At 41.8% G+C, this 952628-nt stretch overlaps 3 protein-coding genes, 5 long non-coding RNA genes, 2 other non-coding genes and 6 pseudogenes across 12 annotated transcripts; 9 read left to right on the top strand and 7 right to left on the bottom strand.

Moving 5' to 3' along the window:
• Positions 1-28724: 28724 nt before the first annotated feature.
• LOC143651636 (uncharacterized) lies at positions 28725-73552 on the top strand. Of its 2 annotated transcripts, none has more exons than XR_013160083.1 (3): positions 28725-28886; positions 72299-72406; positions 72617-73552. It is a non-coding gene; the product is annotated as an uncharacterized LOC143651636 (long non-coding RNA). The 2 variants fall into 2 exon arrangements; XR_013160082.1 differs by having other exon boundaries at positions 28725-29191.
• A 3743-nt stretch (positions 73553-77295) lies between these two features.
• On the top strand, positions 77296-77674 carry LOC143651635 (uncharacterized). The gene is made up of 2 exons (XR_013160081.1): positions 77296-77341; positions 77467-77674. It is a non-coding gene; the product is annotated as an uncharacterized LOC143651635 (long non-coding RNA).
• Positions 77675-118813: 41139 nt separating this feature from the next.
• On the top strand, positions 118814-631000 carry ENTREP2 (endosomal transmembrane epsin interactor 2). The gene is made up of 11 exons (XM_077122379.1): positions 118814-119032; positions 334602-334658; positions 495050-495160; positions 552434-552568; positions 596059-596166; positions 609024-609184; positions 609757-609892; positions 618717-618792; positions 626314-626484; positions 627843-627917; positions 628910-631000. The coding sequence occupies exons 1-11, from the start codon at positions 118814-118816 to the stop codon at positions 629233-629235; spliced, it is 1575 nt and encodes a 524-aa protein (XP_076978494.1). The 3' UTR covers positions 629236-631000.
• On the bottom strand, positions 148863-149442 carry LOC143651633 (progestin and adipoQ receptor family member 3 pseudogene; annotated as a pseudogene).
• LOC143651632 (mitochondrial intermembrane space import and assembly protein 40 pseudogene) lies at positions 200398-200815 on the bottom strand (annotated as a pseudogene).
• Positions 345133-346242, bottom strand: LOC143652704 (elongation factor 1-gamma pseudogene; annotated as a pseudogene).
• On the bottom strand, positions 418970-420123 carry LOC143652703 (protein-L-histidine N-pros-methyltransferase pseudogene; annotated as a pseudogene).
• Positions 434569-450791, bottom strand: LOC143652413 (uncharacterized). Its single transcript, XR_013160646.1, has 2 exons — positions 450710-450791; positions 434569-434873 (listed from the first exon to the last, which is right to left on the bottom strand). It is a non-coding gene; the product is annotated as an uncharacterized LOC143652413 (long non-coding RNA).
• On the bottom strand, positions 452045-471123 carry LOC143652412 (AP-2 complex subunit sigma pseudogene; annotated as a pseudogene). Its single transcript, XR_013160645.1, has 2 exons — positions 470850-471123; positions 452045-454171 (listed from the first exon to the last, which is right to left on the bottom strand). The product of XR_013160645.1 is annotated as an AP-2 complex subunit sigma pseudogene (transcript).
• Positions 471127-472579, top strand: NSMCE3 (NSE3 component of SMC5/6 complex). Its single transcript, XM_077124010.1, has one exon. The coding sequence runs from the start codon at positions 471267-471269 to the stop codon at positions 472122-472124; it is 858 nt and encodes a 285-aa protein (XP_076980125.1). The 5' UTR covers positions 471127-471266; the 3' UTR covers positions 472125-472579.
• LOC143652801 (U2 spliceosomal RNA) lies at positions 479710-479900 on the top strand. The gene has a single exon (XR_013160860.1). It is a non-coding gene; the product is annotated as a U2 spliceosomal RNA (small nuclear RNA).
• On the top strand, positions 530797-532123 carry LOC143651631 (uncharacterized). Its single transcript, XR_013160080.1, has 2 exons — positions 530797-531537; positions 531960-532123. It is a non-coding gene; the product is annotated as an uncharacterized LOC143651631 (long non-coding RNA).
• A 3590-nt stretch (positions 631001-634590) lies between the features above and the next one.
• On the bottom strand, positions 634591-856887 carry APBA2 (amyloid beta precursor protein binding family A member 2). The gene is made up of 13 exons (XM_077122377.1): positions 856742-856887; positions 770022-770075; positions 700941-701937; positions 685752-685832; positions 684761-684797; positions 665108-665253; positions 661072-661158; positions 655918-656103; positions 651396-651575; positions 649098-649310; positions 647456-647575; positions 640237-640377; positions 634591-635273 (listed from the first exon to the last, which is right to left on the bottom strand). Exons 3-13 carry the CDS (start codon positions 701895-701897, stop codon positions 635202-635204), a joined length of 2220 nt encoding a protein of 739 aa, XP_076978492.1. The 5' UTR covers positions 701898-701937; positions 770022-770075; positions 856742-856887; the 3' UTR covers positions 634591-635201.
• On the top strand, positions 701896-778366 carry LOC143651467 (ubiquitin-ribosomal protein eS31 fusion protein pseudogene; annotated as a pseudogene).
• Positions 746735-746841, top strand: LOC143652749 (U6 spliceosomal RNA). The gene has a single exon (XR_013160812.1). It is a non-coding gene; the product is annotated as a U6 spliceosomal RNA (small nuclear RNA).
• On the top strand, positions 805355-819427 carry LOC143651629 (uncharacterized). The gene is made up of 3 exons (XR_013160079.1): positions 805355-805463; positions 818153-818326; positions 819173-819427. It is a non-coding gene; the product is annotated as an uncharacterized LOC143651629 (long non-coding RNA).
• Positions 856888-952628: the final 95741 nt, after the last annotated feature.

Genomic DNA, 952628 nt, shown 5'->3' with positions numbered 1-952628 from the left:
CCTAGATATCACAGACGGACAAATAGGGGTTATTTTCTCTGAACCATTTAAGCATAGGGTACAGATACACGTAGTTCCTAAGAACACATATTTCTTAGAACCTGTAGTACTCTTGACAACCATTTTGGTTTCATTGATTTTCTCTCGGTTTTGTTTTACTATTGCACTGGTTTCTGCTCTTATGTTCGTTTCCTTCTGTTTGCTTTAGGTTTAGTTTGCTCTTTTTCTAGTTTTTGAAGGTGCAAAGTCATTTATTTGAGTTCTTTCTAAACACTTCTTTAGCTGTATCTTATACATTTTAATGTTTCATTTTCATTCAATTAAAAATATTTTCTAATTTTTCTTAGGATTTTTTTAAGCCATGATTGTTCAGAAGTGTATTATTTAATTTTCTAGTATTTTGGACTTTCTCTCTCTCTCTTTTTTTTTTTTTTTTTTTTTTTTTTTTAGCATTAGCAAGCTCCAGGACTTGAACCCAGGTCTTCAGCATGGAAGACAAGAACTCTGCCACCAAATTGCCTGCCCTCATTTTTTTTTATTTGTAATTTAATTCCACTCTGATCAAAGAATGCATACTTTGTGTGATCTTTTTTACATACCACTAAATTTCTTAAGACCTCTTTATAGCCTAGCAGAAGGTCTATCTTGAAGAGTGTTCATGTGTTCTTGAAAAGAATGTGTATTATACTGTTGTTGGGTGACGTGTTCTATAGAGGCCAGATAAGTCAGGTTAGTTGGTAGTGTTTTCTGGGTCTTTTATACCCCTTGTTTATTTTATTTTTAGCTCTCTCCAACTATTGGGTATGGAAATCCCCAACTATTCTCTTGAGGGGAGAATAATTTATTTCTCCCCTCAAGCTTGTCAGTTTTGTTTCATGAAAGTTGCAGCTCTGTAGTTAAGTGCATGTGTGTTTATAATTGTTATATCTTCCTAACAATTATTATAAAGTGTTACTTTGTCTCTAGCAATTTTTTTGTCTCAAAGCCAGCTCTTTTATGGACACTGCTTATGTGGTATATTGTTTCTATCCTTTTATTTTTAATCTCTTCATGCCTTTGAATCTAAAGTGTGTTTCTTGCAGAAAGCATATAGTTGGATACTGTTTTATTATCTAATCCATCAACCCATTTTGATTGAACTGCTTAATCCATTTATATTGGTGTAGTTACTGGCGTAGTTGAATTCACGCCTACATTTCACTGTTTACTAAAAGTCTCAGACTTTGTTTTTCTGTTCTTCCTTTACTCTGCCCACATTTGTGCTAAGTTGATAGTTTCTAGTGTAGTATAATTCCTTTTTTTTTATTAACTTGCTTTCAAGTTATTTTCTTTCTGGTTGCTCTAGGGATTATACAGTGCATCTTCACTTATCACTTATCAGAAGCATTAATTACCTGTATAATGTTGTGCAGCCATCACCACTCTCCATTAAAAACTTTTTCATTCACCTCAAGTAGAAGCACTGTACCCGATAAGCCATAATTCCCCATTCCCCCTCCCACCAGTCCCTGGTAACTTCCCTTCTACTTTCTGTCTTTATGAATTTACTTATTATAAATACTTCACATAAGTGGAATCATACAATAATTGTCCTTTTGTGTCTTGTTTATTTCATTTAGCATAATGTTTTCAGTGTTCATCCTTATGGTCACATGTCTCAGAACTTCAATCCTTTTCATGGATGAGTAATATGCCATTGTATGTGTATACCATATTTTGTTTAGTTATTCATCTATTAATGAACACTTGGAGTTGTTTCCATCTTGTATTTTATCTCCAATTTTGAAGAAAAGTTTTGCTGGATACAGAGTTCTTGGTTGACAAGTATTTTTCTTTCAGAACTTGGAGTATGTCATCCCAGGGCCTTCTTGGTGGCCTTGTTGCTCATGAGAAGTCAACTGTTAAACATGACTTTCCCCTTGTACGTGATGAGGGTCTCTCCCCCAGCTGCTTTTAAGATTTTCTCTTTGTCTTTCAACTGTTTGACTAATATGTGTCTCGGTATAAATCTCTTTGTGTTTATCCTGCTTGAAGTTTGTATGTAGATTAATGCTTTTCTTCAAATTGGGGGAGCTTTCAGCCATTATTTAAATATTTCTTTTGCTCTGTTCTTTCCCTTCTCCCTTTTTAGGGACCCTCATCTCTTTCCTCTCCTTCTGGAATTCCCATAACATGTATGTTTGTATGCTTTATGAACCCTAGATTCATGTATCTTAAGTTTATTTTTCTTTATTCTGTTTTTTTTTTAATTCTTCAGTTAATCTGGGCTGTCTTCATGTTGTTTTTCTTTTCTTCTGCCAACTCAAGTCTGCTGTTAAGCCCTTCTAGTAGTTCTTCATTTCAGTTACTGTACTTTTCAATCCAGAATTTCCTTTTTTTTTTTCACAGTTTCTGTCTCTTTTTTTGGTATATTCTATATTTGATGAGTCATTGTTGTCGTACTTCTGTAATACTTTAGACATGGGTTTCCTTTTAGTTTTCGAGCATATTGTATAACGGCTTTGAAGTCTTTTTGCTGTATCCAACATCTGTACTCCTCACAGGCCCCAGGGGGCTGTCATTGTTGCTGTATTTTTGTTCGTTTGTTTTGTGATGTCACTGAACAAATCCTATAGAATCTGTCCTACCCTTCAGGGTGCAGTCACTTTTGTCTCTGCTCACTTGTTTTGTTTCTTAATTATGGTTGTTACTCTTGTTTTTTTATTATAAGACTGGCTTCCTTGGGGTTGCCCTGGGGTCGGCAGGGCTTAGTTGTTGGTCACATGTTGTCAAAACCTTGATTAGTCAAATGTTGTCTGAACTTGAAGCCACTTTAAGGCTTCCACTCTTTGCCAGTGGATCTTTTCGTGAGCTGAAATGGCAGTTTGCAAGTGTGCTCAGGCTGTTACTTTTTGTCAGATCATTTTGGATCTCCTCTGAAGGCATCATTTATCCAGTTATGTGTAGCTGGTTAGGGCCCTCTCTGATCCCTCCTGAGCATGTGCACAGCCTTCTACAAGTGTCTGGTCTCCCAGACCACTGGGGGTATGTAGGAGTTTACCAAAGCCCACTCTGGTTCTCATTTCCCGTATCTCCATGTTTCTGGCTAGTCTGTTGATCTGATGTTTATCCAACTAAAGTTGGGTTGAGTAAACCCAACATCAAGCTATCTACAAAATTGCCTTCACCCAAGTTTGCTACTGTTTTCTGCTTCAAATCCCGTTAGGTCCCTCTGGCATCAAATGCAGTTTTCACAGTTTGCCTCACCCTAGTAGAACTACAGAGGTGGGTATGGGAAAGATGGTAGAACCCTCAGGCAGAAATCCCACAGGCTCCCATTTTCTTACTCAAAATTCTTTTCCTTGAATGCACACTTCTCTGAATTTCTTCTATGCCTTCGGTCAATTTCCAAAGCCCTGAAATGGTTGTTTTTAGCAATTTTGGCCAGTTTTATTATTACTTTTTGGAGACTTGGCCAAGTTTCTCATTCCTCCATTTAGAAATCCAACCTCAGAAAATTTAACATGTTAAATCTAAGCTATTATCTATATTACAGTTTTCCATTTGACCCAATAATATCCTTTAGAGCATCTTTCTTTCCAGTGCAGATCCAGTGCAGTATCGCACGATGCTTGTTCTTGTCTTGTGTCTGTAGTGTCCGTTAATTTGGGCTATTTCCTCGGGCCAGAGGTGAATTTTATCAACAAATCCAATAACCCTGTAGAGTATTAAAACTTATTTGATATGTCCTTTGTGTATGGCCCTGTTTAGAAACATTTCTGGAGCATCTGCTGTGATGGGCAATAAAAATGACAAGCTTCCATCTGTTCAGGGAGGGGCAGGTTTCAGTGGCCCACACAGTCTGTAGATGGTGACCCTCAGAATGCAGCATATTGAGAGACACTGTGGACCACATCAGGGGCTGACAACCACAGAGAGTGATGAGGCTGAGGTGCCCTTGAGAAGCACCTTCCCCGTTCACTTTCTTTAAAAAGGTAGGTTTTTCTGTGTTTAGCCCGTACGGTACCAGCCAGAGATCCCAATCCAATCTGAGACTCCATTTCAAGACATAAGAAACAGGTGCAGAGAGTAACAAGAGCTGAGTCACATGAATAGAGCAGGATCAGAGACAGACAGGACCAGGACTCTTCAAAATGCCTCTTGGGACCATGGAAGCACAATAGGGCTACTACCACGTGTGCTTCAGAGCAGGACAAGACAAACCACAATTTCCTGGTTCCAGAGCAAACCCCTGGGGGAGCTGGGCAGGCCCCTGGCCTTGTGGGCCTTAGAAGCACGCAGCCTTGCCAAAGGAACTGAGTCCAGTAGAAGTGCAGGGAGGATGTGTGTCTGTTAGAGGTCTCTGTCTCTGTTACCACAGACAGGTATGAAGAACCTGAACTAGCCCCTCCAACCCATGCTGTGGGTAACAGTGAGTCCTGGAGCCTCACCACCCTCAGTTTCCCGAAGTGTACAATAGGAGGTCATGAGGGGAAAATGGGCTGAACTGAACCAAGACCAAGTCACTGAGTCCTCACTGAATGTGGAGACAGTCACCGTACATGAGGTGTGTGGTGGTTTGAAGTTGTATGTACCCCCAGAAAATATCTTAAATCTGAACCACTCCTACAGGTGTGAACCCATTTTAAATAGAAACTTTTGTTAAGGTTGCTTCAGTTGTGACCCACCTCTATCAGGATGGGTCTTAATCCTATTACTGGAGTCCTTTATAAAAAATGAAATTCAGACAGAGAAAACCACAGAAGAAGCTGAAGCAGAATCCGAAACAGGAGGAGGAGACCCGTGGATGCTTCCATGCCCCTTGTCATATGGCAGAGGAGCCAAGGATTGCTAGCAACTGACCTTTGAGAAGAAAGCATTGCCTTGATGATGCCTTTATTTGGACATCTTCCTGGCCTCAAAACTAAGGTAATAAATTCCATTTAAACCAACCCATTTCATGGTGTTTGCTGGAGCAGCCCAGCAAACTAAGAGTGACTGGGAGCCAAAGGGCCTAGAGTTTATGAGCTCCCTTTGGCTCCGACTTCCCCCCTCCTAAGTGCACCGTGGGCTTGAGGATGAGTTTCTGCAGCCTGGTGGGCAGGCATAGGGACATGACTCCCTGACTCCTCACAGGAGAACTCAGGCTCGTGGGGATGACGAGATGTGTCCATAAGACCACCTGTCATGTGAGGGGGGCATGCTCAGCCCAGAGGGTATCATAAAGCTGGTGCCCCATACTGGACACTGTAGGAAGGCAGGATAGGGCGGGGCAGTGGCTAAACTCCTGAGTTCAAACCCCACCTTGATCCTCCTCTCATTACATGCACAATTACTCTTCCCTGCCTCAATTTCTGCCTCCATAGAATGGGGGTGGCGTGAAAATTATGGCATCTACTTTGAGGAGTTGTGAGCCTGTCCTCTAAGAGGTGTTAAGCATCTGCCTTTGTGATGTTAAGGCTGTTTTGGGGGGAGGTGGATCTGCTTTGCAGGTCACTAAACATGCTGCCTGCATTGCCTTTGCTGCAGTCAGGATTACACTCAGTCTTTCTCACCCAGAGGAACCTCCCAGCTAGCTTGTCCCCAGCCCCAACATAAGTGCTGAACAGTGTGAGGACACATGGATGTTTTGGTTTGCTAAATGCTGCCGAAATGAGATATACCAGAAATGGGTTGGCTTTTTAAAAGGGTATTAATTAAGTTAGAAGTTTGCAGTTCTAAAAAAACGTTCAAGTTAAGGCATCCAGGGAAAGATAGCTTGACTCAAGAAAGGCTGATGGGTCCTGAATACCTGTCAGCCAGGAATATGTGAGTGGCATCTGCTGGTCCTCTGGCTTTTGATTTCAAGCAGCTTCCCCAGGGCTGTTTTCTTTCTGCATCTCCAAATGTCTCTGTCTGTGTTGGCTCTAAGCAACTGTTCTCCAAGCATCTGGGCTTCAGCCAAAATGTTTCCTCTTTTAAAGGACTCCAGTACATTAAGACCAACTTTGGGTGGAGTCGCATCTCCATCTAATCAAGAGGTCACTCCCATGATTGGGTGGGTCAGTATCCATGGAAACAATCCGATTAAAGGTTTCTACCTTAAACAATAGGTCTGGCCCCACAAGATTGGGTCAGGATTAAAACATGGCTTTTCTGGGGTACATATTTTCACACCAGTACAGAGGGCATTCCTGAGTTCACAGTCTGTCAAAACCAACAAAGCCTAAACACAGCCCCTTCTTCAGAGGCCCAACCTCAAGCTCCAGCAACCAGCAGACTGAGCCCTCAAAGAATTATTCCACCTCCTTAGAAGAAACAACACCAGACATCAGTGATTTTCTTGAAAGTTTGAGACTTGTGACCTGCAGTGTTGAGAGGAACAAGCCCAAAGCAGGGACCATTGCAAGGTCTTAAGCAGGCAGGACTCTGTAGCAGAGGAAAACTTCGGGAGACAGCTACGTGCTCAGCTGCAAAGATAACCTCTGGTTGTGCCTTGCTCCTTTTTTTCAGGTGTGCTCCTTCCAAATCGTCTTGACTGGAGTTTGGAGCAAGCAATGAAACTACATTTTGTCCAAGATCAGGGGAGAACGCTTAGGTCCCAGGAACATGCTCAGTGTCACTAAATGTGGGGAACTGTCATGGGAGGTTTGGACTCATTGATCTTCATTTCTTAAGTGCAAAGAAATGTAATAAGATAGCAGTTGTTGACCATTTTGTGTGGAAGTAAATACCTTTCTCCCAGGGCTTGGCCTATATGTGGCCCCAGTTAGTCTGTGATGGCAAGTTCAACCTGATTTCCCCAAAGGGGAAGTTCCCCACCCTCCCCACCCTGTTTAAATGCTCCAACAAGCTTCCAAGGACAAGCTGAGCCCAGTGACTGAGCCTATGCCCTTTCCAGAAATGTCAGCAGACTTTAGTCTAACCCCTCCCCTTCACACACACGGGCGAGGTTCACGTAGATAAGGCAAACACCGCAGCTCTGGTTCTGCCAAGAGGGTGGGTTGGAATGTCAGGTAGCATTTCATTGTGACCCCTTGCCAAATTAAAGCATAATCTGGGGAGAGTGGCAGATCCTTGACTGTGACTCGCCCTGCCACAGCATTCCTGACAAGTCGCTAGGAGGGCAGGGACTGCCCGCCAGTGCAATCTGGCTTTCCTACCCAGCCAAAGCTACATCCCAGGCATGTTTCTTAGGGTAGATCAAATTGTCAGAGGGTCTGGCACATTGGGGCACACGGCACCAAGCAACCTCTTAACTCCATTGCAACATTTGGGAAAAGCTCATATGCCATGCCAGCCTCTGCATAAGTGGCAGACTTAAAACTGAGCTGCTACTGAGTCCACAGACCCCAAGGGGATAGAGTTTGGGGGCCATGACTGACTGGGCCTCCTTGCCACATAGAAGGTGACATCACAATTTCCCATGCTCCTCCGTGGCCACAGAGTGACCCCAATGGAGTTCTCTCACTGCCTTCTCCAGCATTTGCACAAAGAACTGAGAGTCCAAATGTTTTTAGCTTTTCAATGTAAGGAATGGCTTTCTAGTTAGTAAAGTCAAAACATTTTGTCTACGCAATTGTCAGATGGTAAATTGGCAGCTATACTTGCCTTTGGCATTATTTGTACAACTGGAATGGTCAGGGATTTCCTTTCCTCCTGCTACCTCAACATTAACTTCCCTGAATTCCTGATTAGGTCACAGGTTTAAGGCCAAGGTAAGTGGTTCTGGGGATGATCAGGGGTATTACTGGTGGCCCCTTTGAGAAAATATCCTGTTTCCAGAAGGCATGAGAAATTTCCCTTCAGAGTCACCTAATTTGGTCAAGAATTCTGTCTGCTCACCTGATACTATGTTGAATGATGACTTTTATTTGCAGGAATGTGCCCCACCTTTCTGCCTTCTCAGCCTCTATTTCATATTCAAGAGCAAGAAAGCAAGGATAAAAGAAGAGGGCCTGTCTAGTTCCAGCTTGGCTGTGACTTCAGCCATGTTCCTCAGGCGTCATCACTGCACCCTGACAGACTAGACTTTCTGCAAACATTGCCAATTTTGTCCACTAACTGCGATTTGAATTTCATGGCAGTTCTACATTTTATGCTAAAATGACTCATTCTCCCCACCACTACCATTGCAGCAAGATGATGAATACCGTGTAGATGATAACCGTACTATTCTTGTGAGCCTTGTAATTCAGAAAAAAAGAATAAAACTTGTCAGCTACTGAACCATTCCAGAGCTGCTCAAGAAGTTGAAATGCATTGAAAAGCAAAAGATGCCACTAATACTGCTGGGATGAGTCTGGAGTAACGTGAGGACAGAAGAGACTTGTGCCCCAAGGATCTGCTTCTCTCCCCTTCTGCACTGCCCTACTCTGCACTCTTTTAACCCTTTTCCCTTTTTCCTCCTCCTCCTTCAACTCCTCCTCTTTTTCCTCTCCTTCTCCTTCCATTCCCTCCTTTTTCTTCTTCATCATCTTCTTTCCTTCCTTCTGCCTTCTCTACTTCTTAGGCTTCCTGATAATTGAGATAATTGTCCATAGACTCAGGACAAATGAATTTGGTTCCCCAACCCCAGTTGAGCACATACAGGGGCTTTGCTTGGTGTGATGAGGAGTCAGGATGAGAGAGACGTGGTCTGAGCTCCTGCAGGGGAGAGGTATGCTACGTACCTAAGTGCCAACCTAATGCAGTGACCTCAGCCATTCCTCTCGCTTCCACCACCACCGCCAACCCAAAAGCCACAACTCCAACCTTACAGCTGAGAAGCCCCAGCAGCTAGCTGTGTATGTCCACCAACTTCATCTATCTCAATAGGTTCAGAATCTGTTCTTGTTGTATTTTTTTCCCTGGGTTAATGGCCCCAGTTATTCAAACTGGAGGCCTCCCCGCCAGGCCTAAATCCACAAATCTGGTCCTCAGTGGTCCCTCCAATCTGAATTCCACACAGGTGCCAGACTCGTCTTTCCCCAGTGCTACCCCTACCTACAGCCCTTCACAGCTACCTCATTCTTCTCATCAATTCCCAACCCCCATGGTCATGGAAGCCCTGGGCTTGTCTGTTCTCAACTCCCTCCCAGCCATACCCCTGCTGTTCTGCCTTAAACTCTTTCTCAACATCCCTTTATGAAAGTGGGGACTTAATCTATTTACACTTCTTTTAGATTTTTAGAAACAAAATTTTATTATGAAAATTTTCAAGCAGACAGAATAAAAGAAACTACTTGAAGATGGCAGAACACCAAACTTCAAAAGTCAAGTTGTAGAAATATTTTCAACACTATAGTAACTGTATGTTTCTTAATATACAAAGAGCTCCTGCAAATCAATTTTTAAATGTTTTTTAATTGTGAAATATAAAATATATACAAAGAAAAGAAAGAAAAAGCAATCATTTTCAGAGTACACTTCAACAAGTAGTTACAGAACAATTTCAGAGTTTGTCATGTGCTACCATCCCATCAGCTCAGGTTTTTCCTTTTAGCTGCTCCAAAACACAGATGGCAAGAAGAAATATCAATATAGTGATTCAGCAGTCATACTCATTCTTCAAATCCTGTCTTCTCTGTTATCTCTCCTCCTTTGATCCATCTCCCAATCTATAGGGATCTTTAGGCAATGCCCATTCTGACTTTTTTTACAATTTATTAATTTAAAAAAATTTAACAAACCAAATAAAACATTAACATATATAATCAGTAATTCACAATATCATCACTTAGTTGCATATTCATCATTTCTTAGAACATTTGCATCAATTCAGAAAAAGAAAAAGACAATAGAAAAAGAAATAAAGCGAAAATAGAAAAAAAAAAGATTATACCTACCATACCCCTTACCCCTCGCCTTCATCAATCACCAGCATTTCAAACTAAATCTATTTTAACATTTGTTCCCCTATTATTTATTTTTATTCCATATGTTCTACTCATTTGTTGACAAGGTAGATAAAAGTATCAGACACAAGGTTTTCACAATCACACAGTCACATTGTGAAAGCTATATCATTAGTCAATCATCCTCAAGAAACATGGCTACTGGAACACAGCTCTACATTTTCAGGCAGTTCCCTCCAGCCTCTCCATTACATCTTGAATAACAAGGTGATATCTACTTAATGCATAAGAATAACCTCAAGGATAACCTCTCGACTCTGCTTGGAATCTCTCAGCCACTGACACTTTGTCTCATTTCACTCTTCCCCGTTTTGGTCAAGAAGGTTTTCTCAATCCCTTGATGCTAAGTCTCAGCTCTTTCTAGGGTTTTTCTCAATCCCTTGATGCTGAGTCTCAGCTCACTCCAGGATTTCTGTCCCATGTTTCCAGGAAGGTCCACACCTCTGGGAGTCATGTCCCACTTAGACGGAGAGGGCAGCGAGATTGCTTGTTGTGTTGGCTGGAGAGAGAGGCCACATCTGAGCAACAAAAGAGGCTCTCTTGGGGGTGACTCTTAGGCCTAAATTTCAAGTAGACTTGACCTATCCTTTGTGGGGTTAAGCTTCATATGAACAAACCCCAAGGCTGGGGGCTCAGCCTACAGCCTTGGCTGTCCACACTGCCCGTGAGAATATCAAGAATTCAACCTGGGGAAGTTGAATTTCTCCCCGTTCTCACCATTCCCTGAAGGGGGCTCTGCAAATACTTTTTCACTCACTGATCCAATCACTCTGGGATTCATTGGGGCATCACTCTGGACAAACCAGCAAAATCTCATGTCCTACCTGAGATTCCAAGTACTTATGGTGTTCAATCAAAGTATCCACATAAGTTATATTAGGAAATGCACTAGGCAAAATATAAATTTTGTACCAAATAAACATTTTTTGCTTTAGTCTCACACATAGAGTGACATTTTTAAATATTAATAACCATCTATTTTTCAGCACCCTGCAATAATGCTATTCCTTTGTTCTTCCTCATGCAAAAACATTTTTAAAATTTTTACATTTAGTCACTATCATTATACACTCCAGGCATTCCTAGATTATACCATCTCAATCTTTAACATCTATCTTTCTTTCTGATTTCATTTATGCCCCCAGCCCTCCTCCCTCTATCATTCTCACATGCAGCTTCATTCAGTGTTTTAACATAATTGTATTACAGTTAGGTAGTATTGTGCTGTCCATTTCTGAGTTTTTGTATCCAGTCCCGTTGCACAGTCTGTATCCCTTCAGCTCCAGTTACCCAATATCTTACCCTATTTCTATCTCCTGATGGTCTCTGTTACCAAGGAAATATTCCAAGTTTATTCACTAATGTAAGTTCATATCAGTGAAACCATACAGTATTTATCCTTTTGTTTTTGGCTAGTCTCACTCAACATGATGTTCTCAAGGTCCATCCATGTTGTTACATACTTCATAGCTTTATTCTGTCTTAGAGCTGCATAATATTCCATCGTATGTATATACCACAGTTTGTTTAGCCACTCCTCTGTTGATGGACATTTTGGCTGTTTCCATCTCTTTACAATTGTAAATAATGCTGCTATAGACATTGGTGTGCAAATGTCCGTTTGTGTCTTTGCCCTTATGTCCTTTGAGTAAATACCTAGTAATTGTATTGCCAGGTCATATGGCAATTCTATATTCAGCTTTTTGAGGAACCACCAAACTGCCTTCCACAGCAGTTGCACCATTTGACATTCCCTCCAACAGTGGATCAGTGTGCCTCTTTCTCCATATCCTCTCCAGCACTTGTCATTTTCTGTTTTATTGATAACGGCCATTCTGGTGGGTGTGAGATGATATCTCATTGTGGTTTTGATTTGCATTTCTCTAATGGCCGGGGACATTGAGCATCTCTTCATGTGCCTTTTGGCCATTTGTATTTCTTCTTCTGAGAAGTGTCTGTTCAATTTTTTTTTCCCATTTTGTAATTGGATTGGCTGTCTTTTTGTTGTTGAGTTGAACAATTTCTTTGTAAATTCTGGATACTAGACCTTTATCTGATATGTCATTTCCAAATATTGTATCCCATTGTGTAGGCTGTCTTTCTACTTTCTTGATGAAGTTCTTTGATGTGCAAAAGTGTTTAATTTTGAGGAGTTCCCATTTATTTATTTATTTCTTCAGTGCTCTTGCTTTGGGTGTAAGGTCTATAAAACCACCTCCAAGTATAAGATTTATAAGATATTTCCCTACATTTTCCTCTAACTGTTTTATGGTCTTAACCTAATGTTTAGATCTTTGATCCATTTTGAGTTAACTTTTGTATAGGGTGTGAGATATGGATCCTCTTTCATTCTTTTGCATATGGATATCCAGTTCTCTAGGCACCATTTATTGAAGAGACTGTTCTGTCCCAGGTGAGTTGGCTTGACTGCCTTATCAAAGAGCAAATGTCCATAGATGAGAGGGTCTATATCTGAACACTCTGTTTGATTCTATTGGTCAATATAGCTATCTTTATGCCAGTACCATGCTGTTTTGACCACTGTAGCTTCGTAATATGCCTTAAAGTCAGGCAGCGTGAGATGTCCAGCTTTTTTTTTTTCCTCAAGATACTTTTAGCAATTCGGGGCACCCTGCCCTTCCAGATAAATTTGCTTATTGTTTTTTCTATTTCTGAAAAGTAAGTTGTTGGGATTTTGATTGGTATTGCATTGAATCTGTAAATCAATTTAGGTAGAATTGACATCTTAACTATATTTAGTCTTCCAATCCATGAACACGGTATGCCCTTCCATCTATTTAGGTCTTCTGTGATTTCTTTGAACAATTTCTTGTAGTTTTCTTTGTACAGGTCTTTTGTCTCTTTAGTTAAATTTATTCCTAAATATTTTATTCTTTTAGTTGCAATTATAAATGGAATTCATTTCTTAACCATTCTGACTTTTTGATGTTGAGAAGAGTTGTCAACGCTAAAGGATAGGGGGATGTAATTGGTTAGTAATCTTGGAGAGGCTGATTCCTCTGGGTTTCAGGATTTATCTGGCCTAGGAATCCTCTGGAAATTATAGGTTCCAGGAAAGCAAACTTAGTGCATAAAACTTTTACAGTTTCAGTTAGAACTCTAGGTGTTCTTAAGAGTTAACAGGGATGATGTTGGGTGAAGTTTAGCAAACCATGGCAATTAGTACTATCTAACTAAAGCTTTCATAAGAATAGCCTCCATAATAGCCACTTCATTCTATTTGATTTCTCTTAGCCATTGATGCCTGATTTTATTATGCTTCTTTTCCCCATTTGGTCAGGAAGGGCTTTGTCAGTTCCATGGTATCAAGGCCTGACTCGTCTACAGGAGTCACGCCCCAAGTTGTCAGGAAGATTTTCATCACTGAATGTCATGTCCCATGTAGTGGGGAGAGTAATGATTTTTCTTGCAGAGTTGGGCTTACAGAGAGAGAGAGAGGCCACATCCAAGCAACAAAAGAGGTTTTCTGGAAGCAACTCTTAGGCTTCATTATAGGTAGTTTTAACTTCTGCACTACACATATAAGTTTCATAAGGGCAAGCCTCAAGATCAAGCCTTTCCCTATTTTGGGGGGAGTCCCTAATGGTTGAGAGGGCACCTGGGGTTTCCTAGATGGGGATGTTTAATAGTTTCATTTTTTTCCTTCAGACCCTCAAGTGACTCTACCAATACTTTTTAATTATCAGCTCACCATAGTCTGAGATGTATCCTGGTATTACATTAAGCTACACAGAATTACAAGGCCACATTCCTGTTCTGGAAAAACCAGGAGTTTGGTTTGTTTCAGTGAGTTATCCAGACAGTTTGATTTAGATTGTGTGTAAAATAAAATTTGGGTTCTACAGAAAGTAAACCTCTCTGTCATTGGTCTCATATAGTAGGTGAAGGTCTAGAGTATATACATTATCATCTGATAGTATTCTGTGTTCTACATTCGGATTTACCTTAGTTCCAGCCAGATTGGCTTTCTTTTTATCTCTAATTGAAGCTTGATCTCTCTTTTGGTTACTTTAACTGTTATTGTATCTAGTGATGCTAACTTTCAGGGCTGCAATGCTCCCTTTCTGGATCTTAGGTGTCCCAGTTCCTAATTCAAAGTTCCAGGGAAATACCAGATAATACACATATAGTTTAATGTCTCAGAATCTAGTAATATACTTACAACTGCAGACTAAGTATGGCACTATAAGGGCTTATAATCTAGGCTCCAAGTTTCTTATAAGCATATCTAGAAAAGACTTAAACATATTTGTTCCTTTATTTTGGGCTTATTTTGCATGCTGTATCATCCCCAAGGTTTATTCAGTTCATTGCTTGCCTCTGAACTTCCTTCCTTTTTGTAGCCACACCATATTCCATCATATAACTGTGTTACAGTTCACCGTTCTGCTTCTCAGTCATTGCACACTTTGGTTCCCTCCATCTATTGGGCATCATGCCAAAAATAAGCGAACCATGTCCTACAGGATCATCACTTGGTTGTACAATCAGCAGCACTCTCAATTTTAGACAATTTTCATTGGTCCATAGTGACAAAGAACAAATTTGTGTCCTTGAATTTAAGGTGTATCTCTTGTAAACAACATATATATTTTAATTGGGGAGTTTAATTTATTAATGTTTTTGCTGTAAATGCAGTTCTTGAATCTACCATCTTATCCTTTAGATTTTATTTGTCAGATCTATATATTCTGTTCCCACTCTCTCTTTCTATCCTTTAAATTACCCTTACTGGTACTCATTGATTCTGTGCCCTCCTCCAGACCTCCCTCTCCTATTTGATGTTTGTTTTCTTTTCTTTTTTTTTTTTTTCAGTTGGCAGGACTCATTTTAGTATTTCTTGTAGGGTGGGTCTCTTGTTAACTAGTTCTCTCAGTCTTTGAAAATTTTAATCTCTCCCTCAATTTTGAAGGACAACTTGACTGGATGAAGAATCCTTGTCTGTAAGCCTTTCTCATTCAGGATCTTAAAAATATATATCATACCACTGCCTTCTTGCATCCATAGTGCCTGTTGAATAGTACAAACTCAGTCTTATGTGGTTTCCCTTGTATGTAGTAAATTGCTTTTCTTGTGCTACTTTCATCACTTTCTGCTTTTCTTCAACATTTGACAGTTTGATTAGTGTGTGTCTTGGAGTAGGCCTGTTTGGATTTATTCTGTTTGGGGTTTGTTGGGATTCTTTGATTTGCATATTATGTCTTTTATAAGAGTTGGGAAGTTTTCCCAGATTATATCTTCAACTAACCTTCCCAGCTCTTTACTCTTCTCTTCTCCTTCTAGAACACCAATGATTCTTATATTTGTATACCTTTGTTGTTCATCATTTCCCTAAGATCCAGTTCCATTTTTTAGCTTCTGTCTTGCTGTGTGTTCTTTTGTGTGCTCTAGATCAGTTTTTCTGTCTTCTAGCTCACAGATTCTTCAAATTTGTTATCATGTGTCTCTAGTGTATTTCTAATTTGGCCTACTGTATCTTTCGTCTCTGTGGGATCTGCCACTCTTCTATTTAATCTTTCAGATTCTTTTTAATGCTCTTTTAGTGTCTTCCTGATATCCTTTATTTCTTTATAAATGTCCTTGAGTAGTTGTTCCATATTCTGTGTCCTGTCCAGTCTTTTGATTTGGTCATTTGGCTGGGCCACTTCTGCTTGGATTTGCACATGTTTCATGATTTTCTTTTGGGTTCAGGGCACTTGATTATCTTAATAAGGTTATTTTGCAAGTTGGTTTCCTTCACTCATATAAAGTTTTGTATTTACTTGGTTTTGCATTGAGGGTTCCCTTTGCAGTTGGTTTGTCAATAATTCTCTGCCAAACCAAGGTCCAGTTCTCTTGTTGGGGGTACTATTCTACTTGAAGGTCTATTAAAACCTAGGCAGGGATGCATGGGTAGTTCAGTGGCAGAATGCCCACCTGCCATACAGGAGACCCAGGCTCAGTTTTAGGTTCATGCACCCCCTCCCCAATATATAATGATAATAAAATAAAATATGAAAACCCACACCTCAACAGTAATAGGCCCTAAAGTCAGAAGGAGACAACCTGAGATATATTGGGAATGAACTCAGACTAGTGCCCACAAAAGAGAGAAAATAAGTTAACAATAAGAAATAAAAAATCAATATAAATACATAAAATATTTATCAATATAAATAAAAATAGTATAGAAAATATTTTCTATATAGAAAATATATAGAAAAATACTTTTTGTAAAATAAAACCTAGGCAGATAGGGAATTTGCCAGACTGCACTTACAGTTCTTCCAAGCAGGTGGTGCTCATGAGGCACCTCCATCCCTCAGGTACACCCCTCCCTGATGCAGTGGCTGGCTGGCTAAGAAGGTGGTGTACACATTGGGGGGTCTGCTCCCAGCAGGTGCTGGCAAGACAGTGAGCCAAGCACCGCGCCCCGTTCACCGTGCCTGATGGGATGGCTGCTTTTGGTGCCCAGCCAGGTGACTACTCCCAGTGCCCAGGAGTACAACTTTTTGTGGTGGACAGGTAGGCACACCTCTGGGCTCCCTGCAGGCACTGCTAGCCATGAAGCCACTCAGGGAGGTTTACCCAGCCAGCAGTTAGGGCAGGCTGGAGCAGAGAGATGGTCAGTTCCCTCAGATCCACACTTCCTCATGTACTACTACCCACCTGCACCAGGGGTCACAGTCAGTCAGACCCACCCTGCTCCACTCTTATGTTCCTCTGCCTCTCCCCCCTAAAAAACATTAAGACCCTCTTTAATCACTCATCTTCTGAAACAGAGTCCTGGTCATTTTTTTCCCCATTCCCTATCTTGTCCCACAGAGCATGGGTGAATTCAGCCCACTGCACTCTGCCGTCTTCCCAGAAGTCCAGATCAATTGTTTTTAACAGCCCAGCTTAGTAGTCAACAATTCAAGTACAGTGTCCAATAAGGATGAAGTTGTTCAAAGACTGAACACCAAAGAAATGTCGACAGAAATGCTGAGTCTTCACTCACCCCAGCCCCCTTGGTCTTATCAGTTGTACAAAGACTAAAGGGAGCAATAATATCTGGTGCTGGGCCCATCTATGGAAAGTATATTCTCATATACCACTGGGGAAGGTTGAAGTGATTCTGCCTTCTTGGAGGCTGATCGAGTAAAAAGCATTGAAAATAAAACTTTCTAATCCTTTGGACTCAGAATTTCTGCTGCTAGAAATTTATCTCACAGCAAAACTTAAACAAGCATAAAAATTCAGATTTGGAAGGGTGTTTGCTACAACAGTCTTTGTAATAGGGAGAAAAGATATAACTAGAAATAATTCAATAGCCAATAATGTGGAATAATGGACAAATAGCTGAAGAACCCAGCATGGCCATGATATGCAGCCACAAATTATGCAGCAAGTATATACGTAGTGATGCTGAACGCCTTTCAAGACCTGACTGCCAAGTGGAACATGCTCAGCCCAACTCCAAGAGAGCTTGGAATCAGACCTGTGCGTGATGTCTTACTACCCCCACACCCACCCAGCTGCTTTTCATCTTTGTGCTTCTATTTCTTCACCTCAGTGATGGTTTTTTAGTTTTCTCACAACTAAAGCAAATACCATACAGTGGGTTGGCTTAAATAACAGGAATTTATTGTCTCATGGTTTTGAGGTTAAGAGAAGTCCAAACCAAGGAAAAAGCATGATGATGCTTTTTTCCTAGAGACAGGCTTTCTGGGGCTGGCTGTTGGCGATTCACAGTCCTCGACTCCTGTCATGTGGCAAGGCACATGGCAGCCTCTCCCAGCCTCTCCCTTCTCTTCTGGGTTCCGCTGACATTCAGCTTTTGTCTGCTCCCTATGTGGCTTTCTTTTTTCTTTCTGACTTTCACTCTACTTGTAAAGGACTCCAGTGATCCATATTAAAGCCAAACTGATTCATATGGGCTGTACCTTAACTGAAGCAGCATCTTGAAGATTTCTTGTTTACAACGGGTTCACACCCACAGGAATGGATTAAGTTTAAGAACATGTTTTTTCCCAGAGTGCATAGCTCCAAGTTACCGCTGATGGGAACAGTGACAGAATTGATTCAACAGGAACACTGTGAAATAGAATGAATTGATCCCTAGAAATCCTTGACTGCTGAACACTTGGTCAGTCTTCAGTAAACGCCATCATTCTATCAGGTCCCATTTTCTAATAGTTATCTCTATGTCTGATGTGTTTGTATAGGCATAGAAAAGTCTGGAGGTGTTTTCTGGTTTGCTAGCTGCCAGAATGCAATATACCAGAAATGGGATGGCTTTTAAAAAGGGGAATTTGATAAGCTGCTAATTTACAGTTCTAAAGCTGTGAAAATGTCCCAATTAAAGCAAGTCTATAGAAATGTCCAAACTAAGGCATTCAGGTAAAGATAGCTTGGTTCAAGAAAACCAATGATGTTCAGGATTTCTCTCTCAACTGGAAAGGCACATGGCAAACATGGCAGCATCTGCTAGCTTTCTCTCCAGGCTTCTCGTTTCATGAAGCTCTCCCAGGGGCATATTCCTTCATCTCCAAAGGTGGTTCGCGTCATTCTTGTGACTCTGTTCTGTTGCTCTCCCATTGTTCTGAAGCTTTCTCCACCAATACTTCCTCTTTTAAAGGAGTCCAGTAAACTAATCAAAACCCATCTGGAATGGGTGGAGTCACATCTCCCTTTAATGGAAGGTTAATACCCACAATTTGATGAGTCACATCTCTGTGGAAATAATCTAATCAAGTTTCCAACCTACATTATTGAATAGGGATTAAAGGAAAAGGTTGATTAGGATTAAAACATGGCTTTTCTGGGGTACATAAATCCTTTCAAACTGGCACAAGGTGTATATACACTAAGCTATAAATGATGGTTATCATAGAGGCTGAGAGAAGAGGCAGAAATTATGGGAACTGTTGACTTCACATTTTTACTAACAAGGGTGGCTGACTTTTAGAATCAGAAGAAATGGTAAAGACGGAAGAGGAAGGGCTAACCTTGACTATCACCCAAAGCCCTCACTTGGCAACTTCTTGGTTATGGTGCTGTATAGTGACCCCATGATAACCACTGGCTTCTCTTGGAACATACATTAAAGTGCTTGGGGCAGCCTGCCTAGCAGCCTTGGCTATGGGAAACCCAGGCAGGTAAACCAGGGACAGATCTGCTCCAGTCTGGATGACTATGAGCATCCTGGCTATGCCCTGGGACATGCAGCTGCCCCCAAGTCAGAGGACCCAGCTTGCATTCAGAGAGAAAAGAAGACAAGAACTCAAGGAACTTCTGTTAGAAAGGAAAACACCTTTTGTGTAAAAATAGAAAAATCAGATATTATCCAGTAGAGATCAGAGAATGATGGCAGCTGAAAACCAGGTCCAAAAGGAGACAAAAATTCTGAAACCCCAAACAAAATGACTAATAGTGCCAATAGGCCTATTAAATTATCATAAAAATCGTTTAGTGATTAAAAAAATGTATTCCTTCAAAACCTTCTAATTAACCATTGCAACTATAGCAATTGATACACGTAATTTTGAGGATAATAGTCAAACTCTTCTTACTAATTAAAGATGATCTATAATTGTAAAATGATAAAGCTTTCACAAAGTGACTGTGTGATGTGAAAACCTTGTGTCTGATGCTCCTTTTATCTATTTTATCAACAGACGAGTAATACATATGGAATACAAATAAATAATGGGGGAACAAATATTAAATATAGTAGATTGAAATGCTAGTGCTCAGTGAAAGGGAGGGGTAAGGGGTATGGTATGTATGAATTTTTTTCTGTTGTCTTTTTCTTTTTCTGAATTGATGCAAATGTTCTAAGAAATGATCATGATGATGAATATGCAACTATGTGATATTGTGAATTATTGATCATATATGTAGAATGAAATGATCATATGTTAATAATGTTTTTGTTTGTAATATATTTTTTAAAAATTAATAAAAAAGATGATCTATATAATATAATATATAGCCAGGCATTTCACTCAAAAAAAAGAAAGAAAAGCGACTTTTCTTTCTCTTTTTTTGACAGTTCACTCAAAAAAAAGAAAGAAAAGTAAAATTAGGCATGTTAATACCTAAGAAACCTGTGCTTGGATCTTATCATGGTTAAATTATTTTCTCCAGCTGACTGATTTAGAAAACCTTTACAAGTCAAAGATTAGAGTTCTGCAACAACAAAAAAAATCTTTCAACTTCTCTAAAGCCCCAGAGCCCTGGTCTATAAGCACCAGCAGTATAATATAGTGAAAAGTGATAGAGCCTCAAGTATAAATCCTGCCATTAAATTTGTGAGCACTCCATCTACGATGTTTTGTAGCTGTCCTGTACTCCAGAAAAGATCATGTTCTTAAAACTAATCCATTCCTGTGTGTGTAAACCTATTAAGTGGAACCTTTTGATTAAGTTATTTCAATCGAGATGTGACTCACTTCATTCAAAGTGGGCCTACTGGAGTCCCTTATAAGAGGATAAAAAACAAAGAGATGACACAGAAAAAGCCCCAGAGAAGCTATGGAAGAAGGACACACAGAAACTAAGACAGATTCTCTTTTAAGAAAGAAACCCACACAGAAACTCACAGAGGAAGCCACGGAATCTGGAAGTCACGAAATCCGGGAGGAAAGGGAGAGACCAGTAGGTGTGCCATGTGCCTGGCCAAGTAACAGAGGAGCCCTGGATCACCAGCAGAGTTTTTGCAGGCAGAAGGTATCGTCCTGATGACGCCTTAACTGTAAATTTGTAAGTTAATAAATTCCCATTGTAATGCTAACCCATTTAGAGTATATTGCATTTTGTCAGCTTTAGCAAACTAAACATCATCTCAGGCCAGAGAACCTGTGCTACCTCCTATTAAAAGTCACCACAATGATTCCCGGGACAGTGAAACAAGGCATCCATAGGACCTCTGCCAATGTTACAATTCAGAAAGGGCCTCCTGGAAAAGAATTACTACAATTAAAAACAGTTTCATCTAGTGTCAAAACCAGTTCTTCTCAAGACACAAAAAGAAAAAATGAGGCATTATCAAGAAGCAGAGCTTCTGAGATTGTAACTAGGCCTCCTTCTTCTCTATTACCAAAATTATAGAACAGTAAAAAAACATTAATCATGAAGACATACTAAAGCAAAAAGCAACCTGCAAAAAAAGCCAAAGAAACCACAAAAGAGAGTAGAACTCACCTGACTGGTGGAAAACTAGCAAAGGAAGATTGCAGAAAAGGCCCCGTAGCTCAGTACTTCCCCAGTTTGAGCTGGAAGAACAAACTGAAAACCAGTTGGGTGTTTCTGAATAATCACAGCAGAAGAAAAAGAGTATCTACTGAAAAATAAATAACACATTTTCTGAGTGACTGAACCTGATTAATGAGGGATGCCCCAAAGAAGAAATATTGGTCACACTCAATGACCTGCTTAAAACTATCTCAGATGCTAATATATATATATTATATATATACAATATATATATATTTGTTAATTACTGGATGTGCCTCACATGTGTTGCGCCAACCTCAAGTCCTGTTGAAAATACTATTGCAATCTATGAGAAAGTTGTTATGGCATGGGGCTCAGCCTTTTGAAGAAATGTAGCATGCAATTGTAGATATTCTAACAATGACAAGTCAAGAAAATTTCACTTTGGAGAAAATATTGAAGAGGCTTGTGCAGCCATTGAACAAATCCAAAAAGTCGACACTGAAGATATAGGTAACAATCTATAGCTGGAAAAACTGGAAATGGAGAAACAAGCATCGTAGAAATGTGATATTTCAAGATTGTGAAAAAAAACAGCAAGAGAAAAATACAAAAGAGCCAGCCAACGATGTTACTCTCCTGGATAAAGGAAGCCAGAGTGAGTTCCTTTAATTAGATATAATGTGTCTACTCTGCTTCTTTAGTCTCCTGGGCTGCTCAAGCATGAGATGGGTGAGGTTAAACAATGTAAATTTATTTGTTTACAGTTTTAAGGCTAAAAAAATATTCCAAAACAAAAGGCATAATCAAGGTGATGCTTTCTTTCCAAAGACGGATGTTCTGGGGCTGGCTGCCAGTGATATTTTGTCCTTCGCTTGTCGCACGGCAAGGCACATGGCAGCGTCTCCTGGGCCTCTCCTTTCTCTCCCAAGTACTGTTGAATTTTAGCTTCTTGCTCCTATGGCTTTTGCTCCATATGTCTGAATTTCACTCCACCTATAAAGGACTCCAGTAATAGGAGAAGACCCATAGTGATTGGGGTGGGTCACACCTTAACTGAAGTAGCCTCATTGAAAGTCTTCTTTACGACAGGTTCATTCTCACAGGAATGAATTAAATTTAAGAACATGTTTTTTTTTTTTTTCTGGGGTTCAAACAGCCCCAAACCAGCACATGTGCTATACTTGCAAGTGTTAAAAAAGATGCACTTTGATAAAACGAATTCTACATTTAAAGAGTTTCAAACACCACTGAGACGTTGAGAGAACACTTCCAAATTGCCAGATATGTGAAAAGACATTATCCTTGTGTGTCTTTATTGGAACAGTTGACAGAGTTGGGAAGTGAGATGGGTGTTTCTGGATGCCATCCTAATGCAGCTCTCTGCCAGATGTACTCAGATACTGAGGAAATGGAAAAGACATAAAGCTTCGACCAGAAATGGGGTTCTTATTCCTGGGGTTTTGTCGTTGTTGCAGCTTTGTATTTATTTTAGGTCTGGAGTTGAGCCAGTACCCAAGTATTCTGATATTCAGGAAAGTGAGCTTCTTTACAAACTTTCACATTACAGTAAGAGTTGCCTTCTATGTGTCAGAAAACTAATCCTACACTCTGGATCTCAAGAGGTGGACTTTGTCTTTACAATAGGTAAATTTTGTCAGCTAGAATATCCTTGAATATCAACAGGTTTCATCATAATGTCAGCTTATTCGCCTTACTTTTAATGAGTTCCAAATTATAGAAAGATTGTAAGTCAGCCGTATAAGAACAGTACTGCTGCATCATGAGAAAATGAGGTATTCTAGGTAATGTTTATTTTTCTATAAGAGAAGGTACCTTGTGGTAGGAAGGAAAAGGTATCAGTGTGGATATAAAAAATATTAAAGCTAAGCTGAGTGTGCAGTTTGAAAATATTATGGACCCCAGAAAAGCCATGTTTTAATTCTGATTCTATCTTGTGGAGGCAGCGGTTTCTTTTAATTGTGATTCAATAATGTAGGTTGGGAACTTGATTAGATTATCTCCACGGAGATGTGACACTCCCAGTTGTGGGTATTAACTTTTGATTAGATGGAGATGTGACTCCACCATCCAGGTGGGGCTTGATTAGATTACTAGAGTCTTTAAAAGGGGAAACATTTTGGAGAAACACCAGAAAGGACAGAGACTACAGAAATGACAGAAGTGTCAGAGCTGATACAGCAGAAATGACAGAGCCAATGGAAACTTCAGAGAAGAACTGGCACAGATGCCAACACTTGGAGAGCAGAGATATGGATGTCTGGAGATGCTTGGAGCCCAGCAGATGTCGCCGTGAGATGTTAAGCCGCCAGAAGCTGGAAAGAGCCAAGTGGTACCAAGAGATGAAAGCCAGCCTTGGAGAAGGAGCCCCCACAGGAACAGAGGCCGAAAAATGGAGCCCAGGAGCATGGGACCGGCAGATGCCAGCCACGTGACCTCCCAGCTGACAGAGGTGTTCCTGACCTTTCAGCCTTTCTTGCATGATGGTAAGCTCTTGTTGTTGCCTTAATTTGGACACTATCACTTCCTCAGAACTTTGTACCTTATTAAATTCCCCTTTATAAAAGCCATCATCATATTAAGGGCACCCTTTTCTTACATATATTGTGACTAAGTATGTAATCAATCTGCATACGCTCAATAATTAGATCACCTCTAATTTCATCATCTGGGGCCATCATGCTCTTTATCCTAAAACCTGCCCATCTTTTGATACCATAAAACTTAAAGACTTACTGCAGTCCTGAGAGACAGATTTTTAGGCCAATAGGCCATCTGATCTCCCATTTTGCACTTAGCAATAAACTCTTTCTCTCTTTGAAACCCCAGTGTATCTGGAATTGGTCATTTGAGTGAATTTGGGCAGAGAACCCACCTCTTCTGATCAGTATCATAGCTTTGCCTATATTTACATGCTGAGAAGAAATGTTGCCCCTTTTCTTTTCCCACCTTCCAGCCTTCAAAATGCTTAATCCCTCTGTGAGTCTCACAGGGATTTAGGAAGGAGAAATCTGATTAAAACTCTCCCCTCTGGCCAGAGGCACCCACAGGAAGTATTTTTGGCTGGGGCGTGGGAGCAGCCAGGTGTGAGAGCTTTCCTGACCTCTTCTAGGACACACACCTTGTCATGGCCCCCAGATCCCAGGGCTGGTGCCCCCCTCAACCCCCCTGTTTTCCATCCAGAGCTGACACTCAGGTTTCTCTGGGGTTCCCAGGCTCCCCGGAGTGGCCTACATCCAGGAATGCCTTCTCCACGGGCTGGGGCGGGTTGAAGGGCATTGAAAGGTTCCCAGGACTGCAGGACAGGCCCCAAGGATACCACTTCCCCTATGACCCTCCAGTCTGACCCAGTTTGGAAATGGAAGCCGGTGGGACCCACGGTGGGAGGGGAAGACACTCCAGTTTGTCCAGATTCCATCAGAGCAAATCACTCCCAACCTAATTTTGCTGAACACAACACAGTGGTCCAAAGGTTCCCGCAGGTCACCCGCTGTTTCCACTCAGCCTTCATTCAGACAAAGACGGGGCTTTTATTGATAGACCTTCACAAAATGGTATCCATGTCCACATGTGTGGAAACTTCCAGTTGACCTCAGGGTTCAAGCAGCAGGAAGAGTCCATTGTCTGGCCATTCTGGGCATTCAGAGTTCCCCTCTCGATTCCATTTTAAGGAAAAAATAGAGACTACAGCAATGATTTGCCATAGTTTTCATCTGGAAATCTTAAACTTTGGGAGTGGCTAAGGCCCTGTTGGAAATCTGATGACCAACTAAATCAGTGATGCCATCTGGGGGCTCCATGGACCCTCAAACAAGATCCATGTGTAAATTCTTCAAGCCTCAGAAGCTCAGGTGGACCAACTATGCCCACGGCCAAGTCGGACGTCACTGGAGATAAAATGTGAGGAAGACGCGGCTTCTTTGTGACACTGAACTGTGTGCTACCTTTGAGGGGAGGCTCAGCTTCAGAGCTCAGTAATGCAGGGAGTGTGGTCCAGACTCAGGGCCTATAAAGAGAAGAAGAAGCAGAGTGAGCGCGTGGACTAGACCTGGAGCAGATTTGTAAGTAAAACGCCTATTTTTCCTAGTAGAAATGGAATTGGAACCCAGGTGAAAAATGAAATGTGGGTTGGAGTGGGGAGGAATTGAAACATCAGAGATTTTGTGTGATTTGTATGATGTCCCCCCAAATAATTAGATTTTCCAATTTCTGGTGGATTTAACTTACTACAGTAAATTTAAAAAAAGCAAGAACGCAAGAAAGAGGGAGAGGTCAGGGAGGCAGGGAGGGAGGTGGAGAGGGAGGGAGGAAGGAAAGAAAGAAGGAAGGAAGGGAGATAAAGAAAGAGAAATGTGATAACTATGAATGAAATAAATGCTGCTCCCTTGAGCATTGACAAATGGGCTTCTCAACGACAGATTCCAGGGCATGAAAATTTCAGGCTGGGGTCCCCTGAGAGTGGGTGGGTGGGTGAGGCAGCTAACAATTTTAAACCAAAATTTTGTATTCTTTTCCTTCAGGAGTGTCCCCCACATGCATAAACTTCAGGCCCCACAAATCTGCTTTAGAATGTGGTCATGTGATTTGGCTTCTTACTATCACAGAAGCTACCACAGAGCCTAGAATAAATAAGACCCAGAGCCCAGCAACTTCCTAAAGCAACTGCAGTGTAAGTCCAGAGCATATTTCACTCTAAGTGCCATCCCATGTTCACAAATCCCCAGTGCCCAGAAGATCTGGGATCTCCCTTCACTCGAGCTCCCCTACACCATAGGGATGCAGGAGCCCCTCTCACAACCAGCCAGCCACAGGACTGGACGCTGGTCCCACTGCTCTGGGCTCCACCCAGTTAGACTGACCTTGTGCCTGCAGCAGTGCCAACCCGCTGCCACGCACAGCAGACTTGGTCTTGGACCCCTCTGGGGGTGCTCAGGCCCCCTTTCTCCATCCCTTAGGTACCCCTCTCCCCCACTTCCTGCCCTCCAACCACACTGCATCCTTTCCCCTTCTCCCCCAGGACCCTCTCTACAGGCAGGCGAATTTGATGGGCTGCATTTAACCTGCATTAAAATCATCTTAAAATCAGGTCTTCAGGATCTGCGTGTCACTCAATTTTTCACAAATAAAAGATGCAATCAACTCCTTTATCTTAACAGCTAAGCTGACTTGGCTTAGGGGTGAGTGACATTTTGAAGTTGCGACGTGGTGTGATGGAAAAATGTGGCGAATGCCGGCTCAGGCGGGAGTGTCACTTGCAGGCGAAGGAAAAGCGAGTGACAGGTCTGGGCATTATTAGCAGCTTGCCTCTCCGGATAGTAATTTCCCTTTCCTGATGGTGGGGACAGAGGTGGCCTGGATCGTTGAAATCAACTCATCGTATAAAAGTAAGACGTGCGTGGGGCAGCGGGAGGGGGCCGGGGACACAGTTCAATACCCTCTCTCCAAACCCCTTCTGGGAGGCGCGCTGTCCCCTGTCCCCATCGCTAAATGGGGCCAGTGAGCTGTATCCAGAACTTTCCTTCCAGAGCCGCAGAAACGACCAGCATAGGTGACCTCTGGATAAGCCCCGGAGTTGATGAGCAGATCTTTAAGGACCAGGAGTTAAATGCAAACACAATTTTTCCTCCTAAAGGAATTTTAATAAAAGCAATACCCTTGAACCTCACCGCCATCTCCTGTTGGTTTGGAGAAAACTTGCTGCAGGCATTATTGGAAAGGCAGTGGACACCCACCTCCAGGTAGAGCTTTGGTGTGTGGGTGTGTATATGTGAGTGTGTGCGAGTGTGTGTATGAGTGTGAGTGTGCACAGGTGTGTATGTGTGAATGTTAATGTGTGAGTGAGTGTGCGTGTGTGTGAGGATGGGTGAGGGTAGGTAACGGTGTTTTGGGGGGGGGGGGAATGTGTGTGTGTGTGTGTATGTAAAGCTGTTTCATTAACCAAAGGGTCTGCAGCCAGAGCCTCCAGACTGGAGGCCGCTGCTTTGGGGCAGTTTGCTCTGTGGGAGTCAGAAGCCCCTCCCTCTTCCCGGAGTCCCAACCTCTGCAGTTGCCCCTGTACTCCAAGCCAGAGCTGGGATCCCACCCTCCTGATGCTGGCTCCTCCATCCAGAAACCTATGGAAGTTCACTGGGTAATTATTTTTCCTTTGCCTTAAAAAAAATTATTTCTCTGATTGCAAAATACTGCATTTTTATTGAATAAAACCAGAAATAAGGAAAATTAAAGTTTGTAAATCTCTTTCCACTCCCCTGGGTAACAGAGTTAATATTTTGGTTTGTTCCCTTTGAGTCATTTTTTTTACTATGCACCTATGTTTATGACTTGGTAACTAACCCATATTTCCACACTTTGTATCTTTAACAATTTCCGGTGATATTAAATATACTTCTAAGCAATCATTCAGCATAGGTTTCCATCATATTGGCAGGCCATGATTCAATTAATCTTATACTTTAAGTAATGAGATTTTTCTCAATTATATGAAGTATGATGATTAATAATCCTCTATACAACCTTGAGATAAATTGCTAAGAAATCAAATTACTGGGTCAAAAATATAACCGTTTAAATCTTTTGATTAATGGAAAGGTAATGGAGAAAATGTTAGTGAAATAACTACTTGGTTTATTATATAAGCTTTACTATTATTCAAAAATTACTACTTAATTCTTTTTTTCTTATACCATGATACAATTATATAGAGAAAGCCCTGGGGACCCCTCAGAGCCAAAAACCCATGCCCTACTTCTACTTTGAATTCCCTCTTGAATTTCCTCTCGATTTCTTTTGAAATTTGAAATCCCCTCAAGGCAGCTAATCCAAATAGCCAGCCAAGCCCCTAGCTCCTTGCACTTGACCCAATACAAAATAAAGCCCACCTGTCCCAAACCTGCCCCTATAAGACGGACAAATTTCTGTCCAATCAGTACGAGTCAAGCTAACTTCCTTTTTACGTCTATAAAAATTGTTTGCCATCCCTAGAAGGTAAACATTGTTTCAATTTTTACAAGTGATCCAGCTTCCTTGTTGCAGCAAATTTTAGTATCTCGAATAAGATGCTGTAATCTGCAAATTTGACTCCAATTTGTCTTTTGACAACTATGCATCCAAGTAAACAATGTCTCTATTAATATTCCTTTGAGGTTTGGTGTTCCCTATTTGTGTTTGTGTATATGTGTCTATAATCAGATGTTTATTTTAAGAAAAATCTTCTTGAATTATAGTTTAAATGTTTTTCTCCTCTATTTTTAATTTCTTCTTAGGGGACTATAACTATACATATGTTGAATCTTCTTTGCCTGTTGTCAATACCTAACACATTTTAAATGTATTTAGTTTGTTTTAATTTGACATCTGTTTTTTTCAAAGCTTAACAGATTTATTGATGGGATAAAGCAGGGAGAAAGCAGATGGGAGCCTGAAAATGGCTCCTGCCTGGGAGCCAGCGGAAAGAAAGAAAAATGGCTCTGGCTCTTTGTTCTGGGAGCTGTGTTTTAAAAGGAAAGTGATGCTGGGAGGGGAGGGTGTGTGCTAGGCAGTGTTCTGTCCCTTGATTGGATGTTGACTTATGATCTGATTGGCTGCTGGAGTTCTGAGGCACTGTTTTGTGGTCAAGTAACTGAAGTAACCAAGTAACCAAAAGGGTGGAAAACAAAAACAAGCAATCTCTAAGGAATGAGGGTGGTAGCAACCAAAGGAAGCAGCCATCACTCCTATGGATGTGGGAATAAGGGGAGAGGTTGGGATTATTGAAATGTAGAAACTTTAAGGACGGCCCCCCCACGAGCTGAAACTCGTCTCTTTGAGGAGAAGGTGCTGTTTGGCTGATTCGGATGTCTCTGAATTTGGGAGAGAGTCCCGTGTGCCTGCGACTCAGACCTCTGAGGAGGGATCATAGCAGGGAGGAACTCTGGGGTCTTTTCTGTGAATGCTGAAAAATCACAGACTGGGTTCACCTGCTGCTGCTGGAAGGGAATGCATCTGCCAGGGTGAAAAGATGTGGCTGGAGTGACACTCTCAGGACGGGGCAAGTTCTGCCTTCCTCTCTGGTCTTCTAGTCTCTCTCTAGCACCCTTTATTGATAAAATCTAACAAGGAGCAGCTGGCAAAGCCAAAATGTGAGTTCTAGCCCCAGTGTCAGAAAGCAGAATAAAAGAGTTGGGGAACAGAGAATATCGAAAGAACTGGCACAGTAGCTGTATTTGTTTTAGTATGTTTCAATTTTTTTCAAATCCCTTTCTCACATAATTTTAAAATTTAGATATAATTCACATGCCATAAAATTCGCTCTTTTAAAGTGTACAAATCAGTGTTTCTAAGTCTATTCAACAAGTTGTGCAACCCTTGCCACTATCTAATTCCAGATCATTTTCTTCATCCCCAAAGTAAGCCCACTGCCCCATCCCTTCCTATTCAACCAGCCCCTTACAACTATCTTACAGATTTTCTTATTCTAGACATTTCATATCAGTGGAACCATACAATAAGTGGTTCTTTGTGACTGGGTTTCTTTTACTTAGCCTGCTATTTTCAAGGTTCATCTCTGTTATACCATGTGTGTTGGTTTGATCCTGACCAAATCTTTTGGGAGCAGCTGTTTCCTTTAGTGCTGATTCAATACTACAGTTTGGAAACTTTTGATTAGATTATCTCTGCCGAGATCTTACGCGTCCAATTGTGGGTGTCATCTTTTGATTGGTTGATGATGTGATCCCACCCGTTCTAGGTGGGTCTTGATTATATTATAGGGGCTTTAAAAGGTGAAACGTTTTGGAGAAACCTCAGAAATGACAGAGCCAACAAAAAATTCACAGCAGAGCTGACACAGATGCTGACACGTGGAGAATAGAGACACGGATTATTGGAGGTGCTTGGAGCCCAGCAGATTTCACCATGAGATGTCAAGTAAGCTAGAACGTGGGGAGAGCCAAGGGAAGTCAAGAGATGAAAGCCAGCCTCAGAGAAGGAACCCCCACAGGAACAGAGGCTGAAAGCAGTGGAGCCCAGGAGCAAGGGACCAGCAGATGCCAACCACATGACTGAGGTGTTCCTGACACATCGGCTTTTCTTGAGTGAAGGTAACCTCTTGTTGGTGCCTTAATTCTGACACTTTCACTTCCTTAGAATTGTGAACTTGTAACTTATTAAATTCCCCATTTAAAAGCTGTTCCAGTTCTGCTATATTGCAATCCAGCAGCTTACTAACTAAAACACTGTGTGTCAATATTTCATGCTTATTTAATGCTGAGGAGTCTTCCACTGTGTGGATGTACTAATACTTTATTTATCCATTCCTCAATCGATGGACATTTGGGTTGCTTCTTTTTGGCTATAAGGAACAATTCTGTTATAAACATTCACATACATGTTTTGGGGTGGACATACATATTCATTTCTCTTCGGTATTTGCCTAGGAGTGGAATTGCAGAGACGTGGGGTAACTCTAGGTTTAACTTTTTGGGGAACCACCAGACTGTTTTCCAAAGTGGCTGCACTTGCCGAAAAGTTCACTCTTTCATTCTTGCTGTACTTTTTATAACTGTTAGGCTCTTGTTCTTATTTACTTAGGTTGCATTTTCCTGGATTAGCAATAGTAGATGATGCAGCTGAGGGAGAGAGGGGTTGGAATGGTTTATGTTTAGTTTTGCAGATCAATTGCTCCCTCTTCTGTTGCTAGACTGAAGGGCAGTTTCATTAATAAATGATACCTTCTTTCTTTTACCATGTATTGCTATGGTACTATCTCGCTTTAGCCAAGTGCTTCTTTTTAATTACTCTCTTCTTTCTCTTTTTCCTAGTTGTGCTGTACAGATGAGCAGTGGGTGGTTTTACTTTCTCTCTGCTCATCTGTATAATATTTAGGAGACTGAATGAAGAGATTCTCATTTAGGCAGCTTCCATGATCCTTCGGTGTAGCCAAATCTGTATTTTTAGATAGTAGTAAATGCCATGCAGGCAGAAACAAAGGCTAAGGTCATAGAACAAGTCAGGATTTTCTACAGATAGGGTGTTAAGGAAGGCCTCTCTGCAGAGCTTATATCACAGGGAAGAGATACAATAAGCAGGGAACTTAATAGGCACAAAAGCTCTGGGATGGGAGCTTCTTTGGCAGGTTCGATAAACCCCTGATATCTGACCCACATGGATTTCTGTTTTGTTTCTGGCCTTGCGCAATTTTTTTTACTACTTACACAGGTTGTGTCTTTATTTGTCCTTCCATCTTTATATTTATATAGCTTTCAATACATGTTATTCTGGGGGATTTTGTACCATGGGAAATACAACTAGAAACCATTCATCTACAGAAAAAAAGGGGGTGGAGTGGGGGGATGCAGGGTGTGGAGTTTGGAGGAAGGGTAGGAGAGAGAGAAGCTGCTGGAGATTCACTCAAGTTGGGCCCAGAGGACCATGGCAAGGGCTTTGGGTTTTGGTCTTTAAGGGATAGGAAGGCACTTTAAACAGGGGGAACACACAATTCAATTTATACTATCAACAGTGTAGCTTTTCTCTATTGAGAACAAATTGGAGAAGGCAAGAATGAGCTGTTAGGAGGCCATTGCACCTGTCCAGTCTGGACTAGGGTGTGGGCAGGGGAAGGATGGGGCTAGATTTGAAAAGTAGAGCCAAAAATATTGTTGATGGGTTGTATGTTGACTGAGTGAGGAAGAAAATGAGAGGAATTGAGTCTGACTCCTAGATTTTCTTTAACTTATTTTGTATTGATATGTGTTATATATTCACATACCATATAATCATCAAACGTGTACCATCAATGTCATCATATAGCTGTGCATTTTCATCAAAATTGACTCTTTTTTTCTTTTTGTGAAAAATAACATATGTACAAAAAAGTAATACATTTTAAAGCACATCGCAACAATAGGTTGTAGAACAGATTTCAAGAGTTTGGTATGGGTTACAATTCCATAATTTTAGTTTTTTACTTATAGCTGCTGTAAGATACTGGAAACTAAAAGAAATATCAACACAATGATTCAGCAATCATACTCATTTGTTAAACCCGACCTTCTCTGTATAACTCCACCATCAACTTCGATCCTTCTCCCACTCTTTAGGGGTATTTCAGCTATGCCCATTCTAACCTTTTCATGTTGGAAGGGGCTGTCAATAATATGGGATAGGGGGATGGAACTAGCTGATGTTCTGGAGAGGTTGGCCCCTCTGCATTTCAGGACCTGTCTGGTCCAGGAACCCATCCGGATGTTGTAGGTTTCTGGAAAGCTATCCTAGGGCATGGGACCTTTGTCAAATCTTATATAACACCGTAGGTTTTCTTTAGGATTGGCTGGAATGGTTTTGATTGGGGTTTGGCAAGTTATGGCAGGTAGCAACGTCTAACTGAAGGTTGCGTAAGAGTGATCTCCAGAGTAGCCTCTGGACTTTATTTGAACTCTCTCAGCCACTGATACCTAATTTGTTACACTTCTTTTCCCCCTTTTGGTCAGGATGGCATTGTTCATCCCACAGTGCCAGGGCCAGGCTCATCCTTGGGAGTCATCTCCCATGCTGCCAGGGAGATATGTATAGATTATCCTTCACCTATCTACTTCTCAGTCAGTACATCCTTCAGCCACCTCCATTCATTGGGCATCATGTATAATGTTTTAAGTCAACAGTCCATCAACACTTTCAATTTTAGATAATTTCATTGTTCCCAAGAGAAAGATAACCGATAAACACACCTTCACCAAATAGAAAATCCAAATCTCCCCTTAACTCTTGTCCCTCCCCCCGTTATTAACCTCTGATGTTGCTGTGTTACCATTGATGTTTTCCTGTTAAACATAGCCCATAGCATGCCATAGCCATTTGCTCCCTATATCCTGAACTTATGCATTCTTTGTGCAAGATTCATCCCTTTGCAGTAGTTCATGCAGAAGCTTATTTATATTTATAGTGTTAATCAATGGGACCCATAGGTCTATACAACCCCTTTCAATCATGTTCAACTTCAATGTGGTAATATTACTTATAGATCCTCTAGTGAACCACCTTTTCTTCTATCTATTCCCTTACATTTAAGTTCAACCTCATTAGCTAACAATTCACTCATCTCTTGCTTCCATGTTGACCCCTCGATTTTTTTTAACTTTTTTTATTAATTAAAAAAATTAACATATAAAACACTAAGATATCATTCCATTCTACATATACAATCAGTAATTCTTAATATCGTCACATAGTTGCTTATTCATCCTTTCTTAGAACATTTGCACCGATTTAGAAAAAGAAATAAAAAGACAACCGAGACTTCCGGAGAAGATGGTGGCTTAGTAAGGCGTGCGGGTCTTAGTTCCTCCTTCAGAACAACTACTAAAGAACTAGAAACAGTACAGAACAGCTCCTGGAGCCACGACAGAGACCAGACACATAGTGTACCCCATTCTGGAACGGGTGGACCAGCTAAGAGACTCCGCTGTGGTGAGGTCCCCGAGAGGCGCGCACTTCCCCGGGCCGCAGCGGCTGGCGGCCGGAGCCCCTCCCTCCCTCCTTCCTGGTCCGACTTGGAGCTTTGGATCGGCGGTTCCCCAAGCCGTGGCGGCCGGCGCCCCTCCCCCACGCGCGGCTTGCCGGGCCAGCTGGGAGCCTCGGAACAGCGGTTCCCCAAGCCGCGGCAGCCGGCGACCAGAGCCCCCTCCACACACGCGGCTTCCCGGGCTGGCTGGGAGCCTCGGAACAGCGGTCCCCCAAGCCGCGGCGGCTGGCGACCCTCCCCCACAGGCGACTTCCTGGAGGGAAAGGAAAGTGTCTCCAACAGTAGTAGACACTGAGCCCAACCTAACACCAATAGTGGCATTAATGAACAACTTCTGACTACTAAAAATAGGCCCTCAGCTCAGACGAAACTGATCAAGGCAGAAGTCGCCTATTGGGCTAACTGAAAAAGAGGAAAGGGGGCGAAACAGAGCCTTCTGCTGCTGTTTCTACGGAGGCTTCGTTGCCTCTGGGCTCCGCGCTGGGATTACACAGGTTGCAACTGCCCTGAACGCAGAAACAGGCTGCTTTCAGGGCTCTCTACCACCTGAACCTTCCCCATGGGAGGGGTGAAATGCAAATCAGGTGGAATCCCTCTCTCAAGGAATTCAGATCCCAGGACTTCACAATTTGAAGCCATTAAAACCAACCTACAACCTTTCCTCTATCTCCACCACACACCCAGCAGCGAGAGTCTTCCAAAGTCAAAGGAGCCACAACATCTTTTGCTGGTGGGACCCGCAGACAGACAAGCACCACATACTGGGCAGGATAAGAAAAACAGAGCCCAGAGACTTCACAGGAAAGTTTTTCAACCTGCTGGGTCCCACACTCGGGGAAATCTGATTAAATGCCCAGACGCCAGCAAAAAATAACAAATCACACCAGGAAAATTGAAGATATGGCCCAGTCAAAGGAACAAACCAATAGCTCAAATGAGATACAGGAACTGAAACAACTAATTCTGAATATACGAACAGAAATGGAAAACCTCTTCAAAAACCAAATCAATAAATTGAGGGAGGACATGAAGAAGGCATGGGATCAACAAAAAGAAGAAATGGAAAGTCTGAAAAAACAAATCACAGAACTTATGGGATTGAAAGACACAGTAGAAGAGATGAAAAAAACAATGGAAACCTACAATGGTAGATTTAAAGAGACAGAGGCTAGAATTAGTGAACTGGAGGATGGAACATCTGAAATCCAAAAAGAAACAGAAACTATAGGAAAAGAATGGAAAAATTTGAGCACGGGCTTAGGGAATTGAATGATAATATGACGCGCACAAATATACGTGCTGTGGGTGTCCCGGATGGAGAAGAGAAGGGAAAAGGAGGAGAAAAACTAATGGAAGATATTATCACTGAAAATTTCCCAACTCTTATGAAAGACCTAAAATTACAGATCCAAGAAGTGCAGTGCACCCCAAAGAGAATAGACCCAAATAGGCGTTCTCCAAGACACTTACTAGTTAGAATGTCAGAGGTCAAAGAGAAAGAGAAGATCTTGAAAGCAGCAAGAGAAAAAATATCCATCACATACAAGGGAAACCCAACAAGACTATGCGTAGATTTCTCGGCAGAAACCATGGAAGCTAGAAGAGAGTGGGATGATATACTTAAATTACTAAAAGAGAAAAACTGCCAACCAAGAATTCTATATCCAGCAAAATTGTCCTTCAAAAATGAGGGAGAAATTAAAACATTTTCAGACAAAAAATCACTGAGAGAATTTGTGACCAAGAGACCAGCTCTGCAAGAAATACTAAAGGGAGCACTAGAGTCAGATACGAAAAGAGAGAAGAGAGATATGGAGAAGAGCGTAGAAAGAAGGAAAATAAGATATGATATATATGATACAAAAGGCAAAATGGTAGAGGAAAGTATTACCCAAACAGTAAGAACACTAAATGTTAATGGACTGAATTCCAGCAATCAAAAGACATAGACTGGCAGAATGGATTAAAAAACAGGATCCTTCTATATGTTGTCTACAGGAAACACATCTTAGACACAAAGATAAACATAGGTTGAAAGTGAAAGGTTGGGAAAAGATATTTCACGCAAATAACAACCAGAAAAGAGCAGGAGTAGCTATACTAATATCCAACAAATTAGACTTCAAATGTAAAACAGTTAAAAGAGACAAAGAAGGATACTATCTACTAATAAAAGGAACAATTCAACAAGAAGACATAACAATCATAAATATTTATGCACCGAATCAGAATGCCCCAAAATACATGAGGAATACACTGCAATAACTGAAAAGGGAAATAGACACATCTACCATAATAGTTGGAGACTTCAATTCACCACTCTCATCAATGGACAGAACATCTAGACAGAGGATCAATAAAGAAACAGAGAATTTGAATATTGCAATAAATGAGCTAGACTTAACAGACATTTATAGGACATTACACCCCACAACAGCAGGATACACCTTTTTCTCAAGTGCTCATGGATCATTCTCAAAGATAGACCATATGCTGGGTCACAAAGCAAGTCTCAACAAATTTAAAAAGATTGAAATCATACACAACACTTTCTCGGATCATAAAGGAATGAAGTTGGAAATCAATAATAGGCAGAGTGCCAGAAAATTCACAAATACGTGGAGGCTCAACAACACACTCTTAAACAACGAGTGGGTCAAGGAAGAAATTACAAGAGAAATTAGTAAATATCTCAAGGCGAATGAAAATGAAAACACAACATATCAAAACCTATGGGGCGCAGCAAAGACAGTGCTAAGAGGGAAATTTATTGCCCTAAATGCCTATATCAGAAAAGAAGAAAGGGCAAAAATTCAGGAATTAACTGTCCACTTGGAAGAACTGGAGAAAGAACAGCAAACTAACCCCAAAGCAAGCAAACGAAAGAAATAACAAAGATTAGAGCAGAAATAAATGAAATTGAGAACATGAAAACAATAGAGAAAATCAATAAGACCAGAAGTTGGTTCTATGAGAAAATCAACAAGATTGATGGGCCCTTAGCAAGATTGACAAAAAGAAGAAGAGAGAGGACGCAAATAAATAAGATCAGAAATGGAAGAGGACACATAACCACTGACCTCACAGAAATAAAGGAAGTAATAACAGGATACTATGAACAACTTTATGCTAATGAATACAACAATGTAGATGAAATGGACAAGTTCCTAGAAAGGCATGAACCAACTTTGACTCAAGAAGAAATAGACGACCTCAACAAACCAATCACAAGTAAAGAAATTGAATCAGTCATTCAAAAGCTTCCTAAAAAGAAAAGTCCAGGACCAGACGGCTTCACATGTGAATTCTACCAAACATTCCAGAAAGAATTAGTACCAACTCTACTCAAACTCTTCAAAAAAATCAAAGTGGAGGGAAAGCTACTTAATTCATTCTATGAAGCCAACATCACCCTCATACCAAAACCAGGCAAAGATATTACAAAAAAAAAGAAAACTACAGACCAATCTCTCTAATGAATATAGATGCAAAAATCCTCAACAAAATTATAGCAAATCGAATCCAGCAACACATTAAAAGAATTATACATCATGACCAAGTAGGATTCATCCCAGGTATGCAAGGATGGTTCAACATAAGAAAATCAATTAATGTAATACACCATATCAACAAATCAAAGCAGAAAAATCACGTGATCATCTCAATTGATGCAGAGAAGGCATTTGACAAGATTCAACATCCTTTCCTGTTGAAAACACTTCAAAGGATAGGAATACAAGGGAACTTCCTTAAAATGATAAAGGGAATATGTGAAAAACCCACAGCTAATATCATCCTCAATGGGGAAAAATTGAAAACTTTCCCCCTAAGATCAGGAACAAGACAAGGATGTCCACTATCACCACTGTTATTCAACATCATGTTGGAAGTTCTAGCCAAAGCAATTAGACAAGAAAAAGAAATACAAGGCATCAAAATTGGAAGGGAAGAAGTAACACTAACAATGTTTGCAGATGATATGATACTATACATCGAAAACCCGGAAAAATCCACAGCAAAACGACTAGAGCTAATAAACGAGTACAGCAAAGTGGCAGGTTACAAGATCAACATTCAAAAATCTGTAGTGTTTCTATACACTAGCAATGAACAAGCTGAGGGGGAACTCAAGAAACGAATTCCATTTACAATTGCAACTAAAAGAATAAAGTACTTAGGAATAAATTTAACTAAAGAGACAAAAGACCTATACAAAGAAAACTACAAAAAACTGTTAAAAGAAATTACAGAAGACCTAAATAGATGGAAGGGCACACTGTGTTCATGGATTGGAAGACTAAATATAGTTAAGATGTCAATCCTACCTAAATTGATTTACAGATTCAATGCAATACTAATCAAAATCCCAACAACTTATTTTTTGGAAATGGAAAAACCAATAAGCAAATTTATCTGGAAGGGCAGGGTGCCCCGAATTGCTAAAAGTATCTTGAGGAACAAAAACGAAGCTGGAGGTCTCACGCTGCCTAACTTTAAGGCATATTATGAAGCCACAGTTGTCAAAACAGCATGGTATTGGCATAAAGATAGATATATCGGCCATTGGAATCAAATAGAGTGCTCAGATATAGACCCTCTCATCTATGGACATTTGATCTTTGATAAGGCAGTCAAGCCAATTCACCTGGGACAGAGCAGTCTCTTCGATAAATGGTGCCTAGAGAACTGGATATCTATATGCAAAAGAATGAAAGAGGACCCGTATCTCACACCCTGTACAAAAATTAACTCAAAATGGAGCAAAGATCTAAACATTAGGTCTAAGACCATAAAATAGTTAGAGGAAAATGTAGGGAGATATCTTATGAAACTTACAATTGGAGGTGGTTTTATGGACCTTACACCTAAAGCAAGAGCACTGAAGAAAGAAATAAATAAATGGGAGCTCCTCAAAATTAAACACTTTTGTGCATCAAAGAACTTCATCAAGAAAGTAGAAAGACAGCCTACCCAATGGGAGACAATATTTGGAAACGACATATCAGATAAAGGTCTAGTATCCAGAATTTATAAAGAGATTGTTCAACTCAACAACAAAAAGACAGCCAATCCAATTACAAAATGGGAAAAAAACTTGAACAGACACTTCTCAGAAGAGGAAATACAAATGGCCAAAAGGCATGTGAAGAGATGCTCAATGTCCCTGGCCATTAGAGAAATGCAAATCAAAACCACAATGAGATATCATCTCACACCCACCTGAATGGCCGTTATCAACAAAACAAAAAATGACAAGTGCTGGAGAGGATGCGGAGAAAGAGGCACACTTATCCACTGTTGGTGGGAATGTCAAATGGTGCAACCACTGTGGAAGGCAGTTTGGCGGTTCCTCAGAAAGCTGAATATAGAATTGCCATACAACCCAGCAATACCATTGCTAGGTATCTACTCAAAGGACTTAAGGGCAAAGACACAAATGGACATTTGCACACCAATGTTTATAGCAGCATTATTTACAATTGCAAAGAGATGGAAACAGCCCAAATGTCCATCAACAGATGAGTGGCTAAACAAACTGTGGTATATACATACGATGGAATATTATGCAGCTTTAAGACAGAATAAACTGATGAAGGCATGTAATAACATGGATGGACCTAGAGAACATTATGCTGAGTGAGACTAGCCAAAAACTAAAGGACAAATTCTGTATGGTCCCACTGATGTGAACTGACATTAAAGAATAAACTTGGAATATGTCATTGGTAACAGAGACCATCAGGAGTTAGAAACAGGGTAAGATAATGGGTAATTGGAGCTGAAGGGATACAGACTGTGCAACAGGACTAGATACAAAAACTCAAAAATGGACAACACAATACTACCTAATTGTAATGTAATTATGTTAAAACACTGAATGAAGCTGCATCTGAGCTATAGGTTTTTTGTTTGTTTGTTTGTTTTTATATATATATATTTTGTATTTTTTATTTTTATTTTTTTCTCTATATTATTATTTTCTTTCTTTTTCTGTTGTCTTGCTATTTCTTTTTCTAAATCGATGCAAATGTACTAAGAAATGATGATCATATATCTATGTGATGATATTAAGAATTACTGATTGCATATGTAGAATGGAATGATTTCTAAGTGTTGTGTTAGTTAATTTTTTTAATTAATAAAAAAAGACAACTGAAAAAAAATGATAACAGAGAAAAAAAAGATTATACGTACCATACCCCTTACCCCTCGCTTCAATTACTAGCATTTCAAATTAAATTTATTTAACATTTGTTCCCCCTATTATTTATTTTTATTCCACATGTTCTACTCTTCTGTTGATATAGTAGCTAAAAGGCGCATCAGACACAAGGTTTTCACATTCACAGAGTCTCATTGTGAAAGCTATATCATTGTTCAATCATCATCAAGAAACATGGTTACTGGAACACAGCTCTACATTTTCAGGCAGTTCCCTCCAGCCTCTCCACTACATCTTGAACAACAGGGTGATATCTACTTAATGCATAAGAATAACCTCCAGGATAACCTCTAAACTCTGTTTGGAATCTCTCAGCCATTGACACTTAGTCTCATTTCACTCTTCCCCCTTTGGTCGAGAAGGTTTTCTCAATCCCTTGATATTAATTCTCAGCTCATTCTAGGGTTTTTCTCAGTTCCTTGATGCTGAGTCTCAGCTCATTCCAGGATCTCTGTCCCACGTTGCCAGGAAGGTCCACACCCCTGGGGGTCATGTCCCACGCAGAGATGGGGAGGGGGAGGGTGGTGAGACTGCTCGTCATGTTGGCTGGAGAGAGAGGCCACATCTGAGCAACAAAAAAGGCTCTCTTGGGGGTGACTCTTAGGCCTAAATTTTAAGTAGACTTGACCTATGTTTTGTGGGGTTAAGTTTCATACGAACAAACCCCAAGACTGGGGGCTCAGCCTATAGCTTTGGTTGTCCACACTGCTTGTGAGAATATCAAGAATTCAACTTGGGGAAGTTGAATTTCTCCCCACTCTCACCATTCCCCAAAGGGGGCTTGCAAATACTTTTCCAGTCAGTGATCAAATCACTCTGGGATTCGTCGGGGCATCACTCTGGACAAACCAACAAAATCTCATGTCCTACCCGAGATTCCAAGTACTTATGACATTCAATCAAACTATCTACATGAGTAATATTAGGAAATGCTCTAGTCAAAATCTAAATTTTGTAACAAATAAACATTTTTTGCTTTAGTCTCACACATAAGGTGACATTTTAAAGTATTAATTATCATCTATTTTCAGCACCCTGCAATAATGACATTCCTTTGTTCTTCTTCATGCAAAACATTTTTAAAATTTGTACATTGTACATTTCACTATTATACACTCTAGGCATTCCTAGATTATACCATCTCAATGTTTACCATCTATCTTTCTTTCTGATTTCATTTATGTCCCCAGCCCTCCTCCCTCTATCATTCTCACATGCAGCTTCATTCAGTGTTTTAACACAATTACATTACAGTTAGGTAGTTTTGTGCTGTCCATTTCTGAGTTTTTATATTCAGTCCTGTTGCACAGTCTCTATCCCTTCAGCTCCAGTTACCCAATATCTTACCCTATTTCTATCTCCTGATGGTCTCTGTTACCAAGGAAATATTCCAAGTTTATTCACTAATGTCAGTTCATATCTGACATTACAGTATTTGTCCTTTTGTTTCTGGCTAATCACACTCAGCATAATGTCCTTAAGGTCCATTCATGTTGTTACGTACTTCATAACTTTATTCTGTCTTACAGCTGCATAATATTCCACCTTATGTAAATGTCACAGTTTGTTTAGCCAGCTGTCTGTTGATGGACATTTTGGCTGTTTCCATCTCTTGGTAATTGTTAATAATGCTGCTATAAACATCGGTGTGTAAATGTCCATTTGTGTCCTTGACCTCGTGTCCTTTGAGTAGAGACAGCATATAGATGGGTCCTGTTTTTTCATCCATTCTGCCAGACTATGTCTTTTGATTGGAGAGTTTAATCCATTAACATTCAGTGTTATTACTGCATGGGTAGTACTTTCTTCTACTATTTTGCCTTCTGGATTTTATATGTCATATCTAATTTTCCTTCTTTTTACCTTTACTCATAGTCTTCCTTTCTACACTCTTCTCCACACCTCTCTCTTCTGTCTTCATATCTGTCTCTAGCGTTCCCTTTAGTATTTCTTGCAAAACTGGTCTCTTGGTCACAAATTCTCTCAGTGTTTTTTGTCTGAAAATGTTTTAATTTCTCCCTCATTTTTGAAGGACAGTTTTTCTGGATATAGAATTCTTGGTTGGCAGTTTTTCTCTTTTAATAATTTAAATATATTATCCCACTATCTTCTTGCCTCCATGGTTTCTGCTGAGAGATCTGCGCATAGTCTTATTGGGCTTCCCTTGTATGTGATGGATTGCTTGTCTCTTGCTGCTTTCAAGATCCTCTCTTTCTCTTTGACCTCTGACATTCTGAGTATTAAATGTCTTGGAGTAGTATGTCTATTTGGATCTATTCTCTTTGGGGTACACTGCACTTCTTGGATCTGTAATTTTAAGTCTTTCATAAGAGTTGGGAAATTTTCAGTGATAATTTCCTCCATTAGGTTTTTCTCCTCCTTTTCCTTTCTCTTCTCCTTCTGGGACACCCACAACACATATATTTGTGCTCTTCATATTGTCTTTCAATTCCCTGGGTCCCTGCTCATATTTTTCCATTTTTTCCCCTATATTTTCTGTTTCTTGTCGGATTTCAGATGTTCCATCCTCCAGTTTTGAAATCCTATGTTCTGTCTCTCAAAATCTACCATTGTAGGTTTCTATTGTTTTTTTCCTCTCTTCTACTGTGTCTTTCATTCCCATAAGTTCTGTGATTTGGTTTTTCAGACTTTCAGTTTCTTCTTTTTGTTCTTTCCTTGCCTTTTTTATATCCTCCCTCAATTCATTGATTTGGTTTTTGATGAGGTTTTCCATGTCTGTTCGTACATCCTGAATTAATTGTTTCAGCTCCTGTATGTCATTTGAATTGTTGGTTTGTTCCTTTGACTGGGCCCTATCTTCAATTTTCCTAGTGTGATTTGTTATTTTTTGCTGGCATCTAGGCATTTAATTACCTTAATTAGTTTATTCTGAAGATTGCTTTCACTTCTTTTATCTAGGGTTTTCTTGCTGGATGAATTTGTTGTCTATCTGTTCTTTGACATTCTGTTCAGCTTTATTTGGACCTTTAGCTTAAGTTTTGTTTAACAGAGGAGAATTTTTCAGTTCTTGTTTTCTTGTTTCTTGTCCTGCTTGTGTCCCCCCACCCCCCCCACTTAGGAGGGTCTGCTTAGATATTATATACCCCAGCCAGATTTTCCCAGACCAAACTGGCCTCCTATCAGGAGGAAAAAGTCACCTGCATCAGTTTTCCCTGAGGGTGAGACCCAGCAGGTTGAAAGTCTTTCCTGTGAAGTCTCTGGATTCTGTTTTTCTTATCCTGCCCTGTGTGTGGTGCTTGTCTGACTGCAGGTCCCACCAGCATAAGATGACATGATACCTTTAACTTTGACAGACTCTCCCTGCTGGGGGCGTGGTGGAGACAGAGGAGAGGTTGTAGGCTGGTTTTTTTTTTTTTTTTTTTTGTTTTTTTTTTTGTTTTTTTTTTTTTTTTTTTTTTTCTTTTTTTTTTTTTTTTTATTAATTAAAAAAAGAATTAACAAAACAATTAGAAATCATTCCAATCTACATGTACAATCAGTAATTCTTAATAACATCACATAGTTGCATATTCATCATTTCTTAGTACATTTGCATCGATTTAGAAAAAGAAATAAAAAGACAACAGAATAAGAATTAAAACAATAATAGAAAGAAAAAAAACAAAAAAAACAAAAACAAAAAACCTATACCTCACATGCAGCTTCATTCAGTGTTTTAACATAATTGCATTACAATTGGGTAGTATTGTGCTGTCCATTTCTGAGTTTTTATATCCAGTCCCATTGTACAGTCTGTATCCCTTCATCTCCAATTATCCCTTCTCTTTTTTTTTTTTTTTTAATTAACGGAAAAAAAGAAACTAACCCAACATTTAGAGATCATACCATTCTACACATGCAATCATTAATTCTTAACATCATCACATAGATGCATGATCATCATTTCTTAGTACATTTGCATTGGTTTAGAAGAACTAGCAACATAACCGAAAAAGATATAGAATGTTAATATAGAGAAAAAAATAAAAGTAATAGTAGTAAAATCAAAACAAAACAACACAAAACAAAACAAAAACCTATAGCTCAGATGCAGCTTCATTCAGTGTTTTAACATGATTACTTTACAATTAGGTATTATTGTGCTGTCCATTTTTGAGTTTTTGTATCTAGTCCTGTTGCACAGTCTGTATCCCTTCAGCTTCAATTACCCATTGTCTTACCCTGTTTCTGACTCCTGCTGAACTCTGTTACCAATGACATATTTCAAGTTTATTCTCGAATGTCCGTTCACATCAGTGGGACCATACAGTATTTGTCCTTTAGTTTTTGGCTGGATTCACTCACCATAATATTCTCTAGGTCCATCCATGTTATTACATGGTTCATAAGTTTATCTTGTCTTAAAGCTGCATAATATTCCATCGTATGTATATACCACAGTTTGTTTAGCCACTCTTCTGTTGATGGAGATTTTGGCTGTTTCCATCTCTTTGCAATTGTAAATAATGCTGCTATAAACATTGGTGTGCAAATGTCCGTTTGTGTCTTTGCCCTTAAGTCCTTTGAGTAGATACCTAGCAATGGTATTGCTGGGTCGTATGGCAGTTCTATATTCAGCTTTTTGAGGAACCGCCAAACTGCCTTCCACAGTGGTTGCACCCTTTGACATTCCCACCAACAGTGGATAAGTGTGCCTCTTTCTCCGCATCCTCTCCAGCACTTGTCATTTTCTGTTTTGTTGATAATGGCCATTCTGGTGGGTGTGAGATGATATCTCATTGTGGTTTTGATTTGCATTTCTCTAATGGCCAGGGACATTGAGCATCTCTTCATGTGCCTCTTGGCCATCCGTATTTCCTCTTCTGAGAGGTGTCTGTTCAAGTCTTTTTCCCATTTTGTAATTGGGTTGGCTGTCTTTTTGTTGTTGAGATGAACAATCTCTTTATAAATTCTGGATACTAGACCTTTATCTGATATATCATTTCCAAATATTGTCTCCCATTGTGAAGGCTGTCTTTCTACTTTCTTGATGAAGTTCTTTGATGCACAAAAGTGTTTAATTTTGAGGAGTTCCCATTTATTTATTTCCTTCTTCAGTGCTCTTGCTTTAGGTTTAAGGTCCATAAAACCGCCTCCAGTTGTAAGATCCATAAGATATCTCCCAACATTTTCCTCTAACTGTTTTATGGTCTTAGACCTAATGTTTAGATCTTTGATCCATTTTGAGTTAACTTTTGTATAGGGTGTGAGAGATGGGTCTTCTTTCATTCTTTTGCATATGGATATCCAGTTCTCTAGGCACCATTTATTGAAGAGACTGCTCTGTCCCAGGTGAGTTGGCTTGACTGCCTTATCAAAGATCAAATGTCCATAGATGAGAGGGTCTATATCTGAGCACTCTATTCGATTCCATTGGTCGATATATCTATCTTTATGCCAATACCATGCTGTTTTGACAACTGTGGCTTCATAATATGCCTTAAAGTCAGGCAGCGCGAGACCTCCAGCTTCGTTTTTTTTCCTCAAGATGTTTTTAGCAATTCGGGGCACCCTGCCCTTCCAGATAAATTTGCTTATTGGTTTTTCTATTTCTGAAAAATAAGTTGTTGGGATTTTGATTGGTATTGCATTGAATCTGTAAATCAATTTAGGTAGGATTGACATCTTAACTATATTTAGTCTTCCAATCCATGAACACGGTATGCCCTTCCATCTATTTAGGTCTTCTGTGATTTCTTTTAGCAGTTTTTTGTAGTTTTCTTTATATAGGTTTTTTGTCTCTTTAGTTAAATTTATTCCTAGGTATTTTATTCTTTTAGTTGCAATTGTAAATGGGATTCGTTTCTTGATTTCCCCCTCAGCTTGTTCATTACTAGTGTATAGAAATGCTACAGATTTTTGAATGTTGATCTTGTAACCTGCTACTTTGCTGTACTCATTTATTAGCTCTAGTAGTTTTGTTGTGGATTTTTCCGGGTTTTCGACGTATAGTATCATATCGTCTGCAAACAGTGATAGTTTTACTTCTTCCTTTCCAATTTTGATGCCTTGTATTTCTTTTTCTTGTCTAATTGCTCTGGCTAGAACCTCCAACACAATGTTGAATAATAGTGGTGATAGTGGACATCCTTGTCTTGTTCCTGATCTTAGGGGGAAAGTTTTCAATTTTTCCCTATTGAGGATGATATTAGCTGTGGGTTTTTCATATATTCCCTCTATCATTTTAAGGAAGTTCCCTTGTATTCCTATCTTTTGAAGTGTTTTCAACAGGAAAGGATGTTGAATCTTGTCGAATGCCTTCTCTGCATCAATTGAGATGATCATGTGATTTTTCTGCTTTGATTTGTTGATATGGTGTATTACATTAATTGATTTTCTTATGTTGAACCATCCTTGCATACCTGGGATGAATCCTACTTGGTCATGATGTATAATTCTTTTAATGTGCTGTTGGATACGATTTGCTAGAATTTTATTGAGGATTTTTGCATCTGTATTCATTAGAGAGATTGGTCTGTAGTTTTCTTTTTTTGTAATATCTTTGCCTGGTTTTGGTATGAGGGTGATGTTTCCTTCATAGAATGAATTAGGTAGTTTTCCCTCCACTTCGATTTTTTTGAAGAGTTTGAAGAGAATTGGTACTAATTCTTTCTGGAACGTTTGGTAGAATTCACATGTGAAGCCATCTGGTCCTGGACTTTTCTTTTTAGGAAGCTTTTGAATGACTAATTCAATTTCTTTACTTGTGATTGGTTTGTTGAGGTCATCTATGTCTTTTTGAGTCAAAGTTGGTTGTTCATGTCTTTCCAGGAACCCGTCCATTTCCTCTAAATTGTTGTATTTATTAGCGTAAAGTTGTTCATAGTATCCTGTTATTACCTCCTTTATTTCTGTGAGGTCAGTAGTTATGTCTCCTCTTCCATTTCTGATCTTATTTATTTGCATCCTCTCTCTTCTTCTTTTTGTCAATCTTGCTAAGGGCCCATCAATCTTATTGATTTTCTCATAGAACCAACTTCTGGCCTTATTGATTTTCTCTATTGTTTTCATGTTTTCAATTTCATTTATTTGTGCTCTAATCTTTGTTATTTCTTTCCTTTTGCTTGCTTTGGGGTTAGCTTGCTGTTCTTTCTCCAGTTCTTCCAAATGGATAGTTAATTCCTGAATTTTTGCCTTTTCTTCTTTTCTGATATAGGCATTTAGAGCAATAAATTTCCCTCTTAGCACTGCCTTTGCTGCGTCCCATAAGTTTTGATATGTTGTGTTTTCATTTTCATTCGCCTCGAGGTATTTGCTAATTTCTCTTGCAATTTCTTCTTTGACCCAGTCGTTGTTTAGGAGTGTGTTGTTGAGCCTCCACGTATTTGTGAATTTTCTGGCACTCTGCCTATTATTGATTTCCAACATCATTCCTTTATGGTCCGAGAAAGTGTTGTGTAAGATTTCAATCTTTTTAAATTTGTTAAGACTTGCTTTGTGACCCAGCATATGGTCTATCTTTGAGAATGATCCATGAGCACTTGAGAAAAAGGTGTATCCTGCTGTTGTGGGATGTAATGTCCTATAAATGTCTATTAAGTCTAGTTCATTTATAGTTATATTCAGATTCTCTATTTCTTTGTTGATCCTCTGTCTAGATGTTCTGTCCCTTGATGAGAGTGGTGAGTTGAAGTCTCCAACTATTATGGTATATGAGTCTATTTCCCTTTTCAATGTTTGCAGTATATTCCTCATGTATTTTGGGGCATTCTGATTCGGTGCGTAAATATTTATGATTGTTATGTCTTCTTGTTTAATTGTTCCTTTTATTAGTATATAGTGTCCTTCTTTGTCTCTTTTAACTGTTTTACATTTGAAGTCTAATTTGTTGGATATTAGTATAGCCACTCCTGCTCTTTTCTGGTTGTTATTTGCATGAAATATCTTTTCCCAACCTTTCACTTTCAACCTATGTTTATCTTTGGGTCTAAGATGTGTTTCCTGTAGACAGCATATGGAAGGATCCTGTTTTTTAATCCATTCTGCCAATCTATGTCTTTTGATTGGGGAATTCAGTCCATTGACATTTAGTGTTATTACTGTTTGGATAATATTTTCCTCTAACATTTTGCCTTTTGTATTATATATATCATATCTGATTTTCCTTCTTTCTACACTCTTTTCCATATCTCTCTCTTCTGTCTTTTTGTATGTGACTCTAGTGCTCCCTTTAGTATTTCTTGCAGAGCTGGTCTCTTGGTCACAAATTCTTTCAGTGACTTTTTGTCTGAGAATGTTTTAATTTCTCCCTCATTTTTGAAGGATAATTTTGCTGGATATAGGAGTCTTGGTTGGCAGTTTTTCTCTTTTAGTATTTTAAATATATCATCCCACTGTCTTCTAGCTTCCATGGTTTCTGCTGAGAAATCTACACAAAATCTTATTGGGTTTCCCTTGTATGTAATGGATTGTTTTTCTCTTGCTGCTTTCAAGATCTTCTCTTTCTCTTTGACCTCTGACATTCTAACTAGTAAGTGTCTTGGAGAACGCCTATTTGGGTCTAATCTCTTTGGGGTGCGCTGCACTTCTTGGATCTGTAATTTTAGGTCTTTCATAAGAGTTGGGAAATTTTCAGTGATAATTTCTTCCATTAGTTTTTCTCCTCCTTTTCCCTTCTCTTCTCCTTCTGGGACACCCACAACACGTATATTTGTGCGGTTCATATTGTCCTTGAGTTCCCTGATACCCTGTTCAAATTTTTCCATTCTTTTCCCTATAGTTTCTGTTTCTTTTTGGAATTCAGATGTTCCATCCTCCAAATCACTAATTCTATCTTCTGTCTCTTTAAATCTATCATTGTAGCTATCCATTATTTTTTCTATGTTTGCTACTTTATCCTTCACTTCCATAAGTTCTGCGATTTGTTTTTTCAGTTTTTCTATTTCTTCTTTATGTTCAGCCCATGTCCTCTTCATGTCCTCCCTCAATTTATCGATTTCATTTTTGAAGAGGTTTTCCATTTCTGTTCGTATATTCAGCATTAGTTGTCTCAGCTCTTGTGTCTCATTTGAGCTATTGGTTTGTTCCTTTGACTGAGCCATATTCTCAATCTTTTGAGCGTGGACAGTTATCTTCTGCTGCTGGCGTCTGGGCATTTATTCAGATTTCTCTTGGTGTTGGACCCAGCAAGGTTGTAATATTTTTCTGTGAAATCTCTGGGTTCTGTTTTTCTTATCTTGCCCAGTAGGTGGCGCTCGTGGCACACGTTTGTCTGCGGGTCCCACCAGTAAAAGGTGCTGTGGGACCTTAAACTTTGGAAAACTCTCGCCGTCCTGGGGGTTCGCTAGCCGAAACGGCTTGAGCCGGCCCGGGGTCCGAACGCAGGGAGGGTTGCTGGTCGCCTCAGCCAGGGAAAGAGCCCGTCCGAATTTCCTAGTCGGCCCTGGGCAACAAGCGTGGCGGGAGGGCGCCAGCGGCAGCGGCCCGCCCGAGAGAGTGCACGTTCCCCGGGAGTCACGGGGTCACCGTTCTCCGCGGCCTGGGGGTTTCCGATCCAATTCTCTCAGTTGGTCCGGGGGCTGCGCGTGGTGTGGGCGCCAGTCGCCTTGGTTTCAGGGGACCACCTCTCCAATTCTCCCAGCCGGCCCGGGAAGGGGGAAGGGAGTAACTCCGGCCGCTTGCCACCCCGCCCGGTAAGGCCCGCGCGCCTCGGCGATCTCACCCGAGCTGCTTCTCTCAGCCAGCCAGCCGTTCCAGGATGGGGTACGCTGTCTTTTTTATCTCTGTTGTGGCTTTGGGCGCTTTCTGTATCGTTTCTACTCCCCTAGTAGGTGTCCTGGAGAAGAAACTAAGATCCGCGCGTCTTACTAAGCCGCCATCTTCCAGGAAGTCCCCTAGGCTGGTTTTAATGGCTTCAAATTACCAAACCCTGGGGTCTGAATTCCTTGATGGAGGGATTCCACCTGAGTTGGGCTTCACCCCTCCCCTGGGGAAAGCATAGGCTCCAGACAAGCCCCCAAAAGAGCTGACTTCTGCCTATGCCTGGGGCAGTTGCAGCCTGAAAAGGCCTGCCGCGGTATCCAGAGGCAGTCAAGCCTTTGTAGATACACAGCCACAAAAACCTCTTTTTCCTTCTTTTTTACCCCCTTTTTCTGTCAGTCCTGCCCCCTTGGCACTGGGGCAAAAATGAGCAACCTCTGCTTTGATCAGGTTCACCTAAGCTGGGGGCCTATTTTTAGTAGTCAGAATTTGTTAATTATTTCCACAATTGGTGTTTGATTGTGCCCAGTCCCTGCTGCTGGTAAAGTCCTTTCCTTTCCCCTCTGAGAAGCGGCCTGTCGGGGAGGGGCGATGGTCACTGCAGCTTTGGGAACTCACGGTTCTGGGGGGTGCTCACAGCCAGTCCAGCTGGTCCAGACTGGGGTACGCTGTGTGTCTGGTCACAGACATGGCCCCAGGAGCTGTTCTGTACTGTTTCTGGTTGTTTAGTAGTTGTTCTGGAGGACGAACTAAAATGCGCACATTATTAAGCCACCATCTTGACCCGGAAGTGGCCCCTAGATTTTTTATTTAAGCAACTGGATGAACGAGTGACACCATTGCTGAGATGCAAGATGACTGGGAGCAGGAAACTCTAAAATCGAATTCTGGACATGTTAAATCTGAAATGCTGATTAAACATTCAAGTGTATCAACACCTCCTCCTCTCTCCTCTTAAACATGTTCCTTCAATGCTTATAATTTGCATAATGCAGATGGATCACCTCTTGAATATCCAAACATTCAAAGCAGGTCTTCTAAAAACACATAATTACAGTATAGGGAAAAAAATCATCATGGTAGAGTCCAAAGAGATGAGACCCTCAGCATTCTCTGTTACAGCCCATGAAAAGAATGATAGCTTGGCAACTAGTTCTCTGGTTCCAGAAGGAAAAGATAACTCAGCCAGCTCATAAGTCCTAGCATTCAACTCAGCTCATCCGTGCAACTCAAATACGATTTTAATGATAGGTTTTATAGCACAACCCAGATTTTCCTTCCATGAGGGAGTCAGAGGGGCATAAGCATGCCCTGGAGGGTCTCCATGATCATCAGCAAGAAAGCAAGTAGTAGCAATTGATTTTCTGTGATGCCCATTGCAATGATCTGAGCCTCCCCTTTGGAGAGAGACGTCTTATCTAGAAGGGGCACTGTGCTAACTGGGAAAGGTACCAGGATAGTTGAGCAATATTTCCATGTTAGCTAGGTCACAAGAACTTGGTAGCTGTTCCACAAGTGGTGTTTTGGGCATTAGAGCTGCTGCATACATTTTTATGATTGAACTGGGCTCTGCTTATAGAGAACACCTTCTGCAGACAGAGTGGAATCCACACAAGACAGAGGATAGGCATACATTGAGGGGAAGATGCAGGAGAGAGAGAGGACATGGCAGTAAGGAAGTGTCCCTATGGAAGAAGGTGGTGAGACACAGTGTCCTGCAGGCAGGGCCGCTTGTGGCCTCCCTGGCAGCAAGAGGGAAGGAAGGTGGGGTGGAGACTGACACTGGGCTGTTGGAGCAAGCTCCCAACTGATGGCTACAATTTTCTTATAAGGTAAGAAGAGAGAATCAAGGGTTTCAGAAGACCAAAGAAAACTTGAAATAGTGCAGAAAGTGGTGGTGAGAGCTGACTGGGGGACTCCAAGGGAGGACAGGCAGTGTTGCTTTCCAGCTGAAGCTATATCTGACTTTGCAATTTTTCTTCTGCAGTGCCCAGCACAAAAATGGAAGAGGCCAAATACTGGTCCATTCAGGATAGGTTTTGCCAAGGATGAAGGGCCAAGGGAGTTGAAAATGTTGGCTAGGAGTTTAGAGGATTGGTTGGAGGCTGTTAGTGAGTCAACCCAGTTAAAGGGCATGTCTCACAGGTGTCACTGTCCAATGTAATTCTGGGTCATTGAGTGGGATTGTGTTGGGGGGTGGTGGTGCTGCTACCGCTCTCATGGACCCAGGCTGTGATGGCCCTATCATCTTCAACCTGAGGTTTCCAAGTTCTTTATGCTGTCAACTTCCAGCCTGAGGATGGGGAAAGAACATCAAACATTGCACCTGAGTGGTTTTAATGGGTCAGACAGGACATGGCTTTACCCCGATCTAACCTAGCTGCAAGAGATGCTCTTTGGTCATGTGCCCAAAGAAAGAGGAAGTGGCTTTAGTGAGCTGCCAGTCTCTGTTGCAGTGGAGGTGAGGCTGGTAATCCAAGCTGTACAGAGGCAAGACAAAGAAACAAGAAAGCCCTGTGGGAGTTAGGAGAAAAATAATCTCTTCCCACTAAGGAAAATAGTACTGGTTTAGAAAGCCAATCTCAAGTGTTGCCAGGACGCACTGGGAAGCAGCAGTTGTGGATTCTCCAACTTGGTGCAATGAAGTTAAAAAAAGATAAAGAAAGGCATCATATGGGTCTGGCAGATGAAAAGAAGAAGTATGTTAGAGGAGATGGTGGTTGTCTGCACAGCTTGTGACAAGGTGCACTTCTCACATCTAGGATGCGGGCCAGATACACACACCTCAGCAGAGCTATCCTCAGTCACAGCCAGGTCACAGAATCATGTCACAAATTAATTGCACACAGCATTCGGTAAACAGGGCATGCAAATTTTATAGCACAAAAGGGCCCCCATTGAGGAATTCTTCAGACTCTGGTCTACTTTACATGTCAAGGGAATTTGTTGGGGAAATGTGAGGCTACTCCCTCCCTCCAGTGCTATCACTGAAGATGATTCTTAGAAACATGTCTCCATCTCACTGGGCTTTTCCCTTATCCTTGTGAAGCACGTTGAGCATGTCTTTGATGGACGGGGAGACAGAAGTCCAGAGCAGTTACGACTCAGAGCTGGTGTCCAGTGGGGGTTCGAGCGCATGGGTGGGAAATGGCAGAGGTGGGCCTTCTTTGCTGGGTAGGGCATGCTGGGCACCTCAGGGGGGTGTCTGGGAGGCACAGGCCTCCCCTTCATGGGACCAGGCAGCAGGGCCTACTCCATGAGAAGTGAGCCCATCAAGAATGTCACAGGCCATAGAAAGGCCAAGAGAGGATGGTCCAAGAATACCACTATGCCAAGGACATATTATATCCCAGGGTAAAAAAAATATTTTTATTTTGTGGGAAAATCTTCACAAATCTGAATTTTAGAGAGCATCCACCATAAAAGCATAGTGAGCTCCAAACTATGACTTGTGTCTCTTTTGTACTGGCCCTCTGTTTCTTCTATTGGATGCTCCATTATTCCTCTAGGAACCTAAGGCAGAATAGCTTTGTAAGGACTCAACCACAGACCCACATGCTCTTTAAGTCAGTCGTGTTCTCATCCTTAGGTAGAAGGTAGACAGGGAAAAAAATTGGCTTTGGAAAAGTGAACAAGTTTGTCACTGTACATATTTGTATTCTGATGGGAAGACAGTTATTTAATGGGGCAATAATTTTGACACTGGGGCTATAAGTGAGTAATTGTTAATAGGGAAATGGAGGCTTCCCAAGCCATTTATGTTTTTATGATTTCTGAGTATTATGTGTTGCATATGCGTAAATTTGTGTATATACATGTGGCTGATTAAATGTTCTACCAAATTGTGATGTTCAATTTAATATAGTATGGCTCCTTGTTGTACCAACTCTGATTTTAAAGTATAATCTCAGATACAAATTAGGTCTGCTAAGCTAAAGCATGGAGCTGGTGTCTGAATTTTATTAAAGTTTCATCTTCTCAAAGGATACAATTCTCTATAATCTTCAAAATGGACCTTTAATTTCCTTTCTTAAGGATATTCTGGGCCTTGTTTGCTAAATTTCCATAAATAAGGAATTCTTTACAAATCAGCAAAGTATGTCAATTGCAATCACATTCCTAATTCATCTAAATATCATCAATGCTTTAGAATAATTATATTTATTGGATTCTATAGGCAAAATATAAAAATAAAATACTACATTAAAAATTTTTACCAAAAATGTATTTACATTGTTACTTGGAAAGACGAAATCCAAAGAGATACTCATTGAATTTGCCCATCACTTTAAAATTTAATTTGATTCCATTTTGAATAGGTAATATGTTCAGATGGTTCAAGGCCCAAAACGTGTATCTAAAAGGCATATTATGGAAGGCTCCCTGCAGCATTATTTGTAATAGCTCAAGCCAGAAAACAATCCAAATGTTCACCAACAACAGGTGGATAAATGTGGTGTGGTATAATCATACAATGGAATGTTATACGGCAATGAAAAGGAACTGCTTACTCAAGTAATATTAGGGATGAATCCCAGAATCATAATGTTGAGGGAAAGAGGCCAGACATAAAATAATATATATAATTCCATTTATGTAAAGTGCCGAAAAAGACAAAACTAATCTATAGTGATGATAATCTATATGGTGGTGTTAATTATAATTACCTTTGAGAAGGTAACCACTGGGGTTCTACTTAGGTTCTATTTCTTGGTCTGGGGAGGGCTTATTTGGGTGTGTTGTTAAAGTAAAGTCAAGGGGCACACTAGTGATTGGAAAACGGAGCACTGCATTTATTTACCTCACTGAGTAGCATCTCAAAAGGAAAAAAAATCAGGGTTTTTATAGTCCACGAAGGGGTTGGTTCCTTGTGATTTTGCCATTTAAGAATTGGTGTTTAAACCACTATTTGGGCAGAATGAATCAATATGTGTGTACTGGGCTGTGTGAAGCAACCTCATTGTTCTTTGGTTGGGAAAGAGGTTTTAGTTAGGTCGAGTGAGGGTCTGGTAAACCGGGGGTCTTCATTTACCAGAAGACCTATAACAACCACCCCAGACTGTTTGACTTAAATAACAGGAATTCATTGTGTCACAGTTTGGGAGGGTAGAGTTCCAAAATCAAGGTATCAGAGGCCATGCTTTCTCTGATAACTATAGCATTCTTTGATGGCTTGTGAGCTAGCCTCCATCATATGGTGATCTGTCTCCTGTCTCACTCCTCCTACCTTGTCCAAGTTTCTTGTGCTTATAAGGACTATGGTCGTAGTGGATTAAGACCCTCTCTGATTTATTTTGGCCTCATCTCAATAGGATCCTTGAAAATCCCATTTCCAAATGAGTTCACACCCCAGGACCTGAGATTAGGACTTGAACTCGTCTTATGTGGTACATGATCCAATCCACAATGCTGACACACTTCAACTCTTAGTCTTTTATGAGTTTTAGCCCATTAATTCCTCAAAATTTATAGTCATTTACTATTTTGACTGGTAACAAAGCATTAGTTTTGATAAAACCCAGGCAAGTGTTACTACAGTTGTAAAGTTGTTCCTTTACAGTCCCTTCTCTTGGTCCCACTTAGAGATGAACAGTGGACCTGAAAAGATAAGAAAATCATCAAGCTTTCAGGTCAATACTACTGCTCTTGGCTTTGAGTGTTCCATCAAGTAGACATTTTCTTTTTTAAAAAAATTTTTAATAAAGTATGGTTGTGTACAGTAAAACTCACCCTTCTATGAGTTCTCCGAGACTTGACAACCTCATAGAGTTGTCTGATCACTGCTAATACCACCTTCAAAGTCCAGCTACTGAATGGTTTGCTCACCACTACAAGCTCTCTCATGCCCCTGTGAAGACATCCCCGCCTTCCAGTACCTGACCATTGGCAACATGATTTGTTTCATTTCTCTATAGTTTGCCTATTCCAGTTTATATGTCTTTTGAGTCTTTTCATGTTGCATGAGGACTTTCTTTTTTAATAGCATGAGCAGGCTTTGGAAATAGAACCCAAGTCTCCAGTATGGCAGATGACAATTCTGTCACTGAGCCACCATTGCACTGCCCAAGGTATTTTTTTTTTTAATTACAGAAGTTGTGGGTTTACAGAAAAGACATGAATAATCAACAGGGTGCCTATTTTTAACACCTTGCATTAGTCTGGTACATTTGTTACAATTGATGAAAGAAGATTCTTATAATTATACTGTTAAGTAGAGTCTATGGTTTACCTTAAGGGTCACTGTTTAAATTGGACAGTTCCATTTTTTAAAAAACATTTTGATTGAGTAACATATATACAACCTAACAGTTCCCCCTTTTAGCCACATGCAAATATATAATTCAGTGCTGTTAATTACATTCACAGTATTGTGCTACCATCACTACCAACCATTATTAAAACTTTTCCACCATGCCAAATATTACCTCTGTACAATTTAAGAATTTTCTCTCTATTCCCTCTCCCCACCACATCCTCTCATACCTTATATTCTAGATTATGACTCTATAAATTTGCTTATTCTGATTACTTCCTATCAGTGATAAACAATATTTGGACTTTTGTGTCTGGATTATATCACTCAACACGATGTCTTCAGGGTTCATCCATGTTGTTGCATGAATCAGAACTTCATTCCTTTTTAATGCTGAATAACGTTCCATTGTATGTATATACCACATTTTATTTATCCATTCATCCATGGATGGACACCTGGGTTGCTTCCATCTTTTGGCAATTGTGAATAATGCCACTATGAACATACATATGCAAATATCTGTTTGAGCCCCTGCTTTCAATTCTTTGGGGTATAACTAGAAATGGATTGCTGAATCATATGCTAATTCTGTTCTTAACTTTCTGAGGAACTGACAAGCTGTCTTCCACAGTAGCTGCACCATTTTACATTCCCACCGATAAAGAATGGGTGTTCCTATTTCTCCACATCCTCCAACAATTGTTATTTTCCATTTTCCGTAAATACAGGCTACTTCAGATACTGTGGGGTTGGCTCCGGACTACCAGAATAAAGTGGATATTACAATAAAGTGAGTCACACAAATTTCTTTTGGCTTCCCAGTACATATAAAGTTATGTTTACACTATATTGTAGTCTCCTAAGTGTACAATAGTATTATGTCTAACAAAATGTTTATACCTTAATTTAAAAAAGGCTTTTTAGCTAAAAATGCTAACCATTATCTGAGCCTTCAGCAAGTTGTCATCTTTTGGCTGATGGAGGGTTTTGCTCATGTTGTCGCTGCTGACTAAGCAGGGTGATAGTGGCTGAAAGGTGGGGTGGCTGTGGCAATTTCTTAAAATAAGACAACAACAGTGAAGTTTGCTATGTCAGTTGACTCTTCCTTTCACAAAAGATTTCCCTGGGGCATGTGATGCTGGTTTTTTTTTTTTTTAGCTTTTTATCTACAGTAGAAATTCTTTAAAAATTGGAGTCAATCCTCTCATACCTGCCCCTGCTTTATCAACTTCATTTATGTTATAATCTTAGTCCTTTGATGCAATTCAACAATAGCCACAGCATCTTTACCAGGAGTAGATTCCATTTCAAGGAACCACTTTCTTTGCTCACCCCTAAGAAGCAGCTCCTCCTTCATCATGGTTTTATCATGAGATTATAGCAATTCAGTCAGATCTTCAAACTCTGCTTCTAATTCTATTTTTCTTTCTAGTTCCACCATATCTGCAGTTACTTCCTCCACTGTAGTCTGGAACTCCTCAAAGTCATCTATGAAGGTTGGAATAAATTTCTTCCAAACTCCTGTTAATGTTGATATTTTGAACTTCTCTCATAAATCACAAATGTTCTTAAAGGCATCTAGAATGGTAAATCCTTTCCAGAGAGTTTTCAACTTACTTTGTCCAGAGCCATCAGAGGAATCATTATCTATGGCACTATACCCTTAACAAATGTACTTCTTAAATAATAAGAGTTAAAAGTCAAAATGACTCCTTGACCTATGAGCTGCAGAATGTATATGTGCTAGCAGGCATGGAAACAATACTCATCTTGTTGTACATCTCCACTTGAGTGCTTGGGCTTAAAATATTCAGTAAATGATGTAAACAATGTACTCTCATCCAGGCTTTGTTGTTCAGTTTATAGAGTAAAGGCAGAATAGATTTAGCATAATTCTTAAGGGTCCTAGGATTTTCATAACCCTAAATGAGCATTGGGTTCAACTTAAACCTACCCTCTGCATTAGCCCCTAACAAGAGAGTCAGCCTGGCCTTTGAAGATTAGAAGCCTGGCATTGAGTTCTCCTCTCCAGCTTTGAAAGTCCTAGATGGCATCTTTCTCCAATAGAATGTTCTTTCATGTAGGCTGAAAATCTGTTGTTTAGTGTAGCCGCCTTCATCGACGATCTTAGCTAGATCTTAGCTAGATCTTCTGGATAACTTGCTGGTGCTTCTACATTAGCATTTGCTGCTTCCCTTTGCACTTTTATGTTATGGAGATGGCCTCTGTGTTAGTTTACAAGCTGCGAGAATGTGATATATCAGAACTGGAATGGCTTTTTAAAAGGGGAATTTAATGAGTTACAAGTTTACAGTTCTAAGGAAGTGAAAGTGTCTGAATTAAGGCACCAACAAGAGGTTACCTTCACTAAAGAAAGGTTGATACTGTCTAGAATGGCTATGTCAGCTGGGAAGGCACATGGCTGGCATCTGCTGGTCCCTTGCTCCTGGGCTACATTGCTTTCAGCCTCTGTTCCTGTGGGGGTTCCTCATTTTGCTTATCCAGGTATGGCTTTCATCTCTTGGCTTCCATTGGCTCTTTCCAGATTCTGTCTTGCTTAATATCTCATAAGGAGGCACACAGAAATGTCTGTTGGGCTCCAAGCATCTCCCAACATCTGTGTCTCTGCTTTCTCTGTCAGCTCTGAAGTTTCTGTTGGCTCTCCCTCTGTCAGCTCTGTCATTTCTGACTCTCTCCAAAATGTTTTCACTTTTAAAGGATTCCAGTAAACTAATCAAGACCCACCTGGAATGGGTGGAGTCACATCTCCATCTAATCAAAAGATCACACCCACAATTGGGTGTGTCACATCTTCATGGAAGCAATCTAATCAAAAGTTTCCATATACAATACTGAATCAGAATGAAAGGAAATGCCTGTTCCCACAAGATTGGATCAGGGTTAAAACATGGCTTTTCTGGGGTACATAATACTTTCAAACCAGCACAGCTTCTTTCCTTAAACCTCATGCGCCAACCTCTGTTACCTTCAAACTTTTCTTCTGTAGCTTCCTCACATCTCAGCCTTCATAGAATTGAAGAGAGTTTGGACCTTGCTTTGGAGTAGGCTTTACCTCAAGGGAATATTTTGGCTGGTCTGAACTTCTATCCAGACTGCCAAAACTTTCTGCATATCAGCGATAAGGCTGTTTTGATGTCTTATCATTCATGTGCTCACTGGAGTAGCACTTTTAATTTCTTCAAGAACTTTTCTTTTGCATTCACAACTTGGCTAACCGATACAAGAGACCTGGCTTTTGGCTTGGCTCAGCTTCCAACATGCCTTCCTCACTAAGCTTAATCATTTCTAGCTTTTGATTTTAAGTGAGAGACCTGACTCTTCCTTTCACTTGTACACTTAGAGCCGTTGTAGCATTATTAATTGGCTTAACTTGTTGTGACTCAAGGAATAGGTGCTCCCAAACAATTATAATAATAGTGTCAAAGATCACAGGTCACCATAAAAGATACAATAATAGTGAAAAAGTGTGAAATATTGTGAGATTTACCAAAATGTGACAGAGACATGAAGTGAGCACATGCTGTTGGAAAAATGGTGCCGATAAGCTTGCTTAACTCAGGGTTGCCACAAACCCTCAATTTGCAAAAAGCACAGTGTCTGTGAAACACAAAGTGAGGTGAAATAAAATGAACTGTATCTGTATTGAAATAATCCTATTTATTTTATAATGTTGCTAGTGCTTTTTGTTTTTTGTCTGTAAATTTTGTTGTCCTTTTCAAATAACCAACTTTTGGTTCCATTGATTTTTCTTTATTGTCTTTCTATTCTCTAGTTCATTATTTTTTTTCCTAATCATTATTATTGCCTTCTTTCTATTTGCTTTGAGTTAAGTTTGATCTTCTTTTTACAGTGTCTTAAGTGGAAATTTAGGTTGTTATCTTCTTTTTTTAAAAAATGTTGGTACTGACAGTTAAAAATTTCCTTCTAAGCATTGCTTTTACTGCAACCCATAAGTCTATACCTTACTCTTGCATAAATGTTTAACCAATATTTGAAGCCTCCCATGAATCCTTACTTTTTATGCTAGTGATTTTTAAAATTTGTTCCAATCTATTTTAACCTAGTATGTTGGTTTAAAACTGTTATGTACCCCAGAAAAGCCATGTTCTTCTAATCCAGTCTTGTGGGGGCAGAAGTATTATTGGGTGGCACCTTTTGCTTAGGCTTGTTTACATGGAGATGTGACCCACCCAATTCAAGGTGGGTCTTAATCCTTTTACTGGAGCCCTGAATGAGGAGAATAAAAGGCAGAAAACATAGAGAGAGCTCAGAGCCAACACAGAGAGCAGAGAGATGAAAGCAAGTGACACGGACGTTTGGGGATACTAAGTTAAGAGATGAAATCCTAGTTTGCCCTGGAGAAGCTAAGTGAGGACACAGATGCTTAGAGGAAAAGCAGTGGAATCAGATGCTGAAGGCCATGGAACTAGGAACAAGGACCAGCAGATTCCAGCCACGTACCTTCCCAGCTGACAGAGGTCCTGCAGATGCTGACAGCCTTTCTTCAAAGTCAAGGTATCGTTCTCTAGATGCCTTACTTTGGACATTTTCACAGTCTTAGAACTGTAAATTTGTAACTCTTATAAAACCCCTTTATAAAAGCCAATCCTTTCCTGCTATATTGCATTCTGGCAACATTAGCAAACAAACACCAGGAGAGTCTAACATGTAGTCCGATGTGTAGAGGAGCTTTCTATCCATTCCTTTAGCACACTTTAGGCTTTCTGTAGTATGAGTCTTGTGAGCAAGTCCTTCTGATTCCATCTTGCCTTACATAGCCATGTTTCTCCTTCCAAAGTTATGACAAGAAACCTTATCAGTTGATGAAGATCAGGGAGGCCTATGGTATAGGTACCATAGACACCTCAATTCTTCAGTAATTTCAGATTACTCTGCAGATCGAGTTTGGACCAGACGTCCAGTAGCTCATTAACTCTTTGGTATCAGATCCAATAATAAATATTTCTTCCAACAGATAGCTAGATTACAAATTGAGGTTGAAAGCTCAATCAACAAACTTTAGCAACAAACAACATCTCATGCTGGTTGTGACATGCATCAGATACTGCTGACCAGGATGCCAATCATATCTCAGCAAGAGAGAAAGGGATGCTTTTTTGCTGTTAAGTGGCTCGCCAGCAGGAGACGATCCCCAGAGCATGGGTTCCAAGGTCCACTTGAGCCACACTCCTCAGGTTTGGCTGTCCACTGATCCAGACAAGGAAAATCTCCAAGACAATCTCACTGGAGCCTCCAGGTTGTGAAGGAAAATTCAATGAGCATGACAGGGATTGAAACAAAAATACTGGATTTAGTTATGTTCCAGGCAAGAGTATAACACACCACCGTGGAAAGTCACTGAGTGGCTCTTTGAAGGAAAGTGTTAAGAGTTTTTACATGTTAAAAAGTCAGTTCGCTGTAGCTCTACTAATCAATAATTGAAGCCTATACAGTGATGTAGTCATTTGAAGCTGTTGTGTACCCCAGAAAATCTTGTTCTTTTAATCCATTCCTGTGGGGGCAGCACTTTTGTGGGTAGGATCTTTTGATTAGGGTATTTCAATTGAGTTGTGACCCACCCCATTCAAGGTGATTCTTAAACCTCACTCTGGAGTCCTTCATAAGAAATGAAATTAAGAGACACTCACAGAGAAAGCCCTGGAGAAACTAAGAAAGGACACACAGAAGCTCCAAAACGAAGCCACTAAAGCCAGAAGCTGAAAGCAAAAAACCCAGCACAGAAAGACCAGCAGACGCCAGCCATGTTCCTTCCCATGTGACAGCGATGTCCCAGATACCGGCAGCCTTTCTTCAGAGAACGTATTGTCTTGAAACCTTAATTCGGATGTTCTCATGACTCTAGAACTGTAAATTTGTAAGTTAATAAATCCCCATTTTAAAAGTCAACCTTTTTCTGTCTTCCAGCAGATTTAGCAAACCGAAACCTATGGATTCGGTAGAATGAGTTCATAAGTACATATAAGGCTTAAAACACACATATCCTATTTTACAAACTGGCTAGGAGAGAGTCTTCAGTTAGACACCATGGAATCTGGCATATCAGAATTCTTAGATATTTATGAACTTTGGGAGATATGAATCAGTTGTGTTTGAAACACAGCATTCAGTTTTGGCATCTGCAAGGCCAATGTTGCTACAGAAGCAGTTCTTATCTTCTAGTGTTTACTTGGTGATGAGGCCATGAACCGTGCACTTGTGATTTATACATTTTTCTGCATGTGTGTCTTATTTCAGTGAAACAGTTTTTAAGGTTGAGAGAGAGAGAACAAATCCTGCACACGTACATTCAAGGCCTGCCTTTGCTCACAGCTCGCCTGCTAACATTTCATTGACCAAAGTAACTTTAACGGGTGGGGAAGCACACACCACCCACAGTCAAAGGGGCAGGGGAGCCAAAATCTACTGAAAAAATCATCCAAACTACCGCAGATGGTGAGATTGCTTTCTATATTATTGTGGGAGTTTTAATCTTGGTGAGCAAGGCATGGGCAGGGATTGCGGTCAACTCCCATGAAGGGCCTGCTTTAATACGAGTTAGGATTTTTGTTTTTTTTCTCTTCTTCAGGTAAGGAGTAGCTCTTCTTTCTCCATGTCTGAATCTCCAACTGCTATGCAGCAGAGTCCTGCACATAATAGAACATAAGATATTTGGTGTCCAGTGGATTTATGTTTTGGAGGCATTTTTCTTCCAGCACAGCCTTGCCTTGTCAGAATACAAAAGGAAGTTGGCCAAGAGATCCTTTGCCTTAGTTTACCAGGGCTGCTATGAGAGCACCACACAATAAGTTGGCTTAAGGAAAAAATATTTATTGTATCAAGATTTTGGAGGCTAGAAGTCTATAATCAAGGTGTTGATGAGACCATGCTTTCTCCCCGAAGTCTGTAGTGTACTGGCAATCTTCTGTTACATGGCAATCTCCCTCTCTCCTCTGATCTACTCTTACGGTTTCTGCTGATTTATGCCTTATTCCCATAGCTGTCTCTGCTGTATCCAAATCTTCTCTCAATAAGTCTCCAGTTACGTGGATTAAAGCCCATCCTTATTCAATTTGGCCACATCTACATAGTACTTTTGAAGATCCCATTCATACCCTGACTAGCCTGAACATATTTAAAGATACTATTTACAAAGGGGTCACATCCACAGGAATGCAGATTAAAACGAAGAGCATGTCTTTCATTGGGGTACATGATCAAATTAGTGTTGACAACATCTTGTTGTTGATAACACCAGTCAATATTTTGGGAAAATCTTTTCCTTAAGTCAGCAGTGGCAGCTCCACCCTGACTTTAGAGGAGAGAGCTTCAATTAAAGCCCACAAATCAAATGTGATCTGATAGAGGCTTTTCTTTTTTGATTCCTCACTACATCGGTCAAAGGGCTTGGCCAAGACTCAAAGGGTCAGTCTCAGATGACCAGACTCAGTAAGGGTGCATGACAGCATAGCCCTGAACTTGCACTTCACACGCCTTTCCACCCTATAGGGTCTGTTGCTGTGGATCACGGCTGGGTAGTGCTTTTGGCTTCTCTGTAGGCAAGACGGTGAGTTCCTCTTGTGTCTCTTCCATGTACAGGGTGCCCTCCCTGCCCGACATCTCAGAACTCCAGAGTGTGTGTGGATGAGGCCAGATCTCCCATTGGAGGGCCCAAACAGGTGGGGTGGCTGAGAGACCTGCTGTGAGTTGCAGGGCTGTGCCTCAACAGCTCTAGAAGAGTCTGTGTGCATCTGTCCCAGGAAGGGGTCCCCGGACTACTCTAGGAGAACAGGGGACAGAGGCCTGGCCCAGTGCCCTGCCAAAGCCAACACCACATGGTGACAGAATGTGGTAGGTTGAAGCATGTACCACGATCCATGTTCCTGTGGGTGTGAACCCACTGTAAACAGGACAATTAAAAATAGTATTTTTAGTTCAGTTGTGGCCAACTCAAGTAGAGTGGGTTTTAATCCATATTATTAGAGAACCTTATACAGAGAACCTGAAAGTCACAGAAGTGAAAAAGAAGAAGACATTGCCATGTGATGGGAGACAGAGATAAGCCAAGGACCCCCAAGGATGGCCAGCAGCCAGCACCAGAGCTCTACAGACTTAGGGAAGAAAGCATTGCCTTGCCGATGCCTTAAGTTTAGACTTCTTTTAGCCTCAAAACGGTGAGCCAATAAATTCCTGTTATTTAAGCCAAAACCAACTTGTGGTTTTTGTGGTAGCAGCTCTGGCAAATGAAGACACTATAACCTTCTAGGCAGGGAGGGGCTCTAAAATTTATTGGATAAACTGAGTTCTCCATACTGGGCCTGCCAGGTGCCCCCTACCCCACAGTGGGCACTTCCATCTGTTGCATTGGAAGGGGCAAAGGCCATCTAAAGACCTCCTCCTTGGGGTACCCCACCTACAGTATGAGGGCACCCTGGGAGTGGCCCACCTGGGATACCCAAGAGTGGAAAAGACCTGTGAGGACCAGCAAAGACCCAGGGAGACCAGAGACACAGTCTAGCTGGATTCTTGGAATTACTACAAGCAAGTTGTAAGTGCATTATCATTTATAGTTGAGGTGTTTGTGGATAAATGATGCATGGGCTTAAGATACGGGGCTGTGTGTGCCTCTTTCATTCCTCTCTATCATCCCACTGGGTGGAAGACTTGACTCTCAGGTCTGCTTCTCTGCGAGGATGGAACACTGAGAGGTTGATTTGTGGCAGCTAAAAGCAATCACTTGGAGGCCTCTGTGTAGTGCCATTTGTCACAGTTAAGGAAGAGCAAGGTAGGCCTTGCATCAAGGTGATGGTGCCCACAGAGAAACTTGCCTTTGTGAGAGGCTGAATGTCTCATTGCAATATTACAATTTTTTTTTTAAAAAGACCTGACAAACCTTTCCCCTTTAAAGACTACAATATTTAAAATGCAAATCTGCAAGTATTTCTCTTGCTGGGAAATTGCAATATACTTTTAGTTAAAATAAAATTTTCTCTCTTAACCTAATTATCACATTTTAATAAGCATGTTATGGGATAGTTTTGTGTTTGAAAATAAAAGAAGCATTCATTTACTCTGATATTCTAAATATATATGTGTGTGTGTGTGTGTGTGTATGTAAAGCAAAAGGGGACAAACATCTGGCATCAAAAAGCAGCCAGCCTTCTGGTTCTAGACAAGGTTATATGGGCTCACTACTTTCTACTCCTTTCTGCTTAGTACAACAAAAAGCCCTGGAAATAATTCGCAGCAAGCATAAGGGGATTTGGAAAGGTGGAAAGAGGAAAACAGACTGGCTAGGGACCTCACAACCAGAAGAACAGCATGGCAGTGAGTTCCCTGAGTTTTCTTTCTTTCTTTCTTCTTCTTCCTCTTCTTTTTTTTTTTTAATCTCTGATGTGTACTGGACTGGGTGCTGGAGAAACTGGCAACCCACATTCAGGCTCAGACCAAAAAAACCTCTAAGAAAAATCTGCTTCCTCTAGCCAAAAGACAGGGAAAGGGGCAGCCCAATAGGACAGAAATCCTTTTGAATAATATCTATCTTACCCCAGTGAAACACCACAGACATATCATCTTACCCCAGCGAAACACCCCTGTAGTTCAGTGGAGAGTCTAGACTCCCACCTCCTTCCCAGAGGAGCAGGCAGCTTGGAGAGATGCTTTGCTTTTCTGTTGGTGACACCAGCAGATGGTGGACTAGGAGTGTCCCCACCCAGTGGCAGCAGGTGGTCCATGACAGCCAGCATTCAACTTCCCTGCTAGCACAGTGTCACCGAGATGGCATGGGGAACCTGAACTTCTATCCCCACCCCAACCAGAGAGTGGGAAGATGATTTTGGAGAGAAGGGAGCTGTAGAAAGACATTCTTTAACCATGCGTAGAAATTCCATGGCACGCAACTGACTAATCCACACATGGAACTGACACGAATCAACACGTCGAAAGGATTACACAGAACCAGTGTGGAATACCACCAGATTTTCAGAGTAGCCTCTGAGTAGCACACGGACAAATCAGACCAGAGTGACTAAAAAAAAATGGCCCATCTATACAATGCCCCCCAAAATTCATTGTAATGAAATAGGTGATTGAACATAAAAGGATGAGGAAAACAGGAGTGGCTATGTTTATATCATACAGAATAGACATCAGAGCAAAGAAAATTACCAGGGACAAGAGGGTATTACATAATGATAAAAGGGTCAATCCATCAAGAATGTCCCCATTCTTGGGTAAGATGATAGAGCATCAAACAATAGAGCATCGAAGTAAAAGAAGTAAAAACCAGTAGAGCTGAGAAAAGAATAGACAAATACACAATATGGGTGGGGACATCAATGTCCCTTTCTCAGAAACTGATAGAACTACTCAACAGAAAATCAGCAAAGATACAGAAGAACTGAACGACCAACCAACTAACCAGGATCTAATGGACTTTTTTTAGAACATGCCACCCAACAGCAGCATAATACACATTCTTTTTAAAAACCATGCAACATTTAATTATAAGATATATTTATTATCCTGGATAAGAAAACAAATTTCAACAAATTTAAAGGTACTATAATTATATAGAGTATGTTCTCTGACCAAAACGGAATTGAACTAGATATCAATAACAGAAACCTACCAGGAAAATCTTCAAGCATTTGGAAATTAACACACTTCTAAATAACCCATGTGTTTCGGTTTGCTAAAGCTGCTGGAAGGCAGTATACCAAAAATGGATTGGCTTTTTCAAAAGGGATTTATTAGGTTACCAATTTACAGTTCTAAGGCCATGAAAATGTCTGAATTAAGGTATCAACAAGACGATACCTGGACTCTGAAGAAAGTCTGCCAGCTTCTGGAACACTTCTGCCAGTTGGGAAGCCACATGGCTGGCATCTGCTGTTCCTTGCTCCCAGTTTATTGCTTTCAGCTTCTGATTCCAGTGGCTTTCTCTGTGTGTCCTGTGGGCCTTCTTTTAGCATCTCCATGGTGTTTCTCATTCTAAGCATCTGTGGATCCTCTCTTAGCTTCTCTGGGGCAAGCTCTGGATTTCATCTCCTAGCTGAACATCTCCCAGAGCTTTTTTTTTTTTACTGTCTCTAAAGCCTCTGCTCCTAAAGGACTCTATAAGTGGATTAAGACCCACTTTGAATGGGCAGGATCTCTTCTCATGGAAATATCCCAATCGAAAGGTCCCACCCAACAACAGGTCTACCCCCACAAGATTGGATTAAGAGAACATGGTTTTATCTGGGGTACATAACAGATTCAAACCAGCACACCATGGTTCAAAGAGGAGGTCTCAAAGGAAATTTAAACTGCACAGAACTGAATGAAAATGATAATACAATGTATCAAAATGTGAGATGTGGGTGCATGGATGGTTCAGTGGTAGAATGCTTGCCTTAGACCCAGGTTGGATTCCCAGACCATGCACCACCACCCCCCCCCCCCAAAAAAATGTGCGAGATGCAACTAAAGCAATCCTCAAAGGAAAATTTATAGTGCTAAATGCTTACATGAGAAAACAAAAAGTTCCCAAGCAATAAATTTAAGCTCCTATCTCAAGAAAATAGAAAAAAAAGAACAAAATAAATACAAGCAAGCAGAAAGAAGGAAAAAAAGCACAAACCAAAGAAACCAAAAATACAAAAACAATAGAGAAAATCAATGAAGCAAAAAGCTGGTTCTTCGAAAATATCAATAAAATTGATAAACTTCTAGAAAAGACTGGCAGACATAAAAGGAGAGAAGACACTAATTGCAAATATTAGAAATGAAGAAGAGGATTATGACTACAGGTCCTGTACTCGTTAAATGAATATTAGGGACTACTACAGGCAACTCTTTTTTTTTTTTTTTCTGGACCACTGCTTTAAGTACTCTTGGTTGTTAGCCTTTTTTTAAATTATTATTATTAATTAAAAAAAATTAACACAACATTTAGAAATCATTCCATTCTACATATGCAATCAGTAATTCTTAATATCATCACATAGATGTATGATCATCATTTCTTAGTACATTTGCATTGATTTAGAAAAAGAAATAGCAAGTTTTTGCTTGTTTGTTTGTTCTGTTTTTTAATATATATTTTTTGTATTTTTTATTTTTATTTTTTTCTCTATATTATCATTTTATTTCTTTTTCTGTTGTCTTGCTATTTCTTTTTCTAAACAGGCAACTCTTTACAAATGTATTTAACATCTTAGATGAAATGGGTCAATCATTGAGAACTACAAATTATCAAAGTGAAACCCATATGAAATAGATAATTTAAGTAGACCTAATACTATTAATGAGATTGAACTCATAATTTGAAAGCTTCTAAGAGCAATCTCCAGGTCCAGATGGTTTTACTGGAGATTTTACCAAACATTTAAATAAAAAATTGCATTGATTCTACACAATATCTTCCAGAAAATCAAAACAGAGGGAAAAATTTCGATCTCATTTTACGAGGCCAGTATTACTCTAATGCTCAACTCAGACAAAGGCAGTACAAAAAAGGAAAAAACTGCAGACCAATATATTTCATAAACTTAGATGCAAAAGTCCTCAACAAAATATTAGCAAATCAAACCAAGAAATGTATAAAAAGAATAATACACCATGACCAATGTATGCAGTTGTGCAAGGCAGATCAATACTTGAAAATCAGTCAGTGTAATCTACCATATAAACAGAAGAAAAATCACTTGATTATATAAATTGATGCATAAAAAACATTTGAAAAATTTCAACATCTTTATATATTAAAAACTCAGCAAACTAGGAATAGAAGGAGAACTACCTAAACTTGATCAAGAGCATTTACAAAAAACATACACCTAACATCATACTTAATGGTGAAAGACTGAATTTTTTCTTAAGATCTGGAACAAGGCAAGGATTCCCACTGTTAGCACTCTTACTTAATATAGTACTGGAAGTCTTAGCCACTCTAATAAGGCAAGGGAAAGAAATTAAAAGCATATAAATCAAAAAGGAAGAAATAAAAGAGTTCTTATTTTCAGACAGTGTGAAAGTCTATGCAGAAAATCCCAGGGAATCTAGAAAAAAACCTCCTAGAATAAGTGAGAGCAAAAAGATTTCAGGATATAAAATCAACAATCAAAAGTTACTTGTATTTTTATATACTAGCAACAAACATATGGACACCAAAATTAACAACACAGTACCATTTATGATCATGGAAGAAACAGAACAATTTAATCATAAATCTAACAAAATATGTCCTGGATCTATGTAGTGAAACTACCAAATGCTGATGAAAGAAATTAAAGTAAATCTAAATCTAAACAAATGGAGACATACTGTGTTCATGCAAAGGAAGACTCAACATAGTAAAGATGTCAGTTCCCTCCAAATTGCTCTATAGGTTTAATGCAATTTCTATCAAAATCCCAGAAAGGATTTTTTTTTTTAACATTTTAAAGTTTATATGAAACATTTTAAAGTTCGTATGAAAAGGCACAGTGTTAGAAAAGCTTAAATATTCTTGAAAAAGAAGAGTAAAATGGGAGAAGAATTCTACATCATATTAAGGCATACCATTGAGCTACAATCACTAAAATTGTGTGGTCTTGTCCGAGGGATAAACACATGAATCAATGGAGCACAACAGAGAATTCACAGAAATATGCCCAACTGATTCATTTTTCTAAATGTATTTTTACTGAGATAATTTTTATTAAGATACAGTCCATCCAAAGTGCACAACCAATGGTTCACATTATCATCACTTAATTGTGTATTCACCAACTGATACTTTTAAAAAAAATATCTTTGAGATATCTTCATGCACTATATTCTCCATCCAAAGTATATAATGGCTCACAATATCATCACATATTTGTGTATTCAACTGATTCTTGACAAATGTGCTAAAGCAATTCAGTGGAGGATAACCTTTTTAATAAATGTTGCCAGAATAATTGAACAGACATAGGCAAAAAATTTTAAAAAAGAACCTCAACCTAAGCCACATGCCTTATACAAAAATTAACTAAAAATGAATCGTAGATTTAAATGTAAAACACAAATCTATAAAGCTTTAAGAAAATCAAGGACAAAATCTTTGGGATCCAGGGCTAGGTAAAGAGTTCTTAGACTTGATGCCCAAACCATAGTTCATAAATTTAACAATCAATAAATTGGACCTTTTCAAAATAAAACCTTCTGCTTTGTAAAGGTATCAAGAGGCTAAAAAGACAAGCCGCAATGGGGGTGAAATATTTGCAGAACACGTATCTGACAAAGGATTTGTATCTAGAATATATAAAGAACTCTCAGAGCTCAATAGTAAAAACAACAACAATAAGAAAAACAACAAAACAAAACAAAATCCTTTTTGAAATGGGCAAAAGATGTGAACAAAGTTTTAACCAAAGAGGAGATACAGAAGGCAAATAAGGACATGAAAAAATGTTTGACATCATTAGCCATTAGGGAAATGCAAATTTATATCACAATGAGACATCACTACACACTTATTAGAATGGTTAAAATAAAGATGGCGATAATGTCAAATGTTGGCAAGGATGTGGAGAAATTGGATCACCCATACATTGCTAGTGGAAATGTATTTTACAGCCACTCTGAAAAATAGTTTGGTAGTTCCTTTTGAAACTAAATGTGATAACCATACAGCCCTGCATTGAAATTAAAACTTATTTTCACACAAACACCTGTTCTCAACAGCTTTATTCATAATAGCCCAAAGTGGAAGCAATCCAAATGTCCTTCGTAGGGTGAACGGTTAAAAAAAATACCTCTCGTATGGCCATACAATGGAATACTACTCAGCAATGGAAGGGAACACGCAACTGATGCACATAACAGCTTGGATGGATCTTCAGAACACTATGCTTAGTGGAAAAAATCCAATCTGAAAGGGTTATTTAGTCTATGAGTTCCTATATTTAACATCCTCAAAATGATAACATCTAGAGATGGAGTACAGGTTAGTGGTAGCCAGTGGTCAGGGATAGAGGGTGGATGAGACTATAAAAAAGGTAGAAGAGTTCCTCTGTGGTAATGAAACAGTTCTGCTAACTGATGATGGTTGTTATGCAAATCTATGCATGGGATTAAATTGCATAGAACCATTCACACCCATGCATATGCACATAAAAGAATGCCAATTAAGAAATGGTGGCAAGTGAATAAGGTCTGTCGTCTAGTTTACAATAACAATATCAATTTCTTGGCTTTGATTTTGTACCATAGTCATATAATACACGTCACCAAAGCTAGGAAAAGGATTCAAGAAACTCTGTTCCATATTTGCAACTTCTTCTGAACCTATAATTATTTCAAAATAAAAAGATTAATTAACGAAGATTTTCTTAAATTCTATAGTTAGATCTCACACAGTTCTTCAAAATAGCTTCACCAAACTATGGAAAAATCACGTGCTATACTTGAGACAGGGTAGCATTTATTTAAATCTAACTGACACCTTGTGGAAACACAACCCTGATCAGGTGGACACATGTTTCCTTAAACAGTCTAAGACCAAGAGAACACGCAGTGACTGCACCTATACATTTGATTCAGGGTTGAATGCTTTCTAGATCCTACATTGTCTCTCTCTGAGTGTGTGAGTGTGTGTGTGCATGTGTGCATCTGTGCTTATGCTTTATTGGGAGACGGAAGGGCAAAGATTCACCATTATAGCTTTCCTTTCATAGCAAAGCTAGAAATGGCTGAATTTACACTGGGTATAAGAAATGAGAGAATGGATATCATACGAATCTTTGAATAACTGAACTGTGGAATGTGGACAAGAAAAACTGAGATTTCATCAAAAGGTGGATAAAACAAATAGAAAGTACTGACAGGCAAAAGGAGCTCATATCCTGAATATTTCATGGTTTGCTATAAGAGTAACGATTATGGTTATAGCCAGAGGGAAGAAATAAATGAGGGTGTGGAAGCCTCAGGCACAGGTGTGGCCTTGAACAAAACCTTATGTCTCTAGGTCTCAGTTTCCATGTCTGGAAAATGGAGCTAATTACAGTCTCAACCATTTCCTCTTGGTGAGGATGAGGCTGATTTGATCATAATTAGCTATTGTACCATCGGAAGATTTGACTGCTGTTAGCCTGGGCACCATGGTCTCAGAACGTCCTTGGACATACTTGGGGCACAGAAAGTGCCAGGCCTTTCTTTGCTCAGATGTGGACTTTTACAAAGCCTTCTCAGGTGACGATGAACCTGGGGGCTACTAAAGAACATCAGGTGCACCTGCGTTTATTGTGTTGGGTGAGGTTGTAAGGCCTTTAACTCCTTGCCTTCTCTCCTAACTCTTTGCCCAAAGACAGCGCTGCACAACAGAGACCAAAGAAGTGACACATTTGACCTGCACCGACAGAAGCCCATGTGTAGTCCAGAAGCCACTGACGAGGCCACCCAGGGGTGAAAGTGTTTGCAGAAAGTCCTCCAGCTACTGCAGGGACAGGGTCCAAGTCAAAGTTCAGGGAGGTCGCATCCTTGGGACAAAACTCTCAGCCTCACCCACTTTTCCTCTCCTACAGAAGGACTCACTCCTCTCCATGGCCTCTGGAACCGACTTGTCAGGAATGAACAAGGTTCAGTTCACGCTGGTTACATGCTTAGAACAAATTAAAACCTTCGTTTAGGGTGTAAGTCAAATTCCATTCTAACTTTTTCATGTTGGGAAGGGCTGTGGGATTGTGTTTTGAAAGTCTGCATTTTAGATAAGAATTGTTTTAATGTTTATTAGGCGGTAAAATATACCTTGTTTTACCTGGCACATGCCCCTAATTTTTGTAAAAAGAATACAGCAACAAAGGACTTCTCATTGATTTCTGTATTTCTCTATTATATCAAAGGTTGGCAATCGACGGAGAACTGCTTCAAGTCTCATCTAAGGAGACGAGATTCACAAAAGAGAGAAAAGCAGATGTAGGGCTTCTTCAAAGACAGGTTCCTGGATCTCCTGTGAAAAAGCAATATTTAAAAAATCCTACCACTATAATAGAATTATTCAGAATTCCTTTGTGGGTTTTTTTTTAACTTTTTATTTTTGGCTGGACCTGTAGCAGATCTACAAGTAGCGAGTATACCTGTGTGGGAAGTTATGTTTTATGCATCCCAGTTGTTGATGATAAAAGTTGATCGATAGGCTAGCGGAAATGACTGGATTATTTTTCTGTTCTCTCCATAGAAAATGATATTATAAAGCCATTGCCATCTGAAGATGTGATTAAAGTTTATGCAGGCAAAAATGTAGGGGGAAAACAACCCAGCACTCTAGCAGTTATGCAGACAGCAATTTTTATAAATCCTATTTGGGTGGATTTTGTGATGTTTGTGGCATTTATCTGCTTTTTAAAACTTGAGGGTTTTTCATGTGTGTGTGATTTCTTTTCTCACTTCAAATCAATATTTTTGGTAAAGAAAAAAAAGTCATGCCACTGTTGACATGGTTGCAGACAGATTGACTAGCTGTTATTTCTAAAATCTAAGAGAATGAAAGGCTGTCTCTGAAAAGTAGAAAACAGAAATAGAGGTGGGAATGGAAAAAGTCCAACCCCAGTCAAGAAACAACCAATTGGCTAAGGAAACTAGAAAATCAAGATGCCAGTGTTTCTAAGACTCAGTTTACCAGACAGCCCTGGACATCTTCAGTCTGTCTATTCACCAGCAAGTCAGAAAAATCCCTCAGAAGAGTCTGGCTCTAAACCTCTATGCTAACTTTGATTATATTAATTGAATTGAATAAGGACACACATAGCGAGCAGTAAAACAAAACTGAAGATAATGAAAAAGTGTCTTATGCCAGGCACCGTCCCAGGGACTGCAAAGGAGAAATAGATGTATCCAGGTGCTCCAGGAACTTAGAGAGTTTAGTGAATTAGAACACTGCTTCTGTTTGATTTCTTAATTTCCATGGCCAGGCTGGTAACAAGGCTTCAAAACCCCCCAGACAGAGAGCTGGGCTTGAGCTGATGTAACTTATTAGAGAGGGTCATGCAATTGTCCAGTGTGGCAATGACCCTGAATTTTAACATCTTAGAAGTCCACTTCTGAGGTTTGGGTCATTGTACCAGTTACTACGTGAGTCCCTCGGTCTGACACACACCCTCTTTATTTTGCCCCTTGCCAGAGAGCTGGCTTCCCATTGGCTTCTGCCAACAGGAGGCCCTGGCAGGAGAGCAGAAAATAGGAGGGAGAGAGATGCTTCCTGTTTCTGGCTCACACTAGTGGCAGTCATTGGTTAGAAGGTGTTAGAATGAAGGGGCTGGGGAGATTACGATCCTCTATCAGGATTTGCAACTGTGGTCAAGGAGCACCTCATCAATGGGTCAACAGCACCTCCAAGAGACTGCAGCAAGTACTACCCATGGTCCCTCAGTTTAGGGCCATGTGCGGCTTCCTCTCTCTGGATAGCAACCTTTTCTTCTTTGCTCCACCAATCCCCTCCATATTTTAGCTCTTCCAGCTTTTTCAACACTTTTATAATGAATTCCCTGTATTGAATTCCTTCTGTTTGAAATACTAGAGTGGTTTTTTGTTTTCCTGAGTGGACACTGACTGATAATAGTCACACAACCTCAGTCTACATATTTTTAGAAAGGGCAAATCCGTTTACTAATAGAGCAGAGAGAGGCCTACTAGAAAGGAAGAGTGATGGCCAGTGCCAGACCCACTGGGCTCCAGAACCACAAGGCTGAGCCATGCTCATCTGCTGGGTCAATTAGGAAAACCCACTAGGACTTCAGTTTAAATCACTTATAGATTAGTTGGGGGAATGATTGATGCTTTCACAATATTTAGTCTTCCCATTTGTTCTAGCTGTTGAAATGCAATGTACTGGAAACAGAATGGCTTTTAAAAGGAGGAATTGATTAAGTTGCAAGTTTACAGTTCTAAGGCCATGAAAATGTCCCAACTAAAGCAAGGCTATAGAAATGTCCAATCTAAGGCACCAACAAGAGGTTACCTTCACTCAAGAAAGGCTGCTGAAGTTTAGGGTTTCTCTCTCAACTGGAAAGGCACATGGCTAACATGGTGGCATCTGCTAGCATTCTCTCCTGGCTTCTTGGTTCATCAAACTCCCCCAGGAGCATTTTCCTTCTTCATCTCCAAAGGTCTCTGGCTGCATGGGCTCTATAGCTCTTTCTAAAACGGTTCCCTCTTAAAGGACTCCAGTAAACAACCCCACCTTGAATGGTGGAGACACACCTCCATAGAAACCATCTAATCAAAATTACCACCCACAATTGGGTGGGTCAAAGCTCCCTGGGAACAATCAAAAAGCTCCCACCCAACAATATCGAATGAGGATTAAAGGACATGGCTTTTCTGGGGTCCACAGATTCAAACTGGCACACCATCCAAGAACAAGGTACCGTTACTCTTCATGTTTTTAATTCATATATTGTTTCTCATTAAAGTTTTATCATTGTCTTCAGAGTTCTTGCAAATTTCTTATTAATTTTATTTCTAGGAGGTTTTATTTTTCTATAGAAAATAGAATTTCCCACAATTATATTCACTAAATCTTTATCAGTATGTATATTGATTTTATGTATTTATTTTATAACCAGCTACCTTACTAAATTATCTTAACAGTTAAAACTAATATCTCTTTAGACTCTATTTAGATATGCCTACCAATGTCTACATTTAAATGGATTTGTCTTATTTATTTTTCTTATCCTAACTATTTCAGTGATTGAGACTCCTAGAAAATACTATCAAATCAGAGTAGTAATATGGGCCCTTCCCTCTTGATTGTCCTACAAGTATTATACTCTTTTGGTGTTAAGCAGTACTTTCTGCTGAATTTTATATAAAGATATCTATCTATCTATCTATATCTATATCTATATATCTATCTCTCTCTCTATATATATATAAATGCTTCTTAAACTGGTAGGGTTCATGGATCCCCTTAAGACTCTAATGAAAGCTTCAATGTCTCTCTCCAGAAAAATTCATGCAAAATGTGTTTGCAATAGGATAATATTTCGATATGTTTATGGGTGTGTTTTTCTATCCCAATTATTCCCTTTTTTACCCCATGGCTGTTTTGAATTTAGGGTCTTAAAAGCTAAAGGCCTGAAGGAGTTGGAGTATAAACTTCATATGAGTCACAGCAATCAAACAGAACTACTGGAGAATTCTCTGAGAGATGCCACATAATGGCCCAGAATCCCACTGTCTACCCCACTGATCTAAAACCCTAGTGACTAGTGGGGTTTGATAGTTTAGGCATTTTTTCCCAAAGCCTTCTCTTTTAAACTAAAATGCCCTGTGTGGGTGAATTTGCTGGCATGGGTCATTCAGTCATTCAGAGCTTTGAGTTGACAGATGGAATCATTTTATCAATGTATCAGCTGAAGATGTGACTTAAGGTGTTAGAAGGCAAAACATTGATTTGTAAAGCGGAAATGGGTTCTGTACTGGTTTAAATCTGTGGTGTACTCCAGAAACGCCATGTCCTTTAATCCTCATTCAATATTGATAGGTGGGAGCTTTTTGATTATCCATGGAGATGTGACCTACCCAATTATGGGTGGCAACTTTTGATTAAATGGTTTCCATGGAAATATATCTCCACCCATTCAAGGTAGGATTGTTTACTGGAGCTCTTTAAGAGGGAACCATTTTTGAAAAAAGTTTGAGAGTCCACGCAACCAGAGACCTTTGAAGATGAAGAAGGAAAATGCTCCTGGGGACCTTCATGAAGCAAGTAGCCTAGAGAGAAAGCTAGCAGATGTCGTGATGTTCGCCATGTGCCTTTCCAGTTGAGAGAGAAACTCTGAACCTCATCAGCCTTCTTGAATCAAGGTATCTTTCCCTGGATGCCTTTGATTGGACATTTCTATAGCTTTGCTTTAATTTGGACATTTTCAAAGCGTTAGAACTGTAAACTTGCAACTTCATAAATTCCCCTTTTAAAAGCCGTCTGGTTTCTGGTATTATCACATTCCAGCAGCTAGCAAACTAGAACAGGCTCCAAAATATTTCGTAAGTTTTCTTTCTCTTTTGTTATACTTAATGTTCTCCAAAACTCACAAGGCAAAAAAATAGTCAAGAAACACAACCGGATTAACATTTTTGCAAAGCAAGCAAATTCAAAAGCTTCCAAGAATGTCTTTAAAAAAAAAAAGCGAGAGAGCAGGGGTGCTGAGAAAAGAATGTAGGGCCTGAATTACGTCCTCCAGATAGCCCCAGCCCTGGCAGTCTGCCAGCTTCTTATCTGGAACCAGAGGCCCTGTTTCCCACAGGGCAGGCTAAGTCCTGTCACATCCTAATAAAAAGAAGTCAGACCCAGGGGTCATTCTTTCTGTTAGTTTGTTAAAAGGCACAGCTTTAAAGGGAGGTTTTTCGTTTGTTTGTTTGTTTTCAAAGAACGAAGTGAATATCTACTTTTACAAAAGATTTACTCCAAACTAAGAGGTAAACTAAAAAATGACTTTTGTATGCTCTGAAGTTCTCAAAACTATGGAATATTCCTTTTGTTCAAGGCGCGTTGCCTAGCAACGCAGTGTGCGTGCCCCTCCCTCAGACGACGCTCTGCCTGGGGGACCCCAGCAGGTCTGCAGGTGCCTTCTCCCTCCTGGCTTCAGGCCGGACGTGGGGTGTGGGCATGTGGGGACGCGGGGCCACCCATTCCTCAGGCTCAGGGCCCTTTCAAAGGGGGCCTTGAACTCTGTTTCCGCGTATCAAGCCTACAGGATGCATAAGGAAATTGCCTTCACTCTGGGTATATGGGGACAAGAAATGCAAGCTCAGCGCTAAACCCACGCGCCTGCTTCGGCTGAGCAACTCCCAAGAGCAGCTTCAAGGAAACTGCTTGGAACCTCATTAGAACTGAGAAACCCATGGAATATTCCTACAGCAGAGCTTCGTGTAATAAAAAGGAGTAGGATGAAGTATTAAGAGTGTGCACTGTGTGAAAAATAGACTTCAAAAAATGTCAGAAGCCCAGGGCTAGCTCAGAAATGGTTGGTAAGAGGCAATATCTTGGGGAATTATAGTTTCATGGGAACAGTTTGTATTTGGGGGTGAAGAAAAAGTTTTGGTAATGTATGGTGGTGAAGATAGGAGAACATTGAATGTGATGAATTAATTCACATTGTGAATGTGATGAATGAATTGTACACTTAAAAATGGTCAGTGGAAAATTATATATATATGTAACCACAGTAAAGTGTTTTTTAAAGTAGAAAAATGGCGGTAGTTTTAACTTCCTCCCGGCAACAATCACCCCCCACCTCATTGAAAGCATCATTAATAAAATAATTTTTGAAAAATTAAAAGACAAGGTCAACTGGCTCTCAAGAAGAAAAATCACAGGTATATGGAAAATATGGCATGCAGTTAAAAATTCTGCAGAATAGCCACATAGAGAAAATAGGAACGTGATCTTCATTTGAACACAGTTTGGGAATTTAACTGCCCAAATAGAATTAGAGAATCCCCACAGCTTGAAAGAGTGGAGGTACAGTGATGGTGAACAGAACATAGAGGTAGAAATGACATTCCTGGCTTCACGGAAACAAAATAAGCTAAGAAAATCCTCACTAGTTGATCAAATAAAAAGTTAAAAAAAAAAAAGGCTTCTTGATGATGAGATTCGTGTATTAGAGAAGGACATGGTGTGAGAGATTCATCTTTTCATTCATTTGACAAACATTTGAGAGGAGCAGAGAATGTTAAGGCATTGGGACAGGGGCACTTGAAGGGAACATGAAAAGAAAAATAAGAAATAGAGGCGCTAGTAAGCTGGGATGGTAGCAAACTCAGGAACAGCAGATGATACAGTTGGGAAGGAAAGAGGGGTGTGGTAGTTTGAAGTTGTATGTATCCCAAAAAAGGTCATATTCTTTTAATCCATTCCTGTGGCTGTGAACCTGTTGTGGGTGGGACTCTTTTATTAGGTTATTTCAATTGAGATGTGACCCACCTCATTCAAGGTGGGTCTTACTCTTGCTGTTGAAGCTAAGAGATGAAATTAAGAAAAACTCGTGGAAGAAGCCCCAGAGAAGCTGAGAGTCAAGGTCACATCCACAGAAGTTGAGAGAGGAAACCAGTAAAGCCAGAAGCTGGAAGCAACAAAACCTCGGAGAGAAGGGCGAGTCTAGCAGGCATCACCATGTGCCTTGCTTTCTGACAGAGGAGCCTAAGATCACCAGTAACCAGTTTTCAGGGAAAGTATCAACCTGTGGATGCCTTAATTTGGATATTTCATGACCTTAGGACTGAAAACGTGTAAGCTAATAAATCCTCATTGTTAAAATCCTGTACATTTCTGGTATATTGCACTCCAGTAGCTTTAGCAAACCAAAACAAGAAGTAAAATCAGGACGGGGGAAATGAGTTTGGGAAGCTGACAGAGGGCACACATAGAGGGTCTTGGCTCCAGGCCTAGGAGAGTGGGAATATCTATTATATACTAGGGAATATGGGAACATTTATGTCAAGGAGCAGGAAAATTACATTTAAAAAATGTTTTGTTTTTCTTTTAATTTAAAAAGATCTTTTCTCATTTATAAGTTTTGTAATTCCTTCATCTATCTCATCAAAGGGTGTTTCCCTTGTGGTTTCTTCATCTCCCCAAACTCTCTGTACAGGGACAGGTCATTTCCATGCAGACTCTTTGGAATTTTGTAATGAAAAACCAAGAAAAGAGAGAGTTGTAGGGTAAGAACAGCCTCAGGGTCCAGGGCTGGGACTAGGGAAATTAGGAAGAGGAAGAAAAAGAGGAGGTCGTGGAAGTGACAAAAGTGAGGAACTTTTAAAAGTAGGGTGTTTAAGAATTATTTCTATGGGCACTGATCCTCAGCAAGGTGTGGGTGAAACATGAAGATCTTGAGCAATTTTGAAAAATACAGGTGGATGCTGGTCTGCCTTTCTTTTGAACATAACATTAGTCTGAGATCGGCCCACGTGAATCATGTCTTCAAAGGGGTAACAGATGAATCTGGGAGCAGAGCTTATGATGGATGACCAGGAAGAAGAAAGGGTCGAGATGATTGAGGGATCATTTGACTGGGACATGGGGCTGATCCGCTGCAGAAGAGCAAGAGAGAAGAATCCAAGATTTTGTGTTGAATAGTCAAATCTGGGAGGAGAAACACGATTCTCCTTGGATGCCTTCTATCAATTTTTAGAGGTTATCTGAGCATTATGTTGAAAAGATTGTGAGACCAGTCTGGGGAAAAGAGTGAGATCTCCATGTGGAGATCAATGCCACATGGGCCGAGGATGGAGGTCAATGCCACATGGGCTGAGGACCTTGCTGTGCATTTTGTGTTGATCATGGACTTAGGGCATCATTACAGTAACAGGGACATCATTACAGTAACTGGAAGCTCATTTTGTGGGAAAGAGACTGCGATTGGATGAGGCTGAAGCAATGTACAATATTTTTACTATTTTCTATTTCCAATCTCGGCCAATGTGTGTCAAAATTACCGATTTGTATCCCAGCAGCGAGAGAGAACTAAGCATCCCAGTATTCCCCCAATTCAGGCCCACCGCTTACAGAAAACCTTGGGCATCTTCCAAAGAGAAAGTCATAGATCGACTTCAGAAACAGCATATGATGAAATAGACAGCCAAAGTCTAAGCATTTATCCTACATCACTTTTTTTTTTTAACTAGAGGAGATACACTGTATATAGGCATACAGAAAAAGAACACATAACATAGTTGACATAGAACCACTCTATTGTTAAACATAACAGAGTTTACATAGAACCACTCTATTGTTAACATCCTTCATTGGTGTGGTACATTTATTACAATTCATGAAAGAACATTTATAATTGTATACCCATCATTTCCAATAGGGTTCATGGTTTATGTTGTACAGTCTTATGCTTTTTTCACATTTTTACTCTTCTAAAATGTATACAACATAAGAAAAAATAAATAAAAAGTATACAACCTAAAATCTCCCCTTTTAACCACATTCAAATGTGCAGGTCAATGCTCTTGATTACATTCACAATGTTGTGCTACCATCACCACCATCCATTACCAAAACATTATGATCACCTAAGTAGAAACTCTGTACAATTTAAGCATTGACTCCCCATTCCATCCCCCAGTAACTTATATTCTACATTCTAACCTATGAGTTTGCTTTTTCTAATTATTTCATATCAGTGAGCTCATACAATTCTTGTCCTTCTGTGTCTGAATTATTTCACCCAACACGATGTCTTCAAGGTTCATCCATGTTGTTGCAGGTATCAGAACTTCATTCGTTTTTATTGCTGCATAATATTCCATTGCATGTATATACCACATTTTATTTATCCATTCATCAGTTGATGGACTCTTGGGTTGCTTCCATTGTTTGGCAATTATGAATAATGCCACTATGAACATAGGTGTGCAAATATCTGTTCGAGTCCCTGCTTTCAAAACTTTTGGGTATATAACTAGAGGTAAAATTGCTGGGATATATGGTAAATCTATACCTGACTTTCTGAGGAACTGCCAAACTGTCTTTCACAATTGCTGCACCAATTTACATTCCACTGACATTCAGTGAGTGTTCTCATTTGTACACATCCTCTCCAACACTTGTAGTTTTCTGTTATTTTTTAAAATAGTAGTCATTCTTGTGGGTATGAAATTTTGGTTTGCATTTTCCTGATGGCTAATGATGTTGAGCATCTTTTTCATATACTCTTTGGTCATTTGTCTATCTTCTTTGGAAATATGTCTCTTCAAATCTTTTACCCCCGCTTTGTAAATGGATGGTTTGTCTACTTATTGTTGCATTGTAGGATTTCTTTATAAGTTCTAGATATTAAACCTTTATCAAATATGTGGTTTCCAAATACTTTATTCTATTATGTCAGTTGTCATTTTGCTTTCATGGTAAAGACCCTTGCTGCTCAAAAGTTTTTAATTTTGATGAGGTTCCATTTATCTATTTTTTTGTTCTTTTTACTTATATTTTGGATGTAAAGTCTGAAAAACCATTGCCTAACACAAGATCCAGAAGATGCATCTGTACACTTTCTTTGAGGGGTTTTATAGTTCTGTTTCTTATTTTAGTCTATGATCCATTTTGAATTGATTTTTGTATATGATTTGAGATAAGGAGCCACCTTCATTCTTTTGCATATGGACATCCAATTTTCCCAGAACCATCTGTTGAGGAGACTATTTTTTTTTCCCTTGGGTGGATTTGGCAGCCTTGTCAAAAAGCAATCAACCAAAGATGTAAAGGTTGATTTCTGAACTCTCAGTTCAATTCCTTTGGTCTATAAATCTGGCCTTATGCCAGTACCATGTTGTTTTGATTACTGTGGCTTTGTGATAAGTTTTAAGATCAGTAGGTACGAGTCCTCCAGCATCAATGTTCTTTTTCCATATGGCTTTGACTATTCAGAAACTCTTACACTTCCATATAAAGTTGATGGTTGGCTTTTCCATTTCTGCAGAGGAGGCTGTTGAAATTTTGATTGGAATTGTATTGAATCTGTAAATCACTTTGGGTAGAATTGAAATTTAAATAATATTTAGCCTTATAGTTCAGGAACACAGAATGTATTTCCATATATTTAGGTCTTCTTTGATAATTTTAACAATGTCTTGTAGATTTCTGTGTACAAGTCCTTTACATCCTTGGTTAGATTTTCTCCTAGATACTGCATTCTTTTAGTTGCTATTGTAAATTGAATTTTTTCTTAGTTCCTTCTTCAGGTTGTTCACTACTAGTTTATAGAAACACTACTGACTTTTTCATGTTCATCTTATATTTTGCCTCTTTGCCAAATTCATTTATTAGTTCCAGTAGCTTTGTTGTGGATTTTTCAAGATTTTCTGGATATAGGATCATGTCATCTGCAAATAGAGAAAGTTTAACTTCTTCCTTCCCAATATGGATGCCTTTGCTTCTTTCTCTTGCCTATTTGCCCTAGCTAGAACTTCCAGTACAAAGTTAAATAACAGCAGTGACAGTGGACATCCTTGTCTTTTTCCTGATCTTAGAGCAAAAGCTGTCAGTCTTGCTCTATTGAGTAGGTTGTTGGCTTTGGGTTTTTCATAAATACCCTTTATTATATTGAGAAAATTTCCTTCTATTCCTAGATATCTAAGTATTTTTATCAAGAAGAGGTGGTGGATTTTATCAAATGCCCTCTCTGCCTCAATTTAGATGATCATGTTTATTTTCTTTCATTCTGTTAATGTTGTATATTACATTAATTGATTTTCATATGTTGGACTTTGCATACCTAGGATAAATCCCATTTGATCATGCTGTATAATTTTTTTAATGGGCTGTTGGGTTCAGTTTTCTAGTTGTTTTTTTTTTTTTGAGGGTTAGGGCAACTAGATTCACAGTGGTTATTGGTCTGTAATTTTCTTTTCTTGGGATATCTTTATTTAGCTTTGGTATCAATGTGATACTGCCCTCATTGAATCACTTAGGGAGTGTTCCCTTCTTTTCAATTTTTTGGAAGAGTTTGAGCAGAACTGGTGTTAATTCTTCTTGGATTGTTTGGTAAGATTCCCTGTGAAGCAATCTGATCCTGGGCTTTTCTTTGTTGAGAAGTTTTTGATTACTGATTCAGTCTCTTTACTTGTTTGTTGAAATCTTCTATTTCTTCTTGAGTCAGTGTGGGTAATTTGTGTGTTCCTAGGAATTTGTCCATTTCATCTAGGTTGTCTAATGTGTTGGCATACAATTGTTCATAGTATCTTCTTATAGTCTGTTTTAGTTTCCTAAGCTGCTTAAAGCAAATAACATTGAATAGGTACAGTTAAACAATGGAAATTTATTCACTCTAGGTTTTGAGGCCAAGAATGTGTCCAAATCAAGGTGATGCTTTCTTCCCAAAGAATAGCTGCTGATAATCTGTCACATAGCAAAGCACATGATTGCATCTGTTGGTCTCTCCTTTCTCTTCTGGGTTTTGTTGATTTCAGTTTATTGCTTCTGTGGCTTTCTCTCTCTCTCTCTCAATCTCTCTCTGAATTTTATTCTCTTAAAATGGACCCCAGTAATAGGATTAAGACCCATCATGATTGAGGTAGGACACACCTTAACTGAAGTGACCTCATCAAATGTCCTACTCACAGTGGGTTCACAGACACAGGGATGATTAGATTTAAGAACATGTTCTAAGAACAACTTCAATTTTTGTATCTGTGGGGTCAGTAGTAATGTTCCATTTTTATTTTTCATTATTGTAGCCCCCCTCCTTTTTTTTTTTTCAGTTTAGATGAAGTTTTGTCAATTTACTGATTTTTTTCAAAGGATCAACTTTTGGTTTTGTGGATTCTATTGTTGTTGTTTTTTTTTTTTTTCCTATTTCATTGAACTCCACTCTAATCTTTGTTATTTCTTCTGTTCACTTGGGGATTAGTTTGCTCTTCTTTTTCTAGATCTTCCAGTTCTGAGGTTATATCTCTGATGTGAGATCTTTATTCTTTTAATATAAGATTTAGAGCTAAAAATTTCCCTCTCACCACTGCCATTATTGAATTCCATATGCTTTGGTATGTTGTGTTTTCATTTTTCACTCACCTCAAGGTATTTCCTAACTTCCCTGGTGATTTTTTCTTTAACCTATTGGTTGTTTAAGAGTGAGCCATTTAATTTCCACATATTTTCTCTTTCTCCCTCTTTTATTGATTTCTGGATTCATTCCACTGTGGTTAAAGTAGATACATTGTATGATTTCAATATTTTTTTCAATTACTGACATGTTTTCTGACCTGAGGAATGGTCTATTTTAGAGAAAGATTCATGTGCACTCAAGAAAAATATGTATTCTGCTGCTGTTGGGTGAAGTATTCTATATATGTCTGTTGGGTCTAGTTCAGAGTATCTTGCAAGTCTTCTATTTCCATATTGATCTTCTGTTTTGATGTTTTATCCATTATTGAATGCTATGTATTAAAGTCTCTTACTATGATTGTAGTATCGACTATTTCTCCCTTCAGATTAGGCAATGTTGCTTCATTTATTTTGAGGTTCTGCTGTTAAGTGCATATATATTTATAATTATATCATGTTGAATTAACCCTTTTATCAGTATGTACTTACCTCCTTTCTCCCTTGTAACAGAATTTTAAATTTAAGATCTATTTCATCTGTTACTAGTACAACTACCCCAGATCTATTTTGGTTACTATTTGCATGCTGCATATTTTCCCCATCCTTTCACTTGCAACCTACTTGTGTCTTTGAATTTAAGGTGAGTCTCTTATTAACAGCATATAGTTGGGTTATGCTTTTCTATCCATTCTGCCAATATCTGCCTTTTGACTGGAGAGTTTAAACCATTTACATTTAAAGTCACTACCAAGAATGCAGGCTTTTGTTCTGCCGTTTTGTTAAGTTTAAGTAGTCTTTGCAAGTCATATCTTTTTTGACCATCAATTATTCTGTTAATATCCAATATCATATTCCTTTGATTTTTTTGAACTGTATCATATTGAGTCCCTTCTTGTTTTTTTTTGGACATATTTTTCAATTATTTTTTTGTGTGTGTGTTATTACCATGGCATACAATTTAACAATCTAAGTATATAACAATCATTTTTAATTTGATGCCAATTTAATTTCAATAGCATATACATATATTTTTCCTATACCCCTCTATCCCCCCCCTTTTTTTTTTTTGGGTACTTGTTGACAAATTATATCTTTGTGCATTATATGTTATGAACCATAAATTTATCATTACTTCTTATGCATTTTCGTTTAGTATCTATAGGAAGTAAGTGGTGTTAAATATCAACAAATATAGTGCAATAGTATTGGTATTTATAATTACCCATATGGTTACATTTACCAGAGGTCTTAGTTCTTTATGCTGCTTTGATCCACTGTCTAGTGCACTTTCCTTTCAGTCTGAAGAAATTCCTTTAGCACTGCTTGTAGGGCAGGTCTAATCGTGATGAACTTCCTCAGCTTTTGTTTAATGTCTTAATCTCTCTCTCATTTTTTGAAAGAAAGTCTTGTCAAATATCAGAGTCTCGGTTTGCACTTGTTTTTGCTCAACATTTTAAATATTTCAACCGATTGCCTTCTTACTGCCGTTGTTTCTCATGAAAAGTTGTTACTTAGTCTAATTGGGTGTCCCTGTTATATAACATAGTGCCTTGCTCTTGTAGCTTTCAAAACTCTTTTCTCGTCTTTTGCATTCAACAGTTTGACCACCACATGTCTGGGTGTATTTTATTTCAGGTTATCTTGTTTGGTGTTTGATGGGCTTCTTGGATGTATATTCACATCTTTTACCATGGTTGGGATGTTTCATATCCTTATTTCCTTGAATATTGCTTCTGTCCTTTCTCCTTTCTTCTCCTTCTGGAATTCTCATAATGCATATATGGATTTGCTTGGTGGTGTCCCACAGGTCTTTTAGGCTATATTTGCTCTTTCTAATTCTTTTTTCTTTCTGGTCTTCAGCCTGACTCATTTCAATTGTCTTGTCTTTGAGTTCAATGATTCTTCCTTGTATATCTTCAATATGCTGTTAAACTCCCCCCCCCCCCCCGGAATTTTTAACTTCATTTACTGTTGTCTTTAAGACTAGTGCTTTTGCTTGGTTCTTTTTAAAAATTTCTCTTTGCTTAGATTCTCATATTGTTCACTGTTTTCCTGATATCTTTTAGTTCTTTCTCTATATTTTCCTTCCTCTCCTTCAGCATATTGAAGATGTTTTTTTAAATGTCTGGTCTACTTCACTGATTATTTATGTATTTTTTTAATCTTCTTCCTTTGGATGGACCAGCATTTCTTGTTTCTTTGTTTTGTATCTTTTATTGCACCTGCACTTTTTAATATTTTAAAATGTTAGTCCTGGGATTTAGTCTCCGAGCTGACTGTTTCTTGAGTTTGTTTCCAGCTAGGGATATGATAAAGATTTTTTTGAGTGCCAGGAGCTAACAAAACCAAACAAACCAATGTAAAAAACACCATTCACAGTCTTTGCCAACTGGCTGTGCATTGACTGGTTTTCTCCTTCAGATTCAGCCCAGCTATCAAGAAAGTGACTTCAAAGGTGACTGCAAGTACTGGGTCCTCCCTGTCTTTTCTGAGCTTGTGTCTTGTCCTGGTGTCGTGCTTGCTGGTGGCCTTAGGATTTCTCCTGTTTACAGGAACACTCTCAAGGAAACAGACCTTCCTCTATGGGTTTTCCACCTCAGAACTTAAAGTGTCTAAACTTTTGCTCCAGGCTACCCCACTCAATTATTCCTTATGATACTTTCCCTGTTTCAAACTGCTTTTGCCTGGAGGGCAAATTCTGGGAGGGAGGGAAGGTTGGAGAGGAGTTTCCCCAGTCAGCCTTTCCCAGACAGAACAAGGCCAGAGACCCACAGAGGGAGCACTGGCCCCAAACTTTCCTAGGGAGGGATAAGAGAGAGGCAAGGGAGGGTGCCAGGAGCTTCCGTAGCTCTTTGAGGCTGTTTTCCCTTGATTCGGCATTCACCCAGTAAATGCAGCCTTTTAACTGTTTTCCATTGTTTTGAGGAAGTGTAAAGTCTTGAAGTCTTTTTGCCTGGTGCAGGTTGGAATAATGGGCATCTTCAAATCCAGGTCCCCAACAGCCTGAAGCAGTGATCAGATGAGACTGTACATACCCAGATCTTGGAGAACTAGGTTTATATATCACCCGGCACCAGCAAGCTGTGTACCAGGGGCCTCACTGCTACCAGCTGCGAAACTGGGTGATGGGCATGTTGCCACCAGGTGGAGAGTACGACCCACCTGTATTTACTGCAGTTCACCAGCTTTTTCCTCCCACTTTTCCCTAGATGCTGAATAATATTTTATATAGATTCCAGAGTTTCAAAATAATTGCTTCAGACATTTCCTGCTGAGTTGTTCGGGTGGAGGGACTGATTCCTGGAGCTTCCACTCCACCATTTTCACACTGTTCACTAAGGCTTTTGAGCTGAGGTCACACTGTTCTGACACTTAGGGTGACTCCATTAATGATCAAGTAAGACTAGTATAAGAGTTAGCCATTTCTGTTCAATGTGTGACTCTTCCAAGTATTCTGGGGCTGGCAGAGGATTTTTCAGGTCTGTACCATGCTTTGATGGTCTCCTCTGTTCAATCTCATCTCCTTACCTTTTTCTTTCACGGGTTGATTCCCTATAGACATTTGACATTACAAACTCTGCCTCTGCATTTGCTTCTCAGAGGACCCATCTATGAAACCTATGTTTTAAACATCCCAACTCTGTCCCCCTTTCTGCATCTCAATGCCCCATTGCAAATTTACCACCATCTTCACTTGGATTGCTGCCATTGCTTGTACTCAGGGCCCAGAATCTGCTCTTGCCCCCATCTGAACAACTGTCTTCATGGGTGACCAGAATGATCTTTGAAAAATGTATATTGAATTGCAAATAAGCACATGAAAAGGTACCCAACATCATCCTTGCCAGGGGATTGCAAATTAAAATAATAGTGAGTCATCACCACACAATTATCAGAACGGCCAAAGTCAAAAAAACTGATAACACCCACTACTGATGAGGAGGTAAAGCAAAAGAAATTCTCAATCACTGCTGGTAGAGATGAAAAAATAGTACAGCCAATTTGGGAGGCAATTTGCCAGTTTCTTGCAAAACTGAACAGTCTTACCATATGATCCAGCAATCACACTCCTAGGTTTGAAAACTTACGTCCATTCAAAAATCTGCACATGAATGTTTATAGCAGCTTTATTCATAATCACCCCAAATGAAAAGAAACCAAGATGTTCTTTAATACATGAATGGTTAAACAAACTGTGGTATATCCACACAATGGAATATTATCCAGCAATTTTAAAAATGAGCTATAAAGCCACAAAATTACATGATGAATCTTAAATGCATATTTCTAAGTCATGAGAAACGCCACACTGAAAAGAGCTGCATACTGTATGATTACAATTATGTGACTTTCTGGAAATGACAAAACTATAGAGGCAGTAAACAACCAATGGTTGCAAGGAGTTTCAAGGGTTTGGGAAAGCACTGAATAGGTGAAAAGCGTAGGAGATTTTTTAGAGTGGTGATACAATTCTGTATGAGACTGTAATGGTGATTATAAGACTTTTACACAGTTATCAAAACCTATAGAGCTTTACAGCATGAAGAGTGTGTAGATTTGAGAACTCATTTAGGGGAGTTGGGGATCCTGGGATGAAATGTAGAATATGACAAAATGAACAATTCCAGAAAGGGATGTGGGGGAATAAAGTACCAACCTAAGAAACTTTGGAAGTAAGTGAAGTTCTTAAGACTAAAGGACTTTGACAGCATAAAACAAGGAAATTCTGAAAACTGTCACAACCACAAGTAACCTAAGACATGACAACTAAATGTGATGTGGTACCCTCTGTGGATTCCTGGAACAGAAAAAGGACGGTAGGGAAAAATTGAGAAAATCTGAATAAGGTATGGACTTTAGTTAATAAGAATGCGTCAATGTTGGTTCATTAACTGTGAAAAATCTACCATAATGATGTAAGATGTTAATAATAGGAGAAATTGGATGTGAGATACATGAGAAATCTGTGGACTATCTGAAAAATAATTTTGTAAACCTAAAATTGTTCTAAAATTATAAGTTTATTTTTTTCAAAAAAAAGGCAAATCAGATACATCACGCCTGTGCTTAGAGCCCTTCTGTTACTTCAGTCATCCCAAAAAATTCATATTGAATGATCTCTATATCTCAGCCACTATGTTAGTTGCTGAATATTTAATCACGAGCAAAGAGAACGTGACTCATGATTTAATTAAGTTTAGATTCATCACACCTGTGGAGAACTGGTTTCAGGAGCTGGGAGAGCCCCACCAGGTCTGGGACTGAGGGTGGTTGCTCCAAGGACGCTGCTGCACCCTAGAAAAATGTAAAAGGCCAGTGTGGCTGGAGGGCAGAGAGTGAAGGGTGGGCATGGTGGGGAGCCAGCCTGCAGGGGTTGGCAGGGGCCCATCTGGAGCCTCATTCAGGATTTCAGGCTTGTCCCAAGGGCAACAGGAACTGTCATCGATTCCCAGCTCTCCTTCTCAACTATGTGAGGGTGCAGATGTTGTGTGTGTTTTGCCCAAATCTGTGTCTTCACCACCTGTGCACCATGCCAGGAATGACAGCATTATTTACTTTATTTTTTTAAACTTTTAAAGTTTGAAATTATTATAGATTCACAGCAAGCTGCAAAAAGAAAAATGTACCAGAAGGTCCCATGCACCTTTTGGCCTTTTTCCCCCAACAGTAACATCTTGCACAACCAGAGTACGATAGTGAAACTAAGAAATTAACACCGACACCATCTTTAGAACTTGTTCAGATTTTAGCAGTTTTATGTACACTCATGTGTGTGTGTGTATTGAATGATTCTAAGCAACTTTATTACATGTGTAGATTTGTGTCACCTCCACCACAATTAAGAACCACGAGGCTCCCTCGAGCTACCCCTAAAAAGCCACACCTACTCACCCCCCTCCCTAACTCCTAGCAACCATTATTTTGTGCGCCATATCCATAGATTTTATTTTTTTATTTGCTTTTTATGAAGAGGATTGACATGCTCTGCTGTGGCATGTGGAGTAGACCACAGGGGACAAGGTCAGATAGGAGGCCATCAGTCCAGGGGAGAAATGAGGTGTGAAGGGTGGTCATAGTTTAGTGAGCAAGCTGGAAGCTGTGGGCAGGGAATAGATTACTTTGATCCATTATGTTGGAGGTAGAGCAGGTTCTAGGGAAGACAAAATCCAGGGTGTGCCTATGGGAAGGCACACCCTGAGACGGAGATGAGACTTTGGAGGAGTGAAGGGGTTGAGGCTGCGGGATGGACTGTCATGAGGATGTTGATGTGACTCAGGATGATGGCAAGTCTTGAAGAGAGAAGCCAGTAATGAATGGGAGTGGCCCAACCACACTGAGCAGAGAATGGTGGATTTGGAGCAGAGAGATCCCAACCTATTTATCAACTCAGAGAGTGAGCAGATGGGCGAGTGTGTTATAGCTAATTAGGAGGAGGCTCACAGGTTGTAATAATCAGTAAATAGACACAGGAGACAAAAGTGAAATTCTAGAGCAGCTTTGGGAAGTGGCAAATTCGAATGGAACCTGGGGAGCTACCTCTTGCCTTCCACCCTTCCTGAAGCTAGAACCCTTCAGGACTTTCATTCGGTTGATTTACCTGGATTTGTCACATGTGAAAGCTGGGTTTGAAAGATCAGACCTGGTTTGAGCTGCCCCTATGCATACCTGCATGCAAGCAGCATCAAGGGGTGCTGAGAACAGAGAGGCATCGCCTCCCCTCCTGCATTTCAAAGCAGTGGCTGCTACTGGTGCTTCCATCTCCTTCTTATGGGGAAGACCTGTGCATTCCCATACTGCCCTTCTGGGCACGGGGAGGGCGATTAAGGTCGCCTGCCATGCCAGAGACCTGGGTTCGATTCCTGGTGCCTGCCCATGCAACACAAAACAAAACAAACAAAACAAAAACTGGTTAGACATTGATTTCAGGACAATTACTAATTTTAGAAGAACTTGCCCCCCTGCCAAAGCATCTTTTAGCAAAGACAGATTTTTCTCAAGCCTTTTGTTCTGTTAGTGTTTTGGAAAGATTTAGGGAAAAAAAAGGAGTGCTTTGAGGTAAGAAAGGAGAAATTCTATTTCATAATGACTAAAGGGAGATCGGCAAAAGAAAAACTGCTGAGAACATGTGAAGAGTTAATTAATATATAAAATTAATGTAGGAAATATTAATAGCTAATAATTTACACAGCAGTATGTTAATCTTCTGGGGAGAATAGCATTATGGGTTCCCTGGGGCATTATTTTCGTATTAAGAATTCATGTTAGACGCACAGTCATTTTTATCAGTTGTGTTTATAAATATTTGGAATCCTTAAAAATCTTTGGTGTTGTGTCTTTAAACATCCCATCATATCAATCATGAAAAATTTCCCTTCCCTGCCTTCCCCATCCTTCCCTCCATCCTCCCCCCTCCCCACACATATACCACATTTCGATTTTATTTTTCCTAGAAGTTGTGAGGCAGTGGCTTGTCCCACGTCTTGTACCTGCTCTGGTCTTCTTCAAGGAGTTCAGGAAGGACTGTCTGACCCTTCTCCAAGAATTATAATTAAATTGGGTATTGTTTCCCACACAGACGCTCTCTCCTTTGGGCAGGTAGTAGGGACACTAAGGGTTTTAGGTCACTAGCATATTACTCAGTTCTGTGCAGTAAATGACTCTGAAACACTGATACACTAGAGTAACCTAGTTTTACTAAATTACAACCGTAATTTACTAAATTTTACTGAAGAAGTAATTTACTAAATGGTACTCTGGTGGCCTGGGCAAGCTCTTACAGTTTCCAGTCCTATCTAACTTGCTTTTAGGACACAGTGCACGTGGAAAAACTATCTGGCTTCACAATTCTACTGATGTGCTTTGTCAAAAGCTCACCATTCTACAGTCTAGCCAGCAGAATTAGGACAGAGCACTGAATTTGGAGGACTCCTTAGAAGGGGTCAGAGAGAGCAGTCTCTGCAACGCAAGGCTGGGAGAGGAGGGTGGGTGTGGGGAAGGGGCAGGGAGGGAGGCCAGGGGGAGGGCTAAGAAACAGCCTGGGAAGTGAAATTGGAAGGGGTGTGGAGGAGGTCCACAGAGGGAGGTGGTGGTCAGGAAAGACACGAGGCAGGGCATGGAGTGGGGAAAAGACCGGAAGTGAGTTAGTGGTCAAGGCTAGGAGAGAAGAAGGCCTGGAGAAGAGGAGATGGCTGTACAGGAGGTAGGGAGAGGGGGCCAGTGTTGGGAAGTTGTGATGAGGGGAGAGAGGCTGGCGGGGTGGGGGTGGGGGGAGGGTTGGTGGGGGACACGTGGGAGGCTGGGGGGGTTGATGCCAGAGTGGTGGTGAGGGGCCTGGGACACTGCAGAGGAGGAGGACAGCGTTGCCACAGCTCAGGGACCCAATGGCTTGTGCTACCCAGTGCCCTGTCTGCCGTCCCTGTTGGCAGCCACCTCAGCATGCAGCGCCACATCCAGGCACCACAAATTCTTTACCAGCATCTCTTTGATGTCTTTCTTCCCACTAGGGTTTCATGGAGGATGCCTCCAGCTGGGAAGGAAGAAGAGCTGTGACTGTCTTTTTGGAGGATGAGCCAGAAAGGCTGTGAGCTGTGTGTTCAGAAGCACGGCACCCAGCATGTTCTCAGACTGTACCATGCCTCTCTGCATTTCCAAGCTGACCCCCCTGGCCCCCAAGAAGTTCCTTTAGGAACACTGAAAAGTTGGAGAAGACCTCACTTTTAGTGACTTACATAATGTTCTGTTGAGAAGATACACTAGAGTTTCTTCAACCTTTCCCTCATGACGGGACAATTGAGTTGCTACCAGATTTTTAAAAAAATATTACCATAATGCCATACTGAGCCTCCCTAGAACTAGATGGTAAGTGAGAAATTTCAGGGCTCCAACCCTCTCACAGAAGCTTCAAACAACCAGCAAGAACTAGTGGAAACATCTTTCTCAAAGCTTCAGAACACAGAAAAAGGACTGCAGAAACAAGGCATGCACACTTAAAAAAAAAAAAAGTCTACTTAAAAGTAGTGTGATCTGGTGATGCCCTGGCTGACCACTCCACCATCCTTCTCCTGCTAATGGCTGAGACAGCCTGCACACCTTGTGCAAATCCCTGCTGCTGGTAGAAAAGAGAGCAGAACTACCCTTATGCACATTGTAGGATCATGAATATCAGGCCCAATCTGTCTGGTGGTGGCCTGAGGACATCATCCCAGAACTTTCCCTGTGTATAGAAGGCAGTTCACCAAGCTCTCCTATAGAATGCTGTGGGCAAGCAGTCAAGTGGCTGCACAGGGCAAGGGATTGCTGGCTGTAGGATATATAGTATAGCCCTGGGATCATGAGGACAAACATGCATGCCCAAGGCAAGAAGCATGTACAGGTAGGATCAGGGCAGTCCCTATGCTTTGGCCTTAAGCTATTGTGCTGGTTTGAAAGGATGTATGTGCCCTTGAAAAGCCATGTTTTAATCCTAATCCCATTTTGTAAAGGCAGCTGTTTCTTCTAATCCCTATTCAGTACTGTATATTTGAGACTGTAATTAGATCATCTCCCTGGAGATGTGACTCAATCAAGAGTAGTTATTAAGGAGGGAGGGGCCGAGATGGCGGCTTAGTAATGTGCGCGTTTTAGTTTGTCCTCCAGAACAACTACTAAATAACCAGGAACAGTACAGAACAGCACCCGGAGCCACGATAGTGACCGGACACACAGCGTACCCCAGACTGGACCAGCAGAACCGGCTGCGAGTCTCCGGAATAGTGAATTTCCCAAGCTGTGGCAGCCGGCGCCTGGTGCCCCTCCCCAACAGGTGGCTTCCCAGAGGGAAAGGAAAGAGACTCTAACAGTAGCAGGGACTGAGCCCAACCAAACACCAATTGTGGCATTAATAAACAAATTCTGACTACTAAAAACAGGCCCCCAGCTCAGGAGAAACTGGTCAAGGCGGAGGTCACCTATTGGGCTAACTGAAAAAGAGGAAAGGGGATGAAACAGAGGCTTTTGTGGCTGTTTCTATGGAGGCTTGGCTGCCTCTGGATTCAGCGGCAGGATTACACAGGCTGCAACTGCCCCAGACATACGCAGAAACAGACTGCTTTCAGGGCTGTCTCTTGCCTAAGCCTTCCCCAGGGGAGGGGTGAAACGCAACTCAGGTGGAATCCCTCTCTCAAGGAATTCAGACCCCAGGGCTTGGCAATTGGAAGCCATTAAAACCAGCCTACAACCTTTCCTCTGTCTCCACCACGCCCCCAGCAGGGAGAGCCTTCCAAAGTTAAAGGAGCCACAACATCTTTTGCTGGTGGGACCCGCAGACAGACAAGCGCCAAATAATGGGCAGGATAAGAAAAACAGAGCTCAGAGACTTCATAGGAAAATCTTTCAACCTGCAGGGTCTCACCCACAGGGAAAACTGACACAGGTGACTCCTTCCCCCCGAAAGGAGGCCAGTTTAGTCCGGGAAAAGCCGGCTGGAGTCTGTAATACCTATGTAGACCCTCCTAAGGGTGGGGAGGGAAAAGGCACCTTACAAGCAGGACAAGAAACAAGAAAACAAGAACTGAAAAATTACCCTCTGTTAAACAAAACTTAAGCTAGAGGCCCAGAAAAAGCTGAACTGAAGGTCAAATAACAGATAGACAAGAAACTCATCTAGCAAGAAAACCCTAGGTAAGATAAGTGAAAGCAATCTCCAGAATAAACTAATTAAAGTAATTAAATGTCCAGACATCAGCAAAAAATAACAAATCACACCAGAAAAATTGAAAATATGGCCCAGTCAAAGGAACAAACCAATAGTTCAAATGAGATACAGGAACTGAAACAAATAATTCTGAATATATGAACAGAAATGGAAAACCTCATCAATAACCAAATCAATGAATTGAGGGAGGACATGAAGAAGGCAAGGAATGAACAAAAGAAGAAATGGAAAGTCTGAAAAAACAAATCACAGAACTTATGGGAATGAAAGATACAGTAGAAGAGATGAAAAAAACAATGGAAACCTACAATGGTAGATTTCAAGAGACAGAGGTTAGAATCAGGGAACTGGAGGATGGATCATCTGAATTCCAAAAAGAAACAGAAACTATAGGGAAAAGAATGGAAAAAATATGAGCAGGGGCTCAGGGAATTGAATGATAATATGAAGCACGCAAATATATGTGTTGTGGGTGTCCCGGAAGGAGAAGAGAAGGGAAAAGGAGGAGAAAAACTAATGGAAGAAATTATCACTGAAAATTTCCCAACTCTTATGAAAGACCTAAAATTACAGATCCAAGAAGTGCAGCGCACCCCAAAGAGAATAGATCCAAATAGACGTTCTCCAAGACACTTACTAGTCAGAATGTCAGAGGTCAAAGAGAAAGAGAGGATCTTGAAAGCAGCAAGAGAAAATCAATCCATCACATACAAGGGAAACCAAATAAGACTATGTGTAGATTTCTCAGCAGAAACCATGGAGGCGAGAAGATAGTGGGATGATATATTTAAATTACTAAAAGAGAAAAACTGCCAACCAAGAATTCTATATCCAGCAAAATTGTCCTTCAAAAATGAGGGAGAAATTAAAACATTTTCAGACAAAAAGTCACTGAGAGAACTTGTGACCAAGAGACCAGCTCTGCAAGAAATACTAAAGGGAGCACTAGAGACAGATAGGAAAAGACAGAAGAGAGGGGTGTGGAGAAGAGTGTAGAAAGAAGGAAAATTAGATATGATATATAAAATACAAAAGGCAAAATGGTAGAGGAAAGTACTACCCAAACAGTAATAACACTAAATGTTAATGGACTGAACACCCCAATCAAAAGACATAGACTGGCAGAATGGATTAAAAAACAGGATCCTTCTATATGCTGTCTACAGGAAACACATCTTAGACACAAAGATAAACATAGGTTGAAAGTGAAAGGTTGGGAAAAGATATTTCATGCAAATAACAACCAGAAAAGAGCAGGAGTAGCTATACTAATATCCAACACATTAGACTTCGAATGTAAAACAGTTAAAAGAGACAAAGAAGGATGCTATCTACTAATAAAAGGAACAATTCAACAAGAAGACATAACAATCATAAATAATGCACCAAACCAGAATGCCCCAAAATACGTGAGGCATACACTGCAAATACTGAAAAGGGAAATAGACACATCTACCGTAACAGTTGGAGACTTCAATCCCCCACTCTCATCAATGGACAGAACATCTAGACATAGGATCAATAAAGAAACAGAGAATTTGAATATTACAATAAATGAGCTAGACTTAACAGACATTTATAGGACATTACATCCCACAACAGCAGGATACACCTTTTTCTCAAGTGCTCATGGATCATTCTCAAAGATAGACCATATGCTGGGTCACAAAGCAAGTCTCAACAAATTAAAAAAAATTGAAATCATACAAACACTTTCTCAGATCATAAAGGAATGAAGTTGGAAATCAATAGTAGGCAGAGTGCCAGAAAATTCACAAATATGTGGAGGCTCAACAACACACTCTTAAATAACCAGTGGGTCAAGGAAGAAATTACAAGAGAAATCAGTAAATATCTCAAGGCGAATGAAAATGAAAACACAACATATCAAAACTTGTGGGACACAGCAAAGGCAGTGCTAAGAGGGAAATTTATTGCCCTAAATGCTTATATCAAAAAAGAAGAAAGGGCAAAAATTCGGGAATTAACTGTCCACTTGGAAGAACTGGAGAAAGAACAGCAAACTAACCCCAAAGCAAGCAAAAGGAAAGAAATAACAAAGATTAGAGAGAAATAAATGAAATTGAGAACATGAAAACAATAGAGAAAATCAATAAGACCAGAAGTTGGTTCTATGAGAAAATCAACAAGATTGATGGGCCCTTAGCAAGACTGACAAAAAGAAGAAGAGAGAGGATGCAAATAAATAAGATCAGAAATGGAAGAGGAGACATAATCACTGACCTCACAGAAATAAAGGAGGTAATAACAGGATACTATGAACAACTTTATGCTAATAAATACAACAATGTAGATGAAATGGACAAGTTCCTAGAAAGGCATGAACATTAAAAAGCGTCCCCAAAAGAAAAGTCCAGGACCAGACAGCTTCACATGTGAATTCTACCAAACATTCCAGAAAGAATTAGTACCAACCCTGCTCAAACTCTTCAAAAAAATTGAAGTGAAGGGAAAGCTACCTAATTCATTCTATGAAGCCAACATCACCCTCATACCAAAACCAGGCAAACATACTACAAAAAAAGAAAACTACAGACCAATCTCTCTAATGAATATAAATGCAAAAATCCTCAACAAAATTCTAGCAAATCGAATTCAGCAACACATTAAAAGAATTATACATCATGACCAAGTAGGATTCATCCCAGGTATGCAAGGATGGTTCAACATAAGAAAATCAATTAATGTAATACACCATATCAACAAATCAAAGCAGAAAAATCACATGATCATCTCAATTGATGCAGAGAAGGCATTTGACAAGATTCAACATCCTTTCCTGTTGAAAACACTTTAAAGGATAGGAATACAAGGGAACTTCCTTTAAATGATAAAGGGAATATATGAAAAACCCACAGCTAATATCCTCAATGGGGAAAAATTGAAAACTTTCCCCCTAAGATCAGGAACAAGACAAGGATGTCCACTATCACAACTGTTATTCAACATTGTGTTGGAAGTTCTAGCCAGAGCAATTAGGCAAGAAAAAGAAATACAAGGCATCAAAATTGGAAAGGAAGAAGTAAAACTATCACTGTTTGCAGATGATATGATACTATACATCGAAAACCCTGAAAAATCCACAGCAAAACTACTAGAGCTAATAAAAGAGTACAGCAAAGTGGCAGGTTACAAGATCAACATTCAAAAATCTGTAGTGTTTCTATACACTCGCAATGAACAAGCTAAGGGGGAAATCAAGAAACGAATTCCATTTACAATTGCAACGAAAAGAATAAAATACTTAGGAATAAATTTAACTAAAGAGACAAAAGACCTATACAAAGAAAACTACAAGAAACTGTTAAAAGAAATCACAGAAGACCTAAATAGATGGAAGGGCATACCATGTTCATGGATTGGAAGATTAAATACAGTTAAGATGTCAATTCTACCTAAGTTGATTTACAGATTCAATGCAATACCAATCAAATTCCCAGCAACTTACTTTTCAGAAATAGAAAAACCAATAAGCAAATTTATCTGGAAGGGCAGGGTGCTCTGAATTGCTAAAAGTATCTTGAGGAAAAAAAACGAAGCTGGAGGTCTCATGCTGCCTGACTTTAAGGCATATTATGAAGCCACAGTGGTCAAAACAGCATGGTACTGGCATAAAGATAGATATATCGGCCAATGGAATCAAATAGAGTGCTCAGATATAGACCCTCTCATCTATGGACATTTGATCTTTGATAAGGCAGTCACGCCAACTCATTTGGGACACAACAGTCTCTTCAATAAATGGTGCCTAGAGAACTGGATATCTATATGCAAAAGAATGAAAGAGGACCCGTATCTCACACCCTATACAAAAGTTAACTCAAAATGGATCAAAGATCTAAACATTAGGTCTAAGACCATAAAACAGTTAGAGGAAAATGTAGGGAGATATCTTATGAATCTTATAATTGGAGGCAGTTTTATGGACCTTACACCTAAAGCAAGAGCACTGAACAAAGAAAGATATAAATGGGAGCTCCTCAAAATTAAACACTTTTGTGCATCAAAGAACTTCATCAAGAAAGTAAAAAGACAGCCTACACAATGGGAGACAATATTTGGAAACAACATATCAGATAAAGGTCTAGTATCCAGAATTTATAAAGAGATTGTTCAACTCAACAACAAAAAGACAGCCAATCCAATTACAAAATGGGAAAAAAACTTGAACAGACACTTCTCAGAAGAGGAAATACAAATGGCCAAAAGGCATGTGAAGAGATGCTCAATGTCCCTGGCCATTAGAGAAATGCAAATCAAAACCACAATGAGATATCATCTCACACCCACCAGAATGGCCATTATCAACAAAACAGAAAATGACAAGTGCTGGAGAGGATGTGGAGAAAGAGGCACACTTAATCACTGTTGGTGGGAATGTCAAATGTTGCAACCACTGTGGAAGGCAGTTTGGCGGTTCCTCAAAAAGCTGAATATAGAATTGCCATATGACCCAGCAATACCATTGCTAGGTATCTACTTAGAGGACTTAAGGGCAAAGACACAAATGGAAATTTGCACACCAATGTTTATAGCAGCATTATTTACAATTGCAAGGAGATGGAAACAGCCAAAATGTCCATCAACAGACAAGTGGCTAAACAAACTGTGGTATATACATACGATGCAATATTATGCAGCTCTAAGACAGAATAAACTTATGAAGTATGTAACAACATGGATGGACCTAGAGAACATTATGCTGAGTGAGATTAGCCAAAAACTAAAGGACAAATACTGTATGGTCTCACTGATATGAACCGACATTACTGAATAAACTTGGACTATGTCGTTGGTAACAGAGACCATCAGGAGATAGAAATAGGGTTAGATAGTGGGTAATTGGAGCTGAAGGGATACAGACTGTGCAACAGGACTGGATACAAAAACTCAGAAATGAACAGTACAATACTACCTAACTGTAATGTAATTACGTTAAAACACTGAATGAAGTTGCATGTGAGAATGATAGAGGGGGGAGGGCTGGGGACATAAATGAAATCAGAAAGAAAGATAGATGTTAAAGATTGAGATGGTATAATCTAGGAATGCCTAGAGTGTATAATAATAGTGAAATGTACAATGTACAAATTTTAAAAATGTTTTGGCATGAGGAAGAACAAAGGAATGTCATTACCGCAGGGTGGTGAAAATAGATGATAATACTTTAAAATGTCACCTTATGTGTGAGACTAAAGCAAAAAATGTTTATTTGTTACAAAATTTAGATTTTGACTAGAGCATTTCCTAATATTACTCATGTAGATAGTTTGACTGAATGTCATAAGTACTTGGAATCTCAGGTAGCACATGAGATTTTGTTGGTTTGTCTAGAGTGATGCCCTGACGAATCCCAGAGTGATTTGATCAGTGACTGGAAAAGTATTTGCAAGCCCCCTTTGGAGAATGGTGAGAGTGGGGAGAAATTCAACTTCCCCAAGTTGAATTCTTGATATTCTCACAAGCAGTATGGACAACCAAAGCTATAGGCTGAGCCCCCAATCTTGGGGTTTGTTCACATGAAACTTAACCCCACAAACGATAGGTCAAGTCTACTTAAAATTTAGGCCTTAGAGTCACCCCCAAGAGAGCCTCTTTTGTTGCTCAGATGTGGCCTCTCTCTCCAGCCAATATGACGAGCAGTCTCACCACCCTCCCCCTCCCCGTCTCTGCGTGGGACATGACCCCCAGGGTTGTGGACCTTCCTGGCAATGTGGAACAGAGATCCTGGAATGAGCTGAGACTCAGCATCAAAGGACTGAGAAAAACCCTAGAATGAGCTGAGAATTAACATCAAGGGATTGAGAGAAACTTCTCGACCAAAACGGGGAAGAGTAAAATGAGACAAAGTGTCAATGGCTGAGAGATTCCAAACAGAATCGAGAGGTTATCCTGGACGTTGTTCTTACGCATTAAGTAGATATCACCTTGTTGTTCAAGATGTAGTGGAGAGGCTGGAGGGAATTGCCTGAAAATGTAGTGCTGTGTTCCAGTAGCCATGTTTCTTGATGATGATTGAACAATGATATAGCTTTCACAATGAGACTCTGTGAATGTGAAAACCTTATGTCTGATGCTCCTTTTAGCTACTATATCAACAGAAGAGTAGACCATATGGAATAAAAATAAATAATAAGGGGAACAAATGTTAAAACAAATTCAGTTTGAAATAGTGGTGAATGAAAGCGAGGGGTAAGGGAAATGGTACGTATAGTTTTTTTCTTCTCTATTATCATTTTATTTCTTTTTCTGTTGTCTTTTTATTTCTTTTTCTAAATCGATGCAAATGTACTAAGAAATGATGAATATGCAACTATGTGATGATAATAAGAATTACTGATTGTATATGTAGAATGGAATGATATTTAAATGTTTTGTTTGTTAATTTTTTTTAATTAATAAAAAAAAGTTAAAAAAAAGAGTAGTTGTTAAGCTGAATTAGGTGGAGACATGTATACACCCATTTAGGTGGGTCTTGATTAGTTTACTGGAATCTTATAAAAGAGGAAACATTTTGGAGAATGCGAGAGATTCTGAGAGAGGAGAATGACATAGCCATGAGAAGCAGAGAGCCCACCAGCCAGCGACTTTTGCAAATGAGGAAGGAAAATGCCTCCCGGGTTGCTTCATGAAAGGAAGCCAGGAGAGAAAGCTAGCAGGTGACACCACGTTCACCACATGCCTTTCCAGATGACAAAGAAACCCTAACCCTGTTCGCCATGTGCCTTCTCACTCGAGAGAGAGACCTAGAACTTCACCTTCTTGAACGAAGATATCTTTCCATGGATGCCTTAGATTAGGCATTTTTATAAGCTTGCTTTAATTGGGACATTATCTCAGCCTTAAAACTGTAAACTAGTAACTTATTAAATTCCTCGTTTAAAAGCCATTCCGTTTCTGGTATAAAGCATTCCGGTAGCTAGCGAACTAGAACAGCTATTCTCTAAACTCATTGTACGGTTAGGCTCTGAAAGAGAGCAGTCACTCAGGTCAATGCGAAGACTTAGAAGGTTGTTTTCTTTCTCTCTTTCTCTTCCTCCTTCTCCTTCTCCTCCTCTTCTTTGTCTTCATCATCTTCTTCTTCAGTTAGATCCTTGCATTCAAGGAAAAGACTGTCATTACACTAGGTAGATGTGAGTTTAACAAACAGATGCCTCAGAGTCGCAACAATACATGGAAATACAAAATGTACAGGATTCTACAAAAGATTTCAAAACAAAGAAGCAGGAAGCAGTGGCCCAAGACCTCATCAAAAGGTCCTACTTACAATGGGTATGCCCACAGGAATGGATTGACTTTAAGAACATGTACCTGGGGTACGTACAGCTCTAAACCATAATACTAGTAGTGTACTGTAGTCCAAGTTCACAAGTTGTTTTTACATTCTTCACCTCATCTAAGCCCCACACCAATCCCATGAGTTGCCCTGCTTCCTGGATAAGGAAATTGTTTTTCCCGCTATCTGTATCGCAGTTGCGTGTCTTGCCTAATCTGTTACAGTTTCAGTTTGGGAGGAATAAAATGTTGATACCCAAATCCTTGTAAGCCCATTCTTGTGGGGGCAGTCTATGCTAGCATCTAAAAGACTGGATGTGGCTAAGAGAGACAGCTGAGGGAAATGTTCCTAGCCACGGCTTTCTTTTATTGTACAAAGGGTTTGCTTGTCAAGCACCTTCTGGAAGATGATATGCAGCCACTTCTCCATGATGAAAGAGGACACAGGGAAGCACATTCCAGGAGCACAGCATGTGCATCTTGGGTCAGTGATGTGAGACACCAAACTGAGATGCTTAAAAACTTGTTCTCAAATATAGGCACAAAGGCCATGGTACAGGTAGATTATGTCAAATGTTGACATGCCAAGAATATGATGTTTTCATCCAAAATTGTTAAGTTACATGCTTTTGGGTAGAGATTTGAAAAACCTTTTATGGTAAGATAAAACAGATACAGAAATCCATACAAATGTAGAGGTAAATGAATTCCCCTACAGTATGGTAGGAGGCTGTATAGATTGAATTATGTACTCTAATTTAGACCTATTCTTAATCTGCATTCCTGTGGGTATGAACCCATTGTAAATGGGACCACTTGAAGATGTTATTTCTAGTTAAGATGTGGCCCAACTGAATGGGTGTGGGTTTTAATCCGTATTACTATATTACTTCTAAAGAGAAGAAACCAAAAGTCAGAAGTTAAGGAACACTGCACAGCAAGAAGCTGGAAACCAGTGGAAACTGAAAGAGCTGATGCAAGGGCATTAAGCCAAGGAGCCCCAAGGATTGCCAGCAGCTAGCAGCAGCACTCTGCAGACTTCACGAGAAGGTAAGCCTTGCTGATATCTTGATTTTGGACTTCTGGTCTCAAATTCCGGTTGTTTCAGCCAACTCACTGTGTGGTATTTGTCATGGTGGCCTGCCAAACTAAGACACTGGCCTTGTAACTACCATTCAGGTTGAGAAATCAAACTTTGTCACATACCCTAGAAGCCCCTATGTTTGTGTGTCCTATTCCAGTAACAACCCTCTTCCTGCTCCAAAATAACCGATCTCCGGACTTGTACTATTATTACTATGCTAACCTATCCTATATTTATACTATTTCTTGCTTTCCTTTATAGTTTTTTTTCTTTTTTTTTTTCTAGCATAGGCAGGCACCAGGAATTGAACCTGGGTCTCTGGCATGGTAGGTGAGATTCTGCCACTGAGCTGCAGTCACACCACCCTCTTTATAGTTTTATTACTCAAATATCTGTTGCAATGCACTGTAGTTTATTCTTGCCCATTAAAAAAAAATTAGTACATCTTTCAAGTCTCCTTCAATCTACAGGTTTCCTTTCCATTCCCCTTTTTTCCCTACAATTTATCTGCTGAGGATCAGGCTGTTGGACAGTCTGGATTTTGTTGAGTACATCTTCTTGGTGCAGTTCAGCATGTTCCTTTATCCTCTGCATTCCCTTCAAGTTGGCAGCTGAAATCAGGAGACTGGATTAAAGTCGGACTCAAGCTTTCACAAGCTCTAAGTGATGTGTTCTTTCTTCAAGAAGTACATAATGTATGGTTTTCATTCTTCTTCTTCTTCTTTTTTTTTTGATATTTCCCAGCTGTTGATACTCAGTGCCTTTATCTGTTAAGTCAGGGGAAGGAGAAGAGTTGCAAAAATGGTGATACTTTAATTCATTTTTTTTAAGTTATTGATTGGGATATTATAAAAATTCACATCCTGTCATCTGCTATCTGGTTACCCAGTGGCACAGTTCATATATAGATAGGACGAATGTCTGGTTTTTTCTTATTTGTCATGTTTTTGCAGTTTTTTTAAGATAAAATTTATATACAAAACCTCACCATTTTAAAAGTGTAAAATTCAGTGGCTTTTAATATATTCCTACTGTTGTACATCATCACAGTGTCTAACTCCAGAATATTTCCATTACTCCCAAAAGAAACTCCATAGCAGATAGCAGTCAATCCCAATATCCCCTTCCTCCATCCCCTAGCCTCTACTAATTTACTTTCTTATTCTATGAATTTGTCTACTATGGAAATGTCATATAAATAGAATCATACAATACGTGCTTTTGTGATTGGTTTATTTCACTCAGCATAATGTTTTCAAAGTTCATCTGTGTTGTAACATGCATGTGTCAATACTTCATTCTTTTTTGTCTGAATACAATTCCATTGTGGGAATAGGCCATATTTTGCTTATCCATTCATCAGTTAATGGATATTTTGATTGTTTCTACATTTTGGCTGTTACATAGAATGCTACAATGAATATTTGTGTACAAGTTTTTGTGTGAGCCTATGTTTTCCATTCCCTTGATGTGCACTTAAGAGTGGGATTACTGTGTCATGTGGTAACTCTATGTATAACTTTTTGAGGAGCTACTGAACTGTTTTCCATTGGGGTTGCAGCATTTTACATTCCCATTGGCAATGTGAGGGTTCTACTTTCTCCACATCCTCATCAATACTTATTTTCCTTTATTTTATTTTTTTTTTTATTTTTATTTTTTATTTTTTTTAAGGAAAGACAGAGAGAAGGAAGGAAGGAAGGAAGAAAGGGAAACATTTTTTAAACATTTTCTTGTTTTATTGTATTCTGTTTCTCCGTTTTTGTTACATGGGCTGGGGCCGGGAATCGAACCGAGGTCCTCCGGCATAGCAGGCAAGCACTTTGCCCGCTGAGCCACCGCGGCCCGCCCCTCTTTATTTTATTTTATTCTTTTAAAATTGTAGCCATCCTAGAGCACATGAGGTGGTATCTCATTGTGGTTTTGACTTGCATTTCCCTAATGACTAATGATGGTTGAGTATTTTTTCATTTGTTTATTGGTCATTTGGATATCTTCTTTGGAGAAATACCTATTCATATACTTCGCCCATTTTGAAAATGGAGTTATTTGTTACTTAAACTGGGCTATTGTTGAATTCTTTATATATTCTGGATACTGGACCCTTATCAGATATATAATTTGGAAATATTTTCCCACTTTTCTCGTTCTTGAGAGTCTTTTGAAGCACACAATTCTTAATTTTGATGAAGTCCCACTTACATATTTTTAGTTTTGATGTCTAACCTAAGAAACCATTGCCTAATCCAAATTCACAAAGACATACCTCTATGTTTTCTTAGGTTTTATTGTTTTAGCTCTTTGGCTTTTGATCTATTTTGAATTTATTTTTGTATATGAAATGAGGTAGGCACCCTCCTTTTTTCTTAGTCCCAAAGTAAATATATTTAATGCTCATCACCTGTATTTATATCAGTATTTCTGTAGTCATCATTGTTGTTTGAAGCTCATTCTCTAATAATAATATTCCCCAGGAAGCGCTCATGGGAATTATATTCCTTGAGTTTTTCATGTTAATGATAGTTTATCTGTGGCCTTTATACTTGAAAGTCACTGTTATTGGATATAAAATCCTTGGGTGGTATTTTTCTTTTCTTCATAATCTTAAAAATTCTTATATGCTTTTTTTTTCTGGTGCAAGGCAGTACTGTCAAATATTTTCTTTCCATATAAGCAATTTGCTCTTTTTGTCTAGATACCCAGAAGATATATTATTTTTCTTAATATCCCAGCAATTTTATTAGAATATATCTTGGCAGTGATCATTCTGATTTGACATTCTCAGGTGTGGAATATGCTCCTTCAACATGTAATTTCAAGTCTTTAAAAATTTTTTTGGAAATATTTTTGTGAATAATAGCAATTAGTATTTGTTTTGTTCCCCTGCTGAGGTTTTCTTTTTTAGGAATTCCTTTTATCCAGATGTTGATTCTTCTTTAACTCTCATCAATATATGCTGCTTTCTTTCAAATCCTTTTTATCTCTTTCATTTCTTCGTGCTAAAGATTTTTCTTCTTTTTCGCTTTTTATTATTCATTAAGTCATTATCTAATGTTTTACTGACTTTTGTACATCAACTTTAGTCTTTGCTACTGAAATGCTTTCTTCCTTTTATCTCTGTTTTTACTTTTAAGGGCATGATTCATTTTTATTTAAGTTTTGTATAAGGTTAGGTTGAGGTTCAGTTTTTTTTGACTATGGATATCCAATTGTTGCAGCATCATTTGTTAAAAAAGCTATCCCTCCTCTACTGAATTTCTCTTACACCTTTGCAAAAACTAGTTGGGCATGTTTCTGTGGTCTATATCTGTTTTTTGACTGTTCCATTGAACTATGTCTTTCCTCCTTTCATCTCAACTATTGTATTTCTTTAGTAAGTCTTAGTTCTTCTTTTTCAAGATATTTTAACTATTCTTGGGTCTGTACCTTTCTGTTTGGTTTGTTAAAGCTGCTAGAATTCAATATACTAGAGATGGAATGGCTTTCAAAAAGGAATTTATTTAAGTTGCAAGTTTATAGTTCTAAGGCTGTAAAAATGTCTAAACTAAAGCATTCAGAGAAAGATACTTTGACTTAAGAAATTCCAATGGGTCCAGAACACCTCTGTCAGCTGGGAAGGCACATGACTGATGTCTGCTAGTGTCTTTGGCTTTTGGTTTCAGATTCCCCGGGGGCATTTACCTTCTGCATCTCCAAATGTCGGGATTTCTGTTAGCCCTGAATTCTCCCCGTAATATTTCCCCCTTCAAAGGACCCCAGTAAACTAATCAAGACACACCTTAAATGGGTGGAGTCACAGCTCCATATCTAATCAAAAGGTCCTACTCACAATCAAATGGATTCTATCTCCGTGGAAACGGTCTAATGAAAGTTTCCCACCCTACGACATTGAGTCAGGATTAAGGGACATGGCTTTTCTGGGGTACACAGCACTTTCTAACCAGCACACTTTCCATATAAACTGAAAATAAGCTATACCACAAAAGTCCTTGCTGGCCTTTTGATGAGAATTGCATTAAACCTATGGAGCAATTTGGGGAGAATTAAATGCTTTCTTATGTTGAATCTTCTAATCCATGAACATGGTATATTCTATCTTCTTTGATTTATTTCATCAACATTTTGTAGTTTTCAGCATACAGATCCTCTATATGTTTTATAAAGTGTATACTTATGTATTTAATTTTCTTTGAAGTGATTGTAAATGGTATTATGCTTTAGTTTTCGTTTCCATGTGTTTGTTGTTAGTCAATGAAAATATGATTGAATTTTTGGTGTTGATCTTGTATCCTTTGACCTTGTTGCACTTGTTAGTTCTGGAATGTTTTGGGGGGAGTAGATTCCTTGGTGTTTTTATATAAACAACCATGCCATCTGCAAGTAGGGAATTTTTTATCCCTATTGATCTTTGTATATTTATGGCCATGCCTTGTACTTAGTATCACTCAATGGATATTTATAAAATCAGCCAGCAAAGTAAGGAAAAATAATTAAATATATAAATCCTTTCTTGATTTTAAGAAAGCCTTATCAATACCAAATGAAAAATTATTTACTACAGTTTTTATTCTAATATTCTGGGCACTGTGGCAAATTAAAAGAATACCAATTGTGAAGTTTCTTCTCAAAGTAGTTATATTACAAGTGAGTAAAGAGCTAGTCTGTGCTTCTGCATGCTGGCCTGAAGAGGGCTTCCAGATTCCAAGCTGCACCTGCTAGGCATTTATACACTGCTCTGCCAAGAGTCAACTCTCACTCTTCCTCCTAGGTTGACCTAGGTTCACTTTTTCAATCTTAACCTCTACTTTATCTTCTGGTTACAAACTCTGAGGGTTCAATTTACCTTTTGGTCTTCCCTGGCCTAACTTGCTCTGCTGCCATGGTCCAGGAGAAGGTGGATCTAACAGGGGTGGTTTCCTATGGGAGTAGGGTCACAATAATGGATAAAATAATTAACACTTAGCATTTGGTGTATGTCTTATTTTGCCAGGTTGCTATGACAACATATAATGGGTTGAGTTGAAAATAAGCATTTATTATCTCACAGCTTTGAGGATAGAAGAAGTCCAAAATCAAGATATCAATAAGGCTTGCTTTCTCCTAGAGTCTGTAGCATTCTGGTACTGACTGCCAGCCATCCTTGGGGTCTGGTGGCTTGTATCTCTGCCTCCTGTCACATGGTGATGACTTCTTTCCTCTGCTCTTTTGGTTTCCACTGACTTTGGCTTTTGCCTCCTCCGTATGGCTTTTTCCAACTTCTGGCATTCAATTTCTTCTCTGTATAAAGCCTCAAGTAATGCAGATTAAGACCTGCCCTGACCCTACTGGATTAAGACCCAGTTAGCCACACTTGGGACTGAAAATAGCATCGTCATAAAGTCCTATTTACAATGGGTTCACACCCACAAGAGCACAGATTAAGATTAAGAACATGTGTTTGTTGGGGTATACAAGTCAACCTACCACGTTGCATGCCAGGCACTGTTCTAAGTATTCTAGATATATTCAATCATTTAATCCTCACAAGGAATTGGTACTATTATGACCTTCAGTAGGATGTAGTGGGGCCAGGATTTGAACCAATGCAGCCTGACTGTGGCATTACATGCCTTTTAGATCTGAGAAAAGACCTAAAGGATGGATAAAGTTTGTGTAGGTGATGGAGAAGGTCATTCTCAGGGAATAGACCACTAATGCCCAGAAACGAAAGCAGCAAAGGCCAGCAAAGGAGAATTGGGCTAGATAAACAACAGGTTGGACAAAGTGGAGAGATAAGCAAGGTTTGCAGGATGGTTCAGGCTACCACTGCACACAGAACTTACATGAAAAATGCCAACATATCCCTAAAGAATTGTATCTCGGCAATTTGCTGCAGTGGCTGCAGAAATGTGGGGCCAATCATGGATTTAACACTAAATATCAGTGTTTATTTTTCCAGAGACTTCTCATTTTTCTGTGAGCAAAATATTTTACTCTTACAAAAAAAAAAGTCAAGTGGTTCTGGTTGAAGATGACTCTCATACTTCAAAACCAAATGATAAATTTTACTCCAGTTTCTTCCTGTCCTATTGATGGATGACAATTATCACATCTCATGGGGCTTACCTTGTAATTTAGATACTTTTGCCCTAAATGCAAAACATTTCTTTCATGTATAATTTTGTCTGGGCCAGTGTGTGTGAATATGAATAATGGCTTATTTTAATGAAATCATTAGAACATGTAGGTTTCTAATAACTTGATTTAATAGTGCTATTGAGTTAATTTAACTGGAACTTACTTCTCAGGCTGATTGCCCTCCCTGGGTAATCCAGTATCATTTATTGCTCAGGGGCTAGTCAGCAGCTCAGCAATGTTAAAAATTTCAATTTTAACAGTGTTGAGGATGTAAGATTAAATTGAGCAAATAGGAATTGAATATCACTATCTGCTAAGGACTGTGCCAAGTGCATTAGGGGATTGCAAGGATAAATGAGGTTGTCTTTTTGTGTTAAAGAACTCATCACTAATGGAATATTGCTACCCACATTCATAAAGTGCTTTACAGTTTGCAAAATGCTTTTACCTATTCATGATCTAATTTAAATCTCATCACAAAACCTATGAAGTATATAAGTGTTTTAAGGCCTGCCAAAATTAGATATTTCCCATCCCTGCATTAAATTGTCTTTTAATTATTTTGGTGGCATTGAGATAGAAATTTTATTACCCAAGGGATGGAGATAAGTAAAAGTTTTTATACATGCACCATTGTTTATCCAGGTCCAAAGATTCTCTATACTGCTTCCAGTCCTCCAATTCACTCTGAACAAATGTGTGTGCTTCCGAGTTGGTGGTAACAACCATGTGCTGAATAGATATGGCCAGAGAATGGAAGTATTTTGTTTGCAGGCTATAGCTGAGCTCTGAAGAGACCACATGAAGGTCATTCTAGCAAATAGCAAGTTATTAAAAACTGTCCTACAAAGGAAACTCAAGGTCCAGATGACTTTACTGGTGGATACTAGCAAACGTTTAAAGAAAAAAAAAAGCCACCCATTTTACATAAACCCAACCTGGAAATAGAAGAAGAAAACAATCCCTACTTACTTTATGAGGTCAGCAAAAGCCGAATACCAGGACTTGATAAGGACAATTGGAAAGGAAAATTACATGCCCATCACACTCATAAATATAGATGAGTGTGAGAAAATCCTAAAATCCTAAACAAAATATTAGCAAATCCAATCTGACAATATATAAAATTATAGTATGTCGTGCATGATCAAGCACCAGTTTATTACAGGAGTCTTGGGTTCAGTTAACTGTAGAAAAGTTGTCATGGTCAGGTTCATGTGTCAACTTGGCCAGGTGGTGGTACCCAGTAGTCTGGTCAGGCAAGCGCTGGTCTGTCTGTTGCTATGAGGACATTTCATGGACTTAAATCATGATTATGCTGGCTGCATCTACAGCTGATTGCATTTGTAATCAGCTAAGGGGAGTGTCTTCTGCAATGAGCGATACTTAATCTAATCACAAGAAGGCTTTTAAGGAAGATTCAGAAGAGACAGTCACTCTTCCTTCAGCCAGCCAGCCTCTCCTGAGAGTTTGTTGAGGACCTTCATCAGAGTTGCCGGCTTGTGGCCTGTCCTACAGGCCTTGGACCCTTACATTCCCATGGTTGCCCAGCCAGCCTCTCCTGAGAGTTCATTGAGGACCTGCATTGGAGCTGCCAGGTTGTGGTCTGCCCTACAGACCTTGGACTGCACATTTCCATGGTTACATGAGATACTTTTATAATTTTATATCTATGGATATCTGCTGCTGATTCTGTTTCTCTAGAGAACCCTAGTTAATACAAGGTCAATTGTGTAATTTGAAAAATCAACATTTAAGGGAAAAAATGAACATTTCAATAACTGTAGAAGAAGGCCTTGATAAAATCTTCCATGCATGAATGAGAACCTCACCGGAAAATGAGACAGGAATTTACCTTATAGAAGATGTCTGTATTAGTTTTCTATTGCTGCAATACAAATTACCACAAATTTAGTGGCTTAACACAATGCAAATTTATCATCTCACAGTTTTGTGTGTCAGGAGTTGAGGTGCACATTAGTTGGGTCCCCTTCTCAAAATCTCACAAAGCTGCACTCAAGTCAGAGTTGGGCTCTCATCTGAGGCTCATTCAGGATGTTAGAGAATTTACTTCCTTGTGGTTGTAGGACTGAGGTCCCTGTTTTCTTGCTGGCTTTCAGCAGGGGACCCTCTCTCGGCACCTGGAGGCCACCCTCAGGTCCTGGCCACATGACCCTCTCAGAGGCCCTCTTACAACATGGCAGCTTCCTTCTTCAACTCCAGCAGGAGAATATCTACTCAGTCTGCTACTACAGAAAAATAAAGCTGTCATTATTCACAGATGGTGAGACTGTGAATGTAGAAAATCCAAAAGCAATTAGCAGAATTGTTAAGTGAGTTTAAGAAGGGTGGCTGGCTCTCAGGTCAATATTCCAGAATCAACTCTATTTCTCTATGCCAGCTTAATTTTATTACCATCAATTTTATTACTAGAAAAAATTTTAATACAATTGATTTTGAAAGATAAAAAAATTTTCATTTGTGACAGCCAGTCTCCAAGATGGCTCTCCATGATTCCCAACTTCTGCCATTCACATCCTTCGTCTCTCTCACATTGTCCTAGAGTTGGTCTATGGGACCAATAGATTGTGGTAGAAATGGTGGTATGCCATTTCTAGGATTTCATTATAAAAGACACTACAGATTTCATCTTGGTGATGCTCTTTTCTGCTCTCTCTCTCTCAAAACACTTACTTTGGGGGAAGGCATCTGCTGTTATGGCCAATCCTATGAAGTGGTCCATGTGGTGAGGTACAGAGGCTTTCAACAAATAGCCATGTGAGTCAGCTTGAAAGTGGACCCTGCAGCCTCAGTCAAGCCCACAGAAGACTGCAGCCCTGGTTAACAGCTTGACTGCAACTTCAGGAGAGCTCCTGAGTCAGAACCATCTAGCTTAGCTGCTCCCAGATTCCTGTCCCTCAGAAACTGTAAGGTAATATGTATTTTCTGACTTATCCAACTAAATTCTGAGATAACTTGTTATGCAGTAATAGATGACAGATATACTATTTAAAATAGCATAAAAAATGTCAAGGGCCTAGTTAAAACTTAAATGAAAAGTTATTGCAAATCTTTTGTACTACACTGAAAACTAGAAAACTTATTGCAAACATTTAAAGAAGAATTGAGAGATATACCATGCTCTTGAAGAGATATACCATGTTCATGGATTGGGAAGACTTGATTTCACAAAGACTCCCCAGATCTATAAACCCAATGGCATACTGATTCTAAATGTATATGGGAATGCAAAGGGCCAAGAATAGCCAGGACAGTCTTGAAGAAGTAAAACAAGGCTGGAGGAATGACAAAATGTAGATCTCAGAAGAATATGCACACATAAATGGTTATACGATTTATGACAAAGATGCAAAGCAGTGGGGCAAAGAATCATCTTTTCAATGAATGAGTATCAACATTAGAAAAAAGAGAGAAGAAGCTTGATCTTTGATGCACATCATTCACAAAATCAGGTTTATGTAGATTGAGGACGAATCTAAGTACGAATAAAAAGAATAGAATTATTAGAAGATAAAATTGGAACATATCTTCATGAATTCAAGTTAAGGAAAGATTTTTAAAGAGGACCCAATAAAGCACCAGCTGTAAAGGAAGAGATTGACAGTTTTGACTTCATTAAAATTAAGAACTTCTGTCCATCAAAAGACAACATTAAGAGAATGAAAAGACAAGCCACAGAATGGGAGAAGATATTTACAATAAAGATAACCAATATAAAAAACTCCTAGAAATTAATATTAAAAAATTGAAAAATAAGGAAGAGACTGTTTCATAGATACAGTAAATGGAAATGGCAAATTAACATCTGAAAAGATGCTCAACCTCATTAATAACCAGAGAAATATATATTAAATCATAATTAAATAAAAATTTCTACATATACATCAGATTGACCAATTTTTTAAAAATAAAATAAAAATAAAACCTGATGACACTAAATTTTGGTGAGGATGTGAAATACCTGGAATTCTCATCTGCTTTTAGTGAGAGTGTAAATCGGTACAGATTCTTTGAACAACGGTTTGGCAGTATCATGCAGAGCAAAAAATATGCACGACCTGTGACCCAGAATTTCCATTTCCTGAGTACAGAAATGTGTATGATGTATACGAAGAGACACACATGTGAATGCTCACAGAAGCATTACACAGAGTCGTTAAAAACTGGCATAGCAACCCAAGTGTCCATCACAGTAGAATAGCTAAATGAAGTGGAGTATAATCATGAAGTAGAATAACCCAAACAATGAAACTGATTACCTGCAACAATATGGCTAAATTTCATAAACATAATGCTGAGCAAAAAACTGGTTGAAAGAGAAAAGCGACTGTATCATTATCATCATCATCAACATTATTACTATTATTATTAAAGTTCGAAAACAGACGAAGTCTTTAAGGATATGTCCATAGGTGATAAAGCTATGAAGCAAAACAAAGAAGCAGTTGTTCATTGTGAATAATGCCTCTATGAACACCGGTGTGCAAATATCTGTTCAAGTCCCGGCTTGCAGTTCTTCTGGGTATATACCTAGTAGTGAGAATGTCAGATCACATTTAAATTTTATACTTAGCTTCCTGAGGAATTGCCAAACTGTCTTCCATAGTTTGGACCATTTTACATTCCCATCAGCAATGAATGAGTGTTCCTGTTTCTCCATATCCTCTCCAGCACCTAAAATTTTCTATTTTTTCAATAGTTGCCATTCCAGAGGGTATAAAATGGTATCTCATTGTGGTTTTGATTGGCATTTCCCTAATAGCTAGTGATATTGAACATCTTTTCCTATTCTCTTTGGCCATTTGTGTATATAATAGTGTTTTACATTTGTATGTCATAAATTTTAATTTTACTTTTTATATGTCATAACTTTTTATTGTGTATTTTATTTTTCAATAAAACAAGAGATTTTTAAAGGGAAAAGCCATTTAAACTTTTTTCTATCTGTAGGAGTACCTTGAGGAATAGGATAATATCTTTCTACAGAGAGGATTTCAGCTCCTAGGAGCCTGAGCAATATAAGATGGCCTGAATCTAAGTTAAGGATTCCCTCTCTAGCCAAAGGGAAGTAGAGTTTGCTCCTTGCTCCTAGGGTACAGCTATCTGGGGTTCCTTCACAAGTCCCTGGACTCGTACTCAACTTTCTAACTCTGAGCACCTGCCAAAGCCAGGAAAGCGAGTGTCCCAGGACAGATCCTGTCAAAGAGCTGCAGTCACTCTTTGTATTCCTTCTCCAATTGGGTCTTGGTCTGGTATCCCTCATTACCTCCTTAGCTCTTTGATACTTTTAAGAAGATATCTTCAAAATATTTCAGCTGACTTCTTAGGTGTCTTCAGTTGGAAAGTGACTTGGTCCACTGTTCCTGGAAGCAATCAGTTTTCCACTGACAATTATGCTTTCAGAGGTAGAGAGAGCTAGATTCAAGCACAAGTTTCTTCTGCCTTACTGAGAACACAAAGGGACAAGTTCATTTCTCATCCATCTATGGAGAGGTACGTTTCGAAAAGAGTATGAATCTGACACAAAGGCACTGAATGTGTAGTATTTGCAAGTGTTGGCCATCTTTCTTCCCTTGGAAGCTTCATCTGGCTTAGGGACAATGATCTCAGAGTCTATTAGCTCCACTTGTTTCAGGGAGAAGCTAGAGTTGCTATAAGTTGGTCCTAGGAGTCTCCAAGAATCACCCATAACACTAGGACATGTATTATTTATAGTCCTTTGATAAGGGAAAAACACTGAGGCTCAAAGGGAGTCAATGAGTTGCCAGGATCTATACATTCATCTTTCCTTCCTTCCTTTCTTCCTCCCTCCCTCCCTCCCCCGCTTCCTTCCTTCCTCCCTTTCTTCCAGTCTTCCCTCCTCCCTTCCTCTCTCCTTCTCTTGCTCCTTTCCTCCCTTCTTCCTTTACTCTCTTTCATGGACAAACATCCATGAAATTGACTTCCTTTACTTATTTATATCTCCACATTCCAACAGTTTAGCAGGGTAACTTTGGCTACTGCCTTTAATTCAACCTGATTTTTAATTTCTCTAATATACAGAATTGATTTTAAAAATAACAAAGGAAGCTTAATTTTTAGATCACTCTCTCTTTCTGTCTCCAAACCAAATTTCACTGAGAAGGTAGATCCCTTTCCTAACCCACCTACTCCAAAATCCCCTGCTGTGCTGTTTGGAGCTCTCTTTTTGTGCCATTCATTAACAAAAAAGTAATTTGTATATATTTTGGAAACACATTTAACTCATGAAGGGGAATTTATTGGAGGTTTCCAACATTCGATGGCTCAACCCCTGGTGTTCCAACTGGCACCTCCCCATGTGTAATCCATATTTAATTCATCACCTACCATCCTCTTAAACATCTAACAATTTTTATTACCAACATCCTCACCTTAATCCAAAATACTGTCATCTCTTATCTAATCACAGCATTCATATGGGCCCCACTCAGTTCATTTTCTATATTGTGGCCAAAAAGCCCTTTTCAAATCTTTATCTGCTTTTTGGCCCCGTATACCTATTCTGAATAACATATGAAAAGACAACCAATTGAGTGGGAGAAATATTTGGAAACCATACAGCTGATAAGCATTTAATGTCCAGAATATATAAAAAATCCTACAACTCAAAAATAAAAAGAAAAGTAACCCAAGTAAAAAATGGGCAAAGGACTTGAATGGACATTTTTCCAAAGAAGATATACAAGTGGCCAAAAAACACATGAAAAAAAGGCTCAACATCATTGACCATTAGGGAAATGCAAATCAAAACCACAATGAGATAGCATTTCACATCCATTAGGATTGCTATGAAAAAACAAAAACAAAACAGAAACAAAAAATAACAGGTGTTGGCAAAGATGTGGAATAGCTAGAACCTTCCTGCATTGCTTTTGGTAATATAAAATGATGTAGGCACTGTAGAAAACCATTTCGTGGTTCCTCCAAAAGTTAAACATAGAATTACCAGAAGACCCATAATTCCACTTCTAGGTATATATCCCAAAGAATTAAAAGCAGGAACTAGTACAGACACTCGTATGCCAATATTCATAGCAGGACCATTCTCCATAGCTGAAGGGTGGAAACAACCCAAGTGTCCATCAACAATGAATGGATAAACAAAATGTGGTATGTCCATGTGGTAGAATAGTATTCAGCCATAGAAAAGAATTAAGTTCTGGTACATATTACAACATGATTGAACCCTGAAAACAGAATGGTAAGTGAAATAAGCCAGACACAAGAGATCACCTATATGATTGCATGTATATGAAATATCTAGACTAAGCAAATTCATAGAGACAGAAAATAGATTAGAGGTCGGGGGACAGGAATGGGAGTTAACTCTTAATGGGTACAGAGTTTCTATTTGGAGTGATGAAAAAGTTTGGTAAGGGATGGTGGTGATGGAGGCACAACGGTGAATAAAATGTCAATTGTACTCTTAAGAATGGTTAAAAGGGATCTGTGTTTATATGTAACCATAATAAAATAAACACACACACACACACAACAACCAAAACTCCCCAAACAAAACAGAACAGTCTCTGGTGCTAGAGCACCTTTTACTAACTTTTGTTGGAAGAATGAATGAATGGAGAGAGGTGACTACAACCAGAAGGTAACTTCCCTGCAGTCCAGGATCGGACTTTGGTGTTGTTCCAAGCCTCTAAACGCACTACCCTGCAAACTGTCTTCGGGAAATTTGAATTTGTATTCCTCTGCCCTAAAGGATGTCAGCAGGCCCAGCACCGTTCTGGATAAGAACTGCAGATAAGGCAGCCTGGGCCACAAGCCAACAGTTTGAGGTCAGTCACTTTGTGGAATCCCCCACCCCCTCCCACATTGCCTTGGCTCTCCAGTTAAATTGGAAAATAAATCCCATCTTTGCTTAGGTGTTGGCTGATAAAGATTTGAGCTATTGCCCCTCCAAGGGGAATTTGCATTTTAATAGAGGCTTTTCAAGCCCCAACAGAATCAATATCTCTGAGGGTGAAATATCCAGCACCAGCAAGTGAGATATTGGGGGGTGGGGTAGGGGTGGGGGAGACTCTCCAGTGTTTCTGGTCCATTAGGGGCCTCCTTTCATCTCTGCTATAAGGCGCTGGCAGATGGTCTTAGAAAATGACCATTCATTTCCCTTTATAACATTGAACCTTGCCTTTTTATGTCTGATCTCTTCAGCCTTCCCAACACACTTGGGTCCTTTAATACATTAAACACAGACCTTATCAACACATACAGTCTTAAAACTGTTACATTAACAGGGCCATACAGCGATTTAGGACAAAGAAAACTTTCGACTTTTCTCCGGACCCCATGGAAGTCACATAATTGTTTAAAACCTTAGATTGGCAGGAAGGGGTAGAGATGATTGAATACGTTAAAAATGCCTTTGTTTATTTAAACTCGATCTGTGCAGTTTTTTCAGGGTAAACTCTTGACTTTCATCGAAATCCCTGCAAAAGGAATATGGGAAAGAGGTATCTGTTTTGTGAACTGGAAACGTTAGAACTGCCGAGTTCTCAGCGGATGGCTGGTGAAATTCTGCAACTGCAGGAAAACAGCATCTTGGATTTTGGAATTCTGCATTGCACAGGGGCTCCTGACCGCCACACCCGGGGCAGATTGCTCCGAATGCAGCTCCTCTCCGCTTCCCGCGCTGACGGGCGGTCTTAGACCCCGTCCTCTCGGCCGCCGCGGCGCGCGTCCGCCCGTCTCCCAGGCCCCTTCCGCATCGCTGGCCGCCGAGGCTACCACCCTTGGCCCTGAAGGCGGTTGCCGTCCCCGCTTCACTCCCCGGGTCCCGCGCCGCAGCCGGGGCGGGAGACGCGAGCGCCTAGCCGGGTCGCCGGTACCGCACCTGCGCCGAGCCGGCTCTGGCTCGTCCCCGCTGGGGCTCCGGTCCCGCTCCCGCCCCGCGCGCGGCTGCAGTGGCTGGGCTCGCGCTCGGCTGCGGGGCTCGCCCCCGCGCTCGGGCCGGGGAGCGCGCGCACGCGCGGGCGGGCAGGAGAGGGCACAGCGCGGAGCTGCGCGGCGGGCGGCCCCTGCGGAGCAGCGGCGCGGCGGCAATGGGCACGGGCGCCGGCAGGGGTTGCGGGCGCCCGGTTGCCCGGCCGGCTCCAGGCGCGCGGCAGTCGCAGCCCCGCCAGCGCCCGCGGCGCGCGAGGAGGACGTCTCCGCACCCAGTGCAACTTGCCTCGGACCCTCAGTGAGGCGAGGGGTCGGCCAGGCGCGGCGTGGGAGCGGGAGGCGCGCGGGTGCCCGGCGCTATGCCCCCAGCCGGTGGCCCCCGCGCTCCGCGCCCCGCCGCGCTGCCCCGCAACCTGTCCCGCCTGCGCGAGTGCCCGGGCCGCTCCCGCATCGTGCTGGCGCTCGGGGCCACGCAGATGGCGCTCGGATGCCTCATCGTGGCTGTCAGCTTCGCCGCGCTGGCGCTCACCACCTCAGCCCGGGTCCGCCACTCCTGCCCCTTCTGGGCCGGCTTCTCGGTGAGTGCCTTCGGCGGGCCGCCGCAGGTCGGGGGTGCGGGGCGGGGACGGTGCCCGGCGGAGGCGCGGGCGCGGCGGGGCTGCAGCGCCAGGTGAGGTGCGAAACTCTGGGCAAAAGCAACTCTGGGAACCCAGACGCACCACTTTCTTGGCATTGCTCTTTCCTTCCTAGTGCAGTGATCCCCAGAGTTACTTTTCTTAAAGGCTGCAGAAGCCAGGCGGCGGGAGGGACCGCTGGGCGAGGATGGGCAGGGCCATGGGGACTTTAAAGGACGGAGAAGCCAGGCGGCGGGAGAGACTGCCGGGCGAGGGTGGGCAGCTGGCGTGGAGACCCGGGCATCCGGCTGAGCAGACGCGTCGGAAGCGGGGAGGTGGCATCCGAGGCGCGGGTGCCTTGGGTGCGGGAGCGTTTCTGCGAGCTTAGAGCCTTGGCGGCGGCGTCCATATGAGGGTCGGGGGCGTCGGGTCGCACGCGGATACGTCGGGCGGCTGGGGTGGCCGCTTGCGGACTTGGTGCCGGGGACTTAGTGTACCCCACCTGAGCAGGGAAGGTCGAACCGGTGGGCGGCGGGATCCGCAGGCACCCGCAGCCACGTCCGGGGGGCGTGTTTTCTGAGATCTGATAGCGAGGATGACCCCTAAATTAGCGAAAACTACTTAGAGGTCGGTGTTAAAGAAAGTGACCATCCCTAAGAGTTAATTGTTGCCATTTTATAGCATTTTGTTGAAATTTGAACCCCTCCCTCCATATTAATGAAGAATAGACACATGGAAATGGGAAAATACGTGCAGTGCAGGTATTTATAAAGAAAGGCACTTATTATGGGCACTGGGGGCATCTGTAACTACGTTTGGTTTATGGTACAGAAGTGTATCTTATAGGCTTCACCTGTAAACTCAGTATGTTTTAATTTCATCTCCTGAAATCCAAACCCAAACCTTTATATTGAATGTTTTTGATCTTTGAAATGTAAAAATTCTGTCCACTTTTGCTTTTCTTTCTTTTTGGGGGGTAGGTGGGTATGTGGGTAACAGCCTTTGTGCTCTAAGTCCATTGCATGGCTTTTGAGATGAGATCTGAGCAAACCTGATTCTAGAGCACCCTAATCAACCCAGATGTGGCCATTCTTCCCGATGGGGTGTGAATTGTCAGAGCTTTGTCAAGACCACAGGTGATCCTGGGAGAGGCTGATTAGCCTGTGACCACATCTCAGCGTTCAAATAAACAGAGGAGGTTCCAGGGAGGAGCAGGGAGCTGTGATTCAAAGGCTCCCCTCTATATAGCCTTCACACATCTGTTGCTCAGTTTTTAGCATTATTTAATATGCATTGTTTTCATGTCGTCTGTCTGGTGAGGTTTATATTTGCTCGAGCCAGCTTACAGGTGGCAGGCGGTTTAAATGAGCCCTTTCCTGAATACTCCCTTCCCCCAGTCAGCCTTAGCTGTGGCATTGATGCTCCCAAGAAGTAGGAAGAGAGCTGCATGCTGATAATAAACCTAAAAAGAAAAACATGCCTTGTGCACAGTGGGAAAGCTTTTTATGTGAAAAATGCACATTCACTACGTTGTCGACCATAGAGGTAAGCAAATATGTGAAACAGTAATTCAGTTTAGATTTCCAGTGTTTTTCCTTTCAAAAATGGTTAGTTTTAACTTTCCATTATTCAGAGTCATTCCAGAAATGTTTTATTGAGCATTTGCTACATGCAGACGTTTTTCTAGGCTTGGGGGAAAAAACAAGAATGGAACAAACCTTGCTTACTGTTTAGCGGTTATATGGTAAATTCTGCCCTAGGGCTATCCTTGCCCCCCCCCCCCCCATTAAAGCTGTTTTCTCATGAACTCGCTTGTTTTCGTCAAACTGAATCCAACACAAACACCTTTAAAATTCTTTCCATACCATGTATATGTTTTCTTGTATATTGCTGCTGCCCTTTGCGGGACTGGTGGGTGGTTCTGGTTATGTTGGAACAGGTTGGCACTTTGTGTGGTTGTGGATGGAAGACCCTGGCTCCTTGCAGTGTACCTGTCCCCCTAGTCTGTAAATTGGCAAAATGCTATTTTTCCTTTGAGAATGGTGCTTGGAACCAGAAGGAAAGATAGAGGATAAAGACTGAGACGGTATAACTTAGAAATGCCTGGAGTGGACAGTGATGGTGATTAAATGTACAAATATAAAAACATTTTTGCATGAGGGAGAACAAATGGATGCCAGCATTGCAAGGTGTTGAAAATGGATGGTACATAGGAAAAAGTAGGATCAGCCCAAGCTATAGTAAATTGTAACATTGTAATACGCTTCCACTAAATGTAACAAAGGCTTTAGGCCAAAACTAAACATCAGCAAGAGGGGAAAATGAGAGAGGGTTATGGATTCTTTGCCGAAGGAAAGGAAATGTCTTCATAAAAATTATGGTGGCAAAGACATGACTATTTACGTAGGTTGAATTGTATGATTATGAATGAAATTATTTAAGAATGAACAGAGAGAAACAAGTACTAGAGAAAATCTGGAGAAAGAGAAAGACCTACTCAGTGTTGAGAGGAAAGTGGAGAGGTGTAGCCCCTCTGGAGGGCAGCGTGGTGGTTCCACAGGCGTCTGGGGATGATGTTGCCATATGATCCTGAGACCCCGTTGCTCAGTATTTACCTGGAGGAATGGAGTGTGCGGACAGGAGTGGACATTTGCACACCGGTGCTTATCGTGGCAGTGTATGCTATTCACAATGGGTGGGGGTGACCTAAGGGTACAATGACTGAGGAATGGAGGGGGAACTGTGGTGTTTATATACAACGGACTATTGAGTGGCTGTAAGAAGGAATGAAGTTGTGAGGCATGCAACTAGGTGAATGAAACTTAAGGGCTGTATGTTGAATGAAATGTCAGAAATGAAAAGACAAATATTATCATGTGTCATTCATATGGATTAACTATAATATACAAACTCAAAGAATTGAAGTCACGAGCATGGGTTATCAGGTTGGGGCCCATTGTAAAGGGTCCTAGATTGTAAGCTCTTACAGCAGTCACGTCTGTTCTGGAGTTCTGACTGATGTTTCTATATTCTAGGATGCTGAGCTTTTTTGTGTATAACCAGGTAGTTCCCTGGAACTCTGAATATTTATGTGACACCTGAGACTCAGTTAGAGCTCTGAAGCAATGAAAGTCAGCAGTATCCCATACAATTACAATTTAAAAAGTTGAGAAAGGAAGCAGACTTTGAGTAGAGATAAGAAGGAAGCAGATCTTGATAGGACTAAGGTAAATCAGAATACAGGGCAAAGGATGATATTGACTATTTTAAAACTTCAACTTCTGTGTGACGCCAAAGGAAAAGGTGTTTATTTACTGCAAAATTTATATTTTTGATAACACATTATCTAGCTGAAACTGTTGAACTGTGTTCTGGTAGCCTTGATTCTTGAGGAAGACTATAAATATAGCTGTATCTATGTAACTTTTACAGTGTGACCATGTGATTGTGAAAACCTGTGTCTGATGCTCCTTTTATCCAGGGTTTGGACAGATGAGTAAAAAAAATAAGGTTAAAAAATAGGTAATGGGTAGTGAGAGGGAGAGGTAAGTGATATGGGATGTATGAGCTTATTTTTTTTCTTTTTAATTTCTTTCTCTGGAGCGATGCTAATGTTCTCAAAAGGAGCATATTGAAGAATATATGACGATGTGATGATATTGTGAGCCATTGATTGTATGCTATGGTTGAACTCAATGTGTGTGGATATTACTCAATAAAAATATTAAAAAAAAAAAAAAAGAATGGCTACTGGGTGTGTTTGGCTTTATATCTGGGGTTTAGGGCCGCACTCTGGTTCCATCGCATCTTCTAAAGCAAGATGTGTGTGCTTTTTACCTGCCTCTGATTTTGTCAGCCTTCTTTGTGGTTTGTATGTGGTGAAGAATCATTATTTAAAAAGCTGCTTTGATTTAAGAGAAACTAATACCTAAGAAGACCAGCTCACATTTATTGAGCGTTTTTGCATGCCAGAGTTGTACATGGTATAATGGCCTGTTGCACTGGTGGCTCCCCTGGACCCTTCATTCCCTCTCTCTTTGTCATAGCTTTCCCTGAGCTGCCATGACTAATACCGCAACCTGGTTTTGGCTCATGGTTTCAGAGACTAGAGGGCTTGTTTCCTCCCAATATTAGTAGCACGCTGGCTGGCTGACGGTCCTCGGGTTCTTTGGCTTTCCTGTCACATGGCGATGTCTTCTCCTTTCTCTTCCAGATTGCTTCTGATTGTTGGCTTTGAGCTCCTCCCTCCAGCTTTCTCCCCCTGTGTCTGAATGTCTTCTGCTTGTAAAAGACTCTGATAATCTAGTTTAAAGTCCAACCTCATTCAGTTGGGCTGTACCCTAACTAAAGTAACATCTTTAAGAGGTCCTGTTGACAATGGGTTTGCATACCCAGGGATGGGGATTAAGATTAAGAATGTGTCTAAATCATACTCTCCATCAATTTGGACCAAGCCTCTGAATTGCCGTTAGTCAGTAAAATACAGCAGAACTGATGTCTCAGGGTCAGGTCTAAGCCTTAAAAAGTCTTGGCAGCTTCTGCAGAGTAAACTGAGGTTAAGAGGGGCCAAGAACTTGCCCCTCAGTCAAGGGGCACTCAGCCAAGAAGTGAGCAGCATCGGGTCTGGACTCAGTGACTCTAATCCTAACCAGTAGACTTACCTGCTGCTGGGAGGAGGCAGAAGGGGAGGAAATAAAGCTAGCGATAAAGGGCCGGCCTTGGCAAGGAGGCCTGTCTCTTGTAGGAAAAGCACAAAACTGCTTGCAAAGGTGAAGCTCCAGGAGAGATCTGAGGAGGAGGAGAGGGTAGTTTTGGCTGTTTAAGGTTGGGGGCATTTTGGTAAAGTTGGAGACCGGTCAAGTCTGGGTCAGAGGGAGCAGCTCTGGTGATGAAGGCTGAGCTGCCCAGTGCCACTCATTTTAAGACCTCTTTCAAATGCTTTTTTCCTACCCTGGGGATCTAGGAACCAGGCCATCCAGCCATTTTGAGATCATTTCTCTTGTGGAAGAATACCTTGCCCGTTTTGAGAGATGCTGATCTTTATCAACAGTTCAGAAAACTAAAGAGCTAGGTGGGGATTTTGAACAGTTATCCTTTAAGAGAGCTGTGTCGTGATGGTCTTTGAAGTGTGACTAATATCCAGGACATCAGAGACAAACAAGCACATTGTGAATAATCCATGTTACCAGTTATATATATTGATATAGACATGGTTATTTGGAACTGACGCGTGTGTGTGTGCCTGTGTGTTTTCCTTTTTTTTATTAAAGTTTTTTTCATATAGTATAACATATATGCAAAGCAAAGAAAGAAAAAGCAATAGTTTTCAAAGCACTCTTCGACAAGTAGTTGCAGGACAGATCCTAGAGTTTGTCACTGGCTACCATTCCATCATCTCAGATTTTTCCTTCTAGCTGCTCTAAAACATTAGAGGCTAGAAGGAATATGTATATATATATATCTTTATATATATGTACCTATTTTTATCATCATAATCTACTTTTTCCCCCTTTTTTGTGAAAAATAACATGTATACAAAAAAGCAATACATTTCAAAGCATATCACAACATTAGTTGTAGAACAGATTTCAGAATTTGGTTATGGGTTACAATTCTACAATTTCAGGTTTTTACTTATAGCTGCTCTAAGATGCTGGAGACTAAAAGAGATATCAATATAATATTCAGCAATCATATTCATTTGTTAAACCCTACTTTCTCTGTATAACTCCACCATCACCTTTGATCTTTGTGTTTTCCTTTAAAAGAAACTGCATTGGATTTTTTAAAAATTTCAAAGCAACGTATACTTGTTGCAATAACTGAAAACAAATTGAAGTGTACAAAAAATTAAATGACAACCACTGTCTCCTTCTATCCCAATTGTATGCCCATAGGTAACCGGTGTTACCTGTGTTGCTTTCCTCTACGATCACAAACATCTAATGGTTTTTTTATATATCAGAAATATTGGAATACATTTCATATATATATATATATATATATTTTTTAACATGGGCAGGTACCGGGAATCGAACCTGGGTTCTCTGGCATGGCAGGCAAGCATTCTTGCCTGCTGAGCCACCGTGGCCCGCCCCCTATATATTTTTAAATTCCAAACGTGGGATTATGCCACACGTACAACTCTGGCTTCTTCTTTAATGTCAAATGAATATTCCCAGGCATAACCCATTATTTTTAATCGATGTGTAATAAATAGTCCACAGTATGGATTACTATCATTGATTCAGTTATTCTCCTCCTGAGAATATTGTGGCTTTGTCAGTTGGATGTCTCTACAAACTGTGCTGCATATCCATCCCTATATGCCAGGGCTTGTTTTCTGAAGATGTACATCTCAAAGTGGAATTGTTAATGCATTGATATTCAAATTTTGAACTTTGTTTGGTATTGCCAGATTAACTTCCACAAAAGACTGCAGTCATTCCCACCCCCAGAAGCATTATATAAGAACATTTTCCCACTTCCCTGTCAACCTGGCATGCTTGCAGTCTTTAACATTTTTGTTAATCTGATTTAAGGAAAAGGATATCTCATTTTTTAATTTGATCTGAATTTCCATGAGTCCTGGAGAGTTAGGGCATCTTTTCGTATGTATACTGCTCATCTGCAGTTTTTCTTCTATAAATTTTGTGTTTATGTCATTTTCCCATTTTTCTGAGTTGGCTGTTATTTTCTTAGCAATTTTACGGACACCTTGTTTTCTAGGAATATTGGACTCTTGTCGTTCTTAATATTTAACTGCAAATATTTTCTCGCAGTTTTCCAGTTCTCCTTCGGCTTTGTTTTTTGGTGTCTTTTTCTATGAAGAAAATATTTTTAACTTTGACATAGTCAAATCTGCTACTTCTTTCTTTCACAGCTTCTGGGTTCTTTTCTCTTGGTTCAGAGGGCCAGCATTACCACAGTCTCACAAATGTTCGTCTGAATTTCCTTCTAGTGTTGTCATTTATTTTTTACATTGAAGTTCTAACTCATCCAGAATGTATTTTGCAGATGGCTTAGAGAAAGAGTCTAATTTTATTTGCTTTCAGACAAATAATTAATCATGTCAGTCCCATTTCTTCAATAAACCATCTTTTTTCCAACTGAAGTGCAGCGTCTCCTTCATCATATGTAGAGTCTTCTGTACATGTGTTTCTATTTTTGGAATCTATTCAGATTCGCCCTCTTGTCTATTTTAGAATCAATACCATATATATTTTTTTAATTAAAATTTTTTTTTCATATTGTTTTGATTATAGTAACTTCATGGTGCGCTTTACTGTCGGGTAAGGCACGTTCCTGTGGTTTTTATTTTCAAAAGTGCCTTGACTGTTCTTCCCCATGAACTTTAAAATAACTGTGTCTGGTTTCTGGTAAGAGTCTCTTAGGATCTGGACTGGAATTCCATTACCACTAAGTGTCAGTTTTGGAAGGGTGGATGGTTTTATCATATTCAATCTGTCAGTTCAGGAACGTCTCCATTCATTTGTTCCTTGTTTTGTGCCTTTCAAAAATTGTTTCACAGGGATGTGTTCATGGTGTCAGAGTAGTTTTCCCATCTCCTCTAAACCCCACAGGAGAAATGAACCAATCAACAAGGTGGCCATAGCAAAAGCTCTCAGAAGACAGTGTCCATGGAAGTGATGGGGATTCCCCCGGAGAGCCAGGACACAGGCAGGTGTGGTCCAGCCACCATCACAACAACAGCAGCTCTGTGTGGGGAGTGGTGGGAAGTGAAAGGGGACTCTTGACAGGCTGTGAAAACCAAGGATCACCAAGACTTACCTGGAGAACCAGGTTCTTTGGGTGAAAACTTTGGCGGCCTGAGCCAAGAGCAACTGGCAAAACTGGAAAGGTCTTTTCAGGCTTCTAGTTATAAGAGAGAACAAACTGCACAGAGATAAGAGTGAATCAAGGTGATGGGTCAGCCTAAGTCCTAGAGAATCTTAGAAATGCATAAGCCAGTCCTCCCTTCTGGGATAACAGAGCCTCACTCGTATGGTAAATTACCGGAAACAGGAAACGAATTGAGCACATTCCTGTGGTGGTGATGGGGTGGGGAACCCCCCAAAGAAAGAGCTCTCACTCAGTGCTCTCACAGCACAAGATGACTTCAAAAGCTGAGAGCACAGCCTTGGAAAACAAGAACTTGAGAACTCTAACTGGAGCAAAAGACTGCAGGCAAAATGTCTTTCTGAACTTTACAAAGGTCTGGACAAACAAATGAGTGCATACTCATTTTGGGGGTCTTTCACAGATCAGTAGGGCCTGGCTGTGTAAACTATCTTAACCCAAACCTCCCCTGCCCCCATACCTTAGGTATTTTCCCCTAATGGAGCAGGAAAATCTGCTTCATTTTGACGTGGGGAACCAAAAAGGAATACAATCCAACCTTGTGCAAAATTCATTCAGAGAAAAATGATGAAATGAACTTAATAATCATTCTATAGGAAATGAGAACACACTAGAAAAGTGATAAATTTATATTTCATTATAAGCTAAAGGAAAAGTTTTGAGAGAACATAAATCAGAGATAGAAAATCTCCCAAAGGATGTGGCTGGATTGCAGGAAATTATAAGATGGAAACAGAGAGAGATGCCAGGAGAAGAAATGATATTCAGCAATGAAGACTAAATTAGAAGGAACACAAGAGCAAATGGATACCATGGTGTGCTGGTTTGACACTGTTATGTACCTCAGCAAAGCCATGTTCTTTGAATCCAATCTTGTGGGTACAGACTTACAGTGAGTGGAATCTTTTTAGGTTGTTTCCATGGAGATGAGACTCACCCAATCATGGGTGGGACATTGATTAGATTATTTCCATGGAAATGTGGTCCTGCCCAATTCAGGTGAGTCTTAATTAGTTTACTGGCATCCTTAAAAGAGCTCATGAGAGAGAAAGAGCTTGGATCTGATACAGAAAGCAGAGAAATGAAACCAAGACACAGACATTTGGAAATGCTAAGCTAAGAGATGAAATCCAGAGTTTGCCCCAGAGAAGCTAAGTGAGGGACCACAGATGCTTCGAGTGAAAACCACTGGAATTGGAAGCTGAAAGCAATGAACTGGAAGCAGGGTTGATGCTTCTACATGCCTTCCCAGCTGGCAGAGGTGTTCCAGATACTGGCTGCATTTCCTCCAAGAAGGTATCCTCTTGTTGGTGTCTTAATTTGGACATTTTTATGGCCTTAGAATTGTAATTTGTAACTTAATAAATCCTCCTTATAAAAGCCAGTCCATTTCTGGTATATTGCATCTGGCAGCTTCAGAAAACCAGAATACATAGAAAACATAGAACAACGGAGGATGAAGAGGAAGAATCTGAAAAAAAATAAAGGGATGAAATGAGTTAGAAAGTAGTAAATACAGAAGACAGGCAAAGGACATCCAATATATGTATAATTAGAGTGTTCAGGGAAAGGAAAAGAAAGCAATGGCCTAAAATAAATATTTAGAACTATAATGCAGGCAAACTGTCCTGAAATAAAAGACTTGAAAGGATACTTTGTGTAACTGAAGTCAGTGCAAAATGGTCAACACTGAGATATATCCTTGTTAAGTAATGAACTTTAAAGATAAGGAAAAAATCATTTGGGCTTCCAGATAACATGTATTAAACATTTATAAATATTGTGCTATGGAATTATCACAGCCAAATTTCATGTTAGAAAATAGGTATATAAAGAATAAATAGTATTTTTAAAAGTATTAAAATATAATTTTAAAAGTTTAAAAAAATCTGTTTTGAAATAATTTCCAGTTTAAAGAGAAGCCAGAACAGAACTAAGAACTCTTGTATTCCTTCACTTAAATCCCCTGATTGTAAACGTCCTTCTGCGTTTGCTCCATGGTTTGTGCTCATGCACTTTCTCTTTCTCTATGAACAAAAAAATCCACTATCAGCATGCTGGTTTGAAAATGTTGTGTACCCCAGAAAAGCCCTGTTTTAATTCTGATCCAATCTTGTGAGGGCAGCTGTTTCTTTTAATCCTATTTCGATATTGTAGGGTGGAAACTTTTGATTAGATTATCTCCATGGAGATGTGGCACACCCAGTCGTGGGTGTTACCTTTTGATTAGATGGAGATGAACTCTACCCATTCCAGATGGGTTTTGATTAGTTTACTGGAGTCATTTTAAAAGAAGAAACATTTTGGAGAGAGAGGGACAGGCAGAGCTGATGTATACGTTTGGAGATCAAAATAGAAATACAGAAATAGCCTAGGTGTTAAGCAAGGACTAACAGAAATAGCCTGAAGCTGAACAGAAGAAATCTCCAGCCCCAGCAGAGGCTAAGCTAAGAGATGAAACCCAGAGTTTTGTCCTGGAGCAGCTAAGTGAATGCCCACAGATGCTTAGAGAGAAAGCCACTGGCATCAAAAGTTGAAAGCAATGGAACCAGAAACAAGGACTAGCAGATGCCTTCCACGTGTCTTCCAGATCACCCTTCCTTGAGCCAAGGTATCTTTCTCTGGATGCCTTAGTTAGGTCATATTTAATGGCCTTAGAACTGTAAACCTGTAACTTATTAAATTCCCTTTTTAAAAGCCATTCAATTTCTTATATATTGCATCTGGCCGCTTAGCCAACTAATACAATCATTCTTTTTCTTATCATTTAGGGAGCAAGCTGCAGTTATGAAGTCCCATCACCCCTAAAAGTTCCGTGTGCATTTCCCCCAATCAAGGGCTTAACGAGCAAAAGTGACATAAACCCCTCCACATCAGAAAATCAACATTGGAAGAACATCACCATCCAATCTATTGCCCCAATTCCAATTTTACTAACAGTCCAAATAGTGTTGTTTTTTTTTTAAGGATCCTATCCAGGAAAACGTGTGCATATTATGTTACCTGACTCTCCTTCAATCTGGAACATTCTTCAGTCTTCCTTTGGCTCTCAGCCTGGGTTCATCTGATGTTTTCCCCTGGTCAAGCTCAGGCTATGCATTCCTGGCAGAACTATCCAGAAAAGCTGCTGGGTTCTTCTCAAGTACATCACATCTGGAGGCATTGACGCCACCCCTCCCACCACTGGTGATGCTTATCTTGTTTGCCTGATCACGTTGGTATCTGCCGGGTTTAGTCACTTTGAATTCACCATTTACTCTTTGATAGGATTTTGTGGAGAGGTATTCACAGATTATGCCAATATCCTGTTTATCATCAAGCGGCTATCCACCAACCTTTGCATCCATCCGAGTCAGCCTACCTCTTTGGTGGTTACCAAATGATGATTTGCTCTTTCTGTCATTCCTTCTACATTTATTAGTTGTTATTGTTCTGTAAGAAGAGCTGTCCCTTCTCTCCCATTTATTTATTCATTAATTTTTTTTTTTCATGGGCAGGCACTGGGAACCCAACCTGGTCTCTGGCATGGCAGGTGAGAATTCTGCCATTGAGCCACCATCACACCTATTCATTAGTTTTTAGGTGTGTATCAGTAGTTACCTATTTTATTCAGTGGGCTGAAAATTCTAAGCTAAGAGGTGAAACCCAGAGTTTGCTCCAGAGAAGCTAAGAACCTACGGATGTTTGGAGAGAGAGCACCTGGAATCAGAAGCTGTACATAGAGAGCCTCTAGAATCAGAAGCTGTGCACACATGGTAGTGATGGTAGCACAACATTATGAGCATAATTACCAACACTGAAATATATGTCTGCATGTAATTAAAAAGGGAAGTGTTATGTTGTATGTATGGCAAAAGAATAAGAAATTTAAACTCCTGGTATAATTATAAAAATATGCTTTCATTAATTGTGGCAAATGTACTACATCAACGCAAAGTATTAATAACAGGGTGGCATTTCAGTTTGCAAAAACTGCTGGAATGCAATATACCAGAAGTGGATTGGCTTCTATAAAGTGGATTTATCAAGTTACAAGTTTACAGTTCTAAGGCCATAAAAATGTCCAAACTAAGACATCCAGAGAAACATTGACATTTTGGACTCCTCTGTCAGCTAGGAAAGCATGTGGCTGGCGTCTGCTTGCCCTTGATCCCAGTTCCACTGCCTTCAGCTTCTGATTCTAGGGGCTCTCTATGTACAGAGTTCCTATTTGGAATGATAGGAATGTTTTGGTAATGTCATTATCTATTTTGTGCTTAATTTGTCCTCCTGCCCTATTATACTGTATACATTTCCTGATTTTTCTGACACAAGATGTTCCAGGCTTATCTTATACTTTTTTCTTGCCCCGGTCCTGGAATCTGTCATTTTTCCAAGGAGCCTTGATGCTTTTTTGATTGAGGGTATTTAGGAACCAAGGTCAGAATATTTGTGTAGTTACAACTTGAGGGATTGGCTATTATAAAGTGGATTTATCAAGTCGTAAGTATTTTGCTTCCTTGCTAAATTCACTTATTAGTTCTAGGAGTTGTGTGTATGAATGTGTGCTGGTTTGAAAGGATATATTACCCTAGGAAAGCCATGTTTTAACCCTAACCCCATTTTGTGAAGGCAGCCGTTTCTTCTAATCTCTATTCAGTACTCTATGTTTGAAGCTGTAATTAGATCATCTCCCTGGAGATGTGACTCAATCAAGAGTGGTTGTGAAACTGGATTAGGCGAAGACATGTCTCCACCCATTTGGGTGGGTCTTGATTACTTTACTGGAATCCTATAAAAGAGAGATTCAGAGATAGCAGAGAAAGACAACAGAGAACACTATGGAACCATGATGCATGTGCATATGTTATGGATTCATTGGGAATTTCCAAATAGTTATATGTCATGTATGAATATGGACAGCTTGTTTCTTACTTTCTGATTTGTATGCTTTCTATTTCTTTTCCTTTAGAGTGTTATTGTAGTGATTACATTGATGTATTTTATAATATTGAACCAGGTAAACACTGGTCATTTTTTTTTTAATATGCTGGTGGATTCAATTTACCAATGTTTTGTTGACAGTTTTGTCTCTGTACTGATGGAGGATATTGATCTTTAGTTTTCTTTGCTTGCACTAATTTTGTCTGGTTTTGGTGTCAGTGTAATGCTGGCCTCATTAAGTTAGGAATTGTTGCTTCCTTTTCTATTTTCTGAAAGAGTATGTAGAATTGTTGTTGTTTCTTCTTTAAGTATTTGGTAGAATTTGCTACTGAAAGCACCTGGGCCTGGAACTTTTTTCCAGAAGGTTTTAAAATACAAATTTTTTTCTTTAATAGTTATAAAACTATTTAGGGTGTTTAATTTACCTTATGCACATTTAGTAGTTTGTAGTTTTTTAGGAATTAGCCTTTTTCATTTAAGTTGATGAATTATGTGTATAGTTATATTTTTAATGTTTGTGGGGGCTGTAGTGATAGCTCCTCTTTCATTCCTAGTATTGATAATTTATCTTTTCATTTTTTTCTTTCTCAATCTTGTTAGAGGTTTATTGATTTTTTTCAAAGAGCCAGCTTTTTGTTTCACTGATTTTGCTCTTTTGTTTCTCTCTTAATTTCATTGATTTCTGCTCTTATTTTTTTTTTCTACCTAATGCTTTCTCTGTTTATTTTGTTCTTGCTTATTTAATTTCTTCAGGTGGAAGCTTAATCACTTACTTGAGATTTTTTTTGTCTTTTCTAATGTAAGCATTTGGTGCTATAAAATTCCCACTAAGCCCTGCTTTGGCTACCTCTCATAGATTTTGATAAGTTGTGTTTTTATTTTCTTCTAGTTTAAAATATTTTCTAATTTCCTTTGAGGCTTCCTCTTTGACCCATGGATTATTTAGAAGAGTATTGTTTAATTCTAAGTGTTTGGATATTTTCTTGTTATTCTACTGCTATTGATTTCTGGTTCATTACCATTTCGGTAAGAGAATATACTTTGTTTCAATTTTTTCAAATTTCAAAGTGTCTTTTAATGTTAGTTTTGTTTTGTGGTCCAGAATATATGTTGTATCTTGGTGAATGTTTCAGGTGCACTTGTATATATTTTATTTTTTTTAGGTGGGACGTTCTGTAAACGTCAATTGGATTTAGTTGGTTGATTGTTTAGTTCAGTTCTTGCATATCCGTGATGATTTCATCTCCACTAGTTCTGTTATTGCTCTAATATATTTTTGGATTTCTCTATTTCTCCTCTCAGTTTTGTCAGTTTTTGCTTCAACTGTTTTGATGTTTTGTTGTTCGGCACATGCACGTTTAGGACTGCCTGTCTTTGTGAATCGACTCTTTTATCATAACATAATGCCTCTTTTTATCCATGTTAATTTTGTAAGTCTAATTTATTTAATATTCATTAATACAGCCTTTCAAGCTTTCCTTTGATTATTGTTTCATGGTATATCTTTTCCCATTTTAAAATTTTAAGTTGCATAGAATTATATTCACAGTATGATCTTTGTTTGATAAGCTGGGTCTTTTTTTTTTTTTTTTTAAATCTATTCTACCAGTCTCTTTTAATAAGTGTGGTAGATTATTTAAATTAGCATAATTATTAATTTAGGTCATTTTGTTCATTTTCTTTTTGTTCCTTTTCCTTTTTTTCCCCTCTCTTTTCCCTTTCCTGTTGTCTTTTGAGTTATTTGAAACTTTTTTCTGATTCCATTTAAATTCATCTATTACATTTTTGGCGATACCTATTTGTGGATTTTTAAATGGTTTGCTCTGTAGATTACAATATGCATATTTAAGTGTTCACAGCCTGTTTAGAATCATTGTTTTACCACTTCAAGTAGAATTTAGACATCATATCTCCTTTTAGGTCTCTCTGTCCTCTTTTATGTTGTTGCTTTCATATATTATATCTAATATAAGTTTTCTTACATATTCCGTCCATGTACCTTGAAAGCACTTTCAGACAATGTTATGCTTTAAAGAGCTCATAGGAGAAGAATAGTCTAGGATATTTAACATTTCTTTTGTTCTTCCTCCATTTTTTGCTATTCCAAGTTTCTTTCTGGTATCATTTGCCTTCTGTCTAGAAAATTTCCTTTAGAGATTAAAATTTTTTTTATTAAAAAAATTTTTTTTGGAGCAACTCAGTTTGGTGGCAATGAAGTCTTTTAGTTTTTCTTTATCTGAGGAAGCTTTTATTTAACCTTTTTTCCTGAAAGGCATTTTTACTGGATATAGAATTCTCAATTGCTAGTTCTTTCCTTTCTGCCCTGTAAAGATGTTGATCTACTTCCTTCTGTTTTCCACATTTTCTGATGAGAACTCTGCAGTTATTCAAATTGACGTTCCCATACAGGTTGATTGACCCTCCTGCCCTTTCCATTCTGCTTTGAAACTCATCCAGTGGATCTTTTATTTTGGTTATTGTATTTCTCAGTTTAAAATTTTCTATTTGGTTCTTCTTTGCAACTTCCATTTGTTTTCCTAGATGTACTGTCTTCTCATTGATTTCCAGAGGGCTTGCCTTTACTTATTAGGGCATTTTTATTAAAGCTGCCTTAAAGTCTTTGTCAGATAATTCCACAGTATGTGTCATTTATTGTGTTTTCCCATGTTAGTTGTCATTTTCCTAGTCCTTATATGTTGAGTGTGATGGTTAATTTTACTTGTCAACTTGGCTAGCCTGTAGTACCCAGTTATTTAATGAAACACTAGATATTGTTGCAAAGATGTTTTGTAGATGTACTTAACATCTACAGTCAGTTTACTTTAACTGACGTGGCTGAGTCTCATCCTATCAGCTGAAGTCCTTCAAAGCAAAACCTCATGTTTTCTAGAGAAGGAAAAATTCTCTTTCAAGACAGTGGCATAAATTCCTGCTGAGTCTCTCACCTCCCGGCCTGCCTGACATATTTTTGGACTCAAAACTGCAGTATCAACTCCTGCTTGAGTTTCCAGCCAGCTGGCCTGCTCTGCAGATTTCAGATTTGCCAGCCCCCACAGTTGTGTGAGCCAATTTGTTAAAATATTTCATATATATATCTCCTATTAGTTCTGTGGTTCTGTTTTTCTCGAGAACCCTGGCAGATTGACTGCGTAATTTTGGATTGTCTCCTGGACATTTTGAATATTATGTTACAAGTCTTTGGATATTGTTTAAATCCTATGGAGAATGTTGCTATTTTTGTTTTAGCAGGCTGGCCAGCCTGGGGGGTTTAGATAACAACTGCTCACCAGACTTCTTTGGGCTTTAGTTCTAAGGTCAGTTTAATTTCCAAAGGCTCTGTGGTGTTGTTCAGATGTGTCCTGCAGGAGTTGCAGCTGGTGGCTAGTCTGAGTGCCACTCAGTGGTTTTGGGTAGTGTCTGTCCCCAGTTCTGTTCTTAAAACTTGTTATGCTGCTTCAGATTATAGCTCCATGTGGACAACTCAGGATGAGCCCAGGAGGTCATAAATAACTTGAAGAGATCTTTTTCCCTGGCTCCTTTCTCTCGGCGATGTTTCCTGTATTGTCTGCTTCCCGAATTCCAGTCCTTTGGCAGAAATGCTGAGGTCTGCTTTGCTGTGTACTGTCTGTACCTGCATATGCCGTGCAGTGGGAGGACACGGAGGAAATCAGCAGCAGAGCTTTGCCCTGACCTCTTCGAGCCAAGCTCTTCTGACCAGAGAGGAAGGTCCCTTTCCCTCTGAGTTTTGGGGCTCCTCTGCTCTGTGCTGCTCTCACTTCGCCTCTGCTCTGGTGCTGCTTGGGGAGTGGGGGATGAGAGAAGGGAGAAAAGAGAAAGAAAGAAAATGGAATAAACAATGGGGGCTTTCTTAATTATCTCTGGGCATTAGGAGGTACAGTTCCCATCCTTTCTGCCAGAAGTAGGGAGCTTCTTCTGGAGCCGACTGTCTTCGCTGACACTCATGTTTAGGTTCTGAGTTGAGGGAAAAAATGCTGAATTGCCACTTATGTGGTGGAACTTTGAATTCTATTGTTCCTCTCCAGTCTGCCTGCTATTTTACTTTTCAGAGTTTTTGAATATCTACTCTTTGTCTTCTGTCAGGTTTTAGAGCTCATTCAATAAGAGGGGCAGGATGGTATATGGGCACTTCATTAAAAAAAAATGTTTTATTCAGAAATCTTCACCCAGATATAGAACAACCATAGTATACAATCAGTGGCTCACAATATCACTAAATAGTTGTGTATTCATCACCATGATCATTTTTAGAACATTTGCATCGCTCCAGAAAAAGAAATAAAAAAAGGAAAAACTCAAACATCCCATACTCCTTACCCCTCCCTCTCATTGAGCAGTATTTCATTCTACCCAATTTTTTATCCTTTATCTTCCTCAATTATTTATTTTTTATCTTTTTTTTCTCTCCTCTGTCCAGACCCTGGATAAAAGAGCATCAGACACAAAGTTTTCACAATCACATGTTCATATTGTAAAAGCTATATAGTTATACAACAGTCTCCAAGAATCAAGGCTATGGAACACAGTTCAACAGTTTCAGGTACTTCCCTCCAACCAGGCCAATACCCAATAAACTAAAAAGGGATATCTATATAATGCATAAGAATAACCTCCAGGATAACCTCTCGACTCTGTTTGAAATCTTTCAGTCCCTGAAATTTTATTTTGTCTCATTTCTCTCTTCCCCCTTTTTGGTCAAGAAGGCTTCTCAATCCCTTCATGCTGACTTTTGGCTCATTCGCCAGAGTCAGGTCCCATGTAGGGGCAGGGCAGTGTGTTCATCTGCTGACTTGGCTTAGAGGGGTCACATCTGAGCAACAAAAGAGGGTCTCTGGGGGTGACTGTTATGCATAATTATAAGTAGGCTTAGCTTTCCCTTTGCAGGAATAAATTTCATAGGGGCAAGCCCCAAAATCGAGGGCTCAGCCTATTGAATTTGTTGTCCCCACTGCTTGTGAGAATATCAGGAATTTGGGGAAGTTGAATATTTTCTTCTTTTTCCCCAGTTCCCTACAATATCACTAAAGGGGACTTTGCAAATACTTTTTTATTCACTGCCCAAATGACTCTGGGGTGTTTCAGGGCATCCCACTAACCTGTACAAACCAAGAAGATCTCATGGCCTAGTCAAGATCCCGTGTAATTATGGTGTTCAACTAAACTGACCTTACAAGTTAAATTAGATAGTGTGCTACCCAAAATATAAATTTTGCACCAAATAAACATCTCTCCCTTTGGTCTTGCACAGAAGTTGAAGTTGAAGTTTGAAAATATGGGTCGTATCATCCTTTACCCTGTATGCTGATTTCCCTTGGTTCTATCCAGATCAGCCTCATTCATATCTCTATTTGAAGTCTGATCACTTTTTCAGCTTTCTAAACAGTTACCGTATGGGTTAATGTTGACTATGACTTTCCTAGCTTCAGCGTTCCAACTCTGAGTCTCAGGTCTCACTTAAATATCCTAAGTTTCAGGGAATGACCAGGTTATATACAAATAACTCAGTATCTCAGAATTTAGAAATAACAGTTACAACTCTGGAATAGATATGACTACAGTAAGAGCTTATAATCTAGGACCCTTTACAGAAGGCCCCAACCTGATAACCCATGTTCTCAACTTCAATTATTAATATTAATATTATAGTTAATCATATGAGTGAGGCATGATAATATTTGCCTTTTTGTTTCTGACATTTCATTCAACACACTGTCCTTAAGTTTTATTCACCTACTTGCATGCCTCACAACTTCATTCCTACTTGTGGCCTCTCAGTAGTCTGTTGTATGTAGACACCACAGTTCCCCCTTCCATTCCTCAGTTGTTTTACACTTAGGCCACCTCCATCCGTTGCAAGTCTGATGGCATAAACACCAGTCTCACTTCATTTTACCTGGACTCAGAATGTAAATGTTTTTAGTGGACTTACTGTAAGAACATGTGAGCTGAACATTTTATATGCAGGCAGTTAATTGACTTTGAAGAATAAAGGCCATAGATATATAGCTGTGGACTTGGAAGACAAATGACCCAATGAGCATTTCTTAGAGCATGAACTCTAGAGAACCATGAGATGATTGGAGAAGCTTTCCATAAGGTGTGTGGGTGAAAGTGACTATATTTATATGTAAAACTGAGACTGAAGATCACATTACAGGGACAAGATCATTGATAGGTGTTATATATTCTGGTTCTATAGAAATTGTACAACTAACAGAGAAATGGGAAGAGAGGGGAAAGTAAGCAGAAAGTATAATAAGCTCCTGAGTTGCCACATGCATGACAGCTGGGAGTTAAAAGCTGTTTTCTGAAGTTGACATGTCAAATAGCAGGTTAATTTATTTAGGATTGCCAAGATTGAGGCTGTGTCAATGCAGTGGCTGAAATTCTTGGTCTGGGCAGAGCAAGGGAGCAAGGAAGAAGTGGCCTAGTGAGTTTCAGTATTGCTGAGAGTAGGTAGGTTATAGTATCTGAAAGAAGAATTTGCTAAGGAAGTTATACAAGGTGCCAATATAAAAGTAGTAATAGAACCAAAAACCTTCCAACATACTTAAAGATATACAAAAAGAGAACAAGCAACAAGAGTGCAGCCCATATACTAAAAGATTTTGTTTAGGTGTATCTGTATTTTAAATATCAGATTAAGCAGTTTGGATATTGGCTACTCTGAGGATGAACCTTGATGTTTCTGTTTGCTAATGCTGCTGGAATGCAGTATATCAGAAATGGATTGGCTTTTACAAAGGGAATTCATTAGGCTACTAATTTACAGTGCCAAGACCGTGAAAATGTCCAAATTAAGGCATCAACAAGAGGAGACCTTCACTCAAGAAAAGCCGAATGTGTCTGGGGTTTCTCTATCACCTGGGAAAGCCCATGCTGACATCTGCTGGCCCTTGTCTCCCATCTTCTCCATGGCAAACTCTGGATTTCATCACTGCACTTAGCCTCTCCCGGGCTGTTTTTTGTCTCCAAGCATCTGTGTTTTCTCCACTTGGTGTCATCTCCCTGCTCTCTGTATTGACTCTGAGCTCTCTCCGTGTTTTCTATCTTTTATTCTCTTCATAGTGGATTCCAGTAAAAGAATTAAGACCTGCCTTGAATGAGATGGTTCACATCTCCATCGAAACAACCTAATCAGAAGGTCCCACCCACAATAGGATCACCCCCTCAAGATCAGGTTAGAAGAACATTTGAAGATATCACGTTGAGGAAATAAGTCAGATACAAAAAAAGGACATATTTTATATATTCCATTTGTATGAAATAGCTAGAATATGCAAATGCATAGCGGCAGAGAGTAGAGGACAGGTTATGAGGGGCAGGAGAGTGGAAGAGAAAACAGGAAGTTAATGCATAAAAGGTGTAGGGTTTCCATTTGGGGTGATGGGAGAGTCCTGGTAATGGGTGGTTGTGAGGACAGCCCAACTTGTGATTGTGATTAATCCCTCTGAATGGTATGTTTGGGAGGATTGAGATGGGAAAGTTTATGTGGTCATATATGCTTCTACAATTAAAAAAAAAAAAAGTAACTAAAGGGACAGTGGAAAATAAGTGCAATACTTGAACCTGAACTAAATCTGATAATGGAGGAGAAAAGGCCCGAAAGGATGTTACTGTAACATATGAAAAAATTGGAATATGGATCAAAACCTTTATATTAATGTTAAAGTCCTTGAACTTGAGAACTGTACTTAACTTGGTTAGGTAAGTGAATATTCATGTTCTTAGGAAATGTAAATGGAAGTATTATGTGTTCATGGGCCTTGATATATACAGCCTACTCTCAGATGTTTAGAAAATAGATAGATGGGTGGTTAGAATGATCTAACAAAGGTAACATAATGTTAAAATTGGTGGCTCTCGGTGTGCTGGGCATGTTGGAGTTCTCTGTATGGGTTTTGTATTGTTTTTGCAACTGTCCTGTAAGTTTGAAAGTCTGAGATTATTGAAAAATAAATGGTTTAAGGGAAAAAAGATTAAACTATCTTGCAGCGCTGAGATCAGTATATAGATTGTATTAATATATGTAAATGGACTTAACCTCATTTAAGAAGTTTTTCAAATTGGCTAACAAAGCAAAATCCAACTCTGTGATAGCTAGAAGGGATAAACCAATAACGAAAAGATTTAGAAAGGTAGAAAATAGAAGTACTGGAAAAGATATACTGGGGAGATTCGAATAAATGGAAAGCAGGCCTCTTGATATCACGTAAGGTAGAATTCACATATTCCTAATTATTTCTGATAGAAGATAATGTTCTATCTTCATATTTTGCTTTTCCAATCAGGAAACATTTTTGTAGGAATGCTAAATATTTTAACAGGCAAAAAAGTTTGTGGTTATGCTATAGCTGGTGTACCTTTCTTGTACAAAATGTACGAGTACATTTAGTTGTTTAGCTTTGCATTGTCAATCAGATTTTCTCTCCTCCAGTACTTATTACTCTTATACAGAGAAACATGGATTTTTTTGTTTATATATCTTATATTTAAAAGAACTTTCTTTATTAGTTTTTTTTTTTTTTTTTTTTTTTAAAGGAAAGACAGAGAGAAGGAAGGAAGGATAGAAGGAAGGAAGGAAGGAAGAAAGGGAAACATTTTTAAACATTTTCTTGTTTTATTGTATTCTGTTTCTCCGTTTTTGTTACATGGGCTGGGGCCGGGAATCGAACCGAGGTCCTCCGGCATAGCAGGCAAGCACTTTGCCCGCTGAGCCACCGCGGCCCGCCCTATTAGTTTTTTTTAAGCTCAGGAATTTCTTGAGTTTTCGCTATTTGCATTCATATAATCTATAAGAATATTGTTTCTTCATCTTCAATATTTATACTGCTTATTTATTTTTTATTGTATTAGTTGATACCTTCAAAATAAGGCTGAAAAATAGTGCAAAAGGAAGAATTCATGTCTTATTTTTTGTTTTAGTGGGAATGGCTTTAGTATTTCATTGCTTTAATATGACTCCATAGGGTACACTTGCTTGAAGCTTTAATGAAGGGAAGAGGTACAGTTTATATTTCTTAGTAAATAGGTTTTGTTGATAAACTTTAAATTTTTTTCTAATTTCAAACTTGAAGGAAAATTACAAAAGTACAAAGAATCCTACATACCTTAACCCAGATTGACCAGTTATGAACATTTTGCCTTATTTACTTCCCCATTCCTAGCCCCACAGCCTCCATCTATCCATTTCTCTATGTATTTTTTTTTCCTGAACCATTTTGCGAGTATGTTGTAAAACTCATGCCTCTTTGCCCCTAAATGCTTCAGTTTATGGCTCCTAAGAAAAGGATGTTCTCTCTGTAAACATGGTACAATAATAACAATCATGAAATTACCATTGATAGAATACAGTTATTTAATCTACAATCTATCTTAAAATTTTTATCAATTGTGCTCAAAATGCTCTTTATAGATATTCCCCCCACTGGCTCCCTGTCCAGTTTTCAAATTGGGGGTTTAAAAAGTCATGTTTCTTTTTAAACAAAATAGAAGAAGTAGTTTTCTTCTATTTAGGATTCCTATAAGGAAAGTCTGTTAAGTTTTTCAGATGGTTTCAGTTATATATTTATACACTCTCCTGGCTTTTCTCCACTAATTATTGACATACTAAAGTGCGTTGATAGAGTTTTTAATGTTGAATTACTTTGTGCTTCTGAAATAATCCTTATCACTTTTCTTTTAATATATTACTGGAATCCATGTGCTATTAAATTTAGAAATTTGCTTCTATAGTCATGTGTGCATAAGTGTACACTGTTATTACTAGATTTTGCTAGATTGCGCTGGCTTTGTAAAATAAATTGGTGTGCCTTCCATATTTTTCTGGGTCTAATATAAGAAAGATCTGTTCTTTGTAAGTTACCTCATCTGTAAAGTCTAGTGTCTATTTTTAATGATAGTTGCTTAACGACCATTTGATTTTCTTACAGGTTCTTGTCCTATCCAAATTTTCCTCTTTAGCACATTTTGGCTCTTGGTTTTATTTATATTTTGTACTTCTTAAACATTGTTTTATTATAATCATTTTTATTTATCATTAATTTCTACTCTTCTTACTTACTAAATGCCTCCTATAGAGCATTTGTTTATTTTCTTCTTTTTAAATAGATTCATCAGTTATATACTTAACTATGTTCATTCATTGTTTTTTTGTTTTGTTGTTTTTACATGGGCAGGCATAGGGAATTGAACCAGAGTCTCCAGCACGGCAGGCGAGAACTCTGCCTGCTGAGCTACTGTGACCTGCTCTGTTCATTCTTTTTAAAATAATAAAAATAATTACGGTTATAAAATTTTGTTCTGGTATAGATATTGGTAGTACATAAGTTTCAGTTTAAAAGTCTCTATTTTACATAAAATTTTAGATATTTATTTAATTTTAAATTTTCCTTTGATCCTGGAATTCTGTAGAGAGTGTTTCTTAATTAGCCTGTAGTATTTTTTGAGAAGTAGCAATTGGGGATCATTGTTTCATTCCTGATTTCCTGTTTTAGTTTATGCAGATTATGAAATTTCTGCTTTTTGTAATTCAGCAGTTTAGAAATTCAGCACAGGTTTAGTTATTTCAAATTTTAATCTTTTACAGTTTATTTTTCTGTTTCTCATATGTCAGATTGTTGTAGAAGTGTGTTATAAATTGGCCTCTATTTTAATTTTGAATTCTTGTACTTCTGTCTTTGGTTGTATGTATTTTACTTTTATGGTCTTTTGTGTGTAAATGCTTATGAATATATCTTATTTGTTGGTGATATTTTTGTCATGATATAGTATACATCTTTGTTTTGTTTAAAGCATTCCATATTGGATTAATATCATATTTTTGCCTTTTTCCCTACTTTATACATTAGATATTTTTTCTTCTATTGTAATTTTTGTAATCAGTATCTTTTCAGATTGACCTACCTGTTTAACAGTTTCTTTGCTCATTGTTACCTCTTAACATCCCTTTCCTTCTTTCTGGTTTAAAATTTATGTTTAGTCAAGGACGTCTTTTAGTAGTTCTTTAAGGAGGTTAGTCTTATGCAAGCTTTCCTGGGTATTATGAAAACTTGCCATGGTATATCAAACGACAACCAGCAGTATTTCTGAAGACCCTAAAGAAAACCTAGGACTCTATCTAAGACTCTGTAAAAGTTGTACTTACTAAGTTTACTTTTCAGAAACTTAAAATGTCCAGATTAATACTTTGCTAGGTAAGCCCTGAAACCCAGAGTTACCAGTCTGTCCTAGAACATCAACCAGTTGCATCCCCCTGCCCCATAATGTCAACACCCCTTTTCAACATGAAGAAGTTAGAATGGTCATTGCCTAAATATCCCTGAAGATTGAGAGACTGATCAAATGAGAGGGAGGAGTTGTAACACAGAAATTAAGATTTAACAAAGGGCTATGACTACTGAATCATTATATAGATATTTCTTTTCAGTTTGTAGTGTATTAGAACAGCCAGAAGAAAATACCTGAAATTGTGGAACTGTAACCCACACTATACTTTGAAATTTATAACTTTTTTGTATGTATGTTATATTTCACAATAAAGAATGTTTTTTTTTTTTTAAAGAGGTGGTGGAACGTTTTCTACCCTGTCCTCCCCATTGAATGTAGGGCTGAATTAGCTCTGTCAGTAGGTGGCCAAGGCTATCCCCCTGGGAGATGTCACCTTTGGCGATTGGGCTGGAAATAGGCTAATACCCTCTCCTCCCATATTGTGTGTTAATATGAAGAGAGCTTGTTGGGGATTGAATCATGTCTCCTATGTGAGGCACGTTCAGGTTCTGTGGATGTGAACCCACTAAAGAGGATCTTTAAGGATGTGATTGGTTAAGGTGTGCCCAGACTGAGTGAGGGTGGACCTTCATCCAACATGGCTCGAGTCCTTATAAACAACGGAAATCGGACACAGAGAAAAAGCCACTGAGGAAGCAAGAAGCTGTAAGTCAGAGCCTGGAAGAGAAAGAAGAAGACACCACCATGTGACAGAAAAGCCGGGGAACGAAGGATAACCAGCAGCCAGTCCTGGAATGTCCCAGTCTCTGAGAATTTTGGACTTTTAGTCTCTGATTTTAGACTTCTAGTCTCAAGACCATGAACCAATAAGTTCCCATTGTTTAAGTCAATCCATTGTATGGTATTTGTTTTAGCAACTGGGAAACTAACACACAGCTCTACTGTGGGGCATGAGTTCTCAATTTGGAAATTGAATATCCAAAGAGGCATTATTTCTTTGAAGAGTCCAACATTCTTTTGGCTTCTGCCTGGGAACAAACACCAGAGTTGTAAGTGCTGGGGTGAGGGCCTGGGGGCCCATCTATAGACCACGAGCCTTTAGTCACGTGGCTTTGGGTCCCTTTTCCAGTCGACTCTGAGGCTCAGCAGTGTGCATCATCTTACTCCCTCTAAAGCCTGCTCTCCCACATACTCTGAGACTCTCCCTCTGCTTCCTTTGCCTGGATGGTTCTTAACATTTTTTCCTAACTTTCCACGTCCTTAGCTCTCTCCTCTTCTACCCAAATTAACTGCCTCAGCAGGAGAACCCCAAGGGGATGACTTTGGCAGGCTAAAATGTGTATTAGCAGAGCCTGCTCCAGCCAGCTCTCCCTTGAGCCCTGCCCCAATTTTCCAAGTTGCATTCTACATCCCTCTTTCTACTGTCTCATATAAACTCTTTGGACCCCCCTATACTTATTGCAAGAGTAATATTTTTGAAAATTTAAATTGACCCATTTTTTTCACTTCTTATGAATCATATTACCCTGCAGCTCTTCTCCCTATTAAATCAGGGCCATTCATTGCTTTGGGGGAAGAGCAGGTACTATCTAGAACAAAGAACTCATTACTCAGCCTTGATTCCCAGTGTTCACTCTGTTGAGTCTCTAGAGAGACCACACTCAATGAAAGCCAGGGTTTATGGCAAGAGAAAAACTCCAGAAGCTCTCCTTTATATACCGAGAACAAAACTTGATGGCCTGTAAGTTGTTTTCCTCTAAGTTCCTTATTGGTAGGATGGAAAATATGATGTGAGGGATGTTTCCATCCAATAGGAAGTGGACAGTAAGGTGCTCTTGGGCTGGGAGGAAGACCCCTGAGGATTCAGAGAGAGGAATTTGGATGTGAAAAAGTTTCTTGGGCCCCTGAGAAGGGACATTGCACCCTAGCACTCCATCCTACTTCTCTTGGTAGAAACCCAAATAGTGAGTGAGAACCCCACAAATTGGGCTCTTGGCCTCATTTCCTTCCCATTGTCCAGCAAGGCACAGAATTCCTCTCCACAGTCCTGTGGAAGGGAAACTTCTAGACCAAGGGCTGATGAACTTTTTCTATGATGGGTCAAAGAGTAAATATTCAACTCTGCCATGGTAGTACAGAAGCAGTCATAGGCAATTCATAAAGGGATGGGTGTGGCTTTGTCTCAGTACTACTTTATTCGCAGAAGCAGATGTGGCCCAAGGGCCATAGTTTGCTGACCTTTCTTCTAGGAGATTGGGCCTGAGATTTCCCCTGGCTTGTGTGTGGAATAAGGACATATGGACGTTTCCATGTGGCTGTGGGGTATGCTGATTGTAGCTGAGAGTGAAGAGTCAGGGTGACTGTCATGAGGCCCCCTCAGTGATGGGCACAGGGACTCCTGTAGTTGAAGGTGCAGGACAGATCTTCCATAGCCTGAGTGTGTGGAGACAAAGCCTGGTTTGGAGGACCCTCAGCACCCCCGGAAACTGAGGTGGGACAGAGGCAGAGAGGGGAAATGGCTACCCTACCTGGGAGTGGTAACTGTGTGTTGCCTGTGTGGACATGGCAGCTGTCAGACACAGCTCTGTACAATGCCAAGGGTAGGGGCTGGCATTGAAAGTGGGGCAAAGTGAGTTACCCTCTGTGGAAAGTTCAGTGGGAGCCCCTGGTAGGACAGTGCATGGCCCAGGCTCCTCTCTCCCTGCACAGGTGGGCACGTCCTTCGCTCACACATGCCTTTGCATTTGGCACCCTTCCCCCGGCCGCGGCCATCCTCACGTCTTCACCTTGACAGGTCCCAGTTGCCCCAAATTCAGAGTGTCCCAAATGGAGCTTCCCATCTTCCCCTCCAAATGCGTTTCCTCTCTTCTTCTCGAGGAATGGCACCACCACCCACCCAGCGCCTCAGACCCGACGCTCGAGTGTCATTCATTTTTCTCCCTTTAAATGTTTAATTTTGAAATAACTTCACACCTATAGGACAGTTGCAAAAGTAATACAGAACTTACACAGAGAACTTCACCAGAACCTCCTTCTCCCAGATCTGAGGGTCATTCCTAACCTGGTATCTTGTCGGTCACAGAGTCCTGGTGATTTTTCCTCTAAAATACCATGGTATCCCTGACCCAGACTGTGCTCTGCTTCTCCTGTCCCCCAGGCGGCCCTGCACACTGGCCGAAGTTTTTTTTTGCTATTTGAAATGGTTTTATGTAGAAGGACAATTGTTTCTTAAATATATAACCTTATAAATCACTATAGGCTGTGTAAAACCACCATGGATAATTTTTAATTGATCTTTTAAAGTCTGTAGGCAAAGAAGCTTTACACATTTTACACATTGGTAAAACTCAAACCAGTCTTTTTCAGTGTTGTAGTTGAATAGTGTGCTTTTTTTTGGGTGCATAGTCCGGGAATCGAACCCGGGTCTTCCATATGAAAGGTGGGTATTCTAACCACTAAACTACCCTTGCATCCAATAGTGTGCTTTTAAGATGCTTTAATAACAAATCTATAAAAACAAAAATAACTTAAATATATATCCTTACGAGGCTCAGATTTGTAGGCAATTTTTAAATAGCCATTTTTTTTAAATTCTAACGATGTTGTAACTTTTGCCCGTGGTGGCATGCAAACAGTAGTAGGCGGTCAAAAAATGCTGACTTACAGAAGTGTTTATTTATAGTTGATAGCAATTCACATTCATTTATTCCCTTTATAATAAATACATCACATAAAGATAAGTATGAGAGAAGATAGTGTTCTTAGAATATGTAATACTTATTCTAAGTTTGAAATGTTTAAAAAAAAAAGTTTGAAATGTTTACATGGTGTAATTTTCCTTATAGCCACACCTTGTATGCCTTTGAAACACAAACATTCTTAAAAAAAATTACAGTATGCTCCTTTTGTCTTTTAATTTAGATGGCGAGTATATAAATTCATATACTATAACCAAAAAGGTGACTATTTTTAGAAATTAAAAGAAAATTAAACTTAAGTTCCTTTTTTTAATTTTGCAAAGATTTTATAATAATAATGATTCCTGACCTAAAAATATTGGACTTTTCCCTCATTTTAAAATTAATTATAACTACTCAGTGGATTTCATTTGACCAAAATGGCAAAATACCTGTTTAAAAGCTATGCTATCCTATAGGCCAATAAGGCATATATTAGAGAAAATGCATCCTATTATCACTGCATCAAAATCTTCTGTCACTGAGATCAAATTTGTGGCCTTATGAAGTAAGTATGGTGAGTACAGCACCTCCCTCTCAGTGAGCCTATTTGTCGAACAGTCTCCTTGCTAAGATGTTAGCATGGGGAATTTAAACACTGCAATGAAAAAAAAAATACAAAATTTTATAGGTATACAAACTGAGGCACATTAAAGTAACTTTCCTAATATCAGACCTACAAAAGGCATTTCAGGAATAGGCTTCACCACCAATCAACCCTTTTCTGATATTCAGTAATTCTGGTGTCCTGAAATTATACCACAGTCATTAAAACAGCTCTTACCAGCTCATTAAGAAACTCAGAGAATAGTTTGTGTTCCATTAAACAAAATAAATTTTTATGAGCATATGCTTTAAAGGACTTGATTTATGCCTATTCAAAGAACAAGAGAATTATTGTTATATGATAGGGTCTGTGAGATCTACTTTGTAAGTATACACAATAAAGATCAAATTTAATGTTTCAGGTTCCAAATATTACAGTATGTCAATACTCTGAGTTACCAATGCAATGTTAACACATGCATAAAGGGAGATGGACTAGATCACAAGGAAATAACTACTTGATCAAACAGGGCATCTACGTGATTTTGTTCTAAGGCTTGAGGTTCATTTCAGGGTCAAGACTGAGCCATCTGGACTCTATGGCCTTGAAAGTGGCACCCATATACCTGGGAACCCCCATCATTATGAAATTTAGGATTGCAAATTAAGTAAGGTGAGAGTTCTTCTGCTACAGGAATTATGGAATCAAAAAGTTGTCTACAGTTCACATGTAAGAAATCAATGTCTCGATATGGAATTAAAAAGCCTAGTTGGCTAATTACTTGGTTATTAGACCTCAAACTTTGTCACCACATCATGTAATAAGTCTCTAATATAATTCTTATCTGATGAAAATGATAATAAATGTTCTTTTCCTCTTCTCCGCATGTCTCTAAACTTAGAAGAATTTTTAAAGTTTTTGTTCTGGAAATGAGAAAGTCCAATGTTCCTAGGGAGAGGAGAACCTACAGCTAAAGAAAATAATATTTTAAGTGCCTGTTTCTCATAAACCATGTATTTAAAGGCTCCTTGCCTTTATCAGGCACTTGGAACTTCATCTATTGAAAATTTCTTCTGTTAAAGTAATCTCACAGGATGACTCCATCTTCCAATGGAGATGAGCCCTTACTAAGGAAATTAAGCTGGTATTAAGTAAAACGAATCCTATTACTACACTAGTTTAACATTCATTGTTATTCAGGTGTTTCTTATGAATGACAACTAATTGTCATTTTCTGAACAAGCAGCAAATAAGTAGTTTTGTTTTTTTAGGTGCATGCTCTGGGAAAAATAAGTAGTTTCATGAGCCTGTAAAGCAGTTATTACAGATCTGAAAGTGTATTTATTCCATTTTAATAAAGTGTTACTCATGATATAAGAGGAAAAAGAAAAGCTAATGGAAACCTTGGAAATAGTGGGGTATATAACTTCCTATCAATTATTGCTTATTAGCTGAATATACCTGGTGGCTGTCTCTGAATTCACAAATGTGAAACATGTTCAGAACAAGGCTTGCTATGTCTGTACTATGTGACAACTGTTGACTGATGCCACTAATATAACATCACTACTGCAAGGATATGCCTTGTTTGGTGGCTTGATTCGAGGGAGTTTAGTTGTCCTGGAGAATACCTTTTTGAAACTTCAGAAATATGGAGTAGGAAAGCAAGGAGAGCAGTCCACATGCATCACAATTACATGGGGTGCACATTTGTGTACGATGAAGTACTGATTCCTCCATTGAGCCAAAACCAGTGAAGAGGAGGGATCACTCTATATCCCAAAACTGAACAAAGGATGATGGAAAGGAGCCTCTGTCACTGCTGTGTGAAGTAACTGGGCTGCTTCTAAGCAAAGGACATTGCCAGGATCATAGGAAGCACAGTGATCAAGTACGCTTGCTGCCAATAATTATTTTGGTAAAATGCATAGTGTACCCCCAAGACATAGCAGCCCAGTATTCCTATAGAGAATCCAGCATAATCTAATGCCGTCCATCTTCAACATGTTTTTTTCTGACCAATGGCAGGAGAAAAGATGATAGCCTGTGGAGCAAAGCATACAGACCTGGCAGCAGAAAAGGCAAACAGAACAAATTACAAAATCTTCTGTCGAAGCACTTGCTGAAGGTAATACGGATGCCATGTCATGTATTTCCAAAAAATGACTCCAGATGAGATGGTAAACATCTGATAAAATAAACTTTTGATACATGGCCTGGGTGTCAAAAGATGCACCTACCTGGATGTAGGTGCGTCTGAGATGGACCATGTTTTCCGGCTCCAAGTTGATAACAGGTGGGGCATCCATGAGCATGCGAAGTACTCTGCAGACCAGGCTAACAACCACAACAGCATACTCTTTTTTTTTTGGCCAGACACAATTTAAAAACCTGGAAGGCGAGTAGGCCTGGTAGCCGTCAGTGATGCATGGATTGTCCTTGAGGGACACCGGGATCTGCTCATAGGTATAGAGGTGGGTGTCCCTGTGCACCAGTGTGAGCCAGTACCAGCAGCTGCCCAGCTTGAAGTAACGCGTGCTCTTCAGCAGTTTCTGATGTATGTTCCTAGCTGCTGCCCTGTCATAGCGAGTGCCCTCTTCAGGGAGTGGTGGACCAGGTAACTTGCACCATCCCAGCTTCTCCAAACACTAGGACAGCTGAGTATATGTGGAACATGTCAGGTCAGCATGGTAGGCTGCAAGATAGTCCCCCAAAGACGTCTGCTTCTTAATCCCTGGAGCCTATTAATATAGTACCTTATATGGCAGGAGGGGCTCTGCAGATGTGATATTGTTAAGGACCTACAAATGGGGAGGTGATTTGGGGCTATCCAGGTGGGCTGCATCTCACCACGGGGTCTTTATAAGAGTGAGTGCTATGAGATGTGAGAGGCAGGCATGATGCAAGGAAGGGGCTCTGAGCCCAGGAATGTGGGCAGCTCCAGAATTTGGAAAAGGCAAGAACAGGTTTTCCATTCAGAGCCTCTAGGAAGGAACAAGATCTGCCGACACCTTGGCTTTAGGCTAGGGAGACTACTTTCAGGTCTGTGACCTCTAGGACTGTAAGATAATAAACATGTGTTGTTTTAAGCCACAACTGGTGGTTTTAAGCCACAACTAGGGAATTCAGGGGAAACATGGGGAGAAACTGACCAGAGAAGGAGGGTTGCTTGTGTGCCGGTGGTCCCAGGATGATACACCAAAGGTAGAGCTGGGCTTTCTCTGGATGGGACATAGGCACGTCTGAGATGGACCATGTTCTCTGGCTGCAAGTTGATAACAGGTGGGAGCATCCACGAGCACATGAAGTACACTGCAGACCAGGCTAACAACCACAACAGCATGCTTTTTTTTTTGGCCAGACACAATGTAAAAACTTTCCTATATTAACTCATTTAAATCTCCCAGCAATCCCATGAGGCATCAGTCATCACATTACCCCCAATTCACAGATTGGGAATTGTCCAAGATGCCTCACCTGGGAGAAAGTGTTTGAGGAGAGGTTGGGGAGGGAAGTGTGTCCTGGAGGAGATGAGATTGCAAGGGGCTAGGTTTGAATTGTCATGAAGAAGGAGTGGAGTGAGCCTGGCTCCAGATGTCTTGTGTTCCTGGACCTGGGTTATCTCCTGCTGGTGGGGTCATAGTTGGCGTAGATGAAGTGTGTTTGGAAATCCATGCCGCTTCCCCTCTTCTCCCTGGTGAACCTGGATGGGGTGGGGTGGGGGAACAGACTTTAGCATGGGAAATGGCAAAGCCATTCTCTGTGGGGTGGCTTTAGGGGCTTTTCCATGGTAATCACAGGAATGACAGCTTGTGGCTTGAAGTGCCCTCCCTTCTCCAACTTTTTCTGGTTCAAAGGAGCCCCCAGTCCCCCAGACCCATTTCTGGGGATGGGTGAGTTTACAAGGGGTCAATCATCATCTGGTACAGGTGCATGCTTTGGAAAAGTTTGTAGAATGACTTAATAATTATTTTGGCCAGTTATTTAATTGTTTGGCTAATTGAGCCTCGATTTTCATCATTTCTGAAAAGAGGGATCTGAACCTGAGAGTTGTTTCCAAACTGGACTGCACTATGGAACTAATAAAAATACAGCCACTTGTCACTTTATCCATCAAAGTTATCCTGGTATATAATGTTCTAAAATAAGCTTGAGAGATCAGCACAGACTCTAAAAATACTGGCCTTGGTTATGACTTCTGAGAGCTCTCAGCAGCGGAGGAAATAGTATTTGGTGAGTTCAGATTGAGCTTGATGGAGGAGAGGTAATAGGACAGAGCTACGCCAGGTAATTTTACATTGCAGACCCTTCCACAAGTTGTTACTTGATCTTTTTTGGCCTTGAATGAATTCTTCCTGGTGCCATAAGGCAAATGTTGAGTGGATGTGCCTAGGAAACAGTCCTACTAGTTTCTCTCTGTGTCTGCAGATGAAGACCATGGGTCAGATCATGTGGAGGACTTCTTTTTCTTCCGGCAGGCATTTCTTCAGTGCGCTCTTCGAATTGTAGATGCTGGCAGGTGGGCGCCCCTGGGGAGGGTGGGCAGAGGGGCTGGTGGTAGGAATTCTTTTGTCTCATCCCCTGCTCAGCATCCTTGATCACTCAGCAGGCCCCTGGGCATGAGGGATGGAGAGCAGCTTGCATCTGAGCTCTGGGTTCTCAGAGTGAATAGAGGAAAATCCTACTCCTGTTCCCCGAGACTCAAAGTTTGGGTAACTACGATGGTATTGATTTAGACTGTTAGCCTGAAAGAGCTATGGAAAGCCCAATAGGAATTCACTGGGAAGGAGGGAAGACCCAGTTTCAAACAAGGCACTCACATGGAGGTGTGTGTGTGTAGGGGGGTAGGGGGCAGTGCAAAGCCGGTCGAGGTCACAAGCTAGTGTAGATTTCTGGCACAATACAAGCAATGTCTTAGAAAGACTAATCTTTGGTACTTATGTTTAGCTAGCTGTTTATGCACTGGCTGCGCTTGGGTTATTTGCAAGGACAAACTTGTCAATGCAAAGGAAGGTGTTATTTAATTATTTGGCTGATTGCGCCTCATTTTCATCAGTTGTGGTAAGAGGGGATTAAACATACTTTGTGTGGTATGCACTCCCAGGCCTTCAGGGTCAGAGCGTCCAGCCTTGGGCTGTGGAATGGAGGGTCTGGGGTCTGGCATGGCTGCTCCCGGTCCCTGTCCTATGATGGCATGGCCTCTGAGTCACACTGGGAGTGGGTGGCAGGAGTCTGAGCTGGGATAGAACATCCGCAGGTCGGGAGGGAAACTGTGAAGTCCAGGTCCGGGGTTAAGCTGCAGACCGAGCAGGGAGTATTATGGAGGACAAAGCCTTGGAAGGAGGAAGAAGGGAACATGATGGTGATTCGAGAAGGTTAGGAGAGCCCAAAGTGTGCAGGTGGGCGCCCCCAGAAGGTCATGCAAGAACAGCTCAGAGTTGGTTATTATTACTCTTGGCAAAACTGGCTGTTGACATTTTTCAGTGATGAAAATGCTGACTGAATCAATGAATTAGGAAAATTTTTTATTCTCTTAGTTCTTTGGGACATCGTCGAGTAACTTCAACTTTTACTATGGGGAGAAGCGAACATACACAGGCATGTCTGGTGGGCTCTGATGGTCAGTATGGGCAGAGGTGGTGAACACCGATTTGCCCCATTTGTAACCAGGGATGTGTTTGACTTCGTTAGGGGTGGGGACAGTTAGTACTGAGTTTTGGAAAGAGGAAACAGGTGGAGAGGAAATATGCTGACCTCAGGATGGAGAGAGGACAGGCTTGGTGACAGCTTTTCTTCTCCAGTTCTGAGTTGACAGGGCACGTGACAGCCTGGCTGGGGACCATTTGAGTTACAGGTAACAGGTAACAGCGTTATCCTAAAGAGGGTGAAGTTCTGCCTTTACAGAGAGCTTATGGTGTTTGCGGTAAAGGAACTTCCAAGTTTTCCACATAATTATAATTATATAATTACAATAGTAGGCTGAAATATCTTAACACAGTTTAGAACTTTGTTGTTAGAGAGCTTTTTCCTCTTTACATTTTTTGTATTTAAGGAGCATACCATGGAGTTAGTTTTTCCCCAACAAGGGAAACAAAAATTGCCTGGTAGCCTCAAGTCCGTCTTTGGGGAGAAGCTGCCATACATTGCCTGCATGGCCCAGAGAACCCCTGAGGGCATTTAAAAGACCAAGATAAAAATTGTACAGTGTCTTGTTAGAAAATTGAGGTGTTACACAGAGAGGTACAAAATGAAAAGCCAGGTCTTCCTCCACTCCCCAGAGGTATGGACCCCCAGGAAAGCAGGGTTTCTTTCAGACAATGGCTCTACTCCAACCACCCTCACCCCCAGACCTGCTCTCTCTATGGGGTCAAAAGGGGACATGCCCTGCTCCTAATCCTTCTTGTTTTTTCTGAACCACATGTCTTGGAGCTCTTCCTTTATTGGTACATGTAGCTCATCTAACAGTTTGTGAGTCTCCATGGTGTTCTATTGAATGATTATAACATAATTTATCTGATAAGCTCCTGTTGATCCCACACTCTGGTGTTTTTCATTTTTTGTGATAACATGCTTGTGAACTCTATGCTGCTTTTTGTAGGAATCTTCATAGGGTATTTTCCTAGCCAAGAGATTTCTAGGTCAAGAGGTGTGTGCATTTTAGATGGAGAACTATTACCAATATGCCCCCAGAACAGGCTGCACAGTTTACAGATCCAGCATTGGGAACACAGATTGCCCCAGACCCTTCACTGATCTTGGCTCAGTAGTCACCTCCTGTTTCAGTTTGCTAAAGCTGCCAGAATGCAATATACCAGAAATGGATTGGCTTTTACAAAGGGGATTTATTAGGTTATTCAAATTTACAGTTCTAAGGCATGAAGATGTCTGGATTAAGGCACTGATAAGATGATACCTGGACTCTGAAGCAAGGCTGCCTGCATCTAGGACACTTCTGTCAGCTGGGAAGGCACGTGGCTGGCATCTACTGGTCCTTGCTCCCAGTTCATTGCTTTCAGCTTCTAATTCCAGGATCCTCTCTTAGCTTCTCCAGGACAAACTCTGGATTTCATCTCTTAGCTTAGCATCTCCTGGAGTGTTTTCTGTCTCCAACCTTCTGCACTTGAAGGACTCCAATAAGTGGATTAAGACCCATTTTGAATGGGCGGGGTTACATTTCCATGGAAACAACCTAATCAAAAGGTCCCACCCACAGTAGGTCTGCCCCCACAAGACTGGATTAGAAGAACATGGCTTTTCTGGGGGTACATAACAGTTTCAAACCAGCATTTCTCCTCATGGAGGCCCACCCTGACTGCCCTATTTTAAGTAGCTTCTTTTCACTTCTTTTTCCTCATTTTATTTTCCTTCAGAACACTTACCACTGCTGGGAATTAGATTTGGTTGTTGTGTTTCTCACTAACATTTAAGCCGCCTAAAGATGAGAATGTTATATACCACTATGTCCCTACAACCTAGCCTTCAATGGACCTGGCATGCAGTAGACACTCAATATGTGTTTGCGAAATGAATGAATGGATGGGGTTTGATTCATTATGCTTTAAAATGTGGTAGGGCTGATTGCCTCCTGGTTCTCGGTTCTTTTTTTAGAACAGAATTTACCTAGAATTTAGTGGACTGTTGCGCGTAACAAATTATGCCCATGTTAGCAGCTTAAAACAGCCATTTTAGTTTGCTCCTGGTTTTGTGGGTCAAGAATTTGGAAGGGGTCTGCTAGGTGACTCTTGCTTGGGGTTTTTTCCTGTGGTTGCGTCAGTTGTTGGCAGGAGCTGTGTTCATCTAAAGGCTCGGCTGGGCTGAATGTCGCCGATGCCTCACTTGGGTGGCTCCAAGTTGCCACCTGCTGGCAGATGGGAACCCAACTGGGGCAGTCACCTAGAGCATCTCCTTGGGTCCCCTCCAGCACAGTGACCTCAGGACAGGGGGACTTCTTTTATGATGGCTGCTTCCCCAGAGCAGGTGTCCCAAGGGCAGGAGGCAGAAGCTGATGGCTTTTTCCAGCTTTGTCTCAGAAGACACCCGGTGTCACTTCCTCTCTTATCTGTTGTTTGAGGCAGTCACACCCACATTGAGTATGGGTGGAATGTACCAAAGGCAGGGAACCTGGACCCACCTCCAGATAGGAGTGGTAGGATCACACTGCAGAGAAGCCTGAGGGGTGGGAGATACGGTGGCCATGTTCAGGAAACACCACTTGCCTGCCATGCCTGGTCATTCTCATGTGTTTATTTTTTCAGATTTCCTCAAGCTCCAGTTATAAGTTACTGTTTTGGTTTGCTAAAACTGTCAGAATGCAGCATCCCAGAGATGGATAGGCTTTTATAAGGGGATTTATTTAGTTACAAATTGATAGTTCTTCAGAGGAAAGGCAGCTGGTTTTCCATCACATGGGAAGGCACACAGTGGACATCTGCTGGGCTTCCCTCCCGGCTTCTGGGTTCAAAAGGCTTTCCTGGGGGTGATTCCTTTCAGCGTCTCTAAACATCTGGATCTGAGCTCCGAGTGCTGAGATAAGGTATGCTGAGCTGCTTGTGCTGTGCTATGTTGAGCGCTCTTCTGACCTCTCTCTTTTAAGCCTCCAGTGAATTAAATTAAACATCACTCATTATGGAAGGCACTTCCCTTAGCCAATTGCAGATGGAATCAGCCAGAGATGAATTTCACATGCTGATGATTTAAGTCCACATCAGGGCATCACATCTGGCCAAGTTGACACCTGAAGCTAACTCTTTGTCACCGAGTCCTCTTGGTATTTTAATTGGATTGCAAGTAATTTATAAATTAATTTAGGGAGAATTAGTAACTCTACAGTATTTAACCTTCCTATGCAAGGACATGTTATGACTTTTTACTTAATTTCTTCTTTATGCCCCATTGGAGAGTTTTCTTAGTATTCACCTAAGCAGACAGGGTCTGCCCAAGTCTGCTTAGGTGAATATTTTACCATGCATTCTTTTCACATGTAATTTTTTAAAATGTGTCTCCCTATAATGCATATAAATGCATATATATATTTATGTATCTATACATACACATAGATGGTTGATATGTGATATGTATATCATAGGGAATTTTGTTCACAACTCTTTTTTTGGGGTGGGGGTGGGGGAGTGGGGAGGTGGGGTGCATGGGCCAGCAACTGAACCTGGGTCTCCCACATGGCAGGCAGTCATTCTACCACTGAACCACCTGTGCACCTTTCAGTGCTGATTTTGAGTGGCAGCTTTTCAGTCTGTTTTCTAACTGGTTTTTAGGAAAAGTGAAACCTTTAAATTTTGTAATTTATAACTTGCTAATTACTCTAATTGTTTCTGATTATTTAAAATTTTGATTCTCTTGGACTTTCTAGGTATGTAACCTGTCATTTGCTAATAATAATTTTGTCACATCTGTGCTTATTGTTATCATATATATGTTGGGTTCTAATTGTGTTACCCTGATGACCTTTTCTGTTGCTTTTTTCTCTGTTCTTTGCTATTTGTGAGTGTATATATGTGATGTTTCTTTTTTGGTGCTTTGGATGGTTTAGAGTCTGCTTTTAGTTTTTCTCGTGGTTACTCACATAACTCTATATTTAATATATATAACCTTCTAGTTCTTGTTTTAGCATTTCTTAAATTGTATCTGCTTGCTATGAAAAATGAAAAATTATCATATTTTCCTTCTGTCTCCTGAGTTTTGTTTCTTATATTCTTATTTTTAGTTTTTTTCTTTTTATGTTAGTGGTTCCATTTCAACTTTGAATACCAAGCTTTAAAACACTGTTTCTAGGTTTATCCATTTTAGGATACATGTAGTGAGTCCCCTCCAAGAAAGATAAGGAAATGAATGCACTTATTCACATTTCCATTTTTCAACCCATGCAGTCCAGTTAAAAAAGAATATTATTTTTACATTGTCATGTTTCAACATTTATTGTCTCTGATCACAGGAAAGAGTTTTCTGCTTCCCTCCCAGTAGGGAGTCAGAGCATTTTTTCCATCTCTGGAATGACATGGAGGTGTTGGGGAAAGGTCCGCTAGTTCTCTGGAGACTGCCTTCAGCTGTTTCTCTTCTGCTACTCTCTAAGTTAGGGGCTGTTAGTGAGATTGTTCACGATTTTATTTACTGGTTTTTCTCTTGATTCTTGCTTCCATTGAGGGAGAGAGATGAGTACCTGCTGTGCAGTGCAGAGGCTTGGAACCAGCTTTATTTTGTTAGATTTTGGCAAAAGATATTGGCCATCTTCTTAATCTTTTCCTTTTTAAATAGTAAGGATCCATTTTAACAATTCGGTAAAAAATCACTAAAAGTGCAATAGTTCCATCTTTGCCTTTTTTATAAATAGAAAAGAGCCATTTATATTTTTCGAAGAATTCAAGAATTGGGTAGCTGGATGTGAGCTGTGTCCTACGATGCCTTGTGAAGCAGAGGTTTGCTTTACTTTGACTCTAGCTCCCAGGCACTTCTGCTGAGCACGTGGGTAAATAAAGCCTAGACGTGGAATATCAGTCAAGGTTCTTGGTTACAAAACAGAGACTGTTTTTGCCCATTTCACAGAATTCCCTTTACCCAAGACCGAAGCCAAAACCCTGGTGCCGGGCTGTCACAAGTGAAGGCAGTTTGGTAACCACCCCTTGACACAGCTGCCCCACCTCACCAGGGATCGAATGCTAGACGTCCTGCTTTGGAAAGCTGGGTGCATGCCCCACTCGTGCCTTCTGTCTCATGCTGGTCAACTGGTTGGCAAAGCCAAGCCACGTACTTGAGTGCTGACTGACAGGTAGGCTGCCAGGAACAAGTTCTTGCTTCCTCCTTGGGGATGAAGTACTCATCACACCGGAGATCCTTTAGCTGAAGGAAGGATCTTCAGACGATGCTGGGTGGCCACACATTTGGCAAAAGTACTGGCCACAGTAGTGTTCTCTGCTGTGTGTGTATGTGGGTGTGCGCGCGTGGCATGCTGGAGGCCTGCTGTAGTTGGAAAGATGAAGTGTGAAGTCATGAGGCATGATAGCAAGATGGAGAATGTGCTGGGTTGGGACTGAGGAAACCTGATCACTCCCATCATGTCTCCTGTTTGTCAGGTAAGGGACTATGGGCAGGTCCCCTACTCTCTTTGACTTCAGCATCCTCGTCTGTAAAAGAAGAGACCGGGTAGTGCGTGTGTCAGGGCCCTTTCAGCATCAGTAAGGTGCTTAGTGAATTAGTGAATGCCTGCTGCATGAATGAATGAACCTCTCATCAAGTGGGCCTTTGAGAAAGATAAGCAAATATAAAGAGGCGTCGTGATTAGGTGGGTTAACTTTTGATTATGAATTTTGTTTTAAAGTAGAATGTGCTTGTATTTTAGAGATTTAAAGATCCTTAAAATTCTTTGAATTTTATTTTTTTACGAAAATTAACTTCTGGCAAGAACAAGGAAGCAAAAGTTATCACCAAAGCTTCAGTCCAAATGAGCGATTAATTATTTTCTTAGCATTAGAATGAAAGAATTGTTGTTTGCTTTGAATTTCAGGACATCAAGATAAGATAACATCTGATAAAATAATGGAAAAGGTCCTTTCCTAAGTGAGTTAAATTATTTATAATACGTGCTTTTGCAGTGGATGGAATAAATGAGCATTTATTGAAAGAGTACCCAGAGGAATTTTCCTGCCTCTTTATTATCTTTGGTAGCACTAGCTCGTTGACTACCAACTCTATTTTAACTGGGCTCTTGCTTTCTCTTGATCTTTTTTTTTCATGACTATTAGGAGGAAGTGAGAGATGATTTGAATAATTATTTCCAATTTGTTTTATCTTCTGTCTAGAAGGGTTGAAAATGTTATTGATCTGTCTCTAAAAGACCATGTGCTTTTTTGATGGAAGATACTATCTTAGCTTGCCAGGACTGCTGTGACAAATACTGCACTAGTTGGCTTAACAACAAGAATTTATTGTGTTATGATTTTGGAGCCTAGAAGTCCAACATCAGAGTATGGCAGGGCTTGCTTTCTCCTGGATTTTGTAGCATTCCGGCAATCCTTTGCCACATGGTGCGTTCTCTCTTCTTTGCATCTTCCCCTCTGGTTTTCATGACTTCTGGCTTCTACTTTCAGGTCCAGTTTCCTTTGCTTATGAGGACCTCAGCCAGTGTGGATTAAGGCCTGCCGTCATTCAGGTTGGCCACACCTTAACTAATAATAGCATTTTCACAGACCCTATTGACAAATGGGCTCACATCCAGAGGATCAGAGGTTAGGACCTGCATGTGCCTTCTTGGGGGGCATGATTTGATCACCAACAGTTACAGTGTATTTGTAGCAGAGCAAGGGCCCAGGTACATCTGATAGCAAACTCAGATGTGTCTGACCGTATCTTGAGTGTTTCTGTGAACTTGGCTGACAGGCCTTGTCTGTGGGGCTGTGAACCAACCACCAGGATCATGGCCTCTGCCTTAGGTGTTACAGGTTCCTCATTGTGTTGTTTTGAAGATGTTTATGTATCCTAGAAAAGCCGTGTTTTAATCCTAATCAACCTTGTGGGAGCAATGGTTTCTTCTAATCCCTATTCAGTACTGTATGTTTGGAAACTTTAATTAGCTTATCTCCGTGGAGATAGGACTCAATCAAGTGTGGGTAATAAACTTGATTAAGTGAAAAAAAAAAGAATAAACTTGATTAAGTGGAGACATATCTCTACCCATTCCGGGTGAGTCTTAATTAGTTTACTGGAATCCTATAAAAGAAGAAGTATTTTGGAGAAAGCTTCAGAACACTGCAGAACCACGAAGAAGAGAGCTCCTTTTGAGAACAGTGAGAAAAACGCAGCAGAGCTGAGCAGAGCCACGAGGCTGAGAAAACCACAGAGTTCACCAGCCAGCAACCTTTGGAGATTCTAAGAGCAGAGAGAAGGGCGACAGAACACCACAGAAACATGAAACAGAGAGTCCACCAGCCAGCGACCTTTGGAGGTGAAGAAGAAGTTTATGAGCTTCATGAAACAAGAGGCCTGGAGAGAAAGCTAGAAGTTGCTGCCATGTTTGCCACGTGCCTTTTCAGCTGAGAGAGAAACGCTGAACATCATCGGACTTCTTGAACTAAGGTATCTTTCCATGGATGCCTTACATTGGACGTTTCTGTAGACTTGCTTTAATTGGAACATTTTCTCAGTCTTAGAACTGTAAACTAGCAACTTACTAAAGTCCCCTTTTTAAAAGCCATTCCATTTCTGGTATCTTGCCTTCTGGCAGCTAGCAAACTAGAACACTCATAGAATGTTTTTTTCTTTTGTTTACATTGATTTCTCTTTTTGATTCTTAGGATGGACTCCATCTCAACTCCGAGGGTGAGTCTTGGCTAGCTTGTATCACTTGTGTCAGTCACATGGCCCTTGTTTCAAGAATGTGCACATGAGTGGATTCTAGATCCTGAATGGGATCTTATGAAAGAAATGCTCTTGCTTCTTCCAGCATGAGGATTTGAGGCTGGGAACTGCCATAATGAGGAGAGAGCCCAGGAGTTTCTCTGCGAAGCTCAAGGATGAAGGTGATGCCTCAGAGGCAGAACAAAAGATGGAGAACAGTTGAGTCTCAGTGACATTGAGCCCCTGGTCTGGTTCACGATGGTTCTGAAGACTGCACTGACCTCTGGGAGCCAATGGGTTTCATTTATTGTATACATGTATGAGTGGTAAAATATTTTACGCGTGCAGGAAAGTATACAGGGTACAATAACAAATCCCCATTTATGTACCTCCTATAATGAAATCTATAACTCTTTTCTTACTTGCTTCAAGAGGCAGTTTGTGTTTGTTTTCAAAGAACTGAAGTATAACAGAGTTGGATGTCCCCTTCTTGTGTTTCTTGTTTTCTGTATCCCGTCTTCTATAGTAATTTTGCTAGAAAATGTCTTTGCGCTAGATTGTTTTTTTCAGGTTTATGATGTTTTCTTTCAATATGTAGTTTTTGTTTTTTATTTTTTTAACTTCAGGATTATAGTGTTAGTGGGTCTGTTTCTTTCTTCGCATGACTTCTAAAATCTTTGGACCTCTTTATAATTTTCTCTTGAAAGTTTTGTTTTTTTTAATGTTTTCATTGCTTTCTTATCAATTTTTTCTCTTTTCTACCTTCTAGTATTTTAAAGTTTTTACCTGTTATGTTTAGTCCCTATTATATTTAGTTTTTATTTTGAAATGATTTTTTCTTTTACTCTAAATCTTTGAATCTGTCACCTCTTTCATCAACTTCCTTTTCTCCATGCCTTTCATTTCTGTATTTTTCTAATTCTGATTTATGTTGGCCTTTCATATTTTCTCTTACATGCTTCATTTCTTTTAGCTCATTTTATAAAAGTAGATTACAGCTTCCATCTGTTTTGTGGATGTATCTTTTTATGTGCATCTATTGCCTGAAGAGATGTTTTTTTTTCTCATAACTTTGTATCAGAGTCAACCACAGTCCTTTCCTTTCGCTCATTTTTTAAAAGCAGTTTTATTGAGATATATTCAAATATCATACAATCCATCCAAAGTTTACAGTCAGGGGCTTTCAGTATATTCACAGAGTTGTGCATTTATCACCACAATCAATTTTAGCTAGCAGCGGATTAACAAGCAAAAATTATTAGTGTTTATATACAGTACTAATGAGGAATCTGGGGAAGGAACCAAGAAGAAAATCCATTGACAATAGCAACATAGAATCAGATATCTAGGAATAAATTTAACCAAGGATGTAAAGAATTTGCACACAGAAAACCACAAAACATTGCTAAAAGAATTCAAAGAAGACCTAAATAAATGGAAAGCCATTGTGTGTTCATGCCCTGGAAAACTAAATGTCGTTAAGATGTCAATTATACCCAAACCGAGCTACAGATTCAACGTAATCCCAATCAAAATTTCAACAGCTTATTTTGCAGAAATGGAAAAATCAATTATCAAATTTATTTGGGAGAATAAGGGACCCTGAATAGCCAAAAACATCTTGAAAATGAAGAATGAAGTAGGAGAACTCATGCTTCCTGTCTTTAAAGCATATTATAAAGCCACAGTGGTCAAAACAGGATGGTACTGGCATAAAGATAGACATATTAATCGATGGAATCAACCAAGATTTCAGAAATAGACCCTCACATCTATGGTAAATTGACTTTTGACAAGTCTCCCAAGTCTATCCAACTGAGACAGAACAGTCTCTTCAATAAATGGTGCTGGGAGAACTGGATATCCATATGCAAAAGATGAAAGAGGTCCCATGTCACACACTTCATCAAAGATCAAAGACCTACATATAAAAGCCAGGACCCGCTGCTTTGCTGAACTCATTTATTAGTTCTAGTAGCTTTGTTTTTGTTTTTCAGGACTTTCTAGATATAGGTTCATGTCATCTGCAAATACTGAAAGTTTTGCTCCTTCTTTTTCAATTAGGATCTTTTAATTTTTTTTTTCTTGCCTAACTGCTCCAGCTAGAACTTCTGGCACAATGTTGAATAACTGTGGTGACAGAGAGTATCCTTGTCTCATTCAGGATGTTAGAGCTTCCAGTCTTTCCCCAATGAGTCTGATGTTTGCTGTGGTTTTCCATAGATGCCCTTGTTATGTTGAGAAAGTTTCCTTCTGGTCCTCTCTTTTGATGTGTTATTATGAAAGGATGCTGAATTTTGTCAAATGCCTTTTTTTGTGTCAAGTCGATCATGTGTTTTTTTCTTTCATTTTGTTAATGTGGTGTATTACCTTAATTGGTTTTTTGCATTTAACCACCCTTTCATACCTGGGATAAAACCCACTTGATCATGGTGTATAGTTCTTTTAATGTGCTGTTGGATTTGATTTGGAAGAATTTTGTTGAGGAATTTTGCATCTGTATTCATTAGAGAAATTTTTTGTCTTGCTTTCATATTAGGGTGATGTTGGCCTCATAGAATAAGTTAGTGTTTCCTTCTCTTCAATTTTTTTTTTGGAAGAATCTGAGCAGGACTGGTATTAATTTTACTTAGGATATTTGATGAAATTCCCCTGTGAAGCCATCTGGTCCTGGGCTTTTATTTGTTGGGAGATTTTTTATTACTAATGGAATCTCTACCATTTATTGGTTTGTTGAGATCTTCCATTTCTTCTTGAGTCAATGTAGGTAGTTTGTGTGTCTAGGACTTGTGCATTTCGTGTAAGTTGTCTAATTTGCTGATATACAGTTTTTCATAGTATCCTCTTTTGATCCTTTTGCATCTCCTCTCTCTATTTCCTTGTCAGTCTAGCAAAGGGTTTGTCAATTTTATCAATCCTCTCAAAGAACCAACTTCTGATTTGCTAATTCTTTTGTTTTCTTATTCTCAATTTCATTTATTTCTGCCCTGAGCTTCATTATTTCTTTCCTTCTGCTTGCTTTGGGATTAGTTCTTTCTCTAGTTCCTCCAGATGTGCAGTTAGATCGTTGCTTTTAGCTCTTTCTTCTACTCTAATAGAAGAGTTTGTATCGAGTTAATAAATAAGTGACAGAAAAGGTGGCCTTCAGCTACTTTCCTTCATTGTGAAAAAAAAATACTTAGCTTTTGTCATACTAAATAAGTGTAGCATTGAACCTGTGAGACACTATCCATTTGAAAGATCACCCTCTGTTAAATGGTATTTTTTTGGGGGGGAAAGAAATAATATAATAAATGTAGCTTTCATAAAGTGCAAAACCAGTGGTAGCTCCATTTGTTTTTATTTCACACTGTTTTCTCCTTCAGTAGCACAGAGTTTTGAGTGTGACGCTCTCTTCTCATTCATAATATAATATGGTTACTGGTGTCTCTTTTGGCCATTAATAACTGTACCTGGCTCCTCTGAATGAGGGTAATTTTCATATTTCATGCTCATGTTCTTGACTTCTTGTGCTCTTTTAGTATTGACAACTTCATTTCAAGGCATATTGAAAATTACCGGATGCCTGCACTTCCTCTTTGGTTAATTTCATAATTTTACTTTTTCTATAATGGTATTATGTAAGTGTGGAAATTAATCAGCTGTTCTGGAAAGTCATCTGGGCACTTTGGACAGAGAAATGTTCAATGATGGTCCTTACAAAGCACCACTCAGCCTCATTAGACAGTCCTGGCTTTGAATATTTTATGATCTGCCCAAAAGATGTGGCAGTTGCTGCTTATTTAAAGTTCTAGAGCTTAGCCATGGGAAAGGCAGTTTCTTCCTGCACAGTGTTTAGTTTTAGTTGCATATCGTGCTGTAATCTTTATAAAGACACTTTATGGGACAGTTAGGTATTCACATTTAAGTTCAGTTTCAGCCATGCACAGTGTTACCTTCACGTGCGAGTCACTGCGAAGTGATGTGTTTTATACCTGGTTGTGTTTGTGCATGCACACACAGTCACAGCTAATTTTTGGTTCACCTCTCTGCTTGGCAGTTAGCAGATTGCTTTTGACATTAATTGCACAAGGCACCTTGGTATCAGAAATGTCGTACATGAAGAAACATTGGTCTTAGACTTGAGGAAATTCAGTACTGAGTTCACTGCTGCCCCAAAGCAGACATGGTATCTTCTCACAATGAAAGTTCTTTTTTTCTGATTGGCCTGGGAGTTCTGAGTCATCATGGGAAGGTTTCCTTAACTGGACCCAGCTCTGGAGTGGGTTTCTCTTGCTTACTGGTGACCAGTCCTGCCTGGCTCTGGTTATTCAAATAACTTTGAACTCTTTTGCTCTAAGTGCCAATTAATACCAAGTGTGGAATTGTCCCTACTCCAAAATCTACTTATCTGGCTTGAAGAATGTTATTTATAGTAAAACCTGTGCTTTCTTCCCTCTGCAGTTATTGCTGCATTTTATAAAGTTAATACATTCATTAACGGGCAGTGTATCATTTTCCTAAGTTTAAGTGCACAGAATGAAATTATTCAGGACAAAATATTATTAGTAAAATAGTTATATTTATTAGAATCTGTTGTGTAGTCACTTCTAATTAAAGGTTATCCCCACTTGCAATCTGAATAACCATAAAAGATAAAGAAGAAAGAAAGAGAATAGAAAATTTGAGGTTATTTAGGTTATAGAACCATACTAGCCTTGTTGATTGTCTTTGGTTTGAGGATTAAAAACAGATTGCAGACTTGAAAAGAATTTTTATTTTGAATTTTTGCTGTGTTTTCTAAGCCTGAGGTATGTAGTTAGTTTCTTTTCCTTTTTTTAAAATCATGGTAGCTTATACATAATACAAAATTTCCATTACATTCATAATATTGTGATACCATCACTACCATCCGTTACCAAGACTTCATGACCCCAAACTGTAATAGATTTTTGAAGTTAAATTCCGTATTCTCCAAAAAGGTCAGATATGGAATCTTTCTCCCCCCCCCCCACTAGGGAAAAATGAAAACTACCTCCTTGTCAAATTCCTGAGACTAAATTATGTCACATAATTAGAATTGAGGTAGCAATCTGTGTCTGCTGTGGTTTGAGCCTGGCTGGTGCGCCCGCAGGAGCAAAGGTCTCCTTCTTTTTACGAGCACAGTAGGAGTGTCCCAGGCACATCCGGCTTTAATGGACACAATTACAGTTTGTCTGGCTTGCACCAAACTCCTGTTGTAAATTACATATGACTAAAGTGTAGAGAGTTGTCTTCACAAGCTAGAAGTTAGAAATGTTCCTTGGATGGAATGAGAGATACAGCAAACTCCACCAACTCAAACTGAAAATAAGAAAAACTGCCTAATACAGGAAAATAGATAAAAGATGGACTTTTTTTTTTAGAGGACCTATTTTGATTTTGTTTTAGTTTATTGAAGTTGATGAAATGCAACATACCAGAAATGGGTTGGCTTTTGCAATGGGGATTTTATTAGCCTGCATTTATAATTTTGAGGCCATGAAAACTATTCAGATCAAAGCATCGACAGGACCATACCTTCTCTGCAAGACCGGCTGCCTGTGACCCTCAGCTCCTCTGTCACTTGGCCAGGCACATGGCATCATCTGCTGGTCTCTCCCTTCTTGCCCAGATTGAACTGCTTCCAGCTTCTGGCCTCAAGGCTTCCTCTGTAAAAGCGTGTGTGTGTCCTTGTCTCTTACCTTCTTTAGGGTCCCACCTACAACAGGTCTCTACCCACAGGAATGGATTAAAAGAAAATGACCTTTTCTGGGGTATGTACAGTTTCAAACCAGCACAGATTCCATGCACACAAATAGTGATTCTCATGGTTTCATCCCCAGTGGCTTAAAATCTGCCCCTTGCATCTTGCTGTTCTTGGATAAAGTGCCTGGGCTTTACTTGGCTTACGAGACCCTGGGCCCCTGCTCAGACCTGTCTCATGCAGTGCCGTGTGCTCGTGGAGTTCCAGCCATGTGACCTCACACAGGCCCCCAAACCCTGTCTTTTCCCTTCTCTGACAGGGTATTTGTGAGTCTTCTTTGCTCTGTCTGGAAAACTTTTCATTCTCCTTTTCTAAGACTTTGAATACTAAGAGTATGTACTGCTCTCCAGCTGGACTCCAAGTTCTCATAACTCCTTCTTACTTTTCACCTGTTGGTCACTTGCCTTGATACCCTCCCCCCACCTCCAGTCTAACACCTCTGCTCTCCCAGTCCCCAGTCTCATTCCTTGCTTTATCTCCTGTTACTGCCTTCCACTGTCTTAAATGAAATTTTATTTATTGTCCACCTTCCCTTCTGGAACTATGCTGTCTGAGGTCAGGGGCCCAGGGAGCTGCACCACCCTAGGCCCTCAAACCATCCTTGGTGCAGGGCAGGGGCTTAGTGTGCATTTCTGGGGTGAGAGAATGGACAGATGCAATGAGCCTTGTTCCCTGCAAGTAGACCACTCTGGCTTGGCTGTCTCCATCTCCCGAGATGGGTCTGCTTAGTGTCTTTCTCAGCACGCAATGCCTTTTCTTAATCAAACCCCTGACTCAGGTGGCAAGGGCTGTTTTCTGGTCACACAGACCCTGTGATTTCCTGGTGGTGATCAAGCCAGGAGTTTCACTGATGCCAAAGAACTGTCTGCTTCCATTGTTTTGAGATGCCAGCTGGATCCTTTTAATGGGCTGGTAATAGTTAGCATTTAGGGTTTAGTTATTTTTAAAATGAGTTTCCTCATATCTATGGCAGTGTGTATTCCTAGTTCATTAGTCTTTAAAACATAATCTCGGGTAACTATTCAAGGCTATGGCACAAACATATTATCTGTTTTGTATTGATTTTAGGGGTGGCTTTTATATACTTAAATGTTTAAAGAATAGCTCCTGAAAATTCAAATGGTACCATCTGGTGGACCCTGCCTGAACCCGGGTTGACCCTAGTGATTTCCCGGATTATGGGAGAGAGTACATGCACAATTTGTAGTGTTATATTGCTTTCTAAACAACATCTTAAATACTGAAGAGCAAGATCATGGGAGAGTTGTCAGTTTTTTTTATGTGCCACACATTTTTTCTTCAAAAGGGATATCATGCTGACTCATTTGAAAAGTGTGAATTCTGTGAGGAGGGGTCCATCGATATCTGAAGACAGAACCCTTGTGCAGTGCCTTCGGGCCTGGATTGGGAAAGGCTCAATGGTGGCCAGGATGGATCGAAGAGGAGAGGCCCTTTCCTAAATTCTCTGGGCTGCATGGGCCCCTGGGGGACTCTCATACCACATGTAAGATGGTTCATGGGTTTGCTAAATGCTGCTGGAATGTAATATATCAGAAAAGGAATGATTTTTATTAAGTTATGGGTTTACAGTTCTAAGGCAATAAAAATATCCAAACTAAGGCATTCAGAGAAAATACCTTGACTCAAATAAGGCTGGTGCCTGTCACATGGAAGGCACGTGGCTGGCATCTGCTGGTCCTTATTCCTGAACTCTTGCTTCAAGCTTCTGATGCCAGTGGTTTCCTTTCTAAGTGTCTGTGGGCCTTCACTTAGCTCATCTGGGACAGAACTGTGGCTCTGGCTTGCTTAGCATCTCATGGGGAGGCACATGGCAATGTCTGTCGGTCTCTCTGCATCTATAGATGTTTGTGTCTAGGCAGTTGATCTCTCTGTTGGCACTATAAGCATCTTCAAATGTCTGTGTCTCAGTCTGCTCTGAAGCAATTGTATTTTCTCCAAAATGTCTCCCCTTTTAAAGGGCTCCAGTAAACGAATTAAGGCCCACTTTGTATGGGCAGAGTCAATCTCCATCTAATCAAAATGCCACACCCACAATTGCACACGTCATATTGCCATGGAAGTAATCTAATCAGAAGTTCACACTCGCAATTGAGTGGGTCCATTTCCATGGAAACAATCTAATCAAAGATTTCCATCTTACAATATTGAATCAGGACTAAAGGACGTGGCTTTTCTGGGATATGCAATTTTTTCAAGCCGGCACAGATAGGATTTCTCACCAGGTGGGCAGGTGGAGGTTTAGATGTAGTTCTTTTAGAACACTCAGAGAGGTATTTCTTGTGCCTAAGTATGCCACAGCAGCTGTGTCCTGGTCCCTTCTCTAGCCATTGCCTTTCTCTCCCCTGTGGTTGCACATGCAAAATCTACAATGCAAAACCTCTTTCTGGGCACCCATGTCTGTCATTTTTTGAAAAGTTGCAATTCTTCAGTATAAACCCAAATGCATAACTTTTGTGATACAAGAAAATTATAGATGGGCTGGTGGAACATTTTGGGAGAGTTGTGTGGTGTGGTTTTGGGAATAGACAGATGTGGTCCACATTGCAAGAGGACGAATATGCCTGCCTGGTGCCTCGGACTGGGGAGCTATGGGCAAGTCACTGGGTCTCGGTTTCTGCACCTATAGGAAGCCTGTTCTGTCGGAAACCCAAAGTCAGGAAGAACGAAATTAACTAGTTAGCACATCCTAATGCACCTGGATCTCCCTCACTCCTGCAAGGTGAAAGGAACTCGCGAGGCTCTCCCAGCTTGAATCTTAAATGTTTAACCTTGTTTCAGTTGCATAGTTGAGGCTCTTGGCTGGGATCTTTTCTCAAGCTATTTAATGCCCATTACATATTTTCTATGAAATGCCAATGAAATTTTTATAGTTTATAGGTATTTCATATGGAGAATTCTTTTTAATTCTTGGGAAGATTTTGGACATTGTAGCTATTTATATCGAGTAGTGGTCAATCTGAGGCATTCTTTCCTTTTGTTACCCAAGATAAATCCACACTTGTTTATAGGGAAACTTTTAAAATAGAAAGTCACAGTGAGGCATTGGTTTGGCTAATTTGGGCAATGTTTCATCAAAGTGGGTTTTTTATTTTCAAAGTGATTTTTTTCTTTTCAGTTTCAGAGATAGTGCTATTTGGCATACCACTGACTGCCAGTCAGTCTTCAGTGCCACCTGACTGGGGCGCTTGTTAGAACAGCTGGTGCTGGAATTACTATAACGAGTGTGTGGGATGTACCACTTCTGTGGTATGTCTGCCAGGAGGAAGGTATGACCATGTTTTCTGCCTAGAATTCTGAATAAATGTCTAAATCATCAAGTGAATACTTCTTTAGTTGGCATCAGTTATGAATACCACAAGTCAGAAAACTCTGTCTCTTTCCTTGCATAACTCTATCTTATCCATGCAGTGTCTATTTAAAGTATTTAAAAGTTTTAGTAAACATGCATCACTGCTTGAGCTTTTTGTTTACCAGTGATGTTTTTTAAAGAAAATATTTTCTTTAGGTCATTGTTTAGTAGAAAAGAAATTCAAAACTACTCTCTGTAAATATAGGATAGTAATTACGAGCTGGATGTTTCAAACAACCTTTTATTTTTTTCTTTAACAACCTTTTATTTTCTTCTTCTCTTTCCCCTTTTGTCAACAAATCAAACATTTACCCTTTAACTTAACTTAATATGCCTCTTTTTCCTTTACATTCCAGTGCCAAGAATAGATCTTTTAAAATAGATTTTATTTCTTAGAGCGGTTTTTGGTCTACAGAAAAATAATACAAACAATACAGAAAGTCCCCATAGAGCCCCTCTTGCCTACTTCCCAAAGTTTCTCCTGTCATTTACATGTTGCATTAGCATGGGACATTTGTTATCATTGATGAACCAATATTGATAAATTGCTATTAACTGAAGTATTATTAGTTATTATAAAACAATGAGTAAGTTATTATTAACCAAAGACTACATTAGTATTAGCTATTAACTAAAGTCCATAGCTTACATTAGGGTTCACTCTTTGTGTGGTACAAACAGCCTTTTGATCCCCTAGTCCCACCCCTGTGATGGGCTCTCTCCAGGCCTCCCTGCCTTTTTATTAAAAAAACAAAATAAAACAAAACTTTTTCTTTTGAAATAATTTCAAACTTACAGGACAGTTTGCAAAAATAACACAAACCCCAAAAGAGAACTGCAACATCCCTGCCCCGGCTCCAAATACCTAGATCCACCAGATTTTAAGATTTTGCCACTTCTGACCTATCATTTTCATTCTCTTTCACTCGCTCTCACCCTCTGTCTTTCTCTCTCTAACTCTCTGAACATTTGAGAGCAGGTGAACACATTCTTGAACATGTAATGCTTCTGTGTACATTTCCTACAAATAAGGATATTCACTTTTGTAATCAAGTTCATTTATCAAGTTCTAGATTAATGCTGATATAAAGCTTACGTTCTATATTTCGTTTTTTTTTTCTTATGTTCCTTCCCTGTTTCTTTTTCCAAGTTCTAGACCTCGAGCCAGGCATCTGCTTATCCTTCAGGGCTCTTCTCAAGGTGAACGATGACCGTAACCCCACCTTCCCAATGACCCAAAGCTTCCAGGGTGAAATTCCAAATTATTTAAAGATTTGATAGTTGGATGCAAAGTTTGAAATGTCTGCGAGGAGTTTCTGGTAAGAGAGAAGGGGGTTGCAGGCGTTCAACATACACTTTCTGAATGAAACATTGGTAGATAAAATTGCCAGCTCCTCTATCCTGCTTTTCTGCCTTCCTAAGGAGAGACCCTGTCACGCATACAGAATTTGCAAAGGCAGGAGTGACACAGAGCACGCTCCTAAGAAGGAATCAGTGAGAGAGAGAGGCAGGTCAGACTCGGCCAGCCTGGGACTCGCGGCTTCCGTTTCCCCATGCACGGCTGCAGACACTTAAGAGGAAGAATAAATGTATGCGTCTCTCTGCCACTGATCTCAGACCTGTCTGGTGTGTCACTGGGGGGACAGGCCTGCATTTGAACTCTGAAGTGCTGACAGGTTTCAGGACAGGGCTCAAAGGAAAGGCTGAAGGGGGGATTTGGCTGGAGCCCCCTGTGGGTCTTGTTTCCACACCCCATCAGGTTTCAAAGCCCTTTGGTACAACAATGTGGTGTTCTATCTGGAAATGAAAGCTGTAGAAAGGACCATCAATCTCATTGTCAAGAAGCCTTATAAAGCCCTAAATGTCATACAAAGATAAATGACAGGAATTTTTAGTAAAATAATTTGTACATTAGTGCTTCAGCCGTGAGCCACGAGGAGATGCTGTGAGTGGTCAGATGCTGGTCCCGCTACCTGAATCACCACAAACACAACAGCTGCACATGTAACGGGGGACAGGGGCCTGTGTCGGAGACCCTAATGCCAGGAGTGACCTTGTCGTCAGTGCCATGACTTTCCATAACCTGTAGCCTGGTGATGGCATTCCTTGTTGCATTCTTAGTGTTTTGGGGAGGCAGAATGTCTGGCATGTAGAAGGGACCAAAAACATATGATTTCCCAAAAGTGAACTATAGTTTAAATGAGCATTAATGGATTTGGCCTGGAGTCTAACCTCTGCTTTTTAAAACATAGTTTCTTTGGAAAAAATAAGTTTCCAGTTCCCAGTAGCCAACTTACAAGCAAAATTATAGTTGTCATTAATGATAGGTTTTGTTGTCTTTCCTTTAATTTGAAAGATGTTAAAAAGAAAGAAGACTATCACCTATAGTCCTAAAACTACATTTAAATTTCATAAGGAAGTGAACGTTCCTCACTGTTCGCCTCCTGGCCCTATAAACTGTGGGAGGGAGAGCTTTCTGTGCCTGTGCTGTGACAGCTACACACACATGCAACACACTCTCATACATGCGTGCACTGTGTGCACACACACCTACCCACCCACCCACATGTGCACACATGTGCACACACACTCATCTGTATGCACACAGTCACACACATGTGCATGCATTTGTGTGCACGCACACACACTCTCCTACCTGTGTGTGAACCTCTGCTGCTGCAGTGCTGTTCCTATGTGTTCTCTTCCCTTTCACTAGACATCCAAGAGACTTTTGTTCTCCCAGCTGGAGAACCTTTGGCACTCCTGCTCCTACTATGTGGAGATAAGGTTCTTTGTAATGAGACCTTTGGACTTTGACATCAGAAATGAGTGTGCTGGGTGGGCCATGGTGGCTCAGCAGGCAAGAATGCTTGTCTGCCATGCCAGAGGACCCGGGTTCGATTCCCGGTGCCTGCCCATGTAAAAAAAAAAAATAAATAAAGAAGAAGTGAGTGTGCCGAGGGATTTTGGCCCATTTGGGGGGCTCTTTTTCTACATCTTTATTTTTGTGTTCCTTTTCCATGTGAAACTGGTTCATTATCTTTCAAGCGGGCACAAGGCCATTGTAGCAGATGGTCGTGACTGTGGGCATGCCAGACAGGAACGTGGGGCTCTCATTTGGGCGGTAGAGGCTGGATTTCTACTGGGAGTGCTGGGCTCAGGGGATGGGCTTCACTTCCTTCACGTGGAAGGACATGTCTGCTCTGCCAGCTCACCTCTTTTTTTGGATCAGCCCTTAATACTGAGACTATAGCTTTTCATTCCAAAGAATTTAGAGGTGCTTTACCATACCTGGATATTTCTGGAATGACATCTCAAAGGCTGGCAAATGGTACCATTGACCACCCAGCTGAAGGAGCCTCTCTGTCTGATTGCTCACCCTTTTTCCTTACAGCGCCATAATGGCCTATACGTTTTCTATTTTGAGTCCATCTCCCTTGGATGTCTGCTACCTGAAGGCATGGTTCACAGGGTCTGTCATCTTCACCTAGGACAGCCCTTAGGATGTGGGAGGAGCTCAGCTGGTATCTATTGAATAAGTAACCAAATGGTTTCTGCAGGGCTGGTAAGGGCCGCATGGTCTCAGTTGTGATGTGCACTGGTTAGCTGTCGGGTTGAAACCACCAATCTTGGGCCTGGTTTATGTAACAGGCTCAGCAGTGAATCCCAGACACCTTGGAGAATGGAGGCCACTGTGAATTGAGGGGCTCCCCTAAGAACTCATAGCACAGAAGGCTTGGCTTGAGTCCATGGACCCAGTAATGAGCTCCAGAGGTGGACCCTGGAAATTATGTGCAGTTTGCTGTGTGTGCGTCTTTCTTTCTGGGGAGAGAACTCCAGCTTTCATCAGACTCTCCATGACCCACAAAAAACTGGTTGCAAGATGTTGAAGCTGTAAGTGCCTTGCGGGCAGCAACTTTCTGATTCTGTGCCCTTGTTGGGAAGTGATTCAGGTATTCCTGGGAGTTATCTAGGAAGACAGTAGTAATAATTCTGGGTTTCATTTCACACCAGACTAAACTTCATAAAGGCGATGAGAAGGAGTTCATGCAAGATCTGCTAAAGAACTGGGGCTAAAACAAGGATGATAACTAGTTGATTGTCTGGCTGCTTATTCCAGGAACGCTTTAGATGCATTTCCTTGTCTAATGACTCATAAGCTGAAGAAAGCTGGACCATCTTATTCAGATCTCACAGATTGAGGAGAGAAAACCGGCTTGAATACAGAAAACTGGATTGGTGAAACAAAGTGAGCAGACACGTGGTGATGGCATTGAAAGCAGGACAGCGTGTGACAAGGAGAGAGTTGAGAGAGGTGAGGGATCGGGCCTGGAACCTGAGATGCTCCAATATGTAGACGCCCAGGAGAGCAGGGTGAGCTGGCACAGGAAACCCAGAAAGTTGTGTCCAGGCTGGGAGAAAACCATGAGAAGACAAGATGACGACGTCTGAAGGAGTCAGCCTCATGGAGATTGTGGGTGTCCATTTCAGAACAGTTTCTGTGGAAGGGAAGTGAGCTGGCGAGGTGGGAGTGAGGAGTGAGGAAATGGAGAGATGTGGTTCTCCAAAGGTGCTTGGCTAGGAATGGTGCTGGAAGGGGATGGGTGCTGAACTTGCTGTAGCATTTTTATGTGTCGATGGGCTGGTCCAAGAGACAAATGCTTGGTTAACTGGCTGCATTCAGGTGCTGCACAGAATGGGATTAAGGGCTCCTTATAGGACTGGGGCTTTGGGTCTTGAAGGCGAAAATTTGTCATAAGGAGTAGGGTGCAGAGTTGGAGGAAATGATTTTTTGAGACAGGGGTTACCCAAGAAGAGTGCTTGGTTTTGGGAAGAGGACACTTCCACTTCATGGGAAGTAGTGCTGACCCTGTGTCGTTCTGTTTTCTTTTTCTTTTACCAGTTGGTTAAAATGTTCTCAAGTGTATTTCAGTTCAATCTACAGGAATGCTTTTTTTCCTTCTAGTTTAATATTAGATGATGTTTATAGAATTTTAGCTTCATTTTTGCACCCAAGCTTGAACCATTAATTCTTGCCCTTTTAGTGTATAGAATGTACCTTTCCCCCTGCTTCACATTTTAAATCTACTCATTGGAAACATTTGGATTTAATAAATACCGAATTGGTTAGTTCATTCATGAAAGAAGACAATTTAAACTTGTTCATTCTTGAGTTGCAAAAATGTCTTTCAGTTAATTCCTAAAGAATGTGTTTGCTAGGAGAGGAGAAACTTATTCCTGATCATTTACTTTCTGTTTGTGGTTGGGTGTTTACTTTTGTTTTCTTGCCAGGCAGTTCTGTGAATATTCATACACATACAGATTCCCATAATCACCTCTGAAGTCAGAGCAGAGAACAGTTCCATCATCTCAAAAACTCTCTGTTCTCTTGCCACCTCTTTATAGTCTCACTCTGTATCCTGACCCCTTACAAACCACTGATCTGTTCTTTATCCCTTTGGTTTTATCTTTTTGATAATGTCACATAAATGGAATCATCCAGAATGTAACTTATGGAGACTGGCCTCCTTCACTCAGCATAATGCCTTGTCACTGCATGCATGCTGTTGCATGTGTCAGTAGTTTATTCCTCAATTGCCTATAATTAAATACATTTCATCATACGGGTACATCATAATTTGTTATCTGTTTACCCTTTGAAGAACACATTGGTTTTGACTTTTTGTGCTGGCCTTCTTTTAGTTAGCATAATGTTTTCAAGATTCATCCAAGTTGTATGCTGTAGTAGTACTTTTTTTCCCTTTTATGGCCAAATACTATTCCAGTATATGGATATACATGGTATGAATGTGGATACTTTGTGTTCATTCACTCATCAGTTGATGGATATTTACATTGTTTCCACTTTTTGGCTATTGTGTATAATGCTGCTATGAACTTTGTAATTTTGGCACAAACATTGGTTTGCAGTTATCATGCATATATAATTGGGGGTTGTGTTTCTTGGTCATTAATTTCTTTCAATGCTGTTTTATTGAGATATATTCACACACCATACAAACCATCCGAAGTAAATAGTTACTGGCTCACAGTATCATCACATAGTTGTGTATACAATCCCTTGCTCAGTTTTAGAACATTGTCATACTCCAGAAAAGAAGTAAAAAGAGAAAAGAAAACCTAAGAAAACCCCTACCCCCCCATTATTGACCCATAGTATTGGTGTAGCACATTTGTTACTGTTGATGAAAGACTCCTAAAAGACTACTGTTAACTGTAGTCCATAGTTTGCAATAGGTACATTTTCCCCATATAATCTTCTATTATTAGCTCCTTGTAATAGTGTCATACATCTTATTTAGTTCATGAAAGAACTTTTTTATATGTGTACAGTTGATCACTGACCTTGTCCACCACAAGATTCAGTATGTTTTACATTCCCATGTTTTAACCTCCAACTTTCCTTCTGGTGTCATACATGGCTCTAAAGTTCCCCTTTCAACTACATTCACACACAATTTGTTGCCCTTAATTGTCCTCACAATAACATGCTTTACCCTCACCTCTGTTCATTCCCAAACACGTTCAATCCTAGTCAAACATCCTTTACATATTAAGCAACTGCTGCTAAAAGGTAAACTTTTATAAGCAAAAATAGTATTTATAACATATGTAATAAAGAGTTAAATTCTTTAAAAGAGTTCATGCAAATCAATAAGAAAAGATAAAAAAACTCAATTGAAAAAGTTATAAGAAGTAGGCATTTTGCTACCAAAGAAAGACATATGTCCAATAAACATGCAAAAAGGAGGCTCATAATCAAAGAATTCTACATCAAAATAGAAAACAGTATCCCTCTTCACTTATTAAGACAGAAACGTTCAAGTTTATTGACATCCAGTATTGTCAAGGAGTGGGGAAATAAACATGCACAGCTGAAGAAGTGTTGATGAGTGCAAACTTTCTGGAAGGCAATTTAGTAATATTTACCAAAATTTCCTGTCCCTTAGCCCAGGGGATATTTGGATAAACAGGTTGGAAGGAAAGGTAAGCAGAGAATGAGCTCCTTGGATGTAATAGAGTTCAGAGAGAGGGAGTGCATTGGAGGGGGCTGTGCCCCAAGGTTCAGGAACCATAGAGGCTTCTGGAGGCTTCTGGAAGGACAGAGAAGGTGACCTGGAGGCAGAGTTGGCCAAGATGGCTGGAAGTCCTGGCAGGTGTCTCCTCATCCAGCCAGATCTTGTGCAAAATGCTCATGTCAGGACAGTGGCAGAGGGTATGGAAAGGTGAGCTCAGAGCTAGAGGGGGAATGATGAGTCAGAGTCCATCTGAGCAGAGAGAGTTGTTGAGGAAGCATTCTCTGGAAAAGACTGAGCGGGGTCATATGGTTTTGCTATGTTTAGCCTTTGAGGAATTGTTGAACTTGTTTTCCAAAGCAACTGCACCATTTTACATTTCCACCAGTAAAGTATAAGGGTTACAATTTCCCCATCATTTGCTAGTCTCCTTTTTTTTATTTATTATAGGCATGCTAGGGGGTGTGAAGTGATATCTCATTGTTTTTATTTCATTTTCCCTGATGATTAATGATGTTTAGTTTCTTGTGTGCTTGTTAGACATTTGCATACCATCTTTGGAGGAAGTTTCTATACAAATCCTTTGCCTATTTTTAAAGGGTACAGTACATTTACCAGTTATATGATTTGCATATATTTTTTTCCCTTTGTATGGATTGTCTTTTCGCTTTCTTGATGGTGTCCTTTGAAGTGCAAAAATTTTAAATTTTGCTGATATCCAAGTGATTCCTTTTCTTGGTTGTTTGTACTTTTTGTGTTATATCTAATAAAATATTGCCAATTCAAAATCAGAAAGATTTATACCTATGTTTTCTTTGAAGAGTTTATAGTTTTGGTTCTGACCTTGAGGTCTTTGAGTTAATTTTTGTATATGGTATGAGATAAGGGTCCAGATTCAGTTTTTGTGTGTGGCTTCTTATGTGGAATGATGCAGCTATTGTTGTCTCAGGACCATCTTTAAGAGAATGTTCTTTCCCATTAAATTGCTAAGATCTTGATAAGAAATACATTGAATTTGTAGATCAATTTGGGCAGTATTGCTGTCTAAACAAAATTAAGTCTTCCAGTCATGGACATGGTATGTCTTTCCTTTTATTTAGGTCTTTAATTTCTTTCAATGATATTTTATAGTTTCAGTATATAGTCATATATCTATTTCGTTAAGTTTCTTCCTAATATTTTATTTTTATGCTATGGTAAATGGAATTTTCTTTTGTTTTTAATTTTTAAAAAAATTTTTGGGTGCATGGTCCTGGAATTGGATGCAGGTCTCCCACATGGAAAGTGAGCATTCTACCACTGAACCACCTGTGCACCTGAAATTGTTTTCTTAATTCATTTTTAGATCGTTAATCACAGTTGTACAAAAATACATTTGATCTTTCTATCTTGCAACCTTGCCAACTTTGTTTATGAGCTCCAATAGTAATTTTGTAGACTGGTTAGGATAGTCCATATGCAAGATCATGTCATCTGCAGATGGAGATAGTTTTGCTCCTTCCTTTACAATCTATAAGATTTTTATTTCATTTCCTTACCTAATTACCCTCGTTGATTCTGATTTTTTGCCAGTTTTCTCATTGCTTTATTAAGGAGAGAATTTTCAGAAATTCTTCTTTAGCATGCCATTTTCTTTGATGTCATTCCTTTTATTGAGTTTCGTGGATTCTTTATGTATTTCTGATACAAGTCTTATGTCAAGCATATGTTTTGCAAACATTTCTCACTGTAGCTTATCTTTTCAGTCTCTTAATAGTAGCTTTCGAAGACCAGGAATTATTATTTTGAATTCCAGTTCTCCAAGTGTTTTCTTGCATGGATGGTGTTTTTGGTGAATTGTCTAAGAGATCATGGCTTAATCCAGGTTCACAAACATTTTCTCCTGTTCTTCTGCATATTACTAGTTTTAAGTTTTTCATACATACATCATAGGTCTGTGATCCATTTGAAGTTAATTTTTATACGATTATGGATCACTGCTTTTTTTACATGAATATTCATTTGTTCCAGCACCATTTGTTGAAAAGAATATTCTTTCTCTACAGAACTGTTTTAGCACCTCTGTCAAAAATATTGATTTGTATATGTGTAGTGTATTTCTGGAATAGAGATTCTGCTCTATCGATCTGTCTTGATTTTAATGCCACACTTTGATTACTGTGTTAAAAAAAATCAAAATATATGCACACGTACAACCCGTGTTGTGTATATGTATATGTGTGTGCGTAGATATGTGTGTGTGTAGATACATTTTTTTTTTCCCGATCAGAAACACAAGATTTCTAGGTGAAAGAATAAACATTTTATTACTCAGTGCATCTTGCATCAGTTTTCCCCTGGGGCAAGCTAATGATGCCAGATGTTCACCTGAGCTCACAGTGGAGTTGCTACACAGCAGGGGCCCTGAGATTGGAGGCTCTGAATGTATGCAGTGTGGCTGGTGCATTTACCTCTCCTCTGGAGTTGGAGGAGAGAGCCTTACCTTGGAAGGTAGACACATCCTCTCCGCAGAAAGGAAGGGAAGTTCCCTAGGTTTATTATTCTGGAATGTAAGCAGGTTGCCCCAGGGAGAGAAGTCTCTAAATCCCTCATGAGCAGTATACTATCTCCAGGTTTCAAGGCATTGAAACCATTCTTTAACTGTGTTTTCCATTGCCGTTGGCTCAGAAGGTCTAGGTGTTGAAGAAATTCATAGAGAATTTTCTTCCAGTGTGCTGTAACTCTTCTATCAAGTCTGGAGATCACCTAGTGTTGGTCTTGCAGCTTTGTTGCTCCTTTTCCAAGTTGTTCTGGCTATTCTATGTCCTTTGCATTTCCACATGAGTTGTAGAATTACAGCTTGTCAAGTTTACAGTGAAAGCGTGGTAGAATTTTGATTGAAACTACATTAAATCTATAGATCCAGGAGTCTCCGCTGTGCACTGTGGCCATTTTGGGCCAAATACTTCTTTATTGTGTGGCTGTCATGTGCATTATAGGAAGTTTATTTATCGGCTTCCCTGGCTTCTCCCCATTAGATGCAGGTAGCAGTCTCTCTACCCCCCAAGTTGTGACAACTAATTATGTTTCGAGACATTGTCAGATTTCCATGGGGGACAGAATCATCCCTGGTGGAAATCACAAGGTCATTGTAGAGAGAATTGATGTAATAGCATTGAATCTTCTGCCCAGGCATGTGGTACTCCCTTTCATTTAGCAGGGTCTTTATTTGCTCTTAGCAATGCTTTGTAGTTTTCATTGCACTGGTCTTACACATATTTTGTTATATTTATTTCTATGTCTTTCATATTTTTGATGCTATTATAAATGGTATTATTTGAAATTTCAGTTTCTGATTGTATGTTGCTTGTATTCAGAAATACTATTGCACCTTTTATATTAATCTTGAATTCTGCAACCCTGCTTAACTCACCCATTGGTTCTCATAGATTTTCACAAGAGACTTTCCAGTATTGCTTTTTTATTTTTGAATGCTGTCTTTTAGATTCAAGTTTTAGGGGAGTTACCCTTTTCTTCTAATTGTTTTTCAAATGGAACTTGGGAAAAATAGAATTGATGGGTACAGTTTAAAATGGACAGGTTATCAGATTTGAAGAATCCCACTGTTTTGGGGTGACAGTTATAGTATTTGTTGATAGTTCTCTAAATTAGTCTGGAAGGATGAAGATGGAAAGTGAATTCATAGATCATATATCTCACACAGCTGAATGGAAAAAATTTTTTTCCATGTGTTTTATTTATTTGTTAATTATTTATTTTTTTAAACTTTTTTTTGTTTTGAAAAAATATGTATACAAAAAAGCAATACATTTCCAAGTACTTTTTTTTTTTTTTTTTTTTTTTAAAGGAAAGACAGAGAGAAGGAAGGAAGGATAGAAGGAAGGAAGGAAGGAAGAAAGGGAAACATTTTTAAACATTTTCTTGTTTTATTGTATTCTGTTTCTCCGTTTTTGTTACATGGGCTGGGGCCGGGAATCGAACCGAGGTCCTCCGGCATAGCAGGCAAGCACTTTGCCCGCTGAGCCACCGCGGCCCACCCTCTAAGTACTTTTTAACAAGTAGTTATACAACAGATTTTAAAGTTTGGTATGGGTTACATTTCCATGATTTTTCATTTTTTCTTTTACCTGTTCCAAGACACTGGAGATCCACAGAAATAACAATATATTGATTCAACAGTTATATTCATTTGTTGAATCATTTCTTCTGTATTATACTCTTCCTTCTCTCTTTTTTTTTGTGAAAAATAACATATATACAAAAAAGCAATAAATTTCACAGTACATTGCAAATCTGTTGTAGAACAGATTTTCAGGTCTGGTATGGGTTACAATTCCACAATTTTAGGTTTTTATTTCTAGCTGCTCTAAGGTCCTGGAGACTAAAAGATACATCAGTATACTGACTCAGCAATCATACTCATTTGTTAAACCCAAACTTCTCAAGCACGTTTTTTTTTTTTAACTTTTTATTATTGTATAGTATAACATATATACAAAGCAAAGAAGTGAAAAAACAATAATTTTCAAAGCACTCTTCAACAAGTAGTTACAGGATAGAGCTCAGAGTTTGTCATGGGCTATCATACGATCCTCTCATATTTTTCTTTCTAGCTGATCCAGAGTATAGGAGGCTAGAGGGCTTAAATATTTTTTTATCATCATAATCAACTTTTTTTCCTTCTTTCTTGGTGAAAAATAACATATATACAGAAAAGCTATACATTTCAAAGCACAACACCACAGATAGTTGTAGAACATATTTCAGACTTTGACATGGGTTACAATTTCACAATTCTAGGTTTTTACTTCTAGCTGCTCTAAAATACTGAAGACTAAAAGAGATATCAATTTAATGACTCAGCATTCATATTCATTTGTTAAATCCTATCTTCTCTATATAACTCCACCATCACCTTTGATCTTTCCATTCCTCTCTTTAGGGTGTTTGGGCTATGATAATTCTAAATTTCTCATATTAAAAAGGTCTGTCACTAATATGGGATAGGGAAATGAAACTATCTGATGTTCTGGAGAGGCTGGGCTAGGTTTCAGGACTTATCTGGACCAGGGACCCATCTGGAGGTTGTAGGTTTCTGGAAAGTTACTCTAGTGCCTAGAACCCTTGTGGAATCTTATATATCGCCCTTGGTGTTCTTTAGGATTGGCTGGAATGGTCCTGGTTGGGGGTTGGCAGGTTATGATAGGTAGCAAGGTCTACCTGAAGCTTGCGTAAGACCAATTGCCACAGTAGCCTCTCGACTCTATTTGAACTCTCTTTGCCACTGATACTTCATTAATTACACTTTTCCCCCCCTTTTGGTCAGGATGGAATTGTTGATCCCACAGTGCCAGGTCTGGATTCATCCCTGGGAGTCCTCTCCCACGTCACCAGGGAGACTTTCACTCCTGGATGTGATGTCCCACGTAGTGGGGAGGGCAATGATTTTTGAATGGAATTTTGATGGTCAGTTTACGCTTTATCTAAATAACTTATTGTTCACTTTGGTTGGCTTTAGCTGATAGTTTTTAAGTTTACATTTGTGTGGCATTGTTTTGTTTTGTTTTTAACATTTTTTATTGTGAAATATAACATATATTCAAAAAAGCAATAAATTTCAAAGTACATTTTAACAAGAAGTTATAGAACAGATTTCAGAGTTTGGTATAGGTTATAGTTCCACAGTTTCAGGTTTTTAGAAATATCAATATAATGATTCAGCAGTCATACTCATTTGTTAAATCCTAGCTTCTCTGTCATAACTTCTCCTTCTCTTTTGATCCTTCTCCCAATCTGTATGGATATTTGGGCTATGCCCATTCTAACTTTTTCATGCTGAAAAGGGGTGTTGACAGTATGGGATGGGGGAATGGAACTGGTTGATGTTCTTGGAGAAACCGGCACCTCTGGGTTTCTTATCTGGCCTAGGAACCATCTGAAGGTTTTAGATTTCTGGAAGATAAACTTAGTGTATTCAATTTATGTAGAATCTTAGATAAAGCCCCGGGTATTCTTTAGGGTTAACAGGAATGATTTTGTTTGGGATTTGACAGACTGGCAATTAGCAATATCTAACAGGAATGATGTTGTTTGGGGTTTAGCAGACTGGCAATTAGCAATATCTACCCCAAGTTTGCAGAAGAGTGGCCTCCAGAATAGCCTCTCGACTCCATTTGAACTCTCTAAGCCACTGATACCTTATTTTGTTACACTTCTTTCCCCGCTTTTGTTCCGGAAGTCAGTGTCGATCCCACAGTGCCAGGGCCAGACTCATCCCTGGGAGTCGTGTCCCATATTGCCAGGGAGACTCATACCCCTGGATATCATGTCCCACATAGGGGGAAGGTGATGATTTTACTTGCAGAGTTGGGCTTAGAAAGAGAGAGAGGGAGAGAGAAATTTCCTGGAATGAAGTCTTAGGCATAATTATAGGTAGGCTTAGCTTCCGCTACAAAAATAAATTTCTTCTGTGTGCCATTGTTTTATAAAGTTATATAGTTTTATTTATGCCATATGGTTATATTTATCAAGAATCTGCAAATTGTAATCAGAAGATGAACTTCTCATTAATTTAGCTTGAAAGAGACCTCTTTTTACTGTGAGGTGGGGAAGGAGAGAAAATGTAGGGAGAGAGTGAGTGTGTGAAGGAAGACAGACACAGACAGATGGAATATATGGAGTATATTATTCTAGAATTTTAAGAAGTGTGGTGCTCAGGAAATAAGCAGATTTGTTTTTCTGACTTGGTAAAAAATTGGTCGTTTTTGTAAGTATGGCTCAGGGAATGTTTCAGGTAACATCTCAAATACTTACTGGTGGAGAGGTATTTTCTTCCATAGAACAAGTGTCTACTTTTGTACTCAAGTAATGCATGTATTTCGTTGGAAAATGGTTATAGTTCATCTTGAAACTCCTTGTCCCTTTATCTTGAAACACCTGAAAAGTGTTGTCTTTGTATTCTGTGACCTCTCCTCTTTTCTCTCACTGTGTTAGCCTTTGCCAGGTGGTATTCATTTTGCTTTTGCATTCTGGGAGAATTTCTGAAGCTTTTCCCTGGAGGACTAGTTGGATTTCCAGAGTGTGAGTTCTGTGGGTTCCTTCCACATGGATTTCTCCTGACATTCTATTTTGAGTCATCCTGTTTCCTCATCTAGCTCCGTATGCGTTGCCTTCCCATTCCATACTTGTGAGCACAGCCCGCTGTCTTGTCAGGCTTCCCCCTTGGTGCACAGAGACATTGTCTTCCCGCAGGCCACCCAGGGCACCTGTCGGGATCTCAGATCACCTTTGGAGGTAGGTTCTGCCCCCTGAATATTCCAGGTGCTCCCCACATCTACGGCAACACCTGCATTTTCCCTTTTACTTATTGCTGTCCAATGTGATTATGTGATCATTTTATTTAGAATAGCTTTGTTGTGAACAATGACAAATACCCAGTATAAACCATGTGGGCGATACAGGATAAAGGAAACCCACGCACACCAAATGCCACCTCCCAGAAATAGCCCATAGGCATGTGACCAGCAGTTCAGGGATGGCTCTGCTCAGGATGTAAAATGGAGGTTATGTGTTTAATGAGTTATATATTACACATACTGCTTTAAGGATGAATATTTATTTTTAAATTTATTTTTAGTTCAATTTAATAAGACGAAGAATACGAGTAAGCATCAAAGTCAAGTAGAAAAGGTTATGGAAATGTTTAAGTGGTTGGAATCAGTTTTTAATAGCCAGAAATTCAAGTTTAGACCACATCTCTTGACTACCTTTTGGAAGTGCAGAGAAAATTGGGAGATGCATACTTAATTCCACAGAACCATATAGAAACTTGAGACCCAAACACCCTGGGTTCAAATCCCAGCCCTCTCACTTGACCTTGGGCAAATTGCTGAACATTGCTGTAACATAACAGTATCTTTCTCATGGAATTGTTGCAAGTTAAGTGAATTATTATTCTAATTCATAATGTAAAGCACTGAGGACAGGGCCTGGCTCATTATAATATTATCCCCCACCCTTCAGTCTGCTTTTTTTCTAATTAGATTCTTACCTTTGTAGGAGAAGTTTTGTAGCATCCATGTTTTCCTCTGTTCCCCTATGTCCTGCAATCTCTAGCCTTTGTCCTGTATTTAAAATAAATATATATAATGTGCAACAGTGGTCCCTGCACCACAACTTCTTGCTCCTAACTTGCTACCAAGATAATTCCTAACTTCCTTAATTTGTTTGACTCATGTTTGGTCAGATTTTTGTCATCCAACCATTTTTGTTTTTTTAAAGAGGGCGCAAACTTGCTTTGTTCCTTAAATTCTTAAACATTTGCAGTGTGTCTCTTGGTTTTCCACTTGAAGCATAATTGCCTAGTATTAAATTTCTTCCCCCAGAATACCATAACTGAACATATCCCCCAAGAGGCACTCTCCCCTGTGCTGCCCACCCCGGGCTTACTTTTCCTGAATAGATGCCCTTGTGTGGGTCTCTTTTGTTATTATGAAAAATTTAAAGGACATGGGAAAGTATAATATGTATAATGCACAGTTGTGCCATAACATCCAGATAGAACAAATGAATGATCACATTTTGTCATAATTAGCTCATTTCTTCATTTGTAATGAATTAAATTAATATGTACATTTGAAGCCCTCTTTGTGGTTGTCTCTCCTAACCCCTCACCAATCCCATCCTTTTTTTATCTCCTTTCCAAGGAGGTTGCTATTTTAGTTTTATTGGCTGCTCAAGCAGATGTCAGGCAATGGGCTGGCTTAAAAAATGGGAATTTATTGTTTCGTGGTTTTGAGGCTAGGAAAAAGTCCAAATGATGGTGTCTTTCTGAAGAGTGGGGACCTCTGGGGCTGGCTGCCAGTGCCCTCAGTCTCCACGGTCATGTGGCAGTGCACGTGGCCTCTCCCTTTTCTTCCTTTCTGTTGACCTTTAGCTTCCGGCTGCTTCCTCTGGCTTTCTCTCTTTTATTCTGCTTATAAAGGACTCCAGTAATAGTATTAAGAAATCCTGACTGAGTTGGACCATGCCTTAGCTGAAGTAACCTCATCAAAATGTCCTACTTACAATGGATTCGTACCCAGAGGAATGGTTAAGTTTAAGAACATATTTTTTCTGGGGTACGTCATTGCCAGCCACCATAATTGCCATCGAATTGCCATTGGTATGTATTCTTCTTGCCAAAACTGTGTTCTTTGTACTATACACATGAATGTATCTATAATCAGCATGTAGTATTGTTACAGCCACACAAATGGTGCTCTTATCTGCAGTGTTTCTACTTTATTTTTGTAGTCTGCATTATGTTTTCTCTATTTAGCCATGTCAATATTTGTAGATCTAATCATTTACTTTAATTGCTGGGTATATAATATTCCGCTGCGTGACTGTAAGCCTTAGAGTTTTCCATTCTTTTGATATTACAGGCAGTGGTTCAGCTTGTGTTCTTATAGCTGACTGCATGTGCTCCTATGTGGCAGTTTCTCTAGGGTGCTGCTTCTCAAATCTGGTTGAACATTGGAATCCCCTGGAGTGTTTTAAAAATACTGATGTCCACGTCCCACTTCCTAGTAGGTCTTAATTTCACTGATCTGGGGTTCAGCTGGGCATCAGCATTTAAAAATAACTCTTCATGGGCGCATGGATGGTTCAGTGGTAGAATGCTCACCTTCTATGCTGGAGACCTTGGTTTGATTCCTGTACCGTGAATGCCCCACCCCCACCCCCAGCCCCCCAGAAACTCTTTAGGAAATTCAAATATGCGGCACTGTCTCAGAACCTTTGCTTTAGGCTGTGTTATGCAACATAGGAGCACTTCCACATGTGGCCATTTAAATTTGAATTAGTAAAGATCAAATTAAAAATTCAGCTCCTTAGCTGAATTTCAAATGTTGAATCAAGACACGTGACACAGGCATAGGTACAGAATATCCCCATCACAGCAGAAGGTTCTCCTGGGCTATGCTGCTCTAGGGTGTATACCTTGGGGACACATGTTGGGTGGGAGAACGAGCCACTGCAGCCATGCTAACTATTGCCACACTATTCTGTGATGTGGCATCATTAGTTTTCTGTTGCTATAACAAATTGCCACAGGTTTCATGGCTTAAAATAATACACATGTATTTCTTATAGTTCTGGCTATAAGGTTAGTGGTCTGACATGGATCTCACTGGATAAAAATCAAGGCCAGAGGTGCAGCTCCCCAGCAAGACAGGGCAGGTGAAGACAGGTCTCTGCACTTAAGGCCTGGACCAGGGATGGTGGTGTTTCCTGCAAATGTCATCAGAACATTGGACCTCAGAGGAGGCTGGCACCACAGGGGAGGAAATGAGCACTCACCGAGAGCCTACTGGCAGCTAAGGTCCAACCAGAGCTGTGGTGGGCACCAGCTTCAGACCACACAGTGGGCCAGCTGTCCTCATGGTTCTGCTCTTTGATAAACCCCTAATCTGGCCAGAGGTCACACCTGGTTCAAAGAGGAGGGCAGAGAATTCTAAATAGAGATGGTATCGTGGAGCCAGTTTTATCTAACTTCCTTCCCCAAACTCTACCCAGAACACAAGAGACAAAATGCACGGCTGGTAAGACAGCCCCAAAGCATGCAAGGAAGCATCCTTTCCAGGTGATGAAGAGGATGCTACAGGCAGACATGGTCTTCTGTGCCTCGTGTAAGAGTCACATCCTTGAAGGGTTCCCCCAAGCCCTAAGGAGGCTCTAGCATGCGGGGAGGAACAGGGAGAGGAATGAGGATGTCAGCTCAGTCCAATACCGCCAAGGCTGGGAGTGGAAGGAGAAAGGAGGCCTGGCCACTGGCCCAGCAGACTGCGTGCCTTTCTGTAAGCTCTAGGAAGGAATCTGTTTTCTTCTTTGGGTTGTTGACAGGATTCTGTTTCTTGTGATTGTAGCACTGAAGTCCCCACTGCCTTGCTGGCTGTCAGTTGTAGGTCAATCCCACCACTTTCTATGGCTCATGGTTCCTTTGGTGGTTTGAAACTATACTAACCCCAGAAAAACATCCTCTACTACCCAGTCTGTTCTTGTGGGTGTAAGCCATCATAAGTAGGACTTCTTGATGAGGCTACTTCAGCTAAGGTGTGACCCACCTCAATCAGAATGGGTTTTAGTCCTATTCCTAGTGTCTTTTATAAATGGAATGGAATTCAGATAGAGACACACAGAGAGAAAGCTATTATAACAAGAAGCTGAAATGACTGGAACCTGTCAGAAAAGGGAGAGACCAGCAGACACCACCATATGTCTTGCTATGAAATGGAGGAGCCAAGGATCACTGGCAGCTGGTCTTAGGGCAGAGATATGACCTTGATGATGCCTTGATTTGTACATTTTTCTGGCCTCAAAAGTATAAGCTAAAAAATTCCCACTATTTATGCCAAACCATTTCATGATGTTTGCTTGAGTAAACTAAATAACTAAAACAATCCCTTTTATTCTGTCTTCAGAGCTGGCAATATTCAGTCAAGCCCCTGTGCGCTTTGAGTCTCTCCTGATTTCAGCTGGGAAGGTTCTCTGCTTTTAAGGGTTCATGTGATCCAATCAGGTCCTACTACCTGGATCATTCAGAATCATCTCCCCATCTCAAAATCTGTACCCTTAATCACATCTACAAAGCTCCTTTTGCCCAGTCACAGGAAATTAGGGTTTACATTGTGAAGCCTGTTTCCCTAGTGGCTATGCCAATTTACATATCTCCATCGGTGTATGAGACTTAATTTTTATCCTCATAGTCACAGTCTACTTATAATTAGTAGTTGTTATAATTTTTGCCAATTTGGATATGCAGAGATATCACCTGATTATTAGTGAGAGCAATTAGTTCTTGATTCTTCAAGATGATTAAGTTTACCAGACGTGTTTGGTTGTCAGTGTTTTATATCATATTTCTCTGGGATTTCTGTTTCATTTGACTCTTAGATCTCCAGAAGTAGGGTGAGCTTTAGGTGGCCTTAATGATCAGGGATTCAATTCTTTTTCTCTGTAGTTCTCTTGGCTCTCTCCCTCTCCATAGCTTGGCTCTGGCCTCCTGCTGGCGAAGTGGCTGCAGCAGTTCCAGTCCTCATGTCCACACACTGCCTTGTCTGAGCCAGTGTTTTTGATTTTCTACTAGTTGGACCAACTTAGATCATGGCCTACTTGATGCGTTTCTATGGCTAGGACTGCCCTGTGCTCATCTTTGCCCAGGGCCCAGAGTGTGCCCATCCCTGCTGGGCAGAAGGGACTGTGCTGATTGGCTTACACCCCTGAGAGCATTCTGTGGAGCTGAGTGGGCTCAGTTCTCAGGACAGGCTGTCACACTGTGGAAAGGGGGAAATGGATGTTGGTGAGGTACCCTCCATGTCTGCAGAGAAGTATTTGCCAAATTCTTCTCTTTCTGAGAGTAATTTTTGTTTTCTGTAACGAATCTTCTTTACCTCTCTCTTAGCTGTATCCTCCGGAAAACTTGTGCTTCTGTTCCCTGCTGGTTGTTTTCTGATAATTACCCATCTTTGAATGGGGCTGACTCTGTGCTCAGTAGATGGGCTAACCTGGGGAGGCCAGGAGGGAGAGTGGTGGGAGGGCAAGTTTCCACTGGGTATGCTGACTGCATCTGCCTCCCCATGGTGTGGCCTAAGGCAAAGCCTGAGATGCTTGCCTCTCAGCCCAACCATCCTGGGCCCTGGTCCTCCTCCCTCCCCCCAACCCTGCACCCATTTGGCCGGACTCTTCACCCAGTGGCCAGGCCTTGGCTGTATTGGACTGAGTTGACATCCTCGTTCCTCTCCCTGCTCTTCCCTCCATGCTAGAGCCTCCTTAGGGCTTGGGGGAACACTTCAAGGATGTGACTCTTACACTAGGCACAGGAGACCATGTCTGCCTGTAGCATCCTCTTCATCACCTGGAAGGGATGCTTCCTTGCATGCTTTGGGGCTGTCTTACCAGCCGTGCATTTTGTCTCTTTTGTTCTGGATAGAGTTTGGGGAAGGAAGTTAGATAAAACTGGCTCTACGATACCATCTCTATTTAGAATTCTCTGCCCTCCTCTTTGAACCAGGTGTGACCTCTGGCCAGATTAGGGGTTTATCAAAGAGCAGAACCATGAGGACAGCTAGCCCACTGTGTGGTCTGAAGCTGGTGCCCACCACAGCTCTGGTTGGACCTTAGCTGTCAGTAGGCTCTCGGTGAGTGCTCATTTCCTCCCCTGTGGTGCCAGCCTCTTCTGAGGTCCAATGCTCTGATGACATTTGCAGGAAACACCACCATCCCTGGCCCAGACCTTAAGTGCAGGGACCTGTCTCCACCTGCCCTGCCTTGCTGGGGAGCTGCGCCTCTGGAAAGGTTTCTCACTCCAGGGTGGGCTGTGATGGTGAAGTTCACGTGCCTACTTGGCTTGATTAGAGTGTCCAGCAAGCACTGGCCTGATTGTGACTGTGAGGCTATTTCCTGAATTTAAATTACTAGTCTGTTAATTGTCTCTGGCTGATAACATCTGCAATCCACGAGGGAGGTTGCCCTCAGTGAGTCTCCTCACTCAGTCAGTTGGACGGTTTAAAGAGAGAACTGAAGACTTGAGCAGTCAGAAAGAAGAATTTCTCTCTCCTTCAGCCAGGCATCTCTTCAGAGGGGATTTATTACTCCTCATCATTGCAGTTCCCCACCTGTGGCTTCTTCTGGTCAATCCAGTGTTACCTTCATTGGGTTTCCAGCTTGCAGCCTGCCCTACAGAATTTGGATTTGCCAATCCCCATGGGTGCATGAGCCGATCCCTATTTACATATATTTACATATACACACATATACTTAGATGCATATCCTGTTCGTTCTGCTCTTTGGAGAACCCCAGTACATGGGGTTTCCTCCCTTTTCATCCCCTTCTCTCCTTTGTTTTATCCAACTGTTTGCGAAGGGGTGATGTTTTACCCTGGAGTAGAGAAGAGGTGGTAGCGGTGGCGATAGGGGTGCCAGTAGAGAAGAAGCAAGCCCCACTGAGCTACTTTGGGGGTCCGCCCACAGAGGAGGCCCCAGGATGGAGGGAGAGGAGTGAAGCGGCTTCCTGGCCTGTGATGGTTTGGATCTGTGTACCCCAGAAAAACAGGATCTTCAACTCAATTCATTCCTGTGGGTGTGGACTCACTGTAAGGGGGGAACTTCAATGAGGTTACTTCAGTTAAGGTATGGCTTACCTCAATCAGGATGGGTCTTAATCCTATTACTGGAGTCCTTTTAAGTGGAATGAATTCAGACATGAGAGAGAGGAAGCCACAGAGGCAAGAAGCTGAAAGCAACAAAATCCAAAAAGCAAGGGGAGACCAGCAGAGGTCGCCACGTGACAGAGGAGCCAAGGATTGCCAGCAGCTGGTCTGTGGAAAGAAAGCATCCCCTTGATGGTGTCTTAATTTGGGCATTTTCCTGGCTTCAGAACCATGAGTGAATAAATTCCCATTGTTTAACCTGACCCATTTCAAGGATTTTGCTTTGAATAGCCAGTAAGCTAACACATGACCTCTCTCCATGGCAGCCTCTTCCACCCAGGTCTTCCTTGAGTCATGTAATGGGTTCGATGCTCTTAGTTTTCATCTTTTTCTCTGTCTTCCTCGTTGATATTTAGGGGAGGGAAACTAAGGTGAGACTGTATCTGGGATGCTTTGCAAAACCTGAATCTTCCTAACTTTTTAAACTTTATGGTGGACAGCCATGCCAGGTGAGGTTTAATTCACACCACCAGTATTCTCTCTCCAGCCAGGTCCCTCCCCTGAGCTCCAGACATCTATCGCTGACCACCTCCCTGGCCTCTGCCAGGGTAAACATTGTGAACTCAGCATTCTAAGACCAAACTCCTATGCTCTTCTCCCACATGCTCCCCCCCATATTCTCCTCCATGCAGTTCCTGGCAACCCCCCCACTTCCAGATGCTCACACCTAGGAGCTCAGTGTCTCCTTCTCTGACTGTCCACTTCTGATCCAGCAGCAAAGCTGTTCTGGCTTTACTCCTCACCTGCATCCACAGTGCAGCTCACCACTCTCCCTGCAGCCATCTTGATTGGGTTTTCTGAGTAGCCTCCTAGCACTACCCCTGTTCCCACTTTCCACCCTTGTCCCCCAGCATGGTGCTCTCAGCACAGAACCCCGATTGGATCACCCCCATCCGCGCACCCACCCAGTACCTCCCAGGGGCTCTCCATGCTGCTGTGTGTTCAAGCCCAGTGCCCCATGGTGGTCTTCAGGGCTCTACATGCCCCCCCCACCTCTGTGACCCATTGTCCTGCTCTTTCAGCTCTACCCACACTGCCCCTCACTCTGTTCCTTGGAGCTCCCCAGGCACACTCCAAGCCTTTGCCAGGTGGTTCCTTCTGGCTGCAGCGCTTTCCTCCTCTAGCCCCGTAACACTCCAGGCTTTTTAACAGGCTGCATAGCTGAGACATTGTTGTGATTGCTTTTTATCTGCTGTGGCTCCCCTCACTCACATGCACACTCTCTGGAGGCAGGGATTTCTGTCATTTTGTTTCCTCTTGTGTCCCCAGCCCAGTGCCTGGTGAGTCGTGGGTACTCAGTAAATGTAGCGGGAAGAACCAGAGGGTCAGCGCTGAAATAAAACCCTGCAGGGTTTAATCTGATACACATTTAACGAGAAACATGGTTAGTGCTGTGATAGAGGTTTATTAATCAAGGCCGATCGCGTTTCTCCAGTTAGTGTAGCCACATAGTTCAGTTGTTTGTTGTTGTTATTCTCAGTTTGCTAGTATGAAATTTATAAATGGCTTGATGCCAATAGCTGAAGAGGTGACTCTAAAGACGAGGGTAGCGCCTAGGTTTGCAGCCACTTCCCACCCCTCAGTGCACACACTTCCCTGCCAACCCTCTGTTCAGTGCTGGGGCGTCCCTGGGGGCCTGGCTCCAGGGCTCTGTGGCAGGCAGAGCTGCTTTGTCCAGGCAGTAGACACCGCAGCTTCCCTCCTAGGGGGAGAAGCCAGACACTTCTGATTAACCCCTTCTTCAAGCAGAGTGCCTTGAGGGTAAACGTTCATATTAAGGTCAAATTTTTTAAAAAGTATCTCCATGTAGGTCTATCTATCTGTCTGTATATCTATCTAATCTATCTATCTTTTTGAAAGTAGAGCTCTTAGGATAGAGGACTTAGGGAGTTTGAAATGTTTGACAGATTTTTTATTCTCAGGTCTCAGCCAGGTACATACCCATCTCCTTCCTGCGGCAGCTGGCTCATCCATGTGGAGCGGGTGTGACTACAGGGGGATGCCTCCCAGAACCGAGCAAGGGGCATTAGTGAGACCTAAAATAGATATCACTTGCTCATCAGTGGTATCGAGGGGTAACTATTCACATGCAGATGTTTCGTTTTCATGGCTTTTTCATCTGCAGCCTGAGAAGCTTGTCTGACCCTCTCGGATCGCTAATCTTTTCCTTTTAACTGATTTTTTTTTTAAAGTAAAAAATGCTTCCTTTATTACATAAAGCCATATGACTACTCCTAAGTTCATCTTGTTAATTGATTTTATGTTGCTGGTTGGTGGAGCCAGGATGGGGGTCCTGAGCCCGCGGGATCCCAGGAAGACCCCTGTGTGCTCACTGGCATGGACCATCTGTGATGCCCTGTGACGTCTCACCTGCATAGGCTGGTGCTGCAGGGCTCCCGTCCTCTAAAATTGCAGGCTGTCCTTTCGGTATTCTCTCATCTCCTCAACTGCCCTTCTGGGGACCACCGACACACAGTTCCCTTTTGCAGGATGACCTGATAACATAGCCGGGCTTCCTTATTGGCTGTGTTATAGTGACCCCATTCAGTTGCTACTGTGCATCGTCTCGTTTGGTGGCTATAATAATTTACTGTTGGATGTGACATCACCAACTATTTTTAGCTTTCATCGTTAACGTTGAAGTGTCACTATAAATTTACCTGACAGTGATTCTGGCGGCTTGGCTGACTTATGATCCTTTCCTCTTTATTAAAAAGGTTTGTAAATGGGGATCTGTCACCTCCCTCCAGAGGACCAGCCTGGGGGTGGTGAGGCAGAGTTCCGGTCCCACCCACCTTGTCTGGTGTCTTGCCACGCAGTCAGGATCTGTTGAAGCATCCGGTAGGTTGGCTTATGATTATTCAAGGCTTCAGGAAGTCCTTTCTTAATTGTTAATTCCAGAAATTCCTATTAAGAGGCTAAAAACATTTCTTGCCAAGATTCCGGAGAAGGCCTTAAAAAAAAGGCTGGTTTTCATGTTTACCAAATAATTCTCTCGAGAGATCACTCCTTCAGAGGAAATTAGGAGCACGGAGTCCCAGTTCAGACTGTGGGCGACACTGTCGTGCTCCTCAACCTTGTAGAAGGATCTGGTGACTGGCCATCCTTTTCCAGCCACCTGCATAGGTCCATAATTTCCTTTTTTATTCTCCACTCCTTACTCTTTTAGTGCATGCTGGCATTTGAAGAATAGCCGTTTTAGCAGATAGGTGATTTTGAGTTGACAGAAGACACCCGTGGGAGTTGTTCTGAAAATGTAGGTGCATTTTGCTTAGTTACTGAAGAAATGGTGACAAGAAATAGGTTAAAATTGAGAATTTTTGTGGACAGAGAGCCACAGGGGCTGTGGAGGAAAGAAAAGGTGTGAAAGCCCGTGGAGGGGGTGCATGAAGGAAAGCGGGCAGTGGAGAGTGTGGCAGGGAGACATGGGTCCATGAGCTGGAGACTCAGGGGGCATCTCAGAGTGAGCACGTTCATAACGGAGCCCCCAGCCTCCTCCCCAGCTCGGCTCCACCTGAGGGCGTCCTGCCCTGTCAGTGTCAGTGCCATTCTTTCCCAGGCTAGACACTTGCACATCATCCATATTCACGCCGCACATCAACTCCTTAGCACATCCCCCTGGAACTACCTTAGGTAGACATCAGAAGGCTGCCATTTACCTGTCGCTTTCCTCTACTGTCACCACAGGTGCAAGCCACCACCGTCTCTTCTGCATGGCTGCAGTAGCCTCCTCGCTGCTCGCGTGCTCCTGCTCAGCAGCCCCAGATGTAGAGCAGATGGCATCGTTCCTCTGTTTCTCACCTCTCTTTGCGTGATGGAGGCCTGTGCCGTCTGCTTTCAGCCCCTGCCTCTGACCTCTGGTCTCGCTCTGCTTCGTCATTCTGTTCTGACCTTGAAGCACACAGGCCTCTCCAGGCGCTTCCTTTATACCACTCACACTCCTGACCCCAGTGCTTTTGCACTGGCCTTTCAGGCTCCCTCTTTCCCCAGATGTTCTCAGGTGCCCTCCTTCCCTCCCTCCCTCTCACTCTTGAGCTTTCCCTCTCTCACCATCTTCAGCACTTTCCTCAAAAGCCACCTTCTCAATGAGAACAATCCTGACTGCTCTATTTAAACCTAGGTCTTCCTCCATCTTTTACAATTCCCCTTTTGAAGCTTTATTGTATTCCCCATTGCACTCATCTCTCTCTTATGGGTTTCATTTACTTACTTAGGAGGTCTCCCCACGAGGGTGAGAGTGCTGATTGTTTTGTTCACTAATGTCTAGAGCATGGGGCACAGATTAATTAGGCACTTCATACATATTTACTAGATATCTGAAGGTGCCCTGAATCTCAGCACAGCCCCACCGCAGCGTCAAAGACGTGAGACTCAGATGCTCCTAGTGAGGTGTGCTAAATCCTTAAGCTGAAGATTTGCATTCAGGTAGGAAGGGCTCTCTGTGGAAGTAAGGAGGACAGACAGGAGGGTTCTAGAAGGTGCTGTCATTTATTCATTTGTTTTTAAACTGGAGCAAATCACCACAGATGGTGGACGAATGAGTGTTGTAAAAGTCTTGCTAAAATGAGAAGATTTGCCCATTGACCCCATGTGCCTTATGGTTGTGCCATACAGTTGCCCTGATTGCATCGCATGGGGTATATATATCAGTATCATGTGTATGTCTCCCTTCTCTATGGACAAGGTTAGGAGGGGCCACACCTCCAGAAATAAAGGGGTTCTGAAGACCTGGCTTTTGCAGAGGGAGAAACCCCATATTCTTTTGCTTCTTATTTGATGGAAATGCAGATCAATGATTTCAAACTGGTTTATGTGGATCCTTAAGGTTTTTTTTTTTCTTTTTAACTTCTTTTCAAGTTGAGCACTTCAACTTTTAGCAGTCTTATAGTTTGATGTTCACCCTGACCCTTTGCCAAAACAAAGGTGTTTTTGTTTTTTTTTTGCTTGTTTTGTTTTGGCAAAGGGTCCTGTGGCCTGTGGCTTTAGGATGAGTCTAGCTGACTTTATCAGTATGGCCCCTTCACTGCTGAGGAACCCAAAGCCAATGGCCCTCTTTACTCCTGAGATTCTTTATTTTGCAATTTTAAAAGGTCAGGGAGAGCATATATGAAAAAAGGCAATGAATGGAAAGTAGCTTTTCTTTAAAGCTCAATCCTTAAGGCAAAGGCATCACACAAAAGGAAGTGTTTAAAGAGGGATTTAAAAAGAAAATCTCACAGCAGATGAAAAGAGGTTGACTTCTTAAAGAACTTGAGGAATCCCCAAGAAAGAATCCTTGAGTGAATATTCCCTGTAGCATTTATAAAACATTGGCAGCTCACAATTTATGTATGAAGCTTCAGCAGTACAGTGCTTGGTTTAAAGCACTGAGAGTGAACTGATGGCTTGGGTGTATGTTAGAGCGGGAGAGCAGGGGAATTTCTTGCCTGGGTCTGGCTATCTGAGTTTGCTTGTGTCCTTTCCTAAGTGAAGAATGTTTCCATCTCTCTCTTTCTCGATTAAAGTAGTCAGTATAGTCTTGTTAGGTATTCCATATTTATTGATTCCAAGAGAGATCATGGCTTTAGGGAGCCTGAAACATATGTAGTTCGGAGTGGGGGATGCTGTTTTTATGAAAAGTACTATAAAACTATAAATACAAACAAGCTAGAGCCTTTCCCACGGGTGTAGATGTTTCCTGGACATTTGGGAAGCCCCAAAGTTTAAGCTGTATAAGTTTCATGCTAACTCTAACTGGTTCATTTGTTTTTTTTTTCTTTTTTTCTCTTTAAAGTAATTTTACTTTTTATTTTTCTAATCTTAGCAGTAGTATGGTTCACTGTAGAAAATTTAGAAACTGTAGATGAGAAAAATAAAAACCCTGTCCATAATATGATAGCTCTGAAATAATCACTGTTAATATTTTAGTAGGTGTATTGACTTTCTAGGGCTCTTGGAACAAAGTATCACAAACTAGGTGGCTTAAAACAACAGAACATTATTGTCACATGGTTCTAGAGACCAGAAATCCAAAATCAAGGTCTTGCAGGTCTGAGTTCCCTCTGAAACCTGTAGGGGAGACTCTTTCCTTGCCTCTTCCAGCTCTGGTGTTGGCTGTAGTCGTTAGCATTCCTGGGCTGGTAGATGTACCCCTCTAGTCTCTGGCTTTTCCTTCTTTTTGGTCACATATGTTTTTGGTGTCACATCCAAGAAACTGTTGCTCAATGCAAGGTCTTGCAGGTTTACACCTATGTTTTCTTCCAAGAGTTTTATAGTTTTAGCTCTTATATTTAAGCTTTTGATCCATTTTGAGTTCATTTTTGGGTTAGGGGGGTCTGTGATTGTTTGAAGCTACATGAACCCCAGAAAAACATGTTCTTAAATCTAATCCATTACAATGGGTTTGCAAGTAGGACTTTTTGATAAGGCTCCATCAGTTAAGGTGTGTCCTACCATAATCAGGATGGGTCTTAATGCTATTACCGGAGTCCTCTGTAGGGGAATGAAATTCAGACTGAGAGAGAAAGGCACAGGAATCAAAAAGCTTAAGCAGAACCTGGAAGATAAGGAAGAGACAAGGAGATGCTGCCATGTGTCTTACTATGGCATGTAGTGAGACACTCTCCCTGCATGTTGGGACACACTTTGAGCACTCAGTCAGGCAGTTTACAACTCTGCCTTGACCTTCATTCTTGGTTTCACAGAGCCTCAAGTCAGCCCAAGATGAGAACGTAGGGCCTTCTTAGTCTTTCCCGAGCATGATCACAGTTCTGTGCATGCAGTGGATATCTAGATTTCCAAGAATAGCTTTGCCAGTGTGAGAATATTACGTATCACAGAAAAGCCATGTTTTAATCCTGATCCAGTTTTGTGGGAGCAGCTATTTCTTTTAACCCTGATTCAACACTGTAGGTTGGAATCTTTTGATTAGACCATCTCCATGGAGATGTGATGCGACCAGTTGAGGGTGTGACCTTTTGATTAGATGGAGATGTGACTCAACCCATTTCAGGTAGGTCTTGATTAGTTTACTGGAATCCTTTAAAAGAGGAAACACACTGGAGAGAGCCAGAAATGACAGAGCCAATAGAAACTTCAGAGCAGAGCTGATACTGATGCTGGTGCTTGGAGAACAGAGACACAGATGTTTGGAGATGCTTGGAACCCAGCAGACGTTGCCATGAGTTGTTAAGCAATCTAAAACTTGGAGAGAGCCAAGGGAAGCCGAGAGATGAAAGCCATCCTTGGAGAAGCAAAATGAGGAACCCCCATTGGAACAGAGGCTGAAAGCAATGGAGCCCAGAACAAGAGACCAGCAGATGCCAGCCACTTGACTACCCCTCTGATAGAGGTGTTCCAGACCCAGTGACCCTCCTTAATTAAGGTATCTTTCCCTGGATGCCTTCACTGGGACATTTTTATAGGCTTAGGACTATAAGCTGCAATTTATTAAATTCCACCTTTAAAAAACCTTTCCAGTTCTGATATTACATTCCAGCAGCTTCCAAACTAGAACAATAGCCTCTCTTCCTGAATTTTTTGGTTAGTCTATTGTTTGTCCAAATTGTTATGTGTCATCTTGGGCAGCAGGTAATAGAATATTTATCTGGAAATTTTTTTGAAAAATCCCCCCTCCACCCCCAAGTTTGCAGCTTTAGTGCTGGGTGAGTTCTTAGGTGAAATAGGAATAAGTCTTTTGAGCTAGGTTTCAAGGAAACCATCAGACAAGTCAAAACAACTAGACACTTTTCTTTGTGACTCACGTCTGTTGTGCTCCCTGTGGTCCTAGGAATGTGGGCTGGGATTTTCAAGGCTACTGGGGAGCAGGATGTGGAGCTAGAATACGAAAAATGCCACAAACCTTGCTGTTCTTACTGAGAATTGGCTGTTTTTCTTGAATAACTGCTTCTTGTGTGACTGCAAGCCTATGGTTAATTTTTCAGAGTACTTAAAAAGCTGTACCTGATGGTTTTTGTCAGTTTTTCATTGCTTTTATGGAGCAGTAAAGTTTTTCCATCCCTTCAGAATTTTCACTGATGTTACTTCTTAAAATTTTTATTTTTATTACTAATAATCTAGGAAAGTTTCTTTTAGCATATTTAAGATTGTCATAAAGTTTGAAATCATCCATCAAGTTTCTTTCCTGGATGAATAATAAAATTTCAGGATGTTTCAAATATTCTCATTGATGCACTAATTTTAAATACTCCCTTGTCCTTCTGGTTTTAGGAACTTTTACTGGCTATCAGAAACTCAACTGGCAACTGCCAAGACCACAGTAACTCAGTCAATTCAATTCTGACTTTCCCCAGAGGCACCAGCCGCAAGGTCAGGGCCCAGGTCACCATCATTTTTGGCCAACTGGTTACAAATTTGGAGGTCTCTACCACACCCTTGGATTTGATAATTCACTAGAAGAAATCACAGAACTTACTGAAAATGCTGTATTTAGGATTATGTTTTTTTTTTTTTTTTCAGGTAGAAGTCTTTTTTCCCTTTTAATCAAGTGCTTAATTCATACCATTTTCTCTCTTGGCTGTTACTCTGGTTAACAGTAGGTCCCACCTCTTAAGAACGTTGTATCTGAACTGGCTGAGACAGAACCAGTGTCAACCCAGGTCCCAAACCAGGGCTTTCAGAATAACAAGAAACAGTGATAACCAGCCTTTCCCTTCACTTAGAAAGAGATTGTGAGTCAGAGTAAAAAATCTCTACTTCCAAATGTATAAAATCTAGAGTTCAATGCAAAAATGGAAACCAAAATGTATCAGGAATGAAGTATATAATAACCTCACAGTACCTCCTCATCTACAAAAGGTCAAAATGGCTTGTGAAAAATAAATATCTGATAATCTGATCTTTTCAATTAGAATTGGCCCCACTCTGGCAATTTTAAAGGAAGGTGTTTGTTTCCTAAACAAATGCACTAAAAGGGATACAGTGGGTCAGAATAAATCAACTCACACACAAGAAATACTCCTGTGTAATGATTTTTGGTTGCTGACGGTATTCGGCACAAAGTGGTAAGATTCGGGGCAATCTGAGAAAAGAGAATCCCAAAGTGGCAGCGGCATTTGCTGATAAGTTTACGTGGGACGCACATGCATAAAACCCCCAAGAGCTCAATCATCAAAATAAGTTATTTTGTACATTACAGTGCATGGAACAACAAAAGGAAAGACACTTTGTTGGCAAGCAACCGAAAGGCATCTTGCAAAAGGTCCATCTTGATCTGAAAAAGAAGGACCGGAGCCCAGGGCCTGTGGCCTTCATTAGCTTAACCCCCCCTCTTCTTTGGTTGCGGTGGCCCCAGTGGGAGCTGTTTCTTCTAAACCACCTGGCTTCTTCTCTTCCTCTTCCTCCTCATCCTCCTGGGGGTAGATCCGGATATTTCTGCATGTATTCCTGCATGGTCCGGAACTGGCCTACACAGTCTGACCCCTTGACATCCTCTGTGCTGTAGTGGAAGCAGGAAAAGTCTGACTTGAACTGTTCCCCACAGGGGCCACTGGCCATTCCCCCAAGGTATGGACAGTTCCAGTTAATGTCTCCGTTTGGCAGTATCAATCCATGCTCCTCGTATGGATCGTTAGGGTCATCAGCCACCAGCTCTGCACTGCTGGGAGTTTTATGGTCTTCTTTGGTCACAAATATGATTCAATCCTTCCCTTCCTGACTGCAGTAGGACATCGCTTCTACCCGGCGCTCAGACCTTGCAGCAACAGCAGTGGCGGTGGCGGCTACTCCACGCCGTGACCTCTCCTCAAGCTGAGCGCGCAGATCAGGATTATGGTTTTATTATAGTAAAAGGATACGAAGAAGGAGCCAAAAGAAAGAGACACATATATCGAAATCTGAGAAGGTCTCAAATGCAAGCTTCCATGTCCTCTCCAGGTGCAGGTAGAATGTATCACCCTCCCGGTGCAGACATGTGCCTTCTCAATCATGGAAGCTCCCTGAAGCTTCAAGTGCCTGAGAGCTTATATGGAGTCTCCTTATGCAGGCATGGTCAATGGAATCATTATGCATGTAGTTGAACTCAATTTGCAGCCCCCCATTCATTCCCAGAGATTGGGGAGGTGGGCTGATGTGGGCTGATGTGACATGGCTCAGAGTTCCAATACCCTGATCACATGGTTCTTTCTCATGTGGGCAACCCAGCTTGCTGTCACTCCAAGACTGTTGGTGCGGTTCTGGGCCCACCCCTGGAGCTATCAGGTGTGGTCCTGGTCCACCATGAAGAACAGAAGGCACAGCTATCCCAGGACAACCCAGATATTGGAAGGTTGCTTCCCCAGGTCCTAGGAACAAAGACCAGCCAAGCTTTTCATTATGTTGTAGCATTAAAGGACATGTTTTATTGTGTTTGATCACTGGCCTTGTACCTGCATTTTGCTACACTGGGTGAGTCGGCATGGAGGGAGAGCAGGACTACTCCAGTCCTCAGAGGGCAGCTAGCTACCATCTGACTTTTCCAAAGTGGCTGCGTCACTTTGAGCCCCATCACTCATTTGATCCTGAACCAGCTTAACTTTTCTCTAGAATCCAAAAAGCTCATGAACAACTCAAACCCTGAAGTAAGCTGGACTGGGGGGAAGTTGGAATAGGAAGGCATAGTGATCTTAAATGATTCTGTGAAGTCAGTTAGTACTTAATTTTGCAAAGTCTACACAATTATATGGCCACGTGACCCCCATGAGAAGCCAGGTCCCTGGAAGGGATCTACATAAATGAGGGGAGCACGAAACTTACACTTCTTTAGCTTCCCAGCAAATCTGCCTCAGGGTTTTTTTCATCATTTTAATTTTTTTATGAACTTCAGCTTATTTCCACATGTTATTTGCCATTGGGATTTCTTCTTCATTAAATTACTTGTTCATATCCCTTGTCCATTTTTCTATTGGTTAATTTGCTTTTTTCTTATTAATTTGTGGAGTCTATATGTTGTGAATACTTTTTATCCACATATCTTCTGGAGTCTAGAGTGTCACTCGACTTATAAATTGATAGAAGTGACGCTCTAGACTCTAGGAAAGATGAAACTCCTGTAAAGGAGTTTTAAATTTTTGCATAGTTAAATATGCAAAATTTTGTTGTGTTTAAACATGTAAAATTCTTAATGCTTTCTGTCTTATTTACGAAATCTTTCCATACCCTGATATAATAAAGAAACTCTCTTCGTTTCTTCTAAAAGAAGAATATTAAATTATATTTTACATGTTTAATATAAATTACTAACATAAATATATATATTTATAATAAATATAAATACAAAATAAATATATTATAAATTATCATATATATTTTATATAATGTAATTATAAATTATTTATTTAATATATTCCACTTTTGTCAAATATTAAGCTGCTACACATATATGATCTTTTGGTCTTTTTATGAATTATAAAACCTGTATCCCAGTGTTATAATTACTATAGCTTTATAATAAGTTTAAATTTTTCCCAGGGCAATTTTTCTTTTATCTTTTTAAAGTTTTTTTTCTTTCTTTTATTTATTCTTTTTCACATGGGTAGGCACCAGGAATTGAACCTGGGTCTCTGGCATGGCAGGCGAGAACTCTGCCACTGAGCCACCATGCCCTGCCCAGGTTTTCTTCTTTTTAATGTAGTTTTATTGAGATGCAGTCACATACCAGTTCATCTAAAGTATACAGTCGGTGGCTCTTTGTATCATCACACGGTTGTGTGGTCATCACCACAACCAATTTGCAAACATTTTTATTACTTCAGGAAGCAAAAAAAACGAAAGAAGAAAAAAGAACACCAAAAACATCCCATGCCCCTTATCCCCCTATCATTGGTCTCTAGCTCTAGCATTGGTGTGGTACATTTGTCACTGTTGATCACAGAATGTTAAGATTGTACTGTTAACAACAGCCCTCAGTTTGCAGTGGGTGCATTTTCCCCACAGATCACCTTATTATTAACGCCTTGTAATAGTTCGTACATTTGCTCTAGTCCAGGGAGGAAATATTTAGTATTTGTAGTGTTAATCAGAGTCATCAACCACAAGATGTACTGAGTTATACATTCTCATGTTTTAACCCCTGGTTTTCCTTCTGATGACATATGTGACTCTAAACTTCCCTTTTCTACCACATTAACACACCATCAGCACTGTTCATTATACTCACACTAATGTGCTATCATTACCTCTGCCCATTTCCACTCATTTAAATTCACCCTAGTTGAAAATTCTGCACAACTTTAAGAACCACTTCCCATTCTCTAGCCTCATTCTATCTCCTGGTAATTTATTTTCTAGATTCTATGTCCATGAGTTAACATAGTGTAATTAGTTCCTATTGATGAGATCATACAATAATTGTCCTCTTCACTCAATATCCTCACAGTTCATCAGTATTGTCATGTGCTTCAGGACTTCATTCCTTCTCACTGCTGAATAATATTCCATTGAGGGAATATACCACAGTTTGCTCATCCATTCATCTATGGATAGGCACTTGGGATGTTTCCATCTTTAGGCAATTGTGAATAATGCCACTAGGAACGGTGTGGAAAGGAATTTGTTTATCAATTAATGGAATCGTCTGAATATTTCTTTTAGCTTGACGACTGATGTGTTTGCATGTATGTTAAGCTTTTTTTTTTGAAGCAAACGATAAGCCATTAAAAAGTGTATGTGCACACATGTGCATGGTGCACATGTTTACTTTTAGCTGGTGGTGTCCGTGTTCGGTGCACAGCACGTGTACAGTGTACGCTTACATTCCTAACTGTGTGATCTGATACTTAGGGGCAAAAGTTGAATTTTCATGCAGCCATGCTCCTAGTCGCTGGTCCCCGGCCTCCTGTGGCCTTGGCAGTGTGGACAGACTTACTCTCATTAGGGACTGGGCTGCCCCAGGAAGAGTTTGGCTGCCCATGTGCAGATCTTGACAGGGACCCTCAGATCCACTTGGAATCCGTGCAGAGGCACACAGATGAGGGGGGGATGGGGTGTTTTTAACTAATATTTAACTAAATATTCTAATTACCAGGCATGATGCTCGACTGTGTCCAACTCTCAAAGGAGCATGCTTGTGGCCAGCCTGCATTATAACAAATTAAAGCATCTTTACGATCTTACATTTTGTTCCCCCGTGTTCCTTCTGAGTTTTGATGTTCTGGGAAAACCCTAATCCTCCCTGCCATGCTATACATGGCGCCTCAGGTATGCAGTGTTCTGTCCTACCAGAGTTTCAGGATTGTGAAGAAGGGACGGGGTGGCAGGGACATTATAGCATGACCTCCTTTATATGAGGAATCGCAGGGTTCATAACAGTTGGTGTTCAGAATATAGCTGAATTTACATTTTCCAATAATTTCCTAAAATCACTTATTTTGTAGTTATTTTAAAAGCATCATGGTCAGCCGTAAGTGGGGACAGAATGTGGGACCCGTTCATTAATCAATTCAGGGGAAAACTGTCGCTATCCTAGGCAAAAGAAAATATTTTCCAGGACTAAATTACATGATTTATGAAATAAGATTAAGGAACTGCTTCTCAATTTATGGTCTGGTCCTTGCCTTCAACCTCCAGGGTGTATTTAACCTGGCTGTGTGAAGCAGATACTGTAGCGCTTTTCATCTTTATGCCTAATAAATGGTTACTCTAGAATTTTTCATTAGATTACAGGAGGTGTTATAGGATTGCACGGTTTAATCACAGTAAGCTCAGATGTGCAGAGAACAAGTGCTTCCCGTTGTTTTTAGGCATAGCTATTCTATCTTCTGCGTGAAACTTGTATCAGCTGGAGATTGGGGGGTAATTGTTTTAATTCAGCTTGATTTAATTCGAACAGATCTCGTAGGGCCACACCACTCAAAGTGTGTCCTGCAGGCTAGCAGTCGCAGCATCCGTTTGAGCCCGTCAGCAATGCAGCGTCCCAGGCCCCACTCAGGACTTGGTGAATCAGAATCAGGATCTGCATTTTCACCACGTCCCCAGGGGACTCCTTGGCAGGCTTCCCTTTGAAAAGCACAGCTGTGGGTACTGCTGAGCTGCTCAGACTTCTCTTTTTCCACCTCTCTATCGGGCTTCTCTCTGGAATGGGATCAGGTTGTGGGGGGAACAGTCGGAACAGTGGGTGAGGAGCGGGGTCCTGGGGCACGTTGCCCTGCTGCCCGCTCTGGAGTCTCTGGTTGGTGCAGCCTGTGCTTCTGCTCTCACCGGCACTTAGGGTCTGGAAGTTCTCGCTGGTGACCCAGCTTTTAAAAAATTTTTAAATTAATTTTTATTTTTAGAGAAGTTGTAGGTTTACAGAAAAATCGTGCAGAAAATAGAGTTCCCATGCAGCCCTGTCCCCTCACCACAGTTTTCCTGATTATTAACACTGTGCATTAATGTGGTCTCTTTTTTACAGTTGATGAAACATTATTCTAATTATACTAATAGTTGTAGGCCATGGCTTACATTAGGGTTCACTGCGTTGTATTTTTAAAAAAGAATAAAAAGTTCTTTTTTTAGAATTTTTATTCTAGTAACATAATACATCATAAAATTTTCCCTTTTAACCACATTCAAATGTATATTTCAGTGGTATATCCATTGACTATACCACCCATTACCAAAACTTTTCCATCACCCCAAATGGAAACTCTCTACCAATAACGCGTTCACTCCCCATTCCCTACACTCGTCCAGCCCCTGGTAACACTGTATTCTACTTTCTGACTATGAATTTGCTTATTTTTACTATTTCATTTCAGTGAGATCATACAGTATTTGTCCTTGATGTCTTCAAGGTTTATCCATGCTGTCGCATGCATCAGAACTTCACTCCTTCTCACTGTTGAATAATATTCCATCGTTTGTATATACCATATTTTGTTTATCCATTCATCGGTTGATGATACTTGGGTTGCTTCCATCTTTTGTCAACTGTGAATAATGCCACTATGAACATTGGAATGCAAATATCTGAGTCCCTGTTTTCAGTTCTTTTGGGTATATACCTAGAAGTGGGATTTCTGGGTCTTATGGTAACTCTCTACTTTTTGAGGAATCTCAAAACTGTCTTCCACCGCAGCTGTACCATTTTACTTTCCGGCCAAAGATGAATAAGTGTTCCTATTTCTCCACATCCTCTCCAACATTTGTTGCTTTGTTTCATTAATAGTTGCCATTATAATGAGTGTGAAATGCTATGTCATTCCTATCTGCAGGAACTTAAATGTTCTGTCTATTCCCTATGAAATAGACATCTCCCCTTGTCTTGTGTCTTAAAGCTGGTAATCCTTTGTCCCAGGCAGTTTTGACTTAATTGATTCTTACCCTATTTAATTGTCTGTAAACTGCTTCTCCCTGCGGGGCAAGTTCTGGGAGGGCGAGGAGAAGAATTTGCTGGCTCAGTCTTTAGGCTGCCACCTTATGGTTTGGCAGAGACATGCAGGTGCCCCACTGTGCTCATAGTGGTTGCTTTGCTCCTTCCAGAGCAGGGGCGGGGACCCCCCAGTGGAGGCTCCAGGCCACACTGGGAACGGGTGGTGGAGGGGCCACTGAGGGCGCCAGGAGCTTTTCCTACTGGTTTTTTTTCTTTGTATGCTGTATGGTGGGGGTCACATTTCATTCTTTTTCCATGTGAGCATTTCCTTATTGCAGCACCATTTGTTGAATTTTTTGCTTTGGTTTGTTTTGGGGACGTGCATGGGCCGGGAATAGAACCAGGGTCTCTTGCGTGGCGGGTGAGAATTCTACCGCTGAATTACCCTCTCACCCCCTTTTCCCTAGTATTTTTTAAAAAGTAATCAATTTTATTTGTTTTTAATTGTGGTAAGCCACACATAATAAAAATCATTTAACCGTTTTAAGTGGACAATTCTTAGACATCAAATACACTGACTATATACTGAGTAACTTTGACCACTGTTTATCCACTCTGTTTTCTTCATCTCAAACTAAAAACTCATTCTCATTTAGCGGTAGCTCCCGTCTCCCTCCCCTTACTACTGGTAACTATTATTCTGCTTTCTGGCTCTCTAAATTTGCTTATTCTAAGCATTGCATATAAGAGAAACCATAAATGCTTTTTCTTTCGTGTCTGGATTATTTCAGTCCCGCTGATGTCTTCAAGGCTCATCTGTGTTATAGTATGTACCAGCACTTTATTTCCTTCACAGCTGAGTGACATTCCATCGTGTATATATCTATGCCACATTTTGTTTATCCACTCATCTGTTGATAAGTCCGTGGGTTCCTTCTATCTTTTAGCAATTGTGAATAAGGCTGCTCTGAACATTAGTGTACAAATATCTGTCCAAGTACTTGCTTTCAGTTCTTTGGAAATTGAAATTGTAATTCTGTGAATGGAATTACCAGGTCATAGGGTAATTCTGCGTTTAGCTTTCTGAGAAACTGCCAAACGGTTTTCTGCGGTGGTTACACCATTCTACGTTCCCGCCATGCTGTACAAGCATTCCGATTTCTGTGCAGTTGAGGGATGGATTGGGGTGGGGGAAATGGTTGCTGTAAAATTCACTATTATTTACTACAGTTTACCAGGCTTTTCCTCCAGCTCTTCCCTGGATTCTGCCCAATGTTCCAGTAGACTCCAGAGTTCCAAAATAATTGCTTCCAGTGGTTCCAGCCAGCTCAGTAGTTGTTTTGGTGGAACGACTGAATCCTGGTGATCGCTCTGCTATCTTTCCACCATCCTTCCCCTCTCTTACGATTTTTAAAGTTGTTTTCTTGATTTGCTTTTTGCCCTTTTACTGCAACCTTTTAGCCGTTTTCGGATAGTTTTTACTGGTTGTTCAAAGATTGGGCGGGGGACTGTACCCTGGAGTGTCCTACTCCGCCGTCTTGGTTGATTGGAAGTATAGAAGAGCTGACCACAAGCTTTTGTCACATCCCCCGTCCGGCCCTTTGCAGGGACTTCCGTCTTGTCTCCTTTTGAAGTTGTTGGCTGCCACCCCTTCTCGGTGGCTCTGGGAGTTTCTGGGGCCCAGCTCCAGCCCTCAGGAAGTCAGGGCGGACCGGGAAATGGAGCATCCAGTGCTTCCTCCTGCCTGACCATGGGAGTCTGGTTTGCTCCGACCCATCCCACGATGATGTAGGTCTGTCCTGGGCTGTCTGGTTCCTGGACATTTCTCTCTTCTGCTAGAGGTGGGAGACCACCGGACCATGTTGTCCCCCATCCCTCCTCACTCTTGCCCATCCTCTTCTACCATTTGCCTCCTCTCCCTTACATGCTACTTTCACCCCTGACTCTTAAACTCCACAGTCTTCCTACCCAGGCCGCCCATGCCTGAGCGGGAGGCACACCGCATGCTGCGTGATTTCACTGCCCCGTGTGTCAAAGGAAACTCAGCCCCTTGAAGCTAGATGCCTGGGCTGTTTCCTGCTGTCAGTTTGTTTTCAGACTTTTTTTCTTTTTATTGTAAGCCAACATATTTGTATATACTGTTTGAGATTCTTCTCTGGTTATTCCCCTGGGTTGAAACCCTAAAAATGAAACTGTAGCTTTAAAAAGAATATATGTATTCTTTATATATTCTTTATCTAATGCATCTTAGATGTATTCAAATGTGTTACTAAATGTATATTACTAATTAGAACAATTAAGAAGAACAAAACCACAATAGGAAACTTTTAAATCATTGGAAGGAAAAAAAAAGTGGAGATAATTAGAATGAGATTTATTATCTGGGACCATTTTAATTACAAGTCACATCAATGCAACCTAAATTTTGCTGGTGTACAAGCATATTATTTAGTTCATGGAACTGAAATATCTGGAAGTAGAGCATGTATGTCTTGATGCAGAGGCGTAGATGATGTCCAGAGAACCTAGTGCCTTTTGCTTTCTCCATGCTCTGCTCTCCTCCACCTCATTACTCCGTCCTTTGGCGGGCTCTCCCCTCGTGGCCTTCAGACAGCTGCCACAGTTCCAGACCTCACATCCACTCTCTCAGCTTCCAACCCTGTGGGAAGAGTGAGCTTCTCTTTTATAGAGTTTCCAGCAAAAACCTTTCCTTCTTCCATGGACTCAACCTTGTTGGTCAGAAGACTACAACAGCTTATTCTTGGTGTCAGGAGTGGGAAAGCCCAAGAGCTGACAGCTGCAGAAGTGACTGCAAAGGCTTGGGAAGGAGGAAAGAGACCCCTCCCCCAGAGCTGTGCCATCCATTTGCTGTCATGACTGAGATAGGTGAGATGGCCCATTTGGGCTGGCTCGTTAGGAGCCACATCTCCTGCGCACAGCACCTGGGCATTGGTAGGTGTGGAGTAAAGTGGGACCATTGCTAGCCACTCCTAGTATTTCTCTGGTACTAAAACACCTTAAAATATTTATTGGTCTTCTTTGTGGATTCATTTTCTTAGCTCTAAGGGCTGATAACCAAAGCCAGAATCTTTCTTTGTTTGTTTCCTAGCAACATATTCTCCCCCTACCCTTTATTTATTTATTTATTTTGAACTTTGGATTGCAGTATACATACAGAGAGCTGGATGAATTGGTGAGGGCACAGCTCAATGTGTTTTTCCCTTTATAAAGTGAGCCTTCCTGCATAACCACCTCCCAGATCAAGAAGCAGAGCATCGCCAGTACCCCAAGAGCTTTCATGTCCCCTTCTAGTTACTAATTCCCCTGTACTGGGTTGGAGTGTGGTCCCCCAAAAGGCATGTACAGCCAGAGCCTCAAAATGCAACCATATTTGGAATAAGGGTTTTTGTAATAAGTCTTGAGATGAGATCATCTTGAATTAGAGCAGACCCTAAATCCAATGGTGAGTATCTTTATAAGACACAGAAAAGGAAAAGGCGTGGAGGCACTGGGGAGAAGGACATGTGAAGCCCCATGGAATGGCAAAGGCAGAGAATGGGGTAATACAGCCACCAGCCAGTAATGCCTGAAGCCACTGGAAGCTGGAAGAGGCAAAGGATTCCCCAAAGAGGCTTCAGAGACAGTGTGGCCAGCCCAACATCTTGATTTCATAATTCTGGCCTCTAGAAGGGTGAGAGAATAAATTTCTGTTGTTTTAAGCAACCTTGGTTGTGGCAATTTGTTACAGCAGCCCTAGGAAACTAATACACTCCCCAAGGTTAAGGCTTACTCAGATTTTTCTTTTTAACTTTTTTTGCAGTGACCAATAGAGAGCACAAAATATTCCACTTTAACCAGACTCAAGAGTCTTCAGTAATATTAATTATATTCACAGTGTTGTGTGGCTGTCACCGACTTCCGTCACTCCTGCTTTTCATCACCTCAAGAAGAAACTACTCACTAAGCTATGAATTCCATCTTCCTATCCCGGCCCCACGGCCCCTGGTTACCAGTAAACCAACATCTGCCTGTATAAAGTTTGTCTCTTCTAGGTATTTCATATAAGGGAAATTTATGCAATGTTCATCTTCTTGCTGACTTGTTTCATTCAACCTGATGTCTTCAGGGTTCTTCCATGTTGCAGTATGCATCAGAACTTCAGTCCTTTTTATGGCTGAATGATATTCCATCATTTGTATATACCACATTTTGCTTATCCATTCATTCATGGATGGATATTTAGGTTGCTTCCATCTTTTGGCTATTATGAATGATACTGTGTACACGATCTGTTCTTCTCCATGCTTTGAATTCCTTGGGGTGTATGCCAAGTCGTGGATTGCTAGGTCATTTGATAAATTCTACTTTCAATTTTCTAAGGAACCAGTGAACAGATTTCCACAGTGACTGCATCATTCTGCAGTGCCACCAACAACGTGTGAGAGTTCTAGTTCATTGCATCATGGCAAGGCTTATTATTTTTCTTTTAAAAATTATAACCATTCTAATGGGTGTGAAGTGCTACCTCACTTTGCTTTTGATGTGTATTTCCCTGATGAACATTGATGTTCTAATGTGCATATTGGTGTTTGTATGTCTTCTTTAAAGAAATGTCTTTTCAAGTTGCTTGTCCATTTTTAATTGTTTTTTTTTGCCTTTTATTGTTGAGTTGTAGCAGTTCTTAATGTATTCATATATTAAGCTCTTATCAGATATGTTTCACAATTATTTTTTTCCCATTGCAAAAGCTGTCTTTTTGCTTTCTTGATAGTATCTTTTCACACACAAAAGTTTTACTTTTGACAAAGTCTATTTTATCTATTTTTGCTTTTGTTGAGTGTGTTTTTTGTGTCATAACTAAGAAATCATCATTAACAAATTCAAGGATATGAAGGTTACCCCTGTGTTTTCTTCTAGGAGTTTTATGATTTTAGCTCTTATATTTATGTCCTTACCCCATTTAGAGATAATTTTTTCTATATGGCATAAGATAGCAGTCTAACTTCTTTCTTTAGCATACGGGTATCCAGTTTCCTGAACACCATTTGTACAAGAGACTATTCTTTATCCAGTTAATGTGCTTGGCACCGTTGTCAAAAATCAGTTGGATCTCGATGTATGGGTTTATTTCTAGGCCCTCAGTTCTATTCCATGGTATATTTGTCTGTCTTTGTGCCAGTAACACACTGTCTTGATTCGGTGGCTTTGTAGTAAGGTTTCAAACTGGGAAGTGTTGGACTTCCAACTTTGTTCTTCCTTTGCAGTGTTGATTTGGCTCTTTGGGCCTTTTGTGATTTCGTCTGAGTTTGAGGAGTGGCTTTTCCAGGCTGCTGAATTTTGATAGGCGTCGTGTTGTATCTGTAACTTTGGATAACATTGACATCTCAGCAATATTGTCTTCTTTATCCATGAATGTAGGAGGTACTGCCATTTATTTAGGTTTTCTTTTATTTCTTTTGTCAATGTTTTGTAGTTTTCCAGTTCTTTTTGGGTTACTGTTTGCATGGCATTTTCCTGTCCTTTTACTTTCAATTGTTGGAATCTTTGGGTTTAAGGTGAGCCTTCTGTAAACTATGTATAGTTGGATCATACTTAAAAAAAAATGTATTCGCCAATCTGTGCTTTTTGATTGGAGCGTTTAGTCTATTTCCAGTCAGTATAATTACTTGTAGAGGCAATACTTGTTTCATCCATTCTGTCCTTTATTCTTGTATGTCTTACATGTTTTTTATCCATCTTTTCCTTTATTGCAGTCTTCTTTTGTGCAGAGTTGATACTTTATGGTATAATTGATTGATCTTTTTCTCATGTTTCTGAATATGCTTCATGTATGTTATTTGTGTTTCGTATTAAACAATGCAAGTCCATAAACTTCTATTTTGAAATGATACCAACTTCACTTCAGTAGCATACACAGTCTCTGCTTCTGTAAGCCTCCATTTATCCTCTTTATGTTGTTTTTGTCACACATTTACCTCTTTATATTTTACATGTTCATTGTATAAAAATATGGTTATTTCTTATTCAGTTGTGTTCTAAATCCTATAGGAAATAAAGAGTAGGATTCAATGCTACTTGGATTTGCATTTACCTGTGTAGTTACCTTTACTGATAATGTTTATTCATAGTGCTCCAAGCTGGTCTTCTGTCCTCTTTCAACTGTTACACCTCTCTATGGTATTTCCTTTAGGGCTGGCCTCTGTGAGGAGAGGAATTCTAACTATCCTCCGCCTAACTCTCACTCAGCCTAGCATGGAGAGCTCAGCTTGGCACCTGGATGGGACCTAGGCACTGCTCCATGGTCTGTTGGAGTGCCACCACTGGAATACAGGGTCTCTCTGTTCTCTGGTCACTCTGCTGGAGATTGGAAGTCCACAGAGAGAAACCTGCTGTTCAAATTTGGGTTACAGGTCTGCTCACTGGCTGTCTTGGGGATAGAATAATCTCTTCTGGCCCCCAGGAGTGGGGGCCGCGGGGCACCCAGGCTGCAGCTCCCTGGGGAGAGGAGACCCCCCCCCCAAGGAAGAGCAATGCCATTTGCTACAAATGGAAAAAATCTAGGAAAATAAAAATATCTGGCGTGCAGGATGACAGAGGAAGATCACATTAGATGCAGAACAGCATAAGTCTCCTATTAAGATAAATTTTGTCAGAGAATAAAATTTTGCCATATGCTTTTGAAAAGCAACATGGGTCAAAGAAATAAATTGAGAAAGGCTAAAAATAATGGTCAAAGGTACACCCAAGAGCTACAGAGGAGAGGAAGCATGGGCAGCCATAAGAAACCATGATATAAAGCATCAAAAAGAATAGTAAGATTAGTTTTTTTGTAACCAAAGGTAATTTCTACAATTAAGATACAGTTTCTTGATTTTATAAAAAAATACAACCTCAGAGTACATAAGATGATAACTATTAAAAGTCTGGTGAGAAATTGACAAAACTACAGTTGTAGTCTGAAAATAGTTTAATCCTTCCATTGATAGATAAGTTAAAATAAAGATGGGAAATAATTTAATAATATAAATGGAAAATTTAATAGCTATAAACCGATAGTCTACTCTACCAACAGAAAGTACCCATTTATTTCAAGTACTGAACTTTTTACACAATTGATTATATTCTAGGAAAACATCAGCAAATTCTAAAATGTAAGAATTATTCAAACTGCATTCTATGATCACCATTATCTGAAGTTTAGCATTTAATAAAAGGATAGACAAGACAACCAATTGCAGTCTTAAAAATGGCAAACAAAAAATAAAAATAGGAATAAAAACAGTCACTAGGTGACTAACCCTTAGATCAGGGGAGAAATAAAAAGAGAAATTTCAGAGTCTCTAAGAAGTAACAGCAGTAATACTCTAAGTAAAATGTATATATTTATCAGAGGGAAATATTTGATATCAGCACTCTTATTATTAAACAAGAAAAAACATTTTTTTAAAAATGAACTAAACAGCTCACTTGAGTAACTTAGGAAAAAGAAAACCAATAATACAAACACCTCAAAGAATAGGAATAGAAGGGCACTTCCTCACTATGATAGAGGGAATATATGAAAACCCCAAAGCTAGGATAATACTCAAAGGGGAAAGAATGAAAGCTTTCCCTCTAAGATCAAGAACAAGATAAGAATACCCACTGTCCATTGTTATTCAGAATTGTGTTGGACATTCTAGCCAAGCAATTAAACAAGAAAAAGAAATAAAGCACATCCAGATTGAACAGGAAGAAGTAGAATTCTCACTGTTTACAAATGACATGATGCTATATGTTGAAAATCCCAAAAAATGTACAACAAAGCTACTAGAGCTAATAAATGAGTATGGCAAAGTGGCAGGGTACAAGATCAGCACCCCAAAATCAGTAGTGTTATTATAAACTAGTGATGAGCAATCTGAGGAAGAAATGAAGAAAAAAATTCCATTTACAATAGCAACCAAAAGAATAAAATATTAAGAAATAAATTTAAGAACACAAAAGACCTATAAACAGAAAACTACAAGAAATTATGGATAACCTAAATAAATGGAAGACTATATCATATTCATGGAATGGAAGACTAAATATACTTAAGATATCAGTTCTACCTAAATTGATTTATAGATTCAATGCAATACCAATTAAAATCCCAACAACTTACTTTACCGAAATAGAAAAACCAATAACCAAATTTATTTGGAAGAGCAGTATGCCATGAATAGCTAAAAATATCTTGGGAAAGAAAAATGAGGTGGGAAGTCTCATACTACCTGATTTTAAAACATATTTTGAAGCTAAAGTGGTCAAAACAGTATGGCACTGGCATAAAGATAGATATAGTGACCCATGGAATTGAATTGAGTGTTCATAAATAGACTCTCTCATCTGTGGACAATTCATCTTTGATAAGGCTGTCAAGGCATCCCAACTGTGACAGAGCAGTCTCTTCAATAAATGGTAATCGGAGAACTGGATATTCATATGCAAAAGAATGAAAGAGGATCCATATTTCGCACCCTATACAAAAATTAACTCAAAATGGATCAATGATCTTAACTTTACAGCTAAGACCATAAAACTTTTAGAAGAAAATGTAGGAAAATTTCTTATAAATCTTATGATAGGAGGTGGTTTCCTAAACCTTACACCCATAGCATGAGCAATGTAAAAAAGAAATAGATAAATGGAATCTCCTCCAAATTAACACATTTTTGCATCAAAGAACTTTGGAAAGTAAAATGGCAGCCTGCACAATGGGAGACAATATTTGGAAAACATGTCAGATAATGGTTTAATATCCATAATATATAAAGAGATTTTACAACTCAACAACAAAAGACAAACAACTCAATTTAAAAATGGACCAAAGATATGAATAGACACATTTCAAAAGAAGAAATACAAATGGTTAAAAGACATACGAAAAGATGGTTAACTTCACTATTAGTGAATTGCAAATCAAAATAACAATGAGATATCTCATACCCACTAGAATAGCTATTGTTAAAAAAAAAACAAAAACAGAAACTGACAAGTGCTGGAGAGGATGTGGAGAAAGAGGTACACTTATTCACTGTTGGTGGGAATGTAAAATGGTACAACCACTCTGAAAGGCAGTTTGGCGGTTCCTCAGGAAGCTAAGTATAGAATTGCCATATGATCCAGCAATCCCATTACTAGGTGTATATTCAGAAGAACTGAAGGGAAGGACACAAATGGGTATTTACACACCGATATTTATAGCAGCATTATTTATGATTGCCAAGAGATGGAAACAGCCTAAATGTCCACCAACTGATGAGTAACTAAACAAACTGTGGTATTTACATGCTATGAAATATTGCAGAGCTGAAAGACAAAAGAAAGTCATGAATCATGTAACAATGTGCATAGACCTTGGAGACATTATACTGAGTGAAATTAGAAACAGAAGGAGAAATACTGTATGGTCTCACTGATATGAACTAGCATTAATAAGTGACCTTTAAGATTTAAAGTTTAGAACACAGGTTATCAGGAGATAGAGTATAGAGATCGGGCATTTGGTGCTGAAGAAGTACAGAATTTTTCAGGACTGTATTGTAAAAATTCAGAAATGGTTAGCGCAATACTATCTGATGGTAGTACAATAATATAAGTACACTGAGTGAAGCTGAATGTGAGTATGATAGAGGGAGAAGGGCTCAGGTTGCGTATGAAACCAGAAAGATAAAGACTGAGATGGTATAATTTAGGAATGCCTAGAGTGGACAATAATGGTGATTAAATGTAAAGATATAAGAATGTTTTTGCATGATGGAGAACAAATGAATGTCAGCCTTGCAAGGTGTTGGAAATGGATGGCATAACTGAAAGAAATACAATCAGTGCAAGTTAGAGTCTATAGTAAACAGTAACAATGCAGTATGCTTCCACTGAACATCACAAAAAGCATTATGCCAAAACTAAATGTCAACAGGTGGAGGATATGAAGGAGGGGGAGGGGATTCTTTGAGAAAATGAAAAGGAAAAGGAAATGTCTTCATATAGATCGTGGTGGCGAAGCCATGGCTATGATTATACCAGGAATCATTGATTTTTTACTTAGGTTGGTGTGTCTGATGTGTGAATAAAATTGTTTAAAAATGAACAGAGAGAAACAAGTGCTAGAGAAAATGCAGAGAAAGAGATGAACCTATTCACTGTCGGGAGGGAAGCTGAGAGGTGCAGGCCTTTGGAGGGCAGTGTCGTGGTTCCACAGGAGGCTGGGGGTGGGGTGACTATATGATCCTTCAACCCTGTTGCTAGGTATATACCTGGAGGAACTGAGAGTGGGGACATGCATAGAAATTGGCACACTGGTGTTTATGGTGGCAGTGTTCCTGATTAGTAATGGCTGGAGGTGGCCTAAGGGTACAATGACTAAGGAACAGAAAGGGAAACTGTAGTGCGTACATACAATGGACTGCTAAGCAGCTGCAAGAAGAAATGAAGATGTCAGGTATGCAACTAGGTGAATGAACCTAGAGGACAATATGTTGAGTAAAATGTCAGAAACAAAAAGAGCAATATTATTGTGCCTCACTCATTTGAACTAACAATAATATATAAACTCGGAGAACTGAAGTCAAGAACATGGATTATCAGGTTGGGGCCTATTGTAAAGGTCCTAAATCGTAAGCTCTTACAACAGTCACATATATTTAAGAGTTGCAACTGTTATTTCTAAGTTCTGAAATACTGAGGTGTTTGTGTATAACCCGGTCATTCCCTGAAAGTTCAGGTATTTATGTGATACCTGAGACTTAGAGTCAGAGCTCTGAAGCTATGAAAATCAGCAGTACACCATACCACAATTGTTAAAAAAGTTGAAAAAATGATCAGGATTTTGCCTTGGGATATGAATGAAGCTGATCTGGATAGGATTAAGGTAAATCAGAATGTAGGGTAAAGGGTGAGATGGTCCGTATTTTAAAACTTCAACTTTTGTGTGAGGCCAAAGAGAGGAATGTTTATTTCATACAAAATATACGATTTTGGTAGCGTGTTATCTAATTCAACTTGTATAGTCAGTTTATTCTAACACCATAACTACATGGAATCTTGAGTAGCATGTGAGATCTTGTTGGTTTGCAGAGGTGAGTGTGATGCCCCGATATATCTCAGAGTAATGTGGGCAGAGAATAAAAAAGTATTTGCAAAATCCCCTTGGGAGGCTGGGGAGAAAGGAGGAAATATTCAACTTCCTCATCTGGGAATTCCTGATATTCTTGCAAGCATATGAATAGGTTGGGGACAATTCAATAGGTTGAGCCCCCTGTCTTGGCGTTCGCCCCTGTGAAACTTATTCCTGCAAAGGAGAAGCTAAGCCTACTATAATTATGCCTAAGAGTCACCTGCAGAGAACTTCTTTTATTGCTCAGATGTGGCCTCTCCCTAAGTCAACTCTGCAGGTAAACTCACTGCCCTGCCCCCTCAGGGGACACGACTTCCAGGGGTATAAATCTCCCTGGCAACATAGGACAGTACTCCTTGGATGAGCCAGAACCTGGCATCAAGGAATTGAGAAAGCCTTCTTGATCCAAAGGAGAAAGAGTGAAATGAGACAAAATAAAGTTTCAGTGGCTAAGAAATTTCAAGCACAGTTGAAGGGTTATCCTGGAGGTTATTCTTATACATTATACAGATATCCCTTTTTAGTTTATGGTGTATTGGAGTGGCTGGAGTGAAGTACCTAAAACTGTTGAGCTGTGTACCAGCAGCCTTGATTCCTGAGGACAACTGTATAACTATGCAGCTTTTACAATCTGACGGTAATATACAGATTTTACAATCTGATTGTGAAAACATTGCATCTGATGCTCCTTTTATCAGGATATGGACAGATGAGTAAAAAAATAAGGATAATGAATAAAAAAATGATAGGGTGGTGGATAAGGGATAAAAAAAGTTGGGGTAGATTGAAGTACCAGTTGTTGCTTTCTGCCTGCTCCCTCCTCTCCCCAGGCTGCTCCAGCCTCTGTGGTTCTCTCTGAGCTCCCGGCTCCTGCCAGGCCAGCACTGCCAGCTGCTGCCACCCCTGCTGCCTCCCTCCAGCCACCGCATGTCATCCACCTGGTCCTCATCAGCCATGATATGTTCTCAGACATTTACAAGGTCTGGAAGATCATGGATGGGCTCTGCCTGGAGGTGACGGGAAAGAGGGTCAGTGGGCCGGAGGGTGGCATTGATGATGCGCTGGTTGGTGGAGATGCCTCTGCCGAAGACCGCGAGGGGGGAGGTACCAAAAGCACAGTGATCGCTGGCGTGGATATTGTCCTGAACCATCACTTACAGGAAACCAGCGTCACCAAAGAAGCCTAGAAGAAGTACCTCAAAGATTACATTAAATCAATCAAAGGCAAACTTGCAGAATAGAGAGCAGACAGAATAAAACCTTTCCTGACAGAGGTTGAAGAACATATCGAGCACATCCTTGCTAATTTCAAAAATTACCAGTTCTGTGTTGGTGGAAACACGAATCCAGATGATATGGTATCCGTAGTCCATCCTGGACTATGGTGAGGATGGTGTGACCCCATATGTGAGTTTCTTTAAGGATGCTTTAGAAATGGAGAACTGTTAACAGACTTGGCAATTCCTTGAATCTGTCCCCTGTCGTCATACCTGGCCGCTGCCTTGCTTCCACGCAATACTGGGACTTACACAGATGGACTGATGCCATCTCGAACTCATTCATTTTGGCCTTGATTTATTTGGAGCAGAGGCATTCTTTTTAAGCAAAACATGTCATGTAGGTTGTCTAAAAATAAAAATGCATTTAAACTCATTTGAGAGAATACCTCTTAGTTTAATGTATTTAAACTAAATCCATCCTGTAGTGTTGCTGGAGAAGTTAGAACCTGTTAGTAGGTAATGACTGTACAGCATAAGACAGTCTTCAGGTAACGTCTAAACTTAACCTACTTCTGGAACTGGAATATAAAAACAAGAACCAAAAGACTTAATTCTGAGTTGAAGGGAAGAGACCATGTTCATAGCAGTGTTAACATTTGAAGTGGATCTTTATACATTTTCATCATCTACAAATGGGTATAGTTAACTCTGGAAGAGTTTTATGAAAAGAATGAAGAGACTATACTACAGTTGGAAGCTAAGTACTGTCTGAGCTTATTTGTCCTAAGTCAAGTAGAACCAAGTTCTAGAGAAATCTAGAGGTCTCCTGGAATGAATGGCACGCTCTCTGGCTCTGGGACAGTAACTATAGAGCAGGGGTCAGTCAAACTGGCCTGTCCTACTACTTGGTTTTTTTTTTTTTTTTTTTTTTTTTTTTTGGCATGCGCAGGCTCCGGGAATTGAACTTGTGTCTCTAGCTTGGCAGGCAAGAATTCTTGCCACTGAACCACTGTTGGACAACCCCTACTACTTGTCTTTGTACAACTCATGAACTGAGGCAGTTTTCTATATTGAAACGGTTGGAAAAAAACCACAAAATACTTTGTGATTTGAAAATAATGTGATATTTAAATTTAGTATGCAGTTTTCTTGGAGCACAGACGTGCTCTTTTGTTTATGGATTGTCTATGTTTGCCTTCACACCACACGAGAAGCACAGTTGAATGGTTGAGACAGGTTTTAGGGAATGCAAAGCCTAAGACAAATTACCAGGTGCCCCTTGGTAGAATAGGTCTGCCAAGCTCTGCTGTGGAAGATGAAATTGTAGAGGGAATGTGGAGTAGCTGGTGGGCTGAAAAGAAAGTTACTTTGTTAACACACTGTATCTGAAAAGGCTGTAAATATCAGAATGAACATGAAAATGTTCTGAAGGTAAAAATGTATCTCTAACAGACCTGGAGTGATTAATGTCTGCTGCTAAGGTTTCCACTACAGATGCGAGAAATAAAGGTCTTTGTACTGTCTGTCTGATTGTGGCAGCCAAGATTGGACAGAGGAATACAGGAAATTCTAAAAGCATGGGGAAAGGGAAATCTTTGCATTTCAGAAATAAAGTCTGAAAGCAAACTAAAAAAAAAAAAATACTAGTGCTCAATGAAAGGAAAGGATAAAGGATATGGGATTTGTGAGTTTTTTTATTTTTTCTTTTTCTGGAGGATGCAAATGTTCTAAGAATGATCATGGTGATGAATACACAACTATGTGATGATATTGTGAAGCATTCATTGTGTACTTTGTGTGGATTGGATGTGTGTAAAGCTATCTCAATAAAAATATTTAAAAAAAAGATTAATAAAACCCCAATAACACACATCCAAAGAAAACAGGAGGATGAGGTAAGGATAAAATTGGAAATGAAAAAACTAGGAAACAAAAAATAGAATAAACCAAAGAGCTCATTCTTTGAGAAAACCATTAAGATAAAGAATCATGTGATAAGGATAATCCTTCCTCCCCCCAAAACAAGGAAAAAAACAAATACTTTTATGTGGAATAAAATAGGGATGTAATGTAGAGATAGCATAACTTAAGAATTTTTGTGCAATTCTAATACATTAGAAAACCTTATTGAAATAGGCATTCTTCTATGAAAAATGCTGTCATGTTTTCTTAAGAAGAAGCAAAATGCTTAATGGACATAAATACCCAAGGGAGAAGTAGAAAAATAGCTTCTAAGGAAATGTTTTAAAAAGGAAGAAGAATGAGGGGTGATGATTCAGCCAACATTTAAGATGCAGTTCAGGTACTTCAATAAAATTATAAACAAAAAGGAAACTCAGGGCAGGCAACAGTGGCTCAGTAGCAAGAGGTCTCAGCTGCCATGCCAGAGACCCGGGTTCGATTCCCGGAGCCTGCCCATGCAAAAAAAAAAAAAAAAGGAATCTCAGAAAAAAATAAAGGAATCTCAGAAAAAAAGTTTGCCCATGATATGAAATGTATTAGTGTCTTTAATAAGTCAATAAAACAAATCAATAAATAAATCAGTATAAAATCAGTCAAAAGATAATGAACAAGCAGTATGAATTATTTACTTTTCTCCAGAGAGAAAGAACCAACAGGAAAAATATATGACAATATTAGGAGAATTATTATAGGAGTTGACCCACATGATCATGGGGATGTCAAATCTGAATTCTGTAGTGCAGGGTACATGTTGATAACTCGGTGAAGGTGAGGTTGAATTCCCCAGGAGAAACTACATGTTGGAAACTCTGATAAAGGTCACCTTGAATTCCTCAGGAGAAGCTGGCTGGCTGAAGTAGAGATAGAAATTCTTCTTTCTGATAGCTGAAGACATCAGTTCTGAATTTAAGGCCCCTAATCAGAGTAGATGTCATCAGCCATAGAGGTACTCAGCTGACTATTAAATAAATCCAGGACATAACCTCACAGTAACAATCAGGCCAGTGCTTGGCTGACCAAACAACTGGACACCATCACCTAGCCAAGTTGACCCATGAAATTAACCATCATACAGTTTAATAAATGATATCTAAAGATGGCCAGTAAACATAAGGAGCATGGTTTGATCCCCGATAAAATCTCACTAGTAATTAGTTCAGTGAATTTCACAACAAGATGACACTTTTTTCCAGTGGCCTCGGCTTTGTACCTAGACTCAGGCTTTTATCGTAACCCTGGCCATCTTTAGTAGGCGACTTGGGGCATGCTCCTTTAATTGCACAAACCTCAGCTTTTTCATCTAGAAAACCAGCACAGTAATTGATGGCTCTTCGGATAATCCTGAGGATCAAATGAGATCATTTTTGCAGAACTCTGGCATTGTGACGGGGCCAAGAGAAATTCTCAGTTGTGGTGCTATTATTATTATTGTTATTATTATTGATAGAGTTTGTGCATCAAATCAATGAAGATGAAAAAGAGTAGTAAAACCCACTGTTGGTGAAGATGTGGGGAAACAGGTGCTCTCATAAATTCCCCTGGCCTGTATGTGTTGTATGACAGCAGGGACCAGCATGATTACTGCTGCACCCCCAACACCTGGTACAGGGCCTGGCTTGCTGCAGTCAGCATTTATTCTCGATGAGATGCAATGAATGCTGGCAGGTCTTTGAGTGTCATCGGGCAGTATGATTCCAAAGCCTTAAAAATTATGCCTGCTTGACTCAGCAGTCCCATTTCCTGAAATTTACCCCAAGGAAGTGATGCTAATCATAAATGCAAAGCTCTACATAAAAAGCGGTATAAAGGATTCTGTAAATGTCCTCCTCCAGGGGGGTAGTTGGTCAGTGTTCCCAGGGAAGGTGCTGCGACCATTTAGGGTGTGAGTCCGCATGAGCCATGCATTGGAGAGTGTTTTCCTGGCCCTACCCAGTGCCCCAGTGTCAGTAGTGCTCCCCGGTCCTGATGAGGCCAGGTGACTCCCAAAGGAAACTCCAGACCTGAATCAGGGATGCTGTCTTCATACTGTGAAATCACATGTCTTCATTAAATATAATTTTGTAAAGCATATTTGCTGACATGAAACATGTTTATGATGTACTAAGCAAAAAGAATATATTAACAAAAAAGTTTATAGAAGACAATGTATAGCTCTCTTTTCTGACAATACCTATCTATGTAGATGTATGGAAAGAATATCTGTAAGCATGTATGTCAAGAAATGAACCTGATAGTCTGTGGCTAATGAGGCAATGGGTAATTTTTCTTAATGATGTTTCCTGTCTTTTTCAGCAGCAAGCATGTAAGGCTGCAAAATGAAGTAAAGGCAGCCTGCATCCGGCATACAGAGGGGGATTTGGCCTCAAGGCTTGCACAGCAGCATGTGGTGAAAGATGCTCTGTGGTCTGACCCTTCTCCCTTTCTCCTCTCATTCTGGGGTCCCGCTGGTAAGAAGCAGGGACCTGCCCCCAAAGGGAGTTGAAACACTGTAGCATCTCTTTGGTCTCAAGGGTATAGAAGAGACAGCAGGGCCGCGGAGTGTAGGGCCGGAACTCAGCATGCTTCTGAGCCTGTTCCCGATGGGTCAGGGGTCCACCAGTGAGTGGCGGCTCCTCTCACTCCGTCCCCCTGTGGGGAAGAGGTGGGTAGGGCAGAGGTCAGGGTGGATGTGTGGAAAGGCCCCTCTGAGGAGGGGCAGGTGCAGCCCATGCAAGGAGCAAGCTGCCCCGTGTTTCTGGACAGTCTAGATGCCAGCAGGGGGGTAGGGACGGTGGAAGGTCAGAGGCAGAGTTGGGGGTGGTGGTGGTAGGAACACATACCCAGGGCTGGCCATGCCCAGTGGCCATGGGACCTTGGCGGCTGGCCTGTAGGGAAAGACATGCTGTTATTTTTCACAGCCTCCAAACTGACCTCCTGGGGTGGGGGCAGCAGGAGCTCAGTGCATGTTTGGCAAATGAATGTTTCTAGTGTAAATGTTTTAGCATCTTAATTTTAGCCCAGAAAGCCTTCTGAAAGTAAGGAAAGGCCAGCTAACTGCTACCTGTGAGTTCTAATAGAGGTGAACAGAGTTTATTTTTTTCTTTTCTTGGGGAGTGGGGGTTGGGAGGCCAACTTTAAAACTGCAAGCATATATAAAATATATAATTTTTTTGCAAAATCTATATGAAGTATATAACCTGTTTCATTTAAATGTGTATACGACCATTTCATTTTAAAACATCCTAATTTAAAAAATAACTGTAGATTTTTTTATATATATATATATATATATATATATACATGGGCAGGCACCGGGAATCGAACCCGGGTCCTCTGGCATTCCAGGCAAGCGTTCTTGCCTGCTGAGCCACCGTGGCCCGCCCATAACTATAGATTTTAATAATGAGAATTTTAGAATGAAAATTTCATTTTGAATCATAGAGTTTACTGTCTAAAATGTTCATGCCTGCATTGTTTCACTAGATTTCAGGCTCTTTACTCTCTTGACATTTCCTCAGTTTGCATTTGTGGATCTGTCACCTTTTCCCAAGTACAGTTACTCTGCGAATATTCCTTAAATGGCCCATTTTTGCATTGGTGGGTATTGATGTGAGCAGGATTTGGGTGCCAGCAATTTGGGCAGGGCCGTCTCTGAGATGGGAGATGTGTCCTCGCAATGTCTGTCTGTCCTTTCATTGGACCCTCTTTTCCCTGGCAGAGGATGACATGCCCCTGTTAATAAGCGGGCTGGAAACTGGAATTGGCATTTCCAGGAGGGCCGACTGGTCTCAGGACTCTCCTTGCTGCTTGCCATCTCTCCTGGGGGTGGCATAAAGCCTGCAAGGACGGCTCCTTTGCGTCATGCTTTTCCTGCTTGAACGTCTAGCAAGACACCTCGCCTTTCTCCTCCTGGCCCCCCGCCCGCTGTCTCCTCTTGCAGTCCACCCCCCACCCACTCCCCAGTCTCACTTTGCTGCGAGTTGGCCTCAGACCACTGCGGAGTTAAATGCATCCCTCAAGCTTTCAGGAAGGGGGAAGCTGAAATGGCCATTTACCCTCTCTCTGGGTACTGCCCCATGTCTGGGACAGTGTGAGGTTGTCGAAGGAGCCCCTCCCTTAATGGAACTGTCTGTCCGTCTGCTCGCACAGCCCGGTGCCAGGGGCAGCTGTGTTTGGGGAGGATTTCCTGCTGGGTCCCCTGGCCGGCAGCATGGAGACAGCCCCCCTGGACTGAGCGTGCACTGGGTGGCGGGCCAGTCTTGCACGTAGCACCTTTTTGAATCCCCGGAAGGGTCCAGGCGGCGGTAGCGGCCATCACCAGCCTTGTCCAGAGGGCGCAGGGGGTGCTGCACGGCTCCACGTCCCCGCCAGGGCCACGCGGCCCCCCAGGCCTCGCTGTCCAATGCGCTCGGTGTTTCTGCGTGAATTGTGTTCGTGAGGAGAGCCAGGCTCTGTCCGGGGCACGTAGTTTCTGCAGATGATAGTATTCATACCGCCTCATAGAACCCGTTTGCCCCTGCGGGTGTTCCTTCCAAGAGGGAACTCACTATGAGATGAGCCAGGCTGAGCACCTGCAGAAGCAGCCTGGCTGAGAAATTACCTTTAACTGCACGGCCGAGGAGGTTTAGGGACTCCCTCGTCCATGCATGGCGAGTCCTACGTATTGTCAAGGAAAGATGACTGGAAAGAGTGGATGTAACCGTGAAGGTGAAATGTAATCAGTTGTGTTTCATTTTGAGAAAAACGTTCGTTATTTCCTAAGGACTAGTCCTGGTGAACGGACATCTCGGTGCTATCCCCTCCCTGCACAGGGGGACTTGACCCAACAGAACTGGCCTGCCTGAGAGACGGAGGCACCAGGCTCTTACAGGCTGCCCAGCTGGCCCTGAGGATCCCGTGCCTGGTCACTGAGCAGCCTCCTTCCCAGGACCTCAGGCCACGATGCTCACAGCCGCCTGTGGACCATGGAGGGATTGGGGCACCATCAGGACCCACCCCCTGGCCACCTCCACTGCTGCCGTGTTGGGCTCCTGTTTGCATCCAGCCCACCTGAGCTTTAGGAATTCAGGCATTTGGGGTGGGAGAGGGAGCCCCCAACCCCTCACAGGCCCTGGTCTTGTTCCTCGAGGACACTGGTGACCCGAGGCTCTGACATGGGGGGAAACACACACTCTGCTCCCCAACTGAGGTGGTCTGTCCTGTAGCGTTCCCTGAGTCATCTGATGCCTTCCCTCTTCAGCACCAACTCCAGGCTTGGCGATTTAGATGTTGTTGGGGATTGAATCATGTCCCCCCACAAAAGGCATGTTCGGGTCCCAACCCCTTGTCCTGTGTAAATAGGACCTATTTGTAAACAGGATGCTTGAAGATGATATTAGTTAAGGTGTCCAAACGGAATGAGGGTGGGCCTTAATCCAGTATGATTGAGATCCTTATGAGTAAAAGAAATTGGGCACAGAAGAGAAAGCCATGGGAGGGCCAGAAGCTGGAAGTCAAAGGAACCCAGAAGGAAAAGGACTTTGCCAAGTGACGGGAAAGTCAAGGAACCCAAGGATTGCCAGCCTGCCAGAATGCTGCTGACCCCGGGAGGACACAAGCCTTCCAGCCTCTGTGAGCCAGTGAATTTCTGTTTTACAACCAACCCACTGCGTGATGTTTGTCATAGCAGCCTTGGCAAACTAAGACAGACATTTTCCCTGTAAGTTTCAATGAGGTAGTGGCATGGGTCCTGATCTTTATACTTTGTACAAGAACCTTTGCTCTAACTTCTAATAAAGTCTGTACCATGTCCCTGGTGAGGGCACATGGGGAAGTAGGTGAGCTTGAATTTACTTTAGTGTTTTTATTAAGGCCTGAATATTACCCAGGTGCTGAGGGATATTTAAAATAAAATAAAAGAGCAATAGAGGTTTTTCTGACGATTTTATTATTTCCTACTTTTGTTTTTTTTTTAAACTTATGTTTTCTTGTTTAGTTCAGAGGTTATAAAACCAAGGCCCACAGGCGATCGTCCACCCACAAATGGGTTTTATTTAGCCCAGGAAGTGTTTTTAAAAAGTTTAATTATTTGCTACCACTTATGGGGAGAGTTCACAGTAAAATATGGATTTTGAATTCTTTTGCCAAAGTGGAAGACCCAGCCACACTGGGTCAGAATTCCCACAGAGCAGCAGGGCTGGCATTCAAGGAGTGGGAATCTCCCCCCACCCCAGCACAGCCCCATATAGGCAGCCTCATCGTTTAGTCACTGCCTTGTCCGCGTGGCTGAGGCATGGGAAGCATGGACTTATAGCTCTGACTGAGACCGAGAACCTTTCTCATGCTGTCTGCCATCCTTTCTCCTACCCTTGAGAATCTGCATCGCATGGCCTTGACTGCATTTGACTTCCTCTAGCCGGTGGAGGGAAGCAAGGAGGGGAGCGTGCTGAGCAGGACAGAATTGCAGCAGCTTCCTTGAAAGCTGCTAAATTCATGCTGCCCGATTGGATTCCCTGGACTTTCCTGTTTTTATTGATGCATTATGAGTTTCCAGGAAAATAGACAGTTGTAGGGGAGAGCACCTGCCAGCTACCCAGAGGCAGGTTACTCTCACTTAGTCATAGGTGCAACCAGAGCAGGGAAGGGGAAGAGGGGAAGGTCCTAGCAGTGGTGTGGCCACGAGAAAGCAGGCTTCTCTCGCAGGGTCCAGATAGGGTGCCTCTGCTCTTCCTCATTGCCCAGGTGGGCTGCCCCTCTCTTCCTCATTGCCCACGTGGGCTCCTCTTCTCCTGATGCTGCCCAGGTAGGTGGGCCACCCCTTCTTCTCCTCATTGCCCAGGTGGGAATAGGAGAAAAACTGGTCCATCTTTCCAGTGCTGAGCACTCAGGAGTCTGGGGGTGAATGTTGGTGAGCCCGGCCCCCTCCCCTTTCTCCCTCCCCTTTCCCCTTTCCCCTCCCCTGCACCCACACCTGTCTCCCTTCTCCCATCTTCTCTGGCTGTCAGGGACTAATGAGAAGTCTTCCCTGGTGACCAAGTGATGACAAAGAAGCCGTCTTGTCATCTTTCAACAGATATTTAGAATGCATTTTTATTTCCCCTTTTAGAAATCACATGTAAGTTCTTGTAAGCTTAAACTGAAATCTTTAAAAAAAATAGAGAAAAGGGGATTCTTAACTCTATATGTATAGTCAGTCGTCTCCTTCTGAAGCCAGATGGACTGCTTTACCTTTTGTGGGAAGGCTGGCTCCCAGGGCGCAGCCTTTCCTGGTTTAGTACTCACCTTCCCACAGCCTGTCGGGGGCACAGCTCAGAACTGGGATCAGAGCTTCACTCTCAGATGCACCTTGGAGCTTTTCCCATCCACGTACGCCCTTCGTGAGTGCGTTAGGCTGGCACTTATACAACTTTGTTTTCTTGTTGACAATGGAACCTTTTCTTCAAAGAAATCTGAAGGGAGGAAACTGTGGGGCTGAGGCCTCTGGCTGGGCACAGCTTTCCCCCCGAGGACCCTGAGCTTGCCCCTGGGTCCCATTGGGCTCCATGGGGCACCCTTTGAAGGTCACTGCATGAGGCTGAGCTTGGACTGATGAATTCAGGGATCCACCGGGAAATGGAGAATAATTCTACAACCCCACCTTTGTTTACTTCCAGCAGGCAGGGCCACTTGGGAGCCAAAGAACAATAGCAAGCATTTATTTATTTTAATTTTATTATTGTAACATATCTGCAACATTAAATTTCTTATTTTTACCCCTTTCAGGTGTTTCAGTGGTGTTAATTATGCTCGCAGTGTTAAATAGCGAGCAGTTTAAGAGGTTTTTGAGATCATGTGTAAGCATGGTAGCTAATGTCAAACAGGGCACGGTGCTTGTCAAATGGCTGTGAACAATAGTAGTTTCTCATTGTGATCTGGTACCAAGAAATGGACATTAGGACAGATATTGTGTGAGCGCACTCGTATAGAGTAATTAGCATATGCATATTCATAGAGTTGGAAATTACCAGGGGTGGGAGTGAGCCTGGGGGTAGGAAGCTGATGAATGGTTTCTGTTGGGGGGAATGGAAAAGCTTTGGTAATGGATGGTCGTGATGGTGGCACAATGTGGTGAATGTAATTCACGCCATGGAATTGTACACTTAAAAGTGGTTAAAATGGAAATCAGTTGTATATATCTTACCACAATAATTAAAAAAATTGTTTCATCAATTGTAACAAAGGTACCACACTAATGCAAAATGTTAATAAAAGGGAAAAGTGTGTGCATGTGTGGGTGGGGGTATGGTATATGGGAGTATATGCCCTAATGAAAATAACCCTATTTAGTAAGCAATTAAGCCAGCAATTAAGCCAATGAATTAATCTAGGGAGAGAGGCACATGGAAGGACTTGAGCATGTTGGGCTCATCTGGGACATCCGCCCCAATGACTACTGAGGGTGGCCCCACCTGGCACCCTTGCCTGCCAGCTGTCGTCAGGCGACTGTGGCTTCCCAGAGTTTCCAGAATTGAGACGGATTTTGGGCTTCCCTGGGAAAGACAAAGTGGTAGATTGCCAGCATCAGCCATGGTGGGAGGTGGGAGGGGGTGGCACTGGCCTGTAGAGAACCTGAACTGGCTGTGCTGGAGGGAGGGGTGTGTGTGACAGAGAGCAGAGTCAGGGTGAAGTCTGCACAGGAGCTGGTGGGCTGGGCTAACTGAGATGTCACAGGTGAAGGCGGTTCTCACCTGTTGGTGAGCATCCTATAGACCTGCAGCTCTTACCTGTGAGTTCGGCAGACTGGCATTTCTTCAGGGCCCTCCAGACTCTATACCATACACCCGAGAAGAGTCACCATGATGGTGGATTGGAAAGTGCTGTCCACTGATCTGGAGTCCCCTTTGCTGTATTCTGCCGGAGTGTTCATATCCACGTTGTGTTTTCTCTGGTGTATGTTAAAGGTTTTAACTTAATGCAGCTTCCATTCTTTGTTCTGGTCTTACATTCTTTCTGGTGATATAAAGAACTCTCTATGTTTTTAAAGGTGTGTTGAACATGAGCAGTTTTGGATCACTGATGCTTGCTTGTGGAAAATCAGTGGTTTTGACTCTTCTAATTATCCACAGAAACTGATTTTGTAAAAGGAGAGTAATATACTTCCATGGTGGTAGAGAAAATTTAATTCTAGAGAGGAAAATTGGTTTGGTTTCCTTGGCTGCTCAAGCAAATTCTGTGCAATGGATTGGGGGATTAAACAATGGGAATTTATTGGCTCAAGGTTTTGAGGTTAGGAGACTTCCAAATCAAGGCACCAGCAAGACAAGGCTTTCTTCCTGAAGATGGGTGCTCTGGGGCTGGCTGCTGATGATCCTTGGTCCTTGGCTTCTCTGTCACATGGCAATGAACGTGGAGCCCTCTCCTTTCCCTTCTGGGTTCTGATGACTTTCGGCTTCTGGCTGCTCCCTCTGTGGGTTTCTTTGTCTGAACTTCATTTGCTGTTCAGGGTTAAGACCCATCCTGATTGGGCTGGGCCACATCTTAACTGAAGTCACACATCACAAGGCCCCACTTACAGTGGGTTCACACCCACGGGAACAAATTAAGTCTAAGAACTTATTGTTTTTGGGTACCTACAGCTTCAGACTCCGTAGATGTGAAGACTGCAGTTGGTCCATGAGGATTCATGACTGCACGTGGGGGTCAGTAATAGCTCGCTGGGTTTCTTCCAGGAGGGCGGGGAGGGTGGCTGCCACAGGGGTTCCCTCTTCCCTTCCCTGTGCACCTGTCACACACTGAGCCTGGAGGAGGAACTGCCTCCCAGCCTTTGCCCTGTGGGATTGCGCATATAATATTTATATGGGGTCATGAAACATGTTTCCTTAAACTAGAAGTACTTTCACAGTCACTAGAAAACTAGGATATGATAAGAAAATATAGATTCAACAGTTTCAAAAGTTTTGATCATCATATGATTGTTAAAAAATAATGTGTTTATTGGAATGCCAATGATTAGGACTATATTTTTAAATAATATTTAGAAGTTTAATAAAGTATTCAAATAATTGAGAAAAAACATCTGTGTAAGACTGATGCTATACTAATGAGTTTCATCAACCAATTAGTTTAATCAGCCACACAGATATTAACTAGGATTGCTTATCTGACTTCCTTTTCATTAGTCACTCACTTTTGAACAGAATTGGGGATCCGATTCTACAGATTATCTCCGACTCCAAGGGCCAGCTTTAATGATGAATATTTATCAAACTGTATTTTCTCTATTATGTTCAGTATATATTGAGGAATATTCATGGCTGCAAAATTTGGTAAACATTCACCAATTGGTCTGTATTGGAGGGGGTGGGGGTGGTACCCAGTGTTTAATCATGGTCTGGGTTCCCTGGGAAAAGGGGGCAGTGCAGCGATGATCTTTATTTTCAAACAGCTTGTGTGCTCAGCACATGCGGCACCAGGAGGAGGGGGGAGGCGCCATGGGTTCTGACACAGGGTCTGCAGGCTGTGGCACAGTGGGCACCTGGGGGAGTGACACAAGGCTTCAGTGAGGCGGAGGATGGGTAGGATTTGTTTAGTGGAGAGTGGGAAGGGCAGTGGGGTGTGGGGTACTCCGAGTTACCAGGAGCAGGTGGAGTCTGACTGAAGGTGAGTGGTCTCCTTGCAGGATGGGCTGGTCTAGCAGCGGGGCACAGCTGGCACAGCCCTTCTACGCCTGGCTCTAGATGATCTGATACCCAGGTTAAGGATATCATAAGGGTAGTGTGTGGTCCCAAAAGGAATGGCATGGTTAAAGCATAACCGTGTGGTCATTTTGTTGTGTGATCTCTGTACAACATGTCCCTTGATGTCACTTCAGGAAGGGTCTCTAAATAGTACAGACAAATCACAAAATCATGGAAGACTTCCAAAGCGTCCCCATTAAGCTGCATCACACGCTGGGCTCTCTGGATATGCTCAGGTGGCTGTTTCATTAGCATTTTGGCTGAACTGCTCCTGCCTGTGGGATGATACTTTGTTCTGGACATTTGGTCTCCAAGGGCAACAGTGATGCCCTGCCATTATCAGCCCCTCTTTAGTGATGGATGAACAGACCACAAGCCTGGGCCATTTGGGCAGCTGGTTGGTTTTGTACTTTGGATGGGACCCTGCCTGGATGCAACTCCCCAAAATGACTTCTCCATTGTTCATGCTCAAAACCCAAGAGTCACCTTGACATATCCCTTAACTTCACCCCCAAGCTCCCCTTCTATACGGGGCACTCTCCTGCAGGATGCCCCAAATCTGCTCAGCCCTCTCTTTCTCTGCAGCTCTGCAGCCATGTTTGTTCTGGGTACCACAGCGTCACTTTCACTGGGTCACTTGCTGACCTTTCTCTCCCATCTGCTCACATCTCCACTTGGCCACCAGAGCACGTGTATGCTACTAAACTGTAAGGCAGACCTCAGCATTTACCTGTGCGAACTCTTTCAGTGCCTTCCCCCTGTTTCTCCCCTGCTTTACCTGGTCTTTGAGGCCTGGTGGGAGCTGGCCTTGTTGACTCGGCTCTGCCTTGCTCTGTTCTGGTTTTCTGTCCTTCAAACCAGGCACTTCCCATCTCAGGGGACCATTGTCCTCTCTGCCCTGGAGCCCATGTACCCCATCCACTCCCCCACTCCCAGGCACTGGCAACCCTGCGTCTTCTCAGAACACCACTTCCAGTACACCCAGCCCAAAGTAGCTCCCTGTCACGGTGGTTGTCCCTCTGTGAGTCACCCCATCTGCTTCCTCATGAGCTGTTCATTACTTTCTTCTCCCAGTTCTCTAAGGATGGGGACCTCATCTGTCTTGTTTGAATCTGCGGCACGGAGAACAGCACCTGGCATTAATATTTATTAATGGGCTCCCAATAAATATTTGTTCAGTAAATGAATGAACCTGGAAGTTCATCAGTACTGGCAGAGCCAGGCCTGGCCTAATCTAGCTTCAATTATCCCAGATCCCCAAGCCACAAACACAAGAAGTTGCTACTTACATGAGAACTTACTGAATCTGAAAATGGCTAGGTATACCTCTGGCATCTCTAAAAGAAAAAGCTTGTTAGGTGTTAATACTAATTAGCTGTCATTATTGGGCAATTAATTTTTATTTTAACCTAATAAAATTTTCCTTTATAGATTTCAGGTGACTTTCTTTAAATATGACTGTCAATCTGGTTTTAGCTTCTGTGCCAATTTGAAACTGTTGTGTACCCCAGAAAAGCCATGTTCCTTAATCCTCACTTAGTGTTATTGGGTGGAATCTTTTTGATTAGATTGTTTCCATGGACCTGTGACCCACCCAGTTGTAGGTGGGACCTTTTGATTATGTGGTTTCCATGGAGATGTGTCTCCACCCATTCAAGGTGGGGTCACTGACTAGAGTCTTTTAAAAGGGAACTATTTTGGAAAATGCTTCAGAGCCAACAGGAGACCCAGAGGTTTGGAGATGCAGAAAGAAAACGCCCCTGGGGAAGTCCTTTGAAAGAAAAAGCCAAAGGAGCAGCAGCGGCCAGTCACGTACCTTCACTCTTGATAGAGGTGTTCTGGACCCATCGGTCTCTTGAATCAAGGTGTCTTTCCCTGGATGCCTTAGTTTGGACATTTTTATGGCCTCAGAACTATATGCTGGCAACTTAATAAATTCTCTTTTAAAAAGCCATTCCATTTCTGGTATATTGCATTTCTGGGAGCATTAATAAACTAATACAATTCCCTAGCTGAAACAAATACCTTACAATGGGTTGGTTTGCACCGGGAATTTATTGGCTTACGGTTTCTGAGGCTAGAAGAATTGCTTCTTCCCTGGGGTCTGTATCTTCTGGCTGGCTGGTGGTATTTGGGGTTCCTGGCTTTTTTGTCACATGGCAATGCACACATGGCAGTGTCTTTTCCTTTCTCTTCTTTGTTCCGTTGACTTCCAGCACTGGCTTCTCTCTTTCCAAACTTTCACTCTGTTTATGAAGGACTCCAGGAGTACAGATTAAAGCCAAATGGATTCGGTGGGGCCACACCTTAACTGACACCTTGGAGAGTTCTTAGTTACAATGGATCCACACCTACCAAAATGCAGACCAAGTCCAAGACCATGTCCAAGCTGGGGTGTGCAATTCAATGCACCAGCAGCCTGAAGCACTCCTCATTTATATTGCTATGTTTTGTCTGATTGTTGATTATATTTATAGTGTGTAATAAAATTCAGGAATCAAAGTATGACAGATGAAGAATGCATTTAAAGTACACCACATGTTCCCATCCGTGGTAAAAGCGTAATAGAGGCAAGTTGTTATTTCACTGCTGTTACTATAATGTTGTAGGATTTTTAAGAGGTGTTTATAGTTCATCAAATCAACATGCAAAATGCAGGATCCCCCTGGTGATATTTCTGATTTGTGAACACATGGTCTCCTTGAGCCAGTGGTAGGAAGCTCCTTGTATCACAGCCTCAATTGTCAGGCAGGTCTAGTTGGAGATAAATCTATTTTTGTACAGTGGTTCTGCTTCCCTGGTTATTCATGTAGAGCTAGAGATTTTCCTTAGTTTCCCCCTTCCAACGCTGTAGTGCTGCAAGTCCCAAGAATGACTTCTATACCCTCTTTTCCAAGGCCCCTCTCCCTGTTTTCCCTGTGTGGTCTCTGGACACCTTTTCCCTCTGGATGTGGCAGTACGTTGCATGGGGACAGAGGAGGGGTCTGGGCATTGGGCAGCTGACTCCGCTGGGATCTAGGCAGTCCATCCATTTGTGCCTGCAGCCGTGCATGGAATGCCTTCTTCCCTTCTAACCGTGCTCTGCTCTTCTTGACACTTTAGAGTTGCAATTTGTACCCAAAGGCAGGACATTCATAATGCTAAAAAATTTATCTGTTTTGCTTTAAAAGTTAGCGTTCAAGCCTGGTGCTGTGATATAATGTTGGTTCAGGGTCTGGCCTTGGAGGGAGCAGTTTCGGTGCCTCAACACCCCTGGTTTTAAGTGGGTTGCCCTTGCCTATGTCCAGCCCAGTCGAATTCTGTCTGTGGTCAGCGCCTGGCTGCCTCCTGGGCCTCTCTGGCCCTTTGCTCTGCTTCCCCCGTGACAGTGCCATGCCCCTGCCTTGCTCACAAGGAGCACAAGAAACTGTTAAACATCTTGCTGAAATAAAGGCCTTCACCTGTTTAGCATTCCCCTAATATGCCAATCTTACTAAAAGGAAAAAGGAGAGACGCTGGAACTGGCACTGCCTTCTGTGAGGACTCAGGAGCCTTCTGCAAAGATAATCGCCTGCAGGATTCTGCCCGTGATTGACATCAGGATTATTGGTGTGCAGTTTCCACAACAGGCTCTTCTTCTCATCTCTCCTGCTCTCCATTATGTTTTAAAATTAATATTGAAAAAAAAATCGATCTTGTGTACAACAGAATTAAAATCAAATCACGTCGATAGGCTGGTTGTGCTAAGGGGTCCCCGCTGCCACTGTGCACATGGGTCCCAGTCCCGCCCCCGGGGACACCCACTGTTAAATCTCTTTTATCCCTTACTGTCTTTATTGCTTTTGGCGCCAAAAGAAAAATGGCACTCTCATCTTGTCCTCAGTTTCATATTTCACTGGTTAGCAGGAAAAAAATCTAAAACTTGCTGCAACATTGAGGCAGGAATTTTAGTCACTTCTGCTATCTATCTGTTCATTTATTTTTAGAGATTTGTCAGGGGTGGCTAATAATACCATTCACCTATTGTAAATGCACAGTTTGATGGTTTTTAGTAAATGATGCAGTGGTGCAACCAGAAATACAGCCCAGGTTTCGGACATGCCTGTCCCTTAACCACCCCCCGCCAGCCCAGTACCTGGTGACGAGGTGAGCCTCCATGCCCCCTCCTCTCTGCCCCGGGCCCCTGGACCTTCCTGGCCATAGTCTCCAGAGGCTCAGTCTTCAGTATCCTTCTGGGGAGGTGAGGGGCATGGTCATATGGCCTGAGGGATGGATGTGGGGGACTTGGGCACACTGACCCATCCCCCGGTTCTTCCCTGCATCCCAGCTGGCTTCCAGAATCCTGGGGATTCCAACCCCAGAGACCCCTCTGACCCCTGCACCCTGCATCTGCTGGTGTTGGCACTATACTTGCATGCGTATCTGCAACCCTCTTATCCACGTCTCCCCAAATGCCCTACCCCCTCTCATCCCCCGTCCTTGGGCATCTGTCCCTTCTAAGCAACAACTTTGTGTTCGTCATAGTTGGGTTTCATCAGGGAGAAGAGAGGTGGTGGGCAAGGTCATGTCATCACGTTTAACTGGAGTTTCCTACTTTTCATTGTTTTTAGAAACTATCAACAGGATCAGACATGATATACTTGTCAGGATTCTGTTTATGTTTCATTCAAAGAACGCTTTGAATTGGTTGGGATGTCTCATTTCCAATAAGCTGCAGCCCCCACTCATCCAAAGCCTGCCTGAATTGACTTGTGATCTGAGAGGTCACACCTTTCGGAGAAGGCTTTGCTTTGTCAAATCTTAATGGTGGTTTTAGTGATATACCAGACAGGTGGACCTCATTTTCTCTCCTGAGCTGGAGAATTGTGCACAACTTGAATAGTTAACAACTTTCTTTTGAAAAAAATATTGGGATGCTTTTGGATCATCAAACATTGCTTTGAGAACCAACTGCCATGTTCTGGTTTATCGATATTGAGATAAACGTTGATTTAGAACACCATCACAATGATCATATTTTGCTGACTAGACTTATGTGACAGTAGAGTTAAATAAACCTGACATTTTAAAATTAAGGGAAAGAATACTCAGCGAGGTTCTCAGTGCCAATATATCTATCCTGAAAATCATGCAGAACAAGGCAATAAGTTTACAGTATACAATAGTGTCAAACCTTCCTCGCATCAGTGAAAATAGTTAAAAATAGATTTCTTACACTCTGCCTAAGCTGGTGCCATAGTTATCATCCTGAGAAAATCCAATTTGTAGAAGATAAATGATCTAAAGGGAGGTACATAAAAAAGTTGCAACTTGACAAGTTTTCCATTAAATTGAAACTAGGAAGAAACCACAAAATAACTGAAAAGCTGGATAGCTTTCTTCTCTGCAATTTAGAATTCAGAGACTTTTGACTTCTAAGTTTTATTCACCAACAACTGTTTTATTAGTTGGAAAAGAGGTGATGGTGACTCGAGTATTATTTTCTGTTTTGATCTTGAGCCAGAGTTATAGTTTTTCAGAAAACATTCAGCGTCATTAGCTTGTAAGAGCTCTACTAACTTTTTGTAATTACTGAATTTCACAAATAGGCTAACAATTTGACCCTAGTTCAACATGACAATTTAAGAATTGTATCTGATACATGGATCATTTCTTTTTTTTTTTTTAAATAAAAGTTTAGTCTGAAATAGCTGTCTAAAGGTGTTTATACTTAGATTAGAAAGTAGATGACTTCCTAACTTTTATGAGCTATAATAATACTGCCTTGAGATTGCAGGGAGTATTTGTAGTAACAAAGGGAATGGACCTGTGAAGTCAAGTAGTACTTGCAGTAGTACTTGAATCGTGTTGTGAATTGTGCTCATGGAAGAGTCCCTCCAGAAGGTAGGACACCCTCCCCCCAGCCTTGACTGCGGAGAGCCCTGCGGGGAGCCCCTGAACTTGTGGGCAGAGGGTCCTGCTGCTTGGGGGAACCACTGGAGAAAGCCAATGCTCGGTGCCAACCCTGGCTTCACTTCTACCTGCCTTTACTTCCTTGCTCAAGTCACTTAGCCTTTCTGAATGTCAGTTCAAGTCTCTGAGGGGTCAGGGATAATGACCCCTTAGTGTCGTGATCATCCTCATATAACATACAACTTCTCATATAACTTCTAGAATTTTGATTAAAATATTGTATCTTTGAAGATACAACAAAAGAAGATGGCTTACAGAAATGGTGAAAAATACCTTATAAGGCTGATGGAACTGGACCAGCCTGCTTCACCTGCTACAACTAGAGAGCCTGCACTGTGGGAGGAGACAGGACTTATGTCTCCTCCCAGGAATGTCACGCCACTCACTAGTTCATGGAGTGGCCACCCCTCCATGGCCTGTGGGCCAGGGTTCCTTGACCCCTTGTACCTTATCTTCCTACATCTGTTTTGAGACTGCATTGGAAGGAAAGGGCTGGGGTTGACACTGGGACAAGGCTGGAAGGCATATATGGTGGTATGAAGCTGTTATGTACCCCAGAAAAGGCCATGTTCTTTTAATCTAGTCCTGTGGGTGCAAACGTGTTGGGGGTGGGAACTTTTGATTAAGTTATTTCAATTGAGATGTGACCCATGCCATTTAAGGTGGGTCTTACTGTTTTATGAGAAGATAAAAGCTCAGAGAGTTTTTAGAAGCCCCAGAGAGGCTGAGAGATGAGGACATACCCACAGAAGCTGAGAGAGGAAGCCACTGAAGCCAGAAGCGAAAGCAGTGAAACTCAGGAGAGGAGGGCCAACAGACACCGGTCATGAGCCTTCCCATGTGATGGAATTGTCCCCAATGCCAGCAGCCTGTCTTCAGAAGAGGTATCTTCCTATTGATGTGTTAATTTGGATATTTTTATCCCCTTAGAACTGTAGTAAATTTGTAAGCTATTTTATAATTTCCCATTGTAAAACCCAACCCATTTCGGGTATTTTGCACTTTACCAGCTTTAGCAAGCCAGAACAGCAGGCTAGAGATGCATGGAATTTCGGGTAGGGGCCAGCCAAGCCCGTAGCTGTGTGTTCTGGAGATCGTAGCTCTCAGGTACCCTGTGCATGTCAGATGTCAGAGAAGGAAGCACAGGACGTAGGACAGTTCTGTGTTAGCTCTGCGTGTCAGCTGAGGGGCATGAAGACCTCCCCACAGTGGGAACTGGGTCTGTGGCCTCTAGCTCTGTACCTGGGAAAGTGTTAGCGTAAGCGCAGATGCCTTTGGAATTCTACACCCTCCATCGGTGAGCATACTCTGGGTCAGAGTCTCCTTCATTTGACGAGGAACAGACTGAGAACAAGTATCCTGGTATCTGTGAAGCTAATACTATGACATAAAAAAAGGGAATGCTTTCCTGAGGAATCTGCAATGTGTTTATCTGGAAAAAATGATGATACAGAAGTACATTTTATTAAACAATTTGTCTTTCTCAGAATTAATTTTCAAGTGCATTCCCAGCTCTGGTTATTTAACATTATGGTACAGTGAGAGGTTGGGTAGACTGAGAATCCACAGGAGCGGTGGCCATGACATTGGCTTGTCTTTCCTGGGGTCACCTCCAGGGCTGGGGCAGGGATCAGAAGCCATCAGACTGGGAGGAGGAGCTGGGCAGGGGGCATGGGTGGGCTCGGATGGTGGACCTCCTCTGCTGTGCCTGAGGCCCCAACTGCGGCCCCAGCTGGGGTCTGGGCTTTGAGGCTAAAGTGGCTGGTCCTCTACTTTGTGCTTTGGGGAGGTCACGCCTCCTCCTGCAGATTTTGAGCCAGAGGTTCCCGTGAGACTGCAATACCATTATATGGAGTTTAGTGTTTGTATGACCTCTGTGGGTGGGAAACACATCGGACTGCAAATCTAGGACCCAAAAGCACTGCTGGAGTAAGTGTGATCATCAGGAGTGAAACTTTGATCATCTGATCCATGTTAGAGAATACCTAGCAGCCTCTTGCAACAAGAGGGACCTAGAGTCCCTGGGGACATGAAAAGGGGACCTAAGCAGAGCAACCTCTGTGTCCAAGAGGCCACAGGAATATATGGGAAAGTGGACAGAGGTGGGTTTGGGGGACAGACGGAGGCACCTGGGGTCAAAATTGGCCTGCAGCCCTGTTGATACTAGCAAGATAAAGCACTGGCTAAGGCCCTGGGGTCACCCTGACTCTTTCTCACCCCGGTGCAGCATTCACCAGCGGGCTTCAAGGTCAAGGCTGAGCACGTGCTAACCGTGGCAGCTGCTCCCCACTCTGGGAGGTTTTGCCAACTGCTGAAGTCCTGGGAAGAGTTTGTGTCCTGGCTAACCTCAGGGACACAAACAATTCCTACAGATGAGGGTTCTGCCCATCTCATATTTGAATTTTTGAGATTTCAGCATCAAAGCTTAGTATAAAAGAAAAAATAAAGCATCTGCAAACATCCGTGTCTCTGTTCTCCACATATTGGCATCTTGTCAGCCCTGCTTTGAAGTTCCTGTCGGCTCTGTCATTTCTGCCTCTCTCCAATATGTTTCCTCTTTTAAAGGACCCCAATAAACTAATCAAGACCCACCTGGAATGGGTGGGGTCACATCTCCATCTAATCAAAAGGTCACACCCACAACTGTGTGTGTCACATCTCCGTGGAGATGATCTAATAAAAAGATTCCAGCCTACTGTATTGAATCAGGATTAAAAGAAAGGGCTGCTCCCTCAAGATTGAATCAGGATGAAAATGTGGCTTTTCTGGGGTGCATAATCCTTTCAAACCGGCACACTTGCCTCTGGGAGTTCCCCTTGCCACTTCCTGGGAGTGTGTGGAGAGGGCAGTTCCTTCTGCTCCTACGGTCCAGGAATGTTGTATTCCTTACAAAATGCTCCAAGAGTTTGGGGGTTTATCCTCTTACTCTTATTAGTCTCTTTGTTAGTTGGTTAATTAAACTTAGTTAAGTTTGGTTGGTTTGGGTACTGGGAGGTAAGGTGTTGCTATTGCAAATACCTAAAAATGTGGGAGAGGCTTTTTTGGCATTGGGTAATGGGCAGAGGAGTTTGGAGGCACTGGAGGGGAAAAGCCTAAGTTGCCTTGAAGAGACTGGAAGAATATGTGTTAAAAGTGTTTCTGTGAGGTTTTGTAAGGAAATGATTGTGTGTTATTGGAAACTGGAGGAAAGACAATTCTTGTTATGAAGTAGTAGAGAACTTTGGTTAGCTAAAACTCAGTAAAAGATAGTCTCTTACTCTTGTTACCTAAGATAAAAATCCTTTGTTCATTTTCTTTCGAAGATTGGCTCTAACATAAAGATCCTTCATCAAATTGACACTTAGTTCTTTATCAACCTCACTTCATTCTATCCCTGTTCACAGTTTCTACTCTAAATAAATCTGCTTGCTGTAAGGAATTGTTTTTCCCACTTCATGCCGTGGCGCACACCTTCTCTTTGCCAAATCTTATTCCTCAAAATCAGAAAATTTTCTTCCAGGAGGTCATCTGTGATTGCCTTCAGGGACTTCTAAGCTCCCTTTAGCTATTTTATATGCTGTTTATGTCATTTGACTTTATATTTATGTTGATTTGTAAATAAGTTCTACAGATTTTCTGTGCAGAACTGCTCCCCACTTAGATGTGCGCACCTGGAGAGAGGCACCGTGTTCTCCCTCTTCTATATCTTTCCTTATCCTTTCGCAATGCCTACCGCTACTTTCAGAATGAGCTTATGAGTTTCACCTTGACTGACTTAAAGACAGCTTTATTTTGATTCCGGAGGAAAGTGGCCTTGGAACCACCTCTTTGGTAGCTGTGACCAGCTCAGTCTCTTCCGTCTGTGTACCCTTGATTCATGCTGCCTTTCTCCCTCACCTCTTGGGCTCTTCCCTGGCAAATCACCTCTTTTCTATGTAGTCATAACTGTGTACTTTTGGCATTCCCTGGCCAAAAAGCATGCAGTATTACCCTGGCCAAAATGAAAACAGAACAACTCTATGGTATATGGTTTAAGATTTGCTCAGATAGCAGTAGAAATGATATCCTAAAACACTCTGTATTCCAATGTATGAAAACAAGGTGTTACACTTTTATGGAGAAGGGAGAATTGGGTATTTGACAAAGCATTAAGTTAGATCCTCACCTAATCTTATGTATCAAATAAGTTTCTAGTGGATTAGTTAAATGTAAAAAGTGAAGACATGAATATATTATTAAGAAATGTGTATGACCATTTATGATCCTGAGATAATAATGAAGTAGTAGAATACTTGCAGATGTATCGGCTATCAATTGCTGTGTAACACATTACCCCAAAATGCAGTGGCTAATCCAACCACCATTATTTAGAGCACTATCTCAGTTGGAAAATTAGGCTAGGATTCACTGGGTGGTTCTTATTTGCTGGGTTCACTTGTGTGTCTGTGTGTCTAGTAGATCGATGGCTGAAAGCCAGGGCGTGACAGGAACAACTGGGCCACAGAGCATCTTTCTTCAGATAGGCTAGCCTGGGCTTCTTTACCTGCTGGCAGAAGGATTCTATTCTAGTTTGCTAGCTGTCAGAATGCAATATACCAGAAATGGAATGGCTTTTAAAAAGGGGAATTTATTAAGTTGCTAGTTTACAGTTCTAAGGCCGAGAAAATGTCCCAATTAAAACAAGTCTATAGAAATGTCCAATCAAAGGCATCCAGGGAAAGATACCTTGGTTCAAGAAGGCCGATGAAAGTCAGGGTTTCTTTCTCAAGTGAGAGGGCACATGGTGAACACAGTCACAGTTTCTCAGCTGAAAGGGCGTATGGTGAATATGGCATCATCTGCTAGCCTTCTCTCCTGGCTTCTGGTTTCATGAAATTCCCTGGGAGGCGTTTTCCTTCTTCATCTCCAAAGGTTGCTGGCTCATGGACTCTCTGCTTCATGGTGCTGCAGCATTCTCTGCTCTCTCCAAATACCTTATTCTCCAAAATGTTTCCTCTTTTATAGGACTCCAATAAACCAATCAAGACCCACCTAAATGGGTGGAGACATATCATCATCTAATCCAGTTTAACAACCACTCTTGACTAAATTACATCATCCAGGGAGATGATCTGATCACAGTTTCAAACATACAGTATTGAATAGGGGTTATTCTACCTTTATGAAATGGGATTTTGGTTAAAACATGGCTTTTCTAGGGGGCATACATCCTTTTAAACCAGCACAGGTTCCAAGAGTATCAAGAGGGTAAGCCTCACTGGGCAGGTGCCTTTCAAGTCTCTGCTTACCTCACACTGCACTACTCTTTTGCTTAAATCAAGTCATGTTGTCAATCCCTGCTTCAGATTGTGGGGAAGGACTCCTCCTTTTCATGGGCAGAGGGGCGAATTATTGAGCTACTTTTGCAATATACCGTAGGCACTATCTTAAATGTTTTATATATATTATATATTGATTGTCTCCTACTGCTTAATAAATTACCCCTTGCTCCATTACAAATTACCTCTAAACATAGCAGCTTAAAACAGCCAACACTGATCATCTCTCAACACCTTGTTTCCATATATTAGCATCTAGATTCTGAGTCAGGATATCATAAGGTTGCCATCAGGGGTTGGCCAGGGCTGCGTCATCTCAAGACACCACTGGGGAGAATCTCCTTCCAACTGGGGCTTGGGTCCTACTGGCTAGAGCAGCCAGTGAAGGGGAGGGCTCATTGGGAGCCATCTCAGAGGCTGTCTGCCACATATTAACTGTGCGTATTAAATGCGTTCTCATTATCCTCCATACTACAATCAAAGAAATTGAAGCAAAGAGGAGGCCACTCAAAGAGCAAGTAGGGGAACTGGGGATGGATTCCAGGTTGAAGGACTAGATACTCTACTTGCAATGGAAGCTGTAATCAAGGGAGAGCTTGATATAGTTGACCACAAATCCATTAGCATCCAGCATGTGTCAAAAGCCATCAATAGAATTGGCAAATCAGTACCTAGCACTGTCTGTCTCCCAGTCCCTCCCTATCATACTAAAAGCAGTTATAAATCAATAGGAAACATTAGCATCAAATGGAAAAAGCATGCAGTGGACTCTAGTGGGCAAGTTCCTAGAGAAATATGAATGGCAAATAAATAGATAAGTACTGAACCTCATTAGTAGTCAGAGACATGCGAATTAACAGAGCACTTTTTTGTTGTCCAGCAAGCTGGTAAAAAGACTTTTAAATATTATTCTCAGTTTGAGGTATAGAAGGATAGTCTCATACCCCACTGGAGGAGGAAATATGAATTGTTGTAACCACCTGGAAAACAAATGTTTGTACCTTTTGACTCAAGAAACCTACTTTTGAAGGTATATACTAAAGTTAGAGATACAAAAAAAGTTATGTATAAAGATATTCACTGTAGCTTTATTTCTCTTAGTTGAAATTTGGAAACAACCCAAATGTACAGCAATAGTGGGATGGTTATTATCAGACTGTTTCCAGATTAGATGGACATTAAAATCAGGTTTGGAAGACTGTTCAATGGCTTGGGGAAATCCTCAAGTCATGTTAAATGAACAAAATAAGATTCCTGCTGTACAATAGCATTCCAATTTTCAATTTTCTAAAGTGTGTTTATACAGAAAAAAAGCTTGAATGGAAACACATCAAAATATTGATGGTGGTCTCCAGGTGGTGATGAATATTTCCTATATTCTGTTCTGTTATCTAAACTTCTTTACTCGAGCAAGTGTTACTGTCAGAATAGGAGACAATGGAAGGGTGCAAAGATCCTGGGGCCTGTGGGGTACCTAGGCCAGCAATGGTGCCCTCCTTCTTTATTTTTTAGTAGGGAAGTTGTGAGTTTACAAAGCAGTCATGCAGACAATACAGGATTCCTGTATACCACCCTGCCAGCAACACCTTACATGGGTGTGGAACATTTGCTGCCGTTGATGATAGCTCTTTATAATAATTGTACTATTTTTTTAACAGTAGTTACCCTGGTTACAACTAATGAAAGATTATTAAAAGGGTTCTATCTTATTATCAGTTATTACATTAGGTGTAATTTTCCCGCATATCATCTTATTATTACCACCTTTGTATTAATATTGTACATTTGTTATAATTCATGCAAGAATTTTTTAGTACTTGTACAATTAACTATAGTCCATCCTCTGCCTGTAGGATTCGCTGTGCTAGAATTAGATTTTTATTCTAATCATATATAACCTAAAGTTTTCTCTTTTAACCACATTTACTCCATAGTTCAGAGCTGTTGATTACACTCACAGTACTATGCTGTGTCCAAATGTTTACCATCAGCCTATATAGAAATTCTGTACAAGTTAAGCATCAGCTCCCCCTTTTTTGTTCCAATTTGTCTCCTTGTAACCTATATTCTAGATTCTAACTCTGAATTTTCTTATTATAATTATATAATTATAACAGTGGGATCATTCAGTATATATAATGTCTAGATTATTTTACTCAACTGTGTTCTCAAGATTCATCCATGTTGTTGAATGCATCAAGACTTCATTGCTTTTTATAGCTGATAAAAATACATGATTTTTATCATGTATTTTATGATAAAATACATGATATCAAATACATGATATGATATCCCATCATATGTATGTACCCCATTTTTATATCCATTCATCGGTTGATGGACACTTGAGTTGTTTCCATCTTTTGGCAATTGTCAGTAATACTACTATGAACATCGATGTGAAAATATCTGTTCAAGTTCCTATTTGCATTCCTTCTAGGTGTATACCTAGTAGTGGGATTGCAAGATCATCTGGTAATTCCCTACTTAGTTTCCTGCCTTCACTGTCTTCACATTGACTGCACATTTTACATTTCCACCAGCAATAAATGAGTGTTCCTGTTTCTCCACATCCTTTCCAACACTTGTAGCTTTCTGTTTTTTCAACAGTGGCCCTCCTAGTAGGTGTGAAATGATATCTCATTGTGGTTTCGATTTGCATTTCCCTAATAGCTAGTGATATTGAATATCTTTTCATGTGCTTTGTAGCCATTTTGTATTTCTTCTTTGGCAAAATGTCTATTCAAGTTTTTTGCTCATTTTAAAATTGGTTTGTTCATCTTTTTATTGTTGAGTTTCAGGATTTCTGTATATATTCTGAATGTTAATCCCTACTAGATATGTGGTTTCCCAAAGATTTTCTCCCATTAAGTAGACTTCTTTTTCATTTTCATAACAAAGTCCTTTGAAGATGAAAAACTTTTAATTTTGTAGAGGTCCGTTTATCAATTTTTTTGTTTTTAATCCTTGTGCTTTGGGTGTAAAGTCTTAAGAAACCACTGCCTGCTCAAAGATCTTGAAGATCCTTCCCTGTTTTGTTATAGGAGCTTTATCATCCTAGTTCTTATCTTTAGGTCTAGGATCCATTCTGAGTTAATTTGTTTATAAGGTGTGAGATAGGGGTCCTCTTTCATTCTTTTGCATATGGATAGTCAGTTTCCCTGGCACCATTTGTTGAAGAGACTGTTCTGTCCCAGTTGAGTGGACTTGGTAGCCTTGTCAAAACTCAATTGGCCATAGATGTGAGGGTCTATTTCTAAACTATCAATTCAAGCCTGTTGGTCAATATATCTGTCCTTGTGCCAGTACCATGCTGTTTTGACCACTGTAGCCTTGTAATATACTTTAAAGTCCAAGAGTGAGTCCTCCAACTTTGTTCTAGTTTGCTGGCTGCCAAAATGCAATATACCAGAAATGGAATGGCTTTTAAAGAAGGGAATTTAATAAGTTGCTAGTTTACAGTTCTAAGGCCAAGAAAATGTCCCAATTACAAGTCTATAGAACTGTCTGGTCAGAGGTATCCAGAGAAAGATACCTTGGCTCAAAAAGGCCGATGAAGTTCAGGATTTCTCTCTAAAGTGAGATGGCACGTGATGAACACAGTCACAGTTTCTCTCTTGGCTGGAAGGGCATATGGCGAGCACAGCTTCATCTGCTAGCTTTCTCTCCTGGCTTCCTGTTTCATGAAGTTCCCTGGGAGGCATTTTCCTTCTTCGTTTCCAAAAGTCACTGACTGTGGACTCTCTGCTTCATGGTGCTGCAGCATTCTCTGCTCTCTCCGAATCGCCTTCATTCTCCAAAATATTTCCTCTTTTATAGGATTCCAGAAACTTATCCAGACCCACCCAAATGGGTGGAGACATGTCGTCACCTAATCCAGTTTAACAGCCACTCTTGATTAAATCACATCTCCAGGGAGATAATCTGATTGCAGATTCAAACATACAGTATTGAATAGGGATTATTCTGCCTTTACAAAATGGAATTTTGATTAAAACATGGCTTTTCTAGGGGCATACTTCCTTTCAAATCAGCACAAACTTCATTCTGTTTTTTTCAAGTTATCTTTGGTTGTTTAGGGCCCCTTACTTTTCCAAATAGTTTTGGTAATTGGCTTTTCCCTTTCCTCAAAGTAGGCTGTTGAAATTTTGATTGGGGTTGCGTTGAATTTGTAAATCAATTTGAGTACAATTGACATCTTAAAAGATATTTAGTCTGCTAATGCATGAACATGGAATGTCCTGCCATATATTTAGGTCTTCTTTGATTTCTTTTAGCAATGTGTTGTAGTACTCTGTGTACAAGTCCTTTACATCCTTGGTTAAATCGGTTCCTAGATATTTGATTGTTTTAAGTTGCTATTAGGAACTTTTTTTCTTTATTTCCTCTTCACATTGGTCATTGCTAGAATATAGACACATTATGAATGTTTGTGTGTTGATCTTGTATCCTACATTTTGCTGAACCTGTTTATATTAGCTCTAGTAGTTTTGTTGTAGATTTTTCAGGACTTTCTAAATATAGGATCCTGTCATCTGCAATAGTGACAATTTTACTTCTTCCTTTCTGAACTGGATGTCTTTTTATTTTCTTGCCTGAGTGCTCTAGCTAGAGCGTCTAGCACAGTATTGAGTAACTGTGGTGACAGTGGGCATCCTTGTCTCGTTCCAGATCTAGGGGGACAGCTGTCAGTCTTTCCCCTTTGAGTATTATGTTAGTGGAGGGTTTTTCATATACGCCTTTTATGAAGTTGAGAAAGTTTCCTTCTGTTTCTCTCTTTCCAAGTGTTTTTATCAAGAAAACGTGCTGAATTTTGTCAAAAGCCTTTTCTGCATCAGTTGAGACGATTCTGTGGTTTTTTCCATTTGAAATTTGTTAATGTGGTGTATTACAGTGATTTTCTGTTTTACTGGTTTCCAGCTTCATTCCATTATGGTCAGAGAAAGTGCTTTCTGTAATTTCAGTCTTTTAAAATTTATTGAGACTTGCTTTATGACCCAACATATGGTCTATCCTGGAGAATGATCCTTGGGCGCTTGAGGAGAATGTATATCATGCTGTTTTGGGGATGCAATGTTCTATATATGTCTGTTCGATCTAGTTCATGTATCATGTTATTAAAGTTCTCTGTTTCTTTATTGATCCTCTGTCTAGATGTTCTAACTATTGATGAGACTGGTGTATTGAATTCTCCAAATATTATTATAGAGACTTCTGTCTCTCCCTTCAGTTTTGTTTTGTTTTGTTTGTTTTTTGCATGGGCAGGCACCGGGAATCGAACCCGGGTCTCTGGCATGACAGGCGAGAACTCTGCCTGCTGAGCCACCATGGCCCACCCACTCCCTTCAGGTTTACCTGTATTTGTCTCATGTATTTTGGGACCCCATGGTTAGGTACATAAGTATTTATGATTATTATTTCTTCTTGGTAAATTGCCCCTTTTATTGATAAACAGCTGTGTCCTTCTTCGTCTCATAGCAGTTTTGCATAAAGTCATTTTGTCTGATATTACTAAAGCTACCTCAGCTCTTTTTTGGTTTCTGTTTGCTAGGAATATCTCTACTTTTCACTTTCATCCTATTTGTGTCTTTATTTCTAAGGGGAAATCTTTGCAACATGTAGTTGGATCAGGCTTTTTTATCCTGTCTGCCAATCTGTCTTTTGATTGGGGAGTTTAATCCATTAACAGTCAATGTTATTGCTGTAAAGGCAGTAATTACTTCAGCCATTTAATCTTTTGGTTTTTAATATGTCATATCTTTCTGTTTGTTTGTTTCTCTTTTTACCCATTTAGTTATCCTTACTGAAAATCTCTTATCTTCTCACTACTCCAAGCCACTCTTTCCTGTCTTATCCTTTCAGCCTGCAGAGTGTCCTTCAATAATTCTTGTAGGGTACATCTTTTATTGATGAACTCTCTCAGTTTCTGTTTAACTGTTAATATTTTAAACTCTCTCTTTTTTGTTGCTTTTTTTTCTCCTTTATTTTTGAAGAATAGTTTTTCTAGACAAAGAATTTTTGACTGGCAGTTTTTCTTTTTCAGAACAAATATGTCACACCACCTCTTTCTCACCTCTGTGGTTTCTGTTGAGAAGTTGGCACTTAGTCTTATATCAGAGCCCTTGTATGCGATGAATCACTTTCTTTTTGTCATTTTCAGGATTCTCTTGTTTTGTCAGTTGATATTCTTATTAGTATTTGTGTTGGAATAGGTTTATTAGGGTTTATTTTGTTTGGAGTACATAATGCTTTTTGGACATGCATATTTATGGTTTTCATAAGAATTAGGAAACTTTTGGCCATTATTTTCTCAGATATTCCTTCTGCCCCTTTTCCCTTCTCTTCTTCTAGGTCACCCATGACACATATGTTTGTGTGGCTACATGCTGTCATTTGAATCTCTGAGACTCTGCTCAATTTTTTCCATTCTTTTCTTTCTGTAAAATTTGATTGTCCTATCTTCTAGTTCACTGATTCTTTCTTCTGCCTGTTCAAATCTCCTGTTGTATGCCTCCAGTATATTTTAATCTCTTATATTGCTCCTTTCATTCCCATAAATTCTATTATGTTTCTGTTCATTATTTCAATTTATTCTTCATGCTCACCCAGTTTCTTCTTAATATCTTTTATTTCTTTAGCCATGTTTTTTTTTCATCTCCTTGAATTGATTTGGGAGATTTGTTTGAACATCTTTGATTAGTTGTACCAAATTCTTGGTACCTTCTGAAGTTTTAATTTGCTCCCTTGACTGGGCCATATCTTACTGTTTCTTAGTATGGTTTGAAACTTTTTACTGATGTCTAGGCATCTGATTATTTTGATGCATTAACATTGAAGGTTAGTTTCTCTCTCTTGCCTTGGGTTTTATTGTTGATTAGCTTTATGTTGAGGATCTTCTTTGATGCTTGGTCTTAACGTATTCTAGACCTTTATACTTAACCTATAAGATTTTTTCAGCTCTTCTTATTCCACTTCTTGCCCTGAATATGTGGAACAGTTTTTAACGTTGTACTTTATGTGCAGTTGTTTCACTTCCAAGGGAGGCCTTCCTTTCCAAATTCCTTTTCCAGGAATCTTTGTCTGTTCTGTTCTTTTTTTGCACCCCTTTTGTCTCTACTTGTTTTCCTGCAGGACAAATTCTGGGAGCAGGGTTCCCCCTGAGAGAACTTTCTCAATGCCCTATTTCCCAGTGGAAATACTGGCCAGGAACCTATGCAGAGGGTCCAGACCAAATCCAAAGTGTCCTGGGGAAGGGATTAGGAAGGGTGTTGTTTTGGTTTGCTGAAGCTGCAGAAATGCAACATACCAGAATTGGATTGGCTTTTATAATGGGGATCTATTAACTTACAATTTACAGTCCTTATGCCATGAAAATGTCCCCATTCAAGGCATCAACAGGATGATACCTGGACTCTGAAGACAGGCTGTTGGCACCCAGGACACCTCTATGGCATGGTATGGCACATGGCTGATAACTCCTGGCTCTTCTGTCCTGGATGTTGCTAGTTCCAGCTTCCTGCCTTCTTTTCTGTGGATCCTCTTGTAACTTCTTCAGGGGATTTTCTCTGACTTTTCTGGATGCCTTTCTGAGTTCTCTGGGTTTTTTGTGTGTATGCTTTATGCTGTTATAAAGGACTCCAGAAAAAGAAATTGACTTTTTTTGAATGATGTGTGTCACATCTCAATTGAAATAACCTAATCAAAAGGTCCCACCCACAATAGGTCTGTACCCACAGGGATGGATTAAAAGAACATAGTCTTCTCTGGGGTACCTAACAGCTCCAAACTACCACAGCTGGCCAAAGTCTTTTTGTTGGCTTCCCAAAGCTGTGCTTTCCTGGCCTGCCCAGCATATATAGCCCTTCAGGTGACTGTTCCCTGGTGTCCTGCAGAAGCACTGTGTCTTTAAATCTCTACCACCTCTGCCCCTGCCCAGGGCAGAGTTGGAACAATGGCTGCCTCCGCCTTTATCCCCATCTGGTTCTAGCAGTAGGTCAGGGTCAGAACCCAGGGATCTGCATTCACGAATCGAAAGCTATGATCAGTTCTCATTCATGCCCTTGCCTGTTCTTGGAGAAGAGGGTTTTATATCCCTTTATGTCAACAGTGAGCTAGCCAGGTTTTGGACCCTGTGGCAGCCTGCTGTGGAAATGGGGGATGGGCACCATGGGCACCACACAGAGAGAGCCACTCACTGTTCTTGACCGCTATTTCTCAGCTTCTTCCTCCTGCTCTACCCTGGAAGCTGTACAGTGTTCTTTTGGCCTTTGGAGCATTTTTTTTCTCCCCTGTACCAGCAGGTTTTAGTGAAGACAGGTGATCCACGGATCCCTTGATAGAATGTTGACATGTTGTTGTTTAAGCATCTGGAAATTTCTGACCATGTCCTTTGTTATAATAAAGGTTGTCTGTGGTCAGTTACTGCAATGTGGTTTTCAAAGTGATAGGAAGGTGGGGAAAGTCAGTTTTCTTTCAGCTTGGCTCATTAGTTTACTCTTCATCATCTAGTTTTATCTCCTTTCAGCACCTCACAGCTTTTCCATTCACCTCTGCTCTCCTTTCCTGTACTTGCTGTCGCCCAACCAGCCCAAGGAGGTCTCTGAATTTGGTTTCTTCTTGTACCTTTCTTAACTGCCCCACTTCCACTGCTATATGACGCTGTTTCCTTTCCCATGCCTCCCACCCTCCACAGGTGCTTTTGCAGTTTTCTTTGAGTGTTACTGTGAGTTGCAAGCTAAATATATTCCATCAAGCATAAGAAACATACTCTGTATTATAAGGTGTGAGAGCAACCGAGAATCAAATATTTAATGAAATAAAACATTTGGCTATGGGAAGCACGCCTTTCGGAATATCATTGAAGGTTTGGGAAGGATGAACTAATGTCCGTCCCTGAGAAGCAGCAAGTTTTCCTTCTTGCCTCTCTGCCTTTCTCTCTTCCTTCTTCCCTCCCCTCCCTTCCCCTCTTTTCCTTCCATCCCCTCCCTTCATTTTCTTTTTTCCTACATGCCAGTTTAGGAATCCAGGGCGGATAGGACTGGTACCATATTGTCTGAGGCCAAGTGGATGGTAGAAGCATCTCTGATATACCAGAAACAACTAAGAAAAGTGAAACAGATAAAATGTAAAGGTGAGCTGCATTCTGGGGCCACCTGTACCTTTAAGAGCCATGTGGGAGGTGGACCCCAGCCTGGTATTTCAGCGGCTTCTGGAGGAATTGCCTGTGTGGCGTGGGGGTGTGGAAGATAGGGGGTTTGTCACCACAGAACTTTGAAGGCTTTTCAGGAATGATCAACGTGGGTAGGATCAAGTCTGCACCCAAGTCATTTATGCCTCCATATAAACGGACTGTCTCTTAAATATTTGTCATTTGCTTTGGGGAATTAATCAAGAGCTGCCTTTTGTAGCAACATCTGTAGAGTGTGGCTAGAAAATATGCAAGCTAAAGGAGCAAAAGGTGACAATACAAAAAACAGGCATTTGATAGTCTAGAGCTTATGTTTAAAACAAAAAAAAAAATTTTTTTTCTTTTAAACCTTAAATGAAGACTCAGATTTGTCATGATCTTTTTGTAGCACTGTCTCCAAGCATTGCTTTCCGGGGAGCAAGCTCCATGGAGGAGCGGAGACTTGTCAGGGATCTGGGGTGCCGTGGGGCTGTGAAAATGGTGGGAGAGGTGAGCCCTGCCCAGGAAGTCCTCCTAGGGAGTGGGGGACTGTCACTCGCAGTCTTTGACCTCTCAGGCTGTAAGGATCCTCCCCAGTGGGCAGGTGAGGGCCCCCGAGTGGTCCCTCCACCCTCTGCACCCTGTCATGCCCCGACTTATCTTGTTGTCTGCTTCCCTGCTTGCTTAGGAAGAGAAAAAGCAACTTTTCCCGCCATCCTGACCCCTGCAACCGCCGGTGGGAGCTCCCGTGGCTCTGGTCTGGTGGAGTCCTCCCTTCCCAGCGCTCTGTGAGCTGTGCCTGCAGGATGCGCCAACCCTACCGCTGCCCCCAGGACCCATAGCGGTAGGGATGTGGGCAGGGGGGAAAAACTGGAGGGAAGGAAGCCCCAAGGGCGAGCGCTGGGAGACAGGCAGGAGCCACCACCTCTGCACTGCGGGAGAAGAGTAGCACCTCAGCCCTCGCTCCGGGGGACCCGCGTGCTCTACCCAGGCCCCCCATTCGGGATTGGGGACAGCATCTCTGGTCCCCTGGGAGGAGCGGAAATTTGGGCGAGTGCTGGCAGTTTATCTTATTTATTTGGCACTGTTAACACTCCTTGGTACATATGGATGCCAAGGGGATGGTAAAAATAACGATGAAAAGCATTGCGTGCTGAGCAGGGACGTTGTTCCAGCAGCAGGGGTGAAGGTCAGCTCTTGGCTGCGTGCGGCTCCGGGTGTAACGTGCTTCTGTTTGCCTCTTTAACGTTGAAGTTTCTGTCATCTTCGATCTTACTGTATGTGATCGTCTCAACTTTTGTATGTCTCTGTTGCCTCCCAATTTGGTCATTTATTCTGCTGTGGTTTCTGACTCACACAGTGAGGCGCGGTCATGCGCACTGGGTGTATTAGGAACTCGGAAGCAGTGGGGGTGTACGTTTAGGCGCCCGTGGGTCTGGTTCCATCAGCGGTGAGGTTTACCTGGTTCCCGAGGAACCTTCCGGCTGGCCGGGCGTCCCTGCACCGCTGCCGTCCCTGGCTGCAAACACGTCGCTCCTGTAGGTTGTCCTGCCTCTGAATTTCCCCACCCCCCAGTCTCCGTTTTCCTTGTTCGGTGGTCTCACTTGACTTCAGACGTCCCTAATGCCCACCTCCCTATTCTCAGCTGTGTTGTTTCCCACGCATCTTCACTCTCACCCCTCTGCTCCGCCAAGGTCATGCTCCCAGACAGAGAGAAAAGCGAAGTTTGACAATTGTGCTTTTAATTCCCAGTTATCGCTCTCATCCTGGCCATTCTGTAGTGATTGCCATATTCACTTTTATCTCCTTTGAACCATTTCATACATAAAACATGTTTTTCCCTTTTAAAAACAGACCTTGTTTTTTAAAGCAGCTTGAGGTTTGTATAAGGATTGTTTAGAAATACAGTAAACTCCCATATCCTCCCCCAACCCTTCACACTGTTCCCCCCATCTTGGAGTTCTTTGGTACGTTTTTAAAAATTGATGAGTCAAAAGCAGTATATTAGTATTCACTAAAGTCTGTGGCTTAAAATAGGGTTTACACTTTGTATGTACATTTCCATAGTATTGGACAAATGCATAATAACATCATATACCCATCATTATAGTATGGATTTCATATGCCCTAAAAGTGTAATTTCAGTGCCCTAAAAATGCCCTGGACTTTACCTCCCCATGTCTCCCTCCCTCCTCCTGAACCCCAGCAAGAACTGACATTTTTACCGCACCTATAGATCTGCCTTTTCCAGTATGTCATGTAGTCTATATTCTTTTCAGACTAACTTCTTTCACTTGATGCATTTTATCCCTGCTTTTCATGGCTTGCTAGCTCATTTATTTTCATTGCTGACTAATGTTCCATTGTGTGAATGTACCACAGTTTGTTTATCCTATTCCTATCGAAGGATATCTTGGTTTCCTTCAACTTGTGGCAATAAAAGCTGTTGCAAACATTCACATGTAGGGTTTTCTCCAAACGTCAGTTTTCTACTAATTTGTGTTAATACCTAGGAGAATGCAGGATGGGGTGGTAAGCTGATCTTTAACTTTGTAAGAAACTGCCAGACTGTCTTACAAAGTGGCTGCACCATTTTGTCTTCCCACTAGCAATGAATGAGAGAGTCCCTGTTGTTTAACAGCCCTACCAGCATTTGATGTCATCTGTGTTTTGGATTATTTTCCATTCTAATAAGAATGTAGTCAGAAAAAAAAATGTGTGTTTTTAACTTAAAAGAGTTTTCCTCACATTCCTAGTAGTTCTTTTTGAACTAGTAATTTTTATAACTGAAGTCTGAACTGTGGATGCCTTGGCTGGCAGCGTGGAGTGTCTGCTGTTCTTTGGACTCTGCGGAAGGAAGTCGTGGATGCACCCAGCCAGACTTTTCCTTCCATGGCTGCCAGGTGGGGATGATCTGCAGAGGGTGGGGGTGGGAGTGCTGTACCCAGAGAACAGTGGTCTTTGGCATTAAGTGTTCCGAAACTGCCACCTCTGGAATCTCCAGATCCTGTTTGCTATTATATTTCCAAATGTCATTTTCAGATTAACTTTCCTAAAACAAATTTCATATAGGGCAAGAAATTCAGAAACCAGGATGGAAAAAGTTAGATGAAATGTGATTCACCTGATTGAACAGTCTAATTTTCATGTTTATTGATGTCATGCAGTATTTGTCATGTGGAAGAGTTTTCTAAAGTTTGCATGTGAACTATTTTGTTATTGACTTGAAAAAACAGACCTCTGAATTATTTGTTCGTCCTAATTGTTTCTCACAAAACAAACATTGTGATTTGTTGATGGTTTCTTTGCTTAACTCTAGACATTATATATGTAATTTAGCTAGATGTTGGGGATTGAATCAGGTCCTGGACAGAAGACATGTTCAAGCCAAGCCCTGGTCCTGTGGATGTGAACCCATTTGTAGACAGTATCTTTGAATATGTTAAGGCAAGTCAGGACTTGAATGTGAGCCCATTTGTAAATAGGACCTCTAGAGATGTTATTAAAATGAGAACAAAGTGAATGCAGGTGGGCCTTCATCCATTATGGTTGAAGTCCTTGTAGACTAGGGAAGTTCAAACCATGAATTAGGAGGAGCCAAAGAAGGAGACAGAGATTGCTGTGTGATGGGGATTCCTGAAAAAACATCACCAGAGCACCACAGACTTTGGGGAAACCATGGCCTTGCCCTTGATTTCGGACTTCTAGTCTCCAAAACGGAGGGACAAGAAACCCCTGTGTGAGCCAACCAATATATGGTATTTGTCTTAGCAGCCCTGGCAAACTAAGATATTAGGTTTGGTGTCAACTTCCAATTCCAGTACACTGTAGGGAAGCCATCTAAATGCATTCTGAATATGCATTTTGTGATAGGGATTTTGTGACCTGGTCTGTGTTTCATATAGCAGGCAATCAGATAGGCTCGCCTGATGCCTGTGTACCCATCCTGATGCTCCAGAAGGAGGTAGAGACCCTACGTCAGGGCTGAATGGTTGACAGATGCCAGCCAAGCGGACTCCTGAAGGCCTATTGTGTGTCTTGGTTCTAAGTCCAGAAAACTGCACCCTCCATGAAGGGTTAGAGCCCCTTGAGGTTCTGTATTATGGAGAGAAAGATGATCATTTGTAGAAGCCAGTGTTTTTGAAAAGTATGTCTCAGTAGCTTTAAGTAGAAAGAAGGAAGATCTGATTAGATTTATTAAATAAAAAGTTAAAGATTTTAAAGTTTTATAAGTCATATTTTTAAAAAAATCAATGAAAAAAATTCAAGAACCTGCATGCTTTTTGAATGGGATGTGAATTGCTACCTCTGTCTGCAAGGCAAAGCATTGTACATGAAAAACTCGCCCTTACTCTGTGTCCCAGGAGTTTAAAGGCACTCCTGTTGAATAGTAGAGATGGTTAGAAGTGATTTAATATCCTCCAATCTCACTGTTTTGTAAAAACAGAAAGGCTTCTCTTCTCCATGGAAATCATAAACAGCGTCCTTGGTTTACTGTGGATTATTATTTTTTAAAATTTATTAGATCTTGTTCCCAATCTTTAATATTGAATTAAGATTCTTTAATAAAAGCTGTTTGGTTTGGTTTTCAGATTTCAAAAGGCACTTAGACTCACTGGAAGAAATTGTGGTAGGCAGAATAACCGCCCTGTCCCAAGATATCCAGGTCTTAATCCCAGAACCTGTGAACATGCCAAGTTACTTGGCGAATGGGAGTGGAGGTTGCAGGTGCAATCTAGGTTACTAATAAAATGACCTTGAGATGGAGAGGATATCTTGGAGTACTGGGTCGAGCCCAGTGTAATCACAGGTGGAAGAGGGAGGCAGAAGGAGATGTGTCTATATGCCAGCGTTGAGAGGCAACAGTGCTGGCTTTGCAGGTGGAGGAAGTGGTCCTGAGCCAATGAATGTGGGCAGCCTCTGAAAGCTGGAAAAGGTAAGAATTCCCCCAGGGGTCCCCAGAAAGGAGCACAGCACTGCTGACCACCCCCCATTTTTTTTTAACCTAGTGAGACCCCTGTGGACTTCTAACCTCCAGTAGTATGACGTAATAAATTTGTACTGTTTTAATCACCAAGTTAGAAGTTTTTTTCACAGCAGCCACATAAAATTAATACAGACATGGAGACCATATGAACTTGTAGAAAGAAAAAGCTAGTCATTCTCCTTTTCCGCCACAACATTGTTAACTAGCTAGGGTATTCCTATCTCTTTGCTTACATTATTGTTTTTGTTTAGTGAAATAAAATCATATAAGTGCATTCCTTTTCTACTTTGTTACTTTTGCTTTTCACTTAACAGCATGCCATAAACATCTGTACAGATCAGTAGATACAGGTTTATTTCTTCCCCCTCTAATTTTGTTGTCTCTGCTAAAAAGCCTTATTTTCACATTTTATTGATATTGAAGGCCTAAAACTCTAAGGTGACTGAAAACAAAACAGAACAAACCCACATCAACTCTGGGGAATTGTAGCAACTGTCTGAAGAATTCCAGCAGCTGTCCTCTAGTTTATCTTTGCTGAAGGAAACTATAAGTATCAAATTGATGGATAAAAACCACTGTGCCTGTTGTTTAAGCTTTTCCTAGTGTTTTTGTTCCTAATCATCTATTAATTTATGATTGATGAAATGTTGGAAGATAATAGAGAAAGAAGTTCATCAAGTACCAGCAAAATTTTATTATTATACCAGACTTTAGGATCTGAAGCCCAGTTTATACCTGCTGAAATTAGGCTTATTCTTGAAATAACTCAGATGGTTCTTAGTTGCCTGTGGAGAGACTGTGAATGTGGTTGCTTTGTGCGTTTCATCACTATATACTTTTAATTGTTTGAATGACAGATTACGAATTTGCTTCATGTCTAAGAGTAGGTTATGAAAGCTCAGATAACCTCCAGAGAAAAGTATGATGTGTGATATTCGCTGGGGCAGGTTGGTTGTAGGCAATAGGGAGTGAGGCCTGCGGCTAACTGGAGAGTTCATGTCCATCTAAAAAGATTGATATTTTTAAAACATTAAAAAAAGATACTGCTTCCCACCCTATCCTGGGTCTAGTTTTGGCCCACCCACTGTCGGATTTTACCTGATGCTCAGAAGGAGCTAGTCACAAAGTTGGAGACAAATAACCACTTATATCACTTCATTGATCCTATTATTTTTTAAAAGAAATATGCCAAATATTGTTTGATCTTTTATATTTGTTCTTAGTGCATTTGGTTGCTGTGCTGGTTTGAAAGGATATATGTACCCTAGAAAAGCCATGTTTTAATCCTAATCCCATTTTGTAATGGCAGCCATTTCTTCTATTCCCTATTCAGCACTGCATGTTGGAAACTTTAATTAGATTATCTCCATGGAGATGTGACTCACTCAAGATTGAGTGTTAAACTGGATTAGGTGGAGGTGTGTCTCCACCCATTCTAAGTGGGTCTTGATTACTGAACTCCTATAGAAGAGGAAACATTTTGGAGAGAGAGGAAGATTCAGAGAGAGCAGAGAAGGATGACAGGATACTGCAGAACCACGAAGCAGAGAGTCCACTGGCCAGCAATTTTTGGAGATGAAGAAGGAAAATGCCTTGCAGGGAGCTGGAGAGGAAGCTCGCAGATGACGCCGTGTTCAGCATGTGCTCTTCTAGCTGAGAGAGAAACCCTGTTTGTGTTCACCAAGTGCCTTTCCACTTGAGAGAGAAACCCTGAACTTCATCGGTTTTTTTGAATTAAGGTACCTTTCCCTGGATGCCTTAGATTGGACATTTCTATAGACTTGCTTTAATTGGGACATTTCCATGGCCTAAAAACTGTTAACTTGCAACTTTTATTAAATTCCCCTTTTTAAAAGCCATTGAGTTTCTGGTATATTGCATTACAGTGGCTACCATACTGGAACAGTTGTAAGTAAAATATAACCATAAAATATTTTATATAAAATATAACTTTATTTTAGCAGTTGCTTAAATAAAGGGGATTTTATTTATTTCATAGAACAAGAAGGTTGGGGTAGGAAGAGGCTCCCAAGGACTGACTCACACTCCCTAGGATGTCACTGAGAGCCGAGTTCCTGCTACCCCCTGCTTGCCATCTTTAACCAGTTGACTGTATCCCTCTGTTCCCTGTCTCTAGGGTTACCACATGGCTTTGCTGCCTTCTTAGGCCACATGTCTGTATTCCAGGCAGCAAGACCTAAAAATGGAAAGAGAAGAAAAACCCTTCCCAGAACCCTCCTAGAAGACACGCCATCTACCCTAAGCCAGCCTTGGGTGACGTGGCCACTCCTACGTGGAGGTGGCCTAGGAATGTAATTTCAGTTGAGCTTACTGCCACCCCATACAAATCAGTTCTTCGGTTAGGAGGAAGGTATCAGTGTGGGGTCAGCAATGGTCTTCTCTAGTTTTTGTTCAGAGACTGATGCAGCCATCCTTAAGCTTAAGGTACTTGATTTGCTCCATCCTCTACATCCAAGGTCTCAGTCTGAGTGATCAGTGGAATGCCCATCTGTGCCTCCAATTTAGAGACTGTGCTGCGTCCCTAGCTGTTTTCTCGTGATGATTTGCCCATTAGCTTGGGCATTCATGGCAGATTACCCAATTTTTGTGGGAAATACTGATCAGAGCTGTGTCTAGCACATTACATTCAGTGCACTAGTTGCTCCAAGTCTGTTTGGATGGGGCGATGTATAAGGCTAATTCTTCTTGATTGTTTTCTCACTCATTCATCCCAAGGCAGAGCCTCTCTCTTGGGTTTCTGGAGTTTGGAGATGGTGGGGGCATCTTGCAGACAGCAGCACAGAGAAAGTTCCTGGGGCTGGGAGGCATTTGTGGGAACTGAGGGTTCTCTCTGGGCTCTGTGATCTGTGGCAGTCCAATGACAATGGCCTTTGGAGGCCCCCTTGTTTGAACTTTTAGATGTGGGAGAGGGATGCTGGTGAACTGCTGCCCCTGCCAGGATGGAATAATAATGTAACAGCAGAAGCCGAGATCCTTCTGCTCTCCTGCGGTGACTTGAGGAGATCCTTGCATTTGAATCTCCCAGGTCACGGGCGACAGGCGAGCCCTCTGGTTCTGAGCTGAGGAGAACACGAGGGGAAGGGCTGGGATGGAGAGAGGTTTGGTCACTGTCCAGGGTTTTGGGTGAGCTAGGACTGAGGTTCTTGTCCTGATGGTACTAACCTGTGAGCAGTTACCTCTGGGGACCCCAGGTGAGGCTTTAGAATGTGAACAGGTTGGTGCATGTTACTAAAATTAGGGAGAATTAAAATCTGGGTAGTGATTAGTATCAACATCACCGATAGGTGGAACAGTCTTTTAATCTTAATTGTTTTAGACTTCCCCCTTACTTTCCAGACTGGAACCCCTGTATGTTGGGGTGTTGCCTTCTAATGAGTTCACTGGTGCTTCTTCAGCCAGGTGGGTTTGGGGTGTGCTGTGCACCCTAAGGGAGGGCTCCCCAGTTTGGGGGGGCACTGTACGCTCTGAGGGAGGCTTCCAGAGGGGTCCCTGGTGGTCTAGCTTGAAGGTCTAGGTGAGCAGACACTTGTAAATGAGGTATTCTGGCTTGCAGCATGTTCTCCTGATAACCAGGACAAGTTGAAGAGCAGAACTGGTTTTCACCAGAGCACTCTGCTGACAGTGCCCAGAGTTTTCCTTCTTCAATATTAAAAATAAAATATGATCTCACCACAAAGAAAAATGCTCATCAGAGCTGGGCCCCCTCTTTTATCTCCTTCTAGCTTCTGATCATTTTCAACCAAGTAGCATGTGCTTGTGTTCCTCAAAAGTAGTTGAACACAGCCTTGCCATGTCAGGGAGGCAGAGACCAGCCTTTTCCCTGGATGGCTACATTTAGGGAATGTCTAATTTAGAACATTGTCCACTGCCCCCTGCCCATCCCACCAAGCTCTACTGTGTTTATCTGACTTATTTGTGCCTGTACCTCTTAAAAATTCACCTGGAGATAAAAACATGATGTTGGCTCCAAACATTTCCTTTCCACAGACCCCAGCTGACCCAGCTCACACTGTGTCATCAGGAATCCAGACAGGGAGTGTTCCCCTTTTTCTGAACATTCCAGTGAACCAAGCTGGTCTTTTCTTCCATTGTTGAAACTATTTTCAGGTTTAGATTAAAAGACAAAATCAGTTGTTTGATGGCCGGGTGTGCCAGGTAATAAATCAGGGTCGGTAGTTATTTATGACTGTAATTTAGATCCAACAAGTTATCTGTGTTTCTCCAATCTGTGAAAATAGGTATAGTTTCTGTTTATTGAAGATTGAATGCCAAGCACTTTAATTAGGGTCCCGCTAATTCTCACAGAAACTGAACACTTATCATCACCCCAGTTTACCAACGAGGAAACTGGGGTTTTGGGAGGCCCCCTGCTCTGCGTCGCCCAGCTTGCTGGTATGAGAACAGAGGCCTGAACCCCTGCTGTCAACAGGGAAGAAGGCATCTTGCTCTGAGCACAAGGGCATGGAGAGAGCAGGTCTATTTGGATAGGCACCCAAGTGCTAGCTGCTGCTCCTCTTAAAGTCGTGGGGTTAGAAATACAAAGTGTGGACTGAATAGTCAGTGATCTTTTACCATTCAGGTTCTCTTAGATAACTCACCACCCCTTCTAAGATTGCCAAACCTTGGCCAAACTGTTTGGGTATTTCTGCAGTTTGTTGGAGAAACATCTTTCCCACCTTGGTGCGACCCTTTACAGTTTGCAGGTGTTTACTGTCATGTAGGAACCCGACATGGCATTTCTCTGGCATCAGAGGACGGAAAGGGCTCATGCCTCTGCGACTCTTGCCTGCCTGTTGCTGACATTGTCACTAAAGATGACAGTGATAAGGAAATGTTTGTCCAGGATCTTGTCTCTCATCCTGATTGATTCATGGCTAGAGACAAGGAGAATATTGAAGACATGGTTGTTTCTAATGAAACCATGATATCTTCCATTTTCTATTTCCTCCAAAAATATCATTCAGATCACAGCCCACCTCTGCTCAGAGCTCTGCGGTTGCTCCTTAGTGCACTTGGTGGTGCAAGGCCCAACCCCCTGCAGTGGCTGACCCAGCTCTGAGTGATTTACTGGTCCACTTGCTTGTCAAGCTGCTTCCTCGCTGGTCTTGAGCGCTCCAGGCACATGTCCTCATGGTAGCCTTTACACTGCTCTGCCTTCTTCCTTTCATCTACCTGGCTTCTCTGTCATCTCCCAAGTTTTGCCAAACAGTGAGCTCCTTGTGGAGGGCCACCAGGAGCCCCCAGTTTAGTATTACCCCCCTTCCACTCCTCTTATGTGGCTCTTTTGTTTCCTTTATTTTCTGTAATATTTATTGCCTTCTAATATGCCATTTTACTTTTTGTCTTGTTTGTTGATGGATGCCAACCATTCAGAACACACTGCTTTTTTAGTTTCTGGCTGCTAAAACACATAGCACACAATGGGTTGGCTTAACAAAAGGAATTTATTAGCTCACAGTTTCAGAAGTTAGAAGACTTGCTTCCTCCTGGGGTCAGTATTTTCTGGCTGGCCAGTAGTCTTTGGGGTTCCTTGGCTTTTTCCTCACACGACAGTGCACATGGCGGCATCTTCTCTTTTCTCTTCTGGGTTCTGTTGACTTCCAGTTTCTGGCTGTCCCCTTGGCTTTCTCTCTCTGTGACCTTCTCTGTAAAACCTCAAGGAATAGGATGAAGACCCATCCTGGTTCACTTGGGTCACACTTTAACTGAAATAGCCTCATCAGAAGGTCCTATTAACATAGGTTCACACCCACAGGAATGCATTATGATTAACATGTTTTTTCTGGGGTACATTGCTCCAACCCATGACACCTGCTTCTTTGGGTCTCAGTAAATTTGTAATGAATTAAACAAATGGAATTTGAGGCTAAAATGATCAGACTGAGGGACTATTGGCTGTGATCCTGTCTTCACATAACATCAGTGAGATCTTTCTACACAGGTGCTAGAAGGCTTAACTGTGTGCAAATCATGGAGCAACAAGTGCCATTAGGAGCTAAAGAAGACTTCTTAGAGGGGTTTGGTCTGGGTCTTGAAGAACAAACAAACATTTTTTTTCTGAGCAGAAGCCTTACAAGGCAGTTCACCTCTCTGTTTTCTCCAGCTTTGAAGTTAGTCTGCTCCTGAAGGGAGGGCAGCACAAATCTGAGCCACAGCCAGCCATGATGGACCTGGTAGTAGGACTGGGGAGCAAACAGTTTTTGTGAACCACAGGGATTTGGGGGTCATTTGTAACTGACTCCCACCAACAACTGTGAGATATTGGAGGTTTTGTAAACAAGGAACACAGATGATGGTGTGAATTGGGGAGGGGTGGAGAGGGAATGGTGTTGCTTGATTGAGTTTGGGGGGCTGGTGGAGAGTCAGGTGGAGGAAGAGTCTTCAGAAGGAAGACGTGAAGCCATTGCTGTAGGAACGGTGGGTGTACCACAGCAGTGAATGAACTCACCTGAAAGATGGCAAGGGGCAGAACCCCAAGGAATACCACCAGGTGGCAATGCCAGAGGGGAAACCAAGAAGGAATCACTGGAGGGGTTGGAGAGTCAGGCAATGATGGAATATGACCTGGGAAATTACATGAGATGACATATGTAAATACTGGTATGGTGCCTGGTAACAGTCGTTCAGTAAGGAGGGTTATGTACACACAGGGTAAGTGCAGATGTGTACGTAAATGCATACCCAACATTATTCATAGTGTTACAGTCATACACACACTGTCCTGGTTTGAAAATGTTATATACTCCAGAAAATACTTGTTCTTCTAATCCTGATTCAGTTTTGTAGGGTGAATACTTTTGATTAGGTTGTTTACATGGAGATGTGACATACCCAGTTGTGAGTATGACCTTTTGATTAGATGGATATTTGACTCCACCACTCAGAGTGGATCTTGATTAATTTATTGGAGAACTTAAAAGAGCCAAGGTATTTGGAAATGTTTGGAGTGCCGACACACACATGCTTGGAGAGCCATTAGAAACCAGATCCTGGCAGACATAGCCATGTGCCTTTCCATGAGATGCTAAGCAATAACCCACAGTACTGAGAAGCCAGAACCTAGATAGAGCCCAGGGAAGGTAAGAGATGAAATTCAGAGTTACCTTAGAGCTGACTTAGACACAACCGACAGAGATGCTTGGGGACTGGAAACGGAGGCTGAGAGCAATGGAGCCTAGGATCAGGAGACCCTCAGACACCAGCCACATGCCTTCCCAGATGACAGAGGTGCTCCAAATGCCAGTGGGAGTCCAGGTATCCTCTTGTTGATGCCTTTTTTTTCGACATTTTTATGTCCTTAGAACTATAAATTTGTTACTTAATGAATTCTCCTTTATAAAGGACAACCCATTTCTGATATATTGCATCCTGGTAGCTTTAGCAAACTAAAATGCACACACACACACACACACACACACAAGCACACACACATGTGCGCACACACACACCACATGCAAGTGTCCCTCAGTAATTGTAGGTTGAGAGTGGGTTGACAGCTTTATCACTCAGCGGTGTCAAATCTGATGGAGTGTTGAGAATGAACCTTTGGATTGGGCATCCGGGAGCAGTTTAGTGTGCGCATATTTAATGAATCATTTGGAGAGGATTGCAAAATTAGTGGAAACTGTGTGATGAAGAAAGTGGTTAAGGGTAGGACCCTGACTTGAAGGGAGAGTGGGGTCAAGGCAAAGTTCTTGTTTTTAGGATGAAGAGTCTCTAGGATGAAGAGCTCCATTTACACTGGAGCTGGGTAGAAGGACTCAGTGGGAGAGACTAAAGATGCGTGAGGAGGACTCTCACCCATGGAGCAGGTACTGGTGGAGAGGTGGTACTGGGATTCAGGAAGAGAGGAGCCCCTGTGGCACTGAAATGCTGAGACAAGGGATGGAGAGACAGGGGAAGAGGTGGGTAGTGTCCCTGTGTAGTAAGAGGCATGGCAGCCACTGCATGGGTGGGAACTGGACATAAAGATGGCAGCCGAGCTGAGGCTGTAAACTGCATTTTGATGGTGACACAAGCTGTCACACCAAGGTTTGGAAACTTGGAAGTGACCTTTTTCTATGTGTTAAAATGTTGGAAAACAGGGGTTGTTATAATTTTATGATTAATTATAATTTTATGATTAATGCATACTCTTCTTTTATATACAGAATAAAAAATGGTTTCACCACAAAAAGACTTGCATGTTAGCTGGGACCAGGTGTTGAAAAAGGGGAAATTAGGTAGATTACTGCTGAAACGTTCACTTAAATCAATTGGGGGGGGGGTGTGTGTGTCCAGAAATCACTTAGAAAACATAATAGTGGTTTATGATTCCATTTATAGGAAGTTTGGAAACAGGCAAAATTAATCTATGGTGATAATCATAATGCCCTTTAGGGGTACGGATTGACAGGAAAGGGCATGAGAGAACTTCCTGGGGTGATGGAAATGTCCCATGTCGTAACTGAAGTATTAGTTACATGGGTAACTGTTTGTCAAAGCTCACAGAACTGTACAGTGTGTGGATTTCACTGTAAAAATTTTACCGCAGTAAAAAATTGCAGCATAGAATAGTCCTATAGTATATATATATGGTTTCTTTCTTGGAGAGGTTTAGACAAACCAACAGAAATGAGAGTAATGCCATTTAAGGGATGTTATTACAATCAGAGAAACCAAAATGTCTGCGAAGTAAGCATTTTCTGGGAATCTTCTGCCAACTCCAAGTCTAGAAACATATGACATGCAACAAAGCTTTGGGAATTAATTTCTAAGGTAGAATGGGAAGAGGGAGGGTATTTTATGTATGCAAGTACAGTTCTCCCTTCCACATCTCGGGTCCTAGAGGTGCAGTGCCTCTGTGATCAGGAAAAGCCGCATATATATTTTTTTCAGGGTTTCAGGAAACTCCCTAGCTGCCTCTTGATCAGCAGACACTGCCTCTCCTGTTACTTTTACATTGCGTAGGCTAAACTGTTCTTTTTTAATTTTCAAGCCATCCTTTACTGGCCTGAAAATCCATAAGTGTATTTTCCTTTAGGGAATCACATAAGGACTTAGCCTTTTCTCCTATGATGCCAGAGTCTGCTGGAATGCCTTTTTTTTAAAAAAAAAAATAATCTTGCACATTTCTAGCCTTTGTGCTGTAAACTGGCCTTCCTGTGCTGTCTGTGGTTTCCCTGAAACTCGCCCCCCTCCGCCCCAGTTCTCATTTAATTCTTATGCCAACCTGTGATACATTGAAACTGTGGTGGGGAAATCATGTTGTGGAGATGTTTTTGTGTGTGTGTGTGCATGCATGTGCATATGTGTAACCACTGGGCTTGCATGGTTAACTCACGGGAAATGATAAAAGGCACAGTCGTACAATGCTCTCATGGCTTTTTTTTTTTTTACATGGGCAGGCACCGGGAATCAAACCCAGATCCTCAGGCTTGGCAGGCAAGCATTCTTACCTGCTGAGCCATCGTGGCCTGCCCTCTCATGGCTTTTATTTATTTATTTAATTATTTTTTAATTAATTAACGTAAAAAAAGAAATTAACCCAACATTTAGAAATCATACCCTCTCATGGCTTTTTTATGTTTTTTTTTTTTTTTTTTTTACATGGGCAGGCACCGGGAATCGAACCCAGGTTCTTGGGCTTGGCAGGCAAGCATTCTTACCTGCTGAGCCACCGTGGCCCGCCCTCATGGCTTTTTGATCCATGTTTTTTAGTGTCTGTGAGGAAGATAGGGTAGACAGTAGCCGAGTTTATAAACGAGCAAACACAAACTCGGGGATAAGTGGGTGAGCAGCGGCGGAGTCCCCTCTTTCCATGATTTTATGCTAAACCATTGAACCTCTTCTGGGGAAGGGGTAACTAGTCACTGCTAACATCTAGCTCAGTTGGGGCATCCTGAGCTGCCCTGAAATTTGAAGTGAAGTAAGGATGAAGGTTCTCAAGGCTCAAGGCAATGCTAGGAACAAAATCAACTTTATGCATTTTATTTGCATTGCTAATTCTTATCAACTGCTTGCCTTCAGTTTGCCAGTAGTGTTTGGGGAACCCTGGGGAAGTTTACCCTCCTTCGGGGTACTGACTTGCCTAAGCGTGGCTGACCGAAGGCACAGTCACACAGCTCATACACTGTACAGTTTTGTATGATTTTCCACATAGAATTGATTAAAACATGCTTCTTATTATTTAAAAGCGCTGTAGTGGTGTGCTAAATCCCGAAGAACATAGCATGGCAAGTCAAAGTATCCTCCCTGCTTCACTCCACTCCCCCTTCCTGGCTGCTGGTGTCAGCTTTTAGTTTCTTTTGTTCTTATCTGCACCAAAGTACACAATATTCTTATACCCCTTGAATTCATTGCATTTTTAATATTGCGATAATTAAATATTTTAAAAGTTTCCTGTGAGACAAATCAAGGATCATTTTATATCAATTTCCATCAAATTTCCCATTTTTAATCTTTAAGTGTACAATCAGGTGGCATTAATTGCATTCAGAGAGTCGTGCTACCGCCATTTCCAAAACTTTGGCATCACTCCAACAAGAACTCTGTACCCATTAAGCAGTCACTCCCCATTCCCTCTTCCCCCAGCTCCTGCTGATCTCTAATCTACCTTCTGTCTCCATGAATTTTCTTATTCTAGATATTTTATACAAGTGAAGTCATACAAGTGCAGTCATACAATGTTAGTCCTTTTGCACCAGGTTTATTTCACCTAGCAGGATATTTTCAAAGTTCATTCCTGTTCTATCATGCATCAGAATTGCAATCCTTTTTTTTTTGTGGCTGAGTAATGTTCCATTGTGTGTATTTACCCCATTTTGTTTATCCACTCATTTGTTGATGGACACTTGGGTTGCTTCCTCCTTTTGGCTACTGTGAATAATGCTGCTGTGGAAATTGGTGTAAAATTTGCTTGAGTCCCTGCTTTCAGTTCATTTGGGACACTTGTTATTATGACATATCCCTTTTCTTTAAAATACTTGGACTTCAAGGGCACAAAATGAGTTCAATCCCATCTCCTTTTCATACATACTCTCTCACCATTCTGTGCTTCTCCAACCTTATTAAATTATTCAGTTGTTCTTTTTAATAACATAAGCAGCGATGACCCCGCCTCCCTTACGATAACCTCCCTTTAACCGTGTGGGTCCCCTTATCTCAACTCCCTGCTTTCCTCCTCCAGTTAGTCATTATCTGCTTCTCAGGTACATAATCCCCTTCTTTCCTTTTATATGGTTTTACTGAATCTGTGTATCCCTAAAATGCATTTTACGTTTGGCTGTTTTGCCTTTATAAAGAGAGCATCCTTCTGTTTGTAGCCTGTTGGGGCTGACTGTTTTTCCCACTTAATATTACATCGCCAAATTTCTTCCATGGTGTGTGAATCGCTATAACTTCCTCATTTTTGTTACTGGGTAACAAAATGTCCCACGGCTCACCCATCTCCCACGGCTCAGCATTTGGGTTATTTTCCGCTCACTGCTATTGTGAGCAGGGCAGTGCAAAGCATTCTTATACTTGTTTCCTGGTGTGTGTGGGCAGGAGGTGTTTAGGGATGCATGCCCAAGAGTCACACCGCCGGGTCTTAGGATCTGTGAATGTTCCATCCCAGGAGGAAATGCTCAACCCTTTTCCAAAGTGTTGGTACTTTTCATATCCCTCCCTCCGCAACCCCTCACCCACACTGTGTACTCCCTACCACCCCCTCCCTCCCCACCAGCCAGGTGTATTTGCACCTCGTGGATCAGATCGTCTCTCACCACAAGCATTGTCAAACTTGTAAATTTTTTCCCAATCAAATGAGTGTACAGCAATTCTTGATTTAAATTTCTCTGAAATAAATTTAACAGACTTTAAAAGTTTCTGTTGACCCCCTGCTCTCTCCTCCTGATTTCTGCTGTTTATAATTTTTATTTCTTATAATTTTTTTTATCACTTTAAAGAGTATACTTAAACCTCTGTTTCTCAGTGCATTATCTTGGGACAGGTCTCTTGAGTCGTACGTGCTCTCTACTTTACCTGGGGGTGGGGCTTAGTGCTGCTAATTTCCCCACATTTTCTGCTCCTTGGCCTCCCAACTCTGTCACCTGTGCTTTGGCTTTTAATGGTAATTCAGGTTTCCCTTGTTCTCTCTGTCACCCCCTCCACCGCCTGCAGGACTGTGGGTTGCTGTCCCCTTTTCCATGAGATCCAGCTTGTGATGTGCCCATGCATGCTGCTGCCAGGACCAGGCCAGGGTTTGGATCCAGGCCTGTCATGTGCAAGCCTGGGTTCGTCCCAGGGCTGCTCCTGCCTGCTCTGGGTAGACCGGGATGCCCACCCAGCCCTGCTCCATCCCTCTGGAGTCTGCTTCTCCCGGGCTAGGGCCCCACTCACCAGGGAATCTCAGGCTTCTGACATTTGCATGTGAACTCTTTTGATTGACGGGCATCCTTGTTCATATTTAAGTGACTAATGTGTGCCTGCGTGGCAAGGAAGGGTCTGATTTGAAGCCTGACCCTGCCGAGGCCACTGAATTGATGATCAGGATTCAATGGGGCTGTGGCCATCTCTGCCATTCCGGGGGGATGACCGCTTTAGCCACTAAAGAGCCTGTGTCTTGACTGTAACTGTCTTTCTTGAAAATATTCAGGGAATTCAAGTCCTTGCCCCAGAATCAGTGAGATTAGCATTTACTCAGGAAATTCAAGTACATTTTTTTCCAACCTCCAGGAGCTAATGAAGAGCAAATGAACCACTGAGACCCTGGTTGAAATAAATGATTACAATCGGCAGTAGAAGTACAGATGTGACCCTGATGAATGATAATCAAGAGCAAGTGGAAAGGGATGATTTTATTAATTATACAAACTCTAAGTCTAGTTTCAGGATTGGGAGTAAGAGAAATTGGAGATGGACTATTACAAAAGGTGTTCAGTTATTCTTAAAATATGTCACTTATTACAGAAGACTGCTTAGGATCATCCTCTGGCATTCATTCATTCATAGATCTTGTCACTAATTTCCTTTTAGAGTCTGCATAATCAGTTTATTTTGGTCATTTAAATGTTTACGTATTTAATTTTTATATTTCACAGTTCATTGCAACATATTACACTAGTATTCTTTTTCCTTTATATAGGGGTTTTTGCTGGGTACTTAATAGAGGAAACTTTACAAATCCACCGCAGGTTTTAGGCTTTGAAAAATCATTTTGTACTGGAAAGAAATACCAATTATTTTCAATCACATGATTCTCCAAATGGTCCCCTGGCCAGATGAGCCCAGGCTGCTGGGGGTGCTGTAAAGATGCAGGAGTTGCTGTGGACTTCTCCCAGGCTTCAGTTCTGAAAAGTTAAAAAATCAGAATATAAAGTTTGGATGAACATTTAAGATGAACTTAGGAGGTTTTGATGACATTTTTGTCTGCTTGTGCCCTGGCTTCCTCCAGTTGCTCTCCTGGGACTGGAAAGTAGATTTGGACTCAGCAGACAGAACAAAGTAAATTTGTTTAAAATTCCGATGATATGACAGGCATTGGAGTAACATATTTTAAAATATAAAATTGTTGGAAGTCCCACATTGCTACGTATAGGTTTAAAAAATATTTTCTGCCAAGCAATTAATATGGAAACTGGTGGACAAACAATTCATCCGTTTGTTCTAACGATTCAGTACTTGAAATCAGTGTTCCCTTGTATTTCATTTTCAAGCTTCTGGATTAATTTACTTTAAAGATATCCTAAAAGTACAAAGTGAAATGCTCAGTTTTCAGAATTTTTTTGATCTTGGACAACCAAAACTAAATTTAGAATTAAACTATTTTTGCTGTCTGTTGTGACATCAGCTGTCTTCTGTCAGACTTACAACCTACTTGTAATAAGTACTTTTAAATTTTGAACTTTAAAAATAAGTCTCTGCTAACAAAACGTCACTTTGTTCCATTTTATATATTGGATTCTGCACAGGATTTTTTTTAGGGAATAGAAGTTCTCTTAAAGTTTAAAAAATACTTATCCAAGGCAGATCCAGGCTGTGCTAGTTGTTAAGAAAGCAGCACATCCTTGGAGACTCTGTGCAGATCTTGCTTAGTGCTGAAACTCAGGGCTTTTTGCCCATGTACGTGTACAAGACAAGACCTGTGGAATATTGAGGAATGCTTTTGACATATTAGAGATATTGGAGTGTGTTACAAATGGGAATCAAAGCAGGTTCATTTTCCGGGACTTCCGGGAAGATGGCTGAATAGAGTAGCTTGAGATTAGCCTTGTTCCATGGTAAAATTAGAAAAGGGACAGAAGGGCAACTGAGGTGGCAATTCGGGAGTGCAACTGACCTGGGAGAGCCTTATGCACCTCACAAGGCACCCTGGTTGCAGAGATCAAGAAACTGAGAGGCAGAGGACTGGAACCTGGCACGAAGGCACGGAGCCTGCGGGAGCGCACAGATGGGAGCCGGGGAATAGGAAGTAAGCCGAGTCACGTCTTTGGGCATGCTGTGCTCACCAGCGCAGCCCTGTGACCGATGACTCACCCCACACCCCACACACCCGAACCCAGTCACCCACTCGCATTCCCTGCGCTCCAGGCGCCCCCACACCACCAGCCCCCAGTGCACATACCTGCCCCCCACCCCCACCCCAAGTGCAGCCCAACCCGCCTCTCCTGCACCCCTCCCGAGCACTACTTCCCCCTCCCTGTTCCCTGCAGGCTGTTGCCAGTGCATAAAGGCTGTGGGCACTAACCTCCATACCCGCTACCCCTGCCCTCCTGCCCATAATGTCACACAGCCTCACCCCGCCCCCCCCAAGTCCTGCACATCAATTTTCGGCACTCCTTGGCACACGCATGTGCGTGGGCCCCCAATTCCATCATTTAGCTCTGGGAAATGCACTTTACAACAGTTCTAGAACCCCGCACGCACACAGTCCTCAGCTACACTTCCCAGCTCTGAGAAAGTGCTGAACTGCACAGCCGGGTCATATCTGTCCCAGTCCACCAAGGCATAACACTGACCTGTGGCCGCAGCTCTATGCATGTGCACAAAGGGCCCCAAGCCTTAGACCAGCACACACCAGGCTTATGGCTCCCAGATTAGTGCACTCGCACAGCTACCTTCTCCCTGGCTGCTGGGGGCCCACATTGACACGAATTAGCATAATATCTCCAACCTGTGCCTATACCCGCCCTGAAACAAATCACCGTACTGAGTTCCCCACCTGGTACCATGCTCCCTGCTGTACAACCATCTTGCAAACACGAGGCCTTAGACTACGGAAAGAAATCAACTCCCAAAGTAAATCAATCAAGATATTCACATGCCACAAGGACAGCAGAAGATCGCTAAGCATATCATAATGCAGAGATATATAACCCTACCTAATGACCAGATTAGAACACTAGAGGAGACACAGACGTTGGAACAACTAATCAAAGATGTTCATACAATTCTACTTAATAAAATTAGTGAGAAAGCAAATGACATAAAGGAGATCCAGGAGACAGTAGAAGAGTATAGAGAGAAATTTGAAAGAATAAGTAGAAAAATAGCGGATATCACAGATTAAAGACTCTATTGACCAAATAAAGAACATACTAGAGGCATGCAGCAGCAGATTTGAAGAGACAGAAGAAAGAGTAAGTGATATAGAGGGCAGGATCACTGACTTTGAAGATTCAAAATAGCAAATGCGAGAAAAGATGGAAAGAAATGAATTGGATCTCAGTGAAATGATAGACAAAATAATGCATGCAAATATAAGAATCATTGGTGTCCCAGAAAGAAAAGAGAAGAGTAATGGGCTAGGAAGAATAGTTGAGGATATAATGGGGGAAAACTTCTCAACCCTCATAAAGGGTATAAATATACAAGTCAAAGAAACCCAACGAACTCCAAAGAGAATAAATCCAAATAAGCCTTACTCAAGACACATATTATTCAGTTCATCAAATGTTAAGAGAGGCAGAAAATCCTGAAAGTGGCGAGAGAAAAATAATCTACTACAAATGAGGGAAACCAAATAAGTCTGACTTCAGACTACTTAACTAGCACCCTGAAGGGGAGAAGGCAGTGGTGTGATATATTCAAGATCCTGAAAGAGAAAGACTTCCAGCCAAGAATTCTGTACCCAGCCAAATTGACCTTCATAACTCAGGGAGAGATCAAAGTTTTCACAGGCAAAGAAGTTCTGGAAGAATTTGTCAACAAGAGACTGACCCTACAAGAAATACTAAAAGGAGTTCTGCCAGCTGAAAAAAAAAGACAGGAGAGGGAGGTCTGGAGGAGGGCACAGAATTGACGAGTACCACTAAGGGTAATTAAATTAATACAAAGAGAAAGAGGGAAAAGAATATATAGAACTGGCAAATAAAATTAAAAAAATAAGATGGTGGATTCAAGAAATGCCTTTTCAGTAATAACTTTGAATACTAACGGGCTAAACTTACCGATTAAAAGATACAGATTGGCAGAGTGGATTAAGAAACAATCCAGCTATATGCTGCTTACAAGAGGCTCATTTTAGACACAAGGATATGAATAGATTGAAAGTGGAAGAATGGAAAAAGATGTTCCATGCAAGTTGTAACCAAAAGAAAGCAAGAGTAGGTATACTAATATCGGACAAAATAGATTTTAAATGTAAAGACATCAAGAGAGACAAAGAAGGACACTATATACTAATTAAAGGGTCAATTCACCAAGAAGATACAGCAATCATAAATGTTTATGCGAGATTGGGAAATCAAGGAGCTCCAAAGTACCTGAGACAGACATTGGCAAAACTGAAGGGAGCAATAGATGTTTCAACAATAATAGTACGAGACTTTAATACACCACTCTCCTCTAAGATAGAACAAGACAGAAGATAAACAAGGAAATAGAGAAGTTAAATGACTTGATGAATGAATTAGACCTAACAGACATATATAGGTCATTGCACCCCAAAGCACAAGAATATACGTTCTTCTCTAGTGCTCATGGAACAATCTCCAGTATATGCTGGGGCATAAAATAGGTCTTTATGAATTTAAAAATGCTGAGATTATTCAAAGCACTTTCTCCAATCACAATGAGACGATGCTGGATGCCAATAACCACCAAAGAACAAGAACATTCACAAATATATGGAGACTAAATAACACACTCTTCAACAACCAATGGGTCAAAGAAGAAATTGCTAGAGAAATCAGTAGCTATCTGGAGATGAACGAAAATGAGAATACAAATTATCAGAATTTATGGGATGTGGCAAAGGATGTGCTGAGAGGGAAAATTATTGCCTTAAATGCCTATATTAAAAAAACAAGAAAGAGCAAAAATCTAAGACTTGACAGCAAACCTGGAGAAGCATGAGAAAGGACATCAAACTAACCCCAGAGTAAATAGGAGAGAAAGAACAAAGATTAAAGCAGTTAAATGAATGGGAGAACAAAAGAACAATAGGAAGAATCAATAAAACCAAAAGTTGGTTCTTTGAGAAAATCAATAAAATTGATGGGCCACTAGCAAGACTGACAAAGAAAAAATGAGAGATGATGCAAATAAACAAAATCAGAAATAAGAAGGGGTATGTTACCACCAACCCTGAAGAAATAAATCACAGGAGAATACTATGAACAACTATATGCCAACAAACTAGACAACTTAAATGAAATGGATAAATTTCTGGAGATGCACAAACAAGCTACACTGACTCAGGAAGAAATAGAAGATCTCAACAAGCCAATCACAAGCAAAGAGATTCAATTAGTCATCAAAAATCTTCCTACAAGGTGGGCCACGGTGGCTCAGCAGGTAAGAGTGCTTGCCTGCCATGCCCGAGGACCTGGTTTCGATTCCCAGTGCCTGCCCAAGTTAAAAAAAAAAAAAAAATCTTCCTACAAAGAAAGCCCAGAGCCAGATGGCTTCATGGGGAAATTTTATCAAACATTCCTAAAAGAACTAACACCAATCCTGCTGAAACCTTTCCAAAAAACTAAGGAAAAAGGAACTCTACCTAACTCATTTTATGACGCTAATATCACCTTCAATATCAAAATTAGGTAAAGATGCTATAAGAAAGGAAAATTACAGACCAATCTCCCTAATGAACATAGATGCAAAAATTCTCAATAAAATATTAGCAAATCAAATCCAGTAACACATTGAAAGAATTATATGCCATGACCAAGTGGGGCTTATACCAGTAATGCAAAGATGATTCAACACAAGAAAATCAATTAATGTAATATGGCACATTAACAAATCAAAAGGGAAAAATCACATGATCATTTTGACTGATGCTGAAAAAAGCATTTAACAAAATTCGGCATTCTTTTCTGATAAAAACACTCCAAAAGACAGGAATCAAAGGTAACTACCTCAATATGATAAAAGATATATATGAAAAACTGATAGCCAGCATCATACTCAATGGAGAGAGATTGAAAGCTTTCCCCCTAAGATCAGGAACAAGACAAGGATGCCCACTGTCACCACTATTATTCAAACATTGTGTTAGAAGTTCTAGCTAGAGCAATCAGGCAGGACAAAGATATAAAAGGCATCCAAATTGGAAAGGAAGAAGTAAAATTCTCATCATTTGCAGATTCTATGATACCGTACTTGGAAGATCCTGAGAAATCTACAGCAAAATTACTTGAACTAATAAGCAAATTAAAAATGGTGGTGGGATATAAAATTAATGTGCAAAAATCAGTAACATTTCTATACACAAGCTATGACCTAGCTGAGGAGTCAGTTAAGGAAAAAATTCCATTCAAAATACCATCTAAAAGAATCAAGTACCTAGGAATGAGCTTAACTAGGGATGTAAAGGACTTGCACACAGAAAACTACGAAACACTGCTAAAAGAAATCAAAGGAGATGTAAATAGGTGGAAAGATATTCCCTGCTCATGGATAGGGAAGTTAAATATAGTTAAGATGTCAGTTCTCCCCAAACTGATCTACAGATTCAGCACAGTACCAATCAAAATTCCAACAACCTACCTTGAAGATTTGGAAAAGCTAATTACCAAATTCATCTGGAAGGGAAAGAGACCCCAAATAGCTAAAAGCATCCTAAAAAAGAAGAACGAAGTAGAAGGATTAACACCCCCTGACTTTGAAACTTATTATAAAGCCACAGTGGTCAAAGCACCATGGTACTGGCACAAAGACAGAAGCATTGACCAATGGATTGAATTGAGAGTGCAGAAATAGACCACCAAATCTATGGTCAACTGATTTTTGACAAGGCCCTCAAATCCTCTGAACTGGGACAAATTAGTCTTTTTCAATAATTGGGCATAAAAGAACTGGATATCAATAACCAAAAGAATGAAAGAGGACCCCTATCTTACACCCTACCCAAAAATTAACTCAAAGTGGATAAAACACCTAGATATACGAACTAGCACCATAAAGCTTCTAGAAGAAAATGTAGGGAAACATCTTTAAGACCTAGTAATAGGAGGAAGTTTCCTAAACTTCACACCCAAAGCACAAGCAACAAAAGAAAAAATAGATAAAAGGGAACTTCTCAAAATCAAATGCTTTTGCACCTCAGAAGACTTTGTGAAAAAGGTAAAGAGTCAGTCAATTCAATGGGAGAAAATATTTGGAAATCACATATTGGGAAAAGGTTTGATTTCCTCTATATACAAAGAAATCATACAACTTAACAAAAAAACAAACAACCCAGTTATAAAATGGGCTAAAGATATGAACAGACATTTTTCTGAATACCAAATACAGATGGCTCAAAAGCACATGAAGATATGCTTATTTTCTTTGGCTCATATTAATTGGGAAATGCAAATCAAGACTACTAGGAGATACCACATCACACCTATAAGGATGGCTGCTATTAAACAAACAGGAATCGATAAATATTGGAGGGGATGTGGAGAAACTGGGACACTTATGTACTGCTGGTGGGAATGTACAATCGTGCAACCACTATGGAAGACTGGCAGTTCCTTAGGAAACTAAATATCGAGTTGCCCTATGACCCAGCAATAGCACTACTTGGTATATACCTAGAAGAGCTGAAAGCAGTGACACAAACAGACATTTGCACCCCGATGTTCACAGCAGCACTATTCACAATCGCCAAAAGATGGAAACAAACCAAATGCACATCAATGGACGAGTGGATAAAGATACTGTGATTTATACAAGCGATGGAATATTATGCAGCATTAAGATAAAATGACGTCCTGAAGCACACGACAAGATGGATGAGCCTTGAGGACATAATGATGAGTGAAATTAGCCAGGCACAAAAGGATAGATGCTGTATGATTCCACTTTTATGAGCAGCATAAAGGTATAATCAGAGGCTTATTATACAGAGTAAAGGAGACTTAGAAATACATAGAAGCTAGAGATGTGAAACATTAGCTAATGAGGCTGAACTCCAATGTAAGGAAATAAATAGGAGTGAAGGTGGTTCTCTAGTGGGTCTGTAAGTAATATTACTATATTGAAAAGGAACAAGATGGAAAGGGACTGTATAGTCCTACATGTCCTGCTGATTAGCACTAGAAAAATGAATTAGTTCTCACAAGAATTACTTCACAGATATAATTCTTGTATAAAGAGTGTTTAAGTCCAGGGTACAGAGGGGAAAACTGCTATTGCATGCTATGAGCTATGTTCAAAAGGAAATCATCAGCACTACCACAGCAACAGCAGAGGTAAATAATGGGGGGAGTGACAAGGGGTAAAAGGAGGTTTAGATGTGCTATTTGGCGAGGGTGTGTTTATTGGTTTTCTTTCTCTTGGGAGCAATGAAATTATCTAAAATTGAGAATGTTGATGGACTGTGGATTTTGGGCCCTCTGCATGATGCCCAATGAATGCAGGTGGCTGAAGGATGTGCTGATGGAGAAGTAGATTGACAAACGATGGTGTATACTTATGAATGAAGGTTGTGCTGCTACAAAAAGGAACAAAGTTGTGAGGTAGGTAACAAGGTGAATGAATATGTGAGACATTTGGTGAAACAAAATAAGCCAGAAACAAAAAACAAGAATGGTATGGTCACCTTTAGAAAATGCTGATAAGAAAACAAGGGCCTAGACTGTAAGCTTTTAGAGCACCGGAGTGGTGATTGTTATTTCTGGATTTTGAGAGGCTGTTTTGTATATATAACCTAATATTTAGAAATAAGAATGAAACCAAACAGATTGGGGTTAAAGTAATTCAGAACATAGGGGTAAGGAAGACAGTGTCCATATTTCTTTGAGACCATTGGAAGATGGTTTATTTAGTCTGGAACTGATATTTTTGTAGTGCATAATTTAATTCAACTTATCTGTATAGCTCGTTTGAACAGTTGAAACACAGGAAACACAGAATAAGAGGTGCTTTAATCCAGTATAGACTATCATAATGCCTGGATACATCCTAGAGTATATTAAGCAGATAATCAGAAAGTATTGGCAAAGTCCCCTGAGGGATGGGGGAAAGAATAAGGAACTATTACACCTTACCATCAAGGAATCCCCTGATACTGCGTCAAACTTTAGGGATACCCAAATCAATAGGCCATGCCCTTAATCCTGAGACTTACTCTTGTGAAGCTTATGTAGGTAGCAGAGAAGCTTAGACTACCTATAGGCATGCCTAAGAGTTACTTCCGGAGGACCACTTTTGTTGCTCAGATGTGGGCTCAGTCTCTCTAAGCCCAACTCTGCAAGTGAAAGCATTGCCTTCCCCCCCTACATGGGACATGACATCCAGGGGTGAAAGTCTCCCTGCCGACATAAGAGATGACTCCCAGGGATGGATCCAGACCTGGCACCATGGGATCGACAATGCCATCCTGACCAAAAGGGGGAAAAGAAATGCAATTAATAAAGTATCAGTGGCAGAGAGAGTTCAAATAGAGTCAAGAGGCTACTCTAGAGGTTGCTCTTATGCAGGCTTCAGTTACTCCTTGCTACCTATCATAACCTGCCAGTCCCCAACCAGGACCATTCCAGCCAATCCTAAAGGACAGCTAGGGCAATATATAAGATTCCACATGGGTTCCATGCACTAGAGTAACTTTCCAGGATTCTACAACCTCCAGATGGGCCCCTGGTCCAGATAAGTCCTGAAACCTAGCCCAGCCTCTCCAGAACATCAGATAGTTCCATCTCCCTACACCATATTAGTGACAGACTCTTCCAATATCAAAAATTTAGAATAGCCAAAGCCCAAATACCCCTAAAGAAAGGGTTGGAAAGATCAAAGGTGATGATGGTGGAGGTATACAGAGAAGATAGGATTTAACAAATGAATATGAATGCTGAATCATTAAATTATCTCATTTAGTCTCTCTAGTGTTTTAGAGCAGCTAGAAGTAAAAACCTAAAATAGTGAAATTGTAACCCATGTCAAACTCTGAAATGTGTTCTACAACTGATTGTAGTGCTATGCTTTGTAATTTATAGCTTTTTTATATATATGTTATTTTTCACAAAGAATGAAGGAAAAAAAATCAACTGATGATAAAAAAATATTTAAGCCCTCTAGCCTTTTATATTCTGGAGCAACTAAAAGAAGAAATATGAGAGGATTCTATGGTAGGGTAGCCCATGACAAACTCTGGGATCTGTCCTGTAATTGCTTGTTGAAGAATGCTTTGAAAACTATTGCTTTTTTATTTCTTTGCTTTGTATATATGTTTTACTATACAATAAAAAAGTGTTTTTTTTTAAAAGCAGATACATTTTCCTTCTCCAGTTGAATGCCAGTTGTTTTAAATGAAGAGATTTGCATAATCTGAACTCCTGTCCAGTCGAATGCAGGAATTTCACATGCTCTCACTGTGTGAGTGACCAACTTCCAGTTGATAAGGTGGATATTTGGATTCTTCTCTGGGCTGTGCCTACCCAGATCCCAGATCTAGTTTTGTAGCTATTGGCCTCTCCAGTGCATTCATTGCCATGTTAATAGCACAGGTGTAATAATTTCCCCATTTATACGTCCATGCTTTGCTGTAGTTAGGGTGACCAGCAGGACTGAGGGGGTTTCCAAGATGCTGGAAGTTCATGCTAAAACTGGGAAATTCCCAGGCAAACTGGAGCAAGTTGGTCACCTCATGTGACACTTTCAGCCACAATGAAAGAGCATTTTCATTGTCACATCTGCATTTTGTACATGTTTTTTTAACATTATTTTGAAGGAAGCTGGAAGTTTTATGTCCACCTTTCTAGTCCCCCAGAAAGCATCTTGGCCAGAACCAAAGAACGTTTTCTAAAATTAAACTACATAAAATGCCCCTACCCTACCCTCTCCCAAAGTTAATGTCCAAAAACATAAATGCTAGAAAAGCAGTGCTGAAAACTTGCCCCAAGTACCATGCAGTATCATGGCAGTCGCATTTGTTTGTCTCTGAAAGCACTAACAGGTATTTAAGTCTGGTTCTGGCTGTTATCTGCGGTTCTTCAGAAATGGGGACATTTTATCCTTTGACATTTGCTTTTTGAGGTTTGCGGACTGGAGAGCCCCCTGTACCCCTGAAAGAAGCTGCAAAGCACACATTGGCTCAGTCTCCAAGCCCGTTTTTTTTTCCCCCTAGTTTCAAAATATAAATGCCAAGTGTTTCAGTTTGCTAAAGCTGCTAAAATGCAATATGGATTGACTTTTACGTAGGGGATTTAGTATGTTACAAATTTATGGTTCTCGGGCCATGAAAATGTCCAAATTAAGGCATTTAGAGAAAGATACCTTGACTCTGAAGAAAGGCCAATGGCATCCAGATTCTTCAGTCACATGGGAAGACACATGTCTGGCATCTGCTGGCCCTTTGCTCCCGTGTTGCATAGATTTCAGCTTCTGATTCCAGTGGCTTTCTCTCTGAGCTACTGTGGGTCCTTGCTTGCTCCTCCAGGGATATGTCTCTGAGCTCTCTGTGTCCTGCAGGTCCACTCTTAGTAACTCCAGCTTGTTTCTCTTTCTCTCTCTCTCTGGGCTCTGTATCAAAATGTCTCTGGGCATTTCTTTTCTCTCTCAAAATGACTGTCTGTGTTTTCTGTCTTTATTCTATTCATAGAGGATTCCAGCAACAGGATTAAGACCCATCTTGAATTGGGCAGGTCACATCTCCATGGAAACAACCTAGCCAAAAAGGTCCCACCCACAACAGATCTCCCCCCCACCCAAGATTGGATTACAATAATGTGGCTTTTCTGGGGTACATAACAGGTTCAAACCAGCACACCAAGTAAAGGCAGACTTCCCCAAACATGAGAAGAGAAGAAGTAACTGGAAGGAGAAAATGCACTTTTGTTGTGGTATGAATAAGGATCTTTCTTTATATGGATTGTCAGGTATGCAAGGATGAGTGGCACCAGTGATGTATGAAAAGAAAAGTTTAGACATCACAGGTTCTGGAGCAGAGAGAAGTGGCAGCTCTCACAGGGTCACCCATGGAACCACGTCAACGGTGTGGGCTCAGCCAAACAAAGTGAGGAGCCAGACGTTACAGCAGACCTGGGCTCTGTGCCTTTATCATGTTATATGGATGCAGCTACAGCAGTTGGTCAAGCAGGTGTGGGTATTGGGGAGTTTGTATTTGGCTTTCATGGGGACATGAACCCTGGTAAGATGTGCAAGCATAGGGAGAAGTTGTTTATATTGTGTAAGCAGGTGTCAGGGTGTTCAGTGGGTATAGTGATGGGGCCTGAGATGCTGAGACAACAAGATAGGGCAAAGCCCTATTGTTATTTTCATCCACTACAGCCAAGCAGCAGGGAGCAGCATGAAGGGACCCAAGCAGTGGTAGGAAAGAAGGAGAAAATGGGAAAAAATAAACAACAGTCTTGTTCTTTTTAGTTCTTTTGAAACTAAATGACTGTTAAACTGTTAAATGGCTGAAGTTTCTCCATCTGGATCATGTCTAAGATCCCTGGGAGCCACAATTCCCACTTTGAGAAACAGGGGTCTCGAAATCACTGAAACAACTGGCCCACATCTGCTGTTCACTGTTACTGATTCATTTACCCAAATTCTACTTATGATAATTTGCAAGGGAAGACATTTTCACAGTGTAGGACTGTTCTAGTTTGTTAGCTGCCAGAATGCAACATACCAGAAACAGAATGGCTTTTAAAAAGGGGAATTTAGTAAGTTGCTAGTTTATAGTTCTAAGGCTGAGAAAATGTCCCAATTAAAACAAGTCTATAGAAATGCCCAATCAAAGGCATCCATCCAGGGAAAGATACTTTTGTATAAGAAGGCCGATGAAGTTCAGGGGTTTCTCTCTTAAGTAAGAAGGCACATGGCGAACACAGTCAGGGCTTCTCCCTCAGCTTGAAGGGCACATGGTGAACATGGCATCATCTGCTAGCTTTCTCTCCCGGCTTCCTGTTTCATGAAGCTCCCGGGGAGGTGTTTTCCTTCTTCATCTCCAAAGGTCACTGGCTTGTGGGCGCTCTGCTTCATGGTGTTGCAGCATTCTCTGCTCTCTCTGAATCTCTTTCATTCTCCAAAATGTTCCCTCTTTTATAGGACTCCAGAAACTAATCAAGACCTACCCAAATAGGTGGAGACACATTTCCCTCAATCCATTTTAACAACCACTCTTGATTGGGTTACGTTTCCAGGGAGATGATCTGATTACACTTTCTAACATACAGCACTGAATAGGGATTATTCTGCCTTTATGAAATGGGATTTAGATTAAAACATGGCTTTTCTAGGGAATATACATCCTTTCAAACCAGCACGAAGACTCTGTCAGTTTTCCCAGCCACTGTGACAAATACCATGCAATGGGGTGGCTTATACAATGGGAATTTATTGACTTGCAATTTTGAGGCTAGAGAAATCCCAAATTGAGGGGCCAGTAAGGTGATGCTTTCTTCCCAGAGTCTATACCATTCTGATGCTGGCTGCTGGCCATCCTTAGGGTTCCTGGTCTGTACCCCTGCCTCATGTCACATGGCGATGCCCAATCCTTCCTCTTCCAGATTCTGATGACTTCCAGTTTCCAGCTCCTCCCATAGCTCTACCTTTATAATAAAAGGCTGCTAGAATCCCTATTAAGACCTTCCCTTATGTAAAACTAACATCTTTAAGAGGCCCTGTTTACAAAGGGTTCACACCCACAGGGATGGGAATTAAGATTAAGAACATGTCTAAACTAGGGTATGTAATTCAGGCTACTACAAGGATGTTGTTTTTGAACCTGAGACCTCGTTCCATACCACCTGCCCATGCCCTAGTTTTCTCACATCTCAGCTTGAGAAACAGGAAATGGGTTGTGAGGCATAATTCAAATGGAAGTAGTTTGGTCATTTACTGGTTCAAGGTCAAACCCAGTGAAGCATGCTGCTTTTGTTCTGGGTGGTTTATTTGGCAATATGTGGATATGTCTTGTGTTCATTAAGGTTACTGTGCAATTGCATCCTTCTGGAACTCTGAGTCCTATTTATGATCAATTGTTGCAAGTATGGATTAGCCGGGAACAATGGGCATGTGAAGAGATGTTGATAAAAGACAAGAATGTGGTTTTAATGACAGAAATATCCAACAATCATAAAACTTCGAAGGTGAGACTTGTTTTGGAGGGCCAAAGTGACAGCGTACATTGTAGATCTATAGAGTAGGGAACCTCGTTTTTAAAGCCTTAATGAATACCGTGTCTAACCCAGATCACTGTTCTCTTTCAAAGCAGGATCGGCCAATTGCATAGATATTTTTTCATAGATTGCTAAAATCAGTGACACCTATATAAACCCTTTGAAAGTCTGCAGGGAATTCTTAAATTCCAAAAAATCAAGACATGCTAAAATGGCACACTAGCTAGAGCTATAGTAACTGCACGTTCATTAGTTCATTCAGCAGATCTTATTGGTTGTCTATTCTTGGGTGCTATTGTATTATCTGTGAAGTTCACATTCTTAAGGACAGATAGGATGAACAGACTAGCAAACAAGTCTACAGTAGAATCTGGACAGTAATGTGTTAGGAAGAAAACTAAAGCAGAGTGTCACGCTAGAGAGGACGGGATTGGAACCATTGCTCCAAGTTATCAGGTCAATAAATTGCTTTTGGGTTCTGTTTAGGTAAGGGCCAAAAGGAAGCTGTATCCTTCTACCATGTAGAGCCCCAGATTTTCCTGTGGAAACCCCCCCCCCCCCTTTCGTATCTCTGAGGCCTCACAGGTGGAGCAAGAGCTGGTGGGAAAGTGGGGGACCTTGAGATTCATCTCCTCCTGGGAATCTCCACCATCTGCTGGTTGGAGCCTTCAAAACCTGGAATGGAAGACTCTCTGTAGTGTTCATTAAGAGATAAATCCCCACAGGGACTTTCTGGGAATCATGTTACCTTAGTTCAAGAATGCATGGTTAGCTACCTCTGTTATGTGATGAGAAAGAAGAATTGTACTGCAATTGGTCTGTCTCTTGTGGATAAGTGAATGAATAGGAGCAGGCTTAAGAGAAGAGCAGAAAAATTGCCATTGGAGTTTAGGATTTCTATGGGCAAAGGAGATTTTGCCAATTAGTTAAAAAAGAAAAGGAACAGCAGCCCTGTGGGCATCTGTTTTCCTTTTGAAGGAAATGAGCTATTCAGTTCATTATTAGATTTTGGTTATTCATTATCATGAAAATGCGGCTTAAAGAGCCAGTCACCTGGGGTAGGCTGGAGCCCATACCTGGTGCCCTCCCACATGACATTGCAGGGAGGCCATAGCACAGCTGCCAGGAGCCCAGGCCAGTGGGTTCTGGGGGCCCAGGTGGGCAGGTTGGGTTTTGAGAAGGCCAGCAGGGGACCAGTGGGTGTGATTAAGAACTGTTTATTCTAATGATTTCTTGCCAGTGATTTTTGTCCTTTTGTGTCTGGCTTATTTCACTCAACATGATGTCTTCAGAGTTCATCTTTATTGTCGCATGTATCAGGACTTCATTCCTTTTTGTGGTTGAATCATTCTCCTTTGTGTGTATATACCTCATTTTGAGTCAGAATCTAGAATCTAGATTACCACGGAATGGATAGGGATGGGGAATAGGGAGTTAAGGCTTAAAATGTACAAAATTTCCTAGGTAATGTGTGATGGTGATGGTAGCACAACATTGTGAGCGTAATCGCACTGAATTGTATATCTGAAGGTGCTTAAAAGGGGAAGTGTTAGGTTGCAAAAATAAAAAAAGAATCCTTGGAACTGTGCAACACAAACAGTGAACCCTAAGTTAAATCACAGACTACAGTTAATAGTATAGTTGTAAAAATGTGCTGTCATCAATTGTAACAAATATTCCACACCAATACAAGGTATTATATATAGGTGTATAATAGGGTGGTATATGGGAACCCTGTATTTTATGCATGATAGTTCGGTATACCCACAGCTTCTCTAATTAAAAAATAGAAAGAAGAACAATAACAAAAAACAACTGTTCATGCTGTCTCAACCGAGCCAGGCCTGAGGATTCCATTATAAACAAGATCCGCCTCTGTCGTCTTGAAGCTTCAGCTGGGGTGGGGGGTGGATGAGTCATGCCACAGTGGAGGCCTGCCTGGGGGCAGAGCTGATGGAGACCAGGTAATACACCTGGGTCAGCCTTAGTTGGGGCAGATGCACAGGTCTGCTAGAGGCTAGAGGCAGGTGGTCAGGGCTGGCGCACCGTTCAGGATGGCCTGGGAATGGAGAGGAGGTGTGATGCTGAAGCTGGGACCAGCAGGGCCCATGGGATCCCTTGCCTGTGCACCCTCTGGAGCAGTTTCCCAGTCATTCTCAGGTGCATGCCTCAGGTGTGTGAGCTCCCCACCGCCTGGGCAGCAGCTGAGGGTTGAGTGCCTACTGAGTGCTGTAAGGGCACAATATGAGCAGACATGCAGGGTCCTGGCCCTCCTGTAGTCTACAGATGGGAGGTAGGGGATCAGTCAGGAAACACCTACACAAGCACATCAGTAAGATAATTTAACATCGTGGGAGATACTGTGACACTGATGTGGCAATGAGCAGTGAAGACGCATTGGTCCTGTGAAGACCTGCATGTGGTTCTTTCTAGGTGGGACAAGCAAGCACGCAAATACAAAGCAAAAACAAAACATATTGCAGAAACTTTTGTGTGAAAACGGGCTTGGTGGATGTGTTCCCTGACAGACAGAAGGCCAGGGGGCTGCCCCTGTAGATTGGGGAAAGGTGGGGGGTCAGAGGTCATGGGAGGAGGAGTTATTCTAATTATGGCTTGTGAACAAGAATGTACAGGAATTATCTTGAGTTGACAGGAGTCTTTAATTTAGCATTAGTGTTGTGTTGAGAGATGACATTAATTTCATTTTTTAAAACATTTTTACTGTGAAATATAGCATAGATGCAAAGCAAAGAAAGAAAACGCAATAATTTTCAAAGTATACTTCAACAAGTAGTTACAGAACAGTTTTCAGAGTTTGTTATAGGTTACCATTCTCCTATTTCAGATTTTTCCTTCTAGCTGCTCCAAACACTGGAGGCTAGAATGAATTTAAATTCAGCATTCATACTCATTTGTTAAATCCTATCTTTCTGTTTTAACTCTCCTCCTTTTCCCTTGATCCTCCTCCCAATCTATAGGGGTCTTTAGGCAATGTCTGTTTTGACTTTTTCTTGTTGAGAAAGGGTGTAGACGCTAAAGGATAGGGGATGTAATTTTCCAAGATGATAATCTTGGAGAGGCTGGTCCCTCTGTGTTCCAGGATTTATTTGACTTGGAACCCTCTGGGAATTAGAGGTTTCAGGAAAGCAAACTTAATGCATGACACTTTTATACTCTTAGCTTGAGCCCTAGGTATTCTTAAGAGTTAACGAGAGTGAAGTTGGTTGGGATTTAGCAAACCTTGGCAATTAACAGTTTCTAACTGAAGCTTGCATACGAGTAGTCTCCAGAATAGCTTCTCAACGCTATAAGATCACTCTTGACCGCTGATATCTTATTTTATTACACTTCTTTTCCACCTTTTGATCTGGATGATGTTGTCAATCCTATGATGCCAGGGCCAGGTTCATCACCAGGAGTTATGCCCCATGTTGTCAAGGAGATTTTTACCCATGAATGTCAAGCCCCATGTAGGGGAGAGGGTAATGATTTTGCTTGCAGAATTGGCCTTAGAGAGTGAGAGGCCACATCTAAGCAATGAAAGACGTTTCCTGGAAGCAACTCTTAGGCCTTTTTATGAGTAGTCTTAGCTTCTCCCCTATAGAAATGAGTTTCATAAGGGCACGCTTCAAAATCAAGGGCTTTGCCTATTTTCTTGAGAGTACCCAATCGTTTAGAGGGTACCTGGGGTTTCCTAGATGGAAAAGTTTAATAGTTCCATAGCCCACCATAATCTGAAATGTATCCTGGTATTACATTAAGCTATACAGAATTACAAGGCCTCATTCCTGTTCTGGATTCTAGGAGTTTGGGTTCTTTAAATGAGCAATCCAGGCAAGTTGATTTAGATTATGTGTTATAGAAAATTTAGGTTCTAGACATAATAAACGTCTCTGCCTTTGGTAGTAGGTAAAGGTCTAGAATATATAAACTATCATCTTTTATGCTGTATTCTGATTTACTTTAGTTCCAGCCAGATTGCCTTCGTTTTTAACTCTAATTGAGGCCTAATCTCTTCTTCTCTTACTTTAACTTTATTGTTTAACTTTCAGGGCTACAGCACTCCATTTCTGGGTCTTAGGTGTCATAGAGTTACTCACAGTGCCAGGGAAATACCACTGATGCACACACAGCTCAGTGCTTCAGAATCTAGAAATACACTTACAACTTCAGACTAAGTGTGACTGCTGTAAGGATTTATAATCTAGGTTCCCATTTTCTTAAAAGTGTTTTTGGAGAGAGACCTTAGCATATTTGTTCTTTTCTTTCTGGCTTATTTTGCACAACACATTGTCCCCAAGGTTTATTCATTAATTTCACTTTTAACTTAGTCCATTTATGCCTACCTATTTAAAGCTAACTGCATTGTGTAGTAATATAATGCATTATGGCTTGAGAGCCGTTTTGGAGCCACAAAGGAATGAAATCTCCTGCAGTTTGTCATGGTGTTTGCAACTATCAGAATAGGCTCTTCACACTGAAAGAAAATGCAAATGTGCCTGTGCTGCCTTCTTTTTCAGACTTCCTAATCAGAGTGGGCTTGTGTTTGTTCATTTCATTAATTTAACAAACAGAGAATGAAGAGTCGTAGACCTGGGGTCGGACTAAAATGGATTGATCTCTGCTTCCACCTCCTACTCCTTGCCCTTATAAAAATTATAATTAAATTTGCGTGTGTGTGTGTGTATGAAAATAGGCCTATAAGATTTATTTTACTTTTTTACTTATTTTCTATTTTTCCTCAGCCTCATCTCTGTATGTACTGAGCCTGTATATGCCAGTTATAAGATTCCAATCAAAATAATGGGCTTAACATTGTTTAGGTCTAAAAATAATTTTAACCAAAATGGTTGTGCCTGTGTTTATAAATTTGGGCAGAGGGGTCCACAAGATAACTTTTTTGTGTGAGTTATAGTTTGGTTCAAAGCCCACGTGTAAAACCTCTCTGGGGTAAGTTATAAAAGTATAATGCTGGGAGAATGATCCAGAGTGTAGCTTAGCAGTCGTAGAAGACTCACAGTGCCATACAGGCATGCCCCACTTTAAGTAGACTTGATACGTACAAATCTAGATTCCTAAAGTAGATTGGTTTTGTGGATTTCTTTCCTTTATGGAGACTGCTTCATCACAAAAAAGCCTTACCTGCAGGGGCCTGCATGGCAGAACAGGAGGAGGTTTGTGTGGTAGTTAAGAAAACTGGATGCCAAAGCTAGACTGCCTGGGTTCAAATCCTTGCTTCCCTCTGATCCCCAATCTGAACTTGGGCAAACTTCCTGGCCTCTCTGGACCCCTCCCTGTTTTTCCGTCTTAGAATACCAGATCATGTTACCACCTCCCTCTTCAGATCCTTGCAAGGATTAAACAAATGGAAGGCACAAAGATGCCTATAAAGCTTGTAGAAGAGTTGGGCATTTAGCGTCCAAAAATTGTTGGCTATAATTTACATTTCTGAAATGGTGGTGGTGGTGGGGGTTGTGTTTCAGTTTGCTAAAGCTTCCGGAATACAGTATACCAGAAATGGGTGGGCTTGTACGAAGGGATTTATTAGATTATGAATGTAAAGTTCTAAACCCATGAAAATATCCAAATTAAGGCATCCAGAGAAAGATATCTTGACTCTGAAGAAAGACTGATGGCATTGAGGTTCCTCTGTCACATTGGAAGGCACATGTGACATCTGCTGGCCCTTCCCTTCCATCCATCCATCCATCCATCCATCCATCCATCCATCCCTCCATCCCTAGCTGATTGTCTGCTGTGTGTCCTAGGCTAGGAGATAGACAACCAGAATTGGACAGATGGGCCAAGACCTCTGCCTGGTGAGCATTCATTTCAGAGCAGAGGAGACAGGCACTAAATAAGCCATCCATTTTAGATGGGGATGTGTTGAGAAGGAAACGATATGGTGATGCAATAGGAGAAGGACCAGGGCTCTGCTTTGGTCTCAGGTGGTTAGTAAAGGTCTTTTTGAGCAGGTAACATTTGACCTGAGATCTGCATGAAGGGCTGGGCCAGCCATGGAAAGAGCTTCAGTATCTCTACCTTACCCTTGGGAAGAAGCAGTGTGTATCTCTAACTTACCCTCAGGAAGACAAGTCACTTTTAGCCTTGATTCATTTCTTATGTTGTGGAAATCATTTGAAATTTCAATTCAGATTGTTTGTTTTTGCATTATTACTTCGATTTTTGGGATATCTGGTCCTGGCCTTTGTCTGTCCCTATCTTGGCCTAGAACCCCACATTTCTGTCTTCTGTGACTCATCCTCTTAATGCAGGCTTGCGTTTGGGGTTAAAATGGTTGGCAGGGAAAGTTCGTGTTCCCACTTCTTAACTTTCCCAGATTGTTGCCTCGGAATTGATTTCTCCTTAGAAACAATGCGTGTACATGGTAGTTGGGTGTGCCAAACAGGTACCATCATTCAGAGAAACAGGATTGAATAGGTGCTTGAAAGTCTGTGTTCAACCTCTATAAAAGTAGGGGTACTGGATCTTACATCAGGCCTGGGAGAATGAGGCAGCCCTTCCGGCTGGATGACCTAGCATTTTGGTCCTACCTAAGATAACCTCTTTCATTCCTTTTGCCCTCAACCATGGAGAAAGACTCTTAGGGGCTGAACTCACGGCTGATCACTTGGTTACTTCTCTGAGAAACTTGCGAGATACAAGTCCCATGTCATTGCTGACTGTAAGTTCTAAACATTAACCAATATGAGGTATCCTTCTACCTGTCAGAGCAAGACGGGGCGGGTGGGGGTGGGGGATGGACTAAAGTCAACTAAGAAGGTGATATTTTAATGGGTTAAATATTGCATGTATTATAACTATAAAGTCCTAGGTTTAACTTGGGATACCCAAATTCAAACTGCAATATTTGCAATGCAAGTAAGGGATGGAGAAGACCTATCATTTAGGCAGTGGGTGTGGAAACAGGTCTGGATGTGTCAGTTGGAGCAAGTTCAATGTGAGCAAGAGTGATGAGCTACCTGACGAACCTCAGGTTCCATTAATAACCCTGTGCATCTTTGTGCGAGGGATGCTGTTGGCTGTACTCCTGAGGACCCATGGCTAACCTTAAAATAATTTATTTGGCAACCATTAATTATGACTGATAGCTACATTTTGTATTTCATGGTTTCTAAATGTGATGCTGTTTCTTGACATTTTCATTATACCAAATTTTATATCAGCTTGTAAGTAGCAGCACAGGAAACCCTAAAATTATAAAATCTGTCAATTTGGGTACCATTTAACATATAAATAATGACACATTTGGAATATGGGCATGTGCGAAGAATGCTTGACATTTTAAATTCTGTTTCCTAATAGCATATTGAAACAATTCAGGAATTTTATTTTATTTTATTTTTGGCAAAACAGCTTAAACAAAATGGAAAAATTAAGCTCTCAATAATGGAAGTGTGTTTTTTTTTTTGGGGGGGGGGCGAAGGAGGGGTTTAAGATTCTCCTGTTCAGAAGTTGACCATGAAAGAACTAATAAGGAATTGACAAGCCTAGCCAAAGGGGCTCTTCCTGCTTTAGTTGCAGAAAGCCAGCTACTAGTTATTCTATAAAGATCATGTCCCTCGGCTTTGGCTTGGTTATTACGTTACTCTACTGACTCTTAAACATGCCTGTTTTATCATTGAAATTTAATTCTTATGATTGATACATCTAGGGGCAGATTGCACTAGTTTACCTTTGTAAATATCCAGGGCTGGTGTTTTGTTTATGTTATGATCAATACAGCTGACTTTCCCATTGCAGTATCAGTTTTGCACTATAAAGGTGAAAGGGGTCTTAGAGTGTGTCCTAAAAGAACAGGTAACCTCTAGTTAGTATTTCATGCTGTGTAGTTGGTTCTTGCTAAAAGTTCAGGTATCTGGGTACACATCCCCATCCCTGCCCCCAAAGAGGCCCATGTCCTAATCCCTGGAGTTTGTGCACGTGTAATCTTACACGGCAAAAGGGACTTTGCAGAATGCTTAAATTAGTGATCTTGAGATGGGGAGATGATTTTAGATTATCTGGTTGGATCCATTGTAATCACAAGTGTCCTTATAAGAGAAAGAAAAAGGCAAGAGGTCAGAGAGAGATGTGGGAGCCTGCCTAGCATGGATGCCAGGGGGTCAACTACAATTTAAACTTTAGCATTAGCCATGAAAGGGAAAATCTGCAGATTGTCCAAGTGTCCATCATTGGATGGTCTGCAAATTTAAATGAAAAACTTTGAGACCAGTCTCTATAAAAAATATGAAATGAAATGTATGAATAGAAAAAAAATCTAGCATAAATATACTTAAATATTATCATTGGTTTATCTCTGCATATGGAAATATAGGTGAGTTCTACTTTTTCTTTAATTTTTTTCCAATTATTTAAATTTAACAACATGATATATGAATTATTTATAAAGTCAGGAAAAGCTATTTCCATTTTGGAATAAAAAACCCTACCTCGTCTCTCTCTCTTTTCTGAATTCCCACTGTAATTTCCTATGCCAGCATTTCCTATAGCATGTTTAGGAGCAGAATGCTTAAGCAATGTTAAATATGTATTTTGAGTAAAAAAAAATGAATCCAAGGTCACATTTGAAGAAGGCCTGATTGTCCAAGGTTAAATTGTTTTTTTTCCTGTAAAATATGTTGGAACTTCTCAGAGCTTGTAATTCAGATGTACACTGTTATTCTCCATGAACGAGAAATAACTGCATCATGTTTTCAAACCTCATTGACTGTGGTGAAATCCTTTACATATCTTCCTTGAAAAACTAAGATCCAGAGAAAACTGTTTTCAGAAACACTTATTTATCCCTGTTCTAGTTTGCTAGCTACCAGAATGCAACACACCAGAGACAGATTGCCTTTTAATAAAAGGGGATTTATTTCATTAGTTCTTCAGAGGAAAGGTAGCTAACTTTCAACTGAGGTTCCTTCTTACGTGGGAAGGCACAGGGCGATGTTGGCCTTCTCTCCAGTCCTCTGGGTTCCAACAACTTCCCCCAGGGTGATTTCTTTCTGTATCTCCAAAGGCATGGGCTGAGCTGCGAGTCCTGAGATAAGGTATGCTGAACTGCTTGGGCTGTGCTGCAGAGGGTTTTCTCATTTAAGCACCAGCCAGTTAAGTCAAACATCATTCATTGCAGCAGGCACACCTCCTAGCGTACTGCAGATGTAATCAGCAACAGATGAAGTTCACACACCATTGGCTCATGTCCACAGCAACAGAACTAGGTGCCTTCACCTGGCCAAGTTGACAACTGAATCTAACTACCAGAATCCCTAAATCACTCATTTGAGTATATATCTCAAATTTCATCCAGGGACCCATATCAAGTCATTGCCCAGGATATTCAAAGATGTCCCCATACTTTTTTTCAATAGAGGAGTTGTAGGTTTACAGAAAAGTCAATGCAGAAAATACAGAGTTTCAAAGACCCTCCCTCACACACGTAGTTTTCCCTATTGACACAATCCATTAATGTGATAATGTTGCTACACTTGATGAAAGAATGTTTTTGTAATCATACTATTAACTGTAGCCCGTAGTTGACATCAGAGTTCACTGTGTTGTAACAATCCTATCGTTTTTTTTTTTTTTTTTTTTTTTGACATGGGCAAGCACTGGGAATAATCCTATGGTTTTTAAAAATTTTATGTTAGTAAGGTATATACAATCTAAAATTCCTTCTTTATCCACACTCAAATACATAATTGAATGGAGTTAATTACATTCGCAATGTTGTGCTACCATCACTGCTATTCATTACCAAAGCTTTTCTATCAACCCAATCAGGAACTCTGCACCAATTAAGCATTAGCTCTATTTTCCCTACACTACTGTGGCCCCTGGTAATATATATTCTAGTTTCTGACTCTATGAATGTACTTATTCTAATGATTTCATATCATTGAAATCATATGAATTTGTACTTTTGTTTCTGGCTTTTATTTCACTCAACATGACTTCTTCAAGGTTCATCCATATTGTTGCATGTATCAGAACTTCATTCCTTTTTATTGCTGAATAATATTCCATTGTGCGTATATACCACATTTTGTTTATCCATGTATCTATTAATGGGCACTTAGTTGCTTCCATCTTTGGCAATTGTGAATAATGCCTCAATGAACATTGGTGTTTATAACAACCAAGACTTGACATTGTTCAGCATTATAGATCTCTGGAGTTATTTGACCTTGGAGTCACCAGTGGCTTCTCTTTTACTCTTCCTTCAACTAATGTATAAACTCAATGGCTCTTTCACTTCCAAACTCCCAGATTTCAGTTCTGCTCTCTCTTTTCAAAACAAGAATTTAACATTTCTTTCTCCTCCAGTGTCAAGGACTTTAGCTCAGCCCTGGCAGCCACTCCCAGCGTTTTACAGGGTTATTAACCCCCCCTTGAGAAACAGGAGACCAGATAATATGTCTTGTGTCCTTTTCCTCGGTGAGAGATGACATGCTCAGCCCCATTCAGCTGGTGAATGCTCATTTTGAGTCTTTTCCAGGCCTCCACATGCTGTCTTGAGCATCTGACATGATGTTGGCTGTGCTCCAGTGCTGAGAGTACATTGCTCATTAAATAATAATGGGAGGAATTAAGTAATTTTAATCCCTTCAGTGTTTTGGGGATAGAAGTATTAGATTTGCTTTTTCCCATAGTACCATGAAAAATGGGAGATTTTGGCGTTTAGGCATAAATTAAGAGAATTTAAACTCTTTCTATTTTAAAAAGTTTAAATGGAAAAGGATCAGACATTTTCCCTCAGTTGTTATAGATCCTGGTGTTACTCATACGGCTTTAGTATTTCAAGCTTTATGTTACTAAAAGGAAAAATATTCATGCTTACCTATTTTTTAAAGTAATTCTGATGCCATCTTATAAAATATGGACATAGTGTAAAAAGTCACATTGCAAATAGCAAATCCAGCTATTCCTTGGTCTAACCCTTTCCACCTGCTCACAGGCAACCGCTTTTGATTCACAGTTTTTTTCCTGACTCTTAACCACGTATTTCCATGTATCTAAATTGGATGCAGATCCTGTTATCTTTGATTAATCAGTTTTAGACATTTACTACTGACTTCTTACTATGGAGATGAGGATCAAGCTCTCTATATTGTCCTCCTCTCTGCCTCCCCTTCCCCATCCTCCCAAAGTGTGTGATTTACAAGTTTAGTTAAATTAGCATTTATTATGCAAATATTATTCAGAGCAGAGCTGCGAAGTGTATTAAGATGATTTCCACACTTGCTTTTTGTTTTCTTGAAGCTGATACATGCCTTTTCTCTTCACTTGCTTAATCATCCAGTACCTGCCCTTGTAGGAACCTCTCAGAACAGTTTTGTGCATGTACAAGTCCATCCCAGCAGGTGATCTGTCTGCTTCTTTTCTTCTTGAAGATCTCGTTCTCCTTCAACTGACTGGTGAGTCCATAGGTCTGTTCAGCTGACATCCTGAAATCTCCCTTTGTAGTCGTCTCTGTAATTCCTTGGGCCCATTTTCTGGATCTCAGGCAATCTCCATTCTGGTTTGCTCCTTTGTTTTGTTGGAGCACATCCTAAATTAGTTTCATCTAAAAAGATGTGACAATGTCAGAGGTCATGATGGTCTTGATCTCAACATGCCTTTTCTTGGGTCACCTCCTGCAGATGGGCCTCATGCTGGTTGATTCTCACACCACTGACCCTCTCAAACAGAGGGGACTTTGTAGACAATAAACCTCAAGATTTCTGCCAGGGTGAAGGGATCAAGGATATGACTGTTTTCAAGCAGATTTCCCCTATTTTTCTTCCTTATTTCAGCCTCCCTTCCTAATTCAGCCCATTTCTGGATTCCTTTTTGTGCTCTTTCTGAGGCTTCTGAGATGTACATAGGATTGGTCTTTTTTTTTTTTCTGTTGCTGCTTTAGGATTCTTTCTCTATTCTAATTTTAGCACCACTTATCTATCTTTTTTATGACTTCTGAAATTTGGTTGTAATCAGTATTCAATTAATATTCATTCATCTGTTCCAGCAATCTTCCTCCCTGCTAATCTGGATTTCCCTCTGAGTCATTTTCTTTTTGCTTTTCCTTTAGTGCAGGTTTGATTGTGATTAAGTTTGTTTGGTGGTCTGAAATGTCCTTATTTCACCTTCATTTTGTGAAGGATTTTTTTTGTTTATAGAATTCTACGTATGTAGTCATTTTCTTTCAAGACTTTAAAGCTAGTTTCCTTCATTTCTGTCAGAAATGGACTGCCAGTCTTTTTGTTACTCCTTTGAAGGTCATGTGTATATGTGTTTTACACATTCCCCTCCTCCTGCAGCTGGTTTTAAAGACTTCCCTCCGTCCCTCGCTCCCTTTTTACCTCCTTGCCTTCCTTCCTTCCTCCCTCCCTTCCCTCCCCTCCTCTATCCTCCCCTCCCTTCCCATCCTCTCTCCTTCCTCCTTTTTTTAAAGTAGTTGTCCAGTTTGACTTTACAGAACTTCTGGAGTAATTTATGATTTGATATTTTATTTATTTTGGAAAATTCTCAGTCATTGTCTCTTCTAGTCTGTGCTTTTTCTCTCTCTGGTACCTGTATTACTATGTTAGGCATATTTGTTATATCTTACATCTCTCAAACTCTTTTTACGTTTTTTTTTTTTTTTTTTTTTTTTTTACTGTTTATGCTTTAGGTTGCATTTTTGTTTTAATTGACCTATCTTCCAGATTACTAATCCCATCTTTTACTGTGTCTAATTTGCTCTGAACCCCTTTTACTGAGTTATTAATTTCAGATATGGCATTTTTCTTAGTTCTACATCTTCTGTTTGATTATATTGACTGATTATAATTACCTGGTAGAATTCTTTTCATTTATTTTGTCGTATTTTCTCTGTTTTCTAATCCTTGTTGGTTTAAAGTTCGTCAGCTAACTTCATTCTCTGGCTTATGGTGGCCATCCCTCAATCTAGTCAGGGGCTGAGCTGGTTTGCAGCCCTGGGGGAGAGTTGTTCTTGCTCTTGTTTGCCCTGGTCTTTCAGAGTTTTCACATGAGAGTCTTGTGTTATTCACAGCCCCTCCCTCTGGGATTGCTCCTTTACTCTGTTCTTCATTAGCTTTTGTTAAAATTTAAGTCTCCCACCCTATGAAGCCCAGAATTTGGGGACTCTCCTGAGGGAAAAGCCAACTGTGTGCTTGGCTCCATTTCCCCCAGTCTCCACCTGATGCCCTGTGGGTAGGTTTCTCCCCTAGCATGGCTCCCTGTAGGTGTAAAACTGGCATTCCCAGGCCTCTGCTTGTGCCAGGAATTGCCAAATACCCATGGGAGAAGATAATTTGAAGAGGTTAGCTCACCTCAGAGGGATATTCACCCCCTCTCTGCAGCCCCTCTGAATTTTGTCACTTTTTGCTTCCTTCAAGGAGTTGATTTCTATATTTTGTATAGCATTTCTAGTTGTTTTTGTTGGGAGCACTGATGTGCTATTAAATACTCTACCCCACATGAAAGTAGAAGTCCTGTACAGCTGTGAACTGCCTTTTTTTTTTTTTGGAATAAAAAAATCATTGTTTTATATAACATATATATATATATAACATAACACTTGCCATCTTAACTATTTTTAAGTGTGTAATTCAGTGGCATTCGTTATATTCACAATCCTGTACCACTATCACTACCATCCATTACCAAAACTGTTTCATCACCAAAATCAGAAACTCTATACCTATTAAGCAAAAACTCCCATTCCCCCTTCCTCTCAGCCCTTGCTAACCTCTAATCTACTTTCTGACTCTGAATTTACTTGTTCTAGTGTGAACTGCCTTTTCAAAGCATGAATCAAGCATAACAGCATCTCCCTAACCTCCATAGCCTACTTAAGCTAGGACCTTCAGGTAGGTCAGGCATATGTACCAACACAGATCCTTGGTCCTCTAGATACCATGATGAGAAAGAGTCTCAGATCACATTTGCACTTAGCTGGGAATGTTGCCATGGTAGATAAGCTCTGTCCCTCTAGGTCCTGGGGAAAGGGCTCTCACTGGTGTGTCATTCCTGTGTTAGTTGAATGATTCCACTTCACAACTTTATAGACATTTGGACAAATTCCTGAAAGAAAAGAAACCCATATTAAGTTAAATGCTGCTTTTATGCAAGGAGAGAGCTGGCTGGTGAGTAGTGAGTATTTGATAAAAGCGTAGGTTTTTAGAAGTGCTATTATTAATGTCGGGATAAAATACTGGGCTCTTTGTGCATTTTTAGGTTGTGCAGTGCATAACTGAAGCTTTACAGTAGAGTACACAATAGTATGTCTTTAAAGCATGTTTGCTGTCAGTTCTCAATAAATTGTCCCAATCATGATTTTGAAATGTTCTAAATTGCTTCTATTCTTACAGTTGCTAGTATGCTACATATTATCCCATTCTGATTTTTGCTGAGCAAAACATAATTACTTTTGTGGAATATAGCTTTATCGGTGGTATAATCAACTATTAAAAATAGAACTGCAGAGTTTTGCAGAAAATGCAGTGAATGCATGTCTTTTCACTTCTGTTCATAATCATTCTTTTCACACTAGAGCTATTAGAGAAAATCAAATCTTGATTTGTAATGATTTATATGGAAAATAGTCATGAGTTTTATTTGCAATATAATGTACGGATATTTATATATTTTGCTACAGTAAAGTTTCTGTTTTACATAGATTTTTGCATGTAAGCCTGGAGACTTACAGTTGTCTTGTTTCAATATGGAATGGCTCCTATGGTATAGGTTTGTGGTTTGCCATTATTAACTCTTTTGTGGAATTGGTTGTACTTCTCAGTGCTGAATTTACAACTTATTAGGTATGTTTCCTCCAGTAGGTTTCTTCCAGTATTTTATATCTGGAGACTTGATTTCTTTGTCTTTAAAAGGGGAAACAATGTCTACCTCACAGTTGATGCTTGATGAGCTAAGCATTGTGAAAATCTACAGTGTGAACCCATTTAGCTTTGGTTCTACTCTCTGAAGCTTATGAAGTGCTCTTTACCCACTTGACCAGGTTTTCCTGGGCCATCATAATATGAGGAATTGTAAGCAAAGTTTTAAAAGTTGTCACAAAGTTTGGTAGAAGAAGGGAAGAGATGGCTCATGAGCAAAGTACTGTACTATAGTGGTTGTGATTGGCAAACTGCTCACAGAGTATTTTGGAAATTAAAGGTATTTATATAGTGATTTGGATAAAAAAATCCAGAGAAGCAGACAGTGGTGGTACAAGAGAGGTATCATTTTAAAGACAAAGTGCTACGTCAGATAAATGCCTTTAGAAAACTTGGAATCTGACTGGGAGCTGTATGTGTGGAACTGTATTGAAATGATAAGCTCCAGGAAAGAGAGAGAACTACCAAGTGAGTAAACAAAACACAGACCAAGGGCGATGTATTCTCCCTCTGTGTTGACAAATATTTCATCTTCTTAATAAATAAGTATAGATTAAAAATCAAACAATGTGGTCCAAAAATATCTTGAAGAACAGAGAAAAGGTAACAGCATCTAGAGGACTCAAAAAATGTAATGGTATCTTCATTGGCCTTGAAGAAACATGATTTTTTGAAATTGGATGGAATATTAATTTATTATTTAATTTTAATGTTTGTTAAGTATGTATGAGTGCTAAATTTTCAGGGTGGGATCAGTGAAAAGAAAGAAACAGAGTGTATAAATTCTAAACCAATAGGAAGGAAAAAAGTGGAATAAAAAAGTAAAATAATTACAATAAAAGATATAAAGGGAGAGATGTGAAAGAGAGACCATAGAAAAAATGAGGTAGATAAAATAATACGAAAGAGAATAGAAATAAATCCAAATATTTAAACAAATGTAAATGGACTAAATTCACCTCTTAAAAGTTAGGGATTGTCAGATTAGATTGAAAAACAAAATTCAGTTATATGCTCTTTCAAGAGACACACATTAAACATAAACATATGGAAAGGTTGGAATTAAAAGGATAAAGGAAGCCCGGCAAATGTTAACCAAAAGAAAGTTGGCAAAGCGATTTTATGATGAGACAAAATGGACTTTAAATCAAAAAGTAGTATTGGAGAGAGAGAAGGCCCCTTACATCAACCAGGTAGATACAATTTTTAGTTTATATATTCTGTAAAATATATATGTAGAAAAAATTGATCAAACAAAAAGAAGAAAATTGATAAATCTACCATCACGGGGGGATATCCCAGCATATTAGGTATTGGTAGATCTAATAGACAGAAAATAAAAATACTGTAGTCAATTTGAAGAACAAAGTTGACATAATTGACATAGGCAGAATTCTCAATTACAGATAAAGAAGAAACCAGGAAATTAATGACAGATTATACATTTAACAACTCGGATGTAATGGTCAAATTCCTAGAAAAACATAGCAGAAACTTAAAAACTTGCATGTTACAGGAAAATAGCAGAAGTATTCCCTTTGCAATCAGTAACACAACATCTACAAACTATTAGAAATAATAAGTTTAGTAAGGTAAGTTATCTATGTGATCAGTACATAAAAAACAAAAACAAAAACAAAAACAAACCAGTTGTGTTTCATTCTCCAGCAGGAAACAGAAATGTAATTTTAAGAAAGGTATCATTTACAATAGCACTAAAGTAAGGAGCATAGAAATACAGCTAATAAAAGATATATGAAACTTATAAGCAAAAAATTATAAAGCCTTATTGGAAGACATTAAAGAAGACCTAAATCAGTGGAGAGATCACCCATAATCATAGCCTCAAAACTGTGAAGATAAGTATTTTTTGGAAATCAGAGTTAATGCATAGTTTCAATTTATTCCATTAAAAAGTCCAACACAATTTACAACCTAACTGTAAAATGATAGGAAGGTGTGATTGGCTAAGAGAAGCTAGAGACTCTTGAAGAAGAAGTTGAGGGAGGTTTGTGCTACTAGATATCAAAACTCATTATAAAGCTATAGAAATTAAGGCCACATGCAAAGGTAGACAAACTGATTAGTAAAACATAGTACAGAGCTTCAAAACTGATATGTTATTAAACTGTGCTCTGTGATGGCAGGTCCAAGGTGAAAAGGAGGGCCTATTGTAAAGATTGGGGGAACTATTGGTTATCTGTACACAATAATCAATTCCACATTGGGTAAAGTCTGAAATGTGAGAGGCAAACTTTAGAACTTTTAGGATAAAATGTAAAATGTCAGAGAGGACTTTTTCTCCACAGAGTTGGGAAGAATTTCTTAAGACAGAAATGCCAAAGCTGAAAAATAATGCTAGAAAATTATAACTCCATTGAAATTAAACTTTTTAAATTGAAGGGTATTCTAGTGTGCCAGCTGTCACAATGCAATATACCAGAAATGGAATGGCTTTTAAAAAGGGGAATTTAATAAGTTGCTAGTTTACAGTTCTAAGCTCATAAATATGTCCCAATTAAAGCAAATCTATAAAAATATCCAATCTAAGGCATCCAGGGAAAGATACCTTGGTTCAAGAAGGCCGATGATGTTCAGGATTTCTCTCTCAGCTGGAAAGGCACATGGTGAACATGGTGGCATCTGCTATTTTCTCTCTAGGCTTTTTCTTTCATGAGGCTCCCCTGGGGGTGTTCTCCTTCATTTCCAAGGTTGCTGGCTAGTGGACTCTGTCATGGCTCTGCTCTCTTAGAATCTCAAGCCTTTTCCAAAACGCTTTCTCTTTTAAAGGATTCCAGTAAAATAATCAAGGCCCACGTGGAATGGATATAGTCACATCTCCCTCTATTCAAAAGTTAATTCCCACACATTTCTGTGGAGATAATCTAATCAGGTTTCCAACCTACAGTGCTGAATAGGGTTTGAAAGAAACGATTCCTCCCACAAGATTGGATTATGATTAAGCATAGCTTTTCTTGGGTACATAAATCCTTTCAAACCAGGACAAAGGGCATCATAAAGAAAGTAAAAGGGCTGGAACTGGAAGAAGTGAAAGAAAATACTTGTAACATATAACTGACAGTGACTTTGTTTAATGAATCCTCACAAATTCAATGGGAAGAAGATGCAAAATTCAATAGAAAATGGACAAAATGCTTAAGCAGGCATTTCCCAGAAGTGGAGCGATGTGTGGTCAATATGAGGAAACGCCCAACTGCATTAGGAAGCATGGAAATGCAAATTTAGACTCTAGAGAGAAACATTTACACCTACTAGACTGGCCAAATCAAGAAGTCTGGCCATACCAAATTGAAGAGGATGTGGTTCAACAAGAACATACCTGGTGGGAGAACAAAGTGGTAAACCACTAAGGTGTACAATGGAATACCATTCAGCATTCTTTTGTGCAGTTGAACGTTCACATCTACTATAACCCAGTAATTCTACTTTTTTTTTAAACTTTTTTTATTAATTAAAAAAATTAAACAAAACATTTTGATATCGTTCCATTCTACATATACAATCAGTAATTCTTAATATCATCACATAGTTGCATATTCATCATTTAGTAATTCTACTTTTAAACATATCTTACAGAAACTTGCCGTGTGCACCAAGGTTTTCATAAAAGTATAGTACATGATCATAAAAAAGTGGAAACAACCCACACTTCCATCAGCAGAAAAATGAAGTGTTAATAAGTGAGGTATTTTAATGAAATGAACTGTTGTACAGCAGTGAATGTGGATTCACATGTGACACCATGATAGATGAATCTCAGAAATGTAAGTTTTCCTAGCCTGGATTCTACTGAACTCCAAGGCTGAGACTGGGGCAGTTGTCTGAGAACTTATCAGTATCCCAAGAAGCATAAGTAAGGTTTGGAGAGGGAAGGAAAGTTGAAACAAGCATATGCTATCAAGTTGGCTGACCTTGTGCAGAGCTTGTTTTGTCTGCCTGAGGCCCAGCGCCTTGGGCCCTCTGTTGCTGGAGGGTTGCCCATGGGGCACCGAAGCCCTCCAGAGCAGCCTGGTAAGAAGTTAAAGATGCACCCTGCATGCTTAAGCTGATTCAGTGTTGGAGGCATATGGGAAAAATGCAGTTTTATTATGCCATTTCTATAAAGCATTAAAACAAGCAACCCAAAAGCTCTGTTGTATAGCTAAACCTAAATATGTCCAAAACTTCAAAGAAAGAAAGAGAAGGAAATGATAAATTCAGAATTCAAGATTGTAGTTCTGCAGGCATCTAGGTAGAAACATTTATTTTTGGTGAAAGAACTAAAATTGGGCAGGCCTTGGAGTTTTCTGCTGTGAACTAAACCCCAGAGGCAACCACGTCACATCTGCAGTTACTGTGAGTTTATAACTGACAGTCTCCCGGGCTGCTCGTCCTATCTGTACAGGAAGTCTGAGGTCGCCCTGAAAGCATCTGCGAATATGCTGGATATACAAAGAGCCTGGAGGTCATAAAACTGATGGCAAGAAAAATTGCTTGAAGATGCATCTCACCTTGAAACATAAAATCAACAGCCCGAGTTGATGGAATCTTGAGATAAAACTAATTGGGAGCACTGAAACTCGTTAAAACAGAAAGTGGAAATTAAAAAAAATCATCAAAAGAGACTGAATATGATGTAAAAGCAATGTACTACATCTAAAATTCCAAATTATATTAGCAAAGAATGAGAAGTAATATGAGGTAAAGGGAAGAAAGCATAATTGGTTTAAAGTCCTCATCTACTCTGTGGGTATTTTAATAGATACTATTCACTTTTGACCAAAAACTTGAGTTATAGAGGTTGAAGGTTGAGCTGAAAATTTAAAGTTAACCAGCAGTGGAAATTAAAACAACATATCCACATTCCAAATGACTAGGTATTGAACCTTGTTCTTACAACTATCCAAAGATATTTAGGGGAGAGTCTGGGAAATTTTAGTAGGGATTGGCTATTAAATGGTGTTCTAGTTTACTAGCTGCCAGTATGCAATATACCAGGCTTGGAATAGCTTTTAAAAAGGGGAATTTAATAAGTTGCTAGTTTATAGTTCTAAGGCCATGAAAATATCCCAAATAAAGCAAGTCTATAGAAATGTCCAAACTAAGGCATCCAGGGAAAGATTCCTTGATTCAAGAAGGATGATAAGCTTTCAGGTTCCTTTCTCAGCTGGAAGAGCACATGGTGAAGTTGGCTTGTTTTCCTTTCTAGCTTCTTGTTTCATGAAGCTCCCCCGGGGGTGGCATGGTCTCTGGCTCTTGTCATTTTCTGCTCTCTCAGAATCTCTAAAAGTTGCTGGCTGGTGGACTCTGGTTCTCGGCCTCGTGACTCTGCTCAGCTCTGCTGTGGCTTTCTCGTCATTCTCAAATAAGGTCTTTTCTCCAAAACTGTCTCCTCTGTTATAGGATCCCAGTAAAATAATCAAGACTCACGTAGAATGGGTGTAAACGCGTTTCCATCTGATCAAGTTTAATACCCACAATTGATTGAGTCACATCTCTGTGGAGATAACCTAATCAAGTTTTCAACCTACAGTACTGAGTAGGGATTACAAGAAACCGTTGATCTCACAAGGTTGATTAGGATTAAAACATGACTTTTCTAGGGCACATAAATCATTTCAAACCGGCGCAGATGGTATTAAGATATTTTATTAAAAATTAATAATTTCTAGATGTATTGATGGTTTTGTGGCTATATAGAAACAGGTCCTTTAGAACACATTGAAATACTTAGGAGTGAAATTTCAAGGTGCTTGTAATTTATCTTAAAAACCAAAGAAAAAGATGAAGCAAATAAGGCAAAATTGTTAATCAAGGTGATTAAGAAGATGAGAGTGAATATTCTTATTTTTCTACTTCTCTGAACTTTTCAAAATAAAAAAATTTTAAATCACCAAGGGATGAAAGGCGAAGTGGAAGAAATCCTCAAAAACTGAACCAAAAAGACCAGTAAGTTGAAAATGGAGAGGAAATGAATGTCTCAGACAGAGACTAGAAATAACAATTGCAGAGAATGAAGGCAGTAGAAGAAAGGAAATCATTACAAAATAAGAATACAAAAAAGCATGTCCAGAACTGAAAGGCATGAAATTCCAGATTCAGATCAAGCGGCCAGCTCATTTATTGAAAAACCAAGACCCACTCCCAGCTGGGTGGGTGGGTGGGTGGGGTTCATATGTTACCACCAGGGGCCAGGGGTGTCAGATCCCTCAGGGGCTTTTAGCCTGGGAAGGCCAGTTACCCCTGGAGCCCAGGTTTCCCCATCTCCTGGGGCCACCTTTTCCTGACCTTCCCTCGTCATTTGATGTGTTCCTGTCTAACATACCACACTGTTTCACTCATTTTTTTGTCTTCCCCATAATGTCAGCTCTGCGAGGCTGGTGCTGTGTGTCCAAAGCCCGGTGCCCAGAACAGTGGATTGAAAAGAGCTGGCCTGTGTAAATGTCTGTGGATGAATACATCGGACTTCTCAGCAGCAGCACTGAAAGACATAACATATTCGAGTATTGCCTGAAGAATTTTCAGGAACAATAATCTACAACCTAGAATTTCTCTCCTTCTATTTCACATGTGCAGGGGCTCGTAAATTTTGCCGACTGCAAATCCTTCCTCTGAAAGTTACTGGAGATTGTGGTCTATCAGAAATCAGGGAGAAAATGAAAGGAAAAGGAGACATGGTATCAAGAAAAAAACCCAACAACCGGAGTCTCAACCCCTGGAAAGAAGGGGGGAGTCCAGGATGATGCCGGGGGGTGGGGGGTCCCTGGGCACCAAATGCCAGACCCAAGGGCTGACCAGGTGAGGGGGGCCTCCAAGGGGGACACGTCCGAGAAGACTAAAGTGGTCGGACCACTTACTGTGCTCAGACCTGGTAAGCTCAGAAATCTCGGGCTGAATTTTTGATAGACAGAGAGGAGACTTCAGTGAAAAAGATGAGAAAATTAACCTCAATTAAATACTGTGATGTGTTTTAAAAAGGCAGCATAATTGTAGTACTCGTTGGGGCTCACTGGTGGATAATATTTACACTGTTGTAATAATGTAAGCACTGAATGCTGAAACAACAGCAAAAAAAATGGGCCATTCCATTGGGATGGGAAAGAGGGACAAGGAAGGGCTCCGAGATGTGTACATTTGGTTGTGTTGTGTGTATGGGGACTGTTGGGAGATCGAAAATCATCAGCTTTCATCATCAGAAGTCAGAGCATCAAGTTTAGAATTTCAAAGGTGGCTACTGGAGAAAACCGGTCAGGCCATTGTAAAGGGTTGCTTCTCTAGGTTATAATTGGACTTTTCAAGTCACAAATAAGAACTCTTTTGATCAGGGAAAAGTATATAAATATTCATCTGTTTATATGCTTCTTAAAATATTTTATTCAGATATGTTCATGATTTCAAATATATATAAACTAAGAGGTGTCTCTGTAAATAGTTGATGGTGTATTCGTTCAATGGAATACCATGTAACCATCAAGATGATGAAATGAATAGTTAACTGGTTGTGATGTCCCCATCATGACATATTGTAATGAAAAAGGATGATCAGCAAACACCGTAATCCAACTTTTATAAAAACCCTTAAATTGAATCTAACCACATGTTAATGGCAGTAATAGCAGAAGCGGCAAGTGTATAGGATGGTTTCATTTTCATCCTCCATGGCTTCTGGGACTGAGGTAGATTGAATTTGTCCCATACAAAGACATGTCCAAGTCCCAATGCCCGGATCTGTGGGTGTGAGGCCAGCCGAGGCCACGTTGAATCAGAGTGGGCCTTCGTTCAGTGTGATGGGAGCCCCGACACAGAGAGGAAGTCTAGACGAGACACAGATGACTGAGTGCCCGATTAGAAGCCACAGGAGACAAAGGGCGAGCCCACCATGTGATGGGGGCGGGGGTGGGGGGCACCGCCAGAACGCCGCAGACTCTCGAAAAGGCACTTGATGTTGGACTTCAAGCCTCCCAAACTGTGAGACAGTAAATTCCTGCAGTTTAAGCCAGCCAATCTGGTATTTTGTTTCAGCAGCCCTGGCAATCGAAGGCAGTAAATTGCCTAATTTTTAATATATAGAACTTGCATTGCTTCTGTTATCACATAAAGAAAAGAAGTAGAAATATTGCTCAGGAGAGTGGGTGAGAAGGGGTGGCACTGGGCGGTGGCCCCATACTGCCATTTGCACCCTGTGGGACCCCAGGGGACAGCCCCTGTCTGCCACCCTTTGGTGTGAGGTCATTCCTCACACATGGACTTGAGTGCGGGGAGCTGGTCCCTGGTCCACGGTGTGGGCTGCACCCGGAGTGGGGTGGGGAGACAGAGACCACCCACCGTTGAGTGGCCAGGACAAGGTAGGACTGCTGGGCTGGGCCCTCAGAGCCTGAAAACCTGGGACTTAGCCTGAGGGCAGAAGGAAGCTAGTGCAGGGATATGAGCAGGGCAGAGCATTCAAGGTCCAATTTACATTTTAACATGATTCAGCAGTGCCAGAAATAGCTTGGGAGTGGGGGCCCAGAGACCCATGGTTTGTCCCTTACAGTGGCTCAGGCAGAGGCTTCTGCCAGGTGCACCTGGAGGGAAGCACCCGGTGGCAGGTTCAGTGTCATTTGGGAAGCAGGAGGTACCTGGCTAGGTGAGATTTGAGATGGGGCTGAGGGGAGGGAAGCTGGGTGACTCTGGAGTTTTGACAGGCACACCCAGTTGAATGGTGGGGCCTTTGAGGAAGGTCCCAAGTGCCCAGGGAGCAGTTAGTTGTGTGTAGGGCTGCATGCATGATGGTGCTGTGAAATTTCCACTGGACAGGTGGGTGTGCACGCTGAAAGGGGAGCAGGGTGTGGAAGGCAAGAGAAAGCCTGGGAGAAGCACTTTTAGATACAAATTGAGGAACTAAGTTGCAAGAGGAGATGAGGCCTCCCAGGATGGCGGGGACATGGAGAAGGCAGGTTGATGGAGCTCGTGGAGGGGGTTGGGGTGAAGTGGGAAACAAGGGGGCAGCCAGGTGTTACAGATTGCTAAAGCTGCTGAAATGCGGTATGTCAGAAATAATGCTGGCTTTCAATGATGGAGATTTATTAGTATACAGGCTTACAGTTCTGAGGCCATGAAAATGTCTAAATTAAGGTATCAACAGGCAATTGGGACGTCCTGACCTCATCTTTCACATGGCAAGGCATAGGATGGCATCTGCTGGTCCTTCTCTCCTGGATGTTGTTGCTTTCAGCCTTTGGCTGCTCTGTCTCTGGCTTTCTTTCTGAGCTTCTGTGTCTTTTTTTCTGAATGAATTTCACCCTTTTATAAAGGACTCCCCTTAATCTTAGGATTAAGACCCACCTGGGACAGACCTCAACTGCAATAACCTACTCAAAAGTCCTACCCACAATTGGTCTACACCCACAGGAATGGATTAACTTTATCTTTTGGGGTCCATAAAGCTTCCAAAACATTACACCAAGGGAGGAAGGAGTGAGAATTGAAGTCAGCCTAGGAAGGGTTGCAGAATTCAGGGACTCAGAGGCCATGGTAGTCAGGCCATAGGAGTTGTTGGGGAGGTGGGCTACAGAACCAGTTGCTGGGGAGGGGGGAGCAGGAGTGCTGGGTGGAGACAGCTGTCATTGGGCTATGGCCTCCTGCTGCCCTGCTTTTGCTGGGGAAGGGGTGCTATGCTTGTCCAGGGCCACTTGTTCAGAGAGGGATGTTCCTTGCACGCCCCCAGTGTTACCCAGGAGGAATACCTTGGTGAAACAGTGGCTAAAAGAATTTTGTCAGTCTTGCGGGTTGCTTTCAGAAACCAGCTTTATTAAGCAAGGACAAGCATCAGCAAGCACAGCACCCTTTCAGGTGGGCTCAGCCTGAGCAGGCTGGCCTCTTCCCCCAAGAGTTAAACTCTTCTACTGCCGTGGCTGGGCACAGTGCACATGCTTATGCTGAGGTGGCCTTATGTCTCTCTACTGTGCATGCTTATGCTGAGGTGGCCTTATGTACTGTGCATGCTTATGCTGAGGTGGCCTTATGTCTCTGGTACTGTGCATGCTCCCCTTTGCTACCCCTTGGCAATAATTGACCTAGTCATCTTGTCCCTTGACCAAATAGTGCGGCTTAATAGTTTGGCTCATAATGTCCTATCTCCAGTCTCAGCCCGAACCTCACAGCCCCTACCTCGACATTCTCTTCCACCACTCTCTACCTATTTTGTACCTAACACCAGCCCCTCCCACAGGCTGCCAGAGGTCCAAAATAAAGGTCATGGTAGACCATGCCTTTTCCAAAGTCTTCAGTGTTCTGGTGGTGGCTTGCTGCAGCCAATCTCTTGCCTCTATCACCTGGCTCCCTGGCTCCGCATCCTCTTGTAGCTTGTACACTTTGTCCAAATTTCCTCTGCATTATGGGCTCTAGTCCTACTGGATTAAGGACCACGTGTTTCAGTTTGGATCTTGGAAGATGCCATTTGCAAATGAGCCCATCCCACAGCGATACTGGACAAAGGTGATGGGTTCTCTGCCTGAGGTGCACAACAGCAAGCCATGACTTCCAAGAAGAAAGGTGCACTGGGGTGAGGTAAAGGAGGAAGACCTGGGGAGCATGGCCTCTGACCTCTGACCTCTGACCTTGAGGCTGGTGTTTCAAAGAGAGAAAGTATTTAATGCTACTCGTGAAGCAGGATAGCAGATGTCATGTCTGCCCAAACATGTCTCCAGAGTCTAAGGAGTTCAGGGTTTTTATGGATTCACACAAGGGGGAATAGTGTTGTTACCCTTATAATAATAACTGTAAACAGGGCTGAAACAAAGTGAGAATAAACATGACAATTGTACTTGGGAACAGGACTGACAGCAGCCTCTCTATACTCACCATTCCAGTAGATGTATAAACGAGGCTGAGACTGGTTGAATTTCAGTAATCTAAGGTATCAACTTCTACCTATTCTATAATATACAAAGAAAAACACCTACATAATGATCCAGCAATCATAATCATTTGTTAAATTTCAATTTCTCTTTATAGTAGGTCTAGGGGTCAGGATAGAACATGTCTTTGTTGGGAGAGTGATGCATTCCGCCAGGGGCCTTTGAAGTGTCTAAAGCTTTGGGTGGACATGGGCCATGAGTGAGGGGCTGTGGCTTAGGCAGAGTCCTGGTGTCCCGGTGTGTGCCACCTCAGCCTGGGCACCCATAGGTAGGGTCGTCCCCCCACCTCCTGGTGTTGGCGGCAAGCACTCCCTGTCCCCTTTCCTTAGGAGTTAAGTTCCCTGCCCCCTTCCTTCCCTGTCAGCCTCACCCTTAGCCTCCTCCTGGATCTCACCACGTTGTGGAAGAAAAGCTCGCCTCGCAGCAGGGTCTGTGTGTGTGGCCTGGTGGGGAGGGCAGGAGGTAGTGGCCCCTGGGAGCAGTGCCCACCCCATTTGGGGAGGAGAAGTGCAGCCTGCCCACCTGCAGTGGGGAGGTTGGGGCTGCAGATGTCCAGGTCGGACAGAGGAGGTCTGGTGGGTTACACTGAGGGACTCCAAGGGCCAACTGCGTTAAGTGTGTAAATTCTGGGACACTTCAGAGTCCATCCACTGGCTCTTGGGGCAGAAATTTTGAGAAGGTGTGTGCTTTGGGGTGAGGTAACCGAGGAAGACGTGGGGAGCATGGTCTCTGACCCTAAAAACCGGAGAGCTCTGGGAAAGCCCAGCCAAAGGTACCTTTGCAGAACAGACCTGAGGTTCGGACTTTGCATAAATAGCATGTGGTTGATAACAGAGGACGATGAAATCCTTTACTCATAATCATTTGAAAATGGAGCAGTTTGTCTAGCAAAGAGGTTCAGTTCCTGTTGTAATTCCAGCGAATTTAAGAGTTGATGTGGGTCCACACACTCGCTTTCATAATTACAACGTGGTAGCTTTTCATTATACTTAATGTGGTTTTAATGGAATTAATGTTCCATATCAACAAATATATTGTTTTTATTGTTATGCAAAGAGGAGGCTAGCAAAAGGAGAGAATCAGAATGTTCTGCATATGGCTTATATAATTTTCTTTCCCAAACAGGGCGGGATACATGCACACCTAGTGTTTTCTTTCCCACCTCGGTTTAAGAGAGGGAGGGAAGCATGAGGCTCTTCCTTACATTTGGATACAAGTTGGAATTAATCCTTGAAACTTGCATTCGTCTTTTAAATTCTCATTATTCCCCATCAAAGAACAGCCGTTGACGTAGAAATGGCCCTTGACCACATGTCTCCTTACTGGGCAGTCCAAGTTCTCTCTGTTCCCCATATACACCTTGTGGTCAGCCCTTCCCCTGGACCTCCTTCATGGGGTTGGGAATTTCCTGCCCCTGAACAGAGACTGTCAGAGCCTATTGGATGAAGCAAAGGGCCCTTTCCCAACAACTGTTGGAATTTATCTTGCCCTGTCCACCTGTCCCACTGGTGGCAGGGAACTTAAGAGGGAGCTGTTATCCCACTTTGCATAGCATATGCCTCTGCTCTTGGAAGGCAGCACCAGCTGTCATTGGCCTGGGTTTTATTTATTTTTATTGTTTATTATTATTATTATTTTGCATGGGCAGGCACCAGGAAACGAACCCGGTGGCCTGAGTTTTAGAATCATCTTTTTTTTTTGGTTTTTGGGTACATGGTCTGGGAATCAAACCTGGGTCTCCCGCATGAAAGGAGGGCACTCTAACCACTAAACTACCCATGCACCCTTGGCCTGGGTTTTAGATAATGTGTTTTCTCTATTACATCTAAAACATAGGAAACACGGGTTTGTTTCCCGGTGCCTGCCCATGCAATAAATAAATAAATAAATAAATAATAAATAAATAATAAACACAGGAAACAAAAAACTACATGGTGGAAGTCAAACTCCGGAGTCGACCACCAGTGATTTAAAGATTCAAGTGCTGGTTTCTTTCTTTTCTTTTATTCAGTGTGAATATTCTCACATGACATTAAAGATTCACCCTTAACATGATTTAATGGCAGCAGTTGGGAAGGAGCCAGTTCATATAAGCATTTCCCTCTTGATGGAGTCTAAGGTCATTTCCAGGTTTCAAAATGATAAATAACACTTTGGTGAAGTTATAGGTTCAAAAGGTATGCAGAATTAAAATGCATATGAAAGAAAACATGAATATGGTTAAAGGTTAGTATTATAGGAAGTTACCCATTTGAAACAAGCATTTGCATGCAGATATTCTAGGAGCATTATTCACAATTGCTGAAAGGTGGAAGCAACCCAAGTGAACATTAACCAATGAATGGATAAATAAAATACAGTACATACATACAGTGGAATATTATTTGGCTATAAAAAGGAATGAGGTTCTGATGCATGTGACAACATGGATAAACCTTGAAGACATCATGTTGAGTAAAATAAACCAGACACAAAGGGACAAATACTCTATGATCTCACTGATATGAAATATGTAGAATAAGCCTATTTCTGAAGTCAAATACTGGTTACTGGGGGCCCAGTGGGGCTAGAGAATGGGGAGTCAATGTATAATTGCTATGGAATTTTTGTTTGGGATTGTCCTGGTTTGAAACTGTTATGTGCCTCAGAAAAACCATGTTCTTTTAATCCAGTCTTGTGGGTGCAGGCTTATTGTGGGTCCATCCTTTTGATTAGATTGTTTCCATGAAGCTGTGACCCCACCCTTTCAAGGTGGTTGAATTCGTTTACTGGCATTCTTAAAAGAGCCAACACAGAGAGCAGCACAAACAGTTGGAGATTGAGGCAGAAAAACCTGGGTTCTAAGCAAGGACTCACAGAAATAGCCAGAATCTGAGGAGAAAAACTCCCTGCCCCAGGAGATGCTAAGCTAAGAGATGAAACCCAGAATTCTGTGACAGAGTAGCTAAGTAAGGACCCACAGACACTCAGAGAGGAAGCCGCTGGAATCAGAAGCTGGAGGCAGCGGAACTGGGAACAAGGACCAGCAGATGCCTTCCCATGTGACCAAAATCAGCCTTTCTTCAGAGTCAAGTATCTCTCCCTGGATGCCTTAGTTTGGACACTTCTGTGGCCTTAGAATTGTAAACTTGTAGAATTACAAGTAAATCCACTTTGTAAAAACCAATCCATTTCTGGTATATTGCATTCTGGCAGCATTAGCCAACTGAAACAGTGATGGTGAAAAAGGGATGATGGAAAAGTTTTAGCAGTGAACAGTTGTGATAGAGGCTCAACTTTGCTTATGTAATTAATACCACTGAGTTGTATGTTCAAAAAGAGGAAGAGGGGGAATTTTAGGTTGTATGTAATTAACACAAAAAAACCCCCATAGAATTGTATACTGCAGAATGAACCCTAATAAAAACAGTGAGCTAAAGTTAATAGCCCACTATTAATGATAATATTAATAATAGTAATATTGTTTCATTCATTGTAACAAAGGTACCACATCAATGCAAAATATCAACAATAGGGAAAACTATGTGTGTTAGGTATGACATATGGGGACTGAATGCTTTTTTTACATGGTGTTTTTCTGTAAACCTACAACCACTCTATTAAAAAAAAATTTTTTTTTAAGTATGTTTCTCTATGCCTCATCCCTAGTACAGTTTTCCATTGTTAAGCTTTTTCTGTATCATTCTACAGAAAGATATATGCTGTGCATGCCAGCATATATCCATGTTTTGTTTACACATATGGAGATCGTTCTCTGTGCACTGTTCTCTTTTTTTGTTTGTCAATTATCTTTGTGCTCATCCTACCTTGGCATAAACAGATCTACCTTAACCCATGTAATATATATATTTATGTTATATGTAAATATTAAAGTTTATTTAGCTAGCTTTATTGCCTACCCACTGCTTCGTGGTTTTTTGGAATAAATTACCTTGTGTTCGGCTTGGTCTATTTCTGCTCATATATCCCTAGGTTGAATTCCTAGTATGGAATTCACTGAGTATGAGTATGCACATTTTTTATTTTGAAAAATTTTATGAAATTGGCCCTGTGAAGGCTTTGTCAGTTGGTACCTTCCACCAGTCATTTGCAAGAGGGACTCTTTTATATGTTTATGTTTTATATGTTTAAGCACTTATAGTTGGTTCCTAACACTGCCGGGTAACAGTGTGCAAGTCACGTAACCTTTGCACCTTGATTTCCCCTTCTGTGTATCGGGGTACAAAATCACACATACCTCTTGAGGTTGTCAGCATAGAAGAGTGAAAATATAAAGATGTTCAGGAGACAAGAGGTGAGCCAGTGTTCAGTGGATGTACCTGCTATTACAATTTTTTTTTAGCTTTTTTATTGTATAGTATAATATATATACAAAGCAAAGAAATAAAATAGCAATAGTTTTCAAAGCACTCTTCAAAAAGTGGTTATAGAATAGATCCCAGAGTTTGTCATGGGCTACTATACAATCCTCTCATATTTTTCCTTATAGCTGCTCCAGAATATAGGAGGCTAGAGGGCTTAAATACTTTTTATTATCACAATCGACTTTTTTCTTTCTTTTTTTTTGTGAACAATAACATATATACAAAAAAGCTATAAATTTCGAAGCACAGCACCACAATTAGTTGTAGAACATATTTCAGACTTTGACATGGGTTACAATTTCACAATCTTAGGTTTTTACTTCTAGCTGCTCTAAAATACTGGAGACTAAGATATCAATTTAGTGATTCAGCATTCATATTTATATGTTAAGTCTTATCTTCTATGTATAATTCCACCATCACCTTTGATCTTTTCACACATCTCACTGGGGTTGTTTGGGCTATGGCTGTTCTAAGTTTTTTATATTGGAAGGGTCTGTCACTAATATGGGGTAGGGAGATGGAACTATCTGATGTTCTGGAGAGGCTAGGCTAGGTTTCAGGACTTATCTGGACTAGGGACCCATCTGGAGGTTGTAGGTTTCTGGAAAGTTACTCTAGTGCCTAGAACCCTTGTGGAATCTTATATATTGCCCTAGGTGTTCTCTAGGATTGGCTGGAATGGTCCTGGTTGGGGGTTGGTAGGTTATGATAGGTAGCAATGTCTAATTGATGCTTGCAAAAGAGCAGCCTCCAGAGTAGCCTCTCAACTCTATTTGAACTCTCTCAGCCACTGATACTCTATTAATTAGACTTCTTTTCCCCTTTTTGGTCAGGGTGTAATTGTTAATCCCACAGTGCCAGGTCTGGATTCATTCCTGGGAGTCATCTCCCACGTCTCCAGGGAGGCTTTCACCCTTGGATGTCATGTCCTGCGTAGGGGGAAGGGCAATAATTTCACTTGTAGAGTTGGGCTTAGAGAGATGAGGCCACATCTGAGCAACAGGAGAGCTCCTCCAGAAGTAACTCTTAGGCATGCCTGTAGGTAATCTAAGCTTCTCCATTACCTACATGAGCTTCACAAGAGTAAGCCTCAGGATCGAGGGTATGGTCTATTGATTTGGGTATCCCTAAAATTTGATACAGTATCAGGGGATTCCCTGATGGTAAGGTATAATAGTTCCATATTCTGTCTCCCATCTCTCACAGGACTTGGCCAATACTTTTTGATTATCTGCTTAATATACTCTAGGATTTATCCAGGCATTATGATAATCTATACAGGATTAAAGAACCTCTTTCTTATTCTGTGCTTCCTGTATTTCAGTTGTTCAAAGGAGCTATACAGATAGGTTGAATTAGATTATGCACTACAGAAAATTTTAGTTCCAGATCTAGTAGACCTTTCTTCCATTCGTCTCAAAGAGTGTGTGTGGTTCTAAAATATAGACACTGTCTTCCTTAAGCCACTATGTTCTGAATTACTTTAACTCCAACCTGTTTGGCTTCGTTCTTATCTCTAAATATCAGGTTATATATATATAGAACAGCCTCTCAAAATCCAGAGATAATAATCACCACTCCAGACTTAATGTGTCTGCTTTTAAAGCTTACAGTCTAGGCCCCTGTTTTCTTATAAGCATTTCTAAACGTGACTATACCATTGTTGTTTTTATGTTTCTGGCTTATTTTGTCTCACTGAGTGTCCCACATGTTCATTCACATCGTTGCGTGCCTCACGACTTTGTTCCTTTTTGTAGCAACACACTCTTCATTCATAAGTACACACTATCGTTTGCCAATCTACTTCTCTGTCAGTGCATCCTTCAGCCACCTGTATACACTGGGCATCAAGTAGAGGGCCCAAAGTCCGTAGTTCATCGACATTTTCAATTTTCGATAATACTGTTCCCAAGAGACAGAAAACCAATAAACACACCCTTGCAAATAGGAAATCTAAACCTCCTCTTAACTCTTGTCCCTCACCCCATTATTTACCTCTGCTGTTGCTGTGGTAGTGCTGATAGTTTCCATTTGAACATAGCTCATAGCATGCAATAACAGTTTTCCTCCTGTACCCTGGACTTACACACTCTTTATACAAGAATCATATCTTTGAAGTAATTCTTACGAGAACTCATTCATATTTCTACTGTGAGTCAGTAGGACCCGTAGGTCTATACAACCCCTTTTAATCTTGTTCATCTTCAATACAGTGATATTACTTCTAGACCCACCAGAGAATCACCTTCGCTCCTCTCTATTCCCTTACATTGAAGTTCAACCTCATTAGTTAATGGTTAACCCATCTCTAGCTTCTGTGTATCTCTAAGCCCCCTATATTCTGTATTATAAGCCTCTGATTATACCTTTATGCTGGTCATAAAAGTGGAATCATACAATATCTGTCCTTTTGTGTCTGGCTGATTTCACTCAGCATTGTATCCTCAAGGCTCATCCATCTTTTCGTGTGCTTCAGGACATCATTTTATCTTAATACTGCACAATACTCCATTGTATGTATATACCCCATTCTGCTGATCCACTTGTCTGTGGGTGGGCATTTGGTTTGTTCCATTTTTTTTTGTCGATTGTGAATAATGCTGCTATAAACATTGGTGGGCAAATGTCTGTTTCTGTTGTTGCTTTCAGCTCTGCTGGGTATATACCAAGCAGTACTATTCTAGGTTATAGGGCAACTCGATATTTAGTTTCCTAAAGAATCACCAGTCTTCCGTAGTGGCTGCACCATTATACATTCCCACCAGCAGTACATAATTGTCCCAGTTTCTCCACATCCTCTCAAATATTTATTGTCTCCTGTTTGTTTACTAGCAGTCATCCTTACAGGTATAAGGTGGTATCTCCTGTAGTCTTGATCTTCATTTCCCAATTAAAATGAGCCAATGAAAATGAGCTTATCTTCATGTGCTTTTGAGTCATCTGTATTTGCTCTTCAGAAAAATGTTTGTTCATATCTTTAGCCCATTTTACGATTGGGTTGTTATTTTGTTGTTGAGTTGTATGATTTCTTTGTGTACACAGGAAATCAAACCTTTGTCCAATATGTGATTTCCAGATATTTTCTCTCATTGAGTTGGTTACCTCTTCACCTTTTTGACAAAGTCTTTTGAGGGTTTAGAAGCATTCGATTTTGAGGAGTTTCCATTTATCTATATTTTCTTTTGTTGCTTTTGCTTTGGTTGTAAAGTTTAGGAAGCTATCTCCTATTATTCGGTCTTGAAGATGTTTCCCTTCTAGATTTTCTTCTAGAAGCTTTACAATGCTAGTTCTTAATATTTAGGTGTGTGATCCATTTTTAGTTAATTTTTGTGTAAGTTGTAAGATAGGGGTCCTCTTTCATTCTTTTGGTTATTGATATCCAGTTCTTTTATGCCCAGTTATTGAAAAGACTAAATTGTCCCAGTTCAGAGGATTTGGGAGCCTTGTCAAAAATCAGTTGACCATAGATTTGGTGGTTTATTTCTGCACTCTCAATTCAATTCCATTGGTCAATGCTTCTGTCTTTGTGCCAGTACCATGCTATTTTTTTTTTTTTTTTTAACATGGGCAGACACCGGGAATCAAACCTGGGTCCTTGGGCATGGCAGGCAAGCATTCTTACCTACTGAGCCACCGTGGCCCGCCCAGTACCATGCTATTTTGACCACTGTGGCTTTATAATAAGTTTTAAAGTCAGGGAGGGTTAATCCTCGCACTTCGTTCTTCTTTTTTAGAACGCTTTTAGCTATTTGGGGTCTCTTTCCCTTCCAGCTGAATTTGGTAATTAGCTTTTCCAAATCTTCAAAGTACGTTGTTGGAATTTTGGTTGGTACTGTGTTGAATCTGTAGATCAATTTTGGGAGAATTGACATCTTAACTATATTTAGCCTTCCTATCCATGAGCAGGGAATGTCTTTCCACCTGTTTACATCTCCTTTGATTTCTTTTATCAATGTTATGTAGTTTTCTGTGTACAAGTCCTTTATGTCCCTAGTTAAGTTCATTCCTAAGTATTTGATTCTTTTAGATGGTATTTTGAATGGAATTTTTTCCTTAACTGACTCCTCAGCTAGGTCATTGCTTGTATAGAAACATCACTGATTTTTGCATATTAATTTTATATCCCGCAACCTTGCTGAATTTGTTTATTTGCTCAAGTAACTTTGCTATAGATTTCTCAGGATCTTCTAAATATTTCATCTTAAATAATGAGTTTTACTTCTTCCTTTCCAATTTGGATGCTTTTTATTTCTTTGTCCTGCCTGATTGCTCTAGCTAGAACTTCTAACACAATGTTTGAATAATAGTGGTGACAGTGGGCATCCTTGTCTTGTTTCTGATCTTAGGGGGAAAGCTTTCAGTCTCTCTCCATTGAGTACAATGCTGGCTATCAGTTTTTCATGTATTTCTTTTATCATATTGAGGTAGTTACCTTTGATTCCTGTCTTTTGGAGTGTTTTTATTAGAAAAGAATTTTGTTGAATGCTGTGCTGGTTTCAGAGGAAGTATGCCCCCTAAGAAAAGCCATGTTTTAATATAAATCCCATTTCATAAAGGTAGAATAATCTCTATTCAATACTGTATGTTTCAAACCGTAATGAAATCATCTCCCTGGGTGATGTGATTTAGTCAAGAGTGGTTGTTAAACTGGATTAAGGGATGACATGTCTCCACCCATTTGAGTGGGTCTTGATTGGTTTACTGGAGTCCTATAAAAGAGGAAACATTTTGGAGAAAGAGACTTGGAGAGAGCAGAGAATGTTGCAGCACCACGAAGCAGAGAGTCCACCAGTCAGTGACCTTTGGAGATGAAGGAAAATGCCTCCTGAGGAGCTTCGTGAAATAGGAAGCCAGGAGAGAAAGCTAACAGATGACACTGTATTCGCCATGTGCCCTTCCAGCTGAGAGAGAAGCCCTGACTGTGTTCACCATGTGCCTTCTCACTTGAGAGAGAAACCCTGAACTTCATCGGCCTTCTTGAACCAAGGTATCTTTCCCTTGATGCCTTTGATTGGACATTTCTATAGACTTGTTTTAATTGGGACATTTTCTCGGCCTTAGAACTGTAAACTAGCAACTCATTAAATTCCCCTTTTTAAAAGCGATTCCGTTTTGGTATATTGATTCCTGTCTTTGGAGTGTTTTTATTAGAAAAGGCTGCTGGATTTTGTTGAATGCTTTTTCAGCATCAATCGTGATGATCATGTGATTTTTTCCTTTTGATTTGTTAATGTGCCATATTATATTAATTGATTTTCTTGTGTTGAATCATCTTTGCATTACTGGTGTAAGCCCCACTTGGTCATGGTGTGTAATTCTTTTAATATGTTGTTGGATTTGATTTGCTAATATTTTATTGAGAATTTTTACATCTATGTTCGTTAGGGAGATTGGTCTGTAATTTTCCTTTCTTATAGCATCTTTACCTAATTTTGATATTGAAGTGATATTAGCTTCATAAAATGAGTTAGGTAGAATTCCTTTTTCCTCAGTTTTTCAGGATGTTTCAGCAGAATTGGTGTTAGTTCTTTTAGGAATGTTTGATAAAATTTCCCTCTGAAGCCATCTGGCCCTAGGCTTTTCTTTGTAGGAAGATTTTTAATCACTGATTGAATCTCTTTACTTGTGATTGGTTTGTTGAGATCTTCTATGTCTTCCTGAGTCAGTGTAGCTTGTTTGTGCATCTCCAGAAATTTGTCCATTTCATTTAAGTTGTCTAGTTTGTTGGCATATAGTTGTTCATAGTATCCTCTTGTGATTTATTTCTTCAGGGTCTGTGGTAACATACTCCTTCTTATTTCTGATTTTGTTTCTTTGCATCATCTCTCATTTTTTCTTTGTCAGTCTTGCTAGTGGCCCATCAATTTTATTGATTTTCTCAAAGAACCAACTTTTGGTTTTATTGATTCTTCCTATTGTTCTTTTGTTCTCCAATTAATTTAACTGCTTTAATCTTTTTTATTTCTCTTCTTCTATTTACTCTGGGGTTAGTCTGATGTCCTTTCTCATGCTTCTCCAGGTTTGCTGTCAAGTCTTCGATTTTTGCTCTTTCTTGTTTTTTAATATAGGCATTTAAGGCAACAATTTTCCCTCTCGGCACAGCCTTTGCCACATCCCATAAGTTCTGATAAGTGGTATTCTCATTTTCATTCATCTCTAGATACTACTGATTTCTCTAGCAATTTCTTCTTTGACCCACTGGTTGTTGAAGAGTGTGTTATTTAATCTCCATGTATTTATGAATGTTCTCATTCTTTGGTGGTTATTGACATCCAGCATCATTCCATTGTGATTGGAGAAAGTTCTTTGAATAATTTCAGCATTTTTAAATTCATAAAGACCTATTTTGTGCCCCAGCATATGATATGTCCTGGAGAATGTTCCATGAGCACTAGAGAAGAATATATATTCTTGTGCTTTGGGGTGCAATGACCTATATATGTCTGTTAGGTCTATTTCATATATCAAGTTATTTAACTTCCCTATTCCCTTGTTGATTTTCTGTCTTGTTGTTCTATCTGTAGAGGAGCATGGTGTATTGAAGTCTTATACTGTTATTGTTGAAACATCTATTGCTCCCTTCAGTTTTGCCAATGTCTGCCTCATGTACTTTGGAGCTCCTTCACTGGGAGCATACATATTTATGATTATTATATTTTCTTGTGAATTGACCTTTTAATTAGTATATTATGTCCTTATTTGTCTCTTACGATGTCTTTACATTTAAAGTCTATTTTGTCCAATATTAGTATACCTACTTCTGCTTTCTTTTCTCCACTCCTGCTTGAGTGAAGAATCTTTTTCCCTCCTTTCACTTTCAATCTATTTGTATCCTTGTATCTAAGATGAGTCTCTCATAAGCAGCATATAGTTGGATTCTGTTTCTTAATCCATTCTGCCAATTTGTATCTTTTAATTGGCAAGTTTAGTCTGTTAACATTCAACATTATTACTGAAAAAAGTGTTTCTTCATTCCACTGTCTTATCTTTTTTATTTTATTTGTCAGATGTATATATTCACTTCCCTCTTTCTCTTTGTATTATTTAAATTATCCTTAGTGGTACTGTTCAATTCTGTGCCCTCCTCCAGACCTCCCTCTCCTGTCTTTTTTTTTTTTTTTTTTTCAGCTGGCCGAACTCCTTTTTTTTCTTGTAGTGCTCATCTCTTGTTGACAAATTCTTTCAGGTTTTCTTTGTCTGTGAAAACTTTAATCTCTTTCTCAGTTTTGAAGGACATTTTGGCAGGGTACAGAATTCTTGGCTGGAATATATCATACCCCTGCCTTCTCACCTCTAGGGTGCTAGCTGAGTAGTCTGAAGTCAGTCTTATTTGATTTCCCTTGTATGTAGTAGATTGTTTTTCTCTTGTCACTTTCAGATTTTCTGCTTCTCTTTGCCATTTGACAGACTGATTAGTATATGGCTTGGGGAAGGCCTGTTTGGATGTATTCTGTTTGGAGTTCTTTGGGTTTCTTTGACTTGTATATTTATGTCCTGTGTGAGGGTTGGAAAGATTTCCCCCTTTATATCCTCAACTGCTCTTCCTAGCCCTTTACTCCTCTCTTCTTCTGGGACACCAATGATTTTTATGTTTGTGCTCTTTGTTTTGTCTATCATTTCCCTGAGTTCCCCCCATTTTTTCCCATCTTTTTTGACATTTGCTGTTTTGGATCTTTGAAGCTATTCTAGTTTGCTAGCTGCCAGAATACAATATACCAGAAACGGAATGGCTTTCAAAAAGGAGAATTTAATAAGTTGCTAGTTTACAGTTCTAAGGCTGAGACAATGTCCCAGTTAAAGCAAGTCTATAGAAATGTCCAATCAAAGGTATCCAGGGAAAGATACCTTGGTTCAAGAAGGCTGATGAAGTTCAGGGTTTCTCTCTCAAGTGAGAAGGCACATGGTGAACACAGTCAGGGTTTCTCTCTCATCTGAAAAGGAACATGGCGAATACAGTGTCATCTGCTAGCTTTCTCTCCTGGCTTCCTGTTTCATGAAGCTCACTGGGAGGCATTTTCCATCTTCGTCTCCGAAGGTCGCTGGCTAATAAACTCTCTGCTGCTCGTGGCCATGCCCTTCTGCTCTCTCAGAATCTGTCTCCTTCTCCAAAATGTTTCTTCTTTTATAGGATTTCAGTAAGCTAATCAAGACCCACCCAAATGGGTGGAGACATGTCTCTACCTAATCCAGCTTAACAACTACTCTTGATTAAGTCACATCTCCAGGGAAATGATCTAATTACAGATTCAAACATACAGTACTAAATAGGGATTAGAAGAAGCAGCTGGATTTATAAAAATGGGATTAGAGTTAAAACATGGCTTTTCTAGGGTACATACATCTTTCTAAACCAGCACAGAAGTCAATTATCCTGTCCTTATATCACTTATTCTTTCTTCTGCTTCTTCAAATCTGGTGTTGTGTAGCTGTAGTATGTTTTTTATTTGGTGAACATAGTCTTCAATCTCTGTGATTTCTGCTATTTTTCTATTTATTCTTTCAAATTCCTCTTTGTCATCTTCCACTGTCTTCTGGATCTCCTTTATGTCAATTTCTATCCCACTTAATTTATTAAGTAGAGTTGTATGAATGTCTTTGATTAGTTTTTCCAACATCTGTGTCTCCTCTGGTGTTTTAATTTGGTCATTAGGCAGGGTTATCTCTTTCTGCATTGTAATATGCTTAGTGATCTTCTCCTGTCTTCATCACGTGTAAATATGTTGATTGATTTACTTTGGAAGTTGATTTCTTTCAGTAGTCCAAGGCCTTGTGTTTGTGGGATGGTTGTACAGCAGGGAGCAGGGCATGGGGTGGAGCACTTAGTACAGTGATTTGTTTCAGGGTAAGTATGGGTGCAGGTTGGGGATGTTACACTGATGCTTGTGAATATGGGCACCCAGTGGCCAGGGAAGATGTAGCAGTGTGGGTGCGTTGGTGTAGGGGGTGTAACCCTGGTATGTGCTGGTCTAAGGCGTGGGGCCTTTAGTGCACACACAGAGCTGTGGTAGCTGGTCGGTGTTATGCCTTCATGGATTGGGGACAGTTGTGACCTGGCTGTACAGGTTGGCACTTTCTCAGAGCTGGGAAGTGAGGCTGAGGGCTGTGAGCATGTGCAGTTCTTGGACTGCTGTAAAGTGCGGTTCTCAGAGCTGAATGACGTGATTGGGGGCCTGTGTGCATGCATGGGTGTGGGAGTGCCATAAATGGATGTGCTGAGCTCAGGGAGGGTCAGGTGAGGCTGCGCGACACTATGGGCAAGGGGGGCAGGGGTAGCCTAGGTATGGAGGTTAGTGTCCATGGCCTTTATGCACTGGCAACAGCCTGCAGGAAACTGGAAGGGTGAGGTAGTGCTTGGGAGGGGTGCAGGAGAGGTGGGTTGGGTTGCGCTTGGGGTGTGGGGCAGGTACCTGCACTGGGGGCTGGTGGGGTGGGGGCTTCTGGAGGGTGGGGAATAGGAGTGGGTGGCGGGGTTCAGGTATGTGGGGTGTGGGGTGAGTTGCCGGTCATGGGGCAGCATTGGAGAGGGTAGTGCACCCAAAGAATGCAGCCTGGCTTACTTCCTTGTCCCATGTTCCCATCTGTGCACTTCTGCAGGCTCCGCTGCTCTGCACCTCCACACCAGGCTCCGGCTTTCTGCCTCTCAGTTCCTTGGCCTCTGAAACCAGGGCTGCCACTTATGGTGCAGAAGGCTCTGCCAGGTCAACTGTACTCCCTAATTGCTGCCTCAGTGGTCCTCCTGTCCCTTCTCCAACTTTTCCATGGAACAGGGCTAATCTTGAGCTACTCTAGTTGGCCATCTTCCCAAACTCCCCTATTACAATTTTTAAAATGTATTCCTTTTGTCACCAAGTGCTTTACTGAATTCTCTTATGGTTTCTTATTCTTTTGCCTGGGTTTCTAGTTGGATAATCATATCATTTTCAATACTAATACTTTGGCCCCTTCCTTTCCAATATTTAGAACTTTTCTTTCATCTTCCTGTCTGATTTAATGAGCAATTGGTATTAGTTTTCTAAATTGGTAATTCTGTTACCAATTACCACAAACTTAGTAGCTTAAAGCAGCAGAAATTTATTGTCTTACATTAAATTCCTGTGTGTCGGGTATCAGGCATGTTGTAGCCGAGTCCTCACCTTAGGGTGTGAAGGCTGGAATCAAGGTGAGGCTTCAGTAGGGAAAGATCTGCCTCCAAGTTCCCTTAGGATGTTGGCAAGATTCATTCCCTTGTAGCCATAGGACTGTCCTCCTAAATTCCATCTCACAACATGACATCTTAATGTCTTTGACCTTAATGTCTTCAACGCAGTGGCAGAATCTCACCATGCTTTGGATATCTGACTTTTTAAAGGGATTTCCTGATAAGGTCAGGCCCACCCAGGAAAGTCTCTTTTTTGGGTAATTCATAGTCAGCTGATTTGGGATCTAATGACATCTGCAAAATCCGTTCCTCTTTGTCACAAAATCTAACCTAATCCCAGAATTCAAATCCATCGCATTCATAGTTCTGTCCACACTCAAGGGGAGGGGATTATATTGAGATGGACAAGGTATAGGAATATCGGGGAAGTGTCATAATTCTGCATACAGTTCTAGAGTTTTCAGAATAATCTGAATAAATTGGTGTTTATGGGCATCCTTACCTTGGCCTGTTTTACTAAGAATTTTTTTTTCATTAAAAATTAAAGATTCAATTTTATCAAATGCCTTTTAGGTATCTACTGAATGATCATATTTTGTCATGTTAATATGATTCATCTTATTAATACATTCCTTCTTATTGAACCATCTTGTAGTCCTGAAATGAACCCCTTGCATTGTGGTTTTTAAAGTACTGCTGAATTCTATTTTTCTAACATTTTTATTTAAACGTGTGTACCTCTGCTTAGAAGTAAAATAGATCTGTTTTCAATTCTTGTGATATTTTTCATATTTGCAGTTGGTATGTTGATATTAGTAAAAATAATTTTGAATGTGCCCCCACCCATTTTTTCTCTATGCCTTGAAAAAATTTAAGCAGGTTTCTCTGAATTTTGATACTTTAGAAGAATTAGTCTATAGCTTTTTGATCATGTTCCCAATTTTTGAAATTTAATCACATATTTAGTTTTTCAATCTCTTTGTGAGCAATTATAGTAATTTGTATGTTCCTAGATAATCATCTGTGTTATCATGGTTTTCAGATTTATTTGAATAGTGATTGTTCTCATTTTGTTTTCAGTGCTTTTCACCATTTGGCAGAGGTCACCCTCTTGGTGGTGTTTCTTCTCTCCAGTTATGTGAGAAAGGGCTATCATTCCTTCTAACAACTAAAAGTTTGTCAGGCAGAGAGGAACCTATTAGTATACCTTTCACTTTGTTGATTACTTGTAAGTTTTAGTCTCTTTTTTACTTAGTGTACATTTTTTTTTCCAAGGGGAGATTATTTCTTTATGAAATTAACTGATTGCTTAGGTGGCTAATTTTTTTTTTACATTTACTTTTCAGTCATTTTGTAATGTATTTTGGTTCAAGACTGGCATATTAGTTTTTTAAGCTGCTGGAATGCAATACACCAGAAATGGAATTGCTTTTAATAAAGGAAATTTGATACACATTTACAGTTCTAAGTCTGGAAAGTGTCCAAATTAAGGCAGCAACAAGAAGCTACCTTCACTCAAAAAAGGCTGACATTGTCTGAAACACCTCTGTCTGCTAGGAAGGCACATAGCTGGCATCTGCTGGTCCGTGTTCTCAGTTCTATTGCTTCCAGCTTTTGATGCCAGTGGTTTCCTCTCTAAGCATCTGTGGGCATCCACTTAGCTCCTTTGGGACACAACTCTGGGGGTTTTGGCTTGCTTAGCATCTCATGGGAAGAGACATGGTAATATCTGCTGGCCTGCCCATGTCTAGGCATCTGCTTTCTCTGTCAGCACTCCAAGAATATCCAGATATCTGTATCTCTGTCAGCTCTGAAGCAATTATTTTCCAAGCATCTGCATTGGCTCTGAGCACTCTCCAAAATATTTGCTTTTTTTAAAGGACTCCAGTAAACTAATCAAGACCCATCTGGAATTGGTGCAGTCACATCTCCATCTAGTCAAAAGGTCACAGTCACAATTGGGTGCACCACATCTTCGTGGAGATAATCTAGTAAAATGTTTCCACCCTACAGTATTGAATCAGGGTTGAAAGAAATGGCTGCCTCCACAAGATTGAATCGTATTAAAACATGACTTTTCTGGGGTACATACTAGTTTCAAATTGGCACAATGGGTAACTAATTTTATTAATTTAAATTTATATTTAAATTTATTTATTTATAATTAGTGCTTGTCTCAGAACTGTTTTCGAGCAACCCTTCATTTCCCTGTTGGTGTAAAATACCACTGTGATGTAATTAAAAACAAGTACATGCTCAGGTCTGTTTCTGCGCTCTCACATATCAGTCTGCCTATCCTTGAGCCACTTTTAATTGTTGTGGTTTTCTAATGTGTTTTGGTTCTGACAGTTTTTAAACTTGGAATTAGAAAGGGAGGAAAACTATCTGGCAATGCATAAACCTCCCATCTTCATTGGCTCAGTGACTTCTGTCTTTGCAACTGTTATCATATAATAGATAAACTTGAGAATTATTTTTTCAAGCTTCAAAGAATCCCATTGGAATTTTGATTCCAATTTAAGTAAAATAAATATGGAGAAAGTTACTATTTTTATTATATTAAGTTTTCCCACCCTGGAACATTGTATTTCTCTCTACTTACTAAAATCTTATTTTATATCATTGCATAGAGTTTTGTACTTTTATTTTTAAAGATCTTATACATTTCTCATGAAGTTAATTCTTGGATAGGTTTTATTAATGTATTTATTTTTCACTTTGTGAATGGAATCCTTTTCTTTCTCATATTTTCTGAACCAGACATAGAAAGGTTATTGACTCAGAAAAGCTTTGGATGGTAATAAGTTTTTTCTAGGGAAAAAAAAGTCAAGGTAAAGGATTATTTGGGAATACATACAGGGAAATACATAGATGCTGGGGCTAAATGATTAAATAAGAAACAAAGTTTATCAGAATATTTAAAAATTTATAAATAATAATAATTAGATTTTATTAATTGTAAATAAAGTAATATCTGTTTAACAGTTTGTAATATGTGTTTTTAAAATTAAAAGTGGCTCCTATTTATTCCCCCTATATATTTGTGTATTTATGTGGTTGTTAAAAATAGCAAGGGTGGGAGACTTTTTTTCTGATTTTGACATTATGGCTGACTGGGAGCTTTGAGGAATGCATTTCTACAAAACAACTATATCCTGCAAAGGACATGCTCCTTGAGGTATTGCAGGTTTCCAGGAAGACCTCTCCACTCCCCCACACCACCCCCAAGGAACAAATAAGCGAACTATGAACTGAGGGCGGAGTGGTAGAGAGTAGAAACTGGAACAGCTAGAGGCTGGAGGAGGAAGTTGCCTGAGATGGATGCATAGGCAATGCTAGACAAAGATGCCAGCAAAGGGAACACTGAACCTTGTACTCACAATAAGGTAGGATCTCAGCCTGTGATTTCCACACTGAACTGTCAGCTGAGGCACTTAGGGACAATGGCATTTCCAAGCCCTAAGTGCTCTCTGGTTACCAGCAGAAGCACACCTCTCTGGAGGAAATTTCTCCTACTTGGGTCCATAGATCAAGAAATAGAGCACAAAGATTTCCATGAATGCAATCTAAAAGCAAGCAAGCAATGATGAGCAAGAATGATAAAAAAATAAACAACAGATTTGCCCCCCTCTGGACTTCACACATTGAAAGCTAGAACATCTATATATGAAGTATTTAAAGTAATTACAGACAGAATCATGAGCATGCATCAAGAAATGAATAGTTATATTTGGGAAAAAAGTAGAATTCTAACTATATAAAATATATTCACTAAAATTTTCTAAAGGAAATGCAGATGTATAGTTCAAAGCTGATTAGACACAGTGCAGAGACAATTAGTGGTCTGGAAAATATAGCTAAAGAAATTATCCAGAATGAGGTACTGAGTGACATGGGTGTGGAGTGTATGAGAGAGGAAGAAAGATGTGGAGGATGGAATGTGAAGGACTAACATTTGGCTATGGGAAATCCAGACAGAATAGAAAGAATGGAGGACTGGACAATATTTGAAGAGTTATTGACCACATCAGTTTGAGAACTAATAAAAAATATGAACTTCCTGATGTAGAAGCACAGTTCATCCCAAAGAAGACAAACAAAAAAGATTCCCCGCCTAGATACATCATTAAAAAACCAGAACACCAAAGGCACAGAGATGATTTTTAACCTCTTTAGAGAATAAGGTTAACAACAGTTAAGGAACAGTCATCAAAAGGACAGCAGATTTCTTGGCTGCAACAGTGGAAGCCAGAAGACAGTGGAATAATATTTTCAAAGTGTGAGAATAAACGGTCAGTGTAGAATTGTGCACCCAATAAAAACTATTTTTGAAGAATGAGGGTGAATTTTACAGATAAACAAAAAATTAGTTTGCCACTAAAAGGTCAGCACTAAAGGAACTTCTAAATTGGGAGTTCTGAACATTTGGCATGGACCTTTTGACAGTCTATGAAGCCTGTAGCCTTCTTCTCAGGTTAAGGCTTTTAAAAGCATGAAATAAAATATATAGATTTACAAAGGAAACCAATTATGTTGCAATCTTTTAAAATCAAAACATTAAAAAAATTTTATAATAATGTGGGTGCTGCCTTGTTAACTCATTAAAGAACAACATCCCAGGCAGGTCTAATAATTACCATGTGTCAGAGTAATCAGCCTTGGCAGAAGGCTCTCTCTTTCAGGGTGGGACCCAAGCAGATGAGTTTGGTATCAAGCCAGAAAGTGGTAATTTGTATCAATGAAACACATGTTGTAGCAGAATAGGCTGAGACTTGTTTCAACCTTGACTTTCTATTGAGTCATGAGTATAGAATAAAAAAATTACATTAATGGATTTTTTTATGGGCTCTCTTGTTAAATTACATGTTTTAGTTTCCTAGGCTCCTTCACAGCAATACCAAAGCAATACCTTGGGTGGGCTTAAACAGTGGAAATTGATTAGTTTAGTTTGAGGCCAGGAAAATATCGAGATCAAGCCACCATCAAGGTGGTACTTTCTTCTCAAAGACAAGCTACCAATGATCCTTGGTTCCTCTGTTGCATGGCAAGGCGCATAGCGGTGTCTGCTGGGCCCTCCCTTCTCTTCCAGGTTGTGTTGCTTTTAGCTTCTTGCTTTCTCTGTGGCATGTGTGGACTCTCTCTCTCTCTCTCTCTCTCTCGCTTTCTCTCTCTCTCACTATCACTCTCTCTTTCCATTTTGTTTATGAAAGATTCTAGTAATAAGATTAAGACCCATCTTGAATGAGGTGGGTTACACCTTAACTGAAGTAACCTCATCAAAAGGTCCTACTTACAATGGGTTCGCATCCATTGGCATTCTGAGTTTGACATACTGATGATGAGCCTCCAGTAGGAAAGGCTGCGGAGAAAGTTGGAAGCAGAGGCTGGAAGTTGAGCCATTTGCAGTGGGGTCAAAAGTGCCAAAGCAGAAGGGTCAGCTCCATGAGGCTGAAGGAAGAGTTTTGCATGGCATAGGGTAGCAGTCAGAAAAGCTTTGGAAGACACAATTGGTGGACATCTGTCTTTCAAGCAGATCTGAGTAGGTTTGTGCCAGTTTTCTAACAATTCTCCTTTCTCTAGATGTATAGGAAACACTGGCTTTTTAGTGGACAAGTGTATCCATTGGGTATATCCACCATATGTTTGGTGAATATAATTTAATTTGCTTGCAAGCCTTCACTCTGGAAGGACTTGCTTCATTACCTAAAATGTCGCATTATCATTTACCTTTTAACCAGATTTGAAGAGCTGAAGATGATTCTTGAGTTTAGGCTGTGAAACAGCTTTTCAGTCTTAGAGGACAAGGTTTAAAAGCTAATTCATTTCATGCCCCTGTGTCCAGGCAGTCCTACTAGTCAAGCTTAAACGTCTCTGGCTCTGAGTCACCCAATTGTGACTGTGATCTTTTGACTAGATGGAGATGTGACTCCTTCTTGGTGGTCTGTTATCCCCTTTCATTTCCCTTACAGCAGGGAGTTCTTTCTCATTTCCAGCTTTATCTCTAACTCTATTTTGGCTGAATGGGAAAATGGAGCCAGCGAGGTGCCATTCTTATAATAGCTCGCAGATGCTTGAGGAGTTAAGCTGCCTCTCTCTGAGCAGTATAAATATCTTTCAGGTTCTTTTTTACTTTTCTTTCACAGCTATTTAATGAGATGTTACTCTCGTCTAACCTCTTCAATTTCTTCGCATTCTTTGTAAACTGTGAACTTTGGATAATGACACTGGTCAATTGAATGGGACCACGGTTTCACAAGATGTGCTAAATTCATGGCTCAACTAGATTTGTGACCCTTTTTCTCACAGAAGTGCTACAGCATAAGCCTGCAGAGTTACTGAGATGTTAGAATCTGCAATATAATCCTCTCTGGTAGATGGAGTTGAGTAAAAGCAGTTTAAAACCTGATACTTTGGAAGCCATGGCTGTGAACTTCACCCATACCAGGTCTCCAAGGCACACACCTCACTCCCCTCTTCAGGCACTGATGGAACCAGAGCAGGTGTCCCTGGTGGGATGTCTAGGCTGGGAAAAACCTCCCCCAGGCCACTCAGCTTGGCCCTCCCTCATCAGAGCTGATGCAGTGATTCTGGTATCAAAGGGGCAGGGGAGTTGCTCCTTCCACCGAGGTACTGGGAGGCAGTGGACATTTGGGAATAACAGTCCAATATCCTGTTCTGGTTGTTTTTGTCTTCCATTGCTGCAAAGCAGATTGCCACAAACTTAAAACAAACATCCACTTATTATTTCATAGTCCTCTTAAGGTCAGGAGCCTGCAAGTGGCTTACTGGGTTCCTCTAGTCAGGGTCTCACAAGACTGCAATCTAGATGTCTCTGGGGCTTTGTTATCTAAAGGTGGCACTGGGGAAGGCTGACTAGGCTGATAGCACAAAATATCCACACTTAGGGGACGGCTTCATCCCAGGCCATGGGTCACTGGGGGTCATCTTATAATTTTGCCTGCCACATTGGGATTGATAGTTTTATTATTATTTTTTCATTTTTATAGGGGAATTTGATCCATTCACAATTCAAGTTATTAGTGGTAGTTAGAATTGTAAATTGTCTTAAGTAAGCAAACCATTCCTGTTTGTTGGAAGTAAAACTAGTTGTGGTTGTTCATGGAATGATAGCTTCATGATAATGATAGAAATCAAACCGTGTTCTTATTGTATCCTGAGATGAAAGCAATATCAATGCACTTCTTTTATGTTTAAAAATGCCTACTATATGGGGATTTGTGGATTTCCAGTAAAATCCCTGGTACAAGTGACTTTGTGACAGTTTTGATAAGCGTTTGATCATTATATAAACTTTAGCTTAAAAGGGATTAAAGAGTTCTGTCTGAGCTTATTAAAGATTCCTTAAGGGATGTGTTGGAAGTTTTAGGGTTTAGTCTGGTCCCCCACATGTTCTTGAATTCTTAGGCCCTTCATAAATGAGGAGGCATTAGATCATGTCTGGAAAAACAGGTAAAATTTCAAGTAGTGGAACTGCAAAGTTGGAGGAGCCATATAAATGGACACTTTGGGGAGTTGTTCATTCCTATCTGTTCTCCAGACCTAGTCTTGGTCAGGCTGCTGTTGTTGTGTGGGGTAAACAGAGGAAATGCTTTAGAAGTCAGGTAGCTCCCAGAGAGATGCTAGAGTCAGAAACTGAGGGATGGGTAAGGGGAGTTGGGGCATTTGGGGTGATGGAAGGGAGAGCTGAAAGAGGTGAGGCATAAAACACATTGAGTGTGAAGGGGACAGAGCTTGGAGGAGTTCTGGAGCCAGTACATGACACATCCTGTGGCCTTTGTGCACTTCTCCCTGCCAAGATCCCTCGAGGTGCCCAGAATGGCCTGGACGAAGCCTGGTGGTGGTGGTGGGGGTCATACAGGAGGTGCTGGGGGGAAATTGGGGATCTCATTCTGGTGGGTCTGGGTCATCAGGCTGGGAAAATAAGAGTCACCTGCAGAGGTGTCCAGTGTGGCTGCAGTGGTGAGGCCAAAGGTGAAGGTCAGGAGTAAGAATTTGAGCATGTCATCTAGGCAGAGGGGCTAGAGAGGAACAGACAAATGGACAGCAGATACTGAGAAGAAGAACCGATCCCACTCCATGGCTGGTGAGCTGAACATAGATGCAATGAACTCAGAAAACGATGGTGTTATTGGCAGAAATGTTAAATTCTGGAAATGGAGAAAGTTTGAAGGTGGAGGAATGAATTCCAGCTTTGAAATGCTGAGCACGAGATGATGGTGAGCTTTCTAGCACCAGAACCTTAAGAGAAATGACAGTTTAATCTGATTCTAAAATGACTTGGGGGAGAGTGTTTATCTCCTGCACATGCAGAATCCAGTGGCAGAGAGGCTGTTCAGATAGTTCATGTATTGGTTCTGGAGGTTGGAAGGTAACGAGAGATTTTAGCAGAATTGTGGAAGAATTTGTGAGACTTGGCCTACGAGAGACACCAGAAAACAAGTCAAGGATTTCTTCATAGGTTGGAACCTGGAATACAAAGAAAAGGGGAGGGTGCATGAGTAGTTCAGTGGTTAGAATGCCTGCCTTTCATGCAGGAGACCTGGGTTCGATTCCCGGACCATGCACCCGAAACAAACAAAAAAAAACAAAGAAAAGGGGAGATTGGGGGTGGGATTATGAACAAAGGATATTTAGGAGATGGGAAAAGAGTTATGAAAAATATTTGTCAACATCAGTGGCATTTGGGGGATTTGAATTTGGAGAATATATGCGTGGTGTGGTGGAGAGCAGAGTCCTGTTGAGTTATCATTTGGTTTGTGTGCTTTGGGTGAATAAGATTCAACAGTCTTTCATATAAATTATTGGCCCAGATATTTTGTAAATCCACCTGAGACCAGCACAGTGTAAGAGGTGCTCCCTAGGTTTAAGATGTGTTCCTGGCCACCGATTTGGTGGCTGAGGAAGGGTAATGTGGAGTCTGTTACATTCTTAGCTTCCTGTGGCTGTCAGAAGGGAGTACCATAAGCAATTTGGCTTAAAACAACAGACATTTATTGTCTCATGTCTCTGGAGGTGAGAAGTCTGAAATCAAAGTGTCAGCAGGGTAGAGTTTTCTTTGAAGGCTGTATGGGAGAATCTGTCCCGTGCTTCTTTCCTGGCTTGTGGCTGGGGCTGGCCAGCAGTCCACGGTGTTCTCTGCCTCAGCTGTCACTTGGTGTTCTCCCCTCTGTCTCTCTCTGTCTAAATTCCCTCTTCTTATAAGGACACCAGACCTGTTGGATTAAGGGCCCACCCTACTCCAGTATGACCTCATCTAACCGTATCTAATTCCATCTGTATCGAGCCTGTCTATAGGCAGGTCACATCCTGAGGCACTGAGGTGTAGGACTTCCACATCTCTTTTTGGGGGGACACAACTCAGCTCACACCAGTCATCCAGAGAATTTGGTAGCATGCTCTTTTCCTAGGATGGAATCAGGCCAGGCCTTCCTGCCTACTCACTCCTTTGGCCACAGTGGAAAGTCTGGGTTATGTCTCTTCACATGAAAACCCTAGGACCTTACGTATACTGGAGCCTGCTAAAATATTGCCCTGATGAAGGGGAAGCCAGAGCCTTCTCCTCCTCTATGTGTCTGATTGGGTGTTGGGCAAGGAGGAGGGCAGCTTCTCTAGATCTGGGGCTGGAGTGACCAGGAGGCAGGGGGTGCTATTTTGGAAAGTAGAGATTGTAAGAGGAGAGCCAGGTTTGTAAGGTTGGGACTGCAAAGTCATTTCTGGACACTTTGAGTTGGAGAGTGACACCCAGGTGCCAGTCCTCGTGGACAGTTTATGTGGTGGGCAGGGGAGAGGTCTGGGCTGGACATGACCTGTAGGGGCCATTCATGTAGGGGGCTAGAGGAGCCGTAGTGGCAGCCAGGTCTCCAGCAGAGTTGTAGAGTAGAAAGAGACAAAGGGCTGTGAGGGAGGGGATCCTGGGAAACCAGAAAGCAGAAGGGGAGAGGTAAGAGAAACTGAGGCAGGCCGACAAGTGAAGTGAGAGAAGTGGAGAAGTGAGAAGAACATGAGGGAGAAAGGCACCCCAGAAACCTGGAGGAGGGGAAGCTTCAGGCAGGAAGATGTGGTTAGCTGTGTCCATGGATGAGGCCATGAGGGAACTTTGGTGCCTTTGCCAGCATCTCAGGAGGAAGAGTTCCTGTAGGGTGGGGGTGATGGCAGAAGCAGACTGTAGGGGTGGGGAGTGATTGAGTTTCCACCCGGGCATCGGTAGGGCTGGGAATGTAGAGCTGCAAGCTGGGGGTCAGCCAGCCAGCCTCTGCTTAGGGAGTATGGACTCTTGAAGATGCCTGAGAAAGAGGCCGAGGGCTAATGAAGGGCTGCATTGTGGGGACTTCAAGGTATTCATGTGAAAAGGATGATAAGGAGGAAGTGGGAGAGAGAAGATAATGGCTGGAAGAGGTTGGGTAGGACCAACCTCTGAGAACCTGGGGGAGGAGTAAGCTTCTGAGATCCTGCTCCTGGAAAGTTGGGGAACCTTCTCAGATGGCTGTGGTGGTGAGGTGGGAAGCTGTGCCGAGTGATGGGGGAGGCCTTTCTGGGGCTAAGGGAGTGAGACAGGAGAGCCAGGCAAGGGTGGCTGGTTCATCAGGGCTTGGAGCCCAAGCACAGAAAAGCAAATGCCAGGCAACATTTTGCCTCTCTCAAAAAGGCGTTTTAAATGCTCTCTGTGTTTTTTCAGTAGCATAACCAGATAACTTACAGGATCACATGAAAAGGTGGCCTAATAGCAGGGTGTTGGTCAGTCTCTTGGTAGTGCCCGATGGTCCAAGAGGCCATGTGTGCTTCCCACAGTGGCCCCCAGACCATGAATAACCAAATGGAAAACACAGCTCATTCTAACTGCTCATGTGTATGTGTTGTGTTCTACAGGCCCTTCTTCAGGTTGAAAAGGTTAATGTTATCTTGATTGTTCCTTAAAAGTTCCTGAAGTGTCTCACCTTCCTGGTCCATTTGTCCTTCCAGGTACTGCTATCAGGACTTATTGGCGTGGTCTCCTGGAAAAGACCCCTCTCCCTCGTGGTAAGTCGCATTTTGTCTCCTTAGTGATCCATGCAGGAAGGCTCTGCCTGCAGAGATGTGAGCACTGTAAATGCAACTGGTTTCTTGGTACAACCTTTGATGCAGAGCTTAATAAAAATGCAACTGTTGCATGCTGATGGACTCTTAAATCGGTACCACTTTGCATAACCTGTGTTCCACATCTCAGAATGTTCCCCAGATATTTTCCTAAGATGCACACGTGGCATCTGCTTTTCTTTGTGTTGGTTTTGGTGCCCTCCTGTAGGAGCATACCACAAGCAAAGACATCATAAAAGTGGAGATGTGAGCATATTCTCTAGACATGAAAACACAGCCATGCTTATACATAGCATAAGCCCAATCACACAGACAGGAGATACTTTATCTGAGTTCAGGAGGTATTGGTTTTATGTGTGTGTGCTTTAGAGACTATAAAATTCCATAAGGGTAAAATGAGAATATTTCTTGGAATTGAAGAATGAAGAAAGAAGTGCCCACTTGAACTGCTACTCAAAATTCTGTGCCACTATTCTACGAAGGAGCCAGTAATGTGGGAGATGTAAAGAGAAATGATTGTTTTTCCATCAAGAAGGTTCCCAGCCAGATTTGTATCTATTGATTTTTACGTGTGTTCTTCTCAGTGTCTGCATTAATGTATTTGTGTGTCTGTGCCAGGACTAGGGGAGGAGACGTTCCCGGTTTCAATGAGTAATGAAAAAGGTCGTGGGGCTTTTTTCTTTGTATTAATTATTTAAAATCTTTTCTTTAAGTGATTAGACTTGGACATAATGTCATGTTACTAAATATTAACGGAGAGAGATAAAAAACAATTTCATCTGTTGTAAACAACTCCTCCTTCACTAGTGGGACCATAACATCCTGAAAAGAATCAGAGAAGACAAGAATTGTGTTCAAAATTCCACTGAGCCTCTTCTACTGCCATATCTCAACTCATATGAGAAACTTACTTTTAAAAGATATTTTTTTATATGTACAAAAATTTTCAAACATGCCCAAAAGGAGAGGGACTAGTCTAGCGAAGCCCTGTGTGTCCGTCACCTGGCTTCAGCAAATATCACGCTATGGCCAATCTTTTTGCTTCATTTGTAACCACCCACTCCTTCATGCTCCACCCCAGCCCATTATAGGATTATTTAAAAGCTTATCTAGTGTATCAGGAAGTTGAGTTTTCTTCTTTTTACAGGCTTGACATGGCAGTGATTGTGATGACTTTATGGTCTAAGATCCTTTGTTCCTGGAATGACTTTTATGCTCCTCCCTTGGGGGACATGGAGACAGCCTGCTCGGTTTCTCCTCACCTGCCCTCCTCCCACCCCATGCAGTGAGATTGGTTCCCTGACAAAGGGAAAGCCATTGTCCTGTAGGTGGGTGTGGAACAAATAGGCAAGAGAGGAATGGTACCTGTCACCCAGCCTGCCCCTCCACCTCAGTTCTGGGTCTGAGTTTTTCATGGGTCTGGGTCTTTGAGCACCCAGGTTGGGGACTGTGTACAGTTAATTAAGAGTTGAGACTCCTATGTACATGGCTCAGTTGTGTTCTGGGGAAGCCAGAGGCATTGGGTGATGTCTCAGGACTCATCCCTAAGAGGGGGGATTTACCACCAGCTTGAGAGTCAGAGCAGTTGTGCTTCCAAGTGCTTATGCAGCAGCTCCTGCCTATCAGTGGAGAACCAGCTATTCTCTGGCAAGGTGTTCAGGGTCTACCTCTAGTTGGTTTATTTCCTCCTAAGCAGAAGGGATTCCTCTAACTTATCTATTTGTCTTACTTAGGAAGGTGTGGAGCAGTTGGCGTAATACTAGCTGCTGTTACAAATCCACAAATTTCGTTGACTTAACACAATACAAGTTATCTTCTTGCTCATGTCCCAAGGTAGGCATTCCGGTCAGTGGACTGTTTTCCTGCACACAGTGATTCAGAGACTTTGGTTCCTTCTACCTTTTGACCCTGTTACAACTGCTTTCTTAATTTTCTCGGCCTGGAAGTGATACTCATCACCTGCAGGTCAAGCCACTGGGGAGAATTTGACATATGGCCTGATTTAGTTGCCAAGGAGGCTGGGAAACATAGTACCCCTGTGGATAGGCACTTCGTAGAGGCATCCTGTGCTGTAGGGGAAGGCGTGGATTTTGGTGCATAGTTAGCTCTGTCTTTAACTGAAGAATATTCTTCTTCTGTATTGACCGGGACAATGTAATCTTTAAATTCATAACAGAAACATACTCACGACTAAACCACAAGCATCCATATGGCCTTGACTTCAATTTATTTTGAATGGAGTAAAAGCAGTCACAATATACAGGAGGAAAATCTACAATATGCAGAATTCTATAAACATGATCAGAAATGTTCTATCCAGAATAATACCATCAAAAATATAAATAATGATAGTAACCATTCATGGAGTGAAACCTGTGTCCTTATCTTCCCAGTCCTGGCAAGAGCAGGTTTACTAATTTTACAAGAGAGGTTAATGTCTCCAGAATATTAAATAATAAGCTTGGACTTGACCCCAAAGCTCTTAGGCTCCAAAGGCCTCCTATTCCCTAGCCACACGGTCCATGTTAACCTTCCCTCTCCTGTCTCACAGCACTTGTCTATTTATAAATCACTTGCCTTATACTCCTTGAAACTCTTCTTCTTGACCCATAAGTTTGTCTGAGCTGGTGACACTGCCATCCAATCATCTTAGAAATTGGGTGTCACTCTCCTCTTCTTCCCCTTCCATATCCATTCACAAGTTCTCCCATTTTTACTACCTTTATCTATATCAAATTGACCTTCTCTTCTCTATTCCTTGAAATGTTGGTTCTAGGGCCAACTCCTGCCTTCCCCCATAGGATGCTGCAACAGCCTCCTAATGAATCTCAGTACCATGAGTTTTCTTCTTCTCCAATCTGCTCGTCTTACATGTGCACACCGAGTGATTTACTGGAAGTGTCAGTCGAATTCTCTTACACTCCTTCTTTAAGCCCTTCAGGGGTTCCCCAGGGCCTAGAACATAGAAATGAGGTAATTTAGAAGAATTCGTGGTGCGGACCTTGCATCCCTGTCTAGTCTCATCTCTGTGACCTGGCCTCTGCAGCCCAAACCACTGAATCTGTTTAATGAGCCCATATCCTCTACCTGAACAACCAAATCTAGAATCCAGTCTGTTCTCTGTAACCTGGATTTAGCAGTCTAAAACACTGACTCCAGCATCTCTGTTTAAGGGGCCCATATCCTCCACCTAAATGACTGAATCCAGAATCCAGCCTCATTTCTGCAGCTGGATGTCCTCCCAAGTTCTTTTTCTGCCCTCTTCCTTTCACCTCATTGAGGTTTATAGGTCACTCCTTTCTGGAGGTCTTCTCTTTCTACTTCTCTGGGTGAGTTCTCCCCCTCTGAGCTTCCATGTCAGACCTTCCATTATCATCCCACATGTTGTAGAGGCTACCTTGATTCTACTGTGAAATGTGAGCAGGTGGTGAGCATTTCCCCTGTGAACTTGACAAGAATGTTCTTATGCTATCCACACAGTAACCCTGCCAGGAAGGTACTATTTTTTTATCTAGTTTTTTTTTTCCAGATAAGGAAAAGTAGACATAGAGAGCTTAAGTATTTTACCCAGGGTTTCACAGTTAAAAACTTGAAGGCTTTATTTAAATAATTATTTGTTCTAGTTTGCTAGCTGCTGGAATGCAATATATCAGAAACGGAATGGCTTTTAAAAAAGGGAATCTAATAGGATGCTAGTTTACAGTTCTAAGGCTGAGAAAATGTCCCAGTTAAAGCAAGTCTATAGAAATGTCCAATATAAGGCATCCAGGGAAAGATACCTAGATTAAAGAAGGCTGTTGAAGTTCAGGGTTTCTCTCTCAAGTAAAAAGGCACATGGCGAACACAGTCACAGTTTCTTTCTTGGCTGGAAAGGCACCTGGTGAGCAAGGCATCATCTGCTAGCTTTCTCTCCTGGCTTCCTGTTTCATGAAGCTCCCGGGAGTCATTTTCCTTCTTCATCTCCAAAGGTCACTGGCTTGTGGGTTCTCTGCTTCTCTTGGCTATGTCATTCTTTTCTGCTCTCTCTGAATCTCTTTCTTTCTCCAAAATGTTTCTTCTTTTATAGGACTCCAGAAACTAATCAAGACCCACCCAAATGGGTGGAGACATGCCTCCAGCTAATCCAGTTTAACAACCACTCTTGATTAAATCACATCTCCAGGGAGACGATCTAATTACTGTTTCAAACATTCAATACTGAACAAGGATTAGGAGAAATGGCTGCCTTTACAAAATGGGATTCGGATTAAAACATGGCTTTTCTAGGGTACATACATCATTTCAAACCAGCATTTTCTTTTATCTCCACCTCCTGCTTTTATTCTCTATCCTAAGGATGTGTTTCTGTCTTCCTGGAGATGTCAAACTGAAGAGGCCACTCTGGTTTTCAGAATCATTCCCAGGGGGATGCTCTGCTATACCCATTTCCCAATAAGGATCCCGTAGTGAACTGCCCTTTCTGAAGGGAGGTCATCGCTTGGGGGATGGCATGGGGTGGGGACGGAGGTTAAGAAGAAGCAGGACTGTTCCAGGAGGCTGTGAAGGGGTGCACAGGGTGAGTACAGGAACGAATGGACCTTACCGAAGGTAGTAAGGTGGAGGGAGTGTCTTCAATGTCGGTGCATCCATCAGTCTGTTGGAAGGGGCCTTCCTGCCCAGCCTGTCATCACCCGTGCTATATCTTCTTCCTCTTCATCACTCTGAGCCTATAAGACAGAGCAGATGAGATGACAGAGAAGGTAGAAAGCTCTCTCTCGGAGCAGCTGTCCCAGAGGCGGAGGCTCTATAGAAAACAGGAGAAGAGAGGGATGCGGTGGGCTGTGTGTGAAACTGGAGAGGCTAGAGAGGCTGGAGGGTTCATGAACAAAATCCTCCCTTTCCATGCTGGTAAATGGGATGCCAGAGGTAGAAGAGGGAAAATACTGTTGTTATTTTTCTTTGCCATAGTATTTTATAAGCATCATTTCAAATGCTGAAAACTAGTGATAGCTATGTATAAAGCTTATGCAACTTTGCCTTATTCTGATGGCTTTAAAAATAACTACTCAGTGTCTACTATGATTGAGATAATTGTCTTCCGTACATTAAAATATAAAAGGTTCTACATTATGCTGGGTGCCAATTAAGAATCAGGTTGTGTGGCTCTGATTAGGTGAATTTTTGAAAGATTCAATGAAACATTTTGTGATTGCTTATGTATCAATAATGGAAAGAGTCTCACACATAATCACAGGTAGTATCATTTTTAAAAAGCCTGAGTGAAGTAGTACTGAGCTGGATGCTAGGTTATTTGTAACAGCTAATACTGCTGAAAGCGACAACTGTGGGTTGACAACATTTTTTAGAATTTAGTTTTATAAGTAAAAAACTGACAGTTTAATACAGATTTTTTTCAAAGCAAATAAATTCTTTTAAACTACTGATCTGTCAGAATATGAGTGCTATATTGACTCAGGATATATTTAGTTGTATTTGCATTTTATGTTATAGTCTTTGACAAGTCTGGCTCTGTGATATACTCACATCGGGGTTTACTTTTAATGCTAAATTTTATTAACCCTAATAAGTTTCTGTCACAGAAGAAGAACCTTCAGGAGCCAACATTAGCTGTTGTTGTGAGTCAGACTGTTCTGGTTACTGTTTTGGTTCTAATGTCCGTTCAGTAACCTACTGAACACATACTTTGTCTTGGGTGATGAAGTGCCACCTCTTGGCCTTTGCCAACCTGGCATCTCATGATCCTTGTTGTACTGAGGGGTCCTACTTTGATGGTAGCAGTTTCAACGGTTAATTTTTACTTGCAGAGAAGAGCAACCACAAGAGCTCTTCAAGGATGCTGGGTCTCCCTCAAACATTTCTCACAGCTGGGATGAAAGGTGGGGCCTCTGGATCCTCCCAGGATCCGTTCCACATTCCAATCGCCCTGGACCTTTGGATATCTTCCTTTATGGTATACTAAGGCACTTATGGTATTTTAACTTCCCTTAATGTAGGCCAACTTTGGGTTTCTGATTTAGACAACCAACCAAATTAACTGTTAGAGTCCTGCCTGACTTCAAACCACCGAATCCAGAATCTCTGCTTAATGGGCCCATATCAATAAATTTGGACTGATTTGACTTTATATTATATCTACCTTGAGCCACACCCTTAATAGTAAGCTCTAGGTTGCCTGAGCTTACTGTTTGGGAGAGTTTCCAGGTCACCACACAGGTTGGGCAAATCCAGGAAGAGATTAGCATACTTCCTGAATTGACGCATTGCTGGGTGTCTGGGGAGTCCAAGACAACTAGAGTTTGCAGGACAAAGTTCCAAAGAGAGGAGACTTAGAATTGTAGAGATCTCTTGAGGCTCCCACATGAGTATTTAACTGATACTGATTAGTGCTTATGTGTGAAGAAACTACCCAGGGCTAGGACAGAACCATCTGAGAGGATTAGAGGGATCAGTGCCAGTAACAAAAATAGGGTTTTCCCACCTTCCAGATTGGAAAATGTCGTGACTCACTGAGGGCATTGGATAGAGACCTCAGAAGAGTTCTGTCTCAGTGGTAGGAAATAATAATCCCCAGATTAAATGCTGTTCCAGTCCTGCCTAAGATATCTTAAAACACACGATCCAAGAGACTCAAATGCTTTCTAAGTAACGTCACTGTGTCCCCGACAAAGTCCAAGATGTTCATAGAAATGCAGAAATATCCAGCAACCAAAAAAATAGCATTTATAATATGACATCGATCAAAGAAGAGTAGGCATGTAAAGAAGCAGGTAAATACAACACAATGTATGGATAAAAGTTTACCAATTGGTGCAAAACTGACACAGGTATTAGAATTAGCAGGCAAGGACATAAAAGGACATAAAAAATTATAACTGTATTCCTGGTTTTCCAAAAGTTAAATGGAAATATGAAGGTATAAAAAAGACCCAACTGAACTTCTAGTGAGGAAAACTACACTATAAGAGAGAAAAATACACTGGATGAGATTAATAGCCAATCAGATAATAGAATAGAAAAGATAACTGAACTTGACAACTTTACAATAGAAATTATCTAAAACACAACATGGGGGAAAATAATAAAAAAGAAAGAAAGAAAAGAATATCAGTGGGAGAATAAAAAAACCTTTTGGACATGTAATGTGAGTCCCTAAGTGGAGATGAGATGGACAGAAAAATATTTAAAGATAGCCAAGCATTTTAAAAATGTGATGAAGTCTGTATATTCACAGAATCAAGAAGCTCAGTGCAAACAAAGTACAAGGAACCAAAATATTTTTGGCTCAAAACCAGTGATAAATAGAAAATATTTAAAGAAACTAGCGAGAAGTTACTTACAGAGAAGTGAAAAATAGAATGACAGCAGATTATGTGTTAGGAATAATGGAAGCAAAAGAGAGTGGTGCAACACTTTTGATGGAAAAAAAATAAAACAGACCCCCAACCCTGTCAGTCTAGACTTCTCCAGTAAAGACCGGGGTGAATATAAATGCCAATAGCCTTGTATTTTTTTTTAACCCTGCTTTTTACTCCCTATAGCATCTCAAATGGAAATGCCTAAGAAGTAATGATAAATCAATGGTTTTGGACTTATCATGTATAAATACATAATTAGTGACAAGGACTACATAAAAGTGAGAGGTGTTGGGGAGTATAAAAACATAGTGTGTGTATGCTATTGAAGTTAAGTTGGTTATCAAAGCAAAGAAGATTGTTATGAATTGAGGATGTTAAATTTAAGCCCCATAGTAACTACAAAGCAAATATTAGGAAAAATATGCACAGAAATAAATGAGAAGGGATTCTAAAAATTTCTTTTTTTAAAAAAAAAAGGGCAAAAATTAAATAGATTTTCTCTCCACAGAAATTATACAAATGGCCAGTGGGTATCTGAAGGGATGTTCAGTGTACTTACCTTTGGGGAAATGTAGATCAAAGTCACAATGAAATACCACCTCATATCCACTAGAAATGGGAACCTTAGAACTTTGTTAGTGAGAATGTAGGGTGGTACTGCCACCATGGAAGGCAGTTTGGTGGTTCCTCATAAAGTTAAACATAGAATTACTATATGGCTAACAATCCTGTTTTTTGGTATATACCAAGAATTGAAAGCCAGGACTTAGACACATATTTGTACATCAGCGTTCATATCAGCATTATTTATGATAGCCAAAGGGTAGATGCAGCCCAAATGTCCATCAGGCAATTAAGTGGATGGACAAGATGTGCCATAGACATATAATGATATATTATTCAGCCCTATAAAGGAATGAAGTTCTAGTGTGCTACTATATGGATAAACCTTGAAGACATCTTGTTGCATGAAATCAATTACAAAGGGACAGATACTGTATGATTTCACTTATAAGAAATAGCTGGAATATGCAAATTTGTGAGGACAGAAAGTGGAGTTTAGGTTCCTGGGGCAGGGGAGGAGGAAAGAGGGTCAGTTAATGCATAATGGATATAGGGTTCTATTTGGGATAAAGGGAAAGTTCTGGTAACGGAGGGTGGTAAAAAGAGGAGAACGTTGTGTGTGTGATTAATCCCATTCAATTGCATGATTGGCAGTGGTTGAATTGGGAAAGTTCATGTTGTATGTATATTTCCACCACGAAAAAAAAAAAAGGGAGCAATCAAAGGGACAATAAGGAAATACATGATCCTGGGCTGGATTTAATCATGAAGGAGAAAATTTCCAAAATAACATTACTGGAACATGTGAGAAACTTAGAGTAAAAACTATAAGCTTTATATCAATATTAAATTTCTTGAACAGGATAACTACTTCAGGTGGTTACAAAAATGAATACCCTTGTTCTTAGGAAATATGCGTGGAGGTATTAAGTGTCCAGGAAGCATGATATATACACATATGCTAAAATTTTTAGGAAATAAAGATACATAGATATCTGGATAGAAGAAATGATATGGCAAATGTGATAAAACATTAAAAATTGGTGATCTGGGTATCTGGGTGGGGGATAGATTTGAGTTCTGTTTATGGTGTTTGTGTTAACTTAGCAACTGTCCTATAAGTTTGAAATTATTTCCCAAATAAGTTTAAATTATTTTTAAAAAGGTGAAATAAAGACTTTTTAAGGCATACAAAATCTGAAAAAAAAAATTCCCCAAAGAACTACTCTACAAGAAATGTTAAAAGAAATCTTTGAGGTAGAAGGAAACATGATACCAGATGGAAACAGGGATCTATGCAAAGGAATGAAGAGCATCAGAAATGGTAACTACATGTGTGTTGAGGACTGAATCATGCCCCCTGTAAAAAGCACGTTCAGGTCCCAGCCACTGGTCCTGTAGGTGTGAGCTCATTTGTAAGCAGACCTTTGAAGATGTTGCTATTAGCTAAGGTGTAACCAACATGAATGAGGGTGGATCTCAGTCCATTATGGCTGAAGATCATACAAGCAAAGGAAAATGGACACAGAAGGAAAAGCCTGAAGGAGCAGCAAGAAACTAGAAGTCAATAGAACTGGAAGAGAAAGGAGAAGACACTGCCTTGTGCACAGCCACCCGATGGAAAAGCCGAGGACCAAGGATCACTGGCAGCCAGCCCCTGATCGCCACAGTCTTCAAGGACAAAGCATCACCTTGTTTGACTCTTTGATTTTGAGTCCCTCCTAGACTTAAAACCGTGAGCCAGTAAATTCCACCTTTTAAGCCAACCTGTTATATGGTATTTGTTTTAGCAACTGGGAAACTAAAACAATGGACACATGTATAATATTTTTTTCTCTTAATATTTAAATCTCTTTAAAAGATAACTGACTTTAAAGAAAAACTTAATAGCAACGTTTTATGGGGTTTATAATATGTGTATAAGTAAATTGTATAAAATATTAGTATGAACATGGGATTGATAGAAGTATACTAATATAGGGTTCTTAATCTATATGTGAAGAATTATAATATCATTTGAAGGGATCCTGTGATTAGTACTATAAATCCCAGTACTACCATTAAAATAATGAGAAGAAGCGTTATACCTAATAAGCCAGTAAAGGAAATAAAATAGAGTAATGAAAGTACCCAATTAATTGAAAAAAAGGCAATAAAAAGAAAAAAATGTTATGTAGAGTTGATGGGACAGAAAGAAAAATATCAAGATTTTATTACTCATGTGCATTTCTTCTGTGAATTGCTTGTTTATATCTGTTATCTGTTTTCCTATAAGGTTGTGTTTCATTGTTTTGTGGGATTTCTTAATATATGAATTATTTACTGTTTTGAGTAGCTAATATTTTATCCCAGTCTGTTGTTTGTCTTTTAATTTTTAATGAAGTCCTTTTTTTTCCATATAGAAACATGTTGTTTTTTTCCCCTCAGTGTTCTGTTTCCTTTACTGACCCCCATCTCCTTGAAGGCAGGTGTAGAGAACTGGGTGATGAGAGAGATGCTCACTTGAAGTTCTTGCCCTGATTGAAGGCTTTACCCCCGTGCTGAAAGACCCCCTCCCAGGAACTGTATTCCTGAAACAGCGCTGGGTCCTTTGTTGTCAGGATCGAGTTTCTGCCACGTGTACAATTCACAGTCTAACTGCCAGTCTGGACTCAGCAGAAAGGCAAGCCCTTGGCCTCTGAAGACCCACACTTCAGAAATGAAGCTGCTATCGTTGGTTCCAAAGAGAATAACACTGACAAAGGCATTCTTCCACAGCTTATCTAGGGCTGGAATATTCCAGTAATGAGGTTGCTGCACATGATGATCTGGGTGAACTCTCTAGGGACATGGTACTCAAAATATTGCAGGGATCATCCGTCTTTTTGAAAGTGCTCCCAACAATATGGCAGTACCAAAGAAAGTATGTCGTCCTTGGAGTGCTTGTGCTTACATTCATCCAACACAAAGGTACTCTTGAGCAGGTGAGCAAAGTTGTCTATGGTCTTTGGCTCTGCAGCCAGTGCCTGCTCATGTGTGACCATCTCTTCCTTGGATCAAGGAACACTGGCCTTTTTCTTTTCTTTCTGCTCAGTCTAGGGCTTCTGATTCTTCTGCACTCTTTTCTCTTTCCATGGGCTGGCTTTCTGCAAACTTTTTTACCATCAAACTGGGACATCTTCTTAGAGAGCTTTGCCTCCCCCAACACAGCTTGGAATTGGCACTGATTGAGGCATGGGAGGAGCCAGTAATGGGATTTGGGGAAGGCGTCATGGAAAGAAGGCTCTAGGACCTGTTTATCAAGCTACAAGCGGGTGCAGACAACTCCGATGCCAGCTAGAGTCACAGCTTGCCTTCCTAAAACATTCTTGGTCTTTGAGTGAGCTTCCAGCAGCCCCAGAATTAGCCTCACTGCATCCATTGCATTCTCTGTGGCTGCTTGTTGTGGTGCATGGTACCCAAGGTGGGAAATACCTCGATACTGGCTGAAGGACTGTGTCACTGTCTCAAAGCTCACCTTGGCTCCACCTGGGCTGCTGCATCTGGGGTACTTCCCACAGCTCTTCATTGCTCACATTGTAGGTGTTATAATTTCCTAGGTAACTTAAAGCAGATACCATGAAATGCATTATTGTATTTTTTGACTCTAGGAGTTCTATTTGGTTCTTTTTTTCTAATTTCTATCTTTTTATTGGCATTCTCTATTTTATGAGACATTCTTCTCATATTTCCGTTTAGTTCTTTTGATATAATCTCTTTTAGTTTGCTTTTCCCCCATATCTTAGTTTGTTTTATTCCCCTGTATAAGGGCCTACTTTCTTGTTTCTTTGCATGTCTCGTAATTTTTGGTTGAAAATGGACATTTTAAATAATATAGTATGTCACCTCTGGACATCAGATCCTCCTCTGTCAAGAATTTGTTGTTTTTGATACTTGTTATAGTTGTTTGTTCATTTAGTGACTTTTATGGACCAATTCTGTACAGTCTGTGTTATTTAACATGTGTAGTTGCTAAAGCATCTACTCAGTTGGCTTATTGGTCAACTAATGATTGGATGGTGATTTCCTTCAATGCCTTGAGCCAATACATCTCCTAGTTTTTGTTAGGAGGCTTTGTGTGCTTGTTGGTGTGCATCTTCAACATTCTGCCAGACACTTGCTACCTCTGCCGTATCGATCCCCTCCTGCTTGTATAGAGCCTGAGAATCAGCTAGAGGTGAGGTCTTAGGGCCTTCTATCCTCTTCCCTGAGCATGCAAGAGCCCTAAGTATGCATGAGGCTTTCTAGGTCCCCAGGAATATGTAGGAGCTTTTCAAAGGTCCTACTGATATCTTATTCTCCAGCCTTTTCTTTTTGGTTAGTTTGTTTGCTCCAACAATTATTCATTGCCCCAGGAATTGCAGACTGAAAACACTTGTCTGTAAATGTATTCAACTAGTGCCCCCCATTGAAAATACTTTTCATACAGGTTGAGCTCCAAGTCAGGTCAAATGATAGACATGTAAGTGGAGCCTTCCAGAGAATCACTCAAGAGGCCAGACTATGACAGTTATTTGGGAATAAGACTTTGAAAGTGCTCCAGTTTTGTTCTGTTTTCCCCCATTGGCTTCCAGGCTACCCTGGAAATGTGCGCTATTACTTTTCAAGGTGCCCATGGAGATGGGGAAAGGTAGATGGGAGTAGGGCAAGTTAAATTGCTACAAAGTTTGCTCTTCTTAGCACGATTCAGTTGTTTTCCTTGAACAAATCTTCCCCAGGTGCTGCAAGTCTTTAGTTAATATCCAGAGTTCTGAACAAGATGATGCTGACCGTTTTTGCCAGTTTTTTGTTCCTTTTATGGGGGAGCAAGTTTTTGGAGACCTTTTTCTTCACCATGTTCACTGATGTAACCCGTAAAATCTCTTTTAATGGTTCTTTAGCTAGCAAGATTAAAAAAATGAAATCTATCATATAAATCACTTGACAGTATATCTGGAAATAGCCTGTGAGCTTAATTAATGAAGCTTCAAATCTCTTTGCTCTCCTAAAATAAGAATCACCCGTTATTCAAGGGTTTCATTTTAGAAGAGTGGAATATAGTTCTTAATCAGCTTGGAGTGTTTAACTGTAGTAGCTTTTGCTAAATAATTTCCCACTTTTCAGGCACTGGGAATACGGGGTTAAAAGATTCCAGTTCTTGAAATGTGCAATGTGGATGAATCTCAAAAACATCAGACTAAGTAAAAGAAGCCAGACTCGAAAGGTGACTGCTGTACGATTCCATTTATATGAAATTCTAGTAATGGAGAACAGATCAGTGGTTGCCTGGAGCTGGAGTGGGAAGAGGTTGAGTGCAAGGGAGCATAAGGGAAACTTTTTGGGTGATCGTTCTATATTTTGAATGATATGTATTTACATGATTATGCATCTGTCAGGATTCATGGAATGATGTACCTTTAAAATGGATGAATTTCCTTTTATGTAAATTATGCCCCCAAAAAAACCTGAAAAAAAATCAAATTGAAATATTATGTCAAATTTAATTACACAAGATGTTTATTGTATTATTTATTATATTTTTATTGTATTTATTTTTTATTTATATTTTACATTTTAATTATTTATTTAACACTGGTGTTTAACCCAATAGATGATAGCAAAAGTTTTCCAACCATCTGTGTCATAGTACTTAGGTTTTGATATGCACCAGAATCTCCTGGCACAGTTGTTTCAGAACGAATGCTGGATTTTGCAGCAGAGTTCTGGTTCGAGGAGTTGTTGCAACTAACAAAAGAATTCACAAAATGACTGTTGGGCTAAAGGGTATGGAAGACCCAACATTTGAAGAGTGTTTAGGTGGTAAAGATGTTAGAAGCACCTTTAGTAGATTGTTTTTGTTTTTTATTTTTATTCCAATAGACTTGTATAGGAGGGAGACAAAAAACAGTAGCCTTCAGAAATACTAAAAGGTGTTCAAGATTTTTTCTGCTTTTTGGAAACCACAGTCACAGAGAGATGGCTTAAAAAGAAACAACCTGCAAATTAGTGTAAATTCCATTTATTTGAAATGATTAATAACTGCTAAAATATGTGACCTATCTCTCTCTCTCCCACAGCAGTTTTCTTTTAGAGTGCTATCCAAAATGCCTGTAGCCGTGTTATGCTTCAGGTAAGGGAATGCTCTTGTAATGAAACCATTTTGCAGTAAGTGAGTTGCCTGGAACAGAGAAACCTGTCCCTTCTGTTTAACTTCCGTAATAAGAAGCATGGCTATAAAACATATTATGTACCAGGCCCTTTTCAAGTATCCACTCCACTTAATTCTCATCCCACCCGGTGAGGTGCCTCTGTTATGAGCCCAGAGGCATTAACTGAGACCCAGGGCAGGTGCATAGCGGTCGCTGGTGGAGCTGGCTTCCAGCCCTGTTGTTCTGGCTCCGTGCCCTGTGCTCTCCATCACTGCGCCACGCTGCCTTCCTTGAGAACTTTAAATTGCACAGAAGCCTCTTTCTTTAGCTTACTGAGGCAGAAATTCAGTTGCCTTAGCAGCTCACACTAAGACTTTGCAGCACTGCATCAAACCAAATCAAACCCGTGAATTGTTTCATGCTTTCCTTTTCATTTGAAGCCACCAAATACAGGATGCATTTTTTTTCCTTCATAATTTCCTTCCTCAAAGAGGGGGCTTCTCTGGTTTTGCATTTATTTCAACAGGGGTCTGGGTGGTTCTTAAATGGCAGGAACATCCCAGTACTGATAAATCCAATTGTGTCCTTGAAATGAATAGCATCAGGGGCTTTGAGGAGCCCTCCCACTGTGCTGGGTGCCTGGGCAGACCATGCCAGTCCTTTGGTGCCATCTTCACTGGGACTGTCCCACGAGTGGTAGGCATTAGATGTCTGATAATTATCCCCGGCATTCAAGAAAACAGCTTTCTAGAAAGCTACTTAAGGGTGAATAACTGATTCTTGCCTCACTCTCAATTTTATTGGAAACCTACAGAACCACTTGATGGGGAATAATAGATTTGATTACCTTTCCATTCAGCTTTGATTCTGTTATTTTTCTCAACTACAGTATTTAATGTAACATGTAAACGCCAAGGAACTGGAAGGAGTGCATGATGAATGAGCTTCAGTCTGGATTAGTAATTTTTTAAAATTATTTCTCTGTCTTCATTGCTATGCTGGTCATTTTTCAATGTACAAAACCTTAAAATCTTATGCTGCGTGTATTATTTTCTTTTCCAAGTTTCTTTGAATGCTCAAACCAATAGAAATACTTCCTGTTGCACCCATCAAAAATTCAGTCCCCTGGCAATTCAGTCCCACTGCAAAGTCATATGTTTGTCCATATTTTGTGGGGAAAATGTCTGTATCACTCTAACCTTCATATGATTTATAGAAAGGCTGTAGGTCATTTTTTGTTTTTTTTTCAAATCCATGAATTGAGCTCAAATATAATATTAATATGTTATTTAAAAATCTGGGTGAGTTAAAGGTTAATATATTTAATGTAAATGTATTTGGAGTCATTATTTATTCAGAAAACTCATTATAAATCCACTTTGGGGCTTTCTTGCAGTCACGATCCTGACCTCTTTTCAAGAGAATCTGTTTTGCTTGATCACATTAAAGATGAAGCTATTGTTCATTAAGTGAAGAGGAGAAGGAAGTAGGACACACATTTGTACAGGTCCTTGAAACAATGTAGAATTTTACTCTGATAATAAAACAGCTTCAGTGTCTAAAGCCCTTTCTTGTTTATAAAAATAGACTGATATGTTACTCTTTAAATTTACTAAAAGTACTAAATGTCATCAGGGAAAGATAGTCTGGCCAGAAAACTGAGTTTGAAACAGGCTAATTAAAGTATAACACAATGAGACTACTCAAGACCAAGTGAAATTAAAAAGGATAAAATACTCATTTTTAGGTAAAAATGACAGTGACTTATATTTGGGTAACTCACTGGAAAGGGTAAATTCTTTCATATTAATCCAGCAGGCACATTTTTAAGTGAATAATAATAAAACTGATTTTTTGGCAAGAACCCATGAATTTGAATAGGAAGATTAAAAACAAGGTAGATGAAGACACCTAATAAGATAATCATAGTGAATTAAATGCAGCATCATGAATTGTACCCGGAAGCCATCGCAATAGACTTTTCCCTGGTTATTGCTTCTGGATGGTTGTTCAGAAAGTTCTTAGAAACTGAATTACTACACAGTCCAGTTGGGAATATATTCCTGTCTTCCCAAGAAGACAGAGGTAGCAAGGGTGATGAGGTCCATCAGATACTGCATTGATGGGTGGCCTTTGGGAGCAGCAACTCCATGCTGTGGACAGTCCAGCATGTATCTTGGGTGGATTCTTCATATCTGTTTGAATTATGAGTTGAGTGCTTTATTTGTAATTCATATTTATCAGTTGATGTTCTGTGAAGTATATTTCATGTAGCTGGAACCCAAGATCCTGATAAATTTCTCAATTACGATAAACCATTTGGTAAAACCATTTGCTAGCTCCAGCTGTGGGCATCAGAGAAGTTTAAAGGTGTTTCCTGAAGAGAGGAGTTTATGCAGCTGCTGATAACTGAGTGGTAACGAGTTTTCCTAAAGCCCTTCAGCCCATGACCCCCAGGCTGGTTCTGCAATGTGCTCCATTGCCAGTTCTTTCCTTTGACTGTCCTAGACATAGGAAGGACACACTTAAACCACAGTGGTTATTGGGATTACCATCTGATGAGGCTCAAAGCCTGCTGGGCTACAATTCTTCAGTATAATGGGAATTGGTATATTGCTATTTTTAAAATATCCCTTGGGTAACTCATGCAAGACACTGAGTCATGTGATGAGTCAGAAACAAAGAAGCATAAAATATGGTGTTGCCTTTAAGAAATTTAGATTCTAGATGAGGAAATGATGAGAGTTGATAAAATGTAAATGGCCATAAATGCTAAAATAGTTAAAATAAGATAATAGGATACTAGGAGGAAATAATTGCAAAGTGTTACTTAATGAATCCAGAAATGAATTGCATGTAAATTTTTATTTAGCAAGATCAAAGGAAGCCAGTGCCTACTGGGTACCTTTTGTAGATTGGTCTGCAACAGCCCTCACTGGAAGAATGCATCCCTTTCAAAGCCATTATGTAATGGGCATGGGTTACAGAGGTAGCAATTGCTAATACTTATATAAAGAAAGCTCAGTTCATCTGACTTCAACAGGCATGTTATTTTCATCGTGCTGTGCGACTTCCATGAGGGTTGAGGTGGGGAAGGATTAATTCAGGCTGAATCTTCACTGTGAGTATAGATTTGACTTAAATAGTGGGTAGGTAGAGTTTGGATGTGTGGATTAGAGAGTAGATTCCTTACAAGCCAGCAGTACAACACAAACAAAATCCAGGAAGCAGGAAAAGTCAAGGTCCAAGGGCCTGGGAGCAAGTCCAGTGTGGAAACTTTTGAAAGAAATAGCAGGAGTGACACCCCCCAATTGGTCCTTAAATTCTGTCTACAGCATTGAAGTTGTCCTCAACTTCTGTGTCAGCACTTTTGTCAATAGGAGATGGATGACTCCAAGAGAGCCCAGCCTGTTGGTGAGGCAGCTTCTTAGAAATGCTTCTTGGTGATACTCCCATAACTGGCTTCCTGATCCAAGGGGCTATGGGAACTCTCTTTGCCCCAGCACAGATTTAATCACCATTGTTTATGGTCTGGAAAAGAGATAGTCAGCTGTCAGAGAATTCACTGTATCCTGGCCATGTGGACCAAGTGGTGCTGTTCTACACAGGGGTAGTTGAACAGGCAGAGCTGTGCAGACAGACCCCTCAACTGAGAGGTGGAGGAGGAGGGATGACCATTACTTTCTTAACATGTTTTATTGCCATAATACACTTAATTCAGTGTATTAATGGTATTTTTTTTTTTTTTGGATTTCATAGCCTTATGTTTTTAGAGATATGTCCTAATTCATCTGTAATGTTGACCTTCATCTGTAGTGTTCAGCAACATTAGTCATTAGGGAAATGCAGTCAAATCCATAATGAGATACAATTCACACCCACTACAATGGGTATTATTAAAACAACAGAGAATAAGTATTGGCTAGGATGTGGAGAAATTGGAGCCCTTGTGTATTGCTGGTGAGGCTGTAAAATGGAGTAACCACTGTGGAAAATAATTTGGTGATTGTTCAAAAAGTTAAACATAGGATTACCATATACCTTAGCAATTCCACTCCTAAGCGTATACCCAAAAATATCGAAAACAGAGACTGGTACATTGTGCTCAAAGCAGCATTATTCACAATAGCCAAAAGGTTGAAACAACTGAAATGTCTATTAGTAGATGAATGGATAAACCCAATGTAGTAAATCCATACAGTTAAATATTATTCAGCCATAAAAAGGAATGAAGGTGTGATATATACTACCACATAGATAAATGTTTAAACGTTATGCAACATGAAAGAAGCCAGACACAAAAAGACAGACAACGTATGATTCCACTTTTATGAAATATCTAGATTAGGTAAATTCAGAGAAAAAGTATAGGCTAAGACAGATTAGAGGATACCAGGGGCTGGGTAGAAGTGTAGAGTGAATTGCTATATGGTGCTCAGACTTTCAGTAAGTGACTGTTTTACTACTTACGTGGCAAAAGAGGTTCAGAAGAGCAGGGGAAAAGGTCACACCTTATCTGGTCTCTTGGGGAAGACACCTGCTCAGGTCAGGGTTGGTGGATGGCAGCACCACTTGCCACACTTCATATCTTCATATTGGGGGTGAGGGACCAATTGCAGCCGGCCCCCTGGGGAGGCCAATTGCTCAGCAGCTCTGCACGTCTCTCTTCATGTTGGAGATAAGGGTCACCTGCACTGCCCAAGTACTGGGCTTTTATACACTGCAGAGGGAGGAGGCTCTACCTATGAGCAACAACTGTGTTCTGGCAAGCAGCTGGGGCTGGTTAATATGTCTTCTGACTCCCTGAGGTCTCGAGAAATAGAAACATCTGAAACACCTGCATGCAAACAAGGACAATTGGAAACATACCAAATGCCCGCATACAAACAAGAGGGGTAAAGGAGGCAGGTAGACGAGGGATGGGAGGTCACTGCTCTGAGTACATCAGTGTGAGTTCTCCAGTAGGAGAGGGTAATGGAGAGTTACTTCTGAATGGGTGCAGGGTTTCTGTTGGGATTGATGAAAGGGTTTTGGAACTAGATAGTGGCGACTATTGTACAATATTGTGAATCTAATTAATACCACTGAATTGTACACTCAAAATGGTTAAAATTGCAAATTTTGTTATATATATTTTACCACAATACGATTTTAAAATGTCTAAAATTTACAGGAAATAGGAGATAGCCTATTCCTGGCAACAATTGCCTGATGTCCACCTTAGAAATTCCTGCCTTCTCTAAAATCCTCCCTTTCCTAATGGACTCCCTTTGCCTTGGGATCCTTACAATCTCCTAATAGGAAAAAGTCATTAAGAAAAAAATCTAATATGCTGAGGCAGCTCTAATATGAGAAAAGTAATAAATGAAGTGTCACTAGATTCTAAAGGCATATTCTTTCAGAAAGGAGGCAATTACTGTTATAAAGATATAGCATTAGAAAAATTATTACGGCTGAGAAGTATGTGATATGTCTGTCTGTGGCAAGTTAATTTTAAAAGTATTACCAAGCATACAAATCATAAGAATAAAATGCTGAACAATACTAATTGAAAGTGAATTTAATATGCAGTTCTGAGCAACTGCCTCTACTTATCTAGCTTAAGAAAAATTGTAACATATAGGCTATTAGTTATCAGATTTTCTTGCAAATGTCCAGCTCTTTTAATGAAGGATATTACTCAGGGACCTTATCTTTGATCCCTGAATAATTTTATGCTACATAATAAATAATAGTGATCTTGGAGCACTCATATTTTACCTTCATTTTTTTATGTTCACTGAGCCATATTTCTGTAGGTTTCAATTTTTATTAAAACACAAAAGTTCTGATTAGGGAAGAAAAGAAGACTCAAAGGTATTAAATTTAATTGTTTTGCCATTCAGCTTGTATTGTTCAACAATTGTGAGAAAAATAGATTGAAATGGACTTAAAATTACACTGTATGGGCAGCATTATATGATGACTTATAGGTGGACTGATTATGGGAGATTGACTTTTGGAGGAAGAGTCTGCCTTCCTTTCTTATATGTGTGAGATTGTTACCAAAAGACCTTAACTGTTAGTAATAGCTTCGAAGTTCCTATTTACAAGTGGGTTCACACCCACAGGAATGCAGATTAAAGCTTGAACATGTGTTTCCTGGGGGGCGTGATTCAATCCCTAATACAGTGGAACCCTTGAAATCTTAGTAGTTGTCTACACCCACAGTTGATAATACGGATAAAGGGTGGGTGATGGTGGCTCAGTGGCAGAGTTCTCACCTGCCATGCCGGAGACCCAGGTTCGATATCTGGTGCCTGCCCATGCAAAAAACAAAAACGGATAAAGATACAGGGGCTCTGTCCCAGTTCTAGTAGATGGGGGATGCCTGGCCTTCTGTCTGCTCAGTGTCCATCAGGATCCATCAGGAAACAGGTGGCACACTCACATCAAGAATTTAAGGAGAGATGATTTGCAAAGCTGTGGACAGGGCTAAGGGAAGCCATGAGGGATGGTGAAGCATGCCGGGGCTGGCAAGAGCTGAGAGCTGTTACTGCCCTTCAGCCAGCAGGGCAGAGAGAGGGAGTGGCATGGAGCCTGAGAGAGAACTGAAATTGTAGGAAAGCACTGCCTTTGGTAGAGGAAGGCAGGCACTGACAGCCTATGGCTCAGCAGTGGGGGAATAAATGGCCTTTCTCCTCGCCCCCCCCACCATGCTCCTGTCAGTGCCTCCCATTGCCTGAACCCAGCTCAGCAAGATCAGCCTCCAGCAGGCAGGATGGGATGGACAGTGAATGTGGAGGACAAACAGAAAAATCAAGTAACATTGGCCAAAGTTTTTAAAATGCTGCTCCAACAGCAAACATTTTTAAGTGTTTTGACTTTTTAAAAAAAATTTTACAGTGTCTGACCTGTTTCTTCCTATTTCCAATGCAGAGTTTAATTTCACATGTCTCTTTTTATATTTTTGTGCAGTCTCTTCTTATCTTGGTGTGTTTCCGTCTCATCACAAGCTATTCTTATCTCTTCCATTCCTGCCATTACAGCCTGCTCATGCTTCCCATAGGCAATGACTTTTTTTTTTTTATCTTTGGGACATTTATAGAAATTTATAAGAATTTATTCTGGTTTCTTCAAAATATCTATTTTTGCTTTATCCTTTCCCCTGCCCTCCCCCAGGATATCTTAGAACATGCCCCCATTCTCTCATGACAGAAATATCTTATATAAGTTGTGTACATTTGTTTTTCCTTCTGCATATTCCTGAGAGGAAGGCGGTCTTTCCTTACTAAGAAGCTGGGTATTGTGGCTCAAAGTGTAGGCTTGTTTATTATTCACCATATGAGCTTTGGCAAGTTCTGAGCCTCTCTTGGTTTCCATCTGACCCCTGATAATTTAATAATAATACAAGTTCCTTGGGTGAGTGACTTGATAACTATGAATCTCAGTTCACTCATTCGTACAATTGCAAAAGTAATAAAAGCTAGGTCACAGGTGGTAGCATTGCAGGACAAGCAGTTTCTGGCATAGTGTTCAATATGTAGGTAGGAGCTGTTGGTGTTTATAGTGCAAGTGTGGCTGTAATGACTGAATGAGATTCTGCATCTGGCAGCTTCATGCAAAGCCTTGTGCATCATCACACTCAGTAGTGTTAGCCTATCTGCATTCGTACAGACATACTTACCCACCCTGCCACCCACCTGCCTTCCCACCTCCTGCACACACAAGCACACTCTCCAACCTGGACCTTTCAAGAGCTGGAAGATTCTTCTTCTCTTGTTATTATGTACATTTGCAGAGTCCCTGTCCACTGTGCTTGTGGTTTTCACGACTGATTCCTTTTTTGTTTGCTTTTGACTTACAGTCACAGAAATCTATTCTCTCCCACTTCTGGTGGCCAGAAATCAGGGTGTCAAAAAGGACTGTGCTTCCTTTGCAGGCTCCAGGGAAGAATCTGTCCCCTGTCTTTTTCCCCAGCTTCAGGTGTAAGCTGGCAATCCCTGGCCATCCAACCTCTGCTTCTGGCCATCTTTGCTCTCTGGATTCTCTTTTGTGTACAGTACTGGGTTCGATCTTCTTTTCTGAGGTACACGCGCAGTCCATACTAAAGAGACTAGAGAGAATCCATTTCAGTCACCTAGGAGATGTTAGAACATATTGCCATTTTTATGCATTGAGGAGAATAAATTATTTTGTTATTTTATAAAATGATGCTGCATGATCTTTATTAAAATGTTGCTGATAGCCTAGGTTTTCCTTCCTGTGAAAGGGAAGTGGACATTTTATTTCTGATATACATGGACCATAGCAAATACACTCTGATTTAAGTGCCCTCCTCCTGAAAATCCTAACTCACTTTACATAAGAGGAACCCATATGGGTTTAATCTGATGAGATAGAATCCATATGTTTATGTATCTTGACTAATGAACACTGAAAAGCTTTCAAATGAGAAGGGGTAAATAATATCATGTGTTATAATTAGCATGTGTTATTAACAAATGAGCCAGATTGCTAGCCCCAGGGAACAAGAACAAAAGATTCAGGAAATATACACAGGGGCGTTAATAAGCAAAAAAAAAAAAAAAGTAAAACAATTGGCAGTTGGGTTGATAGCAACTACCGAGAAAAGTACTGGTTTGGCTGGCAAAAGATGATGGGCAGTTGGCATGTCACAGGAGGCTTGGAAAGGAATGTGAAGTACAGGGTCATCAATGGCAAAATGATGAGTGAGTTAGTAAATTCGACAGATGATGAAAGAGCTAGAAATACACATCGGACAGAAGACAAAGTAGAGGCCAAATGAAAGGACAAAGCAGAGAAGGCATAGGAAGGAGAAAGTCTGCTTTCCTAAAACCAAAGGACTTCAGAGTAGAAAAAATCCTATAACTCTAATCAGCATACACTATCTGCTTTGTCAACTGTTCAAAACATAGTTCTTCTGCTGAAGAGTTAGTGTGCTCATTGGCTGTTAGTAATGATTTGGACTATATGCCCACCACCTGCTAGCTGTCATCCTCGCCATTCATGGGTGTTTGCATCTGTAAAATGGTGATAATAATGGTAACTTCCTTATGGGGCGATCTGAGTATTAAATTCCATATGAAGTACTTAGACTGGGACCAGGCATATAACAAGTAATTAAGAAACAACTGCTAGTTGTTCTTGTCGGTGTTATTTATATTATTATTTAAATTTTTCATTTCTGTTTATTTCTTGGACCGTGAACTTTTTCATATACATCCTCAGTGCCTAATTCAGCATATGGCTCATCCTAAAGACCAGCATCTATGTTGAATGAATGAAATACTGATGAGTTATCTTGTCTCTTGTTGAATATTAACAAGCATTGCAAACTTTTAGAGGGAGTGTTTAAAGTTTTGTTTTTTTCCCTTCATTTTTCAGAGTATAGTTTCCAAACTTTATAAACACCAGAGGATAAACTTACATTTCTGTTAGTACTTGTTAGGCAAGAAAAATGCATAAATTCACACAAAGTAGAATACATTTTAGTACAGTGCAAATAAGTGTAAAATAGAAACCCAAGAATCAAAGAGGGTTGATTTAAAACCCCTAGAATTCTTTGAATAGAGTTTTAAGTGCATACATCTCTGGTATTATTAAGATAAAATGAGAAGAAACATATAAATAATATAAAAATTTATAAAGGGGCCCTAACAGTGTAAAGAAGAGACTTATACATTGTATAATAATAATATAAGCAATTTCAAGGCAATAAATATGGAAATTTATATGAAAAGGCTAGTTTTCATATATAATATAAATAGCCAAAATTAATATAAGAAAATAGAAAAACTTAAAAGAGGAATAACCATCAAATGATTGAATCAGAGTCCAAAACCATCCTGTTCCCTGATAGACATGAGGTGTAAATGGTTTTACAAATGAATTTGAGAAAATCTTTATGGACTAGTTCATAGAAAAAGAATGAAAACTACTCAACTTATTTTATTAATCTAGTTTAATATAATAGTAAAACTGACAAGGAAAGTAGAAGAAAAGAAAATTAGAAGGGAATTTCACTAACGAGCATAGAGGAAAGAAAATCTTGTGTTAAATAATAGAAAACCACGTCTAGGAATTTATATTTAAGTGCATTATAACTTAAGTACAGTTTGTTTTAGGAAAGAAAGAATGAATTAACCTTAAAATCCATCAAGTTACCACATTAAAAAATTACAAATGACAGGCCATGTGATTTTCTCAATAAATATTGTGAAAGCATTTAATCAATTTAATACACTTTCATTATATAAATACAAATGATATAAAACTAAACAGAAAGTAATTCTTTAACCTGATGAAGGGTATCTATGAAAGACCTATACCATATATTATATTTAGTTTTAAAAACATTAAAAATTGAGAAAAATACTAGAATTCCTCTTGTCATCACTTTGTCTTGGTGACTCTTGCCAATGCAATTAGATAAGAAAAAAATAAATCACATGATAACATAACTGTTTTATTCACAGACTCTTTGATTATCTGCATAGAAAATCCTAGAGCACCTTCCAAGTTTTAGAACTAGTGAGAAGAGGTGATATGATCAAATTACAAAACAATGGGCATTTATGCATAATAACCAATTTGAAAATTGTAATTTAAATATATAATTAAAAGGTCCCAGTCACAGTAATAATAAAAAAATGTAAGTATCCACAATTTAATTTAATCTATGACATATAAGATTTTTATTGGGGGATATATTAAATGAAGAGCGATTAAATGAATGGACAAGGGAAGTCAGGGAAATTCAGTTTCATAAAGATGGCAGTCCTTCCAAATTAACTCATAAATTAAGTGGGATTTTTTTGCGTGTGAAATTTAACAAAGTGCTCCCAAAATTTATGTGGAAGAGTAAAGATCTAAGAATAGCCAAGTCAAATTTGAAGGAGCACTAGCAAGTGTGACTCACTCTACCAGGTAGATTTACTATGAAGCCATAATAATTAAACAACATAGTGTTAGTATAGTGTAACCAGCTGGATCAGTGGAACAGAATGAAGAGCCCAGAAGCAGCTTCATGAATATTGGAATTTGGTTTATTGCAGAAATGATGTTATAAATCAGCTGGGCAAGGATTCAGTAAAAGCTGTGCATATAGCTCTCTATCCATGTGAAAAAAAGAGAAAGAATAAAATTAAATCCCGCTTTTCATTAAAAAATGAAAGTAAATTCCATATGAATTAAAGACTTAAATGTGAAAAGCAAAACAAGACAAAAAGCATAAAGGAAAGACAGACAATAAAGTTTTTAAATTAAAAGATTCCATGCATCAGGAAAATACCACGAAGGTAAAAGATGAACCTCTAATTAGGAGAAGATTATGCCAAATATGTATTCAGGAAAGGGTTAACATATGCAATATTCTAAACACTGACAAGCTCATAAATAAGAGACAAAGAACACAGGAGAATAGGCAAAGAATTCTGGTGCAGAAAAGCTCATAATGAAAAGTTACTTTCCTCTGCCTCTTCCTTTCCTCCCTCTTCTTTAAAATTTGATTTTAACTTAAAAAACAAAAATCCAACAATGTCCCCAAATACTATGTACTACCATCTCTTGACTTATTGGCTTTTCTCATATAGCTCTTGCCTTCCTATTTGATAGATAATATGGTATCTGCTAATACAACTGGATGCTATCTTTACTTTCACTCTTGATTACATCTATAATGTAAAATAATATACTTAAATATCAATTTGTTGTTCCATTAACTATGGACAATATTGTTTTTACATCTAATGTTGTAAAATGTATAAATTAGCTTGTTCTCCTATTTTGAAAAATTGTATAAAATAATAAGCAATTTATAGCTTAGTTTTTAATGTTATTTTCTAGCATCGGAAACCCTTTAAGAAAGATGTCTTTGATTAGAGATAAAATGGTTCTTAGTGTCTATATAAATGGAAAATAGTTCATATAATTCATCACAGGTTGGTATACTATTATTTCTACCCCTTGCAATGAATTAATTGTGTTATCATGGTAAGTTTTTCATACATTGGGAAGTTAAAACACTGTCATCTTCTTGTTTCTGGCAGCTTGGGGGTATTTCCAGATTGTGTTATAATTTGTATTGTTAGTTTATATTCCAGCCTGCCAGTATGCCATGTAAATGTAAGTCCTGTGCATGAAATGTAAAAATTCATTTATTCATATTTGATGCCAGTTTGTATGCATACAGCTTATGCATTTTCTGATTAAACCATTTATTTCGATAGATATATTCTTCTGGATTTCACATTCTAATTTTGGTTTTGTCCTTGCATTTGTCTTATCTTTAATTTTACTTTATGTCGTCCAAGGATATATGTTAGGATTTTGCTTTTTTGTATACTGAGGGGGAAGGTATACACACTTTTGACATTTCCTGGTGCGAGCAGGCTTTTCACAGTAGGGAATAGGGTTGATCACTTCAGAGAGCCTGGTTAACCTTGGTGGAAGGTTCTGGAAAGCAGCCATTGCAGTAGAGATAGGAGCCCCAGCTGAACCATCCTGGGGAATGTTAATCTGCACATGACAATTGGGAAGAACCTGGTTTGCCATGCCTTATCCCATCACATGGGCACCTACTCCTCCAACTTGCTTATTAATTGCCCACACAGCTGATAGGATATTTGAGTTGAAGCCCTAAAATTAGATCTAAGATGTTGAGTGATCTTGTTAGCCAATGTTAAAATATTTCATCAGAATGCAGAGATCAGATCACCACTATATGAAAAGAAAACATTGACTATTAAGTTTTCATTTACACTATTGTGCAAATACAATAGTGTATTTTGCAATGGTTTTATTTATTGGGGGACTTTTTTCTAACATGTCTTTAGATATGTATTATTTCACTTTATTGATTACCCTCTTCAGTTGCATTCACTGTCCTTAAGCAGAGGGATTTGTAACAAGTGAGAAATCAGTCAGGGTATGTAGGCATGCAAAGCTTTGCCAGTGTAATGCATCGTCGTTTACCCAACTGATGTTTTTACTGGAGGCGCCTTCAAGCAAGACACGGGTGGTAAGGTAGCAGGGATGACTGAGAAAGGCAAGGTCTTTGACCTCCCGGACATGATGGTCTGGTGGGGGAATCACCTTGTGAAGAAGTCCACTGACGAATAAATAATCACCAGACAGGGCATTGCAGTGGAGTCAGTAGAATGTAGTGGGGCAGAGGCATCCAAGCTCAAGATGACAACCAGCTTGGTGTGCTTTAAAGAACAGGAAAAAGTTGTATCCAGGAACTTCAGTGTTTACTGGCTGCTCTTACCCTAACGGGTCCCAGGTAACAAGCCACATCAGAGCGTTTTTCCTCCACCAGCACCATTGCCACCTCTCACCTGTCCTTCCTCCCTGGCCTCCAGGTCCTGGGCCACTTCCCTAACTCTAATATCCCCCTGTTTATAGCTTCTCTTTCAAATTTCCTGGATTTCAGACCTGGTGTCTTGTTACTCTGATCCCCCGATGCTCATTTTGTTGTTTCTGTTCCTGGCCCATAACCTAATCTTAATCTCTTGATTCAGTAAGAACATGCTGATATCCTAGTGTTGAAAAATCCATGTTACCTACTGCATGGGTTGAAAATGAGTTAAATCAATCAAGTTCCAACATTAAGCAGCTGACAGTCTATTAGGAAGGATCAGAGACAACTATAATTCTAATCAGAAGTCATAAATTACCAGAAAGATGGGTTTCCATGTGGATTAGCGTAAAAATTATCTTCTAGTTTGAAAGTTCACGAGGTACTTTGTAGACTACTTCAATTAACTATTCTGATAGAGTGCCTTGAAAAATCTCGTTATCCACTTGAAATATCCTGTCAATTGCATTTCCAAAATTAATAGGATACCTATAATGTCTCTTTGACTTCGCAGTTATATTACAAAAATCACACTGATTGGTGCCTGATGGACTATCAGTCTTTTGCAGCATGAATTTATTAGACTGTCTTGTCAAAATGTATTCTTTGCTCAGACCTGAGGTGATGATTTAGGTGAGAATCCTCCACTTCCAGATGGCATCCCCACAATATCATCCTGTTACTGCAGAGTCCCTGGTGACTCCAACGTGGTGTGGCTCCTTCAGGAACCTTGCTGAAGAGTGCAGAGTTAGTCTGTACCTGTGCTTCTCCTCAGGGATCTCACATAGAATTTCACATAAAAAGCATCATGAGAATCCCTTTTGGGTCTCTTCTGCCCTTCAAAATTTTATACTGTCTTAGTTTCCCAGAGCTGCTTACAACAAGCACTGCATGATGGCTTGGCTTAAACAATGGGGGTTTATTGGCTCACAGTTTGCATGGTTAGAAGGTTTCTTCCTCCTAGGGTCAGTAGCATTCTGATCTGACCATCCTTGGGAGTCCTTGGCTTTCCCATCACGTGGTCATGCCCTCTCCTATCTCTTGTGGGTTTCTGCTGACTTCTGGCTCCTCTCCATGGCTTTCTCCTTATAAGACCTCCAGTGATAGTATTAAGACCCATCCTGATGCAGGTGACCACACCTTAATTAAAAGTACCATCTTCAAAAGTTCCTATTGACAAAGGAGTCACATCCGCAGGAATGGGTTAAGCTAAAGAACATTTTTTTCTGGAGTGTATGACTCAATCTGCCACATACACCCATTCTACATCACTAAAATCTCTCTCTCAATTCACCTCTCCACCTACCCCCTTCCCACCCGCCCTTCCACCTGTCCTCACCCCTGCAGACCGGATTCCCTCCCTCAGGAAGGAGGCATGTGGTATCCCTTGAGAGTTTGTATTTTCACCCACTGTGCTGTTTTTATATGAAATCCTCGAGGAGATTTTTTTCTTTTAATAAAATTCTCCTCTTTAGAGGTAGATGGGACTCTGGGACTGAGTAGTCCTGGGGAGTGGAGGTCCAAGATGCCTGAAACCTCCAGACTGGGATGATGGGTTGGGAAACAGGAGACTGAAATGAGATTCAACATGGAAAGAGAACCACAAAGCATGGTGTCCACTTCTTCATCATTGAAGCTGTTCCCTAGTTTTTCCTAGGGATGCCTTAACAAATTACCACAAATGGGGTGGCTTTAGTCCACAGAAATTTATTCCCTCGCCTTTCAGGAGGCCAGAAGTACAAAATCCATGGTATCAGCAGGATTGATTGTTTCTGGGGTCTGAGATTAATCTGTTCCATGCCTCTCTCCTGGATTTCGGTGGCTATCAGCAGGGCTTGGCATTCCTTGATTTCTGGCATCACTCCAGTCTCTGCCTCCATCTTCACGTGGCCTTGACGTCTGGGTCTTCTCTTCTTTGTGTGTCACCACTCTCCTTCCTTTCTCATTGGACTGAGGGTCTACCTTAAATCCAGGGTGACCTCTTCTTGGGGTCCTTTACATCTGCAGAGACCCTGTTTCCAAGTAAGGTCACAGAAGTCCAGGGTTTGAAGACTTGGGTATATCTTTTGGGGGAACACAATTCAACTCACTGCAAAAGCTTTTCCTGTGTTGAATACTGTTCATGCCTTCTTCTCTTTCTTATCCCTCCTTCCCTCTTAGTTTGCTTTTGCTAAAAAAGTAGTAACTGCCTTTTTGTCTCAAGTGCTGAACTTGAGCTATGTGATTTTATTCACCTGACAACATTTACTCTTTGGGACAGCTCTGTGGAACAGACTTTATCATCTTGTTTTTAAAAACCAGGACGCTGAGGCTCAGAGAAATTACAAAGCTTATGTGCAGTCCACATACTCAACAAAGCCCAGGGCTCCAGCTCCTGTAGACTTCCTCCCAGGGTATGATAATAACTGTATTCACAGTGTTCTCATCTGAATATGCTCTAGGGTGTCTTAAATTACAGCACAGAGTTCAAGCCTCCAAGGGCATCTGACAGCACAAAATATAAATATCACAAGGCTATGACCAACTTTTTAAATCTTCTCTGTTTTTTCCATTTAAAAAATATTAAGGCACAGCATACATATAGTGAATTGACCTTTTTCCAGTGTATATTTCTCCTAATTTTGAATGTATACAGAGTACCACACCATAATTAGGCCCATTTATAGTCAACCCTCTACTCTTTTGTTTTCTCTCCCTAGAGTTTTGCCTTTTCCAGAACGTCATGTAAATGAAATTGTACAGTGTGTAGACATCTGAATCCAGCTACTTACACTTAGAGCATAATGCATTTGAGATTCACATTGCATGCATTAGTAGTCCATTCCTTCTTATCACTGAGCTGTATTCCATTATCTGGCTATCCCGCAGTTTGTTTATCCATTCATCAGTTGAAGGGTATTGGATAGCAATTATGAGTACAGCCATTATAAGAACTTGCATGCAGAGTTTTGCATGTAAGTAAGTTTATATTGCCTTTGGCTCAATACTGAGGAGTGTGATTCTTGACTTATATGTTAAACTTTATGTTTAACTTTATAGGAAACATTCAAAGTGCTTTCCCATTTGCATTCCCACCAGCAAACTATGAGAGTTCCATTTGCTCTCTGTCCTCATCAGGATATTGTCAGGTTTTTGTTTTTAATTTTAACCATTCTGGTAGGGGTGTGGTTGATTCCTCTTTTCACTTCAAAAACATTACTTTCTTTGTTTTGTTTTTTTATACAGACATAGGGCAACAGTCGATATCAGAATCTAGGGAGAAAAATCTCAAAGTATCCTTATGCATAAATCATTTTTTTACCCAGTTTGTAATCCTCTGTTGATGATATTTGTGCGTATTACAACAAATTATTACTGAACAGTATTTCTGTTGTGGTATCTAAGTTATTTCTAGTGTTTGTCTGTTATAAATTAATCCTCTATCTCTATCTCTAGCCATATAACATGTATTCCTTTTGTAAGTCATGCTTTTAGGACAAATTTCCTGGAAAGGGATTATTAACACTGGTTTTCAGCACCTTAATGTATTAAAAAATGTATTTCTCAAATGTGTGTGCTGGTTTAATCTACCATCAATGCATGTGTGTATTACATTATCATTGAGTCAGTGGAATATCAATGACATTATCATTATTTTGATGTTTTGCTAATGTAATGACCTGCTATTCGTTGCTACTAGTTTGCTTTTCTTCTATACTGTGGCTGAAAATAGCTCTGACACTGGCCTCCTGAGGTTATGCCTTCCCATGTGAATTCTCTGTGGCCTTTGGTGTTTTCCTGTTGGGAGGCTGGAGGTTTATGACAGCAGTGGGAGGACACAGGTGACATCACAGAAACCATCTGACCCTGTTGCTCCTGAGCTATTCTTGTGAGCCACAGGGGTTCTTTCAAAGCTGATGTCATACCCTGTTGCTCTCCTGCTGAAAACTCTCCAAAGATTTCCAGTTCTCTTAAGCTCCCTCGAGCTGCAGAGATCCTCTCCTCAACCAAGTGTAAGCTTGGACATTTATCTCCTGTAATTTTCCTCCCGGTACCCTGAGTCAGTAATCTGTTGACATCCCCATTCGTCGCAGCTCATGTGCCCTGTACACGTGTTAAGCCTGACTTTCCGTGGCCTCCCTCTAACATGAATCACAGTCAACAGAAAGGCAGGGTTCCAACTAGAATTCGCTTGTCAAGGCTCTGCAGAAATTCAAAATCTGACCTATCTCTGCCCAGTGATGAACTGTGTCTGCCTGCCCTTGACCTCATCAAGGAAAGAATCATGTGTCCTCATCCCCCTGTCTTTGGGAGCCAGCCTGAGCTCGTGTGCCCGCATGTGCCGACAGACTACGTGAATGCTTTGTTCTAGTTAACCCTTATCTTTAAAAAAAATCACAGTAAGAGTTGTCTTATCTTCTTTAAGCATTTTCCTTTCTCCATGACTTTTTTTTTTTAGGTAAAAAAATTACTTTATGGTAGCAAGATGTTTGTATTTTTCTGATTCATTCTAAGATGAAACTGAAGTCCCCTTGTGTCTCTGTGTATTTGTGTACAAATCAAATAATGACCTCGTGTAGGAAAGAAATGAAAAGAGAAGCAAATTTAAAAGCTCAAATAAAATATACGAGGAATTATTCCTTTCTCCAGGATTCTGAGGACAAGGAAATCTGTTTCTGTTCCCATCTACACAGGGCATTAAGGGACAGTGAGAACCTTGGTTTCCCCTTGGACCCGGTCTCTGATGGCTGTATGGATAAAACCATTTTCTATGGGCTGTAAATAACAAGATGCAGATGAAAATGGAAGTAAAGCAGAAGCTATAGTTAAAATCCTTCACCTATGCCTTAAAGTTCCAATTTATGCCCAGAGAAGCTGGACAAGAGTAAATGGGGTATAAACTTCACTTAAGACTTGTACCTTTTGGAGTTTAGACTTAGATTTGTTTATGGTCAGAAATTTTCAAAATGAATAACTGCTTATTTGGAATATTTTCTGAAATTTACATTATTTCAACAAAAACAATCTTCACTAAATAATGCTACTATAAATCTTCTTGGTTTCAGGGGATAGCAAGGGTCAGTTGATGGTAGAAAAGTAAAATAATTAACTTGAAAGTCAGGAGAAAGGGCTGTTTGAGACGAAATGAAAATTCTCCTTTCATGGAACTGCTGTGTATAATAACAAAGAATTTGGTTAATGCAAATATTTGACTTTAATGGACTTAATTTATGTAGAAAATGGAAACCAGCTGGCATGACTTCCAACCCACTCTTAGCTGTCCCTTCATCTGTCTGTTCTTGGCTGGGAACTGGGGCCACTTGGCGAAAAAGAGAAAAAGACCCATGTGTTGTGCCAGGGCTCCCGGCCTGGGGAGCAGGGCCCAGACTAGGAACCTTCACAAGCACTGTTGGGAACGCACAGTGATGTTTCTCAAGGCTCTTACTCCAAGGATTTCATCAGGAATTAAAGACCCTTCTCCATTTCCCCGTGGCTCCTTCCCTCGGATTCTGTGGCAGGCTTTCTACTGGTTTTATTCTTTGCTTTCTGCATCTTCCCTGCCTTTGCAGGCTCTTCTTTCCCTTCTGATTTCTATCTGCGCACATACTTCAAAGTTCTCTTCCTGGCATCCTGCATTCCAGCTGCTGCGTACGGAACACGAGCTCTGGGGCTAGCCTGCCACGTTTGAGTATGGTCCTGCTGCTTCGTGGCTGTGCACCTTGGAAAATTATTTCATTCCTCTGTGTTTCAGATTCCCCATTTGGGAAATGAGGCCAAAAGTAATTCATCAAGTTGCTGCGAGAATTAAAATGGTTCGTACTAAGGTGTTAGATCAGTGGCTGTCATGTAATAAATGCACAGTAAATGCTAATGCTTACTATGCTTGTTAATTTGCCTTGCTAGGGAGTGCATTTTAGGGGCAGTGACCACAAGGGAAGGATCTGACCAGGAGGTGGACAAGACCAGAGTGTATGCCTGGGGATGTGAATGACGTTACAGCAGAGGTTACAACTCTGATATGGAATCGAAGAAGGGGCCAAGGACCTGAGGTTGTAGAGGAGAAACAGTTACCGTGGATGTGGAGGGGAAGATATCAAGAAATATGAATAGACTATGTATAGCTCTGAAGTCGTACAAAACTTGAAGTGAGGCTGGTGAATTTTTGAGGGGCTTTGGGTTTTTCAGTAAACCCATTTCTCTCAGATGTATATCCTCAGCCACAGTGCCAGCTTTCCATTGTTATCTTTCGATTATTGTATATATACTATATATAATATAATTTTACGATATATATATGTATATATATGTTTTGTATTGTTTTTTGCAAAATTTGTCGACATTCCAGGTAACAAATATTGGGTGGGAGATGGCAGTCATTTCCCAGCTGATAACTAGTTTTCTGTTAAATAAAAAGAACCCTCTAGGGTGCGTAGGTAGTTTAATGGTTAAAATGCCCGCCTTTCATTTGGGAGACCCGGGTTCGATTCCTGGACCATGCACCCAAAAAACAAAACAAAACAAAACTCCTCTATATTAGCATCATCAGAAATTATGCAGCTCTCCATGTTGTGGTGGTCCCCATTTCATTTAAGCTTCTAGAGTGGCTGAGGTCGGGGTAGAAGTGATCTGTCTCCCATGAGACTGCAAACACGCTTGATCAGAAAACAAGGTAGTGACTTCAGGGTCTCACAATCTCCCAGTCTCTCTGCCCACCTTGCCCTGCCCAGCACTGCAGGTGGAGTCACATCACCACCTTGCTCAAAGTTCTTTGTGCCACACTGCTGTTTATAGAGAATAAAGCCAAATTTATTAGCAAACAGATAAGTAATGCTTGCCATGGTGTTTCGTTTCAAGGCTCCACACATTGCCTGTGCTGACTTCCTTCTGAAATGCTTTCCTGGAGTCAGTCCACTTGGCAAACTCCTACTCATCCTGCAGAACCTCCTGAAACATCTTCCAGGACCCCCTAGGCATTTTCATGAGGTCTTTCTTCTTTCCACCACAAAGCCTGGGATCAGTGTTGGATTGGATGCAGGGTGGTTTCACCCTTATTATAGACAAGGTTGCAGAATTGTGGCTGTTTTACTGTCTACCTCTGGTTACCAGGGCTCCTCTGATTGACAGCCCTTTTTTCAGGTTTTAAAACTTTTCGTTTGCATGTTTTAGAAATTGTGCATTCCAATCATTTAAATCATTTGAACACATGCACAAATGGCACTCTGATTACACTGCATTTTACAATCTGTAGGACACCTTGGGCCAGCTTTGCTTTTACTCTGGATTCACTGTCCTCCCAGCTTCTTCCTTCACCAACATGCAGGTTCTTTCCCCAGCTTGCCAGCCAGCCAGGCAGATGGGGGAGGCAGGCACGGCCTTCCTTGTCAGTAGTTCTTGATTCTCTGATGTGCAAAGGGGCAGCACAGTCATTTAAACTTGATCCAACCTCTTTATATCTTCCTAATAGCTAAATGAAGTGAAATAAGAAGGCAATGCTTCATGAAATATACAATGCATATTGACTGTGTATGCCTCATTACGATTTGCCTGCTTTCTTCTGTTCAATCATTTCTTTGGAAGCAGTGATTTTTCTCTTGCATTTCAGTCTTCAATTTCAACGTATTGAATTTCTCATTCTCAGTCATATCAGGTTTGTCAGACGTGGTTTTAGAGGAAGCCGAGCCAGAGGTCTGGTCTAAACAATGGTTGCTACCAGGTGTATCTTGATAGCCTTTTTAAGTATAATTTTATCTCATGGCAGCCTTGCAGTAACCTTTAAGAGAACTTTTACCTATTTTGTGTATTGTATCCTAATGCAAATTTGAATTTGGCACTATGCCCAGCTAGAAAATCAGAACACAAGAAAATAAAGAAGAATTTTTTATGACAAAAATAGCCGTCTTGTGGATGAAGGTAAAGAACGTCCGTTACTGTGACTTATGACATCAGACTGAGCAGATACTGTGAGCAGTCACTGCCACCTTCCATTTGGAGGGATAATGGGGGCCCTGGTTTCCACAACCAGTTTATTAAAGCATGTTTTGGTTTCCTGGGCTGCTCAAGCAAATGCCAATGTAATAGTTCAGGTTAAATAATGGGAATTTATTCTCTCATAGTTTTGTGGGCAGGAAAATGTCCAAATCAAGTCCTCATCGAGGCAGTGCTTTTTCCTTGAAGATGGTGATGATTTGGGGCTGGCTGCTGGCAATCCTTCGTCCTTAGCCTGTCCCCTGGCCAGGCATATGGCGGTGTCTCCAGGTCTCTCCCTTCTTTTTCAGATTTCATTGATTTCAGCTTCCTACTTCCTGTGTCTTTCTCTGTGTCTGAATTTCATTCTCTTATGAAGAACTCCAGTAGTAGGATTTGGACCCATCCTGATTGAAGTGGTCTACACTTTAACCAAAGTAGCCTCATCAGAAGGTCCTATCTGCAATTGGTCCATACCCCAGGAGTGGATAAAGTTTAAGAACATGTTTTTCTGGGGTACAGAGCTACAAACTACCATTGTTTTGTTTGTTAAAACTGCCAAAGTGCAGGGCCGACCATGGTGGCTCAGCAGGCAGAGTTCTCGCCTGCCATGCCAGAGACCCAGGTTCGATTCCTGGTGTCTGCCCATGCAAAAAAAAAAAAACCTACCAAGGTACAATGTACCAGAAATGGTTGGCTTTTACAATGAGGATTTATTAGCTTGCAAATTTACAGTTCTAAGGTCATGAAAATGTCCCAGTTAAAGCATCAACAAGATGATCCCTTCTCTGAAGAAAGGTTGTTGGGATTCGGGGTTCCTCTGTCAGCTGGGAAGGCACACGACTGGCACCTGCTGATCTCCCACTCCCAGGTCTTGTTACATTCAGCTCCTGGTTCCAGTGGGCTCCTCTCTGAGCTTCTGTGGGTGTTCCTCTCTCTCTCCAAGCTCTCTTGGCTTTTCTGTCTTTTATCCTCTCTTAAAGGACTCCAGTGAATAATTAAGACCCACCTTGAATTGGGTGGGTCAGATCTCCATGGAAACAACCTAATCAAAAGGTCCTACCCATAATAGGTCTGAACCCACAAGAACAGATTGAAAGAACATGGCCTTTTCTGGGCTGTGTAACAGCTCCAAACTACCACAGCCGTGAATGGTAATGTTTTCATATGTTAGTGAATGACTTTATAGTGATGAGATTCCATGCCTTGAAGTGACAGTTTTTTGTGTTTGAAAATCTTCCTAAGCAGACATTTCTCTGTGGAAGTCAAAAGATGTAATTTATCCTGAAGATATACATAAATTAGAACACCACTGGGTGCCGCTGCCATTGTCATTAAAACATTATTTGGTAAATTGAATCTGTATTTAGTTCACAGTGAATGATTAAGGTCTTATTGTGGTGTGTGGCAGAGGCAGGGCTGAGCATGTTGCAGTGAACAAATCCCCCCAACATCTTTACTTTCAGAGATCTCCCACCATGTCACAGAGCGTTCACTTGTCCCAGTGACGTGTCTAGCCTTCAGATGGGCTTTTGTGTCACACTCATCTTTCCTCCATTAGGACCTGTTGATATGTTCCTTCTCCACTTCCCTGGACATTAGAACCTGCGTTTATCTCTTCTCCCAGCTTCCCCTTTACTTCACCCCGTCATGCTGATGAACTTCCAGAAGCCTTGATCCCACAGGCCTTGGCACTCACCAGCCTCACTGTCTTAGTCTGCCAGAGCATCTATGACATATACCATACAATATGTTGGCACAACGGGAATGTACTGGTTCCTGGTTTTGAGACTAGAAGAGGTCCAAAATCGAGGCATCAATAAGACTGTGTTTCTTCTAGCATTATGATGTTCTGGGGCTGGCTGCCAGCATCCTTGGGATTCCTTGTCTTGCATTTCTGCCTCCCATCACATGGTAAGGTCCTCTCTTTTCCTGGCATCTGTGACTTCCAGGTTCCCTTTATAAAGGTTCCAGTGGTCTGGATTAAGGATCACCCTGCTTCACTCACCCACACATTAAATAAAAACAGCATCTTCAAAAGCTCCTGTTGTCAGTGGGTTCACACCACAGGCGTGTGGATTAGGATTAAGAATGTGTGTTTGTTGGGGTATACAGCTCAACTTATCACACCCAGCCATCTGTATGGGAACTGAATTAAGGGCCATCTCTCCACCCCATTTAGTGCCCAGCACCAAGGCAATATTGGAAAAAATAAAAAATGTGGTTCTAGTTGTTGAGGCTTCTGCAGGGAGGTCTCCTTCCAGGTGGGTGAACTGGGCCTTGGCCTGCTCCTGCTGAGGGGGGCTGTGCCCTTGAGAGCAGTTGACACTCCAGCACAATGCCACCTCCCTGGGCCCAGGTGCAGCCAGCTGAAAATGGGAAACTAAGTGGGCTAGGACTTTTCACTGAGAATCACTCATTCATGTTATGATCTAAAATTTGAACACTTGCTATGCCTCCCACAGTTGTGTTATTGGGAAAATTGTATTTAAAGAGACCCTTATTTTGCAATGAAGAATGGGGCATAGCATTCTCTATGAGAAGATATTCAGTTTGTGCCCATCCCTCCTCCTGCATGAATATTGGACAGATACTGAAAGCGCGTTGGTTCAGGGCGGTGGAGAGGAATGATGAATACTAAGGTGGGCTGAAACACCGGTGCTTTCTGGGGCCTCGTGGATGATGGATGAGACAAAAGGGCCAGTTTCTAGCGGAAATGACACAGAGAAACAGCTGCTGTGCCGCCCAGTGCCTCTGAGTCAGCTCTCCTGTTTGTGCACTTTGCTTCGAGCTGGAGGCTGGCTTCCGCACTGGGGTTGCCCCCACCCTGCATGCTCCCACACCTGCCTGCTTTTTCCTCTGTCTCCCATTCCAAACTCCTGATGTTCTTGTACCATCCTCCTCTCTATATCTTAGATCCAAAGGAGCCTCAGCACTCACTGCCCACTCTCCCTAAACAGACTCATTCCCAGTGGCCCTGGTGGCACTTTGCTCACACTCAGTAAGCTGGCTCAGTCCACGTGGGGTTGGGAAGGCACTTCGCGTAGTGAGAGCATAGACTTGGTGGTTACTGTATTAGTTATCAGTTCTGCAGTACCTCCTTTCAGATGAGACAGAGTAGGGGTACAGCTCTAAGGTCATGTGGGCACAAATGGCCTCTGGCTGGGATGACCACTGGCTGGCCAGGGGACCTGGCCCTGCTGAATCAGAAGCACCCATTTTTTTCCAGGATCTGCAGTCACATTTTCTTCTGCATGAGCCATGAAATTGGAACCACGAAGCCCATAAATGACCCCAAACCTTCCTTTCTATTGACATTTCCCACCATTCTTACCTTGGAATTGAAATCCCACTTTTCTTGTAAGCATTGAGTAACACTTTCCCCAAACCCTATGTTAGTTTCCGTTGTACTTCGGCAGCTGTTTGAAGGTGTGTTAGTTAGATTCAGTTGTCAACTTGGCCAGGTGAGCATACCTAGTTTTGTTGCTGTGGACATAAGCCAATGGTATGTGAACCTCATCTATTGCTAATTACATCTGCAGGCGGCTAGGAGGCTTGTCTGCTGCAATGAGTGACGTTTGACTTAATTGGCTGGTGCTTAAATGAGAGAGCGCAACGTAGCACAGCCTAAGCAGCTCGGCATTCCTCATCTCAGCACTCGCAGCTCAGCCCAGGCCTTTGGAGATGCAGAAAGAAGTCACCCCAGGGAGAATTGTTGGAACCCAGGGGCCTGGAGAGGCCAGCAGAGAACATCCTGTGCCTTCCACGTAAGAAAGAACCTCAGTTGAAAGTTAGCTGCCTTTCCTCTGAAGAACTAACAAAATAAATCCTCTTTTATTAAAAGCCAATCTGTCTCTGGTGTGTTGCATTCCAGCAGCTAGCAAACTAGAACAGAAGGTATGCACATTAGATACATATTGGGGTAGCTTCAGAGTGTAAGATGTAGTTTGGCAAGGATATTGCCGTCCTTTGTAGTGGGAAGATATCTTAGTCTCACTTGCTTTCTAAAAAGCATCTTTAATGGAATTTCAGTGACTCTGCAGCCCCCTAGATAAGTCTGCCTAACTCTGGTAGAGAGAGAGTAAAGAAAACTACTTCATAGAAGGGATGTTCTGTTACCAAGTGCTGCAGAATGAACCACCCCCAAATTTAGTGGCATTTAACAACCACCTGCCTTTTATTATGTTTTGTGAGTCAAGAATTTCCAGAGGGCGTAGCAGCTGGGATCTCACCTAGGACAGCTCAGATGGCTGGAGATGGCTAGGACGTCTCCAGCAGGCCGTATGGTTAGGGTCTCGGTCCTGGGTATTGGCGAGATTCCTTGGGTCTTTTCCACATCACAGCTGCTGGGATTGTAATGTCCAGGGAAGCTCCTTCATGGCAGGTGGCAGGTGCCTGGGCTGGAATGGCTAGGACTGGCTGCTCTCTTCACGCAGCCATTCTGGGTGGTTGGCTTGGGCTTTCTTACAGGATAGAAGTCTCCAGGTGGTCATACTCCTTAGGGGATGTCATGGTCAGGTTCATGTGTCAACTTTGCCAGGTAGCAGTGCCCGGTCGTTTGGCTGGGCAAGTACTGCCCTGTCTGTTGCTATGAGAATATTTCATGGACTTAAATTATAACCACGTTGGTGATATCCACAGCTGGATGCAAATGGAATCAGCTAAGGGGAGTGTCTTCTGCAATGAGTGATGCTTAATCTAATCACTGGAAGGCTTTTAAAGAGGACTCAAAAGAGACAATCACTCTTCCTGCTTCAGCCAGCCAGCCTGTCCTGAGAGTTCATTGAGAACCGTCCTCAGAGCTGCCAGCTTATGGCCTGCCCCACAGACCTTGGACTCTACATCCCCATGGTTATGTGGGACACTTTTATAAATTTTATATTTACAAATATCTCCTGCTGATTCTGTTTCTGTTTTTCTAATGCAGCTGGTGTTTCAGTTTGCTAAAGCTGCTGGAAGGCAATATGTTTGGCTTTTATAAAGGGAATTTATTAACTTATAACTGCCAATTCTAAGCCTGTGAAAATGTCCTAATTAAGGCACCAAAAAGAGGATGCCTTCTTGGAGGGAAGGCAGCCAACATCTGGAGTGCCTGTCAGCTGGGAATTACACGACTGGCATCTCCTGGTCCTTTGCTCCCAGATTGTGCTGCTTTCAGCTTCTAATTCCAGTGGCTTTCTATGTCGGCTCCCCAAGCATCTCCAAATGTCTATATCTAGATATCTGCTCTATCGGCTCTTTTAAGGACCTCAGTAAACTAATTAAGACCCATATTGAATGGATGGGACCACATCTCTGTGGAGATGATCTAATCAAAAGGTCCCACCTTTTGGATGGGTAATTGGATGGGGAATCAAAAGATCCCCTCCATAGTATGTCTGCCCCCACAAGATTGGATTAGAAGAACATGGGTTTCCTGGGGTACATAACAGTTTCACAGCACACATGGTATCTGGCTTCTCTCTGAATGAGCATTTCCCAGGGCAGAAGCTGCAGTGATCCTTAGGAGCCAACCTCTGGTGTCCCAGACTGCCACTTCTGACACATTCTCTTGGTCAACCAAGTCATTCACGCTAGGCCATATTCAAGGGGAGATGAATTAGACTCCACTTCTCAGTGGGAGGAGGAGCCACTTCTAATTTCCTATATAAACATGCCTTTTAAATTTCAATATGGGAAAGCCCTGTTTTAATAAACATAAGTTGAAATTCAACTTAAAAGTCCTATTCTAATATTTAATATTTTGTTCCAATGTTTAACCTAACAGCAAGACGCTTTCATTCTATCCCTTAGAATCACCTAACTATGAAAACATGCCTTTCAGAATGGATTGACAAGCTGTGAAATTCTTAGCATCTCAAAAAACCCTGCTGCACATTTGAGATGAAGTGCTCTCACTGCGGTGGGCGGTGTGGATCTTGGAGCTTGTTAGTGCAAGTCATTTCGTTTCTAGCCGAAGGCCAGGAGGCCCCCCATGAGCAATGCACAGGTGCCCGGCAGTGTGGTCATGCCTGGGTTGCCCCAGGGCCTCCTCTGCTTCTTGTCTGGTTTCCTGAGAATGTGTAGCAACATCTGTGTAAAAGCGAAGTTGACATTACTAATAATTTTGATTATTTTTTCTCCCTTGGGAAATAGGAGATGGTGAAAGCTATGGGGAAATTTTCTTTATCACTGAAAAGTAATACAGATCAGGAAAGAGGAATGTCATGGCCAGAAAGTATGGGGTACATGCATCTGCTTGCCACACACCACCCCCTACCCCCACCCCTCTGCCCCCTGCACAATGGCCATCTACTGGACACCCGAGTGCTATTAGCACAGGGAGTGGGACGTTCCTTCCTTAAACGGGCAGTTCTCCTTGACAAACCTTGTCTCGGGAAAGGCACTGGACATCTCTGGGCTGCTGGCCGGGCTGACTCCCAGGCTCAGCGTGCAATTAAATAGCATTGCTTCTCAGACTGGCCTCTTCAGAGGTTCCTCATGGCACCCTACTTGTGGACCCACTTTTCTCAGCTCAAAGGTCATAGTTTCTGCTTACTGTGGCTGTATATATTTTTTAAATTTTAATTCTATTTTTATTCTGAAGATGGATTATCACAGCTTTCCCAAAGTCTTCCTAAGTCTCCCAGGACCACGTTCCCAGCCATTTCTGAAGGTGAAGTTGCGGACGTTGGCTAGTCTCACCTGGTGTATGCAGCTTAACATGTTCTTATCAAAGAGGGGCATTTTCTTACCTCCTCCCCAAATTCTAAGAGTGAGCCCTGCTTGCATCTCTAGTCCCACGTGAAAAGAGTAGAATGCATCTTAGAAAGACTAGCACTTAAAAGTCGAAGTATTAATTTTTTAGAGAAATGCCTTGTGCGGCACTCTAAGTTTCCTGAAGATGCTGGAGAAGTAGAAAATTACTACCTGTGGTTTAGCTGTGGGCATTTTTGCTTCTTGCCGCTGTTACTTTTTTACCACAACATCACAGGCTGAAAGGAAATTCAGGAAGCCATCTAACCCATCATCCTCCGTTCAGGAAAAAACTAGCACAAAGCACTTCAGCTAAATGAGAACTTCTTCTTCTTCTTCTTTTTTTTCTTTCTGTTTCAAAATATTCAATAATCCACTTCCATTAGAAGCTACCCATAAATAGTCAGTATAAATAATTGAGTGTCGGTGATCTGGAGGTAACCATGGAGTTTGCTTTTTAATCCAGGATTTACATGTCAAAATATGGCTTCAGAATTACATTGCTGTCATGATTTCATAATTGTGTTCTCTGAATTTTAATACCAACCTTCCTTTGGAATTTCCCCTTTGCTTTCTGTTATTTCTTTTGAGTATGGAATTGAGAAATCCAGCAGCTTTCTTTGATCTCTTATATTAGCTGGTACTGGTCTAAATTTTACTAAGGTACATTTTCCTTTAACTGCCAGTAGATTTGCCCTGATGCACAGTGCACTTTACTTCATTATGTGCCTAAATTATTGACATCTATTATTTATGCTTTGATGATCAGATGCAAATGCTCTGTATTTATTTTTATAATAGATGTTTCCAAGATGCCATTTGGGTTTTTAATGGATAAAACAGCTAAATCTCTGCCACCTAATTTGTATGTGATTCTAAATATGCTTCTGATGTCTGGGGGATCTCTGTCTGTTACAAGTAAAATCAGACTCCCCACAGTGCTTCCCCTATCACGGTTTCCACAGTGATTGGTATTTGCCCTCAGGGGTAATTTATGTAATTTGAAAAGACACCCCAAGCTGGCCCCTAGGTGGACACAGGCAGCAGCATCTGGCTCTAACTCTTGACCACTGGGAAGTTCTGGGCTTTTCATGGAATGCGCGTGGAATACCAATGCCACACAGCGTTTCAAAGTGCTGTGGTTTAGTGTTCCCTATGCATAAGCACAGTTCCTTCCCAATCTTTGCTTGGGCACAGTGGTTCTCAAACTGTGGTCCCCAGATCATCAGCGTCACCTGGGAACCTGTTAGAAATGTAAATTCTCAGAAACTCTGGAGTAGTTCTCAGTTGTTTGTGCCTTAATAATTCCTTCAGATGATTCCAATGCACTGTTACTAACTAGGAGAATGTTTATGTCATTTCTGTATTCATGTCTGCTGTGGCCTTGACCCTGGCTGTCTAGGTGCCTGCCAAAGAACTGCGTCAGTTTGCTCTTGAAATTAAGTCAGTGCCGTTTGTACCTTACTGGCATGTTGGATTTAAAGTAAGGAGATTTTGGCTGACTAGAAAACTAGGCCTATTTCCATTTAGTTGGAGTACCCTCTTTCACATCGTTTCAGGGCATTATTTCTCCTCTTGCTTTTCTAGCAATAACTGGAACTCTTGGCCCAGTATCCTTAGAGATAACTTGTGAACACATTCTCCCTTTCAATGAACTTAGTGGACACTCCTTGTCTTTTTGCTAAGTTTAACTTTCTTTTACATTCACTTGTAGAAAAATATCTCTAGCTCAGTGTTGGAGAAGTTCTTAAAAAACATTCAATGAAGAGAACCTACCCTTAGGTTTTCCCTCGTGTGATTCTCTCAGCTGCACAGGTAAATGAATGCAGAAGCTGTGAAGGCTGGGCACACCAGGTTCTTGGTCTGTTTAAGCCTCTTCACCTTCTCCTGAAGATGTGGACCATCGTGCATGGGGGTCTCAAAGCTGATATTCCTTACCTGTATGGAGTCGTTACTGTGGGAAGATGGAGGGTAAAAGTAAGTGCTGTCTTATAGCTAAAGCTCTGCAAATGGGACCTTCCATTCTGGACATCATAGGAGCTATTATGCTATCATTATTGAATGTAGGTGCACCAATTTTATATTAAATATGTTCGGTTCATGATACATGTTTAGCTGTCACACAGAAGCACTCTTATTATGTCAGTTGTTTGTAGGGAGATAAGACTCTTTCCCCTTTTAGGCATGAGGAAGTTCGAGGCCCAGAGCAGTGAAAGAAATGGTGATACAAATTCATGCTTGTGCTAACCTAGTGGTTATTGAGAGGATAGCCTTTCTTTTTTTTTTTTTATTAATTAAAAAAAATTAAAACATTTAGAAATCATTCCATTCTACATGTACAATCAGTAATTCTTGATATCATCACATAGTTGCATATTCATCATTTCTTAGTACATTTGCATCGATTTAGAAAAAGAAATAAAAAGACAACAGAATAAGAATTAAAACGATAATAGAGAGAAAAAAAAAAACCTATACCTCACATGCAGCTTCATTCAATGTTTTAACATAATTGCATTACAATTAGGTAGTATTGTGCTGTCCATTTCTGAGTTTTTATATCCAGTCCTGTTGCACAGTCTGTATCCCTTCAGCTCCAATTACCCCTTCTCTTTTTTTTTTTTTTCAATTAACGGATAAAAAAGAAATTAACCCAACATTTAGAAATCATACCATTCTACATGCGCAATCAGTAATTCTTAACACCATCACATAGATGCATGATCATCGTTTCTTAGTACATATGCATCGGTTTAGAAGAACTAGCAACACAACCGAAAAAGATATGGAATGTTAATATAGAGAAAAAAATAAAAGTAATAATAGTAAAAACAAAACAAAACAAAACAAAACAAAAACCTATAGCTCAGATGCAGCTTCATTCAGTGTTTTAACATGATTACTTTACAATTAGGTATTATTGTGCTGTCCATTTTTGAGTTTTTGTATCTAGTCCTGTTGCACAGTCTGTATCCCTTCAGCTCCAATTGCCCACTATCTTACCCTGTTTCTACCTCCTGCTGGATTCTGTTACCAGTGACATATTCCAAATTTATTCTCGAATGTCCGTTCACATCATTGGGACCATACAGTATTTGTCCTTTAGTTTTTGTCTAGACTCACTCAGCATAATGCTCTCTAGGTCCATCCATGTTATTACATGCTTCATAAGTTTATCCTGTCTTAAAGCTGCATAATATTCCATCGTATGTATATACCACAGTTTGTTTAGCCACTCTTCTGTTGATGGAGATTTTGGCTGTTTCCATCTCTTTGCAATTGTAAATAACGCTGCTATAAACATTGGTGTGCAAATGTCCGTTTGTGTCTTTGCCCTTAATTCCTTTGAGTAGATTCCCAGCAATGGTATTGCTGGGTCATATGGCAATTCTATATTCAGCTTTTTGAGGAACCGCCAAACTGCCTTCCACAGTGGTTGCACCATTCCCACCAACAGTGGATAAGTGTGCCTCTTTCTCTGCATCCTCTCCGGCACTTGTCATTTTCTGTTTTGTTGATAATGGCCATTCTGGTGGATGTGAGATGATATCTCATTGTGGTCTTGATTTGCATTTCTCTAATGGCCAGGGACATTGAGTATCTCTTCATGTGCCTTTTGGCCATTTGTATTTCCTCTTCTGATAGGTGTCTGTTCAAGTCTTTTTCCCATTTTGTAATTGGGTTGGCTGTCCTTTTGTTGTTGAGTTGAACAATCTCTTTATAAATTCTGGATACTAGACCTTTATCTGATATATCATTTCCAAATATTGTCTCCCATTGTGTAGGCAGTCTTTCTACTTTCTTGATGAAGTTCTTTGATGCACAAAAGTGTTTAATTTTGAGGAGCTCCCATTTATTTATTTCCTTCTTCAGTGTTCTTGCTTTAGGTTTAAGGTCCATAAAACTGCCTCCAGTTGTAAGATTCATAAGATATCTCCCAACATTTTCCTCTAACTGTTTTATGGTCTTAGACCTAATGTTTAGATCTTTGATCCATTTTGAGTTAACTTTTGTATAGGGTGTGAGACATGGGTCTTCTTTCATTCTTTTGCATATGGATATCCAGTTCTCTAGGCACCATTTATTGAAGAGACTGTTCTGTCCCAGGTGAGTTGGCTTGACTGCCTTATCAAAGATCAAATGTCCATAGATGAGAGGGTCTATATCTGAGCACTCTATTCGATTCCATTGGTCGATATATCTATCTTTATGCCAATACCATGCTGTTTTGACCACTGTGGCTTCATAATATGCCTTAAAGTCAGGCAGCGTGAGACCTCCAGCTTCATTTTTTTTCCTCAAGATGTTTTTAGCAATTCAGGGCACCCTGCCCTTTCAGATAAATTTGCTTATTGGTTTTTCTATTTCTGAAAAGTAAGTTGTTGGGATTTTGATTGGTATTGCATTGAATCTGTAAATCAATTTAGGTAGGATTGACATCTTAACTATATTTAGTCTTCCAATCCATGAACACGGTATGCCCTTCCATCTGTTTAGGTCTTCTGTGATTTCTTTTAACAGTTTTTTGTAGTTTTCTTTATATAGGTCTTTTGTCTCATTAGTTAAATTTATTCCTAGGTATTTTATTCTTTTAGTTGCAATTGTAAATGGGATTCGTTTCTTGATTTCCCCCTCAGCTTGTTCATTACTAGTGTATAGAAATGCTACAGATTTTTGAATGTTGATCTTGTAACCTGCTACTTTGCTGTACTCATTTATTAGCTCTAGTAGTTTTGTTGTGGATTTTTCTGGGTTTTCGACGTATAGTATCATATCGTCTGCAAATAGTGATAGTTTTACTTCTTCCTTTCCAATTTTGATGCCTTGTATTTCTTTTTCTTGTCTAATTGCTCTGGCTAGAACCTCCAACACAATGTTGAATAATAGTGGTGATAGTGGACATCCTTGTCTTGTTCCTGATCTTAGGGGGAAAGTTTTCAATTTTTCCCCATTGAGGATGATATTAGCTGTGGGTTTTTCATATATTCCCTCTATCATTTTAAGGAAGTTCCCTTGTATTCCTATCTTTTGAAGTGTTTTCAGCAGGAAAGGATGTTGAATCTTGTCGAATGCCTTCTCTGCATCAATTGAGATGATCATGTGATTTTTCAGCTTTGATTTGTTGATATGGTGTATTACATTAATTGATTTTCTTATGTTGAACCATCCTTGCATACCTGGGATGAATCCTACTTGGTCATGATGTATAATTCTTTTAATGTGTTGTTGGATACGATTTGCTAGAATTTTATTGAGGATTTTTGCATCTATATTCATTAGAGAGATTGGCCTGTAGTTTTCTTTTTTTGTGATATCTTTGCCTGGTTTTGGTATGAGGGTGATGTTGGCTTCATAGAATGAATTAGGTAGTTTTCCCTCCACTTTGATTTTTTTGAAGAGTTTGAGGAGAGTTGGTACTAATTCTTTCTGGAACGTTTGGTAGAATTCACGTGAAGCTGTCTGGTCCTGGACTTTTCTTTTTAGGAAGCTTTTGAATGACTAATTCAATTTCTTTACTTGTGATTGGTTTGTTGAGGTCATCTATTTCTTCTTGAGTCAAAGTTGGTTGCTCATGTCTTTCTAGGAACCGATCCATTTCCTCTGAATTGTTGTATTTATTAGCATAAAGTTGTTCATAGTATCCTGTTATTACCTCCTTTATTTCTGTGAGGTCAGTAGTTATGTCTCCTCTTCCATTTCTGATCTTATTTATTTGCATCCTCTCTCTTCTTCTTTTTGTCAATCTTGATAAGGGCCCATCAATCTTATTGATTTTTCTCATAGAACCAACTTCTGGTTGGAGAAAATCTTATTGATTTTCTCTATTGTTTTCATGTTTTCAATTTCATTTATTTCTGCTCTGATCTTTGTTATTTCTTTCCTTTTTCTTGCTTTGGGATTAGTTTGCTGTTCTTTCTCCAGTTCTTCCAAGTGAACAGTTAATTCTTGCATTTTTGCCTTTTCTTCTTTTCTGATATAGGCATTTAGGGCAATAAATTTCCCTCTTAGCACTGCCTTTGCTGCATCCCATAAGTTTTGATATGTTGTGTTTACATTTTCATTCGCCTCGAGGTATTTACTAATTTCTCTTGCAATTTCTCCCTTGACCCACTCGTTGTTTAAGAGTGTGTTGTTGAGCCTCCACGTATTTGTGAATTTTCTGGTACTCCGCCTATTATTGATTTCCAACTTCATTCCTTTATGATCCGAGAAAGTGTTGTGTATGATTTCAATCTTTTTAAATTTGTTGAGACTTGCTTTGTGACCCAGCATATGGTCTATCTTTGAGAATGATCCATGAGCACTTGAGAAAAAGGTGTATCCTGCTGTTGTGGGATGTAATGTCCTATAAATGTCTGTTAAGTCTAGCTCCTTTATAGTAATATTCAGGTTCTCTATTTCTTTATTGATCCTCTGTCTAGATGTTCTGTCCATTGATGAGAGTGGTGAATTGAAGTCTCCAACTATTATGGTAGATGTGTCTATTTCCCTTTTCAGTGTTTACAGTGTATTCCTCAAGTATTTTGGGGCATTCTGGTTCGGTGCGTAAATATTTATGATTGTTATGTCTTCTTGTTTAATTGTTCCTTTTATTAGTATATAGTGTCCTTCTTTGTCTCTTTTAACTGTTTTACATTTGAAGTCTAACTTGTTGGATATTAGTATAGCCACTCCTGCTATTTTCTGGTTGTTATTTGCATGAAATATCTTTTCCCAACCTTTCACTTTCAACCTATGTTTATCTTTGGGTCTAAGATGTGTTTCCTGTAGACAGCATATAGAAGGATCCTGTTTTTTAATCCATTCTGCCAGTCTATGTCTTTTGATTGGGGAATTCAGTCCATTAACATTTAGTGTTATTACTGTTTGGGTAGTACTTTCCTCTACCATTTTTCCTTTTGTATTATATATATATCATATCTGACTTTCCTTCTTTCTACACTCTTCTCCATACCTCTCTCTTCTGTCTTTTCATTTCTGACTCTAGTGCTCCCTTTAGTATTTCTTGCAGAGCTGGTCTCTTGGTCACAAGTTCTCTCAGTGACTTTTTGTCTGAGAATGTTTTAATTTCTCCCTCATTTTTGAAGGACAATTTTGCTGGATATAGGAATCTTGGTTGGCAGTTTTTCTCTTTTAGTAATTTAAATATATCATCCCACTGTCTTCTAGCTTCCATGGTTTCTGCTGAGAAATCTACACATAGCCTTATTGGGTTTCCCTTGTATGTGATGGGTTGTTTTTCTCTTGCTGCTTTCAAGATCCTCTCTTTCTCTTTGATCTCTGACATTCTAACTAGTAATTGTCTTGGAGAACGCCTATTTGGGTCTAATCTCTTTGGGGTGCGCTGCACTTCTTGGATCTGAAATTTTAGGTCTTTCATAAGAGTTGGGAAATTTTCAGTGATAATTTCTTCCATTAGTTTTTCTCCTCCTTTTCCCTTCTCTTCTCCTTCTGGGACACCCACAACACTTATATTTGTGCGGTTCATATTGTCCTTGAGTTCCCTGATACCCTGTTCAAATTTTTCCATTCTTTTCCCGATAGTTTCTGTTTGTTTTTGGAATTCAGATGTCCCATCCTCCAAATCACTAATTCTATCTTCTGTCTCTTTAAATCTATCATTGTAGGTATCCATTGTTTTTCTATCTTTTCTACTTTGTCCTTCACTTCCATAAGTTCTGTGATTTGTTTTTTCAGTTTTTCTATTTCTTCTTTATGTTCAGCCCATGTCTTCTTCATGTCCTCCCTCAATTTATCGATTCGTTTTTGAAGAGTTTTTCCATTTCTGTTTGTATATTCAGCATTAGTTGTCTCAGCTCCTGTATCTCATTTGAACTATTGGTTTGTTCCTTTGACTGGGCCATATTCTCAATCTTCTGAGCGTGGACAGTTATATTCTGCTGATGGCATCTGGGCATTTAGTCAGTTTTCCCTGGGTGTCGGACCCAACAAGGTTGTAAGATTTTTCTGTGAAATCTCTGGGTTCTGTTTTTTCTTATCTTACCCAGTAGGTGGCGCTCGTGGCACATGTTTGTCTGCGGGTCCCACCAGTAAAAGGTGCTGTGGGTCCTTTAACTTTGGAAAAATCTCGCCGTCCGGGAGGTTCGCTATCCGAAGCAGCTTGGAAGAGTGCGAGCCGGCCCGGGGTCTGAGCACGGGGAGGGTTGCTGGCCGCCGCAGCCCGGGAAAGCGCCCGTCCGAATTTCCTAGTCGGCCTGGGGCGACAAGCGTGGCGGGAGGGCGCCAGCGGCAGCAGCCCGCCCAGGAGAGTGCACGTTCCCGGGGAGTCACGGGTTTGAAAGGGACCCCTCCCCCCGTCACCGTTCTCCGTGGCCTGGGGATTTCCGATCCAATTCTCTCAGTTGGTCCAGGGGGCCGCGCGTGGTGTGGGCGCCAGCCGCCACGGTTTGAGGGGACCGCCTGTCCAATTCTCCCAGCCGGCCCGGGAAGGGGGAAGGGAGTGACTCTGGCCGCTTGCCGCCCCGCCCGGTGAAGCCCGCGCCCCTCGGCGATCTCACCAGAGCGAGTTCTCTCAGCCAGCCAGCCGTTCCAGGATGGGGTACGCTGTCTTTTTTATCTCTGTCGTGGCTTTGGGAGCTGTTCTGTATCGTTTCTACTCCCCTAGTAGCTGTTCTGGAGGAGAAACTAAGATCCGCGCATCTTACTAAGCCGCCATCTTCTCCGGAAGTCTAGCCTTTCCCTCTTTGTAGGACATGACACCCGGGGTGAAAGTCTTCCTGAGAACATGGGACATGACTCCCAGGGATGAGTCTAGCTCTGGCACAAGGGATCAACAATGCCTTCTTGCAGAGCTGGAAGTGCTCGGCCTGCAGCGTGTCGGCAATCTCCGGCTCGCCGCCTGCTGTTGAATTTCCTCACGGTCTCGGCGAGGCCCCTCCCGAGGGTTCCAGCCGCCCCAGGGCGCGTGCGGGACCCGCAAGGGAAACGCAGCGACGACGGGCCTGTGCCCAGCTGCCCGCTAACCTGGCCGCGGCCGGGTCCCATGCCGCCCCCGCCGCTTCCACTCCGGCTCCCCGTCCGGCTTCAGCTTCGGTCGCGGCCGCCTGGCCCCACGCAAGCGCCCGGGAACCCGGGCCAGGCTGCCCCGCTGCTGACTGAACCGCCGCGGCTCCCTGAGGGTCAGCTACTGGTGCCAACGCCCGCCGAGCCGCGATAAACGCCGACTGCCGCGATCCGCACACTGCGCCACTGGGCTGCAGCCGGGCCTCAGCCGAGAGGATTGCCTTTCTGTTTTCCAATTTGTGACTCCTTCTCTGTTGCAGTGTAGCCTTCATGACAAGTCAGCATGAGGGATGGTACTGTGCCCATCAGGACTACTTCTTTGGGGTCCTCCATGTGCTTCCATTGTGCTTTTCCCTCCTTCTGGCATTTCCACTATCTTGCAGTGCAGTTGCCACATACTGCATCACCATGCTACCTTCTGCCTGTTAGGAAGCCCTTCTGAATAGCGTGCTCTAAAATTATTCCTCTTCATCTCAAAATAGCTAAACACTAAATGCCCATCCCCCTGTCATAGAGCTGCCTAAAACTGTATAAATTAATCTGATTTGGGGGTTGAGTACAGGGCAGTGGCAGCTCCCTGACATACCCCAAGGACCATGAGTACCCAGGGATATCTGTTTGTTTTTAAAAGCAACTTGCAGTGAGGTGGGATGTGAATGTCTGAGAGATCAGTGTTTTGAGATTATAGTTTGGGATTTTTCTGCAATAAACTTTATTTTTTAAAACAGTTTGAAGTTTCATGGAAAAATTACAAAGATACTACAAAACAATTTCCATGTATCTGGTACCCATTTTCCCCTATTAGTAATGTCTTACCTTAGTATGGTTGAATTGTTACAATTGATGAACTGATATTGATACATTATTATTAGCTAAAGTCACACTTTATTCAGATATCATTAGTTTTCACCTAATGTCCTATTTCTCTTCTGGGACCCTATCCAGGACACCATGTTATATTTAGTCATCATATCTCCTTAGGCTCCTCTTGACTGTGACAATATCTCAGCCTTTCGTTGTCTTTGATGACTTGGAGAGTTTTAAGGAGTAATGGTCAGGTATTTTGTAAAATGTCCCTGTGTTGAATTGTTTGGTATTTTTCTCATTATTAGAACAGGGTGATGTGTTTTTGAGGAATAATATCCTAGAGGTGAAGCATCATTTCCTTCATAACATAGCATAGGGTCCCTACATACTATCAACATGATTTATCACTGTTGACGTTAACCTTGGTCAGCTGTCTTGAGATAGAGTTCGCCAGCTGTATCTACTGTAAAGTTACTTTCCTTTTCCCTAATCTGTACTCTTTGGAGGAAAGTCACTGTGGATTTTTGTTTTTGTTTATTTGTTGAAAATTTCTTCATAGATAATCATGTCATCTGGGAACAAAGTTTTATTTCCTCCTTCCCAACTTATATATATGTTTTTCTCTTGTCTTATCACATTAGCTAAGAATTCAGTATGATGTTGAATATGAGTGTGAGAGTATATACTTGCCTTGTTCCCAGTCTTGTGGGAAAGCAACCAGTTTCTCACAGTTAAGTATGATGTCAGCTGTAAGTATTGGTTTTTGTTTTTGTTTTTTAAACTTTTTTAAATTATAAAATATGACTATATACACAAAAGCAATACATTTCCAAGTACATTTTAACAAGAAGTGATAGAACAGATGTTAAAGTTTGATATGGGTTACAGTTCCATGAGTTTTCATTTAGGATTGGCTGGAATGGTTTTGGTTGGGATTTGGCAAGTTATAATAGATAGCAGTGTCTAACTGAAGCATGTGTAAGAGAACTCCAGTGTAGCCTCTCAACTCTATTTGAACTGTCTCAGCCACTGATATCTTATTTATTACACTCTCTCCCTCCTTTTGGTAAGGATGGCATTGTTGATCCAAGGTGCCAGGGCTAGGCTCATCCCTGGGGTTTATCACCCATGCCACCAAGGAGGCTTTCATCCCTGGATGTCATGTCCCATGTAGGCGGGGGAGGGCAGTGGTTTCACTTGCAGAGTTGGGCTTAAAGAGAGAAAGGCCACATCTGAACAATAAAAGGGAACCTTCAGAGGTGACTCTTAGACATACCTGTAGGTAGGCTAAGCTTCTCTGCTACATACATAAGCGCCACAAGAGCATGACTATTGATTTGGGCGTCCCTAATGTTTGCTACAGTGTCTGTGATTTCCCTGGTAGTAAAGTTTAACAGTTCCATAATTTTTCTCCTATCTGTCAAAGGGACTTTGTCAATACTTTTTGATTATCTGCTTAATTTACTCAGATATACTTGATAGATGTTCTTTATGAGGTTAAGGAAGTTCACTTCTGTTCCTTGTTTGGTGACAGTATTTTTTTATTATTATTATGAATTGGTGTTATATTTTGTCAATTACTTTTTCTGCATCAAAGTGATATATGATCATATGTTTCATCTTCAGCATGTTGATGTAGTTGATTACATTGACTGATTTTCAAATGTTTATTCCAACCTTTAACACCTGGAATAAATCCCACTTGGTCATAGTGAGTAATTCTTTTTATGTATTGCTGGATTCAATTTGCTAATTTTTTTGAGGATTATTATATCTGTTCATGAAAAATTTTGGTTTGTAATTTTACTTTCTTGGGCTGTCTTTATTTTGTTTTAGTATAGGGTAACACTGTCCTCCTAGGATGAGTTAGTAAGTATTCCCTCTGCTTCCATGCTTTGGAAAAGTTTGTGGAGAATTGGTATCACTACTTCCTTATAAAATTGGTAGAATTTACCTGTGAAACCATCTGATACTTTCTCTTTATTATTATTATTATTTTTGTATTGACAGGTATCAGGAATCAAACCCCAGTCTCCGGCATGGCAGGCAAGAACTCTGCCTACTGAGCCACCATGGCCTGCCCAATACTTTATCTTTTGATGGATTAATAATGATTAAATCAATTTAGATCGCTTAAGATTATTTATTTCTCCCTGTGTGAATTTAGTTTGTGTCTTTCAAGGAATTGGTCCCTGTGTTAGTTAGATTCAGTTGTCAACTTGGCCAGGTGAGCATACCTAATCTTGTTGCTGCGGACATAAGCCAATGGTACCTGAACCTCATCTGTTGCCAATTACATCTGCAGTCAGCTAGGAGGTGTGCTGCTGCAATGAGTGAGGTTTGACTTAATTGGCTGGTGCTTAAATGAGAGAACACAATGTAGCACAGCCTAAGCAGCTCAGCATTCCTCATCTCAGCACTAGCAGCTCAGCCCAGGCCTTTGGAACTGCAGAAAGAAGTCACCCTGCGGAAAGTTGTTGGAACCCAGGGGCCTGGAGAGAAGACCAGCAGAGACCATCCTGTGCCTTCCATGTAAGAAAGAACCTCAGTGGAAAGTTAGCTGCCTTTCCTCTGAAGAACCAACAAAATAAATCCCCTTTTATTAAAAGCCAATCTGTCTCTGATGTGTTGCATTCCGGCAGCTAGCAAACTAGAACAGTCCCTTTAATCTAAATTGTTATATTTGTAGATATAGAGTTATTCATAGTATTCCTTTATTATCTTATTAATGTTGAGGGGATACAAAGTTATGAACCCTAACTCATCTCTTCTATTGGTAATTTGTGTTTTTATCTTTTCTTTTTTTTTTGTTAGACTGATGTATCTATTGTTTTCCTAGTTTCAATTTCTGCTCTGAATTTTATTTCTTTTCTTCTTTAGACTTACATTATACTTATCTAGTTTCCTAAGGTGGAAGCATAGAGTTTTGATTTTATGTGTTTTTTTCCTTTCTAATATATGCATTTAGTACTATGAATTTTCCCCAAACACTGTTTTCACTGCATCACACAATTTTGATAAGTTGCATTTTCATTTTCAATTAGGTCAAAATATTTCTAAATTTCTCTTGAACCTTCTGCTTTGATCCATGTGCTTTTAAAAAGTATGCTGTTGAATCCCCAAATATTTGGGAATTTTTCATCTATCTTTCTGTTATTGATTTCTTGTTTAATATCATTATGGTCTGAGACATAGTTTATATGATTTCTATTCCTTTAAATTGCTTAAGATATTTTTATGGCCCAGAATATGATCTATCTTGTTGAATGTGAACTTGTGAAGAATCTGTTTTCAGCATTTTTCAATGGGATACTCTAAATGTCAGATCAAATTGATTGTTAATGCTGGTCAGGTCAATTGTATTCTTACTGATTTTTTGCCTGCTTTGATTTGTCAATTACTGAAAGAGGGGTTCTGAAATCTCCAAATGTAATTAGGTTCATCTATTTCTCTATGCAGTTATATCAGCTTTGCTTCATGTATTTTGAAACTGTGTTCTAAGGTACGTACATATTAAAGATTGGTGTCTCTGGAAATCTGAGCCCTTTATCATTATGTAATGCCTATTTTTTTCCTTATAATAGTCCTTGTTCAAAAGGGTAATTTCTCTAAAATTAATTTAGTTACATCAGCATTCTGTTGGTTGGTGTTAAGATAATGTGTTTCCCCCCATCCATTTACTTTAAACCTGTCTGAGTCTTTATGTTTTAAATGGATTTCTTATGGACTGCCTGTAGTTGGATCTTGTTTTATTTTTTATCCACTCTACAATCTGATTTTAATTGACATTTTTAGACCGCTCACATTTAAAATGAGTATTGATGTAGTTATAAAATATGTACTATGTTTGTAACTGTTTACTATTTGTTGCATCTGTTTCTCATTTCTCCTCTTTTTATTCCTTTTCTTGTGGAATTTTCTTCCCTCCATATTCTCATTTCATTTTAACCTTCAGTCATGCTAAAATCTCTTCACAAAAGCAAACTTAGCTGTGAGATATTATTACCCTCTTCATTCCCAAAACATTGTCTCCTATTTTTGTCTTTAAATTAAATTTTATTAGTGTTTTTTCTTTTTCTGTATTAAATACATAGTGCATTTTTGTGAAAACTCATGTTAAGACAGCTAAACCATAGTAAATGATAGAACACAGAAGTTTATTTCTAAGTGATAGAATTCTTTTTCTTTGACTTTGTTATTGTATATACACCATATATACAAACCAAAGAAATTCAAAAGCAATAGTTTTCAGAGCACTCTTCAACAAGTAGATACAGGACAGATCCCAGAGTTTGTCATGGGCTACCATATATGATCCTCCCAGATTTTCTCTTCTAGCTGCTGCAGAATATAGGAAGCTAGAAGGCTTAAATATTTTTTATCACCACAATCAACTTTTTTCTTTCTTTTTTGTGAAAAATAACATGTACAAAAAAGCAATAAATTTCAAAATGCAGTGCCACAATTGGTTATAGGATGTATTTCAGAGTTTGACATGGGTTACAATTCCACAATTTTAGGTTTTTACCTCTAGCTATTCTAAGATACTGGAGACTAAAACAGATATCAATTTAATAAATCAGCAATCATATTCATTTGTCAAATCCTATCTTTTCTTTATAACTCCACCATCATCTTTGATCTTTTTATCCTTCTCTTTAGGGGTGTTTGGGCTATGGCCATTCTAAATTTTTCACACTGGAAGCATCTGCCACTAATATGCATTAGGGAGACTGAACTATCTGATGTTCTGGAGAGGCTGGGCCCTCTAGGTTTCAGGACTTATCTGGTCCAGGGACCCAACTGGAGGTTGTAGGTTTCTGGAAAGTTACTCTAGTGCATGAAACCCTTGTGGAATCTTATATGTTGCCCTAGGTATTCTTTAGGGTTGGCTGGAATGGTCCTAGTTGGGGTTTGGCATGTTATGATAGGTAGCAATAACTAACTGAATCCTGCATAAGAGCAACCTCCAGAGTAGCCTCTCAACTCTATCTGAACTCTGTCTGCCACTAATACTTATTATTTACACTTCTTTCCCCCCTTTTGGTCAGGATGGAAGTGTTGATCCCATGGGACCAGGGCTGGATTCATCCCTGGGAGTCATCTCCCATGTCACCAGGGAGACTTTCACCCATGAATGTCATGTCCCACGTAGCGGGGAGAGCAATGATTTCACTTGCAGAGTTGGGCTTAGAGATGTGAGGCCACATTTGAGCGACATAAGAGGTCCTCCAGAATTAATTCTTAGGCATACCTATAGGTAGTCTAAGCTTCTCTGCTACCTACATAAGCTTCACAAGAGTCAGCCTCAAGATCAAGGGCATGGCCTATTGATTTGGGTGTCCCTAAAGTTTGACACAGTATCAAGGGATTCCCTGATGGTAAAGTTTAATAGTTCCGTATTTTTTCTCCCATCCATCAAGGGACTTTGCCAATACTTTGAAATTATCTGCTTAAAATACCTAAGATATATCCAGACATTGCATTAAGCCATCAGGATTAAAGGCCCTCATTCTTATTCTGGGCTTCCTGTGTTTCAGTTGTTCAAATGAGCTATACAGATAGGTTTAGTTAGATTATGTAGCACAGAAATTTTCGGTTCCAGACCAAATAAACCTTTCTTACTTTGGTCTCAAAGAACATGTGTGGTTCTGAAATACAGACATTGTCTTCCTTACCCCTGTGTTTTGAATTAGTTTAACCCCAACCTGATTAGTTTTGTTCTTTTCTCTAAATATCAGGTTATATATACGTATATAACGGTCTCTTGAAATCTAGAAATAATAATCACCACTGCAGACTAAATGTGTCTGCTATAAAAGCTTACAGTCTAGGCCCCTGTTTTCTTGTATTTTCTAAAGGAGACCATACCATTGTTGTTCTTTTGTTTCTGGTTTATTTTACCTCACCAGATGTCCCACACATTCATTCACATAGTTGCTTGCTTCGTGACTTTGTTCCTTTTTGTAGCAGCACAACACTCATTTATAAGTCTACATCGTTGTTCACCAATCTACTTCTCAGTCAGTGCATCCTTCAGCCACCTGCATTCATCAGGGATCAGGTATAGAACCCAAAGTCCACAGTCCATCAACACTCTCAATTTTAGATCATTTAATTGTTCCCAGGAGAAAGAAAACCAATAAACACACCCTCACCAAATAGGAAATCTAAACCTCTTCTTAATTCTTGTCCCTCCCCCATTATTTACCTCCATTGTTGCTGTGGTAGTGTTGATGTTTTCCTCTTGAATATAGCCCAAAGTATGCAATAGCAGTTTCCCCCCTGTACCCTGGACTTAAACACTCTTTGTACATGAATCATACTTTTGAAGTAGTTCTTTTTTCATTTGTAGTGTTAATCAGTGGGACACGTAGTTCTATACAACCCCTTTTGGTCTTGTTCATCTTCAATATAGTAATATTATTTATAGTCTCCTAGAGAACTGCCTTCCCTTCTATCTATTCCTTTACACTGGAGTTCACTCTCATTAGCTAACCATTCACCCATCTCTAGTTTCTATGTATCTCTAAATCCCATTCTGTATAAGCCTCTGATTTTACCTTTACCATAGTCATAAAAGTGGAATCATACAGTATCTGCCCTTTTGTGTCTGGCTTATTTCACTCAACATTATGTCCTCAAGGCTCATCCATCTTGTCATGTGCTTCAGGACATCATTTCATCTTACTGCTGCATAATATTCCATTTATGTATATACCACATTTTGTTAATCTGCTTGTCTGTTGATGGGCCTTTGGTTTGTTTCCATCTTTTGGTAATTGTGAATAATGCTGCAGTAAACACTGGTGTGCCAATGTCTGCTTGTGTCATTGCATTTATGTATATACCACATTTTGTTAATCTGCTTGTCTGTTGATGGGCCTTTGGTTTGTTTCCATCTTTTGGTAATTGTGAATAATGCTGCAGTAAACACTGGTGTGCCAATGTCTGCTTGTGTCATTGCTTTCAGCTCTTTTGGGTATATACCAAGTAGTGCTATTGTTGGGTCATAGGACAACTCGATATTTGGTTTCCGACGTAACTGCCAAACAGCCTTCCATAGTGGCTCGCACCATTATACATTCCCACCAGCAGTGTGTAAGTGTCCCAATTTCTCCATATCCTTTCCAACATTTATAGTTTGCTGTTTGTTTGATAGCAGCCACTCTTATAGATGTGAGGTGGTATCTCATTGTAGTCTTGATCTGCATTTCCCTTATAGCCAATGAAAATGAGCATCTCCTCATGTGTTTTTGAACCACCTGTGTCTGCTCTTTAGAAAAATGCCTATTCATATCTTTAGTCTATTTTATAATTGGGTTATTTGTTCTTTTGTTGTTGAGTTGTATGATTTCTTTGTGTATACAGGATATCAAACCTTTGTCTGATATGTGATTTTCTCCCATTGAGCTGGCTGCCTCTTCATCTTTTTTTTTTTTTTTTAATTTTTTTATTAATCAAAAAAAAGAAAAGAAATTAACACAACATTTAGAAATCATTCCATTCTACAAATGCACTCAGTAATTCTTAGTATCATCACATAGATGTATGATCATCATTTCTTAGTACATTTGCATCGATTTAGGAAAAGAACTAGCAAAACAGCAGAAAAAAATATAGAATGTTAATATAGAGAAGAGAATTAAAATAATAATACTAATAATATATATATATATATATATATATATATATATATATAAAGGAAAAAGAAAAAAACAAAAACAAAAGATACAAACACACAAACAAACAAAAAACCATATTTCAGGTGCAGCTTCATTCAGTGTTCCAACATAGTTACATTACACTTAGGTATTATTGTGCTGTCCATTTTTTAGTTTTTGTATCTAGTCCTGTTGCACAGTCTGTATCCCTTCAGCTCCAATTACCCATTATCTTACCCTGTTTCTAACTCCTGCTGGTCTCTGTTACCAATGATATATTCCAAGCTGATTCTCAAATGTCGGTTCACATCAGTGGGACCTTACAGTATTTGTCCTTTAGTTTTGGGCTAGACTCACTCAGCATAATGTTCTCTAGGTCCATCCATGTTATTACATGCTTCATAAGTTTAGTCTGTCTTAAAGCTGCATAATATTCCATCATAGGTATACGCCACAGTTTGTTTAGCCACTCGTCTGTTGATGAACATTTTGGCTCTTTCCATCTCTTTGCAATTGTAGATAATGCTGCTATAAACACTGGTGTGCAAATGTCCGTCTGTGTCTTTGCCCTTAAGTCCCTTGAGTAGATACTTAGCAGTGGTATTGCTGGGTCGTAATCCATTCTGCCATTCTATGTCTTTTGATTGGGAAATTCAGTTCATTAACTTTTAGTATTATTACTGTTTGGATAATATTTTCCTCTACCATTTTGGCTTTTGTATTATATATATCATATCTGATTTTCCTTCTTTTTACACTTTACTCCATACCTCTCTCTTCTGTCTTTTCGTATCTGACTCTAGTGCTCCCTTTAGTATTTCTTGCAGAGCTGGTCTCTTGGTCACAAATTCTCTCAGTGACTTTTTGTCTATAAATGTTTTAATTTCTCCTTCATTTTTGAAGGACAATTTTGCTGGATATAGGAATCTTGGTTGGCAGTTTTTCTCTTTTAGTAATTTAAATATATCATCCCACTGTCTTCTAGCTTCCATGGTTTCTGCTGAGAAATCTACACATAGTCTTATTGGGTTTCCCTTGTATGTGACAGATTGTTTTTCTCTTGCTGCTTTCAAGATCCTCTCTTTATCTTTGACCTCTGACATTCTAACTAGTAAGTGTCTTGGAGAACGCCTATTTGGGTCTAATCCCTTTGGGGTGCGCTGCACTTCTTGGATCTGTAAATTTAGGTCTTTCATAAGAGTTGGGAAATTTTCAGTGATAATTTCTTCCATTAGTTTTTCTCCTCCTTTTCCCTTCTCTTCTCCTTCTGGGACACCCACAACACGTATATTTGTGCGCTTCATATTGTCATTCAGTTCCCTGATTCCCTGCTCAAGTTTTTCCATTCTTTTCCCTATAGTTTCTGTTTCTTTTTGGAATTCAGATGTTCCATCCTCCAGTTCACTAATTGTAGCTTCTGCCTCTTTAGATCTACCATTGTAGGTATCCATTGTTTTTTCCATTTTTTCTTCTTTGTCCTTCACTCCCATAAGTTCTGTGATTTGTTTTTTCAGATTTTCTATTTCTTCTTTTTGTTCAGCCCATGTCTTCTTCATGTCCTCCCTCAATTTATTGATTTGGTTTTTGAAGAATTTTTCCATTTCTGTTTGTATATTCAGCATTAGTTGTCTCAGCTCCTGTATCTCATTTGAACTATTGGTTTGTTCCTTTGACTGGGCCATATCTTCAATTTTCCGAGCGTCATCCATTATTTTCTGCTGGTGTCTGGGCATTTGATCAGATTTCCCTGGGTGTGTTACGCAGCTGGTTGAAAGCTTTTTCTGTGAAATCTCTGGGCTCTGTTTTTCTTTTCCTGCCCAGTAGGTGGCGCTCGTGGCGCTCGTCTGTCTGCACAGCAGTTGGGGAAACCGCGCGTGGAGGTGGGGGTCGCTGGCCGCCGCGGCTTGGGAGATTGCCGGTCCTAATTGCCCAGCTGGCCCGAAACGCCAAGCGTGACGGGAGGGCCCCGCTATCCAACGTTCCCAGTCAGGCCGGTGAGCCACGTGCATGGAGGGGACCCCAGTTGCCAGCCGCCCCGGCCGGGAAAACGCGCGCCCCTCGGGTATCTCACCGCAGCAGATTCTCCCTGCCCGTTCAGCTGTTCCAGAATGGGGTACGCTGTCTTTTTGGTCTCTGTCGTGACTCTGGGAGCTGTTTCGTATTGTTTCTGTTTCTTTAGTTGCTTTTCTGGAGGAGGAACTAAGACCCGCGCGTCTTACTAAGCCGCCATCTTCTCTGGACCCTCTTCATCTTTTTTGATAAAGACTTTTGAGGTTCAGAAGCATTCGATTTTGAGGAGTTCCCATTTATCTATTTTTATTTTTGTTGCTCATGATTGGGTGTAAAGGTTTGGAAGCTGCTCCCATTACTAGGTCTTAAAGATGTTTCCCTACATTTTCTTTGAGATACTTTATGGTACTAGTTCTTATATTTAGGTTTTTGATCCACTTTGAGTTAATTTTTGTAAAGGGTGTAATATAGAGGTCCTCTTTCATTCTTTTGGCTATTGATAGCCAGTTTTTTCATGCCCATTTATTGAAAAAACTATTTTGTCCCAGTTCAGTGGCTTTAGGGGCCTTGTCAAAAATCAGTTGACCACAGATTTTTGGTCTATTTCTGCACTCTTGATTTAATCCCATTGGTTATTACTTTTATCTTTGTGCCAGTACATTGCTGTTTTGACCACTGTGGCTTTATAATAGGTTTTAAAGTCAGCGAGAGTTAATCCTCCCAGTTTGTTCTTTTTTTTCGGACGTTTTTAGCTATTTGGCATTTCTTTCCCTTCCAGATGAATTTGATAATTAGCTTTTCCACATTTTTCAACATAGGTTGTTGGAATTTTGATTGGTACTGTGTTGAATCTGTAGATCCATTTGGGGAGAATTGACATCTTAACTATATTTAGCCTTCCTTTCCATGAGCAGGGAATGTCTTTCCACCTATTTAGATCTCCTTGGATTTCTTTCAGCAATGTTATGTAGTTTTCTGTATATGAGTCCTTTACGAACCTAGTTAAGTTCATTCCTAAGTACTTGATTTTTAGTTGCTATTTTGAATGGATTTTATCCTTAACTTTCATTTCTTGTGTATAGAAACATTACTGATTTTTTGCACATTAATTGTTTACCCCACCACCTTGCTGAATTTGTTTATTAGCTCAAGTAACTTGGCTGTAGATTTCTCAGGATCTTCCAAGTATAGTATCATGTCATCTGTGAATTATGAGAGTTTTACTTCTTCCTTTCCAATTTGGATGCTTTTACTTCTTTGTCCTGCCTGATTGCTCTAGCTAGAACTTCTAGCACAATTTTGAATAATAGTGATGACAGTGGGCATGCTTGTCTTGTTCTTGATCTTAGGGGGTACTTTCAGTCTCTCTCCATTGAGTACAATGCTGGCTATCGATTTTTCATATATTCCCTTTATCATATTGAGGTAGTTATTTTTGATTCCTATCTTTTGGAGGTTTTTTTCTCAGAAAAGGATGTTGAATTTTGTTAGATGCCTTTTCAGCATCAATTGAGATGATCATGTGTTTTTTGCCTATTGATTTGTTAATGTGCTGTATTACACTAATTGATTTTCTTGTGTTGAACCATCTTCGCATTCTTGGTATAAACCCCACTTGGTCATGGGGTATAATTCTTTTAATATGTTGTTGGATTTGATTTCCAAATATTTTGTTGAGAATTTTTGCATCTGTGTTCATTAGGGAATTGGCCTGTAGTTATCCTTTCTTATAGCATCTTTACCCAGTTTTGGTATTAAAATGATATTAGCTTCAGAAAATGAGTTAGGCAGAGCTCCTTTTTCCTCAGTTTGTTGGAGAAGTTTGAGCAGGATTGGTGTTATTTCTTTTTGGAATGTTGAATAAAATTTCCCTGTGAACCCATCTGACCCTGGGCTTTTCTTTGTAGGAAGATTTTTTGATGACTGATTGAATCTCTTTACTTGTGATTGGTTTGTTGAGATCTTCTATTTCTTCCTGAGTCAGTGTAGCTTGTTTGTGTGTCTCCAGGAATTTGTCCCTTTCATCTAAGTTGCCTAGTTTCTTGGCATATAGTTGTTCATAGTATTCTTCTATTATTTCTTTTATTTCTTCAGGGTCTGTGGTGATGCACCACTTCTCGTTTCTGACTTTGTTTATTTGCATCCTCTCTTTTTCTTTGTCAGTCTTTGCTAGGGGTCCATCAATTTTATTGATTTTATCAAAGAATCAACTTTTGGTTTTATTGATTCTTTCTGTTGTTCTTTTGTTCTCCCATTCATTTAACTCTGCTTTAATCTTTGTTATTTCTCTTCTTCTGTTTGCCTGAACATTAGTTTGCTGTTCTTTCTCAAGTTCTTCTACTGAGCAGTTAAATTCTCAATTTTTGCTCTTTCTTATTTTTTAATATATGTATTTAGGACAATAAATTTCCCTCTCAGCACAGCCTTTACTGCATCCCATAAGTTCTGATAAGTTGTATTCTCATTTTCATTCATCTCCAGATAGCTACTGATTTCTCTGGCAATTTCTTCTTTGGCCCACTGGTTGTTTAAGATTGTATTATTTAATCTCCACATATTTGTGAATGTTCTCATTCTTTGGTGGTTATTGAGATCCAGTTTCATTCCATTGTGATCAGAAAAAGTGCTGTGAATAATTTCAATGTTTTTAAATTTATAAAGATCTTTTTTGTGCCCTAGCATATGATCTATCCTGGAGAATGTTCCATGAGCACTAGAGAAGAATATATATCCTTGTGTTTTGGGGGTGCAATGACCTATATATGTCTGTTAGGTCTAATTCATTTATCAAGTCATTTAACTTCGATATTTCCTTGTTGATCTTCTGTCTGGTTGTTCTGTCTTTAGAGGAGAGTGATGTATTTAAGTCTCCTACAATCATTGTTGAAACGTCTGTTGCTCCCTCTAGTTTTGTCAGTGTCTATCTCATGTACTTCGGAGCTCCTTGATTGGGAGCATATACATTTATGATTGTTATATCTTCTTGGTGAATTATCCCTTTAATTAATATATAGTGTCCTTCTTTGTCTCTTATGATGCCTTTGCATTTAAAGTCTATTTTGTCCGATATCAGTATAGCTACTCCTGCTTTCTTTTGGTTATAACTTGCATTGAACATCTTTTTCCATCCTTTCACTTTCAAACTATTTGTATCCTTGTGTCTAAGATGTTTCTCATAAGCAGCGTATAGCTGGATTATATTTCTCAATCCATTCTATAAATCTGTATCTTTTGATTGGTAAGTTTCATCCATTAACATTCAAAGTTATTACTTAAAAGGCATTTCTTGAATCTACCATCTTATCTTTTTCATTTTATTTATTAGATCTATATAGTCTTTCCCCGCTTTCTCTTTTTGTTGTTTAAGTTACCCTTACTGGTACTCTGTAATTCTGTCCCCTCCTCCAGACCTCCCTCTCCTGTCTTTTTCTTTCAACTGGCAGAACTCCCTTTAGTATTTCTTGTAGGGCTGTTGACACATTCTTTCAGGATTTGTTTGTCTGTGAAAATTCTAATCTCTCCCTCATTTTGAAAGACAGTTTGACTGGGTACAGAATTCTTGGCTGGAAGTCTTTCTTTTTCAGGATCTTAAATATATCATACCACTGCCTTCTTGCCTCCAGAGTGCCAGTTGAGTAGTCTGAACCCAGTCTTATGTGGTTTTCCTTGTATATATTAGATTGTTTTTCTCTTGCTGCTTTCAGAATTTTCTGCTTCTCTTCAAAAGTTGACTGACTGATTAGTGTGTGTCTTGGGGAATGCCTATTTGGATTTATTCTGTTTGGAGTTCGTTGGACTTCTTTGATATGTATATTTATGTGCTGTATATGTGTTGGGACATTTCCCCTCATTATATCCTTAACTGCTCTTCCTAACCCTTTACTCCTCTCTTCTCCTTTGGGACTCCAGTGATTCTTATATTTGTCTGCTTTTCTTTTCTTTCAGCCACTTCACACATGAGTGCTTCCAGTAACTGTGAAAGGTTAGGAAACAGTGGTTTACAGGAACATTTTATTAGTGTACCATCTTCTCACTAGAAGTCACACTGGACTCACTAGAGTCCAGTGGACATTTTATTTATTCCTTCTTGACTGCTCTTCCTTTGTTTATGTAGACATAGGTTTCTAACCTATATCATTTTCCTTTTCTCTGAAGAACTTCTTCTAACATTTCTTTTTTTTCCTCATGCAAAAACATTTTTTAAATTTGTACATTTAGTCACTATCATTGTACATGCTCGGCATTCCTAGATTGTACCATCTCAGTCTTTATTGTCTATCTTTCCTTCTGGTTTCATATGTGCCCGCAGCCCTCCTCTCCCTATCCTTCTCACGTTCAGCTTCAGTCAGTGTACTTACATTATTGTACTACAGTCAGGCATATTATGCTATCCATTTCTGAATTTTTACAATCAGTCCTGTTGCACAATCTGTATCCCTCCAGCTCCAATTACTCAATATCTACCCTATTTCTATCTCCTGATGACCTCTGTTCTTAACTGAAATTCTCCAAGTTCATTTGTTAATTTTAGTTGATATCAGTGAGACCATACAGGATTTGTCCTTTTGTTTCTGGCTAATCTTGCTCAGCATAATGTCCTCCAGGTCCATCCACACTGTTACATGCTTCATGACTTTATTTTGTCTTTTTAATATTCTATCGTATGTATATATCACAGCTTGTTTAGCCACTCATCTGTTGATGGACATTTGGGCTGTTTCCTTCTCTGCTACTATAAACATTGGTGTGCAAATGGTCATTTGAGTCCTTGCCCTCATGTCCTCTGAATAGATACCTAGCCATGGAATTGTTGGATCTTATGGCAGTTCTCTACTTAGCTTCCTGAGGAACCACCAAACTGCCTTTGGTTTGTACCATTTTACATTCCCACCAACAATGGATAAGTGTGCCTCTTTCTCCACATCCTCTCCAGCACTTGGCATTTTCTGTTTTATTGACAGTGGCCATTCTGGTGGGTGTGAGATGATATCTCATTGTGGTTTTGATTTGCATTTCCCTAATAGCCAGGGAAGTTGAGCATTTTCATGTGCCTTTTAGCCATTTCTATTCCCTCTTCTAAGAAGTGTCTGTTCATGTCTTTTGCCCATTTTGTAATTAGGTTGCTTGTCTTTTGTTATTGAGTTACCTAAACAATCTCTGTATGTGTTTTGAATACTTGATCCTTATCTGATATATCGTTTCCAAATATTGTCTCCCATTGTGTAGGCTGCCTTTTTACTTTCTTGCCAAAGGTATTTGATGCACAAAAGTGTTTAACTTTGAGGAGTTCCCATTTATCTATTTCTTTCTTCAATGCTCGTGCTTTGGGTGTAATATCTAGAAAATCGCCTCCTATTACAAATTTTATAAGATATTTCCCTATATTTTCTTCTAAAAGTTTTACGGTCATAGCACTGATGTTTAGGCCTTTGATACATTTTGAGTTAATTTTTGTATAAGGTGTAAGATATGGTTCCTGTTTCATTCTTTTGCATGTAGATATCCAGTTCTCCAAGCACCATTTATTGAAGAGACTGTTCTGTCCTAGGTGAGTTGGCTTGACTGCCTTATCAAAGATCAGTTGTCCATAGATGATAGGGTCTATATCTGAATACTGTATTCAATTCCCTTGGTCAGTATATCTATCTTTATGCCAGTACCATGCTGTTTTGACCACTGTAGCTTCGTAATACACCTTAAAGTCAGGTAGTGTGAGACCTCTGACTTCATTTTTTTTCCCTCAGGGTATTTTTTAGCTATTTGGGGCACCTACCCTTCCAGATGAATTTGGTTATTGGTTTACTATTTGTACAAAGTAAGTTTTTGGGATTTTAATTGGTAATCCATTGAATCTATAAGTTGATTTAGGTAGAATTGATATCTTAACTATATTTAGTGTTCCAATCCATGAACACAGTATGCCCTTCCATTTATTTAGGTCTTTCATGATTTCTTTTAGCAAGTTCTTATTTTGTTTGTGTAGTTCTTTTGTATCCTTAGTTAATTTTATTCCTAAATATTTTATTCTTTTGGCTGCAATTGTAAATGGAATTTTTTTCTTGAATTTCCCCCTCAGATTGCTCATTACTAGTGTATAGAAACAGTACAGATTTTTGAGTGTTGATCTTGTAACCTGCCACTTTGCAGTACTCATTTATTAGCTCTAGTAGCTTTGCTGTGGATTTTTTGGGGGTTTTCAACATGTAGTATCATATCATCATCTGCAAACAGTGAGAGTTTTACTTCTTCCTTTCCAATTTTGATGCCTTGTATTTCTTTTTCTTATCTAATTGCTCTGGCTAGAACTTCCAACACAGTGTTGAATAACAATGGTGACAGTGGACATCCTTATTTTGCTTCTGATTTTAGGGGGAAAGCTTTCAGTTTTTCCCCATTGAGGATGATGTTAGCTGTGGGTTTTTCATATATTCCCTTCATCATGTTGAGGAAGTTCCCTTCTATTCCTATCCTTTGAAGTTTTTTCAACAAGAAATGTTGAATTTTGTCAAATGCCTTTACTACATCAATCGAGATGATCATGTGGTTTTTCTGCTTTGATTTGTTGATATAGTGTATTACATTAATTGATTTTCTTATGTTGAACCATCCTTGTGTACCTGGGATGACTCCTACTTGGTTATGGTGTATAATCTTTTAATGTGCTGCTGGATTCGATTTGCAAGTATTTTGTTGAGTTTTTTTTTTTTAATTTTTTTATTAATTAAAAAAAATTAACAGACAAAACATTAAGATATCATTCCATTCTACATATACAATCAGTAATTCTTAATATCATCACATAGTTGCATATTCATCATTTCTAGAACATTTGCATCGATTTAGAAAAAAATAAAAAAGACAACAGAAAAAGAAATAAAACGATAACAGAAAAAAAAAAGATTATACATGCCATACCCCTTACCCCTTGTTGAGGTTTTTGCATAGATATTCATTAACAGGATTGGTCTGTAATTTTTTTTTCCTTGTAGTATCTTTGTCTGGCTTTGGTATGAGGGTGATGTTGGCTTCATAGATTGGGTAAAGTAGCTTTCCTCCAGTTCAGTTTTTTTGAAGAATTTGAGCAGGATTGGACCAAATTTTTTCTTGAATGTTTGGTAGAATTCACATGTGAAGCCATCTGGTCCTAGGCTTCTCTTTTTGGGGAGCTTCTTAATGACTGATTCAGTTTCTTTACTTGTGATTGGTTTGTTGAGGTCGTCTGTTTCTTTTTGAGTCAATGTTGGTTGTTCAAGCCTTTCAAGGAAGTTGTCCATTTCATCTACATTGTCTGGTTCATTAGCATAAAATTGTTCATAGTATCTGCTTATTACCTTCTTTATTTCTGTGGGGTCAGTGGTCATGTCTCCTCTTCCATTTCTGATTTTATTTATTTGCATCCTCTCTCTTCTTTTTGTCAACCTTGCTAAGGGTCCATCAATTTAATTGATTTTCTCATAGAACCAACTTCTGGTTTTGTTGATTTTCTTGATTGTTTTCATGTACTCAATTTCATTTATTTCGGCTATGATTTTCATTATTTCTTCCCTTTTGCTTGCTTTGGGGTTAGTTTGCTGTTCTTTCTCTAGTTCTTCCAATTGAACAGTTAATTCCTCTATTTTTACTGTTTCTTTTTTTTTGATATAGGTATTTAGGGCAAGAAATTTCCTTCTTAGCACTGTCTTTGCTGCATCCCATAAATTTTGATATGTTGCATTTTCATTTGCCTTGAGATATTTACTGATTTCTCTTGTAATTTCTTCTTTGACCCACTGGGTGTTGAAGAGTGTGTTGTTGAGCCTCAGTATATTTGTAAATTCCCTGGCCCTCTGCCTGTTACTGATTTCCAACTTCATTCCTTTATAATCCAAGTAAGTGTTTTGTATGATTTCAATCTTTTTAAATTTAGTGAGACTTGCTTTGTGACCTAGCATATGGTTTTACTTGGGAATGATCTATAAGCACTTGAGAAAAAGTTGTATCCTACTGTTGTGGGGTGTAATGTTCTATAAATATCTGTAAAGTCTAGTTTGTTTTTTGTATTGTGCAAATTCTCTGTGTCTTTATTGATCCTCTGTCTAGATGTTCTGTCCATTGATGAGAGTGGGGAATTGAAGTCTTCAACTATTATGGTTGATGTGTCTATTTCTCTTTTCATTGTTTTCAGTGTTTGCCTCATGTATTTTGGAGCACTCTGGTTTGGAGGATTAATATTTATGATTGTTATGTCTTCTTGTTGAATTGTTACTTTTATTAATACATAGTGTCCTTCTTTGTCTCTTTTAATCGTTTTACATTTGAAATCTAATTTGTTGGATATTAGTATAGCTACTTCTGCTCTTTTCCGTTTGTTGTTTGCATGAAATATCTTTCCCCAACCTTTCAACTTTAGCCTATATTTGTCCTTGGGTCTAAGATGTGTCTCCTGTAGATAGCATATAGATGGGTCCTGTTTTTTAATCCATTATGCCAGTCTATATCTTTTGATTGGGGAGTTTAATCCATTAACATTTAGTGCTATTGCTGTAAGGGTAGTACTTTCTTCTACCATTCTGCCTTTTGAATTTTGTGTCTCACAGCTAATTTTAGAATCTTAAATATATTATACCACTGTCTTCTCATTGCCATGGTTTCTGCTGAGAAATCTATGCATAGTCTTATTGGACTTCCCTTGTATGTGATGGTTTGCTTTTCTCTTGCTGTTTTCAAAATTCTTTTTCTCTTTGACATGTGACATTCTTATTAGTAAGTGTCTTGGATATGTCTATTTGGATCTGTTCTGTTTGGGGTATGCTGCACTTCTTGGATCTGTAATTTTAAGTCTTTCATAAGAGTTAGGAAACTTTCAGTGATAATTTCCTCCATTAGTCTTTCTCCTCCTTTTCCCTTCTCTTCTCCTTCTGGGACACCTGCAACACATATATTCATGCATTTCATGTTGTCATTCAACTCCCTGAATCCCTGCTCATATTTTTCCGTTCTTTTCCCTATATTTTCTTTTGCTTGTTGTATTTCAGATATCCTGTACTTCATTCCACTAATCCTGTCTTCTGCCTATTGAAATTTAACGTTGTAGGTTTCCATTGTTTTTTCCATCTCTTCTCCTGTGCCTTTCATTCCCATAAGTTCTGTGATTTGTTTTTTCAGACTTTTGATTTCTTTTTGTTCATCCCTAGCCTTCTTTATATCCTCCCTCAATTCATTGATTTGATTTTTGATGAGATTTTCCATGTCTATTCAAACTTCCTGAACTAATTGTTTCAACTCCTGTATCTCATTTGAGTTGTTGGTTTGTTCCTTTGACTGGGCCATATCTTCAGTTTTCCTAGTATGATTCATTATTTTTTGCTGGAATCTAGATATTTAATTTCTTTAATTAGTTCATTCTGGAGATTATTTTCACTCTTTTACCTAGGATTTTCTTGCTGGATGGCTTTATTTTTGATCTGTTCTTTGACATTCAGTTCAGTTTATTCTAGACCTCTAGCGTAGGTTTTGGTTAATGGATCAGAATTTTTCAGTTTTTGTTTTCTTGTTCCTTGCTCTGCCTGTATGGTGCCTTCCCCCCCCCCCCCCTTAGAAGGGTCTACTTAGGTATTGTAGACCCCAGTCAGATTTTCCCAGACCAGACTGGCCTCCTCTCAGAGGAAAGAGTAACCTGCTTCAGTGTTCCCTTAGGGTGAGACCCTGCAGGTTGACAGACTCTCCTATAAAGCTTCTAGACTCTGTGTTTTTCCTATCCTGCCCAGTATGTGGAGCTTGTCTGCCTGTGGGTCCCACCAGCATAAAGCAATGTGGTGCCTTTAACTTCAGCATACTGTCCCTGCTGGGGACATGGTTGGGACACAGGAGAGGTTGTAGGCTGGCTTTAATGGCTTCAGTTTTCCAGTCCTTGGGGTCTGAATTGCTTGAGGAACGGATTCCACCTGAGCTGGGCCTTACCTCTCTCCTGGGGAAGGCACAGCCTCCAGGGAATTACCTCCTTTCACCTGACCAGCCTCTTTGTCTCTCAGACAAGCTTAATTCAACCCTTGCCTGGGGCAGTTGGAGCCTAAAAAGGCTTGCAGTTGTTAAAAAAAAAAAAAACTTTTTCAGAGCAGGACCACCTTCCTTGGGTTTATTAATCAAGAGCTTAAGAGTTGGTACATTGCTCTATGTATTTCCAGGTCCTATGTGCCCCCTCTTTTTTTTTGGGGGGGGGGTCCAGACCTTTTCAAGTATTTTGTGCTGTCCGATCCAAAAAGCCTGTTTCTTTTTTCCATCAGCCCTGCCCCCTCTTCACTGGGGCAAAAACTAGTAACTTTAGCTTTCATTCGAGGTTTATCTGAGCTGGGGGCCTATTTTTATTAGTCAGAATTTGTTAATTAATTCTACAGTTGAAGCTTGGTTGGGCTCAGCCCCTTGCTGCTCAAAGTAAAGTCACTTTCCTTTCACCTCTGGGAACCAACTCTGGAAGAGGGGTACCAGCCTCCGCAGCTTGGGGAACTCACGGGTCTGGGTGGAATCACAACTGGTTCAGCTTGTTCAGACTGGTGTACGCTGTGTGTCCTGTCACTGATGTGGCCCCAGGAGTTGTTCTGTACTGTTCCTGGCTATTTTCTAGCTGTTGTGGAGATCGAACTCGTAAGCAGTTAGCTTTGAGGCTTTGAATTCTATCCTTTTAACATTTCTTGCAATGCAAATTTACTGACAATTCCCTCAAGTTATGTTTACATTAGAAAGTCTTTATTTTCCTTCACTCTTTACTTTATTTATTTATTGGCATTGGCACACTCTGGGAATTGAACCCAGGTCTCTGGCATGGCAGTCGAGAATTCTGCCACTGAGCCACCATTGCACTGCCCTATTTTCCCTCACTTTTGAAAGATAATTTCACTGGATATAGAATTCTAGGTTGTGGGCTTTTTCCTTTCAACACTTTGAGTATTTCATTCCACTTTCTTCTTGCTTGCATGGTTTCAGAGAAGTCCAATGTAATTCACATGCTTGTTCCTCTATAGGTAAGCTCCCCTCCTTCCCCCAGCTTCTTTCAAGATTTTCTCTTTTTCTTTATTTTTCTGAAGTGTGAATATGATATGCCTGGGTATAGATTTTTTTGGTCTTTATCCTGCCTGGTGTTCTCTCAATTTCCTGGATCTGTGGTTTGGTGTTTGTCATTAATTTTCAAAATTTCTCAGCTATTATTACTTCAAATATTTCTTCTACTGTATTCTTTTTTTCATTTCCTTTGGGTATTCCTATTACATGTTACACCTTTTGAAATTATCCAACAAGTCTTAGATGCTCTGGTTTGATATTTATTTGTTTGTTGTTTTCTTTCTACATTTTAGTTTGGGAAGTATCTATTGACCTATCTTCTTCAAGCTAACTCTTCTTTCCTTGGCCATGTCCAGTTTACTCCTGAGCCCATCACAGGCATTCTTCATTTTTGTTACAGTGTTTTTTATTTCAAGAAATTCCTTTTGATTTTTTTCTTAGCATTTCCATCTGTCTGCTTACATTACCCATCTGTTCTTACATGTCATCTATTTTTTCCATTAGACCCTTTGCATATTAATCAGTTACTTTTAATTCCCTGCTCTAATAATTCCAAAATCTGTGTCAAATCTGTCTGGTTATCATGCTTGTGTTGTCTTTTCAGAGTATTTTTTCTTGCCTTTTAGCATACCTTAGAATTTCTGTCCCCAAAAGCCAGCCCTAATGTATCAGGTAATAAGAATGGAGTTCAATAGGCCTTACATGTGAGATTTTTAATGTTATTTTATTATTTTATGTTAATCTAAGAGTTGGCCTATGCTTAAAGTTTGCTGTAGCTGTAGGTGCCAGAAACTTAAAATTCTTTTCTTTACCTTGTTTTTTTCCTCCTTGTTGTCTTTGGTCTTCCCTTCTGAACTTCTTAGATGCAGTCTGCATCTTACAGTTCTTTCAGCCTTAAGCCAGAGTAATTATACTGGACCCCTGTGATGTGTTGGTGAGGTGTGCGAGATGAGAAGTTTCTATAATCTTGTGATTACATCTCACTGTTTTAGTAGGCCTGCATCTCTGAGTTTTTATAAGTATTTCTTAGCATTGTATTATTCCCTTGGATGACACAGGAATGGTCAAATGGGCTTGAGTTGGGGAAATATCCTTCATCCAAGTGGGAGAAGACTCTGGTAAAGTCTTTCCCTTGGAGAGTCGGACTTTATTAGGAGCACAATTACCCTTCCCCTGACCCCTGCCAGAGCCACGAGGGGATATTTCTGGGTTCTTAACCATGAGAATCAGGTGGGGTTCCTTAGGTAAAATTCATGAAAGTGTCGGCCCTCTCAAGACTGGCCTTCAGGAACTTCTCACTATCATCCTATTACACACTTGGCCTTCAGTATTTAAAAGTTCTTACTGATTTTTGGCTCCAGCTGCTTCTCCAGGTCAGCTGTTCTCTTCTGTAACTTTGGGTTCAACTCTTTCAGATTTGGGGTGGTGATTTGTCCTGTAACCTCATTCTCTGATGAGTCCAAGAAAACTCATTGATTTTCAGTATACTCCACTTTTGTCTTGTTGTAAGATTGGGAGTGACAAGGTCCAACTCTTTACATGTCAGCTGAATTGTTTTAAAAGTTTTTTATGGTTAAATATAATATATATGCAAAGAAAAGAAAGAAAAAGCAATGATTTTCAAAGTACACTTCAACAAGTAGTTATATAACAGATTTCAGAGTTTCTCTTTGTTACTATTCTATTTCAGATTTTTCCTTCCAGCTGTTCCAAAACACTGGAGGCTAGAAGAAATACGTATTTTTTCTGCTTTGTAAAAATTAACATATATACAAAAAAAGCAATAAATTTCATAGCACATTGCAACAATTAGTTGTAGAAGAGATTTCAGAGTTTGGGATGGGTTACAATTCCACAATTTTAGATTTTTACTTCTAGCTGCTCTAAGAAAATAGAGACTAAAAGAAATATCAATATAATGATTCAGCTTTCATATATGTTTGTTAAACTCTACCTTCTCTGTATAACTTCACCATCATCTTTGATCTTTCTCCCACTCTTTAAGGGTATTTAGGCTATGCCCATCCTAACTTTTTCATGTTGGAAGGGGCTGTTGATAATATGGGATAGAAGGATGGAACTAGTTGGTGTCCTAAAAAGACTGGCTTCTCTGCATTTCAGGACTTATCCAGTCCAGGGACCTATCTGGAAGTTGTTGGTTTCTAGAGAATTACCCTAGTACATGGAACCTTTTTAGAATTGTATATAACACCCTAGGTGTTCTTTAGGATTGGCAGGAATGGTTTAGGTTGGGGTTTGGCAAGTTATGGTAGGTGTCATGGTCAGGTTCATGTGTCATCTTGGCCAAGTCATGGTACCTGCTTGTCTTGTTGGGCAATTGCTGGCCTGTCTGTTGCAAAGAGGACATTTCATAGAATTAGATCATGATCACATCAGCTGCATCCACAGCTGAGCCCATTTGTAATCAGCCAAGGGGAGTGTCTTCTGCAATGAGTGATGCTCAGTCTAATCACTGGAAGCCTTTCAAGGAGGATTCAGAGGAGACAGGCTCTCTTCCTTGTTTGGCTGGCAAGCCTCTCCTGTGGAGTTTATCCAGATCCTCCATTGGAATCGTCAGCTTCACAGCCTGTCCTGTGGATTTTGGACCCTGCATTCCCATGGTCACATGATACACTTTTATAAATTTTATATTTGTGAGTGTTCCCTATTGATTCTGTTTCTCTAGAGAACCCTAACTAATACAGTAGGTATCAGCTGAATTTTTAAGGATAAATTTGTTACTCCAAAGAATTGCCTACCAGTGGCCTGTGTGTTGACATAATCTGGATATCTCCTTTTCTCTAGTCCAGGGAAACTCTATATCCTACTTTTGAATGGCTGGTTGTAATTATAACTTGGGGTTTGGCAAGTTATGGTAGGTGTCATGGTCAGGTTCATGTGTCATCTTGGCCAAGTCATGGTACCTGCTTGTCTTGTTGGGCAATTGCTGGCCTGTCTGTTGCAATGAGGACATTTCATAGAATTAGATCATAATCACATCAGCTGCATCCACAGCTAAGCCCATTTGTAATCAGCCAAGGAGAGTGTCTTCTGCAATGAGTGATGCTCAGTCTAATCACTGGAAGCCTTTCAAGGAGGATTCAGAGGAGACAATTCCTATAGTCAGGGAATTGATAATATGTAAACTATTTCTATAGTCAGGGAATTGGAGACATTCTGAATATTTGGGGGTCTCATAGTTCATTCATCCTAAACTTTCTCATACTCTTGTAGTGGAAATTAAGGTTATCTGAGCTTCTTTTTCAAAAAAATTGTAAGTACTTTAAAATAGGGAGTCTGGTTCCATCTCTTTTTCTGTCTTTCTCCCTCCCTTTTTCCCTCTCTCCCTCTCCCCCTCTCCCTCACTGCCCCTCACCCTCTCTCCCTCTCCCTCCTCATCTCTCCTCTGGTCTCTAACATGAAAACCTGAGAGTTTATAGAGCTTGCAAAACATATTTCCAGCCATCTAAAATTGGCTTGCTTATTTATTTCCTAATATCTTCAGTACCTACCCATAAGAACAGGGAGATGCTCTATGACATCTAGGGCTGTAGCTCAGGTTGAGTATGCAGCACAAATGCAGAAAGGAAGTATTCTTACTTTTCGTAGCTTTGTTTTGAACATAGTAGGTATTTTAGGTGGTGTACTGTTAAATTTTGAGTTTGAATTTTACCTTTGATTTGAAGCATATAGACCTGTCTTTGGTATCCGTTTTGCAGAGGAAAGGGTTATATGATGGCCAATATTCATGGAGAAAGAGGATTCAGCTTCAGACAATAGTTTCCAACTAGCCTTTGTCAGTTTGCATGTTTTGCACTAAGTCAACCAATAAGAAAATGTAATTTACTCTTTCAAGTGGGTGGTTCAGAATTTGTCATCCACATATGAGCAGCTCTCTAGAACCAATGAAAATAAAAATCAGGAGTTCTTTGCAGCTTGAGAGTCCATTTTGGATGGCTGTTTAGTAAACACACCACCCATTTAAAAAAGAATTTAGTTGTGAGATGAGTTCATGTGGTTTTAAAATTACCATGGCTGTCACTGGTGGAAAAAGCCTCGTGAGTGGCCCATTTAGAGAGGTCTAGCATGGTTGGCAGTTCATTCATCTCACGTTGGACTTATGTCGTTTTCTGGGGATCTGTTCTGAAAATTCTTGTATACTCCTCTCCAAATGCTTCCCAAAGCACATGTGTGGCTCTTCTGGATGTTGCTTCTGGGATGCTTTCTCCTTCTTTAAGGTAGGTTGGTCTATAAAGCAATGAGGTAAATTTTGCGAGCATATTGTAATATTTCTCATTACTCTTTGCTCATGCCCCATGTTTTCTGGAATAATATATAAATAATATTGCAATTGTATGACCTTACATTTTTTCTTTGGTGATGTCTAATGCACTTGAGCATTTTGACTAACCAGCAGTGATGATGATTTTTACAGATTTATGTTCCATTTTGCATAAGTGATTAATTTAATTTTGATTGAATCTTTCACTATAAATCCCAGGAGTATAAAAATATAGTTCCTTAAGAATCTAGTTGAGGTCTGTCCCTGATTATTTTTATTCAAATACTTCATGTTAAATTATTCTGTTTGCCGTGGTATTTTTAAGAGAATAGTGATTTTCCTCTGGCATTGTAGTTAGCCTTATCTGATAACTGTTGTTTGTATGAAGTATAGGCAGAAGAAATCAATGAAGTTTTAGGTTCAGCAAATGTAGCATTGCATCTGTGGTCCTACACACTGAATATATTTATGGTAATAGTTGCATGTACTTTGAGCCAAAAGAAGGAATAACTGGCCTTTGTTCATTTCTTCCTTCTATATGTCTATATACAGAATATACGGTATATTGTGGTATCATTAATTTGCTTTATGACTTAGGTTTCTCTGTTTCCTATTTTAAATTGGAGGGAACTAACGCTCAAAAAATAGGCACATGAAAATAACATTTTGAGAAAGGCTGGTTTCAGACTGAGAGCTAAGACTATATACTATGTCTTTTGTATTTTTAATCTGACTCACTAGTTTCATTTAATCCTGTTTCTGTAAGATAGGGGCATGCAGAGATGAAGAAAAAAGAGGTGTCCTGCACTGCAGGATTAGGGGAAAAAAAGGAAAAAGAAAAAAGTAGGGAACTTGTTCAAATTGGCCAGAGCTGGGACCTGAACCTACATCTTTGATCTTTTTTTTTTTGGTTGTGAATAATTTCAAACATATACAAAAGTAAAGGGAATAAAGTGTTGAACACTTATGCCTCCATCACTCAGTTACAAAGACAAGACATTTCATGGTCATTTGTAACCAATACCAACCTTTGAAATCCATTCTATAACTACTTGTTACAATGTACTTCAAAATTTAATGCTTTTTTGTATATATGTTATATTTCACAATAAAAACACCTTAGCAGGAAAGCCTCTATTTTTTCTGTTAATTAAGATGCTGGCTTTTGAAGTGAAACATTTGTGTATGTACATGTGTGTATTTGTGTTTTTCTATCATTTTTAGGATGTTACTTTGTCATACCCCTCAATTCCTGTTTTACTGACTGTTTTTCATGTGAATGAATGTTGAATTGTTCACATACCATTTCTTCACCTGTAAGCGATGATCCTATGAATTTTCTCCCCAGCTCTATTAAAATGGTGGACTATGTTTCTCAACACTGGATCACTCTTGCATTTCTGGAATGTACTGCATTTGGATTAACCCTTGTCTTCCTGCATCTACAGCCTTCCATGACTATATATGCAGCTGGGCAAGGACTTGGTCGGATTCCTTCCCCCATGTATCTCTGGTGCCTCAAACAAAGTTCATTATATATTTATTGAAAAGATGTTGAATGGATTTTATTCCTTTAAGAGTAATGGTTATGCTTTTTAAAATAAAAAATGATGCCTGTTTCTAATAAAGAATTTAAGCAATATAGGAAACTTCAAGTGTGAAAGCAATAAATTGTTCAGAATCATGCCATCTAGAAATAATTAGTGTTAATATTAAATAAGCATGAATTCAGAAATCTCTCAAAGAATGCATTTTAGTTTGTGAATGCTGCTGGGAATGCAGCATACCAGAAATTGGTTGGCTTTTATAAAGGAAATTTATTGTAACAGATTTATAGTTCTAAGGCCATAAAAATGTCCAAACTAAGGCATCCAAGGAAAGATATCTTGACTCAAGAAACACTGATGTGTCTAGGACACCTGTCAGGTGGGAAGGCATGTGGCTGGCGTCTGCTGGTCCTTTGACTTGCAGTTTCAAACAGCTTCTCCAGCAGCATTTTCTTTCTGCATTTCCAAACCTCTGGGTCTCCTGTTGGCTCTGAAACCTTTTCCAAAATGGTTCGCTCTTAAAAGCCTCCAGTAAGCAACCCACCTTGAATGGATGAAGACACATCTTCATGGAAATCAACTAATGAAAAAAGGTCCCACCCATAATCGGATGGGTCAAATCTCCATAGAAACAATCTAATAAAGTTTCCACCCTACAATATTGAATCAGGATTAAAGGACATGGCTTTTTCAACGCGGCACAGTATGTAGTGAGTAAAAAGACAAAGGCTAGGAGGGAATAATACTGTGAATGTCAAACAATTGCTTTTATTTGAAATTAACGGAAGAGCTGAAGTGAAACTGAAGTTATTACTGAAGTTCAAATTAGCATTTCTTCCTCATAAAATGCATGAGAGTTTTAGGACTTAAGAAAAAACTTCAAACTTCATATAGATCCTCTTCTTGGTAATTTATCAAATCTCTCTTTTTCTTTTCTTGGAAATGCAGTGATCTCACACTTTCCCCCATGCCATCATTTTGATTTTCACTCATGTCTTTTCTGTGCCTTGTTCTTTCTATATTATCTATTAGATTTGTAATGTTGACATTTTAATTCTCACTTTGTAATTGGTTTCCTTAGTTCTGTCTCTAGTCTCCGCTAAATTGCAATCTCTTTCTTTATCACACTGAGTCCTTCTTTTACTGAATTTATATTCTCATTAGGTTTTTAGGTGCCACAAAGGACTTGAGGGGCACTTGTATTTCTTCGTTTATGTTTTATTCTCGGTTTTTGTCTTTTCCAGCTCTGTTTTCACAGTCCTTCAGGTTCTGTTTGTTTGCTTGTTTGATGTTGCTGTAGCATGTTTGCATATTCAAATGCCAGCACTTTGTCTCTGCAGTTGGCTCTGTCCCTGTGTTCCTTGGCTCTGACATGTGTGATTTCTCTCTGACTGTCTTCACACCCAGTGGGGATGCTTGTCTGATGAGGCTTAAGGTTTAAGGTCTTTCTCTGATAGCAAGGTCCATCGCAAGACCTGTCAGCTCTAGCTTCATGATACATTCATAATGTAACCATTTCTCATCACTTTTACCACCGCTTCCCTTGTCTGAGACACTGTAACCTCCTGGTGGACCAATGCAGCTGAAAACTCTCTCCCTTATTCTACTGTTGTCTCTGAAATCTGTTTTCTCCCTGGAAAGCACTATGGTCTTTTAAAATCTTAAATCATATCATATCAATCCTTAGTTTAATTCTCCCGTGGCTTCTCATTTCACTCAGAATATTAACATGGACTCCTCATCATGCCTTCAAAGTCTTATGTGGTTCATACATTGCCCATCTCCTGGACCTCATGTCTTACTGCCCTTCCCCTTGACCACCCCCGCTAGCCACACTGACCTTCTTGCTCTACCTTACACATCCCACATGCCTTCCTTCCTTAGGGTCTTTGTGCCTGCTATTTTCCCCATTTGGTATGCTCTTCTACAGGATCTTATCCTGACCTCCTTTCTCCTTCTCTTCTTTCAGGCTACTGAAACTTCCCCAATAATGGGGGATTTCCAGATATCTTTCTAGTATTGATGTCTAATTCCATTAGGTTCAGAGAATGTTCTTTGTATGATTGCGGTTCTTTTAAATTTAAAAAGTTGGTTTTGTTTGTTTGTTTAGTTTGACAAGGAATGTGGTATATCTTAGTGTTTCATGTGCAATTCAGTGGGTGGTGTATTCTGCTGTTTTGGGTTGAGTTTTCTATAAATGTTGATTAAGTCACCTTGGTTGATACTATTATTTGAGTGTTTTACAGCCTCTCAGATTATGTGTGTGGTTACTCTATCAAATACCGAGAGAGGATTGTTTGCTCCTAGGATAATTGTACATTGGTCTGTTTCACCTTTTGAGTTCTTCCAATTTTTGCTTTTTGCATTTTTGAAAAACTTTTGTTAAGTTCTATTTCAGTTTGCTAATGCTGCTGGAAGGCATTATACCAAAAATGGATTGGCTTTTATTAGGGACATTTATTAAGTTACAAGTTAAAATTCTAAGGCCATGAAAATGTCCAAATTAAGGCACCAACAAAAGGAGATCTTCACTGAAGAAAGGTTGATCAAGTTTGGGGTTTCTCTGTCACATAAGAAGGCCTATGGTGATGTCTGCTCTCATCTCTGGTCTTCTGGTTCTAACAGCTCTCTCAGCATATCTAAGCATCTGTGTCTGAGCTTTCTCCAAAATGTTCTCCTTTTAAAGGACTCCAGTAAACTAATGAAGACCCACCTCGAATGGGCAGGGTTACATCGCCATGGAAACAACCTAATCAGGAGGTCCCACCTACAAGTAAATCTGAACCACCAAGATTGGATGAAAAAGAGCATGGCTCTTGGGGGCTCATCCCTATGAAGCTTATTCTTGCAAAGGAGAAGCTAAGTCTACTGATAATTATGCTTAAGAGTCACCCTCAGAGAACCTGTTTTGTTGCTCAGATGTGGCCTTTCTCCCTAAGCAAACTTGGCAGGTGAACTCACTGCCTTCCCTACCCCCCACAATAGACATGACTCCCAGCAGTGTAAATCTCCTTAGTGAGGTGGGACAGGACTCCTGGGGATGAGCTGGGACCTGGCATCATCAGAATGAGAAAGCCTTCTCAGGCACCAGGAATCGAACCCGGGTCCTCTGGCATGGCAGGCAAGCGTTATTGCCACTGAGCCACCGTGGCCCGCCTGAGAAAGCCTTCTTGACCAAAAGAGGGAAGAGAGAAATGAGACAAAATAAATGCTCAGTCGCTGAGATTTCAGACAGTCAGGAGGTTATCCTGGAGGTTATTCTTATGCAATATGTAGATATCCCTTTTTAGTTTAGTTTATTGGAGTGGCTAGAGGGAAATACCTGAAACTGTTGAACTGTTTCCCAGTAGCCTTGATTCTTGAAGAAGGCTGTATAACCATATAGCTTTTATGTATGGAAACCTTGATGCTCCTTTTATACAGGGTATGGACAGATGTGTAAAAAAAATAAGGATATAAAAATAAATAATAGGGGGAGATAAAGGGTCAAAGTTGGGTAGATTGAAATACTGTGGGCCAATGAGAGGGAGGGGTAAGGGGTATGGAATGTATGAGTTCTTTTTTTTCTTTTTATTTCTTTTTCTGGAGTGATGCAAATATTCTAAAAATGATCATGGTGAAGAAGACACAACTACGTGATGATATTATAAGTCATTGATTATATAATATGGATGGACTGTATGTGTGTGGATATTTCTCAATAAAAATATTTTTGAAAAAAAGAGCATGGCTTTTCTTGGGGTACATAATAGTTTCAAACCAACACAAGTTCATACACAGAACTGTTTTGTCTTCTTGGTGAATTGACTCTTTTATCATTAAATAAGGTTCTTCTTTATTCTGGTATTTTTCTTGTTATGAGATCTACTTTCTTTCTATAGCTGCTCCACCTTTTTCATTTATTAGTCTTGGCATGCTGTGTCATTTTCTATACTTTTGGTTTAATCTATCTATAACTTCATTTCAAGTGGGTTTCTTGTAGACAGCAAATAGTTGTCTATATTTTTTTCTACCTGATAATGTCTGTATTTCAGTTGGTGTGTTTAGACTATTGGCATTTATCATAATTATCGATATGTTTGCAATATATCAATATTTTATCAGTATATTAATGTATCATTTTTAAAATTCATTTTCTGATTTTTCCTCTCTTTTAATTTCTTTCTTTCCTCTTCCTAGTTTCCTTTGGAATTATTTGAGTAATTTTAGGCTTCCATTTTAATTTATTTTTTGGCTTTTTTACTAGCTCTGAGTCACTTTTAGGGATTACAATATATTTACCTAAATTTTTACACATACAGTTAATATTTCACAAATAGAGTTAATATGTTATTACTTAAATTAAAATATAAAAAATCTTATAGCCACATAAATCTCTTTATCCTCCCTTTATGTTATATTTTTCATATGCTTTAAATATTGATAAAATGAAAATCCTATCAGTGTTAACAATTTTTGCTTTTGTCTTGCATAGTTCAAATAACTTAAAAGGTCAAAACATTTTATTATATTTACCCAAATATAATTTCTTTTGCTCTATTCCTGGTTCTATGTTTTCCTCTATTATCATTCCCCTGCCACCTGAAGAAGTTTCTTTTGCATTTCTTTTAAAATACACCTACTGGCAATGAGTTCTCTGAGTTTTCCTTCATCTGAGTATAACATTATTTCACCTCCTTTCCTGAAAGATACCTTTGCTTGGTAACAGAAATCTAGGTCAACATTTTTTTTTCTTTCTACATATTAAAATGTTTTCAATTCATTTTCTTCTGGATACTGTCATTTCTCATAATAAATCAGTTGATTGCTGACTTGTGATGTGTCTTTTTTTCTCTGGTTGTTTGAGGATGTTTTCTTCTTTTTTTTGGTCTTCATTTGTTTGGTTATGATGTCTTTGGGCATGTTTTTCTTTTAAGTTTACCATTAAGGATTTTGATGGTTTTTATGGATTACTAAATTAATGGTCTTTACAAAGTTGATGAGTCTTCTTTATTATTTCTTTAGTAGTTTTTTCACCAGTATCTTCCTCTTCCTCCTCTTGTACTTTCATAACATGGATTAGAGATTTTTAGATCTTATCTAATTAGTTTGTGAGGCTCTGTTTGCTTTTTCAATTGTATTTTTCTCTGTGGCTCAAACTGGTTAATTTTTATCTTTAAGTTTACTGTCTCTTGTCTGTCTTTTCTGTTGTGTTACTGAGTCCTATCAGTGAATTTTTATTTTTATTATTGTATTTTTTAGTTCTAAAAATGTCCATTTTTTTAAGTTCATATTTTCTATGATGAGAACCTTTTATCTTTCTATTTGTTTCAAGGGTGTTCAACTTTACCTCATGGAGCATTGATATAGTAACCACTTTGGTGTTTTTTTTTTAAATCTCAAAAAAAAGTTTATTAGCATGATTAAAAACATTTTCTTGAATAATGATACAGAAAGAATTTCTAAACCAACAAGAAGATAAGGGACAATACCTTCTAGCCAATATTTGAAACTGAATGGACAGTCTTCATTTTATTAAAAACTATTTATTGGTTCCATGAGGAGTCATGACTATTGCTTTGTCTGGGAATGAGTCCCTATGGCAATTAAGCATCAAAAATATCTTCCATCATAATTGGAGTGTGATCTGCATTGTGAAATAAAGAGTTGATGAAAATTCTCAAAGAGTTGAGTTTGCTTTTAAAAATATCCTTTGTACATACTACAAAGAAATAATTTATATTTTGGTGTTTTGAATTCCTGTATGATCTTTAGAGTGGCAGTCCCCAAAGGCGTCCACCCTTCACTTAATCACAAACACAAGCCCTCTTCTGGAGGATGCATCCTTGGGATGGACTCCATATGCTTCTACTGGCTTGACAACAAAGACAGCATCATCCAGAGCATACTAGTCATTGGACATTTCACCTTCACACAAGTATGGCAGTCTGGTGAAAGCCTCCAAAGCAAAGCAAAGTTTTCTGAAAACTCCAGGCAGACTATTCAGTTGTTCATCCCAATTCTGTCCCTTGATTTTCACAATTTCTGATGGTTTCTCTCACTTGCCACTGTTTTCCACATAGGGATGAAAGGGCAAGACTAGGCCAGGATGAACCAGCCTCTAGTAGGCCCCAAGATACTTCTGATCTCTTTTAACAAAGCCAGGGGCTGATCACAGCAGTGAGCAAATTCAAGCTGCTGATGATATCATACTGGAACCCTGTATTCTGTCATTCATTTATACCAAGCACTCTGTACTACTTTTCTGAAGCTGCCAGATCATAGTTTCAGGTAGCTTAGTGGCATAGATTTCTTCAAAATGAGGACTCAGGATTTGTGTGATTTCTCTATCTCCAGCACCTAGATCATGAAGTCTATGGGCTTTCTAGTCTGGATTAATTTTAAGCAGCCTCTGAAATTGATCTGGTAAAAACACAAACACTGGGCTTTCTCAATGTTTTGGACATAAACAGGCTAAAACAGATGACACAAAAGAATGATATAATTGGATCAGTAGCCAGCCTTATTTCTAAGTGCTGTTGTTTAAGAAGACTTGTGTTCCTTGATCAAGGCAACTCTGAACAAAGGTAGCCTGGAATGATTCACATAATTTCTCGGTTGCACGTGTACCACTGGTGGCTCTCCTTCCTGCTGCCTTGTGGCCACTGCTGGCCCACTGGGGCCACTTGTCATGTTCATGCTCAGGGAGTTGGTGAGTGGGTCCATGTCCTCCACAGCAGCCACACAGACACCAGTCTCAGGCCCAGCCAGGCTAGGGACTGTCTCCTCAGGGGCCATGGCCACTTGCTCTGATCACTCCTGGCACCAGAGCTTAAACCATCATGCTCAACTTGTTGCTTTAGGGTTCTTATTTGATAATTCCAACATCTGGATAATCTTGGGGTTCAAGTATATCGATTTCCCTTTTCTTTGATAGTTGTTTAGGTTCAATATATATTGAATATATTGACATTTATTCTTGGGATTTTGAATATTATGTTATGAGATGCTAGAGCTTGTTAAAGACTACTGGAGAATGTTGGTTTTTTTGTTAGATGAAAACTTTTAAGTCCTGACTGGCCATCTGTGGACTATTGGCCAATGCCAGTTTAGTTATCAAAGGCTTTGCAGTGCTATTTTTATCTGACATATATTTGAGCCACCCAGTTGTCATACTGGACTATAATTTACACCACGTTTCACTTCTTAAATCCTTAGTTAAGTTGATTCTGGTCGATTCTATGCATGAAAAACTCAGGATTGGGCTCAGGACTTCATTGCAGATTAAAGGACTTCTTTCTCATCTTTCTCCTTTTCATTATCTTCCCACACTTCCTGCTTAAGGGGAACCCTTTCCTAATCTTGCGGTAAAATGTAGGCTTTAGCCTTTAATTCCCTTGTGTACATGAGCAAAATGGTGAGAGGAAAGAGCCTATAGGAGCTGCCAGTGTTGCCACTCCCAACCCACTGCCCTGCCTTCTAAAATTGTCACTGCTGCTTACCACAGAGTTGTAGCTTCCTTACTGGAGCTCACCTGAATTGGGATCACAAGAGTCAACAGAACTTTGTCTTGCAGGCTTGCCTTTCCAGTCCTCTCATAGAGAGGGTCTTCTAATGTAGAGTTCCTTAGACTTTTCTGTCTATGTCTGTTTATATTTGTGGAGATATGAGAGTCTAAAGTGATAGTTACTGTATATTATTACAAAAATAATACCCAACAAATGAAACATATGGAATCCGCCACCATATTGTTTTTTTTAGTTTCACTTTCCCTACCTAGTCTGCCTACAGTAATTAACTTTTCAGTATCTGGGGTAGTTGTTTTGGTATTCTGTCCAGGGTTTGTAGTTGTAACATTTGGAGAGATAGGGCAAGTGTATTTACTCCAGCTTAACTGTAACAGAAACCTTGTAAGTGAATTTTAATTAAAAAATTTATCCTCGCAAATTGTATCATTTTACTAGTAATTCATTCATTTATTCAATCATTCATTCATCTAGCCAACATTTATTAAGCATCTCAACTATTGGCACTATTCTGCACATTTAGGATACAATGTGGCATACAGATTCAGTGCAATGCCAATTTAAATTCCAAAAGCCTTCTATTCAGAAATAGAAAAGCCAGTCATCAAATGTATATGAAAATGGAAGGGCCCCAAAGAAAAAACCATCTTGAAAAAGAAGAAAGAACTTGGAGGACTCTCATTTCCCAATTTTAAAACTTATTACAAAGCTACAATAATGAAAACAGCATGATACTGACACCAGGACAGACATATAGACCAATGAAAATGAATTGATAATTCAGAAATAAACACATGGCCAATTGATTTTTGACAGGGATGCCAAGTCCACTCAATGGGGTAAGATTAGTATAACATATGGTGCTGGGAAAACTGGATATATATATATATATATATATATATATATACACACACACACACATATACACACACAAAAGAAGAAGGTGAACCCCTTCCTCCTACCATGTATAAAAAGTAAAACAAACTGCATCAAAGACCTAAATATAAGAAATAAAACTTAAACTTCCAGAGGAAAACATAGGAAAGTATCTTCAGAACTTTTTAGGTAATAATTTCTTAGACTTGACACCAAAATCATGAGCAACAACAACAAGAAAATAAATAGATGGGACTTCATCAAAATAGAAAACTTTTACACATCAAAAGACTTCATCATGTAAGTAACAAGATAATATATAGAATGGGAGGAAATATTTGGAAATCACATATCTGATAAAGGTTTAATATGCAGAATTTATAAAGAACTACAACTCAAAAAACAAAAAGGCAGACAGCTCTATAGACAAATGGGCAAAAGACTTCAATAGATATTTATCTAAAGAAGATAAATACAAATAACCAACATGAAAATATGCTGAACTTCTTTAGCAATTAAGGAAATGCAAATCAAAACCACAATCTGATACCATTGCACATCCACTAGAATGGCTACCATTGAAAAATGGAAACTAACAAATTTTGGAGAGGCTGTGGAGAAATAGAAACACTTGTTCACTGTTGGTTGGAATGTAAAATGGTACAGATGCTATGGAAAATAGTTTGGCAGTTCCTCAGAAAGTTGAATACAGAATTACCATATGACCCAGCAACCCCACTTCTAGGTATATATCCCAAAGAATGGAAAGCAGGGATGCAAACAGATATTTTCAAATCAATGTTGATAGTGGCATTTTTCACAATTTCCAAAAGATGGAGGCAACCTAGGTGTCCAGGGCAGGCTGCGAAGCCGACGACTCCAATGGATGGCCTGGATGAACTCCACAGGAGAGGCTCACCAGCCAAAGCAGGAATGCAATCTGTCTCCTCTGAGTCCTCCTTAAAAGGCTTCCCATGATTGGATTTAGCATCACTAATTGCAGAAGACACTCCCCTTTGGCTGATTACAAATGGAATCAGCTGTGGATGTAGCTGATGCGATCATGACCTAATCCTATGAAATGTCCTCATTGCAACAGGCCAGCGCTTGCCCAATCAGATGAACAGGTACCACAACTTGGCCAAGTTGACACCTGTCCCTAACCATGACAGTCCACCCCTTGTCAACTTGGCACACACACACACACACACATATATATATATATATCACCTTAGACCATACTTAATTTCCAAATGAAAACAAATAAGCACACATTTTTTTCTTTTACCTGACAATACTCAACTGTCCAGCATATAACTGGAAACACATTAAATCTCTCCAGAATAGGGTGCAAATCCTTGGGCAGCATTCATTCTTAAACTTGATATCTTACAACTTAAATAGTATAACACACAAAACAGCATTACAGTCCTCGTTTCTGTAACTGATCACGTGGTCAAAGTTCATATTTATCACTGCCTTCTTCCACCACCCATTCCATGTTTCCTTTCCCCTCAGCAAGCAATTCAGCTGGCCGTGGTTCTTTGTCTGGTGGGATGACCCAAACCTTCATTCCTGAAGTCTCAGAGCCATTAGTGGTCCTGCCTGGATTGTGTTGTTGCAGTTTTCCATTGATTTTAATCACAGGGCATGGTAGTACTAATAGACGCCCCAGGGGATCTCCTATATTACAAGAAAACTCTTCTTTACCTCCATTATGTAGTTGCAGTCCTACTTCCTTCTGATAGTCAGGGTCAATTACCCCAGACAATAATGTAATCCCCTTCTTGGTGTGTTGATCCAGAGGCATAAGTAGCCCAAAGTGGCCAGGTGGCAATCTTAACTTCCAGTTCAGTGGTATCACTGTTGTTTCTCCTGGAGAAAGCACACCCCGTTTTGGAACTAAAACCTGTAGACCAGCAGAACTCAGGGTAGCAGGGACAGGAAGCAAAAATTTTCCTAGTGGATCATTAGGAGTAATAGTGAGTGGTACCACACCCATTTCCACCCCTTGGTTCCTGGACCCATGGATCCTGGCTATGGGAGAAACAGCACCATACAGCGGACGCTGATTCAGAGCATACACAGCTTCCTGGAGAACATTACCCCAGCCTTTCAAGTTTTTGCCACCTAGTCGGCACCATAATTGAGTTTTCAAAAGGCCATTCCACCGTTCTATCAATCCAGCTGCTTCTGGATGATGGGGAACATGGTAAGACCAGAGAATTCCATGAGCATGTGCCCATTCCCACACTTCATTTGCTGTGAAGTGTGTTCCTTGATCCGAAGCAATGCTATGTGGAATACCATGACGATGGATAAGGCATTCTGTAAGCCCACGAATAGTAGTTTTGGCAGAAGCATTGCGTGCAGGGAAAGCAAACCCATATCCAGAGTATGTGTCTATTCCAGTTAGAACAAATCGCTGCCCCTTCCATGAAGGGAGTGGTCCAATGTAATCAACCTGCCACCATGTAGCTGGCTGGTCACCTCGGGGAATGGTGCCATATCGGGGGCTGAGTGTGGGTCTCTGCTGCTGGCAGATTGGGCACTCAGCAGTGGCTGTAGCCAGGTCAGCCTTGGTGAGTGGAAGTCCATGTTGCTGAGCCCATGCATAACCTCCATCCCTACCACCATGACCACTTTGTTCATGAGCCCATTGGGCAATAACAGGAGTTGCTGGGGAAACAGGCTGACTGGTATCCATAGAACGGGTCATCTTATCCACTTGATTATTAAAATCTTCCTCTGCTGAAGTCACCCTCTGGTGTGCATTCACATGGGACACAAATATCTTCATGTTTTTAGCCCACTCAGAAAGGTCTATCCACATACTTCTTCCCCAGACCTCTTTGTCACCAATTTTCCAATTATGGTCTTTCCAAGTCCCTGACCATCCAGCCAAACCATTAGCAACAGCCCATGAGTCAGTATACAAATGCACCTCTGGCCAGTTTTCCTTCCAAGCAAAATGAACAACCAGGTGCACTGCTCGAAGTTCTGCCCACTGGGAGGATTTCCCCTCACCACTGTCCTTCAAGGACACCCCAGAAAGGGGTTGTAATGCTGCAGCTGTCCACTTTCGGTGGTACCTGCATATCGTGCTGAACCATCTGTAAACCAGGCCCGAGTTTTCTCTTCCTCAGTCAATTCACTGTAAGGAACTCCCCAAGAGGCCATAGCTCTGGTCTGGGAAAGAGAAGGTAATGTGGCAGCAGGAGTGGAAACCATGGGCATTTGTGCCACTTCTTCATGTAACTTACTTGTGCCTTCAGGACCTGCTCTGGCTCTATCTCGTATATACCATTTCCACTTTACAATAGAGTGCTGCTGTGCACGCCCAACTTTATGGCTTGGTGGGTCAGACAACACCCAACTCATGATAGGCAACTCAGGTCTCATGGTAACTTGGTGGCCCATGGTTAAGCGTTCAGTCTCTACTAAGGCCCAGTAGCAGGCCAAAAGCTGTTTCTCAAAAGGAGAGTAGTTATCTGCAGCAGATGGTAAGGCTTTGCTCCAAAATCCTAAGGATCTGCGTTGTGATTCTCCTATAGGGGCCTGCCAAAGGCTCCAGACAGCATCTCTATTTGCCACTGACACTTCCAGCACCATTGGATCTGCTGGATCATATGGCCCAAGTGGCAGAGCAGCTTGCACAGCAGCCTGGACCTGTCGCAGAGCCTCCTCTTGTTCAGGTCCCCACTCAAAATTAGCAGCTTTTCTGGTCACTTGATAAATGGGCCGGAGTAGCACACCCAAATGAGGAATATGTTGTCGCCAAAATCCAAAAAGACCAACTAGGCGTTGTGCCTCTTTTTTGGTTGTGGGAGGGGCCAGATGCAGCAATTTATCCTTCACCTTAGAAGGGATATCTCGACATGCCCCACACCACTGGACACCTAGAAATTTTACTGAGGTGGAAGGCCCCTGTATTTTTGTTGGATTTATCTCCCATCCTCTGACACGCAAATGCCTTACCAGTAAATCTAGAGTAGTTGCTACTTCTTGTTCACTAGGTCCAATCAACATGATATCATCAATATAATGGACCAGTGTGATGTCTTGTGGGAGGGAGAAATGATCAAGGTCTCTGCGAACAAGATTATGACATAGGGCTGGAGAGTTGATATACCCCTGAGGTAGGACAGTGAAAGTATATTGCTGACCTTGCCAGCTGAAAGCAAACTGTTTCTGGTGGTCCTTACTGATAGCTATTGAGAAAAAAGCATTTGCCAGATCAATAGCTGCATACCAGGTACCAGGGGATGTATTGATTTGCTCAAGCAATGATACTACATCTGGAACAGCAGCTGCAATTGGAGTTACCACCTGGTTGAGTTTACGATAATCCACTGTCATTCTCCAAGACCAATCTGTTTTCTGCACAGGCCAAATAGGAGAGTTGAATGGGGATGTGGTGGGAATCATCACCCCTGCATCTTTCAAGTCCTTAAGAGTGGCAGTAATCTCTGCAATCCCTCCAGGAATACGGTATTGCTTTTGATTTACTATTTTGCTATGTAGGGGCAGTTCTAGTGGCTTCCACTTGGCCTTTCCCACCATAATAGCCCTCACTGCACGAGTTAGAGAACCAACGTGGGGATTCTGCCAGTTGCTAAGTATGTCTATGCCAATTATACATTCCGGAACTGGGGAAATAACTACAGGATGGGTCCGGGGGCCCACTGGACCCACTGTGAGACGGACCTGAGCTAAAACTCCATTGATCACCTGGCCTCCATAAGCCCCCACTCTGACGGTGGTCCAGAGTGACGTTTTGGGTCCCCTGGAATTAATGTCACTTCTGAACCAGTGTCTAATAATCCCCGAAATATCTGATCATTTCCTTTTCCCCAATGCACAGTTACCCTGGTAAAAGGCCGTCGGTCTCCTTGGGGAAGACTTAGAGGAAGGTCAACAGTATAAATTTGTGGCAGTGTAACAGGTTTCTCCCCATAGGGACCTGGCCTCCCCTTCATTCAAGGAGCTCAGGGTCTGTAAACTGTTTCAAGTCTGGAAATTGATTAAGGGGCCGTGACTCTGTGTTTTTGTAATTCAGTTTAGACTTCTGTTCCCTTGACCTAGAACTCTTTTGTTTATACAGCTCCAACAAGAATTTAGTAGACTGCCCTTCTATTGTATTTCTAGGCACCCCATGATTTACTAGCCAATGCCACAAATCTCTGCGTGTCATATAATTTTGATGCCTCCTTTGAGTTTGTTGTCTATTATAATACCCGCGTCTACCCTGTCTTTGGTGATTAAGTGCTGCCACCTGGCTTCTGCCAACTCGGGATCCTGTCATCCCCATTGTGTTTAAGGATTCCAGCTCAGTGACAGCAGTTCCTACAGTAATATCTGACCTACAGAGAAGTGCAACCACAGAGCTCTTGAGGGATGATGGTGCTAGTCTCACAAACTTATTTCTCTGGTAAAAGGTGCATCTTCTGGACTTTCCTGGGGTGTAAGAGCAGGCTTTGCATGATAAATCCACTCTAACATCCCAATCTCTCTAAGCCTCTGGATCCCCTCATCTACATTATACCAGGGCAGTTCTGGCATTTCTCAGGTAATGTTGGCCACCTTTTGATCCATGTTTCAACCAACCACCCAAACAAGTTGTTAACACCTTTTCTAACTGCTCTAGCTATAACATTGAATGCAGAATCTCTGCTTAGTGGGCCCATATCAATAAATTCAGCCTGATCCAGCCTTATATTCCTCCCACCATTATCCCACACTCTTAAAATCCATTGCCACACATATTCCCCTGATTTCTGTCTATATAAATTGGAAAACTCACACAGTTCTTTTGGAGTATAACGTACCTCCTCATGTGTGATACTTTGTACCTCACCTTTAGGGGCCTGTTGGGACTTTAGTCTAGTTATAGGTCTAGAAGAAATGAGGGGTGGTGGGGGTGGGTCATGAAAAGAATTAGAAATATCTTCCAAGCCATTGCTTCAGGGCTTTCATTTGCAGTTTCATCTGGTGAAACAGGATTAATCACTCTAGGGCTAATCCCTTCAGGAGGAGGCTGGGTGGCCAATTCCTCAAGGCAGGCTGGAGGTGGGGCAGCTATGTCCTCAGGGCAGACTATTACAGGGTTATCTAAAGAAGGCTCAGCATGGTCTAGGGTTTCAACCTCACCCCCAACATCATTATCAATCCATATGTCACCATCCCATTTTTCAGGGTCCCACTCCTTTCCAATCAATGCCCTCACTTTAATGGCAGACACCATGCAAGACTGAGATTTCAGTTTACGTTGTAAAGTTGCTACTCTAACAATAAGATTCTGAGTCTGATTTTCAGAGATCTCAAGTCTACGGCTACAGGAAATAAAATTTTCCTTCAGGATACTCATAGAAACCTCTACATCTTTCAGACGGCACTTAAGCTTCTTGTTTGAAGCCTTAAGCCCATCCCTTTCACCCTTTAATGTAGACAGTGTATCTAACAACAACCAACCAACATCTCTATAACTCTTATTTCTACAAAACTCTGTAAAGGTGTCAAAAACATTATCCCCCAGAGTCTGGCTTTGTACAAGCGAAGCATTAGGAGAATCGAATGATGATATTTTGACTATCTCCTTTGCCAACTCAGTTCATGGATTGGGAGTGTCATTCTGATTATGGGAATCAGAGTCCTTAGTGTCTCTGAGCCCAGTCAGAGTAGAAAACCATTCATAAAAACCCATTTTTAAGATTCTGTTCCTTAAGAACCACTCCTGGTACCAAGATGTATTAGTTAGGGTTCTCTAGAGAAACAGAATCAACAGGGAACACTTGCAAATATAAAATTTATGAAAGTGTCTCACGTGACCGTAGGAATGCAGAGTCCAAAATCCACAGGGCAGGCTGCGAAGCATCAACAAATTAACTGATAAACAAAATGTGGTATAAACATATGATGGAATATTATTCAGACATAAAAAGGAATGAAGTTCTGATATGTGTAACCACCCGGATGACCCTTGAAGACATCACACTGAGTGAAGTAAACCAAATATAAAAGGACAATATTATATGATCTCATTGATATAAAATTATTAGAATAAACAAATTCAGAGTCACAAGCTAGAATTCATGTGCCAGGATTGGGGTAGGAAATGGGGAGTCAATACTTAATTGATACAGAATTTCTATTTGGGATGATGGAAACGTTTTGGTGATGGATGGTGGTGATGGTAGCACCACATTATGAATGTAATTAACAGCACAGAATTATATATTTGAATGTTGTTAAAGGGGGACATTTTAGATGATATATGTGTTATTAGAATAAAAATAAAAAAAACCAGAACTGTACAACATAGCTAGCCCTAATATACAATGTGAACCATAGTTCATGGTATAATTATAGTAAAGTTCTTTCATTAATTGCCACAAATACTGCACTAATGCAAAGTGTTAATAATGGGGCAGGGGGAACTCTTTATTTTCAGCATTCATTGTCTGTAAATCTACAACTTCTCCAATAAAAAATACATTTAATAAGAAACAGAATACCCAACCAATTTTAAAAAGTTTGCCCTTGCTAAGATTGGGACAGTGTACACATCAAAAATAATAATGACTGCAGGGAAGTGAAACATATCTAATATGTTTTAAATGTATGAGTGCCTAATGATAGTTGCAAAAAAACTAATTGGCTACTTCCAGACGTTGCTAGGGAACCAATTTATTCTTTTGAAAAGCATAGTACAAGAGTATTTCCATCTCTATATGAAAAAATTCCAACTAGTAAATGAAGAAAACAACAGCATTAGACCATTACCATTTTGCAACCTCCTATGTATGTATTACTGAATCTAAGACTTACACAGAGAGAGCTGTTAAAATCACATAAAGAGATACAACCAGATCTTACATTCCTCCTCATGAATGGACACAGCATGGCTCAACATCTTGCAAAGGTATACAACTTGAATCTAATGAGGCCTCTAACTCCTGCTGCTAAGGTACAGGAGATACATAGGACAGAATAATATTTTGAACTGCACCAATTGTAGGTAATCAATGAATCCAGATGAGAAAAACTGCAGGTCAAATGTTCAGGGTTTTCCAATAGATGGAATATAAGGAAAAGGAAATAATGGAGAATAAAAGAGACAAAAATATATAGCAGTTTTTAAAAATGAGCAAAACTAAACTCTAGTATCTAGGTTTGAATGTTTAATGTTGAAAAATAACAAATGCAGGCAGCAAAATGTAAATGGTTCCTAAATATATGGAACATTTACAAAAACCAACCATATGTGGGACAATAAAGAAAGTCTCAACAAATACAAAGATTGGAGACATGGAGAGAGTATGGTCTCTGAAGACAATATAATTAAGCTAGAAATATGTAACAAAATAATTATAGAATTATATCTACATTTGAAAATTAAGTAATATTTTTCTATGTAACCTATGTAGCTGTATTAGCTAGGGTCTCTAGAGAAATAGAATGAACAGGCGATATCTTTAACATAAGAGTTATAAAAGTGTCTGGGGGATGTAAGAATCCAAGATCTGTACAGCAGGCTGTGCACTGGCAGCGCCAATGAAGGTCCTTAATGAATTCTGAGAGGCTGAAGGAAAAAGAGAGATTGTCTCTTCTGAACCCTCCTTAAAAGCCTTTTGTTGATTAGATTAAGTATCACTCATTGCAGAAGACACTCCCCTTAGCTGATTGCAAATGTAATCAGCCATGGATGCAGTCAACTTGCTCATGATTTAAGTCCATGAAATGTCCTCACAGCAACAGATAGGCCAGTGCTTACCCGACCAGACAACTGGGCACTATGATCTGCACAAGTTGACACATGAACCTGATTATCCTAGTATCAAACACGAAATTGCAATGGTGTCTTAATTTGTCAAAACCTTTATGACAAATAACATACAGTGGCTTGGCTTAAATAGCAAGAATGTATTGACTCTTGGTTTTAGAGGCAGAAGTCCCAAATGAAGGCATTGGCAAGCCATGTTTTCTCTCAGAGTTTGCAGCATTCTAGTTCTCGCTTGCTGCAGTCATTGGAATTAAGAACATGACTTTTGGAAGGCACACGATTGAATCCCCAAAAACTGGATATTAGAAAATATTCTGAAATAATAATCATATGAAAACTTGTGAGATGCAGGTAGAGCTATTTAGATGGGTAATTTATAGCCTTGAGAAGCAGTAAAATTACAAATTAATCATTTAAGTATCTCGAGAAGTCAGAGAAGGGAGAAAAAATAAAATCTCAAGAAAATCTTAGGAAGGGAATAATAAAAATAACAGAGAATAATGAAATAAAATTCCAACATATAATTAAAAGGATCATAAAGGCAAAGGTTGATTCATTTCTAGCTAATAAAATTAATAAACCTATGGTAAGACTGATGTCAAAAGAAAGACATAAATAACTAATATCATGAATGAAAAGGTGACATCAGTTCAGATCCTATGGATGTAAAAAGATAATGAGAGGACATTATCAACAAATTGTATGCCAACACATTTGAAAATCAAAACTAACACAAAAAGATATACAAGATTTGAATAAACTTGGGGATTGAATCAGGTGCCCCACAAAAGACATGTTCAGTTCCCAACCTTTGGTTCTGGAGGTGTGAACCTTACAATTACAGTTTCATTGTAGCAAAAATGGGTAAAATCAGAAGAGACACATGGAAGAAGGTCTGGGACAGTCTCAAAGCAAAGCTTCTGTGTCCTTTCTACGTGGAGTCAGAATGCATCACCTTCCTGGCACATTGTTGCATATCATAGATCATGGAAGCTGGATGTAGTGTTTTCAGGGCCAAGAGTTTTCCTTGGGGTTTCACTATTTAGGCATGGTTAATGGAATAAGTGGCCATGGGGTTAAACTCAATCTCTAATCCCCTTTCCTGGGTTGGGCTGCTAAGACTTGGCTTAAAGTCCCAGCCCCCAATCAAATGGTTGGTCTTTCTGGTATGGTCTAACCACCACCTGTGGTTAAGTTGGCATACCCTGTCATTCATTAGCATAAACTATCAAGTATGATGGGAGTTGGGTGGGCATCATGAATAACAGAAAACACTCCTACACTTTTATCACAGAAAATTCCAGAGATTTAGGAATAAGGACAAAAAAAACAGCCAAAGTTCTTTATTATACAGCAGCTTATAACTACTTCTTTTTGATAATAAGTTCTGTGAGTCAGGGCACAGGGGAATGACATGGCAGCCTCTTCAATGTCACCTCTTACTTGCCCTTAGGCTCACTCAGCTGCAACCACATTTCTTGGCTCTCCCTTCAGTACACTGAGAAGGCTCCTATGTTCACAGTCTTTACATGTCCTGCACCTTCTGCTTAAAGCTTTCCTGACCCAAATATCCCCTTGACTTGGACACTCACTTTTCTCAAGTCACCTTAGAATGAAGCTTTCCCTGGCCACCCTGTTTAAGTTGGAATTTCCTTCCTATGCCCTCTGGCACTCTTTTTCTCTATGACCCTTTTCCAGCTTTATCACCCTCTAAAATATTGTACTTCTTTTTTGGAAAAAAAAAAAAAGCCCAGCTTTATTGAGATATAATTCACCCAGACATTTCCCCCATTTAAATATCCAGTTCAGTGATTTTTAGTATATGAGTGGTACATTAATCAACATAATCAATTTTAGAATACCTTCATCAACCCAAAAAGAAACCTCCTACCCAGTAGCTGTTACACTTCATTCCCCCTGAAAATCATCTGTCCTATACAACCACAAAACTACTTTCTCTAAGCATTTGCCTATTCTTGGTAATTCATATAATGGAATCATATAATATGTGGCTTGTTCTACTTAACATAATGGGTTTTTTTGTTCATCCATTTCATGGCATTTATCAATACTTCATTTATTTTTATAGCCAATAGTATTTCTTTGTATGGATATGCCACATTATTTTTATTCATTTATCAGTTGATGGACATTTATACTCTTTCTTATAGACATACTATGTATAATGCTGCTATTTACATTCATGTAGAGCTGTTTCATGGAGATACACTTTCATTTCATTTGGGCATATACTTAGGTAGAAATGATAAGTCATAAGGTAAATCTGTGTTTAACTTTTTGAAGAACTGACAGAATGTTGTCCAAAGTGACTGCCCCATTTTACATCCCCACCAGGAGCGTATGGCAATTTCAAATACTCTACATTCTCACCAAGATTTGTTATCTATTTTTTCTTATAGCCATCCCAGTGGGTATGTATTTGTCAGGGTTCTGCAGAGAAAGAGAACCAAACCTATATATGACACCATTAGCAATATATATATGTTTATGAGGCAGTCAAGTCAGAAATCAGTATGGCCAGCCAAGGAGAGAAATTCTGGTAAAGGCGATATTCAGATCTTGAGTCTGAATTCCTTATGGGAACATGGGATGCTGGAAAATAGGTAAGAGTTGATGATGATCTCTGGAATCTTGAATTCTTGGTGCTAAGAGCTATAATGGTTTGGATGAGGCCCATTCACGTGATGGAGGGTAATGTCCTATACTTAAGGGCAACTAATAGTAGTAAAAAACTAGGCCAGTGTTTGATCAAACAACTGGATACCAAAAACCCGGGCAAATTAACAGATAAAATTAACCATTACAGGGTGTAAAGTACATTCTTATCATGGCTTCAATTTGCATTTCCCTGATTGCTAATGATGTCAAAAAATTTTCAGGTATTTATTGGCCATTTGTATATCTTCTATTGATATACAAGATACATTGCCTAGATTTTTACTTCTGTTAATTTTTGCTTAATTATTGGGTTGCCAGTGTTTTCAATATGTTCTACATTAAGTCTCTCATCAGATTTTTATTTGCAAATTTTTCTCCCATTTTGTAGGTTGTCTTTACATTTTCGTTTTTTAAAAATATTTTTGTGATATCTTCACACACAGTCCATCCAAAGTATACAACTAGTGACTCACAATATCATCATATAGTTGTACAGCCATCACCATGCTCATTTTTAGAACATCTGCATCACTCTAGAAAAAGAAATAAAAAGAAAAAACTTATACATCCTATATGCCTTTCCCCTCCCTCTCATTGATCACTAGTCTTTCAATCTACCCAATCTTTTTTTATCTATCTGTCCCTCATTATTTATTTATTGTCCTTATTTTTATATTGTATTTCTTAACTGTACTTTTCCCCCTGTTTTCTCTCACCAGAATGGAAACTTCATGAGGGTGTTTATATTTTGTCTATTTTTTCAATGCTGTGTTCCCTGAGCCTAGACTATATAAAGGCACTCAAAACATACTTGTTGAATAATTGGATGGGTGAGTGGATGGATATGTGGCATGGCATCAGAAAGGTTGGGAATCACTGAGCTACAGAGCTTAGATGAAATATTTTGCTGCCATAGGAAGAATGAGTTAAAACTCTGTGCTAATATGAACAATTGCCAAGATTTAAAACAAAAACGCAGGCCAGGTGCTGAACAGTGTCTTTAGTATCACCTTTTACGTACATTTACAACAGAATGTATAGAGAAATATTTGTAGGTACACTATCATCAGTATTTTCTTGAAAGAATCAAAAGATACTGTTTGTAATGGATGCTTTAGGGAGCAGGGCTGGAATGCAGGTGGAAAGAGGCCTTACCTTTTCATTTGGTATTTTTCTATATAGTTTGAATTTTCTACATTTTTGCTTTTTGATGGTGAGATTATGGGCTATGGAAATGAGTTTTTCTTTACAGGTCTCACTACTCAAATAATGAATGTTATAAAAAATTTTAAAAGGCAGTTTCATTACCAACATTCAAGAAATGAATTACTCATTTTTAGGGACTTCCCTGAACCACTGAAAGGTCTTCATTCATCAAATAAAGTTCAGTATTTCTATTTGCTAATGCAGAAAATATTTTACTTGTACCCTTAAGTTTTCAGCGACAAAAATTTCAGATAATCAGAGCATTTTGTTTTCCATACTTTCTTTTCTGTAACTTTGCTATCATATACAGTATAATAGAATTAATAAGAAAACTCTTAGCAAATGGATAATTTTATACTAAATTTTCTTTAGAGCCTGTAGCTTCAAATGTTGCCCTTCACTCAGTAGAGCATGGCTGTTACTTAATAAACAGTGGCTCCCTGGATGTGACTTAATGGGAGTAGGATCTTGGTTTTCCTTTGTATATTTAAGTTGGTAAATGTAGTAGGTCCATTTCCCCTGTGTTTCTTTCATTGTCGATGTTTCCTCAGACTGTGGCATTTGTTCATTCTTCATCTTCACAATGCAGATATCTGATATGATGTGGGGTGTGATGGAGACTTCTTTTCTATAGAACCCTATGGGAAAAATGGAAAGGCAGGGCAGGCCACGGTGGCTCAGCAGGTAAGAATGCTTGCCTGCCAAGCCCGAGGACCGGGGTTCGATTCCCAGTGCCTGCCCATGTAAAAAAAATAAATAAATAAAAAAGGGGAATCTATTAAAAAAAAAAAAAAAAAAAAAATGGAAAGGCAAAACTTTTTTCCTGAAAAATGAAAAAAAGTAATTTTAAGAAATGAATTTGATCACCAAGACACACACACACGCGCGCGCACACACACACACACACACACAAACTATATATCATGAGTCCAAGTTTTTCATCTCAGAATTTGTAATGGAAAATTAACATTTATTGACTTTGTTAAGGTCAGGTGATGCTAGGGAGTCAGGGAGGTGAAGATTCTACTGTTTTAACAGGCATTTGCAGTTCACTTATACTATTGGCATATTCTTAGCAAGCTGGATGTGAATAAGAATTAATTCTACTGGAAGTTGATAAAGTTTAGATCCATTAACAGCCAGACTATTTTATATTAGATTTTAAAATGAATGAGAAATTAATGGAGAAAAGAGTTCTCAAAATAGCTTTGGAATGGTTATATTTATAACTCTGTCCCACTTGCCAAAAATACATTTTTTTTCCTGCCAACCATTTAAATGTGTTTCACAGACAAGAGAAAAGAGATTGGTAACAAATAGGGTGCTTCCCACAAGAATGAAGAAAGGTTTGGAAATCCTTGAGAAAATGGTAAGGCTTGTCATTTTAGGAACTTTCTGCTTTAAATGTTCCCTATTTTTATGTTTGTTTACATAGCACTTATTCTCCAAATCAACTACATATTTATTTCCAAATGCCACAATAACAGAAGACTGGCACCATGTTAGGGAGTGTTTCTTATGGTGCACAACTGTCTATTGGTTTGGTTCAGGAGCTGGGAATGATCCCAGTGACCCAGCCTTGGCTTGACCTTGGGTTGTTCTGGGAAGGAGCGAACATGTTCGAGCAGAATTGGTGAGCTTGCTTTTACTTATAGGCTTCTTGTGTTCACTCAAGAATGGACCTACATCTCTGAGAGTTTCTTGAGCCAACAATAGCCCTCCTTCTAAGGCTGCACAGTCTTGCCTGCCACTGGGACCATAGGGCCCTTGGCACCTGCTATTTCCTCAGGCCCATGGTAACCACTATAAAGGAAACAGAAGGAATCATTTTTAATGTTATTGTTCCCTTCATTTAGTTGATATTTGTGAGTTGCATTATATTATATGTTTTCAACAGAAAGTTGTTTAACTGGTTGCTACAGTGAAATGCACATAAATGCTTAATTCTGTTCTTTGATACCAAACCAAACTGATTTTGGCTTTAAATTCTTAAGCCTTAGAGAGTTTTTTCAGATGAATTCTGGGCATTCTATACTTAAGGAAGCATTTCTAAGTGAAAATAGATTGAAAAAGAAGTTAGAATTAATGTAAATTTTATAGACATAAGAATATGCATTGTGTTAGTTTGGAAGCTGCCAGAATGCAGTATACCAGATATGGAACAGCTTTTAAAAAGGGAATTTAAGAAGTTATAAGTTTACAGTTCTAAGGAAGTGAAAGTGTCCAAATTAAAGCACCAGCAAGAGGTTACCTTCATTCAAGATAGGCCAATGGGTCTGGAACACATATGTCAGCTGGGAAGTCACGTGGCTGGCATCTGCTAGTCCCTTGCTCCTGGATTCTGTTGCTTTCAGCCTCTGTTCCTGTGGGGTTCCTCACTGTGCTTTTTTGGATCTGGCTTTCATCTCTTGGCTTCCCTTGGCTCTCTCCAGGTTCTGGCTTGCTTAACATATCATGGCGATGTCTGCTGGGCTCCAAGCATCTCCCAACATCAGTGTTTCTATTTTCCTAGCATTGGCATCTGTGTCTGCTCTGCTCTGAAGTTTCTGTCGACTCTCATTTCTGACTCTCTCCAAAATGTTTCCTCTTCTAAATGATTCCTGTAAACTAATCAAGACCCACCTTGAATGGGTGGAGTCATACCTCCATCTTATCAAAAGGCCACACCCACAACTGGCTGCATCACATTTCCTTGAAGATAATCTAATCAAAAGCCTCTACATACAATGTTGAATCTGGATTAAAAACAATAGCTGCTCCCACAAGATTGGATCAGGATTAAAACATGTTTTTTCTAGGATACATAATATTTTCAAACTGGCACATCCATGTAAAAATTATAGGGGAAAACACTACTGTTCAGAGTTGCACAACAGAGGCTCCTAGCAAATGATTGTTTTATTGCTGCATAGCATAAAGGGTCCAAAAGAGCAGGGGAAAATATCCCACCTTGGCCAATCCCACAGGGAGGCCAACTGCTCAGGTCAAGGTTGGTGGATGGCAGCTCTGAGGTCTCTCTTCACGTTGGAGGTGAGGGACCAATTGTGGCTTGTCTCCCAGGTACACAAACTATTCAGCAGTGCTGTATGCCTCTCCTCTTTTCAGAGATGAGGGACACCTGCATTGCCCAAAGAATGGGCTTTTGTATACTTCAGGGTAAGGGAGCTCTGCCAGGTGGCAACCTTTGGATCCTAGGAAGCACCTAGGTCTAGTTAAGATTTACAGCTTCCTGAAGTCTCTTGTTAGACAAAAACAAGCAAACATCTGCACACAATCAAATAAGAGTAGAAACCTACTCAACACTTGCACACAAACTGGGAGGTGAGATGGCGGCTAAGTGTGACCTTGACATCCCCAGGAGAGGTATTATTAGTATAAGCTTTGATTTTTAAAAAAATTATAAGATAAAAGATGAGGAATAAAACCATAACCAAGAGACCCAATGGAAAATGAACTACTCTTCTTAGAAAAAATTATGAATAGCCATAAACAAAATACAAAGTGAAAGTGGGCAGATGGTGGGTAGGGCAAGGATCACTGAGAAGAGAGTGATCAAGGTGATCAGATTCAAGGTAAGTTTTATGTTTTGCATATAAATTCCTTTTAAGAAAAATCTGATTTCTTCATATTCTTGGTCTTGGTCAGCATTCTGGTGGGTGTGGACCCATAGTGAATAAGATCTCTTCAAGATGTTATTTCAGTATTAAAGTGTGGCCCAACTGGATCAGGTTGGGCTTTAATCCGGATTACTGGAGTCCTTTATAAAGTTACACAGAGAGAGAAGGTCAAAGCTACTGAGGGCAGCCACTGTGCTGCTCTATTAGCAACCTAAAAGAGAAAGGAGAAGATGCTGCCATGTGTCTAGCCATACGACAGAAAAGCCCCAGAATGCCACAGTCTTCGAGAAGAAAGCATCAACTTGCTGATGCCTAGATTTTGGACTTCAAGTTTCAAAACTGTGAGCCAATAAATCCCATCGTTTAAGCCAACATATTATATGGCATTTGTTTTAGAAGTTAGAAAACTAAAACAGTTGGCATGGTAATCGGGTCACGGAAACCAGACAACAAGAATTGTGATATTATTTAGAAATCTGATCCTGTACAACCTGGAGCAAATTTAGCATGCATTTGTCATTTATTTTGTTTTGTGACTAAGTATAGTTATATTAATTATGGACACAAGTTTGGGAGTAAAATTTGAATGAAAACAGATATTTATTGCAGTAAACCCAGACAGTGTTAGACAAATTATTTATTGCTCTGAAGTAGTCAGATCCTTTCTATATGAGATATTCATAGATTCACTCATGCTCCCTTATTGTTCTGAACCCTGTGAGTACAGATTTGTTCCATGACATTCACATAAAAGAAGCATTGCATGTCTTTATTTTTCTTACTTAATTTTGGCTTTTGGCACCTCCTCCTGAGCAATGGGATCTCACTATCAGTCATCCTTTATGCTTCTTCTCTGAGGCCTGGCCTGGCCCCAGGTGGTCCATCATCCCCTTTGATTTTCATGCTATCAGTCCTGTGGATGGAGGTCTTTGTCGTCTATAGGCCCTGGGGCACTGGGTGGCCTTCAGGGAGCCCCTCCTGTGCTTGATTCCTTCTCTGACATCCACACCTCAGCACCTTCTGGGGAGACCAGTTCAAAGAGGGGTGCACTTACCTTCTGTCTCCCAGTCTTGGGGAATCTGCTGTCCATAAGCCATTCCACTTCTCTCATCCTTTCCCAGCAGTGCCTCATTCCTCATCTTCCTCTGTGCCAACTCCAGCCAAACAGAGGGATCTAACATTTTAGTCAAGACAGGCAGGGATCTTCTGCAGACTTCTCATTCATTATTTGCTGCAGAAAGCTGAATAAATGTATCAGTGGAGTCTTGCCACCATTTGCCTGGCTTCCCATTGCTCTTGGAATGAAATCTAACCATAGCATACTAGGATCTTCCTCAGTGGGCCCCTATCACCTTGGCCCTTTGTCTTCCATCCTCGTGGTCTGTCCCAGAGACCTCTCTCAGTGCTTCAGTGCCTGTGTGCCCTCTCCACCCATACCCAACCTGGCTAATATCCCTCATCCCTGTACTGTTAGCAGAAGGAGAGCGAATGACCCAGAGACTCCCATGGAGAAGGGTCCTGGGAGCCACCTGAAGGCTCACTGTAGCATTACTAGGACTTTCTCTCCCACAAATAAGAAACTGTCAGCTCTGATCTGTTCACAGAGCTCTGACCTGCCACATCCACCACTTCCATTGTTATTTTCTAGGTAATTGTAAACAAGACACATTCAGTCTCTTTTTGGATAAATGCATGATAGTTTCTACCAGTCACTTTGCTGGAATTCTTTTCAGAAAGCCACAGCATTTTAATATAATTTCATACTTACGGAATTTTCATTTCTAAGATTTGGCCTTTAGTATTTCTATGTAACTGTTTGGTTTCCTGGGTAACAAATAACAGTAACAGGAGTCTTGGGAACATTTTATGAAAATCTCTTTGTCTACCAAACCTTTAAAGCACACTCAACTTGATCTCCATGTCAGAAGAGTCACATGTTCTCATTTCTCCCACCTCGGGTGCCAACTCAGGCTCCTTCCTCTTCCATCTCCCTGTTGATCTGGATGCATCAAGTCAGTGTGGTTCCAGCCCTGGGTTTCAGCCTCCTTTATATACCACAGTTACCTTCTGTTATCAAGGAGTGGGCTGTGCTTGAGAGGAACGTTGTTTCATTATGAGTCTTGGACACTAAATGCACAAACAATATACATCACTGAACTTCCAGAACCGTGACAGTAACCTTGTTTCCAAGATTTGCCAGTGCTGCTATCTTCTCCTTCCTGTGCCCAGCTTTTTTTTCCCCCTTTTTTTCTGGTCTATATTCTCGTTCCCTGGGCTCTGAACTCCTGCTGCTGATATTTGTCCTAGAGCCCTCTTGCACTGATAGTATGAGTTGGGCTTTTGTCTGTTTTAGTTTGCCAGGGCTGCTATAACAAACACCACAGACTGGTTGACTTAAATAACAGGAATTTATTGCCTCTCACAGTTTGGGAGGCTAGAAGTCCAAAATCAGGGTATCACCAGGGCATGCTTTTCTGAATTTATAGTGTTTTGGTGCTGGCTTGATGTCTTCCCCCATCACATGGCAATATCTGTCTCCTTCTCTGGCTTCCATTTCTGGCTTCTGCTTTGTGACGGTTAAGTTCTTATGTCAACTCAGCCGGGTTATGGTGTCCAGTTGTTTGGTCAAGCAAGGACTGACCTCATTGTTACTGAGGCTATTTTACGGACTTAAATCATCAGTAAGTTGGATGAATCTACTATGGCCTTAACCAACTGAGGAGATTGCTTCAACAATGAGAGATGTCTCTTCCAATCAGTTGAAGGATTTAAAAGGAAAAGTGATGATCTCAAGCAATCAGTAGGGAGGATCTCCATCTATACTTCAGCCAAACAGCTTCTCCTGGGGAATTCAACAAAACCTTCATCAGAGTTCCAAGCTTGTAGCCTGCTCTACAGAGTTTGGACTTGCCCATCTCTATAGTCATGTGAGCCAATTCCTATAAAAATTTTTCATAATATTTACAACACATACACATACATCTCCTGTCGGTTCTGTTTCCCTAGAGAACTCTGATTAATACATACTTCCATGTCCAATTTCCTTTGCTTATAAGTACTTCAACCATATTTAATTAAGGACCACCCATGTTCAGTTTGGCCTCATCCAAACAGGATGTTTGAAGGTCCTTTTTTTCAGATGAGTTCATACTCATAGGACCAGGTGTTAGGACTTGAACATGTTTTTTATGTGTGACATGATTCGATCTACCACACACTCATTTACCACCCAGAGACCTACCTAACCAATATATGTGTCCACTTCAGTTATTCTCCTCCATAGTCTTTACCTCTCTGAGATTTGTAATCCAGCAAAGGATTATGATAAGTAGTGGCCGCTGTGTGGTGGATCATAACATTCCTTCTGCTGGCATCTTTTTAAGAGCGCATCATTGACACATGGACACTCATTAATTTATTCCTATGACTGCACTGCTGCAGTGGAGAAACTTTTTCATTGTGTTTTAATACTAAGTAGCATTGAGAAGCAGTAAGCTTTAATGTTTTCTTGTTTTTTCATGGTGATATACTTGCATCTTGCATTCTGTATAATGACGTACACTAAAGAGTACCTACAAGTAGAAAAGGAGTGAGAAATGAAAGAAGAAATTTATAGAATTTATCCTCCTCCTACCCTCTCCTTTTTTAACCAATGATGTCAAGCTACAAGATGGTGGGCCCCTGACTTTTCTAAGCTCTAAACATATCACTCCCTGGTATGGTTTACATTTCTGATGTCTTTAAAAATAATTATATTGAAGTTTACATATAAAATTATGAACCAAAGCCTGAGTACAAGGAACTTCTCTGGATGCTTGGGATAGATCAGTGAGCAAAACAGAAGTCCCATTCTCATGAAGCTTTATTCTAGTGCAGGGAGATAGATTTTTTTTTAAGTAGGTAGGTAAACAGTATGTTGTATGCAGGTATTATGGTGAAAAATAAAATCAAGAATGAGTATAGGGAGTGTGGGGTGTGTGGTGCTATTTAATTAATATACAATGAGAGGGAAGGCATCATTGTTGCTGAAAACCTGAAGGAGGTGAGGGATTGAGTCACGTGAGTATTCCAGGGAAGAACTTTGCAGACGGAGGGAACAACCAGTGCAGAAGCCCTAAGGTGGTAACATTCTTGATACCCTCAAGCAATGGCAAAGAGACAGTATGACTGGAGGAGCATGTGTGAGGGGAAAGAAAAGAGTTGAAGTTAGAGGTCAGCAGAGGTTGCCTTATGTGGAGACTGATGGACAATTGTAAGGACTCTGGCTTTTGTCCTAAGTGAGGCAGGGACCACTGTCATGAAAAGCAGAGGAGGGGTAGTTAGAAGGGTTTCTCTTATCCTGTGCCCTGGGAGGCCAGGGTATAATCCACAGTAGCAGTGAAGAATAAATGAGATTCATCCATGTTGCTGCAGTTAGTTGTTCCTTCATATTCATTGCTGTATATTATTCCATTGTGTGTGTATTCCACATTTTATTTATGTATTTATTATTGATGGATGCATAAATTATTTCAAATTGGTAGCCATTAGAAATGACACTGCTGTGAACATTGATAGACAAGTCTTCCTGTGTACTACCTAGGAGTGAAATTCTGGGGTGCATAGGTTTAACTTTAGTAGATAATGCCAAATAGTTTTCAATAGTGATTGATCCAATTTATACTACCCCCAGCTGAGTATGGATTTTCCTTTTTTCCCTGTTATTACCAGTAGTTGGTATTGTCAATCATCTTCATTTTAGTCATTATGGTGGATGAGTCATCTTGTTTCAGTATTACTTTGCATCTCCTTGACGACATTGAGACAGAGTGCCTTTTCATATGTTGGTTAGTGAAGTACCTGTAAAGGCTCTTGCCTCTTTTGTGCAGTACTTGTAAAGACTGTTGCCCATTTTTCCATTGTGTTGTATTTTTATTATTCATTTTAAGGCGTTCTTTACATATTCTGGAAATGAATCCTTTGCTCCCTATTTACGATTTGTCAGATAAACATATTCACTTACATACATAATATACATTAACACACATGTACAGATACATATTTTTTGAATTCAGGAGCTTTCCTTTTTTACCTCATAATGATATTCTTGGTGTCTTTTGGTTCAAAAAAAAAAGTATTGCCTATTGCAAGGTTACAAAGATTTTCTCTATATTATATTTGAATAGCTTTATTAATTTGCCTTTCATATTTAGAGCTATAATTTATTGGGGATTGATTATTAATGAAAAACTTAACTGGTCTTTGTCCCTGTTTCCTTGGGAAGCAACCTCTGAATCTTTCGAATTGCCTGTACAGAAGTGTCTTTTGTTATTCATGGTGGACTCAGGGGCATACCTAATAGGTACTGGGAAGGGTCAGCCAGATCTTGTCTTAGGGTGGGGTCTAGTTACACCAGAAAGACCAATGATATGATGAGGGATTTGGGGCTTTGAGCCACATCATATTGGCCCAGATCAACCCACCTTCCTGACCTCTAGGAGGGGAAGAGGGGCTGCAGACTGAGTTCAACCCATGACCTTGATTCAACCCATAACTATGTAATGAGACCCCATATAAACTCAGCACATGAGGCTCATGGGGAGCTTTCATGATTAGATAAGGTACATCTCTGTGCCAGGAGGATGATGTGTTCTGACTCCACATGGAAAGGACATGGGAGCTTGTATTTGAGATGCTTCCAAACCTTACTCTATAGACCACTTTTTTTGGCCTCTTCTTATTTGTATCCTTTTACTATAATAAAACTGCAGTCATCAGGCATAGCACTTTCAGTGAGTTCTGTCATTCTAGTGAATTATTAAACCCAAGAGCATGGTGGGAACACACAAATTTGTAGCCAGTTGGTTAGAAATGTTGGTCATCTGGGCCACAAAATTTGAAACTGGTGCCTGTAGGACAGTCTTGTAGAGAACTGCCCCTAACCTGCTGTATCTTGCCTAATTTCAGGTAGAGTCAGAACTAAAGATCTGAGTTACTATAGTACTTGCATTTGGTGTCAGAAGCTGTGTGGGAAGTGATGGAAGTTTTTTGGTAGAACTTATGTAATATGAAATGTATTTTAATTCCATTTTCTGTTTGCTATTAGAAAATAGAAATAAAACTCATTTTTGTATATTGATCTTATATCAGCTACATTGATAAATTCATTTATTAGTTGTATATTATTTGAATTTTTTACATTATAATCATTTGAAAACAATTTTATTTCTCCCTTTTTAACCTTCATAACTTTTATTTATTCTTGTTGCACATACTGAGATCTCAAGTATAATGCTGAATAAAAGTGGTAACAAGTTTCTTAGTCTTGTTCCTCATCTCAAAGGAACATTTAAAAAATTTCACAGAAATGTTTAATGCAGGTTGTTTATAAAAACTGATTTCTATTTCAAGCTTTACAGTTTTTTTTTTTTAATGAATAGCTCTTAAATTTTATCATATGACTTTTCTTTCACTTTTGAGGTGATTATATGTAATTGTTTCCTAGGGTTGCTGTAACAAAATACCACAAAAGGTGGCTTAAAGCAACAAAATATATTCTGTCATAGTTCTGGAGGTGAGAAGTCTGAAATCAAGGTATTGGTAGGCCATGCTCCCTCAAGGGCAGCATCCTTCCTTGCTTTGTCCAGCTCCTGGTAGTCCCGGGAATTCCTTGGCTTGTGGTAGCATAACTCCAATCTCTACCTCTGCCTTTACATGGATATCTTTCTTCTGTGTCTGGGTTGCTGTGTCCAAATTTCTCTCTTCTTATAAAGATATTGGTGATATTGGTTTATGGCCCACCCTAAACAAGTATGACCTCATCTTAAATTGATTACATCTGCAAAGACCCTATTTCCAAATTTTGTCACATTCAGAAGTACTTGGGGTTAGGACTTGAACATATCTCTTTGGGGAACCGTATTTCTAAATATTGTCACATTCAGAAGTACTTGGGGTTAGGACTTGAACATTTCTCTTTGGGGGACTTGAACATAGCTCTTTAGAGGACACAGAATAAGGAAGAACACCATATGAGAGTTCTTCCTTTTTCTGTTAATATGGTGAATTACTTTTATTGATTTTTGAATGTTAAACCAACCTTGCTTTCCTGGATTGAACTCATCTTGCTCATGCTGCATCTCTTGGTTCTGTTTGTTAATGCTTTGTTTACAAGTTTTGCATATATATTCTTGATGGAGATTGGACTTTTAATATGTATTTTTTCAAAATGTCTTTGTCAGAGTTTTATATTAAGGTTACACTGCCTTCATAAACTACAATGGTGGATAGCACCTCTTTTCTTTTCTGGAGGCATTTATTGAAGGCAGATGTTAATTCTTTAAACATTCAGAAGAATTCACTACTGAAGTCTTCTGATTCTGAGGTTTTCTTTGAGGTAAAGTTTGGAACTACAGATTTAGTGGTTTCAGGATTTTGTGTCTCGTATCAGTTTTGAGTGTGTGATTTTTAGGAAATTTGCTCATTTTGTCTGACATTTTCAAATGTATTAGCAAATACTGTCTTTTTTCTTTTTTTGTCTAAATGCTGCCTTTTCAGAGCCCTTTCAATCAGAAGGCTCAATTTTTTTCTTACAAGTGATGCTGTTTCTTTGCTTATTCTGTCATATATTACTTCCTTGCCCAACTCCTATTATTTACATATTATGTCTCCTGCTTCTGCCCTCCATATCCTCTGCTTAGAATTTTTATTTCATTGACTTTTTGTTTTGTATTTTGTGATACATCTTCCATTTAATCCTCTCAAGTTGCTAGCTTGTTTTTTAGTAGGGGCCATTCTCTGTTATATTTGAAAAAAAATTTTTTTTAATGTTTTTTTTTTTGCATGGGCGGGCACTGGAAAATGAACCTGGGTCTCTGGCTTGGCAGGTGAGAACTCTGCCACTAAGCCACCGTGGCACTATATTTGAAATTTAAAAACTCAAGCATTACTGTGTCCTAGAAGCTTTCCATTGTGCTCTTATATTTCCTCATGTGTTCTCATTATGTTTTTATTATATGATCTGTTTCTCTTTATCCCATTAGTTCTGCTCCTTAGCCATCTGTTCTAGAGTTTGGCTATCTCCTTCTTTCAGGCCACTGTACTTCTTAGATGGTGTATGAGTTTGCTTTGCCTTATTTTGTTGGCTATGGTGTTTTCCTAACACTGATTTGAGTCTAACTGGCCATGATAGTTATGATCCTCTGAGGCCATGGTGGATTAATAGGAAAAAGAGACAGATATGATGGGATTATTTTTCATCTGTGGGGCAGGGGCAATTGGGCCGGCACATCACATTTTCTTGTTTTGGACATTTAGGGGGATGTCTATTTTCAATATCAAATAGACTTAGATTGTCTTCACTTCCTTTCAATTCCTTTTCTAGGGGTCAGCTGGGCCCTCTCATAACTGATACTTTAGATGGGTTAGAAAAGCCCCCTTTCTGTTGCATGGGAATTCTACTAAGTCAGACACCTGACTTAAGCCTGGGATGCCTGCTTCTCATTCTGGGCTCTGCCAGAAATGCATTCTTTTTCCAGAATGCTTGGATTTTTGTTTTGTATTATGTGATACATCTTCCATTTGATCCTCATAGATTCTTGCTGGGCTCTGACCCCCAATCTTGGCTCTCTCTGCTGCATATGTACCTCTATCATAGGTCATGGAGAGCTACAGTGGGTCACAAACTCTGGGAGTTAAATTTGAAAACATAGGTTATCAAGAGATAGAAAGAGGATAGAGATTGCACAATTGATGCCTAAGGAGTACAGAACGTTTAATAAGGTTAATTGTAAAGGTTTGGAAATGGATAGTACAATAATGTGTGATGATAATAATGTAAGTATAATTAACAAAGCTGAGTGTGAGTATGGTTGAAAGAGGAAGGCTAGTGTATGTCACCAGAAGAAAAGCTAGAATATAAAAACTGGGACTGTATAATTTAGCAAAACCTAGAGTGGACAATGATGGTGGTTGTGTTACTTAGATTCAGTTGTCAACTTGGCCAGGTGAGCATACCTAGTTTTGTTGCTGCAGACATAAGCCAATGGTACGTGAACCTCATTTAATGCTGATTACATCTGCAGTCGGCTAGGAGGTGTGTCTGCTGCAATGAGTGACATTTGACTTAATTGGCTGGTGCTTAAATGTGAGAGCTCAACGTAGCACAACCTAGCAGCTCCGCATTCCTCATCTCAGCACTCACAGCTCAGCCCAGGCCTTTGGAGATACAGAAAGAAATCACCCCGGGGAAAGTTGTTGGAACCCAGGGGCCTGGAGAGAAGGCCAGCAGAGACCATCCTGTGCCTTCCCAAGTAAAAAAGAACCTCAGTGGAAAGTCAGCTGCCTTTCCTCTGAAGAACAAAATAAATCCCCTTTTATTAAAAGCCAATCCATCTCTGGTGTGTTGCATTCCGGCAGCTAGCAAATTAGAACAGTGGTTAATGATACAAATATAAGAAAGTTCTTAAAAGAACTAGAACAAACGTATATCACTATTACAAGGTGTACATTATAGAATGATATATGGGAAAAATACAACTAATGCAAACTAAGGTCAATAGTTAGCAGTAACATGTAATATTCTTTCAATTAATTACAACAAAGGCACTATACCAAAGCTAAATAATAGGGAGATACAAAGGGTATGCGATTTTTTTTTTCAGAAGAAATGAGAATGTTCTTATATTGCCTGTAGTGCTGAGTGCATAACTATGTGATTATACCAAGAGCCATTGATTATATACACTTAGGATGGATTATATGGTGTGTGAATAAAACTGTTTAAAAAAAAAAAGAGTGGGTCAGCTTTGGAAGCATGCCAATACCAGGCATCATCAATGGCCAAAGGATACCAAAGCATGTGACTTGCTGGCCAGGGGCTTTCAAAGCTCTGCTGGTCCCTGCCCATCACCTTCTTAAGACCAGTTATAGCCAGGAAACAAGACCAGACTCGGGAGTGCTACATGTGTCCAAGCAACAAGGCCAGACTGGTACTCCTGCAAACCTCCACAGCCTCAGGTCATAACTCCCTATCTTCAGGCTAGTGGGGGAGCAAGGTAATAGGATAGAGTAGAGTTCCAGGACTCAGGGATGAGTTACAAGTAAAGTTACAGGGAGCTGCAGACTCAGCCCTATGAAAGATGGTCTTGGGAAACAAGGGAGAACATGAAATACCACTCTGGGTGAATGAAGAGAAAATGACCTTGCTAGAAAAAAGGAACAAGTTGAGGAGCGATGGGGAACTCATGTTAACCCCTGAGGTCCCAATGTGCTGTGGAAGCAAACTCCCTGGAGGGTATTCATAATGAACCCTTGGCTGAAGATAGGCATCACCAAAGCTAGGACAATGTCCATGAAATATGAAGATACTTCTTTACAACTTCCAAACAAATGCTGCCTTTCAAACTATGGACTTTGGATATCTTGGCAAGCCACAGACTTACCCCTTAATCAGGTCCCAGTGAAACATCCAAATGTCTTTGCCACAGAGAGGGAGGTAGACTACCAACCTGTGATCTTGTACCACTATCTGAACTTCACCAACATTTCAAGCTTACTTCAAATGTCCATAAATCTCAGAGGCATGTGGAGGAGGGTGGTACATGGCTTCACTAGGTAAGGTGTGTTAACCAATTGATTAGTATATTCCTCTTGTTTGGACTTCCTAGTCTATAGATGTCAATTGAGATGCTTTGGGATTGCTTTAAGTGGCAAGTAATATATAAGACCCAATTCACAAAAGCTTAGCAACAAAAGAAATGATTATTTCATATAACAAGATATCCAGTGGTGGGCTAGTTGGCTCAGCAGCTTAATGATGTTGTCAAGGACCTACATTCTTTTCATCTTTCCACTCTGCCAGTTTCAATGTATTGATGTGTAGGCTTGGCTTTATCCATGGTCACACAATGTGTGCTGCTGCTTAAGGTATTACATGCAGATACAAAATGTTCCGTAAAAGGAAAACAGTGTTTTCCCCCTATAAATTTCTTTTTAAGGGCATGGAAATGTTTCTCAGAAGCCTCAAAAATACCACTCATATACCATTGGCCAGAACTTGGTCACATGTCTACTCATAAACCAGTCACTTGTATTTAACTTCCATTTAATGAAGTATATAATCTATAAATTTAGAAAATATCATACTTAAGATTAATCAAGTACAGATGTGAATGGGTGTAAATATTAATGGTAGTGAGTTGGGCTGAATTTCTGTAAATGATAACTTAATAATCACACATAGGTACAAAGTATTAGGCATAACAAATGTATCTACATTAATCACTATGGGAAACTTCCCAATAAGCAGTTCTTAAGTGCTCAGAATAATATCTACTTTGAATTTAGGTAAATATGAAAGGAAAACTTGCATGAGCAGTCCAAACCACTTGGGTAATTGTGAACAATTAAGCAGTTCATGGGAAACTTCATAAGCATATTTATAATGCTTGATTGAATCCTAGTAAGCAGTTAATTAGGTAACATTTGCTTTTTTCACACCACATCTCCCAAACTTGTGGAATGAATGAATGAATACCATGCTTCTTAAGAAAGAAAGATGTCCTGGTTCAGACAGCTCTGGTTCACCCAGCCAGATTATGGGATGATGTTGCCAGCTTCAAGGGGCAGGAATCCTTCAGAAAAACAAGCTTATTTGCCTTCGATACATTTAGGTTTGCCTTCCTGCAGCAGTTGTCTGGCTGCTGGAAGCAAAGCTGCGGCCAAGCCTGCTGGGCCAGATACAGAATCCAGCAACAGCTACCCCTCTAAAGTATATGGCTTTATCTCTTCCTAATCTCATTTTCTAATCCACAACACTGATATATGTTTGCTGTTATTTTAATACATTTGTATTTGCAAAGTTTTTTTTTCCTGAGAGTTCAGGTTCTGTCTTCCCGTTTCTCTGCCTCTCCCTTCCTTAGCATCTTTCATACTTCCTTTTGTCCATTTCAGATTAAATTTGTTTATCCCCTGAATTCCATTTTTTATTTTCTCTGTCCAGAGCTTCTGACAGCAATGCCTAGCATCCAAAACATCTCATGCAAATGCAAGGAAAAGAGTTAGGGAGAAACTGAAGTTTCCTTTAACACCGGGTTTCCTGGAGTTCCTTCTTGGGGTCAGGAACTTTGTAATAACTGGATTGGTCAACTTCTCTAGTTAGTGGAGTTCCCATGTATGCTGAACTTGATTACAAAGTTTTCAGAAAATTAGAGGAGAGATGGGTTTTTTAATGCTCAGACAGAGGTAAATATGTGTTCTAGTTTGCTAGCTCCTGAAATGCAATATACCAGAAACAGAATGGCTTTTTTTTTTTTTTTTTTTTTTTTTTTTTTAAAGAGAGAGGGAGGAAAGGAAGGAAAGAAGGATGGAAGGAAGGAAGGGAGGAAGAAAGGGAAACATTTTTAAACATTTTCTTGTTTTATTATATTTTGTTTGTTTGTTTGTTTTTTACATGGGCTGGGGCCGGGAATCGAACCGGGGTCCTCCGGCACGGCAGGCAAGCACTCTTGCCCGCTGAGCCACCGCGGCCCGCCCAGAATGGCTTTTAAAAAGAGGAATTTAATAACTTGCTAGTTTACATTTCTAGTTTTGTTTTTTTTTTCACATGGGTGGGCACCAGGAATCAAACCCGGGTCTCCAGCATGGCAGGCAAGAACTCTGCCACTGAGCCACTTTGGCCCACCCTCTCACATTTCTAGTTTTTATTAAATTTCATGATCCTTATATATATCTTATATATAATCTCATTGTTCTCTGTTGTCATATTTAGGAAAATATAAGCTAGCTAAATTTGATTTAACTAGTCAAATACAGCTTAGTGGCATCAGGATTAGTGAGAACATGTAAAGATTTAAATGAGCAGAGGATTAATACATAACCTTGTATGTGGTTTATTTAATCCATTGTGTTTAAACAGGTCTTTGTTTTTACTCCAGTAGTTCCAGTTCAGTGCTATGTGTGTACAAGGGGAAATAATTGATTTTTATATCAGATTTCATAAACATACTTAAACATGTTTTTGCAATGTTAACTTATTTTGGATTTTTGTGAATATCCTGGATTGAGTTATATATACTACACTGTAATTCAGAAACAATTTTCACAGTAAAGGTTGGTACATGTTAATATGGTTGGGTTTTTGTTTGTTTTTAGAGATGGCACAGTTTGAAAGAGTTGTTCCATGATGCATGCATGACTGATTTTATGAAACTATCTCTGATTTTGCCCTTCTCTTAAGAATGTACTCTGGGTGGGGCTGTGTATATAGCTCCTCAAACCTCCCTTTCTCAGACAACTCTGTTACAGGAATCATGTAGGCAGCAGGGACAAGCAGAGTCTCAATTTCCTCAAGGTATTTTGCTACAGCTACTGAGGATTCATTCCTGGAGAGAGTAGCACCTTTATATGGAGACCTCCATTTGTTCTAGAAGAAGTCATAGTTTTTCTGTCACTTAAAGAAAAATAGAGCCAAGATATTTAAGAAAGTCATTGTTTTACCACCAGATGGCCTGGAAAACTCAGGATGTTTCACATACCAACACTTAGGAAATACTGAGCTAAATAGCTTTTTAAAGAACTACTACTTTCAGGATGAACCTTCTATTTTCTTTTCAACATGGGTGTATGATTTTGGGTTCAGAACTCTGTTTCATATAATGCTGTTTTACAACTGGGAACTGAAATCTCACCAGTGAAGGACCTTCCCCTAGGACTCAGAGAAGTTGATGGCAGAGTAAAGATGAAATTGTGTTTCCTAATCCATGAGGCATCTTTTAAAGATGTTCATCAACTGCCTGAAAACATATAAACATGCTATGAGGTAGTGACTGAAATAATTATTTCAACAGTAGACTTTCCTGCATCTTAGTCTGATTTGCCTTTTTAATTAAAAGTCTTTTTGCTGTTAATTCAGAAAGTTTGGGCACCCTAACTACATCCATTTGATGGTTCCTGTTATTATTTTATTAGTGTTCTTTTCTGCCTGATCTCTTTATACTTCAAAGGGAGCATCTTCTCAGAGATTTTCAGCTTGGCCTTTTACAAGTTCTTTATTTCAACAGCTTTATTGAGATATAATGAGAATACCATAAAGTTCAAGTATATAGCATATACAATTCAATGGTTTTTAGTGTTTTTACAGTTGTGTAACATCATCACAATCTAATTTTATAACATTTTCATCACTCCTGAAAAGAAACTTTGTACCCATTAACCATCACTCCCCATCTACCTGCCTCCCCACCCACTCATAGCTCTAGGCAACCACTAATCTTTCTGTTTCTACAGATTTGCCTATTCTAGACATTTCATATGAATGGTATTAAACAATATAGTTTTTGTGAGTGACTTCTTTCACTTAGCATATGATTTTTGTTGTTTATGTTTGTTTGTTGGTGGGGACTAGCTTCCAACCCACAGCTGGACCCAGAGGGCATGGGGTACAGCCTCCTCCCCTTTGGCCCAGACCCAGCTGATCTCTTTCTCCTGGACAGGTGAGGGAAGGGGCTGCTGGAGGTGGGCACCAGGCTTGGGAAGGGGAAGTAAGCAGGATAGTCTGGGGAGTTCCTCTGCCCTCATTCCAGAGTGCAGCAGCTGTTTTAGCCCTTTCTTCTGACTGGTCTCATGGATCTCTCAGGACTGGAACACCTTCCTTACAACTGTGTAAATCTTATAAAAGTTGAATACCAGGACCGACTCAGGCATCATGGAAATATCCATTTAAGACTTCCATAGAGTTGTGGATGGCCTCCAGATAATCCAGGTTGTTATCCAGGCAGATGGTAAGTAGAGGCCATGTAGTTGCAGAAGTAGAGGTCAGTACGGCATTGGTAAATGATCTGTAAGCTCTGGAGCTCCACAAAGCTGGTGTGTTTGGCATTTTGGATGCCCTTCCTCAATCAATTTCTTTTTCTCATCATCACCAAGCTTGTACCATTTAGCCAGCTGCTGTCTTGCCTGCCCAGTTCTGGATGAGTATAAAGCAGATTATAGTGACACCTGTCTGGATCCTGTGGCCCTGCCCTGGGACTATTAGACAGCTCTGGCTGCAATTGGGAGCCCCTAACATGTTTTTGAGGTTCATCCATATTGTAGTATTTATCACTACTTCATTCCTTTTTATGGAGGAATAATATTATATTACATGGATATACCATACATTTTCTTTATCCATCCATCCGTTGATGGGCATTTGGGTTGTTTCTACCTTTCGGCTACTCTGAATAATACTTCAATGAGCATTCATGTACAAGTTTCTGTTTGAATAACTGTCTTTCATTCTTTAGTGTAGAATTGCTGGGTCATATGTTAATTCTATGTTTAACTTATTGAGGAACTGCCAAACTGCTTTCCACTGACGCTGTACATTTTCCATTCCTACCAGCAATGTATGGGTTCCCTTTCCTAAACATCCTTGCCAACACATGATACTGCCTTTTTTAATTATAGCTATCTGGTGAATGTGAACTGGTATCGTGTTCTGATTTACATTTACCTGAAGACTAACAATGTACGACATCTTTTCATGTGCTTATCAGCCATTTTTGTATCTGTAGAGGCATGTCTAGTTAAATCTTTTGTCCTATTTAAAAACTGTGTTTTTTTATTACTGAGTTATAAGAACTGTTAATATATTATGTGGGTAAGTCCCCTTATCAGATATATATTTGCAAATATTTTCTCACCATCTTTGGGTTGTCTTTTCACATCATGAGTTTCCTGGGACACACAAGTTTTTAATTTTGATGAATCCAACTTATCAGTCTTCTCTTTCATCACTTATGCTTTGGTTTTGGATCTAAGAGATCATTGCCTAGTCTGTGCTTACAAAGATTTACTCCTATATTTTCTTCTAAGGGTTCTATAGTTTCAGCTCTTACATGATCCACTTTGAGGTTATTTTTGTGTATGGTGTGGAGGTTCAAATTCATTATTTTGCCTGCACCTATCTAGTTATCTCCACACCAAGAATACTGGATGTCTATTTTTTCATCCATTAAATTGTTTTGGCTCTTTATCAAAAGTCAGCTGGTCTTAAATGTTGGGGTTTATTTCTGAACTCTCAGTTCTATTCATTGATCTATTTGGCTATCCTTATGCTAATATCACACTGCCTCAATTACTATTTAGTGTTTTAGTGAGTTTTAAAATTGCAAAATGTGTCCTGCAACCTTGTTTTTCCTTTCCAAGTTTTTTTAAATTTACATATATATATATTTTAAACAAACACTTCCCTTTTCTCCTCACCTTATTCCCGTAGTATGATGATCAAGTTCGTGTGTCAGCATGGCCAGGTGATAGTGCCCAGTTGTCTGGTCAGGCAAGCACTGGTCTACCTGTTGCTGTGAGGACATTTCATGGACTTAAATCATGAGCATGTTGGCTGCATCCACAGCTGATTATATCTGAAATCAGCTAAGGGGAGTGTCTTCTGCAATGAGATGGAAGGCCCACCCTCTGCCTTTGGGGCAGATTCACCCTCTCCATGTACTTCGGTGGGTCTGCTCTCCTGGACCAAGGTTTCTTGACTTCAGACCTCCGCCTCCATGGTTCTGCCTCTGAAAACATTTTACCTTTACTTTGTCCCTTTTCTGAGCCTTTTAGTACAGACTGGTAGCAGTTCATTTATACAGATCCCAAAACACTCTTGTTGGCTTTCTATGTAGTAGGAAAGGATTATGCCCATTAGACAGGAGTTTCCACAAATCCTTCCTGGATAACTTCATCTCCAATCCTGACTTTTCTGAAATAGCTGAATAGTTCCACATTTGGTTAAATCCTCACTAGAGCACTACTCTCTGGTGTCTCCCTTCCTGGAAGCCCAGAATTTTCCAGAACATCAATTTCTGGTTTCTTTGTACCCAAGAGTTCAGTTCTCAGCTTATCTCTTTCTTTCTTTTTGCATTTTGCTATAAGCTGCAAGGAGAAACCAGGCTGCACTTTCCATATTTAATTTGGAAATCTCTTCTTCTAAATATCCAAGTTCATAGATTTTAAAATCTGCTTTCCTTCCAGTTTGCATTAACTAATGTGCCTCATTTCTTTCTAAGGCCATATCAGAAGTATGCTCTAAAGAGTCCACATTTCTAACAACAGTCTCTTCAAAGCATTCTAGACCTTTTCTATCAAGCTCCTCACAATTCTTCCAGGATCTTCCCCTTGTCCATTTAAAAAGCTATTCCAACACACTTGGTATTTCCAAACCACAGCAGCACCTTACTTCTCTGGTACCAAATCTGTGTTAGTTTGTAAGCTGTCGGAATGTGATATGCCAGAACTGGGATGGCTTTTATAAAAGGGGATTTAGTAAGTTACAAGCTCACAGTTCTAAAGAAGTGAAAGTATCCAAATTAAGGCACCAACAAGAGGATACCTTAATCCAAGGAAGGTCCATGGGTTAGGAGCACCTTTGCCAGCTGTATAGTCACATGGCTGGCATTTGCCTCTCCAGGTTCTGGCTTGCTTAACATCACATGGTGACATCTGCTATGCTCCAAGCATCTCCACACATCCATGTCTCTGTTCTTCATGTGTCTGCATGTGTGTCAGCTATGCTGTGAAGTTTCTGTTGGCTCTGAGGCCTCTGTCGTTTCTCTAGGGTCTGTTCTGAAGTTTCTGTTGGCTCTGTTGTTTCTGTCACTTCTGTCTGCTCTGGCTCTCTCTCTAAAATGTTTCCTCTTTTAAAGGATTCCAGTAAGCTAATCAAGACCACCTGAAATGGGTGGTGTCACATCTCCATCTAATTAAAGTTAATATCCACAATTGGGTGTGTCATATCTCCCTGGAGAAAATCTAATCAAAGATTTCAATCTATATTGAATAGTATTGAATCAGGATTAAAAGAAATGACTGCTCCCACAAGATTGGATCAGATTAAAACATGGCCTTTATAGGGTACATAATAATACTTTCCAACTGGTACACCTGGTACCCTCTAATCTGCTGTCTCTGTGAATTTGCTATTTGTTTTAATTTCTTATGTGATAAATAACTTTTGTCTTTATGTGCCTTTCTTATTTCACTGAGCATGTTTTCAGGGTTCTTCCACATTGCAGCATGTCTCTCATAATTCCATTCTTCCTTATATATAATATTCCATTTTGAATATGTATCACATTTTGTTTATCCACTCATTTACTGATGGATATTTGGGCTCATCCTACCTTTTGGCTACTATGAATAATGCTGCTACAAATATTGGTGTACAAGTATCTGTTTGAAGATGTTTTCACTTTCTTTGGGTGTATTCCTAAAAGTAGAATTCCTGATATATTTAACTTTTTGAGGCACTGTCATATTGCTTTCCAGTGGCTTTGACATTTTACATTCCCATCAACAATGCAGTAGAGTTCCAATTTGTATGTCTATCATACAAATGCAGTAGAGTTCCAATTTGTCCACATCCTAACATTTATTTTGTTTTTTTATATTAATAATAGCCATTGTTGTAGATGTGAAATAGTATCTCAATTTGATTTTGAATCGCATTTCCCTATGGCTAATGATGCTGAGCATCTTTTCATGTGTTTATTGGCCATTTATATATCTTCTTTGGCACTACTCAAGTCCTTTTCTCATTTTTTAATTGGATTGTTTATATTTTTGTTGTTGCATTATAAGTTATTTTACAATAAGTCCTTATCTGATGTATGGTTTGAAACTATTTTCTCCCATTCTGTAGGTTATCTTTTCACTTTTTAAATAATTTACTTTGCTGTTGAAAAGTTTTTAATTTTGTTGAAATCAAATTTATTATTTCTTTTGTTACTTGTGCTTTATGCTATCATATCTAAGAATCCATTCCTGAATTCCAGGTTATGAAATTTGCCCATATGTTATATCTTAAGAGCTTCATAGTTTTAACTCTTGTATTTAGGTCCTTTGAATTGGTTTTAGTATATAGTTTAAGGTAGAGGTCTAACTTCATCATTCTGCAGATAGATACTCAGTTTTGCCAAAGCCATTTGTTGAAGAAACTGTTTTTTCCAGTTCATGTATTTACACCCTCTTCAAAAATCAGTTGGCTATGGATATGTCTCTTTCTGTTCTTTCAATGGTTTCCTTGACCTATATGTCTATATGTCAGTATCACACTGTCTTAATTACTGTAGCTTTGTTATACATGAAATCAGCTGTGAGTTCTCCAACAGTTCTTTTGCAAGAACCCTTGCAGTACCATATGAATTTGAGGATCTGAGCAGTACCATATGAATTTGAGGATTGGTTTTTCCATTTCTGCAAAAAAATCAACTAGAAATTTGACAGGGACTGTACTGTATTTGTCTATTTCTTTGGGTAATAGTGACATATTAACAATAATGTTTCTTGACAGGAGTTGTACTGGATTTGTCTATTTCTTTGGGTAATATTGACATATTAACAATAATGCCTCTTCCAATTCATGTACATGGGAAGTCATGCCATTTGTTTAGTTCCTTAATTTCCTTCAGCAATGTTTTGTAGTTTTCAGTATGCAACTCTTTGTATCCTTGGTTAAATTTATTTATAGGTATTTTATTTTTGTAGGTGCTGTATTATTTTATTAAGCTGCCAGAATGCAATATATCAGAAACAGGAATGGCTTTTAAAAAGAAAATTTATTAAGTCACAAGTTTACAGTACTAAACCTATAAAAATGTCCAAACTAAGGCATCCAGGACAACAGAACTGAATTCAAGAAAGGCTGATGGGTCTGGAACACCTCCATCAGCTGGTAAGGCACATGGCTGGCATCTGCTTGCCCCTTACTCCTGAGCTCCATTGCTTTCAGCCTCTGTTCCTGTGGGGATTCCTTGCTTCGCTTCTCTGGGGCTGGCTTTCATCTCTTGGCTTTTTTTTTTCCCCAGATTTTAATTCTAGCTGTTATTTTATCTTGTAATTTTACTTTCTTCTGCATGCTTGCAATACCACGTTTTAAAGGAATTTTACTAAGATTTTGATCTGAAAGGCTAGCCGATAGATTTAAAAAAAAAAAAAAAAAAACAAAAAAAAAAAACTAGTTTTCCTGGAAAACCAGACAGCAGAAAGAGGCTCTGGATTATAAATATTTTTCTCTCAGAAAGCTGGCATTCCTAAGGGAGTCAGATTCCTCTTGGATAGAAATGCCTTCATGTTTCCAGGGCCTGTCTAATGTTAGAAACTGCTAAGCTGGGGTTATCCTTCTGAGCTCCCACACCCGTGATGACAGCTGGCACACTCTCCTTCCCACCAGCCAACATTTCTCTAACATAGCTTTTTCTTGTCTGAGGTCCACCACAAAGGAAAGGGGACAGGTTTCTTGCATTTTACCACTGGGGTATCTCCTGCTTTTGGCCATCCTCCATCCACTGGTTCATCGACTGGGTACAGAGCCTCCCAGTGATATGGTACTTGTTTTTTTTTTTTTGGCTCTCTCCATGTTCTTGCTTGTTTAACATCTCATGGGGAGGTACATGGCAATGTCTGCTGAGCTCCAGGCATGTCCAAACATCTGTGTCTCTGTCCGGTCTCTCCAAAACATCTCCTCTTTTAAAGGACTCCAGTAAACTAATCAAGATCCACTCTGAATGGGCAGAGTAACGTCTCCAGCCACTCAGTCACCCACAACTAGGCGTGTCATGTTTCCATGGAGATATCTAATCAAAAGTTACCACCCTACAGTGTTGAATCAGGATTAAAAGAAACAGCTACCTTCACAAGATTGAATCAAGATCAAAACATGGCTTTTCTGGGGTGCACAATACTTTCCAACTGGCATAGATGCTACTGTCAATTGAATTGTTTTCTTAATTTCCCCTTTTGATTTGTTTATTGCTAGTGTATAGGAACATGTGATTTGTGTGTATACTGATCTTTGCTGAAGTATTTATTAGTTGTAATAGTTTTCTTGTGGATTCCTTTGGATTTTCTATATAAGAGCATGCCCTCTGTGAAAAGAGGTAGTTTTACCACTTATTTTTCTTGCCTCATAGCTCTGGCAAGAACTTCTACTCCAGTATTGAATAGCAGTGGTGAAAATGGGCATCCTTGTTTCATTCCTTAAAGCCTTGTGAGAAGGCTCTAAGTCTTTCATTATTATGATATTAGTTTTGGGTTTTAACTTAACTATGTTGAGAAAGTTCCCTTCTATTCTATTTGAGTGTTTTTTATCAAGAAGTGGTGCTGGATTTTACTGAAGCCCTTTTCTGAATCTTTTGAGATAATTGTAGTTTTTTTTCCTCTTCATTCTATTTATGTAGTTCATTACATGGATTGCCTTTTATATGCTGAAAAGCAAAATAACCTTGCATTCCGGAATCAATCTCATTTGGTCATGCTGTATAATAATTTTAATATGCTGTTGGATTCATTTTGCTAAGATTTTTTAAAGGGTTTTTGCATCTATAGTCAATAAGGAAAACTGATCTGTAAGTTTCTACTCATGATATCACAAGTAATGATGGCCTCATAAAATGAATTAGGAAGTATTTCTTCCTCTCGAATTCTTTGGAACAGTTTTAAAAGGACTTGTGATAATTCTTTAAATGTTTGTTAGAATTGACCAGTGAATCCATCTGGTCCTGAGCTTTGTGGAAGAGTTTTGATTATTGATTCAATCTCCACACTTTTTATACTTTCTCAGGTTTTCTAATTATTATTGAGTCAATTTGGGTAATTTGTCTATTTCTAGAATTTTTTCCCCATTTCTTCTAGATTATCTAGTTTGTTGACATACAATTGTTCATAATGTTCTCATAATCCTTTGGTTTCTATAAGGTCAGTAATGACTGCAACATTTTCCTTTCTGACCTTAGTTATTTGTATATTTTCTCTTTTTTTTTTTGTCATTCTAGATAAAGGCTTTTCAATTTTATTGCTCTTCCCCTCCCCCCAATTTTTATTTCTGCTCAAGCTGAACAATTTCAACAGTCTTATCTTAAAGTTCACTATTCATTTTCTCTGCCTCCTCCAATCTGCTGTTGAACCCCTCTACTGAATTTTTCACTTCATTTATTGTATTTTTCAGTTCCAGAATTTCTTCTTGGTTCTTCTTTATAATACCTCTCTCATTATGGAAAATCTCATTTTGTTTATATATTGTTTTTCTGACTTCCTTTAATTATTTGTTCATGTTTTTTCCTTTCGTTCATTCATTCTATTTAAGAGAGCTCTTGGATCTTTGATTACTAACTCCAAAAAGACTGAAATTCCTCTGTTATACTTTGATAAATTATTTTTTTTCCTGTGAGTGAGGCATACTTGCTTGTTGCCTTGTGTGTTTTGTAATTTTTAAATTGAGAACTGGACATTCTGAGTATTATGTTGTGGTCATTCCAGGATCTACTTCTCACACTCCAGTCCACCACAGCAAAAACAAGAAGAGAAAATAAAAGCAAATAGGGAGGAAAGTAAAAGCTACAGACAAAACAAACAGTAAAAACAACAAAACAAAACCTAGGGAAAAAAAACAACAACAAAGGTTCATTGCCGTGCCAAGTCTCTTGTTATGAGCCACTGATATGCTGGAAGCTGCTGCTGTTGAGTCCAAAACCTAGGCAAGCAGCCCTGCTATTTTCCTCGGGGATCTGACAGACCTAAAAACACAAAAAAGAAACAAAGTTGCCAATCAACAAACAACCCACACATACACAGAAAAGAGGTACACAGGCTCTTTACATAGATTCTAGTATAAGGCCAGAAGATAATACTGCTGGGAACTCCAAGTCCAAATCAAGGATCCAGCAGATTAAACATGAGAAATATTTAAAAACAAAACAAAACCCAACCACAGAAAAGATGTACTGGCTCTTTAAGTGCTTGTAGATCTTGGTTTGAGGCTAGAAGCCTCTGCTACACAGAGGGCTGAAACCAAGGCCAGCCAGATGCTGGCCCTTTAGAATTCCCCAGACCAATCTTGACTCAAACCACAGCTTTCGGAGTAGGTTCCTCTGCCAGGTTTGGTCCCAAGTGGCTTCTCTTGGAGTCCAGGTTTAGAAGAGCCATTTCTGCAGCTGCTGCCAAGGGGCTGATCACTGGTTCCTGTTTTCACTTATAAATGCTGACTTGTCAGCAGCCTCTTGCTTCCTCTGACTCTCCTTTAATTGTTTCAGATGTCCACATTTGTTCCAGAGTTACCACCTATTTAATTCCAATCTTTTGCCAGGTTATTTATTTTTTAGTTTAGGGAGTAATTGTAAAACTTCCTACTCCAACATCTTGCTTCAACATTCTTTTGGCTCTTCTGGGTCTCTTGCATCTCCATATGAATTTTAAAATCAGTTTGTCAATTTCCGCATAAGTTCCACTGGGATTTTGATAGGGATTGTGTTGGGTCTATAGAGCAATTTGGGGTATATTATCATCTTAAGAGTATTAGGTCTTCTCATCCATGAACACAGGATGTCTTTTCATTTATCTGTATCTCCTTAATTTCTCTCATCAATGATTTCAGTTTCCAAGACTTAAACATTTCTTGGGAAACATATTCCCAAATACTTTCTTTTTGTAAATGGGAAGGTTTCCTTAATTTCAACTTTGGATTATTAATGTATAAAAATATGGTTGATTTTTAGTAAATTGCCCTTGTATTCTACAACCTTGTTGGACTCACTTATTAGTTCTTATGGTATTTGGTGTATTCCATGTCATTTTCTATATGCAAGGTCATGCTATCTGTGAGATAGTTTTACTTTTTCCTTTTCAATTAAGATATCTTTTATTTCATTTTCTTGCCTCATTTACTTGGCTAGACCCTCTAGTACAATACTGAAGAGTTCTGAGAATGAACAACCTTTTCTTGTTCTTTATCTTAGAGGGACATCATTCACTCTTTTCCATTATGATATTATAGGTTTTTTGTTTGTTTGTTTTTATCCTTTATTAGGTTGAGGATATTCCTTTCTAATTCTAGTTTGTTGAATGCTTTTGTCAGGAAAGCTTGTTAGATTTTTGTCAAATGATTTTTCTGCATTGATTGAAATAAATTTTTTGGTCTTTATTCTCTTAATATGGTACCTCGGTTTGTCAGGCCTGCTATGACATATACCAAATATTGGGTTGGCTTTATCTCATAGTTTCAGCACTAGAAGTCTGAGTTCAAGGTCTTAATCAGTTATGTTTTCTTCTGAAGCCTATAGCATCCATTCTGGGGCTATCTTACTGCAGTCCTTGGAGTTCCTTGGCTTGTATCTCTGCCTCATCACAAGGCTTCTCCTTCAGGCTTCTACTTATCCTGCTCAGTTGTCTATGTCTCTTTGTAGATTTCCTCTCCTTATAAGAACTTCAGCCATATGGATTAAGGTCTACCATTATTCAGTTTTGCTCATTTAAATAGGATCTTCAAATATCCTATTCACAAATGAGTCCATACCTTAACTAATAATATCTTCAGAGGTCCTAGTAACAAATGGATTTATGTGTCTTTCGTGGGGTATGTGGTTCAATCCACAATATATGGTGTATTACATTACTTATTTTTTTTTTTTTATTAACGGAAAGAAAAAAAAAGAAATTAACACAACATTTAGAAATCATACCATTCTACATATGCACTCAGTAATTCTTAACATCATCACATAGATGCATGATCATTGTTTCTTAGTACATTTGCATCGGTTTAGAGGAACTAGCAATACAACAGAAAAAAATATAAAATGTTAATATAAAGAAAAGAAATAAAAGTAGTAGTAATAGTAAAAAACAACAACAACAAACAAACCAACAAGCAAACAAAAACAAAAAAAACCCTATAGCTCAGATGCAGCTTCATTCAGTATTTTAACATGATTACTTTACAATTAGGTATTATTGTGCTGTCCATTTTTAAGTTTTTGTATCTAGTCCTGTTGGACAGTCTGTATCCCTTCAGCTTCAATTACCCATTGTCTTACCCTGTTTCTAACTCCTGCTGAACTCTGTTACCAATGACATATTTCAAGTTTATTCTCGAATGTCCGTTCACATCAGTGGGACCATACAGTATTTGTCCTTTAGTTTTTGGCTGGATTCACTCAGCATAATATTCTCTAGGTCCATCCATGTTATTACATGGTTCATAAGTTTATCTTGTCTTAAAGCTGCATAATATTCCATCGTATGTATATACCACAGTTTGTTTAGCCACTCTTCTGTTGATGGAGATTTTGGCTGTTTCCATCTCTTTGCAATTGTAAATAACGCTGCTATAAACATTGGTGTGCAAATGTCCGTTTGTGTCTTTGCCCTTAAGTCCTTTGAGTAGATACCTAGCAATGGTATTGCTGGGTCGTATGGCAATTCTATATTCAGCTTTTTGAGGAACCGCCAAACTGCCTTCCACAGTGGTTGCACCCTTTGACATTCCCACCAACAGTGGATAAGTGTGCCTCTTTCTCCGCATCCTCTCCAGCACTTGTCATTTTCTGTTTTGTTGATAATGGCCATTCTGGTGGGTGTGAGATGATATCTCATTGTGGTTTTGATTTGCATTTCTCTAATGGCCAGGGACATTGAGCATCTCTTCATGTGCCTCTTGGCCATCCGTATTTCTTCTTCTGGTAGGTGTCTGTTTAAGTCTTTTTCCCATTTTGTAATTGGGTTGGCTGTCTTTTTGTTGTTGAGTTGAATAATCTCTTTATAAATTCTGGATACTAGACCTTTATCTGATATGTCGTTTCCAAATATTGTCTCCCATTGTGTAGGCTGTCTTTCTACTTTCTTGATGAAGTTCTCTGATGCACAAAAGTGTTTAATTTTGAGGAGCTCCCATTTATTTATTTCCTTCTTCAGTGTTCTTGCTTTAGGTTTAAGGTCCATAAAACCGCCTCCAGTTGTAAGATCCATAAGATATCTCCCAACATTTTCCTCTAACTGTTTTATGGTCTTAGACCTAATGTTTAGATCTTTGATCCATTTTGAGTTAATTTTTGTATAGGGTGTGAGAGATGGGTCTTCTTTCATTCTTTTGCATATGGATATCCAGTTCTCTAGGCACCATTTATTGAAGAGACTGTTCTGACCCAGGTGAGTTGGCTTGACTGCCTTATCAAAGATCAGATGTCCATAGATGAGAGGGTCTATATCTGAGCACTCTATTCGATTCCATTGGTCGATATATCTATCTTTATGCCAATACCATGCTGTTTTGACCACTGTGGCTTCATAATATGCCTTAAAGTCAGGCAGCGCGAGACCTCCAGCTTCGTTTTTTTTCCTCAAGATGCTTTTAGCAATTCGGGGTACCCTGCCCTTCCAGATAAATTTGCTTATTGGTTTTTCTATTTCTGAAAAATAAGTTGTTGGGATTTTGATTGGTATTGCATTGAATCTGTAAATCAATTTAGGTAGGATTGACATCTTAACTATATTTAGTCTTCCAATCCATGAACACGGTATGCCCTTCCATCTATTTAGGTCTTCTGTGATTTCTTGTAACAGTTTTTTGTAGTTTTCTTTATATAGGTTTTTTGTCTCTTTGGTTAAATTTATTCCTAGGTATTTTATTCTTTTAGTTGCGATTGTAAATGGGATTCGTTTCTTGATTTCCGCCTCAGCTTGTTCATTACTAGTGTATAGAAAAGCTACAGATTTTTGAATGTTGATCTTGTAGCCTGCTACTTTGCTGTACTCATTTATTAGCTCTAGTAATTTTGTTGTGGATTTTTCTGGGTTTTCTACATATAGTATCATATCGTCTGCAAACAGTGATAGTTTTACTTCTTCCTTTCCAATTTTGATGCCTTGTATTTCTTTTTCTTGCCTAATTGCTCTGGCTAGAACTTCCAACACAATGTTGAATAATAGTGGTGATAGTGGACATCCTTGTCTTGTTCCTGATCTTAGGGGGAAAGTTTTCAATTTTTCCCCATTGAGGATGATATTAGCTGTGGGTTTTTCATATATTCCCTCTATCATTTTAAGGAAGTTCCCTTGTATTCCTATCTTTTGAAGTGTTTTCAGCATTACTTATTTTTTTTTATTTTCAACATTTATAATCTTGAATTCCTGAAATAAATCCCATTGCTAATGGTGTATAATAATTCTTTTTATATTTTGTTGGGTTTGATTTGTTATTATTTTGGTGAGGATTTTTGCCTTTGTATTCATAAAGGATATTGGTCTGCTGTTTACTGTGATATTTTTTTCTAGTTTTGGTAACAAGATCATCCTCAACTCACAGAAAGTGTTGGAATATTTTTTTTTCATCTTCAATTTTCTGGAAGAGTTTTTAAAGGGGTGGTGTTAACTATGTGGTAGAACTCACCAAGAAATTCACGTGGGCTTAGGTTTTTTCCTTTGGGGGAAATTTTAATAGTACTAATTTAATCTCTTTGTTATAGTTCTATTCAGATTTTATTTCTTCTAGAACAAGTTTCATTAAAATGTATTTCCAGTAACTTTTACTTTCTTTCAATTTATCTAATTTGTTGGTATATGGCTCCAAGCATTCCCTTATAATTGTTTTTTTTTTTATTTTTTTTATTTCTGTAGGGTCAATTTGATGTCCCCTCTTTCATTCCTGATTTTATTAACTTGAATATTCTTTCTTTCTTGGTCACTCTAGCTAAAGTCTTGTCCATTTTATTGTTTCTTCAAACTCGTGGGTCAACTTTAATAAATGTAATTTTTTTCTTATTCACCTGTCAAGGGTTTTGTACTTCATTTCTCTGTAGGTTACATTGTTGGAATCATTGGGAAAGTATTAGAATGGCAAGTGGTAGGAGAACTGCAGTTTCTGGCATGGAAGATTTTGCTCTAAGGGCCACAGTGAATCAAAGGGCACACTATATACACATCTGCTGAGGCACTATGAAGAAGCTTCTTGGAGTCTACCAGGTCTCAGAGGGGGGTAAACTGGTGACTCCAAACCTCAAGGCCTAGCAGCATTTGACCTTCCTGTGAGGCTCCCTCTGAGAGCAATTGGTCAACAGCCTGAGATAGGTTCCTGGAGGAGTATCCTTATCAGGAAGCCAACTATTAAGTTTCTCAGAAGGGATATATAGGCTTCTGCTAGCTGTTACCCCACAAATACCACAAAATGCTGGGTTTTTCGAGGCTTGGGGAAGGGACAAGTCCTCTTCTCATCAGGAACCTAAACTCTCACTTGCAGGAGGAAGAAACCCTGTATGCCTTTCTCTTCTACAGCTCCTCCTTGGTGCCCCTGTCCTCTGGGTACACATACCTCTACTCTAAGCTAATAATGTGGAGTCTAAAAGAGAGACGATTCTGTCAACTTTCATAGTGCAGCCAGTAGGGAAATGCTTTAGGTCAAATATGGAGAAAACAGCTACTCTAGATTAGCAGATGCTTTAAAGTAGGTTCTAATGTTCTGAAATTCCTTTCTGTGGGGATTAGGTCATATGTACAGTCTGTATGAAAAAGCACAGCCATTCATGATCTCTCTCCTGCCTTTATTGCCAGCTACTTAAAAGGTACATAAGCACTTCCTCAACCACAGAACACTGCCAAGAAACTTAAAAATTATTTTGTATTCAGATCAATTTAATTACATACAAGTGTGCTTACAGGTAATATTTACCTTGTCCAGCTCCATTTATGTGAAATAAATTCTCATTCCATAGTATACTTTTTCTCCCTACCTAATTGGTTTGGATACCAATTTAGCCACAAATTTTTCAGTTTCAAGTAAGAGGAATCAACTCTATGCAGTTTAAGCAAAAGGAGATTTTACTAGCTCCAGTAACTAGTTATCCTTACAGTCCAACCTTGAACTCTGGATCCAGAGATTCAGATGGCAGCATGAGAAATGTCTCTTCATCTATTAGGTCCTCTTTGAGTTAGCTTTGGAATTTTCTAATAGAACTTAATCATTTTCTTAAGAAGAGCTTTTTGTACTAAATGGTTACAATGCTTTTGGAAAGCAATAATCTAGCCCCAACGCCCCATCCCTTCCACCAGCCAAGGAAAGCTCTGCTTCTGTTTAGAAATGCTTAATTTCATGACGGGCAAAATGTTATTAGGCAGTTTATCATGTCATCTAAGTAGGAAGGATCTTTGCTACAAATAGTAAGCACAAACAAGAGATTGTATTGCCAACATTAAAATATTTGTATTGTTTTCCCTATTTACCCACTAAAATAATCTTTGTCCCCAAGTCCCTTGTTCATATGCTCCATGTTTGTTGTTCCACTTTCTTTCACTGGAAAAGTCAGGGAAGTTGCTCACATATGATAGCCACATACTTATTTTTGCATGGGCAAGCACCCGCATGGCAGGTGACAACTTTGCCTGCTGAGCCACCATGGCCTGCCCCTATTATATGATTTTATCATTGCCTTTCTTCCCCCAAAAGTCCTCACCTACTTTTAGCACTAGGTTGCCTGTTAGAAAAGTTAAAACCTTTCTTGGATCCTGTGAGAAATACCAGCGAATGATGAGGAAAATTCTGTAGAGAATAAGGATGAGTACTTTCTTAGCAGGCATTTGCTACCAAGGAGATGAAATAAAGCATTTAATTAGAGACCTCTAAAGAATTATTGGTGGTAGGTATTTCTTTGTTCAATGCATTTGAAATCTTACCTAGCTTAGTTTTTGCCTCAAAGTATGAAGATTATTAGCAGAAAGTGTTTGAAAATGTATTTCTTTTTTAACATCTCTTTCCTTCACTACCTAAACAAAAAGTCACAAATGACATTCAAACCACATCAAACTGACTGAAAATTTGAATGTGTATAACTGTTATGGCATGATGTCAAGAAAAGTTAAGCTTTGTTGAGAATATATTTACATTTATTTCCCAAGCAAGACAACCTATATTGAATTTATTTTTAAGAGAAAATAATTTTAATAGGAACTTGTTTTTCCCAGACGTTTTTTGATTTTTGTATGAGCACATTTTTAACTGTAGTATCTTTCTCTATATCACTTTGTGTAACCCTCAAATATGTATTGACTACACTGCCAGGCTGTCCTTGGTGCTTGGCAGACCTTTCTTACTTAGTTCCCAAGGCCAGGATCAGAACTCTAAATCTGGAGTATCAGTAGCTTTCTGAATGTCTTAAATGTTTCTAATCTAGGACCATCTGATTCCAAAGCCCTTACTCTTGCAAAGACACCAGGTGTGTTTTCTGCATATCAACATATGGTTAAGAGCACAGGCTCTGGAAGCAGACTGCCTAATTCAGATCCCAGATCCCGGATCTACCACTTAATTGCTGTGGGGCTGCAAACCCCTTATATATCTTCTCTGGGCCTCAGTTTCTTCATTTGTGAGAAGAGGAATACAATAAACGCACATGCCTTATATATTTGTTGCAAAATTAAATGAAGTAATACATGTAAATCACTTGGAATAAGGTCTGATCCAGTTACTTTTGAATTATCATTAGCCATTGTTGTTCTTCATATTTATTATTACTGTGCTGGCTTGAAAGGAAGTATGCCCCCTAAGAAAAGCCATGTTTTAATATAAATCCCATTTCATAAAGGTAGAATAATCTCTATTCAATACTGTATGTTTGAAACTGTAATGAGATTATCTCCCTGGATGATGTGCTTTAGTCAAGAGTGGTTGTTAAACTGGATTAGGGGATGACATGTCTCCACCCATTTGAGTGGGTCTTGATTAGTTTCTGAAGTCCTATAAAAGAGGAGAATGAGAGAGTCAGAGAGCAGAGAATGCTGCAGCACCACGAAGCAGAGTCCACCAGCCAGCGACCTTTGGAGATGAAGAAGGAAAATGCCTCCCGGGGAGCTTCATGAAACAGGAAGCCAGGGGACAAAGCTAGCAGGTGACACCGTATTCGCCATGTGCCCTTCCAGCCGAGAAAGAAGCCCTGACTGTGTTCGCCATGTGCCATCTCACTTGAGAGAGAGACCCTGAACTTCATTGGCCTTCTTGAACCAAGGTATCTTTCCCTGGATGCCTTTGATTGGACATTTCTATAGACTTGTTTTAATTGGGACATTTTCTTGGCCTTAGAACTGTAAACTAGCAACTTATTAAATTCCCCTTTTAAAAAGCCATTCCATTTCTGGTATATTGCATTCTGGCAGCTAACAAACTAGAACAATTACCATTCTCTATATTTATTATTGTGATGATGATTATTATCACCACTGTCATCACAATTTGTTCCCACACATCCATGGTTTCCCATGTCAGTCTGAGGTGGAATGTTGGCTTGGGTTACTCTCTATGCACTGCTTAAAATTCTAACACTATTTGATGCTTGTATTTTCCCACCTGCATTCTTCTAGACAGTGTAGAGCTTGTTTTGTTTGTTTTAATTAGAGATGTGGGCTTAAAGAAAAATCAGGCATAAAATCAGGGTTCCCATGTACCACCCTATTATTAACACCTTGAATTTGTTACAATTCAAAGAATGTTTTTATAATTGTACTATTAACTATAGTCCATCATATACAACACGGTTCACTATGTTATATAACTTTGTTTTTGTTTTAATTTTCATTCCAGTAACATATACACAAACTCCAAATTTCCCCCCTCAACCACATTCAAATATATAAGACTTAAAATCTACTACCTTTTCTCATCCATTTTAAGTAATAAAGATTTGCTGCCTGGGTAAGGATGCTACTGAAGGACCCTGCTGATTTTCACAAGGTCACAGGGGAGTCAGATGGATGGGGCTGCTTGGTAATTTAAATAAAACTTATTAAAAAACACTGAAACCCCAGACTAGTTGTTGAAAATGGCTTTCAACTTTTTATTTTCCATTGTTCCTTTATCTTTTTATTGGTGACATTTTTAAACTTAAGGTACAACTGATCATTCTGTGGAGACCTTTTGCAGAATTCTAGATAGACTGCAGGAGTTTTTTGAACTTGAGTCTGAATTTTAATTTCCAAGTAAATTTTGAAGATTTTTTTTTTCTTGTAAAAAAAAAATGAAGGCATTAATGATGTATTTATTTTTCTTGGTGGTGGGTCTTTCATTAAAGTGAGGATATGTTATTGTGCCTTGTGTAAAACAAAGTTGTTACTCCATGCTTACCAGATTTGTAGCATACTTGTATCACAACATGGAATACCTTTTATACTTAATATTGCAGTTCCAATGCTGTTATCAAATTTCATTTTCATACTGAATTACAAACAAAAAGTCTATGCTAACATTTAATGAAATTTTAATAAGGTTGTTATTTTGAGGTTATTATTCAAATATATTCTGAATTGCTTTCCTTTGAATATATTTTGCATTAAAGAAGAACTCAGTTTGATTTAGATTTTTGTACAGTTTACCCACTTTATAGAGTAGCTTCAAAAAGGCAAAGAGGGGAAATTCATTTTCTTTTGCGAGGTGGTATGATTTTAATTAAGTAATAGCAGCAGACTGCTAATGGTTTAAGTTAATGAAATAGCTCTTTCGGGCTATTCGAGTTGCACAATTAAAAATATATATACAAAGTGCACATATCAAAGATTATGAGGGATAACAGCCCGGGATTCTCTTTTCTTTCTCCTTAAGCTCTAAGGCTGATCTGTATTAAGAATTAAGAAATTCCAGAGTGACATTTTTGTAATTCAGCATCTGTGGTACCCCAAATTAAATGGCAATGTCTTGAGAGAGCATGCTTCTGTTTGTACCATTCCTCTTACCCCATTCCAACTAAAATTGTGGTTGTGGGCCCAAGGCAGTGAACTTGAACCTAGGGGTTCCAAAAGATAAATTGCTTTGAGCAAGCGAAAACCTCGCATTTAAACACGCTGTACGTGGCGGTTTTGTCAGAACTGTCCAGCTGATGCAGTTTAATGTGGAAAATACAAAAACTGAAATAGTGAAAAGGAGGGGTAATTCCCGCTCGCCAAGAAAACCTACCTTCATCAAACATTTTAAAATAAACTCTTGGGGACACGAAAGTTAACTGGGCGATCATAGTTAGGGGAAGGCGTGGCGAAGGAAAGTCTGACTGTCTCCAAATAGAAGTTTTCCGGGTTTTCCTCTTTTTTAAAAAAAATCCACGTTCCCTGTAGAAATAAATGCTTTTCCTTTACTTTTTACAGTCTTCCCTTCTTCTTCACCCTGTTTTTCTCCCATATGCATCCTCTGAGTTCTCGCCACTTAGAAACAGTCCCAATGTAAAAACTCTTAATACTCACTTTCTATAGAACTTGCCTGAGCCTGTTTCAGCTTGAATCTTGCCGCATACTAGTTTAGGAGTTTCGGTGCCAGCTCTCTATTTGTATGGTTTGTTAAGGATAGCACTTAAAATGATTTAAAAACAAACAAACAAAAAAACGAGCTACAGACAGCAAGCCAACTACGCGCGCTCTTCTCTCCCGCCGACGCGCGGCATTCGCGCAGACGCCACGAACGCCACGCCCAAGTTCCGCCAACGTAACAAGAGTTTTCAGTGACGTAAGGCGCGCCCCTCTGGCCCCGCCCCGGGACGTGCCTTGCGCAGGCCCAGATGTGACGTAGCGTGCCTCGCGTCTCCGGCGGCTTCCGCGATCCTGCTGCGGTCCGTTACCGCGAGCGGAGTTCGAGCCGGCGCCGGGAGTCCACCGCCGAATGACATGCTGCAGAAGCCGAGGATCCGGGGCCGTCCTGGCAGCCAGGCCGAGAGGGAAAGGGACTCGGGCCACGGCGGGGAGGAGGCTCCGAGTACCTCTCGCGGCACAGGCAGCTCGCAGGAGACTCTGAGCGCCTCGCCCAGGGGCACCCACGCCAGTCAGGCCACCCCTGCGGTGGGGCCCCGCACGCAGAAGCAGCTAGAGCTGAAGGTGGCCGAGTTGGTGCAGTTCCTGCTGATTAAAGACCAGAAGAAGATTCCGATCAAGCGTACCGAAATCCTGAAGCATGTCGTCGGAGACTACAAGGACATCTTCTCTGACCTCCTCAAGCTCGCCGCCGAGCGCCTCGAGTACGTCTTCGGGTACAGGCTGGTGGAACTCGAGCCCAAGAGCAACAGCTACATCCTCATCAACACCCTGGAGCCGGTGGAGGAGGATGCGGAGGTGCGGGGCGACCAGGGCACGCCCACCACGGGCCTCCTAATGATCGTTTTAGGGCTTATCTTTATGAAGGGCAACACCATCAAGGAGACTGAGGTCTGGGACTTTCTTCGTCGCTTAGGGGTGTACCCCACAAAGAAGCATTTGATTTTCGGGGACCCAAAGAAACTCATCACCGAAGAGTTCGTAAGGCAGCGTTACTTGGAGTACCGGCGGATTCCGCACACTGACCCCATAGACTATGAGTTCCAGTGGGGCCCGCGTACCAGTCTGGAAACCAGCAAGATGAAGGTGCTTAAGTTTGTGGCCAAAGTCCATAACCAAGACCCCAAGGACTGGCCAGCACAGTACTGTGAGGCTTTAGCAGAAGAGGCTGGTAGGGCCAGACCTGAGTCCGGTGGTCCGGCCCCCTCCTCTTGAAATCATACACAGATTTTTGGAGACTTCCCGGGGGAAGGGCCTCGGGCCCAAAGGCTGGTGCTGAGGGACGGGGGGAGAGGGGACAGTGGGCCATCTTTCGTAGCACTTGGAAGTATGTTAACTTTAGGATTTGTTTGCAAAGTTTTGTACCTTTAACATTCTTAATTATTTGATTCCAAGTCGACACATACCAAAGAGAAGGATGTGGTCGTCGTGAGGTTGTTTTGATATGCTTTATTTGTCTGTATTTTTTGGTATAAAACTTTTGCCAGCTTTGTGAAAGTAACTGGGGAACTGCACCATAATCCGGAACAGACTTGTAAGAAAGAACACATCGGTGAATTGTTTGTTTGTTTTTTGTCCCAAGAAAATAAAAGCAAAATGGCTATTATCTGGCTTCATAACTACCCCAGTTTGTAAAGAAAAATAAGTGTCTTTATAAATTGAAAATGAAATGTAATTGCCGGTGTATCCTTTTTTGCTTTAACACAGCTGTTTTATTGTTATATATTTTCCTCTTATAGAATACATTTTGAATGGTTCCAACTAGTGTACATAATTTATTTTCTCCGAATAGCAATTTTTAAAATCTTACTATATAATCATACTTATTACTCAGTTCTGTTGCTGACCATTTTATTTTTCCTTTTTGTGGTTTTAGTTATAATCAGTAATGTATTTTTGAAGCAGTTAAGCATTGTATGTTTTTTCAATCGTGGGTCATGAGAAGTTGTGACTCAAAACCACCACCTTAAAAAAAAGGAAAAGATAGTTCGTGCTACTTTATATAATATCATAAGTAGTGTTTTTTAGAAGTTGTTTCACTTTTATTTGTGTGTTTATATTGGGTCGTGATGTAAAACATTTTTTGCTGCAGCTCTCCCAAAAGTTTATGAAACAGTGGCTTATTAATGAACCATGCTTGCTTGGGAATCAGACTGCTTAGATGCATATCCTGGCCCCACCACTAACTTGGAGGAGGATGCGGAGGTGTGGATATATGAATTTAGGTTAGTTATTTCATCTGGGACAGATGTTTCCTCACCTGTAAAATGGAAGTGATGATGCCAAATCATGTGTGCTAGAACAGTGATTACATGTGACAGTGCATGTACTTGGCACAGTTGCTTGTAGGATTTTAGTTGTTACTTTGTTCGTAATTTTTTAAATTTGATTTTTATTCTCCTTCATTTAGAGCTTGATTTTGTTTTTTTCTTAAATTTTTTCTTCATCCTGGGCTAAATCATTCCTAGAAGGGGAATTCAAAAGTAGGTTCAAAAATTATGGCTGACATCGTGTAGTTGTTTTTTTTTTTTTTTACATGCACAGGCACCAGGAATCAAACCCAGGCCTCCGGCATGGTAGGTGAGAACTCTGCCACTGAGCCACCGTGGCCCACCCTAACATCATGTGGTTTTATGGAAACATAACCACATGGCATATGGCACCCACAGAGAGTAGTAGGAGCAAGAAAGTTCAAAGTAAAGTCTCACCAGGGCTTTGAGATGGTATCGTAGGGTAGTGAAAGGGTATGGGTTTTGAGGTCATTTGACAGTTTAAATTATGGCTCATGCTAACTTGTCAACATGGTCATTTGGAGTAGGTTTTAAGCTCTGTAAGTCTCACCTTTTTCATAAAATGATACAAATAACTTATATCATGGCTTGTATTATGGGTTAAATGAGATTATACCTTTAAAGTACCTAGTAGAACTCCATAGATGTTCACCATCCTTCCTTCTAGAGTAAACTAAGACAATTGCCACACTTGTACATTATTACTATGATGTATCTTATAAATCGGAATTTAGCACTTGAAGGATTTAAATTATCTCTCTTAACCCAGCCATTTCTTTGAACACTTGTGGAAACTGAAGCTTAGGACACGTGGACTTAGAACTAGAACTAGGCTAAGAACTTGGATTCAAAACCTAGTTTAGTGCATTCTATTTAGATTCTTATTGCAACAAGAAAATAGAGTTTTACCATGTCACCTCAAGTATCAAAGGATCTAGGAAAATTCCAACATCTTGGCTGAAAGATCTAGGAAAATCCTAACAGCCTGGCTTGGAGAAAAAGAACCTTAAACAGGGAATAGCTGGTAGTTGAGCCAAACCAGCCCTCGCCACAAAGTTAGTCCTTCCTCTTGCTCTTTCACTTCCAGCTGTCTCCTGTCAGGAGACATAGCTTTAGGTAGAAGAAACCTCCCGTCAGGAGAAATAGCTTCTTCTCACTGTATTTCCCCTTAGCATCAAGCAAAATGCTGTTTGTTTACAGGGATTCAGCCAATTATTTTATTAAGTCGGTATAATTGTTGGGGGGGGCGAAGGTGCTGCAAATGAACCAAGGTAAATATTTTCAGGAAAAAAAATGCGGACTCGATAAACACTGGACTAAATGCCATTTAGAATTGTCTCTGGTGAATATATGGTGGATATGGAGGGATGTGATAAGTTAGAGTGTTTTATTTCATTCTGTTGAATTAGGATTTGCATTTATTTCATCAATGGAATATAGTTGGTCCTTGAAGACATTTTTTCTTGGTTTGCATTTTATTTCAGGGTATAAATTACCTACTGACTAAGAGTTCTGCCTACTAATCAGTACTTCACTGGCACTGCTTTCTACACTTGGTGTGTTTTTACACTTGCATTTATACCAATATGGTGAAAATTATCAATATTCTCACCTTCCCAGAGTTAACAAAAGTTTGTGGGTATCATGCTGTTTTATAATTGTAGGTTTTTACCTCATATGTGTGTATACATAAACGATATAAGTAAAGCATTACTTTGTGAGTTTTTACAACTTATCTAAGTGGTAATGCACTGTGCATATCCTTTTGCAACATGCATTTTTTCACTCACTGTTTTGTTTGGAATCTAGCCATGTAGATGAAGGTAGACCCAATTCATTCATTTTAGTTGTTCTTTCATTAAACAAAACAAGCAAAAAAGGAAATAATGGTTTTGTTTATCTTTGGCTAAACAATTAGTTTCTTTCCAATCTTTTGCTATTGGCAGGCAGTATACAAGGCCTCCTTGGGCACATGTATGAAAAATTTTCCAGCCAGAAGCAAATAGAGCAATCGTAGGCCATTGCCAAATTGCTCTTGAGCTTGTATTACTTTACACTCCCCCATCATTTTATAGAGGTCTTTTTTTTTTTTTTTTTTTTTTGCTGAACCCCTAGCTACCCTGTATTGTGAAACTTTGATTTATTCAGTATCTTATTTTCAGCCAACTCTGGTGGGCAAGTAGTGATAATTGATCATGGTATTAATTTGCATCTCTTGCTTACTAGAGTATTTTTTAAGTTTATTTCTTTCTATCTTTAGCTCTTATAGCCTATCTCTCCTTTTTTGCTATTCACACTTCATATATGCCAGTTCTTTTTCTGTGTTCATTTATTTATAAGTCTAGTTTATATGTTCTGCATATACAGAATACATACATACATAATACAGTTTCTACTGTATTAGTGCAAATACACATCTCTCACATATTCACTTTTGTCATACAAATGAATAGATTTTAACGTGTCAAAATCACCAATATTTTAATTTTAGGATTGTACTTTTTATGTTGTGCTTTCAAAAATTTCCCCTAATCCTGATATTTTATATTTATAAAGATAATTTTCCAATATTTTCATCTAAGTTTTCAAAGTTTTGATTTTCGCATTTAGGTTTTTAATCTGTTTTTGTATATGATTTGAGGTATGGTTATTATTTATTTTCCCACAGATAGCCAGTTTGCATAGACCAATTTTTCATAGTTTAACCTTTCCACACTGGTTTATAACACCCTCGTTGTTGTATATCAATATCCCATATATAAATGAATTTGTGGTTTGGTTCTATGTAGGACTGAATTGGCTTATTTGCTAACCATTTATTAATACCTAGTAGTTGAAGTCTGTAGCATCATAATAGGATTTTTCCCTTATTTTCCAGTTCTTATACCTTTTTGCTCTTGTCTTTTTTGCATTGGCTGGAACTGCCAGTACATCCTTTAAAAGAAGTGGTGACAGCAGACATCAAGAATGTTGCTGATTTGAAATTTTTGCTATCGGGTGTGATTTTTGCTGTTAGCAATTTTATTTATGGATAAATACCTTTAATTGGCTTTTTTAATTTCCCTCCTATTCTAACTTCTGTAGAGGTGTTTAGAAAAAAGATGAAGAGCTTTTTAAATGTCATGTGTTCTTTATCTGCTCAAGTGATTACATCATTTTTTCTTCCTTTACTCCGTAAAGTTGTTCTACTTTTTGTAATAGTCTGGTGTAATAATGATGCTAGATTTTTCTGATGTCTAACTATTCTTGCATTCCTGGGAAAATCACTTCTTGATGATGTAGTTAAAACAAATACATACATATATGTGTATGTGTGTGTGTGTTTGGATAGATAGTTACAAGACAGCTTTATTTTGTGTGCTAAAATTTTATTTACAATTTTAGTGTCTCTGGTCATAAGGGAGAGTAAACTATAATTTTCCTACATTGTACTGTCCTTGTTGGTTTTGAGATAATTTATTTAAAGATGATCTCAAACTTACAAAGTTTCAAGCACAGTATAAGGGATTTTTTTTTCTGCACTAGTTGAGTATAAGTTGCTGACGTGCCAATCTCCCTCTCCTCCTCCCCCCAGCAAAACAAATACTTAAGTATATTTTCTACAAGGAGGGACCTTCTTCTCCATATCCACAATGAAGCTGTTCATGAGCTATTAACACTGATACGTTATTGCTGTCTAATCCTCAGCTCCCATTCACACTTCACCAGTTGTTCCAGTGATATCCTTTTCAGCAAAATGTTCCAGTTCAGAATCACACATTGAATTTAGTTATGCTTCTTTACCCTCCTTCTGTCTGCAAACAGTTCCTCAGACCTTCCTTAACTTTCATGATGTTGACACTTGACAGTTGGGGGTTGTCTGATGTTTTTCTTCATGATCAGATTTAGATTATGCATCTTTAGCTGGAGTATCACATAAGTAATACTGTGGTTTTCTAATTGGATCTTGTCAGGAGGCATACAATTTCAGTTTGTCCTATTATTTTATAACTTTAATCACTTTGATTAAGGTACTTTTCTACCATACCTCCACAATGTGAAATTTTCCTTTGTAATTTATCCCTTGTAATAACTTCTGTATAGATACTTTGAGACTGTAAGTACTGTGTACCATATCATATTTTCAATTTATTCATTTATCTGTGGAAACCCATAGGTTTTGCTTTATCCATAAAATAGGGCCATAATTTTTTACTCTTATTACTGATCTTAATGCTCAAATTGTCCCTGATTTGGCCAGTGGGAACCCTTCAAAGCTGGCTTCTGTCTCTCTAACATGCCTCCCATCATTCTTTGAGCATGTCCTTACTTTCTGGCACTAAAGTATCATTCAGCCTTACCTTGAACTTTCCCTGCCCCAGACCTGAAATAGCCATTTCTTCAATGACCTCTGGTTCTTTTTGGTGGAAAATGAGATTTAGAAACAAAGATCTGGTCGCTATTCTCACTGGGGTATCATTGCTTCTAGACCCCAAGGTAGATGGAGTTAGGAGATATGGATCTCTCTGTCTATCATCTGTCCATTTACCTCTATGATCCATCCATCTATCAATCGATTATCCATCTATTATCATCCATCCATCCATCTTATATCATCTATGTATCTATCTATCTATCTATCTATCTGTCTGTCTGTCTGTCTGTCTATCTATCTATCTATCTCTATCTACTTACCTCTATCATCCATCTCTATCTCTCTATATCTCTGTCATCTCTCTATTATCTATCATCCACTGAAAACCATGATGTTACATTGATACCATCAATTCTAATCCAACACCGCAGGATTTCATCTAGTTTTCTACTTCCATATTTGTAACTATTCTTTGATAGTGAGAAATCCAGCTCCTGTCATACTTTAAGAATTTAATCTTCTGCCTGACTGCCATATGCACCCCATGTGGCTGCCCTTCACTGCCACTGGGGTTCTGACATCCCATGCTGGGCTACCTGTCTGCACAGACACCTCCACCATACATGGGCTCCAACACTACATTCTGGGGCCATTGCCTGTTTTACACACCCAAACACACCCACACACACATAGATATGCACCTGCTCTTTCCACTTAATGGCTTCTATGATGAATTGTTCAGGAAAGCGACAGGATTATTCTGGTCACATAAATGAGTTGGGAAGCTTTTCTGTTGCTATAATCTAGACCAGTTTTATAAGGATTAAATGCTTTTCAAGGTTTGGGGGAAATACACCTATGAAAGGATCTGAACTTGGTGTGTTTTCTGGGAACATTTTTAACTACTAATTTTACTTAATGGTATATTCAAGTTTTCTCTTGTTTCTGAATTAATTTGGTCATTTGTATTTTTAAAGAAAGTTTCTATTGATTTTTGGATTTATTAACATAAAGTTGTTCATTATATTCTTTGTTTTCATTCTATTACAGTCATACTTTAGAATTCTCAATATTATCTTTGCTTTCACTCTTTTTTCCTGGAGTTAGTCTTACCAGAAGTTTTGTTTATTTTATGAGTATTTTCAAGGAAGCTCTTTTGTTTTATTAATCTTCTTCTTTGTTGTTTTATTTTTTTGTTCATTTCTTTCCTTAGATTTAGCCAGTGGTTCTTTTTTCAATTTCTAGAGTAGACTATTTAGTGTATTGCTTTTCAATTTCGAATCCACTTAAAGCAATAAATTGCCCTCTGTTTGCAATTTCAATCACATTCCACAAGTTTCTAATGTATATCAGTTTTTGTTATATTCAGTTCCAAATATTTTCCAATATCTGTTTTGATTTTACCTTTTCTAATAGAGCATTCATAGTTTTGTAGGATATCATGCAAAAAGTACAGAGTTTCCATATTCCCCACCCTCATGCACACCAATTTCTCTATTTTTAACATTTTACATTACTCTGGTGCTTTGTTACAATTAATGAACTAATATGCTTATAATTATTATTAACTGTAGTCCATTGGTAACATTAAGGTTCATTTTTTGTGTTGTACAGATGTATGGGTTTTTAAATTTCATTTTATTTTGGTAACATATGTTGAACATAAAATTTCCCATTTTTACTACCTTCTTGTGTACAGGTCAGTGATATTAATTACATTCATAATGCTGTGCTACTGTCACCACCATCTATTGCCAAAGCTTTTCTATCATCTCAAACACAGCCTCTGTTCCAATTAAGCATTATCTCTCTGTTCCCTACCCCCACCTGTGCCTGTGGTGACCTTAATAAATTTGCGTATTATAGTTATTTCATATAAATGAGGTCATATACTCTTATGGTTGTATTTCACTCAACAGCATGTCTTCAGTATTCTTCCATGTTGTAACGTGAATCAGCACTTCATTCCTTTTTTACAGCTGAATAATTTCCCATTGTATGCATGTACCACATTTTGTTTATCCATTCATTTGTTAATGATGCTTGGGTTGGTTTTCCCCTTTAGCAAGTGTGACTAATATTTCTGTGAATATCTATGTGTGTTATAATTTGTCTTTGACCCATAATTGCAAATGGGTAATTAAAAATTTTTTCGATCGCTTCTCAGCCTTTTGGCTAAGATCAAGTGTAGTATCTGTTCCTATCAGTTTAATATCTGATACATCCTCTATCCGAGGACAATATATTAAATGGGTTTTTGGAGTAGGGAGATGGAATAGGAGCTTGCTCTGTCCACTCCACACATTGACCTGGTATTGCAGTACTTCCAGAAACAGTGCACCCCTCCCTCAAAAAAAAATTTTTTTTTCAAATATTTTGATTTTGCAGTATTCTTTCTGATTTTTTAAAAAAATTGCTTTGAATGAGATAAAAAGGTCCATCTAAACTCAATTTTTAAGCATTGCTTCAAATGTGGCATAACGTGGTAAATTTTTTATATACTCCAAGTGTTCTTATAATATATGTGAGTTTTGTATATTTTCTATGTGTGCTCAGTAGTTCTTAACTTTCAGTTGTTCATTGTAGTGTTCAAATCCATATATTCTGACACATCTGCCCCTGCTTTTTTCTCTTACAATATATTTTTGAGATCACTCTATGGTAGCATGTGGAAAAAATCATGATTCTTTTTTACAGCTACTATTTTTTTTTTACTTGCAGTAGTTATGTTCTATAAAGTGCTCCAAACACTGAACTAGCAAATACTGAACCCTTGCCTCTAGGAAAAATATAGGATTAGGTACCTGCATACCTCTGTTTCACAACATTTCATCAGCCAATCAATACATAACCTTATTTTATATGTGTTTTTGTTTCCCTCATTTAAGTTTGCATACAATAATTCCCTAGGAAATGCTTTGTTTCACCGTCTTTTAAAGGCTGCCCCCATTTAACCCCATCTAGAAACAGTATCATTATGCTCAGAACATTTCAGACCAATGCTTAAATGACGTGTCTGAATGGAAGTTTAAGCATATTAAATCATAAATTGCATTAGGGGCTGGTAATTGGAGCTCACTAAATAAGGACTTGATTTATTAACATTCACCTCATGACCACTAGCTCTAATACTCATTCCTGAATGCAGCTTCTCTTACACACATATTTTCTCCTTGAGGCGTATCTCAGCCTTCTGGCACTCAAAAACACTAGACAATACATCAGCACTACACTATGGGCAAATTTAAACAGCAAAAATTATCAACAAAAAGCACATGTGAGAAACATGGAACTAAATTTGCCACAAAAAGGACACTTGTTTATTGAACAAAAGCTGACATAAGAAGACAGAATGTCACTTTGCTTGACCTCAGCTGGAAGCATTGGTTTGGGTGATTCAAATTTTTTGCCACTCTGCACATGTCCAAGAACGAGCCCAAAAATACAGTGAATATTGATTTTGGGGTTTCAAATAAATTTTACTGAGTAGGCAAGTTTGTAAATTTGAAATTCAGGAATAATGAGTATTGACTGTATGTAGTATAGCATTGTGTACCTGCACCAGTATTGATTGAACCAGTTCTCTATTGGACTATTGGACTATTTTCACTCTTTTGCTACTACAAATTGTACTAAAGTGAGTAGCCTTACACATACATCCTTTTGTATTTTTTTTTCCAGTGTTATCTTTCAGAAAGATTACTATAACTTACCTTGCGAGAAAAAGGGTAAATGTAATGTATATGTGATTAAGAGATATTTCGATTTTTCCCTATGAATATTCTATTCCTATTTATATCCAATTTATCTAAGATGTTGTTGCTTTTTCTTTTCTAATTTTTGAGATCTTGAACATAAATTTTTTCACATGTACTTTGTCATTTGTAATCAGAAAAATAGGCTCATAAAAAGTTAAAATGAACATTAGGGAATGTGATGTCCGTATGGGGCTTTGGAAAGCTCTGACACATTTCTGGGAAGATTTAGAGCTGTGTGTATGCTCAGAAAAAGACCTGAAAAGGCCCTAAACTCTCACTTCTGGCTAATCTTCAGGCTCAATGATAACAGAAGGTGAAGGCTAAGGCAGAGTTATTAACTATCTAGCTGAATGTTTAAGGCATGCCCTGACTTGTATGCAGAGGCCCTTTGCATTTGGTTTTAGGTATTTAAGGAAATCTCTGTCCAATCATTAACCAACTACTGGGTTAACAGAGTAGAGATTTCAGTGACCACCCATGACAAAGAATACTGCCCTTACAAAATCTGTTTGGAAAAGCTACATAGACAACTACAACACCCAACTCTGACGAGATGGAAGAATCTAATCTCTAGAATTGCCATATTATTCAAATGTTGATTTGTCAACAAAAAAATCTGAAGACTTATAAAGGAACATACATATAGGGAAAAAACAATCAATAGAAACTATCCTCAAGGAATCCTAGACATTGGACTTGTGAGACAAAGAGTTAAAATTAATCATATTTGATAGTTTCAAAGAGCTAAAGGGAACCAAAAAACTCTGTTTCATCAAATAGGGAATATCAAATAAAGAGAAAGAAATTATTAAAAGAACCAAATAAAAAATTCTTGAGTTCTGAAATGAAAAATTCACTGCTGAGGATCAACAGCAGATTTGAGTAGGCAGAAGAAAGAGTAGGCAGCAAACATGGAGATAGTCAATTAAGATCATCCAGTATGAGGAAAAGAAAGAACAAAGAATGAAAAAAGGTAGTGCTTTAGCTCCAGAGACCTATGAGATACTATCAACCTTACCAACATACACATGTAGGAATTCCAGAAGCAACAGGAGAGAGAGAAAAAGTACGGAAAGAATATTTGAAAAAAATAATGACCAAAAACTCCCCAAATTTCGTGGAAGACATGAACCTATGTGTCTAAGAAGCCCAATCAACTCCAAATAGGATACACTCAAAGAGATACACACTTAGATACATTATAATCAAATTGTCAAAACACAAAGACAAAATGACCAGCTTGAAAGTGACAAGACAGAAGCACCTCATCATGTTAAAAATCTCCTTTTTAAGACTAAAAGCTGATTACTTATCAAAAGCAATGGGAGCCAGAAGCAGTCGGTGACATATTCAAAGTTGAAGGATAAAGCAACTATCAACCAGGAATTCCATATCCAGAAAAAAAAAAGCCCTTTAAAAACCATGGGGAAATGAAGACATTCTCAGATCAATGAATGGGAGAGAATACATCATCATCTACCCTTCCCTACAAGAAATACTGAAGGAAGTCATTCAGGTTAAAACGAAAGGCCATCAGATAGCAACTTGAGTTCACATGAAGAAATAAAGAACACTGGTAGAGGTAACTACTGTGGTAAACATAAAGGACACTATAAATGTATTTTTTGTTTGTAGCTGTTTTCTTCTATTGAATTTATCTGCCTTTTTTTGTTTTTATACATGGGCAGGCATCGGGAATCGAATCTGGGTCTCCGGCATGGCAGGCAAGACTTCTGCCACTGAGCCACCATCACCTGCCCTTTTATCTGCCTTTTTTTTTTATTCTGTTGAATTTAAAAGCAACACATATATGTCTCTGTTATGTGCACAAAGTATAAAGATGTATTTTTTTTTACAATAAAAACATAATGAGGGGGGAAAGAAGCTATATGGAAGAAAAGTTTTTGTATATTTGAGGCTAAATTGGAATTAATCTGATCTAGATTGTTATGTTAATTGTAATACCCAGAGAAACCATTAGGAAATTAACTCAAAAATACATAAAAAATAAAAATAAATAAAAAAGAAGTAACAAATGAATTAAAATAGTACAGTAGAAAATGTGTATTTAAAACAAAAGATGGCAGTAATGGAGGAATAGAGGAACAAAATATATAAGACAAATATAAAACAAACAACAAAAGAGCAGAGGTAAATCCTACTTTAACAATAATTACATAGAATGTAAATGGATTAAGCTTTTCAATTGAAAGGTAAGGATTGGAGGAAAAGCTGGGGGTGAAATTGTGATCCAACTGCAAAAGACACCCTTTACATTCAAAGTCACAAATAGGATGAAAGTAAAACTATATAAGACTATATAGCATGTAAAATATATCCAATAGGAGCTGGAATGATTACACTAATTTACAAAATAGATACAAAACAGATTTTAAAATCTATTCTAGTTTGCTAGCAGCCAGAATGCAATATACCAGAAACAGAATGGCTTTTAAAAAGGGGAATTTAATAAGTTACAAGTTTACAGTTCTGAGGCCATGAAAATCTCCAGATTAAAGTGAATCTATAGAAATGTCCAATCTAAGGTGTACAGGGAGAGATATCTTGGTTCAAGAAAGCCGATGATGTTCAGCATTTCTTTCTCAGCTGGAAGGGCACATGGTTAACTTCTTGCTTCATGAAGCTCCCTGGGAGGCGTTTTCCTTCTTTGTCTCCAAAAGTTGCTGGCTGGTGGCCTCTGTGGTTCTCTCATCCTTCTGCTGCGGTTCTACAGCTCTCTCTTTGTTCTCAAAAAAGGAGGACTTTCTCCAAAATGCCTCCTCTTTTATAGGATTCCAGTTAACTAATCAAGACCCACATAGAAAGGTGGAGATACGTTTCCATCTAATCACGTTTAATACCCACAATTGGTTGACTCACATCTCGATGAAGATAACCTAATCAGCTTTCCAACCTATAGTACTGAACAGGAATTAGAAGAAACTGTTGCTCCCACAGGATTAATTAGGATTAAACCATGGCTTTTCTAGGGTACATAAATCCTTTCAAACCAGCACAAAATGTAAATTGCTTTTATCATTTTATATTAATAATGAGCAATGGGTCAATCCGTTGCTAAGTTGTAACAATGATAAACATAAGTACACTTTTCAATGGAGCCCCAAAATATATGAAACTAAGGTGACTGATTTGAAGGGGGAAATAGTCAATTCAATAATAATAGTTGTGGACCTTAACATCCCACTTTCAATAAGACATAGAATAACTAGAGAGAAGATAAGCTAGGAAATAGAAAACTTGAATCGCATTATAAGCCCACCAAAGCTAAGACAGATCTATAGAATGCTATACCCAATAGCAACAGAATACACATTCTTTTCAAGTACACGTGGAATGTTCTTCAAGATAGTTTATATGTTAGGCCATAAAGCAATCTGAATTTAAAAGGATTGACACCATACAAAGTGTATTATCCAACCTCAGTGAAGTTAAATTAGAACCAATACCTGAAGGAAATTTAGGAAATTCACAAATATGTTAAAACTGATCAACACACTCCTAAATTACCAATGTATCAAAGAAGAAATCACTAGGGAAACTTTTTAATATTTTGAGATAAAGGAAAGTAGAAATAATATATCAAAACTTATGGGATGCAGTGAAATAAGTGCTTAGAGGGAAATTTGTAGCTGTAAATGCCTATATTAAATAAAGAGAGAGGCCTGAAATAAATAGCCTACACTTCCACTTTAAGGACCCAGGAAAAGAAAAGCAAACTAAATTCAAAGCAAGCTGAAGGAAGGAAATAAAATATTAAAGTGGAAATAAATGAAATAGGCAATAGAGAAAAATCAATGAAACTGAAAATTGGTTCTTTGAAAATACCTATAAAATGAACAAACCTTTAGCTGGAGTGATCAAGAAAAATATTTGGAAGATTCAAATTATTAAAATCAGGAATGAAATGGGGAATTAACTCTCACCCTTATATAAACAAAGGAATATTATAAGGGACTGCTCTGAAAAATAGTGTGCAAATAATGTAGATTTAGATGAAATGGACAAATCCCAGGAAAGACACATACTACCAAAAATGGCTCAAGGAAAACAGAAAATATGAATAGACTGTTTGCAACTCCAATATCTGGGCTTCCTCAAGGATAGTTTCTGTCAATCTCTCTTTTTTTTTTTCCTGTTGAATGGGTCATCCTTTCCTCTTACTCTGTATCCTTTGTAAAGTTTTGCTGACAACTGGGAATTTTGAATATTGTAATGCACTAGCTCTGGAAATCAGATTGTACCCCCTGCCCAGGAATTCCTGAGATGGCTTGTTGAGGGTTGCAGTTGTCCATTTGTTTAGGGACTTTTGCAAACTATTTTTGCAATGACTATATTCCTTGTTCTGTCTGATCATTGACTCTCTGTTCCAATTATCTCTATGCTCAACAAGTGAACTGACAATTTCCTACCAGCTTCTCTCTTCATCAAGTTCTGCCCTCAATGCTATGTGTTGGACTGGGATTCCAGAGTTCTGAAATAGCTGATTCAAACAGTTCTTGCCAACTCAACAGTTATTTAAGTGGGAGGACCTATGCCTGGTGTGGTAGCTCTGGGGTCAGAAACCCCGTCCGTTAGGGAAAAGGATGGGGCCTTGAGCACACAGCAGTCTGTATGACCAGAGCACAGATATTGAAGGTCATTGAGCCTAATCACTGTTGGTAATCAACTTTCACAAGACTCAGCTAAGACTTCTTTGTGGCCAGGTCTCCTGAGGCTCTGCTTTCTAAGGCACTCTCTTTCCTCTTATTTTTTTTGGATCACTGATTTCCATTTCCTGACCAACTGCTGTCAGGAAAAAGCTGTCTCCTGTTAGTAAGTTCCATATTATGGGGAACTTTTTACGTGGTGTGTCTTTTTTTTTTTTTTTAAACATTTCTTATTGTTAAATATAACATATATACAAAGAAAAAGCAATGATTTTCAAAGTACACTTCAACAAGTAGTTACAGAACAGATTTCAGAGTTTGTTATAGGTTACCATTCCATGACTTCAGATTTTTCTTTCTAGCTGCTCCAAAACACTGGAGGCTAGAAGAAATTTTTTTCCTTTTTTTATGAAAAAATAACATATATACAAATCAGCAATAAATTTCAAAGCACATCTGTTGTAGACCAGATTTCAGAATTTGATATGGCTTAGGATTCCACAATTTTAAGTTTTTACTTCTTAGCTGCTCTAAGATATTGGAGACTAAAAGAAATAACAATATAATGATTCAGCGGTCATACTCATTTGTTAAACTCTACTTTCTCTGTTTAACTCCACCATCACCTTTGGTATTTCTCCCACTCTCTAGAAGTATTTGGGTTATGCCATTCTTACTCTTTTGTGTTGGAAGGGGCTGTTGATACTATGGGATAGGGGGATGGAACTAGTTGATGACCTGGAGAGACCGGCCCTAGTGCATTTCAGGACTTATGTGGTCCAGGGATCCATCTGAAGGTTGTAGGTTTCGGGAATGTTACCCTAGTACATGGAACCTTTGTAGAATCTTATATAACACCCTCGGTATTCTTTAGGATTGGCTGGAATGGTTTAGATTAGGGCTTGGCAAGTTATGATAGGTAGCAATGTTTAACTGAAGCTTGTGTAAGAATGACTCCAGAGTAGCCTCTCGACTCTATTTGAATTGTCTAATGTGTTCTTTGGTTTTAGAATTGAACTGGATTGGAATGCCTACTCCATCATCTTCCAGGATGTTGTCTGCTTGATAGGACTGTTGAGTGTCCTTACATTTGATAATACTTTTCTATTTTCCATAATAATAGGTACTAATTGTCGATTTGCATTTTAATGGTAAATTTTAATATTTATTGACAAAATGTGGCTTTGCACACCAGCTATTTAACCTCCAGTGATCAATTGTTCCACTCAGGAATAACACACGTAAGATTTCCTTGTTTCTCCATTGAATTAAATGAAAGATGATATTCAGTCAGGGTGTTTTTAATATAATATGAACTCTTGGTTTAAATTAGCACATAGCTTTATTTTACACATATAATTAAAATTTAGTCATTTATTTGGTGAACTACATAGAGAAATTTCAGTGTTGGAAGAATCCTGTTGTTATGTCTACATGACAAGAAAATGGGATTTTTAATTCTTTCCTTTCCATTTATTTAAATAAAAGAAATACTAAATTGGTAATTTTGGAGCCTTGTTGTGGTTATTCAGCCTTAAGAAACTCTTAAGTTCCTGGATGCTCAGAATCTGTGTGCTAATTATGCATTGTCAAACCATTAGATGGGCTTATATAAATGTTAGGGGATCATTAGCATATGTTTTATTTGTTGCTTCTGGGAAGAAGCAGATTTGAAAAGCTTTAACTGTTGTATAGTATGAAGACATAACATACACATTACTATCATGGCACAGCTTTAAGACTCAAAATGCAGCTAATTTCTAATGATGACCTGAAGCTGAACCCTAAAAGGAAAAAACAACTTGTGTATTACCATACAGAATGACAGAATGCCTGTGCTGCATTTCTTTCCTGGCAGTTATCTCATTTTATGCTTTTTGTGACTTTTTTCCCCACTGGAAAAGAGCAGGCTTACATACCCTATGAACCTTGAAATTGCCTTATCCAAATTTGGCAATTTGGATTCTCATTTTAAGCATTCTTTTTTAAAGAAACAAATTGTCATTGTCTCTTGGCCTCATATAGAAGATAAAGAACTATTTATTAGAGTTTGTGGAGACAGCAGGCACTGATTGATAAATTCCTAGGCATAAAAATAATTTGCTAGATATTGGACTGGGGAGAGTTTTAGAAACTAGACTAGAATCTCCTAAGAAAAGTAGATCTTGATATCGATGTCTAAAAACTAATTTGGGTCTGTGCTAGCACTTGTTAATGTGTCTGGGAAAGCCACTGCAGCAGTGTTGATCTCTGAAGTTGTAAAGGGGAAGACAAAAGGTTCATCTGACCTGAGATCTTTCCCACGTCAAAGTCATGCCATAAAAAAAAAAAGAGCAGACTATAGGCTGTCTGAGAAGTAGTGTTTGGATATTTTTACTAGACATTGACCAGAAAGGACGGTTTGCATCTGTCCATTTTGGTATCCACAATACTTTTTGCAATATCCAGCTCCTGGTAGATGCGCAAAATATGCTGAATGACTTAATGAATGATGTTGCAGTTGTCATTACTTAAGTAATAATACTAGTTGGCATTTAGTAAGTTTATCCTCTGCTTTGCATTTATGTTCATTAAGTGTTTGGTGATGTATTCAGCTGAGCTTCAGTGATTTATTTTTTTCCCCTTCTCTTTGCCTCCTTCCAGACATTTATTTCCCTTTTTCTCATAATATAGCCGCTGATTATGTTTTACTTACCATTACCTTTCTAGTATTTGCTCAGCAATTTTTAGCAGCCCTTATATACAGACATTAGGAATATAGTCATAGTTGAGAAAGGCCTGGGTCTCTGCTTCTATTACAGAGAGGCCAAGCTCATCCACAGAGGTCAGTGAAGGCTTCTCAGTAGAAGGTCTATGGCAGCTGATAGCGTAAGGATGAGTGTGACTGAATCAAGAAAAGAAACAGAGGGTAAAGCAGCTTGTTTTGAGTAAAAAGCGTGAACAGAAATTTGAGGAATTCCAGGAATGAAAAGATACTCATTAAGGTTGGAGAAGAGAGGGTATAGCAGGAACAGCTGAAGACAGGTGAAGAAATAGGCAGACACCAGCTCAAGCTGTTTCAGGCCTTGGGAAGCCATGCTAGGGGGTTTAACTTTATTCTAAGGCAAGCAGAAGCTATTCAAGGATTTTAAGCAGTGGAGTGACATCATTCATTCTTGATTCATTCATTCATTTAACCAATATATAGGTAGTGCCTATCTAGGATCTTGGGGTCATTAGTGAGTGAAACAAAGATCCTTGTTTTTAAAAGTTAGGTTTTCACTTTAGTAAGATAACTTTGGTCCTAGAGGGAATCAAGGCTGGAGGCAGGGGAAATAAAGAATAGCCATCTGTTTTTGTTTTCTAGGCTGTTCAAACAAAGACCATGTCATGGGTTGGCTCAAACAATGGGAAATTATTAGATCACAGTTTTGAGGCTGGGGAAAAGTACATATCAAGGCCTTATAAAGGCAATACTTTCTTTCCAAAGACTTGCATTCTGGAGCTGTTCTTTGGTCCTTGGCTCCTCTGTCTCATGGCAATGCACATGGCAACCTCTCCTGGCCCTTTCCTTCTCTTCCAGGTTCCATTGACCTTCAGTTCTTACTTTTTGTGGCATTCCCTCTTTCTGTCTGAATTTCATTCTGCCTACAGAGGACTCCAATAGTAGTATTAAGACTCATTCTGATTGAATTGGGCCATACCTTAACTGAAGTGACCTCATCAAGAGGCCCTACTTACAACTGGTTCATACCTGGAGGAATGGATTAAGTTTAAGAACATGTTTTACTATGGTACATACAGCTCTACACCACCACACCATCCATGGAGGAAATGAATAGTGGTTATAATTATAGAGCAGTGTTAATGAGGACTGTGTTAGTTAGATTCAGTTATCAACTTTGCCAGATGCCCATACCTAGTCTTGCGGTATGAGCATACCAGGTGAGCATACCATTGCTGTGGACATAAGCCAACGGTATGTGAACCTCATCTGTTGCTGATTTACATCTGCAGTCGGCTAGGAGGCGTGTCTGCTGCAATGAGTGATGTTTGACTTAATTGGCTGGTGCTTAAATGAGAGAGCGCAATGTAGCACAGCCTAAGCAGCTCAGCATTCCTCATCTCAGCACTAGCAGCTCAGCCCAGGCCTTTGGAGATGCAGAAAGAAGTCACCCCGGGGAAAGTTGTTGGAACCCAGGGGCCTGGAGAGAAGACCAGCAGAGACCATCATGTGCCTTCCACGTAAGAAAGAACCTCAGTGGAAAGTTAGCTGCCTTTCCTCTGAAGAACTAACGAAATAAATCCCCTTTTATTAAAAGCCAATCCATCTCTGGTGTGTTGCATTCCGGCAGCTAGCAAACTAGAACAAGGACGAACAGATATTTCACACATAGAAATCTCAGGACTTTCTGACTTACTAGAAGTGGCTGGGTGAGGGAGCAGGAGCCCCTGAAGTGGGAAGTTAGGAAGATTTTGGTGCCACATACTGAGCTGGAGAGCATTTTAGGAAAATGGTGCTGAATTTGATTTTCTATGAGTGAGTGGGAGAAGCCTCTGAGGCATATAAATGCTGAATCCATATAGCATTAGAAGAGACATGGAAGTGGGAGTCATCAGCATAAATGGTGACGTATTTCATGGGACTAAATAAGATCATGCAGAGCAAATTCATAGACTAAAAAGAGTGAAGAGGTGCTGTGGGCATCAGGGAATATTCACAAATGCTCAGGTACCTTGGGTGTTTGGTAAGGTGGCGCTTCCAGAACCCCTTGTATATTAGATGTGACTTTATGACTTTTTTAACCAATGAAATGTGAACAGAAATGGTGAGTGACATCCCCAGGCAGGAGCTTTAAGTTTCATAGCTGGGATGGTTGTAGAAGCATCCATCAGCTTGGGTGCCTGAGTAATCCAGGGGCAAAATCCACTTGACCTGCTTTGATCATATAACGAGCAAAAAAGTAAACTTCTGTTGTGTTAGGCCACTAGGATTTTTGTAGTTATTTGTAAACTACCCTATCTTAAATGATCCAGAAGTTGGTATCTATAAAATTGGGGTGCTACCATAACAGAAACAAAAAACTTAGGTATGGTGTTGGCTTAATGAGTGGTTAGCAGGCGTGAGGAAACTGACCCTGGAAGTTTGAAAAACAGTAACTTATGTTATATAATGGCAAAGCATTTGGTAAAAGTGCTTCCTTCAGTAACTTAAAGAAGATCTTACACCTAATGAACTTGTACCTCTAAGGGACAGGTTAGAAAACAGGACATTGGGGTCTAAATATTGGTAGCTGTGGCTGCAAAATTTACAGGAAAGAGATGAGCTCAGACGATATTTGACCGATTTGGATTCAGGAATGAAGATGAATAGAGAGAATTCAGGAATTTTATTGAGATGCAAGGTTGGAAGACACAACTGTTTCTTGACCCTCTAATTGGTGAAAAATAAAACTGAGAGAAGATAAAAGCCAAGTAAACCATATTCTTGGGGCAAAGATCAAATGGAGGGTGTAGTTGCCACTTCCATTGTCAAACGATCTGAACGGATTAAGGAATTTAGGCTAAAGGTTTAACCTAAGGATTGGATGCCCAGTAAGTATTTTTAAAAGGGCGAGATAGCTTGGAGGAAAGAGTTAGAATATAGCTCTTCCACCAAATGCAAGACATGCCCAATGTGCACAATTAAGTAGGGAAAGAGAACAAAAAACATGAAGGGAGAAAATAAATGTAGCAAATGTAAGATTCATCCCTAGAAAACATGTGCAGATATGGCTCCTGGCATATGGGACTTCTGGAATGAAATTGCTTTTAAAGATTTAAACTGCCAAAGAAAGCTTGACCTGACCTTAAAAAAAATGTATTTTGGGCTTAAAACAACCCTTAGATCCCCTCCTTTCATTAGGCTGTAGCGACTGCACACACGGCCCAGGAGGTACTAGAAAAGGTAGAATCCCCAAGACAGCATCAAGGATCAAGGAGAATCATAGAAAGGGGAACCACTCCCCAAACACAGAATCTGGGCCTGGTCATGGCACCTACCCCCCCCCCCCCACCCCACCCCGAGGTGAAGTGTCCCAGAACCCTCTGCCCATAGGATTTCTGAGTTGCTGTGGAAGATTGATGGCTGTAACTTACCCATTCTTTTCCTTCTGTATGGTGGTGTTTCTTGTGGTTACCTCCTTTCTGTTCCACCATTGTATGTAGGGGTTGGGGGAGGTTCAGAGGTAGGGAGGTAACTTTCCTTCTTAGGTCTTAGGTTTCTGCACCATGAGGAGCTGGTACTGGACTGTTGACAAGTCTAAAGTCTAGTGTGTGGACATCACCTGGAGAGCCCAGACCTTGAGCTGGATATTAGCTGGATGGTACTTGGGTGTAACTCCCATAGGGAGGAGGTAGTTATATTGGAAAGAAGTTGGTGCATGGGAAGGGGAATACACTGGACATCTGGCAACTAGAAGTATGGACTTGGATATACTTGGGCTGTTCCCCACTATTTTGTGCTGCATATTCAATTCTAGACACGTGGGATTGTACTTCCCAACACTGTTGAAGTTAAGCAAGGCCATGTGACTGATTTGGGCCAACAAAATGTAAGTGGAAGTGGCATGGCATTTCTGGGCAGAAATTTGAACAGCCAGTGCTTTAGGTACATGTCTCCTTTCCCCTGCCATCAAGATTGGAGGCCCTTTAGGTTTGGGTTCCTCAATGATCATGATAGAGCACAGTGAGAAAATAAAGCTTCTGTTGTGTTAAGGGGCTAAGATGTCAAGGTTGTTTGTAACCTGGCTCTTCTGGGTCAATAGGAAGGTTCAGGTTAATCAGTAAAACAGAACTCAGGAAGCACAACTTTCAGGGTATGGGCAAGAGAAGAGAATATGCATGCCCAGAAGACTGAACACAAGCAGCCAGGGAGGTGGAGGTGAGCTGCTCAAGCCAGCCCAATTCTTTCCCTCTGTAAGGCTTTTCCTTCTTCTGGCCCTTATTCCTGGAATACTCAGATCTTCACCTGGCCGGGTCCTTTTTGCCATACACGGCTCAGCCTTAATGTCACTTCCTCAGGGATTCCGTCTATACATACCTGATCCAAAGTAGCATGCCAGTCACACTCCAGCATGCCACATCTGATGTTTTTTCTTCTTTGTTTATATGCTGCCTTCTTTGTTATCAGGGTCCCTCCTCTAGAACATGAGTTCCATGAAAGAGGGATCCCTATCTGGCTAAGTGCTGTAACCCAGCTCCCAGAATGGTGTCGGCTCACATTAAGTGCACAAAAAATATTAGAGAAGACATTAGGAGAGCAAACCTACACAGAAGCTAAGAAAACAAGTGTTTTGGAATATATGGACTGATTAGCAACATAGATGTTGCTGAGAATTCTAGGAGGGTTAGGCGCAATCAGATTTTAAGATGCTTTTTTTATGTAAACAAGGTCATGACACTTTTCTTTCTGAAAACTCCACTCTGAACCCATGCAGAGCGGTTTATAAATATATATAACATTTTAAAGATTGTGGTACCCTTGTGAATCCTGATAATAAAAATTAAGGCTGACCCTTTCTGTGCAGCCTAACCTTCCTACATATAAGAATCCATAGCTACTAAAACTGTTCCTGAAATATTACTTACATTATGAACTTGCAGTATTTCTGAAATGAACAAAATATTCTCTTTTGTTTTCTATTCTCCCTGTGCATTTTTAAGGAAAAATACATTTTGCTACATTTGGGGGAGATGCATGTATGGTAGAAAATGGTAATCAATAAAACAGTTATATCATTTAGTCAAAACATTTTTTTTCCAGGCATTTACAGAGAATGTAAGACTCTCACTCTCACATATTGCTGGTAGAAATGAAAAGCGGTACCACTCCAATGGTGGAAAATTTGGCAGTGTCTAGCAAAAGTAAACATACAATTATTCTTTGATACAGCAATCTCACTTCTAAGAATATATCCCAAAATCATCCTGGCAAACATGAAAAGATATATAGACCAGGCTGTTTATTAGAGTGCTGTTTATATGAAATAGCAAAGTACTGAAAACAGCCCAAATGCCCATCAACAGGGACCTGGTTTAATAAATTATTGAATGCATTAATCTGAATTTGATCAAACCTATACATCTGATCACCCAGTTACGAGAAATACACATTGGAAGTGACAGGAAACACATTTGAAGTGACAGGAGGATACAGTCAGTGAAATTCAGGCTGTAGGAAACTCTACAAGATGAATGAATGGATTACTTCAACAAATTTCAAGGAAGGGAGAAAAAATAGAAGTGTTAACCCATAGCTTAAAAGCTTTTTAAGATTCATAACAGCCAATTGACCTATATGACTCTTCTTTGTATCCTGTGTAACCCGATTCATACAGACTGTGAATAAAATTTGAGACAATTAGGGAAATGTGAACTCTGAGTATTTGATGATAATGAATTACTAGTATAGATGTGATGACAGTATTTTGGTTATGATTTTTAGAAGAGTTCTATTATTTTAGAAATACACACTGAAATATTTAAGGTTGAAATTATATAAGGTATGATATTTGCTGCAAAATAACCTAGAGGGGAAAGAATATAAAGGAAATACAATTGGCCATGAATTAATTAATTGTTGAGGCTGGGAAATGGGTACAATGGGGCCTCATTATCTATTTTCTCTAGTTTTGCATATGTTTGAATTTTTCCATAATAAAAAAATTAAAATCATACTTAAAAGCCTTCTAATAAATATACTTCTTTCACTGGATTTCCTTTAACAATTTATACCTTGGTCCTTTACATTAAGAAGACTGCATAATGCATAGTATTTTCAAGTGCAACCTTTAAAATATTCAATTGTAATGGATTTCACATAAAATCTTGGTACCATGCCATGAGTTCGGAGACTTTACTTTTCCTACTTGTTTTAATATATTTATGAATTTGTAATTTTGAGAAATAACTTAGCCCTTCCCTTTAAAAATATAAACGTTCCCAATGGAATGAATTATTTCAGAGAGTTGAATGTCTTTTTAAAGCCATCACATTTTTCCTTCGAGCCTCTGCCAGTGAATAATCAGTTTATTGTTTGATTTGTTTCCAGATAACCTTTTTCATGCTGCTTTCTGCAGTCTGTGTAATGCTGAATTTGGCTGGTTCAATTCTCTCCTGTCAGAATGCTCAGCTGGTAAACTCCTTAGAAGGCTGCCAGTTGGTGAGTAATGAAATGCAAATCTTTTGGTAAAGGTCAAAGGTTCTGATTTTTCATGAGAGCAATTTAAAAAATAATTTTATTGTATCCTTGGGTTTTCATGTAATCTTTCCATTAATCCTGATGTTTTCTAATTGTTTAAAGAATTTAAGTTGATTCATTTCTAAAGTTTCTCCAAATTATAGCTTGTCTACTTATAAATCAGTTACTAATAATTAGTATAAATCAAAGGGTTACAGCATAGTTCTGTTCTGTAATAATTGTCATTAGCAGCTATTATAATTTAGCATTTTTATGCACTGAAATTTTATTGGCATTGAATTTTTAAAATTCAAGTTTATAAGTCAAATTTCAGTGCTAATTTAAATATAACCTTCCTAATGAGTGCATCCAAACAATATAGTTCTCATTTTTCAATTAGAAAGAGAATTTTCTATTATATTAAAAAAAATTGTAGACAGTGTGCTGTGTACATTGGAGAAGGTCAACAAACAGTTTGTTGGCTAGAACTAGTATTCCAAGATGACACAGGTCATGGTCCTGCAATACACAGGTCTGGCTGGGACAAGAGTTGAAGTATGTCCGGTTGCATTCAGGTGTGGGTATAGTTTGACTCCTGTTCTGACCACGGTGGCTGAGTATGGGGAACATGGGCATTTGTCTCCTTATCTCCAAGACTGCACAGGGCTATGTTATGGAGCCATGTGCCATTGTGGCTCTGCCTGTAGCTACAGTTTCTGAGAAGTTAGTAGCTACACTGAATTGCCTGATGCTTTTCTGCATCTGGGCCATGCCTCCTCTTCTTGTAGCCATGTCATGTAGATTCAAGGGGGCTGCTATTGAGAAGCCTTCTGCTCTCTTCTCTTTATTTACCACTGCTGCAGAGGTAGTGTAAATTGGCACGGTTTCAATGCTGAAGGACCTACTGAGTTCCAAAAATGGCTTGTTAGAATTTAACCCTTGTCATTCCTTGTTCAGTATACTCTAGGCAACGCTGATCAGATTTCATGCCTAATATCAAGAACGCAGAAGTTTTCTCAGTATAGTAAAGTCTTTTCCATGATGACTAGGAATTGGCCCAGCCTGAATCCCCATCACCATCAGAAATGGCGACTTGCCATATTGCATCCATAACTTGGTCAGCCTCTTCATTCTTAAATACTAGGTTCTGTGAATATGAAACAATCTGGAAACCCAGAAAGGATTCACCACTTTTTTTCTGTTCCCCATTTTCCAATGCAAGACCTTAAATGTGGGAAACAGATTGATTGGGCTAAGGGGAAATGACAGAGCCTGGTTGTCCAGATTGAAGAGAAAGCCCATGCACAGGAGCCAGTTCTGAGAGGCTGAGTCCTCCTGGCCAGAATCTCAACCCCTCTACCCCACATCTATGCTGCTTGAAAGAATAAGAAAGGTAGATTTGTTTTCCCCTATTCATTCCCTGCTTCAATACCACAAAAGAAACTGAAGAACATTATATACCCACAGATGTGCACACATGTGCCCTCAATACATCTGTTTAGTTAGATGATAACCATAGAATCATCAGTATTTTTCAGACATTAGAGCTTGATCCTGGGCTTTTCTTTGCTCTGGCTCATACAAGGTCAGTGATTTCAGAGCTACAGACCTATATGCGCAATTGTTTAGGGATAATGCATATCATAAAAAGAGTCCTGGATTTGGGGTCAACAAACCAAGCCATGGCTTCATGCCCTATGAATTATATGACTTAGGACAAGTTACCTTCTCTCTCAACTTTACTTCCCTTTCCTGTTAAATGTCGACATTAATACCTGACCTAAGTTCTTCATAAGGTATTCAATAAGATATAATTTTAACACACATATTATTTTATTATAAAAATGATATATTTACTGTAGAAAATTAAAAAAACTGAAACATACTCATAATCTGTAACCTAATATGCTATATCCTTAATGGTATTTTCTGTGCATATGTATGTGTCTGTGTGTTTGTCTGTGGTGTTCGTGTGTATATGTTTACATATATATTTAAATATGCTGTGCTCTTGATTCTGCTTTGTAATTTGCTTTTTATTTGATAATGAACATTAATCCATATTTTAAAATATTTTTTACAATTTTGAGTGACTGTCCTGTATGTATTAAAATAGCTTTTTAATTGAATAAAACTCCTGTTCGTAATTATGAAGTTAGCCATTATTATCCTTATGCACATTCTCTTTACATTTCGTTAAAGTGAAATTATTTGATCAGAATGTAACAATATCTTTAGAGTGTTTGATTCATGTTGACGTGTTGTCTTTCAGAAGAGTTTACCAGTTTATTATCCCAATCCATGAGAATGCCCTTCTTCCTACATTCTTGCCACCACCGAAAATTATTACTCTTTTTAATTCATGCTAATTTGAAAGGTATAAAATGACATCATTGTTTTAATTTGAATTTCTTTTAATGTTAGTAAGTTTGACTTTTTGATTCATTTACAGTTGCATACATATGCACTAATTGTATTTCTTCTTCTGTGAATTGTCTGTCTATGGCCTGGATCCATTTTTATATTTAAGTATTTATCGTACTGATTTGTTAAGCTCTTTATGTAATATGGGTTTGAATACATGGGTTTATATATTGTAAATGTGTTTTCTGAATTGTGATTTTCCTTTTAATTTTAATTTTTGACATAGAAAACTTTAATTTTTGTGTCTTCCATCTATCAATGTTTTCCTTTGTAGTTTTACCTTACAGTCATACTTGAAAAGAACTTCTCCTTCCCAAGGTTATGTTTCCCAGGAATTTTCCTGGCTATGGTTTGCTTTTAATTTTTACAGTTAACTCTTTGATCTAGCTGTTATTTGATGAATTTGACTCTTCCCAAATGGTTAACTAGTTTACCTAAAATAATTTCCCAAGTAGCTTAGCATTTCCCTGCTGCTTTAAAATGCTTCTTGAATCATTAAGGGTCCTTTGGCAGCAAGCTACAAGACTGACAAAATCAAAGGCCATTCATTAGAAGGATGGTGGGGCCAGAGATTAGGTTTGGAAACTGGTTGGCTCCAAGGAAGTGTCTGTGTGCCCAGAAATGTGACCCTGGTGAGGTCCTGCAGCAGGAACCCTGAACTCTCCTGGGTAAAGATTTGCAGGAGTGAACACTACTAGTGGTTCTTAATGTCTTTGGCCCTCTGCTCAAGAGTCAGAGTTCAGGGAGGAAGCATTTGATGTCCCACCTGACTGTATCCTATGGGATTCAAGATGTAGTTCCTGAATGTGAAACTAGGTGATCTTAGGAAGGGTTGGGAGGTAAAGGCAGGCAGGAAGTATATGTTGGGTGCTCAAAAAACAGCCAGCATCTGCACTATCAGCATTATAATGATATGCATACACATACACACAGATACTTAAGGCATTTGTCTATTGCTGGACTTTTCATTCTGTCCCTTGCCTGTGTCTGTTTGTTCCTATTCCAGGACAATACCACCTCGATTTCTGTAACTTTATAATACATTTTTATAATTGGTGGTGCAACTCCAGTTACCCCACCTCCATCTGAGCCTTTGATCTATTTCTTTCAAATGTTCATGCCTAACCTTAATGATAGTCTTCCAGGTGAGCTAAAAATTTTTTTTTGGTCAAAATTCAAAAGGAATTGATTGGAGATTTAAATTGCAATCACACTAAATTTATGGATTTTGGGGGGGAAGAATTGACATCTTAATACTGTGTCTTCCCATTAGTGTGTGCTGGTTTATCCAACTTGTTTTTTAAGCTCTTCAATGCAGTGTGGTTTTCTTTAGTATGCCTAGTATATTTCCATATCTCTGCATGTAAGTGTTTGTGTCTTTTTCTTCTGCATAATTAAAGATTAACTAGTTTTCTCTGCATAAAGAACATATATAAACAAACGTAAATCTTTCTTCTACTCTAGACTGTTAGCAACCCCCTTCCAGAAGTAACTACTGTTAATAATTTTGTTGGTTTGTTTTTGTACCTTTCCAGACATTTTCTGTGCATATTTTTGGGTAGAAATCTGTTTTACACACATGGGGATCTACACTACACATCATTATTCACATTGCTTTTGACACTCAACCATGTAGTTTGGCGAAATTTCTACTGAGAGCATTTGGAGATTTTCCTGGCTGTTAAATAGTGAGCAGCAGAGTTTCCCACTGGATGATGTGTGATCATTTATTTAACCACCCCTTAGAGAAGGATGGGTCAGGGACGTTTCTAGTTTTTTTCTCTAAAACAACATGGCCGAGAAGATTACCTTTTGTGCACATTCATCACTCAAGTAATTGAATGGCCTTAGCTGCTGCTGGGAACTGACCAAGGTGCTGAGGATGGAGTGGTGACAAAGAGGAATATGTAACTAGATCAAGAGAAGGAATTGCTAAGAGCATCCTTGCTGTCAAAAGTGTGGGAGTGCACTTTAAATTTAGAATGCTATTCCTAAATTGTCTTCAATAGGGATGGAGCACAATTTCTCACTTCAGACAACAGTTTATGACTGTTCCTGATTACCTGGATGCAAGCAAACTTTTGTGTGTCATCATAACTTTTTTTAGTTTGCCATCCTAGCCAAATAGTCAGACCTTACTAGATAATTTGCATTCCTTTAATTAAGAGTGAATTTCAACCTCTTTTCATTTGTTTATAAGTTCCTTATGTTTCCTTCTCTAACTGCCTCTTTATTTTGGTAGCCTGTTTTACTATTAGGTTGTTGTTTTTCAATTGATTTGCAAGTGCATTTCCTGTATTAAGGCACCCTGCCATTTGTCGTGTGTGTTGCACATATATATTTTTTCATAGTTTGTTACTCATCTTTTGATTTTTAAATTGGATTTTTTCTATATGCAAATTTTATGTATTCAGATTGTTTTTAATCCCTTATATGTTTTTACTCTTATCGTTCTGGATTATGAGTTTTGCTTAGAAAACATTTTCTCACTACAAGTTTGTAAATAATTTTCCCACTTATTTTTAGTATTTTATTTTTATTATTTAGTGTTTTGTTTTAGTTTTTAATATTTAAATTTTAATTGAGCTGGTGTTCATGTTATGAACATCATTATACTTTTGTATATTTTAATATACATATGGACTTTATGTATTTCTTTTTAAGTTTATTTTTAGATATTTAAAATATTTTGCTGCTCTGGTGGGTGAACACCTTTAGTAATTTTTAAATTATTTGTATTTAACTGTATATGCAGTTGAACTCTCATCTTCAACTACAGTTCGTTTGTCAGAAAAAAAATATTATACTGTTATCTCTTTCCACCTGGTATTTTTGCATCTTGTTTTGATGTTTTGTCTAGTTGTTTTGGCTCAAATTACCAAAATAGCGTAGACAATGGCATTTCATCATCCACTTCTTGTTGTTCAGTTTAATTAGAAGACTTAATGATTTACCGTCAAGCTTGATGCTAAGCGATGGTTTGGGAAAATTATTTTTGTTATGTTAAGATGATAAAATTCTATTCATATTTTACTAGGAATCTTTTAAAAAAGTAAAACAGAGGTTAAATTTTATCAGACAGATTTTTTTTTACATCTGTTAAAAGTGTAGGTTTATCTTGGTCCATTGGTATGAGGGACTGTATTAATAGATTCCCAGGATTAAACTACCTGGAACATAATTAGAATGAAGTTTCCATAGGCAGTCTTTTAAAATATTACTAGATTCTATCTGCTGATGTTTTAATTATAATTTTTCATCTGTATTCATAAGTGTAATTAATCTATAGTTTTCATTTTTCTTTTTTAGTCTCCACATTTTGTTTCAGGATTATAATAATTTCTTAATAATTCGTTGGGAAATTCCAATCCAAGGAATTTTCTGTTCCTTAAGGGGTATTAGCATTCAGATGTGAAATTCTCTGGGCCAAGAACTATCTTATAGAGTAGTTAGTTGATGTCATTTTTCCAGCTGTTTTTCTGTTTCTTACTCAGCTGTTGGACCACTCTTGACTATATATATATATATATACTATTATATATATATATATATATATATATTGTCTATATATATAATACTATATATATACTATTAATTTCTTTTTATTGTTTTGTATTCATTGCATTGTATTTTCATGGTTTTGGCCCTTCCAGGTTTATTTGTATGAATGCATTGAATTGTCTTAGAAGGGTTTATGGTAGTATTAAGTTCTTGCTCCTTTCATCTGTTCTTTTTTAAAATTTTATATTAATTTTCCTTCCTTGATAATTTTTTCCAGAAATGTGTGTTTTAATTATCTGAACGTTTCAAATACTGAAGCCGTGTATCCATTATAAAAACCCCAAAATCCAGAAGTGTAAAAAGTTGTTTTCAAACCCCCAAAGTTGGTTATACCCTTATGGAAGTTTCTGTATGCGAACTTACCCTCAGATCTAGTTTATTCCTTTTAACTCCTGCATTATAGTCCATATAATGTCAATGCTTTACTTTATTTAACAATTAGTGCTTCTCTAATTCTCACTGTTACAATAATGCTGGCAGGGGTAGAAGTGGGAACTCTGTGATTTTTCTGTGGGTTTATCTAGAGTGCAGCAGTTATTGTCAAAAAATTTTTTGTTTTGCTAAGCTGTCTCCTTCCTGGTCCTTTGGTGATAAAGAGCAGGACTCATCAAGGCTTTATTTTATCTGTGCTTGTTGGTGTTTCCAGGTTGCTGGCTTTTTCAGCTACAAATCTGGGGTATATGAGGCAAAAAGAGAACTCAGGGAACTCCCCACCATGTGTCTATTCTGTCCTGAGGTCTTTAGCCCTACTGCCTTCATCTCTACACTTTTAAGAGCCCTCTTATCTATAGTATTCACGGGTTTTCATTGTACTTGGCAAGAAGAGTAGGGAAAAGTGCAGTACTTCATCTTCACAGAAGTTGAAATGCTGTTGACTTTTTAATGTTTTGCATGTTGAATTTTCTGTTAGATCTAAGAGGTTTCCAATGTATCTTTTGGTTTTCTAGGTACACATCTGTGAACGTGAGGGTGAGGAGAATGGGGAGTTATTATTTCTTACCGGGTGCAAAGTTGCTCTTGTAAGGGATGAAAAAGTTTGGGTAATGGACAGTAGGGATGGTAACACAATGTTGTAAATGTAATTAATACCACTGAACTGTACACTTGAAAGTGGTTAAAATGGTAAATTTTGAGTTGTATGTACATTACCACAATAAAACATTTTTTTAATGTACGAAAGAGGAGCACTTTCTGTTCACTGTAGATATTTATAGTGCATGCATTTTTTTCTTTCTTTTTCTTTTTTTTTTTTTCATGGGTAGGTACCGGGAATCAAACCCGGGTCTCTGGCCTGGTAGGCGAGAACTCTGCCACTGAGCTGCTGTCACACTGCCCTTTTCTTGCCTTTTTACATTGTTTGTTACAGGTTGAAGTAGATGTTCAGAACCCAGCGATGCAATAACTTTTCTTATTGACAAATCTTCACACACAGAGTCCATATGTGGTGTACAGTCAGTGGCTCACAATATCATCACATAGTTGTGTATTCATCAACATGATCATTTTTTAGAACATTTACATCACTCCAGAAAAGAAATAAAAAAAGAAACACAAAACAACTCATACATCCCATAGCCCTTACCCTTCCCTCCCATTGACCACTAGTATTTCCATCTACCCAATTTATTTTATTTTTTAATCATATTTTTCACTCATCTCCCATATGCTGGATGAAGGAGCATCAGACACAAGGTTTTCACAATCACACAATCACATTGTAAAAGTTATATCTTTATTCAATTGTCTTCAAGAATCAAGGCTACTAGAACACAGCTCAACAATTTCTGGTACTTCCCTCCAGCCATTCCAATTCACCATAAATTAAAAAGGGATATCTATATAATGCATAAGAATAACCTCCAGGTTGATCTCTAGACAGTCTGAAATCTCTCAGTCATTGAAACTTTATTTTGTCTCTTTTCTCTCTTCCCCCTTTTAGTCAAGAAGGCTTCCTCAACCCCATGATGCTAGGTCCTGGCTCATCCTGGGAGTTCTGTCTCATATTGCCAGGGAAATTTATACCCCTGGGAGTCATGTTCCATGTACAGGGGTAGGATAGTGAGTTCACCTGCCAAGTTGGCTTAGAGAGAGAGAGGCCACATCTGAGCAACAAAAGAGATTCTCTTGGGGTAGCTTTTATGCATAATTTTAAGTAGGCTTAGCCTGTCCTTTGCAGGAACAAGTTTCATAGGGGTAAACCCCAAGATTGAGGGCTCAACCTACTGATTTGGTTGTCCCCACTGCTTTTGAGAATATTGGAAATTCTCCAAATGGGGAGGTTGAATATTTCCTTCTTTCTCCCCATTCTCCCAAGGGGACTTTGCAAATTCTTTATTCACTGCCCAAATACTCTGAGATATGTCAGGACATCACACTAATTGGACAAACAAACAAAATCTCATGCCCTATTCAAGATTCCCTGTACTTTTAATGGTGTTAAACTAAACAGAACATACAAGTTAAATTAGGTAATGCGCTACTGAAAATATAAATTTTGCCCCAAAGAAACAACTCTCCCCTTGGTCTCACACAGAAGTTGAAGTTTTAAAATATGGGTGTTATCATCCTTTATTCTGTATTCTGATCTACCTTAGTCCTAGCAAGATCAGTGTTCTTCATCTCTCTGCTCAAAGTCTGATCCCTTTTTCAACTTTTAAGCAGTTCCTGTAAGGGGTATTTGCTGACTCTCATAGCTACAGAGCTCTAACTCTGAGTTTCAGTTGTCACACAAATACCCAAAGTTTCTGGGAACAACAAGATTATATACAAACAGCTCAGTATCTCAGAATTTAGAAATAACAGTTACAACTCCTGAATATGTATGACTGCTCTAAGAACTTACAATCTAGGACCTTTTATATTAGGCCCAACCTGATAATTCATGCCCTCGTGTTCAGTTCACTGAGTTTTTATATTATGGTTAGTCCATATGATTGAGGCATGATAATATTTGTCTTTTTGTTTCTGACATTTTATTCAACATACAGTCCTTAAGTTTCATTCACCTAGTTGCATGCCTCACAACTTCATTCCTTCCTGCTGCTGTTCAGTAGTCCATTGTATGTATATACCATCGTTCCCCCTCTATTCTTCAGTTATTATATACCCTTAGGCATCTCCATACATTGTGATCTGGAACATTGCCACTGTAAACACCAATGTGCAAATGTCCATTCTTGTCCCCACACTTAAAGTCAGGTAGTGTGATACTTCCCACCTCATTTTTCTTTCTCAAGATATTTTTAGCTATTTGGGACACCCTGCCTTTCCAAATAAATTTTGTTATTTGTGTTTCTATTTCTGCAAAGAAAGTAGATTGCATTGGTATTGCATTGAATATATAAGTCAATTTGGGTAGAATTGACATCTTAATTATATTTAGTCTTCTAATTCATGATCACAGTCTGCCCTTCCATTTATTTAGGTCTTCCATGATTTCTTTTAGCAAGTTCTTATAGTTTTCTGTGTATAGGTCTTTTATATCTTTAGTTAAATTTATTCATAAATATTTTATTTTTTGATTTCTACTATAAATGGATTTTTTTCCTGATTTCCTCCTCAGATTGCTCATCACTGGTGTATAGAAACACTAGGTTTTTGAGTGTTGATCTTGTACCCTGCCACTTTGTTGTACTCATTTATCAGCTCTAGAAGCTTTGTTGTAGATTTTTCAGGATTTTTGACATATAGCATCATATCATCTGCAAACAGTGAGAGTTTTATTCCTTCCTTTACAATTTGGATGCCTTTTATTTCTTTTTCTTGTCTGATTCCTCTGGCTAGAATTTCCAGCACAATTTTGGCTAACAGTGGTGACAGTGGGCATCCTTGACTTGTTCCTCCTCTTAGAGGGAAAGGTTTCAGTCTTTTCCCATTGAGGATGATGTTAGCTGTGGGTTTTTCATATATTCCTTTTATCATGTTGAGAAAGTTCCCTTCTATCCTATCCTTTTAAGTGTTTTAATCAAGAAAGGATTCTTGATTAAATCCTTTTCTGTATCAATCAAGATGATCATGTGGTTTTTCTGCTTCGATTTGTTGATATGGTGTATTAACTGATTTTCTTAGGTTAAGTCAGCCTTACATATGTGGAATAAATCCCACTTGGTCATGATGTGTAATTTTTTTAATATGTTGCTGGATTCAGTTTGCAAGTATTTTGTTAAGGATTTTTGCACCTATATTCATTAAAGAGATTGGTCTGTAATTTTCTTTTCTTGTAGCATCTTTGTTTGGCTTTGGTATTAGGATGATATAGGCTTCATAGAATAAGTGAGCTAGCTTTCTCTCCTCTTCAAATTTTTTGAAGATTTGGAAAGGATTGGTAGTAATTTTTTCTTGAATGCTTGGTAGAATTTAAATGTGAAGGCATCTGATTCTGGACTTTTCTTTTTTGGGAGCTGCTTGATGACTGATTCAATCTCTTTACTGTGATTGGTTTGTTGAGGTCATCTATTTCTTCTCAAGTCAATGTAGGTTGCTTATGCCTTTAAGGAAGTTGTCCACTTCATCTACATTGTCTATTTTGTTAGCATATAGCTGCTCATGATATCCTCTCACTACCTTCTTTATTTCTGCAGGGTCAGTGATTATGTTCCCTCTTCCATATCTGATTTTTTTTTTTTTTGCATCCTCTCTCTCTTTTTTTTAAAATCAATCTGGCTAAGAGTCCATCAATTTTATTTTCTCAAAGAATCAACTTCTGGTTTTGTTGATTTTCTTGATTGTTTTCATGCTTTCAATTTCATTTTTTTTCTGCTCTAATCTTCATTCTTTCCTTTTGTGCTTTGGAGTTAGTTTGCTGTTCTTTCTCAAGTTCTTCCAAGTGATCAATTAGTTCCTCAATTTTTCCTCTTCCTTTTTTTCTAACACAGGCATTTAAGGCAATATATTTCCCTTTCAGAACTGCCTTTGCTGCGTCCCATAAATTTTGATATGTTGTGTTTTCCTTTTCATTTGCCTTGAGATATTTACTGATTTCTCTTGTAATTTCTTCCTTGACCTACTGGATGATTAGGAGTGTACTGTTTAGCCTCCATATTTTTGTGAATTTTCTGGCCCTCTGCCTGTTATTGATTTCCAACTTCATTCCATTATTATCCGAGAAAGTGTTTTGTAGGATTTCAATTTTTTAAAAATTTATTAAGACTTGCATTGTGACCCAGCATGTGGTTTATCCTTGAGAATGATCCATGGGTACTTGAGAAAAATGTGTATCTTGCTCTTGTGGGGTGTAATGTTCTATAAATGTTAAGTCTAATTCATTTATCATATTATTCAAAATCTTTCTTTATTGATCCTCTGTCTAGATGTTCTGCCCATTGATGAGAGTGGGGAATTGAGGTCTCCAACTATTATAGTAGAAGTGTCTACTTCTTCCTTCAGCATTGTCAGTCTTTGCTTCATGTATTTTGCAGCACTCTGGCTTGGTGCATAAATATTTATGATTGTTATGTCTTCTTGTTAAATTGTTTATTTTATTAATACATAGTATCCTTCTTTTTATCTTTTAATTGTTTTGCATTTGAAATCTAATTTGTTGGATACTAGCATAGCTATTCCTGCTCTTTTCTGATTGTTTGCATGCAATAACTTTTCTCAACCTTTCACTTTCAACCTATTTTTCTCCTTGGGTCTAAAATGAGTCTCTTGTAGATAGCATATGGATGGGTCCTGTTTTTTAATCCATTCTGCCAGTCTATGCCTTTTTTTATTCTTCATGCAAAAGCATTTTTTAATTTATACATGTAGTCACTATTATTGTACACTCTAGGCATTCCCAGATTATGCCATCTCAGTCTTTATCATCTACCTTTGCTTCTGAATTCATTTGTGCCCCCAGCCATCCTCCCTCTATCAGTCTCACATTCAGCTTCATTCAGTGTACTAACATTATCGTATTACTGTTAGGTAGTATTGTGCTATCCATTTCTGAACTTTTACAATAAGTCCTGTTGTGCAATCTGTAACCCTTTAGCTCCAATTACCCAACATCTACCCTATTTCTATCTCCTGATGGTCTCTGTTCTTAACCAAAATTCTCCAAGTTCATTCATTAATGTTAGTTCATAACAGTGAGACCATATAGTATTTGACCTTTTGTTTCTGGCTAATCTCACTCAGCATAATATCCTCAAGGTCCATCCACGATGTTACATACTTCATAACTTTATTCTGTCTTATAGCTATTGGTTATTGGTTTTTCTATTTCTGAAAAGTAAGTTTTGGGGATTTTAATTGGTATTGTATTGAATCTGTAAATGAATTTAGGTAGAATTGACATCTTAACTATATTTAGATTTAGTCTTCCCATCCATGAACTTGGTATGCCCTTCCATTTATTTAGGTCTTCTGTGATTTCTTTTAACAATTTTTTATAGTTTTCTCTGTATAGGTCTTTTGTTTCTTTAGTTAAATTTATTTCTAAATATTTTATTTTTTTGGTTGCAATTGTAAATGGCATTTTTTTCATGATTTACCCCTCAGATTGTTCATTATTAGTGTATAGAAACACTACAGATTTTTGAGTTTTGATCTTGTAACCTGCCACTTTGCTGTACTTATTTGTTAGCTCAGGTAGTTTTGCTATGGATTTTTTGGCGTTTTCAACATATTGTATCATAACATCTGCAAACAGTGAAAGTTTTACTTCTTCCTTTCCAATTTTGATGCCTTCTATTTCTTTGTCTTGTCTAATTGCTCTGGCTAGAACTTCCAACACAATGTTGAATAACAATGGCGATAGTGGACATCCTTGTCTTGTTCCTGATCTTAGGGGGAAAGTTTTCAGTTTTTCCCCACTGAGGATGATGTTAGCTGTGGATTTTTCATATATTCCCTTTATCATGTGGAGGAAGTTCCCTTCTATTCCTATCCTTTGAAGTGTTTTCAACAGGAAAGGATGTTGAATTTTGTCAAATGCCTTTTCTGCATCAATTGAGATGATCATGTTGCTTTTCTACTTTGATTTGTTGATATGGTGTATTACATTATTTGATTTTCTTATATTGAACCAGTCTTGCATACCTGGGATGAGTCCTATTTGGTCATGGTGTATAATTCTTTTAATATGCTGTTGGATTTGATTTGCGAGAATTTTGCTGAGGATTTTTGCATCTATATTCATAAGAGCGATTGGTCTGTAGTTTTTTTTTTTTTTTTTTTGTAATATCTTTGTCTGGCTTTGGTATGAGGGTGATGAATAGAGTAGTTAGGTAGCTTTCCCTCCACTTCAATTTTTTTGAAGAATTTGAGCAGGATTGACACTAATTGTTTCTTGAATGTTTGGTAGAATTCACATGTGAAGCTATCTATCTGGTCCTGGACTTTTCTTTTTTGGGGAGCTTCTTAATGACTGATTCAGTTTCTTTACTTGTGATTGGTTTGTTGAAGTCGTCTATTTCTTCTCGAGTCAATATTGGTTGTTCATTGTTTTTTTAAACTTTGGAGTTCTTCTTTATGTTTGCTTAATCTCTTCTTTATAGCCTCCCTCAAGTCATTGATTTGATTTTTGGTGAGATTTTCCATATCTCTTCAAACATCCTGAATTAGTTGTTTCAACTCCTGTATCTCATTTGAAGCATTGGTTTGCTCCTTTAGCTGGGTTATATCTTCAATTTTCCTACTCTAACTCATTACTTTTTGCTGGTGTCTAGGCATTCGATTTCCTTAATTAGTTTATTCTGGATGTTGTTTTCACTCTCTTATTTAGGATTTTCTTGCTGGGTGGCTTTGTTCTCTATCTGTTCTTTGACATTCAGTTCAACTTATTCTAGACCTCTAGCATAGGTTATGTTCAACTGATCCAAATTTCTGTTTCTTGTCCTGCCTTTTGAACCTTTTTTTTTTTTTTTTTTCTTTTTTTGAGGAGGGTCTCCTCAGGTGTTATAGTCCCCAGTCATATTTTTCCCAGACTAGAACGCCCATGTCTCCGGAGGAAAGAGTAGCCATCATCAGTTTTCCTTGAGGGTGAGACCCAGCATGTTGTCAGACTTTCCTATGAGGTGTCTAGACACAGCTTTTCCTATTCTGCCCAGTATGTGGTGCTTGTCTGCCTGCGGCTTCCCACCAGCTTCAAATGATTTGGGGCCTTTAATTTCAGCAGACTCTCCCTGCTGGAGGCGTGGTTGAGAAAGAGGTAAGGTACTGTGATGGCTTTAACTTTCAGTTTTATGGTCCCTGGGGCTTGAATTTTTTGATGGAGGAATTCCACTTGAGCTCAGTCCCTCCCCCTTTCTCTTGGGGAAGATGCACCCTTTAGGCAATAATTCCTGTCACCTGACTAGTTACTTTGTCTCTCAGACAAACTTAGTTCCACCCTTGCCTGGGGCAGTGCTGGAGCCTGAGAGTGCTTCCAGTTTTATCTAGTAAGCTGTTAAGGAGTTAAAAGAAAAAGAAAAAGAAAAAAACCCTTTTCAGAGCCAGACTCCTGCTCATAGGGTTTGTCAATCAAGAGCTTAAATTCGTACATGGCTCCATGTATCTCCAGCCTCTGTGTGCCCCCTTCTTGGTGTCTAGTCCTCTTCCAATATTTTGTCCTGTACAAGTCAAAAAGCCTGTTGTGTATGTGTGTGTTTGTTGTTGTTGTTGTTGTTTCTGTCAGCCCTGCCCCTTCTCTACCAGGGCAAAAACTCCTAGTTTCTTTAGTGCTTATTCTAGGTTTATCTGTGCTGGGGGCCTGTTTTCACTAGTCAGAATTTGTTCATTAATTCTTCAGTTGGAGCTTGATTGAGCTAAGCTCTTGCTGCTAGTAAAGTCTGCTTCCTTTCCCCTAGGGGAGTCAGATTGTGGTGCCCATGGGGGAGGGGGCACCAGCCTCCACAGCTTGGGGGACTTACAGTTCTGTGTGGGGTCTCAGCTGTTCCACCTGGTCCAGACTGGTGTACGCTGCATGTCCATTCACTTACGTTCTCTCAGCAGTTGTTCTGTATCATTCCTGGCTATTTATGAGCTGCTCTGGGGGACACACTAAATTCAACACCTCATTATGCTGCCATCTTGCCCCAGTAATAGACTTCTTATCTGACCATTTAGTGAACTCACAGGACACAGGGTAGAATTCACAGCAGAGCCAGCCCAGAAGCTTCGCGTGCTCATCACCCATCACAGACAAGATTGGCACAGGGCTACCGTGACACACTGCCTCAGTTTTCCACCATTTGTTTCTATAAAGTCTTTATTGTCAGAGGCTCAGGCTTACATGTCACCGCAGAGCTCCCTAAATCCAAGTGAAGCTCCACCCAGCCAAGTGGCAGATACAACATTCCACATTCTTCTCAACTGTGCAGTGTCAAGTAAACCTTCATATGAGAAGACTTGCTGGTCATTTTTCCAGGCTAATCTGGATCAGCCCAGGCCTGGGCTTAATGAACAAGTTGAGTAGTAGAGGTAAAATTTTATCCCCTTATTTTATTCCTGAATGTCCTGGGGTTGCTACTGCTGGGTCACCATTCAGCATGATGTTTGCTGGTAGCTTCTGATAGCTACCGTAATTGACCTAAAGGCATTTTCTCCTATCCTGGGTTTCTAAGATTCTATTTCAGTCAAGAATGTGTGTGAATTTTATCATTATCTCCTCATCTTTGGAGATGAGCATATACCTTTCTCCTATCAGTGTATTAATGAGTGATTTGCTTTGAGTTCCTCATGCAGAACCACCTTTGCATTACAGAAATGGTCCATTCTCGTCCCAGTGTTTTAAAAGTGTACATATTAATGCTGTATTCATTTTGCTAATGTTTTATTTAAAACTTTTGCATATAAATTCATCAAGGGGGTTGGCCTACAGTTTATTACTTTTTGATGCTATCCTCGTCCAGTTTTAGTCTCTGAATTAGGCTTACTTCATGGAATGAAACTGAGAGCATGGTAGTTTGACCTGGCTCTAGAACTGTTTAAATTATCTAGGAAATAATCTGAATTTATTGTATTGGAGGGAGTTGACCTGGATGCCTTTTAATTTTTTCACCACGGTCAGTAGGTTAGTTATATTTTCTTTCTTGGGTGATTTTGTTAATAGATGCTTTTCTAGAAATTGTCTATTTCACCTAGCTTTCCTAACTTATAAAGCTACAGGTAACATTGTTTTATAATTTTACAAATAACCTCTTATCAGATCTATGGAGACAGAAATTAGGAGAGTGGTTCCCTAAGAAAGGAAAAGATGGGGGAAATGAAGGTGGCTGTTGATAGGCCAGGATTTCTTTTTGAATTGCACAGTTTAAATGGATGAACAGTGTGGTGTGTGAATTATGTCTCAGTAAAGTTTTTACATGAAAAAATAATGTCTCAGTTGGTTATGTCTTCTCTTACATTGAATTGTTTTTATCTCCATTGTCTTGAAGATTATTTTCTTTTATAGTTTTCTCCCAAAGAAGCGCTTGTATTTTTATTTATTCAGATTATTGTTTTTTGTGTTTTTGTTTCATTGACTACACTTTTATTTTATTAATCCCTTTTACTTTTTCAGACTTATTTTGTTCATTTTCCACCTTTTATAGTGGAGTGATATCACCTGTAAAGGTTTTACCATAGGTACCACTGATGTACAGTGATCTCTTGAGCTAACTTTAGTTTGTAATTTCATTTTTTCTTTTCTCTTTAGCCTAAACATTTTTTAAACTGATGTTCTTTAACTCTCTAGGGGGTTAGTTTGTTTTTTGCTATCCTTCTACTGTTAATTTCTAATTTTATTGTATGAGAGCATGTGGCCCCTATACTTATTTTTCACAATTTACTGAAATTTTCTTTATTCCTTAGTACAGGGATAATTTGGCAGTATGTTTTGTGGACACTTGTTAAACAAATATGTATTTTCCATTCAAATTCATTCACACATTTACGGATCTCTGTGTGTCTGTGGAGAGAGTGAGCGCTTCTTAAAAGGTCAATACCATCACATGCTGCCCATTGCACATGGAATATACCCTGCACAGCTCTCACTAAGAACTGTGAGCTCCTGCTTCTCTTGGCCCCGACTGTCCCCTCTGCAGCCTATGGTACCTCTCACTTCCACCCCACATCCTTCCCCTCTCCCCCATTCTCCCCAGTCCCCCATGGTGCCCCTCGCCTCCTCCTATCCACCCCCCCAGCCTCCCCCGCCTCCTCCTATCCCCCCACCCCCAGCCTCCCCCACCTCTCATGGTGCCTCTCGCCTCCTCCTATCCACCCCCAGCCTCCCCCGCCTCCCAGGCTGCCCCTCGCCTCCTCCTATTCTCCCCCCAGCCTCCCCCGCCTCCCATGGTGCCTCTCGCCTCCTCCTATTCTCCCCCCAGCCTCGCCCGCCTCCCATGGTGCCTCTCGCCTCCTCCTATCCACCCCCAGCCTCCCCCGCCTCCCAGGCTGCCCCTCGCCTCCTCCTATTCTCCCCCCAGCCTCCCCCGCCTCCCATGGTGCCTCTCGCCTCCTCCTATCCACCCCCAGCCTCCCCCGCCTCCCAGGCTGCTCCTCGCCTCCTCCTATCCACCCCCAGCCTCCCCCGCCTCCCAGGCTGCCCCTCGCCTCCTCCTATCCACCCCCAGCCTCCCCCGCCTTCCAGGGTGTCCCTCGCCTCCTCCTATCCTCCCCCCAGCCTCCCCCGCCTCCCAGGGTGCCCCTCTCCTCCTCCTATCCTCCCCTCAGCCTCCCCTGCCTCCCATGGTGCCCCTCGCCTCCTCCTATCCACCCCCAGCCTCCCCCGCCTCCCAGGGTGCCCCTCTCCTCCTCCTATCCTCCCCTCAGCCTCCCCTGCCTCCCATGGTGCCCCTCGCCTCCTCCTATCCACCCCCAGCCTCCCCCGCCTCCCAGGGTGTCCCTCGCCTCCTCCTATCCACCCCCAGCCTCCCCCACCTTCCAGGGTGCCCCTCGCCTCCTCTTATCCGCACCCGCCAGCCTCCCCTGCCTCCTCCTATCCTCCTCCCAGCATCCCCTGCCTCCCATGATGCCCCTCACCTCCTCCTATTCTCCCCACAGGCTCGCCTGCCTGCCATGGCACCCCTCACCTGGGCCCCTTGGCCTCCTGGTGCTTCCCTCTCTGCCAGCCGCACTGAATTTCCAGACTTCTAACTACAGGCCGCGCCCACATGCTGCGTTCTCTCAAGGATGGTTCTCCCTCCTAGCTGGCTTGCAGCTGTCCCCTCCATGTCCACCAGATGCCAGAGGAAGTGGTGCCTCCACGGAGGCCCTTCCATGATTACCCGGTTCAAGCAGGCTCCCTGCAGTGTTATTCTTTCTCTCAGAATTCTCTGTTTTTCTCCAAATACTGGCATTTTTTCCCCTCTTCATTCCCTGCATGGCAGAGCAGCACAAGGGAAAAGGACACGTCTGTGCTGTGCCTTTTCGCATATCTAGTCCCTGGCACAGGTTCTGAGCAGAGCGTATGTGAGGAAATCAACAAGCGTGTGCAGCCAACTGTTGGTTCCCTGGGTGCCCACTAAGCAGGTTTAAACACTCATTTTGTGATTTTAAGTGAGCCTGCAGTTTAAATTAAATTACAAGAAAGAACGCTGTTGGTTTTCAAATGCCTTTTCAAAAGCTTCATCACGGTTTGCTTAATTTGGGAATTCAAGTACATTAAAATAATATGACATCAAAACTGTGTTAAAAAAAAAACTCCTTTATGAAATACCTAATTCTTAAATTTACAGATGTTTGGGGTTTGCTTTCACAGTTCTCTTTAAGTGAGAGTATAACATAACAAAGAATGCTTTTCAAATGCAACTCCATTTAATATACGTGTTGATAAGTATTTCTCCTTAAATGCAAAGTCACTACTTTTCCTTTCTAACTCTTCCTTTTTTAATAGAAAATAAAGTCTTAATCTGTTCTCATTGTAAAAGATTAAAGCAAGATGTATTTGTTGAAGTAAAACTGAAAGTCTCATTTCCAATTCTCTCCCTGCCCCCTACTCCCTAATACAAAGCTGTAATTGTTTCTCATGTTCTCAGGCCTTTTGGTATGCGTATATATTTATGTACATACATACCTAGATTTATTTATAAACAAACACACATATATTGCAGGCATACCTTGGAGATATTGCAGATTTCATTCCCCACAATAAAGCAAATACTGCAAAAAAGAGTCACACAATTTTTTTGGTTTCCCAGTGCATTTAAAAGTTACATTTACACTATACTGTAGTCTATTGAATGTGCAAAAGCATTATATCTGAAACAGCAATGTCCATACCTTAATTAAAATGTGACAAAAAGACATGAAGTGAGTACCTGCTGTTGGAAAAATGGCACTAATAGACTTGCTTGATGCAGCATTGCCACAAATTTTTAATTTGTAAAAAACAAAGTAGCTGCAAAGCTCAATAAAATAAAATATGCTTGTATATACCTTCTCTGTGACTTTTCCCCCACTCAATGATACGTTTTAGAGATATTATTGTCGGTGTAATAAGAGACCTTCATTCCTTTAAAGGCAGCAGAGCAAACTTCACCATGTTATCATAGATTTTTCCATGAGAGCTGATTTAATGCGCTCCATTGTTTTGCTATTGCAAACTTAACCACAATGAGCATATATTCTTGAGATAACATTTCATGCACATGTATGATTCTTTTCAGTCATGCATTTGAGGATACAACCCTGGAAGTTGAATTTAAATTAAATTTATTAAATTAAATCTTGCCAAATTGCATGTTTTTGCTCATATGTTGTTTTTGATAATTTCCCCTAGTCTATCATTTGATTTTATCTTTGTTTATGACTTTTTAGATTAAAATTGTAAATAAAAATGTGTCATTTTTGAATATATATGAATGTATTTTACCTTTTCCCCCTAATATTTGATAGTCTTGTATGTTTCTTTATTTAATCTATCCGGATTTACTCTTTTTTTTTTTTTTTAATACATGGGTAGGCACACGGGAATCAAACCTGGGTCCTCTGGCATTCTAGGCAAGCATTCTTGCCTACTGAGCCACTGTGGCCCACCCTATCTGGATTTACTCTTATATCTCTTCTCGTCCCTAAAGGGATAGTGTGTCTTCCCAACACCATGCCTTCACTGCTCCAGTCCTCCACCTGATAATTTGTAATGCCACCTTTATCACAGTCTAAACTCCTGAATTTAAATGTCTGTTTCTCTACTCTGTCATCTTTGAATGATTTGCCTTTCCTAGCATAAGTACAATGATGCTTGGTACTTTGAGAGCTGGCACGTCTCTGTTCATTTTTTTTCTTTTTCAAAATATTCTGGATTGTCTTGGGAATTTTCCATTCGGTGTGAATTACAGAATCAATTTCTTAAGTTCTATAAAAGCAAATCCTGCTGGCATTTTGATTGGGATCTCACTGGATATATGTATGTACTTATAGAATTGACATTTTCACAATATTGATTTTTTCCCATCTTGGAACCTGGTGTCCTGTTTATTTTGATCTTCTATGGCCATCAGTCAGGTTTTATAATTTGTGGGTTTAAATGATATTTAGGTCTGTGTACTTTTTAAAGTTTATTCTAGATATTTTATGGATTTAATTGCTGATGTTCTAGGCTATGTTTGCCATTTACTTAGCTGCTGTACATTTTTCTTTTTATAATTTTAATTCTGAAATAATTTTAGACATGGAAAGGTTACAAAAGTATTGCAAAAGAATTTCATATACTGTTTGATCAGGGCTTTCCAGATTTTTTCTTCTTTAATCATGTTATTTTTACTAGGATATCCAGTTCTGTTTTCTATAACTCCAGCTTAGAAGGTTACATCCAGGAATGACCGTAGCTTTTCTATCATAATGTAAATTTCTTTGTCCTTTCACATTTCAGGAGAATTTCTCATTCTGATCTTCCAAGTCGATAGCTCATAATTTAGCTGTCTCCTCTCTACTGGTCACTTCTCTAATTGCAATCATGCTTTTAATTTCCAGGCAAGTATATTTTAAAGAGCTCTTTGATCACTTTTTATCACAGCAGCGTGTTCTCATTTTCTTGGATTTCCTATCTTATAGATGACATGGATTAACCTATGTTTACCTTTTCTGCACCAAACTTTGCTTTCTTCTGGGGTGATTTCCCTGTTTCTACACTCTTTAGTATTCCTAAAATATTTTTAGTATTCCTGAAATATCATTTGGTTCCTATATAGACAACAGCCTGTTCAGCACTGGTAAGTAGAGAGAAATTCCTTACTGGCCAAGATCACCCATCTCTGTTCCCAGAGGCAGTTGGTGGTGCTGATGTGACCCCTTCCTGAGTGGGCTGAGTGGGTGCCCGTGGCCACCAGTTACCTCCTCCCCGGGATCCAGGAGCTCTGGTTCTGTCCTGGGTGGGAAGCCACTTTTGTCCCTACCCACTGCCCACACTATTGTCCCATGTCCTGAGAGAGCACTTCACGCTGGTTTGAGATGGGTGTGGGTGAGCACAGGTGGTTTGAGCAGCTGCTATGCAGTCTTCCCAGGGGCTGTTGGCTCTCTGCGCTGAGGGTGGCTCACCTCTGAACTTAATGTCTGACCATGGATGTTTTCTGGGGTTTTGTTGGGGAAACTCACTTTTTCATTGGATGATGTAATGGCAAATAAATAAATAATTAAAATAAAACAGCTACAGGTTGCTATACATTTTTAATTTCCTTTGTTTTTAATATATCTTAATATAACCCGGTACTATTTTTATTAAAAAGGGAAAAAAAACAAAAACTGCTGTCACTGTATATGGACTGAATTAAAACATTTGTCCTACTTGGTGTTGGGTGGCAAGTAGAAATTTAGATGGGAAATTTCATAAAAGATGTCTATTTCCATCAATTTTAGTATCTGTTCAGGCATATGCTTGAGATATATTCTTTAATTTTTAATACAAAACTAATACTAACTGCTGTGTGATGATAATGGTGGAGTGAGCCCTTCTGTGCGCTCTGAGTGTGTGACATTTGTTCGATCCTTAACTCCTGCCAGGAGAACGAGGTAGGTAGTACTTTCTCTCCATTTTACAGGTAAAAAAGCAGAAACCTAGGGGGTTATATGACTTGTCCAAGGTCAGCAGCTAGCAGATGCCAGCATCATATTTCAACCTCTCCTTGTTAACCACCTGAACATATATCTATTAAGGTTCTCTGTGGTACTTAATTTTAGAATTATACCAGCAATTAGAAGAGAAGGAAAGAACGAGGAGCCCCAGACAGTGGAGGTGATAAGTATTTCTTATTTATGTCTGGTCAAAGTAAATCTTTGAAAATATAAGGCAACTCTCCTGTATAGAGAATTTCAAGGAACCTAAATGGAAGCTTGTATGTCACGACAAACCCAAACCGTGCAGTCTTGGAAAGCAATGTGGGCTCTTTCTTTTCTGGCCACATCGAGCATGCAACTGGGTAAATTACTTTTCCCTATAAGTAAACACCAGCATGATTTAGGTTGTGCTGACCACCTAATCACACCAGAGTTTTCCTGACCCTAAAGTATTTTAATTAGATTCATCACACTGCAGGAACAATGCGATGTGGCTTGGTCACTTGAGAAGCCGTATTGCATCCTCGATCCTGGCTCTGTCTGTGACCTGCACACTAATGGTCACCCCCTTGCTTCTGTCCAGGCTCTCTGGCACGTAGCCATGAACCTGGAACAAAAGAGGGCTGGCGCCGGGAGGTTTTACATTTGGACAGGCAGTTTGATGGGAAGCAGACAGCTTTCTTCTTTTCTTGTCTGCTTGGGTTTCTGATCACTGAGCTTGATCTCAGCTGCTTCCCTGTGTGTGCCTCAGAAGGATGGCGCTTGATTTCCAGTAAGTGAAGGCCAGAGTGCAGCCCCTTCTCCTGCAAGTAATTAGCAAAGGCCTTTTCCTAAAACCCAGGGGAACAGACGAGAAAAAGAAAACATGCATTTGGTAGCTAGGAAAGAAGGCCTGATGTGCTTGCGAATGATAATTTCCACCTTAGCCTTATCTCCAAGTCCAGCTGGGGAACCGAGGAAGGGATTAGTATTTTGCTGGGGAAGCAGTGTCCCACTTTGTGTGCACACATCTTTCTAGAAGCCGGGGTGTACTGGAGCAGGCTTGTGTTAGCTTGGGAAGGCAGCTGATTAAATTTTCAGGTTTTATCATCTCGTTATTAAACATAGCTGCTATTCAAAATTAAATGATATAAATGATTAAATAATTTATATTAAAAACAAAGTTATTACAGATTCAAAACTCATCACTCCCTGTTTTTTTTTTTTATTACATGCTCATGAGGTATTTACATCTATTGTATTTGTGTACATATCTTGCCAGTGTATTTGCTGGGAATAAATGGTGGCTACTGCACATCTCCTCCCAATTCTGCTTAAAGTTGGCAGCTTAAAACTGGCCATGGTAAGAGTATTTGCATCACAGAAATCAGCAAACAGTACAGATCCAGCCTTGATGTGCTGTTTAGTTCAGGGACAGCCAAGGTTTTTTTGAAGAGGGCTATAAAGTAAGTATTTTAGGCTTTGTGTGCCCAGTGGTTTCTTTCTGCAAGCGCTCGGGTTTGCCAGTGTGCCGGTTTTAAAGGATTTGTATACTCTAGAAAAGCCATGTTTTACTCCTAACCAATCTTGTGTGAGCAATGGTTTCTTTTAATCCCTGTTCAGTACTATAGGTTGGAAACTTGATTAGGTTATCTCCACGGAGATGTGACTCAATCAGTTGTGGGTATTAAACTTGATTAGATGGAGATGTGTCTCTACCCATTGTACTTGGGTCTTGATTAGTTTACTGGAGAAAGCTTCAGAACAATATAGCCACCAGAAGCAGAGTCCACCACAAATGAACTTTGGAGATGAGGAAGGAAAATGTCTCCCGGAGAGCTTCATGAAGCAAGAAGCCTGGAGAGAAAGCTAGCAGAGGTTGCATGTTTGCCATTTGCCCTTCCAGCTGAGAGAGAAATGCTGAATGTCAATGGCCTTCTTGAACCAAGGTATCTTTCTCTGGATGCCTTGGATTGGACATTGCTATAGACTAGTTTTAATTTGGGCAATTTCACAGCCTTAGAACTGTGAACCAGCAACTTATTAAATTCCCCTTTTTAAAAGCCATTCTGTTTCTGGTATATTGCATTCCTGCAGCTAGCAAACTAGGATACCAGTGTAGTGCAGAAGCAGCCGTAGGCAGTAGGTCAGTAAATGGGTGTGACTGTGTTTCAATAATACTTTATTTCTGAAAACTGTTACTGGGCTGGATTTGGCCCATGGGCTGTGGTTTTGCTGACTATTTTCTAGATTTATAAAGTGCTCGAAAAGACATTATGAATGCAGATTAAACATAAAAGCATGTCATTATCTGCAGCCGTTACATTGCAAAACAAAAAATTAAGAGGCTGACTTTGCTTGTGTCATGAGTGAGTTTTCAAAATATGTCTTTGTTGTTTCACTTTTAACTTACTGGTTAACAAATACCAACCAACATGCTGGTTGGAATTATATTCCCCTCATTGATATGAACAACTTTACTGGAAATGTCTGGTAACCAATTTATTCATAGTCTGATTTTATAACTTTTGTTGGCAAAGAATAGTAAAAGTGGATAGTGAATATTATCAGAAATAGCAAGTTAAACTGAAGTTGCAACTGTAGAAGTGCAAAGAGTTTTGCATTTTAAATTATTATTTGTGAAGTGTACTTCACATCCTTTATATCATTAAAATGTATAAGTTTATTTTTACATGTTTTTGTGTGTATGTGTGCATCTTTCACATGCAAACTTTTTTTTACCTCTAGAATCGTTTGTTAAACACCTATCAGCACACTGCTATCCTGGAACTTCCTCCTTTGATCTGGAACTTCCTCCTTTGATTCTTTTTCTTCCTGCCCCGCCCATTATTAACACTATTTCTTGTTCACCTGTAACCCTCTTCTTTATCAACTTTATCCACCCCACCCCAACTGAGTAAATGATAATAAAAGAAAAACAGATCTTGATATTTTGAGAACATTCACAGTTTTGACAGCTGATCAAATAGTATCTAAGTTAGTGTTTAATACTTAGAATTTAAGAATTTTGCTATCTGAATATGTAGATTTTTTTCCTTCTTGCCTCAACTTTAAATTGGTTTATGAACCTACTGTGCGAACACAAGCTTTACAAAGATTATATGGATACTTTTATTTAAATATGCCTATGACTAAGCTAAGGTATCCATTTTTTGTGGTTCTAAGTGTATTGTTTGTTTTCTTAAATAAAAAAAAATTAAAATAAAAAAAAAACGGCAACAGATCTTTTCTTCCATGCGTAAATGCCAGAAGTGCCCTAGAGCTTAACTCAAACTCTGTCCTTGGAATCAGGACAAAACTATAGCAAGAGTTTCATAAGGAACCATGCTCAGAAAGTTGTAACAGCGTGGTTTTATATTTAATGCTACTCGACAATGAACATTATTAGAGTGGTTATGTCTTTCTTTGCATATGCACCTACTTCTGTGTGTTATTTCTCATGTGTCACAAGACATTTGGAATGATACTCTAGGCATTTATTTAAACTGTTTTTAGAGTTATTTCTCATGGCTATCTTGAGGAAGCAGTGATGTAGTTCATTCGGAAAAATAGATCAGTCTTCAAACTTACTTAGGTAGTACCTTGGTTTGCCAGAGTTGCCATCACAAAGATATCACACTGGTTTGGTTTAAACAATGGGAATTGATTGACCTACAATTCTGAGGCTCTAGGAAGTCTAAAATCAAGATATCGGCAAGTCTCGCTTTCTTCCCAAAGACTGTAGCATTGTAGGACTGGCTGCCGGATATCCGTGGAGTTCCTTGGCTTGGCTCTCTGCCTCCATTCACAAAGTGATGTCCTCTCCTTTCTAGCTTCTGTGACTTTCAGGTTCTCTTTACAAAGCCTAGGTGATTACTTAATCCAATAATATGAATTGAGATACTCCCAGATTCAGTTGGTGACACCTTAACTAAAAGTACCATCTTCAAAAAGGTCCTATTTACAATGCTTCACACCCACAGGGATGCAGATCACAATTAAGAACGTGATTGCTGGAGAACATACATCAACCCACAGCAGGTAGCAGATGCATTTTCACATTTCTACTTGAGTTGGGTGTCTAGTGTTTTCTGTTGTAATCTGTAATTCAGAAAAAGGTTGTGCAGATATTCATGCTTCCATTCCATCCCTGTCCTCATGTCACGTCTCGGATGATTGCAGAGCAGTTCTCCAGGGATAGGAAAAGAAATGAAATGATTTGGCTGAAAGGGTGGTCGAACATGGTTATTCAGGAGGAAATTCATGAGTGCATTTAAATTTAAAGCCAAAGAAAACATGAGAGTGCCAAGAAAGGAGTAAATTACAAATCAGTTTCTGCTTGTTTCTCCTTCTGCATACAGACTTTCGGTAGTGGAAAGGAATGATTAACTCAGGGAGTAAAATGAGCACGAATTATAGAGCAAGAATGAAACTTAGAAATCGTCCACCGCTAATCCTCTCATTTTAGAAATGCCTGAGGAGCTCTGTTCTGACTGCGTCAATCAGATAATTTATGTACACCAGACTCACACAAATCCCTTGCTTTTACTCCCCAGTTCCTGAGTCTGAAAATTTAGTTTCAAGGAGCCTCTAAAAAATGGATACCAGGTCTTGTTTTGTAGTTTAATGCCACTAGATAATGAGCATCTATAGAAATGCCACCCACAAATGCTTTGTTTCTAGTGAGAAAAGTGGGGAGGGTTAGAATTGCAAATAGATTTATAAAATTTCTAATACAAATTTTAACGGAACTAATTGTAAATTTCACATGTAGTTGTAAGAAATAATATAGAGAAAGCACTGTATACTTTGTCCCATTTCTCCCAATGATATTTTGCAAAGCTGTACCACAATATCACAACCAAGATATTGACATCAATACAATCCACTCATCTTGTTCCAGTTTCCCCAGTTTTACTTGTACTCATTTGTCTATGTGTGTAAGTATGTGTGTATGTGTCTGTTCAGTTTGGCACAGTTTTATCTCCTGTGTAGGTTCCTATATCTAGCATCACAGTCAGTCTACAGAACACCACAAGGATTCCTCATGTTGACCTTTTATAACCATCTCCATTCTGCTCCACCTTAACCTCTGACCACCATTTCTTAAAATGTATCATTTCAAAAATGTTGCATAAATGGAACCTTATAACCTTTTGGGATTTTTTTTACTCACCATAATTTCCTGGAGGTTCATCCACATTGCTGTGTGAATAAAGAGTCCATTCCTTTTTATTGTTGAGTAGTAATCCATGGGACAAATGTAAGACAGTTGGTTTAACCTTTTACCTGCTGAAGGCCATCATTTGTATTTTGGCTACTACAAATAAAATTGATATGGGCCTGATTTTTTTGTTTGAATGTAAGTTTTAATTTCTCTGGGATAAATGTCCAAGAGGACAGTTGCCAAGTCGCATGTTAATTGCACATTTAGTTTTATAAGAAACAGCCAAATTGTTTTCCAGAGTGGCTGTGCCATTTTACATTTCCACCCAGCAATGCATGAGTGAGGCAGTTTCCCTCAGCCTCGCCAGCATTTGATGTTCTCATTACTTTTTATGTTAGTCATTCTAATTGGCATGTAATGACATCTCATTGTAGTTCTAATTTACATTTCCCTAATGGCTAATGATGTCAAATATCTCTTTTGTTTGATTATTTCCAAGCTGTATATCCTCTTTGGCAAAATGTATGTTCATGTCTTTTGCTCATTTTCTAATTGGATTGTTTGAGTTTTTACTGTTGTGTTATGAGGGTTTTCCATATAGTTTAAATATCAGTCTTTTATTGTATATGTGGCTTGCAAATATTTTCTCTCTTCAGTAGCTTGCCTTTTCATCCTCTATAAGTGGGCTATCACATAACAAAAGCTTTAAATTTTAATGAAGTCCACTTTATCAACTTTTTCTTCTATGGATGATGCTTTGGTGTCAAGTCTAAGAATGCTTTGTGTAGCCCTACATGGTGTTTTTTCCCAAAATTTTATAGTTTTACTTTTAAGTTTCAGTCTGTGCTCCATTTTGAGTCAGTTTTTTATATAAGATGTGAAGTTTGTCAAGATTTATTTTTTTGCCTATGAATATCCAGTTGCCCCAGACCATTTCTTGATAAGGCTATCCTTCCTTTGTTGGATTGCTTTTGTACTTTTGAAAAAAAAAGAATGATTTGAGGATATTTGTGTGGGTCTATTTCTGGGCTCTCTGGTCTGTTCCCTTATCTATATGTCTGCACCTGTAGCTATATGGTAAGGTTTAATATCAGGGAGAGTGATTCTTCCCACTTTATTCTTCTTTGTCAGAATTAGTTCAGCTAGCTTATTCTAGAGGCTGTGGCTTTCTTTATAAATTTACAAATAAAGCTAGAATGTTATCTGTGTATATAAAAAACCTTACTGGTAATCTGATAGAAATTGCATTAGGCTCATTGATCAATTTGGAGGGAATTTACATCTTTACTATGTTAAATACTTCAGTTATGAACATGGTATGTCTCTCCATTTATTTATATCTTCTTTGATTTCTTTCATCAGCATTTTGCAGTTTTCAGCCTATAGATCCTGTGCAACTTTTGTTAAGTATATATCTGAATATTTCATTTTCTTTCTAGTGATTGTAAATAATATTGTCTGTTTTGGTTTGCCAAAACTGCTGGAATGTGATATGCCAGAAGTGGGTTGGGTTTTAGAAATGGGGATCTATTAAGTTACAAATTACAATTATAAGGCCACAGAAATGCCCAAATTAAGGCATCAACAAGAGGATACTGTGCTGGTTTGAAAGGAAGTATGCCCCCTAGAAAAGCCATGTTTTAATCAAAATATCATTTTGTAAATGTAGAATAATCCCTGTTCAATACTGTATGTTTGAAATTGTGATTGGATCATCTCCCTGGATGATGTGATTTAGTCAAGAGTGGTTGTTAAACTGGATTAGGTGACTACATGTCTCCACCCATTTGGGTGGGTACTTGATTGGCTTATTGGAGTCCTACAAAAAAGGAGATATTTTGGAGAATGAGAGATTCAGAGAGAGCAGAGAATGCTGCAGCACTACGAATCAGAGTCCACAAGCCAGTGACCTTTGGAGATGAAGAAGGAAAATGCCTCCCGGGGAGCTTCATGAAACAGGAAGCCAGGAGAGAAAGTAGCAGATGATGCCTTGCTTGCCATGTGCCCTTCCAACCAAGAGAGAAACTGTGACTGTGTTCGCCATGTGCCTTTCCAGGTGAGAGAGAAACCCTGGACTTCATCGGCCTTCTTGAACCAAGGTATCTTTCCCTGGATACCTTTGATTGGACATTTCTATAGACTTGTTTTATTTGGGACATTTTCTCAGCCTTAGAACTATAAACTAGCAACTCATTAAATTCCCCCTTTTAAAAGCCATTCCGTTTCTGGTATATTGCATTCTGGCAGCTAGCAAACTAGAACAGATACCTTCACTGAAGAAAGGCTGATGGCTTCCGGGGTTCCTATGTCATATGTGATGGTATCTGTTGGTCCTTTGCTCCTGGGTTCCATTGCTTTTAGGTTCTGTGTGTCCTTGCTTGTTTCTCTGGGGATACCTCTCTGAGCTCTCCGTGTCCTGTGGGTCTTCTCTTAGTGTCTTTAGGGTACTTCTCTCTCTCTCTGTATCCTTCACATGGTTTCATCTCTCTGTTCTCTGTATCTGGCTCTCTGTGTTTTCTATCTTTATTCTCTTCATAGAGGACTCCAATAAAAGGATTAAGACCCACTTTGAATTAAGTGATTCCATTCCTGGTATATTGCATTCTGACAGCTGGCAAACCAGAACATCATCCATTCACCTCTCCCATGACCAGTGCATGGGAGGAAGCTATGGGATAAGTGCAGGTGAAAAGGGTCTGTTACTGGCATATTGCATTCTGGCAGCTAGCAAACTAGAACTAATAAAAAGGTCCCACCCACAATAGGTCTGTCCCCACAAGAATGGATTAAAAGAAAATAGTGTTTTATGAGGTACATGACAGATTCAAACCTGCATACTGTCTTAAATTTCTGTTTCTGTAAAATGTTCATTCATAAAATATAGAAATGTGTTTGATTTTTGTGTGTTGATTTTGTATCTTGTGACTTTGAACTTAATTAATTCTACATGTCTTTAATACTGTTATTAAGTTGTAGGATTTTTAATAGATTATTTTGGATTTCATACATATGTATGGCATCTGCAAATAGCAATATTTTTATTTCATCCTTTCCAGTTTGCATTCCCTTGATTTCATTTTCTTTTCTTATTGCATTGGCTACAACTTCCAATACTATGTTGAATAATTGTGATGAAGGTGGATATGCTTGCCTTTTCCCCAGTGTTATGGAGAAAGCATTCAGTCTTTTACCACTAAAGATGATGTTGCTGTAGGCTTTTTGTAGATATCCTTTATCAAACTGAGATGACTCTCCTTTACCTTCTAACTTGTGCTTTGTTTTTCAATCAGGTAGGGGTTTTAGATTTGCTAAAAAATCTACTTCATCAACTATTAAAATAGCAACTCCTGATTTTAATATTTTTATTAATACTTATGTATTATACCTCAATGGAAGAGAGGAACCTCAGGCCTACCAAAGATGGAGAGCATGTCTCTTGGTTGTTCACTTGTAGGGTTCCCAATCAACTTCCCTTGCCACTGGAGTTGGGTTTGCATGATATTGTCAGAGGACTTCCATTTGGTTGGAGGGAGGAATAAGCTTACCTGAGCTGCCTCCTGCTTACAGGTCATGGGTTAGAAAACACTAGGTTGCCTTCTTCCATTGGGTGGGGGGATGCAAGATGCTCAGTGTGCTGGTTTGAAAGGAAGTATGCCCCCTAAGAAAAGCCATGTTTTAATATAAATCCCATTTCATAAAGGTAGAATAATCTCTATTCAATACTATATGTTTGAAACTGTAATGAGATTATCTCCCTGGATGATGTGATTTAGTCAAGAGTGGTTGTTAAACTGGATTAGGGGATGACATGTCTCCACCCATTTGAGTGGGTCTTGATTAGTTTCTGAAGTCCTATAAAAGAGGAGAATGAGAGTCAGAGAGAGCAGAGAATGCTGCAGCAGCACGAAGCAGAGAGTCCACCAGCCAGCGACATTTGGAGATGAAGAAGGAAAACACCTCCCAGGGAGCTTCATGAAACAGGAAGCCAGGAGACAAAGCTAGCAGATGACACCGTATTCACCATGTGCCCTTCCAGCTGAGAGAGAAGCCCTGACTGTGTCCGCCATGTGCCGTCTCACTTGAGAGAGAGACCCTGAACTTCATCGGTCTTCTTGAACCAAGGTATCTTTCCCTGGATGCCTTTGATTGGACATTTCTATAGACTTGTTTTAATTGGGACATTTTCTCAGCCTTAGAACTGTAAGCTAGCAGCTTATTAAATTCCCCTTTTAAAAAGCCATTCCATTTCTGGTATATTGCATTCTGGCAGCTAGCAAACTAGAACACTCAGCCACTGCATTAATCCTCCATTCCTGGGGTCCCAAATCAGCTCACCTTTTTCTTGCTACTTCTCACCATTGGTTGTGTCTTGTGCCATTTCTAGGATTTACAGTTGTAGTTATTGGGGAGGAGCAGCAAAAAAACATGTCTATGCCATCTAGTCCAAACTGGAAGACTTCCAAATATGGATAATAGCTCTATAGATAAAAGGTCTAAAGTAGAATCTTGCTATTAAGTGCCTTCATGACCACAATCTTGTAGAATTAAATAAAACTATTTGTACATTATTTAATTTGGAAAAAATCAGACATTTTAAGTATTGGTTAATTTTTGAGCAATACTCTTAACAATGGTGACATTATTTACTGCAAATAAAGTCTTCTGTCCCAGTCCTGCTTTCAGCTGATTTTTTTAAAAGTTCAGTGTTGGATATTTTGGAGAATAGAAACATAGTCAGAGACCTTGAAAGTTGTTGATAGATATCCCTACATATGGGAAGTATTTCTTGAAATGAGGGATATTTGTAGGCTTAGCTGGCTGGGAGTTATAGTGCAAGACTGCCCTGTGGAAAAGGTATAGGTAGACTTCTTTGTCCCTAGTCCTGTGGGACCTTGAGGATGATTATGCAAGCTGAAACCATGCAAAGTGATCTGAAATGTCAGTGGGGAAAATTACAATTGTTCCTTGGCCTTTAAGCATTTTTGTCAAAACATTAACACCTTCTTACTTGTCGTTATAAATCTATAGGGAAAAATAGTAAAACTAATATTTATTTGAACTGTAATTTAAAACATTAGAAAGCTGAAAATTCAAGTGTTTTATTTCTTGGTTAAAAACTTCTCAAGAGTAGTTTGAATGGTTCTTGCCTTCTCATATAACTATTTGAAGCAAAATTCTTTTCTATACCAAGCAAATGGTCATATTCCTTTCTCAGTTTGGATCAGCTTCCAACACTTTATCCTTTGCACTTTAATATCATAAAATATTGCTGAGAGTGCCTATAATGTAAAGTTTTTTGCTATCACCTCTTCTTGGGACATCTTCATCCTCCTTGTCATAACCACTTTGCTCATTCATGTGGATGAGTTCACCTTCACTAAGTCCCTTTGTCTTAACTGAAGTCACTTAAATTGTGTCATTTTCAACATTTCCATGGTCAGCTCTTTCTTCTAAAACTCTATGTTCAATTCAAATTTCCCTTCTGGCATCATCATTTTTCATTTGTTTGCTGCATTTTCATCTTTGTTGGCCAGTTCTCTTTTTCTGTCATCCATTTTTGTAAAATGCCATGGAGAGTTATCATTGAAGACAAGGAAGCAACACAGCTGCACATTTTTCTATCTGTGCATTAGCTGAATAATAGTGAACAGTGCTTAGTCACTTCAGACTTTGAGAGAAGTTACATGATTGATCACGGACCAAGGTGCATGTCTGTTATTTACCTAGTAATTTGGGGGTTAAAGAACCGATAGCAAAGTTTATGCTCTATGTAGTTAATCACAGTTAATATACCATGTGTTTTAGTTTGTTGAGGCTCCTGGAATGTAATATATTAGGGAGGGACCGCCTTTTATAAGGGGGATTTATTTAGTTGCAAATGTGAAGTTCCTTGGAGGAAAGATAGCTAGCTTTTATCTGGGCTTCTCTGTCACATGGGAAGACACATGGTGATGTCCACTGGTCTTCTCTCTTGGCTTCTGGGTTCAAATGGCTTTCCCTGGGGCATTTCCCTTCTGCATCTCCAGATATCTGGGTCTGAGCTCCTTCTCTCTTTTCTGATGACTCCTTTTAAACCTCCAGCTAATTAAATGAAACATCACTCAGGACGGAAGGCACTCCCCTTAGCTGACCGCAGACGTAATCAGCCAAAGATGAATTACACATGCTGATAACTTAAGACAATAGCAACAAAACTAGGCCCAAGTTGACACCTGAACCTAATTCCTACACCATGGAAACAACTCTTTTGTTTGAGGAACTGGTTTTATTAACTAAGCTAAAGTAAGGAAACTCACATATATCAGAACCATGAAAAGCAAGGATTGCCTGTACCTGACTTCTTCAGGAAATCCAACCAGAAGGAAAAATATAAAATGCTAAAGCAATTTATTTGTGGATTTATAGATACCTTCGTAGGAACTGGTTTGAGTGCATGAATGAGAGTCCACCCTTGTAATAGCAAAGAAAAGCTACGATCTGGCCACAGCTGCTTCTGTTAAGGATGAGCAAGATGAAAAGAGAGTATATGTTAACTGTGAAGTTGGGGTAGTCTCCAAGATAACTGTCACTTCTGATGCCAACTATAACTTTGGGGGTCTCCTAGATCACCCTTAGCTTCTTTTGTTTGTTGGAAGGACACACACTAAAAGCAGTTATACTCACATTGGCAGTTTATGACAGTGGAAGGATACAGATTAAAGTCAACCAAAGGAAAAGGCTCATCAGGCAGAGTCAAAGAGATTTCCATGAATGGAGCTTCTAGTTGTTTACTTCCAGTAGAGTCATAGGCAATGCTAACTTTCCCAGCAACTGCAAGTGACAGTATACATGAAGTATTGTCAACCTGGGGAGCTCACCCAGGCCTTGGTGTCTAGAGCCTTTATCTGTGACTCTGTCAGTGAACATGGTTGACTGTGGTTATCTTAGCTGGCCAGGGTTACTAGAACAAATTTCATGAACTGGTTGGCCTAAACAACAAGAATTTATTGTCTCACGATTCTGGAGGCTAGAAGTCCAAAACCAAGGCATTGGCACAGCCACACTTCCTCCATAACCTGTAGCATTCTGGTAGTGGCGTGTTAGCCATTCATAACTCAGTCTCTGCCCCTGTTATATGGAGACCAGTCTCCTTATTTCTTCTCTTTACTCTTCCTGATGTGTTCAGATTTCCTCTGCTTAGAAGGATTACAGTCATGTTGGATTAAGATTCTGTTTAGGTTCATCTCAATAGGATCTTCAAAGACCCCATTCACATATGAGTTCACATCCATAGGACTAGGGGTTAGGACTTGAACATATCTTTATGGGTGACATGATTCAATCCATAACCCTGACCTTAGTTTCCAGCCTCTCCAGAAGGTGAGCTGCCATCCAAGCCCCACCTGAGATCTGGCATGGCCTCATGCCCCCAGGTAAACAGACACTGTAATCAGTCTGGGCATTCTAAAGGTTTAGGGTTTAACTCCCGGAAGCCAAGGGCGAAGGCCAGACCTCTCTTGGGTAAGGTTAAATGCTTTATACATGGCAACCACACGATATCCTACAGCAGGAAAAGGGGAAGGCATAAAGACTCAGCCTGTAAACAGGGCAGCTCATTATTATGGTATTTTAGAAAATTGGGTTTTCCTTCTTTCTGTACGATCTGTAATGGTAGAAAGACCAAGCAAATCATCTGTTTCATGAGTATTTGAAAAAATGTACAAATTAAATTGCAATATTTGAAGGATATATTCTTGACGATTTTTTGCATTTTCTCATATTTATGAACTATTTGGGTTTGACTCATGTTTTGAGTTATTAGCATACTATAGTTCATAGTATTCTTTTATAAATATTTTATATTCCTTTGTATGTGAGGTTATATCTTATCTCATTGATAATTGTACATTTTGGCATTTTCTATTTTTTTCTTGATTGGGCTTATAAGTTACTAATTAAATGGTGTATTATTCTACTTGTAATGCTAAGAGTCTTTTAATTGGTAAGTTTAGCCTATTTATTTTTATGTTTATGATGGAAGTTTGGCTTTAATTCTGTTGACTTATTATATGTAGTATGCTTAAAATTCTCATATTATGATTCTGAACTGCAGAAACATGTTCTTAGTTTTCTGTAATGCAGACTTGGCATGTGCTCACTGATTTAGGAAAGATAAATCTGACTCATATCACTGCGGAGTGATTTAGTCTCTACCAGTTTAAAAGGGTTTCTCCTGGGTTGACTCTTTCTGAGAAGATGTTGAGCCCTCCAGGGCTTCTTCCTTCTCCATCTTCTCCTTTTCTTTCCTTAGCTGGCTTCTGGGTGTGGGTGAGGCAGATATAGCAGCACAGCAGAGACAGAGGCACCGTGTGCTGTGCTTGTCCTCTGAACCCGGCTGGCATGCTCTGATGAGGGTCTGCGACCCACCCCGCTGGGAATCCTGTGCAGCCATCAGCTATTGATGTCTGCGGCCCTCCAGGGACCCCCTTGAAGATCTTTCTACTCGGCATTCTCCTGAGTCTGCCTTCCCAGGAACCCGTGGGGCAGAAAGGAATTATGGGACTCCCTCTTATGCTTCAGGAACCATGAATGGAGGGGCTACATCGCACACCCTCTCACCCTAGCTATGCTTCTCCTTTACTTTTACTGTCTTGCAGCTGTCCCATGTCCACTAAAGATCGGGCTCCAAACAGAAGTGAGGGTATAACCCCCCAGATGCCTGCCACCCTGTTTGGGACTTCTGTAGGCTTCTAAGCCCTGTCCCTTATTCCCCAACTGAGACCTGGGTTATGAGGCAGCTCATACATAACCTTCCAAGAAAGTCAGCTGAAATCCGACCTTCCAGTCTCCTCTTCTTGTCTGTTGAGGGCATTACTGGCTCTTTCTTTTTGGGAAATCTGTTCTTAGGCCATATCCCATGTCATTCCTCCTCTGGCTTTACTTTCCCTGATCAGCCCTTCAAGCTGCCGCTCCGCAGAGCTCTTACACATTTCTGTATCCAGCTCCGGATTGGAACAGGACCTCAGGAAATACTTGCTAAACGATAGCCTGGATTGGGTTTTACGGCAGACCTGGCCATAAGACATCTGTGTGTGACAGCCCGATGCAGTTAGCAGAAATTATCTAATGTATCATTTCACGATTCAGTTTAAAATTGTTTTTTAAAAAAGTCACCTCTTATTTTCATGAGCTGGTTGTTTCATTTATTGTAGCTGGGCCAATCAGGACCCCACGTGAATACACTCAAGGACACATTTTGGAGGAAGACCTTCATATTGCCACTGTCTCATTCTTTGGAAAGACTCTTGAGGTGTGAAGCTGCATTTATGACAAGCACTCAAATCTCGTAATCGAAAGCATCCGGTAACCACGCCAACACCAATTAATGTGGCCCCAGCCCTTGGAAAAGCCACCACGGTAACCAGGGAAACCCTATTTAACTTCATCGTGAAAAAAACTAAATTAAGGGAGAGCATGGCCTTTGATAGGGACAGTTTGAAATGTCGAGCTTTAAAGACCAAGGAAAATTTGACTGAAAATACACAGTTCCACTCTGGTGTAATGAAGACACCTTCCTCTGATCATACCTCCAATTGCTGCCCAACAGTCTCACTTTTAGTCTTTTTATCACTGGTCAAGAACAATCTTGGCCTCTCTTAGATTCACAAGAAATGTAGCACTTGGCCGCTGTTCATGATTTGCTGTGATGACACAGATTTTTTCCTTTTGTAGGAATAGAGTTGTTTCAATTAATCTTGAGGAGAATTTGCCTTTATCCTTGATAAACAGACATGAGAGCTAAAGCAGCAATTTGAAAGTTGATTCTCCTGGTTTCCTAGGAAAGAAATTATTCCCAGCAAAATAAAAATTGATGTGTTTAAAGGAAACCAGCAAATGTTTATCTGTCTGCTCTATACATTCATTCATTCTTGCGTAAACCGTAAGTTTTTATAGAGGGAGTGCACTGTACTGGGTCACGTCAGTGACAAGACAGCTAAGTCCTGGCTCTTGCCCCCACTTGTATGCAGGCCTTACATTCTGTAAGGAAAGGTAAAGACAGACAAGCAACCCAAGAAGACAGCTTTGGGCACTGGGAAGAGCAATGAAGAAAGAAAGCAGAGAAATGGAGTAGAGGTGGCTCAGCACTTCTCTGAGCATGTGGCACCTAAACAGAAGCTTGGAGGACACTTGGAAGCTGGTCCTGTGAGCGACTGAAGGGAATAAATCTTTGGTTGCAGAAACAACAGATGCAAAGGCCCTGGGACATGCCAGATAAGTCTGAAAAACAGAAAGGGGGCCATGTAGCTGAACTCTGTGGGTGGGTGAGAGGCACAGGCACTGGGCTTCCTATAGCTTGCAGCCTTAGCCACTGCTCTGTGTCCTTCTGGATTCCAAAGGCTTTATCACCAGGTGCTCAGATCCTGGAACTCGACTCCACACCTGCTTCCAGTTGCGATCACTGTAGTACCCTCTGGTGGTTTTATGGCTCTGGTCTCATAGCTGGGGCATTTCATGAGCCCAGGTCTCTCTAGATCTCCAGCTACTTGTTAGAAAAGTTTCATCATATGACAGTTAGGCCTGGGTACATGGTGAGTGAAAATGTGTTCCTGCCCAGCCTCCCTTGCTCTCTGAAATGGCACAGGAACTGAGAGGTTAGCTATCATATATCTCAACAACTTAACTGATATGTGATATGGCTTTCCTGGGAGACCCCCAGATGTCACCATGGGCAGGCTTTTTCCCATGAGCTGTACCCCTGCAGTCATCTGAGTATATAGTTTGGGGCTGCCTGTATTTGGGAACAAAGCTGAAAGGGATCTGGGAGTGGGCTAGGTTCAGAATTTCACTTAACTCCCTATGGGATTTTTCTCCCTCTTCTATCCTCTGTCAACTGTGCCTTCTCCAGAGAGTGCCTGCTTCCTTCTGCCTGGTCTAGGGGTTAGAAGGGGAAGGGGTCCTCCGGCAGAGACTGGGGAGGGAGCTGGAGGCCCAGGTTCTCAGGAACAGATTCCCAGGGGACCCTTTTGCCCTTTTCACCCCTCACGCTGGCCCCAGAGGCACCTACTGGCTCCTGAGTGTCCTGTTTAGCAGGGCTTTGATAGCTTCTACATGTGTGGTCCTGAGAGGGGAAAATGGCAATTATCATTGCTTCTTGGGTGTACCAATCATTTTAGGGAGCACTTAAATCCGTGGGAACACTAGTTAAACAGCTGCTTCAACTCCTGCATTTGTGTCTACTTCCTCAGAAAAACACCACTAATGTGCAGTAAATGATTATGAAAGGAACAGATTCACAAGGGCAAAGGGGGTGGGGACGGAAATGACAGGGGAGAGGTGTCCACATGGCAGAAGGTAGTGAGTAGATGGAAGGGCCACCTTGCTCCCTGGGAGGAGAAGGCAGAAGCCCTTGGATGCAGAGGCCGAAGCCAGGGGTACCGCGCTCACTGCCACCTGGAACCTGGGCTTTGTCTTGAGGGAGCAGTTGCCACAAAAGGCCGAGGGTGGCTGGAACTTAAAACTCTTAAAGAAAGGCTAGAAATTAAATTCTAATGTGACATCCCCTAATTTTACTTTCAGATACTGTGTGAGCCCCCCCCCAAATAAAATAAAGTAAAAATAAAAATCCCTGTCTGTTGGCCCAAGAGTGACCAGTTGGCAATCTGTGTCCAAGCCTGACCATCACAGTTCCATTTTATGTGATGTATTTGCACCATCGAAAGAATTGCTGATGGATCAACAGGTGATAATTTGTCAAGGGCTTACACGATACATGCCTTGTGGTGTATTAGTTTTTTTTTCAGTTTTACATTCCCTGCTACGTGGAACATGACTCCCAGAAGTGTAAATCTCCCTGGCAACATGGGACAGGACTCCTGGGGATGAGCCTGGACCCAGCATCAAAGGATTCAGAAAGCCTTCTTGACCAAAAGAGGGAAGAGAGAAATGAAACGATGTTTCAGTGGCTCAGAGATTTCATCTGGAGTTGAGAGGTTATTCTGGAGGTTATTCTTATGCATTATATATATATCCCATTTCAGTTTTTGATGTATTAGAGTAGCAAGAGGGAAATACCCGAAACTTTTAAACTATAATCCAGTAGCCTTAATTCTTGAAGAGAGTTGAGTAACTGTAGAGCTTTTAAGGTGTGGCCGTGTCCTTGTGAGGACCTTGTGACTGACACTCCTTTTATCCAGTGTGTGGTCAGATGAGTAAGAAAATAAAGACAAAAAATAAATAAAACGGAGTGGGGATAAGGAGCATGATGCTTTGGGGTGTTCTTTTTCATTTTTATTTTTACTCTGATTTTTACTGATTTTGAGTAATGAACATGTTCAAAAATTGACTGTGGTGCTGAGTGTACAAATATGTGATGATGACTTAGAACCATTCATTGTACACTTTGGATGATTATAGGGTATAGATCTCAGTAAAATTGTATTAAAAAAGACTGCATCACTGATCAGTATGTCAGAGGCCACAACTTTAAGACAAAAAAAAATGCTGGTCTCTATTAGTTGGTGTGTCTGTTGTGTTCTAGGCGTGTGACCAGCTTCAAGCATCTGGGTGTGTAGTGAGAAGGCATCTGATGAGGACTGAATGTGAGGAGCTGGTGGGCACAGCTTCGCGCCCAGGAGGGAAGGCTGGAGCTGACCCTCTCCACCTGCACCTATCCCAGTGCATCCTCCCAGGCGCTGGACATGGGAGAGGTGAATGGGTGATGTTCTAGCTTGCCAGCTGTCAGAATGCAATATACCAGGAATGGAATGGTTTTTTAAAAGGGGAATTTAATAAGTTGCAAGTTAACAGGTTTTAGGACACGGAGATGTCCCAATTAAAGCAAGTCTATAGAAATGCCCAATCTAAGGCATCCAGGGAAAGATACCTTGGTTCAAGAAGGCCGATGAAGTTCAGGGTTTGTCTCTCAAGTGGAAAGGCACATGGTGAACGTGGTCAGGGTTTCTGTCTCTCAACTGGAGGGGCACATGGCAAACACGGTGTCATCTGCTAGCTTCCTCTCTAGCTCCCTGGGAGGCGTTTTCCTTCTTCATCTCCGAAACTCACTGGCCAGTGGACTCTCTGCTTCGTGGTTCTATGGCGTTCTGTTGTCCTTCTCTGCTCTCTCTGAATTTCCAGCTTTCTCCAAAACGTTTCCTCTTTTATAGGATTCCAGTAAAGTAATCAAGACCCATTGAATGGGTTGAGACATGCCTCCACCTAATCCATTTTAACACCTACTCTTGAGCGAGTCATATCTCCGTGGAGATAATCTAATTAAGGTTTCCAGCATGCAGCACTAAATAGGGATTAGAAGAAACGACTGCCTTTACAAAATGTGGTTAGGATTAAGACAGGGCTTTTCTAGGGTACATACGTCCTTTCAAACCGGCACAGATGATATTTTAAAAATTGAAGCAGAGGGAGGAGGAGGAGGAGGTGGTGAAGCCAACGTGCTCAATTCTGTTCCTCCAGAGACACAAGGCACATTAGAATGTTAAAAGCCTGAGGTGTCATACAGGAGAGAACCAGGTATCTTTTTTATTTTCACATGCTATTTCCCAAGTTAATTTGACCACACAACCTCATTTAGGTTTTTCCCAAAAACTGCTACTCTAAACACTCTTGTTTATGTCTCTGTAGAAAAACACTGCTAACTGCTCCTTATTTTCTTGTTATCCAGCATAATTCTGTCCAGCCCTTTCTCCATTTCTGCCAGCAAAGTAGAGCTCTGCTTTGATTACAGTGCTAACTAATGAAGTTTCAGAGGCTGGCCTAAAAATGCAAATCTTTGTAATTAACAAAGAAATCTCAGAAGGAGATGGAGGCTACCCCATGGGGAGACAGGAATCTCTGTGTGCCTGACTCCTTCTGCCCTCTCAGGTGACAAAAACAGTCTCAGGAAGAAAAATTTTGTGTTTCTGTTCAATAGGGAACCTTGTGTGAAGGCTCAAAACTTACCAACTTGCTGTCCTTGAAAGTGTCATTTGAACAAAAGAAGTCTTGTAAAAATGTACCAAGACTGTAGGGATTGTCACCACGTCCCATGGAAATAATCTTCAAACAGGACTTGTGATTTCCACTCGGTGATCTAAGGTGACAGTCTGCCTCCCTGGTGGGAGTGTTGTAATTGCCGTCTTCAGATTCCCACACTCCTTAGACACTTAGAAGGTTTCTCTCTCTGTAAGGGAGACCCAAGCATGGTGACAAATGACAAGCCTGAGAGTCTGTTAGATTTGATGTTTAACAAATAATTCAATGGGCTGTTGCAGAGGCGACAGACCAGTTAACAAATACTTAGAATATGATGTAACAAAGACCAAGATAAAGGTGAAATATCTGATAATCTAAAGAAAAAGCAGGTAGCTTTTTTCCCCTAAAAGTCAGGGAGGCTCTCAGTCCATTATAAAAGCTCTAATAAAAATCCCATCTTCTAGAATTAACTTTTCCCTTAAAATGTTTATCTGCAAAAAAAAAAAAAAAAAGGAAAAGAACCCTCTATTCTTATGCCATTAGATTATGGGATTTTAAAGGAATGACTTTTAAAGGAATGATTTTGGATGCATGTTGCAAAAAGCAATTAACAACAAGCTATGCAGTAGCTCTTTGCCTTCATTAGTAGCATTAGCACATTCCCTGCACCGCGTGCCTCTGCTCTAATGTGCTTTAATTATACAAAAAGTGAAATTCGGAAACATAGATCAGCCACAACTGCCAAGCTTTTTTGATGGCATGAAAGCAATGTCAGAACAAAATAACCTGTTAGTTTAAAGTGGGAATTTAAATTCCAATCAGCTTGGAAGGAATCACAGAAACAAGCCGAACAGGTGCCTTTATGATCCTGACTTCTCTGAATTCTCCTGTGCTGGATGAAAGCTGTTGGGGTCCCACTTAGGGGACGCCTGAGCCTCTGGATCTGGGGGTAGGGGAGTTGTCACTGGGTGGGAGGCATACTCAGACCCTGAGCCGGCCTAGGGTGGCTGCCCAGTCCCACAGCCTAAAATAAGCGGTCCGCATCACGTCCAAACACCAGGCTACTGAGCATAGAGCGTAACAGGCCGTCATCTGCCCTCTCTGCTTAACCAAAGCTTTATATTCCCATTTGCGCAGAACAGGTTGCAGTGGAGAATTCAGATGGGGAAGTGCTAGGGGTTCCCAGATCTGGTCCAGGGAACTGGGGCCGGAGTGTGAGGAGGGACCCATGAGTGGCCTTTTCATCACATGGAGGTTCACGAACTGGGCTGCCTTCCACCTGCCATCTGGCTCAGCACACACAAGGGGGGCTGAGATTTCAGACCATAGCACAGCGTGGCAATCACCCCGTCTACCCTTAATCCTCAGTGATGGCTTGGAGGTTTGGGGGAACCTCAGCTGATCATGTTCTTAAAGCTAATCCATTCCTGTGGGTGTAGACCTGTTGTGGGTGGGACCTTTTGATTAGGTTATTTCGGCTGAGGCATGCCCCAGATAGATCTTAACCCTCTTACTGGAGTCCTTTATAAGAGGGTGAAATTCAGACAGAAAGACACAGAACACAGAGAAGAAGGACACAGAATCAGAGAGGAAGCCACTGAAACCAGAAGCTGGGAGCAAGGAGGCCCAGAAGAGAAGGGAGAGACCAGCAGGCGCTGCCCTGGGCCTTGCCATGTGATAGAGGAGCACAGGTATTGACTTGATGACGCCTTGATTTGGACATTTTCACAACCTCAAAACTGTAAGCTTGTAAGCTAATAAATCCCCGTGGTTAAAAACCAGCCCATTTCTGATATCTTGCATTTCAGCTGCTTTAGCAAGCCAAAACACTTTCTGTCAGCTTTATTGCTAAAGAGAGGATGCTGATCTAGAACATGCTATAATGGTAATAAAAACAAAATGCAGAAGTCAGTTGATGGAAAGACTGGAAAAATATTTTGACTTTCACTCCTCCTATTATTATGGAGTCATTTGACTAACATTGCTTTTCCTTCTTCTCATCCTGAACCTTCCCCACGGGTAACCAGTCCCTGCCATCGTAACTTCTGACAGCATGACAAGCTTAGAGCTTTTTGATCTTCATATAAATAGAGTCATACAACATTTTCCTTTTTTTGTTTCTTGCTTCTTTCATTCAAAATAATATTTGTTCATTCATATCATTGCAAGTAGCTTATAGATGCTTGTTATGGGAATATCCCACACTTTATTTTTCCCAGATAGCCATTGGATTATTTCCGGTTTGAGGCTGTTATGGATGGTACTGGTATAGTAATTCTAGTGGATGTCTTCTTGTGACCAACACATGCTTTTCTGTTGGTTATGTCTAGAATAGTATGGGTACGTGTATATTTAGCATTAATTAGTAGGAGCTGCAGGACAGTTTCCCAAAGTGCTCTGTACTAATTTCCACTCCTCCAGGAGCGTGTGAGAGTTCCACAGGTGCAGGAGTCTGACATCTGCTGTGTGTTGGTGCCTGGCCCAAACCTCACTGCCCCAGATGCTGGGCAGAGGTGACGAGGACACTCAGAGGCCTCTGTTTTACCTTTCAGTCAACCAAATGAGGAGTCTTGTTAAATGACAACATTTTCTAATCATCTCAGAACATACTGTGCATGCTTAGCAGATAAGCCCTTTCTCCCCTAGCATCAACATTTTATAGTATCCTTAATACATTCAGCCTGGAGCAACTTTTTTTTTTTTGGTACCTACTTTTGGGTAGGGCAGGGACTGGCAAGTAGGTTTCACCTCATGTGCCACCTTCCATCAACTTACAGTAAATACCATTGGCAGTGTAAGTAGGATTCTGAGGTCATATTTGAACTCAGTAGGGAAGAGGTGTTGTTTCAGTTTGCTAAAGCTGTCGGAATGCAATATAACAGAAGTGGACTGGCATTTACAAAGGGGATTTATTGTTACAAGTTACAATTCTAAGGCCATGAATATACCCAAGTTAAGGCACCAACAACAGGACACCTTCTCAGAGGAAAGGCAGCTGGCATCCAGGGTTCTGCTATCATTTGAGAAGGCACATGGTGACACCTGCTGATCCTTATTCTGTTCCATTACCATCAGCTTCTGATTCCAGTGGCTTTCTCTCTGTGTTCTGCAGGTCTCCTCTTAGCATCTCTGGGGCATTCTCCCTCTACTTGTCTACTCTTAAAGGACTCCAGTGAGTGGATTAAGACCCACCTTGAATTGGGTAGGTCACATCTCCATGGAAACAACCTAATCAAAAGGTGCCACCCATAATAAGTCTGCTCCCATGAAAATGGAATAGAAGAACACAGCTGGGGTACATAACAGATTCAAACCAGCACAGGTGTGAAGGCAGTGCTTCTCATAAACAAAAGAGGGGAAGGCAATGGAATATCTGTCCAGTATTTGCCCTTCCTGCTATTGGGAGCACAAAAGTCCCAGTTCTCAGTGATTTCGCAGCAGCATTTTAAGAAAAAAAAAAAAGGTAGAGTTAAAACACCATCATGAGGCAAAATAAAGCAAGTGCAGTCATGAAGAAACTAGCAGTCTGGTCTGGGAAGAGAGAAGACAGAGGTTCTAAGTCTCTCTGGGGAGATCCAGAGAGTTTGCAGAAGAAGGACCCTGTTGAACTGGGCTTGAGGAATGTGATTTCAGGAAGGAGTTGGTAAAGGCAAAGGCCCAGGTCAGGGAATCTACCCATAAAAGCTGGGGTTCAAAAGTTCTCAGCTTGTCTTGGGAATGTAAGCACTTTGGTGTACGTTAAATTTGGACAACATGGTCAAAGGATGCTGTGGGGTCAGGAGGATAACTTCTGCATTCAGTCCTGGCTCTGACACTGACTAGCTGTGTGGGCTTGGGTAAATCAATTGCACTCCCTGAGCCTCAGTTTCCCCAGTTGTTAAGAGGGGCTATGAGAGTGAATATAAAACTCTCCACATAGGGTGGGCCATGGTGGCTCAGTGTCAGAGTTCTTGCGTGCCATGCTGGAGACCCGGGTTCGATTCCCAGTGCCTGCCCATGCAAAAAAGAAAAGAAAAAACTCTCCACATAGTCCCTGGCTCACACTAACCGTTCAACAAATATCACATCATGGACATTGAGTTAATTGCCAATTACAAGACAGTGAATTTCTTTCACCTTAGGGTTATAGGTAAGTTATATATAATAACCTGAAAAATCTTAACTCTAGGAGATCCATTTATTTTACTTAGTACTGAACATAGGTCATTTTTTCCTTCTTTTTAAGCTCTGCTTTCCCTTTTTTTTTGCATGGGCAGGCACCTGGAATCGAACGCGGGTCTCCAGCATGGCAGGTGAGAACTCTACCTGCTAAGCCACCATGGCCTGTCCTGCTTTCCCTTTTAAAGCCTGAGGTTGACATAGGTGATTTTACTTTATGTTTCTTAAAAATTTAGAAATTTCTAATTTTATTCAGATGTATCTTTAGGTTGTCTTACAGAATTACTCAAAATGTTTTTCCCAAAGTAAATCCATCTTTAAAATATTTCACAGAAACTGAAATGCCTTCAGACTAAAACTCTCTAGTGAAAGTGGTTTCCCTCTTTCGAAATCTCAAGTTCAAGTACAATCAAGGCATCTACCTAGGCCTGTCCCTGTTTGAATTTTATTGTATCTTTCCTCCAAAATATGCAAGATTCAGAATGTGAAAATTTAAAAATCTCAAACCTTTCTTCAGAGTGATGGAGAAATTAGTTAGGGAATCTGTCATGAATTAACTAATCATTACTACCTCAGAGAAAATCTTCTAAAACAATTTTCGTACAGCATGGTTGGTTTAAAAATGATCATTTTCTGATGAATATACAACTATGTGATGATATTGTGAGCTATTGATTGTATACCACGTATGGAATGTTTGTATGTTAAGAATTATGTGCTTGTACGTTGTTTTATCAATAAAAATTTTTTTAAAAGGTTCATTTTCTCATAGAAAAAAATAGTGTTCCAAGCACATGTATGTGAAATCCACAGCCCAGAAGAGCTGAAGTCATGCTCAGCTACGGTGTGGCCAGCGGGTGGGGAGGGGGTGTTGGTGCAGTATCTCCTTTACCAGTGTTTGCTTTACTGATGATGGTCTGAAAGATTTGATTGTTTTCTTGTGGGAGCCCTTAAAAGTGTGTGGGAGTTGAAATAATTGGACTTTTTCATTTCCCGGAAGCAGCCGTGGTCCCCAGGTTTGGATGTCGGACCTGGGGTCCTCCCTGGCCTCTTGTGTGGGCTGCGTGATGGCTTTCTCATAGATCTGTTTTCCATGTGCCCGTGGAAGGACTGTTGAGCAGAAGCTGCTATTTCTCTTCCCCTGAGTGGGCAAGCCTCCCAAGATAATGGGCTGCTCCCTGCAGAGACACGGATATGCCTAAAAACACGGAGACTTAAGTATTTCTGTGAGTACATTTAGGAGACCTAGTCAGGAGTTAACCCGCCGTGGGAAGGGCAGGTACCCCCAGCTCTGACTAGGGGTAGGTAGCTTGCCAGGAGCAGCTGCTCCCAGACTCCTTGGACACCCCCGGCAAGTCAGGGCTGGAAGGCGGCTGGACTAACAGCCCAAATGACAGAACAACCTCGTCTCCAAACCCTGTGGGGTGACTGGAGTGATCCCCAAGCCCGGCAGGGAAGTCAGAGGGACCCTGAGTGTTGGACCAGCCTTGTCTCTGTGCCCAGCAGAGACCTTGCCTCTCCAGGCCCAAGCAGATGCCCCAGTTCCTGGTGCCTGGGATAAGGAAGAGCCCAAAAGGGCAGGAAAGGGCTCTGGCTGCACGAGCTGCTGTGGCGAATGGACTTGGCTCCTGGGAAGGGGGGCAGTGTGGCTGCCACACAGACCAGAGAGCCCCACTGATGCAGAGCTCCCGGAGAGGGAAGCCGGAGAAGGTAGAATTCGCTGGTCTCCAGCCTTCCAAGCTCAGGGCACTTGTGCAAATTATTAAACATTTTGGCAGAACGTAGACTGGATTAAAGGTTTCAAAACAATCTAGCCAGTGATAATCACCAGCATGAGGGTCATTGTCCCTGGAGTCTTGCCCAAGCCAGTCAGCGTCTTGAGTATCCACGGTCAAGTTGGTTGTCTAGTCCTGGTCATTTCAGCCTCTGCTTTCGGATTCCTCCATTGCCCGACCAGGGATGCTGCAAGACAAAGGAATTATCCACGGTAGACAGGGTCAGCTATGGGGGAGGCAAGTGGCGCTTTTACTTCTAGAGCAAAATTTAAGGGGCTTGTTCTCAAAACAGGAGAGGCAAACGTTTTTGTGCTGGGCGTAGATATCGACTAATCCAGAATGTTTGTGAAAGTGCTAGAATCCTGGAAGTATTCAAAAACAGCATCTGGCTTTTACAAACCTAGTCCTCAACCAAAATAATAAAAACGTTAACACCAGCCACAAGCCTGGGCATCTTGCCTTTCTGTCTCCACAACTCGTTGGCTCCCCAATGTGTGACCCCAGGAGCTCAAGGAGGTTAACTGGCTTCTCCATCTCACCCTGCCCACTAGGGATTGCCAGGGCCTGTCGTACTGCCCTCGTCTTGCTGCTCTGCCCTGCCCTGCCCTGCCTCCCTCTGGGGTCCCACAGCTCAGCCTCCAGGTCCAGCCTTCACCTGCTGGGATGTCTCCTCTGTGCTTCTGTAAGAGAATCACAGGGCATCCATCTCTTTTTGTTGAATAAGCCCTTTCTACTCCCAGACAGGCTGATTCACTATAAATAAGGGGGGCAGGCTGGCTTTTAAATGCTCCAAAAGGATGCGTGAAAAATCACTGTGGCTTCATTTGCAAAGCCCTGCTTCGTCGTTCCCAGTGACCTGCATGCCGAGGGGCACTGGTGAAATAAATCTGTCACCCACTGGCACTCCAAGAAGTCGAGGTCAGAGAACTAATCAGGAGGTCTCCAGAATTTCTCTTAGAATTAATCACAAACTCAGGGAAATAACGGATGGAAAAGATTTATTTTGATGTCTTTTTCCCTGGGGGTCACTGAAAGGTGATTTTATGCGATAAACTATACTTTCCAGTCAGCTTTAATACTCTCCTTTCGTTTTCCCTGGGTAATTCTTCACAGAGGAAACTGGCTTGCCATTTGCATTAGCTACTTCTGTCGTTAATGCCAAGCCTGGTGTTATATTGGATTGAATCGTTCAGCCAACAAAGTTCAAGTTTCAACCCCCCCACCCCGCCACAGTCTTGTGAAAGTGAACCCATTTGTAAATAGGATCTTTTAAGATGTTGTCAGGGTCTTAAGATGAGGTCATCCTGGATCAGGGTGGGCCTTAATGCACTATGACGGGAGTCTTATATGCACAGGAAATTCAGACGTGCAGGCAGAGAGAGGAGACAGCTATGTGACAGAGGCAGAGACTGAGTTATGGATTGCCGGCGAGCCACCACCAGACTGCTGCAGACCCCAGAGAAAGCGTCATCTGTTAACATCTTGACTTTGGGCTCCTAAACTCCAAAGTAGAGACAACAAATTCCTGTTTCTTACGCCTACTAGCTTGTCTGTGGTATTTCTTACAGCAGCCCTGGCAAACTAACGCACCTAGAAATGTGCTCATGTGAAATAATTTCTTGCATGGTTTTGAGATGTGGGAGAGCAAACAAGATCATGACAGCTGGACTTTGCCAAGCCGGTAGCCACCAAGGCACACAGCTGAAGCCAGAGCCAGGCTGGCGGTTCCGAGGCTGTCATTCTGACATGGCCCTGCATGCGTGCCGATGGCTATGCCGCGGGGTGAACTGGGCAGGGTGGCAGTTTATTCTTTCTCACTAAAATAGTTCAGCAACAAGAAGAAAAAGAACCATTTGGTGCCTTTCTTATGTGTTGTTCTTCTATGAATCAAATAGACTGTAACTAGAGTCTATTTGTAACCTGTTTGGAGGGCCAGGTGGCCCATTTTCCTTGGCAGTGCATCTCCCTGTTGTGTGCATTCCCCCTGCCAGCTCTGACTTGGCCAAGAGGCAGGCATGGCAACCACTTCTCCCATGGGGCTTCTTTCCCAAGGACTTGGAATTATCAGTCAAGTACCTGGTAAGAGGGGGAAATGTGAGACTTCCTCCTAGCCATGGCATCTAATGAGATACCAACTATATACCTCCACGCCTAGGGCTCCCTTGGCTGTTGCCTTCTAAGATTAGACCTTTGACAGCCTTTTTAAAAAAAAAATTTTTTTTTTCATTTTTTGTTAACCTCTTTTTTGGGGGAGGGTGTCAATTTTGTTAATTTATATTGCCCTAGAAAAGCATCTATTTTTTTCTGATCTTCAAATATATTGGCGCAGGGTTAGTCCTAACAATTTTGTCCTCACTCGTAATCCACTGCATTTGTACTTATGCCCCCTTTCTCATCTCTTATGTTATTAGGGATATTAACTGTTTGTATACCACATGGGTTACAAAGACTTTTGCCTGGTCTGTCTTTTATTTCGAGACCTTATAAGCTTCTGAGAGCCTTAACTTTTTCCTGTACTTTTTGTGGTGTTAGTTTAGATCCTTAGTCAATTATATGTTTATAGTTGAAAAATGGTGTACTAATTTCCTGGGGCTTCCATAACAAATTATTATAAACCAGGTGACTTCAAACAGAAATCAATTTTCTCATAATCCTGGAGGCCAGACGTTTAAAATCAAGGTGTCAGCAGGGCCACGTTCTCTCCAGGGCCTTCCAGGGAGGATCCTGCCTTGTCACTTCCAGGCCCTGGTGGCCCCAGGTGTCCTTGGCTTGTGGCAGCACAGTCCAGACTTTGCCTTGGTCTTCACATGGCCGTCTCCCCTTTGTGTGTGTCTGTATCTGTGTACCCGTGTCCAGATTTCTCTCTTTGTATAAGGACACAAGTCCTTATCAGTATAACCGCATCTTAACCTGAATCACATCTGCAAAGACCCTGTTTCCAAATAAGGTCACATCTACAGGTACCGGGGTTAGGACTTTGACATACATATCTTTTGGGGGGAAATAATTCAACCCATCATATAAGGTCTGAGACAATTATCAATGAATAGCTTATTATGCCAGCACCCTTTATTAAGTGAACTATCTTTTTGCTACCGAATTGCAATGCCATTTTTTTCATATCAGGCTCTTGTAGATAATAGATTCTGTTTCTGAAACTCTTTCTTCCACCTCACTGATCTCTTTATCTATTTTTAATGCAATTTTATTGAGATATATTCACATACCCTATAATCATCCAAAGTGTACAATCAGTGGTTCACAGTGTCATCATATCGTTGTGCACAATCAATTTTTGAACGTTTTCATTACTCCAAAGAAAAAAATAATAATAATAAAGAACACACAGAACAGACTATTATTTATTTATTTTTGTCCTTCTTTTCTTACTCATCTTTCTTTATCTATTTTTAAGCCATTATTTTGTGTACCTTGATAATAGTGCTGTGATAATCAATTTAATATCTATTCAGGCAACCCACCTGTCCTTCTATTATTCTTTTTCAAAACTTTCTGGTTAATTCTTATGCATGTATTATCCCATAAAATCTTCAAAATAATAATGGCCATTTCCACCCCTGAAATAAAGTTCCATTGGGATACTGATTGGGATACCAGTGTATATGTGCATTCCTAGGGAAGGAATGCCACGTTCCATGATATCACAGCTTCCCATTGGGGATGTCCTACTCCACTGATTCAGGCTGACTGCAACTGTCAGCGTTCTGAGTTATGAAAAAACCAACTCTAGATAGCTTATGCCTGGGAGGAATGATTAGAGGATCCAAGTCACTCAGAGTGTCCAGGATGGCTAGAAACCGAATTTGGAGCCTGTAAAGCCAGGAAAGGAATGAGGTTCTCGACTTTACCAAATAACTGCTTTGATAGAGAGACCCCATCCTCATTGCTGGGTCGAGACCCAGTGGGAGCCTGTTGCTGACTACCTGCCCCCGGGCTCTGGCCACTGCCCCAGCACCTCAGAGGCTGTCCCCTCTGGAAATTGGGTGTGTCTGTTGCCCCCTCGGCCAGAATGGACTCTGATCAGTGCCTTCCTCTTCGTGTCCCAAGCAGCGTGGTGGAGGTGGGCCTCATGGGTGGAGCCTGGGTTACGTGTTGGCTCGCTCAGGCCAATTAGCTGGGATAGTATTTCTGGAGAAGGTGGAAGACAGGAAGGTGGGCATTTCCCAAACAGAGGAGGAGGGCGCAATGGTGTGGGGGGCCAGATAGGATGGCCCACATCCACAACTCCTGCATTTTGGCCCTAGAATAACATTTTACACATATCGTCATATAGGTCAAATTTAATTTTCTTAATTTTTTTCTGTTTCATATTTTTTATTGTTATGATAAAGGAAATAATTTTGCCATTTCTATTTTAGCTGGTTATTACTACCATAAAGAAAAAAATCAGTTATAATTACCATATTTATTCCAATCAACTTAACTATACCCTTATTAATCCAGCAGTTTTTCGTATAGTCTCAAGTTTTTTAGATATTCGGTCATGTTATTTGAAAATATAGACAATTCTATCTTTTCCAATCTTTACCCAGCTTGCAATATTTCCTTATCTTACTGCATTAGCCAAAGGCTTTCACCCACTGTAGAACTGTGGAGATGGTCATGGATGGTTGTTTCGAACTTGATTTTAATGGAATTGCCTTACTCTTTATTTGGTGAAGATGATATGTGCTTTTAATTTGTGGTAAAACATCTAACCATGTTTAAATACTTTTTCCTATTTGTTGACTTGGACTTTTTAATTTTGAAGGCCTGCTTAATTTGGTGTAACCAGTTTTATGTCTATTTATATGATCATTTCCATCTCTTTTAATTTGTTAATGGAATGAAACCTTTTGATGGATTTACCCATATTCTAGAATTGTATTTCTAGTATTTGCCATACATCTTAGTCCATGTACACTGGTTTGTCCTGTGGAAACAGATTGATACAAAATGCTTAGCACAACAGAGTGTCATTTCTCCATTGCATTCTACGTGGCCATCAAAAAGGACTTGGGGATGAGTCTGGCCATTGTGGTCTGGGGTTGAAGCCACCAGAACACTCATATTCACCACGGAGGCTGCTGGGTCTCTAGGTTGTGAGTCATGAGATGCTGTATGTCCAACCCAGAGGACAGAGGGAGAGGCAGCAGTGGTGCTATATGAGTGCCTGATTGCCAGCACACCATGCCTAAAGTCTGGACCCTGGATTCTTCCTTTTCATGAGCCTTTGTGGCAACAATTCCCTTTGTTGCTTAAGGCACTTTGAGTTAGGTTGTTTGGTTTGCAATCAAGAGCACTGTTTAATATGGGCCAGGGAATATAATTCTCTTAATACACCACTGGATTCAATTAGCTGATATTTTGCTTAGGATATTGACTCTTTTATTGAAAGAAGAAATTAGCTTTTACTGTTTAGTGGCGGGGAGAGTACTATCTATTTCAGAATTTCTGTTAAGGTGATACTAGCTTCATAAAAGGGATTGGAGTGCTCTCTTCTTTTCTCTGTGGTCTGAAATAATTTAAAAACAGGAATTGGGGGTGCAGGGATAGTTCAGTGGTAGAATTCTTACCTGCCATGTGGGAGACCCGGGTTCGGTTCCCAGTCCATGCACTTCTCCAAAAACAAACCAACCAAAAAAACACCAAACAAACAAAAAAATTCAACAAATAGTGCTACGCTAATGGGATACCCACATGGACAAATAATGAAATGTGACCCCGCCATACGGCATCCAAAAAAATTTTAAAAAACACACACACAAAAAGCATAGGAATTGTCCCTTTTCATTAGAGGTCAGAGCAAACTCAGCTCAAAATGCCATTTTGGATTTTCAAATATCTGTTTTTGTTTTTTTTTTTGTCTTTAGGTTTAGTCAGTTTAATAGTTTATATTAAACTAGGACATTATCCATGTTCTCTGGATTTTCAAATTTACAGCTGTCAAGTATACCTATTATATCTATAGTTATAGCTCCTTTCTCATTCCTAATGTTGTGTGTTTTAGATTTCTTCTTTTGTTAATCAGTCTTGCCAGGGGGCTGTGTGTTTTTATTGGCCTATTCAAGAATCAGCTTTAGGCGTTATTCATCCTATTGTTTTTATTTCTATTCCATTAGTTTTGCAGTTTATGCTTATTGAATTTTTTTCTTCCCTTTTAGTTTATTTCTGCTCTCCTCTTAATTTGTTTTGCATTTGCTTTATTTTTCAGCCCATATATTTTTAACCCTTTTCATTGAGAAATGTAAAGCATGTACGGAAAGGTACACAAAACAAAAATCCATGTCCCTGTGATGTATCACAAGGCAAACATCCACATGTCCTCCACCTAATTCAGGAAATAGAGCACTCCCAGCATCTCACACCGCTCTTTAGGTGCCTGAAATCCACTGCCTCATCTCTACTGGAGATAACCATTATCCTAATTTGAAGATAATCACATCTTTTATTTTCTTTGTAGTTGTAGCAGCTCTGTATGCATTCCCTAAACACTATAATTTAGTTTTGTTTTACTGAAACTTATCTAAATAAAACAGCTAATTTCTTTTATGTCTGACTTCTTGTACTCAACATTATTATGTGTAATTTATTCATGTTTTTTATAATGTTGTTTGCTCATTGTTCTAGTCTACCAAAGTTGCCAGAATGCAAGACACCAGAGATGGATTGGCTTTTAATAAAAGGGGATTTCTTTTGTTAGTTCTTCAGAGGAAAGGCAGCTAACTTTCAACTGAGGTTCTTTCTTACGTGGGAAGGCACAGGGTGATCTCTGCTGGCCTTCTCTCCAGGCCTCTGGGTTCCAACAACTTTTCCCGGGGTGATTCCTTTCTGCATCTCCAAAGGCCTGGGCTGAACTGTGAGTGCTGAGATGAGGTATGCTGAGCTGCTTAGGCTGTGCTACGTTGAGCGCTCTCATTTAAGCACCAGCCAATTAAATCAAACGTCATGCATTTCGTGAGAGGGTGCATGGCAATGTCCGCTGGGCCCTGCATTTCCAAATGTCTGGATCTCACATTGGCTCTGTCAGCTGTGAAGCAACTGCCCTCCAGGCATCTGCATCTGCTCTACCTGTCAGCGCTGAGCTTTCCCCAAAATATATCCTCTTTTAAGGGACTACAGTAAACGAATCAGAACCCACCTGGAATGGGTGGAGCATCTCTCCACCTATTCAAAAGGTCACACCACAGTTGGGCCTGCCACAGCTCCTCGGAGATAATTTAATCAAAAGTTTCTGCTGTACAATATCGAATCAGTATTAAAAGAAATGGCTGCCCCCACAGGGTTGGATCAGAATTAAAACATAGCTTTTCTGGGGTACTTAATAGATTCAAACGGGCACAACCCATATTCGACAACATAGATGGAATTGATCAAACTACCACAACTCACCCAGTATAAAACAGATTATTTGAATAGCTCTATAATGATTAGGAAATTGAATTTGTAATTTTAAAAAAAGCTCCCCCAAACCAAATCTCCAGGCCCAGATGGTTTCACTGAAGAATTCTAGCAACTATTTAAATAAGTAACAGCATTGTTTCTACAAAATCTTTTTCCAGAAGATTGAAGAGGAGGGAATGCTTCCAACTGATTTTTTAAATCTAGTATTACCATGATACCAAAAACAAAGAGTACAAAAAAGAAAACTCAGACAATGTCCCTCATCAATACAGTTGTGAAAATTCTTAATATTAGCAAATGGAACTCAGCAATATTTAAAAAGAATTATATATCATTACCAAATGGGGCTTAATTCCAGGGATGTAAGGCTGGTTCTGTATTCAAAAATCAATCAGCGTAATTAACCATATTGACGGGCTCAAGAAGAAAAATCATGTGGTCATATAAATTCATGCATGAAAAGCATTTGATAAAGTCCACACTCCTTCATGGTAAAAAAAAAAAAAAAAAAAAAAAGAACTCAAAATGATAAGAATAGAGGGGAACTTCCGCTACTTGAAAATCAGCATCTACAAAAACCTTCCAGTTAGTATTATATAAATACTGAAAGACTGAATGCTTTCTCCCTAATATCAGGAACTAGGCAAGTGTGACAACTTCAGCACTCTTACTCGATTCAAAATAGTGCTGGAAGTTCTAGCCAGTGCAGAAAAGCAAGAAGAGGAAATGAAACGCATATACAGACCAGAAAGGAAAAATACAAATATCCTTTTTATAGATGACGTGAGTTTCTATGTAGAAAAATCACAATACTCTACCAAAAAGCCCACCTAGAACAAATAAGTAAGTTTGGCAAATCGCAAGATACAAGGTAAACATACAATTCAATTGTATTTCTCTATGTTAGCAATGAATATGTGGACCCAAATTAAAAATGTAATACCATTCATAGTCACTCAAAAAACACATAAGTGTAAGTCTAACAAAACACATAACAGAATTTATATGCTTAAATCTATACAACACTAATAAAATAAAGGAAGATCTAAATAAATGTATAGACATACTGTGTGCACGGATCAGAAGACTCAGCAGAGTAAAGATGTCAGTTCTCCTCAAATTGATATAAAGACTTAATGCAGTTCCCATCAAAATCCCAGCAAATTTTTTTCGGGGACATAGACAATCTTATTCTAAAATGTATATGATCTCATTCCAGGGCCCAGACTGGAGGGCCAGCAGCTCCCTGGGGCGTGTTCTTCCCTAGTGAAGGTCACCAGTTCCTGGGGGGGATGGGGGTGGGGAGTGGAAAAAATACACAATGTCTGCAAAACCTCTGTTCAGAACTACTACACACTGTCACTTCTACCTACATTCTGCTGGTGAAAGCAAGGCCATAGATCCCAGCCTGACATCACCAACTGCAAACAGAGAAATTTCAAAGAATGGAAGAAACCATCGTTTTGAAATGAATTCATTTCATTTCAAAACAATGAAAAGAATTATTTATATATATTGTTCAGGCCAGCACAGTAAAAGTGAATGCAAATGCACAAAGGGTAAAGGAATATAGTGACCTGTCTCAGATGTGATTGGAGGGTTTCCCACCTGCGCAGGGGCCTCCAGGCTTTACACCTGAGACCCCACCTTCTGTAAAGGAAACCAGCCCCTCAGATGGGTACCTCTATATTTCTCGGCTCTGACAATGCTGCCTGATCCCACCCCCCCAGAATTTAGTGGTGCCAGACACATTGATGCATTGGGCTTTTATAGCACCAACGTTGGAATAATTCATGTAATGAAAAGTCATTTGTTATGATTATAAATGGCCAGATCTTGTTGGGAAAAAAATCGCGCTTTCAGTTAACTGGTGTAAAACATTTATTACTATTATCGAAAAGTTGAGCTTCTCCTGGTCTAAGGAAAATCATTTATCTCATTCTATGTGCCATTTTGAATAAAACTGTATAGAGTTAACCTATTTTCTTTCTGTTTTAGTAAGTTTGCGTTTAGGACTTTAATTTATTTTCTTTTATTTTTATTTTTGTTTTTCCAAACAACACTCCCCCTTCCCCTTCCCCAGGACTTTATTTTTTCAAATCCCCTTTCTTCTTCCTGACACTGATAACTCTGTTCTTCCCCTTATCGCTGTCATCTTCACTCTTCATCTAACACTGCTTTTTAAAATGCCTGAATTGCATTTTTTTTCATTCATTGGTTTTTAATTTTTCAAGCCACTTTGATTTATTCATCATATATTGGACACCTTCACCTCATCAGCATTGTCAGTGCTATGATGATAAGGTATGTATGGTGGCTGCTCTCAGGGAAGACATAGGACAGGCATGGACACAAGTAACCAAAACTTGTCTTCAGTGGAGAGAGGGGCAGGGGTGCTCCCCCAGAGGAGAAGTGAGCAGTTCAGGTAGAGAAAACCAAAGAATTCTTCATAGTTGGAGCTGGAGTTGAGTATTGACGGATGAGTAGGAGGATTGATAGGCCATGAAATGAGATAAGAAGTTTCTGAGTGTGCCAAGGCACAGAGCTGTGCCAATCCATCTTTGCACATACGCCAATAGCTGATTTTTAAGTTTATTTGCTTTTATCACTTTTTGTAATTTATCTCTAATTTTCTGTAATTTGTGGCTTAGGTTTCTTCAGTGTTATTTTTTTCTCTTTTTTTAATTGCTTTTCAAATAGGAATTTGAAATAATTCTTAATTGTGGTGTTTTTTTTTTAATTTTGTCAACAGAAATAGCTTTGGTTTTGTTAATTAAAGACAGCCAAATCAGGATGCTTTGAACTGAGAACCCTTTGCACATGTTCTTAATTGTGTAGCTCAAGTGGCCCGATGAGGGCAGAATGCTGTTTTAATTGTGAGCTCTGTCTGTGTTCCTCTAGATTAAGTTTGACAGTGTCGAGGTGTGTGTCTGCTGTGAAACGCAGCATCAGTCGTCTGGCTGCAGCAACCTCGGGGAGACGCTGAAGCTGAGCCCGCTGCAGGAGAATTGCAACGCCGTGAGGCTGACGTTGAAGGTGATGGCCGCAGGCCTCTTCTTTAATGCATTTCACCCCATGCCTTACAGACGCTTTCAGAAGATTGATTCAAATATATACTCCTTTCAGCTGCTAGAGGGGATATCTTTCCAGAGGGCATTTTAAAGGAGTATAGATTTTCGTTTTGGAGCTGTTGCTTTCCAGATCTTGTTTTACATTCATTTTCCTGCCTCTGAGGTATACAAACTAGCACATGAAGGGTTGCAAGAGGTTTTTCTTTACAAATTTTGAACTGACGCATTCTCCCTCTTCTAATATGTTTGTGGATAAGCCATCAAGCAACAAATGGATATGTATTTTGTTGTTTTTAAATAAGATATTCATAGAAATAAATTTTATAATCTCTCATGGTAATTTATTCTACTGTATACCATCTGATTGGGAAAAAAAACAACCACATGGGAAAATTCTATTATTCCTTTCCTTCTCTTCCTACAAGTGTTTTCTTTTTTTTTTTTTTTTTTTTTTACTATGAAACCCAAAATTGGCAGTTTAAAAATATGTAGGAACAGTGAACCCAATTCTGGTCCTCTTTTCTCTGAATGACACTGCACTAAAACTTTTTTTAAAAAAATGTGGTCAACAAAGGAACCTTGATTGGTGACAGGTGTAAAATTGCCTTTACAGTATACACAGAAGTCTCTAATATGTATATAGGGAATTATGGTAGGTACAGAATGCTCTCAAGAGTGCTAGCCCATGAATTTGGGGAGAAAGGAGGAAAATATTGCAGCACTCAAGGGTCATCCTATAACAGAGAAAAGCATTGCCCTCTGGAATTGCTTGCATGAGATTCATCTTCTGTGGATATCTGCACCAGACTGTGAAGGACTGTCAGGGCACAAACTGGCAAAGATGACCACTTGGTCCAGGTGAACTTCCTGTTACTATGCTTTTCTACAAAATCTGCAGACTAGCAGTGGAGGTAAAGAGATACAGTGCAACTGTCTGCCCTGGTGGAAGTAGGCCTGACTGTTCAGCTCCTGCCTTGTACTTGTTTTAGTATCCTCATTGCTAAAGCAAATACCAGGCAGTGGGTTGGCTTAAACAGTGGGAGTTTATCGGCCTGTGGTTTTGAGGCTAGGAGAAGTCCAAAGGTGAGGCATCAGCAAGACAAGATTTTCTTCCAAAAGCCTGGTGCTCTGGGGCTGGCTGCTGGTGATCGTTGGCCCTTGGCTCCTCTGTCACACGGCAGTGCACATGGCGGCCTCTCCTGGCTTCTTCCTTCTCGTTTTTGTGTTCTGTTCACTTCCAGCTTCTGGCTGCTCCCTCTGTGACTGTTTTCCCCTCTCTCTGACCTTCCCCATAAGGTCTTCAGTAATAGGATTAATACTCATCATAAATCACACCTTATCTGATGTAATCTCATCAAAGGTCCAATTTACAAGGGTTCACACCCACAGGAATGGATTATGCTGAAGTATCTGGTTTTCTGGGGTACATATAGCTTCAACCCACCACAGTGGTCCCGTCAGCCCACCAGAGGGACAAACCCAGCAGAGCCAGAGGAATCCAGAACTGTTGTGTCTTGCTCGTTTCCTTTAGCATGAAGTCTTTGAAGTTCATCCATATTGTTACAGGTATCAGAATGTCATTCCTTTTTATGTGTTTATTCACTCATTGGTTGCTGGACCCTTATGTTGCTTCCATTTTTTAGCTATTGCTAATAATGTTGCTATCAACATCAGTGTACAAATATCTGTTAGTTTCTGTTTCTGTTTTCACTTCCTTTGTGTGTGTATATAAATATATATATATATTTATATATATATACCTAGAAGTGGGATAGCCAGCTTATATGGTAAGTCTATATTTCATTTTCTGAGAAACTGCCAAACTGTTTTCTACAGCAGCTACACCATTTTCCATTTTCACCAACAATGAACCAGTGTTTCTTTTTTTTGCCACCACCTCTCCAAAACTTGTATTTTCTTTTTTTTTTTCAGTAATAGTCATTCTTGTGGGTGTGAAATTGTATCTCGTTATGGCTTTGATTTGCATTTCCCTGATGACTAATGATGTTGAGCATTGTTTCATGTGTTTTTTGGCTATTTGTATATTTCCTTTGGAGATATGTTTATTTGTCTTTTGCCCATTTTTAAATTAGGCTGTATGTCTTTTTGTTATTGACTTCTAGGATTTCTTTATTCTGGATTTTAAATCCTTACTGGATATGTGGTTTCCAAATATTTTCTCCCATTCTGGAAATTGCCTTACTCTTTTCCTGAAGAAGGTCTTTGATGCACAGACATTTTCAATTTTGATGAAATTCCACTTATATGTTTTTTCTTTTTTTGCTTGTATTTTTGGCATTAAGTCTAAGGAACCATTGCTTAACACAGGGTCCTGAAGAAGTTTCCCTATGTTTTCTTTTAGGAATTTTAAGTTTTGGTTCTTATATTTAGGTATTTGACTCATTTTGAATCCATTTTTGTATATGGTGTGAGGCAGGAAGTCAGCTTCATTCTTTTGCATATGGATATCCAGATTTCCCAGCATCATTTGTTGAAAGGATTATTCTTTCCATCTTGAGAGGACTGAGTACTCTTGTAAAAAATCAGTTGGCCTTAGATGTTAGAATCTATTTCTAAACTCTCAATTCAATTCCATTGGTCTATATGTCCTTGCATTAGTCCCATACTGTTTTGACCACTGTAGCTTTATAATTAAGTTTTTAAATTATGATACATGAGTCTTCCAACTTTGTTCTTTTTCAAGGTAATTTTGGCTGTTCAAGGTCCTTTATCCTTTCATGTAAAGTTGATGATTGGTTTTACCATTTCTACAAAGAAAGCTGTTGGAATTTTTTTATTGGGATTGCATGGAATCCATAAATTGCTTTGGATATAATTGGCATCTTAACAATATTTAGTCTTCTAATTCATTAAAATATGGAATGTCCTTCATTTATTTAGGTCTTTAATTTAGGCCTTTAATTTTTTAGCAATATTTTGTATTTTTCCACGTATGTCTTTGACATCCTTGGTTAAGTTTATTCCTAGATATTAGATTCTTTTAGTTGCTATTGTAAATGGTACGTTTACAATACAATCTTCAGATTGTTCATTACTAGTGAATAGAATCAGTACTGATCTTTAAGTGTTGATTTTGTATCCTTCCACTTTGCTAAATTTGTTTTTTAGCTCTAGTAGCTTTGTTGTGGATTTTTCAGGATTGTTTCTATATTGTATCAAGTCACTTGCAGACAGGCAAAGGTTTACGTCTTCCTTTCCAATCTGAGTGCCTTTTATTTCTTTTACTTGCCTAATTACTCTGACTGGAACTTTCTATACAGTGTTGAATAACTAGTTGTGGTGGCAATGGGCATGCTTGTCTTCTTCCTGAGCTTACAGGGTAAGTTTTCAGTCTTTTACCAATAAGTATGATATTAGCAGTGGTTTTGTCATATATTCCCTTTACTGTGTTAAGGAGGTTTCCTTCTAGTCTTAGTTTTCTAAGTTTTTATCTAGAAGTGGTGCTGAATTTTGTCAAATGCCTTTTCTGCTTCAATTAAAATGATCATGTGTTCTTTCCCTTTGTTCTCTTAATGTGGCATATCCAATTAATTTATTTCCTAGTGTAACTCACCCTTATAAACCTAGAATAAATCCCACTTGATGGTGGTGTATAATTCTTTAATGTGCTATTGGATTCAGTTAGCTAGCATTTTGTTGATGATTTTTGCATCTATATTCCTATGAAATATTGATCTGAAATTTTCTTGCCTTGTGTCATCTTTATTAGGCTTTGGCATTAGGGTAATGTTGGCCAACTGGACTGAGTTAGGGAGTGTTGCCTCCTCTTCAGTATTTTGGAAGACTTTGAGGTACAGGATTGGTATTAATTCTGTTTGGAATGTTCAGTAAAGTTCACCAGTAATGCTATCTTGTCCTGGGTTTTTCTCTATTGGGAAGTTTTTTTTTTATTACTGATTCATTCTCTTTATTTGGTATTGGTTTATTGAGAGCTTCTACTTCTTGAATCACTGTAGATATTTTTTATTTTTCTAGAAATGTGTTCATTTCATCTGTGTTACCTAATTTGTTGTTGTACAGCTGTGTATAATATCATATTGTAATACTTTTTGTTTCTGCAGGTTTGATAGTAATGTCCTCCCTTTCATTTCTGATTTTTATTACTTGTGTCCTCCCTCCTTTTTTCTTTTTCAGTCTAGCTGAAGACTTGTCGAATATTGATCTTTTCAAAGAACCAAATTTTGGTTTCATTGATTCTCACTATTTTTAATTCTCTTTTCTATTATCTTTACTCTGGCTTTATTTCATTTTTAAATTTATGGAGACTTGTATGGCTTACCATATGGTATATCCTGGAGAATGCCTCATTGCCCTCAAGAAGAATGTGTATTCCACTACTGTTGGATGAAATGTTCTAATATATGTCTGTTAGTTCTAGTTGGTTTACAGTATTATTCATGTCTTCTATTTCCGTATTGATCTTCTGTTGGAATATCCTGTCCATTATTGAAAGTGATGTATTTACACCTTCTACTATTTATGTAGAACTGTTTATATTTTCCTAGTAATCTGTCATAATCTGCTTCATTTAATTTGGGGCTCTGCTATTAGGAGTCTATATATATTTATTATTGTATGTGTCCTTGTTGAACTGATTCCTGTGTAAAAGTGACTTCCGTTGTCCTCTGTAACAATTTTTTACTTAGTCTGTTTTATCTGACATTAATATAGCTACCCCAGCTCTCTTTTGGTTACTATTGGCATGGTACATTTTTTTTCCATCCTTTCACTTTCAACCTAATTGTCTCTTTGAATTTAAGGTGAGTCTCCTGTAGACAATATATGGTTGGGCCATATATTGTCTTTTTTATCCATTCTCCATACTTTGCCTTTTGACTGGGGAGTTTAACCCATTTATATTTAAATTCACTATTGCTAATGCAGGTCTTTCTTCTCCCACTTTGCTATTTGGTCTTTGTCCTATACTTTTTTTGTCCCTCAGTTCTTGCATCACTGCCAGATGACATATTTATTTGATTTTTTTGTAGTATACCACTTTGAGTCCCTTCTCATTTCCTTGGGTGTATATGTTTCAAATATCTTCTTTGTGATTATCATGGGGCTTAACATCCTGACTCTGGAACAGTCACATTTTATCCGATACCAATTTAACCTCAATAGTGTGTACACTGTTTCTATAACCTTCTGTCCTACCACCTTTGTGTTGTACTTGTTACAGATTATATCTTTATACATTATAGGTCTCAAATAATAGATTTATAATTATTTAATATACTTTTGCATTTTAGAAAATTTGAGAATTAAAAAAAAGAACTAGAGTTACATGCCAAAAAAATACAATACAGTATTACTAGCATTTATAATTCTTCATCTTGTTACCTTTAACAGAGATCTTTATTTCTTTATGCCACTTTGATCCACTGTCTATTGTTCTTTCCTTCCAGTCTGAAGAACTCCCTTTAGCATTAATCATAGGGCAGGTCTAGTGGTGATTTTAGCTTTGTTTATCTGGAAATGTCTTAATCCCTCCCTCATTTTTGAAAGACAGTCTCACCAGATATAAAGTTCTTGGTTGACAATTGTTTCTTTAATCACTTAAAATATTTCATCCTACTGCCATATTGCTTCCATGATTTCTGATGAGAACTCAGAAGTTTATCCTATTAGGGATCCCATGTACACTTGAACCATAAGACTGAACATAGTTTTCTTTGAGTTTATTCTACTTGGGGTTCATCAGGCCTCTTTGGGTTTCTTGAATGTGTATATTCATATCTTTCATTAAACATGGGATGTTTTCTGCCATTAATTCTTTGAATATTTTCTCTGCCCCTTTCTCTTTTTTTTTTTTCCTTTCAGGGATCCCATAATGTATATTTCGGTATGCTTGATTGTGACCCATAGGTTTCTTAGGCTCTGTTCACTTTTTTTCATTGTTTTTCCTTTCAGCGCCTCAGCTGGAATCATTTAAATTGTTTTGTCTTTCAGCTCACTGATTTTTTTCTGCTACCTCTAGTCAGTTGTTGAAACCTCTAGAGAATTTTTTATTTCAATTATTGTGGTCTTCAAGTCCAGTATTTTTATTTGGTTCCTTTTTAAACTTTGTATTTCTTCATTGAGAATCTTGTTTTGTTCTTTTGTTGTTTTCTTGAAACCCTTTAGCTCTTTCTTGCATTTTCCTTTATCTCTTTGAGTGTATTGAATATCTTTTTTTGGTATAGTCAAAGTCCGGTCCTTGTGGATGGTTTCTGGATTTTTATCTTCTTTCTTGGGTAGTCTATCATTTCCTGTACCTTTTTTTCTTTTTTGTCTTGTAATCTTTTGTCTCACCCTGTGCTTTCTAATATTCAAAAGTGTTAACTCTGTGATTTAGTTCCTGAGCTTGCTCTCTTCCTTAAGTTTGTATCCAGTTACTGACATGACAGACATTTCTTTGTGCAGCAGGAGCTAACAAAAACAAAACAACAAACCAAGCAAAAAAACAAAACAAAACAAAAAACCAAAACCCTTTCACAGTCTTCACAAATAGGCTCTGTGTTGGCTGATGCTCCCTGTCAGAGTTTAGCCAACCTATCAAAAAAAGATTAGTCTAAGGTGTAATGTGGGTTCTTCTCCACCTTTGAGCCTGCCTCTTGTCCTGAATTTGTGCTCATGGCCTTAGAAATTGCCCTGTTTGCAGAAATCCAAATGTTCCCTCTACTCCCCATGATATACACTTTCTTCTGCTCCCAGATGCTCTGTACTCTGTCTTAAAGCCAGCAATCCTTTGTCCCAGACCTCTCTGATTTCATTGTGTCTTCCACTGCTTTCGCTCTGCAGGCTGCTTTTGGTTGCCATGTGTCCCTTCTCAGTCTTTCAGGCCACCCCTTGATACGTGACACTTTCATTCAGCCACTCCAGTGTGCACATAGGGGTTACTCTGCACCCTCGGGAACAGGGCCAGGGGCCCACAATGAAGGTGCAGGCTGGCCCCACATCGCACCGGGAAGGTGGTGGGAGAAGGCGCCCCGGACATAATGAGCTTCTCCCACCAATTTTAAACCTGTGTTTTCTTAATTCAGCACTGGCTTAGTTAATGCAATCCTTTAACTCTTTCCCAAAGTTTTGAGAAAGATGGCTCTGTCAGTTTTTTGTAATTATTCAAAGATTTTTGGGGGAAATAGAACCCTGGAGCATCTTATGTCACTATCTTGTTGAACCATCCCTCTAATTTTTTTAAGATTTTTCTTTTCCATCTCATTTTGTTCATTTTTTTCTAAAGCCAATCTTCCTGGCTATATTTTCTACCATGAATTTCTCTTTTGGCTCTGTTTTCCATGTGATCTTGAGTTTTAGCAGGTCACTTTCAACTCTTTCTGTTTCCTTATTTATTCTTTGAGCTCTTGTATCTCTGCTTCGAGGTCTTAGATGACAGCAGCCTTAGCCTCTATTTGGTCATAGTTTTTGCCTACAGATGTCTTTAGCACATTAATTACAGTGTATCTGTAATTACAGAGTTTTTACAGTGTATCTTTATGTCTGTCTTGTCTGAGGCATATGACTTCTTCAGAGCACTAAAGGAGAACCCTAGCCATTCAAGGCTATCTCTACATCTAGCATCACACGTGATTTAAACAGGCTTCATTTTAATCACGATTTTGTACTTATCAGAAAGAAAAGCGTTTCTTCCTCTGAGTTCCCTATAGGTTTAAGTGTCACTTTATCTAGTTGTCTCATAATTAGTGGTGCAGTAAGTTTTAATATAACCATGACTCTTTAAATATCATTAGAGTGAAACTGTGCTTGATGGCTTACCCTCCAGTGCAAGGGACCTGTCATTGCTTCTCTGATATTAAAACATTTGGGTGCCAGAAAAATGTGGGCAGGAGGATGTGGAGTCTTTATGGGAGAGGTTTGTTCTGCCCTCTGTACAGATTTCTCTGAGTACTGCTTCCTGCAGGCCCCCAGAGCTTCCAAGTGTCGCTGACACTTAGCCAAAGAAATAGCTAAGGAAAATGCTACTTTGATTAGTTTCCCTTCTTCCCTCTTTTTTTTTGGTCAGCAATTAGAGCAGGTTCACTGATCTTTTACATAAGCCGATCTGAGGATCTGTTTATCTGATTAATAATACTCCACATCTAAATGTGCATATTGAATGAAGGATTAACCACATTTTGTATTATCGCTGATGAGCTCACTTTATGCTGGGGGAATCCCATGGAATAGCTTGGGAATCAAAGCACCTTTGATTTTAGTTGTGTTTGAATTAACTGATACCAACTTAATGAGCTTTGTCTGACCATATGTATAAACTTACCGTTATGTGCCTCCCCCCTCCTTATCCCCCACCCACCAACTTATACAGGCACAAGCCATCATCATCTGAGAAAAAAAAATCTTCTTCATGGCAGATGTGGAATATATTAGCAATCCAGAAAATTCTGCAAACCTTACTTCATTCTTCCCCTCAGACTGACCTGTGGTGGTTTGGATATTGCTTCCTAGAGGTCCTGAAGCCCCTTATCATTCAATCTCTTTTCTGCTTTTCCTGACCATTCCACCCTCTACCGCCCCCCCCCCTCCCCCCCCCCCCCCCATGCTTCTGGAATCTCTCATTTCTCAGCAGAGAGCTTCTGGGGACAAATAAGCTTCTCTCTTAAAGATGTTGCTAGTCTCTTAAGCATAAAGCCTCATGCCATGCTGAACGCCTGCCGCTCCATGCTCGCCAGAGAGAAGGGCCAGGCAGGGCAGAGGCATGGAGGGACTAGAACCTCACCCTGCCACCCAGAGGTTCACAGAACAGCTGAGTCAGAGGTGGGGCAGTGTCCTGCATTCGGTCCCTGCTCCCTGCCCATGGGGCCAGGCTGCAGTGTCCTCTTATCAGTATTCAGTGGCTCAGACCCAAAGGTTAGGATTTCAGGATCTGCTTTTCTAAAGTACTTGACAGTGATAATAAATGCTACTAAAGAGCAAAAGTACATGTCCCCCTTTCTGATAAAATAATGTCCAGGCCTTCGTAAGTTAAAATGATCAAATGACAAAAAGATAAGGAAAATTTTGATCATTTACTGATAATCTATGCCAAGACAAACCCAGCCCAAGATTGTGACATACTTCCCGGTAAGTGTTAACAGAATTTTTAAAAGGGCACAAGAATCAGAATTGTTAACTGGGGTAAAATGTTTCATCATATGCTGATACCATATCTATCGCAAGTTTAAATCTTTGCTCTATCTCAGAATCTCATCATGGTTTTACTGTAATGATGTAACTCTAATTCAAAATAGAGGTTTTCTTTTCATATACCTGGTTTAATGTATTGAGCCACACTAAACCCAATTACTCAAAGAAATGTTATCAATAGACAAGGAGATAAAGGTTACTCAAGAAATCAGTCGTTGAGCTTCTGTGCTTTCATATCTTCAAGATGCTTTATCTTTGTTAAAAAAAAAAACAAAGAAAGGCAAGATGGATTTTGTAAAAAAAAAAAAAAAACTAAGGAGACCTGAAAAATCAGTTTAGCTTCCAATCTTGAGTAGGTCCTTTACCATGCTGAAGATAGAAAGATTATTCTGAGAATAAGTGTATGTTCACCATTTTGCAGCAAAACTTGCAGCGTTGCCTGGCAGTCTGAGGCAGCACCCACACATCCCCACCCGCTGGGGGCAATCCTTGCTTTTTGGAAGTGAGCAACTACCCAGAGCAAGGCAAGTGCATTGTATCTTTGCACAGCTCTCTTCTCACCCTGCGGGTGATGCTAACAGACCTCCTCTGTTGGGTAGGATCCAGCCAGAAATGAGAAGGAGGCCAGCTTCCTCCTCTCCCACCCACGCCGTGTGGCCCCAGGTAAGGGAATATCTGAAAGTGCCACTGTCCAGCTCTGGAATGCGCTTTATCCCTGACAAGGCTCCATCCTTGTGATGGGGCCTTGAAAGTGGCCACCTGAGCCCACGAACAGCACCTCTGCCCTAGTTCCCAGTGCCCCCAAAAGCTGGCCTCCTACCCTCCGACTGACAGCCTTCCCTTCACCGTGATTGGTTGTGAAGTTGAGCTTCATCTGATGGCCACAGTCCCAAATCCGCTTGAAATAACCTAGCGGTGCAAGCATGCCACCAAGATGCATGACTTTGTTTCACCTGCTTTAAATTAAAAATTAAATCAAATAGCTGGAACCTTTACACAGAGGAGAGCACTTTGGTCACAGATGTTCAGCTGTTGAGCAAGAAGTGTGGTAGCAGTCCCTGAGCACACGTTAACCCAGAAAGGCCGGTGGGTAGAGCCTTCTAGGATGGCCTGTAGCGAGGTAGCCTCTCCGACCTGGTTCATGCTCAGTCTCTTCCGAATCCAGCTCCCCCTGGGGTGCGGGGACAGCTGCAGTGCCTTGTGTACCTGCCTTTGCAGGTGATGAGATGGAAGACCACCCATGGAGTCCGCAGGCCCAGGGGAGCCCCTTGCAGCCCCTCGCTTTTGTCCCTCGTTCAGGTGTTTTCCCTTAGCCTCTTTCTCCTTCCAGGGAGGTGGTCCACATCCAGCCCTGGTATCATTTGCTTTTTGTTTGTTTTTTGATGTTGTTTTTGGCTTTTTTGGGGGGGGGTTCATGGTCCGGTAATCGAGCCCAGTCTCCCGCATGGAAGGCGAGCGTTCTCCCATTGAACCACCCGTGCACCCCCTCATTTGCTTTCTTTTTTTAAACATGATTTTATTGAGATATATTCACATACCATAGAGTCCATACAAATTATACAATCAGTGGCTCACAGTATCATCTTATAGTTGTGCATTTATCACCATGGTCAATTTTAGAACATTTTCATGACTCCAAAAAACAGAAATAAAAATTAAAAAGAAAACCCAAAATATCCTGTGCCCCTATCACTCCCCCCATTATTAATAAAACAAATATCTTTATTTTATTTCTTATCTACCCATACACTGGATAAAGGGAGTGTCATAAGGTTTTGACAATCACGTGGTCACACAATAAAAGCTATATAATTATACAATCATTATCAAAGATCAAAGCTACTGGATTACAGTTCGACAATTTCAGGTATTTCCTTCTAGCTATTCTTATACACTAGAAACTAAAAAGAAATATCTGTATAATGAGTCAGTAGTAATAATCATTTGTTAAATCCTAGTTTCTCAGTTAAGGACCATTTTAACTTCTTAGTGCTAGAAAGGAGTGTTGACCTTATGGGGTAGAGGAATGAACCTGGTTGATATTCTTGGAAAGACTGGCACCTCTGGGTCTCAGGGATTATCTGGCATAGGAACAATCTAAAGTCCTTAAGTTTCTGGAAGAAAAAAAATGAATTTACTAAGAAAAACTTTTATTGAGTCTTAGACAGAGCCCAGAATATTCTTTAGGGTTTTTAGGAATTCTGTTGGTTGGGGCTTGGCATATTGTGGCCATTTGCAATATCTGGCTGAAGCTTTAACCTCCGGAATGACCTCTCAACTATTTATAATCTTTTTACCACTGAAACTTTGTTTTGTTTCATTTCTCTCCTCCCTTTTGGTCAAGAAGGCATTCTCAACCCTGCAATGCCAGGGTCATGCTCATTCCTGGGAATCATGTCCCACATTGCCAGGGAGAATTACACCCCTGGAAGTCCTATCCCATGTAGGGTGGGGGAGGTAGTAAGTTTTTTATTTGCAAAGTTGGCTAAGAGAGAGGCCACAGGTAGCAAAAAAAAAAAAAAAAGAGGTTCTCTGGGGGTGACTCGGGCATAATCCTAAGTAGACTTATCTTCACCATTGCAGAAATAAGTTTCATTATGGTACACCTCAAAATCTAGGGATTGACTTTTTAAGTTGGGAGTACCTAATGCTTAAGAGAATATCAGAAATTCCCCAAATGGGGAAGTTTAATAGTTCCACATTTTTCACAGGTCTCTCAAGGGGACTCTATACTTTTAAAATTTTCTGCCCCCAATACTTTGGAATTTATCGGGGTATTACATTAACCTGTACAGAATAACAAGATCTCATTCCCTATTCTAGGTTCTATGTAATTATGCTGTTTAAATAAACTGCGCAGACAGGTTAAATTAGATAGTATACTACAGAAAATTTAAGTTTTGGACCTAATAAACATCTTTCTTTGATCTCACACAGCAGTTGAGTTTTTAAAATACAGACAATATCATTTTTACCCTGTATTCTGATTTGCCTTAGTCCTAACCAGGTCTGTTTCATTCATATCTCTAATTGAAGTCTGGTCTCTTTTTAAGCTTCTTTAACAGTTACCTATGGAATAATCCTGACTTTCAGAGCTGCAGAACTCTAACTCTGCATCTCAGGTGTCACACAGATACTCAAGTTCCAGGGAACTATACAAAGAGCACAGCAGCTCAGAATTTAGAAATAACTCAGGAATAGGTATGACTCCTGTAGGAGCTTACAACCTAGAAACCTCTACAATGAGACTTATTGAGCATTCTGTACTCCTTAAATCATCAATTGCCCAATCTCCTGCCTCCTTTCTATACCCTGATAACCTTTCAAATTCAATGCTCAATTTTGCTCATTATACTTAGTTTAGATTAGTGAGACCACACAATATTTGTCCTTTCGTTTCTGGCTTGTTTCACTCAACAAAATGTCTATAAGGTTAGTTCACCTAATTGCATGCCTTCATTCCTTCCTGCAGCCACTCAATATTCTGTCATATGTATGAACTAGAGTACACCTTTCTACTTCAGTTGATGCACCCTTAGGCCGCCTCTATCCATTGCAGAACACAAGTACTGCCATCATAAGCCCAGTGTGCAAATGTCTATTCATGTCACTGCTTTCAGTTCTTCCAAGTATATGCCTAATAATGGGGTTGCAGGATCATACGGCAGCCCTGTACTTAGCCAGCTGTGGAACCACCACACTGCCCTCCAGAGGGGCTGCACATTGTACTTCCCTACCAACAGTGAACAGGTATATCTCTCCCTCCACATCTTCTCCAGCACTTGTAGCTTTTGTTTATTATTTATTTATTTATTTTTGGCATGGGCAGGCACTGGGAATCAAATCCGGGTCTCTGGCATGGCAGGCAAGAATTCTGTCACTAAGCCACTGTCACACCACCCAGCTTTTATTTATTTTTAAAATAGTTTTATTCACACACCATACAATCCATCCTAAGTGTACAATCAGTGGCTCCTGGTATAATCACACAGTTATGCATTCACCACCACAATCAATAGGAGAACATTTCCATTTCTTCCACAAAGAATGATGAAGAGGAAAAAAGAGGAGAAACAACAAGAATCCCACAGCTCGCCCTTATATCCCCCTCTTATTGACGTTTAGCTTTGGTATATTGCCTTTGTTACAATTAATGAAAGAATATTACAACGTCACTGTTAACTATAGACCTTAGTTTGCATTGTATTTTTTTTCCATATACCATTCAATTTTTAACACTTTGTGATGGTGACATTCATTTGTTCTCCCTCATGTAAAAACTTTCTTATATTTGTGCATTTAATCATCATCATTGTCCACGCTAGGTTTTGCTAAGTTATACAGTCCCCGTATTTATACTTTATCTTTCCTACTGGTGTCATACATGCCCCCAGCCTTCAACTTTCAACCATACTCACATTCAACTCTGTTCATTATACTTACAATATTGTACCACCATTACTGAGTATTGTACTATCCGTTTCTGAATCTTTCTATTCAATCCTTTTGAACATTCTGTACTCCTTCAGCAGCAAATACCCCATCTCTACATTCTTTTTGTCTCTTGATAGCCTTGATAGTGTTCTCAACTTTAACTCTCAGAGTTTGCTCATTATAGTTAGTTCATGTTAGTGAGTCCATATAGCATTTGTCCTTTTGTTTCTGGCTTATTTTGCTCAACATAATGTCCTCAAGGTTCATCCACATTGTTGCATGCATCCTGGCTTTATTCCATTGTATGGTTGCGTAATAATTCAGTGTATGTATATACCACCATTTGTTTATCCACTCTTCCATTGATGGACATTTGGGCTGTTTCCATCTCTTGGCAATCATAAATAATGCTGCTATAAATGTCAGTGTGAAAATGTCCCTTAATGTCCTTGCTTTCAGTTCTTCTGAGTATATACCTGTTCTAGTTTGCTAGCTGCCAGAATGCAATATACCAGAAACGGAATGGCTTTTAAAAAGGGGAATTTAATAAGTTGCTAGCTAACCATTCTAAGGCCAAGAAAATGTCCCAATTAGAACAAGTCTATAGAAATGCCCAATCAAAGGCATCCAGGGAAAGATACCTCGGTTCAAGAAGGCCAATGAAGTTCAGGGTTTCTCTCTCAGCAAACACAGACAGAGTTTCTCTCTCATCTGGAAAGTCATATGGCGAACACGGTCAGGGTTCCTCTCTCAAGTGGAAGGGCACATGGTGAACACAGTCAGGGCTTCTCTCTCATCTGGAAGGGCACATGGCGAATACGGCGTCATCTGCTACCTTTCTCTTCTGGCTTCCGGTTTCATGAAGCTCCCTGGGAGGCATTTTCCCTTCTTCATCTCCAAAGGTCACTGCCTGGTGGACTCTCTGTTTCATAGTGTTGCTCTCTCTGAATCTCTCATTCTCCAAAATATTTCCTCTTTTATAGGACTTTAGAAACTAATCAAGACCCACTCAAATGGGTGGAGACATGTCGTCTCCTAATCCAGTTTAACAACTACTCTTGACTAAATCACATCATCCAGGGAGATAATCTCATTAGAGTTTCAAACATACAGTATTGAATAGAGATTATTCTACCTTTATGAAATGGGATTTATATTAAAACATGGCTTTTCTTAGGTGGCATGCTTCCTTTCAAACCAGCACAATCCCTAATAATGGGATTGTTGGATCATCTGATAATTCTATACTTAGCATCCGGAGGAACCGCTAAACTGCCTTCCAGAGTGGTTGCACCATTCTGTTCCCACCAACAGAAAGTGTGCCTTTTTCTCCATATCATCCTCTCTAGCACTTATTTTCTGTTTTTTTTTTTTAATGGCCATTCTTGTAGGTGTGAGATGGTATCTTATTATGGTTTTGATTTGCAATTCCCTGATTGCTACTGAAGTTGAGTGTCTTTTCATGTGCTTTTGAGATATTTGTAGTTTCTCTTTGGAAAAGTATCTATCCATGTCTTTTGCCCATTTTTTAAATAGGCTGCTTGTCTTTTTGTTATTGAGTATCATATGCTTTTCACCCCACCTCTCCAAAAGACTTCTCCTCTAGCCCAGGACAACAACCCTCTCCTGAGGTCAGACAGACCCTGCCATTGCCCTAAATGATGCTACCTCCAGAACTGCTCTTTGGAGAACCAGGTTTTAGACCTCCTCTCCTTCAGCATCGTCTCCTTCATCTTGCTTGTCCAGCTACTCCACCTGTGCTGGACTCTCCCATAGGATATGGCCCTTCTCCATGCTTGGTGTTCTTGCACTCTTGAGGAAGAGGGAAACAGAATTGAGGGTCTGGAGTATTTCCAGACAGGCAAGAATATCCACACAGTTTGTTTAGAGTCTGGTTAAATCTGAGTAAGGCCATTATAATCCTAGCCTGAAGAGTATTTTTCCCAAAGTTGGGCTGTTGGTGAGGCCTCTTAGCCTTTTACTGTTGGGGAACAAGTACAGTTTCATGTAAACACAACTTGGGGGAGGTTGAATTATGTACACCAACAAACACATGTTCTCAGTGTTAATCCACTTCCCCGTGGGAGTGAACCCAATGAAACAGGACCTCTTGAAAATGTTATTTTAGTTTAAATATGACCCAACTGAATGAGGATGGATCTTAGCCTGGATTACTGGAGGCCTTATAAAAAGGGAACCGGAAGTCACAGAAGCGAGACAGGAGAGGACATTGCCATGTAACAGGAAAGCCAAAGAACCCCAAAGATTGTCAGCATGTGCCAAAACATACAATCTTTGAGGCAAGCCTTGACATTATGTTGATTTTGGACTTCTCCTAGCCTCAAAGCTGTGAACCAATAAAAATCCCATTATTTAAGTTTATATTTGTGAGATACTTGTCATTGCAGCTCTGGCAAACTAGGACAATATCCTAACAAATACAATGTCCTATAAAAAACAAGTCTGTGGCCCACATACTGGTCACAATCTGTGCTTAGTTTAACTTTATGGAAACTACAGCCAGACCTTTATATTAATAGCTGAATGTCATAAGGCCACTTTGTTTCCTTCTCAAGAAACAAGATAGGAACTCAAATGCAAGGTACTCTGATATTGCATGAGTACAGATGTAAATTAAACAAGACCTGGCCCTACTTGGGAAATTCTCTTTGTTCTCTGTGCCCTGTGGTCATTGCATATAGATATTTTCCAGTCTGTCTCCTTTAATCCACCAAGATGGAAGCAAGTTAGCCCAGTACACTGAATTCTTAACATAACTCTGCAAACAAAGTTCATTTCTCCTTGGGTTCCTTTTTATTTCTCCCGAGACTAAATAATATTTGTAAGCTATTTAATTCAATTAATTCTTGCTCCTGCCATCCAGGAAGCCCATTCCTCGTGCGAGTCCCTGTATATGTTCAGCCCCTTCTGTGTGGCTTCCCTGCCTCACATCCACCCAGCCTCACCTTACCCAGCGGCTCTCCCTTCTCTTCCTCCTCCAGGCCTCCACACTTGCCCTTTCCTCCCAGGAACCCTGTTTCCCACCTACTTCTAACCCTTTGCTTGGCTCACTCCTTCTCACTGGATGTGAGAAGGCTCGCTGTGCCCCCTCTGCCCACTGGGCTTTTCTAGCCAGGCCCTTAGCCCTCTGTTTCCTAAATGCTTGCTGAGCTTTCTCTGTCCTCCTTGACTTTAAGTTCCATCAGTGCAAGTTCCACATCTGTTTCCCTCTTTTCCTTGCTGATGCTCGGGATACTGTGGACTCTCAATAAGTAGGTGTTAAGGGAAGGAGGGAGGGAGCAAAGAATAAATTGCCAAAAATTGGTAGCCACAGCTGGGAGAGCAGAAAATAGATAAATGAACAATGGTCAATATTTTCTGGCATTTTGATTCATAGGATGCACGTTTGTCATGTTCCAGAAAGCACACATAGCCTTACTTTTCAGTATCTTTCAAAATTAAGCAATATCCTCCCTGTGGATGAGGCTTCCACCAAACACTTGAGCCTTTGCAAACTTTCATTTCTCTGGACTCACGGTCAAGAGCAAAACTCACATCACTCCTGCATTGTCCCTTCCACCAGGTGGCTCCCAGAGGGGACCCTGTTGCAGCTCCACCTACCCCCTCACCAGCTGTATTAATGGCACCCCTCCCCCATACCCTGTTCCCCCTTATGGGCATCTGGTCAGTCTCCCTCCTGCTGACTCTGCCTCCAAAAAAAACAGCTGGGTGTCTGTTTGATGGGGGATGCTGACAGAGAGAAGTTGGCACCTGTAGGCAATGTAGAGCCACCAAGGTTTTTTGGATGGAGGGGTGGTCCAGTTGGTTTTAGAAATGCATCATCTGGTGACAGTGGTAGAACGAGACTGAGAGCTCAGAGTGGGAGGCAGAGACCAGTTACAGCCGAGCCAATGAGGGCAGGGGTCATGGCAGAGGGAGAGGAGAGGGGCTTGATTTATTAATATGTGAAAGTGAAATTAGCAAAGCTTGCAAGCCAGTAGATGAGGGAGACAGAGCTAACCCAAAGGCCCTGGGCTGCTGGCCTCACACTACCCTGTCTGTCCACAGTCCAGCCTCTGCCAAGGCCTTATGAGGACCTTGACCTTGAACCTAAGGACTGTGAGCTCCTGGCTACATGGGACTGCTTGTCACTGGGGCTCCTTTGCTTGGGTGGGGATGGGGGGACAACCATAGGCCCCTCCTAGGTCTATGCCCTCCTTGTTCTCCATTTTTTCCTTTGCCCGATCAGATGGGGGGCAAAGGTTTCAGTGTCTGAGGTCTACTGCCCAGGAAATGAAGGGCAGTTCTCGCTTTCTGAAGCAGCACCAAAGCCTTATGGATCCAGTATAAGATGCTTCTAGTTTTGATAAAGTCCTGGGAAAAGGTGATTTTTCTCTTATTGTCAGCTAAGTAAAATGTGTCAGTGCAGTCACCTTGCAGTTTCATTCTGTTGTCGTGCAATGAATGAATTGTCATTTTTGATACATGGGAAGAAGGGATTGCGCATCCTCCCAGGAAATCTGCGCTGCTGCGAGGCAGTGCGGGAGCCAACAGGCAGTTCCCCGAGGCAACGTCAAGGACCACACACATCAGGCACAGTGTAAGCAAGGCAGAGATGTAGATGCATTTTATTTAGAGATTTACAATCTTAGCAAATCCTCATTTGCAATTTTTTCTTCAAGCTTTAACATCATTTGACTTTCCCTTTTTAGACAATGCTTAAAGTAAGGTCTGCTACTTCAATGAGTCCTTAGTATTGCCCTATTAATTGGAATAAGCGAGTGTGGTTTTCTTTGCTTGGGCTATCAAGAAATTTATTTTGATAAGCAGAGCTTTTCACTTATAAATAATTGCAATTGATTTATTGTGTAATTCTTCATAAAAGGGATTCTGAGACATATTTTAATGACTCAAGATGGGTCAGTGAGTCCTTCCCTGGGAACCAAAGTGAGCTAGGTCAGTGTCCGCAGTGCAGATGCCGGATGCTGCTTACATAGGAGCTGTATTGCAGAAGAGAGTGTGTGTGGGGGGTGGGGGGTGGGGGTGGGGAGGGTGGAGAAAGCCTTCTTGGGAATGAGGCAGAAACAGGTGCCAGAAGCAGGGGTGAGCATGGGGAAGGAGTTTAGATTTTTCTCCAGCTACAATGGGATTTCCTCTGAGGATTTTAAGCCAGGAGTAGCAGGAACTGATTTACACTGCAACAATTAGCCTGGTTCCTCTGTGGTGCCAAAGGGCAGGAGTGGGTGCTGGAGGGTGTGACGGCGACACTGCAGGGTCCAGGTGAGAGGCAGTGGAGGCTCAGACCTGGGGCAGGCAGAGTGGAAAGGAAGACGGATTCCCAGTGAGTTTCATGGCTGGGTGAACATTTGCCCCTGGTGGTTTGGACATGGAACGTGGGGGACAAATGAAAGAACAGAATCCAGGGCGATGCGAAGATTTTGGTTTGATCAATTGCATTGATGGTGATGCAGTTAAGCAAGAATAGAGGATTTGGAAAGGGCAAGGAGCTCTTTGTTCTTTTCCTCTCTGCTCTTCCCTCTCCCTTCCTTCCTACAGTTCTCCTGTCACCCTCAGCTCTGCTTGTTGCCTTAGAAATGGGGCTCTACTTGTGGCTTCCCCGATCCATCCCCATGGGCCCATTCCATTTGAGGCCTGATTGCCCCTTGCCCAGGGGTTTGGCATGGGCCCCTGCACAGCTTTCAGGCAAGAAGTGACCCTGCCATGTGGATTATCATTTTTCTCCATTTCCTTACCAGGCTGACCTCTTATCCAATGGAACCCCTCCAAATTGCAGCACCCAGCCGCCTCTGACCAGGCAGCCACTCTCTGATGTCCACTTTCTAGGTCCAACCTAAATCCCACTTCTTCCCAGCAACCCTCCCTGATCCCCACCATCCCAGAGGGACTCATCACTCACTTGGGCCCCCGTGGAGCACATCCTCACTCTTCTGGGGATATTATCAGCTGCTGGCATGCTTGTCTTCTCCAGAAGAGCAGATGACACTGAAGGACATACCTCACTCTCCAGCCATTTAGGGATCCCTCACTCTGGTTTTTAACAAGAGAGGTGCTGAGTAGATACTGGATGAATAAGGGGGTTACTCAAATACATTCCTCAGTAAATTACCATCCTCCACAATACAAGCCAAATCAATAAATAATAATGGAGGAGTCATTTGATCCAATTATTAAATCCCACATTAGTCCCTGGCCTTTGGCTCTGCATTTATAGGGCCAATTGATTCCTTTCACTGCTGAGCTTTTCTTTTAAAGCACGCTTAATCACAACTGGCCTTAAATACTTAAGCAAAAGAGGGACATTAAGGGCTGTTGAGTGAATGAAAACACTTCCTGACTCTCTGTCTCTTTGGGGAATTATTTTGCTGTGGGTAATGAAGCATGGTAATTGAAGTCAATCAAGGTTAAAAGAAATGTGCTCCGCAGCTTCACACAAGGGCCCTTTTGTATACCTTGGTCAATATTAGTTTCTGGACCTTAACATGTTCAGGGTTATAGATGACAGAAGTGCTTTGAAACAAAAAAGATTCGAAATGGCTTTCCGATAAACATGGCTGTGTCTGAAACTGCAAACTTGTTGGTCTTCTTTCCTTTTTTTCATTTTCATTGCAATGAAATTTGAAATCATCCCACATGAAAACAGAGAAAACATTTCCAAAAAGGATTGTTATTTTAACCAATGACTGATAAGCTAGGAACACCTGAAATATTTCGTAAATATCTCACCACGTATAAATGAAAGGAGGTTGCCAACGTAAATAAATGATTTTCGTTCTGTCAAAATTGAAAACTTGGAGGAAAGAAACGATTCTTGGTTTCAGATCTCTTCCTGGATTGTTGCTGATGGGAGGAGAGGGACTCGGAGCCCGCGGATGTTGGCAGCTTCCCACCCTGTGTTAACATTTTGAATGTTAAATTCCGGAATTCTGCACAGGGTGGAAACTGACACGCATCTTCACAGGATGAGTAGGAGCAGCTCTCTCGAAGGTGTGGGCTGTGAGTTAATTTGGATCTTGAAAAATTCAGGATGCCAAAATGCTCTGGGCCACTGGCTTCTGTGATCAGGGCATGAACACTTTTTTGGACAATTTTAATGAAAAGACATTGAAAAGCCCACCACCTGCTTACATTGCATTTTAAATGAGACTGAATTAAAAACATTTTGTGTACGTTCTTTCATAGATGCTCCATGTTACTGGTATTCAAGTATGTTTTATTAATGATGAGCTTTTAATCTACTCTTTTATATCCTGTGCTGTATTAAATATTTTGCATACATATTACTACATTAAGTTGTATTATTTTCTACTATCATATACATCTCAATTGAAAAATCTGAAGATACAGAGAAATTAATAATGCATTCAAATAAAGACAGTTTTGCTATAAATATCATAAAAACATCCCAACCCCTCCCTCACCACTTTTCTGAATCTACATGTTGTTCTGTAGCCCTCAGCTCTTTCCTTGGGTTGGATGTCAAGACTGAAACCCTGTAGATGGAATTCCCAGTTTAGTTGTCAAAGCACTATGAACCCTTTTTTTTTTTTTGTATGGTGGGGGTCACATTTCATTCTTTATCCATGTGACCACCCTGTTGTTGCAACACCATTTGTAGAATTTTTTGGGGGGTGGGGGGAAGTGCATGGGTAGGGAATCAAACCCGGGTCTCCCATTGACAGGTGAGAATTCTACCATTGAACTAGCCTCACACCCCCTGGACACTGTTTTATATATCATCTTCACAAAAGAGGGGTAGGAAAACTGCCATGAATCTAGGGATGAGATGATATGATGTATTCTTGATCCAGCCTCAGTGTTCACCCTTCTAATCCCAAGGTTGGGGCTGTCAGCTGCCCTCTGTCCCTCGTGTTAGAATTTGACTGCTGCCTGCCACTAAGCTGAATGTGGTGGTGTTGCTGATGGAATCTTCTCAGAGCCTGAATATATTCTGAGCACCAGGCTAAAGTTCCACCACCAAATAATAGATTTGGCAGATGCTCATTTTATAAACTTGGACTTGGTATGAAGCTCAGTGTCTTGTGGATGATGGTTTCACATCACCCGCCTTTCTAATCCCAGCTTTTGCCCCAGTGCTGGGGTAGCCAAGGCCAAGTCTCTGTCCCACCCCCACCCCCCATTTTTTCCAAGTATTTGGTTTAAAGTTGTTCTATTGGTGAATTACACACCAATAAAATTGAGCACCACCAATAAAACTTCTCTTGTCTGTCAGATTGGCTTTAGATTTTCCTGTCCTTTACTTTCTTCATTTTTTTTGTTTTTTGTAGGCAGGCACCAGAAATTGAACCCAGGTCTCTGGCACTGTCCTTTACTTTTATGTTACTTTAGTATTTATTCAAGAAAAGTTGTGGCATTGAGACTGATTGAGTATAGACTTATTAGTCTAGAGTGGAGTGATAGAAATCCTACAGTTGTTCTGAAAAGAATTTCATGCATTAAATTTTAGAAGTCTTCCCCAACATTCCACTGATAAAAAGAAGTTTATTGAACTTTTTCAGTATAAAAATATTACTTTCCCATTGTGAAACATTTTGAACTAGATAGATAAGTAGATACATAAATGATAGATAGGTAGATAGAATGAAGTCTTACAATTAGATAATTCTCTTCTAGGCTTTTTTCTGTACAACATGCATTTTTATAAATATAAAGATTTCAGCAAAAATTAGAAGCTATATTATTACTGTATTGGTAACTTTGTTCAGTTATAGAGAGAGATGATGGATAGTGTGCTGGTTTGAAACTATTATGTACCCCCAGAAAAGCCATGTTCTCCTAATCCAGAGTTGTGAAGGCAGACCTATTATTGGATGGGACCTTTTAGTTAGATTGTTCCCATGGAGATTTGACCTACCCAACCAGGGGTGGGACTTTTTTATTAGTTTATTTCCATGTAGATGTGACCCCCACCTTGAATGGGGTCCATTTACTTAATCCATTTACTGGAATCCTTTATGAGTGCTTACTCAGGGCTGAGAGGAACCAGACAGAAATACCCCAGGTGCTAAGCAAGGAATCCCAGAAATAGTCAGAATATGGAAAGAGCCAGGAATGAAATGCAGAGTTTGCCTCAGATAAGCTAAGTGAAGTCCTGCAGATACTTAGAGAGAAAGCCACTGGAATCAGCAGCTGAAAGCAGTGGACTGGGAGCAAGGCCCTCAGGCACCTGCCATATGCCTTTCCAGCTGACAGAAGTGTCCCGAATGCCGGCTGCCTTTCCTCCAAGAAGGTATCCTCTTGTTGGTATCTTAATTTGGACATTTTCATGGCCTTTGAACTGTAAATGTGTAACCCAATAAATCCCCTTTGTAAAAGCCAATCCATTTCTAGAGTATTGCCTTCCGGCAGCATTAGCAAACTGAGAGAGAGAGAGAAAGAGAGAGAGAGAGAGGATAGATTAGAGAGATAGACAGAAATACATGCTAGTTATTTGTTGTATTCTGTTAACTCCTCCTTCCCCAATCATCATCTGTCTTCTCTGCCTTGCTTTGGTCCCTTGAGGCTGAGTTCTATATCCCACATCACCCAGACTCCCTTCTATTTGGTGTCTGATTGGGTTTCCCCAACAAGAGGGGTTTTTGTTCTTAAGAACAAAATTCCGGGCATTTACAGTCTCCCCATCATCCCAGGCTGTGGGTTTTTATGTGTAATCATAGCTCTTGGGGAAGCCCCATCTCTCTTGGCTATATTCTTACTGAGTTCTGGTAACATCTCTCCCTTGCTTTGTACCTTCAGGCCTAGGGTGTTAACACCTCCTTGCTGTTGTTAGTTCCTGGGTGTTACCCCATTCATTGTTGGTTTGCTTAAACCTATGCACGGAAACTGTTCATTAAACTTTCTTCAGCTAACCTTTGAGTATGCCAGCTGTTTTCTGCTGGGAACCTGGCTGACAAAGATGGATGGATGACAGATGGATGGATGGATGGATGGGTAGATGCAAGGATAGAAGAACCTCTCTTTTCTGTGGATTCACTATTAATATTTTTATTTGCTAGGCAATATTTAAGTAACTGATATGGAAAATAATACCATCAACTCTTGTCTGCCAATCATATGGATTAAAAAGAAGTCAGTCTCTGAGACATGCTACAACAAAAAGCATTATACTCAGTGAAATAAGCAAGGCACATAACGACAAATATTTTATGACTCCACTGGTATGAGACATCTAGAATAAATTCATAGAGACAAAAAGTATATTGGAAGTTACAAGGGCGTGCAGGGGAAGAAAGGGGAGATTTTACTTAGCAGGTGTAGAGTGTTTATAGATAAAAATTAATTTTGCGATAGAAAAGAAAGCATTACCAAGTATAAGTTTCCGTCCTCAACTGCACATCATTCCCCTTCCCCCTTGCTCTTCTTTGTAGGTTTTCAGCATGTGTATTTGTTCCTAAATAATATGTTGTGATTTTTGCATGTTTCCAGACATCAATAAATGAAATGCATACTAACTGTATTCTTACGAACTCCTTTCGTGTGGCATTACATGCGTGAGAGGAGTCTCTGGGTTGATGTATAGGACTCTGGCTTGTTTTCCCTATTACATAGTATTCTGTTTTATAATTAGCTTAATCTTTATTTGACCTTTCTCCTGTTGATGGAAATTTGACTCTTTCAGAAAAATGTTACATTGCAGTGTTGCCCTGAACATGCTTACAGAGATCTCCCTGGCTACCTGCATGGGCGTGTCTCTAGGAGACACACCTAGAGTGCAGCTGCCGGGTTCTGGGGTTTGTGCAGCCTCACCTTTACCAGAGATTGCCAGATTGTCCTCCAGAGCAGGTGTGCTGCTCTCCACTCCGCCCACTACTTCAACAGGATCCCTATTTCCCCACCTGCTCACCAGCCCTTGTGTTCTGCCATTGTGAGGCATGGGACGTAGTATCTCTCATGCATGGCAGGCGAGAACTCTGCCACTGAGCCACCGTGGCCCACCCAAGGACGTAGTATCTCTTAACATGACTTGTTGGCACATGCCTGATTACAGCAAGGCAAAAAGCTTTTCACATTTTAAGGGCCGTGGTATTTCCTTGTGCCTGGAATACCTATAAATATATCTTCTGCTACTTTCTTATTCGGGCATTTCTCCTTTTATTTTTATTTATTTTTTTCAATTATTAGAGGTTTGTTATATATTCTGTTTACTGTTTAGTGTCTGGTGGCTGTATATATTAAAGTATTTTCATCGAATCTGTAGCCTACTTTTTCTTTGTTACTTATGTTGTGCCTTTTTTTTTTCCACATAGATGTTTTAGTGCTATGGTGTAGTTGATTTGATCAATCTTTTCCCTTATGGTGTGCTTTTTATGTCTGGCTTAATAAATACTTCCCTCCCTCAGAGTTATAAAGATAGTCTCTCATGTTTTGTTCTACAAGATTTTAGAGTTTTCTTTTCCATGTTCAGTTTTTCTTTTTTCACCCCGTTTGTGAATGGTGTGAAATGATTCCATGTGAAGAACAGTTCTTCCAGTAATATTTATTATCACGCTGATATTTCATATGTTAAGTTTCCATGTACATGTGCATCTTTTTCTAAACTCTTGTTTCTGCTCCTTTTTTTCTGTTGTTCTCCATTTTATCCGTACTGCCCTAAGTACTCTGCTTTTAAAATAAGTCTTGATATCTTATGTGCCAAGTACCTTCACCCTGTTTTTCCAAATTATCTTACTCATTCTTTTATTTCCATTTAATGTCTTTTAATGCATAATAGATACAGCTGTAGAATATACGAAGGTGTAAGTATATTTATGTATTACTAAGTAGAGTGATAAAGTGAAGCCCTAGAACCTACTAGCACGTCACCGATTCCACCCCATCTACCTGTGTGCCTCCCCAGCAGAGGGAACCACCATCTCGAATTTTGTACTTTCCTTTCTCTTGGTGTGGTATTATAGTTTGTTCACTTAGTCACATAACCTCAGATATAATCTTATTAATGTTGTGTCCTTTTTTAGCTTTATAAACATGGCATCATATTCTGTGTAGGCTTTTCAGTCTTACTTTTCTAAAATTCATCCATGTCGCTGTTCATAGGGGTAATGCATTCACTGTGCCTGCCCCTTAATATTTACTCTTTATGAACATGCAGCAGTCCAAACATCTCTTCACCTGTGGAAGGACATGGGGTGGGTCCTGGTTGCTTGCTGTTAGCTACCAGTGCTGGCTGGAATGAACACCTGTGTTCATGTTTTGTGGCACATGTGGCAAGCGCATCCCTAGAAAGATTCCCAGGGATAGAACTGCTAAAAATATTCGACTATAGAAGATGATGCCGAATTCTTTCCCACGGTGGTTATTTCAGTTGATATACCCATTGGAAATGTCTCAGTGTCCTCATTGGTCCACATTTCCAGTGCTAGAAATGATTATGTCTAGATTTTCAGTCTAACAGCTATACTAAAGGTATCTGTGGCCTTGATTTCCATTTCTCTGCTTTTGTTGAAATTAATAATCTTTTTAGGTATTTACTCACCCACTCATGTTTCCTCTTCTGAGATTGCCTTTTATGTCTATTGTCCATTTTTCTGTTGGTTATTTGTCTCTATTGATATGTACAAGATTTATTGTTTTGTCTTGAAGGCAAAAAGATATTCTCATATATTTACTTAGTTTTTCCTTTCATATTTTATGTACTTGAAGCACTGACATTGATTTTTGCCTATGATGTAAAGTAGTGGTTCAATATGAGTAACCAAGTATTTTAGCACTGTTTAGTAGTCCATCATTCCACAAAAATCTACTTTACCTCTTCATATCAAGTTTTAATATATATTTACATGTTTTTTCTGGGCTCTCCGTTTCGTTCAGTTACATGAGTCTTTTTTCCTCCTCTGTCAGACCGTGTAGTTTTATGATAAGTTTTGATTATTGGTAAGAATTTAAATCTATAAACTTACCTCGGAGTGAAGCTGTGTGGAGTGACGTCATCAAGATGGCAGCATAAGACATCACTAGGTGCATTTTCCCTTAGAGACAGCTAAATGAAAGGGCAAATTCAACTGTGTTGGTAATCTGGAGGACAATAGAGGCTGCAGAAAGACTCCACAAATGCTGAATTGAAGAAAAATAAAGCTACATGCACATACACACACACATGCATGCACACACACTATGCGTGCACACATACACACAAAAGCAATAGGTGAGCAGCACAGACCCTCCCCCCCCCCAGACTGGACGTCTCCCCCATGCTCTATCCTGCATGGTTTAAGAGACACATAGCAATGGTATTTCAGCCTGGGCACCTTTTGCAGTAAAATCCACAGCAACAAATTAGATTCCCACACACCTGAGGCACAGGGACACAAGGTCACATAGTTCCAGGGCAGGGCCCTAGCATCCGCCTGCTCATGTATGCAGTGTAGTCCTCTGGAAATCAGAGTGACCCACAGTGGAACTGCTGTCAAGCTGTGCACACTCCCAGCCCAGTCCCTAGTTGCTGATCTACCCTAATGAAAACAATTGGATGTTTTTGAACACTGGCCCCATCTGTTTCTGTGGATTGGGATCCCCTAACATGGAAATTCTGAAAGCAGAAAAGAAACAGATAAAAGAGAAATTGCAATGCTGTGAGGTGAGATGGATCTAGGGCTGAAAGTAGGAATGAAAAGATGGGCAAGAGCATGGAAGTCAAGATGAGCATGTCATAGCTGCTGAGAAGGAAAATTTGTATAAGAACAGAGAACAGCCTAGGGCTTCCAGAGGAGGAACAGAAGAAAGAAAAGTCTCTCTTGGAAGGGGGACAGTTCACATAACAGTGTAATCTCAGTAGTTACTGCACGAGCCCAGGGCAAGTAGTAGGTGCCCAAAGACCTGAGAAAATCTGAACTGTTAAATACAGGCTGATCTAAAGGTTCAGTATGACTAGACCAAGCATTGATGAAGAACCTTAAACACATAGCCAATCTACACTAAAGCCATAGATAAGGAGAAACTCACTTCCAGAATTAGCACATCAAAACAGTCAAATGCCTTGATTTCAGTAAAAGATCACAGCCATACAAAGAAATAAGAGATGGCTCAATCAGGGAAACAAACTAAAACTTCAAGATGAAAGAGTCAATCATGCAACTCATCAAAGATGTTCAGCTAAATTTCCTAAACCAGTTCAAGGAGCTAAAGGAAAATAGGGGTATGGATAAACAAAATTTTGAACATAGGACTAAAGGATATAAAGAAGATGGTGTGTGAACTAAAAGAAGAATTAGAAAGTTTAAGAAGGGACATAACAGAATTTATGGGAATGAAAAACACAATAATGGAGATTAAAAACATTTGAAGCTTTCAACAGCAGATTTTAACAAGCAGAAGGAAGAATCAGCAAATAAGAAGATAGGACAATTGAAATCATACAGTTGGAAGAGCAAATAGAGAAGAAAATGAAAATGGTAAGCAGAGCCTGAGGAACCTGTAAGGTGACATGAAGCATGCCAGCATATGAGTTATATGGGTCCCAGAAGTACAGTAGAAGGAAAAAAGGAGCAAAAAGAATTTTTGAGGAACTAATGGCTAAGACATCCCAAATCTTAGCAATATACATAAATATACAAGAAGTGAAATGAATGCCAAAAAGAATAAAACCCAATAGACCTAATCTAAGACACATACTAATCAAAATGTCAAACGTAGAAGATAAAGAGAGCATTCTATAAACAGCAAGAAAAAAACAATTCGTCACATATAAGAGATCCTCAATAAGACAAAGTGGTGATTTTTCATCAGAAACCATGGAGACAAAAGGGCAGTGCTATGACATATTGGAGGTACTGAAAGAAAAAAACTGCCAGCCCCAAATTCTTTCTCTAGCAAAACTTTCCTTCAAAATGAGGGAGGGTTTAGGACGTTCATGGATCAGCAAAAACTGTGAACGTTTGTTCCCAAGATACCTGTCCTGCAAGAAATGCTAAGGGGAGTTCTTCAGATCGAAAGGAAAGGACAGTAGATAGCTTGGAGCAGTATGAAGAAATGAAGTTCTCTAATAAAGGCAGTTCCACAGATAAATGCAGAACCCAACAGTGTAGTATCCTTAGTGTGTGACCTAACTCTTTAATTCCTATAAGTTTTAGAATACAATTAAATAAGATATAATCATATTTTTATGTTATGGACAGTCGAGGCATAAAGAGGTCATGTGTGACAAAAACAGCAAAGAGAGGAAATTGAGGGTACAGGAGCAGAGACTATGCGTACTATCGAAGTTAAGCTGGTATTCTTTGAAGCTAGTAGTTTATTGACTGAAGTTGTTAAATACAAACCCCAACAGAGTATTTAAACCATATACAGAAATGGAAATAAGGAAAAGATCAATCAGTTACATCACAAAAGATCAACTGTACATGAAAGAAGGTGCATAAAGAAAGAGGGGCAAGAAAGGTATGACATATAAGAAACAAAGGATAAAATGGCTGAAGTAAGTCCTTCCTCATCAGTAATTATGCTGAATGTAAATGTTTCAAACTTCCCAATCAAATGACACAGAATGGATAAAAAAACACAAGCCAACTACATACTATTTGCGAGAGTCTCAAAGGTACAAAGAGGTTGAAAGTGAAAAGATGGAAAAAAAAACATTCCATGCAAACAGTAACCAAAAGAGAGCTGAGGTAGCTATGCTAATATTGAGCATAACAGACTTTAAGTCAAAAACTGTTCAAAGAGACAAAGAAGGACAGCATATATTAATACAAGGGTCAATCCACCAAGAAGAAATGACAACCATAAACATTTATGCATCTAACCACAGTGCCCCAAAATACACAAGTCAGACATTGACAAAGAGAAGGGAGGAATAGACACCTCTAATATAACAGTTGGACACTTTAATATACCACTTTAATGAAAGTATAGAACATTTATAACGGAAGATCAGTTGGAAATGGAGAATTTGAGCAGTACTGTACATGAACTAGACTTTACGTGTTTATACAAAACAATCTAACCAAAAACAGCAGAGCACACATTCTTCTCAAGTGCACATGGATCATTATCCAGGATAGACCCACATGTTAGGTCACAAAAGAAGTCTCAGTAAACTTAAAATGATTGAGATTATACAAAACATCTCTAAAATTGATCTTTTACACAATCAGTGGGTCAAAGAAGAAATCACAAGTGAAATCAGTAAAAATTGTGAGACAAATGAAAACAAAAACACAGCATATCAAAACATTAGGACACAGTGAAGGCAGTGTTCAGAAGGAAATTTATAGCTCTTAATGCTGACATTAAGAATAAAGAAAGAAAAATTTAAAATAAATAAATAAATATTTCTGGAGGAACTAGGAAAAAAAGAACAAACTAAACTCAAAGTAATCAGAAGGAAGGAAATACTAGATTAGAGCAGAGATAAATGAAAAAGAGGATAAAAAAACAATACAATCAAGGAAACCAAAAGCTGGTTCTTTAAAAGGTCAATAAAACTGACAAACCTTTAGCTAGATTGACAAAGAAAAAAAGAGAAAAGATGCAAATGACTAAAATCAGCAATGAAAGGGGAGACATTATGAGTGGCCCCGTGGAAATAAACAGGATTATAAGAGGATACTATGAATGATTGCACGCCAACAAATTACATAACCTAAATGACAACAAATTTCTAGAAATACACAAACTACCTATATTGGCTCAAAAATAAATAGAAGATCTCAACAGACCAATAACTAATAAAGAATTAAATCAATAATCATACCTCCCCCAACAAAGAAAGACAAGGACCAGGCATATTCACTGGTGAATTCCACCAGACATTCAAAAAATAATTAACAACAATATTACTCAAGCTCTTCCAAATAACTGAAGAGAAAAGGATACTTCCTAACTCATTCTATGAGGTCATCATCACCCTAATATGAAAAGCTAGATAAAAATATCCTAAGAAAATATCCCTCATGAATATAGATGCAAAAATCCTCAACATAATACTAGCAAACCTAATCCAATAGCACATTAAAAAATTCTACACCGTGATCAAGTGAGATTTACCACAGGCATTCAGGGGTTGTTCAACATAAGAAAATCAATTAACATAATACACCACGCTAATTGAACAAAGAAAAAAGTATATAATCATCTCATTTGATGCTGAAAAGGCAGTTGACAAAATACAGCACCCCTTCTTCATAAAAACACTCAGAAAACTAGGCATATAAGGAAACATCCTTAAAATGATAAAGGGCATATACTAACATCATATCAACAGGGTGAAAGACTTAAAACTTTCCTTCTAAGATCAGGAATAAGACAAGTTTGCCAACATTAGCCACTGTTTTTCAATATTGTACTCTAAGTTCCTGCCAGAGGTATTAGGCAAGAAAAAGAAATAAAAGTCATCCACATGGAAAAGGAAGAGGTAAAATCTCCCTATTTGCAGATGACATGATCTTATACATAAAGAATCCTGAAAAAAAAATCTACCACAAAGCTACTAGAGCTAATAAACAAGTTTAGCAAAATGGCAGGGTATAAGCATGCAAAAATCAGTACTGTTTCTCTATACTAGAAATGAGCTATCTGAAGAGTAAATTAACAAAAGAATTCAATTTATAGAGGCAACTAAAATAATCAAATATCTAGGAATAAATCTAACCAAGGTATCTTATATCAGAAAACTACAACATATAGCTGAATAAAATTAAAGAAGAACTAAATAAATGTAAGATCAGTCCATGATCATGATTGGAAGAGTAAATATTGCTTAGCTATCAATTCTATCTAAATCTATATATAGATTCAACAAAATCCCAATGTACTTCTTCATGGAAATGGAAAATAATAAAATTCATATAGAAGGTTAAGTAGCTCTGAATAGCCAAAAAAATCTTGAAAAAGATGAACACAGTTGGCAGATTCACACTTCCTGATCTTAAAACTTATTACAAGGTTACAGTAATCAAAACAATGTGGTATTGACCAAAGGACAGATGCACAAACCAATGGAATTAAATTGAGAGTTTAGAAATAAACCCTCATACCTTTTTTTTTTTTTTTTTTTTTTTTTTTAAAGAGAGAGGGAGGAAGGGAAGGAAAGACAGAGAAGGAAGGAAGGATGGAAGGAAGGAAGGGAGGAAGAAAGGGAAACATCTTTAAACATTTTCTTGTTTTATTATATTTTGTTTGTTTGTTTGTTTTTTACATGGGCTGGGGCCGGGAATCGAACCGGGGTCCTCCGGCATGGCAGGCAAGCACTCTTGCCCGCTGAGCCACCGCGGCCCGCCCACCCTCATACCTTTTACCAAGTGATCTTTGACAAGGGTGCAAGTCCACTCAGTGGAGAAAGAATAGTGTCTTTGACAAATGGTGTCAGGAGAACTGGATATCCATATGCAAAAGAGTGAGGTAGACCCCTACCTCCTACCATATATAAAAATTAAGTCAAAATGGATCAAAGACCTAAATAAAGGCGCTAAAACTATAAAACTGCTGGGAGAAAATATAGGGAAATTTCAGGACTTTGAATCAGGCAGTGCTTTCTTAGACTTTGCACCAAAAGCACAAGCAACAAATGAAAAATAAAAAGAGAGAGAGGGAGAGAAATGGAACGTAATCAAAATTTAAAACATCAAGAAAGTCAAAAGAGAACTTATAGATTGGGAGAAAATACTTGGAAACCATATATCTGATAAGCATTTACTATGAGAATATGTAAAGAACTCCTATATCTCAACAACCATAAACAATCCAATTCAAAAATTGGCAGAAGACTTGAAGAGCCTTTATCCAAAGGAGATACACAAATGGCCTATACGTAAACACTGAAAGAGGCTCCCTATCAGTAGCCATTAGACAAATGCAAATCAAAACCAAAATGAGATACCATCCCATATCTGCTAGAATGCCTATGATTGAAAAAAAAGAAAGAAAAAGAAGTGTTGGAGAGGATGTGGAGAAACGGGAACACTCATAAATTATTAGCAGAAATATAAAATGGGGCAATCACTGTGAAGAACAGTTTGGTAATTCCTCAAAAAGTTGAATATAAATTTTCATATGACCTAGCAACCCCATTTTTAGATATTATTCCCCAAAGAATTAAAAACAGGGATTCAAATAGATATTTGCATATTGATTGTATTAGTTAAGGTTCTCCTATTAGAACTGAAAGATTTAAGTGAAGTTCTAGGTTGTATATACATTACCACACACACACACAAACATAAAACTGTATAACCCTAAGAATGAACCCTAATGTAAACAGTAAACCAAATTTAAAAGCATAGTTACAATAATAATTTTTTCACCAATTGTAACAAAAATACCACAGTAATGCAAAATATTAATAACAGGGAAAACTGTATGTGTAAATGAGGGTTATATGGGAACTTGATACTTTCTGTGTGATTTTTCTATAAACCTCCAAGTGCCCTAATTAAAAAAAAAATAAGGCTGTTGCTGTGTTTCCCAGTTGTTCTAGTTAGCTAGCTGCTGGAATGCAATATACCAGAAACAGAATGGCTTTTAAAAGGGGGAATTTAATGAGTTGCTAGTTTACAGTTCTAAGGCCAAGAAAGTGTCCCAATTACAGCAAGTCTCTAGAAATGTCCAATCTAAGGCATCCAGGGAAAGATACCTTGGTTCAGGAAAGCTGATGAAGTTCAGGGTTTCTCTCTCAAGTGGAAAAGCACATGGTGAATACAGTCAGGGTTTCTCTCTCATCTGGAAGGGCGCATGGCGAACATGGCATCATCTGCTAGCTTCTTCTCCTGGCTTCCTGTTTCATGAAGATCCCCTGGAGGCGTTTTCCTTCTCCATCTCCAAAGGTCACTGGCTTGTGGACTCTCTGCTTCGTGGTGCTGCAGCATTCTCTGTTCTCTCCAAATCTCCATTCTCCAAACTATATTTCCTCTTTTATAGGACTCCAATAAACCAGTCAAGACCCACCCACCTAATCCAGCTTAACAACCACTCTTGATTAAATCACATCATCCAGGGAGATGATCTGATTACAGTTTCAAACATACACTATTGAATAGGGATTATTCTACCTTTATGAAATGAGATTTTTGATTAAAACATGGCTTTTCTAGGGGGGCATACATCCTTTCAAACCAGCATGCCAGTGCTGTTATGTAGTACTTACACATTCTTGATGAGTATGCCCCATTCACTCTGCCCTGCTGCCTTCTCTGGAGCCCAGGATCTCCCAGGACCTAGAAAATAGAGCATCATGCCTGGCACTGTGGTTCTCTGATTAGCTGGGGCTCAGACTGTACCAGCTGTTAAATCTCTGGAATATCACCTCTGCCTTAACCTATCAAAACTGAATGTGTAGAATCCTTTAAAGTCTTTTTTTTTTAGATCTGCTTATTCATTCTAAGTCACTACTGCTCCTTGCTTATCTTTGTGATTCCATTTTTTTCGTTTCTTTGAGCATTTTATACCTATCTGTGCTATTCTGCATGCTCTCTGATATCTAAAGCAGTTGAGAATTGTTCTGACACCACCCTCTGATGGTAGCTCATGCTTTTGAATGCTGGATGATTTCTGATTGAGAACTTTCATTTGTTTGCCGCAATCTTGGGCCTAAACTGGAGGTTTCTCCTCAAAAATCAATTCATTTCTGCTTTTGCTGGTAGTCAGGGGTTGCTGAACACCTGCTAAACACCTTTAGTCCTTTGTGAGGATCCGAACTTAATTTTGGAGTCTCTATGCAGCTCCCCCTTCCTGCTGGCCTAAGGAACCAGGTCCCAGTGCCAGTACTAAGATCCATCCTCAGAACAACCCTGTTTCTAACACTTTCTCCAGCTCTAGATTTGGCTCCAGGTTGGTATTTGAAGGGGAGGAGGAGAAGTGGAGAGGCGTTCAGAGATGTCCTCTATGTCCTGCTAGGTCAGCAATTCATTAAAACCCATGCATTATTTGGGATCTGAATGTTTTGCAGAAGTCCTGTTTTATCAAGTCTGCCAAACTACCTGAAGTGGAAGTCTATCTTATTTATGTTCTACCATCTAGATTTTAAAGTCACCTTGTCCCAATGCAACATACACAAAGACCTGTTGTAATCTTTATTGGAATTGTATTGGATTTATAAATGATTTGGAGAGAATGAACATGTCTACAATGCTGAGTATTTCTATTTACAATACTGAGTATTGCTAAGTAATGACTAGAGTATCTCACCATTTATTTGTTCTCAAAAATTTTTTATAATTTCTTCCATCTTTTTCTATACTTACATTTTTATTGCTATTGTAAATCATGTCTTCTTAAAAATCATACCTCCTGATTACTGGTGCATAAGAACATGATTAATTTTGCATATTGATCTTATATCCAACAGCATCGCTCAACTAACTACCTTATTTAATTCTAAACATTTGAAGCCATTATTGTATTTTCTATGTAATTAATCATATCATCTTGGAATAATGACAGATTACCTTTCTAATTTGTATACAATTTACTTCTTTTTCTTGTCTTATTCCAGTGGCTTGGCCTGCCATATTATGTTGAATAGAAGTGATTCATGGCAGCCATCTCCATCTCCTATCTGAAACTTTGCTATGGGGGTTCTCTAGTTAAGGAGCTCCCATCTATTTCTAGTTTATTTGGAACTTTTAAACCAGTCTTGAAAGCTGTCATCTGCTATTTTGCATCTCTTCCAAAGCTTATGTTTTATTTCCTTTAATGTGCTGAATTCCATTAATAGATTATCTTATGTTAAAACATCCTTTATTTTTAAAAGAATTAGAATTTTACAGAATTACAAGAATTCCTGTATTCTTGTCATACAGGAATAAACTCAGCTTAATTATAATGCATTTAAAAATATGCGGCTGGATTTATTTATCAATATTTTGTTTAGGATTTTTACATCTGGATTCACAAGGACTTTTCCTCTTTCATTTTCTTCCACATGCAAATCTGTCCTATCTGTTATCCCAACACAAATTATATATGCCACTTTGTTCTTATAAGGATGTCTGTCTGTTCTCTTTTTTATGTTGCTTTATCAATATCACCCTAGTTAAGTTATTGTCTAATTATGGTATATTTTGATGTGTAAGGCCCTATGTTCTAGTTTGCTAGCTGCCAGAATGCAATATACCAGAAACAGAATGGCTTTTAAAAAGGGGAATTTAATAAGTTGCAAGTTAACAGGTTTTAGACTGTGGAAATGTCCCAGTTAAAGCAAGTCTATAGAAATGTCCAATATAAGGCATCCAGGAAAAGATACCTTGATTCAAGAAGGCTGATGAAGTTCAGGGTTTCTCTCTCAAGTGAAAAGGCACATGGCGAACACAATCAGGGTTTCTCTCTCAGCTGGAAGGGCACAGGATATACATGGCATCATCTGCTAGCTTCCCCTCCAGCTCGTGGGAGGTGTTTTCCTTCTTCATCTCCAAAAGTCACTGGCTGACCCTGTGGTTCTCTCAACCTTCTGTCATGGTTCTGCAGCTCTCTTCTTATTCTCAAAAGGAACTATTTCCAAAATGTCTCCTCTTTTATAGGATTCCAGTAAACCAATCAAGATTCACATAGAATGGGTGGAGACATGCCTTCATCTAATCAAGTTTAATACCCACAATTGATCGAGTCACACCTCCATGGAGATAACCTAATCAAGTTTCCAACCTATAGTACTAAATAGGAATTAGAAGATACCGTTGCTCCCACAAGATTGATTAGTATTAAAACATGGCTTTTCTAGGGTATATAAATTGCTTCAAACCAGCACACACTACTTTTCCAAAAATTTCTTGACACATTGATTTAGAATCATGCAAATTTTAAAAAATAACGTTTTGTCTGAAATATGTTTAAAGGTAGGGGTTGGTTAGTCACAGTGGGTTTTTAGAAACCCAGAACTGATAGGAAAGATTAACATACACACAAAAGATATACATATATATGTATATATCCACACACACACAAAGAAGCATACTTTTTTGCCTGACTATCCTTCCTTTAATGTCAGAAAGGTGGCAAATAGTTTTGCTGATTTTAAAACTTGATAGAACTGCAAGAAAATAGTCTATGTATTACAGTTATTTACACAGACTATAATTTAGGCAATTTACATTCATCAGCTAAAGGCTAAAAACTGTTGTGTCAGAATTCAGAGGACATGTTTTGAATTATTAAATAAGGTAGAATCCTGCCCCACAGTGGAAGTTGTATATGTTCTTAACGGGTCCTTGCTCAAAGGTAAAAGTACCATTTAATAAACAGTACATGTCATGCAAAGAGCAAACCTGTACTCTTGGAGAGACATTTGTGTTATTGATGGTGCTTGAGTTGCCAGAGCAGGGCCAAAAATTGGCTTACATTTGTAGGGGATGCTAAATGGGTTTTAGTGCTTTGAAACTATATCAGATTTCTCCATAAATCACTTACCTTCTCCAAATGACAGCCTAATTTTAACTCCTTTTGTAGGATAAGTTTTCAAACCAGACACAAACACCTATAAGCAAGAACTGTTTTCTGCAGAGACACATTAAATACCCTGGGATTTGTTGTGGGATATATCTTATCACTCAAGAAATTTTAAGGAAAATGAAATCACAAATTTTACACATACACACATACTCACATAGATCATGCTACCAAGAAAAGTCTTTGTATAAATTATTGAGTATCCATTACTCTATTTAAATGTAATGGTAAATTTTTCTATATGAGTGGTTGGAAGTCTTGAAATTAAGCATATCATTTCTTTCTAGTCAGAACTTAAAACTCAGAAGACAATAAAATCTCCCATAAATTTTCAAACAAATCTTCATCAATCACCTATTTTAAATGATATATTCTGATAAAGGCTAGTAGAAGACCTGGTCTCTGCTCTTGATATTCTCTCAAGATAGAGTTGGAATCATACCATGAGCAACCTACTTTAAGCTAAAAAAAAAAAAACAAAAAAAAAAAACACTAGACTGTTAGAGTTCCCTGGGTCCTAGCAGAAAACATGAAATTCTTGGTTCAAAAACAAAGGACTTTATTACTCATGGCAAAAAGTAGCAGACAGAGCTTCATGTCAGCTTGTGTCCATTCTCCAGGCCCCTCAAATCTCACAGGGATGATGCAAAGGACTCATTATGGATGCCTGAACTCCCAGTGAGCTGTGTTATAGGAGGGGAGCCCTGAGCTTAGTTTTATTCCAAACCTACACTTTGTCTGGGGAGAGATGTTACTTCCCTCCTCAAGGTTGCTTGTTGCAAACACAACCCAGGGAAATGAGTCAGGTAAAAGGTGGTCAAGGCTTTATGGCTACTTGGCATACCCAGCAAGAACTTGCAGGCATACTTAGGGCCCATGGAAGGCTGCTTCTCCCAGCATATATATGCATTAAAAATCAGATGCAGCCCATGACCTGTGTCAGACATCACAAGGCAGTAAAGAATAGAAGGTGCAGATTGTCTTAAGGGTTCAAAGAAAGAAAATTACTTGAGACTCAGCTGTTTGAGATGAAGACACTGAAGGAAATGAGGCTCAATGTGGGCCTTGAAAATGGAATCAGATCTGAGCATGAGAGAAGCATAAGAAAGAACTGTGATTAGAGAGGCCTTTATGTTCCCCATCTAGGTAGAGAGATTTGGATGATGCAGAGAGAGTGGTTGGGAAGCTTGAGACAGTTGTTAAAGGAAAATTGATTAATGGAGACCTAAGCTGGCCTGTCACTGGAGTTAAAGAGGAAGAGATGGGTAGAAAAGCCCATAAAAAGTATGCTTCAGCTTAAGGTGGTGATATGAAGCCCATGGGTCCAGAATTATGAGAATTTTATATAATTAACTCAGGCTCAGCACAGAGCAATCTGTTCATAAGTGTTACATCGTGTTTTGACTCAAGAGTCTATAAACTCTGGATGTATCCAAGCCCAATCCTCCCTTCATTGTACCTAGAAGTGGGAGATAAACTTCCACCTTCAGACCTTGGCTAATAATGGCCTCCCATGGGATGTCTTTCTTTATCCAAGGAAAGAAAACCCATAGGGAAAAAGTTGGTGAATGAGCTAATAGCAATAACTATGACAATTTGTCCTCTGGGCGAAATATTTCCAACAAGCAAAGGAATCTCAGTCCTAAATTCTTGGTGTTTTTTAATGGGTAGACATCTATAATTTCTCGTGGTTGTCCCCTTTCTCTGTCAGAGTAGGTTATTAATCTCCAGAATTTACTGATTGGAGAAAATTTGCTTTGCTTTAAATGACTTTTGGAAAGAGCTCATCATTTGTAGGTTCGTGTAAGTATCAAACTTTTTTCTCTTCTAGTTTTGTTATATGCAAGGGTAATATCCCATGATTTCCTTCACTTTATTATAATTTAAAAAATAAACTTCAAATGCAAGTATGTAAAATGACCAGTAAAACTCTATATCAACAGTGACACACATATCTTGTTTTCACTCTTGGCATTTTGAATGACCCTGTAAGGGGATTTTATTGGCTACAGATTTCAGTGCTTATAGAGAGCTCTCTGATAAAGATGTCAAGGGACAGAGGCAAAGGCATTGTTTACACTAGAAAGGGAATTCTGAAGAAACACGTAAACAGAAATCCAGGTCATGTGCAATTATCTACAAAAAATCCAAGCATTTTAAAAACAGGGTGGGGTTTCTTTTTGCTTTGAGATTTATATTTATGTACTCCATGAAACAAAAGCACTATTTGCCTCATGATGTAACTCGAACAAAAGGTTATGATTTGTGTTTCTTTTTTGTGCCGAGTTTTATTTGGTTGCCAAAATAGTAAAATTAATATTATTTTCAGAAAAGCATTTATTTGATGATGATGGAATATGTGGTCAATACAATTATAATTCCGAGATTAAGGATAAAACAAAGGTATTGTTATTTTGATTGCAATTTTGAATTGCTCTCTGAGAGAGAAAGTATATCATTAGGATTTCAACGTACTATCTCAAGTTGCTCTGGTGTATCTCTTAAGGTGAGAATGTTAATTCCATCCAAGCAATGCCTTCTTCTCTAGGGAGTCCCCCGAAGTCCACTGGATCTAGAGATGGGAGTGAGTAAGCACAGGGGCCATTCAAATACATCAAGAGCACTCACAAGGTCAAGATACTCTCTTTTAGCCCATGAGGAAGACCCTTCATCCACACTTCCAGTCCTGGTTTCCATTATGAATTCCAGACACATATATCCAACCATATCTCTGTAGGACACACCCCCTGGTACCTCAGCCTCTACACATCCCAAACCACACCAGGCACTCTCCTTTTAAGAGTGTTCCTCTCTTATGGTCCTCCAACAGAGCCAATAGCATCTCATGCTCCCACTCACTGTGGGATGCTCAAAATCATTCCCTGCCATCTCTTCTCCCTCATCCCAGTCCACCAGCAATAAACAATTATGCCCTGTTGGTCTCACCTTCAAAGTTGCTCTCAGGTTCCTCTTCTTCACATTTCCTTCATGTGCTATGGTTTAACCCCTCTATAGTAGTGTCTAACTGGTCCCCTTCTTGTCACCAGTGTCTTACTTCAGCAGATGTTTACTGAGACTGATAATCTCCAAGGTCCTGGGCTAGGCCCCCCCAAAACAGTTATCTTTCCAAATCATTAGTAAACACCAAGTTGTATTATCATTTTTCCAAGATCACATTTCTTCAGTGATATCCCATCAACTACAAAATAAAATATAAACTCCATAGCCTCTGGCCCTCTATTTTCTCTCCAGCTCCATCTGTGCCTCTATGTTTCCCACAGTCAAGCTCCTAACTCCTATCCTGCTCCATCTTTCATGGTTGCAGGAGCAGGGAGGGCACTTGAGATGGTCATAGTAACATTGCATAGGATGCTTAAGGCAGTCTGCTAAGCCCTGCTACAGCCACTTAGAAAACTGTTGCGAAATGAAACTAAAAGCTACCAAGAACTTCTGGCCAAGATGGAGTTACAAAGGCTGGATTTAACCTCCTACTGCAAACAACCAAAAAAAAATGGCACTGAACATCAGGCATTGAAGAGAAGTGATCTCTGAGACGTGGGAAACAAATGAGATGAGTCGTATCGTTGCCTCAGTTGACTTCCTTGACAGATTCCAGGTCACAGGGCAGGAAAAGATCCCTACAGACTCCCCCACAGACTCTGTGGGACACCAAGGCTGAGTGAGAGACATCGAATTCTCAGGAGAGAGTACCAGAGAGGAGAGAGTTGCACCAGGGGAGAACCAGGAGGGTCTTATGAGGGTTTCCCTTGGTGTTTGGTTGAAAACTGATCAGCTCCTGCATGTCAAGAAACTATTTGGGTCTGGGAAAAACTACCCCAAAGTGCTAGTGATAACAGTGCCTTGTGCTCACATAAGGCTAGGGTGAATGCCTATTTCCACATTTTTTCAGGATACTCAATGATCTTACCTCAGAAATGGAGAATAATTAGCCCTAGACTCAGCACTGGTTCCATTCTGCCTAATAAATCTTAAAAGCAAGATTAGCTTCTGTGCTTTCACATTTGCACTGGGCAATATAGTGCTGGAAAATAGTTTAAATGCTGTATGTTAACCTTGCTCTCTATAATATTACCGTAATCACACCCCTTCTGGCTATTTCACAAGGTGGGCTTGAGAACAAATGAGCAGATTCTGAGGAAGGGAATTTACCAGAGACTTCGGTACTCACAGGCATACAGCAGAGTGGGAAACTTTCCTAAGGTTATTCTAGGTTAGAACACATGGATTCTTTTCTACAAGCCCTGGTCAGCTGCTGGACTAGATAGCCAGTTGGATGCATCCCGTTCCCATCTACAAGGCATGTCAATGAGGCATCATTTCCCATCTCCCTTTGAAAATGACCCTTGCTTAGATAACTGAAATTAGCCTCATTTAAACCATGATCTTTCTGGTAAAAGATAGGATTTTAAAAATAGGTATAATATTTTGTACACATCTGTAGAATATGATTCAATTGAAGGAAATATAATTATTCTAAACGTTTGGTCATTTTTGTGAGTTACGATTATTTTCCCTATTTCTGCCATGAATTTAAAAGTTTCCTAAGGGAGAATAAATTGCATGTGGACTGTTAAAATTCTATGAAGTGTATCGTCTAAGGTGGGGAACAAGGCAAGGATGTCTGCTCTAACCGCTCTTATTCAGCATAATACTCAAAGTTATAGTTAAAATATGATGAAACAAAGACATACAGATCAAAAGGAAGTAAAAAACATTTACAGATGATGTGATAGTCTATGTGGAAAATCCAAGCACATGTACAAAAAAATTACTACAACTAATGAGGCTAGCAGAGTCACAGAATACAAGATTAATACTCAAAAATCAATCATATTTCTATATTCTAACAGTGAACATGTGAAAACCAAAATTAAAAACTCAAAAAAATGAACCTCAACCTAAACCTTATGCCTTATAGAAAAAGTGGTTGAAAATAGGCCACAGACTTATAATGTAAAATGTAGAACTATGAAAACATTTTGACAAAACATAGGAGAAAATCTTTAGGGTCTAGGGCTGGGCAGAGATCTGAGAATTGACACCCAGAAGCACAATCCATAGAAGTAAAAATCAATGTCAGACCTCATGAAAATTAAAAAACTTTTGTTATATGACAGCACATCTGAAGAGGATGCAAAGATAAACAATGGACAGGGAAAAAATATTTGCAAATATCTGCATATCTGTCAATCTAGTGTCTAGAATGCTTAATGAATTCTCAAACTCAACAGTAAAAAAGAAAACAATCCACTTGGAAAATGGGCGAAAGACATGAACAGACATTTCACCAAAGGGGATATACAAATGGCAAATAAATCATGAAAATATAGCTCCACATCATTAACCACAAGGGAACTTCGAATTAAAACCACAATGACACATCACCACACACCCATCAGAATGATTAAAATAAAAAATAGTGCCAATACCAAATGCTAGTAAGGCTGTGGTGAAACTGGATCACTTATACATGGCTGGTGGGACTATAAAATGGTATGACCACTGTGGCAAACATTTGGGCAGTTTGTTATGAGAACTAAAATGAAATTACCATATGACCCAGCAATTAAATTACATGCTCAGACATTCATCCTAGAAAAATGAAAAGTTACATTCACACAAAAATCTCTAACAAATGTCCATAGTAGTTTTATTTGTAACAGCCTAAAGTGGAAATAATCTAGATATTCTTCAGCTACTCCATGGTAAACAAATCATGGTATGTCCAGACCATGGAATACAGCTCAATAACAAAAAGGAATGAACAACTGAAATGCTCAACAACTTGAGTAAATCTTGAAGGAGTTATGCTCAGTGAAAAAGCCGATACCAAAAGGTTGTATACCCTTGAAATGGCAAAATTTTAGACATGGAGAACAGAGTAGTGGTTGACAGGCTGGAAGTGGCAGGGAGGCTGGGAACAGGGAAACGGAAAGGGTGTGGCTGTAAAAGGGCAGCACAATGGATGCTTGTGGTGATGGAATGCCAACCTCCGTGTCAATTGGTGTCAATAGCCTGGCTTTGATGTTGTATTCCAGTTGTAGTTGTATGTCTAAAATTGTCTCAACATAAAAAGTTTGTTTTTAAAAATTTGTCATTTTGTCAAATACTTGAGAAAATTAAATTACAAGTTGTGCTTGAGAAAAACTTATCCCAGCTGTTTAAATGTTGGGCATGTTTCAAGATTTTCTTCGACGTTTTATTGACTACCTAATAATTGTCAAAATCGTAGAATACATCATGGTGCATCTAAGAATTATTTGAACGGCATTGTAAAAGAATAAACAAATGTGTCTATATTAAAAGCCAATGATGATTATGCAGAAAGGAAAACAAAACCCAAAGCCTCTATCAGACAGGTGGCACTCAACTGCCCCCCTTCCGGCACTGAGGATTGTGCCCTCTGGTGGCCAAGAAGAGGCTGATGTCCTGCGTCTTTCCCTGCAGGATCTCCTCTTCAGCGTGTGTGCCCTCAACGTGCTCTCCACCATCGTGTGCGCGTTGGCCACGGCCATGTGCTGCATGCAGATGGTCTCCTCTGATGTCCTGCAAATGGTGAGTGGCCCCCTGTTCTTCCCGAGCATACTCACAGTCACAGGACCAACCCTTCCTCCCCTAGCCAGTCTGAAACCAATGTAGAGTGGACACCTCGGGCCTATGACTAAGGCAGTGCTGAGGACAAGGGGGCTGTGACAGTTCAGGGCACTCGGAAGTCCTTGAGGGTCACCAGCAGGCTGTCCTATAGAAGACGGAGCATCCGCATGTTTGATGACAACAATGTGTTTATTTCAGGGGCTGTTGGAATGCCATGTTGACAAAGTCCTGCCACTGTCGTGTCCCCCATATGGTACCTGGGCTGTATCCCTGAGTAATATCAGTGAAAGTCCCACAGCCCTAAGCGGCAGGCCACCGGCCAGTATTTGCTCACTAGCCAGGATCTTACAGAGGAGAAGCTGCTGTTTCCAAGGGGAAGTGACGAGGCTGGGAGCAGGGGTCACCCGCCTGTGAATATGCATGCTTAGTAATACACCCTTAATAAATAACAAGGGCACTTAGGTGAGTTCACTGTGAATGGAACTCCATCCGCTATTCAGCATGTAAGCACCAAGCTCAACCCAATCAAGAGAAGTGGGTGGGAAAATAGTGTGCTTTGATGCCAAGGGCAGAGACCTCTCTCTCAGCATGCCCTTAGGAGACCTTCCCTGCCTCCCTTCCTACCCGATGCTTTATGCATCTCGTGAGAGCAGAGGCAAGTTGTTCTTGTAGGATTAGGCTGTTTTATTTGTTCTTCTTTCTCATCCACCCTGCGGCAGTACATCAGTTAATCAAGATACAGGGCCAGAGAGCATCATCACCAAGATGTTAAAAATTCATTGGCACGGATCGCGGGCAGCGTGCAGCCTCCTCCTTGCATATATCCACACAGCTGTCACAGCCGAGCTGACCTTTCCGGGAGGCCACAGTTTCCAAACGATATCTAATTAAGCAGTTATTCAGCTGCCGTGAACTTTTGGCCTCGTTCATGAAAAACCTTAAATGTTGGTGATTTTCTCCGGCGTGTTATGTAAAGGAAAGGTTAAGTACCATGGGGTTTCTACTCACCTCCGCAGGTTTTACTGTTAATCTGTAAACATCACACCGATTTGATCAAACTCATGGAACTAAAGGACTGTAAACGCTAAAAGTTTACATTCCTCTGATTTTTAAAGTAAAAATTACCAAGTGAAGAAGGAAATATACTGTGGATATAACATAGCGTACAATTACAGCATAAGTCTACCAAGATATTATATAGTTCCAATGTGCGGCACATGAAGGGGCCAGGAGTTGGGGTATGAGGTCTGGGTCTGGGCCCACCTCTTCTGCACATGAAGGAGGTGACTCTGGACATGTCATGGGACCTCTCTGCACCTAAGTTCCTTGCCTGTGGACCTAATGGGATACCCAGCGAGCACTCAATACATTTGCCCTGTTTTCTTTCTTAAATGGAAAGGGAACATCAGCCTGTTTTGGGGACCTGCCGGCAATGACCTCTAACACATGGTGCCTTAATGTACGTTATAAACTATAAAGCATCTTAAAAAAGTCAACGAGTATTTAATTATAAGAGATACCATAGAAAACCCTGGATAGTTCATTGCTAAATACACTGTAGGTTCTTTTGCTTCAAACCCCTGGCTTGGACGTAGAAATAAGTGACTTTCCTGCTGGCAAGCCCTTCTCCCCTTGGAGTTCAGCTGATTCCCTGCATAATAGAACAGGTAAGGCTCTGGTCTCATGATAAGGCACTAGCTGTGCTGCTGAGCTTGTCATGGGGGAGACGGGTAGCCTGGTGGCCACGGTCCTTGTGGGACCGCATGTCCCCGGGCACCTCATTGCCTGTTTGTCCCAGTGTCTTCTGCTATAAACAAGACTATTTATGCCCTGCTGTCCTTAAGTCAGATGATATGTACGAATGAGCTTGCAAAAGCATGGAGGTTAGCTTTTGCCACGTGCATCAGAGGCTGGGCCAGGCTGGCTGCATGGGCTATACTCATGGGGAACAGGACAGAGCCAAGGGGCACAGGGTTACAGCCTGAAGGGATGGAATAGAGAGCCGAGTTGCTCATAAGGATGCTATGGAAGGTCTTTTTGAAATTTTTTTACTTTACTTAATTAGATTCTTTAATTAAAGAATAATGTTTGATCAGTGAAATAAGTCAAATAAGATAGGGGTGTATAAAGAAAAAGTTGATGATCCACCCCCTCTTACCTCATAGCAAGGAAATCAGTGCCAACCCTTTGGAGTGAATCCTTCCATTTCATTCCTGATTTCTTAGTGCTTATACGTATATAATATAAATACTTATATCTTCTGCTCTCCTCCCCTCCCTCTCTTCCTTTCTCTTTCCCTTCCTTCCTTCCAGCCAAAATGGTATCACACTATTCATATTGATCTGTAACTTGATTTTTTTTGTAAGCTGTATGCTGTGTTTCATTATTTTTCCATATGAGTATCCCTTTGTTGCAGCACCATTTGTTGAATTTTTGTTTGTTTCTTTTTTGTTCATATGTTTTTTGGGCAGTGCATGGACCGGGAATCAAACCCAGGTCTCCTGCCTGGCGGGCAAGAATTCTACCACTGAACTACCCTTGCAACCCCTATAACTTGATTTTATAACCTGAAACTATTATCAAGGACATCATTAAGTAGACACATCTAGGCTGATAGATAGATTTAATTACTTCACTGATTCATTCAATGGATCAGTTATTTGATCATTTCTCTTTTTGTTCATGCTTGAGTTTTTTTTTTCTTTGCTTTTGTTTTTATTTATGCCCATACAAATGGTGTTCCGGTAAGCAGCCTTGAAGTTCTCTTAACCAGCCTCTGTCTAATCAACTGGTCAGATTAACCATAGTTCTCCATCTGGTTTGTAACGTGTGCTGCCCGATGCCTGCAGCACAATTCCCCACTAGCAGCCATTCCAGTCACCCTGCCCTGTTTCTGCTTCCAGCAGGTAAGTTGGAAGCTTTCCAGGGGTCAGTGGTATCTGTTCCCAAACCCGTTTATGTCAGTGGTATTTGGACTGTAATTACATATCCCAGTACTATATAAACCAACGAAATATGAGAACAAATGGTAACTGTTTCTATTACAACACACCTGAATGCTTTGGAAAGACTCAATGGAAGCGGGTCACTAAAAAATTGTGCTGTCAATTTAGGTGGTGTTGAGACAACTATAAGGGATTGAGATGAAAACTGAAAATATCCTGAAAAAATGTTGAGGGGGCGTCTCTGTACATACTACTTCTCAGTGCCTTTAAGTTCTAGCTCCTCTCAGAAAGAGGAGGTTACATAATGGCTTATGGATGTCATTTACTCGAGGAAGATCACATGCCACACAACTAACCCTCAGCCAAGGTCTTAGCCTGGCATGGAAAGATCAGTCAGTGTATGGATATGCTTTTTCTTCTTTTTCTTAGGATGGGGGTGGTAACAGCTTTGTTGAGATGTAATTCGCATACTGTACAATCCACCCATGTGAAGTGTACATCTCCATGGTTTTTAGCTTCCCAGGATTTCACAGTTATCACCACAATCAATTTTAGAACATTTTCATCCCCCAGAAAAGAAGCCACACATCCCTTAGCCACCCCCCCACCCCCCCATTTCCTCTCCAACTCCCAGCCCTGGACAACTGCTCTGTCTCTCTCACCTATTCTGGGCATTTCATTTAAATGGAATCATACTACCTGTGACCTCTTGTGAATGGCTTCTTTCACTTAGTATAATGCTTTCAAGGTGTAGCATGTTTCAGTGCTTCCTTTTTATTGTCAAATAATATTCCATTGTGCTGACATACTACATTTTATCCATTCATCAGTTGATAAGACATATGGGTCATTTCCACTTTTTCACTATAATGATTAACGCTGCTATGAATGCTCATTTCCAAGTGTTTGTGTAGATGTGCGGTTTCATTTCTCTTCAGTATATATCTAGGAGTAGAATCGTTGGGTCATATGGTAACTCCGGATTTTGAGGAACCACCAAATGTTTCCCAGAGAGGCTGCATCATTTTATATTCCCAACCGCAAGTTTTCAACATCCTTGCCAATGCTCATTATTCATTTTTTTTAAATTGTATCTATCCTAGTGAGTGTGAAGTGGTATCTCATTGTGGTTCTGCTTTACATTTCCCTGCTGGTTAATGATATCGAGCCCTTTTCAAGATTAATAACCAATTGTATATCTTCTTTGGAGAAATGCTTATCCATATGCTATACCCATTTTTTTTTAGATTGGATTATTTGTCTTTTTGTTTTTGAGTCATAAGCTCTTTACATAGTCTAGATACAAGTCCTTTATCAGATATCTGATTTGCAAAACTTTTCTCCCATCCTGTGGGTTTTCTTTTTACTTTCATCATGGTGTTCTTTGACTCATAAACCTTTTAACTTAGATGAAGTCCAACTTATTTTTTTTCTTTGTTTGTTTGTACCATACATATATAATAAACCATTATTTAATCCAAGGTCATGAAGATTTACTACCATGTTTTTTTTTCTAAGAGTTTTATAGTTTTAGCTCTTATGTTTAAGTCGTTGGGCCATTTTGAGTTAATTTTTATATATGGTGTGAGATAGGGGTCCAACTTTATTCTATTTCATAAGGATATGTAGTTGTCCCAGCACCATTTGTTGAGAAAAAATATTCTTTCCCCATTGAATTGTCTTGACACCACTGGTGAAGATCACTTGACCATGGATGCATATGTTTATTTCTGAACTTTCAGTTCTTTCCATTGATATATATGTCTATCTTTATGATATTATCATACAGTCTTGATTAATGTAGGTTTTGGAAACTTTTGAAAACAGGAAATGTGAGTTCTCCAATTTTATCCTTTTCAAGTTTGTTTTGGCTATTCTGTGTCCTTTGAATTTCTATGTGAATTTTAGGATTATCTTGCCAGTTTCTGAGAAAAGGCTGCTTAGATTTTCTTATAGGTTGCATTGAATCTGTAGATCACTTTGGAGCGTATTGCCATCTTAATAAATATCAAGTCTTTTAACCCATGAACATGGGCTATCTTTGCATTTCTTTAGGTTTTTTTTAATTTCTTTCAGCAATGTTTTCAGCATACAAGTTTTGCGCTTCTTTTGTTAATTTTATTCCTAAGTATTTTATTCTTTTTAAATACTATTGCAAATAGAATTGTTTTCTTATTTTCATTTTCAGTCTGTTCATTATAGTGTATAGAAATGCAAATTATTTTTGTTTATTGGTCTTGTATCCTGAAATTTTGCAAAACTCATTTACTAACTCTACTAGTTGTGTGTGTGTGTATTTGTGTGTTCCTTAGGGTTTTCTATATGCAAGATAATGTCATCTGCAAATAGAAATAGGTTTCCTTTTTCTCTTTCAATCTGGAAGCATTTTATTTCATTTTCCTGCCTAATTGCACTGGCCAGAGCCTCCAGCACCATGTTGTGTAGACATGATGAAAATAGATATCTTGTCATGTTTCTGATTTTAGAAGGAAAGCCTTCAGTCTTTCACAAGTAAATATGACATAAGCAGTGGGTTTTCATGGATGCTCTTAATCAGGTTGAGGAAGTTCCCTTCTATTCCTAATTTTTTTAATGCTTTTACCATGAAAGTCTGTTGGACACTGTAAAATGCTTTATCTACACCTAATGAGATGATCATGTGGGTTTTGTTTTCTATTCCGTTGCTGTAATGAAGGATATTAATTTATTTTCTGATAGTAAGCCAACCTTGCATCGTGAGATAAATTTCACTTGGTCATGGTGTATAATCCTTCTCATGTGTTGCTGTATTTTGATATCAGAGTAAAACTGGCCTCACAGAATGAGTTGGGAAGTTGTCCCTCCTTTCTATTCTTTGAAATAATTTTTGAAGAATTGGTATTAATTCTTCTTTAAGTTTTGGGTAGAATTCACCAGTGCAGTTATCTATACGGGGGTTTTTCTTTGTAGGTAGTTTTATTATTATTATTACTAATTCAATCTATTTGCTTGTGATAAGTCTTTCACATTTTTCATTATTTCTACAGTTTGCCTTGGTAATTTGTGTCTTTCTAGAAATTTGTCCATGTGTAGATGTTTTAAGTTAAAATAGTAAATATATATATATCAAACAAAATGTTGCATATATATATATCATTTATGTTAATGTGTTTGTAATTTCCTGTTTTAAATAACTTTTTATTAGCCAATCAGCTACTGGTTCCAGAACAGAAGGCTTCTATTGTATATCTTTAAGTACTAATGTTTTATTCTTTCATAAACATGATTTCTTTCTTGCTAGTCCTTCCTTTGGAGCAATTTCACTTCCTTCTTCCTTTTTCCACACCATGGCCAACTTCTGGTCTTCCATGGGGTAGTCTAAAAATATCATCCCACCCTCCTAGGGTCTTTCCTTTGGTATGCCTTTTCTATTTCAACAATGCTTAATACTTAAATCACAGCATCCCATCCCATTACATTGCCCCTTTAAATTTATCTTTATATACGATCCACTGCTCACTACTATCTCTGTGTTCTTTTTATTTCCCTATTTTGGCATCTTTGATTGAATTTCCATTTGTTGGAGTCAAATGTGAACTTTTTGTTGTATAGACCCTTCATTCTGATGTTAATTTTTATCTGAGACCTCCAAGGTGAGAAATTCTAATTGACAATGAGAGCATTATTGGAATGGAAGGGCACATTTAAAAAAAATTAATTTTATTTAAAACTTTCCAAAATTTACGAACGCTCTATACCAACCAACCAGCAATTTCTCTGGAAGGATACTTTGTGCGCCAGTATGTACAAGCCTTCCTGCAACTGCCTTCCTGATAAGCTCACATCAATTTCTTTTCTCAAAAAGTGAAGTGAGCTCCTGAAGAATCATGTCAAAGGAAAGGTTACTCCTCATGCATGGTCCAGGCCCCTGCCCTTCCAGAGCGCATCAATGAGCTGACACTACGTAGGGGTGATGGAGTGAAGGAGTGAAAGCCAGTCTGTTGGCCGAGCTGTGGTCCCTGCCCCAGAACTCTAGCCTCCATAGAAAGAGGCACAGCATTCCAATCTGGGAAGCCCTGTACTTCCATGTGGGCACAGGCAGACAGACAGACTCCCTTCTCTGGCTTCCATTTCCCTAGCCCCTATCATTGCTCCTAAATGTTTGCATAGAATACCTCAGTCTTGATTTCTATGATGCTTTGTATATTAAGAATTTATTCAGTGAGATAAAATTCTAGCTATAACATATGCTTTTCAAGAGGGTCCCAATTCTATGTGATTAACTGATTTGGTCACTCATTCATTCACTCACTTAGTCCTTGCAGGCATTTAACAAGTTTTGCTATGTTAATGAGTTTACAGGAGTCAAAAATATCAAGAACAAGTCCTCCAAAGAGCTCAGCTTTCTTATTGTGGATCAGCATTTTGAGATAATCAGCAGTTGTTGAAACTAGTATAACTGAAATCATATATAGATGAGATACAAAGTGCTATGCCTGTTTCAAAATTCATAGAACTGGATTCTTCTAATATGTTTTAGAAGTAGTGGCAGAAAACAATCCGATTGTCAAATTCAGTTTATTGATAGGCTTTAGTGGAGAAAACTCTTTACCTCTGAAGGGTGTGTAATCTCATTTATTGTATTTTATTTTTAAGTGCAGTCTCATTTTTACATTTTTATGTTACAATATTTTCCTCCCCACTTACCTTATTGCCAGTCGCTTTCGCCTGAGAACCGTCACACGCCTCTCCATTAGGCACTTGCTCATTAACTTCATCTTTCATTATCACCATTTATTTTCTTATCTCTGGTTGCGTGCCTTATGACGTAGAACTCCTTTTGAAAGCACAGATAGGGTGCTGTGCCTTTCACAGATATGGTCACTGTGGGCTTGCCCATACAGTTTGCAGGCTGGTCAGGGTTATCGGACCTCCCCCTGCCTGCCCCCAGATCAGTCCAAGCTCACCAGTGTCAACGCTTCTCCACCCAGTGCCAGCCCAGTTTCCTACTGGGGTTGGCTCTTTTCGGACCCACAAGGAGACCCACCCCTTCTTTGAGGCCCGAGTTCAGTAGAGACATCTCTGGGAAGTAGGTACCACTTAACGACCAGACCAGCATCTGTGGGTGGGCGATGAATGTAAAAAGCTGGATAAAGTAAACAGTCATAAAAATACGTACATACCATAAACATCTTATTTTGACTTGAGAGATGCAAATGAGCATGTATTCACCAGTCTTTTGATAGGGGGCCACGACCTTCTCTTTGATTGAGGGTCTGTTTGATGAGTCGGGTTGTATTTCTTACATAAACTTCATGGAAATTACACCATCTATGATTTCCAGATTCAGTTCCTTTAAAGTGGAGTGTGACACGGGAAGCCATCCAAGTGCAGAACTCCGTAGATTTTTGTAATTCTTCTCGCCTCTCTTATAGCTGCCTTGATAGCAATTTCTTCTTCTTGCCCCTATTGAGTCTTTCCAAAGCATTCCATTTGGTTTCCATAGGAAGATAAGCTCTTTCAGTTTGTGCCTTCATATTTCATTTATGCAATCACAATAGTAATTAAAAACTGACATTAACCCATATGGGAACACACACCCATGCCTCCATGGGTGGGCAGGGAACTCACCTGGGGGTGGCAGCAGCCAGTGGCAAGGCCAGAGAGCAGGAGGGGCTATGGGCATGACACCAAAGTTTGAATTGTACTGGAGAGGACCAGCTCAAAACTTCTACCGTGTTAATAATCCTCCTTCCTGTGAAGTTTAGGTAGAGGTAGAGAAATCTGGCTTTCCCCTGGGTTTTTTAAGTCTTTATAGAAACTCACAGGTGTGTGTAAAGGGGCAGGAATGCTTGGAGAAGGGCTTCTGCTCCCTGGTGGACCAGGAAAGGGAAGCTTTGGGGCAGGTGTGTGTGTGTGAATCAAGGATAGCAGGCCACTGCTGGGCCCTGGGGAAGAGGATGGTCAGGACTCAAAGATGTTCCTGGAAATTCCAGCTTGTCTGATTCCCGGCCATTCTCACTTCCCATCCCAGCTACGGAGGTTGCCGAGTCCCCCTCCCCAAGCCCCGCCCCATCAACCATCTCAGCCCCTGGTCTGTGGATCCCTACCGTCCAGTCCTGCTCTCTACCCCCTTTCCTCCCTTCCCGCAGTAATAGAACGCGGAGGCGTGGGGTAGAGAAGTTCAGATTTATGACATGGGCCTTCATTTAAATCATACAACACTCTGGCATCTGAATCTGTGACTGAAAAGGGATGTTTCAGGCCCAAGTGGGGACGAGGAAGAGGGGACTGAGACTCAGAGGGGTCAATAACATGTTCCCAGTCATATGCGTCCCTCAGTGGGCAGGCAGGTGCTTGATACCAGGTCCTTTGTCTGCCCTTGGGAAGCTGCCCCAGGCCAGGCAGCCCCTAACAACCCCTCTACTACCCCCTGCTCCTAGATGCACTCTTGAAGGGCAGCACACACGCATGAGTTGGAATCTCCTGCTCTCCAGAGCAGACATGAGAGAAGGGGGTTTTCTAGAGCAGGGTCTAATGCACACTCTCCTAGTTTGTGGTTGGCGAGACGCAGGCACTAGTGGGGATATCAGTTGTGTGGCTGCCAGCATTGTCCCTTCTCCAGGCACAGATGGGCCTTGGCCTCCAGGGTCCTGGGTCAGCACATGGATCCAACAAGGGACCCGAGCCCCTTCAGAAAGAAGGAACAGGCCAGAGCCCATTCTCTACCCACAACATCCAGATGTGGAGTTTCACTTTACACCTGGCAGTAAATGTGTCCACAAGAGGCTGTGTGGCATAGCCGAGGTGGGGAAAAGGGTATGCACTGACAGGGGTCTTTCCAGAGTCAGGGGCATTATGGGTGGGTGAGCAGAAGGTGAGAAGCCTGGAAGAGCGAACAAAATGTGCTTGTTATTTGGGCTTGTGATGGAGGATGGTTTGTAGAGAACAGGAAGGAGTTTCATAGCCCTGGTTGCTTAGTGGGCAGGGAAGCTAGAAACTAGATGGGATTCAGTAAGCAGGGGCCTGGGATATCAAGGTGTAAAGAATCCTCCAAGGGAGAGACCTCATCAGACTGGTTTAAACTAACTCTACTTGCAAAAAGGAGAGTGATGTCAAGCGGATGATCAAAGCCAAGAGACATATTAGATACTCATGCAAAGGGGAGATGAAAGGGCTGAACAGAGGCGCTACCACAAGGCAGGGTCCTTTCACCCCTTCAGCTAATGTTTACTGAGCACCTGCTGTGCCCCAGGCCCCAGACTGGGCACCCCGATGCGCCCTGGATGGCAAGTGCCCAGTCAGCTAAAGGAATCACCCTTGGGATTTCAACACCTTAGGGGAGTTGGTTGCCTTGTGTGGAAGGCTGAAGGAGAAAAAAGGGAGTGCTGAGGGCACCTGGAGATTCAGGACTTCAGGAAGCAGCTTCCACCCTCTAATGTTAGGAGAACAAAGAAGAGAAGGAGTGAGGATGGAGCAGGCAAACAGGAGCTCCCTTTCCCCCACCTCCCGCCTCCCAGTCTCCCTCCAACGCCCCCCACCCCCACCTACCCACACACATTGGCAGAACCTAGCAGGAAACCAACAAGCAAGGGACTCTGGGAAATGTGGTTTGCAGACATCCAGCCCCAGCCTCACACAGCAGAGTACAGAAATGGTGACCTTGGGCTGAGAGAGGCAGACCATGACCTTGTGAAACAATGATGATAGGGGAAGCAAGGGGTGATGTTGAGCCTGATTTGCAGGCTTCTCTCTGGGGAGGCTCAGGAATCAAGCCAAGCCTGAGATTCTTCCAAGAAGGTGGCCACACACTATTGGGAGGGCAGTTCTGGAGCTTAGGGCAGGTGTTGAGCCTACTGTTCAACCTTTAAAAAGCCTCTGGTGTATGACAGTGTCTACTCATTTAAACCTGCTAATGGGATCCCCTGGAGCTCTTAGACTCTCATAGAAATGCCTGCTTATTCCTAGGGGAGTTGTATCTTCAGTGGGAAAGTGGTTTTGACTTTTGCATTTCATTCATTCTGCTGTGAGCACGTTGCTGATTTTCCTAATTTCTGATAGAAACTACAGCATTTCCCTCTGAGACCTCAAGGCCATTCATTGTAATCCTAGCTGCTAGCTTTGTGCAGCAAGCATCGAGGCTGACAGCTTTCCAGAGGTAGAAGGCACACGTCAGACCTGCTCATAGCCATCGATTTGCTTCGATTTCAGACAATTAAGCAAACAAAGCCGCAGGCAGTGAACGTGCTCTGTGTGTTAAAATGACCAAGGCCACGCAGGAGCGCCTTCTAAATGGAGACTAATCTGACTGTTACATGTTTAGACATGAGCCTGTTCTTTCTGCATCAGGCCAGAGTGCTCTAATTTTGCATCGCTTGACTTTATTTAGAATCCCAGCCTCACCTGCGCTAGTGCAAATGCGTTCCACTGCCCCAGTCTCTGTCTCAACTCCAGGCTGCCCTACCCCGTGCTGTTTCAGAGCAGCACCGGCCACCCAGCCTTAAGAGCACTGCAGCCTAGCTCCAGCACCCTCATTGGCTCCCTAGTATCTTCAGTTTAAGAACTGTCATCTAGAGCCTGATCTATTTGCTTTTCATAAACACAGACTCACCTCTTCTTCAGCCTGGAGTGCCTTCCCGCAAGCCTGCCTGCTGAAATCTCTCCAGTCTTTCTATGCTTGTTTGAATGTCTTCTTCTTCATTATGATTCACGGAGTCCAACATTCATCTCATTAAAGTGATTTTATCTCAGTTTGCTCAAGCAGCATAGCAGCTTTTTAGGCCCCACAGACTGTTCTGGAGTTCATGGAGGATTCGCTTACCCCTGAGAGCAGTATTTTTTAAAGAGTGAAAATGCCCTGAAAGTGCAAAATATTTATAGATATTAGGTGTCCCTAATTAAATATGCAAGAAATGTTGAGTTAATAAGTTAAACAAAATTAAACAGACTTTTCAATACAGGCCGTCTCAGAACCTTTAATAGACTAATACACATTGCAGTATTCCAGGAAAGGAGTATGATATGTGGCATTTCCCAAATTTATTTTAGCTATAGGAAATTTTTTTTTTTTTTTTTTGCAGCGAGGAGGGAGTTGCCCCATGTCAGTCTGGAATTTTCCCGTGAACACCCTTTGGGAGGTGCTGTCTCAAGCCCTGGAGGTTAGCTAGCCTTCTGACCACAGTCTTATGAGTAGTGTACTCAGAACCACGCTCAGCAGTATGTGTTAGTTTCCTGACTGCTATGACAAGCACCACACATTGGGGTGGCTGGAAAAATAAAACAGGAGTTTATTGGTTTATGGCTTTAAGGCAAGGAGATACTGGCAAGTCTTGCTTTCCCCCAAAGTCTGTAGTTTGTGGTGCTGGCTCCCAGCAGTCCTTGAGGTTCCTTGGCTTATATCTCTGCCTCCCATCACATGGCGATGTCCTCTCCTTTTTAGCTGCTGTGACTCATGGGTTGTCTTTATAAATCCTTCTCTAATTCAGATTAAGGCCAGCCCTGATTCACTTGGCCTCACCTCATGTCAAAATAACATCTTCAGAAGGTCCTATTTATAACTAGGAATGCAGACTAAGGTTGAGAACATGTTTTGCTGAGGCACATCACTCAAACTACCACTTGACAAGAAGAGAATTGCAAACTTTCCAGACTGTGCTTTGCCTTGGAACACAGGTATTCCGTGGGAAGGTGTGGGAAACCGAGAGTGAGGAGGCTTCTGCGGGGAGGCGTGCCTCGTGGCACCATCTTCCAAAGGGCATGTCTAACTCTCTTGACTTGACAGCTCAAACTGTATACATTCAAATACCGATAACTGAAGTGTATGTACAATCTGCTTAATGGGACACAAGCCACACAAGATGCCCCCAAATAACCCCGGTTCATTCTGTCTTTCAGTTCCTTCCCCAGAGGTCGCATTCCACCATCGCCGGCTGCCTCACCCCGCACGGCACCATTCTCCACCAGACCTTGGACTTTGACGAGTTTATCCCACCCATCCCACCCCCGCCGTACTACCCCCCAGAGTACACCTGCACGCCCACGGCCGAGGCGCAAAGGTGTGTCTTTCCTTGTATGCCTCAGCAATTAATGCTGAAGCCACGCGGCAGCTTTGGCGGGTGGGAAGTCAAAATGGCCATGTTGCTTCTCAGCAGAGAAGTCGAAACAGAGAAGCCCAGAAACACAAAAGCAGGCTTGAGTAGGGCTCAGGGAACCAGAGGCAAAGGGGGCATTTCTGTTGGCATTTTTGTAACGTAGTAAAAAGGAAACCCTCACCAGACGAGAGTCGCTCTATTATGTTCTAATTGAACACAAAACTGCTATCGAATTATAGCCATTAATCTAGCATGTAAAATTTAATTAAAGATTTAATCGGCCGTGTGATTATTTTAATTTCAATGGACAGGGCCATAGGGTTTATTGACAGTGTTGCTGTCTGCCCGGGGAGGGGTGAGAGTAGGAACAAACAAAAGCTAAAAGCACCTAGTGAATGAGGCTTTTGCTGCACAAACATGACAAGTGTTCCTGGGAAACCTCTGCTGAGCTGCATCCTGGTTGCTCGGGAGGAGATGCCGGTGGCCCAGGCGCGGCCGCTGGAGAGAATGACTGTGGCATGCTCGTGCCGTTGCAGGGGCCTCCACCTGGATTTCGCTCCCTCTCCGTTCAGCACTTTGTACGATGTCGCCATCAACAGTCCCGGCCTGCTCTACCCTGCCGAGCTCCCTCCGCCGTACGAGGCCGTAGTGGGCCAGACTCCTGCCAGTCAGGTGAGGTCCAGCCCCCCGACCAGACCGGTACCCTGGGACCTGTCCCCTGAGAAGCCGCAGCACCAGTGTCTTCACTGGGGGCGTATGTAATGCCGCGACCGCCTTGAACTGAGGCTCCCATGAGCCAGGCGCTGCACATTTGCATCGCTTTAAGCCCTTCCGCAATCCAATGGGATGCTAGTTGAGGCTGGAGGCTCAAGAGGACAGCACCTGCCCTGGATGCTGCACTGGGCAGGGGTGCCCAGGCCGGTGGGACCGTGACGTTTGTGCTTTTCCCCCAGGCTGCCTCACTGAGCTGCTGTGACCGGGCAGGGCAGGGCAGGTGTGCTGGACTCAGTCCTGGTGGATGTGCCTGGCTCCCTGGACTTTCCAAATCAGCACCCTGGGGACCTGTGGCCTAACTCCGCTACATGCCACAGGAGGGAACTTCTCAGCCTCATCTGCTGAGAAGGAAAAAAAGCAGTTCCTGGCCCACCAGGGAAGTACGTTGGAAGTACCAGTGTCAGGTGCCTGCTCCGAGTTTTCATGCCCTCACAATGCCTGGTACCTATAGGTACTTGGTGTGTGTCCTGGAGCCTCAGTTTCTCCATCTGTAAAATGGGATCATAATAGCACCATAATATCACTCTCAGATGAAATGGGAGAATATGTGCAGTGTCCCCAGCCCAGGCTCTGACATATAGTAAGTGCTGAATCCAGTAAAGGCAGTGGCTTTTGTTGGAGTTACTGTCAGCACTGTCATCATCACTGAATATCAGATGACTAACTGGGGGTGGGCTGCAGCCAGTTCAGAGCCGTAATCACCAAGCCTGGGAGAGTAGAGGGCACCACGACAGGAGCATCCAAAAGGACTGCTTTAGCCCTGCACTATCGACAAACCCCCTTTGGTCTTCATAGCAACCCTGGGGGCTGTCCTGACAGACCACCCACCCGATGTGCAGAAAGACCCTTGTCTGAGTCATTCTGCCAGTCAGTGGTGTGGAGGGGCTCAGGCCAGTCCAGCTCCCCTTCTCCCTGCTGAGCCCCTTAAAACCTGTACCAGTGCAAGTGCAGGCTCACCCCTGCTCAGACCTCCGATGGCACACCTGTGCCTTTTCACCGCCCCTTTTAAAACCTGGGGACCCACTTGGTATGTAGCCCAGGGGCAGGAGTGGCCCTTTCCTAGCCACTGCCTTAGGAAATGCAAATTGTGCAGAACCAGCCCTGGGCAGGTCATAGTATCACAGCATCCACAGAGCTATTGCTTCTACACTGGCCCGCTCTCCAGGCTGGGAGGTCATGGGACAGATACTCAAATACTGCAAGAAAAGACTAGGCACGGCTACTTCTGGAAGCTTCTATGACATATTCAGATGTAATTATTGGGCTCTTAGCACATATGGGGGAAATATTTGCAATAGGAATTCCTGTTTGGGGGTGCCTAGTGGCTTGAGAGCATTGCTTGTGGGAGGGATTGCTCAGCACCTGTTCAGCCCTGGGGGCCCCACTCTCCAGCCACTGGGTTCCCATGAGTGCATGGCCTGTCCTGTCCTGTCCCAGCTGCTTTCCTCTGCAGGGGGCTATGGCAGGACTGCCTTCATCTTCAGGGCTGCCTTCTCGGTTGAATATCCTGGGCAGGCTTGTTAAACAGTGCACACAGCCAATGACTCATCCCTTTCCTGTCCCTGATAGAAACAGATGTGTGAGCACTACCTGCAGGGGAAGGAATTTTGTAGGAAACAGGACAAAGTGTGACTGTGAAATCTCATTTCCCAAGTCAGAATTATTGACATCCTCTTGAATATTTTTAAAACCTACCCTCACCAGGAAATTCTGCTTTCCTGAAGGAGTTTCTTTTCTGCATTAGTGGCCCAGGTCTAAGTGTTTGGGATAAAAACAATTCAAGTTAATAGGGTGAATGAATGAATGAAAAACCATTTGCTGTGATAACAGGCTTTGCAGTGCTCTGGGCAGGGACTGATTCTGTACTTGGCGAATCCCTGAAACATCTGTGAGCTGAGCCTCTGGTCTGGGTGGGCATGGTCTGGGTGGGCATGGTCTGTCAAGTTGTGGTGGGGGGGGGAAGGGTTGGTGCGGGTGCTTCTGGGAGAGGGAACAGCCTGTGCAAAGGATCGGAGCATGGGAGGGAATGGCATAGCTGGCAGCTCAGGGTGAGCCTGCCGTGAGCATGGGGTCCGCTTCAGGGCCTCCCCAACCAGCTGGGAAGTCTGGTCCTTGTCCGGGCACCATAGGGGACCCGCCTGGGGAGTCAGGCAGGGTCTGATGTGATTTGCTCTGTCTTCAGTGCCACCATCTGATCGAATGAAGGAGTAGAGACAGGCAGAGGGCGAGGGCCTGAGCCAGGACAGCACTGGGAAGGGAGAGTGTAGGCAGCTGACTGGGGAAACCAAGGGTGACAGGTCCAGTCGCCCACCCACCCCACAGATGTTTGCCGCATTCCTATTGTCTACCAGGCTGGACCTGGGTGCTGGGAACCCAGAGATGGGAAAAGCCAGCTTGGTGAGCACCTTTCATGCAGGTCCACCAGCAAACAGCATTGCAAGTGTCACTTGGGTGAGCTGTTGGCTCCTTTGAGCCCTGGAGCCCCAGTGGACTCGACAGGTGACAGTGGAGCGGTGGCTGCTGGAAGCTAAAGAGAAGAGGTGGGGGAGAGCACTGCAGGTCAAGGGCCAGCGCGTGCTAAGGACACGCAGGCAGGGTCCAAACCTGGTGCCTGCAGGGACTGAGGGGCACCAGGGCAGGGAGCACATGGGACACAGCAGAGCTCCAGGAACCATGGCACCAGAGCATACATGCATGCTGGAGTGAAATGAAGTGGCAGTGGAGGCCATCTGTCAGGGGTAGCTTCCTGGATTCAGAGGAGTCCCTGGGCTATCGGCTGGGTATGTTCAGGACCTTGGAGAGAGGTCATGGTTAGACCGAGTTGGTGTTGGAGCCTGGGAAGCCAGGGAGGGGGTGAAGATGCCAGAGGAGAGGGAATATGTCCAGGATGGGCCTAGGGATTGAGGAAGGTGGCACTGGGGGTGTGAGGAAGGGGTGCCTGTGACAGGCTGCAGGGAAGGCTGACCTAGGCGGGCCCCCTGGGCAGCCTGGATTCATGGGGAGAAGCCCAGAGGCTGTGAAGGACTGACCCCCCACCCCACCCACTCCACCCACTGGGGGCAGCTGGCAGCCGTGGGCCATGCAACAGAAGCCAGATTGCATCTGGACGGGGTTGGGAAGTGAGGGTGGACAGATTGGGGAACAGACCAGGGTAGTTTTAGACTTGAATGTGCTTCCGAATCCCCTGGAGGCTGGTCAAATTATACACTGCTGCCCCCCACCCTCCACCCCAGAGTTTCTGAGTCAGGTTTTGGAGCAAGGAGCACTAAGAATTTGCTAATGTCTTCACAGTTGCTACTGCTCCAGGACTCCCTTGAGGTCCACTGGAGTAGACCACTCCTCCAAGACGTCAGGCAAAGAGGAGGAGATAGAGAGGGATGCATAGAGAGGGAAATGGGTATGGGGCCACGAGGATGTCACAGAGTGGATGAGGAAAGGCCTCTGAAGATGGGGGTGCTGGCCCAGGAGTGGGGGCACTGGTGGAGGGCAGGAGGAGCAGATCCTTAGCCCCAACCAGACCCCTGCTCCTGTAGCCTGTGGCCCGCTATGTACAAGGACCCTGCCTGCTGGGAAGTGGCTTCTGGATTTGAGTGCAGCATTCAATGCACTGTACCACATTCAGACCCTAGGAAGATATTTAGTGTTTCATCATTTTACTCTTATTTTTCTGAAGAATAGAATATACTGGAAGATGGCAATACTGGTTTTAAGGGCAGTATGAATCCCTTCTCCAGAACTATTAGGAATTTTCAACCTTGGGATTTCTCCCCCATAATTGTGATGAGAAAAGCTTTTAGATCAAAGACTTGTCCCATGTTAGCATGTGTTTGCTCAGAAGCCTCCAGTTTTCCAGCACTGACGCAAACGTGTCTGCTGAAGAATGGCCTGCCACCCCCCAATCCACGTCTACACTGCCGCCCTCTGGGCCAGCCTGTCTTTGGGAGAGGGGTTGTGTACCTGGTGAGTGAGAGGCAGCCTGCGCTTAGCCAGAGCTGATTTTCTTCTACCCCAGAGGTCTAGGAACGCTTTTTAATTCTGCAGACACCTTGGAGAGCCTGGAAGTCAGTGAAATCCATGAGCCTGCAAAGAAGGAAGGCTGTGCCCGCCAGCTGCCTCCTCCCCCGGGCGGCCCACCCCACCTTTCCAGACAGTGAGAAGCTGCTGCACTTTCCCTCACGACCTCGTTTCCTTGAGTGAGGAGGAGGTTAATGACTTCCCCTTGTTAGGACAGATGGCATATAAATTACCTGTCAGCTCTTGTTTGGATAATGAGAGGCAGACAGACTGACAGACAAAGCCTGCATGGTACAAGGCTCATTACAGGGGCTAGAGATGGCCATTAAGCTAGAAGATATTTAATACTCTTGTGCTAGTTTGAAGCTGTTAGGCACTTCAGAAAAGGCCATGTTCTTTTAATCCATTCCTATAGGTGCAAACCTGTTGTGGATGGGACCTTTTTGTGAGTTTATTTCACTTGAGATGTGACCCATCCCATCCAAGGTGGGTCTTAATCCTTTTACTGGAATCCATTATGAGAGGATAAACGACACAGAAAAAACTCAGAGAGAAACATCCAGAGAAGTTTGGAGAGAGCTGAGAGAAAAAATCCCTGATGGGCCAGAGAGAGAATAGTCCCGGAGATGCTAAGAGAGGACACACAGAAGCTCAGAGGGGAAGCCACTGGAACCAGGAGCTGAAGGCAATGCAACCTGGGAGCAAAGGACCAGCAGATGCCGGCTATCTGACAGAGGAGCCCTGGATGCCAGCGGCCTTTCTTCAAAGAAAGTATCGTCCTATTGATGCCTTAATTTGGATATTCCACAGGTTTAGAAATGTAAATTTGTAAAGCTAAAAAATCCCCATTGTAAAAGCCAACCCATTTCTAGTATATTGCATTCCAGCATCTTTAGCAAACTGAAGCAACACTCCCGTATTGAGGGTGTTTGTTTTGAACTGTTCACCCATAGGGATTGGCCAGATGGAATGTTCCAGTCTGATTTAGTTTGAGACATTGTGTTCTCTTCCCCACAGTCTAAGATTCCTTTTTAGTAGGCTCTCAGGGAATATATTTTTTTCTACAGCAGGAAAGTGATTGAGAATTCACCAGTTTGATATTCCTGTTTGAATGATGAGCTCATGTACCAGAGACGATTTACGACTCTGCTCTACTCCATGGGTCATGAAAGAATGGAGTGGTCAGAATCCCTTTCCTCAGGAAACCAGCAGCTACCCCCAAACTGCTTCAGAGGAAGAACTAGATCTGGAAATTTAGGTAGGGTTGGGATGCTCAAACCAAAGAGAGGTTGCCCGAGGCCAAGGGCTTGCTGGGGCTTTAAGCACACAGAAAGGATTCACTAAAATCATTTGGGGTGCAGTCTCTGTGACCTCCGATGTCAAACCAAAGAGCCCTTTGGCATATGGGGTTGACACAATCGAACTGTGCTTGAGGAAATTTAATTTGATGACAACATGGTGGATGGAAGGAAACCTGGGGCTTGGAGAGGAGGCTGACCCCAGGTGGAGCTAGTTCCAAATTCTAAAGGGTAGTATTTATATTTTCAAACTAAATGATCTTTACATTTAAAAATTTGTAAGCGAAGTGTCTTCAGAGGTCACATCAAGGTAGCAGCCTAAAATCTTAATTCATGTTTTTCATCATGGCTAAGAACATCTCTTTACCAATCTTGTAGTACCAGGTTGGTTGTTTCCATGCAGAGCATCCGAGCCACAGAGCTGTCTAAAAGAAAGTTTTATGCAGGGATATGGACTTATTTGATGAAATGCCAATTGATTTTTTTCAATTGCCGGGACAGGTAAAAATAGTATATCCAAGAAAAAATACATGTGGGACTCCGAATTTCCCAGGTTCCATTATTCATGTAGCCTCTCTTTGGAACAGTTCTTTCACTGCCTGTTCTTCTGCCAGGAGCTGTGTTTTTGAGCATTTATCACTAAACTCAAATTGTAACTGAAATCCCATGCCACAAATATATTTCTTCTCCACCCTTCTCTACTGCCTGCATATTTTTAAAAAATATTTTATTAAGATATCTTCACACACATCCAAAATATACAATCAGTGGCGCACAGTATCATCGCATAGTTGTGTATCCATCACCACAATCATTTTTAGAACATTTGAATCACTCCAGAAAAAGAAATAAAAAGAAAAATCTCATACATCCCATACCCCTTATCCCTCCCTCTCATCGACCACTAGTACTTCAATTTACCCAATTTTTTACCCTTTCCCCCCATTATTTATTTATTTATTGTCCTTATTTTTTATTCATCTGTCCATACACTGGATGAAAGGAACATTAGACACAAGATTTCCACAATCACTTAGTCACTCTGTAAAAGCTACAATGTTATACAATCATCTTCAAGAATCAAGGCTACTGGAACACAGCTCAACAGTTTTAGGTACTTCCCTCTAGCCACTCCAATATACCATAAACTAAAAAGGGATATCTATATAATGGATAAGAATAACCTCCCGGATAACCTCTTAACTCTATTTGAAATCTCTCAGCCACTGAAACTTTGTCTCATTTCTCTCTTCTCCTTTTGGTCAAGAAGGTTCTCTCAGTCTCATGATGCTGGGTCCCAGCTCATCCCAGGAGTCCTGTCCCATGCCCTTACATTTAATCAAAAATGCTGGGTGGACAGAAAAGCTATTTCCCCAGAGCTTCAGTGTAGTAAGGTAGCTTTTGACATCAGGGAAGGCCAAATTCAAATTAAACCCTTGACACCCTCCTTGGATAAGGTGACAGATGAGCTCCTGGGAGCTGTTAAACCTCAGAATCAAATATGATGGGGAGCCAGAAGGAAGCTGCAAAATAGGAAATGAGTCCCATTTACTCCTGGCCTTGTCCCAGTGTGTATTTTATTTCTCTTCTTTTATTTATATTTCTTTATTAAGAGAGGCTTATTTTCAGGTATCAGGTTTTTCAAGTTGCCATCCATCCCACACACACTCTCAAAAGTCGGGTTAGATTCAGGAAGAGAGAGTTATGGGAAGAAGCAAACGTGTAGGGCACTGTTCTTTCTGGGTGTGCTTTAGCAAAAGATTCTTGACAGAGATTTCCAAAAATGGTTATTGGTTTATAGGGATGAGAGTGAGAAAGAAGTTGGTCCTAGTTGTCTGGTGCCAGATTCCCTCCCCAGCAGAAGTCAGACCCCAAAAGAGAAAGCCAGGAGGAGTTTCTTTTTTTGCACCAAGGCAAAAAAGAAACATGTATGGTATTATTCTAAAAACTATAAAGAGGGTCAAAGGCTCATTTCGGGGTTCTCTGTTGCATGCGCTGCTGCCCCCCGCTCATTCTCTACTCCCCCTGTGATTCTCTCTGAACCATTTTCCACGCCCTCGCCCTCCCCAGCAGTCTGTGGGCCATAGGGATCGGCTCGCCCGCTCTGCATGTGGGTGCAAAAGCTGCAGCCCCAGCAGCTGCCGCAGCACCAGCCTAGTTTATGCAAGAGAAGAAATGAACCAGCTGTCTGGTGGACGTGGCAGGGAGACAGGGAGGCAGACATGTAATTACCTGAGCTGGGATGGGACCAAGCCACGGGGCTCCCTGCATCTTCCCAGGCCTCCCCCAGAGCTCATTATTTGGAAGCGTGTCCACAAAGCAATTCTGAAATAGCACAAAGACTTGGAAATTGTTTTTTTCGAAATATCATAGGGGCACGTGGGAGCAGGCGCACGCCGTGGAGATAGAGTTCATCTCCTGCAGGCCCCCGGTCTTTGTGCATGGCCATTATGCCCCAAAACGGCGAGATAGGGGCCCCTGAGCCTGCCAAGGGCACCCCTGAGGAGCCAAGCAGGGGCAGAGCAAATGCAGGGACGAGGGAGGCTGGCTTCCCCCTCCTCCCTGGCAGTCTCTGGGCAGAACATCAGTCAGTGCAAGAAGAAAACTGCAAAAGCATGTTGACAGCCAAAAGTGCTGCAAGCTTCAGCTGCCTGTCCCACCAAGATGGGTGTTTGTGTGCAACCTCAAATAGTGTGCTTGAGGCCCAGAGACCCTTGTTCATGCTGGCATACTGCCCCATGGGCATCTGACCCTGGGCCTGAGCTCAGGGTGGGAGGATGCCATGGGGGCATCTGTTTAAAAAAAAACAAAGTGAAAGAGAGTGTGATTGCAAGCTTGGGAGGAGTTTAGGAGCTCCTCCAGGAGAAAACCATTTATTAAATGCCCATTCTGCATCCAGACTGTGCTGTCACAAAAGAAGAGTGGGTCTTATGCCTTTATCCCCCTGTGACCTTATTCTTCTTGGCCTGGGAGCTGGAAAGAGAGAAAGTGAACCATAGAAGGTGGTAGGGAGTGAGGGCAGAGGCTATCCTGCCTGGGTGCCATGACCCTGGTTCCTCCCAGTGCCCACAAGTAGAAGGTGATTAGTGGGGTCAAGGTGAGAAGGTGGCCTCTGGGTGGTTCCGTGGCCCTGAGGGCTCTCAGGGAGTGAGGGGGGCACCCTGATGGTGAAGGTTCAGAGCAGTGAGCTGTGGGCTTGGCAAGCATGCCTCCAACCCTCACCACGACCCACCCAAACATTAGGGGAGATGGTGGAAATGGCAGCATGTGTCTCACCATAGTTCTTACTGAAAGTCAAGTTCAAAGTTAACCTTTATGCCTGGAGGCCATTGTCTTGTGCTTCCTCCAGACAGCAGGTGACCCCGGGCCCATGGAAGCCCCACCTGGCTGCTTTCTGTTTCTTGCTGTAGGTCACGAGTCTAGATCAGCAGGTGACCGAGTCTAGCTCCGAGGACCCACACGCCACAGCCGGCTTCGGCTCACAAGGTAATCTCACCCCTTTCCAGACTTGGAATGATAAACCTCTGTTTGTCAAGTGGTGTTTCTTCCTCCTCCTCTTCTTTTCTTCTACCCCCACTCTTCACCCTCCCTCCTACTATTCCTTATATTTTAAGGGGATGTATATTGCTACAGCCTTTCCCTTTCAAGTACTATGTAAAGACTCCATGTTTCTTTGCCTGCATCAATAAGTCCATTCACCTGGGAGACCTCAACTTTCCTGGGGAGCGAGGATGTGCTTTGTCCCCTCTCCCCCCAGTGCTCTCTCTCACTTGAGGGGCATGAATTGGAAGGAAGATTCTTGTTCATCTGGGGTTGTGAGGCTACAGGACCAACCACTTCCAGAACACAGTGCTGGGTTACTGTCATGTAGCTTCTGTCACAAGGAGGTTGGAGCCTGGACTAGGAGCAATTCAGGATTCTGCCTGCAAAGGGCATTGAAGGACAAATGTGACATATCAGATCCCCGTTCCAGTCACTGACTCACAGAGCATGGGAGGTCATCTGAGGTGACAGGAAAACAGAGAAAGCAAACGGGAAGGGCTGAGCACTTTCTTAGAGCCCCTTTCTTGAGGTCCCCAGGCTTATTCATATAGCTCATTGGACAACCAAGGGTTCCAGGAAGGGGCTCGAGTATATTTCCAGAGCTCACTGCAGGCCCTGTCCCCAATTCTTAGTGAACAATTAAGGGAAGTAAGAAGGGGCCATCCTTCTGGGTACCCACTCTAGCAGGTGATCGCTCATCAGTAGCTGGGTCCAGGAAGTCATACCTGATGATGTCTCAGGGGATGCCCCCAGCTTGGTGAATCCCAGTCCCTCCACCACAGTGTGATGCACACTGGCCCCTGGCATTCTGGGGTTTGGGTTGAGGGGCCTGCAGCTGGGCCCACCTTATTCCAGCCTCATGGTTCCTACACATCACATGTTCTTGAGGAAAACAGGGCTCAGAAGGTGGCTATAGGATGCATCCCTGTTTGTCATCTCAGCACAACTGGAGTTGCATGGAGGAGTCTGGGGTGTTCCTTGCCAGGGGTTCAGTGGGGCTGGATCTGTCTGGTTGACTCTCTAGTTGACTCTGAAGTTCAGGGCAGCTTCCAACACCCAGATCCACGGCCAGGTGCCAGGAGTATACCCAGAAGCTCTGGGCAGAGGCTCATGGGATAGTTTAGGTCAAGGGACAAAAAAAAAGCCTTCTACCTGTTAGTGTCTGAATAGCGGATGTGGTGAGGTTGAGGTTCATTTTTCTTTACCTGTGGATATCCAGCTGCTCTGGACCATTTGTTGATTTTGTACTTTCATCAAAAATAAGTTAGGTGTGTTCCCCTTGATTGACGGGTCTCTCCTTGGAACAGTACTACACTGTCTTGATTAGTATAACTATACAGTAAGCTTTACAATCATGTACAGTGATTCCTTCTTTATTCTTCTTTGTCAAGATTGTTTGAACTATTACAGGGGTTGTGCTTTTCTATATAAAGAGCTAGTTTCTCTGTGTCTACAAAAAAAAAAAAAAAAGAAATCCTTACTAGGATTTTGATAGGGATGTCATGAAATCTAGACATCAATTTGGGCAGGGATTACATCTTTTACTGTGTTTGTGTCTCCCAATCCATGGACATGGTATGTCTCTCCGTTTATTGGGGTCTTCCTTGATTTCTTTAATTAGCATTTTATAATTTTCAACATAACAGTTTTTTTTTTTACATATTTTAACAAAAGCACATGTGTTAAATATATGTATGAGATAATGTATAAGAATAACACACCTTCGTATTTAGTATGCTTTCTTGGTTGGTTTTTTATTCTTTCCCCTGCTAATGATGCCACTTATACATGTCTACATATGACATTTTCTTTGGAATGATGATAAATGATACTGTGTTTTTAATTTTGGTCTCTGTACGGTCATTGTTAGTGTAAGTGCTGGATTATGTGATAGAAATATAATTAATTCTTGTGTGTTGATTTTGTATGCTGTAACCTTGCTGAACTCACTTGTTCTAGAAGGTTTTGTTTTTTGTTTGTTGGGTTCTGGCTTTGCATTTTATGTACTAAAATAGCAAAAGAGTGATGAAAACTTGGCTGCTGACAAGACCATAGGGAAGCAGCTATCCTCAGTCCTGACCAGCAGCTTGTAAATCAGCTCACTCCTTTTGGGAAAGCATTTTGAATAAAGAGCTATAAAAATGTTTATGCGGTTAGATGCGATGAGCTCACTTCTGAAACTGCCCTAGAGGAGTAAAACAAAAGAAGCAAACCACACCTGAAAATGGTAACTTTAGTGTTTTTGAGATCTTGGGGGAATAATGAATCCATTAATAAGATTCAAGGAAAATGTGTGACATATGTTGAATACATTGTTATATATTAATTAGGAAAAATGCTTGTGATCTTTTAGGTGAAAAATTGGAAGTCTATTAGAATTATGACTACTGTGAAAACAGGCACAACCAACTGTCGTAAGGTTATGCAAAAATAAGAGTTACTTGTCTTGGGCCACAAGGTTTTCCCATAATGTTATACTAATGCTATAGGTTTCATTTAGTTATATATATTTTAAGCTAACTCACATTTGACTCTCCGTGACTCCATTTCCCTGAGAAACTCAGCCATTGGATTATCGTGGACATTAAGAGAGAACTGGGGTCAAGTGGAATCAGCAGGAATTGATATTATTAAAAAAGAACTTAATATACTGCTGTGAAATATACTAGGGGATAATTTCAATAAGCCTTTGATACACTTAATAATTACAGCTCCTAGGTTTATAATTTTCTGATACAGGAAAGTGTCGTAATCATTTCTACATTTTGCATTCATCTTTGAGCACTTGTTCAATCATTTCCTTAGAATCAGTTCCTAGAAGTGAAATCTCCGAATTAAAGGAAACGCATATTTTAAATTTTGGTATATTGGCCAAATTGAATTCTGTAGAATTTTTATTACTGGTTTACCTACCCAACAGCACTCCTATAGGTGGATGTGATACACACATACACATACACACTGTATTGAGTTTACACGTGTATTGTCCATTGATAGATCAGTTTGGGGTCTATTATTTTCTCTTACAGTGTTTATCCTCTCATAGATTTATAAGAAAAACAAATTTGTTAAATATGTATATGAGATAACGTATAAAAGTGACACTTCATATTAGTGCTGGTATGCTTTTTCAGTTGGCCCTTTATTCTTTTAAAAAAATTAGTTTTTTTTAATTAGAGAAGTTGTAGGTTTACAGAAAAGTCATGTAAAAAAAATACAGCATTCCCAAATATCCTCCATCATTGATGCTTTGCATTAGTGTGGAACCTTATAATTGAAGAATATGAAAATATTACTGTTAACAGTATTCCTGTATTACATTAGGTGTATTTCCCCCATATACGACCCTATTATTAACACCTTGTAATAATGCTGTACATCTGTTATAATGGTGGAAGAACATTCTTATATTTGTACTATTAACCACAGTCCATCATCCACAACAGGGTTCACTGTGTTATAGAGTCCCATATTTTATCTCCTAACTTTTCCTTCTATAACATACATGACCCAAAACTTCCCCTTTCAGCCATACTCAGAAGCATAATTCATTGCTGTTAACACTCACAATAATGCACGACCATCAACACCATCCATTTCCAATATTTACAATCAAGCTAAATAGAAATTCTGTACTAATTAAGCATCAGCTATCCATTCTCTTCCCCCATTCTATGCCCAGGTAAACAATATTCTAGATTCTAATGCTATGCGTTTGCTTATTTTGATTAGTTCATATCAGTGAGATCATAACAATATTTGTCCTTTTGTGTCTGGCTTATTTCAGTCTGTATATTTTCCTCAAGATTCATCCATGTCACATGCATCAGGACTTCTCTCCTTCTTATAGCTTAACAATATTCCATTGTATGTAAATACCACATTTTGTTTATCCATTCATTGGTTGATAGACACTTGGGTTGCTTCCATCTTTTGGCAATTGTGAATAATGCCACTATGAATATCGGTGTGCAAATGTCTGTTTGAGTCCCTGCTTTCAGTTTTTCTGGATATATATACTTATTAGTGGGGTTGCCAGATCATTGCAGTTCTATACTTAGCTTCCTGAGGAGTTGCCAAACTGTCTTCTACAGTGACTGCATTGTTTTACATTCCCACCAGCAGAACGAGTGTTCTTTTTTCTCTACATCCTCTCCAACATTTGTAGAGTTCTGTTTTTCAATAGCGGTCATTCTAGTGGGTATGAAATGATATCTCGTTGTGGTTTTGATTTGCATTTCCCTGATAGCTAGTGATTTTGAGCATCTTTTCATGTGCTTTTTAGCCATTTATAGTTTGTCTTTGAAAAGATGCCTATTCAAGTCTTTTGCCCATTTTAAAACTCGGTTGTTTATCTTTTATTATTGAGTTCTTGGATTTCTTTTTATATTCTGAACATTAAACCCTTATGTGCGGTTTCCAAATGTTTTCATCCATTGAGTAGGTTTCCTTTTCACTTTCTTGATAAAGTCCTTTAAAGTACAAAAATTGTTATAACTTTGAAGTGGTCCCATTTATCTTTTTTTTCTTTCATTGCTTGTGCTTTGGGTGTATGGTCTTTTAAAACACCTCTGACCACAAGATGTAGAAGATGATTCTCTACATTTCCTTCTAGGAGTTTTATTGTCCTGGTTCTTATATTTGGGACTTTGGTCCATTTTGAGCTAATTTTTTTTTGTATGCTGTATGGTGGGGTCACATTTTGTTGTTTTTCCATGAGAATATCCCGTTATTGCAACAGCATTTGTTGAATTTTTGTTTGTTTGTTTGGGGAAGTGCATGTACCAGGAATTGAACCTGGATCTCCTGAATGGCAGGCAAGAATTTTACCACTGAGCTACCTTTGCACCCCCTATTTTGAGCTAATTTTTGTATGAAGTGTGAGATAAGGATTTTCTTTCTCTCTTTTGTGTGTGGATATCTAGTTCTCCCAGCACCATTTGTTGAAGAGATTATTCTGTCCCAGTTGCATGGTCTTGGCAGTCTTGTCAAAAATTATTTGGCCATAAATGTAAGGGTCTATTTCTGAACTCTCAGTTAGATTCCACTGGTCAATATGTCTATCTTTATGGCAGTACCATGCTGTTTTGACCAGTGTTGCTTTGTAATATGCTTTAAAGTCAGGAAGTGTGAGTCTTCCCACTTCGATCTTTTTCAAGATGTTTTAGGCTATTCAGTGACTTTTAGTCATCCAAATAAATTTGGTAATTGGTTTTTCTATTTCTAGAAAATTGGCTATTAGAATTTTTATTGGGATTGTATGGAATCTGTAGATCAATTTGGGTAGAATTGACATCTTAATTATATTTAATCTTCTAATCCATGAACATGTAATGTCCTTCCAATTAATTTAGGTCTTTTTTATTTCTTCTAGCAATGTTTGGTGGTTTTCTCTGTACAAGTCCTTTACATCCCTGATTATTTTTTCCCTAGATATTAGATTCTTTGAGTTGCTATTGTAAATGGAATTTTTTTTCTTTATTTTCACCTCAGATTTCTCATTACTAATGTTTGGAAATACTACTGGTTTTTGTCTGTTACCTTGTTTGTATTCCACCACTTTGCTGAACTCATTTATTAGCTCTAATAGCTTTGTCATAGATTTTTTTGGACTTTCAGTATATAGGATCATGTCATCTACACATAGTGAGAGTTTTACTTTTTCCTTTCTAAAATGGATGACTTTTATTTCATTTTCTTACCTAATTACTCTACCTAGAACTTTCAACACAATGCTGAATGACACTGACAGCATCTTTATCTTGTTCCAGATTTAGAAGGAAAGTTTCAGTCTTTCACTGTTGCCAATGATGTTAGCTGTGGGTTTTTCATGTATTCTCTTTATCATGTTGAGGAAGTTTCCTCCTATTCCTATTTTTCAAAGTGTTTTTATCAAGAAGGAGTGCGTGATCTTGTCAAATGCCTTTCTCTGTGTCAATCGAGATGATCATGTGTATTTTCGCTTTCAATTTGGTGATGTAGTGTATTACATTAACTGATTTTTTTATGTTGAACCAACCTTACATGCCTAGGATAAAACCCACTTGGTCGCTGTGTATAATTCTTTTAATATGCTGCTGGATTTGATTTGCAAGTATTTTGCTGAGGATTTTTGAGTTTGTCTTATATTCCTTCCTTTGTTAAGATGCCTTTTGCAGTTCACAAGTTTATATTTTATGTGCCATTAGCTTTATCAATTTCTTTCATGCCCATGAAGCCTCCTTTCCCCTCTCCAAAGTCGTAATTCTCATAGATTTTTGTATATTCTTAAGGAATCTTTATAAAAGGAAAGGATTAATCTTCCTGAAGAAGTTTTTTAAGGAGTATATGATGTATGAAGTGCTATTCCTCTTTCTATTTTTCCAAATGGATTGCAGATTGTCCCAAAAATGCTTATTGGGGGGGCAGTGATGGACAGTGCAGAGGGAGGTCAAACAAGCAGGGTCTAGAATCGGGATGCTTCCAACCAGCTCCACCACTTACTGGCTTTGTGGCCCTCTTTCCTTACTCTCTATAAGCCACACAGGTGGACGGTGAGGACCAGGTAGGCTGTCACCAGTGCAGCCCTTAGTTAGCACTGGCTCAAGCAGTCTGGGCAAGCGCCCAGATGCAGGAGGGGTTTGGAACAGGTGGAAACAGAACAACAAGCTGTAACATGCTTCTCCTGGCCTGGGCCTCCCCCAGGTTCCTGATCAGGACCCACAGACCCCAAAGCCTCTCCTGAGCCTTGCAGTATCTGCCCCAAGGGGTAACCAGCCTCTGGGCAGGAATCTCAGAGGTATGTGATAATGTGGGGAAAAGTGCAGAAGCAATGCCTCCCAAGCTTTAATGTACATGCAGATCCCATATCCATCTATCTGGGGTTCAGTCTGGGTGCCATATACCCTGTCGGGGCCTCACACTTGGGTTATCGCCAGACCAGTCCCACAACCTTGATCCAGAGCTGCAGTTCTAAAATTCTAAGGTGCCTCGGCATCCCCTGGAAGGTGGACAGAACGGAGTGCTGGGATCCACCACTTCTGTTTCTAAGTCAGTGGGTCTGGGGTCAGGTCAGGAATTTGCACTGCTAAGGCATTCTCAGGTCATGCAGAGGCTTCCAAAGTCATGTTGATGCTGCTGATCCATGGGCCACACTTTGAGAACCAAGGCAGGCATTGTCTTGGCTGGGTTTATCCCAGCTGGTCTGACTCCAGGCCTGGGGTCTCCCCTGCTCCTGGGGGGGTTGGACAGATTCTCAGGCCTCACAGGCCCTGGCTGGGAGCTCCCTGCTCGCTCATCAAGCATCCCTGTGACCCCATGGTACCTCCAGTGCTGGGAAGGAATGGCCTGCCTGGGGGATGCGGTGCGCCTTCTAAGCCCTAGAAGGCATCTGTAAAGAGAACACCATGTCTGGTATCTGTGATCAGCCTTTGGTGCCAGGGGATGGGGGCCAGCCCCTAATCTGGTGCCCACTTTGCCTTGCAGAGTCAGCGGACAGCATGTGCCTCCGGGCACCTGAGGGCACCCCTGTGCCTGGCCCAAGCCACTCCTCCCCAGAAAGCCACGGCGCTCCGCCCACCCCCCACCCACCCCGCCGCTCTGGGCATGTGGCCCGTTCTGCCAGCGACCCTACCTCGTGTGCGTCCCACCCAACAGGTATGTCAGGGACAGCTCACTCGGGTCCCCAGGGTGGCTCCAGTCCCACCCTCCATATTGCACTTTGTCTTGGTGTCCTCTGAGTGGAGCCCTGCCCAGGGACCAGATGGGGGGGGGGGGACTGGTCTTGAGGTCTGAGATGCCTGGGCCCCGGGGTGATGGGTGGCCTGGTATCCCCCTCAGAGGCACTGCCAGGCCTCTCAGGCTTGCACCCCCACTTGGGCTGGGGAAAGGGGCTGCCCTGGCTCACCCACCCCACTCCCCCAGCCCTCCACGCCGGTCAACCAGCCCCAAACCCCAACCATGCACAGGGCCCAGGAATCCAAACTTCACAAAGCTTTACAAAGCCCCAGGGGAGTCTTGTGCACCCTCAAATTCGAGAATCTACATCCCTGCCCTGTGATGCTAATTTTAGATGTGGGGGTTGGGGGTGGGAGTGGGGCAAAATTTCTGCTTATAAAGATGGGAGGGCCTTTTGACCATGATGCTATCACAAGGGGCTTCTTGGGAAACTAGAAGTGAAGAAACCTTGGAGAGGGCCTATGGGTGCCTCTGGAATGATGTCAGCCGAACCCTTAATAAAAGAGCCCCGGACTGTGCCCTGGGCAAGTTGAATCCCTGGAAGGAACTAGGAACCCACAATAGTCTGCTGCCTGACAAAGTCCTCCTGCCAGAAACATGATTGTCAGGTTTTGCATCTGCATGCACCTGGGCTAGCATTCCCTGCTTCCCTCCTACATTCAGTTGCCAGCTCACATGCAGAAAGTGCATTCCCCATCTTCCCTTGAAAACATCCACATCAGCAGGTTTATTCAGAGGTTTGCATCTTCACTCCGCCCTGTCAGGGCAAACGCAAGGTTCTCCTTGTTTCTGCTCATGCGTCAAGGTTTGGGGGGGACCCTGGGGATAGGAGATGCTCAGGGGTCTGCTCTGGGACCCCTTTGGCATGTCCCCGTGAAGTGACACTCATGCTCTGTAGACCAGGACATTTTAGGGATGGATATGAAGGGAAGAGATGGCCCAGTCACTCGTTGAAAGGGGACGCTAGCAAATGTTGGCATGGTTCCTTCCTGGCATTCAAGGTCCTCCAAGGTCCCTGAGAAACTCGCCCCTGGATGAGTGCATTCTTGGTTCTGTTTGCAGCAGCTGTCAGGCTGCCCTGCTGGGAATGACAGGCAGGTTACTGGTGATCCCACTGTGGCCAATGCCAGATGCGAGCCACCGAGGCTTCCTTGCCACTGTGCCCAGCTTGGCTGAAGCTCTGCTGACCTGGCATCTAAGATACTACAGCATTATCTTAGTTTCCTTAATAATTCTTCCCCCTTTAATGTGTTAACTGCATCCTCTTTCTGGTTAAGGTGATGCCATTTCACACACACCTTCAGGCAGTCAAGATCTGGAAGCAGGAATGTCGCGGGCGGCTCTAGTGACTGGTGAGATGCTCATTGTCCAAATGCTCTGTGCCCACACATGCTGAGAAATAGGCAGGGAATGGCAGGTGGGCCCCGGACTGCACTGCCTGTAAATCCAGCTCTTCAGCTCGTTACCCAGTAACACGAGTTCTCTGACCCGGTGCTTTCCCTTACCTCCTTTCTTGGTGAAATTGTATTAGACGCTATAACTTAATGTGCAGACAGCTGCTCATCTCACTTCATCTCTGAGATTCTATTTTGGAAGGAAATTGCCCTCACATGTGAGTTTTTTGTTTGTTTGGTTGAGTTTTATGATGTCTCATGTTTAATTGCCAGGCTGGCTCACTGCCACCCCAAATTACCCCAAGCCACCCAAGAAAGGTTTACTTTGTGTTAGTCTAAACTTATCTAGGCCTAAATCACGTCTGCCTCCCTCAGACTGGCTTCTTCTGAAATGCAAGCAGACCAAGGACCACCCAGCGCGGTTCTCGGCACTCCTGGGGATCTGGTGCCCTGTCCCTAACCCGGGGGCCAGAGGGCTTGGCTGCCTGGGAGCTGGGACAGCAGAGGGGAACCAAGAGAAGGAGGCTAGAGTGGGCTCCTGTGGCCCCTCTAGTCCCACCTGGCTCTGTTCTGAAGGCAGGTCTGTCTCTAGATGCCACAGAAGACCTGTTAGCTTGGGGATTGAAGCAAGGGGAACAGAAGGGGGCCTGTCCCTGCGCATGGCTGCCCTCTCACTGGCTGGTTTTTCCTTTGGGCGTCCCTCCCCCAGTCGTTGAGCTCCAAGAGGCTGCAGCCCCTCTCGGGGAACGCCAGTGAAGCACAGGGCTGAGGGGAGCCAGGTGCTCTGGAGACAGTGCCCAGTGTCCCAGTGCCCAGGAAGCTGGGACCCGGAGAAGAAAGCTGGTGCTGAGCATGCTTTTATTTGCTTCGTATGCAATTGAACAGCCGCCTTTGCTGTTGTTTGGATTGGGTTTGCTTTCAAAATGACTTGTTTTCCCTTCGTTTTTTAGTTCCCATGTCTCGCTCCGTTGTGGCGTCCTCTGCACATCTGCCCCACTTGTCACCACCTGGAGAACAAAGAGACGCCTGGAAAGTTGCTCAGCCGCTGAAGCCAGATGCCTCACAGACCACGTCAAAGGAGCGGCCGCACTCTTGGGTGGACAGTAAGGCCGACACGGACACCAGGGTGCTGGTGGCGAAGCTTCTGGAACACGCGCACTGTGTGCCCCCTGCCCAGGGGCAGCACGTGGTCAGCTCTGTGTGCTCGGCAGTCCCCTCCGAGGAGCACGCGGTGGAGGACGCCCTCCTCTGTGCCAGCGTCTTAGACCAGGTCTGAAGGACCCCAGGGCTGGACAGACACAAGGACGGGCCCAGTGCCCCGGAGTGTTCCTGCCAGAAGTCACCGCGCTGCGAGAGTGCAGCCCCGAGCCCTCACTGGGCAGCAGACGATGATGGGGACCCCGTGAGGACCACGGGGTGGCTTGGGCAAGGAGCTCCACCTCCCTCAATCTGTTGTCTTGGGATCACATTTCCTGCCTATTCTGGTCATACAGAAAATGTACTCCCTGGGGCCCATCGTGAGCTCCCTGGATTTATGGGGCCTGGACCACCCTGAACAAACCAGAGTGCAGCGGCAGATGGCGCTCCTGTCACTCAAAGACACAAAGTATCTTCAAAGTGAGGGTCATCAAGTGCAGGATTCTCCCTGCCCCCAATTTAATTCCCCATGCCATGGATCGAGGATGACATGAAGTTATGAGACCATGTTCCCATGTGGCTTCTATCACTCACTAATCAAACCTTGATCATATCCAAGCTTTAAAGAAAATGGGTCATTTAGTCAGAGATGACAGCTGGAACCCAACTTTTTGCCCTCAGGGCCCCAGGACTGTTGTGAAAATAAAGATACAAGAGATGGCTGCTCCTGGGAAGCAGATGGAGCTGCAAGGGTCTGTGATGGACCCAACACCATCCAGGCTACCCGCCCGTCAGCCCTTCTTCCAATCCGTCCCCGACTTTCTCTCTGGGTTCCCTCTTTCCACTTTCACTCTTTAGCTGGCTCAAGGAGGGAACAGAGACATGTGAGTTGTTTCTTGTTCCATAATAATGAGCACCTGTGCTGAGCCATTCCTTAGGTGCATTTTCCTTTGAGTTTGGCCAGGACCCTTTAGCCTCAGTGGGTAGAGGTTTGGGAGGAAAGAGACTGTCTTCCCAAGATGTGTGTACCACTGATAAACCAGGTCTCTGATGTCCCACAATGGTTCATTCCCATCCAGGCCAGCCACAAACACCTCTGTGTTGGAGGATGTAGATTGTAGGGGTATCTACTTTATGGTGATTTATACAGAAGCAGGACCTTCTCAGCCTTCTCTGAGAGGACAGCTTGGGCACCTGGTTTTCTTGCCACTCCCTCCTTCCCACCTCCCTCCATGGTGTATTCCAGCAACATCCACAGGAGTGCTTCCCAAGGGCCCTTGCAACAGCGCTGTACTCCAGAACTTTCTGCAGTGATGGAAATGCCTGGATCTGCACCACCCAAAACTGGCACCTGGGGTTGTTGAGTCCTCAACCTGGGGGCCCTTGGGAACCTGAGGGCTAGCAAGACAAAGGAACTGCATCTCCAATTTATTGAACTTCAATTAAAATAGTCACTCGTGGCTGGTGGCTCCTGCATTGACCCTTGGAGTGTAATCCTAGAGCTCACAGGCTTGGCAAGGGGAGTCCAGTGCTGGGGGTTGGGATGGGGGGCAGACGAGACAAATGCAGGGGTCGGGATGTACTCTCCCCTTTGCTGTACTCAGCCTGTGCTACACACCCCCAGCCCCACCCCACTTTAATGGCCTGGGTTGAGCTTCCATGGGGCTAGACACTGGGAAGGGACAGGCAGGAGCGTTTTCCAGCCAGGTGCATGGAGCCCCCCTCCCTCCCTGGGAGAACCCAGGTGTGGGGCCAGCAGAGAGCCCCAGCTGCGAGCACTTTCACTGCTTTACAAATATTATTGGACATTGCCTCCTAGAGGTTAGAGAGCAGGAAAGTATAAATAAGGCATTTTGATGAAAACCATGACTTTCCCATGAAAGACAGACTAGAGATGAATTTACCAGCACTTTATTCAGACCATAAAAAAAGGAAATCAGTTCTCTAATTTTTCTCAAGTGAGAGCTTTTGAAGTCCCAAAAAGCAAGTTGGTTTGCAGGTAAAGTTAATTGATGGTTTTTCAGAGTGGCTTACCCCCAAGCCGTCAAGCAAAGCCTTCACTGTCCCGAGTCCCTGACCTCTGACCCAAGGTCACTGCCAGGGTCTCTGGGGCAAGCTCGGCTACCTGCAGGGGTCCTGGGCTGAGCCCTGAGTGGGCTGAACCTGAGTTCTCAGACCTGGTTGCAATTCAAGTGTGGTCAGGATCCCCTCGCCCACCCCCACCCATCAACTCTGTCTTTAAGGGGCAGTGGGGAGCTGGGGCATTTGTGTGTTTCACTTGTAGCCAGGGTGAGGGACCTTGGGCCACCCAGCCTGTTCCCCTATTCCCTTCCCTTCTGCTATCTGTAGCAGGCAGTGTGTCTTTTCTGAAGTTTGGGGTCCATGTCCCAGGCTGTACCTCCCCTCGAAAGCTCTGTCCAGGAAGCCTCTAGCCCCTTACTTTGGAAGTGCTTTGCTGTTCACACAACCCTCTCATACTCATCTGTGCTTGCTCTATAGCAACTCTTGTTTTGTGGATGAGGAAAGTCCCCATCCTATATCTATGTATGGGCGGCGACATGGTCACCTTCCTCTTAGAACAAGGCTGGCAGGGCAGTCAGTGGTGGGTTCAGGGAAGGCAGCCTGGCTGGGCCCTGGGTGACTCCACAAGGGCCCCAGGTTCAAGAAAGGTCTCCAGGACAGAAGGGTGCATGCAGTGGCCACTGGGAAACAGGTGAGTGACTTGATTCTCTAGCCTTGGTGCACCCCACCACCACCACCCACATTGGCTCCATGGCATCCCAGCAGCGAGCACCCAGGGTCCCTGGCCAGGGCAAAAACTGACTTCCTCCCCCACCATCCTGTGGCACACCTTTTCCACCCTGGAGTTTTTCTGGCTCCTGCTCTTTTGTTATCTGAAACAGGCCTATCCATGGCTGGTTTGGGGGTGACGCTCTGCTTTCCCCTCCATCTCAGTCCTTCCTCTCCCAGCTCTGCCTTAGCTGGTCATCAGCAGGTCCTGGCAGAACCAACTCTACCAGAAGGACCCCCTCTCTGCAGCGCCGCTGCTGGGTCCTGAGCTTGCTCCCCCTACTCCAAGGGGGCTTGACCTCCACCAGTGGCCAGTGAGGAAGAGGGAAAGGCGGTGCATATCATTCAAAGGACTTAAGGTCTTCCTTTGGCTGGAAGACAATGATACCAAGTGAATGCTTGTTAACAAGTCATGGGCCAGACAACTTCTTTCAGATGGATTGTTTCTCTCTGCTGTATTGGTTCAAGATGCTGCCATGGAGGCAGACTTGATAGGAAATTGTTCTCAAGCCACCAGAGACCCATTTGTACCACTTGAAGGCTGTATTTATTTAATGTACCTCAGTGTTTTAATAATGACCGGTGTTTTAATAAAAAGTATTTCTGGCCTTTGTGTCTCCAGGGACTAATTGGAACCAAAACGAAACCCAGAGCCCATATATGTGCTGCTGGCAAGTGGGGTCTGAAGGAAGGGCTCGGGCAGGGCTGAGGCACCAGGCTAGAGAGCATGAACCTTCCATGCCTCAGACCCCTGCTTCCCATGATCATTTTGGAGGCCAGGCCCGGGGGCTGTGAAAGTGAGGGGAGAGGCTCCTGGATGCATGCAGGGTCACCTGTGCTGGCCCTGTCTGCCCGCCATGGATGCAGGCACCAGGGGCTTCTGGGAGAAATGTATGCACATGGCTCAGAGCTCTCAAATTTGGGTTCTTTTTGTGCCCACTCCACCCCCCCCCACCCACCCCCTGTGCCCTTGTTATTTGTTAGCCATGGCTCTCCCTCGCTGGCACCTGTTCTTTTACCTTGTCTGGGGTGGTGTGGGGGTGTGTCTCTGGACCTTCCTGACTTCAGGCACTTCTCCTCTGGTTTTTATTTTATGTGATGTTTCATTACCCAAGCAAGTGGGCCTTCACAGGATAGCATTTTTTTTTTTTTTTTGGTCTCTTAGCCAAGTGAATGCTTTTTTTCTACTTTTGCTTCCTCAACATATTCAGAGTGTCAAAGAAAATGGACCTTCTGCCCTTTAAAATTGAATTTCCTCCTCACTTTGTTCTCTGAGTCTACACTGCAAACTCAGAAAAGGATGGCGCGGACTGGAGTTGGCTTTGGAAGGCTGCAGCCGAGAGGCCACAGATGGTCAAACTAGAGCATAAGGGGGTCCAGATAAGGAAAAATATCCTCCCTCTGTGGCCTAGCCCAGATGCCAGGCCACCAAGGTGCTCTGTCAGTTCACATGGTGGGGCAGTGTGGCCCGCTCGTGAGCAGCCCCAACGGCACGGGCCCTACTCAGTGAGGGACCCCTGGCTAGCGTGGCTGGAACCTGCCCCTGCCTTCTCAGCAGGGTCCAGAATGACCTCATCCCTCCGACACTGAGAGCCACCGAGCACGGTGGCGCTGGAGAAAGACACCTGACGGATGTGCTGTCCAGGTCCGTCATTTCCAGACTGGCCACGGAGCCCCTACAGGTGATAGCAGGTGCTAGGAGGGAGGCGCGCCCTTCTGTTACATACACTGACACACATGCACACTCACCTCTCCCAGAGGCAGTCTAGCTTTTAACTCCGGAGTAGCCTAAGCTCCCATCTGTCCTTGGCGCAGTTTACCAACAGCCTCGGCTTCCTCCTGGGACAGGTGGGTGGGGAGCCCCCAGGGCAGGCACAGGGGCTCTGCCACCCCCACCCTCTGACCTCCTCGAGTTGCACTCACCAGCCCCAGCGCTAGGCCGTGATGGAACGGGATCTAGTGCAGGGTCCCAGGCCAAAGTGTGGGGGCCCAGAGGGGCATGGTGCTCCCGTGCCTCAGTGAACAAAGCAGCCGCACCAGCAGCGTGTCGCCATGACTTCAGGTTTATTAGTGATATTTGCGAAGTCTTCCTAAGGTCAGCTGCATGCAACACAGGTTACTCCTTGAATACAGTAATCCTAAAGCTTTAGTTACTGCATGGTAAGGCTTCTTAAGTCACAGTGTCGTCTTCAAGGCCTGGGCCAAAAAAAAAGAGACTTCCAGACAAAAGGACATCGGTTAACAGTGACCTCTATGGACTGACCTAGACGATGTTTCACTTTATCTACACACCCTGTAGTACTGCGCGCGGTGGCCGCAGGGCGCTCAACCGCGTGATTCCCGGCACCCGTGGCATCGGGGACGGTGGTGGCCAGTGGAGCTGCTGTTTCCTGGTGTGGGTTTTGATTTTGTTTTGGGGTGGGGGGGTGGGGAGCACGTGTGTGGGCATGTGTAGACAGACTGTAAATGGAGGCACGCGCTGCTCCTCGCGCCCACCTGGCGGGGAAGACTGCAGGTGGAGGGGCAGCAGGGCGAAAGGTGAGCCCAGGTAACTCTACAAGACTCGCCAGCGGGCGGGCGGGGCTGGGAGGAGCGGTCGTGGTGGCCCTGCGGATCACCCTGCCACCCCTCTGTCCGGAGAACCATTTGTCGAAACGAAAGTCAAAAGCAGTAACGGTATCTAAATAAATATGGAGTTGGGATGTCGTGGCCAGCCTCTTTATTTAACTCAGAACGTCTCCTTTCTCGCTAAATACAATCACTCACATGTTCCCAAACGTGAATCCCAGGCCCCACCCTGGGGACCGGCTACAGAAAAAGCCCATTTGGGGCCCTCAGGTGTGTGTGTTGGGGGGAGTGGGACCTCAGACTTCCCAGCCAATGGGGGGGGGGGGCCCGGGGGAGCTCGCTCTCCTTCCCAGAGTCGCTCTTCCAGCTGCATCCCGCACCCGTCAGGCACCCACGTTCACGACAGCTTCAAGGAGGAAAGACACACACACTCGACACCACACAGAGGTACAAAGAAATCCGCTTTGCCAGCTGCAATGAGAAAACAGTTCCGAAACGTGGCAAAAGGCTTGAATGTTTTAGAAAGATCTCGTTTCTGTGACTCTCCTTTGATAACGACATACCCTTTTTGGCCAAAAAGGAAAAAAAGTGGATGGTGAGGGCAGCCCCATGGGGCAAGCCAATGTCCTGTGGTCAGCTGGAGGGGCTGGGGCTGGCCCACCCCCACCCCCAGCCTGTTTGCGCTCTGGGCAAGCCCAGCACAGGCCTCGTGGGCCGCTCCGAGCTCCTCCTCGAGGCTGGGGTCGCCTAGATGTACAGCGGGGTCTCCTGGCCCGTCAGCAGCCTGAACATGGCAGCCGGCATCGTCTTCATGTGAATCTGTCAACGGACGAGAAGTGGCTGAACCCAGGGAAGGCAGTCTTCTTACCCCCCTCCCTTTTTTTTTTATTATATATTTTTATTGCCAAATCTTCACACACATACATTCCATACATGGTGTACAATCAACGGCTCACAATATCATCACACAGCTGTGTATTCATCACCATGATAATTTTTTAGAACATTTGCATCACTCCAGAAAAAGAAATAGGAAAAAACTCATACATCCCATATCCTGTACCCCTCCCTCTCACTGACCACTAGTACTTCCATCTACCCAATTTTTTATTTTACCCCTTATTTCCGCCCCCCCCCCCCACTATTCCTTCCCTCCCTTCTGATGCAATAAATAATCTTTAGCCAGCCAGATGGGAAAAGTCCCCTGAGCATTTTCTCCCTAAAGCATGGGACTTTTAGAGCCAGTGAAAAAGCCGGACTTCCCCATGCCAGTGGGGACAGAGGAGGCATTTAAGGAAGTTGCAGCCTGTTAGGACGTGCTTTCCCCATGCCATCTTGTCAGAGTTTCACACACTGTCAAGTGCTGGCTTTCCTTTCAGCTTGGGACTAAATCATTTGACTTTTAATTGGGGCTCCCATTTGCCCTGTGGGCTAGGGACGGCTGGAGGTGCCCAGTTCTCCCACACAAACCCACAAGGCGCGAGCTCTGCTTCCGTGAGGAGGAGAACACAACCCCATTCCCTGAGAACCTGCAAAAGCAGGTATTCTGGGGGCTGGGGATTTGCTTGCTGGGGCTCAGGGTGCCTCTAGCCCCCATCCTTTAGGATGAGTTTAGCAGGCGACTCTCGGGGCCTAGTTTCAAAGGGGCTGGGCGCACAAGCAATGCCCAAAACTGCTCTTCAGAATCCCAATGTTGTGTGTATGTGTGTGGGGGGGTGGGTGCGCTTTGCACCCCTAAATCCCTTGGAGACAAGGGAGGAAGGCACCTCCTGGTGAGAAATCACTAAACCAACAGCAGTAAAGACAGTACAACAGAAGGATGGGGGTGGGCTCTGCCTTTTCTCCTGCTCTGAAAGTCTCTACTCCAAGCACTGTCTGCAAGAGACAGAGCCCCTCAGTTAAAAGGCCATCAGTGAAGGGACTTCATGCCACCACCCTTCACAGTGGTTGATTTTAATTAGACGATAATGACTAAGGACCTGAACTCCCACTGCTAAAACACTGTCCCTCCTGGCTGGCCCGTTCGTGTCCCGCCTCAGCCAAAGGGGAAGTGGGGCTGGGAAAGGAGGATGGGGGTGGGGACAGAGAGGGCAGGGCACACACAAAGTGGAGCACTCTCTCACGGAGGGAGGATAGACCAGTAGGGATCTGAATGAAGATGGTTTCTAGGCACTAAATTTGCTTCCTGCCCAGGTCCAGCAGCCCTGGGACTCACAAGCTGCAGAGAGCACACGGTCACCCAGGTTCTGGCAGAAGTTGCTGGGGGCACTGCCCAGACCCCTCCCCAGTGTCGGGGTGGCTGCTGCTGACCCATGATGCTCCCAAACTCCCCGGGTCCCCTGGGCATCCCAGCTGGCATGGGGAAGAGCAGGTCTCCAGCCAAAACTCCCGGAGGGAGGGAGGAGGGAGGAGGGATGGCAGTCCCGGGAGGGAGGCGTCCTCAGGGCTGCCCTCCCCCACTATCCCCTGCCTGTGTCCCCAGCACCACTGACCATGCGGAGGTCCCTGTTCTCTATCCCTGCACCTCCTCTACTCCCACCCCTCTCCCAGAAGAGCTCTTAAAATGCAAAGCACACCCTGCTGCATGCCTGTCTGAATTTCTGCCAAGGCCTCCTATGACCTTGAAATAAGCTCCAGCTCTTCACTGGGGCCTTCTGGGTGGCCCTGGGCCCTTGTTTCACCTGCTCCCATCTCACCGGCTCCTTCTCCTCTTCCCGCCAGGGCACAGACCGCGGGAGAGGCTGGTGGGGGAGTAGGATTTGCTGCCTGTTTCCCTTACGTCCCAGCGTAACTGGCCCTTTCCCCCACCTCCTAAACACATTCCCCTTCCCCAATATTCTTTCTACCAGCCCCTTGTTTGCTCCTTTTGAAGTGCTTATCAGCGTTTGTATATTTTTATCCTTGCTTTTTTTGGGGAGTGGGGAGTGCAGTCTACCTCACCAGTTAGAAATTAAGCTGCTTGAGGACTGAGAACTCATGCTGTTAATAAACACCTGCGGGGTGAATGGACCAGCGGGTGCAGAACCGAGGCCCTGAGCCGGGCGAGCTCGCAGTGCCCCTGAACCACCCGAGCCCCGGACGGTGGGGGAGGCAGGGTGGTCCTACCTGACCACCGTGGGGGGCAGCCCTCCCGTAGACCTGGAACCACTTTAACCTGCTCACTAGCACTTCTGCAGTCAGACCTCAAGCCTGTGCAGAATGCAAGGGGCCATTTGACTCCCAGAGGATGATGGAGCTGGGGGTGGGCGGGTCCCCAGCCTTCCTGAGACAGTGCAGGGCCAGTCCCTGGGGCCCTTGGCCCTCCTTTGCTTTGATCCTGCAGTTCTCTGACTTTCCACCCGCAACAGAGAGCCTCTGCCTGGAATGCGGAGTCCTGCCCAAGGACCTCCTGTACTCCATCTGCTGCCCCCGACTCCCGTCTGACCCGGGAGAGGATGCTGTGGGGTGCAGCTGCCCGCCAGGGTCTGCCCTTTCTCAGCAAGCCCGACTTGGGCGCCCCTGACGGGGGCAGACAGGCAATGAGCCAAATTCGGCACCCAGGTGTGGGTTCACTTCTACATTGTCACTTAGGCCCCTCCCCACCCCACCCCAGGGTCCGTTTGATTGGTTCATTTTAGATTTTAGCTCCTTACATCACCCCCACAGATGCTTTTTCCATCAGAAGATCCATTCTCCGTAATTCCTTAATCTAAAGCTCCCCTGCCCCCTGCCCAAGATTCATCAAAATTTATCAGTGACTAATTTTCCAAATGTGCTTAGGAGGATGGAAGGGCAGGAGCTTTAACCTTCCAGCCCCGCCAAGTCAGGGGCTGGGGCCAGTGTGAAGGATTCTAACCCCGGGTCTGCCCCTCCCCACCCCCACCGCCCGGGAAGATCAATTCATCCCATAAGTCACTGACCCCAGCCCGACTCCCCTGGCTGATCTCCTCATTGGGCATGGCCCAGGGCCCCAGTGGGAGCGGCCATCTCAGAGCACCTACTTAGGAAATGGGGTTTTCCTTTCTTGGAAACCACTTATGCAAAGGAGACTCGTGACACCTACCTCCTAGCCCCATCTTGTGCCAGAAAGAAAGTCACCTGCTGCCACCACCCCCTGAAAATACAGACCCTTCCCCAGCCCTGCCAGGGCAACAGAACACTGAGCATGCCCCCATGAGCTGGGAAACGTACCCATCCTGCGCCACCGCGCCCAGCCAGACCCCAGTTCCCACCCCCACAGGCTGCCTGGACTGAACCATTCCCAAACCGACCCTGCTCCCCAGCTGCCTCCAGGGCACTCTCAGCTCGGAACTCCTCCAGCCCAGCACCCAAACTCTGCACCACCCCTCCCCACCCACCCCAGCTCCGCCCCAGCCCACCCTCCTGTGCCAGCACACGCTTCTCCCACCTTAGCCCACTCACTTGACTGCCCTTTTCAGTCACCCTTTGCACACACATGCACTCATACATGCTCTCACACTCTTGCTCACTCACATGCAAGCATGAGCACACCCATACTCCCCACCCATAGAGATCCACTCACTCATACACACAGGCCCAGACTTGTACACACACACACTCATATATATTCACATTCGCATATTCCTTTTCACATACATCCACATTCACACTCTTACTCAGACACACACCACACTCATCCTCACACCTGCTCACAGACATCCCATATACCCACAACTCACCCTCACACTTACACACACTCACAATAGTTCTATGTTGAGCACTGGCATACACTTGCACTCACACCCCTGCTCAAGCACACACAAACACACACACTCAAACACACCCATACCCACACTGCACACACTCATTCCCACATACCCTCACTTGGACACCCACACATACACACACCCATATACCCCCACAGACACAATTCATGTACACCTTCACACATCAGATTTCCTCACACACACAAACACCCCTTCATACACACACACATACACACCACCACAATCATTCTCTCATACTCATTCATGACACACACACCCTCACATTCATGCACAATCATTCACACATACACTTCTCACACAACACGTTGCACTCTGAGATTCACATACACAGTCTCCTTTCCACACATCCACACCAAAACCTGGACACATCCCCCTACTCACTCTCACTCTCACACTCACAGATACCCACTTTAACTGAGTGTGCGCCCTGCCTGTGCTGCACTATCACCCCCCACCCCGACAGTTCCCTTCTCACCCAGCCTTAACCTGCTGTACTGCGGACTCCCTGGGGAAATCTGTGTCCCTCTCCTGGCACCCTTCTCCAGACTAGTCTGTACCAGGACAGGAAGGTCAGTTACCGGTCATCAAAGCGGGCAGGGGCCAAGCTGCACAGTGGGGAGGAAGGTGGCAGGGGTACAGGAGAGCCCCCCACCCTGGCACAGTCCCCTCCAGGAACAAAAAGGGCGCTCCATGCCGCTGCCGGTGCCCCAGTCCCATCTGCTGAGACACGGGCTGCGGTTAGAGTGGGAACTGCACGGCCGCCCCCACCTACGTGTCTGGTCACGGAGCTCCCGGGGCAGGGGTTCCAGCCCCGCCAGCCCAGCTGATGCCCAAGGACCCCGGGAGGGGCCGGCAGGGTGGGGAGCGAGCGGAACTCGGGGGGACAGGCTACAGGAGGATCCTGCAAAGGGCGGGCCTGCCCTGGGTGGGCCGAAGGCTGTGCCCAGCACTCACTCCCCTCTCCATGGCTGACAGAAGTCAGTCCTGGGCCCAGAGACCACCCAGACAGAGGCTCTACTTTCAGGAGAGGGATGGACAGAGCCGGCAGGCCTTACCTCTCCAACTGAGTTGGACAGAGCTTGGACGATCTTCTCGTGGGCTGTGGCCACGACGCTCTGCCCGTTGATTTCGATGATGCGGTGGCCCACGCGGACGCCGCCCCGCTCCGCGATGCCCCCTCTCATGAGGCTGCAAATCTAACCAGACATGGCGCAGGTCAGCCTGAGAGCTCCCGCGGCACCACCTGGCACACAACGGCCCCAAAGACGTGGCTGAGAAATTCATCATGAGGTGGGACAGTGCTTGGTGACAGCTCGGCCAGGGGGTGGGGGGTGATGATTTCGAATACCTTTGTTTTTTAAGGGTCAAAGCCATGGACGTGGCCTTCGGAGCCTCCCAGCCCCACCTCCCAGCTCAGAGCCTTTGTTCCCTCTGTGCCCTATTTCTCGTCCTTGTTCACAGTGTGCAGTTGAGGCACCCAAGAGGGTGTCAGTCAGGAGCACACCTTCTAGATGATTCCCCGCCAGCTGCACTCTGTGCCCTAAAGACATGAAGACACTAACTGTCCTCACCTCCCAAAGGAAGGGTGAGGCAAGGCTTTATGGAGCTAACAAGTAGAAAGAGTTGGGGAAAATAATGATTAAGCTTCTAGGTGTACACCCCCACCCCCTTCCAGCTTGCAGAATTCGCTAAATAATCGAGGCATTAGGGAAGATAAACATCCTCGTGGACACAAGGAGAGGAGGACCGACACCTGCTGCTGGCTTGAGGCGCTCAGGGGAGTAGAGGGCCTGGAGGGCAGGGAAGCTGCACCCACAAAGCCTCCCTGGGGCCTCTGCCCTCCAAAGGCTTGGGAATGAAAGCCCCACGGTGGGACTCTAGCTGGGCAGACTGATTGCAAGGATGTGTAAGGAAGAGTTCAACCCCTCCCCTGACAGGCAGCCAGGTACCCTCTCTTCTTCCATCCTGCAGGACATGGGAGTTTAGCCCCTAGAGAACTGGAACAAAAGCTGGACTTAGGTCTACTCAGTACTGCAGAAGGAAGGCATGAAGTTCTGCACAGAAACAGAGCACAAAATGAAAACCTACTTTTTGAGCGGTATTAACCATCCATGACCTTCCTCTAGGTCAGCAGGCTCAGCCCCGACGCAGGTGTTAAGAATATTCTTCTTTGGTGAAGCCCATTTGCCCAAGACAAGACCCATAAATCCTGAGGGTTGCCACTGAAATGGTTGGGTTTCAATCTGATTAGCTACAGCCAAGCCCAAGAGCTGGCAGTTTCTCCCATGAGCACAGAGCATCCAAATCATGCTGCCCTTTCAAAAAGAATAGGCAGTGAAGAACCACTAAACATTTCAAACAAAACCTCTAACAAGAAAGTTAGAGGCCAAAAGAAGTGACTAAAAGCAAAAGAGAGTCCACAGAAGAAATGGAAACAGTAGGAACCAGAAGCAACCTTCAAAAAAACAATAATGAACAGGTTTAGAAAGAAAAGGAAAAGACACTCCATTTGTAAAACCAAAACAGAACCTTCGAAGAAAATGAAAGAGCTCTTGGGCATGAAAATATGACAGGAGTTTTCTTTAAGTTCAGTGGAAGAGAAGACACTTTCAAAGAAATAATCTACACAAGCCATTCAGATTTGAAGGTCATGAATTCCAGACTGAAAGCATCCGATTCAACGAATGACTGACGACTCACATCAAAGTGCATTACCATGAAATTTCAAGACCCTGTTGAGAGAGAGAAATCCTAAAAGCTTCTAACAAGTACAAATGAGCTACATATAACTGACCAAGAACCAAACGGTACTATCCTTTGTGTGTTTGTTTTTTGTATGCTGTATGGTGGGGTTGACATTTAATTTTTTTTCCATGTGAGTATCCCGTTATTGCAGCACCATTTGTTGAATTTTTTTGTTTGTGTGTTTGTTTTGGGAAGTGCATGGACTAGGAATCGAACCCAGGTCTCCCACATGGGAGACGAGAATTCTACCACTGAATTATCCTTGCACCCCCTAGGTACTATCCTTTTAACAGAACTAGATGCCAGAAGACAGTGGGTACAACCTTCAAAATTCTGACAGAAGGTTATTTTCATCCTAGAATTCTATCCTCAACCAAATTATGTGTTAATTACATGAGGGCATCAAAAAGATATTGCCAATTATGCAAAGGTTAAAAAAAATGTATTTCCTTTACATTTTTTCTGGGGTTACTGAAGGATCTGCTTCACCAAAATGAAGGAAACAGGAAAAATGTCCTGAGAATCCCAGAAATAGGGAATCTGACACTGAAAGAGCTGAAGGGAAATCCCTAAGGATATTGATGGGAAATCTGGCAAGGAGCTGTATGGCTCCTTTAGAGAAGAACCAGTCCAGAATGGAGCAGGACGATAGAGGACTTCAATAGGTCACTCTCCAAGGAGAAATACAGGAGTGATCAGCTTTCCAACAAGAGATTTTAAAGTTACATTGGAGGAGTCAGAGATAAATTAACATCAGATGCACAAATAACTAAGCAAGTGGAAAAGTGAGACAATTATTAACTCCAGGAGAAACAGCTGCCCACCACAATTTGCTCTCTCCTCCTCTTTCTTGATAATAGAGTTGGATCTGAGCTATGGCTGTCTAGCCCAGCCCCACCTCGCAGCCAGAAACAAGGGACCAAACTTCTAACAATGGATATGGACCCAAGTGACGTATGCAACCCCTTTTCTCCTTTGCTTGAGATGAATCTTCTGGCCCTGGGCCTCTGCTCTTTCCCTGTTCTGGCTGGAAAGGAAACACTGTGGGCACCTTGGAAGTCACATTTTAAGGACAGCACAGCCACATCTGCGGGCAGACAGAGCTGCCAACAAGCTGGCACCACTACCTTGAAATGGGAAGAAAGAAATGTCTATCCTGTTTGGGCCATTCCATATTTGGGTCTCCCTGTTGCAGCAGCTAGTATTTCCCAAACTGATATACTCTACAGTTCATCCGTGAACACACACACAGGCACAGCAATGCCACCAGTGAATCCCGATTCAATACAAGATTGTGACAGAGCATTTCAGAAAGGTGGGCGTAGAGCAGAAACGTGTGCACGTGAGGGGGCGTTAGAAGGCTAACCTGTATCTGCACAGCAGGAAAACATGATGCGTGCAAATGAGAAACAAGGTGGAGGTGTAAGCGTATGCTTTAGGAGATGGGAGAAGCCAAAGATTCTGTTAAGTGTAGAACGCGCAGCCTCTGGAGAGGAAGGGGCTGAGAGCAGTGCTGTGCTGGTTTTCACTGGTAGCACTGCAATCCTATTGGAATCTGCAAAGCCACTGACAAGAATCACTTTGTTGAAAACAGTAATTTAATTTGGAAAGCGTTTAACTCAATTTCTAGCATTCACTAAGTGGTAGGGCCGGTTATGAGGTGCAGAGAGGAAACCCGTTTCCCCTCTACCCTCTAGTAAAATTACACAGAGAAAGCCCTGGGGATGCCTCAGAGCGAAAAAAGAAAGAAACATGTGTCCTGCTTCTTCCTTGCGCTCCCTCTTGAGTTTCCATTTGCTATGTTTTGAAATTTGAAATTCCCATCGAGGAGGCTGACACAGAGAGTCAACCAAGTCCCTAAATTCATTACATTTGACCTAATACACAATAAAACCACCTTCCCTAAACCCACTCCTGTAAGACAGACAAGCCCCTGTCCAATCAGTGAGTCAGGCTAACTTCCTTTCCATGGCTATAAACATCATCTGACACCCTTAGAAGCTCAAAGCCGCTTTCGTTTTTACACATGATCAGGCCTCCTTGCTACAGCAAAACTTTTGGTGTCCCAAATAAAATGCTGTCATTCCCAAATTTCACTTGGGTTTGACTGTGACACCCTCCCCCTGCCCCACCGCCCTGTGCACAGGGCAGAGCCTCCTCGTTCCTGGAGAGGTCAATTCTAAGGCACACGATCAAGTAAGGCAGAAATCATGGGAAATGTGCCACCCACCACTCACAGACACCAAATTGGGAGAAAAGAGGATTTTTCACTTCCAAAATAAAATCCCATCATTCATACAGCCCCATATTCTAACTGATTCCCCTGAAACCTTCACAGCACCCTTATTTTCTGCAGGACTGTGAAGAGGGGGCTGCAGAGCCTCAACTCCCATGGAATAAGAACTTTGTGAGGGGGTCCGTGGCCTCTCTATGGCAAGATTTAGGCAGAGACCACTCCCAAGTCCCAGCTGGTCCAGCAGCCGCTGGGTGGGATGCAGAAAAGCAGTACAACCTCCATGCACGTGGCTCTCATCGGCCGGTAGCACAACGAAACCCCTGACAGCAAATATTTATTCTTCAGGCCTTTACATCCTGGCAGGGAAGTACCGCTGCCTCTTTCCACGCGCATTCAGGCTGCAGCTGGGGACAAGTGCTCCCAGGTGCGGGCAATCACCAGCCTCCTACCTGTTCAGTCCCTCCTGGAGAGGCGGGAGAGGGGAGGGCGCAGACAGGGGTAGGCCTCCCCGCATCCCAGCCACCTCCACGGAGTGGAGGGAAAAAGGGTCATTAATCCATCGACAAAGAAGGGCAGACCACGGAGCTGCGGTCGCCCGAAGACCTAATGCCCAAACCTGGAGTGCTATCCCTGGCACCGCAACCATGGACATCTCGGCTGGCTTCGGAAGACCCCTTCCTTTCATCCCAGTGCAAGAAAAATCTCGTCAAACCCCCCTCCTCAGAATTATCTGGGCCTCATTGCCTGAAAGCGGGGCCACAGCAGTGGTGTGTGAGGTTGAGGGAAGCCGACAGCACAGCCCGGCAGTTGAGGCCCAGGGCTGGCATGGCCGGTCCCCCCGGGGATGCTCAGGCCCGCCCCGAGGGCTGCTGCCTGTCAGAAGGCCGCTCAGGCCACTGGGGTTGTCAAGCACAGCGCCATCAGGAAGCATCACTGGATTCACGGTGGCCCTGACCTTGTGATTTCCTCCATCTGCAAACACTGAAAGTACAGCTGCCATCATGTCTGCATTTCCATGAGGTTTTAGGGGTCCCTGTATTGAAGAGACAGGGAGCCCTGGCCAGGGTCAGGAGAGGGGGGCAGGCATTTTGGGGGCAGTGGGCAGTAGCCTAGCCTAGAGGGATTTCAGGACAGGTCCTTGTCCAGCCTCCGGCTTCCCTCGGGCAGGCCTGCTACAGGGCTCCTCACAGCTTCCCCTCTCTGCCCCCTCCTTCACCCAACTGCCTCAGCTGGGGGCTCCTCTAATAGTTTATAAGCTTCCTAAGGGCGGTAAGAGGGTGAAGCTAGCACCACCCTCATAAGGGTAAGATGAGGGTGGTTAGATGCTGGCTTAAAAGTCTTTGGTTGGCTCTGAAGCTGGAGCCAAGCAAGGGTCTCCAGCCCATCAAGGTACATTGGCAGGATCTAACAAGGCATTACTGCCCTCTCCTGGGTCTTGGGTGCAGCTCGTCTATAATAAGGGTGCAGTGCCATGCTTCCATGGGGTGTTCCTGAGACCCTTGCTACAGCCCCCCAAGCCAGGCTGCAGATACCTTCTCTCAGGAGGGCTTCTCCATCCCTGTCCTGGAACCACCCACACCTGCTCAGCATCCCGCATGCTGTGGTGTGGTGTGACGGCCAGCTCAGCAGGCCAGTCTAAAGACAGGCTCTGTAGTTTTGGGTACAAACCTGTCAGTGGAGATTCCTCCTCCCTGGGGATTTGTTCCTGGGTGTAATCACCCCATCCTTTTTAGTTTCTGTCCGGGGACTCTGGGCACGACTGTCATGGGTTGAATTCTGGGCCCCAAAAAGATATATTAAAGTTTGAACTCCCAATCATGGGAATGTGACCTTTATTCGGGAATAGGGTCTTTGAATATGTAGTAGTTAATTTGAGGCCAAACTGGATTAGGGTGGGTCCTAAATCCAATGTCTGGTGTCTTTCTAATAAGAGGAAATTTGGACCCAGGGACAGACATGTGGGGAGAAAGACATGAGGTGATGGGGAGGCAGAGGCTAGAGTGATGTGGCCATAAGCCAAGGAACACCACAGATGTTCTGGGGGGAGGAAGGACCTGCCCCTGGGACAGCGTTCATCTCCTCATTCTTATAAGTGAGGCCCAGACAGATGAGCTAAAGGACCTGGCTGAAGCACTTGCAATGATGAAACTGACAGCACCCCAGGAGAGAGACAGGCTAAAGCTAAAAGGCGGTGGAGGGCACAGACTATACAGCGCAACTGAGCATCTTGGTCTGTGGCTCTGAGCCCTGGGAGAAAGCGTAAGGAACACCCACCCCAAAAATACATAGGCAGAGACACACGTATGCACACAGCAAGTGCACACAATGCATGCAAACATGCACACACAATGCATGCACTTACACATTTTCATACATGCATGCACATACACATGCAAAGACATGCACCATGTACACACATACATGCACACAGCATGTGAACACACATGAGGGTGTGCTTGGCCTATGGGTGGCAGTGGGTGGGGAGAGGTGGCTGTGGCCATGGGAGCTTAGAGGACAGAGCCCAGATGGCCAGGCTCCCCAAGCTCAGGCCCACCCTCGCTCTTGCGTGCAGGTGCACTGTGTGCTCACAGGTGCAGGGCAGGACAGGGTCAGCGCTTAGAGACCCTACAGACTGCACATTTAACTCACCATGAGGATGTGCTCATCCGTAAAGCCTCCCTGGCCCTCTCAGGCCCACCCCACAACTCAACAACCTCCCCCAGGTCAGGGCTGCTCCTCACCCTCCGCAGGCCTCCCTGGTCCCCCAAGCCTCACAGATACACCTGCTAGACCCAGATACTGAGGCTACTTCTGCTTCTGGGCTCCTCTCCTGCCCATTTTTGACCCGGGGGGCCTTGGCAAGTTTATCTTCATAATTGTGCATGATTGTCCTCCAGATTCAGGCCCCACAAAACCCGGGTCTGCTGCCATCCTGAACTCAGCACCCCAAAACCATCTGAGAAGGCCTCCTGCCCACCTCACTGCGCTCACCTCCGGGCACTCACGTCCCTGACCCAACTGCCTTCTTGAATAAAGGAGTGATTATGTACTTGTTGAACACGGTAAATGTGATGCTGATTGGCCCTGTGTGCCCACACCCCAGGAGAGCCTCCTGCCGTCCCTCCCAAGGGAGGTGTTGGCTAAGAACCACCAGGCAGGGGCAGGCCTGGGGGGCCTCATCCCACGGCCACACTGGAGCTCTCCCTTCCTGCCTCTCCCGGCCTGGCCACTGGTGCCTTGCCCGCCATGGGCTAGGTTCTCCGGGCACCGGCCAAAGGTCATGGTGGACTTACGATTCCATTCTGCACGCTGAAGCCCAGCTGGTACTTGAGGTCGGGCCGTTTGATGAGGACCGTGGTGACAGGGGGACAGCTGACAATATTGAGCTTCACCTGCGTCTGGTTTTTCAGGCCCTGCAGGCGTGGGAGTGCGCGTCAGGGGCAGCGGGGCCCGGGCCACTGGTGCCCCCTTGGGCCCCGGCCACGGAAGAGGACCGATGGGCTCCCGGACACTGCACCCCGGCCCCCCGGCCCCCGGCCAATGCGCCCCAGACGCCACGCCCTGGCCACCGCTCTCCTGGATACTGCCATGGGTTGACGACTGAGGCAAGACTGAAGCTGCCAACAATCCCCCAGCAGCTGGGCAGCAGGGAGGACTCTTCCGGCCTCTGGAACTGTGGGACAATTTGGTTCTGTTGCTTGAAGCCCCCAATTTGCGGCGCTTTGTCATGGCAGCCCCAGGCATTGGAGATCCTCACCCTCAGGGACTCGGGGGAGGGGCCTCTACACGTTCGGGTACAGGACAAAGAACTTCCTCAAAACACAGTATCCCCCAGCGATGGACTGTCGTGCTCAAGGCGGGGAGGGGAGCAGGACAGGTCAGGGGTGAGTCTGGGCCCCCAGGCTGCAGATCTGGGGCCAGGGTGGGGTGGGGTGGCAAGGGGAGGTGCCTCGACATGGCTTCAGCCGTGTCTTCTCTGGCTTGACATGGGTCCTGGTACAGCTTGGAGCAGCCTGGGGATGATGGTGGCCCTGAAGTACCGAGAACCCACTCAGCACCCTTGGAGGATGTGTCCCCCCACTTTTTCCCAGCAGCTGCAACCCTCAGAGGGAGGGTGTGTACCCCCTCTTTTCCTAAGGTTTTGGGGAGCATGATAGAAGTGATGGAGACCCCTCCCTGCAGGTGGGTCAGCTCAGAGATGGGCATCAATGGTCTAGCCTCGGCTGACAAGGGAGGAAGCGAGATGCTTCCTTCAGCACCAGAACACAGCAGGTGGGGAAGGAATGAGCCACAGAGGGCTGGGGCAAGACTGAAGACCGAAGGGCCCCTGGCAGCAGCCACCAGCAGGCTGAGTCTGCTGTCAGAGACCCCAAAAGTGAGCAGAAGCACAGCTGTCAGCCCCGAGCTGGCCCAGCCTGAGGTCACTGAGGCTGCCTGTTCTCCCTGCCCAGGGCTCTTACAGAACTGGGAGGCCAGGAATGAAGGGCCCAAGCCTCCCTACAGCATCCCCTCTGCCTAAACCCCTCCAGGGACAGCAGCTCTGTACCTGCCAATGCTGCCAGCTCACAGGTCAGAAGGTCAGAGTGGCCATCCTTATGTTAGGACACCTGCCCCCAAGCAGCCCATAGCCATGTCGCATGACCAGCCTTTCCAGTATGTCCAGGACTGAGGGGTTCCCCAGTAACTGGGAAACTCCCAGGCCAACTGGGACAGCTGATCACCCCTACACTCACAGGTCCTCAGCCCCTTCCCTGGGGTCACTATGGCTTGGCTGTCCCCAGTCCCCCATGCCTGGACCGCCCAGGTCCTAGTCTGACTTTAGAGGCATACAGTCTTGGGCTCCCACTTTGGCTCTGTCCCCTACTGGTCACTGGGTCTGTCTGGGCCTCAGTTGGGTGGGGGGTGTGATGCTGTGAGACGAGGTGGTGGGCTCACCTTGATGATACCCTGGCAGGTGGCGAGGGGCAGCCCCACCAGGCTGGTGCCGTTGATGGACATGATTTGGTCCCCGATGCTCAGCTTCCCCGAGCGGGCAGCCGGGCCCCCGTTCATCATGTTCGCCAGGATCACCGTGGGCAGGATGGAGCCCCAGCCCGACTCCACCACCACCACTCCCAGGATCTCGCCCTTGTGCTTCTCCAGCTGCAGCTGAAAGGGAATGGCCAGTGCAAGGACACTTGCAACAGGGGCCGGGTTGGGGCAGTGCTCCCCAGCACCCCAGGGAAGGACAAGCCTGAACCTGGGTTCTGGGCTCCTGCTCTGCCCTGGGGACCATGGCTGACACGGTCCTCTTGGTCAGGAGGGGCCCCTGGAACAGAGGCCTGTCTGTCCACCCTGCCTCACCTTGCTCTGGCTCCCCAGTCCTCTTGGGCTCCAATTAGACAATCCTGGGAACCTGGGAGCACGGACTCCTTCTTCTCCCCAGCATCGATTTCCTCTCCCCCAAACACCCAGCGCCTTGGCTCCTCTCCTCTCCTTCTACCCGCCCACCATATTCCCACTGAGGCCAGAGGGAGGGTCTCAGATTCCAGGACCCCTCCTCTGCCTGCTGTGCAGCCTAGGCCTTTGCTCTTGTCTAGAGAAGCCCTTCTATGGTCTCCCCACCTTGAAGGGATCCCCTTAAAAAGCTGCCTGTCCGTCCATCCACAAGGGGTCAGGATCAATCACTCATTCATCTATCAGTCAGTTTCATTCATCCATTCAATAAGCAGCCATGGCCATTCATTCAACAAAAAGTTAGGGTCATTCATTCATTCATTCAACAAGCAATCAGGATCATTTATTCATTCTGCAAGCAGTCGGAATCATTCATTCATTCATCTGTTTCACAAGCAGTCAGGGTCATTTGTTCATTTGTTTAACAATAAGGATCATTCATTCACTCCATAAGCATTCAGGGTTGTTCATTTATTGAACAGGCATCCAGGATCATTCATTTATTCATTCAACAAGCTTTCAGCATCATCATTCATTCAATAAACAGTCAGTATGATTCATCCACTCAAGAAGCAGCTACAGCCATTTATTCATTTAACAAAGTCAGGATAATTTATTCATTCCATAAGCAGTCAGGATCAAGCACTCATCCATTCATTCATTCACCCAAAAAGCAGTCAGGACCATTCATTCATTCATTCAACAAGCATCTAGGGCCATTCACTTGTTCATTCATTTAACACCCAGGGTCATTCATTCATTCCACAAGCAGCTAGGATCCATCATTCATCCATTCATTCAACCATCAACAAGCAATCAGAGTCCCCATGCATTCACTAAACAAGTTAAGTCATTCATTCACCCATTCAACAAGTAGTCAAGGCTGTTCATTTAATCATTCATTCACAAGCAACCAGGGCCATTCATCCAGTTAACAAGATATCAGAATCATTTATTCATTCTACAAGCAATCAGGATTGGTCATTCATTCATTAATTCATTCATCCATTCAATAAGCAGTCAGGGTCATTTGCTCATTCATTTAACAATAAGAGTCATTTATTCAATCAAAAAGCAGTTAAGAGGCAGGCCACGGTGGCTCAGCAGGCAGAGTTCTTGCCTGACATGCTGGAGACCCGGGTTCAATTCCTGGTGCCTGCCCATGCAAAAAAATAAAAGCAGTCAGAGCCATTTGTTCATTCATTAATTCATTCAATCAGCACCTAGGGACATTCACTGGTTCATTCATTTAAAAGCCAGAGTCATTCATTCAATGAGTAATCAGGATAATTCACTCATTCTACCATCAGTTGTCTGCATCATTCATTCATTCATCCATTAAAGAAGCAGTCTGGGTCATTCATTCATTCATTCACCAAGCAGTCAGGGTATAGGGCATGTCTGGGGTATCTGTTCCTCTGTTCTAGCAGAACTTGCTAAAGACCCCTGAGACGAGCCACTGGATTCTTCTAAGGTCTTGCTTACTGACTGCTCAAAAACTCCCCAGAGTAGAACAACTGACTTCACTATTTTAGAGGTGCTTCTGGTGCTTTTCAGTAATATCCCCTGGGTCCTGAGCACCAGGCAATCATATTTTCAACATCATTACAACTGATTGAAATCAGGTTCCTTACTATATCACCACCTCATTTCAGGCTCTGAAGGCAGATGCAGGATGCACGTTTGCCTTATGCTCTAGTGAAACGTGAAGGCCCTGTGACGGCCTGCTGTCAAGCCAGGATGGGGTGGCTGTCTGGCAGCTCCTCACTGAGAGTTCAGCAAGGGGAACACACTCACCTCCTTGCAGTTCTCAGAGTTTGAGAAGTGGATGAGGTCGTCATTGTACATCTCCTGGGTGTTGATGATGTCGCTATATTCCTTTTGGCTCAGATCTTCGGGGTTGATGCCATTGGCCCGCAGGAACTCCTGGTAGGCCACGCTGAAGGCCTGGCCAATGGATTGGGCAATCAGCTGGGCCTGTGGGAGGGAGCAGACTCTGTTGGAGACAGGCCTGGAAGCACAGGTTTTATGCATCCCCAGGGGGTAGAGGGGCCTCAGCAGGGGCCCCATGCAAAGTGCCCAGGTGAGCCTTCGGAGGGGCTTTGGCTTCGACATCTAAGAACCTGCAGTCTCCATGCATGCAGTGAAAGTTGTCCCTGTGGGCTGCTGGGGACACCCTTTCCACTACCTTGGACCAGTCAGGTCCTGGCCCTAACTGTCCCCATCTGAGCTGCTTTATGTCCCAGACATTCCTGAACAAAGCACAATTTCAAATATAGTCTTGGAAAATTATGAATTTGCTAAATAACTTCTTGCTGTAATTGGTAACCGTATTTTCTCTTGACCCATCTTATTCTAAAACCAGGTCTTGAGGTACACTGCAGAGACTGTGAGCTGTCTACCATCATCGCTTCTCCTTGGCGACAGCCCCTGATGCCAAAGGGGAGGCGAGGTGTGTGCCCACATCTCCTGCAGGAGATGTGGCCAGGCCTCATGCTGGTCAGTGGTGGGACACCTCTGTGAAGGGGGGATGCCCGCTGGCCTTCTGCCATTCCCCACCTCCCCTCCTTCCCTGAATGTAGGCATGGAGGTGGCAGTTCCTGGAACACCCCCAGTCCAGAAGGGGCTTTGAGGACAAAACCACACACTCAAGGTGTGTGAGGATTAAAAAAAGCAGATCTGGCCTTCCCCCTCCTAATCCCCAGAGTCACACACTAGGCAGGTCCTGTGGGAGGAGGGGAGTAGCCAAGATCTAAATCAGATAGGAATAGAATTTTAAAGAGTCAAAGACTGAATCTAGCAACACAAGGGCTGGAGAGTCATGGAATTCACTTGAGAGTCTTTAGGGGAGATGAAAGGGTGATTTGATAGGACAGACCCTGATTCAAGATAGAATGGTTTCCTGTCTGCCCTAGTCTAGTTAAGACTGCTCAGTGGATCTGCCCCCCAGGCAGGTATTTACCTCCTGAATCCTCCCTCCAGTACTGAGGGACTGGGCGACAAGAACACATCCAGCACCAGAGAGGTAAGGATTAGGGACAGAGAAAATGTAAATGAAAGAAGCACATCACAACTAAGGCAGAGAAAGAGAAACGTGGAGGCCAGAGGGCACCCCCCTTCACAGAGGTGTCCCACCACTGACCAGCACGGGGCTGGGCCACATCTCCTGCAGAAGTCACTGGACATACACACACAGACCAAAGCTGACCTGGAAACTCAGCTCAAAGATTTCTGGCATCTGGAGGACACTGGACTATGGTTCAAAATGGCAGTCTGGGCATCTGTCTCTCTGCCATCCAATATACTAATGACAGAAAAAGAATAAAATGCTGACAGCTAAAAGGACCTGAAGAGGGTCAAAGAAGATAAAGAATCCAACACATATCAGAAAGAAAGGAGAAAAGAAGACTCCTTCCCTCCCTTTCCCTTCCTTTCTTTATTCCAAAATAAATTGCACCCAGATAAATATTGTGTGCTCTTGCTTATATGAAATACCTACAAGAAGCACATATCATTGAGACAGAAAGTAGACGACAGGTTACCAAGGGCCGGGGTGGGGTCAGGCAGAGGGGGCAGGGAGAGGTGGTTACATCTAGATGGGGGCAGAGTTTCTATTTGAGGTGATGAAAAAGTTGGGGTAATGGATAGTGGTGATGGTAGCAAAGAATTGTGAATGTAATTAATATCACTGAACTGTGCACTTGAAAGCGGTTAAGTGGGAAATTTGGGGTTTTACATATATCATTACAATGAAGAGTTAAAAAGAAAAGAAGGCTCTTGAGTTCTCCAAGCTGGATGCACAACAGAAGGAGAAGGAGAAGGAGGAGGAAAAAGAGAAAGAAGAGAAGGATACAAAGGAGAAGGAGAGGAGATAGAGAAGGAAAAGGAGAAAGATAAGGAGAAAGAGAGCAGGAAGGGGAGAAGAAGGAGGAGGGGAAGGGGGAGGAGAGGAGGGTGAGGAGGAGAGACAGGGATATGGAGGGGGAAGAACATGAGGTGGGTGGAGTGGGGCGAGGAGGAGACTGCACTGTCTGTCCCAGGAGAATTCGGGCTGCTACTGTGAGTGCGGAAATCTCAGCGTTCAGGCTGCCCTAATCAGGCACGTGGCTGCCCCGAGGCCAGGGCAGACCCCCTGCCAGCCCTCCTAGAGCTGTCAGCATTTGGGACAGGATGGTTCCTCCTTGCCAAAGATGGTCACTTGCACTGAACAGCATTTGGCAACCCCATCTCCACCCAATAAGTAATGCCTCCCAGTTGTGAAAACACAAAGGTCCCCCACATTTTCAAACATTCCCTAAGGCTTGGAAAACCCACCCCCATCAGGTCAGGCACCCCACGGCACCTCACAGCCCTCTAGGGGGAGACTACTGGTGGCACAATCTGGGAGCCCTTTGCACGCCTCCTCCCTGCCTGCTGGGGTTCCAGCTCCGTTTCCTGTTCACCCTGAGTGCCAATGGCCCTTCCACCCTGAGGTGAGGGAGCCTTCCCGGGGGCTCACTCCGAGGCTGGTGGGGGAGCCCACACCCCAGAGCCCTTCAGACAAGGGTTTCCCTGTTGGACTCAGCTCATGGCCAGAGTCTGTGGGTGATCCTGCTGTCACAGCAGTGGGAGTCGTCCCCAGGATGGCCCCAGGCAGGGGGGCTGGATGTCCAGCACACTGGACTCCAGGAAACGCCTCCTGCGGGATGGGCTTTGAGCAGGAGGCCACGACAGGAAAGAAAGTGGAGGAGAAAAAGCAGGGTCCAGCCCTGCCCTGCACCAGCCATACTCACTGGGTGGCCCCTTTTATCCTCGCCACAGCCCCAGAGCGGCTGAGCTCCATTTTAGGAGGGATACCCAGGCTCAGAGGACCAGCGATGTCCTGATGGTTTCCCTCTGCTGGTGCCAGCCCCACAGATCCCTGACCTCGCCCAGCAGGCCCCTGGGACAGAGCCACCACCCCGCTATCCCTCTCTGGGCTCTGGGTGGCCACTCGCACCCTACACCTCATTCCTTAGTAACACAACCCTTCAAGCCCATACTTGACCGGAACCCCTCTCACCCTGCCTGTCTCCTCCTGAACTGTGCAAACGAACGCCACAGCAGCCTGGCCCAACGTCAGACCTCGGCACACACCACCCCCACGGGAGGGCTTACTCATAGGCTGGTCCACCCCAGCCTTCCGGCTTCCTGCGCCACCGCTGCTCAAGCCCCAGCCGACCGCACCCCCTCGCCTTCGGCCTGCTGCTTGCTTTCCCTGGCCATCATTCACCTCCCTTCTGAAGGGCTCATGCCCAGCACTGACGCCTCCGAGATGCCCTCAAGCTTCTAGCCCACAGCCCTCCAGGCTTCCACGGCCCTCTGTATCACAGTGGAAAGAACAGGCGCGTGTATCAGTGGCTCTACATTTACATTCCCTCGCCTGTAAGGCTGCTGCTTCAAGCGCTTCAAGTGGACTTCACCCTCTTAGGAAAAATGCACCCCCACCCCCTGCCAGAGCCCAGTCAAACTCCATTTCTAAGCTTTATTTCATGATCATGGAAATATTGAGACTCTTCTTTCCTGTCCCAGGTCCATGAGACACCCTCAGATCCTTATAGGAGCAAGAATGCCCTTTCCATGTGTCCACTGAGAAGAGATCATTTTTAAAAGCCTACTCTGGCAACAGTAACAAGAACAGCTCAAGAGCGGCCCCCCTGGTGGGCTGTGCAGGCTCTGCCTGCAGGGGGTGCAGCTGAGGGACGAGGCCCACAGGTGCTCCCCAGAGCTCACTCACCAGTTCTCCCTGCCCCTTCCCTCCCAGGCCCCTTTCTCCCCCTTCTAGGCTTTCTCAGGTGCTCTCACTCCATTCAAGGAAGGAGTCAGGGCTTAAGGTCTCTTAGGAAACACTTAATATATATATATTTTAAACCGGTTATTATGTGAAATGTCACAGGTAAAAGCAGAGCTAAAAACCTCACTGCAGGTACAGGTGGAACAGCCTTTGCGCAGACCTGGCGTGTGAAAATGTGCATCTTAACAAAAGAAACCGCAGGCTAAGATCACATTATTTTAGAGGGGAAGAACGTTTTAAAAGGATTCCTTGCAATGGAGAGCTCCTGTAGTGCATTTAACCACGGTTCCATTTATTAGCACCCCAAGAACCGACTTTGTGAAATGGACTCCGATCGTGTCTAAGGTCTTTGCAAACTCGGCGGGTGTTGGAAAGCTCCCTGATTCTGCTGGAAACGTAAAGCATGACACGCGGGATCTCGGCCTCCTACTTGGCACCCCGAGGGGGGTGGCTGCGGCATCGGGAGCCAGAGGGAGCCGGGGGAGCACGGCCTGCCTGTTTACTTACATCCTCTGACTCGAAGACGTGGCAGATCATCTTATACTGCTTCTTCCCCTCCTGGGCGCCGGGCGTGGTCTCGATGCAGTCCTGAGAAGCTGACCGGGGCATGCGGCGCCTGGCCATCAGCACCACAATGTTCCCGATGTCGGCGATGTAGGAGATGGTGCGCAGGGCGTGGTCCATCATGGTCTCCTGGCCGAGAGGGAGGGGGCGGGGGCGGGCGGGCGTCAGGCTGCAGTGTGGGCAACCCTGGCTCGGGCTTTTCAAACCAGGCCCTGGGCGCTGGATAAGTCTCTGCTGTGGGAGGGGGAGGGGTGGGGGTGGGGTGGGGAATCCTGTGCACCATAGGCAGTTAGCAGCCTCGCTGGCCTCCACCCACCAGATGCCAGGTGCAACCCCCTCCCCCCGCCACCGCCCCAGGTTTTGACAAACAAAAACATCTGGTGATGTTGCTGAATTGTAGAGCAGCTAAACCACGCCTGGCTGAGAACCACAACTCAACTTAATGCAGCGTTTTAGGGTGGTGTGTGGCCAGGGTGACTCCACCCTTGTCCCGGCTTCCAGAACGGGGCTCTGCCAACACCCACGCAGGCGTGAAGGCGGGTTGGGGCTCTGTCGCTATTGGAGGAAGGGGGCAGAATGCCACCTGGGAAAGCCCGCCCCACCCACTTGGGTCAGAGGCCACCCTGTGGCCCTGCAGCAGTATCCCCTCCCTGTGAGCTGTGTGCTGTCGCATGGCCGAGACCTCCTAACAGGCAGAGGAGGGCGTCAGGGCCAACATTTCCCACCAGACAAGCTTCCCACCTCCCCAGGCAGCCCCCCTCTGCAGGTCCACCTCTCTCGGTGCCTTTTGTGGTCCGCCGGGCCCCTTCCCCTGCATCCCTAACAAGCCTGTACACAAAGGCTCTGGAAAAACTAATCACTCCGCCCTTTGTGCCTTTATCCTCCTTTCACACAAGGAAATAGGATGCTGCTGCAATCTCAGAAGCCCTTTTCTTCCTCACAGCAGCCATTCTTTGTCCCACATTTGTCTCTGGAAGTGATTTGTTTTCTGACTAAGGCTATGAGGATGGCAAGAGCCACCTTTCGGGAGGAGAGAGGGTAGCATGGAGCAGGCAGGGTTGACTCTCCAGCATCTCCTGATTTCTAGCCCCCGTCAGAAATGCCCAAATCAATTCCCAGATGTGAGAAACGTGCTTCCCCTCAGCTCCCAGCTGAGGATAACGACAGAGCCATCCTCCCCACGGGCAGAGGCTGCCCGCCAACATGGCCGCTGTCCGCTCTCCTGCCCTGAGTGGCCACTTTGGCCTCCACACTCCTCCTCATCGCCTCTCTGTCTCACCAGCCCCTATGCCAACATTTCTGTTTCTCAACCCAGCCAATTTCTCACCTTGTCTCTGTCTTACAGGTTGCTTGAAATGGTGTCCCCAAGTGAGCTTGCAAACCACTGTGGTTTGCCCCTGGCGGGTCAAGCCACCCAGCACTCCAGCCTGGCCCCTGGCCCATGCACTTGGAACCTTCCTGACTCGACTTCCCAGAACTCGCGCCCCTCCTCCTGGCTCTGGCCCATCAGAGACTTCCACTGTGATGCCCTAGGCCTGCCTGGGGCCATGCTTCATTCTTCCTTCTTTGGGGAGAGCCATCCCACCCCCCACCAGACATGTGTCCCACTCCCCACTCCCCAAGGCCAGGCCCGAAGGGTCCAGGTGGATTAGATGAAGGACATTCCCCATCTCTAGCAGGACAGGTCTGCACCTCCTCCCAGCCTCCAGCGATGCAGCAGTTCTCCCACAGGAAAAGCGGGCAACTTTTCCATCATGGACAGAGTACACAGAGGCATCCTAACAAATTCATTTCTCAGGGGTGTGTGCAAACATCTGGAGTTCCTTCTCCCCTCCTAAGCCTGCCGCCCCTTTGTGTAAGGGGAATGGAGGCCCCATGGATGGTGGGGTTGTCCTTGCCACCCACTGCAGAGCTGCTTGGGGGCTCGGCTGCTGCTCCCTGCAGAGCAGTGCCAGGCCTTACCCGCCCCCCCCCCCCACCATCCTGAGACCAGTCTTGTCAGGAGGGCATGGAAGGGAGGGGAGCATGTGTGACCAGGACACGGCTCCCACAGGGAACCAGGGACAGCAGACCCGGGTGGTGGATCACTGTTGTCCCTGACTGCCTCTCTTCCTAGAGAGCCAGGGTGCCCCAGCATGCGGGGACCCCAGGTGTGCCCATGCATGGGAACCCAGGGAGAGGAGCAGAGCTGCAGGAAAACTCAAGAAAGCAGACAATGCTGCCAATTGCCAAAGCAAAGGCAGATTTTGATGAGCAGCGGAAGGGAGAGGAAGACAAAGGCCAGGGGCTTTCTTCTGAAACGCCAAGAAACGAAAACATTTAAAGGCAGAGGCAAGGGTAGGGAAAACTTCTATGATGCCCAGCATAGACGGATAAAGTGGAAAGGATTCCTTAAACGTGATCCTTAGTCACCATCGCTGTGGTCATAGGGAGCCCTGGCCACTGGCCCAGCAGAGAAGGGTGCAGGTGAGAGGCTCCCCGCTTCCTCCCCAAGTGCTGCTCCCCCCCACCCCCGTTCTATCCTCCCTCCACCCTCCCCCATCTCCTCCATCACAAAGGCCCTGTCCTGGGGGGTCCAGGACGTCATATGACATTCTGTGATGACACCTTCCTGGCATGGGCACCCCTGGAGGCCATGTTCCCTGCATGTGGGACCCGGATCTCTCCCACATGTGGGCTCCACTGGAGATGGGGGGTTTACGTGTCGCCCCAGAGTCCAGTGATCACAACATGTTTCTGCCAAGGCCTGATGACAGTGTCCTGCTCTGTGGCTCTGGGACATCCCTGGGAAGCCACGGGTGTGGCCAGCAGTCCCTGGAGCACCTCAGGGCCGGGGTCTCTCCCCCATCCCCAAGGCCAAGGCTGAAGGTGGAGGGGGGTGGCGGTCAGCCTTCTATAAAGCGCGAGGGCGAAGGGCGGTGGTGGCGGGCAGAGGAGGATGAACAGAAAGCAGCACCGTGTCCTCAGAGGACAGCAGAGCCCCCTGTCCTCAGCAGGGATGGGAAGAAGACTCCCTGGGAGGCACGGGGGGCCCAGTCGGGTGCCTGCTCTGCAACTGTGGGCCTACGGCAGAGCCCCGGGAAGTGACACCGAGAACAAAGACTGTGGGGGAGCCACGATCGTCCAAAGAGCTGGTGCAGATGTGAGGCCACAAGGACAGCTTAGCACCGGCAGCTGGGGCCTTCGCCAGCAGCACCTGCCTCTCAGCCTCTGAACCCGCAGCTCCAGGCCCGTGAATGGAGAAGCCTGTTCTCATCCTGTCTTAAACCGGGAGGCAAAAGGAACAGGCCCCTGCCTTTGGCCACTCCAGTGAGCCCACCCCTCTGCCCCTTCAATTTAGGAAGCAGTGGGAGAAGGGGACCAGGGTATGGGATATCCTGCTCTGGGCAGCTGCTGGGTTGTGTGGTTCATCATCTCCCTTCACAGGAAAGGGCCAGGGACTTACCCTCCTGCCCATTTTAAAGAGTTACTGGGGGCTGAGAGATTTTAGGAACTTGGCTAAGGCCACGTGGTTTATAAGGATGGAGCCAAGTTTCAACTCACAGACTCTGACCTGCACCTCTAGGCTGTGGCACCTTCCCACGAGCATCTGTGCGCAGCTGGGGTGCAGAGAAGAGCTCCCGTGGCAGGGCCGGGGCTGCACCTCTAAGCTGTGGCACCTTCCCACGAGCGTCTGCGCGCAGCTGGGGTGCAGGGAAGAGCTCCCGTGGCAGGGCCGGGGCTGCACCTCTAGGCTGTGGCACCTTCCCACGAGCATCTGTGCGCAGCTGGGGTGCAGAGAAGAGCTCCCGTGGCAGGGCTGGGGCTGCACCTCTAAGCTGTGGCACCTTCCCACGAGCGTCTGCGCGCAGCTGGGGTGCAGAGAAGAGCTCCCGTGGCAGGGCCGGGGCAGCTCGCCTTGGAAAGGAGGTACCCAAAGGCCGATAGAAACGTGTCAAAATGACACAGGACCCAGTCTGAGGGCCTTTGGCCAAACGTGGGGCAATGTGAGCACCAAAAGGTACCATGATGGCGATGGAATATAATACAGTGAGTTAAAGCAAAGAATCTGAGTCCACAGTGAAACCTCAGAAATGAGAGAAAGAAAAGGAAAGGAAAAAGGGGAAAGCTTTTCTTACCAAAGAACATTAGCTAATAAACGTAGGAGGCATGGTGTGATAAGGGCATCACTAGTTCGTACTCCAGTGCTGTAACCCCCTGGGTGAAGTCATGGCCCGATGCTAAAACCATCAGACAACAGGGTGCCGGGGTACGGCATGTCCACGTGGTCTCAGCTTGCCACCGTACAGATGGCCAACCAGTTACGAGGGGACCAGGGTGCCTTTCGCCTAGGGTCCTGGTTGGAAGCTGGGCCAGGGGGTGGAGCTCCATGTCCCCCATGTGAGTGGCAGTCCTTTCTCTCTCTGCCTGCTGCTGGCTCCCTCTCACTCGTCAGATCTCTACCTGACAGTACTTCTTGGGTGGTCTTCCCCTCCCCTCTACCATATCAGGCCCCACAACCCCCCTGCCACACCCCTCTCTGCCTTGGCACATAGTTCCTTCTGTTCTATACTCAGCTGCTTTTTCTGCATTCATCTCCTTTGCTGTCTTCCCTGCCAACAACATGCTCCACAGAGTGACTCAGGGGCAAAAAGGAAAAGCGAAAGTGTGTTTTGTCTTGCGCTGACCACAGCAAGGGCATCTGATTTCTGGATGTCCACTGCTGGTAGAAAATCCTTCCACCATGGAAGGCCCCCAATGCTGAGGGTTATGGGTCACCCTGGGGCTTTCACTCTCCGGTTGGACTTCTCAGGTTCAGCACGGAGGTTGCAGGAAGCACGATGGGTGAGCATACAATTTCCGACTTGCCCCTCACCTTTCCCCTCGCTCTGTATCTCTGTAATGCCAGCTGCCACAGCAGACTTGCATCAATTATCCCTGCCAGTTTTTATCCTTCCCAGGCCTCCTGTAACAAGTTCTAGTTTCTTCGGTTGCAATGGACTCAAGTACCAGAGGGAAACTCCTTCCACAACGAGGCTTTGTTTCCTTACAGTTCCTTACAGGGTGGCAAATTAGGAGTTGACACTATTTTCAAACGACTGTCTTTTAAGCACTCACCTGTGTGTCCGCATTTAAAACCTTAATTCTTTGGGTAGAGATGAAGAGATCTACTTCGGTCAGTGTCTGGGCGTCCCCTTCGGAATTCTAAGACAAGACAGTTGATAACCATTAGAAACAATCAAACATTTAAAAAGGAACTAGAACGAAGACTTGACCAATTTACTAATTACCTCAAGCCCACAATGAGGGAAGCATTACTCCAACATGGGGGGTAGCCAGTTGGGAAGTGCCTCTAAATGCATGCAGGCTTCCAGCAGAACTTTTAGCTAAGGGTGAGTTCTAAAAGCAGTTTTTAAAGGACCCAGAGGAGGACAGAGAGGCAGCTGCAAGGAAGCCTGAACATGTATGTTACAGCATCCAAAGTACAGCCCCAGCACCTCCTGTCCCCAAATAAAAGTAGGGCTTCTGCTTTGCTGATGGCAGGTCCCTGGGAGGGCACAGCATCTGTGCACTCAGGCAACAGTTCTTGTATTTGGGATTCCAGGTATCCCCAGAAAATGGGGAAAAAATATTCAAAGAGGAAAGGATTAAAAAGCAGGTATTTCCTCCCGATTTAAACAGTCTCAATCACATCAACCTCCAGCAGCTTTGGCCTCACTCTTCCAAAAACCCTAAAGTAAGCAGGACCCGGGCCGGAGACTGAGTGCTGCCCCACATGGAAAGGAAAGTGGAAGAAACTGTCAGACAGACAATGGTGTCTTGTCACCTTCATAACGTGCTCTTTAGTTTTGTTTAAATGGCCTGTTTTGGAAGCTGAGTGTCCAGAACAGGGCAGTCTTTAAATGGCTTTTATATTTGTGGGAATCTTATCTACAGCGGCACAGTGGCAATGAATTATAAGTTCTTTTGGTTTGCCCACAAAGGAACGGCATTCTTTCTGGTCCCCTGTGAACCAGTGGCAGTATATCTTCCACTTTAAAAAGAGCAGTGATTTCATTGCTCACTAAAAGTGAGTATATTTCACTACTCACTAAAAATTTGAAATAAAAATCTCCCTGCTGGCAATTCCTCAAGAATTCTGAGATGTGAGAGGCCCTGTACTTTACCACCACGTTTGGATTCTAGCTCAGTTTTTCAGGGAAAAGGTCTTCTGGATTTCCAGTCTACTACAGGGTCACACTGCTTTGAACTGATTAGAAAGAGAAGAGAGTTCCCAAAAAATCCAGCTGAAAACTGGTCTGTAGGATCATGGAGGAAGTACTTTTCCTCTATTTTTAAAAACCACTTAAAATTCCACATAAACATGCCCTTAACATTTATATTCTTGGATTGTAGCCCCAAACTCTCTTGTGAAAGTTGGTGGAGGCAGAAGTAAATTAGAAAAGCTCCAGGCAAACCCTGGCTTTAGTGACAGTTTTAGTGGAAATCTGAGCATCGTCATAAACTTGATCTGGGAAGAGGGCAAACTTGGGGCTGAATAGGCACAAGGTGGGGGCTAAGTGGATGAAGCAGAAACCTGATCAATTCCAGGGAAGGGGAAGGGTCACCCTCACATTCCCTGCTGGAGGAAGAAGTGAGGGGTACTGACCCCACAGATTTTACAGAGATGTGGCTCCAACACATTTGTGGAAGGTCACTGGGGAGTCTATGGGCAGGGGGCTCTGGCATGACAGTGGTGCAGGCCCATGCTCACTCCTGGGTCCCACGCTCACTCCTGGGTCCCACACTCAATCCTGGGTCCCACACTCACTCCTGGGTCCCATGCTCACTCCTGGATCCCACGCTCACTCCCCAATACCACACTTACTCCTGGGTCCCACACTCAATCCTGGGTCCCTTGCTCACTCCCCAATACCATACTTACTCCCAGATCCCACGCTCACTCCTGGGTCCCACGCTCACTCCCCAATACTATACTTCTTCCTGAATCCCCTGCTTGCTCTAGGATCCCACACTCACTCTTAGATCCCACACTTGCTAAGCACCTGCTCACCAACTATTTGCTTCCCCAGCTGTGGACAGACCAGACCAGGATCCTCGGCCATGATCTTGAGACTCTTACACCCCATAAAGGGAGAACCCTCAGTGCAGTGTGGTTGGCTGACCTCCTGGGTCACCATTTCCAAGTCCTTGTCAAGTGGGGTCTACCTGCAGCTGACCCCCTCTGGCAATGGGGACTAAATAGAATTTCCAGACCCACCAACCTGAGAAGCCGGTGGCCACTCATAATGACCCCCCAGCTCCAGTGGGAGCCTGCAGGTGGGGGTGGGGGGCTCTTCTTTGGCGAAGCACCCCGCCCCCCAAATGCAGGTCTACAAATCCAAGTCCATCTTGGATTGAGTGGAAACTGTATTTGGGCAAAGGGTGATGGGCAAGTTCTTTCTTCTCCAGTGGCTGAGTGGGAAATCAGAGAAGATGCCCTGGACAAGGGACAAAAGCCAGGGGCAGAGAGGAGGCTCACTGCAGAGTGAAGGAAGCCCCAGACAGGGGGTAGGAGTTTCAGGGATGTGCTGGGGAGAACTAAACCTCTTGCTGTTTAAACTGAAGGACAGGAGGGGTAATAAGCTGGTGCTAAGTCTGCAGGTATTTGCCCCCAGCTTTCTGACATTGAGCACTTTGACATTTTCCATCTTAGAAGATAGCTGCATTTACTAAATGACCAGGTTTATAAACAAGTGCCTCAAAGACAACACAATTTTTAAAAAGTCCATCAATGGTCCAGAAAACAGAGAAGGTGTCTCATGGGAAAATTGAGCTACTCATCATTCTGATTCAGTAAATCAGACTTAATTAGTCTTTAAATATCAGAACAATTTAATTAATAAACAGTACAGGAGGGCCAGATACTAGATATATCACATTGTCATATAAATTACCACCAGCCATTTAAAATTGTCTCTGCAAAACAGTAAAATCTCTAGTCCACTGGAGACTCTAAAAAATAAAGAGAAAGTGAGTGGGCAATTAAAAAAAAATAAAATGAGGTGTCTGTGGTTCCATTCAAAAGTCTAGTAGTCATCTAGCCAGGGAAGAGAAAAAAAAATGCTTCTCAACATCGTTTGTATTCCTCCTGGAAGATCCCCACCACACACAGACAAGGCACAGGAACACAAGCAAGTGCCACTTTTTTTCCAAGGGCAACATCTTACACACCGCTTTTTTCTTGATTTTAGCAGCCTTTTGCATCCTCTGGGAAGCATATAAGAGAAAAAAAAACAGATGGGCGTAAAGAGAAGGCAGGTGTGGAAAATGGCTCCAGCCCCACAGTCTACACCCCAATGAAGCAGACAGGCCTGCTGAGACGTGTCAGGCACACACTTCATCAAGAAAGACCCCACACACTCGCCTCTCAAGAGTTGGAAATGATGGTCAACTAGCCTGGCCAGGGGAGGTCGTGAAAGAGGAGTGGGGGGGAAGCGTGATCTGCTGGCAGCGACCCACCAACCTCTAGGGTGGGGAAGGGGCAGCAACCAGGCGAGTAGCCCAGTCCATTCGGCTCAGGGGCATCGACTGCTTGAGCCCATTGAGGCTGGTAGCCAGGACCCAGGACCTCCTGACACTGCACGTGGGCCTCCTTTGCCCCAGACCCCATCTCACCCACCGCTTGGAACAAGAGTCTGCAAGTATGTCAGAGTTTTTCTTGAGGTCAGGAATTTAAATAAAACATACGATTTATTTTTTTCCCCCTTCTGTGAGCAACTTTCAGTAGCACTAAAAATAGACATACTGTCGAGCTGGGATCTGAGGCTCCAAACAAACATGTTTTATGACCTGGAATGCTTCAAAGCCATCATCTTTAAAAAATTGCTGACCATTCATTATTAAGGCACTAACTGCCTCGGTGCCCCACTCCTCAGCCTGAGCCCAGGCCTACCCTGGGCCCCACCCTGAGTGCTCCCCCCCGGCTTTCCGCTCTCTGTCCTGGGCTGCGGGGTCAGAGCACAATCCCCTTACACTGGACGCAAGGCGCCTCTGTCCAACACAGCTGCTCCCCCCGAAACACACACTTCAGGGCACCCCCAATCAAATTAGAACCCAGGTGTTTCTGAGTCGACTTGAGCGGGCGCCCCAGGGGGCTGGGAGACCCCTTTACCTTGACCCGGCTGACGGCCTCCTGCGCCTGCATCATCCTGATGTTTTTGGAGGGGTTCCTTTCTGAGAGCAGCTGGGTGGACCCCAGGTAGTTGGCAGCAAAGATAATACCATCGATGAGGTCTTCAGGTTCACAGGGTCCAGGAACTAGAAAGGACAGTGGGGACAGAGGGACACAGGATCAGCGTCTTCCTGGAGGAGAAACTGCCTAACAGACGGCTCAGGTGCCTCATCCACGGCACAAGGGGTGCAGCGGCAAGGACAGGGCTCCAAGGCATAGTGCAGGGTCACACTCCTCTAAAGCAATGCAGGGGGCCACCTACATCCCTCCTTACTCCACAGGGCATAGGTCAAGGGACTGCTCGCGATCCACACCCAGTGGGAAACTCCACCCTGGTGGGAAACTGCGTGAGTGATGTCAGGCAGACAACTCTGGAAACTCAGGCGGCTCTCCCTTGAGCCAGTCCAGCCCCCCAGTTGTCAGCTTCGTGCTCCAATACAAGAAGACACCATCCCCAAACACAGCAGCACTTCCCAGGTCTTCCGTGGAGCCCTTCAGAACTCACAACTGGTCATCTGAAACCTCTGTGAACCTCTTATTTGTCTCAGGAATTTCCTGTAGTGTCCCCACTAGCCTGCAGTCCAACTCAGACACCTGCTTTGTTCCTCCCACCCAAAATACCCCAGTCCAGGCTGGGCAACACAGTCCCTGTTCCAGCCTGGTGCCTCTGGACCAGCACCTACAGAACTTGCTGTGATGACGCAATGTCCTAGACCTGTGCTATCCAATATGGCTGGCCACCAGCCATGTGTGGCTTTTGAGCACTCAAAATGTGGCGATGCCAAGTTGAAACTGACTTTATTTTATTTTCATTAATTTAAATATAAGTAGTCACCTGTGGCCAGTGATGATAGTAATGGACTGTCAGCTCTAGCTAAGAGCCAGCCACCTTTTACTGTTAAAGAGACAGATGGTACATCTTTTAGGCTTTGCAGGCTCTGGTGCAACCAACTCACCTCTGGAGCTGCAGGACAAAAGCAGCCATGGAGAGTAGGTAAAAGAAGCAACATGGCTGTGTTGCAGCCAAATTTAGACCTAAAATCTGGCTGCTGCTGGTTGTGTCCCCTAGGCCCATGGACCTCTTCCCTGGACTTTCCTCTCTGACATGTACCTTCTTCCCCTCCTGCCACCCTCCTGGTCAAACTTCTCCTCCTGGGTGACCTTGGCCTTGGTTCTCAGGCCACACCCCATCCGGAGCCTTGGCCCAACCCACAGCTCAGTGCTGCTCTTCTCCAGCTCCTGACCTCCCTCCTCCCTGGGCCAGTCATTGTAGAAAATTTGGAAATTACAGAAAAGCATGAAGACAAAAGCAAACTAACCACAGGAAAACGCCTAGTTCAGAGACATGGTTATGCTGAAGAAATATCTTATTCAGGAACACGTTCTGAAATGTTTACTCAGGTCATGATACCATGTCTGGGATTCACTTTAAAAATCATGAATCCGGAAACAGGATTGGAAATGTGATAACTACTGAATCAGACTAAGGGTGTATGGGGTTTGTTATACAGTACTCTCTGCTTTTGCACATGTTTGAAAATTTCCATAATGAACGGGAAAACATGCAAGCATAAGTATGCAGGGGACCTTCTTTCTAGTCTTTGCAGAGTTGGGACCGTCCTACATTGGAAATCATTAAGTCCTTGCTTTACCACCATACTACGTGCTTTTCTTCCAAGATTAAAACCGTCTACATGCATGGGTGATGGTGGCTGCCTAATCTCTTTGTCCCGTAGACTTGCTGTCACTTTCTTTCCAGCATCCTTGCAGGGCTGGGGGCCAACAACACTCCACACTGGCCCCTCCCTCAAAGGACCCTTGCCAGCAGGAATCCAGGATTGGTTGAGAAAATGAAAAAGTTTAGCTGCCAAGCCAGTACTCCTATTTTGGAGACATGTGCATGCTGGGGAGTGGGAAAGCTTAACCACAGGCCAGAGGAATCCCAGGGCTGCTTCCCGTAACTCAAGTGACTTAAAGGCCGTCACATGTCATGAAGTGACCTGAGCCACTGGCAGCGAGCACAGCTCAACTGACACCAGGCAAACGTTGGACCTAGCGGTCCATGCAGTTTACCTTCTAAGGGTCCCTCTGGAACCTTAGTTCTCTTTAATGCACAGGAGAAAATGGCTCTTCCTCCAGAGATGCATGGGGAAGAAACCAGAACTTTCTGCTTCCATGTTAGCAAGCACTGCAGGCTTGAAGTTGAAGCTCCAAACTTGGCCACCACCAGAATCCATTTGCCTCAAACTGTCTTCCTGAAGGTCCGCACTTAGGGCTTACACATGAGGCCTGAATCCAGATGCAAAAAAGCAACTGCTGTCTATTTTACACCAGACATGCTGCCCTGCACTGCAGCTGATGTTCCAAAGTGCAGGAGGACGAGCCAAATGCTTCTGAGGTTCATGAGACGCTGAATGACAGTGAGGATGGATCCTGGAAGATTCCAACTTAGGAATGCTCACCTCTGGGGGTGTGGATCTCGGGGTACCCCCCCCCCACGTGATACACCTGCCCTGAGTACCCCTCCCCTCTTTCCTTCTGACTCTGACCCTTCCCCAGAAGCCCCCAGAGGTGTGGCCCCTTGTTTTGGATATTAGGTTGTTTCCTCAAGGGCTCCTTCGATGGTGGAACGTGGAAGCCTCCTCCCTGGTCCGAGGGCTCCCCCACTCTCTAGACCTGAACGTCCCTGGGGGTCCATGATGAAGTGCTCGCCGGGGCAGCCTCAGAGTAAACGTGGTGCTTTCTGGGACAGAGGGGAAGCCATGATTGCATCGGCAAATACTTTCAAGTAGTTCCCACATTACCATAAGCACAGGCTAAAGAGTTGGACATCGGCTGGGTGAAGACCATGCAGAGACCTGGAGGGTGCTGTCCCGGCAGAGGCTGGCTGGAGTGCGGGGCAGGGGACAGAGGTCAAAGGGGAAGCACCCTGCCAGGCCGGGCCTCTCGGAGGCCTGGGTGGGAGAGGAGCCCCCACGGAGGGACTCAGGACCCCCACTGAGCCTGAGACTCCCCCGGCCCAGACAGGGGCCTGTCACCCGGTTCTAGGACACTCACTCTGGGCACGGCAGGAAACACGGGTATGTTTCTGACCTGGTCATGTTCCTGCTGGAAGGAGCACTGGGGACAAGGGAGAGCCCAGGAGCTATGCAGGGGGGCCTGGAAGGGGCCATCCCTCCTCCCAGTGGGGCTGGGCGGGGCTGGGAGGGCAGGAGAGGCCTCCCCCTCCCCCGACGCCCACCCCACGAGCACTGATTAAGCAGCAAGGATCACACTCTTTCCTGAGGAAGTGGGGGGCAAGGAGGGAAGCTGCCCTCTCCCCTGACACCCCCGCAATTGTGCCCATAAGGCCCACGGGGCAGGGAAGGAACATCTTCCCAGGGCCTGATGACTGTGAAGGATGAAGTGGCGGCAACCTGAGGGCCACTTCTGGTCAGGGGACAGGGCCACATGGATGGAGGCCTGGACAGTAAGAAGGCGGGAGCGGACAACCCAGTGGGTTTTGCGGATGTTTCTGGTAAGGTGACGCGATCTCCTGTCCCCTGCGAAGGAAGGTAGGGACAGGTGTGGGTCACCTGGGGCCTGTCCGGGATCCGGAGTCCAGCCTCGCTGGGCAGGGTTCTGCACCACTAGGTGATTTGCCTAATTTTTTTCCTTTTTAATTTCCTCCCTGGCAGGATGGGGATAATTACTCCTGATTTGTCTGTTCCACAGAGAAGATTAATAATGTGAGCTTCGTATATGTTAAAAGCACATCAAACGCAAGGTGTGACTGAGTGAATTCTTCGTTCGTGTTTGCCTCGGATGACAAGTCACACCTCACCTCAGGCACCAGGAGAAGGTGGTCCAACCCCTCTGCAGGCTTGAGGGCTGCAGCCGAGGGTCCTGGTGCTCAGAGGGCAAAGGGACTGCTCAGGTCACTCTGAATGAAGTCCCAGAGCAGGGGCTGGGCTCACTCTTGTCACGAGCGGGACAGGCCTTCCGCCATCATCAACACCCGGAAACGTCCTGGCTGCAGGTACAAAAGGGTCCGACCCTCTTCTAAACTGAGTACCTAGTGGGCAGGGGCAGGTCATTTAAAATGGAAGGAAGGGAGGAGGGACTGAGGGACAGAGGGAAGAAGGAAGGAATGGAAAAGAAGTGAGGAGAAAGTGAAGGGGTTAGAGAGGAAAGGGAGGAGGGAGGAAAGAGAATGAATTGGAAGGAGGAGGGGGTGTGGAGAGGAAGGAGGGGGAGCGGAGGAAGGAGGGGGGTGGGGAGGACGGGGGGGGTGGGGAGGAAGGAGGGGGTGGGAAAGAAGGAGGGGGGTGGGGAGGAAGGAGGGGATGGGGAGGAAGGAGGGGGGTGGGGAGGAAGGAGGGGGTGGGAAAGAAGGAGGGGGGAGGGGAGGAAAGAGGGGATGGGGAGGAAGGAGGGGGAGGGGAGGAAGGAGGAGGTAGACAGGAAAGGAGGGAGGGAGGAGACCCAGAGCCCTCGCTGTGCCCGGAATCACCTGTAGGGCAGCTAGACACTGCAGAGCCCTGGAGCCCACCCGGATTCCAATTCAGTGCAGGAATCTGTATTTTTCACATTCCACCCCCCCACACACACACCCATACCCGCCCCCCACGCCGAGGTTACACTGATCTGTAGCCAAGTGGGGGGAACACGTGGTCTCCAGCAGACCAGAACTCACCCCCTCCTCACCATCAGAGCACATGAACCCGAAGGTCTAGAGGCCAAATCCCTCCCAAGTCCTCCTAGCAGTGCTCCCCCACCCCACCCCAAACCCCGCTTTCTCTGCAGGAGCGATGACAGGGGGTTCCCCAGGGACACTGCTGTTTACAGTCACCTCCCCGAAAGGTGGGAAAACACAGACCCTGCGGGCCTCCAAGGCCAGGGTCGGCTGCGCTGCCGCTCCTGCCTCAGGCGCCTGGTCCTTTCTCCAAGCTGTCCTTTCTTCTGAGCAGGGCGGCAGGTCCGTGGGATGGGGGCTGCCAGGAGATGGGGGGGTCGCTAAGGACATGGGGTGGGCGCCAGGGGAGAAGTCTCTCAGCTCCAGTCCGCATGCCCAGTGACCAGTGTGCCCCTGATTAAGGGGGCCCAGAGGCTGCCCCCCAACGGAGGGGATAGCAAGTGTGCACACCAAAGCAGGTGGCATCTCCCACACCGTCACTTTCTCGCACCTGAAAAGTCTTATTGCCCCATAACTCTGGGGGTCACATGGGACCCAGTTCCTGGCAGGGGAAGGGCGAAGCAGGGGGGAGTAGGAGGGAGTGGGAAGGATGGGGTGGGTGTACAGGGTGGAGGTCTAGGACTCCCCTTGTGTCCCCCTTGCCCACCTGCTGAGGTGTTGCCTTCTGACCCTTCCCTTGGGTCAAAGTTCACCCAGTTGACCCTGGGCAACTTGTAGGACCCTTCTGAGTTTCCCCTGTTCTGTCCCTCTCCCTCCCCCATTTTATGAAAATTTTCAAACATGCAGAAAAGTTGAAACACTCATAATTTCCACCACTGCCATTTTACTAGACTTTGCTTTATCACCTATCTGACCACCCACCCATCAACTGTGGATATCCCCCAAAGTACCTGAGCACGAATATCATTAATTGGAGTTCAGTTATTGCTTGCAGGTTTTTTTTCCCTATGAGGCAAAATTTACATACCATAAAATGCACAAATCTTAGCTGTACGTTCACTGAATTTTGATGAGTGCATACTAATTATTACTTTTTCTTTTATACACCCCCTTTCTCCCTTCCCCATCCCCTGGTAACTTTCTGTCTCCATAAACTTGCTCTACATGCCTCCTATAAGTGACATCATGAAATATTTGCCTTTATGTGTCCCTCGCTGTGCTGGTTTGAAAGGAAGTATGCCCCCTAAGAAAAGCCATGTTTTAATATAAATCTCATTTCTTAAAGGTAGAATAATCCCTATTCAATACTGTATATTTGAAACTGTGATGAGATCATCTCCCTGGTTGATGTGATTTAGTTAAGAATGGTTGTTAAACTGGATTAGGGGATGACATGTCTCCACCCATTTGAGTGGGTCTTGATTAGTTTCCGAAGTCCTATAAAAGAGGAAACATTTTGGAGATTCAGAGAGATTCAGAGAGAGCAACACTACAAAGCAGAGAGTCCACCAGCCAGCGACCTTTGGAGATGAAGAAGGAAAATGCCTCCCAGGGAGCTTCATGAAATAGGAAGCCAGGAGAGAAAGCTAGCAGATGACGCCGTGTTCGCCATGTGCCCTTCCAGCTGAGAGAGAAACCCTGAATTTCACTGGCCTTCTTGAACCAAGGTATCTTTCCTTAGATGCCTTTGATTGGACATTTCTTTAGACTTGTTTTAATTGGGACATTTTCTCGGCCTTAGAACTGTAAACTTGCAACTCATTAAATTTCCCTTTTTAAAAGCCATTCCGTTGCTGGTATATTGCATTCCAGCAGCTAGCAAACTAGAACACCTGCTTAGGGCTCATTTCACAGAGCTTAATGGTTTCAGGGTTCTTCCACGTTGCAGTCGGTCTCAGAACTTCATTCCTTCTTATGGCTGAATGATACTCCGTAATGGTTCACTACCACATTTTGTTTCTCCACTCACTTGTGTATGGAGACTCGGGTTGTTCCTGCCTTCTGGCTATTACGAATAATACTGCCATAAACATTGGTGCACAAGTATCTGAGACCCTGTTTTCACTTTCTTTGGGTATAAACCTAGAAGTGGAATTGATACATCATATGGTAATTTGATTTTTAACTTTTTGAGGAAGTGCCACATTGCTTTCCGCAGTGGCTACACCATTTTACATTCCCACCAAGTTCTCTGCATCATCTGTTATTTTCTGTTTTCGTTTATTTTAATGGCCAGCCTACTGCGTGTGAAGTGAAACCTTATGGTGATTCTGATTTGCATTTCTCCGCTGACCAATGATGTCACAGATCTTCTCATGTGCTTACTGGCCGTTTGCACATCTTCTTTGGAAAAAATTGCAATTAAAGTTCTTTCATGTTCCTGCTTGAATCTACAACCCTGTGCAGATTTTTTAAAGACTGGCCACATCTCTCTCTGGACTGAGCCCCACTAGATCTGGGGTTCCTCTGGGGACTCCTGTCTGTGCTGGGCACCCGATCCCCAGCAGTGGGGTCTACCACGTGTTCCCCAGGAAGGGCTGGGGGTCAAAAAGTAGCCCAAGCCCAGTGAGGGACTGAAAGCTTTTGCTACAACTCCAGCAGACACTCCACCTCTGCCGGTGGATTCTTGTGATGCCTGCCTTGCCTCTTTTCCTTTTCTAAATAGATAGCAATAAATACAAGTGTGCCCCAGCGTCCGGCCGGCCAGTCAGACACACGCCTTCATAGGCACTAGGGGGGTGGATGGGGAGCCAGGTACAGAAAGGAGGGTCCAATGGGGTCTGCTGGCGGGGACAGGGGCACTTTGCGAAGTTCCCTCTGTTTCACAGACACACCTCTCAACTCCAATCGTGCAATGCAAAATCAAAACCGAACAGCTTCATTATACTACTGGAGCAGCTGGCCAGAAATTTTTTAGTAGAAATAATTCCTATTTTGCTCAACTCTTGAGTTAACCCTGCACGGAGACCACCAGAGGGAGACAGCATGACAAAAGAATAAAGCTACCGTTTTGAAGGCGGTCCTCTCTGCCCAGAGAGTGACTGCTTTTTTATTTTAATTTGATGGTATATAGTATACTTACATAAACATACAGGCAGTGTATCTGCACAGCTAGGGGACAAAGTATAAAACACTCCAGTCTCTTCCCTGCCTGCCCCCAGCAGAGATCAGAGGCCTCAATTTGAGACACTAACTTCGGAAACCCCTGGGCTTGCTGAGGGAAAGGGATTCAGAGGACCCATGGAGCCAAGTCCTGAAGCCCCCCTCCCACCCACCCCCCCACAGCCCCCTGCTATGTGAAAAATATCCTTAAGGTGGGTCATGGGCTGAGGTTTCCCACAAGCCAGCCTAAACAGGGGGGCTCGTTCCAGGCTGGGAGGCACACGTTAATTGTCTCCTTCTCCCACGGGTACAGGGGGTGGGGTAGGGCAGGGGCACAGCTGCAAACGAGGGCATGTGGGAGCACAGGCGGTAGTTGGGAAAGCCCACTCCTTCCTGTACCCACATCCTGGCACACCCCATGCCCTGCCCTGACCTGTGGGTAACAAGTATTTGTAGCTCCACCCAATCCCCAAAAACCCTATAAGTAACTCTCATTGTGCAAGTGGAGTCAATTGACGGCCCAAGGTCACCTGTCACTGATTAATTCACTAAGTACTTTGGAGAAACCCAAGTGAACCTGTTGCTGGATGCTGGAACTATGAGGGAAAACCTGGAGCTCATAGGTAGCAGGACGGGTTGACAGGGATCACACAATAAACGTTTCACAATGGCCTGAGGTGAATGTCATAAAGGAAGGGCAGACACTAGGAGGAAGTAACAGAGGGACCTGCCCTCATAAGGTCTAAAGTATGGCAGGAACCAATAAGCCACCAGGAAAAGAGGAAAGAGCTTCCCAGGCTGAGAAGAGAGCAGGTGCAAAGGCCCTGGGGTGGCAAGAAGTAAGGCACCTGGGTAGAGCTACAGGATGTCCAGACTGCCTGGGCACAGCGGGTGAGGTGATAGCTGGAACAAGCCACTGCACAGAGAAATGCTGGCCAGATGTGAGGGCCGTGGGGCCACACCAAGGACCGCCAGGGCAGGGAGCCGATGAGGGATGTGGCATGAACATTCTGCCTTTACAAAGTAACTCTGGCTTTAGAGAGGTAAACAGCCTAGAGAGGAAGAAACAGGGAGGCTACCAGGTGGTCCAAGCAAGTGTTGATGGTGGTGATGGAAAGAGAAAGACAGTAATGGAGGACAGATACCTTAGTTTGCCAGAGCTGCTGTTACAAACACCAGACTACTTTACTTAAACACCGTGCATTCATTATCTGATAGTTTTGGAGGCTAGAAGTCCAAAGTCAAGGTGTCAACAGAGCCGTGCTTTCTCTGAAGTCATAGGGTTCTGGTGGTGTTCACTGGCAATCCATAACTCAGTCTCTGCCTCCATCAGAAGACGCTTCTCTCCTCCTGACTGTGCCCAAATGTCTTCTGCTAATACAGACTCCAGTCATATTGGATTAAAGTGCACCCTGATTCAGTTTGGTCTCATTTTAATAACATCTTCAAAGATCCTTATTTATAAATGGGATCACATTCACTGGGCCAGGGGTTAGGACTTGAACATGTCTTTGTGGGGGACATGACTCAATCCATACCAACAGGTAATGGAGACAGATTCACTGTGGAGGTTGAATCAGCAGGACTAGAAGGTAGACTGGAGTATGAGATGAGAGCAAGGAGGGCTGAAAATTGGGTTGCAGGACTAGCTGGACAGAGGGGTCACTCACTGAGAAGGGAACAATGGAGGAAGACTGGGCTTGGGATTCCAGACACATTTCACTTCAGGGGCCTGGGAGTCTTACAAAAGAAGCTAGGTAGGCAGGTGGATTCAGAAGCAACCAAATTAGGAATCAACTGTATGTAGGTGCTAAATGAAGCCACAGGCATGGATAAAATCACTGAAGGGGAGTCACAGAGCAAGGTGGGAAGAGGGTCCAGGACCTAGCTCTACCAAGCACCAACTTTCCATGTCCACATAGTGGAAGGTGAATAGCAAAGGGGATGATGAGGGGGCAGACAGACAAGAGAGAATGAAAGGAAACCAGGAGAGTGGACGGTCAAGGAAGCCAAAGAAAGGCCCTCAGACAGGAAAAGCCATCTATGCTCATGCTGGCAAACCCAATTGCAGTAGACTGTCATGTTTATTGATATAGTGAAAAGGACGTCACAGTGAGCTTTGGAGAGCTGGTTAGAAGGGCAGAGCAGGAGCCAGTAAGTGAGCTGAAGACTATAGGCGCAGAAAATGAGGCAACCATTCAAAATTGTGGTTGTGAAGGAGACGAGGAAGGTAGAGTGGTAGTCATGGACAGATACAGGTCACGACAGACTTGTTCAAAAGACAGTTGGGTGGATGTTGCAAGAGAGAAGAGATATCAGATCGTGTGCACTTCAGGAGCTCAGTGGGGACCTGGCCTCAATTGTGGGGGTCAAGGGGGGTGGACTGCAGATACCATGGAAGAAGAGGGAGGAGGAGGGGCCAGGAGGAGATGGAAGAGTCCTGAGGCCACACACCAGGCAAGCCACAGAGATCTGCAGAAGAAGTGGCCCTGGAGAAGGAAAATCTAGAATGGAATAGAGGAGTGACTTAGCTTCCAGACTGCTATGACAAATACCACAAACTGGTTTTGGCTTAAACCACAAGAGTTTATTGGCTCATGATTTCAGATGCTTGAAAGCTAAGAGCGGCAGCATTGCAAATGGCTGGCAATCCTTGGGTTCTGTGGCTTTCCTGTCACATGGGGATGTCCTCTCTTTTCTCTTCCAGGTTCCATTGACTTCCTGCTTCTGCTGTCTCCATGGATTTCTCTTGTCTAAATTTCTTCTGCTTATAAAGGACTCCAGTAATCTGGATTAAGGCCCACCCTCATTCAGTTGGGCCACACCCTAACTGAAACAACAATTTAAAGAGATCCCATTTACAATGGGCTCACACCCCCAGGAATGCAGATGAAGACGAAAAACCTGTGTTTTGTGGGGTACATTATTCAACCTGCTATAAGGAGGCAGCAAGGGATGCAGTGGAGTCTTAGAACTGGGATCCCACAACTGACCTTTGCCTGAAGATCTGGGAAGTTGCCACCAGGCCCTGCAAAGGCTCTGCCTGACTTGAATGCTTCCCCTACCAAACTAGCCTGTCCTGTAGCCAGACTCGCCAGTATTTCCATGGATTGGGTCTCCAAGACAGCCCTGTCCAAAAGGCAGGTGGATCCTGAAAGGCTAATGTTAAAAAAAAGACTGTTGTGTGAAAACCCAGACCTGTGGGATGTGAGTCAGGGGAAGCCGCGCCTGGGTCTGCAGCACAGGTTGGGTTGTCACTGGAGGAAAGGAGTTGTGAGGCCTACGTTGGGGAACTTCAGGCCTCCCAGGAGCAAGGCAAAGTCAAGGCTGCCAGAAGGAAGAGAAGTGATAGTGGAAATCAAGGAAGGAAGGTCATAGATTTGGGTGCAGCTCAGATCTTGAGCATAAGCTTCTACTTTGGAGAACACATCCTGGAAAAAATAATGAATCAAAAACTTGGCAAAAGTAGGAAAAAACATATGCCTGAGGCTATCCAATGGAGCACCATTTGTAATAGCAAAAGAACTGGAAATCACCTAAATGTACCTAAATAGGGGACCAGTTGAGTAAAGTATGGTGCATTCATGTGCCCAGTGGAATTCTATGGAAAAATATTGAAAACCGCCATATACCACTTTGCGTGGTGCAGAGCTTTGGTATAATCTCCAGGATTTAGTATTAAAGTGAAAAAAACAAGATGGAGAAAAGAGGTATAATACACAATCATCTAAGAAATAGGAAGATATGCTTATAATAATGCAAAATGTTAAAAAAAATGGTTATTTATTGTGGGAGGGGAGGCACAGAAGGGTGCTAGGGAAAAACACTAAACAACTAGATATTTTTTGCATATGCCCTGTTTTGTGTATCTACCTTTAGAACCATATCAGTATTTTATGTAATTAAAAAATAAATTAAAATGAAAAAGGGAATTCTTAAGAATTAAAAGAAATGCAAAACAAATGAATATAAATGTGCATCCAGCTATAACATAAGTGAAGAACTATTCCAAAGGATTATAAAAACAGTAAATTAACTGTTCACTGCGAGTGGGATATAGTAAAGACAAAAAAATCAATGTAAATGAATCTTAAACTGTATCTGTAGTCCTGTGTCCTTGGCAGTGTGGTTATTATTATTCTGAGACTGTTGTGTGATTAGTGGGATAAAACAAATGAGTAATTGTGTTGGTGTTCCTGAGAAAGGCCTTGGAACATAGGAGAAAGATGAATCAAAGTTAAAAACCCGATAGTCCTGACAACGTGGATTTTACCTTTAAAATATGGCATTAGTCATCTATTGCTGCATAACAAATTTCCCCCAAACTTAGTCACTTGAAATAAACCCATATTATCTCACAGTTTCTGTGAGTCAAGAGTCCAGGCGTAGCTTAGCTGGGTACCTCTGAGTACCACTGGTTCAGGGTCTCTCCCAAGGCCACAGGCAAGGTGGTGACTGGGGCTGCAGCCATCTTAAGGCTTTAATAGGGGAGGTTCTGCTTTCAAGCTCAGTTGTGTGGCTCTTGGCCAGCCTTAAGTCCTTACAAGCTCCTGGGTGGAGACGTTGTCATGTGGCCTCTTAGTAGTGCTACTTATGACATGACAGCTCACTTCCCTCAGAGCATATGAGAGAGAACAAGAAAGGGTGAGCTTAACAGGACCACAGTTTGCCATGTTCTATTTACCAGAAGCACATCAGTGAGTCCAGCCTACTCTTGAGGGGAGGAGATTATACAAGGATATGAGTACTAGGAGTGGGGGACCCTGGAAGATCATCTTAGAGGCTCCAACAACATATGCAACTTTCCTGCCCCTGAAATACTGACCAAATCAGTAGCAAAGAGTACCCATGGTGCCCAGATTATGGTCTCTAAAAATGATGTCCCAGCACTCTTTGGAAAAATAACTGACTCTAGGTCTGGGGCAACAAATCTTTAAGGTGATCTTAAAATATCCAGTCATGCAAGGAAGCTATCATAGGCTACTGAGGTCATTTTGCTAGGTTCTCAAGAACTAACCCAAAGTGGCTCCCATTGGCCAAAGATGAAACAGCTCAAACACCAAGAAGGCTAATACATATAATGCACTGAAACATGTCAGCTGTTGGGAATGAATCATATCCCCCAAAAACACATGCTCAAGTCTTAATTGGCATTCCCATGGGTGTGACTCAGTCATAAGTGGGATCTTGGAAGATGTCATTATTAGTTATGGTGTAGACTTATTTGTGAATAGGATACTCTAAGATATTTTTTAGGTGAGGCCAGATTGAATCAGGATGGGCCTTAATCCATATGGTTGGGAGCCTTAAAAAGAGACGAAATCTGAATGTGGTTGGTCAGAAGATGACAGGAGAGTCTCCATGTGACTGAGGACGGCCATCATCAAATGTGACCGACTCTAGGAGAAAGCATAGCCTTGTTGATAAGGGGCTTCCAGCCTTCAAACTGTGAACCAATCAATTCTTGTTATGCCAACCCACTGTGAGTTATTTGTCAAAGCAGCCCTGGCAAACTAAGACACCAACTATGCTTAAATCCAAGAATCCCTAAAGAAACTATATAAAGCCTCACTGGTTATCTTTGAAGGCTGTTAGGAAAACAGCTCATTAACTCGAAAAAAATTTAGTGATGAGAAGGAATCAAGCATTTATATTTTTCCTTTATGAATTGTATTAAGGATAACTAAATAGTTGATCGGGGAAAGTTTCTCTACATAGAATAATCCCAGCTGGTAAATTAAGAAGAAATAATGGAATAGCACTATTTTGCAACATCTAATCAATAAATAGATATGGACGATGATCATTATAGGCTACAAATAACTCTCTAAGTTCCTCCTCCATGGAAGGAACCAACAATACCTATGAAGTATTGTGCTCCAAACGACCAACCTGAATCTGATCAAGCCTCTGAATCTAATCACTTTCACAGAACACAGAAGACAGAATAACATATTAAACCACTTCACAAAGACACAAATCAGCAAAATCCAGACCACGGGAAACTTTGAGGAAAATGATCCTGTTTCTTCCACGATGATATCCACAAAATGACTGAAAGAAAGAACGAGAGACGAGTGGAGAATCTAGAAAATAAGAGAGATATAAGAGAATTCGGAATTATATCAACCAATCTCAAGGGATGGACCTTATTTGGATCTCCATTTAAACAAGCAAGCTGAATTGAAAAAATGTGCATACTGGCTAGATATAGGAAGATGAAAAGAAATAACTGCTAATTTTATTTTAGTTGTGATAATAGTATTGGAGATATTTTTTAAAATGGAGTTCCTAATTGTGATGGTTGGAAGCTGCATGTACCCCAGAAAAGATTATGTACTTCTAATGTATTCCTGAGGGTGTAGACCAATTACAAGAGAGACAAATCCATTAGGTTATTTCAATTGAGATGTGACCGACGTCATTCAGGGTAGGTCTTAATCCCCTTATTCGAGTCCTTTATAAGGGGATAAAAGAGAGAAGAAAGCCCCAAAGAAGTTTAGGGAGAAGAACATACAGAAGCCAAGAAAGACAGTAGATAAAAGAGAGAAATACGCAGAAGCTGAGGGAGGAAGCCAATGATGCCAGAAGCTGGAAGCAAAGAAACCCAAGAGAGAAGGACCAGCAGATGTCACCATGTGCCTTGCTATCTGACAAAGGTGCCCAAGATGGCCAGTAGCTGGTCTTCAGGGAGAAAGCAACATCTGTTAATGCCTGGAGTTGGACATTCTCATGGCCTCAGAACTGTAAACTTGTGAGCTGATAAATCCCCATTGTAAAAGCCAACCCATTTCTGGTATATTGCATTTTATCAGCTTTAGGAAACCAAAATACTAACAGTCAGAGACAAAAAACCTAAAAATTTTAAAAAGGAAATGATGCGTAATCTGAGATTTGTTTTAGGAGAATCTGGAGAAGAGTGAGAGCGTAGATTTGGCAACACTGGCCTTGAGTGGGTAATTACTGAAGCTGGTGATGAGTATATGAAGTTCATTACTGTATTCGCTTCATCTTCTGCAGATGACTGAAACTTTTTATGATACAAATTAAATTAAAAGAGTAGATCTTTCAAACAGCATTATTTTTTTAAAAGGCACTTCCCATTATTATATAGTATAGCATTGTTCCTTATGAACTACCAATTAGACATGAGGAAGAAATAACAGTTAAAAAAAAAAAACGAGAAAAGAACAGTAAAAAATTATTCTTTTTCAGATGATATGAGTATATGCCAGGAAAATAACCAAGAAAATTCTTGAAAATCTATTTTAAAAATAAGAGAATTCATGAAGGTAGCAGTTTCCATTTTAATATATAAAAAAATCAATAGCTTTTTCTGCACATACAAATAGCAGAGTTAGAAAAAGTAATGAAACAAAAGATAATATTTACAAAAAGAATAAAAGGGGAAAAGTACCAAGGAATAAGCTACCAAGATATGTGTAGGTCTTTTATGAATAAAACACAAATAAATGGAAGGATGAAGCTTTTGGGGGGGGATGGCAGAGGGGCGAAGAAAACTCATACTTTTCCCTAAATAGATAGATGTAATTAATGCCAGATAAAAATACCAATAGGGATCTTTATTTTGAAACCAAACAAGTGGTTTCTAAAATTTCTATAGAAAAATAAATATGCAAGACTATCCAAGGAAGCTCTGAAAGAGAATGATGGTGGCAAGAGCAGAAATTAGCTTACCAGGTGATAAAATGCATTGTAAATCTCCAGTAAATGAAGCAGCCTGGTTTGAGACATGAATGGACAAATCAAGGTAACAGTGATTTGTAACTGATACAGAATATGCATGGCAAGTTACTACACAATAAAGACAGCATTTCAAACAAGTGAGGAAAAGATTCATTGAATTTTTTTGTTCCACAATTGGTTAGCTGCTCAGAGTAAAATGATTAAAATATAACTCCTCCCATATCCATATATCCCAATAAATTCCAGATAATGTTTTTTTTTTACATGGGTAGGCTCCAGGAATCAAACCTAGGTCTCTGGCATGGCAGGCAAGAATTCTGCCATGGAGCCACCTTTGTACTGCCCCCAGATAAATTTTTAAAAATAAAACCATAGAAGAAAACTTGAGAAGTTGAAAAGTAATCTCAGGGGCATGAAGAGCATATCAAAAAAGAAAAACTCAGTAATATCAAAGCAAAAAAAAGTGGGGCGGGGGGACATTGACTACATAAAGTGTTCAGCAAGGGGAAAAAAATGATCTATTAAAAAAAATCAAAAGACAATTGTAACCTGAGAAAAACTTTTGCAATATAAATCAACAGCCTTATAAGAACAGCACAAACCATTAAGAAATATCAAAAATAGGCAATAGAAACAGGCAAAGGAAACAAACAGGCAATGCACAGGAAATGAAGCACACAGCTTATAAACAAACGGCATTGAACTTCACTTAAGATGAAAGATCCTCATGTTAAATCAACAAGATGTGGCTTTTCACCCATCAAACTGGGGCTAAGATTTAAAAAGGCAGAAGATGTAGTGTTGGTGATCGGGTGGGAACAAGTACACTCAAACAGAGCTAAGTGCAGTGGGAAACTCCCTCCTCTGCAGAAGGCACTCTGGCAATATCTATTAAAGTGGTGTGCTCACAGGCTGCAATGCTGATATATCTGGGAACTGCTTCTATAAAAGAACTTGCACGTGAATACAAAGACATATCCACAAGGTTGCTCTTTGCTGCATTGGAAACAACCTAGTTGTCACTGTTTAGGGGATTGAGTAATCCACCACTGCAAATCTGTGTAACAGACGCCTGTGAAGCCACCTATATAATTAGGTGAACCTAGTGTTGCTGCCTTCAAGATCTATTAAACAATGAAAAAACAAAGTGTACACCCATGTGCCCAGTGCAAAACATCTATTTTTTTTTAAAGGGTCAGAGTTTATATGTCCAGGGAGAGAAAAAAAATTCTGGAAGGCTTCATAAGAAATCTAACAGTGGTTTCCACTGCAGGGAGGAATTCAGGGATGGGATGGGGAAGAGATTTTTATCCTGTACAGACAGAAAAGGCAGAAGCACTATGGGGATTTCAGGAGCAAAATTAATTTTTAACTCTTGTGCTTTTAAACTGATCTAAGCACCATTGTGAGAAATCTTTAAAAACCTCTACTAGTGAATATAACTTCATATTTTAAACCATGTCTAATCCCTTGTCCTGCTGGTTGAATGCAGTACTGGAAAAACATGATATTGTTCATAAAAAGAAAAAGCTATTTCAGTTTTCATAATCCCTGCTTGGAACGCTGCATTTCCCTCACGGCTGTACAGGTTTGCTTTGTCCCTGTGTTCCTGCCACCAAGTACCCGACAGGATCCAGCCTGCCCAGGCTTGGGCTACAGTTCAGGACCTCTGGTCCCACTCTCGCCATACTCTCACCATCACCTTTAACTTGGAGGACTTCTCCAAACAGGTGCAAACCCAATTGCTCAGAGCAAACCACATTTCTGATCATAAGTGCCCATTGTGTGAAGCTGATAAAATGGCTTTGTCATCAGGAGAACCTCTAAGAGAAGGAGGACGAGGAGGGCGAGCCCAGCCCCAGGCCTGGCACTCCAGGGACTGGAGTCCCCATGTCACTTGCAAAGACCCACACCCAGGATGGGGAAACTGATACGATATGGACTGGATGCAAAAGACCCCAGGGTGCTGGGACTGGGGGCCAAGGAGCATTTTGGCATGAGCCTGGAGCTGTGTGGGTGGGGTTGTGGGCATTTAAGGACACCTCGGCCTGGGCTTTGGTTCTTAGCTGAGAGACTGAATATAAGAATGGATAACAGCCAGACCATATATAGAACTGGAATTCTGATTCTCTATCTGCAACAACCAGTCCAGGAAGTTAAGACACAGTCTCTCTAATATTGATGCAAAGCAGGACTTTTTTGTCAATACCTGCAGCGTCCGTAATTTTTACCCAGACTTCCAATTGAGGGCCAACCAGAGATAGCCAAAGCTGCTCCCCTAACCCATCACGTAGAATGCTCCACTTCTAGTTAGCCCACCTCCAGCTTCCCCGTGAAAACAGCCTCCAATCAGGGCATGCCTGAGGTCTTTCTTGCTTCCCACTATAACTTTCCCAGTCCTGCCTCCTCTGGCAAACCCAAGTAATGGTGGCAGACCACTAGAGCAAGATCTGAATAGACAGCCTTTATTCTAATTTGTGTGGTCTTTGCTGACTTCCATGAAGATTAAGAGGACAACCAAGGGCGATGAGGTTGAATATGAATTCCCTCATATTAAGGAATGTGCATTTTGCACATTGATATGAATATGACCTCTATCTTTTCATAACAATCAAAGGGCTCCTCTCCTTAGGAAGAACTCTAAATTAAAGCTGACTACAGTGGTCTGAGCTGGTCACAAGCAGCTTCTTCTGATCTGAATTGGTTTGAGCCAGGCTATGAGGTTTTGAGTTAGTATGGAACAGTCTGAGCAGGCACAGAGCTTTCTGGAATGCTAGAAAACTCTAGGCAGAGGTTCTACTCAGGCACCAAGGGATGGACAAGAGCCAGGAGACCATGATGTCTGAATCATTTCCCCAGAAGTCTGTGGGAATTCTGGTCAAATGGTGGCATGCCACACCTACCCTGTTGGGATGTCCTCACCCTGCCATTCTGATCGCCAAGGAAAGCGGTGCTGAGATAAGGGGTATATACCCTTATGAGATGCTGTTCCTATACATATCAGGAGCCTCATTAAATCCTACTGTGGGGGGTGGGGGGTAGGGGGTGGATATGGCCTCTTCCTGACAATCAACTGATCCCGCAAAGCTGCACTAGACATTTGGATCGGAATCATCATCATCTGTTGTTGCCAGATTAAAACCAGTTTGAGTCCATTTTGAATCAGTTAAAATGAACCTAAAACTACATTTAAACTGCTGGCAAATCCCATTTGGGTCTATTTGAATTGTTTAAGGTGGATTCAAGTCTATCTGAATTGTAGAATACTGTTTCCAACGGTTCACAACTTTCTAAAATCCAATTTGCCAACATTGAACCAGTTTACAGGAGTCAAAATTGATGAGAGCCAGTTAATCCATTTGGAACCAGCTTGAGCCGGTTTAGCGGGTTCAAATTAGTCCCTTGAAGGGCAATTTGGGGGGCTTTGGTTTCCCAAGGCTTGGGTTCTTTACTCACTAAAGAAAATCAGAGTGGAGAAAGTTGGAAGCCTTTATTTCTGAAGATGAATTTATCTTGCTCCCATAAATATTCATAAACATTAATTACCAGTTTATCAAAAGAATTCATAAAATTCATTGTTTATTATAATACTAGCAGGAGCAGGAAACACCCTCCTGGCAACAAGAAAGATCTATTTTAGTGGCTCTTTACCCTGAGTTGTGAGCACCAGAAGCAACCACACAATCACCTCGGGGAGCCTGGAGAGGTTATCAGACGCACTTTGCACAAAGTCAACAATGTCAGTGGCCAAACAGGTATGCATCCCACACCAAAAAGTGATGCAGTTTTGTCTTTTCTTGAATGTTGAAATGCAACATTAACCCTTCCAAAGAAGCTGAGAGAGTAGAGGGAAACGAAGGGTCTATAAAGGAACAACAGCTTGACCTTGTATGCAGTTATATACACAAGCCTTAGTTCATACCTGCCTGCTTGTACAGATGCGTTTCAATTGATTAATTCAAACCTAAGAGTCGATGTAATGTCATGAGTGAAGGCACAATTAAATAAGATGGTCTACTGCTCTCCATATCAAAACGAGCAAACTGGCTGGTCCCCCACTCCCTACACAATGGTCTGTGCAGGGCTCAATCTAGTATTCAAAGCATTGCAGGGAAAAAACAAAAGTGAAAGCACCTACCCTCTGAGAGATAAAATGCAAAGTCACTTACCAGCCACAAAACTTGGAAATGATGCCACCTTCTTTGTCTGTTTGGAAATAGGAAACAACAGAACATATAATGGTCACGAGCAGATGATGTGTACCATAATGTGAAGAGCTACATCAGTTTCATTAGGGCAACATGATATTTGGGATGGGGGCACATGTAATAAATCCCCCAGGGAAAACCTGAAGCATGCAAGCCTACCTCCTAAAACCTAGGGACCCTCCAATTAGCATCTCAGTGTTGGCAGGGGTCCTAGAAATCATCCAATCCAATGGCTCTCTCCCTGGTGGGCATTAGAATTATGTGGGCACACGTTTAAAAGGAAGATAAAGGAGACTGGCCCCTCTCTGTGGGTGGCCATGGCTACTTTATCAAAGTTAGAAAACCTCATACCAACTATGTTACCCAGAAAGGCTTAAAGCTTAGTTTTAATAATCTCCATCCTGGCAGTGTCAGTTCTGTTATTGGTTTAGGACCACGGTTCTCAGCAGGGATGATTTTGTCCCCAAGGGGTCATTTGGCAATACCTGCAGACATTTTTGATTGTCCCAACTTGGGGAGAGGTGGGAGCTACTGACATTTAATGGGAAGAGATCAGGGATGGTGCTGCATATCCTTCAGTGAATAAGGAAATTCCCCACAAGAAAGAACTATCTAACCCAAAAGTGTCAGTAGGGCCACTATTGAGGAAATCTGGTTTAAAGCATGGTTATCATACAATGTGGCAGAAGGAGTTTCTCCCAAATCAGATAACACCAATGACCCGCCCCCTATGTGTCATCAACAACATATGGACACATCACGGTCCTGATTCAGCAGGAAAGGCCCTTTTCTTTCTTTTCCAGAACTAACAGACCTTCCTGTTCCAGCTCCCCCACTCCCCCAGGCACATGGTGGGATGAGAACATTGTGGAGAAGGTAAAAGGACCACTAAAGGGTGGGCAGCTCCAACATCAGGGTCCCGGCTCTGAACTTACATCCTTGGGAAAATTACCTCCGGGGCGTTGTTATTATCAACAGGCCCATTGAGATCAGAACGCTGCTGCTTTCTTGGCTGTTCCAAACCATTGCAAACCTGGAACCCAGAAAGGTAAAGATTGAGTTTTCATATGTTAGGAAAATAATAAGGATTCAAAACCGCATATATGAATCATCAATTCTGTAAAATGTATATGTATGTGTGTGTGTACTTAATTATATTTAAACTCTGCCATTAACAGGAATACTTTTAAATTTCTCAAGAAAAGTGTTTAAAATCATATTTTTAAAAAGCCTAAATTCGCTATTGAGAATACACTCAAATTAGCTCATCTACAACTACCAAAAAACTATCACCCCAAGGATGTTTTATAAGTTTGCTTTTAAAGAAGGCCTTGTAAATTTAGGATTTAGGGACTCTTCTCTACTTACTTTCTATACCACCTGGAAGACAAAAGCAGGATCTACAGCACTGAAATCACTGTCTAAAGAATGAAGGCAGGTTCCCAGTAAGCTAGTGGGTTCCTGGTAAGCCAATGTAATAAGTTGAGTTGCAGAACTCTTGTTAATAAACTATCAAATAGTCATCACTATGACGATGATGAAGAGGCTAATAACACTCATGATGGTAAGTGAGATCTGTTTGGTGCTTTAGGGAACACAAAACCCTTTCTTGTGGGTGATGGATATCCCCGCTCCTACTTTACAGGCGAGTAAACAGAGGATGCATTGGTGTTAACTGCCAGGTTCCCACAGTACCAAAGGAACACAGCAAGGCATAGCTGCCAGTTCTTCCCCAGTCTTTATACTATCATCGTCTGGCTCTTTTATACTATCATCATTGGGTCGCTCTAGGGTTAGAGAATAAGTAGAGGATCTGGCCTCACCATCCCAAAACTGATGACAGCTAAAGTGGCATGTTTCTTACAGTCACCCATCCTAGCTCAGTGCTCCAGCCTTGGCTACAAACATCATTGGATTTCAGAGGCAGTGGAAGAAGACAAGGGCGCTGGGATGGCATAAGGTGGAGTGGGGCTTTAAGGACAGGCCTTTAAGGATGGAAAGGATTTGTCCCCAGAGGAAGAAGGGGGGGTGCTGCCACACCCCAAGAATAATCCCGGCTCAAGCTGCCCGGGCAGGGCAGATGTCTGGTCATCTGTTTCTCCATCCAGCCCCTCTGCTAGAAACCTCAGCCCTCTGAGTTCTCAGGCCCAGCCACTCCCTGCAGGTGGCCTTAACTTTGTCCTGTTTTTCTAGTATATCACAAACCCTCCTCCCCAAGAACTGAACCCACCCTTCCCCAGACAAGAAGGCTGTGATCCAGCCAGGACTCCACCCCAATGGACATCAATGCTGGCCAAGCTGATCTGACACTGCCCCTTTCTGCAGAAGTGGGACTGGCCCTGGGAACACACCTCAAAGGGCCCAGCTGCAACCAGGCATATTCCCCAAATTCCTCCCAAATGCCACCACCTCTCTATAGCCAAAGTACACCAGGCAAAAGCTCCCAAAAGGATGTAACAGAGAAATATCAGGCCAAATGCTGTTCACATCCTCCTTAAGCAAAATTCTAACTTGGGATGTCCACCCAGACAACTCTCTGTTAAATACACTTTGCTATCTCAAGGTTCAGTTGTTTTACCATCTTGCTTGGGAATTCTCTGACATTGTGGCCTTCCTAAGATTGAGTTCAGGGGTTTCATTTCCTGAGGGTCTGCACTGCCCTACCAGAAACTGAACCGGCACTAACACTACGAAAAAGGACCCCAAAGAAGTCAACCAACTGACAAAAACTGGTTAAGCACACCCTTCCTATGCATGCTACAGCTTGGGGTGGAATCTAAGTTTCAGGCAGAGGAAAGGCCAGAGGCATAGGCCATGGGCCTCATCATGACAAAGGAGTACATCATGGGAGGGGGCAGTCCCAGTACAGGGCTCACTTCATGGGGCCTTTGGCAAATTGATGAGGTATTCCCTTGGGAGATGCAGCCCCATACAGTTAGGGCTTGGCCAGTCTTGGTATCTCTGTGTGAAGAAAAAAGGCATGTCTCCTTGTTGAAGTGTGCTATAGTTTCAATGTGGTCTGTGGCTTGGCTAGAGGGGCAAAGGCTGGAAGTCAGCACCCCCCAGACCTTGTCCACAGGCCACCTTGGTACAGGACCACAGAACATGGTGTGCCTCGGCAACACAAGGTCTCAGGTCCACTTAAAAATGGTAATTTTTGCCCAAACCTTATATGGAGTGGACTCATTTGTCTAACCCTCACCCATCGAGTATCTGCTCATCACCATAACAACCATATCTCACAATAAACAACCTGGGTTGTTTTTCAAAAGAAGCAGGAGAGTCACTTGGATGCTTCTCCTTGGGAAATCCCATCTGGTTCCCTAATTTTCATCTTGGGGGCCTTGGCAGCACAGAGCTCAGCATGTGAAATTAACACTTAGCATCTTACATGAAGGTGCCATTTAAATCTTTTTGTACCCTCCCCAAGGTGCAGTAGGCAGCCATATCTCAAATGAGATGCCAGCAAAAGCACCTCAATCCTTCACAGCAAAGAGAAAAAGAAAACAGGATGACATCTCTCACCAGAGAACCACAGGGGGGCATTCCCAATATCATCCACTGAAACCCAGTGTGAGCCACTCAGATAAGGTGGTGAATGAAACAAGTGAGAAGCTGATGGGAAATGAAATATGCTAATGCGGTGGGAAACCCTTCCCATCTCTGGAGCTAGGAGAACAGAAAACTAATGGGCACAGATTGGTCATAAAGTGCCAGGGTCAACTGACAGCTGTTCAAGGCAGAGATGATTTGCCTGTAATAAAAAATACTAATTTAAATAAATTGTCCTAATAAATATCTTGGCTCCCTTGGTGAAGTTAAAGCTAGAATTTTTTTCAAGCGTCAATTTTGATTTTGTCTGCTTGATTAAACTGAAAATACAGCAATATAACTACATTTCTTTGGATGAAATAACAGCAAACTAGTTCACACCTACTCATGCTCACACCATCTGTGACAAAGACAGAATGTTTCCAAGCATTCTCTGGAATGACAAATGTGTTAGTTATATATGGCAGAGCTCAAGTTAGGGGACAGAGAGGATCAGCTCAAAGCCAGGCAAGTCACAATTTCCTCACTGGACTCTTGTACCTCACCTCAAATGTGGCCCCACACCAGGGAAATCCCAAGGCTGGTGATTTATTCATTTAGGTGACAGCCTTAACTGGCAATCATTTCCTGGGCTTTGTTTTCAGGAGTCGATTGTTCCAACTTATGACATTTCAACAAAGATTGCATCCTGTAACTCAGGAAGGGAGTCAGCCAAGACCCCAAGACCTGCAGCACCGTGCTCCATGAAGAGATGAGCTGGACGCATAAACCATGGTTTGAACCAGATTAAAGGTCTGGACTCAGCCCTGTGAACGTGTTCTTTCCAAAGCCCTTGACTCTATGCTCTGACCTATATGTGCCTCAGAAAAATCACAACACTGTTCTTTTTTTTCCTTCTATTTCTTTTACAATTCAGGTCACTCTTGTGATATTAATCTGGAGGACAAAAGGAGCCTAGATAAAGCATTTATTCTTATAATAGTTATTTCCATGCAGCAGTAATCTGCTTTCAAGGCAGATCTGTGGCTTAAAAGAATCATGACATGATACATGGGGTAAACACGCCAGTCAGTTTATCTTGTACAATCTCTAGAGGCCTGGGCAAGAGAGGGGATGAAAGGAAAGTCCCTCTCCCCACCGCCGCACCAATGTCCAAAAGTTACAGGGGATATAATTATGTTAAACAAGTATCCATTGCTTAGTTGAAATTCAAATTCAACTCACTGTCCTGTCTTTTCACTTGCTATATCTGGCAACCCTCTTGGGGGGCTGAACGTCTGCTACCTCCACCGGAGACCCCCAGGGCACATTCCTGGTCCTGCCTCAGTCTCTGGGTTCTAGCCATAAGGTCCAGCCTGGTCTGCTGAAAAATCTCCTCTTCCACAGATGAGCAGTCCTGCTGGGCAAGTATTAGATAAGCACCTTATCATTTACACAGTGTCTTTTCAAAGAAGCCTTGGAAAGCACAACATTCATGTGTGCTCGAACCAGCAAGTGACAGCAGGACCACAATTTTCTAAATTGTTTCAAGCCTTGGCCAAGCACCATCCAAATGTAACACACACAGCGGTGTTGGGCAAGCACCCTCCCGGTGCCAGGAGTTCTGGCCTGAGGCCTGGTGGACCCACCCACCAAAGCGCTGTGTAGGCAGAGTTGACTGACAGCCACCCACCAAGACTAAGAGCAATCACTTGGCTTGGTCTGTGGTTCTTGGGGTACAGTATCCCAGGGCTCCTGGATTTCCTTCACTGCCCTCACGCTTAGCCTTGAGACCTGCTCACACCTTTGAGAAAACCATCTTTGCATCTGGAAACTAAATGAAATAAAGATGCCTACATCAAAAGGATATTAAATGACCACTCCTAAGTCAAGATGAGATTCAGTTTCCCAGGCAGGGTCTATCGTTAAATCCCTTTTAGGATGGAGAGGCTACTGTTGCCAGCGTGGAATTGCCATGACGAGATCTCTCCTCCTAAAAGAAGAGCTCTCAGTTTTGCTCAATATCATCAGTCCTAAATAATAAAATGTGAGTGCATACTCAAAGGAGCTGCTTAAGCTATGAACACTAAACCAAATTCCTCTGGCTTATAATGTGAAAGATAACTTTAACCAGCTGCCATGGAAATCGCATATCATCAAACCAGTTATCTGTACAAGTTTTACGCATACACAAATAAAAATATTGGATTTTCCTAAAACTGAGGAGAAGGAGCAAGGGAAGAACTGGCCTTTTCTTTCACGGTATACTTCATCTATTTTTGCTTTATGGTATTTTGTTTTAATGATACTTATAAGGGATTGATGACTTGAACAATTTTACTATAAATCCACGGTCTGATAAAAATCAATATGACTAACATTAATAATAATAAATATTTGAACGTAAATAAGAAGCCCTAGTAATTTGAATAAGATGGTGTCGACCCCCTTCTTTCATCTCTTCTGCCTCCACCAAGGGAGGCTCACCTCTCTTAATGGACAAGACCTAGAAGGAGAGAAGGGAAGGCACCCCCTCCCCACTGAGGATGTGGTGGTCCCACTAAAGTCCCATGCCCTGGAGACTCTCCTGAGCCGTCCAGTGTCCTGCAGACCTACTCCTGGTGATGGTCCCCACCCCCACACCCCCAGGAGTCCACTTACCCCACCCATTCTCAAAGGAATGCTGATTAGCCCCAATTGTTTTCATTGTTGGTAGTTCAAAACCAGCTTCCACGGCTCAGACTGGTTTTAGATGATCCAAATTGGCTCAGGCCAGTTAAAGGGCCAAAAGCCTTTTCTTTTGTACTTTACCATTATGACCACAGAGCACAGAAGAGAAAACCATCCTCCCAGGCTAAGATATCTGAATATGGGTCTAACTGCCCATATTTTAGGTGGTTCTGAATCCCTTAGGTAAATTCTGTCTTGTTCTTCTCAGAGATTGAAAAGTAGGGTGGAAGTAGGGTGAAAAGCAGGGAGAAGTTAAATAATAGGGGATATTAAGAAAAGAAAATGTTGAGTTCTATTTCTCTTTGGGACATTTCCCTTAATTTGCAAATACAATGCAGCAAGAGGAGCCCTGATCCGCCATTGCTCTTGGTTCTGGAACAGGCTTTGAGGGCGGGTGAATGGTGGCATGATCACTCCCCAGCACTTATGTTTCTTAAAGTGGGTAACAAAGTGAATTTTATATACTTGGGGTCCAAGGAAGGAAAGAAGGAAGCAGGTATGGACCACAGCAAGGAAGAGCTTCTATTTTCAAGGAAGAGGAAAGAGAAAAGAGGAGGAGTGCCGAAAGGAGTCCAAAGGCAAGGGTGAGAGACCTTGGGACCAGCCTACATGATGACCAGGACAATAAAAATCCAGCAGGCCCAGAGGTGCCAGGAGTCAAGGCCAAGACCAGACACCTCCCAGGGGTCATCAAGGGCTGCTTTGAAGGGAAGGAGGAACCCAAAGATTAGATGGGCCATGATGCGGGGAGAGTGGGCTGCACCAGAAATCAGAGAGGTAGACAGGTCCCAGCAGCAGAATCAGAGGCCACCTGCCAGTGTCTGGACCAAAGCTGGCCATGAGCAAAGAGGGTTGGACCAAGGAGCCTGAGTGGAAACTGCATCACCCCCAACTCAGTCAAAGCCCAGCCCCAGTTTGCTGACCCTTATGGCTGGACTGCACCCAAAGTGAGACAGGGTGGGCAACAGCGGGCCAGACCCAAAGGATGTCAGCATGCACAGCCCACATGTGGTAAATGGCCCTTAAATGACACACAACCAGACCAGACCTAGCCATACGTTAGCTGATAACGTTGGAGGAGCCCAGCACTGAGCTCCTGGGAGCTTAGTTCTAAGTACCTTTCAGCTCCAATCACTGGGGGCCTTGGCTTGGCCTTAGGTGGAGAGAGACCAGCTAACTGCAGAATCCATTAACAGACCTGGGCTTAGCAGGTTTGGGGGGCACCCTAAACCCCGTCAAGTCCCATTCTGTCCCATGCCTTCTTTCTCGATGTTACTGCATGGTGGGTGGTTTTCCTGAGCTGCCCATGAGATGATCGGATATAGGCTTGGCAGTTATTCTTGGTTAGCTTCCTCTTACCCCTGGTCCTGGGCCTTTTTTAGGCACTCGTTAGCATTTTCTGTGATCTGAACGCTTTGGGGTGAAAACCTCGTGACTGCTATTGCCGCATTGTCACATCTTGGGCGAGCACGCCATGTGTGACATTACGTGTCTCTGAGTCTCGTGTTCGATGATTTGGTCTTTCTTCCTGAACAGAAGATGTTTCTAAAAATTCTTCCACAGAGCCCTGCACACTGCCTAGGGACTGTCATGTGACTCACCAATTGTGTCAGTCGCATATGTATAGAGCCCTGAGTCCATGTGAGTGCTGTGCAGGGGGCCACAGGGGGGGCCAAGAAGGGGAGCGGTGGACCCCTTGGGAGCCAGGAGCAGGCAATGCATGCTGGTCAACTTCCCTGCCTTTGATCTTGCACTCCACACTCTCGATTCCCTAAATTGGTGCTAGACACCCACCACTGGCAAATTAATGCAATTCAAGTCAATGTCATACCCACCTGGGGTGCATCCACTTGCTAGCACCTCCCATGTCCCTGCAGGTCCTGGTAGATGCTGCTGCCCATCCCCCTTCCACTCTCACATGGGTACCTCTGCTTGGGGTGACTCTGGTGGCCAGAGCTGACAGCTGCTTTCCCAGCAAGGTTCACCTTGCTGCATTTAGCCTTCTTGATGTCCTCTGCTCTCCACTTCTATGTCCCAATTCTTTCCTGCCTCCCCTCTTGTCCCTGATGGCGCTGGTGATCACCTTCTCGTTCCCATTCTAAACCCAGGCCATCTACCCTCCACTCGTTCTCTTTAGGGGCTCAAACAGCTCTCACCAACTCAGCCCCCTTTCCAGGCTGAGGACACTCCCACATCTCCATCTTCAGTCCCACCTCCTCATCCACCGCCCACTCAAGGAGGATCCAGAAGTTCTGGGTTTAATCCGCTGGGAAGCCTGCCTCCATCTCAGGTACTAGGTGGGTGCTTCTGCAAAGGGCTCAGCCCCACCTGAGTAAGAAGGGTCTCTTTATATGCTCATCATGCTCTAGAGCAAGTTTCTCAAATGCGTGGTAACGTTGTTTTGTCTTTATACCCTCGTGCCTGGTGCAGGGCTGGCACACACAGGCACCGATGCTTGTGGACTGAGAAGGGAATAAGCGAGCCGGAAGCTGAGGAAATAGGGGGCAGCCTGTGGGGAAGAAGACCTTGCATGGCTTCGAAAGAGGGCAGGCATGATGGATGGAAACTGGATGTTCCAGGCTAAGAGAGAGCACTGAGCTGCTTTGGGAATTAGCAAGAGGCGTGTTTTGCCTGGAACCAGCTGGTCTGCAGGAAAGGAGGGGAGCTGTGTGGGGTTCTAGGTTAACTTCCTGATAGAATCTGGGGGTGAGAAAAATCAGGATTGGCCCATGGTGGTAACTCCAAGGGTGATTTATCCCCAGGCAGCCCTTGGAGATACATGGGTGCTGCCCTGTCCACAGTTCAGGAACTTGGGAACGGAAAGGAACAGGGGATGACCCCCTCAAAAAAACAGAGCATGTTGGTATCCCTTCTCTCCCTGGAAATCCCCAAAGTGACAAGTGACAGGGAAGGGAGAGGACACATCTGGGGAGCCGTACCCTGCTCCACTCCTTACCCCTCCACCCCCATCCAGCTCGTCCCTGCACGCTCACCATCCTGGTCCCTCTCTTATCCTACCTCTTAATTTGCCCCCCTCCACACTCCATGTCATTCCTGGAGGCTGGATGCCTTCTTGCTCCTCTGTTGCCCTGGCCCTGGCCCTGTACCTTTGGACTTGAAAACTATCCTTGGCATTGTGGCCAGTGTCCCGTGCTCCTCCCCAGCAGCACACATTCCTCCAAAGTGGCACTCCTCCCTATGGCCCTAGCAGACAGGTAGCTGCCACCCCCTCTTCCAGATGAGAAACTGAGATGTCATGACATGCACAGGAAGGTTCTGGAGCCACGAGCTAGGGCAGCAAGGACGAGCCTGGGCTTTCTGCTCCAGGGTCTGTGCTCTTAACTGCTGCACTCTGCTCCATCTCCAGGAGTTGGGGTGGGGGAGTGCGCTCTTGATGACTGTCAGTGGCAGAGCTTTACATGGCTTTCCTGGATAATAAAAGCAGTGTTTTAGAGACCATGGCTTTAAGTAGATTTTGAAAGCACTATCAGCAATCCTGGATTCCTGCTAAATAAACTGCACCATGACAATAACAGCCATCTCTGGTGATATGTCATCAAGAGGCCTCATAAAAATCAAGCAAGGCCGCTGCACCAACTCAGCAAAGGGGCCCTAAGTCATTGAGTCCAGAAACTTGGGCAGGTCAGCTGAGGGGCTGACAATGCTGAGGCCTTGCCCGCCTGGATTTCATCTTCCAGGCTTGGTCCCAGAGTCAGTGAGGGTAGATGCAGCAGTCACCCCATCCCAGTGTCAGGAGGGAAGGATGTTTGGGAAGGGGTTCAACTGCAGAAAATACAGGCGCGCAGGAAGTGTGAGAAACCCTTTTGCATAAGGAGAGGGCTCTGACAGTCAGCTCGGGAGAAACGGGCCTGATGCCAGGGGTGGCACAGGAGTGGGGATGGTTGCAGAATCCAGAGGCAGCACCATAAGAAGGAAGAGGCCAGCTGTATTTCACTGAGGCCTGGAAGAAGGGCAAGGAGCCTCCTGTAATTGTGCCATGCTTCAGCACCCTCTGCAAAACCCTGTCCTCTATTACTGCCCGCCCGCTGGCTCCTTCATCCTCCAGCTCCATCCCACCTGTAGCCAGGTTTGGACAGACTTCTCCCTCCTGAGCACAGCACGAGGACCACAGGCCTCCTGCACACACCGTGTCCCTCGAACACCTTGAGGCCTCACCGTGCGCTGACAGAGTACACCCCAACCACCCCTCAATGCCCTTCTCTCAGCCTCTCTGGACCTGACAACCTCTTCTAAAAAGTGGGCTCTAATCTTTGTTTCCTGTGTTGCATAAAGGCTGAATGGGGCAGGTGTATGAGCCATTAGCCCTGAGCACATTCAGTGCCAACGCCCCAACTGGGCAGGCTGGGCATCTAGCACCCCTCTCCCTATTTGGTGTCACCATTCCTACTTTATTCTCAAAGTCTTCTGCAGAGCAGATCTCCACTAAATGCAAATCACAGCAAAATCATCTCTACAATAAGCAGTGATAAACAATTTTATGTATGATGTGACCTTGGGGCCATTTACCACACTACACGTTTAACTGTTGCATTAAGTGGGCTAAGATGCATCGATTTTTCTCTTTTCAATTCTCAGAGGGCTCTTTCTATATGACACACTGGCTGGGCTGACAATAAACAGAAACCATGAAAGCCCCAAGTAATGAGAGCATGCATCTGATGTGCCAAGTCCCGAGGTGTGGGGCTGCCCCACACAGTTGTCATGTATATATAAGACCCCTTGGACTCAGTGATCACAGAAGTCCTGGCCTGAGCCCAGCCCATACAGGGAACAGAACAGCAGAGGCAAGAGATCTTCAGTGTCCGAAGAAATAAGTCTCCATTGGGGGAACTGCAGGCCGAGAGCAGACTTTTCCAGAGGGCCTTATCGAGTGATATGTGCCGCAAGTAACAGACCAGCTTTTGCCAAAACATAGTCTTCATGGTCCCTACTGCTCAGACAGAAATCACCAGAGAACTGCAGAAACCTTATGTCCACAACCCAACGAATGGAAGCAACACCACTGATTTATATATTTAAATGTGGGAGGGTGCACGCGTAGTTCAGTGGTTAGCCTGTCCACCTTTCATGCTGGAGACCTGGGTTCAATTCCCAGACCTTGCACCCACCCAAAAAATTTAAAAATCCCATGAATGTGGTTAAAAGGGAAAAATTTAGGTTTTATATATATATATACATACATATGTATTTTTTTAGGTTTTTATAAACCATAGGACTGCACAATGCAGTCGACCTTAATGTAAGCTATGGGTTATAGTCAATAGCACAATAATAATAATAACATTCTTTCATCAATTATAACAAAGTTACCATACTAATGCAAAGTGTTAATAACAGGGAAAACTGTGGGGGAGAGGGGTTTATGGGCATTCAGTATTTTCTGCATGATTTTTCTGTAAACCTACAACTTCTCGAAGAAAATGCACAAATACATAAATATAAAGAGAGACAAACAAAAAAGCCTACGATTCTGGGCTATACCACAGGCCAAACGGAACCAGGGTCCCTGGTGCTGGACATGTGTGTTCTTACTCTGCCCCCAGGGGGCGCAGATGAGCAGGCTCCTCCATCCTCCACACACACACACACACACACACACACACACACACACACACACACACACACAAGCGAAAGGAAGGCTTCAGGCCAGGCTGGGGCCAGAGCCAGAGCCGGGGGAGGGGCTCCTTCCTCCACACCCACCACCTCACCATCAACGACACTGGATTACAGCAGTAAATGGGAAGACGCCAACTCTACCAAGTTATTTCATACAAGGCTGGTTCATCAACACAACTCATGTATCTTTTAAATATTGCATATTAAAAAAATCAATATTTCATACCAACAAAGCCCAATAATATATATTTTCACATGCCACGTGAAAAGTCACTGCTTTATTGATTCATGCTATGAACTGAGCCTCTCTTGAAGTTAGGAGGTAGTAGTGCAAGAGTCTGGGACAATTTACAGATGGGCTCTCTGGTCACCTCCCTGGCCCTGTGACACAGTCACACAGATAATGGAGTCTTTCAAGCCATCTTTGTACCAGGTAAATACATAACAGCGTACAAGAGACCATCAGTATCCAGGAGAGACCCTGCCTAACTCACCACTGCCAATGCATTCATTAGTGGCAGATTCAAACACACGGAGCAACTGTCCGCCACTGGTAAGCTGTGTAACCACAGGCAAGGTACTTCTTTCTCCCTTGCAAGTCTCAACCTCCTCATCTGTAAAGTGGAAATAATTATAAGCCCTTTCTCTTGGATGACTCTAGGCTTAACTGAGATGATACAGTTTGGTGCTGGAATCATCTTGGAATTGAGCCACAAAGCGAGGGGTTAGCAAGCGTTAGGGCTCTGGCTGTCTGTTCTCTGGGATGTGAGATTTCAGGTGGTCTTTTCCCGAGAGGCCCTTCATGGAGAAAAAGGTTTGCTGGCCAACGGTTTTTGGGAAACATTAGCCAAGCGAGTTTGGAAGTCTCTGGGCTGCAGTGAGTTGGAAACTTTAATCACAGAGTGGGCCTCTGAGAAAAGGAAAGGTTTGCATCAAAGTTTCTCAAACTCATTTGTCACCCAATTACTTCGTTTACAGAACAGCTAGACTGTAGCGACGCCCTCTGCAAAGCTCACCTACCCCTTGGCTGGGAAGAAGGACCCATCCAATTAAATCCTTCTGTACCCAAAGGAAGTGGAAGGGTGACAGATTAGACATCAACATCTTAAAAATGCTGCAGAGACAGTGAAAATAATATGCCCAAAACACCAAAGAAAACATCTGCTGCAAAGAGTAACATCTATAGTGCATAAAGTATTCCTATGATGCGTAAAGCATAAAGACCCAAAAGATAAAAGGCAGGAATCAAACATTCATAGAAGAGGAGACACAACTAGGCAAGATAATGTTGGGAAAATGCCTAATGCATGGGAATTATCCTAAACCGATAAACCAAGAGAAATAAAGCATGGGTTTGCACAAAGATGTCCATGGCAGCATTATATATAGGAGAAAGTGCCACCTGTATGCTCAATGGCAGGGCATGCAAATAAATTACGACGTGTTGCCCTTAAGACATATTACAACACCAACAAAAATAATCATGGGAATTACATGCCAACGTGGAGAACTTTCATACTATGCCATATTTTAAGAGCCAAACAACAAAATTATACCTGAGCTATGATGGCAGCTACATAATTTATTTATGCGTGATGCTACAGTCTGAAAAGGCACATGAAAAAATGTTCATCTGTTTGGGCGGTAGGGACCACAAAGACTACATTTTTCATATTCCCACTTCAAACATTATTGTCATGCTGCTGTCCATGCAATGACTAATTAAAATGCTGTTTAGTATTCTGAGAAATATCCATGATATAATTGTTCACACTTCAAATGAGCAGAAGAGAATAGGTAGATGCTATGCAAGCTTTCCTCTGTCTGCAGTTTTTTACAGCATCACTTCTCAAACTTGAATGTGGAATCTTGTTTCCCTGAAGATTCTTATTTGGTAGCTCTGGGCTGGAGCCTGAGATTCTAGCCAGCACCCAGGCATGCCAAAGCTGCTGGCCCATGAACCACACTTTAAATAGTGAAGAGTCTAAAGCACCTAAGTGGCCAGCTCTGCCCACTTCTCCTTTCATATATATACTTTTTAAAGCATCTGCAGACTTAACAGGTACAGCTACAACTATGGTGTCAGCGTCAGGGAAAGAAAAGGCAGATGTGACACTCCTGCTCTTTTGCACGTTTTGGGGCCGGGGTGTAGGAGGGATGCCTTCCCTGGAGACGTGTGCACATGCATTGCCTAAGGCCAGCTTTTGCGTGGCTCCTGACACACACAGTGTGGCTGTCCCAGAGGGGAGAACAACATTCCCTTTTGGAAAGCAGTAGATTGTGATTTTAAACAGAGAATCATCAAATTTCCCCTGGGTACTTCCATCTTCACACTATCTTCCTTTCAAGTTGATTTCTAAGGCCAATGGCTCCTTTGGGTGAAATATCAAAGAATTCCTCATCTGGAATGGGCTTCTTGGCTCTACAGAATATGAAGACCCAGCCCACAGCCCCCCAGCAACAGGAGGGGCTCCCAGGCCCCTTGCCCTAAGGAGAAGAGAGCTCATCAGCTGTCTTCATTAGGGGTCTTGCATTAGCGCTGGGAACTGCTAGGAACAGCCCTTGATAGAATTAACTTGGGAGGGAAGGAAGGAAGAAACACCTAACACAAACAAACACAAAAGCTCTGTAATGATTAACCAGCTAAACTGAACATTTCCAGTGGATATACTGTCTGGGGAGGGAAACTACCCGTTTTTTTCCTTCAAAGCTTCTTTCCTGAAGAACAGACCTCCTCCTGGCTTCTCAAATACTGGGACTCCCCCACCTCCTCTTGTCCATTCAAATTGTCACTACTCCCCAGTCCCCCCATTCATTCCCTGGGGCCTCCATCTGTGCAAAGGCCCAGAGTCTTTCCTGTAAATTAGAGTCTGGTTTGAGCTAAGCAAGAAAAGAGCAAAACATAATAAGGTCTTGTGCTCCCCCACTGAGCTCTAAAGATAATTTTCTTTCCGCGAGAATTTTGTCAAAGGAATGATTTGTGCCAACAAGGAGCCATGGCTGGCTCTGGGCAGCCCACCTCCATCCCTGCAGTGCCGTCCCCAACACCAAAGGCTGAGGAGCCACTGCACTTTGGGAGAAAGCCCAGACCCACGGCTGGAGCCCGCCTGTGCCCTGGGGCGAGCCCCCCCCAACATTCCCTGATGCCACAGCAGTTTCTTTACACCCCAGAGCCCCCCGTGGATTCAGAATTGCTGCGGGCGACAGAACCACCACCAGGCTGAAGTCTCCTTGTGCTTAATCATCTTTCAAAGGAACAAACCAAAGCTTCTCAAAATGCACAGCAGGGCCAGAAAGCTAACAGCGAGTCATGGGATTTACGTTCCAGGCCCAAGCGCTCACTACGTCTACTTTTTCCAATTCACAGGCTTTTGCAGGAGAAGATGATATTAATTAACGGCTTTCAAAAAATCACATAGAAGTTCGCTCTCATTTGTTTACAGTTTTGGCCAAAGACAAGTCCCTTGCACATCTTTATCTGTATAATCATATTGGGTTTGTTTGTTTGTTGTTGTTATCATTTTAGAAGGCAGCTTTTAAAGTATGTTTATTAGAATGTGCAAGGACTTTTGCTTATAATTAAAGGAAAATACAGCTAGGTTGAAATCCACTGGCCTCATTAGCCTACATCTCTTCTCCACAATTTGGGAGTTTGGGTCTCTTTTCAAAACAGACATTGGCAGCTAGGTTTGTCCGCCAGGTCCAGGTCCCTAGGCTTCCCCAGGAGCGTCTCCTGGATGCAATGGCTCCTGCAAGGTGTGCTCAGCCCGATGGTCCCAACCACTGGGGTACCCCATGGCCAGCCAGGCCGGTATCCATCCCGATGTCCTGAATAAACCACTGGGTGCGGGGTTGGGGGGAAGGCTGGTCACCCTGAACAAACCCACCATTATCAGGTGCAGTGGGGCACATACATACAGGATCTCTTCTTTGGGGTGGGGTGGGTCTACCTGAAAGCACCCTCAAAAGGCTTCCCCTGGTGTTTACTGATGAAGCCAAGGGGTGAGGTGAAGAATATCCAAGCAACAGACCCCATAGCAGTGGAAGACGTCTGGGCCACAGGCCCAAGGAATCGAGCCAGTGAAGGACTGACCACAGGACATGCAGGGCCATAAGGCAACGCCCCCCCCCACCACGGGCCTCCCCCACCCATCACCTGCGTTGCCTCAACTTGGACACCAGAAGGTCCTCTGCTCTCTGGGCCCCTCTGCCCCCTTCCCTGGGGACTGCTGCCGCCACCTACCTGCTCCTGCGGCCACTTTGGCCTCTCCTCTGGCGTCCTGGACTTCACCTTGCAGCCTCTCTGGGGGTCCCCCGGGTGCTTGGCCTCGGGAGGGAGGTTCAGTGACTTGGGCCTGCCTTCATGCCTGCTGGGGTCGAGGCTGCCCTCCTCAGGCAGGCAGGCTTCAGGTGAGTCCCCGGGCCCCGGCTCGGGCCCCTCGGGGCGTGCGTGCTCGGGGCTGGCCTCGCCGGCGCTGGTGATGCTGCTGGTGCTCAAGCTCATCTTGATCTCAGCCACGATCTGGTCGATGTCCTCCTCCGGGTCCTCGGGGTCCCCGTCCCCGCGCCGCCGGCGATAGGGCGAGGCGCCGGCCGCGTTGCCGTTGGCCTCTGCAGGGTAGTAGTCCTGGTAGGCCTCCTCGCCGGGGCAGTAGAGGACCCCTTCCTCCGGAGCGGGGGCCTCCAGGGCGGGAGCCTCGTCTTCCGGGATGTGGAGGGGCCCGTCCGGGTAGTCCTGGCTGCCCTCGGCCGCGTGCAGGCCCCTGGGCTCCGGCCACTCCTCCACCGCCTCCTGGCACTCGTCGGTCTCCAGGTGGCGCCCGCCGTGCGCCAGGTACTGCTCCCCGTGGCAGCCCACGCCCTCCAGGTAGCTGTCATCCTCGGGGCAGTAGCGGATGTAGTAGGTGATGCCTTCCTCCTCCTCGGGCAGGCCTTCGTCGTAGTCCTCCTCCTCGGAGGTGTTGTTCACGTAGTCGGAGCTGGAGTCCCCGTCCGGGCTGTGGTCGGTGCCCTCGGGCTCCGGGGGGACGGGGCTCTCGGGGCGCAAGGCGGCCAGCTCCAGGCCCGCGGGGACGTACTCCTCCAGTGGCAGCTCGGCGTCCTCGCCCTCGGGCGCCTGGCCGCGCTGCGACGTGGGGCCCGGCCTGGCCCTGGGGTCCAGCATGCTGCTCACCACGCCCGCACGCTTCCGGCTGGCCATGGCGGGCGCTTACTCGGCCATCGTCCCCGGGAGGCAGCGGCTGCGAGGAGCAACGGTGAGAAAGAACAGGGTCAGGATACGTCGGAAGCACAGACAACCCGGGAGCGGGGGGCTCAGCCGCGCCCCACAGCCCGGCCACACCCCCCCTCCAAAATCCTGCTAGCGCACGCGTGTTCAGATCATCTAGTACCCCCTCCCCAGCTGACTCGTCTTTCGCCAACAGCGTGGGCCCAGGCTAGAGAGAGGCGAGGACCCCAAGAGCCAGAGGCAAAGGGCTACTGGGGAGCCCAAATGGTCATAAAGTCAGGTTATTGACTTTCAGACACAAAAAGGAGAAGCTTTCGTTTAGAAGATGTAAAGAAAGACGTATCATGGGGCCTACATTGGATTTTCCAACTCTATACTGCTTCTCCTCTGAGACTATCTCAAGTTCTCCCTCCTCTTCAAGGCTGCCCCCACCTCCCCAGGGCAGGGTGCTCTGTCCCTCCTCCTGGCTCCGAATCGAACAGCCTTCACTGGGTGACCACTGTTTGGCAGGAATGATCTAAGGTGAGCAAAGCTGCACAGAAGTTAAGCACAAGTCTCCAGCCTCCAAGGAAGTCGGATGGGTCAAAGGCAGAAAAGGGGAGAAGATGTCAGCCTGGCCAAGGGGAAAGAGGGACAAAAAAGAAGGTGCAAAAAAGGATGCAGCTGCAGCTTGTGAGATGTTTAGACCACCAGCCACCACAAAGCTTCTGTGGGGGCAGGCGGGGAAGTTTTGTTCCCCCCTGCTTGGCGCTGTAAGCTTGGTCCTACAACCATGCAGAATTGATGGGGGAATTTTCAGCAGGCACATGCCAGGGTGGGAAGTCTCTTCTAGCCCCATCCTCGGCATGGAGGAGAGGGGGTTGGCGGAGAAGGCGGGAGGAGGCAGGAGAAACGCTGAAAGGGCTATTCCAGTCCCCCTGGGGAAAGCGAGGGACTCAAAATCAATTGAAAGGCATAAGGGGACTTTGAAAGTTTGGTTAGTGTTCTCTCCCTTCGGCTGAGTGGTTGCAGAGTGTTAGTTCTATGCTTGAAATTGTACTTATACATTGCACATACCTTTTTGTCTGTATTATATAGTTTATTTGAAAAAAAAAAAAAGGGAGTCATTATTTTTAAAAATGTATCCCACTAGTCCAGTTAAGGAATGAGAGCTTAAAGTAAAACAGTGGAAATATTCCAGGGGAAGTGACGGGATGAACAGAATCGATGCTTTGCCAGGTCTGGAGATGGCCTTGGGTAGAAAGTGAAAAGGGGGAATTACTGGTAATTTCCAGGGCTCTGAACTGGCCTTGTTTTACACTCTCTCTCTTCAATCTTGTCTCCCCAAGGAGATCATAAGCTAAAGGCTTTTTTGTGTTCTGCATCTCCAGAACACCCAGCACGGTCCCCAAAACACATGGATCATGGTGACCAGATGGTCACATTAGGAATATTCCCAAAAGAAGTGAGAAAGAAATGATTATTGCTTCCAGATCAGGCACACACACTGTGCGAGTATAACTCTAAATGAGCCCCAGGCTTCCAGCGTGTAGATTCGCTCCCAGACAGCTGGCCATCGCCAGGGGGGGCGCTGACTCTGCAGGTCCATGAGGGGACCTGGAGTGAGCATGGATGTGGAGTAATGAATGCTGAAAGAGCCACAGACACTTCCTCCAAAAGCGTCCCACGCCAGGAAAACTGTCCCTGAGAAGGACCATGCAGGGTCTAGAAGTCCTCACGTAGTCGCCCCTCCCCAAATTCCAAAACTGGCTATACAGTTCCAGAGATGTGTGCCCAGGAAAAAAGCAAGGCTGTCCCTAAGCCATCAAGCACGTGCCAAGAATACCGAGCACCCACACGGACGATTCTGATCTGACAAGAGGTTTTTCCCATGCACAGAGGATGCCCAACCACAGAGAGGTACCTGCTGTGAGAGCGATATGAAAAAATCAACAAACACAAGTATTTTGTATACAATCTCCTATAACAGCACACCCCAAAAGGATCCCTCAAAACTGTGTGCTGAACACAATGGCTAACTCACAGCCTGATTCCGACCCTTGAGTATAAGGCCAAATGCTCATGGCGGCACTCGCTCATGAGCACACACCTCTATTTCTTGGGGAGCGGCACCATCTTTACACATCTCCTCACCTCCCCAGGCCAGAGCCCAGGCATGGTATCCTGTAGGTATTTGCATCCTTGCTGAAAGAACAAACTACATGGTAACTCATAGTACCTTAACCTCAAATTTTATGTCCTTTTAGGGATAAAATCTGTTTGTGTGAAAAGATGCCTGTATGCCCAAGCCCATATAAAATACCCTCTTGGCCAATATCAGACCAAGGACTAAAGTAGACACGTTACAGTAACATGGAACACTCCCCGATCCCATTAATAAATTATCCAAGTGTTTACAAACTGCAACACTGACGTGGTATTCTAGAACTAGGACAGAACCAGGAATTTATATTCAACCTGGGTTTCCTGTTCTCTCCTGAAGACTTCGAACAACTTCAGAATAATTATTCCAGAGGTATAATACTACCACCAACTCTCTAATTTGGACAATAATTACTTATCACTCACCACTGCTTCCCAATACCTATGTATTTCTTTTTCTTGAAGCATTTTTCTGTGATTTCATTTTCATCTCATTAGAATCATTTCTAGAGTTATATTTTTAGGCAAGAGTTAGCCCCTTTGTATCTGTAGAATGGCTTCTGCCCTCACATAGAAGGATTTCTTAGTTGGGTATAATATTCTAGAATTGCATCCTTACTTGCAATGGTCTGCAAATGCTGTTATGTTATCTTCCAGCTTACAGAAATGTACCTGAGCCATTTACTACTAATCTGATTCTTTTTATTTTGGTACAAAATCCATTCCTTCAGCCTGGACACTTGTGAAGTTTTTCTCTTCACCCTTTGTATTCAGAAATGCCATTAGGGTCTGTCTGGATGAGTGTTAGGGATGAAATCACTTCCCTGACAATGACATGTTCAAGTCCTAAGCCCTGGTCCCATTTGGAAACAGGATCTTCAAAGATGTTATTAGTTAAGAGGAGGCCAAACTGAATCAGGGGAACCTCAAGCCAGTAGGACTGGAGTCCCTGTAAGCAGAGGAAACATGGACACAGTAGGAGACAGATGGAGAAAGTGATGGCCTGTGATGGAGGCGGAGCTGAGTTATAGGTTGCCTGCAGTCCATCACCAGAACGTTACAGACTTCGGAGAAAGCAGGGCGTTGCCAACACTTAGGGGTTGGACTTGTAGCCTCCACAACTGTCAGATGATAAACTCCTGCTGTGTAAGGCAACCAGTCTGTGTATCTGCTATAGCAGACTTTGCAAACTGAGACTGTATCTTAACAGTATCTTAAAATTAATTCTACCTGGGATTCAGTTGGTGAGATTTTTTCACATCAAGCCTTACATCATCCTTCAGCTAAAGGAAGCTTCCCCCTATTTCTTATTTTTACTTCTCTCTCTCGTACATCCTTTCACTCCTTCTAGAATGTGCCTGGGATCTTTCCTCCGAATCACTGAACTGTTACACCCATAATGCCCATTGCATTGCAGTTTTTCAGTGTAGTATCAACTAGTCCCCTTATAGGACCTTCTAAAAACACTAATTCAGTTTTCACCAGGGACATTGGCTTGTGACCTGTCTTTGCTCCTTTTGAAGACAAAAGGACGCCTAAATACGCGTGCAGATCTCTCAGGGACTGACGGGTTGTCAGAGAGTAGGAGACACCGTGTGAGATTATCTTCTGGCAAGCTGGCAGCAGGTGGGTTGGTCATCTGGGACTTCACTATTGAGGTATGAGGTCGGAGGTTCCTGTTTTCCAGGTGTTGGGAGAGGAGGGCTGGCCTCAGCCAGAGCTGCCCGCTTCAAAGGAAATGGTCTGCTCCTTCTGAGCCACAGAAAATGAGTGCTCCCCCAGAAGCAGCCTGGGTCTGTAAGCTGCACCCCAACCCCAGCTCCATGAGTTCCAGACATCTCATCCCAGCCCCTACAGCAGCCAAACATTTTCTCTCAAAGCAAGTAGCCCTGGCCACCCTCTGAAATCCTCTATTCTTTACATTTAAATATTTGACCCATCTGAAAAGCATATGCATATAAGAGGGGGATTAACTTAGTTTTCTTCCAGCATTGTTAGCACAGTGGTTCCCAAACTTTGCTGCACATTAGAATCATCTGGGAGTTTTAAAAACTCCTGACACTAATGTCTCACCTCATACCCAGTGAAAGGCCAATGCCTGCCTTGGGAGCCAGGCAGCAGTGTTTGTGCAAGTTTCCCAAAGTGTTTCCAATGTGCAGCAAAGTTTGGGAACCACTACTTCACCCAGGTATCCCAATATCTTTTTCTGAATGAAGCATTTGTTTTTGCGTGACATACGGTTGACCTAAAAAGTTCAGTGTCCTGGGAAATCCATCAGTCCCAGGCAAACCAGGATGACTCGTCCCTCTATGTGTCATAAACTAAATTATTACACAAACTTAAGGATGCTTTGGACTTTCAACTCTATACCATTTCTATCTGAATGAAGCATTTGTTTTTGCATGACATACGGTTGACCTAAAAAGTTCAGTGTCCTGGGAAATCCATCAGTCCCAGGCAAACCAGGATGACTAGTCCCTCTATGTGTCATAAACTAAATTATTACACAAACTTAAGTATGCTTTGGACTTTCAACTCTATACCATTTCTACCTGTCCAGCAACAGTACTATGCAATTTCAAATACTATGATTTTCACATGTACGTAAATATTTGATAAGGCAAGTTGCTCTCATTATTCTCATTTTTTGGATCTTTCTCAGCTACTTTTACATGTGTATTCTTCCAAATTAATTTAAGAATTATTGAGCCGAAGTTCTCCCAATAGGGCACTGAGATTGTGAGTTATAAGTTAACTTAGGGAAAAGTTTCATATTTACAACACTGGGTCTTTTTCACCAAGAAGTATGGTGAAAGCTCCCCCATTCATTCAGTCTTAAATGTCTTTCAACAGGTGTATAGTTTTCTTCATAGCCGTAGACATCTCATTTTAAATTTATTCTTAGATAGGTCATTTTGTATGTATCTGTTGGGAATGGATTTTTTCTTCCATTATATATCTACCTGGTTATTGTTGGGATATAAGAAAAGATGTAGCTGATATTGTAAAAGTCCATCTTACTAAACTATTTTTGAATTCTAATGGTTTTCGGTTGGTAATAATACCACCTTTAAACTATCATCATTTAGCTTCTACTTTCTAGTACTTCATCTTCTTGTTTTTGTCTTGTCTGGCTGCACTTGCCCTGCACTTCCTTATACGGTTAAATAACAGTGATACTAAGAGGTATCCTTGACTTATTCCTAACTTTTTCACAAGGGCTGGGGCTAGGAAGAGGCCAGAGCATGTGCAACATTTAATGGGTACAAAATTTCAGGAATCAAGTAAATAATGGTTTAATTCAATATTTCAAATCCTCAATGAGTGAAATATCAAAATATTACATAAAGACAGGATGAGTGGTATTGATTTTTTTCTTTTGCCCTGGGCTTCAATATGGCTTAGCAGGGTGCAGTTAACAATCTTGTTTATATAAGTTATCCCCCTAAATGCAACACTGGGTGTTGGCTAAAGACAGCTCTGATCCAGGTTTGACTGCACAGACCCTCTGATCCTCTTCTTTTCCCACAAACACAAAAGGAAAGCGACCCACAGCAGGCTGCAGGAAGGAAGATACTGTCCAGGAGCCTCTGCAGAACTACTCGTTACCTGCAGTAGCACTTTGGGTATGACAGGAAGAGCCCTCCTGTTAGAGATGAAGGCAGAAAGGGCTTGCTTCAATTCAGACCCATTTACTCTGAGGTATGGGGATGACATATTTCATGGGGTCACCCCCCTCCCCCAACTTTCCCACCTTTGGGAATTGGAAATGATACCACCTGCCTGTAGGGCTCCGAACTGGGTGAAATAGAAGAGTAACCAAGGCAGGCCTCAACTCCTTCAATGTTTTGTTTTGTTTCTTTTTGTTTTGTTTTTTGCATGGGCAGGCACTGGGAATCGAACCGGGTCACCAGCATGGCAGGTGAGAATTCTGCCACTGAGCCACTCCATCAATGTTTTTTGTTTTGTTTTTTCAGGTTGTATTTTTTACAGGGAGTTAAGGGCAGTTTTAAATAAAGTTTTAAGTGTGGCAGGGTGGGGGTGGGGGGACCTGATCACATGTCTGTCTTAGAAAGGAACTCTGCCACGGTAGGTGGATGGGAGAGCCTCTATTGAGCGATGCTGACAGTGGCTGTGAACACAGCAGGCATCTTTGCGCTGGGATGTCACTAGATCCAGGTGGGATGGCAGGATGGGGAGAGCTCCTTGCGCAAAGCCAACTTTTCATGAGACTCCCCCCACCTCAGTAGTCTGCTCACTCTGGCGAGCACAAGACCAAGTCAGAGAGTGTGCAAATTTAGGGGCCGAGATCCCCAGTCTGTGGGCCCAAGATCAAGCCTGGAGCTGTATGTGGTTCTGATGCCGGAGGCCCCAGAGTGGCACTTGAGAACTCGGCCCTAAATCAAAGCTGACGGGTCTCTGGCTACTTGCAACTTTCCACTGCCTAGAGAATAGATTCAACTTCCTTGCCAAGAAATACAACGCTGTTCCCTGGACATTCCAGGTGGGTAGGGGACTCCCGCTACTTGCTATTTCTTCAACAGCCTCCTCTTTGGTAGCAACACCTACCTGCCAGCAGGGGTAAAGAAGACATTGGGGGATGGGGGAGGTTGGGGTAGGTGACCTGGCAGGAAGCACAGGGGCTGTTCAGATACCAACAGACACTTAGAGGGACCAGAGTGGTGGGGTGGAGGCAAGAAAGAAATGTAGGTGGACTGAAATGGTTCTTTCAAGAAAAGCACACAGTTCTACTAAATTGATCATTTCCTATTTAGTTCAATAAACATGCATTTGAAAGAGCCTACTCCTCCAAGGCATTTGTTAACATATTACCCTGTATTCAATGACTTTGCAGCCCAGTGATAAAGGATTCTATTTACAACATGCCTGAAGTGCCAGCACCCAAATCCCACCTGCTCAGGATGCAAAGATCCACAAACTCCCATGCAACCATCTCACAGAAAGGTCTGTAATTGCTTCAAGCACATCTCCTTCTGCGCGCCCAGGTGTTAGGAGGGTAAACAGTTGCCCTGTGGGAAGGCAGGAAGAGATTCACTCCCTGCTTAGGGAGCCAGCACCTGAGATGTGAATAATCTAGCGCATCATTTGTTTCACTGATAGGGGCAGCTTTTTGTGTTCAGGAGGTAACTACTTCTGAAAGCACATGGTTTCCCAGGGAAAAGGATTACAATCTGCTTTGCTTTTTTTTTTTTTTTTTGTATGCTGTATGGCGGGGGTCACATTTCATTCTTTTTCCATGTGAGTATCCTATTATTGCAGCACTATTTGTTGAATTTTTGTTTGTTTTTTCTTTCTTTGTTTGCTTGTTTGTTTTGTTTTGGGGAAGTACATGGACCGGGAGTAGAATCCAAGTCTCCTGCATGGCAGGTGAGAATTCTACCACTGAATTACCCCTGCACCCCACTGTGTATTTTTATAATAGGGGACATGGGGGAGAATGGAAGGTCACCCATAGCTGCCCCAACCCCCACTCCCAGAGAGCCACTGTTTCATGCTAAATTTCTTTCCAGTCTCTTTTTTATTTTTTTTCTATGCATCCTTTCACATAGCTGGCACCTTACTACAAACTCAGTGCCATGTTTTTCTCTTTTCTCTTAAGATCATATGAGTGGTACTCGCCATAAGTACCATTATTTAAAAGCCACGTAATATTTCCTGACATGAACAGATATCATCTATTCCCCTATTGAACATAAGGGCTGTGTCCTACGTTTTTTATTAATAAATAATGCCCCAAAGATGTACTGCAGGCCTCCCACCCCCCCACCTCCCTTCCTCCAGCTTTATCCAGGACCTTTTAAAACCTATGCGGTGACAATCTCAGGGTCAGGCCCTCGGACAGGTACAGCCAGTAGAGAATCTCTGGTCCCGGAGGTGGGGGCGGGAGACTTTCCATCACAGAGTATGCCACCAACCTCCTGAGGTTCCCTTTTCCTGATTAATCACATTAAGGATAAATCCTTCACAGCAGACCATCTGGAAAGCAATTCAAATGTTCAGGAGAAACATGACTACCTGGTTTACACATCCAAGAAAATGAGGCCCTGTATCCAGACTCAATTAAATCTCTAACAACCCGGAAATCAATAGAAAATGCAGTCCCTGACACGGCATACATCACTTTTTCCCTGAAACATCCTAATGAGATGTGGGAAATAAAGGCTCATTGTCAACCATAAAGGGCTCCAGTGTCCTTTCTCTAAACCACATTTTGCTTTTGCCTTGAAAAAATGGCATTACCCAGCTCTTAGAAGATACAGTAGACCAAAGATTAAAAAAAAAATAGCTAGTCACTGTCTGCAATTACAAGTTGGGTGAATAGCATATCCCACAAATGAGATGTGGGCTCAGCCAAATAGTTGCTGTCACCATCTCAGTTCCCAGTTTGGTCTCCTGCATTAAAAAAAGATAATATCCTTTTGTTCTTTTCAAATATAATTTTGTTTTTGATTATACACAACGCAGGTGAAAGAGTCCTGGAGTACACCTACATAATCAACATTCCGGAGAGAAGTCACTGGGCAAGTCTCTTGCTTCAAGATTGCAGACCAACACAAGCTCTGAAGAGGGGTTAACAAATTAATCTGCTGGAAACAGGGCTGCTGTCCCCCACTGTCCCACAAGACCCTAGAGTCTAGCTTAGGTTCTAAGACTCACAGAGGGAATGCTCTTCTCTTTGAAAACTGGCCATACAATGGACAAAAATCTTACCCACAACTGAAGCCTCCAATAACTGGATCCTAGATAATGAATGTTAGCACCTCCACAAGACTGACAATTAAGTGGCGATTAATATGATATTTACAAAGAGCTTATCTTAAAAAATGCTTTGGTACAATTTATTCACAACAAACAAACAGATAAAAAGGAGAAACTTAAGAGACACATTAGACTATTAGCAAGGGTTGCCTTTGAGTGATGAACAATGGTTTATTTCCCTCCTTCCTTCATTTCTGAATATGCTACTTCTAGAGACAAAATATAAAAAGAGAAATGTCATGGAGTAAAGGGCTTCTGCAGCCAAGAGGGGCCTCTGGGAGCTACATCTAGTGGGTGACATTCCTGCTCCTCCTCCCGTCTCCCCCCTCACCGTGTCCCCAACCAGGAAGAGGTCCTGGGGCAGGGGACTGATTTGTTCTGTCTGGACATATGCTGGTTTCTGTCCCACCACATCCTCAGCTCAGAATAAGCAAAGGGGAATGATCCCCTGCTTAAATATAATTGAAAACAGCAAGGTGCATGGATGGTTCAGTGGTAGAATGCTCACCTTCCATGCAGGAGACCCAGGTTTGATTCCCAGACCATACACCTAAATAACAACAACAAAAAAAAACTGCAACCTGCCCTTCATCAGTAGCAAATTCTCCAGACACCGATATTTTCAGCATCCCACAATGTAATCTACACATGAATCCAGAGTTAGTGCCATAATTGACAAGAATGTGGTAAATGGGTGTATTTCTGGGCTGGCAGATATTTCACTGGTTCTTAGGGGTTACCCCTGGGAAGAAATTTTAATTCTCACCCACAGTAACTTCTGGAAATAGTGGTAGCTTATCAAAATCAATCACAGTTCCTGCATGCTTTTAGAGGAAAAACAAAGGTCTAGAAAAGAAGGCAATTTTAAAAAACACATGACATAACCAGAACTAGCCTTTCCTTCTTGAAAAAGGAACATTTATTACTGTTTTTCATTTATTTTGTATTATCAAACCAAAACATACAAACATTCCGTGTATAGTGTACAATCAATGGCTCCTAATATCATCACATGCTAGTTTATTCATCACCATGAAGAAACATTTATTTTTGCACCTGTCAAGGCCTTGCACAAGAGGTCCGAGGTTAAATACATCCTTTACCAGATCCATCCTCCGGGACAAGAAGTGGTACCACCTGCGAAGGCAGATGCAACACTAGAGGTAAAAAGTATTCATTTTGTTGGCTGTCCTGTTATTTTCACATTTTACTAGTCACTTTCAAGTGCATGCTTCACTGTGCAGATCTAAAATAAAGTAAACCATAAATATCAGGCGTATTTCACTTACAGTTAGCAGTTTCCTGTCTTTCATCTCTGGGGAATTCTCCAGTATGTTCTATGTTTACCTAGGATCTGACCATTGTTTCAGCTATTCAAGTTCCTTTGCCTTTCTATATAAACGTTAGAACCAGTGTGTCAGTATCTAAAAACATTTTGCTAGGAATCTGATTGGGATTGCACTGATCATAGATCAAATGGAAAGAATTAACATCTTAACTATATTGGATCTTCCAATGCATGAATATAGTATATCTTTCTATTTATTTGGGTTTCCCTTGATTTTTCTCATCAATATTTTGTAATTTTTAGCACACCGATATTGCACATTTTGTTAAGATGATATACATTTCATTTTCTTTTTATAGTGCAATTGCAAATGGTACTTTTTAAAAAATTGTTTATTGATATATTATAGAAGTAGAACTAACTGATGTAAATTGACCTTGATAAACTCATCACGTAGTACTAGGAGCTTTTTGTAGCTACCATGGCATTTTGCAAATAATGATACAGGCTACAAAAAGCAAGAGTTTTATTAATAAAATTATCTATTCTTTTGCAACCTATATGCCTTTTACTTCTGTTTCTTGCCTTTCTGCACCGGCTAGGACATCCTTTGCAATGGTGAATAGGGGTGGTAAGAGTCACAGGATCTTGCCTTATTTCTGATTGAAGTTGAAAACAATTCAGCATTTCACCACTAAGGATGATGTTAGCAGTGAATTTTTTGAATAGATGCTATTTTTCAGGTTGAGGGAGATTCCATTCCTAGTTGCTTTTATTATTTTTTTTTTATCATGAATGATTGTTGAATTTTGTCAAATACTTTTTCTATACCTATGTGATGTTCATGTAATTTTTCTTCTTTACTCTATTAATATGGTGGAATACATGGATAAATTTTTGAGTTTTGAAGTAGCCTTTCATTAACAGGATAATCACACTTGGCCATAATGTATTATACCTGGATACTGCTAGATTCACTATGATAATATATTGTTGAGAATTGTTTACATCTATGTTCATGAGGGATATTGACTTGTAATTTTCTTTCCTTATAATATCTGTCTTCCTTTATTTGAATATTTTTAGTATTTCATTTAACTATCTTTTTAGATAATTTCTATTTTTCAATGCTTGCTCAAAGAATTATAATATACATACCTAACTTTTCAGAGTCTATTTTTAATCAGAGAATTGTGGATTTATAGAATAATCATACACAAGATACAAGGTTCCCTTATACCATCCCACCACCAACACCTTGCATTGGTGTGGAACATTTATTACAAATGCTGACAGCACTTTTTTGTAATTATACTATTTTTAACTGAAATTACCTTTGTTACAGCTGATGAACAATTATTAAAATAAAATATTAACTATCATCCATACTTTACATTAAGGGTATTTTCCCATATACTACTCCATTACTAACACCTTCTACTACTGTCATACATTTGTTATAATTCATGAAAGAACATTCTTACATTTGTACTATTAACTATAGTTCTTTGCCCACAATAGAGTTCATTATGTTATACAGTCCTATGTTTTATCTTTTAATTTTTATTCTAGTAATATGTATGACCTAAAGCTTGCCCTTTTAACCACATTCACCTACATATCACTGCTGTTAATCACACTCAAAATAATGTGCTATCATTACCATCCTTTTCCAAATCTTTGCAGTCAACCTAAATAGAAATTCAGCACAAATTAAGCATCAACACCCCATTCTCTAAAACCAATTTATTCCCTGATAAACTACATGCTAGATTCTAACTCTATGAGCTTGCTTATTATAATTCATAACAGTGAGATCATACAATTATTGTCCTTTTCTGTTCGCTCTTTCAGTCATCATAATGTGAAGGTCATCCAAGTTGCTGCATGCATCAGGGCTTCATTCCTTTTCATGGCTGAGTAACATTCCGTCATACATATATACCAACTTTTGTTTACCCAATCATCGATTGATGGACATTTAAACTGCTTCCATTTTTTGGCTATTGTGAATAATACCGCTATGAATATTGGTGTGCAAATGTCTGTTCCAGTCCCTGCTTTCAGTTCTTCTGGGTAGCAAGACTGCTAGGTCATATGATAGTTCTATACTTGGCTTTCTAAGGAACTAACAAACTGTCTTCTATAAGTACCATTTTCATTTCCACCAGCAATGAATGAGTGTTCCTATTTCTCCACATCTTCTCCAAAGCTTATGGTTTTCTATTGTTTTTTTTAAAAGTAGTCATTCTAGTGGGTGTGAAATGATAGCTCATGTGATTTTGATTTGCATTTACCTAACAGCCAGTGATGTTTTATCTTTTATCTAAAACAGCTACCTTTTAAGGGGTTTTTAGCCATTTGTATATGCTCTTTGGAAATAGGCAATTCAAATCTTATGTGCAATTTTTAATTGGGTTGTCTTCTAATTGTTGGGTTGTAGGATTTCTTTTAGTATTCTAGATATTAAAACCTTGACAGATATATGGTTTCCAAATATTTTCTCCCATGGAATAGGTTATCTTTTCACTTTCCTGACAATGACCTTTGATGCTCAAAAGTTTTTAATTTTGAGGAAGCCCCATTTATCTTTCTTCTTTTATTTTTTGTACTTTGGGTACAAAGTCTAAGAAATCATTGCCTAACACAACATCCTAAAGATGCTTTCTTCTATTTTCTTCCAGGAGTTTTATAGCCCTGGTTGTATTTAGGTATTTGGTACATTTTTAATTAATTGGGTGTTCCTTCATTCTTCTGCATGTGGATATTCAATTCTCACAGGACCATTCGTTGGACAGACTGTATTTCCCCAATTGAGTGAACTTGGCATCCTTGTCAAAAATTAATTGGCATAGGGCCAATGGTGGCTCAGCACGCAGAGTTCTCACCTGCCATGCTGGAGACCTGGGTTTGATTCCCAATGCCTGCCTATGCAAAAAAAAAAAAAAAAAAATCAATTGGCATAGAGGTCAGGGTCTATTTCTGAACTCTCAATTTTATTCCATTGCTCAGTATATCTACTCTTGTGCCAGCACCAAGTGTTTTTGACCACTGAAGCTTTGTTATATGGTTTAATAGGAGCAAGTGTGAGTTCTCCAACTCTGTTCCTCTTCTTCAAGATGTTTTTGGCTATTCCGAGTCCCATATAGTTCCAAATAAATTTGATAATTGACTTTTCCATTTCTGCAAAGTAGGCTGTTGGAATTTTAATTGGGATTCTGTGGAGTCATTAGATCATTTTGGATAGAATTGACATCTTGATGATAGTTAGCTTTCCAATCCATGAATATGTAATGTCCTTCCATTTATTTAGGTATTTTAAAATTCCTTTTAGCAATGTTTGGTGGTTTTTCTGTGCACAAGTCCTTTACACCCTTGGTTAGATTTATTCATAGATACTAGATTCTTTTAGTTGCTATTGTAGATGCAATGTTTTTCTTGATTTCCTCCTCAGATTGCTCACTACTAGTGTGTAGAAACACCACTAGTTTTTGCATGTTGATCTTGTATACCACTTTGCTGAATTTATTTATTAGCTTCAGTAGCTTTGCTATAGTTTTCTGGGACTTACTATAAGTAGGATCATATCATCCACAAACAGTGAGAGTTTTACTTTTTCCTTCCCAGTTTGGATGCCTTTTATTTCTTGCCTAACTACTCTGGCTAGAACTTCCAGTACAATGCTGAATAACAGCGAGGACAGTGGGCAAGCTTGCCTTGTTACCGATCTAAGAGGGAATGCTATCATTATGTCACCACTAAGATGTTAACATTGAGTTTTTCATATATGCCCTTTATCATGTGAAAGGGATTTCCTTCTATTCCTATTTTTCTAAATGTTTCTATCAAGAAAGGATGCTGAATTTTGTCAAATGCCTTTTCTGCATTGATGGATATGACCCTGTGGGTTTTTTCCCTTTGTTTTGCTAATGTTGTGTATTACATTAATTGGTTTTCTTATATTGAACCATCTTTCCAAACCTGGGGGGAAAAAAACACTTGATCATCATTTATCATTATTGCACTGTGCTGTTGGATTCAATTTGCAAGTATTTTGTTGAGGAGCTTTGCAACTATATTCATAAGAAAAACTGGCATATATGTTTCTTTTCTTGTAGAATCTTTATCTGGCTTTGGTATTAGGGTGATGATGGCCTTATAGAATGAGTTAGGTAGCATTCTCTCCTCTTCAATGTTTTGGAGGAGTCTAAGCAGGACTCGTATTAATTCTTCTTGGAATGATAAGTAAATTTCACCTGTGAAGCCATCTGATTCTGGGCTTTTGTTTGTTGTGAGGTTTTTGATAACAGATTCAAATTCTTCACCTGTAATTGCTCTGTTGGGGTCTTCTGTTTCTTCTAGGGTCAGTGTAGGTTGTTTCTGGGTTTCTATGAATTTGTCCGTATCATCTAAGTTGTCTAATTTGTTTTCATACAGTTTTTCATCTAAGTTGTCTAATTTGTTACCATACATTTTTTTCATAGTATCTTCTTATCCTTTTTATTTCTGAGGGGTCAGTAGTAATGTCCCTTCCCATTTCTGATTTTATTTATTTGATTCATCGCTCTTTTTTTCTTTATCATCTTGATAAGGATTTATCAATTTTATTGCTATCTTTTCAAAGCACAACTTTAGGTTTTGTTAATTCTCTCTATTGTTTTTTATTCTTAATTTCATTTATTTCTGTTCTAATTTTGCCATTTCGTTCTTTCTGATTGCTCTGGGATAAGTTTGCTGTTCTTTTTCTAGTTCTTCCATGTGTGCAGTTATGTCTCTGATTTTAGCTCTTTCTTCTTTTTTAATATAATTATTTAGAGCTAAAAATTTCCTCATCACTGGCTTCACTGCATCCTATTTTTTTGGGGGGGGGGGGGAATGGTGCATGGTCCAGGAATCAAACCCGGATCTCCTGCATAGAAGGCGTGCATCCTATAAATTTTTATATGTTATGTTCTCTTTTTCATTTGTCTCAAGATATTTACTGATTTCCCATGGAATTTCTACCTTGACCCAGTGATTGTTTAAGAGAATGCTATTAACTTCCATATATTTGTTGATTTTCCAGTTCTCTGCCTGGTATTGATTTCTAGTTTTATTCCTTTATGGTCAAAGAAGATGCTTTGTATGATTTCAACCTTTCTAAATTTATTGAGATATTTTGTGACCCAATATGTGGTCTATCCTGGAGAACGTTCCACGTGCACTTTAGAAGAATGTATACCCTGCTGTCTTGGAGTATAATGTTCTGCATATGTCTGTTAGGTCTGATTTATCACATTACTCAAGTTCTCTGTTCCTTACTGATCTTCCGTCTAGATGTTCTATCTATTAATGAGAGTAGTGTATTGAAGTCTCCAACTATTATCATGGAGGTGTCTAATTGTCCCTTAAGTTTTGCCAGTGTTTGTCTTATGTATTTTTGGGCATCATCGTTAGGTGTAAAAAAACTTATAATGGGAATCTTAGTGGACTGCCTCTTTTATTAATATATAGTGTCTGTCTTTCTCTGTTATAACAGCTTTTGACTTAAAGTCTATTTTGTCCAATATTAGTATAGCTACCCTAGTTCTATTTGCAAGAAATATCTTTTTTCTACCCTTTCACTTTCAACCTATTTGTATCTATGGGTCTAAGGTGAGTCTCTTATAAACAACATGTGCTTGGATCATGCTTTTTTTATCCATTATACCAGCATGTGTCTTTTGACTGGGGAGTTGAATCCATTAGCATTCAGTGTCATTAATGTAGAGGCAGTACTTACTTCAATCATTTTGTCCTTTGGTTTTTACATATTGTTTATTTTTTGTCTGTCTTTTCTTTTATTACAACTTCCTTTTCTGATTAGTTGATTTTTTGTGATGTTTCCAACTAATCCTTTCCTCATTTCTGTTTCTGTATATATTTTAAATACTTTCTTTGTGGTTACCCTGGGGTTTATATTATGTAGCCTACATCTATAGCCTATTAATTTGAAAAGATACCAACTGTATTAGTTAGGGTTCTCTAGAGAAACAGAATCAACAGAGAACACTCATAAATATAAGATTTATAAAAGTGTCTCACGTGACTGTGAGTCCAAAATCCACAGGGCAGGCTATGAAGCCGATAATTCCGATGGAGGGTCTTGATGAACTCCATAGGAGAGGCTCACCAGCCGAGACAGGAAGGCCCTGTCTCTTCTGAGTCCTCCTTAAAAGGCTTCCAGTGATTAGCCGAAGACACTTCCCTTCGGCTGATTAAAATGGAATCAGCTGTGGATGCAGCTGACGTGATCATGATCTAATTCTATGAAATGTCTTCATTGCAACAGACAGGCCAGCACTTGCCCAACCAGACAAACAGGTACCACCACTTGGCCAAGTTGACACATGAACCTATGACAGTCAACCCCTTGTCAACGTGGCAGCTATACATATCACCTTAAACCATACCCAATTTCCAAATAAAAACAATAAAACACACTTTTTTTCTTTTACCTAACAATACTCAACTGGAAACGCATTAAATTTCTCCAGAATAGGGCACAAATCCTTGGGCAATATTCATTCTTAAACTTGATATCTTACAACTTAAATAGTATAACATGAACAAAACAGCATTACAGTCCTCGTTTCTGTAACTGATCACGTGGTCGAAGTTCATATTTATCACTACCTTCTTCCACTATCCATTCCATGTTCCTTTTACCCTCAGCAAGCACTTCAGCTGGCCGTGGTTTTTTGCCTGGTGGGGTGACTCAAACCTTTATTCCTGAAGTTTCAGAGCCATTGGTAGCCTGCCTGGATTGGGTTGTTGCAGTTTTCCATTGATTTTAATTACAGGGCATGGTAGTACTAAAAGAGGCCCTAGAGGATGTCCTGTATTCCAAGAAAACTCTTCTTTACCTCCATTATGTAGTTGCAGTCCTACTTCTCCCTGATAATCAGGGTCAGTCACCCCAGACAATAATGTAATCCCTTTCTTGGCTTGTTGATCCAGTGGCATAAGTAACCCAAAAGTGAACAGGTAGGTGGCAGTCTTAACTTCCAGTTCAGTGGAATCATTGTTGTTTCTCCTGGAGGAAGCACTCTCCGTTTTGGAACTAAAACCTGTAGACCAGCAGAGCTCAGGGTCACAGGGACAGGAAGCAAAAATTTTCCTAGACATGCGGTAGTTAGATTCAGTTGTCAACTTGGCCAGGTGAAGGCACCTAGTTCTGTTGCTGTGGACATGAGCCAATGGTACGTGAACCTCATCTGTTGCTGATTACATCTGCACTCGGCTAGGAGGCATGTCTGCTGCAATGAATGACATTTGACTTAATTTGGATGATGCTCAAATGAGAGAGCTCAATGTAGCACAGCCGAAGCAGCTCAGCATACCTCATCTCAGCACTCACAGCTCAGCCCAGGCCTTTGGAGATACAGAAGGAAGTCACCCCGGGGAAAGTTGTTGGAACCCAGAGGCCTGGAGAGAAGGCCAGCAGAGACCATCCTATGCCTTCCCACGTAAGAAATAACCTCAGTGGAAAGCATTTCCTCTGAAGAACTAACAAAATAAATCTCCTTTCATTTAAAAGCTACTCCGTCTCTGGTGTGTTGCATTCCAGCAGCTAACAAACTAGAACACCAACTTAGCTCAATAGCATACATGTTCTCTGCTCCCATATCCCTTTGTTTCCCCACTTTCTATTGCTTTTGTCCATTTTACCACTATATATTTTACATGTCTGTTATCAGGAATTATTCCTTCTTGTTCAACTGTATTCTGATTTTATATGTATTAAAGAATAGAGCTGTATACTGAGAACATATTACTGTTGGGCTTTCCATTAACCCTCTAATTATCCTTATTGATAATCTTTTTTTTATACTACTCTAAGCCTCTCTCTCCTGTCCTTTCCTTTCAACCTGCTGAACTCCCTTTAGTAATTCTTTCAAGGCAGGCCTTCTGTTGATGAACTCAGTTTATCTGTGAATATTTCAAACTCTCCCTTATTTTTTAAGGATATTTTTGCCAGATAAAGAAGTTTTGACAGCAGATTTTCTCTTACAGTACCATAAATATATCATACCACTGCCTTCTCACCTCCACGTTTCCTGATAAGAAATCAACTCTTAGTCATAATGTGTAATCCTTATGTGTGGCAAATTGCATTTCACTTGCTGCTTCCCAAATTCTCTTTATCTTTAGCATTTGACTTTCTGATTAGTATGTGTCTCACAATAGGTATATTAGGATTTATTCCAGTTGGAGTATGTTGCACTTCTTGGACATATTTATTTATGGCTTTCATGAGAGTTGGGAAATTTTCAGCCATTACTTCCTCAAATAATCTTTCTGCCCCTTTTCCCTTCTCTTATCCTTCTGGGACATCCATGATGCGCTTGTGTGATTTGTGCTGTCACTCAAATCCTTGAGACACCACTCAATTTTTTCTATTCTTTTCTCTATCTGTTCTTCTGACTGTATGATTTTGATTGTCCTGTCTTATAGTTCAATGATTGTTTCTTTTGCCTGTTCAAATCTGCTATTGTATGCCTGTAGTGAATTTTAAATCTCTACTCCTGTGTCTTTCATCCCCATAATTTCGGTTATGTTTCTTTTTATACTTCCAAATTCTTCTTTCTACTCATAAATTGTCTTCTTAATATCCTTTACCTCTTTATGCATATATTCCTTCATCTCGTTTAATTGATTTAGGAGATTTGTTTGAAGTTCTTTTGATTAGTTGTTCCAAATTCTAAATATCCTCTGAAGTTTTAAATTGTTCCCTTGACTGAACCATACCTTCCTGTTTCTTAGTAGAGCTTGTAATTTTTGCCGATGTCTAGGTATCTGATTATCTTGATGAGTTAACTCTGAAGGTCAGTTTCTCCCTATTCTCTAGAGTCTTGTGGATTGGCTTTAAGTTTCTTTTTTGACACTTGTTCCAACTTATTCTAGACCTTTAGTATGGACTATTTTAACTGATAAGATTTTCTCAGGTCTTTTTCATCTGATTCTTGCCCTGGATATGCAGCACAATTTTTAAAACCGCACTTCTTGTGTACTGTTTCACCTCCAAGAGAAAGCTTCCTTTCCTCTGTTCCTTCTGTGGGAATCTTGATCTGTTCCATTTGGTTTTATGCAGAATTTTCCCCCCAACTTTGATGATTTGTTTAAATTCCCATTTTCCTTGCACTTTTCAGTTCTGGGCCCCTCCTGTCTCAGAACTCAGTTTTAAAAACAAAACAAAAACTTCTCTTCCTCTCTGAAGGATTTTCACCTCCAGTCTCTTCCCAGTTAGGGTATCCCACACAGGGAGCCAGATGGGGTCAATCCAGAAGGGTGGTCAGTCCAGAAAAGTCTGTTTTGCTTTTAGATGGAGTGCACCACTTGCCAGCTTCATTTCTACTGCAGTTCTAGCACCACCATCGCTGTGGGCCATTTTGTACACAGCACTCTTCAGCAGTTTTTGTTCCATTCTGAGTTTCTGTGGAGCTGGGCCCCAGTGCCTGTTAATGCACTGGTTTTCTGTTTTTTGTTTTATTTTTGCTTTTTGGGTGCATGGTCCAGGAACCGAACCCGGGTCTCCCACATGGAAGGCAGGCATTCTACCATTGAGCCACCTGTGCACCTGATGTACTGGGTTTTAACTTGCTCTTGTGAGTGGTTCATATAGTCTGTGTCCTTGTTGGGAGATGACAAGGGTCTGTGCTCTAAGCTGGTCCCAAGCTGTGTGGGACCAAGTGAGGGGAAGGGAAGTAGATTGATGGGTCCCTGACAGATATTTCCTATCTGATATTTTCCTTCTTCTTTGATTCTGCTTTTCTATCTATCCTTCTCCAGTTTCTATCATCCTCCAGAATTCTAAGCAAATGGAATTTGTCCTTTTATTCACTGTATCTCTGGGGAGGATTTTTCAGGGGATGTTTTACATCACTGTGTGGAAGATGTCTATCATTGTTTTGATTTGCTAAACCTGACAAAATGCAATATACAAGAACTGGGTTGGCTTTTACAAAGTGGGTTTATTAGCTTACAAATTTACAGTTTGAAGTTTGTGAAAATGTCCAAATTAAGGCATCAACAGGATGATACCTTCTCTGAAGAAAGGTTGATGGGGATACCTCTGTCACTTAGGAAGGCAAATGGCTGGTGTCTGCTGGTCCTTTTTTCTGGACTTTCTTTGATTTCGGTTTCTGTCCTACCCACAATTCGTCTGCATCCGCAGGAATGGATAAAAGAACATGTCCTTTTCTTGGGTATGGAACAGCTTCAAACCATCCCAATCATAGAGTCTATTTTGAGTTTGTATTTTACCTCTTCAAGTAAAATGTAGAATCCCTACAACCATATAAGCCTGTTTATCCACACCCTTTATCTTAAAGATGACATGGGTATTACATCTACACTGATGCCCTTCCAGTCAATGACATAAGTTTTGTTTGCAATAGTCATACATATTTTAAAGAATTTAAGAGATGAAAAGCAGTCTATTATATTTACTCAGATAGTTTACCATCCCTTTCCTCTTCATTCCTGAACTTGCAAATCCCTCTGGTATCATTTCCCTTCAGCCTGAAGTATTTCCTTATGCAGTGATTTCAAAGCACATCTGCTCACAACAATTCCTTTTAATTTCCCTTCATCTATGAATGTGTTTATTTCACCCTCACTCCTAAGAAAATTTTCACCAGTTATAGAATCCTGGATTTACAGTTCTTTTCTTTCAGAATGTTAAAAATAATATTCCAGTGTCTTCTGGCCTCCATACTTTCTGATGAGAAAGCTATAGTAATTTGCATCATCACTCCGCTACATGCAATATGTTATTTTTGTTCTGGATTCTTGCAAGAATTTTTCTTTATCCTTGGCTTTGCAGTTCACTTATGGTATTTTCTGGGTGTTATATTTTTCTTTGGATTTATCCTTGAGGGTTTTCAAGCTTCTCAAATCTATAAATTTACATCTTCTATCAAAATGGCAAGTGCTTGGATATTATTTCTTCAAATATTTTTGTGTAACAACTCTTTCTCCTCTTATTCAGGAATCCCCAAAACATGAATATTAGAACTTTTGATATTGTTCCAAAGATCCCCAAGGCCTTGCTCAGTTTTTAAAATCATCTTTTTTCTATTGATTTTTCTTTAAGTTCACTGATTATTTCCTCAGTCATATCCCTTTTGCTTTTGAGCCTATCCAGTAAAATCATTGTTTCAGATCTTGTATTTTTCAGTTCAAACATTTGTATCTGATTCTTTTGTATTGTTTATATTTCTCTGCTGGGAATTTCTATCTTTCCATTCATTTCAAAAATGCCCACATTTACATTATATAGTTGTAACAGCCGCTTTAAAGTCTTTGTTTGATAATCCCAACCCTGGGTCATCTTAGGGTGGGCATTTATTTAGAAGCCCTACAGACGGCCCCATTTCCAAGAGGGTTTGGCAATGGGAGGCTGTAGAAGGGGCTGCATCCTCCCACAGGCACCGCCTCCAGAGAGCCAGTTCACACTGGGCTCTGCTAACACCATTTCTCCTTGGGTACCAGTTCATCAGTGCTAGTCCCCGGGTGCCCCAACACCCCTTCCGGGTTCCTTAACCCCATTTCACCTCTGCAATCAGCCCCTTCGTGAGTCCCTTGACCTGAATCATAGAAGGTGAGTTATTTCCCAATGGGATGCTGATTGTTTACTCTCTCATGATCCATTCCCAATGGGATGCTGATTGTTTACTCTCTCATCATCCATTCCCAATGGGCTGCTGATTGTTTACTCTCTCATCATCCATTCCCAATGGGATGCTGATTGTTTACTCTCTCGTGATCCATCTGCAAAACCCCACTTACCCTTCACCCAGAAAGTTTAGTTTTCTCAATACTTTAGCCTTTCACACTGTTTCATAGTTCTTTGTAACTAGGCTTCCCTGCCAGGGAAAAATGGCAAGAAAGAGAGAAAGAAAAAAATGGGGATTGCCCCCACATTCTTCACACAATAAGCTGTTCCTCTATCCTAAGGAAATGGATTTTATCTGTGGACTTTAGGTGCATGCGCAATGCTGTAGCCTTGGGTCTGGCCTTGGAGTAGGGCTGGGAGAGAAGACAAAAACAAAACAGCAGTTCTGTCATTACTCCTTAGCTTACAGGGTCCCCTTTTCCAATCCTCTGCCAGAAAAACAGTTTCCCACAGGATCTTTATCCCTGTCTACTATGAAGTTTCCCAAATCAGCCAGCATTCAAATCAAAGCTAGAAAATAAAGGAAGAAAAAAACAACAGAAAATTCAATGCCATTATACGGAGCATCCCAGTTCTGACTTCCCTCCAAATGGTGTGTTTTAGTTTGTCCATAGTTTTTAATTCTAATCGATGAGAGAGATGGGCTCCAATGGTTTTATTCCATCTTGGCCAGCACCATCATGTTCTCCATGGGTCTGTTTTGAGATTTTGAAAGGCACATTCAGGAAAAAACTAGTTATTTTTCTTTTGTTTAATACATTAAACACATGAAACGCCCAATCGATGTTGGGCTCAGCCTGACATCATCTGCATTATCGTCATCAGGAAAGGTCATCATTCTCGGTGGAAGCCAAAGACTCCACTGCCTTGTCTTAGCAAACTGACAGCTTCTATCAGCTCAGGGGCCCTCCACGTCAGCTGCACGTTAGAACAAACCTGGTAGCTTTAAAAACACCAGTTCCTAGTCTCTGCCCAGCCCCAGGAGGACAGAATTTCTGGGTGGGGTTCCTGCATCAGCATTTTGAACTCCCCCGTGAACCTGATGGACCCAGAGGCACTGAATTGGATGTAATGAAAGCTGTAGGAACTATGGGCCTTCAGGATGGCCCCTGTAATTGTTTGGGGTCCACAGTCCTTTGATGGGAAGCACTGGGCCAGGAGACTGAGCAAGGAATGGAAGCTTCATGCTGCTCGAGGCTTGGCCTCCGCCTTCCCCTGCGACTGAGAACTGGACCCTCATAGAAACCGTCCCCTTGGGCCTCAGGGAAGCAGCGCAGCACCTCAGAACCGGTCCTGGCACACACCGTTGCCTCACCGCCCCCTTTCCTTTACACTCTGAGACGCAGCTGAAAGAAGGCCCCATTTGGAAAGGACATTTTTAAGGAGGGTCTCTTCCCCTTCCCCCAACCTTGACGAACAATAGCATAACCATCTCTGGGTCCACATAGAAAACGTACCCAGATAGGAAAGGTAGAGAGGAGGAAGTGTGTGTGTGTGTGTGTGTGTGTGTATCCCCGAGTGTGTGTGTGTGTGTGTGTGTGTGTATCCCCGAGTGTGTGTGTGTGTGTGTGTGTGTGTGTGTATCCCCGAAGACCCTTATTATAGATGGAGGGCTCTGGGCTTTGTTCCCAACACTTACCGGAATGTACAGTCTTGGGGTACTAATCTCAAACCCAAATGTTAGACTATCAAATTCTCTAAGTGAAGCTTTGCTGATTTCGTTCTGCATTGTGTAAAAAGAAACGGAAACCAACCCCTATCAAAGGAAGACACAAAATCATTTTCCCATGTTAAACAGTCATGGTTTAGATTATCCACGTCTCTGTGCTCCTCCATAAACTGAGGTCCCACTGGTTCCTAAGTAGCCTTCCGAATCAGTAGGCCACTTGGAGCCAGAAAAGGGAGCCCCTGGGGGTAGCTTGGGCTGGGCGGGGCGGGGGGGGCACCCACAGAGGAGCTGTATGGTAAGCCAAAGTTCACCAAAACCAAGAGGTGGTGCTAAGTTCAGAGAGAAGGGGTGCGATGGGGGTGGGGGGCGGGGGGAGATGTGTCAAAGCAGAGAGCAATGCTCCTAGCCCCAGCGGCCCCAGCCAGAGCAGACAGTCTCAGCTGCTTGCCTAGAGGTGCCAGCCGGGTCATGGACCAGGCCCTCAGCAGGATTACAGAGCAGAGAGGGCCCCTCCCACCACCTCCCCTCAGCCCCTCCAACAACAGCCATGCACTCGGGCCCTGGTTTCTTCCCAGCCCCGCCCAACCTCGGCAGGAGATAACCAGGGGAGAGAGCTGCCTCTCCTGGCTACTTTGGGTCCTCACCCACAAGACCTGTAGACCTTCGTCTCCTGTGAAGCCCCCATCCCATTTCCACCTCCCCGGAGGCGCCAACCCACAGTGAGGGCCCTGCTCTGAGCTCACACATGTATTCACATCGCACCAGCCTGGTCCATCTTGTTCCCTTGCCCACTGTTTAAATTTCTATACACTACACCCGGGCACCCACCCAAATTAGAAATAACTGGCAGCAGGAGCTGGGGTTCACATTTAGGTGCCCTCTGGTACCTAATAAAAGGGGTTCTGTGTAGTAACTGCTGGATGGATGAAATTAACCTCCTGAAGTAAATAAATTATAGGCAATTCAATCACTTTGTCAAATGATTATCTTCTGAATAAAGGATCTCCCCAAGGATTTCTTTAAATAGCCAGCTTCCCCTGGCTTATTTTAAATGATTTAACTTTATTTATGCACAACTTTTCTTTTTACAAATAAAAACTTCTGAGCACTCAGTTGGGAGGGATCGGGGTGGGGTGGCAAAATAGAAAATGTGGGAGTCTTCTCTTGGCTCTGCTGTCTCCTTCCCTTCTGAAGCCTCTGTGGTCCCTTGAGCAGGCCTAGGACTGCCCATCTTTCCTCCACACCCCAGTTACTGACCCTGCAGAGCCCTAGCCCCAAGTGGGGAGGCTCCATGCCCCTCACCAAGCACAGCTTCAGCAGTCCACTCACAGGCAGTCCACCTAGATGTATGCGGAGCTGGTCCCCGCCAGCCCCTAGCTCAGCAGCTGCTCTCCCTCCCACTGATGTCTGCAGCCCTATGGGGCTGGTGAGACCCACTGTGAAGTTAGTGTCTCTGCAGAAGTCCTTCCCTAATGCAGGAGGTCCCAATCTTTCCCTTGGGAGACCTGGGTGGCTTTTGTCCCTGAAGTAACATCTTCTTCCCCTAGAGAAGCATGTTAAGGGAACAGATAGTGGGTACTTTCAAATTAGAGTACTGACTGTAGCCTTAAGACAAAAACAAAAAAAAATATCCAGATGGGCTATGGGCAGTTTGGAGGTCAAAGGCATCCTTGCGGTGGCCAGGCCAGCAAGCTCTTGGGGATGGGGTCTCTCCTAGCTGGGCACACAGGAGGAAGGGGCAGGACAGCCTCTGGGAACCACCCCTGGGTACTTCTCCAGCCTCTGCAGCCCCATTGAGCAGCTGGATCAGTGGGGAGTACCAGGGACTGAGCCTCTAAGCTTTGATCTCCAACTCTTAGAAATCCTCTGGGGCCTGTGTGTCCTTGGCTCTCGTTGATTGACCATATACAGCGCCAAGGCTCTTTCCAGCCCTTCACTTCATCTCCAGCATGCTTTGCATGGAAACATTTCCTTCAAACCAGTGGGTCTCAAATTTTGCATGTATTAGAATTCCCCGGAGGGCTTGTTATAGCACCCACTGTGTGGTAGGTCTGGGGCGGGGGGGTGGGTAGGGGGCCTGAGATTTTGCCTTCCTCACAAGGGCCAGGTAAGGTTGATGCTTACAGGTTCTAGACCAAAGAATATGAGCCACCGCTTTAAACATGAAGCACCGCAAAGATTTCTTATGATCTGATAAGGCAGAGGAAACCTTGTCCACCCTATACTGCTTCATTGGTGGAATATATGATAATAAAGAGCCCATGATTATCTCCCAGAAAAACAGACTGACAGGTTCTAAATCTGGGAGAGACTAAAATGCAATTATAATGCTGCCCGCAAACACCCATTATTTCCACTACATGCACTGAACATGAAAGAAATTATAAGATTTCAAAGCCACTCTTGCTCTCACTTAATTGGGTTGGGCAGAGTCCTGAGCTCCCCAGAACCCCTCCCTAGCTGAGATAATAATCGATTCGCCCCAGCTCCCCAAATCTGCGCAAATGCCCCATAGTACCCTCCAGGGCTGTTCTTAAACCTGTTTTCAAATGTCTGATGGCTGTTCTCTAATTTATTCTAATCAGCCTTCACTTAGAACCGACTGCATGTTTACTGCTCTGCTGGCAAGTCCTCAAACGTCTGGCTGGTCTGGTTCAAGGACTCCTAGCACCTGAGAGAGGGAACCACGTGCCTTCCAGTGAAGAGGCTACACAGGGGAGAGAGCCGATGGTTTCATGTAAGCCTGCAATGGCAGGATGCTTAGCACACACCCTCTGAAAGTGGGGCTCTAGAACCAAGGTTTAATGACACCTCTCTCCAGAGCCAAACACTCACTCCAGCCCAAGGCAGGTACTGTCTGCACAAAACCAAGCCAATTTCTATTGACATCCACTGAGTACACCATCAAGATGGCACAGTGAGATGCTTCAGTGTTTCTTTGAGCAACCAGCAAGAACTGGCAGAAACATCATTCTAAATCTATCAGAAAATAGTTGAAGGACTGCAGTAACAGGGTAAGAGTCGAATAAAAAAAGAGGTCACTTAAAACTAGGATTTCATGGCTCCCACAATGGCCCCTTCCCACCCCTTGCTGGCTCAGCATGGAGCCAGCTCACATTCCCAGGGCAGATCCCTGGTCCTGGGAACAGAGCGAGCACAGAAAACTCTGTGCACAGCAAGGAACATATTTGTCTAGCCCAATCTGTCTAATGGTGGCTTGAGAGATTCACTGCCCAGAACTTGTCCTAAAACTAGACAGTGGCTCAGAGAGTACTATTACAGAATGCTGTCCGAGAACAGGCAAGTGGTTGCTTATGACAAGGGATTGCTGGCTGTAGGACATCGAGTGCAATGCCCAGGACCACAAACAACCTGTCTCCTAAGGAAGAGGGGACATTCATACCCAGGTAAACGGAGGAATTCTGAGAGCCACCTGTGCATGCTCAAGACAAGACACATGCATAGTAAGGAACAAGGAAATTCCTAGGCTTTGGCCTAGAGTTAGTCTTTAAATTCTTTGTACAGATAAGCTCTGAAGAAAGAAACCTGCACTGATCAATTGCAAAGACTGAGAAAAGTGCTTTCTTTTTTTTTTCTTTCTGTTGTTACTGTTGTTAGGTCCTGGCATTCAGGACAGCTCATTCATAACACTAGCTAGATATAAGCCTACGGAACAGAAACTTCAGTGTCTAAATTCCAACAACAATATATTTAAATATCAAAATGCCAGTTTTCAATAAAAGAGTAAAATATATACAAAGAAACAGGAAGTGATGGCCCAGGCAGAGGAGAAGATTAAAGTATAAGAAACCATCAATCAGAGTGATCAGACCTGGGACATTCCAGACAAAAACTTTAAAAATATTGGTCTTATATATGCTCAAAGTGCTAAATGAATATATGGACAAAAAACTAAAGGCAACCAGGAAAATAACTGATTTTCTTTTAATACAAAGAGAATATTAATAGAAAGATGCAAATTATTTAAAGGAACCAGAGCCAAAGACCACAGTAACAGAAATTAAAAATTCCCTGGAGGGAAAAGAGCCTCTTTTGTTGCTCAGATGTGGCCTCTCCCTCCAGCCAACACAGCGAGCAGTCTCACCACCCTCCCCCTCTCTACGTGGGACATGACTCCCAGGGGTGTGGACCTTCCTGGCAACATGGGACAGAGATCTTGGAATGAGCTGAGACTCAGCATCAAGGGATTGAGAAAACCTTCTCGACCAAAAGGGGGAAGAGGGAAATGAGACAAGTGTCAATGGCTGAGAGATTCCAAACAGAGTCGAGAGGTTATCCTGGAGCATCAAGTAGATATCATCTTGTTATTCAAGATGTAATGGAGAGGCTGGAGGGAATTGCCTGAAAATGTAGAGCAGTGTTCCAGTAGCCATGTTTCTTGAGGATGATTGAATAATATGTCACAATGTGACTGTGTGATTATGAAAACCTTGTGTCTGATGCTCCTTTTATCTACCTTGTCAACAAAGGAGTAGAACATATGGAATAAAAATAAATAATAGGGGGAACAAATGCTAAAATAAATTTAGTTTGAAACGTTAGTGATCAATGAAAGTGAGGGGTAAGGAGTATGGTAGGTATAATCTTTTTTTTTTTTCTTTTTCTTTCCTGTGTTCATTTTATTTCTTTTTCTGAATTAATGCAAATGTTCTAAGAAATGATGAATATGCAACTAAGTGATGATATTGTGAATTACTGATTATGTATGTTGATGTTTTACTTTGTTTCTTAATTTTTTAATTAATAAATAAATTAAAAAAAAAATTCCCTGGAGGGGTATAATAGCAGATTGGATCTGGAAAAGGAAAGAATCCATGAACTTGAAGATAAGAAAATTGAAATTATACAATGTGAAATAAAGAATAAAGATTGAAAAAAATGTGAAAAGAGCCTGAAGAACCTGTAGTATGTGAAAGTATTCCAATATCAAGTATTCCAATATGTTCATTTTGAGAGTCCCAGAAAGAGAAGAAAAAGAGAACGGGACAGAGAGAATATAAAAATTAACGGCTGGGCCTGCTATGCTGGAAACCCAGGTTTAATTTCGGGTGCATGCCCATGTGAAAAAAAAAACAATAAATAAATAATGGCTGAAAACTTCCCCAATATAATGAAAGACATGAATATACTCATTCAAGATGCTCAACAAAGTCCAAGCAGGATACATGCAAATAGAACCACACTACAGCATCTTATAATCAAACTGTGGAATAATAGAGAATTCTGAAAGCCGCAAGAGAGGAGCAATGTGTCAGGAGCCTCATTAAGACTACCAATTTCTCATTGGGGATGACAGTGACAAGAAGGCAGTGGGAAGACATATTTGAAGAGCTGAAAGCAAAAAATTTCCAACTAAGAGTTCTATATCTGGAAAAACTGTCTTTCAAAAATGAGGGAGGGAGTATGACATTCCTAGATAAACAAAGTTGAGGGAATTTGTCACCTCTAGACTAGCTCTACAAGAAATGCTAAAGGGAGGTCTGCAAATTGAAAGGAAAGGACACCAGACAATTGACTAAAGTCACATGAAATAGAGATCTCCTGTAAAAATAAAGACAAGGATAAATATAAAAGCCAGTACTACCATATTTCTTTTTGTGACTCCATTTTTTTCTTCTTACAGGATCTAAAACAGAAATGCAAAGAAGGAAATGAAAAAGAAATGGTTTGGGATTCATAATTCAAAATCTGTGATAAGAACTAAATAAAGATGGGGGGATGGAGGAAAATGGGAACATAGTTCATATTGCTATTGAAGTTAAGCTGGTATCAAAGCAAATGAGCATGCTATATATTTATAAGGTTAAATTTAAGCCCCATGATAATTACAAAGAAAATATCAGAGAATATGCAAACTCTGAGAGACAGAAAGTAGAGTACAGGTTACCAGGGATTGGGGGCAATTGCTTCCACAGAAGCAATGAAGAGCTAATGCAAAATGAGTGTTAAGGTTTCCTTTTGGGGTGAAGGGAAAAATCTAGTAGTGGATGATGGTGAGGGGCTGCAACACTGTCAGTGTGATTAATCCCACCGCAGAGGATGTTTGGGAAGGGCTGGAATGGGAAGATTTATGTCATATATGTTTCCACGATTGATAAAAAAGAATGAGAAACTCAAGAAGTAATGACCATTATAGGCAATAATTGGATATTGGGTGGGATCTAAGAATGGAAAAGTCTCTAAAGGACATTATTGGGACACAAAGAAAGGGAATCTAGAATTTAGCTTTATATCAATGTTAAATTTTTTGAACTTAGTAACTGCATTATGGTGATTATATAAATGAATATCCTTGTTATAGGAAATGTACACGGAAGTATTATGTGCTCAAGGGGTATGATGTGTGCAATTCATTCTTAAATGTTTAGAAAGTGGATGGATAATGGATGGGGGATAGATAGATATATATAGATAGATAGGTAGAGAGAGAGAGAGAGATGATAGAAAGAAAGGATGAGACAGCACAGGTAGCAAAATGTTAAAATTAGTGGATCTGGGTATCTGTTGGGTGGGGGTATGCTGGAGTTCTGTATGGGGTTTGAAATATTTTTGCAACTATCCTTTAAGTTTGAAATTATTTCAAAACAAAAAGTTAAAATATATATATAAGTCCAACTGAGTCATGAAATTCAGTGCCTGCATGAAGCTGGCATCTGGGCAAAGGACTCAGGCAAGTCACCAAAGAATGAAGAACATTCTTGAGAGACTGTGTGTGAAAATTTTTATTTCTGCCAGATTTTCCATTCTGTCATCATAATGTAAAAGTGAGTGCCAAGCACTGAAAGTTAAAACACAGCAGAGCATCTATTTCAGGGGGTTCTTAAAATGTGATTCCTGGACCACGAGCAGCAGCATCACCTGGGAACTTATCAGAAATGCAATCTTTTGAGCTCCATCCCAGATCTACTAAAACTCCAGGGTGGTTCCTAGCAATCTGTTTTAACAAGCCTCCAGGTGGTTCTAATGCAAGAAAACTTTTGAGAACTAATGCTCTAATTAAACACCTCACTGTTAGGAATTCAGACTTAACACTTCTGTGCCCCAAGAAGAAACAGAGCTGACTAAAAAACTAGAATTAATTCTATGGTTCAATCTTCAAGGTAAACAGAAAACACTTATACTTACTAACAATTTTATTTTTCACATTGTGTCCAACCAAGTAGTTGTATCTGGCCTGAAATCTAAAGGAACCCGAAGCCCCACTCCTTATTAACCATAACACAATGGCAAACAACCTCCAGTGCAAAATATAAACAAGCTTCAGAGACATCACCAATATGGCTGAGTAAGATACTCCAGGGATCTGTCCACCCACAGACTTTTTGAACAACAAACAAAAACTGAAGCGCCACCTTTCTCAGAGCTCCAGAGAACGGTTAAAGGATTGCAATACTTGGGCAAGCATGGAACCAAGAAATGGTAACTTAAAAATGGTGGTAACAAAAGGTTAACTTTTATGGCCCCACCCCCATCCCCTCTCCAGTTCAGTGTGGAGCCACCTAGGGTCTCACAGTAAGTCCCTGGTCCAGACTCTAGAGGGAGCAGAGTAAATATTATATAAATACTGGGATACGTGTATGTCTGTAACAATACATCTAGTGGTAGCATGAAAGAATAAACCAGGACACTCATCTCTTTATGCCCTGTTACAAAACTTTGACAGCTGGAATGTCAAAGAAGCTTGCAGAGAAGCTACAATATTGTTAAGAAAACAATAAAACCACAGCTGCATAGGGAAAAGGTTTACCTGCTTTACAATATAAATAGATCCCACTGAACCAGGAAGAAAGACTTCAGATTTCCTGGGGGAAGAGGGGTAAAAATTTTCTGGGAGAAGAGAGACATTCTGTGAAAATGGAAGAATTCATAAAGCCATGCATCCATGCTCAGAACAAGACACATGCACGGAAAAAAAGATAAAAGACACTAAACTTTTATTTCAGGCTGTTCCTTGGGCTCATTGTAAGGCTGACCAAGCTTAAAGGAAAGCACTTGCACAGAAACAATCAGCAAAGACTGGTTTTCTTCATTCAATTTCTTTTTCCCTTTTCTATTTTTCTGTCTATTTTTCAGCATCTTCTGTCACCATGTGTATGTGTGTGTGTGTTTGGCTCCTGGCATTCGAGGAAATCTCTGCTATAACACTATTTGGATATAAACTTAAGAACAAACATTTCAGAAACTAAACTCCACAGATAACATATTAAAATACTAAAAGCACCACTGACCAAGAAAAATATATAAGACATACAAAGAAAAAGCAAATGATGGCCCATTCAAAGGAACAAAATAATGCATTTGAAACCATCTATGAGTAAGCACATACGTTGATATAGCACACCAAGACTTTTTTTTTTTTTTTTTTTTTTTTTTTTTTACATGGGAATCAAACCCAGGTCCTTGGGCATGGCAGGTAAGCACTCTTACCTGCTGAGCCACCATGGCCCTCACACCAAGACTTTTAAGAACACTATTTAATTATACTCAAAGAACTAAAGGGAAATATGACAAGGAACTAAAGGTAATCAGGGAAATAATATATAAACAAACAAAATGACAATTTCAATAAAGAGAAAGAAATCACAAAAGGGAACAAAATAGAAATATTTGAGCTGAAAAGTACAATAACTGAGATGTAAAATTCCCTGGAGAGGTTCAATAGCAGATTGGACTTAACAGAAGAAAGTATCAGTGAAGTTGAAGATAAGACCATTGAAATTATCTAGTCTTGAGATGAACAAAGGAAAAGGGAATGAAAGAAAAATGAACAGTATCTTAGACTCTGTTACCTGTGGGATATCATCAAGTGTACCAATATACACATTATGAGAGTCCCAGAAGGAGAAGAAAAAGAGAATGGGGAAGAAAAAATATTCAAAGAAGAAATGGCTGAACTGTCCCAAATCAAATGAAAGATTTAAACATATACATCCAACAGGCTCAAATAACTCTATATGGAGTAAACTAAAAAAAGATCCACCCTGAGATACATGATCATTAAACTACTAAATGTCAAAGAAAAAGAAAGAATCCTGAAAACTACAAGAGAGAAGCAATGATTCATGTATAAAACTGCCTCAATAAGATCAAATGCTAATTTCTCATCAGAAACCATGGAGGCAAGAAGGCAGTGGCACAACAAATTTAAAGTGCTGAAAGAAAACAATGTCAATCAAGAATTCTATATCCAGGAAAACTATCTTTCAGAAATGAGGTAGAGATTAGAACATTCTCAGTAAACAAAAGCTGAGGGTATCGTTAGCAAGAGATCTACCCTAAAAGAAATGCTAAAGGGACTTACTCAGTTTAAAGATCTCCAGTAAAGTTAACTACGAAGATAAATATACATGCCAGTGCTATTGTAGTTTTGTTTTGTACAATGCTTTTTACCTCTTACAGAATCTAAAATGCAAAAGTAAATAGTCTATGATTTGGGACATACTATATATAAAGGTGTAGTTTGAAAAGAACTATATAAACTTGGGAGATGGAGGAGTATAAGAACAATTTGTGTGTGCTACTGAGTTAACCTGGTATCAAGACAAAAGGAAATGTGACAGATTAAGAATGTTAAATTCATTCTATGTATGTACTGACTAATATGTAAGGCTTTAAACTTGAATTCCAATTTACAAGATCCACTAGAGAAACAGGGAAAAGTTAAATGAAACTACAAGAAAGAAATCGGACAAATGCTGAAGATGGAATTTGATACAGGAGAAACAGTCCACTTCAATCTCTGCAACAAGTAAGTGCAATGAAACCAAAGGTGGGGTGGGGTGGGTCATTATAGGTCAAAAGATAAGACTTATAAGATATTGCAACTCAAAGTGCTATCTGGTTCTTGATTGGGTACTAGAAAAGAAATAAGCTGTAGAAGACATATTGGGGACCATTGAGGAATTTTGAATATAGATTTGGTATTAGATAGTATTGAGGACTCATTAATTTTCCTGGTATGATAATGGAATTATGGAAATACAGGAAGATATCCATATTTAAAGTATATATTGAATTATGATGGCTACAATTTACTTTAAAAAAACTCAGCAAAAAAGCAGTACATAGGGGAAATGTTATCAACAAAGATTAAGCAAAAATGATTATGGGTATACCTGTTGTTATACTTTTTTCTCTCTTTTACTATGAAGTAAAAAAGTTTTAGTACAGGGAAGAAGTATTATGACACTAAGCTAAGATTTATCACCATTGCTATCACCCCCTCCAAAATAATCTTTTAACATCATATACCAAATAACAGCTAAAGAAAAATCCCATACGATCATGCCAAAAAAAAAGAGTCTGATTAAATTCAACAGCTCATCTCTGATTAAAAATAAACCTTAAAAAGTAGGCCAAGAAGGAAACTTCCTTAACTTCATAAAAGCAATCGGCAAAATTGAGCAAATAGCACATGCTATGGTGAAAGAATAAAAGCATCCCTCTTAAACTTAGGACCAAGATTAGGATGCCATCTGTTTTAGTTTCCTAAAGCTTCCAGAGTGCAATGCACCAGAAATGGGTTGGCTTTTATAAAAGGGGTTTACTAAGTCACAAGTTTACAGTTCTAAGGCCATAAAAATGTCCAAATGAAGGCATCCAGAGAAAGATACCTTGACTCAAGAAAGGTCAATATGGGAAGGCATATGGCTGGCATCTGCTGGTCCTTTTGCTTCTGGTTTCAAACAGCTTCCCTAGGGGTGTTTTCTTTCTGCATCTCCAAACATTTCTGTCTGTGTTGACCTGAAGTTTTTTCCAAAATGGCTCCCTCTTAAAGGACTCTCGTAAGTGAATCAAGACCCACCTTGAATGGACAGAGACACATATCCATGGAAACCACCTAATCAAAGGGTCCCACCCACAACTGGGTGGATCACATCTCCATGGTAACAACTTAATAAGAAAGATCCCACCCAAAAGTAGGTCTGCCCCACAAGACTGGATTAGGAAAAATAATGTGGCTTCTCTGGAGTATATAATTTCAAACCAGCACACCTTCTATCACTGCCACATTTCAATCTCATACTAATAAGCCTAGCTAGTGCTATTAACACAAGGAAAAATCACAAGAGGTGTAAAGTCTGAGAAGAGAGAGGAGAAGGAGGAAGCATTTTTGCAGTCAAAGTGCAAAAAAAATGACTGTTTCATCAACTGACAAACTGTCAGAATAATAAAAAAGTTTAGCAAGGTAGTTGGGTACAAATTCATGTATAAAAATCAGTATGGTAGCATGAACCACCTCCAAGACTCCATCCCCCCACTGAAACTTTAAACAACAAAGAGCTGGAAGAACCATCTTTCCTAAAGCTCCAGAACACAGCGAAAGGGTTGCAGAAACAGGGAAAGTACCAAATCAAGAAAAGAGCATCTTGAAAATGGTAGGATCTCCTGTCACCATTGTTGGCCCCTTCCTCAGTCCCTCACCAGCTTGGTGCAGAGCCAACCCATGCTCCCAGTATGGGTCCCTGGTCCTGGTTCCAGAGGAGGCAGAATCATTCTCATGCACATATTGGGAGCATCGATGTCTGTGCCAGTCAGTCTGATGGCAGCCTGAAGAACTGAGCCTGGGCACCTAACGATCTCAAAACTTGCCCTGTATGTGGGGGCAACTTTCAGAGCTCTCATAAATGATTCTGAAGGGGAAAAGTCAAATTGCAGGTGTTGGGGTAAAGGACTGCTGGTTGTGGAACATAGTGTAATGCTCAGAACCAAGGGGAAACACCGTTTCTTAGGGAAATGTTCGGACCCATGTAAATGGGGGAATTCCTAGAACAAAGCACATGTGCCCAGAAAAGACTGGAGAGGACCCTACGCTTGAGCCTCAGCTATTCCCTAAACTTATTATTAGGACAGCTAAGCTCTGAAGGAGAGAACTCACGTGGGTCAATCTGAAAAGACCAAGAAATATGGTTATTTCTTCTTCTTTTTTTCTCCCTCTCCTTCTCCTTTCCTTTCCTCTTTCCCTTCCTCTTTCCCTTCTCCTTCTCCTTCTCCTTCTCCTTCTCCTTTCCCTCCTCATCCTCCTCATGTCCCCCCTTCTTTTTCTTCTTCTTCTTTGGTTAGCCCTGGCGTTCAAGGAAAGATCTATATAAACACTAGCTAGATATAAGCTTAAGGAATAGATACTTCAGTGTCTAAATTTCAGATAGAATAAAATATCAAAATACGCAGGCTGCAACAAAAAAATGATATAACATAAAAGAAACAGAAAACAATAGCTAAAGCAAAGGAGCAGGATAAAGAATTAAAAACCATCAGTGAATGAAAACAGAGCTTGGAAATACCAGACAAGTAACTTTTTAAAAACGGTCATAAATATACTCAAAGAACTCATAGAAAACATGAACAAAGAACTAAAGGAGATCAGGAAAACAAAAAAGGAACATAAAGAGACAGTCAATACAGAGATACAAATCATGAAAAGGAACCAAACAGAGCTGAAGATAACAGTAACAGAAATAGAGAATTCCTTAAAGGGATTTAACAGCAGATTTGAACTGACAGAGGAAAGAATCAGTAAAGGTGAAGATAAGACTATTTAAATTATTTAGTCTGAAGAAATAAAAGAAAAAAGAATGAATAAAATGAAGGACCCATGAAACACAATCAAGCATACTAATATATGTATCGTGGGAGTCCCAGAAGTAAAAGAGAGAGATAACAGGGCAGAGAGAATATGTGAAGTAATAATGGCTGAAAATTTCCCAAATTTAATGAAATATATGAACATACATATCCAAGAAGTTCAAAGAACTCCAAACAGGATAAATACAAATAGACCCACACTGAGACACGTCATAATAAAAAATTTGGATGGCAAAGAAAAAGAGAGAATTCTGACCATAAGAGAGAAGCAAAGTGTCATGTATTAGGGAGCCTCAATAAAACTAAGTGTCGACTTCTCATTGGAAACCACTGAGGCAAGAAGGCAATAGAATGGCCTATTTAAAGTGTTGAAAGCAAAAAATTGCCAACTAAGAATTCTACATCTGGAAAAACTGTCTTTCAAAAATGATGGAGAGATTAAAACTTCCCAGATAAACAAAAGCTGAGAGAGTTCATCACTGCTAGACCAGCCCTTCAATGAATATTTCAAGTTGAATGGAAAGAACACCAGACAACAGATCAAAGTCACATGAAAAAATAAGAATCTTAAAAAAGTAATAACATAGGTAAATATAAATGCCAGTATCATGGTATTTTGGGTTTATAACCCCAATTTTTCTTCCTACAGGATCTAAAAGGCACATGCATACAAACTAAGAATAAATCAATGGTTTTAGACTTGTAAAAATGTAGCTTGTGATAAGAACTACATAGAGGGTTATATGAACATAGTATGTGTGTATCCTATGGAAATTAAGTTGGAATCAATCCAAATGAGATTATTACAGATTTAGGATATTAAATTTAACCCCCATGGTAACCACAAAGAGAATACTGGGAAAATGTGTAGAGAAAGAAATGAGAAAAGATTTTAATGGGCTCATTACAGGAATGGGCAAAGGACTCCAAAGGGGATATATGGATGGCCAATAAGCACATGAAGGGATGCCCAATATCGTTAGTGGACTTGGGAAGTGCAAGTCAAAACCACAATAAGATAACACTTCATACCCACCAGGATGGCTGTTCTTAAATACCAAAAAATGACAAGTGCTGCTGAGAACATGAAGATGTGGGAAACTTGGTACATTGTTGGTTGAAATATAGAATGGTGCATCTGCTATGGAAAACAGCTCAATGGAGTTCCTGAAAAAGTCAAACACAGAACTACCATATGACCTGGCAATCCCATTTGTAGGTATATACCCAAAAGAATTGAAAGGATGACCTCGGACAGATAACTGTACACCAGTGTTCATGGCAGCATTATTCATAAGAGCCCAATTGTCCACTAGTCGATGAATGGATAAACGAATGTGGCATATATGTACAATGGAATATTATTCAGTCCTAAAAAGACGGAAGTTCTGACACAAGCTGCTACATGGATGAACCTTGAAGATATCATATAAGTGAAATAAGTTGGACACAAAGGGGCAGATACTGTATAATTCCACTTACATGAAATAGCTGGAATATGCAAATTTATAGAAATAGAAAGTAGAGTACCGGTTACTGGGGAGGAGGGGTGGGGAGGAGGGAGTTAATGCATAACACGGTCAGGGATTCTGTTTAGAGTGACGGATGGTGGTAAGGGTAGGATAATACTGCAAGTGGTATGGATCCCACTGAATTGTATGCTGGGGAGTGGCTGATACAGAAAAATTCATTTTCTATATATTTTTCCACAATTATTAAAAAAAGAAAGAGAACTAAGGTCAAAGATTCAATGACAACAGAAGGCAGGGCATGATCCCACACTGGACCCACATTTGGACAGAGGTGGGAATGTCCAAAAGCACAGTTTTGGAACAAATGAAAAATATGAAGTATGGACTCTAAGCTTTACATGAATGTTAAATTTCTTGAATTTCATAACTGGGCTTAAGTTAGTTACATAAGTGAACATGCCCTTGTTCTTAGGAAATGTACATGGCAGTATCAGGTGTCCAAGGAGCATGATGTATGCAACCTACTCTCAAATGTTAGAAAAGCCTGTCTAAAATGGTAAGATAAATGGATGGATAGATAGAATGATATGAAAACATTAAAAGTTGGTGGATTTGAATATCTGAGCAGGGATGGTATGATGGTGTATTTTGAATGGGGTATGTATTATTTTTCTAACTGTCCTGAAAGTTTTAAAATATTTCAATATAAAAAGTTTTTAAAAATCAAATGATTTTCTTAAACACTAGCAATAACTAATGAGAAAATATTGAAAAAGATCTCATACAAAAAAAAGCAACAAAACTATATAAAGCACTTAAGAAAGAACATAACAAATATGTACATAACTTTCATAGGGAAAAATGCCCAATATTCCTGGATGGTAATGTATAATATTGCAAATATTTCAATTTGCTCCAAACCAACTTATAAAGTCAATACAATTGCAGTAAAACTTTCAAGGATAATAAAATTCAGGGGATGGAAGAAAGGAACAAAAGAGCTTTGTAGTAGAACAATGAAGATTATTAAAATGAAACTACAGAAACATTTTACTGGTATAAAAATTTACAAATGAACCAATGAGAGTATCTAGAATCCAGAAAAGTCCAAAATATATGATGATTTAGTGTACAATAAAGATAATATTTCAAATGAGTGGAGGAAAAATGGACTATACACATTGCTACCCATTTAGGAAAAAAGTTAGATCCCTACTTAGCATCACTCACAAAAATAAATTCTGATTGGGCTAAAGATCACAGTGTAAAAGAAGTGACTCCAAAACATTAGATACTCTGAGTTGCAAAGGCCTTCTTAATAAGACAATGTACAAATCATCAAAGAAAAGATCAATAAATTTTACATATCAAAATTTTAAGCCTGCATAAGATATGACACCCAAAATAAAGCTAGAAGACAAATAACAGAGTGGAAGAAATTAGCTGAAATATATATAACAGACAAGGGATTAGTATTCAGGATGTATAAAAACCATAAATGCCCAAAAACGCAAACACCAAAGAAGACTAATAATCAAATGGGAAATAAGTAAAGGGGAAACTAACCAAAGAAAACACAAATGCCAATAAACACAGACAAATATTCTTGACCTCACAACAAGGGAACTGACAAATAAAATAACAATGAAGTTATGGTACCAGCAAAGTTAGAATATCAGGAATTAGTTGCACTGTAGGGAAAACTACTCTGTAGGCACTTTGGTAGGAAAAAAAACATTTTACTGAACTGTAAAATGTAGATGATACCCAGCAATTCCAATTCTTGCTATCTACTCCAGGGAAACATTACCAACAAGCAGCACTGCTTGTAACAGCAAACACTGGGAAACAACCTAAATTTTCATCAGGAGAACGTGTTCATTAAACAGTCTGGTTCTGGGCATGTAGTCACCGGAAGACTATGCAAATGAGGGAGGTTTCTAAGATAGAGCTGTTTGTGCAGCCATGGAAAGCTCTCCAAGATACTGCTTTTTGAAAAACCCAAGCAGCAGAACCGCACCGAGTCTCTGAGACACCTTCTAACCCAAATCAAACCATCTGATCTATTTCTACAAATACCTGTATGTTTATGTAAGGGTACAATCAAACACCTGGCGGGAAACACACTAGGCTCCTAAGAGTGTTTCCCAGGTTGTGAATGGTAGTCAAGGCAGCCCTCAGCTTCATCTGTGCTGATAATGTACACAATGTACTCTTTCATTGCATGGATTTTCAAGTGTTTTAAATTATTGACATAATTTCTACCTACCTATAATATCCTAAATCAAAAGGAGATTGTACTAAATCCCAAGCCAATAGGGAATGCAAAAGGCCTCAAAGAATCTTAAGAGATTCTCCTTAGAGAAGGGCAGTATTTCACAGAGCCTTTTCCACCTCCCCCACCCCGCCTCTCACACCACTGGGAGAAGAAAAGGGGAAAGGGAGGGAGGAGCGATGGCAAGGGGAATCTCTGAGGCCCTCTCTCCAAGTGCTCAGGTCATCCCTAGCAAGAAGTCAGCCTCAGACCAAATCTTGTTCTTTGTGCTCATTCTTTTTCCCATCTAGATTCATGCCTTAGCCAGATGTCTGAAAGTTTAAGGGCATCCTGATTTCTAATGCATGGGGGAAAAGATTATCATATTAATTCTGAGAGTAATAAGAAGCACTACATTTGTCTCCTATGTTCCAGCCCGTACAACCCGATTCTCCAACACACATCAGCCCATTTTCTCTCCAGTTAGGCAGGCACTGTGATTATCCTCATTTCCCAGTTGAAGAAAACAAGGCTCCAAGAAGATGTGCGGCTGACCCAAGGCCACCAAAGCTGTGAGTGGTGGTGGCTGGGCCCTGCCCACCTCACTTGGTAGCTGGGCTCAGGGTAAGAGTTTTGTTTCATGGGTCTCCAGGTGTTTCCCACCACTGTGTCCCTCTCAAATTGCAGGTTTTTCCTATTTATCACTCTCTCTTCTATTGCCAAACCTGGATCCCACTGTTGGCCCAGAGGTTGAAAGAGGGGTGGACGTAAGCTTCAGCAGAGCTCAAGGGCTAAATTCTCTGGCCTGGTTCCAAGCTTCCGTCCCAGGTCCCACTTCACCCCCACCCTCTCCAGGAACATATGCTCACTGGCCACACTCGCCTCCAGGTCCATCCATCCTGAAAGCCCTTTGCCACAGCTGTCCTTGCCTGCTTCCTGACCACCTTTCCTGTCCCAGCTGTAAAGATTCCTCTAGTAGGAAGATTGCCCAGCCCTCCTGGGGGAGCTATCCTTCTTGCCTGTAGTTTCCTGAAAGTAAATTCTCCAGTCTCTGTAGGAATATACAATTCCTCCTACTCTGCAATTTGCCAGAGGTGCAGAGAGAAAGAAAATCAGTCAGCTGCAGATGGAGTCTCCCAGGCACCCACCGCGGTAGAAAGCATCCGTGTGGTTTCAATCCACGGTAATAATGCCACCTCCAGAAAGGATCAGCCCTGGCGCGCCGGATGGCATCTGGCTGAGCAGGGATTCTTGGCCCCGGCTACACATGAGAATTATTGAGGAGTTAAAATCTTTATCTTTATCTATTTATCTCTTTCAATATCTCTATCAGTCTATCAATACCTAGGCCCCACTCCCAGATTCAACTGGTCTAGGATAGCCCCCCAGGATTGTTTTGTTTTGTTTTTAATGCTCCCCAGGTGATGCTACTGTGCAGCCAGAATTGCAAACAAAGCATCCAACCAACTTTCAGCATTTCACTTTAATTATGTAAATGCACAACCAAGGATCACAGGTTTGGGAAAAAGGTCTCAAACAGGAAGAAGCCAATCAATAACATAATGAAGAAAAGAGAAGTAATTGTCAAAAATAAACAAAACATAGATAACTTCAAACAAAAACAGAAGGAAATTTAAAAAAGAAAGAAGGAAATAATGCTTCCAAAACATAAAATCGGGGTGTGACAAAAAAAGAAATGATAAAAGATAAGAAAGTACTCCTGGAAATTAAATGTAAAAATTATTTTTAAAAATATCCCGATATAAGAATTTAGAGATAGAGTCATTGGAAACACCCCAGAAAGCAGAACAAAAAGAAAAGGACATGGAAGAATATAAAAGCAAAGAAAAGAGAGACTTAAAGGGACGAATTCCAGAAATCCAACATCAGATAAATGGGAATTCCAGAAGGAGAAAATGGAGAGGAAGAAATTATCAAAGAGCTAATAAAAGGAAGTGACCAAGAACTGAACAGAGCTCTGGGTGAATCTGAGCCTTGTGTGCTGAGTCTCTTCCCTATCTCTGGGAGCAACAGATCAAACTCCAAAATTTCATGCATAGGTACTAGCTACCACTCTGCGCAAACACACCTAGTGAAATACTATTTGCCCCCAGGACCCAACACTCCTACCTCAAAAGCCCTGCTTGTCCATCACCAGATTCGCCTTTTCACAGTCATAACTTACACACAGTCATTTTGATCGGCTTGCTCCAGAACAAACATAAAAATATTAATCACTGGATTTATTTAATAAGCAGAAAATGATGAAAGGAGCCTCATAGAGTTTGAAGGGTAAAGGAGAAAGAAAAAAAGAACAGATGGAGATGAGCTGAATTCGAGACATAAACCAAGGAGAAACAGGAAAAGGCTGGGGACAGTGGGAAAAGTAAAGTCCAGAGAGCACAAGAGAAGAGACATCCAAAGTCACCAATAGCTCAACAATGGGTACTACATGGAAGGAAGAAAGAGAGGAAGAAGTAATAGCTACTTCTCTCTTCCCACCAAATTAATTATCAGAGCAACAAGGGGCAAAATATAATCACAGCCATCTGAAAAGCAACTTCCCAGTTTTTCCACCATAATCCAACCAACCATCCATGCATTCGCATGGCCCACTGCTATCTGCAATGCATTTTCACTCCCCCTCCCTCACTGACTCCTCACCACTCCTTCAAGTTAGAGGCTGGGATTGTCATCTCCATGTCACAGATGAAGTGCTGAGCACGAAGAGATCTTCCTGGACTCGCCTTAGGTCCCACAGAGAGAAAGTCTAGGCCCAAGAACTAAGGGTTCTGTACATAAAAATAACAACGACAACCAGTGAAACTTCCAGAGTGCATACACAGTGACAAGCATGCTCTTTAAGCCTTGGTTTTCTCACCTATACAATGGGGATAATAAAATCTTACCTTGTAATTATGATGATCAAAGGTAAAATGTCTAACACAGTTCCTGTCACACAAAATACTTCGATCCTCACAGTAATTCTGTGAAGCAGGAGGGGAGGTTTATGAAACCAAGACTCAGAACTCTAGTGAAATGCCTGACAGCACACGGCTTGTAAGTCAGGGTCCCTGCTCCCCAGCTCTGAGCCCTTCCCTTGTCCCCCACCACATACCTGCATGTATCTGTTTTATGATCTGCTATTGCTATCTGGGTGCAAATATCAAGCAAATATTAGAAACAGTGGGTGAATTTCCAAAAACCCCAAAAGCTTAAGAGCAAGCTATCCCAAGAACCTAAATTCCTTTTTTTTTTTTGGAAAGCTATATTCACTGAGCTAAGAAAGACGTTTCTGCTTCCCTACATCATAATAAGCTTTTCCTCTAACAAGGCTGCCTGGGGCCTGGATCCCCAGAGATTTTTCTTCTATGTCTCCTGGCCCTTACTCTCCACCAGCAAACCACACTGGCGACTACGGAGAGTGGAGTGGTAGCTGGGCAAATGACGGGAAATTATATCCACTAAGGTTGAGGCTTAGCAGTTGAAAATGTCAACCCCGAGGGAGCTGTAGACACTTTCTTTAGTCTTTTAAATCTGGAAAATGTCTTCTACTAAGGATTCTGCAAAAGAAACGGGTAAAGAACCCCAAATACTCATTGTACAGGGTCTTCATTCACTGCGACTGCCCCGGATGGTATCCACTTAAAGAATAAGACAGCCTGATGGCTGATTCCTTAAGAGCTGGCCGCACCACTCCAACAGCACCCAGGAACAGATGGCCTCAGCCAAGCAATACAAATCGTATCCTTCTTCCCTTAGGCCCCTGAACAATAATAAATCATGGGAACGTTAGTAAGACAGTGCTGTTTTCCAGGCCCAAATTTTAGAATACCAAACATGATTTAGTTGTATCTTCAATGCAACCCCACTTAAAACCAAAGAAATAGTAGCCTATAACCAATACCTACATATTCGATGATTTGTACAATAGAAAAATGGAGCCAACGCTGATGGTGATCTCGGAGGAGGTATGTAATATAAGAGAGGTAACAGAAGACTGATTGTAGGAAAATACCTTGTGAATGTTTGTAAAAAACCAAATGATGCTTTGGAAATCTGTAGATCGGTGATTTAGATTTGATTCCAGAACTCTCTGCAATGACAGAAAGTCTCTGTCTGCACTGACAAGTACTTGACATACAGTTAATTTGACTGTGGAGATGAATTTTTAATTTGTATGCATTTTACCAACTTAAATGTAAATAGCCACAAGTAGTGGCTACCATACTGGACAGCGCAGCTCTAAAATGGACTATTAAAGGGTTGGTTTCTGATCACGTTTAAGAAGGGTGGAAATCATTAGGAGCTAAAAGTGAATTCAATAAGAATAGATTTGTGAAATTGGCCTCATTTATTTCTCCGCTATGGTATCTAAACAGGTAGATAAGAGAGACCTAGTAAAGAGAGTGTTCCTGGATTTCAGAAGGACACATCATGGGTCCTTCATGACATTCTGTAACTGATGTGTGTGAGTTGGATGCAGCAAACTATAATGGATTGGTAACTAGTTGAATGAGAACATGAACTGGAGATCAATTCAGAGATAATTGTCAACCTGCAAGGACTTTTTCAATGATGGGTTCTGTTCAACCCCAGGTGCTGATAAAGAAAACAGTAGCTCTTTGGAACTGCAGATGACACAAAACTGGAAGGGACAGTAAGTGGAGGTGATGGGAAAATAGCAAACTCAAGTACAGGGACAGCAGAGAGAAGGGTTACAGCAGTGTATATGGAAGATCTTACATGTTCTGGTCAATTTAGTGAAGGGATTCATTCCCTGACAGATATGCTAAGAGGAAGTACAAGCAACTTATTGATCAGCACTCTTAAGCAGGTCTAGTATTACTTACATAGGAAGGTGTACCTTCACCAAGGCCTAATCAAAAATCTACACCCCAATGCTCACTTCAGCAGCACATACACTAAAATTGAAACGATACAGAGAAGATTAGCCTGGCCCCTGCGCAAAGATGACATGCAAATTTGTGAAGCATTCCATATTTAAAAAAAAATCTGCCCCCTAATTGTACTGGAAGATCACCCAGAAAAGCCCGCTTTAAATGGCTCTCCCCATGTGTTCCTTTCATTAAAAAACGATGAAGATCATTATTCTTTCCCTGCCTTAAAGAAAAGATGGAAGCCTTTGTTGTAGCCCTTGTGAGTAAGGGTAAAGATGAAGGGAATGTGAAGTGTGACTCGTTTTCCTACACGACATTTAAAAATCTTAGGATATTTGATGTATGGGTGCCAAACATAAGGTCTCATATTATGAAATATTGACCATGCAACAGTGGGAAAAGAAAAAAACTTCACAGCCTGAGGAATTTCACTCCCAGTTATTTTACACAAGCTTGTATCAGAATAATTCTGCCACAGAGAACTAGACACTCTCAAAGAAATTTTTTAAAAATCTATGAGAAAGCATCAGAGAGATACCACGGTAGCTAGGACTTGAGGGACTGTGATTCTGACAAGTAAGAAAACACACTGAAATAGGCTCAATATTCTGCACTGCATTTAACCTCAAGGCATTTGCTGATTCATAAGTAATGGGAACCAAGAGATTGAAAATTCAAGTGGAAAATGGTAGTTTACAGGCAAAAGGACTAATCAGAAAGTTTCCCATTCTCATCGGACTGGGGAAAAAAATGTAGAGTTTAGGGCTAACAAGGCAACAAGAGCTTGAGGGGGCCTGTGGTAGTTAGATTTGGGTGTCAACCTGGCTAGGTGAAGGTGCCTAGTTCTACTGCTGTGGACATGAGCCAATGGCATGTGAACCTCATTTGTTGCTGATTACATCTGCAGTCGGCTAGGAGGTGTGCCTACTGCAATGAATGACGTTTGATTTAATTGGCTGGTGCTTAAATCATAGAGCTCAATGTAGCACAGCCAAAACAGCTCAGCATGCCTCATCTCAGCACTCGCAGCTCAGCCCAGGCCTTTGGAGATGCAGAAAGGAATCACCCTGGGGAAAGCTGTTGGAACCCAGAGGCCTGGAGAGAAGGCCAGCAGAGATCACCCTGGGCCTTCCCGTGTAAGAAAGAACCTCAGTTGAAAGTTAGCTGCCTTTCCTCTGAAGAACTAATGAAATAAATCCCCTTTTATTAAAAGCCAATTCAACTCTGGTGTGTTGCATTCCGGCAACTAGCAAACTACAACAGGGCCAAAGGCCAGAAAATTGGGGGAAAAGAGAAGTGAGCCCAATATTTGGGGCCACATTTCCCTATGAGTGGTATGCCAACTGGTAAGCAGTGGCTGAAAGACTCAGAAGCTGAGAAGAAAGCAGTGGACAAGAGATTAAGAACACAAGACACTCTCCAGCAGATGATCTTAAGATGTAGGGGGGACAAGAATTAGAATTCAGGATCCACCAAGAAGGGAGAGTCATGGTAAAAATTCAGTGTTTTATTTTTGAACACTGAAGTTGTACGTGTACCTTCAGAATTAGGGCAAAGTGGAAGTAAGACAGTCCTCACACAATATGAAACCCCAGCTTCCCATCAGCCCAATCCAAAACTAGATTAAGATGGTATTTGCTACCAGAATAAGAGGAAATCCTCTCTAGAGGAAGATAACGTCATCCAGAGCCAATTTCTGGCATTGAATTAAAAATGACCAGACTTGGCCCTGGCATCATGGGATTGAGAAAGCCTTCTTGGCCAAAAGGGGGAAAAGAAATGAAACAAAGTTTCAGTGGCTAAGAGATTTCAGATAGAATCAAGAAGTCATTCTGGAGGTTATTTTTATGCATCATATAGATATCCCTCCTTCTGTTTTGGTGTATTGGAATAACTATGAGGAAATACTTGAAACTGTTTAACTGTGATCCAGGAGTCTTGTTTCTTGAAGATGACTGTATAACTATATAGTTTTTATGGTTTGACCATGTGATTGTGAAAACCTTGTGACTAACACTCCCTTTAACCATTGTATGGGCAGATGAATAAGAAAATAAAGACAAAAATAAATAAATAATGGGAGGAGACATATGGAGTATGGGATGTTTAGGGCATACTTTTTTATTTTTATTTTTTGGAGTAATGAAAATGTTCTAAAATTGACTGTGGTGATGAATGTACAACTATATTACGATACTGTGAGCCACTGATAGTGTACTTTGGATGATTATATGTTACATGAATACATCTCAATAAAATTGCATTTAAAAAAGACCAGGCTTGATCTTCTGCCTTTCCAACTGGGGTGTAGTTTCCTGAGGAAACAGGAAGGATTATTTTAACATTACACCGGGACAATCCATGAACTTTGAAAAGTAACCAGAAGAAAGTGATTTCAGCAAAATGATGGGGTAGGTAACTCCCAAGTCCCGTACCTCCATGGAAATATTGAAAACCAAGCAGAAATAGTTACCAAATATGATAGTACTCTGGAAAACAATAAACATTGAACCAAATAAAAAGCAACTTTAATTGGCAGATGGCATTTTTACCTGCCTTTGCCCCACATACCTCCCCGACTGTATAGCAGCCCTGAATTTGGAAGCCCACTTTCCCAGCATGGGACACTGGCCCCCAGTACCACAGAGAGCAAAGCTTATTCATAAATTAGTGTGTATGTCTGCTCCAACCTGTCTGGTGGCTACCTGAAGGAATGAAGCAAAGTACTCATGTCTGTTTCACCTATCTCAGAACTAAATTGGGGTGGAACATGGGAACAAATGCTCAAAAACATTGTAAAGTAAACAACCAACCTCCAGCCACCTGGGTCAAGAGATATGGCTGAGACATATAATAGATTGCTAACAGTCCTGGAGGAAGAAACAAGGAAAGTATTCTTGGGAAATTTGGGCATTCAAAACTTCCCATTATATGGAGAAATTTAGAAAGCCACATGTATGTACAACTAGAGCAAAAAGAAAAAGACCTGAGAAAATCCTAATCTTTCACCTTGGGCTGATCTCAAAGCTTAGTGTAAACCTTGCTAAGCATTCAGGAAGTGTATCAACACAGAGCTAATCTGCAAAAACTAAGAGAGGTGTTTATTATGTGTTTGGCTCTGGGCTTTTTGGTTTGTTTTATCGGTTGGGGGGGTTTGTTTGTTTATTTTTTTTGTTTTGTTAGCTTCTGGTGTTCAAGGAAATCATTATGAAAACACTAGATGACCACAAGTTAAAAGAACAGAGATACCAGTGATCACAAATGAAAAGAAATACAGCCTTTGTAATAAGAGTTTGGAAAAATCATTAAACAAAGAGATTATATATCCTTCAGCCAAAAAAAAAAAAAACAGAGTAAACCCTGGGGAAGGGCAAGAATTGATTTAAAGAGTTAGCTTGTTATAATACTCAAATGTCCAGGTTTCAATGAAGAAAAATCACAAGGCATATAAAGAAACACAAAATGATGGCCCACTCAAAGGAACAATATAAAGCAACAGGAGCTATCCCTGAGGAAATCTAGACATTGGACTTATTCAGCAAAGACTTTAAAACAATAATCTTAAATATAACCAAAAAGTTAAAGGAAAACATGTACAATGAGCTAATGGAAATCAGGAAAATAGCACATGAACAAAATGAGAACACAGTAAACAGAGATTACTAAAAGGGATCATACAGAAACTTTGGAGCTGAAAAGTGCAATAACTGAATATTCTGTTGTAAGGTGCGTTTACTATATGTGGCATTATAATGTTATTTGAAGTTGAACTTAGATTACTTAAAAACATACATTCTAGCTCTAGACCAAATACTTTTAAATGTGTTTAAAGAAGCAAAAATGGTAAGTTAAGAGACCAGGTAAAATGGCATCATACAAAATTCTTAATTAAGACAAAAGAATAGAGAAAATGAAGTTGCTGGTAAGAATAAAAAATATCTACTAACAGGTTGGATATTAATCTAAAGATATCAAGAATCACTTTATATGTGAACAGTCTAAACATGACAAATAAAGACAGAGATTGAAAGGGTGGATAAAAGCATAAGTCCTAAGCATATGTTGTCTATAAGAGGCCCACTTTTACTATAAAGAAGTCTGATAGGTTAAAAGAAAGAGTACGGAGAAAGATATACCATGCTAACACCAATCCAAACAAAGCTGGAATAGCTAACATTAATTTCAGACAAAGCAGACTTAAGAACAAGTAAAATTTTCAGGGATACAGAGGGACATTGCATAATGATATAGGTGTCAATTCTCCAAGAAGAAATAATCATATTACAAACATGGATGCATCTAACAAGAGAGCAAAAAAAAACTGATTGAACTAAAGAAGAAATAGACAAAACCTCTCATATTTCAAGACTTAAAAAACCCCCTGTCAGATGGTATAATCTAGGAATGCCTAGAGTGTACAATAATAGTGAAATGTACAATGTACAAATTTTAAGAATGTTTTTGCATCAGGAAGAACAGGGGAATGTCATTATTGCAGGATGCTGAAAATAGATGGTAATTAATATTTTAAAATGTCACCTTATGTGTGAGACTAAAGCAAAAAATGTTTATTTGTTACAAAATTTATATTTTGACTAGTGCATTTCCTAATATAACTTATAGAGATAGTTTGATTGAACACCATGGGTACTTGGAATCTCAGGTAGGACATGAGATTTTGTTGGTTTGTCCAGAGTGATGACCCGATGAATCACAGAGTGATTCGATCAGTGAGTGGAGAAGTATTTGTGGGGCCCCTTTCGGGGAATGGTGAGAATGGGGAGAAATTCAACTTCCTCAAGTTGAATTCTTGATATTCTCACAAGCAGTGTGGACAACCAAAGCTACAGGCTGAGCCCCTAGTCTTGGGGTTTGTTCATATGAAACTTAACCCCACAAAGGATAGGTCAAGTCTACTTAAAACCTAGGCCTAAGAGTCACCCCCAAGAGAGCCTCTGTTGTTGCTCAGATGTGGCCTCTCTCTCCAGTCAACATGACGAGCAGTCTCACCACCCTCCTCCTATCTACGTGGGACATGACTCCCAGGGGTGTGGACCTTCCTGGCAACATAGGACAGAGATCCTGGAATAAACTGAGACTCAGCATCAAGGGATTGAGAAAACCCCTAGAATGAACTGAGAATTAACATCAAGGGATTGAGAGAACCTTCTTGACCAAAAGGGGGAAGAGTGAAATGAGACAAAGTGTCAATGGCTGAGAGATTCCAAACAGAGTCAACAGGTTATCCTGGAGGTTATTCTTACGCATTAAGTAGATATCACCTTGTTGTTCAAGATGTAGTGGAGAGGCTGGAGGGAACTGCCTGAAAATGTAGAGCTGTGTTCCAGTAGCCATGTTTCTTAAGGATGATTGAACAATGATATAGCTTTCACGATGTGACTCTGTGATTATGAAAACCTTGTGTCTGATGTTCCTTTTATCTACCATATCAACAGACGAGTAGAACATATGGAATAAAAATAAATAATAGGGGGAACAAATGTTAAAATAAATTTAGTTTGAAATGCTAGTGATAAATGAAAGTGACATCTAAGGGGTATGGTATGTATAACCTTTTTTTTTTCCTGTTATCGTTTTATTTCTTTTTCTGTTGTCTTTTTATTTCTTTTTCTAAATCGATGCAAATGTTCTAAGAAATGATGAATATGCACCTATGTGATGATATGGAGAATTGTTGATTGCATATGTAGAATGGAATGATATGTTAATATTTCTGTTTGTTGTTAATTTTTTAAAATTAATAATAATAATAATAAAAACCCTCTGTCAGTAATGATAACTCAAGCAGGAAGAAAATCAATAAAGATAGAGATGACCTGAATGGCACTATCACTCAACTTGATCTGACTTTTTTTTTTTTTTGTATGCTATATGGCAGGGTCACATTTCATTATTTTTCCATGTGAGTATCCCATTATTGCAGCACCATTTGTTGAAATTTTGTTTGTTTGTTTTGCTTGTTTGTGTGTTTGTTTATTGGGAAGTGCATGTACAGGGAATAGAACCCGGGTCTCCCACATGGCAGGCAAGAATTCTACCACTGAGTTACGCTTACACCCCCTGATCTAACTGGCTTTTATGGAATGCTCCATCCAGCAACAGCAGATGCATTTCTCAATAAACATGCACTTCTCCCACATGCACTTCTCAAGTTCCCATGGAATATTCACCAAATAAAGGACATTCTGGGCCATAAAGCACACCTTAACAAATTTTTAAAAATTTAAATGTCATAAAAAATATGTTCCTGGAACAGAATGGATTAAATTGGAAATCTTCAAATAGCTGGAAATTAAACAATACACTTCCAAATAATGTCCTTGGTTAAAGACAGTAACTCAAGAAAAATAAAAACATTTTGAACCAAAGGAGAATAAAATTTACCAGCATTTGTGGTATATACTGAAGAGTGTTTTGAGGAACATTTATAACATTAACAGCATATATTAGAAAAGAAGAGACATCTAGACTGAATATCCCAAGCCTCCACCTTAGGAAACTAGAAAAATGAGAGCAAGCCTAAAGTAAAGAGAAGAAAGGAAATAACAAAGTTTCAACAGAATCAAAAAGTTCCTCTATTCCTCAAAACAATAGAGGAAATCACTTGAAAAGAGAAATAAAATCAATAAACTCTGAGTCAGGCTAATTCAGAAAAAAGAGACAGATAAAACACGAATTACCAATATTGGGATGAACCCAGAAGAGATTATGTTGGGTGAAATAAGGCAGACACAAAAGGACAAATAATATACGATCTCCCTGATATGAAACAGAATAAGCAACCACATGGAACCAGGATCTAGAATATAGGTTACAACAAGGAAATGGGATGAAGATAGGAAATAAGAGTTTAAGGCTTAAAAATTACAGTGCTCCTCGAGTACTCCAGTGGTTAGAATGCCCGCCTTTCGTGCAGAAGACTTCGATTTGCGGACCCTGCACCCCCCCAGAAAGCAAACAAACAAAAAATTACAGTGTTCCTATTTGGAATATGGAAATGTTTTTTAATCTATGATGGTGATAATAGCACACTATTGTGAATGTAATTAACAGCACTGAAATCTTTATCTGAATGTGGTTCAAAAGAGAAATATTAGGTTATATATTTGGTAATAGAATAAAAATTTTTAAAAAATCTATGGAACTGCACTACACAAACAGCAAACCCTAAGTTAAACTACGGACTTTAATTAATAGTACAATTCTAAAAATGTGCATTTAGCAAATGTGACAAAAGTTCAATACCAATGCAAGGTGTCAATAATAGGATGGTATACAGGAATCCTGTATCTTATGCATGATTGTTCTGTAAACCACCAACTTCTCTAATAAAAAACAAAAATAAATAGAAAATAAAGAAAAAAAATGAGGAAAGGGTCATCACTACTGATCCCATGGACATGAGACAACTCCAAACAACTCTATGCCCACAAATTTAAAGAAGGAAAGATCCCAATTCTCCCACAATCTCTTCCAGAAAACCAAAATATAGGGAATACTTTCCAACTCACTTTATGAGGACAGCATTATTCTAATACCAAAATCAGACAAACTTAGCACAAGCAAACTACAGAACAATATCTCTCATGAACGTAGACACAAAAATCTTTAATAAAAAATTAGAACATTGAAACTAGCAATATATAAAGGAAATAATACATTCCTAGAAATAGGTTCAGTCCACGAATGCAGGCTCGTTCAGTATTTCTAAATCAATCAGGGTCATTCATCATGTGAACAGATTGAATAAGAAAAACCAAATTATTCCATCCACAGAGGCAGAAAAAGCATTTGATAAAATTCAACATGCATTCAGGATTCAAAAGAAAAATTCTTCATTACCTAGGAATACAAAGGAACTTTCTGAACCAAATACAGGCAATATATGAAAAATCTACAGCTAATATCATACTTAATGAGGAGAGACTGAACACATTCTCACTAAGATCATGAACAAAGCAAGGATGTTCCCCTTTGCCACTCCTATTAGGCAGCATACTGAAAGTCCAAACTAGCATAATAAAATAATAAAAAATACACAGATCAGAAAGTAAGATAAACCGTCTTTAGTAACAGATGAAATGATTGTCTACAAAGAAAACCTCAAAGAATCAACAATTCCTAGAACTAATGAGCAACCAAAGAAAGGGTTAAAATACAAAAATTTAGCGCTTTCCTATATACCAGCAGTGAAAAATTGGACTTCGAAATTAAAAAGACAATGCCATTTACAATAGGGCCCCGAGAAATTAAGGATTTAGGTTTAAATCTAACAAAATAAGTATGGGATCTATTTGCAGGAATCTAAAAACACTGATGAAAAATACCAAGAATATGTATATAAATGGAGAGATACTTCATGTTCTTGGATTGAAAGACTCAATATTGTTAAGGAGAATATACTGTTCAAATTGATCTATAGATTCAATATAATCCCAATCAAAACAAGCTATTTTGTAGATTATCAACAAACTGACTTTAAATTTTTATATGGGAAGGCAAAGGACCCAGAATAGATGACTCAATAGTGAAAAAGAACAATGCTGGACTTACACTACCTGATTTCAAGAATTACTATAAAATTACAGTAAATAAGAGTGCAAATAAGAGTGCAAAATAGGAGACGCAGGTCAACGGAACAGAACAGAGCACACAGAAATAGACCCACCCAATATAATCAACTGATTTTTGGCAAGAGCACAAAGGCAGTTCAAGGAATAAATGACAGTCTTTTCAACAAATCACACCAAAACAACTGGACATTTATTTACGAACCTAGACACAGGCTTTACATCTTACACAAAAGTTAGCTTTAAATGGATTACATATGTAAATGTAAGGATCATATATGTAAAATGAATTACCTGTAAAAGGCAGAAGTATAACACTTCTATAAAATAACAGGGTAAAATCGATGTGACCTTGGATTTGGTAATGACTTTTAAGATACATCACCAAAAGTACAATTCATAAAGGAAAAATTTGATAATGCATACTTTATTAAAATTTTAAACTTTTGCTCCATGAAGTACACCATTATGTAAATGAAAAGATAAAATATTTGCAAATCATATATCTGAGAAAGGACTTATATTCAAAATATACAAAAGAGTCTTAAAATTCAACAATAAGAAAACAAACAAACCAATTAAAAAGTAGGCAAAAACTCTGAATAGACATATCTACCAGGAAAGATACTGGATAGCAAATAAGCATATGAAAAGATACTCAACATTATTTGTCTTCAAGGAAATGCAAATGAAAAACAATGAGAAACCATTATGCTTCTGTTAGAATGGATAAAATCCCCACAATAAAAGACAATATCAACTACTGGTGAGGATGCAGAGTCACAAGAACTCTCATTCAGTGCTACTGGGAATGTAAAATATTACAGCCACTTTGAAAGACAGTTTGGCAGCTTCTTACAAAACTGAACATGGTCTTACCATAGGATCCAGCCATCATGCTCCTAGGTATTTACCCAACTGATCTGAAAACTTAAATCCACAGAAAAACCTGCACATGAATGTTTATAGCAGCTTCGTTCACACTCACCAAAAACTGGAAGCAACCAAGATATCTTTCAATAGGCGAACAGATAAACTGTGATACATCAATACAATGGGATATTACTCAGCAATCAAAAAGAAGAAGCCATTAAGTGATGGAAAGACATGGGTGAATCTGAAATGCATATTGCTAAGCAAAATAAAACCAGTCCAAAAAATACACGCTGCATGGGTACATTGCTATGACACTTTGAAAAAGGCAAAACTATACAGACAGGAAACAGATCAGTGATTACAGAGGTTTGCAAAGGGGAGAGGGTTGAATACAAAAAACCCAAGGTGTTTTCTGTATGATGCTATAATGAAGGATACTTGACACAATGCATTTGTCAAAATACATAGAACTTTACAGCAGAAAGAGTGAGTCTTAATGTATGCAAATAAAAAAAATTTATTTTTTTTTAGGAAGATGGGCAAAAGTAGGATGGAATGCAGACTGTAATGATGGAATCTAAGTATATTACAAACGTATGAAGTAATTTTGCTGAAGGGAGAAAGGGAAAAGGTGCTGATTTAAGTAGTCCTACAGTGAATGGAGACTATGACTATAGGCAAAAGAACTGTACATAATTACTGTACTCTAATTTATAAAGTTGTTTCCCATGTGTTAGCATTTCCAAAACCACTATACATGTATCCTTGTATTGAATTAAATAAATGGATGGGAGATAGTGGGAGCCAAGTTTCTCACTGTTAGAGCGAATGTTACAGGAAAGTTAGAAGAGAGGGTCTGCATGGTCCATGAGGTAATGGAGTTGGAGACATCAGTATGTACTCAAATTTAGCTTAATATAGATATAGAAAGATATATAGAGAAATATTTATAGATATGTGTTAATACATGAGATAGTATACATACAAATGTCTCCTGGCTTTCTCAGCAGGAAAGGTCTAGAAGCAATGACAGCTCAGCAACAAGAAGCACATGGCAGGACGAGATATGCCAGGAGCATCTTGCAGTAACAGAAAGTAAGAACATGCTAAAAACAAAAGCAAAACATAAAACCCAACAGCAACAGGGGTATGGCAAAGGGACACAGGAACCAACCATAAAAAGCTCCCAGAGACTAAGGCTGGAAAAATCTGAACAACAAAAGAAATTACATAGTACTGGATTATAAATCAATGTATAAAATAAATATCCATGGATCTGTACTGATACAAATAAATGATTGAATAAATAAGCATGTGTGGAGAAAAGACAAATTTCCTATGCAAAAGAATTTCAAATAATTTATGTGGATACTGCCCTCGCAAGAAGCTGGGGCATAACCCCCAGGTTAACATCAGTATTGGCAAATTGTGTTGGTAGCATTTACCCTTGACTTGATGTCACAAGAATGGCACTTTCCCCTCTGTGGTTTTCCGCCCTAAAATTCATAGTTTCTGTCTAACCAGAAAGGTAACATCAGACAAACCCAAATGGGAGGATATTCTAGAAAATACCTGATGGGTAATCCTCAAAACTCTCAAGGTCATCAAGAACAAAGAATGTCTAAGAAAATTTAGAATCTAGAAGATTCTAAAGAAACATGATAAGTGAATTTAATGTGGCTTCCTGAGTGGAATCCTGGGAAGAGGAAAAATGACACGAGAAAAAAACAAAGGAAACATGAATAATGTACTTAATCATACGTACCAATACTGATTCATCAGATGTAACAAATGTACTACACTAAATGTAAGATGTTAATGACAGTGAAAAGCAGGTATAGATACATGAAAACTCTGTACTATCTACATAAAAAGATTCTAAAATAATTTTTTTAATTATATGGTAATATTGACATAGAACAAAGTAGGTCTTAGGACAAGAAGCAACCTTAAAGGAAAAGAGAGAATTCACAATAAAAAATGGCACCTCACAAGGACTAAATTCTGAGTTTAAATTCTAAATTGTTATGTACCTAATTATATGCTGTCAAAATTTACAAAGGGAGCATAGAAAGAGCTGAAAGAGATAAATCTGCCATCACCGTGGGACATTTTAACACAATTTTCCCAGCAAATGATAGAAAAAGCAGATAAAAATCAGATAGAAAAGGCAGACAAAAACCAGAATGGAAATAAAAGATTTGAACAACATAACTACCAAACTTTTCTTCATTGACATATTTAAATTCCTGCACAGAGGACGTGCCCCCAAGTGCACACAGAACATTTTGCCAAAATTAATCACATGGTGGCTTACAAGGCAAGACTAAACACATTCCAAAATGTTAAAATCATAAAAGATAGAGACTTTCAGGGAAGGTGGTGGAGTACTCAGTCTCTCCACCAAAAAAGCTATTAAACAGGAAGAAACTGCCTGAAACAACTATTTGGAAACTCTAGAGACCAGAAGAACACTGTACAGCATCCAGGGATGAGCTGGAGGAAGAGGCTGATAACCTATGGTAAAGGATGAAAACTGCTCTCTCTTCAGGACAGTGATTGGTGCCCATCCCTCACTCTCATGGCAAGCCACCACTGGGTCCTGTCCCTGGTTAACTGCCAGTGACAGAAAGGAACGTGGAAATCCTTTCCACCAAGAACACGGGTGGGCATCGCTGATCATTAATCACAAAAACAGCTTTGATTAGCAAATATGGATCACTGGGGGCCAGGCTCTGAGGGCATCCAGTGTTTCAACCCACCCCCACCTCCTCCCCACCACACCTATCGTGACGGTGGGGGGGGGGCAGGGGGAGCGGGGGCGGGCAGGGAGGCGGAGGCGATAGAAATTTAAAGACACGGTACTTCCTCAGGGCTCTGGGGGACAGTTAGTTGAAGGGCTGCATTTGCGGGGCACATCAGAAAAGTTCAACTTTGAGGAGTCATTTCTCCAGAGAAGCTCTTGGCGCCCTTCCTGATACCCTCCCCTAAGGCACTTTAGAGCCAGTTTGCATCCCCCTCATGGGTCCCTGGTACTGCTTTGGTGGGGAAAGACTGAATTGGGGACCCAAATAGCTAAAGTCATGTTGAAAAAGAATGAAGTTGGAGGACTCTTTCCCAATCTTAAAACTTATTACAAAGACACAGTAATCAAAACAGCATGCAGCTAGTTCCATCTCCCTACTCCATATTGGTCAAAGCCCCCTACAACATGAAAAAGTTAGAATGGCCATAGCCCAAATACCTCTAAAGAGAGGGATGGGAAGATCAAAGGTGGTGGTGGAGTTATACAGAGAAGATAGGTTTTAACAAATGAATATGATTGCTGGATCGTTAAATTGACATCTCTTTTAGTTTCCAGTATCTTAGAGCAGCTAGAAGTAAAAACCTAGAGTTGTGGAACTGTAACCCCGTTAAACTCTGAAATATGTTCTACAACTAACTGCGGTGCTGTGCTTTGAAATTTATTGCCTTCTGTATATATGCTATTTTTCACAAAAAAGAGAAAAAAAGTTGATTGTGATGATAAAAAACATTTAAGCCTATATTATATATATAGCCTATATTTTGGAGCAGCTAGAAGGAAAATTGCGTGCCAGCCCATGATGAACTCTTGGATCTGTCCTGTAACTTCTTGTTGAAGAGTGCTTTGAAAACTATTGCTTTTTTATTTCTTTGGTTTTTTATGTTATATTATGCAATAGAAAAGTAGAATCGTAAAAAACAAACAAAAAAAACCCAGCATGGTACTGCCATAGGGACAGACATATAGACCAATAGAATAGAACTGAGACCTCAGAAATCAACATTTATGGTCAACTGATTTTTGACAAGGTGACAAAGACTACTCCATTGGAAAATCATAGTTCTCAAAAAATGGTACTAGGAGAATTAGACCTCCATTAGTAAAAAAAAAAAAAAAAAAGCAAAGAGGACCCTACCTCACACCATACCCAAATATCAACTCAAAAACAGATCAAAGACCTTAATATAAGAGTTCTTTAGGGACCTTATCTCAGGCAATGGTTTGTTAGACTTTACAGTGAAAGCATTAGCAGCAAAAGAAAAAAACAGATAAATGGGACCTCATAAAAATTAAAAACTTTTGTTCCTCAAAGGACTTTATCATGAAAGTCAAACAACCTATACAATGGGAGTAAATATTTGTAAACCACATATCTGATAAAGGATTACTCTCCAGAATATACAAAGAAATCCTTCAACTTAACAACAAAAAGACCAACAGTCCAATAAAAATATGGGCAAAAGATGTGAACAGACATCTGTCCAAAGAAGGTATACAACTGGCAGGAAGGCAGATGAAAAGATGCTCTACATCATTAGCTTTCGTGCACATGCAAATCAAAACCATGAGATACTATTTCATACCCATTAGAATGGAGGCTATTTAAGAAACAGAAAATAACAAGTGTTGGAAGGATATGGAGAAATAGGAACACTCACTCATTGCTGATGGCAGTATAAAATGGTGCAGCTGCTGTGGAAGACAATTTGGTGCTTCCTCAGAAAGCTACGTATAGAACTCATATGTCCCAGAAATCCCACTACTAGGTATATACACAAAAGAATTGAAAGAATATCTTCACACCAATGTCCATAGTATCATTATTCGCAATTGCCAAACAATGGAAGCAACCTAAGGGAAGCAACCCTGTTCATCATTAACTGATGAACAAATAAATAAAATGTGGTATGTACATACAATGGAATACTATTCAGCTGTAAAAAAGGAATACATGAGATAACATGGATAAACCAGGGAGATATCAGGTTGAGTGAAATAAGCCAGACCTAAAAGGACAAATATTGCATGATCTCACTGATTCGAAGCAATAAGAATAAGTAAATCGCAGAGTACGAATCTTTTGCTAACCATAATCTTGGTTAGCAGGGGATGGGGTGGGGAAAAGGCATAGGATGCTAAGGCTTAAACGTATAGGGCTTCTATTTGGAGTGATGGAAATGTTTTGGTCATGGTAGCACAACATTTTGAACACAATTAATAGACTGAATTGTATATCTGAATATGATTAAAAGGAAAAATATTAGCTCGTACATGTTTTAACAGAATAAATTTTTTTTTAATCCATGGAACTTTACCACAATGAACTTCAATTAATATTTCAATTATAAAAAATGTGCTATCATCCATTTTAACAAATGTTCCACACCAATCAAGCACGGTGTTGTATGGGAACCCTGTATTTTGTGCATAATTACTCTGTAAATCCACAACTTCTCTAGTAAAATAAAAAATCATAAAGAATATGTTCCTGACTACAGTTTAATAAAGTTAGAAAAAAATAACAAAAAAGATAACTAGAAAAGATGCAGACATTTGGAAACCAACTACTGCAAAAGAACCCATGGATCAAAGAAGAAAATACTTTTAAAAATGTAAAAGTAACTTTGAACTGAATTCATAACAAAAAATAAAATATATCAAAAATAGCAAATTATAACTAAGTCAGCCTTAATCACTCTGATCTCCTCAAAAAGTGAGAACCTGGACTCAATGACTGACTTGCAAGGTCCCTTTTAGTCCTAAGATCCCAAGCCTTTTGCTGGATGAGAAAACAAAGAGGCATTGAGCCACGAGGCAACTTCCCAGTTGCAGCAGGGCTGGGTCTGCCTGTCCTGGACTCAGGTGCTGTTTGGTCATCTGCACTTGGGCTCGCAGCAGGCACTGGCTGTGGCCAGGGGTAAGGACAGCTGCAGGTGTGTGGATGCCTCCAAGTGCAGGGGAGGGGCAAGGAGATACCAGCTGCAAGCTCCCCTCACTAAGTGTGGCACCAGGAGACCTGCCTCAGCTACTTCCAGTTGGGCTTGTCCTATCTAGGAGCCTGTTTTCTAGGAGCCAATCACGATGATGCCATGAGCCAATCACAGCATCAGCTTGAGACTCTAAAGACTACTGATTAAGCCTGATTCTAAGCATGTGTGGCACAGGGCAGTGCTCAGTAAAGGAGTTCTATAGTTGCTACTGAATTAACCTAGGTGAAGGGGTGAAGGAATAAGCTGGAAGTTAAATCGCTCCCAGGAAACTATCTTGTGTAAACCAGATGCTCTCAGAAAAACAGAGGCAAGCTCATCAGGGCCTAAAAGGAAGAAAAGACATGGTTTCCTTAAGTTATACAGTGCAAGGAACCTGGACACAGCTAGGATGCCAGGCACTCTGTCCCAGCTTGCACTACCCAACCTCCCCCTCCCCATCCTGAGATTCAAGGGAAGGAGAGGAAGTTATGATTTCCCTCTTGCTGATGCCCAGGCTTGATGGCTTTTCTGACGTGAACTAACAAGTTGCCACAAACAGGAGTTAATTTGCTTTGGAAACTGATGGTTCCCCCAGCTGGTAACATCTTAGTTCTCCCACTATTCACTGATACCATTACTTTGCTGCATGACGGCCAGAACATCAACGAAAAGATCAGATGTCCACCCCAATGAGGGCTGTTTTCCTCTGTCAACACCTTGGAAAGCCGCCCAGGCAATCCACCGATCCCATGGCTCAAAATAACGTTGACGTTCCTCTTTGACATCCTCTTTCAGAATCTTCTGCCCTTTGAAGTATATCTGCCACTACTGGAGATATTTGTTCAAAAGACAAAAGCCAGTGCTGAATGTATTTCCATCATGGTGATATCTTTCTGCTCGTCACAAAGTTGTCTCCTACCTTCTGCAGGAAGCTGGGAAGACCTGAAAACTCTTCTTCCAGTTACTACCAGAAAATAAAAACTCTCTCCATCTGCACCCTGACTTACTACCATTTTCCTTCTTCGCTGCGTCTGTTGTATGGCCTGCTTCTCTCCTCATCCCTAAAGAACACTGAACAATCTCCCATCAAAATACCTTGTTCCCTTCTGTGTCCACCCTTCCTTTTCCACCTTACTTGGCCAGTTTCCCTGAAAACAACTGCCTACATGCCCTTTCTCTGCCTTTTAAAATCCTACCCACGTTCTTGGGGTGAAAATCCAGAGCCTCCTCCTCTCAGCTTTCTGCCTGACTTTCTGCCTATTCCCTCTTGGCCTTTTCCAGGCCATGATGCCCCCACTCATGCCCAGGGTCACAACTAGTGCCCCCAGGTCACTCCACCACTTGCTGAGGAGCTCCTCCACGAACTGCCTGCCAAGCTCCATACCCACCCCTCACAAGTTCCTTGGCCTCTCTCAAAGTACAGAATTCCACAGTGTGTTTCCCACCTCAAATATGATACTCTCCTCATCAAGTTCCTCATCTCAGGGAATGACACAGTCAACTACCTGGTCACCTGAGATAGAATTCTGCAGGCTTTCGCTGACGACTTCCTCTCTAGACCTTCCAAGCTAAGTGGCCAGCTCTTCTTCCTCAGCCTCTCTCCCCTCGGCCCTCTCCTCCCCACTCCCTCAATCCGTATTCCCCCTTCATCATTTACCCCACAAGAGCGTCTTCCCAGTGTACTGGCTTTGGCCTACCCCCAACACTGTGAAGGATCTGAAACATATGCCCCACTGTGTCAGGCTTCTGAGGAAGACTTCTCAGTGGTTTTCCACGGCCTTCACAAGAGAGCCTGTTGGCCTCGGCTACCTTTTCATCCTGATCCCCTATAACTACTCCTTCAAGTCAGATCAGAGCAACTGCACAACCCCCAAGGATCTGCTACACTGCTTCCTATCTCCATGTTCCAGTCAATATGTACAACTGCTTGCCTGGAATGCCCTGCTTCTTCCCTCTTTCTGCCAGAAATTCCTACTCAACCCTTGTGGTGAAAGACCAAATGTCACTTCCTCCTGGATAACTCCACGGTGGGTTGCCACCAAAACACTGTGCATTTTCCTTCAGTAGTTGATACTGAAGGTTAAAGTCTGATGTTTCCTTTCAAACCTCCTATAAACACCCCCCACTATCTCATCCCAAATTTGGCTGGAGGCCACCATTTTACTTTTTGATAGAATCATTTAAAAATGGACAGAGAATACAAATAAAGTAAGCAATGACAGAGAGTGCACCCTTATGGGAAGTCCCAGCTCTTTGAGTCCAGACCATGGAGAATGGCCTTCCCTGTAAACGAGGGTCTACTTGTCCCAGCTGGTCCCAACCACAGCTTCTCTGAGCCCTTTCATGGGCCAGGAACAGTGGACGCCACTTCCACAGTACTAACTCCGGTGTGACTGGCGCAGGCGTTCACCATTTTCCCCTGCAGATGTGAAAACTGATTGAAGGAGCTCAAGTAATTTGCCCAAGAGAGGAGAGGAATGCCCAGCCGCCCTGGACTGTAGGAAAACAAAATCTTTACAATACGCTCTATCACAAATGAAGAGACTCCAGAAAAACTTTAGATAAATGCTGTTTATCAACTAACCCAAGTATAAGCTGTGGACTAAGAATTGTTTCTAGCTAAAATTAGCACCTCCACATGGGTCTGGCAATGCACATAGTAAACATAAGTTTGGAAAATGCTAGATTAAACAGAATTTGAGACATTTCTTTACAGCAGGACTTCTTAAGACTTCTAGTATGGTAACAGGACATTCTAAGAGGAGTCCATCCAGACAAGTGTCTCCCAGCCTTATTTGAATGTGGGTTACTATTTTTAAGAATATCTCAGGAGACTCCCCAGAACACAGTTTGGGGATGCTGGCTTAGATGTTAACACAATTAATTAAAAGTGGATATAATTAATTTGGTCTGAGTATCATTAATAAAAAATTACATACAGAAATGGCTAACTTCTTTTAATTTAATCACACTAATTAAGTTAGGGCAGCCTAGTAGCAACTCATAGTGCCATTTTCTTAACATGTTTTTCATCTTTTAAAAAGGGTGCTGATTAATTTTTCTCTCCTAATGTGCTACTGAAATTTAAAAATGAAGAAGAAGGAGGAGGAGAAGAAGAAGGAGAAGTTGGGTGCCACAGCAGGCGTTTCCAAGTGCTTGAAAGCACACACCAAACACCCACCTCAATGTTCTCTCTTTTCCTCCTCCACGGAAAGAAACTAACAATATGGAGTAACTATTATGTGCAAAGAACTCTCATTCATTACGTGGGTTCACTCTCGCAAGCCCTACAACTTATGAGTTCCACTCTGCGGAGGAAGAAAATACGCTTCTCTAGGTTTAAGAAACTGGAGCTAAACCAATGATCAGATGCTTCCTGAGCCTCTATCATACTTGAGGCTCCGGACTGGATGTTGTGATGGATACAGAACAAGCCAGTGGGTAAGGCCACAAAGGATAAGGCAGGAAAGGGTGGACCTGGCAAGAGGACTGCGGGCCTCACTATCCAAGCAGCCTTCCCAAAACAGGTGGCCCCTGAGCCTTATCCGTGAAGGTAGGCTGAAGGTGTGCAAGGAATGCAGTCAGGCCCCCGGAGCCACAAAGAGTGCCCCTGGTGAGTGCACTAGAAAGAACAGGGCCAAGTCCATTTGCTGAGCCCTGTCCATTCAGAAATCGTAAAGCAAGACAAATGCAGAACGAACTTAAAAGTGGGAGGCCAGAAGTACAGCCAGGTTAGAGGATGAGCTAGTAAACAGGAAAAAGACGGGTCCAGCGGGGCGCCACACAAGGACAGCAAGGTTTTGTGAATCGTTTAATAGAATGTCTTCTTTTGTGAACTTTATCAAATACACAGAAAAACTTCTAGAGAACAAGGTAACAAATACCAATTCATAAACCACTCAGGCTTAACAACTGTTATCCTCCTCACCCCATCCAAGACACATAAGGAACCCTTATTCTTACTGTGTGGAAAGTATCCTGACATTTTCGATTCTATTCTAATCCATTTCACTTTATTTTTTTAATGCTGATGTGACCCACTGAATCCATTTCACGGCCCAGGCTTACACCTGAGAGTGGAATCCTAAGCCATGGGAGATTCACATTTCAGCCTTACTAGAAACTGTGTAAACGTTCTACAAAGAAGCTTTACCAATTAGCCCTTGATAAGCAGGATGTGAAAGCTGCCAAACTCCACATTTTATCGGACTTTCTAATTTGTCAAGGTATGGATGGGGAGTTACCACTTGGCAGTTTCTTGATTAGGAGTGAGGCCTACCAGCCATTTGGACTTCTTCAAATTATTGGCCCATTTTTCCAATCCTGTCATCTTTTGATTACTTATTTGAAAGAGCTCTTTATATAGACAGAATACTAATCCCCTACAGTAAACACATCAGTGATATATTCTTCCAGTGTGTAGTTTGCTTTAAACATTATTTAGAGTGGCTCTTCTCTTAAAGAAGTCGCTAATATTGGTATTTAATTAATCAGTCTTTTCCCTCATGATTTATCTATTTTGGAGGAGGGTGAGTCTTACCTTTTCCTACTTGGGGGCATACAGAAAATCTCATTATGCAGTTTTTTTCTGCTACAAGTTTCAGTGTTTTGCTCTTCACGTTTAGGTCTTTAGTGATAGCGGAATTTATCCATGTGCATGCTGTGAGGTAGAGGCCTCATTTCTTCTTTTCCTATGTGGACGACAAATTGTCTGGCATCATTTCCGCCGGTCACTAATATGCCTTACCAACTTCTGAGCTCCCTTATAAGTGAGGGTATCTGTGACAGTTTGTTATTAAGCGAATTACTCTGCCCCACCCAGCTCTCTGTTTCTCCCTACACAAATATCACACAGTCATATGTACTATAACTCCCCATTATAGCTCTCAATCAGGAACCTGACTCCCCTGCCCTTGGATTTGTGGCTTCTCTTTAGTGCCCTGCATTTGTGATATCTCTTCATGTCTAGTAGCTATCAAATTCTCAGTTTGTCTTTGGATCTTATATATTATTTTAAAAACATCTCTGGCCATGCTTTACATAGCATCTGCATGAGTTTGGACTGAAGCAACTGACTGCCAACATCCTATTTTTACAAATGCAATATCCTCTAACAATTTATTTTCTGAGACTTGCCAATGATTTAACTACAGCTTATCAATCTTTCCGGCATTCCTTCAGGATAATCACTGAATTGATACATTTACTACTCATACATCTTACACAGCAAGGGCCTGCAGGATACCTATCACAGGACAGTAAGGTGTAGAATTTAATTCTACCCACCACTCCCCCCAGATTAGAAAACACTTAGCCCCAAACTTTTACTATAAGTGGCAGCATATTCACAAAGTTCTGCAAAAAGGCAGCGAGCATGTCATGGGTATCAGCATTCTCAAGTTATAGAATGACTAGGTTTGCAGTAGAGAGACAAATAAAAACCAAGCCTCCTCTCCTCTCAGCAGATCTCTTCACAGAGATTGCCTCACAGGGAGATTTGTCACAACTGACCTTTGAAAATATCCATCGGCTTTCCATGTTTCTCTCTAAGGAATATGCCTTTCTGCAGAGGGGCTGTAGAGGACAGTAGTGCATGTAGCCATTTAAATAATACTCCTGTTACTCTGCAGATGGGTGGAAGCAATCAGGGATAGAGGAGGGTGTCTCGTCCATTGCAATGGATTTGATATGCTTAATAGTATTTCAGGAGACATTAAAATTTCAACAGGTCTTTTTCTAGACTCAGAAGAAAAAGATCAATACTGTACCTTAGAGGAATAAATAGAATTGCCCCTCTGGCTCTATCAGAACATACTCGCAGCTGTAATTTCACTAAGAAAAACTTTGGGAAGCCAGTTTCACAGTGGCTCTCTCCTAGAGGGTGGATGTGTTGGGGTGGCTGCTTGGCCCCCAGCTTCCAGAAGCTGGGGATTTCACTGCAATTTGTGAGTGAACCATCTTACTGCCAGGAGTAAGGATAAAATACCTTTCCTTACCAGACTCCCCCCTAAATTCTTAAGAATTTTCAGACAGGAGGTTGGTGGTGCATTTAATCTATTTAAGGCCGAAGTACGTTTATAACTCGAAATAGAAAAAGCAAATAGAATGGAAAAGTCCTTGTCAAAAGTACAAAAGTAAATTTACAAACTGCTTAAAAACTGACAACTGAGGAAAAGATCAGAAAAACACTCATTCCTAGGCCTAAGCCCATTAAAAATCATGCAACTCCTCCCAAGTTTTACAGTCATTCCTTGGAAAGGGGCTGGTTTTTCTATAGCTCCTAAATGCTTTATGAATATGCATCCCATCTACCCTTCCCTGCTCCCCTCAAAAAACCACCATGGAAACCATCCAGAACATTTGTAGCAAATAAGTCTCGATTTGATGCAAGGGAATTCCTGTCTCACGTGTGTTACCGTGATTATGGGAAACAACCTAAATTTAGGATAACTGTTGGGTTAGAAAGTGGAATAAGTGAAGCTGCCTTGTTTTACAAAAGAATGCTCTTAAAATAGCTTCAAACAGCAAGGCCTGCGGCATTCTGTGTCCTCACAGCCAAAAGCAGTGGACATGATCACAGTTCTGGATGCTCCCATTCTATATTCTTTCCCTGCACCCCCCAAGAGACCCAAAGTTCTCCCGCCATTCATCCACCCTTCCTAGGGTACCCAAAGCTACCAACTCCCTTCATGACACTCCAAACAGCAGACCTGTGCCACCCCATCCCGCCTGGCAGATGCCTCTTTCCATTAACACCAAAGAACCAGCAGAACCAGAAAAAGCTCAGACCCATTCTGGGTATCAGAACTGGAGGCCACACCTGTAACATCATTTCCCTCCTCGTGCTCTCCAAACATGACACCCCAATCCACAAATCAGCTTCCCCTCAATCCAGTCACATGGTGTACCTCTGGCCTGGGAAGAGGTGAGCCAATTCATCTTTTTATTTGTTTATTTGTATGCTGTATGGTGGAGGTTATATTTCATTCTTTTTCCATGTGACTGTCCCATTATTGCAGCACCAGTTGTTGAATTTTTTTTTTGGGGGGGGGGGGTGAGGGAGAGTGCATGGGCCGGGAATCAAACCCAGGTCTCCCACATGGCAGGCGAGAATTCTACCACTGATCTACCCTTGCACCCCACAATTCATCTTTGATCCAGAAACCAGTCCCGTGAGTCTCAGCTGGCACCTGAGCTATAAGGACCCCTCTGTTGGCCACGGGTCAGTGTGATGGGGCCACAGAATAGCTTCATGCATAGGTCCATGGAAACAAGAGGCCAAGCACATCCGTGTGACCCAGCTGAATGAGGTTTGCCATAGTTCAGATTACTGCTGGCCTTATGGAGACAAAGAAACCAGAAGCCAGAAGTGGAGAAGGTCACAGGAAGAAGCCAGAAGTTAGCGGAAACCAGAAGAGCAGATGCAAGAAGAAAGAGAGAGAGAGATGGTTATGCAATGGGAGGCAGAGATGCAAGTCAAGGAACCCCAAGGATTACTGCAAGCCAGCACAGGACACTAGGTTCTGGGGTGAAAGCATGGTCTTGCCAACAGCCTTGGCTGTGGACTTCTAACCCCCAAACCACTCAGTGCTTGTTATTTAACCTAACCCATTAAGAGGTATTTGTCATAGCAGCCCGGCGCACTAAGACAGTGATATGTACCTATTTTCAGCACAATTGGGAATCTAGGTAGGGGGTTACACAAATGCATGATTGAAGCAGATGAGGACTAAGGCTGGCAGAGCTGCCAGTATAAGCAAGAGGTGATGGGATGAGGGGTGTTTGTTGTGGTCACAGGGGCAGGGAGGGACATTCGTTTTATGCAAAGTAAGTGCTTGTTTGTCCCCTGCATCAAACCCCAACTTCAAACTCCCTGTGTTCATACCAGTACCAAAATATAAATACAAATTTTCCCAGAAAATAAAGGCCCCATGGCAATTGCCCAGTTCCACCTGAAGTGGGGTTTTCCTCTGTAAAACAACTCCACTTCAGGTTTGTCAGAAGCCAAACCTCTAGCCCATACAAAGCCACCTCATGTTTCTTACCTAAAATGGGTGGTTTGGTAATGTCCCAAGAAACGTCCTGGTGATGAAATCTTTCTGGAATAAAGAAGAAGGAAATACAGAAAATTACTATGGTTTCAGAACAGAGATCGGTATTCACATACAGTTCCTTCAAGTACGAAAATTTAAATGAGTGAGAGACTTTTAATTACCTGTAAAAATGAACAAATTATCATTCTAATGAGATGATCAAAAATTACCCTAAACAAATAATTAAAGCGTTTCTTTATTCATTTATCACATATTCATTGCCTTAAGAACATCATGTTGGGCAAATAAAGCTGTGGCTTGTGGTTCACTTTGGAAGGAGAGACTATTTGCATTTTAATGAAGTGCTTCTAACCTTCATGAATATGTATTTTCCGACAACAAAGCTTGACCTGCTAGCTTGCAGAACGGGGATTTTGTGACACTTTCAGACTGAGGTGACTGTGGACGTGGCAGTGGGGTGGGGAGGAAAAGTTATTTAAGGGAAAGGAGAAGAAGGAGGGCCCCCTTTCATCTCCTCTCTCTAGGAGCCCACCCTTCCTCCAGGGCTAAGTGCTTTGACACCCCTCTCAGATCCTTTGCAGAGAAAGCTGGAAAGAGACCACCAGGGCTCACACTTCCATTAAATAGAGAAAGCTCTTCAAAAGAAAGCTGAAGAACAAGGCCGATATATTCAATGGTGTCAAGGCAAGGCCCTTGGGTCAGATGGGGAGCCAGTGGTGAGGGCAGCAGATGGAGAGAGAAGAGGGCATTCATTAACCCTAAACATCACATCTCAATTCTTCTCTCTCCGGTTTGGCTGAAGACAGAATAAAATTACTAAGGATTTTCTTTTTTTTCCTTTCAAAACAATAGCAATGGCGGCCTCCTCACCGGACCTCATCGGCTGGGAGTGGAAGGGTGTTGGATTGATCACTGTGGTGGTGGGATGGTCCATCTCCAATCTGGTCCCACAAGAGACGGTCTCATTCTTTGGGAGAAGGCTGCAGAGTCTTGCTTTTGACACAGGTGGACAATGGCTTCCACTTCACCACAGACACCTCCTATGGACTCAGTCTCGTCACTTCTCTAATAAAACCCAGTAGGCACCATGCAAATGGTTCTAGCAATGGGTTTTATTTAGGGCATCTGGGGGAACTTTCTACCACCCAAAACTGGCCCTGTGTAGTCTCCTCTGGTCCAGACACAAAAGAAAGTGACTGGCTATCTCTTACAAGACTGAGGATGTTTCCATTTTGGCCATGTCCCCCTTTAAGAAAGCTGCAGAGTTTAATCTGCTTGGTTTGAAAAGAAGTGACTTGTTACTGCATGGGATGCTTGTGTTCCCTCGGAATGCCTGGCCCTATGGAGTCTCACAGACCTGGGTCCTCTGTAAGGAGTTCTCTCCCATATGCTAAGTACACACAACCCAGAAAGCATTTCAATCACACACACACATACTTTCTAGAGTAAAGTCAGTATAATCCACTTGTTTCCTGCATCAGCATCAACAAATGCCCTTTACATGGTTGACTCAATTTCCTCATGAGGAAAATGAGAACCATTTCAAAGGTGGTTGGGAAGATAAAATGCAACCTGGCCCCTAGAGCACACTCCAAGACCACGTGAGTTCCCTTCTTCAGCCCCAATCCTCACCATCTGAGGACTTCCCCAAGCAACTCATTTCTGGGCTAGGGCACATTTAAGAACATTATCTCCAGCAGCAAGCATGCTTCCTGGAGGTTCGGGAGATGTGGCTTCAATTCCTTATTCAGTCACAAATTGGCTCTGTGATCTCATGCCGATCAGTGAGAAGGACAGGAGCCCTGCCAGGCCCTGTATTCTTCAAGCATCCTCTCCTCCCCCAGCTCTGGGAGATTATAAACACAAAGGGTGGTGAGAAACAACCCAGAAGCTTCCACTGCACCAGCACCAGCCAGAATTCAACTCTTTGCTCAACTCCCTTCCCACTCACACTGCCTGAGCTTCCAAGGACTTCTGCAGGTCCAGCCTGCCCAGGAGTGTCCAGCATCTCCACTGCCCCCGCCCCTGCCACGGCCTGCTGCTCTGCCCCAGAAGCCCACAGGGAACTTGGAGCTCTTCTCCGGATCCTGTATGTTTCCCTGCCTACGGAGGTCTGCCCACTGCCATCCTATCAGGGACCTGCAGCTCTTCCCTGACTCCCAGAGGAGCTGGGTCCCTAGGAGACGTGTCCCATTCACCTTTGCACCCTGGGCAGCCTCTGCAGACTGCACCTGGAGGCCCTCCAAAGGCACAGAATCCTCCACCTGCTTCGGAACAACGGGTGGCAGGTGAACTGTACCTGACACGGTGACTTTCCTTAAGCAAAAGCAGACCCCCATGGCAGATCCATCTGGAACCTGTGCCCGAGAGTTTAATTATAGGGCACCCCGATGGTGGAGGAACCAGGGCTTCAGGCTCTGGCCCACCAGGGGCCAGTCAGTCAGCACTCTTCTCATGTTTACCTTCCTCAACTTCTACAACAGCATTTTAACTCAACAGCCAGGTCACCCGCCACTGGAACCCAGCACCATTTTCCACACTTTCCAAAGGAAAACATAAATGTTCCTTCCTGTGGAACAGTGTGCTCTCCCGGCCCGCATGCTCCCGTTGGCTAAAGCGGGAATGTGTTATTTTAATGATCCCATCTCTGGACAGAGGTTCACCTTACAGACATGCCCCACACAGTTGCCAACGTGGAAACCTGGGAATGCCCTGGGGGGCTTGTGTCCTCTCTCCAGCTGGCTCTGTGTCCCATGGCCAGGACATCTGGGAAGGCTGGCTCCGACCCTGCACTCAGGAATGAACACAAAGCATCAAATACGGCTCAGGCACCCTGGCTTTTCTGTGCAGCCACGACAGCATGGCCATCCCTGACTCTTCCCCTCTCATATATCCCCACCCTCTTTCTACCCCTTCTGCAGGGAGTGTAGCCAGGGCCATGCTCCAGCCCTCTGCCCAGCTGCGTCTCTCAGCCCCACTCCTGCAGCCCCTAGGCCAGCACACTGCCTAGCCATTGGGGATAAACCAGAGATGCCAGAGCCTTCTCTTCCTCTTGGCAATTCACTACCCCTTGGGGAAAAATCTCCAAGCCCTTCTAAGTTTTCAGCAGGAAATCAAACACACAAGTCCCACAGGAGATTAAAAACCTCAGCTCTCCAAGTTTTTGAGGGGGAGGTGAGATACAGGGGGGATGTTGGTTTTCTTACAGCCCAGCTCCCTAGGGGAGATAAGCAAATCCAAAGCCATAGAGATTGCCCCTGAGACTCTGACCACACAGGGAAGACCAGATTCTCTGGGGTGCAGGGGCTCTCGGGGTCCTCAGCCCTTAGGGGCACCACAGAGGAAGTCAGGCCTTTCCTGGTCTTCTGACGACAAAATTCATACGCAGAGCATACGTTGGATAACCAGTCCTTCAGCGCCATGGCTTAACATATCAGGGGGTTCGGTTCTCCCATGAATATTGTTGCTGAGGCAGCTGGCATATGTGGCTTCAGGATTAATTGATCTTCTCACCGGGAGCCGCATCAGCAGCCGCTGTAGATTCTCTAATTATTCCCTGTGCAAATTTCTGGCAATAAAGTAGGGCTGTGGTCACCAGAGCCTTTGAAATGTTGTGCTTCTGAGGACTCAGGAGGCAAAGAGAAATTCTAACTATCGCTTAGAGTGGACAGAGCTTAAACGTGCCAAGCACTTTTGATTGTTATGCCAGGGATGTCGCAGGAAGTCCCAGATAAGGGACTGAGCTTCTGGGCCCAAGGGAGCCCAGGGGGTGGGGGGCAGGGGGACAAGAGCGGAAGCCACTTAGGCTTATAGGAACCTGATCAACCCTGGACAGGAGAGCAACTCTGAGCCTCTACCCAAAGCGGGAGACACTGACCCTGGAGCACAAGAAGGTCCATGGGGGCTGAAGTGACACATGTCAGAAGCTTTCTTAATAAGTATTGTCTTAGCAAAGTGAAGGCAACACTCAACTTCATGAAAGCTGTCCATGGAGGGCGCCTGGGATTGAGGAGCAATGGGGATGAAGGGTTGGAAATTTCTAGCACAGAGCTGGGATGTCTGCGTGGAGTCAAGAAGGCCAATCTTAAGGCTGAGACGGTGAGATCGCATTCAGAGTGGCCGGGAGGACAGAAACACATCACTGCCGTCTTTAGAACTAGGTTTCTTTCTTGCCGCTATGGTCGAGCATCCTCGGGTTGAATGGGCAACGTTGCTCTTTGTAAGGAGCTGGGCCTGGTCAACCCAAGTCTGGGACTGTTTCGTATGTTATGTTTGGATCGTAGAACCAGTGGACTATGGCGAATTTGGGGAACAATAAACCGTATTCAGTGAAATCCTTAAGAGGAGATTCTGACAACAGACAGAGCCCTGGGGTGGATGTGGGAGGGGTCTGTGCAGAGCTCAGGGGCTGGAATGGCAGGGGAGAGCTGGAGTGCATCTAAGGAAAGACAACGCCCACCTGTCAGGGAACCTTTGGGTGGGGCTTCCCTTGGTACCTGCCAACCCTCTTCTCCCTGGCACGGCTGCAGCCAGCACTGAAAAGCCAGGTGTTCTTGGGACTGTCAGCACCTTGCAGGAGGGAGAGCTTGCAATGGAGCTCCCACTCATGAGGCTCTCATAGACCTGCCATGGCCCTGGGGCTCACTTGCACTGGGCTGCATCTCAGAGGGTTACCTGCTCAGGTGCTGGGCAGCCAGGAGAGGTGAGCAGCCCCAGGTAAGCTGCAGGCATAGGAGGTTGCATGGGACCTGGAACTGCAGCTCGGCCAAGCTGCCCGAGGGAGAGGCAGCAGGATGCCACACTGTCCCACAGGCGTGGTAGAAACCACAGAACACCCCAATGGCATATGGCAGGGGGCACTCTCTCCAGGGGTGGAGGACTCCCACTTCCAGATGCGACCTACAGGAACAGCACCCAGAGAACAGAGCAAGATCACTCCAGAGCACAGACAAAAAGCACAGACTCCCCAAGGAGTCAGTCTAGGAACTGGCCCAGTTACAGTGGGGACAGCAGGCACTGGGCTCAGCCACCGGGAGTCCCAGACCACAGAGCCATACCGACCGGGGCAATATGGATCAACCTGGGCTCTCTCTTCAGGTGCATAGTGATGGTAAAGTCCATTTGAATGGTTACCAAAGCAGCTGTTTACAAATAAAATGTTTAAATTCTGAATAACTGAAGCCCCAAGCTAACTGCAAGGTCAAGTCTGCAATTGCTAATAACTAGAGACATGAAAAGCTATTCTTTTTCTCCTTCTAGGCAAGAAGCTGCATCTTCAGAATAAAAAGCTTTCACATCCCACATCTACTTTGTACAAATGTTTAGGGAGCAAATTGGATTTAGAGTCAGTCTTCAAAGGTCTCAAAGTTTCAAAAGCAATTGTTTTGCTTGGGAAGGTAGCTTCTAAGCACACAATTGAAGATAGTCAATTAGGAACAGCATAAAAATTGCTATCATTAAAATGGTTAAAAACCTACATCCTTGGAAACTTATCTTTTGAGGTCAGGAGGTGAGTGGCCCTGCAGGATGCTTGGCTTTGCTACCTGCTCCGGGCTGCTGGGGCTATTTCAGATTTCTCACCTTGGAAAGAGCCTCACCTGTGCCCTGAACTTGGCCATGGAGACTCTTTATTGGCAATTAGTTTGGTAAGTCGGACTAATTCTTTCAAGGGGACTATTTGTCTTAAATGACGATAGCATCCAACTCAGAATGCAAGCTGAGATTGAAGATTCAGTGTATTATTTTGATCCATTTCAAGACCCAGAAATTTGCTCTGAAACCAAAGTGGTTGTCATGGTCAACATCTCTAAGTTGGCCAACTTTTTCTATTTACTTTTTTTTTCTTTTTTAGAGAAGGTTTTAATTTACAGAAACCTCATGCAGAAACTGCAGAACTCCCATATACCCACCCTCCTCACCCCAGTTTTTCCTGTTATTAATCGTTTACATTCACGTGGTATGTTTGTTGCAATTGATGACCCAACACTATGGTAGTTATATTATTAAAGAAGAAAGTCCATAGTTTACATTAAGGTTCACTCTTCATGTTGTATAGCCCTCTGGGTTTTTAAAACATTTTATTGTGGTGGCATATCTGGGTTTGCTTTTGTGTGAAATACTCCATGAGGCTCTCCCAAATAAAACTAAGAGTGCCTTACAACGGTATTGAGCTAATTTGTTACTGTTGGGGTTGAAGCCTGCTGCACTATGACCCAGCTGTTGTTAATCCTTTATAAATTTGTCCTTGTGGAGCCTGTGGTGTTCACGGACAGAAACACGGCCCTCTTCTTGGGAGTATTTTTTTTACATCATAATATTGGATATATTTCTCTAATAATCCCAGACATTGGTAATGATTTTGATTTTGGAAGTTCTTGCCTGGCTCTGGTCCATGCAACCTAGAGGAATTAAACACTTGAATACTGTGCTACACCTGCCCACAGGGCTGGTAAAAGGCAAGGATGAAGGGACAGGAAAGGCTCTCAATGGGGGCTTGGCCAGATCTGTGCTGGAACCGAGAGAATGAAGAACTAGACGGAGCTTTAGACTTGCCCCTCAAAGAGCCTGCACTTCCCAGGCTCCCCCATCATTATCACTCTCTCCTAAATAAATAGGTTTCTATGTTTGCTTCAAGGAGTTGATGCCTTCCAACTCCCTGGAATCCCCAGGTGGAGGGTGGGATTTTGTTTTCCTTTGGGCAGCTCAAGGGTGCTGACAGGGGTGCCCCATACAGCTTGGAGCCAAAAGCTGTGGATGAGGCCACAATACCCACACATGGTCGTATATTGCCATAGGAAGTCAGCACATCAATGCTGACTTAACCCATGCAGTGTTTACTCTGGCAGGCATGGATTCACAGATGTGAATCTTCTAACCCCCCCAGCACCACTCTGACCTCAGGAGTGTCGTCACCATCCCCATTCTACATATGAGGAAACTGAAGCCTGTAAAAGCCACGTGGGAAATGCTGGAGCTGGGATTTAAATCCTGGAGCATTATCGTGGGCAAAAGAAACAAGAAGATATTTAGAATATATGCATTGAAAAAGGACTGGACTGATCAATAAGAAAATGGCAAGCCACACAACAGAAAAAAAAAAAAAAGCACAACACATAAGAACTGGTAATCCACGGAATAGGAAGCATGCTTGGCCAATATGCAAAGATGCCCCACCTCACTGAGAGGCCTGGAAATGCCAATTAAGATGCCATATAGAGACCACTCACATTCATCAGACTGTTACAAATGTAAAACCTCTGAGAATACCAAGTGTTGCCAAGGAAAAAGAAATTGGGAACTCATTAGGACACCACTCTGGAAAACAAACTTGTCTGCGTTTAGAAAATTTGTAGATGCTTACACTCTATCCCACAGTAATTCCAATCCTTACTAAATATTCTAGACAAGTCTGGCTCACCTTCGCAAAGAGACACACAGTGAAGTATTCAGAACAGCCTTGTTTGTTATAGAAAAAACTGGAAACCTTCTAAATGTCCATCATGGAGAAGAGATAAACAGTATCATGTTCATACCGTGAAATGCCATGGAACGGTGAACGTGTATGAACTGCAGCTACACGTTTTAAGGTGGATGAATCTCATTACTGTAATATCAAGCCAAAAAAAGGCATGCTACAGAAATCATTTATGCAATGCTTGAACACGTGGAAAAGTAATATGTGTAGTGCATTTACAAATGTAGTGAGTAATAAAAAAGTATCAAACTCTGGCCAGCGGTTGCCTCTGTGTGGGAAACAGGGAATTGCAACTGGGAAGGGGCTTCAACTGTGTCAGAAATTGTGATGGCTTAAAGCATATCCACAAATTCTTTGACACTCCCCTCAAAACATGGGGCCTGGTGCGGTGGAGCTGCCACCAAGATGCAGGTTATCATAAAAAACCTTCTAGAGAAAGACTATTTCTCTTGAGGTTGAACCCTCAGATACAACAGAAGATGTGAAAGGCAAGATGGAGGATAAGGAAGGATTTCCTCCTGATCAGCAGAGACTGAATTCTGCTGGTAAGAAAATGGAAGATGGACATAACCTTGTTAAAAGGAGTCCACTCTTCATCTTGTCTTGAGACTCTGAGGTGACGCTAAGGAAAGAAAGAAGACGTCTTATACTACTCCCAAGATGAATAAGCTAAGAGAAAGAAGGTTAAGCTGGCTGTCCTGAAATACTATAAAATGGATGAGAATGGGAAAATTAGTCCCCTTTGTCGAAAGTGCCCTTCAGATGAACGTGACATTGGAGTTTTTATGGCCAGCCTCTTCGATAACATCACTGTGGCAAGTGTTGTCTGACTTACTGCTCCAGAAAACCAGAAGACAAGTAATTGCATGTGAATTAATAAAAAACATGAACTAACATTTGAAAACACACGAACACACACACACACACAAAAAAAACATGGGGCGTAATTCCCCTCTTCTTGTGTGTGAGCTGGATGTAGTAACTTGCTTCCAGTGAGAAAAATAAGGCAGAGTGATGGCATGTATCTGCTGAGACTATGTCATAAAAGGCTTGACAACTTCCTATAGTTTTACACATTTTTTTTAATTGAGGGGAAATTCACATAACATACAATTATTCATTTGAAAGTGGTGGCTTCCTCTTTACTCTCTCTTGGATCACTCAGTCTGGGGAATGCAGTTGCTATGTTGTGAGGACACTCAAGCAGCCCTATGGAGAAATCCAGCAGGGGAGGCACTGTGGCTTCCAGCTAGCACCATGGGAAGTGGATGCTGGAGGTGGGTCCTCCAGCCCCAGCTGAGCTTTCAACTGCAGTCTAGCCCCCAGCTTGACCTGGAGCTGGAACCCCCCAGCCAAGCCCCTCTAAGATTCCTGACCAGAAGACGCTACATGTGCAAAGATAAACGTTTATTATTTTATACTGTTAAGTTCTGGCATAATGTATTCAACAGAAATGGATCATCAGTACAGGTCATGAGGACTAAGGTGTGTCATATTATTCTGTTCACGTGAAATATTTTAGACCCAAAATTTAATTTAAAAAAAAAGATGAATAAAAACTAAGAAGGAGCTTTATTCAGAGTTTCTATTTAGTTTGATTGTAAAGTTTTGGTGATGGGTGGTAATGATGATGGCACAATGAAGTGAATGTAACAAAGATTTTAAAGAAAAAACAACATAGGACTGCATAACACAAATAGTGAGCCCTTTTGTAAATGATGGACGCTAGTTAATAATACAATTATTAAAATGTTCTTTCATGGATTGAAACAAATATACTAAATTAATGCAAGGCGTTAATAAGATAGTGGTATATGGGACTCTATTTTATGCTTGACTTTCCTTAATTGCAAACTTACAACTTTTCTAATTAAAAAAAAATCACACACAAAAAACTAAAAAGGAATAGATGAGTGGCCAGTAGTGACCTACTGAGTATGGGCTGAGCCAGTGGCACTCTTTGACAAGCGAGACTGGGTAAAGGGCCAGGCATCCACTGCGTCCCTGGAGAGGAGTAGACCAGGTAATGTGTTAAAAGGAGCTGTAATAGACAAGTGACTGACCAATACTACTACGGAAATGCTGTCTGCTGATCATTCACCATTGCTTTAGTTTCCTGGGCTGCCCACGCAAATACCATGCAATGGGTTGGCTTAAACCAGGGGAATTTAAGACTCACGGTTTTGAGGCTAGGAAAAAGTCCAAATCAAGGCATCATCAAAGCAATGTTCTCTTCCTAAAATTGGTGTTCTAGTTGGCCGCCCATGATCTGTGGTCCTGGGCCCCTCAGTCACATGACAATGTACATGGTGGCCTCTCCTGGTCTCTCCCTTCTATTCCAGGTTCCAATGACCCTCAGCTTCTTGCTTCTTCCAAAGGTTTTCTCTTGGTCTGACTTTCATTCTGCTTTTAAAGGACTCCAGTAATAGGGTTAAGACTCATCCTGATTGGAGTGGGCCACAATTCAATCGAAGTAGGCTCATCAAAAAGTCTTACTTATAATGAGTTCACACACACAGGAATGGATTAAGTTTTAGAAAATGTTTTTCTGGAGTACATAGAGTTCCAAACCACCACAGTTATCCTGTGAGTCCTACACTTGAGTCAGGTTGACCCTCTAGTTTATAAATGAAAAGGACTGGTGCGGAAAGGCAAGGGTCCGTGATAAGCAGGGGCTTTGATGGTTTTGGGTGACCAGGGACTGGCTTCTGTCCTCGGTGAGACAAGAATTTAGAAAAGTTCTATATACGGGGTAGAGGGTCTTGGGGAGCTATGATTGGATGGGGGAGGAGGGAAGGGAGGATTTTCTGAATTAGAATAAGGTGGCATTTTGGGCTAAGAGAGTAGTATGTGCTTGAACTTGGGTCTTGGTGTGAGGATTGGGGCTGGGTTTGCAGCAAGCAGGGTAGTCCACCTCCTCGATTGCCCTTCCCATGTCCCCCACAAAAATATATGTTGAAATCTTAATCCGCATTCCTGTGGGTATGAATCTATTTGTAAATAGGACCTTTTGAAGTTGTTATTATTAGTTAAGGTATGGCCAACTTGAATCAGGATGTGTAGGTCTTAACCCATAGAACTGAATGCCTTATAAACACAGGAAATTGGGAAGCAGAGAATGCCATATAGAGAAGACAGTAGTCAGCAGAAACTGAGTGCTGATCCAAGGAGAGAAAGATCACCAGGTAATGCATGTAGAGAGGCAAACCAAGGAAGTCCAATGAGCTCAGCAAGCGAGCACTGGGCTACTACAGAATTCAAGGAGAAAGCACAGCCTTGCTCATGCCTTGATTTTATCCTTCTTGCCTCTGAAACGGTGAGACAATAAATCGCACGGTGAGCTGTTTATCATGGCAACCCAGGAAAACTAAGATACCAAGTCTTGAAGCCATCAGAGCGGGGCAGCATCTGGTCAATGACATGTCTGTCTCTCCTTCAGGTTTCAGAAAACAAAAGTACCTCGCATTCCGTAAAACCACTGTGAGCTGGTCAGAGCCAACTGATCCTGTGAAAGCAGCCAGCACTAGTCAAATACAGCAGACTCAGTCTGAAACAATCCCAAAGAACCATCTCAGAACTATTCGAGATCACTGATTTTAAGATCTTTTTTTTTAAGAGTGCATGTTTTACCTCACCTCATGTGCTATCTTCCTCAACTGACTCACTCAAGGAAGTTATGTCCAAAACCCATTTTAATGATTTTAATTGAAGCAACGACTTTCCTTGCCTCAATATGACAGTTGAGGCAATATTAATGTCTTGAGGCAATATTAATGTCTAATATATTCCAAGCTTGCACTTCTTTTTTTCTTTTTTAAAAAAAGAGCCCATTGAGCTGACAGAAGAGTTTATACCACCCTTTCAGTGTTCTCCTTTTGACTTCGACTTTTTGGGGAAATGGCCACTGGGAATTTGGGTCCACTAAGGTTTGTTCTCATTGTATGGGACACTCTGGTTGGCCCCTGTGGACCAAGGGAGTAAGAAAATGTGGTGGAAAATGCCCCAGCCACCGCAGGGCAGGGACTCAGAGCTGGAGCAGGTCACACTCCCACACAGTCACTCCAGACCAGAGCACCAAGACAACCTCTGTTTTAGTTTGTTAAAGCTGCCAGAATGCAAGATTCCAGAAACAGAATGGCTTTTAAGTTGCAAGTTTATAGTTCTAAGGCCATTAAAAAAATGTCCAAACTGGGTGGGCCATGGTGGCTCAGCAGGCAGAGTTCTCACCTGCCTGCCTGAGACCCAGGTTCGATTCCCAGTGCCTGCCTATGTGAAAAAAAAAGTCCAAATGGGCATCCAGGGAAAGATACCTTGATTCAAGAAACATCAATGGATCCTGAACTCTTTTGTCAGCTGGGAAGGCAGGTGGCTGGCATCTGCTGGGATCTCTGGCCTCTCAAAGGACTCCACCAGGGGTATTTTCCTTTTGCATCTCCAAAGGTCTCTAGCTGGTTGAGCTCTGTCAGCTCTAAAGCTTTTTCCAAAATGGTTGCTTCTTAGAGGACTCCAGTAAGCAACCCCACCTTGAACAGATGGAGAAACATCTCCATGGAAACCACCTAATCAAAAGGAACCACCCATAATTGGGTGGGTCATATCTCCATGGAAGCAATAAAAAAGATCCTACCCCAAAATACTGAATGAAGATTAAAGAACATGGCTTTCCTGAGGTATACAAGTTTCAAACCAGCACAGCCTCCCAGTGGCCTCCTGCTCTTTCTCATTCCCCAGCTAATCAGCACCCAGGCTCAGGCATGAGCCAGAAGCCAGTGATGTTCCTAAACTCCCCTGTCATTGCCACCCCAAGCTCTGCCCTGAGCAGGACCCTGGGCAGCTGGAGCAGCGGGCAGCCCCACCGTTGAAGCCACCAGGCAGTGGGGGATCCCTGCATCCAGCCCCCAGAGGTGGCAGGAGAGAGTTCAGAGTAGTGCTGCTGAACCAAAGAAGTTGAGATCCTGCCCATTTGCTTAAGAGCTGACCCTAGCATTTCCTTCCACTGCCCTGAGCCCCAGGCTCGCCATCGCAAACACAGCAGACCCACAGGATCCCAAGGCTTCTACTGTCCCTCCCGCGGCTTTCAGGACAACAGTCATCTCTCTTAGGGAGTAAATGGAGGCAGAGAGCCTAAGTCAGGGGGCTGGGTGTAAATGAGGGGCTAACAGGTACTAACTGGGAAACAGGCAGGTTCTGATTATAAAGCCATCAAGCCTCTGCCACGGAGCCCCAGCCTCCAGCAGGCACTGCCTCAAGTTTGTCTAACACATGTGACCCCTCCAGGGGAGGGTCTCCTACCTAGGCTGATCCATGCCTGGCACCCAAGAGGGGTTCAGTGAACATCACCCAATTCTGGAACCCTCCATCTTGCCACTTTTGTCCAACTCCAGCAGCCACACTCCAATCGGCTGAGATCATACCGCACAACCAAAGCATGTCCAGATACCCTCCCAGGATGCCGCACTTCAGAGAAGAAGCTTACTGGCCCAGAGAGAGGAAGGCACCCAGGCAGAGCAGGGTCCTTCCAGCACCTCTTACACCTGAGCAGGAGCCTGGCCCAAACGTAGGAACTGGGGGCCTTCAGATCACAGGGGTGTCCTGTTAAGCTACTGTCAACTGCTTCCCACACATCCCCTGGACCCACGTCCTCCCACTTGTCCTTTATCCTGGGGAACATCAGCTCCCAATGGTTTTCCCAAGAGAAGACAGGATTCTTTCCCTGGGGGAATGGGTAGTAGAGCTCAGCTGCCTGTAGCACTGATGCCAGGCCAGCCCCTGAACCCAGCTGGAGAGTGGCTTAGTGGCCCCTGACCTGCTCCTTGGTGGGGAACTTTGGCAGGAGCTTTGGCAACCCCTTGCCAGCCTCGAAGAGAAGAAGCCAAATTTACATTTGCTGAAAAAAAAACACAAAATTGCTATGCATGGTCCAAAACTGAGTATTTTAGCACAATCCCAGCAGCATCGTCATCTGTGTCAACACTAAAACCAACTCCTCACCACACACGTACCTTAAATACACAGTCTCTCCTCTGGAAAAAGAAAAGCAAAGAAGTGAATTTCATTTTCCAAAAGGGCAAGGCCACCTTGCATGTCACCACCCCCATGCAAAGAGCTGAATAAACTAAACAGGACCAGAATTTTCAATACAAATTTTTGTACTTCACAAACGTCAGGGTTCTCGTACATTTGAGAGACAGCGCTTCCCTTTAGTGTCTACACAGGTGGGATCACACAGCCAGTTCGTGGAGCCAAGATGCAATGACCTTTTGCTTTCCCCCACCCAATACACCTGCGATTCTCAGGGAGGGTCCCCAGGTACCAGAACCTCAACCCAAGATGCAAGGCTGTCCTTAATTTTTTTTTTTTTTTTGTATGATGTATCTGTTGTTTTTCACTTTTATCTAGCAATTCCTACCACCAGGGATCTGGGCTGAAGCTGGCCCATTCCTGAGATCTCCATTTCCGCATCTGTAGAGCAGCTGGATGTCAACCCCTGCCAAGCTCCAGACAAGGCTTCCCAGAGTTCTGGAAGGGCAAATGTTTTCAATACCTCATCAGTGGGTCCTGGAGTTGGTCACAGTTGTCAAATGCCTTTTGCTATTCTTGTGTTTTCACGATAACCTGCTATTTTGTTTTGTTTGGGTCCATCCTTAGCAATTCATTTTCCAATGTCTACACTCTAAGTAAGACATGAGTACTTTGAGGACAAAATATAAATCATCCTTTGTAAAAGCAGATGAATACAGGGTGGTGTGATGGTGGCTCAGTGGCAGAATTCTCACCTGCCACGCTGGAGACCTGAGTTTGATTCCAGATGCCTGCCCATGCTAAAAAAAAAAAAAAAAACCAGATGAATACATAACTGGAATATTCTCACTGAATTGGCCTTAGGAAGAATGGACACTATGGAAGGGAGGGCAGAAAAGAAGAAACTGGACCCATACACAAGGTCAAACAGCTGGATTGAGCTTCATCTGAAATCTATAAGTTTGCATTTTACAATTACACAAGAAAAGGGATCTATGTGCCACTGTGGGATGGGCTTTCTGTTTACTTATATTGAGCATCTTAAAAGATGAACAAACTGAGGCCCAAGGAATGAACATGGCTGCCAGCCCAAAGAGCAACAGAATTAAACCCCAGTTACATGGCATTAAGTTGCGCCTCCTGTCAAAATACTGGGCTGTGTTCAAGGTGATTTAAAGCAGAAACAAAATCCTTAATGCTACATGAGTGTAGAGGCCAGTCCACTATTCAAGTTTTACAAAACTAAAAACCTAGCAAAAATTAAATTTTACTCAACTGGCTTTTTTACTTCTCCAAAACACACAGAACAAATCTAAATGGCACTGGTGATTCTACTGAGTATTTAAGCTGAAAGGCACAGTCCACATTTAACATTTCTGCACAATTTTCCTTTTTCTGAAAGACAGCTTTGACCCAGGTTCACATTCTTGTGCTTATGCAAAACCTCAAGGCAGCTTTCAGAGAAACATTTTCTTTTAATTAGTCCCATAAATAGGCACTGTTTCGGTGACCAGCGGGCTCTGGCTGTGTTATTTTGCTTTTACTCTTTTTTTTTTTAAACTGGTACAAAGAGCCCAGGAAGGATCAGAAAACTACATCTCTTAACCCCACCAGCCACCCCATTTGGAATATGGCCTGCTCTGGTCAATGACCGGGCCAAACCCCTGGGGTCAGAGAGCCCAGGTCCATTTCATTCTCCTTTCAGCCTCCTTGCCAAGGGACTGCACCATCAGCTCACCTACAGCTGAGGACACCTGGCACATCCAGGCTCTCCCTGGGACCAGGACATGTCAAGGGGCAGGGACTTAACTGCCCATGGCTTCCTCCAGGCCCTGCAGCCATTCACACTCTTGGGCACAGTCAGTGCCAGGACTAACTCCAGAAGGATTTTCTATTTCACAACAACCCATTGAGAAAACCACACGACCTCCAGGCTTGGGAGAGAGACCAGCAGCAGACTCTGGGCAGCTGAAGGTTCCAGAAACCCACAGGAATTGCGTGCAACCTGGGGGAGATGTGTCCATCCATCTCTGGAGACCGCCTCTCCTCTGCTGCAGAACTTGGGGAGGCAGGGAGGGTCTGCTTCATCAGAGTCCCCAGTGCCCTCTGTTCTCAGCACCCTGCACCCAGCCCGAGCCCCACGTTCATGTGAGCTGGCCCAGTGCAGCCCAAACCGGCAAGCGGGCCCAGGCCACCTCTACCCGACTCATGGCCCATCCTGGCACCTTAAACTAGCCCCCTCCCTGCCTGGATGCAGCCCACCCCTCCTGAGTCCCCTAGCACTGTTCAGCACACCCCACGGGGACCAGTGTAGCTGCCTTCCCCTGTGGCCCCTTCTCCCTCTTGACTCCCCGGACCCCGCGGTGTGTGTTACCACCATGGAGGGCTCCTCCTGATTCTGCACACGAGTGGGGCCTGGGTGACCCCCAGGGTGTGTCCCACTCTTCTGAGTCCCTGGTGCTTGCCAGATCCTCCCTGGTGCACCCTGAGTAAGGCCACATGAAGGCCTCTGCAATGTTTCCTATATGGAAAGGCCACCTGCTGTCAACTTTTCCTTGGCTGCACGGGTGGGGGACTCTGCTCTAAGGTCAGGAGATGACCTTCCCTGGGGTGAAGGGCAGACACCTCAGCACCCTGAGACATCTCACGGCCCGTGCCCGGCCCCCCGCACCCAGCCGGGGTCTCCCAGAGAGCAGGGGGTCTGCACTAGCTCTTTCCTAACTGTGGTCCAGTGACAATGGGAACTGGTCATCCAGGGGCGAGCGTGGTGGGGAAGGGTGGGCACCCTGGTGCAGATACACCCACACACCTATGTCTGACACCACGGGCAGGAAGGAACTGCCTAAGAATTGGCTGCTAGGCAGGGGGCACAGGGCAGTGAGGGGGAGCAGTGCCAAGAGTGCCCGATGGAGACAATTCTCTGAGGTCTGATGCTTAGGCACAGCACCAGCCATCAGAGGCAGGAAGTGAGTTCCTGGCAGGATTAGAGAAGAAGAAACATACACAGTATGAAGGCTGGAGGGAGATTCCATCAGCCATGGAGAGATGGGGGCAAGAGGGGTGAGTGGGATCCAGAGGCCCAGCCTGGAAACTGAGGTCCCAGGCAGAAGGGTGGATGGGAAGATGCCTGCAGTGCACCCTGGCCCGGGATGCGGCTTGCATGGAGCACTCCTGGGAAGCCAGGCAGGTCACAGCCACCACTGCAGCCCTGGGACTTGCCGCAATCACAAGGAGATGAGGGGGTCGGACTTGGAGGATTTTAAAGATCTTAATATCCCCTGACCTGCTGGGCACAGAGCACTTTGGGCTAATCAAATGCTTTCAGGCCCATTAAACAGCTCAGGCCCGATTCATAATGTGTTCGGAAAAATACAAACCAGCCCATGGGGCCAGCAAAACCCCTGCAACCTCCTGCCGCATTTTGGAGTTGCAGAGACGGAGACTGGTGCCCATTCTCCTGTAACGCTGTGGAGTGCGTCAAGAATATGCCATGCCATGGGCATCCCTGCTGAATTATCACCAAGGGACACGAGTCTCATGTCAAGACAACAAACAAAAACCCTCACGGTTGATTTTGTTACAGTCCACAAGCTGCCAAGATAGCTCTTTTGTGATTTAAAGGAAAAGGAGGAAATTAATCCCCTTTAGAGCATATTAGAAATCATAGTTCCTTTATGCGCACTCAAATGGGATTCGCAGCCTGAAGCAGTCAGGGCTCTCCAGAGAAACAGAACCAACAGAAGCATATACACACATACATATATACTCACATATACATACATGTACACACATATTTATATATTGATGCACGTGTGTTTAGATATTAATATAATATCTATTCCATAGAATAGATATCTTAAAGTACATGTATATATACATTAAGAGATTTTTGTAAGGAATTGGCTCACGCAATTGTGGGGGCTGGCAAGGCTGAATCCCATATGGCAGACCTGAGGCTAGAGATTCCTATAAGAGTGATGTTGAAGTCTTGAGTCCAAATAGCTTAGGCTGGAAACTCCGGGAGGGTGTATTCTTGAGGCAGATTTCTTCCTTTTTCTAAGAACCCTTGGTTCTTGCTCTTAAGGCCTCCAACTGATTGGATGAGTACCCCCCCCAACAACATGGGGGAGGGGAAGCCCCTTTACTTAAAGTTGTCTGATTATAGATGCTAATCCCGTCTATGAACTACTCGACAGTAAGAACTAGACTAGTGTTTGACTAGACAACTGGACACAGTTGACACAAAATTAACCATCCCATAGCCCAACAGATTAACACTGGGGAATGTGTGCCTTCACTTCTGTCCCATCATTAGAATAATCCAATCCCATCCTCTTGTGGGCCAGCTACATGGGGCAGCAGTGAGCTCCCCAGCTGTGCTGGCCCTGATCCCCATTCACCCCAGGAGCCATGCCCCTCCCAACACTACGGAACATTTGGTCATACCTTAGATAAATGGGAGCTTAGAGCACTTGGTCTGCCTTCTACAAAGATTGCTGCAGGTATCTTCCTATCATTTTCTGTAACAGAGAAGATGATGCCCTAGGGGTGAGGGGTCAGGCTCATGGGTAATGCTGCTTATAACTTCCATGCTTCATCATGGTAATGACAAAAACTGGGCATGTGATATGAACATGTTGGTGAAGTATCCAAACCCTTCTTTGGTGAAGGCCCAAGTGGGCAGGGTTTTCCCCTTGGAGTGAGCGGGAGGCTGGAAGGGAGCATGGAAGCCACCCCCAAAAGCCAGCCGCATGCCAGTACTACACATGTCATCCCTAGCTTGGCCTCACTACATCTTGGTGAGACATTTGTTTTTTGTTTTGTCTTCTTCAGGTGTCAGCTTTGGAGAGTGGGGTTCAGGGCATCATGTCTGCATAGCTGCACAGGTCCCAAGTGGTGGGAGGACTGGAAGGTGAACTGAGGTCTTCTTACTCCCTCCCAAGTATGGATGGCAAATGGGGTCAACTCACCCCATCATCAAACTGTTTGAGAAACTTAACGACTGGTCCGAGAGGTACACTGCTTAGCACTTCTGAAACACTGTGAGTCTGATGCATACAGACACTGAAAAGTGGGGCATGTCATGCATACACCTGGAAGCTGCCACACCTTCCCTGATTCTGAAAGGTTCTAGGAGGCTGGTGTGCTGGGCAGAGGCCACCCACCGACACTGGAAGCAGCCCCGGCACCCCAGCAGTAAAGCATACCCAGCATTCATTTTCCTAATGACTTGGGTCCCTCACTTGCAGGAGCCATCGCATTCGTGGAATTGCAAAAGGTTGGATCACAGCCAATGCAATTGGGAAACTTTCATCTAAAGCATCCTGTGTCACAAAGAAATCTCTTCTAAAATGCCCTCAGAGACAGAGTTCAAGTCCAAGGCATGGCTACAGACTACTCATTGTTAGGAAAAGCCTGGAGGCACACACATTCACAAACAAGAAGAAAAATGGTAGTGTCGAAGGAAATGGGCCAGTGACGTGAGGTTTATGTCCCCATTCTGAAGAGACTGTGTGGTGGTTTGGAGGTTTTATGGACCACAGAAATTCATGTTCTTAAAGCCAATCCATTCCCATGGATGCAGGTCCTTTGGGAGTAGGATTTTTTTGGCAAGTAGGATCTTAATTTGAGATGTGACCTCTTCCTTCAGGATGGGTCCTAATCTTCCTATTGGAGTCCTTTATAAGAGGCAAAAGAAGAGAGAAGGCACAGAAAAGAACCCAAGCAAAGCCAAGAGAGCCAGTGAAATTTAAAGAGAAAGACTCTCAGAAGCTCAGAGAGCTAGCCACTGAAGCCAGAAGCTGGAAGCCACAAAACCAGGGAAAAAGAAGAAAGACCAGCAGACATCGTCACGTGCCTCTCCATGGGACAGAGGAGCTGAGGAGCACCGGTAGTTGGTCTTCGGGGAAAAAGCATTGCATTTTTGATGCCTCAATTTGGGCATTTTCATGGCCTAAGAAATGTAAATTATAAGTTAATAAATCCCCACTGTAGAAGCAAACCCATTTCTGGTATATTACATTTCATCAGCTTTGGCAGACTAAAGCAGGCTGTAGCTATTAAGGAAATTTAATCAGTGGTTAAAACCTGCCCAGCAGCAGCCCAGCACATCCAGAAAGTTTACAGACAAGCTTTAGCAAGACCACTAAGGAACAGACCACTCAGTCTTAGGTGGCTCACTGGACAGAGGAGATGAAATGCCAGACACTGAATATTACTAGTGTCATTAATTTCTTAACTAAAATCAGAGAGAGAAGGAGAAAAGTAAATTATAGGCCAAACTCATTTATAAACATAGATGTAAACATTCTAAATAAAACATTAGCCAAGTGAACCCAGCAACTGATAAGCCAACACATCACAATGAAGTATGGGTTTATCCCAGTAATGTCAAGTTGGTGTAATATTAGAAAAACTCTATTAACATAATAGTGTAATTCATCCAATTAAGTGAGCAGCTCAGTGGATGCAGCAAAACCATTTCATATAATTCATCCCACATTCATAATTAAAGGGAAAAATAAAACTCTGCAAATTTGGACCAGAAGGTCTTCCTTAATAGCGAGTGGCCATCTGCCAGAAGCCCACAACCAACCCCATATTTAATGGAGACCATTAGAAACAGCTTCTCCAAGAAGGAAGAAGACGAGAATTCTGTCACTCCTAACCAAAGAAATGAGAAAACAAAAAGAATAAGGGTTGCAAAGAATAAAATTAAACTGTCCTTATTCACAGCTGATTTGCTACCCATGGAGAAAACCCCAGAGATGCTATAAAACACTCAGCGTAGATGCTTCATAGCACATCAACACAGAAACTGAACAACAATCAAAACATACACGTGCACCTGAGTTTGCATGTATGGGGCATAGAGTGGGGGAGGTTGGCCGTGTAACTGGGAGCCCTACAAATTACTGTCATGTAGAATACAGCGCTTATTAAAGCATAAGTAATAAAAACGTGTTAATTTGAAGCTTATGTACATGACTAAAATGCAACAGCTACAAAGGGAGTTACTTAGAAATTAAACCCCAAAAAATGGATTTTTGTTTCAAGAAGAGCATTTTTTTTTACTAAGATTTTCTTAAAGTTCTGGAGCACAGTGATAATAAAAACAGACCGACTAAATGTCATTATTAATGTTGTTGTTAAATTTCATGCAGATGATACAACTGCTTACTGCCTGCATCCAGGAAAGACCACTCCCCTCTTGGCATGCCATGAATTCTAGTAGATTCTTTAAGAAGCGATGGTGGGTACAATATTCTGTTAGCTATTGCAAATTTAAACTGTTTCTCTAAATCCAGTATCTTGCCTTTTAAAGGGCAATTGGCTGGATATAAAATCCTTAGCTCACACTTCCTTTCCTTGAGTTTCTTGAAAGTGTTGTTGAAAGTGTTGTTTCACTGTTGTTTTGCTTCAGATGTAGCTATCCTAAAATCTCATGTCTTCCCAGCTTCATCTTCTTTCCTTTGGAAGCAACTTGGTCTTTTGGTCTGAGGCCTACATAGCATTATCTTTAAAGTCTAATACAAGTATAAGTTTGAGCTGACCATTCCCAGATTGATAATGGACCATTTCCACGTGATTCAGATCTTACTTTCTTTCAGGAAAGCTTCCTTGAAGCACGGTTTAAATATGAATTCTGGTCGATGGTGGACTGAAGCTGTATGAACCTCAGAAAAACACGCTCTTCAAATTAATTTATTTCTGTGGGTGTGAATCAATTGTGAGCAAGGACATTTTGATGAGGTTACTTCAGCTAGGTGTGACCCACCTCAATCAGGATGGGTCTTAATCCTATTACTGGAGTCCTTTATAAACAGAATGAAGTTCAGACAGAGAGAGAGAGCCACAGAAGGAGCAACCAGAAGCTGAAATCAATGGAATCCAGGAGAGAAGAGGGAGGGAAGAAGAGGTTGTCATGTCCCTTGCCACATGACAAGCTAAGGACCAAGGATCACCAGCAGCCAGCCCTAGAATGCCAGAGTCTTCAAAAAGAACAAGCATCACCTTGGTGATACCTTGGTTTAGGCATTTACAGGTATCAAGACAGTCAGCTAGCAAATTCCCATTGTATAAGCCAATCCGTTTAATGATTTTTGTTTGCGCAACCAAGAAAACTAAAACATGTGCCATTGCTTATTTTTCTTCTTCATTGTCTTTAATTATAAGTAAGTTGTATCTTTTGTGTTGGTTTTCTCTGTCAACTTTGTCTTCTCATCCTTTCCATCTCTTTTATTCCTTAATTCTTTTCATTCCTTTCCTCTTTACTAAAGCTGTACATAGAGTTGTAATTAGAGTTGTACATAGAGTTGTAACTACTGTTCCTTGGGAACTTTATACTTTCTACTCATTTCCTATTTGATATTCAATTTCATATTCAATACTATCCATTTTTTAGGTGATTGTATATTCATCCATTTTCAATCTAATTGTTTTTAATTCCTCGGTCTTGTTTTTTTTTTTCACATTTGCAGTTGTTTTTTAATTATGTTTAATTTATGTCCCTTTACTTCTTGGCTGTTTTCAAATTCCTAAATATTTTATTACTTGTGTTCTATTCTTTTTTATTAAATAACATTGTATGGACACCGGATTTGTTTACATTTCTATTTATTTGAGTTAGATTCTCCTGGACCAGCAACAGCAGGAGATTGGGGAGGTGGGATAAATAGGGAAGGATTTGCATAATTTGCTTAGAACCTTAGTTATTTTAATGAGAAACAAGCCTTTCTCATTCCTGTTTTTGGATGCTTGTTATTTCAGTAAGCTCATTGTCTTCAGTTGCTTCCTTCTTCCCTTTTCCCACCTAGCTTCCAAAGGACAACCCTCTTTCCAAGGGATTTCCCTCTTCCAGAAGCAGAATCTCTGATCCCACCCATTTACAAGCCCCACCCAATTTCTGTACTCCCTCATATCTGTTCTTAGTATTTCCTAACAGAGGGTGGAACTGTCCTAGAATTCTCCCCTTGTGATATCAACCCTAACTGACGTCATCCCTGCTCTGATTCCACCAGGACCCACTGCACTCTCCTTTCTTATGCACAAGCCTGATCTGGCTCCGAAAGCCAGTCTCCTGGTCATGGGGACTTAAGCCTCACTTCAACATACACAAATTTTGCTGCATTAACTGTGTCCTATTTATGCTGCAACCATGGACTACAGGAGACTTTATTTTCTCTCCTGGTTGACTGCATGGCTTTCAGGGGGATGCGTGGAATGGTAGCAAATTGTTGGCTGCTATTATCCTACAGGAATCACTCTTCATCCAAACACAATTTAAAAAAAAAAAAACAATACAAGCACATGCAGAAAAGGAATCTTATCCCCTTGTAAACATATCAGAAAAGCATAATCTTTACATGAACAGCAAGCCCTAGGATAAATGATTATTGAAAAAGTTGGTACAAAATGAAATGAAAAACAGAAGTGATTTACATGGTATAGCAGGCTGAATCATGTAACCTATAAATCAACATTTTCTTCATCTTAATCCAGCCCTGTCATTGTGAACCCACTGTAAATAGGACCTATTGGAGATGCTATTTTTAGTTTAAGGTATGACTAACTAAATCAAGTTGGGCTTTCATCCAGATTATTGGAGTCCTGACACAGAGGGAAGAGGCCTACAGGAAGAGCCAGAAGCTGAAAGTCAATAGAATACCAAAGAGAAAGGACAAGGTGCTGCCATGTGCATTTCCATGTGATGGAAAAGCCAAAGACCAACGATCACCAGCAACCTGCCCCAGAACATCACGGTCTTTGGGGAGAAAGCATTGCCTTGCTGGCACCTCAATTTTGGGCTTCTCCTAGTCTCAAATGTGTAAGCCAAGAAACTTGCATTGTTTAAACCAACCCATCGTATAGTATTTTTCTTAGGAGCCATGAAACTGAGCCACATGGTCAGAGTTAAATGGGAGCTAGGATTATTGTACTGATGGCACTAGATGGCAGGTGAAGTGAGGAGAATTTTATGTTGATTCTGTGATGTCACAACAGTTGGAGACATGTATCCTATGGGACCATGTTGTGTCTGCATACACACACACACACACACGTGCACACACAGATGTGCAAATCAGAAAGAGGGGAAGGGAGCCTAATTGATTTGAGACTCCATCTACCAACTTTCTGTCCTCTTAGCCTATTTAACCCTCTCCTTGGACTTTATTTTTTCATTCAGCAAAAGAAAAGAAAACAGAATGTTTGCCCTCTACCATATTGTATAAAATTTTCTGCAGCTAGCTTTCCTGATGACTTTACTACATAGAAAAAGTGAACTGAGTTTAAAAAAGCAGTCCTTCAAAAATAATGATAATAATAAAAGGAACCCGAAAATATGCATCTTGTACACCACTTTCAAAACCACTGGCATGTGCTTCTGCAGCTGTTTTGCACCAGGCTGTGTACTGTGTGTTGTATTATTCAGGTTTTACAGAATTATGAGATGGGTTTAACATTATTCTGCCACATTAGAAAAAAAAAAAAAACACGAGAACAGACAAGAGGCAAAGTTGCCCAGCCTGAAAATTATATTTCACCTTGAATAAGCAGTGAAAAGCTCTAGTGCATTTCTGAAACTTATGAATTCAAAAAGCTGGGCAGGCAGTTAGGTGGTTCTGCAAATACCGCCCCACTTGAGAGATGCTGGCATTTCCTTGGCTGTCACAATACCGCAGACAGGCTCCGTGAGGAAATGCTGCACTCTTGCCAATTCAGGCCTAGACACCTTAGTGAGAACATTTCAGGAACCACTAAATGATTCAGATCCACGTTCGTCATTCAGCTCCCACATGAATTTTGTGAGCTTTTAGCTCCTTTGATCCTTATCCATTTTTAGTTTCTTCATTTCAGTCACATGGGAAATGCCATTGGTCAATAAGCATCCTAGAGGCCACTTCCATTTTCTGGACTCCTCACCTAAATGTGTCTTCCTGGACAGCTGAGGGATCAGGAAGCTGACGACTGGGTTTATGTGCCAAAACACATGTTGATTTGTGGGGCAAATGTTTGAAAAGATACCCTACGTTTCCTTTTATCTCTACAGTGAGAACTCCAACAGAATTTCAAGCTCTTTTGTTTATCTGTTAAATATGACGTTAAACATGCTTTTAAATATGATGTTAAACTGCTTTTATCATCTTAAAACCAGTCCAATTTTGTCTTAGTTCAGACTGACCCATTGGGACTGGTTTGGTACCATCAGAACCCATCTAATGGGGCTGGCATGGCACATCCAAGATCCAGTATGGTCTCCTCAGAACTAAGTGGGAACATGAGCAGATGTGATACAAATGCCACAGTCTGGTATACAGCACCCCCAGATATTCTCCTGAAAGCAGTCTTACCATGCTGGGCCCATGTTCACAAATCTTCAAAGTTTTCCCATCTCTTGGGGATTGTTTTGGTTTGTTAAAGCTGATGAAATGCAAAATACCAGAAATGGGTTGGCTTTTACAATGGGAATTTAATTTACTAACTTACAATTTACCATTCCTAGGCCATGAAAATGTTCAACTCAAGGCATCAACAGGACGATACCTGGACTCTGAAGACAGGCTGCTGGCATCTGGGTCTCCCTTGTCACATAGCAAGGCACGTGGTGATGTCTGCTGGTCCTTCTCTCTGGGCTTTCACTGCTTTCAGCTTTTGGCTTCAGTGTCTCCCTCTCTCAGCTTCTCTGTCACTCTTCTCTGAGTTTCATCTCTTCGCTTCTGTAAGTGTTTTGTCCTCTGACTCCAGTCAGAGGACTAAGACTCAGCTTGAATGCAGCAGGTCACTTTTCAATTGAAATAATTAACCAAAAGGTCCCACCTCCCACAGGAACGGATTAAAAGAACAGGACCTTTTCTGGGGTGTGTACAACCTCCAAACTACCACAGGGGTGAAACCCAAACTCAAAGGAACCTCATACCGCCATGTCTCCTGTCACAATCCCCTCTGCTCCTTCCTTCTGCCTTTCACCATTACATACGTGTTTGTGCACACAAACACGCATGCACACACTGGACACAGGTACACAAACACATATACTCACTCTTGGTCACAGCTATATTAGGCTATGAGAGTTCTCCTATATACCAGTGCCTAGAGAAGTATATGGTACATCGTAGGCCCCCAATAAACAACAATGAATGAATGAAAGCACATACACCCTGACTGTCTCCCACTCTTTCTCTGCGACCTCCTATTTTCTGATTTTCCCCTCCTTTCCTCTCCCTGCTCCCTGCAGAAGGTGCTGGCTCACAAGCCACCCCACCCCCAACCATGGTACAGGATGCCACAAAACTCAGTTCTTGCTTCAGCAGTAGTCCAAGACCGTAGGCCTCCAACAGTGCCACACAGGGAGGGGTCACCTGTGTGTGACCTGCCTGCAAGCCACTCATCATTCGATAAACACCCACAGAGCTCTCTTCAGGGCTGGGTGCTCTCACTCCCCCAAACAGTACCTTGAGACCACTGTTCAAAACCTCTCATGCATCCCCACAGCTTTCACGAGAGTCGTATCCCCCACAGAAGGCAGGCCTTGAACAGGCTTCCCCAAATCATCTTTTTGACCTTAGATTCCCACCCTCCCTCCCAGTTCTGGCCTCTCCAACTGTTTGTTGCTGCCTAAATTCCTAAGGCTCTCCCACTGCCAGACCCCAGTACAGGCTGCTCCTCCTCCAGGAAATCTTTTCTGATTATCTGGAAATACCTTATTTCTGCTCCCAAGCACCCTTAGCCCAGGGTACCCTCTACAGCCTTGGAAAATTAGAGGTTCCCTTCTCTGTGGTGTCACTTCCTTTCAGCTGCCACTCTGCAGCTCTCTTTATCTGTTTCTGTCCCATATGTAAGATAAAGGCCTAGGAAAGGCCAATCAGAAAATCAGCTAATCAGACAGCCACAAACCAGTGAGGAAGAAAGGGCCTAGGTAATGCTGGAGCCTGTCACTCATCCAGGCCAACCTGCTCAAGAAGATACTCAGTGTTACCCAGAGTCCCATGGTTCTCAACTCCAGTTGTCTCCAGAAATTCGGAGGCCCTGCTAGAATGAGGGTGAACCAATTCCCAGGCCCCTGGGTCTAATCACAGCCCCTCCTTTGCTACGGTGCCCACCGCCCCCCTCCTTGTCCCTTGGCCTCTAAACAGTATGCTCTGTGTCCATGCAAATGTGGCTTCCTTTTCTCCCTTTTTGGCCTAAACCACCCTTGTCTGTGATACAAATGGGGGCATGTTGCTCTCTTGGCCCCAAGGTGCTCTTCCATCTGGCATTGACAGGTACCACCTTTTTCCTTCCCAATGCACTGTCTGATACCTTCTTGGATCTAAACCAACCCCCCCCCCCACAGAACCGTAAAAAAGAATATGGCATGTGCCTCAGGGTCAGGAATTCAGTCCCATCTTACTCGGGGGCCAGGCACTAAGCAGAACCTCAAGGTAGGATTTGGGGAGATGGTGGTGGTCTCGCCAGCAGCAACATTTATTTCATCTCCCTAAATCCCCACATAAAAACAAATAGAGCCACTACCTTAAAACCTAAAACCCATGTCAAACATTCATAGTGCAACTAGGTGACATTTCCCCACAAACCCCAAATAACAAGCAGGTGGGAACAAACAACCAACAGCCTCGAGACTTGTGCGGTCTCACCATCTGTGGAAGGGACCGAGGGAAGCAATGGGCATTCAGGAGAGCCTGAAATAGCCACCAGGATGCAGGGGGACGCCTGGCAGGCCAGGGGAGGATGGGGACAGCAAGGAAATCTGCTTACAGCAATCCTGGGGCAGAGTTGCCAGCAGAGCCCGAAGCGGTGTCAACGCTCAGAATCAAAACCACAATTTCTTTCCAAGTCAGGACTCGCACTAAGGAAAACCCTCTGAAATGGCATCAAAATTGAGTAAGGCAGGAACTACAGAGTAGAAGGAAAGAGGAGGTCCAGGTAAAAGTGGGTGAGGGGAATAGGGCTCAGGAAATCTCAGAAAGCAAGCTGCCACACAATTTTGTTTTGCTTTAAATATGAATCAAAATAACAGAAGCTCTGTGAATATATAAAAGCTATCCTGAATTGCACCACCTTCCAAAAGTTCAGAAAACTAATTTCATGTTAAAAGGAGTAACAGAAAAATACAAAGATCAAAGAGCATACTAAGTTATTAGAAGAAAAAAGAATAAGGAGCAAAATAATATCCCTCCAGATAATGAAAGCACGGTAGAAAGCTATGGCCCTAGAGCAGATCAAAACTGTAATTTTCCTTTCAAAATTGAGCTGAGATTAAGAAAACAAATGAAAGATCAACAAGAATCAAAATTAGAAAAACTCAGAAACTAGATGATGGAACTCATAAAGGAATTAGGAGCAAGAACAACTGTTTCAGAAATGATGTGCACAAGAGCGAATAAACAGTGAGACAATGCCACAAAATAATAGAAGATGAAAAGGAGAAAAGATGCTGAAAGTCAAAAACAAATGAAAAATGAGGCAAAAAAAAAGTTCTAAAAGAGGTGATAACTACTGAGGCACAGCAAAGAGGATACAACATATAGATTACAGGATTCTTTAAAGAAGAAAACCAAAGCAAAGGAAAAACAAACACCAAAAACTTTAATTCAAGAAAACTTTCCTGAATTAAAAAAAAAGAGACATATTTGAAAGAGCCCATCACATTCCTGAGAATAGTAATGCAGAATGACCAACAGAGAGACACAGTCTAGTAAAATCACTAGATTTAACTGCCTCAACCCCCACCCCAACAAAAAAAAAGAAAGAAAGAAAATATCTACAAAGCATAGAGGAGAAAAGATCACATCGAAATAAAATAATGAAATTAGATGACCGACAGACATTTTGACACGATGCTTAGCTCCAAAACAAAAATGAAGTAATATATTTAAGACACTTAAAGGATTTACTCTCCAGAAAACCTGACTTTCACGTATGAAGACCACGAACAAAATGTTATCAGTATGCAAGAACTTGGAGGTTTAGTTCACACTCAGCTTTCTTGAGGAATCTACTGGAGAAAGCTTCAGATAGTCAAAATCTGAAGCTCTTTCAACATAAGAACTGGTGGAACAGGGCACAGCAGCTGCTAGAGTCAGCGAATGATGAAGGAACAGATATTACGTGCTTCCTATAGTCTTGGCAAAGATATGAGACTTGAATCATAGGAAGCTACTGGATCCAGCAGCCAAACAAGGAAAACAGAGGACAAAGAGACACACTGAACTATACTATGAGTGTGCAACCACCCAAAATAAGGCTGGGGCACATTCTAGGGGTCAAACAACCCAGAATATTCAACAGAAGTTTTATAAGGAAAAGAAAGGGATCGAAGGGGGAACATGTAATTTACAAAAGACTTATACAGCCATATCATCTTGTCTTCCTTTGGGTCGCTTAAACATTATTTCTAGCGCTCCATTTTGATTTATTTATATTGCAATAAAACTGTCACAAAAAGAAAAAACAATTAAGGAGAAACAAAAACATTCTCAGATTAAGGGAAACTAAGAGAATTGTTACTAGTAGACTTACCTTTAAAGAATGGTTAAGGAAAACTCTCCAAACAGATAGAAAATGGTAATGGAAGACTGGAACCTTCCGGAAGGAAAAAACAACTGAATGTATAAAAATAGAAGTACCCATCTGCCAGGGGGGCTGAGAAACTAACTGCCATGTTGCAGGTAAGGACCATAGCTTTGCAGCAGGCAGGAAAGAGGGACCCCTCATTTGGGGAGAAAGTAGCACCCAACAGCACTCAAGCACTCCCACTGAGAAGCTTAAATGGACCTTCCTGCCAGGCCTGAGCTGGTATGGTTTTAATTTCAGTTCCTACAGAACCAGAGGACAGGACCATCTCTGGAAAAAGGATGTCTCCTGCTCATCAACTCTAAAAGGATCTACAAATTGAAAAGAACACCCATCAAGCCAGAGCAAAACCAGAATTAGAAACAGGTTTTTCAAAATATGAACCTGATAATCAACTGAGAAACACACACGTGCCTTTATTCACTGAAGACTTTCGTGCCCTCTTCTTTACCTTGCACCCTTTCAACCAGCTCAATACATCATGACCCTTTCAATGCCCCACCCAGAGTGTTCAATCCTGGAAACCAAAATGATCTCCTAGGCAGCTTTCAACAAATACTGATTCCTGTATGTAAGGTCCTTTCATTGTCCAGGAACTGGGAAAAACTATCCATGTAAATAAGACTCTAATCATCTGAGTCTAATAAGTCAAAGATGCACATTATAACTAGGTGTTCCAGTTTGAAGCTATTATGTATCCCAGAAAAACCGTGTTTTAATCCTGATTCAATCTTTTTTTTAGGGTAACTGTTTCTTTTAATCCTGATTCAACATTGTAGGGTGGAAACTTTTGATTAGATTATTGCCATAGAGATGTGGTACACCCAACTGTGGGTGGGAACTTTCGGTTAGATGGAGATGTGACTCCACCCATTCAAGGTGGGCCTTGATTAGTTTACTGAAATCCTTTAAAAGGGGAAATATTTTTGAAGAAACCTCAGAGCCAATTCAGATGCTTAGAGAACAGTTGCTTCAGAGCTTACAGAGCCAACAGGAGACCCAGATGTTTGGAGATGCAGCAGCTGGCAGACATTGCCATATGCCTTCCCATGAGATGCTAAGCAAGCAAGAACCCAGAGTTGTGTCCCAGAGATGCTAAGCGAAGGCCCACAGATGCCAAGTGAGGAAACCGCACAGGAAACTGAGGCTGAAAGCAACAAAGTCCTGGAGCAAGGAACCAACAGATGCCAGCCACATGCATTCCAAGATGAAGAAGTGTTCTGGACAGCATCAGCCTTTCTTGAGTGAAAGTAACCTTTTGTCGGTGCCTTAGTTTAGACATTTTCTTGGTACTAGAAGTATAACCTGTAAATTTATTAAATTTGCTTTATAAAAGTCATTCTATTTCTGGTTTAGTGCTTTCCAGCAGCATTAGCAAACTAATAGACCGGGTATCCACTAAAAGAACAATAAGGGAATGCATATTTAACAAGCTATTAAGGAGGGGGTGGAAAAAAATTTTTAATTACTTAATAAAGAAGGCAAGGAGACTATTAAAGGTGACTAGGACTGGATCAAAAGGTCTTAAGAGCCAAAGCAGAAGACGCTTCCACTGGCCAAAGGCAGAACGATTTGAGTTTCAATAAAGATAATAATTGCAATGGCTTGAAATCTATGTAGTTTCAAGCCTATTAGATCAGAATGATACTTTAAAAAAAAAAAACTGATCACATTTGGAAGACCAGGGGAAATAAGTTCATCATCTAAACGGGTAGGAAAAGTGAAGGAATCACATGCTTATCTGCCTTCTCTACATGATCGGCCCTCTGGGTAACCACACAGTGGACAAGGGAAGGTATCTCTTAATAGAAGCATTCCAGCTGATAAATTAAAGAAAAATGGCAGAATAAAACTATGACTTCATTTTTAAGTATTTTTAAAATAACTAATAATGTCTAGGATCTACCTTAGACCAATGAAATCTCAACCTCCAGGACTGGGGACCAGGCATCCATATTTTAAAAGCACTCTCTGGACAACTGCACTGCACAGCCAGTCAAGAATTGCCGGATTATCCCTTCAACCCCTTAATTTCTCATTTCTAATCAGCTACTACTTCTATTCACCTCGGCCAGCCAACCATCATCTCCCCCAAGACTATTTTCCTCCATCTGGAATCTCCTTCTAGCCATTTTTCCTTTCCAAAAGCCACTCAACTCATCACAGCCCTGCTCACTTGATTTTTCACAAAGCTGAACTGAGTACTTTTTACAAGTTTATTGAGGTGTCATTTGTGTACTACATCTTTCATCCATTGTAAATATATACTTTGATGATTTTTAGTGAAGGTACGCAGTTGCGCAACCATCACCACAATGCAGATTTAGAGACCTCTAATAATCCCCAAAAGTTCCCATACTCTGGCTTAGGCAACCATCAGTCTGCTTCCTGTCTCTATACATATGCCTTTTCTAGATATTTCCTATAAATGGAATTGGACAATATGTAGTCTTTTGGGTCTGGCTTCTTTCACTCTGCATAATATTTTCAAATGAACTGGTTATTTTTAAATGTACATGGGGAGTTTGGTATTTAAAGGAGTCCTGGATGAATCTACCAATAAGCAAATTAATCATTTCTCAGTATGACTCATCATCCCCCCCACATCCATTTCTTTATTGCATAAGAATGATTTTTTTTTCATTCTGACACCTGTGAGGCAGGCCTTGCTCTAAGAAGCAGTCTGAGTCCCTGGTCCAGGTGACAGGTTTGGCTGCCTGGACCATCATGCCCATTTTTTTTTCATCCATTTACATCAGAAACCCATTTAACCCTGAAGACTTGGTTTCCAAAGAGTGAGCCTAGGAGCATGCAATTACCCAAGACATCAGAGAATTCATCTGCATGCTCACACTGCTGGGAGACTGAATGCATTACGCATTCTAGCACCAGTTTCTAAGGTGTACAGCTGCCATGTAATTATGAAAATTCAAAGTGCTCTTAACGTCATTATAGCTTTGCCTTGTGAATGTGTTCCAGTTCCCACTGGTAAGTTGCATAAGGGCAGAAGCCATCCCTAATCTACGCTGTGCACCCCGTGCTCCTAGCCCATCAGAGGCAACCTATGAAAACTGTTCACATATTGAAAACGCTGCAGTAGGAGCACGGGCCATGGGGAGCGATGAGTCAATTCTCTCTTATGTGTGATTGAAAAGTTCTATAATGGAACGTCAAATTTAACACACAGAGATTTGCTCAATGAATAGTTACTGAATGACTAAAACAGCATTAAGAGAATGGCTACAGCCCAGAGGGGAGGGTCTTGGAAATCTCCTGATATTAGAAAGCCATTTCTGGGTAAGTAAGCCCTTATCAGATATGTAGTTTCCAAATACTTGCTCCCATTCTGATACATGCAACAACATGAATGAACCCTGAAGACACCCTGTTGAGTGACATCAGTCAGGTACAAAAGGACAAATATTACATGATCGTGCTCATACGAAATGATCAGAATAAGCAAATTCGTAGAGTCAGAAACTAGAATACAGGTTACTAGAGGCCAGGGTGGGGGTAAAGAATAAGGAGTTAACATTTAAATGTAAGTACAGAATTTCTGTTGGGACTGATGGAGAATTTTTGGTAATGGGTGTTGGTGATGGCAGCACAACATTGTGACTGTAATTAACAGCACTGAATTATAAATCTGAATGAAGTTAAAAGGGAAATTTTAAGTTGTCTATATGTTATGAGAATAAAAATAAAAAGCATCTACAGGATCATACAATATAGTGAACCCTGATATAAACTATGGATATAGTTAATAGTTAATAGTACAATAACAATAATATTCTCTCATTAATCATAACAAAGTTACCACACTAATGCAAAATGTTAATAATGGAACCTGCAATCTGGGAACTCTGTAGTTTCTGCACGATTTCTCCATAAAACTAAAAGATCTCCAATAATTTTTAAAGGCATTTCTGTATTCCTCACCCCCTCAAAAAAAAAAAAACCTACTAAAAAGAATGCTCTTCCTGCTTTGTAAGTGTAATGAGGTCCACAGAGTTTTGGGTTGTCTCCTAAAATCTAAGTTTGGTCTGGATTGGGTAAGCACTGGAGAACCCAGAAGTCATTAAAATAAGGCTGAGCTGCACTTTACATGAATTCTCTTCAGTCCCACCCCAAACGGAGCAGGCTATGGGCAACCATGAACCAGAGCTATGTACTGCTAGCATAATGAAACACTAAAATCCAATCATTAACTCTCCAGCAAGAAACTTATATATGAACAAACACAGTCCATTATCCCAGCCTCAAACTGTTCTGCTACACCTGAGGAGTTCATTACTTTTTGACAGTAAAAAGTATATGGAGTTACTCAAAATGCTACATTCTTATCTTCATATATCTTTGGACTTAAAACATTTCGCATGTGCCTCCTATATCAGTCAGGGTAGGTAAGGTTGTGCTGCAGTAACAAAACATCCTGACTCACAGTGCCTTAAGCCTGAAAATAGTTTCTTGCTTGCTTATTCCAAGTCCACCATGAGTTCTAGTCACTCTTCTGGGAAGTTTATTGGGGTACCTCCTCCCAGGAGGGTTGTGATTGGGGAAGAAAGAGTATGGAAACCCTCTCAAAGCTTCCACCAACCTGTCACTTTTGCTCACATTTTATCAGCCATTGAAAGTCATTCACATTTAACTTTGAGGAACTGGAGAAGCACAATCTTCCCATGTGTCCTGAAGGGTGAGCATAAAAAACCCCAGTGACCAAACTAATGCCTGCCATTCCTCTGAAGACAACCATGGCAGTGGACTTGTCACTCAAATGATCCCCACAGGTCTCTCAGCTTTTCTGCCTTCAACCCAGAAAGCAAAAAGAACCCACTCACAAGCAAATGTGGAAGGTTTCATGCAGCACTGTCACACACTGGATTATATAACTGGATGTGGTTAAAAGGGAAGCTTTAGGTGGTCTACATGTTACTAGAATAAAAATAAAAAGCAACCGTAGGACTGTATAATACAGTGAACCCTAATGTAAAAACTTGGACAATTATAATAATATTCTCTCATCAACTGTAACAGCGCTCCCACCCATCAGCGGCAATATCCTGGATATACTCTGTTCCCATGTAACCCACCAATGTGGCATGGGAGAAGCTCGGTCTTCGATCACAGCAATATCACCACTCTAAACTTGATCTACAGTCAAACTTCCCTTTCCCCTCTCAAAACAATACCCTGCACACACTTTTCCCATCACAAAACTCCTGCTCAAAAGTCTGCATTGCCTCCCATGAGCCACTGGATAAAGGCCAAATATCGTAAATTGGAATACAGCATCTTCCAATATCTGGCCATTTGCTGCCTCTGTGCAGAGACAGGGAACCCCCTGGCCATGCCCAAATCCTCCTTCTGCCTCCCCTCCTTTCTTCAAGTGGTCCCACCTGCTTGGGAAGCCCCCTACCTGTTCTCCCTTCACACATCTCAATCATGCCTGCCTCTGGGCTCCCTCGGCATGCCCACGTTTTAGAACTCCATGATTTATAACTCTTTCCCTCACACCCTGCCTCCTCAACTAGAAAGTAAATTCCCAGAGGGAAGGAAGGCTTTGCCACATGGACACCCTGCCACTGCCCTGGCACTGGGCATGGGGGTCTGAACATGGTCGATGCTTTGCTGCTGAGGACGACCACGTTGGAGCTTATATCAGAGCTGCTGAAGCTGTAATGTGGCCATGGATCATGGGGGTCTTGGCTTCTGAGGTCCAAGGTTCTGCATTTCCCACAGCCCCAAGGAATAAGCAGGCAAAAAAGAGAACCCACACCAACCACCTGAGCAGATGGCCTGGCCTCATGTAATGGAACTGCACCGTCAGGGCCCAGCACCACAGCTCCAGCCTGGGGGAGGTCACTGCAGTCCAGTGTCCTTCAGGAGCCCAGCATGCCCTCCCTAGGGCACCTGAGGAATGCTCTGGAGAACACCCTGTATAATTCAAATGACGCATATGTCCTTGCAGATGGAACGGTCGTTTAACTTCATTGACTTGACTATAAAACAAATTTCTTAGACCCTCTTCGTTACCCAGAAGAATTCCCACAAAAGACACATTTCCCTCAATATAGCAGGTGGGCAACTACCATAAAATTTCTTTAATGGAGCTGATTTTCTTCTAGAGCAATTTAAATAAGCCACAATGGCACAACAATTAAAATAAATGATAATAGTCTAAGAAGCCACAGGAGGAGGTGGGGCAAGATGACAGCATAATGAGGTGTGGAATTTAGTTGGTCTCCACAGCAGCTAGTAAACAGCCAGGAACCGTACACAACAACTGCTGGGGGAACATCAGTGAGCGGACACACAGCATACACCAGTCTGGACCTGGTGGAACAGCTCATACCCCACACAACACTGTAAGTTCCCCAAGCCACAAAGGCCAGCACCCCTCCCCCACAGGCACAACAGGTCAATTTCCCAAGAGGAAAGAACACAGATTTTACTAACAGCAAGGGCTTAACTCAACTAAACTCAAATTGCAGAATTAATGAACAAATTTGACTACTGAAGATAGATAAGCCTGGAATAGGCACTAAAGATGGCAGGAGTTTTTGCCCCAGCAGAAAGGGGGCTGGGCTTACGGGAAAGAAAAAAAGAGGCTTTTTGAGTCAGCACAAAATATTGGAAGTGGACTGGTACCCAAAGAAAACTGTGCACACAGAGCCTGAAGATACTTAGAGCCATGCGCCAACTCAAGCTCTTCATTGACAAACCCAAGAGCAGGGGTATGGCTCTGAAATGGTGAAATGGTTTTTTTTTTTTGCTTTTTTCCCCACACCTTAACAGCTTATTAGATAGAACTGGAAAGCACTCTCAGGCTCCAGCACTGCCCAGACAAGGGCAGAATTAAGCTTGTCTGAGAGACAAAGTAACTAGTCAGGTGAAAGGAGTTAATTTCCTAAAGGATGTATCTTCTCCAAGAGAAAGGTATGGCCCAGCTCAAGTGGAATCCCTCCTTCAAGGAACTCGGGAGCCACAGGGACTGGAAAACAGAAGCAATTAAAACCATCCTACAACCTCACCTCTATCTTAACCATGCCCCCAGCAGGGAGAGTCTGCTGATATTAAAGGCACCACATCACTTTACACTGGTGGGAAGCCACAGGAAGAAAAGTGCCACATGCTGGGCAGGATAGGAAAAGCACAGAGTCTAGAGGCTTCATAGGAAAGTCTGACAACCTGCTGGGTCTCACCCTCAGGGAAAACTGATGTTGGCTACTCTTTCCTTCTGAGACATAGGCCTGCCTGGTCAGAGAAAATCTGACTGGAGTCTATAATATCTGAGGAGACCCTCCTCAAAACATAAGGCTCCATATAGGCAGGGCAAGGAACAGAAAAAACAAGAACTGAAAAATTATCATCAGTTAAACAGAACCTATGCTAGAGGTCTAGAATTAGTTGAACCAAAGGTCAAAAAAACAGAGAACAAAGCTATCCAGCTAGAAAATCCTACATAAAAACATGAAAACAACTGCAGAATAAAGTAATTAAGGAAATCAAATGCCTAGATACCAGAAAAAATAAGAGCCATACTAGGAAAATTGAAGATATGGCCCAGTCAAAGGAATAAACCAACACTTCAAATGAGATATAGGAATTGAAACAACTAATTCAGGATGTTCGAATAGACATGGAAAAGCTCATCAAAAATCAAATCATGGAGTTGAGGGAGGACATAAAGAAGACGCTGGGTGAACAAAAAGGAGAACTTGAAAGTTTGAAAAACCAATCACATAATTTATGGGAATGAATGGCACAATAGAAGAAATGAAAAAAAAATGGAAACCTACAATAGATTTGAAGAAACAGAAGAAAAGATTAGTGAACTAGAGGACAGAACATCTGAAATCTGACACACAAAAGAAAATACAGGTAAAATAATGGAAAACTAAGAGCAGGGTCTCAGGAAATTGAATGCCAACATGAAGTGCCTGATTATACATGTTGTGGCTGTCCCAGAAGGAGAAGAGAAGGGAAAAGGAGGTGAAAGAATACTGGAGGAAATAATCCCTGAAAATTTCCCATCTCTTATGAAAGACGTGTAAAATTACAGATCCAAGAAGTGTAGCCTACTCCAAACAAAATAGATCCAAATAGACATACTCCAAGAAACTCACTAACCTGACTGTCAAATGTAAAAAACAAAGAGAGAATTTTGAAAGCAGCAAGAGAAATGCAATCCATCAGATACAAGGGAAGCCCAATAAGACTATGTGTGGATTTATCAGCAGAAACCATGGAGGAAAGAAAGCAATGGTATGATATATTTAAGATTATAAAAGAGAAAAACTGCCAACCAAGAATTCGATATCCAGCAAAGATATCCTTCAAAAATGAGGGGGAAATTAAATATTTTCAAACAAATAATTACTGAGAGAATTTGTGACTAAGAGACCGGCTCTGTAAGAAATATTAAAGAGAGCAATATAGGCAGATAGGTAAAGGAGACAGCGGTCTGGAGAAGAGTGTAGAAATGAAGACCATCAGTAAAGGTAAAAAGAGAAAAAAAACTGGATGTGATATATAAAATCCAAAAATAATATGATAGAAGAAAGCACTGCCTTTACATGAATAACCTTAAATGTTAATGGATTAGCTCTATGACCCAGCAACAGTACAACTTGGTATATATCCAGAAGAGCTGAAAGTAATGAAACAAACAGACATGTGCACACCAATGTTCATAGCAGCATTATTCACAATCAACAAAAGATGGAAACAAACCAAATGCCCATTGTCAGACGAGTGGATCAACAAAATGTGGTATATACATACAATGGAATATTATGCAGCAGTAAGACAAAATGACGTCCTGAAGCACATAACAAGATGGCTGAGCCTTGAGGACATAATGTTGAGTGAAGTTTCTAAGACACAAAAGGATAGATACTGTATGAGTCCACTTTTATGATCAGCATAAAGGTATAATGAGACGCTTATCATACAGAAGGAGATAGGGGACTTAGAGATACATAGATGCAAGAGCTGGGTGAACCATTAGCTAATGAGGTTGAACTCCAATGTAAGGGAATAGATAGGAGCAAAGGAGTTTCTCTAGTGGGTCTAGAAGTACTATTACCATATTGAAGATGAACAAGACTGAAAGGGGTTGTACAGACCTATGTGTTCCACTAACTCACAGTAGAAATATGAATGAGTTCTTGTAAGAATTACATCAAAGATATGATTCTTATATAAAGAATGTTTAAGTCCAGGGTACAGGGGAAAAACTGCTATTGTATGCTATGAGCTATGTTCAAAAGGAAACCATCAGTCCTACCACAGCAACAGCAGAGGTATATAATGGGGTGAGGGACAAGAATTAAGAAGAGTTTAGACTTCCTATTTGGAGGTTGTGTTTATTGGTTTTCTGGCTCTTGGGGACAATGAAATTATCTAAAATTGAGAATGTTGATGGACTGTGGACTTTGGGCCCTCTTCATGATGCCCCATGAATGCAGGGGGCTGAAAGACGCACTGACAGAGAAGTAGATTGGTGAACGATGGTGTTTACTTATGAATGAAGATTGTGCTGCTACAAAAAGGTAGCTACTACAAAAAAAAAAAAGTATGTCGTGAGGCATGCAACAATGTGAATGAACATGTGGGACACTTGGTGAGGCAAAATAAGCTAGAAAGAGAAAAATAACAATGGTATGGTCACCTTTAGAAAATGCTTACAAGAAAACAGGGGCCTAGACTATAAGCTTTTAGAGCAGGCACATTAAGTCCAGAGTGGGGATCATTATTTCTGGATTCTGAAAGGCTGCTTTATATATATAACCTGATATTTAGAGATAAGAACGAAGCCGAACAGGCTGGGGTTAAAGTCATTCAGAACATAGAGGTAAGGAAGACAGATACACATAGTCTTTGAGACCAGTGGAAGAAAGGTTTATTTGATCTGGAACTGAAATTTTCTGTAGTGCATAATCTAATTCAATCTATCTGTATAGCTCATTTGAACAACTGAAACACAGGAAGCACAGAATAAGAGGTCCTTTAATCCTGTATAGATTATTGTAATGCCTGGAAACATCCCAGAGTATAATAAACAGATAATCAAAAAGTATTGGCAAAGTCCCCTGAGGGAAGGGAGAAAGACTATGGAACTATTAAACCTTACCATCAGGGAATCTCCTGATACTGTATCAAACTTTATAGATACCCAAATCAATAGGCCATGCCCTCGATCATAAGGCTTACTTTTGGGAAATTTATGTAGGTAGCGGAGAAGTTTAGACTACCTATAGGCATGCTGAGAGTTATCTCTGGAGGACCTCTGTTGTTGCTCAGATGTGGCCTCACTCTCTCTAAGCCCAACTCTGCAAATGAAATCATCGCTCTCCCCTCTACGTGGGACATGACACCCAGAGGTGAAAGTCTCCCTGGCAACATGGGAGAGGACTCCCAGGGATGACTCCAGACCTGGCACCGCGGGATCAACAATTCCATTCTGACCAAAAGGCGGAAGAGAAATGTAATTAATAAAGTATCAGTGGCAGAGAGAGTTCAAATAGAGGCGAGAGGCTACTCTAGAAGTTGCTCTTAGGCAAGCTTCAGGTAGACCTTGCTACCTATCATAACCTGCCAACCCCCAACCAGAACCATACCAGCCAATTCTAAAGAACACCTAGGGCAATATATAAGATTCCACAAGGGTTCCAGGCACTAGAGTAACTTTTCAGAAACCTAAAACCTCCAGAGTCATTCTTGGTCCAGATAAATCTTGAAACCTAGCCCAGCCTCTCCAGAACATCAGACCCTTCCAATATTAAAAATTGCCATAGCCCAAACAACTTCAAAGAGAGGTATGGAAAGATCAAAAGTGATGGTGGAATTATACATAGAAGATAGGACTTAACAAATAAAAAGAATGCTGAATCATTAAGTCAATACCTCTTTAAGTCTCCAGTATTTTAGAGCAGCTAGAAGTAAAAACCTAAAATTGCGAAATTGTAACCCAGTCACAGTCTGAAATACATTCTACAATTAATTGTGGTGCTGTGCTTTGAAACTGATAGCTTTTTTGTATATATGCTATTGTTCACAAAAAAAGAAGGAAAAAAAAGTTGATTGTGATTATAAAAAATTTTTAAGCCCTCTAGCCTCCTATACTCTGGAGCAGCTAGAAGGAAAATATGAGAGGATAGTATGGTGGCCCATGACAAATTCTGGGATCTGTCTTCTAACCACTTGTGAAGAGTGTTTTGAAAACTATTGCTTTTTATTTCTTTGCTTTGTATATATGTTATACTATAAAATAAAAAAAGTTTTAAAAAGTTAATGGATTAAACTCCCCAATAAAAAGACATAGACTGGTAGAATACATTTAAAAAAAACAAAAACAAACAAACAAAAGGATCCATCTATATGCTGTCTACAGGAGACTCATTTTATACCCAAGGAAAAAATAGGTTGAGAGGGGTGTACCAGTGGCTCAGTGGTAGAATTCTCTCCTGCTGTACTGGAGACCCAGGTTCAATTCCTGGAGCTTGCACACGCCAAAAAATAAATATTAGGTTGAAAGCGAAAGGCTGGGAAAAGATGTTTGTTGCAAACAATCAGAAAAGAGCAGGAATAGCTGTACTAATACACAACAATTAGACTTCAAATATAAACCAATTAAAAGAGACAAAGAAGGACACTATGTATTAATAAAAGGAGCAATTCAACTAGAAGACCTAACAATCAAAATTATTTATGCAAAGAGCCAGAATGCTTCAAAGTACACAAAGCAAACACTGAAAAGAGAAATAGGCACCTCTACCATAATAGCTGGAGACTTCAATTCCCTGCTCTCATCAATGGATAGACTATCTAGACAGAGGATCAATAAACAAACAGAAAATTTGAATAATACAATAAATGAACTAGACTTAACAGACATTTACAGAACATTACACTCCACAACAGCAGGATATCCATTTTTCTCAAGTGCTCATGGATTATTCTCAAGGATAGACCAAATGCTGGGTCAAAAAGCAAATTTCAATAAACTTAAAAAGACTGAAATCATACAAAACACTTTCTCAGATCATAATGGAATGAAGTTGGAAATCAATAATAAGCAGAGGGCAAGAAAATTCACAAATATATGAAGGCTAAACAACAAAGTCTTAAACAATCAGTGGGTCAAGGTAGAAGTCACAAGAGAAATCAATAATTATCTTGGGACAAATGAAAATTAAAACATAAAATATCAAAATTTATAGGATGCAGCAAAGGCAGTTTAAGAGGGAAATGTATTGCCTTAAATGCCTATATTAAAAATGAAGAAAGTAAAAAATCAAGGAATTAATTGTTAACTTGGAAGAACTATAAAAAGAACAGCAAACTAACTCCAAAGCAAACAAAAGGATAGAAACAACGAAGGTTAGAGCATAAATAAATAAAATTGAGAACATGAAGACAATCGAGAAAAGCAACAAAACCAAAAGTTGATTCTTTAAGAAAATCAATAAAATCGATGAATCCTTAGCTAGGCTGAAAAAAAAGAGAGAGAAAGAGGATACAAATAAAGAAAATCACAAATGGAGGATAAAACATAACCACTGAACCTGCAGAAATAAAGGAGGTAATGAGAGGAAATTTACAAGCAACCATATGCTAATAAATTTGAAAATGTAAACAAAATGAACAACTTTCTAGAAAGGGATAAACAACCAACATTGACTCAAGAAGAAACAGACGACCTCAACAAACCAATCACAAGTAAAGAGACTGAATCAGTCATCAAGAAGCTCCCAAAAAAGAAAAATCCAAGACCAGATGGCTTCATATGCGAATTCTACCAAGCATTCAAGAAAGAATTAGTACCAAACCTGCTCAAACACTTCAAAAAAATTGAAGAAGAGGGAAGTCTACCTAACTCATTCTACAAAGCCAGCATCACCTTAACACCAAAGCCAGACAAATCACTACAAGAAAAAGAAAATTACAGACCACTCTCTAATGAATATAGATGCAAAAATCCTCAACAAAATACTTGCAAATCAAATCCAGCAGCACATTAAAAGAATTATACACCACAACCAAGTGGAATTCTTTCCAGGTATGCAAGGATGATACATTAAAAGAAAATCAATTAATGTAATGCACCATATCAACAAATCAAAGCAGAAAACCAGATGATCATCTCAATTGATGCAGAAAAGGCATTTGACCAAATTCAACATCCTCTCTTGATGCAAACACCTCAAAGGATAGGAATAGAAAGCAACTTCCTCTAAGATGGGCAAAAGACATGAACAGACATTTCTCAGAAAAGGGAATACAAATGGCTAAAAGACACATGAAAAGATGCTCAACTTCTCTGGCTATTAGGGAAATGCAAATCAAAACCACAACGAAATATCATCCGATACCCACTAAAACGTCAGGTACAAAAAAATAAAAACGGGAAACAACAAATGCTGGAGAGGATGTAGAGAAAGAGACATACTTATCCACTGTGTTGGTGGGAACGTAAAATGATACGGTGGCTCTGGAAGGCAGTTTGGCGGTTGCTCAGGAAGCTAAGTATACAATTGACATATGATCCAGCAATCCCATTACTAGGTATATATTCAGAGGGATCTGAGGGAAAGGACATGAACAGACATTTGCACACCAATGTTTATAGCAGCATTATTTAGGATTGTCAAGAGATGGAAACAGCCCAAATGTCCATCAACGGATGAGTGATTAAACAAGCTGTGGTATATACATGTGATGAACTATTACTCAGCTTTAAGGCAGAATAAAATCATGAAGCATGTAACAACATGGATGGACCTAAAGGACATTATGCTGAGTGAAATTAGCTGGAAACAAAAGGACAAATACTGTATGGTCTCACTAATATAAACTAACATTAATGAGTGAAGTTTGAGAATTGAAGTTAACAGCACAGGTTATCAGGAGATAGGAACAGGGAAGAGATTGGGCAATTGGTGCTGAAGGAACAGAGGTTGCACAACAGGACTGACTATAAAAATTCAGAAATGGATAGCACAATACTAACTGCAGCACAATAATATGCGTACACTGAATGAAGCTGAATGGGAGTATGATTGAGGGAAAAGGGCTGAGGGCATGTATGAAACCAGAAGGAAAGATAGAGGATAAAGACTGAGATGGTATAAATTAGGAATGTGTAGAGTGGACAACAAGGGTCATTAAATGTAGAAATGAAAAAACATTTTTCCTTGAGGGAGAACAAATAAATGGCAACATTGCAGGGTGTTGAAAATAGACGGTATATGGGAAAAAGTGCAATCAATGCAAGCTAGGTTCTACAGTCAACAGTAACATTGTAACATGCTTCCACTGAATATAAAAAGGCATTATGCCAAAACTAAATGTCAACGGGCGAGGGTATAGGGAAGGGGTATGGAATTTTTGTGTAAGAAAAGGAAATGTCTTCATATAAATTATGATGGTAGGGGTGCGAGAGTAGTTCAGTGGTAGAATTCTTGCCGCCCATGCAGGAGACCCAGGTTCAATTCCCAGCCCATAGACCTCCCAAAGAAACAAACAAGCAAAAACAAACAAAAAAACCAAACCAAAAAAATAAATATATAAAAATTCAACACATGGTGCTGCAATAAGGGGATACTCACATGGAAAAAGAATGAAATATGACCCCCACTTTACAGCACACACAAAAAAAAAACGGTGGCAAAGGCATGTCTATACATGTAGGTTGGATTGTACTATGTGCAAATAAAACTGTTTAAAATGAACAGAGAGAAACAAATGCTAGGGAAAATGTGGAGAAAGATATATATCTATTCACTATCCGTAGGGAAGCTGAGAGGAGCAGTCCCTCTGGAGGCTGGGGTGGGGCTGCCATAGGATCCTGCAACCCTGTTGCTCATACATACCTGAAGGAACTGAGTGTGGGAACAGGAATGGACATTTGCACACTGGTGTTTACGGCAGCAGCGTTCAAGATTCACAATGGACTGAAGTGGCCTCTTAGGCGAATGAGGAATAGAAGGGGGAACTATGGTATATACATACAATGGACTACTGAGCTGCTGCAAAAAGGAATGAAGTTGTGAGGCGTGCAACTAGGTATATGAACCTTAAGGACAGTACATTGAATGAAATGTCAGGATCAAAAAGACAAATAACTATCACGCCTCAATCATATGGACTAACTATAATATAAAAAAATTCAGTGAAAAATGAACAAAAAAAGAAAACTCGGTGAACTGAAGTCAAGAACATGAGTTATCAGGTTGGGACCTATTGTAAAGGGTCCTAGACTGTAAGCTTTTACAGCAGTCACATATATTCAGCAAGTGTAACTGTTATTTCCAAATTCTAAGATACTGCGTTGTTAGTTTACGTGCTGGTTGTTCTCAGAAACTTCGGTATTTATACGACACCTGAGACTCAGAATTAGAGCTCTGAAGCTATGAAAATCAGCCGTATCCCATACAGCAACTGTTTAAAAAGTTGAAAAAGTGATCAGACTTTGTGTAGAGATATGAATGAAGCTGATATGGATAAGGCTAAGATCAATCAGAATAGAGGGTAAAGGATGATATTGTCCATATTTTAAAACTTCAACTTCTGTGTGAGGCCAAAAGATGTCATTTGGTGCAAAATTTATATGTTGGGTAGTGCATTTCCTAATATAACTTGTATTGTCAGCTTAGCTGAACACCATAAGTACATGAACTCTTGAATAGGGCATGAGATTTTGCTGGTTTGTCCAGGTTAGTGTGATGCCCCAACATATTTCAGAGTTATCTGGGCAGTGAATAAATAAATATTTGCAAATCCCCTTGGAGGACTGGGAAGAAAGGAGGAAATATGCAACTTCCCCATTTGGAGAATTTTTTATATTCTCGCAAACAGTGAGGACTACCAAATCAGTAGGCCAAGCCCTCAATTTTGGTTTGCCCCTATGAAACTTATTCCTGCAAAGGATAAGCTAAGCCTACTTAAAATTATGCCTAAGAGAGCCTCTTTTGTTGCTCAGATGTGGCCTCTCTCTCTCTAAGCCAGCTTGGCAGGTGAACTCACTGCCCACCCTTTTACATGGAGCATGACTTCCAGGGGTGTAAATCACCCTGGCAATTTGGGACAGAACTCTCGGGATGAGCCAGGGCCCAACATCAAGGGACTGAGAAAGCTTTATTGACCAAAAGAGCAAAGAGATAAATGAGACAAAGTTTTAGTGGCCAAGAGATTTCAAACAGAGTCAGGAGGTTATCCTGGAGGTTATTCCTTTGCATTATATAGATATGCCTTTTTAGTTTATGGTATATTGGAGTGAAGTACTTGAAACTGTTGAGCTGTGTTCCAGTAGCCTTGATTCTTGAAGACGACTGTATAACTACATAGCTTTTACAATGTGACTGCGTAACTGTGAAAATGTTGCATCTGATGCTTCTTTTATCCAGGGTAAGGACAGATGAGTGAAAAAATATGGATAAAAAAATTAATAAATAATAGGGGGGACAAAGGGTAAAATAACCATAGACAGAAATACTAGTCGTCAATGAGAGGGAAGGGTAAGGGGTATGGTCTATAAAAGGAAAAGAGTTTTTTCTTTTTTCTTTTTATTTCTTTTCCTGGAGTGATGCAAATGTTCTAAAAAAATGATCATGGTGATGAATGCACAACTATGATGATATTGTGAGCCATTGTGTACACCATGTATGGAATGTATGTGTGTGAAAATTTGCCAATAAAATTAAAAAAAAAAAAAAAGACACAGGGGTTGCACCAGTGGTTCAGTATCAGAATGCTCGCCTTACATGCAGGGTACCTGGGTTCAATTCCAGGACCATGCACTGCCTGCCCCCCACCCCCTCCACCCCCGCCCAAAAAAAAAAAAAAGCCACAGGAGAAGAAACAGAAGAGAGGGAGTATAGTGTTGATTCTTCGGCAAATTAACCTACATGGCCTTAGCTAGACCCTTAGCTCACAACGGCTCAATTTTCTCATCTGTAATATGATGAGCATTGCATAGGAAGCCACAGCTTACAAATCACTAGGAAAACACAGACAGATCATGAAATCAATTGACTGGGCAACAACTGGAACTTTACAAATGAAATAGAGTAGTATATAGCATAGAAGCAAATATTGCTTCGCCCTTGAGAAAACAAAAGTTTTTCACACCACTTGGGATCTCACAGCTTAATCAGACAATGCATAAATCAGGCAGCATCCTGTTCATCAAGTAGAAGACAGCTCCGCATAGGTAGTAGAAAGGGAAAACTGCAGGGCGAATGTGGGAAGCAGGGTGAACACAGAAGGCAGTCTGACTGGCTGACATTAAGTTTCCATGGTACATATGGGGGCTTACAAAGTGGGAAGCAGATATATATTGACTAGTATGTCAGCCTGTCCATTCTAATAAGCTCTCACTACTGGGCTGAAAGTAGTTTTATCACCAACTGTTGCTTTCCTGCAGTTTTGTAGGGTGCGTCCCACTTTCCCAGAAAACCCCACAAGTCAATTGTTTTCGTCTTCTGGAAAAGCCCTTCTTGGAATGAGGGTCCCTCCTGGTCAGCCCAATGCAGATGACCATTTCATTTTATTCAACATCCCTAATGAGGGGAAGACATTGTTCCTGAAACTCATTTGGGCTCTATAATGGATATATGCATATCTTTGGTGGTGAAGTAAAATGTTTTTTATTGTGGTTTAGAATCAAAATGTCTGAAAAAGACCTATTGATTCTAGGCTCTATTCTATGAACAAACACCAGATAATGCAAGTGTTGGAAAAGGACTGAGTTAACTGTAGGACAAAGCAACGCTGAGGCAATGGGCTGGATGGGGGACGGCTGGCTCTCTGCCCTCTCTCAGTAGGAAACTAAGTCTGCTGATCAGGCCCACAAAGCAGACCACCTTTAAGAGACGGACCCCTGACAGGTGGAAATCCACAAAGGCTAAGCAACCAGGTCTTAGAAAGGTCCAAGATTCCAAGGAAGTTGGGGCAGATGGGGCAGAAAATTACCTGTCTTTGAGCCAGGCCGGGTCAAGGTGAAGCAAGTGAGGCATGCGGGGCACAGGATTTAAGGGGATCCTTGCTCTCCAGGGCAGACTCTGCATTTGCAGGACAGTGAGTGCCTCTTTAAACTGTGGGAGCCCACGGCTGAAGGAGACAGACCAGCAGCCCTGCACTTCAGAGGCTTCCTGCTGGAGGGGGATGCCAAAAATAATGAATGAAGAAGTTAGGGCATTCCATAGAAGATGCCCATGCTGTGGGAAAGCAAGCATGGCGAGGGGTTGAAAACACAGGGTTGCAGTTCGGGATGCAAGGGGGCGGTCTGAGTGGGTAGTATGGGGAAGGTAACATTTGGGCCAAAACATGAACAAGGTGATAAAGTTAACTGGGTAAGTGTTGGCAGGTAAGAAGTTTAGAAATAAAGTTAGAGAGGAAACAGTTGAGAGGTACGTCTGCCTTTTACTCTGAAGGAGATGGGGTACTAGAAGGTTCTGGAATGAGGAGGGAGGAACATGATCTGATTTTGATTTTAAAGTAATAACCCAGCTGCTATATTGAAACAAGACTGGGTAAAACAAGGAGCGCCAATATGGAGGTGGTGTAACAGTCCAGAGTAGGAAGAGGGCTGGGGCACTCATGCCTCAGCTGCCAGGCAGGTGGTGAGCAGGGGTGGGATTCTGGAGAGATTCTGAAAGCAAAGCCAAAAGGATCTCCTGATAGCTGAGATGTGGGATTACAAAGAAAGATAGGAGTCAAGACTGACACTGAGTCTATGGCCCAAGCATCTGGAAGGATGGAGTTGCCATTTACTAAGACAGGGAAACTAGGGAAGAGAAGGCAGGGAGAGAAGTTCAGAGCCAGCTTGGATCTGTTATGTCTAAAATGCCTATTAAACTTCATGGTGGTTATTCCTAAGTGTCACCTTGGCCAGGTTTTGGTGTCTGGTTGTTTGGTCCAGCAAGCACTGGTCTAATTATTATGGTGAGGGTATTTTGTAGATGGATTTGCATCCATGTAATGTGACTGAATCTATAATCAACAAAGGAGATGGCACTCAGAAGTGAGGGAAATCTCCTTATTCCATCAGCTAGAGGTCTTAAAAGCCAGAACTGAGGATTTCAGAAGTCAGAAAGAATTTGGTTCCTCTACTTTAGCCAGCCAGCTTCTCCTGGGGAATTCAACCTCACCCCCATCAGAGTTTCCAGCTTTGGCCTATCCTATGAAAATAAGACTTGTCAACAGCAGCTTGTCAAGTAGTCGTGTAAGTCGATTCCTGACAGTCTTTTAATATTTATATTTATTGCCAATTCTGTTTCTCCAGAGGACCCTAATCCTACCTCTGAGGGGAGGTGTTGTGTAGGCAATTGGATCTACCAGTCTAGAGTTTGGGAGAGAAGTCTGAATTAAAGTATGAATTTGGGATTATATGGATGGTGTGTCACCCACGAGGCTGGTCGAGGCCACGAGGGATGCAAATAGGGTTCAAGCAGAGAAGTGGTCCTCAGACTGGGCCCTGGGGGATGCTCCAGCACTCAGAGATCAGGGAGAAGAATGCGCACAGTCCAGTGAGGTGGGAAGAGAATCCAGCACAAATGGTGCCTGGAAAATCAAGGAAGAAAGCGCTTCCCGAGGGAGGGAGAAGGTAGCTGTACTAAATGCTGCACATGGGTCAAGCGACATGAGGCCTAGATTTGGAGGTTAGTACCGAACTGGGATCTGTCCGGTGTAGGCAGAGCTAGCAAAAGCCTGACTGAAAAGTGTTTAAGAGGGAAAGGGAGGAGAGGAATGGGGGAAAGCCAATATAGATAACTTTTTCCTGAAGTTCCTCAGTAAAACAAAGCAGACGAGTAGGGCAGTGGCAGGAGGAGGAAGTGAGAGCCACAGTTTTTGTTCTCTTTTTCTAAGATGAAGGCTACAAGGAGTGACCCAATAAAGTATAAGAAATGATGATGATGTGCGGTGGGGAAAGTTTTTCAAAGGAGCCCAGAGTTTTATTTCCAGTCACCAGAGAGGAGGCAGAGGACGTGGGTAGACACCAATAGGGGAGCGATATGCAGGCGGGAGTTAACCAACCACGCTGAGTCCTCATTTCATCAAAATTCTGCAGCTTGCAAAGCACTGATGAAGGCTGGGAATCCAGCTCAGAGAAGTATTTGGCCGGCTTGACCTGACCAAGGGGGCCAGCTTGTTATTCACTTGCCAGAGGATTCTCAACATTTACATCATATCAAGAACACAGATTTGGGCTCCAAAGACACAAATTTGAGCCCCTTTTCCCAGCTGCTGCAACTTAGCAAAAAGTCACATCACTGCCCTAAGAATCAGTTTCTCTCTGTGTGCAATGGAGATATGAACTCTTGGTTTTTCTCCTAGAATTACTGAGAAAAATATTTGTCAATATTCTCAGTTAATGAAAAATAAAGTTGCTAGAATGCAATAAAAGAGCATTCTTATAGAGTTCGGCTACATGCAAAACAACTAGATGTGTCACTTACTTAATGTTGTGTTATTTATATATTACATATGCACCAAAGTAATAAACACCAACTTCACAACAGTGGGTAACACAGTGTTCACAAATTTGTACTTGGATTTGTATTTTGTTCACTGGATTTGTACTTGTCTTATCTTAAGCTGGGTGGCAGGCACCCAGATGTTCCTCTTAATCTCTGTATTTCTGGTATGGCTGGAAAATATTCCTTCAGCCTTGCCAACCTTTTGCTAGTTCCTTCTCTTCACGGTGAGTTGTCTATTCAATTTTTCCTTTCCATCCTGAGACATGTGAAACTGGCTCCATGAGCAAGCAGGAGGCTGGGAGTGAAGTTACCAAATGGGGGCCATACATTCAAAAAGCAAGAAGAGGTGCATGTGTATACACAGATCAGTATACACACATATATTCCCCTGCTCTGTCTGCTGAGAGGATTTAGAGGCAACACCCCAGCAGCTATGAACACAACCAATGTCTAGATTTTGGTCTCTAACCCTATTCACCAATAAAACAAACCAGAGCCCCATGGCAAAATAAAAATGGCTGATTCCAGGGCTGGGGCAGGGGAAATACAAGATGATCTGAAGCATCTAGTAGTGCCAGAAAATTAAGGAAGTGCTCAAAAGACAAACTGATGGGAGCACATCAGAGGGACACAGGAGCCAAACTAAAAGAGTCCCCAGTGGCCAGGGCTGGAAAAATTAAAGCAGCAAAGTAACACAGAACTGGATTATAACACAAGGTATAAAATAAATGCCCATAAGTCCATACTGATATAAATAAATGTATGAAGAAAATAAATGAGGGAAGAAAGACAAATTTCAAATAATTTACATAAATACTCTCTCCTGAAGGAGGTGAAGCCTAAGTACCAAATCCTTAATTATGGATAGTGCACAGTGACTGCCTTCCACAGAGCAGAGTACAGAAAGGCAAGGGTGAGTAATTTTACAGTGGAGAAACCCAATAAATACCACCTCAGGCAGGAGATCAAGTTTAACATCAATAGCAGTAAGACGTGTAGACAGCACTTACCCTTGATATGTGATGAGAACACTTGTCTCTGTGACCTTGCTCCTGGAAAACCACAACTCTAGTCCAAGTGTAAGGAAAACATGAGACAAATCCCAGTTGAGGGACAGTCTACAGAATACCTGGTCAGTGCTCCTGAAAACTGGCAAGGTCCTCAAAAACAAGATGCGCTGGTTTGAATCTTTTATGTACCTGAGAAAAGCCTATGTTCTTTTAATCCAATCTTGCAGGAGCAGACCTATTATTGGGTGGGACCTTTCCATTAGGTGGTTTCCATGGAAATGTTACCAAGCCCATTCAAGTAGGTATTAATCTGCTTGCTGGAGTCCTTTAAGAACTGAATTTAGACAAACTAAGAAAGAAAATGTGAATTTAGACAAACTAAGAAAGAAACAGAGAGGACCCACAGACACTTGGAAATAGAAAATGTCCAGGGAGATGCTAAGCTATGAGATGGAATCGAGAGTTGTCCTGCAGAAGCTAAGAGAGGACCCACAGATGCTTAGAGAGGGAAAATGCCCCATGGGAGGCCAGAAAGACCCACAGGAGCTGAGAGAGCCATTCTGGAGATCAACTTAGAAGACAAGGTCCAGAAGACATTGCCATGTACCTTCCCACGTAAAAGAGAAACCCCAAATGCAAACGGCCTATCTTGAATGAAGGTATCCTCTTATTGATGCCTTAATCTGGACAATTTTCCTGGCCTTAGAACTATAAATTTGTAACCTAATAAATCACCTTTGCAAAAGCCAATCCATTGCATTATGCATGATGCCCAATGAATGCAGGTGGCTGAAAGATTCACTGACTGAGAAGTATATCGGCGAATGACAGTGTATACATATGATCCAATATTGTGAGGCTAAAAAAAGGAACAAAGTCGTGAGGTATGCAACAATGTGAATGAACCTATGGGACATTTGGTGAGGCAAAATAAGCCAGAAATGAAAGAACAATTATAGTATGGTCTCCTTTAGAAAATGCTTATGAGAAATCAGGGGCCTAGATTATAAACTCTTATAGCAGACACATTTAGTCTGGAATGGTACTTATTATTTCTGGATTTGGAGAGGCTGTTTTATATATGTATAACCTGGTAATCAGAGATAAGAATGAAGCCAATCAAGTTGGGATTAAGGTAATTCAGAACACAGGGGTAAGGAAGACATTGTTTATATTTCAGAACTGCACCTATTCTTTGAGACCAAAGGAAAAGGTTTGTCTTGTATGGAACCTAAATTTTTGGTAGCACATAATCTAACTCAACCTGTCTAGATAGCTCATTTGAACAATCAAAACACAGGGAACCCAGAATAAGAATGAGGGCCTTTAATCCTGTATAGTTTAATGTAATGCCTGGATGACTCCTAGAATATATTAAACAGATAATCAAAAAATATTGGCCAAGTCCCTAGAGAGATGGGAGGAAAAAAAAATGGAACTATTAAACTTTACCACCGGGGAAACTCCTGATACTGTGTCAAACATTAGGGATACCCAAATCAATAGGCCAAGCCCTTCATTTTGAGGCTTACTCTTGTGAAGCTTATGTATGTAGCAGAGAAGCTTAGCCTACCTACAGGCAAGTACAATGGATTCCAAATAGAATAAATCTGAATAGGCCTACTCCAAGACACATATTAATTAAACTGTCGAATGCTGAAGAGAAACAGAAAGTCCTGAAAGCAGCACAAGAAAAGCAATCTAGTAATACAAGGGAAAACATGTAAGAACTGACTTCAGACTACTCAACAGGCACCATGGAAGCAAGAAGACAGTGGTGTGATATATTTAAAATCCTGAATAAGAAAGGCTTTCAGCCAAGAATTCTTTATCCAGCCAAGTTGTTCTTCAAAATTGAGGGAGAGATTAAAATCTTCAAAGACAAAGACTGAGAGAACAAGTTAACAAGAGACCTTCCCAACAAGAAATACTAAAAGGACTCCTATTAGCTGGAAAAAAAAAGACAGGAGAGGGAGGTCTGGAGGAGGACACAGAATTGAATATTAGTAATGGTAATTTAAAAGGCAAAAAGAGAGAGAATAAAAAATATAGAGAGATCTGACAAATAAAAAACTAACTGATAAGATGGTAGAGTCAAGTACTGCTTTTATACTACTTTGAACATAAATGTATTAAATTCACTGTTTTGTTTGCTAATGCTGTGGGAAAGTACTATATCAGAAATGGAACAGCTTTTCAAAAAGTAATTTAATAAGTTACAAGTTCACAGTTCTACTGCCAAGAAAATGTCCAAACTAAGGCACCAACAAGAGGTTACCCTTACTCAAGAAAGGCTGATGCTGTCCAGAACACCTCTGTCAGCTGGAAAGGCATGTGACTGGCATCTGCTGGTCCCTTCCTCCTGGTCTCTGTAGCTTTCAGCCTCTGTTCCCAGTGAGTGTTCCCCAATTGGCATCTTTTGGCCTTCCCTGAACTCCTTTGGGGACACAACTCTGGATTCTGGCTTGCTTAGCATCTCATGGGAAGGCACATGGTGATGTCTGCTGGGCCCGTATCACCAAACATCTGGGCCTTATGTTGGCTCCGTCAGCTCTGTAGCAACTGTTCTCCAAACATCTGCATATGCTCCAAGGAGTCTCCAAAATATTTCCCCTTTTAAAGTACTCTAGTAAAGTAATCAAGATCCACCTTGAATGGGTGGAGTCACATCTCCTCTGATCAAAGGGCCACATCCACAACTGGGTGTGCTACACAAGAGATAATCCAATGAAAGGCTGCTGACCTACAAAATTGGATCAGGATTAAAATATGGCTCTTCTGGGGTACATAACAGCTTCAAACCAGTACGGTCACCAATTAAAAGATACAGATTAACAGAATGGATTAAAAAATATAAGCCATCCATATGCTGTTTACAAGAGACACATCTCAGACCCAAGGACGTAATTTGATTGAAAGTGAAAGGATGGAAAAAATGTTTTATGCAAGCTGTAACCAAAAGTAAGCAGGAGTAGTCATACCAATATCAGATAAAATAGTCCTTAAGTGTAAAGACTCATAAGAGGCAAAGAAGGACACTATACATATTAATGAAAGGGACAATTCACCAAGAGGAAAAAACAATCAAAATGTTTATGTCCCCAATCAAGGAACTCCAAAGAACATGAGGCAAACACTGGCAAAACTGAAGGGAGCTATATATGTTTCAACAGCAATAGTGGGAGACTTAAATACATTACTCTCCACTGTAATTACAGCAACCAGATAGAAGATCAATAAGGAAATAAAATAAGGAAGGGTGCTATATATGTTTCAACAGTAATAGTGGGAGACTTAAATACACTACTCTCCACTATAATTAGAACAACCAGATAGAAGATCAAAAAGGAAATAAACTCAAGCGATGGGATAAATGAATTAGACCTAATGGACATATATAGGTCATTACACCCCAACACCAGGATATACATTCTTCTCTAACGCAATGGAATGTTCTCAGATAGATAATATGCTGGGACACAAGCTAAGTCTTTATAAATTTAATAACTTAAAAAAAATTAATAATCCAATCTATCCAAAGCATTTTCTCTGACCACAATGAAATAAAGCTGGAAATTAGTAATCACCAAAGAACCAGAGCTTTCAAAAATATGTGGAGTTTAAACAGCACACTCTTAAATAATCAGTGGGTCAAGGAAGAAATTGCTAGAGAAATTGGTAAATATCCGGAGAAGAATGATAATGAGAATAGAACAAATCAAAACTTAGAGAATGTGTCAGTGCTGAGAGGGAAATTTACTGCACAAAATGCCTATATTAAAAAAAAAAAACAAGAACAAGCAAAACTTGAGGACTTAACTGCTCACCTGGAAAATTTGGAGAAAGAACAGCAAACTAACCCCAAAGTAAATAAAAGAAGAGAAACAACAAAGATTAAAGCAGAAATAAACAAAGTGGAGGACAATAAACCATAGAAAAAATCAACAAAATTAAAAGTTCGTTTCTTGAGAAAATCAATAAAATTGATGGGCCCCTAGCTAGACTAACAAAGAAAAAAGAGAGAGGATACTAATGAACAAAATCAGAAATGAGAGGGGCATCTTACAATGGATCCTGAAGAAATTTTAAAAATCATGAGAATATTACGAACAACTATATACCAACAAACTAGACAACTTGAATGAAATGGACAAATTCTTAGAAACATACGTACTACCTACACTGACTCAAGAAGAAATAAAAGCACTCAACAAACCAATTATAAGTAAAGAGATTCAATCAGTCATCAAAAATCTTCCAACAAAGAAAAGCCCAGAGCCAGTTGGCTCCACAGGGGAATTTTATCAAACACTCCAAATGAAGCACCAATCCTGCTCAAACTCTTCCAACACTTTTGAGGAAAAAGGAGCACTATATAACTCATTTTATGACGCTAACATCATTCTAATACCAAAACCAGATAAAGATGCTACAAGAAAGGAAAGCTACAAACCAATCTCCCTAATGAACAAAGATGCAAAAATTCTTGGCAAAATACTAGCAAATTGAATCCAACGACACATTAAAAGAATTATACCTCATGACCAAGTGGGGCTCATACCAGGAACACAAGGGTGGTTCAACACAAAGTCAATCAACATAATACAGCACATTAACAAATCAAAAAGGAAAAATCACATGATCATATCAACCATTGCTGAAAAAGCATTCGACAAAATCCACCATTCTTTCCTGATAAAAACACTTCAAAAGGTAGGAATTGAAGGAAACTTTTCAATACCATAAAGGTCATATATGAAAAACCTATAACCAGCATCACACTTAACAGTGAGAGACAGAAAGAATTCCCCCTAAGATCAGGAATGAGACAATGATGCCCACTGTCATCACAATTACTCAACATTGCACTATAAGTCCTAGATGGAGAGATTAGACAGGAGAAACAAATAAAAGACACCCAAATAGGAAAGGAAGAAGTAAAACTTTCATTATTTGCAGATGACATGATCCTATACTTAGAAAACCCTGAAAGATCTACAACAAAACTACTCAGGCTAATAAACAGTCAATAAAGTGGGGGGATACAAGATTAATGTATAAAAATCAGTAACGTTTCTGTACAAAAGCAATGACCTATCTGATGGGACAATTAAAAAAATTCCATTCAAAATAGCAACCAAAAGAATCAGATATCTAGGAATAAGCCTAAACAGGACTTAACACACAGAAAATTACAAAAACAGTTGCTACAAGAAAAATAATGACCTAAATAGATAGAAACACATTCCATGCTCAAGGATAGGAAAATTGAATATTATGAAGATGTCAATTCTATCCAAACTGATCTACAGATTCAATGCAATACCAATAAAAATCGCAATGACTTACTTTGAAGATTTGGAAAAGCTGGTTACAAATTTATTTGGAAGGGAAAGAGTCCCCAAATAGCTAAAGATATCCTACAAAGGAAGAGTAAAGTGGGAGGATTATCACTTCCTGACTTTAGAGCTTACTGTAAAGCCACAGTGGTCAAAACAGCTTGGTACTAGCACAAAGACAGAAGTATCAACCAATGGAACTGAATTCAGAGTGTGGAGATAGACTACAAAATTTATTGACAATTGATCTCTGACAAGGTCCTCAAATCCACCAAACTGGGACAGAATAGTCTTTTCAATAAATGGGCATGGGAGAACTAGATATCAATAGCTAGAAGCATGAAAGAAGACCTCTACTTTACACCCTATACAACAATTAATTCAAAATGGATTAAAGACTTAAACACAAAAGCCAGTATCATTAAAATTCTAGAAGAAAATGCAGGGAAAAATCTTCAAGATCTAATTATAGGCAGTAGCTTCTTAAACTTTATTTCTAAAGTACAAGCAGCAAAAGAAAAAAACAGACAAATGAAAACTCCTTAAGATCAAAAGCTTCTGTGCCTCAAAGGACTTTGTCAAAATGATGAAGCAGCAGTCATATGGTAAGCATATCTCAGATAAAGTTTGATATCCTGTATACATATCAAAACAAAAGAACAAACAACCCAATTATAAAATGGGAGAGGATATGAATAGGCACTTTTCTGAAGAGCAAATACAGATGGCTAAAAAGCACATGAAGAGATGCTCATCTTTATTAGCCATAAGGGAAATGCACATTAAGATGACAATGAGATATCACCTCACACCTATAACAATGGCAGCTATCAAACAAACAGAAAACTACAGACATTGTAGAGGATGAGGAGTAATTGGAACACTTATTCACTGATGGTGGGAATGTATAATGATACAGCTGCTCTGGAAGACAGTTTGGTGATACCTCAGAAAACTAAATGTTGAGTTGCTCTATGACCCAGCAATACCAATGCTCAATATATACCTGGAAGTGCTGAGGGAAGTGACACGAACAGACATTCGCACACCAATGTTCATAGTGGCACTATTCACAATTGCCAAAAGGTGGAAACAATCCAAGTGCTCATCAACAGACTGGTGGATAAACAAAATGTGGTATATTATATATATATATATCGTATATACATATGATAGAATATTATGCAGCAGTATAATATAATAAATGCAGATAAAATGAGGTCCTGAAGCACATGACAATGTGGATGAACCATGAGGACACAATGCTGAGTGAAATAAGTCAAACAGTAAAGGACAGATACCGTATGCGTTTGCTATTATGAATCTGGTAAAGGTAATCTCAGAGGTTACACTGTAGAATATAACAGACCTAGAGGTACACAGCAGCTAGAGTCAGAGGAAAGGCTACCCAAAGGGCTGGAATCTAAATGCAAGGGAAGAGATAAAAGTAATGGTAACTAATTAGTGGGTTTATAAGTAACATTGCCATATTGAAGGTGAATATGATTGAAAGGAGATGTATCGGGCCATATATCCCATTGATTAAATATACAATTATAAATAAGTTCTCATATGAACTATTCCAATGGTTCAATAGTGGACAAAGAATCAACAGTAGAGGAGTATAGAGGGGAAACTAAAAACACTTGCTATGGCCAGTAGTTAACAAGAAGACATCAACAGTACCACAGCACTACCAGGGGAAACTAATTGGGGGAAGGGGGACAAATGATAAGAGGTAGTTTTGATTTATTTGTTGGTGACATGTTTGCCAGTTCTTTGTCATTATGGACCAATGAAAACTGTCTAAAATTGACAGTGCTGCTGATTGTACAACCAAGCAAGATATTGTACAGCACGGTTTATTTATTCTGGACATTATCCATGATGCCCAATAAATGGAGTGAGCCAAAGGGTACAATGACTGAGAAGCACAATGGCAAATGGTGATAATATTTATATGATGAAATATGTTGCAGCTACGAAAAGGCAGGGCCTCAAGAGGCACACAATGAACTGAATAAACCCTGGAGACAATGTGCTGTGCAAAATAAGACAGAAACAAACGAACAAATATGCTAAGTCTCTCTCCAAAAACACTTACAAGGAAAAGGGAGCCTAGATTGTATGCCCTTATAGCAGTCACATTTAATCTAAGTTGTAAATGTATTTCTAGATTCTGAGACACTGAACTATATGTGTATCATCTGTTATTTCCTTGGCACTTTGAGTAACTCTGTGGCATCTAAGTCCCAGAAATGGAGTCCTGCAGTCCTGAAAGTTAGCACAGCTATAAACAATAACAGTTAAAGTAACTGAAAAAGATATCAGGCCTCAATAAGAGTTTAAACAAAGCCAATCTGGCTTAGTCTAAGGTAAATTAGAATGCAGGGTAAAAGATGATAGTGTATGAACTTTAGACCTTCACCTACTGTATGAGACCAAAGGCAGAGAGGTTTATAATGTCTAGAACCTAAATGTTCTATGACGCATGATCTAAGTCAACCTCTGGATAGCTCATTTAAATCCAAACTCCTGGAGTCCAGAATGCAATACCTGGATACATCCAGACTTTGGTGAGCTGATAATTAAAACATATTAGCAGGGTCCCTTGAGGGTCCAAAGGAGGGAAAATATATATGGAACTATTAAACTTACCCATCTAGGAAACCCCAGATACCTTCTCAACTACTAGAGACTCCCAAGAAAATAGGCCAAGCCCTTGATTTTGAGGCTTGCACTTATGAAACTTATTTCTGTAGTGGAAAAGCTAAAACTACAATAATGAAGCCTAAGAGGTGCTTCCAGGAAACGTCTTTTGTTACTCAGATATGGCCTCTCTCTCTCTAAGCCCAACACTGCAAGGAAAATCATCACCCTTTCCCACTACGTGGTGCATGCCAGCCAGGGGTGAAAGTCTCCCTGATAACATGGAGTATGACTCCTCAGGATGAGTCTGACCCTGGCACTGTGGGACAGACAATGCCTTCTGGAACAAAATGGGGAAATGATGTGTAATAAAATAAGGCATCAGTGGCTAAGAGAGATCAAATAGAGTCAAGAGGCTATTCTGGAGGCTATTCTTACACAAGCTTCAGTTAGATAGTGCTAAGTGCCATGGTTTGCTAAACGCTAATCCACATCACTCCTGTTGACTCTTAAGAACACCTAGGGTTCAAACTGAGACTCTATAAAGGTTTCATGCATTAGGTTTGCCTTCCTGGAACATATAATTCCGAAAGGGTTCCTAGCTCAGGTAAATCCTGAAACTCAGAGGGACCAGCCTCGCCAAGATTCTCAATTAATTTCATCCCCCTATCCTTTAGTGTAGACACCACTTCTCAATGTGAAAAAGTCGCAACGATCATTGCCCAAAGATTCCTATAGATAGGGAGAAGGATTAAAGGAGAAGGAGGAGATATAACAGAGAAAATGGGACTTAACCAATGAGTATGGCTTCTGAATCACCATATTAACATTCCTTTTAGCCTCCAGTGTTTTGGAGCAACTAGAAGGAAAAATCTGAGATGGTGGGATGGTAGCCAATGTCAACTCTGGGATCTGTTCTGTAACTACTTGTTGAAGTGTGCTTTAAAAATTATTGCCTTTTTCTTTGTTTTGTGTGTGTGTGTGTGTATATATATACATATTACAATAAAAACATTTTAAAAAGAAAAATATAGAGAATGCAAAGAAAAATATACCCCACCCCCAAATAAATAATGCCAATCCATTTCTGGTATATTGCATTCTGGCAGCATTAACAAGCCAAAACAAAAGGTAAGAATGAGAAACTATTACAGCCAAGAGAAGCCTCAGGAGAAGAAATGATAGCCAAATGGCCTGGGACAGGAGGAGGATATTAGGGAAAAACTAGTGAAATCTGAATAACCTGTGAAGTTGTGTTAACAGTCCTGCACCCATATTGGCTCCTTGGCTGTGGCAAGACACACCATCCTAATAGAAGATGTTAACAAGAGTGGAAATGGGGCAAGGGACACAGACGGATTCCATACTTTCAGTGCTACTTGTCTGTAAATCTAAAGTGTTCTAAAATTAAAAGTTAATTTTAAAAAATTATACCTGCAATAAGGGTGGGGCCCCTGTACTTTGCAATCTAGAGTGACGGGGATCACAAACTTTTCTGTGTGCTGTGGAAAGTCCAGCCTCCTCACCCCCCACTCCAGGAGGCTTCTGTTCCTAAAGCTTTGCTGCCTCTGTGGGATTCTGGTTTTCTAGAAGGTCTATTCCCTTCTCACTTCTCATTATCTGCCACACACATGCACACATGAACGCACACACTATGCCCATGCAAAGTCTTTGTGATTGTGGCAGATTTTCTCAAGGCTTCGGGAGCTGGGAAGTTTGTATTGTGGCAATGCAAACCACTGGCAAACACTGTAAGTGAATGGACCACTTGCTGGTTCGTCAGTGTTTCACCACCCTGCCATGTTGCTCTACCATCCTCTCTCTCTCCTGCCTTCTCTGTTGGTTCTCCTCACTTGAACAAGAAACAGAACACACAAAATCAAAGCCCAACTTCTGCCATTCCTTAGGTAGAGCCTCTCATCTCTGTAGGTGAGTCCTTGAGCTGGACAACCTAGTTGCCATTCATGGGACATCCATAGGACACCCATCTCTGCAGCCTCGGAGGCCCTCCCTTAGGCCTATGAACTTACCTCCCTTTAGTTCATGTAGCAAAATGAACGAAGCCCCTACTATGTGCCTAGCACTGGGGGAGGCAGTACAAATTAAAAATGTTTCCCACAGTTTGGCTCACTCTGATTATACTGCATCCCCTGCTTATTGGAAGTTAAATTCATTCAGTGTGCTGGAAGCCCCAGAGAACAAAGACAGGTTGCAAAGACTGCATTCAGGGTATGCCATCTTGCCCATAATAAAATCCTGGTTCAGTACAACCACAAAACATTTAGATGGAGAGGACCAAAAAAAAGAAGAAAAAATAAATCATCATTCAATTTTACTGGGCATAGACCTAGATAGAGGATGCTGCTGAAAAACAGAGAAATTCGCAGAGCTGTTAACGGGTATGAGGCTAAAGGGGCAAAATTAGAGAGTCTAGTGATCTCAAACAGACGATTTTCCCCTTCATCTGCCAAATTCTGGAGCTACCCAGAGGAAGTTTAAAAATTAGCCAAAATTCTCTAAAACATAGAAAGGACTTCTCCTCAGTCTCGGGGTCCAAAAATAGTTTAATGCATTTTTTTCCCCAAATATAATCAGAACTCAAGAAGGAGTTCTGATTATTGCTTAATGGGTTCAGAATTTCTGCGATGAAATGGTTTGGGTAAATGGATGGCGGTGATGGTGTCACTGCATTGGAAATGTAATTAAAGCCGCTGAATTGCATACTTAAAAACAGTTAAAATGGGAAATCAGAACTCCCCACTCATCAAAAGGAACAAGAATATTTGGGGAAGGGGGGTCAATATGACAAAGCAACGAAAAATATACAGCAGAAGAGCTGGCAAAACAGAGCACTGACTCAACTCCAATGTCAGCACAATCTCTTATGAGCTGGGCAAGCGGGCAAAACTCTGAACCTCTGAGAACCTCAGTCTCCTCCTCCATCAAAACCAATACCTGTCAGAGGCCTTCTGAAAATCACATGAAACCTCAAATGCAAAAGCCCCTAAAAACAGTGAAACTGTATATGTGTGGCAATAACCATGGTGTCCCCTCTCCCTGCCAGGCAAGGACCCAGATGTCTACATTGCCGTGTGGAGAATTATGCTCCCCAACACCCTGTGAGGGAGATGGCAGGGAAACAACTCAGCTCTGAGTCTCGTTATGATAATTATTCTTTTAATCTGTTGGTGTTCCTTGCAAAGCTGCTTTATTTATAAACAAGATGCCTGAGAGCAAATCTTCAGTCAGCATTGAAAATTTCCACTTCCAACATTAGCAGTTTAGAGGATAAAACCATAAATGGGCGAGTGGATTGTCCCACTACTGAATAATAAATCAATCATTAGCTCCGAGTGGCACTTCTGATGGAGTTTTCTTAATCTCTGGGGGCACTTCTTTGAGATTCAAGCAGTTCTCATTTTAAGGCTCATTTCCATGACAACCAACAGGGAAGAACGCCTGGCCCCAAGGAGGCTCAGCGCAGCCAAGTCTTTCCATTCTGTTGATGGGAGCCAGGCCCCCTAGCCTCTCGCTCCCCAGAATCCAGCTGTGTAGCAGCGTAGCTGAAATGAAGCCTGCAGAACCAAGTCCCGAGGGGCAGCCACCTCAGGACACAGCCCAAGAGGCAGCTCAAGGGACTGGGTATTTGTCTCCTTGTCTCATGTCTGTTCAATGGTGACTCAGTCCTCTTGGACCACCTGCAACACAAACCTGGCCATACCCACAAGGACAGAAAGTCCACAGGGCAACAATGTCACCTAGATCCCCAAAGAAGAAAGATCTGCTGCACATCCTGCCTTGCTGTGGCTCAGAGAGCTGCCATTTCACTTCACCAGATGCTATCCTACAAATGGCCCAGTAAGTTCCCCAGAAGTGCAGAGAGCACCCCCTTTCACCTCCCAAAGGGACAAGTGCATTGTGGCAGGAGAAAAAAAATCTGGTTCCTGACATAAGCTTCCATTATTCATGGGAGTCAGGACAATGCTACAAGGACTTTGGCAAAATCAGAGCCCAGGAAGAGAAGACAGCAGGCACTTTCAAAACTGGTCAACCTCAGTGCCATTTCTGAGGTTCAGTCGTTGGGTCGCTGTATGGGTTTCCCATTGTTGCTACAAAATACCACGGACACAGCAGCTTAGAGCAACGCAAATTTAGGATCTCAACAGTCCTGCAGGACAGAAGCCTGACACAGGTCTCACTGGGCAGGGTGTCAGTCAGCAGGGCTGGTTCCCTCTGAAGGCATGAGGGCAAATAATTTCCTCGCCCTTTAGCTTCTAGAAGCTGCCTGTATTCCTTGGCTGGTGGCCCTTTCCTTCAACTCCAAGGCATATCCTCTAATTTCTGCTTCTATCATCACATCACCTTCTCCTCCTGCATCCCTCTTAAGATCACTGCAATTTTACTGGAACAACCAAGATAATCCAGAATAACCTCCTCATCTCAAAATCCTGAATTTAATCACATCTGCAAAGTCTCTTTTGCCATTTAGGTCAACATTCACAGTTCCTGGGATCAGAACGTGAACAATTTTGAAAAACCTATCATTCAGACAACTACCGTCCGTGAATAACATTCTCTACTGACCTTGCAACCCTATCTGCGGAAAACAAACAAGCAAGCAAAAAAAAATAGGTCTCAATTATGTGGATGTTTTTTAAAAAGCCAAACTCAGGAGACAGAAACACATATACTGACCTCAAGCAGTTCCTACTTACATATGAGCAATAAATGGGTTATCAGTCTCCTGCAACAAATCACACCAAATGCAGATGCAAACAGCCAAAAGGATCCTAGTGAGTGAAAAGCTTGATCAGAGGATCCAGAATCATTCTCTTTCACAACTCTTTTTATTAAGTGGCCAGTAAATAAAGGATGACCCATTCTGAGAGTATGTGCCTTTGCCATCAACCTTTCTGGGGAAGAAAAGCAGCTGAAATGAATCAGCATGTTGGGCAGAAAATTTTAAAAGTACCTGGGTATGATGGTGGAGTTATACAGAGAAGGTAGGAGTTAGCAAATGAGTATGACTGCTGAATCATATATTGATATTTCTTTTAGTCTCCAGCAGTTAGAGCAGAAGAAGTAAAAACCTAAAATTGTAGAATTGTAATCCATCCCAAACTCTGAAATCTGTTCTACAATTAATTATTGTGATATGCTTTGAAATTGGTTTTTTGTATACATGCTATTTTTCACAAAAAAAGAAAAAAGTCGATTGCAATGAAATGCACAGCTATCACTGATACTGTGAACCACTGATTTTACACTTTGGATTATTACATGGTGTGTGATTAATACATATCAATAAAAATTAATTTTTTAAAAAAAGACCAAAGAAGAATATGGAGTTATAAAAGAGATTACAGGATTTAACAAACGAGTATTATTGCTGGATCATTATATCAATATTTCTTTTAGTTCTCAAGTGTCTTGGAGCAGCCAGAAGAAAAAACCCAAAATTGTGGAACTACAACCCATATCAAACTTTGAAATCTGTTCTATAACTAATTGTTATGGTGTGCTTTCAATTTTTTTGCTTCTTTTGAATATAAAATATTACTCGTCAGGATAAAAAAAATAGGGAAAAGAAATTTTTTTAAAAATGGACATGGGCAGAAAATTCTAAAAGTATTAGCAAAGTACCCTAGAGGGCCTGGGGAAAAATATGGAAATATTAAACTTCCCCATCTTTGAGGAAGACTTGATGTTTTCACAAACATTGGGGATTGCCAATTTGATGGGCCAGGCACTCCACCTTGGGGCTCGCCCTTATGAAACTAATTCCTGCAGAGGAGAAGCTAAGTCTACTTGTAATTTTGCCTAAGAGTCACCCCAGAGCTCTTTAGTTGCTCAGATGTGGCAACTTGCAGGTGAACTCACTGCCCTCCTCCCTACATGGGACATGACTCCCAGGGGTATAAATCTCCCTGGCAATGTGAGACATGACTCCCTTGGATGAGCCTGGCCCTGGCATCAAGGGCTTGAGAAAGATTTCTTGATCAAAAGAGGGAAGAGAAATGAAACAAAATAAAGTTTCAGTGGCTGAGAGAATTGAAATAGAGTCGAGCAGTCATTCTGGGGTTATTCATAGGCATTCTATAGGTACCACTTTTTAGTTTTTAGCGTATTTGAATAGCCAGAAGGAAGTACCAGAAACTGATGAACTGTAATTCCTTAATTCTTGATGATGATTGTATAACTCTATGGTTTTTATGAAGTGACCATGTGATTGTGAAAACCTTGTGATTGACATTCCCTTTATCCAGTGTTTGGACAGCTGAATAAGAAAATAAAGACAGAAATAAATAAATAAATAAGGGGATAGGGGGTATGCGATGTTTTCGGTGCTCTTTTTTATTTTGGAGTAATGAAAATGTTCCAAAATTGACTATGGTGATGAACACACAACTATATAATGATGCTGTAAACCCTGATTATATATTTTGGGTGATTATATGGTATGTGACTATATCTCAATAAAATTGCATTAAAGAAAAATGAATGAGCATGGATTATTACATGGAGACTTCTGCCCACCAGCAACACTAAACATACACTGAACCTTCCTTCCTTTATTACAACGTGAAACTTTCACATCAAATCCCCAAATCTTTAATGCCAACAAAAAACAATCCCAATAACCTCACCCACAGTGGTTAGTTCAGCGTCCTGGAGAGCTGAGAGAATCGATGGGATTTTAAATATTAACAGGCATCATATGCCAAGGTCACACCAAGGCATCCTGATTTACTACTTGTACTGCTTCTTGTTTGAGCTTTTTAATTATTGAGATAAATGTTTATACTCTACTGGTCTCTTCTCCTCTAACTCTCCCCCTCCCAAACAAAATCTCATTTTTAATAAGGTCCTGGTGATCGTGATTATGAGGTATCCTGTGGATGTGAACATTCCCTCTGGACCTCCTGGGTGACTTGTGTGTGCACAGAAAGCATCTCATCCTTCACAAAGCCATTCTAAGAACATGGCCCATTCCTTGGGGCAAAGTTTGAGACTAAGGAGAGTCCACTGTTCACTGAGGTAAAGCAGGGAGGGCCCTGGGACTCAGCCTGGGGGCCTCGCATCCGACCTTCCTGCCAGCTGCTCCTCAGCCAGCCCTTCCAGGCACCACTGGACCCCAGAACTGAGGTGGAGATGTGGTCTGGAGGGGGGCTGCAGCCACCTGTCTAAGTGACAGGAGCCTGGAGCACGGAGGGTGTTGGGGAGATGAGGTCAGGAGGTGAACTGACCCCTGTATCTCTTGCACTGACCCTCAGGGCAGTAGTTATCTATCTCAGTTTGCTGCTGTGACAAACAGCACATACTGCTGGTTGGCTTTAACAAAAGCCAATTTATTTACTGGAATTTATTGGCTCACAGTTTTGGAGGTGAGAAGTTGAACATCAAAGTATCAACAAGCCATGCTTTCTCCAAAATCTGTAGCGCACCAGTGGTGGCTCATCTCTGCCTCTATCACGCAGCACTCGGTCTACTTCTGCTTCTCTTGTGGTGTCAACTTCCCTGTCCAAATTTCTTCTCCTTAGGTCCCCAGTCATGTAGGATTAAGGCCCACCAAGCAAAATCTGCAAAGATCCCATTTAGAAATCAGATCATGCCCACAGGACCAGGGGTGGGAACGTGAACATATCTCATGAGGGACCTGACTCAGTCCCCAGTAAACACATGGGCAGACCCGCTTCTTTAAAAGATGACTTTATAGGTTAACAAATGCCCATTGTAAAAGCCAACCCATTTCTGGTATATCGCATTTCATACCAGCATTATTTATCATAGCTAAAGATGAAAACAACCCAAATGTCCATCAACTGATCAACGGATAAACAATTTGTGGTCTATCCATATAGTGGAATGTTATTTGGCCATAGAATAAACAGATGTACTAATACATACTACAGCATGGGTAGACCTTGTAAACACTATGCTAAGTGAAAGAAGGCAGTCACAAATGACCACGTATTATGTGATTCCATTTAGATGAAATGCCCAGAATAGGTAAATAAAGAGAGACAGAAACTAGATGAGTGATTGCCCACGGCTTGGGGAGTAAGAGATTAGGGAGTGATAACTAAAGGATACATGGTTTCTTTTAGATGTGGTGTAAATGTTCTACAACTGATCGTGGTGATGGTCGCACAGCTCTGAGAACACACTACAAATCACTGACTGTATACTTTAAGTAGGTGAATTGTATGGCATATGAATTATATCTCAATCAAGTTATTGCCAAAAACTGAAAGAAAAAAAAAAGAGACCACTTGGGCAAGAGATGAAGAAGGGGTTGGGGTGGCAGGACACCAAAGTTAGGTTAGGGGACTGTTCTGGAAATCCAGAGAGGGGCAGTGGGCATAGATGGGTGAGCCTGAGTCAGCTGGAGGGAAGACAGTGGGGCCACGGCAGGGCATTGCAGGGAGGCCCCCAGCCTCCTGCAGCAGGCCCGTGAAGTCAGCAAAGGGGTCTGGACTTTATACATGCCGCTGGGCAAGGGGTGCAGTCAGCACTGGAACCTGAGGGTCTGCAGTGAGAAGCGAGGGGTGAGTGGAGCTCCAGGGTGGAACCATGACTCGGAGACGGGACAGAGGCGGAACAGGGGCTGCTGGCTCATGATGGAGGAAGACGGGGACACAGTGGGTGTCATGTGGGTGCTGAGTGAGCAGGCTTCCATTTGCTTAGGTGGACAGTCCCAGAGGGTCATGGAGGGGAGAACTTCCCATGATGGCAGTTCTGAACACTCACTCCAGCTGGGACACCGAGCTGCCTCTGAGCCTTGGTTCCCTAACCTGTCAGAAGGCATTAACTGCACCTGCCCAAAGGGTTAATTGCCAGCTTAATAGCCCCGGGGCTGGGGCCAGGTGGTCAGTTCGGAATGCTGGCCTGCAAGCAGGTAAGAGTTCTAGACCAAGAGAATGATTCGTGAGCCAGAGAGGTGAGGCCAATTAAAGGATGGAGGAGGCTGTTCCACTGGACACCCGCTATCAGTGGGCAGGAAATGCACTGTTCGTAGATCAAGCTCCTGAGCGTTCCCGTAGCCACAACGCCCAGAAACCAGCGAGGGCTCAGCGACGCCCGGGCCTGGCTTAGAGGTCCGTCTCCTTCTGAACCAAAGCTCTAAAAACCTCAAGGCATTAGTGAGGCAAAGGGGGAATTTATAAACCCTTGATTCCATTAGCTTTGCCCTATAATTTTGGATGAGTCACTGTATTTACAAATTATAGGGCTGCAGAACGGCTCAGAAGGCTCCAGCAGAAGCTCCGAGTCGGAGGAGGAAACAGTGGCCCACGGAGGCAGTGACACCTCTCAGGGGCTGCCGCCCCGGCCCCAGGCCGCAGAGATGAAGGAGGCTGAGGCGCAGCAACCGGACATCCCAGAGGCAAGGAGGAGCAGTGTCCTTCGGGTCACTCCAAGGTCGCAGCAAAGCAATTTCCAAAACGCCCTCTGTGAAGCACAGAACTACAGACGACAGATGTAGGGGGGATGAATTTAAAATATCTAAAATCGGAAATACAACCTTGGTAGCAGTTGGCTACGTGTGTTGCAGGAAGGGGTAAAGGGGACCCGGTGGCCTTCCCGCTCCCATGACAAAGTTCAGCTTGTTATCCTTTTGATGCCGTTTATGGCTTCCAGAACTGCTTTCCTGCACACCCCCTTTTAACTTTTTCATTGTTAAAATAACCCAAATACAAAAAAAAAAAAAAAAAGAAATGGTATAAAACAAATATGTAGCTTGATAAGCAACCATAAGGCAAACATCTTTGTAACTCCCAGCCACGTAAGGAGATGGAATCAGGGTGGCCACCCCAGAAGACCATGCCCCAAAGAGGACCATCCTGATGTACAGCAGTCACCACCTCACCTGTTTGTGCAGCTTCTCCCCAAAAGGGTGCACCCCTAAACACAGAGTATATGTCTTTCATGTCTCCTTTAAGCTATAGGTTGAGCTTCCCCCACATTCTCTTTCCTTGAAATTTATTTATGGGAAGAACCAGAATCAATTGTCCCATAAAGATTCCCTCAGCTGGTATTTTGGTGCTGGCATCCCTGCGGCATAGCTGAAAACATCCTGCAAATCGGTATTTGGATTCAACAGTTTAATTGGATTTGGGGGTCACCCACGATCCAGACTGTGTGACCTTCTTCATTAAGAGGCACCTGAATTCTGGGTGCCACCACTGCCAACGTCCCTGCCCCTCCATGATGCCAGCAGGCATCAACAATTCATTTATTTGTCAGATATTTCTAGAAATAGAAGCCTCCCCTCATCTGCCATTTGGCTACCCAGGGGTGCAGCTTGTTTAAGAAAAGCCAGATAAATATTGGGAGTCTTTCTCTTTATTTATCAATGTTAAAATAAATAAATACTCTCTAGCAGTCTCCAGAGGTGACCAATTGGGGGTTTTGTCTGTTTGTTTTCTGCAACATTATGAACTCCTGGCTTTAAGCATACTGGATGCATTTCAAGCCACTGCAGTTTTCATTCTTACTGACATTCCAAATCATTTTGGCCTCTTTGACATGGCTCCCAAGTCTTTCTCCTTTCTCACACCTTCTTAGCAGTCTTCAATAGCTTCTTCGTTATCTGCTATGAAAAAATATTCCAGGCTCAACTTCTGCAGTTCCTGCCCCAGACCTGGAATCCACCATTTGTCCAAAAAACCTCTGGTTTCTTTTAGCAGAAAATCGAATTTCAAGCACTAGGGGTACAGGGCCAGTCACTGTTTTCAGGCCTTTCCACGGAACATGTCCTTGTCATTCAAGTTTAGGATTCTAGGATGAACCTTGTGCATCTTTTGTCTGTAGCTCCTTTCTTTTCCCTACTCAAGGTCACCAGAATTAGAGTAACACGTAATTGTTCATTTGCTTCATGCCACATTACACAGATGCCTGCTCCAAATAGCAAGGCTCATACAGCTCCACCAACATGATTCCGGGAAGCCGTGAAAATTTTTTTCAGCCCTGCTCTCTCCCTGTTTTATAACTGTAAATACAGCGTTGAAGCACAATCATTTGCCCTACACCCGCTCCCACAGTTCCCTTAAATTTAATCTTAATTCTACATTAATTCTGCAGGGTTTTTCGCTTGCCACCACACTTTACACCATTTGATCATCAGAAGCTCGTTATCTGGCACTCTGGTCCCCAATTGGGCACAGAGGCACCCCAGGGAGGATATTTCAAATTTCCAAGGGAGGCAGCCACACTCGGCATCTGCCAGACATCGCATAAACCGCTGGCTTGAGGCAACTGAAGGTTTCCACATTAGCTGCGTTCCCTTCAAAGATACCTTGTGAAGCTGGGCTGTTTGGCTGATGCTGTGATAAAAAGCACGTACTGCACAAAAGTTGACGTTGGACAGGAAATGACGGTGGCAAGGCCCCATCTCATTCCAACAAGCACACATCCCATTAGTAATTGTGGTCAGGAACAAAATAGGTTTCTGCAGTTCTTGCGCATTATTTTTCAAACAGCTCCTGAGGTGTTAGGACGTTAACATTCACTAAGTCTTTGGAACCTAACGACTTCCTGAGTGGGGCTGTGAGGGGTTTCTTTGGGTTTAGGGGCACCACGACCGCTGAGATGCCAATGGCACTGTGAATTGGAAAGTTTGGGAACAAGGGCTCTGGTGGATTCTAAGGAAGGGTTCCAACAGATTTATTTTTTATAACTTTTTATTTTGAAATAATTTCAAACTTACAGGAAAGTTGCAAAAATGATACAAAAATACCTGGTTACCCAGATTTACCAACTTTAACATTTTATCAACTTTGTTATATCATCCTATCATCTATCACCTATCAATCATCTATCATGTGCCATCATCAGCTATCAATCACCTATCATTATCATCTATCACCTATCAATCATCTATCATATATCATCATCAGCTATCAATCATCTATCATTATCATCTATCACCTATCAATCTGCCATCTATCATCTGTCATCTATCTATCAAGCTGTTATCCATTATCTGTAATCTATCATCCACCATCTATCACCTATCATTTATCAATCTATCAATCTAGCTATCATCTAGATATTTATCATCCATCATCTATCAACTGTTTATCAATCACCTATCTGCCTATCATCTATCTATCATCTATCTATTGTCTATCACCTATCTGTCATTTATCAATCTATCATCCATCATGTACCAATCTGTCATCTATTATCTGTTTATCTATCTATCATCTATCTATCTGCCTATTTTCTAACATTTGAGTAGGTTGTGTTCATCATGTTTCTTTACCATTTAATATACTGTGCATTTTCCTAAGAACAAGGCCATTTAGGTAACTATACTATCTCCAGTTGCTTTCTATAATAACTAGCTCTATATCCTTTGTGGCATAGAGCATACACCTGCTCAGCTATACTAAGATGCAGGCACCCCAGAACCAAAGCTGCTGACTTCTTTTTGATGAACAGTCACATCTGCCACAGCAGGAGGAGGGCTGGGCGGGGAGGTGGCCAATGTGGAATGCAGAGGGTGGAGCTGATGGAACCAGAAGGGGCTGCATCCAATGCCCACCATTCTCAGGGGTTACCTGAGACCCCTAGAGGTTAAGAGGCCAGTCTAGTGGCCAGACATCTAACAGTAGAGTAGGGACACAGGAGCCACCAGGAGGCCCTTTCTCCTTTGACCTCCAGGAGCCAAGGGATTCTGGGCCCCAGCTGTCTCTGAGCAGCCACCCCCATCTGACCATCCCAGCAGCAGTGAGGGACCTATGCCGCGTGCATCCTGGGATCTGTGATTTCAGCTGTGCCAAAGCTGTTGTGAGGGTGGTTGTCCCATGAAGACATCACACCTATGCATGACCAGCGACCATCTCAACTCAATCTAGAGGACTGCCCTTCCTCCCCCCACACCATCCAAGTAGAGCTCCCCCACCCCACACAGACCAGGACCGATGTGGGTTCAGCACAGAGCAACTCACATCCTAGCCCAGCTCCACCCCACAGTCTGGCCTCTTCTGAGGTCCCTCCAGGTGGACAATTCCCCTTTGGTACGGCCCACTGGACACCGGCAGAGGTGACACTGAGATCAGTGCTGAGGTCACAGTGGGCCTGCATCTTAAGCGATGTCAAATGTCTTAGTTGGCCAGGAGTTGCTGTAGCAATATACCACAGACCAGCTGGCTTAAAAAAACAAAATGTTTCTCTCACGGTTCTGGAGACTAGAAGTCCCCAAATCAAAGTGTGACTGGGCCATGCTCCTCCCTGAAGGAGACAGTCCTCTCCAGCCACTACCCTGCCTTCTGGTGGGTGGGCACCTGGCATCCAGGCTGTCCCTGGCATAACTCAAGCTCTGCCTACATCACACGGCCATCTCTCTCTCTCTCTGAGAGAGGTCAGGTCCTCACTTCCTCGGCTTAAAGAGACACCAGTCATACTGGATTAAGACACAACCTCATCCAAGTTGCCCTCATCTTAATGAATAACATCCTCAAAGTTCCTATTTCTAAACAGGGTCACAGTCACAGGTCAGGGGACTAAGACTCAAACCTATCTTTTTGTGTACTAGCCTGGAGGTTTATCTGGGAAGCTCTGAATAGCACTTCATAGTTGGTTAATGGCTTTTACTGTCAGCATAAATAAACAAGAGAGATGTGCATGGTTAACTATGTCCAGTCTACAGTACTTCACAGACAGGAGGAGGGGGAAACTGAGGCTCGGAGAGGCAAGAAGACTGGTCAGGGCCATCTCCTCACCAGCTCCCTGGTCTTTGTTCTCACAGGTTCACTGCCTCCCCCACCCCCGCCCCGGCCTGCTCTCGTCGGCGTCCCTGAGTCCTCTAACCACAGGTCCATCCAGGCTCCCATGCTCTCGACGGCCCTCTCTGCTTGCTCCTTCTTTCCTTGGGTCCATCTGTCTGTCCTTGGGAATTCTGTAAACACTGGCCCGTTACCACAAACTCACCTCCATGGGGATAGCTGGGCTGTCCAAAGTCAGCACCCAGCAGGGACCTAATGTAATTAGAGCTGTTGGCAATTCGGGAGACATCCTTCAGGATGCAGAACCAGTCGACCCAAACCCCTTCTGCACTGAGCTGTCCACTCACCCTGTCCACACAGGCTCTGGGATGGGCCAGGGCTTCTGGCTGTGAAATAATGCTTCGTCCCGCCCCTTCCTCTGTGTACTGCTGGGAGAGGCACAGGGTCCTCCTGGGCAGAGCTGTTCTGGAAGGTCACAGAGGACAGAAAGCCAGGGACCAAATGCCCACAATTTCTATTTGAAACATCTGGTTTGAGAACTAAATATTCAGAAGGGCTGGCAGAAAGACAGACAGCCATGTAGCAAATCCAGAGGAGTGGGGGAAAATCGGTCGAGTCGTCCTCATTAAAACGAAACAGGAGGGGGCTTCTGGCAACCCAAACAGACCCTCCACTCTCATTATTTGAAACTCTAGGACTTTCATTTTGACCCCATGATCAGTGCAAAACCACACTCCATATCTATTTTCCCCTAGATTGAAAAACCTCTCAGGAAGAGAAGATTTCCAGTGGGCTGGAGAAAAAAAAAGCTTCATTCCTCTACAAGGAATCCAATAAATATGTGACAATACAAAGTTGAGGCCTCAGAAATTATCCACGTGCACACTCTCTATTCACCATCCTTGGTTGGGAATAGCATTTTCTATTAAATCATATATTCTGGTTAAGAGAGATGCGTTCTGCATGAATAACATTTTTAAACACTAAGGATGCAAACAGTACTAGAGTAAGTTAAACGGAAATTAACCCTTTCCTTCTCTTGGATAATTAGGGGACCCTAGTTGGGGACAACCTGGCTGGCCCCCAGCCCCACCCCCTTTCTCTAACCTGACTCTCCCAGCACAGCTTGGCTTTGCTCAAACTCTGAATCCATCCCAACCCCGGCAGACTTCAGGGACAGAAGTCTGCTGACCCACCTGGAACCCACCCCTTGGAAAGCCACTGCCCTTAATGCAAAATGACTGGTGTTACTTTTATAAGAAGGGGAGAACAGACAGACAACTGCCAGAAGCCAGGGGAGAGGCACTGGATGGATTCTTCCCTGCAGACGTCAGAGGGAACACAGCCCTGCCGAGCCCTTGGCTTCAGACTTCTGGCCTCCGGAACTGTGAGATAGTAAATGCCTGTTGTTTTAAGCCACCCAGCTTTTGGTACTTTGCTACGACAGCTCTAAGGGACTAAGCCAGGGGAAAATGGAAAATCTCTGCTTTTCCCCTTAAATGGCAATGCCTCCCCTCCCACCTGCTCTTTTATTGGGAGAAACAGTGGTGAAAACTATCCCAGGCTACAGAGTAGGAATGAGTTGAGGCCAGAGGTCTATGGCTGGTCTTTTGTCATATTACCTTCAGGCCAAAAAGATAGAAGTAAGGGTTAGCAGTTGATTCATCCAGGAATTGAACTCCTTTACTCAACCATTCTCTTTCTACTGCCTGGAGCAAGCCTGATGGCTGGAGCTGAAGCAGCCCTTCTGGACCATAAGATGACTTTGCAATGAAAGTCATTGTGCTAGTTTGAATTTGTGGACCCCAGAGAAGCCATGTCCTTTAATCCTCATTCAGTATTGCTGGGTAGGAGTTTTTTAATTATCCATGGAGATGTCTCACACCGAATTGTGGATGGTAACTTCTGATTAGATTATTTCCATGGAGGTCTCCACCCTTCAAAGTGGGGTTGCTTAATGGAGCCCTTTAAAAGGGAACCATTTTGGAAAGAGCTAAACCCGCACAACAAGAGACCTTTGGAGATGAAGATGGAAAACGCCCCCAGGGAGCTTCATGAAACAAGAAGCCAGGAGAGAAAGCTAACAGATGCCGCTGTGTTTGTCATGTGACTTTCCAGTTGAAAGAGAAATCCTGAGTGTCACTGGCCTTCTTAAACTAAGGTATCTTTCTCTGGATGCCTTAGATGGAACATTTCTATAGACTCGCTTTAGTTGGGACATTTTCAAGGCCTTAGAACTGTGGCCTTGCAACTTAATAAATTCCCCCTTTTAAAAGCCATTCTGTTTCTGGTATATCACATTTCAAAGCCAGTTAAACTAGAACAGCCATGTATCAAGCTAGTGGAGTAAAAAAGTTACAGAAGAGGCCTGGGTCCTTGATGACCCCATGGAGTGGCCCACCTCTGGCACGGTGTTTGTTATAGCAGCTCTGACAGACCAAGACTGAGGTCTCCACGTCTTCTGTGGCCCAGGGTGTCTTCCCCAAGAGCTGTGTACATGACTCCTGTCTATACTTGTAAATGCTTGTTGGTGGCACTATCTGGCACAGAATCTTTTGCTCAATGCCATGATCGAATCCGCATGCATGGAGGTCTCATTTGGAGCACTGCCGCTAATGCAGGTTTTTCTGGGTCTCCTGCCCCCATGGAGGCCTCCAGGACCCCCGGCTGGGACGAGATGCTAGACAGGCGTGCTGTCTGGTCTCTGGGCCTGTCAGCATCATGGGGTGTCGTGATGACCCTACCGCTAGTGGCACACACTGTTACTTTGTATCTTTTGCTTTCTGCAGACAAACCAAGCACTAACTAATATAACAGGATGAGGGTCCTATTTGATAAGGGAGGTCCCACGGAATATTGTACTCTACTTGGACAGTCTTTTTTGTGTTATCTGATTTCATTCTCTGGCAGAAAAGCAGAGACCACCTGGGGTGGTGAAACTACCAATACAGCCTAGGACGATCCCTCAGGAATGACCCATGGGTTCCCCGTGCCTCTAGTGATAAAACATAAACCACAGTTCTCAGCTGCCTCCCATCCCAGTAACACCAGGACCCAGAGCTGAGTTAGCAAATCTTTGGTTTTCCACCTCCCCTCTCAGGTGCCCGAGACATGCCCAGCTGGACTCCAGAGACTTCCACTGGGCACCCCAGGGTCTCTGCTCTGCTTCCTAAGCTTTTTCCTCTCCATTATCTCCCTAAGACCAGAATTTTAGCCAGTCCTCAACAACTGGGTCTACAGACTAGACGAAAGTAGTAGGGCCTCAGGTGGCAGGCACCCGTTTTGCCCAATCAGAATATATGCAGCTCCAGGTACTCACCTCTGGAAAGGAATCTAGGACCTCTAGCATCACCCCCCACCTCTCCATCCACTCCCCACACTCAGAATCATTTATCCAAAGTGCAACCTCCATCAAGTATCCCTTCTGTACAAAACCCCGCGATGGCCCCATGGCCGTGGAGGCCACCTGTGTGTGTCTAGCCCCTTTCCCTCTACCCAGTACCTCAAACACACACACATACATACACATGCACACACAACCAGGGCACAGTGGTAAAGAGCTGCACCCTCCTCACCTGGTTTCCAGCACATGCACTCTCTTCTCTGCTCAAAGGCACCCCACCACCACCCTCTTTGTCTGGGCTGGCTCTACTCTCGCAGTCCTCAGTTCATAATTGCTTCTTTCTGGAACCTTCCCTTGAGCACCTATGCTAGCCCAGTCCATGCAGGCTACCTGCCTAGGGACTGTGGGCCCCTCAAAGGCAGAACTGTGTCTCTGTCACCATTCTATCCTGGCACGCAGTGAGAGAGGAGTGAGGTGGACCTAAAAGCTGCTATCCAGGTGAACCACAGACCTGCCAGGGCCCCCAGCTGCTTCTGCCTTCAGACCAGTGACCCGGCAGCTTGCAGATGTTCTTTCCAAACCAACAATAAGTTCTTAAACCCTGAGACTGCTCTCAAGGTGTGCCATCAACAGCATTCACTTCCAGTTAGGGGGCCTCCCCTACCTGCCTCTCTGTCAGAAGGCAGGAAATTTGTTTAAGGGCAGGTCTCTGCAGTCAGAGCAGGTCATGACTTTAAACTGGCAATGAACCAGGATGTGCAGCCCCAGCCTCCAAAGCTACTGGTCACTCTTACTAACAGCCCCTTGGGTGGGAACCCCTCTACCAAGGAACCCTGGCATTTCTGCCTTACATCCCCTTGAGAAGCTAAGCCAGCCTGGAGACCCTCTACTTCCCTGAGCAGTAAAAAGCATGGTGGAAAGTCCAGAGGCTCTGCAGTCATGATGGCCAGGCAGCTCTAACAATGCCCTGCCACAGACACGCCGACCGTCACCCACACACGCCCCCGGGACCCACACACCACGCGGCCTTCTCAGTGATCCTACTTCACGGACCAGCTCAGGGTTAATTCTCCTGAACTTAGAGGGCCAAGAGCATCAGTGATTGTACTTTAAAACCATCCTTGGAAGGAATGCTGGCCAACAAGGCCAGGTCTGCTCTGTCCTGGGCATCCCACAGGCCCTCCACCCCAGGTCAGCCCCAGCCTGCCTCCAGGCAGTGCAGCTCCCCACCCCCACGCAGGGGCAGGGTCGTCACGACCCCCCATGATGCTGGGAGGCCCAGGGACCAAACAGCACACCTGTCCAGCAGCCCATCCCAGCCGGGGGTCCTGGAGGTCTTCATGGGGGGCAGGAAACCCAGAAAACTCTGCATTAGTGGCAGTGCTCCAAATGAGACCTCCAGGCATGCCGATTCGATCATGGCACTGAGCAAAAGATTCTGCATCAGTGCCACCAAGAAGCATTTACAATAGGAGTCATGTGCACAGCTCTTGGGGAACACATCCTCGGTCACTGACCGGTCTGCAGAGCTGCTGTGACAAACACCGCACAACAGGCGACGTACACAACAAGCACCACCTCACAGATTTGAAGGCCACAAGTCCAAAGTCGGGATGTGGCAGGGCCAGGCTTTCTTCCAGAGCCAGCAGCATTCTGGGGATGGCCGCCCTCTGTCACATGGCACTCTGCCCTCAGTCTCCCCTGCGGCTTTCTCTGACTGTATTCAAATTTCCTTTCTTGACGAGGCTTCCAGCCTTGCGGATTCAGGTCCTCCCTGATGCAGCGGGGCCACACCTAAATGGGATCTTAAGAGATCCCATTCCCCAATGAGGCCACACATAACAAACAATAACGTCCTCCGAGGTCCTATTTAAAATGGGTCCATGCCCACAGGAATGCGGATTAAGGCTTTTGGGGAACAAGTGGTGCAGAGGGGTTGTGACTCAATCCCCTACAACCTCCCAGCAGACTATCCCTGCAGAGAGCATGGCGAGAGTCTTCCCTCCCATTTTTGCTCGTGCTACCCCTGCCCAGCTCCTCTGCAGAGTGGGAGATGGGAACCAATGAGGCCAGAGGTCCTGCAGGGCAGCCACTGTGGCCCACTGTGACCCTCTCCCCTCAGCCCTTCCCTGCATCCTGCCTCCTAGCCTGGACAAGCACCCAACTCTGCTCAGATTCAAGGCAAAGGGCCTAGGAGCTTGACAGGGCTGGGGAAGGCTGGCCCAGGATGGGAAGGCTGCATTGCTTTGACTTCTCAGGCCCTCCTCTAGGTTTTGTTTTGTTTTTTTTTGCCCTGACCCTCCGAGGGCGCACACCACACCCCCACTGGGGCAACCTGGGGGCTGGAGCCTGCATGGACTTGGGTGGAGAATGGGGGTGCAGAAGCCAGCTGAGGCCTGCCAGGCCAAACCGTGGAGCTCCATGGTTTGAGCTCCCCAGTGCATCCAATACCCCACTGCCACCACCCCCTTATTCCACTCTGTAAGCTGGAGGACAATCTGAAGGTGCCACGTCTGCCCTCCCACTCTGCCTGCCCCTCACCCCCGCCCCTCTGTCATCCCCATTCCCATCCTAAGGACGTCTCCCCAGAAGCAGGGAAAGCCGTGCAGCCCGTGTGGCCCACTGCCTGGGACCCAGCGGCAAAGGAGGGGTGAGCTTGGTTTACACCCTCCCCTGGCCCCCAGGCTGGGGCCGTCTGCCACGGCAGCTGTCCCAGGACTCCCCCTCCGCAGGGGCTGGGGCTCGCAAACAGGGACCTTCCCTTCCTTGTGAACATCTGCTCATTTTAATATATCTTCCCAAAATACGACTCTGTAATAATTTCCAAAGACTTAAATGGGATCCCTACATACATGCAATTAAGACTAAAGTTGTAATTTTAAATTACTATTCATCTGAAGAAGCTTCCCATCACTCCACCAAACCTAGTTAACGTAACCCAGTTAACCTAATCTAACCTAGTTAGCTAGGCATCCTAGTTAACCCCTAACCCCCACAGAACTCCTGAAAATGATCATTCTGGGACCCTTCAAGAGAGAAACAGCCCCTCCAAAATGTAAAGCCCTCTCAACAAACTCAGGAAATGCGCATTATTTTTCCATGTTTGCAAAACGGCCACATTTCCACCGCCTCCACCCCTGAAGGAGCCAAGGCCTTGTTAAAAGTGGGGTCAATGATGTGTGCCCACAGAGTCAGTATCGGGTTCTGGGGGACAGGAGGCAGAAGGCCCCGTCGGCGCTGTGTTACGGGGGCACAAGATTACCGACAATCTGGGGTTGTCTTTCACTAGCACTGGGCCCTCCCATCATCTCCCCAGTCTTGAGTCTCCTTTAAGATCTGCAAGTTACAAAATGCCAGGTTCTGGGCCGAGTCTCCTGCAGGGCCAATGGCCCTGGGCAGGAGGCTTGACACAACTGTCCTGCTGCTCTCAAGCACACACACCCACCGACGTAGGCCCCCAGGGGCTGCAGAATGTCCTGGAGCCAGTTCCAATGTTCTGGACAATAGGATCCCAGAAGAAGACCACAAAGCTTCTTTGGATGGTTGTCCCCCATGACCTTACCTCCAGAGCAGGGTTTCCAGGAGACCCCTGGATTGCCGGCCCTGAGTCTCCAGCATTTGGGGCCTGATACCGGCATCTCACTATGAGACTCCAGAGGCAGGTCAGATTCACGCACCCAGGAAGAAGAGGAGCTGCCTGCTGCCCCCAAGGACATGGATGCTGGCCCTGGGGGCACCTGGAAGGGTCAGCCTGGAGGACCACCATAGGGCAGTGTGACCTCAATAGAGGGGCCTAGAGGTGGAGAGTGGACTGAAGCATCACTGAGACTCCCACAGAGTGGCCCCAGAGAGAACACGTCCACACCCCACGTCTGCTGGACCCGAGCATACCAATCTAGCCTGTTTCTGTACGACGGGCACTTTCTCCACATCCTCATTGCTCGGGCTCACCCCAGGCCTATCTGGCACACACAGAGGCAAGCGGAGAAAGAAAAGGATGCACACAGCCTTTGTCCTCTGTCAGTTTCCAGGATGGGGCAGGCTCCAGGCAAGTGGAGAGGAACCCACGTTAGGGAAGAGTCATTTTTATTACTGACATGAGACTATTCCTGGGCCTGGAAGTAACCAGAGCATTCTTGAACTTTAGACCAATGGAAAGCTCTGGGACTTGCCTGAACCTTCATTTGGGGTATGGAAAGAATTCACTCCCCCCACCCCAGCCATCTCCCATCAGAAAAACAGAGCAGGGGGGTGAAATGACCTCTTTCTTGCTTGATTCTTATCTAGCCCAGGCGACTCGAGCTTGGGGTAAAGCAGTACCCTGCTTTCAGGTCTCGGGGGGCACCAGCACGAGCCAGGCATTGGTTCTGCGCGTGGACTTGCTCTTCTCCAGTAGGGTTCTCCACCTGGTGTGTGAGAGCCACAGGATCTCACAACTGCTTGTGCATATATGTATTCTGTTCGAAGCACTTGCTGTCCACTGGGGTAGGATGTATGGTCTGTACCGGGCATCCCAACACCCACCTGGCCCCCCATCTCGGTGGTCAGCATAAACAGCTCTGCTCATACCCACACTGGGCTGGTTTGAAATGATGTATGTACCCTAGAAAAGCCATGTTTTAATCCTAATCCCATTTTGCTAAGGCACCCGTTTCTTCTAATCCCTATTCAGTATTGTATGTTTGAAACTGTAATTAGATCATCTCCCTGGTGATATGATTTAATCAAGAGTGGTTGTTAAGCAGGGTAAGGTGGAGGCTCGTCTCCACCCATTTGGGTGGGCCTTGATTAGTTTACTGGAATCCTATAAAGAGGAAACATTTTAGAGAAAGCAGGAGATTCAGAGAGAGCAGAGCAGAACAACACAGCCACAAGAAGCAGAGTCCACAAGCCAGAGACCTTTGGAGATGAAGAAGGAAAATGCCTCCTGGGGAGCTTCATGAAACAGGAAGCCAGGAGAAGAAGCTAGCAGATGACTCCGTGTTTACCCATGTGCCCTTCCAGATGAGAGAGGAACCCTGACCGTGTTCACCATGTGCCTTTCCAGATGAGAGACAAACTCTGACCGTGTTTGCCATGTGCCTTCTCACTTGAGAGAGAAACCCTGAATTTCACTGGCCTTTTTGAACCAAGGTATCTTTCCCTAGATGCCTTTGATTGGACATTTCTATAGACTTGTTTTAATTGGGACATTTTCTCGGCTTTAAAACTGTAAACCAGCAACTTACTAAATTCCCCTTTTTAAAAGTCATTCCATTTCTAGTATATTGCATTCCAGCAGCTAGCAAACTAGAACACACACCATCCCTAAAGTTGGCCCACTCCCAGGAACACCCCCGTCAGCAGCAGGGACCGCAATTTATCCTGCCAGCCATGTGCCCTTGGCTGGCAGGCCTGGATGGCTGAAGTCTCAGAAGGGATGGGGGACATGGCCTTTGGGCCTCCGTGCAAACTCAGGTAGTACCCGGCCACTAACTTTTTAATACATAGATGTTAATGGGGCCAGTTCACCCTTTAAGTCAATAATTGCTATCCTGATGTAAACATTTTAATTTGGGTCAGAAGCAGCTTTATTTTTAGTGGGTGGGTGGTATACCACTCTTCCTCTTCTAAGAAGCATGTCTTTAGGAATACATATTCTCCCCCCTCTCTTGATGGCATTAGAAAAATCACATTTTTTACACTTGCAATTAAGAGCAGAACAGATGGTGACAATTGAAAAATCTGTTCCTGAGCCTGGGTGCTAGCGATCGGTTCACTTACAAGATGTGAAGAGAGGAGGCGGTTTTGTTTTTCTGGATGGGCAGAAGGACTACTCCTGCAATTGCAAAAACAAAGGACTGAGGAAGCAAGGAAAGGGGTGGGATAAAAGGTTACTGACGGTCAGCTCTGTCCAGCTTATTTTGTCCTAAGGACAGGAATACCAACTTTCAATCTCCTTAAGTGTCGGTGCTGAAACCTTCCCCTGCTTTGATTTTCTTCATGATGCCTTTTTATTTTCTATTATTTGTAACGTAGGCAGAGGGTCAGGACATTCACAGTAAAACAGCTGCAACTGAAAGTGATCAGAAGAAGCGCCCACCTCCTTTTGTGCTGATAAGGTACCACCAGGGAGCATGATTTTAAGGAAAAACCCTTGGCACCCCTGTGAGAGGTACACTGTATTCTAGTTCTGTATCTTGAATGGTAATGGTGGGCCATTTCCTCCGTTCAAAGAGGGAAGCTGGAAGGCTGAAACCTCCCATTTGCAGCAACGTTCATCTGTATCTCAAATTCACCAGAAACCACAAGACAAAAGAGAACCCCTACAAATTAATAGACACCCATTACCAGAGGCATGGCCTCATTATTTATCAGTTCTGGATTATTTGTGTTAGATGCCTGAAGTGCTCTGGGTATGGAGACACAGCTGGGAACAAGCAGACAAAGGATCAGTCCTCCAGAGCTTATGTTCTACTGGAGAGATACATGAAAAATACCAACCCATCAAATAAAGAACATATTACAGGTGGACGTCTGAGTTAGGTAGAAGGCTACTTTACACCAGTTAACCCTGACTGGTCAAGGCTAGAGCTGGGCAGGACACTCTGAGGTCATTTCTAACCAATGGGTGCATGTGAACAGAGATGGTGGCTGACTCCTGTGCCACACTTTAAAAAACACAAAGAATTATGAATAAATCAAAGAAGAAAGGACTGGATTTCAGCTTTGATACTTAAAAAGCTTAGAAGTTATCTCTCCCATCCTCACCACAAGAAAAAGCTGGACAGAACTGACCATGAGTGACTTCTCTCGGATCTATCAGTAAAGTGAGGTCACAGGAAAAACCAGCCTGCAAAATCTGGGGAAACAGATGAATCCAGAGAGTCACAGCTGAGCTCTGCTAATGGGAGCTGATAACTGGTAGGAACACTTTCATGGAGCTGTGCACACATACACAGGTTAATATACACACGTACGTCTCCTTGCTTGGTTGGCTGTGAGGTCTAGGAGCAGTGACACCCCAGAAGGAACGAGCACACTTGGCACCAGATCTTGGTTTCTAAATATCATTCTCCAATAAAAGGAATCAGGGCTCCTTAGAGAAATGGCTTCCTCTTGGGCTGAGGCAGGGAAAACACAAGAGCCTGGAGTATCTTAAAGCAGCAGAAAGTAAGAAAGTGCTTAATCAAACAAAATGGGGGGATGTCAAAGTGACCCAAGAGTCAACCAAAAGGGGTTCCAATGGCCAAAGCTGCAATGATTTGAGGAGCAAAAGAAAGTAGTATTGGATTATAACCCAAAACATAAAATCAACATCCAAGAGTCCCAGCTGATATAAATAAGGAATTAAATAAATAAACAAATGGGTTAATAAAGAGAAATTTCCCTGTGATACAATTTCAAATAATTTCTATAGATACTCTGCCCTCAAGGAAATGGAGCCCACTCCCAACTCTGTAAGTGACTACATTCCAAAGAGCACAGGATGGAAAGGGAGAGGAGTAAAAAAGCAACTTTCCAGTGGTTAAACCCGATGACCACTCCAGCCAGCTGATGAGGGTCAGCATCAAAAGTGGCAAGTCACAGCGAAGGAATGTATTCTCCACATGATGAGATGAAAATGGCCCTCTATCTCTGTGGTCTTCCTCCCCAAAACAATCCAATCCTAAGAAAAGTATCAGCCAAATCTTAGCCAAGACACCCTACAGAAAACCCAACAAGCAGTAGTCAAATCTTTCAAGGTCATCAAAAACAAGGAAAGTCAAAGAAGTTGTTGCAGCCAAAAGAAGCCTAAGGAGACAGGTTGACTAAATGTGATGTGGCGTGCTGGACGGGATCCTGGAAACCAAAAAGGGCATCGGGGAAAAACTGAGGACATTTGAATGAAGAAAGGCCTTCAGTCAATAAGAATAAATGCATACTGGTTCATTCATTGTGCCAAATCCACCATAATGTTGTCTGCTGCTAATGCTATCTGGGTACTCACAGCGAGAATTCTCTGTACTATCTTCATGGGAATTCTATGAATCTAAAACTGCTTTAAAACTAAAAATTAATCTTTAATACAAAATCATGGTGAGGATGAAGGTGTGGAGGCCTGGCAAGGAGACAGGGATTCCTCTGAGCAAGGCCTCGGAAGCAGGGCCCACCGAGGCAGAAGGAGGGAGCCAGGCACAGCCTGGGCACGAGCAGGAGCCTGGGTACAAGCAGGCCAGGAAGGGAGCACCCCAGGGCGTTTTACAAGTCCCCTTTAGCTGCTGTGCAGGGAGGGATGCCAGGAGCGGGAACATCAAGAAGGGAGGCACAGAGCACGTGGGACACAAGAGGAAGGCAGGGAGGAGGGCAGGAAGCCGTGGAGGGAGGCATGCCGAGGAGTGGGGACAATGGCGAGGGGTGACCCTGACGGGGATGCTGAGAAGGCGGGATGCTAAGGAAGGGGTGACACCAAGTGAGGACACCAAGGGGAGGCACTCTGGGGGGTCACTAAAGGGAACATCAAGGAGGAGGGACAACAGGAAGGGAGGGCACGCAGGGGGGATGCTGAAAGGGTGGGACCCTCAACTCTGAACCCCAAAAGGCAAAGAATGAATCACCAGCACAGAAGGGGATAAAGCATAAAAACAGGAGCTATTTGATGGCTTAAATGACAAATAGTCAGCCCCCATCCACTCAGAGAAGAAGGACAGATTCTCTGGAGGGAGTACCCCACAAGTTCCAGACAAGTTGGAGAGCAACATGCTGCACAGAACACAGGAACAGGGCAGGGCGTGGGGGGGTCACTCACCAAGCAGAGAGGCTCCTCCAGGCCCATGTACCGCCCCCAACTCAGTGTCCACCGGGAGCCCAGCATGTCCTTCCCCCCCACTCTCCCCAGGCAGGAGGCTGTAGGCTGTTTCTCTGAAGACACCAAATGGTGCCAGACTGAAAGGGCTGTTTGTTACTGACACATCATGTAGCCAATCCTGACCGACACATACTGGATAAGGATTCAACCCAAAATTATGCTACGACTAGGTTGTTTAGATGGAGCAGCACTGAGAAGGAAAATAAACGAGTTCAACTCATCTTCACCCCAATAGGAAGTCAAGAAACAGCAGCATATACCTGTTCTTTATAAATATGGAGATAAATCCCAGAGGAAACAGCAAGAACTGGAAGTGATGGTCTGCGGGGAGAGGGCTGGGGCAGTAGCTGCACAGGGTTAGAGAGGTAGAGAAGAGTTTTATAATAACACGTATAGAACAATCTCACTTCTTAAAATATGCATATGCCTTATATTGATCAAATAAAACTAATTTTTTTAAGCAATAAACTGAGAGGCTGGGCATGAAGGGGCCAGGGCAAGGCAGGAGGCATGATGGCACAGCAAGTGGGCCCAGGTCATGTCCGAGCTGCCTTGGTTTCCCACACCGGGATCATGCCTGGTGCAGGGTGGCACTGCAGGGCGGAGGCCTGGGAGCTGCACGCCATGGGTTCGAATTCGGGTTCCGCCACTTTCAGGCTGTGTGAATGGGGGCAGTTTTCTCACTGGCTAAACAAGGAGATACCTACAACGCTTGGTCGCGAGTGCTCACCTTACCTCCCCCAGCGTACAGAGGGGTGGGTGGGCTACATGGTGGTTGTGCTACTTTCACAACTTTGAGAAACGCCAGAAGGTTGAGGGCTGAGGGAGGATGGGCCGGGGTGGGTCTGGACGTTTCTGGAAAGACAGCGTGAAGCAGGCTGGCACTGAGCAGGTTGGGGGTGCGTGGACGGCCTGGGTAAGGGACGGGCCGGTGGGGAAGCGGAGGGGAGCAAGTTCAGCGGGAGCCCAGTGGGTCTGTGCAGGTGGGCGTGTGGCAGACAGAGCTGGAGCAGGGCCAAACCGCGCTTGGGGACAGCCTGGGCTGTGACCTCAGCTGTGGCCCTCCCTGGCACGGAGCTCAGGGTTTCCACCAGGGCCATGGTGCGTGCATGATCAGTCGCGGGCTGTCGATGCTGCTGCCACCTCTGCAGCAGAGGCTGGGCCGTTCGGGTGACTTGACACCCCTGGTCACCCAGCAGGTGACACCCCCAAGGAGACACAGCCTTACAGCAGACCTCAGGCCCAGAGCCTCAGACACGGACCACCTGGCCCTGCCCACACCACTGTGGGGGCATTCAGCAGTGGACCCCGAAGTCTCAGCCACCCCACCCCACCCACCACCCCTGAGGAGGACCTCACTCCCCCACTGGCTGCGGTGATGTGGAGCTGTGTGCACTCCAGAAAGACACATTCTTAAACCTGATCCATTGCTGTGGGGTGAACCCATAGTAAGTGGGACCTTTTGATGAGGTGACTGCAATTAAGCTGTGGCCCAGTTCCATCAGGATGGGTCTCAATCCTATCACTGGAGTCCTTTATAATCAGAATGAAATTCAGACAGAGAGAGAGAGCCACAGAGGGAGCAGCCAGCAGTTGAGCATCAACAGAACCTGGGTGAGAAGACAGAGGCCAGGAGAGGCTGCTACGTGCACTGCTGCGTGAGGAGCTCAGAACCAAGAGTGGCCAGCAGCCAAGCCCCAGAGCGCCACCACCTTCGGGGAGAAAGCGTCACCTTGAGGATGCCCCGACCTAGACATTTTCCTAACCTGGGAACTGTGAGCCAATCAATCCCCACTGATGACACGAAACCCTTGCATGGTGTTTGATTAAGCAGCCCGGGGTCAACCTCGAGTGGCCGGGGTGGGGGCTGTTTAATGACGTAGGAACTGCTAGTACCAGCATGGGGTGGAGACCCTACATATCCCTGCTGGCCCCTGCCTCCCACACTTTTGGCAGAGAACCTATTGCTGGATGCCAACAGGAGACGAGAAGCCCTCCGTGCAGCAAGAAGGACGGAATTGCTGGGTTTGGGGGACTTAGAGGAAAATTGTACACAGTCTCCTCACTATATCATTTTCTCCTCCAGGAATGGCCTCTACTCCTTTCCGGTCTTTCTCCTCAAGATAAATGTCATTTGCAAAAACTACGAACAAATTTCACATAGTCGCGGTTAAGCTTTCGTCAGAGCCAGGTCAGCTGCCGTTTAGAACCTCGGCTGAGCTCTGTCCACAGGAGGCACACCAGGCAGGAGCCCCTACTCACACAGATCTCCAGGGGGGAGGGAAGGACCAGGCTTCGGCCGTCGCTTCACCAACACGACAATCCGCCACAGTTAGATATCCAGGATCCTGTATGGAAGGAGAGCACGAGCAGGGTATCAGGGGCTGCGGAAGCAAACGGCTCATTTATAAACACACAGACACCTGAATGACAAACCACACACTGAAATAAAGGCGCTCCTCCTGAAAGCTCGGGACAGGTGGAGATGAGGAAGTTCAGGTTGTAAATGTTTCTGCGATTTCAAAAGAGAAAGAAAGTACAACTAAAGAGACAAAGACAATTAAATGCAATACCTGAAGTTGGACTGATTCTAATAATGGAGGAGAAAAAGCCCAAAAGGACATCATTGGGACATAGGGAAAACATTGGAATGCAAACCAAGCTTTATATTAATGTTAATATTCCTGTATTTGAGAACTGGATTTAGATAAGTGAATATCCTTGTTCTTAGGAAATGTACATGGGAGTACCATGTATTCATATATACATGATGTATACAAACTACTCTCAAATGTTTAGAAAATAAGCAGAAAGGTAGATGGGTAGGTAGAATTACATAGCAAACAGGGCAACGTGTTAAAATCTGTGGATCTGGGTATCTGGGTGAGGGGTATGTTGGAGTTCTCTGTATGGGGTTTGTATTATTTCTGCAACTGTCCTTCCTGTGAGTTTAGAATTATTTCAAAATTAAAAGTTTAAGAAAAAATAATAAAAATATAAGCAACCAAAAATAAAGGAGATAGCAGCTCCCTGCCCCAGTGGCTACTCAAAAACAGGATCAGAGCTCCAAGTTCCTCAAAGCAGTGCAGCCAAAGAGTCAAGTTCATTGCAATTCATCCCAGATTTTCAAGGTGAACCCTCATGCTTATTCCCAAAGGTCAATAAGTACAGATAACTAGTGAGGGCTGTATTTCTCAAGCCCTTTTGGAAGAAGATACCGGAACCTTGTGCCATTAATATTTCAGGTTTGATTGCTCGAACAGGAAAAGAAACATATCCATCGAGGTTTTGTTTGCAACCTGTTTTCTCAAAGTAGCAAAAAGACTGCATGAGATACAGAGCTTGGTGCAATCTGGGTTATTCATCTTAAAATAGTGTGTGCCACACATGGGGAGAAAGTTCTACAAAATATTCCAAGCAAACCCTTTACAAAGTAGGGCGATCGTGAGCACATACCAGCATAGAGAACAAGGCACCCAGATGTGCACCAGAGGCTGTTTTCTCCCCGAGAACGTGGGTGGCACTAAACCAGCAGCCCTCACAGACCCAGTATTGGGCTCGCCGTGGCCCCTGCCGCCTGCTGTTTCTCTCAGAACAGGGCTGCAGACATAGAGCTGGGAACAGATGAGCTGGTCCTGGGCTGGACCAGGCAACCCGGTCCACTGGGCAAAACCTGTGCTAGCAGCAATACGCCCTGGGCCCCGAGACCTGAGGAAAGTGGCACACCCTTGGGCATCAGGGCTCACAGGGTAGGACCTTTAAAGGGCAGGGTCCTTTCCTGCTGAGAGTAGGCGCCTCCACTTGCAAGTGGGCCACCATGTGCATGGCCTGCCTTCACTTACACCTTCTCGTGGTTCGTGGGAAACTCCATCTCCTACCCTCGCCAGTTGGCTCGGCAAGGTCTTTCCCCAACCTGGTCCCTAAATCATCTGAGATGGCTTCCAGGGAAAACACATACTCTACTATTCCAGCAAAAAATAAAATTAAATCCAGGCCTGGGGAAGTCAGAAATGAGAATGCACAGACAGAGGAACCAAGGCCCAGGTGTGCACCCCAGAAGGCCCCGACTGGCTGCTCTGTCCAGGCCACAGTGGACCTCCAGGCAGCCCAAGAGGCAGCCACAGCAATGGCATCCTCCTCGCCAGCCTCAGGGAGGTGACCCACTGTGCCCCAGAGGGCTCTCCAACACTGTAAGTCAGATTCCCAAAGCCCCTAGTGCTTCCCGATCTCCCGAGAGCTGGTAAATCTGACGCTGCGGAGAGTTCCCCTGGGAAGCCCAACGTGAGTCCGCCAACCCCCCGGAGCTTGGAGGGCCATCTTCCATCTGGTCACAAAGCCAACATCCCAGGTGACAGCTACTCTGTCCTTTGCATCACTCAGGCCAAAGCCTCAGAGACATCCTGGATCACTGCCCCTTCCTCACCCCAACATCCATCGACAATCTGCCAAGACCCCTGCATTGCTCCCTACTCCCTGCCAGTTCCCCTATTCTAGCCTCCATCATCATCCCCAGGTTGGCAGCAGTCACTCCTGGCCCCTCCAGTCTAGCTCAATAGACCAGTCCAAATGATTCTTTCCAAACAGTAGGACTTTCTCATGGTTTCTAAGGTTCTGTGCCTCCTGCACTCCCATTCCACCTCTCCTGCTAACACTTGGCCCTCACTCCCTCCCTTCCAGCCACATGGCCTCCTTGGTCTCCTTCAAAACACCTCAGGCAGATTCAGCCTCAGGGCCTTTGCACTGGCTGCTCTGCAGACACCCACATGGCTCCTCTCCACCCATGCCACCCTCCGTGACCACCATAGCACCCCCACTGCCCAGCCTCCGCTCCTGCTTTGTTTTCCTCCATAGCACTTGGCACCAGGTAACATACGATATATGCCTTTATCTTGGTTATTGCCCGCCTCCCCTCACCAGAAAGAAAGCTCTAAGAGAGCAGAGAATTTGGATCAATACTCAATAAACACTCAGGAAATGGATGCATGAATCTGCATGTTCTACCCAGGAGATACTGGGAAGGCACAGACCCCAGCCAAGCACCCCCATGAGCCAAGGAGCTCTGCCCCATCCACAGGGCACTTGGTGCTGCCCTCCAAATCACACACTGACGGCCACCCTGTCCTGAGGGAGAACAGGGAAACCCGCCTTTGGTGCTATGGTCCCATCAAAATGAAGCTTGAAAGAATGCTCCATGGAGCCCCAGAACCAATGAGCGCTGAGGCCCAGCCTGCATCCAGCTGGTGCTAAGCCAGGGCACCTGCAGAATCCCACATCCCAGGCACCTTGGCCATGTCTCAGGGAGGTGTGAACTCATTTTACTCAGTGGTCTGCAGCCCAGACCACCTCTCAGCAATATCCCAGGTGTCAGCACCTTCTGTGCCCCATGTAGGAGCCCTAGGAGCCAGGCTGCCTGCTGTAAATGCCGGGAATGTGGGCAAATCACGGAATACCCTATCTCCATAACGTGGGATGCAGCAAATCCTGCAGCTCTGCTGGGAGACGGACAGATTGACCTGAACCCACATGCCTGCAACTGACCCCAGGGAGGGCAAATACACACACATGGTGACCGTCGACAGCAGCCTCTCCAACATGAGCTGCCGTGAGACAAAGTGCAATGCGAAATGTGCAAAGCGCCTCTGAAAACCTGGAAAGCTGCCCACATCTCAAACAAAATAACGAGAGGAAAGAGAATTCAGCATGCAGCATAGCGAATGGCTCTTGCCTCAATACTCTTCCAGAATTCTCTTCCCTGAGCCAATGCAAGTATACGCCAGACACCTTCTGAGCAACGCTTTGTAAAATGTAAAAAGCTGTTAAGTTTCACCATCACTTTCCTGAAAGAAGAATTCGTGCTTTCTCTGTAATCAAAGGAGTAACCCCACGGAAGCCCACGGGGACACATCCTTCCGCTCAGTTACAGGTTCTGGAGCCAAACCCCCAACAGGGCACCATCCCCATCATGACAGATCATATTCAAAAGAACCCTTAGGGAGAGGAGCCACATTTCCTACTTTTTCAGGGAGGGCAGAAGCAGGAGACATGCATGAGTAGAGTCCACATCTCCCCTGGTGCCCACGGCCACCTGCGAAGCTGGTGCCCTCACCCAGGGCAGGTGAGAAAGCAGGTTCTACAGGGAAACAAGCTCACCCTAGCCTGAGAGCTGGGAGGGCAAAGGGATGCTCTCTCACTTCAGAGGACCGAGTCTGGAGCAAGACCACCTTGGGCAAGAGCTGGGGGGCAGATGGGTGGAGAGGGCCCTTGGGAAACAACACCCAGCTCTAGGCAGGGAAAGCCTAAGAGGGCCACTTCCCCAAGGCCCAGCCCCAGACACCAGAGCTCGCATCCACAGACCAAAAGCCAATGATACAAGAGGAAGGCCAAGCAGGAGCCATTTGCTTTGACAAAACTCCTTTGAAAGTGCCCCCTCTCCTTTCCAAATGAATTGTCCCTGGAGTCAAAAGGCGTTCTGAGAACATTCTCCCTGCAATTTACTTACTTAGGGGCCTTCGGTCACCCCCAGCAGCATGGTGGGTTTGACAACAGACCTCCGGGAACTCTGCACTGGCTCTGAGGACAACAGGGCCACAGGGTCAAGTGCTTGGGGATAAAAGAATCAGGATCAGCTGTCAAAAGCACTGAAAACTTGACTGTGGAACATGTCAACTCCTGTGGGCCTCAGAAAATGGTGTTGGGGAGGGAATGAAGCAAACCCGGCCCAGCAGAGGCACATAATGGATTTGGGGACAGAGGGAGAGGCCAAACCCACCCCCCGGACCTCCGGCGGAGGGTCATCTTCAGATGGGAGCCCTTGTTCTGGAAGGTTCTAGCTACAGGACTGACTCTAGGCAATCTGCCAGATGGGAAGAAAAGCTGCTAGTTACTGAGCCCCAAGCTCTGTGAGCACGCTGCCATATGACACCCTGAGGGAATTCCAGTCTCATCCTGCCTTATGAGGCGGAAGGAGGCCCGGGAAGGAGAAGTTCACAAGCTCAAGGTCACAGCGTGACTTGGAGGTGCAAGGAGGACCCCATCCTGGGCGGCCACATCCGACAGCTCTCCCCTGCCCTGCCTGCAGGTCTGCCTCCACATGCGCCTGCACTGGGCGTCAGGAACTATCTGGGGTGAAGCATTTGCAGCCTTCAATGTAGGATAGGGTGATGCAACATGGGTGAGCATATTTTTCTACTCTGCCAACCTCTGAGAATGGTATGATTTTGCTTTAAACCAAACAAAACTATTCCAAAAACTACCTCAAAATAGTCTGAGAGACATGAAATGCTGGAAACACCCTTAATTATGTAAAAATTCTCCAAGTAGACTAAAGTTTTACATACTACATGATGCTTTCTAAATCCGATAGATATGAATTTGAGGGGAATTCGGCCAGCTGACTCCCCAGATAAGAAAAAAACAGAAGTGTGCACTAAGCCCCCAAACCACTGTGTTTCCTCCAACCAGTTGGCCCTGACTGCCAGGGGGAAGAGCTGAGACCAGACAAAGAAACAGGAAACACCCAAAAACCACAGAACGAGAGAAAGGGAGAGATAAATGGGACCAGCTCGTAAAATCATCTTCAAGTTCCAAACTCTTTACACTCTTTTCAATTCAGTTATGACTGCGACAGTTCACAGCTGTCATGGGGGACTGGCAAGGCCTTGGGTGAGGACCCGTCTCTAGGCTGGCAGTTCCCAAGAGGTTCTCTCCCAGCAGAGATCTTTCTGGAAGCCCATGCCTGGCCGCCCACCTCCACATACATGTCCAATAGGCACCTCCAACTCGGCCAAACCTGAGCCAAGCTAGTCCTGGCAAGGTCCAGTTCCACCCACAGCGGTCCCATCCCAGCTGATGCCAATGCATCACCCAACCGGGACAGGGCCTTGACTTTCTCCTTCCCTCTCACCCCCCATTCAAGCCACCAGTGACTCATCCTACAGCACTCTTGCCCATCCCACACACCCACCCTCTCTCATGGAGTCTGCTCCTGTGAAATGCTATACCTTTCCAGAACTTTCCAAGGCAATCAAGACGGATTTCAGAGGGAATGAGGAGGGAAACCGGTGATGGGGAGCACAGCTGATTCCTCTCAGGTGGAGGAGACCATCTTGCTTTACCTGCCCCATGCGGAGTCACTCCCTCTGCTGATGACCAGAGCTGCTTGTGTGGGACATGTGAGTGGAGGGGCCTGGGAATATCAGGGCTGTTTCATGCTTCTCTTCTCGGTAAAGGGCTCTGGCCTTCTTCTGAGGATTATGTGCCAGCTGGCCAGACGGCCATTGCAAAACAAAGACGGGGTTTGGGTCGCAGTGCTGCCACTGACTGCTTCTGTGACACTGGGCACACTTCTTAACCTCTCTGGGCCTTACTTCTTCACACACAGAATGTAAACAATCATGTTCCACCGCGTGCGGTAGCATGATGCATAAAGGAGCCAGCCTGTGTGGGGAAGGCTCTTAGCATGGAGCCTGGCATCTCATACGTGCTCAGCCAGTGTTGGCTGCTATTGTTACTACATCCAGACTTACAGGTGGGGGGGGCTGGTTTGGGGGCCACTAAGTCAACGGGGCCCTCCATGCCACCTGGTGAAGCAGGGGGCAGGTGAACTTGGCTAAGCAGACAAAAGCGGTGAGGGTGGGTGTGTCAACCAGGGAGGAGAGGAGTGCTGGGGAGAGGGAACCAAGACGCAAGAGCCTCTCCCCAGAGACCTCAGCACCCCCCACCCGGCAGAACTCCCCACCCCTTCTCCATGCCGCAGGAAATAGCTCCACTATCCAAAGAAAGGTCAAAGGGGGTCAGGCAGAGGGAGGAGAAGGGATGACCTCAAACCCCAGAGGTGCCCACAAACCAGAGTCATCAACCCCTGAGGGGTCCCAGTGCCGCATAAAGGGAGACGAACCCAGGGGAAAGACAGCAGAAAGGGCCAGCGCGCGGAGAACAACTTCACCATCAGGAACATTAACAGCCTCTCCCCCAAAAGATTCAAAAGGACACCCATTTCTTAAAACAGGATTAAGCTAATAAGACAAAGAAACAACTGGCGATCTGGTAAAACAAAAACACAGTCATCGATATTCCAAGAGCTGACTGGAAGAATGGATGAAACGGAAGGGCCCTTGGGAAATGGGAAGATGGAGCGGAAGGATTCTCCCAGAATGCAGTGCAACGGACATGAAGGCCCCCAGGCCCCAGGATGGTGCCCTCCCAATCCACACCATGGCAGTCCGTTTCTCTCCAAATTGAGGAGTGCTGGTGTGGATTGTCAGGATTTTGCTCGTTTATCTTGTTCCCCCAGTATTGCTTGTCTGGGGAGTGGAGAGCAAAGAAAACCTCAGGAATCATGCCAGGCTTTGCCTGACTCCTGGTTGTCGTCATTGGGTACCACACCTCGCAGCTCATGGCCTAAGAGAGTAACCCTCTTTTTACCTGGTTACTGGTGGTTTTTTGCTGGTTTTCCATTTCTTCAAATGCATTCCTTTAGGGGGACTCCCAACAAAGCCTTTCAGAAAAGCAATTCAGCACTCTCCATCAAAAATTTAAATAGATATATCCGTTGATGCAACAATTCCATTTCCAGGAGGACAAGTATCTCTACGAAATGTGTCTTATGAGGATTTTCACTGCAGCAATCTTTTAGAACACCAGAAGCAACCTAAGTGCCCACAAATTGGAGACTGTTTAAATAAATTATGGCAGAGTCCACACATTGGAATGCTCTAAAGGCATTAAAAGAGAGAGAGGTAGACCAGGGTGCACCGATGAAGAGAGATCTTACAGGACTACTGATGGTGAAAATAGCAAGTTGACTAGAACAAGTTACATGTATAGAGCCTGTTACATATACATCAGACTATCAAGACAATAGATCCAATTTCACAAGTCCAAGTACAAGAACGAAGGTATGTGGACAGACCTGGAGAGGCCTCCATCAAACTCCTGCCAGTGGTACTGAGAATAGGGGTGCGAGGTTGCAGGGACTTCCACTTCTTATTAAATATGTAGGCATTGATTGATTCTTTTACCAAAATGCACTTACTACCCAGCTGCATTATAGTAAAGCCTACACTTCCTATTCTAGTTGGAGAAATGGAAGAACTAAGGAAAAATGAGCAATGGGGCAAGGCAGATAGGGAGGGGAGGGGGCAGAGCTTCCCACAGCAGAATGGCTCACCCAGAGTCAGGAACTGTTGAGTGGAAAATAGAAGACCCCAAGTCTCTTCCAGGAAGGTAATGGCTAGAGCCAAAATGCAAACTTCCTAAATGCTCAAAACATGCACACACATCATAGGAAAGGCCCAGAGCAAAGTGAAACACAGAGAGAGATGGTGCTGCAGAGATGGAGGCAATGAGGTGCCAAGGTTGAGGAGGGCCTCAGGGGCCGGGGGTGTGCTGGGCCAGGACACGGGGAGGCACTAGGGACTTTATTATTAACTTGGGGGGAAACCAAAGACTTCTATTTCACGTGCTGGGTAGTTCACGTGGAGTGAGTGTGTACGTATGTGTGTACATGTCTGCATGTGTGTGCACATGCATGTGTGTGTTCTGTGCATGTGTGTATGTGTGCACTATTTGTATGCAGGTGCATCTGCACCTGGGGGCATGTGTGCAAGCTTGTGTGTGCATATATTTTAGTATGCGCATTGTGTGCATGCAGATGCATGTGTGTGAGCATGCATGTGTGTATTACGCACAATGGATATATATGTGTATATGTGACCATGGGGGCATCGTGTACATGTGTATGAGCACATGTGTGTGCATATGTGCTGCATGTATGAGCTCTGGATGACAGGTGGGGCCAGCTGCCCGGGGCACGCAGCAGTGGCCAGCTCTGCTCACAGAGGGAGTGCCCCAGCCAAGGGTACAGGCCCTGCTCATGCTGCAGGGGACAGTGAGCAAGGCCGGCCACTAGCAGCTCAGGACACACAGCATACAAAATCCAGATGGAGATAGCAGGAAGCATCCCTACTTCCTCACAAATGTGCTGTGCAGGGAATGGGGGACACAGTTTTTCCTTTCATCTTTTTAGGGGTCTGGTGGAGTACAGGATAAGCTCAAAGAAGAGTCCTGCGGTGACAGTTTCCACCAAGAGGAGAGCAGCGGTACCAGGAGGAAGGAGGGTTCCTGTGTGAGGTGTACAAGGGCAGCCACTGAAAACAGCCACCCCTCCTGAAATCCTGGCAGAATATCTAATCCCACAATACAGACCACACATGGTGGTCCACAGAACAAAGATGCTCTAAAAGGAAACCCCAACACAAGATGGCCCAATAAATCCCAACCTTCAAATCCTTTATGGGGAAAATGTCAAATATAAAATACTTTCTTATGGACCGATCTCTGTTTAAAAGTGACTTACATTCCAAAAATGGTACAAAAATGAAATCCTCCCATAAACCATGCTGGAAGTGGGCCACTTTGCCAAGTTCTGAAAAAATAAGGTGGCGCATGCAAAGGCCCTGGGTACCGACTGCCAGCCCCAGTGGATGGGGAGGGGGGCGGGTGCTGCTCATTCCTCTCCCCTCTCAACTGCAACATTCCAGAGATGAGCTTGAGAAGGCTGCTGTCTGTAGGTGCCAGAGGAAACTGTTTCCCAGCCCTTCTGTTAGGAAGCACTCTCACATAGTCAGAAAGCCAGTAAGTCACCGTCAGACTACACAGAATGGAAACCTAAAATGATTTCTTTTTAAACAAAGCTTTCCTCTGAAGTTTCTCCTCAAGGACTTCCACATGAAAGGAGGAATGACACATGTTTATAAAACCCTCCATTTCCTTGAGGGATCTAATTGTGCCCCACCGTCCAGTAGCCTGTCACTGAATCCCAAAAGGCGAGGTCCCCAGGAGGGAACAGAGCAGATGGTAGCTTCAAATAAAAGGACTGGGAAATAAAGGATAAAAATCAGAAGGCATTTGGGCAGAGGGCTGGTCCTGGGCATCCCCTGCAGCCTGAGAGAACTGCCCAATAGTTGCCTGATAAAGCCAAGCAGAAATGAGGCCAAGTCTGCTCATGGGTCCGAAGAGAAACTAAGAGGGAGAGTCTCTTATGGAAGGTTCCAGAATGAGTCTCCAGAGGCCTGAGCCGTGGGGTCCCGCCATTCTGCCATCCAGACTCTTCCTTCCATTTCTCCCCAAAGTCAGTGGCCTGCAGCTGAACTCAGGCTTCTGCTTAGGGCCAAAGTCTCCATTCTGGAGGAGTTGCTAAGGGCTTGGTGGGGTTCCCCAATCAAAAAAGGTTTAATCCTGGATGAAGGTAGCAGCCTAAACAGCCCCTTCAGAGATTCTAAAATACCAGACGGCAGTGTATATTTCAAAGCACGAAAAGACAAATCTTTGAATAACCTGTGCTTCCTAATCTACAATGCATTCTCAGAAATAGAAAGTTCCCTCCCTGGCCCATCCTTGAAACAGCCCATCTCTTACATATTACAAAATGGATGGATGCTAAGTCATGCCTCCGGTACCCAAATATGAATACTAGAGATACTTCCAGGTCTTTAAAAATCATTTTAAATAATTTAAATCAAGCCCATTTAATAGAATTCCAAATGGCTCAAGCAAATACACTATGAGAGGGGACTGATATGAAACTAAACTTTCAAAGAGACACAGCTGTAAGTAAAAATGAAAAGAAAAAAAAAACGTTGTAACTATAGGATTTCTAAAGATGATGCTCTTGACATGTCTTAAAAATATATATATACGCTCCAACTTCCCCCTAATCCAAATGAGTCTAGTGACGTTTGGCTTCAGCAGCTAGCTGCAGATATGCAACCTCATTATTTTACTTGGAATGGTAATAACGAGGAAGCATCTATTTCCATCCTTCCGACGCTAAAGCTAAAGTGAATCCATAATCTGCAACCAAACAGCGCCATTTCCGATTAGAATTAGAAGCACTCACATATGGGATCAGGACAGCCGTAGGGACTGTCCCCAAGAAAACAGTGTGGGGATGGACCTGGGGATAATCACAGCAACCACACTTTGCATTTTTTAAATATGAAACATTTCTGAATGAATGGTTCAAGCAAGCTGTGTTTCAGTTCAGCGGTATTAAAAACAAAGCCAAAAAAAAAAATCCTTACACAGCTCCAGGCAGAACAAGTGAATACAACCGTGGAATTGCAAGTGAGACTAGGGCAGGGGGTGGGGGTTGTGCATTGAATTAAACACTAACCCCGAGCCCAGAACAGCAGTCCCTAGGTCTGGGCATCTAATCCCCTCCAAACAGGCCAGGAAGCAAACTACAGCCATTCTGTCCCGGGAGAACAGGAGGCCCTGGTCCCAAATGTGGACACTGGTTTGGCTATCTTGCTCGCTCAGGGAGAAACAAAAAAGGTTCAGTGCTGGTGGCTGTGTCCCTGCTTCTCGACAGGACCTGGCTGTTGCTGCCTCATTCTGGGATTTGGTCTCCCTGGATAAAAAAAAAAAAAAAAAAAGGGAAGGCAGCCAGCAGAACCAAATTTATCTGTGTCACGTGCTCCTCCCCAGCAGCTCATGCCTCTGAACAAAAATGCAGAATTGACTTGATCAAGAACCTTCTTTTGACCAAGGTGTTTATACAAACTCAAAATTAAAATCACACATTCTTAGGAATTTCTGTGTTTTTTTAACTTTTTGTTTTAAATCACTTCAAACTTAAGTTGCAAAATGAATACAAAAGCAATACATAAGACTCTAATATATCCCCTTTTATCCAGATAACATGCAGTTTTTTTAACACAACTGATCAGTACTTCTTAGCGGAAAGCCTAGAAAATGTTTAAAATGTATAATTAGAAATTTTTTCTTGAAAAACCAGAAAACCTAAATTATTCATTTACTGATCCTCTTTTCTGGAAAGGAATAAAATTATAGGAAATTGGGATGTTCCCCCAAAATCAAGACTCATGAACCTTAAAATTCCAAACACAAGCATACCTCATTTTATTGCATTTTGCAAATATTGTGTTCTTTACAACTGAAGGTTTGTGGCAACTGCTGCAAGCAAGTTTATTGGTATTGTTTTTCCTGCAGCAGGTACTCACTTTGTGTCTTTGCATCATATTTTAATTAAGGTATTTAATTAGTCTATTTTAATATTTAATTAGTCTATTTTAATAGACTACTGAATATTGTAAGCATAATTTCTATATGCAACAAGAAACCAAAAAATTTGTGTAACCTGCTTTATTGTAATATTCACTTTATTATGGTGGTTAAGAACGAAGCCTGCAATATTTCCAAGGTATGTCTGTATTTTTAAATGTTAAATATAACTTAATACACAGACCATTTGATAGAATGCAAACTATCAAGCGAACACACTCTTAGACAGACCTAACATGAACCTAAAATTTCAATAGATGTGCATATAAAAGAAAAGTAAAAAGAGAACAATTACCTCATACCTAACTAGGTTTCCAAAGATGATGCTCTTGAAGGCATCTGTGATGGTTTGGAGCAGTATGTACCCCCAGAAACGCATGTTCTTAAAGCTAATCCATTCCCTAATCCAATGGGTGTGGACCCATTATAAGTAGGACCTTTTGATAAATAGGATCTTAAGTTGAGGGTGAGTCTCATTCCTCTTACTAAGGTCCTTTATTAAAGGCTAAAACACAGAAAAAAGCCCCAGAGAAGCTCAGAGAAGAAGCCACTGAAGCCAGAAGCTGGAAGCAATGAAACCCGGGAGAGAAGAGAGAAACCAGCAGATGTCACCATACGCCTGGCCATGCGACAGAAGAGCTGAGGATTGCCGGAAGCCAGTCTTCAGGGAGAAGGTATCATCCTGTTGATGCCTTGAATTGGACCATTTTCTTGGCCTGAGAACTGTAAGTGTGTAAGTCAATAAATCCCCATTGTTAGAAGTCAACCCATTTCTGGTACGTTGCATTTCTTCGGCTTTAGCAAACTAGAATCCCATCCATCTTCCTGGAGTCTAGGAAAGCAAACATCATGGTACCATGGGACAGTGTTGGGAGCAGATATGGAACCACCAGGTGCTATCAAGGTTCTGCGTTCTAACCAAGCCAGAGGGTGCGATGTGGAGGCTTCAGCACAGCCCAGGTGCTCTGGTTGACATCACCTTCACCAGGTGCCTCCATGGGTGAACGATGCCCATATCCTGATTCCTCTGACATTCTGCTGCTGCTGCTGCTGCTGCTGCTGCTGCTAAAGTGCAAGTCACACCTGAAGGGCCAGCACTTTCTTTTATTACGCCCATTCAAGTGTTCACATAAATTATTGTGCCTGTTCATTAGCCCACAAACCACTAAGCCCCCTTGGGGTGGTCTTTAATACCTGATACAGTCATCACTGCCTTCCCCAGCTGGGAACAGACACCTCCATCCCAGCCTCACCAGATGCCCAGAAGTGTGTAACAGGTTCAACTCTCATTCATTCCTGCAAAGACCATCTTTTAATCCAGCCTAACACATGTCAATGCTACAAAAAGGCTTAAAATGAAAAGTAATGTTCCCTGACCCACACTTTCCCACCTGACTGGCCAGCCTTTTAATCACCTCTGCTTTCAATGCTTCTGGTTGCTATTTATACTTTCTATTTCTTGACCCATCAACTTCAGATGCTATTTATTGATCTCCTCTTGTGAGTGTCGAGGTTTGCAGGCCAGGGCTTCCCAGGCTCTCTCGTGCAATGAACCGTGTCCACAAGAGCTCCTGCCATGGATGTCTCCACTTACATGAAAAGTCTCGGGAGAGAGAAAGCTCATCCTTCTGAGAAGCTTCCACCCAGATCTGAGAATAGAGAAGTGACTTCTGGATGGCCCATGACCATTCAAGCCTTCAGGATGAACAAAGGCTCTCTTCTCCAAGGAAAACACTTCTTTATTTAAACTCTTTAAAGCTCAGGATGTAGGCTGGCATTACCTGGTCCCATGCAGGGAGTGTAGGATCTGGTACTTGGCCCCCTCTGCATCCTCTGTGCTCAGCACCAGACCTGGAAGCCTGTGGAAGTTTGGTGCGTATCTGTTCCATGAAGGAATGCGCAATATTTATGCGATCTGTCCACTCCCCATCCAAGGCTCTGCCAGAGGCTGGGGAGGCTGTAAAGAGCTGGGAAGAGCCAAGACTAAGTCCTATTTGCTTCTCTGGTTCCTTCCATAATGTTCTTGATGTTGGAAAACAGAGAGGGGCATGTCAGCCATCTGACAGTTCATTCTCCCAAAGCGTTTCCTCCTGTCCCAGAGTAGACATGAGCATGGGGCCACCCAAAGAGAAGTTTTGTTCAAGAAAAAAAAAAAAAACAGCCCATCACAGTGGATGGGTTTTGGTAGCTGAGTGCACAAAGGGCGATTCTCTACAAGAAGATGAGATCTGAGTCAGAGGAGATATCCCACGGCCTTCTTTTATTTCAGAGGGTCCCAAAGGGTTATCAAAAGCAGGCAGAATTGCCCTTCTACTGTACAAGCAGTTCACAGCAAGGCGCCTGGCCAGTAGCTTCGAAAACTCCCAGGGGTCCAGCCATAGAAACAGGTTACAGCTCTGAGCTCACTGGGAACCCCAGAGAGGCTGCAGGTACAATTCCCAAACATATGAGAGGACACTTTTTATCAACGGAAAAGTGGATTTTTTTAACAACATGAAGATTTTTTTAACAGATTGTAGAAATGAAAGGGCTCCCCTCTGCATATGTCAGAACCAGCTTTTCTTCTGAGGTCTCAGGAGGCCCCATTGGGATTGGTTCAAATAGAAAAACCACAGCCTGGGCCTAAACTCTGAGGGGAAAAGCAGACTGTATGACCGAGGGGGGCTCTCCTGGGCTGGCACACGGGGTTTAAATACCTCACTGAACAACTCGGACACTCACCGAACATGTCATGAGCACCTACTGCATGCCAGATCTGCACAAACAGAGGAGTTCTAGGTCAAGTTAACAGAACTGGGTTCATCGAAACAGAAAGTCAAGGTCCCGGAAATAATTCCCAGACTTGGGACAGTTTATAGACCCAGAACCCCTTAAATGACAAAGAGGCTGGATTCTTTTGAAGAAGGACGCTGCTTCACTGCAAAAAATTTACACTGGATCTTTCTCCCAGCCTTCTCCAAAGGGACCCATGGCTTTTATCAGGGTGACCGTTCACAGGGGAAAAGGAAATAATCAGACTTTTCAGGGATTACTGGACAGTGGCTCTGAGCTGACACTAATTACAGGAGACCCAAAATGTCACTGTGGTCCACCAGTCAGCATAGGGGTTGGTGGAGATCAAGCGATAATGGAGTTTAAGCTCACGTCCATCAGGTCAGGTGGGGTCCAGCAAATCCCCGAACCCATCTTGTGGTTATTTCTCCAGTTCTGGAATGCATAACATCCCAGAATATGCACACTGCAAGGCTCTATAACAAACTAATGCATAAACTGGCTGGCCTAAAACAACATACTTATCGTCTTACAGCTGTGGAAGTTAGACATCTGTGCTGGTTTGAAAGGAGGTACGTATCCTAGAAAAGCCATGTTTTAATCCTAATCCCATTTTGTAAAGGCAGCCGTTTCTTCTAATCCCTATTTGGTACTGTATGTTTGAAACTTTAATTAGATCATCTCCCTGGAGATGTGACTTAATTATGAATGGTTGTTAAACTGGATTAGGTAGAGATGTGTCTCCACCCATTCTAGGTGGGTCTTGATTAGTTTATTGGAATCCTATAAAAGGAAACATCTTGGAGAAAGCGGGAGATTCAGAACAGGCAGAGCAGAACAACATAGCCACAAGAGAGTCCACCAGCCAGCGACCTTTGGAAAAGAAGAAGGAAAATGCCTCCCGGGGAGCTTCATGAAACAGGAGGCCAGGAGAGAAAGCTAGCAGATGATGCTGTGTTTGCCATGTGCCCTTCCAGCCAAAAGAGAAGCCCTGACTGTGTTCACCATGTGCCTTCTCACTTGAGAGAGAAACTCTGAACTTCACCAGACTTCTTGGACCAAGGTATCTTTCTCTGGATGCCTTAGATTGGACGTTTCTATAGATTTGTTTCAATTGGGACAATTTTTCGGCCTTAGAACTGCAAGCTAGCAACTTTTAAATTCCCCTTTTTAAAAGCCATTCCATTTCTGGTATATTGCATTCCAGCAGCTAGCAAACTAGAACAATGCCCAAAACTGAGGAGTCAGCAGGGCCCATGCTCCCTCTGAAACCTGTTGGGGAGAAGCCTTCCTGGCCGTGTCTGACTTCTGATGTTTGCTGGTAATCCTTCATGTTCCTTGGCTTATAGATGCACCACTCCAGAATCTGTCTCCATCATCACATGGCCGCCCTCTTCTGCTCCCTCCTCTTCTTATAAGGACACCGGTCACTGGGTTTAGAGCTTATTCTAATCCAATATGACCCCATTTTAACTTGAGCCCATCTGCAAACATGCTATTTGCAAATAAGGTCATATACACAAGTCCCAGAGTTTAAGACTTCAGCATGTCTTTATGGGGGACAATGACATGAGTTCTCATCTTCTGGAGAGCCTGAGTCCTATGGCTCTTTCTGGAGAACCCAGAGCACATCAACCCAGGGCAGAGAGCCACAGGCCATGGGTCTGGTCCTCTGACCACTCCTGCTAGGCCTCTTCTACCTGTCTCATCCCACAGCCAACATCTCCCCCTAGCACAAAGCCCACTCATGGTTGGTCTGCCTGGCTCCTGCATAAGTACGTCTTCAAAACAACTCTGCTCTGAATAGGAAATGCTCCTCAGCAAATACAGCAAGATGCAAACTGCAGAGCCCTTGAGGTCAGACTTGTGGCCATGGCCCTCTATCCACTTGAACCCTCAAGTCAGTGGGCTGTATCCAGACCATCCAAGGAGTGTTCCATTGGAAGCTCTTACAGATGGGCCAGCTCTGCCTGGGTCACCCATCAGGGCCCAACAGCGAAGCAGGCTTTGGCTATGCGGTTCCCATTAAATGAAAGAAAACGGGCTCTGGAAAGCAAAGACCTACGAAAGCAGTTAAATGCTGTCACGGTCCGCTCATTCAAAATAAAGTCTGTCACATTAGGAACACTTAATTGCAGCCCATTTCTGACGTTCTGCTCTGTATAAAGCCGACCATCAGGAGATAAGAGTTTAAAATTGAAAATCAAGGTGCTGTTCCTCAATCATGCCCAGGAAATGAGGCACGCACACGGGCAGATATTAAAACACTCCCACAGAAAGAGTTGCCATAAAGCTGCAACGAGAATCCTAAAAGTTACTTTTTAGATTTCTCACTTTCAAGCAATGCATAGTTATTTTTATGACCTTGACAGTGACACAGTGGTTGGCTTACTGGGATTTATCCCTCCCACCTCTCCATGGAGGTATGCGGGTTCCAAGCTAATTCCAGGCTCATGAAAAGTAATCCATCCCTTTTTCATCACTTAGAATACAAATTCCAGAACACATCCCAAACCGGAGGGAATGACTGCAAGGATACAGAACTCACACCTAGCTAGCCTGGGAAATAGGCCCTTCTCAAGTAATGGAGACCCACCAAACCCTCGTACCAGACATCACACACCCTGTTCTCTGCAGGACCCAGGGTCTGTCGGGAAAACCAGCTCCCCCTGGAAAGTACCCAGCAAGGTACAGACCACAGGGACAGGGGAGCCCACGCTCAGGACAAAAGCACCCCAGAGACAAAGAAAACCAGCTGAAAGGTTGACTGCAGCTACTCAGTTTTCTTTTTCATGGGGTTAAAGACTTTAGAACCAGAGGGAACCCAAAGCCCTTTGACCCTCAGACAGAGGACTGGAGGCCAAGAAGCACATGACAAACACCCGCCCCCCCCAATCACAGAAGTCAGCTTGGCAGCAAGGTGGGGACCCCGGTTTGTTCTCTGTCTAACGCTCTTTCTACCACATTGTGCGGGCCACCGTGGCTCAGTGGCAGAGTTCTCGCCTGCCATGCCGGAGACCTGGGTTCGATTCCCAGTGCCTGCCCATGCGGGGAAAAAAAAAAAAAAAAAAAGAACTTTTAGTTCTACCACATTGTCCCCCATCCCTCTTCTAGTGATGCCTAATCTAAGTGAAACTGCGCTCAGGTATTATATATATTTCACATTTAATTTGAAAATAAGCAGCTCCGAGAAGCCCTTTAAGAGATTATCAGATCGATCCAGTATTCACTTCTCTAAACCCATAGTTAACTTTCTCTTTTTAACCAATTCCCAAAGTCAGGCATACTGACTCATACAAACACCACATTTGAAGCAGGTGATTTCCTGCCGGGAAGGCCCTGTCACTTCATGGTTAAGCTCACAGGCTCTGGAGACAGAAGGGAGAAGGGGGTTCGAATCCCCTCTCAGCCACTCCTAGCACCTGGACTTCTCATCGATTCTGCAGATACTCAGTGAGGGTTTCCCATATCCCGGGGGCCACCGCCTGGCCACAGTGGACTTTCTACTCCTGCTCCTGGTCACGGCTCTAACTGAAGATTCCAGGCATCCCCAAAAGAGCGGGTTTTTGTGCCGGTTGCGCTTCCAGTTTGTTATAACCTAGATTTACCTCCAGCGGAGGGAATGACTGAAGCTTACAGGTTGTGGAGACAGGAGGGGGTTCAACCTCCTTCCCCCAGGCACCTTCCCTCTGTGAGCGGAGAAGCTGGGTGTGAATGAGGCCAGGAACGAGGGCATGGGGCCTGAACAAGGAACACAGGTAAAAACAAAACAAAACCACCTAAAAACACACCCAGGTCTCAGCACTGCCCCACGGTGGGCTTCCTCTCCTCTCCGTCAGATTTCTCGTCTTCCTGTACCTGGATGACTCTTCCCAGGAGTCGCAGGCCTGGGCCACAGCCGGCCACCATAGGGCAGCATGGGGGTCGCTCTGCATTACCCTACTGCTCCACTCCCCACGGGCCCAGCAGCCCAACAGAGCCTTCAATACACTGTTGATCCCCGAGGTCCAACCTTCCAGAGATCGTCCAGGTGACCAGCTGACCTCACAAAATGAGAAAATAATGCACATCATCCCAAACACAATAGCTACAAGGATGGATCACTATAAGCCCTAAGCAAAGTATCTACATTAAAATGGGGAAAAACAATGCAAAACAAAAAATAAATGAGCTAAATAATACAGCAACCAAACTGGCCACAGCAGCTCCCTCCCTCTCGTCACAGGAAGTGCCAAGATCTCATGGTGTTTAGCAGCCTCGGGACGGTGTGGCACCCCAACGCCAAGGCCAGAGTGAAGGAGAAAACATAGCCCACCTGAGGGGATTCTGGCGTCCCACGCAGCCCCACCCTGACTCGCCTCCTGAGGGTAAGCTGGGGGACCCACATCACAGATCCCAGGGCCTTCTCTGGGCCATGGAGTCCTGGTGGGAAACTGGTGGCCTCAGACCTGTCTGCAGCCCACAGGCAGCATCTCCTGGGCAGAGTCGGGGCGGGGTCTTTGCTCAGCCTGTGTGGTCAGCCCCTGTGCTCCCCTGCTGGGGCCACCACAGTCACTGACTTGCGGGCCCTGGACCCACTTCCTGCAGAGGGGAGCTTCGAGGACCAGGGCTGCATCCGACACTCTCCACCCCACCTACCTGTGCATCCGCAGGGTCCCCACCATTACCCAGCAAAAGGAGCAGACACCTCTGAGCCCCCTGCCAGAGCTGCTGCCAATCTCCAAGGTCCAGTGGCAGAACAAGCCATAGCCAAGGGCCCCACCTGGAGGTTACCTCGGAGAGACACCCATGCGGTCCCAGGCAGATCACCCCTGGCACCTGGAGAAGCCCCTCTACGGACCCCCTCCCCAAGCCCTCCACACCATACAGGGAAACAACCTACTTCTGCTGACACCCAGTCTCCCCCTCACTCCAGGCTGCTGAGCCCAGCTGGGCCAATTCAAGGGTTGGCCCATTGACTGTGAAGCAAAGGGTCATTCCCAGTGGGCCACAAGAGCCCACAGCATGGACTAATCGAGACCACACACACACACACACACACAACAATGAGCCAGAGACCAACAGGCTGATGTTGGCAAGGAAAGGTCAACATTGGCCAATGATTCTGCATTAGAAAATCCAAGAGAAAGAACTAACAAACTATTCAGACTAATGGAGAAGCTGAAATGGACAGTCTAGCTATTTAGAAGCCCACAGCTTGACTGTGCAGCAGCCATAATCAGCAGGAAAATGACGCTGGGAGATAATCCCATTAACAGTAGCAAGAGGGGCTATGAAATTCCTAGTACATCCAACAAGAAATAAACAATGCTCAAATGAACAAAGCCCTAAAACACGAGTGAAGGATGTCGAAAGCCTTTTAAAAAAATAAAAATATCCAGGTGAGAAGATAACTGTAGGAAGATGTCTCTTTTCCCACAAACAAACCTATAAAAGCAATCTCAATCAGATTTAGCGGTGAATTCAACAGTTCATTCTGCAGTTTATCAGTCAAGAAATATATGAGAAAGCTATGGGGAAAAAATGGAAAAAGGAGAAGAATGAAGAGGTAATGGCCCTTTAAATAAGCATAACAAAAAGCTATATACAACAAAAGCTATATATATATTGTGTATATATATAACAAGCATGGCCTCTCACATCAGTGAAGAAAGATGGATTATAATAAATTATACCGGAAAAAGTACATCCCCAACTTCACACCATATCTAAAAATAAATCCCAAATGAATAAAAGATATAAATGTAAAACAATCTGAACTGTCATGTATTAGGAGAAAATACAAGATGATGTTTCATACACTTAGCACTTAGGGTAGGGAAATTCTTTCTCTAAATAAGATACAAAAGCCAGGCAGTATAAAAGGAAAGACTGAGAGATTTAACAACATAAAAACTCCAAAATTTTGCGCTGCCAATGACACCTTTAAACAAAGTCAAAGGACAAAAGACATCTGGGAGAAAATACCTGCAAGGTTAATAATTATTTAATAATGTTGAATAATATAAATTATTAATTATTAATTAAAATTACCCTATTATACTAAGAACACCTGTGAATCAACAGGGACAAGCTGAACAACTCTATAGTAAAACAGGGAAGGATACAAAAAGAAAATTAAAAGATGAAATTCAAATTAGCATGAACATATGAAAAGAAGCATGTTCTTAAAAAAAAATAATTCATTAAAATACAAAATAAAATAAGCTATACAAAATGCAACAAGCTAGGACTTTTTAGCCTATGAGATTGAGTAAAACCACAAAGACTGGTCCAGAGAAGGTTCTGTTGGAGAGGAAAGGGGAGACAGCTGCCCTACACACCATCATGAAAGGAAAACAGTCAAGCACCTTGGCAGACAGCAATTTGACAACATCTACCAACACTATGAATGCCAAACCATCTGACCCAGCGAGTCCAATTCTAAGAGTCTAGGCTACAAACCATCCCCGTACCTCTCACATTGAATCACGTACGAGACCTTACATTCCAGCACTATCCGTGATTCTGGGAATTTGGAGCAACTGAAAGTTCCCCAATAAGCACACAGGCAAATATTATGCAAATATTAGAAAGAATAACGTTGAAATGCCCAGACCGACAAGAAACAAAGTCCAAGATACCCTGCTGAATGGGGATCTAGCGACAAATCATATTTATAATACAACCCCATTTTGTTGAAAAAGCATTATAAAATAATAAATATGGGGCGGTGCGACGGTGGCTCACACCTGCCATGCCAGAGACCTGGCTTCGATTCCCAGTGTCCACCATGCAAAAATAAATTAATTAATAAAAATAATAATAAATATGTATGCGTTTGTATAAAATGTGAGTGAAATATTCCTCTAGATGAGAAACGCAGGAAGAGCACACACCAAACTGCTGGCTAATGGTTGTCTTTGCAGGGGTTAAATGGGGAGAGGGGCTTTCACGTCCTACATTATAGATTTATGTAAAGAAAGACTCTTCATTCTAGGACCAGAAACAAAAACTTAAAAAAAAAAATCTTAGGCAAAACCAATGCCGGCGGACTCTCAGAATCTGAAGCATGTTAGACATCTGTCTACCCCCTGCACCCCAGCACCCACCCCCTGTACCCCAGCCCTTGACCCCTGCCCCACCCCACCTCCACCCCTCATTGTTAAAGTCCCTTCCCAACCCCCAAACTCTGCTGCCAGAAAAATGACACTCTTTACTCCTCGGGAGATAGAAGATAATTGTTAGAAAGCAACAATTGTTTTTTAATGGAAATGTCACATCTATTTCTTTTAATTGCTGTCTCTTCATTCTCAAATGATGAAATACTACCCGCAAACTCTGCTTCCTAGACAATAGCATATATCCTAATGTTAAAATCACTTCTGTATTTCACTGCATCCTTTTGACTATCTTTTGGAGCCTTCAGGTAGTGGTGACGGGGGTCTCTAACCTGGTTTATAAACAGTGAATTGGAGGGAGAGGGTCTGCTACAAGGAAAGGTGAGCCTCTCCTCCCTCATTCGGGGTTGGGGAAGGGTGCCCCCTCAGACTCTGACCTGGCAGCCTCTGGTTTGTAAGACTGGTTAGTAGTATTTGAGAATGAACCCAAAAAGACAAGCACTTGAAAATTCACAAGCAGAAAGTTCCCAGTGAATTTGCTTCTGTGCACAGCAAATAATAGAGCCCTTTTTTCCCAGAACTTGCTTAAAAATCCAGTTTGGGGAACTGATGCTGGTGGTCCCGGCTGAAGTTCTTCAAGCCAAGGAGAATTTTAAAATTCTTCCTTCCAGCTCACCAGAGCAAATCCACAAATCTGTTGCTTCTGCAAAAGGAGGCCAAAGATCCGCCTAGGGCTGCCAAGTTGGCAGCGTCTACCAGGATTCTTGGGGCATCAGGGTGTCGGGGCACCAGGCAAGGACCCCAAAGGGGGTCTACGGCCTCAGACTCCAAGCCAAGCCCACGTGAGCAGTTCCAAGAGGTTTGGGAACAGAGGACTTTGCTTCGATCTACCTGCCAAATCACTAGACAAAAGACCTTGTTGAAAGAAGTAATGGCTTGCTGCCTGCTGACTGATGAGGCTCAGGGGAGGCAGGGCTGCTCCTGCAAGTCCTCTGGCTGATGAGTGCAGGGTCCTGACCCTGGCCTGTGAGGTCAGAGCCCTCATCACCCACACCGGCCCTGCGTGGGAGTGTGGAGAGAGGGCAGGCAGGAGAGCAGTGCCTCCCTGGGATATCTGCTGTACAGCCGGACTCATCAGCCCCACTCCAGCTGGCTCTCCCCCAGGGCTTTTCCCACAGGCTCTCCACGTCCTCCCCAAGCACCACCGAGACCCTTGGAAGACGGGCCATGGGGAGTCTGTGTGCTGCAAGAGGCAGCGGCAGGGCTGGTGCTGGGCTGCTGCTCAGGGTTGCCAGTGGGGAAGGGGGCGGAGAGATTTGTGCAAGAGTGCAGGAGGGAAAGAGGAGAGGGAGGGAGGGAGGGAAGAAGAAAAAGGAAGGAGGGAAGAAGAAAAGGAGGGAGGGAGAGAAGGAAGGAAGGAGGGAAGAAGGGAGGGAGGGAGAGAAGGAAGGAGGGAGGGAAGAAGGGAGGGAGGGAAGGAGAGTTGGTTGGGGGGATGCAGGGAAGGAGCAGGAAGCCCCCTCACACACTGCCAGCGAGCAACAAAAACCTTTCTGGGGGTCAATCTGATTATGCAAACTGAAACCTTAACATTTGGCCCAGGAATTCCACTTGGGGAAAATTATTATAAAGAAACAATCATGGATATCTGCAACAACAACAACAAAAAAAACTCTAGCCACAAGGATATCGATTACAGCATCTTTCATAGCAGAAAAAAATTCTAAGCAGGTTCAGTGCTCAATCCCGGACACTGTTCAATCACAGCACAAACCAGCTCACCTGTCTGGGCGTGGAAGGAAAACACCTGTCATGCAGACAGAGGCTCCTGGTACACTGTGAAGGAGAAAGGCAGATAGGGACAGAAGGTAGAACTCCAGCCAAAACACATGGGAAGAGACACTCGGGAGCAGCAGTCCCTGGCAGGGAGAGGCGGTGCTTCTTGTTGCTTCTATTTTCTAATGCAAAGAACTTGTATTTCTACAATAACTAAAAATAAAGTTTTTAAATGAAAATATTCTCCCTTGCCAAAAACTGCTTTAATGTTCATCTCTCAAATGGAGAGACAGGTCACTGTCTCTGTTTGACCACCTTTGACCAAGAAAATCATCAGTTTCATAGGACTCAACCTAATTTTGTCACAGAATGGAGAGGAAATTACAAGACCCATAACAATAGTCTTATCTGACTCCCTTGTGGACGAGTGAGGAAGCCTCTTGCCAGCGTCCTCAGCCAGGCTGTGGGAGATGGGTCCAGCGGCCACTACACCACAGCCATGCTGCCCAGCTCCCGCGTGGACCCCCAGCCTGCACCCCCTGGCGGCAGGCCCTCCCTCCCCTGCTGGCTCGCCCCTTTTACTCCATGCCTGTATGTGCCCACCAAGATACAGAGGTGATACATACACGAGTGACAGATGACACGAACTGCCACCCGGCATCTCAGCCGCGGGCCCAGGGTCAGTGGCCTGCCAGCAAGAACACAGCGGTTCGGCCATCTCCGAAACTAAACTGAATTCCCCCACTCCCAACACCACCATCCAGTTTTCATGGGGACAGTAAAGAAGCAAAGTCCAACAGGGACAGCAAAGCAAAGGGCCTAGAGGTGGATGAGAGACAGCAGCGAGTCACACCAAGGTCACATCAAGGTCATGCCAAGGTCACAAGGTGCCATGCTCCCCATCACCCCCCGAGAAGGCTGGCAGAGCAGAGTGGGATCAGACAGCAACATGCCTCCCAATTTTTTAAAAAATAGAATGTTCTTTAGAGCAGTTTTAGGTTTACAGAAAAATTGAACAGATAGATTTTCCATAAACCCCACACCCTGTTTCCTGTTAATACCTTACATTGGTACAGTGCAGGTGTCACAATTAATAAGCTCATATTGATAAATTATTAGTACCTATACCCTGGACTTTATTTGGGCTTCCTTAGTTTTACTTGATGTCCTTTTTCTGTCCCAGGATTTCATCCAGCACACACTAAGCTGTCCCATCTCCTTAGGCTCCTCTCGGCTGTGACAGTTTCTCCAACTTTCTCTGTTTCTCCTGACTGTGACAGTGTTGAAGAGTCCTGGCCAGGCATTCTGTCAACTTGCCCCTCAGCTGGGATTGTCTGACATCTGTCTCATCTTTCAAGGGGGGTTTTGGGTTTCGCCCTTCTTGGCACACCACCTCCAGGGACAATGCACGAGTCCCCGCGGAGGCTAGCTGTGTTCGTCTGGCTGCAGTGGCGATCGGCAGCTTTCCCCACTGCAAAGTCCTCTCCTTACCCTTTCCTAAGTGGACTCTTTGGGAGGGAGTCACCGCACACAGCCCACAGGTAAGGAGTGGGGGCCTAGGGGCCCCGACTCATCCTCCAGCTTTTCGGAGCCCACCGCACATCAGGCTGGAATCCTGCCTCCTGCTGCTTTGCTCGAGCCCCATTTGGCCCTTCTATCCTTCTCTCTGTTAGTGATGAGGTTCATCTACACATACACACACACCAAAAGCTGTGTGCGAGCGAGGAGGGCCCATGTGTCTCCATGTTGTTTTATGAACTGTGTGAGAACCCAGCATGACACATGCGGCGGCCACTGCCCTGCCTGCTTCCGAGTGGGCTCAGTGTCCCCTCAGTGTCCCGTCTTTGGGGTGCCACCCCCACATCTCTGGCGAGCGTGTAGCTGTTCCCCGGGGAGACAGCAGGCCCAGCCCACCCACAGAGCGCTTCCGGCACCGGGAGCCTGGAGACTGCAGACTGCCCCAGGCCCGGCCTGCCCTTGGAGAGAGTCAGGCAAACAGAACCCTGCAGGTGGATGCCAGGGGAGAAGAAGCACTGGGGACAGAACGAAGGCCACACCGGAGGACAGACAGGGAGATGCCAGCTTTAGGCAGTGAAATAAGAGAAGCAGGGAGACAAGCAGAAAGAGGGATGGGATGGGGATGGAAGGGACAGGCACAGCGGCTGCCCTAGGACCTCTCACCCTCCCCCCTTCCATACAGAGCCACAGAGGCACAGGAGATGCCACCAAAAAGCCTTCATCAGGCTCCGAGAATTTACAGTGTCAGACTTCTGAACTGCACCACCACATGTAAAAAACCTGCTCCTCGAATCCCAGCAGCAGCTAAGGAAATGATGAAACCCCCTTAACAAGCAGAGATGCTGTCCAGACACAAGTATAGCTGTGACCTGGCGGAGAGTCCGACAGAGTCACAGGAACTCCCACCTCTGTCTCCCCACAGCATAGGGCCAGCTTCTGGGCGGCCCTGGAGGAAGATGCCCCCACGGCCCCACCCAGATCCCAGACTTTGGGGACAGCAACCCCATCCTGCACCCCAAAACCAGAGCCGGGCTTTGAACCGAGGGGCGGGGTGTGGCGCTGACAGCAGGTCCTTCAGCCACGTTTACTGAACAGTTACAGAGCCATGGGCTGGGTGCAGGGAGCCAGCAGGCGGCCCCGGCCACAGGCAGGGACAGCATGTCTATGGCGGGGGGTGGCGGAGGTTGGGGTTAAATTGTAGAGATACAATTTACAGAAGATAAAATGGTGCAGCCACTGGGGAAAGCAATATGGCCATTCTTCATTCCTCACAAACTTAAATACCATTTGGGCCGGCCACCTGCTCCTAGGTATTTACCCAAAGAAAGGGAGAGCAGGGTCGCAAACAGCTTCTTAGACACGGATGTTTATAGCAACATTATTCACAACTGCCCCAAAGTGGAAGCAACCCAAGAGGCAGCTGTAGATGAATGGATTAACAAAATATAGTCTACACATACCATGGAATATTATTCGGCCTGAAGAGTGAAGTTCTGAGATATGAGGTGACACGAAGTCACCCTGAACACATTATACGCAGTATAATAAGCAAGTCATATCAGGAAAAATATTGTATGATACTGGGGGAGGGGGAGAGTTTGTAAAAAAATTAATTTTTAAAAAACAAACCAATAAAAAAAGATACAGGACAGTACAACGGTGGCTCAGTGGCAGAGTTCTCGCCTGCCATGCCGGAGACCCGGGTTACATTCCTGCAGCCTGTCCATGCAAAAAAAAAAAAAAAGATACAATGTACAACACACATTGCAAAGAGCTGTCACAAAAGCCTGGCTAGGGGGGCTGGCAGGTGAGTCCCTGCCCGTCGGTGGGGCAGCCAGCCAGCTCCCACGGCAGGGACTCCTGAGAGGCACGCTACAGGGCTCAGAACCTTGAGGGACAGGAAAGGACATTCGGACGGAGGAAGCCAGCTGCATGGAGGCCACCCAGGCCAAAGGACCCTGAAGATTCAGAAGCTGTGCCCGAACGGCTCAGTCTGCGCCTGCAGAGGAGGGTGCAGCAGAGGGCCTTCTTCACAGATGTCAACAAATACCGCAGCAGCCAAATGCCAAGACAATGGGGAGGGAAAGACAGGGAAAGCTATGTGGGAACTTGGCAGAGGCAGAGGGATGATTTAAGGTTCAGCAGGCATGAGACGTCTCTGGGTATCAGGGTAAAGTGACCTTGGGTACATGGCCGGGACAGTGGGGGGCAGCCGGAGTGCCGGATTGCTGAGAGCCCCTTGTAAGAACACGGGAACATTTCCTGAAGGTCCCTTCCAATGCAGTTGTCATCAGGAAGCTGCCTCGCATGGCCCAACGTCAGCCATTCACGCATAAGGTCACACCGCCCGGCTGCAGGGTCTAACAAGCCCGGGGATGCCGGGGCCAAGCAGGTGACACCGAGGGACCGCCACCGTGATTACTGGGGCTGCACGGAGGTAGTTCTGATTCAAAAGAGTTGCTCATACTCATTGCTTCCTTTATTCTCTCCTCCCAAAGTTCTTTGGTTTCCCACAACATTGAAGCCGTATGTATTAAGCTTAAACGTCCAGGGTGTTTGTGTCTGGCTTTCTCTAAGAGCAGAACACTTTGTATATGCAGAGGAAGAAAAACTCGTCTCATCCTGATAACTTACCCATGCCAATTAAATCTGTATAGATCTCTGCACCCTGTGCGGATTTACAGACTCTGGTTTCATTTAGAAAATACAGTCTGTATCTAAATATTAACAAACATTCATTGTAATGGCAGCATTTCATGATCTCACCTTAAATTGAACATAATCTTGATTTTGATATTACTGTTCCAGCAATAAATTAAGCCATGAGTCAGTCAATAGAAAGCTTCCGTTGCAAATTCCAAAACGATGTATTGCTTTTATTTTTTTTTTAGTTTTACTGACACATACTATACACGTAAAAAAGTTCCATATCACGAATGGAACTCACCTATGCAAATCAACACCCAGATCAAGAAATGGGACGTTATTGGTACACCCAAGAGACCGCCCCCCACCAGCAGCACCTCCTCCCCTCACCCCGTCCCCAGGGCAACCTGACTTCCAGCTGCCAGATGAACGTCACAGAAATGGAATTGTGCAGTATGGACTCTAGACTCTGGGTTTTCTTCACTCAACATCATGCTGCAAAATGCATTTATCTTGTTGCACGTACTTGTAGAGTGTTTGTTCCCATTGCTTTATGGTATTCCAAGTAAGTAAACCAAAATTTATTGATCCATCTGGCTGCTGACAGACAGTTGGGCCTGCAGTACAGCATTTACAATCATATTGCAAGGATAACCATGTGCATTTCTCTTAAAAGCTATACTCGTCTCCTCCAGCTGCTATAACAAAGTGCCACAAACCTGGTGGCTTAAAACAACAGAAATATCTTCTCTTTGAACAGATGTTCAAAATCAAGGTGTCAGCAGGGCCATGCTTCTCCTGGAAACTCTAGGAGAGGACCCTATGTGGTCTCTTCTACCTTCTGGTGGCTGCCACACCCCTTGACTTATAACTGCAGCATTCCAACGTCTGTCTCCTCCTCCTCTACCCAAACTCCCTCTTTCTTTGAAGGACACCTGCAATGGCATTTCAAACCCACCCAGCTAATCCACGATAGTCTCATCTCAAGACCCTTAATTTAATCATTTCTGCAAAAACTTTGCCATATAAAAAAACTTTCACAGATGCCAGAGAGTAGGACCTGGCACGTGGCCATACGCACAGATTTCTCCCCATCTCCCTCAACATGGGACTGTAGGTCACAGGGCATACAACATGTTTAACTTCAAACAGCTACTGCCGAACAGCTTCCCCAAACAGTGGTAGGACTTTCCATCATGCTCACCAACAAGAGTTCCAGTTGCTCCATATCCTCACCAACACCTGCTATTTCTGACTCTTTTGATTTTAGCCATAGGTGGGCATCCCATTTAAGATGTATCTTGCATCATCTCGTTGCCCGATGGAATCAAGTGGCTTTTCATGTTTATTGGACAAACATTACCCCCTTTTTTTTTAAGTGTCTGTTCTTTTGCTCCTTTTTCTAGTAGGTTGTCTGCTTTTTTCTTTTGGATTTTATCACAGGGCATTATTTAAAAACGAGTAATGTGTTAAAATATATCCTACTAAAGACATGTGTAGTGGGGAAGAAAAGCTCTTGGAGTCAAGGCCCACAACGTAAGGTCCAATGTGTCCATGAAATTGGCCGATGTGGATTCTGGACAGTGAAGCACCTATAATGGACTCCAGGTTGAAGAGTTTCTAATAAGAAATATATGTGAGAGTTTGAAGGCCACGGAATTGTGCTGGGGAGGTGGGGGACAAAAGTCACATATCAATGAATCATGTGCCCGTTTACTTCCTTAAAATCAAAGCTAATTTCACCTAGAAGATGGCCAAAAAAACCTGTAGGGTACAGGAAGATTTTGTGGGAGTTTTCTACTTTCAAGAACAGCACTGCTGAGCAGGTCCACTCAGTGGCTTGACCGATCCCCAAACACAGGCATCTGTCCCCTGCATCAGCACAGAGAGGCAGCGATGACTTTGCAAACTCACGTGCAACCCTCACATATCTGTAATCGTATCAGCACTCAAGGGCTTCCATTTCTGTCCCAGGTTTGTCTGTTTTTCTAAAAGTCAAACGTTTGGGTTCTGTTAGTTCTGTCTGGTTAGCATATAAAACCAGAATTTTGTAGATGCCATCTGATTCCTGCTGGGAAAAAATAAGACGCTAAATACATCAGAGTTTGGTCTCTCTGTGTCACGATAAAGGAAAGTAGCAGGTTTGGGACACTGGTGGGAGCGGCCTGCTGTGTAATATCAGGAGGGGGGTGAAAAGCATCAGAGAGCAGACCCTGGGCCCACCTCTCCCAGCAGCTGTGCAATCCAAGCCTGCGGCCGCACTCCAAGCAAGTGTAGCCAAGCACGCCTCACGGGCAGCAGAAACCCAGCGTGCAGAGGCCCCTCCAGTCCAATGAATGCAGCTTCCCCCCCTTCAAACCATTATTTGTAATTAGCTCAGCAATTAGGCATTTCCATTTATGACACATGGGAATAACCAGGATGCATTAGACAGAGTTCGAGGTCCCCACAGGTAGTAATGAGGGCCCAGCGAGGACCTCGTGGGGCGCAGGAAACAGGCCTCCCAGCCAGTGCCAGAGCAAAAAGGAGGCTGATGGCATGTCCAAAGAGCAGAGCAACTGACCTATAAAATTGGAACTTCTGATGCTCGGGATTATCACGGGTGAGATTTTTGCTGACCCATCAGCCCCACAGGAACAAATGACCACAGCCGCCCATCGGGACTGAGAAAGCAGGAGAGGGCAGGAGCTGTGGGTGCCTGGGGTCTCTGCACAGCCAAAAGGAGGCATCCACATCTATCTTCAACGACCCGCAGATGCCACCAGGCCCCAGCTTCCGGGAGGCACGGTGTGACTTGGGTTATCTGCCCGTGCAGCCATAGCTCTCGCCTCCTGTCCCATTGCCCTCTGCATGGTCCTTCCAGGCCCTGAGGGGACCGCCGTCCCCTCCCACAACAGAGCAGGCCACCTGAGAGGGCCTAGGTGCTGGACACCACCAGGGCCTCAGACACAGCCCCTTGGGGGGGTCTCCGAGCCCCGTGGTGATGGTCTGCATGCAGAGATCAGGGGCTGGCCAGGTGGCAGGCGGAGGGCACACACAGCTGCCCCCACAACTGATGCTCTTCTAACAGCCTTCCATGCACAGATGCACCCGCTCCACTGACAACTGGAAACGAGGCTTCCCTGCTTTCGTGGTTCTGCCGTTTTTCAGGGTAAATCAGCAGAGCTTCAGAGGTTAACTCTATGTGAATAAATTAATAATGTGATTTATGGCTTGCCATGGTTTTTGTCGTTCTTATAGAAGAACAGTGGCAATTTAATCTAGAAAGCCTGTAAATCTCTAAAGGGTAAAATTAAACATCCACGCTGGCGCGGCTGGCGGCTCGGCAGCAGCCTCCTCCCCACCAACACGGGGCAGGGGGAGGTGAGCTTTTTGGAGCTGCACCAATCAATCACCCCCCTCCCCCCATTCCACCCAGTCGTGGGAAACACTCGTCTGGAGAGTACATGTCAAAGGAGGTGTGTTTTATTACTACCCCACCTGCTCTGCTCCCAGCCCAGGACTCCACCGGACTACTGAGGCTAGAAGTCCCTGAGGCCAGGACCACCCCCCACCCCCCCCACCCCCCGCAACCAACAGCCCCACCTCCAGCTCTGACCTGCAGGAACCAGATTCCTGGCAAAATCTTGGCCCTCACCTTACCCAGAGCGTCCCCCCCACCCTTTCTTGCCCCATCACCTCTCTGCAGGCTGGTCCTTACATTCCCAGGCGGCAGTGAGATGCCTGTTGCCAGGACCCCCCCGCCCACCTCGGGGCTCACAGGCCTGTGCTTCTCCTGGAGAGTTTTGACCCAGAGCCAGACTCAGCCTCTGAGATCCTCCATGTTCTCCAGCAGCCCTTGCCCCTCCCTCCCCCCGACCCCACCCAGCTCTAAACAGGGAATGCAAAAGAAGGAACATGGCAGGAACTTGGAAAACAGCTACTGAGTGGATGGATGGGTGGATGGGTGGGAGACAGGTGGGGAGGGAGGGATAGGTAGATGAGCCGGTGGGATAGGTAGGTGGGTGGATGAATGGAAGAAAAGCCTCCCAGCAAAGGGGTTCACAAATAACTAGAATAGAGGGCCACCCACCCCCACCCCCAGGGCAATCACTGCCGAATCCCCATGTATCAAAGGACAGAGAGTGAGGCTCCAATTAAATGCCTGGCACTCCTTCGTTTTCACTATCAGATAACAAACAATTCTACATGATGGATAAATGAGCAGCATGTACAGAGTGAAGGCAGGGGCTCCCAGAGCAGCAGGAAGGGAAGGGGCTGCCAGATCCAGGGAGCCCACCAGAGCAGATCCACGGGAAGGAACTGCAAGTCAGAGATGCCTCTGCCCCTCGCTGTGTCCTACCAACTGTGGTATAGCATCACTTATCACTGCTGATTAAACACGGACCCGGCCTGTGAGTAAGAAGAAAACTGTTACTCAATAAAATACAATTAATTTAGAAGCCAAAATCTGTCCAAGCCCAATACCCACGGGAGAGACTCAAACAGGAATTCTCTGTCCAGAGTGACTTCTGCTCTTGGAGCTCACAATCCAAAAAATAATAATAATAATACAAAGACGTCCCCCACCCCCGCCAAGAACCAAAGGCAGACTGCACATCTACTACTGTGCCCCCTGACATCTATTACTCAGAGCCTACAATCACCCCTCCCTCCCAACAACCGGCCACCAGCTATCAGATTCTCCAAGCACAGACTAAAAATTAACCCCTTTATGTGTCACATGCGTGTTCATAAATCCTAGTGATAAGACATGCTCCTCTTCAGCTGCCCAAACCCTGATACCCTGCAGGCAGAGAAAGGCTCCCGGCAAAATCTTCAGGGTACATGTAAACAAAGAAAGATACAAGTAACACGGGTGAGGATCAGCCAAACCTAGGCTTAGTGCACTGCCATTCCCTGGAAAAAGAGGAGCAACACAGTCTACTCAGTCCTGCCTCGTGGGCTCATAATCCAGCAGTCAGGCCAGGAGGGGTGGTGCTGGGACCCTGGCCAGAATCAATCCATCAATCAATAGCTGCCAGCATTCACCATTAGCAGCCAGAACCAGCTAGAGGGGCCGAGGTAGTGCCTTGTGTCTCAGAGCTGGCAGGCAAGCTGGGGAGAAAACACACACATGCACACATATATGCAGACACATACATATGCACATATACGCACCTACACCACACATACACACATGCCCAGGCGAGCACATGCACACGCATGTACACATATGTACAAACATACATATACACACATACTCATCCACATACATTCACACATGCACACAAAGCCACATCCACAAATGCACACACACCTAGGTACACTACACCACACACATGCATGCATACGTGCATGTGTGCATGCACATGTAGGTACGTGTGCATTCGCATGCATGTACACATACATGTGTGTGCATATATACCATACATGGGCGCACACGTGCCTACATGTGCATACATACACACATGCATACGTGCACACACACACTAACTTCAGTGACTTGGACTAACTGAGTACATTCCCGAATGCAACAAAGTTATCGCATACATCTTGTTTCATCCTAACTTGGTAACTGGCAAAGAAGGAAGCACACACTTTCCTGTGATCTTTTTGCAATGGGTTAAGTGAAATTCAGAGCAGTGGTGCCCCACAGTTACCCAACTGGTGGAGGCAGAACCCCACTCTAAAGCTTCAATTTCTACCACAGGCCCTACTGCTCCCCACCCCACTCGTGACAGCTATCAGCAGCTCTGGGTAATAGGGACAGATGTCAGAGCACATGGCTTGCTTATTACACCAACAGACCAAGAAACATAAACTATTTTATTTGAATAATACACACTCCTGCCAGAGACAACCAAGAAATCTATCATCCCTAAATTTGTGCATTCATTAATGACTTTCCAATTTTTGAAACAATGGATTTTTCCAAGACAATTTTTAATCAAATCAACAGGGGGAAACTACAAACCACATATTTCTATTAAATCAAGAATGCATACAATGGCTCTGAGGAATTCATATTTAAAGCTGGCTTGCCAGAAAATCAATTCCAGGAGTGTAAAACCAATCAAACAACAACAACAACAAATATATACATATATATATATATATATATCCCAAATGAAAATTCTAAATGCCAATACTATTGTCCTACTCACTGATTATTTACTAATTAGGGCTTGTTCACAACAAGGACCTGGGCATTTCAGAGACGAGCATCTTTTGGCACAGCTGATTTTAGGGTCAAGAAATGCAAAGAAACCATGTTAGCTTCAAATGCAAAATGGGAAAAAAAAATCATATGGATGAATTAACACTGTTAGCTCTCTTTCTGGATTGCAAGCCCCCAAACCCACTCCCAGTCTCCCTGTGAAGGGGCCTGAGTCATCTGTGATGTGTCCACTACTGCAGACTCCTCCGAACACCAGCCAGCCACTCCCATTCCGTGCCCATAGTCACCTATCCCTCCCAACTAGCCACCAGCTATCACATGCTCTAAGCACATGCTGAAAATGAACTCCTGTTCACATCACATGCAGGGTCATAAGTCCTTGCATTTCCCACCTCATCTAAAAACAAAGGCAAAGCAAACTGGGTCCCAGCCAGACACAGTGAGAAACCATGGGTCTGATACACCCCCCCCCACCCCAAATTCCCGCAATGCCTGGCAACAGCAATGTGTTTTTGGGTAAATTCCCAGCGCCAGATCCTCAGCTCCATCATTGTGCAATGAAGACAACCAGATCTGCCTCTGGGGCTTGGCGGGAAGCGATTTAAAACAGCACACACACAGAACCACAGCTCAACACACGGAAATACTCGGCAATGCATGCTTAATTCCGATGATATCTCCCTCAAAAACCATCATCGAATGCTGGAGTGCCTCCGTGTTCAGCAAACTATAAGGTGAAACAATCTGTACCATCTGTATACACCAGAATCCCAATCATGTATTTTTTCTTTCTTCATTTTGAGTCTTCAAAGCGAAAGCAACAGATGTACCACCTGACATTAGAGCAGCCCTTTACAGTTTGTAAAGCACCTACACTACATTCTCCTACCAGGTTGTAAGCGTAACTAGCAAACTTGAGCCTTAAAACTCCCAGTAAAATTCAAGAAGCCCCTATCAGGTCACCCCACAAAGCCCTTGCTGCTGCAGTGACAGGGAACAGTTGAGAATTGCGTCTCCTTTGCACCTCAAAATAACGATGGACGAGAGATATAAGCCGCATATGACATATGCCAGAAACGACTCCAGAGGCTGGTGACTTGCCCAAGATCCCAGGTATTAAGGGCAGAGCCAGGTTCGAATGCAGATCGCGTTGCTCCAAACGCCATCCTCTTTCCCTCCCTCTCACTGCCTTTCCCTGTTTAAAACCAGGGCACCCTCCTCTGGCGTGGTCGTCAGGGAGAGGAGCAAGCAAAGGGAAGGCTGCAAGAAGGGGAGGCTGGCAAACAGGGAGAGGCGACGGCTGGGAGCCCAGAGATGCCGGCTCTGCCATAAGGTGTAAGACAAGTTTAGAAATGCCCAGATGGAGGAGGAAGGGACCCTGGGTGAGAGGGAGCCTCACGCATCGGTGTCCGAGAGGAAAGCACGGACAACGCAGGCTGGCTCTGGCTGTGGGAACGGCCGACAGCCGGCATCCCAAATGATGGAAAACCCAAAAAGGAATTTGGGGCGCACCAGAACGCCCACTCTCAGCCTGGATTACCTCCCCAACCATGTTCCCTTCCGGTCTTTGTTAACACTGATGTGTGCGATGCGATTCCACAGCTAGATCTGGACAGGCTACCAATTATAGGAATCTGGGCTGAGCTCTAAGATGGGTTCCAGCTCCAGGTCTGGGGGGATGGAAAGAGGAAGTGGGAGGAGACAGGCTTGTGTTTAAGGGAAAAATAATGTTCCTGGGGTTTTGTTCATTCACTCATTCATCCAACAAGGACCATTCAAGGCCTACTATGTGCCAGGCACTGCTCTGCTAAAAATAAAGCGGTAACAAAGCCTTTACATCTGAGTTGTAACACCCAATAAACAAGTGAACAAGTATAAAAATAAAACAGCTGGTGCCAAGCACTAAGAATAAACACAGATCAGGGTTAATGAGAAAGGGGGCAAGGATGTTAATTTATATAGGGAGCTGCCACATAAGCAGAGACTCTAATTAAGTGAGGGAGTAAGCCGCATGGACTTCTGGGAAAATATCTGCCCGCAAGCGGGCACAGCAAGTGCAGAGGTCCTGAGGCAGGAGCACACTCGGCAAATCTGCAAGCCACATTGTAAAAGGAAAAGGCACCACATATATCTGGGACCATCAAGGATGAAGAGAGGGCCCCAGGCCAAGTCGGCAGGTGAGGGTGGGGTGGGGACAACCCAGGACACGTCTGAGCCATGAGTCTGTCTGCCTACAGCCTGGACAGCCCAGAGAGAATGACGGGCCATGCGTGGGAACGAGGGAAAGAAGTCTGAGAAAATTGGCCATGAATGTGGACAGGGAAGCTCACAAGAGCTTGAGCAGGGAAACAGACCTACCTGCCAGGGGGAGCAGGGCACCCTGTAAAACTTCACTGCCTATGCAGAAATCATAATTTACACAATAATAGCACCCTATCCCCACCCCAATAGGTGGGGTCCTGAAGCTGGCACAGGAATCAATAGCCCCACAGAGAGAGCCTGGCTGTGTGACCTTGAGGTCATGGTCCTCGTCATTAGGAGAGGACAGGGAACAACGGCAGAGCTGGCTGCAGGAGAGGCCGAGAGAAGACGGTGCCAATGACAGCTGGCTCGGCCCAAGCCAGCAGGATGTTTGGAGAGACAAGCTGGACCTGGCCCAGGATGGCGAGCAAACGGAGGAGAAAGGAACCAGAGGGCCCTCCCTGCAGGCCCAAATCCCATCCTGGACAGTGAGCGTCACCCCAGGCCAGCACTCGAGCTGCCACTTGGTAGTAATCATCTCCAATGTGGCCCAACTCACCGATACCCGCATGACACACAGCATCCCTACCTGTGCCAACACATCTCCAGCTCCGACACTGCCCAGCAAGGTCAGGTTCTCCTTCACCTTTCATAGAGGAGGAGCTGGGGGCCAGGCAGTGAGGGCACACAGTCGGTGAGTGGCAAAGCGGCCCACACCCAAAGCTCTCTGCCAGGTTGCAGTGCAGGGGGCATACGGATTTCTGCCCCTTGTTCCAGAAGGTCCTTGAGGATAGCCAGTGATGCATACAGGGCTTCCATGCTTACCTGCCCCTAACCCTTTTAAACTCTCCCACAGTAAAGATTTCTCCAAGATTTCAGTGGACAGTTATCACTGAGGCCCTTACCTGTTACGTAGCCAGGGCAGGTATGAGAGCCAGAGGACAGGGACAGGCACCGGGCAGGCAGGGGAAGCCTGGAGGAAGCCTCAGCTTCTAGCTTCTGCCTCCTACTGACCCCCTCGGACGGGATGGGCCTCACCATCACCCAGTATGGCCCAGTGCCCGCCCTGATGCCAACCTCACCAGCAAATGTGTTTTTCCTCTGAGTTCCTCAGTTTTGTCTAGGAAAAATCAAGGTGTTTTAGCACTCCCTCTCACCTTCCAGGGGTGCGATTGGTGCCTTTTACAATTATCTTTTATTTTTATCCAGCCTCTCTTAGCTGGGTTGGCAAATTGTATATTTATGCTCCTCCATTTCACAATCCATCCCCACCAATTAGTCCTGTGAAACTAATCTTTTATGAAAAAAGAAAGGGTTAGAACTACTTAAGGGACAGTTATGCAAACCAGCTGGCAAGTCGCATGCTTACGGTCTGGGGCGCACAAGAAAGCGCAGGAGTAACATGCTGACCCTCTCAGGCTTGCCCACCCGCCTTCCAGTCCCCACCCCCACTTCCCACACTCCGAGGCTCACCACCATCTGACCCAGTCTGCACTTCCCAAGCCCTGGGCCCCCAAGAGATAAACAGGCAGATGGTAGGAGAGGGGGATGGGACCCTGCTCCCTAACAAATGGGGAGGGGTCCCAAGAGCCAGGCTCCCAGAGCAAGACCCGAAGGGCTTTCACTGGTGCCACCACCCAGGTCTGGCCTGGCTCTGGAGACCACTCCAAGGGCTTCCCACGGGTGCCCACCATGGGGAGGGCTGCCAGCTCAGAAAGCTGAGACTGGCAAGTTCAAACTCGTCCCGCAGCACCTTGGGCATACCCTGAGTCCCCGCAGGTTCCACTCCTGGGTGCCCCACTGTCCCTCCTGCCCGGGTCCTCCATTCAGCAGACTCTTTTCAGCATAGGATATGCAGATTGAAGCATCCCATATAGTTACAGGACATCTCTGGGCTGGGAGACTCAGACGCGTGCTACTGCCTGGTGGCCAGCGCCCACGACAAAAGGAGAAGCGCCTGCCTCACCTCACCAGAAGGACAGCTAACACAGGCCTGAAAAAGGGGTCTGCAAGCATCTCCTTTGGGAAACTTTTCCCCCTTCCATCCTCAAAGCTTCAGGCCACTAGTCCTAAAACCACTGTCCTTTCTCAAAGGAGGAGGGGATCAAGGGGCCAGGGACAGGGGAGGCTGCAGGGAGGGTTGCCGGAACACACCGATCAGTTTTAGGTACTCTGCCACCCTTAAATCTATACGTGCGTTAAGTCTAAACTTAATATTAGGTTGGAGTCTGGCCTCTGCCAGGCTGTATTTGACTAGATCTGGAAAAAAAATTGTCTTTCTTCTGCGAGTAAATGCTAAGTTAAAATGAGGAGGCTCAAGCCAAGGAACTGGAGGCTCCGCTTGCAGGTGAGGCTCCGGCAGGGCGGGACCCTGTAGGGGCGCCCACCCGGGACCCTCGCAGCGCACGGGGCCCAGGAGAAGTTCCCTCTGAGCCGTGGCATCCCGAGGCCCGCCGCCCACGGCCGTCCCCACCTGCGCAAAGCCCTGCTGGGGAGGGCGCAGGGCTCAATGTCCTCCTGGACCATCTTTGGCCAAATCTCCCGTCAGCGCCCGTGCCAGGCTGTGTCCGCCCTAAGCAAGGCGTGGGCCGAGGGGCTGGGTCCGCGCTGAGCCCCTCGCTCCGCGCCAGTGGCCCAGGGGAAACGGGGTGCGGAATTTTTAATTGAGTATTTCCCTCTGGGCTTCATTATAAAGGGAAGGGAGAGGGGGCCGAAGACCGGAGCTTTGCTTCCCAGGAGGTAGGGATCCCAGAAGCGACCCCAAACTCGGGAGTTGCCGCCCGGTGCGGGGACTTCGTGCCAGCGCCGAGCCGGGCCGTAGAATGCATCAGCGGCCCGGCTAGCCCCGCGGGATCCCAGCGGGCAGTCACCCCCGGTACCCAGGGCCCCTGGCCCGCCACGGGATCACCCCTCGCTGCGGCGCCCCACGCCCGGGATGCTCGCCCCCGCCGCGCCCGCCTGCCCGCCAGCGCCCCCCGGGTTTGCAAGGTCCGGAAAGAGTGGGGTCCTGCGGGGCCTGCGCCCGGGATCTCAGCAGCGCCAGACCCCGCAGCCCCGCGGGTTCCGGGGGCTCCGCTCCGGCCGCAGCATCCGCGCACCACCACCACCCCCACCCCCTTCTACCCTCGCCGCGCTCCGTGCCCCGCGCTGGCCCGGGCGCCCCCAGGCTGCCACCGCGGGCCAGTGGGAGAGCCGGGCCCCTTCTTACCTGGCTTGGCCGCAGGCTGCGCGGGTGCGCGGGTGCGCGGCCGCCCCCGCCCCACCACCCGCCGACTGGGTCCGCGAGGCCAAGCGCGCGGGCCGCCGCCGCCGCCGCCGCCGCCGCCGCCGCAGCTCTTTGTGCGCCGCGCCGGAGCCGCACACCGCGACTACTAATGAGCCCGGGAAGCTGAATGGCGCGGGCGCGCCCCGGACGCGCGTACGGCACGCAGGGCCGCCTCTGCCCGGCGCAACCGCGCGCGGCTGCCTGGCGCCCCGAGACCGGCCTGCGATGCCCCCACCCCGGGGCTCGCCCCCGCCCGGGACCCGGGGACTGAGCCGACGCTGCCCGGCGAGCGCGGGCGGCGGGAAGAGAGGGAGAACAAAGATGCGTCCAGGTTCGGCGCTGCGCCAGCGGAGGCTTTGGCCCCGGCCGCCGGCGCCGGGCATGGATGGGCGACAGGGCGGGCGGGCGCATCTGGGACCCGGGTTCCCCCACCCCAACCCCGCGGGACCACTCTCAGGGGACGACGGCCAGAGCCCAAGATCAAGGAGCCGCAGCGCTCCGGCAGCCCCGGGCCCTAGGAAGCACACGGATTCTCCGCCCCGCCCCGGACCTGCTGGATCGCGAGCCTCAGGGGTCTGGCCCTCCGGCGGGACGAACAGGTGAAAGCGACGCTCTGCGGTGCCCGCACCCTGCCCCGGGCGCCGCGCTGCCCCCTGGTGGGCTCGGGACCGCGTGCGGCGCGGAGGGGCCGAGGCGACCGCGCCCTGCTCGGCCCTGCGCCGCTGTGTGTGCTGGCGCCCGGGCGGGCAGCCCTAGGGGATCGCGGCCTCTGGGAGTCCCAGGCGGCAGAGGAGACCCTCTGGTCCTTCTTCCACCCGATTCCGCAGTCGTAGACTGCATTTGCAGGCCTTCCTTCCCTGACCCCGGTGACCGTCCCCCGTGTCTCCAATACCAGTGCTGCTCCGGGACCCTCAACCCCCAGCCCTTCTTACTCTCTGTTGTCCCGAATGGCCAGGATTCTAAGGTCGTCCACTCCCGGGACTCTGTCTCCAGGGGAGGGAGGACCCAGGAACCTACACACTTCCCAAAGAAGTCAGTCGCGCTCCCGGAATAACCTCTCATGTGTCAGTGCTGGAGAGGTTGGTGTCACCTCTGACCCCTCTGGCCCTTGCAGTGAAACCCAGATGTGGTAGCCTGTGGGTTCTACCTGGGAAAGCACGCAGGGTGCCTCGTGCCACAGCTGGGGCTCAGGTGCCTCCCTCCCCCAGATTCCCATTATTTGCCTTCTGTTTTCTTTTCTTCTTTTGGCTGAATCAAATTTTAAAATCCGGACCTGGTAAGGAGAGACTTTATTGCAAAGGAGCTGTTGCAACCGAGGGAGACTGTTGCCATAGCGAGGCCATTCTGACTCTAAGGTCTGCAAGGGTCTGAAGAGTTAGGCAAAAAGGGTCTTTCTTTTACAGAGTGGAAAGAACCCGGTTTGGGAAGTGAGGTGAAAGGGTGGTGTGATCAGATAAAAAATCAGAGAATGCTTTATGCTGAAGCAGCCTTTTTTCTGGGAGCACCCTTAAAGTTCAAGGGAAAGAGAGAAGCTTCACCAAAGTTTGGTTAACAAACATTTTGTTCCAATTGATCAGTGAAGACAAACAAAAAATGGGATTGTGGAGGGTCTGTATCCCGCCTTGTCACTGGTAAACAATGGGGCACCGCAGAGTCTTAGCTAAGTCACAGTGGGAAGGGTGGCTCTTTGCAGTCAGTTGTTTCCCGATATAGGAGGCAGGGGGATTTCTTAAACTTCACTGTTCTCAAAAATAAAGGGCTGGGGTAAAGTTAAACACTGTCATCACAGAAGGTGAAGCTCTTGTCTGAGAAGGACTGGAAGAGGGGTGACAAGGAAAGAAGGGAAGGTCTGGGTGGTGTGATGGGAGCCCCTCCTCCTGCCACCCCAAGGGCTTGAGCTGAGACCCTGGGGAGAAGGGGCTGGGGGAAAGTCAGATCCCATGCTGGGCTAGCAGTGGGATTTAATGTGGCCTTGGGCACTGATAGCCTGTCTCCTTCCCTCCCCCTGCCCCTTCTCCCCACTCCAAACATCGCACTGACCCAGAGGGCCAGAGCCCATGGTTGGGAGGCTGGTCCTGGTAGAGCAGCTTTCTGTCCAAGGAAAGCAGAAGCAAGAGCACGCCCAGGGGCAGGTTCCTGACACCTTCCCCCATTCCCCCTCCCCTGGAGGTGAGCATGTCTTGACATGTTTGTTGTCTGCCTACCCCATACATTCTGGAAAGGTCAGTTTCACCTGGTTTCCTATGGGCCCAAGCTTTTCTCCAAATGCCAGCAACTGGGTAGCGACAATTGGGAAGAAATTATTTCATAGCCTTTGAAGTTAAGTCTGGAGTTCTCAATAATCAAAAGGTAGACATAATCCAAGTATCCATCAATAGATGAATGGATAGATAAAATGTGGTAAATACAAGTAATGGAATATTCTTCAGCCATAAAAAGAATGAAGTTCTGATCCATGCAACAACTTGGATGAACCTTAAAGATATCATATCGGGTGCAGGAAGCTAGACACAAGGGGGGAAATGTATAATCTCACCAATATGAAATATCAAGAGTAAGCAGATTCATAGAGACAAACAGTAGGTGAGAGGTTGCAAAGGAGCCAGGGGGGAGAAGGAAATGGGGAGCTATTTGCTTAACAAGTATCTGATTTCTATTTGGGGTGATGGAAAAGATTTGGTAATGGATGGTGATGGTGCTAATGGTTGCACAACATTATAAACGTAACGAATGCCACCAAACTATACACTTAAAAATGGTTAAAATGGCAAGTTTTATTTTCTTTATTTAATATATTTTACTTAAATAATTTTATTTAATAACCAGAATATATGAAGAAATCCTACAACTCAACAATAAAAAGACAACCCAATTTAAAAATTGTACATAAGACTTGAAGAGATATTTCTCCAAAGAGGATATACAAATGGCTAAAAAGCACATGAAAAAATGTTCAACATCATTAGCTATTAGAGAAATACAGATCAAAACCACAATGAGATACCCCACACCCACTAGAGTGGCTACTATTAAAAAAAAAAAATCAAACAGAAAACTACAAGTGTTGGAGAGCATGTGGAGAAATAGGAACACTTCTTCATTGCTGGTGGAATTGTAAAATGGTGCAGCCACTGTGGAAGGCACTTTGGTGCTTCCACAGAAAGCTAAGTGTAGAACTACCATATGACCTGGCAATCCCACTGCTTGATATATACCCAGAAGAACTGAAAGCAGGGACTAGAACAGATATTTACACATTGATGTTCATAGCGTCTTTATTCACAATTGCCAAAAGATGGAAACAGCCCACATGTCCATCAGGAATGAACAGATAAACAAAACATGGCACATGCATGCGATGGAATATTATTCATCTATAAAAAGGAAAGAAGTCTTGATACATGTGACAACACAGATGAACCTTGAGGACATTATATTGAATGAAAGAAGCCAGACAAAAAAAAGGATAGATACTGTCTGATCTCACTGATATGAAATAAATAGAATAAGCAAACTCAAGGAGTCAGAATCTAGAATATAGGTTGCTAGTGGCTTGGGTTGGAGGTAGGGATTGAGGAGTCAATGCCTAAATTATACATAATTCATATTTGGGTTGATTGTAAAGTTTTGGAAATGGATAGTAGCACAGCATTGTGAGTCTAATTGACAACGCTGAATTATATATGTGAATGAGGTTAAAAGGAAATTTTAGGTGGTACATAATTACTAGAGAAAAGAAATTAAAAGATAAAACAGGACTATTCAACACAGAGAATAAAAATGAACTATACTTAATAGAATTAGTAAAAGAATGTTCTTTCATGAATTACAACAAATGCACCACACTAATGTAAGGTGTTAATAATAGGGTGATATATGGGGAAAAAAGTACACCCTAACATAAACTACGGCGTATAGTTAATAGTGCAATTATAGTATGCTTTCATCAATTGTAACAAAGGTACCACACTAATGCAAAGTATTAATAATGAGGGTGAGGGGTTATATGGGAGCACTGTATTTTCTGCATGGTTTTTCTGTAAACCTATACATTCTCTAATTAAAAATTTTTTAAATGATTGAAACAACAAATTGTATTTTATATATTTAATACATTTTCCAGAAATATTTCTGTTTTTTTAAGTGATGTATGGGATCCAAATGCATTCATCTCCTTGCCTTACTCTAATGTGGAGACTGTACCCAGAGCGGATCCGCACAGCCCGTGTCTGAGGATGTGGGTAGGCTGGCTCTTCTCCTCCGTTCCCGCCAATACCCCCCACAGGCAGGCTCTGTGCCAGTCCCTGGGGATAAGAGCTCACTTCTGCCTCCAAGGAGCGAGAGTGGCTTAGGTACCCATTCTGCAGGGTCGAAGGTACAGAGCTGCCCAGGCCTTACTCAGGACCCCTCAATCTGGTGGGCCTGAGCCAACTGTGATGATCCAGATGATTTCTCAAGATTCTTGAAGTGGAGAAGGCCTTTCAAAGTATGCCACAAAACCAAGAAACCATAATGTAAAAGATGCTGAATGTTGACATCAGAAAAATGGCCACGTGGCAATCACCTCCCTAAGCAAAGTCAGTGACAAATCAGGAATAAAATGTTTGCATCTCCTATCACAGAGTTAATCTCCCCAATTTATAGGTGGCATCAGAAAGACCAACAGCACAATAGGGAAAAACGGGCAAAGCTAAGGAGCAGAGAGTTTCACAGGAAAGGAAATACAAGTAACCCTCAACATCTGAAAAGATGTCCTTCCTTATTCATAATAAGAGACATGCAAATTAAAACCACAGATGTCACTGTTTTTACCTAGCAGACCAGCCAAGACCCGAGAGGATAACACAAAGCCTCAGAGGGAGAGGGGGAAAGTGGCAGGTTCCTGCACTGCCTCAGGAGTGTAAATTGGAGGAAAATTAGCTTCACCTCTATCCGAGTTATAAATGCACAGGCCTTTTGGTTCAAGAGCTCTATATCTAGAAGTTTTCCTACGCGTATATAACACGTGTACAAAATAGCCATAAGCAGAATTATTTTTTGTGTTGTTGTTAGTGTCACAAATAAATATAAAGCATCTCAATATCCACTCCTTAATAGGGGGCATATCCAGACACTGAAATAGCATGCAGCCAGAAAAGAAGAAGGAATTAACATGAAAAGTTCTCCAAGACAAATTTGCTAAGTGAAAGAACAAAGAGCAGATTTGTGCACTATTACCCATAGGTATTAAAAAAAAGAAAAAAGTAAGCACATGCATGATCATATGTGATCAAAAAACCTCTATGGAAAGACCACACAAAATTAATAAATGTTGGTGGCCTGTGGGCAGGAAACTGCCGGCTAGGGCAGGAGTGACAAAATTTTTCACTGATATAGCCTCTTTTACTTTTGAGGTATGTAGCATTATTATCTATCCCAAAACAACATTTTAAAATTTTCATTCAATCATCTGGTTCTTAACCCTTTGGAGGGGAACAGACCTCTTTGAAATCTTTAGTCCCTTTCCCCAAGGAGGGGTGTAGAAATGGACTCTGATCCAAAAACTCAAGTACTCAAGAGACTGTGTTTAGACCACATGGCCATACTATCTACCGCTACCTAGTGGAACTATTCATGAATTGCAGGCTTGGTATAAATGTCATTCAACCCAGAGGAGTTCCCCCACCTGGCCACATTTCCCATAAGGAAAATCAGTGGCATCAGAAACTTGTCAATTCCTCAGTACTTGCTGTAATTTTTTTAAATAATTCAGGCCTTTCCTATATAGAGCAGACGATTAATGCTGTGCTTTGCTAGGTCTAGGCTTAAGACTAGAATATGCATTCTCTTATAAAAATCCCAAATGATACAATATTCATTCTTCTTTCATTCCTAGTCTGAGAGTACAAACAGATTTGACTGCTCAGGTCTCTGGTTTGGCACTAGCCTTGCTAAGTGTCACCTCTCTCGTTAATACCAAGAACTTCCTCAACTATCTCTCTCCGTCCTTGCATAGTTGAAAATGCCCTGAACCAGACAGGGGTCCTGTGTCTGGTCCCTGCTGGAGGGCCAGTTGAGAAAGAGCCTTGGGAAAATCTCAGTGGGTTCCCAAGTGACAGTTCTCTCCTCTATTCGACTGAGGAAGTCAGACTGGAAAATTCTTAAGGTCCAGGATGTATTCCTAAGGTAAAAGAAACACCATCTCAACCACCCAGTGGGAGTGTTCAATTCTCTTACCTTCATGGTTTAAGGCGGTAGTGAAATCCACCAACCAGATCACCAACTAACAGGTTTCTCCAAGACCTAGTGCTTTATTATAGAAGACACAAAGAGACATAGCATGACAGCTATGAAAGGAAAGCAGGTTCCTGAAACATCAAAAACGTTGATTTCTGGACTAATTTCAGGATGTAGATTCTGCAGCAAAACCCCAGCTCCGTGACAGTAAGTGGATCGTCATTAACAGCAGAAACCTCTGGCTCCCAGCCCTCAAGTTTCTGGCTTCAGGGGTCACACAGAGCACGCTGCAGGACATGGGTGTCCGCAGAGGGGCATGAAGAGTTAGCCTGGCCCTTGAGCAGACCCTCTCCAGGAGGTACCCTCCATGCATGTCTGGAAAGGGCAAAGATTTGCCATGTTCGTGAAAGAAATTAGAAACTGCATTTTGGTGCGGGAGGAGAACCACCATAGCACCAATCCTCTTTATTCTATCAACTCTCTAGTATAAACAATAAAGTAGAGAAAGCAGAGCTCACAGGGTATGAAGAGGATAATATCTATGGCAGAGACCGTATGTGGTAGAAATACTGTAGTAGAGAGAGTAGAGTTAATATAGACTAGATAACAGGTAGATAAGCACTCAGGCATGTCTAGTTACCAGGACATGGAAGAAGCCACCACCAACAACTTCTTTGGTACAGCAGACAGGGTGGGTCTGACAGCTAGTCTGCCACCCATTATGATGTGAAACTGGCTAAAGTGGGAGGGTGCTGGAGGTGGGTCAGTTTTCCTAACGATCTTCTAGGAGGGAAGTATTAGAACTCCAGCTCTGCACTCCGAGACATAACATGGAGGCAGCCATAAGGGGACACCAGGAAGACCCAGATCAAAGCTAGGAGGGCCAGAAGCCTAGAGAAGCTGATGATTTACAATTCCTCCAGAGAAAGAGGACCTCAGGGTAGGACCTGAGGATCCAACCTAAGAGTTTCAGAGGGCTCTAGTGTGAGTATAGCGGGAGGTGATACCGGAAGCTCCTCTGGACTCAGCCCCAATGTAGATGTATTTGGAGCTGGGCATGGCTGCATGTAGGGACAGTACTGGGCCAGGAGAGCCTGCTGGACCCATCTTCAAGGCTCAATCTGTGCCATCACGTAGCTTCTGCATTTGAGGTCAGAGGACCACCTTCCCCTTGCCATCAAGATTTGGAAGGAATCTGAACCCCTCAGCAATGAGCAGTTTCAGAACAGAATTATCACGGTGGGGCAGCAGTGATTAATGGGAAAAGATACATAAGCAGCAACCCATGGTTGGTAACCAATATTTGTAAGGCAGCAGATAAAAGTGACATACCTTCAGTCCCAAACTACAGAGCTTGCCCTTTGTCCTTTCCTTATCTATAAGCATAGATGCCATCAAATGCTTCTGCCCAGGAGCAAGTTGCCCCTCTGCTGTAACAGCCACTCCAGCATTTCTGGGAACATTTCTTCCCTCATCCTTAGTCGCCATGGTTTAGAAGAGGGGACCTCCCCAGGCCACTAAACCTCCTCCCAACCTAACAGTGCCTCCTGAGTTGGGCTATCCCCCTGCCTCAGGGATGGGTATGTAACTCAAGACAGTCCTCTAAGATTTAATCCCAAGACTTTTGCTGGAAATCCTGGGAAGGAGATACTCTCCCCACTGAGACTATAAGCATAACACAAGCCTGGAGCTGACAGGGCCCCCTGGGAGTGTGTGACTAACACAGAGGAAAGCCGAGCTGAAGGAGAGAGACAAAGACGGAGCCAAGGTAATGTCATTTGAAGCCCTGGATCCGGCCATACCTAACTGATCTCCTCACCTCCATGTTTCAGGTACAGAAATCAATTTGAGTTGAGTGCCTTAAGAACACTGACTGATACAGTGAGAAATATAATGGTTATTTGTTGTAGCTTGTACCAGTAAATTATGAGGAAAGAACAAAGCTACGAAGTTCCAGAAAGCCTAGTATTTGTTGTTGTGGAGTCTATTTCAGTTTCAGAGACAATTTAACATGATCACCTTCTGAAGCCTTGGAACTACGACCAAGACACAATTTAAAGAATTGGGAGCAGAGTTTGTAGAAGTAAAGGCTCATGGAGATATTCAGAGAGCTGCCTTGCCGTAATGGACAGGCCGGCATACAGAGAGCTTTAGACCTGTGCTGGGACCAGAGCTGTAATCGAGTTGACAGTGTGGAGTGCTGCTGTGAGGTGTGGCCCCCCCCAAGAATCAGCTGGACTGTGCGATGACCTTCAACTCTGCCTGGGGACACCTAATGGCCCTGGTGAGCCACCCACAGGGGCTCCCAGAACAACCACACAGTATATCTTCTTCCTGGGGGTCAGGGGCCCAGGGCTCAGAGTTAGTATCTTCTTTTCTTTAGTCCTGCTGTGGCTTATGCAAAGTTGACCACATTTCCCAGGCCACATCGGAACTTGGGGCCTGACGTAGTATTTCCAGGGTTCTCAAATGGAGGCAGTTTTGCCCAGCAAGGGGCATCTGGCAATGCCTGGAAACGTCTTCGGTTGCCACAGCTGGGGGGTGATGATACTGGCATCTAGTGGCAGAGCCCAGGGATGCTGCTAAACCTCCTCTAAGGCTCGGGACAGTGCAATAATCAAGAATTATCTGGGGCAGATGTAGATAGTCCAAGATTGAAAAACCTCGTCATATTTTCTTCTAATGAATCCATTTATTTACCTGAATCGTAAACATATAAAAGTTAATCACAAGTGGGAATGACTGGAAAAACCATTGCCATTTTCCCAAGGTGTTGGGAAACAGAACCAAATCGGTGCAGCCGGGGCCTGAAACCACAAGGTAGGCTCCGCCCAGCCAGGTTTTCCAGCTGCCGGTCCACTCGTGCTGGCCACGCCCATGCCCCACCCGTCTACCCTCTCCCTCCCAAAGTCCCAGGCAATGCAGGGGGTCCTGAGGCTGACCCAGCCTGATGAATTGCAGGGCTGGCTGCCAAGGACCACAGCGACCTCTGGAGCTCAAAGACCTGTCCCTGGTGAGGTGAAAGGCTGCGGGGAAGGGCTTCCTGGAGGAGTGAGCATCCAGTCCCCCTCCGGCTTGGCTCGAGCTGAGAGCACCCGGTCCCCGCGCCAATGACTGCGCTGGATCCCATCTCCTTACCCTGGGTCACTCCCGCCTCTCCTGGCTACATTCCTAGAACCCTTTCGGCAACACTGGCGACCCTAGGAAGCCTCCGTAGAGTTTCAAGAGAAAGGGCTTAGAGGAATAAATAGTTCTTTTGACAGGGTCGGTTTCTCTCCCGGGTCGTCTCTTTGATGCTTCCTTAGGGAAACTCCTTTTGAACCGCTCCTGGTTTTGCAGCAGGACTCCAGCCTAGCAGTGCAGCCTCCAGCTGGCCCCCAGCCCTGGCGTGTAGATTATCCACCTTACTTAGCTAGGGCCCTTCTCTCACCCCGGGACCTTTGCAACGCTGGTGCCCCGCTGGACGGCTCTTCCTTTAGGTCCCTTTAGCAATTCTTCAGGACAGCCCTCTCTGACCACCTACAGTGCCTGACCGGGTGTCTGAGTACTATGCTCTTTTCAGGCTGTTTTCCTTCTTGACATTTATTGCAGCCTGCAATTGTTCATTTGTTTGCCTGGTCATTTGATTAATGGATCTCTCTCTCTCTCCTAATGAGTTCTGTGGAGTCCTCTGTATCGGCTTTGACCTCCCCTCCCCCGTGCATGCACATGGTGCAAGGCCTTGTATGGAATAGGCCCTCAATAAATCTTTGTTGACTGAAAGAAAAGATGAAAGGAGATATTTCAGAAGCACTTCAAGGCCTTTCTGTCCCCATAGACCTGTTTGATCAGCCTTAGAAGGTGCCTTGACTTTCTACCATTGACCCTATTGCAATGCAATTCTGTCTCTACCCAGAGGTAGGTCAAGTTCACAGGTTAAGGACACGGTCCCCACAAGACCACCCTCACTGCAGACATCAGCAACAGGATTGGGGGTTCCTGGGCCTCGCATACATCTGATGAACTGGCTACAAATTCAGGAGTTCCCACCACCCCTTCAAGTTCAATCATCCACCAGAATGACTCACAGAACAATTACAGTTTTATTATTGTTAAAATACTACAAATAAGGAGCCAAAAGAGCAAATACTTAGGGAAGGGCCTGGGAGGGTTTCAAATGAGAAGCCTCTGGTGTCCCTTCTCCATGGAATCAGGATGCATCATCCTCTGAAGATGTGTATTACCAACCAGGGAAGCTTACCTGAGCTTTGGGCACCAAAACTCAAGCTTGGTTTTTATTGGTTTTCAATCCTTAGGCATAATTGATTGAATCAGTGTCCATATGATTGAACTTAATCTGCAGTCCCTCTTCCCCAGAGATTAGGCTGACACCACCAAAGCCCCATCCCTCTAATCACATGGTTGGTCTTTCTAGCATGGCAAACCCCCACCCTAAGTCAACTCCTTAGAATAAACCATTAGGTCAGTGGGGGAGGGAGGGTCACTTGGGAAATTCTAGAAGTTACCAGAGCGAGGACAGAAGCTAGATCTCTTTTTGGAGGCTTCATTCCTTACTATACCACCACCTGGTTTAGATAAAAATATTGTTTCTAGCAAGGGCCCATCATCACATGGATAAATTTATCCATGAAGTATACTGGGAACTCGGCAAAGGATTAGAAAAGAGAAGTGTGGAGGGAGTTATCATGGCACAACAAAAACTTTCAGTAAATGACCACTTTATTACTTAGCACAAAGGTACAAAAGAGCAGGGAATGAGATCTTGTCAGGGCCATTCGCCTGGAGTGGCCAAAAACTATTCAAATCAGAGTCAGTAGGTGGCATTCTGACCACTTTGCATCAGAAAAGAAAGACAAATCTATGCTGTTTGAGTGTAGTTTTATCCACCCCAGGGGGACAAGGCCCTGCCACTGAGAATTCTGCCTTGATTAGTATCTAGGGCTACTTGTTCCCAGTTTCCTGATGTAATACCTGGTTGGGCCTTTTCATTGGACATAATATCTCCCCCAGGATGTGGAATGGAAACAGACTGAAACCTCATTGCACAATAGAAGACGAGGTGGGATGTAGGAGGTGGGAGAAGGCTGCTGAGCATGTGTCCGTGACTTCCCCAGACTGAGGAGAATGCGGGGCAGGGACTGGGGGACCACTGAGGGGTTCAGACCCAGCCCTAGGGCTGTGCTCTGTGGGTCACCCCCTCTAAGCTAATCAACCCCTTCCCAGTGAAGAAAGGTGTGGAAATGGACTGACTCCAACCTGAGGTCCCATGGAGTAGCCATGGTGTCAGAGAAGTAGGCTATTCATGTCCCAACAGCATGGACTTCCCAATGGCTGATACAGCTATTGCCATTGCTGAATATCCAATCTATCAGCCCATAATAGGCTAGCACCCCTCAAAAAGACCAACCAGCAACTCAGTGGCAGATGGATTACATTGGGCTTCTTCTGCCATACAGTTTACAACACTTCTCCTGATGGGGGGGGTCATGTATTCTAGGGATGAGTTTGTATTTGCTGCCTGCAGTGCCTTAGCCAGGATCATTATCTGAAGACTCGTGGTATCTGATTTACCATTATCTTGGACCAAGAGACCCACTTTACGGCAAAGGAGGCACAGCACTGTGCATGTGACCATAAGTTCTACCAGCTCTAACAGTCTACACCAACCAGAAGCTACTGGCCTGATGGAGAATGGGGAGAACCTCTTGAAGATGTAGCTAAGGTGCCAATGGAGATATACCCATTAGGTACCTGCTTTCCGGGATGGTACATACCTTAAACCAAAGGTAATAATGGCATGCTTCACAAGCCCAGGAAACCAAGGGTGGCCTCTTGTAAGAGGAACCCCACCCATCTTCATTCCCAGTGATCCACATTGGGAATTTGTGTTTCCCACATGCACAGTTTCAGGTTCTGTGAGTCCAGTGAGGATCGAGAGATCCTGGCTCCCACAGGGAGGAGTCTTCCACCAAGAGACCCAGTAAGAGTCACATTAGATTTAAAGCCACAGTTGTTACTGAGTAATTTGGAGCTCCCTGTACCAGGAGACAAACAGGTAAAGAAGAGCATTACAGTTCTGGCAGGGGCCTTTATTCAAATCATCACAAAGAGATAGGGGCAAGGAGAATTGTATTGGGAATTGGGTTCCTTGTGGCAACTCTGGGTGCTGACTAGATCAGCATATCAAACTCAGTTTGATAAAAGCACAGTGACTAGGGGCTCGGAACTTCAGCAGTGGGGCAGAACTTATCCCACTAATCCTGCCTTGTAAGATTTTTTGCAGATAATGCAGCCAGTCAGAATCTTCTTGCACTTGCAAATCTCTTTGGGGACATGTAAAAAATTATTTTTGCATGCCATGATATAATAAATGATTGAGGCTGGTGTTGCCCCCACTTAATCACTACACATTTCTGTCTATTATGTCACTGTGGTAGTTTGGAGCTGTATGGACCCCAGAACAAACAATGTTCTTAAACTTAATCCATCCCTGTGGGTGTGAACCCATTGTAAACAGAACCATTTGATGAGGTTACTTCTATGTGTGGCCCAGCCCAATCAGGATGGGTCTTAATAGTAATTTTATTACTAGAGTCCTTTATAAATGAAATAAATCTAGACAGGAAAAAGCTACAGGAAGCAAGAAGCTGAAACAGAACCCAGAAGAGAAGGAAGAAACCAGGAGATGCTGCCACGTGCCTTGCCATGGAAAAGCTCAAGACCAAAATTACCAGCAGCCAGCCCCAGAAATGCCATGGTCCTGGGGAGAAAACGTTACCTTGATGATGTTCTGATTTGGACTTTTTCCTGGCCTCAAGGCCATAAGATAATAAATTCCCATGTTTAAGCTGAACCATTTCATGGTATTTTCTTGAGCCCTGGAAATTAGAACAGTCACTGAGCATCTGTAATAGTGTAGAGGGATGACTGAGCTGTCCCTAGAGAAAGGCTGCTCAAGACTTTTACCCCATGCCGTGGTTCATATGCCACCAGGAGACAAAATGGTGGCCCTACAGAGGAGTTAAGCAAGGCTCCCCTGGGGCCATCTCCAAGGTTCTAAGAGAAGGTACATATATGAGTTTTCTATGGCTGCTGTAAAAAATTACTACAAGCTTAGTGGCTGAAAACAACACAAATTTATTATCCCACAGTTCTGTAGGTGAGAAGTCTGACACAGGTCCCATGGACTAGATTCAAGGTGTTGGGAGGACTGAGTTTCTCCTGAAGATTTTAAGTGAGAGTTTGTTTCCTTTGCTTTCCCAGCTTCTAGAAGGTGCTAACATTCCTTGGCTCATGGCCCCTTTTTCCATCTTCAAAGCCAACAAAGCTGCACCTCTCTGACCCTTCTTCTGTTGTCATGTCACTCTCTGATCACAGCTGGACAGGTTTCTACTTTTAAGGACCCAAGTGATTAGATTCTACACACCCAGATAATTTGGGGTCATCTCCCTATCTCAACATCTTTAACTTAATCACATCTTCAAAGTTCCTTTTTCCATGTAAGTTTCCAGAGATGAGGATGTGGTTCCTTCTCCATCTTTGGGAGAGGACATTATAGTGCCTACCACAGTGCACAACTGGCTAGAAACATCTGTTCACAATGAGTCATGTGCATTTTGGTTCAACAACCAGAATTTAGGTCAAACCAAGATTTCACCCAGAGCCATGGGACCCTGGGCAAGTAATTGTCTTTTATACAGGCCTCTGTTTCTTCAACTGTAAAATGGAGGAAATGCTAACACTTGCCTTATACGGTTGTTTCAAGGATTGTATGAGAAAACACACATTCTGCTCTTCACATGGGTCCTAGCAAATAGGAAGCACCAGTGAAGGCTGGTCATTATTATGATCATCAAGGCTACAAATGGAGATGTCTTCTTCATGGTTTTTGTTTGCCTGGAGTTTCTTTGAACACATTCCCCTCCCCCAACACACACCTAATCGCAGGCCCATGTGACTCCAATGGGACAGAGATTTCTTGACTGAAAAGTGGAGTTATTATTTCTCCTTCAAAAAGTGGTTGTGAGAATTTATGTGATCATTCATCATATACTAAAATAACTTCCTAGAGTAGATTGAGTTATATATGCCAGAAAAGGAAAAAAAATGTTCTTAATCTTAAGATGCATTTCTGTGGGCATAAATCCATTGTAAATAAGACCTTGTGAGGATATTATTTTCAGTTAAGGTTTGGCCTGGCTGAATGAGGTAGTTGCAGGTCTTCTAAAGAGGACCTGGAAATCACAGAAGCAATGAAGGAGAGAGCATCGCCTTATCATGTAAAACCCAAGAAACCCCAAGGACTACTGGTGAACCAGCACCAGCATGCTACCAACAACAAGAAAGCAAGGCTTCTAGCCTCCAAAAGTGGTAGAAAATAAATTCCTGTTGTTTAAGCCAACCCTTGGGTGGTATTTGTGATAACATAGGCAAACTTATCTGACCACAGCCCTGGAATATGGCAGTGACAACCCAAGTTTGAGAATGCCATCTGGGCAGTTGATTAAAAAGGTGCAAATTAGGACCAGAGAGCAAGCCTACCTCATGGGATTGGATTCTGAGTGTGAAGACGAAGGAAGATGGACTATTCTGAGGGTGAAGACCAAGGAAGAGTTGAGTGGGTGGAATTTACTTATGTTTATCCTCATACTTAGAATTTAGGATTTAATGAGTTGGCTTGAACCCTTGGAATTGGCATTACTAGTCAACTAGATGGTGAATTGAGTTCTCCTATACCTATTTAAACAATTTTATTTATTGAAATCTCTCCTTTAAAATAGCTAGTGTGTTCGATTCCCAGACCATGCACTGCCCTTCCAAAAAAAAAAAAAGATAGATAATGTGGTTTTTGTTTCACTGTCTGGACCCTAACTAATACAGTAGTTGTCTCAGACATGGATGCTGGAAACAGATCCTCAAAGATGGATTCTGGGGTTAAATTTGATCATGTTATAGGCCTGAAATACAGTATTGAGCTCCTTGTCAATGGGAAATGTGGTGCTAACTCATGCCATGCAGTTGTCACACAATTCACCCAGTTATCAACTGTGGTTGACTAGGGAGACCAAGGGACCACTCACTGCAGTAAGAATAACCTCAAGAGATTACATGAAGAAATGACAAGCTAAGAGTTTAGACTTTCAACTCATCAAATCAGAAAATCAGATAACTTATATAAAGCCCCTCAAATCTGTTATTTACAGGTGACTTAGAGTTATCCTTGCTTTAAGTTAGATGTAAAGCTTAATTGTGGGTATTGTAGAAGTAATATTTAAGTTGAATTCGAAGGTCTGACAAGTATCCCATGTGAACATTATTTGGAAAGGACCCTGAGATTTGGAATGCAACATCTGAGTAGACTCAGGTGAAGCTGAGAATCTTGAACCTAAGTTGGTCTGAAACTGAGTCTGTTTCTTTGCCAGTGGGAACAACCTGCCTCCTCATGACTCAGGATGGTAGCCTTCCCTTACTTAAAGAAGTCCTCTGTAGACCAGGCCTGATGGTGGGAGCTCTCACTATTGAGAAGGTCTCCCTGGCTTCATTGATGATGGTAGGATCCCATAATAACAGAAAGTAAGTAGCAATACTTAGCTGCCAAAGACAAGATGAGTGTATTTGTTGTAACAAGAAGTAACACAAAGTGATAATTGGAATGCTTTGACCCATAGCGATCTTTGGCAGTGGTTAATGGACCTCAAGAAATGAATGGAGGGGCAACCAAATAGCATAATACAGGAAAAACTCCAGACCTGGTGGCAAGAAACATGACTTGAGTCACTCAGTGGAGAGTCACCAGTTCACAGACCTATAACCCCTTGATGGAAGGGAGGTCGAGGGTCCTGAGGTAGGACCCTGCAACATTGCCACAAATTTATGCAGATAATCGTCCAACATATGGTCCAATTCTCCCCACTAGGGGCCTTTGGTCACTTACTAGGATTGCATGAGCACTAGGGGAAGGGAAATGCCAAGATTTATTATGAATTTCTAGACATTAGCTCTGAAATGACACCAATTCTTAGGAAATTCCTAGAAATTTCTTAGGAAAGCAATGTGCCACTGGGGTCCACCACCCTAAGATGGGGCTTATAGCAGTTAGGTGATAGATGGAGGGTTTTTTTGTTTTTTGTTTTTTGATAAATGGAGTTTTGAGCCCAAATCTCAACTCACAGTGGGTCTGAATGGATCTGAAAATCCATCCTGGGGTTATCCCCCAGTTCCTAATATCTTTGGAATAGACATTCCTAGCAATTGGCCCATGGGATGAAGTCCATTATAGTCAGAAGGGTTAAGTAGAAGTACTAGAGCCCCTCTTCCTTCTGAGATGGGAAGCCAGAAGCAGTGTTGCATCCCTAGGAAAGCTGCAGAGATTAATGTCACCATCAAAGTCTGGAATGGGGCAGACACAGATTTGGCCTGTGTAGATAGCATATGAATGGTGGATGATGAAAATGAATTGATATAACCTTAATCTGGGTGATGACTCCAATTGAAGCTGCCACTTTAGGTGTGTTTCAGAAATATTCCAGATGTCTATCCAGACTGGAGCAAAACAACACAGCCCTGTCATCTGGTACACTTTATGTTAATTGTTTCTTTGACACCCTCCCCACCTCCGCTTCATCATATGAGCAAAACTGGTTAACATTTTAGGTCCCAGGAAAGAATGTGACTGATTTGACATGATCATGCAATAATATGGTGGCTGGTAAGACTTCTTCATCCAAATGAAGAGCAGACCTCTATAGATTTTGTCTATGGGTCCTTTGGCTGTCTGGTTTCCACTTGGGTTTCCCAGTGGAAGATACTGGCAGAAGATCAGAAAGCAAAGAGAATGATGTTGGTGGATTTATTTTCTGGCTCTTTTCCTTCTATAGCACTGTGAATAGGCCATGTTTTTCTACCAAAGACCCCAGTTCTTGTCTTTCAGCCTCTCCCACAACTGTAGGTCTCAATAGATTCCAGAAATCATTTCCTCAACCGGTTCCTTTAGTCCTCAGAGTGCTAACAGCTCTCCAGGGTTGCTAGCCCCAGAGTACTATATTGTAGATTCTCTTAACCTTGCCCTACCTTTGAAAATAGTTCTTTTAATATACTGCCCTCATTTACCCCATTTAAAAGTACCATCATTTTTTCCTACTGGAACTCTGATTGATTCAATGTAAATAAATTAACTTATGCAATCTGTTTATTGACTAATATCTTTTTTCCCATGCTGCTGTGAAAAATACCACACAATGGGTTGCCTTAAACAATGCGATTTTACCGACTCCTGGTTTCAGAGGCTGGAAGGCTTGTTTCTTCCCAAAGTTGGTAGCTTTCTGGTGGTGCCTTGCCAGCAATCCTTGCCCACATCTTACCTAAAAATAGCACCTTTGAAAGGTCCTATTTACAATGGATTCACATTCACAGGAATGGGATTAAGATTGACTGCATTTTCTTTTCTGGTGCACATATTTCAATATGCCACAAGTAGTTACCATGTAATTAGTAGTTGACATTGGGGATACCACTGGGAGCAAAGAAAGACATGATGACTACCCTCTCAGAACTTTCTGACAGGCACACAAATAAAGGAAAGTTAGAAATAAGGCAGACACAGGAGAGTTGGGTATATGGTGCCATGGAAACCCATAATGGGGGTGGGTTTCTCTTCCTTTACATTTGGGCTGACACTGCAGATAGTGGAAACAGCATGTGCAAAGGCCTGGGAGTTGGGGGAGTGAAGCACGTTTGAAGAATTTAAGGAAAGCTGGTGAAGAGGGGCGTGGAGAGTCTGGAGGGTAAGTTGCAGGTGGCAGGCCAGCCCTACACAACCTTGTTAGAGACTTTATCCCAATGAAGAACAAGGAAAGCCATTGAAACATGTGGTAGGCAGCCTCTGAGAGGACTCCCAGTCATTGCTGCTCCCAGTATCCATGCCTCTGGTGATTTGGAGCTATGTACCCCAGAAAAACATATTCTTAAACTTAAACCATTCCTATTGGTGTGAACCTATTGCAAGAGGGACCTATTGATGAGGCTACTTCAGTTAAAGTGCCACCTCAGTCAGGATGGGTCTTAAACCTATGCTGGAGTCCTTTATAAACAGAATGAAATTCAGACTGATAGAAAGCCACAAGGAGCAGCCAGAAGCTGAAAGTCAACAAATCTAGAAGGAAAGGGAGAGGCCAGGAGAAGTCACCGTGGGCCCTCCATGTGACAGAAGAGCCAAGAACCAAGGATTACCAGCCACCACTTACAGAACAGCAGTCTTCAGGAAGAAAACATCACCTTGATGCCTTGATTTGGACCTCTCCTAGCCTCAAAACCATAAGACAATAAATTCCCACTGTTTAAGCCAGTCCATTGCAGGTATTTGCATTAGCATAGAGAAAACTAAAACAATGCCCTTGTGTAATCTCCTTCCTTGAACTGTGCACTGGACTTATTGACTCACTTCTAATGAACAGAACACAGCAGAAGTGATGGGTCACTTTTTGAATTTCAGTTGCAAAAAAGACCATGGTTTCCATTTTGGATGCCTTCTCTTGTTTTCCCTGTCTCTCTGTATACCAGCTGCAATTGTTGTGAGGACATTCAGGCGGCCTGTGGGGAGTCCCTCATGGCAGGGAACCAAGGTCCGAGAGGGACTATGTGAAAGAGTTTGGAAGTGAACTCTCCAGCCCCAATTGAAGCTTCAGGTAACTTCAGCCATGGCTAATAACTTGACTCCAACCTTGCAAGAAACCTGAGCCAGGGACACCCAGCTAAGCTGGGTTCCTGCTCCACAGAAGCTGGGCATAATAAATGCTTGTTGCTTTAATTTGCAGGTTATTTTGTTATGAAGCAGATTCTGTAGAGAGTTGGCATATTACATTCATTCAATAAATACTGAGGAGCCAGGTATTGTAAGTGCTGACATGATCCATTTTATCAACTTCTATGTAGTCATTTTTTCAATGGGTAATATAGTAAAACAGATTTGAAATGCGAAAGTAACAATAGGGGACACAGGGAAAAGTCTCTTCCAGCCACCCACTTCTTTCACCGTGGATATCAATGTCATCAGGGTCTGATGCACCCTTCTAGAAAGATTTTATGCATGCACAAGCAAATACTTATTGGTAGCAAACAATACATAACACCATCTTGCAACTTGCTTTTTTCACATAAGCATATATCTTAAAGAACATTTTGTACATAGAGAATTTCCTCATTCTTCTTTACAGTCATATGTAATCCCATAATGTGAATGTGCTTTCAAATTATCCCATCCCCTATTGATGAACATTTAGGTTATTTCCAAATCTGTTGCTGTTACAAACAATAGAGCAGAGACTATTCTCTATTTTATGACATTTTACAGTTATATGTTTAGGATAAACTCCTAGAAGTGGAATTACTGGGTCCAAAGGACATGAATGCATATCTTTGATAAATATTGGCACAGAAGTTTACTAATTTACATGGTGCTCAGCCACAGAGGAGAGTATCTGCTTCTCCCACAATGGTTAACATTATTATCAAACATTTTGATCTTTGTCAATCGGATCAGTGAGAAACGGGCTCTCCTTGAGGCCCGAAGCTTTCCTTCCCTTATTATGTGTGAGGCTGTGTTTAGGTACCACCTGGCATGATTTCTGCTGCACTGTAAAAGAGAGAGCTAGAGCTAGAGCTAGAGCAAGAAAGTAAGAAAAGAGGCAGGCCATTTGCATTGTCAGCTAATTTTTTAACTTACTACCTTGCCTAAGGAATGGGTATTTTGCTATTGTTGCTATTTTCCTATTAAAGTATTGTTTTACATAAAAAAAAAACTGTTGCTCAACTGGAATATCATGTCCAGGGTCCATAAAATGTCCATTACTTCTGAGGAAGGAAGGAAGGGAGGCACTCTGGCTGCCAAGTGTAGAACGGATTGTTGGGGGAGTGGATGCAGGGAGCCCAGATAAAGGGACGGGGGTGGAGATGGAGTGCAGCAGATGGGCTGGGGAGCTCCTTGGGAGATGAAATAAAGAGGCCTTTGTGAGCGCTGTGTGTGTGTGTGTGTGTGTGTGTGTACGCATGCGAATGCAGTAGGTGGGTCAGTGAGTGAGAGGTAGTGCCAGGACTCTTTTCCGGTCTCTGGCGTGTGTAACTTGAAGGAAGCTAGTACCCTTGGCTGAGACAGGCAACACTGATAAAGGTCCAGATTTGTGGGGAAGACTCAATACGTTTCTCACCATTGCCATGAGAACCATTAACTTCTTGCATTTATTACATGCTGCGCCTTACTCCTACACCTTAATGGAGTTTTAAATCTTACTTAGCACACATCTTGAATTAATTTAACATATCTAAAATACCAAGATAGTAAAAAATACATGCAAAGAGGTGGATCAGGCCATCTATGGAATGTTTGCTAGTTTTTCTGATCTACAGAGCACGGAGGGGTCACCTGCCCGAGAAGGAGGTTGAAGGAATCGAGGCAGGAAATCATCTGGAAGGAGGTCCAGGCCTGATTTAACAGCTTGAATACCTAATACAAATGACGCAAATGGACAGGGAACCCCAAAGTGCATTTTCTTCCATCTGTGGTCTATAAACTCTGCTGTCACATCTCAAGTTCTTTACTTTTTCACTTTTTCTGTGGGGCTTTCTGAGCCAGGGTGTGGAATCTCAATGCCTTTTGAGTGGTTACCTTAGATTGCATCCCATTTTCAGAGGCTGTTATTCAAGGTGGGGAGAGAGAGTAACTACTACAAAGAAAAAGAAAGTGAGTTTTTAAAATAATTATATATGTATATATCTTCTCGGGGTGGTGGTGGAGATCATTGCCTTAAAATACCAACTAAATTAGAAGGATGCTATTGTGATGTGTGAAAAATGTTGTTTTTTCCCGCATGACTTTGCCCAACCTTCCTGCTCAGATGGTTTGCTGTATTGTCCCCAACCCAGGGAAATTAGAGAATAAGTCAAATTTCTGACTTTGACACTTCCCAAGCCAAGGTCAAGGTCTACAATAGAAAGGAGAAGACAGGTTCCCCGCTTCTCTGTCTAGGGCAGTGGGTCTCAAATTGGAATCCTCAGACCAACAGTGTCAGCATCACCTGATACCTGTTCAGAAATGCAAAATCCTAGGCCTCCACCCCAGACCTATAGAATTAAGAAACTTTCTGATGTGGATCCCAGAAATCTATAGTTTGAGAAGTCTTCTGGACAATTCTGATGCACAGGAAAGTTTGAGAACCACTGGCCTATGGCCTGGGCCAAGCCAGTTCCCCAGTCCCCCACAATGGGGTGCAGTAGAATGGGGACCATTGCCTGGGCTGCCTGAGCAGATGGACCTAACATAGCAGCCTCACAGAACTCCCTGAGAAGCCACCAAATATTTCTCCAGGAGGCCTGGAGGATGCGGAGAGACCCAGCAGCGACAGGCCCCAACCCAGGACAAGTTGGTGCTGAGACATAAGGACCTTAGACCAGGGATCTAAGGGCCCAGAGGGGAAAATAGGCACCTCAGCAGAGCCCAGCATGGAGGCCTGAGAAGGTGCAAAACCAGGGGGCTCCCTCCCACCTCTCAGGGTTGCCAGCAGAAGACTGGAGACTCCACCAAGACCCACAGGCTAGTGGCCCTGCACTCTGGTCTGCAGCCAGATTTAGCTCCTGGCCTCAGAAGTTTTACTATTTAGTGGGATCACCAGACAAATAAATAGTCTACTCTTAAGAGGGCAGCTTGGTCACATACTACAATCACTCCCCTCTACATAGCATTCTCAGTCCTGGTAAGAAATTCATATTAAAGAAAATAAATTCATGGGGAAGGCCTAAATTGAACGACAGAACTCTCCCTGCACTTGAAATGATAAAGCTTTTCTTTAAAAAGCAAAATTAAGAGGATGCAGACAGAAGCCCAGTTGGCAAGCAGAGGCTGTGGACTGGAGGGCAGGGCTTACACTTGCCCCAAGCAGATGCCCCCAGCAGGCTGCCCAAAGGGAACAGAATGTGCTGGGGAGAACTCTCTTGTAGAAGATGAATGTGGAACCAAAAATTTACAAATACTGAAGAAGTTCTACCCCACAAATGCAAGATGGTGCAATCAGTGGACAAACCTAAAGGACTGTGGTAGCAAAGAATCTGAAAAGGACTTTAAAATACTGATAGCTAAGTTCCTTTGAGAAACAAGGGGGTAAATTCCATTCGTGAAAAAGTAGTACCAGAAAACTGTGGTACAAGAATCAATGTGCATCCTTGGAAATAAAAAATGCAGTTGCTGAAATTAAAATCCAATACATGGACTGAATAGCAGAATTGACATGGCTGAAGAATGATTCAGTGGGCTGAATTGATTCTTCCAGAATATAGTACTACACACAGAGTGAAACTTCAGAACATCAAGGAGAGAGAGAGAGACAGAGAGAGAGACAGGAGAGAGAGAAGCTGCCAGGAGTCGGGGTGGGGGAGATAGATTATGGACTACTTGCAAAGAAATAAAATATATATTATTTCAGATTTCTTATTAACAATGTCTATACTCAGAGATGGTGAAATATGAGCTTCAAAGTGCTGATGGAAAAGACATTTTTAATAGAAAGGAAACTTAGCTTCCAATCCCTCTTATGAACAAATTCTTATGCACAATTACCAAATAAACTATGAGCAAACTAAATTCAACTCTATATAAAATGATAATATATTACAACCAAGTTGAATTAATTCCAGAAACGAAAGGTTAGTTTAACATTCAAAAGCCAATCAATATGTTACCTTGCTAACAGAAAAAAATAGAAAAAGCAAAAAGAAAAATTGCCTTAATTGATGCAGAAAAATAACAATTGATAAAATCCAACACCCACTCATGAATTTAAAACCATTAAGGATAACTAAAGGGTATAGTGTTTCATTCTGTGGTGATGAAAATGTACTAAAATTCACTGGTTATGGCTGCAAAAACCTGTGAATATACTGAAAACCATTGGAATATATACTTTATGCTATATTGATATGTTAATTATATTTCAATAAAGCTATTTAAAATATGAAATTAATTTAAAACTTAGCAAACTGAAAATAGAAAAGCATTTTTTCTAATTATGGGTCATTAAAATAAAAGCTACAGCAAACATTATATTAACAAAAATTTTAAAGCTTTCCTCCTGAGATTCAGAATGAGGCAAGAATGTCCAATGTAATTCAACAATGCATGGGAAGTGCTAGCCTGTATACTAGGGCTAAAAAAAATAAATGTTATAAGAATTGGAAATAAAACTGTAGGTATTTGCTGATGGTTCATAGAACCAAAATGAATCTATAAATAAATTATTTAGCATCAGTGTGTGAATTTAGCAATATCAGTTGCAGGAAGAACAATGTGCAAGAATAAATTGCTCTTCTTTATATAGCAAAGAAAAATTTGATTTAAAAAATTTAGAATAATTCCACTTAAAATAGCATTCAAAACCATCTAATAATTAGGAATAAATCTAATCTAATATATGCAAGATTGTAGCATGCAAAACTGTGCAATATTATTTTAGATACATTAAAGAAAATCCAAATAAATGGAGAAAATACGCTGTTCCTGGATTGGAATGCAAAATTTGGAAAGATGAAACTTCTCCCCAAACTGATTTATAGATTCAATATAACCCTTATCAAAATCCAAGTGCGTGTATGTATAGATTGACATGCAAATTCTGTGGGAAATGTGAAGGATCAAAAACAGACAAAATAATCTGTACTTAAGTCAATGTATTAACAATGCAAAGATAGACAAATAGATCAATGGAACAGAACTAAGAGTTCAGAAGCAGACCTAGATATATATCATCATTTGATTTTTTTTGGTCATGTCCTTTTTTTTCACTCCTATCCCCCCTTATTACCGATTTATTTTTTGTAAATATTTTTTTACTCATCTGTCCATACCCTGGATCTTTATTCTCCCTTTGGAGCATCAGCCACTAGATTTTCACAATCACACACTTGCACTGTAAAAGCTATATAGTTATACAATCATCTTGAAGAATTAAGGCTAGTGGAATACAGTTCAACAGTTTCAGGTACCTCCCTCCAGCCACTCCAGTACACCACAAACTAAAAAGGGATACCTATATAATGCATAAGAATAACTTCCAAGATAACCTCTTGACTGTGTTTGAAATCTCAGCCACTGAACCTTTATTTTGTCTCATTATTCTCTTCCCCCTTTTGGTCAAGAAGGTTTTCTCAATCCCATGATGCTGGGTCCTAGCTCATCCCAGGGAGTTATGTCCCACATTACCAGAGAGATTTGCACTCCTGGGAGTTATGTTCCATGTAGAGAGGGTGGAGAGCAGTGAGTTCAGCATCAAGTTGCCTCAGAGAGAGAGAGGCCACATCTGAGCAACAAAAGTGATTCTCTGGGGGTGACTCTTAAGCATAATTATAAGTAGATTTAGCTTTTTCTTTACAGGAATAAATTTCATAGTGGTGAGCCTGATATTGAATTGGTTGTCCCTACTGCTTGCAAGAATATCAGGAATTCCCCAGACAAGGAAGTTTATTTCCTCCTTTCTCCCCAGTCCCCCAAGGGGACTTTGCAAATGCTTTTTTATTCCCTGCCCAAATTATTCTGGGATGTATTAGGCCATCACACTAACCTGTACAAACCAACAAGATCTCATGCCTTATTCAAAATTCCATGTAATTATGGCATTCAAATAAATTGACCATACAAGTTAAATTAGATGATGCACTTAAAATATAATTTTTGCACCAAATAAACATCTCTTCCTTTGGCCTCACACAAATGTTGAAGTTTTAAAATGTAGACAATATCATCCTTACCCTATTTTCTGATTTACCTTAGTCCTATCCAGATCAGTTTCATTCATATCTCGAATCGAAGTCTGATCACTTTTTCAACTTTTTTACAGTTGCTGTATTGGGTAATGCTGACTATCACAACTTCAGAGCTCTAACTCTGAACAGAATTACACAAATTACCAAAGTTTCAGAGAACCACCAGTTTATACAAAAATAGCTCAGTATCTCAGAATTTAGAAATAACAATTATAACTCAGAATATATGTGACTGCTATAAGAGCTTACAATCAAGGACCCTTTACAATGGGCCCCAACCTGATAAGCCATGTTCTTTCTCCAAGTATTTATTTTATAATTAGTCCATATGAGTGAGACATGACAATATTTGTCTTTTTGTTTCTGAATTTCATTCAACACACTGTCCTCAAGGTTCTTCACCCCTTATAACTTCATTCTTCTTGCAAAGTGCTCAGTAGTCCATTGCATGTATACAGTTTCCCCTTCCATTCTTCAGTCATCGTACCCTTAGGCTACCTCCATCCACTGCAGATGGTGAATAATGTCACCATAAATACCAGTGTGCAAATGTCCGTTTGGGCCCCCACTCTCAGTTCCTTCAGGTACATACCTAGCAATGGGGTTGCAGGATCAAACAGCAATCTCACCCCTAGTCTCTTGTGAAACCTCTACACTGCCCTCCAGTAGGGCCGTACCTCTTAGCTTCCCTACCAACAGTGAATAAGTACATCTTTTTCTCCAGCATTTGTATTTCTCTGTTCATTTTTAAACAGTTTTATTCACACATCATACAATCCAACCTAAGTAAAAAATCAGTGGTTTTGGTATAATCACATAGCCATGCCATCACCACCACAATCCACATGAAGACGTATCCTTTTCTCCACCACAAAGAATTCCATACTCCTACCCCATTTCCTCCACTTGTTGATATTTAGTTTTGGCATATTGCCTTTGTTACATCCGGTGGAAGCATATTACAATTTTACTGTTGAATCTAGATAGACCCTAGCATCCACTGATTGCATTTTTTCCTGTATATCATCACATTTTCAATACCTTGCAACGTTGACATTCATTTGTTCTCCCTCATGTAAAAACATATTTGTACATTTAATCGCCATCATTGTCTACCCTAGGCATAAGTTATACCGTCTCAGTCTTTATCATCTATCTTTCCTTCTGATGTCATACATGCCTCAGTCCTTGTCCCTCAATCATACATTCATTCAGTGTACTTACATTATTGTGCTACCATAAGATAGCACTGTGACATACACTTCTGAATTGTTTTAGTCAGTCTTGCTGCACAATTCTGTACTCCTTCAGCACTAAATGCCCAAACTCTACTCTCTATCTCTTAATAGCCTGTGTTCTTAACTTTAACTCTCAAAGTTCACTCATTAATGTTAGTTCATATTAGTGAGATCATACAGTATTTGTCCTTGTGTTTCCAGCTACTTTCACTCAACATAATGTCCTCAAGTTTCATCCACATTGTTACATGTTTCATGACTTTATTCTGTCTTAGAGCTGCATAATATTCCATTATATGTAGATAGCACAGATTATTTAGTCACTTGTCCATTAATGAATATTTGACCTGTTTCTATGTCTTGGCAAATGTAAATAAGGCTGCTATAAACATCAGTGTGCAAATATCCGTTTATGTCCTTGACTTCAGTTCCTCGGAATATATACCTAGTAATGAGATTGCTGGATCATATGTCAATTCTATACTTGACTTTCTGAAGAACTGCCAAACTGCCTTCAAAGCAGTTGCATCATTTTACTTTACCAGCAACAGTGGATAAGTGTGCCTCTTTCCCCAATCCTCTCTAGAACTCATTGTTTTCTGTTGTTGTGGTTGTTTTTATATAAGAGACATGGTGTGAAATGATATCTCACTGTGGTTTTGATTTGCATTTCCCTAATAGCCAGTGAAGTTGAGCATCTTTTCATATGCCTTTTAGCCATTTGTATTTTCTCTTCTGAAAAGTGTCTGTTGATGTCTTTTGCCCATGTTTTAATTGGATTGTTTGATTTTTTGTGGTTGAGTTGTAGAATTTCTTTATATATTCTGTATATTAAACCCGTATCTGATAGGTGGTTACTAAATATTGTCTCCCATTGTGTAGACTGCCTTTTTACTTTTCTGAAATAGTTTGTTGATGCACAGCATTGTTTAATTTTGAGGAGATTCCATTTATCTATTTCTTTTTTCATTGCTTGTGCTTTGGGTGTAAGGTCTAAGAAAACATATCCTGTCACAAGATTTATAAGATATTTCCCTACATTTTCTCCTAAAAGTTTTATGGTCATATTCATTTTGAGTTAATTTTTGTATAGGGTGTGAGGTAGCTTTGTAATATGCTTTAAACTCAGGTTGTGTGAGACCTCCAACTTCATTTTTATTTCTCAAGATATTTTTAGCTATTTGGGGGACCCTGCCCACCCAAATAAATTTTGATTCATGTTTATATTTCTTCAAAATAAGTGGTTGGGATTTTATTTGGTATTGCATTGAATCCAAAAATCAATTTGGGTAGAATTGACATCTTAACTATATTTAATCTGCCAATCCATGAACATGGTGTGCCCTTCCGTTTACTTAAGTCTTCCATGATTTCCTTTAGCAATTTCTTGTAGTTTTCTGAGTATAGGTCTTTTGTGTCCTTAGTTAAATTGATTCCTAAATATTTGATACTTTTGGTTGCTGTTGTAAATGCATTTTTTCTGGATTTCCTCCTCAAATTGCTCATTAGTAGTGTATAGAAACACTACTGATTTTGGTGTTGATTGTGTACCCTGGCTACTTTGCTGTACTTATTTATTAGCTCGAGTAGCTTTGCTATAGATTTTTCAGATTTTTTACATATACTATTACATCATCTGCAAAACAGTGAGAGTTTTACTTCTTCCTCTCCAATTTGAATACCTTTTATTTCTTTTTTCCTGTCTAATTATCTGGCTAGAACTTCCAGCACAATGTTGAATAATAATGGTAACAGTGGGCATACTTGTCTTTTTCCTGATCTTAGAGAGAAAGCTTTCAGTCTTTCACCACTGAGGATGATTTAACTGTGGGCTTTTCATATATTCCCTTTATCAAGTTGAGGAAATTCCCTTCTATTCTTATCTTTTGAAGTGTTCTCATTAAGAAAGCAATTTAATCCATACTTTAAAACTTCAACTTCTGGACTTCCGGGTCAAGATGGCAGCTTAACAATGTGCGCATTTTAGTTCGTCCTACAGAACAACTACTAAATAACCAGAAACAGTATAGTGCAGCTCCTAGGGCCACGTCAGTGACCAGACACAGAGCATATCCCAGTTTGGACCAGCTGGACCCGCTGCGAGCACCCCCCAGAACCGTGAGTTCCTAAAGCTGCGGCAGCCAGTGCCCCTCCCCCACAGGCCACTTCCCAGAGGGGAAAGGAAAGGACTTTACCAGCAGCAGCGACTGGGCACAATCAAACGCCAATTGTGGAACTAATTAACAAATTCTGACTATTAAAAATAGGCCCCTAGCTTAGGTGAACCTGATCAAAGCGGAGGTTGCTCATTTTTGCCCCGGCACCAAGGAGGTAGGACTGACAGAAAAAGGGGGGAAAAAAAAGAAAGAAACAGAAGTTTTTGTGGCTGTGTATCTACAAAGGCTTGACTGCCTCTGGATACAGCGGCAGGACTTTTCAGGCTGCAACTGCCCCAGGCATAGGCAGAAGTGAGCTTTTTGGGGGCTTATCTGGAGGCTGTGCCTTCCCCAGGGGAGGGGTGAAGCCCCACCCAGGTGGAATTCCTCCATCAAGGAATTCAGACACCAGGGCTTGGTAATTTGAAGCCATTAAAACCAGCCTACAACCTCTCTTCTGTCTCCACCATGCCCCCAGCAGGGAGAGTCTGCCAAAGTTAAAGGTACCACATCATCTTATACTGGTGGGACCTGCAGTCAGACAATCGTCACATACTGGGCAGGATAAGAAAAACAGAGTCCAGAGACTTCACAGGAAAGTCTTTCAACCTGCTGGGTCTCACCCTCAGGGAAAACCGATGCAGGTGACTCTTTCTTCCTGATAGGAGGCCAGTTTGGTCTGGGAAAATCTGGCTGGGGTCTATAATATCTAAGTAGACCATCCTAAGTGAGTGTGAGGGGAAAGGCACCACACAAGCAGGGCAAGAAACAAGAAAACAAGAACTGAAAAATTCTCTGTTAAACAAAACTTAAGCTAAAGGTCCAGATAAAGCTTAACGAATGTCAAAGAACAGATAGACAACAAATTTATCCAGCAAGAAAACCCTAGATAAAAGAAGTGAAAGCAATCTCTAGAATAAACTAATTAAGGTAATTAAATGCCTACACACCAGCAAAAAATAACAAATCCCACTAGGAAAATTGAAGATATGGCCCAGTCAAAGGAACAAACCAACAATTCAAATGACATACAGGAGCTGAAACAATTAATTCAGAATATACGAACAGACATGGAAAACCTCATCAAAAACCAAATCAATGAATTGAGGGAGGATATAAAGAAGGCAAGGAAAGAACAAAAAGAAGAAACTGAAAGTCTGAAAAAACAAATCACAGAACTTATGGGAAGGAAAGACACGGTAGAAGAGATGAAAAAAACAATGGAAACCTACAATGGTAGATTTCGAGAGACAGAATATAGGATTTCTGAACTGGAGGATGGAACATCTGAAATCCGACAAGAAACAGAAACTATAGCGAAAAAAATGGAAAAATACGAGCAGGGACTCAGGGAATTAAAAGAAAATATGAAGTGCACAAATATATGTGTTGTGGGTGTCCCAGAAGGAGAACAGAAGGGAAAAGGAGGAGAAAAACTAATGGAGGAAATTATCACTGAAAATTTCCCAACTCTTATGAAAGACTTAAAATTACAGATCCAAGAAGTGCAGCATACCCCACAGAGAATACATCCAAATAGACATACTCCAAGACATTTAATAATTAGAATGTCAGAGGTCAAAGAGAAAGAGAGGATCTTGAAAGCAGCAAGAGAAAAGCAATCCATCACATACAAGGGAAGCCCAATAAGACTATATGCAGATATCTCAGCAGAAACCATGCAGGCAAGAAGACAGTGGGATAATATATTTAAATCATTAAAAGAGAAAAAGTGCCAACCAAGAATTCTATATCCAGCAAAATTGTCCTTCAAAAATGAGGGAGAAATTAAAACATTTTCAGACAAAAAATCACTGAGAGAATTTGTGACCAAGAGACCAGCTCTGCAAGAAATACTAAATGGAACACTAGAGACAGATACAAAGACAGAAGAGAGAGGTGTGGAGAAGAGTGTAGAAAGGAAGACTATGAGTAAAGGTAAAAAGAAGGAAAATTAGATATGACATATAAAATCCAGAAGGCAAAATAGTAGAAGAAAGTACTACCCATGCAGTAGTAACGCTGAATGTTAATGGATTAAACTCTCCAATCAAAGGATATAGTCTGGCAGAATGGATTAAAAAACAGGACCCATCTATATGCTGTCTCTACTCAAAGGACATGAGGCCAAGAACACAAATGGACATTTACACACCAATGTTTATAGCAGCATTATTAACAATTACCAATAGATGGAAACAGCCAAAATGTCCATCAACAGACAGTTGGCTAAACAAACTGTGACATTTACATAAGATGTAATATTATGCAGCTGTAAGACAGAATAAAGCTATGAAGTATGTAACAACATAAATGGACCTTAAGGACATTATGCTGAGTGTGATTAGCCAGAAACAAAAGGACAAATACTGTATGGTCTCACTGATATGAACTGACATTAGTGAATAAACTTGGAATATTTTGTTGGTAACAGAGACCATCAGGAGATAGAAATGGGGTAAGATATTGGGTAATTGGAGCTGAAGGGATACAGATTGTGCAACAGGACTGAATATAAAAACTCAGAAATGGACAGCACAATATTACCTAACTGTAATACAATTATGTTAAAACACTAAATGAAGCTGCATGTGCGAATGATAGAGGGAGGAGGGCTGGGGCATAAATGAAATCACAAAGAAAGATAGACGATAAAGATTGAGATGGTGTAATCTAGGAATGCCTAGAGTGTATAATGATAATGACTAAATGTACAAATTTAAAAAATGTTTTTGCATGAGGAAGAACAAAAGAATGTCATTACTGCAGTGTGCTGAAAATAGATGGTACTTAATATTTTAAAATTTCAACTAATGTGTGAAGACTAAAGCAAAAAATGTTTATTTGGTACAAATCTACACTTTGACTAGTGTATCTCCTAATATAACTTATGTAGATAGTTGACTGAACACCTTAAGTACGTGTAACTTTGTATAGGACATGAGATTTTGTTGGTTTGTCCAGGTGATGCCCTGATGAATCCCAGAGTGATTTGATCAGTGAGTAGAAAAGTATTTGCAAAGTCCCCTTCAGGGAATGGTGAGAACGGGGGAAAACTCAACTTCCCCAAGTTGAATTCTTGATATTCTCACAAGCAGTGTGGACAACCAAAGCTATAGGCTGAGCCCCCAGTCTTGGGATTTGTTCATATGAAACTTAACCCCACAAAGGATAGGTCAAGCATACTTAAAATTAAGCCTAAGAGTCACCTCCAAGAGAACCTCTTTTGTTGCTCAGATGTGGCCTCTCTCTCCAGCCAACACAGCAAGCAGACTCACCACCCTCCCCCTGTCTACGTGGGACATGACTACCAGGGGTGTGGATCTTCCTGGCAGCGTGGGACAGAAATCCCAGAATGAGCTGAGATTCAGCATCAAGGGACTGAGAAAAACTCTAGAATGAGCTGAGACCCAGCATCAAGGGATTGAGAAAACCTTCTCGACCAAAAGAGGGAAGAGTGAAATGAGATTAAGTGTCAATGGCTGAGAGATTCCAAACAGTCGAGAGGTTATTCTGGAGGTTATTCTTATGCATTAAGTAGATATCAACTTGTTATCCAAGATGTAATGGAGAGGCTGGAGGGAACTGCCTGAAAATGTAGAGCTGTGTTCCAGTAGCCATGTTTCTTGATGATGATTGTATAATGATATAGCTTTCATAATGTGACTGTGTGATTGTGAAAACCTTGTGTCTGATGCTCCTTTTATCTACCTTGTCAACAGATGAGAGGAACATATGGAATAAAAATAAATAATAGGGGGAACAAATGTTAAAATGAATTTAGTTTGAAATACTAGTGATCAATGAAAGGGATCAGTAAGTGGTATGGCATGTAAAATTTTTTTTCCTGTTTGTTATATTTTTCTGTTGTCTTTTTATTTCTTTTTCTGAATTGATGCTAATGTTCTGGGAAATGATCATGATGATGAATAGGCAACTATGTGATGATATTGTGAATTGCTGAGTGTATGTGTTGGGAATGTTTGTGTTTCTTGTAATTTTTTAATTAATAAAAAATTTTAAAAAAACAAAAAAAACTTCAACTTCTGTGTGAGACTAAAGGGAGAGTTCTTTATTTGGTGCAAAATATGTATTTTTGGTAGGGTATTACCTAATTTAACTTGTATGGTCAGTTTAGTTGAACACCATAAATACATCGGATCTTGAATAGGGTGTGAGAGTTTGTTGGTTTGTCCAGGTTCGCATGGTGCCCTGATATATCACAGAGTAATGTTAGCAGTGAATAAAGAAGTGTTTACAAAATCCCCTTGGGGGACTGTGTTAGTTAGATTCAGTTGTCAACTTGGCCAGGTGAGCATACCTAGTCTTGTTGCTGCGGACATAACCCAATTGTACTTGAACCTCATCTGTTGCTAATTACATCTGCAGTCAGCTAGGAGGCGTGTCTGCTGCAATGAGTGACGTGACATTTGACTTAATTGCCTGGTGCTTAAATGAGAGATCGCAAAGTAGCACAGCTAAGCAGCTCGGCATTCCTCATCTTAGCACTTGCAGCTCAGCCCAGGCCTTTGGAGATGCAGAAAGAAGTCACCCCAGGGAAAGATGTTGGAACCCACAGGCCTGGAAAGAAGACCAGCAGAGACCATTCCGTGCCTTCTACGTAAGAAAGAACCTCAGTGGAAAGTTAGCTGCCTTTCCTCTGAAGAATTAACAAAATGAATCCCCTTTTATTAAAAGCCAATCCATCTCTGGTGTGTTGCATTCCAGCAGCTAGCAAACTAGAACAGGGACTAGGGAGAAAGTAGGAAATATTCAAAATCTCCATTTGATTAATTTCTCATATTCTCACAAGCAGTGGGGACAACCAAATCAATAGGCTGAGCCCTCAATCTCTATGAAATTTATTCCTTCAAATAATAGGCTAAGCCTAAAATTATGCCCCAGTGTCACCCCCAGAGAGCCTCTTCTATTGCTCAGATGTGGCCTCTCTCTCTAAGCAAACTTGGCTGTGAACTCGCTGTCCTCCCCTGTACATGGGACATGACTCCCAGGGGTATAAATCTCCCTGGCAACTTAGGACAGAACTCTCAGGATGATCTGGAACCCAGCATCAAGGGATTGAGAAAGGCTTCTTGACCAAAAGGGGCAAGAGAGAAATAAGATAAAATAAAATTTCAGTGACTGAGAGATTTCAGATCAAGAAGTTATCCTAGGAGTCATTCTTATGCATTATATATATATATATATATATATACCTTTTTAGTTTGTGGTGTATTGGAGTGGCTGGAGGGAAGTACCTGATACTGTTGAGCTGTATTGCAGTAGCCTTGATTCTTGAAGACAATTGTATAATGATATGGCTCTTACAATGTGACTGTGTAATTGTGAAAACCTTGTGTCTGATGCTCCTTTTATCCAGGGTATGCACAGATGAGTAAAAAAATAGGCACACAAAAAATAAATAATGGGGGGATAAAGGGTAAAATAAACTGGGTAGATGGAAATACTAGTGGACAATGAGAGGGAGGGGTAAGGGGTATGTGCTGAGCTAATTTTTTCTTTTTTCTTTTTATTTCTTTTTCTGGAGTGACGCAAATGTTCTAAAAATGATCATGGTGATGAATACACAACTATGTGATGATATTGTGAGCCATTGGTTGTACATCATGTATGGACTATGTGTGTAAAGATTTGTCAATAAAAATATTTTTTTAAAAAAAGAAAGGACATTGAATTTTGTCAAATGCTTTTTCTGCATCAATCGAGATGATCATGTGATTTTTCTGCTTTGACTTATTGATATGATGTATTGCCTTAATTGATTTTCTTGTGTAGAAACAGCCTTGCAAACCTGGAATAAATCCCACTTGGTCATGATGTATAATTCTTGTAATGTGCTACTGGAATCAATTTGAAAGTATTTTGTTGAGGATTTTTGCATCTATATTCGTTAAAGAGATTGATTTGTAATTTTCTTTTCTTATAGTATTTTTTTCTGCCTCTGATTTTAGGGTGATGTTGGGTTTATAAAATAAGTTAGGCAGCTTTACCTCCTCTTCAATTTTTTGAAGAGTTTGAGCAGGATTGGTACTAATTATTTCTTGAATATTTGGTAGAATTCACTTGTGAAGCCATCTGGTCTTGGACTTTTTTTTTTTTTTGGGAGTTTCTTGATGACTGATTCAATCACTTTATTTGTGATTGGTGTGTTGAGGCCGTCTATTTCTTCTTGAGCCAATGTTGGTTGTTTATGCTTTTCTAAGAAGGTATCCATCTATGTCATCTAATTTATTAGCATATAGTTGCTCATAGTAACCTCTCATTACTCATTTATTTCTATAGGGTTAGTGGTTATGTACCTTCTTCCATTTCTGATTTTATTTATTTGCATCTCTCTCTCTCTCTCTCTCTCTCTCTCTCTCTCTCTCTCTCTCTCTTTTTGTCAGCCTTAGTTAAGTATCCATCAATTTTATTCACTTTCTCCAAGAACTAGCTTCTGGTTTTGTTGATTTTCTCTATTATTTTTATATTCTCAATTTCATTTATTTCTGTTCTAATTTTCTTTATTTCTTTCTTTTTGCTTGCTTTGGGGTTAGTTTGCTGTTCTTTCTCTAGCTTTCCCAGCTGAACAATTAACTTCTCAATTTCTGCCTTTGCTGCATACAATATATTTTGATATATTGTGTTTTCATTTTCATTAGCCTTAAGATATTTATTGATTTCTCTTCTAATTTCTTCCTTGACCCACTGGTTGTTTAATAGTGTGCTATTTAGTGTCTATATATTTGTGAACTTTCTGGCCCTCTGCCAATTATTGATTTCCAACATCATTCCGTTATGATCCAAGAAAGTGTTTTGTATAACTTCAATCTTGTTTAATTTATTCAGACTTGCTTTGTGACCTATGGCTTATCCTTGAGAATGAACCGTGAGCACCTGAGAAAAAATATGTATCCTGCTGTTGTGGGATGTAATGTTTTATAAAAGTCTGTTAGTTCATTTGCTGTGTTATTCAAAAATCTCTGTTTCCTTACTGATCCTCTGTCTAGATGTTCTATCCATTGATGTGAGCAGGGAATTGAAGTCTCTGACTGTCATTGTAGAGATGTCTACTTCTCCCTTCAGTGTTATCTAGTGTTTGCCTCATGTATTTTGGGGCACTCTGGCTCAGTGCATAAATATTTATGAATGTTATGTCTTGTTAATTGTTCCTTTTATTAATACAGAGTACTTCTTTGTCTCTTTTAATTGTTTTACATGTGAAGTCTCATTTGTCAGATATTGGTATAGCTACTCCTGCTCTTTTCTGGTTCTTGTTTGCAGGAAATATCTGTTGCCAGCCTCTCACTTTCAGTCTGTTTTTGTCCTTGGATATAAAGTGAGTCCCCTGTAGACAGCATATAGATGGGTCCTGTTTTTAAATCCATTCTAACAGTCTATGTCTTTTGATTGGGGAGTTTAATCTATTAACATTTAATGTTATTACTGTAAAGGCAGTTCTTCTACCATTTTGTTTTTAGGATTTTATATGCCATATCATTTTTTCCTCCTTTTACCTTTATTGATAGTCTTCATATCTATACTCTTCCCCAGACCTCTCTCTCCTGTCTTTTCCTATCTGTCTGTAGTACTACCTTTGGTCTTTCTCTTAGTCACAAACTGTCAGTGACTGTCTGAAAATATTTTAAACTCCTCCTCATTTTCTGGAGGATAGTTTTGCTGGATACAGAATTTGTGGTTGGCAGTTTTTCTCTCTCAGAATATTAAATATAACATACCACTGCCTTCTTACCTCCATGGTTTCTGCTGAGAAATCTTATACACATAGTCTTAACAAGCTTCCCTTTTACATGATGGATTATTGCTTTTCTCTTGCTGCTTTCAAAATTCTTTTTGTCTTTGACATGTGACAATGTGATTAGTAAGTGTCTTGGAGTAGTCTATTTGGATCTCTTCTGTTTGGGGTAAGCTGCACTTCTTGGATCTGTAATTTTATGTCTTTTCATGTCATAAAAATTGGGAAATTTTCAGTGATTATATCCTCCATTAGTCTTTATGTTCTTTTTCCCTTCTCTTCTGGGACACCCATAACACATATGTTTGCATGTTTCACATTGTCATTCAGATCCCCGAGACCCTGCTCATATTTTTCCATTCTTTTCCTTGTCTTTTCTTTTGCATATAGAATTTCAGATGTTCTTTCCTTTAGTACACTAATCCTTTCTTCTGCCTCTTCAGATGTGCTGTTGTAGGTCTCCATTGTTTTTTCACCTCTTCCATTGTTCCTTTCATCCCCATAATTTCTGTGATTTGTTTTTTCAAATTTTCAAGTTTTTCTTTATATTCACTCAATGTCTTCTTCATATTCTTCACCTTTTTGCCACATCTTCCCTCAACTCATTGATTTGATTTTTGTTGTGATTTTGCATGTCTGTTTGAACATCCTTAATTATTGTTTCAACTCCTGTATCTCATTTGAAATGTTGGTTTGTTCCTTTGACTGGGCCATATCTTTGATTTTCCTAGTATGGCTCATTATTTTTTGTTGGTGTCTAGGTATTTGATTTCCTTAATTAGTTTATTTTGGAGGTCGTTTTCACTCTTTTACCTAGGGCTTTCTTGTTTGTTGGCTTTGTCCTCTATCTGTACTTTGGCATTCAGTTCACCTTATTTTAGACCTCCAGCATAGGTTCTGTTTAACTGATGAGAATTTTTCAGCTCTTGTTTTTCTGGTTCTTGCCCTGCCTATATGGAATGATTTTTTGATGAGGGTCTCCTCAGATATGATTAACCTGAGTAAAATTTTCCCAGACCAGACAGGCCCATGTCTCAGGAGGAGGGAGTAATCAATATCAACTTTCCCTGAGAGTGGTACCCAGCAGATTTTCAGACTTTCTATAAAGACTCTAGATTCTGTGCTTTTCCTATGCTGCCCAAGATGTGGTCTTTGTCTTCCTGTAGTCTCCCGCCAGCAGTAGGTGATGTTATGCCTTTAATTTCAGCAGCCTCTCCTTGCCAGTGGTGGTTGAGACAGAGGTTGAGGTAGAGGGTTTGCTTAGGTTGATCCTGTTTTCCAGCCCCTGGGGCCTGACTTCCCTAAAGGAGGCAGCCATTTGAACTAGGCTCCAGCCCACTTTTCTTGGGGAAGGTACACCCTTTAGGGAATTGTCCTTTCCCCCCTGATATTTACTTTGTCTTTCAACCATGCCTTAATTCTCTTGCCTGGGGCAATGCTGAAGCCTGACAGTGTATGCAGTTCTATCTAATAAGCTGTTAAAAAAGGGGGAACCTTTTCAGAACCAGACCCCAAGCTCCCAGGTTTTGCCAATCAAGAGGTTGAGTTGGTATGTGGCTCTATGTGTCTTCAGGCTCTATGTGCCCCCTTTTCTTGGTTCCAGTGTGTGGTGTCATCCAACTAAAAAAGCCTCTGTTTTGTTTTGTTTCTGTCAGCCCTGCCCTCTTTCTGCCAGGGTGAGAAAGCTCTGTTTCCTTTAGTGTTTACTCCAGGTTGATTTGTGCTCCTGACTTGTTTTCAGCAGTCCGAATTTGTTAATTAATTCTGCGGTTGGAGCTTGGTTGAGCTAAATTCCTTGCTACTAGTAAAGCCTGTTTCCTTTCCCCTCAGGGAACCAGCCTATGGTGCCCATTTGGGAGGGGTGCTGGAATCTATGGCTTGGGAGACTTAAGAGTTCTGTGTAGGATCTCAGCTATTCCACCTGTTCCAGACTGGTGTATGATGTGTGTCAGATTGCTTAAGCCACCCCCCCCCACCAGCAGTTGTTCCATACGGTTCCTGGCTCTTTACTAGCTGCTCTGGAGGACGAACTAAATTCCACATCTCACTATGCTTCCATCTTACCCTGTCTCTTAATTACAGGTCCATCATTTGACTTTTGAAAAAGGTGAACTTGTAGCACAATGGTGAAAATATGTTCTTTTCAATATATATTGCTTGAGCAACTGTATATCCACATGAGAAAAGATGAAGTTGTATCTCTACTTCATACCCTATGCAAAAATTTATTCAATTTGCATTGTAGGTCTAAACATGAAAGGTAAAACAATAAATATTAGTTAAAAATCAGAGGCTACATTCATGGTCTTAAGATAGGCAAGAATTTCTTAATGAGGTTATTACAAAGTACTTTAAGGGATACATGGGTGGTTCAGTGGTAGAATTCCCGCCTTACATGCAGGCGACCTGGGTTTGATTCCTGAACCATGCACCCCCCCCAAAAAAAAAGTACTTTAAATTAAGGGAAATATTGATACATATGATTATTTGAAAATTATAACATTTGTAATAAAAATCACAATAAAAAGAGTGAAAATGCAAGCCGAAAAAGAGTGGGAGCATATATTTGTGATACCTATATCTAACAAAGGAGTCATATATGTATATTATATAATGAACTCTTAAAACCCATTAAGAAAAAGACATTCATCCAATAGAAAAATTGGGCAAAAAACTTGAAAAAACATATCACAAAAAAGGAAATCCAAATGACCAAAAAATAAATGAATATGTGCTCAATTTCATTAATAATCAACAAAATACAAATGGAAACTATAAGATACCATGCATTGTTCAGCTAAAGTGAAAAAGAGAAACAATGCTAAGTGTTGGTGAGGATGTGAATCAAATGGAACTCTCATACTGTTGGTGGGAGAATAAACTTGTACAGCCATTTTGGAAAGCTGTTAAGCAGTTATTTACTAAAAGGGAAGATTCATATACCCCATAACCCAAAACCAAAACATGTGTAAGAGTGATCATAGTTATAATAAGTGTCACCCCCAAACAACCTAGTTACCCATCAGCAGCAGCATCAATAAACAGATTTTGACATACTCAAACAATGGGATGCTATATGACAATGAAAATAAACAAGCTATAGCTTCAGACACTAATAGGGATGAACTTTACAATACAATTATGACTCAATGCAGAAATGAAAGAATACATCCTATATAATTCCATTTATATTAAGTTCAAAAAAACAATTAGGCAAAACTTATCCAGGATGTTAGCTGTCAAGGTACTGTTATCCTCTGGAGAGGAGAGAGGGAAAAAGGATTGGGAGAGAGTATTGGGGGGGGGACTTCTGGGATATTTATAAAGTTCTAGTTTTTTAATCTGAACAGTGGTTACATGGTGTTTTCACTTTTTCAAATTCCTCAAAATGCAAACTTATGATTTATGCATGTTTCTCTATGTGTGTTATATTTCAATAAAATTGATATTAAAAATAAAAATAGCATAAAATGATGAAGTAGATTGTGTTCCAAAAATGTAAGTTTAATTTGACATTATAAAATCTATCAAAGTGAAAGTTAAAAACAAATAATCATTTTAGTTGCTGTCCCCTAAATAAAATCAATGGAATTTCATACATGGTAACCAATAATAATGAACGAGAAATTTATAACCTGGTCAGGGCATTGTGGTAGATACTACTTGTTGCTCATTTGAAATGCTTCCTTCTCTCCTAAAAGAAGAGGTGGCATTATGCCTGGTAAAAACACTCAACTCTCTCACAGCTGAGGATAGCGATAACCAAGTTGCTGCCAAATGGATGAAAATAGAAATCTAATTCTGAAAGGAGACAGACTCAGATTTTTCACTTTCCCCTTCTTCCTACCTAGAGTGCAAATGAAGCCCTGGAGGGGCTTCAGCAAATGATGATTATGAAAATAAAAGCCACATGCCAAAGGTGGCACCAGGAAACTAGAAAGAGCCCTGGACTGCCTTCTCTGCTCATTTTAAATGACAAAAATAAAATCTATATTTCATTAAGTCATTGAATTTAGTTTCTTTTTTATGGTGCCAAATGCAGTATAGCAAGCACCATGCTTGATGAAGAAATAATAAGGCGTTAAAATCAGGAGCCCTATAATGGTGCCTGTCCTCACTGCTACTAATGAACACTGAAATGTTAGCCTATCCAATGCAATCAGACAAGAAAAAGAAATCAAATATAAATATTCAAAAGGAAGATGCATAATGATTATTATTGCCTCCCTAGAAAGCCTAGGAAAACCAGCTGAAAAACTATTAATACCAAGAGCATTCAGAAAGGTGATCAGATACAAAGATACAAAAATCAAACGTTTTTATATCCTACAAATATAACCATTTCCATATGCAGCTAGTTTATGAATGCAGCTTTGTTTTACATGGTCATAGATATACCATGTTTATATCAGTCCTTAGAGGAGAAATCTGAGACCAAAGCCCAAGATGCCAGTTGTATTAACTATCAATCAGGGATTTTTAAAAAATGCATTTAAGAAAGAAAGAACAAATGATAAGTAAACATCAAGTCGATGACAAGGGTTCACTCCTTTGCAATAATGCCTAATGGCCTGATTAACATAGAATCATCTCCCAAAAGAGGTCAGAAGCAGTACCCCCAGAAAAAACATTAATCCATTCCTGAGGGTGTGAGGCCATAGAAAATAGGACCTTCTGATGAGGCTTCTTCAGTTAAGGTGTGACCCAACTGAATTAGGCTGAGTCTTAGTCCTACAACTGGAAGGAGTAAGATTTATAGAGAAGGTCTCTATAAGCTTTATAGAGAAGGTCATAGAGAGAAAGCCAAGGAGAAGAAGCTGGAAGTAGGAAGTCATCAGAACCTGGAAGAGAAAGAAGCTGCTGCCAGGTGCACTGCCATATGACATAAAAGCCAAGGGCCAGGGATCGCCAAGGGCCAGCCCCAGAATACTGCAGTCTTCTGAGAGAAAGCGTTGCCTTGCTAACACCTCAATTTTGTACTTCAGAACCATAAGCCAATACATTCTTGATCAAGCCAATCCATGGTATAGTATTTGTTTAGCAGCTAGGGAACTAAAATAACACATAATAAAATCCCATTAAAATATCTCAACAGATGTGTAGAAAAAATAGTCGGAAGCATGTACAACAAATTGTTGATAGTTAGCTGGTAGGGAGGGAAAAGGGAACTTTCACTTTATATAGGATACATTTCCTTCATAATCATCTTTTTTTTTGTATTCTGTATGTCAGGGTCACATTTCATTATTTTTCCGTGTGAGTATCCCATTATTGCAGCAGCATTTTGTTGAATTTTTGTTTATTTTTGGTTTGTTTTTGCTTGTTTGTTTTTTGGGGGGAAGTGCATAGACCAGGCATTGAACCCGGGTTTCCTGGCAGGTGAGAATTCTACCACTGAACTACCCTTGCAACCCCAATAATTACCTTTTTTTTTCCCCATGGGCCAGCACCAGGAAATGAACCTGAGTCTCCGATATGGCAGGTGAGAACTCTGCCACTGAGCCACCATGGCTTGCCCCATAATTGCCTTTTATTTTTTCATCACCTTCATAATCATAATGAATTTTTATTTGTTTTGTTTTACTTTTTACTTTTTTTGGGGAGGAGAGGTGCATGGTCGGGGAATCGAACCCAGGTCTCCTGCACGGAAGGTAGGCATTCTACCACTGACCCACCCATGTACCCTGTTTTGTTTTACTTTTTAATATATATATTCTTTGATCTTTCAGTTTCAATGCCAGGATTTAATCCTCAGAAACCTTGCACAAGTACACAATTATTTATACAAGGTTCCTCATTGTCGTATTCCTTACAGCAACCAAAGAATGGATACATCTAAACTTCCATTACTTGCTATATTACCTATCTATTGCTTGCTGTGCAACAAATTACAAAAACAGTGACTTACAGCATCAAACTTGCTATTTTGGAATTTTTATGGGTCAGGATTCCAAAATTTTGCCTTAAGGGCTGCAATCAAGGTGTTGGCTGTAGCTGGTCTCATTTAAAGGCTTGACTGAGAGAGGATCTGCTTCTAGGCCCACTCTTTTGGTCATTAGCAGGACTCAATTCCTGACAGGTGAATGGTACTCACTGGGTGTTCCTGGGTACATGGGTGGCTGCCAGGTGGTGGTTAGCTAGAGTAAGTGAGCACATGAGAATGAGGGACCCACAACTCTGAAACCCATGTCTCCGTAACCTGATCTCAGAAGGGACATATCATTCCCTTAACCATATTTGGCTCGTTAAATAGATAATCAATACAAATCTTGCGAAATTATGTGGGAGACGACACAGAATCAAAGTTTTATTTTCAAGAAGTAAAAGGGCACAAGGTAAGATATCTGGCTCTTACTGAGGAACTTGTTTAGGGTATTTGGTAAATAGATGATGATGGGTTTCGTATCATCATAGTGTGAACATTCCATCTATATATAAAAAGACACACATAACAGCTTTATTTTGAAATATCAATGTTTGCAGTACCCCAGAAATTATACTCTTTGCAATTATTTCAACTTGCGATGAAAAAATTTTAGCTGTCAACTTAAAATGAGCAGGGAGGTAAACAATTTTTTAAAACTATTTTATTAGTATACAAAGCCACTGCTCTAAACTTTTGCTGCATATTTTCTTAATGATATGGCCAGGAGTTTGTTAGCACAATACAAACATTAATTCCCTAAAACGCTCCCTGACTTCTCTAGATCTCTAAAGTCTGCAAGGCAGTACTCTAATATCTTTTCTGTTTGGGGTTCCTCATGGTCCCCTCTCCACAGAGCGTTTCTCTTTTCTCTCAGCTCCTACACTGATTATCACCTCTGTCCTTCCCACCAGGGCTACCCCCAGGAAGCAGAGCCTTCTCCAAGCCCCTCATCTGCACCCCCACAGAAGGAGTAACCCCTGAAATCCTGGAGCACAACATATCACATTTCTTTTTGTTTGGTTCGACGATTCTTGGTGCCTCATGCAATTGCTGTTACTGGATGGCATTCTGGCATTCTGCCGTTAGTCTGTATCAAGAGACATTACATGAAAACAGCCATCTGAAATTTGCTCCTGATTTATCCTAGAAATGCTGTTGAGAACATTTCTAAAAGCTTAAAGTACCTTTTTTTATGGTACCCAAGGAAAATTTTCTCATAGGTCTCGCTACCAGGAAAAGCTGTCTTGCTTTAGATGATGGGCTAGCTTTATCTTACTGAACTTGTGGCATTTGTAGTTGATTGCATTCCTGTGTTGTTTTGGCTACTAAGAAGATCAGCAACAAATAAATGGCACAGGACCTGATGAAATGCATTGCTCTATTACTGTACCCTAACCTTCCATTTACTGTGACTTTGAAATCAACTTAATTCTGTTGCATTATATATATTTTTTATAATATACAACACAAATATTCATATACACATCATATATAGTATTGCCCTTAAATGAGGCAATGTTGTATAAAATTCATTCCAATGCCCAAACAAATGAAATGCTGGATTTCATTTTCCAATTTCTTCTGCTGTAGTTTATATCAAGCTACCTTGCATGATGGATCCTGCCTAAGAAGGCCAGCTCTCTGACAGCGAAGAGGCTTAGAAGTGGCATTTGCTTTGGTTTGTTTCCCAGTCTGACAGCTCAAAAGACTGATTTGGGCCTGATCTGAGTGATCCTATCTTATGGGAGCAGATTCATATTAACCAAACTCATAAAGACAGCAAGATAAGGCAGAATTTCATTTATTTAGGATGAAAAAATATATCCAGCAAGTAGACCACAATGCTGGCCTTGACATGTTTGATGAACATGGAGTGACGACAAAGGGAGTTAATTTTATCCTTAAGAACAGGAATATACAAACCCCAGGGCCCAGGATACACAGCTGGGAGGGGGCACCCTGGGGCAGTGATTACTCAGCCCTGCCAACATCTGGTTCTCTGGACATCCCTTTTCTCTCTAACCAGTGATTCATTCTTGTTGTGTCCTTACCTTGTTCCAAACAATGCAAGTTTTAGTTAGTAAATTTTATTCACATTCTTGTTTCCTACACTGAGCTAAAGTCTCCATTCTCATTACCTTGACAGGAGTTTGGGGCTAACTATGTAGTCATACATCTGGAAACAATCGTTTTACTTCCTGGAAAAGATGGCACATCACAACCACTTTCTGTGGACTTTACTTGTGTGCCTGGCAGAAGGCAACCTGATTTCCCCATCTCCAAGCTCTCAGGAGGCACTTCTTGGCCCATTGTCAGTGTAAACGGGACAGGGAACTGAGAATTTGGATTGAATCTTAGATATAAGCAGGTTCAGATTCTGGCTTCTGGACAGATCTATAGATCCCCTGTGACATTTAGTTATTTCTTTCGTGGAGGCAGAAATAGTGAAGTAGCATGGTGAATTAGTTTATTAAATGCTGCTAGAATGCAATAGACCAGAAATGGAATGGCTTTTTAAGAAGGGAATGTATTAAGTTACAAGTTTGCTGTTCATGGGACATAAAAATATACAATCTGAGGCATCCAGAGAAAGATACTTTGACTCAAGAAAGGCTGATGGGTCCAGAACACCTCTGTCAGCCAGGAAGGCACATGGCTCACATCTGCTGGGATCTTTGGCTTCTGGTTTCAAACAGCTTCCCTGGAGGCATTTACTTTCTGCATGTCCAAACGTCTGGGTCTCATGTTGGCTCTGAGATTTCTCCAAAATGCTTCCTTTTAAAGGACAACAGTAAACTAATCAAGGCCCACCTTGAATGGGCGGAGGCATATCTCCATTGAATCAAAAGGTCACACCCACAACTGGGTGTGTCACATCTCCATGAAAACAATCCAATCAAAGTTTCCCACCCTAAACAATAGGTTTGATCCCATGAGATTGGATTAGGATTAAAATGTGGCTTTTCTGGGGTATGTTATAGTTTCAAACCAGCATGCATGGTTTGGGGAGATCAGGCAGATGTGGGTTTTTACCCCAGCTGTTTGCTCATTTGTACAATGTGATTAAATATTAGTGCCTAATCTCATTGAACGGTTGTGACTTTAAAATGGTGAACATAGGTCAGAGAGTGGACATCGTGCCTACATAAAAATTGTCTTTAGGAAGAGGTGAGAATTATCTACCCACAGGGGACCCAGAAAAGAGTAAAGACAGGTAAAGCACCCTTTGGGACAGTGAAGACAGATTCTCTCCCAGAGTGCAGGGCCTGGGAGTCCAAGCTTTCAACTGTCCAAGCTTTCACCTATCATAGCTCAGATGAGCTACTGTATGATGGAGCAAATTTGAGGACAGAGTTCTGTCAGAAAAAAAAAAAAAGCCTCTACTTCTCTGCCCAGGGCCATGGAGTTGTATGGACTTTACTTATAGGGGTCTCCTTCCTTTGCCAACACACAGTGAGTCAATAGAAAGGGAGTCCACTCCGAATGATTCCTCTTCCTTCGCCTTCCCCTTTGTCTTCAAGAGTGAGAGGAGCAGTTCCTGGAAGATGGCGGCTTAGTAAGACGCGCGGATCTTAGTTTCTTCTCCAGGACACCTACTAGGGGAGTAGAAACGATACAGAAATCGCCCAAAGCCACAACAGAGATAAAAAAGACAGCGTACCCCATCCTGGTACGGCTGGCTGGCTGAGAGAAGCAGCTCAGGTGAGATCGCCGAGGCGCGCGGGCCTTACCGGGTGGGGTGGCAAGCGGCCGGAGTTACTCCCTTCCCCCTTCCCGGGCCGGCTGGGAGAATTGGAGAGGTGGTCCCCTGAAACCAAGGCGACTGGCGCCCACACCACGCGCAGCCCCCGGACCAACTGAGAGAATTGGATCGGAAACCCCCAGGTCACGGAGAACGGTGACCCCGTGACTCCCGGGGAACGTGCACTCTCTCGGGCGGGCCGCTGCCACTGGCGCCCTCCCGCCACGCTTGTTGCCCAGGGCCGACTAGGAAATTCGGACGGGCTCTTTCCCTGGCTGCGGCGACCAGCAACCCTCCCTGCGTTCGGACACCCTCCCTGCATTCGGACCCCGGGCCGGCTCAAGCCGCTTCGGCTAGCGAACCCCCAGGATGGCGAGAGTTTTCCAAAGTTTAAGGTCCCACAGCACCTTTTACTGGTGGGACCCGCAGACAAACGTGTGCCACGAGCGCCACCTACTGGGCAGGATAAGAAAAACAGAACCCAGAGATTTCACAGAAAAATATTACAACCTTGCTGGGTCCAACACCAAGAGAAATCTGAATAAATGCCCAGACGCCAGCAGCAGAAGATAACTGTCCACGCTCAAAAGATTGAGAATATGGCTCAGTCAAAGGAACAAACCAATAGCTCAAATGAGACACAAGAGCTGAGACAACTAATGCTGAATATACGAACAGAAATGGAAAACCTCTTCAAAAATGAAATCGATAAATTGAGGGAGGACATGAAGAGGACATGGGCTGAACATAAAGAAGAAATAGAAAAACTGAAAAAACAAATCGCAGAACTTATGGAAGTGAAGGATAAAGTAGCAAACATAGAAAAAATAATGGATAGCTACAATGATAGATTTAAAGAGACAGAAGATAGAATTAGTGATTTGGAGGATGGAACATCTGAATTCCAAAAAGAAACAGAAACTATAGGGAAAAGAATGGAAAAATTTGAACAGGGTATCAGGGAACTCAAGGACAATATGAACCGCACAAATATACGTGTTGTGGGTGTCCCAGAAGGAGAAGAGAAGGGAAAAGGAGGAGAAAAACTAATGGAAGAAATTATCACTGAAAATTTCCCAACTCTTATGAAAGACCTAAAATTACAGATCCAAGAAGTGCAGCGCACCCCAAAGAGATTAGACCCAAATAGGCGTTCTCCAAGACACTTACTAGTTAGAATGTCAGAGGTCAAAGAGAAAGAGAAGATCTTGAAAGCAGCAAGAGAAAAACAATCCATTACATACAAGGGAAACCCAATAAGACTTTGTGTAGATTTCTCAGCAGAAACCATGGAAGCTAGAAGACAGTGGGATGATATATTTAAAATACTAAAAGAGAAAAACTGCCAACCAAGACTCCTATATCCAGCAAAATTATCCTTCAAAAATGAGGGAGAAATTAAAACATTCTCAGACAAAAAGTCACTGAGAGAATTTGTGACCAAGAGACCAGCTCTGCAAGAAATACTAAAGGGAGCACTAGAGTCAGATACAAAAAGACAGAAGAGAGAGATATGGAAAAGAGTGTAGAAAGAAGGAAAATCAGATATGATATATATAATACAAAAGGCAAAATGGTAGAGGAAAATATTATCCAAACAGTAATAACACTAAATGTCAATGGACTGAATTCCCCAATCAAAAGACATAGATTGGCAGAATGGATTAAAAAACAGGATCCTTCGATATGCTGTCTACAGGAAACACATCTTAGACCCAAAGATAAACATAGGTTGAAAGTGAAAGGTTGGGAAAAGATATTTCATGCAAATAACAACCAGAAAAGAGCAGGAGTAGCTATACTAATATCCAACAAATTAGACTTCAAATGTAAAACAGTTAAAAGAGACAAAGAAGGACACTATATACTAATAAAAGGAACAATTAAACAAGAAGACATAACAATCATAAATATTTACGCACCGAATCAGAATGCCCCAAAATACGTGAGGAATACACTGCAAACACTGAAAAGGGAAATAGACTCATATACCATAATAGTTGGAGACTTCAACTCACCACTCTCATCAAGGGACAGAACATCTAGACAGAGGATCAACAAAGAAATAGAGAATCTGAATATTACTATAAATGAACTAGACTTAATAGACATTTATAGGACATTACATCCCACAACAGCAGGATACACCTTTTTCTCAAGTGCTCATGGATCATTCTCAAAGATAGACCATATGCTGGGTCACAAAGCAAGTCTCAACAAATTTAAAAAGATTGAAATCTTACACAACACTTTCTCGGACCATAAAGGAATGATGTTGGAAATCAATAATAGGCAGAGTGCCAGAAAATTCACAAATACGTGGAGGCTCAACAACACACTCCTAAACAACGACTGGGTCAAAGAAGAAATTGCAAGAGAAATTAGCAAATACCTCGAGGTGAATGAAAATGAAAACACAACATATCAAAACTTATGGGACGCAGCAAAGGCAGTGCTAAGAGGGAAATTTATTGCTCTAAATGCCTATATCAGAAAAGAAGAAAAGGCAAAAATTCAGGAATTAACTATCCATTTGGAAGAACTGGAGAAAGAACAGCAAGCTAACCCCAAAGCAAGCAAAAGGAAAGAAATAACAAAGATTAGAGCAGAAATAAATGAAATTGAAAACATGAAAACAATAGAGAAAATCAATAAGGCCAGAAGTTGGTTCTATGAGAAAATCAATAACATTGATGGGCCCTTAGCAAGATTGACAAAAAGAAGAAGAGAGAGGATGCAAATAAATAAGATCAGAAATGGAAGAGGAGACATAACTACTGACCTCACAGAAATAAAGGAGGTAATAACAGGATACTATGAACAACTTTACGCTAATAAATACAACAATTTAGAGGAAATGGACGGGTTCCTGGAAAGACATGAACAACCAACCTTGACTTAAGAAGACATAGATGACCTCAACAAACCAATCACAAGTAAAGAAATTGAATTAGTCATTCAAAAGCTTCCTAAAAAGAAAAGTCCAGGACCAGATGGCTTCACATGTGAATTCTACCAAACGTTCCAGAAAGAATTAGTACCAATTCTCTTCAAACTCTTCAAAAAAATCGAAGTGGAGGGAAAACTACCTAATTCATTCTATGAAGCCAACATCACCCTCATACCAAAACCAGGCAAAGATATTACAAAAAAAGAAAACTACAGACCAATCTCTCTAATGAATACAGATGCAAAAATCCTCAATAAAATTCTAGCAAATCGTATCCAACAACACATTAAAAGAATTATACATCATGACCAAGTAGGATTCATCCCAGGTATGCAAGGATGGTTCAACATAAGAAAATCAATTAATGTAATACACCATATCAACAAATCAAAGCAGAAAAATCACATGATCATCTCAATTGATGCAGAGAAGGCATTCGACAAGATTCAACATCCTTTCCTGTTGAAAACACTTCAAAAGATAGGAATACAAGGGAACTTCCTTAAAATGATAGAGGGAATATATGAAAAACCCACAGCTAATATCATCCTCAATGGGGAAAAATTGAAAACTTTCCCCCTAAGATCAGGAACAAGACAAGGATGTCCACTATCACCACTATTATTCAACATTGTGTTGGAGGTTCTAGCCAGAGCAATTAGACAAGAAAAAGAAATACAAGGCATCAAAATTGGAAAGGAAGAAGTAAACCTATCACTGTTTGCAGACGATATGATACTATACATCAAAAACCCGGAAAAATCCACAACAAAACTACTAGAGCTAATAAATGAGTACAGCAAAGTAGCAGGTTACAAGATCAACATTCAAAAATCTGTAGCATTTCTATACACTAGTAAGGAACAAGCTGAGGGGGAAATCAAGAAACGAATCCCATTTACAATTGCAACTAAAAGAATAAAATACCTAGGAATAAATTTAACTAAAGAGACAAAAAACCTATATAAAGAAAACTACAAAAAACTGCTAAAAGAAATCACAGAAGACCTAAATAGATGGAAGGGCATACCGTGTTCATGGATTGGAAGACTAAATATAGTTAAGATGTCAATCCTACCTAAATTGATTTACAGATTCAATGCAATACCAATCAAAATCCCAACAACTTATTTTTCAGAAATAGAAAAACCAATAAGCAAATTTATCTGGAAGGGCAGGGTGCCCCGAATTGCTAAAAACATCTTGAGGAAAAAAAAACGAAGCTGGAGGTCTCGCGCTGCCTGACTTTAAGGCATATTATGAAGCCACAGTGGTCAAAACAGCATGGTATTGGCATAAAGATAGATATATCGACCAATGGAATCGAATAGAGTGCTCAGATATAGACCCTCTCATCTATGGACATTTGATCTTTGATAAGGCAGTCAAGCCAACTCACCTGGGACAGAGCAGTCTCTTCAATAAATGGTGCCTAGAGAACTGGATATCCATATGCAAAAGAATGAAAGAAGACCCATCTCTCACACCCTATACAAAAGTTAACTCAAAATGGATCAAAGATCTAAACATTAGGTCTAAGACCATAAAACAGTTAGAGGAAAATGTTGGGAGATATCTTATGGATCTTACAACTGGAGGCGGTTTTATGGACCTTAAACCTAAAGCAAGAGCACTGAAGAAGGAAATAAATAAATGGGAACTCCTCAAAATTAAACACTTTTGTGCATCAAAGAACTTCATCAAGAAAGTAGAAAGACAGCCTACACAATGGGAGACAATATTTGGAAATGATATATCAGATAAAGGTCTAGTATCCAGAATTTATAAAGAGATTGTTCATCTCAACAACAAAAAGACAGCCAACCCAATTACAAAATGGGAAAAAGACTTGAACAGACACCTCTCAGAAGAGGAAATACGGATGGCCAAGAGGCACATGAAGAGATGCTCAATGTCCCTGGCCATTAGAGAAATGCAAATCAAAACCACAATGAGATATCATCTCACACCCACCAGAATGGCCATTATCAACAAAACAGAAAATGACAAGTGCTGGAGAGGATGCGGAGAAAGAGGCACACTTATCCACTGTTGGTGGGAATGTCAAAGGGTGCAACCACTGTGGAAGGCAGTTTGGCGGTTCCTCAAAAAGCTGAATATAGAATTGCCATACGACCCAGCAATACCATTGCTAGGTATCTACTCAAAGGACTTAAGGGCAAAGACACAAACGGACATTTGCACACCAATGTTTATAGCAGCATTATTTACAATTGCAAAGAGATGGAAACAGCCAAAATCTCCATCAACAGAAGAGTGGCTAAACAAACTGTGGTATATACATACAATGGAATATTATGCAGCTTTAAGACAAGATAAACTTATGAACCATGTAATAACATGGATGGACCTAGAGAATATTATGCTGAGTGAATCCAGCCAAAAACTAAAGGACAAATACTGTATGGTACCACTGATGTGAACGGACATTCGAGAATAAACTTGAAATATGTCATTGGTAACAGAGTTCAGCAGGAGTTAGAAACAGGGTAAGACAATGGGTAATTGAAGCTGAAGGGATACAGACTGTGCAACAGGACTAGATACAAAAACTCAAAAATGGACAGCACAATAATACCTAATTGTAAAGTAATCATGTTAAAACACTGAATGAAGCTGCATCTGAGCTATAGGTTTTTGTTTTGTTTTGTTTTGTTTTGTTTTGATTTTACTATTATTACTTTTATTTTTTTCTCTATATTAACATTCTATATCTTTTTCGGTTATGTTGCTAGTTCTTCTAAACCAATGCAAATGTACTAAGAAATGATAATCATGCATCTATGTGTTGATGTTAAGAATTAATGATTGCATGTGTAGAATGGTATGATCTCTAAATGTTGGGTTAATTTCTTTTTTTCCGTTAATTAAAAAAAAAAAAAAAAGAGAAGGGATAATTGGAGATGAAGGGATACAGACTGTACAACGGGACTGGATATAAAAACTCAGAAATGGACAGCACAATACTACCCAATTGTAATGCAATTATGTTAAAACACTGAATGAAGCTGCATGTGAGGTATAGGTTTTTTGTTTTTGTTTTTTTTTGTTTTTTTCTCTTTCTATTATTGTTTTAATTCTTATTCTGTTGTCTTTTTATTTCTTTTTCTAAATCGATGCAAATGTACTAAGAAATGATGAATATGCAACTATGTGATGTTATTAAGAATTACTGATTGTACATGTAGATTGGAATGATTTCTAATTGTTTTGTTAATTCTTTTTTTAATTAATATATAAAAAAAAAAAACACATACACAAAAAAAGAGATGAAATTCAGAGACACCTAGAAAAGCTTACAGAAAAAAGCCCCAGAGAAGCTAAGAGACAAAGGCACACCCGGGGAAGCAAAGGGAGACAGAAGCTAAAAGAGAAAAACATGTAGCCAGAAACCTAAGAGAGAAGAACCAGCAAATGCTAGCCACGTGCCTTCCCATGTGACAGGTGTCCCAGATGCAGGCAGACTGTCTACAGAGTTCAGGTACTGCCCTGTTGATGCCTAATGTTGGGACATTTTCACAGCCTAAAAACTGGAAATTGTAAACTAACAAATCCCCATCATAAAATGTTTGTTACAAAATTTAGATTTTGACTAGAGCATTTCCTAATATAACTCATGTAGATAGTTTGATTGAATGTCATAAGTACTTGGAATCTCAGGTAGTACATGAGATTTTGTTGGTTTGTCCAGAGTGATCCCCCGATGAATCCCAGAATGATTTGATCAGTGACTGGAAAAGTATTTGCAAGCCCCCTTCGGGGAATGGTGAGAGTGGGGAGAAATTCAACTTACCCAAGTTGAATTCTTGATATTCTCACAAGCAGTGTGGACAACCAAAGCTATAGGCTGAGCCCCCAGTCTTGGGGTTTGTTCACATGAAACTTAACCCCACAAAGGATAGGTCAAGTCTACTTAAAATTTAGGCCTAAGAGTCGCCCCCAAGAAAGCCTCTTTTGTTGCTCAGATGTGGCCCCTCTCTCCAGCCAACACGACGAGCAGTCTCACCACCCTCACCCTCTCTGCGTGGGATATGACTCCCAAGGGTGTGGACCTTCCTGGCAACGTGGGACAGAGATCCTGGAATGAGCTGAGACTCAGCATCAAGGGACTGAGAAAAACCCTAGAATGAGAAAGAGGGATTGAGAGAACCTTCTTGACCAAAAGGGGGAAGAGTAAAATGAGACAAAGTATCAATGGCTGAGAGATTCCAAACAGAGTCGAGAGGTTATCCTGGAGGTTATTCTTATGCATTAAGTAGATATCACCTTGTTGTTCAAGATGTAGTGGAGAGGCTGGAGGGAATTGCCTGAAAATGTAGTGCTGTGTTCCAGTAGCCATGTTTCTTGATGATGATTGAACAATGATATAGCTTTCACAATGAGACTCTGTGAATGTGAAAACCTTATGTCTGATGCTCCCTTTAGTTACTATATCAACAGAAGAGTACAACATATGGAATAAAAATAAATAATAGGGGGAACAAATGTTAAAATAAATTCAGTTTGAAATAGTGGTAAATGAAAGTGAGGGGTAAGGGGTATGGTATGTATAGTCTTTTTTTTCTCTATTATCATTTTATTTCTTTTTCTGTTGTCTTTTTATTTCTTTTTCTAAATCGATGCAAATGTACAAAGAAATGATGAATATGCAACTATGTGATGATATTAAGAATTATGGATTGTATATGTAGAATGGAATGATGTCTAAATGTTTTGTTTGTTAATTTTTTTAATTAATAAAAAAAAATTTAAAAAAAAAAAAAGAGTGAGAGGAGCAAATCTGTAGTGGTTTTCAGGCTTTCTTAATTATGCACCCTTTTCAGTAAAAACAACTTGAGCATATCTCCCCCTATATTTATTATAACTTATGTATATTAGTATTTTTATATACATTATGGAATATAAACAAAGGTAGAAAAATCCTTGAAGACCCTCTTAGGACCATCCATGATTAACTACAGATTAAAGAGTTACAGTAGAGAGGATCTGGGGGAAATCTGAACAGGCTTTGAAATTCAAGTCAGTGTATGTTTCTTCCAAAGAACCATTTTACCATGTCTTTAAAGCCCTTCTCCAGCTTTGCCATATCTTTATTTTTTAAATTTTAGTGACCAGAACTCTTCAAAATTACAAAATTTGAGCGCATGAGTTTCCAGAGTTGGCAAAACCAATATACATTGGCTTATAAAAAGATCGGAATCCAAGTTTGAAGGCAGTAGTCATCATGTGTTTCTTCACATACCACTATTCCTGGCCCAGCCACAGGATTTACTTAATAAATGTATTTCTTATATTTGAAAGTTCTTAACCTTTAATCTAGCTAACTTTCTCTGAAGTCTCCACACAGAAAGGCAAAGAAGACATGGGAATTGTCTTAGCAATTCTGGAAGAGGACATTTTGAAACGCTTTTGAAAAATCTGTACAAAAACCTGATGCCTTTATGTATTCCCAATAGAGAGTGAGGCATTATGATAGCTGTCAGGCAATATATCAAGTGGACTGGTTTACAAATATTTGTTGTTTCTGGGACACCTTATTTTGGTCTGAATTGAGCAACCTCAAACACACTGAGATAGATCAGTGTCATCACCTTCATTTTTGACAACAAAGACTTGCACCTGCTCCAGTAATAGGAAGCTCAAACAGGTCAAAGAAATGATTTAGTTGCCTCTGCTTGCTATAAGAAACTTATCAAGATGAAGAAGCCACAATCTTATATTTTACTGAACTGCTTTTTAAAGATGTTAAACCAACAAAACTCACTTAACACAAATTTATGAAGCACCTGCTAGGCACAAGGCACTGGAAATATGAACAAAATAATTTATACCCTAAAACGTTCTCATAATGTCAATCAAAAAAATACTGTTAATGAACTTTTAAAATCAAGTTTTAAAATAGTATGTCAGAGGTTTAAAACCTGTTTTAATAAACTATGAGTTCATTAGCTTTTCTCCCCAATGGCATGCTGTTGAATCATTCTTGAAGTCAGCTATGAACATTTAGATTTTTTTCTGTACTTTAATATTAACTAGAATTTGTTCATGTAATTGTGGGAAATTTTTGTTTGTTTCATTTTTAGGGTCAATTTTACTTTGTTAGGATGTCTTCAGCTTGAAATAACAGAAAATCCAATACAAACTGGCTTAAATAATAAGGAAATACATTAGCTCATATAAGAGGCAGTTCAGAGGTAATACGATTTCAAAACTAAATAATCTAGCGTCAAAAGTCATTGAAAACACGTTTTCTGTCTCTCTATTCTGCCAACTAGTGCCATCCTTATCCTAAAGGTGTTTTTTTGTTTGTTTTGTTTTTTACGGCTGCTAGTAGCAACCACAACTGTTCCCTTGTTCACATCTGCTTAAGAGTGGGAAAGGACCTTTATAGAAGACTCTAGGAAACCTTTCTTCATGTCCATTGTCTAGATATGGATTACAGGTCCATGACTCATCATTGGGAAGGGAGATGGAATTTAAGCCCAACACTGAGACATTACCTGAGGTTTTACCTATGTGGGTAATAAGAATAGATAAAATCAGAAACCTGGTAGAGAGGAAATGGTGGACAAATGCTGTGGTAAAATAATACCTACTACACATACTATTTTGCATATGTTGTTGCTAAATTTTATTCTACTTATGAAAGCAAAATTTTATTAAATTATGAATTTGTTAGTTTTAAAACAGGTGACTTTTGTGAAAAATTCTTTTTATTTTCATTTAGACCAATATTTTTTATTGTCCTTGAGACTTCCTCTTCCATGATGGATTGTTTAGAAGTGTGTTGATAATTTCCAAGTGTTTGGAAGTTTTCCTATATCTTTTTGTGATTGATTTCAGGTTTGATTCCATTGTGGTCACAGAAAATACTTTAGATGATTTCATTTATTCTAAATGTTCTAAGGTTTGCTTTATGACCAAACTATGCTTTATCTTGCTGAATGTCCCACGCATGTCTGAATCTTTTCAATGTGTACTTGGTAGTGGATGATGGTAAATTTCAGTTCTTCTGTATAATTATTGACTTTTTGTCAGGTGAGTCTATCCATTACTGATAGAAGTGTTAAGTATCCAGTTGTAATAGTCAATTTCTCTATTTCTCCTTTAAGTTCTGGCAATTCTTGCTATATATATAGCAACTCATATTTTGGGCACAAACATTTAAGATTGCTACATCTTCTTGTACTTTTATCTTTTTATCATTATGCAATGTCTGTCTTTATTCCTAGCATTTTCTTTAGTTCTGAATTCAACTTTGATATTAATATAGTCACTCTGGCTTCATTTTTATGTGTTTTTTTTTGCATGGGCAGGCACCAGAAATCAAACCTGGGTCTCTGGCATGGCAGGCGAGAACTCTGCCTGCTAAGCCACTGTGGCCCACCCTCTGGCTTTCTTTTGATTATTGTTTGCAAAATATAACTCTTTCCTTTTACCTATTAAGAGGCCTATATCTTATATTTAAAAGTGAATTTCTTGTAGATAGTATTCTTCCAAACTCTTTTAATTGGCGTGTTTAGATCATTTATATTTAATGCAATTATTGATATGTCAGGACGTATGTCTATCATTTTATTGTTTTTTGCTTGTTCCTGTTTCCACTTTCCTGTGGGTTACTTAAACTTTCTTTAGTATTCTATTTTTATTTTTCTATGGTTTTTAGTATATCTCTTTGCATCATTTTTTGTTATTGCAGTACATTAGTATCATTTTACCTCAAGTGGTCAAGTGGAATGTAGATATTTCACCACCATTTAGGTCCCTCTATGCGCCTGCC

This window comes from Tamandua tetradactyla, chromosome 12 (assembly GCF_023851605.1).
Source record: "Tamandua tetradactyla isolate mTamTet1 chromosome 12, mTamTet1.pri, whole genome shotgun sequence".
NCBI lineage: Eukaryota > Metazoa > Chordata > Mammalia > Pilosa > Myrmecophagidae > Tamandua > Tamandua tetradactyla.
The sequence above is the reverse complement of the archived record's forward strand: the minus strand, read 5'-3'. Positions and strand labels throughout refer to the sequence as shown.

What these genes read in the sequence shown, in the direction of transcription:
- ENTREP2 (XM_077122379.1), top strand. Translation starts at nt 118,814, where the DNA reads ATGCCCCCAGCCGGTGGCCCCCGCGCTCCGCGCCCCGCCGCGCTGCCC. An exon ending in CCTTAGAAGGCTGCCAGTTG is followed by an intron (nt 495,161 to 552,433) that starts GTGAGTAATGAA and finishes GTGTTCCTCTAG; the next exon opens with ATTAAGTTTGACAGTGTCGA. An exon ending in CCTCTGATGTCCTGCAAATG is followed by an intron (nt 596,167 to 609,023) that starts GTGAGTGGCCCC and finishes TCTGTCTTTCAG; the next exon opens with TTCCTTCCCCAGAGGTCGCA.
- APBA2 (XM_077122377.1), bottom strand. Translation starts at nt 701,897, where the DNA reads ATGGCCAGCCGGAAGCGTGCGGGCGTGGTGAGCAGCATGCTGGACCCC. An exon ending in CAAAGTGGCCGCAGGAGCAG is followed by an intron (nt 685,833 to 700,940) that starts GTAGGTGGCGGC and finishes TCTGGGTTCCAG; the next exon opens with GTTTGCAATGGTTTGGAACA. An exon ending in AGGCCGTCAGCCGGGTCAAG is followed by an intron (nt 661,159 to 665,107) that starts GTAAAGGGGTCT and finishes GTCTTGTCTTAG; the next exon opens with AATTCCGAAGGGGACGCCCA.
- NSMCE3 (XM_077124010.1), top strand. Translation starts at nt 471,267, where the DNA reads ATGCTGCAGAAGCCGAGGATCCGGGGCCGTCCTGGCAGCCAGGCCGAG.